The 1144727-nt window shown below is 50.5% G+C and overlaps 13 protein-coding genes, 7 long non-coding RNA genes and 1 other non-coding gene across 34 annotated transcripts; 11 read left to right on the forward strand and 10 right to left on the reverse strand.

Annotated features, from left to right (window-relative positions):
- The first annotated feature begins 4855 nt into the window (after nt 1-4855).
- RBBP8NL (RBBP8 N-terminal like) lies at nt 4856-19672 on the forward strand. 3 transcript variants are annotated; one of them, XM_061436967.1, is made up of 14 exons: nt 4856-4987; nt 11100-11244; nt 12289-12331; nt 12875-12970; nt 13275-13387; nt 13957-14029; nt 14336-14466; nt 14592-14674; nt 14940-15106; nt 15650-16355; nt 16618-16744; nt 17189-17259; nt 17353-17479; nt 19044-19672. In XM_061436967.1, exons 1-14 carry the CDS (start codon nt 4970-4972, stop codon nt 19061-19063), a joined length of 1920 nt encoding a protein of 639 aa, XP_061292951.1. In that variant the 5' UTR covers nt 4856-4969; the 3' UTR covers nt 19064-19672. The 3 variants fall into 3 exon arrangements, with proteins under 3 accessions (XP_061292951.1, XP_061292950.1, XP_061292952.1); XM_061436966.1 differs by having other exon boundaries at nt 4857-4987; nt 14592-14680; XM_061436968.1 differs by lacking the exons at nt 4856-4987; nt 12289-12331 and having other exon boundaries at nt 11160-11244; nt 14592-14680.
- Nucleotides 19673-21164: 1492 nt separating this feature from the next.
- Nucleotides 21165-33743, forward strand: CABLES2 (Cdk5 and Abl enzyme substrate 2). Of its 3 annotated transcripts, none has more exons than XM_061436971.1 (10): nt 21165-21597; nt 25990-26061; nt 26135-26227; nt 27372-27449; nt 27719-27827; nt 28202-28367; nt 28719-28822; nt 28939-29045; nt 31323-31527; nt 31650-33743. In XM_061436971.1, the coding sequence occupies exons 1-10, from the start codon at nt 21209-21211 to the stop codon at nt 31785-31787; spliced, it is 1461 nt and encodes a 486-aa protein (XP_061292955.1). In that variant the 5' UTR covers nt 21165-21208; the 3' UTR covers nt 31788-33743. The 3 variants fall into 3 exon arrangements, with proteins under 3 accessions (XP_061292955.1, XP_061292953.1, XP_061292954.1); XM_061436969.1 differs by having other exon boundaries at nt 21166-21597; nt 31647-33743; XM_061436970.1 differs by having other exon boundaries at nt 21166-21597; nt 25993-26061; nt 31647-33743.
- Nucleotides 33744-33844: 101 nt separating this feature from the next.
- On the reverse strand, nt 33845-35174 carry RPS21 (ribosomal protein S21). 3 transcript variants are annotated; one of them, XM_061436973.1, is made up of 6 exons: nt 35071-35172; nt 34763-34825; nt 34622-34685; nt 34411-34482; nt 33985-34040; nt 33845-33908 (listed from the first exon to the last, which is right to left on the reverse strand). In XM_061436973.1, exons 2-6 carry the CDS (start codon nt 34810-34812, stop codon nt 33899-33901), a joined length of 252 nt encoding a protein of 83 aa, XP_061292957.1. In that variant the 5' UTR covers nt 34813-34825; nt 35071-35172; the 3' UTR covers nt 33845-33898. The 3 variants fall into 3 exon arrangements, with proteins under 3 accessions (XP_061292957.1, XP_061292959.1, XP_061292958.1); XM_061436975.1 differs by lacking the exon at nt 35071-35172 and adding an exon at nt 34998-35065; XM_061436974.1 differs by lacking the exon at nt 33845-33908 and having other exon boundaries at nt 33981-34040; nt 35071-35174.
- Nucleotides 35175-35197: 23 nt separating this feature from the next.
- LOC133259438 (uncharacterized) lies at nt 35198-41480 on the forward strand. Its single transcript, XR_009740390.1, has 2 exons — nt 35198-35313; nt 37701-41480. It is a non-coding gene; the product is annotated as an uncharacterized LOC133259438 (long non-coding RNA).
- A 13392-nt stretch (nt 41481-54872) lies between these two features.
- Nucleotides 54873-106519, forward strand: LAMA5 (laminin subunit alpha 5). Its single transcript, XM_061436976.1, has 80 exons — nt 54873-55325; nt 59982-60134; nt 68627-68744; nt 69533-69651; nt 69737-69907; nt 70105-70202; nt 74536-74651; nt 74993-75111; nt 75219-75309; nt 75528-75662; nt 75844-75906; nt 81848-81988; nt 82069-82206; nt 82293-82427; nt 82510-82644; nt 82735-82872; nt 83279-83331; nt 83534-83639; nt 83781-83833; nt 83924-84029; nt 84439-84538; nt 84673-84829; nt 84954-85092; nt 85254-85396; nt 85473-85579; nt 85674-85827; nt 86351-86511; nt 86619-86727; nt 88494-88591; nt 88672-88873; nt 88954-89080; nt 89638-89777; nt 90246-90361; nt 90445-90656; nt 90947-91151; nt 91377-91521; nt 91717-91857; nt 91941-92099; nt 92306-92407; nt 92510-92593; nt 93085-93315; nt 93855-93968; nt 94145-94272; nt 94512-94592; nt 94696-94910; nt 95341-95441; nt 95631-95811; nt 95907-96056; nt 96411-96562; nt 96649-96759; nt 96985-97096; nt 97727-97897; nt 98052-98248; nt 98376-98492; nt 98608-98762; nt 99044-99185; nt 99301-99403; nt 100009-100119; nt 100884-101063; nt 101158-101306; nt 101384-101554; nt 101652-101788; nt 101872-102025; nt 102145-102278; nt 102353-102515; nt 102629-102754; nt 102847-102995; nt 103090-103222; nt 103300-103446; nt 103545-103675; nt 103787-103951; nt 104045-104183; nt 104274-104419; nt 104506-104698; nt 104787-104951; nt 105055-105217; nt 105342-105475; nt 105551-105644; nt 105719-105838; nt 105979-106519. Exons 1-80 carry the CDS (start codon nt 55047-55049, stop codon nt 106104-106106), a joined length of 11061 nt encoding a protein of 3686 aa, XP_061292960.1. The 5' UTR covers nt 54873-55046; the 3' UTR covers nt 106107-106519.
- A 157-nt stretch (nt 106520-106676) lies between these two features.
- Nucleotides 106677-112510, reverse strand: ADRM1 (ADRM1 26S proteasome ubiquitin receptor). Of its 3 annotated transcripts, none has more exons than XM_061436979.1 (10): nt 112347-112510; nt 111416-111629; nt 110656-110772; nt 109184-109307; nt 108758-108844; nt 108122-108203; nt 107664-107896; nt 107359-107516; nt 107110-107212; nt 106677-106907 (listed from the first exon to the last, which is right to left on the reverse strand). In XM_061436979.1, exons 2-10 carry the CDS (start codon nt 111626-111628, stop codon nt 106801-106803), a joined length of 1224 nt encoding a protein of 407 aa, XP_061292963.1. In that variant the 5' UTR covers nt 111629; nt 112347-112510; the 3' UTR covers nt 106677-106800. The 3 variants fall into 3 exon arrangements, with proteins under 3 accessions (XP_061292963.1, XP_061292964.1, XP_061292962.1); XM_061436980.1 differs by lacking the exon at nt 112347-112510 and adding an exon at nt 112084-112269; XM_061436978.1 differs by lacking the exon at nt 112347-112510 and adding an exon at nt 111844-112069.
- A 135-nt stretch (nt 112511-112645) lies between these two features.
- LOC133259443 (uncharacterized) lies at nt 112646-113811 on the forward strand. The gene is made up of 2 exons (XR_009740391.1): nt 112646-112898; nt 113388-113811. It is a non-coding gene; the product is annotated as an uncharacterized LOC133259443 (long non-coding RNA).
- Nucleotides 113812-120341: 6530 nt separating this feature from the next.
- OSBPL2 (oxysterol binding protein like 2) lies at nt 120342-156757 on the reverse strand. The gene is made up of 14 exons (XM_061436977.1): nt 156653-156757; nt 137799-137969; nt 134397-134541; nt 132661-132736; nt 132378-132512; nt 131698-131795; nt 129145-129327; nt 127479-127586; nt 126627-126716; nt 125138-125261; nt 123751-123879; nt 122433-122556; nt 121798-121888; nt 120342-121551 (listed from the first exon to the last, which is right to left on the reverse strand). The coding sequence occupies exons 2-14, from the start codon at nt 137833-137835 to the stop codon at nt 121449-121451; spliced, it is 1443 nt and encodes a 480-aa protein (XP_061292961.1). The 5' UTR covers nt 137836-137969; nt 156653-156757; the 3' UTR covers nt 120342-121448.
- Nucleotides 156758-172792: 16035 nt separating this feature from the next.
- Nucleotides 172793-177342, forward strand: HRH3 (histamine receptor H3). Its single transcript, XM_061436981.1, has 3 exons — nt 172793-173134; nt 174140-174306; nt 175294-177342. Exons 1-3 carry the CDS (start codon nt 172879-172881, stop codon nt 176221-176223), a joined length of 1353 nt encoding a protein of 450 aa, XP_061292965.1. The 5' UTR covers nt 172793-172878; the 3' UTR covers nt 176224-177342.
- An 8035-nt stretch (nt 177343-185377) lies between these two features.
- Nucleotides 185378-192888, reverse strand: MTG2 (mitochondrial ribosome associated GTPase 2). Its single transcript, XM_061436988.1, has 7 exons — nt 192232-192888; nt 191249-191473; nt 189382-189529; nt 188598-188713; nt 187932-188150; nt 187631-187769; nt 185378-186908 (listed from the first exon to the last, which is right to left on the reverse strand). The coding sequence occupies exons 2-7, from the start codon at nt 191450-191452 to the stop codon at nt 186514-186516; spliced, it is 1221 nt and encodes a 406-aa protein (XP_061292972.1). The 5' UTR covers nt 191453-191473; nt 192232-192888; the 3' UTR covers nt 185378-186513.
- Nucleotides 192889-193077: 189 nt separating this feature from the next.
- Nucleotides 193078-221192, reverse strand: SS18L1 (SS18L1 subunit of BAF chromatin remodeling complex). 2 transcript variants are annotated; one of them, XM_061436985.1, is made up of 11 exons: nt 221108-221192; nt 206561-206637; nt 205965-206049; nt 205231-205375; nt 204602-204799; nt 203677-203838; nt 203416-203520; nt 202534-202626; nt 198332-198451; nt 196760-196887; nt 193078-195685 (listed from the first exon to the last, which is right to left on the reverse strand). In XM_061436985.1, the coding sequence occupies exons 1-11, from the start codon at nt 221174-221176 to the stop codon at nt 195659-195661; spliced, it is 1209 nt and encodes a 402-aa protein (XP_061292969.1). In that variant the 5' UTR covers nt 221177-221192; the 3' UTR covers nt 193078-195658. The 2 variants fall into 2 exon arrangements, with proteins under 2 accessions (XP_061292969.1, XP_061292970.1); XM_061436986.1 differs by lacking the exon at nt 193078-195685 and having other exon boundaries at nt 196795-198184.
- A 328-nt stretch (nt 221193-221520) lies between these two features.
- On the forward strand, nt 221521-227163 carry PSMA7 (proteasome 20S subunit alpha 7). The gene is made up of 7 exons (XM_061436987.1): nt 221521-221772; nt 223785-223911; nt 224558-224682; nt 225307-225429; nt 225844-225963; nt 226579-226641; nt 226935-227163. Exons 1-7 carry the CDS (start codon nt 221677-221679, stop codon nt 227025-227027), a joined length of 747 nt encoding a protein of 248 aa, XP_061292971.1. The 5' UTR covers nt 221521-221676; the 3' UTR covers nt 227028-227163.
- Nucleotides 227164-228859: 1696 nt separating this feature from the next.
- Nucleotides 228860-239306, reverse strand: LSM14B (LSM family member 14B). Of its 3 annotated transcripts, XM_061436982.1 has the most exons (10): nt 239019-239303; nt 237074-237237; nt 235783-235918; nt 234934-235050; nt 232681-232848; nt 232373-232450; nt 232014-232175; nt 231512-231662; nt 230468-230653; nt 228860-229992 (listed from the first exon to the last, which is right to left on the reverse strand). In XM_061436982.1, exons 1-9 carry the CDS (start codon nt 239143-239145, stop codon nt 230482-230484), a joined length of 1275 nt encoding a protein of 424 aa, XP_061292966.1. In that variant the 5' UTR covers nt 239146-239303; the 3' UTR covers nt 228860-229992; nt 230468-230481. The 3 variants fall into 3 exon arrangements, with proteins under 3 accessions (XP_061292966.1, XP_061292967.1, XP_061292968.1); XM_061436983.1 differs by lacking the exon at nt 232373-232450 and having other exon boundaries at nt 239019-239306; XM_061436984.1 differs by lacking the exon at nt 234934-235050.
- A 25487-nt stretch (nt 239307-264793) lies between these two features.
- On the forward strand, nt 264794-329853 carry TAF4 (TATA-box binding protein associated factor 4). Its single transcript, XM_061436989.1, is given in 16 exon segments — nt 264794-265106; nt 265109-266155; nt 301737-301903; nt 302793-302912; nt 304844-304963; nt 305715-305837; nt 307556-307645; nt 308182-308424; nt 310836-310983; nt 311332-311446; nt 312488-312657; nt 312956-313086; nt 313910-314035; nt 314879-314935; nt 315371-315490; nt 328371-329853. Coding segments are annotated over 16 exon segments (3186 nt in total). The 5' UTR covers nt 264794-264865; the 3' UTR covers nt 328539-329853.
- A 414-nt stretch (nt 329854-330267) lies between these two features.
- LOC133259453 (uncharacterized) lies at nt 330268-364725 on the forward strand. Of its 2 annotated transcripts, none has more exons than XR_009740394.1 (3): nt 330268-330443; nt 337994-338083; nt 357443-364725. It is a non-coding gene; the product is annotated as an uncharacterized LOC133259453 (long non-coding RNA). The 2 variants fall into 2 exon arrangements; XR_009740395.1 differs by lacking the exon at nt 330268-330443 and adding an exon at nt 333998-337008.
- Nucleotides 342221-822101, reverse strand: CDH4 (cadherin 4). The gene is made up of 16 exons (XM_061436991.1): nt 821808-822101; nt 819449-819560; nt 473513-473739; nt 450938-451111; nt 401218-401373; nt 396555-396699; nt 378643-378815; nt 363876-364013; nt 354417-354602; nt 350018-350271; nt 349371-349513; nt 348712-348945; nt 347648-347881; nt 347336-347475; nt 346526-346690; nt 342221-345960 (listed from the first exon to the last, which is right to left on the reverse strand). Exons 1-16 carry the CDS (start codon nt 821862-821864, stop codon nt 345754-345756), a joined length of 2745 nt encoding a protein of 914 aa, XP_061292975.1. The 5' UTR covers nt 821865-822101; the 3' UTR covers nt 342221-345753.
- TRNAW-CCA (transfer RNA tryptophan (anticodon CCA)) lies at nt 360119-360191 on the reverse strand. The gene has a single exon. It is a non-coding gene; the product is annotated as a tRNA-Trp (tRNA).
- LOC133259450 (uncharacterized) lies at nt 722225-724523 on the forward strand. Its single transcript, XR_009740393.1, has 3 exons — nt 722225-722330; nt 723779-723885; nt 724286-724523. It is a non-coding gene; the product is annotated as an uncharacterized LOC133259450 (long non-coding RNA).
- A 111887-nt stretch (nt 822102-933988) lies between the features above and the next one.
- Nucleotides 933989-946306, reverse strand: LOC133259454 (uncharacterized). Of its 2 annotated transcripts, none has more exons than XR_009740397.1 (6): nt 946179-946306; nt 943508-944254; nt 942001-942325; nt 939530-940000; nt 938824-939021; nt 933989-937715 (listed from the first exon to the last, which is right to left on the reverse strand). It is a non-coding gene; the product is annotated as an uncharacterized LOC133259454 (long non-coding RNA). The 2 variants fall into 2 exon arrangements; XR_009740396.1 differs by having other exon boundaries at nt 940981-942325.
- A 150636-nt stretch (nt 946307-1096942) lies between these two features.
- On the reverse strand, nt 1096943-1098032 carry LOC133259455 (uncharacterized). Its single transcript, XR_009740398.1, has 2 exons — nt 1097444-1098032; nt 1096943-1097391 (listed from the first exon to the last, which is right to left on the reverse strand). It is a non-coding gene; the product is annotated as an uncharacterized LOC133259455 (long non-coding RNA).
- Nucleotides 1097967-1108190, forward strand: LOC133259456 (uncharacterized). The gene is made up of 3 exons (XR_009740399.1): nt 1097967-1098157; nt 1106351-1106503; nt 1107980-1108190. It is a non-coding gene; the product is annotated as an uncharacterized LOC133259456 (long non-coding RNA).
- Nucleotides 1108191-1144727: the final 36537 nt, after the last annotated feature.

The following is a 1144727-nucleotide window of genomic DNA, read 5'->3' on the forward strand; positions in this document are numbered from 1 at the left end:
TCTATTTGCCAGGAAGTGATGGGACCATGATCTTAGTTTCTTGAACATTGAGTTTTAAGGTAGTTTTTCACTCTCCTCTTTCACTTTCATCAAGAGGCTCTTTAGTTCCTCTTCACTTTCTGCCATAAGAGTGGTGTCATCTGCATACCTGAGGTTATTGATATTTCTTTCAGCAATCTTGATTCCAGCTTGTGCTTCCTCTAGCCTGGCATTTCGCATGATGTACTCTGCGTATAAGTTAAATAAGCAGGGTGACAATATACAGCCATGTCGTACTCCTTTCCCAATTTGGAATCAGTCTATTGTTCCACATCCAGTTCTAACTTGCTTACTGACCTGTATACACATTTCTCAGGAGGCAGGTAAGGTGGTCTGGTATTCCCATCTCTTTAAGAATGTTCCACAGTTTATTGTGATCCACACAATCAAAGGCTTTGGTGTAGTCTATAAAGCAGAAGTAGATGTTTTTCTGGAATTCTCTTGCTTTTTCTATGATCCAATGGATGTTGGCAATTTGACCTCTTGTTCCTCTGCCTTTTCTAAATCCAGCTTGAACATCTGGAAGTTCTTGGTTCACATACTGTTGAAGTCTAACTTGGAGAATTTTGAGCATTACTCTGCTAGCATATGAGATGAGTACAATTGTGCAGTAATTTGAGCATTCTTTGGCATTGTCCTTATTTGGGATTGGAATGGAAACTGACTTTTTCCAGTCCTGTGGCCACTGCTGAGTTTTCAAAATTTTCTGGCATATTGAGTGTAGCACTTTCATAGCATCATCTTTTAGGATTTGAAGTAGCTCAACTAGAATTCCATCACCTCCACTAGCTTCGTTAGTAGTGATGCTTCATAAGGCCCACTTGACTTTGCATTCCAGGATATCTGGCTCTAGGTGAGTGATCACATCACTGCAGTTATCTGGGTCATTAAGATCTTTTTTGTATAGTTCTTTGGTGTATTCTTGTCACCTCTTCTTAGTATCTTCTGCTTCTGTTAAGTCCATACCATTTCTGTCCTTTATTGTGCCCGTCTTTGCATGAAATGTTCCCTTGGTTGCTCTCATTTTCTTGAAGATATCTCTAGTCTTTCCCTTTCTATTGTTTTCCTCTATTTCTTTGCATTGATCACTTAGAAAGGCTTTCTTATCTCTCCTTGCTATTCTTTGGAACTCTGCATTCAGATGGCTATATCTTTCCTTTTCTTCTTTGCCCCCTCAGTTCAGTTTAGTCACTCAGTCGTGTCCGACTCTTTGTGACCCCATGAACCGAAGCACGCCAGGCCTCCATGTCCATCACCAACTCCTGGAGTCCACCCAAACCCATGTCCATTGAGTCAGTGATGCCATTCAACCATCTCATCCTCTGTCATCCCCTTCTCCTCCTGCCCTCAATCCCTCCCAGCATCAGGGTCTTTTCAAATGAATCAGCTCTTCGCATCAGGTGGCCAAAGTATTGGAGTTTCAGCTTCAACATCAGTCCTACCAATGAACACCCAGGACTGATCTCCTTTAAGATGGACTGGTTGGATCTCCTTGCTGTCCAAGGGACTCTCAAGAATCTTCTGAAACACCACAGTTCAAAAGCATCAATTCTTCGGCGCTCAGCTTCTTTATAGTCCAACTCTTACATCCATACATGACCACTGGAAAAACCATAGCCTTGACTAGAGGGACCTTTGCCCTCTCACCCTGTCACAAACCATCCTTCACCTCCTGTTCCCCAAGGTGACCGGGGTGATGGGATGTCAGCAGGGCCTGCACACAGTGGGGCTCTGCAAGCAGCGGCCTCCCTCTGTACTGCCCACCCTGCAGTGGTGCTCTGTGACCTGCCAGGTGGGGTCCTAGGCTGCGTGTCTCCTGCTCCTCTGCACCTGGCTGGTCCCACCGCTCCCACCCATGTGGCACTATTAACACAGGAACAAGTGTCTTATGATCAGCGTCCACATGTGTCTGGGACAAAGAGAGAGAGCCTGAATAAAGCTGTGCCCCCCCTGTCACCCCTGGCCCCAGGATTACTGGTCCCTGCACAGTGTGGCAGCAAGCTCAGCCGTTGTCACCGGGGAGCAGCCGGCTGATTTGTCCCCTAGCCTGGCTGGATAGTGGAGTCTTATTCTCTTTGGGAATGGGGGTGGGGGGTACAGGGCTGGGAGAACAGCAAGCCTGCGTGTCCTAGAGAGCATTTCAGCTTTCTCAAAATCAACTTCATTCTTATTAAACTAAACATGCTCTGACTATCCATACCATCCAGCAATCATGCTCCTTCTATTTACCCAAAGAAGTTGAAAGTTGAGTCCGCACCAAAACTTGCACGTGGATGTTTATAGCAGCCATATTCATAATTGCCTCAGGTTGGATGCAATCAAGATGTCCTTCAGCAGGTGATGGACAAACAAACTGTGATGCATGCAGACGGTGGAGTATTGAATAATATTCAATTGAATGGCATGAGAAAGAAATGAGCTATCAAGGCATGGAAAGACATAGAGGAATATAAGTGAGTGTTACGAAGTCAAAGAAGGCAACCTGAGAAGGCTGAAGACTGTGTGACTCCAGCTCTGTGACACTCTGGGAAAGGCAGAACTATGGAGGCAGTGAAAAGATCAGGGGTGGCCGGGGATGGGGGGGAGGGAGGGATGAATAGGTGGAGTGCAGAGGATTTTTAGGGCAGTGAAAATACTCTGTATTTTCTGTATCTGTATGATGCTATAATGGTGGATACATGTCATGATACGTTTGCCCAAACCCGAAGAATGTACAACACAACAGTCCGCCCTGATGTGGACTGTGGACTCTGAGTGGTGATGACGTGTCAGTGCAAGTTCATCAGTTGTAACAAATGCACCATCTGGTGGGGGTTGGATAACAGGAGTGGGGGTGGGGCAGGGGCAGCACAGGGGGCATATGGGGAATCTCCGTACTTCCTTCTCGTTTTGTTGTGAGCCTAAAACTACTCTAGCGTATTAATTTTTAAAAAACTTTATTGGGGTATAATTTGCATAAAACAAAATTCACACTTTTAAAGTGTAAGTTGATGGGTTTTGCCAAACAGGCACTCCCCTGTAATACCAACCACCACAATGCCGTATAGAACATGCCCTCACCCTAGGAAGTTTCTGCCACCCTTTGTTCACCTGATCCCTGACCCTGGCAGCTTCCCACTGCCTCTGGCTGTTCCCTCTCTGGGCACTCTCCTCCTGGAGTCTGCTAGCGTCCCCTCCTAAGCCGCCCTCCCCCAGCGGGATGCCTGACATTCACTGCATCGCTGGGGTGTCAGAGGTCCTCTCCTCCCAAAGAGGTGTGGATGGCTTGTGGATGGTTCATCCACTTACCGTCGATGCACGGTGCGTTGCTAGAGACATGGAGACAGTGCTGCAGGGACCTCGGATCCCTGGGTTGCGGGATGGCTCTGAATTTCCCTTTATGGGGAACTAGAGCTTTCGTTCAGCTACTAACATGGTCCAGTTGGAGCCCAGGCCCAAGCCACTGACAAGCACAGTGAGCACCTCCTGGGGCAGACCCTGGTCCAGCCGCCATCATGAGGCCATGGCTCAGAGAGGTGGGGTGACTGGCCCAAGGTGAGCCAGCTCTTAAGGGGCAGAGTTGGGGCTCAAACCTGGCTGAGGTGGAGGGAGGGGGGCAGGGCTCAATTGGGCTGACCCTGGCTGCTTTGAGGGTCAACCCTGTCCCTGCCTCTGCCCTCCCCGTGGGGACACCCAGACACAGGCACACAAAGCCAAAGCCACACAGCCCACCCTCACATCTACAACCCCAACCTTGAACATAGCACACCACTCACACAACAAGAGCACACCAAACATGTGAAGAGACAAGCTGAGGCGTGAGCGCACACACGCATCTGCAAAGCTCCCGGCAGGCTAGAGCCTGGGGGTGCCCAATAGGCCACTGCTCCCCTGAGAGCCTGGGGTGGGGTTGGGGGGCAGCCGGCAGGGGCTTCACCAGGGAGCAGGAAGTGCCTCCTGGGACCTCACCAGGGCAGCTGGCCTAGAGCCCGGGTCCTCCCCCATGGAGCCCTGAGAACTCCCCGGGTTTCCCTCAGGTACCCCAAGGGAGGGCTCATGTGCAGAGTTGGGGGTAGGAATTTGGGTGTAGCTTAAGGGGGGTCAGGGTGAGGGAGTACAGGGTGGGGGCTTGTGGAGGAAGCAGGGGGGAGCCGAGGGGGAAGAGTATGGGGTGGCTGTGGCCCTTGGGCCAGCTCTTTTCTGCATGAGTGCAGCCACAGTGTCGCGAGCGGAGGACAAACACGGAAAACTGCAATGCCCGGCTGCTCCTGTGCCCATGGTGGTGGCCCCTGGCCCAGCCCCACAGGGCACCCCAGGCCGCCCTGAGACCCTAGATGCCCACCCGCCTAGGCCACCTGCCTGTTCTCTAGTGGGGGCTGGAGGAGCCAGTGAAAGGCAGGGGCCCCAACCCAGCAGGGCCACTGCCAACCCCACATCTAGATTCCATCTCCAGAGCTCCAATAGAGGCAGGCCTGTGGTCATCATCCCCAATTTACAGACAAGGAAACTGAGGCAGGACAGCTCAGTCCACGGGAGCCAGGGGAGAGGCTCTCTGCTCTCCTCCACCCGGAGGTGAGAACGCTCCTTCCTCCCCCAGCTCCCCTACAATCTGCCCCTGCCCTGCCCCTCACGTCCACTTCCAGGCTCTGGATTCTCCTTGCAAACTGCCCGGCTCCAGCCAGAGGCCCAGGCCGTGCGGAGATCATGGAGAAACAATCCTCTCTCTGTGAGGGTCAGACCCGACCCGTTCTGCCACTTTCTGTGCGATGGCAGAACCCGTTGGGTGGGTTTGGGCCGGCTCTGCCTCCTCTCTGCTCCTGGCCGGGGGAATCAAAAACCTGTCAAGCGGGTTTGACCAAAATTATGTCTTGTTCCCAAGCAAGTTCATAGTGCTGGTTTCCATCTCTCAGGCGGGAGCGTCCCAGAGCAGAGCGGAGGTCCCCGGAGGTCGATGCGGACACGGGACCATGTGAGTACCTGGGGGCCCCGGGGCCCCAGTGGCTTTAGTAGTTGGGGGCAGGGGAAGGGGCACAAGATCTGGGGTCACTGCGGGGTGCTAGCTACCAAGCGGAGAACCAGCCCCTGCTCGTGGGGGCTGGAGGAAGGGCCAGGCTGGAGTGGTGGCCACAGCCCCTGCTCTGGGGTACACGGTCCAGGGGACTGAGTGGGAGCACAAGCTGCAGCAAGCTTCCTGGGCAGACAGGCTGGGGGAGCCAAGGCTTGGAAGGCTGGGGTTGGCACTGCTGTGCTGGGAAGTCCCTGGGTCTTCTGGGGACACTGGGAACAGGCCGGGGGCCTGGCACTTCATCCTGGTCCGGCCTCACCGCCTGGATCCTCAGACAGGCTGCAGCTGGGGAATGAGGGCTGGAACGTGGTGCAGCCAGCCATGGCTCCCTGCAGGCCACTGTAGGACATCAGCTGCCCTCAGTTTGGTGTCCCCTGGGAAGCAGTGACAAAAGGCTCCCAGGCCTCGGTCCTGCTCAGCCTCCCCCCGCCAGGCCTCAGGGAGGCGGCTGAGAAGTCGCAGTGGCCCTGGGCCGGCCCATCCTTGAGGAATCAGGTTGCAGGGCCCGCTGTTATCTGAGCCACCAGCGACACCTCGGCCTTGCTGAGCAAGTGCACACCTGCCTTGTGCCTCTGTGCATGTGTGCACACACACATGCAATACTCGAGTATGGGCGCACACGTGCAAGCAGCTTTCCCCCGTCCTGCGCAGTGCCACGTGCAGTGGGGGGAGTGCACGCATGTGCACACTTTTCTCTCATGCAGTAGTTGTTGGGATGTTGTTAGGATACCGTTGTGTCTGCACGTGTGGGCATCACATATGTATGCACATGTGTCATGGGTCTACGTGTCTGGTGATGCTAGAAACCATCCAGGCAATGGCACCTCTCAGGACCTGCCATCTGAGCTGGCCCAGGAGGTTGCAGGAGGCTGCACTGGCCATGTCCCTTGCGAGCTGGTGACTGTGGACTAGTGCCATCTCTCGGGGCCATAGAACCTTCATCTGCACAGTGAGGGCTGTCATGGCCACTCCACAGGCAACGTGAGCCCAGGGACTGACTACATGAGACGTTCCTGCCAGACGCCTGGATGTGGGGGCTGGCAGGCTGGCCCCTGACCACCTGCAGTCAACGAGCACTGGATGCCTGCCACATGGAGGAGACCCGGCAGCCCAAGGGGTGCAGACTCCTCAGTCTCCAGGAGCTGGGCTAGGGCACTGCCATCGTTTTGTGGCCCAGGACACTGAGACACAGTGGGAGAGAGACTCAGCTAAGGTGACCGGAGAAGAGGCTTCTCCCTCACCACGTGGGGCGTAGGGAGCCACCACCGGAGTCTCTGACCTGCTTCTTACCTGTCCCTGAGTCTGTAGAATGGGTCAGTGAGTGCCAGAAGGCAGGGTGAGCTCCAATCACACCCGTGGGCTGAGCCAGGGCACACAGCAGGTGCTCCGTAAAGATCTGTGTGGGGACATGGAAAGGGCTTGGATGGTGTGCCCAGCCTCGGGAGGCCCCTGGTGACGGGCAGGCGGAGCATCCCTGGGTCACTCTGGGACATGGTAGGAGACCTGCAGTGGGCGCTACACAGCGCAGAGAGCCCTGGCCCGGTGCTCGGCTCAGCGGATGCCCGGGGAACAAGGGCCATTGCTGTGGTTATCGCTGCACCATTGTCATCGTGTTACTCGCAGGTGGGTGGAGGGATCAACTGCAGAGAAGGTGCAGAAGTGGGGCCCTGGGGCTCCTGGACCAGAGGGCATGCTGGAGAAGAGGCCCCAACAAGAGAAAGCGGCCAGGGCCCTGCCGGCTGGCCCAGGAGCCGGGCAAGAAACTCTCCACCAAGGCTTTGGGGCTCAGTGGGCAGCACCCAGACCAGGGCGACAGCTGGAGCTCTGGTGGCCTTCTCTCTACATGGTGGCAGGGGCATTTCCCTGAGACACGGCCATGAAGATGCAGTGGTCCCTGAGTGTCCATGCAGGGCACGAGTGTGTATCATCAATGCTGGCATCTGAGACTCTGCTCTGAACTCAGGGGTGTTCTTGTCCTCCTGTAGAGGGCCTTGGTGGCACTTGAACTTGGGCTCCTGTAAGGAGCCCTGCTGGACCCCTGGGGCTCCCTGCAGGGACTGCTGCATGGGATGGATGCAGGGTCTCCATCTGCAGTTAGCTGAGTGCCTGCTGGGCCCTGGGCTGAGTACACACATCACCCGGAAGGCATCGTCTGGACACACGTATTTGGTGGGACACGCCCACAACAACCTGAGGTGGCGGCGCGGTTACCTCAGATGAGGGACTCAGGCTCTGGGGACACACTAGTCCCGTCTACAGAGGCTCCAGGCAGGCCAGGGCGCACTGCGCAGGCTGACCTTGCCCAGGTGAGTGGCAGGTGCACAGGGTCACCAGTGTGCCTGACCCCTGCCCTGCCCTCCAACCTGCAGCTTCTAGGGCTCCACTCAGCAGAGATCGTCCAGCCTGGGTGTCCAGAGCAGGAGTAGGAGTGACCCTGGACCCTTGAGGAGCAGCCCTCAGGTCTCCTCTTCCAGTACCACCACCCCCAGCCCCCACAGTGGGCAACTCGGGCCACCCTCTCCAGTGCCCAGGGCCCCCAGGCCCAGAGGCAGCAGCCAAGACCCCACCCCATAACCTGCTCCCTCCTCCTGACACCACTGTAGCCCCCACCCCAGGCCTGGGGGGAGCCCTCCTGCCTTGAGTTCCCTGAGCCCCTCAGCGCCTCTCCCCTTAGTGGCTCTCAGCACACCTGGCAAACACCAGGGAGGCCCCCAGGGAGGGCTGGCCCACCGTCCTCGGGCCGAGACCACATGCACCTTTTAAAAATAATTTCATTTATGTTCATTTACTTGTTTCTGTCTGCACTGGGTCTTTGTTGCTGCACAGGCTCTTCTCTAGTTTTGGCAAATGCGGCTGCTCTCTAGTTGTGATGCGCGAGCTTTTCATTGCAGTGGCTTCTCTTGTTGAGGAGCACAGGCTGCAGGCAGGCGGGCTTCAGTAGTTGCGGCTCCCAGGCTCTAGAGCACAGACTCCGTAGTGTGGCTTAGTTGCTCCACGGCACGTGGGATCTTCCTGGACCAGGGCTCGAACTTGTGTCTCCTGCACTGGCAGGCGGATTCTTATGAACTGAGCTACCAGGGAAGACCCCACATGCGCTTTTACAGCTGAGGTTCTTCCTACCCACAACCACCAAATTCCTGTCAGCTGGGGACCCACCTCCTCATCCCTCCGCTGCTTCCTTGGACCCAACCCCCCCTGCACTTTGAGGGTGGGGGCTGGGTCAAGGGCTGCCCCAGGAGACTGACTGTCCTCTTCTCCTTGGCCAAATGCCCTCTGTCACCTGCCGGCCCAGGGGAGCCACACCACCCCCATGGCACTGTTGCCAGTGGCTGGACAGCCCTGGTCATCCCTGGGAGATGTGAAGCTCCCAGCAGAATACACCTTCCTGCGAGATGTGAAGCTCCCAGCAGAATACACCTTCCAGCTGTGCTGCCCGTGCCTGGCCCCGGGTCTGTGTCCATGCTGCCCCCTGCCCATCAGAGACCCCAGAGGGGCAGCCAGGTGGGGCCTTTGGGTGGTTTGGAATAGAGAGGAGCCTGGGGTACCCAGACAGAGGAGGGTGTCTGGGCCCTTATCCACCTGGCTCCACACCACAGTGCTGTCATTAGGAACAATGTCGGCCTCTCACTCGGACCTGCGCCCAACCGCAGAGCCTCTCCTGGGCCTGGGGCACCGCAGGCTCCCAGGGGCGGCTCCTTCATGGGTGTTGGCCCAGCCCAGGGCCCATGGTAGACGCTGATAGGGAAGAACGGCCTGTCAGGCAGGTCTGGGTGGAATTTCAGGCACAATGGCTTGGCCCTCCCCAGCTGGCCCACCTCCCCCTGCAGGGAGCCTGAGCCGAGGAGAGCTCCTCCCACAGTCCCGTCTCCCACCACCAGATGAAGATGGGAGAGCCAGCAGAGCAGGGCCACCTGGAGCACATCCCTGGTCCACAGAGGGCAAGGACATATCCTCAGCCCCAGGGAGAAGTCAAGCCCCGACTCCCGCTTCCCACTGGGCAGCCAGGGAGCATGACCTGATGTCTTTGGGCCTCAACTTCCCCATCTGGAAAGTGGGCTCCTTGCAGTGTGGTCAGGGTTAGATGGGCTCAGGAAGTGAGGCCCAATTATCATGTACACCCTACTACAGCCCTGGTCTCCCCCACCCTCTGCAATTCAGCATCTTGTCCCCTAACCTGCCAGGACACCCCTCTGGCTTCCAGCCTCAAGGAAGGGAACCCCACCAAGCTCCTCTCATTCCCAGAGCCCTCACCCACCCAACACACAGTCAGTAGGCAGAGACCTCCCCCTCTTCCCTGGCCATCTCTTGGGAGTGTCCCAGAGGCCAGGCATGTCTAAAACGAGTTTGGAGAGCCCCACCTTCCTGTCACTCCATCCGTCTAGCACATCCCTGCCTGTGGGCTCTGGTGGCCACTGTGAGACACAGGACCATTCTCTGTCCTCTTGCTGAGCCTGGGGTTTGAGGACCCAGCTGAGAGCCAGCCCCCTTGTCAAGTCCTCTTGGAAAGCTCCAGGACAGTGAGTGCTTGCCCCGGCCTGGCTTATCTTGGGGTCACAGGGCCTGCCCCCCTCAGTTGGCGGTCCCACTGCCAGGGCACCCAGCATCCAGCTTCAGAGAGCCCAGAGCAGCTGTGCCTCTTCTACACTTCCTGTGCATGACTCCTGCAGTGCGCTGGCCCCTACTCTGCTGTGTCTCGGAAGCAAACCGTAACAGCCCTGGATCGTCATCTCTCCTGCCACCGCTGGACACTACCAGCAGGCGCTGGAGGGTTTCCAGTCTGGGGACTGCTGATGCAAACACTCCGGTCTCTGAACGCAAGTGAGACCACACACCTCCTTCAGTGAGGAGCGGAGGAGGGGGCTGCGTGTGGCCTCGGGCAAGGCCGAAGGGGTCTTTGGGCAGAGGTTTCCAGGGTTTGTGAAGAGGCCCTCCTGGGGTGGTGGAGCACTGCGCCGGTTGGTGGTGGCCTGGGCCGAGGCAGGCTCTGTGAAGGAGGGAAAGTGAGGTTCTGGGCATGTGCAGACACAAAGCCAGGGGACCCCAGGGCTCCCTCCCCCTGGCCTGGAGGTGATGATGGCATGGGTCTGGGCTGGTGGCATCGCTGCTGACCTGGCTATGAGCTGTGGGTCTGACTTCACTGGGTGACAGACAGTGCCACAGAGCAATGGTGGCCTGTGGTACCCACCACCAGAGGTGTGCCACCAGGACTGAGGGGCTCTCACCCGGAGGAGGGTGGCGCCTGGCACCACAGTGAGGAACCTGATTCGGGGCTGAGCCCCAGGCTCACTCCCGGCTCTGAGCTGGACCCTGTGGGACCCGAGAGATACTCACCAGGCCCACTGGACGGGCCCTGTGGCCACTACCAGAGGGAAGAAAGTGCTGCTCAGAGGGGCCAGAGCTCACGGCAGTCACACAACGGGCAAGGTTATCTTGCTCCCAGCTTGGATTCTCACTCCCACAACCTTTTAAGTTTTAGCAAACGCTTCGTGGAGGTGAAACACAGGCAGGAAAAAGGGCCCAGGCCATGAGGGGCGGCTAGGTGGACTTCTGCCTGTGCACAGCCACCAGTTCCTACAGAGAAAATAGCCAGCCAATCCCCAAAGTCCCCACTGAGGCCCCACGGGGCCATCCATGCCACTGCGGGCACCTGAACCCTCCTGAGAGAGCTTTCCCACTGGCTGAACAAACTCTGGCTTACTGACCCGCCAGCTGTCGGCCGGCTTGGGCATCTCCAGTCTGGGGCTTCATCACAGGTCACGTGCACCCTCATGGTCCCAGCACCAAGTGGGAGCTGGTCCCCTCAGGCCATCTGCTTTGCTGTGAAGACTGGATTAGGGAGTTGAGATGAAGTGAGAATGTCCCATCCCTACAGGATGGACATACATGCCCCCCTTAGGCGTGGACAGGACCCAGTGGGTGGTCACAGGACAGGACTCCCACACCTACCTCCTGCACCCTGCAGCCCACAGACCCCTCCTGAGCCAATGTGACTGTCCTACGGCTTCCTGCTCCACAGGCTGGAAACAGAGGGCCAGTAGAGGCCAAGGGGCCTTCCCCACACCTGGAGCACAGAGGACCCAGGGCCAGGGCCACGGGAGCCATGGAGAGCTTCACAGAGTCACTAAACAGACTGAAGGAAGTCCATGAGAATGAGGTCATGGGTGAGTACCTTGGGGAGGACAAACTCTCAACTGGACAGCAGTCTAAGGGCCAAGGTCAGGCCAGGGGACTCCCACATGTTGCCTCCAATTCTCGCCAAAACCAGGACCATGACTTGCAGGCCCAGAAAAGGAGTCCTGACCCAGAGCCCAGAGCTGCATTGTGGCCAGGCACCCAGCCTTAGACCAACACCCAAGTGCAGCCCTGGAGGGGTGGCCCCCAAATGGTCAGTTCACATCAGAGCAGAAATAAAAGACCAGCCTGGCCACAGACAGCTGAGACACTAAAGCCAAAACCAGCCCCTTGCCCCAGGTGGGGGCCTCCTTGTCCCCCAGAAGGGAGGTTACCTACTTTCCTTGTAGGAATGGAGCCCAAGGCTCCGGAGGCTTGTCTGGAGCGTTCCGGGTGCTGAGCTAAAATCCCTCTGCCCCTTCCAGAACCCCAGGCTAAGCTCTGCCCTGGCACGCACGTCTGTCCAGTTTCCCCACCAGCAACAGGACTGCAGCCACCTGCTCCATTCACTCCCTCAGTGCCTGGACCAGACCCTCCCCTGACATTTCTGACAGTGCTCACTCCCCCTCCCACATCAAAGGCCCAGAGACGCGGAGGGGCGGGGACTGCTTGGGCTAGCCTAGGACCCAAGCCAGACCATGATGGGAGGGGAGGAGGGGTTGTGCTGGGGTCTCCCTTGGGGGCCCATTGGCAGCACCCAAAAAGCATCCCTCCCGGGCCTTGGCTGGGTAACTGGTGACTCCCAGCATCCGGGACCCATCCCCAGCTGACACCAGAGCCAGAGACAAGGGAGGGGAGAGGCTGGGCCCAGACCGGGGTCCCAGGCCGCCAGGAGACTGACCAGAAGCTGGCAGCAGGTGCAGACTGGGAGCCCTCCAAGGGGGTGACCTCAGGGAGTCAGTGCAGGGACCCAGGCAGGTGGCGGGCGTCTGGAGAGGGTTCTGCCAGACAAACAGGGACAGGAAATGCCCCGGCTCCATGTAGAGGTGGCAGCCCAGCTGGGCCTGACCTCTGCTCCTTTCCTCACTCCTCAGGCCTACAGAACAAGCTTATGGAACTGAACTCAGAGAGGTGCCGGTGAGTGAGGACAGGACTGGCCCAGGAGACTGGAAGGGCAGTGACTCCCCAGGGTTCATCTCCCCTCTTCCCCTGCAGCCCCAGGGCCCTGGCACTGCCACTAGCAGTGATGCAGGAGAAAGTGAAGCTCAGCATAGCGGGTAGGGGGAGTCTGGTCCGAGGTCATGCCTCGAGGAGATGGAGGAAGTGGGGCTAGAAAGTCCAAGCCCACCAGAGTGAACAGGGACCCTCCAAGGGGATGGGCAAGGAGCATCCATGAAGGGCACCTCTGGGACAATAGCTATCAACAGGGGGACTCCACGTGAGTCCTGGAGACCCACAGGCAGACTCCCCAGGTCCCCACTTCACAGAACGCTGCCAGGTGGCACATGGACGAGACAGAGTCCTCAAGGCCATACACACTCACACTTGGGCGAGCTGGCACTGCCCTTGAGAGGCCCCAAGTCTCAAGGAAGTCCTAGGCTGGTGGCCAGGGAGAGAACAGTGGGTAGTAGAGAGCTCTCTGAGTAGATCAGACCCCCCACTTCAGATTGTCCCCCACAGGGATGCCCAGAGGGTGGAGGAGCTCTGTGCCAAGAACCACCAGCTCAGGGAGCAGCAGAAGGTGCTGAAGGAGAACCTGCGGGCGCTGGAGAACAGGTGGGGGCACCTCACACCCCACTCATAATGGGGGCAGGGACAGAGGAAGACCAGAGCGTTCTGTGGAGAATGAGTCTGGGATACTCTGGAGTCAACTCAGCCACTGCAGGACTTCTCAGAGCCTTAAGTAAACTGCACTTTTCAAGGTTCCTTCCCAAACTCAACAGCATGTGGCATGCTTAGCCCACAGGGTGGGCAACGTGGTGGGGAAAGGCAGGGCAGGTCCTGGGACTGGGGCGGGGGGCGCGGCATCCCGGCCCCTCCCTCTCAGAGCAGCCTCTCGCCATCCCTCCTCGCCCCGCAGGCTGCGGGCTGGGCTGTGTGACCGCTGCATGGTCACCCAGGAGCTGGCCAGAAAGAAGCAGCAAGAGTTCGAGAGCTCCCTCCTCCAGAACCTGCAGCACGTCTTCCTCCTCAGTGAGCGCCCCCCTGCCCCGTGTCCTGCACCCCGTCCTCCTGTGGGGGCCGGCGACCCCCCACCTCCTCAGCCCAACGAGGGGTCTCGGGGAAAGGGGAGGAGGTGACCCAGGGCTGCACTGTCAGGAGGGACACCCGCACCCCAATTCACAGACAGATGGTGCAAAGCCCCCCGCTGGCCCCCACAGGCCACCTGCTGCTCAGTCACTGGGCCTGGGCGTCCCTGCCCTCTCAAGGCCTCAGCTCCCTCCTTCTCAGGATAAGGAGGGTCCCGCAGAGACCTGGGTTCCATGAGTCCTGCTGATGAGCACAAGCCCCTTTCCTTTGGCTGGGGGGTCCCTCGAGGCTAGGGAGCGCCATCCCTTTTCACAGCCTCCAGGCTGGTGCTGTTCACTCAACATCCACCCACCCACTCAGGCAGCAAGCATCTATGGGGCGCCTGCTGTATGCCAGGCCCCAAGCCAAGTGCTGGAGTCCCAGCTGGGCCAAGACAGGGGGACTCCCAGGGCCGTGAGGACCCCGCTCGCCCTTCCCCTCCCCAAGTCCTTCCTAACCAGTGCCTTCTGCAGCCACTGAGCTGACGCGGCTGCAGGAGGAAAATGACGCCTTGAAGGAGGAAGTGAAGCGGCTTCAGGGCCCAGAGTGAGTGGGGGGAGCCCCAGGCACTTGTGCAGGGGGAGGGGTCCCACAGGCCAGCATCCTGGGACAGATAGCGACCTCCCCTGGTCTGCAGGCACAAGACCCCACAGAAGCGGAGCTGGGCCGCAGCACCCATGGCAGCTCTGGCACTTGGGCCATCCCCAGACATGGGTGTGAGCCCACGATGATGTCTTTCCTGGTCACCTGGGTCTCCCACACAGGCGGCTTGGCCCCCAGGAGGGCGCCCTGGCCTTTCTGATCGTCTCTGGGATGCTGCCCCCTCACCTGCCTCATATTTGCCTCCCACAGGCCCAAGCCCCAGCTCAGGGAGGGCATCTCGGACCCCCCATCACCCCTGCTGCTCCCCTCCCTGGGCGCCCGGAAGGCCGTCACTGAGAAACCACTGGGAGGCCACGAGGAGACAGAGGATGGCCATGCAGGTGCAGGTCCATGGGAGAGGCAGGTGTGGGGCAGGGGGCTGAGCAGCCTGAGACCAGGGACCCTCGGGCCAGGGGCTGAGCTGACCCCTCAGCAGCTGTCCTCCCTTCTATCCCTCCTCCCACAGAAAGGCCGGGGGTGTACGGGACATCGCCAATGGCCAAAATCTCCCCAAGTCCCAATCTTCATGAGGCACGGACCCCGGACATGGTGAGGGTGAGGGACCCCGAACCCCTGAATCCACTCCTCCCTCTTCCCGGGCAGCCCGAGGAGGAGGCCAGAACTGCCAGCCCTGCTGTGTGCCATGCACATGGTAACATGCCCATCCTCGTGCCAAGCAGGGAGTCCTGAGCTCCACGCGATGACGGTGGAAGCAAGGCTCAGAGTGGGTGGGAGACCTGCCCAAGGTCGCACAGAGAAAAGGGCAGAAGGTAGCAGCCGAGCCCACCCAGACTGACCCGCCTACCCTGTGCAGAACCCCCAGCGCATCTCCAACCAGCTGCATGGGACAATCGCCGTGGTGCAGCCTGGGTCCCGGGCCTGCTCCGCCGACCAGGGCTCCACCAATGGGACGCCCCCACTGCTGCCCACCAGGAACAGCCCACCCAGCCCACCTGGCGAGCACAGCCTCCCTCTGGACAGGTGAGTGCCCGCCCTCTACCACCACCAGGAGCTCCCTCAGCTGGGCACCTGGTCTCCTCCTCTGGTCCCAGCTTTAAGGCAGGGGCCAGCAGCAGGGAGTCCCTCCCTTTGTCCCTTCAGGAGAACTGCTCTCCCTGGCTTGGCTTCCCCCTGCCTGCAGCATGGTTCCCACGTGGACATCTGAACGGCCAGGGCAGGGTGGGGGTTCGTGGACAGAGGAGATGGGGACTGGGCACCCCCTTTCATCGTGGTCTGAGGAGAGTGGGGGTGGGGTTGTCGTGGGTGACCAGGTGGGCAGGGTGCTCCAGGGGACTGGGCAGGCAGCTGACGCCCAGAAGGGGGAGAGGCCTTAGTGGCCAGTTCCCTCCTCTGATCCCCAGGCCCCAGGCAACTCTAAAACCAGGCACCCAGGGGCCCGGGCATTCCCTTCCCCACTGCCCACCGTGTCACGTGGGCACCTGCCTTACCCCCAGGACCCCTAGTCCTCCCTGTGAAGTGGGGCTGACTATGCCCCACAATCACCAGGCTTCTCCTTCCCCACAGCTTCCTGCAGGCCTCTCGGCCTTCTGCCAGGACCTTCGAGTCCCTGAAGCACTCCCTCCAGGCCGACCGCCTCTGCCTCCTGAACCGGCATCTAACCCTGCACCTTGGCAGCCCCCCGGCCCCCGCCACAGCCCCCAGCGGCCCCCAGTCCCAGGGCCTCAAGGCTGGGGAAGCGGAGGCCTGGGAGGAGCCCTCGGGCCTGCTGGGCCTGCCGGGCGCCCTGGTGGGCGTGCGGAACCCACGGCTGGAAGGCGCACTGCACATGCTCCTGGCCCAGCAGCTGCGGGCACAGGGCAGGGTGGGCAGTGCCCGGCTGAGGGGCCCTTGGGGGCCCAGAGGGACGCCGCCTTCCCCACCAGCCGACTCAGACTCCGAGGGTCCTGAAGGCGAGGCGGCCAGGGAAACCCTGTCCAGAAGGAGGCACCCACAGCCTGCAGGCCCGGGCAGCCCCCAGGGGAAGGAGGGCACGGCCACACAGGACTATGTCCCAGACAAGCCCCTGGACCTCTCAGAGAGGGGTCGGTGCCGGGCCAGCACTCCCAAGCCTGCCAACCAGTCGGGGTCACTCAGCCCTCCACAGGTCCCCACGCCCAGCCTTGAGCCACCCCAGGGAGTGGGACCACCTGCCCAGTGTGGAGCCCAGAGACTCAGCAATGGCACCCAGGAAGCCAAAGAGCCAGAGGCGGAAGAGCATCCATCTTCTCCGGTGAGGGACCAAGCCCCGTTCCTGGGCTCTGTGTGTCCCACCCAGAGCACCTGGGCCCCAGGCTGCCCTCTCTTCTCTGCTCCACTCCACCAGCCAGTTGCGGAGGGAAAGCCTGCTGCCCAGGTCACAAGCCACAGGGAGCCAGCTGACCCTCCAGTCCTGTCCTGTCCAGGGCTCCCACAGGCTGTGCCCGAGGCCGGGTTGGGAAGAGAGAGGGAAGTTGCCTTACGTGAGCTCAAGTCTCTTCCTTCTTTCCTGCCAGGACGCGCCCTACTCTGCCCCAGGGCCCCACCTCAGCCTGCCCTCTCCAAGTGGGCCAGGAGAGGAGGACAGAGGGAGGCCTAGACTTCCCCCCTACCCAACAAGGCCTGGTGGAGACGGCCACCCAGGTGAGGATGCGAACACAGCAAGTGTTCCACGATGGAAGTGGAACCACAGTGAGCAGGGAGGGCCTGACCCAGCAAACTCTGGTCTCAGATTTGGTTCCCCACCTCCAGACCCAGAGTGGAGCGAGGGGCCCAGGGAGGGCACGTTTCTGACCACAGGAAGTGAATGGAGAGCATCCTAGCAACTGGGGCTTCAGGGCAGGTGATGAGTTCCCTGTCATCCAGCAACTAAGCCAGGGGCACCCCAGTGGGTGGGGTCACTGCAGGAGTGTAGGGAACTTTGGGCTTGGATTCCACCCCAGGGCAGGTTACTCGGGCTCTCTGTGCCTCAGTTTCCCCAGCTTCAGAGGTGTTGCCACTGGTCTCAGCCTGGCAGGTTAGGGGCCTAGGCTTCTACTAGATGCCCAGGCCACCATCCTGGCCTGACCCACACCCCGCGTCCTGCAGAGCTCAGCAAAGTCCATGGGCAACAGCTGGAGTCGGATGAGCTGGACGAGCCAGACACCTCGGATAGTGAGGTCAGTACTGCCACACACTGGGGTAGGGGGGTGGCACCCTGGCTGCCCCAGACTTGGGGGGGTCCTCACCATGACCACACCCCCACTCTTCAGATGGTCCTGAGCACCAGGGCGGAGGCCACACAGAGCTCGCCAGGGGAGGGACCCGGGTGTGTCTGCGACAAGGAGTGTGGACGGGGCCCGCAGAAGAGGAAGCGGGCCTCAGACTCCTGGAGCAAAGGTAGGCCCCAGGTGGGGGCGGGGCAGTTGCAGCACCGATATCCACAGCCTTTCTGGCTACGCGGAGCTGCTCCCAGAGCAGTCTTGTAAGAGGGCCTGGGTCAGGCCTGGGCAGACCCCGAGTCCACTTCCTCCTTGCTGGGCTGGCCCCTTCACCCCAAGCCTGTCTCCCTCCAGAAAGGAGGCGATATGAGACAGCAGTGGGACACAGGCAAGGACAGTTGTGTCATCTTCAAGGGAGAAGGGGCATCCTGGGCCACGAACAGCCCCAGGCCTGGTGGTCCTAGACCCTTCCCCTCTCACAGCCCCACCTGGGAGGGGTCAAGCTCACCTGGACCACCTTGTCCACTTTTAAGGAGGAGGCCCAGCAGAGGGTGCTGCCTCCTAGGCATGGGTGTGTTTGTTCCCGATGTGGGGCTGGGGGCTGCTCTCCCTTTTGCCAAGGGTGGTGCCTGTGGGCTCCCTCTCCACCCAGGCCGAGGGTATAAGGACGACTCCCACTTCCTGCTCCGGGCACAGTGGCAGCTCGGGCCGGGTTTCCAGGCGCCCGCGAGAGCCTCTGAATGCCTTAGCTGATGCTGCACGCCGCCTGGTGTTTGTCCAGGCAGGCCTGTGTCGCAGGCTGGGCCATGGCTGCCACAGTGCACCACTGTTGCCGGGAAGGTGACCGCAGCCTGTTTGTCAGGCGAGCGCTGGAGGAGGCCAGCATGCTGGTGTGACCTCACAGCACAGCCAGCTGGGCACTTTTGGAAGACGTCCTGGCAGGCAGGGTCCACAGGGGTGCACCACATCTGCCCCCACCTTCCACATGGAGTCAAGCCAGCCCCTTGCCCGCCCACCCAGACCAAGGCAGGGGCTCCCCAGATGGCACCCATACCCTCAGCACCTCACAGGGGATAAGTGAGAATAGCGCCCTTGTGTCGTGTGCCCATAGAGAGAGAGGCTCAAGGAGCATCCGGTCGTTACTGCCTTTGGGCCTCATGGGCCTGCCCGGGGATTAGCCATCACTGTCTCACAAATGCAAAAGTGGGGGCTCAGGGTGGGGCAACTTGCCCAGGGTCACAGAGGTGCTACGCGGGGTCAGGATGCCAACCTGATCCATCTGACCCAGAACCAGAGCTGGTTCCGCATCAGAGGCACGCCTGAAGCCCAGCATTGTGCAGGTCTCACCTGCAAGGGTGCCAGGAACCATATGTCCTTTCTCTGTGACCCCAGAGGTAGGCCCATGGAAGCACCTGCCAACATCCCAAGTGTTCTGAGAACATTTCCCTATAAGCTTAGCTTATCCAGATGCCCCAGACCCTCTGCAAGGTCGCAGGGGAGGCCCCAGGGCTGGGCGGATTCCAGGGTCACACACCTTCTACCAAATTCCCAAGGCTCCCCTCCGATCAGGCCGCCCTGTCCAGCATCCGCTGCCATCAGGAACAGGTTGACTGTCAGTGTGGGCTCCTGTGTTCCCAGAAACTGCCCACGAGGCCCTGGGCAAAAGCCCAGTGTCCCCGTAAGAGAGGACACACAAGGTTACTACTGTGCCTCCCAGCTTAACCTTGGTCCACTTCCCACAGCCTCCAAGAAGCCGACCTGAGGAAGGAGGAACCAGGGAGCCAGGAGTCCCTCACCCAGCACCAGCACCTGGGAAAAGACCAGGGCATCCCAGCCTGCCCAGTGATGCGCCCCACCTGATTGATTGCCCGCAGCCAGGACAACCCCCACTGCCAGCCAAGCAGACAGCCCCGGGAGCGGGGTAGTGGACTGGGTCCTGCCACATCCACAGGGGTGTGAAGGCCAAGACGATTGGTCTTTTGAACCCCTCCATCTCGGAAACGATCTTACCCACCACTCTCACCCCAGCATCTGCTCCCTTGTGGGGAGCAGGGTCCTGGGAGACCGAGATGGCTCAAGCTCCAGCCGAGCCCCGCCCCCAGCCCTGCTGTGCACGGGCAGGCCCTCCTGGGCAGTGCCCCTCCTCCCACCAACCCAGACTCCACTAGTACCCTGGACCCAGGGGCTGCATGCCTTGCTACCCATTCCAGACGGGGTATCGAGCTCCAAGCAGTGGTCTCGGGCGCCCCCTTGCGGGAGGTCCCACAAATGTGCTGCCCGGTGAGAGCTAAGAAGGCCGGCAGGCGGCAGTGCAACACCTCTGCAGAGATGGGGGTCCCAGGGCATGGGGAGAATAAAGTGTAAGGAAGGATGGCGTGTGCAGCTGGCAGGGTTGGGCTTCAGCCGGGCCTCCACCTTCCCCGGGTGGGTGACTCTTGAGTGTCCAGGGATGGGGAGCCTCTGGGGAGGGCTGCGGGAACAGAATGTGCGCCAGGCGCCACGCAGACCCTCTCATCGACACCTCTATGTCCCTGGCCCCATACCCGCCACTGAACCGTCAGCCCTCTGCACAACCACAGGGAAGCTCACCCAGGACACTGCCCCGCACAGAACCAGGAAGACCGTGTTCTGCCCCCTGCCCCGCTATCTCTGCAACAACCTCAAAGCTTGACATGGTGCCAGCTGGCAGAAGAGAGACCACCCCAGAGCCCAGCCCCATTATCCAGCAGCAGACAGCATGGTTTTGGAGCTGAGGGCCAACAACCAGATGACAGCCATCCCCCTTTATCTTCCTCATCTGACATCAGTGTAACTATTAGCCACCAGCTTGTGGGTCCTGCCCCCTCCACCTGCCAGGGCCCTCCTACTAGAACAGCAGGCCAGCAGGGCCCTAATCCATCAATGTTGAGCCGGCTTCTCCTCGCTAACAGAGAGAAATTTGTGTGCCATGTCTGGCACATTGCATGGGGAGCATTCACAGAGCTGTGTGGCAGATTTCATGGCGAGTGCCCAGTCTTCAGCCTCCAGGTAGACCCAGCACGGTGACGTTCCCTGGCTGAGCCGCTCAGCCCTGACAATACCCTGAGGTCACAGTCGCTGTCCCCACTTGAAGGATGAGTAAACCTACAGGCAGAAAGCTGGACAGAGCAGGCCAGTGCCATACAGGTGGCTATACGACCCTGCCCGGCAAGACGCAGGTGGGCTCCTGAGCATGAAGCCACTGGCTCTGGAGTCTGGGTCGGCAACAGAAGGCCTGGTACCCCGTAGACTCAAGGTCACTTTGCTGCTGAGGGATAGAAGTGTAGGACTCTGCCTGGGGCGGAAACTCCAGCATCACCCTGCCTGCCACCCCAAGCAGGTGCCTTCTTCCCTTGGGCCTGCGGTTTTCAGCCACTGGAGGAGACCAGGTGGCATCGACGGTCATTCTTGAAGCTCCTCGAGGGGCCACCCAGACCTCTGATGGCGGGTGCCACAGCTCCAGTCCTGCACCTCAGCCCCACCCTCCTGCAAAGACACATACCCTGAGAGGGGAAGTGGAGCCTAAAGACAGGCTCGACGGAAGCTGACCATGAACGCCGCAGCCCAGCAAAAGGAATAGGGCACTGGAGTCCGGGGGCCGCGACTTCCGAGCCGGGGACTCGAACCCGGGGCCACGCCGCCACTCGCCCCGAGTCAGGCCTCGCGGGCCCAGCCGCAGGCAGACTGGCGGCTCCTAGATCCCCAGGGCAGCATGAGAACCGCCTCTAGGACCCAGGGGAGCGCCCCGCCCCCGGCTCCGCGATGGCCAATGGGCGAGCGCGATGGCGGTATATTTGCATGCGGGTGCGCCACGGCCAATCGGCGGCGGGCCCGGGCGCGTGCGCGAGCGGGCGGGCGGCGGCAGGCGGCCGGCTGGCTTAGTCGGAGGATGGCCGCAGCCGCGGCGGGTGGAGCGCCGGGCACGTCCCCCGGCCCCACCGCCAGGGCAGCGCCACAGGCGCTGCGGAGGCGCGGGGACTCACGGCGCCGCCAGGCCGCGCTCTTCTTCCTCAACAATATCTCCCTGGACGGGCGGCCCCCGAGCCTGGGCCCCGGGGGAGAGAAGCCCCCGCCGCCGCCGCCACCGCCCACCGAGACCCGCGAGCCTCCGGCGCCGCCACCGCCTCCGCCGCCGCCGCCGCCCGCGCCCCCCGCCGGCCTGCCCCTGCCCGGGCCCGGAGGCAGGACCCCAGCGCCCCAGGGCCTGCTCAGCCCCGCTCCCGCGCCCACCGGCTTGGGCCTCGGCCTCGGCCTGGGCCTGGACGGGCAGCGCCAAAGGTGAGTGCGGTCCGGGTCACCTGGAGCCTGGGGGCGGCGGAGTGGCCCGAGGCTGGATCAGCGCGGGGGTCGGGGTCACCTGGCCCAGGGTTCAGGGTTGGGGTAACTGGGCTTCGGATCAGTGGAGTGGCCCTGGCTGGGTCAACGCAGAGGCTGAGGTAGCTTAGGGCCTGGCAGCCCAGGACATAGGGTTGGAGTGACCTGGGGCCATCAACATAGTGGGCAGGGTGGCGAGGTGGCCGTGGGCTGGCTCAATTCGTTAACACGGGGCTGAGGTGACCTACGGAAAACCAGGATCAGCCCATGACACAGGGCTGGAGTGACCTATCAGCATAGGACTTGGAGATCAGGAGGTAACCCTGATCCCCTGTGAGCCCCAGACACATGTTGGGGTGTTGAGGGACAGAGACTTAGGGTGTCCTGGGTCTTGCCAGCCCCGGAAGGGAGTCTTGCCTGGGCCCCTCCCCAGACTAAGGTGTCAGAGTCAGGGGTCTTCTGGGATCTGTCAACCACCTGGACATGTATGTTAGGGTTTCCTTGCGCCTTGTTGATCCCCAGACTTAAGGATCATGGTCCCCTTAATCCTGCCACCCCTGAATATGGGGTCAGGGTCTTCTCAATTTTGTCAGACCCCGAACACAGGTCAGGGTTCCCTCAACCCTTGTCAGCCCCCAGACACGGAGCCCTGTCTGCTCCAGACACACACACCCCTCCCCAGCCCATTTCATCAGTTCACTGGACACGGGACTCATAAACGTCCACCATACGTTCCCCTTCGTTCTCTGAACTGGGCGAACCCCTCTGTGGGCCAGGGATCTTCCCTGCACTGTGACCTCTCCCCAGAGTCTCCCACACTGGCCCAGACTCCCAGCCCACAGCTGGTGGTCCCTGGAGCCCCCCATCACCCTCTCCTCCTTTGTCCTCTCTGAGCTCAGTGTCCCTGGGCCCATCACATCCCAGGTCACAGGCACTTTCCCTGCCCTTCACCCATCTCAGAGCCTCCCTGACCCTGAGCCCTGCCCCTCTAGTCTGTGCCCCCTGCCCACATGCTCTGGCTGCTGGACACCCCACTTCCTTCCCCCAGAGACCCTTTCACGGGCCCTGGAGGTATGCAGGGTCTCACAGCTGGTGCTGCACGTGGGTGGGCCCAGACGTTGAACTCACCGCAGTCCCCTTGTGTCCAGAGGCTCTTCTTACCTGGAGGTCATGACGGCTGCACTGGCTGTCGTTGCCTCGCAGCCCTGGTCTCAGGCAGTTACAGGTGACGGGTTCTTCTGAGGGACTTCGGTTGGGAGGTGGAGGCCAGGGTATGGTGCTTGTGGCTAGATTTCTTGACTCTACATTCGGAGTCCTTCTGAGTGGCCCTGAGGCCACTGTCACACTACGTAGGTAGACTTCAGCAAGAGCTGCATCTGCACAGGCTAAGAAGCCTGATCCTGTCCGCAGACGAGCCTGGCCAGGGCTCCGAAGGGAGTCGGGGGCTGGTTGGGACAGAGTGGTCTGTTTGTCCCAAAAGTGGCAGTAAGTGTACCATGTCCCTGGGGAGATAGGGCTGCTTACCTGACGGGACTGAGAGGAGAAAAGACTGCTTTCTCCGTGGAAGTCACTCCACTTTAAAACAGCTCCAAAGCCTGCTTGTCCTCGGCTGGCAGACTCCCACAAAGTGGTCCTGTCTCCTGGTGGCCCTCAACCCAAGGACAGTTTCCTGGTCACACCAGGTCTCCTTCAAGCCACTCTAGGGCAGAGCGGCACAGCTGTCTGCTGTGTGAGGCCCTCACTCCCACTTGGCCTTCACATCCTCGGTCAGATGTCCCTCTTGCCCTTCAGGCTGCACCTGCCCATGCAGACTCTGCCCCGCCTCGGTTTCTGCTGCCGAGCCCAGGCCCCCGCCCTTGGGTCTGACGGATGGAGGGTTCCTGGGGTGGGCACTGTCTGTTTCTCTCTGCTCCGGGAGTCCAGAGGCAGGGCTGTGGATAGTCACTGCTGAGTGTGGGAGGTGGCTGGCCTAGCGAAGTAGGCTGCCAGCTACTGGCTGTGGGCTTCAAGGGACACTTGTTCTGGGCATGGAGAGAGTGCTGAGGGTCTTTTCCCAAAGTCTGTGTCATGAGAAGGGTGGTCTGAGCCAGGCTCTGGGAACAGACCTGGTTGGAATTTTGACTCCACTGTTTATGAGCTCTGTGACTTGGAGCAGGTGAAACCGCCTCTCTGAGCCTCAGTTTGCTTCCCTCTGAAATGGGTTTGTGTTAAGTACTACCGGCCAGAGGGGCTGTTAAAATCAGATGGATGGCCAGGCTCAGCAAGGGTGGCTTGGCCAGACCAGGGCCAGGGAATGGAGACTCTTGTTACATCCAGGTTGCCCAGGGCATGCTCACAGCTCAGCTCACGGTGGAGAGTTGGTGTGCCACACTCAGGCAGTCTGGTGTGGCTTTTTCGCTGAGCCAGGGAGTGAATCCTCAGAACCCTTACCTTCTTCGCTTGAACTTCAGACTCCCTAGAATTTTCTTTTCATATCAACTCCGTGGTCACTTAACACTTGGCAGGTTCCAGGCTTCCCCAGCTGGTCAGAAGCGGGCGTTCAGGTGCTCTGCCTGCCCCACCAGGCCTGTGCCCTCCTGCTCCGCCGCGGCGTCGCACTCCCCTCCCCTGTGGAAAGCCTGGCAGCCTCATGCAGCAGCAGGGTTCCCTCTGGCAATCTTGGAAAGCCTCGTCCCAGCAGGGCTCTCAGCCTCCCTCAGGCTGCAAGCCTCTCCTCTGGAGTGGGAGTGGGGAAGGAGGCAGGAAAGCAGCAGCCCCTCACTTGGCTGGCCTGGTCTGTGCTCAGAATTCACGGTGCCATTGTCAGCGCTGTCCCTGTCTCTGCACCCAGACACTGGCCAGGTTCAGGGAAGGAGCCCTGAGAACACAGAGTGGCCTTGATTCCAGCGCCCCTGCCGTGGTCAGGAGGGCAGCAGGTGGCAGAGTCTGGTAGCAGAGGCTGGTGCACAGAGCTCGTGGGATGCAGCTGCCAGGCCCACCCCAACCAGCTCTGTGCCTCAGTTTGGCCCCTGTATACTAAGGGCTGTGAGGACTGACTTGATGTTTAAGATGCTTAAAATAAGGAAAGATAAAAGGAGACAGCGATGAAGACAGCGATGCACGAAACCAGCTGGGCTCAGGTGCTCAGCTTGCTGAGGGGAGAGGCCTCTCCTGCAGGGACCCAAGACCAGCAGGAGGAGCCAGGTCAGAGGTCAAGCAGCCTATAGGCTTTGGGGTGTGGGCGCTTATTGTGCCAAGGGCCCATGGCATCTGCCAGGCGCCTCCATGGAGAGCGCCGCTGGCCCAGGCCCTGTCAGTGAGGTCCCAGGTGTGCAGGAGCCACTGGGCCCCACCTGGGAAATTACCTGAGGAAGAGAGCCTGAGAAAGCCACGCGGGACTGCTCCTGGGGCCTCTGAGCCTGCCTGTGGGGCGTGACGCACACACCTCCCCAGGGATGGTTTTGTCTCCACTGGGCCAGCTTTGCTGCCCGGCTCGGGTCCTTTCTGAATGTCCACCTCCAGCAGGGTACCGTCTCAGGCCAGGGCAGGTCCTGCCTCATCGCCGACTGTGGGTCAGTGCTTACCCAGCCCCTACCTGGGGCATTCCCGGTTGCTGGGCAACAGGCAGGAATGGACAGTACTGAGACACGGTCCCAGGATCACGGGTGATGCCAGGGCTGCTGCCCGTGGGAAGATGAGGGCCACATGTGAGCTGAGCATCCAGTTGAGGGTGATATAGCCACGGGAGGACCTGGAAAAGGAGGGTCCAAATGGAGGGAACCCTGGCGAGGGCCCTGAGGCAGAGGAAGGGCTGGCACAAGGAGTGGAGGGCAGTGAGGGTGGCCTGGCTGAGGGGGAGAGGCTCCTGGGTGTCCCTGGCCGGGGACTGAGCGAGCTGTGTCAGTGCTGGTGGTAGCTCCACTCACTGAGATGGGCAGAGCGGGTTGGCAGGACTTGTGCTTGTCTGCCCTTCAGCCCTGCAGAGCCGCTGCCAGGCCCCCATGTCCCCTTTCCAGGCTTCCACTAGGCCCCTTCCAGAGGTACTTCCACCTGCAGCCTGCTGTGGGCACGCATGACCTGTCTCACCCCATTCCTAGGCCCGAGGGAGCTCTCGGGACCCCTAGGCTGAGCTTCGAGAGGCAGTGGGCAGACCAGGGCATGCCCAGCCTTTCATCTCAGCACTCCGCCCCACCTCAGGCTCTTCTGGCCTCGGGTGGCCCTTCCTAGCACTCAGGTCTGCCTGCAGACCTGCTTCCGGCCCATGGCCTGGGCCCCCTCCCCGAGAGCAGAGCACGGTACCGAGGCAGGCGTACCGAGGCAGCCTGCCGTCTGCCTCCTGAGGCCCCGCCCCCTGAGGCCCTTCTGTCCTCCTCACAGAAGGCGTGTGGCATCCCAACGCTGCTCCCTCGAGTTTCTGGAAGACACAGTGGGATGTCCCTCGGGTCAAAGGTAAGGACCCCGCCTCTCTCCTGGGCCCAGGATGGGTCTGGGAGGGGCAGAGTGACCTGCTTTTCACCTGCAGAACCAAACACATATCCGGATCCCCGAGACACAAGGGCCTGAAAAAGACACACTTCATCAAGAACATGCGGCAGTACGACACCAGGAACAGCAGGTATGGGCGCGCGGCCCACCGTGTCCTCCCTCCAGCCCTGTGGGACCTCGTCCTGCCTGTGTCAGCAGCCCTGTCCTCCTTCAGCTCAGGGGACTCGTCCCCACAGCCCGTCCCTTGTCCCCTTGGAAGTGGGCCCTCCTTCCCTCCCACCCACCTCCGTTCATATTCCCTGAGCGCCGGAGTCCACAGCACGTCCTGGGCGAGGGGCCGCCCAGTAGACTCTGGTCTTGAGTAGAAATGCTGAACGTTGAGAACACAGTGGGGACGGGCAAAGTGGTGGGGTGGCCAGGAGAGAAGGAAACACAGAGGGTACCTGGCTTCCCTGAGCCGGGCGCACAGCCCTCAGAGGCCCTGTGTGGGAGACGCCGGGTCCCTGGTGCCCACGTCCCTCACGCCCTACCCTCCTTGCCCTGAGGCCATCGTCCTGACCCTGAGTAACCCTTCCTGCTGGAGGCTGTGCCCAGGTACCCACAAGGTAGCCCTACTTGGGGAGTGCTGAGTCTTCCCCATGGTGGCCGTAGCTCAGACAGTCCAGGACCCCAACACTGTCCCCATGATGGGCTCCGTCTGGTGCTTAGGAGCAGGCCCCAGGCAGACTGAGTGCTAGCCTGGCCAGGAAAGGGGTCTCCTACCATCATCCTCCCTGCTGGACTGGGGCTGGGCCAGGCAGAGCTGTGCCCAGAGGGAGGAAAGGCCAGCCCTCCTGCCATGTGCCCCACATAGGGCCCCTCTCGGGCCACTTTGGCTTCAGACTTGGAAGTTGGGGCTTCCTGATGCTCTTAGGCTCCTGCCCTCCTGGGATGCCTGCGGACTGGCTCCTTCAGCCAGCCAGTCCTTGGGGCCATGCCTCTGCTGTCCTGCACCGCCTGTTCTCTCCTGGATGACCTAGCCTCCGGCTTCCACCCTGCCTGCAGTGTTGTGCGTCATGTGGGAGGGCTGCGCTCACTGAGGGGACGAGACACAATGCCCTGAAACTCCTAGAAAGACCGGTGAAAGCTGGGCGGCCAGATGGACCCACCCTGGCTACTGGGCCCCCTTAGCTGGGCATCCCCTGACCCTTGGGACAAAGCCCAGCCTTAATCCAGGCAGGAAGGGGTCTCCTGGGAAATGCCAGCCACCCTGTTCTGACCCGTTCCCCCTGCAGGATTGTGCTGATCTGTGCCAGACGGTCCTTGTGCGCGGCCTTCTCAGTCCTACCCTATGGAGAAGGCCTGCGAGTCAGGTGAGTGGCTGACCCCCACCCAGTGGGGGCTCCACACCCTCGCAGCTTTATCCAGGGGCCAGCAGACCAGCTTCTGCTCAAGCTTCTCAGGGGCTCCAAAGGCCCTGTGGGTCCTGGTTCTCTGGGAGGTGCTGCTAGACATGGGTACCTGGGACATTTCCTGCTCAAGGGTATGGAGGTGGGAGTGCTGCCAGCCTCAGGCTCAGCTCCCAGCCTCCGCGAGGTCGGCGGTGGAGAGTGGCAGCTGTGTACCGTCCTATGCGTTGCAGTGACCTGAGATTGGACAGCCAGAAGCAAAGACACCCATCTGGCGGCGTTTCTGTGTCTTCCGAGATGGTCTTCCAGTTGGAAGGTGTTGAGCTGGGGGCAGATGGAAAGGTGGGAGCTGGCGCCGTGCTCAGCGGGAGCACAGGGCTTATGCATGTCTTCCGGGAAAGTAGACTCAAAGATGTGTTCGACTGAAATCCTCTAAAGTGTGAGGTCGCTGTGGGAGGAGGCCAAGAAGCCTGTGCAGACCAGTTTGGTGGCTGGGTGACAAGATCGGCTCTAGTGGTGAGGGTGAGGGGCTCAGGACTCCTGGACCAGAAGTTCCAGCTGCAGATCCCAGTGAAGGATGGGGCATTCTGGAACCCCCGAGGGAGTGAGCAGCATCAGTCCTGGGTAGTGGGAGCTGTGGCAGCCGGGAGGGAGCTCACTGGATCTCTGGTCTTGGACGGGGCAGCAGGGCTGAGCCTGACGCCCTCCCTCTCCAGGTTGTGTCTTACGCCAAGTTCCTGTACCCCACCAATGCCCTGGTCACGCTCAAGCCAGACAGCCACGGCCCAGCGCCTCAGCCTCGGCCCAGCGTGCCCCGCACTCTGCTGGGGTCCCGCTGCAAACCCGTCCCACCCAGGGCAGCACCAGCCGGCTCGGAGCTAGGTAGCCAAGGGCCCTGACCTGGGGCAGGACAGATGGCCCCAGGTGTCACATCCCAGCCCATGGTCCTTGGGGAGGAGGCTTGGGGAGCAGGCTGGCCATGACCTCTCAGGAGAGTGGGACCCTCACCAATGGCTCCAGGGGTCCTTCATCATCAGGACTCCCTTCGTCCCACCCAGCCCCAGGAGAGAGGACCACACCTGGAGCCCCTGAACCCCACTCTCCTTGTCCTACAATGACACCTTCCACCCAGCTGCCCCCTGGCGCTGACAGACCTGCCCCAGGCTGGGGTCGGCATAACCGCTGACCCAAGCTCTGGGCTCGTGGTGGGTCAGGGCTGCCCTCTGCCCGCAGGGGCTGACGCAGGGGATGCCCTGGAGTACAACCCCAATCTGCTAGATGACCCTCAGTGGCCCTGCGGCAAGCACAAGCGTGTGCTCATCTTCGCGTCCTACATGGTAGGGGGGTCGCCCCTGGGGGCGGCTGAGGGGTCAGCACTGAAGGGGTGTGCAGCCGCCTTCCCTGGCTGGGCAGGTGCCCCCAAGCTGCATGGGGATGGTCTTCTCTGCTGCAGACGACGGTGATTGAGTACGTGAAGCCCTCTGACCTCAAGAAGGACATGAACGAGACCTTCCGGGAGAAGTTCCCCCACATCAGGCTGACGCTGAGCAAGATCAGGAGGTGAGGAGGCCTGGGTTGTCCCCAAGCCTGTGGCATCCCCGTGCCCACAGCCCAGCCAGCTCAGCCCTTCTCTCCTATCCCCCATGGAGTCCTGAGCTTGAGAAACCCAAGGCCCCTCTCCTAAGCCCACCCTCCTTCTGTCCAGCTCGACCAACCCCGGCAGCTCCCTGCCACCTCCTTGGTCAGGCGCCCTCAGTTCAGTTCAGTCGCTCAGTCGTGTCCGACTCGTTGCGACCCATGAATCACAGCATGCCAGGCCTCCCTGTCCATCACCAACTCTCGGAGTTTACCCAAACTCATGTCCATCGAGTCGGTAATGCCATCCAGCCATCTCATCCTCTGTTGTTTCCTTCTCCTCCTGCCCCCAATCCCTCCCAGCATCAGGGTCTTTTCCAGTGAGTCAACTCTTCGCATGAGGTGGCCAAAGAATTGGAGTTTCAGCTTTAGCATCAGTCCTTCCATTGAACACCCAGGACTGATCTCCTTTAGGATGGACTGGTTGGATCTCCTTGCGGTCCAAGGGACTCTCAAAGAGTCTCCTCCAACACCACAGTTCAAAAGCATCAATTCTTCGGCTCTCAGCCTTCTTCACAGTCCAACTCTCATATCCATACATGACCATAGGAAAAACCATAACCTTGACTAGATGGACCTTTGTTGACAAAGTAATGTCTCTGTTTTTGAATATGCTATCTAGGTTGGTCATAACTTTGCTTCCAAGGAGTAAGCGTCTTTTAATTTCATGGCTGCAGTCACCATCTGCAGTGATTTTGGAGCCCCAAAAATTAGTCTGACACTGTTTCCACTGTTTCCCCATCTATTTCCCATGAAGTGATGGGACCAGATGCCATGATCTTCGTTTTCTGAATGTTGAGCTTTAAGCCAACTTTTTCACTTTACTCTTTCACTTTCATCAAGAGGCTTTTTAGTTCCTCTTCACTTTCTGCCATGAGGGTGGTATCATCTGCATATCTGAGATTATTGATATTTCTCCCGGCAATCTTGATTCCAGCTTGTGCTTCTTCCAGACCAGTCTTTCTCATGATGTACTCTGCATATAAGTTAAATAAGCAGGGTGACAATATACAGCCTTGATGTACGCCTTTATTTGGAACCAGTCTGTTTTTCCATGTCCAGTTCTAACTGTTGCTTCCTGACCTGCATATATAGGTTTCTCAAGAGGCAGGTCAGGTGGTCTGGTATTCCCATCTCTTTCAGAATTTTCCGCAGTTTATTGTGATCCACACAGTCAAAGGTTTTGGCATAGTCCATAAAGCAAAAATAGATGTTTTTCTGGAACTCTCTTGCTTTTTCGATGATCCAGAGGATGTTGGCAATTTGATCTCTGGTTCCTTTGCCTTTTCTGAAACCAGCTTGAACATCTGGAAGTTCATGGTTCACGTATTGCTGAAGCCTGGCTTGGAGAATTTTTAGCATTACTTTACTAGCGTGTGAGATGAGTGCAAGTGTGTGGTAGTTTGAGCATTCTTTGGCATTGCCTTTCTTTGGGATTGGAATGAAAACTGACCTTTTCCAGTCCTGTGGCCACTGCTGAGTTTTCCAAATTTGCTGGCATATTGAGTGCAGCACTTTCACAGCATCGTCTTTCAGCATTTGAAATAGCTCAACTGGAATTCCATCACCTCCACTAGCTTTGTTTGTAGTGATGCTTTCTAAGGCCCACTTGACTTTACATTCCAGGATGTCTGGCTCTAGGTGAGTGATCACACCATCGTGATTATCTGGGTCCTGAAGATCTTTTTTGTACAGTTATTTTGTGTATTCTTGCCACCTCTTCTTAATATCTTCTGCTTCTGTTAGGTTCATACCATTTCTGTCCTTTATCGAGCCCTGGCTGCTGCTTATTCCTGCCCACACCTGCAGGGGGCCCCCACACCAGCGCCCACAGCCCCTGAGCCGGCCGCTGACCGTCCCCACCTGATCGGTAGGAGGTCAAGGCCCCACATGAGCTGCCCACACACCCCCTCGATGCCTTGGCACTGCCCTTCCCTCCCCACACTGGTCCCCTCGCTGCCACAGGAGGGCAGGGACCCAGTCCTCTGTGGTGTCCGTTTGTGGACAGTGCGGGTGCTGTGGGCCGAACAGTGACCAAGACCAGCCTGCCGCTGCCCCCGACCACCCCAGCTATGGGCCCTTGTGCTGGGCCGCGCCCTCCGGGAGGAAATGGCGATTTTCCCAGGGCCCAAAGACACGCCCCCCAAGCGGGGAGTGGCCACTTCCCAGCCCCACAGCCCGTGGCTCCGTGTGAACCCGCAGTTTGAAACGAGAGATGCGGAACCTGTCCGAGGAGTGTGGCTTGGAGCCCGTGACCGTGTCCATGGCCTATGTGTACTTTGAGAAGCTGGTGTTGCAGGGTAAGCTCAACAAGCAGAACCGCAAGCTATGCGCCGGCGCCTGCGTGCTGCTGGCCGCCAAGATCAGCAGCGACCTGCGCAAGAGCGACGTGAAGCAGCTCATCGACGTGAGTACGGGCCGCCCCCGCCCCTAACCCTCCGGGTCTCAGAGGAGGGCCCGGCCCCTACCCCTGGCCCGGCCCCTGAGCAGCGGCCCGGCTCAACCCCTCTTTCTTCTTGGACGCAGAAGTTAGAAGAAAGGTTTCGGTTCAACCGACGGGATCTCATCGGCTTTGAGTTCACAGTGCTCGTGGCCTTGGAGCTCGCTCTGTACCTCCCTGAGAACCAGGTGTTACCTCATTACAGACGCCTCACACAGCAGTTCTAGCCGGCCAGCCTCCACACCCTGGCTTCCAGTCCTAAGCACACCACACCGCCACGGTACTTCTGAGAGCCCTTCTGCGTGCTGCTGAACAGACCTGGGGCTCTGTCAGTGCTTCTCATTTTCCTGTGCCTACGACTGCTCTGGCACCAGGACTTTGGTCTACAGCGTCCAGTGGTGTTATCCACCGTGCTTCTCCTCTGCGTCACCCAGCCTTCTGCTGCTGTCAGAGCCGCCGCGCTGGTGTCTCGTGGAGGCCTGGGTTTCCAGACCCTACTGCAGACGCTGGATTGCTGGACTTAACCCATGGGAGCATTAATCTCGGCTATTTGGGGTTTTCGGAGGTGGAGACCGCACTGTGGAACCCCCCACCCCCTCAGCCCAGCCCCTAGGGGTGTCTGCCCACCTCCCCATATCCACAAGCAGAGCTCTGCATCAGCCTAAGCCAACGGGGGCAGACTCCTGGTTAGTTGTGATCTCATTTTTTACTCTCAGACCTCTGTTTTTTCAAGGATCGCGTCACTGTGAAGTCCTGAGGGCCCGGGTGGCAGGTACCCCAGCTGGCCTCTCCATGGAACCAGCCTGCACCACGCAGGGATCTGTCTCACCAGAAAACCCCACTTGCTTATGACACCCAGGACCTTCAGAATGACTGGATTGCTGGTTCTTGATCTTCCTAAGCAATATGGCGGTGGCGGGGGGAGGGGGGGGGATGTACTTATTATCATTTAGGATTTGGTTCTGTGGGTCTTTTTCTAAGGGAACAAAAACTGGTTAAACAAGGTCTGCTGAGGATGTGACCTGAACCACACTTGATCTTCCAAGCGGGGAAGAAGACAGACCACTTCAACTGTCCTGCTCATGAGGGTAAAGGCTCTGCCTTCCTCCCAGGCAGGAAGGGAAAGCCACCTTGGCCAGAGCAGTGGTCACACCAGGCAGACCCCAAAGGCTGGTCGTTGTCCAGGGCAGGCCTGTGTCCAGCTCGTCTGCCTCACCAGGCTACATGTTACCCAGTTCTTCCACTTGCTGCCCCACCATAAACACTGAAGACCTAGGACTGGAGCTTCTTCACCAGCCAGCTGCTCTCAGAAAGGACCGTGTCGGCTGGGCCATCAAGCTGCGTCCCACTATTGTCCCAAGAACCTCACTGGAGGGGTGCCGGGGTAGCCCCACACTGCATCCTGTCCATGTGGACTGGTCCTTTTGCAGAAGAGATGCCAGCCCTTATCAGCGCATTCCACCACCAGTAGCTCAGCAAGATCTCAGCCCAGGAGGGCACAGGGATCCCCGCAGGGGTGCAGAACAGCTGCCCTACCCCACTCGCTGCTCTTCTTCCTTGGTCACTTGCTTAGGTTCAGGAGGACTGCAGGAAGGAATCCGAAGCTCAACTCTGTACCCAACCTTATTTATTGAGTGCCTCTTTCCTGTTCTCCCCCCAGGACACCCCAAAACTCTGATGTGCACCAAGGGGGCTTGAAAGATGAAGCTGCTAGGCCCCAGGCAATCCTTGAAGGTGTCCAGTATCTCAAGGATACTTCTGTTACAAGCACCTGAAGGGACCAACTTCCAAAATGTACGTGCTGGTTTACAGTTAGCTTTGAGGAACACATCTTGAGAATTTCGGTACAAATGTTAGAATGGCAATACAGTGTTTATATAGTGAGAACTAGTCATTCACCAGGCCCTGTAACCTTCCCTTTAGTGTGTTGTGTCCTTGTTAATGTCAAGAGCTGCCACTGTGTGGTACTCAAGTGAAGCCAGTATTTAAGGAATTAAACTTCAGCCTGAACTGTCACCCCAGACACCTGTGTCCAAGGGGCTGGGGCTACTCCCTCAGTGCCTAGGAGGCACCATAGGCTTAAAATGTGTGCTAAGTGGCTGTCTGACCTCACTGTCAAGTGTCAAGGATCTGTTTGCAAAAATTAATGTATTTGTGCTTTAAGTAAAAATTTGGTTTTGCAACACGTGTCATAGGCTGCCTTTCAGCTATCACCCCCAACACTCCAGAGCCCAGAAGAGCCCACCGCCCCCCCCCCCCAAAAAAAAACACAGAATGAAGCAGGTAAGTTTTCACTATTTATTTATAACAAATATTCCATGTCCGGGATGCTCTTCAGTCAGAAGTTCCTGGAACAAAAAAGGACATTAAAACCTGGTTTCTGAAGCATCCTAGGCCCCAGTGCCCAAACTCCAGTCCTCTTACTTTGAAACGATGCCATCAGCCTTGGCCAGCCGGAGAATGGAGTCATCTGACTCGCCCTAGGGAAAAAAGCAGGTTGGGACCAGCTGCTCTTCTAGCCAGAAATCCCGCCCAGCTGCCCACTGGTTGGACCAAGTGGAGACTAGCTAGCAACAGGCAGACCGTCGACTCTACAGTGGGGGACAGGGTCTCAAGGAGGTCCCTGTGACAACCGAAAAGCTCCGAGGTTTTCCAAGGTGGGGTGGCCCTTTTTTTGGATCCTGAGCGTCCTATTTCCACCCCCAGGAAGAGGCTGGCAACCAGCACAATCTGAGCCAAGAGGCTCCAGTCCATTTCGCCAACAAACCCGCTCAGGCTTGGGGACAGCGAGGGGGACGCTATTCCGGTTCAAAAGCCCACAAGGTAAGCGCGAAGCCCCGAGACACACACCATCCTGCGAATGGCCCCGCAGATAGCGTAGGTTTTAAACTGGCCGTTAAACCTGCCCGTCACCTTGTCAACCTAAAAATTGAAAAAAGGAGTCATAAAGAGGTGCCCAAGCATCTTCGGGTCGAAACTTGAGGTTTGGAAATCAACGTGCAAGTCCGCCCGACCTCGCCCCCCTCACCCAGCGGGTAGGCCCTGCGGCCGCCCAGCTCACCTCGGCCACGTTCATCTGGATGGACGCGTGGTCCTTGGCGCCGATGATACGGTTGCTGGCGGAGCTGCGGGGGAAGCGCAGTGAGCGGGGAGATGTAGGTTGGGTGTGGGGGGTTTAGGGGCAGGAGAAGGGGACGCTCACCATTTCCGCGGCACATACAGGTCCACGAACTCACCGGCGTCGTTCTGCATGTTGAGCCAGCGTCTGCGGGACCCCAAGGCGGCTTCGTGAGGGCGGACCGTGTCCGCGCGCCCCTCCCAGCCCAGCCCCGACCAAGCGCGCTAGGCTATGTTCCCGTCCCGATCCCGGGCCCAGCGCCGTCCCCCTACCCCCCGACCGCGAGCCCTAAAGCCGTTCTCCTGCACCGGTCCCAGACCTCGTGCCATCCTCCCTCCCGACCTCGGGCTCCGCGCCGTCCCCCTTGCCCGGACGCCGGCCGCGCAGCCCACCTGATGGCACCACGATGAGCTCGAGAGCAGAAAGGAAGCGCCACTTCCCCCGGCAGCGCTATTGGCGGGAGGGGCGGGGCCTCGGCGAGTACTTCCGGGTCCCGCGCCCCGCCGCGAGTTTGCGCGGGGTCGGAGGAGGGGGCGGTCCGGTCAGTGTGACGCATTTCCGCTTCCAGTGGTCGGAAACTTCCAGGCGTCCCACGGATTTGGGCGGGCTGCTGGTGCGAACTTGCGAGATCGTAGGTGGGCGCGTCTTCGCAGCGGTGGTTTTCGCCCCGGTGGGCGCTTCCCGCCGCTGGGATCGGCCAGTGCCAAGGGCACCCAGGCAGGACCCGACGCAGGTGGGAGGGCGGGAGTGCTGGCACGAGCCGGGTTGTCAGCACGTGGGAGCTTCAGATCTCTCCGGGGGTCTTACCCCAGGGCCAAGCCAAGCACCGCGAAGATGGACACAGACGGGGCGCCGCTGGTTATAAGAGCAAGAGAGAGCCCTGGGGTCCTGAAGGAGGAGTGGCAGGGCTCGGGTGACGGGCTTCTCCCGAAAATGGAACTTAACTGCCCCAGAAACCCGGGTCTGAGCTAGAAAGGAGTTTGGCCACGCCTCGTGACGGAGCCAGGTCAGACCCGCACGGCGGGTGCTCAGCACTATCTGGGCCCTGCTCAGGATCCTTCCGCCACATCAGTCCCACTCCATCCTCCCCGGAGCAGTCTATGCCAGGCCCGTCCCTGGTGCGAGAGTCTGTTAATGAAGAAAACAGAAAAACTCCAGGCTGCAGAGCTAACTCCAGAGCCCCCCGTCCCGCAATCCTGTGATTGTGCCCCGCCATCTCAGCTGAAACACCCCCTTGGGACTTCATCTTTCATATGAGAGAGAGGGCCCCTCGGGGGTCGACTCCAGAGCTTGTACACCCCGCCGCCCCTGCTGCCCAGGGCCGAGCCCGGCAGTGGAGTCTCGGAAATCCCGATACCTCTTACTCCGCAAACCCGCCCGGTCCTCCAAGATTGGGTACCCCCTCACTTCCCCGACTCAAGTCTCCGTGAGGTCGCACAGATGAGGGCTCTTCCAGGGCTGTGTCTGCTCACCTTGTGGCGACTGCGAATGATCCTGGTCGGCCTGTCCTCACGGTGCTCCATTTGAGTCACAGCCAACTTCTGTATAGGTCCGGGAGGGTTTAATGTCTGGGCCTGGTCAGGGCTGAGGCTTCTCATACCTGGAAACCAGTGTTCGAGTGCCAGTGTGTTTGCTGTTGCTTCCACTGGGCTCTGGCAGCTGGGCCTCAGGTCACTAAGGCCAGTGCCCTGTAGGAAGGTCATCATTCCCTGTTGGTGCCAGCTGGAGATGTGTGCCCTTTCCAGGACCCCCAGCACATGCAGGGACATCACGTGTTTATGCTTGTGGTTGTATTATGGACCAGGGTTCTTGTCCTCCCTGCATGCATGTGTACTAAGTTGCTTCGGACTCTGCGACCACATGGACTGTAGCCCTCCAGGCTCCTCTATCCATGGAGTTCTCCAGGCAAGAATACTGGAGTGGGCTGCCATGCCCTCCTCCAGGGAATCTTCCCAACTCAGGGGTTGAACCTGGATCTCCTGCACTGGCAGGTGGATTCTTCACCACTAGCACCACCTGGGAAGCCTTTCTTGTCCTCCCTAGTCGATAGAAATTGATATGAGATGAGATAAGAAATTCAGGCAAGGCTTTATCAGGGTTCCTGCTGCAGTAGGAAGGAGTGAAAACAAGTAATAGGTTCCCTTGTCCGCTCCATTATGTGGCGTGAGCGTAGGAATGGGTCCAGGGATTGGGCTGGAGGGGAGCTTAGGTGGTTTGCCCATCTCTGGTAGTGTTGAGTGCAAGGGGCATGCGCTGGTACCGTGCTTTTGCTTCCAGCTCTTTAGAAGGGGCAGTTGGATTTTTAATCTGTGTCCTGTCCATAGTTTGCTTCACTTGCACGTGTAACAAAATCCACTCACACCCATTAGAATGACTACAATGAATTTGAAAAAATAAGTGTTGAGGCTGTGGAGAAATTGAAATCCTGTGCATTGTTGGTAGAAGGTAAAATGGTATAGCTGCTGTGGAAACAGTACAGTGGTTTTTCAAAAACTTAAAAATAGAACTGCCATACGACCCAACAATTCCATTTCTAGGTTACTTACCCAAAAGAAAGCGGTGTCTTGAAGAGATTTGTACAGCCATGTTCACAGCAGCATTATTCACAATAGTCTATGATGGAAGCAACCCACGTGTCTGGGTGGGTGAAGGGATAAGCAGGATATGGTCTATGCACACAGTGGAATGTTGTTCATCTTTAAAAAGGAGGGAAATTGTGACAAGCATATGGATGAAACTTGAGAAACTGTGCTAAAATAAGCCAGTCACAAGTACAGTGTAATTCCAGTTACACAAGGTGCCTAGAGGAGTCGAATAACAACGGCGGGGGCTGGGGGCGGGGGGTTAGTGTCTAATGGGCATACAGCTCCATTCTGCAAGGTGAGGAAGTTGTAGAGATGGATGGTGGTGATGGCTGCACAACATTATGAATGTATTTAATACCACTGAACTGCACACTTAATGGTCAAGGCGGTAAGTTTTATTTATATTATCACAATAAAAAATATTTTAAATACTATAGGACACGCATGGACACACAGAAGACAACACAGTCTCTTCCGGGTGGGGCCAGAGTTCCTCAGGCCAAGTTCTTCAAAAGGAAGTTCTGTGACCCCACCCCCTGGCAGTGAAATCTATATGAATGAGCCCCTCTTTGAGAAACTGCTTTGTCTGTTTAAATAAATTTTAAAAATAAGAAGAGACCCTGCTGTCCCAGGTCCCACAGACAGGAGCGAGTGGTCCCTGAAGGGAGCCAGCTGGGCCTTCCATCAGCAGTGCCCCTGTCATCTGAAGTCAGGCGTGGGGTCGGGGGGCAGCTGCTCAGGCTGGAGGCTGAGGGAGGTCGGAACTCAGGAGAGATGTCCCTGCCTGTACTCTGCCCAGCAGCCACTATGGGGTGCCCAAGAGCTGTGCCTAGCCCTGCAGGCATCCCTGGGCGGGGCTCAAGGACAGAGGCTCATCAGTCGCTTTCCTGCTGGCTGTAGGGGGCTGGCCATCTCCCTCAGGCCTCTGGCCCCCAGCCAAGGGGTGACTTGTTTACTGAGCTTCCTATGAGGGCTCCAGGTTGGGAAAGGGCCAGAGGCTGGGTGGGGTGAAGGGGTTGGGGGCAGGAGGACCTGGCGCTTGAAGATGCTGTCCTCCTGGGGCAGCCCCCAGGGGCTCAGAGCAGCAGCTGTTGAGCAGGGTGGTCCCCATCAGGATCCTTGAGCACCTCCAGGCCTGCAGAACCTACACCTCTTCCTGCCCCCTGCACCCCAAGTGCTCTAGATCACCCCACCTTGCATTATCACATTAGGACGACAGGCTGACCTTGCACCCTCCTCCTGCCTCTTAGCTGTGTGGCCAGTCACTTAGCTGTCTCTCCTCCCGGCTGCAAAGTGGGGACAGTGGTAAGAGCACCACCCGGAAGGGTTAACACGCCTGGGGAGCTCAGAGTGGACGCGGCAGTCGGTCCTCAGCCCCACTGTCACCACCAGCGTCACTGTCACCCTCAGCACCACCGCCGCCACCATCATTTGGGTTGTTATGCCGTGACCCCAGGTCTACACGGCTGTAGAGCTGACTCCTGGGTTGACTTGAAGCCGCATCTCACCACCCGCATCTCACACACGACCCCATTCAGGCTGCCCAGTAGGGTGCTGGTGGCCAGAGGTGTTGGCCAGTGTCCGCGTCCAGCATCCACTGCCCATTCACCTGCACTGTCCTGGGGCCTACCCCATGGCAGGTAAGCAGGGCTCAGATGCATGGGACACAGCCTTCCTGGGCAGGGGGCTGAGGGGCACCTCCTGGCTCCTCCCAGAGCAGCTGTGTCTGGGCTGGGTGGGGCCCGGGCAGCCTGACACGCATTGTGTGTGGAGGGGAACCAGCCCCGAAACCAGGAAACCCTCCTTCCGGGCCTGGGCGCGGGCCCAGGGTGAGCCACAGGTCAGGGCCAAGGGACAGGATTCTCCCCGTGCAAACCTAGCCAGGAGTTGCAGCCATCAGCCTGTCCTGCCTGCCCTGGTTCCCTGGGAGAAGGTCCAGCTGTGGACACAGACCTGCCTCAGAGGGACTCCAGCAGGCCCTGGTGCCACCGCCGCCAGCCACAACTCCAGACTGTCCTCTGGTCTCAAGGAGACAGGCGGTTCCGTCTGACTCTAAGTCTCCCTAGTCTCTGTGAGCTTAAGGGAGGTCCCAGCAGGTGTGCAGCCCCAGCATGTAGGTCTGACCTCAGTGACCTGGGGTGTGGGGCCTTGGGCACTGGTACTCACAGGCCGTCAGGGCCAGGAGCCTGAGAGCGTCCAGCCGGTCACCCTTTCTGTTCTATTTTATTTTGTCGTTCTATTTTATTTGTTGTTCAGTCGCTTAGTCCTGTCTGACTCTGCGAGTCCATGGACTAGCATGCCAGGCTTCCGTCTTTTACTATCTTCCAGTGTGTGTGTTAGCCGCTCAGAGTGTCTGACTCTTTGCAACCCCAGGAACTGTAGCCCACCAGGCTCCTCTGTCCATGGAATTCTCCAGGCAAGAATACTGGAGTGAGTTGCCATTTTTTTCTCCAGGGGATCTTCCCAACCCGGGGATCAAACCTGGGTCTCCTGCATTACAGATGGATTCTTTATCCTCTGAGCCACCAGGGAAGCCCAGAGTTTGCTCAAACTATTCTACTGTGTTAGACTTTTTCATTGAGATATAACCCACACGTGGTGATAAGGAACACAGACCATAAGTGACCCCCCACCCCCCTGGTTTTTACATCTGCCTTCACAAACGCAGGCAGAGTGTGCTGCAGACTGTGCTGGCATTGGGGCAGCATCTGGATAGGCCTCTCCCCTCCCCACCTGGCTCCCAGGAGGCCTTCACGGACCTCTTTACCAGTTACGTGTACAGACATTCTGGAGGTGGGGTGGGGGCCTAAGCTGGGCACCTGGACCCCCACTGACACGTAACAGAGAGCACTATGAGATCAGAGACACCCAGGAATGTCTCGTCTTCTGGCCCCACCCCTCCCTCGGGGCCAGGCTACAAGGGCTGAGCCAAGGGACAGGAATGGAGGCACTTCCACCCCAGGCGTGCACGCAGCAGCCAGCTGGCTCATCCCAGTGGACACGCCACAGGCTCACCACGCTGGCCAGAGGCCAAGACATTCCAGCCAAACTGGGTGGAGTTTCAGGTTCAAAGCAAGAAGGCTGCAAGGCCCACCTTTACTCCTGGGCCAGGCCCGCCAGGGGGACACCAGGTTCTATCCCCAAGCTGACCTCTGATCCCACCCAGGTGGCCCCATGGCCACCCTGAGAGGATGTGCAATTATGAGCCCACTGTACAGAGCAGGAAACTGAGGCCAAGGGAGAGGAAGTGGCTCCTCCAGAGTTACAGAACCAGGGCACAGGGCAGGGCTTGACCCAGCCTGGAGCTCTGGGGTTGGGGGATGGGACATAGTGCAGCCAGAACGGGGCCTTGGACAGGAAGACAGGAACCCCCCAACACTGCCCCATGCCCAAGCCCAAAGCTGAGCCCTAAGGAGGCTTAACTCCGGAGCAGGGGTGTGGGGGTCCCTCATCTGCCCAGTGGGGACACCCAGCTGGGAGCCTGGAATGGACTAGAGAGGAAGGCTCTCCCTTGGCCCCTGGTGGTGATAATCTGCCCGCAGGGCCCAGCCTCTGAGCACCAGGCAGTGAGTGTGTCAGCAGCTGCTGGAACATGCCCAGAGGCAGAGGTTTGCTGGGCCTGGAGAGCGCAGGTGGAGGGTGAGGGGACCCAAATTCCTGCCCCGGTGCGGAGCCTAGCCCAGGCTTGTCTCGCTCTGCCCATCCCCAGCTCTCCCCTCCCTGCCCAGCTCTGCAAATCCTCTGAGGTCCCAGGATGTCCAGCAGGGCCCAGCCAGGAGTTGCCTCTGCCCCCCCACCCACTATGACCTCATGCAGATGACTGAGGGCAGGTGGCTGTCCTGTGGCCCCAGGCGAGTCCTGGGCCCTGCAGCGTTCAGGACAGGTGACCCCTGTCCCCAGGGAGCTCCTGTACCTGTTGTTGTTCAGTCACTAAGTCGTGTTTGACCCTTTGCTACCCCAGGGACTGCAGCACTCCAGCTTCCCTGTCCTTCACTATCTCCCAGAGCTTGCTCAAACTCATGTCCATCGAGTCAGTGATGCTATCCAACCATCTCATCCTCTGTCATCCCCTTCTCCTCCTGCCTTCAATCTTTCCCAGCATCGGGGTCTTTTCCAATGAGTCGTCTCTTCACATCGTTGCATCAGGTGGCCAAAGTACTGGAGCTTCAGCTTCAGCATCTGTCCTTCCCGTGAATATTCAGGGTTGATTTCCTTTAGGATTGACTGGTTTGATCTTCTTGCTGTTCAGGGGACTCAATGGTCTTCTCCGGCACCAGTTTGAAAGCATCAGTTCTCCAGGAGAAGACGACAATAAGCATCTCATCTCAGGAAGGTCTGGGGCAGTGGGTCTCATCTGGGAATGTTCCTTCCCCACCCTGCCCAGGATACACAGCAGTACGCTGTCCTGACTTGAGGCAGGGAGGTTGCTGTAGCCACAATTGGGTGGAGACCAGGGATGCTGCTCGAAACCCCACAGCACCCAGGATGACCCATAGGGAGGCGTCCAGCCCAGAACGCCAGTGGGGCCTGGTCTAGGGCTTTGAAGGCCAATGGCCTCTCCAAAGGGGCCATAGCTCAGGTGGTCAGGGAAGGCCTCTCTGAGGAGGGGACATTGTAAAGCAGGGACCAGCCATGGAAAGTGCCACCCCTTCCCACTGGTCACCCTAGTGCCCAGCAGCCTGTGGAGAGGAGAGCCAGGGGCTCATTCGGTGGTGGGGGTGGGGAGAAGCAGGCTGGGATCTGGTGCCAGGCCTGGGGAATTCCAGAAGGTGGAGGGAAGCCTCTGACCACCCCTCCTCCCGGGCTCCTGGCTCCCAGTAGCCCAGGCTACATTCCTCCCAGGGTGGGCAGGTGATGGGAGCTCCGAGCATTCCAGTGGAGATGCTGGAGGCCTGAAGGCTGCTGGCACCCGCCTCCTGTGAGGCCCAGGCAACCTCTTGAGGCTCTGCCCCATTTGGCTTCCTGGGGCTGGGGCCACAGGCCTCAATGAGGACGATTGGGGTCAGGCGTCCCAGAGAGATGCGGACATAGGCCCAGCCAGGAGCAAGCCTGCAGGATAGGGACTGAGCACCTTGCAGATAAGGGCAGGACTTAGCCGGCAGCCCCTTGACTCCTGAACAAAAGGCCGGGTTGCACAGAGCCTCAGAATCATGGTGCTAGCGACAGGCAGGGTCCACAGAACCCTCTTATGCCCTGTCTCCTGTCTGTAAGACAGACTTTTGTGCCCATCAGACCAGGGGCCTGCCGAGCTACCAGCACATGGCACAGAAAAGGCTGCTGCCTAAAGCCCCACTAGGTGAGTGGTGCTGAGGGGCTGGGGCCAAAGATAAGGCGAGAAAACAAAATCAATGCCATTGGCTCGGTGGGCCCAGAGAGGTCGTGCCTCTGACCTGAGGTCACAACAGCAAGCCCCAGATGGAGCATGGAGGCCATAGGAGACCAGGCTCCCAAGGAGGGGTGACTCTCAGTTCCCACCCACTGGGGAGGCCAGAAACGGACTCCCAGAACCACCCCCCACCCCAAGATGAAGACCAGCTCCCAGGAGACCCACCAGCGCCGTGCCCGGCACGAGCCTTCCAAGTCTCGAATGTTTACATTCCTGTAGGAAATACCTCCCCAGAAGAGCCCAGGACGAATGTTCTGTAAATGTTGAAACTTGGGGCAAACAGAGGCCTGAGCTGAGCCCCACCCACCACCCTACCTCTCCCTGCAGCAGAGGCCCCGCGGGGGTCCTGGAGGGGACCTCCTGAGCTGCCGGCAGGACAGAGCCTTGGGCGGGCAGATGGGGGTCCAACTGCAGGTTCCCCTATGCCCCCCACCCCTTCCATGGTCTCATGCCCTCCTTTTATGAAGTTGGGGTGACAGGAGATGGGCTTGGTTGGGGTGTCACTTGCACCTGAAGCTCTGGTGGCCCTGGGGGAGCCCCAGTACTCGGGGGGGGTTCGCAGTCAGGCCCTGAGGCTCAAGCCTCAGGCACAAGCCCTGCGTGTGACCAAGGGCCCCGTGTGTGCTCGAGGAAGACAGGGTGAGTCAGGGTGAGTCAGTCTGCTGTTTAGGGTTGAGTGTCTTGGTTCCCCACAGCCCTAAACACAAACCTGCACCTCTCCCATGCTCACGGGATGCACGGGGCCAGCTGGCGAGCATGGGGGCTGTGTGGCTGTGGGTGGCCCGGCACCCAGAGGTGACTCAGCCTCTGCCATCTCCACCTTTCGGCACCGGCTAAGCCGCGCCTCCCTGTCCACCTGGGAGAGGCCAGCGGCCCAGGTGCGCCCCAGCTGCCAGCCCCTGCTTCCAGCAGCTTCTTCAAAGAGCCTGCGTCCCAGGCTCGGTGTTGTGACAGGTGTGGACCTGCCCAGTGCCCGGACCACCTCCCTTCTGCTCACACGCTGATGGCATCTGGGCTGGTTCCCCTCTGCAACTGTTACAGAAAGGGCTGCCACAAACATTCATGGAGGGGATTCACATGGACCCATCCCCGGGAGTGGAGGTGTGGACCCACGGGGACACTGTGTTTCACCTTTCAGGAAGCACAAGACTGTTCCACACCCATACCATCTGCATCCCCACCAGCAGTGCGGGTGCCCCGACTCCCCAAATCTTTGCCCACACTTGTTGCTGTCGGTGTTTTTACTATGCACTCTGGCTGCTGCACAAGAGGAACAGAGGCCTGGGCACCAAGCCCTCTCCCCTCTGACCTGCCTGCCCCTATCCCAGGCCTCCAGGCCAATGTAAAGGCAATGGGGCACAGGTGTCCCAGCATCCAGCCATGACTGCCCAGCACTTGCTCAGCACAGGACTCAGGACACTAAATAACAAAATAATAAGGTGAAATGTAATAAATCAAAATATTACATAGTTGTTGGAGGAAGAAAGGGGGAATGTACCCTGGAGCTGGGGTCTGTAGGGTGGACTGAGAGCGGGGTGGGAGATTTCTGGTGGAAGGTGTGGTTTGTGCAAAGGTCCTGTGGTGCAAAGGAGCACTTAGCATTTGTGTGGAGGCCAGTGAGGCTGGACGCTGTGGGCTCTGAGGGGGTGAGGGGCTGCTCAAGGACCTTGGAGGCTGTGCGGGGTTCCAAAGACAGGAACGACAGGGCAACCTGCCTCTTAAAAGCCACCTGAGGTTACAGACAGAGGAGGGACCCCTTGTTACAGTCACAGCCGGGGGCCTCAGGGTGGGTGGGTTGCAGTCCCCGGGCAGCATCCAAGTCAGGGCTCCCAAGGGCTGTGCCCGGCCCCTCCTGGGAGGAGATGTCACGGGTTTCTGCCAGCCCAGGGCACGTGCCCATTTGGATTGCAGAGGACGGACTAGCTAAGTGCTGCTGCAGGCCTCCTCCCCTTCCTTGGCCTGGGAAGCCAGGCAGCCCTTGCCCAGAGCATATCCTGGACAGACAGACAGCTGTCGACCTCTCAACGTGTTGTCTCAGGCCCCCTTCCTGGGTCACTGCACTGCCTGAGACAGCTTTCCCCAAGAGCCTGCGGGCAAGATGCAGGCCCATGGCAGGGGCTGGCCCCCACACCATCCTCCTCTTTCTTTCGTATGGGGAGACACAGGGGGTGGTCAGGGCCAGCCCTGCCCCCTCTGCTCACCTGGTCAGCAGGGTGACAAGAGTCCCTGCCTCCCCAACTGGCCCAGGAACGGCTGCGCCGAGCACAGTGGGGCCCTGTCACCACTTGTCCCTCCCTGCCCATGGTCTAGACCATTCAGGTAGGACCCAAATCAAATCCCTTATGACTATACAGTGGAAGTGAGAAATAGATTTAAGGGCCTAGATCTGATACATAGAGTGCCTGATGAACTATGGAATGAGGTTCGTGACATTGTACAGGAGACAGGGATCAAGACCATCCCCATGGAAAAGAAATGCAAAAAAGCAAAATGGCTGCCTGGGGAGGCCTTACAAATAGCTGTGAAAAGAAGAGAAGCGAAAAGCAAAGGAGAAAAGGAAAGATATAAGCATCTGAATGCAGAATTCCAAAGAACAGCAAAAAGAGATAAGAGAGCCTTCCTCAGCGATCAATGCAAAGAAATAGAGGAAAACAACAGAATGGGAAAGACTAGAGATCTCTTCAAGAAAATTAGAGATACCAAGGGAACATTTCATGCAAAGATGGGCTCAATAAAGGACAGAAATGGTATGGACCTAACAGAAGCAGAAGATATTAAGAAGAGGTGGCAAGAATACACAAAAGAACTGTACAAAAAAGATCTTCATGACCTAGATAATCACGATGATGTGATCACTGACCTAGAGCCAGACATCCTGGAATGTAAAGTCAAGTGGGCCTTAGAAAGCATCACTACGAACAAAGCTAGTGGAGGTGATGGAATTCCAGTTGAGCCATTTCAAATCCTAAAAGATGATGCTTTGAAAGTGCTGCACTCAATATGCCAGCAAATTTGGAAAACTCAGCAGTGGCCACAGGACTGGAAAAGGTCAGTTTTCATTCCAATCCCAAAGAAAGGCAATGCCAAAGAATGCTCAAACTACCGCACAATTGCACTCATCTCACACGCTAGTAAAGTAATGCTAAAAATTCTCCGAGCCAGGCTTCAGCAATACGTGAACCATGAACTTCCTGATGTTCAAGCTGGTTTTAGAAAAGGCAGAGGAACCAGAGATCAAATTGCCAACATCCGCTGGATCATGGAAAAAGCAAGAGAGTTCCAGAAAAACATCTATTTCTGCTTTATTGACTATGCCAAAGCCTTTGACTGTGTGGATCACAATAAACTGTGGAAAATTCTGAAAGAGATGGGAATACCAGACCACCTGACCTGCCTCTTGAGAAATCTGTATGCAGGTCAGGAAGCAACAGTTAGAACTGGACATGGAAAAACAGACTGGTTCCAAATAAAGGCGTACATCAAGGCTGTATATTGTCACCCTGCTTATTTAACTTCCATGCAGAGTACATCATGAGAAACACTGGACTGGAAGAAACACAAGCTGGAATCAAGATTGCCGGGAGAAATGTCAATAACTTCAGATATGCAGATGACACCACCCTTATGGCAGAAAGTGAAGAGGAACTAGAAAGCCTCTTGATGAAAGTGAAAGAGGAGAGTGAAAAAGTTGGCTTAAAGCTCCACATTCAGAAAACGAAGATCATGGCATCTGGTCCCATCACTTCATGGGAAATAGATGGGGAAATAGTGGAAACAGTGTCAGACTTTATTTTTGGGGTTCCAAAATCACTGCAGATAGTGACTGCAGCCATGAAATTAAAAGACGCTTACTCCTTGGAAGCAAAGTTATGACCAACCTGGATAGCATATTCAAAAACAGAGACATTACTTTGCCAACAAAGGTCTGTCTAGTCAAGGCTATGGTTTTTCCAGTAGTCATGTATGGATGTGAGAGTTGGACTGTAAAGAAGGCTGAGTGCTGAAGAATTGATGCTTTTGAACTGTGGTGTTGGAGAAGACTCTTGAGAGTCCCTTGGACTGCAAGGAGATCCAACCAGTCCATTCTGAAGGAGATCAGTCCTGGGTGTTCACTGGAAGGACTGATGCTAAAGCTGAAACTCCAATACTTCGGCCACCTCATGCGAAGAGTTGACTCATTGGAAAAGACTCTGATGCTGGGAGGGATTGGGGGCAGGAGGAGAAGGGGACAACAGAGGATGAGATGGCTGGATGGCATCACTGACTCAATGGACATGAGTCTGGGTGAATTCCAGGAGTTGGTGATGGACAGGGAGGCCTGGCGTGCTGCGATTCATGGGGTCCCAAAGAGTCGGACACGACTGAGTGGCTGCACTGCGCATGGTCTGGGGCCTCTCCTGGCCGCAGCCCCAACGTGCAGGCAGTTGACGCTGGTGCCCCTGGAAAGGTGGACTCCACCTCTACTTGCTGTGTCCCAGGGCCATGTGGCAGCTCAGGGGCCCAGGGAAGCTGCGTCCTCATAGGCTGGCCCACTCCCCAGCCCTGCTGGCAAGGCCCACCAGGCCCCCACGGCCAGAGCTTCCAGGTGGCAGACGGGCCAGAGGGCAGGAGGAGCCTATGTCACCGCTGCTGCTGCCAATCTTTGGGGGAGGGGCTAGGGCTGCCCAGAGTAGTGGAGCTCAGCAGATGGAGGGCAGCAGGTGGGAGGAAGAGGGACACCAAGAGACACACAGAAAAGGAGAGACAGACAGAGGCAGGGAGACAGAGGCAGAGAGAGAGGGTAGCCAGAGTGAGAAACCCAGAGAAAGAGAGAGTTGGGACAGAAAGAGGTGGGGGTGATGGAGGGAGGGATGATGGGCTGGGAGGGAGGCGGGGAGGCTGGGCAGGGAGGTTGAATCCCAGCAGGTGTCCAGATGCGGTGTGGGGACCCTGGTGCCACTCTGGGGAGGGCACTGATGCCAGGCTGGGCCTGCCCAGGGAAGGAGGCAACTTACTGAGGGCCAGTGACCTAGCCAGTCAAGGCCAGAGCCAGGCTGCAGGCCCCAGACCCTCGCAGGCTGTACCTGGTATGGTTTGGGTGGTACTGTCGGGGTGGGGCGGCTGGCCTCAAATCTTGCAGCTCTTGCCAGGATGGCAGACCCCCAGGGTTTGTCACAGGGCCCCCAACCAGACGTCCCAAAGTTGGCAAGGGGGTCGGGCTTATCTGGCTGCTTTTAGGGGGCTGTGGGCCAGGAGACTAGGGCCATTCAAACCACTCCCCTTGGCCCTGCCTGGCCCAGCCTGGGGCTCAGCCCCACATCCCTGCCCTTCCCGTGGGATCAGATTCCTCCTGGGCAGCAAGGCCTTCTGGCCATATAAGGCCGCCTGTGGGCACCTCCTGGAGGAGCTGCAGAGCCCTCACCCCGCGGGAACTGGAGCTCCGCCAGGCCCCCAGGGACCTGGGGGGAAGGGCCTGCTGCAGGTCAGTCCTGAGAGGGAGGGGGGGTCAGGGACAACCCAGGTCCCTACGTGCCACCCCCTCCTTCTGTGCTGGGGACCCCCTGCCCCTCACCTGCTTCCCCCAGGGCTGCCCAGTCCACAGTACAGAGCAGGAAGGTGGTGAGCATGGGCGTGGGGGAGTCCCAGGAGCCAAAGGCCAAATGGAGTAAATAATAACACTGCAGACAGGTTGGCCCCGTGGGTGTCTGATGTGGATGCTACCGTCCTGTGTGGGGGATACAGAGACTGATGTAAGCCTTCTGGGGTCAACCCACTGCTCCCCACAGATCTGGGAGCAGGAGCCCTGGACCCCCAACTTTACACCCCAGGAAGGTGCTGGAAGGTGCCCCATTGAGGGAGGTACCTGGGCCTGGGGTCCGAAGAGCAACCTCACTTCTGAACCAGCCCCTCCCTTTGCCCTCTGGATTTGATTGGCTCTCCAGGGAGGTCCGGGCCCCCTCCTCAGGGGTTCCTAGGGCCCCCCCAACTCAGCCCACCACTCCCCTGGGGCTGGGGTGGGAGATTTGTGGCTGAGGGTTGCTCCTCAAGCCCAGGGCTGGGTCAGGGGGGCGTCTGGTGAGCCATGGTGGGAGAGATATCGTGCAAGGATGCCAACATGGGGGCTATCTCAGACGGCAGCTCCTTCCTCTCAGCAGGCCCTGCCTCTCCTTCCAGCTCACAGACCCTGGGCTGGGAAGGGGTCCCCAGAGTACAGCAGTGGGCTTCTTCTGGGGAACCAGAGGCCCAAGTCGTAGGGTCCTGCACAGGCTAGAAGGACCTATGACAGGGTAAACCCAAGAGGCTGCCCTTCATGTGGTGGGCACTCCCTAGGCACCTCCTCTTCACCAGGCCTGGGGATATGGCAAGAAGGACAGGCAAGACATAGGTGTGATTGAACTGAATATGAGAAAGCAGGGCAGGTGCATACCTGTCTGACCCACTAGGGGCCCAAGAGAGCAGACGAAGGGGCAGGGTCTCTGTTGTGTCCTGGGTGGAGGGAATAAGGCCAAAGTTCCACGAGATAGAGGGGGAGGGAAGGCTGGAGGCTCAGCCTGACTGCCCAGACAGGCAGCGCATAGCTGGGAGGCTCCTTGGGGCCTGGGGGCTGCAGTGAGGGGTCTGGCTTTTATCCTAAGATAAACAAAAGCCAGTATGAAAAAAAAAAAAAAGCCAGTATGGCTTGGGAGGAGGGAGACAGGATGAGGCGCGAGTGCCAGCCAGGGGCCCAGCCCAGCAGGCAGCCGGCACCCATAGCTGTGATCATAAAGGTTCCAGTCCATAAGGTGACTGGTCTGATTCCTCCAGCTTGTGGCATCCTTCACAAAGCCTGGTGCCCCTATGTCAGCAGGGTGGGGGCTCCCCTACACTCAGCTGGAGACACTGAGGCCACAGGAGGGGATGTACAAGCCAAACCCTGGACTCTGGACTCCTGCCTGATCCAGGCTGTCTGCTCATGGACAGCACACTGACCAGCCTATGGGGAGTCACAAAGCCTCACATTTCTGAGCATCCTGGATGTGTGTGCCTTCTAGAAAGCCAGGCCTGCCCGTCTAGGACACCAGTCCGGAAGGAGGTGAGCTGAGTGGGAGAAAGGAGCTTTGGGGAACTTCTGTGTAGAGCCCTGGACCTGGGGGCTGGCCAGCCCAGCCCATGGCACTGGGCACATGTGAGCCTGTCTGGACCCCCTCCGAGGTACAAATTGCCCACCAGGATGCCCGAGGGTCTGGCCTTCATGGGCACCCTGGGGACTGTGGCCTGTAGGCTGGGCACAGAGCAGGCAGAGGTGGACCCTCCAGAGCTCCAGGGACAGAATGCTCCTGGAGGAAGGCCCTTGGCTGGGCAGCACAGGGGTCAAAACCATCTGCTCCTTGCTGGGGTCAACCCAAAGCCTGGTGGCCTCAGAGGTTTCCCAGAGCCCATGCCCTGGAGGCCTGGGGGAGCCCGAAGGCGGCCCAGCTGGGGTCACAGGCAGGAAACACCAGTCCATCAGGGGCATCCAGGGACCTGTCCCCGGGCCCTCCTCAGCTGGGAATGAGGGGACTCCAGCCCGGCCCCACCCTTCTGGTGCCCTTTCAGGTCATCTGGCCTGTCCTCTGCCCTCCCAGTGGACTGTGCCAGCCCACGGCCAGGGAGGGCTCTGGACTGAGCAATGGCCCAGAGGCCAGGGAGCTCTCTCAGCCCCAGACCTGCTGGCTTTACAACCCTTTACAACCTCCTAATGATGACAATATGTGAACCGTGAACTTCCTGATGTTCAAGCTGGTTTTACAAAAGGCAGAGGAACCAGAGATCAAATTGCCAACATCCGCTGGATCATGGAAAAAGCAAGAGAGTTCCAGAAAAACATCTATTTCTGCTTTATTGACTATGCCAAAGCCTTTGACTGTGTGGATCACAATAAACTGTGGAAAGTTCTGAAAGAGATGGGAATACCAGACCACCTGACCTGCCTCTTGAGAAATCTGTATGCAGGTCAGGAAGCAACAGTTAGAACTGGACATGGAACAACAGACTGGTTCCAAATAGGAAAAGGAGTATGTCAAGGCTGTATATTGTCACCCTGCTTATTTAACTTCCATGCAGAGTACATCATGAGAAACACTGGACTGGAAGAAACACAAGCTGGAATCAAGATTGCTGGGAGAAATGTTAATAACCTCAGATATGCAGATGACACCACCCTTATGGCAGAAAGTGAAGAGGAACTAAAAAGCCTCTTGATGAAAGTGAAAGAGGAGAGTGAAAAAGTTGGCTTAAAGCTCAATATTCAGAAAATGAAGATCATGGCATCCGGTCCTATCACTTCATGGGAAATAGATGGGGAAACAGTGGAAACAGTGTCAGACTTTGTCTTGTTGGGCTCCAAAATCACTGCAGATGGTGACTGCAGCCATGAAATTAAAAGACGCTTACTCCTTGGAAGCAAAGTTATGACCAACCTAGAGAGCATATTCAAAAGCAGACACATTACTTTGCCAGCAAAGGTCCGTCTAGTCAAGGCTATGGTTTTTCCAGTGGTCATGTATGGATATGAGAGTTGGACTGTGAAGAAGGCTGAGCACCGAAGAATTGATGCTTTTGAACTGTGGTGTTGGAGAAGATTCTTGAGAGTCCCTTAGACTGCAGGGAGATCCAACCAGTCCATTCTGAAGGAGATCAGCCCTGGGATTTCTTTGGAAGGAATGATGCTAAAGCTGAAGCTCCAGTACTTTGGTCACCTCATGCGAAGAGTTGACTCATTGGAAAAGACTCTGATGCTGGGAGGCATTGAGGGCAGGAGGAGAAGGGGACGACAGAGGATGAGATGGCTGGATGGCATCACTGACTCGATGGACATGAGTCTGGGTGAACTCCGGGAGTTGGTGATGGACAGGGAGGCCTGGCGTGCTGTGATTCATGGGTCGCAAAGAGTTGGACACGACTGAGCGACTGAACTGAACTGAACTGAACTGAATGAGGCCTTCCCTCAGCTGGTCTGCATCCTACCCCCCAGGCCTGGGCTGGACCAGGGCTGCCAGCAGCAGCCAGCCAGCATCAGCCTTGCTGCCTGCCCCACAGCCAGCCTGGATGGACGGGGTACATGTTTTGGCCAGCTGGGCTCCCCAGAAGGCATCAGGGCAGCCCTGGAGCAGGGAATATTCCAAACCACAGCCTAGCTTCTCCTGAAACCTCTTCCTGCCAAAGGGAGACACACTCCCAGCGAGAAGCAGAGAGCTCAGCTTCCTCCTCCCCATGGGGCATTGCAGTTTCTCCTCCCCCACTGGAGGAGCAGTGCCCGGGTGAGAGCTGGGATCCAGGACAGCAGTCAAGGTCGGCACAGTCATCTGTTACCGACTGTGATGTGATGATGCGGCTGAGTGTAATGAGGGGTGCCCCTCGCAGCTGCTCCCGGGGAGTTATGGTCGTGGTTAGGACTCAGCTCGGGCTACGGCAGGTGTGCCCATGTGGCCTGGCCTGTGGTCCCCACAGCTACCCTGCAGATGGGGCTGAGCAGGGCTCCTGGGCATGACATCAAGGTGGGGGGGGGCGCAGTCTTGAGGGTGGACTCCCCTGGCCCGGGCCCCACTGCAGGGGTCTTATCCCAGGGCTCGGTGTGGGGGGATTGGCTGGACCCCCTACCTGGGTTCAGAAGCACCTCTTCCCCACTTGTATCTGACCTCCCACAGGTCCCGGGGCTCCAGTTACTGTGGGGCTGGGTGGGGGGACTCTGGGTGTGGGGTCCTCCTCATGGGACATGGTCAGAGCCTAGCAGGACAGAGGGGGTCAGATTGCCTCCACACCCCTTCCCGTGAGCTGCCTTCACCCACCACCCACCTCCCAGGACTTGGTGTCCCTCTCCTGTGAACTTAGGACAGAAGGCTAAAGCAGCCTGTTTGGGGGTGGAGGGCACTGCATTACAGACCTGTACCCCAAAGTTGCCCAATACATCTGGGAAGAGGAAATGAATGCCAGTCCATCTTCTTCTCTCCCTTGCTAACCACATGCTCCTGACTGACCCCTGGGCCTTGGAAACTGACCCTCAGTTTCCCAATTCCTAAGTAGGAAAGGTGGCTGGGTGACCCAGGAGTCAGAGCAAGACTGGACACCCTTGCTGGGCCAGCTGAAAATGACTTGCTGGAAATGTGCCTCAGGCATCAGGCATGAAGGTGGGCAGAGATGGGCCTCCCTCCCCTGCCCTGCTCCAGCTGGGGCACCTAAGCGGGCACAGGGTGGGGGCCAAGCGGGCATCTCACTCAGCTCCTTCCGCCACATTGCCCTCTGCCCACTTTACCAGGCAATGCGCCTCCCCCCTCCCCCCCAGGCCCAGGCCACCAGTTGCTCAGGGCAGCTGTCTCCGGAAGCCGCTAGCCCGCGATTAACCCTCTGCATGCTGGCCCGGCTGACTCAGCGCATTCTCAGGCGGCGGCCCCTCCCTCCCGTCTGCTCTGTGCCCTCTGGACAGCGGTGGCCTGATCTCTGGGAGGCTCAGAGGGCTCCTACCTCTCACCTCTGTCCCCGGGCCCCTCCATGGGTGTTGAGAAGCTGACATGGGGGGCAGCCTGGGTGGAGGGTTCCCAGCTCCAGCCCCCAGGATGCCAGGCCACCAGAGCTAAGGGGGTGACAGTGCCAGGGCCAGAGCGCACTGCTGTGATGTGTGTTATGGGGGCACCTCTGGGCAGTAGGGAGGGCGGGGCGAGGACAGGTCAAATCCCCCATCTGGAAACCCTGCTACTTGCCCAGAGGCAGCTCTCCTCTCAAGGGGTCATAAATTAGCCAGTGAGCTGGCCTGTCAAGGCACCAGGACTCTGGATTCCTTCCTGTCCACCTGCCCCTCCCCCATCTAGGCCAGGCCCTCTCCAACTCAGAGGGTCTCTGGGGAGGAACAACCTCTTCTCCCCCTCCCCCAGGTGGAGTTACAGAATAGCCTGGGAGCAGAGGGAGATGAGAAAGAAGAAGGGAAAGGAGAGAGAGGGGAGGAGGGAGCCAGCCCACACTGCCTGCCTGTCTCAACTCTGCAGAGAAGCTGCCGTCCAGCCCCTGGGATTCAGGATTTGCAGAAGGCCAGGGACAGCCAGAAAGATGTGACCAGTGGTGTGACCTTCCGGGAACAACTACTGGGGCAGGACCCGCCAGGACCAGCTGGCTGCCACCCCACACACTTACTCAACTCCCCAGGACTGTCCAGGGGGTCCCACGTGGGACAGACACCCAGCTGGCCTAGCTCATAGACTGGGGGCCCTGCCAGCCCAGCAGCTGCGCCAGCCCCATCAGGGCTTCCCTTGAGGCGGATGTGGGCCAGGAGCTGAAGGAGGGGAGGAGACCCAGTGGCCGAAGCCACCCAAACGCAAAAACAGCTGGGACACAATCCTGAGACACAATCCTGAGCTTGGCGTCTCTTCCAGCCCCATTTCCCCAGTGTCCTTGAGCACCTGCCCTGAGCCTGAGGGTTCCACTAGCAGACAGAGACGGTGGCACCAGGGTGAGCTCACACTTGGCCCCCCCTTCACACAGCAGGTGCTCAATAGATGCCCTCCTTTGCAGCCAGTCTTCCTGGCACCTACGGGGCTCTGAGTATCCTCCCTTCACTGCAGAGGGCCCCACTTCCCCGTTTTAGAGAATTTTTAAACCAAACCCTGCGCAGGCAGGAGTCAGGTGGGGTTGAATCTGACCTGGCCCCTCGCAAGGGAACACGGAGTCCGCAATGAGGGGTCTCCCTCTCCCTCTGCAGATCGGATTGTCTCCGGGGCCACTACCCACCGCCATTCACAGCCGGCAGAGTGCACCTTCCTGCACACCTGCTGGATGAGGCAGAATGGGGGCCAGTACCATGCGCAAAACACCGAAAACCAGCCGGCGAGAGGCGGCCAGGATGCGCTGCGCTCCGGGTTTCACATCTCAATCCCAGGGACTCCGCGTTTGGGCTCCCTGGCTGCGGTCACTCGAGTCGCTCTGCCGGTTCTGGGGTCGCGGGTGGGGACGGGCTGGGCCCGGACTGGACCCGAGGCGAGCGGCGCCGAACCCGGGACCGCCGGGGACCCTCGGCCGCCTAGAGGTGCCCGAAGTTAGGGAAACAAAGAGCGGATCCGCTGGACCGAGAGGAGCGGGCCGGCGCGTCCGGGGCCGCGGTGCTGGAGGGTGCAGGGGGCCGCCAGGAACCGAGAGCCACGCCCCGGGGCCGCCTGGGCGCAGCATTCCCACGGCCCGGCCCGAGATCAGCAGGTGTCCCCCTTCCAGGAGGCCGGCCGGGCCGGGGTCCCAAGGGTTAAGGCGGCCGGCCGCCCCTCCCCCGGCCTCCCCCGCCCCCTCCCCGGGGCGCGGGGCCGAAGCTCCCGGGCGGGCCGGGGCGGGGCCTGACGTCCGCGGGCGGAGCGAGCCGAGCCCGGCCGGGCGCCGCAAACCCGCCGGGCTCCCGCCTCGCCCGCAGTCCCCGAGCTGGAAGATGGCGAAACCGGGCGCGCGGCCCCGCGATTCCTGGGGCCCCGCGCCGCTGCTGCTGGCCGGACTGGCGTTGCTGGGCGCGGCGCGGGCGCGGGCGGCGGGCGGTGGCTTCAGCCTGCACCCGCCCTACTTCAACCTGGCTGAGGGCGCCCGCATCGCCGCCTCGGCCACCTGCGGCGAGGAGGCCCCTGCGCGCGGCGCCCCGCGCCCCACCGAGGACCTCTACTGCAAGTTGGTGGGGGGCCCCGTGGCCGGCGGGGACCCCAACCAGACCATCCAGGTGAGCGAGGGCGGGAGGCCGGGCGGGGGTGGTGGGGACGCCCGCGCGGGGCGAGCACCGGGCTCAGACTCCGGAATTCCAGCCCTACTAGGCGAAGAGCCCAGGTACGGACCGCGGCCGCCGCCCGTCCCAACGCCCCAGTTCTGCATTTCGGGGGACGGAAGGGACCCCAGCTCGGCCCTTCGGGTTCAGCCAGAGAAGTGCGCTTCCCGCCGGGAAGGCGGCACGCAACCGACCCGGGCGCGGCCGGCACCGGTCGAGTTCGGCAGCGGTGACGAGCTGGACGGGAGGGGCTGGTGCCTGGTCCCTGGCGGCCCCGAGTCCTGGGATCCCGGCGAGGGCGGGACTTGGCTTCCGTGGCCGGCTGCCTGTGGGGAGGGGGCCGACCGCTCCGCCTTCCTCCGGGACAGGCTGGAACCTGCTGGCGACGGGATGGGCCAGGGATGGGGGCGGAAGGGCCAGACACAGGAGTGCTAACTCCGGCTGGAGGGTTGAAGCTGTCCCCGCCGGGGTTTCTAGGGAGTCGGTAGGACCCTCGAGGTTGGAGGGGGACAGACAGAGGGGTTTTTAACTGGGGATGAGAGCTCGGAGGTGTAATCGGGGCATCTCTCTGCCTGGGGGCGGAGTAGGGCCTGCTCTGGAGGTTCCCTGACACTCCATGCAGGGCCCATCCTCCCATCCCTGTCCTACCTTAGGGAGAGTCTGGGGGCCCCAAGGCTGTTGTAACCTGAGCCTCAGCCTCCAGGGACTTGCTGCCACCTTCCTGGTAGGAGAGACTGGGGGAGGGAGGAGCCGTGATGGGGTGATGAATGACGGAGGTACTGCTGGGGCCCCTTTACAGGGCCTGCCTGCCCACTCCCCTTGCCCCCCCCCAACCCCATGGGGGTGGATAGAAGTGAGAGGGGGCCCTGGTGCGGCAGTGTTGTCTGGGACAGAGTATCACTTCCCTTGGGCTCCTGAACACACCTTTCTGGACTCATGCTCTCCTGCAAGCCCTGCCCAGCTGAGGGGGAGGTCTCAAGCCCACGTTTCAGGTGGGGAAACTGAGGCCTGTAAAGCCCCAAAGCAGACCAGGATCTGGCTAGGGTGAGCGGGGCCACCTGGACCCCTACCCTGGGCCCTTAATGTCTCTGGGTGACATCAGAGGGGCCAGGTCAAGAGGAGGAGCTTGTGGGGGGGCTCCAAAGCTGCCCAGAGGGCCTGGCTAAGTGCCCGCCCCCAGATGCTCCCCGGAGATTTCACAGCTAATCAGCTCAGGCTCCAGGCCACCTCCCCCTGCCCACCTGTGCTGCCTGCCCAGGCCGTTGAGGAAGGGCTGCTTATTACCTCCTCACAGTGTTTACGGAGAAGGCAATGGCACCCCACTTCAGTACTCTTGCCTGGGAAATCCCATGGATGGAGGAGCCTGGTAGGCTGCTAAGAGTTGGACACGACTAAGCGACTTCACTTTCACTTTTCACTTTCATGCATTGGAGAAGGAAATGGCAACCCACTCCAGTGTTCTTGACTGGAGAATCCCAGGGATGGGGGAGCCTGGTGGACTGCCGTCTATGGGGTCGCACAGAGTCGGACACGACTAAAGCGACTTAGCAGCAGCACAGTGTGTAAAGGAGCAGCCCAGGAGCTGGTGGCCTGTGCCCAAGGCCCTCTCCTTGGCTGTATGGCTTCCTCCTATCCCAGTCTCAGGCTCCTCATCTATAAAATGGGTACATCACGAGGGCCGCCTCACCTGAAGCCGTGAGCTTGGCCTGCCTAAGGGGCCTGGGAGGCAGTCTGTCACACAGTGACCGCTTGGCAAGTGGCCGTGGCCGTGGCGTTGCAGGCAAGGGCCCTGAGCAAAACTTGAGTCCTGCACTCCCAGTCTAGCAGGTTAGGACTGAGGCCTCACTTTAAAAGTCTGCAGTGCTCAGCTATGGCACCCCTGTTTGGAGGCTGCCAGCATGGCCAGAAACACTGATGGCCAGCCGTGGTCGAGTCACCGGACCTGCTTCCCCGTCCTCTTAGGGGACGAGGTCTCCTTACCACCCTTGCCTCTTGTTGGGTTGGTAAAGGGCCTTGTCTGCAAGCACCTTCTGGAGCTAAGTGACCAGGCCCACCTCTCCATCCTAAGAACCCAATTTTGTGGGTGGGTCAGGAGGGTCACATGGTCCACAGCTGCAAGCCAGCAGTTTCTGGGGTCCCCTGGAGGAAATGGGGCAGAAGCTGGCTGGGGGCATGCCACCCAGGGCACAGGATGAGCCCTGCTGTACATTGGGTCGAGGCAGTCCTGTGGGCAGCTGGGGCAGGCAGAGGGTAACTTGGGGATCTGGCCCTGTGACTTCAGGTGGGCACGTGAGATATTCTGGGCTGGCCCCAGCACTGCAGGGGAAGTCGGGGGCTCAGCTGCCAGCATGGTGACTCACTGGGAGGGGAAGTCCTTATCACTGCTCCTTGCTTCCTTGTTCTGTTCCCAGCAGGACCCTCTGCAGCCGAGGGGCGGAGGGAACCTCGTTTCCCCACCCCTCCACCCCCGGCTCCATCCACTGTGCGTCCTCGTCAGGCGGCCCTGCTGTGGCCCCGACTCTCTGGGTGGACCTGAGCAGACATTTCCGTTGTCTCCTTTGACCAAGGCAGTCTTCTTTGGAAGGCCCACCACCCCAGCCAGACGGCCCTACCCATCTCCTCTGAGAGCCCCACCAGGCCCCAGACAGCTTGCACACATGTGCTCCGTGTTTCCCATGATCGTCTCTGAGCCCACCCTCTGGGACCTCTCACAGTCTGGGACCCGGAGCCTGGGTTCCTCCATGTGAGCTGGTGGTATGGCTTGTACAGATGGTGCCCCTCTTTTGGGTGTCCTGCCCATTGCTCCTGCTCCTCTGTGTGGCAGCTCTGGGTCATGACCTCAGGGATGCAGTTAAGAGCAAGGCAGGGGGACTTCTCTCATAGTCCAGTGGCTAAAACTTTGTGCTCCCAATGTAGGGAGCTTGTGTTCGATCCCTGGTCAGGGAACTGGATCCCACATGCTGCAACAAAAAGATCCAGTGTGCCACAAGTAAGACCTGGTGTAGCCAGGCATATAAAAACAAGGCAGGTGCACGCCACCCCCTCGTCCCCTCTGCCCAGGGAGGCAGTAAATGAAGAATCGCCAAACAGCCTCATGTGACAGAATAAATAAAGCAGAGTGGTGGGGGGTGGGGGGTGTCAGGTCAGCTTCTTGGGTGGTCCTACGCAATGGGGCCCTGCTAAGGAGTAACAGCTGATCTGGAGATCAGGGTTCCAGGGCCATAGGGAGAGGGTAGAGGGGGGTCTCCCCAAGCACCCAACACAGAGGGTTCTGCTGCTTGGCACCCAGGCTGCCACCTCTTGGTCTTGCTGTCCTGGCCACAGGGTGGAAGCCGTGAGCAGGTGTGTCCAGGGGAGGCAGGGGCGCACCTTGCCTGGGTGGAGGCTGGGAGCTCTTAGGCTGCCAGGCCTGGGAGGGGGGACAGGGCATCTCCCACGCTCCCAACTCCTAGGAGGAGATCTGGCCCCCTGGGAGGCTGGGAGGGGTGGAGCGGCCACATTTCCCAGACGCGGCCTCTCTGGGCCTCAATCAGTGCCAAGTCTCCGAGGGCCGCCTTTGTGTGCGAAGGGACAGCAGGTCTGGTTTCCTCTGGGCTGGGGGGTTGGGCCTCCACTGGGCCAGCATCCAGGGCCCAGCACTGACCCCTACCCCAGCCTGGGCTTCCAGCACCTGCTCCTACCCCATGGGGACAGCAGGCCGGGATGGCGCTGGGAGCCCTTGTGTCCCCCGCCAGAGGACAGGGCCCCGGCAGGTGGCTGGACCGTGACAGAAGCAGCTGCCAGGCCCCGCATGGGATCCATTAATCCTGCAGTGGCTGCAGCAGGTGCCAGCATTACGCCCACTCTTCAGACAGGGCAGTGAGACTCAGCCGCTGCTGGGATCTGGCCGGGTCCCAGAGCTTGGAAATGGCAGAGCCAGCAGGTCCCGGCCTCGTCTGCCGGCTGCCCACGTGCCTGCCCTCTGGGGCCTCCCCACAGGCTGCCTCCCTAGAGACCCTGCTCCATGGCTCTGGGTGAGAGCCTGGCAGGGAGGTTTGAGGCATGGGCTGGTAGAGGTGGGGAGGAGCACACACTGGGCCTGGGCCTTCTGACTGTAGCCCTACCTTCCTCCCTCTTTAGGTTCCCACTGGGCCCCATCCTGTGCCAGACCTTCTAAAGCCCCCTGCAGTGGCCAGCTTTGTGGGGGAAATGACATGTGACTTGCCCCTTAGCCAGCCCTTTGCCCTTCAGCTCCAGTTGCACTGGCCTTCTTGCTGTTTACTTCTAGTTTGCTCTTCCTGCCCCAGGGCCTTTGCACAGCCAGCCCTTCTTCCTGGAGCATACCCTCTTTTATGGTGTAGGACTCAGATGCCGCCTCCTCAAGGAGGCCTACTGTGATTTCTCCACCTGCACTGGGTGCCCCTCCCCCGCCCACTCTCCTGTTTCCTCTATGGCAGGTGTGATCGTCTCTCACATGAGCTGTGTTGGCACCCAGTGTGTGTTTGCCAAATGAAAGAGTGAACGGCAGACAAGGCTCCGCAGGCTAGGGGTGGGCCCCGTGGGCAGGGGTGGGAATGACCAGAGAGGCAAAAGGTCACAGCATGCCTTGGCCATCTGACTACCTCTCCCCCACAGGGCCAGTACTGCGACATCTGCACGGCTGCCAGCAGCAACAGGGCTCACCCTGTGAGCAACGCCATTGACGGCACGGAGCGCTGGTGGCAGAGCCCACCATTGTCCCGGGGCCTAGAGTACAACGAGGTCAACGTCACCCTGGACCTGGGCCAGGTATAGTCCCTGTTCTGTCTGCCGCAGCCCTACCCTGTGTCTCTGGCCAAAGGGCTCCCCTTGGGGCATGGACTGGAAGGCGGGGTCTCCACCTAGAGTGGGCTGGGAGGCCGGGCTGGACCGGGCACGGACGGACTGCTTGTGGCAAGCTCAGCACGGACACAGACGTGGCAGTGGGCACCTTCCATTGTTTTCTCAGCATCCTCATGGTTCACAGCAAGGCGGGAGGCCAGATGGGGGGCTTTCCAGAGGTCACATGGAGAATTAGGGTGAGGGGCGCAGGGGGGCTGACACGGAGGTGGGGCTGAAGGCTGTGGGCCCTGTGCCCCTGGCCAGGCGCCCTGGTGTTTACTCAGAGGAATTCCTCCGCAGGGAGCCAGGCCCGCTGGGGAGTGGGAGGGGCTGCAGGAATGCACAGGCCAGCGGAAGTGGACATTCCTAGGATACCTGTGCTGCGGGGCCACCCAAGGGTTAGGTGTGCCCCCCCAACTCCCATTCAGGCGGGCAGGAGGGTGTCAGGTATCCCCCCTTTGGTGCATCTGGGCTGTTCAGGCTCACACTCCCACTCCCCACAAGGTGTCTGGCCTTGGAATCCTGGCCTGTGAGAGGGGCCAGCAGTCCCATCGCCTCCTTGGGTGGAGCGGGGTGGGGGTGGCAGGTCGATGAGGCCGAGCCCAGAAGCAGCCAGCTCTGGGCTTGCCTGGGCATCGGGCTCAGGGTTGATCCTGCTCGACCCCACGCTCACCCCTTCCCTGGTCACATGAGCCCAGGGGCCTGAGTCCAGGCCGGCTTAGCCACATCCTGGTGTGTGACCTGGTGGGTCTCTGCTCCTCCACTGGGCCTCCATCCTGCTCTCACCTTGAGGGCATCCCAGGAGAGGTGGGGACACATCTCCTGGAAGCCTGGCTGGGTGGGAGGCGGGCCCTGCAGGCGGGTTTAGTGGGCAGTGTTGGTTGCCTCCTGCCCCCACCTGGAGGCCTGGTGGGCAGGGGTTGGTGAGGGGAATGGGTTTGAGTCCCAGTAAGTGGCCTGGGAGTTCCAGGAGAATGGAGGGGTGGGGTTAGCTCTTAGGCCCTGGGAGGGGCTCCCTTCCTAGGCCCTGGAGGAGGCCCCTGGGCTGCCAGGTCTGGGGAGCGCCAGGCCCACTGCCCTTCAGCTCACTGGGCCTTCACCACACCTGTGCTCTCTTCCCTTCCGCTGGGAGCATGAGAGGGACCTCAGCAACCCTGTGTGCCCCAGGGTGCCCCTGTCTCTGGCACTGCCCTAGAGGGGTTGCCAGGGAGGGAGAGGGGGACATGGACTCTGCCACTGCCCTGGGGTCAGCAGGGGAGCTTGTGCTGAGCCGCTGGGTCCTTCTCGCCCCTTCTCCTCTGTGGACAAGCCTGGCCAGACTGGGGCAGGGCAGGGGTGCTCTCTGGGCACGCAGTGGTCTGGCCTCCCGAAGCAGGTGGGCACAGTGCCCTCCCGAGGTGCAGTGGGTGGGGCCAAGGGGGAGCTCGGACAGTGCTAACACCACCCCACCCGCGCCCCGTCTTTGTGGCCCCCTGCGCCTCGGTGTCTATCTGTGTAAGAGATGCGGAGGCAGGCGGGACATTTGCCCTGCAGACTGGACCTGCGCTGGGGCCACGGTTTCATTCTGTGTGCGTCTTGCCCACCAAGACTCGGTTTCCCCAAATGTAAAATGACACAAATGGGAAAGCGACTGTTTCCAGCCCTGCTTGTGGGAGATCGACTCTCCCACCCGCCCACTGCTCTTCCTCTCTCTCTCCCCGTCCTCTCTTTTTGTCACCCTCCCACCCATCCATCTACCCACCCACCGTCCCACTCATCCATCTACCCACCCACCCACCAGCCCATCTACCTAACATCTGTCTACCCGCCAACCCTTTGCTCTTCTCATGTCCCTACCCCTCCCTTCTTCCTTCTCCTCTTTATGACTTATGGAAGCCCCCGTCTTGGTTAAGGGGATGCCAGCCTTGGTTGGGGCTGGGGCAGGGGAGCCTAGGACGTGCCCAGTTGCGTGCTTTGGAGTTGAGTGGAGTGGAAGCACCCAGTGTCCAGCTCCGTGAAGAGAGAAAACCCTTTCCTAGGCATGTTTCTGAGCCACGGTGGAATTCCAGAGATGACTCCCGCGTTCACCACCTTCCCTTTAGGAAAAGGAGCTCATTGCCCCTTCCTCCCTGAGTCACTGCGTGACGACTGGGTCCCTTTGGCATACCCTGCTCGTGGGGGTTGGGGACAGAGACCAGGCTCCTCGTGGGCAGAGGTGCCCATGGGGGTAGGAAATGGGAGCTCTGGAGGATGGAGGGGGCACAGGCTGGAGTGCTGGGGGAAGGCGTTTTGGAGGCGCCCTCACAGCGACCCTGGGATCTACCTCCTCAAGTGCCCCCAATCTGGTCATGGGAGCAGCTGGCCTGCAGCCAGACTGAGGGTGTCCCGGGCAGGACCCTCCAAGCACACTGGCTGTGCAGGGGAAGAGAGGCCAGTGGGAGGGGCCTGGGGGTTCCCTGGCTTGGGGGCTGGGCCTTCCTTTGGGGCACAGGTCCCCCTGGGGTGGGGCTGGGTCTTCTGTCGGGAGGCAGTGAGTGGGCAATGAGGTTGGGCCCTCCCCCTGCGGTGGCTGCCAGGGGCCTTTGTTCTGGGATGTGAAGCGGATGCCCCAGGAAAGCGGGTCGGGGCGGGGCAGCTGGCCCTGGGCATCAGGAGGACTTCCTGCCCCGGGAGGCAAGGGAGGACTGCTGGCAGCTCCTCTTCCTCCTCACCCTGGGGGTGGGGCTGCGGCTGGTGCGGCCTGGTCCCTGTAGCGTCCATCTGTCCTGGGACCTCGAGGAGTCTTCTGCCTGTCTCTCTTCATCACCTCTGACCTTCCCCAGGATGGGGCAGGGGTTACTGCACTCTATTCCCCCCATTTTGCAGATGGAGAAACCAAGGCCCCAGGAGTGAGGGCCTGGCCAAGAAGGGCGTGGAGAGGTCCAGGCCTCCACTTCTGCCCTGCTGACCTTGGCCAGGACCCCAGACCTGAGAGGACAGTCTGTGGGGCTGAGCCTGTGGGATGCAAGCCTCAGAGAGGGTCTCTGTGGCTGGAGACCGAGGGGGCACTGTCCCGAGTCCCAGCAGTGGCCTGCCTGGGGGTCCTCAAGGGGCCAGCCAGTGGGTTCTTGCTACCTCCTGTCTCCCCCTCTTGCCTGCCGCAGACTCCCTGTTCTGAGCCTCACCCTCTGTGTTCCCAGGGGGCCTTAGGGAGCTGGGCAGGGTGAGTAAGGGCTGGTTCTAGGGGGGAGTCCCCTCCCTCTCCAGATGCCCCCTGGTGGCCCAGTCATGGGGGAGGGCCTCTCCCCAGCAACCCCTACCTGTGGGCTCAGCCCTCACTCCTCAGATGCAGAGGCAGGTGAGGAATAGAGGTCCCCTCCCAGCTGTGGGCTGTGTTCTCTGCTTGTGCCCTGGGCGGAACAGCCCTTTGTCCCAGCCCTGAAAGGCCAGGCCTGGAGGGGAGGAGACTGGAGACCAGGTGAGGGGTACAGTGGAGGGCGTTTGGGCTGGCAGTGGGGTGTAGGCTGGGGGGTTGGGTGGGAGGCCAAAAGTGTTGGTTGGGAGACTGAAAATGCCAGGGTGAGGGGTCTGCCCTCCCTGAGGAACAGTGAGGAGGCAGGGAGGGCACCAGCTGCCCCTCCACCCCCACCACAGGGGGGTTGGAGCCCCAGTGTGGAGGAGAGGCCGGGCTGACTGTGCCTCGGGCCCTCCTCTGGACGTGGGCTGTGAGCACGTGCCTGGGCCTTGCTGCTCACGAGGGCCCCAGACGTGCTGGCTGCTTTGTGGTCAGGACCCCCTATGCAGCTCTACCCTGCCCACCCTGGTCCCGGGCTGTATCCCCTCTGAGCTGGTCAGTCTGGAGCTCCCTAGGCAGGCAGCCTGGCCTGCTGGGTTATGAGGTCACGGTCACTGGCCTGGCTGGCCAGGCCTAGCTGGGCTCTCAGCCATGTGGGCAGCGCCCCAGGAGGGTCAGCGGGGTTGCTCAAGGGAAGTGGCCGGAAGTATGGCTGAGACCGGCCAGGCTCTGGTTACAGGTGTGGGGGTCTGGACCAGACACAGCTTCTTGGGATGGGCTCCCTGGTGGGGCGGGTTAAGAGCCTGGGGGTCTGGGACAGCCTCCCCAGGTTGAGTCTTCAGGCCAGCAGGGCCTGCCTGTCCCTTCTCTCCTTGTGGGAGCTGGGAGACCCTGCCTCAGCTCGTCCCTTGGCTTGAAGGACACAGGGTCAGAGGGGCCGCCAGGGGCTGGGACTGGGGGCCATTTGTCCTCTGCCCCTGCTGCCACCCTCCCCGGCCATCATGGTATGCAGCAACACTCCGGCCTCCTCATACTGAGCCCCCCAGGCTCCTTCTGTCTGTTTTTAAACAAACGCTGTGGCATTGGCTTCCAGCAACACAGCTCACACTGAAGTCTATAAACTGTTTGGGTGTTGGGGTCCTCTTGGGATAAACTCCACTTCCTATGGCCTGAGGCTGGCCATCTGGCCTGACCTGGGCCAGGCTGCAGGGGATGTGGGACAGAGACAGGAGCTCTGGTGGGGGTGGGGTGGGCCTGAAACCCCTCCCTTCAAGGCAGGGGCCCCAAGACAGCATATGGGTGGTGTCTGAACTCCCTCCCAAGCCCAGCTCCATTGAGGTGCTGGGCCACATGGGTGTTTGCCCTTCACTCTAGCTGGTGAGCTCCTATAGAGCTGTCAGATTGCCCAATTGCTGAAAATCCCCCTACTTGCTCCACTCTACACACTGGTATGTTGGGCACCTGGCCCCACAGAGTCAGGGCTCCTGGGGCCTCTGTGTGCCCACTCTATGTTTCCAGGTTTTATTTTTTTTTCTAGCAGTGGCTTTTCCACTCCTGCAGTGGCAGCCACGTGTGGCCTGTTTTCAGCTCCCCGTTGTGTGTTATGTGGATGGCCATTCTTATTTACCCAGCTGGGGGCCTGAGTTGATGTGCCCACTAGGCCACCCCACTCCCCACCTCGCGCTGTGGCATTTATGTTTATCAAGGTTTCTAAATGGGGTCTCCAGGGAGAGGGCAAACCCAGGGTGCTGGCTCAACTAGATTCAGCACACAGGGCCCTGAGGCCAGTCCAACGGTCTGGGGTGGTGGTCCAGGAGGTCTGGGTGCCCCTGGGAACAAAGGGGGAGCTGGTCCGGACGCCTGGTCTAGGAGGGGCTTCCTGCCCCACCCGGCCCGGTTGGGACCCTGGCCCATCCCTGGGAATCAGCATGGGGCCCTGCTTCCTGTGGGGTCAGGCTGAGTCACAGGCTGCCTGGTGATTCATGCTGGCGGCCCAGCGGGTGGGGGCAGGGTGCTCCCTCCCCAGGACAGGGGCACAGGGCCTGGCTCGGGGCAAAGGTGGAGTGTGCTGGCCCTGATGACCTTGTGCTTCCAGAGGCTCCAGCATCAGCCATGTCCTTGGTACATGGGTGCCTGAGCCCAGGAGTCTTCCTGCCTGCTGTCCCCTCCTGCACCCCTGTCCCTGGGGCTATGGAGACCCCCTGGGGGTCTGCAGTAGCGGCTTCCTCTCTAGCCCTCCCTGTGTCTTCTGACTCCAGCCCATCCCTTGTTTGCCCTCCCCACCCCCCAATCTCTGCCTCTGGTGTGGCTCTGGGTGACCTCTGCTCGCCTGCAGGAACAGGTGGCCTCTTCTCTTTGGAGACTCTCCGAGTCTTCACACCCTTTCTTCAGGTCTTGCACCCTGACCCCCGGCCTCTGACCTCTGCTGTGTTTGTCCCACTACTCCCTGCCCACCCTGGACCATCTAGCCACTGAGGCCTGGGATGCACCCAGGCTCTCCAGGCTCCGCCACCTGCTCTAGGCAGCGGTCACAGGGCAGACCCCCTCCTGGCGAGCCTGGCCCTCCGAGGTCAGGCTGGGTGGGGGGTGCTGTGGCTGAGAGGCGGGTCCGGCTGCTGTCCTGGAGACGTGCCTGCCCCAGAATAGCCAGATTTTTAAAAATAACTCAGGAGGCTTTTGTTTGGCTTTTGCTTTAAAAGACTTTTTTCCTTTTGCGCAGAGCTCTGTAGCAGCGGGAAAGGTCAGGGGAGCTGGCAGCTGAGCAGAGTGGAGCGGGCGGGGACGGCGTGGGGAGGGCCGTGTCCAGGGAGGCCAGGGGTCTGCACTCGCTCCGGGTCATGCCCGGGGCGGCTGTGCGGCTCCCCGAAGCAGAATGGGGACAGATGGGAGAGCTGAACATATGCCGTCCCGTCCCTCCAGCCTGCTGTGACAGTGAGACAACCAGGTGGACAGATGGACAGAAGGCAGGGGTCTTCCTTGGAGCACAGCCAGAGGGCTGGGCCTTGCGCAGGGTTGGGGGGGGTTAGTTTTCATTCTGCCCCTGTCCTGCCTGATTAGCATCTTCAAGTCAATATTTGTGCAAGTGCTCTCAGCTGGGAAAAATGTGTGCAGCCCGCCGACCTGGGGGAGGGACCAAGCTGGCCACGGAGGGTGCAGCCTGGTGGCCTCGCTCAGGGAAAGGCGGGGGTGGGCCCCACGGGGCTCAGAGCAAGGCTTTAATCTCTCTGGGGGCTTTCTGTGGCAGCCATGCTGCCACCCCCAAAACAGCCTATGTTCAAGTCCACTGCACACTGAGGCCCCCACTCTGCCGTGTCCCCCTTCCTCATGAAGACCCCTCCTGGCACAGGGGCTGTTTGCGGTCCCCAGGGCTTCCTGGAATGCCTGAGGGGTTGGCCAAGGTGCCTGCCAAGTGTAGGGTCTGTACCCCCAGAGGCTTGAGCCCTTCCCCTGACTGGGCAGGGCCAAGTGGAAGATGACCTCAAGGCCTGGCAATGGGTGAATAGGCCCTCACCCCCTACACACGCCCTGGGAAAGGCCTCTCCCTGCAAAAGCCAGGCCTTCCCAGAAGGGCAGGGTTAGGAATGGGCGTGTCTCAGGGTCCTGGGATCTCACAACCCCCGCCCCCTGCCCCACCCCCCACGCCTGGATTCTAGGCGCTGGTCTCCTGAGGGCTGGGCCCTGAGCGGGTCTGTGGTCCCCTCACTGTCCGAGGGGTTACCATAGCAGCTTCAGGTTGACCAGGGGAGGGGGTGACTGTGGGCATTGGGCAGCCCTGGTGGGGACCCCTGCTCTGTCCCTAGGCTTGGGGCCTGGCTCACTGACAGACCAGCTGGTTCCAGAGCAGTGGACACTGGAAGGGGCCTGTTCCCCTGGGCTGGGCAGGGCCTCACTGAGGGGACAGTGAGTGGCCTGAGGTGCGATGTTGCCCTTGAGGCTGGTGAGCAGTTCAGAGCCCACCTGTGAGCAGGTCTGGCATGGGGGTGTGACTGAGGGCCCCGAGGGGTGGGGCGGGCATCGTCCATGGGTGGGGTGCTCACTAGCTGTGTCTCTGCCCTTCGTCTAGGGCCTCAGCTCTCCCCGTGTACAGACTGGGCACCGGGTTCTCCGCCGGCCCTGCCCAGGTCTCCTTGGAGCCCAGACTTTGCACATAGAGAGCGTTCAGAAAATGGCACCTCATCTTTGGCTTTGGGGCAGAGGTGGGGGAGGAGAAGGGGTCATTGGCCCTCTAAGCTGAGGTCTGGGGCACGGGACAGGGGGACATCCAAGGATGCCGACCTCTGGCCTAGAGGAGAGAGACAAAGGAGTGAGGTCAGATTGAGACCCATGCCTCTGGATGAACAGCCTCCCCCATCCCCCTGGCCATGTGCTGCCCCAACGGCTTGGCCCAGCAGAGCTCCAACTTCTGACTCCTGGGTTGGCAGGGTCTCCCTGGCCCAGCTTTGGAAGGTCCTGTGTTTGTCTGTCTGCCCTCTTGGGGCCTTGTGCCAGTGGCAGGCAGAGGCTGGGCCCTGATGGATCCTTGCTGCCTGCCCCTGTGGCTGGTCAGTGAGTGAAATGGGCAGGTCCTGAGTTGGCTCTGAAGATGATGGGGTCACCAGGATGACTGTGACAGGGGCCCCCATCCCGGGCAGGGGTTCATCGGCCTGCTGTGCAAGGAGGCCAGGCTCCTGGGAGCTTGGGACATCACCTGGCCACCTTCCCAGGCCAGCCACCAGAGCTCTGGGGACAGTGGGATGAGCTTCTGCCATCACTTTGCCCAGCCCCACTGCCTGGGCCCTGTAGACAGGCTGCCTGCGTGTGGGCCCTGTCTGACTTCAGCCCCCATCAGGCTTGTGTGCAGCCTCAGCTGGGGTGGGGCTGGGAGGGGGTGTGTCTGAGCCCTAAGTCACCCTCAGGCTCAAGAGGGGAGCCCTCTAGAAATGCTGGGTTCTGCTGGTCATCTCTATGTCCCCAGAGCAGGTCTCAGTGGCTCCAGGCTGGCCCGCAAGCCAAGGGGCTGCTCCCTGAGCTAGCTGGCCCTCTTACCTAGGTGTGTCTGGCCCCTGAGGGCAAGCCCACAGATATCCCCTGGAACCTCACCTCACAGGGTGGGGGCAGCCCTCCAGGTGTTTGGAGGCCCCACATGGCATGGAAGGGATCTCAGGGGTGTTCACCCACCATCCGGCAGGTTTTCCACGTGGCCTACGTGCTCATCAAGTTTGCCAATTCCCCTCGGCCAGACCTCTGGGTGCTGGAGCGGTCCACAGACTTTGGCCACACCTACCAGCCCTGGCAGTACTTTGCATGTGAGTCTCCCAGAATGAGGGGCTGGCAAGGGGGGATACCCTGGGTGAGTGGGCTGCCAGTGCTGTGCTCTCAAGGCCTCTGGATACCAGGCCTGCCCTCACGCCCGGCTTCTAGGTGGGCCGGGCTGTGGGGTGCATATTCCTGAAGGCAGCTGGGGGTTCAGGGCCTTGCGTCCCTGACATGGCACTGCTGGGTCCATCTCCTAGCTCACTGTGGACTGGCCTTATGCTCCAGCAACTCCCAGGTGGCAGAGGCCACCAACTTAGCTGCCCCATCAGGAGAGCACGGGAGCCCTGCGCCCCTGCTCACTGGTTGGCCCTGCCACGTGCCACCCTGACTAATCATGTCCACATGGCTCCAATTGGGTGGTCCTGGAACTTGTGTCCCCCTCAAGCTCCAAAGCCCAAGAGTGAGTGCAGGGCAACCCTGTGAAGGACAGTCAGGATGGGTCCCCCAAGGCTGGGGTTGGGGAGGGACACACAAGGGGATACTTTGCAGAGAGAATGGCAAAGGCCTGGACGGTCAGCTCACCAAGGGTGGGCAAGTTCAGAGCCTCCCGGCAGGGGCACCCTGGGTCCTGAGGCGCCCTCTGGAGGAAGCTGCGATGTGCTCCACGCTCTGTTCTACAAAACCCTGAGGGTGGGCTGCGATGCTGCATTCCTGTTGATGCTTCCTCCTGGCTGAGGCCATGTAGCTCCGTGAAGACAGGGCGCCCAGGGCAGCAGGGCACTGCCTCCTCCGAGGGCTCCCCCAGAGCGCCGAGCGCTCACCCTCGGCATTTCCGTAGCCTCCAAGAGGGACTGCCTGGAACGGTTCGGGCCGCGGACGCTGGAGCGCATCACGCAGGACGACGATGTCATCTGCAGCACCGAGTACTCCCGGATTGTGCCTCTGGAGAACGGCGAGGTGGGCCGGGCGGGACGGCGTGGGGCATGCGGTCTGGCGGTCAGTGCCGGCACCATGCCCCGGCCTGATCTGCGTACATCCTCAGATCGTGGTGTCCTTGGTAAACGGGCGCCCAGGTGCTATGAACTTCTCCTACTCGCCGCTGCTGCGTGACTTCACCAAAGCCACCAACATCCGCCTGCGCTTCCTGCGCACCAACACGCTGCTGGGCCACCTCATGGGCAAGGCGCTGCGGGACCCCACGGTCACCCGCCGGGTGAGCGGGCGGGCGGGCGGGCCGGGCTTCGGGGCAGGTGTGGGCGGGGCCCCGTGGAGCTGGTCCTGCTATGGGCGGGGCCACGGGGCGGGGCTGATGTGGGCGGGGCCACGGGGGCTGGGGCTGCTATGGGCGGGGCCACCTGGGCTCAGGGCAGGAGTGGGAGGCCACGCGCTCACGTTGCGGGCCCTGCACAGTACTATTACAGTATCAAGGACATCAGCATCGGCGGCCGCTGTGTCTGCCACGGGCATGCGGATGTCTGTGATGCCAAAGACCCCACAGACCCCTTCAGGTGAGACCTGCAGCTCCCTGGTTATCCCCCCATCTCGTGCTGAACCTGAGGGAGAGGAGGCCTGGTTTCATCGCCCCTACACTGGCCCCTCGCCCCTCGTTTCCCCGTGGCCTCAGTTTCCCCGTGTGCACAGTGAGGTGGAAGGGTAGGGCCTAGTGTCTGGCTTGGGCCTCTGCCCTGCTGCCCACAGAGGTGGAGCCTTACCTGGACCTGTGACCCAGCTGCTCCTCTGGCGGAAACCCCAGAGGTGCAGGGGAGTCTGAGGGAGGTAATTGCCTGAGGCTGCGTGTTCCTGCCCTCTGGGGTGAGGGGAGCTCTCCCACCTTCCTTGAGGACACAGATTATACACTCCCTGCTGCCCCACCCTGACCCCCATCCTCGACACAGGCAGGGGCCGAGGCTCAGGACAGGGAGCAGCCCAGAGACCCACCCCCCGCCCCCGCCCCCGCCCCCGCTGACACGCTCAGCGGGGATCTGAGCTCAGCCAGTAAGGCGGGGCTCAGGAACCTGCGTCTTTAACAAGCTGCCACTGGTGCTATGTGCCTAAGTAGCTCCAGCGCCGTGAATTCAGCAGTGAGCACTCAGCTAAATTATCAGCTGGAGCCTGGCACTAGGCCAGCTCTCCTCCGGGCTCGGCAGTGGATTCGTCTGTGTGTTCACGCCTCCCTCCCTCATTTTCCCTTCCCTCTTACCTCCCTCCCTCCCTCCCTCCTGTCCATCAGCAGCTGTGTGTGTGTGGAGTTAACACATGCTGGGCTGTGTTCCTGCTCCAGAGGCACAGGTGGGCTTCCCGCCCCACCCCAGCAGCCCCTGTTCTGGGCAGGCAGGAAACGGGAGGCCTGTGCCCAGCGCAGGGGTCCTGGCAGGGCTGAGGGCTCTGGGGCATAAAGCAGGTCCAGGGCTGGACAGGCGGTGCTGGAAGAGGCAGCAGAGCCTGCCAAGGGAGCCTGAGGCCAGGCTCCTGCAGCCCCCAGCCCCTGCTGGCCACCTCCTCCTGCTGCTTCCCTCGCCTTGAAATTGTGCAGCCCCCTCAATTCTGGGGTTTATCGCTGTGTCCACATCCTAGTTGATAGGGAGGTGGATGAAGCCCAGACAGTGCAGAAGCTCACCCCTGTTCTCATAGTCAAAAAACACTAAGAGGTGAACCCTAGACCTCCTCAGGCATGGCTGATGGGTCTGCAGCGGGAGGGGTATGATCACACTGGTGCAGGCCCCCAGAACCCGTGTGGTCCATGCAGCCTCAGCGTGGCCCTGGGTGAGGATTCCTGCCCACAGCTTCAGGTGCTGAACCCAGATGCAGTTGGTTGCTTTGGGAATTTAAGTGCCAAGTGGGACTCGTGATGGTTGTTTAGGGCGCCAGCTGGGCGGCCAGATCAGCTCCAGAGGAGAGGCAGGCCTGCCCGTGCCTGTCGGGAGGGCGTCGGCATCCGCCCTGACTCACCTGCACCTGGGCATGAGCAGAGCTCTGCTAACCCTGCAGAACGTGTGGGGTGTCTCTCCCAGAACCGCGAGTGCTGACACCCCTCGCTCACCCATGCCCCACAGCGTCGGCCTGTTGTGTCCTCCCTGCGTTCTGTCTGCCGCCTCCTCTGCCTCTTCCATGAGGGCTCTGCCCTACCAGCTGCTCTTCTCTGCCCCTCAGCCTCTACCACCATCACCTCCACCCCCACCTGCATCCTCTCTGCCCTCTCTACCACCATCATTCTGAGTGCTGACTACCTGCCCCATGTGCCCAGCCCCCAGTCTCTCTTCTCCACCCCTCGGTTTGGAAGACACGTGTTTTGTTTCTGTTGTGTCTTAGTCTATTCAGGCTGACAGAATGCCAGAGGCTGGGCGGCTTATAAACCATGCAGACTTACTCCTTACAGTTATGGAGGCACCTAAGGCCCCCTTCCTAGTTCATAGGTGACTGTCTTCCAGCTGAGTCCTTGTAGTGTGGGAGGGGCGAGGGAGCTCTCTGGGGTCTTTTTATTTTTATTAAGATTCTTTTTTGTTTTAAAGCATTTTATTTTTGGCTGTGCTGGATCTTTGTAGCTTCTTGGGAGCTCTCTCTAGTTGCAGAAAGCGGGGTCTATTCTTAATTGTGCTACTTGGGCTTCTCATTGTTCCAGAGCACAGGCTCTATGGCACATGGGTGCAGCAGCTGCTGTGCTGGCTGAGTTGCCCCACAGCATGTGTCCTTCCGGAACAGGGATTGAACCTGTGTCCCCTGGTTTGGCAGGTGGACTGCCAACCGTTGGATCGCCAGGGAAGTCCTCTTTGGTGATAGTTTAGCTGGTTGTAGAATTCCTGGTTAATGGCTATCTCTTTCAACACTTAAATGTCATTTCACTGTCTTCTGGGTTATAGTCTTTAAAGACTCTCTTTTTATGGTTTCAACCTGATTGCTCCATGAAGTGAAGTTCCTGGGGTGCAGCCCTGCTGTCGGTTGCATCGACTGACCCCATTGGGTTGTTTCTGTGCAGGTTTTCAATAGGGCTTCACCTGTGTGGTGACCATGTGCCCTAGATTGGGAAGAATCCCTCCAGCGTGGTTTTCCAAGGACTTTTGACAGATGCCCTAATCTTTGTGTTAATTTCCTGGTTAAGGGGTACACTGACAGTGTTCAGTTCAGCCACTCAGTCGTGTCCAGCTCTTTGTAACCCAAAGAACCATAGCACGCCAGGCCTCCCTGTCCATCACCAACTCCTGGAGTCCACCCAAGCCCATGTCTGTTGTGTCGGTGATGCCATCCAACCATCTCATCCTCTGTCATCCCCTTCTCCTCCTGCCCTCAATCTTTCCCAGCATCAGGGTCTTTTCCAATGAGTCAGCTCTTTGCATGAGGTGGCCAAAGAGTTTCAGCTTTAGCATCAGTCCTTCCAATGAACACCCAGGACTGATCTCCTGTAGGATGGACTGGTTGGATCTCCTTGCAGTCCAAGGGACTCTCAAGAGTCTTCTCCAACGTCACAGTTCAAACGCATCAATTCTTGCAGCACTCAGCTTTCTTTATTGTCCAACTCTCACATCCATACATGACTACTGGAAAAACCATAGCTTTGACCAGATGGACCTTTGTTGACAAAGTAATGTCTCTGCTTTTTAATATGCTATCTAGCTTGGTCATAACTTTGCTTCCAAGGAGTAAGCGTCTTTTAATTTCATGGCTGCAGTCACCATCTGTGGTGATTTTGGAGCCCAGAAAAATAAAGTCAGCCACTGTTTCTCCACCTATTTGCCATGAAGTGATGGGACCGGATGTCATGATCTTCGTTTTCTGAATGTTGAGCTTTAAGCCAACTTTTTCACTCTCCTCTTTCACTTTCATCAAGAGGCTTTTAAGTTCCTCTTCACTTTCTGCCATAAGGATGGTGTTATCTGCATATCTGAGGTTATTGATATTTCTCCCAGCAATCTTGATTCCAGCTTGTGCTTCATCCAGTCCAGCATTTCTCATGATATACTCTGCATAGAAGTTAAATAAGCAGGGTAACAATATACAGCCTTGACGTACTCCTTTTCCTATTTTGAACCAGTCTGTTGTTCCATGTCCAGTTCTAACTGTTGCTTCCTGACCTGCATGCAGGTTTCTCAAGTGTAGATTCTTGAAAAGTCAAACACCAGCCCCAGGGCCTTGGTTGAGGATCCTCAGTGCTGCCTCTCCAGGCTCTGTGTGCAGCCCCTTGTGCAGGAAGGGAGGGGCTCAAGTGGATTTGGAGCTCTCAGTCTCTTCTTCTTGGACTGGCTCCTGGGGGCGGCTCAGGACTTCTAAGCACTGTGGTACTGGTCTAGGACTGAGGAGCACATGGCCCTGGGGTGGGGCTGTGCTTCCTGCTCCCCCTTTGACTGAGTTGTGGAGGTGTGTGCTGAGGGGAAGGGTGGTTCTGTGCTCAGTCCTCAGCTGCAGCCAGCTGTCCCCCTGCCCACTGAACCAGCAGGAGCTGCTCTCCAGGACAGTAGGCTGGATTCCAACCCTCTGACTGGAGTCCACCCCCAGCTGGAAGAGGAAGCAGTTCTTGGCCACTTGCCCCTGGGGAGGAGCCCTGGGTAATAGGGGCGTCTGGCTGAGCCCAGGGCTGCCTGCCTGCTGAGCAAGACCCAGACCTCAGAGTTGGCCCAGGAAAGCTGCAGACTTGGCCTGGGTCCTGGCCGTGATGGGGTGGGTGTAGCTGGAACCTGAGGGGCCCAGGGCTCAGGTTCACCTGTGGTCAGGGGCCACATGCACTGACCATGCCATGCTCTGTCCCAGCTCCCATCCTCCATGAAGTCCCTACACAGCCACTGCCCTTCTCTGGTCCCTCTGGGTCCCCGGTGGGTCTGAGCCCTTCCTGTGCCTGTGTGTCCCCTACAGGCTTCAGTGCGCCTGCCAACACAACACATGTGGGGGCTCCTGTGACCGCTGCTGCCCCGGCTTCAACCAGCAGCCATGGAGGCCAGCCACCACAGACAGTGCCAACGAATGCCAGTGTGAGTGCCCCTCCACACGCCCGCACGGTGCTCACACATGCTCAAATGTACTCATACCCACACAGTGTACTCTTGTACTCACATCACATTCTTATTACTCATGTACACACACGCTTGCACACATGTGCATGCGCACACGTGCTCACACAGTACATACAGCTTTCATACATGTTCACACATGCTTATACATGCTCAGAAGAGTGCTGTTGGCATACTCAGGCAACATGGCACACTCCATCACCTGAGTCTGGGGTCACCTGTAGTTTATGGGATGTGCCCGGGGGTCCCAGCCGGGGGAGGGTCACAGAGGCCTGCCCACAGCTGAGCCCCTTGCTCTCCAGCCTGCAACTGCTATGGCCATGCCCACGACTGCTACTACGACCCGGAGGTGGATCGGCGCAACGCCAGCCAGAATCAGGACCAGGTCTACCAGGGCGGGGGCGTGTGCATTGACTGCCAGGTGGGTGAGGCTGTTGCCAGGTCTGTGGTGCGGGTCTCGGGTGGGCAGGGTCTGCACAAGGCTGGAGGCCGGGGGTTCCTGGACTCAGCGGCCCTGTCCTGTCGCAGCATCACACCACGGGCATCAACTGTGAGCAGTGTCTGCCTGGCTTCTACCGCTCCCCAGACCACCCACTCGACTCACCCCACGCCTGCCGCCGTAAGTGGGGGTGACCGGGTGTGGTCGGGGTGGGGGTGTCCCAAGGGTATCCAGGAGCAGGGTGTGCCCAGATGAGGGGTCCTGGGGCCTTTGCAGCTATCTGGGAGGCCGTGACTCTCATCCCACATCCCAGGTCAGGGGGGAAGGCAGATGCTGACCCTCCTTGGAGGCCTGAGAGCTGTGGGCTTGGGGTCCCCTGTCTTCCCACGCCCATTTAGGTTGCAACTGTGAGTCGGACTTCACAGACGGGACGTGTGAGGACCTGACTGGCCGCTGCTACTGCCGGCCAAACTTCACGGGGGCGCGATGCGACGCGTGTGCTGAAGGCTTCACTGACTTCCCACACTGCTACCGTGAGGGCGTAGCTGGGGATGGGGGGATGGGCAGGCACCTGAGTATCCCCCGATACTGGGCTGGAGCCAGTGGGGAGGGGTGGGAACCCTTTCATCCTGCTTGTACCGCTGGTGATGTGGGGAGACCCTGGCAGCTGGGTGCTTACCCCACCTTGCTGACATGTGCTGTCTCCTCTCTCAGCGGTGCCTTCCTCCTCCCACAATGACACTGGGGAGCAGGTGTTGCCTGCCGGACATATCGTGAGTAAGTGTCCCTCAAGATCCCCATCCTGCCTTAGGCCCCACTGGAGCAGTGGGGCAGAGTGGGCCAAACCCAGGCCCACAGAGTCGGCGGTGCAAAAGTAATTGTGGTTTTGCATTGTTGACCTATGCTGTTTGATATTGGAATACATTTTTAAATGTGATTATGTGATGCATCATTTTAATGCACATTTCTCACTTTATGTTCTTTTTGCTAACGACTTATTGAAAGTTGAAAGTGTTAGTTGCTTAGTCACGTCCGACTCTTTGTGACCCCATGGACTGTAGCCTACCATGCTTCTCTGTCCATGGGATTTTTCCAGGCAAGAATACTGGAATGGGCTGCCATTTCCTTCTCCAAGGAATCTTCTTGACCCAGGGATTGAATTTGGGTCTCCTGCATTGCAGGCAGTTTCTTTACTGTCCCCCAGGGAAGCCCTAATGAGTTATTACTTGCTGTTTGTGAAAGTGAACGTTGCTCAGTCATGTCTGACTCTGCAACCCCAGTTTATTTTATATTTATTTTAGATTAGGGAAATGATATTAGGCAAAAATCAAATTTCAGCAATTTTCTTATTCGAGTTCAAAATGGGTTGTAAAGCAGCGGAGACAACTTGCAACATCAATAACACATTTGGCCCAGGAACTGCTAATGAACATACAGTGCAGTGGTGGTTCAAGAAGTTTTGCAGAGGAGACGAGAGCCTTGAAGATGAGGACAGTGACCAGCCATCGGAAGTTGACAACAACCAAGAGAATCATCAAAGCTGATCCTCTTACAACTACATGCTCCTGCTGCTGCTAAGTCGCTTCAGTCGTGTCCGACTCTGTGTGACCCCATAGACGGCAGCCCATCAGGCTCCCCCGTCCCTGGGATTCTCCAGGCAAGAACACTGGAGTGGGTTGCCATTTCCTTCTCCAATGCATGAAAGTGAAAAGTGAAAGTGAAGTCGCTCAGTCATGTCTGACTCTTAGCGACCCCATGGACTGCAGCCTACCTGGCTCCTCCGTCCATGGGATTTTCCAGGCAAGAGTACTGGAGTGGGGTGCCATTGCGTTCTCCTACACTACACGAGAAGTTGCCAACTAACTCAGTGCTGACCATTCTACAATTGTTCAGCATTTGAAGCAAATTGGAAATGTGAAAAAGCTCAGTAAGACAGTGCCTAATGAGCTGACCGCAAATAAACAAATCTTTAAGTGTCGTCTTCTCTTGGTCTGTGCAACAACAGCGAACCATTTCTTCATCGGAATGTGATGTATGACCAGATGTGGATTGTATACGACAGCCAGTGACAGCTAGTTCAGTGGTTGGACCCAGAAGAAGCTCCAAAGCCAAACTTGAACCAAAGAAGGTCATGGTCACTGTCTGGTGGTCTACTGCCAATCTGATCCACTATAGTTTTTTTTGAATCCTGCAGAACCATCACATCTGAGAAGTTTGCTCAATAAATCGATGAGATGCACCAAAAACTGCAATGCCTGCAGCCGGCATTGGTCAACAGAGAGGGCCCAGATCTCCTCCACAACAACGCTCGACCACACGTCACACAACCAGCACTTCAGAAGCTGAACGAATTGGGCTAATGAGTTTTTTCTTGTCTGCCATATTCACCTGACTTCTTGCTAACCAACTACCACTTTTTCAAGCATCTTGACAACTTTTTGCAGGGAAAACTCTTCCAACAACCAGCAGGAGGCAGAAAATGCTTTTCAAGTGTTCATCAAATCCCAAAGCACAGATCTTTATGCTATAGGAATAAGCCAACTTATTTGTATTGATTGTAGTGGTTCCTATTTTCATTAATAAAGATGTGTTTGAGCCTGGTTATAATGATTTAAAATTCACGGTCCCAAACCGCAGTTACGTTTTCACCAACCTGCTATTTCCATTTTGTTCACTTTTTCTTTGGTTCTTTTAATTTTGTGCAAATAATACATATTCATTCTAGAAAACCTTAAAAAATATAGGCAAGCAGAAAGTTAGAGAGAGTTATCCAGAATCGCAGCTCCTGCAAACAGCCCCTTCTCCCTCTGCGTGTATGCTATGTTTGTAAGCATCCGTGTGGCCTGTGTGCACTTTCGTGTAATTGCACTTTCCACCCACACCATCCTGTAAACACGTCATTTTACATTCTACGTTATGTACACAGATGCAGTTCTTGTTTGACCAACTCTCAATTCTTGGTAATTTAGGTTCTTTCCAGAGTTTTTAAAAATAACACTATAGTAAACATCCTTGCAGCTAAAGCTTTCCATGAATTATTAACTATTTCTGCAGGACAGTTTCCTAGAAGAAGGTTTGGAAACATTTTTGGCTGCACGTTGCCAAACTGCTCTCCTGGCAAAATCGTCTGCCTGGGTGGAGTGGCGTCATTCGCGTCACTCATGCCAGAATGTTGCTGTCTCTGCATGGCAGCGTTCATTATTACAGAAATCTTCAGTTTTCCTGGAGTTGGGATGCACCTTTTGGTTGGTGGCTTATCAGTGTCTAATTGGCCAGTATTTTCCTTTCACAGCAGCTCAAGATAGTGGTGTGTCCTGTAACTGGTTCTTAGATCTGATGGCATTTGGTGTTTCCTTGGTCTTAGCCGTATTTCTTTGCCTCACTTGAATTTGAATCTTCTCTCATGTTTCTGGACTCTTTCTGTTGTTTTCATGTGTGAATTTCCCTTCTGAGGTCATGGCTCAGTTTTCTTTTCACTCGTTTGCTGCTGTAAGCTCTTTCCACATGAACTATAGTATCTATGCCTCACGAGTCACATGCTTTTCTCCCAGTGGGTAATTTGCCCTTGTTGTTATTTTCTTCATGTGAATCTGATCAGACCATGGACATCTTAGGTGATAGTTTTAATTTCTTTTATTATGCATGTTCATTTTCTACTTCATCTCAAGTCAGTTTTGGTTACTTATGTTTTCTTAGCAAATTTTGTTTATATCATTTGGATTTTAAAAGGTGTAGGCAGAAAGTTATGCACAGTATTCTGTATGTGATTTTCAAATTTCCTTCCGTTCCTTTTGTCTGTTTTTCTTTTCTTTCCTGCCTTCAGAGATATAACAGAAGTTTGCTGAGTTTTTTAGTGTTTTTGAAGTGCAGCTTAAGGTTTATATTGATAAGATCTGCTGGAGTTTTTCTCTGGTTTGGGAGAGAGATTTTAACTTCCTAATATAGAAAAATTTGAGCTAAAATCTACCTTTCTCTCTTCTGTCTTCTGTTGAGGTATAATCCTAAATCAGTATGTTAATTTCAGGTATGTAACACAAAGGTTTGGTATTTCTAGACATTGTCAAATGATCACCACAGAAGGTCTAGTTAACACCTGTCACCACACAGAATTATAATTTTTTTCTCATTATAAGAAATTTTTTTTTAATTTGGCCTAGAACTTTTAATGTCTACTCTCTTAGCTACTTTCAATTATGCAGTACATTATTATTAACTATTGTTGCCATGCTGTGGGTCACATCCCATGACTTATTTACATTATATTTGGAAGTTTGCATCTTTTGACTCCCTTCACCAATTTTGCCACCTCCCAATCCCTGCCTCGGGCAATTATCAATCTTTTTTTTTTTTTTTTTATATCCACAAGCTCAGGGTATTTTTAAAGACTCAGTGTGTGTGTATTTTTTAAGATTCTACATATAAGTGAGATCATACAGTATTTGTCTTTTTCTGTTTTCTTTTGACTTATTGTCATTTTCATAGTTTCTTGAATTGTTATTACTTTTAAGTTTCTCTTAATTATCCACAAAACATCTAAAGCATTTTTTTCTCAACCAAGGCTGATTTTATTCTGCAGGAAAATGTCTGGAGACATCTTTGGTTATTCTAACTGGGGGATGCCACGGTCATCTAGTGGGTAGGGGCCAGACATGACGCTGAATCTCCTGCAGAGCACAGGACAGACCCACCCCCACAATAGTCATCCAAGCAGAATGGTACTGGTGCCAAGGTTGAGAAACCCAGGGGTAAAGCTGTGAATTTGCTTCAGAATGTGGCTTGGGCTAGGTGTATCCCACAGAGTTGATATGCTGTGTTCTCCCTGCTGTTCCTCTTAAACTGTGTATCATTTCAGTTTTCATTTTCCTTTTCACCCGAGTTGTTTAGACCTGTGTTTGCCATTCCAGGTGGTTAGATTTCCATTCTGTCCCTTCTTTTGATGGTTCTGTTCTGTTTTACTGCACCGTGGTCAGATTTGGTAGCCTGAAAATGTCTACTTTTTGTCTTTGGATTTTGAGGGTTTCTTTCTCACCTGGAATGTGACCCCTTTTAGATTGTCCAAGAATGTTTGACAGGAACTTGTGTTCTCTGTGGGAATAGATTTGTACACATACGTTTATTAAAGGACATGTTAATTATGCTGTTTAAACCCACTCTGTTCTTAGTTTTTGTCACATTCTGGGAACAGTGTATTCAGTCTTTCTCTCTTTGACGGTGGTTTGGCCAGATTTCCCTCCCAATTTCAATAGTTTTAGTTTTCAGTACCTCCGGACCATGTTTATCCTGCTCTTAGAGCTTTGGGTTTTCAGCATCTCTTGGGGGGCAAGTCCCTTTCTTCCACACACAACATCCTTCCTGTCTCCATTAATGCTCGTGCCTGGGCTCACCATACTCCACGCTCTCCCTTCTGGAAGCTCGTTATTTCTTGTCCAAGTCCTTGGTTCAAGGTGCATTCTTTCAAAAGGGTGTGACCAGATTCTCCTTCAAGAGTCAAACCGATGCCTTTGGGTTTGTCTCGTGAGAGGAGATGCGGCCTGGCGGAGGGACTGTGGCTGCTATTTGGGCTTGCCCCTGCCCCAACTGTATCATTTCTTTCATTCTGCTTAAATTTTTCCTTTTTTGACTTTTACTAGATTGACCAGCAAAGCATATTTTGGTTGGTTTGCGTTTTCTTCTCTGAGGGTTTGCAAGTTCTGTTTCTATCTTCTGGTTTGGGCCAAGGTTGTCTTTATGTTTTGACAAATAATGAACCATTATTTTGTACTGCAGTCACACAATTAAAAGACAGTTGCTCCTTGGAAGAAAATCTATGACAACCCTAGACAGTGTTTGCTGACCAAAGTCCATATAGTCAAAGCTCTGGTTTTTCCAGTAGTCATGTACGGCTGTGAGAATTGGACCATAAAGAAGATTGAGCACTGAAGAATTGATACTTTTGAATTGTGGTGCTGGAGAAGACTCTTGGGAGTCCTTGACAGCAAGGAGATCAAAGTAGTCAATCCTAAAGGAAATCAACCCTGAATATTCATTGGAAGGACTGAAGCTGAAGCTGAAGCTTCAGTACTTTGGCCATCTGATGTAAATTGCTGACTCACCGGAAAAGACCCTGGTGCTGGGAAAGGTTGAGGGCAAGAGGAGAATGGGGCAACAGAGGATGAGATGGTTGGATGGCATCACCAACTCAATGGACATGAGTTTGGGCAAACTCCAAGAGACAATGAAGGACAAGAAAACCTGGCATGCTGCAGTTCATGGGGTTGCAAAGAGTTGGACACAACTTAGCGACTGAACAATGAACCATTATCTATTTTATGTCAGTAACAAAAATAGTATTAGCCCCTTTTTGTGCATCAGTTAAGACATCTAGCACACTTTTTCTTCCTTCTTCCTAATTTCCAGAATTATTTATAAAGAGTAGAATTTTCTTTCCGCCTTCTAAAGATTTTGCTTTTGCATTTTCTCTGGTTATGTCAACACCTGCAGTTGACTTGGTGTCTACATTATAAACAATTAATTATGTGTGTAAAATGCTCCTGATTTCATTGCATGCCACTGTTTTCCTAAAACATCCGCTTTCCTTTGTTGGCCTTTTTAAAGTCTTTTTCACTGTGCATGAGTGCAGTGTCAAAAGGCAAGGAAAGGAGTCTGTGGAGAAGGGAGGTTTTGAGTGGGGCAGCTGCAGGGCCTCTGAGACCCCCATCCCACCCCTGTCCCCCTCCAGACTGTGACTGTAGCGCTGCCGGGACCCAGGGCAATGCCTGCCGGAAGGACCCGCAGGTGGGGCACTGCGTGTGCAAACCCAACTTCCAGGGCACCCACTGTGAGCTCTGCACCCCCGGCTTCTATGGCCCAGGCTGCCAGCGTGAGTCCAGCCCTGGCCCAGCAGCATCCCCTCGCGGAGCCCAGGAGCCCGACCCCTCTGTGACCTCCTCCTCTCTGCAGCCTGCCAGTGCTCCAGCCCTGGTGTGGTGGACGGAACCTGTGACCGTGACTCAGGCCAGTGCACGTGCCGGACAGGCTTCGAGGGGGCCGCATGTGACCGTTGTGCCCCCGGCTACTTCCACTTCCCCCTCTGCCAGCGTGAGTACGGCACCCCCAGCGGGCAGGCGGGAGTGGGGCTGGGTCTGGGCTGCCGGCTCAGGGGCCCGTGCACTCTCGGCCTGCAGTGTGTGGCTGCAGCCCCGTGGGGACCCTCCCCGAGGGTTGTGACGACGCTGGCCGCTGCCTGTGCCGGCCAGAGTTCAATGGCCCCCACTGTGACCGCTGTCGCCTGGGCTACCACGGCTATCCCGAGTGCCATGGTGAGTGGGTGGCTTTGGTGGAGCTCCGGGCTGGGGGGAGGCCACCGCAGGTGCCCAGGGCATGACCCCAAGTCCTCTGCAGCCTGTGCCTGTGACCCCCGGGGCTCTGTGGACCAGCTGTGTGGGGCAGGCGGGCTGTGCCGCTGCCGTCCCGGCTACGCGGGAGCCACCTGCCAGGAGTGCAGCCCCGGCTTCCACGGCTTCCCTGACTGTGCCCGTGAGTGCCCTGGTGGGGGGAGGGGGTGGGGCAGGGAAGGGAGGACGCATACTCTCCACGTGCTGACACCCCCTCCTCCCCCTCCTCTAGCCTGCCACTGCTCTCCTGAAGGTTCCCTGCATGCAGCCTGCGATCCCCACAGTGGGCAGTGCAGCTGCCGACCGCGAGTGACAGGACTGCGGTGCGACATGTGTGTGCCTGGTGCATACAACTTCCCCTATTGCGAAGGTGGGGCTGGCCCCATGTGTGTGTGTGTCGGGGGGGGGGGATGTGCTGCGTGTTCCCACGACTGTTGCAGTGCCCTGCGTGCTCTCGGTTCACACATGCGTTCACGTGAGTGTCCATGTGTTGTGCATGTGGTCACGTGCTGTCCATCTATTCATGCTTGTTTATGTGCTTTGTGCGAGTGTGTGCTTATTGCGTGTTCACAGCTGTGTGGTGGGGGAGAGCACATGCCCTCACAGCTTGGGGGACTAGGGCAAGAAGGCACCCGTGGTTTCTGGCCTGTTCATACATGTGAAAGGCATGTGTGCTGGCTCCCACAGGGCCTCAGGTCCTGGCCAGGCCTGGGGAAGCTCTCAGCCGTCAGGGTCGATGGCTGAGTAATGACGGTGGCCTGGGCCTCTCTCCACAGCTGGCTCCTGCCATCCTGCTGGCCTGGCCCCAGCTGACCGTGTCCCTCCCGAGGTGAGCCCGGGGCAGCCCTCTGGCGCTGAGGCCTTCACTTCTAGAAACGATCACTCACCTGCTGCTCAGTTGCCATGGCAACCTCAGAACCCCTTTGGTGCCCTGGCTGGGTCATGCCCGAGATGGGGCCAGGCTCCAGGGCTGAGGGTTTGTGCTAGGAGGGCTAGGACCTACTCTGACCCTCAGTCTCATCGTCTCCCAGGCACAGGCCCCCTGTACGTGCCGGGCTCACGTGGAGGGGCCAAGCTGCGACCGCTGTAAACCTGGATTCTGGGGGCTGAGTCCTAGCAACCCTGAGGGCTGTACCCGTGAGTCTGCCTGGAGTGGTGTTGGGGTGCTGGGGGAGACCCTGCAGAGGGGAAGGCTGGCTCCACAGTGACCAGGGTGGGGATGGAGTCCTGCCCTCCTGCCCTCGCCCAGCTCTCAGCCCTGCTCTGCCTCTCCCCCAGGCTGCAACTGTGATCCCAGGGGCACGCTGGGTGGGGCTGCCCAGTGCCAACTGGTGAGTCTGAGGGCAGAGGTGCCGGGGGCCATGGGAACAGAGTGTAGGGACCCTCCCAGGCCTGGTCCCAGCTTCTCCCTCGGCCTCCAGGGCAACGGCCAGTGCTTCTGCAAGCCCCACGTGTGTGGCCAGACCTGCGCGGCCTGCAAGGACGGCTTCTTCGGGCTGGACCAGGCTGACTACTTCGGCTGCCGCAGTAAGGCCCACTGCTTGGCCCTTGGACCACGTCCCGGAGAGGCTGAGGCCCAGGGAGGGACACATGGGACAAGGGCAGCCAGGGCCTGGGTGTCACATGGCACTCGCTGAGCCACTCTGGGTACCTGGCCAGACCTGTGCTGGTGTGGAGGGGGTGCGGATTTAACCCCTTCTTCTCCCTCCATCCCATGCCCTGGCAGGCGTCACTCACCAATCCCAGGGCCCTTGCCCTAAATCCTGACCCTCTGCTGTCCAGAGCCCCGGGCAGCTCCTGGTGGCAGTAACACTCGTCCTCTCAGCCTGGGTCACCCTTGATGGAGGGTGGACGAAGCAGAGTCCTGAGCCGCGGGCTGCGGGAGGAGCATGGAGACCGTGGGGCTGGGCCTCACTCACTCACTCCCCCATTGCAGGCTGCCGGTGTGATGTTGGCGGAGCGCTGGGGCAGAGCTGTGAGCTGAGGACGGGTGCCTGCATGTGCCGCCCCAACACCCAGGGCTCCACCTGCAGCGAGTGGGTACCCCGCCCCAGCTGGGCTGGGGGTGTGGGCTGGGGCAGCAGTTTGTCCACAGGCTTCTCCCTGGGGACCCCGGTGTGCGGTGCAGGGCCAGTACCTGTCCCGCCCTGACTGCCCCTGCTGTGGCCAGGCCTGCTCAGGACCACTATCTCCCTGACTTGCACCACCTGCGCCTGGAGCTCGAGGAGGCGGCCACGCCTGAGGGCCACGCTGTGCGCTTCGGCTTCAACCCCCTGGAGTTCGAGAACTTCAGCTGGAGAGGCTATGCACAGATGACACCCATCCAGGTGCGGGCTCTGTGTTCCTGGCATGATGGCTGGCAGAGGGCGGGCGGGCCCCTGAGCTCATGGGTGTCGGCTGAGCATGACCAGGAGGGCGCCCCAACTTTCCGTGCCCCCAACCCCACTGCAGCCCAGGATCGTGGCACAGCTGAACCTGACCTCCCCCGACCTCTTCCGGCTCGTCTTCCGTTACGTCAACCGCGGGCCCACGAGTGTGAGCGGGCGGGTTTCCATGCGAGACCAGGACAAGTTCACCACGTGTCCCAACTGTGAGTGCTGGGGCTGCTCCCCCACCACCCAGCTCCCACCACATCCCCATGCATGGGTGGGGAGGCCAGGCCCGTCCTCCTGACCCTGGGGGGCTGGTGACTGCAGCCTGGAGTGGCCGTCTCATCCCTGCATCCAGAAAGCCCACTGTCCCCACCCCCAGGCACAGAGCAGAGCCAGCCCGTGGCCTTCCCGCCCAGCACCGAGCCTGCCTTTGTCACCGTGCCCCAGAGGGGCCTGGGGGAGCCCTTCGTGCTGAACCCTGGCGCCTGGGCCCTGCTCGTGGAGGCCGAGGGGGTGCTCCTGGTGAGGCAGGGCTGAGAGGGTTGGGGTGGGGCCCGGGGCAGGGGCCATACCACCTAACCTCCCCCCTCCCCACAAGGACTATGTGGTTCTGCTGCCTAGCGCCTACTATGAGGCAGCCCTGCTGCAGCTGAGAGTGACTGAGCCCTGCACGTTCCGGCCAGACGCCCAGCGCTCTGGAGACAAGTGAGGGCCAGTCTGGCAGGGCTGGGGGGGACCTGCCCCTCCCAGTGCCCAGGCCACCTGCCCTGTGCTGACCAGACTGTGTGTCCCCAACCAGCTGCCTCCTCTACACCCACCTACCCCTGGATGGCTTCCCCTCCGCCGCTGGGCCCGAGGCCCTGTGTCGCCATGACAACAGCCTACCCCGGCCCTGCCCCACAGAGCAACTCAGCCCCGCGCACCCGCCGCTTGTTGTCTGCTGGGGCACTGATGTGCGTGTCCCCGGGGCCCCTTGGGGACAAATAGGATCAAGCCCTGGGGAGGCGTGCCTTTGGTCTGGAGGATGGGGGTCCGTGTTGCAGAAGGGACATGGGTGCAGGGCAGAAGTGATGCAGGCATGGCACAGTTAGCGGCTCAGGCAGCGCTTGCTGCCTTTAGGACTTTGACCTTGAGAGTCAGTGCCTGGGGCCTCAGCTGTAAATGGGGTGAGGGTGGCCCAGCACTCCAGCTTATCATGAGGGGGTGGCAGGTCATTGGTTCACTTCAGGCACCAGACACTCTGCAGTGATGAGGCTGGTGGGCCACGATGGGCAGGGGAGGCTCAGAGTGAGCAGAGGTTGGAAGGTCGAGTGGCCACAGGAGGAGTGCCTCCAGCAGCAGGAGTGGTGGGCACACAGGCCCTGAGACGGGAGGACGAGGCTCTGGGCACAGAGGATGGGAAGGGCCGTGTTTAGGAGCACCCTGTTCTCTTGGAGGGGGCCTGGGGTGGGGCCTCACATCGCCCTGTCCCTCCAGGTGGACGTCCAGCTTCAGGTGGCAGTGCCGCAGCCAGGCCCCTATGCCCTGGTGGTGGAGTATGCCAACGAGGACGCCCGCCAGGAGGTGGATGTGGCAGTGCACACCCCCCAGAGGGCCCCCCAGCAGGGGGTGCTGACCCTCCACCCCTGCTCATACAGGTGTGTAGGGAGTGGGTAGAGGGTACAAGCCCAGGGTATGGGGGGCGCTGGGGCTGGGTTCGGGACCCCAGCTGCCCTACCCACTAACCACCCCTGCCCACCCCCAGCACCCTGTGCCGAGGCACTGCCCTGGACGCCCAGCGCCACCTGGCCATCTTCCACCTGGACACAGAGGCCAGCATCCGGCTCACAGCCGAGCAGGCACGGTTCTTCCTGGTAAGACCCCGACCCCTTGCCTGCATGGGCCCCAGAACCCCACTGCAGGGCTCTGTCTTTGCAAAGATTTAAACATGCGCAGAAGTAGAGTGTGGTGAGCCTGGGTGCCCATCACAGGCACCGCCCTCAGCTTGTGCTGAGTCCAGGTTCTTCCAGAACCCCTCCCTTGCAAGTTTTTTCCTGTGGGTATGAAACGTGTGTTTATTTATAAAGAATGCCCATAGTCAGTTAAGGGGAACTGTGATGCATTGGAGCCAGGGTAGAAAGAAATACCTTTCTAAATTTTTAATTTATTTTTGGCTGTGCTGGCTTTCTCGAGTTGCTGCGATCGGGGGCTACTCTTGTTGCGGCACGTGGACTTCGCACTGCAGCGGCTTCTCTCGTTGCAGAGCACGGGCTCCAGGGGGTGTGGGCTTCGCTTCAGTAGTTGCGGAGCATGGTCTCAGTAGTTGTGTACACGGGCTTAGTTGCCCCACAGCATGTGGGAATCTCTCCAAATCAGGGGTCCAACCTGTGTCTCCTGCAGTGGCAAGCGGATTCGTTACCACTGAGCCACTAGGGAAGACCAGAAAGAACAATCTTAATGCAAGGCCGCTTTTTGGTATAATTTACAAAAATGCCACAGCATGTGACCGTCTTAGGTCCTAAAGCTTGGGACTCACTAGCATCGAAGTAACTTGCTTCTGTGTCCTCCTCACAGAGTTGGAAACTAAATCCCAAGGTTAACTCGGGTTTGCAGGCCTGTTCTGCATCACTAAACTCCGTGCAGTGTTAACCCTTAGTTTGATGCCCAGAACCAAGCATACATGTTTGTTCAGTAAGTGATGAAACAGATGACATTTTTCTCATCAGAGTATTACACAGTTTCATCATTACATTTCCCTAGGCCTTTAAAAGTTTTATCAGAGTAACATGTGCAGGTTTTATAAAAGCTTCAAATATTGAAAAGACTTGCAACGAAAACCACAGTCCCACACCCCATCTGCCGTGTCTCATTCCTCCTTCCAGAGTCTGCGTGTCTCTTCCACGTTGCTGAGTGACTCATGTCACATAGCTTCCTCCTAAGTTTTTGATGCTGGAACCCCTGTGATTCCTTCCTCACACACACAGCCCTGCAGTCCTGGGCTGGGTCACTGTAAACTTCCCATGGAGCTATACCCACCACCCAAGCACCATTCTCCTGCAGTACCCAGGCCAGGAGGCAAGCGGCCGCACCCCAGATGCCCCTTGGCCCCTCGTGTGGTCACCCTGGACACTGGCTGTGCCGCCTAGTGTGCCTGTTCTGGAACCTGCCATAACGGGAGTCACATGGGTGTGCTGTCTTTTCTGCCGACGCTGTGTTGGGGTGGCCTGAGCTGTCGCTGTAGTCTCGCAGTCTTCTGTCTCTGCTGTTAAGGTTTTTCTAGACACACTGTGATGCCATGTTTTACCATACTTGTCACACGTGTTTCTACACCTTGGGGACAGCACAGGGTGGAGACGGCTGCTCACGAGCCCTGGCTTGCAGAGCACCTGCCTGGGCTGGGTCCTGCCTTGTGACCACGGATGGTGGGGAGGGCGCAGGAAGAGGAGGTGTGGCCTGGGGTTGGGTGGGGCTGGAAGGCACTCCAGGGCCCAGAAACCTTGGTCGAGGGCTGGGGTCTGTGCAGCCGGAGGAGAAGCAGGCTGAATGGGGATCAGGGACTCAGTGCCAAGAGCCGGACCAGCCTAGGCAGGTGTGGCTGGGCTTCACCTGCCTTCACACCCACACCGTCTGCTGCCCACAGCACAGCGTCACCCTGGTACCCACGGACACCTTCAGCTCAGAGTTCGTGGAGCCCCGAGTCCACTGCATCAGCAGTCACGGTGCCTTCAGCCCCAGCAGGTAGTGGGGCTGGGGGCCTGGCGGGGGCGGCAGGGTGGTGGCGGGGACACAGGAGCTCACTGGTGTATCCCCTGCCCCAGTGCTGCCTGCGTGCCCTCCCGCTTCCCGAAGCCGCCTCAGCCCGTGCTCCTCAGAGACTGCCAGGTGCTGCCGCTGCCACCCGGCCTCCCGCTGACCCGCTCGCAGGAGCTAACACCGGGTGCACCCCCACCTGGGCCCCAGCCCCGGCCCCCCACTGCCGCGGACCCCGACGCGGAGCCCACGCTGCTGCGCCACCCCCAGGTGAGGGCCCGGCCAGGACTCACAGCCTCGTGGGCACCCTGCCCCTCCTGGTGTGGGCTCACCGGAGCCTCTCCCTGCAGGGCACTGTGGTCTTCACCACCCATGTGCCCGCCCTGGGCCGCTACGCCTTCCTGCTGCACGGCTACCAGCCCGCCCACCCGACCTTTGCTGTGGAGGTCCTCATCAATGGGGGCCGCGTCTGGCAGGGTGAGCAGAGAGGGTGGACCCCTGGGTGAGAGGGCTGTCAGGGGTCTAGTCCACACGGCCCACGGAGGACGTGGATGGGGTGCAGCTGGGTCCACAGCTCACGTGGCCACAAAGCGGGGCCCATCCCCTGGCTGTGAGTGACAGAGCCACACACCTTGTCCTGCCCTTGGCTCTCAAACGGGGTGCCCCAGCCCATGGCAGGTGGCAGCCCCTGCCCCTCATGTCTGTGTGGTAACTCAGAACTCCCCCACCACATGCCAGGGTGACTGAGGGCTCCCTGGGGACACATGTCCATATGTATTTGTTCCCTTCTGCTCTCTGGGGCCCAGAGACCTGCATCTCACCAGCCCATGTACATGACCATGGCCAATTCATGTTGCATGAGTGTGCCAGGCCTTGTGGGCCTCTGGACGGGTCACACATCCATGGCATGTTCACAGATGTACAGTCCACAGGGACACGCGCCTCCGGGGCGACGGCAGGGGTCCCTGGGACGAGCTGTGGGGCAGGGGCGGTCTGCATGTGGTGGATGTTGACTTACTGTTTCTCGCCTCCAGGCCACGCCAATGCCAGCTTCTGCCCGCATGGCTATGGCTGCCGCACACTGGTGGTGTGCGAGGGCCGGGCCATCCTGGACGTGACTGACGGCGAACTCACTGTGACCGTGCGTGTGCCTGAGGGCCGGTGGCTCTGGCTGGTGAGTTGGAGGCTGGTGTCTGTCCTCCACCCATCATACCATTAGAGGTTACCCTGCCAGGGCGTGTCCCCTAGTCTTTACAGGCGACTCTGAGCCCAGTGCCAGGGCAGCAGGGTCTAGGGACCTCCAGGCCCATCTTGAGAGGCCCTGGGGTCCATAACTCCCACCAGCTCCTGGGGGCCCTGCTGGTCAGAGTGGCCTTCTTGGAGGAGGAGGCCTGGAAGGAGACGGGGGTGTCTGGCAGAAAGGGATGGGGGCACCAGGAGCCCAATTGCCTCTTCACGACCTGTTCCTGAGCTTCTGTTTGGCAGCAAAGGCCGGCCTCCCCTCTGAGTGGCCAAGGGAGGGACCCATAACCTGGCAGCCTCGCTAGGGCCCAGGACAGGGTATGATTCTATCCGGCCGGATGCTGGCCTGCGGGAGAGAAGCGCTGGGCCCACAGGAGGTGACTGGGCCTTGATGCCCTAGGAGTACGTGCTGGTGGTCCCCGAGGAAGCCTATAGCTCCAGCTACCTGCGGGAGGAGCCCTTGGACAAGTCCTACGACTTCATCAGCCAGTGCGCCACCCACGGTTACCACATCAGGTGGGCTGGGCTCGGGGCTGGGGGTGGGGCTGTGCAGGGGTGTAGCTGGCTGACAGCTGGCCTCACCCCCACCCCTCTCCCAGCCCCTCCAGCTCATCCGCCTTCTGCCGCAGTGCTGCCACCTCCCTCTCACTCTTTTACAACAACGGGGCTCGGCCGTGCGGCTGCCACGAGGTGGGCGCCATGAGCCCCACATGCGAGCCTTTTGGGGGCCAGTGTCCCTGCCGTGCCCATGTCATCGGCCGCGACTGCTCCCGCTGTGCCACCGGCTACTGGGGCTTCCCCAGTTGCAGGCGTGAGTACCCCAGTCCCGGGAGTGCTCAGGGGTGCCCGCCAGGCAATAGTGGTCAGGAGAATGTTCTGGAGCTGGTGGACTCGTGCTGCCCCTCCTGTTGTCCGGAAGGTCCTGGGGACCGGATAGCAGTTTTGAGCACCTGACCTCACGTCAGAGGAGCTGCCTGGGAGTTGGGGCCCGGAGTGGGTGGATCCAGGCTGGTGTAGGGTGGCCTCGCTCCCCGCCCCATGTTCAATGCCCCCAGGGCCACCATCGGGCCTTCTGACCGGGGGCTGTGCCTGCACCCACAGCCTGTGACTGCAGCGGCCGCCTCTGTGATGAGCTCACAGGCCAGTGCATCTGCCCCCCGCGCACCATCCCGCCCGACTGCCTCGTCTGCCAGCCCCAGACCTTTGGCTGCCACCCCCTGGTGGGCTGTGAGGAGTGTAACTGCTCGGGGCCCGGTGTCCAGGAGCTCATGGACCCCACCTGCGATGCGGACAGTGGCCAGTGCAAGTGAGTGCATGTGCTGGGGGTCTCTGTGGCCTTGGAGCAGTCCTGGGTCCCCTGCCCGCAAGCCCTGACCCCATCCCCGCCTGGCAGGGTCTCCTGGGGCTCAGCAGCGCCCTCTCCTCTGGCTCTTGGGGGGTCATCACCATGGTGGGGGGACACCTCTGGTCCCGTCTCAACATAAAGGGCAGGTGGAAGGAGGCCCAGCCAGCTCCTGACCTCTCATGGCAGGTGCAGACCCAACGTGGCCGGACGCCGCTGTGACACCTGTGCTCCGGGGTTCCACGGCTTCCCCAGCTGCCGCCCCTGTGACTGCCATGAGGCAGGCTCTGCGCCCGGCACGTGTGACCCCCTCACAGGCCAGTGCTACTGCAAGGTGAGGGGTCCACCGGCCCGGCCCGCTCCCCACCCCATCCCTCATCTTGCTTTGTCAGCTGAAGTTCATCCTCTCTGGGAGGCTGGGGCCTCCTGGAACACTTTGGGACAGCCAGCTCAGTTGCAGGGTGACAGGCAACACTGGCTGGACCCCCTACACGTGGCTGACTGCCCTACCGTGCCCTCCCACCCTCAGGAGAACGTGCAGGGCCCGAGGTGTGACCAGTGCCGCCTGGGGACATTCTCACTGGATGCTGCCAACCCCAAAGGCTGCACCCGCTGCTTCTGCTTCGGGGCCACTGACCGCTGCCGGAGCTCGACGTATGCCCGTCGTGAGGTGTGTGGGCAGGCAGGCAGGGACACATCAGCCCGCGTGGATGTTGGACATGAGCCTGTGTGACACATCTCTGTGCCCCACAGTTTGTGGACATGGAGGGCTGGACGCTGCTGAGTGGTGACCGGCAGGTGGTGCCCCACGAGCGGCAGGAGGCGCTGATGCTTCGCGCAGACCTGCAGCGTGTGCCCGAGGCCATCCCCGAGCTGTACTGGCAGGCCCCACCCTCCTACCTGGGGGACCGGGTGAGCAGCCGAGTGTCCCCTGGGAGGGCACCTCGAGAGGATCCAGGGCCTTCTGGAGGCTGAGGGCAAGCAGGGAGGGAGGAGGCTCTGTGAGGGTGCCTGGCCCCGCCTGTACCCCCAGCCCCAGGGTGCCCAGAACCACTGCCATTGACTCCGGGCCCCTGGACTGAGTCTGGCCAAGTCGCATCTCTCCATCTGGCCTCCAGGTGTCATCCTATGGCGGGACCCTCCGCTACGAACTGCACTCGGAGACCCAGCGGGGGGACGTGTTCAACCCCATGGAGAGCAGGCCGGATGTGGTGCTACAGGTGGCCGACCAGGGGATCTTGGTGGGTGGGCAGCGGGCGCAGCCAAGCCGAGACTGTGGTCAGCCAGCTTCCTGGCCCTCATCCGCCCATGTGCCTCCCCAGGGCAACCAGATGAGCATCACATTCTTGGAGCCGGTGTACCCAGCGCCTGGCGATGTTCACCATGGGGCGCTGCAGCTGGTGGAGGTGAGCGGTCGTCCCTGGTCCCCGGGGCTGCGGGGCCTGCTCCCTGTGATGTAGAACAGCGTCGAGGAGCAGGATGGGTCAGCTCCTCCAATGCGCTGCCCTTGTGGTTCTCTCTGCACACTGCCCACTCCTGTCTTTTTTGCCTGTTTCTTTTCTGGCGGGGTTGTGTCATTCCTGATGTTCAGCCTGTGTCCTGACTTCAGAGCTGTGCTGTCTGCTCTCCATCTGTAGCCCATGCGTCTTTTTCTAAGATCCCTTTGGGGTCACAGACAGTCTTACCTTCAGTATGCTCAAATCGACCGCTTTTGTGTTTGTAGTTAGTGTTTTTAAGTTAAGCCTTTGTCTCTCAGGTCAGGAGTCGCTCACCTGAACATGTCCCCCACCCACGCCTCCTGTGGTCTGAGTGCCCCCGCCCCCACGGGAGGGTCTGTCTTGGGCTCCTGCTGTGCCCTCTTGTGGCCACCACAGTGAGCCCTGTCGTGGTTATGCAGGGGAACTTCCGACACATGGAGACCCACAGTACTGTGTCCCGCGAGGAGCTCATGATGGTGCTAGCTGGCCTGGAGCAGCTGCATATCCGTGCCCTCTTCTCGCAGGCCTCCTCGGCCGTCTCCCTGCGCAGGGTGGCGCTGGAGGTGGCCAGCGAGATGGGTGGGGGGCCTCCAGCCAGCAATGTGGAGCTATGCATGTGCCCTGCCAACTACCTTGGGGACTCGTGCCAGGTGAGGCAGTGGAGGTGGGCACCAGGGCCAAGTGGTCCCCCACCCCGGCCTGCACGTCCCCAGGCATCCACACTTGGCCTCTGTCTCCACCTCACCCCACTTCTCCTCTTATACCTGCTGGGCATCACCCTGCTAGCAGCCGGCCTTCCCGCCTCAGGCCGAGCCGGCTACTTGTTCGACCATCTGCTCGTCCACCGTCAGCTACTCCCTGCCGGCCCCCGTGTGCCCTAGCTGGTCTTCACGCATTTAGTGCCCAGTTCCCCTTACATCCACAGTTCACCCAGAGAGCATCCGCTTCACCTCCTCCCCATCTCACCTGTGGGCCATCCCTCCACCCACTTGGAAGTGTCTAGAGGAGAATGGTGGGTGGGGGTGCCCTGAGCCAGGGCCTCTGTGTGGCTTTGTGGGCTCTGACTTCACGCCTTCAGCCCGTCAGGGTCAGGACCCCTAGGGCTGACCTGTGAGTATGGTCCCTGGTCTGCCCCCACATCAGGCTGGCCCTGCCTCCTTCTCTGACCACCAATGCCCACCCACTCCAGGAGTGTGCCCCTGGCTATTACCGGGACGTCAAAGGTCTCTTCCTGGGTCGCTGCATCCCCTGTCAGTGCCACGGCCACTCAGACCGCTGCCTCCCTGGCTCAGGCGTCTGTGTAGTGAGTGGGGACCTGTGGGGGGTGGGCAGCAGGCACCAAAGGCACAGAGTAGGGTTGTGGGTATGCTGAGGTCTAGGTAGGGGTGGGTGCCCTGGGCACGGGCCCTGCATGGCTGGGGATGGAGCTGGTGGGAGTGAGGCCTCCACTGTGGGGGCTGAACTGTTCCCTCTGCCCAGGGCTGCCAGCACAACACTGAGGGTGACCACTGCGAGCGCTGCCAGGCCGGCTTCGTGCGCACTGGGTCCGAGGACCCTGCAGCCCCCTGCATCAGCTGCCCCTGCCCCCTGGCCGTGCCCTCCAACAAGTAAGCTGGGCCAGCCATCCCGGGTCCCGACTGTTGGTTGGTGGCCCAAAGTCTTTATAGACCCAGAACGGAATACTACCCCCACGCCTGGTTGAATCAACACTGCCCTCTGTGGAGGCCAGTGCAGCCAGATGGGCCCATGAGGTGGGGACCCCAGCACCTGGTGCCTGGCCCGGCCTGAGTACCCACGTGCTTGCCTGGAGAACGCCAGTGTGTGATGACCACTTCCGTCTTTGCAGTTTCGCGACAGGCTGCATCCTGAGAGGGGGCCGCACCCAGTGTCTCTGCAAACCCGGCTACGCTGGGGCCTCTTGCGAGCGGTGAGCTGGGTGGCAGTGCTTGAGTGGGGGCAGGGTCTGTTTGAGGGGCCCAGGGCACTGAGTGCCTGAGCCACTGCCACCCACTGACCATGCCACCCCCCAGGTGCGCACCCGGCTTCTTCGGGAACCCCCTGGTGCTGGGCAGCTCGTGCCAGCCCTGTGACTGTAGTGGGAACGGTGACCCCAACATGCTCTTCAGCGACTGCGACCCCCTAACAGGCACCTGCCGCGGCTGCCTGCGCCACACCACCGGGCCCCGCTGTGAAAGCTGTGCCCCTGGCTTCTATGGCAATGCCCTACTGCCCGGCAACTGCACCCGTAAGCGGGGAGGGCAGGGACAAGGGGTGTCCCCCCCGAGCAGGCTGTGTCCTGGGCTGAGCCCAGCATGGATGGTGCGGACCTGACCAGGCCCCCCGAGCTCACGATCAGGCACCCCCATGGCCGGGCCAGGGGTTGTTTGGAGACTCTGGCCTCTCCTGAGGGTGGGGGTTCCCAGGAGGGCTCTGGCAGGGCTCCCCAAAGAGCTCCTCTGGGGGCTGAGCCTGGGCTGCAGCAAAGTTGGGCACAGTGGGACAGTGAGTAGGCAGCTGTGTGGTCTGGACCTGGATGGAGCAGGGAGGTGGTGAAAAGTAAGCGTCTGGGGGCTTCCTTTGGGGCAGGAAAAAGGTGCATGTGGAGTAGGAGCCTAGTAAGGGCTTCCGAGGGCTAGGAAGAAGCTGGGGTGATTTCCCAGGGTTACTTTCTGCAGGGTGTGACTGCTCCCCATGCGGGACAGAGGCCTGTGACCCCCACAGTGGACATTGCCTGTGCAAGGCCGGTGTGACTGGGCTGCGCTGTGACCGCTGTCAGGTAGCACTGCCTGGGAGGGGCAGGACCTTGATGTAGGGGCGGGGCTCGGTAGGGGGGGGGGGAGTTTGTGGGTGGGGCTCAGGGTGATAGGGGCGGGGCTTTGTGTGGGTGGGGCCTCATGGCTCCAGGGCTGAAGGAAGGTGAATTTTGAGGGCTGGGCAGAGCCGTGACTGCAGTCTGTGCCCCCAGGAAGGACACTTTGGCTTCGAGGGCTGCGAGGGCTGCCGCCCATGCGCCTGTGGACCAGCCGCCGAGAGTTCCGAGTGCCACCCCCAAAGTGGGCAGTGCCACTGCCGGCCAGGGACTGGGGGACCCCAGTGTCGCGAGTGTGCCCCCGGCCACTGGGGGCTCCCCGAGCAGGGCTGCAGGCGTGAGTGCGAGCAGGCGGGGTACCTTGGGGTGGCGAGTACCCCCAGGGTCCTCAGCCAGCTACTCACCCCGCCTCTCCTGCCCCTCCCACCCAAGGCTGCCAGTGCCAGGGGGGACACTGTGACCTGCACACGGGCCGCTGCACGTGCCCTCCTGGGCTCGGTGGGGAACGCTGTGAGACCTGCAGCCACCAGCACCAGGTGCCTGTGCCAGGAGGACCTGGGGGCCACGGCGTGCACTGTGAAGGTGCGTCCCTGCCCTGCCCACTGCCTTGGCCACTGAAACACACCTGGCTCACCCTGCCCTGGGGCAGTGCAGGTCCCAGCCCCCTCCTGACCTGGTGACCCTGACATTCATCTCGACTTCCAGAGCAGCCCCCTGGCCCTAGCTCTGCTTTTGTTTTCTGAGACCCCATAACTGTCCTCCTGTTGATCCTGAGACCCTCATGCTAACCTCTGACCCCCAACTCACCTCATCACCCTCAGCCCAGCTCAGTACCCCTGTTATATCTCTGTGAGCTCCAGTGACCATCTCTACCATGCTGATGCCCCTGCCCTCCCTGCCCCCTTCACCCCGCACCCACCTGCCCCCTGCCTGCAGTGTGTGACCACTGTGTGGTCCTTCTCCTGGACGACCTGGAGCGGGCCGGTGCCCTCCTCCCTGCCATCCGGGAGCAGCTGAGTGGCATCAATGCCAGCTCTGTGGCCTGGGCCAGGCTGCACAGGCTGAACGCCTCCATCACCGACCTGCAGGTACTGCCCTGCCCGACCCCCAGGCACCCTCTCCTGGCCCCCAGCCTATCCGTCCTGGGTCACAGGCTCACCTTCTTCTCCCCCAGAACCAGCTCCGGAGCCCCCCAGGCCCCCATTATGAGACCACACAGCAGCTGGAGGCACTGGAACGACAGACCTCAAGCCTCGGGCAGGACACTCAGCATCTGGATGGCCAGGCAGGCCCCTGGGGACTCCCGCCCTAGAACCCCTTGGAACACTCCTCCTCCAGAGAAGCCCCCACTCCCTCTCAGCAGAACCCTCCCTGAGAGGTCTCTCTCCTCAGGCTCCAAACCATCCAGAATCACTCCTGACCTTCGGCTCAGGCTCAAGGTCCCTCCCCAGGCTCCTAGGCTTTCCCCAGCCAGCAGGGGCTGAGGCCTGATGGGGCACTTTGTCCACAGGCCACCAGAGCCCGAGCCCAGGCTGGCCAACTACTGGACAGCACCGAGGCCACGCTGGGCCGGGCACAGACGCTGCTGGCAGCCATCCGGGCTGTGGACCTTGCCCTGAGTGGTAGGCGCTGGCCCAGCTGGGCGGGTGGGGAGAGTTGAGCAGAGTGATATTCCGAGCTGAGGGCAGCGGGTGTGCCTCTGCGGGCTTGGCCTTAAACACACTTTGGGGTGTTTAGACAGGGAGATGGTGCCCTGGTCACAGAAACAGCAGGTCCGAGTAGGGAGGGGAAAGGGGCAGCCCACGTGGCCAGAACAAGAGGGCTGGGCAGGGACCACCTGCGAAGTGGGAAAAGTGGGTGAGCCTTAGTTACAACCTGACACGTGTTACAAGAAGAGATCAGAAGGGACCAGGCCCATGCCAGGGTCTAGAAGGAGATGAAATTGCAACTGAGCGCTGGGCTGGGAGGAGAGATGGTTAAACCAGGGGCCCAAGGAGTGGGCTGAGCAAAGGGAGTGGTGGGGGTATTGCTGTGGGGGTTGCAGGAGGCAAGGGGACATGGGCCAGAGGCCAGGCGGGCCTCAGAGTCGTGGCCTAGAGCAGGATCTCTGTCCAGGGCCTGCCAGCTCATGTGTGGGGTGTCTGAAGAGGCTTAGCCAGGGGCTTCTGGATGGAAGCTAGTGGGCAGAGGTCTGCTTGGCAGCGGGCTAGCCCTGGGCCCTGACAGCCCGTTCATTCCCCAAACCCCCACAGAGCTAGAGTCCCAGACGGACCGCCTGGCACCGGCCAATGCCTCAGTCCCATCGGGTGAGCAACTGCGCCGGGTGCTGGCCGAAGTGGAACGGCTGCTCCAGGAGATACGAGCACGTGACCTGGGGGTTCCACGAGCAGCTGCTGAGGCCGAGCTGAGGGAGGCCCAGCGATGTGAGTGGGGTCCACCCAACAGGGCAGAGTAGGGAGGGCCCTGGGGCTGAGGCCAGCCCAGACTGGCATCCCATCAGCTTGGCAGGGCGGATGGGGGCTGGCAGGCACTAGGGGGCACTGCCCGAGTGACCGTTCCTACACTGGGCCTTGCCAGTGCTGGACCGTGTGCAGGAGCAGCTGACCAGACGCTGGGAGAGAAACCAGGCGCTGGTCACACACACCCGAGACCGGCTGGCCCAGTATGAGGCTGGACTCATGGACCTGCGGGAGGCCCTGAACCGGGCAGTGGGCACCACACGGGAGGCAGAGGAGCTCAACAGCCGCAACCAGGAGCGCCTAGAGGAAGCCCTGGTAGAGAGCTGGCCCCGCCCCTCCTCCTCCCTGCCCCCTTGGACTCTTCACCCCGTCACCCCCACCCCTTTACTTTCCCACCTCACCTCTATTCTGTTACCTCCCACGCTCTCTCTATCATCTCCAGCAACGGAAGCAGGAGCTGTCCGGGGACAATGCCACTCTGGGGGCTACTCTGCAGGCTGCCAGAGACACCCTGGCCCGGGTCTCTGAGCTTCTGCGTGGCATGGACCAGGCCAGGGAGGTGAGCACCCCCCTCCCCAAGGGCTGCATACTCAGTGGGGGCGGGCACACCCAGATGAGGTTTGAGTGAGCAGGGATGGGGACGAGGGTCCCCCCTTACATACCCCTCACCCCAGGAGTATGAGCACCTTGCTGCCAGCCTGGACGGCGCCCGGACACCGCTGCTTGAGAAGATGCATGCCTTCTCCCCAGCGAGCAGCAAACTAGAACTGGTAGAGGCCGCCGAGGCCCACGCGTGGCAGCTGGACCAGCTGGCGCTCAACCTTTCCAGGTATGGGACCCAAACAGGATGGGTGGGGCAGAGCTGGTTTGCGAGAGCTCTTAGATGGAGTAGGCATTGTTCCTGCAGGGCTGGGCAGAAGTTGGGGCCCAGGTTTGCAGACAGGAGCAGGAAAGGTACACTGGGCGGTGGAAGGTCATGACCTAGGCCGGGAGTCAGGCCGGGAGTCTGGGCCCAGCAGGCAGGCAGGCCCAGCAGCTGTGATGGGGAGGCCAGTGAGCTGGGCTGAGCCCCCACTCCAGCCTCGGACCTTCCCCGGCCTCCCCTTACAGCATCATCCAAGGAGTCAACCAGGACCGCTTTATCCAGAGGGCCATTGAGGCTGCCAACGCCTATAGCAGCATTCTGCAAGCCGTGCAGGCTGCCGAGGGCGCTGCTGACCAGGCCCGGCAGCAGGCGAACCACACGTGGGCGGTAAGGCCCTGACCCTCCCACACCCCCACCCCCCCCCTGCAGCCCTGGCTGCAGCCCCTGTTCCTGGCAGCCCCTCTGGGCAGGGCTAAACCACATCCTATCCCCGCGTCTGCAGATGGTGGTGCAGCGGGGCCTGGCACCCCGGGCCCGGGAGCTGCTGGCTAACAGCAGTGCCCTGGAGGAGGCCGTCCTGGGGGAGCAGCGGAGACTGGACCTTGGTGAGTGTCATGTCCCAAGGGGCATCCCGGCTCTGTGGGACTCTTGCCCTCCAGCTCTGTTGTGTGGGGGTTCGTGGATTGTCACTGTGAGAGTCAGGATGGCAGCTGCCATGGGTGTGAATTTTCCCCACCGCCCCGGCAAGTCCACTCCTGGAGCCCTGCAGAGGCCTGCCCACCCTGACTTTGTGACAGGACCCCAGGACATGGGAGGGCCTGGGGAGAGGACACGAGAACCAGCTGATGGTTCTGCTGTCCTGGCTGAGGGTCATGTGTGTGCCAGGCCATGGGCTAGGTGGGGGTGTGTGTATGCACCCTCTGCTGTGAACACCTCAGGGTGCTGGTGGCCATGCGCAGCGGCTTAGCTTTTCTGAGTCTCCATTGTTTCACCTATAAAATGGGACGGTTGCATTTGCTGTGGGCCTAGGAGGCTGCTCTGAGATTTGGGGTGCAGTGCTTTCCCCCAAGCCGATGGCCCTTGTGTCCAGGTGTCTCCCTCTGACTGTGTGTGTGTGAGCCTTAGCACTCCCTGGTCAGGAGGACTCAAGTGGCTGTGCCTGTACTGTGTGGGCGGGGGCTCCTCAGGATTGAAGCCGTCTTTCCCACAGCGCGGGCCACCCTCCAGAACACTGGGACCCAGCTCCGCGATGCCCGGGCCAGGAAGGAGCAGCTGGCGGCCCGTGTCCGGGAGGTGCAAGCCCTGCTGGCTATGGACACAGGTAGGGTGGGTCTCCTCCCTGCAGTTCCCCCACCTCTTGTCCCCAGAGCTGAAGGGGCACCTACCCACACGGGCATCACCCCACCAGCCCTGCCTGTCCAGTGGAGTCACCATCCAGGAAGGGGCCCAGGGTAGTTCCAACCCTGGGGACTCTCCCCAGCCCTAAGGACTTGCTTCTGGTCGGGAATCAGACACCAAACAAACGTCACCCCCAACGTCAGCCTGGGTAGCAAGTGAACCCAGGAGGAATGGGGAGCATTTGGAGAGAGAGGACGTGGGGCGGACGGGGAAGGTACAGGTGTTCAGTGGGCTCAGAGATGGCAGCAGCAGCAGGGGTCAGTGTGGCTGGAGCTGGACGCCCAGGAGACACCTCAAGGGTCCAGGGGCCGGGAGGGCTCAGGGCACAGGAGGGATCCTTGCTGACTCGAGAGTGGACCCTGCCTACCAGCCTGGGGGCCACGGGGACTCTGGAAGGACCTCAGGAGAGATGGAGTGGCGGGGGTGGGGGTGGGGGGACTGACCAGGGGGAGATGAGGCTGAGCTGACTCAAGCAGGCCTCAGGGGACTCCACTCAGGTGTGTGGCTGGCACAGGAGGGCTGTCTATCTGGGAGGGGGTGGCGGGTGAGTCTCTACCGCCCTGAGGTTCTCACGAGTCAGGGGGGCGGGGTTAATTCCCTGTTGCTGGTTCTGGCAGGGGGTCTTAGTGGTCTCCCCAGATAAGGATGAGGCCCCTCCCCACTGAGCCTCCACACGGCTCACTGCAGATGAGACAAGCAAGAAGATAGCCCATGCCAAGGCCGTGGCCGCTGAGGCCCAGGACACAGCTGCCCGCGTGCAGTCCCAGCTTCAGGACATGCACCGGAACGTCGAGCAGTGGCAGGGCCAGTACAAGGGCCTGCAGAGCCAGGACCTGGGCCGTGTGGTGCTCGATGCTGGCCGCTCAGGTGGGTCCTGGGGCACAGTGCCCCGACGGTGGGTGAGCCAGGGTGGGCAGGCCAGGCATGCAGGGCCTCCTTCCCCTCCGTTCCCTGCCTGCAGTGTCCACCCTGGAGAAGACGCTGCCACAGCTGCTGGCCAAGCTGAACCTCCTGCAGGACCGCGGGGCACACAATGCCAGCCTGGCTCTGTCAGCCAGTATCGGCCGCGTGCGGGAGCTCATCGCCCAGGCCCGTGGTGCCGCCAGCAAGGTGGGTGCGAGTGCCAGGGCCAGGTGGGCATCTGGGAGACCAGGAGGTGGACACTGATGGGCCGTGTGTCCCCACAGGTCAAGGTGCCCATGAAGTTCAACGGGAGCTCAGGGGTGCAGCTGCGCACCCCTCGGGACCTCACCAACCTCGCCTCCTCCACTGCCCTGAAGTTCTACCTGCAGAGCCCAGAGCCCACAGCTGGCCAGGTCACAGGGGACCAGTTTGTGCTGTACATGGGCGGCCGCCAGGTAGCAGGCGGGCTCTGCGGGCTGGGTGGAGCTGGGCGCCAGGCTGGAGCGGGGGGGGCGCCCGAGGCCCTGCCCCACTGAGTCTCCTGTCACCCAGGCCACCGGCGACTACATGGGTGTGGCTCTGCGGGGCCATAGGGTGCACTGGGTGTACCGCCTCGGTGGGGCAGGGCCTGCAACCCTCAGCATCGACGAGGACATCGGGGAGCAGTTTGCGGCCGTCAGCATTGACAGGTGGGACACCCGGTCCCCACAGCACTCCCCCACCTCCGAGTGTGGCCACGTGTCCACACCTCACCTCCCACCTCTGCCCTCAGGATCCTCCAGTTTGGCCGGATGTCTGTCACGGTGGAGAATCGGATGGTCCAAGAGACCAAGGGAGACACGGTGGCCCCTGGGGCTGAGGGGCTGCTCAATGTCCAGCCGGACGATTTCGTCTTCTACGTGGGGGGCTACCCCAGCAACTTCACGGTGAGCCTGGCCAGCCTGGGTACGCAAGCTGCCCTGCCCGCCTGTCCCACGAAGTCCTGCTCAGTGTCTGGCCCAAGCTCCCCACTGGGGTCTGCCCTGACTGCGCACTGTGCCCACAGCCCCCCGAATCCCTACGCTTCCCCGGCTACCGGGGCTGCATCGAACTGGACACACTCAATGAGGAGGTGGTCAGTCTCTACAACTTCGAGAAAACCTTCCAGCTGGATACAGCTGTGGACAAGCCTTGTGCCCGGTACGTGTGGTCTGAGCCGACCCTCGCTCCGACTCTGCCCACCCTCGGCTGACCCTCCCACCTCTGACCGGCAGCTCCAAGTCGACTGGGGACCCGTGGCTCACAGATGGCTCCTACCTGGACGGCTCCGGTTTTGCCCGCATCAGCATGGAGAGCCAGCTCAGCAACACCAAACGCTTCGACCAGGAGCTGCGGCTCGTGTCCTACAGAGGCATCATCTTCTTCCTGCAGCATCAGGCATGTCCGCTGTCCATGCCCCTACCCTACCCCCACCATCCACGCCCCCCCCGCCAGCTGTCCACACCCTCTCCCCTGCCCCGCTGGCTGTGCTGACCCTCCCCTTTCCCCAGGACCAGTTCCTGTGCCTGGCTGTGCAAGAAGGCAAACTAGTGCTCCTCTATGATTTTGGCGCAGGCCTGAAGGAGGCCAGCCCGCTGCAGCAGCCTCCGCCACAGCTGACTGCAACCAGCAAGGCGGTAAGGCCGGCTTCAGAGAAGGCCCTGGGTGGGGAGGGGCAGTGGGGGTCGCAGCTCCCCTGAAGGTGCCCACCTGTGCCGGCGCCTCCCAGATCCAGGTGTTCCTGCTGGGGGGCAATCGGAAGCGCGTGCTGGTGCGCGTGGAGAGGACCACGGTGTTCAGCGTGGAGCAGGAGAACGTGCTGGAGCTGGCTGACGCCTACTACCTGGGGGGCGTGCCGCCCAGCCAACTGCCTGCCAGGTGAGCACTGGCCTGGGGCGAGGGGTGGGGGTGGGGGTGCAGGGCCTGGGGAGGCCACCACTGCGGCTCATCCCGTGGACACTGGTGCCTGCAGCCTGCGGCAGCTCTTCCCCTCTGGAGGCTCTGTGCGAGGCTGCATCAAGGGCATCAAGGCCCTGGGCAAGTACGTGGATCTCAAGAGGCTGAACACCACGGGCGTCAGCGCCGGCTGCACTGCTGACCTGCTGGTGAGCCCCTCCCGCCCCCAGCCACGTGCACACCCTTTCTGGCTGCCACCGCAGGCCCTCACAGTCGCCCCCTGCAGGTGGGACGGGCCATGACTTTCCACGGTCACGGCTTCCTGCGCCTGGCACTCCCCAGCGATGCCGTTCCCCTCACGGGTGACGTCTACTCTGGCTTTGGCTTCCGCAGCAGCCAGGACAGCGCTCTGCTCTTCCAACGAGAGTCCCCGGTGCGTCTGCCCCACCACCAGGGCAGCAGGGTGGGGGTGTGTGGCCAGAGGGAGTCTGGGCCCCCAGCCTGGCTCACTGACCCAACCATACTCCACAGGGTGGGCCATGCGAGGTGACCCTGCAGCAGGGTCACGTGACCCTCCGGCTGGCCAGGACTGAGCTGAAGACACAAGAGCGTTTTGATGATGGGGCCCCCCACTACGTCACTTTCTACAGCAACAGCACGGGGTGAGCCTGGCTCACCTGGCCTCTCCAGGGAAGGGGGACAGAGCTGAGGGTTTAGGGACAATGCACTGTGGGTTGGGTGGCAGGATGGGGAAACACCACTCTCCCCACCAGGGTCTGGCTCTACGTGGATGACCAGCTTCAGGAGATGAAGCCCTACCGGGGGCCACGGCCCCAGCCTCAGCCCGAGGGGCCCCCTCAGCTCCTCCTGGGGGGCTCGCCCAAGTCCAGTGACATTCGTAACTTCAGTGGCTGCATCAGCAATGTTTTTGTGCTGCGGTGAGCGGAGTGGGCATGGGGGGGACACTGTTTGCTGGCAAGAACCTGCTGACTTGGCCCCAGCCACTGACCTGCACCCCTCACCCTCCACAGGCTCCTGGGGCCTCAGCGCGTGTTTGACCTGCAGGAGAACCTGGGCAGCTTCAATGTGAGCTCAGGCTGCGCTCCAGCCCCTCGCACCCAGCTCCTGGAGCAGGTCCCGCAAGGGCTGCGGGCCACTGTCTCTCGGAAGGTAGGGTACAGGAGGGGTGTGGGCGGCGGGGCTGGGGTAGGCAGAAAGCCACCTCCTCATGTCCCTGCACCCCCATCCGATCCCCCCCAGGCTGCCCGCCGAAGCCGGCAGCCTGCCCAGGACTCTGCCTGCTTGCCACCTGGGTCCCTCAGGACCATGCGAGACACCTACCAGTTTGGGGGTCCCCTGACCAGTTACCTGGAGTTTGCACATGTTCCGGCCTCCCCCAGTGACTGGTAAGCCTTGGTGGGGACCAGGGTCGGGGGGTGCCACAGTGGGGTGGAGGTAGGGCACAAGGCTGATGCCCGTGCTTGGCTTCCAGGTCACAGCTCTCCATGCTCGTCCGCCCACATGCCCCCCGAGGGCTCCTGCTCCTTGCTGTCCCTCAGACAGCCAGCAGCCCCTCCCTGGTTCTCTTCCTGAACCACAGACGTTTTGTAGCTCAGACCGAAGGCCCTGGGCCCCAGCTCCAAGTCCAGAGCCGCCAGCGTTCACGCACTGGCCAGTGGCATACGGTGAGGGACTGGGAGAGGGGACACGGGGCGGGAGGTAGGGGGGGGCATCTGGGAACTCCCACTCTGATGTGCCTCTCCCCACCCCCAGGTGTCCGTGCGCTGGGAGAAAAGTCGGATCCAGCTGATGACAGATGGGGTCTGGGCCCATAGCCAGGAGGAGCCAGGCCGGCAGCACCAGAGGCAGCAGGGCCCCCGGCCACACACACTCTTTGTGGGGGGCCTTCCTGCCGGCGGCCACAGCCCCAGGCTCCCGGTGAGCACCACCTCACCCAGCCTCCCACCCCTCCCCAGCCAGACACTGTCCACCTTCCTAGCACCCCAAGGGCCTGACCCCAGCCCACTCTGTGTTCCTACAGGTGGCCATCAGCAGCCCTGAGTTCAGGGGTTGTGTGAAGAGGCTGAGGCTGGATGGGCGGCTCCTGAGGGCCCCCACGCGGATGGTGGGGGTCACACCCTGCTTCTCAGGGCCCTTGGAGAAGGGCCTGTTCTTCACAGGCAGCGGGGGAACCGTCACTCTAGGTCTGTCTCTGACTGGTGCCCTCCCAGTCCTCTTGGGGTGGCCGGGGGGGGGCAGAATAGTGATACCCAGAAAGGGTGGGGCCTGGGGCCAAAGCCCTCCTCCTCTCACGGCCCCTCCTTGCAGACACCCTGGGGGCCACACTGCCCGACGTAGCCCTGGAGCTGGAGGTGCGGCCCCAGACAGCCACCGGCCTGGTCTTCCACTTGGGCCGGGGCCAGACGCCCCCGTACCTAGAGCTGCAGGTGCTGGGGAAACAGGTAAGACAGGTGTGAGCCTCAGCCTCGGGGTGGGATCAGGGCTGGCAGGGGCCTCCTGACCTCTCACACCCCCAGGTCCTGCTGTGGGCAAACGACGGCGCTGGTGAGTTCTCCACGCTGGTGACACACCCCGCAGCACTGTGTGATGGACGCTGGCACCGACTGGCAGGTACGTGAACAGCCCCTGGCCCCGTGGCTTGTGAGAGACCTCCCAGCCCGGCCACAAGGAAGCTGTGCTTGCAGTGACCAAAGGCGGGAACGTGCTCCGGCTGGAGGTGGACCAGCAGAGCAACCACACCCTGGGCCCGGCACCGGCCACCTGGGCCAACACCCTGGTGCCGCTGCATCTCGGGGGCCTGCCGGGTGAGTGCGGCCTCGGCCTGGGGGCAGGGGGAGGGGGAAGGCTGCCCTGGGCACCAGGCGCTGAGGCTGAGAGTGGGGAGCCCAGGCCTGATGAGACACCAGCCTCTGCTCCAACTGGGCCCTTTCCTCCTCTCCCTCAGAACCCTGGAAACGGCCTCACTACAACGGCTGCATGCGGAATCTGGTGCTGAACCAGGTGTCTGTCACCTGGCCTCGCACTGCGGGTGTGCAGGGGGCAGTGGGGGCCAGCGGCTGCCCAGCCACGTAGCACAGCCACCCCCGGGACCCCAGCCGACAGCTCCAGCAGCCGCACGAGGGGGTCTTCTGGAGTCCACAGGTGGTCTGCCCCATCAGGCAGGGTCTTGCCCCCCAGAACCCCCAGCCCCTCCACCCAATGTGCAGACACCACCACCCTCAGCTGCCTTCTTAGATGAAGTCTGTGTGTATTTATCTAGATTCCAGATTCTATGGGTAATAAAGTCTTATTTCTGGGAATGGTTTTAAGTTATATCTAAACTTCCTAAAGGAAAGGGTAAATAACACTGTAAAATGGGGGTTTGTATTTTTTATCTTTCAATTTAATTATGAAATTTCCCTTCCGCCAATATTCAATAATAGGAAAGCTGTAAATCACAGGTCCCCCTGCTTCTTGAAACAAAAATTAAAAAGTAACTTGTGTAACTGAGTGTCGACTTTAAATGTAGAAAAAGAAAAGCAGCCCAGTGGGCCTGGAGGCCCGAGCCCAGCACGACTGTCCCTCTGAGTCAGAACCCGGGCCCAGAGGAGCTTCTTGCACCCAACTCCCGTCAGCCCACCCTGGCACGCAGACAATCCAGAGTTGGCAGATAAAAGAAAAGACTTTTACTGATTAGCACGTTGGGGCAAAGGTGAGAGGGTGCGATCACAAACGCCACTACTGAGGCCAAATGACCTGGGGGTTGAGCCCTCGTGGCTGCAGCAACCTAATCCAGGCTCATGTCCTCTTCTTCATCCTTCTTGTCCTTCCCATCGCCCTCCTGCTGCTCGGGGCTGGCGCTATTCTGCATGGCTTTGGCAAATGCTTCCACGTCTAAAACGCATTAAAAAGCCTGACGTGACCTTTCCAGCCCCGGGCCCAGCACTGCTGACTAGGGGACAGGAGGTGAGAGCCAGCCGGAGGCCAGGTCATCAGACTAGGCATCCTCTGCACGTGGGGGAAGCCTTTCTTTTCAACTACAAGGAGACAATCTCTGCCTCACCTGTGGCCGAGGGGTGGGGGCGCAGGTACTTACCACCCTTGTTGGCGGCCTCCACAGCCTCCGCGGGCAGCCCAAACTGGCACATGAGGGGGCCCAGCTGCCCTGAGGCCAAGGCCGCACTGAACATGCCGAGGGCCTGTGGGAAGAGCCAGGCACCTGAGTCCATAAGAGAGCTGAAGGGGACCGCAGGAACCAAGACGCTTGATGCCAGGGGCTGTGCTGCAGACGGGCAAGTGTCCCCTACACCAAGCTTCCCGCAGGACACCTGGGCCATGTGTCTACCTGCTGGAACTGGGGTGAGGTCAGCGTGTTCTGGATCTCCTCTGCGGTCTGTGGCAGGGACTCCCCTGATGGCAGGTAGGGCAGCAGGCGCTCCTGGACATCCGCGTTGGCAAGGATGGGGGCCATGATCTCAGGTGTCAGCACGCTGGCCAGGTCAACTAGGGCACAAGCAGTGGCCGTCAGCGGCTGGACGCCAGCCAGGATGCCCATGCGGGAGGACAGTGACACTCAGCTGTGGAACTTCCGGGCGTGGTGTGGTGAGGTGAGGTGAGGCAAGAGAGGCAGGGGCAGAGGCTCAGTGTTACCTTGTTGGCCGCCTCCCGGCCCAGCCGGCACACTCATGGTAGCCAGGATGCTCTGCAGGTCGCTGAGCTGGATGGGCTGGGCGGGGCTGGCTGCTGTGCTGGCTCCGTCACCTGAGCTGGGCGCGGGGCTCGGGCTGGTCGCTGAGGCAGCTGCTGGAGCGGAAGGGGCTGGGGTGGCGCGAGTGGAGGAGGTGGTGGAGGACGGGGTGACCGCTGCTGACTGGCTCCGGGAGCTGGGGAGAGCGAGGGAACACTGGAGGGTGACATGCCCACAAAGGCACCACAACACATCCATCCTGCCCCAGACCTCATTGTGCTGCCAGGTCTCTGGGAGAAGTCTGAACCTTGAAAAGGACAGGCCTCCCCAGGTGCCTACTCCATCCTTCAGCATCTCCTATGTCCAGCCTCTGTGAAGGAGGAACACCTGGTGAAACCAGAGAGCCAGGGGTGAGGCTCACCTGGATGAAGAGCTGCTTGCTGGAGGCCCTCCGCTCCCCAGTAAGCTGGCCAGGCCCGGCCCGGTCAGGGCCCCCAGGCCACCTGCAAGGAGCAAGGACACGCAGTTCAACACTCAGGCCTGGCCAGAGGCCCCCTCCCCCACCACAGAGCAGACCCACCCAGCACTACAGCCCAGGGACAAGCAGGGGAAGGAGCAGAGCAGGCCTGTCTGCGGGGGCCCAGGGCTGGGACTCCTCAGGCGTGTTCTGGCAGCTTAACCCACTAAATCTATCATTTCTCCATCCCATGACAATACCAACGCACCCCGGTTCAAGGACAGAGTCCAAATTCAGTACAAAGTAACAAGCGTTTCCCCAACAGACAAGCCAACCTGGGAGACCAGGGGGCCCAGGCAGGATCCCTGTCGCATGTTCTTAGGCCCTGCTCCTCAGCCAGCTGTGCTCCCCTGAAATATGGAATTGTGTCCTCCCTGGGGGCCCTGGAAGGCCTTGCCCACCTGGTGCCAGGTCAATCCCTAAGGCAAACCAGGCCCCTGCCCAGGGAAGCCAGCACACAGACATGGCTGACAGAGCTGATGAGAAGCTGCAAGCTGCCGACTCTGTTACTAAGAGGCGCCCAAGCCCTCGGCGTGTTACCCAGTCCTCCGAGGCCGGCGGGCCCGATGAGCTGCATGAGTTGGCTGTGGCTCATGTTCCCCAGCAGGCTCTGCAGGCCACCCTCCCCTGCAGGACAGAAGGTGCTCAGATTGGGGCTGCGGTGGCCAGGGGCCTCCAGCTGGGTCTGCCCCCACCCCTCCGCCGCCACCAAGGTCCTGGGGGCGGCCCCCATCTCAGCTGACCCTGAGCTGTGCGCTGAGTGTCTCCTGCCAGGAGCCAGCGCAATAGGGCTCACAGACGGGTCACCAACTGAAGACAGGAGCAGGGACCAACTCCGGAACCGCCCCAAGGGGCTCCTAACCTGGATCCTCCACCTCCGCTTAGCCACCGGCCCACACCACCCAGGGTCCACGTCAGCGGAAACCGACTCCAACCTCACAGCACATCCGGGAAGGTGACCATTACCGCCCAGCGCAGACAGCTCGTGGCCTCCGCTCCCACTCGCCCCCAGGGCTCCGGGCATCGGCGGGTTGTTCAGATACTCGTTGACTTTCCGGCAGTGCTCCTCATCCTGGTCCGTCTTGGGCTCCTGTGGGGAGGACACAGCAACAGGCGCAACTGAGCAGCCCAGCCATCTTACAGGCGGGGAGACTGACGCGCTAGGAGCACTTGGCACACAAGCAACCCTATCCTCCAGGATGAGGCTGTGTGACCGTCTTAAACCACAAATCCCGGATGTCCCTGGTGGTCCAGTGGTTAGGACTTCACCTTCCACTGCAGGGGGTGAGGGTTCAAGCCCTAGTCAGGGACCTAAGATCCCACATGCCTCAGGGCCAAAAAAAACAAAATATAAAACAGGAAGCAATATTGTAACAGATTCAATAAAGACTTTAAAAATGGTCATCAAACCTTTTTTTTAATTAACTTACTTTTTACTGAAGGATAACTGCTTTACCGAATTTTGCTGTTTTCTATCAAACCCCAAGTCGAAGTTAAAAAAAAAAAAAAAACACTCAAATCCTTCAACACATGTAATGCTGTAAAATAACCCTGTTATCACACCACTGTCACCAACCAGCCCTGGCCTGCAGCCCTCCAGAGTTAGCTGGGTGCTGATGATGAGCACTTAGGCATGCAGGGGGTCATCAGGCAGCATCACCCTGAGGGCACCCCCAGAACTTCGAGACAGAGCACCCATGACCGGTGCACTGCCACCCAGAGACCCCCAGAACACACCAAAAGGGAAGACACAAGACAGAGCCACCACACAGGGTTCGCCCTGGCTTCCGGTCTGTGCTTATGACCCTGGAGGGGGCACTGGGAGACCAGCAAATCACAGGCAGAGATGGGACCCGGCCCAGAAATCATTCCTGTAAGTGACCCAGGGATTTCCAGCCTCGAAAGGGCCCCAAAGCCAAGCTACACACTCTGGACTCTGGCAGAGCCCACTACAACAACCCGCCCTCACACCGCACCCCTACTCCCCACACACGGTGACACTCTTGAATCTTTTGGTTCCATGGCAAGCAGGGTCAGCACCAGCTGGTAAGGGAAAGCAAACTCTACCATCAGAACAGCTAATTCTGACAAGCTGGCACTTTTCAAAAATTGTGTTTGAAAATAAAGTAACATAGGTCATTCAAACAACAATATTTTCTGGTTATCTACTATACGCTAAGCACTGAGCCTGGGTCTCCTGCATTGCAGACAGATTCTTTAGCACCTGTGCTACCAGGCAAATCCATTATTTTATACACTGAATAGAATTAGAAAACAGACCTAATTACTGCCTTCGTGGAATATGACTTGTATATGAAGGGGTTTTGGGGAAAAACAAAAAACAAAAAACCCACAGAAATCCAAAGGCCCCATGAGCAAATTTCTAACCTAATTTTATGACAATATTTTAAGAGAAAAAGGAAACAAAACCTGCATACCTGCATCCAGAAGAAGAGTCGTTTGGACCCTGCCTTAAACTTGAGCACGTAGACCCTCCCGCTGGGGCACTGTGGCACGCGCTTGAACTCACAGTCATCGGGGAAGATGATCAGATCCTAAAGAGAGGCACTGCTGGGCCCCAGGACCTCCAGGAACACAGGCCGGGCCCGGGCCTGGGGTTGTGTGGCGGGCTGGGCAGAGGCCCCGGGACACAGAGACCAAGCCCCTCACCAGCAGGGTCTGTGCAGGGCAGACAAACGAGGGTCACAGGCACCCCAGGAAGGTCGTGAGGGCCAGGAGAGGGGCCCGGTACTGAACAGGGAAGGGGGGTTTCCGGCTCCTGGAGGATTTTTGATAGAGACGTTTTGGGAGCAACATTCCAAGATGAGTTAAAAAGTCAGCCCTGACCTGCTCCTGAACTTAACAAAAAAACTATACTGTCTGAATAAAATGACTGCTAAAGAAAGCTTTCTAGAGGGCTGTGATCAAGGTCAGGATTTTTACACTTTTTCTCCAGTCTTAGGCACCTCATCTTCAGAGCTTTACACGTACACAGGCGACAGAGGAGATGGACGTGATCGTTGAGACTAGAAAGCCCACAAGCAGATCCACACACCCCACCAACACACTCCAAGCTGTCAACCAGTTGTTTCAAGCCCAGAGCACGGTGTCCTACTGTAAAGACCACGCTGCCCTGACCATTTTGGGGTGGGGGGCGGGTAGGTGTCCTCAAGACAAGGTTCACTCCCAGACACTTACATCTTCCACGTTCCCCGATGTCCTGTCTTTCCAGCAAAAGTGAATGAGGGAGTCATCCGTCTGCTGAATGTACACAAGCCCTTTCCGTTTATCTGGGGTGACGGTAGTTCCTTTTAATGACATTTTTCCGGCCCGAAACTCCACCAAATACTTGTTGGAGGACCCACGGGAGCCTGGCACCAGGCTTGGAAACAGAGCTCCTGAAGTCGTCATCCTAAAAGAAGCACCACCGCGCAGGCCCGGTCACGACCGCGGACACCCTAACGTCCTCCTCCAATGCTGCGCTCGAAGAGCAGAAGGAAAGCGCCTCTCGCAGCCGGGCCAGGCCTCAGACGCCCGACACCTGCGGCCAGCTCATTCCGGGGTGGGCCGGCCCACGGGGCCAGGTTCTCAGCTTCTGCTCCCGTTTCTCAAACCCCGAAATTTACCTGTGCATCTAAAGCGCATGGCAGCTGGGGACCCTCGTCAACACCATGTTCTGTACATTTTAAATAATCTATTAGCCTGCGGCTCCGAAAGATTTAAAACCTCGAGCTGGGCAGACAGGCCGCTAACACGCTGGATGGCAGGCCAGATTCCGGCCTAAACCTCGCTGCTACCGGACACACGGCCGGTAAACTGCAGCGCGGCTGGCTAGCTCCCCTCGGAGAGAAAACCCGAGCGAGCACCTGGGGAAACGCGAGCCCGGCGGCCGGCGAGGACTTTGCGCGGGTGAAGATCCGCTCCCACCCGCAGGCCCCACCGCCCGGCACTCTCGGCTGCGGGCGCCGCGGGCCCGGGGCGGCGGCCGGGGTGCCCGGGAGCCCCCGTCCGCGCTTGCCCCCAGCCTCTGCGGCCCCAGACGACCCGGCGCCCGCCCGGGGACCGCCGACGTCGCAGGCCCCGCCCCCGACCACCCCCATAACCGTCCCCGCCCCCGACGACCCCGCACCTGGCCCGCGCCGAGACTCCGCCGAGAGGCGCCGTCCGGGTTCGCTCTTCCTCCTCAGCGCCTGCCGGGCCCCGCCGGAACACCCCGCTCGCCCCGCCCCGCCCGCCGCTCTCGCCGCTGATTGGGCTCCGTCAGGAGCGGGGCGGGCGCTAGTCTGCGGGCGATTGGCGAGGGCCGCCGCCCGTCTCGTCACCGGCCCGCCCCCGCGCCGGCGGCTCTCTTCCGGAGGAAGCGCGGGCCGGGGGCCCGCGGGCCAGAGCGGCCCCTATTGTTGCTGTGTCATAGGGGCGCGGCGGCGGCCCCTGGCGGCGACGTCGGGAACGGCGAAGCGGTCGCAGGCCGAGCAGCTGGCGTTGGATCTGGGACCGCGAACCGGGCGGGGGCCCCTGCGGGGCGCGGGGCAAGGTGTCTCAGGTGTGCTGACCGTGCGGGACGCCAGGTTCCTAGACCTGGGGAAGTAGTCGCCGGCTTGGGGGAGGGATGTCATAGGACGGCGGGGCCGTGCGGTGTCTTCGAGTCCCTGGGGGAAGGTGACTGCAGCCCTGGACTCAGGTGCGTGGGCCCAGCGTCCTCCCGACGAGCGGTGGTCTCCTGGGAGCCCGTGCGACGCACAACGCCGCTGCCCTGCGCCCCCAGACCCTCTTGAGAACTACCCTCCATCCTCCCTGTGCCCTGGGGGTCCCCCAACCCCCAAAACAGTGACGGCGTGACTGTTTCCCCATCCTCCCCAGACCCCCTATAATCTGCCGACAAGGCTGCGCCTTCATTCCTTGTCTGGTGTGTGGTGTGTGCAGTCTGAACCGAATGAAATCAGCTGTCCTGCACACACTGGAGGAGGGGAGCGGCAGCGCGGCCTTCTCATTCCTTTACTCCCCTTCACTTACACTTTGTAGTTTCTGCAGAGCAGCACACACACCTGGAGCCCATGCTACACATGATGTGTGACTCCCCGCTCCAGAGGCAGGGCCATCCTCAACTGTGTGGCCACCTCCATGCCCGCTTGATTTACCATCAACCCAGAGAAATCTGCTTCCCTTGTAGCTCCGTTGGTAAAGAATCTGCCTGCAATGCAGGAAACCTGGGTTTGATTCCTGGCTCCGGAAGATCCGCTGGAGAAGGAAACGGCAACCCAGCCCAGTATTCTTGCCTAAAGAATCCCATGGATAGAGCAGCCTGGCAGGTTACAGTCAATGGGGTTGCAAGAGCAGGACACGACTTAGCTAGCCCCTACCACCACCACCACAGAGGAACCTGGCGGGCTACAGTCGTCCATGCGGTCTCACAAGAGCTCGCCACCACTTAGCGACTAAACCACAACCATCATGAATACGTAAAATCCATTTTTAAGCTTTTTTTTTTAAAAGGTATAAAAGTGAAAACTTCTTTTATTCAACATTGTTTTGAGATGTATCCATGTTGACCTCCTGTGTAACATTCTGATGGATAAAACACCACAAGTTCTGTACCGATTGCTTTGTGATCTAAAGAGTCTCTATTTTTTTTTTTTTTTTTTTTTTGGTTTGGAAAAATAGAGCTGGTTTTCATTTTAAAATATTTATGTTGATAAGAAATGTGTTTTTTAATTAATATTTAAAATTTCTAATATGGTAAATATCCATAGATAAAACCCATGTATGCAAAAGCTCTATGGGGATCCTTGATAGTTTTTGAGAGTCTAAAGAGTTCCAGAGACCAAAGTGACGGGAACAGAGACCCGTGAAGAAATTCAGTGGCCTGTGACTGGGGTCACGACACCCGCAACAGTACCATCCCGCGCACTCTGTGAAACCAGGAAGAAGACAGTAAGAAAACCACCTGGCTTCCCTGAGGAGGGACTGGCAGGCAGGGGTCACTGTCCAAAGTCTTGGGAAGCTCAAAAGCGGCCAGCAGGGGCCATAGGGAAAGCAACTTTCTAGAACCTGAAGACCCTTCTGGGCAGTGACTGCGGTGGGGCCTCAAATGAGCACTTCCTTATCCCAAACCAAGGGAGCTTGTGTCCTGGGAGGCTCAAAAGAGAAAGCTTTATACATTTTCACTGGTTTCTGTGAAAAACCAGTAAGGAGACAAGCTACCGGTAGATGGCCATCGTGGAGGCCAGTCCATGTGCCCCCTACCCCCGACCCTCCACCCCAGTATGGACTCTGTGAACTGGGCCCCACAGCAGAAAAAGCAAACCCAGTCCCTTGCTCTGAGCCTCGGCACCTCCCCCAGGTGAAAGGCAAGGGCTGCAGTGACTGTGGGCGCAGGGAGGCTCGACAAGGAAGCTGGCGAAGAAGTGCCCAGACACCTCCTAAGGAGGGTGTACAGATGGCCTGATGTGCAGGAAAGGATGGTGGACAGCATTATTCATAAGGGAAATGCAAATTAAAACACATGGATTAGAATGGCTTAAAAAAGGAAAAGCGACAGTACTAAGTGCTGGGGAGTCTTTGGTGCTGGAAATACAAAATGGCCCAGCCACTTAAAAAAACCATTTGGCAGGTGGCTTTTGTTGTTGTTTTCTTTTTCTTTAATTATAGATTTTCTTTTTTAGGGCAATTTTATGTGCACACCAAAACTGAACAGAAAGTACAGAGTTCCCACACACCCCGTCCAACAGCCCCGCCACCACCCACATCCCCCACCAGAGCTGTGTGTTTGCTACAATCCATGCTCAAACGCTGGAGAAGGAAATGGCAACCCACTCCAGTATTCTTGCCTGGAGAAGCCCATGGACAGAAGAGCCTGGAGGGCTACAATCCATAGGATCGCAAAGAGTCAGACACGATTGAAGCAATTTAGCACATACTCATATGTGGACACATCACGTCACCGAGTCCAGAGTTTATATCAGAGTTCACGCTCCGTCATACATCCACATGTTCAGACAAATGCTTAGCGACGTATGTGCATCTTTACAGTATCACACAGAGCATGCTCACCACCCTGAAAAGCTGATGTCCTCTCCCTGTCCGTCCCTCCCTCTTGCTTAATCCCTAGCAACCACTGATTTTTTTTCCAGTTTTTTATTATGGTAAAATGGCACATAACAGAAAGTTTACCGTCCTAATCGCTCTTTAAGTGTTGAGTTCAGTGGTCGTAAGTACATTCATAACGCTGTGCAGCTATCACCACCATCCATCTTCAAACTTCTCATCTGGGAAAACTGAAACTCCATCTCATTAGACACCGACTCCCCATCGCCCTCTTCCCCCAACCCACCACCATTCTACTTTCTGTCAGTATGAATTTGACTGCTCTTGGCACCTATCAAATTATACAGTACTTGTCTTTTGTGTGACTGGCTTTTTTCACTCAGCATAATGTCCTCGGGTTTCATCCATGTTGCAGCATGTGTCAGAATCCCCTTCCTAAGGCTGAGTAATCTTCCGCTGTAAGTATGTCTACACCACATTTTGCTTATGCGTTCATCAGTGCAGGGATGCTTGGGTTATTTCCACGCCTCAGCTATTGTGAATAATGCTGTTGTGAACATGACTTCCCGGGTGTAGCTCGTGGTAAAGATCCTGCCTCCCAATGCAGGAGACATGAGAGACCCTGGTTTAATCCCTGGGTCAGGAAGATCCCCTGGAGAAGGGAATGGCAACCCATTCCCGTATTCTTGCCTGGGAAATCCCATGGACAGGCTGCAGGCTGCGGTCCGTGGGGTCGCAAAGTGTCAGATACGACTAGAGTGACTAAGCACACACAAACATGACCCAACAAACATCACTTCAAGGCCCTGCTTTCAGTTCTTTAGGGGTAAATACTCAGAATGGAATTGCTGGATCATATGGTAATTCTATTTTTAATTTTTTGAGGAACTGCCATACTGTTTGCCACAGTGGCTGTACCATTTTATTCCTACTAACAGTGCACAAATCTTCCTGTTTCCCCACATTCTTGCCCAAACTTGTTTTCTGGATGTTTTGGTTTTTTTTATATACTGGCCATCCTAATGGGTGTGGTATCTCATTGCAGCTTTGTTTTTCATTTCTCCAGTATTAGTGATGTTGAACATGTTTTCACATGCTTATTGGCCATCTGTTTATCTTCTTTGGAAAAATGTTTATTCAAGTCCTTGCCTATTTTTGAATCAGCTTTTTTTGTTGTTACTGAGTTTTAGGAGGTCTCTGTATATTCTAGATATTAATCTGTTATCAGATGTTTGATTTGCAAATATTTTCTCCCACTCTTTGGGTTGCCTTTTTACTCTGATGCTAGTGTCTGATGCACAAAGTATGTTTAAATTTTCATGAAGTACAACTTGCTTATTTTTCTTCTCTTGTTGCCTGTGTCTTTGGTGTTATAGCCAAGAAATAATTGCCACATCCAAAGTTGTGAGCTTTGTGTTCTATCTTTTCTTCTAAGAATTTATTGTTTAGGTCTCACATCTAGACCTTTGATACATTCTAATTTTTGTAAATGGTGTGAGGTCAGGGTCAACTCCATTCTTTTGCATATGATTGTCCAGTTTCCCAGCACCATGTGTTGAAAAGACCGTCCTCCTCTCTTGAAGCTTGCCATTAAACTGTGTATGTCGATAGTGATGATGGTTACACAATGGCGTGTCAACTGTACCCGAGGCTGAGTGTCACTGTGTATCAAGGTCTGAATTCCACTTCTTCCACTCACCTGCTCTGAAGCCCCAGGCAAGCCCGTCTTCCTGCACCCCCTCTTCCTCCTCAGTGGGCGGGACCAGATGGTAATTTTGGGGGTTAAGCACCCAGGACGCCAGGCTCAGGCTCTGGCAGCCCTGGGTGCTCTGTGGTCCCCATTGTCAGACACGGTGGCCATGGTGGCGGCCCCACATCTATGTACCTGGGCATTCCCAGGGCATTAAAGTTGCATGAACAGTCTGTCCCTCTGCCCGGAACTCTTGTCGCTACTGGATAGCTCACCCTTCTGGAAAGCACACAGCCACTGGGCACCTCGAGCAGCAGTCAGGCACAGGGACCGCCAAGTCCAGCTGGCTGACACTGTGTTCTGGGTATTTCATTGCTTCTGGCAATGGGCTCCAGCCCCCGGAGAACCCACACCCCTTCCTCCCTCTTGCGTGCCCCTTAGCCCCCTCTTCACTGTAACAAGCAGTTTTCTGAGACAATCTGTTTGCTGGGCCAGTCCTACAGGACTACAGTCCAAACATCTGTCGCCTAGTCTCCAGGACACATCCACAGCCAATTTGCAGTCCTTTCCAGAGAGGCCAGAGCAGCAGACAGTGAAGAAGTGTTCAGTCCAAAACAAATGTCAGCTGCCGCCCTTTGCGACGAACTCTACTCAAAACCAGGGTTTAACATCTATCTCCACTGACCTGTCCAGTCCTCCCCCAAATCTGCGAATGACTGGTTCCGTTTACATGGACGAACGCTGACAGTTACTACATATTATAAAATTATGACAATAAAGCCACTTCATTACGTGTTTCTTGCCTGACCTTTTCCTGCTGCACGGATGGGATGAACTGTTCCTGCAGCGATGGAGGGAGGACCCTGTCTATGTGTTGTCGCCCTCTGCAGAGACCAGGGAGCCCTTCGCCAAGCCTCTGGTCCAGGACAGCCAGTTCAGACAGGGAGAGGAACAGGGCCTCCAGTCAAAGGCTGACTGTCCAGGAAACTTGTACCAGGAGATTTTGAAATGGTGTCTTCACTTTGTGAAACCCTTATGCTGAGAACACAGGATAGTGAAGCCCAAAGATGACGAATATCGAAGGAAAGGCCGCCTAATGTCCTGCAGCGGGTTACAGGCCCTTCTGTCAAGGGACCTGATCTTCATGCCCACTTTGGACACAGGAAGGTCCTTCAGAAGATGAAACCAGGTCCAGCAGGAACTTTCTGTTGACTGGACTCTCCTGTGAGACTGACAGCTCTCCTCAGGGCACAAGGCTTCACTGAGCCACGCCTTCCCTCCTGGCACAAGGGTCGACAGGATGCGAGAGCTATCCTCACTTCTGATTTTTGAAAGCTTGTTAGCATTGTAAATGGCAACCCACTCCAAAATTCTCGTCTGAAGAACCACATGGACAGAGGAGCCTCGCAGACTCCTGTGTCCATAGGGTCGCAAAGTGTCAGACAGGACTGAAGTGACTTAACATTAGGATTGTAAATGATGTCTTCCTGGTGGATGCTCGAGGCGAACTTGTTCTCCCAGGAGCAGGTGTCCTGAAAGAAAGCCACCTGCCGCGGCAACCTGAGGGGCTGGCTGGCTGAAAGATTCTGGGCCTTTCTCTCATTCTGATTTCCTGGCCTCAGGGCCTGACAAGGATGGCGACGCCTCTGGCTGGACACCTCCACAATCACTGCAACAGGTGGCCGGCAGCATCAGCAAGGAGTGTCCGGACACCTAGAGGCTGTCAGCACTGGGCTAGGTGCTTCTCCCCGAGTGTCGAGCAGGAGGATCCTTTCAGGAGCCCCAGCATCACCTCTGGGGACAAGGTCTGAAAGGGAGATACTGCTGAGAACACAGTCAGAGCTGATGCTCGGGACCCTGCTGGTGCCATTGCCAGCTCCGTTTGCCTGGGGAGGCTGTGATGACACCTGGTCATGTGTGGCCAATGCCCTGCACAGACCTGTGAGCCTATGAAGGAGCAGAGGTCGGCCCGGCACCTTCGTTTTCCCCTCGTGGAGCCACCGCACTGTGGGGTGGAGGGGCCTGGCCTTCACGGAAGCCTGCAGTGGCCACACATGGCACAGCCTATGAGGGCTGGGCCCGCTCCTCTGATGCCTTCCTGTGACTGGGGGCCACACCCGGTGAGGAGCCTGCCAGTGCTGGGGCGGCCCTGACCCTTGACCCCACCAGGGAGAGCAGCACCCAACCCGGAAGGGACCAGCCTGTGCGGCTCAGGGACCCAGACACTGCATTGGCCCCAGCCCTAGATGGCCTGAGAAGTCCAGCCAGCTCCAGTGTGTGTGCCGCAGGTCCATCGGCCACCATGTCGCCTGCATGGCCGGCTCCCCAGTGGCTCTCAGAAAGTTCACTGAATCAACAGACACAGAACTGAACCTTCAGAGGGAGTGGAATCAAAGCCTGAAGGTCTTTGGGTGAAGTGGGTCCTACTTTTCATCCCACAAGGACATTCCAAGTTATAAGGCTGCTCTGAAAACCACCCAGGCCCTCCATCCAAGCCACGATCACACACTGGGGGCCCTCTACAAGGCCACGCCTCCCACACACCAGTCATGGGAGGTCGTCTCTAAAAAGCAAATCCCACGGAAACACTGTTATTAAAGAAAGACCCCTGACGTCCCAGTGCATCACGGTGGCCAAGCTGATGGGCAGCTCTGGTGCGTGTTGAAAACTCATGCCGCCCACGCTTTCTGGTCCCAGGCCATCCTGCCCTTTCTCCTTCCACTTGAGTCAGGCTTGAAGGAAGCGGTGGTGGGGACTACGCTATGGGATCTGACCTCGGGGAAGACTCAGGGATGCAGATGAAAGTGTCGGTTGCACGGTCATGTCCGACTCTGTGCGGCCCCACAGACTGTGTAGCCTGCCAGGCTCCTCTGTCCATGGGATTCTCCAGGCAAGAATACCGAAGTGGGTTGCCACTCCCTTCTCCAGAGGATCCTCCTGACCCAGGGACTGAAGCTGGGTCTCCTACACTGCAGGCAGATCCTTTACCGTCTGAGCCTGCAGGGAAGTTCTCAGAGATGCAGACCTTGCAGAAAATTACTGGAGTGGTGAGAAACAGGACAATCCGTGAAAGCTGTCAAATTGCCCTCGACACCACTGCTCTAAACGTGCCCCGGGTCCCCCAGCCTTACATTCCCAGGAGAAGCAGTTTGTTTCCGTTGCCGGCCGCCACCAGGGGCACAGGACTCCCAATGCTAATGACCAGGTGTGTCAGCACCTCCTCTCTGCAGAACCTGAGACCACACACGCCTGGGGCCTCTGTGTGGTCTGGGGGCCTCTGCAGGTTCCGGGGACCCGGCCTGGGTCCCGCCAGGCAGATGCCCTGGAACTCGACCGTGGCATCGTGCCTCCAGTTTCCAAAGCTACAGAATCAAGCCTTCAGAACAAGGGTTCACTTTTAAAAGTGTTTTAATTACAAATGTGGTTTTGAAGCCAGGACACACAATGCCGACACCCTCCTGCTGAGAACCCACACTGTGTACAGCTGCGTGTGTGTGCATGCATGCGCTTGTGCATGTGTGCACACGGCAGATTGTCTTCGAATCAAAGAGCTCTGCCACGGCCAGTGGTGTTGGCACCTCTACAGAAAGTGAACAGTCACAGGGTGTAGATGTGTGCGGAGGCGGACACGCACAGTGGTGAGGACACCCCCGAGGCGGGTCACACATGCATGACAGGGACAGGTCGACTGTCGTGCGTGCAGGACTCACTCTGTGTGAGGGTGTGGCCTGCAGCGAGGGGGAGCCCCAGGGACCAGAGGGCTGGGCGCCATCTGGGAACAACTGGTCAGAGTTTCTGGCCACCCTCGTTGTCATGGTAATGCTTCATTTTGGACAGTGTAAAGTGGTGATTAATGCCTATCTTGCTCTTCAGCAAAGTATTATTCAAGTAGTTTGAACTTAAATATTTTCAAAGTAATCTTTACATTATTGAAGATTGATAAAAAATACAAACTCTGACAACTTTTCATTTCATTCAATCGGCTGCTTTGAAAACCTCCACTTCTGTGTTACCGTGATCTAGAAAGCAATTCCTGGCCTGTATAAGGCTCCTGATGGGACTTTTCTCAAGATCCATCTTTTCCTGTTACTGGTTCAGTTTTAAAATACTTTCAGAAACCCTTTGCCACTGCATTACGAAGAGGAATATGGACCCTTCCCATTACTTCCTTTATTTATAACTTTTTGTAATGAAGAGGGTGCTGTACTCTACGCCAGCCCAGCTTGTCCTGTCACATAAAGGGAACTGTAAAGACTGTTCCTTCTCAAACCTTAATGGAAACATGATGATCCCAAGGGAAGTTTTATGAAGAGGCTGCAACAGTAGTAAAATGTTTGGCAATCAAAAGTTAATTAGAATTAAATCCTCAACCAGGGACGATGCGATCTCCATGAACAGTCATGAGAAAAGCTGGTTTCTGCCGTGGCAGAAGCTCAGAGCAGCTGCTTGACGGAGTCCAGCCTCTGGGTCTCCAGGTCTGGGGGCCAGTCCGGCCTCTCAGTAGATGTCAGGGCAGCCTGAGAAATCCCGCTCGAAGTAGCCCCCTGCGTACAGCCAGTCGGGGGTCCCAGTGTACGGGTTACTGCCTCGGTGAAACCACCTGCGACACAGAGCAGGCGGTCAGGAGGCCAGTGGACTGTTCTCCACTTGGGATCGTGGCCCCTCCAGTCAGCACTGTCACCTTGCATGTCATCTCACGTGCAGCCCAGGCTGTAAGCCGCTGACTCGTGGGACACAGGGTAGCTTCTGCTCAGCCCCAGGAGGGCCTGCAGCCCCTCCTCACTGCCCCCAGGTGGGTGGGTCTGTGCCTCCCCCGCCCCATCCCCATGGCCGCCGGGTGCCTCACCGCGTCTGCCACTCAGCCTCCTCCCGGGCCCGCTCCCTCCGGGCCTCCCTCTGCTTCTCCTCCAGCCGCTCCTTCTCCTGGCTTGCCAGATCTAGGTGCAAGCACGGGGCAGGTCAGGGACCAGGGTGACAGGCAGAGGTGAGGCTGAGAAAGTGGATGAGGGACACCCCACACACCCCCCACCCAACCCCAGGTGGGAACCATAGGCAGTAAGTGTGTGGGAAACCAGACCCAAGCCCATGGCCAGGCCCAGACCCCAGGGCAGCCAGCGGCCCACAGAGGGGCCGTGGGGTAGGAAAGGCACAGGGGGGACCCTCCACACCAGAGACTTTCAAATAACAGCTTCTGAAATGTAACCTTACTGTCTGTTGAACCTAGTAAGAAAATCGGGGACTTGTATAACATTTTGTATATATTCTCTTTCATTTCATTTTTCTAGTAACTTAATCTTATTTTATTTATAAAAGAAGTGGCCTGCAGCAAACTAGAAGCTTTACAACTCTTGCCCACAGATGGTTTGAGAAGCACGTCGAGAAGATATGACGTGTGTTCAGTTAACAGGGATACGTTCCTTCCCTGCACCACCCGCGTGGCCAGGGCTGGGCGCCCAGTCAGCCCCCAATGCGAACACGCACCCATGTTGCCATTCTCCATGCCGCGGATGTCAGGGCGTAGCCGGCAGTCGGTGGGGGCCAGGATCTTCTCCATGCCCGTCTCTAGTTCATTAAGACTCACCGTGAAGCTAGTGAAGTTGTACATCTGCGGGGCAGGCACAGAGTCGTTACTATAAATGATACTCTTTTCCACACTTGCCTGGGTCTCCTAGGGGGCTCATCCTCTCCACCCCCACAGGAGGCACCCAGATTCTCACTGTGACATCCGACCTGCACGTCTGTCTCCTCATGCCCCAGGGGTCTGAGAAGAATCTCTATCTCAACCCCTTTGTGGTGGGGTCTGCCGCCTCCTGATACCCAGACCTGGGGACTTGCCTCCCTCTGGCCACTTCTGCTCTGGCCCCGAAGCCTATCTCCACAAGTGGCTGGAGGGGCCCCTGGTTCCTCAAATGACCCCACGGTTCCCCATGTCATGCACAGTAAGAGAGGAGATTGGATCCTGGCTGCTCCCTGGCCCAAATGCGGCCCTACGGCCAATGGCCCTGGCTCCCTAGTCCTTGCTCCATGTACCCGTGTCCCCAGGAGGCCCGCCTCCAGCCCATTAGACAGGTCACTCTGCTGTGTGGGGTTGGGGTCCTTGCCTATCTGTCCTTGGGCTCTACTCCCAGGGACCTGGACCCACCTACTCCAACCCAGTAAATGTTCACTGAACCAAAGAAACGGATATGATTTCTAGTTTTTACTGTGTGTGTGTGTGTATGTTTTTTAAACAGATTTTTCTCCATTATCTTATAATTTGTATTCCACTGAAACTGCAGTCGTGGCTGTGCTGAGATAATCTATTTATCACTGAATGTTTGTTTCCTTTATTTTGCACAGGCTGTGGCTTTGCTTAAAGGATGTAACAAAAATTTTTTAAAAATCTATGATACACTGTATATATATTTTATATATAAATAATATAAAATTATAATATAGTAAAATGAAATTTACTATGTATTTATCATATAATTATTTTATATAAACATTACTGTATGTAATATAATAATTTTACCATAGGTAACAAAATTATAAGTGCAATTTTCCAAAACAAATATCAAAACGCATTTAAGGACTGAAATTGACAAGTCAAAAAATTCTCTCTCGAAACTGGTTTGGAAACCCTTTCAGTCAGACACAGCTGGTGTAGACACTGAGGGTTCGCAGTGTAACCAGGTCCTGAGGTGTGTGTGGATGCCTGAGCTGAGTGCTGGAGGGTGGGGGTCATAGGGCTCGGAGGGCAGGGAGCCCCGAGGGTGACAGGATGACTGGGGGCCTGGCTAGGGCCGGGGGCACAGACCTGAGCGGAGTTGGGGGGCCGGGTATTGACTCTCCAGAGTAGCTTGCTGCCTGGAATGACCTGCACCGTCTCCTGAGACTCGGGCACACTGTCCGCTACATCGCAATCAGCCTTCTCAGGGCCGTCGTCCTGAAAGACACAGCACCCACTGCCCCCGGAGCCCTGGCAGACCCTCCCAAGCCCCCGAGAGGGCAGCAGGCACCACGCTCCTGGTAGGGAGGCCCATGTGGCCTCCTGAGCGTGATTGGATGGGGCGACACCTCCTCAGGTAGCCAAGGGCGCCCCCAAGTGGTCCTCTCCCCCAACGCTGCCCTTCTGCACGTGTGGTGACTTCAGGGTGTCTCAGCGTCTCTAGACTAAGCTCTCACTTGGGGTCACATCTCAATAGAAAAGTACAACTGCTACTTCCTTTTCAAAAGCAGTGGGACCTGGAGAAGAAGAGTGGCTTTTAGTTAGCTGTGAGGGAGATACTTAATTACAACGAGCACAGCCTGGCAGTCTTCCCCGCCTGCGGGTTACGCGGTGTGGTGCCAGAAGCTAAGTGAAGACACAGGGCAGCGGTCTGCACCCCCACAAAATGCTCCCTCCTTGGGACGTCACCCCGAGGGGCAACACAGCCAAGCAAACGCACTAAACATGTCAGCAAACAGATTTAACATCTGCTCTATGGTCTTCAAATGGAACTTTACTTTTTTTTTTTTTTTAGTTTAAAGGAGTATTTTTAGAAAAGATGTCTAATAGCACCTGTGAAATATTACAACATAAAAACCAACAGGGACGTCCCAGGCAGTCCAGTGGCTAAGACTCTGAGCCTCCCCTATAGGGGGCACAGGTGTGACCCCTGGTCAGGGAACTGAGTTCCCAGACGCCACATGCCTAGTGGCTTGGCCCAAAACAAAACAAGAAACAATAACAATCTCAGCAGAAGTTGAATATTCTGTTAAACAGATACTGAACACCTCAGGTTTGGTACATTCTAATTTATCATCTAGAAAAACACGACACCTCTCTTGAACTATTGCCTCTAGTCTTAGGCCCAAGAAGAACTAGTCTTAAGACAATCAGTATTGGGTTTTATCACCTGGAACTCAGAACTAGAAATGCAGAAAGGACATCCACTTGCTTATCTACTGGGTCTCAGCTAACAAGGTGCGGGGACAGGAGAGGTATCAAGAAATATCCAGAAGGAAATGGAGGCACCCTCTGATTCTGCCAGGTAGAGGGGTGGGTAGAGGCACCCCAGCACCTGGCCATCCAGAATCAGGTGGACAGGCACCTTCGCTCGGAGAGACAGGTTCTGTAACCCACCCCCTCCAGCTGGACCACCAAGGCACCGCCTGGCCAGGCCCCGCACCCTCGCTGGGGACCCCCCACGGCAGCCCCGTACCGGTTTCGTCTTCCGCAGGGAGTCCCCTCTTCTTTCCTGCTTCCTGAAGGACTCGTATGTGACAGGGTCTATGCCCCACAAGCACTCCGTCCACTTGCCATAGATCACGAAGAGCTTCTTTTTGCTGGAGGGAAAGGGAATTTTTAAAAGCAAGTAACAGTGATCATCAACCGTTCATCCAGAAATGCAGCCCCCTAACCTGACCCAGAATCAATCTTCATCGTCAGTCTTGTAAACCCTAGGGTACTGCTGGTGCAAACATGCAGACGGAAAGCTCCATTTCAGTATCGCCACTCACAGCTTTCAGACTAACTCTTCACACTCCTTTGCCAAAGCAGGAAAGAGAAAACAAGGGCACAAGAACCTGAAGGGCTGCGGGAGGCAGATGGGGTGAGAACAAGTGTGTAACATAACACCCTGTGAGCCTGATTGTCGTTTTTTAAATATACTACATCTTTTAAGTACCATGTGTCCTGCAGCCCCTTCTCTATGTCCTATAAACAACTCTCCCCACATCCAGCTGCCACTGCCTCTTCAGCTCCATAACCTGGAGTCAGACCCCCATCACTGTCCGCCCACAGCCTCCAGAAAGGGCGCTCTGCCTGATTCCCAAGGAACAATGCATGCTGTGCCTTGTTCTCCTTTCCTGCATCTTCCTGGGTGAGCAGGGAGTTGACCATGTGCTCCTGGAAGGCTGTGCTGGCAGCCGAGGGCCATGCTGGGAGGGCACCTGTGCTTCAGAGGCTGGGCCTGGAGGGTGGCAAGCGGGGACACATGGCCAAGTCCTCTCTGTCCAATTTGGGATGGAAAACCAGAAACTCGGAGCTGGGCTGGTGCAGGGGGGTGTCCACTGCTGCAGCCCACGTCTGTGGGCCAGCTGACCACGGTCTCCCTCTGGGCTGACTCTGCAGGGCTGGCCAATGCCAGTCCCCCTAACAGGACTGCTGTCCTGTGAAGCCATACACCAAGTCCCAAAAGATTTCAAGGGGCGAAGTGGTCAGAGTCTTAAGTCTAAGGGATTTGAACAGGTGAACATCTGACACCCAACAGAGTGGGAAAGAGCAAAAGTACCCGCTGCTTTACACTAGGAACTATTTTTACCTGAAAATGTACATATTTTAGGAGCTAAAAGGAATCTTATGGCTGTTATGTGGTCCAAGTTACTTGATGGAAAAAAAAAGAGAGAGAAACTGAGACCCAACACATAGTGTAACTAACCCAAAGTGGGGAAGAATCCCCCAAACTTGTTAAAATACTACTGATCATTTCTCTGCTCACAGAAACTTGAACAAGTCCCAGATTTCCCAACAGGAGCGAAAAAAATCATGTGGAAAAGGATGCCCATAAACGCGTGTTTGGGTTTTGCCTGATAACCATACTGAGCCCAGGAGAGAGAGTGAAACATGAGGTCAGATTCTAAAACCACGACTTCTGCAGAAGACGCAAGCACCAACTAGGCACCTGTGACCCGATCTGCGCGGGGATCTACCTTTTGTCTTGAATGTACCCCTCCACTTTGTGAAGTTCTTTCCCAAACAGTCCACACGGTTTAAAGTGAAGCACACACTTATCTCCAGTCCTGCAGGGAAGACAAACACAGGCTTCTGTTGTGGATGGGAAATGTCAAGAAAAGGCGAATCGAGGGGGTAGGGAAAGAGAGAAGGAGAGAGAGATGGAGGGGGAGACACAGAGGGAAAGACCGAGAGTGAGGGGAAGATGGGGAGATAGCAGGGGAGAGAGGGGAGCAAGCAAGAGCTCATACAAGGGCTCCCCAGGGCGGGGCAGCATCAGGACCGCATGGACGGCCCAGGGACCTTTCCAGGGGACAGAAAGCTTCAAGTACTGCCTGGTGCTGATGGTTACACAATTCGGTAGATTTACTAAAAGTCATTTACATGTCTACTTTAAATGGGTGGATTTTATGACATGTAAATTATATCTTAACAAAGCTGTTAAGAAACAAAGCAAACCAGCCATGAACTTCGAGGAATAAGGCCTGGCAGACTGGACAGTGGTCACTGTTTTCACCAGAAGATCACACCATTCTTGAGTGTAGTTTAAAACTTCCAACTAAATCAACCACTGTGACTAAAAACACAGAAACAACAACACGGAGCACTAACGATGACTTTGACCAGTGCCGGCCAGAATCAGATCCAACTGCAGCACGTGTGTTGTCTCGCGGCCAGTATGGCCCATCTGGAAGCTGAGCTCGCTGGGGACCAGGGAGGGCCTTGGGGGGCTGAGGGTGGCATGAATACACAGCTGAACGCCAGCGGCCAGTGCTCTGGGCGCCCCATCGCCACCCTGACTCGCAGCATCTCAGCATTGGGCCCGTTACCTGTGGTTTAAAATCTCCACTGTCCCATACTGCTCTATCCAGAGCTTGCCGATAATCACGTTGTGGACACAGCACGTAGGGTTGGTCCAGGTGTATGCTTCCTTATGTCTGAAATACGCCAGAGAACAGAGACACCGCGTGACCCTAGAAGCTAAGTCCCAGACAGAATCACACCATAATGGACTGAAAGCCGTAGAAGGGCATAGCACAGCTTTGAACTCCCGAGCAGTGGCTACGTCTTTAGCATTCGTTTGAAATGTCCTTTGTAGTATCAACAAAGCTTTCTATTTAAACGTGGAGACAAGTTAATCAGCAATAAAAGGCTGCAACAAAGGCAAGAGGTTTCCTGTGAAGTTGTCAACAGAACAGCCCTCTTACCATCCCCGCCCTGCCCTGTGGGAACCACGAGGTCCCTAGCGAGCCTGGGCCCTGGGCCTCTGGGGCCAACATGAGGCGGGGTGGGTCCTGGGGTGCAAATGCCTTTCCCATCAGTCACCTGTTCCCCAGGTGGGCTTCCTCAAGGAGAAAAGAAACCTCACAAACGGGGGGGGAGCAGAGGGCCAGACCCATGTCTCAAGGGAGGCTGTGTCAGAGCCACAGTTGAGGGCAAAAAAAGGCCCAGGGCACAAGCATTTCACGAGGAACACTGGAAACTTCTTGAATGTCCTGGGAACCAAAAGCGTTCATTGACAGGGCTTGCAACTCTGCAGGTTGCAACTCTCCCCACCCTTAAAAGCCAAGAGCAGGTGACCAGGAGGGGCTGCCCCGGTCTGACCCAAGATGCAAGGGTCTGGGGTGGAGACTGGGGAGCCCACACGCCTCTGGCCAGGTGGGGCTCACAGGAAACACAAATGCCATACAAAGCTCCCACGGAGCTGCAGGCAGCGAGGCTCGTGCTTCAGGGAGGCGGCTGTGCCCCTTGGTCTGGACCGTCCACAACGGGTTTGCAGTGCCAGGCGGCTGCTAGAGACTCGGTTTCTGCCTAGAGGGTCTTTGATCAACGTCAGATTGGGCATGTCTGGACTTAAATCGATTTAAAGGTATGCATGCATTCTTGAAGACGGCCCCTCCATTCTCCTCCCCTCCTGGAGTTCAGACCCTAGACCACAGCTGGTCTGTGTGACCACAGCATGTGCACATAGGCTGTGGTCACTTCTGAGGTCAGGTGATGAAGGACACGTCTATCCTTGGGCACCCATCCTTGGTCCCTGGCTCTGGGGGGTGTCCGTGTCCGGCTGCACAGCTGTGCAGAGCAGGGGGGTGGCAAGCAACCCTGGCCTCTGCCAGCGGCCAGGGAAGAGAGTGCGGGAGCAGAGGCTCTGCCTGGTTGTCTTCAGGGGTTCATCCAGCCTGCACCCCAGCTGCACCAGCACAGAACCCCAACAGAGCCCCCACATCACCCCCAACACCAGGCGAGGACAGGATTGTTTCAGGCTCTGAGCTGGGTTGTCACACAGGAGGGGACGACGACCACAACCAGGGACTGAACTGCAGAGACCAGGGAGAAAAAACAGGACCCAACCCAATCCTGTAAGGAGCACACCCCCTGCCCCAGGAACCACCACCCCAACGAGGCCTCCAGGCTCCCTGGAGGAGGGTCCTGCGCTGCAAGGCTGCCCGCCTGGCTGCCCACCACGGCCCCTGCACCGCACAGCTCCCTACTCACTTGAGCAGCTCCAGTGTGATGGTGCCGCGGGGCTCTGCTTCCACGCTCTTCCCCCAGAACTTGAGCTTCGGATAGATGGAGCCATGAAACAGGAAGTCCTGGTGGAGGCCCTCCGAGTAGAACGCACTGATTGGGGGGTGGTGGCTCACCTGCTCGGATATGAATCTGAACCCTAAGTCTTCCCTGGAAGCAAAAATGAGGAAAAGAAAGGAAGGGGCAGGAGAGACAACCAAAGGACCTTGTGAGTGACAGCAAAGCCCATAAAGTCGGCCCAGCACCCGCCTCCCCAGGGAAGCCCACAGCTCAGCACCTGCATGTGGGATGGAGGACCCACAGAGCCCCTGACCCCCACGTTTGGGAGGGGTGCTGGGATAAGGGGACCACACATGCTGTCTCATATGGCAGAAACAACCAGCGCGGCTCTCCAATGTCACACGTGACCTAATATTGACCACACAAACACGCACACGCACACACATGCACACGCACACACACACGCGCGCGCGCGCACACTGTGTCCCGGGGCCATCACCAACACACAAAACAAGCAGCCCTGCGGAGAGGCCCCCTGCCCTGACCCCCTGCCCACCCCGGTGCTCTTAGGGCCAGCGACTCAGAGGCCCGACAGCAAACTGTCACCTGACTTCTCCAGGGATGCCCACTGCCCAGTAAACCCAGAGGAGGACTGTCCAGCCTCCTTTCAAGGCTCCCAGGATGTTTGTGATGAAATGTCTTATGTCTCAAGATATTCCTGGCCAAGAAGTAGGATTTTTAGTACACTCTCTTTTTCAATAAAAATGTCAGTTTTTAATTGTTCCAGAACTCTGAATACACCTACAGCTGTAGTCATTAAAAATTATAAAAGCTCAACCACATAATTACTAACTTAACTGGAATCAGAATTTCCAATCATTACAGAGGAAGGAAAGTTGAAAAATTAGATTTTAAAAGGTTGCCTACCAAGGTATGTAATTTACAAAATGAATACTTGTCTAAGAACAGAAAGTGTTATTTTTAGTTATCCATGAGCAAGCTCTAGGGACAAAACGATACTGGTGAGTGGCCAGTTTAGTTACATTGCCCAAACAGGAAGATAGCTGTCTAACACGCGTGGCACACGGCAGACACCGGAAGTGTGATTGGGAAGTTGCGGCCTGACACAAGTGTAGAGAGTGTGTCAGTGTTCCCTACCAGTCCATGAGGCTGGTTCAGCTGAACTATGCTCTGAAAGAGACCGACGCTGGGCTGTCGCTACATCCAGCGCCTTGGAGGGCTTGCATGCTTTTAACCCCCTGCTTGCTTTCTGTTGTCTGGACTCTTACTGTACTGTGCTTTGATTTCTCTTTTCTGATATTTCAATGATGCTCTTAATATGCACAAATGCTGAAAACTATCTAACAGCTACATAAGGGCAGAATCTCGAATACTGGACTAGAGTATGCTGACCAGAGGGAGGAAGCTCTTGCTCAAGAGGAATATCTAAGAAACATCTCCACGAATTCCAGATACAAGTGTCCCCCTGAGACTGACCCTCAGGCCAGCCTTCCCCTGCCTGGGCTTCAGCTTCCCTGTTTCTCAAAGGAGAAAACTGTGCCTACGGTCCCTCTTGCTGTGACCTGCCACAGCCCCAGACCACCTGCTGTACTCCTGTCATTTACAAGGCTCCTGGCAGCACACAGCATGCTTTCTCCTAACTTATCTGGCTTTCTCGAAGAAAATGACATGTGGAGAAGGGGTCCTCCAGCACCCAGTGCCAGCCAGCCTCTAAAGCACACTAAAACCCAGGAGGACCCCACACAGACCCCGTGCACAGAGGGGCCGCTGCTGAGCCATCCAGGACGAGCCAGAGAAGGTGGAATCTGAAACTGGCATGAATGCTGCCTCCCCACCTGGGAAGAGATGCACGTGCAGGCTGCCTGCATCACCAAGATGACAACTCCTCCCCGGACGGGCTGAAAGCAGGGCTGACACGCACACCTCCGCAAACAGTGTAAACTCTGACACATCTGAAGGGCCCATTCTCAGCCGCCTAGCATCCCCACAGCCCAGCATCATCTACTCACCACAGCAAAGACTCAACCATTAACAACACATATGCACAGAAGGACCCAAGAACTACAGCCAGAAGTTTGTGGTTCTTTGAATCCAAGATTAGTCACACAGTACACCACTGTTTTATAAAGATGCTGCAAATTACAGTAGGCCATGCAGACATGCCCACACACACAAGCACCCAGCAGCACTACACCCCGCCATCCCCTCTCTGCTCCTGAACCTAACCTACACGTTTAGGTTAGGTCCTGAGCCTAAACGACACATTCTGGCCATCCCCTCTCCATTCCTGAACCTAACGCAGTCTTCGGTTTTCAATTCGGTTTCTCACCAGGGTTCTGTTATGCCATTAACACAACACCTCTCTAAAGTAAACCATTTTTCCACCCACAGGAAGCCCCTCAATTCAGCCGCCTGGAGACATCCATGCTGCACAAGAACCCTCCTCATCCGTCACCAGAGTCCTGTGCCCAAGACACCACGAGGGCCCCATCTGCTTACCTGATGAGCTCATACGTCTCCCCCAGGAGCGGGTTGAAGGGCTTGCCGGTCCTCTCCCACTGGGAAGCCACAGCTGAAACCGCGAAGGCCGCCACAGACTGGAAGCAATCACAGGCCAGTGAGGGGGTGGCGACCATGAGGACGTGTGAGCCAAGGGCTGGGGTGGCGCCCAGACACACGCTTGGGGTGACTTCTCAGTCTCCCGCTGGTAACGCGTGTGAAACCACAGAACTTCCGGGGAAATGCTGTTTATCACCCACCACTTCCTCAAAGCCACAGAAAGCAGGAACTCTGCCATCTCCCACCCCAGTTGGGGCCTGCCCTGCAGGCCGTCTATCACACATGTGCACACACTCACATGGGACGGTGGTGCTGAAAGGACCCAAGAGGGGCCAACTGCCAGCCCCATATCCCCCTGCAGCCCCACAGGCCCAACCGACAGGAGGCCAAGACCACACCCGTGGAGAATGTGCCTGTGGCAAATGCCTAGGCCGTTGGGCAGGACAGCTCCCCAAAGTCAGTGTGAGCTGCTCCGGCCCCGCTCCCAGACATCCCACTGCTGAGGGCCAAGGTCCCTGCCCCCACGTGGCCAGTCACATTAAGTCACGTTTTTAACTGCTATGGTCTGCGTGCAACCAAGCACAGTGCCAGGTGCCCCCCGAAGTGAGCTTGCCACCCACCTGCATCCTTTCTAGGGACTGGGGCTGGCGGGAGGCTCTGTGAATTAGGTACACATGTTCCATGTACTCTGTGATCCGCTGCAGGAAACTCAGGGGCTCATTGAAGGCTATGGGCATCGTGATCTTGGACAGCTCCTAGGAGGGGCCGGAGAGGACCCTCTCCATTAGCAGCAGGCTCTTCCCACACCCGCCCCTCCTCCGAGCACCGTTTCTTGGAGTCACAGCCACCTGTGCCGGACAAGATGGTGGAGGCCCCGTGGGAAGTCTGGCTCTCTGAACTCACCAAGCCGATGCACTTCTTCAATATGCTCCACACGCTGAAGTCGCTTCTGGTAAACATTGGGGCAGGCAGAGATGTCCTGCAGAGGAGCAACCAGAGCAACACGTGTGTTTCAACAATGTGAGTCACAATGGATGGCTCTGCTCAGTGGCCCTTGTCTTTCACCTTTTCTAAGCATTAGTGTTTCTCTATGTTGGCTCGCCAGTGGAGGAAAAAAGGACCAGACTGCTGCAGAAGTCCCAGAGAAAGCTTTCTGTACCAAATATTGGAGGGCCTCCTGGGAAATGATCACGGCCACATGGACGACCTTCCCCCATGGAGCTGGGGAGTCAGGTCGCCGCACCCCCACCCCAGGGCAGCCGGGCGCCATCAGCCAGGAGCAGCTGCAGGACCATGGACAGAGGTCAGACAAGAAGGAGTCCCACTCAGAAAACATCTCAGAAACCGGCTCTTAAACCCCTCTGAAGCCTGTGCTTGTCTTTCCTGAGGTCCTGTGTGGCCGTGACATGACAGGCCCCAGCTGTGAGGGGCCACGAGGGGGAGGGCAAAGCCCAAGGATGGCCCTGCATACAGGCAGGAGCTGACGAGATGGAGGAGAAGAAGGCCCAGGCTCAGGGCACAGAGCAGACAGAGCCCTAACGAGGGAAAAGCCGGGGCACCAAGGACCCCACAAGGCTGGGACCTCTGACCGTGGGCGGGGCTGCCCCCAGAGAGAGGCACAGGTGCCGGGGTCATCCTTAGAGGAGACCCTTACAGTTCATGGTCCAAACTAACACACTGGACAGAGAAGAGCTGCTGCACCCTCACTCAGGGCCGTGTCCACCGCCTGGGAGCTTAAGAAGGGGGAGGTACAGGATCAGACCTGTCCAGAAACGGTGAAATCTGGGCAAGAAGCAGGCACAGGAGGTGCCCACAGGAGGCCCAGTGTAGGAGGGACAGGCCGGAACACAGGAGCTGGCAAAGCTGAAGGCATCCAAGACACATCTCCAGAGGCCAGCAAGTCAGGCTGGGGGACGGATATGGGAGGAAGGGGCGGGGGTGCGGCACTAGGGCCAGCTTGAGCCAGATTCCGGGGTATAGGGGATGAGGGGGCTGACGGCTGAGCCCAGGCCATGAGAGCAGGCAGGAGGTGCTCTGGCAGCTCAGGGTCCCGCTGGGTCCAGTGCAGGGCAGAGGCTGGGGTGAAGGTGGGCTCCCTGGGTGGACAGAGGCCACTGCCATCATCCCAGGGGCTCCACCTGCTTCCTGTCTGTCCCACCTGAGTCCTCCCTTCTGTTGGTGAACTTGGGTCAGTGTCACTGAAGTCTGCTCACATGAGAACCCAGTGGTGGTGGAGAGAGAACGGAATGTGGTCTTGCTACACCAAACAACCCTCAGAAACTCTCGGGATCAGAGGTCAGTGTGTGGAAAGAGAACACAGGCAGATCTGCATGAAGCCAGCAGGATGGTCTGGTAACAGTGAGGGCAGGCTGTGAGCCAACACCAGGGCCCCCTGGAGCTCAGTCCCGCAACCCGGAGCAGGCACAGCCGCCCCGTCAGCTTAAGGACTGGAGTCAAGTTGAGGAAGCACCGTCACTGATCTGTAGGGGCCACCCAGAGGCTAGCTGAACAGGCCCTCGATCTGCCCAGTGACACTGGACAGGACGTTCTCAGCTCACAACCTGCACCCGCAGCGTATCTGGGGCGAATGAGTACAGGTGTGCTGGGAGACACTAAGATGGACCCACAGGACAACCTACCTGTGCTTCTGAATCCCATTCTCCTGAGGAGGCCCGTCCCCAACTTTTCCAATCCCATTACTTTTGCTGGTGTCCACATGAATCACGCCAGTGAGTCTCTGATTCGCCTCTGAAAATTCCCCGGAAGAGTTATCCGAGTCAAAGCCTGCATGAGACAAGCAGAGGGTGAGGTGGCAGGACTTCACCTCTGAGGATTCTCACTGAAAGCAGAAAACCTGAAGCTCTAAAGTGTTTCTAATGGACACAGTCAGAGTTATTATCTCCACTTGCCAAGAGCTGCAGACGGAGGTGGAAAAAGAGGACTGCTCCCGGGGGCTCCCCAAGGAGGACCCCACCCTGCCACCCACATTGCACGCTCCATGGTCCTTTCCATGTGGGGTGGCCCCAGGGGACAAGGACAGTTTTCCCCTGTGGTCATCAATGACTCATGTCCTCCGGGGTGGTCACACCTAACTCAGGCCACAACATCCTCCTCCTCTGTCCATGTTTGAGGTCAAACTCTGCATCATGTTCTGAAACATATCTGCTGCAGTATTTCTAAGACCAAGCACCACGCCACCGCATTGGCAGAACCTAGCCAACCTACCAACAATAACCCAAACTGTGGATGATGGATGTGAACCCAGAGACTACACGGTACACAGAAAACAGGGAAAATGACCCATGAAGACTAATGCGAAACACAGGCAGCCGTCTCCTGGCCCGTCCAGTCCCCGAGGAAGAAGGTCACAACCCTGGGCAGACCTCTGGGTCTTCTCCACTGGGAAGGCTTTTCCGAAGTGACCAGTGACCAGGGACAAGGGAAGTGTGTTTCCTTTTGCTCCAGGGCAAGCCTAGAGGGAGCTGTGGCTGCCAGGTGAATCATTCCAGCTGGAGCAGAGGCTCCTGACCGCTGACCCCCAGCAATGAGCCCACAAGGAACATAGGGTGGGCTCCCGTAACAGCCCCTCATTTCTGAGTGGAAAGTGGGGCCCAGCGTGAAAGACCTGGGTGGCTGCTGCTACACACAAAACATAAACCACCTTGCCACTGATAAGCTTCCTTGAGAAAATGCAAAAATTCCTTCTTTCTCATTCTTCTCTATTGACAGATCCACAAAATGTAGCAGCACTGAAACCGATGACACAATAAATTTGAAAGGATATAATTAAAAATAATCAATACCTTCTGAAATAGCCTGTCACCTCAAGTTTTGCTAACAATCCCCAAAGTGACACCTGTTGATCCCCAGCATAAACGTGGGTCTAACATAGCCTGAAACGGTCCCAGCTTAGGGTTGCTGAGCGCACAGGTATCCCTGCATCCCTCAGGGCCGAGAATCTAGGCCACCGTTAAGTAGAAAGTTCGTTTAGATCACAGCCCTGGGGTGGGCCCCAGAAAACAAAGCAGCTTCTCCCTCACAAGTGCCTGAAGTCTCGTCTCTGGTGAAGCCAATGCTCCATAACATCTTAATCATCTTAATACTTAATACACAACGTTTCTTGTTTTACACAAAGAGAAAATACAGATCAGCCAAGGAGCAAGCTGAAAGCATTTATAATCTGATCACTTAGAGATACCCATCTTCGACAGGTCAGTCTGATTTTTTACAGCCCTTCATCTGTACATATTCTCAAGTGCTTTATTTAAAAACCTTTCAAATTGAAAGGTACTGATTCTTAGAGGGAATACCTGCCCACTGAAGTCATCCATTCAGTAACTGCTGGGTTTAAATATGTTTTAATAGAGTCACAAAGTAAGACCGACTCTAAGACAGGGAAGTACCCACCGGGCATTTCATTGCATTAGGAGACTTCAGATTTTTCACCTTCCTGTTGCTTGTTCGGGAACCAAAGGACAGTTTGGTTCGGTGAAACCAAAGGTGTTTCACCGAGACACCTGCTTCCTCTGCCTCCATCTCAGGGACTTGTGGCTGGTCCCACCGTGCAGAGAGGCGGCGATGGAGTCATACACACGTGGCACCCCCACAGCTCAGGGCCTCTCCAGGGAAAGCCCTTCAAGAGAGCCAGTTACACTGGTCCCAGTAGGAGGGCACCTCCAGGAGGCTCCTGGGTGAGAGGGCCTCACTGAGGTCGGGCTCTTTAGGTTTCAGACGTGGTCCCTATGCCAGGGCCAGGCAGACCGAGGGCGTGATTCCCCGACAACCAGCCGCTAGGTGGAATTCAGCTGCTAACAATCACTGATGAGCGGGTGGTTGATCAGACAGCACGCTTCCCAGGAAAACATGTCTACAGGGAACATAATAGCTATGAAATCTCAGGAGATGACTCAGTGGTTCAGCCTTTGAGAATAGCGAGGGGAGCACAATGCCAGTTCCTCCTGGGGCTTCGGACGAGAATAAGTCAATCACCTGAGGCTGCTGGCCCTCAACTGCTCCAGCCCTTCCCTCGGGAGAAGTATGGCCAATGAACGCAGGCAGTATGGGGCAGGGCTCCACCAGGGCTCCAGGTGTCCCGACAGGGATAGCACAGGTGTCTGGGGACAGTGACCACCACCAGGCAAGAGCCTCCTGTTGTGCTGGGCACCATACTCTCTCAGCACCAACCACGGTAGGGCCCCCTGACAGCACTGGGGAGATTACCACTGAAGAAGCTGGCGGCAGTAACGTTTCAGAGCCCCCATTTCTACGTCCTCACACCCAAGAGCAGGCTCTGGACTGGAAGAGTCCCCTGAAGTCCGTCTCCACCAGTAAGAACCCTCAGCAAGAAAAGCAAAGTGATGCTCCCAGTGCTGACAAGTCGGTGGAGGGCAGGGGGACACCTTGAACTTGAGTTTGGGGCCCCCTCAGGAGGTGACAGGAGGAAGAGGGGCCGCTCTAAGCAAATGTGGCCTGACCAAGCCTGGCCTCTCCTGCCCCCCACCCCCTGCCACCCCCATCACTCACACACACACAGAACACCCCCCCCACCACATGCTCCACCCCACTAGCCTGGGTACCAGCATTCACAATGGTGTTTGAAAAGCGAAACAGAACTGAACTTTTTTTTTTTTTAAGAACTGAACTTTTAACACAGCAAGAGTTGCTGTGGAAGCAGATAATCTACTATTCCTTGGTAGACTTTAAGTCGTGCATAAGACAGGACAGTAAGGTTTTGCTCATTATAAACAATATAAGGATGCTGACCATCTCATTCAGGAGCCAAATAAAAATATTTACACCCGAGGGCAACCCTTTCAAAGACTGAAACACACAGTTGCCCTTTCATGTTATCTCCTGTGGTCTGAAGTGGATGTTTTCCTCCAAATCTGGGCCAGGACAAGTGCTTTTCCTGGGAACACGTCACCCTTCTCTCTGCGTGGCTCTCCCAGGCCATCCTCATGTCCCCAGGCTAGGTCTGAGGCCGGGGTCTGAGGGCTTCACGCTCATGACCTGGCCTCTGCGCTGGCACCCCCTCCGCTCACCTGTGACGGCATCGAAGAACTCCTCCTCTCCGTTCATCCTTCAGCAGCTGGGCGCCCGCCGCCTGATCTGGAGGGTCCTCTACTCAATCATTGTACTGAATCTACATTGACAGTGTAAGAAATCTCACACTGAGAACTTTTTAAGGTAAAAATCCAATAGGCACTGGAGACCTACAGGGGAAAAAATTTTTTTTAGTGTATTTAGCTTTCAGAAGTTGTATAGTTTAGAAACATTTAAAAATACCTATTCACTATCCTTGAGTTCATCTTGATTACATCTGAGCAAAGAAGTAAAAGGAATGACCTCACACAAGAGGAAACAGTCACACCTCTGTCCTTCAGTGGGCACCACTATCTGAAGTTACTTTAAAAGCCACTGTCCACTGAAATGACTAATCTGGGGTCACGTGGACAGTTCAAAAGGCCAATTAGTGAAAGTGAGGCGTCCACACATCAAGGCCCCAACACACCTTTGCCACTGCATATCTTCACCAGAAGCTGGAACAAGTGGTTATAAATAATGCAAAGTTCTGTTAAAACATTTATTCCACATCAACCTGAAACCAATTTTCAATTCTGGAGGATTAAGACTGCTGTTTAAGTTCGCTGTCCTCAGCATAAACTGTAATCAACTTAAATTTTCTCAAAATTATATTAGCTCAATATTTTAGAACTCATGCATATTAACTTCTCCCTTATGAAGCACAGTGTTTCATCAATGGCAAGAGACTGTCCCCACAGATTTGACGTTCTAGGAAAATCAGCAGAGACCCACGGTTCATTCACTGTGTGAGGCTGAGTGCTCCCTTCCAGTTCTGAGAGCAGTTCCAAAGGAACAGGTGGTCCCCCAGTCCTTGGAGCGGCCACATGGCACCTGGTGTCACCTCCAAAGCATTCATCTCGGGCTCTGTCCTGAGCACAGGTGAGCGTCTATGTCATACAACCAACTGCAATTGGGTTTTCCCTCCTTCCTCCCCACAAGAAGCTCTCTCATCAGTTTCCTTTCCTTCCCCACCTTCCTAACCTACAGGCAGAACCACACCCGGGCAGCTTCAGGAAACACCCATTCAAAGCCTCACTCAGTCACCCATGCTGGTTCTGTTTTCCTTTTGGCAAATTAGAAAAGTTATTGCTCACTTCTGACTCTTCTCTGATGTGACAGGCCCAATCACACTCGGGCTCCAGAAGCCACGAAGTGGAACCAGGGTTCCCTGGAGGAGAAATGGCTGAGCCCAGAACTGGGGTTCCTCTAGAGGCAGCAGGAAGCTGGCAAGACTACTTGAGTCAGGTCAAAAGGCTCAGAAGAACCTGCAGAGGCTCCACTGCATCAGCAGGTTCCTGTGAGCCCTGAGAACAGCCAGAGTAGTCACCTCTCACCTCACACATTTAAGTCCCTGGGTTCTCTGAGATGCTGAAAAAGAAATCGACTGGTCACCACTGGATGGATGACGCCAATACATTCTTCTGAAAACTAGGACATGCAGGAAAGCATCAAGCCTTTGAGTTGCCTTCCTGTGCAGGTTCTCTGTCCCACTTTTTAGAGGCGTTCCTGCTGATCCATGAAGGACCAGGCTATGTCCATTCTGTGTGCAACCCTGACGAATTCCCATGTCTGAGTGCTGGCCACCCATGGTCGTGCCATCACAGAACCACATGCGCTACCTGCCTCCTCCTTGGGGGTCCTGCTAAGAGAATGGACCCTCCTCCAACCTTAACTACCAACCTAAGGAACACAGAGAAGACAGGAACATGCCAAACTCCACCAAAGGGACACTGTGGGCAAAATCCAGACCCTGGGCAAGTATACAGGATGAAACCCAGCTCCTCCAACCAATAAATCACACACACATAAAGTGGCAGGTAAAGGGACCCTTCCCTATCTCGAGTGAGATGAGTTTCATGGGTACAGACAGATGTCAGAACTCATTGTACGCTTTCAATATGTGCAATTTAGGGAACTCCTAGTGGTCCAGTGGTTACAACTCCACACTTGCATGGCTGAGGGTGTGGCTTTGATCCCTGTTGGAGGAACTAAGACTCTGCAAGCTGTGCAGTGTGGCCAAAAATAAAAATAAATAAATACCTGCAATTTACTGTATGTTAATTACACCCCCTAGTTCAGTTCAGTTCAGTTTAGTCGCTCAGTCATGTCCGACTCTTTGCGACCCCATGGACTGCAGCACACCAGGCCTCGCTGTCCATCACCAACTCCCAGAGTCTACCCAAACCCATGTCCATTGAGTCAGTGATGCCATCCAACCATCTTATCCTCTGTCGTCCCCTTGTCCGCCTGCCCTCAATCTTTCCCGGAATCAGGGTCTTTTCAAATGAGTTAGCTCTTCACATCAGGTGGCCAAAGTATTGGAGTTTCAGCTTCAACATCAGTCCTTCCAATGAACACCCAGGACTAATCTCCTTGAGGATGGACTGGTTGGATCTCCTTGCAGTCCAAGAGACTCTCAAGAGTCTTCTCCAACACCACAGTTCAAAAGCATCAATTCTTCGACGCTCTGCTTTCTTTACAGTCCAACTCTCACATCCATACATGACTAGTGGAAGAACAATAGCCTTGACTAGACGGACCTTTGGAGAAGGCAATGGCACCCCACTCCAGTACTCTTGCCTGGAAAATCCCATGGACGGAGGAGCCTGGTAGGCTGCAGTCCATGGGGTCGCTAGGAGTCGGACACGACTGAGCGACTTCACTTTCACTCTTCACTTTCATGCATCGGAGAAGGAAATGGCAACCCACTCCAGTGTTCTTGCCTGAGGAATCCCAAGGACGGGGGAGCCTGGTGGGCTTCCGTCTGTGGGGTCGCAGAGAGTCGGACACGACTGAAGTGACTTAGCAGTTAGCAGACGGACCTTTGTTGGCAAAGTAATTGCTTTTGAATATTCTGTCTAGGTTGGTCATAACTTTCCTTCCAAGGAGTGCTAAGAGTCTTTAATTTCATGGCTGCAGTCACCATGTGCAGTGATTCTGGAGCCCCAAAAATAGTCAGCCACTGTTTCCACTATTTCCCCATCTATTTGCCATGAAGTGATGGGACCGGATGCCATGATCTTCGTTTTCTGAATGTTGAGCTTTAAGCCAACTTTTTCACTCTCCTCTTTCACTTTCATCAAGAGGCTCTTTAGTTCTTCTTCACTTTCTGCCATAAGGGTAGTGTCATTTGCATATCTGAGGTTATTGATATCTCTCCCAGCAATCTTGATTCCAGCTTGTGCTTCATCCAGCCCAGCGTTTCTCATGATGTACTCTGCATAGACGTTAAATAAGCACGGTGACAATATACAGCCTTGACGTACTCCTTTTCTTATTTGGAACCAGTCTGTCGTTCCATGTCCAGTTCTAACTATTGCTTCCTGACCTGCATACAGATTTCTCAAGAGGCAAGTCAGGTGGTCTGGTATTCCCATCTCTTTCAGAATTTTCCACAGTTGATTGTGATCCACACAGTCAAAGGCTTTGGCATAGTCAATATAGCAGAAATAGATGTTTTTCTGGAACTCTCTTGCTTTTTCCATGATCCAGCAGATGTTGGCAATTTGATCTCTGGTTCCTCTGCCTTTCCTGAAACCAGTCTGAACATCTGGAAGTTCATGGTTCACGTATTGCTGAAGCCTGGCTTGGAGAATTTTGAGCATTATTTTGCTAGCATGTGAGATGAGTGCAATTGTGCAGTAGTTTGAGCATTCTTTGGCATTGCCTTTCTTTGGGATTGGAATGAAAATTGACCTTTTGCAGTCCTGTGGCCACTGCTGAGTTTTCCAAATTTGCTGGCATATTGAGTGCAGCACTTTCAAAGCATCATCTTTTAGGGTTTGAAACAGTTCAACTGGAATTCCATCACCTCCACTAGCTTTGTAGTGATGCTTCATAAGGCCCACTTGACTTCACATTCCAGGATGTCTGGCTCTAGGTGAGTGATCACACCATCGTGATTATCTGGGTCGTGAAGCTCTTTTTTGTACAGTTCTTCTGTGTATTCTTGCCACCTCTTCTTAATATCTTCTGCTTCTGTTAGGTCCATACCATTTCTGTCCTTTATCGAGCCCATCTTTGCATGAAATGTTCCCTTAGTATCTCTAATTTTCTTGAAGAGATCTCTAGTCTTTCCCATTCTATTATTTTCCTCTATTTCTTTGCACTGATTGCTGAGGGAGGCTTTCTTATCTCTCCTTGCTATTCTTTGGAACTCTGCATTCAAATGGGTATATCTTCCCTTTTCTCCTTTGCTTTATGCTTCTCTTCTTTTCACAGCTATTTGTAAGGCGTCCTCAGACAGCCATTTTGATTTTTTGCATTTCTTTTTCTTGGGATGGTCTTGATCCCTGTCTCCTGTACAATGTCACGAATCTCTGTCCATAGTTCATCAGGCACTCTGTCTATCAGATCTAGTCCCTTAAATCTATTTCTCACTTCCACTGTAATCATAAGGGATTTGGTTTAGGTCATACCTGAATGGTCTAGTGGTTTTCCCCACTTTCTTCAATTTAAGTCTGAATTTGGCAATAAGGAGTTCATGATCTGAGCCACAGTCAGCTCCCAGTCTTGTTTTTGCTGACTATATAGAACTTCTCCATCTTTGGTTGCAAAGAATATAATCAATCTGATTTCAGTGTTGGCCATCTGGTGATGTCCATGTGTAGAGTTTTCTCTTGTGTTGTTGGAAGAGGGTGTTTGCTATGACCAGTGTGTTCTCTTGGCAAAACTCTATTAGCCTTTGCCCTGCTTCATTCTGTACTCCAAGGCCAAATTTGCCTGTTACTCCAGGTGTTTCTTGACTTCTTACTTTTGCATTCCAGTCCCCTATAATGAAAAGGATATCTGTTTTGGGTGTCAGTTCTAAAAGGTCTTGTAGGTCTTCATAGAACCGTTCAACTTCGGCTTCTTCACACCCCCAAAAGATACTTAAAGGCACACATGTCATAACTGTATCTTTTAAACTGCTCTTATTTTTTAGAGCTATGCACTGAAACAAATTGGATAGAACAACAGCACGTCTGGGAGTTTCTTCAAAATGACTCGGGGAGAGGGGAGGGTGGTTAAGGGGATGAGATGGGCCAGGAGCTGGTGAACTGCTGGGTATGAGATGGGCTCACAGGGGACCATGGCACTGTGCTGCCAGTTTCTCTGTACCTTTAATATCTCCCATAATAGAAGGCATGTTCAAAGCCATGGTATTTTCTTTTTATATGCTTCCTTGCCCATAACAAAAGTCCCAATGTTAAAAGTAAATCAATCAAAACTCACGGAAAGTCTTTAAAATGAAGGTCAGGCTTAAAGTGAGATGTCAGGCTGGACAAACACTGAAGACAGGAGCTGAGCCAATAGCTGGGACCGTGACATGGCTGCAGCCCTGTGACCCTGCCATGCAGATCTGTGGTCCAACCACCACCAGGTACCCAAGCCCCATACAGGAGGCGCCACGAGTCAAGGCCAGAAGCCTCGCAGCCGCCTCAGACCTGCACACACCCGCAGGTGCACAGTTAATCCCGCCCAGCATCCAGGCCATGCCGGGGGAGTCGTTCTAAAAGCCACACACCTTGTACGGTCTTCACTGTGCCAGGAGAAACCAGCCACCACCATGGGGTCAACATAAGACAGCAGTGATCTACCTCCTTCAGGACAGAGGGTACGCCTGGGAGGGACAGCTCCCAAGGAAGGCCTCTCCTGAGTTTGGGGGGGACCAGGGGCAGGGGGAGTGGGGCCCCAGGGGCATGGGGGCAGGGCATCCTTGGTCCCACCTCCGTTTGGCTGCCCACCTGACCTCTTCTCAGAAGCCTTATGGCTGTGGGACCCTCCATACTCAGTCCCCTGCTGAGTGGCCTCTGACCCCAAGGTGGTCCTGGCCCCCGACCCAGCCCACACTCATGGAGGGACCCTAAGGTGGGCAGCGAGCAGAAAGCCTCCTCTCCGGTGTGTCTGCTAGGCCTCAGAGAAGACAGGGTTTCAGGAAAGGACTCTTTTTCCAAATCAGCTGCTTCCTTTTCTAAGTCCAGAGAAAAACGCAGAAAAGTAAGCTTGTGCTGGACATCTCTGTGGGCCTCCAGGGGCTCCCTCTGCAGCCCCTCCTCAAGCCCCACAGTGAGCATTCCCTCCAGGTCCCATCAAGGGATAGCCAGGGCGCCCCACGGCTTGCAGGTCCCCACAAGGTGCCTGCCCCTCCACAGAGCCCCTCACCTCTCTTCAAGGTGCCCACCCCCAGAGTGCTGCCCCGTGCTCCCAGGACCCAGCTCCAAATGCGGACTGTCCACCACCACATATACGAATACCCACGCTCAAGTCTTACAAACCCATCTTTACATTTTCTTAGAAAAACAGACCTAGTCACTGAGGAATAAGTGGCTGGCTTAGGGACCTGGTGGTTAATCTCCAAGGTCTACTCACTAAAGAGTCAAACTGTGTGTTACTTCTCTGCTCAAAAATGAGCAAGGCAACCTAGATGCAATCTTCACGAAGAAAGAAAAGCTCACCAATAATTTGAAAATTCTAAAGCTACTTTTGCAGTTAAATGTCAATTCTGAATTTAAATTGTCCAAAATAATATAAATTTTATTTAGTAATTTTAAAATACATTAGCAAGCATCAACCAGATGGAAGATAAGAAACAGACGACTTGAACAACACCATCAACCAATTAGACCTAACAGATGTATCCAGAACACTCTACCCAACAACAGGACACACCTTCTCAAGCGCATGTGGGACGCTCTCCAGGACAGACCATATGTCAGGCTGCAGGCTACGTCTCAGCAGATTTTAAATGATCTGTATCATACAAAGCATCTTCTCTGACTATAAAAGAATGAGTTAGAAATCACTAACAGAAGGAAAACTAGAAAATTCACAAAGTTTGGAAATTAAGTAACATTCTCTTAGGAATTCCCTGGTGGTCCAGTGGTTAGGATTCAGCTTTCACTCTCAGTGGCCTGAGTTCAATCTGCCTGAGTTCAATCTCTAGGCAGGGAACTAAAATCCCACAAGCTGCCCGGCACTGCCAAAACAAAACGAAAAACTATCTTAAACAACCAACAGATCAGAGAAAAAAGCTATAGGGGAAAAGCAGGAAATCCTTATAAACAAAGGAAAATGAAAACACAACATACCACAGTTTACGGAGTGCAGTGACAGTAGAGCTAAGTGGAAATTTTATAGCTGCGAACACTTACACTAAAAAAATGATATCAAATCAACAACCTAACCTCACAACTTAAGGAAGGAGAAGAACAACAAACAAATGCCAAAGCTAGCAGAAGGAAGGAAATAATAAGAATAGGAAAATAGGAAATCAGTGAAACCAGAAGTCAGTTCTTTGAAAAGATCAATAGAATCGATTAATCTTCAGTTAGACGGACCAATAAAAAAGAATACTTAAAAAACGAAAATCATAAATTGCAATGCGGACATTACTCATTCTACAGAAACAAAAGGATTACAAGAAAGGGCTATGAACCCTGCAAAACTGGATAACCTAGATAAAATGACAAATTCCTAGAAACACAAAAAGTACTAAGCCTAAATCAAACAGAAAATCTGAGCAGGCAAATCAGTAATCAAAAATCTCCCAACAAAGAAAAACCCTGGATCTGACAACTTCACTGGTGAATTCTACAAAACATTTAAAAAAGAACTAATATGAATTCTTCTCAAACTTTCCCCAAAATTAAGAAGAATAGACACTTCCTAACCCCATCTATGTGATCAGGCAAAGACCCTACAAAAAAAAAAAACTACAAACCAATATCCCTTACAAACACAGATGCAAAAGTCCTCAACATAATACTTTTAGCAACATATTAAAGAGGATTACATGTCATGACCAAATGGGATTTACTCCTGGAACAAAAGGATGATTCAATACATGAAACTCAATTGATGTAATATATCACATTAATAGAATGAAGAGGGGAAAAAAAACACATGATCATCCCAACTGATGCAGAAAAATCATTTGGTAAATTCAACACCTTTTCATGATAGAAATACTTGACAAACTGCAATGGAAGGAGAACATAATAAGGGCCAGAAATGAAAAAACAACAGTGAATATCACACTCGTGGTGAACGCTTTTCCTCTAAGATCAGGAGACCACTGATGCCCACGTTCACCAGTTCTAGTCACCACAGTACTGAAAGATCTAGGCCGAATAATTAGGCAAGAAAAAGAAATAAAAGTCATCCAAATTGGAAAAGAAGAAGTGAAATTATGTTTGCAGATGATGTGATCTTATACAGAGAAAACACTAAAGATTTCACAAACACACCCAAAAAAACTATTAGGATAAATTAATTCAGCAAGGTAGCAGGATACAAACTCGACGTGGAACAATCAGTTGTTATTTCTACACACTTACAGTGAACAGTCTGAAAACGGAATCCCCAAAACAATCCCTTTTACAATGTCATCTAAAAGGATAAAGTTCTCAGGAATTAACCAAGGAGGTTAAAGACCATACAATGAAAACTATAAAACACTGCCAAAAGAAATGAAAAACATAAGCAAATGGAAACACATCCCATGTTCATGGACTGGATGACTGAATATTAAGATGTTGATAAAATTCACATCAATCTATACATTCCATACAATCCCTATCAAGCAACAAGGATGTTTTCTGCAGAGATGGAAGAATCCATTCTAAAACTCATATGGAATGTCAAGTGACCTTGAATAGCCAAAACAAACTGAAGAAAGGAAAACAAAGCCCGAAGACCACACTTCCTGATTTCACAACTCACTACAAAGCCACAGTAATCGAAACAGTGTGGCGCTAGCCCAGAGACCAGTGGAAAGGAGAGAGTCCAGGGACAGACCCTCACAGACACAGCCAACTGACTTCCGACAGCAGGTGTGCCAAGCAAGACCGTTCAAGAAGGAAAGGGCTATCTTTTCAACAAACGGCGCTGGGAAACTGCATATCCACAGGCAAGGAAATACAGTTGGACCCTATCTTATACCATATACAAAAATTAACTCGAAATGGATCAAGGACCTAAATGTAAGATCTAAAACTAAAAAACTCTTAAGAGCAAGATATAGGGCAAAACCTTCATAAATTTGGATTTGGCAATGATTTACTGGATAAGACACCAAGATGAAAGTGAAAGTGGCTCAGTCATGTCCGACTCTTTGCGATACCATGGACAATACAGTTCATGGAATTCTCCAGGCCAGAATATACTGGAGTGGGTAGTCTTTCCCTTCTCCAGGGGATCTTCCCAACCCAGGGATCGAATGCAGGTGTCCTGCAACTGCACCAAAGGCAGAGACAGCGAGAAATTAGACAAACTGACTTCATGAAAAAATTTTTAAATTTGTGCGTTAGATACTATCAGAGTATAGAGGCAACACCAGAATGGGAGGAAATATTTGCAAATCATACATCTGATAACAGATTAATATCATGACTATATAGAGAACTCCTAAACTTAATAACAAAAAATAAACAACCTGATTCAAAAATGGGCAAAAGAGTTGAACAGACATCTCACCAGAGAACACATCGGTTCAGTTCTGTTCAGTTCAGTTGCTCAGTCGTGTCCGACTCTTTGCAACCCCATGAACCGCAGCACACCAGGCCTCTCTGTCCATCACCAACTCCTGGAGTCCACCAAACCCATGTCCAGTGAGTCGGTGATACCATCCAGCCATCTCATCCTCTGTTGTCCCCTTCTCCTGCCCTCAATCTTTCCCAGCATCAGGGTCTTTTCAAATGAGTCAGCTCTTCACATCCGGTGGCCATACAAATGGCCAATAAGCATATGAAAAGATGCTCAGCTCTCTGATCTTCAGGGAAATGCAATCAAAGCTATAATGAGACACAACCTCACACCCTTGAGGATGGCTACTGTCAGAAACAACAGAAACTGACAAGTCTTGGTGAGGGTGTGGAGAAACAGGAACCCTTGCGCATGGTTGGTAAGAATGTAAAATGGTACAGCTGCTGTGGCAAATAGTAGGGCAGTTCCTCAAAAAATTAAAAATAGATTTACCACGTGATCCAGCAATTCCACTTCTGGGTATGTACCCAAAAGCACTGAAAGCAATTCTTTCAATTTTTTGCACACCCATGTTCACAGCAGCTAAAATATGGAAGCAACCCAAGTGTCCATCCACAAAGGGAAAAGCAAAATGGGGTCCAGACACATGACAGAATGTTATTCAGCCTTAAAAAGGAAGGAAACCCTGCCACATGCCACAGCACTGATGAACTTTGAGGACATTATGACCAATGAAATACACCAGACACGAAAAGACGATTACTGTGTGATTCCACTTACACGAGGACCGTAGAGGAGTCAAATTCATAGAGACAGAAAGAAGGTGGTTGTCAGGGGCTGGCGGAGGGGAAACGGGGAACTGGTGCTTCATGGGTCTTTACAATTGCACAGGATGAAAAGAGATTTGGGGTGGATGGTGGTGATGGCTGTATATACGACCACTGAACTGCACACTTAAAAATGGTCAGGATGGTAATTTTTATGCTATGTGTATTTTACTGCAACTTTCTAAATTGGAAAAAAAATACATTAGCAAGTAAGACAAACAAGAAATGAACAATTGTGCAGGGAGCTCCACGCGCTGGGTGCCAGGCTCTGAAGCACTGCCCTGGAAAGGGAGAATTCCCCTCGAACCCTGATAGCTTCTCATGAGAGACTCTCTCTAAGAAGGGTCCCAAGCCCCATCCACACTCCAGCCTCAGGGTGTGCTGCTCCTCGTAATGGCTCAAACGAATGCAGCCAAAACCTTCCATCTCCATTCCCACCTGGAGAGGCAAGGGGCCAAGGGAGACCAGGGAACTAGAGCACCGGGCTGGGGTGGGGGAGCGGATTTGGGAATTGAAGAAGGGTACAGAAGAACTGGCCAGAAGGCCCACAGAGTGGACTCCACGAGGCCTGGTCCCACCACCCACTCCCACCTCCTGCTCCCCAGAGCTCACACCCAGAGGGTGGTCATGGAGCAGGTGACCCCAAAGGAATTGCGGGTGAGACCCGGCCAGGGCCTCAGCCGGGGGGCACACTTCCCTGATAGGACATGTGCTCAACCCATCAGATGCAAAAAAATAGGATTTCCGTCTAGAATGAGTCAGAGACAGAAGCAAGGGAGAAGCAGCCGGCAAGAGCCCAGGCTGTCCATAAGTCTCTCACTGTCCCACAACTATCAAGGTCAAGGTCAAACTCTTCCTGGAGACAGACAAGCCCATGCACAGTGCAGAGGGCAGCAGTCAGTCTCGGGCCAGTGATGGAACAGACCAGAGGTCCCAGCACTGCCCCAGGGCCTCCCCTTCCTGTGGGCAATCTGGCTGGGACCAACCTGGCCACACCCCCGAGGCTGTCCTGTCAGACCCGAGAGAGATGCTACAGAGACACTTTCACGTTACCAGAGCACACAGGCTGCGATGACCACCAAGAATGTGGAAGCAGCATCTCTTCTGAGTGTGAAAACCAGAGTTTAGCCCATAATGGACTCCCTCAGTATCTGGAGGAATTGAAGAGCTGAAGCATGGGGATGGGAAAATTAAATCTGGAAAAGGGGAACCGAGAATGCTGGGTGATGCCAACTCATCCTGGGGCAGGGCAAGCGTGCCCACAGGCTCTCCCTATCCAGCCGTCCCCTGAGGAAGTTACAAGGCCCAGGGACACCACCAGTCCCAGGGCCTCCCGAGGTCGCATCCCCTCCATGTGGCAGTGTCACTGTGGGTGAACAGTGACCTTTGTGGTCACTGACTGTTTCAGTTTTGAGATGTCCACTTTGTCAAGGAAGCCCACCCGTCACCTGGATGCCTAACGACTCCTACGTATCCTCCTCCTGCCACCACACCACTGTGCCCAGTTTCTTTCTTTCGGAAAAGAACAAGACTTAATGGACACAAGTACTCAGTTTGCACCAACTCCAGTGCCGTGCTAGAAGTACTCTCTCTAACCTGCTCTGTCCAGAGCAGTGGCCACAGGGCCACAGGTGACTCTGAGCTCATGCAGAGAGGAAGCCAATGCTTATTTCTCTGTGACGCTACCCAGCTGAATCCCTTCCACTCCAGTGGCCAACGTGGCGGGTGGTGTCCATCGCAGACAGAGCACTGCAGGGCCTCACTGGGTTGGGACAACATGGGGACCTAGGAAGCTCCGGTGGCCCCACTTGGCCTTTGCACACAAGTCAGGTGGTGGCAGCAGAGCTGGCCTGGTCCATGCAGCCTTCCCAACCAGCCACAGATGGAGCGCAGAGAAGAGCATCAGACCAAGCCTGCCCTTTATTCTTATTTCCAAAGCTGTCCTGGTTTTCACATCTTGAACTCACTGAAATGCGCACTTTGCTACCTGCTGAAGAATGATCAGGTCATCACGCTCCTGAGGCTGGAAACGCTTGGTGGTGGAATAAGGTAAACACCCCACTCTGCTCCCAGCAAGGCCTCTCAAAAGGCTGGCCGTCATCTGCAGAGCACCTGTCCACATGCACCTCGGGGACCACAGGGAGAAACCGAGAGTGGCCTTTTGGACACTGGTTCCTTACACTCAGTGGAATCCGGTTGAGTCTAGTTGTGCCTGAGGCGCCATCAGGGTGCTCTTTTAGGGCAAAATGAGTACGTGTGTATTTTCTGTCTGTGGACTTTCCATAGCCCCAGCCTTCTGCAGGGTGGCATGATCTTCATCACAAGATGAAGATGCTGCAGGGACCTCAAAATGTCTTCACTGAGGGGTGGGAGTTAGGCCGGGGGGCCAGGGCAGCCTAGCCCCAGAGGAGTTTACAGTTAGCAAGCAGTTTACAGTCAGCACATGACTAGCCAAGGTTGTTAGGGGTTCAGGCAAGAAACTGAAAGTTTCCAGACTCAGGAAGGTAAGCAAACCTCTCTGCTGTGTAAACAGCTGCATTAATCACCCACTGTTTACCATTCTCCACCCCACAGGGCAAACAAGCCCGGTCCCAGGAGCCACACTTCCTGCTGGGCCTCAGCAGCAGCTGAGACCCCTGTCCATGTACTTGTCCACAACAGACTCAGTCTAGTCCCACGAGCCCCCCACCCCCACCCCTGGGGTCCAACTTCCCCCTGTGCAGTGGCGAGCACCAAGACAGTGCGTCTTGGTGCTCACTTTAGGACACACTTTGATGACCCAGCGCACAGCACCGCAGACAAGGACTGCACGGGATGAATGGATGCTCTTCTGTGCAAATGCGTTTGTTTGAATCAACACAAGTAAAGCAGTGGTGTGAACGCAGCCGGGGTGTGGGTGAGAGAGCTCTGGACAGGGAGCCCGTTCACAGCCTCCGGGACTGTGTTCACACAAAACCACAAGAGCCGCAGCCACCGTGGAGGCAGCACACTGAGGGCCGGGAGAAATCATGGAAGTGCCCCTCCTGCAGCAGGTCCATCTCTCATGAGCAGGACCAGAGCCTGGACACATTGGGGGGTAATGCTCCAGATGCCACATCCATCATGGGGCAGGGACCAGCCTGACAGCCTCACCCTTTCGCCTGCTCCCTCTCCCACTCCAGGTCCTTCCCCATCAGCTCCTGCCCAAGTAGGACACACTTGCTCGCTCCCCTGACCGGTTTCACCTGCTAAGAAATTCACCATCCAAGTCACACCTGCCCCAGGCACTTCCTGAGCACTAACCAAGGTCAGGGAACTCCACAAATTTCTAACCACCCCACCCCTCGGAAAAAAAGAGAGAAATGAAAAGGGAAAAATTGCAAAGTTCTGTCTGAGTTCATTCTTTTCCCCAGGAACCTGATTCAGACTCTTCATTCACTTCTCAAAGCAAGGGGCAGCAGGGGTAGGGGGTGGAGGTGGTCCCTGATCCTGACCCAAAATGGGTTAGGACCCTGTAGTAGACCCTAACCCCTGGCAAGCACACCAGCCCCGCTGGAGTCACAGAAGTGGGGCACACACACGACCCGGGCCTCCCGCCTAGGAGCCCGCTCCCAGGAGGTGAGGTCTGGGCCTGGAACCTCCACTTTTTACAGAGTTGCACAAGATCTTCTGGTAAGAAGCCCTGCCATTGAACCCACAGCACCCCACCTCCAAGACGGACTTCATGGCAGCCCCGGGCCCTCCAGCCCTCTCCCTCACGTGCTGGAACATGCCCCATGGTTAATGCTTCCTCAGAACACAGGCACTGGTGCCCAACTGGTACCAAGTTGGGGACAAGATGCGCTGGCCCTCCCCAGTCACGGCCCCATTTCACACCTGTCACTGCTGGAGCTCTCTCTAAGGTGCTCCTTTTCACCCACAAAGCTTCCTGCTTCGGCCGTCGGAGCACACACTTCCCTGGTTGGAGGCGACAGTGGAACTCACCTTTCAGCCAAGCACGGTGGCACAGGTGCCAGGTCACAGCTGATCTTTTCTCACGACCAGCGTTTCATTTGTTCAGTAAAACACACACCCACCCCTGCCCCCCACGGCTGCCGTCGTCTCTTCTAGAACCTGGGTTCAGGAAGACTTTGCACAAGACCATTTCTCATGCCAGGCTCTCCCCCAAGAACCTGCGTACCCGTGTGGAGCAGTGCTTCCGGGGCACCTGTCAAGGCCGGTGGGCCCACCGCTCTGACAAAGGTATGAGCTCAAGGTCAGACAGGTCTGCCTCACCCAGAGCCACACAGATCATTCCTCCTGCCATGACCCCAGCGCCCAGGGGTGAGCAGACCTCCTTCCCCCCAGGCCCCCAGGCTACAGGCTGGGTTGGTGAGGGGCCAACCGGGCCAGCATTGACTCAGAGTTTGCATCTCAAAAGAAATCCTGCAAGAACTCCACTGATGAAATGAGAAAGCAAAGAAAGAGACACACAAACATCAGGCAGAGAGGTCTCCATACCTCCACGTCTCTAAACACAGTCCCTTCTGAAGGCCAACCTCCACTGTCCAGCTCATTGCACAGGTACCAGTGTTTGCATCACTGGGAAAGCCAGTTGAAAGATGGTGATGCTTTCAAACGCTGCCCAATGACCCCAAGTACTTTTCTGAATTTGGAAAAAACAGGAAATAAGAGCCACAAAGCTCCTGGATGGGTTACAGTGACCATTTCATTACGTGTTTGTTAAGGGGAGCTGCCGGGCTGGGCCAGTATTCCACACACGCTTCCAGCCAGAGGGCAATATGGCTGCAACGCCAATGCCTGGGATTTATCAGCAAAAATGCTCTGACAAGTACACACTGCAGCAGAGACACAAATTAATCACTGTGCACAGAAACTGCATTGAAAGTCCCAAACTAAGACTTGAAATATTAACGATTCTTAGGATTTAAGTATTTGTAAATAATCAATTATGTTCAAATGCTAACTTCCTCCCAGTATCCATATCAATTCAATCTTAAAGTGCACTAAGTTTCTGTCTGTGGGCCTGAGCCCCACGAGAGATACTGCTTGGGTCCAGGGGTTTTCCAGACAACTCCACCTGAATAGTCATATCTTAAGAGTGTTACTGTAGCTCATTTCAGTAGAACTGCACACCTACCTACCAATGATTTCCCTGGTTTCCTTTCACTGATAAGTTGCATTTGTCTGTCTGTGTCAGTGTCGGGAGAGGTCAATTTCAGTGCTCTCAGGTCTGCGACTGAAAGTCTACTGAGAATCTACTACAGTGCCAGGTCCGCTCAGTTACACTTTCACATATAACCTACGCAATAGCCCACTTCACAGGCCAGCACCCTTGAGGCAAAAGCAGATGAGTAACTTTCCTCCCGTCAAAGAAAGCCAGGGGGCCAGAACCCGAGAGCATCAGACCATGTCCAGGAAGATTCCTAACCTCTCAGATAGAACACTTTAGCCACCTGAGGACCAGCATCACAGCCCTTGCTCAAAGACGCAAGCCTTGCATGCCTTATACTCACACAGCCAAACTCCTAGGAAAAGATGGGTGTTGGCTTTTCACAGGAATACTAAAGAAATCATTTGAAGACAGTATGTTGCTGCTGCTAAGTCGCTTCAGTCGTGTCCAACTCTGTGCGACCCCATAGACGGCAGTCCACCAGGCTCCCCGTCCCTGGGATTCTCCAGGCAAGAACACTGGAGTGGGTTGCCATTTCCTTCTCCAATGCGTGAAAGTGAAAGGTGAAAGTCAAGTCGCTCGGTCGTGTCCGACTCTTCGAGACCCCATGGACTGCAGCCCACCAGGCTCCTCCGCCTATGGGATTTTCCAGGCAAGAGTAGTGGAGTGGGGTGCCATTGCCTTCTCCGGAAGACAGTATAAGAATATATAAAATGTTTCCCACATTTCATAATTAGCTGAAGATTTTACCCAGATTTGTATCAAGATCTTTAAAGTCAGGCTGGTTTTAAGTATTATCCAAGACTCGTTTGCCAGCATTTCCTGGAGGGCCTAGATAAGATGCAGTGGTACAAAGGTCAAGTGGCACTTTTTAAACACTGAAATGACACTGCTTTTGAAAATGGCAAGCCAGAGCCTGACCCCTCTGAATACACCTAGGAGGAAAAAGGAAAGCCCTCAGTGCATGGTTTACAGCCTTAAGTTCACCGCATCAAGCTCGCACAGAAATGAATTCAAAACCACAGGCTTGGGCCCAATAGCTTATCCATCCATGTCACCCCTCCCCCCTCAACTTGCCCTCTCACACAGCGAACATTAGCAGCTTCCCCACTGACTGCAGAACTGGGCATCAGGCAAGGTACTTCAGCAAAATCCTGGATAGCCAGATGGAGAATTACTACTTTATTTCAGAAGAAATTAAACGGTTTCATAAACATTCACGCTCACTCCAAATGAAAATCTATCAGTTATGTGTGCTGCAAGAAACAAAGTTCTGACACACAGTAATGAGGCAATTAAACGTTCCAAAGAAAACCGCTGAAGGGTCCTTGAAAAGGAAAATGTTGGTTTTTAAAAGGCAGTACAGAGAGGTATTTAAGGATGTGGACCCTGGAGCCAGACTGCCTCGGTTCAAATCCCTGCTCTATAACTTACTCCTATGTGATTCAGAGTAACTTACTTAACCTCTCTGCTTCCCTGGTGGCTCAGACAGTTAAGAATCCACCTGCAATACGAGAGATGTGGGTTCGACCTTTGGGTTGGGAAGATTCCCTGGAGGAGGGCATGGCAACTCACTCCAGTATTCCTGCCTGGAGAATCCCCACGGACAGAGGAGCCTGGCGGGCTGCAGTCCATGGGGTTTCAAAGAGTCAGACTCAACTGAGCCGACCAAGTACACACTTAACCTCTCTGTTCCTCAGCTTTCTCATGACTAGACACAGGATAATGGAACTAAGGAAGAGTCTTGGAGGCTACTGTGAAAACCACATGAATCAAGTGAATATAACGTGCTTACAGCAGTCCTGGACAATACTTGTCAGGTATTACTGTCATCTTAGGTAAGAGCTTATTAACAGAAGGACAGGTGAAGCAAACAGAAAAAGGAAGCTCTAAGGAGACTTCGGTTGTCCACAGACTGAACGACAGCACCCTGCCAGGCGCTGCGCAGGACAAGGAGCAAGTCCAGTCCATAAGGTTCCTGTCCCCAACCAGGGGGCAGAGAGTTAACAACCGTGCACCTGCCACATGTCAGAACTGCTGCAGACAAGCGCTTCATCTGCTGTCTTATCAGCCCTGCCAGGAACATGGTTATGTGTCACAGAGGAAGGAACTGAGGCCAGGAGTGATGGGCAAACACTGCCCAGGGCACAGTCAGGAAGAGCCTTTGCTCTGCCACCAGGACAAGGAGCCACAGTGACGGGGTCCCAGGACACCGCCGCTCCCCAGCCCCACTGGATGGACAGGGCCTGCAGCTCACAGCCAGGCATGCAGCGGGCACCCCAGAGACGTCTGCTGAACTGCACTGAGTGAGCACGTCTCCAAATGTGCACAGGCCGCCCCAGCAAAGGGACTAAGGCACAGGCTGCTGCTGCTGGGAGGCCCAAAACTTGTCCTAGACTGACCCCAAGGAGGAACCCAGCTTCCTGGGAGGTGATCCTCACACTCAAGAGTGCCAGGAACATCCTACCACCACCCGGCTGCTTCTCCCAGAAAAATCTGGGAAGATTGATTGCTGATTACCCAGTAGTCTTGCTCTGGGCTTATTAAGTCTCAAGATTTATTCTGCTGATTACTGAAATGTAACTGCAGAGAGAAGGAAGCTTTTAAAATCAGATTACATATCTAACTTATCTAACATATGTGTTAGGTGGAGAGCTCTCTGCAGTAAGTACAGTCTGCTAAGTTGACAAATTAAAAACAAAAGGAAGAGCAGGGGAGGGGGTGGACATGGGCACAAAACCTCGCAGGGCCCAGACAAACCCACAGGTGGTCGCGGGGCAGGGGAGGGGAGGGCAGGAGAGGATGGGCAGGAGAGGGAGGGCTGCACCACGAGCGGGGACACTGGCTCTTCACCCCGTGCCCTTCCAGACTGGTTGACCGCGGACGCCGGCGACCTTAGACACAAGGGAAAGTCGGGGGTCCCGCCACCCCTGCCCAACGCGCCCCCGACGCATCCCTGCCACTAAGAGGGGCTGGAGGGCGCCCGGGCCCGCTCTCCAGTCCACTTCCGGGTGCGGCGGCCGGCTGTCCAGCGCCGGGGCCGCAGTTGCCCGGAGACGCGGGGTCTGGGCAGCCGCCCGAGACCCAGGCCCGCCGCCCCCGCCCGCGGACCGTCCCAGCCGCCGGCAGCCAACTTTCCTTCCAAGTTTCCTCGGACCCAGGACGCGGCCGGCGGGCTGGCTGGCGGTAGGAGGCCGGGCGGGCCGGGGCTGGGGTCGAGGCCTGGCCAAGGGGCGGGGGGCGAGAGGATCTGGCTCCCCCCTAGCCGGGCCCGGCCTCCCTGCCGCCCGAGGCCAAGGCCCGCCCGCCCAACGCCGGGCGCGGTTCCCGGGAGACATAAGGTCGGGGTCCCGACCGGGTCACTCACCTGGACTGCCGTCCCTCCGGCGCCCGCGGAGTCCCGCTGCCCGCCCCGCCCCCGCCCCGCAGGCCCGCGACCCACTGACACCGAGGCGGAAGTGCGGCCGGCCGCCCCGCCGACTGACAGTCCGCGTTCGCCACTCGCTGAGCCCGGCGCCGTCGCGTAGGCCCCCGCCGGCCCAATCAACGCTCGACCCGAGGGCGGCTCTGGGAGGCGGGACTATGCTAATTACGTCGCCAGAGAGGCCCCGCCTTCCGCCCCTCTGGAGTCCGGCCCTTGCGGAGGAGTGACGATGCGGAAGACCAATCAAAGAAGGGAAAGGCGGGATTATGCAGATATAGACGCGAAAAGGGTGGGCGAGAGGAAGGAAGGGGCGTGGCTGGGTGAGAAGAGTTTACAAACAGCGAGTCAGGTGGCCTGGTCGCTGATGCTCCGCGCGCTGGGGCCTCTGCGCCTGCCGCTCCCAACCCCCGGGGGCGGGCGGAACCGGGAGTCACCCTTCAAAAAACTGCCTTCCTCAGCAGCATGCAGGGCTTCTCATCGTCCACCCTCCGTGCCATACCTTTCTCCACTCACCAAAACCTGGCGCCAGTTTACCCTCCTGACCGTTCCCTCCTTTGTTTAAAAGCTTTGGGGGCTCTTACTGACTGTAGTGGCTCCATGGTTAAGCCCAGAAGCTCTGGAGTCAGATCCGAGCTTGCGTCCTTACCAGCTGTGTGGCTCTGGGCAAGTAAACTAACGTCTCTGAGCCTATGAATACCAAGATTTCCTTTGCAAACCAGGTTTCTCCTATGGAATCCCATCCAAGTCTTAGATCTGATTTGGGGTGAGTGGAGTAACATGAATCAGGCTGACTGCTGAGAGTTACAGCAAGTGGTTCAGGGGTGAGCAGGTTACCCTGTCCTGGCCAGTGAGGGTCAGTACTGGGACTTTCACTGAGGGTCAGATAGCTCAGGCCAGAGGGAAGGCTGAGATCAAATGACTACCCACAGACTTCCACAAAACTAGGCTAGTTCAGTTCAGTTCAGTTCAGTCGCTCAATCGTGTCCGACTCTTTGCAACCCCATGAATCGCAGCATGCCAGGCCTCCCCATCCATCACCAACCCCCGGAGTTCACTCAGACTCACGTCCATCGAGTCAGTGATGCCATCCAGCCATCTCATCCTCTGTCGTCCCCTTCTCCTCCTGCCCTCAATCCCTCCCAGCATCAGAGTCTTTTCCAATGAGTCAACTCTTCGGAACTAGGCTAGGTGAGAGAAAAATGTAAGTCTGGGGCTACTGATGGGCATCTTGTCACCGTGTGGGGAGGGGCCACCTGGGGACGAGACTAACCCAGATGAAAGCAAGAGCAAACACCCCTGACTCGCCTGGAACCAGCTGCCACCTTGGCAAGCTCTGTCTAGACTTTTCAGGCATGTGCGTGCTAAGTTGCTTCAGTTGTGTCTGACTCTTTGCCACGCTATGGACTGTAGCCCACCAGGCTCTTCTGTCCATGGGAATCTCTAGGCAAGAATTCAGGCATGTGAGTCACCACGTTTTCCTTTCTGCTTAAGCCAGTTTGAGGTGGGACCCTAGAGCCACAAGAGTGCTAACAGACCTCCCCAATCACAGAGCATGTGCTGGGCTCCTGCTCCTCACCGTCTCCACAGCACCAGCCCCCCTGGGCCTTTGCACTCCCTCCTCAAAACACTTCCCCACTTCCAGCTGGGGTACCATGAGGGCAGGCCTTGGCTGTCTCTGCAGCCCCGTGCATATGAAGGTGCCGCCTGTAAATAGTGGGGCACAAGCAAGTGCAGCACAACCAGGGCCTGAACTGCATTTCTGGGCCCAGAAAGCCAGTCGTCCCCATGCCAGGGTCTGGCCCTGGCTCACCGGTGGGCCCACTGTCAGTGGGTGCTGGAGACGTGCGGGAACTGAAAAGGAGCTCTCCCAGCCTCTGCTGAAGAGAAAAGCTGGGAGGGAGGCGGGGCTCAGCCTCGGAAACAAAGGCATTGCCATGGTTACCTCTGAAGAAACCGACTCCAGCAGAAGAGGGAAGGGTGCAGTGTGCAGGCTCCCAAGCCAGGACAAGGACAAGGCCGGTTGCCACGGAGATGCTCCGCAGTTTCCTTCGTGGGCCTGGCCTGAGTCCAGCGCAGGGTCTGTTACTCTGACAAGCCTCTAAGACTCTGACCCCCAGGCGAAGGACATGCTCCTGAGGGGTTCGACCAACCAGCCCACTCCTCAGCCATGAACTCCAGGGGTGAGTGACAAGGGAGTGCTCAGGCCAGGAGACAGGCTGGGGTTGAATGAGCCTCCCGTCTGCCCATGGACCACACTAAGCATGGCCATCCCCGCCCTGGCCTTAGGGGTAGGAGTGGGCTCCAATCCCAGGTGGGTCCCGTGGCTGGGGTGTCGGTTCATCCCCTTCAAACAAATGCAGCAAACTGGGTTCTGAGTGCCAGCTGTTGCTTCCTCTTTCCTGTGCCTTTGGGTTGGAGAGGATTCCTCCCCCAGCTAGAAGCTGCAAGGAGAGTGCCTTGGGACCCGTCAGGAACATTTTTCATGACCTTCACTAGGTCAGGAGGCCAAGTGCAGAAGCAAAATTCTCCAGGAATGGGCTGAAAACTAGGAGCAGGAAAGCAGACAAAGAGGGTGTGGGGCCAGACAATGATGATGAAAGCTGACACTAGTTTCATGTTTGCAACAGCCAATCCAATAGGTACTGTGGGTCATCATTCCCACTTCACAGATGAGCAAACTGAGCCTCAAGCAGGGAAGTGACTCACCCAGACCTACAATGAGGAAGTGGCCCGACCCGGGGTGTTCCTGCCTGGCCCAGCCCCAGAGCTTGCCAGGAAGACAGAGCCCTGCCCAGACCTCCTGGACTAGGCTCTGCATCTGAAATAGGTGCCCAGGCATTCCTGGAGCCTGGGGGGCACGGCTCGCGGCCAGGACATCAGCTGATTCCTGTCCCGTGGTTGCAGGGGTCATCGCAGTGTCCCCTTCATCCTGAGCACTCAGGCCTAGCTTGGCCCCAGAGTCTCTTCAGGACCCCGGGGTCCCTCCTGTGTGTGCTCTCAGAGTTTGAGAAGTGCTGGGTGTCTGGTCCCACTGCACTTGCTCTCAGATTAGACCAAAATCAGACCAGCCCTGCAGTTATGTCTGCCTGTGACCTTCCCCTGACCCCAAGTAAGCATGACTGGAGCCTCCCTGTCCCAGCTCCTTTTGAATCAGGATCAGGTGATATTGTGGCCCACAACTCCTCTCCCCTCAGTCGCCAACTGAACTCGTGGGCGTGAAGCCCTGCATCCGGGGCTCCAGAGGCCCCAGTGTGGGGGAGCACATGCCCTCACTTTGCCCTCAGGAGGCACATTCACGTGCTTCATCCTCCTTCCTTCCATCACTTCAGGAGGCAAAACAGAGATCATCGTTCCCCCTTCAGAGGTGAAACTGAGGCTCAGAGGCCACGAGCCATGTGCCCCAGGCTCCAGGAACACCTGGGCACCTATTTCAGATGCAGATCTGAAGGTCCAGGAGATCTGGGTCAGTGGTCACACTGCTGAGCGGGCCAGCGGAGCCAGCCCTGCCTGCAGCCCACTGCTCTGTCCCCAGCTTCATACTTTCCTTTCCAGCAGGTTTCTGAGCCTGGGTGAATCTTTTATCTCTATCTGTGGCCAGAGCAGCAACAGAGCTAGGCATCCCTGGGGTTGCCGATCTGGCCTTTGCCCCTGGGGAGGCCCCCTTGAGGTCACTCCTCTCCCTGCCCACCCTCCTGCTCCACGGAGTGGAAGTTTCCCTCTCCCCTTCTGTGGAATGCTAGGAAATCTTCTGTCTGGATGCATCCTGGGTGAGCAGAGGGTGACTGGCCACTGCAGCGGGGCCCCAGCCCTCACGTGGCCCACGCGGAACCTTCCCCACGCAGCTTTCAACTCTCCTCTGCAACGTGACAGCGCTCGGCTTCCCCACCGTCGGAGAAGAGTATTTTTAGTTTTGAACCCACCACGTGGAGAGAGACAAGTTATCAATAGCAGCGGCAAAGGGCTTTTTCTTTTTTTTCCCCATGGCTTTGGGACCTGAGCAATCTGCACCCATTAAATTCTGCCAAAACAAAAAAAAATGTATTCCTCTTATAAACTTTTTACCCTGTGCCTTCCTCGCTGCTGCAGCTTTGCAAACCAACTCTTCCCCAGGTGGATCCCACCCAATTCCACAGTGCTCTGCCCCCAGCCTCTGGGCCTCTGCAGGGGGCCACCTTGCCCCACAGAAACAGGAGAAAGAGCAGAGCAGGGGTGCTGGCCTGGAACAGGCAGGAATGTGGGGCCAGGTGGGATTGGGGTGACTTCTGTGCTGAGAGTTGACATGGCCCCCACTTCCAGCTTCAGTAGGACCCTAGCACTTACTGAGCACATACTGTGTTCCCAGCTGTGGGCCAAGTACCTTTGAGTGTGCTGTCTCAGTTAAATGCCCTATTCACCTTCTGAAGGGTTTCCCAAATGAGGTGCCATGGAATCCCAATTCTGGCTGCTATTAGGTGATTCGAGAGGAACGTGTTCCTCCATCAAGCAGGTTTGGGAATGTTATTTAAACAAAGCCAACAAGTGTCCCTCTTCTCAGGGCCCTTCCCACTCTGTTGGGTGTGGATCCCCCAGGACTCAGGAGGGCCTGCGACAGACCCAGGATTTACTTGAACTGACCTTTTTTTCCCCTATGGAATGCCTTGTATGACTCTGAAGTGGCCTTCTACCTTGTTGGGGGGACATTTGGGCCCACTTGGCATCTGCTTTTTAAGATTAGTTAGAGCTGCATATATAAGAAAACCCAGAATAACAGAGGTGTTAACAAAACAGAAATGTACTTCTTTTTCACATGACACAAGCAAGCCTGGGCTGTCTAGGTTTGGCAGGTACTCAGTTCCTACCTTATTGTGTGCTGTGTGCTATGCTAAGATGCTGCAGTCATATTTGACTCTTCTGCAACCCCATGGACTGTGGCCCACCAGGCTCCACTGTCAATGGGATTTCTCAGGCAAGAACACTGGAGTGGGTTGCCATGCCCTCCTCCAGGGGATTTTCCCCAACCAGGGATCAAACCTGCATCTCTTACATCTCCTGCATTGGCAGTTGTGTTCTTTACCACTAGTGCCACCTGGGAAAGCCCTTATTGTATCACTCTTCTAATACGGGCTTCCAGCCTCAGTGTCACCTCACAACACAAGATGGCTGCTGGTGCTCCAGCCATCACATGCATATTTGACCAGAAGGAAGAAGTGAAGGAAAGAACTAGGGCCCCACCAGGTGCATCAGCTCCCTTTGAGAACCTGTTCCTGAAGATAACACCAGGTACTTCTGTTCACATCTCACTAGCCAGAAATTTATCCCATGCCACTTGGTGGAGCAGTAACATTCTAGCTAAGTGCATTTCCAGTCTGAATAAAACAAAGGGGCTGGGGAAGAACATTATGTGTGGCCACTTGTCAGAGGACCTGTCTACTGGCCTTTCCTGACAGAGACCCCTGAGAACACCCAGAGGATCATGTGTGGCCAGCCCTGCTGTGGCCTGCAGGTCTCCCCCAACATCCTCTGCAGGCTCAGAAATGCAGGCAGATACCTGGCATGGTGTGGGCTCACAATAGCTGCCCGGGAAGAAGGGGCAGTGCCAGCTGCAGAGAGGCACTCTTAGCTCGCAGCCTTTGTACCTGCTGCATGCCCAGCCTGGTGCCAGGCAGGAGCCTTAGCATTGTCCCTGGACTGAGCCCTGGTTTCTCTCTTCCTGGCTGTGCCCTGACTGCTGAGCACTGCCTGCACTGCTGGCCCTGTGCTGGGTGCTGGATGCCATCGTGAGCAGGCATGGGCCCAGGGACTGTGAGGGACCTGCAGGCAGGCAGGGTTGCTCGGGTCCTACTCTCCCCACCCTTCCCAGGGGCTCACGTGGAGTGGGAGAGGTGGAGGCGCATCTGTGTGCAGGGGACCAGTGGGGCAGGTGGAAGCGGGAGGAAGACAGCTTGGGTTGGGTTATATTTAACTTGTCGGAGTGGCCCAGCCAGGGGAGCTCCAGGCGTGGAGGTGGGAGGGGGCAAAGTGTAAACCTGCCCAGGAGCAGGAATGGGGGTGAATCATTCTTCTGCCTGGGAGCAGCCAAGGCCAGTGGGGAGGGGGCAGGTGGCAGCCGCCCCACCTCCCTTCCTGGCAGCTGGCGGTGGGTGGGGATGGAGGCCTTGCATAAGGGCATTTGGGGACTTTTGGAAGTTTAGGGGTGCTGCCCCCCCATTCTGTCCCTGGAGAGGAAGGCAGGGAAGGGGAGAGGAAGGGGCAGCTAGCAGTCTGTGCCAGGCAGTCACAGCGAGGGGGGGGGCCTGCCCCTGAGGGTCGCAGCTGGAGGTGGGGGAGAGGTGGCCACTGTGGTGGGGGCTCCGTGCTGTTCCCTGCTAGCTTCTAAGGAGGGACCCGCATTTTAGTCTTGCACTGGGACCCACACCTTCCGTAGCCATCCTGGGGAGGATTCGGGGCAGGAATTGGTGCCCATGGGGTGCTAGCTTTCCACTTCCAGGGCCACAGGACTTACAGGCAGCCAGCCTGGTGGCTCCGTGCCCTCCAGGCAAGGGGGCTGGCTGGGCAAGCAGGCCAGCTTTGTTCTGGGAAAGAGACAAAGGGGCTGATAATAGGCCTCATGCTGGGCAATTGTGCAGCCTTGCCCCAGCCACTGGAAGGAGGTCTAGCCAAGAGGCCCACGGCCTGGAGCTTCAGCTTTCAGGACTGGGGCCCCCCTGAGACACCCCTGAAGACCGAGTTAGCCTGGCACCTTCTGCCATTCATGGGCCTTGGGAACCCTCGCTGCCTCCTGGGCTCCTAGCTGAGCTCACATAGCAGGTGCTCTGGAGGCCAGCAGGCAGTTGTGGGAGTGGGCTGGGCAACAGCAGTGGGCTGGGGTTTGGGAGGAACCTGCAGCCCCCAAGTCCAGGCTCAGCCACTTGCTCACACAAGACCTCTCCAAGCAGCCTGTTTCCCCAGTGGTGAGGCCCTTGTAGGACCTGAGGGCACGGGCGTGGACCCCTGTGATGAGCATCCAGTGCTCCCAACCCTGTATTCTAGCAAAGGCCCCAGAACCTCCCACAGGCTGATCCCACCTCTGGCCCTATCAGTGGCAGGAGACTGGAATTGGGGACCTCACTACCTCATTTTGAGATAAGTAGTCAGGCCATGGTCTTGGGCAAGGGACCCCGCATCTGCTGCCAGGGCTGTGAGTGATGGGATGTCAGCCTGGAGGGGCCACACCAAGGGGAGAGCTGGGCTGGGAGACACAGGCTCACAAGTCGCTGTGCTCCTGGATCCAGCCAGGCCTGAAGGAGGCCCACCACCAAAGAACCGTCAGATGCATGCCCTATTGAGCCAAGATTTCCCCGCCCACTTCTCCATGCGTGTCAGGGAGACCTCTGTCCATCTGGGTCTGTCCATCTGGGCTTCCCAGTGAAGAGCCTTCCAGTGAACTTAGCTACTTGTTACATGAACATTTCCAGCTCTGCATGAATCAGCTGGTCAAATTTAGAAAATGTGAGAGGATTATGCAATGCCAGGAAAAGGTGGACCCAAACTGAGGTCTGCCAGGGGCGTGCGAGAGGGGGCAGGGGTGTGAGGGAGTCGGGAGGAGTGTGAGGGAGTGGGCAGAGGTGGGAAGGTGGGCAGGGACTGGGACAGTAGGCAGGGGTCCCACTGGGGTAACCAGCACCCAGGGCTGTGGGGAGGGCGCAGGTGGTCCCACTGTGCCCCTACAGAGAGCAAGGCTCTGGTCGGGGGCTAGGACTTTGTGGTTCTGAGTCACAGCCCAACGTGGCCACTTTCCATTCGTGGCCCAAGTCAGGCCAGCCTCCCAGCGCAGCCACTGGCCAGCCAAGCCTAAGAAAAGCCAATGGCTTCTGAGCAAAGGCCCCCAGCTCCCAGGGCAAGACCTGCAAGGTGCTGATCCCGGAACCCCAGCCTGTGATCCCCCGGCCCCTGTGTCTGCTGAGCTCACTCCCCACCCCCGACTCCGGCCCTGGTAGAGGCTGTCCACTTGTTTCTATGTTGCAATCTCTAGCTGTGGGTGAGTGTGTGCAGAAGTGTGTGTTTGTGTGTCTGTGTGCGTGTGTGTGTAGCCAATGAGCAACTGAGACTTGTGCCCAGGCTAGGGGAGGGGGCTGATTCTGGAGCAATCTCTTGACTCCATGACCCCTACCCTGGTCCAGGACCTGGTCCCACGTCAGAATCACTGTGGAGGGAAGGGGACACTTCTCTGGCCTGTCCCTACAGGGTGGGATGGAGGAGCCCCACCCCCGCTGGAGTCAGAAACACACCCGCAGACACACACCTATGCACGTGTGTGCTCAGACACATACACTGACTCATAGACACACAGCCAGGCCCCCATGCACACATCACACTGAAAAGCACCCAGACACATGTGTACAGAGACACATACACATATATAGTCACAGACACACACAGGTGTACACAAATGTACTTACACACACATACAGACACATGTGTATACACCTCCTCGAGGACTCAGGGGACATCTTCATTAACTGTACCCTCCAGCACTGAGCCGCTCGGTCAGTTATTTTCCTGACAGGCACAGATTCCCCAAAGGGCTGCCGGAGCACCAGGGATTCAGGGAGTAAACAGAGGTGCCGCTCCGGGACTGGGCTTGTCTCCTGCAGGAAGCAGCTCCCAAAGTAGGCCTCGTCTTCTGAATCCCCTGAAGGCTGCCTTGTGAGGAAGAGAGACCCAGGGCTTCCCGCCCCCCCCCATCCCCCATAGGGTCAGGGCACTGTGCGTGTGCCTGGGGCTCACACCACTCTTGCATGACATACCCACACACGCATGCACACACATACACACATGCTCTCTGCACCCCAGTACACAGCAGTCGGGCCAGATGGGGAGACCTAGAGTAACCCTGGGGGCTTCTGGGAGGCGAAGGCGGTGTGGCGGGCAGGGGTGCCTATGCTAGGAAGAGAAGGAGGTGGCCTGTGGTTCCAGGGCAGGGCCTGAGGGCCCCTGACGGGTTCTGGGGAGGGGGCCGTCGGCCTCTCAGCCTCAACCCCAGAGCAGAGTAGGGCAGTAGCCAGGCAGGTGGTGCCTGCATGGGAGTCAGATCCCCGTGATCCCAAAATGCCCAGCCCAGCGGCCACCCAGCCCCCTGCCCCAGACCAACTACCCTACCCTCACTGTGACCATCCATGGGGAGTGCTTCGCTGGCCCATGAACGGGTGTGCTGCCCCAGCCCAGCGTGCCCAGCCTCAACCCCAGGCATGGGGCTGCAGAATGGACTGGGGTCACCTGGCCCAGGTCATCTCATCAGCATTGTCACCAGGGCCACCCCATCTGGTCACCCCAGGAGAGGCCCAGACTGGGGCAGGAACCCAGCAGGGCAAGCAAGCCAGAGTAAGGTCAGTCAGGATGATGCCTTTGGGCTCTGGCCTGCTGTGACAGTGGTGCTGCTGGGCACAGGGTGCAGCACAGGGACATCCTCTGCCGGGGCAGGGCCTCCGGGGGCAGGCAGATGGCAGCCAGCCAGACGTCCAGACAAAGCTGTGGCTCAGCGCCCACCCCCAGCCCTTGCCTCACACTCAAGACTGTGGGGCTGAGACCACAGCAGGAAGCTTTGGGGTTGGGGTGCAGCTGCAGTGTGGGAGAGGATCTGGGGGTCAGGCTGGGCAGAGCTGGGCATCCCCTACTGCTTACACACGTGGGCCTATACTCACCCACTGCCACAGCCCCTCATCAGAGCAGACTGTCCACCCTGGCTTGGCTCAGTGATCCCAGGGGGTTTGACACTTACTGTCCAAGTCTGATCAGGATCTGGTCTGCAGGCCCTGGAGAGTCTTGGCGGGATGCACGGCCTATGCTTGGCTCAGGCCCCCAGTCCCAATGACACATGATGCTGCTGATCGGGGCCACGGGCAGCCCCATCAAACACTCCTGGGGCTCCAGGGGAAGATCCCAGGCTGGGACCAGCCCCCACAGCTGGATCTGGGGGCCTCCTGAAGCCATACACCAGCCCACACCCAGCCTCACCCGGGGCTCTGGAGAAGGCACCCCAGAGAAAGGTCTCCCTTTGCTCTTCTTTCCTGTTTTCTCCTTGATTTATGCATTTTTAGTGCATTGAGAGAATCTGCAGAGATGCAGCTGGTTTCATCCACTCCCTCAGCAAAGACTGGACGGCCAACCCTGGGGAGAGGGCACGTCCAGAGCCACAGACCGGGTCCCAGAGGGACTTCCAGAGGCACAGCACCTTGTCCTCGGAAAAGAGCGTCACTACCTCTCTGCCTCCCCCAGCACCTCCCCTGGCAGCTTTTCACATGCCCATAGATTACACCTTCTCCAGGGAGCCTTCCTGAGGTCCCTGCTCTTGTGCTAACATCTCCGCGGGCGGGTGCTGTCTGTAGGAGGAAAGGGCAGTGGGTGAGAAAATTTAGACTCAGGATCCGGTCCCCGCTCCGATCAGCTCCCTGGGCTTTCTGTGCTCCCTCCAGCCTGAGCTATCTCCCCTCCCACCACTTGGACACCAAGGCCCCAGAGCTCTGTTTTCTGGGGCCATTGATGGCAGACCTTGCCTCTGAGCTGGCAGGACTGGCTACAGGAGGGCTGGGCACAGACTGGGTCGGGAGGGCTGTCAGCCTCCTTCCTGCAACCACCGCTGGGGAGGACCCCAGCCCCTTCCTGCCCAGGCCCTGCAGTCCCGTGCAGAGAGCTTCCCCTCCTCCCTCAGTCCCTTGCCTCACTCCCCTCACCCTCTCACCTCACTCTTGCCCAGGATTCTGCACTCACAGCAACCAGGCACAAGAAGACACAGATGCCCAGGGAGAGCCATCGCTGCATTCCCTGGCCCAGCTACCCCAACTAACCCCCATTCATGAACTTCATCTCAGGGGTCTCCCACTGGGCTCTCAGTGTCCAGGTCCGCTGTTCACCCAGGACCAGGCATGGGCTCCCTGGGCACTGCCAACAAAGGTGCTGTCTGGGGAAGTGGTGGAGGCACATGGGACCCACAGGGGATGACCGCCAGGGGTGGGGTTCCAGTGTCATTGACTATGTCGCTGTAAACGCAAACCATGCTGCCGCAGCTGGCCACCAATACTATCCATGCCAAGCCAATGGGGCTAATTCTGGGGCTCTGTTGTCACCCCATCTTCCTTCAGGGGAGTAGACGAGAGCACAGGAGAGCAGCCTGGAGTTGCAGGGAAGAGATCTCAGGGGAACACTCACTCCTGGGAATGAGGTGAACACAGGGGAAAAACAGAAGTCAGTATTTGAGCTCCTGGATGCAGCTCTGTCTGAAGCCCAGTCCCTGGACTTTTCAGCCTTGGCCAACAATAAATATGCCTTTTCCTTAGGCTTTTTTGAGTTGATTTGTGTCATTTGCAGCCAAACCACAACTATATCCTCGTTCTCCTGTCCTCTCCTCCTTCCTGCCATCAGGGCCCTGGGCCCAGTTCAGTCTTGTCCCCGAAGACAGAAAATTCAGCTTTTCTTTCAAAGCGGTGGCCTCAGGAGCCATCCTGATCACACCCGGGCCCTGAGCTCATCAGGACGCAGCCAGAGCTGGCTCAGAATGTCACCAGGAGAGAGAGAGAAAAAAAAAAGGAAGACATGGAGCAAAAAAAGAAAAATCTGCATTCCCATATTCAGATGAGCTTCTGCAGAATGAGTGAAAGTGAAGAGGAGTCACAGCACTCGGCCCCAGAGTGCTGACAAGCACCCTGGCAAATGCGCCCTGGCTGGAGAACAGGACAGTTGCCCGCAGCGGGTCGCTGGCAGCTCCACTGTCCTCATTATTTCTCATTAGCGGTCTGTGTCACCACGCAGCAGGGCAGGGCTCTGTGGGCTCTAGCCAAGGGCAGGCGGTCCCATGGAGGAAGGTCTTCCAGTGGGGCAGTTGGAAGCAGAGCCGCTGCCTGGGGACAGCGTGGGGCGGCTAGCACAGTGAGCCCCAGAGCAGAGACCGCACACACAGAAGTCTGCACCACGGCCGTTGGGGAGATGCCCGAGAAGAGGCTGGTCTCGGTGGGGGCGTCACCTGCCCTCCTCTCAGCAACATCCCTGTGGAGGGGCCTCTGAGCAGCTCACATCTGTGCGGTGGTGGGGAGGCGGACAGCCCTGTGCCGCGGCTGGTCTCCGGGCCTCAGCTGGTGCTCAGCCCCTCCAGCCTCCACTCTCCAGTCCACAACCTCCTCGCTGTAACCTCTGCAGTTCTCAGAGGCCTTCCTGTGAGAGTTACCACAGTGCCAGGAGGGCCCTGATCCCGCATATCTCCCAGCCACTCTGTGTACCAGCAGCACCACCTCCCCCTGCCGACTGGGGCCAATTAGCCCTAACAGAACCGAAAGTCCTCCTCCTGACCGTTGCTCCCTGGGTCCAAGGGGCTCAAAATGCCAGGGAGGCAGCAGTGGCCCCCCCCAGCCCACTGTCCTGGCACCCTCCATCCCCTGCCTGGGGTCTTTTCTCTCTCTGGAGCGCCCGGCTATCTGACACACTCATCGCTTAACTGCTGTGTTACGCTTCCCTCCCTCCATTAGAATGCTTGATACTCTGATACTATGTTGTTGTTTGGTCGCTCAGTCGTGTCTGACTCTTTGCAACCCCATGGACTGTAGCCTGCCAGGTTCCTTTGTCTATGGGATTTTTCAGGCAAGAATACTGGAGTGGGTTGCCATTTCCTTCTCCAGGGGTATCTTCCAACTGAGGGATCAAACCCACATCTGCTGCATCAGCAGGTGGATCCTTTACCACTGAGCCATCAGGGAAGTTCCCTGATATTTAGTAGGAGCTCAGTAAAACCTGGGCTTCCCCGGTAGCTCAGCTGGTAAAGAATCCGCCTGCAACACAGGAGACCCGGGTTCAATTCCTGGGTTGGGACGACCCCCTGGAGAAGGGAACAGCTACCTACTCCAGTATTCTTGCCTGGAGAATTCCATGGACTGTATAATCCATGGGGCCACAAAGAGTCAGATACGACTGAGCAACTTTCATGGAGAAGGAAATGGCAACCTACTCCCGTATTCTTGCCTGGAGAATCCCATGGACAAGGAACCTGGTGGGCTACAGTCCATGGGATCACAAAGAGTCAGGCACGACTGAGCGACTGACACGTTCACTTTCATTAAAACCTTGTTGGGTGGATGAATGAATGAATCAGCCAGTCAGTGGATAGGCTTCTCCTCTGTGAGGGCTTGCAGGGGGTCTGATTTCTCTAATCTAGGGCTTATGTGGTCGGGACATTGCTTCCTTGTTGGACTGGACATTTTGAATCCCAAATGCTGGCTGTTTTGATAAATGGAGAAACTCAAGCTGCAGGCCATAATCTCCGAGGATATCCTGGTGAGCTGAGAAGAGGGGCCTATGTCTCCTACCCTCAGCCAGCCTTTCCCGGTGTCTTGGGGCGGTTCCTTGCCATTCTGGGGTTTGAATACCCGTCCTTGGGACAGAGACCTCAAGGCAGGAGGCTCTGTGAACAGCCACGTGGGGACCTGCCTCATTTATCCCCAACTGCCTTGGCCAAGTTGGACCCAGCACAGAGGACTCTAGGTCCCCGTCCACCCAAAGTCAAGGCCCCAAGAGTTGGTACCTTTGGTGACCTCAGAGGCCTTGATCTCAGGGCTGGGCCAGGAGTGTGGCCATCAAGAGAAGGGTCTCTGTTCTTGTGTGACTTGGGCTGGTGGCTTCCTGGGCTCTGCGCAGGCTGCTGGTCCTATCGCCTTGTAGGGCGAATGTGGGGGCTCATGAGGTCATGCGTGTATGTGCCGATAGGGGGCGCTCACCGCACACAGCCACGGCCAATCTCAAACCTCTGGGCCAGCTGTGGCCTTCCTGCTTCTGATGGCCTCCTTTCCAGGTCTCCACACTCTGAGTAACTCCCCCAAGGCACACAGCTGGGTCTCCAGTGCCAGGGTCTGAGCTGAGTCCACCCTCCCCCCATCACATCCCTGCTCCAGCTGCTGTGGTATGAGACCACCAGGGAAAGCTGGAGAACACTGACACCATATGGAACTTGACTGAGACTGTAAAGGGGTTGCCCTCTGCTCAGACACCCCTCGACTCAGCCCTCCACCCAGGACAGCAGCTGAGGCTGGGGAACAGGCTCCCAGCCAGTGAGGAGAGGGCCAGAGCCCCTCTCCAAACCCCCATCCAACTCCATCTCCAGAGACCTGGGGAGGGGGTGGAGGTGTGCCCACAAAGCACGACTAGCCAGAGCCGGCCCTGGGATGCCCATGGCTGAGCACAGGGACGTGAGGTCCTCACCCAGCACCAGTGATGCGGGAAGGCTTAAACGGTGGGAGTGCCTGGCTGCCCACTCTATGAGCTCTCTGCCTTGGCTTGTCTACCCACCAGCTGGTGCTTGTTCCTGGTGCAGCCTGGTCCACCATGAAAGTCGGGGTGCAGTCAAGGGGAGCTGAGGGAGCCTGTAAGAGGGGAAAGACTGCTGGTAGTGGGGAGGTACTGAGAGAGGGCTTGGGTGCGCGGTGGTGAGCTGGAGTCTCAACAGCTCTCCCCCAGCATAAGCTGCAAGATGCCATAGAATCATCAGGCATCCTCTGGGGCTGGGGTGAGGGGCTGGGGTCTCCTCCCTGCAGTCAGCCCTGGGGAGGGGGACAGGGAGCCCAGCACCCCTCCCTCCCCAAACTTTCTAAAGCACCTCAGGGCTAGAGGAGGGATATGTCCCAGCTTGACCAGGAAGCTGATGTAAGTGTGGGGGTGCCTGTGTGTGCCAGCATCTGGGGTCCCTCTGCAGCCCCTCCCCCAGCCTCCCGTCCCTACCCCCATGCGCAGACGCGCCTTTCTGTTCTGAGGCTTCCGCGGATGTGCGCCGCTGGCGACTGAGCGGAGTCGCTGCTTCCCTCTCCCTCGGGCTGTGTTCCCTCGCTGTCTGCTGTCTGATGTGTGTGTGTCTAACTGCCGTTCGTGGGTCCCCAGCCTGACGCTGGGTGGCTGTTTCCCTGGTCTGTGGGTGTCTGTGTGTCTGCCTACGGGCGTGTCTGTCTGTCTCGCTGTGTGTGTCTCGTCCTTGACCCTGTCTATCTGAGCGCTTGTGCCTGGGGGAGGGGGCGCTCCCTCCTGCCGCTCTCCCCGCAGTCCCTCCCGCAGGCGCTAACGCAGCGCGCCGCCTTAGCTGCGCCTGGAGCGCAGTGACCTCGTCTGTCCCCGCATCAGCGACCTCCCCACCGCGCTGTCCACCGGAGGGACCCCGAGGCTGGGTGCCAGGCCGACGGTCGCTTTCCCCCAGCCTACGGCCCCCTGAGCTCAGGGTGGGCACGCTGCCTTCCCGGCTGGGTTCGCTGGTTCCCCATCTTCCCTTATGTAACTCCACATCTGTCTGCGCCTTGCAGGTCACCCTGGACCCTGCCCTGGGTCCTGCCCAAGGGAAAGTGAGACCCAAAGTCCCACGCATATGGGGGGTGGAGCAAACCCCTGACCAGGGCACCGGCTATAGGAGACCCCTCCCATTCTTTCTCCTCGGGAGATTCCTTTCTCGGAGTCTTGCTTGCTCGAAGGGTGAAACGAGGAGGGGGTCCGGTGGGGGCAAGTTCCCCTGAGCGCGGATGCAGGAGTTTCCCCTCACTCCCACTCCGGACCCCCTCAGGCGCCCCAGATCCCGATGAGAGCCAGCCAGGGGTCACTGGGACAAAGGACACGGGGCAGGTCAAGCGGCCCAGAGATTGGCTCCTGTGTGCGCGGGCGGTTGATCGCAGGCGAGCCCCTAGCTCGGGCGCCCGCCGTGCCAGGCTCTTCGCCAGCCGGCGTGCGCACTCGAGCTGGGGCTCCGGCGGCCCGGCGGGCACGCGGCGCTGTCCGTGGTGCTGCCGGCGCCGGGCGGGGCGGGGGCGGGGCGAGGGCGGCAGCCAATGGCGGGGGTGCTGCGCGGGGCGCCGGGGGCCGCGGGCTGGGCGCGGGGCTCACTCTGCTGCGCGCGGCACTCCGGGCGCACGGACGCTCAAGCAGCGGCTCCGGCTCCAGCTCCGCCCCGGGTCCGCTCGGGCTGCAACGGTCGTGCCGCTGGCCCGGTTCGGCTCAGATTCCGGGCCGGGCTCCCTGGGCGCGGCCCGCCCCGACCCCCGTCTCGGCGCCCGCGGACCATGCGCCGGGCACCCAACGGGGAACCCAGCCGGGCCGAGAGCCCGCAAAGACCAGGCTCCCGGACCGGGGCCACTCCTGGCCGCCCAGCCGGCGGTCCGCACCCTGCCCCGCGCCCCCGCGTCCCGTGAGCCGGCGGGGCCATGGAGCGCTCACCGCCCGACGGGCCGCTGAACGCGTCGGGGGCGCTGGCGGGCGAGGCGGCGGCGGCGGCGGCGGGCGGGGCGCGCGGCTTCTCCGCCGCCTGGACCGCGGTGTTGGCGGCGCTCATGGCGCTGCTCATCGTGGCCACGGTGCTGGGCAACGCGCTGGTCATGCTCGCCTTCGTGGCGGATTCGAGCCTCCGCACGCAAAACAACTTCTTTCTGCTCAACCTCGCCATCTCCGACTTCCTCGTGGGTAAAGCCCCCAGCCCCCTCCAGAGTCAGGGGCGCCCAGCCGGGTCGGGTCAGCGGGGATTGGAACGTGGACCTAGGGTGCTTTTCCTCGGGGACACACCCCGCTAGGAAGCCAGGCCTGGGTAGGGTGTGTCCAGGACTTTGGGGAGGTGGGCACAGGGGAAGTTCCTTGCCTCCCGGGCCCGGGACTCGGGCTGGGGAAGGACGTCCCCGGGGAAGGGGTCCGAACGAGCGGGCGCTCAGCAAGGCGCAAGGCGCTGAGGCCACGGTGCAGCGCGGGCTCCTGCGCCGTAGCCAAACAAAGGCTGCAGCGGACTCAGGACGCGGGGATGGCGCTGGGGGGAGGCTGGGGGGAGGGGACGTGGAAGGGAGATTTTTAGAGCCGTGTTGGGGGAGGAGGCCGCGGGGAAGGGGGGGTTGGGGAGATGCTCTGAAGCGCGCGCTCTCACGTGTCCGTGCGCTGCTGCCGGCTGGAGGGGGGGCGGGGCGCAAGGAGGGGGCCGGAGCGCCAGACACCTGTTGGGGCTGAGAGGAGCGTCTGCCAGCTGCTCAGAGCGGTGCTTGGCGGTGGGAGCCGCCCGCATGGCAGCAGTCAAGTGCCCTTTGAGTCCGGAGAAATGTTTTCCTGGCTTCTGAGCTGATGAGGAGGAGCTGCCCAAAGGCCAAGATAGGAGCTGGGGTGCAGCGGGGCAGAGAGGAAGGAAATTCTCTTTCCTTCCTTCAGGCACTGGGAGGACTAGCAAAAGGCCAGGAATGACGCTTTGGGTCTCCTTGTGCCCAGTGGGCCCTACCGCTGGAGCTTTTTCCTGCTCCCAAGTCCAGGAACACAGTGGGGCTGGAAGTGGGGCAAGGGTTGGAGGCCAGGTGCAGGGCTCAGAGCATGCCTAGGAAGGAGGCGGAGGGTGGATTGCTGGTCCCAGAAAGGGGCCCATTATGTGACCCCAGGTCCTGCTGTGGGGGGTCTGACCCCAGGCCCCTGCCCAGCCATGGCCCTCCTCTCCCACAGGGGCGTTCTGCATCCCACTGTATGTGCCCTATGTCCTGACCGGTCGCTGGCCCTTCGGCCGGGGCCTCTGCAAGCTGTGGTTGGTGGTGGACTACCTGCTCTGCACCTCCTCTGTCTTCAATATCGTGCTCATCAGCTATGACCGCTTCCTGTCGGTCACCCGAGCTGTGAGTCTGGGATATGGGTGCCCATGTTCGCTCTCAGGGGGCAGGGTGTCCAGAGGCGGCCAGGAGACGCACCAGGCAGGGGGTACGGCCACTTCTGAATGGGCGGTGCTGGGTGGGCTTGGGGTCTGCTCACCTCAGGCACTCTGTAGCCACCTGCCTGCTCAGTAGCCGTCTGCTGCCAGTAGGACTGGTCCTGGTTTGGGCAGAAGGGGCCGTGTGGACCTGAAGGATGGGGTCACTCCAGCCTCCACCCTGGAGCAGGTCCAAAGTCCCTGGAACTAAGGGACTATCTGGGGCCAAGGGCCCTTGGTAGAACCTCCCCACGGGTGTGTGTGTGCCTCAGAAAGACAGGCTCCACGAGCTGCCCTGGGTGTGAGAGGCCACACTTAGGGACCCTGGACTGCCCACACTTCCCATGTCGGAGTCACGCAGGCACAGGGCTGGCTGCAGCACTGCAGCAGAGGTCAGTCTGGTGCCATCTCCTCTGACGGCTCTGCCAGGCTCCCTCTGCTGGGGCTGTGTCTGTCCTAGTCTAGGGAGGCAGCGGGTCAGGGTGCAGAGAGCGTGGGTTTGGAGTCAGCTCTGCCCGTGGAGCCCCTCCCCCTGTGGTCTTTCCTGCCTGACCTGAGCCATCAAGAATGTGGGGGCCAGGGTGGAGCAGCCATGAAGATTAAATGAGATGATATCAAAGATGCCGAGCACAGAGCAGGGCACACGGCAGGTCCTCAAAGGACTGGACAGTGACGTGACTCCTGGGGAGCACACAGCTGACAGGCAGCCTGGCACAATATTAGGATTCTGAGGGGCGGTTCTGAGCTCATGGGAGAGTCACAGGCCTCAGCCTACCGGGGGTTCATGGAGGATAAGGGAAGGCATCTTTGCTGAGGAGAGCCCTGCACAGAAGCCTGGAGGCTGCCCAGAGCTCTGGGCGGCACTGTGGCCTGGGCTCAGTCCCCTTGCCTCCTGACCCAGCGTGTCCTGCTGCAGGTCTCTTACCGGGCCCAGCAGGGTGACACGCGGCGGGCGGTGCAGAAGATGGTGCTGGTGTGGGTGCTGGCCTTCCTGCTCTATGGACCCGCCATCCTCAGTTGGGAGTACCTGTCTGGCGGCAGCTCCATCCCCGAAGGCCACTGCTACGCCGAGTTCTTCTACAACTGGTACTTCCTCATCACGGCCTCCACCCTCGAGTTCTTCACCCCTTTCCTCAGTGTCACCTTCTTCAACCTCAGCATCTACCTGAACATCCAGAGGCGCACCCGTGTCCGGCTGGATGGAGTGCGCGAGGCAGCCACCACCGAGCTTCCACCGGAGGCCCAGCCCTCTCCACCGCCTGCCGCACCCAGCTGCTGGGGATGCTGGCAGAAAGGGTGCGGGGAGGCCGTGCCGCTGCACAGGTACGGGGTGGGGGTCAGCGAGGTGACCCCAGGCCCTGAGGCAGGGGAGGTGGCCCTCGGGGGTGGTAGCGGTGGGGGTGCCGCGGCCTCGCCCACCTCCAGCTCCGGCAGCTCCTCAAGGGGCACCGAGAGGCCTCGCTCACTCAAGCGCGGCTCCAAGCCATCCGCGTCCTCAGCGTCCCTCGAGAAGCGCATGAAGATGGTGTCCCAGAGCATCACTCAGCGCTTTCGGCTCTCGCGGGACAAGAAGGTAGCCAAGTCACTGGCCGTCATCGTGAGCATCTTTGGGCTCTGCTGGGCCCCCTACACACTCCTGATGATCATTCGGGCCGCCTGCCATGGCCACTGCATCCCCGACTACTGGTACGAGACGTCTTTCTGGCTGCTGTGGGCCAACTCGGCCGTCAACCCCGTCCTCTACCCGCTGTGCCACTATAGCTTCCGCCGGGCCTTCACCAAGCTGCTCTGCCCCCAGAAGCTCAAGATCCAGCCCCACAGCTCCCTGGAGCACTGCTGGAAGTGAGCTGGCCTTCCACGGCACAGGATGCTTGAGGCCACTGCCACCCCCTCGAGGCCCTGGGTTCCTGGGCAGCTGGGCCTTCACGTCCACCTGGCCGCCCTGCAGGCGTGTGCTCTGCCTTGTCTCTGGCCCACCCTAAATGCCATGGCAGCCTCTCAGACCATCCGCTGGCAGTGGAGGCAGCCTGGTAGGCGGCTGGAAGGGCCCCTGCTGCGTGAGCCAGAACGATGCCACCCAAGTCCTGCTGTAGCCCAGGAGGGACAATCCAGGGCTCCCAGCCACTCTGTCCACCCCCACGGACAGTGTGATGGCCGGTCGTGTCCTTGCTTTTCACAATTACTGCTCAGTGTCCTTCCCAAAGCAAGTGCTTGGCGTGCGCTCCAGGCCTCTGGGGCCAGCGCACGGCCCCTGCACGTGCACACACCTGCACACGCCTGCACACCTGCCCTGTCCCAGACAAGCCCTGGCTGCTGGCTTTGCTGCTGTCCGTCCCCTGCTTGTGGCCGGACCTGGTCCTTCATCCCTCCTCCCTCCAACTTTATCTGCTCCCAAAGTGCCAGGTGCTCCCCAGGAACCTTGCTCGCGGCAGGTCTCTGCATCTCCATTCTGGGTGTTTCAGGAAGACGGAGAAGAAGAAAACACGTCCATGAACTCGATGTTCCTTAGATGTTTAATCAAAAGAGACAAAACTGCTGAGGAGCTCGGGGCTGGATTGGCAGGTGTGGGCTCCCACGCCCTCCTTCCTTGTGTGTGCCGCTTCTGGCTGAGCCGAGCCAGCTTCTCTGCCCACCCCACCCCCAGCTCGGGTACTGGGCCCCGACTGGAGGCTCTAAGGGTGGCCGGAGCCCCAGACACCCAATTGTCCAGAAGGCTGTCCCTCCCACTCCATCTGCTCAACCAGAGTTTCCTGGTTGGGGAGAGGGAAACAGCCAAGCCCCGAGAGTCCTCTCAGGGCAGTCGGAGGAGCCCAGGGGCCAGGTGCCAAGCCCAGCAGAGGGGCCGCTTTGCCACATCCCATGCACTGGCTGGCGCTCTGCATGCTCTGCTCCCCGCACACCTGCCGTGCTGCCCCTGCAGACCCTGAAGTCCACACAGTAAAGTGTATTTTTTTATTGGTGCTGATTCCTGAGGACTTCATGGGGGTGGCCGAGCATTACTTGGAACCCACGGGGACACAGGAGCACCCAGGCAGGCATGAGAGGCAGGCCTGCCCCTCCCCCTGGCCTCAGTGTCTCTTCAAGTGGGGGAGGGGGCACTGTGATGGGGAGAGAAGTCAGCAGTCATACGAGGGTTTAACCCCAGTATGGGACACGGTGCCCCAGCAGTGCCCCGCCCGCCACTCTCTCTCACTTCAGGCTTGAAAACAGATGGCACAGCCCCCACCTGCTGCAGCCTGCTTGTCCCAGGACAGGGGTTTGCACTGTTCTCAGCCATGGGGAGCTTTCAGGGGTGTGGGGGCTGGAGCCGAGCTCAAGAGGACGACGGCCCAAGGCAGGGAGGCATCTCTGGTAGAGTGGCTTCCCGGCCACGGCCTGGAGGCGGGACTGAGTGTGATGGACGGGGACAGGGAGAAGGAGACGGTGCTGGGTGAGCCTGAGCCCATTGGGCTCCACAGAGGGTCAGACATTGGCCCAGCTGCCCAGAGCCCACTTGGAAAGAGGGCAAGACCAGCTCAACCTAGGGGTGACATAAACATGGGTGGGTTAGATGCCACTGCCTCCAGGAAGCTTTCCCTCCTTTCCAGCCACGAGGGCCCTCCCTGCCCTGACCTCACGGACACCCCCTGCTGTGCTGGCACAGCGTCCATAGTCCTGACCACGTTCTCTCTTCCTCTGGCTGAGAGACACTCGGTGGCCTCAGTGCCAGCGTTATGGCTGGGTGCCGTGGCTCCCGAATCCAGCAGTGAGGTCCAGACAGTGCTCCGACTACAGCAGGAGCACAGCTATTCACAGCTATTCACAATGTTTAAAATCCACAGTCTTCCTCTTCTAGACATTTTCTCATCAAGCTGGTACTCCTTCCCCTCCATGATCTCTGTCCACCAGAGAGACCCCTCTGGTCCGGGCAGGGCAACAGTCTTCTTAGTGGCCCAAGGGAGGGCCAAGCCTCAGGTCCGCTCTGGGCCTGGGCACTGTCGGGAGCTGAGCACTGGGAGCGGGGAAGTGAGGCAGGGTCGGCAGAGGCCACCCACTGCCTGTGGCCAGAGCCTGGGGAAGCCCTCACAGCCCTGGGCCTGGGGTGAGGCTGGCCACTGACCTTCCCTGCGGCCCTGCAGACCCGCCTGGCCCCCGGTCTGTGGGCGTCATCTCGCAGCCCAGAGCTGTCTGGAGAAGGACAAAGAGCCCATTCTCTGCAGCAGTGGGCGCCTCTGCGCTGCTCGCACAGCCAGAGCCCGTGCTGCCCCTCAGCCCGGCCCTGCTAAATGGCTACAAATTGGAGGATAAAAGTGCAGGCTTTCAAGCAATTTTGCCTTCAATCTCTGGCAACTGCCGCTCCCTGAGCTCCCTTGCAGGGGTGGAGGAGGAGAGAAGACAGACACAGAGTCTATTGGGTCGTGTCCTGCCACAAACAAACCCGCCAAGGGGGCCTTTCTCCTCGGATCCACTGCTGGGAGCAGAGACAAAGCTGAGCCCAGAGGCAGGAGCTGCCACCCCCGCGGGCGCCACCCACATTGGCAGCTGCTGTTTACTGAGCACCTACTGTGTGCCAGGCTCTGAGCCGGCCACGGGCTGGTGGGAGGCGGGTAGACAAACAATTGGCCCATAAGCAGGGCCGTTCCCACGGGGGTGGAAGATGGGGCTGGGGGGAACAAGAGGAGGGGGCACCTGGCTCGTCAGCCATGTGGACAGGGAGCCTGTCTGCAGAGCTGTTGTTTCATTCCTTTATTCCACAGACTTCCACTGATTCTAGTGGTGGGTTTGAGCCCATGGGCTGAAAGAAGGGCATGTAAGTGAAAGGGGCCCAGATGGGCGGCATTGATGCCCTGGGGCCTGGAGGCCGAGATGAGGAGGGTGGCCTTGCTTCTGAGCACAATGATGCCTCCAGAGAGTGAGCCTGAGGCCCTAGGATGGAGTGCAGTCTGGGTGGCCCGCCTGTGTCAGCCCAGCCCTAATAGTGGGTACCTGGGGGATTTGTGAGGACAAGTGCAGAGACTGGCAGAGGCAGCTGAAGAACTGGGCAAAGGTCTGAGGCAGGGTTCTGCCCTGGGCACTCATGGGTGACCTGGCTCCCCTCAGGGCCAGCCTTTGGCCCTCAGGGAAGCAGGGCTCAGGGCCAACAGGTCTCCAGGACTCCCCCCTCTCCAGGCTGGCACTGGCTTCGTATATCTGGCCACCCCTCCCACCGCGGTGCTGGCTCTGGGAGAGCCCCCTGGGAACTGGCTCTGCACAGCTGCTGGGTGTGGGTCCTTCTCACCCTGGGGTAGAGTTCCCAGGAGCCCAGCAGGCAGCTCTCATCCTTCTACAAAAGGCCAAGTTACTCAGCAGTCCTTTAGGGCATCAGGGTCATGATGAGGGAAGACTGGGATCAGCTGGCAGGGCTTCTGGAGGTCTGAGCCATGGGGAGACCCACCCTGTCTAGCCCCAGCCTCCACCTCCCATCCCGACACTCGTGGCTGGGCTCAGGGGGTGCAGGAACCTTTCCACCAATATTTATTGGAGCCTGTATCCTCAGGGACTCCCCACAGAGAGGGGTGGGCTCAGCTCTACACTCAGTAGACCCTGAGAGCTGGGGCCCTGGATGCTGGGCAACCGGCTCATATCCCACACTCAGCAGCCAGTAGGGGCCAGCATTCTATCCTCCCACCCCCTGGGTCCCTCTGGGCACCACGGGGGGTGTGGTGTGTGAGCGGGTCCCCGCCCCACTGTGTCCTCCTGGGACTCACCTGCATCCCTGGATGACGAGTACAGTGGAGAAACCTGCCTGGTGATGCATCTGGGAAGGGCTCCCGTGAGCCTTGGGGATGAACTCAACTGTGCTGATCTTAACCCAAAGCACACAGTGGCGCCTGCTGTATGTTGTGTGTGTGGTGCACAGGAGCTGGGAGAAGTTGCCCTTTTGGAGCCAAGAAAGTGGGAGAGAGAAGGGAGAGGTAGGAAGGAAGGTGGAGGAACCTGAACCCAACCACCCAGGTCATGTGGAAAATGTGCTTCAGGGGAAACTGAGGCCAGGGCAGGGGGCTGCCCCTCCAGAAGGCTAAAGGGACACCCCGCCCTCTCCCACCTTCTCTTCCTCTCCCAAGCCCTACTCTGGTCACCTGGAAACACACACACTCCTGAGCAAGCCCAAGGCCTCTCATTGCCCAAGCCCAGTGCCTTCTTCTGGTGGCAGCAGCTCCTGCTTTTCCTTTGGGGACCATCCCCCCTTCACTCCAGTGGGTCCAGGGGCTGACACCATCCCTGGGCTCCAAGACAGCTATAGGTCCCAGGTATGGCTGGTAAGAACCACCTGGGGAAAGTTGGGGTAGTGCACATCCCCAGTGTGGCCAGACAGCAGCCGTCCTGGGACTTTGGGGGCCCTGGGAGGCCAATGCTCCCCTGCAGCTGGGGTTGCTGGCCTGGTGGCCTCCAACACTGTTCTTTAGAGGCCTCTCCATGGAGGGAGCACGCCTGCTGCAGCCAAGGCAGAAGAAAGCCACACTGAGAGCTGGCAGATGGGTTCTACCTGCTGCTCTCTGAGCACCTGGATCCAGCCTGGCCTGAAGCTAGAACCTTTTGGTTTCATGAGTCACCAAATGCCCCTCTTTTCCTAAAGCCAGCACAAAATAACATTTTGTAATGTGATGGCCCAGCTTGGCATCCCTCTGTCTTGGGGTGGGGGAGGGGAAAGAAACATTCCTGCTCATGAGACGGCTCTGTCTTTAATAAAAAATGAGGAAGTGAGTTAATCATTTAGTAAATAATAATTAGTTGTTTGTGATGATGGTGGGCTTCCCAGGTGGCATAGTTGGTAAAGAAGTCGCCTGCCGATGCAGGACACCCAAGAGACAAGAGTTCGATCCCTGGGTCAGGAAGATCCCCTGAAGGAGGAAATGGCAACTCACTCCAGTATTTCTACCTGGAGAATTCCATGGTCAGAGGAGCCTGGTGGGCTGCAGTCCCTAGGGTCACAGAGTCGGACGTGACTGAGCACACAACACAACCGTTGATTTACAATGTGATTCAAAAATGTCATGACTGGTGGTAGGAAATAATGACTGTTGGTATGTTAACATACCGGCTCTAAGGAAGGAAGGGCAGGATGCCAGGCTTTTGGCCTGTGACATACTTCCCGTCCACAGGTCACCAGGCACTCTGCCTTGGCTTAAATTCCTTCTCCACTGAGCAGGGCACCCGCACAGTACCCGGCGTCCTGTCCCCAGGGTGGCAGGCTCTGTGTCCAGAGGAGTGCCTTGCTGTGGAGCTTGTCAGACACAAATCTCAGAGGGGCACAAAAATATCCTTCAAACGAGAAAGAAGAAAGACAGGAGAGAAGGGAGGGGCAGGGAGGGTTTGGAGCAAGGGGAGGAGGGGGTGGTAGTGCTGGGCTAAAAATGCATCTGTGACATTCCAGAGTCACCGGCTTCCAAATTCAAACACGTCAAACTGGGTGATCTGTAAACGCTCTGCTTTAAATGCTGGACAGTCCTCAAAGGGCTCAGCAAGCCCTGGTTCTGAGCAGAGGTATGGGATAGGGACTGGCCTGCCCTCCGCCCTGGGCCCCAGTTTGGCAGAACCCCAGATTCCCGAGTAGCCACGGGGGTGGGCAGGTGGGTGGACCATTCCTTGCTGGCCCCTCCCTGATGCCCTTCAGGGCCCAGGGCTTTCTGTGTCAGCTGAGGCTCTGCTCTGCCTGGGAATTGTCTGCCCCTCATTCCAGCTCCTCAAACCTATTAATTCATACTAAAGTGTGATGGGCTAACTACTCTAGAGAGGGGAGATGTGCACTTTAACAGAGGACCATCTTTGAATTGAAAGGAGTCAAATTCTAACCCAAGTGTTTCAAATTGCGAGACACTCTGGGTGGGGGAGGACCGAGGATGGACGGTGTCTACACGCTGTCCTGAGCTCCCATGGGGCCCTGAGTCAGAAGCCCATGTCACTGAGGATGCCAGATCACTGAAAGAAGTCAGTATCCCTCGGTCCGAGCTCCTGGATGGAACCTCCATGCTGGGTCAGCAGCCCTGTGGCCCACACGGAGGATTCCTGGGACCAGCGCTGGGTGCTCCCCGGAGGCCCGCTAATCAGCTATGGACTGCAGACAGCCCTCCGTGGTCCTGACGAGCCGGCTGGCCCGACCTGATCAGGAGAAGGCAGCCACGTGGGGCGGTGCCACCATCACTACTGCTGGGCCACCCAAGGACACCAGAGGGCAGCTGGCTGAAAGTGAGCACTTGGTGCTGCCCTGGCATAGGCCATCGGGGTGGGCTCTCTGCCCCTCCAGGGATGGGAAGAAGGCAGGACCCTGATGGGTGGAGCCTCTCCCCCAGGTGGCCCAGTCCAAAGCCCTCCCTCCAGGGCCAGTGTCAATAGGGATGTGTTTGCGCAACCTCCCCCTGCTTCACCTTCACTTCCGCCATCAGATAAAACAGGTCAGTGCAACCTAGATTTCAGAGTCACAACAAATAATCTGGTGGCTAAGTACCGCATTCTTTGTTGTGAGTCTAAAATTCAAATCTCAAGAGAGGTGGTGACCCTCCCTGTGTTCACGGACAATGACGGGGAGGGGCTGAGCTCTGAGGATCCATCCAGCTCTTTGGAAGCTATGGGAAGGGCCTGCGGGTGGGCGGCCGGTGGCTGCCTGTGGCCCGGACCCCTAGGCTTGGCCAGGGACAGTATGCTAGCGTCTTGGGGGCATGGCCCTCTAGACTCCAAGGCTTGCTCGGTCCTTGGCCATGGGTCCCAGATGATCCCACATGGGGAAGGGTCTGTGTACCCAGGGTGGGGCTGAAGTGAGCAAGTTTAAGACCCCAGGCCAGACCACAGGTATCCCTACTCCGTTGGACCTTACAGATGCGTCCCAGGCATATAGATGATAAAACCAGGCAATAGGCGTGGGTGACAGGCACATCCCAGTGCCTGCGATATCCCAGTGCCAAGTGTAGTGGGCTCGATGGGCTAGGCAGCCCACCCAGACCGCAGTGAGGCAGAAAGCCTGCCCCTCACCCTCACCTCCACTCCAAGACCATAGCAGAAAGTGGAGACATCTCCTGGCTCTGGAAAAATACCGACCCACTGGTGCCTGGCTACTTCTGACACGGAAAATTTGTTTTTTCTCCAGAGAATTAAAGGTTTCCAAGACAGAGAGACCCCTCCAGGTGCCCCTCTTTGGGTGCTCACACTCCTGTGGGCGGCTCTGGCTCCACCCAAGGCCTGTGTGTCCCCTCTGCTCCATCTGCCCTGTTGCCCTTTCACGAGAGGAGACACCCTGGCCTTGGTGGGCCTGAGCATTAGAGCTACCCTGCGATGAGACGGATGGCGTCAACAGTGCCCAGAGCGTGCTCACCCGCACGTGTGCACACGTAACTGCATGTGTGCACACAAGTGCGTGTGCATAGTTGTGTGTTTTTACTGTGGTCAAATATATGTAAAACTTACCCTTTTAACCATTTTAAGTGCACAGCTCAGTGGCCTTAGGCACATTCACAGTTGTGCAACTATTCCCAACATCCACCTCCAGAACTTTCTCGCCTTCCCAGACTCTGAGTCCACCCATCAAACCTCAAGTTCTGTGTGACTTCGTCACGTGATAACATGACCAGGCATCTCACGTGCTTTCAGAGCCTCAGCCACCTCTCCACCCCCAAGCCTGACCACCACTGACCCGTCAGGACAAAACCCTCAGGGGTGGTGCCTGCCTCTCCGTGACCTTTGAATGTCCCCCTGCCAATCTGTAAACACACTGGTGTGTATCCCCACACACGTGTTTTACCCCAACTACTATGGGCCCAGCAAGTCTATCCTCCTTCCTCTGGTGTTCTGGCCCTGGGATGAAACCCAAACCAATGAGCTGTGTCTCAAAGAGCCACATGGCGGCTGATGAACATACCAGGGACCCCATACCTGAGACAGGCCGGCAGGGCCCATGTAGGTGAGACTGGCTTTGGTCAGATGGTTGCGGGGCCACCAGCCGGGGGGCACTCATAGGGTGTCTGAGAGGGGCACTGACAGCACAGAAGCCTGGTTTCCCAGAGGATCCTTACTGGAGGGTCCCCGGTGTTGCAAGGAAACAGCTGGAGTGATGGAGCAGGGGGGCCCGGGGGGACTCAGGCCAGGCGAGGGAGAGGGTCACCAAGCAGGGGTGGGGCAAGGATCTGTGCGTACAAGGATGGGGCCGCTTAGGCTGCTGCATGAGGAGATGAGGGGGCATCAGCTCAGTATGAAACAGGGTGCTCACGGGGCTGAAGAGGACCCCAAATACACATCAGTTGGAAACTCACAATATGACCTGATTTGGAAACAGGGTCTTTGTAGATGAATCGAGAGTAAAGCAGGAGGGAGAAGAGAGCAGGGAGGCGGCGGCCACCCTGGCTCAGGAGGTGCTGAGCCCACTGTCTTCCACGGGGGAAAAGAAGGCCGAGGAAATGGAGAGAAGACCTCAGGGGAGGCTGGTGGCCGAGCTCTGGGGAGATGGAACCAGTGTGCAGGGATGACACTGGACAGACACCACCCGGAGGAGGGAGAAAGCCGCGAGAAAACCCAGGACCCCACAGCCCACGCCCCAGTGGCCCAACACAGACCCAGGGAGGGTACAGGGAGAAAGCGTGAGAAAGCAAGTCCCTGTTCGGGGCCAGAGATCAACAGGTGATGCTCCAGGCTAATCAAGGTAGTAAGAGCTGCTCAGACTTCGGAGGTCACTCAGCAAAATGGCCAGAAGAGGCAGGTCTAGGGGATCTGGGACAGGGGCTCTGGCTTGGCCTCCACCTGGTCTTTTAAATGTCTTTAAAAGCAACCTAAAAGCACTAAATACCTGCCACCACACACTTGCTCATTCCACAAATGTACTGGCGCCCCTGAGGGTCAGGTCCTGAGGTTCTGGGGGACACAGCAAGAACTGGAAAAGCCCCTGCCCCTGCAGTGGGGCCCCTGGCGGGTCAGCTACACAGGCATCTTGAGTGTCTCCGCCTCTGAAGAGTGAGTGTGGCAGGGGCCCTGTGAGCAAGATGAAAGGCCGTTGATAATTAAATGCTACTCAGACCTGGCTTTACTCTTTGTGGTGGCCTGAGAGAACAAATAGATGCAAAACCCATCTCTGATTTCCAGAACACAAGGACCTCTGAAATTACAAGACATTAAAATAAAGCTTCGGGTAAAGAACTCTTGTTCTTGTTGCAGATTTGATGTTAGATCAAAACAGAATTGCTCCTGAAAGCTGAGGCGCTGGCTTGTTTGAGGTCTGCCCAGCCCCCATCATGCAGAAACGACGCAGGTCTGAGTGACCCAGAGGCTCAGATGCCTTGAGACCCTGAGGCCAACTCCCAGAGAGCCTGTTCCCCTGCCCTCCCTCACCCCTCAGGGACACGTCAGGGGCATCAGACTGTTTCCCCCCTTTAGCTGGGGGAAACAGAAGTTTAAGACCACTTTGCTCGATACTGGGCTTGTCTTCATTAGGGTATCTGTAGTTGGGGGACCCTGAGGTGTGGGTACAACTCCCAGTGACACCTAGAAACACAGACCTGTCCCTGACCACCCTGGGGCTCAGGCTGCCGACACCCTGCCCGCAGCCTGCAGTTAATAACCCACCGTGAGGCCCAAGTCGGATATTGGGAGCATTCAGTCGTGAAGCTCAGCTTCCACAGAGCACACACCACTGTCTGGGATGACAGGGAGGACGTCACCCTCACTGATTCCCTGTTTCTTCACAGCTGGGCACCTGCTTTAAAGCTTCCTCGCCCCTTGCCTCATGCAGCAGATGGAGCATCCCTATGAAAGGTGTCAACAGCTGTGGCATCAGAGGCCCACCTCTGCCTCAGCTGCCACCACCTGCGAGTCAGCGCTGCTGATGCTGGCTCCTGTCCACGTGCCCACTGGTGACGTTAGCCAGCGTGTAGTCCCTGCTATTAATAATTAGGGGCCAATTAACACAGATGAGCCCACTGCAGCACGTCACTCACACGCAGGCAGGCGTGTAAGCACTGGAGACAGACTGGCGGGGGCAGGAGCGTCCGCTGCCCAAGGGGTCCTGTCCCAGGGCAGGGGCTGTGTTGGCTGGGAGTCCCGGGTTGGCAGGAAGGCACCTGCACCAAGGCCTCCCAATTCCCTGGGGCTCCTTCCTCATCTCCAGTCGCAGCTGGCCTGCCAGGTGCTGCCTCCTCTGCTACCACCGCAGCGGCTGGCGGCCGTGCTCCAGCTCGGTGGCTACATGGTGGTCGTGCAATTCCTTCAGACGCAGCAGCAGCTCCTCCAGGTTTTCCCCGGTGGCCGCCGACAGGGCGATGGCCTCCTGGCCCAGGCGGGCCTGCAGCTGGGGCAGCCGGGCCCTGGCCTGCGGGAGGTCGATCTTGTTTGCCACAACGGTGTAGGGTCTCTTGGACAGGCCTTCGTCATATTGCTCCAGCTCATACTTCAGGTCGTCCAGCTGTGTCCAGGGCTCTGGCACCGAGAGGTCCACCAGGAACAGGAGGAAGGGGCAGCGCTCGATGTGCCTGAGGAAGGCCAGGCCCAGGCCCCGGTTTTGGTGGGCACCCCGGATGATGCCGGGGATGTCAGCCACTGTGGAGGAGACAAGCAGACAGTCAGGAGGGGAGCCCGGGGCCTCTGAGCACTGAGACTTTCCTTCCAAAGAATATCTCATGAGTGAAGTCGTTCAATTTTCCGCCTTGCTGATTCACCAGGCCGATTCCATCTGAGGCACTGCAGCTTCCAGTCTTGCTAATGCTTTGAAATATTTGGGTGACTGGCACGATGACAGATCAGTCTAATAAGAACTACTTAACACATTCTAATCTCTCTGGCTTCAAAAGTGATTCAAAAAAGGGGAAAACGGCTTCCTGTAATCTATTAATAATTTGATTACCGATAGAAATTATGAAAGAGTCCTCTGAAAATATAAAGTGCTATACAAACCACGTTGCCAGCAAGCTTACTATTTTTAATGGGTACATTATCTTCTAGAAAAAGTTTTCTTCTCTCAAAATGGTACAGGGAAAGCTTTTAAAATCACATGTTGTCCACATGACTGATGCTGCCGAATTCCCCGTAGATGGAAGAGAAGAATAGAGGTGGTGAAAAGGAGTAATTTCCTCAGGTTTGAAATTTAAACTCAAATTCCCGAACTGCCTCTAACAGATGCCTGGGGGAGGGGGTGGGAAGCAAATCTAAACCGATTTTGATAAAGAACTACAATTTTTAAATGAAGAAAAACAAGGCTGCATGTAAGTTACATAAGCATGGCTCTGAATGCCACCATCACCTAATCCTCTGAGAGATCCTACCTGCTATCTGCTGGTGGTCCTCGTAGTGAACAATCCCCACGTGGGGGTTCAGGGTCGTGAATGGGTAGGCGGCCACAGCAGGCCTTGCATTTGAAATGGCCCGGAGAAGCGAGGACTTCCCTGCGTTGGGGAATCCAACCTGGAAGACAGTGAAGACTATCACCACAGAGTCTGTAACTGGTTGGGTCAGTGAGTCTCAGGTTGGGAACGGGGGACAAGCAAGAGCAGGGCTCCTGATGAAGCCAAGAGGATCTGATAGGAGAAAGCGGGCTGCTCGGCTGCTGCGATGCACAACACCCACCAGTCCAGCGTGTGCCACTGTCTTGAGCTCCAGAAAGAGGACGCGCTCCTGGCCCGGCTGTCCGGGGGTGCAAGTCGTGGGTGCGCGGTTGTCGTTAGCCAGGAAGAAGCGATTACCCTTCCCCCCTGTCCCGCCCACTGCTGCAATGAACTCGTCTCCTGGGCGCGAGAGGTCAGCCAGGACTTCATTTCCTTCCTTCACCAAAGTGCCCACGGGGACCTGAAACACAACAAAGCGTTTTTAGGGGCTCTAGAGAAGGGGGTACTTCCAAGCTCCCAGAGGGAGGAGGGCCCTCAGGGTTCTGTGGGGCAGTCTGCACAATGGCTTCTCCCAGTAGCGCTTCTATAGCATCAGGGTGAGCAGAGCATCTGTGAATGAGAGCGATGCTGAGGGCATGAACCCACTGCTCACATGGAGATGCCCCAGGGGGGTAGGGCAGGGGAGGCTTGTGGGGCTGCAGATAGGGACTGCGGACCTGTGGGTCCCCTCGCTGGAAGACAGAATCGTCTTGTGACCGTGAACAGGTCACAGGTGCATATGGTATGAAATTGACAAAGAGTCCCCGTCTGGGGTTGCTCCGTGGAAGACGGGCCCCTCTGGACCACTCGCAGGACCTGGGAACCTGACGGGCCACAGGGTGGACAGGGGACTCCGCGCCTGGCCTACCCGAATGTAGAGGACAGCGCCATTCCGCCCAAAGCAGTTCTTCCTGCCGCCGTCCTCGCCGTCAAACCCCTGGTACCGCGACAGGACAGAGGACAGAGACTTGACCTGCTGGTCAACTGGAAGTCAAAGCGGGAAGCGTTATCGCCCTCTGCGTTAAAGGCAGACCCATCTCATTTCGTCAAGTTTCTCTTGTTCAGATTAAGAATGCACATGGGATGAAGTCATGGCAAAAGTTACCAAACCAGCAATGAGACTTTTTGAAAAAGCTAAATTCTTATTTTCATTTAAAAGATACTACAAAAATAAATAAACAAATTAAAAAATAAAAATAAAAGATACTACAGTTTCCAAAAACTTCATAACTACCCACAATATCACTGTGAGTTTGAAAACAGCTGCACTTTATTACCACGCTGTGAATGGCTACAACTCCAAGAGGACTAGTTTGCTAGGCCTTTGTGCTCCACGTGTGTAGGGGCCATCAACACCCTTTCAGCACTTGACTGGGACAGTAACAGATTTAACCCTTGGACATATGGTACCAGAATTAGATTCCCTGATAGTCTTTATGTTCCTGAAATGTGAAAAAAACAACAAACCATCAAAGTTGGTTTGAAAGTTGATTTGGGGTGAAATTTCTAAATGTGAACATCCACGTAATTTAATAAAATGATGTCCACACATGGGTTTTGAATTGAAATTCCTGTTAGGGCAAGAAGGTGCAAACTCCCCATCCAGAGATGGCAGACCCACTGAACTTCCCCAGCTGCCCGACGGCACCTGCCTCTCAGGATGACATGGCCCCCGTTGCCTCCATCACCACCATCAGGGCCTCCAAACTCCTTCCGGGGTTCACTGTGAAAGCAGCTCACCCCATTGCCTCCGTGTCCCCCTCGGACGAGCACTCGGCGATGATCCACAAAATGCTGTTTCTGCAGAGAGCACAGGGTGCCCTGATTGGTATTAACTCCGCAGTCCTTCCAAGGACCAAGTAGCCATTTGAAAGGTACCTTTTCTACCTAGGAAGAGCTTTAAAATTAGATGCTAATGATACTAACATTGCTAATCTCCCCTAAAATGCAAATATAAGAAAGAGTTCCCAGAAGTCACTGCTATTTGTAGGCAAATGTAAATCTACAACGCAGATGTAAAGAGTGGTCAGCGTGGAATACACACCCCAGAGACAAACGTAACACTAACAACCTAAATACAGCACAGCATAGGAGACACTCCTTAAATACAGCGTCTTCCTAGATTTTTCCAAACAGAAACACACTACTGAAATAACAGACCTTTACTAACGAAGTTTCTGTTCCTCAGCACGAGACACTGAGAGCGACAGTCCCTGGGCCATTGCCAGGCTTCCCGCTAAAAGCAGAAGTCTTCTCTGGCCAACTGAGTAGGTCCACATTTTTAAATGTGGTGATGTAAACAGAGCTCTAATCTGTGAGCAAGTTCTTCTCCAGGTCCCTAAGGGAGCTACAACTGACCTAAAGAATCAGAACTAACTAACCGACCGGGCTAATGTTTAATAAATGTTCACTAACACAAGATGTGCAGCTGCCCGAGGTGCCAGGGTGCGAGTTGGGGCTACCACCCCAGCCCAGCTGCCCTGTCCCAAGAAGCCTGCCTGCTTCCCACAGGAGCGCACAGGCAGATGTGGCCACCCACACAGCCCCTCCGTGGGGACCAAGGCACCTGCATTTCCATAAGCAGATCTTTTTTTAAAAAAGGAAAACACACACATATTTTAAGGTGCTCTGGCACCACCACATGGAAAAACCATGAATTACTAGTCAAAAACACGGTGCATAATTTTGAACATGATGGGAAGCAACCTGATGGGAAAAGAGCACAACTGATGAGCACTGTACAGAAGATAAAACTCAGAGTCAGTGTTTACATTCTAGGCAGGAGACACAACCCCTGGAAAGCTGACACATCTGAGTACACCTGCTGACTGCCAAAGTTTTTCCACAGGAAGTACTCTCTGCCCTAATAAGCCTCATGTGGAACCCGCTACTTAGGAGAACGCAAAGTGGTCTTAAACACGTACATTCTTCAGTTTAATTAAAGATCATTCATATTTTAAATAGGTTTTGGTAAATAGAAGAACAAAACAAGTGTAAGACTTTGAGAACTATAAAACTAAACGTCTATGCGCCCCTCTCCAATGTTATAAATTAAGAACTATTCACACATATTTGAGAATATGAAAGTGAAAAGTGAAAGTGTTTGTCACGCAGTTGTATCTGACTCTTTGTGACCCCATGGATTGCAGCCCGCCAGGCTCTCCTGTCCATGGAATTCTCCAGCAAGAATACTGGAGTGGGTAGCCGTTCCCTTCTCCATGCATGTAAGAATATATATAATACTTATCTCAGACACATAAGCTGTGATACAGGAGCCTGGGCACCCTCCTGGTGAAGGGAGAGAATACCCAGAAGGGTCATCACTTCTAGCACACTGGGCACCACCTTGGGGCCACCACAGTTTTGGCCAGCACGGTATTTGGTATCCACAGGCCTTCATCTCATGTCCTCATTTTCAAGGATAAATGAAGACAAGGTAATGGGAGTTCAAAACAACACCCTGTGACTTCCAATGAGGAAACTGGAGGCAAATCCCTTCAGGGTTTCTAGAAGTCTCACCAGTTTTTTCTCCGAGAGTGGCTGCTTCCTGGGGGGTTCCTGGTGCTTGGTGCAGTCCGCACAGCTGACTGAGAGCAGCCTGGGAGAAGCGCGCAGCAGAAGAAGGCAGCTGGGCCCAGGGACCACGCGGGCTGCTAGCATCCAGAACCCCACACCTTCCAACATCGCTTGGGGTCTCGCTAAGAAAAGCCTTGAAGGTATCATGACTCCTTAACAAAAGGCAAACTGGTAAAATAAGACATCTGGTTTAAACCTGAACATGAAATCAAAACTAAAGAAGTGTAGGTGCCTGGGCCAGAAAAATCCTGATGTAGGTTTCTGAAATAAATGAGCCCATGAAAGGAGTTCTCATCTCACTCACCACTTTCCACATGAGTCAGGCCCTCTTAGCCCATATGCCACTTGGAAGGAGTTCCCTGGTGGTTAGAATTCTGGGCTCTCACTGCCAGAAGCCTAGGTTCACTCTGTGGCCAGGGAACTGAGAGCCCGTAAGTCTTGAGGCCAAAAAAACCCCCCAAAACAAACCCATTTGTTTCTTACAACCCTATGAGGGGTAGCACTTCATACTGGATTTTTCCCATTTGCTTTTCGAGACTCCTTTCCCACCCCGCTCTGTTTCAAGAGAATACCCTGCAGGACCACCCTCAGTTGCCTTGCTGTTGGGCAGAGACTGGATGGAGTAGCAGAAGAGCTGGATATCAACTGAAGGCTGCACCACCAGCCAAGGAGGCCATGTCTACGCTCCTCTGTCCTGGTCCTTCTCCTTACCCTGCGGGTGTCCAGGAGCAGAAGCAACGCCATTGTCACCAGCTCCAGATAAAAACACCAACTCTGGTGTTTCCCTGAATGCTCCCCTTCAAATGGGGGTCTTTACACCCTCCTTAAATTGTCTCAAGAGACAGTGCCAGGATTTTGGACCCCTACATTTTGCACGCCCATTTTAAAGCAGTGGAGGCTGAGACTCAAGAGAGGCTGTCACTTGCCTACTTCACGTAGTATCCTCACTGCACCAGTGATTCACAGCAGTGTTCTTCAAATGCGGGACACACACACGACCACCGTCCAGGGCACCAAGGCAGAGGTCATTTTTAAAGAATCAATGTCGTGTTCCTTAACTCTGGACACGTTTCCGCTGCTAAAATCTATCTGCCTGAGAACTATCATTTAAAATCGTGTTCTCCTTTCCGCTCGAGAAGGGTCCTCTACAGAAGGAAGCCCCTCCGGACAGGCCTGCAAGCAGGACGGACCGGGGTGCCCGACCAGGACGAGTCTAAGAGGTCCAGCCTGCCCCGAGCTGCCCTCAGAGCAGGACGCTGCTTCTGCAGAACTGTTCACACGCGTGTTCACGCTCACACTGTTCTGTGCGACCGCGCCACCGCAAGTACAGAACACCCGCGAGGACCTCGGCCAGAGGGCGTCTCCGGCCTGCCGGAGCGCGCCCACGCGGGCTAAAGGGGAGCAGGAAGCTCGGGCCAGGGACTCGAGGGCGAGCTTAGCCCCACGCCTGTCCCCTTACCCTCTCCCACGGGTGCCCGGACGCTACCCACACTCACCACCCTGGGGGCACGTCACTTCCGGTGCCGCCCCCAGGGATCACTTCCGGGACCGGCCCCGCCTGCGCAGGGTTCCTCAGCGCGCATGTGCGGGAGGGGGAGGGGCAACGGGCGTCCGGGGAGGGGCTACGGGCGTCCGGGGAGAGCCGAGGAGGGTTTCCAACAAGTGCGCGGGTGTTTCCTTTGAACCCAGGGACTCCGACACCGCGAGTCGGGCAACCCTCTCCCACCGCGGCTTCCGGCTCCCCATCACCTCACGGAAACTCAGTCTTCAGGTCGGTTCTCGAAGAGCCAGTTTATTAATCACACCAAAGGCATAAAACAAGACGCCAAAGTCCGACTGAAGAGAGAAATGGCGGACGAGGACGGTTGTCCGAGGACGGCCTGTGCTCGTGAACGAGACGGGGCGACCTGCCCGGTCACGGCTGGACGGTCAGACGCCCACCTCTGGCTCTGAGGTTGAGCGGCCGCCGGCGCTCAGCGACCCCCGAGGCGAGGCTCCGGCTGGGCGCTGGAGAGATGCTCGGTCGGCCGGGCCGGGCCGGAGGTGCCGAGTCCGGACGCGGCGTCACCGCCCGGCCGCCCGCACCTCAGCCGGGAGACCAGGCGGCACCGACCACGCCGCGCGGACGACTCGCTTCGGCCTGAGCTTCCGCAGACAGAAGAGACACAAGAGAGTGACGAGCCGCTGGCATCACTCCCCACGTTACATAAAAATGGACGGCACGTTAAATAAACATTTTGTTATTAATCATTAAATATATTAACACCAACAATCATGTATAAATTAGGAAATAAATGTACAAACTATTTCACAAAGTGCTTTTTAAAATATATACACAACATTCAAGAAATTCTTAATGTAAGACATTTCAGATTGAAGTTTTGGGATACGTTTTTTTCAAGTGTCCTTTTCCTTCAAAAAGTATTAATACAGCACTTAAAAACACACACACACATACACAAAAGGCATATTCCCATATTGGCAAAGAATAAAAATAAACTATTTTCACAGTTCTCTGAAATGTTTTAACATTTTCAACGGGAAATTTTAATCCCCGATTGAGTTTGCAAATTACTTCTATGAGAATTGTCAGGAAAGAACAGAACAAAATGAAGGGAAATGACTCCCTAAATTGAAATTGCTAATGTCTGTGTCATTTAGCAATTAAGGGCTCTCACTTAAGTAATTTAATATAGAGATGTATTTTTTAAGCCCTTACTAGTATTAAGGGTTTCTAAAACCCGAAAGTCTACAAAATAAACATTTCTATCCCACTGTCCGTGTGATTCTGCCTCCACAGAAGAGGGCAGAAGGTCCTAGAACAGGACTTGTCCTGGACCCCAGCAGTCCCTTCAAAGAGCCCTGGTGCTTCATCTGTAAAACAGCAACAGTAACTGCCGCCGTGTTCCCAGTGGGGACGGAATTCATTCTGCTAGAAACACATTAAAAATATCTTATAGACTGCAAAGCATCCAATTATGGATAAAGTACTACTTTAAAATTTTAAAACATAAGACTTCACTAAAACATCACCGTCAGTAGACTTGAGATATCAAGAATTAGATTTTTTTTTGTATTTTCTTGGTTCTTGGAAATATGTCAGCATTTACCCAAAGATGTTTTTAAAGGGGCCATAATAAATATGGGTATTATTATCCAAGTAAAGGTTGATAAAATGTCTGTATGACTTACTAGTGAAATGTAGAATTTTTCCTTTGACCTGACTTTTCCACATGAGCTATCTTTAACGTTTGTGCAGAATTTAAATGGCATTTAATGTCCTACGAATGTAAAAATGACTCAAATTTCTCTACGTAAGAGCCTTCCTTCTTTTTAGGAAGAACACAGTAAAATCAGTGGTGTTCTCTTTAAAAATAAGATGTGAATTTCAGATATTCCTAAATGAAAAAGAATGCTCGCTTGGAGATCTGAATAAGCAGGTCCTGGAAGAAGTAGTATAAAATAACTTGCCAACTCTTTGGAGAATTCCATGTCACTATTTTAAATTATGAATTTAGAATTGAGCATATTACATATTAAAATTCCAGAAACGACCATCCGATAAACAAGGGTCAAACCCAAAGTAATTCCAGAGGACTACCCTCTCCTTCCTTCAGTAATACCACTCTCCCTGGGTGAGGCTGATCACAGTTGCCTTGTTGGATTCCTACTTATTTGGAACAAAGTCATTGATCCCTCTTTACTTTGTAATACAAAAACGTGTAACTTTTTGGATAAACAGAACCAGAGATACAGGTAAGGAGCGAGGTCTGGAAATAAAGGTTCACAGCCTCTCCAAGTGAAGCTTATTTATCCTTTCCATTGGGTAACAACAGAGACTGATGCAAACTACAGAAAATGCCTCCCCAACTCCCCGGCCTTGAGGCCCAGGAAGAAAGAGGCTGCCATCCAGGGGCAGTGCAGCCAGTGAGAGACAAGTTTACACCCCCAGTACAAACATGAGAGGAGAGTCAGACCTCAGGTCTGTGCATAAGAGCACGCAGACTGCGGCCTCTGGTAGGTTTGTCCCATCACTGGGCAGAGAAGACTCCAATGATGAAGGGACCCCTAAAGCTAGCTAGAAACATGGAGGGGAGGACAAAAAGGGACAACCTCTCCGTTGTATGGACATACAATACTATACACAGCACCAAATATGTCACACCATCAAAGCGCCATCTGGCACCAGCGTGCACGCTTGCTGTCCTACCCCGCATGAAATGTGCGTGCTTCACAAGCAGACGCTGCGTGAGGCGAGGGGCAGCCTACAGGTCACAGCCCCTCAGAGCTGTCACTGGCCTGTCCATCCTGGGCGGACATGCCGCCTCAGGATTCCTCATAGACGCGGGTCCTTCACTGCTGGTAATTTCCGTACTGGCCCTGCAAGAGAGCAAGACACAGATTATACCCCAACAGGCCTGAGTAGGAGGGTCCACACCTGAGGATGAGACAGATCCCACCCCAGCCCACGCCCAGGATGAGAGGTGGATGAGCATGGTTGGCCAGCGACCAAATGCCTCACCCTGTGTCCTCAGGCAGGTGGGTAGCTGATGTTCTGGAAGCCACCATCCAGGCTGAGATGACTGACTTAGGTCAGTGGGTGGAAGAGGTTGGCTCACGTGGTCACACAGCAGCTGACCGCACTGGGCCTGGGCTAGGTACCCCGTCACATCCCCCCCTGACCCTGCCGTAAGCAGGTTTGGGACGGGCTCCCCAGGCACACTCCCCTTGGCACCGCTTCCCACACGCTCACTGGAACATTCCAAAAGCCAAAAAGCTTTGCTCCCCTAATAACTCTGCCTTGGGCTTGTGTACCTCCTGTTGAAAACTCATTCTCTACGTACAACTGGCTCATTCTTTATCTCTCTTTAGGGAGCAAGGTGAGAAGTATTTAAAAAATGAGATACAGGACCTTACCTATTCAGGTACCAAGAGAAAAACACCCCTAATCCACACAGTGCCTTAAGGTTTTATTAGCCATGTAAATTGTCATTAGTGCCTCGGACCTACCATATAGTCACTGATAGATAATCACCTCTCGCCCGGGACTGTCCTCCAAGGAGACTCCAGAGTGCCCAGGACCCATCTCCTCCCGCCTACCACCCTGCTCCTGCCCCAGACAGATCCAACTGTGCCAGGCAAGATGCAAGCTCTACAATCTGCCTAGGTGCCGTAACCTGCAGGCACGCAACAGACATGAGGGAAACAGGCATGAGGGAGACATCCAAGGTGTGAAAGACGAGACTCTAGGCGAGTTTAGGACACAAAGAGCCAGCTGTGTCTGACTGAAGTGGAAATTTTTAAAAACCTTACAGGCTCAGAGAATTCATGTTCTGGAGGAACCTAGGGAGCCAGCCTGTCCCATTTTATTATTCCTCACGGCCATAGGGGAAACCTTTGTCACATGTGATGTACAAGGTGAAGCGTGGGTCTGGAAACGGGCAGAAGGCTTGCCTGCTCGTAGCCATAAGGCCGCTGCTGCTGGGTGGACGGGCCCGTCTGAGATGCTCGGTAGCTTCCGTACTGCTGGCCTTGTCCCTGCTGGTAGCTGGAGTACTGTGAGGGGGCACCCTGGGCGGGTCCTAGAACACAGCAGGATCGTGAGATCACCCCCCAACACCCTCTCCCACAGGTCCTCCCAAGCCCCTGAGACGTGCGTTCCTGCTAATTCAGTCGTGTCTGAACCCCACGGAATGTAGCCCGCCAGGCTCCTCTGTTTATGGAATTCTCCAGGCAAGAATATTGGAGTGGGTTGCCATGTCCTCTTCCAAGGAATCTCCCCGACCCAGGGATCCAACCTGCATCTACTGCGGCTCCTACATTACAGGTGGATTCTTTATAGCTGAGCTACTGGGGAAGCCCCTGAGACATCGGCACCCATTTTTCTGCCACATTAAACCTGAGCAGTGAAAGCACCACAGCTGGCGGCCAACCCTGCTATGCCCCCATGGCTCCAGCTATGCACACCACCCCCCCAACATCCAGACGGGGACTGGGGGCTGCTGTCAGAGCGCTAGACCTGCTTCTTGGGACCAGTTTACACAGTCACAGTTATCACTGTAAACATGAGTTAAATGCACAGCAAATGGCGAAAACCACGCAGGACAGTGATGGTGCCTCAAAGCCTAAGTGGACAGGATAGGCGGAATTGACAAAGGCTGAGGGGTTTTTCCAAAACCAGCTGCTTCAAGGGCTGCTGTGGTCCCAGAAAGCAGCACATGCCCAAAGCCAAAAGCAGGGGGCACATCCAAGGGGCACAGGCACCAACCCAAGCTCCCGAGAGGCAGGGCTGAGACAGCTTGAACCATAAAATAAAGAAGTTTGGATCATAACCCGATCTGTAACATCAGTACCTGTGAGTACCTACCAATAGAAATATATGATCAATAACTAAGTGAACAGGGGAGAAGACACCTATCTTCCCTGGAGAAGACTTCCTGGACAATCTATGTGGATGATGCCCCCTCAGGTGGGGATAGACCCAGTGACAACACAGTCTGGAGTAGGGGATGGAGGGCATGGGGCAGTGGGAAGGCCTGACAGGCGCCATGGACCACAAGACCACTGTCAGCCTCAGTAGAGGCAAGTCACACCCATGGGAGGGGATACGAAGGCACTTCCCCACCATGGTCTTTTTTTCAGAATCCAGACAAACCCACCCTGATGGAGGGTCTACAAAGTGCCTGCCTAGCCCTCTTCAAAGTGCCAAGGTCAGGAAAGACAAAGAAAGTGCGAGCAACTTGCAACCCAAGGAGTTGTGGGACCCCAGACAGTCCAGGACAGGAGAAGGCACGCAGGTAGGTCCATGAGATCTGAAGAAACTGGGTTCAGTTCACGGCCACGCACCAGTGCTGGTTTCTTAGCTGTGCCCACGGGGCGCTGGGAATAGAAGAGGTTAGCCACGGGGAACCATCAGCTTTCCCCACAGCTTTTCTGGAAACCTACAGCTGTTTCAAAATAAGTGTGCAGGTACCCACTGAATGACCACGTTCCTGCAACAACGTCCCCCCCCCGCCCCCGCCTTACCGTAGCCTTGCTGCTGTCCGGGATAGCTCTGCTGGTTGGGGTACTGCTGTTGGGAGTACGTCTGCTGCTGTGCCGTGCCCTGCTGGTATCCTGTCTGCTGCTGGCTGTACTGTGAGTTTCCTGCAGAGGGAAGTAGACGTGAGCTTGTTTCCAGAGAACAATGGCAGCTCCATTGTCCCCCAAGGTATGGGCTGCTTTGGGTTCCATAGATTTGACTCTATTGCTCCAGTACCTTTTCTTTTCTACAACAATACAAATTGTTTTATTATACTTCTCTCTTACTATCTGATAGAGATACAAATATACAGCCAAAATGAAAAGACTATTGCAGTTAAAACAAAGCCTGATACCAGGGCTTTGAGGTCCTGACCCCGGGGACCTGTGGCCTTATTTGGAAAGAGGGTCTTTGCAGATGTAATTGTTAAGGGGAAGCCATACTGGATTAGACTGGGCCCTAATCCAGTGTCCTTATAAGAAGGAGATCTGGACACACACGCAGGGAAAGGCTGTGTGACTCCCATAGTTCAAAGGGACCCCACATGTTTCAGTGCACCTTTGTTTCACAGGCAAATGTGCATACCAGTTCACACCTGTACTTCATGGATGAAAAGATGCAGAAATTTGCCTCTGTGTTCTTCATCTATATGTGGGTATAGTCCCAGAGATGTTTTAGATTCATTTTTTCTTTTTTTTCCAAAGAAAATGCCTTAATTCTCATTTTCAAAAATCTTAACTAGCCAGCCAGCACCCGTGCTAAAAGCCTCATTTTGGGAAGAAAGCTCATAGTAAAAGTTGAGAGAGTGGTAAGCATATTAACAAATAGTTATCAAGGGTTAAGAGCGAGTGTTAACAACCATTTAAAAATCCTACACCTACAATGGAAAAGAACCTAAAAAAAGTACATATGTCAATATATGTATATATGTATAACTGAAGCACTTTGCTGTACACCTGAAACACAACACTGTCAATCAACTATATTTAAATAAAATTTTAAAAATCAATAAAAATTAAAAATATTTCTACAAAGTCTTCCTGACGCAGATCACAAGTTTTAGATTGGTGTAGAGATTAAATTCCATTCAGTTTTCGTAGTGCCTTTATACAAAGACCAATTTAGGCCTGGTTTCATTGTTTTCTTTCAAATAGGGCTTTGCTCTTCACACCACAGTGCGTGCCCTTTAACTTACAGTAAGTCGGGTCCTACTTTGCATAAGACCCCACCCTCTAGCAGGAGCAGCTGGAGGCCGGGGGCCCAGGAGTTTACTCCTCTGTGGCATCCGAGAGCCAGTGAACAGCCTGCCCAGAAAGGAGAGCTGTTCGTTGTTTTGTTGTTCTTTAATCAGAACATATTCTTGAAGTAAGAGACAGAGGCACGATGACAAGAGGCCAGGTTATGAACAATGGAATCCAAATGACCCATTTTTCTACATTATTTTTCCAGTTGTAAATAACTGTCCTCTTCTAGGAATTATAAATTGTAAGTATTTAAAAACTGGGATCCTGATAATGTACATTTAAAAATAACAGCTTTGAGAGCAAATTCATGTGGAAAGGCTTAAAACCCCACTAGGAAGTCCATTTCCAGCTGCACACAAAGAAAAGGAACACGCTCTGTAATATGGGCAAACTCTTCTCTAAGGTGGACTCTGAGGAGCCTGCCAGGTCTTTTTAAAAAATTATTTATTATTTGGCTGAGCCAGCTCTTAGCTGTGCTGTGGCATGTGGGATCTTTAGTTGTGGCAGGTGGGATCTATTCCCTTGACCAGGGATCGAACCCTGTCTCCTGCACTGGGAGTGTGGAGTCTTAGCCACTGGACCACCAGGGAAGTCTTTCCTCCGTCTTTCTGATTGATCACCGTCTAAGGAAACATCTTGACCTCTGCTCCCTCCTCACAACCATGGCCAGTCCCAGCAATAATGGCCAATGGGACAGCCAATGGCCAAGGAGGTGTCAGCAACTGGTGGAGATGTGGGTTCACTGTCCTTGTGTCTCCTGAGAAGTGCATCAGAGACTCGGCAGGTTTCTCCAGGAACAGGAGGTCCCTGTTCTCCTTCTGTGGTAACAGGTAAAGGGGCTAATTCACAGCAGCAGCCGCTGAGGCCTGGACACAGCAGGTGTGCAGTGAGTGAGAATGCAGCGCAGCTCTCACGTACCCAGAAAAACCTTCCCTTGACCCAGGGCCAAACTTCAGCAGAAGATGGGCTGGTTTGGACAACTCTGAAACAAGAGGCAGGACTCTTTGAACATGCCTGAGGGGTTCTCAAGAGGGTCTTGTGGGAGCAGCAGAGCCAGGCAGCCCAGATTCTGCCCTTCCTGGAACAACCCAGGGCTTTCCCTCCACTGGGGCAGAGACGACAACTTCCCTTGTTTTTCTGCTCTTTTTCATTTGTTTCTATCTTTAAGAATATTGCGACAGTCTATGACGTGGCCATGAAAAAAGGAAACACTCATTGGTGAAAGAAGAGGCTGGTGTTAATAAATGTGGCAGGCATGTGGTCACAAAACAAAGAAACAAACCCATGATGGTGACTTGTCTATAAAACCTTGTCGTCAAGCACAGATGAGCCTTGGGGCCTGAGTGGCAGCCATTTGGGGCAGAGCCACCCTGCTGTCCCGAATGCCCACCCATAGTCACCACTACCATTGGGAGAAACTGAGGATTGACCCGGGGACTGGGGGTTGGGGACAGATCTGCACAGCCACAGGATTAGTGCTTTGATTTTCAACGAGAGCCAATAATGTTTACTATTTCGAAGTTTGACTTCTAAATGGACAGATACATTGATGCAATTTGAAATCTAAAAACAAACCCAGTCCACCTTGGAGAGGCCCAGGGCCCGCCTGCACCACCCGCCCAGCCTGGCCTTATCACCCCCGAGTCTCTTCCATCGCTGTCCCCAGTATTTCTCGTCTGTTTATGGTGGGTGGGTGTGCTCTTAGCACTCGCTGTTTTACACAGAAGGCAGCATCCAGACACCCTGGTGCTGCACACCTGGTGTGACCCAGGGGACCTGCCACAGCAGTGCCCTGGACATGCCACAGTGGACACTGGCTGTGTCCAGCCTCTGCTCCTGTAAACCTCTTGGAGAGGAAATGCCAGTGGGACGTCAAGGTTTCCATGGAGGGCTCTGCAGTGGCCCCGACAGCAACCCTGTCCCACCCATCTGGGTTTACTGTGCCCCGGGCCACTTCTTGGCACCTCTCACTCCAGGGAACCTGCAGGGCGCCTGCCTCCTGTGAACAATACCAGGACCAGCCACCTGTGTCTCTTGAGGTTCCTCATTCCCTTGGGGGACAAAGCTAATTATGGGAAAGTCCTTCATGTCAGCTTCAAGCCACCTCTTATCACCCCCACCCAACACCCCTGCCTTTCTCAGGGCACAGACCACTCCTCTGAAAGAAACACCCCCACCTCCCAGCTAAAAAAGACCAGGCAGGCCGCCCATTGAGGCGTGGCCAGTACCGTGTGTGGTCCTGTGCGGGGGTCACTAACCAGGTGGAACAAAACGTTTCCAGATCCAGGAGGAAACCATGCCGTCTGCCACACCTGCCCTAAAAGAAGTCACTGGACGTCTTAGCAAAGTCCTCATCAATCATGGAGGGGGATGCTTGTAACCCAAAGCGAGGGGACAAACTGCACTTGAGACTTTGACAGGCCCGCCCTGGTGAGCAGCGTGGGGCCCTTCCTGAGGAGGAGGCTGAGCCAGCTTCCCCGGAGAGGGAGGGGAAACGGAGGGAGTGTTTCCTGGGGACAGATGGGCAGCTCAGGAAGACGAAGGCTCTGGAGACGACGCTGTGACCGCACAACGCGCACGTGCTTGGTGCCCCTGGAGTGTGCGCTTAAAAACAGCTAAAATGGCAACATTACGTGTTTTTACAATTAAAAAAGGTCACCCCAAAAGTCACACTTTCTAGTCACTTGTTCCATTCGCATCGTCTTTTCTTTCCTGGGCCACTGGCAGCCCTGACGTTGTCCCCACTCCTGACCAGCAGACTGGGGGCCCTGATCCCATCACCCATGAGCTTATTAGTGGCCCTTCTCCTCTCAGGGTTTCCTTGGGGCAGCAGGAAGTCCTTTCCAGGGCCAGCTGGCACCCAATCAGTTTGGTGACATCACCCTGGCAGCTCTATCAGCACCTGCCCCATTTCTGCAGGCCCTGTGCACATTAGGCCTGGGGCTCACAGCCAGCTGCCTTACCGCCCTCGTAGTAGTGCTGCGTGGAGTCCTCAAACGACCGGTCGTAGCTCTGGTCTGTGTAGGATGCCGGCTGGTAGGCATAGTCGCCGTGTCCTGCAAGGAAACGGGGCACCTAGCAGTCAGCAGAGGTCCTGGCTTCCCAGTCCCGGGAAAGACCACATGGACTCAGCCATCAGGTCAGGATGGCCTGCCACTGGATGTGGGTCCTGTGTCCTAGATGGAGCTTGTGGGGGCTCTTCCTGCTGTCTGGCAGCCGAGGTTCCTTTAAAGTGCAGACGGCTACCTGCTCCTGGGGCCAACAAGCCAAGGTTTACAGGGCATACTTGGTGCCCCATGTCTGACACACATGTGTCCATTAGCTCTTAATGTCACTATGTGGTCACCATCCCGCCGCCGGCTCCCACTGGAGTGCGTGACCCCTCTGGTCTTGGCCACCTCCCCACCGCCCACTGCCTGACCTGGTCACACATCCCTGCATGGGGTCCTCCCCAAATCCCACCTGTCCTCTGCAGTCACTTTAAGCCATCTCCACAAATCCTGATTTTAAAGATGCCGGAACGGTGACACGGAAAAGGAAAATAACCTGCAGAAGGTGTAACTGAGCAGCTGGGAGGTGGGTGTTACGGGACATACAGTTGGCTCAGGTTCGTCACCTTCCTGAAGGCACTTCACCATGAGCTCGTGGCCATCCTTCAGACATTTATGTCCATCCATTCAGAGGACTGTGCCCCCAGCCCCAGGGAGCCCAGTGCAGGAAGCTTCTCTCAGCAGAGACCAGCCCCCACCCTCAAAGGGGACTCTGGGTGCTTTGCTGGCGGGGGCATGGGGACTGAACTGGGAACAACTGGGGATGGGGACAGATGCCGAGGAAGTGGGCCTCACCATCGGGGTAGTACTGCTGGCTCATGGGCTCTGAAGCGGCCTGGCCGTGGCCGTACTGCTCGCCGCCGTAGTACTCCTCCTGACCCAAGTACTGCTGGGACGAGCCTGGGGGGACAGTGCTGACGTCACCTCCCCGAGCCCCAGAACCTCCCAGACGGGCCCACCCAGGGGACACGGGGCCCTGCATGTCCAGCCCCCAGGAGCCGGGCTTCCCACAGCGGCCCTCCCCCCACCGGTTCCCTGTACCGAGGGCGGCCTCACCTTGCTGGGAGGGCCGGTAGGGCGCCATGGGCCGCTGCCCCATCACGCCGCCCCCCTGCCCACTCTGGCCCATCATGGCCATGGACTGGCCCTGGTAGTGCTGGCTTCCGCCCTGCGCCGCGCTGTAGTGAGACGAGGCTGCCTGCTGGTGCATCATGGACACTGGGGAACACGACAGACCCCGTAACCCAAGCAGTTCCCGGTGGTGCCCCCCCACCCCCAGACCAGTCTGCACCCTCACCCCAGGCTGCGGCTTCCACAAGGCCCCCCTGATGGGGCCACGTCACCCTTCCTGCCAAAGTGCCTTTGGGCGACTTATAAAATGTGAAACGCGGCTCCCACCTGCTGGTCCCAGAGAAGCCTGTTGCCCTGCCCTCCCCAGACGGTAGCCTCAAAGGGCCCTGGGGGGCCCCGCCTGCCTGTCCTTTCCTGCCCCCCTGCTCGGGACCCTCCAGGCAGCACTGTCCAGCACAAGATATGCGAGCCACATCACAGACTGAAAAGAAACAGGTGAAATCTATTTCAGCAACATTTTATTTGACTCAATATATCCCAAATAGGTTGTTCTCAGTATGTAATTAACATAACGAGAAGCAAGGAGTAATTTCACACTCTGTTTCTGTCTAAGCTTTGAAACTCATGGGGCACCCCAGTTTGGACCCTACGCTTCCTGAGTGCTCAAGGCTCCAAGCTGCCCGGCGGGGCTCCCGCCACTCCTCAGCATGCCCTGCTTGCCTCCTGCCTGTGGGAGCCCTTCCCTGTCCTCCCAGTGCAGGGTAGGGTGGGGCATGCCACCACCCTTCAGAGCCTCCCCTGAAGCTGCCGTGGGAACAGCCAAGGCCCCGACCCACCAGGCCTGTACCCACCAGCCCCGCCCCTCGGGGAGCTGCCAGAGGAGGGGGCCATGGGCCGAACAGGGCAGTACCTGGGTTGGACTGCATGTTGATGTTGGCCCGGGACACGTAGTTGCTGATGGCGCCCTGGCTCTGCAGGGGTACACTCTGCGAGGCAGGGCCTGAGTGGCTGTAGCCGGGCCCCGAGCCGTGGCCACTGCCTGACATACTCATGGAGGTGGTGGGCAGCGTGCTCTGCGCCGTCTGCTGCAGGGACACGTGGTTCGGACCTGTCGGGGGTGATGGGGTGTGAAACCCACGGAAGACTGGCTCTGAAAGACCCCCCCACCCCGAGCTTCCTTCAGGTGCCTGTGCAGGGGGGAGGCTGACCACAGTCAAGGACGCAACCAGAGAAGGAAACGGCCTGCTTCCCATCACATTAATCAACCTTCCCAATGGCTGCTACCGACTCTCAACCCAAGGACAGGACACCTGTGCACTCATGTGACCAGGTGACGCATGTCGATCTTCAGGGTCGCAGCCAATCTGGGGCTGCAACAAGGGCCTTACCCACCCCCCCGTGTCATCTGCGCACGTGTGCCCGCAGCAGGGCCTCTGGGAAGAGGGGGTCTCCACTGCAGCACCAGCCACTCGGGAGCCCAGTCGGTGACCTGCTTGTTTCCCGGAACCAACCCGAGCCCAGCGTGCCGGGGCTGCTCACCATTGCCAATCTGGGCCTGCATGAGGGAGGAGGGTGGCAGGCCGGCCCCGATGGCATCACTGAGGCTACCCTGCGAGTGCAGGCCCTGGGCCGAGCCGCTCTGGGACAGCCCTCCTGGGCCCAGCGTCATGCTCTGCGTTGGCGGCTGTGGCAATAGGAAGGTCACCGGGAGGAGAGTTAACGCGAAGAACAGCCTCTAGACCATCTCATCCAGGGACTCAGCCACCCCAAGACCTGCAGCCACATTTGCTGGCTGCCTGGCAAAGCCTCTAAGACAGACCACCACTCTCATACAGCTGGACAGCTCAGGCCAAGACAGAAATGCTACTCCAAGTATTTCCCAAGCTTTTCAACACACACTTTGAGGTTCAAAGCTGGGCCCCCCATTCCTGGGACTCAGGGAGTTGCTTCACCAGCCCCAGCTGCATCCACCTCACCTTCTCCACACCCTTCCCCACCACCCTCCTTGGTCTCAGCTGGCCGGGGTCTCTGTCCCTGGTAGCCTTGAGCCCTTGCACAGCCTGTCCTGTGCTACAGTATCAGGCTGCCAGGCGCCCTGCTCCTCCTCCACCCCTAGGCCCACCTCTGATCACTGAAGATGGAGCTTCCAAGTGACCCCCTACCTACCCGGGCACCCTCATCTCCCAGATCTGAACCAGACAGCAGCCCCACAGCTTTGGACCAATGGTGTCTATACCAACCCGCCCCCCCGCCAAGCCTTGGTGGGCACTCACGGCGGGCAGCAAAGACTGCATGTTCTGGTTGGAGTCTGCGATCGTGGCCAGGTAGACCAGGTTCCGGTGTAGGATCTGCTGGTACCTGCAGGCGGGGGCATAGGTGAGGGGAGGAGCCTGCCCAGCCCTGCAGCCAAGCCCTGGGGCGGGGGGAACGGGCAGGTGGCACAGCGCTCTGGAATCCAGAAAGGGCCGGGGGTGGGGAGGGATACCCCGACCTCGTACCACTGAGTCTGTTCAGAGGATGGAGGTGGAGGTGGGTCAGAGGGATGTGGGGGCCAGGGAGACATAGGAGGGTCTGCCAGGGGGCGAGCCTCATTGGTGGACCCTGGCACTGGGCTCACTTGATACCCCAGCCCTCGAAGAGGCAACAGCATCTAAGAGAGCAGCTCGTGAGCTCACTCTGCACCTAGCCCTGGGCCCCACAGCGGTCCACTCTCCCCTACACTCGCATTTTCCTCCAAACCCGCCCACCTCTCCGTGGGGAGCCACCCAGGGGGAGCTGACTCAGCAGCTTAGCTAACCCCGAGGCCCCACTCTCTCAGGCCACTGAGCCCGAGGCAGCTGGGAGGGGTGCAGGCGATGCGGCCACTCACTGGGTGCACTCAGCCGTCTTGCCCTTGCTCTGATAGTCCAGGATGCACTGGATTAGGTGGTGGTTCTCGTCCAGCATCTGAAGGAGAAGCAGACGTGAGCACGGGAACACGGTGTGTTTTCGAGTGGTCTTTGGCGGGGCTCCAGGGCACCATCCCACAGCTCATGAGGCCCAGTGGTGCCATCAGCAGAGCTGCCCCTTCACAGCCCTAGCCAGCGCCCAGCACTTTCCACATCCCTGGGCCAAGCCCGCAGCCCTGCAGGGCCAGGGTCCATCACACCCAGCCCCACCCAGACAGGTACCAGGTTCTCTCTCTGCAGAGGAAAACCCACAGCCTGCAGGACCTGTTTTCCAGGGTCCTTGAGGGTGGACTGGAGTCTGGAGAACGTGAGACCCACAAGTAATGGCCGTGTGGTGGGGATGCCTGGGGGAGCATTCTCCAAAATGGCCACTTGGGGACAGCACCTGGGGTAGCCCTGGAGACCAGGAGGCCACAGAGGCTGCAAAAAAGGTCACCACGTGGGAGTATGGGAGGGGCTCCCAGAGACCGACCAGGAGGCCCTGAGTGGACACTTCCCATCAGGACGTGGGGCGGAGATGGGGGACCCAAGCACTGAGGGCCTCGCCCTCCCCACTCAGCCCCTGAGCCTTTGGGCTTGGTTTCTCTTGCTTGGCTTTTTGTTACAACCTCCTCCTCTTTGCTGGGCTGTTTTTGCCAACCTAGAGATGATGCGCCAAATTCTGCCATTGCCACACCGGCGGAGGAGCGGACCCGAGATGGGGAGCCACAAGGGGGCGCTGTGGGGCGCGGCTGCCTGCGGAGCCCAGCGCAGGCAGGCTGTTAGATCCAGGGGGACTGGGCATCCCTGCCATTTGCCCAGGAAGTCCTTCCCAGATTAATTAAGAAAGGAAGACAACCACAGAAGGCCATGTCCTCTCCCTCTCAGAGCTGCCCCTAAAAGGCACCACAGGCTCTACCTCCTAGGCTCCTGTTGCCGGGCAGAATCCTCTCCCACGGTCACACGCTTCACATGAAGCATAAATCCATTTCAGCATCCTTCTTACCTGCTCAGAAAAGGGGGGACGCTAAGTGCTCAATGTTGGGATAACTTAAGCAATGACAGGAAAACCATAGGATGAGATGTTAACCAGCTATTATGAACATTTTTGTAGTTCTCATAACTATGAGAAAATGTTACACTGTTAGGATTTTTTAAAAACAAGGTACTATCTCACTTCATGGAAAGCAGAAGGGGAAAAAGTAGCAGCAACAACAGATTTTATTTTCTTGGGCTCTAAAATCACTGTGCATGGTGACTGCAGCCATGAAATGAAAAGACACTTGCTCCTTGGAAGGAAAACTATGACAAACCTAGACAGTGTATTAAAAAGCAGAGACATCACTTTGCTGACAAAGGTCCGTATAGTCAAAGCTATGGTTTTTCCAGTAGTCGTGTATGGATGTGAGAGTTAGACCATAAAGAAGGCTGAGCGCCAAAGAACTGATGCTTTCTAACTGTGGTGCTAGAAAAGACTCATGAGAGTCCCTGTGACAGCAGGGAGATCAAACCAGTCAATCTGAAAGGAAATCAACCCTGAATATTCATTGGAAAGACTGATGCTGAAGCTGAAGCTCCTATGCCTTGGTCACTTGATGCGAAGAGCTGACACATTAGAAAAGACCCAGATACTGGGAAAGATTTAAGTCAAAAGAAGAGGGAGGCAGAGGATGAGATGGTTAGATAGCATCACCCACTCAATGGACATGAGTTTGAGCAAACTCTGCGATAGTGAAGGACAGGAACCCGGTGCATTGCAGTCCATGGGGTTGCAAAGAAATGGGCGTAACGGAGGCCAACTTCTGTTGTTGCGTCTCACAGGCTTAGCAGCTCCATCTTCCTGGACCAGGGATCAAACCCATGTCTCCTGCATTGGCAGGTAGATTCTTAGCCAGTGGCCCACCTGGGAAATCGCTGAAGGAGACTTTCTGAAGAGAATAATCAGACCCTGGGAGAGACTTCCCGAGGTAGATGACCCAGTTCTGACTGAGACGTTCTGAGGAGGGATGACCTGATCCCGAGGTGGTTGACACTCCGGAGGGGAGATGGCCCAATCGTAAGGGAGACTTTCTTAAGTGGAACACCCCAAATCAGAGATTCCCTAAAGAGGGACAGCCTGATCTATGAAAAGGATTTCTGAGGAGGGATTACCCAACTCCCAGGGAGACGTTCTGAAGAGAATGACCTGCTCTGAGGGAGATTTTGGGGGAGGAATGACCTGCTCTGAGGGATATTTTGGGGGAGGAATGACCTGATCCTCAGGGAGACTCTGAGCAGGGATGACCTAACCCTGAGAGAGACTATCTGAGGATGAGTTTTGGGATCCTGAGGGATACGGTCTCAGGAGGGATGACCAGATCTCACAGAGACTTTCAGAGCAGGAATGATCTGATCCAGAAGGAGACCTTCTGATGAGGATAATCAGACCCAGGGAGAGACTTCCTGAGGTGGGATGACTCAGTTCTGACAGAGATCTTCTGAGGAGGAAAGACCTGATCTTTGAAACACTTCCTGTGGAGCAACGACCTGATCCTGGGTAAGCCTTTGGAGGAAAGATGATCTGATCCTTAGGGAGACTTGCAAGAGGAATGATCCGATCCTGTGGGAGACTTTGTGAGGAGGGATGACTGGATCCAGAGGGAGACCTTCTGAGGAGAATTATTTGGCCCTGAGGGAGACTTTTGGACGAGAAATGAGCCAATGGGGAATCTTTCAAAAGAGGGATGACTCAATCCTGAGGGAAGCACTATCAGGAGGAATTAGCCCACCTGAAGGGAGACTTCCTGAGGATTGAAGACATCCTGAGGCATATTATCTGAGGGAGTTTATGAGTCCTAAGAGACTCTATCAGAGTTAGAATGACCTGATCCTGAGGTATACTTTGTGAGACGGATTACCTGATCCTTAGGGAGACTTTCTGAAGAGAGACGACCAATTGCCTGGGAGACTTATAGAGGTGATGACCTAATCCTGACAGTGCCTGCCAGAGGAGTGACTGAGGGGTGTCTTCTCAGGAGAGATAACAAGATCCTGAAGGGGCACTTCTGAGAAGAAATGAGGCAATCCCAAAATATCCTGGGGAGCAACAACCCGATCCCAAGGGAGACTTAATACACTTTCTTAACACAAAAAGGAAAAGGCATCTTCCACCCTAATTGAGCACAATGTGTCTGTGTTACCTGTATCCGACTCTCTGCGACCCCGTGGACTGTAGCCCACCAGGCTCCTCTGTCCACAGGATTCTCCAGGCAAGAATACTAATGTGAGTTGACATTCTCTTCTCCAGGGGATCTTCCCAACCCAGGAATCTAATCTGGGTCTCCTGCATTGCAGGTGGATTCTTCACCATCTGAGCCACCACAGAAGCCCTATTGAGTGCAACTGACCCATAATCTTCAAAATGTCAGTTTTAAAGACGAAGATGGAAGAATTCCTTACTGGCAAACTGAATATACATGACTTGGGATTTTCTTTTCCTATGAAGCACATTTTTGGCATAAATGGGGAATTAGAATTAGGTCTACAGACCAGATAACAGTCCTGTGTCCATGTCAGCTCCCACATTCCCATCTCTGTTCTGTGGTTATATCTTTGTCTTTAGGAAAGTGATGCTTGGACATTTGGGAGTAAAAGTCAGTTTGCAAATCTCAAATGATTCTGGCAAAAATAATATTTATACACAGGGCAGCGGGGCAGAGAGAGGAGGAGAGAGCGAATGAGGCAACATGTAGAGAGAGGAGGAGAGAGCGAATGAGGCAACATGTTAACTTGGGAAATCAGGGGGAAGAGAATATGGGAATTCTTTTAAAGGTTCCTGTCCCACAGACCTTTTTTCAGGATCTGTAAAATGATGTGGTCCCATAAAACAAGGGAGCAAATGGCAAAAGGGGAAGATCTCAGACCAACACAGAGGCCTAAAGAATGGGGACCATGGTGGAGGGAGACCCAGAGAGGCCCAAGAAGAGTAGCCCTGAGACCATGAACCTGACAGATTACCTGAGCTGAGGTTTCCACGACTGGGAGAAAGTCTAGGATAAAGCAGTGAGAAATGATTTAAAAGAAAGTGAGATTGCCAACTCCAAGGGAAAAAAAAAAGACTGGACAGGAAAAATGATCACACACAAGATCGTGCATGGAACAATATTTACACTATCACAACCAGAGGTGGATCAACCACCAGGGGACCATCCTGGGGTAATAGGGGCACTTGTGTGTGGTGGAAGAGGGAGCATGAAAATGAGCCATGACCCCCTTTGCCATCATCTTCATGTGAAAGCAAATGTTAGGGACTGAGTATCTGCTGTCCCCCTAAAACTCCTGTGTTGAAGCCCTAACTCCCAATGTGATGGCGTCTGGAGGCAGTGCCTTTGGGAGGTGTTCAGGTTTGGATAAAGTCATGGGGGCAGAGCCCCCATAATGAGATCACTGCCCTAGTGAGAAGAAAAAGACAACACCAGAGCTTCCTCTGGGATGAAGACAGCAAGAAGGTGGCCAGCCGGCGGTCCACGAACCAGGGGGCGGGTCCTCGCTGGGAATCAAATCTGCCACCACCTTGGTCTCAGACTTTCAGCCTCCAGGCTGTGAGTGGACTGAGTCAACAGACAATGCTTAAAGCTAAGATCATTCAAGCAGCCACTTGGTTTAGCAATGGTGAGGGCAAGTGGTGCTGCTGGGAGGTGGGAACCAGCATGGGGGTGGAAGAATGACCCCAAATTTCTAATACAAGCCCCACAGCATGATTTGATTCTTTATGTGCAGGTGTGGTTTTGATGAGTGTAAAATCTAACCTTAAAACAAGAAGTAAATGACCAGAGGGCAACCCTGGCTCACTCCAGATTGGAGATTACAGATTTTATTTCCTATGAAAGTGAAAGTCACCTCAGTCGTGTCCGACTCTTTGTGACCCCATGGACTATACAGTCCATGTAATTCTCCAGGCCAGAATACTGGCGTGGGTAGCCTTTCCCTTCTCCAGGGGATCTTTCCAATCCAGGGATCTAACCCAGGTCTCCCAAATTGCAGGCAGATTCTTTACTAGCTGAGCTACCAGGGAAGCCCAAGAATACTGGAGTGGGTAGCCTATCCCTTCTCCAGCGGATCTTCCCAACCCAGGAATCGAACCGCGGTCTCCTGCATTGCAGGTGGTTCTTTACCAACTGAGCTGTCAGGGAAGCCCTGATATTTTCTGATGGACTGGAAATGCATTGGGGTCTCCCTGAGCAGGTTCATATCCTGCCAACTACATGGTGGTTATCTGTGAATCAGTTCCTCCTTATTCCCTATATGTGTTTATTAAAATTTCTAAGAGAGGCATCTGTTACTGTTACCATTTAAAAGATGATTCTATTATCTTTAAGCTTCTTTTTTTGGATCTTTTAAATTTTTATTTAACTTTTTCTTTTTAAAAATTTTTTATTTTATATTGGAGTATAAATGGTTTACGATGTTGTGTGAAAGGTAATTTTGAAGAGTCTGGGACTGCCGGGGCTGGGTGGGCCCAGGGCTTCACTTGTTCTTTTTCCTACCAGCGTGCCCATGCTAAGTTGCTTCAGTTGTGTCTGACTCTTTGCGACCCTATGGACTGTTGCCCCCCAGGCTTCTCAGTCCATGGAATTCTCCAGGAAAGAATACTGGAATGGGTTGCCATCTCCTCTTTCGGGGGATCTTCCTGACCCAGGGATCAAACGCTTGTCTCAGGCATCTCCTGTGCTGGCAGGGGCATTCTTTACCACGGTGCCACCAGGGAACCCCCTTTCTTTACCTAGTGTGTGTCTAAAAAGTGTGTATCCTTAATACAAAGTTGAAAAATAAAGACAACACTTACACTGACGGGGATTAACAATCTATTTCACATATTTATTGCTGTCTTCTGAGCTTTCTCACAGGAGATTCTGTGTCTTCCTGCACCAGAGGGCATGCCCCTTGCTCTCTGCCCTCTTGGGAAGCCTGGTTTTCCATAGGTTCAGGGGGATAGGGCAGGTGATGTCACAGAGAAAGGAGTTGGAGACTCATGAAATATAAGAGCTGAAACTCAAGTGCCAGGCATGGCCCAGGGCCTCTGGAGGCGAGAATCCTGGGGTAGACAGTAGAGAAGGTGGCAACACCCTTTGGAGAAGCTGGCGCTCAGCACTGAGGGCCACGACTGCCAAGTCATGGTGGGATCCCATCTCTGAAGGCCTATCCTAGACCCAGGTAAGCGTGACAAGGAGGTGGCCAGACCCCACCCTTGCTTGCGATGGGAGTGGGCAGTAGGCGGCCGGAGTCAGGGCGAGTTGGCCATGGGCACACATCTGCTTGGTGCCACAAGGCGGCTGTGTCATCTGTGATCTTGACAGCAGGGATCCAGGAGCACTCAGCAATGTCTGAGCCATGGTTGGAAAGATGACCAGGAACACACAGGTGGAGATGGAGGTAGGGCAGTCTGAGTGGCATGGACGGCCCAGGCAAAGGTGTGGCACATCCGAAAGCAGAGACAGAAGTTTTAGGAACGTGCTGAAGAGGATGTGGTGGAGACGGAGAACCATGGAACGGCTGGGGGAGGGGGAAGCCTATGCCCAGCAGAGGGTGACCTGCTGAACCTCAGCCTGGATGGACTGCAGAGGCCAACGAGACCAAGGTCATAGGACACAGGGCACAGCTGTTACCTGCCGCGTGTCACAAACGTCCCCATGCCCCATGGTGAAAACAGCGGCTTCTTAGATCTCATGATTCTGGGCTGTCGGGGCGGTCTGCCGCAGGTCTCTCCTGGCCTCAGCTCTGGCATCAGTGGGGCCTCCTTGGCACGTGGTCACCCTGGTGGTCTCAGGCCCCAGTGGGTAGCCAGAGAGCACAGGTCTCATCAAGCCTCTGTTGTGCTGGCCGCTGTTTCAGCGGTCAGAGCACCACGAAGGAAAGCCCGGGGTTGCCGTAGGGGTGGGAACACAGGCTCAGAGCTGGGGTGGCCCCACTCAGCTGTTGTTTCTGTGACAATCCACCACAGGCTTTACCAGGGACTGGACCTGGCTTCGAGGGAGGTGATGACTGACCTGGCACTCTGCTGCCCATGGGGCTGCCTGGAGGTGAGGACACAGGTGATGAGGCAGGGTCGGGCTCAGGGTGCCACTGATGCCACACGTGGGGTCCTGACTGGGTGGGTGAGGGATTGAGGATATCAGAAATTTGGGAAGGGGAGGAACTAGGGGTCCTTGAGCCCACAAGAGAGTAGGGTACAGGGACTGGAGCCATCAGGGAACCCTGGAATAGGGGCACAGAGGGACCTGGAAGCCCTGAAACTTGCTGCCGAGGGGGGATCAGGTCACCCCACAACGGGCAGAAAGACCCTTCACAATGTCCTTGTGCCTGTTCTTGTAATTAACAAAGGCTGTGCCCTCGAAATGGGAAGAAATTCACGGATGTGCTGAAGTCCAGGCAGGCCCAGGGGGAGGGTGGGCCTCCAAACCCCCACCCTTGGCTGACACTCCAGCCAACCTCAGCTGGTTCTGGAAGCATCTCCCCGTGCCCGCTGTGCACACACGGGGAACATTTCCGTCCCGCTGGTCTCCCACCGTCCCTGTCTCAGCCACAAAGTTCCCCGCTCGTGGTTTCCTAAGCACCAGAGAATTCCACAAAACAAACACATGGTACTCAGGGGCTTCTGTGGCTGCAAGAGACCGCAGCGCACGCCTCCACATGTGGGGCCAACTCCACGTGAGATAACTCCTGGGAGCCATCTGAGCTGTGGGAGGCACGACTGGAGAGCTGGGTAAGTGTCCCCGGGTAGCTGACCCTCCTCCCACCATGGTTCTCAGGGAAAACATTTTGCTAATCCATCAGGGCTCCTTCCTGCCAGCACAGAGGCAGCTGCCATCAGCCACCCCAGAGGATAACTAGGAGCCCCCAGGCCACAGACCCTGCTGATGGATGCTGACAGGACCCCTTCCAACAAACATCTGCCTGATGGGTGAATCGGTGAATCGGATATGTGGGTTTCAAAAAACCCCAAACCTTACTCCTATGGTGTCCTTGGGAGGGCTGGCCCCGCCCTGTGGTCCTCCCTCTGTGTCTGACACGTGTGTTCAGACCCTAAGGACGTGGTAAGGCACGTTAACATGGTTGTGGTTGTTCAGTTGCTCAGTTGTGTCAAATTCTTTGCAACCCCATGGACTGTAGCATGCCAGGCTTTCTTGTCCTTCACCATCTCCTGGAGTTTGCTCAAACTCATGTCCATTGAGTCGATGATGACATCCAACCATCTCATCCTCTGTCATCCCCTTCTTCTCCTGCCTTCTATCTTTCCCAGCATTAGGGTCTCTTCCAGTGAGTAGGCTCTTCACATCAGGTGGCTAAAGAACTGGAGCTTCATCTTCAGCATCAGTCCTTCCAATGAACATTCAGGGTTGATATCCTTTAGGATCGACTGCATTGATTTCCTTGATGGCCAAGAGACTCCAAAGAGTCTTCTCCAGACTACAATTCAAAAGCATCAATTCTTCGGTGCTCAGCCTTCTTTATGGTCCAACTCTCACATCTGTACATGACTACTGGAAAAACCGTAGCTTTCACTATACTGACCTTTATTAGCAAAGTGTTATCTCTGCTTTTTAATATACTGTCCAGGTTTGTCATAGCTTTTCTTCCAAGGAGCAAGCATCTTTTTATTTCATGGCTGCAGTGACTTCACTGTCCTCAGTGATTGTGGAGCCCAAGTAAGTAAAGTCTGTCACTGTTTCCATTGTTTCCCCATCTATTTGCCATGAAGTAACGGGATGAATGCCATGATCTCAGTTTTTTGAGTGCTGAGTTTTAAGCCAGCTTTTTCACTCTCCTCTTTCACCTCATCAAGAGGCTCTTTAGTTCCTCTTCACTTTCTGTTATAAGGTTGGTATCATCTGCATTTCTGAAGTTATTGATATTTCTCCCAGAAGTCTTGATTCCAGCTTGTGCTTCATCCAGCTCAGCATTTCTCATGATGTAGTCTGCATATAAGTTAAATAAGCAAGGTGACAATATACAGCCTTGACGTATTCCTTTCCGAATTTGGAACCAGTCTGTTGTTCCATGTCTGGTTCTAACTGTTGCTTCTTGTCCTGCATACAGATTTCTCAGGAGGCAGGTAAGGTGATCTGGTATTCCCATCTCTTTAAGAATTTTCCACAGTTTGTTGTGATCCATGTTAACGTGCACGCAGCTGCAAACATACGTCCATCCTCCTTAAGGATGTGGGGTCCCCACATTATTCAGTCACTGTCACTCCGCCCCTGTGAGCCTGGCTCTCTTCCCTCTTCACAGGACCCTGGACTCCTACAGTTTGGGATCATCTGCCCTTCAGAATCTACTCATCGCTTTTGCTCAATGTCAAGAATACCATCAAAAGGCTGAGACCATCACTTACTTACAAGGTGACTTGCCTTCCTGTACCAGATGATCACGTGTTACCACAAATGCAGTTGAAAGGATCCAACCATGTCATCTTCCTTAAAACAAGGAACCTGAGGCCTGGGGGTGGCGGCGCTGGGCTGTGAGCTGCCATAGCTCCACCCTCACTGCTGACCCCACCGCCCACTGCCATCCACCAGCCCTGCAGTCCCGGCGCAGTCGCCCATCTGCTCAGGAGCCGTGCTGGCCAAGGGGTTGGGGTCACGTTTCAGGAGCCTCAGCTGCACAAACATCCAGCACCTTCGCCCTGGAGCCTTCTGACTCCTGTCATGTTCACGCAGCAGGGCACACAGTCATGGTGCCCACCACAGATCAGGCGGTCCAGACTGGCCCGATGTTGCCCAGGTCCTGCCACTTGGGGACACCAGTGCTAGGTCCCCTCACTGCAGGGGAGGGCGGCTTCTACTCAAAGCCTGGGGACCGCATAGACGCTGTCATCCAACTCCCAGCACAGGGCCCACGGGCCTGGGGAGCAGGCTGGGGCAGAGGGCTGGGGCCACGGGCAGGGAACAGTGGGGACACCTGCGAGTGAGTGTCAGAGGGCCCCTGGCTGCCTCCCTCTCCCTCCCCCTCCAGGCTCTGCAAGAGAGACACAGCCCTGAGGAGGCGGGATTGCGGAGGGGCGGGGGGCGGGGGGGGGGGGGGTGGTGTTGCGGCCTGTACTTTATCCAGAGGCTTCCATCCTCCACCAGGGGGCTCCCAGGACAACACCTGGGTTGGGGCAATGCCTGGGCAGAAGGGCAGAGGCCAAGTGGTAGCTGTTCCCTCCCTGAGAACACCTATAGGGGCTGCACTCAGAGCCTCCATAGCACAGGTTCAGGTGTGCTCAGGGGCAGCATCCTGCCTCCCCACCCAGGGCTGGTCCCAGAGACCACAGTGAGGGGACACCACCACTCCCACCCCGGGAGACCCTTCTCAGGCCTCTGCTCACTGGGGTGAAAGTGCTTTCAATAATTACTGCCTGAGATGATCAACAGCAAAGTTCACAGGAGGCTCCGAGTCCCCAAGACCCTCTCAGTTGTGAATTTTAAAATGGCCAATCTACCTCCCCCATGAATTAGCCTACATTTTTAAGGCAAGTTTCAGGTCTGAGAGAGCACAGGGCACTCCCCCGACAATGGGTCACCCCTTACCCCTGTGCCCCCACCCTGCCCCTGGGCACTGAGGTCCTTGGGGCTGGGCAGCCACCCTGCTGATCTCTCTCCCATGCCTGACCCGCATCAGCAAACACGCCAACTGCCCACCCCTCCATAAGCTCTACAGAGCCTGTCTCCCCCGCACAAGGTGCTCGGGTGCAGAGGGACAAGATGCTACCCCTGCTCTTCAGCTGAGGAAACAAGCTAAGGAAACCAATATAAACAGTGATGATAAAACTCACATTTCTTAAGCAACTACTATGTGCCAAGCAGCAAGGAGGCACCTACACGTCGGCCAAGGTACAGCCACACAGGCTGTGGAGACAGCGGCACCCCAACCCCCACCAGTGACACCCAGAGCATGGACTTGGTCCCCAGCCGGAAAGAGCAGTTCAGGATGGGTCCTGGCCTAGAGGTCAGCTGGCCAGGTACAGAGTCACTGGCTTTTCTTGGGGACACTGCCCACCTCCAGCTCAGACCCTCTGGCCAAATCATGTCCCCCATGGTTCTCACCTGGGTTGCACCTCCCCTCACACTATGCTTGGTCACTGCAAGCAAGACTACTGAGTGCATGACTGAGGCACCCCTAACCAGGCTGGCCCTTCTAGCCCCACCAGTTTTGGTGCCTGATGCGAAGAGCCATCTCATTGGAAAAGACCTCGATGCTGGGGAAGACTGAAGGCAGGCAGAGAAGGCAGCAACAGAGAATAAGATGGTTGGATGGCATCATTGACTCAACAGACATGAGCTTGAGCAAACTCCGGGAGACGGTGAAGGACAGGGAAGTCTGGCATGCTGCAGTCCACAGGGTCACAAAAAGTCGGACATGACTGAGCCACTGAACAACACCTGCTCTGTTCCCTGCAGACCACAGGCGGGACCACTGGTGACTCTCAACCTTTAAGACCCTTACTATCCCTACTCTTTGGTCCTCCCTATCTGATACGCCCCTGCCCCATGTGTCCTCCTTTAGGAGTTGAAATGCATCCCTCAAAATTACCTGGTCAAGTCCTAACTCTCAGTATCTGGGATCATGGCCTTATTTGGAAATAGGGTTCTTGGGAAAGTAATCAACTTATATTTGAGGTCACATGGATTAATGTGTTAGTTGCTCAGTTGCGTCTGACTCTGTGACTCCATGGACTGTAGTCCATCAGGCTCCTCTGTCCATGGGATTCTCCAGGCAAAAATACTAGAGTGGGTTGCCATCCCCTTCTCCAGGGGATCTTCCTGACCCAGGATTGAACTCAGGTCTCCTGCATTGCTGGCGGATTCTTTACCATCTGAGCCAACAGAGAAGGATTAGGGCGGACCTTAAATCCCACACCTGGTGTCCTCATGAGAAGAGGGAGATTGGACATAGACACATAGGAAGGGGGCCAGGTGAAGATGGAGGCAGAGGTCAGGATTATGCATCTACAGGCCAAGGAGCTCCAAGGACCACCAGCAATCGCCAGAAACTCAAAGAAAAGCCTGGAACAGATCCTACCTCAGAACCCCAGAAAAGAAGCAACACTGTAAACACCAAGACTTTGGATTTCCAACCCTTGGAACTGTAAGAAAATCGATTGCAGCTGTTTTAAATGACCCTGTTTGTGGTAATCTGTTATGACGGCTGTAGGAAGTGACTACAACTGCCCGTCCCAAACGCTCGACTGATGGGACCAGGGTCACAGATGCTCCAGCACATGCTAGGCACTGACTGTGCTGGACACTGTGCCAGCCTGGGGACACAACAAGAACAGGTCAGCAACACAAAACTTGGGAGCCCAAGTGACATGTCAAAATGCTGGACTCACCACGTAACTGCCAAGTGGGGCCTTGAAGGTTGAGTAGGAGTTTGCCTGGCAAGTTCCCGTCCAAACATACTCAAAGGACAAGAGTGTACTCCCTGCTGTCTCACTACCAAGTAGGCTTCCAAGGAACCCCTGGCTTTTTCTCAACGCTCTGAGCATGAGCACATACTGTGGACACAGTTCATATGAGTGCAGAACATGTATCTCTGATGCCCTCTCAGAATACCAGTAAGAGAGCCCTGAGTATATGCATTGACAAAACACCAAGGTGACTACACAGACTGCTAGCCCTAAAAGGTCAAACCAGATGACAGCCTAAGCCGAAGACCCATCTCCAACGGTCAGCATGCAGACCTTCTGCCCTGCGATGCAGTCTCTCTGATCTGATGTTTGGGAGCAGTGCTCAAACACACACTTCTGCCTAGAGACTTGCAAAGTGCAAACAACTGGATGAATGCTGACGCCAAGGCAGCTTTAGGAACAGTGACTATACTCGTCACACTTAGCTCCAAAAACCAGGGTCCTCAGAGCCCCTTGGGCTGCCAACATGTGCGTCTGGGTCACATGCTTGACTCTCTGCCCAACCAAGAGTCCGACATGGAGTGTCACTGTCAGGGCAGACCCTGGAGCCGCTGTCCAGGTGTGACTCCTGGCTCTACCGTGTACCAGTAGGCACTCAGCCTCCCTATACCTGTCTCCTGATCTGTAAAATGGGGATGATAGTAACTCAAGACATTAAACGAGTTGAGACCTGCAAAGCCCTTAGAATAAGGCCAGTAAGCACCCCATAAGAGTTAACCAAACAAATAAGAATGCTCTACTTTTAAACCTGTATTTCTCCTGCTTCTTAAGTCTTCTCTTCCCCATTTAGCATTTATGAGGCTCCTCGTTTGTCAAAACCAGTCACGGCAAAAGTCGTCTCAAACAGTCAAGAGGCTGAGAACAAGTCCACCAGGTCCCCGCAGGTCATCAAGGAAGAAGGGCCGCGGCCATCAAAGTGAATCCCCTCAGGGGAAAAACAGGCTCACAGAAACCAAGGCATACTGCAGAGGACCGCAGGTTAGAAAAGAAAGTAACATAGCTGTCAAAAACATCAAAAAAATTCAAGCCGGAATGACTAACACTCTCTTTCTTCTGAGCTTTTCTTCTAAGGAAAAACAATAGGAAAACTGAAATCTTCATTTTCACAACTTCAGGCTTTGTTAAAGGTGCCCCCAAACCAACGGGAAGGTATCTCTAGAAAACCACAAGGCCGAACTTAAAGAACGTGGGCAAGGCTGTAAAGCGAATGTGTAAAGTTTCTGTTAGGTGAGAGGCTGGCTAGGTGTCACGCTGAAAGACAATTTGACACGCGAATAAGGGCAGCAAGGTTTGGCCGGCAGGTCGGCCCCAGGGTGTAGCGCGCTCCTTGAAGGGCTGCGGGGCTACTGGAACTGCGTCCCACCCTCTGGATGCGCCCCTTTGTGCCTCGGAGTGCCAGCACTTAAGGGGGCGGTAGGGGCCGGGCGCTGGGACCTATTCCTGTCGCCCCGTGCGCCCCTCGACCAGTCAAGGTGCGCGTAGGGGCCAGGGCCGCCCATCACGCAGCGCCACCGCTTTCGCCAGCGAAGCGGATCCCCTGTGCGCGCGGGATGGCCGGCGGACACCACTCGGTGGGCGCCTGGTCCCACCGCCCTGCACCCCTACCCACGGACTGTGGCCCCAAAGATGGTGAGTCACCACTGTGCCCGCGCAGCCCGCAGTCGATCCCGGGTTGGATCCGAGGATACCATCCCGCGAGCAGCATCTTTCGGACACCACCCCTTAGGCAGTCTGTTCTGCCACCCTGCGCCCCTGCCCGCGGCCCCTGGTCTAGAAAGCTGCGGGTCCCCACCGTGCCCGGCGTGGCCCAGGGTCGTTCCCGGCTTGGATCCGCCGACACCACCCCGCGGGCCGCCCCGCGCCCTGCTCATGGCCCACGCTCGCCCCCGCCCAAACTGGCGCACGTCGGCGGCCAAGCGCGCGCGGGGCCCCGGCGGGGTCGCTGCGGTCGCCTGCGCCCGGGCTTTGTTCGCGCCCCGCGCCCGCCGGCTACCCTCGATCCGGCCCGGCGCCCGCCCGCACCCCGCAGCTCCCGTGCCGCAGTCCGGGGCCCCCAGCCCACCTTCTGGATGGTTTGCTGCGTGACCTCGCCTTTGCCTCTCGGCCGGGCGGACGCGAAAGCCACCGACATGGTAGCGGGCGCGGGATCAGCCCTAGATCATTGGGGTTTATTCTCCGGCTGCGATGGGCAGCCGGAGGCGCTCATTCTCCGCAGTCTCTAGGGGGCGGGGGACGCGGGGGGGGGGAGCCGCCTTGTGGGCTCGTCCGCCACGCCGCTGCCGCTTTGCCCTGAAGCCCGTCGCGCCCCTATCTCGTGCGCCGCCTCAGCTCAAGGCGGAGCCCCGCAAGGCGCCCCCGGGAGACCGCTCCGCGCCCCGCGCCCGGCCCGCCGCCGCCGCGCCACCCCCCGCGCCCGGCTGCTGGTGGTTCGGCCGGGCCCCGCCCCGTTGCGCGCGCACGTCAGCCCGGCGCCGCCTGACGCCCCGGGACGCCGCCTTACGCCGGTAGCGTAATCGGGGGCGCCGGGGGCGGGCGGGCGCGCGTGGCGCCGGCGCAGCAACGTCGTGAATCGCCGGCTGCGCGGCCGTGAGTGTGCGCTTTTCCCGGGCCCGGCCGCGTCGTCCCATAGGCATGAGCTACGACCGCGCCATCACCGTTTTCTCGCCCGACGGCCACCTTTTCCAAGTGGAGTACGCGCAGGAGGCCGTGAAGAAGGGCTCGACCGCGGTGAGCGAGGAGGCGGGGCGCGGGGGACGGCAGAGGCCCCGGCGGCTGGGTGGGGCCCGGGTGCGTCTCGCCGACCCGCTTCCCCGGGGGCCACGCTCACTGGCGCGCGGTGGTTCGGGGCCCAAGGAGGCATGGTGGCCTGGGGCGCACACGGAAGCTGGGATTGGGGCGCCGCTGCAAGAAAGGAGCGCCGAGGGCGGCGGTCGCGAGGGCCGGCCGGGCGACTCTCCGGGAGCCGGTTTCCGCGTACGGGCGAGCGGGGCTTCTGGTGCCTCGACAAGGGCTCTGCTGGCTGCGGGCTTCGCTTCCCCGCGCCGTGTCCGGAGCCGAGCGCGCGCCTGCCGCCGACGCCATCTTGGCGGGGCCCCCGCGCAGGCCTGGGGGGCCTGGGGCGGTGCGAGGGCGCAGAACTTAAGAGGCAGAGGTCGGCCCTAGCTAGTTTCCGGGCGCTCCTTGAGGGAGTAGGTGGCTGGGGCGGACGGAGTCTGGACAGCTCCCAGGTAGCCGACTCCCCCCTCCCTGTCGTCCCCCGCCCCCAGAAAGTAGTTGCCCTCCAGGCCCAGGGCGATGTCGAGAACAAAGGGCGGCCGGTGTCGCATCGGCCCTGCAGTTCCCGGGCCGCCGGCGCGGCGGGCAGGCTCCCTCCTGGGTCCTACTGCTGAGTCCTCGCCCTTTGGACCCTGCCCCCGACTCGGGTCTCGTCGCACCTGAGCGGTCTGTCATTTAGGCCGCTGTTTCAGGTGTGAGTACCTGTTGTCTTTAAGATACCTGTGAGTTTATCGGTCAAATTGGATGATGGGTTTTTGTGGGTTTTTTTTTTTTCCTTAATCATTTAGTGTTTCAGAGGCCTGAGTAGGCAGAGAAAAAACACGGTTCTGTGAATTTTGAAGTAGTTTTTATTTCATGAATCTCGAAATTAAGGACCCCAAATCCACTTTCTGACCTACCTCAGCTCAGCTGGAAGACTACGGAGGGGGGGAATGTCACCTGATAACCCCTCCACCGTGGGCCAGCAGGTGTCTGCCTCTGCTTGCCCTGACTCTGCTGCCTCTGGGCCTGGCCTTTGCAGACAGTTTATGAGAAAGCTCCTTGAAATCTGAAAGGCTGCCACCCGGTGCTTCTTTGCACGGGACATCGAGATTTCTAAACATCCAACAGGGCTCAGACCTGGCCCCCACATTGAAGAATTAGCTGGCCCAGGTGCCTGTAGGGCCAAGGCTGAGATATCCTGTCCAAACTGAGAGAAGTTTGCTTTTACAAGTGATTGTCTCGTTTGTGTCTGCTGTGCTTTGAGTGGGTTAACTGGCAGCCAGTGTGGTTTTTTCCCCCCATGTATTTAAAACATCTTTTTTTCTGCTATAGTGTCAGCCATAAGCAGAGCCATGGGCATCCCAGTAATAGTTGATATGTTGTTCACCTGATACCACACCAGGCATTTCTCCACTGCTGTGCACATTGGTTTCAAAAGTGCAGAAGGGGGAGTTCTTTGGCGGTCCAGTAGTTAGGACTCTGTGCTTTCACTGCTGTGGCCCAGGTTCAGTCCTTAGTCTGGGAACTAGGATCCCTTGAGCCTGATGGTATAATCAAAGAAGGAAAAAAAAAAAAAAGTGCACAGGAGAAAGAGGGAAGGACTTGGGTACAGTTTCATAATCACAGCAACACTGCTTTTGGAACACCTGACTTCACTGTTAGGGACTCATGCTCAAGCTTTACAGAGACTCTGATTCACTGGGTTGAAATGACACATGTTCACAAACACATGGATTATATAGCAGTTATTCCTTAGTTGTTTTGTAACTGAAACTACACGTCAGTATTTTAAGGCACAAGGCTAGGTGCCTAGATGGTGATGCCTGGGCTAGCTCTCCCAAAAGTGGATCGAGACCCACAGTTTGCAGGGTGTGCATGCCCCCCCCCCCGCAAGGGTGTTCACACATCTGCTTTTAGTGCTGTGTCTCTGGTGGCAAAACCTCTGGTCAGTTTCGTAAGTGCCCCATTGATATTTATTGAAGGTCGGTGTTCGAGGAAAAGACATTGTTGTTCTTGGTGTGGAGAAGAAGTCAGTGGCCAAACTGCAGGATGAAAGGACAGTGCGGAAGATCTGTGCGCTGGATGATAATGTCTGCATGGCATTCGCCGGTGAGTCTGGGGCCAGCACCGTGTCCCTATGTCTTGGAAGAATGGCTGTCTGGAGGCTAACCTAGTGAAAGGGCTATGGGGGGCATGTGATTGGTTAAACCGAAATCATTTAAAGATTTGACTTTTAAGAAAAGGGCTGGCCTCAGTTTCAGGGGTACAATCCTCCCCAGGAGGCTGAAGCAGAGGGTCTAAATGAATAAACAGTTCCTAAAAGAAGAGCTGTGCTGTCTCCTCATTGCTGCTGTCAGGAGAAAGGTCAGCTGTCCACAGTTAACCGTGTACCTATGAAGGGGGGAGAGCTGGACAGTGCCCTGCTCTCGGGATGTGCAGTGTTTTGGACTTCTGTGGTTTCACTCATTTCCTCCTTCAGCAGGAAGATCCCGGTTCCCCTGGAGATTGACTTGTCAAAGACTTAGTGTGTAGCCTAGCACCCATAGCTCCTTAACCATTCAGCTTTCTCAGAGGATTTCACAGAGGCTGCTGGTTCCACTGTGGGGCTCTCAGAGTAACCTTGGTGCTGCCTCTCAGGACTGGTTTTAGAACCTGCCCAAGGTTATCTGCTGTCCATGCATGTGGTCTGCGCCATCCTTGACAGTTGCCGGGGTGAGGCATGGCTTAGGGGGCATTGTCTTTGTGATCCTTGCAGGCCTCACTGCTGATGCAAGAATAGTCATCAACAGGGCCCGGGTGGAATGCCAGAGCCACCGACTGACCGTAGAGGACCCGGTCACCGTGGAGTACATCACCCGTTATATCGCCAGTCTGAAGCAGGTGGGTGTTCCTGCTGTGGCTCGGCTCTGGTGATGAGCTGTGTCCTGGGGCGTCCTGCCACAGGACATCTCGGGGGGCAAATCGGGAAACTGCACTTGTTCCACAGGCACAGTCCTAACCTTGACTTCTTCATCTGCACTTTTACTATTGTGTATCCTTTTCAGTGGCATTGTGGTGTTCTTATTTAGTGGCCTGGAGTAGTCCACATTCATATTTCTGGAGGGACACGATGTAGTTTTTGTTCTTGTTCTTAATGACCAGTCACCAGACAGTTGTGAGGGGGCTAAAAGCCACTCCTGCTCTTGGTGAAATCTTAATCACTTGTGAACCTGGTCTGTAGCCAGATTGTGTCTGCTGTCAAAGTAACTCCAAGGAACCCCAGCCACGTTCCGTGATGTAGTTCTGATCTAAGAAAGAAAATGTAGCACAGGAAGGAGGAATGCTGAAAAACCATGGGCTCGTTTCATTTTTCACTTGAATTACAAGTAACCTGAACATGGGCTTAATTTATTTTCATCCTTTTGTTGTAATCTGTGTTTGGAACATGGTGTGTTTTATTCGCAGTGGGTTTTGGGCAGCCTCCATGTGGAGGCTGCAGTGTCACTGTGTCTCTTTCTCCGCTAGCGCTACACGCAGAGCAACGGGCGCCGGCCATTTGGCATCTCTGCCCTCATTGTGGGTTTTGACTTTGATGGCACCCCCCGACTCTATCAGACTGACCCCTCGGGCACATACCATGCCTGGAAGGTGAGTCCCTGGCAAAAAAGGGGCTTGGGGCTGTTTTGCCTTTGGAAGCAGTTTTGGAGGCTATTGGGACTTTGAGCTGGCTTCATCCTGTAGAGGGATGTGTGTATACACACGTTGTGTGCTCATGACACTTGTGATGTGGAAGCCAGGAAGTTGTTCAGTGTTGATGTTTGGGAGCAAAGGACAGTGAGCTCTAAGGACACGTGGCGTATACAAGATGCCCGTGTGTCTTTCTTTAGAATCCCATTCTTAGTGGGCATGAGCACCAACTCCAAATAGCCCTTTGCAAAAAGAAGCCATGGGGCAAGGCCTCCCCCAGCCCAGCTGCCTCTCCACAGCACGCAGGAGCAGGGTGGCACTGGCTGGCTCTGAATCGTTGCATTCTGTGCCATGTAACGCACATCCCTATTTCAGGCCAATGCTATAGGCCGGGGTGCCAAGTCAGTGCGTGAATTCCTGGAGAAGAATTATACTGACGAAGCCATTGAAACAGATGATCTGACTATTAAGCTGGTTATCAAGGCCCTTCTGGAAGTAAGTTTGTGTTTGAAACCTGGGCAAGATGAAGACACCCATACTATGGTGGTGGTGGTACTTGGCCTGGGGAATGCACAGCATGGAAAGGAACAGCCTAATGTATAGGCAACAAGGAGAGGCGCAGGCACTCATGGTACCACCAGGCACCACTTTGGTGCTTTGTCAGCTTCTTCTACATCTGGGGCAGTCAGGGTACCAAAGTGGCTAAGTTGGCCTAGAGTTCAGACTTTTTGAGGCTTAAGCTATTGCTAGAGTCAGAATTAGAAGAACTGGGAATAATGGATGGGAGCTGTGAGGTCTTAGACTCTGTCAAGACCTTGGAGGTGCTGGGGGTGAAGCCAAAGAGGCAGAGGGGGATTACAGCTTAAGGCTAGGCTGGGGCCCAGGCGTCAGGCCTCGGTGATGGGGCAGGCTGCGAGCAGTTGGCAGGGCCCTGAGTCCAGCTGTCCCAGGATCGAGGAGTGCAGATACCCCACAGGACCGCATCAGTGTGCAGCCGGGGCACCCCGTGTCCACCCCTCCCCTTGTGCAGCAGTTCTGGGTTCAGGTTCACAGGGCACCAAGTCTGGTCAAGGTGGGTGAGGTGTCTGATGCTCTTTTCTCCCCTTGAAGGTGGTTCAGTCAGGTGGCAAAAACATAGAGCTTGCTGTCATGAGGCGAGATCAACCCCTCAAGGTAATCACCAAGTTGGTTTGCTGTCCTTCTCTTTGGGTGCGTTCCCAGTGGTCAGGGCCGGGGGCAGTGCACGTTCAGAACTGCTCTAGCGCCAAGAAATGTTCTTTACAAGGGTCCCCACATGAGTGGAAAAGCAAGCATTCCCACATTGACTATCTACACATTGGTTCCAGCTTGTCCCCTGGGTCAGCCACATGTGGCTTTGCTCTCCTGTAGAAGCAGCCAGAGGGGGCATCTGGGACTTAGGTTTGGGGGCACCTTGTGTGGCTAACCATACACTGTTCCTTTGGTAGATTTTAAATCCTGAAGAGATTGAGAAATACGTTGCTGAGATTGAAAAAGAAAAAGAAGAAAATGAAAAGAAGAAACAAAAGAAAGCATCATGATGAAATGAAATTTTGCTTGTAACGATTTTTAAATTCAAATCATGGCTGATTTCCAAAAGGATACATATGCGTTTCCATTCCACTTATCCATACTGTCCAAGTGTCCTACAATAAATTTGCCTATTTTTTAACCTTTCTTTCAGAGGTGAATGCATCTTTTAGGTGTATGGATAGCTCTTTAGGGAACTTGCTCACTTTGGGTCTCTGGAGCATTCGTTTCTGCTCCTCTTCACCAGGCTCTAAGACAAGGTGATGGTTGAGTGGGATCCCTCCCTTGGGATTTGTGGAAAGGCTGTACAGGGCAGTAGACAAGGGGTGCCATGGAGGCAGAAACTTGGGGTTTCTCCAGTTTAAGGGTTCTAGAAACAGGATGACCGTTTCTTCTCACACTTTGTTGGAGTCCTTGATGAATGTATGACATCACAAGGACAGACCGCTCAGTTTAAACCTGGAGCTCACTTTGCAGCGCAGCTCTGGAACTGGTCTTGAATTTCTGGTTCTAGTAAATGAGGTCAGCATTCCTCCTGTTTTGATCCCTTAAGACTTCTGGTCCCTACCCCCTCTCCCTTTTTAACCAGAAAGATTATCCTTCTTTTAGCTTCCAGCCCACTTACAGAATAAGTGATGGTCCTAAACTTTGCCTCAGAAGAAAAACCCCTACCACCCACTTGGCCTGCATAGCTCTCTGCCTCTCGTGGGCTCTGCCACCAGCTTTAGCGATGGCATTGCCTTTTGGCTTCCCGTACCACAGGAGAACCCAGAGGGCTTTCTTGAGTCTCTGGGCTGGTGGTCTCTTCTGACTGCACTCGTAGTACTCGTCTCGTCTATGGCTTTTCTTGAACTGAGCTCTCAGTTCAGTGGTTTATGTCCATCCATCAGACTTCTAAAGAATACAGGGAATTCGCTGGTGATCCAGGGGCAGGACTTCGCACTTTCACTGCTGAGAGCCCCCCTCCCCCATTCGTTCACTCCCTGGTCAGGAAACTAAGACCCCATAAGCCACACAGCACAGCCAAAACAGTGAAAAGGCCTAGACACATTGTAAACTCAGCCTGAAGTGTCACAATGATTGTCAGTTTAAATTTTTGATAGCAAGGTTAATCATAGGTGGTAAACTGACTTGACTATATTTAGAATCTCTAGCAGAGAAATACCTGTTGAGTTTGTGTGTGGAGTCACCTATCTAGTTTAGAATTAGTGTTTAGGCTGGTTGTATCCAGCAGGTCAACTGTGGAAGGTATTTATTTTTCACTGGTCAAAGATGTCAGTCGCCCGAATGGAAAGTTGCCAAGAATTTGTTCAAATTCTGCAACTACCACCAGGGCTCAGGACCTGCTAGGAGTGGTGGACTGCCCAAAAGAGGACGTTGGCCAGAACACAAGGCTGGGTCCACCTGCTGCCTGGCCCTGCCCTGACGCTGCCTGTGAGAAACCACCTGGATGCCCATTAACAGTGACGAGAGGCGCTCCCATCTGGAAGTGGCCAGGTCTCTGCTTTTCTCTGTGGTCCAAGGGTCCACCCTGTAACACGTTATAAAGCATGAACATGAAGTTCTGGGGGTGTGGAAGCTGCACTAAGGTAGCAAGCTTTCTGAAGCTGGTTCTTTAAACCAGTGTCCCAAGTGTCCAGAGAGCAGGATCACTCACCCCAGAAGGGCCTGGCTGACGGCCCACACCCAGACTGACCAGGTCTTGCTCACAGCACCAGGTGTCCCCAGAGATCTGACCAGCTCAAGGCCTGAACGCACATGCACAGCATGCATGTGGGACAGGCATGTTAACCCTGATGTAATTTAGGCAACAGAGTCAACAGGACTATTTCTAGAGCAAGAAGAGTTTTAAAGGTTTGTGTGTTTATTTATAATTACAAGTTTACATTACTCCAACAGAGCAACCCCATTGCTATGCTCTAATTCTTAGCCATGAAGTCCTACAAAAATAAACCTAAGCTTTTACAGTAACGTAATACAGAACTAAAACCTTTATACCTACTTAAAGGGATTTAGTTACCAAGGTGCTTATGTTCACCACAATGCCCTGTCAGAGGGAACATGCTTCTACTACAGGTCTCATGCAACGAATTTATATTCCCACCCTCCCCTCCACCTACCAGTAAAACAAAAACATGGAACTATTTACAACTGAGAAGAAGTATGCTCTCGGTCAATCGACCTCGCAAAAAAACAAAGACTGGCTCATTTCCAAGTGGATGAGACACCGAACAGCGTTCGGCCTGAGTCCAACACTGACTGGCCTGGGTCACGGACTGGCGAGGACAGGCACGCCACCGAGGGGCTTGTCCTGGGTGTTCACCCCCATCCCGATTCCTACAGAAGCCACGTTCCAAGTGACAGCTCACCACCAGGAGCCCCCCACCCCAACCCCACCAGCCCCTACCTTGACATTGCCCCTTGGGATGTCAGGGTCATCTGCTTTGCTTATACAACATGATCCGTGGGACACCGCACTTTCCCTGCCCTAGGCCCACCCGCCCCCACATGCCCCTGTGCTGGCCGTGCCCGGCTCCTGGGCCCCACCTGTGGCAGTGAGGGTGCCAGGCCAACAGCACCTGTGGCCAGTTGAGTTACAGAGATGCATTTGGCTGCTGCATTTGCCAAATGAAATTTGGTTCCACCTTAAAGTCAAAGCTGTCCAAGAAAGGTCACAAAATGAGGATCACGCTTTCGCTCCAGAACCTTTCTGCAGAACACCAAAACCTTAGAAACAGGCTGTGCACAACTAAAAAGGAAAAATAGGCTAGGAAACCTCAAAGCGGTTTCCCATGTACACTTCCCCAAACAAGAGGTTCTAACCCAGACCACATCCAAGTTCAGTCCAAAACTTAAGAAGTAGCGTGGAACTTTCCAAACTCAGTAAACGAAGTGACCACATCTCCCCCAGTAAGTGCAGCGTTCTCCATCATCCTCGTAGACACGGCCTGGCACCCGTGCCGCTTCAGCAAGAGCCTTCGAGAAGACATGACACCTGGTTAGTATCTTACCAGGCACCTCCCCAGCTCAAGCCCAGCACACCCTGGCCTCCAATGAAGGGCTACTCAACCTTCCCCCAACCCCAAGTCAGCCAACACAACTTGAGATCATTGTTTTTGTCCACATTGGGGATTGGGAGGCAGCTCCAGGTCCCACCTGCAGCTCACATGCCATCCAGACCCCAAGGGGCACATGTGATCCCTTGACCTAGTTAAAGATGCAGACTTGGGGGCACTGCAGGACCAAGCTGGGGCTAGTCCCAGCTTGTAATCATCTCTCCTGATTGACCACACTAGAGGAGGAAACACCCCACCCTTCTGTGCCTGGACCCTCACTTTGACAACCTGGGGCCTGAGTCTCACCGTCCTTGAGAGCCCCCCAAGTGATTCATTAAGATTACGGGGCCCAGTCTGGCCAAGATGCTAAAGGATCACGGAGCCCCCTCACTTACCTTTGGCTGCCTCGTTACACCCTGCCGGTCCCAGCTCTGTGGGAAGTCGGGTTACGGCGGGTTGCACCGTTGCCCCTGCCCCCTCGAAATCCACCCCGGAAACTACGGCCTCGGAGGAACCTCCCTGACACTCCGAAGGTCTCCGTGTTGAGCTTCCTCTCCTCAGCCCACGTCGTCCGCCTGGAACTGAACCACAAACAAAGAACGTGAAACTGACTGCAGCAGGCAGCTCCTCACACAGCCTGGGGAGGAAGGAGGACAGATGGTGACTCATCACTGGAGCCATGGGGGGCGGCGGCAATCCAGTCAGGACCTTGGAGCCGGAGCCTCTGCACTGCAAGGATTCCCAGGCCTATTTCCTACTGGACGGGTCTCTCACACCCGCAACCTCTGAAAGCCAGCACAAGACTGCTGTGTGCTCAGGGTGAAGGGAAACAAGAGCCTCTTCCTTTCCTTTCTGCTGTACCCCCAGCGCCCACTACTCCACTTGAGTAACGGAGGGACCTGAGTGTCCACACCATGCTCATCCTACAGACTCCATTTACTGTCTAGCATGTTCCTGGGCAGCACCTAGGCATCAGCAGTTGGATACTAAAAACAAAGCACATACAAGTCCCCGGCCTCAAGCCATCAGGTTTAAGAAAACCGTGGACACCCATGCCAGCTGCCTAGGTGGCAAGGGCCTCAAGCCAGCAAGGTCAGACCAGGAAGCAGGCCCAGGCGAGGTGGTACAGAACTGAACATCAGCAGTACCAGCGGGGAGCACTTTCCACCCCCACCCTGATGGTTCGAAAGGGCAGCTGAGCAAAGAGGGGCCTGGACCTGGGTCAGATCACTCTAGCACCAGTGACCCCACCTACTGATGGTGCCACTGGGGCTACTGTATGCATGATGGTGAAACTGTGAATGGGGGCCCCAGAGATCTGCCCTGAACCTGAGATCTGGGTTTGGTCTCCATGGGAGCATGCCCCAGTCTCAAGGGCAAAGGTACACCACCTCCACACCAGCTCCCCGAGGCCTTGCCTGGTCCCTCAGATCCCCAACCTGGTTTTGAGTTCAGAGGAGATGTTGTCAAAGAAGGACTTGGATTTGTCATAGTAGCAGTTGGGCCCCAAGTGGTCCTCATCAGCAGGGGCCTCATCACTCTGGGTCACCACGGCCAGGTCCTTCTCTTCCCCTTTCTCAGCTTTGTCATCTGCACAGAGAAGCAGAGCACTGAGATGCCAGGGAGCAAACCAAGCCCCTTCTGCCAGGACAGGTGCCCACTAGGCCACTCCAGCTGACTGAGGCTTGGGGAAATGCCCGGGAGTGTTCTGCACTGAGTTAAAGCTCTTCTGCTCCTCAGGGCTGGTCTCTTTCACCCCGCACTGCCCCAGGCCCTGCAATCTGCTCTTGTCCCCGCTCCAGACTCCTCTCCTTGCCAGGAATTCCTTATATGACAGGCAAGCTTTCCCAGTGACCACCATTCCCAGCTGCCCCCCACCCCCAGCTGTCTTTCCTTGACCCACTCTATGGACACTCCTGGGGGGAGGGCAGATTTTCAGACCTTTAAAATTCAGTTTCTTCTTAAATTCCTTGTCCAGCTCTTCTCTGTTGAACTGGGCATTTGCACTCTCAAAATCAAAGTCACCTTCAAACTTGATTGTGTTTTCCTTGATGTTAGTTGGACGGCTTTGCCCTCTGGAGCGGTTCCTTGTTCGTCTGTTCCCTGTGAGAAGAAAGGGTGGCCTTGGCTGGTAAGCCACTAACCCAACATTGCTCAGTGTCAAACAGCAGACCAAGAGGGACAGAATACATGGAAGCCACCGCTGAACCCGGCCCCCTGAAACTGTCACCCACGAGAAGCAGGCAGGAGCAGTGAGCAGGGCACGGCTCCCCAGAACTCTAAATGGCAATAGCTGTTACCTGAGCGCCTCCTCTGAGGTCTTCTGTTCTCGTCGTTCACCTGCCCTTGAGTTTGCACAGCTGCTGGCTGAGCTATATCTAAGGCGCAAAAGGAAAGAGTTTAAGGCCAGCACCCGCAGAAGCAAAGCCCAGCAAGGGATGTAGGCGGCACCCCCAGGGTACATGTGGCAAGAGGATGCCCTGCAAAATCTATAGGGCTTGTGAGGTGAGGGGCCGGGGGATCTAGTTAAAAAAATAGAGACCCCCCCCAGGAAGCACTGTGCCTATGAGAACATGAATAAAGACCAGGGGAGAGAGCAGTTAAGTACCGGTGGTGGCCTTGGTGCCGGGTGGGGCCGGGCGCCCATTGAGCTGCATGCCCACAGTGCCCTTGCCAGGTAACAGCTTCTTGGAGTTTAAGTTATCAAGAGATCCAGTCTGGACGGCCTGCTCCACCATGGGGCTCTTGCTGACTGAGACAGATGGAAAGCTGGCTCCTGAGTTGAGAAGAAGAGGATTTAAAAATGGAGAAAAGGAGCAAGCCTCACACCCCACACCCCGATACTTGTCTCCCAGCTGGCGAATGAGGCAGGAGAGGAAGGCAACTGCCTTGAGAAATTCTACCAAACGCAGCACAGCCCTGACTTGTACCATCCCCTGCACTGAGTCTAGGCAGCAACAAAGCCAGCAGGCTCCCCTAGTTAGGGCACCCCGAGGAGGGAAACCCCTACCACCATGAACACCTCTCAAGTGCCTTAGAAAACGCTTCCCCCAAACCACATAAGCTCTAACCCCGTGGGGGCTCGACAATCCTGAGATCCTGGTGAATTCATGGTCTGAGAATGTGTTTCACTCTGGGCCCTCCTGGACAAGAACCATCTCAGTCTGGCATCTTCCACAAAATGCAATGGTCAGCCTTTGAAGTTAAAAATGCTAGAACACGGTCATTTTTGCTTAAGGCGCAATAAAATAAAAAAGGATGAAGCGATGAGAGCTGACTACAGAGAAGTGACAGCCTGTGCTCCCCCAGTGAAGGCTCATTGTAAGAGCCCAGGGTTCCCAGGCTGCCCTTGGAGCAGGCACTGCAGGAATCTTTCCCCACCCCGAGGCATCCCCAGGCCTGAGGGCAGAAGAGAAGCCTCGGAAGCCAGTCTTGGCTGAATTCCCAGCTCACGGGAGGGGCTTAGCCACAGGAGGAGGCCAGAGGGGGAGGTCAGGCCATCTCCCCTCCCACGTTCCTATGGGCACTGTTGCAGCAGACAGCTGAAGACTAGGTGGAGGTGCACAGACTTCTGAGACAGAATGAATCCTAACTATAGAGTAACTATGTTCGGAGGCGCAGCCCAGCACACGTGAACACAGGACAGTCTACCTTCTGTTGCAAACACAACAGAAACGACTGTGAGAAATTCCTTGTAAAGATCAGAAGTACTCAGAAGCCAGGCCCTACACACAGGTACTTTTTATTTTGGCCACACCACAAAGCAGGGATCAAACCTGTGCCTCCTTCAGGGGAAGCGCGAATTCTTAACTATTGGACTACCAGGAAGTCCCCACGCTGGTACTTCTAAGTGTTCTCTGTGATGGCATTAATTAACCTAGACTACTTTCTCTGACAATTGCGTCACTGAGCATGACCTTCCCACAACAAGACACAGCTGTGTCCTACTCACACTGTAACCAGACTGGGCAAGAACCTTGGGCTTGTTTACCTTTCACAAAAACAGACCACTCAAACTATCTTGCCCTTAGAGCAGTTCTAAGTAAAGAGCCCTGCTGCTACTGCTGCTAAGTCACTTCAGTCGTGTCTGACTCTGTGCGACAACCACCAACTATCTCAGGCAGTTTTTAAATGGAGAAAAACCATCACTGCAGCCATAGCTCAGATCCTCTGGCATTCACGCAGGAACGCAACACAAGCAGGTTAACAGACTGACGGTAGTTGTGGACTGTAACGGAAGCCCCAGGTACCATCTTGGACTGAGTCTCTGCAATGGTGAGGGTGGCACACAGCGCTCTCGTGTCAGACTGCTGGTGAAAGAAGGCCCAGAAAGGTCAAGAAACTCCCACACATGCAGGCACCCGGCAGACAGGTTGCACAAACCAGTGTTAATAAGCCAGGGATCAGGCCCACTGTTCACCTGGTCTACAGCTCAGGTTGGCCACCCAATTTTAATGGTGCTTCTTTCCCCAGAGATATCTGAGGCCCCCGATTCCTCATGCCCTGGGTGGTGAGGAAAGTGCCACACGGATCCCAGAGCAGCAGGCGATCACCCTGCAGACTTCCCCAATAGAAACCCCAGAAAAGGGCCTTCTGAGCAGAAGTAATACGGAATAGGTGAAAACAGGCCCTGGACTCAGGACGAGTGAACAAAGTGCACTGCCGGTTCTTTCTAATCAGTCATTTAAAACTGTGGGAGCCATTACTCCAGGATCGCATGCAGAACCACACAGAAGCACTTGAGCTGATCCATGGGCTCAGCAAGTTATTTGCTACAGCTACCGTCATTCTGGGCTACTACTGGTTTACCCCTCGCTCTTAGCTCGCAACACGGCATGCAGTTCTCCAAAACTGCTGTTACCCTTGGAAGTGAGCTGGTGTGGCTCTGAGGACATGTCAAGCTCTGAAACAGGTTGTGGAGATGGAGAAGAACTAGGGCTGGAAGCCGCGGCTGAGGCTGGAGGGCTTACCAACTTCTCTAAAAGAAGATAAAGGAGACAAGAGCAAACAAGAAAGCACACAGGTGAGTAAGGAGAGACTCCGCTCGCACCCAGCAGGCTCTTTCACGGGGCACTTTGTTCACACAAGCCTCACCTAGGAAGAGGGAGCCAGGTGAGAAGGGCTCCTGCACTGCAGGAGCAGTGGTCAAGACGGCAGGACTCTTACAAGCATGATTCATGAGCGAAGTAGGCAATGCCTGCAACTCTGTGGTCTGAATACACTGCAAACCTATGGCCAGGTAACCCTCAGTCTACGCGTGTAGAGAACTTACTCAGCCGTGGGGGAAATTTCACTTTTTGAGCAAAGCACTGACAGGAGAATGATAAAAGGATAGAATAGGTGGGTGTTGCACTTAACTTTTATATTTATAGGCTGACAAATGTGTAAGTGGTTAGAACTCATCTGTAATTACACATATCAGTTATTTCTTCCTTGAAGCAGACGTACCACAATTTCCACCCAGACACAGGCTATTTTAAAGGAATTCTGATTCAATTCATCTGTTTCAAAACTCATACTGCTGCCTCTCTCACTCATTTGAGGAATTACTAATTTCTCACTAGCTGAAGGGGCACTGAGAAAGGTACATTACGCAGTGTGCACTACAAATCTGCATGTGACAAGAATACAGTGTCCCCACCACCAGGGTCTGTGCCCATCTCCTGGATGTCACAGCACAGGCAGTTCACAGGTGGCAAAGGTTACTCACCTAAACCCAAGGAAGCGGCATACTGCTGGCTAAGCAGGGAGCTGGCGGCCAGCTGGCTGTAGGGCGGCATCCCTCGGAAGGGGCTGTAAGGCACGTGTGGCTGGAAGGAGGAGGCCGAGCCCGAGCCCAGGGAAGACTGAGCAACGAGACACACAGGTGAGAGCAGCGCAAGGCCTCCCATCACCCTGCCTGGAGAGCACCGTGCAGACCAGCAAAGGCAGCCAGGCTGTCAGCCTGTGTTTGCAGAGGCTGAGGCGGCACTGAGGAGCATGAGCCTCCAAGATAGCCTCAGGGAGCTCAGAACTGCCCTTTCCATACCTTATCCCCAGTTCCACCAGTCTACAAAATTCTAACACGATCTTCTCCTAACGCTATGAACCCCTCTAATGGCCCCTGCTGCCTATGACTAGAAACTCAGAGGACCAGGGGCATCGACTAGGCCCTTCCCCCAACATTCAGGGGCCCAGCTGTGCTACTAGGGAACTGTCTTCACACGTTTCCTCTCTGGCTCCCCACCTTCAGGCAGACTGGTGCCTGGGCCCCGCTGTCGCTCAGGACTTGTTCAGGTACTTCCTTCTTCGCAACTTCCTAGGGATGCTCATTCCAAACCTTTCCAAAGTCTGGCCTGGAGCTTCTTTACGGGCTCCACAGCCCAGAGTGCAAGCTCCTACCTCCCAGGGGGCACGCTGAGCCCCAGAGCCTCCTGCAGTGTGAACCCAAGAAGAGTCAGTGACTGTCGAAGTTTACAAGTCAAGAAAGGGACTTGTAAACTTCTTACAAGTTAAGAAAGGGATTACTAGGGACCCCTGGGCTCCCTAGTAATCCAGGGCAAATGCCCTAATGCAGCAGGCAGGCATGTGGTGTGAGACCTGCAACGTCAATGTTCCGCAACTCTAAATACAACGCCTGGACAGTGTGGAAACAGCGAGTTCCGCTGACCCAAGTCCCTCCAAACGTCTCTGCTGCTCATAGCACACCACTGGGGCTACAGGCTTACCCAACCCGACACTAAGGACAAGCCCCCCAGGTGCATATCGGTAATCTCCCCTAGAAGCATCTCACCCCCACCCCTCCCAGCACACCCACCTCCCTCTTCAGTACACCCCACTGCGTGCTAGAGGTGGTTAAGACCTCCCACAGAACACCAACCGCCTAGACGAAAATTCAACTACTTTTCACGAAAAGATCATTCTTTGAGTTGAGCACTCTGGCCAGACGACACCAAGTTCCACTTGGAAACCAGCAGCTCTTAGAAACAATGCCCACAACAGAAATACAGAGAGGCACTTACTTGAACGATAGCAGGATCCTGAGGGAGCGTGTGCTGAGCTTTCGGAGGTTCACACACAGTAATATCTTTGATATCACTTCCCCGGAAGATGATGTACTCATAAATCTCCTCTCTAGGGGGAGCAGGCCTATCTGTGGGACGGTCTTCAGTACCGAAGGACCTCACTTAGGGGTTGAGAAAAAGAAGGGTTAATTTGTTGTCCTCAACCAAGTGCATTCAATCAGTCCCCTCCTAGGAGCCATCCACAGCACCCAGTTTCCACGTTTCAACTAATACCCACCCCCCAATTATCAATGGAGAAGACCCCATTATCAACTGACAAGACCCCAGCTGTCGAAGCTCCAAAAAGTTCTAGGTCACAAAGGACAAGGAAAGATTCATGAAGCTCAGTGTTCTCACTTTCAAATACAAGCCAGCGCTCTCACAAAATGAGTCGTCTGGTTTGCAGAACCCCCATTCACATCTGACTTAGCAGATTAAACGGCCCCACAGCTGCTTTTTCATTGAAACTTCACAACACATCAGCCCAGGGGACTCTGTTTTCAACGGAGAAAAGCCGTGGGTTGAGTGCTATCCCCACCCTTCTGTCCACAACCAGCCTGGGAGGAGCTGGTAGAGAAACAATGGGAGAGGGGGGCCCTGAACATGGACGCCCACCAGCAGTGTCACTGTCTCCTAGAGGAACTTCGTAGGGGGTTAACCCCTGATGGCAGGGTTCAAGGAGCCCAAGCTCCTCCTGGGATCTCTGAGGCACAGATGGGCTTGAGGCTGCCTCTAACTAATTTGAGCACACTGAGGACCAGGGACTACTCTGGGCTTCAGGTTTTCCAACCAGGGTCTCAGGCCAAATTCAGTCAAAAGTACAAATGACAATATAATCTTATAATACTAATACTAGTTAGTACTATTACAAATTAGTACTTATACTAACACAATACTAATAATACTTGTATCAACACCTCCTGGAGCAACGCGTCCATCCAAAAACTTAACTACCAGTCTTTAGAGGAGCTATTCCCAGAGCTGGGAACTGACTGCGACCTAAAGGCCTGGGGCTCTAACACAAGAGCGTGGGCGCTGGACCTTGACCCTTGAAGCCCAGCACAATGTCCTTGGCCTAATAAGACCCACCAACCACACGGGGCTTCTGCAGACCTGGCTGCACGCAGCACTTCTAGGAGGCAGGGGAACCACACTAGTTACCTTCCCGGAGGATGAAGACAAAGGAACTTTGAGGCCACCTCCTGCCTCAACACACTCAGAAAGACTCTGGGCTCCAGCAGAGGCACAATGCAGCCATCTTTTCCCTAGTCTCCCAGGACTTCAGTGGGGATACCAGCGCCCGCAGGGAGGGGTCTGTCACCAAAGGATAAACCCACAGACCGAACGTCTGAATTAGAGTAGGAAGGCGCTTTCAAACGGAGCACCTAGCCGCCAACCGACGCTCTTATCCTGGCAGGAGAATCCATTAAGACGTGGTATTTGTTCAGGCTCAAGGCCCCAGCTGCTTAATAGGTTCCAGAAGGGCTTGCAGGAGTCGTTTTCTTACCCCCCGCCCTCACAGCGTCCCGGAGAGGCCCGGGGAGACTCGGGTCTGCCCGCCCCCCCATCCCTCCCTTCCCCTCCCCTCCCCCCACCTCCCCACCCCAACTCCGGGCAGCGCGGGGCTGCGGCTCACAAATACGCCGCCTCCGGGGCCCGGGGAGCCCATTGTGCGGGTCCAGCCCCGGAGGGCTGCGACGGGAGAGGGGCGGAGGCCGGGGGCGCCCCGGGGGGCGCGGACCGGATGCGGGGGCGCGCCAGGGGGCGGGGGAGGGGCGCCAAGGGGGGGTGAGGCGGGACTGGGGAGGGGGCGCGCTGGCGGAGGTGGGGGTAGGGCGGGGGCGCGGGCCCGGCTGTTGGAGGGGGTGGGGGCCGGGCGGTTGGGACGGCCGCGGGGCGCTACCTTTGGCGAGCGCCACGGTGGAGTTGTCCGTGTCGATGGTGTAGAGGATGCCCTCGTAGCGGATCTGCGCCTTGGAGATGAGGCTGATCTTGCTGCCCAGGTACGGGGTGCCCGAGGAGCCGCTCATGGCGGCGGCCGCCCGGCCGGGCCTGGCCCGTTCGCCTCCGCGCGGTCGCCTCCTCGCCCTCTCCTCGGCCTCGGCGCCGCCTCACCGCCGCGCGAGGGCCTCCGCGGGGACCTGCGAGCGAGCGGCGGCGGCGCGCGGCCGGGGGCTCTGAGGGGAGCGCGGGGGAGGAGGGGCCACAGCAGCCACATCCGGGGCCTGCGCCGCCACGCCCCGCCCCCACACGCTCGTCCCCCATTGGCTCGCCTCGCCGGCCTCCCTTTAAATATGGCCGTGCCGCCGGCCTGGGGGCGGGCCCGCGATCTGCGCCTGCGCAGCCAGCGCCGCCAGCCCGGGCGGGCTTTCCCCTGCTTTCCGCCCCACTTCTCGGCTGGCTCCCGGCGGGCCCCGCGCAGGGTGGTAGCACGAGACACGATGGGCAGGACTGGGGGAGGGGTGGGAATCGGCCGGGGCGGAGCGCGCGTGCGCGGGAGGGGCGGGGCACACGTGTGGCGAAGGGGCGGGGCGCCAAGTTCTGCCTGCCGCGCGTGCTAATCTTCTCGCCACCCAGGGGCAGGGAGCCAGTGGACAGTTTTCACGGCTCTGTTTCCCTTTTAAAGCAGCTTGCCGGACATCTTTCCCCGGCCCTGGGCGGGAAGGCCAGCGTGCGCCCCAACTCTCCCGTTCCCCAGGGGCGAAGATTGGGGGCTCCTTTCCTCGGGGAGTGACGGGGGGCCGAGGTCACTGACCACGGAAGTCGGGGTCACTGACCGCGGAGTGAAGGTGGGAGGCCGGGGAGGTCTCTTCCTTGAGGGTAGAAGGTAGGAGGCCGGGCCATAATCATTGCCAGCGGGGTGGAGGCGGAGGGTCGGGGGGGAGGGTCTCTTCCCTAGGCGGAAGAAGACGGGATCAAGGTCACTGCCTAGGAGGTTAGGGTGGGGGCTGCCCCTCGCGCGTGGGGCGCCGTAGTAACTGCGGGTAACGAGCGCTTCCGGCGCGTTGGCCGCTAAATATAACATGCTGAGCGCATCTTCTCCTTTAATCCCGCCCCTCCCCCTCTCCTGCGGTGGCGTTCCGTGTCCCTTAAAATAAATCCCAGCCGCGCCACCAGGGCCTCCGAGCCCCGCCTGACCTGGCCTGCTTGCCGCCTTGTCCAGCTCCGGCTGGAGGCGTCTCAGTGAACTGGGGAACGGGTCGCCCCTCCTGTTCGTTAGACCCCTCTTCCCTGCATAGCCCTGTACTCCATGGGTGGTTACGTCTGCACTTGCTTTTTTTTTTTGGTCTGTCTCGACATCAAATCAGAGGCCAGTATTGGGTCGTGTAAAAGCTTAATGAGTGGTGACCAGCATTTTATAAAAACGAAACAGAATGAGGCGGAGAGCATCTCAGGGAGAGTGCTCTGGCCCTGGGAACCGTTTATTTCAGGTACACGTATCTAAGTGGGTACTTGACCAAGATGTAAAGTGCGTTGCTTGCGGTAAGTGCCCAATGAAAACGTGAGAGCCACCGCAGTGAACCCCTTACCACACCGTGCACATCGGCTCTGACTCCCCATATTACAGAAGAAACCGAGCCTCGGCATGGGAGGGCTACGCGGCCCGCAGGTTGCAGATGCCACAGACTCCTGCCCTTGTGAACCCCCTGGTCCCACAGGCACCCCGCAACAGAACAGTATTAGGTTGGAGAAAAGGGAGCAGAGAGGAAACAGAAAACAAGATAAAGAAGTCTTCAAAGTTTAACTGCTGAGATTTAGCTGTGCTTCTCTGCTCCTGGAAGTGCACTGGTGAAGTGACCCCTGGGCTAGTCCAGCTCCAGTAAGGTCTCCAGGCCTCGAGGCATCTGCCCATAGGCGTGACACAGGGCGCTCCCTCAGCACAGCACAGTCTTCCCCAGGGCGTGCCTGTGTGCCACAGTGCCCCCAGGTCTCCTGAGCACCTCAGTGACCATACGGCCTAGGGTCCCCTGTGCAGCTGATGCCCCCCCGGCCACTATCCAAGGTGCAGAACATGACTTGCCCCAGGTCACAGGTTCTGTGGCTCACACATCTTGCCACAGCTGTGTGTGTGCAGGGCCGCTGGAGGGGGGGTGGTGGTGCGGAGGGGTGGGGGCTGCGTTCACCATCAGGAGCCGACTCAGCCGTGGAAAGGGGGCTAGGTCATGAGCTCCAGGGTCAGGGCAGGGGCAGTGCCCGAGACCTCAGAGAGACAACTGGGCTCCCAGTGTGCAGCCGGCTGGTTCCCAGAGGACGTCAGTCACTGCAAATGGCAGGGCAGAGCCTAAAAATACACGTGGCGCACAGGTCCAGGAAGGCTGGCTGTGCCATTCATTCCTTGGCATCCTGCCCACAGTGGAGGGCACTTGCAAAAGGACTGAGAGGGGGAGCAGTTGTGTGGGGCCTACACGTATCTCAGAAGTCTATTAGTGTGGTCTGTTTCTCAAGTGATGACACACCCCTCCAGCCCCACCACCCTAAATAGTGGTCCACAGTGCCCACCTGCTCAGTCATCACCAAGCCTTAGGCTCCCAAGCCTGGGGATGTAGTGCGTGCTAAGTCACTTCAGTCGTGTCTGACTCTTTGCGACCCTGTGGACTGTATCCTGCCAGGCTCCTCTGTCCATGGGATTCTCCTGGCAGGAATACTGGAGTGGGTTGCTGTTTCCTCTTCCAGGGGATCTTCCCAACCCAGGGATCGAATCCACATCTCATGTCTCCTGCATTGGCAGATGGGTTCTTTACCACTTGGGCTACCTGGGAAGCCTGGGATGTAGAGAGAGGAGCTTAGAACCCAGAAGACTCTGGGTGGATTGGACTCCCTACCTCAGTTTCTCCTTTTGCCAGATGGAAATGACAGCTGTCCTGCTCCTCTCACTGGGAGCATGTGAGGACCCCAGAAAATAATGTTTGTGATGGGCTTTTGATAGGTGCTGGGGCTCTGCAGAAGCGGCTGGCTAGGTTTCCACTGCACCCACGAGCCACACACTAAGCCCTGGTGTTTGGAGGAGAGCGTCCCTTATTAAGGGCTTCCCAGGTGGCGCTAGTGGTAAAGAACCTGCCTGCCAATGCCCAAGAGATGCAGGTTTGATCCCTGGGTCAGGAAGATCCCCTGGAAAATGGTGTGGCAACCCACTCCAGTATTCTTGCCTAGAGAATCCCATGGACAGAGGAACCTGGTGGGCTACAGTCCATAGGGTTGCAAAGAATCAGACACGACTGAAGAAACTCAGCATGCTCACACACATGTCCCTTACTAAGGACGAATGTGAAGCTACACAGAACCCTGTGTAGCCTGTGTCCTGCAGCAGGTGAGGGGCAAGTTGCCATAGAAAGCCACTTTGTGACTGATAGGCAACTGAAAAAGAATGCCTGGCCTGGCCACTGACCTCACAGGTATTATGGCTTAGTAGGGGCTTCCCTGGTGGCTCAGCGGTAAAGAAGCTACCTGCAATATAGAAGCCACAGGAGACACAAGTTCAATCCTTGGTTGGGATGATTCCCCTGAGGAGGTCATGACAACCCACTCCATTATTCTTGCCTGGAGAATCCCATGGACAAAGGAGCCTGGAGAGCAGCAGTCCATGGAGTCACAGAGTCAGATAGGACTGAAGTGACTTAGCATGCATGCACATGGCTTAGTAGCAGCAAAACAGAACAGATGAGTTCTTAGTAATAGATAGGTGGTCACAGATAAAGCAGGAATCGAGTCTATGGTCTGAAGCTGGGAATGTGCCAGCAAGGCAGGACCTTGCCTGTCCCCTCCTCTCCTCCAGGACCTGATACACACGCATGGGAAGGGTAGATGTCCACCCTCTGAGAGGGAGACATTGCTCAGAGAGAGTGAGGAGCCAGGAGGGGGCTGAGGAGTTAGGTGGACTGGGTTAGGGGCAGGGGGCTGGCTTTGGGAGTTTTCCAGTCTTACTGGGAGTCTTCCAGGCAGTCTTCCAGGGGTTGGGAAGCCTCGGACAGGTGTGCTCAGGGCCTCTGTGGTCTGGGAGTAAAGACAAGAGGAGCAGGGTTGATCCTGCACAGCCAGGCGTCCTCCTCAAGTTCTCATCTCTGTGAATCCAGTGGAAGTGCATTCCCTGCCCTGGGGCCTGCAGGACTATTTTCCCTGGAGGCTCCCAGAGCTCTGGTGGGTTGAGGTTCATTCATCTTTGGATGTCCCCTGCCCTCCTTTCCCTTCTCCTTCATCCCTTCCTTCCTCTTCCATCTCCCTCTCCTTCCCTCCCCCCACCCCTTCCCCATCTCCTCTCTTCCTCTCGCAGCCTACCACCTACCCAGCTGAGTCTCCTGGTGATGAGGCATGCTGTGGGGAGTAAACAGAAGTGTATTTGGGGACTTCCCTTGTGGTCCAGTGGCTAAGACACTGTGCTCCCAATGCAGGAAGCAGAGGTTCAATTCCTGGTCAAGGAATTATATTCCACAAGTTGCAACTTAGAGTTCACATAACCCAGTGAAGGTTGAAGATCCCTCATGCTGCAGCTAAGACCCAGTGCAGCCAAATAATGTGTTAAGAAGCAGACCTAGCTAAGCAGCCTTGGCCTGCCTTTCTAGGTCCAGCTGGGTGGGACAGTGAGCAGAGTTGAGACCCTGGCAGACCCAGACACTTGGTCCCTGAGTATCAACTGGCTTCCCTGGTGGCCCAGTGGTTGGGAGTCCACCTGCCAGTGCAGGGGACACGGATTCGATTCCTGGTTTGAGAGGATTCAACATGCCTCAGAGCAACTAAGCTCGTGCGGCACAGCTGCTGAAGCCTGCGTGCCTGGAGCCTCTTCTCGGTCACAAGAGAAGCCCTCGTGCACTGCAACTAAAAAAAGCGCGCACAAAGCAATGAAAACTCAGTGCAACCAAAAATAAATCTAAAAAAAGACAGCAAACTTGGAAAAAAAAAAAAAAAGAGCCCAGGAACGACTAAGGGGGCACATCCCGGGAGCCCTTAGCCACCCTCACCACCCAGGGCCGGTCAGGCAGACCTGGCTGTGTTCTCCTAACCTCTCCGACTCCAGCATTCTAGTGAAAAGTGGGGACTGGGTTGTGGCTCATGGTCTGAGGATGGAAAGTGTGAGCACCAGGCCAGCAAGCAGGAGGGATCCTCGTAACACCTCATCCGGGGTCACCCCCATCTGCTTGCATGCTCAGAGCCTCCCTGAGAAGGGTGATAGAAAGGGTTGTTAGGGACCAGGGCCCACCATGCACACAAGGAGGGTGGAAGGAGGTTGAGGTCCCCAGGCCCCCTGCATCAGCAGCTGGGCCCACCCTACCCATCCCACAAGGCACCCCCACCCCTTCCGTACACCTGGGCTCCCTCACAACCTCAAGGAAGAAGAGGTGTCCAGGCCGGAGAAGTCAGTGGTGAGCGTTTGACTCCTGAGAGCAGGTTGAGAGGAAGACAGGTTTCAGAGAGGAGAGGGAACTTGCCCAGAAGCAGAGCCCTGAGGCACCATTCCTGGTGCCTCCCACCTCACCTCCTTCCTTGTGCCCTGGGCATCTCCTGCCCACATTCTTCTGGGGTAGTGAGCCACCGGCCACAGTGGTGGGCAGGCCTACGGTTCAGGTGACCTGTCCCCACCCCCTAAGAGCCCCCATGCCAGGCTCTGGGTCCAGCGCAGGTTTGGCACGAGGCACATGCACCATTGTTGTTTGTCCGGCTCAGCTTGTAGGGAGCCTGCCAGTGCTCCATGCCAGCCACCCAGCCCTGGCCTCCTGGTGGTTCCCAAGGGGAGCTCAGAAAAGGGATGTGGGCAGTGGGGCAGGGGGCTGTAGGGAGGGTCCTCTGTGTTCCCCTGAGCACATGGCAAGGGGTGTTTTTATTTATCAGTAGGTCTCTAAGGGCCCAATGGTGATGCATGTGTCTGTCTAGCAGCAGATGCTCTGGAGCAATCTCACAGCAGAGCTGGTGACTGCTGGCAGGAGATTGGGTCAGTCTGGGCACCACACGTAAGCAGACCATGGTCGCATAGACGGGGCCGTGAGAGAAAGAGACTCAAAGGACCCACGCTCTGATCCTCTGTATGGAGTCACAGGCCTGCACGACGCACACAGGCTGTTGGAGGTCAGGATGGGGTCCCCCAGCCTAGGGGGTGCCTAATGGTGATGAACCCAGCCTGGGCTAGATGTTCAGCCAGGGTCACAGGCTAGTAAGTGGCCGGGCTGGGGTTCTGATCTGAGCCTCCAGCTTCTGAATGTACACTCTGCCTCCTGGCGTTCCCTGTTCAGCCCCCCGGGGAGAGACCAGATGCCCTCTCCTCACTCAAGGAAACCTCGCTGTGCCTGTGCCCAGGGCAGGCTGTCCTGAGCTGAAGCTTGGAGGGGGGTGGGGGGAGGGCATTCCTTCATCTTCCCTCTCTTGACCCCATGCAGAGAGTGCAGGATGCCGGCCCAGGACGTTGCCACAGTAACCCAGAGACCTCCTGGGAGCGTCCTAGAATGTGAACGCCTGTCAACTCCAAGGCTGGACGCCTGCTTTTCTTTGCACCTGCTGATGATACATGAGTGCGGGCGTGACACAACTGCAGCTCCAGGAATGAAGTCGTGTAAATAAGCAGTAGAGGGCTTCCCAGGTGGCTCAGTGGTAAAGAATCCACCTGCCAATGCAGAGGATGGAGGTGGGGTTTGATCCCTGGACTGGAAGATCCCCTGGAGAAGGGAATGGCAATCTACTCCAGTATTCTTGCCTGGAGAATCCCAGGGACAGAGGTGCCTGGCAGGCTAGAGTCCATGGGGTTGCCAAGAGTCACTAGACAGCGCAACTGAGCACATGTGCAGAGACGGTCCGGCCCCTGAAGCCTGTGGTCACTGCAGGGCTCGGGAGCCAAGCCGAGGGCTTCTTGGCTGTGTGCTGACACCCTTACCCAGCGAGGGGCTGGAGTGTGGATGGGGAGCATCCTGCCGGGCCCATGGGTACTTTGGCTCACGAAGGTCCAGTTTGTTAACACTACAAACCTTCCCTTCTGTGGCTGCTGGAAGCTCCCTGAACACAAAGGCTCGGCAGCAAGAAGTCATGTTTGTGGAGAGCCTGGGCCCTGAGGCAGACACTCACTGTGATGCACACGAGCCAGGCAGGCAGGCGTGTGGTGGGAGGGGCAGCCCATGGGCTGGGCTGAGGAGGAGGCTCTCCTCCAGGAAGACGCCTCTACCCAGAGCTGCTTCTGGGTTTTCCAGGAGGTCCCAGCAGCTGGATGGTGTGTGCGGGGGTGGGCGGTGCCAAAAACACACCCCCATGGCTGGAGTTGCTCACACAAGCTACCGCAGACGTCCACGAGTGTATATTTGTCTTTCCCAAGCAGCAAGCATGGGAACTGTGTTTGCCTTGGGAGTCTCCCTGGGTTCAGGGAAGTGTTTTCACAAATAGTGTTCACCATGCTCCCTGGAGTCTCAGGGCCAGCGGTCCAGAGTCTTGTCTCTCTCTACACTGGGCTGTACCAAACTCACATCTGTTTATTCATTTCTTTGTTTAGAAACATTATCGAGGTGTTATTTACACACCATAATATTCACCCATTTAAGGTGTTCGGTTCAGAGATGTTTAGTATAGTCACAGAGTGGTGCAGCCATCACCACTATATAATTCCAGAACATTCCAAACCTCCAAACCGGGGTTTCCCTGGTGGTCCAGTGGTTAGGATGCTGAGCTTCCACTGCAGGGGGAGGGGTTCGATCTCTGGTCGGGGAACCCTGCATGCTGTGACGTGCAGCCAAAGGGAAAAAAGAAAGGTCAACACAGCCGCCCCAAACTCTGTAGCCATTAGGGTCCACTTCCCACTGCACTGTCCCCCCCAAGGTGCAGGGAACCACTGTGGATTTGCCTGTTCTGGACATTTCCCACCCATGGAAGCTACACTGTGTAGCTTTCTGTGACTGGTTGCTTTCACTATGCAAACGTTTATAAGTGTTTTCAAGGCTCATCCAGGTTGCAGTGTGTATGAGTACTTATTTATTTCTGTAACTGAATAACATTCTGTTGTAGGACAGTGCTTACGTGTTCATCCAGTTGATGGATATTTGGGTTGTGTCCACCTTTGAGCTACTGTGAATAACGCTGCTATAAACACTGTGTACAGGGCTTTGTGTGGACATATGTTTTCATTTCCCGCGGTATATACCTCAGTAGAATTGCCTGCTCATATGGTGAGTCTATGTTTAACATTGTGAGAAACCACCAGACGGTTTTCCAAAGTGGCTGCATGTCTTTCTGTTCCCACAGCAACGTGTGAGGGCAGCCGGTCCTTGTCTGATGCTATCTGGGGACAGGGTGTCCATGTCTCAGCAGGGCTGTTCCTTCCATTTGGGGATGAAAGGCAGTTCCCTGCTCAGATGAGCGCCCCAGCACTGGGTGTCCACCCCTCTGTCAGCAGTCGCCGAAGGGGCAGATTCGTGCTCAGATGGGCAGGACAGATAGAGGTTTCTTTTAGGACGGGCCTTGGGAGGGGACTGACAGCCTGCTCCTGGGAGAGCTGCCCTGGGGTGGCTGTGTATGCAGCCTGCCTTTCATCCCGGTCAGTCAGGTAGCACACGAGTCATAGGCCTTCGGCCCAGAGTCCCTAGCCTTACAGCTCCACGTCTTCAGGCCTGTGGGTCATCATCCCGACCTTGGATACAAGCAGATCTCAGAGGTATTGTGGGTTCCCTGCCATGCCACTGCAGTAAAGCGGACATCAGAATACAGGGAGTTGTGAATTTTTTTTGGTTTCCTAAAACTTATGTTTAGGGACTTTTCAGGACTGATGGTGAAGCTCCAATACTTTGGCCACCTGATGCAAAGAGGCAACTCATAACACTGGGAGATAACAAAGGACAGGGAAGCCTGCCATGCTGCAGTCCATGGGGTCACAAAGAGTTGGACATGACTCAGTGACTGAATAACAACTGGTAGTCTAGCAGCTAAGACTCCGTGCTCCGAGTGCAGGGGGCAAAGTTTGATCCCTAGTCAGGGAACTAGATCCCACATGCCACAACTAAGACCTGGTGTAGCCAAATAAATATTTTAAAAGTTATGTTTACACTATAGTCTATGACGTGTGTAATAGCATAATGTCTAAAGTGAAAGTGAAGTCGCTCAGTCGTGTCCGACTCTTTGCGACCCCATGGACTGTAGCCTACCAGGCTCCTCCATCCATGGGATTTTCCAGGCAAGAGTACTGGAGTGGGGTGCCATTTCCTTCTCAAGGAGATCTTCCCAACCCAGGGATCGAACCCAGGTCTCCCACATTGCAGGCAGACACTTTACCGTCTGAGCCATCAGGGAAGCTGGTGGTGTCTAAAGGACAATGCATATACCTTAATTTTAAAATAATGCTGTTGGAAAAATGGTGCTGATAGACTTGCTAGATGCAGGGTTTCCACAAAACTTCAGTTGGTGAAAAATGCAGTATCTGAGAAGTGCAATAAAGTGAAGCAGAATTAAACAAGGTATGCTTGCAGGATGTAGACTGTGCATTCTGATTTCTGCAGAGAAATATAAGGTCCATGGAGCAAACACTTTGAAGGAGTGCTCAGAAAAAAGGACAGCAGCTGAAGTTCACAGTTGCTGAGTGTGTGCTGGCCAGTGTACCAAGCAGTTTCCATGTACACGTTTGATGTTTGAAGCAGTGCTCTGGGGGGTGGAGTGCTCTACAATTATCTCATTTTATAGACAGGAGAGTGAGGATGAGAGCAGTTAGAGAATGTACCTACTGTTCTAGCTCTGTGTTAGTTGCTCAGTCCTGTCCAAATCTTTGTGACCCCATGGATTGTAACCCACCAGGCTCCTCTGTCCATGGGATTGTCCAGGCAAGAATACTGGAGTGGGTTGCCATTTCCTTCTCCAGGGGATCTTCCTGACCCAGGGATCGAACCTGAGTCTCCTGCATTGCAGACAGATTCTTGCTGAGCCAGGTGCAAACCCCAAACATTTGCTGAGTGAATAAACCAACCCTCCCCGGTCATCCTGCTTGTCATCACATAATGGCCAGGTGAGAGGGTCTCCTGGAAGCAGATGCTGAGATTCATGAGGGTTCAAAGGGTATTGGGGTGGGTAATGCCTCTGAGGGGAGAAGTGGAGGAAGTTGGCATAGGCTGGGACCTGACCAAGTCTCCCTGCTGAACAGAACTCTGGAGTCCAGGTGAGGAGTCCCATGTGGGCAGAAGCGACCAAGCCCTCGGAACACAGCCTCACTCGGGGGCTGACTGCAGCCACTCTGAGAAAGGCACCACCTCCGTGAAATCTGAGGCAGACCCTAAGCCTCTAATGGCTGCGGGCAGCCCGCCGGCCCCGCTCCTATATGGGGCAGTGTGTCTTTTTGGGAAGGGAGATCTGTGTGACCACAGCCCACACGCTTGGGCAAACAGGTTTGCTCCCTGGCACATGAGGGCTCCACCAGGGGTTCTCCAGCCTCTCTTCCTGGGGATTCTTGGGTGAGAGAGGGAGGTGGATGTGCCCCCACTGGTCTCGGGGCCTCAGCTGGTGCTCAGCCCCTCTGGTCTCCACTCTCCACTCTCTAGCCCACATCCTCCTTGTTGTCACCTCTGCAGATCTTAGGGATCTTCCTCGGGGAGTGACCCTCACCCTCATTCCAGAGGGTCAGAGCCCCAGTTTCTGTTCCTTCTGAGGTTGAGGGCACTGCTTTGTCCATTCACAGTAATGGTCATGTGGGGAGCACCATGGTGTCAGGGACACCCTCAGAATCCACTCCCCACCCCGCAGACTTCACAATATATGTCAGCCAAACCTTGCAGTCCCTTTCCTCCAGAATTGTCCCAGCTACATTTGTGATTTACTTCTGGTTACAGGCCTGGAGGCCCGGAAAGCGTGTGGCACGGGCATCCGATGTCTTGTAGGGGAGAGTTCCACGTCACTTCTGGGGAGGGGGCCACATTTGCAGGCTCAGGTGGCGGAAGGCCTCTGAGGAGTCAAATTCTGCATGCACACATTCAGGTCCCCACACCCTAGGGGTCCCCAGGGTCCCAACCAGGGTCCTGATGTAGGCAGAACAGTCCTGCCTCAGGTGAGCACTCAACCATCTGAAGTACAGCCTCTCTGGCCACCACATTTGTTTGAACTTGAGTGTTTTCTGCTCTTGGACCTGAGATGGGGATTGCTTTGAAGTTGCTAATGAGATTGCTGCTCCTCACACTCTGTTCTCAATTATTTAACTGCCCCCAGCCTGTCATTATCACCTTAATGTCAATGTCTCTAAGTCAGCAACTTAGGTGAGGAAGGTTCCATTATCTCCTCCCTCCACCAGATGAGGCAGTGCAGCCCTCTCCACCAGCCTCTTTCCCAGCCCCTTCCCTCAAGCCATCCCTGGGGAAAGTGTCCACAGCTGGGCCCCAGGCCAGGGATAGGGTTCTTCTCATTGCGCTGACAGTGAGTGGTCCCATCCGCAAGTCCACCCTGCTGCCTTCTTTCCTGGACAGCTCCACGCCCAGTCTCAACTTCTCCAGGAAGCAGACACTGAAGTGGAGTTGGGAGTGCAAAGGTTTCTTGGAAAGAAATACCTGCAGAGGGGAAAAGGGAGGCATTAGGGTTGAGCCAGCTCAGGGGGTGGCTTGGGAGCACTGGCCATTGTAGGAGTCCCACGCTGAGCAGAAACAGCTGGCAGGGGCTGGGATCACCCGAGAAGAGAGTGATTTGGGTTTGCAGCTAATGGCTGGAGGTTCTAGGTTCACCCTGCTCCTTGCAGCTGGGCTGTGGTCCTTTCCCAGAGGGCTGTGAGCAGCGCATCTCTGCACCTGCACAGAGAGGGTGTCAAGAATCCATCCTTTCCTGGGAAAACCCTCAGCTTTGTCACTTTGGGCTGGCTTGTCAAGAGTAACATACTCTCTTTGGGAGACTGGCATGGTCCTGGCCCTTTTCTGTGAAATGTAGCCCCACCCAGATGTTTAGCATCTTTTCATGTTCTTATTGGTCTTTTGTATATCTCCTTTGGAGAAATGTCTATTCACATCCTTTGCTTGTTTTAAAATTGGGTTCTTTGTCTTTTTATTATTGAGTTGTGATAGTTCTTTATATATTCTAGATACAATTCTCCTCTAAGTGTGATTTAAACTTTTTCTGTAATATTTTTCCATTTTCTTGTCTTTTGAAGTGCAAAAGTTTTAAATTTTGATGGTATCAAATTTATCTTTTTTTGCTGTTGTTGTTTGTGCTTTTGCTGTCATATAAAAAAAAAATCACCCAATCCGAGGTCTATATGTGTACTTAGCTCTAACTAAGAGTTTTACAGTTTTTGCCCTTACATTTAGGTGGCTTAGATAGTAAAGAATCTGCTTGCAATGCAGGAGACTTGGGTTTGATCCCTGGCTCAGGAAGATCCCCTGGAGAAGGGAATGGCTACCCACTCCAGTATTCTTGCCTGGAGAATCCAACGGACAGAGGAGCGTGGTGGTGGGTTACAATCCATGGGGTCACAAAGAGTCGGACATGACCGAGCAACTAACGCTTTCACTTTTTTTTTTTTAGGTCTTTGGTCAATTTTGAGTTAATTTTTGTGTCTAGGGTGAGAGAGGGGTCTAGTTTTATTCCTTTGCATTGCATGTGGTATGCAGTTTTCCCAGCACATTTGTTTAAAAGACTGTCCTTTCCTCATTGAATTGTCACAGCACCCTTCTCAAAAATCATCCGATCATTCATATGAGGGCTTATTTCTGGGCTCTCTTTTCTGCTCCATTGATCTCTGTCTCTCCATACCCCAGTTCTGCTCTGTCTTGATTACTGTGGTTTTGTAATAAATTTGAAATTGGAAAGTGTGAGTCCTCCAACCTTGTTCTTCTTTTTCAAGATTGTTTTGGCTATTCTGGGTCTCTTGAATTTCCATATGAATTTAAGGATTCCTTTGTCAATTTCTGAAAAGAAGTCACCTGGGAGTTTGATAAGGATTGTATTGCATCAGAAATACCAATGGTATCAGGGCAATGCAAATAAAAATCAATTTGGGAGAGACTTCCCCGGTGGTCCAGTGGTTAAGGCTCTGTGTTTCCACTGCAGGGGGCACAGGTACGATAGCTGGTTGGGGAACTAGGATCTTGCATGCTGCATGGCACAGCCTAAAAATTAATAAATACAATAAAAGATGCTAAGTGAAGGAAGACAGAAACGAAGGAAGACATGTTTTGTATGATCCCATTTATGTGAGATGTCTAGACTAGGTAAATTCATAGGGAGAGAATCTGGATTAGTGGTTGCCAGAGGCTGAGGAAATAGGAGATGGGACTGACTGCTTACAGTTTTCCTTTGGGGTGAAGAAAACATTCTGGAACTGGGTAAGGGTGATGGTTGTACAACACTGTGAATTCACTAAATGCCACTAAATTTTACACTGTAACAGGTTGAAATAGTGAGTTTTATGTTATATGAATTTTACCACAATAAAAAAAAAATTAACCTTCACACACAAAATAAAACATTGGGAAAAGAGAGAAGTCTGTGTAATTCCACTGGCCTCAGGTCCCCAACCTGGCTGCAGGAGTGCATGCTATGAGAACTCAGGTGGTGGTCACTTAGGGGAGGGGACCCTGGGAGGGGGGGTCTCCAGGGTGGTGGGCACAGTTTTACTCCTTGATCTGCTGTTGGTGATGTGGGCGTGTCAGTGCGAGAAGTCACTGAGTTGTGCATTTTTTTTTAAAGTGTGTGTCTTTTTCTTCAAGCACAAGTTAAATGATGAAAATTCAAACAATGCTTCTCTTTTGCTTTTTTATTTTTTACTTCTCTCTTTTTAATGATAGAAGAACAATACATCCATTCGAGAAAATGTGGAAACTCCAGAAAAAGCACAGAGGAGAAGGGAACCAACCTTGAGCTCCCCACCACCTTTCCAGTCTTTTCGCAGACAGCCCTGGGGCTCCAGGGCAGCGGGAGCACGGTAGCTGGAAACTGGTGAAACTGGTGAAACTCTGTGGTTTCTGGCAGATGGATCAAGCCCACTTGGACCTGGTGAGCTGTTCCAGAGCTGGGGGCAGGCCTTCTCTCCTGGTCTCCAGGTCATGTCTTTTAGGTTTAAGTTCCTGCTTTGATTCTTTCTCACGCCCTCAGGTTCATCAGGGAGAGCCCATGGGGCGTCAGGCTCCTAATGAAAAGATTCAACCTTTTGCACTCAAGAGTTGGGCTACCTTTTTGCTTTATAAGCTTTAAAAAAAATAGCATGTGGGTTCTTGGGGCAGGACATTCATTTTGCAAGTGGTTTCTGAATGACACAGTCCATTTTGATAAAAAATATGAGTGGCAAATAAATGCATTGTCATCGTTTAATGGCTAAGTTGTGTCCGATTCTTTGTGACCCCATGGACTGTAGCCCGCCAGGCTCCTCTGACCCTTGGATTTCCCAGGCATGAATACTGGAGTGGGTTGCCATTTCCTTCTCCAGATCTTCTTGACCCAGGGATTGAACTCAGGTCTCCTGCATTGCAGGTGGATTCTTTACCATCTGAGCCACCAGGGAAGCCCAAATAAATGCATATTGGCATGAATTTGGGAAAGGCTTTAATGTGTGAGCCTCTCCCAAAGATGCGATTCGCTGGCTTGTTCTTGACCACTAACCTCATTCTGCACGTGCGACTCCCTTTTGTTTTCCCCAGAAAGGAGCCAGTGACTCATTTCGCTTATTCCCCGTTTTAGGGAATCTGAGGGAAATGACGGGCATCCCAGGCATCTTTTGTATGAGAGCACCAGGTCTTAACCTCAGTGGGAAAGACCATCATTCGAATGATTTTTTCAGAATGTAGGTGGCTGCATCCCACCCAAAGCCTGTGGACACACCTCCCAGAGAGAGGCTGGATGCACCTGAATGCACACCTGTGCAGGTGCGTGCACCATGTGAGCCTGTGTGGGCGTTTGTTTTACTTTTTAAATGCTAAGTGTTTCATGCCTATAAAAGAGTGTATATATCACAATGCAGGGCTTCCCAGGTGGCCCTAGTGGTAAAGAACCCGCCTGCCAATGTAAGAGACTTAAGAGATGTGGGGTTGATCCTTGGGTTGGGAAGATCCCCTGGAGGAGGGCATGGAAACTCACTCCATTATTATTGGCTGGAGAATCCCCATGGACAGAGGATCCTGGAGGGCTATGGTTCATAGGGTCGCAGAGTTAGACACGACTGAAGTGACTTAGCACATATCACAATGCATCTTTTTACTCACAAGAAGAAAGTGAGCGCCCATGTCCCCACCATCCAACCTAAGGAGTAGGGCAACATTAGCACCTTCAAGCCTGGGAACCTTCTTCGGTGGAAGGAATTTCACTCAATCCATCCCCTCCACCTTGCTGGGCTCCTGCCCCTGAGTCTGGGGTGTCTTTGGCTTCAATTCTTCAGGAATGAGGGGAATGCTGCCTGGCCATGTAGGGCAGGGGTGGCAACTCAGGGTCCCTCTGCTCTGGACACTGTCAAGCAGGGCCCAAGTTCCAGCACCAGGTCTGTACACTACAGTTGCTGGACAATCGCCACAAATTAGGGGTTCCCCTTTAGGAAGATGGTTATTAAACACTCATGCTTGTGTGTGTTCACTCGGTCGTGTCCAACTCTTTGTGACTCCATGGACTCTAGCCCGCCAGGCTCCTCTGTCCATGACATTTTCCAGGCAAGAATACTAGAGTGAGTAGCCATTCCCTTCTCCAGTGGATCTTCCCGACCCAGGGATTGAACCCATGTCTCCTGCATTGGCAGGCGTGTTCTTTACTGCGGAGACAATACTCACCAACACCTAACTGAATGATTGATCCTTGGCTTCTAGGACCTTCAGGTTAGTTGGGGTAGTAAAACCTACAAGTATAAAATAACTAGAGAATGTTGATGAGGTCACTTCCAGGTAGTTTATCCAAAAGAACTGAAAGCAGGGGCTTGAAGAGATATTTGCACACCTGTCTTCATAGCAGTGTTATTCACAGTAGCCAGGAGGTGGAAACAATGCAAGTGTCCACCAGAAATGGGCAGAAAGAAAGGGATTTGATGAGAGCAAATTGCTGTGTTGGGGACAGTCCTGGCCTGGGATTTAGGAACTTTGTGTTTCCTTCTATGTCTCCATTTCCTGGTGGCCTTAGGCAAGTCGCTTGCCATTGCTGGGCTCTGGTTTCTGTCTCTCAGAGAATGAGGGGTATGTTTAAGTCTTTCCAGCTTGGAAAGCTGAGTATGCAAAGCCTCACACATTTCCTCATTGACTTTCACTCAAGTGTGACATTTACAAAAAAACTCCACACGTCAACACATTCTCTCAAACCAAACATGCCATGTAATGCCATTGAATGAGTGGACCGCCATTTGTTTATCCATTTCACTGGTGATGGAAATTTGGGTTGATTCCAGTTTGGGGTGAGTCCGAACAGTGCTGCTCAGACTGTTCTGGTTCTTCCACGGGGCACACAGGACTTCCATCTATTGGGTGCAGGTGGAGACTTGCTGGGCCCCAGGCTGAATGCCTGTATGGCTTAAGCAGAAATTGCCAAACAATTTATAAGGTGGTTGAACCAATTCCTACTGTCCCTTGCAGATACTCCTCCTCCTCGCCAACTGATGGTGTCAGTCCTTTTGAGTATGGTCTTTCCGGCAGGTCTATAGTGGGTTTGGTTTGCATTTTCCTGGTGACCGGTGAGGCTGGCCACTTTTTATATTCCAACCAGTCTTTTTATACATGAGAAGTCCTATGTCCATTTCTCTATATTGCATGTAACTTCTCCCACTCTGTGGGCTGCCTTTCCATTCTTTAATGGTGTCTTTTTTTATAATTTATTTAGTTAGTGATTTTGGGTTGCTCTGGGTCTTTGTTGCTGGGAGCGGGCTTTGTCTAGCTAGTTGCGCCGAATGGGGGTTACTCTTTGCTGCGGTGTGTGGGCTTCTCACTGTGGTGGCTTCTCTTGTTGCAGAACACGGGCTCAGAACGCTGACTCAGTAGTTGTGGTGCACAGGCTTACGTGCTCGGAGGCATGTGGGATCTTCGTGGGACCAGGGATCGAACCAGTGTTCCCTGCAAGGCGGACTCTTTAATCACTGGACCGCTAGGAAAGCCCCTTCATGATGTCTTTTGATGAGAAGTTCTTAATGTAGTCCAAATTTATCAACTTCTTTCCTTTATAATGTTCAGCACCTTTCATACTTATTTTTTAAAAAGACCTTCAAAAAAATGAAAAAATGAATGCCCTGGCAGTCCAGTGTTTAGGACTTGGTGCTTTTCTGGCTGTGGCCCAAGTTCAATCCCTGTTTGGGGAACTAAGGTCCCATAAACTGCATACCACAGCCAAGAAATGGACAAAAACTTTACATGTTCTGAGGTTATAAGCCCGTTTCCTTCTATAAGTTTTATTATTTTACCTTTCCCATTAAGCTCTTCAATTTACCTGGAATTGATTTTTTTTTTTGTATGGTGTGAGGTTTGTTTTTCACCCTTACAGGGAGCCATTGTCCCAGGGCCAGTGGTGGAAAAGACCATCCTTTCTCTGCTTCAAGGCATTGTCTGATATGTCATAAGCAGGTTGACTAAACACATGTGAACTGTTCTGAGGCCTCTGTATTCATCTGGCCTATTCATTTATTCTTGCACCAACCCCTCGCTATCTTAATTTCTATCACAGTTATGATATCTGGTAGTGAAGGCCTTCCAGGGTTGTTCTTCAAGACTACCTTGGCTGTATTTGACTTTTTACATTTCCATATAAATTTTAGGGCTTCCCGGGTGGCACAGTGGTAAAGAATCCGCCTGCCAATGTAGGACAAATGGGTTCAGGCTGATTCAGGAATATCTCAGATGCTTCGGGGCAACTAAGCCTGTGCTCTAGAGCCCATGCTCCGCAACAAGAGAAGCCACGGCAATGAGAAGCCCACACACCACAACGAGGGAGTAGCCCTGGCTCGCCACAACTAGAGAAAAGTCCAAGCAGTAACGAAGACCAGCACAGCCAAAAACAAATAAATAAATAAAATTATACAAAATTTGGCATTTGCATTTCTAAAATAAGCATTACAAACTAAATTCCCACTATGCAATGCTTATCTTGCAGCCCACACATTTTGATACGCTGTATTTTCAGATTTCCCTTGTCAATTTTTTTGACCCATGGGTTAGTTAGATATTTCCAAATATTTGGAGTTTTCATCATTTTGTTATTGATTTTATTATTCTTATTGTTAGCTTATTTGTTTTTATTTTTTGGCCATGTCATGAGGTGTGTGGGATCTTAGTATCCCGACCAGGGATTGAAACCACAACTGCCTGCATTGGAAGAGCAGAGTCTTAACCACAGGGCCACCACTGGGCCAGAGAAGTCCCTGTTATTGATTTTAATTCCAATATAAACAGAAAACATATTCTTGCATGATATCAACCTTTTAAAATTTGTTTGGATTTGTTTTGTGGTCCAGCATTTGCTTTACCTTACCGAGTATACTATGTGCAATAGAAAGGAATGTGTTGGATGTAGTGTTGGAAAATAGCACATCAAGACAGTTCTATTCCTGGGTTGGGAAGATCCCCTGGAGAAAGGAAAGGATACCCACTCTAGTATTCTGGTCTGGAGAATTCCATGGACTATATATATAGTCCATGGGGTTGCAAAGAATCAGACATAACTGAGCTACTTTCACTTTTACTTCACAAGACAATTCAGTGTTGTTCAGATCACTAGTGTCCATCCTGAGATTTTTGCCCATTGATTCAATGGCTGTTATAATCTCCAACAATGGGGACTTCCCTGGAGGGACAGTGAAAAAGAATCTGCCTGCCAATGCAGGAGACATGGGTTCGATCCCTGGTCGGGGAAGATTCCACATGCCAGAGAGCAACTAAGCCCATGCACCACAACTATAGAGACTGTGATCTAGAACTGGGGAGCCACAACTACTGAGGCCCGTGCACCTAGAGCCTGTGCTACCCAAGAGAAGCCACTGCAGTGAGAAGCCGGTGCACAGCAAAAAGCCCCTGAAGACTCAGTGCAACCAAAAAAGCAAAACTCCAACAATTGTTCAATTATCTGTTGAATTTTTTGTTTAATTCTGTTAATTTTTGCTTCATATGTTTTGAAGCTATGAGGCACATAAATTATGATTTTTGTCTTCTTAATGAGTTAACCATTTTTCATTAGGGTAGTGACTCTTTTTATCTCCGACAAGCACTGTGTTGAGGTCCATTTTATCTGATGTTAATACAGCCTCTCTAGCCTTGTTAACCTGTTAGCATGATACATTTTTCTGAAGTGTTTCTCAAAAATAGCATATGGCTGAGTCTCCCTTTTCTATCTTTTTAATTGAAGTGCTTAATGCTTCCCATTTAATATGATGATGAAGTTGGTGAGATTTAGGTCTATTGTCTGTTTATGCTCTTTCTAAAATGTGCTGTTTTGTTTTCTTTTAGATTATCTGAATATTTTCAACATTCTTATTTATTGATCAGATTTTTAACTGTGACTCTGAGTTAAACTTTTTAGTGGTTGCTTTGGTATGTCAATACATATCATTAACTTTTCAGTCTTCTTTGAGTTGACATTGCACCACATCACATAAAACGTAGAACCCTTTCACTAGCCTAGGTCCATTTTTTGCTATAGCTTTGCTATAGTATATTTAAATGCAGGAAAACCTCCCACAATTCCGTGTTATACTTCTGCTTTAAATAGACATGTATTTTAGAGAAATGAAGAGGAAAAATATTCTTTCATATTTATTCTGGTATTTACTGTTTCTGATGCTTGTCATTCTTTCCTGATGACCACTGTCTATCTGGTATCACTTTCCTTCAGTTTGAAGAATTTCTTTCAGCATTTCTTATAGTTCAGGTCCGCTGGTGATGAGTTCTCTTAACTTTCTTATATAGGAAAATATCTTTATTTACCCTCATTCTGGACAGTTTGAAAATTTGACGTTCTACAAAAGGGTTCATGGGCTTTCTTTCCATACTTGAAGGCGTTGGTCTATTTCCTTCTGGTCTCCATAGCTTTGGGGAGAAGTCAACAGTGTCCCCGCACTGTTCCCTGCATGAGATGTGTTGTCTTCCTGCAGCTGTTGTTGTTCTTTAGTTGCTCAGTTGTGTCTGACTCTTTTGTGACCCCATGGACTGTAGTCTGCCAGACTCCTCTATCCGGAGATTTGCCAGGCAAGAATGCAATACTGGAACGGGTTGCCATTTCTGTCTCCAGGGGGTCTTCCTGACTCACGGATCGAACACTCATCTGCTGGGAAGCCCTCTCCTGAAGCTGCTCCTTAGATTTTTCTCTTTACACCTGGCTGCCAGCTGTTTCTGCTGTGCTTGTGTATGATTTTCTTTGATTCTATCTTAGTTGGGGAATTCTGGAATTCTTCAAGTATATAAATTTATGCCTTTCACCAAATGTAGAAAATTCTGGAAATTATTTCTTCAAATACTCTTTCTTGCCTTATCCTTTCCTCTGTTTTTGTGATTTTTGTTGCACAGATGTTGATATTTCGATACTGTTCAGTATTATAGAGATCCCTTATGCTCTTTTAATTTATTCCCCACTCCTTCTTTTTCAGATTGAATAAATTCTATTGATATACCTTCAAGTTTACTGATTTATTTCCCTCCATCATTCCACTTTTCTGTTTCGCTTATTCAGTTAACCGTACGTTTGTGTATGTGTGTGCTAAGTCACTTCAGTTGTGTTTGACTCTCTGTGAGACCCCATGGACTGTAGCCTGCCAGGCTCCTCTGTCCATGGGATTCTCCAGGCAAGAATGGAGTGGGTTGCCGTGCCCTCCTCCAGGGGATCTTCCCAACCCAAGGATGGAACCTGGGTGTCCCATTGCAGGCAGATTCTTTATCGTCTGAGCCACCAGGGAAGCCCAACTTTATGTTTAGAAAATGTTAACTTTCAGTTATAGAATTTCCTTTATAAAATATATTTTCCAGTCCTCTTTTGTGATTTTTATTTTATTTAGTTTTGGCTTCACCATGTGGCATGTGGGATTCTAGTTCCTGACCAGGGATCGAGTCTGTGTCTCCTGCAGTGGAAACTCAAGAGTCTTAACCACTGGACCACCAGGGACGTCCCAAGTGTGTCGCTGAGTTAAAAAAAAAAATCTTTTCACTTGTTAAAGTATATTTTTCTTTATGTGAGTGATTATAATACTTTAAAATTTTATTTTGCTAATTCTGTTATCTGGGTCATATCATGGATCAATTGCCTATTTTTTTTTTTTTTTCAGGATGGCTTACATTCTCTTTATTTTGTAATTTCAGATTGTGTCCTAGATATTGTGTTATTTTGTGTTGACACTGGATTCTCCTACACTAACTCAGAGTGTTGATTTTATTATTTCTGTGTTTGTGTTAGCACACAGCAGATGACTTGGTGGGACTGACAGCAAACACTTTCCCTTGGACAGCAGCTCAGATCTCATCTCAGTTCTTTCATTCTTAGCCAAGATGCTTAGAGTCTGTCCTATACCTGTGTTCTAATGTCACCTGGAGATTTAGGCCCAGATTATAAGTAGAATTGGGGTCTCCCCTTCTCTCACTCCTTCCTTTCTGGGATGCCCTCAAATACTTGCCACAGGGTGTCACTACCCCAACTCTATCTCCTGGCTCTCTGGCCAGCAGGCCTGGAGGTGTTTCCTTGGTGTTTATCTGTTGAAGCTGAAGCTCCAATATTTTGGCCACCTGATGGGAAGAGCTAGCTGACTTTTCAGAAAAGACCTTGATGCTGGGAAAGACTGAAGACAAAAGGTGAAGGGGGCGGCAGAGGATGGGATGGTTAGATAACATCACTGCCTCAATGGACATGAATTTGAGCACATTCTGGGAGATAGAAGAGGACAGGGAAGCCTAGCGTGCTGCAGTCCATGGGGTCACAAAGAGTTGGACATGACCTAGTGACTGAACAACAATCTGCAGTTAGACTAGAAGCTGTGAAAACAGGCAGCTCACCCTGCCATTCTCTTCTCCTGAGTGTTAACTCCTCTCTAGCATCTGCCTGTGCTCATGACAGGGATTCCAGGTTAAGTGTTATTTTGTATTTTGTCCAGAGTTCATAGTGCTATGGGAGGTCAGTTCAGTAGTTTACATACTGGAAATGGAAGCCTAGCTTGTCCATTTCTGTGAAATGATTTTGCCTGGGATCTTAAAATCCATTTGTATGGAATCTAGATTATCCTGGGGAGAAATGACATTTTTACAATATTGAGTCTTTCAATTTTTGAACTTTGTATATCCCTCCATGTATTTATTTTTTCTGTAATTTCTCTCAATCATGTTTTACAATTTTTTGGTCTGTAGGTCTTGTGCCCTTCCTTCTTAGTTCTGTTATCAGGGTATTTAATGATGCTGTTTCAAGCTAACGATGCCTGCGACCACCAGAAGCTGGAAGAGGCAGGAGATTTCTTCCTCCATTCTCCAGAGAGTGTGGCCCTGCTGACACATTGATTTTGGACTTCTGGTCTCTACAATTGTGAGAACAAATTTCTATTGTTTTAGGCCCTCAAGTTTGTGATAATGTTACAGCGGCCCTAAGAGATTCATGGAGCTGCATTTACAATCAGTTATGTGAAGAAGGCTGAGCGCCGAAGAATTGATGCTTTTGAACTGTGGTGTTGGAGAAGACTCTTGAGAGTCCCTTGGACTGCAAGGAGATCCAACCAGTCCATTCTGAAGATCAGCCCTGGGATTTCTTTGGAAGGAATGATACTAAAGCTGAAACTCCAGTACTTTGGCCACCTGATGCGAAGAGTTGACTCATTGGAAAAGACTCTGATGCTGGGAGGCATTGAGGGCAGGAGGAGAAGGGGACGACAGAGGATGAGATGGCTGGATGGCATCACTGACTCGATGGATGTGAGTCTGAACTCCGGGAGTTCGTGATGGACAGGGAGGCCTGGCGTGCTACGATTCATGGGGTCGCAAAGAGTCGGACACGACTGAGCGACTGATCTGATCTGATCTGATGTGTTCCTGAGCTTGCCCCTGGATGTGGATCCATTCTTGACCAGAGCACAGCCCACTGAGGCTGTGTTGCTGGTTGGGACCAGGGCCTGGTCACCAGCTGCCACCTGGCTGTATGTCTTTTCTTTGTTTTATGGTGTGGTATTTCAGGTGGACAATAAAAGCATAGGTAATATAACAAATGCTGCACATCTTTCACAAATCCAGGGCAACACTGAAATTAGACTTGTGGTTGTTTATTTTTATATTTAAGAGAGCGTGTCTGATATTTTCTCTATTTTATTGAAAAGACAATATACTCCTTAATAAACCCGATAGTCCCACACAGCTGCCAGCCTGGGAGGTCTCCTTTTTGCTCATGGCCTTGGACGTTTGCACCGCTGTGGGTGGCAATGATATACTGTTTTGGGGTTCTGGCATTCTCACTTAACAGCAAACATTTTTCCATGTTTAAACCTGGTTTGTATATTGACACTCGTTTTCAGGCCCGTTTTTCTTTTCATGCTAGGTGGAATTTTTGTTTCAAACTACATAAGTCATACGGAAGCTTCTTGTGGTAACAAAACCACGCAGAGATATTCAAAGAAAATGCTCCAGTCCCCAGGGTGGCCAAGGTTAACAGTCTGGCAGCATCTCCCCGCCCTCCATAGGGAGGAGGGGAGGAGCCACGTGGCTACCGCCCCTCCCCCACTCTCCAGGGGGGCAGGTCTCTGCAGGGCGTCAGAGGCGTAAGAGCTGCCTAGGCCGTCGGTAGCCCCCACCTTCCCTTCGGGCGCAGAGACCCGGTCTGGAAGCGGAGTCGCGGCGGAGCGGGGTGGGCAGGGAAGACGGTGCACCGACGCTTCACCTCCCACTTCCTGCCGGACCGGAGGGCGCCCCGGAGGACGCTGGGGGTGATGTCAGCACCGCTGCGGCGAGGAGGCCTGGGCAGGGGAGGGGCCCCAGGGTTGGAGGGGTCCTGGCGGGCGGGCCTCTGTGGGAAAGCAGGAGGGGGCCGAGACGGTACTACCTGCTCCCTTCACTTTAGATCACAGTAACTACAGGGGCGGGCGAGAGGGACCCCACCTCCCCCGGGCCTCACCGTCTCGCGTCGGTCAGTGATTTGCCTCGTAGCACGGCTGTTACTCTTCTGTCCCGACTCCGATCTGGGTGTTCTGAGTGCAGACCACGGTGTACCTCTTTTTCCCACTACGGCACCCGGGGCCTGCTTTTGTTTGGCTCACTTAACATTTTCTGATGAGTTGTCAACATTAAAGATGAGATTTTACACAAATCCCCACATTTCTGCTCTTGCTCGCAAACCACATCGTCGGCCCCCGCTGGGCTCAAAGCGCGGTGGGGATGGGACCCAGGCACCCCGAGTTCAAGGTACCCCCCAGCCCAGGTTTGTTCCAGCACTTCTCTTTCCTGTGTTTTGGGTAGTCAGCTTTAGGTGCAAAATTCCGATTCTCTCTTTACAGGGCTTCCCCGACACGGTCGCCCGGGAAGGCCCCGTCGCAGGCTCCAACCCCCGCGCTCATTGTCTGAACCCGCCCCGGGAGCTGGGCTCGCGGGGGCCAACGGCTCTTTTGTTAGGCGGGTAGAAAAGATCATTTGTGTGTCAACAGCTTCCCGCATTGTGCTGCGGGCCGTGTGACTGCGGCGCGGCCTATTCGGCCGGAGGCGCTTCTCTGGGTCTACCCCTCCCCCCCCAACCCCCACCCAAAAGAGAAGAAACCACTAGAGATGTCCTAGAATACCATCTTTCGGTGAAAAAAAACAAAAAACAAAAAACGCAGGACAGAATTTCACGTGAATTCTTCCTACAGAGAAGGTGCTCGTAAGGTTATTTTAAATAACTTACTTCGTCAAAAGGACAGAACGGGAGATAAGGACCCCAGGAAGACCTCCAAGCTGGACGCTCCCTTTCCCTACGCAAGCTGCTGGTCCCAGCCGGCACCACCGTCTCACCCAGTGATTTACAGACACTCGAGGCCAGGGGCCGCGCCGCCGGAGGAGATGAGTCACTCTGGCGTGGCCTCGGGCGCCGACCCCTGCCCCGCCCCCGTCGCCCAAGCTGCGGACCTCACGGCGCGAGACGCCCGGTCTCGGGCGGACCGAGGCGCCGGTCCGGGGGTCAGGCCAGCGCTCGCCCCGCCCGGTGCCCCGAGCTTCGGGGCCTGCGCCCGCCCGGGAGCAATGGCGACGACGCCCAGGCTACCTCGCTGATCCGGCCCCCAAGCAATTCCCTCACGGGGTGCCGGGTTCCCGCGGGCTGCGGTGGCTTTAGCGCCGATATAGGCGTCCCCGCTCCCTCGCCCGTCCGTCCGCCCGCCCGCCCGCCCGCCCGGCGATCCCGTCAGCTCCGGCCGCAGCCATTTTGGAGCAAGCGGAGACAAAGAGCCAGTCATTGCTGCCGCCCCCACCAGGCCCCGGCCGCGGTCCCCGCCCGTCTTGTCCTCTGGGTCGTCGGCCTCTGGCCCGTCTGGCAACCTGGACCCCAACAACCCCGCCAGCCCAAGGACGCCCGGGCCCTTAGCCCACTAGCCCGCGACCCCCGGCCGCCCGCCCGCGCCCCGGCTTCTGCCGCTCGCAGCCATTGGCCGCGCCTTTTAAGCGCACGGCGCGGCCAATCGCGGGACGCCGGGCAGCCGGGCGGGGGGGTGCCGCGGCCAATGGTGAGGCGCCGAGCGGCGGGCGGGGGCGGGCACGCCGCCGCGCCTGCGCACCGCGTTGCCACCGCCCTCCCCCCGCCCGGCCGCCCGCGCCCCCCGCCCGGCCGCCGCCCCCGCCCCGCCCGGCGCGCGCCGCCCCCCGCCCGCCCCCGCGGCCGCCCGCCCGCCCGCCCGCCCGCCCGCGCGGAGCCTCCTCCCCGCCCAGCGCCGGCCGAGCGGCGGCGGCGGCGGGCCGAGGAGGAAAGATGGCGGCGGGCTCGGATCTGCTGGACGAGGTCTTCTTCAACAGCGAGGTGGACGAGAAAGTGGTGAGCGACCTGGTGGGCTCGCTCGAGTCGCAGCTGGCGGCCAGCGCGGCCCACCACCACCACCTCGCGCCCCGCGCGCCCGAGGCGCGGGCCGCGGCCGCCGGCGCGCTCGGGAACCATGTCGGAGCCGGAGCCGTGCCGGCCGAGGGCGCGCCCGCAGCGGCGCCGGAGCCGCCCCCGCAGGTAGAGCGCGGCGCGGCCTGAGCGCGGGCGGCCGCCGGCCGGGCCCGCGTCCTCACCGCGCCGCCCCGCTTGTCTCCGCAGGGCCCGCCGCGAAGCTGAACGCGCTCGAGGCCGGCGCGGGCGCCGGGGCCGGAGCCGGAGCGGGCTCCGCGGCCGGGGCCTGCCCGCCGGGGGCAGCGGCCGCGCCCGAGCCCGCCGCCAAGCCCGCCGCCCGCAACGGCCCGCCCGGCGGCCCCGGCGCCGCGCAAACTTTGAATGGGAGCGCCGCGCTGGGGAACTCGCTCCGCGCCGCCGCCGCACCTGCTGTCAGCCTGCTCCACAACGGGCCCGCGCCCGCGCCGCCGCCGCCCAAGCCTGCCGCCGCCACTGTCATCCAGACGCCGCCCTTCCTCGGCGCCCCCGCCGCGCCCGCGCCCCGCGCCCCCTCGCCCCCTGCGGCCCCTGCGCCCGCCGCGCCCCCTGCGCCCGCCGCGCCCGCCGCCGCCGCCCCCCCGCCGCCGCCGCCGCCCGCGGCCGCCAGCCTGGCCCGGCCGCCCGGGCCCCCGGCCGGACCCCCGGCAGCCGCGCAGAACGGGGGCAGCGCCGCGCCCGCGCCCGCCCCCACGCCCGCCCCCGCGCCCGCCCCGGCCCCCGCGCCGGCGCCCGCTCCGGCGCCCGCCGCCAACAGTCAGCCCGGGCCCGCCGCCGCGCCCGCGCAGGTGGCCAAGGCCGACTCGCCCAAGACCGCGCTGCAGCCGGCGCCCCCGCCGCCGCAGACCCTGGCGACCAACTGCCCGGCCGGCGCGGGGTCCGGCATGATCCTCGGGCCAACTATGCAAGGGGCGCTGCCCGCCGCCGCCGCCGCCGGCCTCCCGCCGCCGACCCCGGGCACCCCCACCGGGCTGCCCAAGGGCTCGGCCAGCGCGGTGACCCAGAGCCTGCCCAGGACGGCCTCGGCCACCACCGGGGGGATCCGGGCCACGCTGACGCCCACGGTCCTCGCCCCACGCCTGCCGCAGCCGCCGCAGAACCCCACCAACATCCAGAACTTCCAGCTGCCCCCAGGTGAGTGGCCGCGCCGCCGAGCGACTGTGTGTGTTCCCCAGCCGGGAGTCCAGGAAGTTGTCGGGCTGGCAGGACGCGGAGGTCATGAGCTCTGCCGGTGCGTTTCTGCCCCGGTCCGGGCCGGTCCCGGGCCTGTATGTGCTCGAGTGTTGCGTGATGTGGCTGCGGGGGCCTCTTAGCTGTGCCGGGCTTGGCTTCTACTCTCCACTTTACGTTGGGGAACTTTCTCTGTCGGGACTTCTGCCGAGTGGGCCCTCTCCTCTCCTCCTGGCCTTGTGTGTCCCTGCCCGGTGCCCCCACAGTGGACAGCAGTAGCAGCTGGCGCTCTGGGGACAACTTGCTGGGTTATTCACTCTGGGCCGGTGATTTCCCCATGCTTGGCTCTTCTCTCCCTGGTTTCTGGAATCAGGCATATGGTTTGTGTCCTCACTGAACTCTTCTGCTCTGTTACTGGGCTGGTCTGTGATTGGTGTCCCCTTCTGGTGGTCTAGGGACCCCCTTTCCCGGTGAGGTCAGGGGAGTGACGCCCCCTCCGTGAGGCTGGGCAAGCCTGCGTGGAAAGCATTTGCTCCCCTGCTGACACCAGGATGGCAGAGTTCCCAGGTGAGCTTGTAGGGATCCCGGGGCACACACCCTTCCTGGTCACAGCCCTTGCCTCACGCGGCTCCTGCAGTCGTTTTTCAGCACTTCCCGTAGTGGCCGTGTGGTTCTGCACGGAGTCCTCACTTGGGGGACGCCCGGCTACTTTGATTGTTACCGATGCAGTCAGCGGTGGGCTGGGGCTCCCTGGTCAGTGAGTCCTTTGGAGGTACAGATGGCGTAGGAGGACAGGCAGCGTCTCGGAACCCATCTTCTGTCCTCTGGGCAGCTTTTTAAGGCTTTCTAGGTCCCCATGGCATTAAGTGTGTCCCATTGCTTTCTTTCGGGCTTCCTGGGCAGAGAGAACCCCAGCACTGGAGGCTCCCAGTCTCTGCTTCCATCCCTGGCCTCGCCTGCGTGGACGCAGAGCGCTCCTCCCCTGCCGTGTAGTAACATGTGCTGGCGGCAGGAGTAGTGGAAACAGCACCGCCTGTGTGTGCGTCCCCTCGTGCTTTCTGAAGCAGCCGTTGGTCACCTTGAGAGGATTTCAGCGTCTTAGAAGGAAGGTCTTGCTTGTCACAGTGCCGTGAGGTTTGGAGCGGTGGCGGCACCTGGCAGGGATCTGATTTCACACCACTTCAGGGAGGAGGCAAGGTTCCAGCCAAGAGTGCTGTGTTTGGGGGTGGTCGTGAGGGCTGCCCTGCTCCCAGAAGGAGGTGATGTAAAATAGGTACCTGAGAGGTGCAGGGTGCCTCTTACAACACGCTTTGTTTTTGAGTTTGTAGGAGGGTTTCATTAAAGGTTCTGTTTTGCTCATTATGTGTATTTTGACCTTTTAGTGGAAAATATGTTTGATCTTTAGTGATGCTTAAAAAAGAGAAGTCATAGTGGTAGCAGGTTATGTAAAACGTCAAAATACTTTTCAGTTACTCATTAAAGTATCTTCTCAGTGGTCCTCAGCGCCTGCCCCACTCTTGGCCAGGACAGTTCCCTGCATGACGCTTTTGTTCTGAAAACTGTCAGTGAAGTTTGTGAGTCAGTGGAGCTGGTGAGGCTGGCGCTGTGCCTGGGGAGGAGGCCCCCCGGGGCACTCGTGTGATGCCTGTAGGTGTGGCGGTTTGGGGCTGACTGGATCCCCTCGCCTCTGCATAGGTGCAGCCTGCACTGCCTGCCGCCTTCTGGGGGAGGAAGCTGTGGTTCTGAAAGGGCGCCTCTGTCAGCTCTGTCATGATTGACCCTGGACGCACTTTCATCTCCTGTTCTACCGGCGGTGTTAAGGATGTCTGCATGTGACAAGTAGGCGACTCCTTGAAGAAAACTGTAAAAGCGCTGACTCTTTGCATGAGTTCTCATGAGTCTTTGCGGTAGTCCCGTGTGTGCGTGTGTGTGTGTGTGTGAGCAGAGAACAGCTCATGTTGACATTTGGGTGACAAATGTGGAGAGCTGTGCTTTAAAGGGGCCAAATGCTTTCTAGAAAATAAAAAACTCACATCCATTTCTTCATGCTTCCCCTACCCCCACAGTCGATCCACTAATTTGGAGCTCTGATTAATAAAAGCAGGAGCAGAAAAAGCATAGTTAAAACTATTATCAGTTTCCCACAACAAAGTACTTTCTTTTAAATAATACAAATTAATTCTATAAATCAAAGTGAAAGATTATGAATATTCTAGTTACCTCATGTAATTGAGCGATCGGAAGATACTAAGTTCTACTTGAGGTCTCCTGTTTATTGAAAGCTGTCATCATAAAAATGTATAAAGCGGAGGTGGAATTAACTTGTGAAAATAGCTATCGCTTGGCTGATAATACACTCTGGTTAGTACTCAGGGGTTAGGGGTGGGCAGGGTTTTCAAAGCTACACATAGGTGTCAAGTGAAGTAACAAACTGTTGGCAATTGGAGTATGGGCGAGAGAGGCCTGCCCCGCCGTCGGGGGGTGGTGGTGGTGGAAACAGGGACAGAGGCTTCACTGAGTCCCTGAGGGCCGGCAGGCCTTGCGTGTCTCATCCTCCCAGCCCACTGTGAGCTCCTGTTGAATTTGGTTTCAGCAGATTCAGTTATGATGTCTTTGTCAGGATGGTTTTGTAAAGAGACGTTGATGTTATTATGATTAATTTACTTGTTTGAAGGTACCAGAGTCTCAGTTTTAATCTGCTGTGGGGAATATTGAGAACATGTAAGTCTTCAGAGAGATTGTTGCAGCAAAGGCGGTGGTCCCAAGAACAGTGAAGAGCACTAGTTAGTTCTGTACGGCTTAGAGTAGTCATAACATAAAAGTAATATTATGATTATGGTTGAAAGGAGAGAAAAGTGATATGACACCAAAATTATCATGTGCGCAAATGGTTTTAAGAGATCTTTTCGGATAGGTGTTACGTTAGAGATGCTCGTTTCTAAAGGTTATCTTTCGTTGGCAAGTTTGCATTTTCAGTAGTGTGTGTCTCTGTCTGTTCTGCTTTCACGGAGAGTTTGTCCTCCTGTGATGCTCAGGTTTGGCTGAAGTACAGTTCTCATTCCAGGAGAGAACGCCTTTCCTCCATACCCTGGCTTCGGGACGATTGCATGGGGCTGACTTAAGATAAGCAGTCTTGAGGTGGCTGCGCTTGGAAAGACGAGATCTAGGGTAGGGTTCCCATCCTTGGTGAATGGAACTGTTGGATGGTGGGGAAAGAGGAAGAGTCTGGGGGCCAACTGCTGTGTAGACTGGGTTGAGTTCCGGGATGGCGGACCCTGAGCAGGATGGTAGGGCTTGAGGCTCAGGATGTTCTGGTGGCCGACTTCTGCAGAAGTGTTTGGCACAAGGGATAGCCTTAGGTGTTTATATGTTGTCACTTGAGGGCACTCTTCACCTGGGACAGAATACATGGTTCTGGGGGCCTCCGTTTCCCCAGGTAGAAAGTGGGCTTGACCCTGTTGTGAAGGCTGTGAAACTGCATTGGGATGAACCGTGCACGTCTGTCAAGAGGTGTTTATTCACATGCTGTCTCAGCTCCCTGGCCTTTGTCATCAGCTTCAATCAGTACTTCCTATGGATGTAGCCGAGTCTACAGGATGGCTTTATTCCCATCAAAACTGCGCCCAGATGGGATAGGTTCTCAGCACCCGGGGAGCCTGGTTCTGATGCTCTGCTCAGCGACAGAAGAGGTGATGTCTCTGAGTCACTTCCCCACTGCCAGCTTTGGGGAGGCCCTCAGTGGACAACAGGTGGTCCCTGCTCCTCGCTCTCTGCCCCACCTTCTGTCCTGGCTGTCCCTATCTCTTTAGTGTGGACATAGCTGTTTTGGTGATGTGGTCTGGGATGATGTCCCATGCCCATGTGGGTGTCTTTGGACTGATGATCCTCACATTTTAGCAGCAACCAGGAAAGGTACCCCCAGGCCTTCTGGGGATGTCTCTTCCCACTGCTCACTGTGCTCCAGGGCAGTGAACCCTGCCCTAGTCTTGGAGTCACCAGAGTCTGAGAAGTTTGACAACAGTCAGTCCTGCTGCAGGAGGGGTGAGCCCTTATCTGTTAGGGCTCTGGAAGGAAGCATTGAGGAAGATGGTCTTCTGGCTGGTGGGTGGCCATCCTGTCTCCCTGGACTGTGGGGGTGGAGCCTGGGCTCCTCAGATACCTTCACAGTTGCTGACCGGTGGGCGCTGGGCCCCCAGCGATGGGGTGGGATCAGAACAGGACTGGCCGGTTCTGCCCTGCCCTAGCTCAGGAGGTGGCAGTGGGAGAGAGCAGTAGGGGCGGGTGCACCTGTTTGTTTCTTTGAAATCGTAATGAGATGACGGTGGTTCTGACGTGCTTCTTGAGCCCATTGCAGTGTGTAAATGTAAGCTTTCCTCATCTTAAGTGATAGGTCTGAGGAAAGCTTTTTTATAAATCACTAGTTGCGTGTGAGTTGATCAAAACATAATTAAAACTGTTTTTGAAAATCTTGAAGCAGAGATTTGAAAGGACTCTGGAGAAACTTGCCTGAGCTTTGGGGTAATTTGCATCGTTCTCAGAAGCACTTTTCCTGGTCTTCAAGTTGATAACGAGCAGGAGACTCAAGTTTTCCAGGTTGTCTTGACTGACTCAGTTGCTGCTTGGGGCTCTCACCTCTGAGATTTGTCTTTGGCTGGAGGTTGGCAGCCTATTATTTAATCAGGCTTTTGATAGTAACAGGACAAACTGAGAAAGAAAAACAAGGGAGAGGGGAGCTGTCTGCAACAGGACCCTCCGTCCTGTGTGCTGTGTGCCTGGCAGGTGACTGCGTTGCGCTGTTTCGTTTCGGGCCTGAGGGGTCATGGCTCCTGGTCTGTAAATTACAAACACTGCACTTCAGACCATCTTAGAATAATTGCTCTTTAACGCCGAGTGAAATAGATTAAGTGCTATAAAATTATGTTTGAAAATTGGAAACTTTGTATTTCTAGGATAGGGCCATGCAAGCTTTAAATTAACAGTTTTGAATTTTACATATCCTCAAATAGCTATGCCAAGAAATTAAAACCTTCAGAAGACAAAATTGTCCACAATTTAGATTCCTCCCTTGCTCCCAGGTTGAGAAGCGCATGGATGCCACACCTGTTTCTTGTCTGGCTGCCCGCCTGGCTGCGCTGCTGCTTGGGGGTGGGTGGAGGCCGTGCGTGGGTGGAAGGGGGAGCCCCCCACCCTCCCAGCGTGGGCTTCCTGATGGACGTGACGCAGGCCTGTGAGCGCAGAGCCCCTCTGCAGCCCTGTGGGCCTGTGAAGCTGGGTCGGACATTTGTCCTTCCCTCCCGAAGTTAGAGCCTGGATGGGACCTTTCTTTGTTTTCCATGTGGCCTGGGAGGATGGGACATGCCTGCTGATGTTGAGCCCCAAACTTGGGAGGTACGTGACCAGGTGAAGAGGAGGGTGCAGGGGGTTGGTGCTGATGCTGGGGAACCTGTGTCCTGGAGGGCTTGGTATCATCTGAGTATCGTCCCGCTCCAGAGATGGGGAAATCCTAAAACAGTTCTTCAAATTGGATGTTGGATTTCAGAACTTGGGGGCAAGTGGTAAGAAGGTTCTACCTCGTGAGTGACTTGTTTTGGGGGTTAGTGGCCTGAGTGGACACTGAATGGACAGGGCAGGACTCAGAGACCTCAGCCCCCTCCCCAGTGCTGGGCATGGCCGGCCTGCTGGTCAGGCAGAAAGAGGCCGGTGGGATCAGCAAGGAGGCCGTGGGCTTTGGGGAGGAAGTGTATACTGTGCTTACACCTGAGTCTCGGGGTCGGGGGGAGAAGGCAGCTTTTCTGCTCTTTGTGCTGAAGTACGTGGACAGCCACTCAGGAAAGGTGTTTAAAGGAGTTTATACAGCTCTCACAGTGGGCTCATAGACATGAAGTTTATTCAGATGGACGCCAGGCGTTAGTGAGCTTGGCACGAAAGAGACAGGCCTGTGTCGAGCCTGTTTGATCTTGTAAAAATGCTGTAAAATAGTAGCGTCGTACGTATCAAGGTGACGATTCGAAGAGTTAAAAAGGAATATGTTCTTGATTTTTTAAAAATAAATATGTTATACAAATTGTTGGTCACTTGAAAATGATTTCTTTACCCACCTGTTTTTTCAGATCATAAAATTAGTTTTATTCATTATAGGAAGTTTGGAAAGAAAGGGAAAGTGTAAGGAGGGAAAAAGACGTCACTTGTAACCTCACTTGTCAGCCAGGTCTCATTTTGGCGATGTCATCTCAGCCCGTGTTGGGTGCAGAAGTGCTTCTAACTTTTGCGGAACTGGGGTCACCCCATAAGGGCCACCTTCTCCTGCCTGTTTTGGGTTGGCTCCCACCCCTCGGTGGTCTTTGACTTTCCCTTTGTCCACCTGGTGCCCCTTTGCCTCGGGCCAGCACTTCATCTCAGCGCCGTGACACCTGCGGTGCTCATGTCCACTGGTCTATCGTGGCCGTCCCGTGTCCACTCTGTGTGCGCCTGCTGTGCTGAACATTTTCAAGTCTTTGATACTGGTGTCCTTTGAAGGACTCAACTGTTTATGCTTTTAAAACCGTGGTGTTTAGAAACGTGGCCAAAATGTGACTTTTTAGAAACCAGCAGTGTTCTAAAGATTTTCTTTAGCAAGTTGTATCTGGTTTCATGTCTGGATTGTTAAACCATGTGAGGGTAATTAAGCCCTTGGTTGATGGAGGTGTTGGTGGAGACCGTGTCCTGCTTTCCAGGCATGGACTGAGCCAGTGAGCCAGGCTGCTGTGGATGCCGGCTGGAGGCTGGGGCCCCAGACCCACAGAGCCCCTGCTGTTGGGGGCTTGGTTTTGCGGGTTTCTCACCCCAGGTTGATGGAGTGGACAAGGGACCAGAAGGCCTTCCGAGCAGGCAGTTGAGGCCTGGGTGGTGAGAAGGGAGCTGCATGCTGCCGGGTACCTGGCTTCAGGAGAGGAAGGGGCCAGTGCAGGGACTTAAGAGCAGGTCAGGGAGGAGAGCCCAAGTTGGGGGAGCCATGGGAACTGGCTGGGGGCCGGCTGGTCACAGAGCTGTGCATTCAGAAGTGCTAGGGGTTGAGTTGATTCCAGGGTCCTCAGCAGGGTGGTGGTCGGATCTGAGCTGTGTATGGGAGCACTTTCTGTGTGTGGGATACAGGGGTGAGGTAGGTAGAGGCAGCTTGGCCAGCAGGGGTTGGTGGTGGCCAGGGCAGCGTCCAGGCCTACGCAGGTAGTCGGGCCTGGGACGCCAGTGTCGACACGGAGCATGGTGGACCTACTGATAGTTTGGAGGTCAGGGGTAAGGACAGGGCATCCTGGGGGGAGTGAGGTTGGGGACTGGGGTGGCATGAAAGAAGGTGGAACATTCCCTGGGGGCCAGTGGCGGTGGGCACAAGTGTGCTTGTTTGGACATGTTAAATTTGAGATGCCTGTTTGTGGAGGAAACGGAGGGAGTTGAATATAAGCAGAAGATTGAGGGAGAGGTCGGAAGAGGTCAGAATTTGGGAGTCGTGGTGTTTGATGGAATTTTTCATCGTGGGGTCACCCCCACGGGAGCCTCAGTGCAGATCCAGAGAGAGAGGGCTACCTTCTGGGAGAAGGTGGAGAGGGGCAGACCCTGCTAGGCAGAGGGTGAGGAGGAAGGGGGGTGTCTGAATGCTGCCAGCCCTTCTGGGGAGAGTATTTTGTGATGTTGGACCTTGTCACTGGGGAAGTGCTGTCCACTGGCCTCTCTGCCTTATTATGAAGACCCTTTAGAATGAATGTCAGTGCTCTCCTTGTGGGGCTCGAGTCAGTGAGCCCAGGTGTGTGCAGTCCTTGACTCCTGCCACATGCCAATGGGTAGGCATCTGTAGGTCTTCAGGGGCCTGTCCGTTTCTGGAGCTGGTGGTCCCCTGCAGATGACCTCCTTTGAAGATGCTGAGACTGGAGGTGAGTCGCTTTTCAAGGACCTAATGGCCACTTACCAAGGGGCTGGGCATCCAGGGTGCTGCCCTCCTTACAGTACGCCCTCTGGGCTGTGCCCACTGGAGCGGCTGGTGTTTGGGACCAGGCTTTGTGCAGGGAAAGTCCGCATGTGGAGAGGCTGTCCCAGGGAGCATGCTCGCCTCCTGTCTGGAGAGCAGGTGTGGCAGGGCGTGGAGTGCCCGGCTGTGGGCTTCTCCTGGTGCCAGGAACTGTGCTCCATGGTCCTGGCTTTGAAAGGCCCCTCACAGCCCCTGCAAGTGCTCTGGTTGAGGCCACCCTGCTGACTGGGAGGGTGAGCGGTCAGGAGGCACCCTGGCCTCGAGGGGCAGAGGCCGTGGCTCCTCCGGCTGGGCCCTGAAGGCATAGAGCTGTCTCGGTGGACAGTCAGTGACCCTATTCGTGGCCCCGCAGGCCAGGTTGGTGGTTCCAGAGCTTGGCCGCTCATCGATCAGCAAGCATGAACTGAGCACCAAGTTCAAGTCCGACCTGGTGCTGAAGCAGGACTGTCCTGCCCTCGGGGATGGGCGGGGAATGGCTAAACCTCTGCAGGTCAGTGGGGGTGGGGCGAGTGGAACGTCATTTCTGAGTTGCCGTGTCATTAGTCACTCCCTCCCTTGGTGTAATTTCTCAAAATAGGCTTTCTGCCTGTTCTGTTCAGTTCTGGATGCACCGCAGTTCCCTCTGCTGCTTTGGACTGATTAGATAACAAGTCAGGTTTCATGCCGCTTAGTGACGTGTTTTGCAGTTAAACTCAGTTCAGAATGTCCACCTTGAAAGTCCTCGGGTGATGAAGACAGCCTCCAGCTGGGCCACGGGAATGATGGGCAAAGAGCTGGTTAGGGATCGTGTGGGTCCAGGCAAGGCTGCCAACCTCTGTGTGCCTTGGCAGCCTGGCCTGGGCCCTCGTGGGCCGACGGCTTTCCTTCCACGCTGAGCAGTTGGGAAACCACACGCCTCTGTGAATGTCTCTGAGGCTGCGCTTGGGGGTAGTGTTGGCTTGGTGACCTTGGGGACTGCCGGCCTGCTGGGGACCTGCCACCCTAGAGAGAAGTGTCCTGTCCCGGCCTAGCCTCAGCAAGGTGAGACAGGCCGTGCGGGGACGCGTGGGCACAAGCAGAGCTGAGCATCTGGGCTCCATTCCCTGGGTCAGCACGGTTGGCCAGCACGAGTACCCCGTGTGCAGGGAGAGGGGTCCCAGGGTGAGCCCACTTCCATGGCTGTGCAGGGACACTGCTGGGATCAGTGTGTTCCCCCCTGTCGTGTGTCGTGTGTTCCTTTACTTGAGGGCAGTTGTCCAGAGGATGGGCTTTAACCCTCTGAAGGTGTGGCTTCTGAACCCCGGCCCCCAGCAGAGCAGGCCCTTCCTCAGGACCATGGGTCTCTCCCTGAGGCTTGTCTCGAGGAGCCGCAGCCAGCAGGGCAGGTGGTCTGAGTCTGTGTAGGTGGGACTTCCTGGGAATTACCCGTGGGGCTCATCAGTGAAGCAGGGCGCCTGGGCCTTGCTCTGCCTCGACTTCCGCATTGGCATGGCGCTCATGTGGGGAGTCCCGGAGACCTGGGGTGTTTGTGGACAGTCCATTGTTTAGCAGACTGGCCGAAACTTCAGGAAGCATTGGTTGAGACAGAAACCAGTGGAGGGCAGGATGTGTGTTTGGATATGAGGTGTGTAGAGTTGAATTAGTCACAGTCTCCGGTCGTTTACCAGTTAAATAATCACCTGTGACAACCCTGGCAGGACACCTGGGTCCCTGCCTGCCTCCCGTGTACCTGTCGGGACCCTACCTCCCCAGCCGCAGCAGCCCGTGTCCCCACTTGTGGTCACCACACCCTCGTTTTCCCCTCCTACCCGCTTGGGGCACCTTGCTATATGTAGCCGAACCATGTGTTGGATTTTGTTGTCACTCTGTAGGGAGAGCCGTGCCGTGGGCCATTTTCTGGGACCTTGGGTGTTATGGTGCAGGGGTGCTCCTCCTGTAGGGTGGGTGGTGTTTTGTTGCATGGGGACCCTTGCCCCGGTCTCCAGTAGGGGAGCAGGGGACACAGGCCTGTTGTGAGAGGAGTTGTCATCCAGGAAGCATTGCCACTTCCCAGCAGCGTGTGGGACATCCTGCGAGCAGGCCAGTGACTCCCTTAGGAAAGGCACGTGCTTGGTTCCAGAAGTTTGAGTTTGGGTCGTCTACCATATGAGTGTGAGTCAGGAAGTAGCTTCAGGGCTGGGACCTAGAAAGGTGTTCTTAAAAGGGGGATTGCTCTTCACACCACAGGGACGGTGTGCTCACCTGGTTTGGGGGAGGGTAGGATAGCCGGGAGAAGAGAAGCTGCCAGAGACGGGTTCTGGGTGTTGTGACCCCTGGAAGGTGAAACAGGTGGAGTCCTCGAAGGATGCTGTGGAGGAGAGAGGGCAGCATGCGTTCCAGCCAGTGGACTGCCAGGGGATTCCTGCAACCTCCTGTCCATCTACTCTCTCCTCCTCTTGTGAGCTTAGTACCTCTTAGGTTCCTTTACTCTTGGTTTAGAGGGTCTTGGTATGGGAGGAGATTGTTCCACTATCAGCCAGTCACTCAGAGGCTGTTTCGCAGGTGGGGTTTGGGGCTCTACCCTGGACTGTCCAGTTCAGTTCAGTTCAGTCGCTCAGACGGGTCTGACTCTTTGCGACCCTATGAATTGCAGCATACCAGGCCTCCCTGTCTATCACCAACTGCCAGAGTTTACTCAAACTCATGTCCATCAAGTCGGTGATGCCATCCAGCCATCTCATCCTCTGTTGTCCCCTTCTCCTCCTGCCCCCAATCCCTCCCAGCATCAGAGTCTTTTCCAGTGAGTCAACTCTTCGCATGAGGTGGCCAAAGTATTGGAGTTTCAGCTTTAGCATCAGTCCTTCCAGTGAACACCCAGGACTGATCTCCTTCAGAATGGACTGGTTGGATCTCCTTGCAGTCCAAGGGACTCTCAAGAGTCTTCTCCAACACCACAGTTCAGAAGCATCAATTCTTCGGTGCTCGGCTTTCTTCACAGTCCAACTCTCAGCAAAGAAGTACAGAAGGCAAACTAGCACACGGAGAGACGCTCCGCATAGTATGTCATCAGGGAAACCCCAATCAAAGCAACGAGATGCTACCACACTCCACACAGAAAGGCCGAAACCCAGAACACTGACACCACCGAGTGCTGGGGAGGGTGTGGGGCAACAGGAGCTTGATCCCCACGGGCGGGCGTGTGGGATGCACAATCCATACATGACCACTGGAAAAACCATAGCCTTGACTAGACGGACCTTTGTTGGCAAAGTAATATTTCTGCTTTTTTAATATGCTATCTAGGTTGGTCATAATTTTCCTTCCAAGGAGTAAGCGTCTTTTACTTTCATGGCTGCAATCACCATCTGCAGTGATTTTGGAGCCCCCAAAAATAAAGACTGTTTCCACTGTTTCTCCATCTATTTCCCATGAAGTGATGGGACCAGATGCCATGATCTTCGTTTTCTGAATGTCGAGCTTTAAGCCAACTTTTTCACTCTCCTCTTTCACTTTCTTCAAGAGGCTCTTTAGTTCCTCTTCACTTTCTGCCATAAGGGTGGTGTCATCTGCATCTCTGAGGTTATTGATATTTTTCCTGGCAATTTTGATTCCAGCTTGTGCTTCTTCCAGCCCAGCGTCTCTCATGATGTACTCTGCATAGAAGTTAAATAAGCAGGGTGACAATATACAGCCTTGACGTACTCCTTTTCCTATTTTGAACCAGTCTGTTGTTCCATGTCCAGTTCTAACTGTTGCTTCCTGACTTGCATATAGGTTTCTCAAGAGGCAGGTCAGGTGGTCTGGTATTCCCATCTCTTTCAGAATTTTCCACAGTTTATTGTGATCCACACACACACAGTCAAAGGCTTTGGCATAGTCAATAAAGCAGAAATAGATGTTTTTCTGGAACTCTCTTGCTTTTTCCATGATCCAGCGGATGTTGGCAATTTGATCTCTGGTTCCTCTGCCTTTTCTAAAACCAGCTTGCCCATCAGGAAGTTCATGGTTCACATATTGCTGAAGCCTGGCTTGGAGAATTTTGAGCATTACTTTACTAGCGTGTGAGATGAGTGCAATTGTGTGGTAGTTGAGCATTCTTTGGCATTGCCTTTCTTTGGGATTGGAATGAAAACTGACCTTTTGCAGTCCTGTGGCCACTGCTGAGTTTTCCAAATTTGCTGGCATATTGAGTGCAGCACTTTCACAGAATCGTCTTTCAGGATTTGAAATAGCTCAACTGGAATTCCATGCTAGCAAAAGTAGATTAAAAAATAATAAATTTTAAAAAGCGTTTTTAGTTTCACATCAATTTAAGAGGAAAATCTAGTGATTTTCTCTACACCCCTGCCCCCAGCACACACAGCCTCCCTCATCATCCACAACCCTCACCAGATGAGGCATTTGTTACAACTGGTAAACCTGCACTGACAGGTCATCACCACTCCGGGGCCACAGTTTATGTCCGGGCTCACGGCTGTGTTGTGCGTTCTGTGGGTTTGGACAGACGTGTGATGGTGTGTTTCCATCATTACAGGGTCACACAGAGTGTTTGACCGCCCTCACGGTGCTTGGTGCTCCACCTCATTGTCCCTCTTCTTCCACCTCTGGCAGCCACTCATCTTTTCACTCTCTCCATAGGTTTGTCTTTTCCAGAATGGCATATAGTTGGAATCATACACTATTGTTGTTTTCTCTGATTGGCTTCTTTCTCTTGGTAATATACACTTAGGATTTCACCGCGTCTTTTCATGGCTTGATAGCTCTTTTCTTTTTATCACTCTGTACCGTCCCACTGTCCAGGCGCATTGCTGTTTGTTTATCCATCACCTAGTGAAGGACGTCTTGGTTTTTTCCAGGTTTTGACAGTTATGCATACGGCTGCTATAACATCCTCGTGCGGGTTTTTGAGTGGATATAAGTTTTCAGCTCCTTTGGGTAAATAGGAGCAAGAGCTGCTGCATCGCATGGTAAGAAACTGCCAAACTGTCTTCCCAAGTGACTGCCCGTCTCACACACCCGCCCGTGGGGATCGAGCTCCTGTTGCCCCACGCCCTCCCCAGCACTCGGTGGTGTCAGTGTTCTGGGTTTCGGCCTTTCTGTGTGGAGTGTGGTAGCATCTTGTTGCTTTGATTGGGGTTTCCCTGATGACATACTATGCGGAGCGTCTCTCCGTGTGCTAGTTTGCCTTCTGTACTTCTTTGCTGAGATACCTATTTAGGTCTTTGGCCCATTTCCAATTAGGTTGTTTGTTTTCTTGATGAGTTTTAAGAGTTCTTTGCATATTTTGGATTACAATTTATCGACGTGTCTTTTGCAAGTATTTTCTTCTCCCAGTCTATGACTTGTCTACTTGTTCTCTTGATATTGTCTTTTGTAGAACAGATGCTTTCAGTTTGGATGAAGTTCAGCCTGTCACTTTTCCCTTTTATGGACTGTGCCTTTGGTGTTGTATCTGAAAAGGCATCACTGTGCCCACATCACCTAGGTTTTTTTCTGTGTTATCTTCTAGGAGTTTCCTAGTTGCACTTTACATTTTAGGTCTGTGATGCATTTGAGTTCATTCCTGTGATGGGTGTAAGGTCTGTGTCTAGATTCGTCTTTGTGTCCAGTGGTTCCAGCACCGTTTGTTGAAGGGACTGTCTTTGCTCTGTTGTGCTGCTTTGCTCCTTTGTCCAAGATCAGTTGAGTGTGTTTATGGGGGTCTGTTTCTGGGCTCTCCATTTTGTTCCATTGATCTGTTTGTCTGTTCTTTCCCTGAACCGCTCTGTCTTCACTACTGTAGCATTTTAGTAAGTCCTGAAGCTGGGTAATCACTCCTCCAGCTTTGGTCTCCTTCAGTGTTCTGTGGCCCATTCTGGGTCTTTGGCCTCCTCTCCATGTGAACTTCAGAATCTGCTTGTTGATACTCATGAAATAACACACTGAGATTTTGATTGGGAATGTGTTGAGTCTACAGATCAAGTTGGGAAGAACTAACATCTAGACAGTATCGCGCCTTTCTCTCCATAAATGTGGAGTATCTATTTCTTCATTGATTGAGTTCTCCTTTGTCTTAATTCATCATTGTAGGCATTATGTTAGATTTATAACAAAGTATTTCATTTTTTTGATGCTAACATAAATGGTATTGTGTTTTTAATTTCAAATTCCATTTATTCATTGTTGGTTTATAGGAAGGCAATTGGATTTTATGTATTAATTTCGTATCCTGCAACCTTGCTATAACCGTTTATTAGTTCCAAGGAGTTGTTTGTTTTTTGGTCAGTTCTTTTGGATTTTCTGCATAGATGATCATATGATCTGTGAACGAAGGCAGTTTTATTTTTTCTTTTCCAATCTGTATACTCTTTATTTCCTTTTATTGCCTTGGCCAGGACTTCCAGTTTTAAGCGGTGGTGAGAGGCGGGCATTTTTGCCCGCACCAGATCTTAGTGGAAAAGCTTTGAGTTTCTCACCATTCAGTATGATGTTAGCTGTCGACTTTTTGTAGATTATCAAGTTGAGGTAATTGATCTTTTTTCCTGTTTTGAGACTTTTTACTATGAATGGGAGTATTTGGGGAGCCTCCATGGGACGCCGGGGGCACATACTTGGCAGGGAAAGGCTGAGGGAGACCCCCATCCTGTCTGGGTCTCTGTCCCTGAGCGAATCCAGGGTCCTCAGAAGGGCATTTCTGGAATGCAAGTCCCTTCCTTGGTCTGGGGTTCTGGTGACAAGGGCCAGTGTTGCAGCCCAAGGGACCTGGCCCCACCTGAGCCCCCATGGGCTTTTGGGACTTTCAAGGGTGAATTTGGGTGTTTGTGTTAGAAAGCAACCCTCCCCAACCGGGGTGTCCTGCTCTGGGTTGGGGGTGGGCTGGTTCCCGCACCCCATGGGTAGTGAGGAGGGAGGTGCCTGCTGGGTGGCTGGGGGGTGGGGGTGGGGGCCAGCCTTGGTGAAGGGCTGTGAAGTAGGTGGAAGAGTGAGTCTGGGGGATCCCAGGAAACAGTGGTGTGGGTGCTGCTTGTCCATCAGGCAGCCACGTCTGAGTGTCCTGGTAAGGGAGTCTGGGCACTGTATTGAGATGATAGATCTCTGGTCCCCGTGACGTGTCATTTTCTACAGGACTAGAATTTGATGGCAGATGTTTGTATTCCCCACACTCTTAGTGTGGAGACCAGGGGTCACTTTTCTTATGGCAGAGCCCGGCTTGTGCAGGTTAAGCACTTTGCGGTTGCACGGTGTGAGCACTGCCTTTACAGCAGAGAGAAGGGCGTGTTTTCTCAGTGTCTTGTGAGATGTCATCACCTCCACTTGTGAGTGTGGTTCTTTACAACCAGGCTGTGCCTCTGGAGGTCTCCCTGAGGGCAGCTTCACCAAGGATCCACCGAAGACAGTGTCCTGTTTCCTTTGGTTAGGGTCTTCTCTACTTGTGCCTGAGTTTACAGTTTCCTGTTCACGTCTAGGGTTCTTGTTTTAGGGATAGGAATGTCAGGTGAACGTCTAGAGATCTCTAGACTGTCACCCTTGCTGGGAATGAGTGTGAATGCTCATTAGGTTTAGGAGAAGTCCTGCTCTCAGTGCCTGCTTGCTTCACTCTGAGAAGGTGGCACCTCAGGGCTGAGCACAGCAGTAAGGAGACAGCTCTGTTCAGAACGGCAGGAGTTTGGAATAGACATAAGACAAGTCTTGAAAATGTCTGGCAAACACATGAAAAGTCATCAGAGGAATTCTGATGAAGGCCCCTGTGGGGTCCTCCCACCCCGTCCACTCCCACTGAGGCAGGTAGAGTGAAAAGGACTGAGTGCGCCTCCAGCGGGCGGATGTGTGGGGGTTGTTCAGAAGTCGCCTTGGTAAGGTACACGTTTCCTCATCTGAGCTTACAAACCAACCAGGTAAGATCTGGTCTCTCAGTTTATTTAAATTGTAGAAAATTTGATGAACAGGAAAAAAGTGTGGGAAAGGAATGATTATTATTAATGTGTACTGTTATTTCTGTCACCAAGAGGTCATTATAATAATCTCTGACCCATTGTTTCTTGATGTCCAGGATTTCCCAGGTCCTTAACTATGCTCTGGTTAACATGATCTTAATGGGTGTGCACCTAAGTGACCCGTCATTCATTCTTCAGTACTAGTCTGTTGCCAGCTCTGGGCCAGGCCTGTTGTGCATGATGGGACCCTGCAGAGAGGGAAGACGTGCTGTGGTGGGCAGCAGCGTGCGTGGGGTGATTGCTGGAGGATGGGTTCCTCACATGGCCTGTGTGGGCGGGTTCTCGCTGTGGGAGCGACCCAGATGCTTACCTGCGTCTTCTCGTGTGTGTTTCCCGTGGTCTTGGCTGTGTCTGGCATTGGTCTGTGTGTTGTAAGGCAAGTGGCTCACACGGCGTTTCTGGAGGTGCCTCTTCCTTCATTGTCCCCTGTTTCTGCACCGGGGGCCAGGTGGGTGGGGATGGCTCTTCATTCTGTCCTGCTGGGCTGTGAACGCTCACTGTGTCCTGTGCTCTCAGGGTCCCAGGCCTGGAGATGAACTGTTCCCAGCGAGATGGGGAATGGTCTTTAGAGGAAAACGGCTCTGGAAAAGCCAGGGGCTGTGCCTAGTCTCTGAGGGGAGGGGCTCCTCTTGGTGTTTCTAACACAGGTTACCCGCCAAGTCTTTGAAACTGTGTATGTATTTATAGTGTTAGGATTTTATTTATTTGTGTCTGCGCTAGGTCTTCATTGATGCACACAGGCTACTCTCTAGTTGCGGTGGCTTCTCTTGTGGAGCATGGCCTCAGTGGTTGTGGCGCATGGACTGCAGAGCGGATTCTTATCCACTATGCTACCAGGAAAGCCCTTCTTTGCAGTTCTTTATATGTTCAAGACTCCATTAAAATAATCTTTTCTTTTGTTCTATGCTACCAATTTGATACATAGTTTACTTTTTTTCTATTTTTGTTTTACTTTGTTTTAAACCTTAGTTCCTATTTTTTTGTTTGTTGTAATTTTATATTTTGAATGTGTGAAACATTTTCAGACATTTCCACTGTATGAATGCTGAGCTTTTTAGGACTTTCAACTCGAGTCCGCTTTCTTCCCTTCCCCCAGAGGGATAAATTATATTAGTCTGTGGGCCATCTTTTCAAGTATTTCTTTTGTAAAAATAAATGTGTGCACACAGAGATATATTCTTTCTCCTCTGTTTTCTACAGGTGGCATATACATCGACTTGAATCTTGATTTTCTTTTTTTAGCAGTGTAACCTGGAGATCATCATCCAGTGACGTTTTGATTGAAAAACTACATTTTATATCTAGGATACTCTGAGGAGAAATCACTTTTTGTAGTGATACCTTTCTGCATGTTCAAACACTGAAACTTAAAAGTAGGTTTGGAGGGGGATAGTTGAAAATGACGTTTTACTTTAACCTGAATGATCAAAGGCATCCATCCGCATGGGTCGGCCGGCAGGTGTTGGGCTGGAGGTGGAGGGCGGTCCTACCTGTGGAGGGCAGAAGCCCAGTGGTTTTGGTCCAGTCTGCTGTGCGCTGGGAGTGGGGCCTCAGCTTCCAGGGTGACTTGGAAGTCTGGTCTGTGATGCTTTAGAGTTGACAGGGCTCGTCTTAAAACACTCATCAGCACACGTTAAAATCTTCCTGCGGGTATTTGCATGCAACAGAGCGGATCTGTTTTGAGTACACAGATTGAATTTTGAGAAGTGGATGCCCTGTCTGTCCCCTATCACAAGACGCAGGACTCTCATTTACCCTAGGTCACCCTGGGCCCACGCAAATGTCCTTTTTGCTTTTCTGTCACTGCCGTCTGGTTTTGCCTTCTAAAATTTCCTGTGTATGAAATCATGCATCATGTGCTTTCTGGTGTCGGTCACTCTTCCCTCCACGCGTGGTTTGAGTTCACCCATGTGGCTGTGTGTGCCAGTGATGCACTGATCGTGCTGAGCAGCATTGCTCGTTTGGACACACGCCATACGTTCATCCGTTCGTGGTGGGTCACTTCCTGCTTTTGACTGTGACGATCGACACTTCTGTAACATCAGTGCCCTGGCTTCATGTGGACATGTTCGGGGACGTGCTCTCCTCCTGCATGAATGTTAGGAGTGGAATTGCTGAGTCGTATGGAAGCGTACGTTCTGTCTCATCAGAGGCCACCTCACTGCTTTCCTGAGTGGTTGTGTGAATTTCCGAGAGTTCCTGTTGCTCCATGTGCCAGCCAGGGCTTGGCATGGGAAGGCTGCTAGTGGATGTGTGGTGGTATCTCATTGTGTTTATTTTTTAAAGTCTCTTTTATTGAGGCATAATTTTCATACAGTAAAATTTATCGTTCTCAAGGTATAGTTTTGTGAGTTTTAGCAAACATAAATTATGTAACCATCATCACAGTCAAGATAGAGAGTTGTTCCAAAGGCTGAAAAAGTTTTTCCTTTTGCCTCTTGCCTCAGTGGTTAGCTGGTCATCTGCCCTGTGTCTATGATTTTGCCTTTTCTAGAATTTTATATAAATGAACTTACACAGTGATAGTCTTTTCTGTCTGGCTTCTACTTAGCAGAATACTTGTGAAAATTTCCAAGCTGTTGCGTACATTGATATATGCCTTTTTGTTGTAAAGCAGTATTCCATGCTGTGGATGGATGTGGAGTTTTATTTGTCGAGTCACCATTTGGTGGGTATTTGGGTTTCCCGCTTTTGACTATTAAAGATAGTGCTTCTGTGAAGCTGAATAACTGAAACTAGCACAGTATTGTCAATTGGACACACATAAGAAAAAAATAATATGGCTTCTATAAACTTTCTTGTCAATCTCTGTATGGACGTGAGTTTTAATTTCTGCTGGGCAGATGCATAGGAGTGGGATTGTTGGATATTGTAAGTGAATGTTAACTTTTGAATCTGCCAAACTCTTTTCCAGAGTGGCTGTCCTATTTTACATTACCACCAGCAATGTGTGATGGTTGTTTCAAATCATTGCTGTTATTATAGTATTTTAAATTTTAGCTGGTTTCTTGGGTGTGTGATGCTATCTCATTATGGTTTTAATTTGCATTTCCCTAATGACTAATGTCTTTGAGCATCTTTTCGTGTGCTTATCTTTCATTTTCCTATCTTTCCTGAAGTGTGTATTCAATTGTTTCACCTGTATTTTTTTATTGGGTTTGTTTTGTTATTATTGGTTTGGTAAGAGTTTTAGAAACATAGATACAATCAGTCTTTTATCAGATAGAATTGTTTTATAAGTTTTTTTTTAATCTGTGTTTGCTTTTTCATTTAACTGTATATTGCAAAGAGCAAGTTTTCAGTTTTAATGAAGTCCAGCTTATCAGTTTCTTTCAGTGTTCACATTCAGTTCAGTTCAGTTGCTCAGTTGTGTCCAACTCTTTGTGATCGCATGGACTGCAGCACACCAGACTTCCCTGTCACCAACTCCCAAAGCTTGTTCAGTCTCATGTCCATCGAGTCGGTGATGCCATCCAACCATCTCATTCTCTCTTGTCCCCTTCTCCTCCTTCTTTCAATCATTCCCAGCATTAGGGTCTTTTCCAGTGAGTCAGTACTTTGCATCAGCTGGCCAAAGTATTGGGGTTCCAACTTCATCATCAGTCCTTGCAATGAATATTCAGGACTGATTTCCTTTAGGATTGACTGGTTTGATCTCCTTGCAGTCCAAGGGACTCTCAAGAGTCTTCTCCAACACCGCAGTTCAAAAGCATCAATTCTGCGCTCAGCTTTCTTTATGGTTCAACTCTCACATCCATACATGACTGCTGAAAAAACCATAGCTTTGACTAGATGGACCTTTATTGGCAAAGTAACGTCTCTGCTTTTTAATATACTGTCTAGGTTGGTCATAGCTTTTCTTCCAAGGAGCAAGCGTCTTTTAATTTCATGGCTGTAGTCACCATCTGCAGTGATTTGGGAGCCCCCAAAAATAAAGTCTCTCACTGTTTTCATTGTTTCCCCATCTGTCTGCCTTGAAGTGATGGGACTGGATGCCATGATCTTAGTTTTCTGAATGTTGAGTTTTAAGTCAACTTTTTCATTCTCCTCTTTCACTTTCATCAAGAGGCTCTTTAGTTCTTCTTTGCTTTCTGCCATAAGGGTGATGTTATCTGTGTATCTGAGGTTATTGATATTTCTCCCAGCAGTCTTGATTCCAGCTTGTGCTTCATCCAGCTCAGCGTTTCTCATGATGTAGTCTGCATGTAAGTTAAGTAAGCACGGTGACAATATACACCCTTGACGTACTCCTTTCCCAATTTGGTACCAGTCTGTTGTTCCATGTCCGGTTTTAACTGTTGCTTCTTGACCTGTATACAGATTTCTCAAGAGGCAGGTAAGGTGGTCTGGTATTCTCATCTCTTTAAGAATTTTCCAGTTTGTTGCGATCCACATACTTAAAGGCTTTGGCATAGTCAATAAAGCAGAAGTAGATGTTTTTCTGGAACTCTCTCACTTTTTCTATGATCCAACAGATGTTGGCAATTTGATTTCTGGTTCCTCTGCCTTTTCTAAATCCAGCATGAACATCTGGAAGTTCTTGGTTCACGTACTGCTGAAGCCTTGATTGGAGAATTCTGAGCATTATTTTGCTACCGGGTGAGATGAGTGCAATTGTGCGGTAGTTTGAACATTCTTTGGCATTGCCTTACTTTGGGATTGGAATGAAAGCTGACCTTTTCCAGTCCTGTGGCCACTGCTGAGTTTTCCAAATTTGCTGGCATATTGAGTGCAGCACTTTAACAGCATCATCTTTTAGGACTTGAAATAGCTCACATGGGAAATCATGTGGGAATTCACGTCTTATCAAAGAAGTTTTTGCCTGACCCAGGGCACAAGGATTCTCTCCCATGTATTCTTATAGGATTTTTATGTTTTTAGCTTTCACTCAATCCAATTCAAGTTACTTTGGGATATTGGTAAGACAGGGGGTTGAGATTAATTTTCTCCCCATAGAATATTCAGTGGTACCTATTTGATGTCTTTGTTTATGGATTGTATTCTGGTCCCATTTGTTTATCCCTGTCCACAGTTCTTGATTAGCTCAGTTCCTTCATAGTAAGCCCTTAACTCAGGTAGCATCAATACTCTGAGTGCTCTTCTTTTTCAGAAATGTTTGGAGCTACTTGTTGTTCAGTCGCTAAGTTGTGTCGGCCTCTTTGTGACCCCGTGGACTGCAGCATGCCAGGCTCCTCTGTGTCCTTGGTGCTACTTGAATTTATTGGAGTTCCACATAAGTTTTAAAATCAGCTTATCCATTTCCACAGATAAGTCTTCTGGTATCTTGCCTGGGATTATATTGAATCTGTGAACGAGATTTATGATAATTGACATCTGAAAGACATTGGTTTCTGATCTATGAACATAGAATACCTCTCCATTTATTTAGGTCTTTAAACGTTTCTCTCAGAATTATGGTTTTCAGTGTTTATGTTTTAAACATACTTTGTTAAATAAGCATATCTTTAAGCATTCATATTTTTAAGCTACATAAATGGTACTTAAAAATTGCAATTTCCAGTTGCTTATTGCTAGTATTCAGAAATAAAATTGCTCATTTATTGATGTGTATCCTGTGACTGTGCCTAACTCATATATTAGTTCTTTTAGCAATTTTATGGATTCTTTAGAGTTTTCTACAGAGACAACTGTTTTGTCTGTAACAGAGAGAGGTTTCCTTCTTCCTTTTTGATCTGCATACTTTTATTTTTCTTCTTGCTATATTGCACCAACTGGGACCTCCGGTATAATGTTGAATAGAAGCAATGGGAAGGGACATTTTTGCCTTGTTTCTGATTTGGGGGGGTTGTATTAGATTTCTTCTCTTTAAATGTATGATATTAGCTGTAGGATTTTCATAGGTGTCCTTTACTGGGTTGAGGGAACTCCCTTCTCTTCCTTGATTGGTGAGAATTTTTGAATGGATGTTTAATTGGCAAATGCCTTCCATGTTCATGTATTGAGATGTTGTGTGTGTGTGTGTGTGTTTTGGTCTGTTAATAAGGTATTACATGGATTTAGTTTTGAATGTTAAGTCATGGTGCATTCCTAGGATAAACCCCACTTGGCCGAGAAGCAGTATCATTTTGTGTCCTGTTATATTTGATTTGCTGGGGTTTTTGTGTGAGTTTGTGAGGGCTGCTGGTGTTGTCTTCCTGCAGCATCGCTCTCTGGCGCTGGTACCTGAGTGATGCTGGCGACTCCAGTCTGCCTGCCTCTGTGCAGAGCTCCTGCGGGTCTGCATCCCTGACAGCACTTGGTGTTGTCAGACTTTTCAGTTCTTCAGACCTAGAGCGTGTGAAGTGCTGCCACATGATTGTTGTAGTTTTCATTTCCTTTTCCTTGCGTATTGAGGAAGTTGACGTTACGTTGTACATTGCTGTGCGTGGTATCCTTCTGTGAAATGTCTGTGTCTTTTTGCCCAGTTTTCTTTTGAATTTTTCTGTTAATTTGTAGGGCTTGTGTCTGTATCGTGCTTACGATTCCTTTATAGGTCATGTAAGTGACCAGTTGTCCTTTCGGTTTATGGCTGGTCTTTTCACTTTCTTTATGGTATCTTCTGATGAACTGGAGTTCTTGATTTAACGTAGTGAAATCTGTTTTTTTTTCTTTATGTCAAATACCTTTTCCAGTCATGTTTAAGAAGTTCTTTCTAAGCCTGAGGTCATAGGTGTGGTTTCCTGTATTTTCTTCTAAAACTTTGGTGTTTACTTCCACCTTTTTGTCTTTAAACCTCCTGGAATCCGATATGCATATGCCCGTGAGAGTTCTGTGTTCACTCTTCTTCCATTTGGATAAACAGTGGTCCTGGTGCTGTTTATTTGCCGTGACCGTCCCTGTCGGTGGTCTGCATGTCCCTTCTGTAGTATTTCTGCTTTTATCTCATGCAGGGTCTGTTTCTGGGCTGCCAGGGTTTTCTCTTCATTTGTTTTTCCATCCGTGCCGTCATGGCCATGAATAATGCGGCTTCATGCCGATTCTTGGTGTCCAGTGGAGCCAGTGCCTCACTAGGTTCTTCCTGAGAATTGTCTGTGCTTGTCTTGGTATTTTGATCTTGCTTGTACATTTTTGAATCAACTCTTCGAGGCCCAGGTTATTTTGATCAGAACTGTATTAATATGTGGGTCAATTTGGGGAGGATTGCCATCCACAAATAGTACATATGTATTCATGAATGTGGCATATCACTCTACTTAGTTCTATGTCTTTCAATCAAGTTTTATAATTTTTTTCTGTTATAGGTCTTGTGCATGTTTGGTTGGATTCGTTCTAGGACACTCTAAAGTTTATTCTGTTATGGTAAATAGTAGTTGTTTAAAATTGCATTTTTCTAATTCTTAATTGATGAAATGTTGAATTGTAGCTGAGTTTTGGATATTGATTTTAAATGTAGCAATGTTATTGAGCCATTTCTTTTAAAAATGTATGTGCAGTGACTTCCCTGGTGGTCCGGTGGCTAAGACTCCCGCTCCCAATGCAGGGGGCCTGGGTTCAATCCCTGGTCAGGGAACTAAATCCCACTTGCTGCAACTAAGACTCAGCTCAACCAAATAAAATAAAATGAGTAAATATTTCAAAAAATGCATATTCAGGTTTTGGGGTAGGGGTGTTATATGTAGAGAATACTGTTGTATGCAGTTATGACTGATTTATTTCATTCCAGTCCTCACGTTCCTGCTTCTCGACCCGTTCTCTGGTCTGTGGGGTTTGCTGGGATTTCTGGTATGGTGTTGGGTAGATGGGACTGCTGCCACCCTTGAATTGTTCCTGATACCAAAGGAAATGCTCCTGAGGATTTACCACTGGGGGTGGGAGTTTGGAGGCTCATTTCAGAGAGTTAGTGAGGTTCCTTGTCTTCTAAGACCGTTTGTTTGCTTTTCCTGGCGGAGGATATTTATTTTCTAGTCCAGTGGATTTGAGTTTATCAGATGCTTCTTCTGCTACTGTGGGGCTCCTCCAGTTATTTAAAACCCAGCTGTGTGCTTGTCAGCTCCTCACCTTCCTGGTCCTCTGGCTTCTGCAGACCCATGATCCCCGCCTGGGCCCAGGGCCCTCCTGACAGGTGGCCGCAGGTCTTGGACTTCAGCCCTCAGTCCCCTTGGCTGTCTCCTTGGTGTGGCTCTGGGTGGTCTTTGTCTGCTGTGCTGTAATGTAGGGTGCCTTTCCTTACTCCCCTCCTGACACTGACCCCCTCTCCTCCCTCCCGGGTTGTTTTGGGGCCCTTCAGTTTAGACCAGGAGTGTGCCCTGGTTGCGCCGAGCACTGGACATCTTCCCCCTGTAGCATGGCCCTGGCATCGACGAATCAGTCACCTTAACTGATAGATGGTTGCATTGAATGGAGGTGGTGGGTTATGGCTAGTGCCTGCCTCACCCTCCGTGTAGGAAGCCCCTGGCCAGTGTGCATTTCTGGTTTTTCTCCAGGGCCTGCTCAGGCCAGCATGACTAGGTGCTCAGTGAGTGTTGGCGGCAGTGAGTGAGTGAAGGTGGTTCAGTCTCTGGTTTTGCTTCTTCCTCTTGGGCCTTCTGACGAGTGAGGGCAGGTGGCTAAAGTGGCCATGAATCCTGGACCGTGCACTCTGTTTTCCACCTGACCTTGGTTCCCTGGAAACCGTGCCTGGTTCTCACTGTCCAGATGTCTCACAGCACGCAGACCCACCCTGGGCTTTAGTCGGCTGCCGCAGACCCAGGCCCTGCGCCGCCCTTGGCCTGGATGCGGAGCCCAAGGTGGGGTGGGGTCGGGGCAGTGGGCCACGCTTCCCGCCTTCGGCTCTCAGATCAGAGCAGCCACTCTGCTGTGGCCTCTTTGGCTGAAGGCCGACTTACTGAGCCCTTGAACACGTGAGAGGGTGGAGATGGACACATCTGTGGCGTTCAGGCTGGAGAAGCTGGTACTGACTCGTCCTCAGAGTCAGAGCCTGCTGAGCACACTGTCTGGAAGAGGGGTTCTCATCTCTTTGCTTATTGACCTTGAGAAGGGCCCGAAGGTTCCTCCAGAGCGTCCTGTGTATTCCCCTCCTGCCCTGTCTCTGGCGCGGCTCTCGACATGCACAGCATTGTAGAGAGAAGGGGGTGCTTCAGGTCCCTGCCTCCTGGCTGCACCCCCTCCCCTGTTCTGGGAGGAGCATCTGCTGGATCTTTTACTTATTTACACACGTTCTTACCCCCAGAAGGAACAGAAAGTGAATAATAAAAACAGCAGAAGATAAAGTTAAGGGAAAGTTTGAGGAAAGGGAAGATAAAAGAAAGATAGGGTGGACTGGGTTGAGTGGAGAAGTGCCCACCTGGGGTCTCTCGGTGCTGTGTGTGGGGGTAGGGGCACAGACTGGCTGCTCCCAAAGTGAAGGGAGCCGAGATCTGCGGGCAAGAGGGACTGCGCTGAATCACGCGTGGATGCAAGTTGTCCGCTAGCGTGGAGTGTTCAGAACTCGGGATGTGGGTCACAGTCATATTCTGGCTTTCTTCCAGAAGTTCAGGGAGGCTGCAGGCCCTCGGGACGCTGACTGACCTCCTAGCATGGCCGCCCTGGCAGCCGATGGGCGCAGGCTTTGGGCACCAGCTCCAGGGTGGGGAGGGTGGTTCAGGGCCTCCAGAGGAGCTTGGGGAAGCCTCTGAGACCTGTGGGTTGCAGGGCTCTTGAAACCTGAGGGGCTGAGAACCGCTCTGGGCTGACTAAGGTGAGGACAGCAGAGAGGCAGAAGGGGATCCGGGCCAGCGGCGCACTACACAGAGACGTCCTCCACAGGTGCGTGGGGAGGCCCGCTGGTCATACGGTCGTTTCCTGTTTGCTGTGCGTGGACATGCGGAGGTGAGGGCACTGGGCCAAGGCCTTGTTGGGCAGATGCGTGGACGTGTGCCACCGTGTCGGGTGAGGCCTATGTCAAGTTGGAGGGAGACCTTCCCTCCGTCATGCTGTGCCCTTAGGGGCACACGCCATGTCCTTCTGTGGCATTATGTTCCCTCTGTCACCCAGAAAGGAGCGAGGTGACAGGCACTCGGAGCCACAGAGCCGGCCCAGGACACAGGAGGAGAGTGCAACTTCCGAGACGGGGCGGGGGGGGCAGCGCTGGCTGCCGAGGCACGCGGGTGGCGCCCTCGGTGGTGGACTTCGGGGAGGACGGCCTTGGGGAGGAGGGAAGTGGAGGCCGCCCCAAGGATTGAGAGGACCTCGGGGCTGGGGGCTCCGGCACCCCGGCACTTCTTGGTGTTGTCTTCCTTTCTGGGGTATCACTGAAGTGACAGGGCGGTCCCAGTGCTAGTTTAAACAGCGGTGAACCTGGGTCTTTCCCTGGAGGACAATAATACCCTGAGGTGTGTCTAGACCGGGTTCTTATCTCTCAGGTACATAACCAAGTGCGCACACGTGACTTTTCCGTGAGCTGGTCACGTGTGTTGTGGTGCCATTGTCTTCTCACATCCTGTCCCATCGCACATCCAAGGCACGCGTCCCTGCCAGCGCACAGGTGGACTGCGTGTGGACACTTGCAGCAGGGGTGTGGCTGCCTGAGCCCTGAAGGCGAGTGCCGCCGCACAGGGACCCCGCGCTGCAGTGGCCGGGTCCAGCGGCACGCACCACCCGTGCTTGCCCCACGCCCCCACCCGTGCCAGGGCTGGAGGTAGAAAGGACACTGAGTTGCGTCTGGGGGAGGGTCCTCGCCTGAAACCTGTGTCTCCTGGCTGATCAGTGAGGTTGAGCATCTGCTCTTTGGCCCTTTGTGTCGCTTTTGGGAGTTGCTTGATGGACATTTTTATGGTCAATTTTTAAAGTAGGTAAGACAGTTGTGGTTACTGACTATTTAGTCAAGTTTGGGTAAAATTTTATTTTCAGAAATTGTACTCTAAGCAGGTCCATTTCTGGATTTCAGCCTGTGTGGACGTGCTTGGTGTGGGAAAGACCCCCTCCAGCCCTGACCCCCCACCGCCCACCTCGTCCTGGTTCTCATTCTCTAGCCTGTCCTGTGGGGACAGCTCTGCTGCTGTGTGTGTGCACAGCAGTGAGCTTCTTTCCTTATTTTTAATTGCAGGGTAGTTGCTTTACAGTGTCGTTTGCTTTCTGTTGTACAGCATGAATCAGCCGTAAGTACATGTATGTCCACCCTGGGAGTGAGGTTCTGAGGCACAGTGTCTGAGGCCCAGTGATGCCTTACTTTACTTAGAGCCGATGCTTGGTTTCATCAAAACTTGGAAAGTCACTGTGTGATGTGAAGTGAAAATCAGGTGTGGAGTCCTGAATCTGCAGCAGTGCTCTGCCATGACCCTGAGCCATGTTTGTGTGGGGGAAACCTGACTTGGAGCTGGAAGAAGTGGGTGGGGTCTGCCTGCCCAGGGCTTTTCTTGTTGTTGTTTTTTAAATTATTTTATTTACGTATTTATCTGTGGCGGTGCTGAATCTTCATTGCTGCGTGGGCTTTTCTCTAGGTGCAGCGAGCAGGGGCTGCTCTCCCGTTGCGGGGCGCAGTCTTCTCGTGGCGGTGGCTTCTCTTGTTGCGGAGCTCGGGCTCTCAGGCACAGTAGTTGCGGTTCCCCGGCTCTGTAGCACACGCTCAGTAGTTGTGGTGCATGGGCTTAGTTGCTCCCAGGCACGTGGGATCTTCCAGCTCAGGGATCGACCTTCTGTCTCCTGCATTGGCAGGTGGATTCTTTAGCACTGAGCCACCAGAGAAGCTCTGTTATTGTTTTGATCGAAGGTTTCAGGTGTGTTTCCTCACCTTTAGCTTTGAAAGCACTGACAGTGCAGGCAGGCACACGCTTCTTTACGTTTGCAGCAGTCTTGCTCCGCCCTCAGTGCTCAGGTCCTGTGAGGCTGAGGTGAGGCCAGGACACAGGAGCCCCGCCTCCCACACGTCTGACCCCACCACCAGCCTTCCTGGAGTCACAGCTCTGTGGGTTTAGGCACTTTCTTTTAGGTGATTTAAAAAGCAAGCAGCCCTAAGAGTGAAAGAATGTTTAGGCTGTAATTAAGTCAGCATCACAGGTGTCTGTGCTGGTGTCTGGCTGAGTTTGCTTCTGGTAGAGTAGTTGGGGGACCCCGTCCCACAGGGACATGCTGGAGGGGCCCCCGGCAGGACTGCGGGTGGTGTGGCAGGAGGTCCCCGCCACACCCTGGCCAGTGGCTATTCTCTTGGGCGTGGGTTTCAGAGATGCTTCATGAGGCCAGGCTCCTCTGCTGCTACTGCGGGCTGGGGTCTGGATGGTCCAGTCCTGAAGCCCCTCCCAGGTTCCCTGCATGACTCGTTCTCCAGCTGTGTCACACCTCTCTGCATTCCTCTGCTCCTGGTCCGATTCTGCCTTCTTCAGAGTTCATGCAGGGTTCAGGGGCAGTTTTGTTTTGTATCTTGATTATGGAGGGTCTGCCATTCATCGCACCATCTCTGCAGACTCTCCAAGCCATCTGGCTAGTGATGGTGCTGGCAATGCTTGTTGGGGGTGGGTGGGAGGGCAGGGAAGGGTCTGGCCCCTCCAACCCAACTGCTGTTCCCTGCTTGTGCCAGTGTAGCTGGGCTGTTCGCCAGGCCTGGGAGCCCCCAGCCGAGGTTGAAGGACATGCCTGTGTCCTGGGGGCAAGGGCGGGGCTGAGCACTGAAGGCCATGCTGAGACTGTCTCCCCAGAAGTGGTGACTTCCAGGTGGAGGATCCCAGGTGGAGTGCAAAACGGCGATTTAATTTGTTGTGTAGCTCTGGCTGACCTACATTTTGGTTAAAAATACAGTGAAAAATGTTGCTATGAAAGGGATCAGGGAAACTGTAACCTTGGGTACAAATGCTGGAGTTGATCTTGAACTCTGGTTCTTGCAGGGGTGGGGCTCATTTAGTCCTAAGGACTGTTGTTGTGCTCGGGCTGTGAGAGGGACGTGGCCCCCCCACCCCACCCCACAGAGCTCACTGCATTCTGTGTCCATGGGCGCCCAGCCTCCCAAACAGGCAGTGTTGTGTCTGTCTTAGGTATGAGTACATGCAGCGTGGCCTTAACATGGGTGCTGTGGGTTTATGCTGTGTGTCTTTCTGTAAAATCCTGAGCTCTCACAATGACAAAAAAGTAGAAAATTGCCCGCCTTCGTCAATAAAGAAATTATAAATACGTTTTGGATGAAATATGGAGCCACTGAAAATTATGGTTTTGAAAAGAAAACACCAAGCTGGATATCAACAGAATTACCCCAATTTTCTTTACGGTTATCAAAACACATATGTTGTACACGTGCTCATAGAACAGAGGGTGGAAAGAAACTCAGAGTCTTGTAGCCAGAGGGGGCGGGCTCCCGAGAGTTCTGTCTTCCGGGTTGGTCTCCGCGTTTTTCAAGTCTGCTCTCATGAATGCTTGTCTCTGCACTAAGAAAGATGTTAACATTATTTAACATGGAAGTTTGAGTGGCTTTCTGCTGTGTGAACTCGCCGTGTCATGCTTGTTGCTTGTGCACACTGGCTGGTTTTGGTTCCAGAGCACTCTGAGTGGGGGGTGAGGGGTGCAGGGAGGGGCCTGGTGGGGTCCATGGTGCAGCCAGACTGTGTGTGCGGGGGACCTGGGGGCCATGTGTCTGTAAGGCGGGAGGATGGCGCCTGCAGGGGCCCTTCCCTGGCCGCTCCCAGAGCTGGTCTCGCGCCGGCAGAGGGATGATGGCTCAGATGGCCTCCTGGTCCCCCCTGGGGCCGGGGTGCTGGGAGTCCCAGGCCTGGTGCTGCTGTTGTGAACACAGACGGTTGCTTTTCTGTGATCTTTTATCTAAAGTTTAAGTTACATTTTGAGACAGTTGTGTTTCTTTGCCTTTGAGTGGTACTGCAGAGTCATCTGTTAGAAATGAGCATTATGACCAGAGTTTATGAGGTCCAGAGAGTGTGATGATGTCATGACTGTGTGGCAGATTCTCTCAGGTGTCACAGGCATGCCTGACTCCACTTCTTTCGGAATCAGTGGCTGTATGTGTGGTACCCAGGGAAGCTGCCACGCCTTCTGGAGCTGCCACCCATAGAGCTGCTGGCTGGTGTCGCCCGTGTCCCTCGTGCCCGGAACAGCTGTCCTGGTTCTCTCTTTGCCGGGTCTGTTCCTACTGGAGACGTTGCTGATGCTGCCGAGAGGTCTCGTCACTGCGAGAGTCCCATGTCACTTCTTGGCAGGAGTTTTGCTTCTGTCCTCAGCTTTCACTCTCACTATCGGCACATTGCATGGCCCAGTCTGTTTTTTTTAGACTTTTGTGTCCAAAAGACCAGTCACTTGATTGGCGTATTAATCACATTGCCTTTCTTGAATGTTATTTAAATATCCCTTTGAATTTCTGCGAACATCATTTTTTAAGCAAATAAGCAAGTATTCGATAAAGTGTAGGCATCAGTTTGAAATTGGGGTGTCCAGCTGTGGAAACTGCGGGGCCTGCTGGGCTGCCCTGCTCCCTTGAGTCCCTGTGATGAAGGAGTGGGGTCTCTGCATGGTGCCTGAGCGAACTGGTGAGTGAGTGGCTGGGAGTGTCACCAGGTCCCCTCTTTTGGGGCCCTCAGCACAAGCATGGGCCAGGGTTGATGACCGTGTAACCCCCTTGAGCTGCCCCGTGGCCTGAGCCTGTCCTGGGCATGGTGCACACTTCTCAGGGCGTGGACATCAGTTCCGGCTGCCAGCCTGCCAGGCCTTTCTCCCCTCAGTGCTTTCACAAGCTCCCAGGTTTTAGAGATTTCAAAACAGTGAGTTATTTGCAGCAGCTGTGTTTTGTTTTGTTTTGAAAATATGGCTTATTGTCTTTCAGTTTAGTTTAGTTGCTCAGTCGTGTCTGACTCTTTGTGATCCCATGGACTGCAGCATGCCAGGCTTCCCTGTCCATCACCAACTCCCGAAGCTTGCTCACACTCATGTCCATCGAGTCGGTGATGCCATCCAACCATCTCATCCTCTGTTGTCCCTTTCTCCTCCTGCCTTCAGTCTTACCCAGCATCAGGGTCTTTTCCAGTGAGTCAGTTCTTCGCATCAGGGGGCCAAAGTATTAGAGTTTCAGCTTCATCATCAGTCCTTCCAATGAATATTCAGGACTGATTTCCTTTAGGATTGACTGGTTTGATCTCCTTGCAGTCCAAGGGACTCTCAAGAGTCTTCTCCAACACCACAGTTCAGAAGCATCATTTCTTCAGCTCTCAGCTTTCTTTATGGTCCAACTCTCACATCCATACACGACCAGTGGGAAAACCATAGCTTTGACTAGACATACGTTTGTTGGCAAAGTAATGTCTCTGTTGTCTAGGTTGGTCATAGCTTTTCTTTCAAGGAGCAAGTGTCTTTTAATTTCATGGCTGCAGTCACCATCTGCAGTGATTTGGGAGCCTAAGAAGATAAAGTCTCTCACTGTTTTCATTGTTTCCCTGTCTGTTTGCCATGAAGTGATGGGACCAGAAACCATGATCCTAGTTTTCTGAATGTTGAGTTTTAAGCCAACTTTTTCACTTTCTTCTTTGACTTTCATCAAGAGGCTCTTTAGTTCTTCATTTTCTGCCATAAGGGTGGTGTCATCTACATATCTGAGTTTATTGATATTTCTCCCAGCAATCTTGATTCCAGCTTGTGCTTCATCCAGCCCGGTATTTTGCATGTGTAGTCTGCATATAAGTTAAATATGCATTATTGTCTTTTAGTTTTATGTTAAAATTTATTATAAGTTTTGAAGTTTTACGTTGGAGTATAGCTAATTTAAAGTATTGTGTTGATTTTGGGTGTACAGCAGGGTGGTTCAGTTATGCATATATTCATTCATCTAGGTTATCACAAAGTATTGAGCAGGGTTCCCTGCACTGTACCGTAGATCCTTGGCAGATGATCCGTTTGAAAAGATTCATTTATCTGGCTGTACCAGGTCTTAGTTGTAGCCTGTAGGCACTTTTAGTTGTGGCATTTGGGCTCTTTGGGCTTCCCCGGTGGCTCAGTGGTGAAGAATCTGCCTGCCAATGCAGGAGACACAGGTTCGTTCCCTGGGTCAGGAAGATCCCCTGGAGGAGGAAATGGCAACCCACCCAGTATTCTTGCTTGGAGAATCCCCTGGACAGAGAAGCCTGGCTGGCGTGACGGTCCTTGGGGTCGTAGAGAGTCAGACACAACTGAGCACATGTATGTACACATTAGAATTCTGTAGTTTTGGCACACAGACTCTTCAGTTGTGGCATGTGGGGTCTAGTTCCCTGACCAGAAATTGAACCCGGGCCCCCTGCATTGGGAACAGAGAATCTTAGCCACTGGACCACCAGGGAAGTCCCAGTTACCTATTTTATGTGTAGCTGTGTATATATGTTAAACCCAATCTAAATTACCCTTCTCATATGGATGTGAGAGTTGGACTGTGAAGAAATCTGAGCGCCGAAGAATTGATGCTTTTGAACTGTGGTGTTGGAGAAGACTCTTGAGAGTCCCTTGGACTGCAAGGAGATCTAACCAGTCCATTTTGAAGGAGATCAGCCCTGGGATTTCTTTGGAAGGAATAATGCTAAAGCTGAAACTCCAGTACTTTGACCACCTCATGAGAAGAGTTGACTCATTGGAAAAGACTGATGCTGGGAGGGAGGGGGGCAGGAGGAGAAGGGGACGACAGAGGATGAGATGGCTGGATGGCATCACTGACTCGATGGACGTGAGTTTGAGTGAACTCCGGGAGTTGGTGATGGACAGGGAGGCCTGGCATGCTGCGATTCATGGGGTCGCAAAGAGTTGGACACAACTGAGCAACTGAACTGAATGATTAGTGTGACTTCCCTGGTGGCTCAGACGGTAAAGCATCTGCCTACAATGCGGGAGACCTAGGATCAATCCCTGGGTCGGGAAGATCTCCTGGAGAAGGGAATGGCAACCCACTCCAGTATTCTTTCTGCACCCCGCCTCCCCCCGCCCCACCCCCTGAAAAAAAAGCGGCCCTGCTTATTTAACTTCTATGCAGAGTACATCATGGGAAATGCTGGGCTGGAAGAAGCACAAACTGGAATCAAGATTGCCGGGAGAAATATCAATAACCTCAGGTATGCAGATGACACCACCCTTATGGCAGAAAGTGAAGAGGAACTAAAAAGCCTCTTGATGAAAGTGAAAGAGGAGAGTGAAAAAGTTGGCTTAAAGCTCAACATTGAGAAAACAAAGATCATGGCATCTGGTCCCATCACTTCATGGGAAATAGATGGGGAAACAGTGGAAACAGTGTCAGACTTTATTTTTTTGGGCTCCAAAATCACTGCAGATGGTGACCGCAGCCGTGAAATTAAAAGACGCTTACTCCTTGGAAGGAAAATTATGACCAACCTAGATAGCATATTGAAAAGCAGAGACATTACTTTGCCAACAAAGGTCCGTCTAGTCAAGGCTATGGTTTTTTCCAGTGGTCATGTATGGATGTGAGAGGTGGACTATAAGAAAGCTGAGTGCTGAAGAATTGATGCTTTTGAACTGTGGTGTCGGAGAAGACTCTTGAGAATCCCTTGGACTGCAAGGAGATCCAACCAGTCCATTCTGAAGGAGATCAGTCCTGGGTGTTCATTGGAAGGACTGATGTTGAAGCTGAAACTCCAATATTTCAGCCACCTGATGCGAAGAGTTGACTCATTGGAAAAGACTCTGATGCTGGGAGGGATTGGGGGCAGGAGGAGAAGGGGATGACAGAGGATGAGATGGTTGGATGGCATCACCGACTCGATGGACGTGAGTCTGAGTGAACTCCGGGAGATGGTGATGGACAGGGAGGCCTGGCATGCTGCGATTCATGGGGTCGCAAAGAGTCGGACATGACTGAGCAACTGAACTGAACTGAAGCCCCACCTTCCCCCTTGGTAATGGTGAGTTTACTTTCTAAGTCTCTGAGTCTATTTCTATTTTGTCAATAAGTTCATTTGTATCAATTCTTTAGATTGATTTAGATATTGATATATTGATTTAGATTTATTTGGATTTAGATATACAAGTGATATCATATGATATTTGTCTTTCTCTGACCTACTTCACTTAGTGTGATCATCTCTAGGTCCATCCATATTGCTGCATATGGCGTTATTTTATTCTTTTTCATGGCTGAGTAATATCCCATTGTACATATGTATCACGTCATCTTTATCCACTCATCTGTCAGTGGATACTTAGGTTGCTTCCTTGTCTTGCCTGTTGTAAATAATGCTGCAGTGAACATTGGGGTGTGTGTATCTTTTCAAAATACAGTTTTCTTCGGATATGTGCTCAGGAGTGGGATAGCAAGCAATACCTAGATCATGTGATAAATTTGTTTTTAGTTGTTTAAGGATCTCTGTTTAGATCTGCCCATTTTAAAATTTTTTGTTTGTTTTTTTGATATTGAGCTGCATGAGCTGTTTGTATACTTTAGAGATTAATCCCTTGTAGGTTGCATCGTTAGGCAGCATTTTCTCCCATTCCATGGGTTGTCTTTTTGTTTTGCTTTTTTCCTTTGCTGCAGCATGGCTCATTTGAAAGGGTTGTCTTGGAGGGTGCTCCCATAATGGGCACACGTACAAGTGTGTCTTCTTGATCGGGAGTTGCAGATGTGACCCTGGGGAAAGGCTGTATTTCCTGATGTGATGATGGGTGTTGAAGGAGCCGGGACCAGCAGCTCCAAAGACGTGTATGTTGGATGGAGCTCCCGTCTGGCTCAGCAAGGAACACCTGTTGTTGTGATGGCTGGCAGGAGGTTCTTGGCCTTGAGGTTTTCAGCTGCCCCTGTGGGGCTTCTTACTCAGTGGGCTCCTTGGGCCACAGCTCTGCCCGGCTGAGTTCTTCCATGGGGTGCCTCGTGCCCACCCTCTGCGAGCCTGGCTTTGGGGCAAGGTGTTCATAGGACTCCCTTTCAGCCCCATCGCTAATCCGTCATGGGAAATTGTGTGAAAGTTGTGTTACTGTTTCTAATGGAATCTAGGATGTAATTGGTCCCGGTTTTTGAAGCTAGAATTAATGTCACACTCCCTGCTAGGATTTGGTTTCCAGTGATGTAGCTGGAGCCCCATGAAGGGTGAGTGGTCCTCCGTGTCTTTGTGTCTCTGTTGGGGAGGGGGGTCCCAGGTCACCATGGACACACAAGGGGTCCTGTTCCTGGAAGGAGTGTCTGGGCTTCGGGCACTCCAGGCATGTCCCCAGGCATGTGAGTGGTGGGCAATGCTGTCTCGAGGTCCAGCCTAGTACCCAGGGATGGGGACCTGATGGGAGAAGAGGCCAGGCTGCCTCCCCCAGAGCCAGTGGTGGGCTTGGGAGGTGACCTGCTCCTGGGCAGGGCTCGGGTCTGAGGCTCCAGCTGCGACCTCTCCTGAGACACCTGCAGCCTTGTGCACTTGGCCACTCAGGCAGCCTTGTGGGGAGCACACTTGGCCGTGAGGGCTCTTGCCAGGCCCTGGCTCCCTGGCCTCCTGACCTGCAGGCCAGCGTGGGGTGCTGTGGGGTGGACGGGGTGTGAGGAGCTCTGCTTGCCTGGCTGACGGCTCCTCCTTGAATCGGTGAAAACTCCTCTCATGTCTCTGTCGTCCTGTGCACCGTCTCTGCCGGCAGGTGTGCTCAGAGCTCAGGGACAGGGTTCATAGCGGCTCCCTTTCCTCCTCAGGGCTGTTGGCTCCCCGTGGAGTCGGGCCCTGGGGCGCATTCCTGACACCAGCCCCCCTCCCCCGCCTCCCAGGTATGGTCCTCGTGCGGAGCGAGAATGGGCAGCTGCTCATGATCCCTCAGCAGGCCCTGGCTCAGATGCAGGCCCAGGCGCACGCCCAGGCACAGCCGCAGACCACCATGGCGCCGCGCCCGGCCACCCCCACAAGTGCCCCTCCCGTGCAGATCTCCACCGTGCAGGTGAGCACGCGCCCAGCCTGCGGGGGTTGTCAGGGGTGGGACGGCTCGGCTGCCCTGGGAGGAACTCGGGTCTCCAACCTGCACCCCTCCGCTGCCCACCCTCTGTGGCAGCCCCCCTTCTGTGCCTCCATTTCCTCCTCTGCAAAGTGCAGATCCTGCCACCCTGTAGGGCCATGACGGATAGTTAGGACACTTGAGCGCGGGACCCAGTGAGCCCTGAGCCTCGTTAGCTGTTGTGACCAGGGGGGCGCAGAGGAGCTTTGCAGAACTATGTTAACAGCCCCCCCACCACACACAAATGTGTGAGCCTTGGGGGCTACTTCCCCCCGCCCCACTGCGAGGCTGTGCCCCCTCCTCCCCCAGGCTGTGACAGGAGGACAGGTTCAGTGCCTCGGACTCGCCCCTCCCCCAGGTTCTGCCTCCTGGTGCCTTTCTGCCCCTTCTGAGCTGGTTGACTGGTCAGAGACTAACATGGAGACTAGAGGGGTCCTGACGGCTCTGTTGTCCTGTGACTTCAGCTGCATCCCCTGGAGTTGGTGTCCCTGCGCTGTAGACAGAGGGGCCCCTCCCTGAGCATCTGAAACAGCCCTGAGCAGCTCGCAGGGTCTGTGGAGGTCCGTTCCGTCAGATATTTGTAAGATGTTCACTTTGACTGTTGTGTGATTACAGGAAATCAAAGTGTTGATTTCCCAGATACACGCATCCCTCGAAGACCACGTGGGAGGCTCTGCTAAGGAGTGTGTTACAGTTATATGGTGACAATCAGGGGGCCTCGCGGACTCTGGCGCCTACCTTGGGGGCCCAGGGTGCTCTCTGTGCTGAAGGAAGGACCGTGTGGTGTGCTGCCTCTCACTTCCCTCCTTTTAGGTGACAACTCCTTGTTTTTCAGGCACCCGGGACCCCCATTATTGCACGGCAGGTGACCCCAACGACCATAATCAAGCAGGTGTCTCAGGCCCAGACGACGGTACAGCCTAGTACCGCACTGCAGCGCTCGCCCGGGGTTCAGGTGAGCTGGGGGCTGGGTGGTGCCCACGATGCTGGGGTCAGGGGTAGGGCCTCACAAGTTTGGGTGCTGGATGCCAGGGTTCGGGATTTGGGGCAGGAGATGATTTGGAATAAAGTGCCTTTTCTCTGCCCACCAGCGCAGGGGAGGCCAGACTTCTCTAAAACTAGAGAGTTTAGCACCAGCCGCACTTCCAGAAGCCTCCCACTGTGCTGGAAGCGCAATTAAAAAAATGCCCCTACTGACACTTGACGGTGCGGTGTCCCTGAGGCAGGAACAGGCTGCAGCGTGCCTGTGTGCTGCACCGAGGAGGGCGTGTCCTCGCTGTGTGTGTGTTAGTGTGTAGCTCTCACAGTGCCCTCCCTGGTGGGTGCCGGCAGCGCGGCGTGGGGGCTTCTGGCCCTGATCCAGCTTGGCCTCCTCGCTCGCCTTGGTCTTCCTGCTTGCCCTGACCTTGTCCTCATCTGTCTCTTGGTGCCCGCAGCCGTGACACTGCTTTCAGAGCAGCTGGAGGAGCAGTTGGTCCCAAGTAGACGAGCTCGGTGGTCTCTTCCTGCTATAGGAGCTGCACGGCAGTGGCGCTTCCTGGGGTTGGGAGTCGTCTGACCAAGTTCAGCTTGGTTGGAGCGTCTTGAGCTTCAGTTGTAGAGAGAAGAGCCTTTTCTGAGAAGGTAGTGAAGTTCATAGTGAGCTTTTGCACCAGGCTTATCAGAACAGGTTCTGTCTGCCATCTCAGTATTAATCCAGGTGGAAGGTGTTTTTATGGGGCTAGTGGGAGCACGTGTGAGGGGAGCATTTTGATGGAAATGAAAACCTCCAAGAACTGGATGTGCCCTGGTTGTTTCTGATTGTCCAGAAGCAGCTCTGCTATGCCTACTGGTTGGTTCCTTCCCTTTTCTTTCTGAAGTTTTTTATTTGCTACTTTCTTGTTACAAAAGTAATAAGTGCTTAATGTTACAAGTGAAAGAAAACATCAATGATAAAGAAAGCCCACCATCTCTTCTGACTGACTTTTCTCCTGGGAAACCAGTGTTTACAGCCTGAGGTTGCAGATAGCTGTCTGCCCAGGGCCCCCCTGTCCCTTTGCCCCCCCATGAGCAGCGCTATCGGAGCACCTCCTGGAGCAGGCAGGCACCGGGACCTGCTTTGCTGAGAGCAGCCGCATGCGAGTCATGCTCAGGGTTATACTGCCCCCTGCCTTCCAAAGTCATAAGAAAGTTTGAGAAATTGGAGAAGTCTAGACTTTTACATTGGAAGAGTGCTAATTTACGATAGAGAAGCAGTGGACATTTGCACGATTGCTCACATGGGATTAGAACTCGCGAGAGTTTGACGAGCCCAGTTGTTGTTTGGTGTCTAGTTGTTCGTTTGTTTAAATGTATTTGTTGAACAAAGTCACCCCTCCCTCTCAGCACCGACTACATGGGGCCCCTGCCTGGTCAAAAACCATTTCCAGAGCGTTTCTGGATGTGACTCGCTTTGGGAGAGCAGAGAAGGGTGTTTTGGCAGCGGAGGGGAGCCCGGGACCCCAGTGAGTCCCAGTGCTGCCCTGGGACATACTGGCTCTCTTATCACCAGCCTCGCTGCACGAGCCAGGGGATGAGCTTTTCAGTTTCTCTGTTTTCATATTTTTTCCTTTTAACTTCTGAAATGTGATCTGGGTTGTTGTGAAAAGCTACTTGTCCTGGCCTCACTGGGACACTCTGGATTGGCTCCTGACGGCCAGGTTCCTTCTGGCCGCGGCTTTGCTTCTGTCAGTTTTTGCTGCAGGTGTGAAGGCCTGCTTCCTTGGTGCTCAGGATGGCAGCTCTCAGGGACACGGTCAGCCATGGGGCTGAAACGGTCCCTCAAGGTCGCGGGTCCTGTGGGGCCTGCCCCGTTGCAGGGAGTCTCACGAAGGCCATCTGTTTACCTCATGCTTTGGATTCTCGTAGCCTCAACTTGTTTTGGGTGGCACTGCTCAGACAACCTCACTTGGGACAGCGACAGCTGTTCAGACGGCGACACCTCAGCGGACGGTCCCAGGGGCCACCACCACCTCGACAGCTGCCACGGTGAGAGCCACCTCTCGGGAGCCACGGGGCTGTGTGTTGAGGTCATGCTGCCCCAGCGTGCACGTGGGGAGCCCTTGGAGTCTCCATGGCCCCGTACGTGACGGGGTCTGAGGGCAGTGGCCTCTGCAGGGCCGCAGGAAGGGCCCAGCATCCTGTATCAGGCTTTCGGGCTGTGGGAATGTCTGTGTGATGAAGCCCAGACCAGCTGCATCCAGGGATGACGGGGCCTGCACAGCAGTTGTAGCCTGCCGCAGCAGTGGCGGCGTCCTCCTCAAGTTTATTTCCAGCGATTTTCCTACATGCGGATGAATGTTTAAACCAGTGGGATTGTGCTCTGTTTGTGATTTAAAACTTTTTCATGCTTCTTTGCTGAGTGTTTTTCAGCATCTTTTTTAGTAGCTGTGTCATGATTCTGTTCCTTTTATTGTGCACTTAGGTATCGGTTTTTCTTTACGATAAGAAACATCACAGTGAATGTCTTGTAGATTGTCTTTTTGCATTTATCAGTTACATTTCTCAAAGAGTTGCTGGGCTGAGTGAGCTGTGAATTTGATCTGTGCCTTGGGAGCACATGTTTTGGCTTATACTCCCATCATCAGGCGATGAGAGTAACTGCATTTTCCCGAAAGACATTTTAGAGAAGAAATACACATTTCTTGTATGATACACAGCATCTTAGTTAGACCAAAGGCTATGATAACAGTCTGCTTTGTAAGAGTTTTTCACTTATACCTTCTTAATTTCTATCCAGGAAACTATGGAAAACGTGAAGAAATGTAAAAATTTTTTATCTACGTTAATAAAACTGGCTTCGTCTGGTAAACAGTCTACAGAGACGGCTGCTAACGTGAAAGAACTGGTACAGAATCTGCTGGTAAGAGTCCACACGCCGGCCCCTGCCTTAGAGCGCAGTACTTGGCTATGCCAGCCCGCACGCCGGCCCCTGCCTTAGAGCACAGTACTTGGCTACCGGGGGTGGCGGCTGCAGTCTACCGGGGTGGGGGCGGCGGCTGCAGTCTGGGCCCCTCTCCCCTTGCCCTGACGCTCTCACCCCTGGCTTCTCGGAGCCTCGCAGCTGGACAGCTCTCCCAGCATCTCCTTTTCCACATCAGTCGCTTGGCATGCTGGCCACACAGGACTGATGTGAATTCACCAAAGAGATGGTGGGTGTTTTAAGGGCTTTCCCTCTCATTCCTCCACGTCTTCCACGGAGGATTTTGAGTGACACGGAAGTGGAAGGGAGAGTGACGAGCCCTTGTGGGCCAGCTGAAGGCTTCATAGGCCCTGAGTTCTTACCTACCTGGCTTTCCGTCTACTGTGCCGTGTTGCTGCCACAGACCCTCTCCAGTCTCTAGGTATCAAGCCCCGATTCCTGGACATAACCTGGGAACCTGGGGATCCTCGCAGCCCCCAGGCTTCTGGAAGCTGAGTCCAGTGTCACCTGCAGGGCTTGGTCGGTCGTCAGGTTCACTTCTGGCTGTTGCCTCTGTGTCGCTGTTAGCCTGGGGTCCCCTGCTTCCCGCTCTTTCCTTGCTCTCAGTTTCTTTGTCCAGGAAGCCTGGTGGTTTAGCACACGGGCTGATGGCCATTTCTGTCCTGCTGCTGCTGGGTTTGTCAGCACTGACCCTCCGCTTGCAGCCTCTCTTCCATGCCACGGGCTGTAGCTGGAGGGGAGCTGCCCCTGTGCTGGACACGTGGGTTTGGGGCTGGAAAGGAGTGAAGTTGCGCTCTCACAGCAGAAATGATCACTTCAGACGCGCCTTAAATATTTTCAGGAAACTAAGAGATTGAAAAACAATCTCACCTGAGAGGAACAAGAACTCCCAGGTTTTTATTTGTTTCAGTTACAGTTTACCTTTTAATGAACATTTGTAGTAAAATACACGCTGTTCTTTCTTCCCACGGCCCCTTGTCTGCAGCCCCTCCTGGGACTGGAAGCACAGGCTCATCTCACCATCTCTCTCACTTCCCAGAAGAGCCGAGCGCTATCCCCCTGTGCTGTGCCCTTCTCAGGGTTCTGGGACCCCCGTCCTGCCCTCTTTGCAGCCCTGACTGCTCCCTCCTTGACTTGGGCCCAGCAGCCCCGGGCTTGGAGGCTGGTGGGAGGTGACCCCACGTGAGAGGGTGCAGGTAGGCACCTTGTCTCATAGGACTCCTGGGTGTGGGCAGAGCCAGCTGGGTCAGTGCTCACGCCTCCAGGGCACCTGTGCTGCCCCGTCCCTGCCCACCTCTGGTCCTCCCGGGCTCATGCCCGCTTGCTGTGGCCCCTCTCATCTGGGCATGTGCTTCTCTCTGTGGCACCCCAGCTGCTCTGGGGTCTCAGTGTAGCTGTGGTTTCTCCAGGGAAGGGTGTCCCTGGCCTGCCTTACCTTCTGACTTGGTCTCAAGGGTACTTTTAGGCTTGTCTTTCTCCTGGCAGAATGCCTGATGTGCGGTGGTAGTAAGAAAGTTGAGGAGAGGTACAGTGAGCCCACAGCCTGGAGGGAGGAATAACTGTTTGTAAAACTCGAGACCTGGAGAAATACTGAATAAAGATACATGTGTGCAGACTTGTATTCACAGAGGAATTTTAATGTGAATTTTGTCTTTAAGGATGGAAAAATCGAAGCAGAAGATTTCACTAGTAGGTTATACCGAGAACTTAACTCTTCACCTCAACCTTACCTTGTGCCTTTCCTGAAGGTAATCCGAAGCCCGCTGCGAGCGCCCAGTGTTGGCTGGGGCGGGGCGGGCTCCTCTGGGGAGGGTGGACTTGCCGGTTGTCACCGGTGCATTTGCAGCTTTCAAGCCCCTGAGACAGACTGTTAAGTGTTCTCTTTGGAGGCTTTGCTGTAAGTTTCGAGACCCCCACTGCTGGGACCACAGTGTCGTGTTACACCTGAGGATCCAGAAGGGCCCTGTCCCCTTAGAGGGTGGCCCGTGTGCCCAAGGCTGAAGGGGCCGTACTGCTGGGAGGCAGGTGTCACTCAGACGCCTCTGCTGCCCTAATGCGCTTTAACCGCCTGTCAGAAATGCCGCTTCTGGTTGGTGTTTAAACGTTTCCAGCCAGTTCTCACTGAGGGTGACCCTGCCCAGCGGCAGTGACAGTGTGGGGTGCTGACACTTGGGTCCCTTGAAGCCCCACACCGACGCTGGGGCGTATTCTCAGGGTCATGTGTTTTTGGGTCAGAAGAAGGGGTAGTGCTGCCAGCCGACCCCATGTCTGTCTTTCCGCCCAGAGGAGCTTGCCCGCTTTGAGACAGCTGACCCCCGACTCCGCGGCCTTCATCCAGCAGAGCCAGCAGCAGCCACCGGCCTCACAGGCCACCACTGCACTCACCGCCGTGGTGCTCAGTGGCTCGGTCCAGCGCACGGCCGGGAAGACGGCGGCCACCGTGACCAGCGCCCTCCAGCCCCCTGTCATCAGCCTCACGCAGCCCACACAGGTGGGCGTCGGCAAGCAGGGGCAGCCCACACCGCTGGTATGAAGGCCGAGCCTTGCCCTGCTCCCCACCTGCCCACCTGCCTGTGGCCCAGAGAAACTGGCAGGGGGAGTTTGGGGTGTTAAGTCCTGAGTAGTGAACTGTCAGGTTGAGATGAGGGCCCTGCAGGTTCGTAGTTTATTTCTCAGTAAAGCAAAGTAAGCCTGTCGGCTTCTACCCTCAGGCACGTCCATTATCTGTACGACGGTTCAGAGTGTCCCTGGGTTAAGTGGACACAGCGTGTGTGTGGTGCATCTCAGCCGGGCGTTGTCTTCAATCAGGAGCCACGGCCCAAACACATGGAACCAACGCAAGTGCTGAGCGTTGGGCACGTCAGTTTTCATGGCTTAGGACCCAGCTCTGCAGCCGTGGTTTGGGGCCTTGAGCTTCCCAGGTGTGCAGCTGCTGATGGTGGATTGGCACTGATCCGGGTGGTGTGGTGTGGTTCCGATCCAGGTTCTGGTTGTGCAGCTGTGGAGAAGGCATCTCTGCTGGAAAGAGTGAGGTTTGAACCTGCTCCAGCGGGCAGGTGGAGTTCGCCAAGCATAGAAAGGCAGTTGCTGGTTTTTTTTGCCCCTCTAATTTCAAAGGGGTTTTGTTCCTAAGTTGCGTGTGTGTGCTCAGTCGTGTCCAACTCGTGACCCCATGGACTGTAGCCCTCCAGGCTGCTCTGTCGATGGGGATTTCTGGGCAAGAATACTGGAGTGGGTTGCCATTTACTTCTCTAGGGGATCTTCCTGACCTAGGGATTGAACCTGTGTCTCCTGGGCTGAAGACAGATTCTTTACCGCCGAGTCACCTGGGAAGGTCCTTTGTTCCTGCTGTTGTTTATCCGTTGCTCAGTGGTATCCAACTCTTTGCCACTCCATGCACTGCTGCATGCCAGGCTTCTCTGTCCTTCAGCATCTCCCAGAGCTTGCTCAAATTCATGTCCATCGAGTCAGTGATGCCATTCAACCATCTCGTCCTCTGTTGTCCCCTTCTTCTGCCTTCAACCTTTCCCAGCATCAGGGTCTTTCCCACTGAGTCGTCTCTTCACATCAGGTAGCCATAGTATTGGAGCTTCAGCTTCAGCATCAGTCCTTCCAATGAATATTCAGGATTGATTTCCTTTAGGATCGACTGATTTGATCTCCTTGCAGTCCAGGGAACTCTCAAGAGTCTTCTCCAATACCACAGTTCAAAAGCATCAATTCTTCGGCGCTCAGCCTTCTTTATGGTCCAACTCTCACATCCGTACACGACTCCTGGAAAAACTAGCTTTGACTATATGGACCTTTGTCGGCAAAGTGTGATGTCTTTGTTTTTTAATACATTGTCTAGGTTTGTCATAGCTTTTTTTCCCGAGGAGCAAGCGTCTTTTCATTTCATGGCTGTCATCATTGTCTGCGGTGATTTTGGAGCCCAAGAAAAGAAAATATGGCACTTTCCCCCCATCTATTGGCCACGAAGTGATGGGACCAGATGCCATGATCTTAGATTTTTTGAATGTTCCTATAGACAGTTAAGAAATTTAATCAAACAATGCAGGTCTTTGTGTTACTTTCGTAGGTTGTAGAGTATGTATTTTATGATAACGCCCAAGTGATACTCAGGTGGTCATCAGAGTCATGAGGGGAGTGCTGGTCTCTCACCTGCTCAAGTTGAAATCTGTGTTTATTTCTGCCTTCATTGGTGGTGACGAAGATGGGCTCCACAGAGATGGAGAAGTGTCTGCTGGCCACGGCTGGGGCCAGTGTGCCTTGAGCCAGTGTGCCAGTGTGAGGACAGGGCTCCCTGCGCCCCTCCCCAAGGGTAGGGCTCTGCCTTGGTCCTGCTTCATTGCAGCAGAAGGACGAGACACAGAGTCAGGCCCTGCAATCATCGCCTGCTGTCCCTGAAGCCTGTGGGGACAGGAAACCCTGAGGCTTTTCCCTGAGCTTGTGCCAGAACGTGGCCTGAACCTCCGGGGGCCGTCGTGCATCTGTTCTTCCGGACGGCATGAATTTCCACAGGATTTATTGCAGAGATAACGTGGTCTAGGGCACCCCCCCAGCCCCCTCCTTGAGTGCCTGTAGCACAGGGCAAGCCCCCAGGTGACTGTTGTAAAACTCAGAAACTGGGTTTTGAGCATCTGGCCTGAGGCTGTGGTGGGTGTGAGGTGGCCCTGGCACCCATGCTGGCATCTGGGGAGAAGCCGCTTGTTCCTGCTGGTTCAGGAGCTCTCTGGACCCTGTCCCTGGGTGCTGACCTCAGGGCCCCATGTGCGGCTCTGCTCCAGGAGCTCGAGCTGGTGTGGAGGCACTAGACCTGGGGCACCATCCAGCCTGCCCGGTCCTTTGGGATGGCTGGGACCCTGCCCTGGGGACGGGTGCCAGCAGCCCCTTTCGGGGTGGGGGTGTGTGCTCATGCGCCCCACGGGCTCTCCCCAGGTGATCCAGCCGCCGCCCAAGCCTGGGGCGCTGATCCGGCCGCCGCAGGTGACACTGACGCAGACGCCCATGGTCGCGCTCCGGCAGCCCCACAACCGCATCGTGCTCACCACGCCCCAGCAGATCCAGCTGAACCAGCTGCAGCCAGGTGAGTGCCTGACCCTGTCCGCGTGGTCCTCGTCACTGTGGGACTCATAGCTCAAGCTTGGCTGCTTCACTGTGCCCTTCAGTCCCCACCCTGGCAGCATGGTTTTTAGAGGACTGGATTCCTTACCAGCAGTCATTCTTACACCTCAGAAAGTTTGATGAAATGCAGGAAAATAAGCACTTGAGAGAGGCTGCCTGCACTTTTACTCTAGTTTAGAGTTAGTAACGTGGTGTTTCTTACTGTTTAGGAATCTTCCTCGTGGCGGGTTGTGGGTAACGGCCTCCCTCGGCCCACCCAGCCCTGGCACGAGTCTGTGCAGGGGGTACACCCTTGTCTCTTGCTCTGCAGTCCCTGTGGTGAAACCTGCTGTGTTACCTGGAACCAAAGCTCTTTCTACTGTCTCCGCACAAGCTGCTGCTGCACAGAAAAATAAACTCAAGGAGCCTGGGGGAGGCTCGTTTCGGTAAGGAGTGTGTACAAGAGGCGCCAGAGGGAAGGCCACGTGGGTGCCGGCCTGTGCCTAGGAGCGAGCGCTCCTTGGCACCTTTTGACGCTGCGTCCCCTCCACGCTCAGCTCTGATCTCCATTTGTGTGTTTTCCCACTAAGCAACTCGGGGAGGTTTGCTGCAGACACAGGGTGGGAAGGCAAGCCAGCTGACTCTGTGCAAGCTGGCAGGAGGTTTGTTTCTGAGATATGATGGCTCAGCCTTCTGAGTGCATCATGGTCCTCATAGAGGACGCGTCCCATGTCCTTCCATCAGTTTCAGAGCCTTTAGAGGTTCTGTGCTCTGGTCTCTTGACGGGCAGCTGGTCTGAGTGTTGCCCTAGGAATGGCTGCGGTATCTCCTCTGGTTTCAGTCCAGAGGTCGTGAAGTGTGCACATGTTGGGGGCCCGTTGGTCCTTCCCTTCACAGATGCTCCGGCCCCAAAACGGTTTAGGGAGCAGGCCTGGTGTTGGCAGCACTGGGAGCCTTCGGGGCCCACATCAGAGCTGGGCTCCAGGCAGGGCGAGGAGGTGGGGGCCGGGCAGGGTGGGAAGGATGCTCACAAGGGTGAGGGAGGTTGTGGAGGTGGGAGACACGTCCACCGGCGGGTCAGAGAGGAAAGAAACGAGGGCTCCCAGAGGCCACGATTCCTTCTGCAGGTGAGGGAGCCAGATATGCAGAGCAAGTCAACCAGATGGGCCTGGTGGGGTTGAGTCCTGGCTGAACACTCAGGTGACAGCTCTGGGAAAGCCATGACTGGGGCTGCCTGCCTACCCTGGGGGCCTGGGACCAGTGACACACAATGGCAGCAGCATGCCCAGTGCCCAGGTCTTGTTGTCTAGAACCAATTCTTCCACAGTGACCAGATGCTTTGCGAGGCTGCAGGTTCCAGGCGAGGGTCAGGAGGATGCAGGATAAGTTAGTGCCTTTCCAGTGGTTAGAAAGCCCTGCTTGAGGGTCAGAGTTCGCAGAGTTTTACCCCTCATTGAGTTAGAGTCGCCGCCTCTTGTTTCCTGAAGGGATGATGATGACATCAATGATGTAGCGTCCATGGCTGGAGTGAACCTGTCAGAAGAAAGCGCGAGGATATTGGCCACAAACTCTGAGTTGGTGGGCACCCTGACAAGGTCCTGCAAAGACGAGACCTTCCTACTCCCAGCACCTCTGCAGAGAAGGATATTAGAAATAGGTACAGCCCTGGGATGTTGGGCCCTCCATGTGGGCTTGGCGTGGACCACAGCTGCATGCTCAGTGTGGAACTGTCCTGGGCTGGGGGACACACCTTGTTCCTGGTCACCTGTTTTGCCAGGACTGTGCTTTCCATGGGGTTGACAGTGGTGGTCTCAGGGAAGCAGGTGTAGACCCCCTCCCCTGCGGGCCTGCCTGGGGTGCCCTCGGGTCGCACAAAGCCATAACCAGTGAATAAGAGGAAGACAGTGAAGGGAAGAACAGAGCTCCAGTGATGGTAAAGTGCTGCCTGTCCCCAGGGAAGAAACACGGCATCACGGAGTTGCACCCAGACGTGGTGAGTTATGTGTCACATGCCACGCAGCAGAGGCTGCAGAACTTGGTGGAGAAGATATCGGAGACGGCCCAGCAGAAGAACTTCTCTTACAAGGTAACTGCCATTTCCCTGGGGGACACTCCCTGTCGTCCCTCCCTGGGGGAGGGTGCAGAGGTAGGCAGCCACGTGTCTAGCCTGTTTGGAGTTTTCCCAGAACTGGATTTGGGGAAGAGGCTATTGCTTTCAGCCCCATGGCGCCCTTGGGTGCCGTCCGCCTGGCTGGGGAGCAGGATCCCGAGGGGACCTGGCCTCTGGGTTAAGAGCTGATCTGCTGGTCCAGGCAGGGGCCTCTTCAGCTCTGCAGTGGGTGGAGCCTTCCTACCCATTCTCCCCACTCCCCTGGAGTCCTTGCACCTGAGGCCCCAGCTGTCCCTGCAGACCCGAGGGGGTCCTGCCCTCCTGTGACTTGGAGCAGCACTCCGTTTTGTTCTGTGAAGGGCCTCTTTCAGGGCACCATGGAGCAGCCAGGTGCTTGCCGAGCCCTACCAGGCACTGCCTTCAGAGCAGCATTTGGAATAAAAGCATGTAGCCGTTTGCTTTAAAAAAAAGTTTTTTTATGTTGCTATAAAACTTTTAGCTGTCACTTAAAAAAAATCAAATGATGTTCAGTCCTGGATTTTGGCACCAAAAAAAAAAAAAATCAAGTGATGCTAAAGTGTATAAAATGGAAACTTCCCCGTGAGCCCCAAGGAGACTCACCTGCGACGGCATGTGAGCGTCCAGAGCACTTATCAGATGTGGAGCTGGGAGGTGGAGGGGGGACGTTGGAGTCTGCGCACTAGCCTGGGGATTGGGCTGAGGGAGGCCGGAAGCGGTACGCCGACTGTCTGGCTGGGCTCCCAAGTTTATCACAAACAGTGTTTTCACTTTTTTGTAGGATGATGACAGATACGAACAGGCAAGTGATGTCCGGGCTCAGCTCAAATTTTTTGAACAGCTTGATCAAATTGAAAAACAGAGAAAAGACGAACAGGAAAGAGAGATCTTAATGCGGGCAGCAAAGGCAAGTGCTTGTGGGTCACTCAGCTTTCCCATCTCCATCTGAGTGCTCACACACAGGCTCTGGGTGTCTGGGAGCCGGAGTGCTCACACACACGCTCGGGGTGTCCGGGAGCCAGAGCGCTCACATACATGCTCGGGGTGTCCGGGAGCCGGAGTGCTCACACACACATTCGGGGTGTCCGGGAGCTGGAGCGCTCACACACACGTTCGGGGTGTCTAGTAGCCTGAGTGCTCACACACACACTCTGGGTGTCTGGGAGTCGGAGTGCTCACACACACGTTCGGGGTGTCCAGTAGCCCAAGCGCTCACACACACGCTCGGGGTGTCTGGGAGCCAGAGTGCTCACACACACATTCGGGGTGTCCAGGAGCTGCAGCGCTCACACACACGTTTGGGGTGTCCAGGAGCCCGAGCACTCATACACATACTTGGGGTGTCCAGGAGCCCGAGCAGTATTTGGGGGTGACCTCATGACACGGTGCATGGGGCGGAGAGCATTCGAACAGCAGCGGTTACTCACTGTGGGCAGGTCCCTAGCTGAGCGGAGCCCTGTGGGCTGCCTGCACGCACATCCTTGTGTCATATCACATCAGATTCTGCAGTTGGCAGACCTGCCACAGGCCACACCATGGTTCTTCTGTCCAAGTGGTATTGATTTTCTCAAAAATGTTTGTTTTTTGTGATGATAAATTTTCATCTTTTGGCTAGAAGCATTTAAAAAATTTGATGTTTTCTGTTGTAAGACTTAGATTTTGTTATGTCACAAATAAGGTAACGTGTTTGTCGGATGAGAAATGTTTAGGTCATAACTTATTTTTCTTTTTTACCTGTTTGAAAAAATAGTCTCGATCCAGACAAGAAGATCCAGAACAGTTAAGGTTGAAACAGAAGGCAAAGGAGGTAAGCTTTTCTAGTCCAAGAACCTGCACGGCACACTGGAAAGTGTGTGTGTTCAGCCTGAGCGCTGATGGGTGAGAGAGGCTGAGGAAGTGATGGTGTGCCTGCAGTGGCCTCCACGTAGCGGCCAACACCTCTCCAGGTGTTTGCCTGTGCAAACCGTTTGTGTCCTGCTTTTACATTTCATGGTAATTTCTCATTTGGGGCATCTGATCTCCGTACTCTCAAAATTTGCTCATGTTTTCTGAGCTTTAAAAAAATGTTTTTATTATTGCTTTACTACTTTTATGATTGTAAACTATACTTCCTGTTTAAAAAAAAAGTCAAACTAAAAGTTTAGAAAAATTTGGAAAACCCTTTGGTGTCTGTGTATTACTTTTGTAGTAAGAAAAAAAAGATGCATGAAATGACAGTCTCTGTTTGCTTTTCAAAACAAAGATGCAGCAACAAGAACTGGCACAGATGAGGCAGCGAGATGCCAACCTCACAGCACTAGCCGCCATCGGGCCCCGGAAAAAGAGGAAAGTGGACTCCCCGGGACCGGGATCGGGACCAGAGGTACCGCTCGGATGCAGGGACAGGGGCTGGAGGGCCTCGGGCGTCGGCCTCCCGCTCACCCTCCAGGGAGTCGGGCTTTCGCACCATTTACATGTTGTCTCACCGCCCTCAGAATACGTTTTACATTCGATGCTTTATATCAAATCAACCTATTTGTGGATGTCACTTGAGCCATCCCTTTGCAGGAGGAGGTTTGATCTCTGTAGCTTATACAGTGAGGTTTAGGCTGACTTTGGAGGCCATGCGGGGCATTCAGTCAGCAGAGTGACCTTCCTTGAGGTGACTGTCCTCATTGAGTGTGGACATGAGGTGAGCCCAGATCCCAGCACAAGGAAAGCTGTGGCCTGGTTCTGCTTGTCCACATTTTGTTAGTTCCCTGTTGTGCTTGCTCTTGTATCTTTATATATGATTACAAATCCTCCTTTAAAGTATCGTGATTTTTTTTCTTTAAACTGCCAGTTGTGAATCTCAGGGAGAAAGAGAACATTGTCTTTTATATTTCCTTGCTGATTTGCCATTTCTGATGTTTTGTGCCCCTCCCTGAGCTCCGGGTCTCCATCGGCAGGATTGCTCTTGGGCTCGAAGGACAGCATTTAGGGTTGCTGGTAGTGCAGTCTACGTGGTGATGGGGTCTTTTCAGCTTTTGTTTACTCGAAAGTGGTTGAATTTCCTCCTCAAAATTTTGAATGAAATTTTCCCTGAGTAGTCACAGTTTTTTTCTTTCAGCTCTGTTTTTTCTAAAGTTAATTTCTGTCACCTTCTTGAATAGGCCAAGCAAATCCAGATACGTATAACTAAATTTAGTAGAATGACAGACGAACAGGGAAAGCGATTCTAAGAATTTTAGCTACTTTACATTTCCCTATCTCCTGAGGCCTAGTTTAGTGCTGGTCTCTCTCTCTTTTCTGAGGGAGCTCCTATTCTCATTTAGTCGTGTTGTCTTGCTCCAGCTCACAAAGAAGATGGGAGGTGTTCCAGTGTGCTCTGCAGAATTACAGAGCTCCTGTTCTTTCTTAGAGCTGAACACAGCCATGAACGTGTGACCGTCTGCACCCTGAAGGAAGTTGTTGCGTAGTATTCAGGGCTCCACTGTGATGTCGATCCTTGTTTCCTGTTAGTCATGAGTTTCAAGATGACTGTCTTGCTTCTTAGGAGTTTGTCGTCTTTGTTTGTTTAGACTTGGTTCTCTTGACCTCTGCTGGGGCTTCTCTGAGCTTCTTCGGTTGGTAGGTCACGGTTTCTCCTCAAATTTGCAGCACTTTTGCCTTTACTTCCTCAAACCTTTCTCTGTTTCAGTCTTTTCCTGTGGGGTTTCCCAGGTATACCTCTGTTAGTTCTCTTGATATTGCCCTGTGGGTCTCTTGAGTCTGTACCTGTTTTTCTGTAATCACTTTCTTTGTTCGAGACTGGATAATCTCTACTGATCTATCTTCAGATTCTCTATCATCTTGCTTGTCCAGTGAAGTTTTCCTTTGTTGACATATTTGCAGCTCTGGGATTTCTGCCTAGGTCTTTTTTTTTTTTAATCATTGCTAATTCTTTGCTGAGATTTCCCTGTCTGCTCCTTATTGAAGCCAGATTTTCCCATCATTCTTGGAACCTCTTTGTAAAAGCTGCTCTGATGGTTGGTCAAATCCAACATCTGGGTCATCTTGACTCAATCTCTGTTGACTGCTCTTCCCTGCAAGTGTGGTAACAGCTTCCTGTCTCTCTGCATGTCTAGTCATTGTCACTTATATGCTGGACGTTGTGAACGATATATCATCATCCTCTGAAGAGTGTCAATGCTTGTTTAAGTTCAGCAACCGGCTGCTCATCTTGAACATGTGTGTTTGTGTCTTGCTTTGGCGTTCAGTAGGGTCTGTGGGAATCCCACCCAGCGGGGCTCAGTCGGCACATTTGCCTTCCCTGTGAGGTCAGGATGGGTCTTGCATGGGGTATGATCCTTACTCCTAGGAAAGGCCTTGGGCTTTTGGCTGGACATCGGGAATGAGGACGTAGGGTGGGCTGTACTCGGGCAAGGACGGTCACTCGCGTGTGTTTTGGTTACGTCACATGGCTGTTTCATGGTAGTCTTAGTTCCATAAGTAACTTGATGGTTAATACTGACTAGTCTGTGGGGATATCTGTTTAGTCATTTGACTTTCCAAATCTTATTCTCTGTTGGATTCTTTTGGGATGTTTCCTGGGGGCTGAGTTCCCCAGATTTGTGCACATTGACGACAGTTTTGATAGCTATAAAATCCTTGGCTCACATGTTCTTTGCTTGAGACTCTTCCTTGAGTAAGTAGTTACATTAGATATTTTCTCCTGGTGTAAAAGGTTTGCTGTCTGTCTGATGACTGTCTGATTTTATTTCTCTTGTGTTTCATATGTTCTTTCTGCCCGAAGTTGCCCACAGAATTCTTTTCCCTTAAAGCCAAGCATTTTACCTGGAATCGGCTGTTTTTAGGTTGTTGTTCTTGGGGAGAGGTTGTGTTCGTTCAACATGCAGTTTGAATGTTTTTGTATTCAGGAACATTTTCTTGAATGTTTTTTTTGTTTTTGTTTTCGTCTTCAGATATTCCTGTTATTCATATGTTGTATCTTTCGTATCTACTGTCAGTATTTGCCTGTTCTCTTATATCCTTTTCATCTCTCTTTTAAAAAGTTTGGTGCTTTTTATCATCCTCACTGTCTTCTTTCTTCCTTACTTGTTTTATTTGCTCCTGTGCTCTTTTTTAGTGTAGTCTTCATTTCTCAACTGAAATTCTCTTTTGTTTCTAGTTTTTCCTTGACTTTGTCAGCTCATTTTCCAAGTTTTGCTAATCCTGATTTATGTTGTTCTTCACGCATTTTATCATTTTCTCAGTGTCTCTGTTTGGAAATAGACATGATAGTTTTGATCTCTTCTTGATTGTGTCTCTGGTGTTTTCCATTATCTCTCTGGGTGGTGTTCTGCTCCTTATTCTCATTTTTCCTTAGGGCAGCTTGTCTGGGGTTCAGCCTTTTCGTGGTTCACTTTTATGTGAACCGTGTGGTCTTAAACCTTCAGGAGGAGGCAGTTTGAAGATGTGCTGGCTTCACTGAGCTCCTCTTCCATAGTTTCCACATGGTGACCCGTGTGCTGTCTGTGATTCTTGGCTCTGCCCCTCTCGACTCTTAGCTGGACCTTTTTGTCTCCTCTGTCCTGTCCTGCTCAGCTTCAGAGGAGTACGCTCCTCTCGTGTGGGCCCCTGGCTGGTCACAGGCAGAGCTCCTGGTGGCAAGGCCACAGTCAGAGTACCAGCCCGGTCTAGTGGCCGCTCTCAGGTGAACCTGCCCTTCTTCTTGGTGAAGACCCCGAGGGTTTGAGACCTCAAAGGTGCCCGGCAGCTTTCCGCGCATAGTTTTGAGGTAGTCTCCAGGCTTGTGGCTGCTTGCAGCTCGTCTCCACTGGTTTTGTTCTATGTGTTGCCTGCTGGCGTTTGGTTTTGCTTCCTAGCTGCTCTGGGTTTTCTTTGGCCTTTGGGAAGATTAAGAACCTCTGATGCCGCTGGCACCGTCTTTCCAGAAAATATTGATTAACGTTTTTCAACATGTTTTCTTTTAATTTATAATAGTTTCAAATCTTTAGAAAAGTTGAAAGAGCAGGGTGAGAATCTCCATATCCAGATCCTCGGTTCTGAACACTTAGCACCTCTATTTCAGCACCTCTTCTTTACACACGCAGTGTGCCTATGCACTTGTGTGTTATACATGATGTGTACAAAATCTTTTCCCGACGGATATCCATCACCCCTAAAATGCTGATGATGCTGGACATGCTCTTAGGTTACCGCTGCACCCGCCTCCCCCCCGCAATCAGGACATCACACCCCGATGGCCCAGGCTCCCAGACCTGCTTGCACTTCACCACCTGTCCAGGGTGTGTGCAGTGTCCAGCTGGCACGTGCTGTGAGCCTGTGCCTGATGCCTGCATTCCTGACAGTGTTAGAGAGGACAGGCTTCTTGTTCTGTTGGGCGATCCTCAATGTCATTAGGCCGACAGTATGGACTTCTTGCTGCTAGTGACCTTAGCCTTGATTACCTGACTGAGCGCTTGGTTAAGAAAGCAGCCTTCCCCACTGTGTAGTTGTCTAGTCCCTTGGTGTTTATTAGTGTTGTGTGAGGAGGGGTCCAGGGTCATGCACTGCTCTGTCCCTGTCACCCCTCCCCTGGCCTCAGCACCCACGCATGGCTCCCACTGCGTCAGGACCTCCAGGGTAGGGGCCAGGCTGTGGCGCTGCGTCCATCATGCCCCCACATTTACTGGTTGCCTTCTGCTGTGAAGAAGAGCCTCCCTCCCACCCTCCTCCATCCATCCATCCACTCATCACCGTGTGTGGACACATGGATCCTGCTGTGTTCAGGGGGTGTAATCAATGCTCTCGTTGTTTCTAGATTGATCAGTGGAAGCTTCTTCGAGCTGGTTCTATATCCTTTTGAAACGTTTCCCTCAACCTGTAAGCATGAGAGGTGTCCGGGTGCCTCCCCTGCCCTCCCCCACATGGCACCTGGGAGCTTCCCTGCAGTGGAGGGTGATATTTGGAGACCAGTGTCTGAGCACTGTGCGTGCTGGTCGCCACGGGGTCCCTGCCCCAGGCCCCGGAGGCCCCAGCACTCAGTCTGGAACGTGTGTTTGTGCACAGTTGTGTGCGTGTGTGCGCCTCTCTGTATCTAGAATGACCCTACACATTCCAGTGGGTCCTGAAATTCTAGTCTAGGACCTCAGGGCTTCTTCCAGTCTCCTCCCCTTCCTTCCTTAGGAGTCCCTTCACAGGCAGTGAGACATCAAGTTCCCATTCGTCTCAGAATATTTGGTTCTTTTTTGTTTTTGCTCAGTGTAACCAATCCCACAACCACTCTGGCCGCTGGGGTCCCTGTGCTGGGAGGTGAGGGCCTAGGGGAAGGGCATGTTGATCAAGTTCTGTCTTAGGCATTGAAATATCTACAAAGTAGAGACTAGCGGGGAGGGTGTGGGTGTGGGGAGGAGAGTGGAGTTGGGGGGGATAGAGCACCTCAAGGAGACAGTGGAGACACGTCACTGAAAGCCTGGGGGCGTGGTTTCATGTATTGTGGGTGTGCCTGATTTTGGACTTTTGGAAAAGTGAGTTTTGTGTGTGATAACGAACACAAAATCTGGAACTTAAAAAAGTCTTTCAGGTGCTTTTCTTCATCAGAGATAAGGCTTAATTTTTTTTTTTAGTTTAGGACTATATCCTTAAGGGTATGTCTTAAGAACTTTTATTATGAGCCAATTTTAGACTTGCAGAAAAGTTACATAAAGAGTAGAGTTTCTGTGTACCCCTTACTCAGCTTCCTGATGTGAAGTGGTGCTGTGATAACTGTGAACTCAAGACATTACTGGATTTTGTCTTTCAGAATTAATTTAAAATAAGTAAACTTCATACTTTAGAGCAGTTTTCGGTTCACAGTCAAATTGCATGTACAGTACAGTTTCCCCTGAGCCTCTGCCCTCCGCCCGCAGGCACAGCCTCCCCCATCATCCACACCCCCGCCAGATGGCGCATTTGTTGCAGCTGACCAACCTGCATTGGCACCCATCACCGCTCAGAGCCCGCAGTTCATATCAGGGCTCACTCTTGTGTTGTACATTCTGTGCTTTGGACAAATGTGTATAATAATGCATCCACCTGCATAGCGTCACACACAGGGCATTTTCACTGCCCTAAAAATCCTCTGCGCTCTGGCTGTTCATCCCTCCCTCCCCCCACTCCCTGGAAACCCATGATCTTTTTACTGACTCCATAGTTCTGTCTTTGCCCGTGTCATAGAGTTGAAACCAGACAGAATGTTACCTTTTCTTACTGGCATCTTTCACATAGCGGAATGTATTTAAGGTTCCTCCTGTCTTTTCATGGCTTGATAACACACTTCATTTTGGTGCTATTTCATTGCCTAGGTGCACCACATTTTACTTAAACATCACCTACCAAAGGACATCTTGGTTGCTTCTGAGTTTTGGCAGTTATGAATACAGCTGCTGTAAACATCTTTGTACAGGTTTCCATGTGGATGTGAGTTTTGAACGTATTCAGGTGAATACCAGGGACACAGTTTTGTGTGGTGAGAGTGTGTTTACTTTTGCTGTAAGCCGCCCTCCTGTCTTCCCAAGTGACTGTACCGCTCCACGTCCCCACCAGCGCTGGACGAGCGTCCCTGCCGCCGCACACCGCACCAGCACTCGCCTTGGCAGTCTTCTGGGTTTGGGCCTTTCTCATAGTTATGTGGTAGCGTCTCTTTGCTTTAATTTGTGTTTCCCTAATGACATACGATGTGGAGCATCTCTTCATGTGCTTGTTTGATATCTACATATCTTCTTGGTGAGGTGCCTTTTAAGATCCTTGATCCACTTTTAAAATGGGGTTGTTTGTTTTCTTGTTATTGAGGTTTTAGAGTTCTTTGTATAGTTTGGATTTTTTAAGTCCGACGTGGCTTTTGCACATTTCCCCTGTATTTGATCGTTCCTGCTCTCCACTGATGCTGCAGGGCCCTGTCCTGGCGTTCGGTCTCTGTAGCCCTCCGTGCTTCCTTGTCTTTCCTGACCTGACACTTTGAAGAGTGTTTATCAGTTATTTGGTAGACGGTCTCTCGTTCTGGGTGCGTTGTCAGTTTCCTCTCGGTGAAATCCAGGTGGTATAACGTGGCTGGAGTGTCGCCCCAGCTGTGCTGTGTCCTCGACGCGCCATCTCAGGAGGTGGTGACACCCGGGAGTCCCACTGCGGGTGGTGCTTCAGGTGGGCTTGCAGGTGTCCCTGCTGGAAAATCCATTTCCTCTCTTAATGAGAGTCTTGTGGGGAATTCTGGGGCTGTGCTCCCCTGACCACTGTTCCTCCCAGCTGGTGTCACTGCTCCCTGCTCGGGGCCTCGGGCTCTCCTTGGGCCTTGGTTGGGGGAATCTGCTAACTCTGCCTCTTCCATTCCTTACCTGCCTCTGTCACGGCGGGGGTTGCAGTGGGGTCTCCTGTCCTGGCCCTGCTCAGTTACCACAAGCCCCTTGCGCTTGGCTTCTCTCTCCTCTCACTTAACCCACCGCCTCTGGGAGGTTCCTCACCTTCCCGCACCACAGACTTGCTAGGCTCACCTCATGTCTTCCTGCTCTAACTATGGGGTCGGCCGTGTCTCCCTGGAGCTGTGGAGGACCAGTGCTGGGACACGTGTCGGACCATGTGTTGCCAGGCTGTTGAGTTTTGCAGACCTGCTGGGCAGCAGGGATACTCAGTGTTTGTGAATGCGCTGTGGGTGCTCATTCTCAGGACAGGGTATCGGCTCTCATAGGGTTTACAGAACCTCATGGATGATACCGACTGTCTCGGCTTGTCTCCATCCACCTGGTGTGTTTTGCTGGATGTGGAGCTCCACAGTACCCTTGTCAGTGTCTCTGTCTTCATCTCCTTGCATCTCCTGCAGGTTTTGCTTTTCTGGGGGTTGCCGTGGTATTTGATATGTACATATCCGTAAGTGTTGTATCTTCACAGGCAGTTGCGATTTTTAGCATCACAAAGTATCAGTCTGTGCCCCGTGGGCTTGGTGTCTCCCTTGTCCTCAGTCAGGCCTGTTTCCCCTGCTCTCCTGTTCCATTGGTCTGGAGCCTCTGTTCCTCCTGGGCCTGTGGCCCCTCCTGTAGCTGCCCCTCTGTGTAGTGTGCAGCAGGGGCCTGTCTTCTGAGTCCCGCTGGCGAGTGGTTTTCCATCACAGGCGAGTTAAGCCCATCATTTGTGTTGATAACAGCTGACATGTGGGTTCAGACTCTGTGGGTTCAGATTCTTATGATTATGATTATTTTATTTTTTTTACAGTTGCTGTGTGTTTTGGTGTGATGTGTAGTCTTTGCTCCTTAATTAAGATGATTGTGTTAGGAAGGTGTGTGACTCTGCTCTAGTGGTCACTTTTGTATGTAAGTGTTTGGGTGTCTTTACCCCAGGTTTTCACGTGTTTCCTGTTGGGCTTCTTAGCTCACGTCCGCATTCTCCTTGGCCCCAGGCGGCCACACAGTCTCCCTAGTGGGTCCTGTGACCCCTTCCGTCTCACGCTTTGTCACGTCATTTCTACTTCGTCATGGCATACGGTGTCATCTCCTGGCCACTTCCTCGGTTTTGTTGTCGCACCAGCTGTGCGTTTATATTATAAATGCTTATTTCTCCCTTCTGCACATTCTCTGCCCTCTCTCGTTGGGATGACCCTGACCTGTGTCTGAGCTATCACGATGCTCAGGTGCAGAGTCCCCCGCCATATTGTGAGTTGAAACGGTTTTTCTGTGGCCTGGATGTGGAGGGCAGTCAGGCTGGATATAAAAATGTTGGTTCATGCTTGCTTTCAGTGATGTTTTTAATGCTTTTCATTGCTTACTGTATATGGGCTTCCCTAGTGGCTCAGTTCGGAGAAGGCGATGGCACCCCTCTCCAGTACTCTTGCCTGGAAAATCCCACGGACGGAGGAGCCTGGTAGGCTGCAGTCCATGGGGTCGCGAAGAGTCAGACATGACTGACTTCACTTTCACTTTTCACTTTCATGCGTTGGAGAAGGAAATGGCAACCCACTCCAGTGTTCTTGCCTGGAGAATCCCAGGGACGGGGGAGCCTGGTGGGCTGCTGTCTATGGGGTCATGCAGAGTTGGACACGACTGAAGCAACTTAGTAGCAGTGGCTAAGTTAGTAAAGAATCTGCCCACAATGTAGGAGACCTGGGATCAATTCATGGGTCGGGAAAATCCCCTGGAGAAGGAAATGGTAACCCACTCTAGTACTCTTGCCTGGAGAATTCCATGGATGAAAGAGCTGGACAGGCTATAGTCCATGGGGTTGGATACTGTGCGACCAGCTTTCACTTTGGCTTACTGTATGGGTTTGGGAAGGAGGAGGAAATGGCAACCCACTCCAGTAGTCTTGCCTGGAAAATCCCATGGACCGAGGAGCCTGGTAAGCTACAGTCCATGGGGTCCCAAAGAGTCGGACACGACTGAGCGATTTCACTTTCACTTTTCACTTTCATGCATTGGAGAAGGAAATGGCAACCCACTCCAGTGTTCTTGCCTGGAGAATCCCAGGGACTGGGGAGCCTGGTGGGCTGCAGTCTGTGGGGTCGCACAGAGTTGGACATGACTGAAGCGACTTAGCAGCAGCAGCATGGGTTTGGGAAAGCCTGATTCCAGGTTAATTTATCTTGGAAAAGTGACAGTTTTATGAGGCTTCGTCAAAGTGGATTTTATGGGTTAATTTTCCCAGGTGCCCACTTGCCTTGTCCATGTAGGTTTGGTTTTTTGGTTTCTATTTCTTGAAAGTTTTCTCAGATTATAGTTTAGTATATTACTCCTGCCCTCACGTGTGCCTCCCTCTCTGGGGGCTCTGATGGCTCAGCGCATGTGCTCCTTCCGTGTCTTCCTTTACCCTGTGTTTTCTTGGCCCTTTAATTTTTTTTTTCTTTGTCTCCTTTCTATTCGGTTGTTTTGCTCTTCTTCTGAATTCTTATGAATTTTTATTCGAGTTTTTTCTCCCCTGAGCACCTTCCAGTTTATATTCGTGTATGAGATAATTTTGTCTTTTTTTCTCCTTTCTTTCTTGAGTCAGTCAACTCTTGTTTCTTTCTGGCTTTTAATTTATCTTGCCCTTATATTTTGAGTTTTTGATTCAAGGTGATTTTCGTACGCTCAAATGTGTAAGTACATTTTTTTGTTGAAAGTGTTGTCTTGTAGTGGCTTATTTTTCTAGATTGCATTTGGCCCTGATATGTGTGGGATTTCATTTTCTGACTTTTTGTGGTGGTTCGTGGTGGACTTGCTGATCTTCCTCTTGTTAATTTTGTGGTATTGGTGTTGACAAGCTTTGTGGTCTGATGGCGCCCTCTCCTGACTGTTGGCAGAACCCAGTGACTTAGCTGGTGTCTGTCCTGATGAGGAGGGCTGAGGTCCTCTGGTGGCGCCCGCAGGACCCTGCATCCCCCCCACTCTCTTCTTGGTGTGCACTTAGGCACTGCTCCCCCTCCCCCGCCTCCCCCCCCACCCCCCGCCTGCTCTGGTGGGAGGAGGACTCTCTCGCTGCTGTGTCTGCTGCTTGGAGTCATGGGGGCACAGCCCCCCTCCTCGGTCTTTGTGGGGCCCGGGCTGCGTCTTCATGTTGTGCGGATTGCGGATGCCGTGTTCCCTCCCTGTTCTGGACATCCCTGGGGGAGATGATGGAAGATACCAGGGTGACCTTGGCTCTCCTCAGCCAAGTGCCAGGGGTCCCTGGCGCCCTCCAGCTGCCTGTGCTCAGGCGTGGACAAGCTTGGGAATTGCACTGGTGTGAAGAGGTCCAGAGCGAGCCAGGGGTGTCTATGCTCTTGGTACTTTGACCTATGTTACTCACCACCTAGCACACCGGGGTATCACTCAGACACCCTCTCACGGGTGTGGACCTCTTGTTACTATTGTAGGGGCTCTGGGGGGAGTGGCAGTAAGGCCCCCCACGTGAGTTCCCCCAGACAGTCCCCGAGAGGCTGGTGCTCTCTGCCACCTTGGGGAGGGCCCATGGCAGGTTGCTACAGCTGCAGCCAGGTGCCATGGTCGGTTGTGCATGGCTCTGGGGGCCTGAGTGAAGTGACCGGTGAGCCAGGCAGGTTGGGGCTAAGGTGATTGTTTCCACTTGGTTTCCACATTGAGTGCTTGTTGCCTGTCAAGTTGCCTGTGGCATTTTTGACAGTGTTAAGGTTGCCTTCAAAGGAGACAGTAGGGGATACCCTTTCATTGATCTCACGACAGTCTTGGAATGAGACAGGTTGAGTTCACACAGTGCTTTCAGGCGGGGAGCTGGGGTCCAAGGTTGCTGTGTTTTAACCCCAGCGCCTGCAAATGCAAAACAGAGCAAACCCATCATCCTCTGTGCTTGAGCCTCTTGGTGAACGTGGACGCTGGCATCTGCCATGCAGTTTTCTGTCATCTGAGGTCACTGCCGATTACCCAGGGCTGCTTCCTGCAGGCTGGGCACTGGGTTCCTGTGACCACCTTCTGTGGCCAGGACACCCCAGAGCCAGTCGGTCACAGGCTGGCACTCACCCTATGACATCGGACGACATTTAGTGTCAGGTAGGAGGCCTCTGAGCGCAGCCTTCTTGTTAAAGTCCACGAAAGAGTGACATGTGGCCACCTCGTGACCACTGGAGCCTGAGACATGATGAGTGTGGCCAGCATGGCCACAGCCCTGGAGTCCCGCTGAGGGCTGTGCTAATGCCTGCTTGTCTTGTTTGGAGCCACTTTTGACTTCTAAAAAAGATTTCATTAAAATATCATTTACCTTGATTTCTGAGTTTCAGCATCCTTTACATTCTGTGCCTGAAGTGAGCCCTCCTCACCCTTCTAGCTGGTTTTGGTTGTTGAACTATTTTGAAAGTAAGAGCATCAGACATGGTCCAGAATTGTAGCAAGTGTCACAGAAGACGCCTGGCCCATGGTTTAGGTAGCGCTTTGTTCTCCTCGAGCCTCGGGGTCAGGTGGGGCCCCGCCCGCCCCTCCCAGCTGTCTCTGCAGACACTGGCCTCTGCAGGCTCCCCATGTTGAGGGTGCAGACCCCCAGGGCCCCGGGCGCAGGCCAGCTCCCGTTTTCCTGGTTCCTCTCGGCTGTGTGTTTTCATCACCGCTTTTTCAGGAGTGCTGTTTGTTTTGTACCCAAAATGCTCCTACAGGGCTGTTACGGAGACTCAGGGAAAACTGGCAAGAAAACCTAAAGTAGTTGTTTCAAACACGGACAAGTAGTCACCAGAGGACTTGTCTGGAGGAGGGACTGGTGATTAAGGTTCTGAAGGGGGGGGGGTGTAAGGAACTCGTAAATTAACAGAAGACGCATGGGATGCCTCGCCTGCCACCTGCTGGCCGCTTGCTGCACTGCGGCCTCCTCCAGCATCACAGGACTCACGGCTCCCACTTTCTTAAACTTTGAGAAAACACTGTAAAAGTTCCATTGTAAGTTTTGCACTTGAAATACAAATGAGCAACTTTAACCATCAGAATACAGACACTTCCTGTTCATTCTGAATGGAAAACGAAGACCCGTCCAGTTGGAAGTTGTGTGGTTTGTGTCCACGAGTGTCGGATAGAGACGGTGACAGACGTGCTGAAATCATGGATGCTGCAGCTGGGGGGGCGGCGACGTGGCGGGAAGGCACCCAGAACCCCAGCTCTGCAAGCAGGCAGGCACCAGAGCTCACACCTTCGGCGGGATCCCCCCGCAGGCTGACCAAACTGGGTGCTGAGCAGTGCAGGCCGCTGTCAGCCCAAGGGAGTGGGGAGCGCCCTCCAGGCCGCAGATGACACGGTGACCGAAGAGTCCTGCAGCCCAGCTCGCCGACTGCCAGCCCGCCCAGCCCACGAGCCTGGACCTTGCGGCTTTGGGAACGTGCCTTTGTTGGCGAAGTGGGAGGTGACATGGCCACCGCAGGTGCAGTGCCAGCCCACCTGAGTCCTGGACACCAGCAATGCCAGCCACAAGCCCTGGAGCCATTCTGCGTCCCTTTGGGGCAGGAGCCACCACGCTTTCCTTCTGTGCCCGGGGCCAGAGTCTGAGCTCTGTGGGGAGTCGCAGGGTTAGCATCTTCCAGTGTGTGCCTGAGCGCACCAGGCCTGGAGGTGGGCGCGGGGTCGTGCCTCCTGCTCTCACCCCTTCTGTTAGGGACTGGCTGAGCACCGCGGCTCCAGCAGTTGGCCTAAGCCTGTCCAGGCCCGGCTTCCTCCATAGCCGGGTTCCGTGGGACACCTGTAGGGAACCTTGCGCTGCCCCCAGGCCTGTGGTCCTGGGGTAGCACGTGGCCTTGCCCCTTCCTTCCAGCGCCGAGGGCCCTGCCCACCTCTGCGCTCCACTAACTCGGCTGTCTTCTCCTTTCTCGTCACCAGGGCTCGGGCCCAGGCTCGGCGGTCCCAGGCAGTTCCGGCGTCGGAACCCCCAGACAGTTCACGCGGCAAAGGATCACGCGGGTCAACCTCAGGGACCTCATATTTTGTTTAGAAAATGAACGTGAGACAAGCCATTCACTGTTGCTGTACAAAGCATTCCTTAAGTAGCACGGACGCGGCCTCTTAGCAGAGACGCCTGGGGACTTTTTATATATTTGCAGATTACGCCTTTTTGTAACGAGCAAATGGGATATTGTTTAAAAAACAGCCACCTCTTTACAATGGAACAGTTTTATATTCCTGTTTCTAAGTCAACTCTTCAGTATGGAGGAAAACATGTTTCTGTAACAGAGAACACAGAGGCCTGCGGGTACTCTTACAGGACAATTAAATCCTAACTCATCTTTGATTGAGTGGCCTTCTTGCCAAACAAGCCATATATAAAAACTGATGGAATCGTTTAGCAAATAACTAGCTGCCCTCTTGTCACCTCATAGCGGTTTCTCCATCGTTTGTGCATTTGGTTTAGTTCAACCCAGCTTACTGCGTAGGTGTGTGTCTACAGCCAGTGACCTCATTTCACTTATTTTATTTTTGTATTAGTCAGTTGGCAAAGCAAACTGATTTTTTAGACTATTTATCTCCCTTCCTCCCCCGCCCCTCCGTTCAGGATCCTCGAGGAGCAGGCAGCCCACCGTCCGCCTGCGCCTCGGGGCTCGTCCCGCTTCGTGGGGCCCCGGTGACGCGGCTCCTTCTGAATGTGTGGTCAGCATCTGTACAAATGCATTTTATTTGCTATTGTTTGTAAAGCTGTAAAGTTAAAAGAAATGAAAACCTTTTCAGCATAAATCTATTTTACTTGCACTGTGTTTTTTAGCTAAAAGTGAAAACTTAGATGAAATAAAATCAAAGTTGAGAAGAATCATCAAAAGACTGTTTCTCAGTGTGAATCAAGTGTTGAAAAATGGTTGGTGTATTTTGTCAGTAATTGTACATAATTTTTGGCACATAACATGAAGATGGCTATGTAACTATAATTATTTTGCTAAGAGACTGTATGCAAGCTGTGGGCCCACTTTACAGACGTCCAGAGCAAAAGCCCCTTCTTTGTACCTATTTTTTTATTACAAATATACTAATTGGTTCTTTATATTTTCAGAGGTTATTGTATTAAATTGTCTATTGATAGTACTTTTATGACTGTAAATACTTTGGCTTTCTCTGTGTGAATTCTCATGTTAGACTTTATTCGCGCGTGTGAACTGAATGCTGATCAGTATTTTTTATGGACACCTGAAAACTGTTACACCTTTTATTTTGTCTTTTAGGAAATCCCTGTCTTTCCATTTTTTCATGTAAATTTTGCACAGTTACTTGTTCATATGTAAATATTTTACTTTCAAAAATGAAGTTTTTAATTGCTATTGTTTTATATAGGATTGAAAGAAAATTAACTCCTTTATTAAAAACAAATTTATCTGTATCTGTTTTGCCTGTTTTTCCCAGTTTTCCAGTTGTAGATTCTGCTGCCAGAGATTTTAGCTCTGGCTCCGCTGAGGTGTGTCATTATGAGCCACTTGTTAGGAGTCAGTGTCTATAACCCAGCGAGTCCGGTAGAAATAGCCTCACCTCCGAGGACAGGACCTGCCTCCAGAGTCAGACCCGGTGTCGCGTGTGAGGGCCCAGGAGCCGAGCTCAGGCCTTGCTCCCTGCCGGGCCACTCTTCCTCGGAAACGGATGGACTCGTGCAGCGTGGATGCTGGGCTGCTGTCCGTGCAGAGGCCTGGGGCGCCCCTGGGAGAGGGAAGGTAAGGCGGGGGTAGGGACACGTGGGCGTCCTGGCCCCAGCCCTGACGCGGACCGACCTTTGTGGTGGTGTGGGGGGGAGGGGGGCCGGGCGTCGCTGGAGGCCCCGCCCTGTCGGGCGGTGAGTGACAGCTTGGCCTCAACAAGCTGTGGTTCCTGAGGGGGCCTCCGCCTGGCCGCCAAGTTCACAGTAGTCCGGGTCTAGATAGTCCGGGTCTCGCGAGAGCCGCCGCCAGCCTCCTCGGTGTGATGGCAGTTGGCGTCCAGGTCTCGTGTTGATTTTGACTGGTTTGCGGGGCTCTCAAGATCCGTGGGTTCCTGTCAAGTTACAGCCTCAGTCTGACCCATGTTGTGTCGGTCTCCCCAGTGACGCAGCGCTGCGGTTGGTCGTCTCCGTGCTGGAGGCTGAGGTCGAGACCCAGGTGCAGGCAGTGGTATGGAGGGCGCGCCCAGGCCTCCCCGGCTCCTGGCGGTTGTGCGCATGCCGCTGTTTCTTGGCTTGTGGAAGCGTCGCTCTTTGCCTGCCGGGCTGTTTTCTCTGTGTGAACACCTGGCTCCGTGATGAAATCTCTCCCTTTCATAAGATGCCAGTCGTTGGGGTGAGGGCCTGCCCTAGTCATCTCGTTTGAGCTTTAATGGCCTCTGTGAGGATCCGGCCACGTTCTGAGGTCAAGTTCTGAGCTCCTGGAACGTTGGGACCCCCAACGTGATCCTTTTTGGGCGGGGGAGGCAGTTCAGCCCATAACACCTGTGATGCTGGCAATGAAAGAGGGTAGATGTGAATTTTTAGAGCCTTTCCTGGTGGCTCAGACGGTAAAGAATCAGCCTGAAATGCAGGAGATCTGGGTTTGATCCCTGGGTTGGGAAGATCCCCTGGAGAAGGGCATCCAACCCACTCCAGTATTCTTGCCTGGAGAATTCCATGGACAGAGGAGCCTGGCCAGCTACAAGTCCATGGGGTCACAAAAAGTCGGACAGGACCGAGTGACTAACACTTAGCAGGAAATACCAGGGCGTGATTTCCAGTCTTCCCTCTCTGTACCAGAATGCCAGAGGTGGTTGAGTACTGAGGTCATACTTGGACTCTTCCCCCACGACTAATACTTTGTTCTCACTAAGTTCTTGGCTGGGAAATATTGAGAGCAGGAGGTGAAGGGTGCAATAGAGGATGAGATGGTTGGATGGCATCATCGACTCAATGGACATGAGGTTGAGCAAACTCTGGGAGATAGTGAAGGACAGGGAAGCCTGGCATGCTGTACGTAGTCAGTGAATTGCAAAGAGTCTGATGTGAATGAGCAGCTGAACAATGATAAGTTCTTGGCCCTGAGATGAACTAGTTCAGCCAGTGAAGGGCGGCGGAACTCACATTTCTGCACGTGCAGCCTTGGTTCCAGCTTGCCTGTACATCTGACAGGGTCTGGTTGTCCTGCCCAGGGCCTCGCCCAGGTGCAGACTGATGCTCCCTACCTAGGAATGACCCCCGAGAGAAGTGTGGCCGGCAGCTCAGAGGCAAATGTGTCTGTGTTTATGCCTCCTGTGAGCACTGGGTACTGTTCAGTGTCTCAGCAAAATCGTTAGCAGTTGTCTCAAGTCCGACTCACATTCCTGTGTGGGCTTGGGATAGACAGCTGTTGGGCTAGGCCAGGACCATGACCAGGATGTCTGTTCTGACCATGTGCATCCCCCAGGGAACTACAGTGGCAGCTGGGCAGAAAGGCAGAGGAGAGAAAGGCATGAGGTTTGGAGAGGAAGAAGGTGAAGGCAGGACTTTAGGCAACACAATCACAGGCACAGAAATCCCAGAAGAATCTACAAACACATTGAAACTGAGCTGTGTATTTGCTAAGATATTGGAGTACAAGGTCAGTATCCAGAATAATGTAATTCCCATGCACCAGAAGCAGAAAGGTAGAAAGTGCAAAAGAGAGCATTACCACCACCACCGAAAACATTGGGGTACCTCGGAATATATGCAGTTTAAGATCTTAACATTGAAATTAGGTGAAAGAGGACCTAAAGGGAGAAATACACTGAGCCCTTGGAGGGGACCCAATATTGTGAAGACAGGGGTTCTGTTCAGACTGATTCAGTGCCATCCCAGTCACAACCCAGCAGTTCTCATAGAAACTGAAATCTGATTCCAGAAGCTGCAGAGGATAAAAGAGCCAAGACAGTTTGGAACAAAATTGGAGACTTTCCACCCCTGGATTTCATGACTTGCTGTAGAGATAAAATAACCAGGACAGTGCAGTATTGGTGTAAAGACAGATACAGGATCCATGACCAAAATAGAGTCCAGAAATGCATCCATACGTTATGGTCACTAGGTTTTTGCTGGTGTGAAGCAGATCCCTGATGGGGGATGTGCACCTTGACTCTACCCTCACACCACACGTGTGGCTTAGAGATGGACCATAGGCCTGAAAATGGGGCTAACACTGCAGAGCTTCTGGGGGAAGATGTCACAGATCATTGTGACCTGGGAGTGGGCAGGGATTTCTAAGGGCACAGAAAGCACAAACTCTAGAGAAAAGATTGGACAATTGGGGCTTACAGATCCGCTCATCAAAAGGTGCTTTTGTGACAGAGAGAGGCCAAGCCAAGGACTTCCAGAAGACATTTGTGGTGTGTACTCCTGACAGAGGACTCGTGTCTAGAATACATTAATTGAAGAATTTCACAACTGAGCAGTTAAAAGACAACTCATTAAGAAATGTGCGAGACCCTTGGACAGGTGCTTCATAGAAGACATGCCAGTGAGCCAATACATGAATGGAAAGGTGTTCACCATTACTGGTCATCTGAGAGGAGCAAGTGAAAACCACAGCAGGTTGTCACAGGTGCCCACATTGGCTCAAACTCTATAAAGATCAGTGGTATCACACTGTGGGTGCCCCGGGCAGGTGAAACTGCACACGTGCTGTCGTTGTGTGACATGGCAGGAACACCTGAGGAACTGTGTCACTCTATGTAAACATACTCCATCAAGGTGAACGCATACAAACCGGAGGTTATTTATTCAGTGAAATAACTATGCTTCCGTGTGTGCTTAGTCATGTCCGAATCTTTGTGACCCATGGACTGTAGCCTGCCAGGCTCCTTGGTCCATGGATTGCTCCAGGCAAAAATACTGAAGTTGGTTGCCATTTCCTACTCCAGGGGATCTTCCCAACCCAGGGATTAAACCCATATCTCCTGCACTGGCAGGTGAATTCTTTACCACTGCATCCCCTGGGAAGCCCTCAATGCAGTAATACCCGGGAGTAAAAGGAACCAGCTACAGTAAGTCCCCTACATACAAACCTTCAAGTTGTGAACTTTCAAAGATGCTAATGTGCGTTCCGTCAATGTCAGATGTGAGTGAAATTGCAACTTGCCCTCCGTCTCCTATTGTTGACTATCTTTTGGCTCCACCATCTCCCACCTCCTTTCCTTGCTCCAGTTAGTAACTCTCCCTGCTTGCTCACTCAATGCCAGCCTGTATATGACAGCTGTAGTACTTTCAAGGTGCTGTCCTGTAAGATTAAAAGTTTTATTTTTTGTGTTTGTTTTTTTATGTGTTCTTTGTGTGAAAAGTGTTGTAAACCTATTACAGTGCAGTACTATATTATTTTTGAGCAGTTTGGTCTTCTGAGCAGATCTGAAGGTCTCCCATTGTAGAAGGGTACCTAGGCTAATTTGAACAAATTGGGTTTATGAATGTGCTTTCGGAATGGGACTCATTCGTAAGTAGGGTACTTACTATACTGATGTGGTCAGTAACCTGGGGCATTAGCTCAGATGAATAGACGCTAGTGCTGGGCCTGAGGTGAAGGGAAGGCCAGGGAGGCCCACGGTGTCTGGGAGTGACGCCCAGGGCAGGGGCATGGCACAATTTATGTGGCTGCAGAGTCGCCAGTGCCACGTGAAGGTTCAGGCCAGCACACGGTTAATCATCAGGCCAGGGGCAAGGATCGCCATAGAGTGGTGGGCAGCTGCCCTGCCCCCAGGGATGCCCTGCAGGTGGGATGCTGCTGAGGAGGGGGTGATGGAGAGAGAATGGGTTGGGGGTTGAGCTGTGTATATAAGCTTGGGAACAGACTGTGTGGGAAGAGGGGCAGGAGCTGAAGGCGGGCCTTTTAAAGATGGGAAATGACCCCTAGGGACTGCTGGTGCTGGCGGCAGCAGTCTCAGGCAGTGGTGGAGGGATGGCGCACGCTAAGGAAAAGAGAGAGGGTGTGAGCAGGGGGCAGCTGTGGGATGTAGGGAGGGGGAGCAGAGGAGGTGGGAGAGGGGAAGGGGTGCAGGGGAGGCCTGTGGGCATTCTACAGAAACGAGCTCTACGTGTTTGGGGGCTGGTAGGAAGTCAGCTCTGGCTGCTGCTTCTGGAGAGCATGGCTGAAACCGAGGCCAGTACAGAGGTAAGGGTGGTGGTCTTGGAGCACCTAGATCCAGCCACGCCTGACGGCCCAGTAGTGAGCCTTTTTCGGAGGTGCTAGGGCAAGGTGGTGGCAAGAATTTCACTTGTCAATTCAGCCAGGCCTGCAGAAGCAGCCAGGCCCTGAAAACCGGCTCCTAGGAGGTTAGGGAAGGACCGAGGACCACCTCCTCACCCCCACCCCACCCCAATGTTACAGACCCCACCCTGGAAGGAGCCTAAGTGTTCCTTACTCCCACCCTCATGGTCCCTGCCCTTCTCCCCTTCCCAGGGGAAACTCAGCGAGGAAGCCAGGTACAGTCCCCAAGTCTGGCTGGGCCAAGGACCCCTCCCCCCTGAGAGGAGGGGAGGGACTGCCCCTGGGGAGGGGGTCCTCTGCCAACTGTGGGTGAGAGCATGCAGGGTTTTCTGGAAGAGATGAGCCTGGGGAAGAAGGGAGTCATGCAGGGAAGGAGGTGCGTGGGGGGAGGGGGAGGCGACAGCACCAGACCCAGGCCCCTCGTTTGGGCACCTGCAGAAGGGGTGGGGTCCTCAGGCCTCGCCCCACCTCATCTGCCCTCACTGGGTTCCTGGCAAGGTTGGCCTAGGGAGTTGGGGCTTGTGTCCCCTCCTCTGGATGCAGCTTTTTCACCCACTGGGACTCAGTTTGTTCATCTCTAAAGTGAAGACAGTAGTAACACCCCCACCCCCAACCCCAGGGTGGCTGAGAGGGTTAACCAAGGCAGGTGTGAAGCCCACCTATTCAGAGTGTGGTTTCCATCTTCACTTCCTTGGGGAGGGGCGGAAACCTGGCTGGCGCCCTGGGTTTAGAGCCCAGAGGGCCCGTTACTAAGCTGATTGCCCGAGGGGCAGCTGTGTGCCTGCCCCCCAGGTCTGTGGGAGTGGAGGACCTCTCCATTCCCCCAGAATGCTCCAGTGAAGCTACCAAAATGTTATTAAAAAGCATGGGCATGCAACTGTGTGTGAAAACACTGGTCAGGTCTGAGAAAGAAATGGAAAGTTTTTGTGCCAATCTGCAGATTATAATCTAGGAGGCAGCTTCTCAGAGGGCTCTGAGGATGTCTCAAGGAGATGAGGGGAGGGGCAGCATAAGTGATCTTTTAAAAAATTATTTGTTTTTGGTTGCATTGAGTTTTTGTTGATGCCCATGGGCTGGTCGTTTCTTTAGGGTGGCTTCTCATCTCGGAGCATGGGCTTTAGTAGTTGCAGCTCAATGGCTTTAGAGCACAGGCTCAGTATTTGTGGCCCACGGGCTTAGTTGCTTTGTGGCATGTGCAGTCTTCCCAGACCAGGGATCGAACCTGTGCCCCCTGCATTGGCAGGCAGAGTCTTATACCCTGTACTACCAGGGAAGTCCATGTATGTGACTTTGTTCGTGGGGTGCAGGCAGCCAAGCACACAGCTTGGTGGGAGATAACTGTTGTCTTTGAGTAGGTCTCTAGTTAATGGTTTTAGTGCTTTTCTCAGTATGGGAAGAGGCAAGAAACTGGGTTCCTAAGATTCTTTCCTAAAAATATCTGACTACCTGAAGGCCAGTCCTGCCAGTTTCCCCAGGGCACAAAGCGCCTTGCCCTGGTCTTTGCCGTGAATTCCTGTTGGGCTGTGCTGCAAGTCAGCAACTGTGGTGCTGGTGACTTGATTCTTGTAGGACTGGGTGGTGGGCAGGGGTCTTTGTGTACAGTCCCCTCCCTTTTGGCCTGAATTTCTACGCAGAGTTGGGAGGCATTTCATGACCAGTTTGTCCCCCTGTGCTCATTCTCTGGTCAGGTGAGGATTTTGTTGCTGGGCACTCGATGTGCTGTTACTGGACCAGGCCCTGTTAACAGTAGTCAAGCCTTTGGGCCACCCAAAGGTCCTTCCCACGGGCCTCCTGGGTTCCCATGTGAGAAGTCCTGGGGCCCGAGCTGAGCAGGCAGGAAGCAGACACATAGCCTGAGGTACGTCCTCAGGCCCTGCAGTGGCCTGGCCCATCTCTGTTCACCACTTGTAGTTGACCAGCCGCCCAGAGTGACCAGGGACCCCCTTCCTGCTAACAGAATGAGGCAGGGCAGGGGCTGGCACCCACCATCCTGCAAAGGGCATGTGAAAGACTTGCTGGATTGCTCCAGGCATAGTCACTGGCCCTTCCCGACTTCTTCCATAGCTGTAGCCTGGTCCCCAACCCAGAAAGAAGTCCTGTAACTTCCCGAGAGAGGCTGAGAATCCAGGTTTTCTTTCTTTCTGCAGAGTTGGAGGGGTGGGGTGCAGGTGACTGGCCCCACCTAGCCTCAGGCCCAGCTGATCGGAGCCCAACTATGCCTTCTCCTCAGCTGCTCTTGACTGCCAGCCTCTAAGTTTCCATGGCAACCATTCCAGAAATTTAAAAGGAAGGAAAAGTCTAGGCTGCCAGCATAGACCCAGTCCTGGCTCCAGGTACAGAGTGCTCACCTCCCACCCCCTGCTTGGCCACTGGGGCCAGCATGCTTCTGGGAGTTTCTTGCCCCCTCCCTAAGTCACCCCCAGAGTCTTCTACAGCATTTGGTGGTGGGTGGAGGTCTCAGTCAATAGGGCCAGGGTGCAGTGCCCACCAGCTGCCCGGTTGGTTGGTGAAGGGAGATGGTGCCTGTCTGGTGAACAAACACATGTGCACAACCTGTGCACACCCTGCTTGCTTGCTGACCATAGCACTCATCCCTGGGGGCTGGCCCTGCAGTGTGGGTCCCCTGGTGCCTGCCCGCCCCTGGGCACTCTGAAGTGCTCATGGGCAGTTGGACTTTATCTGCTCTCAGTTCATCTTCATCTTCCCAGCCACCCACTGGGCAGGTGGTGTTGGCCCAAAGACCTTTAGGGAACTTATCCAAGGTCAGAAGCTCCAGGAGGAGCCAAACTGGACTCTGGCCAGACTCTGGCTACACACTCACTGCTGCCCCAGGGAGGGGGGGCGCTGGTTAGCGAGTCTTGTCAGCTGGGGTGCCAGCTCCTTTGGGTCAGGCCACACTTGCTGCTTGGAGCACAGTGGGGACAGCCAGGGTGATCACTGCCCTGCCAAGATGTAGACACAGATTGGGGGAAAACTTGAGGTAAAACCCATGAACATTCAGTAGTGAAGTTGTTGAAGGAATCCCATAAGGAGGCAGACGGTGAGAACTGAAGGACCATCTTGTGTGGAGACCTCTGCACACAGAGGAATCCGAGCGTTGAGGACCACGAGAGCCTCCCAGGCATGCAAGGCAGCGGGCTGCTCACATGGAGCCCAGGCTGCTGGGCCCCCTCCCCACTGCCTGGCCCAGAAGGGGAGGGCCAGGAGAAGTGGTGTCCCTGTGGCAGGAGCTCAGCAGGGCCAGACCTCTTCTCTCCTCTCTGTCGCAGTTCTTGCCTTTGAGGTAAGTTCCCAAGCAGGTGATTTATTCCCAAACAGGCAGAAGTTCCCATGGGCGCTTCCTGAGGCCATACGGGCAGGGCCAGACAGCTGAAAGTCAGCACCGTGGACAGCGCCCTTCAGTCACATGTGAGTCAGGACAGCTGTGTGTGTGTGTGGTGGGGCGGGGTGGGGACAGGATTGGTGGACATTGTTTGGGTGGGGGCGGTGATAGAGCACGTGGGTTGGGAGGGAGGGCAGAGGGAGTGGACATGACAGGCTGTGGGCAAGTGACCCTGACACCTGGCCATCCCCTGGCCCTTTAGTGAGTATCCAGGGCCTCCTGCTTCCTCAGGGTCAACCTTGAGGACCCTTATTTGGTGAGGCCTGATGCTGTCCAGGTGAGTTAGTGTTTAGGAGGCCCCCAGGCTTCAGAGTGTCCCCCACTCCAATCCAACCCCTGACGACCTGGGTCAGGATGAGCTTACTGCCATTCAGGCTTCTGGGGAGCTGCCGGCCAGGGTAGAAGGTGCAGGGAGTGTAGGGTGGTCATCAGGCCCTCTCATTCCAGGATGGGCCCCCCTGGGAACCTCTGGGCCTCAGCCTCACCTCCGAAGGGGACTGACTGAACTACTTACCCCACCTTTGCTCAGGGGCCCTTCCATCTCTGATGAGGCTGCTTCAAGCTGCAGTATGGAGGGTCGAGAGAGAATTCTGCTTGTGCCCATGCACTACCCCTCTTCCCCAGACTGAGGTGCTTCAGGGCTGTGCTTGAGAGGCCTGCCCTGGGTGCCATGGGGGTAGGTCCAGTGAGCTGGCAGCACCCCTGCCCTTGTGGACGGGCCTGCTGGGGCAGATCTGTGGCAACTGAGCCCTCCTCCACCTCCTTCACCTGGCTCTGGGCTGTTGGGATGGTGGGCAGCTCCTGGGGGCATATCCCTGAGCAGATGGGGGAGGACTATGTGTTGGGGGAGAGGGCACTTAGGGGTTGAGAGAGGATGGGAGAGCAGGAAGGGATAGCCAGGAGAGCCTAAGAGAGCTGAGAGTGCTCTGGGCTCTTGTGAGATAGCACCCAGCTTGTGTTTATCAGTTAAAATTGGGTTCAGGGTGAAAGTTTATTTTTTTTCTTAAGTGAAAATTTTACCGAACTCAGGTCCAGCTGCTCACTGCTTAAAAATCAATACTGGAGTGGCACGTATTGGCAGGAATGGAAATGGTGCTTTTAATCAGAAAACCAGCAATCTGGGTAGGAAGGATTCTGTCCCCCAAAACGGAGTCCCGAGATTCTGCTTGGTCATGAGGGTTTTAAGGGGGAAAGAGGAAGTGAGGTCAGTTAATCATGGAGATAGGGGCCAGCCCCCACTGTCTGCAGGCTTTTTGGCTTCTTGTGATCTTTCCTTAGTTGCTGTCTTGTTCATGCACTTTGTTCATGAGATTACTGAAGGGGGAAGCTGGGATAGAGTCCCGGTTATCTATTAATTGCTTAGTCTTCCTTTCTATGTCTTTGATCCATGGAGAGACCCAACAGGTTAGGCCAGGGATTGTGTGATCAAAGATTTGAAAGATGTACTTGGGCCAGAGATGAGCAGAGCATGAGGGTGCCTGGTTTGAGGTTAGTGACAATATAAATTTCTAAAGTGACAAGGTGAAAGGGCCTCCTGCAAAGAGCTCTTTCTTGCAAAGAGCTGCTTACAAATCCCCACTTGTCTGAAAATTATTCCATTTCTGTGGGATCAGGGGTGAAGTCCATCTTGTGTAACTTCTGTATGTTGACATAGTGAAAGTGAAAGTTGCTCAGTCCTGTCCAACTCTTTGCGACTGTATAGTCCATGGGATTCTCCAGGACAGAATATTGGAGTGGGTAGCCTTTCCCTTCTCCAGGGGATCTTTTCAACCCAGGTCTCCTGCATTGCCAGTGGATTCTTTACCAGTTGAGCCACAAGGGAAGGCCAAGAATACTGGAGTGGGTATCCTATCCCTTCTCCAGCGGATCTTCCCAACCCAGGAATTGAACCAGGGTCTCCTGCATTGCAGGCAGATTCTTTACCGACTGAGCTATCAGGGAAGCCCTGCATGTTGACAGAGGGCGCCATATTCTCAGAGTGGAAGCTGTTGACATGGGTGTGTAGCATCTCTTTGCTGACAATTTTAGTCGTGCGTCAACATTGAGTCTGTGACTATATAGTATTCATTAGCTGCTGGAGCCACTCTTTTGTGACTCTGGGAGGTCTGGGAGACTCAGCTTTTCTACAGAGAGAGGCAGGGGGTGTGGAGGGGCCTTTGTGTGTGTGGGGGGGGGGTGGGGGAAGGAGGGGCACAGGATTCTGCTGGGTTCCAAAAGCAGCTCCTGGGGGTGCAGTTGCCCACCAGTCTGTCCATCCATAGGGCCCACCAGTATCAACCTGGGGGTTCTCACTTAGTCCTGAGTCTCTGCTCTGTCCCTTATCACTGCCTCCTGGGACATGTGACTGCTTCCTCTCATGGTGTCCACTTTCCACTGTGCCCTGATCACCCCCCGTCCATCCCACTTGACCTCTCCCTGAGCTCCAGACCATCTTGCTGCCGGCCAGGGCATCTAGCCATGTGGCCAGAGCTGAGTGCGGGTCCTCCCCACGCCTGGGCTGAGCTGGAACAGGGCCTCCATGAGGGTCAGTCCACCACCTCCCCCCCACATCCTGCCCTCACCCACACAGCCGTCTCCTTGTCTCTTGGCCCTGTTCTCTGTCACTCTCCAAGCCGTGGCTCCTCCTCTGCGCAGGCTCCTCTCTCATCAAGGACACTTTCTCAGGGGTGGGCATCAGATTCATGGTGGGGGCTGCCATGTGGCTGGGGCATATGGAGGGCCAGCCGGTATCACTGCCTCCCGTGGCCTCCTGTGTGCATCCCCCAGCATATTGGTCCCAGAGTCTGCCCCTTCCCCCAGCTCCTGGCTGAACCCGGCCTCCTTGGTGGGGCAGCTGAGGCCCCAGGGGCTTTGCCAGTGCTCACCTGAACTGACTGCTCTCACTGCCCTCCTGGACCTGTGTCCACATGTAGGTGAGGATAGTGACCTCTCTCTGGCAAAATGACCCAAGGATAGGCCATGGGGTCAGAGAAGGGGCTGCCTGGCTTCCAAGAGACCCCAGGCTGGCCTTTGTGGTTGTTCGAGCCAGGCCTCTGCCTCCAACCCCATGGCTTGGGATTTCCCAGGCAAGAATACTGGAGTGGGTTGCCATTTCCTCCTCCAAGGTATTTTCCCCACCCAGGGATCAAACCCATGTCTAACCCTAATCTCCTGCTCAGGTCTCTTGCATTGCAGACAGATTCTTTACCTGCTGAGTAAAGAATCTACTGAGCCACTTGGGGAGCTGGGAGGAGTGACTTTAAGCAGAATGACCGCTCCCCAGCCCTGCCCCTGGCCCTTGCCCCAGGGGTCTGATTACAAGGAGTTTGTGCCCCACCCCTCTTTGACTGCCTATCCCAGGCCCACAGCAGTTGTCTAATTGTGAATGTCATTAGAGGCAAGTGTTAATCGTGCCTGTGATTGTCAGCTGCACCTGTGATTAGCTGTGATTTGAGCCCCAGAAAGGCCTGGTGGGGGTGGTTGGGGCTCCCTCTGTGGGTTCTGACTGTATCACTTAGTTCTGGCTGAGCTGGGCACCCCTCAGCCTTTCCGAGCTGTTTCCCTGAGGCTGGCAGAGCCCCAGCGAGTCCAGCAGTGTCCCTGAGGGTCCCCTGTGTGGCTCTCTGACCAGCAAACTGTGAGCCAGTGCAGCTCAGACTCGGGCCAGTAGTCAAGTGCAGGCTGCGCTGTGAGAGCATCTGAGGACTGGACCCACTTGCCTTGGGGTCTCTGGCCGGCATGGGGCTGGGGGTGTAGTTTGTGCTGGAATGAAGAGCCCCTGTGGTGGGGAGAAGGTGGGGGGCGCACAGAGAATCAGAGGGGCAGGAGAATCCTAAACCTGACCCAGGCCTTTCCTGCTGTTACGAAGGTATGTCTGCCAAGGCAGGGGGTGGGACGCACCTTGTTTAGCAGTTTGTTAGCTTGGTCTATACCTTCTAGGAACGTTACCATATTTAGATGCGTGGCGCTTGGGTCTTGTTTGTCCACACCCCTAGGCCTGACCTGTGGGAGGAGCCTGGTTCTGTTGAGGGTTGTGCTCGGAGCCCAGAATGGAGCCCGAGACACAGTGGGTGCTGAGATGTTTGCCGAGCGAGCAAGTCCCACTCCTGACACCAAAGCCCCTGTGTTCATCCATCTGCTGTTCATAGGGACACTCGAAGAAAAACAAACCAGGGTGAGCCGACTGCGTAAAAGGGGGGCTTTATTTACTCCCCTGCAGCAGCGTCCGCTCCCGCACATGACGACCCTGCGGAGCCGCTGCTCAGTGTGGAACCAAGACCGCCTGGCACTAAAAACACATTGAAAACATCAACGCTCTTCCCTTTTTTTCCTTTTTTTTTTTTTGGTACAAAATGATACAAACAACAATACAAAATAGTTGTGCTGTTGACAATTACAAAAAAAGTTGGAACATTTGTCTAACTGCGCGATGCTCAGTTGCAGTGAGAATATATCATACTCCAGTATCTTTCCCCAGAACAACCACAGTCATGCGGGCTGCTACACATGTTGTCCATTGTCAAAAAGAAACATGCAAAAAAAAAAAAAAAAAGATCAGAATGGGAAAAGGAGAGAGAAAGGAAAAGCGAGACGCGTTCCAATTATACACAGAGGTGGTCCCCCCACGGATCCCGGCATTGCGGGGCCTGTCGTATATACACCACGTGGCCGGGGGCTGTCTCACAGGGCGCTCTTCGTGGGGGAGACTGTGTTTGCTTTTTTGGTGTTCCTTTCAGCCGTGACAAAACCCAAGACTCTCCTCCCTGACATTTCCCCTCAGAGAGAACAGAGTTGTCTTGAAGACCCGGGTGGGTCAGTGGTGCTCACAGTAGGGAAGCCTGATGGCTGGCTGGTACCCTGACCCTCTGGCGGTGGAAGGCCTGGCACCTGGGTGTTCTGAGAACACGAGAAGGGGAAGGCCGGCTGGGCCATGGGGAAGGGCTGCCAAGGCCCGATAGGCTTGGGGCTCCGGGCTGGGGATGCCTGCTGCCTGAGACTGGAGTGTCCTTGTAGGTGAGTCCTGGTCACAAGAACAAAAATCTCTGTGGGCACAGGACTTGCCTGAGCACCTCGCCCGCGCCGAGTCCAGGCCTCCTCTGGCTGCACCCCCTGGTCTGGACCTGTCACATCTATAAGCTACGTGAGAAACATTTGACACTGACTGTGTAGCTAATGCTAACCGTTGGTTGGGACAGAGTTCCCAGATGCTTCTGGGAGAGGGTAGGGGTCTCCAGAGGCTGTCTTGGGTGGCAGTGAGGAGGGGCTGCTCTCTGGCTGCCTGGGAGCAGGGATGGGGCCTGTGTAACATAGACAGATTGTGGGGTGGGGGCCTGGCAGTGATGAGAGGAGGGGGAGAGGAGCTGCAGGGAGGCTGGGGGGCTGGTGTTCAGGACAACGAGCTGTGGGCTGGGCCTGGCACCCCATCCCTGGGGTGAGCCCAGGACCCTGGGGACCCAAAGAGGCTTCAGGAGTCCAGTGGGGAGAGTCCACAGTTGTCTGGGTCCCCCACCCCATATTCATACTTAGAACTTAGACTGCAAAAACAAATGCGAGATTCCAGCTCACATCTCACCAACCCTGAGGACACTAGCAGTCCTCAAATGGCCATGCCTCTAGGTGCTGGGACAGCCCTCATTGGCTATCTGAACCCGAGCGATTTGCATAGCAGGAAGGGGGTATCCCCCACCTCGGCAGGCTACCCACCTAGGTCTATGAGATGGGCTATCTGCCTGGGGGCATCAGCACATGACCCAAGCGGTTGCTGCCTCTGTCTACCTGTCCCTTCGTCCCTCCTTGGGCCATTGTGGACGGGGTCAGGATGGACCTGCCTCCCTCAGACCACAAGCTGAGTCGCCTCCCCAGCTCAGCTCAGCCCTGGGAGAGGGGATGGAGTTAGCGAGGAGTTTGGGGAAGACCCTGACGTCCAGCGGGGACACACCCACGCGGATCACACACACACACACACGTACACTCAAGTTCATCTTCGAGGCTGAAGCTGTTTAGAAAAGAGGATGACCATGGCATTGGGGGCAGGCCATGGGTGGGGGTGTGGATCAAAGACCCTCTCCATGGAGAACATGGGGAGTATGTGCACCCCTGTCCCAGGTCCTCTGGAGGCCTGACCCCAGGAGCAGACCCAGGGTGGGGCTCCAGGGCAGGCCTGACGCCAAGTCCTGCTGGGGAGCCGAGAGCAGGTGAGGATTCCCCTGGAGGGGCCTCTCCAGCCAGCCCAGATGCCTTCACACCAGACAGGCTATCCCTGGGTGATGCTTGGGGGAGAAGCTGCCCCAGGGCATTTTCTCACCCGTTCCCCTCTAGCTGTCCACTCCCCGCAACCCCGGCAAACACAGCAGGGGCTCCGGTGGGTCCTTGGGACGCGGTGCCTCTTGCTGTCCTGTGGAACTGAGCCTGGAGTCTGGCTTGAGAGTCACACTGCCCGTCAAGAGGGCACGTCCAGGTGTGAGAGCTTGAGCAGCTAACTGGCCCAGCAGCTGCTGGGGGCTGATACCGGTCCAAAGGAAAGGAGACTGTTCCCGGCGGGCGTGGCCCAGACATGTGTGGGATGGACCGAACGGACGACAAGACTGTCCCGGCATTGGAGCAGACTTCTGCCATCCTCGTCAGCTCCCGGGCTCCAGAGACCGGTCCAGAGGGGCAGAACTGGGGCAGACTCCAGAGTCTCCCGCTGGCTGTGCTGGTTTCTGGACCCCAAGTGAGCATCAGCTCTCCCTGTGGTCGGTGCAGCCCTGCCAGTGGCCAGAGACATCCAGAGCCTTCGGGGGCTGGACTGGTGAGTGTGTGGGGGCCTTTGACTTGGGGTCTCTTTGAAGTCTTATTGAAAGGGTGGAGGGCTCATGCCAGGGGTTGGTGGGATGCTGGCTGGTTTTGGTTGTGGGTTCTTGGGACACCGTACTCTCTTGGACCAAAGATAGTGGGGACCTGGGTGTCTTTCAGGGTCAGAGTTGGCCCTGGGGGAGGCCTAATGATTGACTGGGGGCCCTGGGCAGCCATGGGGGACATCAGGGACGGCCCCAGCTGTTTCCAGCTTCTGGGAGTCAGGGCAAAAGTCAGAGTGCACAGTGGGTCTTGGGTCCATGGGCCTGGCCCACACCCAGGGGACTTGCTGCTGCAGAAGCTGAAGGTAGGTCTTTGAGCTGACCTGGGGACCCCATGGGGTAGGAGACCCTGACTGTGGACAGCAAAGCATGAGGACTCAGAGGGGCTGATGGGGTTTGGACCCGTTGTTCTTCTTTGTCAATTATCAAGCGAGTCACCCATTTGTTTTCTTGATAAAAGATCAAAAAAAAGAAAAAAGGACACATTCTTTCCAATTCCTTAATTGGTGCCTTCAGAGCTGGGACTAGCCAGGGCTGGGGGTGCTCAGGACCGGGTGGGGGGTCTGTCTGCTTGCTTTTAGTCGCTCCTGAGTTTGAGGGAATCTGATACATGTACCAAAAGGCACTTTCATTTTTTTTTTTAAAACAGTGCTTCTGTCCTAAGAAATTCAAGTTAAGACAGAGTGCCTCTTGCTCTCCTCAGTGCTGAGTCAGCCGCGGGTCAAGTGTTCATGCCAGACAGCTGGGGCGGGGGCAGGGCGGGGACCCCCACCACTAAGTGACATGGCCTTAGGGGTCGGGAAGGCCCGTTGCCTCCTCCAGTCCTGCTCCTCCCGTCCGTCCGTCCGTCCATCCATCCTTGCGTCCGGCAGGGAGGCCCGTTAATCCTCCTCGCCGCCTCCGTACATGTCTGCCAGCTTCTTGAACCTGGGCCCCCAGTCGTTCAGGTAGTCATAGTCCTGGTCTCCGGAGCTGGAGGAGTCCAGGGAGCTGACGGAGCCCGCTGTGGAGCCGCTGCCCTCGTAGTCAAACACCAGCAGCGAGTCGTACGGGGGCGCCGTGGGGTCATTGTCGGCTGCGCGCAGTCCCTGGGGCCACAGAAACGGGGTTAGAGTGTGGGCGGGGGGCTGGAGATGTGGGGTGGGGCCCCGCATGCAGTCTCCCGCATGTCCGTGAAAGGTGTCTCAGAGCTCAGAGTAGAGCACAGTTTGCAGACTGGCCTGGCGGGGGAGGCGGCCACACACTGGCTTCGCCGTCCCCCTCTTTCCCACAAAGGAAGATGCGGCAGAGGTGGGGTGCACCCTTGATGCCTGTGGACTTGTCAGGTGGGCACCTTGGGGTCAGTATCAAGACGGGGGGATGAGCAAAGGCAGGGACCCTGTTGGCTGGAACTTCAGATCCCAGATGTCAGGAGGGGGACTCAAGTGTGTGGTCAGGTGGCCGCTCTGGATGAATGCCCACCTCCTAGGCCATTCCCAGTGGGGATGCTGAGGGGAGGGGCTTGACCTGCTCCCCCGCCACACCCCCCAGGCAGGGCTCAGTGAACCCAGGTCTGAATCTGCCTCCTCATGCCAATCCCCCTCACCGAAAAGTGAGCTTTTCTGGTCCGTGTGAGCATGTGTGCCCACCCTGCCCCCCCACCGGAGCACCCACCTCGTTGATGAAGTCGCCGATGTCTCCCGGGTGGGGCACCACGGGCCTTACTGGGTACTGGGGTTCGGCGCCCACGGGCCTCTCGTCCACCCGCCGCACCCCAGGGGCCTTGCTCAGCACATGCTCCATGGCCTCTGGCTGCTGTAGCTGGCTGAGGTCGTAGTCCTGGGGGGGTGGTGGAGTCAGCGAGGGGGTCCGGGTGGGGGTGGGGGACAGCAGGCAGACACACCAGGGAGGTCCATGGGGTGCATCCTTGTCCGGTTCTATCACCTGGTCTGTCCTTTCTGAAAGGCTTGCCTTGCCTCTGTCCATCAGATCCTGTCTGTCCTCAAGGCACACGTGGGGCTTGTGCCCCCAGCCCTCCCCAACCCGGGTCCACCCCTCACCTGCTCTGTACCACGTCCCTGACCCGGGACCAGTGTTACCCCACTTCACAAGGATCCCTGAGCTTTCATGGGGTAAAGTGAAAGTCGCTCAGTCTGACTCTTTGTGATCCCCATGGACTATACTGTCCATGGAATTATCCAGGACAGAATGCTGCAGTGGGTAGCCTTTTCCTTCTCCAGGGAATCTTCCCAACCCAGGGATCGAACCGAGGTCTCCCACATTGCAGGTGGATTCTTGACCAGCTGAGCCTGGTAAGACTCACCCCAAATCCCCAGTGAGGCCCACCCAGCAGCTCCCAGGTCCCCCTCAACGAGCCCTGGCATGCTGAGGGAGGTGCGGGTGGGGGCACAGGGCTGAGGAGAGGAGGTCCCAGGGCCCCCATGGGTGTGCTTGGCGGGGCCGGGAGGGTCCGCACAGCCTCACCTGGTCCTCCTCGCCGCCCCCTTCCTCATCGTACTTGAGGATGTTGTCCCGCACATCGTCCTCGGGGTCAATGAGCAGCTGCTTGGTATGCCGCTCCTTCTCCCGCCGCTTCATCCACACGACGAAGAGCAGGACCATGGCTGTGGGATGGGCTGCTGTGAGCAGGTTGTGTGTGTGTGGAAGGCAGGCACGTGTGGCCACTAGAGCCTGTGTCCATTACCACGCCTCTAGTCTGGATCCGGCTTGTGGCAGACTCTGGTGGGTAGGGTGCCGCCCGCCCCACCTCCCCCAGGACCCGCCGGCCGCACTCACTGAGCAGCATGACGATGCAGATAAGGATGGCCACGATGGCACCCGTGCCCAGCCCGGCCGCTGCCACTGCGCCCACGGTGGTGCAGTCGCCGTTGTCGTCGCATGGGCACACCTTGACTTTGATGATGGACGTGTGGGACAGCGGCGGGTTCCCCGAGTCTGTGACCGTGATGGGGACGTCGTACACCCCGGCCTCCAGGTGCAGGACGCGCAGGCTGAGCTGGGCGTAGTCACCTGGGTGGGGGCAGGGTGCGCTCTGCTCAGTGGGCAGCCAGCCCTGCCTCCTGAGCGAGACGAACGCAGGCAAATAGGCACAGGCTCGGCCTGTCTGGCTAAGACACACGTAGACACACACATCTCTCATCTTGTAAGGTTAAGAGACTTGGCAATTCAGGAACAGAGCAATTGCAACATGTGGGATGAAGGAATTATTTCCTTAATATGGAAAGGGTTCTACCAAGTCAGTTAGGGAAAAAAAAACCTATTCCAAAGAAAAACAGTGAAGGACATTGACCAGATAATTCACAGACGCAAAAAATGGCAAATAGATGAAAAAATGTCCACTGGTAGTTATAAAATGCAAGTGGAAACAGTGATTTTGGCTAAGAAATTGGAAAAATGATTTTAAAACGATAATGCTGTGTTGGCAAGGGTTTGGGGAACAAGTAAATGCTATCAGAACTCCAGAACTTGGAAGCCCTGTCCACCAAGACCATGGCTAGGAAAGTGCCTCAGGGAACATGGTGGTGTTGGGGTCCCCATTGTTTGATGACTGGCTCAGGGAGTGGTCTCAGTCACGTGTGGTTACAGTGGTAGAATGGTCACGTGGAGCTCTTTAAAGGACAAGGTTGGGGCGTGCTTTGGGGCCTCCTTGGTGGCTGAGCCCTGGAGTCGGCAGGGCCCCTGCCCTGCAGGAGAGGGCTGTGTGGCCCCTGTGAGACTGACTCCTGACTGCATTGCTCCTGCTTCCCGGGTGACAGGCCCGGGTGGGGCTGCCCTCTGGACTTGGTCTGACTTTCCCGGCAGCCGGGCAGCCAGTGGGCAGGTGCCCATGGTGGGCTCACCATTAAGGCGGGTGACAGTCCAGTTGTTGCGCACGCTCACTGGGACAAAGGGCAGCTCGAAGACATAGGGCCCGATGTTGGGGTCCACGTCAGCATCAGCCGCTGTGATGTTGATGGCATTGAGGCTGGGCTTCTCACAGACCTGTGCCTCCTTGGGCAGCAGCTCGGGGGCGTTGTCGTTGATGTCGATAAGATAGATCTGGAGGGTCCCAGTACCACTGGCCGGGGGAATCCCTGTGGGTCGGACATGGGCAGTCACGCGGTCACTCCTGGGCTCCACGAGCACAGGCCTGCCCAGGACACACCCCATGGCCCCATACACTGACTCTGCTGTGTGATATACACAGCAACTCAGTTGTAGACCACATATGAGTGGCACATGCCTGCAGCCGTGTGGTCATCCTGGAGCTCCCAAGCCTAGCCCCTGCCTCAGTGTAGGCCCACGGTGTGGGTGGACTGGTGCTGGCTGGCCAGAGCTCTTCCCTCTGTCCTCTGCTGACCGTGGTCCTGCCTTTTGGTGGCATCTCCAACCTGACAGTAACAATCGTGTTTTTTGGCTGAGGCGGGCTTCAAATGGATGAGGGAGGGGCTCCGGGGCACCAGTGGCCAAGGGGACCCAGCTCACAGTCCCCCCACCCAGCACATCCCCCTGGGCGCACCATTGTCAGCTGCCAGGAAAGTGGCCTCATAGACGTTGTTCTTGATGTAGAGAGACTCGCGGTCAAGCACGGCCGCCGTGCTGATCTGGCCATTGGTGGCGTTAATGTGTAGCCAGTTCGCCGGGTCCGAAAGCTTTGAGTATCTGCAGGAAGGAGGAGGGGTGAGGTGAGGGGCTGGGGGAGCCCCTCCTGCCTGCCCACTTGCTCCCTGAGTTCACTGGGGCCTCCCACTTGGGCCAGTGACAGCAGTGGCTGGAAGTCCCTGAAGAGGATGGGCTACTTAACCTCACAAGAACCCTGGGAGGCAGATTCTCCTATCAGCCCCCTTTATAGAGGGGAGACGGGGGAGCAGAGAGGGCTGGTGAGTTGCAAAGTCACAAAGCTCGGGAATTAGAGGTGAGGTCTGGATCCAGTCTAACGCCAGATGTGGATGAATGTCCTTCAAGCTTTTCCCACCATCTTGTGGGAGGGCAGTCTGGTGGCTGGTGATCCAGCTGTCCCCAGACTGGGCCTCCCTGCCTAGGGGCGCCCCTAAGCACCCACCCAGGACTTTCCAGGTTTCAGGTTTCACTGGGCACTTTAGGACTCTTCTCTGTGAAGCACGGGGCACCCCCTTCCCAGGGCCTGAGAGTGCTCTGTGGGCCCACCTCACAGCCTGCTGCATGAACCGGTCGGGGTCCACTGCTGAGAATGTGGTGAGCACAGTGCCAGTGGGCACACCCTCCTCCAGGCGGATCAGCTTGTGGTTGGAGGGGAAATAGGGGGCCTCGTTGATGTCCATGACGGAGATGGTCACCCCCGCCGTGGACTGGAAGGACATCTGGATCCCGCTGGCCAGGGGCGCCTGGTTGGACACCATCACGGTCAGCATGAATGCTCTGTTCAGCTCGTAGTCGACTGCCTGGAATGAGAGGCACCAAGTGGGGCAGCCAGCTTAGTGCCCACGGGGCTGCTTGGTCTGCACCTGCTAGCTCTGGGCCCCAGAGGCCGGTCCCCAGGAATGCCGTCCCCCAGCTTCTGTGTCTGGCTTCCTGCGGGGTTAGGGCAGTGAGAGGAGAGAGAGAGTGGGGTTGAAGGACCTCACACCTCACCTTCCACCCCCATGTCTGGAGTGGCAGCAGCTGGGCTCCCTGGGGCCACAGTTCCCCCAGGTTCCCCCCAACCAGGCCTCCAGCTCTCATCCTGCATTGGGAGTATGGAGTCCCCACCCTGTTCCTGATGCCCTGGGGGGTTGTTGTCTGTCCAGGCTGCTCACGTGCTATGGTGGCTGCAGGGGTGGCCCCCAAGGATGTGTCCACCTGGAACCTGTGAATGTGCCCTTTGGGCACATAGGGTCTTCGCAGGTGTGATGAAGGTGACGGTCTTGAGAGGTGTTGCCCTGGATTGAGGTGGCCCCCAGTCCAACCATGGGTGCCTGGGAGTCAGGGGAGGGAGACTTGAGACGCAGGGAGGGGCCAGGTGAAGGCGCGGAGGCAGAGGTGGGGTGGTACGGATCCAGCCAAGGACAGTGCCAGGAACTGGACGTGGCTGGGGGAGCCCTCCCAGAGCTGCGAGAGGACGTCCTTCAGTTGCTGTCACCGCTGGGTCAGGGATGAGTTACAGGACACCAGCCCTGAGGGCTTGCGGGCCCTTCACCTCTGTGTGGGCCCTGCATGAGCATTCTTTCCAGTTCACACTTGTGTTGGGGCGTCAGGACCCTGACTGATAAGCGCTGGTGTGGTCTGCAGGGTGTGGCTGGCCTGTGGGGTCATCTTCACGTGTTGAGGAGGACGAAAGCTGCACAGAACTACCTGGGGCCCCAAGACGTGTAATTATTTGTGGCAGAGCTCGCAGCAGTCTCACTGGACAAGCAGCACGTCACACCGAGACTGCACTTGAATAATTCTGCTTGGATGCATGTGAAGTAGCACGTGCCCAAGAACATTCACCACAGCATCATCTACATCGTTCATGGAGGATGCAGACTGTTCATGGAGGATGCCGCGGTTTCCACGGCACTGGTGGGTGGACGAGCCGTGTCGACACAGTGGGGACATCTGCAGCTGTAAGAACCAGGGCGACGCACACGGAAGTGCGAGACCTCCGGGATGGATTGGTGAGCCGAAAAGTCAACATCCTTCGTTTGCTGCCTCTTGTGTAAAAGGGGGAGAGGAGTGTGGATTTGTGTATGCACCTGCCTGTATTTGTAGAAAGAAATGCTGAAAAGAGGGGAAACAACCTCTTAAAAATGGTCACCCCTGAGCAGAGGGAAGGACCTGGTAGAGGGGAGTCTGGGGGCATGAGTTTGCTGCATGTTTTGCCATAGCTTTGATTTTTGGAGCCACATAAAGTCTTGTTGTTGTTGTTCAGTGGCTAGGTCGTGTCCGACTCTTTGCAACCCCTTGGACTGCAGCATGCCAGGTTCCTCTGTCCTCCACTGTCTCCTGGAGTTTGCTCAGATTCATGTCCATTGAGTCGTGATGCTCAATGGTAATACAACTCCCAAGAAAATAATGATTTCTAGTGACTAGGACAGTATTAAGATCGTGAGTCCTTCATGGGATTTATTCTGAGGACAACAGTTTTTGCAGAAAAGTCTTAAATTCATTTGGTCTTCCTGGTGTTGGCAGTGGTGTTTGGTTTGTTATTTTTAAGCTTTTTATGTACAGTCGGTTCTCTATATCCATGGGTTCCACATCTGTGGACTCAACCAACCACCAACTAGAAATATTTGAAAAAAATTCCAGAAATTTCCAAAAGGCAGACCCTGAATTTGCCACACACAGGCATCTATTTACACAGCGTTGGCATTGTATCAGGTATCTATCATAAGTTAAAATATATGTGAGTGTGTGCAGGTTGTGTGCAAATACTGTGTCATTTTATATGAAAGATTTGAGCATCTGTGGATTTTGGTGTCTCCCTGAGCTGGAGGTGCTGGGACCAGTCACCCCATGGACACGGAGGGGCAACTGCGTGTTGTAGGTTCAAGTAAACTAGCAATTAACATTGTTTGGAGCCAACGAAGAGTTTCAGTGTAAGAGAATACATTAAGTATAAAAAGCAACAAAGTTAAGTAAAACCATCCCACGTTCAGTTTGGATGAAGTGTTCATGTGATGAATGGGTGAAAGATTGAAGATGATCAGGAAGCACGTGCTCTGAAATGAGGGACCAGATGTGCCATGAGGAAGCCATTGACAGAGCTGGCACCACGGACCCCGAGTCTGTGACAGGTTGGCAGTCGGGGGGGGATGTTCTAGGTGTTGAGAAATTCAAGAGGTGGTGCAGCCGAACACAGCGCTGGGACCCTTTTGGGATCTAGACTCGAAAAACGGCACAGCAAAGAGACGGTTTTAGGAAAATGGAGAGAAGTTAGGTGTGGTCACATCCTGGAGACTGCAGAGGTGTGGTTGGCCATGCCAGGGGCCGTAGCGGTACATAGTTAGGAGAGCAGAGGAGGGGATCCTGAGGTCTGGAAGCATGGATAGAGCAACACTAGTAACCAGGGAACTGCAGTGCCAGGCGCAGGCACTCCTGTCTTTCTCACAGCTAAGTGCCCTTGGAAACGTCTGTGATGAGCACTTCGACACATCCCTGCTTAGAGGGGAACTGATGGCCTCGTGGGGCTGGTGGTCCTGTGAGACCAGTGGGTGCTGGAGGCGGGCCCCTGCTTGCCCAGCTGAGGTGCCCCCGCCCTGTCTGGGCTCCCAAAGCAGCTCAGCCTTGGTTTTTGTGAGCGTTTAGTCATAATGCCTGGTACATCAAACCCATACCTTTTCAGCCTCTGTTACTAAACAAGCTATGGAGTGAGTATAGGAAGGAGTTTAAGAAGTAATCTAACTGGGTGGGCATGGAAAGGGGGCTGAGGGTGCCTGCCCATGGGAGGGCCTAGAGGCGGCAGCAGAGATCGGGGTTCTGGGGCCGACATCTTCATCTTCCCACTGTCCCCTCACCACCCCCAATGACCTTGGGGGGACCCTTATCCTCTGCAGGTGTGGTCTTATCTGCCAGTAGAAGGGGTGTCTCCCAGACCCCCCCAGAGCCCCCAGTGAGGCACCCCATCCTTCCATGGCACTTACCTCTTCAGGGCTGAGGCCCCCCTGCCCCCACAAGAACTGTGCAGCTGCCAGGTCTCCGGCCCCTCCCCCAGGGCCCCCCTGAGTAAAGTGGGGGCCACTCCGCTCGAATACACTGTCTCATAGCATTACAGGGGTCTCGTCTGTGAACAAGTCACTGGAGGAAGTGCTCTTTCTCCTGTGTGTGTCAGGTCGTGTCCCTGGAGGACGTGGGATAATGCTGCGTTTGTGTTAAAACTGTGTCACCCTGTGAACGAAGACGCTGTCCAGAGGATGGTCATGGCTAGTAAAGTCCATAGGAGGGAAAGGAAAGCGTGTTTGTAATGGGGAATCAATAATCAGTTGTAATGGGGAAATCAATAGGTGATTTGCTCCAACCCTTCAATCAGAGCCTGACACACTCAGCTGGTCTCTATTTGGCCGCCTCCCCCTGACATGGCCACGACCCCTTGCTCAAAGCCCAGGGGCTGGTCTATGCCCCAAGAGGGAGTAGCCCAGTGTGGGTGCAGGCTCTTGGGGTGGGGGCACTAGAGCCTGTGGGGAACCTGGGAGCCGCACTGCCCCCATGGTCAGGAGGCTCCAGGGGAAGCCTTGCTCTGGGAGCTGCAGGGGGAGGAGGGGCTGGAGGAAGTGCGACCCTTGAGCTGGCCTGCTCCATGGTGTTCCCTCCTCCCTGACCCTCCTCCGGGCACCTGGGTCACAGCTTGCTCATTGCCGCGGACAAGGCTTGTTGCCTCCTGAGGGGAAGCAGGAGGGGCCGATTCTCAGCTTTCGAGCTTCTAGAGCTTTGGGCTGGGTGTGGGGAGAAGATGGGAGAGTTCTTTCTTGGTGGGGCGGGGGATGGCAGGTCAGGCTGGCAGCATCCTGGGGGTCATGTGACCGGTCCTTGTGAGGCTGCCTTTGACCCTGGCTTTTGGGGGTGCAGGCACTGAACCTGGATATCGTTTCCGTTACGTCTGTCTTGGGGCGGGAAGTGAGGGAGCACCCACCTTAACCACGGTGACCATGCCCTCGTTGGTGGTGGGGTCCGTGCGGACGCTGAAGTGGCCCGAGGGGTCCCCACTGATGATGCGGTAGACGGCGTTCCAGTTCGGGGAGTGCGGCTGATCTCGGTCCATCACTGTGAGATTCGCTACCACCATCTCCACCCGGTTTTCTGGGACTTCCCCTGCGTACTGTAAGGTGTCAGAAAACAGTGTAAGTAACTCACATGGAGGCCTGGAGAGGCCGGAGAGACCTCTGCCCACCCAGGGGGCTGCCCTATGCCTCCAGCTGCTTCCACACGGTGATCCCCAGGGGTTGGCCCGTCCCACGTCTCCGCCGACCCAGGGGTGTCCAGAGAGGTCCAGGCTTGTCTGCATACTGAGCCCTGCCTGTGACACCCCCACGCCAGGCTGCTCCCCTAAGTCCCCCTCACGCTGCCCTGCTCCGTGCAGCTGGGGACCAGTGCCCGTACTTGGGGCTTACAAGAGAGTAAAATGTGCTTGTGAGATGGGAAATGAACAGGAGAGGGCAGCAGCTGCAAAGGGCTTCCTGAACTGAATTGCCTCTGGGTCCCTGGGGCCTGTGGTCAGCAGCTGCGGCTGGGCAGGTGACCAGACACGGAGCCTTGGCCCTTTTTCCTGTCGTAGCTCGGTGAGGGCTTCGAGCCATCCCCGTCAGCGAGTGTGGTTCACATAGCAGCAGTGGTTGTGGGCAGGCAAAGTGCGTGTGAGTGTGCGTGGATGTTGGTGCTGTTGCTGAGGTGCTGATAGAAAGCTGATTGCCTCTCACCAGTGAGAATCACTGCTGTGCAGACATGGCCCAGCTCAAAAGAGCCGTGAGCTGGGTTTACGCTCTGCGTCAGTCTTGAAATTCTTCCTAATTTGTGAATGAGGGCCCTGCGTTCTTACTTTACACCGGACCTGCAAGTCACGTGACTGTCCTTTGACCGCGCAGTGTGCTTTTGAGCCACAAAAGCTGGGCACAAACCTGGACAAATAGCCCTGGCTTCCTTGTGTTCACAGCAGTGCAGCCCTAACCGTGGTTACTGGCTTCTGGGTGAAATTTATTGGAAAAGGGTATTTTAATTCATTCAGGTTTAATAAAGGTTCACAAAGAAGAGCCTTAAGCTGGTAAGTCTGATTTAGGATTTTCTTGTCAGACTTCCCCTAGCCATCATGAGTTTTTAATTTAATTTCTGGGGTTTTCAGGCACAGGGAAAGCCTCCCCCATGCCCCATGGGATACTAAGGCAGATATTTAGGTAAGGAAGGATTTAAGGAGCATTGGAATGGGATTTCTTGCCTTGCTGATTGGTAATCCAGAACTCACATCTACCCACCCCAGGGTCAGGTGGATTTCCTGTTCATGCCTGGGCCTTCCAGTACAATCCCAGCTCCTCTCAAGGGAGGGTCACGGTAGCAGAAGAGTTGGGGAGAACAGGGAAGCCTAGTGACTCCTCATCTGGGCCAAGCAGATGGGGATGTCAGAGCCTGCCCCCCGCTCCCTGGGGGACGCCAAGCCCCTGAGATGTTTCTCTGTGCCCCCTATTCAAGCCACGACTGGTCCTATCTCGGCTCAGGTCTGAGGACCTGCCCACTCCTGCCACCTTCTCCCAGAGCCTGGGAGCCTGGTATGGCCGAGGGTGTGAACTGCGAGGGGCTGCCCCAACCTGGCCCCTGCCTGGGGATCTGTCCTGGCAGCCCTGTCCAGCCAGGATGTGGTCGAGCCCTGCCTGCCTTGGGGCCTGAGGGGCTGAGTTGGCTTCTGTTGGGAAGTGACATTCCAATAATTTTAATATATATTTTTTCAGTTTCTTTGTTATTTGCAGTTGGGGTTTCCAGTCTCCTCTTCTCTCCTCTCCACCCTGCACTTTCAGGCTCCTCTCTCTTCTCTTCATTTTTCCACATGTGAGGCCCTGGGGGCTCCTCAGGGAGGAAAGTCCCAGCTCAGGAATATGGGCCAAGGGGGATGGAGCTCTGGGTGGCTGGTGCAAGGGGTCGGAGGTGGGGGCGGCACACTGTCTCAGTGATGTTAATCTTTGAAGTTTAGTTTTCTGTCCAGTGAGACTGCGGCGATTTCTGTTGGCTGCCGAGCTTGGAATCGGGAGCTGACAGGTGGGAGCCGTGGCTCATGATAACGGGATGAGACCTGGGCTGACGTCCATCCTCCTCCACCCCCGGGGGGAGCCTGGGGCCCAGGACCGGGTGGGATGCTGCAGCCTCGCCCCTCCTCGCAGTGCTGTGGTAGGAGCTCGTGAGTAATGCAGGGACATGCCCCTGTGACACTGGCTCAGGCGAGGACCTGACCCTCAGCCATAAGACACCTTGAAGCCCCTCCCTGGCTTTGTGGTTCACAGGCAGGCCTGGTCACCCCCTTTCCAGAAAGGAGGGTACTGGGGCTTGTCCTCTCTTCCATTTTCAGGGAACCCTGGGACGGGAACCGCCAGAAGCTCACCCTCCATTTTGAGGATATGTATTTTTTTTTGGCTGTGCCAGGTCTTAGCTGCGGCACGTGGGACCTTTTGTGTCACGTGGGATCTTTTAAGTTGTGGCATGGGAACTCTGAGTTGTGGCATGTGGGGTCGAGTTCCCTGACCAGGGGTTGAACACAGGCCCCCTGCACTGGGAGTGTGGAATCTTAGCCACTGGACCACCAGGGAAGTCCCCCTTTTAAAAATATTTAACCTAATTTCATTCACACTTGCCTTGGATGGGGAATAGGTCATCCAGTCAAATACACGGTGAAAACCAAGCCATCACAGTCTGCACCTGCGCACCTGCAGGACCCTGGCCTCCTCTCTTGGTATTTATATAATACAGTTTATTTACAAGGAGAGGATCGTTATACTCTCCACCTGTCCTGTCCACTGGCTTTCCAGTGATTAGTCTATTTGGAGCATTTTCCATATTAGAATATGACACATCACGTCATGTTTGTTTCAAGCGGTTCTGTTGTATTTCATTGTATCAACATATAAGAATTTCTCTGACTATCTCCTTTACCATCCTTTTTTTTTTTTTTTTTTTAATCAGATGAGGAAACTGGACTTGGGATGAACGTTCTCGCGCCTCCATCCTGACCTCTCCCCCGCTGAAGACAGAGCTGGAACCCTGTCTGCTCAACTGCCAGGTCAGGCCGCTTGTGATGGAGGTCAGGTACCACCCGGTGGCATTTTTAGGGCAGAGAACAAACTTCCCTGTAGCTCAGTGGATGCTCCCGGCTTCACCCTGAGCTGTGTAACACTCAGGCGTAAAGAGGGGAAGACACTGCTATGCTCAGAGAGGTCTGGCCATCAGCCCAAGGTCACACAACAGGAGGGACTCTGGGGGCAGCAGGGGTTTCCTGACTCCAGGAGACCCTCCTGTGGGCTTGTGTGTGGGTGGTGAGGGGGCTGGGTCTTGGGGCTTTGGTCCAGGACCGGGGCCTGGTGTGGGGCTGTGTTCTGGGGGCTCAGCCCTGCTCCCCAGGGAGTGCTGAGGTCAGTGGCCTTCTGACAGCAGGAAAGCCATGCAGGGGCAGCAAGCAGAGCAGGCCCAGAGCAGGCAAAGGGAAAATGACTTTTAATTAACGTTTAGGAATTGGATCATGCAAATCCACCCTCCCATCTCTTCAGCTTCTGCTGATTGTTCTTGATTAAACTTGATAAAAATAGCCCAGCTGTGTGTGGGGGTGTGGCCAGCCCCCACTGAGCCCAGCAGACCATGTCCTGGGGTCCTGCTTGCCACTGGGCCCCAGGAACATGCTCCAGGGTGCCTCCTCGGTCATGTGCACACCCTGGCCAGGGTCTCAGTGTAATTCCTGGGCTGCCCACTCTTCAGAGGTGGGTATGGACCTGGGGATATCTTGCTGGTCATCCCCCTGCCCTTGTGCAGATGCCCTGGTACACACAGGGAGTCAGGATAGTTCTCCTCTCCCTCCTGTCCCCCTCCCCTTTGCTTCCTTGTGGGTCACCCAGGATCCAGCCTTTCTGGGGGCTCAGGGTGTTTGCAGTGTGGCTGGTGTGCAGAAGGGCAAATGAGGTTAAGATGAGAAGCATGAAGAGCCACAGGAGGCCAAGCTGTCAAAGCCAGACCAGGGCTCGGGACAGTGGACAGAAGTGGTCCCCCATGGACCCGTCCTGCAGGATCTTGGGTGTAGGGGCCACGTTGAGGCCCCCTCTGGAGCTGCAGAAGCCGGTGTGGGGGAGGGCTGGCAGGTGCAGAGGACACGGGAGCTGGGAGGGTCTCGAAGGACAGCGGTGTGGTGAGCAGGTGGCCGGGGGAGTAGGGGACCTCGGGCAGCCCAGAAGTCACCCTCTGGGCCTCAGGTGGGAAAAGGGTAGCAGCCATTTCCCTGACAGAAAACCCTCCTCTTAGGACGAGGTGTTTGAACACGAGGCTTCACAACGTATGGCTGACTGTCCAGCCATTCAGAGGAATTCTGTGGGCCCGTCTCCGGGGAGCAGCAGGGAGGGAGGATGGTGCTGATGGGGTCTCGTGAGTGGCTGTTCTTTTAACTGAAGTCTAGTTGATTTAGTGTCTGCTAGTTTCAGGCGCAGCAAAGTGATTCAGTTACATGCATATATAGGTATATTCTTTTTCAGATTCTTTCACCATATAGGTTAAAAAATACTGAGTAGGGTCCCTGTGGTATCCAGTAGGTCCTCATGGATTATCTCTTTTATATATAGCAGTGTATATATATTTTATACTATTTATATATAGCAGTGTAGTTAATCCAAAACTCCTAATTGACTCCTCTCCCCACTTCCCCTTTGATAACCATAAGCTTGTTTTCTAAGCCCATGAGTCTGTTTCCTGTTTTGTAGATAAGTTCATTTGTATCGTTTTTTAGATTTGGCATATAAGTGATACCATACTGTGTTTGTCTTTCTCCGTCTGACTTCATGTACTATGCCCATCTCTGTGATCACTTACTAGGGCTCAGCATCCCTCCCTGTTGCTGTGCGGTGTGTTGTTTCATTCTTTTTTATGCTGAGTAGTATTCCATTATACGTATGTCCCACACCTTTATCCATTCCTGTGTCAGTGGACACTTAGATTACTTCCATGTCCTGCCTGTTGTAAATAGTGCGGCAGTGAACACTGGGGTGTGTGCATCTTCTCAAATTATGGTTTTCTCTGGATATATATGCCCAGGAGTGGGATTGCTGGATAATATCTAGATCTGTATTCAGTTTTGTTTTTTTTTTAAGGAAACTCCATACTGTTCTCCATAGTGGCTGTACCAGTTTGCATTCCCACCAGCAGCGTAGGAGGGCTCCCTTTCCTCCACATCCTCTCCAGCATTTGTTTGTAGACTTTTAAATGATGGCCATTCTTACTGGTGGGAGGTGGTATCTCTTTGCAGTTTTGATTTACATTTCTCTACTAATTAGCATTGTTGACCATCTTTTCATGTGCCTTTTGGCTATTTCTATGTCTTCTCTGGAAAAATGTCTACTTAGGTGTTCTGCCCATTTTTTGATTGGGTGGTTTTTTTATGTTGAGCCATATGAACTATTTGTGTATTTTGGAGATTAAGTCCTTGTCAGTTGCTTCCTTTGCAAGTATTTCCTCCCATTCCATAGGTTGTCCTTTTATTTACGGTTTTCTTTGCTGTGTAAAAACTCTAAAGTTTTATTAGGTCCCATTTGTTTTTTTAAAATTTATTTTAAATATTTATTTATTTGGCTGCTCTGGGTCTTAGTTGAGGCATGTGGGATCTAGTTCCCTAACCAGGGATTGAACCTGGGCCCCCTGCATTTGGAGTGAGGAGTCTTAGCCACTGGACCACCAGGGAAGTCCCTACTTGTTTTTATTTTCAGTGCTCTGGAAGATGGATCCAAAGATATTTTGCTGTGATTTACGTCAAAGTGTCCTCCCTATATTTTCCTCTAGAAGTTTACAGTATCTGGTCTTATATTTAAGTCTTTAATCCATTTTGAGTTTTTGTATGATGTTAGAGAATGTTCTGATTTCATTCTTTTACACATAGGTGTCCAGTTTTCCAAGCACCACTTACTGAAGAGACTGTCTTTTCTCCATTGTATATTCTTGCCTCCTTTGTCATGGATTAGGTGACCACAGGTGTATGTGGGTTTATTTCTAAACTTTCTATCCTGTTCCATTGGTCTGTATTTTAATTTTTGTCCCAGTATCATAGTGTCTTGATGACTGTAGCTTTGTAGTATAGTCTGAGGTCAGGGAGCCTGATTCCTCCAGCTCCGTTTTTCTTTCTCACGATTTCTTTGGCTGTTTGGGGTCTTTTGTGTTTCCATACAAATTGTGAAATTTTTTGTTCTAGTTCTGTGAAGAATGCCATTGGTAATTTGATCAAGATTGCACTGGATCTGTAGACTGTCTTGGGTAGTATAGTCATTTTGGCAATATTGATTCTTCCAATCCACTTGGTGTATCTCTCCATCTGTTTGTGATGTCTTTAATTCCTTTCATCAGTGTCTCGTAGTTTTCTGAGTATAGGTTTTTTTGTCTCTGTAGGTAGGTTTATTCCTAGGTATTTTATTCTTTTTGTTGTGATGTTAAGTGGGATTGTTCTCTTAATTTCCCTTCTGATCTTTCATTGTAAATTTGTAGAAATGCAACAGATTTCTATACATTAATTTTGTATACTACAGCTTTACCAAATTCATTGATGAGCTCTGTAGTTTTCTGGTAGCATCTTTAGGATTTTCATGTATAGCATCATGTAATCTGCCAACAGTGACAGTTTTACTTCTTTTCCAGTTTGGATAAGTTTTCTTTCTTTTTCTTCTATGATTGCCTTGGTTAGGGCTTCCAAAACTATGCTGAATAAAAGCGGCAAGAGTGGACATTCTTGTCTTGTTCTTACCTTAGAAGAAATGCTTTCACTTTCTCACAGCTGAGTATGATGTTAACTGTGGGTTTGTCATACATGGCCATTATTATGTTGAGGTCGGTGCCCTCTATGCCCAGTTTCTGGACAGTTTTTTTTTTTATCATAAATGGGTGTTGAATTTTATCAAAAGTTTTTTCTGCATCTATTGAGATGATCATATGGTTTTTATTCTTCAATTTGTTAATGTGGTGGATCACACTGGTTGATTTGCAGATGTTGACAAATCCTTGTATCCCTGGGATGAATTCTCCTTGCTCATGGCTGGAGGTCCCAGTCTTTTTTTTTAATTGATGGATAATTTTCATGTGTTTTTGGATTCTGTTTGCTAGTGTTTTGTTGAGGATTTTCACATCTATGTTCATCAGTGATATTGGCCTGTAATTTTCCTCTTTTGAAGCATCTGCCTGATTTTGGTATCAAGGTGATGGTAGCTTCATAGAATGAGTTGTTCCTTCCTCTGCAATTTTTCAGAATAGTTTCAAAAAGATATGTGTTAACTCTTTTCTAAATGTTTGATAGAATTCACCTGTGAAGCCATCTGGTCTTGAACTTTTGTTGGGAGTTTTTAAATCACAGATTCAACTTTAGTACTTGTTATTGGTCTGGTCATATTTTCTGTTTCTTCATGGTTCAGTTTTGGGAGATGGTACCTTTCTAAGAATTTATCCATTTTTTCAAGGTTGTCTAATTTATTGCCATATAGTTGCCTGTAGTAGTCTCAAATGGCACCCCACTCCAGTACTCTTGCCTGGAAAATCCCATGGACGGAGGAGCCTGGTGGGCTGCAGTCCATGGGGTCGCTAGGAGTCGGACATGACTGAGCGACTTCACTTTGACTTTTCACTTTCATGCATTGGAGGAGGAAATGGCAACCCACTCCAGTGTTCTTGCCTGGAGAATCCCATGGACAGAGGAGCCTGGTGGGCTGCTGTCTATGGGGTCGCACAGAGTCGGACACGACTGAAGCGACTTAAGCAGCAGCAGTAGTCTCAAAGAACCAATTTTTAGTTTAACTGACCTTTCCTGGATGGGATTTGATTACATTGTGAGAGTGTTCTCCTCCCATCATGTTGTGGTTTCTTCTTTATATCTCTGGATGTAGAAAATCTCTTTTGGCAAGTCCCAGTCTTTTTTATGGAGGACTGTTCAGCAGTTGTGATTTTGAGTTTTGTGGTAGGAGTTGGGCTCGAGGCCTTCTACTCCACCATCCTGCCTTCTCTCTGTGAGGCTGTTCTATTCCCCATTCCTATTCTTACAACCTTTCTGTGAACTTGAAATTATTTCTAAACACATGTTGAAAAAATTCCAAGGCCATTTGGAATCTGGATGTGGAAATGTCTTAAGGACCCATCATAAACAGAAAACTAGAAACGACGCAAGGGACAGAATTAGAACACCAGGGCCTCTTCCTCAAAGTAAGTCATTTTGTAACTTTTAAGTTGCTGTGCTATGTGTGTGTGAATGATCTAACCAAAATTCAAGTTAAAAGAGAATGATTAAGTTGGGAGACACAATGAAAATTTGTTCCTGAAAGTTTCCAGGGATCCATGCTGAGAACAGAAAAACCCCATAAGGGTAGGGGCTGCCTTGGGGATCGGCCTGGGGTTCTTGCAGGCTGGGGGGATGTCTCACTCATGTCCAGACTCCCTGGACGTTGCCCCTGGCCGTGGAGAGCCCACAGAATGGAAGCTATGCCACCCTGACCCCACAGGGCGATCTGCCATCTGCCTACCAGGTGGCACTGCGCCCTCATGGCTGGGACTGCCCTCCTCCCGCCTTGGCTCACCCGGACCTAGAGTCTGGGACTCTAGGATGCAGGATGGAGGGCTGCGAGATTGGGATTGAAGGGTGTGGGGGCTGTGGGGAAGCAGGCTGAGGGGATGCTGCATGGGCTTACTTCGAGGGCTCCCCTCTCCTCCCCTGAGAGCTCAGCTTCTGAGGCCCACTCCCAGCTGCTCCCCTCGTGGACTCTGTGGCTCTGGGTAAGTGACTTAGCCTCTCTGAGCCTCAGCCTCCTCGCCCATAACTGGGTCCTGAGCCTCACGGGGTTGGTGGGGACCAAAGGTTGACCAGAGGCCCAGGCTGGTGCTGGGGGAGAGGGGCCTGGTGGTGCCCCAGGTCTTCTGTTGTTGCAGTTACTCTCTCATCTACTCGGTGCCCTGGGAACCTTCACTGACCACTCTCCCACCCCCCGCCACATTTCTGGCCAGGCAGCTGCAGGGTGGGTGTAGGTTCCTGTCCTGTCAGCACCTCCACGCCAGAGTGAGTGGACCGAAGGACACAGCTCCTTGGGAACCCAGAGGAATTGGGAGCCTGTGACTCCGTGATCCCACAGCTGTGCCACTGGGCCATTCCTGCGGGCACTTAGGTCTGTGGGCAGCCTGCCGGCCACGCCTGAAGGGGCAGGACACATTGTGTCCCCCACTGCCCTCCTGCTGATGGTGGGCTGTGGAGGCTCCTGCCAGAGGGACCTGGCATGTATGTCCCCCTGCAGCCCCCAGCCTGTCCTGCCGAGCACACCCCAAAGTGGCCGACGCCTCAGCCTCTCCCTGGAGTCTGAACGCCACTGGCCAACTCCTCCAGATTCAGGAAGGGACACGCACTCACCGTGCTGGCAGTGAACTCCGGTGGGTTGTCGTTCACGTCCGTCACTGTGATGATGGCGGTGGCTGTGTTGGAGAGGCCATAGTTCAGGTTTCCTTCCATGTCTGTGGCCTGAATGATGACCATGTACTGCTGGACTTTCTAGAAGGGACAAGGGGGAAGAACAGAGCAGCAGCTTGGGTTTAGCTGTTTATACTTTCTTCCAAGAAACATATTCCTTGGATGGATTCAGCTGCTGCTGGGTCCCCTTCCTGCCCAGGGTGCTGGCCACAGGAAGAACATTTTCCTCATTCACAGTGGGTGGCAAGGTCTTTCTTTGCCTTCATCCCAACACCTGGCTTTCACAGGTGTGGATTGAACTAGAAGGAAGGAAAAGGGGGCTTGGACTGTAAGAAGACACTGAGGTTTGTAAAATCGGGGTGGAAGTGTGCAAAGAGAGGCGAACCCAGATGTGTGTCCGCAGCGACCTCATTTCTTTAGCATCTTCAGTGTCAGAAATTCAAACAGGAGAAGGGAAGTTGAGCCCCCGACCCTGTTACCTGCACACCAGTCTGCATGTTGCCTGGAAGGAGCGGGTAGTATTCGGATACAGGTGTGGGTTTTAGGAGGCAAATAAAGCTGGATGGGGACAGTGGATTTCTGGGCACTGAAGGGGCTCTCCAACCCTTCTGCAGCCAGACCTCGCCAGGAGCCACCAGTGCAGCACCCCTGAGACAGCAGTGCCTGGTAAGGTGTCTACACCTTCGTGGGTAGCTGCGAGTCACCAAGGGGCTTTTGGGGGTCAGTAAACTCTGGCCTATGGGCCAAATCTGTCTGCCACTGTTTTTTGTAAATAAAGTTTTATTGGCACACAGCCAGGTTCATTTATTTATACATTGTCTGTGGCTGATTTTGCACAACAGCTGAGCTAAGTGGCTGTGATGAGCGTACATTACTTGGAAAGCCTAAAACATTTGCTATCTGGCCCCTTTCAGAAGATGTTTGAGTCTCTTCAGCAAGTAGCGTTGGGAAAGCTGGACAGCCGCATGTAAATGAAGTTAGAACACTCGCTCACGCCATACACAAAAAGAAACTCCAAAGAGCATAAAGACTAAAATATAAGACACAACACCATAAAACTCTTACAAGAGAACATAGGCAAAACATTCTCTGACATAAAACGTAGCAGTGTTTTTTTCTTAGGTCAGTCTCCTAAGGCAATAGAAATAGAAGCACAAATAAACACAAGTTTTGCACACCAGAGTGAGAAAACCTACAGGTTGGGAGAAAATATTTGCAAATGATATAATTAACAAGGGCTTAATCTCTGAAATATACAAACAGCTCATACAAATAAATAACAAAAACCCAAATAACCCAATCAAAAAATGGGCAGAAGACCTAAATATACATGTCTCCAAAGAAGATATACAGGTGGCCAACAGGCATAATAATTGTGCATGCTAAGTCCCTTAGTCACATCTGACTCTTTGCAACCCCTGTAGCCCGCCAGGCTCCTCCGTCCATGGAATTCTCCAGGCAAGAATAATGGAGTGGGTTGCCATTTACTCCTCCAAGGGATCTTCCCAACTAAGGGACCAAACCCGGGTCTCCTGCATTGCTGGTGGATTTTTTTTACTGACTGAATCACCAGGGAAGCCCTTACTTATAGAGAAATGCAAATCAAAACCACAATGAATTATCACCTCACACTGGTCAGAATGGCCATCATCAAAAATATCTACAAGCAATAAATTCTGGAGAGGATGTGGAAAAAGGGAACCCTCTTCCACTGTTAGTGGGAATGTAAATTGGTGCAGCCACCATGGAGAACAGTATAGAGGTGCCTTAAAAAGCTAAAAATAGACTTAGCATATTTTCTAGCAATCCCACTCCTAGGTGTATATCCAGAGAAAACTCTTAATTTGAAAAGACATACAACCACAATGTTAACAGCTGCATTACTTACAATAGCCAAGGCATTGTGTCCATCAACAGATGAATGAAGATGTGGTATATACACAACAGTGGAATGTTACTCAGCCATAACAACAATGAAATAATGTCATTTTCAGCAACGTGGGAGCAACTAGAGATTATCATACTAAATGAAGTTAAGTCAGAGACAACTACATGATAGCACTTATACTGTGGAATCTAAACTACTACACAAATGAACTTAAATTTATGAGAGACTCAAAGAGAATAGACTTGTGGTTACCAAGGGGAATCGGGGTGGTGAGGGAAGGGTGGAGTGTGAGTTGGGATTAGCAGATACAAAGGACTGCAAACAAACCAGAGCACAGGGGGTTGGATTCGATATCCTGTGATAAACGGATGTTTCTCTAGCGCTTCTGACCCTGACCCTCCGGGGCACTGCTGGCCTGAGGGCAGACTCAGGGCCCGACTGTCGTGGCCTTGGGGTGGCTGTGGTGGGGGCTCTCGCTGTGGACACGCTGGTCACGCCCACAATGCAGACTAACACCGTGCCCCGCTCCAGTTCTGTCTGCAGGTTGTCCCTGACAGCAAACAAGTTCTTGTACTTCAGTAAGCACACTTAAAAGCAGTTTCTCAGACTCGCAGACTTAAGAGAATGAACTTACGGTTGCCAGGGGGAAGGAGTGGTGGGGAAGGCATAGTTATGGAGCTTGGGATGGACATGTACACACGCTATATTCAAAATGGATAACCACAGGGAACTCTGCTCAGTGTTACGTGGCAGCCTGGATGGGAGGGGAGTTTGACAGGTGTATGTATGGCTGAGCCCCTTTGCTGTGTACCTGAAACTATCACAACTGTTAGTTGGCTAACCCCCATACAAAATAGAAAGTTTTTAAAAAAATAAAAGCAGTTTCTGCCACTGCTATAAATGGCAAACCAGCATCACCTGCCGTAAATAGAAATTAGTCCTAAACATGACTGTTTATTTCTAAAGCTCTATGAATATCTAGGCCCAGCCCACAAAGTATGGATGGGGATGGGGGGACACCCAGGCCGACAGAGCCTTGAGCAGCCTCCTGTCACCTCTCATCGCGCAGAGAAACGGAGGCTGAGAGACACATACAGGTGCCGAGAAGACCCTGCCCCTCTCACCTGGCGGGTCTGATTAACCCAGAGCTGGGGCTCACCTCTGCTCCTTGGGGAGGATCTACGGGTCCCAGGAGCAGGTGGTGGCCTCAGCGGCCTCATTCTCTACCCTCCTGCCTCGTCCACTTTGCTGTGGCCATGGGGCCTCCTTGCTGCTCTTCAAACATATGTTCCCCTCCCCACCAGGGTCATACAGGGCTGCTTTGCCTGCCCTGACACTGCTTGCGCCCATCAGCAAGGCCTTCCCTCCTCGAATAAAATATAAGTGCGCACCTGCTCCCCTGACAGACACCCACTCTCCTGAGACCCTGCTTTTCTTCTCAGCATCAGCACGGCAGCCCTCTGCATGTTCTTGCTCCAGAGCCCAGGACTCTGTGGTCAGAGCTCTCCCTCTGGCATCTAGAGCACGTGTACACTGTCACTGGCGGAGGAGACCCTCCCCAGCATCCGTGGTGACCGTCTGTGTCACAGCTTGGCTCTGCAGGCACTGGTCGGTTGCTAGTTGGTTCCAGCTGTGCTAGACGCTGGCCTGGGCTGAGGATGGTGGCCAGGCTGGGGGCACACCTCGGACAGGCCTGTCCTATAGCAGCTGGCACAGGAGGGGCGTGGGCATTGGGGACGCCCCTTGGGCTGACCCCTTCCACAGGCCTGGCTGCAGAGATGTTTCTGGATCTCCCACAACATAAACCATGGCAGGCAGAGTCACGGAGGGGGCTCCTGGGGTCAGTGTTAAATGGAGTCCACCTCACGGCTGGCGACCTTGTGGGGCTGAGGCGTCCAGAGTCCCATTGCGGGGCATCCCCAGGGCTCTGCCAACCTGACGTGGAAGCTCTGGCCACCTGGGGTCCTGGGGGATGAGGAACAGGAGGAGATGCGGGGCCTCCCGTCTGACCTGCCCAGGCCCTGCTCTGCATGAGCATCGTGGGGAAGATGACATGCAAGACCCGGCTCAGGAGCCCACTGTCCAGTGCAGGCAACCCCTCACTAAACGGGTCACGCGTGGGCCACACAGCCGGCCCGAGACAGATGGTGCTTGGGTCCTGGGCCCCAGCTGCCCACCTCTGTTCCCAGCCTGCTCTCGGTGGCCAGCAGAGGTCATTCTTCAGGGACAGTAAAGAGATGATAGGACAACCTGGTAATCGGTTAAGTTGTGCTCCCAAGTCCATCATGAGCCTTTTAGATAAAGTGAAGGTCGAGATGGACCTGGGCCCTCTGGGTCAGGGCATCCCAGTGCAACAACAGGTGTCCAGTAAGAGACGATGAGGGCAGAGGACACATGAGACGGGGCAGAGGCTGGAGCGACCACAAGCCAAGGATGCCAAGGGCTGCAACATGACTGGAAGCCAGCAGACGCACAGGCAGTGTTTCACGACCCTCCAGAAGGAGCCAGCACGGCCCAGCCTTGGTCTCGGACCCCTGCCCCCAACAGCTGTCATTTGACGGCACACAGTGTGTGGTCCCCCCAGGAACCAAGGCCTCAGCTTGCCCTTCCCAGGCCACTGGCGGGACCGAGGCCCCCGAAACAGCCCCATCCCCCCGCTGGCCTTCTTGCTGGGAGAGGCTGTCCTGCGATGGCCTAAGCATCGGGACTCTGTCCGTGTGACTGCCTGGTGGGAGGGAGGGAGGGAGACCCAGGCTGGAGGGCTGAGAGGAGGGACTTCACCCCAACTTGGCTCCTGGGACCCCACAGCAAAAGGAGGGATTTAACTAGAGCAGAGGAGGGAACGCGTTCACCCCTTGACACTGCTGTCATGTGACTGACTACAGCCAAGAAGGCACCCCTCCAACCTTTCTTATCTCTTTAATGGTAGAATCCACCTGTACATTGTGGACATTATGGGCTGAGGCCCTAAGACGACACTGGAGAACCAAACCATCTCAGGGACATGGGGGCACTCGTGTGTGTTTGCATGGGTGTATATGCGTGTGCAAGCTTGTGTTCCTGTGTGTATGCCTGTGTTTCTGGACCCGTATGTATGCGTGTGTGTGTATACTGGTGTGTGCACATACACATATGTGTATAGGCATGTGTACACGTGTATGTTTGTGTGTGCGTGCCTGGGAGTGTGTGCACATTGGTGCCTGTGCGAGTGTGTATTGTACAGACAACCACCACTAGAGGGCATACCGGTCCTGCTTTTGGGAGCCAGGTGGTGGTGGGGTCCTTCTAGGCTGTGTGGTGCTGGGGTGAGGGGAGTGCGGGGCGCAGAAAGAAAATCCAGAGGCCCCATGGGTGCGGCCCCTGAGATCCAGCCAGCCCTGCTGAGCTCGGACAGGTCATTGTGGGGGGACGGGGAATGCGGGCCAGGCTCTGCTGTGGCTTTAGCTTTAGAAAGTATACTTTCTAGACTTTGTAATGGTCACCCGAGGGTAGGTAGTGGGGCCCAGGTGGAACCTGGGAAATGTCCCTGGACAGACACCCTCTTGCAAATGTTCCAGCTTTACTTGTTGGGAGGGTCTAGCATGGGTAAGAGATTTGATGTTTTTATTTAAAAAGCCTTCCTTGGGCCTTGCTTCGTGGCCTTAGAATGCTTGTCACCATTTGCGTGAGGCCAGGGAGGGGCCCTGGAGTTGGTGGACTGCGTGGGGCTATTTTCAGGGTGGTTCTAGTGCCTCCTGCTGGTGGATCCACAGACCACACGCAGTATCCCCACCCGTCCTTCAGCCAGTCCTGGGGAATAGGGTGCAATACCATCCCCACTTTGCAGGTGATCAAACTGGGTTCTCAGGTCGGAACTGGTGAGCCATGTGGTGGCTGGATCCTGGACTCCAGAAACCCTCTTCCTGGGCCCCCCTGGGACTCAGAGAGGACCCTGGGCCCAGCTCTGGACCAGTCAACGGCCAGCGTTCCTCCTCCACCTCTGCTCTCCCTATGATGCCCACCCCAGCGGAGCCAGAGGGAGGTGGGGGCGTGGGCCACCCGCTGAAGGATGGTTGGTGATAGCTGCGGCCACCAGGAGGCATACTGAGTAGGTGCCCCTGCTGGTCAGCCTGGCAGCTGCCCAGCAGTCCCCCTGCTCCTGCCAGGTGCAGAGCCCCCAGAGCCGGCAGCAGTAGTGCTGCAGTGAATTCATTAAAATGTGATCTGACCATTTTCAAGTTCGGGAGGAGGGGAGAAAACTGCAAGCGGGAGTCTCTGGGGTTTTCACTCACCTCCCCGTAGCTCAGCATTTAAATTTTGCAGAACATCCATCAATAATGCAGCTGGCCAGCCTGCCCCAGAAAAGCATCAAAGATTCCTGCACTCTCCACTCTTGGCCCTCTCCACTTGGGGCTGCCAGGACACGCAGCTCGGACCCTGCTGCCCCGCTGCTCCTGGGACCGGGCCAGCCTGTCCCTGGAGACAGTGCAGCCTAACCGCCTGCCTGTGTCTGGTTCTCATGTGCTCAGCCCGTGGGTGTCCTCAGGGCCTGAGAACACAACTGGGGACCCACCAGGTGGGCTCTGGGCGTGGGGCGAGCCACAAGGCTGATGACCTGTTCAGGCAAGCGCATTGAGACTTGTTCCAAACGGGATGGAGAGTGTGGCCACCATGGAAAATAGGCAGTGGGTCCTGGGGATTTACACAGTCACCTTTTGGCCACAAGTCCATGTCTAGGCATACGCCCAAGAGGACGAGAACAGGCGTCCAAGCAGGGGCTGATCTGTGATCACAGCAGCGCCTGTCACGGGGAGTGGTCTGAACGCCCACCAGTTGACGATGGGACGAGCAAATGTGCCTGTCTGCAGCAGAATACAATTCAGCCGTGAAAAGGGGTGAAGCACTGACCCCAGCCACATCGTGGACAAACCTTGAATGCTAGATGCTCAGTGAGAACGGCCAGACCTGTAAAGTCTCACAGGTTGTAGGAAACACTCAAAGCAGGCTGCTTCACTGGGAGGGCAGGTTAGAGGGGCCGGGCCTGGGGGGCTGAGGGTGGGGAGTCACTGCTGGCGCCCAGGTATCCTTCAGGGCTAGAAAGGCCCTGAGGTAGACAGTGGTCCGGGGGGTGGGGAGGGAGCACAGCGCTGCAGAGGTGCCAAATGCCGCCGACCCACCCACATGAACACAGCGGGCTTCGCAGACCCAAATGACATTTCCAGGTGCCAACACTCCACTCCTGCCTTGTGGGAACCCCAGGCACGCGCATCCCACGCTGGGCCTGCAGGCTGACCACATGCTCAACAGCCTCACAGGGCACCCACTCCGCACCCACAGCTTCAGCCAGGTGGCACCACCCTGACCTGGACGGGAAGCTGGCCTGTTCCTGGTGGTACCCCAGTCCATCCTCCTGGTGGCTCCAGACTCTAGGCCCCAGGTCTGCTGCTGCTTCTCCTAAAGGCCACTGTCAAGAGCGAGAATCCAGGGCTTCCCTGGTGGCTCAGTGGTAAAGAATCCACCTACCAGTGTAGGAGACACAGGTTCAAAGCCTGGTGTGGGAAGATTCCACATGCCTCGGGGCAACTAAGCCCCAGAAAGTATGTATGGGACTGAGGACCTGAGCCACTCCCGGGCATGCTCTGTGGCAGCTGCTCTGTGCTCCGTCCCGCACGGAGAGAATCCATCAGGGAACTCAGCACAGACCCTGGCTTTTATTTTGCATTTCTGATCTTTCTCTAAAGGAAGTGCTGTCATCTGCTTTCCCTGGGGCTGATTTCCCACTGTGACAACATTAAGTGGAGGCCGGCAGGGATGTGACATCTGGAAAGCCCTGGGAACCAGCTGGATCCAGTGTGGCCGGGAGTGTGGTATCGAGGGTCCCCGTGAAGACGGATGCATGGGCCGTGGGTCCTGGAGGGGTTGCCCTGCTCACTGCCAGACCCCCACGTCTGCAGGACCATCCTGTGACTCAGCAGACTCTTGGACGGCACAGGTGAGGCCAGTCTTGGAGGCAAGCTGGAGCCCTGAGGCCCTCCTAGGATCACTTTTCTTCTTCTGTTTTTTTGGGGGTGCAATGACTTCAGGGGTGAGGACCCAATGTGAGGGGGTCAGTGGATTCAATGGGCAATTTTTTTTTTCTCTGAGACCACAAAGCCACATTCGGTGTCCTAAAAACAGTGTTTGGCAAAAATGATTCAAGAATTGCCAGTGGGATATATTGAACCCCCGTCATGGATCACAGCCTTGTCATGATAAAGGGACTTGTGTGACTGAATGCAGCTATGGTGACTCAATGGTGCAGGGCTACACAAGATGGATGGATCTTAGTGGAGAGTTCTGACAAAACATGATCCACTGGAGGGGGAAATGGCAACCCACTCCAGTATTCTTGCCCCAAGAACCCCATGAACATGTGAAAAGGCAAAAAGACACGACATTGGAAGATAAGCCCCCCAGGCTGGTAGGTGTCCAATATGCTACTGGGGAAGAGTGAAGGGCAATTCCTAATAGCTCCAGAAAGAATGAAGTGGTTGGGCCAAAGCAGAAACAATGCTCAGCTGTGGATGTGTCTGGTGGTGAAAATCAAGTCTGATGCTGTAAAGAACAATATTGCATAGAAATCTGAAATGTTACATCCATGAATCAAGGTAAATTGGAGGTGGTCATGCAGGAGATGGTAAGAGTGAACATCAACCTCTTAGGAATCAGTGAACTAAAATGGACTGGAATGGGCGAATTGTATTCAGATGACCATTATATCTACTACTGTAGGCAAGAATCCCTTAGAAGAAATAGAGTAGCCCTCATAGTCAACAACGGAGAAGGCACTGACACCCCACTCCAGTACTCTTGCCTGGAAATCCCATGGACGGAGGAGCCTGGAAGGCTGCAGTCCACGGGGTCACTGAGGGTCGGACACAACTGAGCGACTTCACTTTCACTTTTCACTTTCATGCATTGGAGAAGGAAAGGGCAACCCACTCCAGTGTTCTTGCCTGGAGAATCCCAGGGACGGGGGAGCCTGGTGAGCTGCTGTCTATGGGGTTGCACAGAGTCGGACACGACTGAAGTGACTTAGCAGGATAGTCAACAAAAGAGTCCAAGATGCGGTATTTGGGTGCAGTCTCAAAAACGACAGAATGATCTCTGTTCACTCTAAGGCAAACCATTCAACATCACAGTAATCCAAGTCTATGCCCCAACCACTAATGCCGAAGAAGCTGAAGTTGACCAGTTCTATGAAGACCTACAAGACCTTCTAGAACTAACACCAAAAAAGATATCCTTTCATCACAGGGGACTGGAATGCATAAGTAGGAAGTCAAGAGATACCTGGAGTAACAGGCAAGTTTGGCCTTGGAGTAAAAAATGAAGCAGGGCAAAGGTTAACAGTTTTGCCAAGAGAACACACTGGTCATAGCAAATACCCTTTTCCAACAGGAGAGGTGACTCTACACATGGACATCACCAAATGGTCAATACTGAAAACAGACTGATTATATTCTTTGCAGCTAAAGATGGAGAACCTCTATATAGTCAGCAAAAACAAAACCTGGAGTTGACTGTGGCTCAGGAGCCTGGTGGGCCACAGTCCATGGGGTCACAGAGTTGGACATGACTGAGTGACTAACACACACACACAGGGAAAACCACGAGTCCATTCAGATATGACCTAAATCAAATCCCTTATGATTATACAGTGGAGGTGACAAATAGATTCAAGGGATTAGATCTAAGATCATGGCATCCAGTTCCATCACTTCATGGCAAATAGAAGGGGAAAAAGTGGAAGCAGTGACATTTTATTTTCCTGGGCTCCAAAATCACTGCGGATGGTGACTACAGCCATGAAATTAAAAAACGTTTGCTCCTTGGAAGCAAAGCTATGACCAACCTAGACAGCATATTAAAAAGCAGAGACATTATTTTGCCAACAAAGGTCTGTATGGTCAAAGCTATGGATTTTTCAGTAGTTATGTATAGATGTGAGAGCTGAACCATAAAGGAGGCTGAGCACCGAAGAACTGATGCTTTCAAATTGTGATGCTGGAGAAGACTCTTGAGAGTCCCTTGGACTGCAAGGAGATCCAAGCAGTCAATCCTAAAGGAAATCAACCCTGAATATTCACTGGAAGGACTGATACTGAAACTCCGATACTTTTGCTACCTGATGCAAAAAACTGACTCATTTGAAAAGACCCTGATGCTGGGAAAGATTGAGGGCAGGAGGAGAAGCGGGCAACAGAGGATGAGATGGTTGGATGGCATCACTGACTTAATGAACATGAGCTTGAGAAAACTCTGAGGTTAGTGAAGGACAGGGAAACCTGGCACACTGCAGTCCATGGGGTCACAAAGAGCCAGACACGACTTAGTGACTAAATGACACACCAAATTCTGCCTGGCCCAAGACCACCGCTGACCCCACTCCCCCTGATGCCTACTATAGTCTTACAGAGAGCTCATTTTCCAGGAAAACAAATTTTTGGAATTTCCCACGTGGCCTGTCATGACGCTTCTTGTGAGCAAGGCGGGGATGCTGGTCTTGTCACTAAGAATGTTTTCCACCTGAGCTGAGTCCCATGAGTGGATCTGTAAAGTTAGTGGAGGTCACGATCGTCACTGGCCCGGGGATAAGCCATCTTTATCACGCATGGCTCTCTGTGAAATCTCATCTGATGGCCACATGGGGTGGAGACGCTTGAAAAATATAGAAATGTGTTGGAGTTGCTTTCTGAAAAGTCCTATGAACCATAATGGTGAATTTGGCCCACCTTTGGGAGAAAGAAGTTTCAAGACGGTGACCCACCCATGGTCAGCGGTTCAAGGATGGAGCTGGGTGGGCAGATCACATAGCCCAGTGAGTACCCTCCCTCCAGAGCACCACCTGCCTGGCTTATCAGGCCATAAATATTCTAATTAGGAGGGAGGCAGATGAGCAGGATTAGCGAGAGGGGCCCCTCTGATGATGGGGATGCAAGAGACACTCAGCCGCTCCTGTGTCACCCCGGCTCTCCTGACATTTTAATCATGTAGAAATGCTCGATTTACATAGCTCTGCCTAATTAGACACAGTGGCAATTACGCTTGTGGATTTTCCTCCTTTCTAAAGACGACTTACTCTGCAAACACGAAGCCAGTTCTAAAAGAAGTATCTGCAGTGTTTCCCCGCTAAGGGGAAACCTCTGTCCACAGGAGTGGGGTTGGGGGTGGTCAGCATCCTTCAAAGAGAGCAGAAAGGCCGTGTCTGTGGTCCTTTGTACGCCTAAGCCACAGATCGTGTTGGGAAACCACACGGCAGGGCGCGGCAGGCTGAGTTCCCACCCAGCGTGGGTGCACCCTCCACACGTGCAGCCGAGGCCCTGCAAGGTCTGTTTCTAAATGGAGACATACCGGCCACTGCCAGCCAGAGGAGTCTGGCATCCCACCCGCAGCGAGCGGCTCGGGACAGAAGGCGGAGAGTGTAGCGGATGGCGCCCCCAGCAAGCGGGCACTGGCTGCCCCAGGGGGCTTGTCTTAGTACAGTTAGTATCGAGAGCGCATGGTACACAGGAGGCGCCCAGTGAACACCACCTTGCTCCCTCCCTCTCCCCACTGCCCATGTGAATGACCATCTCCCTGGGGGAGGCTCAGAGCGAGCCCCCCAACCCTTGCACATTCTCTGATCCACCCCCTGTGCGGCTCCAAGCCCCAGGCCACCACCCTTGTGCCCCCAGCTCCCACTGGTCCCAGGTGCCTGTGGTCCCTCCCTCTGGGCCACCGAGCCTCCAGCTCACCCGTCCATCCACACTGTGTCCTTATCCTGGGCCCTGGGGATGGAGCCTTCTCTCGGCCCCTCACCAAGTCTCTCCCTGTCCCTCACTGGAGCTGGGGACACTGGCCACCCCCTTGGGTCACGTCTCCTTGTGGGGACACTGCCCTGACGGTGGGGTGCAGGGTTGCTGAGACAGAGGCTCATGCATATGACATGGACCATGCAGGCCCACAGGAGGGGACCCCCAGCAAAGAAGAAAAGTCCACAGAGTATCTGCCCCACACTGGGCTCTGTAGGAACCGTAGGTTCAGTGAGAGGAGAGCAGTCTGGGGGGCTTCCCTGAGGAGGTGACATCTGGTGAGAACATGGGAAGAACCAGATGGGAGAAGCCCACGAGTCCGGTGGCAGGAGAGGGGAGGGGTGGAGACAGAAGCCTGCATGGTGGTGGTGGTGGGGCCAGGCCGTGGGATACCAGGGCCGAGGAGCTCAGGTGCGGGGGCCTCGGGGTGCTACCTGCTGCCCTTGTCCTGGCCCACCCTCCCCCTCCCTCTGTCTGCAGGGCTGCCCTTGCCTGGGCTGGGCCCTCCCAGGCTGCCCCCGCACACCTGAGGGCTCGTCCCGCAGTGGCGGGAGGAGTGGCCAGCAGCTGTCTCAGGACAGTGCTGGTCCATGCATGCACTGATTAGTGCAGCAGCTTGTGCTTAATTATTTCACTTGACCCGCTTAAGATTCAGCAACCACCTGCTCTGGGTGGAGGTGGGGAGGAGATTTTGGGGGGGCAGCCAGTGAGGTGCCTATGACTGACCCAGGAGCAGTCCCAAAGGAGAGGCCTGGCCTCAGGGGTGGGACTGAGCCGATCAGAGGCCAGAGGACATGGGGCCGGGCACCACCCAGGCTGTTTCTTCCCATTTGGTTGGGTCACTGAGAACTCGAAGCCAGGCTGGTCCCAGAACACCGGCTGGTCCATCGCGTGCTGGGCAGCCAGCCAGGTGCTGCGGATCCCAAGGAGGGGGTATGTGGGAGGGGGTACACACACTGAACTCTGCAAGAGGTACCCTTGCCCCGACCTGGGCCCAGAGGGGGCGGCTGCTTCAGGGTCGGTTGCCAGAGCAAACAAAAACAGAGCCTGCTCAGTTAAATGTGAACTTCAGACAACAATGGACAGTTTGTGGTATGGGGGCCGAGCCCCTCCTGAGCTCTGAGACCCTATAGCCCTGGGCAACTAAGAGCCCTGCAGCCTCGTCTTTCTCATCTGGAAAGAAACGCTGCTCCAGGAGTCCCCCCAGGGCAGTTTCAAGGACTAAGATGTGACAGTGCACACAGTGCTTGGCCCATGCTGGGGTCCCCAGGGTGCCCCACTGTCTGGAACAGGCTCTGCCATGCATGAGCTCAGCACACGCTTGCACGAGTAGCAGACATGCCCACACCTCCTCCTGCTTCTGGCTGACCACCCGTCCTCTGTCTGTCCCACTCCACACCTGCCCGGTTATTCGTAGGTAAAGGCAAACCAGGGACAGCCCGCAGGCCACTCACAGGGGAAAGCAGGGGCATGGTGTTCAGAGCCGCTCCGTGCCTTCGGAACCAGCAGCTTCCCTGAGCTTTCCCAGCTGGGATCTCCCTGCTCTGCAGAAGGTCCCCTGAGTGCTGCCCTCTCTCCTTGGGACAGAGGCCCCAGAAACACCTCTTCTCTCCTCCAAGCCTGGAACTGCAGCCAGGCTCCCTGCAGGACTGTGCGGCAGGCTGCTCATTATCTCAAACAGGGCAGGTGATGGCTCAGCAGGCTGGGCGATCGGGGCCAAGGGCTGGTACCACCTGCTCCCGCCTCTGCTTCCTTCACCTGAAGTCCAGGCTCATCTAGCAATGAGCAGCGGCTCTTTAGAGGTGGTGGAGGCCAGCGAGGCTGTGCTGGGTGGGGAGTGGACCTGTGCCCTGGGGGAGGTGGGTGGGACCCTCTGCTCTCTGGGCTGGAGCCCAAGGTTGCCAGGATCTTGGGCTCATGGTCTCCAGCATTGTGAGAGGACACACTTCCTTTGTCAGGACAGCCCTGGGACAGTCACACGCACCCTTCCTGAGACCAGGACAGGGCCTCCCTGGACATCCCCCCCTCCACACGATGCCATTTCCTTTAAGCCATGCCACTACCTGGACTCTCTTATCTTGCGGGGATTGTCCCCCTCACCCGCTCCTCCCTCCTGCGGAGTCAGCCCCACACGAGCAGTCACCACTCGCCCTGCCCACTACTCTCTGGTACCCTTGGTGGTTTCCAGAACAAAGCCGGTGCTCAGTGAAAGTTTCTGATCGAAAGGAGGAGTCTGTGGGGTGGGAATCTGTGATTGCTCAGAACCAGTTAGACAGCTGGTGTGCAGTGTTCAGAAAAAGTGGGTCTTTATTCCCAAAGGGGAGGAAATAGAACTGATTATATCAACCTCCAAGGCTCAGAGCAAGGCCACCTCTTCTGAGAAGCCTCCGACTTCTTCACAGTTAGCTCTACCTCATCCATTCACGGCACCTTGTGGACACAGTCCACTGCCTATACATGCAGTCCACTGCATATACACATGATCTACTCTGTACATGTGCAATCCACTACACACACGTGATCTACTGCATATAAACACACGATCCACTGTGCATAACATGATCTCCATATTCACATGCAATCCACTATATGTATATGCAAAACCGACTACTTACACATGTGATCCACCGAATATACACATGGTCCACTGTATATACACACAATCCACTTCATATCAACACATGATCCACATCATGTAAACACACGATCCACATAATACACACGATCCACAAAATACACACAATCTACTTCATATAAACATGTGATCCAATCATATAAACGTGATCCACTTTATATAAATGTGACCCACATCATATAAACACACGATCCACACCATAAACATGTCATCCACTGCATATACACATGATCCCCCCTCCTCCATTCCTCTGGTGGGAGCAGCAGCGGGCATCACCATTCCGCCCAGGCCCACGGTGACTTCCCTCTGGGTCAACCTCTCCCACACAGACTGCAGTGGGGAGGTTGTGCCCCAGCCCCACGGCGCCCACCTCACCTCTCGGTCCAGGCCAGCAGCCACTGTCACAATGTCGCCCGTCTCACTGTTGATGGTGAACATGTTCTGGGAGGGGCTCTGCGGGGTCTGGGTCACGATCCGGTAGCGCACCATCCCGTTGGCTGTGGTGGCGTCATCCGCGTCGTTGGCTGTGACTGTCATCACGTAGGTGCCTGCAACAGAGACGGCAGCTCATGTGGGACTCGCCTGCCACGCCCGCCACTGCCCCTCGTACACACCCCAGCAGATGTCTCCCGCAGTCATATCTTCCTGGAGGCTGGATGTGGTATGTGTCATCCTTCACCCCTGGGCTGGACTGCTGCCAGGCCCTCGGGAATGTGTCTGTCCTTCCCTCCACCCCCATATCCCCCTGCAGAACCACGGGGGTGGGGCCTTCTTCCCAAGCTCAAGTCTGCTCTGATGTCACTGCTCTGACTTCGTCAGGAGAGGGAGCCACCCAGGGTTAGCGCAGCCTGCAATTCCGGCTCAAAACTCAACACATTCCCTCCTGAGCCACACAGCCCAAGGCTCTAGCCAGAATGTGGGGACTCAGCACATAGTAAAGAAACAGGGCTGTATCCTGAAGGTGCCTGATAGGCACTCAAGGGTGCTAAGTGAGAAGAGACCCCACAGAGGGGATGCTGTGCACATGGATGCAGAGGCAGGTGGAGTAAATTCGGGGTGTGCGAGCCCAGAGGTGGTGAGTACCTACACCCTCCCCCAGCTCAGCGCCCGTTCCCCACCAGGCGCCAGGGTCGAGGTCTGCAGAGGACACCCCAGGAGAGTCCCCTGCCTCCTGAGAGCGGGGTGTGGCATTCCTGTTGGTGTCTGCCCTTCCCCACTGGGAGGCTCTGGCTAGATCAGCCTGCCCTCCACCCCTGGCCACCGTGATCAGCAGTGGGCTGACCAGTCAGAGCTTGGGAGCAAGGGCATATGCTTTTTGGAGTTTCTAGGAATTCAGTGTGCCATCCCTGCCCCTGGACTTGGCTGGGCCAGCGTGTGAGGCTGGAGGCTGTGGTCACTTTTTGTCCTCAGAGATAGAAACTGAAGGACAGGGCCATCTCAGAGGAAACAAAGCCACGGCAGGCTCAAGTGACCACCTCTCACTGGGCAGCCCCTGGGTCAAGCTGCCCCTGAAGCTCTTATCTGTATACAGAAAAAAATGAAGACTTTTCTTTATTAAGCACTTTTAGGTTCACAGCAAAATTGAGGGGAAGGTCCCTTACAGATGCTTTGTACACCTGAACTAATATTAGAACATATTCCCCTTCTTGTCTTATGCTATTCTAGGCTTCCCTGGTCGTTCAGATGGTAAAGAATCTGCCTGCAATGCAGGAGACCCGGGTTTGATCCCCGGTTCAGGAAGATCCCCTGTAGAAGGGAATGGCAACCCACTCCAGTATTCCTCCCTGGAGAATCCCATGGACAGAGGAGCCTGGTGGACTACAGTCCATGGGGTCACAAAGAGTCAGACACGACTGAACTAATCCTATACTACCTTTGTTGCTTGCAACCTGGAGTTCTGACTGGCATGGGCTCCCAGCCCTGCACCTGCCCCTGGGGCCTGGGGCATGCTGCCTTTGTCCTCATCTGCATGTTCTTGGTTCGGCTCCTTGTTCCCTGGTTGGAGCAGTGTGCTGTCGAGGGCCTACAGGGGTGAGGGAGTGTGGGCACCATCCTCCACTGGGTCCTTTTTAAAGGTGCTGGCTTATGCTGAGGCTGAACTTGGCTTGGGGCTGGGGGGCCTCCAGGCCTGTTGGGATCCAGGGTGGTAATGGGCAGGGGGCTTCATTCATCAGACACATGCTAAGAATTTGCTCTGGGTTGGTGCTGCACGAGGAGCTGGGCAGACAGTGGTGGAGACACTTCCATGGTCGAGGCAGGGGTCTCTCCTGCATGCTCCCAGAGTCTCTCACTGCACGAGGTGTGTGCCCGGCAGGTCCTCTTGCGTGCCTGTCCAGCCTCTCCTACCCCCTGTGCAGGGAGGGCCTGACACAGAGTCAGCTTTGCTGTCGACTTTAACTGAAAAAAAGTTTCTCAAGGCAGATGCATTTTATGGGAACAGAAAAGGCGGCATACAGCAAGAGGAAGGCGGAAATCTGTTTTACAGGGCTCAGGTTTTCTATCCTCATCCTCCAACCGGAGACGAATGGGCTCAGGACCCGCCTTTTCATGACTGAAAGACAAGACATCCTCGCTGGGTGGGGCTCGACGCTGCAGGAGGAACGGAGCTCCAGGCCTGCAGCCCTTGCTGTCCGCTCATATAATCCTCAGATTTATAGTTTTTTTCTTTTAATCAACATGAAAGCCTCTTGATGAAAGTGAAAGAGGAGAGTGAAAAAGTTGGCTTAAAGCTCAACATTGAGAAAACTAAATCATGGCATCTGGTCCCATCACTTCATGGGAAATAGATGGGGAAACAGTGGAAACAGTGTCAGACTTTATTTTTCTGGGCACCAAAATCACTGCAGATGGTGACTGCAGCCATGAAATTAAAAGACGCTTACTCCTTGGAAGGAAAGTTATGATGAACCTAGACAGCATATTGAAAAGCAGAGACATTACTTTGCCAACAAAGGTCCATCTAGTCAAGGCTATGGTTTTTCCAGTGGTCATGTATGGATGTGAGAGTTGGACTGTGAAGAAGGCTGAGCGCCGAAGAATTGATGCTTTTGAACTGTGGTGTTGGAGAAGACTCTTGAGAGTCCCTTGGACTGCAAGGAGATCCAACCAGTCCATTCTGAAGGAGATCAGTCCTGGGTGTTCATTGGAAGGAGTGATGCTGAAGATGAAACTCCAGTACTTTGGCCACCTCATGCGAAGAGTTGACTCATTGGAAAAGACTCTGATGCTGGGAGGGATTGGGGGCAGGAGGAGAAAGGGACGACAGGATGAGATGGCTGGATGGCATCTCCAACTCGATGGACGTGAGTCTGAGTGAACTCCGGGAGTTGGTGATGGACAGGGAGGCCTGGCGTGCTGCGATTCATGGGGTTGCAAAGAGTCAGACACAACTGAATGACTGAACTGAACTGAATCCATGCATCAGAAAATTCACCCTTTTAGAGTGCACAAGTCAGTGTATTCTGGCATATTCAGTTGTTGTGCATTGTCAGTAGAAAGTATCTTAATTCCAGAGCATCCTGTCATCCCCCCAAAGAAATCTGTGTCCACTAAGAATTTCCCACATCCTCCTTCCCAGGCCCTGGAAACACACATCCACTTTCTGTTTCTATGGATCGGCCTCTTCTGAGCATGGCTTATCAGTGAAATCATATACCACGTGGCCTTTGCATCTGGTATCTTTTTCTGAGGCTAATGATTTCAGGGTTCATTCCTCTTTATGGCTGAATAATATTCCAGTGTATGGGGATGCTTAGCTCTCAATTTCCTGGTAGCTTAGTTGGTAAAGAATCCGCCTGCAATGTAGGGGAGCTTGGTTCAATCCCTGGGTTGGGAAGACCCCCTGGAGAAGGGAATGGCTACCCACTCCAGTATTCTTGGGTTACCCTGGTGGCTCAGCTCATAAAGAATCTGCCTGCAATTCAGGAGACCCTGGTTTGTTCCCTGGGTCGGGAAGATCCCTTGGAGAAGAAAACAGCTACCCACTCCAGTACTCTTGCCTGGAGAATTCCATGGACAGAGAGCCTGGCAGGCTATAGCCCATGGGGTCGCAAAGGGTCAGACATGACTGAGTGACTTTGACTTCACTTCACTTGCCCCTCAGTTACTGACTGAGCACTTGCTGTGTGCAGACACCAGGCTCTGTGCTCCGTGTGTAGAGAACAACCATATGGCCGTGGTCCCACCCCTAACAGGCCAGTGAAGAGGGACAGAACACACAGGAGAGACAGATACTCGGCAGCTGGGGTAAGGGCTTTGGAGTGGGTAAGAATGCTTGTGTGAATATGCAGAGTAACCAGGTGGGAGGGAACTACAGAGGAAGCAGGGCAGGCCTGAGAGATGAGGTCCCGTGGGGTAGGGAAGAGGGGGCAGGACTCCAGGAAGTGGGGACAAAGGCCCTGGGGCAGAGAAGAGCTCTGGATGTTTGAAGAAGAGAGAGGTGGGGGCATGTGATGGGGCTGGAGGTAGGCTGGGCTCACGGCAAGGATTTTGGACTTTGTTCTAAGATCACAGGGAGATGTTTTCATCAGGAGAGTGGGTCAAAGGTATGTCTTCAAGACACACAGAGGGCTTCCCTAGTGGGCCAGTGGCTAGGAATCCACCTTGCAATGCAGGGCTGGGGACACCGGTTCAATCCCTGGTCCAGGAAGATCCCACATGACTGAGGGCAACTAAGCCTGAGAGCCACAACTACTGAGCCCACACATTCCAACTGCTGAAGCCTGTGTGCCTAGAGCCTGTGCTCGGCAACAAGGGAAGCCACCACCTCAGAAGCCTGGGCGCCACAATGATGAGTAGCCCCCGCTCGCCACAACGAGAGAAAGCTGGTGTACAACTCTGAAGACCCACCACAGTCAAAAAATAAAAAAAGTAAATAAATCTTAAAAAAATATATCATTAAACAAAACAAAAGACATGCAGAGAACAGGCTTCACGCAGCCGGAAGTGGGGGGGACGCCAAGGGTGGCAGGGAGGACATGAACTCATTTGCTGGATTTCAGAGGGAATTGGCTGCAGTCAGACCAAGATGCTGCGCACCCACTAGGATGTTCATTGCTTCATTCCACACGTCTTTATCGAGTGTCTTCTAGGGGAAACATACAGAACTTCTGTGTTTTGAAAGCCATTGGAAGAAAGTCCATCAAACACACCCACCTAGCTTCATGCAATGGCTATTCGCAAAGAATTGTGTGTAAACCCAATTTTAATGAATTTAATTATCAGTAGAATTTCCCTAGAGGCATTCAGTATTTAAAAGAAATCCAGGAAGTCCTATTTTAACAAATGGTGGACAATGTTTATCTTAAACCAATCTTCCTCTCGAGGAAAACAAGAGAAGCTGGACCTCACATGCAATAAGAGCATCTCATTCAGGGCAGAGAGACAGCAGCGGCACAGACTTGGGGGGTGCTGGCTGGAAAGGGGAGCCCAGACCCGGGGCTGTCTTTCCTCTCTAGATGTTTGCTGATTCCAAATTGGCTTCTGACAGCCAAAGAGCTCCATGAGTCTTTCAGCAGACTGATGGGAATGGGGTGAAAACACTGAGTTTAGGGCTTGCCGTGGGTGTGTGTCAGGGAGCACCTGGAAAACGCTTGAGTCTTTGGGCTGATCTGGAAGGGCAGTGCACTTCCAGGGGTGAGGGTGAATGGGGAAGAGATGGCCTCACAGGAGCACAGCTCTAGTTAAGGTGACTTAGGTTACCAGTGTCCCCAGCAGGAGCAAAAGCACATCCTCCACAGAGACAGGTACCGTCTCACACAGCCTCAAGTCACCACGGCAACTGTTCACACGCAGGGCTCTGCCCATGATGAACCAGGCACACAGGAAGACAAAACCTGTCTGAAAACAGTGAAAGAACTGACCAGGACCAGACCAGGGGAGATTCTGGTAACTGAGTCATCAGAGGCAGATTAAAAACAAATCAGCCAGGAACTTGCCTGGTGGTCCAGTGGGTGAGAATCTCCTTGGAATGCAGGGAACACAGGAGCCAAGATCCCACATGCTGCAGGGCAACTAAGCTCGTGTGCCACAAGTACTGAGCCCGTGCTCTAGAGTCCGTGCGCCGCAATTAAGGTCTGATGCAGCCAAATAAAAACAAAACCCAAATCTGCCAGAAAAGTCAAAATGCACCCCTAGTCAACCACATAGGATGCCCCACGCTGGGCCCCTACTGCCAGTCCCCCAGCCCTCACTGGGGCATGCCCAAGCCCCTCTCCACGCCTTCTAGTCTGCCTGTGATGGTGGCTGTTGACGCCCACCCACCCCACCCCGCCCCGACCCCACCCCGTGCTCTGAACACACAGCCTCTGCTGGTTCCCATCTGCCAGTCTTTATTTCCACATACTGTCAGGGAAGGTGGATGCGGGCTCAGTGTGTCTTCTGTTGCACAAGTGCGTGTGCATCAACAATGGTCTCAAATAAAAGTAGAAAAATGTCCCTGACCTGTGAAGCTCACACCTAGCAGTGCAAACAAGGAGCACAATTAATAAGTAATTGAGAACTTCCCTGGTGGCTTAATGGTAAAGAGTCTGCCTGCCAATGCAGGGGGCAAGGATTCTATCCCTGGTTGGGAAGATTCCACATGCTGCCAAGCAACTAAGCCCGTTGCTGAAGGCTGCTGTTCTAGAGCCCACCAGCTGCAAATACTGAGCCCGGATGCCCTAGAGCCCGTGCTCTGCAACAAGAGAATCCACCGCAGTGAGGAACCTGCATACCACCACGATGAGCAGCCCCTGCTGATCCACCGTAGTGAGAAACCCGCACACCACGATGAGTAGCCCCTGCTTGCTGCAACTAGAGAAAGCCCGTGCAAAGTGGTGAAGACCCAGCACAGCCAAAAATAAATAAATTAAAAAAAATAAGTAATTGATGCTGAAAGTCTGACAACTGGCTGAATAAACTGTGGTACATTCCCACAATGGAAATCATTTAAAGCCAGAATATTTCATGACACTTGAAATGTTCATGATATACAGCAAAATTGAGAACAATCGTTTCTAAACTGTGTTCTTTAATATAACAATGTGTTCATGCAGAGAGGAGACCAGAGGGGAATCTTTGACAGACGTGTTCACGGCAATCTGCGTGGCAGGCAAGATGGGAGAACGCGTTTTTTTCTTTGTGATTTTCCTCTATATCTCCCAAGTTTCCTCCAAAGATTATCACTTGATGATCAGAAGGTAAAATGTTATTTTAAAAAAGGAAAACTGATGGGACTTTTTTTCAGCCTTAATCACAATTTGGTTTCCTTCAAAACAGATTCTGAAAACCTGGCAGGTCCACGGCCACTGCTCTGTGGTCAGGCGACCCAGGCATGCCCAAGTGCTCTGAGCCCAAAGGCCAAGGGCAGGGTTGCCATGGCAGCAAACCCAGATGAAATATAAGTGTTCGGGGCCCTGGAACTGATCTAGGCCTCAGGGTTATTTTCACTTCCTTCCTAGAAGAGGAGGGCGGGGCAGAGGTGTAAGGAGCTTCTTTCTGAAACCTGGAGAGCTGCCTTGGGGAGACGGCCTCTGCTTGTGCTCCGGACACTTGTCCCAGCCCCAGCGCCACCCCCAGTGGGCACTCAGAAATGGTTCCTGACTTGGGGGCCAGGCCTTTACCTGGGTGGCACCCTATCTCTGCCCCTGGCCCGTGTCTCACTCTCCTCACACTCGAGGGTGCCCCTTCCTAAACCCTCCTGCAAGTGTTCAGCGGCTACATCGCACCTTGGGGTGTGAGCAGGGCTGGCCCCCAGTGTCTGGGAAGGCATGACCTGGCCTCCCCGGCTAAGCCTGATCCTTCTCCAGTGGGGCAGGTCTGGTCCACGGGCAGCCATAAGCACCCAGTAGCCCGAGTGTCATGGTACACCTGCAGAGGCAGCCTGGGCCACCCATGGGAGGGAGTGATTTGACCGTGGTACCCGGCTGTGCGCTCTGCTGGGGCTGCTCACTGCAGCAGCTTCTGTCATAACCTGGGAGTTAAGCCTCTCCCCACCAGCTGGGCTGTGAGATCCAGGAGGAAATCACCTTCTGTGGCTTTCTCCTTGGGTCTCCCTCCCTCCCCAGTAGAAAGGCCTGACTTCATCTTAACAAAGGAAACTGAGCATCACTCTGCATTTTCACCTAAGAGGGCATGCCGTCTGCTGCCTGAGACGCTGGACGTCTCTTTATTAGTCGGGCCAGCAGGAAAGGGGGAGAAGACAGAGGTTGGGTTTTTGCGAGGAGTTCATGTACAAACGCTGCCATGCGCCTTAAAGGATTAATTTCACAAGCCTTAAATCGCAGTTTAATTTGAAAACTAATTCAGCCCCATAATTGGCTTTCTGCTCAAATCACTGAGGCTAAAGATTTAAATTCTTAATATTCGGATGACTTTCAAGTATCTGGTGCCATCTGTGCAATAGTCCGTGGCATTAGTCTCAGGGGCACTTCCACCGGCACAGAAATAAAATAAATAAATAAACAGGGCCGACTAATAGAATAATCTATTTAAGCAAAAACTGCATTATATCGATGAAGGTTTCTTTGACTTCATTTGCAGCATGTAGATTTCTCTGCTATTTAATATTTTAAAGTGACATTAATTTCAAAATTTATAATATAGGCCCTCATGCAGTTACAAGGGGTTAGGAAAAGCAGAGATTCCAATTACAGCTTTTTTTTTTTTTTTTAGTAAAAATAATCGATACAGAGGCGTCTTTTCTTGGGAGGCTCGAGCGACGCCATGAAACCCGTCTGGTTGCCTCCAGGCAGGAGAGCACATGGCGACTCTGATTTCCAGAGGGAAGGGTTGTTGTAAGGACATGGACCCCCAGCTGGTGCAGAGGGGAGGGGGGTGTCCAGCTATGAGGATGGAGCTGTGAGGTCTGTCCTGAGCCCTGTGAGCTCATTTCCTGAAAAGTGGGGGCTGGGTAGGGTGGTAGGAAGTGTCAGACTGGAGGATAAACCTGACCAGGGGTTGAGGCACATAGCATCAGACACCGCCGGCCACTGGGGCACACTGCAGGCCTGGCCGCCTCCCTCTGCACAGGTGTGGACCCTCCAGGAGGCCTTCACAGAACTGCTGTGCACCCTCCGAGCTCCAGAGAGGTGGGGGCCTGGGCACGGAGGTGCGGTCCCCACCCCCGAGCTGGCCTGTGGCTCAGGCTGAGCTGTCACTGAATCCCACCCTTGCTCAGGCACATGGTGGTGATGGAGGAAGTGATGGGACAGACAGGGTCTCTGCCCTGCAAAGGGGAAAGGCAGTGATGACAACAAACTGAGAGGATGCAGTAGTGATACGACCAGAGGCGTCTGTGTGCAGGGAGCGCCTGCTGGTGAGCGCGCTGGGGAAGACAGCTCCGGAGAAGCGAGGGGGAGCCAGTGTGCTAGCGGTCAGGGGGAGGCTGGCCAGGCTGCGTGCGCAGCCCGTGCAGAGGCCCTGGGGCAGGAGAGACTCCTCCCATCCTAATGGCCTTTGCCCACACGTGCATCAGATACCATCAGTAGGCCCCTACCTAGCACACCTGTCTTTTGGTTCCTCAACTGGACAATGGGCTTCCTGGAAGTGGAGTTCACGCTTTCCCACCCTGGAGAAGGGGCACTCACACACAGCTTTTGTGTGTGCTTTTCCAGAGGGATGGTTCCCTAACCCTTCTCCCCTGATAGTGTATGTGACATTTGGAGGTAAAGCAGCCATGTTGTGACCTCGTGGTGAGAAATCAGAGAGGGAGGCAAAGGGCACAGAGATGGGGAGCCTGCCGGCTTCATGCGCTCATCTAAAACGCCACTTGTTTCAGCTGGGTTTTCTGAGACTTGCGTCCATAGTTATTCCTGACCCAGGCTGGGGAGGGGAGGCAGTTTAGCTCCATGGTTAGAACTGCAGCTCACGAGCCAGATCACCTGCTTTAACTCTTGTCCCCACCTGAACCAAAGCAGGACACTCCGGGGCCTCTGCCCCTACTTCCCCCCACTGGCCCCGCCCCCGCACTAGCCCCCCGGCCGCATGTCCGGCCGCATGTCCTCTGCACCAGCTCCTCTCTGAAATACCCTGATAACAGCATCTGATGCTGGTCTCATGGGTGGGTTAACAAAGGCTGAGACCACCACCCTGTGGAGCACATTAACTACTTGATGACCATGAGTTCTGAGCACGTGTGGCCCGACCTACAGGCGCCTAAGAGTTGATAATATTAACCCCCGCGACCCCGCCCCGCCACCCCACCAAGTAGAGAATTGTGCACGAGCTAATCATCACACCCCGCTTGCCCCCCACACCTCCACCCCCCGCAAGAAGGGTTTGGATCTTTTGAGCACGAACCGCCTGTCCTGGTTTGGAGCCATTTCAGTAAACACACGTTCCTTCACCACAACCACACCCTGTGCGGGTGGACTGGCAGCGCGGCACCAGGGAGTTTGGTTCAGTGAGGCGCGCTCCCGCTGTCTCTTCTTACCTGCTCTTCGCCTCTGTTCCCTCCTGTCCACAGTGCCTGTCACAGGGCTGTATACGATTCAGCAGGTTTCCTGTCTGGAGGCCCTAACAGGGTGCCCGGCCCCCAGCGGCCCGGTCAGTGCTGTTTCCATGATGGCCGCGTAGTCAGAGCATCAGTGGGAGGTGAGCCCACTGTGGGGGAGCCCGAGGCCTCCAGCAGAGACGCGGGGCCTCCCCCGGCCAGGTTCACGAGCCTGGGAAGTGGTTGGGCTCAGAAGCTGCAGGTCAGGGGCCCCAAAGGTTTTTAATCTGTCCTTCTTCTCAAAGAGGCCAAGTTCCAAGGAGCTGAACTTGACCTTTTAAAGATGCGCCTGCACCCCGGAGGGGCACCCGGAGGTGCAGGAGAGCACTTGCTTCTGGTGAAGAAAACAGTTGGCCTGGCCGAGGGCCTCCCAGGGTCTCAGCCTCTGCTCTGCAGTGCCAACCCCCCAACCCTATGCAACTCTGGGAATAGGACTGGGGTCAGAGGGGTGAATAGGGGCCCGATGGGGAAGCCTGCTCGGCTGGAAGCTGGGGCTTACAGGGGTTCCTCCAGTTTCTCCTCTTGAACGCCCTCTGCTGCGGCCCACTGGCCAAGGCCCAGCTGTGGCCTCACCCAGGAGGACCCCTCCCCTTCCCTCTCCTGCGCATCCTCCTGAAGGGGGCAGGGCCTGGAGGAGCACCTGGGCCCAATCCTCCCATCAGCTCTGGGACCAGGCCTCAGCTTGGCTCTGGCTGGCCGAGCCCCTCATTCAGCCGTGGCCAGTGGGGAGTTTGTGATAATTCAGAACGTCTGAGGTCTAGCTCGGCCATCAGGTGACCTGAGGGACGCAGGAACGTAATGTAGAGGACAGCTGGTTTTAAGCGAGATTTATGGTTCAATCTGAGATTCCATCTGACAATGTAACTTGCTACCAGAGTTGGGAAAATGAACCGATATTTTGAGTAAGAACATTTAACAATAGTAATAAGTTAATACCCGTTAATAGTAATTACACCATTAACAGTAGCACAGGTGTCAGCTGCCTCAGGTGGACGCCTTCAGCTGATTCCCCAAGGTCGGTGGTACCATCACCTCCATTTAACGATGAGACAGAATGAGTGGCCGGCCGAGGCCTCGCCATGCTGGCCACAGCTGGCCACTGGGAGTCTAAGATGAGTGGCTGAGTGCCACACGATGTCACCTGCCAGTCCCACCCCGTGAGGACAAGGGGTAGCTGGAGTCTGAAACAGCCTTTACCTCCGCTCCACTCAAGGTTTCCTATGGAGCTACCGACATCCAGGGAGCAAGGGGCTGGCAGATCAGTGGATGGGAGCAGAAAACACAGAGCAAACCCATAAACAAGCCAACTGATTTTTGACAAAGGTACACAAGCCACTCAATGAAATACAGAAAGCCTTTCCAACAAACAGTGCAGGAGCATCTGGGCATCCATAAGCAAAAAATGAACCAGACTGAGTCTCACGCCTTCTATAAAAATCACACAGAAATTAACTCAATGTCCAAAAGTGAATTTGAACAGTCTATAGCATCCCTGAAATGTGAATATAATGGGGGGGGGGGAAGCACCTTTCTTGGTTAATAGATGAACAAATTTGAAACATTAAGAAAAAAGAAATTAACTTTGAATGGACCAAGGATGAAAAATAAAATGTGAAACTTAAAACCTTTAGAATGAAGCCTAGAACATATTCAGGACCCAGGGTTTGGGAAGAGTTCTCAATACCCAAGTCCAATCCATCAAAGGAGAGTGAAAAATTGAACTTCATCAAAATGAAAAACTCTTGCTCCCTCCCAAAAGACCCCCTGAAGAGCATGAAAAACATGAGTGCCAAAGTAGGAGAAATTATCTGCAGACCACACATCTGGCAAAGGGCTTGCATCTCAAATAAACAGTTCTCAAAACTCAGTGATTAAAAAAGCAACTAATTAGAAGATGGACACAAGACATGAAGAGACGTCTCAGCAAGGAGGAGATGCAGATGGCAAGCACAGGAAGGGATCTCCACCACAGTTAGCATCAGGGAAAGAGAAATAGAAACCACAGTGAGGTAGCACTGCGCACCTATCAGAACAGCTAACACGACATGATGACACCACCAAATGCGGTGAGGACGGAGAAGCCGGGCCACTCAGACGGTGGGACAGGAGATCAGAAGAGTGTGTGGCACTTCCTGGTGCCCGTACCACCCAGTGATTGAGTCCTCAGGCATTTGTCCCAGAGAAAATGAAAATTCACATGAAAGTCCACACGGGAGTGCAAGTTCTTGGCAGCTTCATTACTGTCCCAAACTGGGACAGCCAGAATGCCCTTCAAAGGGTGAATGAGGGTAGGGACTCCACACTGCGGCCTACTCAGCAGTGAAAAGAAACGAGCTTCAGTTCAGTTCAGCTCAGTTGCTCAGTCATGTCCGACTCTTTGCAACCCCATGAATCATAGCACGCCAGGCCTCCCTGTCCATCACCAACTCCTGAAGTGGACACACAATTTGCCTGAATATCCAGAGAATTATACTGAGTGGAAAAACCCAGCCCCCAAAGGTAACATGGGCTTCCCAGGTGGTGCTCAGATCAGTTCAGTCCCTCAGTCGTGTCTGGCTCTTTTGCGACTCCATGAACCGCAGCACGCCAGCCCTCCCTGTCCATCACCAACTCCCGGAGTCCACCCAAACCTATGTACGTTGAGTTGATGATGCCATCCAACCATCTCATCCTCTGTTGTCCCCTTCTCCTCCTATCCTCAATCTTTCCCAGCATCAGGGTCTTTTCAAATAAGTCAGTTTTTTGCATCAGGTGGCCAAAGTATTGGAGTTTCAGCTTCAGCATCAGTCCTTCCAATGAACATTCAGGACTGATTTCCTTTAGGATGGACTGGTTGTACTAGTGGTAAAGAATCTGCCTGCCAATGCAGGAGATCCAAGAGAGATGAGTTTGATCCCCAGGGCAGGAAGATCCCTTGGAGGAGGGTATGGCAACCCACTCCAGTATTCTTGCCTGGAGAATCCCATGGACAGAGCGGCCTGGCAGTCTACAGTCCATGGGGTCACAAAAGTCAGACACAACTGAGTAACTGAGAGCACACTCAGAGGTAACATACTGCTATGGTCACAATTATACGAAAGTCTGAAAATGACAAAATCACAGATATGGAGAGCACGTCAATGGTTGCCAGGGTAGGGACGGTGGGCAGATGGATTGGTGAGCGGGGAGATGGGTGTTAGCCTTAAATGTTACTGTCTTGACCATGGAGGTCATGCGAATCTGCACACGTGATAAACTGCATGGACACACAGGCACTCACATACACCCGCGTGCTGAAGTCTGAGTGAGGGCCAGGGCTTGCACCAATGTTACACCCTGGTGTGACCCTGCATCTGTGAGATGTTACCACTGGGGGAAGTCAGGGGAAGGGTCTGTGGGATGTCTCTGTATTACTTCTTACAACCGCATGTGCATCTACAATCATGTCAAAATAAAAAGATATCTTAAAAAGACATTTCTTCCAATGAGACCCTATCAGGAAGCACATTGAAGAGTTGCTTGGAGCGGTGCTTGCCTAGGAGGGTCAAGGTTGCCCAAAGCCCGGCCTTCCTGCTTCCTGCCCACCCAGGGCCAGAGATGCCTCTGTTACCCCAGGCCTCAGTAAGCACCAGGCCACAGTCCTCTTGGGTTTCTTCTCGTTGCATCTCAGTTGAACCTTTTTCTGGGAAACTCTAATTTTGGTTCCACTTTCTGGTGCACTTGAAATAAATGAAACTCCATTTCTTTATGGAAAACATCCATATTACAGACATAATTTTGTATAATTATTATTAATCTGAACTCACGAGCACAGGGTCAATTTCAAAGCTAGGGAAAGAGGATTTGATGGAAAAGACTGCTTCCTTAAGACCAACCGGTTTTGCGGGACGGGGATGCACATTCAGTGCCCACGTATCCTGACAGCGGGAGTGCAGGGAGCCGGTGAACCCGCGTCGCGCGTCCTGACAGCGGGAGTGCACGGAGCGGGTGAACCCGCGTCACGTGTCCTGACAGCGGGAGTGCACGGAGCGGGTGAACCCGCGTCGCGTGTCCTGACAGCGGGAGTGCACGGAGCGGGTGAACCCGCGTCACGTGTCCTGACAGCGGGAGTGCACGGAGCGGGTGAACCCGCGTCGTGCGTCCTGACAGCGGGAGTGCACGGAGCGGGTGAACCCGCGTCGCGTGTCCTGACAGCGGGAGTGCACGGAGCGGGTGAACCCGCGTCGCGTGTCCTGACAGCGGGAGTGCACGGAGCGGGTGAACCCGCGTCGTGCGTCCTGACAGCGGGAGTGCACGGAGCGGGTGAACCCGCGTCGCGCGTCCTGACAGCGGGAGTGCACGGAGCGGGTGAACCCGCGTCGCGCGTCCTGACAGCCGGAGTGCACGGAGCGGGTGAACCCGCGTCGCGCGTCCTGACAGCCGGGGTGCACGGAGCGGGTGAACCCGCTTGCCTCTGTGCACTGTGCGGCCACTCCTGCAGGTGGAGCTTCTGCCTGGAAGCATGAGATGGTCCCTTCCGGGGGTGGGCCCAGAAGATTTGGGAGACACAGAACAGGGGGGCATCAAGGCAGGCTCTGCAGAAAGGGCAGAGTTTGGAAAGGCAGAGGTGGGGTGTGTGCCTGGAAGCGGCGGGGCACCCACCCAAGCAAAGCTCCAGTGGTGGGACATTCAGAAGGCGGCCAGCGGACGTGTCTCCCCTTCTCATCTGCAGCCTCGCATGCAGTCTCCCAGGTCTTGGCGGCCCCTGGCCAGTTACCTCCAGGATTTGGGACCATGATCAGGAGGGGCCCGAAGGTCCCCGGCATGGGGAGTGACTGCTGCTGTGGCCCCACCCGGGTGGGAACTCAACACGGCAACCACTGCCTCCACGTGGCCATTTATACGAAATACAACGAGAAATTCAGCTTCTCAGCTAGATGTGAGAGTTGGACTATAAAGAAAGCTGAGCGCCAAAGAATTGATGTTTTTGAACTGTGGTGTTGGAGAAGACTCTTAAGAGTCCCTAGGACTGCAAGGAGATCCAACCAGTCCATCCTAAAGGAAAGCAGTCCTGAATATTCATCGGAAGGACTGATGTTGAAGCTGAAACTCCAATACTTTGGCCGCCTGATGTGAAGAACTGACTCATTGGAAAAGACCCTGATGCTGGGAAAGATTGAAGGCGGGAGGAAAAGGGGACCACAGAGGGTGAGATGGTTGGATGGCATCACTGACTCTATGGACACGAGTTTGAGTAATCTCCGGGAGTTGGTGATGGATAGGGAAGCCCAGCATGCTGCAGTCCATGGGGTTGCAAAGAGTCGGACATGACTGAGTGACTGAACTGAACTGAACTGAACTGAACAGCTGTATGAACCAGAATTGTGTGTGAGGCCCCTGCGACTCAGCAAAGCCAGAGAGGGCTTCATGACATGGAGGGGCCTGGGGGCCAGTGAAGATGTGGGGTGACCTGGGATCTGGCCCCCAGCAGCTGGCTGACGTCCCCACCGCAACTTCCCAGACCTTAGCTGACTCCTACCCGGCTGAGTCAATACTGAATATATCTTTTCACTTGTTTTCCATTAGAACATGCATCTGAAACCCTTCATTAGCCTATCATTCCAGAGAATAATGACTAATTTCTGGCGGTAGTTTTTCCTTATCCCACAAAGGCACTGTGTAAAACCTTCTATTATTGTAATTTACTGGGGTGAGAAAAGGACTTATAGAGACTGTTTCCATATCCCGGGGAGCCTCCTGCATCGAGGAGGTGGGCCCTGCTCTGTCTGGACATGGCCTCCTCGTTCTGGACCAGGGCGTCAAGCCAAGCCCAACGAGGCACCGTGCAGCTCCATCCTGGCTTTGCACAAAGAGGTCACATCTCTGGTCCCCTCTGATGGTTGTTCCAGGACCAGAAATGGAGCTGAGGGCACCCAGGGGCTCCGAAAGTCACCCAACATTTAGTGCAAACAGAAAGGTGTTGAGTGCCCAGGGAATAAAGGGCCAGCCTTCAGCCCGCCCGGGCCGTGTCCAGCGATCTGAGGGTGCTCCAATGTCCTGGCTTAAAGGCTTATCAGGATTTCGAGGGGAAGATGAAGCAGTTTGTTGTTTTTGTTATCCTAATGAGTAAAGGCAGTCGTGCGTTTGGGAAAACTGTCTCCTTGATTTGTTTGAAAATAAGATGTGGGAGGCTTGATTTGAGGCACCTTCACAGAGTGTCCTGGGTCTTGGGGAGAGAGGACTTGCCGCTTCTGTTAACAAGAAAGTCCCCCCACAACCCACCAAGCCCGACAGCCACTCTCCACTCTGCTCCTTAAAGAGCTGGCTGTCAGCAGTCCTTATTTGCTTTCTTTGGTTGTTTGTAGCTAATTTGGCCACTCACCTGCCCCTCAGGGGCCTGCAGGGCCCAGCCACCTGAGGTTTCTGCAGAAACAATGTCACATTGCTTTCCCTTTGCTGACATTGGGTTGGCCCATGCCTTCTGATTCTGAGGACAATCAGTTGTAAATGCACTTCACCTTATGGAAGCAGCAGCCCCTGGAGACAGAGCTGTGGCAGTTGCCTCCAGGGAGAAGAGATGATAAATGTTTGCTTTCCTGCCCCTCCGCATGCTGGACGCCTGCTGACCCCTCCTCAGAGGCCCGGGAAGTCTTCCCAGGATGGGCACCCACCGGGGCTGGGGAGGGGCAGCCTCTGTGATGTTCAGATGACAGGCAACACCTTTACTGTGCGTATGTTCCCAGTATTGCACGGGGCATCACTCATGAATTAAAATGACCCTTAGTTTCTCTCAATTTCAAATGTTACCAGAGTCCGAATTTTAGTGGCAGCTTCCAGCAGCCCTTAGCAGGGTCCTCAGCAGTGGTGCTTGGCTCAGCTCCACACTGCCCCCTGCCCCTGCCTGCCCCAAAGTGAGTAGTTGTCCTGAGGACAACTGCCCCCCACCCTCCCCCAAATCAGGAGACAGTGTAGGGCTGGGTTTCTTAAACCTTAGCAAGTGCAGAGTTACTTGGAGCTTGGCTGCTTCCTCGGGGCCCCACCTGCAGAGTCTGAATCAGCGGGTGGCCACCAGCTATGCATTTATAACACATTCCCAGGTGATGCTGGGGGATCTCTGAGCTGTTGTGCCAGCATCCGCTGGGGATTAGCGCCCATGTCCACACCAAGGGGTTGGGACTGCTTGCTCCACCTCCTCAGGCCTTGAGTCTTGTCTGAGCTGAAGTGGGAGGGAGGCGCCCACTTCTTGGTCATTATGGGATCCAGAGACCAGACATTGTAAAGCGGTTGTCATCATTTATGCTGGACAGGACTCCTTGGGAAGACGGGTCAGCTCTTAGGTCAGCTCTGAGGGGGACCAAGGGCCTCAGCCACACAGCTCACTTCTTCAGGCTGAGGGAGTCAGCCTTCTCAGGTGCTTCCCGCTGTGCCCAAAGGTGCCCAGGAGGCCTCAGATGGCCAGCCTCCTCCCTGACTGGCCCCAGGACCTTTGCACATGCTCTCCCTGCCGCCAGACTCCCTCCCTGCCCTTCTGAGTGCTGCTTCTGATCACAAGTCAGCTCCTGGCCCACAGGTCACCTCTGCAGAGGAGACTTCCCTAATCTACTGCCATCCCCATGACTCAGCGCCCAGGGGGCTCCTGAGCCAAATCGTCACTGCAGGGGCTCTGCTCCCTTGTTTCAGTCCCTCTGTCTGTGCCTGGCCTGGACTGTGAGGTATGTGGAGCAGGGATGCCCACTCTCTAGGGCATGCAGTGGGAGCTAAAATAAACTCATAGGCGATGAGTCTCAGGTGTCATCATGGCGGCGGGGCCTGCGTGTCCCTCCTCGGGAATGTCCCTCTCTCGGGGCTCAGGGCTCACCTGGCTTGGAGCCTTCATCCACGGAGCCGTTGTACACCTGGTTAAGGAACTCGGGGCGGTTGTCGTTCATGTCAATGACGTAGATGTACAGGTCGATGGGGTTCTCCACCTTGTTGCCGTTCATGTCCACAGCATGTGCTCGGAGCTATAAAGAAAGCAACATATGCTGTCAGGGCCAGCAGCTGCCCCCAGTGGGGATGCGCCTGACCCGAAGCCTTGTGAAGCACCAAGAGCAGATCTCCTGTGACCTACAGCCCTGGGGTGGGGCGACAGAGCAGTTCAGGGACCCCTCAGGGGGCAGCCTGGGGACTGTGGGGTGGGCTTGGGATATGTCATGAGCCTGGGTTCTCTCGTCTGTGGAAATGGGAGGTGTCCTGGGAGGGTGAAACAGGGCGACCATGGGACCTGGAGGCTGACCCGAGGGTCCACGCTGACACCCATCCGTGCACCACTGATGCTGAGGACTCATGTCTACCTAGAGCAGCTGCAGAAAGGCCATGTGTGGGGGGTGGGGGCTTAGGCCCCTTGCTGCCAGGAGGCCAGGCCTGGGGGAGACCCAGAGAGGAGACACAATGGGTCCTTGAACTGGGGCATCCACTTTGAGTCTACCCTGTTGGCCAGTCACACCCTGGCTTATCTTTCTTGGGACAGCAGAGAGGAAATGGGTCCAGAAGCCCTGGGGTGGAAGGCCCCTCTCTGATGGGGAAGGGGCTCCAGGGAGCTCCATCTGGGAACAACTCAAGGTACAAAGGGTAGGTACCCCAACTTGGGCTGAAGGGCCCACAGGGGCTCCTCAGACTCCCCTCTTCAATTTTGGATTTTTGTCTTTTATTCATTCACTCACTCATTAATTCATTTGCTCAATCAATATCTATTGAGGGCCCACCTGTGGCAGGCACTGGATGTGCCCTAGTCCATGGCTCCATGAGATCCGGGGCTGCCCTGAGGCTTCTCATACAGGAGATGGCCCCTGAGGAGACATGTGACTGCGGTGACCCATGGGGTGGGGAGGAGGCCAGGCAGGCCTCTCGGAGGAGGTGATGCTGGAGCTGAGCCCTGGGTGAGGGGCCCAGAGGACAGCAAGCATGGGGGATGCAGAGTGGCTGAGCCCCACGGGCAGCAGAGCGGGCTGGAGTGGGGCCATGGGGCCCTGAGACTAGACAGGAAAACCACACTTGGAGGTGGAAGGGACCGACCTGTCTCTCCAGACCAACACTGTGACTGTCACACAGCCGTGCCCTCATCTCTCTGTGGAAACCATATCACCCTCGAAACCAAACACACTGGACTACAGGGTCCTCATGCCAAGACAGTGCCAAGTTAAGGGTGCCCAGAGGAGCCTCCAGCAGGAGGGGTCTCTGAGCTGGGGGCCCCGCCCAGTCATCAGGCAATCCCCTTGGTGCCCTGCATCCCCAGCGGCTCTGCCAGCCTTGGGGGAGGGGAGGGTGCCATCCATGACTGCAGGAGGGGCCTTGACCTCTCCGCAGCCTCGGCCGACAGCCCTGTGTAGAATTTTCCCCTTGACACCGTGTGTTTCGGGGGAGCTCAAGGTGGGCTTCTTGGAGGAGACGATCCACGTCATCACAAGGAGACAAGCGAGCTCAGGTTCCTGGGAGCTGCAGCCTGCAGAGCCATGCAGCTGCGCCCTTCAAGACAGATCAGCTTGAAGTGTCGTGTTTAAGCATCTCAGGATGGGGTGCTGTGCGGTTGTTTCTCCCAGCCAACCGCCCCCCAACACCCCCTGCCATCGGGCCCCCGCTCCTGGAGCCCAGTTTGCACCTCCCTGCTGTGGAAGTCCTCCCGGGGTGGCCAGTGTGTGGTTGCTAAGTCGCTTCAGTCGTGTCTGACTCTCTGTGACCCCATGGACTGTAGCCTGCCAGGCTCCTCTGTCCATGGGGATTCTCCAGGCAAGAATACTGGAGTGGGTTGCCATGCCCTCCTCCAGGGGATCTTCCCAACCCAGGGATTGAACACAGGTCTCCCACGTTGCAGGCAGATTCTTTACTGTCTGAGCCACCAGAGAAGCCCAAGAATACTGGAGTGGGTTGCTGTGCCCTCCTCCAGGGGATCCTCCCACGGGCAGCTGGGCCATCCTTCATCTTGTCAGATGCGGCCAGGCAATAAGGCGCCGAGGCAAAGGTGAGGAGGCTTTGAAAAAAGTAATTCTGAGCTAAAATTAAAGTTATTATCTTCTAACTAAAGTGACACCCTGGTTGGGCTGCTATCTTTAGCAGCAGGAGCAGGCCGAGTGGACTCTCAATGGAAAGTGGCTGGCAGGGTCTTCTCATCCCCCTCCAAAAGCTTAAAACAACATTTGATAGATTCTGTTGGAAATCTCTAAGAGCCCACCCACTCCTCCCCTCCATCTCTCAGGCTGGACACACAGCTGCAGGCTTGGGGCTGGGGGTCTGTCTTGGCGTTGGAGACAAGAAATACTTTGTGACTTGGCAATAAGAAATGTCCTGAGACTTGCAAATCTGGGTGTTTTGTGCAGAGTAAATTTCCTGCGATGTGCTGTGCATGCCTGCCATGTGCGGGATCCTGTTGTCTTCCATCAGCCCTGCGCTGGCTCTGGCTGGGAGTGCCCCAAGACCTCCACGGGCGCTGGCTCACCTCACTGTTCACAAGAACCATGAGATGGGTCTGTCGGATCTCTGTTCACAGGCAGGGAAAAGGAGGCTCAGGAAGATCCTGCCCAAGTTGACCGCCCGTGGCCCCAACAGCAAGGCTTCCTGAGGAAGCCATGAAGGCACCTTCTGGGGAATCGCCTCGCAGAGCAGTGATGCTCGTCTGTCTCGTGATCACAGGCTTCATGCAGCCACCTCCAGTGACCTGTGTCCACGGTCTGTCAACTCCCTCTCAGGTGGGAGATGCTGCCCCACCCCCTCAACAGCCATGATGATGGTGGGACTCAGGACACGATTAAACGGCACCCATTGGGGGAGCAGAGAGGACTCTGGGATGTGAGGCGCAGGTTCCAGGTGGGAAGGTTACAGGGGTCACCCCGCAATTGAGTCACATCATGTCGGGGGTTGACTTTAGTGGCACGGAGACTGTCTGGGTGGACAGAGGTAACTAACATCAGAGCCCCACTAAAATCGTGGACTCTAAAATCAAAGTGATTCTCTGGCCCATGGCAGGTGAGGAATTGGGGAGCTATCTCTCAGTCCACAGCCAAGTGGGTCTCCTTTTCCCAAACGTGGCTCCTGCCTTCCCAGGGTCTGGTTTGGCGGTGCAGGGAGAGGGTGTGTGGCGCTCTTGGAATCGAGGTGCTCTTGGGGTGCCCAGGGCTGGGGGTCTTCAGAGTGCACAGTGACACTCGGGTGTGGTTCTGAGCCATTTGCACCGAGGTGCAGAAGGGGACGGGGAGGCCCAGACGGCCCCGGGATGAGACCCACAAGTCCTCCAGCTTCAGCCTCCTGTCTGTCCCACTTCACAGGAGGCAAGTGTGTGACCCTCATAGTCATTCGGGCCTTGTACTCAGAAGGGTCTGTGTATGGTTTAACGCTCAGCCATCACCATCGTAAAACTTGTAGTAAGCTCAGAGGGGCCCCCATTTCATCTTGTGCTGGACTCAGAAATTCTGCAGCCATCCTGGGCTAGGAGCTGAGCAGTTGAGAGAGCAAAGCCTGTGACTCAGAGGGGCCTGCCCGCCCCCAGTGGTGGGCTCTGGTCTCCGCCAGGGGATGCAGTATGGACAAGCCTGCCCGCGTGGAGCCTCCCTTCTCAGGGTTCACATCTGGCACTGCAGGCTGAAGCCAAGTGAGGTCAGTGCCTGTCCGTGGATGACACAGGGCGGAGGCTGTGAATGCGTCCCCTCACCTGAAGGTCTTTGTGAACACAATCCGGGAGCTGGGAGTTCCGACGCCCTGGCTGTAGCCACAGAGGCAGCCTTACCACATGCTGGGCTCTGTTCTGAACACTGCAGGGATGTCACCCTGAGTCCTCAGAACACACGCTGAGGCAGCCTGATTGTTTCCCCTTTGCAGGAGAGCATGGAGGTCGGAGAGGTTAAGGGCGCAGGTCTCAGCTGCTGGGTGGGGCTGCCCAGCCCTGCCCCCCAGGTCTGGCGCCAGGTCCCGCCTCCCGCAGGTGCAAATGCTCATCCCACAACGAGGAGGCAGAGCCCAAAGTGGGTCGGACACCAGGGCGGGCGGCGTGAGAGCCATGCGCCCACCGAGCTCTAGGGCCAATTGTGTGCCGCCAGGTCAGGAGGCCAAGTGGAAAGTGGTGGACGGTCCCTTTAATTGAGCCTCGCAGCCCTCACTTTCTCATGGTTTTTCCCTCTCCACTGGCAGCTCCCCATGAAAGCAGCAGTGCTCGCTCAGAGCTGCCTTTCTGCTCTCAGAGGAAGGGGCAGAGGGGCTGGGGATGCGCGTCCGGAACTGGAGAGGTGGCAGTGACACAGCAGCTGCACGACCCCTTCCCCAGCAGAACTCCCAGCAGGTCACGTGGGTCCATGGCTTCTGACCAGTGGGTCCCCCAGTGTGTCCCAGACCCTCCCGGCATCACCAGGGACACGTTACCAGAGCACATTCTCGGCCCATCTGCTCCGTGAATTGCACAGCCTGGGGAGGCGCCCCGCAGGCAGGTGGGCTTTTCTGATATGGACTTGGATTTGCATTCCCCTCCAACGCCGCGCCCTTAGGAGCCCGAGACTCACGTGGTAGGAGGCTCGCTCCTCCCGGTCCATGGGCCGCGTGACATACATCCGGCCGGACATGGAGTCGATGCTGAAGACCTCCATGGGGGGCTGGTCGGCGCCCACGCCTGTGATGCTGTATCGGATGGGGATGTCGTTGTCCTTGTCGGACCGGATCTGGAAGGGGGAGCAGACGGGGCAGGGGAAGGTCAGGCTTCTTACCGGGACCTTACGCTCATCCTGCTGGATGGCCTCACATGACGTCTCTCCCAGGGACATGTGAGGCCACAGCCAGCGCTTGGTCCACTCTGGGGACCAGAAGGGCAGGTGAGGCCAGGGGTTCACTGAGAGCCTGCACTGCATGTCCGGTGAGCCTACCAGATGACAGGGAGGAGGGGACACAGTATTCCAAGAGGAAAGGAGCTCGGCAGGGAGCTCGGCAGAGGTGAAAATGCCCACGGTAGAGCCTGAGTGATGGTCTGAAATGGCTGAGGACCTGGCACAAATGGCCCTCACGTCAAACCTCTGGAAAGACAAGGGCGAGGACACAGCTCACTGCATGGGGTTTTTAGGGAAAAGGTCAGGGCCCAAGACACTTGTGCCCCCGAGTGATCATCTGTGCAGAAAGGCAGTGGACATGTTTGGATGTGCAAAGACACAGAAAATGTCCCCTGTTCCTGCTCTGGTCCTCCAGACCTGCCCTGAGAGGAGGTCATAGCAAAGACCTCGAGAACAGGGCTTGCCTCGGAAATGCACCCCCTACCAGCATCTGAACACAGAAACACAGCCCTGAAAGATGTTGTCAACATGGTTACAGAGCCGAGTACAGGCACAGTGTTTACAGAAACTGTATATTGTGGAAAACAACAACTTAATAATGGTGAAAAGTGAAAATGATAGTCACTCAGTCGTGTCTGACTCTTTGTGGCCACATGGACTGTAGCCCGCCAGGCTCCTCTGTCCATGGGATTCTCCAGGCAAGACGACTGGAGTGGGTTGCCATTCCCTCCTCCAGGGGATATTCTCAACCCAAGGATTGAACCTGGGTCTCCTTCATTGCGAACAGACTCTTTACTGCTGAGCCACCAGGGAAGCCCAAGAATCCTGGAGTGGGTAGCGATTCCCTCCTCCAGGGGATCTTCCCAACCCAGGGATCAAATCTGGGCCTTCTGCATTGCGGACAGACCCTTTACTGTCTGAGCTACTGGGGAAGCCCCCAGTAATGGTGATCTGGGTCCCACATCTAAAGTAAGGTAGCAAAGCCTGAGAGTTGGGTGAAGAAACGGAAAGAGCAGAGAAAAAAGTGCACAATTCTGTGCTTTACATGGGTTGGGGGCGGACTGTGCAGACAGCACCTCACTTTTGACCAGATCGTTAGATAAATGCACGACTACAGGAGACGGCCAGGACACCCGCAGAATTACACACCAGGTGCACGTCTCTTGTTCAGATGAAGCAGAGGTCCTGGGCACGCAAGGGGCAGCTGATGGGCAGGAGATCGTGTAAGACAACAAGCTTCTCCGATGGTGAGAGATTGTAAATAAGCCACCGGGGCGTGAAAGGAATAGCTGATGGGGCCAAATTAAGATTAGCATAAACTCTGACTATACCTTTAGAAAAGACAACTTTTAAAAATCAAAGCCCAGGGGACCATGGCAACATTTTACAAAAAAAAGGACCACAACAAAAACCTCAGAAAAATTCCACAAAGCAAAATTGACCAGGACTTTTTACCAGAATAATACAATTAAAATTTAAAGATGATTTTTAAAGAGATATTTTAGAAAAACGTTCTGAAGTAACCACAGGTTAAGAATCAAAACTGCATTTAGAGGTGGTTTAAAAATAGTAATGACAATGAAACAGCGACACCCAAGGAATTTGGCCAGAGACTGAATCAAATATTTTCATCATTAAAACAGAATTACAGTGAATGAACTGAGCATTTATATCCAGAAGGAAAGGAATGACAAAGCAGGATATGGTGAACACCCGGGTAATTAAGACGAATGCAGAAATTTCTGAATCTGAAAACAGAAAAGTTGGAAGGATTGATAAATAGATGCAAGAGCTGTACTCTGGGGGAAAAAATTCATAAGAAATAGATGTACCTTTGGCAAGCTTAAGAGGAAAAAATAAGACTTAAGAAATCTATTTTATTCTTTATATTTTATGCGAGCCAAGTTGAAAATCCTGATGAACGGGTTATTTTTTGAGAAAATATAAAATTTCACAGTTGGCTGAAGGAAGAACAAACGTGAAGAGACTGCTAATTCTTCAGGAAATTCCTCGGCACAGGGCTTGAGGGTCAGGAGAGCTCACCTAGGAGGTGTTTAAAGTCTTCCATAGAAGAGGACATATAGAAAAAACACCCGCCCTGGCTTTACAAATCCTCCTTGGTACCATTCTCCTAAGACAACAAAGTAAGGTAACTGCAGAGCACTCCCCCAGGCCAGCGGAGGTGTGACGGTCAGCATGGAGACACCAGCGGGTGGGGTCAACCCACCACAGCCGCCTTCATCAGCTGAGCAGAGGGGCCAGGGTGACCAGAGAGAGTCCTGGCTAGGAGCTACCGCCCAGCAACCTCCCAAGAGTCACGTCAAATGAGACCAGACTTCCTTTGCAAACAAATTGGTTTTACCACGATTATTTGATTATCTTAGAAACGGGGATGATCATAGAGAGAAAAATTAGGTTTCAGTAGAACTCTGTGTCTTGAGATTCTAGTCCTGTTTGTGGTCTTTGAGGTTTTATTTTTTACCTGTAACTGTTACAGCTCTTACCTGTAAGTGGACTGGATTTAACTTCTAGTTTCCTCAAATATCTAGCTACATGGTTCCAGACCAATGCTTCCAATATCCTCCTGCCCTTCTGACTTGGAATCACTAAGAACTGTGCTGCTGTGCTCAGTCGCTCCATCGTGTCCGACTCTTTTCGACCCCATGGACTGTAGCCCACCAGGCTCCTCTGTCTGTGGGATTTCCCAGGCAAGACTACTGGAGTGGGCTGTTATTTCCTCCTCCAGGAGATCTTCCCAACCCAGGGATTGAACCCGAGTCTCCTGCATTGGTAGGCAGATTCTTTACCCGCTGAGCCAACTGGGAAACACTAAAAGCGAAGCTGCCCTTTCCCCAAAGCCCTGCAAACTAAGGCTGGATGAGTGGGCATGAACTTCAGGGAAGCACCTAAAACAGCTCACGCACAGACAGCCTGGATGCCTGCTGCCGTGCCAATGACCACTCAAAACAAAACACGATTCCCCAGACAAAACACGATCCCACCGGAGGCATCCAGACCACAAAGATGCTGTGAGCGCGCCATCCAGAAATATTCTCGACTGGCTGCCTCCCACCCCAGGGCTCGGAAACAGGTCTGGTCTAACCAGTAACTGGTTTTCTTTGGCTTTCGTAGAGATGCCTCCTATCATAACCTGATGGTGCGCCTGCCCTGAAGCCTGCCCGCAACCCCGCCCCCTGAAACGAGACAACTGTTTACTGAACAGACCTCCTCTCAGGACTGAGAGATGAGTTTAGGGAGATGGAGCAGCCTGCCAGCCCAGCTTCCAAGCCTGGAAACTGCTTGGGGGAGCGTCAAAGGCAGGGATGAGGGTTAGCGCGAGGCCCTGCCACGTGCTGCTGGGTGTAGTGATGTTTCTGCTGCCGGCACTTGAGAACCACCAGCTGCAGGAGGGGCTTTCTCTCTGAGTCCCCTCATCTATCTGGAGAAGAGCCTCAGAGGGGCTCGGGTGTCACAGCCCCCCTCCCCGGAGAGGGGATTATCCATCGAGGAACATCATTGCCACTAGTCCTGGAAGGGGGCCTGGAGAAGGGCAGACCTGTCACATGACCACACCTCCCAGCTCTCCTCCTACAAGTCACTTCATCTCCCCCTTTCTCTAGGTTGGGAAGATTCCCTGGAGAAGGGAATGGCTACCCGCTCTAGGATTCTTGCCTGGAGAATTCCAAGGACAGAGGAGCCTGGCGGGCTATAGTCTATGGGGTCACAAAGAGTTGGACACCACTGAGTGACTAACACTTTCACTTTCACTTCTTCTTAAACCTGAATTCTAAGGCATCTTGGGGAGCTGCTCATTTTTCCCTGGGTCTCCCCGACGTGTACACGAGGCATGCATGTTAACAAACTTGTTTTTTCTCCTCTTGTTTATCTGTCTTTTATTACAGGGGTCTCAGCCAGGAGCTCACAAAGGGGAGGGAAGCTGGCTTTTCCTCCCCCACACGCCTAGTAGGATTTAGCTCAGAAACGAAGGACCGCTTTTTCTTGGGCAGCTGATCTCTGTAGCTTGACAACCACCACAGGATGGTCTCCACAGAGGTGCCTCAGAGATTTGATAATGAACATCCTTCCTAACTGAATTTGGACCATTAGCACAGGCCATCCCCCTGAAAACTCTGCTTCTGAGAAAATTCAGCTTAATAGAGAACCACTTTCCTAAACCAGCAGTGACTGTTTATGTATCGGAGGCGACCCCGCCAGGGCAACAGCATGGGGGCAGGGACTCTGGCCACCCTGATCACGATGGTGGCTTCCTACCTGATACACTGGAGGGCGGGGAACAGAAAATGTGAGGAACGGTCGGCAAGAAGGAGGTGACGCCTCATCACACAGGCGTCAGTGACCTGGGCTGCTTGGGTGTTGATCAGGGCCTCCGGGAGAGGAACAGGCACGTGCACACATGGGCATGTACATATGGGCGGCGCACACATATGGTATGCACGCATATGGGCACGCACGCACATACAGGCTTGTGCACACTTGGGCCCACACACATGGGTCCTCGAAATCTGTGAGGAATATCTTCGCTATGGCTTTCTGGGCTCCTCCTCCCTCTCATCAGGTCAGGCTCTCCTGCCCCTTGTCTGCCCTAAGCAGGAGCACTGACCATGGTCTAGCTGGATGCCTGTCTGTACCCCCAGACTCCAAGGGGCTCCCCTCACTCAATCGGTGCTGCCCCACCTCCTGCTGGAGAGAGATGAGAGGTCTTGGCCGCCCGCCTTCTGCCAGCTCTTTGGCTCCCAGTGCTGTGCGTCCCGGACATGAGGCTCTGGCCTGTCGGCATCACACATCCCCTCTCTGTCCACCAGGGATGGTCCTTCAGGCAGAACCACATCTGACCAGCCCTGTCCGAGGCATTGAGCGGGGAGGAGTTTCGACTTGGCTCCATTCCCTGGAGTCGGTTTGTAGAAAGAGGTTCCTCCCTGGACGAGCTCCCTCATCTCCAGATCTGGGGTCAGGGAGGCGCCTGCGCCTGATCAACTGAGGGCAGAAGGGAACTGAGAAACTGGGCAGAAACGCAAACCAGTTCTTCCTCCCAGGAGCCTGGAAGATTCTAGAAAGTCTGGTGAATTCAGAGGCTTGCTTTGAGTTTAGCTTAAGAGAAGAGGACGTGGGGTACACAGGAGGGCCCCCAAGGACAGCAGTTGAGCTGAACTGGATGAAGACAGGGGCGTGTGAGCCCCTACGGTCCTGCAGAGACACCGCTGGCCTGCACCCTCCCGGCCAGACTGCCCATCCTTCACGGGGAAATTTAATTATGAAACTGCTGAAAAGAACCCACCACACATTTAAAGATTTTGATTTTTTGCAAAGGATCTCATTACATCCTGACCATCAGGCCACATTCCCCTAATTCTCCAGGTGCCAATCAGCGGCGCCTCCTGAAATACACACTGAGTGCGTCCAGGGCTCTCAGGACGCCCTCAATTCTCCCATAGTTTACCGTGTTAAGAAGAAATACTGTGTGAATGAATTCACCAGATCAGGCGAGAGCGGTTTCTCCTTGATTTGTGGCTGGAAAATGAGAAAAACATCCCAGCGGCGTCCGGCAGAGCCGTGAATAAAGAGTGGAGACGGCTTTTCCATCACCCGTCCTGGTTTTATGACGCCACCGAGAATCATGCTGTTTTGCATTTGTTATGAAAGGACAGAACAGATGGTAAAAGGTTAGTTTAAAGTGATGTCTACATTAAAATAACGTATGGTGCCTGGCCATTGTGCTCACCCAGGGACCTCGTTCCAGGGCCGGCTCCATCCTCCGGAAAGGCTGCCTGGATGGCAGGATTCCGGCAGAATCTCCCCCAAGGAGTGGGTATTTTCCTCATTTCAAATAAACTTGAAACTGGAGAAAAGTCACCCTGTGTGGTCTTGTGAATTGCAAAGGCCTTGGAGGTTTATCCCAAGAACTGAAGGAGTGGAGAGTCCTATGGATGCAGAGAAAACCTCGTCCCAGGAAGGGAAGGGACCTGTTATCCCTGGGACTCTCATTGTTGGCTGGGCACTTCCCACCCCAATTGTTTCAACAACGTCTTCACTCGGCCCAGACGGCCTGCACTGTGCGCCAGGCCCCCCTGCGCTGGACGGACATGGTCCTGCCCTCACGTGGGTCATGCACCAGACTGCATGTGAGCTCAGGTGCTCAGTCGTGTCCTACTCTTTGTGGCCCCCCCTGGACTGAAGCTCGCCAGGCTCTTCTGTCCATGGAGTTTCCCGGGCAAGAATACTGGAGTGGGTTGCCATTTCCTCCTCCAAGGTATCTTCCCAACCCAGGGATTGAACCCACATCTCCTGAGGCTCCTGCATTGGCAGGTGGATTCTTTACCACTAGCACCACCTGGGAAATCTCATGGACCAGAGGGATTAGATTTAAAAAGTGACAGCCAGTCAATGCAGAATTATAAGGTGACAATTATGAAATGGGGAGAGGACAGGGTCTGTGAGAGACGCTGGAAGGACTTGAGGGCAGAGGGAATCTTTGAGAAAGTCCAGTTAGAATTGTGTGGTTTTGTCTACTGTGGTATGTGATTCCTGGACAGGCACACACAGATAGAGTAACACACCCAAACATTTGCACAAACAACACATGCATAAGTACACATGCATATACCGATACACACACATGTGTACACGCATGCACATGACTGGATGTCCCCGCCTTTCTGCTCTAAACCTCTTGGAAGGCGATGTTATTCTGCAGCTTAATGGCTTTGCCGCTAATAAGGCCTCCCTGACCCCGTCTCTGTGTTTTAAAAGATGCTCTCAAAACCCTTAGGATCAGGATCTTCCACGAGGATGTAATTCTTTGGTGAAGTGTTTTATCTCTTTCTCTTCGTATGATATTAAACCCAGGGATCTTCCCAGGAAAGCAGATTGCAAGCTCTCATTTTCTTTACCTGGTGGGAGTTTCGAGTTGCCGGCAGCAGCAGAGTGAAAAGCCCTGAATCGTGACCACAGATGCTTCGTTCCCCATCTACCTCGGATTTGAGGCAGGCCAATCTGAACTTGGCCGTGACTGCAGCTGGCCAGGAGAGGCAATTTCTTTTAAAATCTGACTCTCATGAGAGTCCAGAGGTAAGAACATGATTATACCTAAACGTATTTCAGCTTCCGTGGCCTCACTGGTCCTCACGCCAGCTCTTGACACTGGGACTCCTGGATTCTCACGCTGACAGAGAATCTGCATTTTCTCAGGTTCTGTGTCTGTCCTCTTGTCCGCTTTGCAGGGATGGCTCCCTGTCTCCCATCTCCTTCTCCCCGTCCCCTGCTGCCGAGCACTAAGGCTGCCCCACACCCTCCTGGGCCATGGGAACACAGACACCCTGCCTGACCCCAAGGATGGCAGGTACAGGCCTAGCACCACGCACGCAGTAATCACCGACGGAACAAATGAAACAAGGACATGCTGCCCGGGGGGCGGGGGCAGACGTGCAAACCGACGGCCAGGGTCACAGCCAGGTGCTTTGGGAAACCAAAGTGGGTGGGGGGCCCTCTTCCTGGAGGGGAAACGTCTTCTCTGAGCCCAGAGGGAGGAGGCAGTGGGTGCAGAGGGAAAGGTGGGGAGGGGAGCCTGAGGGGGTGTCAGGCGTGGCAGGGTTCTAAGATCCTGGGTGGGAGGGAGAAGGTCCAGCCAGTCCCGTGCCTACTGTCTGACGGTGAAGAAACAGCAGGGAATTGTGGAGTGGGAGAAGAGCAGGAGGGAGAGTCAGGAGAGATGTGATCACCCCTCCCCAGGCACCAAGGAGGAGGGGAGGCCCACCCCCACTCTGTCCCCCTCCGGGGTTGGAGGAGGGGTCAGAATGGTTTTGCTCTAGAGACACCAGGGGGATGAGGGGCGTGGTGCCACCTGGTCCCCGCCTCTGGCAGGAGAGGGAGGTGTGTGTGTGTGAGGGGAGGTGGGGAGGTGGGGGGTGAGGAGGTGGTAGTGATGGGGCGAGTGGTGGGGTGTTGGGGTGGGGTGGGTGAGCGGATGGGGTGGCAGCCTGCCCTCCACTGTGTTTATCTCGAACATCTGCATCTGGGACGAGCTCCCCTGTGAAGAGCAGGGCCCAGGAATCTCTCCTCCTCACCCCTGTAGCTCCTTAGGGACGAGTAAAGGGAAGTCCCAGGATGTCGGCCCCTGACCGTTGGGTCCAGTCCCTTCTGCAGATAGGGAGACCAGGGCCTGAGAGGCCGAGGACCGGACGAAGGTTTCACAAGCCATCGAGGTTCGAGGGCAGAGTTTCAGGTCCAGTCTTGGTCACGTTGCCTTCCTGGGGAGCTTCATGGAGCAGAAAGTGAGGCTGAGGAAGCTGTGTCCACTTGTGTAGACAGGACAGAGGGTCCAGGAGGTCTTTGTGTCTCCCTAGGGTCACTTGACCCCCAATGCAGACTCAAACCCTGGGTGTTGTGCTCACTCTGGTCAGTTCTGCAAATCTGCTGGAATTGCTGAAATGCTGCGTGTTTTAAAAAGACACCACCTCACACCAGTTAGGATGGCCATCATCAAAAAGTCTACCAACAGTAAATGCTGGAAAGGGTGTGGAGAAAAAGGAAACCCTCTTGCATTGTTGGTGGGATGTAAACTGATACAGCCACATGGAAGATGGTGGAGATTCCTTAAAAGCCTAGGAATACAACCTAGGATTAAAGCCACCATATAACCCAGTAATCCCACTCCTAGATATATGCCCTGAGGAAACCAAAACTGAAAAAGACACACATACCCCAGTGTTCATTGCAGCACTGTTTACAATAGCTAGAACATGGAAGAAACCTAGATGTCCATCGACAAATGACTGGATAGAGAAGCTGTGGTACATATATACAATGGAATATTACTCAGCCATAAAAAGGAACACATTTGAATCCGTTCTAATGAGGTGGATGAACCTAGAGCCTATTATACAGAGTGAAGTAAGTCATAAAGAGAAACATAAATATCACATATTGACACGTATGTATGGAATCTAGAAAGACGGTGCTAATGAATTTATTTTCAGGGCAGCAAAGGAGAAACAGACATAGAGAACAGATTTGTGGACATGGCGGGGAGGGGAGGAGGGAGAGGGTGAGATGTATAGTGAGAGTAACATGGAAACTTATGATACCATTTGTTAAATAGATAGCCAATGGGAATTTGCTGTATGACTCAGGGAACTCAAACAGGGGGTCTGTGACAGGCTGAGGGTGGGATGGGGAGGGAGATGGGAGGAAGATTTGGGAGGGAGGGGACACGGGTGTACCTGTGGCTGATTCTTGTTGATGTATGACAGAAAACCACAAAATTCTGTAAAGCAATTATCCTTTAATTAAAAAAAAAAGTCACCGTGGCTCTAAGGCCCAGGACTGGAACCTGACTTCAGCTGCTGTTGAAAGCAATCATGAAACTGTAGCTGAGTTCTGCAAGAGGCACTGTTAGCTTGCAGCAAAGTTTGATTGAAAAGCCCTCTGCCCTGGCGCTGGGCGAGCAATGAGATCTGGCCAGGATAAAACCGGTCTTGGCACGTGATGGGGCAGACCTGGGGCCGGGGCTGAGTGAGAGTCCAGAGTCCCCCCACTCTGTTCTCCTCCCTGATACGTGAACATGACTTTAAGAGGCTTGACAATGTTTGTGTTTCTCGCATTTTACAGAATACTTTCCATGCACAGTGAAATTCAGCTTTCAATTATTTTCAATTAGATTCTTGTAATGAGCAGAAAAATCCAGAATATGATGGGGAAAGGCATTTGTTGTGTAACATTGACACTGTTATACCTTTCCATTCACAATTACTTGGAATTTTACAAATCATGAAAAAAATCCTCAAAGTCATATGAATATTAATAACAGCCATGAATATGTTCTTACAAAATTTGCCTGGTGGGGAAGAGTGAATTTGATGCTTCTCAAAAGTGTCCTTCAGGTTGTACCAAATTAACAAAGACAGGCAGCTTCTTAGTTCTGGGTATGGGACAACTAAAACATTATTGCTGAAGATGGGAGTTGGGCAGGGTCCACTCCCGGCTCTTCTGGCAACAGAGGCCTGATTTTCTTTGGGGAGCATTGTTCCCCATTGTCTCCGTCAAGTCAAGGTGTCAGTCAAGTCAGGGAGTTGGTCAAGACTCTCTGCCCTCGCCTGGGCAACAGGCAGGCCCATGAGCTGAGCTGGCTGGTCAGCTTGTCTCTCAAGTGTGGATGCTAAGTTAAGAAAGAGTCGGGGCCGGGAAATGTGGCTGGAGCCTCCCAGTGTGGGGCCATCTCCCTATCAAGACCAGAGCACTGGGCCACCTGCTGGCCAGCCTTCCCTTCTGTTCGTGAGTAGCCCAGACACTCCTGGCATGTTCCTTGGGGAGAGGGACCTGAGTGGGTCCCCCTGTTGCATTAGGTTAAACCTCTGCCTCACCCAGATGTAGACAGAGGGGCCGGGCAGGGAAGTGCTAAGCAGAGGGCAGCATCCCCAAGGTGCCAAGGCCTCCGCCTAAGCCCTATCTATCCCCTTGGAGGCCCACCTGACCATTCCATCCTGTTTGGGGTGGGGGTCCCTACAAGTAGAGACGGGGATGGGGTTTCCATCTGAGTGGTCGCCTGCAAAGAGCCTGGAGGAACAGCTTGGCCTGGGGTCTGGCTTCAGCCCTGTCCGCCGGGGGACCCTGCAGTGTGGAGAGGTAAGCCTCGGGGCAAAGAAGTGGCCTCTGGGGGCTGCCCAGGTGAGGAGAGGTCTGTCCTCTCCTGAGGTGTCCAGCCAGTCATCAGGGAGGTTTAGTGCGCCTCTTATACCTGCCTCCTCACCTCCCCAGCCCCTACATGGCCAGCGTTTTCTTGTCTATGTTTTTGCTGACCAGCCTCTTTCTGTCTCCCTCACTGGACTGTCCAGGAGGTGCTCAGGAGAGAGGGTCATGTGGCTTTCAGCAAACTGTAATTTAACTCACATCCACCCGGCCTCTAGTGGTGTTCAGTGGACACAGTATCGGGACCACCTCCCGGAAGAGCAAGGGCTCTGAGCACAGTCTGGGCTTCCCTGCAGGTTCTTGAACTTAACGGCTACCAAGGGCTGTCATCACACACAAGCCAGAGCGGGGGCAGCTTTCCCTCTGAGCCCCCTGGCTGGACCCCTGTGTGTCAGGGAACAGAGCCCATGGATGGGACTCTCTGCCTGAGCTGGAGAGACGGGGTGCCCAGGGCAGATGGCACCCGTGGCTGGAGTGCACTCTCAGGTCGGCCACCCGCGTCCTGCCTGGTGTCATTTCTGGTCCCCATGTGAAAAGTCAAATGTCTCGGGACTTCCCTGGGGGTCCAGTGGCTAAGACTCTGTGCTCCCAATGCAGGTTCAATCCCAGGTTTGATCCCTGATCAGGAAATGAGATCTCACATACGCCGCTTAGAGCTTGCATGCTGCAACTAAGACCTGAAGCAGCCTAATCAATCGATAAATGTTTAAAAAAAAAGAGTCAAACATCTTGCCAGGAATGCTTCTTCACTAATACATAATGTGTGTCCCTGCCCACTTCTGGAAGGCCCTGTGCACACGGTCTCTGACAAGATGACCCCAGACGAGATCCAGTCTCTGGGATGGAGGCTATGGCAGCCAGACCACGAATGAAGCTGGGGAGAGGCCCAGATGTGAGCCCAAGGGTGAATTTTGAATGAGATCTTGTATGTGAAGCATGTGGACAGGGTTTTGTCCAAAGTAAGCACTCAGAATTCTTATGAGTGAGCCTTGTGGTAAGGCAAGAGCCAGAGGCTGGATTTATAAAAACTTTTACTTTGCATCACATAGGTAATTTCTCAAGTCAGGCGACAAAGGTATGAAGGAGGGAAGAAAGAAAAAAAATAGCCTCCAACTCTGGACTCCACAAGTCAAGTCAGAAAAATCTACTCTTGTGCTGTAAATGCAAACATTCTAAATGTAACTCTGAGATGAAAGAAATGGCTACTGGGTCCTAGGAGAAGCGTGGGGTTTGGAGAGACCCACTGCTTAAACATCCTTCTTGAGGAATCTTTGTGTTTGTGCTGCCGACACTCAGAAAATGTAGCTTCATCTTGTAATCTTACAAGGGTTAAGCCTGTTCTTACAGTGCACATGGCCCCAATATTATTGCACAATTTAATGGTTCTTTTATAGAATAAGAGAGAAGAGGCTCTAGATGAAGAAGGCTTTCAAATTAAAGGATTCTTTTTCTCCTTCTAAATATCCCTACAATTGGATTAAACTTGACCTGGATCTCTTGTTTGGCACTGGCTTACTATTTCTTATCAAGACCTCTTTTCTTGGAAGTTTTCATGCTGGTTAATTCCAAATAAATTAATGAGATCAGTATTAGAAATATGAACACGTGCACGCACAGACTCTCATCACAGAGGCAGACAGCTTGGCACAGGAGAGAAATGAGGGGAGTTTTGCCTCCTTAGGTGAGACCCAGGACGCTGTGATGTTACTACCCAGGGGTCTCTCTTTTTTAATTCCTTCCCCCTCTTTACATCATCAGTTCACTTAATTCATATCACAGAGGCAGGAGAGCATCCTTTGTGTATCCTATCCACCTCTATGAGATTCTGGAGCTACCTTTCTCTCTGAGTCATACCAGTTACCTGGGGATCCAGCTACCCAGTGGCAACCCACACTTGCCAGGACAGCAGTCAGTGGAGATGCCTTTGGACACATGATGAGACCACCCTGAGGAGCCCAGAAATGAAAGCCACAGAGCATCACGGGATTTCTCCCTAGGGGACCTGTGACTCCCAGACATCTGCTGGAAGATTATACTGAAAAGGAAAACAAGCTGATGTGTTCAACTGTGGCAAACAGAGTAACGGTCCTTAGAGACTTGCTTCCTTCAGCAACTGCTTCCCCACCCTAAAGACACTGTCTCTTCCAATCTTTCCAATAAAACACACCATTTCCACCTAAGAAAGCTGCCCCATGACGTGGCTCCACTGCAGAGTATTTATTGACTGAACCTTACTTTGATGTAAATTTACTTCATGCAGAACAGCGTGTCTTGTTTTCTTAAGACTTTGCATTAACTGGCAACATAAATGTGCTACATGTATTTATTCTCATGGTTCCAAATAAATAATTTAAGTGGACATCAAGGGATCTAGCAATTCAGCTGGGTACAAAACACACAAATTCATGGTGAAGATATTATGTCAACAGTGACAAGCATGGGTTTTGGGTGAAATAGTTCTGGGTTCAAATCCTCATTCCATTATTAGTATCCATGTGGGTAGATTTGATCTCCTTTTGGGTGTTTCTGTGAAGGCATTTTTGATGGAGATGATCATTAAATCAGTGGACTTTGAGGAAAGCAGATTGCCCTCTTTAACATGGGTGGGCCTCCTACAAACAGCTGAAGGCCTGAACAGAACAAGAGACCGACTGACCCCAAGCAAGTGGGGATTCTCCAGCAGATGGCTTCAGACTTTTCTAGATGGGCAGCTCTCCTGAGTCCCCAAGCTGCCAGTCTACACTGCTGATTTTGGTGTGAGCCACTTCCTTATATCATAAGTCTCTTTCTTTTACATCCATCCATCTATTCATCCAAAAGGAAGTCAATCCTGAATATTCACTGGAGTAACTGATGCTGAAGCTCCAATACTTCGGCCACCTGATGTGACAGCCAACTTATTGGAAAAGACCCTGATGCTGGGAAAGACTGAGGCTGGAGAGAAGGGGATGACAGAAGATTAGGTGGTTGGATGGCATCACTGACTCAACAGACATGAGTTTGAGTAAACTCCAGAAGATAGTGAAGGACAGGGAATCCTGCTGAGCTGTGGTTCATGGGGTTGCAAAGAGTAGTACACTCTTTAGTGACTGAACAAGTTGCTAAATGAAGTCCCAGACCCTGGAATAGCTGAGATACCTTTAGGGTCCTGGCCAGGATACTGGGGACCCTGGGGCGGGCTCTGTGCCGAAGTGTGTTGCCTTGGCCGGGTCATACCCCTAATGTGCCCAAGCTCTGGGAGATGGTGAAGAACAGGGAAGCCTAGTGTGCTGCAGTCCATGGAGTCGCAAAGAGTGGGACTCAGCTGAGCAGCAAGAGCAACAACAATCCGTCCTACTGGCCTTGTTTCTCTGAAAAAGCCTGGTAAATACACCCCCTCTCCCACACTGGATGGGCAGGCTGCACAGGGGGCCAGCTGCCGGCTGGGAGCATGCTGATCTTCAACCTGCTGCTCTGGCACATCTATGTCCGGAGATTACAGGTTGGACTTCTCTGGTGGATAAGCATCCACCTACCAATGAGGGGACATGGTTTCATCCCAGGTCCAGGAAGATGCCGCATCGCAACTAAGCCCACGAGCCACAACTAACGAGCCCAAGGGCCTCAACTACTGAAGCCTGTGTGCCTAGAGCCCACGCTCCCGCAACAGAGAAGCCACTGCAACGAGAAGTCGGGGCAACAAAGAATAGCCCCTACTCTCTGCAATCAGAGAAAGCCCATGTGCAGCAACAAAGATCCCGTGCAGCCAGAATAAATAAATAAATTTAAAAAAGTTAAAACAAACTCACTAAAATTACAGGTGGATTGCAGCCTCCTGTTATGTCCAGGGTCCAACTGGGGAGAAGGAAAACTGGGCAGCTAGCTGATTTGCCAAGTCCAGTGGCCTCTGGTCGGCCATGCTTGAAACCCCTGAAGTCCAGTGACATCCTCTGTGGGGAAGGTGGGGGTCTGGGGGGACACACCCTCTAGTGCTTCCTCAGAGAGGCTTCTATCCCCAGTCCTGCCCCCCAGGCCACGCACGGGGTGTCGCCACTGCCCACCTTGGTGAGTGAGGACACCTCTGGGGGAGCCCTTTGCCTCCCAGGCCCTGGGAACTACAGGTATGTCAGCCCACTTTTTTCCTGTATCAGTTTTCATTTTAACACCATAATAAAAATTCTGATAATCTAAACATGGCAATAACTCTGCTCCATAAAACGACTGTCTCCTCATGTTACTGCCGTCATCAGAGGTGCCGTAATAACACTCACAACACGAGGGAAGATGGTTATTGTATTAAAATGAATAAATGACAAAGGTTTTTATTACATGAGTGATTCTTCCAGGCATCGAGACGCTCTTTCTGCTTCACGCGCGTAATGAACACATAATTCACCAGCACATTAGGGCACTGGCCTTGCAGTCTGAAGGCACAGTCACGGCAAATAAGTAAATTATTAATGAGATGAAATCTAAAAATAAAATCGCAAAGCCCCACCTTCCTCCATAAAGAAGGAAAAAAAAATTCTAGTAAGTCTTCAAGCTGGAGGAGCTGGGAAGGGACCTGCTGGCAGTGCCTCCTTGCTCTAGAACATGTGTGGGAGGGCAGCTGATCCCAGTCAGGGAGCTCCCTTCTCCCTCCCTGCCTCCTACTGCGGAGGCTGGGGTTTGCCACCATTTACTGTCACAGCAGCCTTTGCAGTTCAGAGGATCTTTGACAGTATCTGAAGGGTGAGATATGAGGGAAAGTCTGGAGGGAAATCCTGGGCTTTTTTTTTTTTTTTTTGCTTTCCTTTCCTGACAATAAGCATGAAAAGATAGTTACTACTGTCATTTCTTGAAGTGGAGAACATTGCAGGAGCACTGGCAGCCCTTTTGCAACCACAAGGACACACCAATAGCTAAGGGTGGTGGAGTAAGGAAATAGGAGGTTTGACATTGAAGACATTGATGAGCCCATGAACTGGCAGCAACTCACTTTGCTTCTCATAACATGAAATAAAGACTGTGTCCAGGCCACTGTAATTGGGCATTGTTCCTTGCATGGAAAACTAGATCCTGAATACTGCAACTAAGAGTTCAAATACCTCAACTAGAAGATCTCACATGCCACAACTTAGACCGAGTACAGCCAAGGAAATACATGAGTTAAAAATAAACATTCAAAAAATTGAGAAAAAAATTCTCAAAGAAAAAAAAAAGGGGGGAATTCTGACCTGTACTACAACACGGGCGAACCTTGAAGAGATTATGCTAAGTGAAATAAACCAGTCAAAAAATGAAACTCTATCTGATTCCACTTTTATGAGGTCCCTAGACTAGGAGTCAAGTTCACAGGACAGAAAGCAGAACTGGGGGTTTCCAGGGGCTGGAGGTTAGTGTTTAAGGGGGACCGAGTTTCAGGTTTGCCAGATGAGAAGAGTTCTGGAGAAGAAAGGAGGCGATGGCTGCAGAGCATTATAAATGCATTTTCAAGCCACTGAAACATGCACTTAAAATGGCTGTGACTGAGGATTTTATGTCACGTGTTTTTGACAACAATAAAAACTCAGTTTCACATCTTTTTTTACTCTTCCAAATGTGGCTGGTAGAAAATATGAATTTCACGTGGGGTTTGCCTGTTATCTCTGGAGAGCGACGTACTGAGCTGGGGGTGTGGCCCCGCAGCATCCTGCATCTCTCCTCTGGCCCTGAGTTGCTGGGGTTGCTGGATTCGTGCTTGTTTCCTCGGGTTCTGGGGTGTTTACTTCTCTGGGTCTCTCTTCAGGTACACTGTGCCCTGGTCACAGAGGGCCTGCTAAATGTTGGCAAAACTGCACCGAATTACAATGATAAGATTCTTTCCTTTGCTGTTTCAAATTGCAAACCCATCCTAAAGATCACAGGGAGCACAGAGTGGGGCTGAATCACAGAGGAGGAGAAGGTGGAACTTGATGCGGGGGGTGCGGTTTCTGGTTCTTTCACAACAGCTACTGCCTTATAAGCACAGCAAGGAGGTCAAACCAGTCAATTCTGAAGGAAATCAATCCTGAATACTCACTGGAAGGACTGACACTGCCTGAACCTGAAGCTCCAATACTTTGGCCACACGATCTGAAGAGCTGACTCATTGAAAAAGATCCTGATACTAGGTAAGATTGAGGCAGGAGCAGAATGGGGCAACAGAGGATGAGATGATCAGACGGCATCATCGACTCAATGGACATGAGTTTGAGCAAATTCCAGGAGACAGTGGAGGACAGAGGAGCCTGACGTGCTGCAGTCCATGGGGTTGCAGAGAGTCAGACGTGACTTAGTGACACAACAACAACAGCAACTGTCCCACAAATCCTAGAATTTGCATTTGAGCCCAGCGTAGGGCACATGGGATTCCCCAAGAATGGCAGCTATTCCTAAGGCCCAGTGCCCTGGGGACCCTAAATGACCTTGGGGTTCTGTGGGGAAGGGAAGGCTTGGGAGAGGTGAGTGTGAAGACAGGATGGAGTTGAGAGGAAATGGGGGTCCCCTGTCTGGAACAAGGTGCAGCCAAGGGAAGGAAGGAGGAGGAAGTCAGTTGGAGATCTTCCCCAGAGGAAACCAGCAGATCTCGTGGGAGAAGGGGACCCCAGATTCCAGGAATCAGTGCCTGAGGACTTGACCCAAGACCTTTCAAAGCAGATCTGCCACAGCTCAAGGTCACAAAGTCAAATTGGTAACGCGTGTCCCCACCCTGGCGTCCCATCCCTGAGAACCCAGCGTGCCTTGCAATAATAGCTAATTAACCCAGCCCCCTCGCCCCATAAATGAATATGCATTTCATCAGTACAACTAAAATAGCTCCTTTAGAAACATCTTTCCTCCTCAGAGTGCACAAAGCTGGGAGAAGGTTGGTAATTATACGTGTATCACAAGCAGTCCCAGCCCGGTGGGGGCTCATCGCTTCATATAAATTATACCAATCAGCAGCAGAGGGAAGAGACCCCGCAAGGGGATGGAAAGTGGTGCTTTCCCTAACTGATGCACACAAGTACGGGATCCTGGCAGAACCGTGTGGGGCTGGGGCGGGGGTGTCATCATAAAGTGAGAGTTGCGCTCCCACTTGGCTGCCGTCAGAAACCATGGAGATCCTCTTGATGGTGTGTTTGGAGGAAATGTGATCAACCACAGAGTTAGGGGGTCTGCAGAATACAAATGTGTCTGCAGGTTTCCTTGGGCAGTGGGGGATGGATGATGTGTTTGAATGCATCTGAGGGGAACAGCGGGTGCAAATACCGATACATGCTCTCACTCCTTCTGTGTCCCCCTTTCAGAAGGGGACAATTTCAAGGCTAATGCCATATTCCGTGGTCCCCAGTGGGCCTGGCCAAGATGCTCTTTGAGGGAAGGTCCTGCTGGGAGGTGGAGATGAAGTCCTTGCAGGTGCAAAGACCCTGGACCTCAGGGATGGGGCTGAGAAGAGTGGAGGGAACCCAGAGGCCCACTGAGGCAGGAGAAGGCAATGAGTGCCTTCGGGTGCAGCCACGGGGCTCCTGCTGCAATGCTAGCCTCAGGGAGTTCCAGCGGGTCCCCTGACAGCTCTCCCTGGCTCGTCCTAAGCAGACCCACCAGCGAGGGCTGTGAGCAAGAGGGAGAAGCTCAGAGAACCCACAGTTGTTTGTGTCACTAGTTGGGATGACACACATGGCTTCGGCTTGGATGATTGGGAGGTGAAGATGTGCAGAGAGCAGGTCTGGGCACCGTCTGGTCCTGGGTCCCCAGGGGATGCCACTGGGGTCTGAGACACTCCCTGGCCCCGCAGGACCTGTTCTGGGGTGACTCTGGTGCCTGTCTTGAACAAGCTGCTATGATGCAGCAGTCACTTATGGAAGCAAGTGCAGGTGGCAGAGACAGGCTCAGGAACGAGCCCAGACCCCGTGGTGAGAGTGGAAGGTGTGGGAACCAGGGGGCAGCCTGTGGGTGAGTGTCTAGTCAGCGAGGTCACAGCCGTGCCTCCCGGGAGGGGCTGCACCTGCCGTCCGTTAGGAGAACTTCTGCATTTTGTCAACCTGAGATGACCAGATCGTCCGCTATTCTAGACTCCATCAGCTCCCATCTGCCTGTGGACAGATTTCCATGTTTCACCAACAGCTCACCAACTGCAGGAAACCCAGAGGTCACATTTGGCTTTAAATGGTCATTTGCATAAGTCCCGAAGAGCCGAGGGCACGGTTTCCATCTATAATAGGGGCTACATTTTACGTTTCCGGTTGGCAAAACATGGCCTGTTATTATGAAAATTAACATCTCATAGGATAAAAGAAAATAAATTTGGTGTTTAAGGAAGTGGAAAATAGAATTTTTCATCCTCTCCCCTTGAGAATCTCAGCTTAATGTGGCCATCAGGATTGCTACTTTTGTTTTTAGAAAGTCAGGGAGCTGCTGAGAGACCTGTTTGCTCAGCTGTGTAATTTTTTTAAAAACTTTTTTTTTTTTTTTGCCATGCTGCCTGGCATGTGGAATCTTAGTTCCTTGACCAGGGATTGAACCTGTGTCCCCTGCATTGGAAGGTGGATTCCTAACCCCTGGACCACCAGGGAATTCCCTCTGCTGCGTATTTTTACCCCTCTGAACACGGGAGATATTGCTCTAGGCAAACAACGATGACAGCAAACTAACATGTTAGGGTTTTCAGGTCGGGAAAGTGGCTGCACCTCCTAAATGCTGCACTCCCCATGCCCCCACGCTCCTGTCCTCGAGTTTCCTTTCTTGCAAGCGGCTGCAGGACAGACTTCCCCATCATACCCGGGCCTCCGACTGCCCTTGAGTGGATGTCTGCTCCAGAGCGAAGCTGTGACAGTCTCGGGAGGATCCCCAGGGGGCCGCCCTGGGAAGCTCCCATCTGCTCCCCAAATGGAGACACTCAGTTCCCAGGTTTTAGGTGACTTTAGACTCCTCTGTGCCAAGGCCAAGAGAAAGCGCTTGCTGAAAGCTCTTCTGTAAATGAGCGATGTGGGGGTTTAAAGTCAGCACAGGCTTCCCAGGTAGTGGGAGATGACCCAGTTCCCGGCTCCAAACCCTCCTTTGCGAGTGTCTCATTTCTGATCGGGGCATATTTTGCATTTGATAAGCTAGGATTAACAGTTTCAAAGACTTAGAAACAGAAAACCAATGTTCCTTTGGTTTATTTTCATTCCAGCTTGGAATTCCCTGGGCTGCGGCCTCCAAGGCCTGAGAACATAATCTCTGAGCTTTCATGCCCCCTCCCCACCCCTTTACTGCAAAGATAAATCCCATTCTTGGGGGCTTCTTGTGGATCTTCAGGACTCCTGATTACCGAGGAGTTTGGATACAGACAGTTTACCCTCCAGAAGTCCAAGATCAAGGCTAAATTCTGAACTTTCCTGGACTGATGGAGTCAGGGAACACCAGGTCAGGAACTCAGATTGCTCCGGAAGCAGCAGTGGGCCACCCTCCCAGCTCATGAGGGCAGAAGATGCTGGAATTACTGCAGGGGCCACTCCTGGGCCTGGACAGACACCTCAGGGCCACAGAGCAGGACATGTGGCCCCACTGCCCGGGGGAGGAGGGCCAGGGTGGTGACATGGGCACCACAACTCTCCCGGGAGGAGGTGTCAGGCTGGGACCGTGGTTTCGAGTCAGAAGGCCATCTTGGGTTATGGGGCATATGCCCTTTCTGCCCGCATCCTTCTCTAGCCCTCGACCTCCGCCTTGCACCCTAGGGCACGCACTCTGTCCAGCCCACACCCTGGAGCTCAAGTGCACCCACGTGCAGAACTTTCCAGCACCCTGTGAATACTTTCAGAGCTCCTGTGTTGCTGCAAAAGTAGGCAGGCGATCCTTGGCTTACAGACGGGAAGAAATCGAGTTTTTTTCAGGAGTTGCCTCCCAATACCCACAACTGAGGTCACACAGGCATCACAAAGCCCTGTGCAGCGCCAAGGTGGCCCAGGCTGCTGGGCAGGGAGCACCCTGTGGGTAAGTAGGGGCAGAAAGGAGCATGACCTCCCTCGGGGGGCTTCCAGCAAAGAACTGTCAGTGTTAATCCCGCCCCACCCACAGCAAAGCCCCAGGGTGAGGATGTGCTTCCTTCAAAATGTTCACCTGGAAGGGGCTGCCTGGCCCGGAGGACTTGAGATGCTGGCGATAAACTGCTCATTACCTGCCAAGGAAGATGCTCAAGCACTGGAGTGAGTGGGAGCAAGAATTAATGAGGGACCACTTACAGACACACCAACATCCTAGAGATGTATTTAAGTGTGTGGCAGTGGGGTGGGGAGAGCTCATTTTCCTATCACGTAAAGCAGGGTTTAATCGCTGCAAACATTCCCTCGGAATGGGGGCTCCGCCTTGGGTCTCTCGCATCAGGGAGTTTTCTGCCAGTTGTTTTGGGAGGTGCCAGCTCACAGATGAGAGGGCAGCGTGCACCAGTTCACAGGCTAGAGGCGGCAGAAACCAAACCAAACGTCAGCAATGATGTGGCTCCCAGCTGCCTCTCTTGAACCCCTAGGGAAGGTCCGAAGGATTGCTTCTCCAGCCTGGGTTCCAGTCCTGCCCCTACGTCCCAGCTGTGTGACCTCGGGTGACTTACTACAGTCTCTGTGCCTCACTTTGCTTGTCCCTGAACTGAGGTGACAGTGCGGATGAAAGCAGATAACTCCTGGGATGTTCTGGGTGGGGGGTCAGTCCTTGCCTATGGCAGGGGGGGGCACGTTTCAGATGCACAAGTGGACCCAGAGGGGCAGGCCGGTGGCCCCCAGTCACATGCTGCAGGGGGACCTGATGTGAACCCAGAGCTCGAGCTCCAGAGGCTGGGCCCTCCCCTGGGGGCGTTCTTCTGGGCCACTAGCCATGAGTGGTATGGGCTGTGGTGGAGTGTCAGTGGTGACTGTCTCCCACCATTTTGGAGAGGAGAGTGGACCAGATTCTGGGGGCCCCAGGTAGCCAGGGAGGGACGGGAGTCACACACGGGGTGGAGGAAATGAAACACAGGCTGGCTGGAGCTGGAAGAGGCTGGGTGCTTTCCCTGCCCTTGTGGGCAGCTCTTCTGGCCCAGGTACTGGGGTGGGGGTGCTTGGAGGCAGGTGGGCCTGGAACTGCAGCTGCTGCCTTCCGCTGTGGGACCCTGGGCAGGTGACTAAGCCTCTCTGACCCTCGGTTTCCTCATCTGTGAAAAGAGAAGGATCACGAGTCCTCGTGGACACATTCGCTCCATCCGCCCTTGGGAGACGGGAACCAGGTGAGAAGTGCAGCACTTGGCCCCTGAGAGGCTTCGCTGGTGGCTCAGACGGTAAAGAATCCACCTGCAATGTGGGAGAACCTGGGTTTGAGCCCTAGGTCAGGAAGATCCCCTGGAGAAGGGCAAGACAAACCACTCCAGTTTTCTTGCCTGGAGAATCCTATGGACAGAAGAGCTTGGTGGGCTACAGTCTATGGGGTTGCAAAGAGTTGGACACGACTGAGTGATTAACTTGGCCCCCAAGTGTCCCAGCAAGAGGGCGCAGTCGTCACCAGGCAAACCTGATGCTGGATCCAGAAGCTGAGTGGGTTCCCAAGGGTGCGAGGCTTGGGAGGATGGATAAGAACTCTGGCTCATTAGCGGATTGGCCAGAACGAGGGTGGGGGCCTCCCAAGTGCTGGAGGGAGCGGGAAGCACATTTTAAACATCCCCCTTGCAATCTTGTTTACTCTGTTAATTCTCAAAACTGAACGGGTTTGCCGAGGATGCTTAGAAATTCTGTTTGAAATCTGCGGCAGCAATAATTTAAGCTCTTTCTGTTGGAGAAGGGAGGCATACTGTGAATCTGGGTCGGCTCTAGTCTATGTAGTGCTTGCAGCCCCTGGAACCCGGGCATCAGCAGCTGCAGTGGGATCCTGACTCAAGCCTTGGGCCGCAGGGCTGACCTGCTGGCCAGCACGTCAGGTCTGTTTGTTAGCAGGAGGCTGTGGTTTTTCTCGGTCTGTTTCTGCAAGTGCAGTTGACCTGCCTGAAGAGGCTCCTCTCTGAGCCTAGGGAGCAGAGCAGCTGCTCTGAAACCAAGCACTTCTCTGACACATCTGGGGTGCAGTGGGTGGGGAGGTGGAGGAGGCTGCGTGCCTTCTGCACATGACGCAAACCCTGAGAATTTCACATGTCCACGTCCTAACTCCTGGGATCCCCCCAGGGGGCTTGGCCTGGTAACAGACCACCTTCTACAGAAATACAAAGACTATCTGTTGGTTGCTTCCCTGTTTCAGATGGTAAAGAATCTGTCTGCAGTGCAGGAGACCTGAGTTTGATCCCTGGGTGGGGAAGATTCCTTGGAGAAGGGAATGGCAACCCACTCTAGTATTCTTGCCTGGAAAATGCCGTGGACAGAAGAGCCTGGCGAGCTACAGTTTGTGGGGTCGCAAAGACTCAGATACGACAGAGATTCACACGCACGTCTGTTGGTTGGTGAGTGAATTATACATCAAGGGTGGGGAACATTCCTACCCAGTTTCAATGCTATGTTTGGGATGGTTTGACTTAAGGTCTAGGCCATGTGGAATAGGAGAAATCCTCTTGGGACGTTTGAAAGCACACCAAAGAGAAGCAGATGTGCACGTGGCCAAGGCTCTGCCCAGACCCACCTCCCTGGGCAGCAGCCTCTCCTCCAGCTGCTGGGCAGGGGGGCTGAAGAGCTGCCTTTGGCCAAGTGAACCCCCTCCCATGGGAAGTTACTGCTCCCTGCCCAGGCAGCCATGGCCATGAAGGCTGTGGGCACAAGGGTGGGTGGGGCTGGGGGCCACTCTCCTCCTTGGCTCCCAGGACCAGTCTGAGGCTGGGTTCCAGTTGGATCCAACTCTCTGCTTGGCTTCTTCCCTGCCCACCCCACTTCCCTGCCTCTTCTCCTGATAACGCTACCCCCTCAGCCTCCATGCTGCTGCTGCTGCTAAGTCGCTTCAGTCGTGTCCAACTCTGTGCGACCCCATAGATGGCAGCCAACCAAGCTCCCCCGTCCTTGGGATTCTCCAGGCAAGAACACTGGAGTGGGTTGCCATTTCCTTCTCCAATGCATGAAAGTGAAAAGTGAAAGTCAAGTCACTCAGTCGTGTCTGACTCTTCGTGACCCCATGGACTGCAGCCCACCAGGCTCCTCTGCCTGTGGGATTTTCCAGGCAAGAGTACTGGAGTGGGGTGCCATTGCCTTCTCCACTCAACCTCCATACATGCACCTAAACCCCAGCCTCAGCTCTGCTTGCAGGAAACCTCAGCTAAGTGCAGGCAGCAACCCTTGAAAGCAGATGAACCGAACAGGAAGGAAGCCGCTTCTGGAGGCCCCCGGCGGGGGATACTGCTGAAGACACACAGGTGGTGGATGGCAGAACCACCTGGGCTTTGATGCAGAGTGCAAGCTGAAAGTCAGCTGGCTAGGCTGCAGATTGCCGGGGAGGGGCCCCCGCTGGGCTTATCGCCAGGATGGTGGCGAGGCCAGGGCTCTAGGAATCCCAAGACCTCTTGGCTCAGGCAACAACCATTTCCCATTTTGCTTTTTCATTTTCAACTGGTTGATATAATCTGCTTTGCTCATGACAGTATGGTGAGCATCCTTTTCTCACGGCAAAGGCATGAAAGCAATTTATTTTTTTCTCCTTGCTTCAGATCGTTAAAAGTTTGATCTTTATTACAGGCCATTGATGGTCACTGCTTTCCCTTCTGGGTGATTCTGTGTGAGCCCAGCAGACGCGTTTAATGCACGGCCTTGATTAAGGCCTAACTGAGATGCTGGCATGCCAATCCTGCGTCTCAGGAAAACCTTGTTTCTTAAGCCTGAATCCTGCGGATCTTTCTTCCAGCAACTTCTCACTTCTACCTGGATCACATCCTCAGCATGGAGTGCATTTTTTTCTCCCTAAGAGTTTGGGGATGTTTGTGGCTTTTAGAAACGTGATTTCTGCTAGGTTCCTCCGGAGCAGTGTGCCTGACAGGCAGGAGCCGGCTGCTGATGAAGCAGCTGTCAGCGCGTCACCAGCACTTTTGCAGGGACGAGGTGCGTGAGCTCGTTTGATTGACTCCCTTCCAGCTCAGGTTACAAATCCCGTTACAAGAGTGGCATAATTTGCAGAGCAGGGTAATGTCAGGGTCTCCAGCCCCCAGCGAGCCAGGCCTAGAAAGTCCAGAGGCCACATGCTCCTGCCGGTCCCACCCCAGGGAGCAGTGGAGGGTGGGGGGCAGCGAAGGTGTAGGGGGCAGTAGCTTTGCTGAGAAGCTCTGAGACTTACAGGCTGACCAAGGGCCTGGGGTACAGAAGTTCTCAGGGACAGTGGCCTCTGATTGGTTCTGCAGAGAGCTGATGGGTTTATGACATTTGGGGTTGCTCTTGAATTGGCAGGGGGCATGGCAGGGGGCTTGGTGGAGGTGGAGGGGAAGAGGGTAGGGGCTGGGCAGGGACCTGGGGGAACACAGGCAGACTTGGATCTCCAGTGGGAGTGGCTCCAATTTTCCGATTCCTGATAACTCTCCACATTGAGTGAACAGAGGAGGGATCCCGGGTGTCATGTGGGTCTGAGAATCCAGGGGCGCACATGCCTGGGGCAGGCTGCATTCAATTTCTATTTGATTATGATCTTGACTGTGGGATTGTGGGGTGTCACTTACTTTCATTTAAAAAATCGGGCTTGAATGAAAATAGGAATATAACAGGGTTTCCCAGGTGGCTCAGTGGTAAAGAATCCACCTGCTAATGCAGAGCACGCAGGAAGTGTAGGTTGGATCCTTGGGTTGGGAAGAACCCTTGGAGAAGGGAATGGCTACCCACTTCAGTATTCTTGCCTGGAAGATTCCATGGACCAAGGCGCCTGGCAGGCTGTAGTCTATGGGGTCACAAAGCGTCAGATATGACTAAGCAACTGAGGACACAGCACAGCACAGGAATATAATGCTATAGCATCACTACAGGTCAGAGTCACGGTGAAATATACTCTAGAAAAACTCACCAAGTTAGAGAGAGCTCTGAGTCTGGCTCAGCATTTCTATTTAAAAGACAAATTCTTCTTCTTCTTTTTTTTTTTAATAAAGTGTTTTTAGATTTCACTTTATTTTATTGCTTTGCTTAGCAATACTCGCTTATTATGGTAAAAAGATACACTATGTTAAATCTACCCTCCTAACCATTTCTACATTTGCTGTTAAGCAGATTTGCACTGTTGGGCCACAGACCCCCAGAATTTTCCCAACTTGCAAAACTGAAACTCTGAGCCCACTAAACACCAATCACTCCCCCTTCTGTCCCCGTGCTTGACTGGAGCTGATTTTTACTGGCAAGAGTTCTGGGAATCTGCCCACAAGCAAAACCACTAAGCACACACAGGGGGCAGAAGGATGACAGTAATAATAACACCTACAGCACAGCCTTGCTCCATGATGATGGGCGGATTTCAACCCAGCCCAAAGCTTCTCCCCGTGTCCTCCCCACACCCACCACCCTACCTTCTTCGCTGGGGTCAACCAGCACCTCGCTTAGCCAGTGGGCCGTCAGTGACTGGTCTCGGCTGCCTTCTGCTTCTCTGCTTCTGTCTGGAGAGCCAGCCTGGCTCCTGCTGGAGGATGGAGGCCTTCCGCTCAGCCCAACCCCCACCAAGGCCCCAGGCTCGAGCAATCGTTGCTGGGGTGGTGAGGACTACTGCAGCAAGAGACACAGTGATCTTTTCAAATAAAACTCAGGTCACCCCTCCCTGTAAAACTCCCACCGCCCCTGGGAATGTCCATATACCTCCCTGTGGCCTCTGGGTTCAGCTGAGGGCTTCCCATCACCCCTCTCTGGCCTCTCTGCCCTTGCCCCTCAGTCGCCCGTCTGTCTTCTATGTAGGTTGTAATGTTTGCACTCAGCATTCTGCCTTTGTTCCTGAAGAACCAAGCCACGAAAAACAGCTCCGGCCAGAGAAGGCCTGCTTTCCTTCACAAGTCCTCATGCGTTAAAACCCAAGTTCCTGCTCTGGTCTCCTTATCCATCACCTCCAACTGGATAAGCTTGCACCTCCACACATGCCAGCTTTGCCTCCCCTCTTCCTTGCAAAAGCTAATTAGTCCTGGTGTCACGGACACGCAGCTATGATTACAGTCATCACTGGCTCTCAGGACCTTGATGGCTAACGAGAGATCCCTCGTTGCCAGGTGCCTCCGAGCTGGGGATTGGCTTTAGTTATGTAAACGGCGGAGATGACAGGCAAGCGTGTCTTCCTGGGTGTCATTTACAATTTGCCACAACACTGAAGATCCTAGATTAATTTGATTTCTGAATTGTGCTGACATGTCACACCCGTTGTTCATTCGGCCGGCCAACCCTGGAAAGACGGGTTGGTTGTGACAGCGCACCAGTCTTAGAAACACTTCTGAACAGCCACAGAGAAAGGAGAAGCCTCAACTGGTGGAATTGGTCATCTGCATTAATTCTGAGTTAAAGGTCTCAAGCCCACAGAGCACGCTCCACACGGCTGCATCAATGACCTTGCCATCTCCCAGGCAGTAGCACGTGACTTCCTGCTGGGGCTGCAGTTGGTTTTCAGGGGCAGATGGACAAACATAGCTTTTAAACAATCACATCATTTTGCTGCCATTTTTTAGGGCGGGTCCGTTTTCCTCAGGCCTAGTTCTGGGGGCTTTTCATTAAACAACGATTGCGTAAAGTGGCCTTTAAGCTTATTTTGAGGGGGGTGGTGATGGGATGAATTGGGAGGTTAGGGTTGACATATATACAGGCTTGCCTGGTGGCTGAGTGGTAAAGAATCCACCTGCAATGCAGGAGATGTGAGTTCGATCCGTGGGTTGGGAAAAATACCCTGGAAAAGGAAATGGCAACCCACTCCAGTATTCTTGCCTGGAAAATCCCATGGACAGAGGAGCCTGGAGAGTACGGTCCACGGGATCTCAAAGAGTCAGACACAACTTAGTGACTAAACAACAACATCAACAAAATAAAACAAAGAACGAATGAGAACCTACTGCATAGCACAGAGAGCGGTCCTCAGTGCCCTGCGGTGACCTAAATGGGAGGGACATCCAGAAGGCAGGGGATATGTGTATACATATAGCCGTTTTACGTTGTACAGCAGAAACTAAAACAACACGGTAAAGCAACTATACTCCAGTACAAGTTAATTAAACAATAAACTTAATTCATAGGAAAAGTGAGCTGACTAAAACAGCACCATCAGGGAAACCATAGCATATGCAGATTCCAACCGAAGGTAGAAAGTATGGAGGTGGGGTCATGAAATGCTCACCCCAGGGGCTTGACCCAGACCCCACAACAGTCCTGACCCCACCCCGTCCCCATCTGAAAGGCAAACGGGAGGTTGCAAACACTGGGAGGGAGGAGGCAAAGCTGAGAAGCTGCTCTGAGGTGCAGAGTCGACTGCTCTTCTGTTGCTAATCATGGTAGGAAGGATCCTGCAAGTACCCCTTAATGTTCCGAGACGAGTTCGCCCTAGGAGGGGCAAAGCAGGGTGGAGGAAGCCCCACACATCATTAAGATCTAGAGCCGGGCCTTAATGTGCCCACGGTCTTGAAATGAGGTCTAAATGGAGCCTTTTTTCTGACTGCAGGGCACGGTGGTTATAAATGTGTCTTTGCACGGAGATTTAACTGTGTTTTTTGCAGCTGCCGTTGCTGCATTTGAAACGAGGCCAAGAAAACAGATGTACCCGTTAGGTTTGAGATCAGAGTCACTGTTCTGGAAGTGCAGACTCTTGGGTGACCCAGAGCTTTGTGAGAAGAGAGTTCTCGAAGCCCTGTCCCCACCCATAGTGGTACCTGTCCCCTCGTCTGTCGGGGCAAGGTTTCCGAGTCACTGTGGCCCAGGTCCGTGCAGCCACAGATGACTTCCAGGCGCCTTGAACATGGCCGGAGTACGTCTCACTGCCTTTGTCAGTCTCAGGCATAATTTTGTCTGGATTGGGGCATGCTGGCAGACCGGCCTTTTTCAGCCTTGTGTCTTGCCCAACCCAGCCCAGCCCAGCCCAGCCCAGTCCACCCAGCATGGTTTTGGAGCTCCTGGTGCCTACATCCCAGCCATGCCTGCCAGCCCACTGCTTGGCCGATATTATTTAAGGTAACAGCAATGACATCATTGGCTGTGAGTGTTCTGTCTTTGCTGAGCAACCCCAGATACCCTGGGGGTTGATAAAGTGCTATGGGCAAAATCCCAAGGTACCTGGTCGCCCTCTTGATACAAGACACTTTCCCTGCTTGTTCCACCGTGTCATTTGCGCCTGAAGAGTTGTCAGTAATTTCTCAGCTTGTCTTGTCCTCTTGCTTCTGCTTATTTCCTGAGCACAATTACCGTGTGGCTGCTCCACACAGTTTATCACGGCGCACAAGACTTGCCCGAGGCTGCCCTCCCTCCTGGATGGTGGGAGTTGCCAGACCTCGAGGCGGGGCCAGGATCCCAGGCTCCCTGCAGGCAGCAGAGGGGGTCGATGAGAAGGAGGTTTCTGGACCCGATCGATTTAGCCTGAATAGCCCCAAACTTAGACACGGTAGGTATCCTGAATCCCTGTTATCAGGTGCTCAGAGAGAGGCCATAGAACAGATAGTCCTCTCAACATCCTGGCCATTCTAAGGCCCCCAACCTCCACAAAGACACCAGCCAGGCAGAGCCAGCCTGGCCCACCCTGTGGTTTGGAATACAGCGACCGTGGGCTTGACAATACCCATTGCTTCTTCCAATATCACCCACTTTCTTCCCGTGGCAGCTTCTCCCCACCAGGCAGCTCCTGAACCCTCCCAGAGGATCCTCCACGCCCCCCATAGCAGTGCGTCAGCCAGGGCGGGCATGTGTGTGGTGGGGGTGTTTCCATGGTCTCGGAAACTCATAGATCAGAACAAACGTCTCCTTCGTTTTCAAAATCGTCTACTGTGGTGGTTTCTTAGCAACCCATTATTAGAGGGCTTCTTGGCAGTTAAAATAAGCTCTGCCTCTCTCAAAAGTGTGGTTCTGGTTTCAAGAAGCCCAGATCCAATCTGTGCCAGGCATCCGTGTCACCTGGCGGAAGGCGGCCCTCAACTGTGTCCTTGGGGCCAGCTTGGCCCTGCATTGCTCCCAGGGGTGGAGGGGTGGCAGATGGCCCCTCCATCATCCCACTTGGCCTCATGGAGTGCTGACGTGGAGAGGTGCTACACATGCATGCGGCTGAGATGGATGCGGCTGCAGTGGGGATGGAGGGGCCTGCCTTCACTGACTCTACTCTCCTCCGGAAATTAAACAGCTGTCAGAGTGAAAGGCTGTGCGGTCTTCCTCCAACGGCCCCACGTCTAGCCTGGTCTGTGCCTAGACTCTGCTATGGTGGTGAACTTCTAACAGGAGTGTCCCTCAGCTCTGCTGGGGCCCGTGTGCGGGCATCTGTGTGCGTACATGTGTGCATGTGGGTGTACCTGCGCATGCATATATGCACACACGTGTAGGCGCACACATATGTGTGCAGGTGGACACACATACATGTGCAGGTGGACACACATACATGTGCATATAGGTATGCATGGCACGTACACACATTACACAGGTGTATGAACACATGTGTGCACACATGTGTATATATGCACGTGTGTGTGTGTGTGTGAGCATCTCTCTGGGGAAAGGGTCTGGAACTACCCTCAGACCCTCAAATGGATGTGGATTGCCCCCAACCCCACATTATAGTTTTTCATGGCAGCAGAGCGCCTTCTGAATTATCGGGGTATAGACCCATGTGGGTGGGTTCTGGCACCCACCTTCAGGGTGTAGACTGACCTTGTGCTGTTCTAAACCATGGGTGTAAGTGGAGCCTGGTCTCTGTTCTGGGCATGATACCTCAGGTGCACGCCTCAGCCCTGGGGAAGGAATGAGGACACCCCTCTTCCTGGCACCTATGAAGAAACAAACAGGCCCTCTGGAGAGGGCCCTGCACCTTGCTGGCCCCGGGTGGCTGAACTGGACATGGAGTCCCCTGCCCTCCCCACCCTCTGGGGCCTGGGCTGAGTACAGGGGTGGTGGGGGTGGGGGTGGGAGAAGGTGAGTGGCATTCTGCTCCTTCATTTACTGAACGTCGGCTTCCCACAAAAACACTGCCAAGGATTTTCAGCCTTTCTTCTTCACTGTGGATAAGAAACCAAAGGCTCAGAGTCCCATCAGAGCCCTGTGGTTCCCATGCAACTCCCTCTCCTTTGAGAGGGGTGGATCTCTGCTAGGATGATGGGAGGTTGGGGGGCAGGGAGCCTGCCTGGCACCCTTGTCTTATTACAATGGGGACAAGGCTCAGTCTGCAGGCATGGGGACGGCCTGGGGATACCAGACCCTGGCCGTGCACCAGGGTCACCTGGGCAGCTTCCGGACACCCCCAGGGCTCCAGCTGTCCTGAGATCAGTGCGAGCAGAGTCTATGGGGCTGTCACTGGGGCTTCCCTGAGAAGCGAGCGCAGTTAGGCCCATGCTGCCCACTGGTCTCCCTGCCACTCCTAGAATTCAGCTGTGGCTCCTTAAAATGGCCTGACCCTGTGGGGTCCCCAGGATCCAGCCCCATGCCCCTCGGCCTCATTCCTGCCCACACTGCCCCCCACGGAGCACACGTGCTCTTGGGTGGCTTGTTTGGAGCCGCTGGTCCCTTTGCCTAGGGGCTTTCTTGGGTCTTCTTACCTCATTGCTGGGTGGGTATAGGAGCTAATCAGATTCATGAACTGCTCCTGAGAATTTGCTGGAACCACTGGGTGGAGAGAGACTCTCTCCTTCCATGGAACTGGGGATGTGGGGGTACGTGCTCTGTGCTGCTCATGCCTGGGGTTGAGGGGCGCTGCTGAGATGGGCTAATGTCAAGGATGGCAGATCCACAAGACGAGAAGAAAGCCACCTGATGACAGACTTCGCCTGAGCGCCTAGATCCTACATTTCTGAAGCTGACACAGCTTGTCATGTTTCATCTACATGAGCCATAAACCCTGAGTTTGAGTGGACTTCTGCCAGTTGCAGGCAGAATCCTGACTCTTCTACTCTAGACCTCGGCCCCCATCATTTCCTATTCAGGTGATGGTGGCTTCCACACTGGCCCCTCGACTTGAGACCCTTCTTCCCCCGTGAGTTTCTGAGTCTGCTGCCCCTGCTCACCTGCTGGGTCCCCACTCTGGGCCCCCCAGCTTGACCCCAATACACCAGAAGCTGAACTTGCCCCCAGGTGAGAGGTGGCCAGGTCTAAGCTCTTCTTATAATGAATTTTTATCTAGACAGTTTTATAATCCAGCGGCTTGGGAGACTGGGGAGACTAAGTTTTCTACAGATGGCCCTTCCTGTGTGGCCAAGCAGGGAGCTAGTGTGTCCCCCTCCTAGGACCACAGACAACACCCTGAAACTGTCGCCCCAGGATGCCCCACCTGGAGAATGCCTGGGTTGAGCCTCGTCCATGCTTCCTCACAGCAGTGGCACGGAGCCCCCCATTTGGGTGGATTCCATCAGCAGGGGGATAAACTCAGAGGAGCAGAGACTTTGGCTGCAATCTCCCAGCCAAAGCTTCCTTAAAGTGTAATCAAGTTACCGTTTCACAGTTCCAAATAAAGTTGAACAGGCGAACGCAAAGATCTCATTCGGGAGTCGAGCTTAAATTTAAATACCGCCTGCCTCCCGGAATTAGGGATTTTCAGACTTTGAAATAACCAGCCCAGGGAAATTGGTTTGGACAGACTCTTTGCCTGCACGTCTCTCTCGGTGGCATTGGTAATTGCTGGCTGGACGGATTGCCACCGGCATGCCAAGTACCTGCGAGTTCCTCGCTGGTCCGTAAGCACTGGGAGGTCAGAATCTGCTGGGGCTACCCAGAGGGGACCCCGCAGCACTTCACGGGCACACGGGTGAGGTAGATGCCATCAGACACCTCACTGAAGAGACTGGACAGCTCATGGATAGGTGGTTAATTAGCGGGTTGTGTGAAGCGTGGGGGTGGGGGTGGGGGTGGAAGACGAGGCTCCTTGCAGTCCACAACTTGTCAGATTCCAGCAGCGACATCGCAGACGCGACTACCTCCCCATCTGCCCACGCCCAAGGATGCTAGACTCACTCCAAATGGATGACAAGGCAGAAATACTCGAGCCAGACCCAGTCTGTGAGCATTGTGCAAAGGTAGGTGGGGTGAGGAGTACAGGACCCAGCCTGCAGCACATAGGGTGCCCTCCCCTGACCAGCGGCCCCCAGTGATGAGGCTTGGGAGTCAATGGAGGGCAGCCCTGGTCACCTGCCCCACCCACATCCACACCTGCGGCAGCATCTCTGCTCAGTAGGTCCTCAGCCCCTCGCCGCCCCGGGGCGTGCAAGGGGTCTCCACAGATCTCGCTTTGCTTTTCTTCAGTCACTGTCTTGTTTGCAGCCATCCTGGAGCTGGTATGGCTGAATAGTATGAAGCAGCAAGTGAAAAACACAAGCCAAAGATTCCTATTTTTCCTTCCCTCCAACAGAGAAGCTTGTTTTTCTTTCTCTGAGTAAGTTTTCCTTCAAAGAGGTAATCTGCAGAAATCATGCCTTTACTGCTAATCCAGAGATGGTAAAAATGGGGATGCTGGCCACCCCCGGACCTGGACGCTCTGGGCTCCCAGTACACTTTGCCAGACTTTGTGGGTTCCCAGCCTAGCTCTGTGCTTTGAGCTGTGACCTCCAGTGAGAACCTTGGCCTCTCTGAGCCTGATGCCTCTGGTGGGAACAGATGTGGGTCAAAGTCCACTTCTCCTCCAGAGCTTAGGGGTTGAACTGAGCAGGGGTGGTGTTGCCTGCATTAGGCCCCTAGGGAGGCTAGAAAAGGTGAGCTGTTGTGAACATCCTTGTTTCTGGGGGAGCAGGTAACACAGCATGACGGGAAAGGGGGCAGAGACCAGACAGCACCTCCTCTCCTCCCACCTACAGGGGTCCCCATATCCTGCCTTGGAATTGACCGGCTGAACAGGGCCATATGTCCTATTCAAAGATGTCCAGGTCTGGATCCCTGGAATCCATGAGTGTCACCTCGCAGGATAAATAACAGTCTGCAGGCATGATTGCATTCAGGCTCTTGGGCTGGGAGATGATCTTGGATCAGCCAGGAGGCCCTAAGGTCCTTACATGGCAGAGGGAGAGGGGATTTGACTAAAGAGCAGCCAGGAGTGGGTGCTGTGATGCTGGCCTTGGAGATGCAGGAGGGGCTGCTGGCTGAGGAACACAGGTGCCTCCAGAGGCTGGAAACAGCCAGGATTCTCCCAGAGCTTGTAGACCAGCAGGAAGAGGGGCCCCGCACTCCTTGCATTCAGAGGTGCCGGAGCAGCATCAAGAATTCACACGGATTGTCCTGAGCTTTGGAGGGTTCTGCTTCACAAGGGATGTTGAGGACACACTCCCGGCCCCACGACTCGACTAGGAAGGGCCAGAGGTGGCCCAGATGCCAAGGCTGACCCCCGATTGCCCTCCGTCTGGCTGTCACAAAGGAGAATTCCTGTGAGGTCCAGCTACAGACTAGGTACTCAGAAAGAGGCCACATGGGTGAAGCTGTGTTACCTGGGAAATCCCTGACCTGAGTCAGGGTTCACTGGCCTCTGAGCACAGGATGCCCATAGAGGGGTCTCTCCAGGCACCCCTCCTAGGTGGTAGATAAATGTCCCAGAGCTACTGCTGCCCCTCCCCCTCAGGCCTGTGAATGAACACACTCCTCCCACGCCCACCTCTGCTGCCAGCAGCTCAAGAAGCCCCAGAAAGGCCTCTTTGGTCTGTCGTGTTCTGTCCCTGCTCCTGGCCACGAGTTGTGCAGTGTCCGGCTGGGGTACCTGAGCATGTACAGTAGGATGTTTTGGGCTTGTAGCGGGGTACGAGACACAGCACACCTTGCCCCCCAGGGCTGGCAGAAGGGTGGGAGCAGGGCAGCCTGGGGGCATCTGCTGCTACTGCGATGGGCCTCCTTCTACTCCAGGATGTTCCTGGATGGAGTGAGGGGCTGCAGGGAGAGGAGACAGTGTTGGGAGCACCTTGCTGAGCTCAGCAGACACATTCGCAGAAACCCTGCCGTCGGTCCCCAGCAGGACCCCCAAACTGAGCATCCTCGTCTTGGGAGGGGCCCACAGGTATCTTGTGGGGTGTGCCAGCCTCTGCCCGCTGAAACCATGAGGGTCAACACAGAACAAACTGGGGACCCACGCTGAAGCTGCCGGGCACAAGTACCAAACGTGAAAGCTGACTTTGAGGAAGGAGAGTCAGCCTGCAAAGTCCCCGCCAGCCTTAAGAGAATTTCGACTCAGGGCTGTTTATGGCTTGCTCGAATTCTCCTGATATTCATGGGGCTATTTAAAAATAATCCTCTTACACTCTGAAACATATTAAACTGTTTTTTTCCTTGGAGTGTAACAGCTGGGTGTCAACCAACTCTACACTTACAGCAGCCAGATACATGGACCTGCCCCAGTAAAGTTCCCAATTTAAATGTGATTTCCCGATGGAAGCAAAAAAACAGCTATTTAGTTTATTTAAACTATTCAAATATTATCTGAGTATTTAGAAACATTTATAGGGGCTAATTATAAGTAACAGTTGATCAGGAATGTAGCTGCTAGAAAATTAACCCTCAATAACTACAGCTCTGACAAGTAGCTGGTATGTACTTAACATTACATTAAAAGCTTTTAAAATTTGCATTAAGAGGGGCTAGAGCTCAGCGCAATCTCCGGGGACCTGATTTCAAGGAAGGATATGCCACCCCGAAACCTCTGGCTCCGAACGAGACGGGTCAATAGGGCTAGTTTTTATCGGTTTCCCCAACCTGGGAGCCAAGCAAAAGGTTGGAAACAGCCTGGTTTTCTTCAGCAAACATCCTCCCAGTGTGAGAGTCTTTGGGGCCCACAGCTGGCCCCATGGGAGGTGTGTGTCCTGGTCCACAGCAACCCCCTCCGCCCCAACCACAGAGGCTTGGCCTGGATTCCACCTGGACCTTCTTGATCTGAACCCCAGGCTCTGAGAGGCCTGGCACCAGCATCGTTTTAAGCCCAGATGCGTATTACTATTTCTAAACACAGTCAGAGCTTCACACGAGCCAGAACTTGCTTAATTTAAAAACCTCGGCTGGGACTTCCTTGGTGATCCAGTGGCTAAGACTGTTCTCCAATGCATGGAGCCCTGGTTCAATCCCTGGTTGGGGAATTAGATCCCACACACTGCATCTAAGAGTTTGAACGCTGCAACTAGAAAGATCCCATGTGCCTCAGTGAAGACTGAAGACCCCTCATGCTGCGACTAAGACCCAGTGCAGCTGAAACCAAACCAAACCTGGGCTGTGGACAGACACATTCCGCTGTCAGGCAAACGTTTACCTCTCTGTCATGATGCTTTAGGCTCTTTCGTGGTCATTTCTTGCCCTGGGCTTTGCCATGGTTCACAAGAAGAAAGGATGGTGTGAACTCTTTCTAATTGGTGGTGACATTAGTGTCCCTTCAATGCTAGATGGAGGGGAGGGACACATGTGGCTTCCTCACTGACTGGCCTTCTGGCCCCCAGATACCAGGCTGCAGAGCAAAGCACACCCCCCTTGGCCCTGGGCTGGGGCCCCACTTCCCGTGCAGCCAGGAGGGAGGGTGTCCTGTGGCAGTGTGTCCCCCCACCTTGGGGCAGGGTTAGGGGCATCCCATGGGCAGTCACCATTCACACCAGCCAGTCAGGAGGCTGCACGGTCCCACTCTTCCTCTGTCTCCCCTCCTGTCCTGCCAGGCCCATGTCACCATCCCTTGGGCTGAATTCCCCCATCCTGGAGCTCAGGAGCAGCTCCCATCCTTAATGTTCCATCTCTCACATGCAGCCTGCAGCTGAAGGCATATCACAGAGGACAAATCAGACAGCGTTCCTGCAGGGGGGCGGTGGCGGGGAGGCATCACCTAGACCTGCCACCGGGCCGGAGGCCCTGAGGGACCTAGTTCCTGCTCTCCTCCCTGGTCAGCCTTCCTACCTCCTCCCCGTGCTGGCCACATTCTTACTGCACAGACCTCCATCCCTCTGTGTACCAAGCTCATTCCTGCTCCAGGGCCTTTGCACTTGCTGTTCTCTCTGCCTGATCCTCGCACAGCTGGCTTCTAGTCCTGTAGGAGCTCAAGGGCCTTGGGTGACACACCCCATCTGATGCACCAGTTCTGTAGCCAACTGGCCCGTCCCTGCCCATCTCATCCCTGTGTTCGATTTTATCATGGTTCCTTCCACGTTCTGAACCTCTCTCTTCTCTTGTCTGTCTCCACCACCAGCACGTCAGCTCTCCAGGACGGGAGGGGACCATGACTATGGGGCTCAGTGCTGACCTCAGAGTCAGTGCTGGACAGATGTCTTTGAATTGACTGACCAGGTCACTATTTGCTTCCAGCCTAAACTGGACTTCTCCCTAAAAAACCTGAAATTCCCTCTAAGGAGGAAGCTGGAGGAACAAACACACTTCTTTCATATAAGCCACATTTTTTGGCTGTGGATGATCTGAGAAAGCAATCAAGATGTTTTCTCCGGTCCTAAAGTCTTGCTCAGGGATCGGCGTCATCATCGAGTTCAGTAGTTCTGTCATGTTCATAGTTAAGCCAAATGGATGGCTCTCCCCCAAACCTGGGGGAGGATTTCCCACCACTATCAAAAATGTATTACCTTTGTCCTCAAGGGGGAGCCTTCAAATGCTGAAAGGATTTTAATGATGCCAACTAACCATGTGGGGTTTTTGACTTCTTCAGTTTATCCTTTACTTCGCAGGCCTTCTAAGTTTTGAAAAAGTAGATGGAGTGTGTGTTGCTGTGGTCATGGCAAATTCTGCCTTACAGTGTGCAGGGCGCTGAGAGTCCTGGATGGCCAGCATGGACGGGCAGACACTAGGTAGACAAGCGGGTAGGTGGGCGAGGGAGAGATGGATGGATGGACAGACAAACGAGTGTATGGATGGACGAATGGATGGACGCATGGGCAGACAGATAGGGACATGGATGGATGGAGAGAGAGGTGGACAGATAAATGTACAGAGGGATGGAGGAATAGGTGTACAGATGGACAGTCACTGGCCTGATAGGTTACGGACATACTAGTCACCCCGACATGCTTTCCCACCAGCCCTGTCCAAATCTACAGGGTAACTTTGCAGCCTGGTTTACTTTTGGATTCTCTTCTTTTTGTTTATGTGTTTGGCTGCGTCAGGTCTTAGCTATGGCACGCGGATCTTCGATGCCTTACGCGGATCTTTCATTGTGGCTCATGGACTTTCTAGTTGTGGTGAGCAGGTTTGGTTGCTCCCCAGCATGTGGGATCTTAGTTCCCGACCAGTGACTGAACCCATGTCACCTGCATTGCAAGGCAGATTCTTAACCACTGCACCGCCTGGGAAGTCCCAAGGATTCTATTCCTTTTAGTAGGAAGCCTAAGTGTTGATTTGGGTGCTGATTTCCGGAGACAAAGTGCCCAGGCTTGGGACCTCCCTGTTTGGCCACGGGGAACAAGCCTCTTCTCTGTCTTCTCTGTTGGTTCCGCTTCCTAGAGGCAACAGGTAAGTTGAAAACGTGCTTCTGAGCCCTGACCAGCTCCGACCTGCATGCAGCTCCCTGGGCTGCGGGGATGATGTGCGGGGGACAGAGGTGGCCTCAGAACCCAGCAGAGCATGGAGAGCAGGTTTCTGCCAGCACATGGGACACACCAGCCGTGCCCGCTCCCTTAATGTGTTTCACATACGTAGACCGTTCCTGAAGCCATGACTGAGGTAACCCGCTTCGTCCTCATGATGCACTGCTCAGGGATAGAGGAGGGGCGCGAAGGTGTGGGTCAGGCTGCTGGCACCTTGTCCCGGGGGGCACCTCTACAACCTGGGGGGCTTAGGAGGGCCCAGGCCTCTATGAGACGCTGCTCAGTTGTCTGCTTAGGTTTGCTTTTAACAAACAGACACTGAGGCTCCGTGGCTTTTCTTGTTCTTAACGCCTCCTTCTTTGGGAAATGAAATCAGCTTCTTGACTTAATAAGCCTTTACAGCTCAAGAAGCCCCAAAGCCCAAATCAAGCTGGTAACTCAATGGCCAAGCAGACTGGGAGGCTGAACACCTAAATGTAGGTGCAAATGCCTCTTTGGACTTGGGTTTGATTAAGTGAGGGCCAGTGCTGAGGCTGTTCCTGATAGTGGAGATGGAGAGGGCCCTGTGCTGAGGGCCGTGGTGGCCTGAGACCCAGCCGCTCTTGGACGGGACTGTAGCCAGAAGTAAACAAAGCTCAGAGCAGTCTGGCTGCAAGTCCAGCCGTCAACACAGCCTGTCTCTGGGGTGTCATTTTTAAGAATAACTTTGGAGATGTAGGCTTGACTGCTCCAGCATCACGGGGGCGGCTGAAACCGCAGCACCGTCTGCCACTGTCTTCTGTAGGTTAGAGGCGGCCTGAGCTCCCTCCCCAGACACTCTCTGTTCTGACTGGCTTTGCTTGTGAGCTGGCATCTCTGTGCTCTTGTTCCAGGGAGGGGAAGTCAGATCCTCAGCTGGGAGCCTTGTGGACACAGATTGCACTGCTCCCCACCCCCGCCGAGCCCCCGACCTGATTCTGTACAATTTGGAGGAAAAGAGTCTTCAAAATAAAGTGTCTGTGGTTTGGAAGTGATTAACAGGAGACACTAAGTATCAGAAACAAACCTGTGTCTCTGGCAGGACGGTGGTAACTCTGGGGGTTTCTTGTTGTCGTCCCAGGATGGCAGGGGCCTGTGGGCTTCTCCCCCTAGGCTCCAGGGGACACCTGGACGACCCCTGGACACCAGCAGTGGTGTCCTCTGCCATCTGCTCCCTCCTGAGCTTGGAGGCATCTCAGAAAACAAAGACTGCACGGTGCGTCCTCCCTCCTCAGTGCCTGCAGGGACCCCCGTCCGTGACCACCCCGGGGTCATGTGTCCTTCTGGTGGTCGCCCTGCAACTGCTGCTCCCATCACGTGCACACTGAGGGTCAGAAGCTCCAGGGCCCCCTGGCCACGGATGGACAGAGTGACTAAAGGGAGCCCCTTATTCCCCGGGGATCATTAGCACCGTATTGGGTCATCCTGATGGGCAAGCCCCTTGTGACCTGGCCCTGGCACTCCCTGCCTCATCACCCTCACCTTCTCTCTGCCCATCCCCATACAGCCACTCTGACCTCCTGGCTCTTCCTTCAAGACTGAGCTTTTATACTTGATGTTCCCTCTGTCTAGAATGCTCTTCCCCTTGGTATCACCCTGGTTCATCTGCCCCTGTATTCGCGCTCATACCAGGGAAGGCTCTCTGGGCTGCTTTGTTTGATGGGAACACCCTCGCACCCCACATCTCCTGGTCCCCAATACATAATCATGTATGAAGTTTGCTTCTCCCTCTCCCTGAACAGTAGACTCTGGGTGACTGGGCTCTTTCTCATCGTGTCTTTGAGTGTCCTCTGTGTCCGGAACAGCAGAGGGGATGCTCAGTGTACATGTCCAGGCTTAACCTTCACTGTGACCTGTCATCATTTCATACAAAAAAGGAGGCCACACCGCAGAATGAAGGGCACCCATTCCAGGAAAGGACGGCTGACAGCCCTTCCCCGAGGTACCCTCAAGTCTCTACATGCTCAAGCTTATCTGCAGGCCACCCACCCTGCAGCAGCCCCCCTGACCCCACTCATCAGTGTAGGAATGAGGGTCAGAAGTCAGTTTCCCTGGTAATGTCCACATAGTCCTGGAGGTGACTTAGGAGTAAAAGAACAATTAACTAGTCCTGCCCACAAGGATTGGTGGGGGGAGAGTGTGTGTGTGGGGAGAAGCAGGCTTCACCCACATAGCCACCTCTTCCCTCAATTACTGGCCACTGCTCCCCAAGTTCTGGAGTCTTCTGAGCTCTGATGAGCCCCGCCTGTGCTCTTCCTTGGTGTCCACAGTGAGCCCTAACCATACATGTAGGTCGTGTCCATACTTGTGGACATCTGGTCTGTGGACACGAGGCCTGGGGGCTGCGGCAGAACCCTGGCTCGTGGGAAACGGTCGGGGAGAGGAAGGCCCTGGGAGCTGACCATTCTCAGCAGGTGCTCAGAGTCCACGTCCTAAACCCCATCCACCCAGGGTGATCCAGAGATTCTACGACTAAATTACATTTCTCAATATTAAATTAATGGTGGAAACCTAAAATATTAATATATTCTAATTGAATATTCTCCAATAAATTATCTGAGCATTTACAGAAATTTGATTTTACTTTCATTTCTTAAGGAACTTTCAGCTGCATAAATATAGCCATTAAAGCAATTCAAGAAAGGGATCATTCTCTACTCAGATGAGGGGGCCGTAAACACAAAGGGACTTGCACGTGTCTTCTGCACGATTGATTAAATCACAGAACCCACGGTGCAGAGGCATTCAACGACGCTTTCTTCAGGTCCCTCTGGCTTTTGTGAGGGTAATGCATGCTCCCCTCAAGTAATTACAGGGAGGCCTGGAGGCTGCCTCAAAAGAGCCCTGAAGGCACGCTTGGTGGGGGCTGTGCTTTCAGAACTGACTTGGGGGCTGACAGTGCTGACCCTCCCCACTGGGGCTGGGCAGACGGTGGACCCCGCATTGCAGGTGCTGGGCACTCTTGCTGCCCCGCCTCACCAGGAAAGGAGTCCTGCTATTTCTCTGAAACTGTTACTCCCAATACTTGAACACGTTCTCGTGGAGGGTGGAGGTGCGTCTCCTGGTGTGGACAAGCAGATGCCCAGTGGATTCTCTTCTTCAATCATTTCAACTCCTTTAATTCCAGCTCCTTCTGCTCCAGCTCCTTCCATTTCAGCGACCCTTGAAACAGTGGAAAATGTGGTGGAGGCAGAGGTGACACTTCTGCAATCTCTTCAGATCTACTTGCAAAGGAAATTCAGACACGAGCAAAATCCCGGAGCAACCCTGCTCTGTTTCTTCCCAGAGGCTGAGAAAATCTACTTCCTCTTCACTCACCCGTACGCATTTCTGGCTTTGATGAATAGGCCAGAGAGACCCACTACAGAGGTTAGGAATTGGAGCATCTGAAGGCTCTGCCTCTTAGAAAGCAGCCACCTCTGCCCAGAACCTGCTCCCAGGTGACTCCTTGAAAGGGAGGTACACTGAGCTCTCGGAGGGCAACATCCACCTGGCAGAGGGTCCTGTGCACTCGGAGGTGGGTCTTGTGCACCTGTAGAAGTTGCACAGCCACAGGGGCAAGTTCCAGTTACACTGCTGTGTGCGTCAGACAATCACCCTGACAAGCAAGGCTGAGTCTAGAGCTCGGGCCACATTAGTTGTCTTTCTAGCAGGTCCTGTTGTTGTCATATTTGTTATAACTATAGAAATTATAAACCCACAATATACTGCTATATGTTAGCTTTAAATAGTCAGCTGCCTGTTTAAATAAGAGGTAAAATAGTCTTTTATGTCAACCCACACATTTATTTTTTCCTGTGTTCTCCATATCTTCCTGTAGATCTCAATTTCCAACAGGTGTCATTTCTTTTCAGCCTAAAGGACATCATTTACTGCTTAATGTGGGCTCGCTGGTAAGGAGTTCCTTAAGTTTGTTTATCAGAAAGGCCTTTATTTAACCTTTAATTTTGAGGGATATGTTTTTTCTGGATATAGGATTCTTGGTTGACAGTTTATTTTCATTGAGCAATTTGAAAACATCATTGCCCAGAGACCTCCATCACTCCTACAGAGAATCCAGCCCTTGCTCTCATTGTGGTCCTTGTTGTGCTTCATTCTTCCTCTTTTTCAACAATTTTTCTCTCTAGTTTTAGAATTTCAGCAGTTTGACAATAATTAAGGTATGGCTTTGTTTGTTTTTATCCTACTCAAGATTCACTGAACTTATCAGATCTGTAAGTTTGTCTCTCTACCAAATTTGGGGAAATTTCAGGCATTTTTCTTATCTTATCACCTCTCTCCTCTTTCTTTGGGATTCCAGTTACACACATTAGGCCACTTGATCTTATCCTATCAAAACTCTGTGCATTTCAATCCTCTCTCTCCTGCCATTCTTCAGGTTGAATAATTTTTACTGATTGATGCACTGACCTTTCTTCTGCCCTCTACAATCTACTTTGTAAGCCCATCCAGTAAGTTTTTCATTAGAGACACCACGCTCTCCAGTTTTACCATTTCCATTTGGTTGTAGTTTTGGAGTTTCCATTTTTCTGTTGTGATTCTCAATATGTTCATTCATTCTGACCATATTTTCCTTTAAGTCCTTGAAGTATATTTGTGAGAGATATTTTAAAGGCCCTGTTGCTAATTCCAATATCTGGGTTAGATTCTATGAGCAGTTTTTGCCTAATTTTCGGTCACGTTTTCCTTTATTGGCATGTCTAGTACTTTTTGTTTGTATTCTGGTCATTGTAATCATTGTAGATGATACACTGTAGAGAAGCTGGCTCTGCTGTCTTTTTCTAAAGGGTGTTGACTTGGCTGGACTGAAATTTAAATCTGTTTACCTTGCCTGGTGAGTCTCTTTTTGATTCTTTCAATCATCTAGCTGTTGCTTTTCTCTGGATTCTCTGGAATCTTCTGTGTGCATGTACATTTCAAGGGGCAGCTGAGGAACTGGACAGAATTTATGAGTATTTCTGGGAGTCTCCACCTCTGGCTACATATTTTACAGGATTTATCCCCTCACATTCCAGCTGCTTTGTCAGTTCTAAATCCCATCTTCCAACTCCTCTGGCCAGAAAGACTGGTTTTCTGGGTGAGCTCTAGCTACATTTTGATGCAAGGACAGATTGGGGGTGCTCTTAAAGACACACAAACACAGGTCACACTCAGTTCTGTTTTCTTTTCAAGGGTGGAGTCCCCAGCAGTTTCTGCCTACTATTGATCATTCTCAAGCAACTTCAAATAGTTTTTAGCAAAAACATTTCCCCAAAGTTTACAACTGTTATTTGAGGAGTATTCATCTGATATACACTACTCCTGCACTCCAGAAACAGAACTTCCAGTTTCATTATTTCCAAGTATTGTTTATCTAACCCAACAATCTCCATAATGATCATGAAAAGCAGACTACTAGATCTGTGCACAATAGTTGAATCATTCATTCACTCAGTAAAACTTAATGACATCTGTTCTGTCCCCATTGTTGTGTTTGACAGGTGAACTATCTCTCAAGGACCTCTGTGTTTACTGGGGAGACAGACTGATAATTACTGAAAAAAAAAAAACAGTGTCAAAAACTCTGCCACATACGCAGACAATGGGGGAGGGCTTGTGTTAGTCCTGAGATGTGGAGCATTCTCAGAGAACAGAGGAAGTAGGCAGGTTGGGGTGGCTAAAACACAGGGAAAACACAGGACTCCAGGAAACGAAGGATGTGATCAGAAATGGAAGCTGCGCGTGGCCCAGCATGGTGGGAGTTTGGGCACAGTCAGATCATGGGGTCCCATAGGATGTGCTTGGGGGTTAGGTTTTCTCCCGGTGACAACAGGGAAATGATGGGAGGGGGACAAGACATGCACACTGTGCTTTGAGAGCTAACCTGGCTTCCACAAGAAGGTGCATAATACCACATCCATCATTCATGAATGGATGGATGCCTTCAGAGTACCAGGTTCTGAGGTAGGCTCAGTGACAATTACATTGCTAGACCACCCAGCAAATGTTTTGTAGGATAACACAGAATGCATACATGTATAGGATAACACATGTATTCATACATCTGATGAACATTTATGGAGAGTCTATCCTGGGCAGATCTGGGGTTATCTTCCATTTCCCTGTCACACATCTCATGATGCAGACCCAAGACCAGGGCACTTTTCATCCCACAACTGGCTCCTGAGCCCTTGTTCCCCAATCCCAGGTCATCCTCTGTTTATACAAAGGTCTGTAAACATTTGTGGGTGGACCTGAGGCTGTGTGGTCCACATGCACAAAATGGGAACTGAACTGTCAAGAACATGTGAGAAAACCTTTGACTTCAGTTGGTTGAAGCTCATTTGGGTTATCTGATGTCAAGGGGCTGGTTTTTATGACATTTCCCAAGCCACCTGCAGCCCAGTTCTTGCTCTCCCTACTCTAGGTGAGTCTCTGGCTCATCTTTTCCACGTGGCCATCTTCCACACAGAGCAATTACGTAAGGACTTCCTTCTGGAGCCTTCTATTCAGAGCTTCCTCTCCAGGCCGGCTCTCAGGCAAGGGCTCTGAGGATGGGTTTGGATGACTCGTTGTCTATTAAAATGCCAACTTCCAAAATTAAAGAACTTGTCTCCCAAGAGCATTGCCTGCCTCCTCGTCATCTTGAGCCGACTCCTACGGTTGCCCTGGACAACCTCTCAAGTTAACCAGTTCTGAATTTTTATTAGACTCAGCTAAGAATGTGTCCTCTTTCTAAAAGTTTGATTTTACCCTCATTCTGAATCTTGCCAGAAGTCAAACCTAACATACACGCTAGAAAAGTGAGTGTCTTTTCAAACCCTCCTCTAATCTACATGTGAAGGCGTCCTAACCGAGGTAGTAAAGGGACCAAACTCCGGATGACAAGTGGGAAATGGATGCCTGCTGCTTCTTGAGGCCACAAAAGGGCTGTGTATTTTCTCTCTTCTGACTCTCTAGCCTGCACAGTGCCTGGCACCCATAGGTGGCCCCAAACCGTTCCATCCGGAGCCCAGACAGAGCTGGAATTCAGGAGCAGGAAGGTCGCCTGTTACCCTTTGCCAGGGGGCCCCCTCCTGCATTTTCCATGATCCTGGATAATGAAGAGCCTCTGTGCAGCTTCCTAGGGGGTTGGCTTAATGGCTGTGAACTGCTTCCTCCTTCCTTCTGAGAGGAAGCACAGCCTGGATCTTCCGAGTGGGATCTCCATGAAGTGGCTGCATCTCCTCACTCACCACTTAATTTAGCTCGTGATTTAATTTGGGTGGGCACAGCCCCTGAGTTGTTCCACCCCTCGCCACGGCCATCACAGCTCCCGGCAGCCCCGCCAGCCACAGCAACCCTCTCCTGGCCCAGGACTCCCCTCTGCCTACCTATTATCTCTTCTCCCCGCCCAGCAGAAGGAAGGCTTGTGAAGAAACATGATATCCTTTCCAAGGAAAAAGCCTGTAATTAACGGAGGTTTTTTGGGAAGAACATTCTGCCTGCTCCTCTCCCTCCCACTTTTTCATTTAACATATTTTATCAGAATGAAATGCCTTAATGAGCACAGAATTGCAGCTGATCCCAGCTGCACCTCCATGGTCCGCACCCGGCTTCCCACTCCCATCAAGCTGTATTCACGCTCACTGTGATTGGGGGCTTCTTTCAGGAGCACCTCTCCCCACCAAAAAAACACTGACAGGAAACTCATCGATTTCCTGTAGACAGAAATGTGTCAGAAAAGAACCCCAAACTCTTGTCTGTGCTACTTAAGAGTTTAAGGAGGAAAGGGGGGAGGAGAGAGGGAGAGAGGGCAGGAAGAGGCAGACAGTGAGCACGTGAGAGTGTGGGTCTGCGTGTGAAGTGCGAACGGGTGTATGCACACCTGTGTGTGTGTGCATTTGTATGCATGAGTTTCTGGGCTGAGTTCTCACGTAATGACTTGAAATCCATTGTGTGTGTGTTAGTCACTCAATCGTGTCTGAGTCTTTGAGACCCCATGGACTGTAGCCTGCCAGACTCCTCTGTCCATGGGATTTCCTAGGCAAGAATACTGGAGTGGATTGCCATTTCTTTCTAGAGGGGATCTTCCTGATCCAGAGATTGAACCTGAGTCTCCTGCATTGCAGGTGGATTCTTTACCATCTAAGCCACCAGGAAAGCCTTTTGGAATCCATTGGGAAAACACAAATACTGTACAGAAACCATAATGGAGACTCTATTTTCCATCTGCTGAAGATTCATCTCCCCAAAAGGATCAGCTCAACTTGGATGCCTGACTCTGGTGGAAGCAGTCTGACCCCAGAGGAGCCAGGACAACAGTGCCAAGATCCCCCAGATGCCCTGTGTCTCGACCACCATGGGCACCCAGGACAGTGTTCACCACTGGCGTGGCTCCAATTGCTCACTCACACATTCATTCAACACAGGCAGTGTCTACTGTTCACAGCACTAGAGATGCAGGCAGGCCTGGCCTTCAGGAGGCCTGTCCTTAGATGAGTAAATAATGAGCATGATGTCGGAGCATACTAAGTATGGAGGACAAACAGCAGGACAGCAGGGTAAAGATAGACCAGCTCAGAGAAGGGCAGTAAGTCAGGTTCGATCGCTCACCTCCGCCACCCTCTCCTTGGAGCAGAGGGACCCTTAGAGAGGAAAGGACGTGCACCATTGTCATCTCAGGGAAACCTGCTGGGTCAGCGCCCAGTGCTTCCCCACACATAGCCCTCCTCCTGGGGCAGAGCTGGGCTGTGTACCCTGGTTCCTCTGCAATTTGGCCAATGGGATTCTGGCCCAATTGGTGTTTGCCATGTCCAGGCCCAACCATCCTGTGCCCCTCGCTCTGGAGCCCTGAGTGACCATCCTCAAGTGACCGTTCCAGGAGCAAGAAATAAGCATGTATTGAGTTACATTTCTGAAATTGTGGGAAAGCTTGTCATAGCATCAGCCCACCCTAAGCCACCCTCTCTTCGTATTGAGTTACATTTCTGAAATTGTGGGAAAGCTTGTCATAGCATCAGCCCACCCTAAGCCACCCTCTCTTCCTGCAGTCTGCGTCAGAGCAGAGATCGACTTGGAGGTAGCCTCCCTCCAAGGGCTGCAGACACATTGGACGTCTGAGGAGCAGAGGACACACTCTCCAAACCACAGCAACGCTTCAGACTAGAAAACAGGAGAGTTTGCCCCCTAGTGACCCTGAATTGTGACTGCTGGCTTCCGGCATGTGGAATGTGCAGCTCTGCTCACCTGACGCTGAACACCTCGCCTGCTCACCAGCAAGGCCAGTCATTGGAGCTTGCATCTACAAGGACCTGAGAGCCTCTGCCTGCTGCTGCTTGCCTGCCCAATGCGCAAGCTTTGTGTTAACTTGGGAGGGGGCGTGTTTTCCCCCATTGGAGCATGTAGACATCACTGTGGCTTGTGAGAAGACATATCCCCATCAACATGCCCGTGGGCTGGTGGGGTGGTGAGCCCCTGCCAGTGAGGGGAAGCCAGCCCTCCCCCTGCCATCACCAGCCACAACTTCTCTGTCCCTGGGACCCTGGAAGGGGTCGGGAGGAAAGCACACCGGTGTGTTTTCCTCCATCGTCCAGCAGAGGACAGACACGGCAGGACCAACGGACCCAGCAGATCCTGGGGACCCTCGCAGGATAAGGCTCTGCCCATGGAAGAGCCTTTCATAAGCCTATGTGCAGCCTGTGAGACAGAGGAGGGAATTTCCCTGTGTCAGGTGATACTAGCATTAACCTGGGAGACTGGGAGCCAGGGCAGCAGAATATTCCAGCAGTGCTTCTAACTGGCTGGCTATAAATCTGAGATTCCAACAATTCCTCTTCAGGTTCGAGTTGGATTAACGTGCTAGAGCAGCTCACAGAATTCAGAAATGTGCACTCACTGGCTTGTCAGTTTATTGTAAAGGCTGTGACTTGGGAACAATCAGATGGAAGAGGGGTGTGGGGTGAGGCGGGGAAGGGGCACCCCAGATCTCCATGTGCTCACCCCCCGAGGCTCTCTGAACCCCGTCCTTTTTGGTTTTTATGGAGGCTTGCTTCATCACATCAGCATGATTGATTAAATCATGGCCATTGGTTCAACCTCCAGCCCCCTTTCCATCCTGGAGGTAGGGGTGGCAGAAGTACAGGTACCAGCCCTCTGGTTTCAGGGTTGGTTCCCCTGCTGACAAGGGTCCCCTGCTTTCCAAAAGTCCCCTTGTGCATAAACTCAGCTGTGCTAGACAGGGTTTGCTATGAATGTCTGCAGACATCTTTTTCACTCTTATCTTTTAGGAAACTGCATAGGCTTTAGGGGTTCTGGTGAATAACGGGGATGAACACCAAACTATATATTTCTTAAGTCACAGCATCACGTGTGGAGAAGGCAGGATGATGTTCATGACATGTCACTGTGGCTGTGATGTGTGTGTGGTGGGGCGTCTGACCTGGGGTCCCTGCAAAGTTTGCAGCTTCATCTCTGCATATTAAACACCACCCTCCCTTTTTGCATCAAACAGAATAGGAAACAAAACAGACAAATCAGGCCAAGAAATGAAGATAACACCTTAATAACAGAGTGGGGCAAGGCACTCTCCATGGATGGCATTATCTACTGGAATTCTCACTACCATTTTATCAAATTATTGCTCATATTGGGTTGCAATTTTCATTCAAAGGGAAGAAGAAAATGCTAGTTGATGGCCTTGATTATTGAAACATGAATTTGTGAAATGAGTCTTTCCCTCCTTCAGGAAAAGCAACCTCATGGTGGCTGTCAGGAGCAGATGACACCGAGGGAAAAGACACAGAACTGCCCCCTGGCACCTCAGGCTCATTCTCAGGCTCTCTGACTTCACCAAGGTCACTGTTAGCACAGAGAAGCCATCATTCTCCATTTAGCATCTTAGTCATAATGGGGAAGAAGTGTGGACAAACAGATCAAAGGAAGATGTCAGAGGTCAAGGGCCACGACCCAAGTTCCTGTCCCATCTCTTCCCAAGCACCAGAGTTGTCACTTGACAGTGACCGGAGAGAGAGGACCCAAAGCGAGCAGGCCTGTCCACCCTGGAGGATGCGACCGCCCTTCTGATTTTTTTCTGTTCTGTGCAATACTGATCTTGTTACTGAAAAGGTGAAATCTTGATCTTCTCAGACACCCAGTGCAGAGCCATCCCAGGCTCCAGGAATATGCCTATCAGGCTCAATTCTTGACATCCTGGGAGAAGAAGCCTAGACTAAAGCTGAGAGCAGCCCCCTCGGCAGGAGGCTCTCCACTCACCCTCACCAGCTGCTGCGGGAAGGGCCCGCGCGAGTTCTCTGGCACGTTGATGGGTGGGATGACCCAGTCCCGTTTCTGCCTTCTCAGCCCGTTGGAGCTCTGGCGCTGTGGCCATGGCAGCAGCGTGTCTTTCGGAGGCTGGACGGGGTCCGGGACTGTGTTCTTCTTTCCTTTCTGCAGAAAGGGAGAAAAGAGGCAGAGGAGCCTGGTTAGGTTTTGCAGAGGAAAAGGCATCACTTAGAATCTGTGTGTGTGTGTGTGTGTGTGTGTGTGTGTGTGTGTTAATCACTAAGTCGTGTTAGACTCTTTGCAAACCCATGGACTATAGGTTGTTAGGCTCCTCTGTCCATAGGAGTCTCCAGGCAAGAATACTGGAGTGGGTTACCATTTCCTTCTCCAGGGGATCTTTCTGACCCGGGGATTGAACTCTGGTCTCCTGTATTGCAGGCTGATTCTTTACCATCTGAGCCACCAGGGAAACCCCTGGAATCTAGATCCAGGAAAAGACAGGATGGTGTTGGGAAAGGTGTGTGTGTAGGGGTATATGCTAGGGGGAACAATTCTAGCAAACTTCTCGTCTGTACAAAGAAATGGACTACAGATTGAGTGGGGGTAAAGAAAATACAGCTGACTATTTAACAAGTAGATCAGGGCTTTTAAAGAGGAAAACAATGGGAAAAAAAATGACAAAGGAAAGTACTCATATATTTTAATTTAAAACCTTTATTTATGGATGAATTTAAAACAAATATGACCGGAGTTAATAACCTCACTATATAAAGAGTTCCTATAAATCAGTAAAAATGGAACTTTATTATAACAGGAAAAAGACCACGAATAGATAATTACAGCAAAATAAATACAAAGGATTGATAAACTCATGAAAAATGTTCACATCTTCCAGTTATCAAACCAAACAAAAGTGGTGTATCTTCCTCACCCATCACAGTGATGGAGTATATAAAGTGAGCCCTCTGCACTGAGGTGTATGCTCTGAGTCAGCAGGGCTGATGATTGAGGGTGTGGGATTTGGTGTCACACAGACCCTCGTCCAAAGATTTGTGGACATAGGGAAGGCCCTCAATCTCTCTAAGCTTCAGCTGCTTCTTTTAAAAAGTAGGGGTGGTATAACAGTACTGAATTCAGAGAGTTGCTATGGAAATTAGACTGGTAAGAGCCCATGCCTGATGGGAACCAGTGGGTCTGGATGTTGGCTGTTCTGAAGTCATGGACCTCGTCACTGCTGGGACCAGCATTTGGCCAGTGACTTTCAAGGGCCTCAGAAAAGATCCTTGCTCTTGACCCCATAACTCCAGAGCCAAAACCTGTCCCAGTGAAACTGTGTGGACAAAACCCTACAAATAAAGACGTTCATTGTAGTTGTCTTTATGATAATAGTGTGTATATATAAAAGAGTAAAAATATCAGGAAAAAATTCTGGAATTCGGATAGTAGTAAATAGTAGTTAAATGCATTGCACTGCGTTCATATTTTGGGATATTACATGTCATGAGAAGTTACTCTTTGAATACACGAAGAAATTCCATACGATAATAGTAAATGAAGAGACGGTGCCAAAGTTACAGGCAATATGAGTCCCATGATTTTTTCAAGGGTAGAGAAAAGGCTGGAAGGAAACACACAGAAATGTGCACTCTGGTCTTCTCTAGTCACCAGTGAGTTTTATTTTCCTTTCTTTCTTTTACCTTTCTGTGTTTCGGGATGTTCTAATGTGCATGGAATTCTATAACCAAGAACTCCTGTGTACCCGTGGCGCCTGCACCTGTGTGGCCTCCAGGCTCACTTTCATGGTGCCCCGAGTGGCTGCCTCTGCACTTTCCACAGTTGATGTTCCTTTTACTCCAAGCCTCAGAGCCAGGAGCACACGGGAACTCATGGTACGGAGACAGACCTTAGACCAGGATAGCCCAAGCCTGGCTGGAGGCACCTGGCCCTACATGGCCCTTCTCCAGTCATGGCATCGTCTCCACCCTCAGCTGAGCTCTGGACCCAGTGAGAACCCACTGCTCTTGGTATTGTCTGCTGTGGACAGAGAGCCTGCCTCACTCCCTTTTGCAAAAAAGTTGCATAGAAATGTTAGACACACACAGACAAAACTAACTGATTTAACAACAACAACAAAAAACAACAACTTGTGTCCTTCCCCAAACCTAATGTTGATTTTTCTGTTGTTTAGTGCCTCAGTCGTGTCCGTCTCTCTGCGACCCGGTGAACTGCAGCACACCAGGCTTCCCTGCCATTCACCATCTCCTGGCGTTTGCTCAAACTCATGTCCATCCAGTCCCTCATCCTCTGTTGTCCGTCCCCTTCTCCTCGGGCCCTCAATCTTTCCCAGCATCAGGATCTTTTCCAATGAGTTGGCTCTTTGCATCATGTGGCCAAAGGATTCATACTTAAGCTTCAGCATCAATCCTTCCAATGAATATTCAGGGTTGATTTCCTTCAGGATTGACTGATTTGATCTCCTTGCTGTCCAAGGGACTCTGAAGAGTCTTTTCCAGCACCACAGCTCGAAGGCATTAATTTCTCGGTGTTCAGCCTTTTTTATTGTCCAGCTCTCACATCCATACACAACTACTGGAAAACCATAGCTTTGACTGTACAGACCTTTGTAGGCAAAACCTAATGCTACATCAGCGGAAAAACCTATTTAGGCTAACCGTATTCCACTGAGACCCCCTCTGGGACTTTCCCTACCAGGGCCCAGCTGTCTTCCGTGTTGAATTCCTGTACTTACGAGTCTGCGGCAGTTAAAAACCAAAAGGTTCCCTAGGTTGCGTCCCGCCTTCATCAGAAGGATCTGTGCTAGGTGTGTGCATCCCGAGGCCTTGATGTCTCAGGAAGCCTGACATCCTCCCAGCCTTGTGACCAACCCTGCGTCTCTCATGATGATGGTGGGGTTGTCTCTAGGCTCCTTGATGAGCATCACAGAACAGCTTTCAGGTTGGTCCAACGTGCAGAACAGCCTGCACGTTGCCCCTTCCCCGGCAGCCAGAAAGTGAAAGCGTTAGTGGTTCAGTTGTGTCCGACTCATTTTGACCCGGTGGACTGTAACCCACCAGGCTTCTCGGTCCATAGGATTTCCCAGGCAAGAATACTGCAGTGGGTTGCTATGCCCTCCTCATGGGAATCTTCCTGAGCCAGGGATTAAACCCAGGTCTTCTGCATTGCAGGCAGGTTCTTTATCGTCTGAGCCACTAGGGAAGTCCCTGACAGCCAGGATGCAGATGACTGCTCTCCATGTGCCCTGGGCACTTCGTGGGCACTGAACGTTCTGCACCGTCTCTGCCTGCATCCTTCCTCCCTTCAAGGCCACAGGAAGGTCATCCCTTCTCTACCAGGGGACCCAGAGAGGCCAAGTCGCTTCTGAAGTCCTCTTAGCTCATTAGGCAGAGGCAGGATCTGAGTGCCGGGGGTCAGGCCTCAAGGTTGGAGCATCTGGCTGCATGCCACCCTCACTTCTGGGGTCTCTTCGTGAGGTCACATCCCCTCTAGGAGTCCTCATGTCAGCATGCAGTGGGTTGGTTAGACAGGGACATTCCCATCTAAGAGGCCCAAAGACATTGGTTTATCTCTGAGTTCCCTGCAGGTCAGCTTGCAGGTTAGAAATGCAAAGTGTGAGATCCCAGCCCGGACTCATGCCCTCTGGGGTGATGCCTGTGGTGTGTGTTTACAGAGCCCTCCAGGGGACCAGGGGGCTGTCACTCTCCACAGACGCAAGACCTCACCCCTCAGGAAATGAGGGTCACCTGTCCCAGCAACTGCCTCAGGAGATGGGAGCATGACAGTGTTTGTTCTGAGCTTGTCGGCATGAGGGCAGCAGCTGGAATCAGCTAGATTCACCTCGCACCACGGTGAGGGTTTGTGGGCCGGGGTCCCAGCCACAGGCACAACCTCTGGGAGGTGAGGACTGGACATCTGGGCTCCCCCCACATCTCCCTGTGCACGGTGCCGAGAACACAGGTCTACCTGGGCACCTGCTAAGGCTCACGTGAGCCTCTGAATCTCAGACTCAGGATCTGAAAGGTTTTCATTGAGCTGTTCTATTCTCCTTTAAAAAACCTGCCTCATCCTCCTTTGCTGAGGCTGCGCCTCCATGGCGTTAATTTCCCTAGTGTTGTTTAAATAAATTGCACATATTTGCTACTATTTTAAAGCTGTGAGACAAATGTAATAACAAAATCTGGAGAAGATCGATGCCAGACCTGAGCTAGCTTCGCCGGGACGGGAAGACACACCCGCTCCTCTGGGGGAGGGACGCCGATGCCAACATGGACGAGCCATTGCCCACGGGCGAGTGCTCGCTTCTGGACCTGCAATAACCTTGGGCCACTCAGATCATGGCTTGCAAACCCAGATGCACAATCACACAGATGGGAAATTACACTGTGGCCTCTCTGGAGAGCATCTCTGAGCGGATAACAGGCATTTCCCCATGCGCCAAGGTCACCAGTGCTTCTGAGCCATGATGGTGCTTCTGAGCCATGATGGTGGATGTCAGGTGAGACATGAATGTGGCCTCTGTGCTCCCGTTACTAAAAACCACACATATGCGTGTTCATGTCCAGGCCTATATAGGCACATGCATGTATGGACACGGACACGTATGTATATGTGTACATGTGTACATATGTGTGTGCTCTGTATGTCTCTCTCTCTGTATATAAGGTGTCACAACTTTCTCAGAACCAACAGCCCGGCCCTGACCTGGTGACCAAGCCCATATCACTGGTTCCTTACAGACACTTCAGCTTAAGTCAGAGGCCTTATAACTGGTAGGGGGAGGTTCCTGACTGCTGGGCTGGCCTTGGATTCGGCCACCCTTGCTCTGCAGGTCTGCAGAACAGCGAGCACTGAGGAAATCTCCTGGTGGTCTGGTTGGACCGTCGATCCAGCCCACCTGCCTGCAGAGTTGGCGGCTGTGGAGATGGTGTGCAGCGGACGGGGCGGGGGTGGCATTCGAATCCTGACGCGGTTCCCCTGAATTCTATACATCACCCCCTGCACCTCTGTCCTGTGAGTCTGGGTGGAGTCTGCTGGCTCTGGGGACCCTTAGAGCCCTGAGCTAGGATGGGGTGGCAGGTGGGCTTCTACAGGGACATCTGGAGGGGCTAGGGCTGTCCTACCCGCAGGTATGGCCTTTCCCCAAGAGGGCAGATGAGGGTGGGGACCATGGCTCCCAGGCATAGACAATGCAGAGACTGGACACTCTTTTGTGAAGCCCTGAGTCTGCCTGCTCCTTAAACGGCTCTTATTTACAAAGCGTCTCTCCTTTGAGATGGCCTCTCCCACTGAGCCTTAATCGATCGGGCTCAGCACTGGATTCTTCTGCTGAGGAGGCTCTGAAACGGTGAGCTGCCCAGAAGAGTTTCCCCAGGGCCGGTGGGGGGTGGGCGGGTGTCCTTGCACCAGGCCTGGGCCCTGAGTGAGTCTTTTACTTCCCCTGGGCCTCTGTTTCCCTCTCCAGGGGCCAGATGAGCTCTGGGGGCAGCTGGGCTATGGGCCAGAGGTGGGGAGTGTCTGCCTCAGGTCACAATCTGGGGAGGTTAGGTGGTCTCACTCCCGAACGATACAGGTGAACTACAGGGTCGCATCCTCAATAGACACACACTCTGTAAAAAAAACATCCAGTGCCTGTGTGGCTGCTTGGGCTGGTCCCCCCTGGAGAGGTGTGAATCCCGCTCTGCCTGTGGCTCTTGGGGGTCTGGGGTGCCCAGGACAGGGTCTAAGATCCTTCCAGGTCACCTTGTCTCTGGGCTCAGTGCTTTTCTCTTGGCAGGGTTTCTGGACCAATCTCAGGTGTAGCATCCTCTGTCCAGGAATAAAGGGATGCACCCTCACACTCAGGAACACACTTCAGTGAACTCAGGACAGAAAGGGATGCAGGAGGACAAGGACTGTCCTCCTTTCTCAAGGGAAGGCCATGGCCCCAAGTCCACAGACAAGCTGCACAATGCCCCCCACCAAAATCATCACTTTCTACCCTCTCCCTGCCCTAAGCCCAAACCTGGAGCCCAGCAGTGACCCTTGTGCCCATCTCCCCGAGGTGGCTTTCTCCCCAGCTCCTCACCGGGCACACCGTCTCATTTTCTTAAGTTCCTGCAGCCCTTCGTCTGCCCAGCTCTGCTCTCCTTTCAACGAGGTTGTCCTCTGAGTCTGATTATGAGCGTAATTGAGAGCGACTCCCCGGTGAGGTCTTCAGGGACTTGCCGACACCAGGAAGAAGCTGGGTCATTTCCCTCCCATCATCGTTCACAAGTGAAAGATGAATAATGCAAAACTATCCTGGGGCAGGTTTTAAATTATCGCTTCTTTTTTCCAAAAAGGAAAAAAAATGAGAGAGAGGAAAGTATCAGGGAAGGACGATAGTCATACACTTCTCCTCCGATCTATATGCAAAAACTTATAATTGGTTATATGTTCCTGTTATCCAACCACTCACTAGTAGGAACACAGAACTATGACGAGCCAAGTATAAGCAAATAGGTGACTCATAGAACACTCAGAAGTGAGCAGGGAATACAAACAACCCAGGCTCTGTCTCCAATGTAGAATCTCCTTCTTGGCCGTTCTGGATTGAGGATGGTTAGCAGTGGGTAAGTGGAGAATATTCACCTTTCCCAGTGATGGGAGTGAAGGTGAGGGTCCCACCATGAGCCAGTCTGGGTCCTGGGGCCCTTGGCTGTGACTGGAGCAGGTGGACAGGGAGCAGGGCCCGGGACACAAGCCCTGGTCATCACATGTGGGTGCCTGGCCCTTCAGCAAAGTGCAGTGAGCTCCACTGTCCTCCAGAGAAGATGGCTCCCCAGAGGCCTCTGCCCTCAGGGGATGACGCGAATCTGGAGGTGGCTTAAAAACTCCCAGACCACGGTGTGTTTCTTAAGAGCGCCCAGTCACCCCGTCCTTCAAGGACGGGGTCACAGATGAAGCCTGACGCCCCCACAGCCATTGCACGAAGTTGTTGGGTCCCAGGCTGCTCTGCCTCAGTGCCATAAATTTCCCCCACTAAAAGTTATTTATTTATTTTTGGCTGTGCTGGGTTTTCGTTGCTATGCGGGCTTTTCTCTAGATGTGGCAGGTGGTGGCGGGGGGTACTCTCCAGTTGCGGTGCACGAGTTTCTCATTGCAGTGACTTCTCTTCTTGGGGAGTATGGGCTCTAGGGTGCATGCCAGCTTCAGTAGTTGGGGCACATGGGCTCAGTAGTTGTGGCTCCCTGGCTCTAGAGCACAGGCTCAGTAGTTACAGCACATGGGCTTGGTTGCTCCGTGGCATGTGGGATCTTCATGGACCTGTGTCTTCTGCATTGGTAGGTGGATTCTTTACCACTGGGCTATTAGCGAAGCCCTCCCCCCACTTTTGAGAGAATAGCATAAGCACAAGTCCACCCGATTCAACAAAGGCTAAATTTATTAGAAAATGTTCAAGCTAGCTCCCTGTGGGACCTGTCCACCAGGCAGGTAACCCTGATGTCCACAAGGACGCTTCTTAATCAAGGGGTGCAGGGTGGGCTCCCTCCCCCCAGAGGTGATAGTGGGCTCTCACCACCCTGGGCAGCTCCTCCTGGGGAAGGTGCCCCACACATTCTACCACCTTAATGGGCAGTGCAACCCCGGACCCTTAATGCCGAGAGATAAGGCTTCTGTGAGGCTGGAGCTTGTGGTTGCAATTTACATAAGCAGATAATGGAGGGATGATGCAGGCAACAGGGAATCCTGTTCTTTAACCTGCTAGTCTTCTCTGCTCTCTGGTCTCTAGGCTGGCCATGTGCCTGGGAGCCATGTGCCAGCACCTCTCTGGGTGGTGGATGCACAGCTGAGGGTCAGAGGTCTGGGACCAGGACCTGCACTGAATTTCCTGGGAGATGAGGGGAGAGGAAGTCCTCAGGTGGAAGGCCCTAGGAGCCCTGATTAGGCTGGAGGTGCTTCTTTTTCATCACAGAAGTCAACCTGTGCCCGTGAGTCTCACTCTACTACCATCTCTGGGTATCTCCCTTTCCTTTAACCAGCGTCCAGCCCTGCTTGCTGCTGCACCTTCCTACGTTGAGTGACCACGATAGCTTGCAGTCTCATCGGACCCTCTCGGTGGCCCTGATATTGGGGAAGGGGGTGGCCCATCCCAGCAGAAACATGACCGATGTAGGGCTTGGTGCTCCCAAGTTACAGAATTTGTGGGTCTGTGCTCAGAATGAGACATGAGGGGATGACACGCTCTGTCTGCGTGTGGACTCACACTGTGTGTGATGGAACATAGGTGCATGAGATTCACCCTCAAGAATCAGTGTTATTTATGGCTCTCTCCTTGGTCTCTGATTCACCAGCCTTCCTGTTTTCATTGCTTCCTTACAGCTTTGGGTTAAACATGCTTCAAATAAGGAAACAGCGTCCTACCCATCCCAACTCCCCCAAATGTCAGGTCTAGTACTGATTTTCACTGAGGATAATTAGATTTCATGAGAAAAAAAGAGAGGCACCAAAATCTATAAGATAGTTCATTCCTCTACCTCCGACTTCCCTTTCAATATACATTTGAAAAATGGTACATTTTGTTTGCCTGCAAGCATGTATATTTAAAATATTTAACTAGGGTTCTGTCTGCAGCCTTCTGGCTGGTTTCCATGGCAGCTAAGGACCGACAGAATAAAATGGTATTTAACAAACACAAAATAAAACAACAGAAAGATAGCTCCCTTCTTTAACAAATAGAGCATGGGAGCCATTCTAAACAAACATATGCATGAGTTTGGTTCTGAAAAGGCGCTTAGTGGAATTTTTTTTACATCCACAACACAATGGGGAAGACCAGCGCCTGATCCTTGCCCCCCCACCCTCAAAGCAACTATGGTATTTCTTACTTCCCATCTCTTCTAAGAAGGGGAGACTGTTTTGAGAATTCCCATAAAAGTCATGCAAAGAAAGGTCTCCTGCACGAAACAACATGATTATTTCTTTGTGTATCCATATTTGGAAGGAAAGTCTGAAGCTAACACTTCTGTACTCGCTGCCTGGTGTGAGGGGAATGCGGGGGTGGGGTGGAGTGGGGGATGGGATGGACTCCCCAACCCCCCGGCCTCGTTTACTTGTACCCACAACAACCCAGGAAGGGATGGGCTGACACGGTCGTCACTCATACCTGGGCAGAGGTCCGAGGACTGGCCAGGTTCATACAGCTGTGACGGCGGCTAGGGTCTGAACTCGGCCTCCCTGCTCCTCACTCACAAGGTGAAGCCCTGACACGGAGGGTGGATGTTGCCGTGCTGTGCGGTTCTGACACCACTGCTGCTGTTTCCTAAGGGTCAGGGTCAGGGACTGTGGGGGTGGGCGCATCCCTGGGGAACCACTGAGCCCTGGTTCTTCAGGCAACTTGTTTCCATCACCATCATCCTCAGGGAAGCTTTGTGTTCTCAAGTAGTTTGAAAACCTCATTTCTCCTAACAGACGCTCAAAGCACACCCCTTGCCCTCTGCAGCCTCGTGTCCCCCGCAAAATGAAGACACAAGATAACGTGTCTCCCAGGGCCTGAGAAGTTCCCCCTGATCCCACCTGGCTCTAAACCAGGCTCTCTGCACTGCCAACCTGGGAAGCAGGGCGTGTTCTGGGGGGCATCCTGTGTACTTGTAGGGTGCTCGGGTCCACACGACACCAGGAGCACCCCCACCCTCTGTGACAACCCAAACTCCAGGCTTCTTCTCCGAGCGCCCCGCTTGGGGACTTGCTCTAGAGAATTAGGACAATTATGTTTTGCCAGCAACAACGTAAATGAAATTACTCTTTAGTTTACAGAAAGAAGTACAATTACAGTAAGAGAAGATAAATAAATTAAATTAGCAAGTTAAGCCAAAATGTATGACTTTTTCCTGGAGTTGCAAGTGGTGGAACTGGTTGGGATCACTCACATTGGTGTCAATTAGTGAGAAAAATGGTCAGTTTCGTCAGCGTGGATGATTCTGGAAGGCTTTGGTCGGGATGAGCATTGTGTGGGTGGTGAGGGAGGGTCTCGTCTCTTCCTGTTTGTACCTGCAGCTTGGCTCCTGCACAGCTGCAGGAGAGGCGATGAAGGATGCCGGGGCGTGTCCTGCAGAAGTGACGGGTGTCCCCTCATGGGAACAAGGAGGCAGAGTGGTGGACTTGGCTGGGTGGGGATGGCTTCCGCCCTCTGAGGCTTTTGTATTTTCAGGAAAAAGAGAAGCTGAGAGGGGGAGGTGCTAGGATCCAGGTGGTGGGTACTGGTGGTGGGACCTCCTGGAGCAGGGAACGGACAGTGGCCAGCCGGAGCACAGTGGTGAGACACGATGGTCCCCATGGGGCGGGACAGGCAGCCGGGCCAGCCCCTGGGGGCCTTCATCCCGCTTAGTAAACCAGCCCTGACCAGCGCCCACTCCTTGCCTCTCTCGCAGCAGAGACACAGCAGGAAGCAGGCCGGGCATGGTGCTGGCCAAGCCAAGGTTGCTGCAGAAAAAGCCTCACCCTCCCACCCTTGCTCTCAGGCCCCCTGGAACGCTGACACATCTTAGAATAGACACAAATTCCTCACCAAGGGCCACCTGACCTGGGCTCTGCCTAAGGGTGCTCCCCTAGCCTGAGGGTGCTCCCATCTCTACCTGCTTCTCCTATCTCCGGTCTCGACTCAGATGTTGCACTCCTGGCTCCCTGGACAGACCAGCAGCCTCTGCCTTCTACCGGCCCAGCCCTGGGCCATCCCCTACTCCCAAGAAAGGCCAGGGAAAGTGGCCAATGATTGTCATGCCTTTCTCCCTGGGCCTGGACCCGGGCACCTCTCCTCTGCAAAATGAAGACCCTGACACTCGTTCAAGGACGTCAGCAGCCTGAAATGTGGTCCGAGTTGGCCCTTCTCCACCGTGTCACTCCTGCTCACCCCGGGGAAGCCGGGAGTGCTCCCCCTGCAGCTTCCAGGGGTTAGAACTCACTCCTGCCTCTGCACTTGCAGAGTTAACAGCTGTGGATTTCTGGGGAGCACTGTGCACCCACTGAGGTCTAACACTGATCACCCATCGTTGGCGGGGCCAGTCGGCTGTGGTCACCATGGATTTCCTTTCTGGCAGTCTATGTGGGTCTGTGACATGGACACTCGGTTCTCCCAGGCAGTCAAGCCTGTGCCTGAAGCACCGAGCTCACCATCACGCATTAACGTGGCTGCCAGCCCCTGGCGAACAGGCACGTGGACAGCAGTCTGCTCACTCGCCGGCCGTACTGTCCTGTATTGGCCACACCGGGAGTCACTGCTTCTGTCACGTGGGGGCCACCTTTTGGAAAAGCATAGAAGGACCGTCTTGCTACTTTCTGAAGGTGCGTGCACACTCTGCTTCCAGGGCTCCACCTGATGGCCTTCACCCGCTTTCCCAAGGTGGCACTGTTCCAGCTCCACTGGCCCCCTTTGGTTAAAACTCCCAAGTGGGCAGCGTAGGGGTTAAGGCATGGGTGCTGGTCCTCTGGTGCTCATGAAGGGCTGCTCGGGGGCCAGCCTTTCCTTGGGGGCCTCATTGCCGGGGGCGGGGTGTGTCTCAGAAACTGCTTCTCAGCCAGGTCCTCTCCATTCCGTGTCCTGTCACAGATCTGGGTGTCTGTGATACAGATGGGCTCCTTTTACTCACAGAGGCAGACCGTGGGGGTGGGGCTTTAACACCTGTGGTCTTGGCAAGATGTCCTCGCTGGGACTGGAGACCCGAGCAGCGGCGAGAAGAGGACTGGAAGCTCTGAACTCTCATCCAGCTTCAGGAGGCTACACGGATGGTGTGTGTCTCCACCCCTGGGGTCGGGTCTCCACCTCAGCTGGAAGGCACTGGCGACATCCCCAGTGACTGACTGTCCTGGGCTCACCACAGACAGGGGCTTCCACGGCAGACACTCATGTCATGGTTCTGGAGGCCAGAGGCCAAGACCAGGTGTGGGAAGGGCAGTCCCTCCGCAGGGCCGAGTGAGAGGCTTGCCCCAGGCCCCTCTCCTGGAGCCTGGTGGTTGGCAGTATCCTTGTTTTGCAGAAAGGTCACCTCCATCCTTGTCTTCATCTTCACACAGGTTCTGCCCGGGACTGTGCTGTTGTGCTGTGCTTAGTCACTCAGTCGCGTCTGACTCTGCGACCCTATGGACTGTATCCTGCCAGGCTTCTCTGTCCATGGGATTCTGCAGGCAAGAATACTGGAGTGGGTTTCCATTTCTTCCTCCAGGGGATCTTCCTGACCCAAGGATCGAACTTGCATCTCCTGCATTGGCAGGCAGATTCTTTACTGCTGCACCATAGGGGAAGCGCCAAGGACTGTGTCTGTGTTCAAATTTCCTCTTTAATAAGTTCACCAGTCCTGTAGGATTAGGGTCCCTCTGCCCCGAGGACCTCACTGGAACTAACTACGTCTGACAACCTGGTCCCATTCTGAGGAACTGTGGGCTAGGACTTCCACACAGAAACGCTGGGGGCACAGTTCAGCCCAACACTTGGGGAGGTGGAAATCCCAGGGAAAGATGGCGCTTTGGCATCTGGGCCTGGGCACGGGATAACGTGCGACTGAGTTTATCTTTCATAGATGCTGACACACTCTACAATCTAATATTAGTTTCATAAACAACAGTTTCCTCTTTTGCAAAGTATACCCACAGGTCCCATTGACACTTTCAAGTGCTGCACAGCCAGCCAGATGACGAGGGTGCGAGAACTTGATCTCAGTATCGACTGTGAGGCCGAACATCGCTCCAATTCCTTGGGGGCGATGCAGCTTTCCCGTGGGAAATATGTGACCTCATTTGCATTTTCTAATTGAATTGCTATCAGCTTTCCTGCAAGACTGCACACAAAAACCTTCTTCCAGATTCCAGCCCTGCTGGTATTACCCACAAAAAGACCGCCTTTAAATGGTTGCTAAGAAGGGAGAGGAAAGGGAGAGGTTGCCAGGAGTTTATGGTTCACCTGACCATAAAGCTGCTTTTGCTCGCTCCCTGAGAGTCGCTGAAATGACGGACGAGGGAGACCGTGCTTGATGGGACCTGACACGAGAGAGCAGGGATTTACGGAACCGGGAAATTAGGGGCTCCCTTTGCGCCCTCCTCCGGGGATTCGCTTCAAGTTTCCTTTCATGAGAGTTTCTTGGGACTTTTAAGGTATGGCTCCTTTGAAGCAGACCCTTTGACTTCCCTGGTGGATCAGACCAGGGCATCTGCCTGCAATGCAGGAGACCCGGGTTTGATCCCTGAGTGAGGAAGATCCCCTGGAGAAGGACATGGGCAACTCACTCCAGTATTCTTCCCTGGAGAATTCAACGGACAGTGGAGCCTGGCAGGCTACAGTCCACGGGGTCACAAAGAGTCGGACATGACTGAGGGATTAACACTTTCCCTTTGTGTTTCTAGAACCTTCTACCAGCAGAACTCCCACTTGCGGTGTCCCCCTTGAACTCCCCACCTTTCCAAACCCAGCCAGAAAGCCCTCTGCATGCACTGAAAAGATGCTTTGAAATTGTGAAGTATAAAGGACCTGTGGGAAAGTGCTTGCAACTTCAGTAAACAAACACAGCAATGAGAACAGAATGAACACCTGGCCCAGGTCCCCCCACTCATTCCTCAAAGCCCCCCAGGCCTGCCTCCTCCTGCTTCCTCTGTGAGGTTGTACACACACTCCATGTTGTCCACGTCTGGACCACATCTGCATTTCCCGGCCCTCTATCCCTCGATGCATGTCTGTGGGATTTGCCTACCCTGTTCATTTTTGCAGCTACACAGAATTTCACTGCAGGAAGCCACCACCAGATTCTTAACCAACCTAATGCTGATGAGCCTTTGGGTTCTTTTCAGGTTCATTAGATTCTGGTGCAGAGCTCTTGGTATGAATGGGCACATACTTCCTTTGGGCTTGTACCTGACCAGCGGCATGATGAAAAATACACACTTGGTCTCTGCTCCTCATTCCTGACACAGAGCTCTTGAAACCCTTGCAACCTCTGCAGTGATGGATTGACGGGGTACCTTACCCATGGCTCCTAAGTCCCTAGGAATTTCCTGGGTGATAGAGCATTTTTTGTTCTAGTGAAGTGACTCTGGGTGGGATCCTGGAGGGGGCTGGTCACCAGAAAGTCGGAGTCATGATTAGGAACTTGGAACTGTCAGCCTCCCTGCCCACTCTGTCCTCTGGGGAGGGGAGAGGGACTGAGTTGAGAAGTTGAGTTCATGGATTGTGCCTGCGGGATGAAGCCTCCATAAAAATCCCTGAACTCTTGGGTGTGGAGAACTTCTGGGTTGGTGAACACATCCATGTGGCAGGAGGGTGGTGCACCCATCACCACGGGGATAGAAGCCCTTGCATTTGCGATCCGTCTGGACCTCCCCCTATGTAGTGCTTGACCTGGACATTCCTTCATGATAAACCAGGAAGAGTAAGTGTGTGCTGCCCCCAATTCTGTGAACCTTTGTAGCAAATGATTGACCAGAGGTGTGGGCGGTGAGAACTGAGTTGGACAGGAGCGAGTAACCAGGAGGAGACTCATCACTTGTGACCCACATGTGACAGGAAGTAGGTTTGTGGACTGAGCCCTGAGCCTCACGGTCTGTGCTGACTCTGGGCTGCGAGGGTCAGAATTGAATTAAATTAGAGAACACCCAGTTGGTGTCCATGGAAAGTCAGAGGATTGGCTGGGGTAGAAAACCTACAGCTTTGGTGTCAGAGGTGTGAGAAGAGGAACAGTTCTTCTCAACTAGGCCAAATATTCAAATTTAAATGGAAAAGCTGATTGCTATTGGAGAGGCTGTACCTTAATGCATCCTCACCAAGCACATGGGAGTGCCACTTCTCCACGTTCTCACCAATGTGAGAACTGGTACTGCCAGTCTTTCAAAGGCTAGTCATTCTGGTAGGTTTTTGGCTTTTATCTGCATTGCTCTGCTGAGGTTGACATGTCTTCACACTGGCCCACCACCAGGCGGGTGGGTCTTTCACGGACAGCTTGTTGTTTTTTAATTTTTCTCCTATCAGGTTATCTGTCTTTACATAGTGATTTGAAGCTCTCTCTATATTCAGGTGGATAAGGAAATGGCAACCCACTCCAGTATTCTTGCCTGGAAACCCTACGAACAGAGGAGTCTGGTGGGCTACAGTCTACAGGGTCAGAAAGAATCGGACACGACCGAGCTTGCACACTCATCTATATTCAGGACGTGCCTCTTTGTCAATCACTGAAAGTGAAAGTGAAGTCGTTCAGTCGTGTCCGACTCTTTGTGACCCCATGGACTGTAGCCTATCAGGCTTCTCCATCTATGGGATTTTCCAGGCAAGAGTGCTGGAGTGGATTGCCATTTCTTCCTCCAGGGGGTCTTCCTGACCCAGGGATTGAACCCCGGTCTCAAGCATTGCAGGCAGACGCTTTACCATCTGAGCCACCAGGGAAGCCCGGTCAATCATTAAGTGTCACAAATATCCTCTCTCATCTCTGGTTTATCTTTTCACTTAAAAAATTATTTATTTTTAATTGAAGGATAATTGCTTTACAGTCTTTCCGCTTTTTTAAGTAGTGATAAGTAGATTCTCATTTTTCCGGAAGTCAAATCATCAACCGTTGCTGTAGTCTCTGTACTTCATCACATATGAGAGCTTTCCCCACACACCACTTCCGATTCTCTTCTATTTGTCTGCTTTGTCTTGCACACTCAGAGTTACAATTCACCTGGAACTGATTGGGATGTAGCATGGGGGTAGGGGTCACTTGGGACTTCCCTGGTGGCTCAGTTGGTAAAGAATCTGCCTGTAATGAGGGAGACCTGGGTTTAGAAGATCCCCTGGAGGAGGGCACGGCAGCCCACTCCAGTATTCTTGCCTGGAGAATCCCCAGGGACAGAGGAGCCTGGCAGGCTGCAGTCCACGGGGTTGCAAGGACTCGGACGTGGCTGAGTGACTAAGCACAACACAGGGGTCACTTGACTTTTCCCCTTTAGGGTACCCCACTGGCCCAGCATCACTTATGGAAAAGACAGTCCTCCTCCAGTATTCTAAGTAGGCTGGGCAATTTTTGTTGTTAAAGGGTCACACAGTTAAGTAGTTTAGACATTGCAGGTCAAGAAGCAAAGTCGAGGATATTAATTTAAGTGCTTATACAACCATTTGAAATTACAGAAGCCATTCTTAGCTTGCAGGCATCAGCAGGCAGGTGGCAGGTCAGATGTGACCTGTGAGCTGCAGTTTACTGGCCTCTGCCATCCAGCGCCACTCATGAAAAATCCAGTGTTGGCACTGTGTGTATTTGACAAGGTAAATCAAGTCATTTATGTGAAGTTGGCGAATTGTGTTGTATAAAAGTTAAACCTCCATGAAGATGAAAGTGAAAGTGAGTTGCTCAGTTGTGTCCCACTCGTTGCGACTCCATGAACTATACAGTCCATGGAATTCTCCAGGCCAGAATACTGGAGTGGCCTTTCCCTTCTCCAGGGGATCTTCCCAACCCAGGGATCAAACCCAGGTCTCCCACACTGGAGGCGGATTCTTTACCAGCTAAGCCACAAGGGAAGCCCAAGAATACTGGAGTGGGTAGCCTATCCCTTCTCCAGAGGATCTTCCCAACCCAAGAATTGAACTGGGGTCTCCTGCGTTGAAGACTGATTCTTTAGCAACTGAGCTATCAGGGAAGCCTTCCATGAAGATAAGACTTTCCAAAATGTTAAATATTTTTTCTGGACGATTCTGTTCCATTTGTTTGACCTCAGACAGTACCATCTAATGACTAGTTCTGCGGCTCTCAGATGGGGCTCCTGGGGAACATCTGGCGATGACAGGAGACAGCTTTGTTGCAAGCAGGGGTGGTGGGGTGCTGCTAGCACCTGGAGTGGGCAAGGGATGCTGGCAAACATCCCACAGTGCACAGGGCTGCCCCACATCAGAGATGATCTGGCCCCAAATGCCTGCAGTGGTGAGGCTGAGACACTGGTGTGGTTTATCAGGAGTCCTGATGTCTGAAACACCCAGTCCTCCCATTTTTGTGTCATTCTAGGTTATTCCCACATGTGCACTCAGTCATTCAGTTGTGTACAACATTTTGAGACCCCATGGACTGTAGCCCACCAGGCTTCTCTGTCCATGGGATTGGCAAGAATACTGGAGTGGGTTGCCAAGCCTCCTCCAGGGGATCTTCCCAAACCAGGGATTGAACCTACATCTCCTGTGTCTCCTGCATCGCAGGCAGATTCTTTACCACTGAGCCACCAGGGAAGCCCTTTGTATTTCTGTTTAAAAATTTAAAGTCAGCTCTTAGCCTTTCTATAGAAAAGCAAAGAAAAAACATGTTGGATTTTTGCTGGGATTGTGTTAAATCTATAGAAACCTTTGGGTAGAATTGACATCACCATAACATTAAGCCTCTTATGAACAGGGTGTATCCCTCTATTTTCAAAGATCTCTAAGTGTTCTCAGTAATACGTAGGGAATTCCCTGGTGATGCAGGGGTTAGGACTTCATGCTCTCACTGCCAAGGAGCCAGGTTCAATCCCTGGTGTGAGAACTAAAATCCCACAAGCTGCAGAGTGCAGCCAAACAGAAAAAAATTGCTCTCAGTAATATGTAAGGGTCTTGTATAATTAATGCTATTGTAGTCGGTATCTGGTTCAGAATTTATTTTCTAACTATTCCTGGTCTGTTGTTGTTGTTCACTTGCTCAGTCGTGTCCAGCTCTTTCGACCCCATGTACTGCAGCATGCCAGGCTTCCCTGTCCTTAACTATCTCCTGCAGTCTGTAAAGATGCAATCACTTTTACATCCAGCATCCTTGCTAACATCATTCATTAATTCCAATAAATTAGCCAGAGATTATTTTGGATTTTCTACATTCACGATATAAGCTACACATAATGCTAGTTCTGTTTATTCCGATTTCTTTTTCTTGCCTAAACTCACTGGCTTGAAGCTCTGGTGTGTGATGTAAGAGTGTCCTTGTCTTATTTTTGAAGTCAAAGAAGGCTTTGAGTATTCCAACTGTAGTTCAGATGTTTGCTATAGATACTCTTTGTGAAATTAAGAATGGTTTCTTTTCCTCATTTGCTGAACAGTTTCATCTTGAATGGAAGTTAAATTTAACAATTACTCTTCAGATGATCATGTGATGTTTATTTTATTTTGCATTACTTGGGTTAATGTTTAAGTGTTAAACCAAATCTTGATTTCTTGAAACAGACAAATGTGGCCATTGTTTATCCCATGTAAACACGGGTGGATTCATGTGTGTTAAAATTTTGCTTAGGATTTTTTCCCGTCTATTCCGAGTGGACAGGCATGTAACGATCCTCTCTCTCATTGTTCTTTCAAGGTCCTTGCTGGCTTTGGGAAAAGTTCCTGTTGGTTTCAACATGGTTCCCATTTGGTTGGGGAAGCCATCCCTCTTGTAGGATGAGTTTTAACTCCTTATAGCTTGGGTAAAACTTACCAGTGGAGCCATCATGGTGAGAGTAATTTTTTGTGTGTGATAAAAATCTGAACTAAAACTTTATTCACAATAATAAAACAGTTCAGATGTTCCTTTCATGTTAATTTTGGTAAATTTTATATTCTAGAATGTTACCTATTCCATCTTTGTTTTCAAATATATTGGTATAAATTATATATAATGTCCTCAAGGGACCTTTCTAATGTCTGTGTGATTGGTCATGAGGTTCTCTTGTCATTCTAGATAGGAATTATTTTCAGGTTTTTTCTTAGTCTACAGTTTAGTGGTTAAACTACTAAGCTGAGCCGACTTCTGTCTTTGTTGATTCTATTATTTTCTATTTCATTATATTCTCCTCTTTGTTTTATTATTCCCTTCTTTCTACTTTGTATTTCATTTCCCATTTTTATAATTTCTTGAGATAAGTGTTAAAATTGTTGATTTTCTGCATTCTTTATCCTGTAATATATGTATTTAAAGCTAAACATTTCCATCTGGCATGACTTCAGTGATTAATACATCCCAACTAGTTTTATTACTCAGTTCAAAATATTCTCCCATTTCCATGTGATTTATTTTCTACCCAAGGGTTAATAAGAAGGCATCTACTTAACTTTCAAATTTATGGGGCTTTTTTCAGTAATTTTCTTTTTTATTGATTTCTAGTTTAATTGTTCTGTGGTAAGAAGAACAGAAACTACATTTTGATTCTAAACTTCTGAAGCATTTTGAAGTTTGCTTGACGTTTGGCTAATTTTTGTAAATATTCTGAGTATCCTTGTAAACAATCTGTATTTAGCAGCAGTTGGTTTCTGTGCTTTACGTACATTTCGCCAAGGTCAGACTTCTTAATTCTGTGCTCCTAATCTTCTATTTCCTTACTGATATTTTGTCTGCATGTTCTATTGTTTACTCACAGATGTTAGTTAAAATTTACCATTAATTTCATACTTGTTTATTTGCCTGGTATTTCCCTGCCCCCATGCTTTTACTTCAAGCTTTTCTGTGTCCTTACGCTTTTTAGACATATCTTTTGTAAGCTGCGTGGTGGTGGTTTAGTCGCTAAGTTTTGTCCTACTTTTGTGAGTCCATGGACTGTAGACCCCTTGGAATGTGGTCTGCCAGGCACCCCTCTGTCCATGGAATTCTCCAGGCAAGAATACTGGAGTGGGTTGCCATTTCCTTCTCCAGGGGATCTTCCTGACCCAGGAATTGAATCAAGGTCTCCTGCATTGCAGGCAAATTCTTTACTGACTGGGCTATAAGGGAAGCCCTGTAAGCTGCATATGGATAGATTTTGAAAAATATATTGTCAGTTTGTTTTTTTCCAAGTACAAGAGTTAATCTATTTTTAATGATTATAATTAATAATATAATTGTAAATCTACCCCATGGGTCTTTGATTATCATCTGCTTTTCCTTTTAATTTTTAGTTATCTTATTTTGTTCCTCCAGTCATTTTCGGTTGAGTGCTAGAAATATACAAAAGAAGACAGATATAATTTGAGGTCTGGCATGATACCTTCCCCTGGAGAAGACTGACATTTGCTTCTGGGAGGTGACTAAGGACACCAGCCATCTGGATTACCTTAATCCATTTACACAGAGTGACACTGTTCAAAGGTCGGCACCGCTTTGTAAGGGTGCATCAGCCAGTGTCCCACACCGGCCTCCTCCCTGTCCTCCCAGGCACCACCCTTGTGAGGACCCAGTGGCTGAGACGAGCAAAGGACTCAGAGGGCTGGGACCATGCCAATGACAGCAATAAGATCTACTATTTTTCACCTCTTTGGGGACAATGCTCTCATAGAGTCTGTACCTTGCCTGACCTCACATCATCCCATGTAATCCTCTTAACAACCCTTGGGTGGGATGTAGGCAGTGTTGCTGTCCCATTTTCCAGAGTAATAAGCCTCAGAGAGGTAGTATGCTTGTCCCAGAACATCAGCTGGTAAGCTGGAGGAGCTCGATCCAAACAGACAATCCAGGGCAGCCAGGCTCCGTTATGATGCTGGGCTCAGCTGTGCCTAGAAAGTCCCTTATTTACTCCTTTCCAGAACATCAGTTCTCCCATGCAGCAAGAGGCTGCAGTCACACAGCTCAGCTTCCCCACCTGTAAAGCGGGGACAGTGACAGCGCCCACTTCTGGAGATGCTGTGAGGATCGATGTGGACACACTTAGGGGAGGGTCCTAGAAAGTCAGGGCAGGGCTCTTTGGGTTTGAAGATAGGAGGCACGGAGCCCTTAGCAACGAAGGTGATGGGAAATAGACAGGGAAGGAGCGGCTCAGGAGGGTGGCAGGGACGTGCCCACTGCCTGCACGGTCACGTGCCATGTGTTCTGGGTGCGGCCCCTTAGTCACCCCGCCGATGCCCTTAACCTGGGGCATAGAATCTGCAGATCAGGTGCTTCTCGGCCCCGCCTGCCATGGGGTTGGAGGGGCACACATCCTGGGGATTGTCTAATTGCAGTCACCTTCTTGGAAGATCTGGGGATTAACTGCCTCAGAAGTCACTTCATTAACATGCTTGACAAAAGGTGTCATTATGTTTTTAATTAGTGCCTTTTATCTGAGGCCATCCATGGGCTTTAGAGAGCCCTGCTCCTTGGCCACAAGGCACCGTTTCCGTTTCTGTATTGCAATTGCAATCAAGATGTAAGCCTTCCACTGCTGCCCTTGGCTCGGCCCTGGCAGGGAGGGGCCCCCACGAGGGCCATGCTGCCCGCCATGGCATGGCTGGTCATGATCACTCAGGAAGGGACGGAAAACCACATTCATCTCAGGATTTTCAACATCCTCCAGGTGAGACGCGCGGTCTGAGGGGCACCCCTGTTAGAAGTGTGTTTCAATACTTAGTTCAGCACACCCCGAGGGCACTCAAGATGTCAGCCCCCCTCCCAGGATAAGGCTAGCCACCGAGTCACTGATTTTCTAACCCAAATCACCTCCTAGTGGTTTAACAATATGGCTTAAAAATAAGACAAAAATGAAACACAGCCCCAGTTTTCCAAAGTGAGTTCCTCAGAACACCTGCCTTGAAAGATTTCCCGTAAAGAAGGTTCCTTGGTCAAATAGGTTTGGGGAAACTTGCAGACTGTGTCCCACTGGGGTTTGCTGAGCACTTTAGTCCTGTGAGGTTCTGGACAAATCTACAGAAAGGCATCTGGTCAGTCTGGTCTAACCCTCCACTTCCTGTGGGCCCTTCCTGAAGGAATACCCATGGATGCTGTCCCTGACGGCCTGTCCTGCTTTAACTGGTGTGCGTCTTTTCTAGTGAGCCACATGCATATCATAACACCAACGGCCACAAAGCCTCCCAAGGCTTCTCCCTCCCTACGGGTCCACCTTCATGTAGATGGACGTGCAGTTGGACCCACCATGCGGGTCCTCTGGGCCGCAATTTCTCTGCTGACCTAGCAGGCCCCAGCCTGAGGCCAACACAGCTGCTGAAATGCGGGCCAAGGTGAGCAGAGCTGGTCCCCTCAGACTCGGGAAACCTAATGTGGGCATTTCCGGGGGCTGAGGGGTCTGGGCCTGGAGTCCTGGGGCACACGGGGCGGAGAGGTCTCTCAGGATGGGGGGGCAGTTGGGGGAAGGTGAGTTCACCCCTCCCATCCTCTCAACACAGCCACGCAGCTAAGTTAGAGGGGAAGTCAGAGGGAGGGCTGGGGCCTGGGGACCCGGCTGGTGTGTGTTTATGTGAAGTGCGCCCGCCCTCCTCTCCGTCCTCCCGTTCCTCCCCTTCCCTGATCCTCTCTGCTCCCCCTCCCCTCTCTCTCAATCAGTCTCACACCAGCTACCCTGCCTGCCTTGCCTGGCCAGCCATGTGGCCTCTGTCTTACTTCTCGTTCCTCTAGGCCTCGGGAGCCCCCAGGCTGGGGGGCTACAAGCTTAGGCAGGAGAGGTGCCCAGTGAGAAATGGAGCCACGAGGCCCTTGTTCGCAAAGGAACTGACCGTCAGGGTGCTGATGACCATGCACCAAGCTGATGGGGCCTGTGGGCAGCTCTGCCTGGGAAGGCGGGAGGTCAGGGGTCACCCCCAAGCCTGGTGCCACCCACTCAGGTGTCTGCCTCTGCCAACCAGGCTCCGCTCAGCCACCTGAGGAGGAAGGACACGTGCCCAGCCCCTCCCTGCGTGCAGTCATGCCTTACCTTGTGTCCGGAGTGCGTGGACGAGGTCTGGGCCACCAGCAGCCGCACTGCAGCGTCCCAGCGCTCAGCCGTCTGGTGGTCCCATGCCGTCACGGTGAAGGCCACCTGCTCAGAGGGGATGCGCAGCTCCCGGGTGGCGAAGACCGTCCCGTCGGCCCCGACCTTGAAGTCCATGCTGTTGGTCTCGTAGTGCGTCCCCTTGGTCCCCAGGCAGCTGCTGAACTTGACTGCAAGAGAAGGGGGATAAGGTCAGGGTGGGTGGCAAAGCCTGGCGGGCAGGCGCCTGCTCAGAGCTTGAGTTCAGCTGCGGTCCTCCGTCTCTAACATGGGCGAGAAGGCGGTTACTTAACTGATTGCTTGACCTCCAGGGACGGTGTTTTATCTCTGTGTGTGCTTAGTTGTGTCTGACTCCGCGACCCCACGGACTGTATGTAGCCCTCCAGGCTCCTCTGTCCAGGGATTCTCCGAGCAAGAATACTGGAGTGGGAGGCCATTTCCTCTTCCAGGGATCCTCCCGACCCAGGGATCGAACCTGCCTCTCTTGCACTGTAGGTGGATTCTTTATCCCTGAGCCTCCAGGGAAGTCCAGGGGTTTTTATCTCTACCTCCTGGGAATCAGCTGGGGCCTTAGAAAAAGGAACAATGACAAAACACAAGGAACTTGCTTCATTCTCTCCGAAGCACAGCTGTTCTCACCTCTGCAAACTCATCTCCCTCTCCCCCACTTAACTACCACCTCTGGGCTCAACTGGAGTCTGAGTCAAGTGGGGAGGATTCATGGATTCTCTAGTGATCTCGGGCAGCTGGAGCTTTCTCATGACCTGGAAGCAGGCGTGTAAGGTGGACGGTCCACTGACCCCAAACATCCATTAGGCACCTCCCGTGACTCCATCTCGGGACCACTTGTGCCCCCTGCCCCCTCCTTGCAGGAGAAGACACAGTGGAAGCTGCCTGTTGCCTGGGGTCACACCAGGGCCTTTTTATCCATGTACTTCTGTAGCTGCCACCTGAAGCCATGGTAAATTACGAGGCACCCACAGCCAGTGTCACATTCTGCTGATGAAAGTAACAGATAAAGTTACTTAGCATTTATAAAAATATGGGTATCTCAGCAATTACGGTGGGAGGATTGGTTTTTTAAGCAATTTCACTGTCACAGCTTACATGATTTAATTACTATTTATTCTAGAAACTAAAAAAAGCTCCTCACTGTTAGTTCTGATAAAGTGTTTCCCCCGGGTTCACCTTTTATTGTTGGCTGCCTTGAAATAATAAATAACATGAACGTTCCCTCGTTTCAAATACTTCACTCCAGACATCTCCCCAGTCACCGACACCTCCCACTCGTGGGTTTAATACAAAAATGCTCCTCAGTGTTGATGGAGCCAGGCGTCTCCGCGTGTGCACAGACTCCAGGGTTCACAGACGAGGTCCTTGGGTGGAAGAGGGCAATCCAGGTGACGAGTGGGTTGAGGCTCCAGGGAAATGCCCCCCGGGGAGGGAATAGTCACATTCTTTCCCAAGCGACAGGAGAACGCTAGACTGCTTCCATTGTGCCATCGCCCAACGGTATACAAATTAAAGTCAGCAACAAACTGAATGGATCAATCATTTCTGACGCTCAATTGTCTTTGACAAAGATAAAATGACAATGCTGTGATTGCCAGAGATTAGCACAAAGTACAGAAGTAAGCCCTTTGTCCTCTGAAAGCAAATTTCTAATATCACTAATGGGACTGGACAGCAGCGGGGAGTTTGCATTTCTTCCAGATTAAGTGACGGTGTCACTGTATTTTTTTTTTTTTAATTAGTGCAGAGCTTTGGCGGCATTTGAGGGAAGTGTGGACACAGATTCAGAAAAAAAAAAATTACCTGCGTAGGCGCTGCCCCAGTAGGAAGGTTGGGGCACCGTCCACAGGATCAGGGACCTTGCAGAGGTTGGACATCCACCGTGCATGGGAAACCCTCAGGACATTGAAGTTGGCACTACCAGACGTGATCTACAATGATAAAGCCAGCCTCTCCATGCAGGCGCCTTTAAGACCATTTCAGCCCCGGGGTCTGACTCAGATCAGATCAGATCAGTCACTCAGTTGTGTCCGACTCTTTGCGACCCCATGAATCACAGCACGCCAGGCCTCCCTGTCCATCACAGGGGCTTTGGGACAACACAGAACTGGCCTCCGGCTTGTGTCACCACGGGCTGGATGATCAGCTCCACCCAATGGCTCATTTCACCTCCTTGTCTGAGACTCCGAGCCCATGTCAGTGAGGAGGCGGGAGCTGGAATGTGTCTGTGGGAAGTTGGGGGCTGTTCCGAGCGCACACAGAGTCGGGGAGCTGGCTTTTCAGAAGGAGGAGAGTTCAGGACAGTGCCTTCCTGGGCACTGCTGGTGACTGTCTCTCTGTCAAAGGGAAAGATCAGGAAGGCTTGTTCTTTGTGACACCAGGGGCATTCATGGCACTTTAGCTGTGAATAAGTGAGCGCCCATCTGAAACCCTAAGAAATGTGGGTTTAGATTTCTCAACATGCAAACACTGCTCAGAAGGTTACAAACACTACATCTTGTCATAAAAATGGGAAGTGAGCTCTTGGTGGGTGGGGGAGCGGCAGACTCCCCTGAGACACATCTGGGGTCTTGGGCAGGAGCTGATGCTTCACCAAGGAGCCCATTTGTATTTTCCTGGAGAGTTGCTCAAGGCGGCTGCCTCTTTATTGGCGGCTGGGAAGCTCAGAGTTGGCGCTGTAGCCGGGGGCTAGCCGAGCGGAGGCATTTACCACCCTCAGCGTATCCTGCCCAATTTTCTCTCTTTGCTTCCTCTTCAACCTACTTCCCACCTCTTGTTCCTTTTCATTTTGGGGTCTACCTCCTCTCTGCAGGTAAAGTCCTTCTCTTTTAGGGGTCAGAAGCTGCCGGGCCGTTGTACACCCATGGACTCCTCTCGGGCCAGGCCGGGTGCTGTGACCCCAGCACGAGTGTCTGAGAATGCCCTCCAGCCTCGTGGGAAGAAAACACCTATGCAGAGTTGCAGGCACCGGGGTCATGACCTCCTCCAGGCTCCACTGGAGAAACCTGCCTGGATAGGTGACTGCATCTCCTTCCATCCGTGGCTGGGACGTGGACCCCCTGGGGTGCTTGGTCCCCATAACCCAGATCGGCCACACATCTCCGAGGCCTGCTAATTGCTTCCATTAGTTTTAAACAAACTTGACAAGAGGCAGAAGGATTCCTGAGAGAAATCAAGTCCAGTTGATGAAACACGCACAGTCACAGGCCCCGCTGCCTCTGTCCCCTTGGAGGTGTGGTGGGCTGTGGGAGGCCCAGTGGTCCTGGGGGGAGGACTCAGCCACTTGCCCAGGGACAGGGCTGGGGTAGGAGGTGATGTGTGTGCCCCTGCTGGGATGCCAGGGTGTGGAGGGCCTGCGTGGGGTGTAGCTGAACTCTGCAGTCACGCCCACCCTGGCAAGCCTCCTGGGGATGCACCTGGGACCCTGGGTCTGTGACCTGACCAGCAGCAGGTGCTCTGAGCACCGGCCTTTGGGAGCAGCAGCAAAGGGTGAACCAGGGCCAGCGTAGGCAGAGGCTGGATGAACCCATCTCATCTTACATCCCAGCATGTCACCCATCCGAGGAGATGGGGAGCAAAGGCACTGGCCAAAGTCACACAAAGTCATTCACTGCACAAACATATTCATGCGCCCGTGGTGCCCGGCTCTGGGCATCTACCCAGGAAGACCTAGAGTGAAGGCTCCAGGTGGGAGGTGACTGGGAAATGGCAGTGTGGATGGTGGAATCTAACAGAGGTCTGGCCAAGCTGGGGGGCCCCCTGGTGGGGAGCCCTGTGGGAGGTGTGGGGTCAGCCAGCCCTTGACATTCTGACCGTCTTGCATGACTGGGAGCCTAGGTCCCCTTCCCCAGCTGGCCTGGCCCCTCAGAGCTTGCCTCTCCCTTTAGACTGGATTCCATTTCCAAGCCTTATTTATTTTGAGAACATACACCCGCCAGCATCCACTCTGCTCCTGAAATGTAACTTGATGCTGAGAAGGCCCAGCGTTTACAGCAGCAGCAGCATTGTCAATGGCTATTTGAGAAGCACATGCAAGAACCCAACACCCAGGAAACTGTCCAGCTGGACACGATGGGAAAGGCGGGACACCAGGAAATTCAAGAAGAGCAGGATTTCATCTTCCAGGGGCCTCCCCTCTCTGACCCTCACCAGGAAGCCGGGAAAATGAAGTGGAGGCTGATGGGCACCCTGGGCTGGTTGTCTTGGGGCTGGGACCAAGAGCAGGGATGCGCCCGGCCAGCCGTGTCACTGAGGCATGTTCCTTCGTGCTGTGTGCATGTTAGTCTCTGGCTGTCATCCTAGCGGTGTCCCCGCCAACATGCCCACCGCGGGCCCACTGAGTTATTGCTGGAATCTCTGTGGCCTCCCCTGGCCCAGGGCGGCCTGCATTCTGCCCACCCCTGGAAGGGCCCTGGCCCTTGGAGAAGGCAGCTGCACACACAGAGCTCCCATGGGAAGCGCCATCCATCCATCCGTTTGTGTGGATTTACAGATGCCACAGTCAGCAAGAAGCACATCCCTGCCAGATGGATCCCAGGGTGGGGGCGGGTCATCACCCGGGGTGTGGCTCCCAGGGGGTGGGGGTTGGGGGGCTCTGCGTGGAGGAAGGAGCCCCGTTCTGAGAGAGCCCGACCCAGACGCACAGTGGGGAGTGTTTTCCCAGGATGAGGACCTGGTGCCTCTGCCAAGCTCCAGGGATGGAAGGGTCTCCAGGAGGCCTGGGCTGGGGAGGGCTTCCAGGCGGTCAGCACGTGCAAAGATGGGGGAAGGGCAGAATCTCAAGGACTGAGAGCTGGTGTGTGGGAGCTGGGCTGCCGGATAAACCAGCATCAGAACAAGCACACAGGAAGGTGCTCAGCCAGCGAGGTGACCTGTTAGTAGTAAAGAACCCACCTGCCAATGCACGATCCCTAGGTCAGGAAGATCCCCTGGATGAGGGCATAGCAACCCATTCCAGTATTCTTGCCTGGAGAATCCCATGGATAGAGGAGACTGGTGGGTTACAGCCCATGGGGTCGCAAAGAGTTGGACATGACTGAAGTGACTGAGTACACATGCAGCACACCTGGAGGGAAGAGCCACCCCACTCCCTACTCTGGGGTTTTCTAGGAAGGTCCAGTGGCCTTTGAGGCTGAGGGGGTGTCCTGAGTGGACGTGACACTCTTTCCTGGAGCCAATGTTGAGAGAGGATCACAGCCTTTCCCAGCCATAGAAACACCCAGTAAACTGAGTTAGAGGCCCACTGCTGTGACTTCAGAGGTACATCCACAAAATTTAGCTACAGTGGGTCATAGTATCCCCTGTACCCACTTCACACATGTCTGCTTGTGGGAGAGGAACTCAAGAACCAGGAAAAGACAGAGAAAAGGAAGAAAAAGAGTGAGGAATCCAGGAGAGGCTTCTGCAAAGTAGGTGATTCACCACCCACCCAGCAAGGATGTATCACCAGGGAGATGTGGAGGGAGGCCCTCCATGGTGGGGGGCGGGACAGAGAGGAGACTGGCAGTGCCTGCACAACCTCAGGACTCCCTGCTCCCCTGTCCTGGGGGCCCCTGAGGGAGTCTCTCATGGGTCATCTACTGAGCATGGCTGTGTCCCTATGGGGTCTCCCATTATCCCTCAGAGTGCTGCCTGCTCACTGTGGGTCCCCGAGAGACCGTTACTACTGCCATTGCCCATCCGGAGGGCTGGAGCTGCAGCCATCGGACACAGATGCTGACGAGTGGTGGCCGGTGGCTGGGGAGTGTCTGCCAGTATGTATGGGGTCTCCTCTGGGGGATGAGAAGTGTTGGAACTAGGGAGAGGCGATGACTGCTTCACACTCAAATGTACAGAATGCCACTGGATTGTTGCTCACGTTAATGGTGAAATTCATGGTGTAATGGTGAAATTCATGGTGTATGAATTCACTGCAAAGCAATTTCCATGGCCTCCTGGCTGCTGGAAGGACAGGGAGAAGGGTCTCTCTGCTTTCTGCCCCTGGAAACCCCAGTCCCCCAGGCCCCGCATGCCCAGAGCTCTACAAAGCCTGCCTGTAAAAATAGCCTGCCTGTAAAAATAGCCGCGCCCCAGGACCCCAGCTTCCCTCCTCAGGGCCCCTCCCTTCCTGGCCCAAGCACAGGTCAGAGAGAGCGGAGGGTGGGGTAAGGGGCTACTGCCCTCAGTGGAGAAGCTGGGAGAAGGGGAGAGCACACCTAAGCCCGGGAGGAAGGCAAAGGCTCCATGAAGGGGGCATCCAGGCTGCCCTCCTGGAAGCCGCCTGCGTGCGTGAGCCACGTGTCCACGTTCTGGGTACCACGCCCTGCCAAGAACCTGCGATGGCATCCCCGTGTCGCCAGCATCTCCGAGGGGTGTCTCAGATCTCTAGAATGTCAGGACTGGAACATGACCCGGAAGCCATCTATCCCACCCCTCATTTTATCAACAAGCAAACTGCTCTTGCTGGGAGAAGATGACACTGTGGAATGACTCATTCACTCCAGGAATTCCACAGATCCTCCCCGAGCCCAGGGCTACATGGGCCCTGAGTCGTTACATACGCCAGCGTTTCCCATCTGGGCCCTGGGTACTTTTATAATGTAGCTAACCAACACCCCAAACGCAAGGCATTTGTAATGTTTTAGCTGGTGCACATCTCACAGGTAAAAACTGCACATTCTGCAAGCTGGACTCAGCAGTGTGGGGCCCTGGCTCTGGTGAGTCCAAGTTGCTCCGTGTGTGCAGCCCCATTAATTAGGCCCTGGGCTAAACAGCAGAGCCGCTTTTCTTTTTCCAGGACGGTGCAAAACCGTTTCTTAGGAGAATTTTCCCTCCCCCATGCGCATCTTGCTGGCTCACAGCAGACAGGTGCGGCCATGCTTCTCCACAGCATCTGCTGAGAACGCATGGCACCCACGAAAGGAGGCACGGCAGCCCCTGCAGCCAGGAGGGTTTCATTTAACTCCCTACCCTCATCATTTTTAATTGCTCGCTCCCTGAGGGGAAGGGGGCGCTAGTGTGCTGGGAACGGGCGACCCCCGATATGCTTCCTTGTCGGCACCGGCACCAGCGCGCTGACACTTATGCGGGCAGCGGGCTGCGTCTCCCCGAGTCTGCCGTGCTGGAGACGTGAGCTGCGGTTATGAAACCTCTAGTTTTATTATTTTTCTTGTTAGTTGAGTTGAGAAAGATCAAATGAGCCAGAGGTGAGCTCGCAGCTGGGCCTGTGCTGAGGAGTAAATATGTTTGCCTCCCTCCTCTCTCCCTCCTCCCATCCATCACCTGCTGCACCTGCTCAAGTGGCTGCCAATCCTGAGGTGTCCTGTGTGTGCAAGTGTGTCCCCAGGGGCCACCTAGGCTGCCCATGGTCTCCCTCCTTGTGGTCCGAGGGTCAGCTACCCAGGCCTGTTCCATCCCACCCTGCACCCCCTTCGCTTCCCTCCACTCCGTGTGCAGGAATGCTCTCTCCTGCCCAGGGATCGCCCCCCTTCAGGGCTCCCTGTCCCCCAGGATATGGGGGATCATCCTTTGTGCCCCCAAGGCCACTGCCCTGCTCACGTGGCTGCAACCACTTATTTCAAGTATGCTGGGCCCCCAGGAATGAGGCCTGCCTTCCTCACTGTGAATTCCAGCACCTGTCATGGGGTTCCTCTAAATGCTATCGGAATAAATGCACGAGTTCCATTCCCCTTAGCTTCAAAAATGGGAATCCAGGGATACACCAAGTCATGACAAGACGTGGAGGATGCATAAACACATGTTATAGTGAAAGCAGCCAATCTGAACCGGCTGCAGACTGTGTGAGTCCAACGGCACGGCACTCTGGAAAAGGAAGGACTATGGAGACAGTGAACAATCAGGGGCTGGAATTTACTGATGGTCCAGTGGTCAAGACTCTGCTTTCCAATACAGAGGGCGTGGGTTCAATCCCTGGCCAGGGAGCTAGATCCCACATGCTACAGCTAAGAGTTCTCATGCCATAACTAATACCTGGCACAGTCAAATACATGCATAAATAAAAACAAATATTTAAAAAAAAATCAGGGGGTGCCAGCAGTTGGAGGAAGAGAAGGATGGAAAGGAAAAGAGCACAGAGGATTTTTCATGTGGAGGAAATACTCTGATACTGTAATGGTGGATACATGTCACCACACGTTGTCCAAACCCAAAGAACATACAGCACCGGGAAGGAACCCTAAGGCTGGCTGTGGGTTTTGGGTGATGGGAGGTGTCAGTGCAGGTTCGTCCACTGTAACCATGTCTGGCACTAGTTGTAATAAGTGAAAGTGAAAGTGTTGTTGCTCATTCGTGTTTGACTCTTTGTGACCTCATGGACTGTAGCCTGCCAAGCTCTGTCCATGGAATTCTCCAGGCAACAATACTGGAGTGGGTTGCCATTTCCTTCTCCAGGGGATCTTCCTGACCCAGGGATTGAACCCAGGTCTCCCACATTGCAGGCAGATTCTTTACCTTCAGAGCCACCAGGGAAACCCCTAGTTGTAACAATGTCCTGGGGAGGTGTTAATAGCAGGGGAGACTGCAGGGAGGAGGGGGCGCCCGGAACTCTATTTTCTGCTCTATTTTCCCAAGAATCTAAAACTTCTCTAAAATATAAAGTCTACTAAAAAATGGATATTCACTCTCCATCAGACACATCTCCAGAGGAAACACTCTGTCTCAGAGATGTTAAAAATCCCATTTTAAAATAAAACACCAAAACCTCTCTGATGCCATTTCATCTATAGCAGGCAACGTGAAACCTGCCTCTGCCCCAGGTTTCTTTTATAATGAGTCTAGCGCAGCGATCCAGCTACCCTGACTTCACATCCATTTTTCTCTCCAGGAAACATCAGTGGAAGTGGCAACAAGCGTGCTCCCTGGTCTGGGTGACTGTGTTTTCCAGTGTGACCTCCACCCCAGTACTGCTTTGCTGAGCTCCCGGTGTCCTAAGTGAGGATTCACACACCCTGTGAACCCAGGGATGCTGGTGGGAGAGGCAGAGCTTGTCTCCCCACACACTGCCTGCCACAGCTGGGACTGCATCACAAGGCTTCAGTTGCAGGACAGTTCTGAGCCCAAGTAGGAGGGGTACTTCTCTAGGTTGTGGAACTACTTAACAGTCCCTTGTTGAGGAAGACAGAGGTGCAGGTGTCTCAGGAGACAGAGGGCTTGGGGAGGTGGGGGAAGGCAGCAACTCCAGACCCCAGGAAGGTTATTTACACAGACGTTCCTTCTGCAGTGATCGTCAGAACCGAGGTCTGAGCTCCTTGTTAGTAAATCCCACTGACACCCCATCAGGATGGAGCGCAAGGCCCTTAAGTTGGGGGGTCCTCTGATGAAAGAGGCAGTCCCAACCCTGATGAAAGAGGAGGTTGGCGGTCCTTCTGCCCGCACTCACAGGGAGCCAGGAGGGGTGATGCTGGTGAATCTGGCCGCAGACCTGCCGACTGGCCTGCAGAGTGCCAGGTGTGGGAAGTGCCCAGATCACAGCCGGAGGACAGCATGATGAGTGACTGACCACGCCCGTGCCATTCCCACGCTTAGAGATTTGGGCCATGAGGGATGTTCTTCCCCCAAGAGCCTGGTGTCACTGGAAGGGGGAAGGGCTCTGTGGTCCATATCTGATCTTGAGAATGTAGGAGCCTTGCTAATAGCCAAGGATGTTGGGGTGGGGGGTGCTCCAGAAATTGGGAGTTGACCCTAGAGGCATGGCCCTGCCCAGATTTTTTTGCTCTCTCCTGATTCCCGGAGTCCATTTGATTCTTTGGAAAAATGGAGGTGGTTTTTGACTGTTAAGAAGAGAAGTCTATGGGGACTTCCCCTGGTGGTCCACTGGCTAACAATCCATGCTGTCAGTGCAAGAGGCCTGGTTTGATCCCTGGTCAGGGAACTAGATATCACATGCTGCAACTATGAGTTCGAATACCGCAACTAAAACTTCTGCATATTGCAATTATGACCTGGCACAGCCAAATAAAGAAAGAAAAATAAGCAATACAAAAGAAGTCTATGGGGACTTCCCTGGTGGTCTGTTGGCTAGGAATCCATGCTCTCAATGCAAGGGTCCTGGGTTTGATCCCTGGTCAGGGAACTAGATCTCGCAGGCTGCAACTGAGAGCTCTCATGCTGCAACCAAAGATTCTGCATTTGACAACTAAGACCCAGCGCAGCCAAATAAAATACATAATAAAAAAAGAAGTCTATCACCTTACTGGAGATCTGCGCTAACATTTCCTGAACTAACGAACATCCTGTGAGTTTTCCTGCGCTCGTCACTCAGGGGTCCCATGAAGCACCTGAAGCTCATTGCTGTATCGAATCTCACAAACCTGACGGAAGTCTGTGCTCCACACTGTCCAGGAGAGGAAACTGAGGCCCATGGCCAGCGAGTGGCAGAGCTCAGGGCTCATGGGAGGGGCTCCTGGCTTCCAGCCTGTGTCAGAAGCGCCCTCTTCCTTCTGGGATGTGAACGTGACCCTGGTTGTCCCTGCCCGGGGCCCTTCCCCAGGGACACAGACCAGGCCAAGGGCATCATAGGCGTCGTTTAAGAAGCACCGCTCCTCAGTTATTTCCAAGGCTCCCCGATTCTTTCCATCAGCTCCTGCCACCAAGAGCTTGACACGTAAAACCACACCCAGGTGTCCATTCACAAATAGACAGTCATGACTACGTTTTAAGCCACCACGAGAGACATGGCTACACGTGTATGGACAGCCTTGACAGTCTACAAGGGCGGTTCAGGCTTGTGGCTGTAATTCTGTGCACTATGGTGAGGCTGGCCTGGGGTAGACCTTTCCTGCTCTTCTGATGAGGATGGTCAGGAAGAGAGGATAAGGCTCGGGTGATCCTTAGACCCCAGGGAGGAGGTGGTGGGCTCTCTCTGAACAGGCTCTGCGACACCCAGGGTGCTGCCCAGGGGCTCCCTGTTCTATCCCAGGCGTGGGAATGTCATTGCCACCGGTGTTGCTGGCAATGAATGACTATTGCTAAGCTGCACAAGGACAAGCTAACACATCTCTTAGGGGCCCTGCTTACAGCTAACAGAGGTGATCCCTGTAACAGTAAGGACTGCGGTTGCTTATAGAGGTCTCAACACCTGCCAGGCTCTGGGCCAGCTCCACGCCCAGAGCACATGGCGTCCCCGCCACTTGGGAGGCACAGCTGTCACCTGTTTTACAGGTGAGGGCGGGGAGGCAACCCTCACACTTGGCCTCTGTTTGGAGAGTGTTAGGGCGGGCGTTCCCGAGAGAAAATAGTGTGAGGTTGCTCCCCTGGTGGGGCTCAGGAGACAGCTGCTTGCCTGGTGGACACCCTGTGAACTCCTGGCCGCTTTTCTGCCTTAGTCTCCTTTGTGGGGCCACCCAGTGCCTGGTTGCCCCAGAGAAGCCTGTTGCTGTGTGAACAGGGTGGGTTTGCAGCACCTTCCATGGCCCCCTCCATCCTCTAGCCTCGCCTTCTGCAGGCCTGGCTTCAGTGGTCTGGGGCCAGGCTCCATCCCCTCTAGGGCTCCTATCACATCTGAACTGGGTAGGGGGCAAGGGGTAGGTGCTGGGGGAGACAGTAGGCTCGAGGCGGGGGCAGGGGCAGACCAGAGGGCAGGCCATGGGGGACCCTTTACAACACAAGGAGCAGGAGCAGCTATTTTTAGAACCGTCAGGCTCTGTCATTAGCTCCCATGCATCAGGATGAAGCTAATGAAATCACTCACAATTAAGGCCCAGGTAGAGAGGAGGTGCTTTCTGTCCTCAGGGGCCACCTCCCCTCCCCCTTCCCCTTCTCGCCTCCTCCGCTCTCTATTCCCTTCTCCCCTCCCCACCTCCCTGTCTCCCTTCCTTCACTGCCCCTAACTGTCCTCTCTGCAGGTGAGGCTGACAGGAGGAAGGGGAGACCCTGGCTGGGCCCCAGAGCTGGTTTATGATTTTACTCCATTTTACCGAGGGGCAGTGGAAGACTGTTTCGTGTTCTCTGTGTTTTAAAAGCACTTGCAAGCATTCCCGCTCCCCAGATCCATTCACTCACAGCTTCCTTCTCCTCTCCAAGCTCTCAGAGACTGTTCCTACCATCTAGGGAGGATGTGCTGTTTGAGGACGTGCTGTTTGAACCTGGTCTGAGGATCGGGAGGGGGGCTCCAGGTGACACAGTCACCTCAGTCTGGTGGGTGACTCCAGAGACTCCAGCTCAGAGAGGTGGGATCAGCCTTCTGGCCACGGTCCCTCCCAGCCCCGGGGTGCGGGGGCTCCTCACACACCCAGCACCATGAAGACAGGAGCAGACACATGCTCCGTGTCTGTCCATCTGTCTATTCTGATCTGCATCCATTCATCTGTCCAACTGTCCATCCACATACTGACTGTCCTGACTCACCCCTCACACCCTGCTCTCTGCTGGGCCCACCCCCCACCTCTTGAGGAGCCCCTGTTCTTCAAAGAGGGGAGACCCCTGGGCAGAACCAAGTAGGTGCTCAGGTGGGGCTGCACCACAGAGCAGTTCTTTGCAAAGAGAGTGGCCACGTGCTGCCCTCTGAACTCTCCAGGGTGGGCCTCCTTCTGACTCACTTTGGGCTCTGATGGTCTGGACCTGGAGGCACATTCACCAGGCTCATGATGAGGAACGGTTGGTAAAGAGTGAAATCAACCCGACGTGGAGAGAAAGAGCACAGTTCTTCCTGCCACCCGTCCTTCCGGAGCACCTCATTCCTCAGCCAGGGACCATCCCAAGGAAGCAAAGGCCCGAGACATCTGTGTTGTTTCTGGTCCTAATCCCACGTCCACAGAGCTCAAGGAAGCAGGAGCATGCCCACAACATCACCGTCCACAGAATGCCCAGGACCACAGGTCCAGGAAGGAGGCGGGCAGGAACGTGGCTTCACAATGTGGCCGCCATGCTCCCTGTTCTCCCTCTTGCAATCTTCGTTAGAGGCACAGGGGCCTGGGAAGTCTGCGAGGGCCACGGGACTATAAGCCTAAGATGGTTGGACCCAAGGCTGAGAGGGGTGTCTCTGCTCCCATGATTGCTGAGCAAGGAGTACCTGCTGCTGACAAACGGGACTCATTGGCTCCTGGGTCTCCTCCTGGGAGAACCTTGCTCTGGCTCCCAGTTCTGGCCAAAGCAGGGCACATGGTAACCATCCAGGAGTGAGGGAGCCACAGCATGCCCTGCGTCGGAGGGAAGAAGGGTGGGCTCTGTCAGTAACACATGAACACATACATAGCGATCAAGTTAAGGATAGTGGCTTGGGGACACCGCTGTTCTGTGGACCCCTCACGACAAGTGTGATATCTTTTCTACCACAAATACAATGGTGATTAGAAGGATAAATGTCCAAAGCAAGTCCTGCATCTAAGGAAACTGTTGTAATAGAGGATGAGATGGTGGGATGCTACCGTTTCATCTCAGCCTGGGGCGTGAGTTGAATGTGCCCCTGCAAGGGCTTCCTGACCTCCCTGCCTTTCGTTTGCTCTTCCTCTCCTGTCAGTGATGAGATTCCTGTTGGTGGAATCTGTGATGCTGCTACTGTTCTCACCTTGAGCAGAAAACTGAGGTTCCGGGAGGTTTGTCCATGCTTCTGCACCCCGTTTCTGTGATGGAGGCCACTGGACAATTGTTGCTGTTGTTCCCTAGCTCAGTCATGCGACCCCATGGACTGCAGCATGCCAGGCCTCCCTGTCCCTCGCCATCTCCTGGAGTTCACCCAAGTTCTTGTCCACTGAATCGGTGATGCCATCCCACCGTCTCATCCTCTTTTGCCCTCTTCTCCTGCCCTCAATCTTTCCCAGCATCAGGGTCTTTCCCAAGGAGTTGGCTCTTCGTATCAGGTGGCTGAAGTATTGGAGCTCCAGCCTCAGCATCGGTTCCTTCCAGTGAGTATTCAGGGTTGATTTCCCTTAGGATTGACTCATTCGATCTCCTTGCAGCCTGAGGGACTCTCAAGAGTCTTTTCCAGCACCACAATTTGAAACAGTGTGTTGGCCATTAAATCCCAAAGTGGAGGAGAGAGCTGTGTGCTGGGCTGGGTCTTGCAGGAATCTTTGCAGATTGCTCCCTATCTGAGCAGCACTGCAGGGGCTTCACCCACCGCAGGGAGAACAGCCAGTTAACGAAGTCGATTTGGAGGTGATGGATCCTGGCCCTGCCCGCAGTCCTTGCCAGGCTCCCAATGCTCCCTCCCAGGCCCTGCCTGTGGATCTTTGTGCAAATGCAGCGTTTATCCTGGGGTAATTACCCCTGGTGCAAATTTGACATGAAATCTTGATAAAGAATTGTTTTTTAACATAGCGGCAAAGAAGCTCAGCCAAATGCATAAAAATTGTGTGACATTTTACTTCTGAGTGTAAATTAAAATTTGCAGAAAGGTCAATGAACCAGGGATGATTTCGTTTCAGATGATTTAGACCATGAGAACCGGGAAGGCTGGAGGCAGGGGGAGAGCTCCTGGTGTCATCCACACCTGCTGAGTGTTTGCCTGCAGGGGGCTGTCCTGCCATCCAGCCCACCACCCTGGCCCAAACTCGATTTGTTCCCTGCCCAATGCATGTTAGACGACTGTGAAAGAAGGTTCTGGACTTTCCTTGTAAAGCCATCTTTCAGAGAAACGCAGCCTTTGGACTAGATTCCTCTGGCTGCTGGAAAGAGAAAGTCATGTACAGGAAGCTGCAGTTCATCTCACTGAGTCCCTACTATGTGATCAGCACCTACTATGTGCACCGACTGTGGCAAGTGCGAGAGTGTGATGAGCTGCCTTGCCGAGAGCTGAGGCCTGGGAGCCAGTGGCATGAGCTGTGCGGCCTTGGAGCACTTGCTAAACCTTTCTGATCGTCACACCTGAGCCAACACAATCACCTTCAAACCATGGGGCATGCGCCTGTAGCCACAGTCAGATTTATGGACTCATTGCAGCAAAGGAGATGCCATGCTGAAATAACAACCTCTGCCTTGAAGGGTTTTGCTGTAATTCAATGAGGTGATGCACAGAACAAGCCCCACACAATTGTGCCCGGAGGCAAAAGGAAGATGGCTAAGACTCTGTGCATCTTCCCACCCCTCCAGGGTCTGCTCTCCACTCCCAGCCCCTCTTCTGTGCCGGAGAAATGCAAGGAAGATGAAAGAACGAGACAATAGCTTTTACAACAAGATGTGAAGGGGTAACTTTGTTTTCTAGGCTCTGCAAGTAACCAGAACTCAAGGTCTTATCACTTTGCTTCCTTTTACAAAAGCAAGGTGCTTCCCCAGGAGCCACATCTTTATCTCAGCAGTCGGGGCTGCAAAGTGTATCTTAATTTAAAAAACAATTATGAGCGAAACACAAACTCCCAGGAATTATCCATTCTTCAGAAAGAAAGAACAAAGAGCCCGACAGAAAGACACGTGCCCCGGCTTGTGGTACAACATTCCTGCGGATGTTCACAGACACTTGGGGGATGAAGATGCCTGCGTCCTGCCTGGTTCCCATTGTTTCTCTTTGGGGCGGGAGGCGGGGCATGATCTAGTGGCTTTGTAGGTGAGATCAGCCTAAACACAGCCCTGAGCATCCTGCATTCAAGTCTCTAAAGGCTTTTGTGATTTAAAGCAGCAATTATATACAGGCCTGAGATAAAGACTCTGAAAACTTATCTCTCCTTGGGGTGGGAGGGGAGGGCAGCAGGCGAAGGTTAATGCTTTGGTGAAATATTTCCACAGTTATTTCATGCAACCGTTTTGCAATATCCCTAATGTTTTCGCACATTACATGCTCTTCCGGGAGAGAAACAGCTTGTGTTTTTGAAAGCAAGGAATAAAAACCTAACAGGCCTTGTGGCTGACATGTACCTTGGAAGATTCTACAAGGAGTCAGCTTGGTGTTGTTCTTTTATATTCAGACGCCGAAGATCTGGCTGTGTCTTTTTCTCAATTAGTACTAAACAAAAACTCAAAAGCAGTCTCTAATCAGAACCCACGGAAGCTCCCTGTTTGGCGGCAGGTGACACTGAGGCCGTGGGTACCGACCCTGATTTCGGCCCTTCCTGTCAGAAGGCCCTCCTCCACGTTCAATTTCTTCCCAGGGACTGTCTCTCACACCTTCGGAACTCGGGGTTCACGGGGGTCAGAGCCCAGATGGGACCGTGTGAGTTCCGGGGGGCGGGCAGCACTTCACCATTTCACCTGCTGCCCAACTTGTTGTTCCCGTTGTTCAGTCCCCAGGTCGCGTCCGACTCTTTGTGACCCCACGGAATGTAGCACGTCAGGCTTCCTTGTCCTTCACTATCTCCCCGAGTTTGCTCAAATTCATGTCCGCTGAGTCAGTGATGCCATTCAACCATCTTATCCTGCTTCCTCCTTGTCCTCCTGCCCTCAAGTTTCCCAGCATTAGGGTCTTTTCCAAGGAGTCAGCTCTTCACATTGGGTGGCCAGAGTACTGGAACTTCAGTTTTAACATCAGTCCTTCCAGTGAATACTCAGGGTTGATTTCCTTTAAGATTGACTGGTTTGATCTCCTTGCAGTCCAAGGGACTCTCAAGAATCTACCAGCACCACGATTCAAAATCATCAATTCTTCGGTGCTCAGCTTTCTTTATGGCCCAGCTCTCACATCCATATATGACGACTGGAAAAACCATAGCTCTGACTATACAGACCTTTGTCAACAAAATGATACTTCTGCTTTTTAATATGCTGTCTAGGCTTGTCATAGCTTTTCTTCCAAGGAGCAAGTGCCTTTTAATTTCATGAGTACAGTCTGCAGTGATTTTGGAGCCCAAGTAAAATCTGTCACTGATTCCACTTTTTCCTCTTTTATTTGCCACAAAGTGATGGGACCAGATGCCATGATCTTGGCTTTTTTAATGTTGAATTTCAAGCCAGCCTTTTCACTCTCCTCTTTCACCCTCAAGAAGAGGCTCTTTAATTTCTCTTCACTTTCTGTCCAACTTGTAGGGGATGGTGAGACAGAGGACGATGAAATCTGACCTCCACGGATGCTGCAGAGAGAGCAGAGAGGTGGGTGGTCCGTGGACTCCAGCCTCAGACACCGTTTGTCTAAATGGGCATGTGGCACAGTGCTGGTACCCGCTCTTGTTTGGATTAACCTGAATATTCTCTTGAGGTCCTGGGTCATCGGGCGACACCCCTGCAGGTGACACAGCGGAGCTTCCATGCCCGAGCGTGAGTGTCACAGTGCAGCCCAGGATATGGGGTGAGGTGTCCAGGTGTTGCCCCAGCAGAGGGTGCTGAGTCCCTCCTCCTGCGTTTGGTGGTCGACACAGAGAAGAGACTTCCTTTGGTCACACCGGAGTGGCTTCCTCAAGCACCCAGGTGTCCCATGTCCCCAGGGTCCCGCCTTTTGGGGAAGAACAGAGAGAGGAAAGGGGCACAGGATTTGGGGAAGGGGCAAGCTGGTGCCTCTCCAGGACCCCAGGCAGCATCAGCCCCTTTCCTCTCACCCCGAAAGGGGGCAGTGGGACTGTCTGCTCAGTGCAGGACCCAACCTTCCTTCCCTGTGACGGGGCGGTCCCCCAGCCTGGCACTTTGAGATGCGTCCTAAAATCATATCTTGAACCCAGCAATGTCTGGGGACGACGGTGCAGGCTGTTTCGTCAGGCTGCACAGGGTGCATTTTTTTGGAGAATGGCACTGAAACATGTATAATATCATATGTGAAACCAATAGTCAGTCCAGGTTCGATGCATGATACAGGATGCTCAGGGCTGGTGCACGGGGATGACCCAGAGGGATGGTATGGGGAGGGAGGTGGGAGGGGGGTTCAGGATGGGGAACACGTGTACACCTGTGGTGGATTCATGTTGATGTATGGCAAAACCAATACAATATTGTAAGTACTTAGCCTCCAATTAAAATAAATAAATTTATATTTAAAAAAAGCTTCTTTTTTGGGGCCATTCTTTGTGCATAGGCCCAGATAGAGGTGAGATCAGGCTCTCCTGAGATGTCAGGATGAGAGAACAAGGGCAGGCTTTCGAGGAGAACGGCTGTTCAGTGGACCCTGGCGACACGGAATTTTCTAGCACCTCTCTTGTCCTTCATTGCTCACTCACAAGTCCCAGGGCCATCCCTAGTGAGTCAGGGACAGTTCTGCTGTTTGCTTCCATTAGTTCATTAACATTAAAAAAATATGACTTCCTGCCTGTTCAACACGGAATTCTGGCCTCTAGCCCTGGCTGGAAGCTAAAAGGCTCTGTCTCCGGGTGGCCAGGGGCTGGGGACTCCAGGCACCGTGTCTGTGTCTGGAAGTGGTCCAGCACGCCACTAGACAGGAGGGCCTCCTCCCTTACCCTAGTCTCTCCCCGATGCTTGCTGCCTCTCTGACCACTCAGACTCAGCCTGTGATTAGGGATTGTCCCTGGGAGTGGACGCTCCTACAGGGCCAGGGGTGGATTGGCAGGACTGTTTCTGCAACAGTGGGTCTGATACAGGCTTTAAACTGCCAGGAGGCGGCGGAGGTAGGGGGAAGAGGGGGACGGGGGGAGGGGCTGGGGGGGGTCTTCCCATCCTACATGCTCCCTGACTCTGCCTTCTCACCCTTCCCCTGGCTTCCAGGGCAGCCAGCCGGCTTAGACCTGCTTGGGATCAGTCAGGGCCCCTGAAAGCTTCCCAGCACCTCTCCCGGTCCCTCTGCACTTTGCCCACCCCCTCGGCTCCCAGAACCTAATCCTAGAACCTGAAAATACCTCACCTTCAGGGCCAAAGGGATCCCAGATGTTTTCTAGTTAAGGATCTGGAGATGGGAGGTGATCCTGGGTCACGCGGATGGCCCTGAGTGTCTTGACCAGGGTCCTGATGAGAGGGAGGCAGGAGGTCGGAGCTGGAGAAGGAGATGTGTTGAGGGAAGCAGGTCAGAGAAAGACTGCAAGACACTGTGCTGCGGGTTTTGCAAACAGATGAAGGGCCATGAGCCAAGAATTGGCTTCTAGAAGCTGGAAAATGCAGTGCAAGGATTTGCCACCCCGGAGCCTCTAGAAGTAGCCAGTCCTGCTGCATGGGGATAGGGCCCCGGTATGGACAAGTGATCTCACAGATGCCAGGTAATAGCACTCATGTGGATTAAAAAAGAAATCTATTTATTTATTGACTGCATAGGATCTTCACTGCTGCATGCAGGCTCTCTCTAGCTGCAGTGAGCGGGGGTTACTCTTAATTGTGGTGTGTGGGCTTCTCGTTGTGGTGGCTTCTCTTAGAGCAGGGCTCGGGCTCTAGGCACACGGGCTCAGTAGTTGTTGGTTGCAAGCTCAGTTGCGACTCTCAGGCTCTAGAGATCTGGCTCAGTAGTTGTGATGCAAAGGCTTAGTGGTTCCACCGCATGTGGGATCCTCCTAGATGAGGGATCTAACCCATGTCCCCTGCATTGCAGAGCAGACTCTTAACCAGTGGACAACCAGGGAAGGCCCGTTCATGTGGTTTTAAGCCACCACGTTGGTGGTGCTTTGTAACAGCAGCCCCGGGAGTCTGACTGGCCCTCCACTGGCTGGCATGCTCCTTGCAGGCAGGCCTGCCATCGTGGCCTCCATGTTTCCAGCACGAAGCGGGCTCTCAGCATACGTTTGTTGAGTGAATGAATGATCATCTGGTGCCATGTTGGTCTGACGCATAGCTTGCATCTGCAGCGCCGTGGAAACATGTTGGATGAGCATGGCTCTGTCCACACCAGCTCCACCCAGGCCCTCTCCTCAGTGCTGCAGCCCACAGCCCTCCTGCCTGAGGACCCAGAGATGGGCAGGCTGTGAGTTCTCTTGTCCTTGCTCACCAACTTGTGTTGCTTTAATTGCAAATCGTATAAGTTGGCACTAGAAGCTAGCTGAGAGGGCCTCTCTGCCACAAGAGAGATGACTCAGGAGCTGCACAAGGACTGAGGGCCCGGCGTGGCTGCAGACATCCTATGCTGCCACTCGTCCTCCGGAACCTTCCGTCAGGTCGCAAGGCCCTCACAGTCACTCTGCAAGACTGGACCCCTGTGAGCCCAGCGGCTGTAGCTTCTCCCAGACGCTGAGGCTCCCGAAGTGAGCTCACCTGCCTGAAGACCAGCTGGCAGTAGAGGAGCTTCCTGCCACCACTTTTTTTTTTTTTTCTGGAAAGTTCTCTGGCTTGGTTTTCAGCAGCCTGGGCTGGGCACACCACCCAGACCAGGGGAGCTGGCCGAGAAGTGAGGAAGGCTGTGGGAGGCCCCCCCACCTGGCCTTCTGGTCTCTGCATCCCCGCCCCTCTCTGGCAGCCCACACACAGGTGAGAAAACATCCCACTCAGCCCTCCTTTCAAAGTTTTAAACTCACTGTTGGTGGCGAATTTCTCACTAAACATGCAGATGGTCCTGCCCAATCCTGTTAATGGAGAAGCTCTCACACAGCTATGGAAACAGACGTGATGATCTGTTTCCCAACATTTGGAAAAAAGCCTACAGAGGTGTAAGGTGCCACACAAATGAGGGTAATTAGCGCGTGCCATCTGTGGGAAAAGAAAAGACACAGGCCCCCCTCCCTGCCGTACCTGCTATTCTGGGCTCGTGAAGACGCCGGGAGCGTCTGGGGGTGGGGGGAGGGCAGCACCAAGCACGGTTCAGTTCCCAGCGCCCTTGTGCCCTCATTCACTCAAGAAACTGTAGGAGCGCCTCTGCCACGCTCCTCTTTCACCTTGAGAGGAGCTGGCGGTAATGACTCATCACTAGGAAGTACTAAGTGGAAGTCCCCGACAGCCCCAACTGAATCTGTGGACAGCAGCTGCCCGGGAAGTGGCTGGGTCTGGCCACAGCCTCGCAGATTCGCTCACAGTTCCTGGAGAAGGGAGGTGCGCCCAAATTCATAATGTGGACAGCCGGCCGCAGCATCCAGGTGCAGGGGTGATGGACTCTGGGGTCATCCATGAACTCAAGCCTGTCTCGCCCATGTCTTCTCAGGTGCCCTGGGCCTTCTTCCTAAGGCAAAGCCCACTCCCCACCGCCCAGTCCATTCTGCTGAAAGCCCAGTGTTTTGCTTTTTAATTTGGTTTCCATCACATGCTGATGCCTCTGTAACATACAGTAAAGATGAACTGCTGTGGAAGATGGTGGGTAGGGTGTTGCTGCAGGTTCCTAAGTGCTCACTCGTGATTTCTGTGCTCATCTAGTCCCGATTTGTAACAAACAGTCTGGGAGCCCATGTCCATCTGTGACCCCATTCTGAGCAGTGCCCACAGCAAAAGGTAGCAACACCCCATGTGAGGCTGGGGCAAACAGCCGTGCAACCAGGGAGAAGCACAAGGGGGCCTCGGCTGGGGGATTCCAGGTGGCTTCCTGGAGGAGGCAGCATTTCACTGAGACACAAAGGGAAGGGGTGGGCTTCAAACTATGGGGAAGCAGCTGGCTCCACGCAGAGGAGGCCTGTGAGGCTGGGGTGGGAGCTGGAACAAGAGGTACCCAGGCGAGGAGTCAGGTGGCAGTGTGTGCCCAGGGTGTTTGACTGTTGCAGGATGGTGGACGTTGCCATCACCTGGCAGGGGACAATGATGGCTTCAACCCAGGCCAAGGCAGGGAAAAGAGGGGAGGGCATTCCAGCCTGATCAGGAGGTGGAAGGGGCTGAGCCACTGGTGGACTGTGTGTTCTGGTGAAACACCAAACAGACAGAACAGAAAAAAACCCCCATAAGCACAGTCAACTCATCTTGGACAAAATAACAAAGACAACACGCAGGAGCAAAGATATCTCTTCCAATAATGATGCTGGAACCATTGGACACCCACATGCCAAAAAAAAAAATAATAATCTTGACATAGACCTCACACCCTTCACAAAAATTAACTCAAAACGGATCACAGACCTAAATGTAAAATGCAAGCTATTAAACTTCTAGAAGGAAACACAGAAGAAAAGCTAGGTGACCTTGGGTATGGTGACGACTTATAGATACAACACCAAAGGCATAATTTATGAAAAATAATAGATAAGCAGGTCTCCTGCGATTTGCTCACAGGTGGGATGATGGGCACAGGAGAGGTCCCAGCTCTGCCAAGGGGGTGGTGTGAGAGGGGGTCCCCACTCCTGCCAAGAGGGGACCAGGGGGGCCACACGGTCTAGGAGCTGGAAGGCCAGCCTGGACCTGCTGGACTTGGGCTCCTGCCAGCTTGGGTTGCCATCTACCCAACATGTCTGCAGGTCACACCTTTCAATCCAGAGGCAGGTAGTCCTTGAGGGACACTTCCCCCTACACTCCTGCCAACAAACACCTCTCGGGTGCCTGCTCTGAGTCGCCAGGAGGCAGGGACAAACAGAAGCTCTGAACATTCAAGCAGGAAGCCCTGGGACATCCACTGCCTGTGGCCAGCAGAGCTGGACACCAAGGATGCAGGCTTTACCTGGGCTTCTGCCCTCACTGAGCCACTGGGGCCCCCAGGGAGTGATCCCCTGAGCTGATCACCCACTTTGGGCATGAGCAGGCTGCAGATGGATGTGGGTGAGACAAGGGCTCCACAGACACTGCTGTGGGGCGCTGATTCTGGGTTCCCCGACTCTGTCGCTTTGGGAGGAGACGCACACAGACCCAGCTTCCTGTCCACTGGCCGTGGCAGCCGAGTCTGCTGCTTCCCAGGGAACATGTGACCCCCTATCCGGGTCCGGGTGGCCGGATTCTCAGTCCCAGTGCAGATGCTTCAGTGAAAGCTCCCGACAGCCTCCCAGGAGGGCCTCTGTCCCTTCTCCAGGGGAGGACATGGAGGCTCAGAGAGGTGGGCTGTCTTCTGCAGAGCCTCCAGCCCTGCAGCATGACCTCCATCCTGTTCCATCTGCTCGAAGCCCAGGGTCCTGACCCCTTGGGGCACCAGCTTCCTCCGACCAAGCACAGGAAGGATGCTCACCTCACTTGCTTCGTTTCCCCTTATGTGGGGCGGCCTTCTCCCTGCCTGCCAGGACCGGATACCGTGCGCTGTATGCGGGTGAGGACACCATCCTGCCCTTTAACTTGTTTTTACATCACTCTACACATCCCGCAATACGGGTTCACCCAGCATGAGTGGGGGCGGGGGATACATGATCATCACAGCTCGTGGCAGCCAGCCATCCTGGGCTCAGATGTCCTTCGTCTTTATAAAAGGCACGGGTTCCCTTTATGAAGCCAAGTCCACGCTAGGTTACCTAGTTCACGGAAACTCCAGAGCTGACAGCCAGATGAAACTGCTCCAGGGCTGAGCCTCATCATTAACAGCTGCCTGACCCTGCTCCGCTGAAGCTCACTGTTCATCTGACCTGCGAGCACAGCACCCTGGGGGGACGTTAGCCCCGCGTTTGCTAAATGCGAGGGAGCCAACGTATTTTCTGTGAACTTGGAGGGAAGATGGGCTCTGCCGACTCAGCTCACATCCCTTCGCAGACCCGACAATCTGTGTCTTTGCCTTTGGATACCCAGAGCCTAGTTGGACTGGCCCCTCCATCTGTCCTTCCTCCCCTAGAGCCTGTGGCGTGCCTAAACTTTCTCTGCTCCCAAGGAACCAGCCTTCGTCGCATGCCTTCCCCTCCCTCATTGTATCTGTGAAAACTTGTGTTACCGTTGAGAGATGTGGGTCTCCTGCAGATGAGGCTGACTGAGCTATTGCCAATGGTCGGAGCTTCACGGCTGGTGCCTGTGTTATCCCCTTGTTCTCCCCTAGCCTCCTTCAATCAGCAGGAAATCTAAAGGCAGGACTGACACTGTCCGGCTCTGAGACAGGGTCCTGGGCCCCTCCTGCAGAGCAGATCACCTGAGAAGGTTTTCTGGGCAAGAGCAACAGCCCAGTGGGCTGCTCTCACTGCCCCCAGGTGTGAATACAGGCCATGGGAGGACTTGCTCTCTGCCCCAAGGGAAAGAGAGGGACTCCAAGGAGCCAGTGCTCTGGGCAGAGAAATCTCTAGGCATCTTTAATGAGAGGAAGCAACGTGGAATTTACAAGGGGCTGCAAGCTCTGCACGTCACATCTGGGGAATCTTGATACAACTGGGGTGTTTGATTTGGCCATTGGTGATGTGCTTTTTCATTGTTGACATAAATGTGTGCAAGAGAGCCCAGCAAACCCCTAGCAAATGGAGCCTTCCAGCGGCTCTGCAGGCTTCTGCCTAATTTAAAACTTCGCTGAAGTGTCTGCTGTTGGAGACGACCCAGATGCTCGATCACAAGCCCGGGCAGAGTGAGCTGCCAGGTGACACCACTGTTAATCCGCCTGTTATTTCCGTCCTGACTGGACCCTGCAAGGGTCAGAGCCAGCCCCATGAGGGTGGGTGTCCTGACAGAGGGTCCCTTTGAAGTGTCTGGAGAGGACACAGCTGCTGCTTCCGTGGACAGCTGTTGGCCACGGGCTCCAAGACTGATGGAGATGCTGCCGGGGACAGTCCACTGAGCACCGCAGCTCCTGCTGCTCGGTGAGGTGGGCCTGGGAGTGGGACGGTAATGCAAGCCGCAGCTGAAAGGCTGACTGTTCATGTGATGTGGGGTGAACCTGGTCCCCCAGCCTGGTTGGTACTTGCCACACCCCCATTGACTGGAAGGGGCATGGCCTCTCCAGCTGACTGAACAGCATTCTGCTCATTTCACGGAATCCATAACAGCCCCACCAGAGGATCTGGAGGGAGTCTGGGGAGAAGATGGGAACAAGCATTTCTGTGTGAAGACATACCCCAGAGCTCGTGGTGGGTCTGCCCGCAGCTGGCCAGGTTTAGGTATGAAGCCCAAGTGGTGATGGGCAGGGCAGGGGGATGCTCTGGGGTTGAGGTGTCACCAGGCAGAGGGAACGGGACTGGCAGGAGGGCAGTGACTGGCCAGGTACACCAGGAAATAAGGGAGCCATTAAGCCCACGTGCATCTCCAGGCTCAGCAGGCCAAGGCTATAATGAGGAGTGAGGACAGGTCTCACAGGACTCAGCTTTTTTCCCACTTGGGACAGAGACCAGGGTTCCCAGACCTTGAGGGGCGTGACTGCCTGCCTGTCCACTCCAGGGGCAAGGACTCAGTGGACAGTGTCCCCACTAGACAAATCTGCCCTGCCTCACCCGGACTCATGCTTGTTCAACCTTTTCGTTTTATTGGAAAAGTTTAATTGGGAGTTCTGAAAGGTCACAATTAATATTTCCAAATGAAAAACACAAGTTAGAGTGGCTCTGAGTAAATATTATTTATATCCACATCCTATCTGTTTAAAGTAAAAACAGAAAGGACAGGATTGGGGGAAGGAGGCCAAGAAGGACACAGGGCCTGGGGGCACAGTCCAGTCGGGGCCCAGAGGGGCTCCCGAGTCCTGCATAGTAGACCAGATGGCTGCACCCACCTGTTTCGGCCATACTTCTCTTTCCCTGCTGATCTGTGGGTGCCCACAGATGGCATCTTTTCAAGACTGGGTTAAATGCTCTGCAAATGCAAGGTCATGCCCCCACCCCCATTCCTAGCCACGTTGTCCCCCCAGCTCCTACTCAATGGAAATTCCACTTCACAAACACCTCCATCCACGCCAGGCCCACTTACCCCATTAACAATTATAGCCACCATCCATTTCATCCACGTGTGTGTGTGTGTTTGTCACTTGGCTCCTCAAACTAGGAAAGAAGCCCCGTGACATCATGGTTCCTGCACGCAGAGCAGACCCAGCACAAAGCAGGGTGGATGGTATACAGGAGGAAGGAGAAGATGGGGGCCTGGAGGCCTCATGTCCAATTCTCAGCCTGGTCTGTGCAGTATGTACAGCATCCAATGGCCCTGGTAGCTCTGTGAACTGTATGCTCCGCTTGCCCAGACATCAGCAACGAGGGGCGATATCTATCGTGATCTGTGTTCTCCCCCAATGTCTGGCACTGACCAAGACACATAGAAAACAACACTTTCAGTTTGCAGAAAAGAGCCTAGGTGCCTTCTGCATGGTGCATGCACGCACACGCCCAGGGGACCACCTCGCACGATAAGCAGGTCGTTGGGAAAACCAGGACTGATTTGCTTGGAGGAAAGAGACAGATGCAGATCAATAACTCTAAATTTCCATTAAGTTTGACAACAGTTAGTTGCCAAACCTTTCAAGGAGTTTTGGAAAAGATGCCAGGCTGAGGCAGGCAGACACACATGCCCGGGCCCTCTCCAGGCTGTACTGCCCGTCTCTGAGTCCACAGAGCACTAGGAACACTGTGGCTCAGGCACAGACAGGCTTCGTGGTGTTGAGATGCATGTTCAGATAAATAAGAACGTGTTTAATAACAAGATGCTGTTTTTTGTTGCTTTAACTCTGAATCAAGGTCGCAGAACAATTGCAGCATCACTGAAATGGGCCTGAGGACTCACAGCTACACACAAAATGCAGAGACTGGCACCTGAATTGGCCATGCTTGCTGCCCTGCCCTGGGAGCATGGCCCCTGCTTTCCTGTCCCAGTGGGGTTCTGAGGGGTTTGGAATATTCTGGAGGTCAGAGGGCTCTGCTGGGATTGTTCCTGTCCCACTCACCTTTGCTAAGCTGCCACCCAGGCCGCCTGAGTCCATAAGGATCACAGAAGCCTCACAGAGCCCCAGGCTTTCTGCTCCCTTCCCACCCCACCCGCTTCCGCAAGTCTCCTCTTTCCTCCTGATTTATCCTCAGCTCTGATCTCAATTGGGCTTCCCTGGTGGCTCAGAGGGTAAAGTGTCTGCCTGCAATGCAGGAGACCTGGGTTCGATCCCTAGGTCAGGAAGATCCCCTGGAGAGGGACACGGCAACCCACTCCAGTACTCTTGCCTGGAAAATCCCATGGACAGAGAAGCCTGGTAGACTAGAGTTCATGGGATCTCAAAGAGTCGGACACGACTGAGCGACTTCACTGTCTGATCTCAGTTTAAGGCCTGATGACTGGGTGACTTCTGAGAGACAAGCATGAAGACCCAGGGGTGGAAGGAGCTGAAAAGATTGGGTGGGGCTGGAGAAAATAACTCGGCCAGGGTGCTAGTGACATCTGATCTGCAAAAAATAATAATGTCTGCAGTTGACAGCAGCCTGTAGCATGAGAGGCTGCCATTCTGTCCAGAGGCTGAGATGAATCCCCCCAGGCCCCTCCACCCCCACCACTGAAGCCCTCTGGGGTCATGGGCTGCCCCACCCTGGGGGTTGATGGGACTCAGGTTGACCATGGGGGTGGTGGACCTCGGGGACTGGCCTCTCTGCTCCAACCTTAATGGTTGTTGCTTTTCCAGCTGCGATGACCTTTTCGGGAGGAAGGAGTGACCAGCCAATTAGACTTGGGAGCTCAGAGAAGGTCAGAGCATCTATGAGGCCCTGCATGCTTTCAGTTGAGGTTCTGATAAATCACGCCATGGCTGAGGCTGTAATCAGGAGGGAAGAGTCACTTTTCTGCAGATAAAGACCAGGTAAACACACGGTTCCCCAACACAACTCAGAGGCTACGCTTGCAGAGCATGAAGTGGGGGTGTTCAGTGGGGTGTGTTTCCCCCTCCCAGAGGCCCTGGGATCCTTGAACCCCGCAAGGATGCACTAGCAGGGCAGTTTCTCAACCCAGCCTCAGTTGGTCACCAGCTAACAAACCATTACAGATGCTTAGCTCCTGGCTCTAGTGCAGACTAGCGTCCCTGGGGACCTGACAAGAAGCTGCTTTCCTTTTCCTAATGTCTACCCAGGGCAGATAGTGAAGGACAGGGAAGCTTAGCGTGCTGCAATTCATGGAGTTGCAAAGAGTCAGACACAACTTAGCGACTGAACAACAGCAAACCCCAGGGCAGTAGTTCTCAGCTCTGTGTCTGGGGCGTTTTGGGGGTTCACTGCTGGGGTGGGTCTAGTGGCCTCTACGGGTAGAGGCCAGGAACACTGCTACTCATCCTGTGATGCCCAGGACAGCCCCTCAGCCAATGGGCACCTGCCCCTGAGTCAGCAGCACTGGGGCTGGGAGATCCTGGGAGTGTGTCTGAGAAAACCCCGAGGCTGATGCCCAGGACAGTGGGAACCCTGTGGCTCTCATGTGTCATTTGTCAAGAGAGGGATTAGAGGAGCGAGGTCACTGTGAAGACAGAGAAGAGCTCTTGGGTTGGCAAGGTGTCAGGTCAGTTGTTTTCCGCGTCGACTCCTCTCCCAGACGCTGTGGCTTCTTTGCTGGCTTCTTCCGTTCGTTTTGTAGGTGCTGCTCTGAGATCCTGAGTGTCCCTGGTTTCTGGTCCCCTAACACACAGCAGCCCCACACCCTGCCTCGCAGGGCCTGGAGCTGACTAGGGGTCTCCGTTAACTCCGTGACCACCGCCACCCATGGTGCTCAGGTTCTGGATGAGAAGCACCAAGATGGGGGCTGGACGGTGATCAGGGGTCAATCTCTCCCAAACTGTGAATCCTCAGGGCTTTTCCCGCAGCCCCGAGTGGGGCCTGGTGCAAGCTTGCGGGGCCACTTGAGAACTTCTGATCCCTTGGGCGATGTGGACAGTGAGTAGCATAAAATTGAGATGGCACTGCCTCCAAGCAGAATGGCCTCTCCAGGCTGCCCGCTGACCTCTGATGGAGGGAGTGTGTGTCTCCTTGCTGGGCGACCCCGCCTGCCATGCAAAGCGCTAATTACTCTATGTGGGTATTAGTTCTGTGCTGACACTCTCAATCTGCAGACTTGGCTTCAAAGCATTCAAATTCTGCTCAGAAAACACGCTGGTTTTGATCTTCCTCTGCAGCCGAGCAGTAGGAATGGTGCACGTGTTTTCCGCACCTCTCCGAAGAAATCCATCTTTCACACCCTGCTTCGTGCCATATGTTGGGAGCTGAGAGAATGAAAGATTTAGCTGTCAGTCTCCGAAGGCACAACCAGCCCCACTCCAGCTCTTCTGCGGGGCCTTGGATCTGCAAATATGACATTTCACTTAGCTTCTGTCAGCAGCATCCCCGCGCATCGTCGCCGTGCGCTGCGGAGACTTCTGAGGGTGTTCCGTGCACAGGAGAAAACTGCCCGCTAATCTCTTCATGGTGTCAGGTGGGGATGGGGTGGACTGTGGTCCCAAAAGGATGCAGGAGGTTGTGAGACGCAAGGTGGTCTCTGTGGAGGCCCTGCCTCTTACATCCCAGGGTCCTGATTTAACCCTCCTCCAAGTGAGTCTGGGGGCCCCTGATGATCCGAGGATGCATGGCCTCCAGGAAAGCATGTTCACTTTCTAGTCTGAAACCCCGGTTCACATTTTGTTTGGAAAAACGATTTAAATGTTGGTACTTCCTCATTGCCCTCTTGGTATTTTCACCTTGACCTAAGTGAGAAATAAATTAGTCTTCTGCATCAATACTGGGAAGTCGAACAGGCTGGTGAAAGTGAAGTGTTAGTCATTCAGCTGTGTCCGACTCTTTGTGACCCCGTGGACTTCAGCCCGCCAGGCTCCTTTGTCTACGGAATTCTCCAGGCAAGAATACTGGAGTGGGTTGCCATGTCCTTCTCCAGGGGATCATTCTGACCCAGGGATCAAACCCAGGTCTCCCACATTGCAGGTGGATTCTTTACCGCTGAGCCACCAGGGAACAGGCTGGTAGGATTGCAAAATACAGCATTCTAAAAAAACGCAGAACAATTGAGTTTCCTTCCCATGGAAGCTGGCTTGTCTTCCTATTCTGCAAGTTCATAACAGGATGCCATCTTGGGCATCTGAGAAGCAGTTCCAGTTGGAGGGAAACTCGGAGCTGCTAGCGACAGTATTCATTTCTCACCAGTAGCACTGGATCCTGCCCCTCTGGTGCAGTTATGGGGAGCTGGCACTGTGTGAGTCCTATCGGGCACCTTATGCCCGTTGGTTTTGTCTGTGTGTGGGAGTGGACACGGGCCAGGCACGGCTATTACTCTCCAACATTCTAGTTGGAGAAGCTGAAAACCCCAAGTCAATATCTCAGGGAGTGACACAGGGTGGGTGGACAGAGCCGGGGGCTAACATGGAGCAGGGGCCCTTAGAGGCTGAGAACGACGGTGATGCCTGTGTGCCCAGGGGCCCGGGTGAAGCTGCGCGGGACTCTTTGCTACCCTTGCTCTGAGGATCCCAAGCCTTTTCATCGCAAGTAGACCCCAAACTTCCATGGATGGTGGGCCAAGCCCAGTTCCCTGGCTGCCCCTCCTGCCCACTCTCTGGGCTCCTGGCAGACGTTCCCACACAGCGTCTGGCACAGCAGGTGACAATGGAGCACAGAAAGGAAAGAATGACCACATGAGGCTTGAATGAGTGACCCACCCCATCACAGGGCCCTTCCCGTCCTATCTGCTGTGCCCAGCGAGTGACCAGCAGATCTGGAGGTGGGTTAATAGGGTCCCCCACGTCCCCCGCTAGCCATTGAGAACCTCCAACACCATTCTTCCTAGTCTCCCTGGGGCTGGCTGCCCTCATGGTTCATTTTAATTAGATAACTGAAAAAAATCCTCCTTTCATAAACCTTCCAATGCTCTTAGTTTAAGGGCTTTGAGAAAAGTGTGTTAAGTTTTGACCAATATCCAGTCGGCATTTCTGAGGCCCAATCTAGCGAGAAAAAAAAAAAAACCCACAACACTCACTCGCTGGTAGAAAATAGAGCATTAAAATAGAATCTGAATCAATTTTTCTGATCAATTGTGGCAGAAATGTGTGTAAGTGGCTGCAAATTGAGTCTTAGGGAGCACAGATGGGTTTTTGCGATGGTGTAAAGTTGTTATAAATTTGCCCCCTGCCCCATCACACTCAGACGCTCAGGGAATTGCTGGCGAGGGTGTGTATCTGAGAAAATATCCTGGTTGATCAATAAATGCTTATTAGGAAACGTGGCATAACACATGCCCACGGTAAGCAAATGTGTGTGATTGTAGACAGGTGCCGAGTTTTTTCTCATCTTATTTTCCTCTTCTAAGCCTAAAGGGAGATTCATGTGAGGTCAGCCTATCTGTTTAAAACAGATCCTTATAGGAATATGTTGACCAGACAGGAAATAAAATGCCTTTGATGCCCCTGGAAATAAAGAAATATCCCTTAAATTCCTTGATTAAACTTTAGGACACAGGTGGTGAAAGCAAATATAAATAGTTATAGACACACACACATCTTTATCTCCCAATGGACCTCATTTTCCCTCATGTCTAGAAATTTCCTTACACCAGGACAAGGTGAAGAATTTCCTTTCCTTGGCAGAAACAAAAGACTTTATTTCTTTTCAGATGCACACTATACTTAGAAATTCTAGGAAGGCTGTAATGGGTTCTAATTTATTTTTAGGAGTCACATACTTACATATTTATATCTATACCTACACATGGGCTTCCATGGCTCAGTGGTAAAGAATTCACCTGCCAATGCAAGAGACCTGGGTTTGATCCCTGGGTTGGGAAGATCCCCTGGAGGAGGAAATGACTGCTCACTCCAGTACTCTTGCCTGGAGACACCCATGCACAGAGGAGCCTTGTGGGCTACATATAGTTCTTGGGGTTGCAAAGAGATGGACACAACTGAGTGACTGAGCATGCACTCACACATACTTGCACACACACACACACACACACACACACACACACTCATACCTGCTGCCAAGTGGGTGAGGTGGGCTGGGGCCTGCTCCCTCCTCCCACTGCAGCTGTCACAATGGGAATCCTCCAGAAGGGCAGAGTCATCAGTCTGAGAATTGTCCAATAGGTTCCTCTCTGGGAGAGATGCTCGGCCCACAGCAGCTCTGCACTGGCTGTGGCCGAGACCTGGGGAGTGTGGCCCCTTCCAGAATCTGTAGCAACACCGCCACTTGGTCCTTAAAACCTGGAAACCTGCAGCCAGTGTCTCGGGTCTCCTCTGTCAGGCCAGACCCGTAGACAGCGAAGCACAGGGCTATGAGTACGGCCAGCCATCCTCACGGGGAGGTGGGGTGGTCTCAGGAGGGGTCCCCAGGGTCATCACGGCTCCTCACTCCCTGAACCAGGTGTGCTTGGATAGGCCCCTCCAGGCCTGCTACTCGGAGTGACTTGGAGCAGCGACCGGGAGACCCACGGGGTCCTGCAGGGAGGAGCCTCGGCAGGAGGACGGGAGGGTGCAACGGCCCTTCCTTTACCCTTGGCTGTCACTGCCCCTCCCCTGGGTCTGACGCCACACACCAAGAACCAGCCTCCAAGGACACAGACCTGCCCAACCAGCCCGGCCACACCCACCATCACCACCTCCTGGAGGTCTCCCGGCCTCTCACCCTTGTCACCTGCTTGTCACTCAGCTCCCAGCCTTGGTCCTCAGTCAAGGGAGCCAAAGTAACACCTGGGTGCCCTGATTAGGTTGTGGGGGTCAGTGGTGGCCACTCACACATGGGTCATATAGGCAGGAGAAACTCAGCCAACACAAACCCTGGGCAATGGCTCAAGTCATGCTGCTGCTGCTGCTAAGTCACTTCAGTCGTGTCCGACTCTGTGTGACCCCATAGACGGCAGCCTACCAGGCTCCCCCGTCCCTAGGATTCTCCAGGCAAGAACACTGGAGTGGGTTGCCATTTCCTTCTCCAATGCATGAAAGTGAAAAGTGAAAGTGAAGTCGCTCAGTCGTGTCCGACTCTTAGCAACCCCATGGGCTGCAGCCTACCAGGCTCCTCCGTCCATGGGATTTTCCAGGCAAGAGTACTGGAGTGGGGTGCCATTGCCTTCTCCGCAAGTCATGCTGGGAGTGAATCAAAAGGAACGGCCAGAGGGATTTCAGTCTTAAAGAATAAAACGCATGATCTCTGTGCATATTTCAGTTTATGCAGAAGACAAGCTCTCGGAGGACTATCGCCTGACACGTGGCTGTTCTCCATGCGGCTGGGATGACAGAGACGTCCCCATGGACATGACACGTCCCCATGTTTGAACTTTCCCTGCGTCACAGGCATTACATATGTCATCAGGAAAGACAGGGTTAAAGAGATGCACTTGATGGTGTGATCACTCACCTAGAGCCAGACATCCTGGAATGCAAAGTCAAGTGGGCCTTAGGAAGCATCACTCAAACAAAGCTAGTGGAAGTGATGGAATCCTAGTTGAGCTATTTCAAGTCCTAAAAGATGATGCTGTGAAAGTTCTGCACTCAATATGCCAGCAAATTTGGAAAACTCAGCAGTGGCCACAGGACTGGAAAAGGTCAGTTTTCATTCCAATCCCAAAGAAAGGCAATGCCAAAGAATGCTCAAACTACCACACAATTGCACTCATCTCACATGCTAGCAAAGCAATGCTCAAAATTCTCCAAGCCAGGCTTTAGCAATACATGAACCGTGAACTTCCAGATGTTCAAGCTGGATTTAGAAAAGGCAGAGGAACCAGAGAGCAAATTAACAGCATGCGATGGATCACCAAAAAAGTGAGAGTTCCAGAAAAACATCTATTTCTGCTTTATTGACTATACCAAAGCCTTTGACTGCATGGATCACAACAAACTGTGGAAAATTCTTAAAAAGATGGGAATACCCGAGCACCTGACCTGCCTCCTGAGAAATCTGTATGCAGGTCAGGAAGCAACAGTTAGAACTGGACATGGAACAACAGACTGATACTAAATTGGGAAAGGAGTACGTCAAGGCTGTATATTGTCACCCTGCTTATTTAACTTATATGCAGAGTTCATCATGAGAAATGCTGGACTGGATGAAGCACAAGCTGTAATCAAGATTGCTGGGAGAAATATCAATAACCTCAGATATGCAGATGACACCACCCTTATGGCAGAAAGTGAAGAAGAACTAAACAGTTTCTTGATGAAAGTGAAAGAGGAGAGTGAAAAAGTTGGCTTAAAACTCAACATTCAGAAAACCAAGATCATGGCATCTGGTCCCATCACTTCATGGCAAATAGATGGGGAAACTGTGGAAATGCGGTGGCTGACTTTATTTTTTTGGGCTCCAAAATCACTGCAGATGGTGACTGCAGCCATGAAATTGAATGATGCTTGCTCCTTGGAAGAAAAGTTATGACCAATTTAGACAGCTTATTAAAAAGCAGAGACATTACTTTGCTGACAAAGGTCCGTCTAGTCAAAGCTATGGTTTTTCCAGTAGTCATGTATGGATGTGAAAGTTGGACTATAAAGAAAGCTGAGTGCCGAAGAATTGATGCTTTTGAACTGTGGTGTCGGAGAAGACTCTTGAGAGTCCCTTGGACTGCAAGGAGATCCAACCAGTCTATCCTAAAGGAAATCAGTCCTGAATATTCATTGGAAGGACTGATGCTGAAGCTGAAACTCCAATACTTTGGCCACCTGATGCAAAAAACTGACTCATTTGAAAAGACCCTGATGTTGGGAAAGATTGAAGGCAGGAGGAGAAGGGAATGACAGAGGATTAGGTGGTTAGATGGCATCACGGACTCAATGGACATGAGTTTGGGTAAACTCTGGGAGTTGGCGATGGACAGGGAGGCCTGGCATGCTGCAGTCCATGGGGTCGCAGAGTCGGACATGAATGAGTGACTGAACTTAATTGAACTGGTCCTGGGGGTGCTGCTGAGCTGTAGGCTCAGGTTGGGGCTCCTGGGAGGCACATTGGGAAGAGGCGGGGCCATGCAGTGGTTAGGACACAGGCCCTTGTGGTGGTGCTGATGATGAGCCCAAGGAGAATGGGGGTGAGGATGCAGGCCCTGTCCACGGGGCTCTAGGGAGGAGTACTGCTGGCGGGTAAGACCGTCTTATGATTTTTATTAGAATGAGAGCTCTTCTACAAGTGCTCAGCAAACATCACTTAGAACTAAGTTCATCCTAGCAGTGGGTGGTAGGTAGAGCGGGTCAAATGAAGGGGCAGAGTACAGGGTAGAGAGAGCAAGGGGACTGCAGAGAGAGGAGAAGGAGGATGGAGGGGAAAGTAGGGAGATGGAGGGAGAAGTAGGGAGATGGAGAGGGAGGAGAAGCAGGGACGGAGAGGGAGATGACGAGGTGGGAGGGAGGCGGGAGGCAGAAGAGGTTGGAAGGAGACAAGGACCAGAGCAGGTCAGTTTAACTTGATCTGGTGACTATTTGCACAGCAGTGATTGATTTGATGATGGTGGAGAGACACAAGTGTTGGATAAGAATATTCCGGGGCTTCTCTGGTGGTCCAGAGGTTAAAAATCTGCTGGCCAATGCAGGGGACACAGGTTCCATCTTTGATCCAGGAAGATCCCACATACCACAGAGCAACTAAGCCCGTGCACTGTAACTGCTGAAGTCTGTGCGCCCTAAAGCCTGTGCTCTGCAACAAGAGAAGTGACTGCAACTAGAGAGCAGCCGCCGCTGCAACTAGAGAAAGGCCGAAGCAGCAGTGAAGACCCAGCACAGGCACTCAATCAATTAAAGAAAGAGAATATTCCAGGCCACATGTCAACCGCTAGAATTAAGGCAACAGTCCAGCTCAGGAGAGGGTCTCTGAACTCCCAGGTTGGAGGACAGGCCCCTGGTTGCAGACCTGGCTTCTGAGACTCAGTTACAACTCAGTCAGCAGGTCCTGTGTTCTGTCCAGTTCTTGGTCTGCTGAACTTAGATATGACCTAAATGAACCACTAGCAATATCGAAAGTAAATAATAGCCAAACTGATAGCCTTTAACTAACCGGAGTTAATTTCCTTTTAAGAAAGTGGGTGCGTGCTTAGTCGCTTCAGTTGTGTCCGACTCTTTGTGAACCCATGGACTGTAGCCTGCCAGGCTCCTCTGTCCATGGGATTCTCCAGGTAAGAATACTGGAGTGGGTTGCCATGCCCTCCTCCGGGGGATCTTCCCGACCCAGGGATCGAACCCACATCTCTTGTGTCTCCTGCACTGGCAGGCGGGTTCTTTACCACTAGCACCACATGGGAAGCTCTGTAATAAAGGACCAGAAACTACAAAATCCAACCTCAAACGACACCCCCACACCCCTCCCATGGTGGCGAGGGGGCTAAGCCTTTTTCCTGGAAAATATTTCCATGCTCCAGACGCTCGGAGACTATAGACTGCATTTCTATTTTTCAAATAAATGCTCCCTGAGATAAATGCTACCTGTCAAGTTGTCCCTCTGATCAGGCTTTAAGGGAGAAAGAATTTCCAAATCATTTACTTGGGAATTTAAGGAATCTTAAGTGAGTTTGTTTCCCAGAAAGGAAGCCCTCCCCTATTTCACATTGTCAAAACTATTTTTAAATAGAGTTATTCTTTGTGCTTAAAACTACTCCTAAAAATAACTCCCTGGCTGGTGGAATTACAGCAGGCTTGCTGGTTAGTGGGTGGCTTGAGTCAGCAGGTGCCCTCTGCTCCCGGCGGCCATGGGCGGACGGACGGAGGCGCTGGCAGACTGCTCGCCAGCGCCTGCATCTCTGACGATCACACTTCTTCCCTCCTTGTCCCAGGCTGCCTCAGGTACAGACAGTTACCACATAGGAGACTCCGGGTTTGAGAAGAAACTGTAGTTAACAAGTCACATCCGCGGGGAGCAGGGGAAGAAAGACACTGTCCAGTTCTGTCCGGGGGATTATGTCTGGTGTTGGAAATACAATCGGGGAGAGAAGCCCGAGGAGGAGGGAAGGTCACGGCGGAGGCTCTTGGGAAAGGTGCTGCTTCCCTTTGGGGAGAGCTGGACGAGTGAGCATCACTCCTGCCGGTTACATCGGGCAGGGCTGCTCAGGACAGGGATGCCTGTTTATGGTCACTGTCATGGGAAGTGCTGAGCGGTTGGGTCATGAAACGGTAAGACCAGGTGGCAGTTTGTCAGTGGGGAGGGAGCAGAACCCCTGGTGGGCTTCAAAAGGAGGATTTAATCTGACTTGAGAGCTGCAGAGGGGTCAGTAGTTAGCTCATCACCATCGGCTGGTGCTTGCACATGTGTGTACACACAGCACACACATGCACACATGTGCACACACATGCATACACACACGTGCACACGCATGCACACACAGTGCACTCCCAGACAGTCTTCTAAGCCTAGTCTCTTCATGCTGTCATCACAAAATATCACAGGCTGGGGGCTTATAAACAACAGGAACTTATTCCTCACAGCTCTGGGGACTGGACATCCACAACTGAGGACTCAGCGTCTGGTTCCCAGAGGCCCATCTGCCTGCTGCGTCCTCATGTGGTGGATGGGGCCTCTGTTATCAGGGCTGTAATCCCATTCATAAGGCTCCACCCTCACCACCTCATCACCTCCCAAAGGCCACCTCCAAACACATCACCTTGGGGGTGAGGATTCAACACGTGAACTGGGGGTGGGGGAGACACACACATTTAGTCTCTAGCAGGCTCGCAGGTCTCCTGAGCTGAGCAGCTGTGGGGATGGGCAAACACTTAACCAAGGAGACGGCCCAGCAGGGAGACCACCTGTCATCAAATTCACGAGCAGTTTGTAAAACTCCAGGAGTTTCACGAAAATTCTGGTTCTTTTAGGAAAAGCTGGCAGGACCCTTATTCTCTTGGCAGAAAAATATGTAAAATTATCAGTACAGACGCCACTGGTCTATTTTCACTGGAAAAAAAAATCCCACCACCTCTGATGGTGCTAGAATGGGTCTTATTTTTGCCTTCAGTATTTATCAGAATCTTTAATAACTGCAAAATCTCCTCTGATAAAAGGAGGGAGAGGGGCTTGGAAGGAAAAACTTTTCTCCCAGGATGCTGCCATCTGGAATGTCAAATGGCCCGAGGGTGCCATCCCACTGGTATCCAGAGGGCCATCTGCACTGCCCAGGATAAGGGAAGGGTTACACACTGGAGCATTTGAGGCTTCTGAAGTGGGTGAGGGATTACCCCGGGAGGGCTGAATCTTGGAGCTCTAAGACGGTTGGCATCTTGGTGACCCAGGTCAGGGCAGTGGAAGGGGGTCCAGAGGATGGTCTCATACCATCCAAGGTGGAAATGACCATTGCAAGACCCCAAGCTGCACAGGCTGTGTCCAGGCTGGAAGTAAGATGATAGGAAGGACCACTGTCTACACAGGTGGCAGGTAAGCAGGGGCAGTGAAAGCAGGTGCTCTCTCCCGGGAGGCCTGACACGTCCCAAGTTCAAGGAGAGGCAGGCAGAGCAGGAACGGCTTGGTGTGCAGTCTTCTTCAGTTCCCATCCTGTGCTGGGGGGCTGTCACCCCCACTTCACACCTGGGGTGGCAGATGCTTTCAGAGATCAGTAGGTGGAGGCAGGTTTTGAAGTCAGTGGGAATTTATATACGGCTCTCAGAAAATGATGTTAGCTAAAACATAGATTTACAAACATTCTGCTAAATGAAAAGAAGCTGGAGACAAAGGAGCACATGTTGCATGACTGCGTTTGGGAGAAATCTCCAGAAATGGGAACTCTACAGAAATAAAGAGACTGAAGTTACCGTGGCTGTTGAGTGAGGGTGGTGGGCACAGGCTTTCCTTTTGGGGTGATAAAGTATATTCCGTAAAAGGATCTGAGACAGGCTCAGCCAGCAACACCCCCGCTCACATTCATATTAAATCCGACTTACTTCATGGGTGTGTTTAAGATTAGGAGGTTCAAAGACATGAGTTCAGTGACTGCTGGAAACTCCTAGGGGCTGCGCTGGGGGCCCTCTAAGGACCCTCCCAGGCTGTCTAGCTGGTTTTGTTTCGAAGTCAGTGGCTTCTAGAGTTGTTTGGTGGTTTCTAGAGTGCTGTGTGTTGGAGGGTGGGGGTCTTGTCTGGAAGGACTCTGTCTACATCCCTGCCAAACAGCAGGTGTGAGTCATCCTGGCTAAGGAATCTGTGAGTAGGGGTGGACACATCCCACATGGGCTGCCGGGCAGACCATCCCAGCCCCACTGGAGACACCTGCCAGGTAAGACGGCCTTCTGTCTGTCTCCACTGTGGATGAGAGCCAGGCCCCCATTCGTCACACCCAAAGGCAGCAAGAAAATCTTCTCTTGAAAATAGGGCTGTTAATTAGGGTCATTTACTCAGCACAGAGCCTAGCTCAGGGCAAAAGGCCTGTGACCAGTCACTGGTGTTACGAGGCCAGTCTTCTCCAGAAAGATTTACACTATGGGCAAGCAAACACATTTTAATATTTGACTTGAAGATTACACTTCATTATATAAAGTATTTCAACTGTCGTGTTGGAGAAGACTCTTGAGAGTCCCTTGGACAGCAAGGAGATCAAACCAGTCAATCCTAAAGGAAATCAACCCTAAATATTCATTGGAAGGACTGATGCTGAAGCTGAAGCTCCAATACTTGGGCCACTTGATGGGAAGAGCCAACTCACTGGAAAAGACCCTGATACTGGGAAAGACTGAGGCAGGAGGAGAAGGAGCCGATAGAGGACGAGATGGTCAGATAGCATCACCAACTCAACGGACATGAATCTGAGCAAACTCTGGGAGATAGCGGAGGACAGAGAAGCCTGACATGCTGCAGTCCATGGGGTTGCAAAGAGTTGGACACAACTTAGCGACTGAACAATGATGATATAAAGTATGTGTTCCACTATGTTGGCAGCTGACGAGTTACAAGCAAGGTTCTAACCCGCTGACCTGTCTGCGGGACGGTCACAAAGCTTGGTGTTGCATATTCCCACAGGTGGGCAGGAGTCTGCCCTCCCACCACCACCAGTCCATACTCTTCGGGACATGTGCCTTCTGAGTCCAGCATCTGCAGTGTGAGGGTGCCAGGATGCAGGGGACCACTTGACAAAAGTCAACCCACGCTGCTTGGTGCAGGGGGTGAGAGGCTTTGCCCGATCTTCCTTCTGTGCCATATATACAGTCTCTGAAACAGATTATTTCCTCTGTGACTACGGTTCCCCTCTGCCATCCTAATGTCTATTACTGACTACTTTCAAAGATCAGGATTTTACAAGACTAACATATGGATCTCAAGATTTATCATATGCCCTATACCACACAGACGTGGAAATACAGCTGTGTGTACTTGCTCACATTCCGCATATTTATACCCAGCACATAAATTCACACAAACACATTCCAGGGAGAAAATAGTGCATCGGAATCAGAGGAGGTGAGTCCTGCTGCCAGCCCCGAATGGCATGGTGACTCTGTATTTATTTTAATAGACTCCCATCTGTCATTTCCAGCTATAGAAAAACATGCTGGAGTTTTAGAAAACCAGCCAAGAGAGAACCATTCACAATTTGTTCTTATGCATCTTTTCACACAGTGTATTTTTTCAAAGAAAGAGTGAAGCTGGTTGGGTGAGCAGCTAATACCCACTTTCAGTATATTTGTTTATGGCCATATTGTCCCACAATTAAAAAAGAAGTTCTGATGACAAATGCCATAAACCCAACAAATTTGAGAGTAATACAGTGTTGCACAGATTAGAATCAACCAGAAATTTCCAAGGGGGCTACTCTCTAGTTGCGGTGCATGGATTTTTAATTTTGGGGGCTTCTCTTGTTGTGGGTGGGTGGGCTGCAGGAGTTGCAGCACGTTGGCTTAGTAGCCCCATGGCATGTGGAATCTTCCCTGACCAGGGATTGAACCCACGTCCCCTGCGTTGGCAGGTGGATTCTCAATCACAGGACCACCAGGGAAGACCTTGGGACTTGTTTAAAATGAGAATCCTCACGCTTTACCTCAGACCTACTGAGTCAGAAACCCCAGGGACGGAGCCGCAGGTCTGTGCCAACAGCCTCAGGTGGCCCCGCTGCCCCGTGGAGTTGGGGCTGGGGTCCTCGCTCCCCAGCACTGGGTGGCATTCACGTGGTTCCTTCATCTCCCCAAACCGTGGTGTCTATGAATTTAAACCTCAACTTGGCCTCTTTGTCTTTTGTTTGCCTATTTTTTGAACCCCTTGTGCGTGAGGGGGTGAGTGCTGATGGAGATTTGGGGGCCCGGTCTTTGGCCCCACCAGCCAGGCAGAACTGGGGAGAGGGACTCACCTGTGTCGGGGACACAGATGTACAGTTCTGTCACCCCTGGCGGCTCACACGGGCTCATATGATCAGGCTTCAACTTCACAGTGTCACCCACACCTGCAAAATGCAAACTTCAGATCTCTCTCTGCCTTCTCCTCAGGAAGGAAAACAGTCGTTAACGAAGAAATCATTTCCAGAAGCAGACAGAGAGCTCCCTGGTGTAGTCACACCAATTGCACCCCATTCGAGGCTGCGAAGGGCCCTGACCTTCTTTACACCCACGAGGCTCTTTTGGGGGGCTCTGTAGGGGCAGCCACAGCCCTGAACCTCTGGGCAAGGATGCTTAGACCATGGCTTTCCTCCACGCCCAGGTCAGTACCCCGTTATCCCCTCAGGGGTGGGAGACTAACAGATTCCTCAAATCATATGCACAGGTGTAAAGTTCTCAGAATCATCTACTGCATTTTGGCTGCATTTTGGGTGATTTAAGCCTCATTTTTATGCGTGGCAGAAAATCTTAACAATTCAGAAAGAGTATTTCGTATGATTTGGACAAAAGGGAAAATGCATCCTGAGCCCTGCAGAAAGCTACTTAGTGGTGAAGTGCTGTGTATAATGTGTAGGTAATTCTCACCCAGTTATGTCTCAGATTTGGCTGTGTGTGGCTCAAAGAGGGGAAAAGCAGTGAGGATGTGAGGGTGGGTGTTTTTCCACCCTGTGAAGTCTCCTTAAAGCACATTAGGGGTCTGAGTTCTCTCCCTTCAGTCTCATGGCCAAGAGATTGGTTAATAAATGCTCGGGTTGAATGGGTCTCAGAGGCCACTTCACATCAAATACATTTTCCCCCCCTAAAACGTGACCCGCTGGTTTTCCAACAGAAGTGGGGCAAGAAGGGGGGCACCAGAGGCAGGGTGCTCCCTCCCCAACTCCCAGAGGCCATGGTCTTTCATAAGCATATGCTGAGGCTCCATGAGAGGAACTGTCACCCGGGAGACAGGTGACCAGGCTGAGCGGTGAGGAGAGGAACGCTCCATGTGTCAGTCCAGGAAAAACTCATACAGACCCCAAAACTGCTCGACTGAACGGCTCCTTCCTGGCTAATAGATGTTGAGACGTCCACCACAATATATGGCATCTACATTGTTTGTGACTTTGAAAGTATTTACTTGGGCTTCCCAGGTGGCTCAGTGGTAGAGAACCTGCCTGCCAATGCAGGGAACGCGGTTTGGATCCCTGGATTGGGAAGATCCCCTGGAAAGGGAAATGGCAACCCACTCCAGTATTCTTGCCTGGAGGATCCCATGGACGGAGGAGCCTGGTAGACTACAGTCCATGGGGTCTCAAAGAGTCAGACACACCTGAGTGAGTAACACATGCACTTTCAGATAATTCAGGATCATCTCCTGAATTTACTCCCACCTGCAGAGTCCCCTTTGCCACGTCAGGTGACATCATCACGGGTTCTGGGGGTCAGGAGATTTACCTCCTGGAGGGACCTTGTTCTGCCTGCCACGAGTACCGCATTGAGCTTGAGTCTCGACACAATGCCGAGGTGCCATCTGGGTTATTTCTAGTTCCAAGACTAGAATAACCTGAGGGAAATAACTACTGAGACGCTCCTTCCCTGCAAGGTGGGTGACTTGCACCTGTTCTGCTCCCCTCAGTCCTGACCACCACACTGCTGCCTCTTCCCGCACATCCTCGCAGCCTCCACCCCCTACAGCGAACCCTCTCCTCCTCGGGCTGCACACTCACTCCTCAGCCCCTCACCTCCCACCTACCCAGCTGAGAAGACAGCCCAGCAGCTCCATCGGCCTCCACGCACACAGGCAAGCGCTTTGTACCTTTTCCTGGATAAACATTGTTCTCGACGGCTCCCCCTCTCCTGCTGACAGAACCTCTTCCCTGTCTTGGTGGAGCTCCTCGGGAGGAAAACTCCACACGCAGCCCCACTGGGGACACAAGACCCTTGTCTGGATGATCCAACCACCCCAGGGCCTGAGTCTCCACTGCCCGGGCTGTGATGACACCCTGCTGAGGCTGATGGATGACGTCATTCCCAGTACCTCTCTGGAACCACGGGGGAGCAAGAAGTCTCTCTCCCTGTCTTTAAACAGCTGATTATCTGTTTATTGAAAAGGCTGATTTAAGCATCTGCAGTGGTGACTTCCTGGGCTTCCCAGGATGACTGAGTGGTAAAGAATCCACCTGCCAATGCAGGAGACGTAGGAGATGTGGGTTCGAACCCTGAGTTGAGAAGATCTCCTGGAGGAGGGCATGGCAACCCACTCCAGTTTTGTTCCCTGGGAAATTCCATGGACAGAGGAGCCTCGTGGGCTACAGTCTATGGGGTGGCAGAGTCGGACACGACTGATTGAGCACACACAATGGTGACTTCTGTTTCAACTCATGGCTCGGTAAGTGGGAGAGATCTGCAAGATGACCTCAGAAGGACAGTGCAGGATGACGAGTCGCTGGTGGATTCTCACTCAGGAAGAATCCCAAGTCTTAGAGCCTTAGAACCATTCCTCGTGGTGATTCTCAGAGTCCTGGTGGGCATCTGAACCGGTTCTTTCACTCTGAGGCTCTTTCCCTTCGAGCCTCTGATCAGGACAGCTCATACCTCCTCCAGCAACTTCCCATGGTGGAGGGTGATTCTGACTTGGTGAGTCACCACCTCTGGCTCCACAGAGCGTCTTCCCAGTGTCATTTAAAAGCCACAGTGGTGGTGCAGATTCCTGGCTGACCTGCTCCTCAGCAAGAGTGGATGATGCTGGGTGAACCAGGAGTGGGCAGCCCTGGCTCTCCAGGGCAATCGCGTCTTCCTGTCTTGATGCTGGGGTGGCTGGAGCCCAAGGATGGAAGTTTCAGGAGGGTGGGACCCACCTGAGGCAGGGCCTGCCTGAGGCCGAGGATGGAGTAACCGAGGGGAATCAGCCAGAGTGTCTTGGGCACCTCCCGAGTGCCGGGTCCAGCGGTTCCTTCAGCCAGGCCTGCCGGGGAGTCGCCAGGAGAGCCACCCTGCTCGCTAGGCTGCTCCGGGCTGTGCTTTGGTTGCCTCAACAGAAGAGCCTGCTGACGCCCGCTTGCTGCCAGCTCCACCTCCTGGGGCCGCGTGTCCGTCCTGTGGTGAGAGCAGCTCCTCCTGGGAAGGGTGCTGCCCAAGCCGAGAGGTGCTGGTCTCTCCGGATGACCTGGGTCGGGGCCACCCATTCCACATCAGTGTTTGTCTATAAACACGGCTGCCACATGTTATTTTCACTAGAGCCTTTAGTGGCTGAGGGGAGGGGGGTGCGGACCCTCCTTTTGTGGAAAAGGAAGAGCATTAGTGGGAGAAGCATCGCTTCAGCTCAGAGGTAGATTCGAATTTCAGGAAAGGGCCTTTCTCTGGGAACATGTCACCTGGGGTAACTTTCTGATGGGCTGTCCTTTCTCATTTTCTTGCTACTCTCCAGCTCCTCTGAGCTTGAGAATAGGAGCCAGAGCAGAGGCCACTCAAGTGCAATTGAATACAGACCCCACCCTCCTGATAGAACTCTCAGTGGCTCCCAGTGGGCTCAGAATAAGCATGATGTTTGCACCACGGCCTCCCTCCTGTGACCTGTGACTCACTCTATCATTCACTCTTTCAAGCACCTGGCTGGCCAGCCAAGCCTGGGACACGGCTTGCGGTTCCTGTCTGCACACTTTGGTTCCCAGGCCACAGTGTCCACCTCAAGTGGGCTGGATGTGGGTCTCGGACCCTCCCCTCCGTGGCCTCTGCCCTGTCTGCCCTGAACAAACCTCCCAGCATGTGACCTTAACACTCAGCTGCTGGGAACCCCTCACTCCCGCTGCTGTTTTCTCTGCTCCCTGTCGTCAGTCAAGATCACTCTAAGATGCAGACAGTCTGACGAACTCACCCGCTCCATGTCAGAGCACTGTATAAACTTTGCATGAGCAAGCTGCCAGCCTGCTCGTCAGACACTCAAAGGTCAGAGATAAATCTGATGCTATGTGACCCCCATGTATCATAAGCCAGTTTGGCTGCCTTGGCTACGTGCACCTCATCAAAAATGAACAAACAGGAGCTTGCCTGGGATCACCTACTTGCTTCCCCATCATCCCAGAGCTCTTCTAGCACTCTTTCCAGACCCCATGAGCCCTGCTTGGCACACTTCACGGGAGGTGTTTATCACTCACTCGGCGGACCCAACAGGGATCTTGCACCTTGGTGGAGGCAGAATCTGGAGAAGGGACTCACCAAAGTGAATCCCAAATGTGAAGTCATCCCCATCTGGTATGCTTGTAAACAGGCTTTTCTCTCAAACCCATGGCTGAAAACCCAGACCAATTTGTTTTTAATGTCATGTAACTGATGGAAGGCAGGAGGAGAAAGGGATGACAGAGGCTGAGATGGTTGGATGGCATTACTTGCTCGATGAACATGAGTTTGAGCTAACTCTGGGAGATGGTGAAGAACAGGGAAGCCTGGCATGCTGCAGTCCATGGGGTTGCAAAGAGTAGGACACAACTGAGCGACTGAACGATGATGACAAACTGATCCAAGATCAGAGAGTTTTGGGTCCATTTCAGGAGTGAGCTGTCTGGCATGACCAGTGCCCAGCACAAACCGTGTCTGGATTACACTGAGTGATGCCCTGACGGCAGCTACTTGGATCTGGAAGCCAAGACTCCACAAGCCCCCGGGGGATGCTACTGCCTTCTGGCTTACGGTGTGCGACCGAGACTTTTCATCAGCTCAGCAGAGCACATGCGCCCCGGGCCTTCATACACAGGTAGGACTGTCCTACACGTCACACCTCCTGACCGTCGGTCACCAGCCACCACCGCCAGCGACATCTTTGCCTGGAGATCTCCATCTCTTAGCAACTAAAGATTTTTATTTACTCAACCCTAGTTGAATGGGTTGGTAGAAATAATTTCAATTATGAAGACTCTTTTTTGTTTTTGTTCTGATTTGATGATTTGTTAATTTCAAGAAACTTCCTTTGATTCCCGCTGCCTTAACCCTCCAAACAAACACGGAAAAGATGAGACATCGTTGGGGAATCTGGTATGATGTCTCCATTTGGGGGTGTCTGATGACTTCCAGGGAGTAAATGAACAGAGGGTTGGAAGTGAGGTGGGCCGATCAGAAGCATCTGTGGATTTCAGGAAAGGGTCCCGAGAAGGAAACCCTTTTCTGTCTGCGCAGTAGGATTCATCTCGGGGATGGGGCGCTTGGGTCTCGGATGGAAAACCTGTGTCCAGGGTTCCCGATTCGAGGAGGCTGGGCCCTGCCTTTCCCTGTCTCAGAACACGGGTTTATGGGGATGCCTGGGCCCAGCTCCCAGCTCAGGCTGGTGGTGGCATTTTAACAAGCTGGTCAGGGGCATGTGGTGCACAGCCAGCACAGCAGGGGGTCAGGGGGAAGGGGGCACCAGCTCACCCTCCAGCCTGAGCTGTGGCCTCTGCCTCCTCCCAGGCCGTTCCAGTCTGGCTTTTGACTCACAGCAGACAGGAAAAGAGGCCAGGCTCATTTCAGCGTCTGAAGCCACCACCAAAATGTCCAGAGGCAAGTGTGACCCCAGCCCGGGATGGGGGTGCAGCAACGAGGGTCCTTCCGGGCCTTGCTCTCCCAGTGTGGTGGCTATGGTTCTGGGGGAGTCAATGTGCTTTCGTGTGCGGATGGCATCTCAGCTGGGCAGATGCCAAGGTGGCCCTGGGGGGTCCAGGACCACTCATCCAGGGGCAGCAGGGGTCTAGCATTTGCAGACCTCAATCACCATGCCCACCAGCATGGTGGCCGCCAGGCAGGTCACTACTCATCCACCATCCTGCCTCTTCCACTCACACTAGCCCTGAGGTCTGCACTCTGACACATGCACTCTGACGGGTTCATGGCTTAAGTCCCGAGGGCTTCCTGGGTCACCTACAGAACCTGGGGCCTCAGGCCCATCTGTCTGGACCTTTGGGTGTGGGAGGGCCCATGCAGACCAGGAGGGGTGTAGCGTGGGAGCTGGACTTGTAGAGGAGGGAGGGGCAGAGGGGTCAGGGCCCTGTGGGGGTGGGGGTGGGGCACGGCAGGAGAGAGACTCGCTAGATGTGTCACTTACTTCCTGATGGCCTGCCTGCCAAGTGCACAGAGAACAGAGGTGGCCATGGAAATTTCCGGAAAGGTTTCCACCCACCAGAAGCCCCTGCTTTCTCTTATCACCCCCGGTATCTCATTGTGTTACAGCATCCACACCATCAGCATGATGTTATTTTTCTTTGCACTGACTCAGTTTATCACTGTCCACACACATACATACCCACACACAGGTGAGTGTGTACACACACACGTGCATGCACACTCATGCATTACATATATAGATGCATACATGTATGTAGGTGTGTCCACATGCACACACATGTATGTGCACATATATGTGTATGCACATATGCACACAAACACCCATCCTTTCCATCGAGTCCTTAAATCTCTCTTTGGTAGAAAACCGTCATCACTTGCTACAAAGAATGGGTCATTTTAAGAAATAAAAGAATGTTACTATGTTCTGGCCGATAGTACACAGTGCTTGGAGGCAGGGTGCATGATGATTACAAACAGGAGCTCTGGGACTGGATTGCCTGGCTGAAATTCCGCTTTGGAGATTTTTTTTTCCTATATGACCTTGGACAAGTGACTTCACCTCTCTGCCTCAGTTTCATCATCTATGAAATGGGGATAAGAAAATAACCCATCTCACTGGGTCTTGTGAACTAAAGGGTTTGTCCCCAAAGGGCTGAGTGCAGTGTCTGCTAAAGGATAGTGTTCCTGGTCTTATTCCTGTTCTCGCAGTCACTAGTGGGGCTGTGATGGTTCCTTCTTGGCTGAAGTTCTGTGCCCGAGGTCTATTCTGCTCTTTGAAAGAGATTAGAAGAATCAAAGTCACATTTGTTGAGAACTGGCATTTTCTCCTTGAGGTGGTCAGAACAGATAGGCGAGCCTTGGCATTAGAAAGCAGATTCTTTCTTTTTAAGGCTCTTCTATCTGCACTCCTGCACTCTGTGTGCCTCCCCTGGGTCCTCGTCCAGCTCAGGGAGCAAGGGCCACCCTGGAGTCTGGACCTTGGAGTGCGTCCTGGCAGGGTGGGGGGTCCTGGAAGTCCTGCCCTTCCTGTACTCCTCACAGTTCATCCTCTCGGGATGTTCCCCAAACATGGGAGAGGGCAGGGCGGTGGGAAAAGGCCAGGGCCACACGCAGTGCCCAGTGGCCTGGGGGCACAGGTGCCCAGGAACCTGCCATAGCTCCTCTCTCTGCCAGCTGTGGCAGGTATTCCAGGGCCATCCTGGAAGACCAGGAGGAAGGAGAAGGGGGTTTTGCCTGCAAATGCTAATTCCTGGAGAGGCTGGAGTGCCAGATGCAGGAGCCCCTGTTTGCTGTCACATGTAATTAAACTCCTGAGACCATGGTTGTGCAGGTAGGAAGTCCTACCACCTGCTGTCCTCTGATTGCTTCCAGGAAGTGGGTTCGCTGATGAGGGAGCCCCACACCCCTGACCCAGGAGGCCCAGACTCGCCAGAGCCTGGAGCTAGAGGCTGCCCGGCCAGAAAACGATTTTTCCAAGAACAGCACCAAAGACAGTGCAAGACATAACTTTTTTCAAGCTCGATAATGAGCAGCTTTTCCAGCCCGTGTTCACGGAAGTGGTAGCAGAGCAGGGGGAACGAGACAAATTAAAACAGGCCTGGACCAAGCGAGAGTTTCCTGAATGAAACATCAAAGGCAGACCCAGGTGGGAGGCTATTTACAGATTCTGAGAGCCTGAGTTATTCATCACCACGGCCCCTGGGCCATGAGGGTTCTCCCAGTGTGTGCACTCACCACGTCTTGCACGGAGCCTGCTGGTGTCTTCACATCTACCCAGAGTGACGCAGGCTCCCTGTCTGGACTTACCATCAGCCCCCTGCAGAAGGGCAGTCACGGGAGGGGTGGGCTTGGGAGGGAAGGGGGTGATGTGAATGCTGAGCACCTCTGCTAAGTACTCAGGGACCCCAAAGTACTGAGTACTGGGGCCCTCTGCTAAGTACTCAGGTATTCCTAAGTACTCAGTACTGGGCACTTTTGCTAAGTACTCAGGGACCCGAAGGTACTTTGTACTGGCTAACTCTGCTAAGTACTCAGGACCCCAAGTACTCAGTATTGGACACCCTTATGGAGTACTCAGGACATCTAAGTACTTCGCACTGGACACTTCTGTTAAGTGCTCAATATTGGGTGCCTCTGTGAGGCGCATAGGCAGTCGGCCACCCTGTAAGATCCCACTTCCCCTCCGGGGGTGGTTCACAGCCTGGAGTCTTACCCTGTCTTCTGGGCGTTACCAAGGAAGAGTCACACTTTTCTCCAAATGGTCCCCATCTGCCCTGTCTCACTCAGGCTAGGCTTCTGCTCCACGGGGCTCAGAGGGTGACTGTCCTTCCCTCCAGACACTTGGCCCTAGCCCGGCCACTGACGTGTCTGCAGATTCCATCAATGATCATCTGCCAGCTTGGACCGCCGAGGCCCAGGGTGGTCTTTGATATAAAGGGAGACAGTGGCTGGGGGTCTCCTTGGGGGCTCCTGGTAGAAGAGACAGGGAAGGGGCAGGTGGGCACAGCTCTGCATGGGGAGACAGGGACCTCAGGGGACTGGGGAGACCCTGAGGGGGTTCTGTACTAGCGTGTATGCTGGGGGAGGGGTCATTCATGGAAGTGACTCCTTGGAGGTAAGTCCCAGGAGAATCTGGCTTTAAAAACTCACGTGTGTGCCCACCTGTGGCAAACCCAGGTACGTGGCTGTGGTCAACCTTCCCACAATTTAAGCATGTCACTACGAGGTTTCCAAGGAGACAGCAATTGTAGCTCATTCTGGTTCCTCTCATGGGAGGACTCTCTTTCTCTGGCTTTGTGGTCTTCCTCACAACTCCCCTTGTAGCCTCAGCTCCCTGGGTCCCCAGCCTTCTTCATGTCCAGCCTCCCTGGGAGGTCCCCCTGATGGTGGGTTTGGCAAATACCATCCCCAGCAGCTACCCCATCCCTGGGGCTCTGTGTAGAGAGCTGACCCTCACCAGGGGCCCCCAGGACTGTGCCTGTGGAAACCAACCTCCCCGGGGGTGAGCAACCCCACTGCTCAGCAGACTGCAGGGGACAAGCTCCTTGGAAGGCAGGTGGCCATGATCTTCTCTGTTAAAAAACATTGTTTTTTTAAAATTTTAAAAATATTCATTGATTTGGCTTTGCCAGGTCTTAGTTGTGAATTCTTGCAGGTCCAGTATTTGAACTTTTTAATTGAGGCATGTGTGATCTAATTCCCTGACCAGGGATTGAACCTGAGCCCCCTGCATTGGGAGTGCAGGATCTTAGCCATGGGACCACTGGGGAAGTCCCTCTGCAAGCTTTTAAAGACAGGTGCCTCCAGGGACTCATCCAGTAGGATCTGAGAGTCCTTCCCTGTGGCTGGGTCCTGTGCTCAGAGCTCTCACACGTACTGTCTCAATTCTGCACAGCAACTAACAGAGCGAGTGTGGACTAAGATGGTGCTTCTTGAAGTGACTTCAAGACCACCAGCCCCGGGGAATTGACAGACGCACAGTCTTGGCCCTCCCAAACCTACTGACTCAGAAACCGGTGGTGGGTGGGCTGCCCACCTATCCTGTCCATGCATCCTGCCCACAGCCAGGCACCTACCATCACCACAGGAGGGCACATCAGTGTGTTTTTAAAGGATTAGCTTTTTCACCAGCGTGGATTTAACACTACAGGTTTTGGTCCATCACAAATCCCATGCCATGCTACATTCCACTATGAGGTGAAGGCCACGTTTATATTACTAAATATTCTGCAAACATCTTCATCTGGAGACCCTCTGCTCAATGTCCCTCCAGCAACACACAGAACCTGGATGCACACACACAGAGACCAGACTTCTGAGCCTTCTGGAACGATCTCCACAGCACTGGCTTGCTTTTCCCTTTACCGTGACCTTGAGGAAGTCACAGACAACCCTGTCCTACATTTTCCTAATCTGGGAAACTAGAGAACAACTTATCTGCCTCATCAGAGGTGCTTCAGAATGGGTTTTGATAAGCGAGAGAAAAGGACATAAAACTAATAGCATCAGATAGGCATTTGTAAGCTGCTTTGAAAGTCATCTTGGGGGTTTATCTTTATAACCCCCAATGCCTCGAATCACTCAGAAACACATTCATGAAAATGTGCACCAGTAGCCGTGTGAGACCCTGCTGAAGCAGCCTGTTTGTGGGCAAACCTCCTCCTTTGTACTCAGAGCATGGAGAGGAGCTGGCTCTGGTGTCAGCAGTTAGGTTTGCATGTTTATGAGTCATAGTGTGGGATGGAGAAAAAGGGCTGTCCACCAGGTCCGGCTGCAGGGAGTGCGGTCCTTGGAAGGATCCATGGTTGACCACATGTCCCTAAGACACTTGTCCTGTAAATGGATTCAATCACACATTTGTCAGGCCATGCTCTGGTCCAAGAATGTTCTAGATGCTGGGGGTCTCTGCGGCAGCCTCAGTGGGACTCGGCTGTTGTCAGCCGTGCCTGGCAGGTCTCCAGTGAGTGTTTCTGGGGTTAGAAACAACAAGAGGCACCGGAAATTAGTGGCTAAGTTAACTCGCTGCATTCTTACGCCATGGCCCTTTGGAGAGCATGGAGGGAGAACCTGGCCAGCACAGGCAACCCCAGCCCTGGTCCACCTCCCTGTCTGCCTGCCAGGGCCTTGTCTCCAAATCTGCAAACCCTGCCGTGGGTACGTTGTCTGACTCTCCAAAGTCCTCCCCTCCCAGTGGGCCCATCACTCCACTGAGGGAGGACCGTGCTTGGAGGGCAGCCCCTGCAACCTCCCCGGCCCTCACATGAGAGGATGTCCCATCGCCTGGACTATCATGAGGGCTGATGCCACACATTTTAGGCCCCACACATTCGGACATTTGGAACAGAGTCATTCCAAACAGGAACAGGGTCACCTGGTCCAGGCAGGTGCATTCTTGGCCCCTGGTTCCTCTTATCAGCTGCCCGCCTTTATCTGTGCTGTGCTGGGCACCCACTGCTCACAGGGACCCTGTGATGGGATGCCAGGGACCTGTTCTGGCTGTTCCCTGTGCTCTCCCTACCCCACACCTAGAGCAGAGTCAGCACATGAGCGAGTGAAGGAAGGAATGAGCAGGTGAGCAAACAAGCCCGCTTCCAGAGCCGATGTGCTCATGGGATGCACAAACCCATGGGATGACAAAGGATGAGATTCCCTGCTTGGCTGAGACCTTCTGCTGAGGCTGGGCCCAGGGAAGGGGCCTCACCTCCGCAGAGGGGGACACGCCCGTGGTCAGAGAGGCCAGGCAGTGCCTGGGACATAGGTCACTTCTTTGAGCTGGGTCCCTAGTGCCCGTGCTGGGTGCAGAGGCCAAAAGGAAAGAGTTTGTGTGTGTGTATGTGTGTGCGTGTGTGCGTGTGTACCGTAATCATGGTCACACTTCTACAGCAACCTATCTATTAAAAACTGGAGGGCACACATGGTTACAAAGCAGATGGGACACAGCCTGAAGCCTCTCACCAGCAAGGAGCCTTGCCTGAGTTTCCTTGTTTGCTCCCAGCCGCTTGCCTAAGCTGAGATGCACACGAGTGCATAGTGTGCACTGCACACTGCCTTATACAATGACAGATGTGCTATTCTTATTAAGGAAAGGATCAAAGCTTCAATAAGTGTAATAAAAAGAAAAGCCCTTCTTGGCGCCCCTGGTTCCGCCTGCCTCCCCAAGCCAGTCACCTGTCTCCACAGGTGGCTGGGAGCTGCCAGCCAGGGTGACCGCTGCTCCACTTGGGGGATCCATCTAGAGCACCTAGTCCTCTGGTCTGAAGACCCTTCTAGTCAAGGTTTTTGTGGGTGGGTCACACTCCCTATAAAACTTTAGCTGCTGATTTTATTATTCAACCTGATTCTATAACTGCTTTATGTCATTTTTGGTAAACATTTTTAGTAAGTGTTATAGATGCCAAATGAAACTCAATAATGGATTAACACACATCTAATAAATACAGTTGTGTAATAAATTACAAAAGAGCCAGTTGAAAATCAAATAATTATGCATATGACTTAAAAAAAACCATTACATTGCTTTTCACACAATATAAATTCACAACTAATTTACAACGAAAGCTTCTATAGAATTCTTGAACTTTCTTTGGCTTAATTATAGGAAATGAAAATGCATTTTTTTTTCAAATGAAAAATCACTCCATGAATTAATATGCCAAGCATTAGCCTGGGAACAATCGTCAGGTAAAATTAAATTTCAAGATTCCGTGGATTTGAAGGAATTTTTCTCAAACACTAATGATGGGAATGCAGATAGTCAGTTTTTTTCTAAAGGACAATATGATAGAACTTAAAAAATACTATAAATGTCCATTATTATGACCCAATAATTCTATTTTTCAGAATTTATCCCAAGGAAATAACAGACAAATGCAAAAATGACTGTTTATTATTACATTATTTATAATATTGAAAAATTAAAAGTAGCATAAACATCAGTCATACAGGACTGGTCATATTACAGTTTCCTCATAGTAGTGTATCCAGTCATTTAAAATGATGATGTAAATTTATAACATGGATAGCTGCACATGGTTTATTGAGGAACCAAGCACCTTACTATTTAACATAGAGAGTATCACCCCACTGCAATAAATGAACATATATATATATATATATGTAATTTATGGGAATAAGAACATGCATAAAACTATGTAAAAGTAGTTTTGCATGGATCCTGGAGTTATGGATGATTTTTCCCTGTATTTTTCACTTTTTCTACCGTGAATGTCTATTATGTACTTTAAAAAGGTTAAAGAAATGGTGACATTAAAAAATGTTGACATTGACTCAAACCTCATATTATTCAGTTCGCTTTTTCTCTTCTCTGTGATTGCAGGCTGCAGTCCTAACCAAGGACATCCTCTAAGTAAATAAGTGGAAGGTCAGTTTCTATTCTCTACCCAGCATGCGTCACCGCTTGCTGCGGGACTCTCCTCTCCTCTGAGCATCATCTGGACAGCAGATACTGGGACCTGCCTCTCACACCAGAGCTGAGGTCTCTTCCCCTAATCGCAAAGGTAAGTGAATTAAAAGAGGAATATCCTTTTTCACAATTGTGTTTAAGACTAAGGGAACACAGAAAAGCCTGAGAGAGGTATTAAAATCACTAAATCATTGGAAAATAAATGAGCATAGATAAAAATTTAGGATTCTTTAAATTAGAGAAGAGGAGATTGGTGGGAGGTCCCTAGAGTGGGGTTGACCAGATGGCCCTTAGTTCATCTGTGGGGTGGGGCAACCTCTCCAAGGTCACAGGGCTCTTACGAGGTGAAGCCTGAGTTCTGACTTCACCAGAACACCAGAGGTTTGAGTCCACACCCATGCACTGACCAGGTGAGGGGCTGACTGGACCGAGGGCCCCTGTTAAGATAAGTTGCTGGTCTTAAGTGACAAGGTAAGGAAGCTGCAGAAAGGAAACCAGGGCAGTAACAGGTGCATCCACCTGTTCTTGGGAGGCTCTGCACACAGGCGGGGAGACCCAAGCAAGATCAACACCCGTGAGTCTGGGAAACACCCACCAAAATGCAACTGTCATTCCCCAAATATGAAGACACAGTCAGAAGTCACTGCTTTGGCAAACCACAGTTCTAACTTGGGAGAGAACCCAAATGTCCTCTCTGGAATGTTACTGGTTTTAACACCTCCTTCAGTAAAGGTTTGATGTTAGTCTTGGGTGGAAATAAATATAAGGACCCTTTAAGAACATAATTATGCAGACAGTCTGTGTATGGATATGTTGATCAAAACCCTTGCTGATATCTAAATGGAATAATTTTCAAACCAGCCACAGAGCCTAAGTTAATTGTTAGCTTTTGGAAAAACTAACAAAATACTACTTATTTCTGAATTAGCAGCACTAAAGCTTACTATTACCTTTAAGTATGGAAATAAACCTCTGAAAATGTAGTATAAACATAGCATGTGGATGATCATAGATTGATACAAAAGGATAGTTTTTTTTAAAAGGTGAGAACTAGTCTCTCTTATCAAGACTACATCCCATTGCCTGGAGTAGTGGCTGACATGCAGTAGATGTCCAATAAATATTTTCTGGGGAAAAAGGATGACATATTTAATAATAAATTTTCCTGGCTAATATTAAATGAACTAGTTAATGACAATGTCAGTCAGCATTTGTCCATGTGTCCAGATACCCAGTACATAGACACTCAAATCTATACACACGTGTCACAGCAGATAGCAAACACAGTGTTCATTCAACAGGTATATACTGATTCATAGAGTTTTTCTGTATAGCATTCGTGCTCAGCTGCAAAGCTGTGTCCAACTCTCGATGATCTCATGGATGGTAGTCTGCCAGGCTCCTCTGTCCATGGAATTTGCCTGGGAAGAATACTGGAGTGGGCTGCCATTTTGGGATCTTCCCGATATACTGATTGCCTACTATGTTTCAGGCATCATCTTAAGCATTAGGAACTCAGTTGTAAATAAAACCCAGTACTGGTCCTCATGGAGGTTATGGCCTGGTGAAGAGATTCATCGTGAATGATAAATATATAATTGTAATACATATAATTACTGAATGGGGAAACGCACAGAGCAAAGACAGGGCTGTAAGGGAAAAGAGCACAGTGGGGCAGGAAGGGTCTAATGTACCCTGAGGTGGTCAGGGCAGGCTTCTTGGAGGGGGTGACCATCCTGAAGAGAGAAGTACCTACCAGGTGAAATGCAGGAGAAATGGCATTCTGGCAGCAATGAGCCATAGACTCTGAGATTAGGAGGCAGTTGGCCTGCTCAGAGAAATCGGAGACACTGTGACCGTGTTGGAGAACAGGCCTGAGTGCAGCCACCAGATGATGGAGGGCCTGGAGTCCATGCTGAAGAGCCCAGGGCCCACTTCACTAATGTGATGCCGAGCAATTGATGGATTCTGAGCAAAGCTGTGATTGACCTAATTTTTATTATAAAAATATTGTTCAGCGACTGTGTGGAGAATGAAGGTGAAGAGGCAAGCATAAGTGATTCATGAGACCATAATACCAGGAAAGGTACAAGCCCCCCAGGAGGACACAGCTAGGACACTTATCCCTGAATTAGCTGCACTAAAGGCTTCCCAGGTGGCTAAGGGGTAAAGAAGCTGCCTGCCAATGCAGGTTTGATCCCTGGGTTGGGAAGATCCCCTGGAGGAGGAAATGGCAACTCACTGCAGTATTCTTGCCTGGGAAATCCCATGGATGGAGGAGATTGGTGGGCTACAGTCCATGGGGTCCCAAAGAGTCGGACACGATTTAGTGACAAAACAACAAAACAGCAATCGCAAGCTCAGACGCTTCCTTCAAGTTCTCCCACACTTCCTGCTACTCTGTCTTCCCACACTGACATGGAGCCCCTGTTCAGCTGCTCCAGCAGGAGCTGAAGTCTGAGCCATTCCTGGCAGGTGCCAAGCCCGCAAGACTCTCCCTGCAGGAAGCAAGGTATTGTAATGAATGCAGAGTTTCTTGATTCCCTGTCTCCATTGCAGGCAAGAATATCAATTCTTCACTTCTCAACTGGAGTTTTTTGACAACTTATAAACTGTGACCTGGATGTACAACTTATAGAATCTCAAAATTCAGTTCAATGAAGTAGCAAGAAGAAGGCTTTTCTTAAAAAAAGAAAAAAAAGAAGAAGAAGTGAGAAAGAGAGCTAAAGCATTTAGGACAAGATCCAGGCTGCATTCTTGGCACATGAGGCCCCAGAAGCACTGAGCCTGGCCTATGTCTTTGACCTTACCTCCCACCCCATGACTTTGGGCTCCAGCCAGAGGATGGTGGTTGAATGCAAAAGGCGAGTCCCCGTGTCCCGTGGGCTTTGTCCAGATCTGGTGGCAGCCACAGAGAAGGGTGGATCCCAGTGGCCGGGCTGGTGTGACCGCGGTGAGTCAGCATGATGATGACCACAGTTATACTTGGACTGTCCTCAGAGGGAGGCAGGCAGTACCCTTCATGGTGAGCTCCGTCTAGAAATGCCTTGCAACAGTAATGCAATGAAGAGTGGACCCTGATCACATGGTTACAGCATTTTGCGACCGGCAAGGGAAATTATAGAAAACATGGAAAAAGAGAAACACCAGGGCACGAAGACTCTAGTTGGGTTGAAGGGACAGAAATGTTGGGTGTAAATTGAGTGTCACGGTGTTTGGAGATGGTTCCTCTAAGGATGTTGTTAAGGTTACATAAGGTCACAATGGTGGGGCCCTGGACCTAAGGGATTAGTCTCCATATCAGAGGAGATGCCAGAGCTCTTATGATCTGTCTTTCTCTCTCTCCCTGTATTCAGAGAAGTCATGTGAGCACACAGCAGGATGGTAGCTACTACCCTGCCAGGAGGAGAGGCTGCACCATGAAACCTACCATGTTGGAACCTTGATCGCGGACTTCCCAGCCTCTGAAAGATGAGAAATGAATTTCTGTGTTTAAGCTGCCCAGTCTGTGTGTTTTGTCATGACAACCTGAGCAGACTAATGCAGTGAAAGCTCTGTTTGTAAAATAAATAGGAAAAAACCCTGCAGTGTACCCCCTGTATACATTCATATATTTTTTGTATTGAGGGTTCTTAAAGACAAGTGTATCTGAATCAATGGAGAAGAAAATGGCAACCCATTTCAGTATTCTTGCTTGGAAAAGTAAATAAACAGAGGAGCCTGGCGGGTTACAGTCTATGGGGTCATAAAGAGTCAGACACAACTGAATGACTGAGCGTGCACATACATACTTGTATCAACGTATCCATTTTTGTTTTTTTTTAATTTAGGTTTATTTATATTTTAAAAATAATTTGCTTTGAACAACATCAAAGGCTCATCAAAGCTGGCATGTGGCTGTGATACACAATGGAGCTTCCCAAGGTCAGGGACACGCCTGGCAGTAGCATACCTGTTGAGCTCGCAGAGTTCTCCTTGCCTCTGGGAATGAATCAGTGACGTGAGCTGAGGGGGTGGAGCTGCTGTGGGGTGGGTGTTCTGTGCATGGGGCCCCTCCTGGGATTCAGGGCTCTTTGAGGACCAAGCGTTGTTCTTCCTTCTGCACCACTGAAGCAGAACCTCCCCAGGATGTTCTCATTGCTGGTGGGACAGTCATGGTTTCCTCATGACAAGGCAATTGGTTAAGTCACCCTTAACGCCTCCACTTTGCTCTGACACATGACACTTCCTGTCTGACACCACCTCTCTCTGGGCTTAATGAAGACCGTGGCTGTCTGGAACTGCTGTCTATTGACTTGGAAGGCATTCACTTCCTGCTGCACATACTTTTATGGCATTTAGCAATCCTCAGCTGTTCTGAAGGTGCTCTTCAGGAGGTGGAGGGGGGTTCCTAAGCCAGAGGGAGGTTGAAGGAACACTGCGCACCTTAGGTTCACCAGTCTCGAAACGGCTGACGGGAGTCCCTTCCTCAGTGTCCGAGCCATAACAGTCCTCCCTGAGTGCCTCTGTCTTTGGGATCCAGCTTCAAGTGCCGGTTTTCTGGGGTGTTTGCAGGACAGGGGAGGCTGGTTTTTCACCTTGGCTTGTCAGGTCTGCTGCTCCTGGAAGGTGGGAGGCTGCCTATTCACATGTAGAGAGTCTCAGAAACTGGCAAGTAATCCGGGCCACAGGAAGAGGCGAGGGACACAGTTCCTGCCCTGCTTAGGGCTTCCCTGGCTTTCAGTGGGGTCTTGGTGGGACCTCCCCACCTGCTGAAGCTGCTTGGGTGATGATCTCTCCTTTCTGCTTCTGCTGGAACTCATGCCAAGCCCAGCCGGTTCCCCTTCATCAACAGAGCTCTTATGCAATCTGGGGGAGGGGACAGGCTCGCTAAGTGACTCCTTACCAAGATCTGGGACCAGCACTTCAAGGGCAGGATGGTCAGTGGCCAGGTTTGGGAGATGGGGTCACCATGGCCGGCTCTGAACCCTTGCTCCCCAACCCCCATGGCTCTGTGCGAGCCTCCACATCTGCAGGGGTGATGATACGGTCTGTTCTCAGGACTCAAACGCACACCTGAGGCCAGGGCTTCCCTCTGACCAAACCTTCATCAGGGTCCTCTGAGCCCTCTTCTCTACTTGGCCTGGACCTTGGCCTGCCAAACCCAGGTTTCATCAGAGAACCCTGCTGGGTGGTTTATGGACAATTCCCCTCGCCCTTGGTATCTGACTCCTTGGCCTGCCTTTGGCAAGAACCCCCACCCTTGTCATCTCATCAAGCTCCTCTCTGTGATCATCCCCTACTCTGCCCGCCGGCTGTGCATCCCCAGCTCTCCCTGCTGCATTTGGAGGTCAGGTCGGTCTGCCTCCCCTTCTGCAATTGAATCCAGCAGAGTCTTCTCTGCTTTCTTTAACGAGTGTCAGAATAACGTTTTCTCTTTAACTTCTGCAACATAGCAGGGGCTCAATATACTGACAGTGTTACAATGTCGGCGAACAGCATAAATGAGGGAGAAAAACGCAGAGGGATCAGGAAAGGGCAGGTTCAAAGTCAGAGAACATGGTCAGAAAATCTGCAGTGGTGGGCTCACAACCAGACGTTTGCCGCCTGCTTGGTAAGAGAGAAGGGCCACTACTGCCAATAATAACAACCCAAATCACCCATCATGAAATGGGGGAAAGCCTGAGAGTGTCCCCAGATTCATCCATGGGTGGAAGGCCCCAGCAAGCCCTGCTCTTGGCACCTTCCCCTGTCAAGCTGCCTCCTTGTCAGGCTCCCCTCTGATGCTTCAGGACCCGCTCCCAGGACCCCCGCCATCACAGCTGCCAGAGCATGTCACCAGTCTCAGAGGAATGGAATGAAGCAAGAAGAGTGGCCTGAAAATGAAGCACAGGCAAGAGGCAAGTCAGACCTGAACACCCACTTACATGGACCTCCTGGTACAACCTGTGAGCCTCGGGGGAGCAGACTCAAGGCTGCCCGCCGAGCTCCTCGTGGAGATGGACATGCACAGGAAACATCCCCTGAGTGGCTGCTTCGCCTGGTGTCCAGCATGGACTCTCACCCCTGTCCCTGAACCCGGAGCTGAAACCTGCAGCGTAAGGAGTCATTAGTACGAGCAGAACCAAGACTCACTCGGAGACAGACCAACAGCATAGCCCAAACTCCCGCTCCTCTTCAAACATTAATCACCATCTCATGTTTAATTAATCTGCGCTGAGTTTGCTGGGTGATGAAAGCAGAATTTTCTATCAGTAGGAAAAACACGTATGGATTCAAGGCTCTTGTATGACTCTGCCTGCAGATACCTGCCAAGTCTGACAGAGCAGTTCAGATCCCTCTCCCCCGGGGCATCCCTCATCTTCCCCTGGGTTGTGACGGAGACTCGCATCGAGAGATTACTTTCACCTTCCTCATGGTGGGACGGCTTGTACACTTGTCTAAGCTCACCAACAATCCCCTTGGACAGGGGCAGCCATGGCATTGGCCCTTGCAGCTGGCATGGGGCTGGGTGGCTGGTCCGTTGGAAGCACACTGCCTTCGGGGTTGTGTCTGCATTCGCCCAGTGCAGGCTCGCCTTCCCCTCTGGAGGCTGGACTGGTGCAACTGGGGATGGAGGGGGGCCGTTTAGGGGGTCATGGTGAGCTTGGCCACAGAGACACAACTGAAATCATTATTGGTGCTCTGATGAGCTGGCTTTAAATCTCTCCGTGCAGGAAAGCTGGCCTGGCTTTCCCGTTCAGATGTCACAAACAGCGAGAAAAGTAAACGATTTTGAGCACATGCTTTCCTCCAGCTAAAGAGAGATCTTGCTATTTTCTCTGGGATTCTCTATCAAAATCTACACTGAACATCAAAAGCTGCACCATTTCTTGGGGACGCCAGATCTATGGCTTTCTTTTTCCCATCAGCTCTCCCAAGTGAACCATCCACAAAGATAAAATGGCAAAAACTCCTATAAGAAAGTAATTACTTCAAAACCGAACAGAAGGCAATTATGACTAAACAGAGCTGCGTTTGGGTTCAGCATCTGACAAAGCGGCTCTGAGATGACAAAGATGGGCATTTTCATTGCCAGATAACCAGACCGTTTTTTGTTCACAGTGGTATCCTTAATACAAAAAAAGGACATAAAATAATTGGCCAGCTAACCCCCAGTCCACGAAGAAATAAAGATGCTGCTCACAGCTCCGAGAGGTCCTGAGAAGCTCATGCCTTCAGCTCCGCGCTGAGAATATAAATTGCCAGTGGAGACCGAGATGGATCTTTAAGGAAAAATGAACTCTTCTCCTTTAGAATTTTGCAGGATTATGGCCCATGTTGGACAAGTAGAAGCTCAATTTATCCTTGACCCCCAATCGTCATGTTAAACTCCAGTTTTAATCACGATGACCTACCACCCGATTTCTTTATCATGTCTTTGAAGAGGCCATGTGCTTAAATTAATATCATCAGTGGCTTTATTTCAGGTTGGGAACTGTGAGCACTGGATAGTTAGTGAGCACACAAAGGAAATGACAGAGCAGCAATCTGACACAATTGGGGGAAGGAATCAATTAATTTGATGGTACTTGCCGGGCTGGATTGCAGCACTGGCAGAGGGAGCCAGCGGTTGGCCCACGCTGGCTCCCTTGGGAGGAGGATGGGATGGAGAGCACTCTGGGAGGCCCGTGTGATCTGTGGGCACTTAACAGCACAGATCATAATTGCACTGATTACTACCACTGAAGCAGGGTCAGGTACCTGTATTATAAATTCATGCCCCTCTTGCATTTTCAGTCCATTGCCCTGCTTGAGCTTCAGATGGGCTGCCAAATGCTGTAGAATGTCCTGCACAGAAGCATGATCCAGGTGGATGGTCTCCTTTGTGCATTCATTCCTGCGTTCGTTCATTCATTCCACAGCAGCCACACCTGTGACATCCTTCCATGCCCCTTCCATGCTCTACACAAGACAGTTCACATCACTCCCATGATGACACCACGAGATGCTTATAATTCCTATCATCCTGTCACCTGGGACCTGAATTGGCTCTAACCCCCATCACACACTTGTGGAAGTTCAGAGCCTCTCTCGGATCTCTGAGAGTTTCTAGGGGGGTTCAGTTCTTAGGGTCCCCTCTGCTCCCACATCCACAGTATGCCTCTGTTCTGCACTGCATCATTCCAAATGTCAAAGCAACACCCTAAACCAACCCTTTCTGGAAGCACAGAACTCAAGAGGGCAGAGAGGGGAGACGGGAGTCTGCACAGGCAGTGCACTTCAAGGGAATGTGAGGCGTCTCTGCTACACTGGCCTGGGCACCAGGCTGGGCCAGGTCTCCATGGTGAGTGGAGGGTGTGCCCCAAAGCCCAGAGGACCCATCACTTCTACCTGCAGCTGACGGCTGACAATGACCAAAGAAAGGATCCATCCTATGGGCTACCAGTGTGGCCTGAGAACTTACACGAGGGTAAATCAGAGAATGACTCTTACGGACCATTCAGAGCTGTGGAGAGCAACCTGGTCCATTTCAGACAAAGTCATTTAAGGACATCGACTGAGAGATGACAGGTGACCCGAGGGTAAGGAAAGGGCTGAGTGACTGTCCTGATTCTTAGTGAGACCCTGAGTCCAGGTGCTGGGAGGGGAGGCTGCCAACCAGATCGAGAGAGACCAAGTCTAAGTGAAAAGAGTTATCCACAATTCAAATAGGGAAAAACCCAAACCTAACTGATTCAGCCTGAAAACCTAATTCTATATGTTGTAATGCACACATTTCAGGGAATTCAGAGGCTGTGAAGGAAATGGTGGGCCATTCAGAGCATCAGAGCAACAAAGAAGTAAACTGTGAGCTCAGGAGGCATCTCCTGGGCTTTACGATCCATGATTTGTCATGGATTTACTCCCCCAACGGGACTTGATATCTCCCAGCTCAGGACAGCCTTGTTTTGCAGCCATTCAAATTTAGTCAATATGCTCTTTATTTTTATGTCATTTTTCTTCTAAAGACAGAGATGCTCTATACTGAACGAGAACAAAGCTAGTATTTTGTAAGGTTTAGGTGCTTGTTAAGATGTGAGGAAGAGTACACAGGAGAAAAATAAAATGAAAAAGAGGACAGGAAGAAGGTGAATTAGCAGACAAGTTGACACAGGGTGGTGAGAGAGGAAGAGAGTCGTGGTTACTAGGAAGAACTAAAGCTTCAGGGTCAGGCAGAAAGTGGGGGCATGTGTGCAATGCAGCCTCCCACGTGCTGCGGGAGGAGACTGGGTGGGAAGTGAGTGACCCACGGCCTTGCTGGTACGGCTGTAAGGGCAGAAGGAGGAAGGTGGCTGTGGCCCTGCTACAGCTCCGTGTCTGCTGCGGGGCTGCATGAATCCACATGTATGATGAACAGCTCAGAACTGGGCCAATGTCTGGGTTGTGACTGTGTACCACAGCTGTGGGCGGTGTTAGCCACTGGAGGTGGGGAGTACTATCCCTGAAACTTTCCACTGATCTACAACCATTTCAAAATAAAAAAGTTAGAAAAGTATTACAACAAAAACAAAGAAAAGCAAAAATCAAAAGAAGTCAAGACAAACTGCAAAATCACAGGAAGACTCAGTGCACCCTGGTCTCCAGGGTGGATCCGGGAGCCTACAGTGGACGAGAGTCCAGAATCTCTCCCTGCAATCCAGGGGTGGGGTGGCGGGGGGTCAATCCAGGTTGTACGGGGGTCACCCACAGAACGTCAGCTGGCTGGCCAAGGAGTGGCTGGAATCCTGTCCCTGCCCCCAGGCTGACACCCTTTCCACTCAGGCTCAAGCTGTAGACTCTTCCGGTAAAGCCTGGACGAAGCTTCCTGGGCAGCTGGACACATCACATTATGAGTTCAGGTGGTTGGCCCCCAACATGTCCAGTGACTGAGAGTCTCAATGTCTAAGGGGTCAGGGGTGGGCTCGGAGTTGGGAGCATCAGGCCCTGGGGGAGGTGGTGAAGGGAGAGGGAGGGGGGCAGTGGTGGGGGCCAGTGACCACCATCCTCTGCCTTCCAGCCTGAGTGCAGCAGGGGCTGAAAACTATGTGAAGACTTGCAAACAGGGCTCAGAGGGGAGAGACAGAAAAATGTGTTCAGATGATCTGGAGCCACCAGGGTCTAACAGGAGACACAGGAGACGAACGAACTCCACAGAGATGGAGATTCCATTTCAGTTGGTAAATGAGAAAACTAATTATTCAAGCAAAAATCCCAGTTTAAAAACCACACTTGACTTATCAATGTAATAAGAGCCCTGGCAGATCTCTCTCCAAAAGAGAAACTTCTTTTTCTCATTTTTAATGGTTTGAGCCAAAGTCTCCTAGACTGAATAGAAACAGACATTTTATGAAGGTTTTGATTTCCCCACATTCCATCTCAGGGTCCCCTGGAGCCCCTTCCTAGTGGGCAGGCAGAGGGTCAACGCCTCCAGAATTCTGCAGTAGCCCTTAGCGTGAGGATCTAAATGAGGGATAGCGGCTTTTCACACTGGAAATGAGATGAGAGAAAAATAACAGAGTGACACCAAGGTTCACATCCAGGGGCAGAGGTCAGCTCTGATGAGCAGAGCAGTGGGCATGGCTGTCTGTGCCTGGGAGGCCTGGCTCTGCATGGCAGTCGTAGGATGTGGTTTCTGGGCTCAGGAGAAGTCCCTCCCCTGCCCTGGCAGAACTCCCAAAGCCCCCACATCTCCAAGCAGAGAAACAGACCTCTGTGTCAGCTTTGAGGCCTCTCTTTGTCCAGCCACCTGCCCTGAGGTCTATGAGGTAGCCTACAGCCTGGTAGCTCTGGGGATATGGGGAGGGTGTTAGAAGGGCAGAAAGGAAGGGTGTTAGAAGGAGCCAGAAAGACGGTACCCTCAATTCCACTGCTTAGAAGAAGGGGGTCCCAGGTGTGTGCAAAGTGGGGAGCCCCTGGAGCAAACTCCTCCTTGTGTTCTGACCTCAGGAATTCCAAAGCTGCTTCCCTTGGGTTCAGCCTCATTGGGGATGACAGTGAAGACCCACAACATATCCCTCCTGGGCAACTGGGTCCAGGATGGATGGATGGATGGGAAGATGGGAAGATGGGTGGGAGAATGGATGGATGGGAGGATAGATAGATAGATAGGTAGATGGATGGATAGATGGTTGGTAGATGGTAGATGATGGTGTGTGGATGGATGAATGGTTGGGAAGATGGGAGGGTGGGTGGAAGACTGGATGGATGGGAGGATGACTGGGAGAACTGATGGATGGATGGGTGGATGGTGGATAGATGGATGGTGGATGGATAGATGGGAGGATGGATGGATGGGAGATAGAAGGATGGTGGATGGGAGGATGGATGGATGGATGGGAGGACAGTTGGGAGGATGGGTGGATGGTGGATGGATGGGAGGATGGATTGTGGATGGATGGATCAATGGTTGGGAGGATGGGAGGATGGGTGGATGAGGCAGGACTGCAGCTGAATCTGGAATCCTTGTGTTCTGGGCTGGTGAGGAAGCCTGGGGATGGTGGCTGGGGTCTCCAGGGTCTGGGGCAAATTTGCCTCAGAGTTCACTCTGCAGGATGTCCTGGTCTGAGTCTGTCTCCTTCCAGGCCTCCGTGGGCACCAAGAGCTCTGTCAGAGGCAGTCACCCTCCTTGTAGCCCAGAGAAAGGCAGACACTGGGATGAGACAGGGCTCCCTATCCCAGGGCTCCATGTGTTCCCAATTTCCATGCCAGAATCACCCCAAAGTGCATTTGTCTCCAACAGGAGAAGCAGAGTCCTGTGTAAAGACCGAGATCTTCTAGTAGAGAACCTGGAGGGGCTCAGTCTGTCTGGCTGCGATGAGGAAGGGCACTCAGGGATACACGTGGCACCGGCACTTCCACGTGGGCAGGGCACAGGGTGGACAGCAGCGTGGTTTTGGGAAGCCCCAATCCCGGATCTTCCCCATGGCCTCGGCCACCTCTGGGAACACGGCTGACTCCAGTGATCGTTCTTAATAGGTCTCCCTGTAATTGGAAGATAAATCTTCCAAGTTTGCAGCCGTCACAAATTCATCTTTAACTTAAAAAGAAATATCAATAATTAAAGCCAACCCCAAGCACCACAGTGACACGTGTGGGGGACAGATAAGGACCCGCCGAGCCTTTGATTGCGACTCGTCTGTCTTGGCAGATTTACTCCCGAGACCCTGCTCTGAATTATCTTTTTTATTTCATTTCTGGCACCGCCGAGAGCCCAGAGCATCCTGACTCCAGCCCCTGGTGGCTGTTCCATGGGACTCGGGCAGCCAGGGAGCTCCTCAGGTCTGGCGGCCACTGCTCTCTCACTGCAAGCAGGGTGACCACCCACCCAGCCCCTTGCTCCTGCTTCCCACATGGTTGAAAACCAGATGGCACCTTGGGCTCTGCAGACAAGCCTTGGGCTCCCAGCTGAGACACTGCCCACTGGTTCAGGAGCAGAGGTGCTCGCAGAGAGAGCCCAGACATGTCTGCAATGCCTCAGCGGAGAAGCGCAAGCTGACACTCATGAAGCATTTATTAAGCCCCCCTGCATGCAGTGCACTGCCCAGAACCAGGGTGAAGGGTGTCCAGGACACCATCCCACCCTACAGGGAGGTGAGGGGGGTGTGGGGTCTGTTGTCCACTCCTGACCTCACACATCTTTCTGGGGATGTGGTCAAGTGGCCACACCGGGAGGGTCTGGATGCAGAGGTGAGTGTGAGTGTATCCCTGCTTCTCACACTCGAGTGTGAAAGCCCAGTACTGGGCCTGAACAGCTCCACTCTCATCTAGGCTGGACACACAGACTGTGGGGCTGGGGGTCCTCCCGGTCTGTGATGGTATTCTCTCTCCTGTACCTGAAGACCAGCCAGGCTCCTGGCAGGAGCACTCACACCCATGCTCGGCCTTCAGTGCATACAAATAAAATATGAATTCGTGAAGCCTGAGTTACGTAGACAAACAGATAAACTACAAAATGAACTGGAGACCTCGGAGGCCAGTGGGGAAGCTGGATGCTGATGAGCAAGCCCGCAACGCTGTCACTGAAGAGGGCCTGTCTGGGGAAGGTGTCCAGTTGCATACGTGTCGGGGACAAGGAGCAGAATGTGACGTGAGTGGCGCCTCTCTCTACAGTGAGCACAGGGCCTGACCTTGGTCCTGGGGCGAGGACACTGCATGTGTGAGAGGCGCACAGATCCCTGGGAGTGGGGGCAGGTGGGGGTGGCGGTGGGGGAATTTCAGAGATGCTGGAAGGAAGGCAGCCATTCGAGGGGCCAGAGAAACACCGGGGCCCAAAAGTGAGATGAAAACCCCCTTTGTGCTGCGTGGGCAGGTGTGACAGGGACCCCTGATGGGACTGCAGAAGCTGAGTGGCCCAGGAGCCATTCCCTGATTTCCTTATCTGAAAAATGGGCAATAAGACCAAAATTGCCCTGTTATCAGGGCGAGCACAGCGCTTAGGGGGCACTTGGTGATGCCCCCTGGAGTCTGTGACAGCTTCTGCTTTTTACGTATGGAGGCCCTGAGTATCTGAGTGTCTGCCTAGATAGCTGAGTCTAAAGAAAGACCCTGAAAAACAGACAAAAATCCCCATTTTTTTCCCTCTTTAAAATGATGTTGTTTTCACTGCTTTCAGATTTGTTTTGGTTGATCTGCTGATATTTGGTTCTCCTGATAAGTAGATGATCATTATTTCTGACCCTAATATAGCCCTGTGTTTTCCCTGCTTCCTACACCCACACAATCTCTTTGGAACAAACTCTCACACAGACTGCTCAAAACTGTGGACGCCTCCAATACAAATCCTTAATAAAGATGCCAAGTCAGTTCAGCAAATGTCAGAGATTTCTGATGTCACAGAAGAGGGAAAAGTTCTTATTAAATATTTGCGTGTTGAATGAATTACTAATTAAACACCCAGAGTAGAAACACATTTGTTAAAAGTGGCCCTTCTCGTGTTTTCTGCCCAGGGTGGGTGCCTCTGGGGATCTCAGCACCACCAGGGGAGTCCTGCAAGGACTCCAGGCACCACACAGCGGCACTCCTCTCTGGTCCTCGAGACTCAGTGGGTCTTGTCCTGGAGATGCTTACACATCCCACCAATGATGCATGAGCCTCAAAAGGCAACTTGATGGCCTAGGAAGACCCCAGCCCCATGACCTAGAAACAAAAGCACCCACTGCTCAGTGGAACCTCACAGCGTACTGCTGCTGCTGTTAAGTCGCACCAGTCATGTCTGACTCTGTGTGACCCCATAGGCGGCAGCCCACCAGGCTCCCCCATCCCTGGGATTCTCCAGGCAAGAACACTGGAGTGGGTTGCCATTTCCTTCTCCAATGCATGAAACTGAAAAGTGAAAGTGAAGTTGCTTAGTCATGTCCGACTCCTAGTCACCCCATGGACTGCAGCGCACCAGGCTCCTCCATCCATGGGATTTTCCAGGCAAGAGTACTGGAGTGGGGTGCCATTGCCTTCTCCCTCACAGTGCACAATTATATATAACTGAGCTCAACTTATTAATTGTGTGGCCCTGACCAACTGGTCAACCCTCTTTCAGCCTCCTTTGCTGTGGTTCTGCAGACGGCTTCATTGCAGTCACCTGGATTGGTGCTGATCTCCTGAGATCAGTTCTGGGAAGAAGCCAGCATTCTGCTCCCTCTTACCTGGGCCTCACCTACTCCTCCCAATTCTGCAAACACGTCTCTAAGCTCTTGGTTTCATTTTCTCCTCATCAGAGAAGCTCCCACGGCTCCCTCTGGGTGATTTTCTGGGCAATTTTTTGAGAGATTTTCTGTCCCTTGAAGTTGACACTGTCTTTTCCTTTCTTATCCCTTATCCTTGCATTGAGAATCCCCATCTTCACACCCCTGGGTGTGGGCACAGGGCGTTGGCCTCACAGTCTACCCGTCTGGCCTTGGATTCCACCTGATGGACACTGTCCTTTCCAGACACCCTCAACCTTGTCTGGAACCACCTTACCGGGAAGTCAGGAAGGGAGAGTGCAAGGTTGCCTGATGTGGGCTACATCTGCCTCCCAGGGAAGCACTTGGAGACCAAGAAGCCCAAATTCAGCATTGCCTGGTGCTGAGACTTGGACAGTAGGGCACTGTGGGCCCACGACTCCTTGATGTGGCTTTAGGGATGAGTTTTAGGAAAGACGGATAATAGCTTTCCTTTGTTGGACCCTGCTCCTGAGGTGAGAGCAGCATGATGAAGGATGGTTTCACGAAACATTTACTGGGAGCTTGGGGCTTCTTGTTTCATCCTTCCTGTATCCTTCAAGATAAGACTCTGATCACCCTTAATTTACAGATAAGGAAACACAACAGCAGGTATGTGTGCATGCTAAGTCACTTAGTCGTGTCTCTTTGCAACCCCATGGACTGTAGCTGCCAGGCTCCTCTGTCCATGAAATTTTTCAGGTAAGAATATTGGAGAGGTTTGCTATTCCCTCCTCCAGGGGATCTCCCAGATCCAGTGGTCGAACCCATGTCTCTTGCATTGGAAGGTGGGTTATTTACCACTAATGCCACCTGGGAAGCCCCATTGCAACAGCAGGAAGAATAAGCTACTAATACTTGCCCCAAGACCCAGAGTGAGGACATGGCCCCGATTTGAACCCAAGTTGTTTGGTTCCAGAGCCGTTTACAATGAGGTCTATACTGGGGTGGGGATGACCTCTTAGAGTAGGTCCTGCCAGGGTCAGATTTCCTGAAGACAGTGGATAAACCATGTTTCCTGATTAGATTTTATTTTGTTTACAAAACACTTTACACTCAATGACTTGCTAAAACAGCTTTTCCTGTTGATGGCTGGTCCCCAGGGCTGCAAGGTGACAGGTCAGAATGTCCCTATAGATCAGCTCTGACACACTTTCAACAAACAGTGCTGATGTACAGAACAGAAAATGCAGCCATCGGATAGGACTCTCAATTAGCGTATAGGGCTCTCTTTCTGCGGTTTAATTACAGGCAATTGTGCATTTTTAGGTGTTTGGTTTTTTCTTGAAATCACTTCTATTGTGGTGGGAGTCCTAAACACTTTGACAAAGGGCGGAATCTACATAAGGAAGAAACAGGTGGAATTAGCACCTTCAATATTTATTCTAAAAGGGAGCTGAGAAGGGGGCTCCAGCTGGTGTGGAGAAAGGTAAACCCCAAGGTTCTCCCGGAAGGTTCCGTGTCCCAGGACAGGAGGACAAGAGGTCTGCTGGCGACAAGGTGTCCTCCACTCTGCTGTGGGCGTGAGCCTGTTTAATCCTCCCATCAAACCAGCTCTGTTTCATAGATGGGGAAACTGAGTCTCAGAAACATGTTCCATAATCTCCCAGCCACCAACTGGCCCAGGCAGGGCCTGGCTGGAATGTGAGGGCAGGTCCATTCCATTCTGAAGTTCAAGCTCTCACCTGACCCTACTGACCCTGTGTCCCCCCTCAACCCAAATACCTGTGTCATCAGTCTAGATGTCAGTCTGCTCCAGAGGTGTGCCTCTTAGTTGGTTAAATTAGATTAGATTCTTAGATACTGTGGTCCGCACTGAAAGCTCAGACTCGTCCCACTGCCCCAAGTGGCTTCCAAGTGACAGACGGGCCCCCATCCTCATGGCCCAGCTCCTCACTGAACCCCCGAGGTACTTGGCTCTTCCGTCTGCAGCCCGCTCCCATTGCTCATCACTTCTAACTTGAACAAAGGGTGCCAACTGGCAGTGATTCTGCCCCTACCCAGGGGACAAGTGGCGATGTCTGGAGACACTTTAGGTGACAACTTGGTTCTTGATGTCAGTGTGTCCCCTCTACAAATGCACAGGCTGACAGAGTGTAGTGTTGTGTTAAGTGCGGCATACTATGGACTGAGCGTATGTCCACTGAATTTGTATGTTGGAACCCCGACCCACCTGCATGATGGTGTTTGGAGGCAGAGCCCTTCAGGAGGTGATGAGGTCAGAGGATGGAGCCCTCACAATGGGATCAGCGTCCTCATTAGAAGGGACACGAGGAAGCTTCCTGCCTTTCTTGTCCCCTGTCCTATGAGGACATAGTGAGAAGCCAGGTAGAGTCCTCACCAGGAACCCAATCTGCTGGCCCCTTGACCTTGGACTTCAACTGCCAGACTGTGAGAAATCAATACTGTTGTTCACCAGCCTGTCTGTGGAATCTGTTATGGTCAGCAGGACCGAGACAGGCAAACCCATCCATCACTTCCTCCCAGCTGTCCTGTGTGAAACTATGGACAAGAGTGTCACAGTCAAACTTCTCTTTTTCCACGTCTTCTGCTGCAAGTCCTAGAGGGCTGGTCCTTCCCTGAGAGGACAGGACCCAATTGTGAGATGACTAACCCAATAATGCCAGCAGAGAACTTGGAGACCCTGCTTTAATATTAATAATTATAGTGTATACATGTAATCTGGGCTTCCCAGGTGGTCCTAGTTGGTAAAGAATCTGCCTGCCAACGCAGGAGACCTAAGAGACTCAGGTTCGATCCCTGGGTTGGGAAGATCTCCTGGATGAGGGTATGGCAACCTACTCAGGTATTCTTGCCTGGAGAATCCCATGGACAGAGAAGCCTGGTGAACTACAGTTCATGGGATCGCAAGGAGTCAGACACGACTGAAGTGACTGAGGATGGACATAGACACGAGCTATCTTTATTTTCAAAGTAAACACCTATGTGAGACAGAAGCACACATACTTCATTTGAAAGAGGGGTTTCATCTGCAACAAATTAAGTAAAATAGAAAATTAACACATGTAAATAATACCAGCAGTCTGAATCAAACATTAAAGCCGTCTCTAACCTCAGTGACTACATACTACTTCCAAAAAGGACTCTGAACGGTAGAACCCTCCTCGCCAGCACAGCCCCTAGCTGCTGCGTGTTTCAGGTTGGACGGCATTTCTGGCACTCTCGCTCACTGTATTTCTGCCAACTTGTGCAACCAGAGGACGGCAGTGATGAAAGCCCCATTTGACAGATGCGGGCATCAACAACTTTGTTACTCTGATTGACTGCATGGTATTTTAGGCAAATTAACCTGTCCAAAAACATTCTTTATTGCTGTGCTCAGGCATAGATGGAAATACGAACTTGACAATTCTGGGGACTAGCTTCACGATTAACTGTAATGTTTCAATAGACTAATGAACTTTCATTCGAGGCATGTTCCCTGTCAGCAGAGGAGATGGGCAGTTGTCTGAGGAAGTCACAGGACGCCAGACACACTCAGCAGCCATGCTCTGTGCTAGGGTGCAGGCAGGGCAGTGCAGGGGCCCCGGGGGCCAGCACCCCATCTGGGATCGTGGCCCATTCAAGGGCTCCTGTCTCACATTCCGACTTTTCCTAAAGAAACCCCAGTTCCAGTGCTGACCTTTGACTAAAGAAATGTTGGCGGTGCCATTTTAAGAAATGCATGAGAGCAAATATTAACAGTGTGACTGGAAAACAGAAACAGATGCCAAGGACTCCCTGAACACATGGAAACAGAGAGAGGTCCACAAATCCACAGATGTGATGGACAGAGACCAAACTGAGTGGGGACCAATGCAGACACAGGGAAGCGGAATCTTGCTCCTTGGAAGAAGGCCCCTCACTAGGACAGGGCTGGGAAGAGGGGCTTGAAGCTCCCCCAGCTGCTGGGGTGCCCAGGGATGCTTCAGTTTTGTATCTGATCTGTCACAACATACAGACCACTCTCTACCACAACACTCTTTCCAAGTAGTCCAATGGGAAATGGAAGATGCTGGTTTCAATTAAATGGACTAAAATGAAAATAATTGAAATATCTTTGCTAATGAATTATGGAACATGCTGGCAAACAGTAACCTCTACTTCTATTCTTCTGATTATATTTGCACATCTATCTATCCATCTACTCTTACCTTTTCCAGTCCTGTGGCCACTGCTGAGTTTTCCAAATCTGCTGGCATATTGAGTGCAGCACTTTCACAGCATCATCTTCCAGGATTTGAAATAGCTCAACTGGAATTCCATCACCTCCACTACTTAAACTCAGCAGTGGCCACAGGACTGGAAAAGGTCAGTTTTCATTCCAATTTCAAAGAAAGGCAATGCCAAAGAATGCTCAAACTACTGCACAATTGCACTCATCTCACATGCTAGTAAAGTAATGCTCAAAATTCTCCAAGCCAGGCTTCAGCAATACATGAACCGTGAACTTCCAAATGTTCAAGCTGGTTTTAGAAAATGCAGAGGAACCAGAGATGAAATTGCCAACATCCACTGGATCATGGAAAAAGCAAGAGAGTTCCAGAAAAACATCTATTTCTGCTTTATTGACTATGCCAAAGCCTTTGACTGTGTGGATCACAATAAACTGTGGAAAATTCTTCAAGATATGGGAATACCAGACCACCTGACCTGCCTCTTGAGAAACCTGTATGCAGGTCAGGAAGCAACAGTTAGAACTGGACATGGAACAACAGACTGGTTCCAAATAGGAAAAGGAGTACATCAAAGCTGGATATTGTCACCCTGCTTATTTAACTTCTATGCAGAGTACATCATGAGAAATGCTGGGCTGGAAGAAGCACAAGCTGGAATCAAGATTGCCTGGAGAAATATCAGTAACCTCAGATATGCAGATGACACCACCCTTATGGCAGAAAGTGAAGAGGAACTAAAAAGCCTCTTGGTGAAAGTGAAAGAGGAGAGTGAAAAAGTTGGCTTAAAGCTCCACATTCAGAAAACGAAGATCATGGCATCCAGTCCCATCACTTCATGGGAAATAGATGGGGAAACAGTGGAAACAGTGTCAGACTTTTATTTTTTTGGGCTCCAAAATCACTGCAGATGGTGATTTCAGCCATGAAATTAAAAGATGCTTACTCCTTGGAAGGAAAGTTATGACCAACCTATACAGCATATTAAAAAGCAGAGACATTACTTTGCCAACTAAGGTCTGTCTAGTCAAGGCTATGATTTTTCCAGTGGTCATGTATGGATGTGAGAGTTGGACTGTGAAGAAAGCTGAGCACCGAAGAATTGATGCTTTTGAACTGTGGTGTTGGAGAAGACTCTTGAGAGTCCTTTGGACTGCAAGGAGGTCCAACCAGTCCATTCTGAAGGAGATTGGTTGGTCCTGGATGTTCTTTGGAAGGACTGATGTTGAAGCTGAAACTCCAATACTTTGGCCACCTCATGTGAAGAGTTGACTCATTGGAAAAGACTCTGATGCTGGGAGGGATTGGGGGCAGGAGGAGAAGGGCATGACAGAGGATGAGATGGCTGGATGGCATAACCGACTCAATGGACATGAGTTTGGGTGAACTCCAGGAGTTGGTGATGGACAGGGAGGCCTGGCGTGCTGCGATTCATGGGATTGCAGAGTCGGATATGACTGAGCGACTGAACTGACTGACTGACCATTACCTATCTATTTATCCATTCATCCATCCATCTATCCATCACATCTATCATCTATCTATCTGTATCTACTTCTATCATTTATGTATCATCTGCTAGATATCATGTACCCATCCACCTTTCCCTTTCCTTTCTTCCTTTTCCCTTTTTCCTATCTATCCATCATCCATCCATCCATCTTTCCTCTTGCCCCTTCATTCCTTTTCCTTCCTCCTTTTCTGTCAGTCCATTCATCCATCCACCCATCCATCCATCTTCTCTAACATTATCATGGCACAGAGCCTTACACATCCACACCCATGAGGAGGCCCTCCTCCTCTGAACTTGTTCAGTCACAAGGATGTCCAGGAAGACAAGCCTGACAGCAGCTGTGGTTCCCTGCCTGGCGCCTCCTGACTTCTGGACTAGAGCCGTCACCAGCTGCAGCCACCTTTCCACCAGGCATCCTGGAAAGTATGCGGGAAACGCCCAGGAACCTGCAGTCGAGGGGCTCCGTGCTCTTCCACAGTCCTGCCCCAGCACCACGCCAGCCTGTGTCTTCTTAGAGAAGGTTCCATCTGAGATGTTCCTTCACACAGAAACTTCTGCGGCCCCCAAGTCACACAGCCCACCCCTCTGTCGCGCACTCGGCTTTTGGTTGCCCCCGCTTGTCGGGTCTCTGAGGTACCAGTCTCCATGGGACGACAGAGCCGTGCGTGTGGGGCGGTGGCCATAGGGACAACTCGGGATCCTCCCCTCCACCCTGATGGAGATGCTCGAGTCCTGCACTCCCTCGGAAAGGAGATGGCCCCTGAGTCAGCCAGAAGGAGGGGCGATGACACAGGAGCCATGATCAGGAAAGATACAGTCCCCTGATTTGATGGACCACACCTCACCATCACCCTGAGTCTGGAAGTGCAAGTTGCAGTTCCCTCATTCTTGTGCACACTGATCCTTAAAGAGATCGTTAATTCTTCCCTACATTAATGATTACAAGGTCTGTTGGGAAACGTAGAGCTGGCTGGGCCCAGATACATGCTTTTTCCTTAAGACACTGCAAAGAGACAAGAGGAAACGCCTAATGGAGGATCCTCAGGGAGCCGACAGGCAGTGTCTTCAGCAGAAAATTTTCCAACTATCCGCCATCCATTAACTTATTTTTCTTTACGAAATATTAATACTGGAAACTTAAAAGTTCGTACATCAGCTGCACTTGAGCACTTTGAGGTTTAACTGATCATAAATGTTTTCCATTGTGGGAAGTTGCTCACTTATGAAAACACACAAAATATGTGGATCCATTTCCAGAGCATGGAATTCCAGCACTGTGGAAGGGCTTCTTCCAGCAAGAGGTGGGTGCCCATTGGCTCTTGCACACTCTGGGCAGGCAGAAGTCAGCGTTTTCTTACTGAATTGGTCATTAGACAGCGCCCAGCAGTAGGAGTTCTCACTTGAGAAAGGGCGGGGAGGGACAGTGCCCCAGGTGGGGTTTGGGTAGGTGGCCCATCCCTGGGGTCTGCGAGAACAGCGCCCCCTCACAACATGAGAACCTGGCACTCGCTCCGCTCACCTCCACAAACAAGAGGGTTTAACTTTTCCGTAGCTTTTTGCTCACACCCTCTGGGGTATTTTCTTTGGCGTCAACCAGTTCTCGGGCAACAGAAATGATATACAACCACTCAGTTCCATTGGACACTAGTTACCAACAGAGAACACAGACCGCACAGGTTCAGAGCTCAGTCCCACGAGACCATCCCTACTTTAGACACAGTCATAAGTCCTAGGTTGCCTTGCTTCTGATCAACTGGGGGTTCCCATGACCCGCTTCTCAGGTTCAGTAATTTGCTAGAACGTCACCTATTATCTATTTGCTGGCTTATTATAAAGGACACATCTCAGGCTCAGTCACATGGAGGAAATGCACAGGGCAAGGGAATGGGTGGAGGCAGAACTTCCACGCTGTTTCTGGGCTCCCCATCCTTCCTGCACAGCCGGGAAGCTCTCAGGATCTCAGGGTCCCAGAGTCTTTAATAGAGTTCAACCCCCAGCCCCACCCCCTCCCCTCTTGGAGGTTGGTGGTTGGGTGGGGCTGAAAGTCCAAACCCTCTGAGCACTTGTTCTCTCTGGTGAGCAGCCCCTTTGAGGCTCTCCAGGGACCAGCACTAAGTCTCGTCACTAGTGTAAACTCGGGGGGATGGAGAACGGTCCTTATGAGGATCTAAAGTTACTCCCACCACTCAGGAGGTTCCAAGACTTCCAGGGGCCCTGTGCCAGGAACTGGGGATAAAGACCAAATGTATTTCTTAAAAAAAAAAAAATTTATTTTTATTTACTTATTTATTTGGCTGTGCTGGGTCTCAGTGAGTTCTTTACTTGTGGCATGTGGGATCTAGTTCTCTGACCAGGGATTGAACCCAGGCCCCTGGCATTGGGAATGCGGAGTCTTATGAACCACCTGGGAAGTCCTCAAATGTATTTCTTATTCCACTGCTCACCTTCTCTCGGCCATCCCCACCTCCTGGCAGATCCTGCCTCTATAGGATGAGACAGCTGTATCAGAGACTCACAGGCTCAGCGCTCACAGGGACCCCAAAACATGTACATGTTTAAACTGCAGCACATCTGGAAAATCAAGCACCAGCAACTGCCATGGGGAAACAAACAGGCGCCCCTCTCCCACTGCCCTGTCCCTGATTTGAGCTTTCAAGGGTGTTGGAAACAAGCTGCAAAGAGCCCATAGACTGTGCATCCTGGGCCCTGGGAGCAGGCTGGCCACACACACCTGTCCACAAGGAAGCCCAAGATGCTGACAGGAGGGGTGGGGCCACGCTTGGCTGGACCTCCCAGCTGGGCCGCTCCTCTCCTTTTCATCTCCTGGAGTTAATTATTTCCCTAGTGGTTTAGGCATCCAGGTCACTAGAGTCACTTTTCTTCTGAAGCCTTTTATCCAGTTTTTCTAGTGTTGCATCCCGGATTCTGCTCAGAGGTGGACAGTTTACAAGTGACTCTTACTAACACCAGTGTGGAGATGATGAAAGGAGATGCATGTTCACCCTGATGCTGGTGTGTTTCCAGGGGAATTCAAGGAGCGGGGACACTGCCACCTTGCACTTGTTCTGCAGCTGATCGTTGACTGTCTGGTCGTGTCTGTGATGCAGGCGGGGGTCCCTGCACTTCAAGAGGAGCTGTTCTGGATACTCGAGTTGCAGCCTTGGGTTCTCTTTGCCTGGAGGGCAGCTGTCTCTCTCTCTAAGCTGGCTCTGATTTCTAAACCCCTCTGAAGGTGTGTTTGCTTTTGGAAGCACTGGGGTGAAGACTGGGGGCTCTGGTAATGAGGCTGGGACAGTGAAACGGAGACAGAAAGTGAGGGGTGGGGAGAGAGAAGGAAAACCCTGTATTTTTCGAGAGGGAGCACTTGGAGGGGAGAACAGATGAACCTTCTCTAAGTGGGTGTATGAGAAGCATGAGCTCAAAAACCCATCTCCCTGGGCAAGCAGGACCTCTGATCACACCTTTGCTTGCCCTCTGAGAGATGTGGAGGGCTGGTCCCATGTCATTTTCTGCTTCACACACAAACAGAGGGAGCGGTAGAGGCTTCTAAATGCTGAGTTTTCTGTAGAAAAGATGAGGTGGAAGAAGAAATGGTCAAGCACCAGACAAGAGAAAGGACAGCCTGGAGACAGAAGTCTGTGTGTGACCCCTTCCTTACACCAAATGCAAAAGCCAAGTCCTCAAGGGTCACAGAGCTCTGTGCAACACACAAAACCATAACATCAATGATCGAAGATGGAGGGGGCTGTTTGTGACTTGGGAATGAGGAGAGAGTCTTTAAATAAGACCTGAGAGTCTAAACATGACAACAGAATGAAGGACTTCCCTTCAGTAACATCCACAATTGACAAAGTTATTCTATGTATAGCCAGTTGGAGACATTCCACCTTGTAAAATCAATAATGTGAATGCTACCTAAGAAACCTTTGCAAAACCACAAGGAAAAGACAGGATCAACTAAATTCTTAAAATCACAAAGCCAGGACATGGAAGCAACCTAGATGTCCATCAGCAGATGAATGGATAAGAAAGCTGTGGTACATATACACAATGGAGTATTACTCAGCCATTAAAAAGAATACATTTGAATCAGTTCTAATGAGGTGGATGAAACTGGAGCCTATTATACAGAGTGAAGTAAGCCAGAAAGAAAAACACCAACACAGTATACTAACGCATATATATGGAATTTAGAAAGATGCTAACAATAACCCTGTGTATGAGACAGCAAAAGAGACACTGATGTATAGAACAGTCTTATGGACTCTGTTGCAGAGGGAGAGGGTGGGAAGATTTGGGAGAATGGCATTGAAACATGTATAATATCATGTATGAAACGAGTTGCCAGTCCAGGTTCTATGCACGATACTGGATGCTTGGGGCTAATGCACTGGGACGACCCAGAGGGATGGTATGGGGAGGGAGGAGGGTTCAAGATGGGGAACACATGTATACCTGTGGTGGATTCATTTTGATATTTGGCAAAACTAATACAATTTTTAAAGTTTAAAAATAAAATAAAATTTAAAAAAAATCACAAAGGATGCAAGTAGAGAATTCACAGACGGGGTGTAAGTCAAATGGGAACTAAGTATGTGAGAAGATGTGAATCACAGAAATGCTCATTGAAGCAGAAAGAGGCCCCCAGTGCCCACTGGATTCAAGAACACAAGAGGTACCCGACCGTGGCCCCTGCTGTGCTTGTTCCACATCTGGTTTCTACAGGACAAAACTTCTATGTATCAGGTATAAGAACTTGAGGTCTTCCTCTCTGTCTTTTCCCCTTCAGTTCCTGCCCCACCTCTATTGCTGCATTAAAATAGATCTCCTCAGAGGAGGGCCATCACCAAACTCTTCTTTTCACATCTGCTTCAACTTGGAGCTGCTAAGTCGCTTCAGTCGTGTCCGACTCTGTGTGACCCCATAGATGGCAGCCCACCAGGCTCCCCCATCCCTGGGATTCTCCAGGTAAGAACACTGGAGTGGGTTGCCATTTCCTTCTCCAGTACATGAAACTGAAAAGTGAAAGTGAAGTTGCTCAGTCGTGTCCGACTCTTAGCGAGCCCAGGGACTGCAGCCTACCAGGCTCCTCCACCCATGGGATTTTCCAGGCAAGAGTACTGGAGTGGGGTGCCATTGCCTTCTCCAGCTTCAACTTGGAAGGCACTGCCAAAAAGTACATAAGAAATAAACCAAACAGAGAGCAAGGTGCCAGGTGGAGGCAGCCTTCTATCTCCCAGGTCAGGAGCCTGTACAAGGCCCCATACAAGCACCAGACAAAGGCTCCTCAGTGGAGAAAACCCTAGAGGTGATTCCAAAGCAGGCAAAACCAAGTCTTTGCAGCAGTCATGTCAGTAGGTACTAGTGAAGGCAACAAGAATCTTTAGAACACTCATATGTGTTTGGTGTCAAAGTAATAAGACAAAAAGAGACATTCTCCCTATAAAGGCTTGACTGGACTAATTTCAAAACCATAACTGCATGCCTTGGACACTTGACGTTTGAGGAGTCCATGGAGCTCTGAAGCCCGAGAGGGCAAAGTAGCATGGGATTTAGCAAAAGCTGGAGGAACTGGGCATGGCTCTCAATGTCCAGTGTTGTGCTTAGGCATGGGGTTGCACAGCTGGCTCTGCTGGACGGGTCTTGAGGCAGCTGCTGCAGAGCCAATGCGGCAGTGGTGGCCTCTGACCCTGGCAGCCAGGCCTCGCCCTGCACGGGTCATGAACATCTACTCTCTGACCTGAGGTCCTGCTTGTCCCCATCTGGATGAATGCATGATGGCTTCATGGGGAAATGCCTTCAGGGACCCTCAGCAGTGATGCCGGTGTCCTGCTGGCCACGAGGGCCAATCACAGAGTGAGGTTGATGCAGTGCAGGTGGTTCGTCCAGTGACTCAAGAGCGAGTGTCCTGCATGCAGGTCTGCAGGATTCACCACTTGAATAAAGTAAGTGTTCGTCGCTCAGTCGTGTCTGACTCTTTGTGACCCTATGGACTGTAGCCTGCCAGGCTCCTCTGTCCATGGGATTCTCCAGGCAAGAATACTGGAGATGGTTGTCATTTCCTTCTCCAGGGGATCTTCCTGACCCAGGGATTGGACCCGGGTCTTCTGCATTACAGGCAGATTCTTCACCACTGAGCCCGCAGGGAAGCCGAATAAAATAAGAGGAGGTGAGGAAAGCTGCAATGGGTCGTGTCAAACACTCCTACATCACAGAGCAAAACTACGTGAGAAACTACAATGCTCCAGAGTCAGGCCACAGCTCCACAGGCTGAGGGGACAGTGACAGTCCAGCCAGGAGTCCCAGAGACTGAGACCCTTGGCTGCAGGCTGGGGAGCTCTGTCCAGGGTGCTGACGACTCCTGGGTGCAGCGGTCTGCGCTGGCAACCACCCGCTGGCATTTGGGGCTGCTCCATTTGGACAAACAGTGGGCCAGCCTGTTGGCAGGGAGGACTGTTAGTGGACCCATTGATATTCTTTGTTCTCAAAATGACAGCTGCAACTTCCCATTTGACTGGAGCCATTGGGTAAATTTATTGTTAGCACTTTCTAGACATGATCAAGACATCTCCCTGCCAGTTGGTGTGGCTTAAAAATAAATCTACTCTTCTCCAAGTTGTGTGTGCTGGACCAGGTGTCTGTTACAGAGGGCTGCACAAAGAAGTCTGGATCCCTCTCTTCCAGCCCAGGACACAGCAGCCACTCAGAGGTGGAGAGGGACAGACTTGCAGGGAGAAGGCTCATTTTTACACCAGTACTGCTTGAAACCTAACAAGGGGAGAGTTCTTGGAATGTGGAAAAGCAGGAGGGAAGCCGGATGGAGCAGGCGTATACTGAGTGGTCCTGTCGGGAGGGAGGCCGACCCAGCAGGTCAGACTTGGACCAGGGCCAGTGCTCCAAACCGGCCATGGGACAAATGCATAGCACCAGGCACCCACCAATGAAAACCCTTTCTTATTCCTAATGAAAGCCTCCCTGAGGCACCTTGAGTGGCCCAGATGAAAACTCAGCCAGGATTTAGAAGGCTCTCAAGGGCCCTAGCCCAGGTAAGGAGGACTCTCTCCCAGAGAGGATCCAGGCTGCTAGTCCCACCCCAACTCTGGCTCCCACAGAGGCTTTCATGAGTCCCCTGCAGAAAACTTCAAAAAATCACATGAGTGAGTGAGCTAAGTTGCCTCAGTTGTATCCGACTCTTTGAGACCCTAGGGACTGTAGCTTGCTGGGATCCTCTGTTGATGGGATTCTCCAGGCAAGAATACTGGAGTGGGTTGCCATGCCCTGCTCCAGGGAATCTTGCCAACCTAGGGACTGAGCTCCAGCAGACCTTCTGGACCCAGGGATCAAACTCATGTCTGTAAATCTCCTGCATTGGAAAGTGGGTTCTTTATCACTAGTGACACCTACCATGTGTACGCGTGTGAAAGTTGCTCAGTTGTGTCTGACTCTTTGAGACCCCATAGACTATGCAGTCCATGGAATTCTCCAGGCCAGAATGCTGGAGAGGGTAGACTTTCTCTTCTCCAGAGGATCTTCACAACCCAGCGATCGAACCCAGGTCTCCTGCATTGCAGGCAGATTCTTTACTAGCTGAGCCACCTGAGAAACCCAAAAAGTCACACACATTTTACTGAATCTTATTACATCAACGCAGATTTCATGGCTGCCAACCATACTGTATGTCATCTCCCCCATTTCTGCACGACCATGTTATTTAGGTTTTATGCCCATTTTTAAAGAGATGGTGAGGAAAATAATTCATGAGAAAATCATAAAGAGTGTGGGTCACCAAATGTGTTTTTGAAACAGGACTTTATTTCTTCTTAAATGGAATCAAAAAGCTTTTCCAATTTTTAAAGTCTTTTTGCTTTCCAGAAGATCGTGATATTACTGAGCACTTTTACAAAAGGAAGAAAGCAGACAAATGTTAAAAAGGGAAACATCTTGGCCAGTGCCTCCTGGGTCAGGGGCAATTCCACCTCCGTGGATGTGTCCACTGAAAGCCCACGGCCCTCAGCCGGGTGTTGTTTGCTTTCTGTCATGTCTGTATATTCAGCTGAGCCTCTGTGTTTCGGGGCAGAGTGGCGAAGGCAAATTAAAACAGCAATGGTGTTAAAACAAGATTGTAAAGGTTAACAGACCAGGAAATGGACAAATTACCGCCACTGGCCATGGCCAGCCCCATGCTCTGTCCCTTCTCTGTCCTGCCTCAAGCTGCCTGTCAGGCCTCTGGACCAGTTTCCTGAAGGCCAGTGAGAAAAATCTCTTCTGGACACCCCAGCACCCCCCTCCCGCCCTCAACAAGGTATCACAGCAGGGACCTTGAGGCCAAGCTGGAGGTGGTGGCATATGAGCCTCATGCCCTTCGCCACCAGCCTCTCCAAATAAGGCCACCAGAGCCACTTAACTTGAGTCAGATCTGAGGTTCATTTCCTTTACTTTCTAGGTCACGTCACTTCCAGGCCCATTGCCTGACCTCATGGGCTGGTCTTCCCCATTTCATGCAGAAGTGAACACAGGCATGGGGAGTGCCCCCGCCTTCCATGTGTTCACAGCAGACACCCTGGAATTGTGCTAGGGATGCAGGAAGCCCAAGTCCAGCCCTGACCATGTGGGCCATGAGACCTATGTTTTCAGGCCAGCCCCTCCCGCCATCTCCCCCAATTACACGGGCATCCCAGCTTAGTTCCCTTTCTCCCGAAGTGATGCCTATAGCAATGTCCACCGAGAGCTCTGTAATTAGGCCATTACCATGAGCCACTGGGTTGGGAGCAGCCATTTGTTAAACACCTTGCTCAAAAGATGAAAATGAAAGATCCACATGTGTGTGTGTGGGGAGGGCGGACATGCTCTCAACGTATGTGTGTGTGTGTGTGTGGGAGTGTCAGGAAGAACAAATGCCAAACAGAAGGAGGGCTCCCCCCACCACCCCCCTCCATGTCCCTCACCATGGGGCGCCTGGACTCCTGGATGAGCCAGGAGCAGTCCTCCCAGCTCGTCGGCAGGTTGGCCTCCTGCCCAGGAGCACATTCAGGTCGAGGCCAGAGAAACGTTTCCTTACACTGCCAGATGCCTCCCATTCTGCGTCCTGTGCTCACCTGCAGTTATTGGAGCTGCCTGCCAGGACTGGGCCTCACCGGGGACCAGCCTCACTGTCCAGGAAGGCTCATTAGTGGCACAGGGCCGCAGGGCGACGCCGCAATTACATTTGCACCACCTCTTCCACGCAAGTTCTCGGCCTCATTGTCAGACAGTCACTGTCTCAGGAGTCTCCCTCCGGGGCTTAAAGACATGTGTTCTTGGCTCCCGACACAAGAGTTAATTGGAAAGAGAGCAGTGACATCAGTGTGGACTGTGTGAACACTGCGGTCTCTGCTGGGATGCGGAGAAGTCGCTGTGAGTGCGTGTGTGCTCACATGTGGGTGAGTGTGTGTGCTGCACACCCATGTGCATATACCAACATCCCTGAAGTGTACTATTGTACCCAAGGCTTTGCTTGTCTTGTCTGTCTTAGTAACCCTCAAAAAAGATTACAGGAATCGGAAGTTTTACTTCTCTATCTGGGAAACTCCTCTGAAGCTTTCCTGATGCAGCTCGAATGCCACCTCTTCCGGGACGTCTCACTAGTGTCCCCAGCATGTTGCACACTGGGAACTCTGCCCTGGGGCCAGGAAGGGGCTGGGAGACAGGATCCCCTGCCAGAGAGAGGCTCCAAGGAGGTCCAACCTCTGCTTCCACCCCTGTTCCAGACGGTGTGGCTGGATGTGGGCAGAGGTGGTGAGGTGGCACCTAGGCAGGCACAGGGAGGCAGTGACATCTGAACCAGCCACCGAGGGTTGTCCAGAGTCTGAACAGAGTACCTACTGTGCCCTGGGTGTCGGGAGGGCAAGACAGATGTCAGGTCACAGGTCAGGAGTGTGCAGGAACTTGGAGCAGGAGAGGAGTGGAAGTCAGGGGAGCTGCCTCAAGGAAGGACAAATGAGCAGGATGTTGAAGGATGAGTAGGAGTTCACCAAAAGGTGACTAGGGTAAAAATTGTCCTTGAGGTTATATTAAGTAACTAACACAGAAGTCTCTGGCTGAGTGCTTACTCTGTTAGATTCTCAGAGCAGCCTGGTGATGCGGGCACCATCAGGGTTCCCACCACAGAGATGGGAAAACTGAGGCACAGCCCAAGGCCTTGTGGCACAGAAGTAGAGGAACCCTGCCGGGCACTGAAGTCTGTGTCCTCAATTACCACATGTGTATGTGCCGCTTGAAGACAGCACGGCTGCAGAGTAGGTCCCATCCTCCCTGCGCCAGGTAGTGCCACGTGCTGGCATTCAGAAAGCAATGAATCCAGGAACTGATGGTCGATCTCACTGCCCTCCTCTTTCATGTTGTTTTGGCCAAAAATTAAATGATGCAACATAACCTTTGTGGTTTCATGCAACTCGCCCCCCTCACCTGGCCACAGCCCCACCCTTCCAATACTGTATATCCTGCACCTCAGCTGCACTCTTACATGTCCCCGACCCTCACCCCTACCCCATATTCATAGCAGAATTCTGGGAGCCAGCTGGTCTTGAGAAACATCTCTTGATAGGCAGGCCATCCGCTTAACCAGAGAGCATTGCTAAATTACAGTAAAGCCTCACACCTTCCGTCATTAAACCCGAGTGAATGCCTGTCACTTCAGCTCAGCTCCGACAGTGGTTCTCTGGAAAGGCTGATGTTCTGTCCTGTGGCTGGGACTCCTGAGCACAGTGTCATGCGAGGCACAAGGATGTGGGGCTCAGCTTTAGCAGAAATGGGAGAGAGTGTCAGCAGGAGGAAGAGGGCTGGGAGGTCCGGCTGATACAGGGAAGGAGGTGTGGCTGTGGCAGGTGATCAAGGAGGGACACAGCAGGTTCCAGGTGCTTATTCATTGCTGCCTCTGCCATTAGCTCAGGGCTTGCTTCACAGGAGCCTGCCCTCTTGGAGGGAAAATGTGGTTGGAAGTGCCTTCCAACATGTCCCCAAATTGGGGTCACAGCATCCACGCCACCCCCGCCCAATCCCATCACCACTCGTTGTTGCATGCCTGCCCTGCCAGGTTGGGGCTGAGCCTCAGGTCAGTTTGTCCACTTAAAACTTACTCTGTAGCCCTCATCTCTGTCCCATGAGAGCCCTTCCTGCCCTCACACTCACCCCATTCATGTCCACTGTTGGCTCCACTTGCCTGGACACACCCCGCCCCGCAGGACCAGATGGCCATGCACAGGGGAGAACAAATCCAGGCATTAGTAGGGGAGGTAGGGCCTGGGGCTGCAGAAGATCCACACAGTGAGGCCAGAAGCTGCCAGGGCTTGAGAAGATGCCAGGAGTAATGATAGCAGAAGGCTTCCGCGGTGGCTCAGTGGTAAAGAACTTGCCTGCCAATGCAGGAGATGTGGGTTCCATTCCTGTGTTGGGAAGATCCCCTGGAGAAAGAAATGGCAACCCACTCCAGTATTCTTGCCTGGAGAATCCCATGGACAGAGGAGCCTGGTGGGCTACAGTCCATGGGGTTGCAAAGAGATGACACAACTGAAGTGATTGAGCATGTACACACAAGGCCAGCAGAAGGAGAGGAGTGGACGGAGATGTGGGCAGAGTAGATGGAAGGGCCTTCCAGGCCAGGGGTTCTGGCCCTATGTGCTGTGCCTGGAGCTCAGGGAATCCATGAATGTGGAGCACAAGCTAGCCCCCACCCCACCCCTGGCTGGCGCTCCCCTCCTTCGTGCCTGTGAGCAGCGCGCCCTGCATGTTGTCCCAGGTTTGTATCTCGAGCTGCAGCTGTGGTGGCCTGAGGGACTGCGGATGGTCAGCACCACTGGGAAATTTCAGAATGTGTTAGGGCCAACGCTGGATACTCTTACTTAGCAGGTTAATAAAAATATACACTTCTATGTCACAGACTTGCTTTTCATATTTTGATAACCACATTTCAATACAATTGCTTGCCTTTGTGATCCAACAAATTTCACTGTATGCATTTGGAAACATTGCTCTGTTAAAGGGGGGGGGGTCACAGTACAGCTCTACTCATTTGGCAACAAGATCAAGGATACAAATACCTCAGAAACAGACACATGGCAACTGGGGGTGGGAGAACACGGAGGAAGCAGGGGAAGCCCAGGTGGCCCCACTGGGGACTTAACCACCCCTGGTCAGTAACATCATGCGTCATCCACTATTACTAAACTTGAGAGTTCCTGGGACATCAGTCTGTCATCTGTTGATCTCACCACTGTGTCCCCAGACCCAGACCAGAGCTGGGGCTCATGACCCAAGAAGGGGTTATGACTTTAATGTTTTCAAATTAAATGATAAACAACTTTAATAAATGGCAGCTACAGGTTTTATTGCAAACAGCACACTTGATGCCTCTGCTCCTCCAGTTAGTGTTTCCTATGGACACTTGGGGCACTGGGATGACTGGGAAGACTGGGCTTCCCTTGAGAAGCACCTGGCTGCATCCCCTCAAGCCACTGGGACTTCCACTTCCTGTGGCAATGAGCTGTCAACCTTCACGTGTGGCCAGTGTCCCCAGAGCTACTGGATCAGGACCCCTCCCCTTCAGCAAGCCAAGAATGCGCCTTGGCCTTGGAAAATCCTAAAGATAACCCACCAGGACCGCCTGTAAGAAGGCTCTTTTGCTTGTCAACATAAACACTTTGAATTCCTTTGTTTTACGGTGGTGGGAAGTCGCTGGCAGGGAGGGAGAAGATTTTAGAGGTTGCGATCAGAGTTACTTTACCCCCAGTGCTTAATGCTGCTCTGGTCCTTGGAGATTTCTCAGCTCAATTCAGGCAAACTTGCCCTCTCGCTGAGAGATGTGTTTGTTCCAGGCTGTCGCTATAACAGAGAGCCCGCATAGTCCCAGAGGACCACCCCCTCCCGCTGCAGGCTCACACATTCTGGAGGGGAATGAGTGGCCTCTCCTTGCCCTGAGCCAAGAGATTGAATTTTTATGGGGAGACATTATACCAGGAGGGTTTATGGGAAGCCGTTATGGAAAACGTTGCCATCAACCCAGCCCACAGTCGTCTCCTTGAGTCAGAGGCAGAGCCTGGTCCCCAACAGTTCAATCTTTTCCACCAACATGCTCCTGAAAAGCAGCCCAGAGAATCAATCCACATGGAACAGGTCTATGGTGTACGATGCACCACACGGCTTAGACAGAAGGGACAGCTCTGGAATCTGAATGATGCTTCCTCCATCCTGCATGGTGCCAAGGAGCCTCATAGAATGCTCTTGAATCAATAAAAACACTTTCCTTAAAGAAAGAACGGTTAACTCCTGTGTGCTTCTTGTTTGTTCTATGGGACATCGAGGCAGAACGGGGTTCCCATGACTCAACAGGGTCCTCACAAGCCCCCTCCTCCCTTCTTGGGCTACTCTGTGGGGAATGGCCTCCAGAGTTCACGCAGACAGCTCATGAGGCCTCAGAAAGGTGCCTGCCTGCACACTCTGGTGAGGGAGTCTGCCTGTAGAACTTCCTGTGGTTCTCTGATGAGACTGGACACTCGGGATGGGGCTTAGAGGCCGCCTGGCACCCAGTCCTTCCTGTGTGCAGAGCCTGAGAGGTAGGCTGGGTCGGTGGACACATTGGACGCTGGCAGGGGGGTTGACTAATCCCTGAATGCTTTTAGAATCCCTGAATGCTAATTGTGAAGGAGAGGACCAGGAGGTCACAGGGAGCCGATTCAAACCATTACTGACCTCCCTTTACCTATTTCCTATTACGCAACTCAGGCCTAACGACAGTCCCCAAATTGCAGGTCATGCTTTATGTCCCCAGTGAGTGGCCAATGCAGACACAAAGCAGGTACTCAATAAATATTGGGTGAATGGATGGATGGATCCACAGTGAAGATTTAGTGAAATAATGGATACTAGCTATTAACTCTATCCTATTTATTGGTCTTGAAAAGGAACTGTGCCCGTGTGGCCGGCCCTGGGGCCCAGGGCTCAGCTGACACAGGCTGTGTTTAACACCTGGCATCAGTGTTGAGGTCCTTTCCTAAAGCAGCACATTACTCTTCCTGCTGAATTTTATCAATTCAAGAGCATTCTATGAGGCTCCTTGGTGCCATGCAGGATGTAGGAAGCAAACACAAGCACAGTCCAGGGTGTGTTCTGTCCTTGGGGCCCAGAGCGCCAGTGCAGCAGGTGGTCAGGGCTGGGAGGGGCTCAGGGGCTCATTGAGCTACAGTGGGCTGTTCCCTGAGCCATTTACAGTTCAGGGAACCGACCATTCTGGAAACTCTTGCTGCAGGAGGAGGTGAGTCAATACACAGAGGAGGGCTCTTTCCTGCTGGAGCAGCAACGGGGCAGTTACTGAGATACATTAAAACAAATCTCACAGCAGATGACCCCGTGTTCAGTCCCTTCTCAGGTGCCCATGGGGTCTGGCTCCTCCCAGGGCTGCAGATGACCTCCACCCCACCCCCACCCCAGCCATTCTTCCCACCTTTGAGCCTGCACCTGGACATTTGGCTCCTTCCTTCAGTAAATACAGAATGTTTGTCATGGGGGCTTCCCTGGCAGCTGAGCAGTAAAGAACCCACCTGTCAATGCAGCACACACAGGTTCCATCCCTTGGTAGGGAAGATCCCCTAGAGGAGGAAATGGCAACCCACTCCAGTATTCTTGCCTGGAGAATCCCATGGACAGAGGAGCCTGGCGGGCTACAGTCCATGGGGTCGCACAGAATCAGACATGACTGAGTGAGCAGGCAGGCAGGTCTGCTGTGTGCTTGAGAGACATCAGCAAACGATGCAAGTCCCTGCAATGCTTCTGCTCCACAGGGCACACTGTTTCCTGTGATTTCACAGCTTCCTCAACACCCTTTCAGGGGCTCTGCTATGTCCAGTGATTTTATGATGATAATAAGATGTTGAACCTAGAGAGTTCTGGAATGGAGGTGTGAGGACCCCACAGACTCCTTCCCCAGAGAAACAAATGTAACTGGTAAAAGTATTTAATAAACAATCACTCAGCATCTTTGGAAATTGTCCTAAGAGCATAGAGCAAGTGGAGAAAGACTCATCCAGGCAAAGGTCCTAAATCACAGTAGGAACAGTGTGAGTCTGAGTCTTTGAGCCCGCCTGCTCCCTAACCTTAACCCCACCCCTCCAGGTCGGCCAGAGGAAAAGCCTACTCCACGTGAGTGTGGCCAGGAAGACAGGGCTCCTCCTTCCAGTTCCCTGCTTAGGGCAGTGGGTTCTCCCTGGGAGGAGTAGGGCTCCAGCATTTCTCAAACCTCCCCCAAGCTCTGTGGTGTGGAATGGCCGTTCCAGGCCAGCATGGCTGAGAGGTCTGGGGCTCCCTTCCCCCATGCACCACTCATAGATCAGAGACCTGAGCATCTGGGGAGGAAATATGTGCAGATGACATATCTAATAATGAACTTGTACCCAGAAGGCATAAAGAACTCTTACAGCTCAATAGCAAAAAGATGGATAACCCAATTAAAAATGGGCAAAAGATTTGAATAGATATTTCTCCAGAGACCCAAATGGCAGATAAGTGAATGAAAAAATGAGCAATATCATTATTGTGGACCCATCAGAACCAAAGCAAATCACAATCACAATGAGCTGTTTGTTATTGTTGTTCAGTCACTAAGTCATGTCCAGCTCTTTGCGACCCCATGGACTGCAGCATGCCAGGCTCTTGTGTCTTCCACTATCTCCCAGAATCTGCTCAAATTCATGCCCATTGAGTTGGTGATGCCATCCAACCATCTCGTCCTCTGTCACCCCCTTCTCCTCTTGCCCTCAGTCTTTCCAAACATCAGGGTCTTTTCCAGTGAGTCAGCTCTTCACATCAGGTAGCCAAACTATTGGAGCTTCAGCTTCAGCATCAGTCCTTCCAAAGAATATTCAAGAATGATTTCCTTTACGATTGATCTCCTCGCAGTCCAAGAGACTCTTAAGAGTCTTCTCCAGAATCACAGTTTGAAAGCATCTATTCTTTGGCCCTCAGCCTTTCCACAGTAAGCTACCACTTCACATCTACTATGAATAGGAATGGATGTAATAATAATTTAAACAAAACCCAGAAGACAACAAGTGTTGATGAATATGTGGATGCATTAGAACCCTAATACATTGGTGATGGACTGAAAATGATGTAGTTGCTTTGCAAAATAATAACTTGGCAGATCTTCAAAACGTTCAACATAGGACCCAGCAATTTCACTCCTAGGTGTATATGCCAAAGAATTGAAAACATATGTCCACACAAAAATGTGTACACAAATATTTCTAATAGTTTATTCTTAAGAGCCCAGAGGTGGCAGTGATCCAAGTGTCTATCGAGGAAGAACGAATAAACAGAATGTGATAGATCCACATGCATTACTTTTCTGCAGCTGCTCTAACAAGTGACTACTAATTCAATGGCTTCAGACCACACAAATTCATTACAGTTTTGTAGGCTGGAATTTGAAAAAGATCACAGAGCTGTGTTCTTTCTAGAGGTCAAGGACACAGCCCATTTCCCTGCGTTTTCTAGCATCTAGAGGCAGCTTCGTTCCTCAGCTCCTGGCCGCACATCATCCCAAGTTCTGTTTCCACTGCCACTTCTCTTTCTCTGATGCTGACCTGTGGCTCCTTCTTGTATAAGAGCCCTTGTGATAACACTGCACCCACCTGGATGATCCAGGGTAATTTCCTTATCTCAAGGTCCTTTTCTGGTTTGTTTTTTTGTGGCTGTGCCATGCAGCATGTGGGTCCCAGCACCCCGACCAGGGACTGAACCCTCACCCCCAGAAATGGAAGTGTGGATTCTCAACCACTGTACTGCCAAGGAAGCCCCTCAAGGTCCTTAATTGAATCAACCTGCAAAGTGTCTTGTGCCATATGCAGTGATACAGTCACAGGTTCCCAAGTCAGGAGTAGACCTCTTTGGGGAGCCATTGTTCTGTTTATGATATCATATTATGAAAACCTATTCATCAATAAAAAAGAAAGAAGCACTGATAAAACTTCAAAATCCATGAACCTTGAAAACAGCATGCTATTGAAAGAAACCAGTCACAAAAACCCACATCTTATATGATCCTATTTGCATAAAACACTTAGAATAGGTAAGTGTATATAAATAGAATGTACATTGGTGGTTGGTTGTCTAGGGTGTGTGTGTGTCTGTGTATGTGTGAGTGTGTGTAAGTGTGTGTGCAGTGAGTGGGAGGTTAGGAGGGGAATGGGGAGCAACTGCTAATGTGTATGGAGTTTATTTTGGGGTGATGAAAAGGTTCTAAAATTATATTAATGGTGATGGTGGCACAGCTCTGTGAATATACTGAAGATTCTGAATTTTACATTTTGAAAGATTGAATTTTTTGGTATATAAATTTTATCATAATACAATGGTAAAATGGTGAGTGCCTCGGCAAAAACCAGGGTCATGAAGTCATCATGCGTTTCGTCACCAAGCCTTCCTGTGGGAAAAACATTGTTTCATTAAAGAATGTCTTTGTTGAGGCAGAAGCAGAATTAATTGTATTAAACCTTAATATATTGCTTTTTATTATTCAGTGTGATGAAAGGGAAAGCTCAGATAAACACCAAAGGGAAGCGTTTGTCTTGAGGTGAAGCGCTTGTGTGACTGTTTGAGTTGCCAGCTGAACTAGCCACTTTTTTTTCATGGAAAATGATTACTTTTTAAAAGAACAACCGACAGGCAAGCCATAGTTTGTCATGTCCCGTGTTTGGCAGACATTTGCCTGAAGATGAACAAAGTGAGTCTGTCACTTTGAGGAAAACAACCGACAACATTTGTTGCCAGTGATAAAATTAGAGCTTTTTTTCCGGCGAAAATTAGATTTCAGAAAATTTGTGTCTGTTATTGTGAGATTGAAAGTGTCCCAACAATGAAAGACTTTTCAGATGAGACTCTTGGCGGTATTAACAAATGTGATTTTTAAAATATGGTATGACTGAAGCTAAACATAATGCAGAAAAACAACAACTTCAAAAGACTAATCCATGATGTTATAAAATTACTCGTCGGTTAGAGACTCATTCTAAACACAAGACAGGTCCATGGATTTTAATTTAATAGAGTATGAGAAGTTCAATGAGACAGTCTCAGCTTCCCACGTTGCAACTAACCTTTGGGAAGCTAACACATCAACCTTTGGTATAATATCAAAGAAGAGTATCCAGTATTATCTGAAAAGATGATTAAAATACACTCCACAAATCTGAGTGAGGCTAAATTTTTTCATATATTTTTCAACCCAAACAACACATCACATAGGGAATGCAAAAGCAGATATAGCAGTCTTTTTCCAGACGTTAAAAGAGTTTTACAAAAATGTAAAACACTGCTGCTCTTGTCACTAATTTGGTTTTGTTTTTGTAAAATATGGTTACTTTTCATAAAATGTGTTATGTTAGCAATGTAATGGGTTTATTTTTCTTATTTTTAAATGAATTCATCAACAACTAGTTTCAAATATCTCAGTTCCAATGTTTACTGTGGTAAGTATGGAAAGATTTCACCGGTATGCACAAAAACGCTTTGGGTCTTGAATAATTTTTCAGAATATATAAAAGCCCGGAGAACAAAACACTGTAGAAGTGCTGGTAGATCCTGCTGGATGTAGGCAGGGGTGGTGCTAAGTGGGGAGAGAGCAGGATAAGGAAATTCAGAGCACTGAGGCAAGGAGACAGGCTGCTGACCAGACAGGGTGGTCAGGGCATGCCTCAGAGGGAGTGTGTGGGGTGAGCTATGTCCTTCACATGCATACACTGAGGCCTGAATCCCCCAAGCACCACAGGATGTGACTGCATTTGCAGACACGGTCTTTAGAGAGGTGATTAAGGTTAAAGGAAGTCGTATGGGTTGGCCCTAATCCAATATGACTGGTGTCCTTGGAGAAGATTATGACATACACACAGAAGGACTGATAATGAAGCTGAAGACCTGATGCAAAGAACTGACTCACTGGAAAAGACCCTGATGCTGGGAAAGATTAAAAGCAGGAGAAGGGGACGACAGAGGATGAGATAGTTGGATGGCATCACTGGCTTGATGGACATGAGTTTGAGCAAGCTCTGGGAGTTGGTGATGGACAGGGAAGCCTGACATGCTATAGTCCATGAGGTCGCAAAGAGTCTGACATGATTGAGTGACTGAATTAAACACACAGAAGAGAGCTGATGGATGTGAGAACATAGGGGGAAGATGGCCATCTACCAGCCAAGGAGAGAGGCCTGGGAAGACCAAGCCTTGATCTTGGACATCCAACCTCCAGAACTATGAGACAATACATTTCTGTGTTTAAGCCACCCAGATGGCAGTATCTTGTTGTGGCAGCCTAAGCAGGTCTGGGAGAGTCATACAAAAGCTGTGGAGCTGTGAAGCAGGTGGATATAAGGACAAGGGGCATTCTGGGCAGTGGGAACAGGGAGCAACAGTGCAAGTGCCTAGGTAACAGCTCCATTGGTGACGGGGACTGAATGACGGCAAGAGTGGGAAGAGGGTGGGTGGGGGCTTCCCTAGTGCCAGTCATTAGGACTCCATGCTTCCGAAGTATGGGGCGCAGGTTCAATCCCTGGTCAGGGAACTAAGATCTCACATGCTGTGTGGCCAAGAATTTTTTTTTTTTTTAAAGGAAGAGGGTGAGTGGTGACAAGGGTGGTTGCTGCAAAGCCCTTACTCTGCTTTGAGCAAAAAGTGGACTCTGGAGTCCTGGGGGCTGACCAGTGATGGGACCTGGCCTGGGCTTTGGCTTGATCCCTTAGCTGTGTTGGACAAGGATCAGGGGTCAGCAAACTACAGCCTGCCCACCACCAACTGATTTTGAAAATATTTCGGTTGGAATGCAGCCATGTCCGTTCTTTTACATATTGTCTATGAGTGCTTCTCAGGCTACAGTGTTGAGTAGCTGAAAACAGGAAGCAAAGCTGAAAGTATTTACACTCTGCCCCCTGAGAGGACAAATGTGCAGACCCCTGGCATTGATGATAGGGATGAGTGTGGATCAGAAGACAATTTTATCCCTCAAGCAGAGTTTTCAAAACTGAGAGTGATATCAGCAAGGTGACAGGGTAGGAAGCCCCAAATCCTTCTTTCACGAGAACAATCATGTAATAACAATACATAGATCAATTGACTTTGAGAAGAATCCAGAAACCAGTTAAGAGAGTCCTGCATCTGAGGTGAACCAAGAAGAACCACATCAAAATGGACAGGAAAAAGTGTGACTTTTACTTATCCTAGCCCTGCCCCCAGCACAGAAGAATATGATTGATCAAAAACTCCCAACTCTTGGCTGCTCCCTTGAGAGGGAAAGAGAAGTGTGAAACATTGGCCAATACTCTGACATTCTAGGGGGCTGGCAGAGACTAGCTTCTGCCTTGGCTGAACCTAAATGTTGACAGGGAAAGGAGCTGGGTTGGGGGCCACTGAGAACAAAAGGAATTCCATGGCAGTCCAGCGCCAGAGAGGCTGAAGTGCCACAGACAGAAACTAGGGAGAAGTCCTGAGTAGAAACAGGTGGTCCTCAGATAGGAGGTTACCTGGACCAGCAGAGAGAATACCATCGCTAGAAAAAGTCTTGAGAGGTCTCCAGAATCTTTAACTGGTGGATTGGTGAAGGTCTGTCTCTATAAGCCAGATTATAGAGACTGAGAAAGATGCTCATTTTTTTCTCCAAATGTGTAAGTCCCAGCAAAGAAACATGGAAATATAGATGAACCTTTTTGCTGGGTAGGATTAGAGATGCAGATGTAAGGAATGGATGGCAGGGGTGGTGGGGTGGTGGTGGTAGGGCGAATGGGGACATTGGGATTGACGTGTGTGTGAAATAGAGAGCTAGTGGGAGGCTGCTGTACAGCACAGGGAGCTCAGCTCGGTGCTCTGTGGTGACCTAGAGGGGTGGGATGGGCGTGGGTGGGAGGGAGGTCAAGAGGGTGGGGATGTATGTATACATATAGCTGATTCATTTTGTTGTACAGCAGAAACTAATACAACATCATAAAGCAACTATGCCCCAAGGAAAAAAGAACAAATTATATCTCCAAAAATCAACTTTAAAGGAATGGAAATAAATGATTTACCAGATAAAGAATCCCAAATAACCATCATAAGCTTGGCCAAGGAAGTAAATGATATCAGAAAGACAACTAAATGAAATTGGGGAAATGACGCATGAACAGAATAATGTATCAACAAAGAGGAACTACGAGAAAGAAAGAAGCAGAAACTCTGGAGCTGAAGAACACAATGACGGAATCGAGAAATTCACTAGAGGAGTTCAACCTTGAACCTGACCAGGCAGGAGAGAGACTGGAGAACTTAAAGACAGGGTATTCAAAATAATCAAGTCGGAGGAGCAAGAAGAAAACAGAATGAGGAAAAGTGAAGAGGGCCCAAGGGATTTACAGGACACTATCAAGTGGAAATACTTAGACATTATGGGAATCTAAGAAAGAGAAGAGAAAGTGGCAGAGAGCCTATTTGAAGACACAGTCAGTGAACATATCCCAAACCTGAGTAGAGAAACAAATACATTAATTCGAAAAGCTTGAAGGTGGCTCAGTGGTATAGAATCAGCCTGCCAATGCAGCAGACGCAGGCTTGATCCCTGGATCAGGAAGGAGGAAACGGCAGCCCACTCCAGTATTCTTGCCTGGAAAATACATGGACAGAGGAGCTTGCTGGGCTACAGTCCATGGGTCACAAAAGAGTCAGACACGGCTGAGAACACACACACACAGACCTCCAACTATGTTACATCTAAAGAGACCTATACTGACACCAAACTATTAAAAATCACAGAGAGAGAATCTTAAAAGCAGCAGGAGAAAAGCAGCATTTCACAAAGGGGCTCTGGTAAGGCTATCGGTGGATCCTCAGTGGAAACCTTGCAGACTAGCAAGTGCTAAAGAAAACACTGTTAACTAAGAAAACGGCATCTGGCAGAACTGCCTTCACAAATGAAACATAAGGGACTTCCCTGGTGGTCCAGTGGCTAAGACTCTGCACTCCTGATGCAGGGGGCCCAGATTTGATCCCTGGTCAAGGAACTGGATCCCATGTGCTGTAACTAAGAGTTTTCATGCTGCAAGTAAGAGACCCTGCATGTTGCAACTAAGACCTGGCACAGTCAAATAAATACATTTTTTTAAAGGTAAATTATCTTTATCAGATAGACAAAAGTTGAGTAAGTTCATCACTAGATCTGCCCTGCGAGAAACACTAAACGGAGACTTTCAAGTTGAAATGAAAAGATGCTCAACAGCAACGCAAAATAATATGAAATATCAAACCTTCTGGTGGAGGTGTCTATATAGACAAATAAAATGCCTGTAGCATCATAATGTTGGAGTATAAATCACTTTTAATTACAGTGTAGAATTTCTTTTTTAAAAAGCATAGAGAGTAACTATAAATCTTTGTGAATGAACATGCAGTATAAAAGGATGTAATGTGTGTCACAGTAAGATAAATGGGCTGCAGGCATGTAAAGGATAGTTTCCATATGAGGTTGAAGCTAAGTTTGTATCAGTTTAAGTGAGAGTGTTACAACTTTAATGTGTTTTATGTAATTTCAACAGTAACCACAAAGAAAACATCAACAGAATAGACACAAAAGGGGATAAGAAGGCAATCAACATACATTATCTTCAGCCTCTGGCTGTCCTAGTGCCTAAAGTGAATCTCTTGCAGACAGCATATTGTTGGATTTCTTTATTTTGTCTTTTTTGATCCATTCGGTCACTGTGTGTCTTCTAATTGGGGGGTTTAATCCATTTACACTTAGAGTGATTACCAATAGGGGAGGACTTACTATTGCCATTTTTACTGTTTTCTGTATGTTTTTTTCCCTCTCTGTCTCTCTTTCCCGCTCCTACTGCCTTATTTTATGTTTTGAGACTTTTTTTTTTTTTTTTTTGCAGTGATGAATCTTTAGGTAGACTGAAAAAAGATTCAAATAACTAAAATTAGAAAGGAGAGAGAGGGCATTACCACCAATGCCAGCAGAAATACACGGGATTATAAGAAAATACCATGAACAATGATGAGCTAACAAACTGGATGACCTGGGAGAAGTGGATATATTGCTAGAGACATCTGACCTGGCAAGTCACGAAAAAACGAATAAGCATCTGAGCACCCTGTAACCAGCAACGAGAAACAGTGCCAGGAGAGCGGCAACCCTGCCAGAGCCTGCCGGCAGACCCTTCACGCCTCCTCGGGACCATTACTTTGAAAGACGGGTGGTCCCTTGTTTCCAGAGAACCGCTACACCTACGTTGTCAGAGCTGCCGTGCTGTCTGGATGTGTGAGAAGCAGTGAGGGGAGATCGGGTTTAACATGTTCGTCTCAGGAATTTGGTCTCGTAGCTGCCAGAATCGTCCTGCTAAAACATTCCCTGATGGCATCATTGTGCTGCCGACAGGAGGAGGTGACTGTCACCCTCCACTCTCGCGTCCTGGCCCCAGGTCCTGGCAGCTCGGGGTCCTCGCCGATCCTGTGTGACAGGCTCCCTGGGTGGCAAGGGTTGGCTCAGGTTCAGCTCCCCGTGAAGCCCTCTCTCCCGCCATGCCCTGTCCCCACTCCACCTCCTGCCCTAGGGAGGTGCCCATTTCTCCGGGGCTCAGCCAGCTTCCGGCTGACACCCACAGGGCCTGTGGGAATGGGCAACCTCATGTATGTGCCCCCACCCTGTCCCATCCCAATCCTCCCCACAGGCTGTTTCTTGACATGGAATAAAGCCTCCTCTCCCTTCTGAGCACAGAGGAAACGCTGCTTCCCATGGGTGCCTCCCCAGGCCAGTCGGCACCTCTGTAGCCCTTGTGTACTGACAACCTTGCAGTTTGCAGTCAGAGTAGGGCTGTCTCAACATTCATCACAGGCTGGTGGTGGCGGGGGCGGGGGGAGTGTGCAGGGCTCAAGGGCTGTTCACAGGGAACCACCAGCAGGATCCCAGAGGACCCACCAGGGCCACTCATACCTTGACCAGGTCTTCAGTGAGTGGCTCCTGTGTGCTGGGCACCTCTCTGGGGACACGACGGACTGTTAACGTACTGTTAACGCACTAGCAGAGCTATGTACCAGAGCAGGGAGGTGGATGGCAGACAGATGGGCAGCACAGAGAGAACTCAGGCGGAGCAAGGGGCCAGTGGCGCAGGGCAGGTGGTGCAGGCTGGAGGCAGCCTTGAGGCCTGGGGAGCCGTGTCCTCGAGACCCTGGCAGATGATCTGCTGGACCACTGCCGTGTCCCATGGGAGCGTGCAGACCTGATCAGAGACAGAGCATCGCAGACAGAGCGAGGTTGGGCCTTATTCCTCAGAGTGGAGCCTGGAGATGCAGGGACCTCCAGCCGTCAGCCACAAGTATCTGGATCGTAGCCCAACACCCACAGTGACATCCGGACGGTGGACAGTGTGTTGACTGCTGTCCTGCCTCTGACCTGGGGCCAACAGAGCCGGAGGCCCCTCAGGCCAGGAGGCTGCCCCATGATCAGAACCTGGCAGAGGAAAGGCTCTGTGTCCTGCCTGAACCCCCTCCAGGTGAAGCATTCCAGAATCTACTGATTCCAAATGCTCTGTTCTTATAATGTGCAAAGAGACTATTCATTTTCTATAAAGAAATTTTTTTTTTTTTTTTTGCCAGAGAGTCAGTGTGGGCCTGAATCTACGGTTGCTGACATGGTGGGAGAGTGCCACCCTGTTCCCGGGGTGTGGTGGACACCGCATCTCCCTGCCCATGGGGTGCTGAGGCCCTGCAGGCTGCGAGGAAGGTCCCTTCCTGCCCAGCGGGCACCATGGCTCCTGGAATCACATGTAAAGCAAACCTAAACCTGCCTCCAGGGTGCCTGGCTCAGGGCAGCATTCCGGCCAGGTCGGTCTGGACACCAGCCCCATCGCATCACCCCTCGCCACTCCCTGTCTGTAAATCTTGCATAGGGCTGACCTCTCTCCCTCTGACCCCTTCACACGAGTCTGCCCACAGCAGCTGAGTGAACACAGCCAGCATTTCATCAATTACTTGGGTTCTTGGTATAAAATCCTCCAGCGCCTCTGTCTGTGGGGCCACCGGGTTCTCTCCCACCCCAGGGCCCTTGTACCTGCTCCTCCCCTGCCCAAGGCTCCCTCCCAGCCCTGCTTCCTGCAGGAGGAACCTCAGATGCCCCCCGGCTGCCCCTTCTCAGGAAGAACCACTCTCAGCACTGGGGGACCCCTTGGTGCTGCTGATTACGGTTTCTGTTTATGGTGTTGGTTTACCTGCTTTTAATTGCCTCTCCCCGAAAGACTGGGGGTCCCTGAGGCTGGAATCTTGTCTTTCTGTTTCACCCCTGAATTCTCATCATTTAGCACTTGACTTGGCACGCAGTAGGTATTCTACAAGTGCGTTTTGAAAGGAAGACTCAGGAGAGCTTTGGCTTCTCCTGTGGACTCACCTGTTTCTGCATGTCATTTGTTTAATTATATAAGCTACAGGCATCTTATATTCACCAACAGAAATTTCCCAGCAGAAAAAAAAAAAGAACCTGAAAATTTATACATTAGAAACAAAGTTAAATGGAAAGGTTAAAACAAGCCCAGCTTAATTATTTCCCTTCCGCAAACACTGAAAAACTCAGATGAAGAAGAAATCACTCCTGATTAATTTGCATCTGTCTTAAATCCAAATGGAGCCTTTTTGTTTTAACATCACTTAATGCTGAGGCAGAGGAAGACTTGTGTTTTTAAAGACAAATGATTTGAGTCTTATTTTTAAGTCTCCACGTAGCACAGATAATTCTAAGAAGCTTGTTTGGCAAAAGTTAATCAGACATTGGAGATTAAATTTTTCCTTTATAGTATGCACACATTTAAAGTTATGAAGAGAAATTCTAAGTAAATAAATCACGCTTTATAAATTACTAATACCCAAGGAACAGATAAAGACATGTGGTGAAGTCGCGTTCCAGTCTCAGATGTGTGGGGACACACACATCTCTGATCTACTGTCAAACGGCTCTAAATAAAACAATTAGAGATGTTTGCATATATTTATCTTCTTGTGTGTTTGTACGAGCGGGATGCCAAGAGTGTGCTCGGAGCTGCACAAAAGATGAAACAGGACGAGGTCTCAGCCCTCAGGGCCTACAATCAAAGTGAGGCAGATAAAACAATTCAGACATGAAATACATCAGTTGAGAAGGCTGTTAAAATTTATGAGGTGCAAGGTTTGTTGGCTTTTCCAGGAAAGGCAGAACTGAGAGGAGGGCCAGCTTACTGAGAACCACCGTGGGTGAGTGAGCTCCAGGAGGAAAGTTGAATAAAAGATACAGGTGCCCTGCACTGGGAGAGAGAAAGAGTGGGTGGGGGTCTGCGTGGGGCCCGGCTGTGGGCGGAAGAGCAGGGCCCCCAGGAGCAGAGCCCCCAGGTAAGAAAGCCAAGAACCTGCGCCTCAGGTCTAAATGGATGACTCAGTTTCACCTCGGGGGGAAGTGCCATTGCTCAGGTGGTCACTGGCATCTGGGACTGGTCCCTCCACGTAGAATTCAGGGTCCTCTCTCTGCACATCTCATCCTGCTGAGGGCCTGGAACTGCCCGAGAGCAGGGCTGGTCCTCGGTGTGAGTTGAAGAGAACAGAGCCCTCCTGCCCTGGTTTCCTGCCCAGACTCTGCTTCTGGAAACAGGCTGACACCTCAGACCACAGAACCTTGGACTGATGGCTACAGGAAGGAGTTGGTCCTCTCTCGGGTCCTGGGGTTCAGGGTTAACTTTGTTAAACCACTTTGGAAAGGAACTTAAAAATCTAGAGCTTTCCCAGTTTGCAAGCCCCAGTTCCATCTCTTTCCCAACTCTGGCTTGCTGCAAGTAATAGGTGATGCTTCTAGAAGAACCATGATCCTGGGATCTGGGTAAGTACTTCTCAGCCTCCACACCTCAGAAGGATCCCTGAAGCTAGAAAAGCAAGTTCTCCTAGCAGCACAGTAGCATCACTTATGTCTCTAAAATGGAAGACAAATCTGTGCATGCTTATGTATGTTTTTAACTGTGCAGGGAAGTAAACACATGAGGCAGGAAACATGGTTACTCCAGGGGAGAATCAATTGAATGTGGGGCTGGTGCTACTCAAATGGCACGGCTTGACTTTCCAATAGGGAATCACTCAAGTGATAACTCATGCAGTTAAAAATGAATTTAAAACAGAAGATGCCAAAGAAAGTGGCTGCTTTCTGCTGCTTAGTTTTCTTTCAGGAAAGACGCTGAGAACTGGGTGGGCTACCAGGAGGCTGTCAGTCTTCAGGTTACCTGTTTCCTCCTCCTCCCCCCATCCGGGCTGGGGTCTTCCACACTCAACCCCCCAGGCAGGGCCAGCTGGTGCACCAGAAACAAAGTGCCGTGGAAGGTGCTGGTGGCTCGGCTGCCGGTGGGTCGGCTGGGGATGTGGGCCTCTTCCACCAGCACCTCCGCTGCCACCCCCCAACCCCACTTCCCTTGCTCTCTTCTGATTCTTTGAGCTGAGACAAAACCGTAACAGGAAGATGGAAGCCTTCTTCCCAGTCTCAGAGTCAGTGCTTTTTTGGTTAAACTGACTTGGAAATCAGTGTAAAAGTCCAGTGGAGGAGATGCTGTGCCCCCACCCCCAATGGGGGTCTCCAAGGATGATGAAGTGAGCAGAAAGTCAAGAGCCAAGTTGGAGGGGGAAATGCTGCTTCATCGTAGTGTCCACGCCCCACCTTCTCTGCCCCACTTCAAGCTGCAGTGCTCCTCACCTTCCTCAGGGGTTTTTCCCTCCTGCCACCCAGGAGCCCGGAGGCCAGGTCTCCACAGAGTCCCTTCCCCACTCCTCCTCTGCCCCTCATCCTCCCCTGTGCTCATTCTGGTTCTCGATCTCTCTACAGCAATCAGATGAAGACCCTGATGCCGGGAAGCTGAGCCTCCTTCTCCAGTCCCTGCGTCATCTCTGCACCCTGAATCCCACAGCATCCTTCTCCACACCTCCTTTTTCAGTTGTGGGGCACCCAGGACAGCAGTGAGGAGGACAGCTTCCCCCTCCCGCCTTAAGCTCCATAAACCACACCCGCTTCCTCCACACTTTTATCCTCAGGCTTATTAGCACACAATAGGCACTCAGACGTTTTCTCAATGAATAAATTAATGACTGAACCACAGTGGACAATTTTTCAACTGTTATTTGATTGCTTTTGAAGACATAGGTGTGCATGTTGCATGAGCACGCGTGTGTGCATGTGTGTATGTATGTGTGTGTGTCTTGTCTCCCACAAACTGGTGCATTCTCCAAAGATGGAGGCTAAGAGCAGGACCTGTGGGCCCAGCAGCCTGGGTTCAGACTGCACCTCTGCCACTCACTGCCTGAGTGACTCTGGAGGTCACGCCAGTTTCCTGTGCCTCATATTCCTTGTCTGCAGAAGGAAGACGCTTCATAAGGTTATTGAGAGCATCAAATGAGTTAATGTGTGTGAAGGTCTTAGGACTGTGCCAGAGAATCCATCCGTGCTGAAGGGTGTTGGCTGCAATCTTCATCATCATCACCATTAACATCACCATCATCATCATGACCATCACTCTCATTGTCATCATACCACCATCATCATAACCGCCATCACCATGACCATCATTATCTTCATCATCACTGTTGCCACCATTATCACCATCATCATGACCATCATCACCATTAGCATGACCATGATTATCATCATCACAATTATCACCATCATTACCATTATCACCATCATCATGACCATCATCACCATTAGCATGACCATGATTATCATCATCACAATTATCACCATCATTACCATTATCACCATCATCATGACCATCATCACCATTAGCATGACCATCATTATCATCATCACAGTTATCATCACCATCATCGTGACCATCATTACCATTAGCATGACCATGATTATCATCATCACAATTATCACCATCATTACCATTATCACCATCATCATGACCATCATCACCATTAGCATGACCATCATTATCATCATCACAATTATCACCATCATTACCATTATCACCATCATCATGACCATCATCACCATTAGCATGGCCATCATTATCATCATCACAATTATCATCACCATCATCGTGACCATCATTACCATTAGGATGACCATCATTATCATCATCACAGTTATCATCACCATCATCGTGACCATCATTACCATTACCACGACCATCAGGACCCTCACTATCATCATCAATACCGTCACTATCACCATCACCATCACGATGATGACCATCATTATCATCATCATCTCTAAAGCTCCACCAAATTTCAGGAGGGTCCCACAACAGATATTCAGTGAAATCCTATTAAACTGAATTTCGGCAAATAATCAGAAAGAGAAAACTTCCATTGAATATGAAGATTGAAAATTGAGGGGAAAAGATGTATAAACAACATATAAAGAAGAGATCTGCATCTAAACAAGCCTAATAAATAGGAGTGATTTGCTGGTGGGTTTAAAATTGACAGGACAGGAGGAGGAAACGGGCCATACATGACAGGGCAGGGAAGACCCAGGGTGAGGAGAATTGCCAGTCAAAGGGGAGCTGGCTGGAAATGAACAGGAGCCCATGTTTTCCACATAGCACTCAGCTGTGCAGATGGCGTTTCCCGGCAGAATCGCTTTGCTGGAATGTTTCAGAGCAGACCTGTGGCTGGGTGCCAGTACTGCCACTTACCACGCTGCCCACCCTGAGCCAAGATTCCTGAGCTTCAGGTCCCATTTTGCTTATCTGTGTTGTGCAGGAGGAGGAGCAGGGAGCCTGGTGTGGGGTGGGGGTGGGGCACGTCAGGCTCTGCACACAGCAGTGACCGACTGAAGGCATGCAGAGGGGATGGAAGCCTGTCAGTGGCACCCTTGAAGGTGACCTCCCAGGAAAATGCCATCACTCCTCATGGGGAAGCTGCTCATCAGGCTCCTCCCGACAGGATCATCCCGACAGGCTCATCCCCTCACGTCTCAAGGTGACCCGATGGCAGGCAAGTGTCTCGTGGGTGGGAGAGCTGGCGGCCAGGCTGGGTGCCCTGCGCTCTTCACCGCCCTTGGGCAGCCGTGGCATGGATCGCCCTGGAGCTGGTAGCCTCTGTGGGTTCTGTCACCTGGGGGTTCTTTTCCCCTTAACTCATTATATTTTACCATCGTCTGAGTGAAAATCATATTACCCAGGTGGCACTAGTGGTAAAGAATCCGCTTGTCAATGCAGGAGACTCAAGATATGCAGGTTCGATCCCTGGGTTGGGAAGATCCCCTGGAGGAGGAAATGGCAACCTACTCTAGTATTCTTGCCTGGAGAATTCCATGGACAGAGGAGCCTGGCAGCTACAACCCATAGGGTTGCAAAGAGTTGGACAGGACTGAGTGAAAATCTACTGGGATACCCTGAAAACCTTCACCTCGCTGTGACCAGGCAACGTGTTGCCCCTGGAGACAGAGCAGCGGGCAAGATAGGGGCTTTTAGGGGGAGAAATAGACTAATCTGATCCACTAAAGACAGGTAATCACAGAGTTGAAGAGCATGGAAGAAACTGAGTGATCTGGCAGTGGGCAGAGCAGGCACTCTGACTTGAAAGGGGATCAGAGAGGTCTCTCTGGGTGGAAGGGGCTTCTCAGATCTGCTGAGAAGGAGTGGACACTGCCGTGGGCACCCAGGGACCAGGACAGGACACCCCAGGCCCAGGAGCAGGGGGGTTGAGGCCAGACTATCTAGAGGCGTAGGGATTTTATTCCTGGAGCAGGGGTGAAGCCAGTGGAGGACCTTAGCAGAAAGAATCCTGACCTTGTGCTTATTAGAAGTCCCTCTATTGTCTGGAAGGCTTGCACACGTGAAGTGCTGTCCTAACCTGGGTGTAAGGGGGGAGAAGTCGGCGAGGGGAGGTGCTTCTAAAGCCTGAGTAATACAGCAGCAAACACAAAGCCTGAACAGCACGATGTCACAGACAAGACACTTAAATGTGGAAAGAAGGGGAAGTGGTGATGCTGATGTGACTTCAGTGAGAAAAGAGAGAGGTTGGGCTGCCCGGAGGGGAGGGAGCACCTCGTCCACTCCCCTGCAGGTCCATCTGTTCCTTCTCCTCTCCCAGATGCTCCCACACAAGGTGGGGGCCTGGTTTTTGCCATGAGGCAGCTGGGAAGGCTTCCCTGAGGAGGGAGCTTAGGTACATATGTTTGTGCTGAGATTTGAATGACAAATGCTGGGAGGACTATCAGGGTGGCGTCCCATGATGATGACAAGACAACCCAAGGACAGGCTGGTCCGCACTCTGGCAAGACCCTAGGACTCTGAGATGGCCCCACTGGGGAGGGTGACAGAAGGGGCCTGACGCTGCCCATGGCCATCAGCCTCAAGGAGAGATTTCAGGTATTGGAGAGAGTCATACTGTGGGGGCTGAGTAACGTACTCACAAATGTCCATGTTCAAACCCGTGGATGCTGTGAAGATGTCACCTTCCAAGGCAAAGGAGACTTTGCATATAGGATTAATTAAGGACTCTGAGATGGGAGGTGACCCCGGATTCCCTGGGGGCCCAGTGTTGTCTCAGGTCCTCATAAGAAGGAGGGGGGAGGGTCGGAGAAGGGATGTGATGACTGAAGATTTTTGCTGCTCCCTGACCACGGAGGAGGGGCCGGGGGTCCAGGAGCCCGGATGCCTCCAGAGGCTGGAAAAGGCCAGGATCCAGATCCTATCATGAAGCCATCAGGAGGAACCATCTGCTGACATCTGGACTTCCAACCTCCGGAACCGTGAGATCATAAATCTGTGATTTTAAGACCCTCTCTGTTCCTTCGTTACAGCAGCAAGAGGAAGTGAATACACATGGCGTGTCCACTGTTGCATATTTGGAGCCAGGCTAGACAGACAGCTCCGAGGGTCTCCCTTGTCCATGCCCCATTTCTCTCTCAGCTTTCTGTCTCTTCTGAGAACCAGACCAGAAAAGAGCAAGACAACCCTGAAGGAAGACTCACCTGCCTCCCCTTCCCTAATTCTAGCAGAGAAGCTGCTCTCTGGGTCATGGTTGACTTTGGGGTATGTTCACTGGCCGTTGGTTTGCAGATAGGCCCTCATGGACAAGAGGCTGGGACCCAGACCCTGGACAGACTCTGTTTGGTGGCTGACTTCCGCAGGCCCTCGGGTCCCAGACAGGCTGCCTCCTGTCACTGACTGTGGCTCAGGGCTCAGGGGGTCTCTGTGAGGCTCAGGGTCACCTCAACTTTTTGGGGAGTCACAGTCCTAGTGCTAAACCATTGACATGAACAAAGGGGGGCAGTGGGGAGGTTGTACCCCACTGGACATTGGCCAGTATGACCTCACTCTATGTTCCTGCACTTTCACAGACATGGTCTGCAGACAAAGATGCAGAGTCATCTACACAAGGCATCTCGTCTTCAGCCTGCAGAAGACACACAACAGACCGACTTCCCTTCTTGAGTCTCAGCTCAAAATCAATGAATCCCCTTCACTGTACGGGCAACGCAGCCGAAATGAGCTGTGTACTCTGCTAATTAAGGCACGAGAGGTCTGAGCTGCATAGGCACCAACCAGACACGCATGAAGTGGTAACAAAACACACTCAAACATTAAAAAAAAAAAAAGAATTTGCCTTGACTTTATGCAGATTTCTCCCCTTTTTACACAAACACAAGTCTGTAAATCAAGGCCTTTGCCCTGGGTTGCGTTATAAACAGAAAGGGTGCGCTCCGCAAGAGGGCTGCTCTCCAGCTGATAAAGATGCAACATGCACGGGAGGGGCTGGATGAACCTCAGGTGCACAGATGTTTACTCTACAGTTTTATTTTTATTCAGAAAGTGTGTGCAATTTAATTAGCTACTTTATTTTATAAAAAAAGGTACATTTTGACTCCAAGAGCTTCTGAATGACTGCAGTAGAGGGGGAGGGACCTTCCTAGTGAGCAGCACAGTTGCTCACCTCGATTTGACTGGACCTTCGTCGTGAAGGCAAATGTCATCTGGCTTTGCGTGGAGATGTGCCAGCAACAACAGGCGCCCCCTCTGTGCTCTGCACTGGGCATGGGGGCGGAAGACAGGGAAGTGAGCCAGACCGAGGTTCTGTTTTCATGGAATCCAAATTGGGACCTCGTGCTAAGGCAGGAGGGATTCAGAGGGAAGTACTCCCTGGTCACCTGGGTGTTCCTGGTCCTCCCATTCTCTCTTGTGGACAGGGTGTGGTCCTGTGCACACGAGTCTGAGGAGTCCTGGGAGAAGCGAGTGCAATGCATATTTGCCCGTTGGAACCCACCATCTCTTTTGGGAAGCCCCTCACCTCCATCTCAGGTGGGTTTGAGCAGGACAGGCCCTCTCCCCTGGTGCCATATTTGGGCCCCAAAGAGATGATCCGCATTGCCTGCCCCTTGGCCACAGTGGTTCTGGGATGGAACCCAGTCCTGCCAAGGGACATGGGAGAGAAAGTGTCCCCTCTCCTTCACAGACCCGACAGGTGGACGCTGTCCTCTCTTACACTGGGTGGGGCACAGGCACCACCTCACTGCAGGTGTGAGGATGGGACCTGCTGGAGGCCGGGCACAGGGAGGACTGGAAACGGATGGGAGGATGAGGAAGAAACGATGCTGTGTTGACATGAGCTCTCATCAGATGAATGCTGGGTTTGGTTTTGAGTCCCTCATAACCCAGACATTGCACAGCAAGGAAAAGGAGGACTCGTGAGGAGGTGGCCCGACAGGCAGCAGGCTCCTGGCAGAGGGACACCTCGAGCTGCCACCTCCGAGGACCATCCCGTGAGGTCGGAGTGTGAATGCTGAGCTGCAGACCTTGTTTCTGACTGCTGAGCTGTGAACGGTCTCTCCGGACCTGTCGCTCATGGCTCTAAGCCCAGGCCGGGAGGGGAAACCAGAACATCCCCAGCTCCTTTGCATTAATTTGAAGAGGAAGTCAGCAGCTACATCCAGTGAAGTCACAGAACATAGTGGTATAGAACCTTCTGACAAACCCAAAAAGTGACACCATTTCAAGAGAGCTGAGTCTTCTGAGGCCCACACAGTGCTCATACATAGCTTCGGCCCCAACCTTGCCTGCCTGCCTGCTGCCAGTGGACCGTGAGCATGGCATTCTGTCTGGCTGGGGACCGGCCTCTGCTCTCCAGGCAGCGGATCCTAAGTGTCACAGCCACCCAGGGAGTCAGGCCCAGTCTGGTGGGGAGGCTGCACAGACACAGGGGCTGGGAAGGAGGGAAGTGGTTAAGATTCTGTGCTTCCACTGCAGAGGGCTTGGTTTGCTCCCTGGTTGGGGAACTAAGAGCGTGCCGTGTTTGTTTTTTTTTTTTAAAGGATAAGATGGGAGAGAAATGAAGACAAGCTTTGCCTGTTCACAGCTTTGCCTCAGGCTAGTTTGCTCCTAAGCCAGTAGGAGTAGGGAAGACACTGATCAGAAATGTTAATTATGTCAAGACACACACCTCTCCCTGTGTCCTCCTGGGGCTGCCCAGGGCCACCACCAGGAAGATTTAATCAGCAAGGTGGAGCCACCTCCTCCCACAAAGGCAGCTTCCAGAATGGCGAGAACAATGGCCTCTTCCCAACATGCTGCCCACACGCCCAGCTCACCAGCCCCATTTGTCCTCCCTGAGACCCAGACCCCAGCTCACAGCATGTGTGGGGAGAAGAGAGACTCGGCTGAGCTGTGGTGGACCGTGATGGGGTCCTTCCATCACACAGATCATCAACAGGCAAGAAACTTGCCTGGCAACAAAGGTAAATATCTCCTTGAGCTTCTTGCAGCCATCAGCTGAGTTTTCAAGGCTGCTTTTTAATTTTCTACTGCACTTTATGGCTCTTGCAATGACTTTCTTGTCTGGCATTAAAAATAAATAAATCTCCCAAGACCCTAGAGTCCCAAGGCTTAATGGGGCTAATTGTGGATTTGTGTTTTCAATCTTACAGATGAACTGCTTAGGGTCACCGATAAATTAATGTGCTTCAGACAAGCCCTCTTTGTTTCTCACCATTTCAAGCACCCAGGACAAGGGTGACATGTGGGTTTCTCTGGGTGCTGAGTGACAGCAGTGGCTGCCAAGAGCTCTGAGCTGAGCAGGTTCACAAGTCTCCATCTAACCCAGCTGGGATTGATTAGTGATGTCTGCCTCAGGTGAGGGAGGAAGGGGTTTGCACAGATGCCATCATTTCGCCAGCTGACATCCATGCATGGTGCTGTCCAGGTGCTGAGCAGATGGCTAAGCCAAGTGGCTGGTCAGACAGGCACCAATGAAGCCAAGAACATGGGTTAGAGAACAAGGTTAATCCATCCAAGCTTGGTGTTTTCAGCACCAAGAGGTTCTCTATTCTCTCACAACCCTGACGTGCCATCTACAAACACCACCGTCTGGAAGAAGGATGAGGTGGAGGGGGTTAACAGCACCACTGGCGCTTAACCCAGTGAGGATGGATCTGAAGTGTCGTCTCGCTGGAGGAAGAAGCTTTGTTTTATGTTCACACGCACAAATGTAATAAATGTCAAGATGCAACCCGCACTGAGAAGCCGAGCTCCCAGGAGCTGTGCTCCAGTTCCTTCTGCAGCTTCAACTCACTGTCATGCCCGCTGCTTCAGAAGGGAAGCACACACCCTCCGGGTCCACCCTTCACCTCCTCCTCCACGTGTCCCTCCCCACCCCCCAACCATCCCACTCATAAAAGCTGATCCCAGGAGGAGCAGTGTCTTACAGCCAAAGCCCCTGACCATCTTCCCAGCCCCTCCCATAGCTTCTCTCCCTACTCTGACCTCTTCGCTGAATTAAATCCTATTTATTCCTGAGATCCCAGTTCACATGTCCCTAGGGAAGCTTGCATCCATCAGGCCATGCTCCTTTATTCCTTTCTCTGTAGGAGTCAGCAAACAGTTTTTTTGTAAAGGGCTGAGAGACTCACTATTTTAGGCTTTGCAGGGCATACGGGCACTTTGCAGTTGTTCAGTATTGATGCTGTAGCATGAAAGCAGCCATAGACAATACATAAATGATGGACGTGGCTGTGTGCAATAAAACTTTATCTGCAAAAACAGGCAGGGGGTCATAGCTTTGCAGACCCCTGCTCTGTAGAGTCATGTTCCTTTCTTCTCACTGCTCCTTTTTTCATTCCAAGTTTCGATTGTCTGTCTTTCATTAACAGATTCAAACTCTATGAGTACAAACTGGTGTTTTATTTTTTTTACACCACTATGATAGCCCATCTGATAAATGCTTGTGAAATGTGGCACTGAGCCTGGCACTGGAGCTGTGTGCAAGCCATAAGCACGTATCCTGAGAGTTGTATTAACACTGACAGGAAAAACCTCTTTCCCCCTCTCCTAAACTGGAGAACAGGTAGGTTTGGCTCTATCATTGCCAGCTTGTCTCCCTGAGGAGAGAGCCTTGATTGAAAGGAGCCAAACTGGAGGAGGCAGAAATAAGAGACACCAGGCCCAGATGGTAACATCTTCAGCCCCTGGATCAAGCCATAACTGAAGGTATTGCCTGGATTTCTCTGATACTTTTTTACATTAGTTACTTTGAGTTCAGTGTGGCCACCTACAGTTGGAAGAGTCCTAAATGAAGAATTTGATTAAGGAAATATGGAGCTCTGACCCCATTTTGACACTTTTCTAGTGTCTCAGTTTTTAATGTGGTGGAACACTCCATGAGTTCACTAATAGGCATCTGAGCCGCGCTGTGGTTATTCCTGATCTATCCTGAGGCTCTGCCATATTAGTTTTCCCCTCACTGGAACAATGCCCAGGTGTTTAACTGGCTACTGTTGGGGCATATGGCAGTTGGCACAGCTATGAGAATCTTGGACTTGGCCCCAAGCCCTTATGGGTGAGGACAGAGCCTGCAGACTAGAGTGCACAACCAGCTCCTATAGCAGAGCTGCGAACGCGTCCCTCCATGGAAGAGCCGGGGCTCCCATTGCAGGGGTCTCACCCTCTGTGACTTCTGGGTCAGAATCTGCTCATCTGGCCAGAAACCTCTGTTTCTCTTATTTGGGTCGTTTGGGGAGGCTCTGAGTTTTCTTTTTTAAACTCAAACTGGAAATTACGTTTTCTCTGTTAAATAAGTTAATAAGTTAAATAAGATACACAAGGTTCCAGTGGCATTCACACCTGGAGACAGAAGTGGGTGGGGCAGTAGCTGGCCGGGACCAGAGGATGCAACTGTGTGTGACCTTGATCTCCCCGCAGCGATGTGCAGGCAGTGGGCGCCGCTCCTAGTGTGCTCCACGGCGCCCCCGTTACACAAAACACCTGCATCTGTATTCATTTCATTTTCCTCACTGGGGCTCATGTGCCTCACGCGAGCACAGTCTTGCTTGGTGGAGCACGCATGCAGCTGTCCGCTCGGATGGCGATAGCGTGAGATCCCCGGTGAAAATATTAATATTGGCATGGTTACAAGCGAGGAGATGCTCTTTTGAGTCTGACATATGGGCTGGGCTACTGAGCTGAAAAGGAGGGGAGGGCATTTTACTGCCACAATCAGGAGAGCGGGAACCTGAGGGCTCAGTGAGGGAGGGGCCCCAGGCCACAGGGGTCAGCTGGGGCTGCTGGTGAGAAGTGGATTCCTGGGGCACCGCCCAGGGTGGGGGACTAATTGGCTGGAATGCCCACCTGCAGACCACTGGCTTCACTGTGCCCTGACAAGTGCCACAATCAATCAGCCGGAGGCTGAGTGGGACTCAGGAGCTGTAGCAATTAAAACTCTTGCCTGCTGTTCCTCCGAGGTGGGGCGGGGGTGGGGGTGAGGGTGCGAGGATGCAGGAAGAGATGGCGCGGGGAGGAGCATGGAGTTCCTGGCTGCGCTCGAGATGTTATCTGCACACAGCTTTCCCTTCCATCTGTCCTGGTTTGAGTGTATCACGATTGTGTCCGTGTGCAGTTTACGGACACAATCACAGTTGTGATAGGAGGGAATTTCTGCCAGATGGGCACCCAGAACACAGAGGCTGTTGCCACTTTTTCTTCTGCTCCTAACGAAAGGGTGGTATTAGCGAGAGGGCGTGTGGGAGGGCTGACTCAGGGCTCAGTGGGCACCAGGGCCTGGGGCCCCCCGAATGGCACATGCCAGCAGCTCTGTGTGGCCGGAAGACACAGGCTGCCCATGTGACCCTAGGCATGCTCACAACTCCCTCCACCAGCCTTGTCTCCTGATCTGTGATGGGTGACCACACACCAGGGGGACCCCACAGGGTCGAAGCCAGGTTCCAGGGTCATGACGTACTCTTGGGACCTCAGTTTCACTCTCAACAGCATCCAGCCTATCTCTTCAAATGCCAATCCAGGGACAGTTCCCCAGAAATCTTCAAATCCTCCACTTTTTTTGGTTTGTTCCTGAAATGAATCTCAAGGTAAATGCCAAAGTGAGTCCTGAGCACTGGGCGGGGCTCAGGGGATGACCAGTAACAGGACTTCCACCTTCCCTCCCTGCAGTTACTAGGATGGCATTTCCTCCACCTCCCTTCATGATGGGGGTCCCGCCATGATTGGGTCCCTCTCTGATGGGGCTCTCATTTCCCAGGTTTGGAGCTCAGCTGAAATTGGAACCCTCTTCCCAGTCAGTTCGCTCTCCCTAAAGGCAAATTTTGTGCACAGGTGGGACTGCAGGTGGAGCCCGCATGGCCCCAGCTAGGAAGGGCTCCTGTCCCCAGCCATTTGTCTACAACAGGGACCTTAAGAAACAATTGTGACTGAAAATTCATGGCATAAAATTGTGCATCTTCACTGTGTTCCAGTGAACAGCAGTGTTATCTCCACACACCCATCACTGAGCAGAATCTTCTTATCCTACAAAACAGAAACGGTTCCCCCTGAACGATGACCTGACTTCCCCTCAACCCCTAGCCCAGGGAACCCATGCTCCTACTCCCGGGGACCTCAGATAAGTGGGATCCTATAGCATTTGTCCCCCTGTGACTGCTCGTTTCAGGCAGCGTCCTGTCTTCACGGTTCATCCGTGTTGGCAGATGTCAGATCCCCTCCCTTTAAAAGGCTGACTAATATTCCACTGTGTGGCCAGCGCACAGTCTGTTTACCCACTTCTCTGTCTGTGGAGCACTATAGGGTATACATTCTAAGTGGGATCTTATAAGAAGAGGGAGCTTCTCCACAGCCACTATACAGTCAAACACAACACACTTGGAAGAGGAAGAAAACTCCAGCTCTGGTTCCCAAGTGTCTAGGTTCTCTTTCCTTGTGGCCACCTGCAGTGTTGTGCACAGAAATGATGCTTCTGTAGTGAGTGGTGCAAACTGAGGCGAGAAAACTGTAACCACAAAAGGACATGGGGAAGGGCCTTCTACCTGGAGGTGGGGCGGCATCCCAGGGCCCAGGGGCGATCCCAGTGCACGGTCTGAGCTTCCTGTACGGATGGGCAAGGCTGCCTGAGGATGGCTGGCAGGATCTGTGTGCCTCTGCTGCTGCCCTGAAGCCTCCCACCCCCCTCTCAGGCTCACACCATGCCTGGGTCCCCTTGCCTCACAACTCAGATGACTGCGCCCAGGCTGGCCCCGGATCCCATCTAAGTGAACACCCCTCCGTCCCTTGACCTGTGTCCTGCCTTTCCACCTGCCTCAGGAACACCTGGGGGAACCTCTGACCTTCATTGTGGAGAATGAAACACATGGATGTGTATCATATACATTATCATGTGTCTTATATCCACAATTAATCTATGGGACACACAAGCATCAAAGACATAGGAAAAGCCCATTTTTAAGCAAAGTCAGCTCAGCTCAGAGCTCACGTGACTGATCCCAAGCTCAGGCAAGGTATCCACCCAAATGCCCATTTCCTTCTTTGATCAAGCCTGCTTCCTGGAAGCCATGGCCCTAGAATGAGAAATGCTACCAGTTCCAGCCTGTTGTTTCACTCGTTTAGGGCTTGGCTCCAGGGAAAGCTACACCTGGGGCTGAATGAATGAATGAATGAATGAATACACTGTTGGGCTCTTGTCATCTTCCAACGGTGGGACCCTGTGAGTCTGAGCCTCAGTCTTCTCCCCAGTAGCGACAGCATGGTGCTTGATGCAAGGTGTCACTCTGAAAGGTCCTTAGGGCGCGAGGGCGGTGCTCGGGAGAATGGGAAAGCCCCTCCAGTTCCTTGTAGCAGTGAAACTGCCTGGTTTCAGCTCCTAAAGCCTCAGCTGCAGCTGCAGCTCTTGAACGCCTGTGAACTGGCCCAGACCCCAGGCTAGGTCAGCTAGGCCTGACTCCTGTAAAAAGATAGGTAGGCATTGCCTTGCAACTGCCTTGCAGAGGGTCTCAAAGGGGCCTCCCTGTCAAGTGGGGATGCCCGCTTGCATTTCTGGCTCTCATAGGAACCTGGGAAAACCCCCAGTCCTAAGGTTGCTGAAGCCAGGGGGACCTGCTCCTCGCTGGTTGTATGCTCACCCACCCTCTGCTCCAGCAGCCCCGGAGCCTCCTGCCCTTCTGCCCTGGGTAAGCCCTGCTCTTTCCTGGACCTCTGGGGGACCATGATGAAAGATGGATGCAGCCTTAGCTCAGGATGAATATCTCTGAACTGACAGAGGCTGCATACTTGCTGTGGCCACGGATAGCAAGCCCTGGGGTCCTGTTAAGACTGCGGTCGAAATTCCTGTTCAGACCACACATAACGCTCGTTGGTAGAAGACAGCCAACACGCCCTCCTTGGAAGCTGTTGTTTCCAGAGTGAAAGTCCACACCTTGTCAGAAAGCAGCCTGCAGGCTGGGTATTGAGCCACCCTGCAGCTTCAGGTCAGGGATGCAGAGCCCTGTTTGCTCAGAGAAGCACGAGGCAGCTGGTTGGGTGAGGGGAGGCTCCCTCACTTTGCAGCCTCAAAACACATGAGAATCTTCCAGTCTCAATGCAGTCTCCCTGCCTCCTGCGTTAGCACAGACACACTTATGCACCAGGGCTCCACATTTTTTTAGGAGAAGACCTCAAACTTCTCAACAGCTACTACGCATGTGTACAATTCTCTTGCAGGCGGGAGAAACACCAGCAGCCTCAGGGTGTGGTGGAAAGGTGATTAGCATTTATTACAGGAGCATCATCACATATTGAGGTCAAGAAGCTCCTCTCCCACATCTGACTCCCCCAGTCAAGCACCCACTTTATTTGGCATCACTTCCCTGGAAGTGGAGTTCCAGATCAATAGCCCAATGACGCATTGCAAACACAGTCGTCCATACACACCACTCCCCCTACTCCCACAGCACCCATGCTCAGGAAGCACAGGACTCAACGCCCAGACCAAAAACAGACTACCTCTTGTCACCCACCTTTTCACTGCCATCCTCAGGGTGGCCCCAGAAGATCCCGGGGAAGATGCAGCACAGATCAAGGCTGCAACAGCACTGGGCTGCCAGGGCCCACCACCCATGTCTGCAGCTAGGCCTGTGTGCAAGAGAGCGAAGACGACCCAAAGGGCAGCAAACTGTCAGGAGCAAATGTTTCCTCGAGGCCAACAGTGAGATCTCAGATGCAATGAGCAGAGGCAGGGGGATACCAGGTGTGCTCAGAACCCCAGCCTTCGCTCTGTGGGTCCACAGGGACCTTCTTCCAAGGCGCTTCCCAGAGCAGAGTCAGGAGCCATGTCGTAACACAGTGAGTGTTTGCCTTTGAAGATGGCTATTTGTACATTCTCTCCTGGAGCCACAAAAGGATGGCAGGAGTAAAACAGAGCTGCTGTCATGCATGGCCAAGCTGAGGCTCCCACAAGCTCGTGCCCACGTGCACGGGCTGACACAGGCTATGCCTGCAGCCGGCGGGAACAAACCTGACCCAGGGAGAGGAGCTGGCCTTGTCATTGGAGCTGAGCTGCCCATGGGTGGGGGATCCCACTAGGGCCTGCGGACCTTGCAGGGCCGCAATCTCAGTTTGGTGAGACCCTTCCTCCCTTGTCCTGGGATAATTTGCTCAGCCACAGTTTACACAGAACGACAGCTTATTTAACTTTTCAAATTAAAGCTTAAAAGCCCCTAATTAAACCAATAAATCAGAGCCATTCCCGTGGGAGGGCGAAAGTAGCTAGATGGACTCTGGATCCCTCCCTTATACACTGCTTGAGGTCTGAGTGGCCGTGGTACACGGCGACTCTTGCTGCTCTGCCAGCCCAACCGCGAGGGATGCCCTAGGCTCTGGTCTTGCCAGACGCTGTAGGGTGGAGTGCACATGGCTTGCCCCCACCAGATCCCCCCAGTTCTCAGGTGATAGCCCTGAGAACCAGGGAAGGACTGGGCACCCCCACACTGAGGCCCCAGTAGCTGAGGGGGTCAAGATTCCAGGGAATCTTGAAATTCCCTGAAGTGGAATGGGGATGGCATTGCCACAATCCTGGGCCTGGACTTTGCCCAGAAAGAGGGAGTATCTTCAGCTAGACCTGGAGGAGAGCTGATCCTTAAGCCAGAGGATGAAAGCTTAAAAGTGTGTTTTTTTAATTCTTTTTTGCCCAGGTTAGTAGAGCAGGGGTTGCAGATGTTTTCTGAGCAGGGACAGAGAGTAGCTAGTTTTTGCTCCGTGGGCACCAAGGACTGTTTCACAATGACTCAGGTCTCCTGTGGGTGCAGGAAAGGAGCAGAGATAATAAATAATAATAATAAAACGGTCAGACAGTGTGTCTTCCAAGACAATGTTGTAAGAGGAGGAAGCAGGCCAGGCTGGGCTCATGGGCCACGGTCAGTCCCTGCCAGGGCCCATCAGAATAAAGATGGTGACCTACCCTTAGTACTGCTTTTTATTTTGCTTTATTTTTTTACTTTTAGGCTGTGTCATGCAGCATGTGGGTTCATCCTTGATCAGGGATTACAGCCCCTGCATTGGAAGAGTGGACAACCAGGGAAGTCCCACTCCCATTACTTTTCATGGGACACTCCTAAGGAACAGGATCCCTTTCCTAATTCCACTGACCAGGTGCAGGCGGAGGCAGGCATGAGGCTGTGGTGGCTTTGGGTCCCACTAGCTGTGTGGCCCAGAGCAATTACTTACCTGCCCTATGTTTCAGCTTCTCATCTGTAAAATGGGGTAACAGCGTGGTTCCTCTTAGGGGTGCAGAGAGGACTAAAGTGAACCAAGTCCATAGAAGCCCCTAACACAGCCGCCGCTTCAATTCCCGCCAATTGGGTGTGGTTTATGTACAGTTGCCGGATCCAAAGGATGGAAAGAGAACTGATATCTGATTTCCTACCTTTACTATCATTCAGAAAAGAAATAATTATTTATTTGTGAGTCTGTACAGACCCAAGAGCTCAGGAGTGGAGGTGGCTGGAGGGGCAGTTGTGTCCAGAAGCAAAGGGAAGGGCTTCCAATGACTTATCCAGGTGGGACCTGGGGGAGGGTATGCATAGTCCCTACAGGCCCTGCGGGGTGGGACGTGCTGTCATCTTCATGCTCCACATGAGGGTCAAACAACCTGCTAGAAACTGGTACTTGGCAGCCTGGACCCAGGCAAGGGGAGCTGTCACTCATAACTCCTTGGATATAATGACACCTGGAAACGTCCATGGAACAACTTTTACCATGATGGTCACGTGCACTTATAAACCTGAATCAACTGAGTTGCTCCTGAAACATTATATATATCTTTAAAAGATGCTTAATTTTAGAATCTGTTACCCTGGTCTCAATAAAAGTAACCAGTCCATGGGCAAGAAGCCGCTGTCCGTGGTGCTGATGCCAAGAGGGCTCCCAAGTAGTCAGCCACCCAGTCTTGCTTCATCCAGTAACCAGATAATCAAAGCCAATGTCCTTATACAGCTCAGTTCACCTCTTCTCTGCAAACACTGCAGGGGGACTCAGGACCCCTAACAGTTGATGGCAGGAGAGGAAGGTGAGTAGGTGTTTGAGAAAATAAATGAGTTGATGTCAATGGATGAAAGTTTCAGATGTGTGGTGTTTGTGTTTGAAGTGTGTGCAGCTGAGGATCTCAGTGCTCCCAGAGGGCCAGCATCTGCTTATGAGTCTTGGCAAGCTAGGGGACCCTGGGAAGCCAGTTGCACAGCCCCCGGGACAGAGAAAAAGGATGGAGAAACCCCCAAGAAGACTCTGGGTGATCTTTAACAGCAGGATCAGAAGGTGATGCCACCACGTTGCCTCTCTGACCAGTATGCTGGCTCTCATGGGTGACACATGGATCCTCCCTTCTCTGAACAAACCATATGTTCCAATGAGCAAAGATGCTCTTTCCCTGTCGAGCTTCCCCCAGGCCTGCCCAACAGGGAGACGAGGATTAGTCTTTAAAGCCACTTAGCACAGCTGGTGACTCATTAGTGGGGGGAACGCGAGGCTGGCGCCAACTGGTAGCCAGCAGCCCATTCGGAGGCCCAGCAGCGGTCTCCACGGGGACCATCGCTCTCCGGTGGCTCTGGAGGCAAGGACGCTGCCCTGCCTGTCAGAAGACGTTCCCTGTGTCATGGGCATGTGGGTCAGCATTAAGTTTTCCCACCACTTCTACATCATTGATACCGACTCTGACTTTCTGTCTATGGGTTTGCCCCCTTTGCACCTCAGCTTACTCACTTGTGAAAAGGGACAGTAATAGTATCTGCCCCACAGGTTGTGATGAGGATTTGATGAATTACGATAAGTAGAGTCATGGGAGACATTAGATCCATGATGGTGATGGCACGATGAAGACGATGTGTTGACAGAGGGCAAAGGGAGAGCATGTGGTACCTGATCCCTGGCTCTTCAGGCTCTGTGCTTTCATCAAGGCATCGTCAGGGGCCCCAGCACATGATCCGACCACGACCCTCATTCATTTCACATTTGTTCACATTTACCACATTGTGAGAGGCTCTGTGAGGGGGAAGGGAAGGTGGATGGTGGGGGTACAGTGAAGTACGGGGGACACAGGATGGTCCCATAATCACAGATGACCAAAGCATGCTGCTGCTGCTGCTGCTGCTAAGTCGCTTCAGTCGTGTCCGACTCTGTGCGACCCCATAGACGGCAGCCCACCAGGCTCCCCTGTCTCTGGGATTCTCCAGGCAAGAATACTGGAGTGGGTTGCCATTTCCTTCTCCAATGCATGAAAGTGAAAAGTGAAAGTGAAGTCACTCAGTCGTGTCCGACTCCCAGCGACCCCATGGACTGCAGCCTACCAGGCTCCTCCACCCATGGGATTTTCCAGGCAAGAGTACTGGAGTGGGTTGCCATTGCCTTCTCCGGACCAAAACATACTCTTCTCCAACCCCTCCAGCACTGAAGCAAGAGAAAGGCTTGAAGAGGAACCTAACTTCTCACGGTGCTGCTCCAGAACTTAACTTCTCCGTCTGTGCTGTCTGCAGTGAAAATGGGTGAGAGGATCAGAGAGAGGGCTTTGAGAACCAGGCACAGCCAGTGTGAGGCTCTCAAAAGGATGGTCCTAGGGTTCAGGACCAACTCCTTCCTGGGACAGCATTCCTGGTGTGAATGACTGAGAATTCCTCTTTGTCCTGGACATAGAAGAGAACTGCGTAATCTTATACCAAAACCCACCACGGGCTGAATGGGGTGAAAAAGATACCATTTCATTATTACCCAGTAATCACAGTTTGCCCTGGTATGCTGTTATCACATTGGTTAAAAAAAAAAAAGTTCAGAATTTAATGAAAGTGAGTAAAAGTAAAACTAGTCCATCAGAATTCCAACTTGAAAACATAACCATTCTCCTTCTAACTGGCAATTTCTGTATAAACCCAACCTACTACAAGAACCATTTTATTGTCACAGCTTGAAATTTGTTCTGAATTACCTTGATAATAATATAGACATCCATTCAGCAAGGCGTACCACACCGCTAATGGATCTCGGAGGCCTAATTTCTAAAATCCAGTGTTGCATAGTCATCGTATAACTAGAATTAGTGATGCTCCACCAGAACAAAATGGCCTGAGTTTGTCTTTGCATGATTAAAACGCAGGTAGTTACACATTAATGTTGTTAACAAGACTTTTTGGATTCCAGCAGGGCCATCCATCCGAGAAGTTCACAAACAATACTTGCGCTCTCTGTGGTTGCCCCCACCCTGGAAATTTAAGTGCCTCCAAAGAGTGCAGTGATTCCCTTAGAACAAAGGCTCAATTCAGAATAGGACTGTAAATGAGGGGCAATTTTGCTCACGAATTTTATCTCCCTTTTTCCCTCTAAGCTATCGGATAATAGCCATCACATTAAGAAACTCAATTAATACCTAAGCAGAATCTATCGTAAGTATATCCGGGTCTCGCTGTACATAAAATTTACTTCCACTCGAAGGCAACCTTGGAATTGAATTGCTTTAGCACAGCCAGTATTGTCTTGGTCAAGTTACGTGGAATGAGAGGTCTCTTGGACCAAAAGTCAATAATTATGGCCCGCCGCCATAGTCAAATGGGATCCGCCACCGGGTTCTGTAATTGGCTTTGTGGGAAGGTGGCCACCCCATGCGTATATTTACTGTCTGTGGCTGCTTTGGGTCCCAAAGTGGAGTTGACACGATAGAAGCTCCATGGCTGCAAAGCCTATAGTATTTGCCATTTTGGCCCTTTTGTGGAAAACATATCTCGACTGCTGCTTAGACCACAGAAACTTCTAAACCAGAGTGAGCTGCCTGGAGATGGAGGAGCCAGGGAAATGAGGGTGCCTTTGCCAGTCCAATTCTCTGTCCTCTGTCCCTACCGGGCCAGTTCTGACCTTTGTAGTGATCAGCTCACGGCTCGTAGGGTACCTGCTCACCCATGAACGCAATACCCAGAAACACCCAACAGCAAGGATAAAACTTAATAAAATTTTCACTAACTCATCAACGGCTGACCTTACATTTGGAAAGACCCAGAAATAAATTTCTCTTTTGATTAAATGGAAAATCAATTTCCAGTGACATTTCTATTCATCAGACCCCAAATCGAGGCAGGAACCAGTGCCCCAGGAAGAGGACTAGGGTGCCCTGTGCCCTGCCTCTTTTCTGTGACACCCCTGAGCAGAACCGAGCCCCTGCACACCTGTTCAGGGCAGACACCAGGGTTGTATGACCTGAGGCTTCGGGATTTAAGGATCTACACATGTGACCTCTGGGAACAGAGCTGCTTGGTGAGCAAGCTGCAGACTTCATGTGTTCAGAGGGCATGCTACCGAAGTGGGAATCTGAATTCACAGCAGTTCCCTGTGATGGATAAGGGGACGGGTCCTTGGGTCCATTTGTTCTCAACCATGGCTCAGTTAAGAAACATTCCAGTTCACATGTGGACCCTGGCCATTTCACTTGAAGGACTCTTTGCATTTAACACAAGTGGGAAGAGCACCCAGGGGTCCTGGCGGTTCTGAGAACACAGTCTCTGCATAGAGGACAGATGGCCCCCACCCCAACTCCAGAGCCTCTCGCTCTGCGATTTCTTTCTTTTCAATCACAAAGAGGTCTGAGTGGCTACCCACTCCTTTCTGAATCCTAGGGGCATACACACTGTGAGAGAACCAAGCCTGTGTCTGCCCGCATCATCCTGGGTTTATTTTCTAGAAGAGAGCCAAGCTTTGAGGACTTGGTGATGCCCTCATGCACACTCTCATCACCAGAGCACATGCTGGGGTTCTGAGAGCTCTTCTGAGAGAGGCAGAGGGATGTGTGTGCGCTTCCCCGGGGGGCAGGGGTGCCGTGGGCCATCCCACCACATGTTGGGGGGGTGTCCGAGCAAGAAGGGTGCGGGCCTTGCTTGGCGCTGCAGGCAGGCGCAGACACAGGCTGTCTCTTTCTTTCACACCATTTTTGAGGTGTCATCAATCTCTATGGGCTGTCCCCATGGAGAAGGCATCACAGAACCGAGTTGTCACACAACTGCAAAGCATGCGCCTCCCGCTAAAAACAGGACTGTGTCGTACCTCCTGTAGCAATGCTGATGATTCCTTGAGGTGGGTGGGAATTGTTTCTAAAAATGAACGCTCTGTGTGATTTAGGTAAACTTAATATGATAAAGGAAGGCACTCTGCCAGTCTAATGAGCCCGTAACTCATCGTGTGGGTCCAATTCATCCCAAACGGAACTGCTGTTTATGTGGAGTTTTTGAGTAAAGGGTGCGATTTTGTGATTCATCACATCAAATCCGTTTCAGTCTCTGCACAAATGGCTCCAGAGGCGAATATAATCAGAAAGATGGAAAGCAGCTTGTCCTTGAGTGTGGGGCCTGGTGCTCCAGGCAGAGGGGGAGCTGGGTGGGGCAGGCAGGGCTGTCAGGGTGTCCACGACAGGACACTGTCCTGCAAGGACGGTAGACAGGCTACCCCTCTCAGCAGGCTGGGTGAGCCTCACAAATGTCAGTGTGAATGAAGGAAGCAGCCTTGACATGGACAGTGCTGGGTGCTCCCCACACACAAGACTTGCCAACAACATGGGTCACTTGTGCTGAGAGGGGTTAGGGCAGTGGCTGCCTCCTGGGCCGGGACTCACTGAGCCAGAGGGGCTTTCAGGGATGCAGGAAAGGTCCTGCCTGCCCCTTGATCCACTTGCTGGTCATATGTGCAAATTCACTTTGTGGCAATCTCGTGATCTGTGCACTTTTCTGAACTATTCTGTACCCTGTGGAATTTGCCAGATAAAATAAAGGACCGAGTTGATGTGACGAAGGCTCAGACAACACAAGGAGGAGAGGTACTCCCTCCTCCAGCACACTAAGCACCTCGTGTATGCCGTGCCCTGAAATTCACAAAGTAATTACCATGTGTATCAGCTAACAACCCTCCAGTGCCTCCACGTTGACACACCTCCATTCATTACGTCTTTACAAACCTTTGGTAGGAGGGTCATTCCTAAAGGCCACCTGATGTGAAGAGCCAACTCATTAGAAAGGACCCTGACGCTGGGAAAGATGGGAGGCAGGAAGAGAAGAGGGGGACAGAGGATGAGACGGTTGGATGGCATCACGGACTCAGTGGACGTGAGTTTGAGCAAACTCCAGGAGATGCTGAAGGACAGGGAAGCCTGACATGCTGTGGTCCATGGGGTTGCAGGGTTAGGTATGACTTAGCGACCGAACAACAACAACGGGGAGGGAACTACTATTACCTGCATTTGTAACTGAGGAATCCAATTTATTATGTTATTTTGTTTTATTGACGTATAATAACAGTGTTGTGTTAGTTTCTGTTGTACAACAAAGAGAATTAGCTATATGTGTATATATATCCCCTCCCTCTTGAACCTCCCTCCTATCCCCCCACCCCACCCCTCTAGGTCATTACAGAGCACTAAGTTGAATTTCCTGTGTTTTATAGTAGGCTCCCACTAGTTGTCTATTTTGTACATAGTCGTGTATACACGTGGGCTTCCCAGGTGGCTCAGTGATAAAGAATTCACCTACCAATGCAGGAAACATAAGAGACGAGGGATCCCCGGGTCGGGAAGATCCCCTGGAGGAGGAAATGGCAACCCACTCCAGTATTCTTGCCTGGAGAATCCCATGGGCAGAAGAGCCTGGTGGACTACAGTCCATGAGGCTGCAAAGAGTCAGACAGAAATGGGCGACTGAGCATACATACATACATACATACATACAGTGTATATTTGTAAGTGAGGAATCTGATCTGAAGTGAAGCCATCAACCCCATATCACATGGGTGTGCAGCAGAGCCTGGATTCCAATGTCCTGTCTGACCACGGAGCCCACTCCCCTCCTCACTTTTCTTGCTCCCCTCGAGGCAGGAGGTGGCTCGGCACTTGCCGTCTGGAAGCTGAGCCACGTAGCTGGTTGGCTCTCTGCATCCTGGAAGCTTGGCTATTTGTCTCTCAGCATTGAGAAAATGCTAAGGACGAGTGCGGATGATGCCTTCGCAGTGAACAGGATGAGGGGATGAATGGAGAAGGCTGCACACCCTTAAAGCACACGAGGAAAGCCCTGAATTTATGAGTCTGTCAACAAAGAAGCAACTGCGGACAAGCCTCTCCTCAGGCGCGCCCTGCCCCTGCCCCTTCCTTCAAAGCACCCACCAACGTCCGCCTCACTGAGCTGAGTCTGCTTCTTGGATAGACACCAGGATGGTGTCTGTAGTTTCTAGGAGCCTTCCTCATGCTCCTTTCTGGCATCGGTGTGCTCCGTTATCCTGCCTGGGTGTGGAGCTCACGGTGCTCTGACCGGCGACTGTAATACGTATGTTACATCAATGGCTACTGGTTCAACCTTGGGGTCAGGAGCTCTGTTTTTCAAGACCACAGGAGGATGGTTTCTCATTGTGACGTTAAAAAACGGGGAAGATATTGTTTATCTCCTGGGCCGAGACGTGTTTGCAAAGTGGAGATTTGGCATGACTGACAATGCTGCTTAAATAACTCCTGTGGGCCTTAATCTACGCCTGCTATCCCCACCCAGCTGCAAGGCTTCCACCTGCCTCACCCCTGAAAAGCTGGAGCCATTTGTAATTTCACAAAATGAGACACAGCGCTTTTCTTGCCGAAGGTTTCAGCTCCGTAATCTTCCAAATTCATTTCCTGAACGAGCCACCTTTATCCATTAGTTGGATGATAATATTCCAATCACTAGCCAATTCCTGTAATATTCCAACTCCCCCTTTTCCCGTCTCCTAATCGGTGACAGTTCTTTTTAGAAGAATAAGCATCGAGGTGTACCGTTAACTGTTCTTACAAGGTTGGGCCATGCAATCAGAAGCTGCTAATCTCTGCCTTTTCTCTCTGAATTGCTTAAAATGGGTGCTTTTAGAGGCAATTTGTTTACTGCACTCTGAGAATTTAAATTTCTGTAAATACACTTTAATTTTTTAATAGACATTTTAAGCCATGAAAAGGCAACCCATCTGAATAAAAATGTTGCCCCAAGAACTTAATAGTTTCAAAAATTAAAATGTAAACTATTCAGGAGTTGTAACAGGGAGGGATTAATGTGAACATCACACACAAACACACCAGCTCGGTTCCTCTGTCCCCGGATCTTGAGTCTTTCTTCACCTTCTCCTCTTAGGCTGACCCTGGTGCCTGCCTCTGTTGCCCCCATCTGCCACCCAAGCCTGAATCTGGAGCCCCCAGGACCCTCCGACCCCAGGCCTGCACTCCTGAAAGGCTGGGCAGTGGTTGGTATGTGTCCTGGAGTGTTTCTCCCACTGCATCTCCATCTCCCTGCATCTCTCATCATCTCTTACTTCTAAGGTGCGTAGGGGATCTGACCTCATGTGCCCTGATGGATGACCTGGCTGCTTCAGCGAGTTGGATCCTTCCTCTAAACAAATCACAGCAAACCTGCTCAGGCCTCTGGTGTGACTCCCACTGATGGGCACGTGGTGTGGGGAGAAGAGCCTGTTACACCACAGTGGAGGTAAAGATGCAAACCCAGAGCTGGACCTCTAAGGGTGGACTGCCACCTCCTCAGCCGTGAACCAGGGGAAACCATCAACCAAAGAGCACTTCACACAGTGCAGACGCATCTGGATCAGAACTCAAATGAGCCATTTTTAAAGATGACATTTGAGCCCCAGGTGTGTGGACATGACTGCGGCACCCAGGGGACCAGGGGACGGGTTGAGAACCTTTCAGGTGGGATGATGATGTGGTTGGTTATGGGGGTGAGGGTGTGGAGGAACCCACCTCCTCTGCAGTGTGTGTTCACACAAATCCCTGAGCCAGGCTGGGTCCCAGAGCTAAACACAGTGCTAAGCTTATCCCTTTCAGAACAAATGGCAGCAGGTGCTGGGGTGGGGGCTGGAAGGAGACCCTGTCCGTTCTATTCCCCCTTCTCAAGCCTCACCACTCACAGTCACTTGCAGCAACAGAGAACTGTGTCCCATGGACCCTGGTGTCCCTGGCAAGGGATTGGTGTACCCTACACCCCTCAAGCCCAGGCCTCGTCTTTGGGGCTGGCCTTACCCACACTCCCTGCAGGCGGCTGGCTACCTTCTGGCTCTGGTCAGTCCAATGGCCACCTGGGGGGTCAGCTGCACCTAGTCATGGAAATGACTAGAAGCAGAACAGACATCCAACAGACAGAACAGAAAAATCCCCCTGGGTCTGGACTCCTGGCATCACTGGCATGGCCCCTGCACTCACCTCACCGCCCCCTCCTCTGCCTGCTCCCCGGTGGGGTGTACTGGGCCCCACACTGACCAGGAGCCCTGTGTCACAGAGCAGACACCCCCCGTCCCAGGAGACAGAACACATCAGGGAAGCAAGACATCCCTTCCCTGAGTGCAGATGGCACGTTGTGTTTTATTTATCTTACAAATATTTATACAAAGCTTCCTCTATGCCAGGATGCTGTCTGAAGGCTTTTCAAATATTAACCCAGGCAACCAGCACCTGGGTCACCCTGCAAGCTCTGCCTGGCTCATGGCTGGGCTCTGACGGCAAGGCTCCCCTGAAGAAGCCAGCTGAAGGGGGGGACCCCTGCCCCGGGGCCCACCACCTTTTGTCACTGCTGCCTCCCACCTGCATCTGCCTCCCACCTGCATCTGCCTCCCACCTGCATCTGTCTCCCAGCATCACCAGGGTAGCCCTCCTCTTGAGTCTATAAACAGGCTGGTGGGAGGGGCTTAGACCGCCGTCCCTGGAGACTCGGTGTCTGTCAACACCGGGTCCTGGCTTGCAGCACTGGCACAGAGGGCGGCAGAGCCCTGCTAGCACCCCCAGCCAGCAGCCAGACACCTGCTCCAAGTCTCACAAGAACACACACAGGTGCAAGGTTAAGTATGTGCATGTGTTCACACACACACGAGCACATGAAAGTATAGCACATGTGCACACACTTGTGTATAAAACGCACACACACACACATGCGTGTACACACTGATTATGTGCGCACACACGTGTGTATGTGTATGTTACTGGTGTGGGTACATACATTTAAGTAAACGTGTATGCTTGTTGTGTGAATAGATGCATATTCTACATATATATATACACACACATATACGCACATGTGCACATACGCAAATATAGGTACACACACATATTTAATCCTTTAAACAACCCCACGGGTTATCATTTTGTGTGTATGTGAACAGGTGTTACACACATGCATGTATATACGCATGTAGGTATGTGTGTATACACACCCAGATCTGTGTGTACGTGAAGCTTACACATGTGCGTGTGCACGCATATCCAGTCCCGTAACATTCCCTTGAAGGACTGTGTTACGAGGGAGGTGACGCAGCAGTGGGAGGGATGGTGAGAGAGTTTCAGGGCTCCTGCCTGGAGTGGCCGAGCCTGGGGCTCGACGCAGCCTCTTCACTGCCACCCTGAACCCCTCTCCAGGCCTCAGCCTCTCTGAGACCTTGTTCAGACCGGGACCTCTAGGCAGCACTCTCAGTGCCCGACCAGCTCTGTTTTCAGTTAGTCTCGTCTCTGTTGTAACAAAGAGACACACACCAGCACACCCCGACCTACCCAGATATTCAGGTGAAGACTCGCCTGAGAAGCAGGCAGGACTTAACACCTTAGTTAACTGAGTGCTGGGGGTGAGACTTTTCAAACATGTGGCAGACAGCGGAGGTCATACATGCCAGAGACGCTGTGAGCTTGTGTGTGCTGACGATGCAAAGTGCAGGCCTCTGAAGTGTATGCCAAGTGTACATATGTTCCACGTATGTCACACGCACACCGTATCACGAACAGTGTCCACACGCACCATGATACGAAGTGCACACCCTCCATGCAGCAGGGAGCGTGGGTGGTGCTGATCTCCGAGGGCTCCAGGAGAAATGGAAGGGCGGACCAGAGAAGTGGACCTGAACCGCGATTATGAAGTGGGACCCATGTCACCAGCTGGACTTAAAAGAGAGGGGAGGATGGGGTCGGTGTGGGGGCATCCAGATGGACGACTCAACATCTGACACCAGGGCCTGGTTCCGGCGCAGGCCCAGGAGGCCAGGGAAGCCTGAGTGGGTGGTCAGCATCCTTCCTGTGCCCATGAGAGACTGATAGCCATGACCCCTGGGAAAAGACTTTTACCTCTGACAGGCCTCTGCAGTTTAAATAAATTTCCCACAGCCTTTTGATGGATGTTAATTGCTCTTTCATGAGTTTCCCACCACTTCCCAAATGTACACTTGCTGGACATGGCTGCAATTTCAGCATTTTAAAGGTAATTTTTAGCGTGTTGGTTGACTTGGGCTTTTAGAAAGGCTGTGCTTGTTCCCATGTGGGAACAGTTAATGCCATGCTGACCCAAGGCTGCTCAGCCAAGTGACATGTCCCCTGGGGGAGGGGGAAGAATTGCCCCTGGGTGAGAACCGCCCATCTCAAGAGACCCCCCTGACAGGTGGATCCACACCTTTGGGTCTCTGTCCCCAGAAGCCGGCTGTGGGTCTTGGAGGAGGCGGGCCCTTCCTGAGGTCCTCGGGCCTCAGTGGTGAGCGAGGGGTAGCCATGCTGCCGTATTCTTTCAGCCCAGTTGAAAGGGCATCCTTGCTGACAACAGGGAGAGCCCAGGTCAGTGTCTGAGCCTCTTCTGCAGCCCTGGAGGAGGTGACGTGACCGGGAAAAATAGCCTTCGGCTTGCCTGTCTCTTAGCGGCTTTAGGGCAGAGAAGGTACCGATTCTGCGATGCACAGCAAAGGGCCACTAACACCCTCGTATCATGGGTAATCAGGCGGTGTTCAGGATGCTGGCGTTTTAAAGCTGTGATCTGTGAGCGTGCGATTTGTGTGTGTTTGCTGGCTGTGCAGCTTCTTCAGTCTCTGCCTCGTCTCAGCACCAACATAGTTCAGATGTACCCTTAGCGTTTTGGGTTTAAAAAACTTTTTATAACCGAAGTTAGAAAGAAAACAGCGCTTGGTTTGGCAGTGTCGCAAGTGACAAATGAAACCTATTACGGTTGTGAAATTAGCGAGCTGTGACATCCGTGAATTTAGCAACACTTCTGAGTATCAGCCCAACCCTGCATTCCAAGCTTCTATGAACACAAGAAACTGTCATTCTTCCAAACCACAAGAACTTGGAACATCACTTGCAGAGTCACGTTGGACCTTCCCAAGGGCTGAAGCCACTGCAGCCCTCATTATGAGTGACAGGATGTGAGCTGTGAGCTGAATGATGGCCCTTCCAATGCAAGAGTCATTTATTAAAAAGAACAAAGACCCTTTTAAGATGCTCTGCTTATGAATTATCCCTCGTGTGGTACCACAAGTTCACTGAGCTGGTTTAAGAGCTTCCTTTTCTCTTATGTCAACATAGAAAATTTCCCAATATTGTGCAAAATATGAATTATTGTTTATTAACAGGGTTGTTGGACTTCCCAGGTAGCACTAGAGGTAAAGAACCCACCTACCAATGCAGAAGATATAAGAGACGTAGGTTCAAACGCTGGGTCGGGAAGACCTCCTGGAGGTGGGCATGGCAACTCACTCTAGTATGCTTGGCTGGACAATCCCATGGACAGAGAAGCCTGGTACAGTCCATAGGGTTGCAAAGAGTCAGACAAGACTGAAGCGACTGAGCATGCATGCATTCACACATGACAGGGTTGTTATTTACATAATCACGGGGATCTCTAATATTTCACAGACTGACATCATACACTCTATCTGTAAAGAGGGCTTCTGCTAAGTTGCTTCAGTCGTGTCCGACTCTGTGCGACCCCATGGACGGCAGCCCACCAGGATGCCCCGTCCCTGGGATTCTCCAGGCAAGAACATTGGAGTGGGTTGCCATTTCCTTCTCCAATGCATGAGAGTGAAAAGTGAAAGTGAAGTTGCTCAGTCGTGTCCGATTCTTAGCGACCCCATGGACTGCAGCCTACCAGGCTCCTCCATCCATGGGATTTTCCAGGCAAGAGTACTGGAGTGGGGTGCCATTGCTTTCTCCGAAAGAGGGCTTCTAGGGAAAATTAAAGCAATGGAACAACAAAATTCACACTTCTCAGTTTGGCAAACACGCAATATCTATAATGTGCTGGGGTCATTCGGAGGGAAGGACTGTGCATGGGGGGAGGGTAAACTGATTCAGCCTTTGCAGAGAGAGTCAGCCAGGCCAGAAAAGTTGAAAATGCAACTGCCTGTTGACCCAGAAAATTGAGGTAACCACTCTAGAGAGAGCACTTGGACCAGGAGACGCACGAGGCTCCTCACTGCCAGGCTGCTTATGATGACACAAGCTGGGACCGGAAGCCGATGCGTCCAAACAGGGCGGCTTCTGCTATGCTAACAACCAGCCCAGGTCTCAGGGGCTTGGCGCCATGCTAGGAGTTTATCTCCAGCTTAGGCAGCCCTCCAGACCTACCGCCCTGTAGCTGCTGGCTCAGCGTTCTGAGCTACTCTGAGTTGGAGGATTTCTGCTCATGGGTGTGGCGACTTGTGTGACACAGGATCCCGCTCACCTTTCATCTCCCAAAGCCCGCTGGCCACATCAGACTCCAAGGGGCAGCTTGGAGCAACCATGTCCGGTGCTCTGGAGGGAGCAGAGGGCGGACACTGTGGAATCTCAGAAACTGTATCACACAAAGCAAGCCAGTTCCAGAATGACAGGGTGCGATGCCACATACACACATGCTAAGTAAGTCGGCATAAAAATTCAGCATAATCTCTGCACACATATGATACTGAGAAAGTACAGAAGTATGGATGGAGAGATGCCACACTCAGAAGTGTTGTTTCTGGGGACGGAAGGGGTTGTCGCCTTTCCTGTAATGGTCTTATTTCTGTAAGAGGTCTGTTTGTTGTTGTTCAGTCGCTAAGTCGTGTCCGACCCTGCGACCCCACGGACTGCAGCATATCAGGCTTTCTTGTTCTTTACCATCTTCTGGAGTTTGCTCAAACTCATGTCCATTGAGTCGGTAGTACTATCCAACCATCTCATCCTCTGTTGCCTTCTTCTCCTTCTGCCTTCAATCTTTCCCAGCATCAGGGTCTTTTCCAATCAGGTGGCCAAAGTACTGGAGCTTCAGCATCAGTCCTTCCAGTGAATATTCAGGACTGATTTCCTTTAGGATTGACTGGTTTGATTTCCTTGCCATCCAAGGGACTTTTAAGTCTTCTCTAACACCACAATTCAAAAGCATCAATTCTTCAGCGCTCAGCCTTCTCTATGGTCCAATTCTCACTGCTGTACACGACTACCGAAAAGTGTCTATTAACACCTATTAATTCTGGACCGTGGCCCTGCCTGTGTTTGCTCTGGCATTTGCAATTTGCAGTGTTGTATTGATCCTTTGGACAGATACAAAGCTAAGCAGTGTGCTTACTGAGAAAGAGAAGCACACCCCATGTGGTGACACAAATGAAGACACAGCAGAGCCCAAGGGTGGCCAGGTTAAACCCAGGGCTGGTGCTTCCTCTCTGTTCCAAGGTGTGAACTCCCTGCATCTTATTCCCTCCACCCCGGGTGTACATGTTCATTAATGTTCTCTACACAGTATCTCATGAGCATAAGGTATGGACTCCAGTCGCTTGACAGCAGCTGTTGGAGAGTTCTGTATTTTGATTAATAACCTGAGCAAATACCTATGGCATGAGTGTTGACTGGGGTATTTGACTATTTTCTGGAAAGGCAGAAAGATACTTATTCCCTTATGACACCTGTTGGGCACCCAGGTAAATGGCAGAGGATACACTATTTTAGGGGCTTCCCAGGTGGCTCAGTGGTAAAGAATCCACCTGCCAATCCAGGAGACACAGGTTTGATCCCTGATCTGGGAAGATCCCCTGGGGAAGGAAATGGCACCCCACTCCAATATTCTCGCCTGGAAAATTCCATGGACAGAGTGGGCTATAGTCCATGGGCTCATAAAGAGTTGGACACGACTGAGCAACTGAGCACCCACACAGTAAGCTATTTTAGGCAGCAGAGGGAACCAGTATGTTTGTCCTCCCCATGTCCTTGAACGTGGAGAGACTCCAAGGAAACTTGTAGGGAATCCGGGCACCCGCTGATGCCTGGGTAACCGGAGGTGCCACTTCCCTGGCTCTGCAGTGTCGGGGTCTCTCTGACACTTGAACTCTCTGCACAACACCAGTGCTGACCTTGTCCCTGACACCCAGCAGGCTCCCCGGGTACTGCCTTCTGCCCCATGAGAACAGCGGGGTTGGGGTGGGGAGGCCACAGCTCTCCAAGGATGGGCAGCCAGGCTTCACAGCAATGAGGCAGGGCTGGTATGAACCAGGAGGAGCTGGTAGTGGCACCAGGATGCCCACACAGTGCGAAAGGACTGGGAAGAGCGGACAGGACTAGACTGGCCCGGCAGCCCCCTCATGGCGCTGTGATGTCTGCCACTTTGGGGACTGTTTTTCTCCAGATCTAAGCCAAAGCCGCTCTGTGAGTCTCTTTTTCAATCTCCATTTTGAAAGGCACAGCTGGTTACTCCCCAGGAGCCTCTGCTTAGAGTCTTCTGCAGGGAAATGCGCGGGGAGTGGGGGTGGGAGGCTTGAAATTGCTCCTCAAGGCTTCACTGGGGGAGGGGAAGTGGGAGGGCTGGTACAGAGACCCTCCCGCCTCCCCCGGTCACCCCTGGCTCCTGCAGCTAAACTCCAAGGGCCCCGGTGTGCGTACTGCCCAGCTGTGCCGTCCTGAATGTCTGAATACTCCTTCGAAGGAGGGCCTATGTTTTCATTCATTCTGCACTGCATCTCCCAAGTTATGGTTCCGGCTCTGACTCTCTCCACATATAATTTCTTTCTAAAAACATTATATCTGAAAGGTTTTCTGGATGACTACAAATTGATTTTCTTCCTAAGCCTGGTATTAGGACCATTATTTTAAATCCAGTTCTGTCCGCTCTGGATCAGCAGCCATTTTCAACAAACAAGCCTGTGGACTAGATCAGCACATACAAGGTCGAGCCCTAAAGGGCCCTTGGGGGGTTGTCCCCATGGCCAGGGACCCCCATGTGACTCAGTGCACCCTCGATGGGGCTGCTGGAGATCCAGAGGAGGCCACTGGAGCCGCTCCTTGTCTAACTGACTCTAATCTGCCACTGAAGTCAGTAAATCATTAGCTCATGCTTCTGAGCCTCACCTTCCTCATCTGTGAAATGAGAATCATTATACCCACCCAGCCTGGGTCCTTATATCAACGAAAGCGGGGGCTTGGGTGACAGAGGCCACAGATGCCCCTCGGATGAAAGGCCCAGTTAAGGGCAGGTGCTCTGTCTGTACGGATAAGACTGAGACTGCCATTTGAGGCAGGCTTTAGGTATCTGACTGCCCCAGCAGATGGGCAGGTTGACTTCCGAGCGAATCTGGACCAAGGTCCCTTTCCCACCATGCCCACAGGATGCCACCAAGGGGTGGCATCCTTGCTCTATGGTATCCCCGCTGAAGAGGTCTTGGGAGACCAGACAAGGCACAAATTGGGGAAAGACCCCAAAAGAAAGAGAATCTGATGAGTGCAGACTCCAAGGCTACTTCTGCAGCTCCTGGCCCCGTGAACAACCCGACAACGACCTCAGCGTCCCCAGAGCAGCAGGTGCCTGTGGACGTTTCTCAGGGGGCTTGGTGGGTGCCTACCCACTGCCACACGGACCCCTCCCAGCTGCAGGGGGAGTCACTCACTGCCCCAGCTGCACGAGATGCAAGAGCACGTGGGAAATGAAGGGAAAAAAAATCGAACAATCTCAATAATATTTTAAGCCACAAAGTAATATTTCTATAGCAGAGTGCAAATAGAATTTTACATAATGCACGGAATAAATGTTTCTGAAAATCAATATTTCCAGCTGGATGTACAAATTAAATGATGATATTCAAGTGCGAGATTAAAACAATGATTTAAGATAGAAATTGAGTTATATTATCTCATGCCTGCCTACCGCTGAATATGTTAATAGGACAAATTTGTTAGTATTCAATCAATTTGTCTCCCTAAACAGAAGGAGGTGGGGATTACAATCTGAAAACCAAAAGGTTGGTGAGGAAAAAGCTCCCCAAATACATTTTGGGTGGAAAGACAGCAAAGCCAGATGCTCATGGGGGGATCGGGGGAACCTGGGTACGGCTTGCTCTCCTCCTTCAAGGAGACGTGGAGTTAATTTTCCAGATGCTTCCTTGGTCCCACCATGCCTGTGAGTGAGACTCCTGGCTCCTCCATAGTGCAGGGAGATGATTATGCCCAGGCATGTGAGGTCTGCAGTGCTCAGGCTCCCATCATTGACAACCCTGGTCACGTCTTCACCCTATTTATTCTCTTTGAAGACTGGGAGGCCTGCTCTGGCCCCCGGGACACCCACTCAATAATGCAGCAGGAGGCAGCCCTGTTCACATCTCCCCACACGGAGCAGCTCTAATTGTAGGGAAGGGTGGCCAGGGAGACTAACAGGGGTCGTGTTGGCTGAGGTTCCCAGTTCCAAGCTGCCCTCTTGGGGTACTGGGTCTTCCCATGCCTGGGTGGACCTGGGGCACTTAGTCTGGCGTGGCTTTCTGACCCGTCTGTGCTGAGGGGTCTGCTTGCTCTTGGGGACAGAGGGAAGCGGCAGGCACACCCACTCAGCCTGGGGCACCTGTGGAGCCACAGCCCCGGGGGGTCTGCACACATGTGGCCTCCCTCACCTGTTGGCCCTAGGCCTGCCCTGCAGTGCCTGCCCCAATGTTATCAGCTGCTGTGGATCCCCCTTCCCTGAAAACATGCTTTTACCTTGAGCTCGGCGAAGGTTCCAACCGTGCCCGTCCTCCCTGGCTGAACCTCCTCCTCGCAGCCTCCCGACAGTCTCCCAGGGGCCTAGTCCTGGAGCCCTCTCCACCTCGTCCCTCCCACCTCACTCAGGGGTCTTCCTTGCAGAAGAAACCACATGGGAAACGGAAGTGAGTTCCACCCCAGCTGCCGAGCCTGGGGGACCCCGGCCCTAATGAGACTGGAACAGCAGTCCCAGCCGACCCCTGCTCTTAGCACTGTGAGACCCTGAGCTGAGAGTGGAGCGGCCTTGTGACCACAGGTTGGGGTGCATCGATGGGTCTTATCCGGAGCCGCCACATTTGCAGTACCAGTGACCTCGGAGCAGAAAACTGATACATGTGCACCTGTCTGTCTGTCTGCCCCCCAGACTGGGCCCATATTTCCTCACAGAACTCTGGGGGGGGCCCGTCTCCCCAGGGCCTTCTCAGCACTGATTTCTGCCCATTAGACTCGCATGTGGGGCACTCTGGTTTGTTTTTAAGTGGGCAAACCATTTCTGTATGTTTACCACTTTCTCGTGCGTTTTCCCATTTATGTCTTTTGCCCACGTCTCCACTTACTTCTGCTGTGTTGTCTCTTTTGCACTGATCTGTATGTAAAGCAGGTCTTCCTACTGACGAGCTGCATTTGACCGGAGGGGTGGGGGTGGGGGACTGAGACTTTGCGATCCGTTTGAATATTTAGCCCAGACGACGAGTCTCCATTTTGATATCTGCCCCTTGTGCTTGTCAGGGTGCTGGACTAATCACGACACCGCCTGGGATGTCCTTTATGTGTTAAGACAAGGTGAGAACAGAGATTTTGTTTGGGCTCCGTGCTGCCTGGGGTCGGGGGATGGAGAGATGAACCTGTCACTTGGGGACTCGCGGAACTGGGTTCCCTGCGGGACCGCCTGGGGTCCGTTCTTCAGGGTGATCACGACAGGGTTGAAGGGGTGGATTCCTTAGGCACAGAGGTGGGGCCCGGCAGTTGGTTCTGGCTTCGCCAGCACTGGTTTCCACCAGCATCTCTGCCAAGGGCGGCAGGAAGCCACAGGGCAGTGCAGGGGCCATTTTTGCAGGATTGCCTGGTGCTTTTTCTAGCTTCAGGCTTCTGACCAGGGCCCCAAATCTCCTCAAGTCCCCACACTTGAGTGGCACAGAAGATGAAAACAAACTTTATAATCCTGGATAATCCTCACTTTACTAATAAGCAGTTTTATCTAAATCCTGCCTTTAAAATTGGGCTTCCCAGTCTGATGCTGGTGGAAGCGTTTCGACATCCAATTTCCAGGCTGCATTTGGACAGTGTGACCCCTGGGCTCCACACCCTGCCCGAGGCTTGTCTCAGACCCACCTGGTCTCCACAAGTGGGGATACGGGCGAAACTGCCTCCACTGTCTGCCCTCAGCGTCCAGGGGCCACTTGGGAGAGTGAGGAGGAGGGTCTTGGCTTCTGGTGGACAAGCCCAACCCCTGCCCTCCACCAGCCCACCCATTTGAAACAATCTTTTCATTTATATTATTTAGGAAACATTTTACCACACACATTGTGATGTGCCAGGCCCTCTAGTGGTTTCATATTCATTCACTCAGTCCCTGTAACAACACACAGGAAGAGCCCTCTATGATGCCCATTTTATAGATGGGGAAACTGAGGCAAGAGGTGGTCACCCAGTGGGGAGTTCTGGAGCTGAACCTCAGACACAGCAGCTGGGTCGAGTTGCCCCTCTCAGATGGCAGCCTTGGGCAGTGATTCCAATGATATTGAGGTGGTCCAGTCCGCTTTCTCCCTCGACCTCTAGACACGAATATTAATCGTCCTGACAAGGAAGAGCAGCTCCATCTTTTAGCACTGCCTCTGTGGACAGCGCCGTGCCCCAGACATGGATCCAACGGATGGACCCGACTGCAACAGATGGACTGTAATGTCTCCGCTGTCAGGTCAAGCGGAAGGTAGGCCCCCTTCACTGGTCAAGCGTACATGCTCCTGGGCCTGCCTCCTGGACCAGCAAACTGTGGTCGGTAGAGCAGGTCCATCTGTTTCATGAAGTGGGACTCTCCTGATGCAGCCTCTTCCCAGCCAAGCATCTTCCTTCTGGCTCTGTTTTCTGTGAGGCTCTGGCTCTTTCCTGGGACCATTCTTGCTGCCTTGCTCTGTGTCTTATCTAGTTAACCTAGAGGTGCCAAGTCAGGGGTGGCATTGTGTTCCTGGTGGCGTGGGCTCCAGTGAGAAAACCCTTGGGTCCCTCCATCACCCACTAGACAGTGTCCCCGTAGCCTGACCCCACCCACCCTATGCAGCTTCATCAACACCAGAGGACCCCAGATGCTGTCGGAAAGAGATTCTAAGAGAAGGGCAATTTGGGGCAACACCCACCACAGTCAGAGATGAAAAATAATGCTGTGAACACATTCCATGCAGCAAATGTCTCTCCAAATAAAAGAATCTAGAGTCAGAACAGGAAAATACGCTGTAAATTCTCAAGGAATCAGGCTATAGATTTCCTGTAGATAGATTCCATGTCATATGACGACACATTTGTATGAAATTATAAAAACCAATATCCATCTTGGGATTGTGCAATAAATAGAATTTATTAAAGTGCTTGTGAAGCGCCTCCAGTGAGAAATTCATCTTTGATCCAGATTTTAATAAGGATTATATAATCATAATGAGACTGTAATAAAACAGCATTACCTGAATAATCCATTTTATTACCAGTTTTATTATGAGTTTCCATTTATTACCACTCATTGGATATTTAAAGCATATGTAAATGATGCAATGTGAAAGATATGAGGAACAAGAATTATGGTATATGTCTATGTAAATTTATCTTCCTGATATTGAAGATCTTCAGAATTCCAAAGTTTATACAGTCAGAAAGGATCTCAAGAGAAGGTTAAAAATGTGGCTTTGGGTTTCAGGCGTCAAATATGAATGTCTTGCCAAGAAAATGGTCATTCCTTCTGACGGATATGAAATTCAGTCATAGGATTAAATCTTTATTAGGAGTAGGAGGCTTTACACAGCACCAGAGAACCCTGTTTACTTGGGCCTTGAATGGAAATCTTTCTAAAATGTCTAGTTCCCGACGTTAGCAAGTATGTGGACCACACCTACGGCTTCCCAGATGGTGCTAGTGATGAAGAACCTGCCTGTCAATGCAGGAGACAAAAGAGACACAGGTTGGATCCCTGGGTCAGGAAGATGCCCTGGAGGGGGAAATGGTAACCTACTCCAGTATTCTTGCTTGGAGAATCCCGTGGACAGAGGAGCCTGACAGGCTGCAGTCCATGGCGTCAAAAAAGAGTGGGACAGGACTTAGCGACTAAACAACAGACAAATGGTAAGGAGTCAGGTACTTGAAATCTTGTTAAGGGGGTAGGGTTCATGTTATGTTGTTTTACTGCAAACAAACAAGAACCACAGCAAAGGGACATGGAAGCTTTTGGTGGTGACGGGCATGTTCATGACCTGGATTTGATGATGGTAACAGTAGATGTATGTCAACACTCATTAAACTGCATGCATTCATTATGCACAGAGTTCTGTACGCCAATCATACAATAAATGTGGGGGTGAGGGGCATAGATCCCATGCATTTAGGGACTTCCTTGGTGCTCCATTGGCTAAGACTCCACTTCCAACGCAGGGGCTTGGGGTTTAATCCCTGGGTGGGGAACTAAGACCCTACATACCATGCAGCCAAAAAATAAAAATAAATAAAAAATTAAAAAAAGAAGCTTTTATTTATTTAAAAGAAAACATGGGAAGCAGGTATCTGGGGTGCTGCTTATGTGATTGTCATTCTCTTGTGAACGTTCAGAGGGACACTGCCTGCAATTTGTTCATTTTTCTGTATGTGCTGTAGTTTATGAAAAGTTTGAGAACGTCAGCCAACATTCCCGGTTTTAGAAGTACCGCAAGGGGCAGAGAGCCCCTCTGAGCACCCGGGAGGCCTCTCTCCAGTCTGCCACATGCTGTCGCTGCTGCCTCAAGGGCAGAGCACTTGACAATCAAAACTTGAGTCAATTTTCAAAGAGCTTTCCGGAAGAACATAATTAGATTAGAACGTTACATTTGTTAATTTTTCAGTTGCTCATTAAAATTGACATGTCATTTGATTTTGACAGAAACCTTTTTATCTTGATGTAGGGCTGTAGGCTTTTTTTTTTCCCCTATAATAAAGCTATATTTAGGAAGTTCTGAAATATGACAACTGCAATAATGAAATGGAAACCACTCGCTCCATCATTCGTATCTAAGAATCATGAAATAAATCATCTTTCTCCATAATATTTAAAAAGAAAAACAAATGAGGCTGAGGTCTTTATTTAGACTAAAAAAAAAAAAAAAAAAAATGAGACTCTCGTGGGACTAAAGCTCATGACTCTGGTGATGCGTTCGGAACCCAAGCAGCAAGCCTGCTCTGCAGAGGAGTGGTGGGCATGGGGACCACAGGACATGGGTTCAGGGACATCTCTGCTTCCCTCTTCACGATGCACGTGTGTGCTGTCACTTCAGTTGTGTCTGACTCTTTACGACTCCATGGACTGTAGCCCACCAGGCTCCTCTGTCCTTGGATTCTGTACGTAAGATCACTGGATTGGGTTGCCATGCCCTTCTTCAGGGGATCTTCCCAACCCAAGGATCTAACCTGCATCTCTTAAGTCTTCTGCATTGGCAAGCAGGTTCTTTACCACTAGTGCCACCTGGGAACCCTCACTAAGCCCCCATGTGTTACCTTTGACATGAATGCTAAGTGACCATGCTCATTCCTACAAAGAGAAGAAAAGATGGCCTTCTTCCTGCTTCGACTGCATCCTGTCCTGTTCTGTTGTGCAGAGTCAGAACAGAAGCCCCTGGATGGTCAGTGCATATCAGACAAGAGGGAGTGGGTGGTGGGATGCAGTGGGACCCCTGGGAATGGATGGCCTGGGTCCTAGTCCCCTCCCCCGACTCAGCCATGTGCTCTGGGGCAAGATGGCTGTTCCTGGACCTTCCGTTTCCTCGTCTGTAAAATGGAAGTAGTGCAAGTGTTAATTCTGTACAAAGAGAGGTGGCTGACCCCCAGAATGTGTGCCCTCCATGCGAGCAGGTGCCCACGTGGGATGTGCCTTTCTTCCATCCTGCAGACTCATGCCTGTCCACCCTTAGTCTCTCTCAACTCCAGCAGTTAGATGGAGGAAACTCCAGGGGCCCAGCGCAAGTTGGACACTGAAGACAGATGGACTCTTGGTTTCTGTGTGATGCTGGGTGGGGTAGCTCAGCAGAGCTCTGAGCCATAAGTGAGAAAGGGGCATGGGAGCTGGGGTTTCTTGGTTGTAGCCGCTTATCAACGAGGCCACAGCAACTACTGCAGAGAGCACGGGTGTGGCCGTTGTGTGGCACGAAGCACACAGCAAATGCTCCACAAATCTCTGCTTTCCTCTGTCTTCTTTTAAGCAAGTTGCTGGTTCCTGCCTCTGGAGGGGGTTCAGTTGAAGTGTATCTTGGATACAAAGAACACACTTGCTGGGGTCATGGCTATTTCTGAAAAGGCTGCAGACACCCCCAAAGTACCCTTAGTATCCTGCAGAGGTGTCTGCAAGAAGTGTCCAGGGCCACCCTTCCCAGGTGGATGCACTGCCCCCCAGGTGATGGAAACCATCCAAGGGTGCCCAGTGCAAACCCAAGAGTGAGGCAGAAGAAATGAACCCACAAACATCCTCACTCCCAGTAAAACTACTACAAAAGCCCTTCCAGATCCACAGCTGCAGCAGCTCACCTCCCCATGCTCCTCCACTGTTCTAGCTTGGTCTTCCATCACCAGAAACTTCCAACCATGTTAAATTACACAGGGAACGAGCCAGCAAATGGGCACTGGGATGAACTAGGGAATTTGCCCACGAGATGTCTGACTAAGGTGCCATTTGAGCTTAGTAACAACAGTGATCATTCAGAAAATGACCTCTGAGTCATTTCTGACTTGGGAATAGAAAGCTGGCATTGGAACCAGTCTCGCAATTTTTATTTCAATGTTCACATTAGAAAGAAGGATTATTTTTTAAATGGCAGGGAGGTGAGAAGAGGTAGAGAGAAGCCAGCTTTGTGTGTGAGATTCTGGTTTCTTTTCATTAAAAGCCAGTTTGGAGAATTTGTTTCTCGTGCAACCCGAGAAACCTATCTACAGAGGTATCATCTGATGAGAACTGGAAGTGGTGAACGCAGGCTGTTTACATTTTAATTCTGGAATAGTGTAAGACTCACAGAAGTTGCAAACTCAGTGCAGAGAATTCCCGAGTCTACCTCCCCTAGCTCCCCGATGACATGACATAGTGGGTCCTTGTCCTGGAGGAGAACAAGGACAGTGTCAGCATGAGGGATCCCAGGGCAGACGGTGGTCAGATTCACCAGTTTCCATGTGTCCTCATTTTTAATAGGATGCAGTTCATGGGCTCCATTCTAAACGTATTCCTCCAACAGGGAGGTGTTCCAAGTGGAATGTGGCTATTTCATGGCAATATTCTTCCAGCTCCCCCAGCATAAACAGAAAGTAGCACAACTGATTACAGCAGCTACTGAGTTTCAGTGACTTTGCTTCTTTGTAGCTTTAATAAATGGCACTAAGAATGATGGGACAATCCCCTGGAGAAGGCAAGGCACTGCAGTATTCTTGCCTGGAGAATATCATGGACAGAGGAGCCTGGTGAGCTACAGTACATGGGGTCGCAAAGAGTCAGACACGACTGAGTGACTAACACTACTACTACTATTATTACTACAAAGAGTGACGGAGGGACAGGCTGATACACTATTGCTGGGCACAGGGAGGCCCCAGGTGCCTGACTGAAGAGCACACTTCCCCTCCCCTGTCACTTGGGGGACAGAGCAGCCTGGTGGACCTCACAGCCCCCTGTGTGAGTCCCCTCTGCCCCACTGGCAGGGCCACGGGAACCCTCTAGAAAGGAAATGGCCTGCAGAGCCTCCCCCTACAGCCAGCCCTCCAGCCTCCCCATTTGATTCTGCAGCCCTTCCCCTCTTTTAAGGCAAAGAGCTGACTTCTGATTAATAATTCTTATTTCGAGATGAGCTCTTCAAAACCTCGGTGCTGGTTCTGGAAAACAAGCAGGATCGTGCAATTTACAACATGAACATGGCTCTGCACCAGCCTCCCTGCGCCCAGGGGTCTGCATCTGCTTCCCTTCTCCTCTTCAGGTCTCAGCAGCTTAGGAGGCAGCTCCGGGGTCTCTCTGGGTGCTCAGCTAAAGCAGCAGGCCCCTCCCTGGGCTGCTCTAGCCCTTAAGCCTCTTATCACTTTTCATCATCACAATTAAGTGACTCCTAGCTCTGAAGGATTTCCTGGAGAGTTACTACAGGAAAAGAACTCCGTGTGTTCAGTTCAGTTCAGTTCAGTTCAGTCGCTCAGTCGTGTCCGACTCTTTTCGACCCCACGAATTGCAGCACGCCAGGCCTCCCTGTCCATCACCAACTCCCGAGTTCACCCAAACTCATGTGTGTACCCGTGTGCGTGTATCTGCAACCTGTGCACAAGGAGGTGTGTATACGTGTGTGTATATGCATGTGCATATACGTGTCCATACGTGGTGGGCGTGTCCAGGGTAAGTCTGAGCTGACCCATTTTGTCACGTGGGCCCATCAAGGGCGAGCAGAACCCATCATATCCCTCCTCTGGGCCATGTTCTAAGTCAGATTCTCCATCTCCTGTCGCAGCTGCTTGAGGTGCAGAATCACAGGTGAGGTGTCCCTATGTCTGAACCTATGCTCCCATCACTCTCTTCCTGCAGCCCTGAGAAATACCCATACAACTGCCCGGGACTTGTGGGGGGAACTGCCCTCACCTGGGCTACAGCCCCCACTACAGGGAGGATTCTCCGTCTGCGGCCTCCTGTGAAAGGAGAGCACTAGCCTCGGTGTCACATGGGGCAGACCCTCTCAGGAGTCATGCTATTGAAGCGACATGATTCAATAAGCCCGAGCCTCCTCCTGGGAGCCCCGAACAAGGCTCACAGCCCAGGGAAGGAAGCCCCCGCCACCCCCACAGCTCCCACACAGCATCTTCATTAAAGTCGGAGAGGTGGGTGGCGGGTGATGGCGGGGAGGCTTGGCAGATGAACCTCAGGGCTCAATCTGATACAAGAAGCAATTTCTAGACGTTTTCTCAGTTGTTGCTCCTGTGATATTAATCTGGTTTTCTTCCCCAGATACTGTGAACTTCTGGAAAATGAAGCCTTGCCTGGACCTCAGCCTCCTCCCTGCCCTGGAAGCCCCAGTGGGCTCTTCCAGTGGAGGCAGAGGAGGTCACTGATGGCCATGATGAGCAGGAGCTGATGTGACAGTCTGGGCGATGGCCTGACGCTCTGGTCCAAGGATGAGCCACTCCTGGCAGACGGTGCGCCTGATGCCAGACCAACACGCATGAGCTGAGCTTGGACTGAGATGCCATTTCTGCAGGCCCATCAGATACTCTGCAGCCGGATCAACTGGGGTGACTGGTCCGTCCCACTCCCACCCCAGGGACACTGGGCGATGTCTGCAGACATCTTGGGTGTCACAACTTGGCGAGTGGAAGCAAGGGATGCTGCCGGACACTCCACTGCATGCAGGATACTCCCCACTCCAGCAGAGGATGGCCCAGCTCCGAGGTCATAGTGTCCAGGTTGAGAAACACGGGCTTTCTTATGCAAATATTTCTTATCACAAGTTCTTATAAAAATGCATTATCATTAAACCTTCAGAAATAGGTATTTTTGAAAATAATAGTATCCTCAAAAATTATTTAGGGTGGTGGGTCAGATAAAAAAATAAGAAAAATGCACAAGTATTTCATGATATTAAAATAAGAATCTGAGGAATTTCCTGGTGGTCCAGTGGTTAGGACTCTGCATATCCACTGCAGGGGACATAGGTTCGATCCTTGGTCAGGGAACTAAGATCCCACAAGCCTCATGGCACAGACAATAAATAAAGACAGATTCCTGGACACTCAGTGGTTCCCACTGAGTCCAAGTTGGGCCCCAGGAATGAGAAAAAAAATAAGGAATCAGGTTTTATTTTTTTTCTCTTTTTTTCATTTGAAGACTCTGAAGCAGGGAAGGATGTAGATTTTGTTTTGTTTCCCCCTTAAAATCACATTGTAATAGATGTCCACAAACCAACTGAGACACAGCTGTGTTTTGCCACCCTTTTCTCCTCCCCCATAAAAGGTCTGGATTTAATTAATTTATCAGTGTTTTTCTTTGTTCCAGTTCAAGTTCAATTAGTTGGTTAAATGACATAATGGATATGGAGAAAAGCTTTGAGAAGGGTTTAAAGCACTATGCACATATAAAATATCATATCGAAACCTGGGAAACAATTTGTCCCAATTATAATCATGGGCTATTTGCATGGGTAAGGAATGACAGGCAGTGTGCATGTACTGCTTTGGTATTTACAAACCCCTCTTGCATGCGCTATTGCATCAAAAGAAAGTGAAGTGTGAGTGAGATGCAGATGCCAGTGCTGCAGAGACAGTCCACCTTGAAATTCAAGCCAAAGAGCACTTCCTTTCTCTTCAATAGGTGGACAGAGTTGAGCTGAGTTGGTATCTGCTCCCTTCATGTGAGAAAACCCAAGCGAAATGACTGGTTTGTCTTGGCACAATTCATCAGCAGCTCTGGGTTATTGTAAGCAATTTTCCCTAAATATTAGCCAGGGTTAGTTTCACTTTCATAGAAAAGCAACATTTGCCACTAGTATGCGTATCTTTCTTGTAAGGAGGAGAGCTCAGTGCTTACAGGTGACGAAAGCCATGTTGTCTGCACTGACGGTGGGGGAAACGGAGGGATGGTGTGTCCTAACCAGATGGAGCGCAGAAACATGAGTGTCCACTCCTGCCCTGGCTGTTCCTGCCAAAGGCGAGTGGCCCTGAGATGCCCTGAGACCGCTGTCAATGGCACTCCCCACAGAACACCTGTGATCAGCCGAGGTGTTTATAAATGAATGCTAGTGAAAATTATGGCTCTCAACTGAGATGCTGCTGGAGGCAGAAATATTTTACAAAGCGTGTTCTCTATAAGGCCGTGGCAGAGAAGGATGGGCAGGGGTGGGCTTGTCATGGGCTCTGGGTTAATCTTGGGCTTCCCAGGTGGCACTGGTGATAAAGAACCTGCCTGCTAAGGCAGGAAATACAAAAGATGAAGAGATGCGGATTGGATCCCTGGGTTGGGAAGATCCCCTGGAGGAGGGCATGGCAACCCACATCAGTGTTCTTGCCTGGAGAATCCCACGGACAGAGGAGCCTGGTGGGCTACAGTCCATGGGGTCCTGAAGAGTCAGACATGACTGAAGTGACTAAGCATGTTTGCACTGGGTTAACCTTATAGTTCTCAGAGCATTCTCCAATCCAACCAGGAATTCACCTGAGGACTCAACAGGCTGTGATCTTGGAGTGTTTCCCAAGCTGCCTGATAGTTTCCAGTGTGAATGAGGAAACTGGGCCCAGGCACCCGAGGTTAGAGAGACGGCTGGAGGGTGGGCAGGTGCATGGACAAAGCCAGCCAACTTGGGGCAGCTGGAGTCACCCACCCGTCACCTGGGCTGAGGGAAAAGCAGCAAAGTTCAGACAGAAGCCAAATCAGGTTACTTGTTATGCAGCATCTCATTTCAAGGCATCAGTGATGGATGGAGCTGGCTAGCCTGACCACAAGACACGCACTCTGAATGCAGCATGGTGGCCCAGATGGGCTTGTGAATTGACAGTTCTGTGTGATTCCTTTCCACTTTGCTTAGAGAAGATGCCATAAAGCTGCAGCCCACCTCAGCAGCAAGTGCCTGACTAATCAGTTGTACAGGATAACCCAACAATAAAAAATTAAAGGGAGAGGTGAGGCCCTGGAGCGGATAACAAGACACACAGGCACCTGGGCGGTCAATTAAAGTTTCCACGGAAGACAGCGGCCAGCATTGAGGTGAAGGGGCAGCTGGGGCTCAGCAGGGAGCGGCTCTGCACACAGGCCCCCCCACCTCACCCCACCACTGGGGCCTCAGCCTGCCTGACTGGAGGGGGAAAATGAATCAATTAATAAAAACAAATTACCTTTTACCAAGTTAAATAAAAGCTAATATAAATGAAGCACCGTGCGTATGGCAGATTTACGCTCGCTATAACCATTCCATTCCAGGATGGAAACGTTTTAATGTGATATTAAAAAAGATCAAATTAAACTTTAATGGATGCGACACTTGGTGTCAGAATCAGCACGGCACCAGGCTGCAACTCCAATGACACCAACTCTCTAGATGTGGGGAGGCGCCTTTGGGGAGGGGGTTTGCCCTGCGCCCCTGCTAGCCTGGCAGTGGGTTGGCTGTCCCTCCTGGGTCTCCCTCTCCTCCCCAGACTGGAAGCACAGTCCCCAGGCCCGCCCACCCTCTGCGTGTTGTGGGAGAGGGGAGGTCTAGGAAGGCCCTGCAGGATCACGGCTGGGCTTGACCTGAGCTCATGCGAGCACTAAGGCGTCCTGGAGCGCTGACAGTGTTCCTGCAGGAAACGCATCCCTAGTTCTATGGTCTACTGACCCAAGTGGCTCCCTGGGAACACAGTGTCCAATCATCAAATCCGGATCTGGCAGGTCAGGATGTGGCTCACTGATGGTGCAGACAGGGTTCATATCCTGGCCACTCCAAGACCTTGCTGATCCTCCCGTGCTGTGCCTGGGGCTCCCCCTCTGTGAAGTGGGCACGTGCTCATCCTCTCGAGGTCCTTAGAAGGTTGGTGAGGTGGGGCAGGTGTGCGCCGCGTGCTCACCACCAGCACACATGGTGATGTGTTGATCTGGAGCTTAGCTTAAGACGCCCTCAGATAATGATGAGAGTGAGACTGACCCCCCACCCCTTCTCGTCATTGTCCCTCCGGACTCGTTTCTCCCTTCCTTGATGGGTTTCCTGAGAGAAGCGTTTGAGGCAGTTTTAGAAAATAGTGTGTTATTGTGCTGTTGATGTGCCTCCTGGTCTCAGAGGCCATGTCCATCACTCTGCAGCATGAGATGCTGAAAGTACAGGAGGGACTAGGCCGTCCTGGCCCCGTAGGAGCTCGGGGTTCTGCTGAACGTGCTGACACATGGCGTCCTGGTGGCCCTGGGAACCAGCGACAGTTACTTGTACTCGGAGAACTATGTGTGAAGGAGAAATCTAGGAGACCTGCTTTGACGGGACAGAAGTCCATTCTGATGGGGATGAACTTGAAAGAGACTAACCAGCTTGTGAGTGTTCTTAAAATCAAAGCAGATAGCATGCTGGGGTTCACAGTTGATCCCCAATATGGGGTGCAGGCCCTTCTCTGGTCTGGAAGAGCCTTCTGCATTCCCACCATGATCTCAATTCTATTTGCCCCTCAGAAGTCGTGTCCCCCACTCCTTGTTGGCCTCCAGCACAGATGAAGATCCAGTGCCCATCTGAACATTTAATTATCCCTTTCATTGTCTCACCATAGTTTGGACAAATATAATCTTATCTTAGCAACAAGGATGCAGTGGCAGATGGGCTGGCAACATGGGGTCCAAGGAGTTGCTGGAATTTCCATGCAGAGTGACCCCTGGACTCCAAGGAACTTGCAGTCCATGTGGGTCTTCAGGGAGGGGCCCTGGGAGGGAGCCAGAGAACCCGTTCCTGATATTCAGTGTGTCAACTCAAACAGGAAAGGAAGCGCCTCAGGCCGTTGGTCACTCTGCAGCTGTCTTAGGAGGGCTCCACTGCGTCCACTGGAAATACACAATCTCGGCTAATCAGATGGCTCTTTGGACCGGCCAGCAGAGCAGTAGCCTTCATGGGCTGCAGTGTGCTTTTGTGTTAATCCAGGGCCTTTGGGATGTGGCCTGCCCACATCACCAGGTGATGTCCCAGAACTGGGAGCTCAAAGGGAGGTGGGCAGTGGCCAGGTCCGTGGGGTCTGGGCCAAGCAGAGACTTTAAAGCTTTTCAACCATTTTGCAAAACGTAAAAGAAAGCCAATCACACATTAAAACAGAGCTCCCGTTTCCTCTTCTTTCAACTCCATTTGTGATTAAGGGCCTGTGCTGTGCCTGATGCTTTGATGGCGCCTCCAGGACAGGAAGCCTCTGTTTGCAGGTGAAGAGTCCAGGCTCAGCGGGGTGCCCGGCCCGTGTCCAGGATCGAGGCCACACAAGGACCAAGGTCAACTGTGCTGAGGCTCCAGAGGGGCCCTTCCCCTCCCACCCCAGGGGCCGTCTGAGTGCCTCTCGTCACCACTCCTATAAAACGTCGTATTTACGACCATCTAAACCCTCTTGACCACAATTCTGGGGCTGCTCTAGAAATGATGAATATCTGGGCCACATTCATATGTGTTTTCCTGAGGCAAAATAAATCTATGGCTCTCCATACAGCTCCCTGCCGAGGATCACGTTAGTGCATTACCAGCCAACTTCAGCCCAGGGGTTACTTGGCTCTGATAAGACCTGGTCACTCAGTTAACACCTATGGCCCTTGCAGGGACCCATGACAAAGAAAAGATCGGGCATGGTCATGAGGGGGAGGCCAGCCTGCACAGCAGGGAGGGGTGACAGGGGAACAGAAGGGGACTCGCAGCCTGGAGTTGTTAGATTTTCTTTTCAATGTTTTTAAGAGAAAAGAAAATTGGTTACATTTCAGGAATGAGATCTGGCTGAAGGGAAGGGAGGCGTGCTGAAGGTGGACATGACAGTAGCCGTGTGTGTGCATCATGGTTACTGACATCACGTTTCCTGAGCGTTGGGTTCTTCCCTGTGAGATGCTGCTGCTGCTGCTAAGTCGCTTTGGTCATGTCTGACTCTGTGGGACCCCATAGACGGCAGCCCACCAGGCTCCTCCGTCCCTGGAATTCTCTAGGCAAGAACACTGGAGTGGGTTGCATTTCCTTCTCCAATGCACGAAAGTGAAAGGTGAAAGTGAAGTTGCTCAGTCATGTCCGACTCTTAGCGACCCCTTGGACTGCAGCCTACCAGGCTCCTCCGTCCATGGGATTCTCCAGGCAAGAGTGCTGGAGTGGGCTGCCATTGCCTTCTCCCTGTAAGATGAGGGGGCAGTAAGTACAGCATGGCCTTGGGCTGCAACGAGAGGATGCACAGGAGGTCTGAGGATGTGCATCCCCAACCCCAGCCTGTGTTTTTGTGGAGCCGACGGAGGAGAGGACACCACAGCCCCATCCTGGGCCCTGGGCGCTGGCCCCCACTGAGACCCTTGCCCCTTCCCTCCTCATCCTCCCACGTCCTATGATATCACAGGTTGGGGACCTTGTCCTAGGCAGAGACAACAGGTGGCCAGAGGGGCAGGAAGAGGCCAGGCCTGGGCTGGCTCCAGGAGGACAGTGCTCTGCTCTTCAAGTGGAAGCAAGCTGGTCACATGGGATGTCAAAGCTGCCTTGTGAGGGCATGGTGTGGCTCCCTTCTTGGGCTTCACCCTCCGTGGAGGTGGTGGGGGGAGGGGGAGGGGGGAGGGTCACTTAAACGCTTCAATTGTGGAGAAAAAGAACTCAACTGGTATCCAGATTCTACTTGAAAAACCCATCCGATTTTGATGGACTGAATTTATAATTTGCCAAAACAGACTAACAAGAAAACCTGAATTACAAAAACCCCAACAATGTCCCCGTGCAGGCGGTGTTCTCTCTCAGGAACGTGAACCCAGTGAGTTTACAGGGGGAGGCGAGGACAGACCGGCCTGCTGGCCACAGGCTCCATGTCAGCAGCAACCTGCTCCTGAGGGGCCTCTGTGCAGGTGGCTGGACCACCAGAGGAGGACGAGGCGAGTCTGGGAGCTGGCTCCAGCCCTTAGCTAACCTTCAGAAGCAACATGGGCACATTTAAGTGACTGTCATGGAATGATTTCTCCCCCTCACCCATTCCATCTCCCTCTGATGACCTACTTTCAGTCTTTCATAAGCCAGCACTTGGAGAACTGGGTCATGACAGGAGGGAGGCTTTGGTGATGCATATTCTCATAGACTCAGCCATTTAATCCCCCTTCTTCTGGGCCTGAGACAAGCCAAGGCTTATTATTCAATCTGCAAACAGGTTACTCAGAGGAGAGAATGGTCACTTTAAATGATCACGGCTCATGTTTCCCTGTATCTGAGGATCCCTCTGTAAAAACTCAAGGTTTTTTTTTTTTTTTTTTAGCAGCATAGCATGCAGGATCTTAATTTTCAAACCAGGGACTGAACCCGTAGCCCCCTTCAGTGGAAGCACAGAGTCCTAACCACTGGACCACCAGGGAAGTCCCTTAAGGGGTCTTTAGAGCAGCTCACACATTCAGACGCACATGCGCACTCAGATCACCACCGTGGGGGCTCTGAAGAGGCAGTCCTGGAGCCTGGGTGTGAGTCAGGAGGGCATTGGACACTGCAGGCTGGACCACGGACAAGAGACTAGTTCTGATTTCCTGTTTGGAGTCAGTGTGCTCCCTCACCTCCCAGGAAGTCCAGCGAGCTTGATTACCACGTTTGCAATCAGTACAGATGGTGTTCTTTGTGAAAAGCCAGTGTCCCAGGAGGCAAGCTTCAGAGTTCCTGAGAGCAGATAGAGAGCTCTTTATCCACAGGCATCTTATCAGCAGCACAGGAATTTCCCAGATATTTACTCTCCAGGATAGCCACAGAAAAAAAGAGTCTCACAGTTCAGCATATCGATGTCTTCAGGGCAGGAAATAGTGCTGAGCGTCCACAGTGACTTAATCTCTGCAGAGTGATTAGCTCTGTTTCTGATTAGGAAGCGCGGAGCTCCTCAACTCCCTGAGTGTAATTCCTCCATCTACACAACGGTCAGCACCTCACTTAATGCAGAAACCTGTTTTATGATTCAATGCAGAAACCTGTTTTATGATTCATGAGCAGATTTGTAAAGAGCTACGAACTGTCTTCAGTAAATGTTGGAGAGTAGCACATGTGCTGGTCAAAATGAAGCAATGTTTCTTTTAGGCCTTTTCTTGGTGGCTAGGGAGGGGCGTGTTTCTGAGTCTACAGTCTCATCCAAGCTAATCTGATTGAGCAGAAGCACTTTTTAAACGAATTCTTCATTTCTGGACAAGTGGACAAGAGAACTACAGTACAAGCCATGGAACACGAGGGAGGTTGGAGGGATGGAAGATGCCTTCCAGGCCAGTGGTCCCCAAGGTGGACTTCTGGGCTCTACCTGTGAAAACTGAAGGGGCTCAGGCTCTGGGGCCCCCCAGGCAAGCCTGATGCACACACACACACCAGCAGCAGAGTAGGAAGGTAACACACTTCCTGCTGAATAAACAGTATGTTCTGCCCGACTTGTGTATTCCACCTCATGCACTTAGGTCCTGAAAGTGTTAGTTGCTTCAGTCATGTCCAACTCTGCGACAACACGGACTGTAGCCCGCCAGCCTCCTCTGTCCATGGGATTCTCCAGGCAAGAATACTGGAGAGGGTAGCCATTCCCTTCTCCAGGGGATCTTCCCTACCCAGGGATCAAACCCAGGTCTCTTGCATCTCAGACAGATTCTTTACTATCTGAGCCACCAGGGAGGAGATACTTGGGACCTACCTCCCCTAAAATAATTTAGGACACACGTTTATACCACTTTTCACATTCATGCAATCTCTCAAACAGTCCTGCTGTGGGTGGCCAACGACAAAGCAACCACAGGGAGAAAGGTGGGGCGGCCACCTGCTGGACCCTGGAGGCCGTTCCTCCATCAGTGACCACGGTGGAATGCTAAGCAGGATGCTTGTCTATCTCAGAGGAAGCCATCACCCCATCTGGCAGATCAGAGTCAGATAATAAATGAGCTCTCCACTCCTTGGATGGGAGTGAAGGGGAGAGGCCAGGTGAGGCCTAGTGTCCACTGTAAACTTCTGCCCCATGCTTTCCCAGGGACCAGCCTCGGGCCTTAAATCACAGTCCTCAAGGCCAAATCCAAACTCACAGAACTCAAGTCACGGCCTGTCTACAGCCACACACCACACAGCACATGTTAAGGGTAGTTTTTTTTTTTTTGGCTGCTCTGAGCGGCTTGTGGGAACTTAGTTCCCTGACCAGGGATTGAACCCAGGCCCATGGCAGTGAGACCACTGAGTCCCAACCACTGGATGGCCAGACAAGTCCCCCAAGGATACAGTTCTTAGTTGTCTTTTCTCTAAGCATCACTCGGAAGGAGCATCTCAGAGGAGAGACATGAGTGTAGCGTCTTTCAAATCACTAAATTTCTGGGTTGGAGATCTTTCTGATCAGATTTTCAAACAACTTTAAATGAAAAACATTCTACTGAAAAACACACGCAAAGCTATACAGGCTTTCAATAAGGAAATTTCAAATGCTGAATATAGATGCAGCTGATATTTACAAATGATTTCCAAATGATGTTAACCCAGCCATTAGCGAAGTTTACAATTGATTTTAATGAGAACCTTCACCATATGGAAAGATCCCCCCACCCCTTTTTTTCTCTCTCCCTCCTTTTTTACCCCTAAAATATGACGCTCCTCTCCTTAGCATCATGGTACCAGCTGTGAGAAGCAAGTGAGCTGTCTGTCAGCTCTGTGAGTGGTCGTGAGCTGTCTTTCCTCAGACTTGATCTGAGTGGTCCTGATTTCCTCTTTGATGCGGTGGCTGACACTGCCTGAGGCTAGGGGTGTCTAGCAGAGGCCTGTAGAGTCTTTGAATGTCAGCTCCTCCCGGTTCCACCACTCCATCCAGGTTCCCACCCTCCAGCCTCTGACCTCACTTGGCTCCCAGTCCTGCAAATGACTCCCCAGGCTCTTCATACACCCTTCTCTCCTCACCTGCTGCCTCTCCCCATTCAGCCCTAGGAGGGAAGGTCCCGATCACTCATCACTCACATCCTCATCCTCCTTCAAGCCCACCTCCTCCAGGAAGCCTTGGCTGATCTGCACTGCCCCCGCCCCCCAAACAGCAGCTTTCAGTGGTGCCTCCAGCTTCCAGGAGACAAGAGTGGCTTCTCCAGAGCTCAGCCTCCAACTTGGAGCATTAAGACCAGCACTGGGGCCCATGGGCTGCCTGGGGTTGCAAATGTCTTATGACATAGAATCTATTTCTGAATTTACTTCCAGTCTCAGAATGACGTCATGTTCCCCGAGACTGAGTCTATTCATATATTGACGGACCAAATCACTTTTAGTGACACAGGGATGGTTCTGACACTGCTGCATCATTAAGGGGAAAAGCTGGTGATATGGACCCTTGTACTGGTGTGCTTCTCCCTGTGAGGCAGTGTTCACAGGAACAGCAGAAGACGCCGAGATACTGACAGCGACGTTTCTTCCCAGCAGTGCAAGAGTGGGTGGTTCTGCGTTATCTTGTTTATACATTTTTTAAAACAGGCCCTTTATTTTAGAATAATTTGTGTTTTTTTAAATGAATTGCTTCTTGTAGTTGCTGGAACCTGGGCCCCCTGCATTGGGAGCTCGGAGTCTTAGCCACTGGGCCACCAGGGAAGTCCCAGAATAGTTTTAAATTTACTGAAAAGTTGCAAAGACAGCACAAAGAGCTACGCAGCGTGCAGCTGCTCTTTCCTACTGTTAATGTCTCACCGTCACAAGGTACATTTGTCATCATTAACAAACCAATATTGATACATCATTATTATTAGCTAAAGACCACTGGAGGAGGAAATGGCAACCCACTCCAGTATTCTTGCCTGGGAAATCCCATGGACAGAGGAGCCTGGTGGGCTACAATCCATGGGGCCACAAAGAGTTGGACATGACTGCGACACTGATCAGATACACTTTATTCAGACTTCCTTAGTTTTTTCCGACTGCGCTTTTCTGCCCAGGATCCCATGTGACAGTTAGTCGTCACTCTCCTAGGCTCTGTTAGTCTGTGACAGTTTCTCAGACTTTCCTTGGTAATTGGAGGATTACCAGTCAGTTCCGCTTTGTTTTTTCCACTGTACTCCCTTTTTGTGTTTATTCTCCAGATCCTAAGTCCCTGGTTTCAACCATCAGAAATATTGATGAAATCCAATCATGACTAGGAATTTTTCAGTGAATATGTACGGAAATATTGGGAGATTCATAGTTTAGGTTATGGAAGTCTGGGTTATGGAAAACCTTGATGTTCATTAACATGGAACAAACTAGATGACTAAAGCAATTAGTGCTGTAACGAGCATCATTTTTTCTTAGGTGCTGATTACCACCCGCTGAATAATTCCAGTGATCACACACACGGGCACTGCCCAACCCAGCTTTATGTCATAGAAATGGTCAGCCTGCCAGATGCCGTCTTATCTTCTCCATCATGGATTTGCACCTGTGGCCGTGTGGCCTGGCTACAGTCTGGGAGGCAGAGAGATGGTCTATTGAGAATGTAGGCATGGCTTTGTGGTCCTGATCCCAACTCTTCTGGATAAACACCCAGCAGTGATGTTGATGGTTATACGTTAGTTCCGTCTTTAATTTCTGCAGGAATCTCCATATCGTCTTCCTTCCGTAGGGGCTGCACCACCAGCGCTGTGTAAATGAGACGATTTCTCCACATCCTTTCCAACTCTTGTGCTCTTCTGTGGTCACAGCCATCCTGACAGTTGTGAGCTATCATCTCCCTGGAATTTTGGCCTGTGTTTCCCTGAAGTTACTAACATTGAACTTTTTCATACACTCCTGTTTACCACTTGCACGTTCTCTTCAGAGATACACGTGTTCAAGTCCTTAACCTGTTAGGTTCATTGTTGTTTCTCTGCTGTTGCTGTTTTTGTTTGCCGTTTAATTGTGGAAGTTTCGCATGCGTTTCGGGCATTAACCCCTAACCTGATACATGGATTGCAGAAATTACCTCTCAGGTGCTTTGCAGGACACACCCTTCATTTCCGAGTGCACCATTGTCTGTTTTTCTAGAGGGGAAGCTTCTCTGAGACATACTGAACCATCCCCCCATGCCCCCATCACTGTGGGTTTTTTTTCAAACTTCCTCCTGAAAAGGCCAAGTCTCGAGTGCCACCAGCCAACTCTTTGGTTTCCTCACTTGCTGAAAACCCTTCGTCTCCATTTGGATTCCTGGCTTCAAACAAGGACTAAAAATAAACCAAATCTACTTACAAAATAGATGTTCAGTGAGCTAATTTAACAGCGCATTATCTGAAGATGGTTATTATAATCAAGATGGTTGTGCGTTGTTCTACAATCTCTTAATTAGATGTGGTACCAAAAGCTACCCTGGCTTTTAGAAAAATTACCTTTGGAGAAAATGTATTTGTTAGTGTCTCTAGTGTGTGTATATTTATTTTGAGTTGTTGCATCTGACTTGAAAAACTATATTTTGCCATACAAACTCACACAGTGTGAGGCAAAGTCACTTAGGAGAACCGAAAAGCCCCCGAACTCTCAAATGGGACAGATTTTCCCTAAAGCTGAGTCCTGAGGAAGCAGGAGGAGTCACGAGCCACGGAGTTGAGTGATTTTTTTTATTCTGGCAGTGGCCTGGGGGGCCTACAGCCTTGTGTTTGATGGTGGGCTTCAACGGCTTCTATATATATAGAAACTCCTGGCCGACACAGACTGTGGTTCCGTTATAAAACACCTAAACCCTAACCAGCACCGTGGCCCCACCCCTCCACCCCTCATTCCGCTCAGAGTTAGAAGAGCAGCTGCTGCTGCTGCTAAGTCGCTTCAGTCGTGTCTGACTCTGTGTGACCCCATAGACGGCAGCCCACCAGGCTCCCTGATCCCTGGGATTCTCTAGGCAAGAACACTAGAGTGGGTTGCCATTTCCTCCTCCAATGCATGAAAGTGAAAAGTGAAAATGAAGTCACTCAGTCGTGTCTGACTTGTAGCGACCCCACGGACAGCAGCCTACCAGGCTCCTCTGTCCATGGGATTTTCCAAGCAAGAGTACTGGAGTGGGGTGCCATTGCCTTCTCCGTAGAAGAGCAGACTTGATGGATATTCCTCACCTCGGGGGCCCCAGGGAGCCTTTCTTGAATTGCTGTGAGCACTGCATATGGGGAGTCCACAAAGCCTTTTTCTTTTCCCAAATCTTGCAGGTAGGCTCAGGCTTCTATTCACCCAGGGGGAAAAAGTCTTTGCACCTAGTAGGTGCCATATAAATATTCATTGAATGATTTCTTTGATATGTTTTAGGCTAACTCATCAACTTAGTAAAATGGAGGGTTTATCCTAAAGGGGAAAAGGAAAAATAATGTTGGTAGGATTGAATGCTTCAGCAATTTTTCCTCCCTCACATTTCTTTTACCCAACAAACCCCTGAAAGTCAGCTGCAAATGAGAAGCAGCTCACCAGTGGTGAGAAATGTGAACTGGAGAACCATCACACACAGCCGAGCTGTTTAAACATTTATGTTGCATCCATAATACCCCAAGTTTAAGGCTGAGCTATTACTGTAATTGGATTTTAATAAGGACAGAGAATTGTCTGGAGTTCCGGTTCCTGCTCGCACCACATCTGAAAATAAAATGCGTGAGCTTCTTCACTCTCCACCAAACGTTTCCTAACTCGTAATTCTGGAAAAGACTCGCTTCTATCATAATGTGTCAGCCTCTGTTTACACCCCTCTATAAACTATGTAAATATTTAACACTAATAATAAAGTCACTTGATTTCTTTTTGCTGCTATTCGCACTCAGAATTCTTACCGGGGAGCAAATGACTACCAGATCCTGAATGGTATAAGGTTCATTTATGAAGCTGTAATGCATGTGTCCAATTCTAACTCTAGATTTGGACACCGTGTTTGGACTTCTCATGGACCTGGCCCACTTATACACATAAAGGTTTCCTCCTCGACTTACCAATAGAGATTTCCCACCTTTAAGAGTAGGGAAGATTTAACAAAGAATGGAAACTAAAGAAGGGCCCTCCGTGTGGACCTGGGCATGCTGCGGGAGAAGCAGCGATGGAGTTCATCGGTGTGCTCGTCAGTGTGATGACCGGGCTTCCACTAAAACACACCTGACCCTGAGTTTCTTGGGAGTGAAGGCACCCTCTTCCAGCACTCTCTCCTACTTTCTTCTTTTCTGCCCACTTTAATTAAAGGCCTATCGCATGCCAGGCAGGATGCCAAGCGTGGGTGACACATAGAAGGACAAAACCAGTGCCACCAACAAATCACTTCCCCCGGGCCTGGCACCGTCCCTGGTGAACACATGCTGGCTGATGTGTTTCACAGGACCGGCGAGAGCAGGCTCATGATCTGCGGTCCATGTGGCCCCGTGAACAAGACAGGGCCAACTGCATGGCCCAAAGTCAGGACGGGACTCCGTCACCCAGGAGAAGTCCCCTCCCTCGTCCCCACTGCTGTTGTTCAGTTGCTAACTCCTGTCTGGCTCTTTGTGACCCCATGGACTGCAGCACACCAGGCTTCCTTGTCCTTCACTGTCTCCCAGAGTTTACTCAAACTCATGCCTATTGAGTCGGTGATGTCATCCAAACATCTCATCCTCTATTGCCCCCCTTTCTTCCTGCCCTCAATCTTTCCCAGCATTAGGGTCTTTTCCAATGAGTCAGCCCTTCACATCAGGTGGCCAGAGCATTGGAGCTTCATATCCCCTGGACGTCATATCCCATTTCTATTGATTGGACCCCAAAGCCTGCTCTCCTGGGGTGACTGCACACTTCTGGTGGGTGAGGAACATACAGAAGTTCATGGTCGGGAATCCAGGATTCATTCTCACCCCCCTCCCTTCAGCTGGCCAGTAGCAGAAAGTCACGCCGGTTGGCAGGCCTGCCTCCCCAGTTCTTGTCTCCATTTGGCTCCTTAGCCACCAGCTCATGGTGAATTCCAGGACACCCGCACCGCATCAAATCTGCCCAACACGCCTCCCGTCACAGACCTTCCTTCCAAGACGTGAATAAAAGCAGTGCGAATTGGAAAATAATTTCTAGGAGAAACACAGCCTCCAGCCCTACATCTTAAGCAAAATGTTAAAACGAGAAACAAAGAATGCTGAGCTGTGTAATGGAAGAGAAGCACCTTCCCCACACTTGGAGGGCTTTCGATGGCCTGTTTTTGTTGTTTCATCTTTTTCTCCCCATTAAATCAGACACTTCTTCTAAATCAAGCCCTAGGGGTGGAACCGGGGAAGTGATGAGAAGGCACCGCGTGGATGGGAGGGGAGCATGTGTTCCTGTCTCGCTTTGCACCCGGATCAAGGGGAGTGTCACCACCTACAGCTGTCACAAAAGAACCCATGTAACCATGCTTCTGGTACCATTTAGGTCATTAATAAGGCTCCCACGGGCAGAGACACCAGGGCTGTAACAACAGATCATGCCCATGACCGGTTATTAAATGGAGGGGCAGGAAGCTGGGAGAGTGCTTGCATTGGGGACAACAGGGTCACCCCTCATGCCATGTGGGGTCTCCACCAGCCCAACTCTTGTCTGGGTGAGAAAACGCAGCCAAGCGACACAGCAGGGACTGTGCAGCCAGGACGGAATGGCTCTACCCCTGACTTGCTGTGTGATCTTGGGTAGCCGCCTAACCCCTCTGGGCCTTGTTTCCCCATCTGCAAGGTGAGGGTGAGAACCATGTGCACCTTATGGAACCAGGGATTAGAGTTGATGGACATAGAGTTTGTACCTTACTCTCAAATCATTGTTTATATAGCACTACTATCAAAGCTTTTTATCATCGGTGAACTCGGGGTCTCGCATCCTCGGCCTTACTGACACTTGGGGTGGGATGAGTCTGTCTGAGGGGCTGTCCTGTGCAACTGGAGCACGTTGAGTGCCTCCCTGTACCGAGCTGACACCACAGTGTGTCTTCATATAGAACGGTGAGAACCCCAAATGCCTCCAGACTTTGCCAAACACCCCCGGGGTCAGTCACCCGCAGGGAAACACTGCGTTAAAGAAGGGTAAAGCCCAGATGTCACATAAATAACCCAGAGGTAGAAATCCTCTTAAGATGGTGTTTAAGGACCAAGTCAGAGCATTGCTTCAGTAGCAAATGTGTCTCTGCAGAGAGTTGGGGTGAACAGCAGGTCTGAAATCAGATATTGAATGGGGACTCACAGAGTTTCAGACTCAGATGGTCTCAGGTCAGACGAAGGCAGAAGTACCCTGGACAGAATCGCCAGTCAGCCACAGAGGTCCCCACCTGAACAGGCTCCATTCTTCAGTGCCACCTGGGGCAGTGGGAGCTGTGACCCTGGGGCGAGAGTGCCCTGCAGGGCATCGGGGAGTGATGACATCTCCATTCCCAGGACAGCGGCCGATTCCCAGTGGCCGATCCAAGGTTAGAACACAGGAGAGGCCGCCACAGCCCTGGGCGGCAGCTGAGGTGAGTGGGGAGGGGAGTGTGTCCAGCCCCAGTTTCAAACCCCAGGCTCAGGCAGACAGCAGGAGGGGACACCCCACAGAGACCTGGCCACACACAAGGGCTCTTGGCTCACCTGTCCAGTCACTTTCTGTCCCTCTGAGGTGAGCCCATGACACACAGAGTTCAAATGGTAAAACACTTTTCCTTGTGAGAATAAATGCCAATACTCACATGGAATTAAAAAAAAAAAAAACAACCATGCCCATTTTATCCACACTTATGAGACACGTTAAATAACATGACACAAATAATAAATAAGAATTAGCCAGTTCATTCAGAATGTGGGTCCTTTTACCCTGGATTCAATTACCCTGAGGCCAATCACTATGCCTGAATTCAAGGTAAAGCCTGACATATGTCCTTACCACATACGACCTGTGACATGCGACCTATATCCTTCCACAGACTCCAGGAGAGCTGGGGCAGGGGGGCGACCCCCCAACATCTGGAACATCCGGGCTTCACCCAAAAACATCCAACATTCATGCTCCCATCAGTGAGCTTGTCCAAGAAAACAGCACTTTCTCAAGAGATTTTAGGTTCCCTTTTAGTGATATAGTTATCTTATGATCTTTTTTCTGTTCCTCCTTGTCTTTTTTGAGAAGAGAGTCCTGTTCATTTGCAGTTAAGTCTGTAGCTGAAGAGCCTGAGATCAGGCTCTCCAGACGCAGAGCTCAAGACGGACGCCCTTCTGCTCACCTGCAGGGAGCGTCTTCTCTTCCCCAGAGGGCCCCACCTGGTCGTGGGTGTTCTGCTACCATCGCCAAACCCCAGGACCCCGCAGCCCAGCCTCATGCAGGACAACACCCCCTCCATTCTCACCCGTGCTTCAGCAGGGAGCTGCCTTCCCAGGGTCTGTCTCACCCACTTCTCCAGGTGCACAAGGTTCCCCTGGAACCCACCAAGCCATGAAAAGAAAATCCATCTGGCCAAATCGCCTCGGACAACAGACATGCTTTCACTGGGCTTTCAACATTATTCTCGACCAACTACACTTTCTGCTGCACCCACAGCTGTCTTTCTGAGAGCAGAGAACAATCCTCAGCTACTTACTTTTAACATTTTCCTTAACCGAAAGCACTTTTGAACCCTTTGCCACAAACCACAAGAACAACCTTAGTCTCCCGAGAAGCCAGCCCGAGGACCACCTGGGAGAGGGACCACCTGACTCCCCAGAAAGTGCTCAGAATTGAGAAATGGGTGCTTCCAGGTCAGACTCAAGAGAAAAGACAAAGCACACCGCCAGGCCACTCGGACAGGAAAGCCGCCTCACGGCGAGAGCTGGGCTAGAAGCTCACACTGAGGTGCTAAGCCTCACTCGTGTCAGAGCAGAATCGAATCACTGTCCAGGCTGGCTTCTCAGGTTAGAGAGTCCACGTCAGGTCCCCTTTTTCTGGTTCCCATGTGACTGTCTCACCCCTCACCCCCTCCTCATCAGCACGTTTGGCCAAGAAAGAGGAGTCATGTCGCCACGGCCCGGGAAATGTGAGCCCACCCTCCCTCTCACCAGGTCCACCCGGCTCACACCTTCCCAGGAAGACTGCAGAGGAGCCGGGGAGTGGAGACAGGTTCTCGTAGGTGAGACAGGCATGTGAGGACACGCGTGTGCATGAACAGCGGGATCACTTACCTAGGAGGAGAGAAGAGGACAGGTCATTAGCTGAGCCCAGAGCCTCCCCAGCACGCATGGCTCTGATGCACAAGCTGGACCCCAGTTACCAGAACGAGCACCCCAGCAGCCTCTGTGCTCTGCAAGGCACGGCACGCTTTTACAACCTGCTCCTCTACGTGCTCTGGGCCTCATGACAGCTGTCGGGCGGTGAGGGTGGGAGACACAGGCTCAAAGGTGTTGAGATTCAGTCGCTGAGGGGGGCTCCTGACCTTTCAACCGTCCTCTCTCCAATAGCACCTCCATCAACAAATTATTCCCAAGGGGACGCTCAGTGACTGGACAGGTATGCAGGTAAATATAAATAATCAGCGGCATTTCCTAAGGATGTTGTCATTTCATCTGTCTAGGCGCTGTTGTCCATCAGTTGTAAGTGTTCTTGTGCTTGTGTGTGCTTGTGCTAAGCTGTTCTGTTGTGTCCAACTCTGCAACGCTATGGACTGCAGCCTGCCTGGCTCCTTTGTCCATGGGATTCTCCAGGCAAGAATACTGGAGTGGGTTGGCATTCCCTTCTCCAGGGGATCTTCTCAATCTAGGGATTGAACCTGTGTCTCTTATGTCTCAATGCCAACGTGCATTGGCAGGCTTGTTCTTTACTACTAGCATCACCTGGGAAGCCCATTCTTGTGCACGGAAGGCAGATACAGTAACATGTCATCTGTTTGGCCTCAAGCCGCAGGCTAAGGGAACCACCAAGGACGTCGATACAGTGAAGCCTGAAGCATCAGATGTGGGGAAGTAGTCTGGATGAAGACTCAGGCTGTGGGCCCACCTCCCTGACCCTGGTTCTGTACAAGCAGGCCCAGCTGGCCAGGCTTGGGAGAGGACACTGCCCCAACCTTCCCCAGGAGAAGGAGGCTCCTTCTCTCCCACCACCAGGAGCACAATCAGGGCCCAAGTGCCATGGGTATGTGAGTAACAGCCTCCTGGAGACACACTCAGTGCCCGCTGTAAGAAGAAGTACATGATGCAGAACCTTAGGCATAATGGGTCTGCCTTCCCGTCTCCAAGGCAAGAGAGTCCAAGTGGTCATCCACACGGCCTGTGTCGGGGACCTCGACCCACCGACTCAGCACCCAGGCTGGTTTGGGACTCAGGGCCACGAAGCTGCTGGTCACGTGCCCGCTGGGCCCATGGTGTTAGGAGACAGGACTTGTAAGGATGAACTATGAAATGCCTGATAGAAATGCCTCTGCTTGACATCACAGAAACACCACCATGCAGCCCTTCTCCTCATCATAATGTCGCTTTATGGCCCTTGAGCCCCCAGGGCCTCGCAGGCCTTCCTCTCCACGTCTCCAGGGGGAAAAACACGCGACAGAATGTGGTCACTTCTCTCGGTGTTTCTCACTATCACTAGTGGACATGGTCACGGAAGTCCCTTTGGGGTGGCTTTGTCATGGCCTGAGATGAAGCCCAGGGAGGTGGACGCTGAGCTGACGGGGAGCGGGGTGTTCACTTCTCCCCACTCGACAAGGCGGAACTTTACCCAGCAAGTGCCGTGAGCGGCCTTTGCTCCCAAACAAGCTTCTAGTTCAGAGAAGCAAGTGTGAGTAACGACTTCATGATTTGTAATCATTGTGAAAGGGGCCTCCTTTGTGCTCCTCCTTTCCGATTATGACTATATCTCTTATTATAAATTTAATTTCCATTTCTGAGCACAGCCGATAATACCCTCACTATTTGACAAGCACAACAGGGATGTGAATGGATTACTGACACCCCTCCTCCCCATGACAAAGCCAGAGGAGGCCCCACCCAGCTGGGCGACCCTCTCCTCTCTAAGGACACACTGGAGGTTCCTGAGAGGAGAGTGACTGACCTCACAGGGATGACCATTGTCATGGCAACAAGAATGCTCATAAACTTAATAATAATAGTTATAATGGCCCAGGTGACAACTCAGTGACCCTGGAGCTGGGCTTGGCTCTGTCCTACGGGAGCTGTACAGAACTCCCTGTGGAGAGCCCCCACCACCCGTGGAGCAGACAGAATCGTCACCCACTACTGGGGTCTGGGGGTTGAGCACACACGAGGCTCAAAGGTCCCAGGGGTGGGGTGGGGCAGGGCTAATCACGGGCATCTGACCTGGGGCCTGGATGGGTTCATGCAGCCCCTGCCCACGAGGTCCATCTCTGCCTCCAGATGTCCCTCAACACTGCTTTCCTGGGGACAGGAGAGGGAGGGGATTCAAGCATGAGGCCTGGGGCCCTGTGCACAGAGGAGGAGGGCACCCTGCCAGGATGCTGGTGGCTGCAGGCCAAGACTGAATTCTGGTTCTGCCACCTCTCGGCTGGGTGACCTCAGGGACCTCAGATACAATGACAACAGCTTGGCCTCCTGAGCCAAGTTCAGGGTTTTTCCCGAGGGACCAGGGTGTCCACAGGATGTCACTGTCTGTAACTCCTTTCCCGTGTGTCGTGACTGCTAGGCTGCCCCTAGCCATGCTGGGCAAGCCTGGAGACTTGGTCCCCATGCCACAGCCCCCATACCCATGTGTGGCGTCTGCAGTCCTGGGCTCAGTGCCCACAGCTTCTGTCCACACCTCAGCGGGGGTGTCCTCGGGAGGAGTCAGCTTCCCAGAGCCTGAACTCCAGGTGAGTCTCCTTTATGGAAGAGAGCTGGGGTAGTCAGGATCTGGTTAAAAACTGAGTCTGGTTTTTGGGAGGTCCTCTGGCAACTGTCCAATTATATTAAGAGTGGTTTTAAAAATTCAGCGGTTATAAGATTGAATCACAATTTTACGTATTTTTTGGCCGCACGGCCTGCGGGATCTCAGTTCCCCCACCAGGGATTGAACTCTCGCCACTTTCAGTGAAAGACAGACTTGCCACTGGGCCACCAGAGAAGGCCCTAGATTGAATTATTTTCAGAGATAATTAGAAGCCTGAACCATACTGTCACCTGAGTTTGCTTACCATTAATGATTAAAATGTCAATAAGTTTACAAAGTGGGGAGAGTTTGAGTGTATATTTTCGGTCATCTAGGCCAGGACATTCTTAAGGTCCCCCTTCAGCTAACTGTGAAACCGGCCTGCTGACATCAGGTGACTGCTAACTTATATGCCTTATTCATGTCACCCACTTTTCCCTCCCACGGCTGCTGCCTGACTTTGCCTTTTAACAACCCCTGGAACAGATTCTGCTTTCCCAGAGATTCCTGAACAACTCCTGTGACGTCATGCAGAGGGAGAGCTAAAATTCTGATGTGTGTAAGTTGCTTCTGTTGTGTCCAACTCTTTGCAACCCCATGGACTGTAGCCTGCCAGGCTCGTCTGTCCATGGGATTCTCCAGGCAAGAATACTGAAATGAGTAGCCATTTCCTCCACCAGGGGATCTTCCTGACCCAGGGATCAAACCCACGGGCTTTTGATCAACCCTTCCTCAATTGCAGGCAGATTCTTTACCATTTGAGCCATAACTGGGGAAACCCATAACTTCAATAAAGAACTGCAAATTAAATTCTAGAAAAATCACTGAATGTAAATAAGGAGGAAAAGAGAAATCATAAAGGGACATGAAATTAAAACCACAAACATCAAGCTATAGATTCAATTTCAAACCCATCAGTCATGAAACCAAAAGGGAGCAAACACTCCAAGCTCAAGACAGAAGTTGTCATCAGTTCAGTTCAGTCACTCAGTTGTGTCTGACTTTTTGTGATCCCATGGATTGTAGCACGTCAGGCTTCCCTGTTCATCACCAACTCCCAGACCTTGCTCAAACTCATGTCCATCGAGTTGTTGATGCCATCCAACCATTTCATCCTTCCTCTGTTGTCCCTTTCTCCTGCCTTCAATCTTTCCCAGCAACAGGGTCTTTTCTAATCAGTTCTTCGCATCAGGTGGCCAAAGTATTGGAGTTTCAGCATCAGTCCTTCCAATAAATATTCAGGACTGATTTCCTTCAGGATGGACTGGTTTGATCTCCTTGCAGTCCAAGGGACTCTCAAGAGTCTTCTCCAATACCACGGTTCAAAAGCATCAATTCTTCAGTGTTCAGCTTTCTTTATGGTCCAACTCTCATATTCATACATGACTACTGGAAAAACTATAGCTTTGACTAGATGGACCTTTGTCAGTAAAGTAATATCTCTGCTTTTTAATATGCTGTCTAGGTTTGTCATAGCTTTTCTTCCAAGGCGTAAGTGTCATGGCGCAGTCACCATCTGCAGTGATTTGGAAGCCCAAGAAAATAAAGCTTGTCACTGTTTTCATTGTTTCCCCATCTATTTAGCATGAAATGATGGGACCGGATGTCATGATCTTCATTTTTTGAATGTTGAGTTTTAAGCCAGGTTTTTCACTCTACTTTTTTACTTTCACCAAGAAGCTCTTTATTTCCTCTTCGCTTTCTGCCATAAGGGTGGTATCATCTGCATATTTGAAGTTACTGATATTTCTTCCTGCAGTCTTGATTCCAGCTTGTGCTTCATCCAGCCTGGCATGTCACATGATGTATTCTGCATATAAGTTAAATAAGCAGGGCGACAATATACAGCCTTGACATACTCCTTTCCCAATTTGGAACCAGTCCATTGGTCCATGTCCAGTTTTAACTGTTGCTTCCTGACCTGCATACAGATTTCTCAGGAGGCAGGTAAGCTGGTCTGGTATTCCCATCTCTTGAAGAATTTTCCACAGTTGATTGTGATCCACACAGTCAAAGGCTTTAGTGTAGTCAATGAAGCAGAAGTAGATGTTTTTCTGGAATTCTCTTGCTTTTTCTATAATCCAACAGATGTTGGCAATTTGATCTCTTATTCCTCTGCCTTTTCTAAATCCAGCTTGAACATCTGGAAGTTCTCGGTTCACGTACTATTGAAGTTGTCATAAAAGAGAAAAAATCAAGATCATTTCCAAAGCACGCTATCCCCAGGAGCTTCCCATTACAGACAGAGCTGGGTGCAAAGTGTAGACGGGAAGAAGCACCAGGCAGCAGTGAGTGTGCCTGGCGGGGGCCGCTCCATCAGCATCACGGAGCAGGGCTGTCCACGCCAAGAGCAGATGCACCCATGTTCACAGCGGCTCCCTTCACAGCTGCCCCAGACTGGCTGCAGCCTTTCCACTGGTAAAAGGCAAAGCCCACGCTAGACCCCAAATCCCAAATAGGGGGCATGACCAGTGGACTCACTGCGGGCCAAGTATGATGAAAAAACCGAAACAGCGATTGCCTCTGGACCTGGCGGGGGGAGGGGTGAGAAAATTTATGGAAAACGATGCTCTAGACCAACCTCCAGGCTCTAATGCGTGATGATCCAAGGTGGAACTGATATAATAGTAATAGAAACAAAGTGCATGATCAGTGTAATGTACACTTTATCTCCATCCCTCCCCACTGGGGTCTGTAGCAAAGTTGTCTTCCAGGAAACTGGTCCCTGGTGCCGAAAAGGTTGGGGACCATGGTTTAGACCTTGACAGGACTTTGGGTTACTTGGGTGAGCACATTCTTCAAAGTTAAACGGTATGCATTTTTCTCTCTGTGAAAGCTTGCCTTGACATGTAAACAAACATAAGCTTTATTTTGTGAGATGCCTGCTGAAGAGTTTTGGGGGGATATACGCTGATTTCACTGTGAAATCCATCAGAAGCAAGATGGGTGTACGGATGGAAAGGGGATGGGGCTGAGGTGAAGCCAACCGGCAGCCTGTGAAGTGTGGGGTTTACACGGTTGTTCTGTGCAGGATTTTTGTGGTGGATGTGCTTCTGTCAACTGTTGAGTTCACTCAGCTTTTCTGCACGTTGGAAATATTTCATAAATACTGGAGGGAAACCCTGGAGTTGCTTCCCCTAAGCAGCAGTTGCCTGGCATTTCTCTTCTCTCTGTCTTCTGCTAACGGCCCCTGGTGCCCTGCCCGTCCCTTGAGACTTCCTTCACTCCACCTGGCTGTCCGTCTCCTGGACCCAGGTCCCCTCAGCCTCCCCATACCTAGGGGATCCCTGACCATTCGACCCCTCCAGTGCTGTGTTATCAGGGGCCACTGGTGGCCTCCTCAGACAAGGCTAGGTCTCCTCTGTCCATGGCTCTAGACTCCCTCACACTTTGGTCCCACGCTTCCTGCTGTGTTTTGTAATTAATGGTGTTTTGTGTCTCCAGGGGCCTGGGGCTGTGTTTCTCCATGCCTGACACATAAACAGTGTGCAACAATCAGTTTTGAATAAAACAAATGAATATATCACCCTCTCTCTCTGAATCTCACTTCTACATGACTGGTGTTGGGGTGTACAGGATCATGTGTTAATTTATTAAAACAGCAGGTATACCCTCTCCGTGGGTCTCCCCACCCTGGGCCCCCACACCTCACTTTATAAACTCAGCCATTCAAGGTGTATTCCCTGGGCAGCCCCCTTCCTGCCTCAGCTTCCCTGGTGTAGACCCTCCACCTGCAGACAGACCACATCCAGAGAACGTGGATTAAGTGAATAAATGTCAATCCTATATTTGTGATTAATCACGCTAACCTAACAGCCTAGAGGGTCCACCTTCTAAAGAAATGAAGCCAGAGAACAGATAAAGAATTCCATCAAGTAGGGAATAACGCCAGTTTTCAATAAATTCCTTCTCTCTCATGCTTTGTTCCCCCAAATTGATGGCTTTGACTAGATGTCTCTTAGAAAAATTCTTAACTGCTATGTAATAAAATCTATTAGGGAATAATTCCAGTTCCCCCACATATAGATTTTTGTAGATACAGAATGTTTTAGGAGAATTATTCTCTCACACGTATTTTATTAAAAAGCCTAGCACTAACCATCCCTCTTCTTAAAGCAAAATTACTACATGCAAGGGAGTAGCTGTTTTTGAAAGAAAGGAAGGGAAAAAAACCCTTCCAACTGTGTCTTTCTGTATCTCATTATAAGTTGTTTGTTAAGTACTGAAAGGATAATGGGTAACAATGCATTTGTTAAATGACAAAACTTCAAATATGAAGATTCATTTATGGTTCCTTTCATAGCAGTGTGTGATTTTCTAAGTCTATTCAAGGTTTATAGATTTTATGATTTGCACACAGAATGTGAGGGCAGAGAGGGAAATTTTGCTATCAAGTTTAGAAAAAATAGCAAAGATGAAGGCGGAATTGTACACAAAACTTCTCTAAACTTTCGGGATGAACAGAAGCTGTGATTTCTGAAATGATCAGACTGTAGGGGCATGCGGCCCCTGGGACTCACGGGGACTATGCACAGTGTGTAAGGACCAGCCCAGACACCACTCTCGTCAACCGGCTCCGGGATCGAGTTACCAGTAACGAGCTACAATCCAACGGCCATTTTCCTCCCTCACCATGTCTCGTCCAGGCAGTTTAGCTGTGAACTGTCTTGGCAACACACACCTAGAGTCTTATTTTCTTGGCATTCCTGAAGTGTCATTGGTAAGTGACCTGACATCAGACGCACCCTGGACACTGAGAGGTCACGGAGAGTGAAGGGGGACGCAAGTCAGGCAGGGAGCGTCACCTGAGCGCAGGTCACACTGAGATCAGAGCCCACTCACCTGTGCAGGTGCGTGTGCTCGCTCAGCATCAGCTCCCATGCAGGATGTGATAGGAGATGAAATGCAGGGCAAGCTTAGGACAATACGCTACGGTGACCTATTAAAGGAAAACCCTAGGAATCCTTGTTATTGTTCAGAACTGCTACAATTACAAAATGGCAGCATCTTTTAGCAGACAAATAGCACTTGGCTCTAACGGGAGGAATCAGGGGAGCCTTGATTCCTTACCCAGAGGGTAAAGAATCTGCCTGAAAGGTAGGAGCCGCCGGAGTGAAGGGTGACATCCTGCGTGGGAGCTGGTGCCGAGCGAGCACACACGCCTGCACAGGTGGGTAGAATCTGATCTCAGTAGGACCTGGGCTCAGGTGACCCTTCCCTGCCTGGCTTGCTGTCACCCTTCACACTCAAACCCAGGGTTCAATCCTGAGTTGGGAAGATTCCCCTGGAGAAGGAAATGGCAACCCACTCCAGGATTCTTGCCTGGAGAATCCCATGGGACAGAGGAGCCTGGTGGGCTGCAGTCCAAAGGATTGCAAAGAGTCAGACATGACTTAGTGACTAAACAACAAACCTGGAGGAAAAGAGGTCCTTGCTGGACTGTGCTGGCTGCGCCCGTTCGCTGCCCAGGCTAACTAGATATCAAGGTCCTAAGTGTGACCTGAGTGCCTCCTCTCTCTACTACCTGCCATTTGGAAGCAGGAAAGAACATGAGTCCTCCAGCCTGGGGCCAAAGTTAGGACTCCAAGGGGAGGGCAGGGAGCTCCATTTTCCCATCCAGCCTCACGGTGATGAACTGCAAACCCGAATTCCCACTGGGCTCCTGCATCTCGGTAATGGCTGGAATCCTTGGTACACGAGCACCCCTCAGACCCAAACAGGGAGGTGGTCATGAGTGAGCATTCTTCACCTGGGGCAGCTCCACAGGGGGAGACTCCTTCGCTGCTGCTTTGGATAATAGTTAACATCACCCGAATCATGGCTTATATTTGCTCTAACATGTATCCACCCATCCTTCCCCTCCCCAGCTCATTTTGGCTTACATCAAAGTAGCTACAGACTTCAGAGTGCTTTGTCCCTAAACATTTCACCATGCATGCCATTAATGAGAGTTCCATATTTCATTTGTGTTTCTTTCTTGATATGGAGTGAAATGTAAAAATCTTAGGTGTGACAACGGCAGACCCCTGTGTGAGGCAGTCCCCTGTCAGACAGTGAACATGCCCCAGAAGTCCCCTCACTGCCCACTCCAATTCCCATCTCCAGCCAGGCAAACACCCTGATAATTTTTTCAAACCGTCCATTGGTTTGGCTTCTCCTGGAATGTCACATAAATGGAATTGTACACTAAGCATGTCCTCTGTCATGTGAGTTTCTTTCTACTCTGCATGCTTTCGAGATTCATCCGCTGCCTGTGTTAGCAGCTTGCTCCTTTTCATTGTTGAATAGAATTCCATGACACAGAGATACCTATCTGGTGTTGGTTACCTGGGCTGTGGGTTTGGTGTACTGTGAACCCTGTTATAAGCCTTTGGTCCTCTTAGATAACCCCTGGGAGAGAAAAACTGAGCCAAAGGGTGGTGTGGGTTTGATTTTCTTTTTGATAACAACATGACTGTTATCCATCAGGAACTTGTGGGTGAAACAGCGGTTCTCAAGTGGGGTCCATCTTTAACGCAGATTCCTGGCCCTCCACCCACTGACTCAGGAGCTCCCTGAGAGGGGCCCGAGGGAGCTGTAGTTTTCAGAAGTTTCCCCAAATAATTCTGATGAGGGGCCATGTTTGGAGACCACTGGCCATTCAGCTGGGTTGGGTTCTGACTCTGAGACCAGCTGGATTGGGTTCCAAAAGCCAGTTACTTAACCACCCTGCACTGGCAAGTACTTTAACCTGTAAATTGAGAGTCACAGTAGTGACCACTTCCTAGGGTTGCAGGGAACACGAAAACTTCATAAATGCCCAGTGCTTCAGTTCAGTTCAGTTCAGTCGCTCAGTCGTGTCCGACTCTTTGTGACCCCATGAATCGCAGCACGCCAGGTCCCCCTGTCCATCACCAACTCCTGGAGTTCATTCAGACTAATGTCCATCGAGTCAGTGATGCCATCCAGTCATCTCATCCTCTGTTGTCCCCTTCTCCTCCTGCCCACAATCCCTCCCAGCATCAGAGTCTTTTCCAATGAGTCAACTCTTCGCATGAGGTGGCCAAAGTACTGGAGTCTCAGCTTTAGCATCATTCCTTCCAAAGAAATCCCAGGGCCGATCTCCTTCAGAATGGACTGGTTGGATCTCCTTGCAGTCCAAGGGACTCTCAAGAGTCTTCTCCAACACCACAGTTCAAAAGCATCAATTCTTCAGCGCTCAGCATTCTTCACAGTCCAACTCTCACATCCATACATGACCACAGGAAAAACCAAAGCCTTGACTAGACGGACCTTTGTTGGCAAAGTAATGTCTCTGCTTTTGAATATGCTATCTAGGTTGGTCATAACTTTCCTTCCAAGGAGTAAGCGTCTTTTAATTTCATGGCTGCAGTCACCATCTGCAGTGATTTTGGAGCCCCAAAAAATAGTTTCCACTGTTTCCACTGTTTCCCCTTCTATTTCCCATGAAGTGATGGGACTGGATGCCCAGTGCTTAGCGTACCACAAAGCACAGAACACACGGTTACATTAACAGAACCAGGTGACTTATCCACTCAGCCCTGGTCAAGGGTTCAGCTCAACCCCATCTGTGACACTGGCTATCGGTGCTCAACCCTTGGGGAATAGGGAGGAACACATCAGAGTAGTTTCAAGTTCAATGCTACTTTGTCACAACTTTATCTGTGAACCAAGTCATCACTCTGCTGTGCCCAGGTCCACTTGGATTCTGTCCGCACTCCCAGGAGATGCAGGGAGTTCCCTGGAGTAATGGCTGTCAAGCAACTAGAGACCCACAAGGGACCAGAGAAGGACAAGAAAATGATACCTGGAGCCCCAGTACAAAGATCTTCAGCAGGGAGACCAAGGGTGGATCTCAAGGTAGCACCTCAAAGCACCAAGGGATGAAACAGCTTCCTTTCCCAAACTGATGGATGAATATAGAAAGGAAACTTGAGATGTATACAACAGCCAGACAAGCCAATACCCTGTCTTTGCATCTTTAAACAACATAAGCGCTCTCGGGTCACACTGGTCCCGAGACACACTCAAAAAGTGGGTGTGCACCTCTAAATTCTCACCATCTTGGAGAACACTCAAGGACCAGAAGACAGCCAGCAGGAGGGTGCTCTCTGATTTCTTTAAAAATTATTGCAGACGTTTTCAGCCTCACAAGTTGGGAAAGTGAGGGACAAGCTCCTCAAACATCAAGAGCCCAGGAGCTGACTTCTCTTATTTTTGGTCTTTCCTCATTCAGCCAGCCCTCCCGCTACCATTCAGGCTCCAGGATGCTTTTTATGGAGGCTTGTACTTTAGAATTTATCCCACAATTTAAAATAAATTAGCCCAGTACACATTCTGCCGCCAGCATAATTCACGCCAATGGAAGCGATCTCAGGGCAATCACCCCTGCAGGACATCTTTTAGCCAAATCCACTTAGAAGGATCATTTCAGGGGGATCCATGTGAACTCCAAGCGTTTGTTTATAGAAGCACTCAACACATGAGTTAATTTGGAAGGTTCTTTAAAGAAATTAAAAACGGCTCCATTCTATTAAAACACTCTGAGTTTTGGCAATGGCGGCTTGTTCACTCACTCCCTGTTCCTTGCAGAAGGTCAGGGAGGTGAACTATGGCGAAGGAAGCAGGTGTCGATCCATTTTTCAAAAACTCTGGTCACATGTGCTAACATGAGGTGCATATTAGTGGTGAGTTCTGGAAACTGGAAGAAGTAAACCACATGGAATTTGCCAAATCACCATGTCTGCCCTGCCCCCCGCCACCCCCAGCACCACTGACCAGACTGCTTTCTTCTGATCTGGGCTGTAAGAAGCAAACGTGGACACACTGATGGTGGCCAAGGACATGGGCATCCCCATGTCCTCCCACTGGGAAAGCTGATCTCTACTAGTCATTTTCAGGCCCACAAGTGGCTGACAACACACAGACATTCCTGTGCACGAGGCTTAGCCATTTTGAGTTGCACTTCAATTACAAAGTGGACGGGCACGTTGACAAGTCCTTACCGGGTGGACCTGGCAGCTGGGATACCCAGATGCTGGGTTTTGACGAATGCTGTTGGAGGATGAGCATTTCAAGGTGGATTTCTGGCTGGAAAATCGAGGGTACAGGGCAGATTAAACTGTCAAAGCCCTGCTGTGTCAGCTAGCAGCTCGTTTCCCTCTGAGGCTTGTCCTGGGAGGAACAGTGAAGAGTAAAGGTCGGGGAAGCACGGCAGGCTCAGCTCTTTAAAGGGCGTGTGTGTGTGTGCTCAGATGCTCTGGCTGTGTCTGACTCTTTGCGACCCTATGTGACTATGGGATTCTCCAGGCAAAAATAACTGAGTGGGTTGTCATTTTCTCCTCCAGGGGATCTTCCAGACCCAAGAATTGGACCCACATCTCCTGCGTCTCCTGCATTTCAGGCAGATTCTTTATCACTAGCGCCACCTAGGAAGTCTTGTTTAAAGGGCGGTCGGGTGGGTTAGTCACTAAGTCATGTCCAACTCTTGTGACCCCATGGACCATAGCCCACCAGGCTCCTCTGTCCATGGGGTTCTCCAGGCAAGAATACTGGAGTGGGGTGCCACGTCCTTCTTCTGTTTAAAGGGCTGCTGCTGCTGCTAAGTCACTTCAGTTGTGTACAACTCTGTGTGATCGCATAGACAGCAGCCCACCAGGCTCCCCGTCCCTGGGATTCTCCAGGCAAGAACACTGGAGTGGGTTGACGTTTCCTTCTCCAATGCATGAAAGTGAAAAGTGAAAGTGAAGTCGCAGGTGGACCTAAATCAAGAGTCTGGGATGAACTTACACACATTACTATATATAAAATAGATAAACAATAAGGACCTTCCATAGAGCACAGGGAAGTCTACTCAATATTCTGCAATAAACTAAATGGGAAAAGAATTTGAAAAAAAAAATAGATACATGTAAGGAGAAGGAAATGGCAACCCACTCCAGTATCTTGTTTGGAGAATACCATGAACAGAGGAGCCTGACAGTTGCAAAGATTCAGACACGACTGAGCCATTAACACACAGATCCATGTATATGTATAACTGAGTCACTTTGCCGTACACCTGAAACTAACACAACATTGTGAATCAACTGAAATCCAACAGACAAGAAAAAAAAAAAAGGCAAGTTGAGACACGCTCTCTGGGTTGTCTCCCTAAAATCTTGCTCCTGTTTATGTTGTTGCTGTTCAGTCACTAAGTGTATCCAATTCTTTGTGACCTCATAGGCTGCAGCACACCAGACTTCTCTGTCTGTCACTATCTACTGGAGTTTGCTTAAATTCATGTCCACTGAGTCAGTGATGCTCTCTAATCATCTTATCCTCTGTCATCCCCTTCTCCTCCTGCCTTCAATATTTCCCAGCATCAGGGTCTTTTTCAGCTCTTTGTATCAGGTGGCCAAAGTACTAGAGCTTCAGTGAAGTCAAGGGGTTGGCACATGACCGCTTTTGCCTGCATTAGGTCAGTGACCATTAGAGTCCTGCATTCGACCTACCAGCTGCAATCTGATGTGCCTTCTCCACTGTGGGTGGGGGTCCCAGCAGGGACTGGATGTTAAGTGACTATGACCCATCACAGCCTGGTGACCCATTCCAAACCTGGGCTGAGGGGCTGCTGTGCAGATAAGCCTGTTTTTAGCTCCAGGAAATATCTGTGGTGTATGAACTTTATAGCATGATATGGGGGAGAAGGAGAATGAAAGAACACAGCAGAATTAGACGTGTTGCCTTCAGCTGGGTTTCTTCAATGTGTTTTGTGGATTTTTCTGGTGCATAAAATTTCACAAATGAAAAGAACTGCCCATCATGGAGGCAAATACTTGGCATTCCTCTTTGGAAAGTGGCACACCCTGGCTTTCTGTGCCTCAATCCTCAGAGAGAATTATTTAAGCATGTGAGCTGGTGCATCTGTGGTTTGTAGGTCCAGGTATAGACAGAGGAAACCATGCTGAGTTCCTGTGTTGATCTCCTTGATCGGAGAGAACCCAGGGCCTCTGCCCCTGTGGGGCCCAGGACTGATAGGGAAGCAATCCAGCGGCTGTTTCCAGTGACCGTGGCTGGTGGGCAGGGGGGATGTTGCTGAAACCTCCACTTGGCAGTTGGTGAGAGGAACGGGGTCCAGCCCTGGGCACTGAGGCAGGGACAGCTGCCTGGCCCCAGATGGGCAGCGGTATGCAGCCCATTCTAATTCATTCCACAGCTGCCCTGCCCTTGGCTACAGCCAGCGGTCTCCTTGAACGTCGGCACAGAGCAGCTTCACTGAGGCCCTGGACAACAAGCCCTCTCGTGGGGATCTCGCACATGCTCACTCCTGGGCCGTGTGTAGTGGAAACCTATCCCCTGAGGTCGGCCCCCCAGCTGTACATTCCCAGGACCCAACACAGTCCCCAGCAGAGTGGACAGGCTCAGGCACATTTGCAGGTGGGATCCATAAATATGATGAGTCTGGTGTGCTAGCCTCAACCTCCATGCCATGGGATATTCTGGATGAGGCTGTGGGGCTGTGATCCACAGGAGCTATTTAAGACCCAGCCAGAGAGAGAGAGAGAGAGTGGGGACAGAGTGAGAGTAAATGGGTAGGCTTCTCTGTCACCTTGTAATTATGTTAGAGAAGTAAACCGAACACAGTCCCCATCAGGGAGATCTTCAGAAGCTCAAGGCTGCCAACCACATCCTGTGTGAAACAGGGGTGTTGACTTCAATTGTGAAGAACACAAATCCTTGGCTAAAACCATCAAAATGGAGTGTGGTGTGCCAACTCATTTCATGAAAGGAAGCCACCCACTTGAAAAGGATGAACTTATTTCTTAGCAGGGTCTATTCTACCGTATTTATTTTTTCATGCCTAATTCCTGGGTACTCCCCAAGAGTCTTTTCTTAGCCCCAGGAGGAAGCACGGACGACTCTGTGCTCTGATCTGATCAGATCTGCTCTGAAAAGAGAAGAGATAAGATAGGTGCCAGGAGGCTTTGAGGGGCAGTGATTAGGAGCTGGCTCCACACTGTGAGGAAGAGAGCTTAGATCCTGGCTGTGCTGCTCTGCAAGTGACTTCACCTCTCTGTGCTCACAGTGGGCTGCATCAGGACACCCTTCTCCCAGGGTTGGTCTTCAGGTTTTCATGAGAATGGATGTGATACCCTTCCAGGGTGCCCGCCAGGGCAGGTGTGCCCAGCAGATACAGGCGACTAAAATTACTGAGGACACACTATGGACAAAGCCATCCCAGGGTCTCAGGCTGCTTACTATCTGTTGGTGGTGACAAAAGGAACAGAAGCCAGAGCATCCATGGTGGCAAGTTAGTGGAAGATGAGCAGGGATGATGAAAAAGGGAGCAGAATGGACTGTGATGGCAGGACTCCCCAACTGTGGATGTTCTGAGCTGAGGGTCCAGAGGAGCAGAACTGCCCAGTAAGGTGGTTGTCAAAGGCTGTACAGAGGAGGTGGGAGCTGAGTGGGTCTAAAGAGTTAGTAGAACCTCAGGAAAGACAAGAGTGCACAGCTTGGAAACGGGAATACTAGGGTGAAAGAAGACATGGTGGCAGTGTTTTACTCGAGGGGAGGATGCAGTGGGGGCTACTGTCTGGAGAGGCCACACTGGACTGGCCAGCCCAGTGGGGTCGTGAGCAGCACAGATGTGGAGGCTGTTGGCTGGCCATTCCCTGTAGTGTGACGTATCTCAACTGCTCTATGAAGTTGAAAGAGACCAGTTGTTTTCATGAGCATCTCCTTATGAATAAAAGAAAGGCAAACTGGGGGCACACACAAATATTTTGAGAAGTGTTGGTATGAGTGCATTTCGGCGTCATTCTGCTGCCAGATCTCTGATAACACCTGGCATGCTCAGGGCCCTGCAGAATCCTTCCTCTGTTAATCTGCATTTGCCACACAGGCGGCAGTGGCACAGAGGATCCAGCCACTGGAATAAGCAGGTGCGAAGGGGCCAAAGGAAGCTGAATTCCACAGGCTCAGAAGCAACGGGCTCAGTTCCTGAAAAACAAAGCCTCAGACCCCTGCTTGGGACCAGCCAGCTGGACCTCGAGAGGGAGATGGAAAAAGAGACAAGCAAGGAGACAGAGTCATGGATATGGATGGACCTGCAGAATAATCACCTGAGAGCACTGTATAACTAAAAATGCATGAGCACTTTACTGGATTTGAAAAGCATTTGCTGAAGTAGTTTGGTTTCTAGGGAGGGGAAAAAACATTTTAATGCTTTCTTTTACACACAGAAATGCACAGAAAGCTAGAATGAGAAACAAACTATGTCTTATTTTAACTTGCTATTGCATTTTAGCATCAAATTAGCCCTCTAAGCTGTTGTTGATGCCGACAGCCAGCACATTTTAGCCTAGGCTGTGCTTCAGAAGGGAGGCTGCTTGACAGAATGGTGTGGTTTTTGCTCACTCAAGCTTTGCACACCCTGGAAGGACATGCCTACTGTATACACCTAGGACATCATGGTAATGCACCTGTGTGAGTGCCTGGACAGCAGAGGGGTTTAAAGAGATGCACCTCCTTTAGATGTGTGAGGGCATCAGAGCCAGGAACTTGGACGACTACTGCATGATCGGGCTGGAATCATGAGATTTTTACATGCGTGGCACTTCATGGTTTCCGGAACACTTTCACAGGAATGTGTGGACTAGGGGTTCTCCACCACCCCAACCCCATTCCTCCACTCTGGGGCCACATCACTCTCTGCTGGGGGGCATCCTGCCTCCATTGGCCACCCCAACCTGAGTCTAGGAGCAGCCTGCCACTCCACCCCCAGCTGTAATAACAAAAACTGCCTCCTGACCTTGCCAAACATTTTCTGAGGGGCAAAACTCCAGTTGAGAATGGCATGAGTTTACTCATGATGCTCTGTGTCTGGGGGTAGAGATTTGGCATTGAGAGACTTGAGTTCTAGACCAAGGTGGTCACTGCCTTATAGTGACCTCTGGCCAAGTTTCTCAGACTGTGTGCACTTGGGTTCATCCATTTGGGGAACTGAAGGATAACTTAGAAAAAATCTGCCTCGGGAGTGGGATGAACTTAGCCCTGGGCTAAATATTGCTCTAGTCCTGCCTCTTACAAAGGAACAAACTATTTCCGGATAAGTTACCTGTGCACCAGAACAAAGATCGAGATTATTAATAGGTACACAGAAATGCCCACATCCACCAAAGCAAAACTCAAAATATCTGGCATCCAATGAAAATACCAAACATACAAGGAAGCAGGGAAATATGGCCCATAATAAGAAGAAAAAGCAATCAATAAAGAGGTTAAAGTGAGAGCTGGTTGACAAGGACAGTAAAAAGTTATATCTCTATCCTGCATGTTCAAGTAGGTAGAGGAAAGCATAAACATGATAAGACACAAAAATGACCCATATCAAACTTATACAGATGAAAACTATAGCATTTGAGATGAAAAAATGTATTTGATGGGATGCATAGATTGGACACCATGGGAGAAATATTGAACCTGAAGATATACTAATAGAAAGTATCCAAAATGAAATACATAGAAAAATAGAATTAGTGGGACAAAGAGTCAGTGAGCTATAGGACAACTCTGAGTGGCCTGATAGGCATGTAATTATACTCTCCAAAGGAGATGGTGCCAGAGGGACAAGAATATTTGAAGAAATAATGACTATGAGTTCCCAAATTTGATAAATACTGTAAATAAAAAGATTCAAGAAGCTCAATAAAAGAACCTCAAACAAAAGAAATATCAAAAAAACTAGGCCAAGGAAGCTTATGATCAAACTGCTTTGAAAGAAAAATCTTAAAAGTATGTGAGGGGGGGCTTAGTGCATTATGTCATTAGATTAGAACAAAGTTAAGAAGGATGGCAGACTTCTTGTCAGAAATGATGCAAGCCAGAAATCCTTGGGACAGTATTTTTCAAGTATTTAAAGACCAAAAAAAGTCCCAAACTTCCAACCTAGAATTCTACATTAAGCAAAAATGGCAAAATACAGATTTCCTTAGAATACAAATGCTGTAAGAATTCATCACCAGTAGAAACGCACCTTAATGAATGTTACAGGAGGTCCTCATGACAGAGGAAAATGGCACCAGATAGAAGTCTGGATTTACACAAAGGAATGACAAGCCCCCAAAATGGGAAGCAGAAGAGACAGCTCTTCCAATTTTATCTCTATTTAAATGATAAACAAAATATAGTTTATCTCTGTTATGCATTTATCACATCACCATGGTTTCTTGCTTCTGTGTCTGTTGATTCTGGTCTTTGACACCCAGACAGAGGAAAGTAATGCATATTCATTTTATATCCTTAGCAGAAACATGGAACCTGGCATACATCAGACACTTCACTGTTTGCAGATGACATGATCCTCTATATAGAAAACCCTAAAGACTCCACCAAAAATTACTAGAGCTAATCAATGAATATAGTAAAGTTGCAAGATATAAAATTAACACACAGAAATCCCTTGCATTCCTATACACTAACAATGAGAAAACAGAAAGAGAAATTAAGGAAACAATGCCATTCACCATTGCAATGAAAAGAATAAAATACTTAGGAATAAATCTACCTAAAGAAACAAAAGACCTATATATAGAAAACTATAAAACACTGATGAAAGAAATCAAAGATGACACAAATAGATGGAGAAATATACCATGTTCCTGGATCAGAAGAATCAATATAGTGAAAATGAGTATACTACCCAAAGCAATCTATAGATTCAATGCAATCCCTATCAAGCTACCAACCGTATTTTTCAGAGAACTAGAACAAATAATTTCACAATTTGTATGGAAATACAAAAAACCTTGAATATCCAAAGCAATCTTGAGAAAGAAGAATGGAACTGGAGGAATCAACCTGCCTGACTTCAGACTATACTACAAAGCTACAGTCATCAAGACAGTATGGTACTGGCACAAAGACAGAAATATAGATCAACGGAACAAAATAGAAAGCCCAGAGATAAATCCACATGCCTATGGACACCTTATCTTTGACAAAGGAAGCAAGAATATACAATGGAGAAAAGACAATCTCTTTAAGTGGTGCTGGGAAAACTGGTCAACCACTTGTAAAAGAATGAAACTAGAACACTTTCAGACACGACTGAAGCGACTTAGCAGCAGCAGAAGCAGCAGCAGAACACTTTCTAACACCATACACAAAAATAAACTCAAAATGGATTAAATATCTAAACATAAGACCAGAAACTATAAAACTCCTAGAAGAAAACATAGACAAAACACTCTCTGACATAAATCACAGCAGGATCCTCTATGACCCACCTCCCAGAGTAATGGAAATAAAAGCAAAAATAAACAATGAAGGAAACTATAAGCAAGGTGAAAAGACAGCTTTAAGAATGGGAGAAAATAATAGCAAAAGAAGCAACTGACAAAGAATCTCAAAAATATACAAGCAGCTCCTGCAGCTCAATTCCAGAAAAATAAATGACCCAATCAAAAAACGGGCCAAAGAACTAAATAGACATTTCTCCAAAGAAGACATACAGATGGCTAACAAACACATGAAAAGGTGTTCAACATCACTCATTATCAGAGAAATGCAAATCAAAACCACAATGAGGTACCATCTCATGCCAGTCAGAATGGCTGCTATCAAAAAGTCTACAAACAATAAATGCTGGAGAGGGTGTGGAGAAATGGGAACCCTCTTACACTCTTGGTGGGAATGCAAACTAGTACAGCCACTATGGAGAACAGTGTGGAGATTCCTTAAAAAACTGGAAATAGAACTGCCATACGACCCAGCAATCCCACTGCTGGGCATACACACTGAGGAAACCATAATTGAAAGAGACACTTGTACCCCAGTGTTCATCGCAGCACTGTTTACAATAACCAGGACCTGGATGCAACCTAGATGTCCATTGGCAGACGAATGGATAAGAAAGCTATGGTACATGTACACAATGGAGTATTACTCAGCCATTAAAAAGAATGCATTTGAATCAGTTCTAATAAGGTGGATGAAACTGGAGCCTATTATACAGAGTGAAGTAAGTCAAAAAGAAAAACACCAATACAGTATACTAACACATATGTATGGAATTTAGAAAGATGGTAACGATGACCCTACATGCGAGACATCAAAAGAGACACAGATGTCAAGAATAGTCCTTTGGACTCTGTGGGAGAAGGCGAGGGTGGGATGATTTGAGAGAATATCACTGAAACATGTATATTATCATATCGTGAAACAGATTGCCAGCCCAGGTTCAATGCATGAGACAGGGTGCTCAGGGCTGGTGCACTGGGGTGACCCTGAGGGATGGGACAGGGAGGGAGGTGGGAGGGGGGTTCAGCACAGGGAACACATGTATACCCATGGCTGATTCATGTCAATGTATGGCAAAACCCACTACAATATTGTAAAATAATTAGCCTTCAATTAAATAAATAAATTTTTAAAAAAAGGAAAAAAAATTACTATTAGAAATTAAAAAAAAAAAAAAGTCTGATGGATTAACACACACTTGGGGCTTCCCAGGTGGCGCTAGTGGTAAAGAACCCACCTGCCAATGCAGGAGACATAAGAGACTCGGGTTCAATCCCTGGGTTGGAAAGATCCCCTGGAGCAGGGCATGGCAACCCACTCCAGTACTCTCACCTGGGGAACCTCATGGACAGAGGAGCCTAGTGGGCTACAGTCCATGGGGTCACAAAGACTTAGACATGACTGGGAGCGACTTAGCACAGCACAGAACATTAGCATACACTTGGTGCAGGACCCATGCACATCCTTGAGGACAACAGTAATACATGATGCATCACACCTGGATGATCTGCTGGATGGCAAGCAGATTCAGCCCTGGGTATCCACCAACCACATTGTTAAGGGCTGACTCCTAACCCCTATGATGTATATTGTGTGATGGTATTTGGAGGCAAGCCTTTGGGAGATCATTAGGTTTAAGATGAGGTCTTGAAGAGGTGCCCTAATAATGGAATTAGTATCCTCATAAGAGGAGGAAGAAACGTCAGAGCCTGTGTCTCCGCCATGTGAGGACATGCCCCCAAACTCGCATCTGCAAGGCAGGAGGACAGTCCTCACCAGGAGCCCAATCTTCCAGCACCTTGATCTTAGACTTCAGCCCCCACACCTGTGTGAAACTGTCTGCAATGTGAGCCCCCTAGTCTATCGTATTTTGTTACCACAGCCTGGACACACTAAGATCCATATAAAATGACATGTCCTGTTGTCACGTTTGAGACAGAGCAGAATCCCCACTGCTCCACTGTGTCCACAACTGTCCCCAAGCTGAGGGCCACTTGGGCACTAGTTCAGAGGATGAACACCCAGCTCTTGCCTGGCAGCCTGGATTCTCCTGCCCTGGCACAGACAGTGGCTTCTAACATTCCTTCTCCCGCTCGACTGCTCTCCTGTGCACACCAGGCTCGTGGTAAACAGTGGGCGTGGCATCTGGATGTCTGGACTCAAATACTTGGGGAGATTCTTCTTTGTTGTCTGGGGTGCCAGTTACAGTTCTCAATTTAGAGGCATATTTTTGTGCTCTGAGCAGTTCCGATCCCTGCCAGCAGACGGGAGGAAATGTCACTCCTTGTACGATTACAGATAGCATCAGCTCCCGTCTTACAGGAGTTATATTTACATCTCATAAACGATGTTGGTGCTTTATTTTAAACAACTAAAGCTCTGTGTCTGGGGGTAGGACTGGGAGAAAGGAATTATTTCCCAGCCCATGAAAACTCCTACAGAATTGAAAGGTTCTGCTTGAGAATATTCTCTCTTAAAGCTTTCACCCAGCAACAGGGTCGTAAACTGCTCCAGGAAGGGAGTTGCCCTCCCCTGGAAGAGAGCCTTGCAATCTTTTTTATGAGCAATGGGATGGAAGGAGGGAATGCTGCTCCCGGGAGGGTGTTCCTGCTGCAGAACTGAGTTCCCCTCACAGTTGCTGGATGAGTCATTCACTGGGTGTTAAATGCAGGGTAAGAGGGGGACCCGCTCAGGAAAGACTGGTGACTAAAACAAAGGCATATGGGGTAATGTGCCAATCCATGCAAATCTCTTTCCTGTGTGCATGTGTACTTAGTCATTTCAGTCGTGTCCGACTCCTTGCAACCCCACGGACTGTAGCCTGTCACATTCCTCTGTCCATGGGATTCTCCAGGCAAGAATGCTGGAGTGGGTTGCCGTGCCCTCCTCCAGGAGATCTTCCTGACCCAGGGATCGAACTGCATTATAGGTGGATTCTTTACTGCTGAGCCACCGGGGAAGATCCTGCTCTCCTGCGTTCCACCCCAAAAGTCTTATATGGATTTTAAAAGACCAAGTGAGGGTCAGTCAATTTGGAAAAGTACTGAACATGAAATCCTGCTCTAATTTTTTAATTAACAGACTATTTTAATTAGAGATTTCCCCTTATACTCCCTACCCCCTCACAATCACGACCACCTCCATTACCCACATTCTGCACCAGATGATGTGTTAGTTACAACTGATGAACCTGCGTGGATACGTCCTCATCAACCAAAGGCCAGTGCTTACATTTGAGTTTACTCTTGATGCTGTATATTCTGTGGGTTTGGATAAATGTCCAATGATGTGTATACACCATTATACCATCATACAGAGTAGCTTCACTGCCCTAAAAATCCTCTGTGTTCATCCCTCCCCCTTCCCACTCCCTGGCCACCCCTGATCTTTTTACCGTCTCCATAGTTCTGCCTTTTCCAGAGTGTCACAGAGTTGGAATCGCACAGTCTGCAGCCTTTTCAGATTGGCCTTTTTCACTCACTAATGTGCATTTAAGATTCCTACATGTCTTTTCATGGCCGACAGCTCATGTGTCTTTATTGCTGAGCAATATTCCACTGTCTGGATGCACCACCTCTTGAACAACATCATGGTGCTTCTGAGTGTCAAAGATTATGAATAAAGTTGCTATGAATGTCCACGTGCAGGATTTTGTGTGGACATAAATTTCAACTCTTTTGGGTAAATGTGAAAGTATGTGACTGCTGGAAATTCTGCTTTTATCTAAGAAACTGCTTCCCAGGTGAAGAGCATTGGATGTAACTGCCTACCTTGCAGATTCATTCTTTCCGAGGCCACTTGAACAATGAAACAGCACAGTCCAGTGCTGGCTGTCCAGTGGAATTTTCTTTGGTGATGGGAATGTTCTGTATCTGCCCTAATACAGCAGCCACAAGTGGGAGCTCAGCACTTGACACATGGCTTGTGTGACCGAGAAAGTGCCCACTCACTGGGGGCACTTTAATTTAAGTGGCCGCATGTGGCTAGTGGCTCCAGTGCTGGGAGGGGAAGGTCTATTGGCTGAGATCAGAGCAGGTGGGGTGGAGGCTGTGCCAGGTGTAAGTCCTGCTTCTCTCACCTCCCAGGCTCCCTGCTCTCTCCACCTTCCTGCCTCTGGAACTAGGTGGGTGGGAGGGACCTCCCTGCTCCCTGAAGCAGGTGCCTTATCACATCCGTCTCCAAGGACGCTGTCCCTGACCTCCCCTACCTAGCACCCACTCCAGTCCTTACTGCACTGGTTCTCAAGCATGGTTCTTGTAAACACCTGTTACTGGCACAGCTATCCTGACCAGCATCTCAATTCCTCCTCTTTCTGGCAGCTTTGGGCACCTGCTGCCTCTCATGCTCCACTCTTAACACCCGGGCACCTGGCTATGTCGACAAAATCTGCAAGAATTTTTGCAGATTTGGTGCTAGGTGGACAGGGTGCGGAGCCCCTCACTGCCCGTGTCTCATTGTCCATTTTCATGTGTTTACATTCGTATACATACATGTCGTGTATTTGTTCAGAAAAAATAGATGCACACCTCTATGTTTGGAGCATATATTCAAAACACACACACACACAAACACTCACACTTTCAGATCAGCTAGACAGGCAGTGAATGTTTAGGAAATTTTCACTCTGACTTCCATCTTCCCAAGGTCAGAAACCAGGACTCAGACCTCCCTACTTACTAGAATTTTTCCTGTTTCAAGGTTCAACACAACACTGAATCTAACAAAACACTTGTTGAATAAGAACTCAAAGAAACAGCAACAAAATGTTAAAATTCAAGTCAAAATTATATCTAATGTGAAATTATGCAGTTGGTTTTTAAGCCTGAGTAATATTCCAGCAAAGAACCATTGACCAGAACCAAGCTGCACTGAGTGTGTTTATATCACTGCTATGAGCTGCAGCATAGTCCATCCAATAACACTAATTATTAGTGTTACTGTTCCCAGGATGACAACACCCAGATCCCTTTGGTCATTAAGGCTCACGCTTGCCCCTTGCCCAGCCTGGGTTCATGATCCTGACATCACCTGAAATTCCATCTCTGGCTACAATACTCAAAGGCAGATACAGAAGCCACAGTGCTCAAGGAAGATTTCTTGCAAAATCAGTACACCTACGCCTTGCAAATTTATCTCACAAGCAGTGTTCATTTGTAATCTGTGATGAAACAGCAATGCACAGGCACTCGGAGGCCCTGATGGAAGCAGCGAGGAGGTTTATCGGCAGGCATGAAGCTTAGTTGCAGCTTCTCAGAGTCCAGAGCTGTGGGGGCGGGAGGTAGGGCGAGGGAGAAAGTCCTACAGGGACAGAGTGAGGGTGGGGTGGGGGGCAAGCCTCTGAAGCTGCGATTCAGAACACCCGCACTTCTAGGCAGTTATTTTGGTGGAGCAGAATTGCAGGTCTGGGTGTCTGAAGGAGGTTGGGACTGAAGGAGGCTGGGGGTGGGGGTAGCAAGCATTTCTAAACCCCACCTCTGTGGTTCAGCTGAGTCTTCTCTCCAGGTATGAAGTCAGCAGACACAGTTACACGTCCCCAAGTGCCTTTCGGTCCTGGGCTCAAAGTGATGGGGAAAAAGAAGTGGCCGCGCGGTATCTGACTTCACAGCACACACATCTCCTTTGTGCAGTGAATCCGAGGCTGGTTTATACACTGCAGGCTTCTCAGATAAAGCACATCATTAATTATGTGGGGGTTGCTATAATCAAACGGCATCACAAATCAGAAGTGAATAAGAAGACACTGCTTCTGCTGTATTTGCCTCGGGAATTTTAATCTATCCAGAGATGGTGGAAGTAAATTATATTAGGAAACAGGTTTCTAAATGGACAACGAAAAGCCCTAAGTTTACAACCAGACCCTGCAGCTTGCACTACTGATAAAACATTCTGAAATGCTCAATAATGCTGTAAAATCTCTCTGAGGCAGAAGCCTCAGACTGCTCTAGAGTACTTGCTGGTAGCATCTGCCACAGCAGGAATTTTCTTAATAGAACATATAAAAATGCCCCAGGCAGGATCAAAATAAAGTTAAAAAAAAAAAGGATATTTCCAGAAAAGAGAATGTTGAAAGCAATCATAATTATGTCTTAAAGAGAGGGTTTGATTGCTTCACCAAGTCACCCAGGGCACAGTGATTATAAAACTCATCTCTCCTCCGATCTCAGGTAAGAGGAGCCCTCTTAATAATCTAAAAAGTATTGCTGCATCTCTCCCAACCTCTGTGAATCAATGCTATTTACAACCCGAGGGTACTGCATTTCTTTTGTATCAAGGAACACTAATAATAATGTACTGTTCCATTACAAAAGAACATCTAACTGAATGGATGTTTTCTGAAGACCCAGGAAACAGAGGAAGTTTAAAACTCATCCTGTATGACCCTCAGCAAAAGAGCCTGGATCTTTACAGAGAACCAGAGTGGTCCAATACTCTGTGCTGCTTGTTACAACAGAGTCCAGAAGAAGAGCCATAAAAACATGAACTGGTGTATAGCAAAGAAGCGAGGAAAAACCCACCAGTACATAGTTATGCATTCAAAGCTGATCTCCAAAGTCACGATTGTCTTTTCCTGCTGTGGATGTAAAAAGAGGTCGGTGTGTGTGTGTGTGTGTGTGTGTGTGTGTGTGTGTGTGTGCGCGCGCACACACATGTGTGTCCTTGTGTGCCTGTGTTAGTTATTCGGTGCTCACTGCCTTATTAAAGTTGTTTTAACAAAATCATACAGACTCAGTGGACTTTACTCCCACAATGTATTTTATTACAAGGGCACAGAACCGAGAACTATAAGCAATCTGCTAAATGAACCAGAAATTCAACTTTCTGCTCATGAGTTAAGTTATGGTGTCTATTGGTTAAAATGTGAGCTCCACAAGTAGGTTATTTCTAGAAACAAAGCCTTAGGTGGGAGAAAATAACACTCTGGCTGAGATAAGGCAGGAGACCCATGGCTCATCATTAAGAGGGGCCCACAAGCTCTCTGGACACAGTCCTTGGGGGTGGGGCGTAGCCAGCTGTGTGTAGCGAACTTCTACAGACCCAATGGAGCCCTTTGATAAATATCTAGAAAGTCAGCCTGTTGTGAATCACAATCACTGTTAAAAATGTAAGTGTACAGGGTTTCCCCAGTGATTCAATGGTTAAGAAATCTGCCTGCCAATGTAGGGAACGTGGGTTCAATGCCTGGTCTGGGAAGATTGCACATGCCATGGGGCAGCTGAGCCTGTGGGCCACAGCTACTGAAGCCTGCACACTCTGGAGCCTGTGCTGTGCAACAAGAAGGCATCGCAGAGAAGTCTCTCTGCACCTCAGCTAGAGAGTAACCCCTGCTCACCGCAACCAGAGAAAGCCTGCACGTAGCAACCAAGACCCAGTTTAGAACCCTCCACATATTAAAGTGTATAAACTCACTATGTGAAAAAGAAAGTTAGTCACACAGTTGTGTCCAACTCTTTGTGATCCCATGAATTGTAACCTGCCCAACTCCTCTGCTCATGGAATTCTTCAGGGAAGGGCGTACTGGAGTGGATTGCCATTTCCTTCTTCAGGGTAAGGCAACCCACTCCAGTACTCCCTTGCCTGGAGAATTCACAATACATTATATTAAAAACAGCAGTAATGAATATTCAAAATTTCTTTTTAATAACTTCACTATTTTCTACTAATATCTATCCTACTGAGGTTATTTCAGTTTATTTTATCTAAAGGTAGAAATATCATATGATGATGTGCTATTTTCATCTCTTTGCAATTATACCTCAACAATGTCATGTTGTAGCTTGAAACAGACTACAAAATGATACCCTGGTAACCAGAAACTTCTGTCTACTCTTACCTCTCCAGTCCTAAGAAATGAGGATGTCATTAACCGTTTACCAGAACACTGCAGGTACAGCTTATCAATTTCACGTCATACTTTTTAACTGGAAGAGAATTAAGTAAAAGCAAAGTTTCCATGCAATCTAATTTTGTAGGGGACTTGCCAAGTCTCTTTTCTTGCAAAAGGGAAATAGAATATTCACACTTGAACACAAAGCAAACATTATTCAATTCTGCTTACCGGGAAAATATCAGCCAACGGTATTGTTTGCTAAAGAAATTCATCAATTAATGTTGTAGACTTAACGGAACAAACCATAACAGGCTCCATGAATAATGGTGGCTTCCTGGAAGTGGAAAAGTGATGACTACAAAAGTGTTCGAAAAATTCTAACAGTTAAGCTGTGTAAGAAGGGCTTCCTTGGTAGCTCAGAGACCCAGGTTCAATCCCTGGGTTGGAAAGATCTTCTGGAGAAGGGAATGGTAATCCACTCCAGCATTCTTGCCTGGAGAATTCCATGGACAGAAGAGCCTGGCAGGCTACAGTGCATGGGGCCACAAAGAGTCAGACACGACTGAGTGACAAACACTTTCACTTTCAAGAAGGCAATAACTTTACACAAGGAGTGGTCTGGCCTCAGACTCTCTAAGCCCTTGGGACATCCTCCCTGATAGGAGTCTTTTTTTGCCTGGGGGCCTTGGACTAGCCAGAGAGTAACAATGCGAGTAGGGTGGGGGCTTTGGGTCACTGCTGGGGGTGCTGGAGATGAGGTCAGCCGCTGGGCAGTCATGTGATGCAGCTGGCCAAGCTTCTGGCCAAGCTTCTGGGCTCCAAGTGAGCTTCCCAGGTTGGTACTATTCCACGTGCCACTCAGTGACGCTGGGAGAGCAGCCCTGCGCTGTCTCCCCCGAGAAACCATGTACTCAGCACCCTCCCAGAATCTGCCATGAGTCTCTTCTCTGGACTGATTTTAATCTGTCCTTTTGAGGTTAGAAACTGTAACCATGAGCAGGACAGTGAGTTCTGAATGTTCTGAGGTTAGTCCTAGGGTCTCCCAGACTCTGCACTTGGTGTCCAAACTGAGGGTGGTCTGGGAATCTGTCCCTTCTAACCTCCCAGCTGGCCACCTTCACAAAGACCACCAACAGGACTGAAAAGGTCAGCATGGCTCGCAGAGAGCCATAGACTCCACCAATCCTGCTCTCAGTAGGGTGGCAGGGTGTAGAAAGTGCCACTGAGAGTCAAACACTGAGGTCAGGGGGTAACCTTTCTCAACCCATTCTTTTCATATTCAAGATAATGTTTCAGATAATTGACCACAGAGCTGCTCAATGAATGGAAGGTGTTAAGACTCAAGAGCTCAGAAGGAAAACTTTCAAAAAGAACTAGTTGAATTGGAAACTTGGTACTTCATATTTAACACATGGTAGCTGAGTGAGTTAAATGTGTAAGACTTCCTTTGCTGGTTTTTATTGGTTTGATTCAGGCTCAATTTAGGTGAACTGGTTGTGATTTTGAGAGTCTGTAATAAGGAGAATGTGACCCCTTCCCCGAGGCCAGTTTCCTCATCCACAAACCAGAGAGGAGTCCAATTTCCCCAATGGTTATTTACAAGGAAATAACGCTGTGATGGTGTATTGAAGAACCTGGCACAGAGCAAACACTCACACATGGCAAATACTATTAACATCACTGAGAATATCATTGCTCTGGTGGAAAACATGGACAGAGACAGGAATTTCAAACCTGAATGAATGTTTTCAACAACTATTAAGAAACAACAATTTGACTGGTCAGCTTTCTGAGCCCTGCCTCTCAAATAGGATTAATTCTCAGTTCATTGTGTACTGCAAGGAGATCAAACCAGTCAATCTTTAAGGAAATCAACCCTGAATATTCACTGGAAGGACTGAGGCTGAAGCTGAAACTCCAGTACTCTGGTCACCTGATGCAAAGAGCTGACTCACTGGAAAAGACCCTGATGCTGGGAAAGACTGAAGGCAGAAGGAGAAGCGGGTAACAGAGGATGAGATGGTTAGATGGTACTGCCGACTCAATGGACATGAAGTTGAGCAAACTTAGGGGGATAGTGAAGGACAGGGAAGGCTGGCATGCTACAGTTCATGGGGATGCAAAGAGATGGATGCAACTTAGCAACTGAAAAACAACATTGTCACTGTAAGCGGGATGCTGCAACCTGTAATTTATGAAAAGCCTTTTCTGGTCCTGGATGGTGGTTCTGACATGGTACCGAGTCATCTGCTGTGCTTTTCTTCTCTTGGTTATGAGACACACTTTGTGTTTGCTCTCTTATGGCAACTGTGCTGTAGCCTCTCCCTATTTAGCCATAGTTTAGAGGAAAAAAAAAAATCATGGGAAGGAAATGTCATTGAATAGGACTGCAGCAAAATCAACTATTTTGGTAAAGATAATCCAGCTGTGTTCACATATTGTCAGACATCTGGAGAGAAGCTTAAAAAAAATCATTCGAGTCAAACCGTCGGATGTCTGGGCCTGCATGAATGCAAACGCTGCTTGCTTCTTTGCAAATCTCTGACTAAATCTTTAAATTTTCAGCCTGATGTTGTGGAGGTATGGGGGTAGCTACAGAGAGAAATAAATGAAAACTTGCATCTCCTTTGTTGGACAGGATCACGTTACATGCTGTCCACACACTGAGCTAAATGTGATGCAATTTCACAATTAAAGACTGTCCCAAGGGTTGGTTCCATCCTATTTCCTCACCATTCCAAACAAGACGCTTCCTCCACCTGTGAACTCATGCAGGCAAAGTCACTTGGAAACTGGAGAACAGAGGGAAGTCAACATTTGTCCGAAAAAGTAAAGAAGAGGAAAAAGGCTGTATTTTCTACCCTATAAAGGAACATGCTAGACTTAAGAGCCTGTCGTTCTGGTTTATAGTCTCTAACAATGTGACCTGCTCACAGGTGAAAATCAAGTTAAAATGTTCAAGGATTGACAGAAACAAAAACCAGGAGATAAATATTCAAAATCAAAGTAAAGCCATTGAACTTCACACCGCCAGCAGTTCAGAGACATGCTTACTGAGATGCCGTTCTTCAGATGCACTCGGTTGCTGTGTCAAGTCAATATGTGAGGACTGTTTACAGAGAGGTGCCCGTGTCACCCACTGTGGTGATGGAGCCTCCCTCCCCAAGTATAGTCATCTTTAAGACAATAAAAGGATAACTTTATTATAATGAGTATATTTCACTATGAAATATTGAACATGTTTGTATGGAGGGAATATAGCAGAGGTTTATAAAAAGATAACCAGGTTTGATTCCCACTTGCCCCTCGCCACTGTCACACCTCCCTGGAAAGTTTTCTGTTTAAATGCATAATTCCAACAGAAATTCTATTCTTCCTGAATGCTCTGATAAAAATTGGAAAGCCTCAGGTTAGCTAGTCTCATAGAATCAAAACACAGACTCTCCAACAAACCCCTTCCTCGTTCCCAGAGGGACGGAAAAACACACAATTCGCTACCCCTTCCAGCTTTCTCTCTGTCTGATCAAAGTCCCTGCTGACGGTCACCTGGGATGTTCAAACACAGCCTCTAAATGTGTAGGTATATGAAACTCACACACACGTTTGAAGGTCTCTGCACACACGCAGGACTTGCTTAATAAAGGATCCAAATTCAACATTTTCAGACTCTTAGCTTATTAAACAGGGAAAATGTAAAATGCATGACCTGGATAAAAGAGCCATTCTCCTTACTGGGCTTCTTTGTTCTCAGTGAAAATTAGTTTGGTAACAGCTCCGAGTCCACAGCTGGTGGTGAGACCCACCGCTCCACCATTGGTGGGTACTGGCAGGAGGGTCCCCTCTGTTTGGGAGGGGGCCTGGGCTCAGGGAGCGGGAAGCATCAAGTTAGTTAGTGGACTGTTAATAAAGCTGGATCCCTGAGACCTCGTGGTCCAGCTGGTGGCTCTAAACTCAACGCCGAGATCCAGGGAAGCTGTTGGTGTTCACATTTGCCCACATCAATTAACCTTCTCGAGTGTTACTCCCTACTCAGGGACAAAATGCTATGTGCACAGGCAAAATGAGGGCTTGGCCAGGCCCTCAGTGGTGATAAAAACCCAGCATATTCTGATCAACAGCCCACCTCTGGATGGTCATTTCTTGACTGAATTATAGGGAGGCATTAACCTCTCTTCTCCTCTGAGCTGAAAATGGCCAGGAATATGCTCCAAAAACTCACTCTTTACATTCAATCTGGACTGCATGTGGAGGGTAGCGAGACCACCTCCTGAATAGCTCACCTGGAAACTAACCTATTGGGCCTTAGAACACATCATATTCTGCTCGGCCATCTGACTGCAGCAGGGCTTCCCCCATCCACTGGGCACTTTCTCCCCAATACCAATCAGCGCCCCACATGCCAAGTTACCCAGAAACTAACAGTCCCTTAACTCTGTTACCTTAATCATAAGCTCTTGGCATAGTGTCATTAGAATGGAAAATTAATTGTTCAGGGGAGGGTCACGGCCATGGGCTTATAGTGAGAAAGGCTCAAGTTCAAATCTTCGAATTGTCCTTTCCCCTTTGACCAAGATTGCTGCAATGTTCCCCTCAAATGGACCAAACGCTAGGCAAATTTCTTTCTGACTATGGGCTCCCAACCTCTGTTTCCTTAGAGCATCTACTTAGAAACCTTGTTACTATAAACTCTTTCTCTGTCCCTTTGACAGAACAGGAATGACTTTACCAAGGACCTGAAATGAATCACTGAAGACTGGTCGGCTTGGTCTCTGTGGGCAGAAGGCACCTAACTCTCACCAGGGACAATTGGCACACCCAGGTGGTCTACTCACAATGCCCACTTAGCCCCAGAGCTCTCCAGGACCCTGCCACCGCCCCTGCTGTTGTTTCAGCAGAGTTATATTCAAATCTCTCTCCTCTATTACAAGAGTCTCAAATAAAGTCTCCCTTGCCTGTTTCACTCGCCTGGTGCAATTTTCTCTTTTGGTTCTGGTGCTGTGACTCAGACAGGACAGGACTCATCACTGGATCCGAGTTCTCTCACCCAGGACCTGGGGCTGCATCCCTGAAGCCTCTGTTTTCCCTCCTGCCTGAGCGCGATCCACTGATGAGTCCGAATCCTGGGCCAGTGACCTGGACGGCAGTCCATTTGAGGCATGGGCAGGACAGTTTTGATTCTCAGGATTCTGAGCTCACTCCTGGGGTGGATTAGAGTCTCGGGTATATTTGCTTGAGAAGAACCACTGGCTTAGAAATGGGAAATGCTCACTGAGCTCTCACAGGGCTGAACTTTGGTGCTTGGTGCTTTTGTTGTTTTTGTTCAGTTCCCAAGTTGCGTCCAACTCTTTGCCACTCCATGGACTGGGATTTAGCAGATGCTGTTCCAGGCAGACAGCATTCAGACTGTCTTCACTGCTGTTACTCTGGTACCTCTGTTCCCCACAGGGACTCTGACACCCTCCTGACAGCCTCCTCTGCGGACTCTGCGTCATTTCGATGGTACCAGATGCCCACTTCCTTCCTCTTTGGCATGGTTCTGCTGAGACTTATCTGACTTCAATAGAGAAAGGGCAGGGAGACAGCAAAGGACAGACTGGTTCTACTCCAGGTTTGTGGAAGGTCAGTATCACTGTGAGGAGGGAGGACAGAGCTGGAGCCGGGGGCCTGCTGGGTGGGGCGCTCACTGCAGGAAAACCGTCACAGGACTCAGGGGCCGGTGGGATAAGGGAGGGAGAGATGGATGGGTCCCTGATGTGCCCAGATGTGCTGCCAGATGATGGAGAGAGAGGACTGAGTGGGGTGCCCGGAGCCCTGGACTCAGAAGGGAGAAGGTAGGGCAGACTCTCTGAACAAATGTGCTTGGCAACCTGGCAGGACACCTATGGTTATAGTAGTTGTAGTTTAATTGCTACATCCTGTCCAACTCTTTTCAACCCCATGGACTGTAGCCTGCCAGGCTCCCCCTGTCCATGGGATTTCCCAGATAAGAATACTGGAGTGGGTTGCCATTCCCTTCTCCAGGAGATCTTCCTGACCCAGGGATTGAACCTGGGTTTCCTGCATTGGCAGGTGGGTTCTTTACCAACTGAGGCAACAGCCCGATATGATGGCTACTTAAAGTAATCTCATTACTTTCAGAATAGATTCAGAAAAAGATTAGAGAATCCTTAGAATGAGGACTGTTGGGTCCTCTGATTTAACAAACAGGTAAGAATAAATTATTTTTCAGAATCTCAACCTTTGGTATACATGTGTCTCTTTCACCTTTGAAGATCATTCCTTCCCCTCGGAGGACTCCAAGGAAACCCCAGCCATGCATGTGCCTGGGCAGGACCTTTGTGTGTTACTTTGCAGGATTCAGAGTGGTGTCTGAATCACTGAGCTCTCAGGGCATGTCTGTCTTCATGTCCTCAGTGGAAATGAAAGCAGAATTTCAACCGAAAGTTCTAACCTATAACGAGATTTCAGGAAGGCTGACGGAGGACAGCATTCATCAGCTGGCCTTCCAAAGCCGCAGCACTCCTAGGTTAGTTTCAGATTTATTCACTAATCCGGCTAACACCTATTCCTTGACAATTTTCTCATCAAAAAGCCTCACTGTCACTCAATAATTTCAAGCATGTGTGAGTGCCACCCTGGAGCCCGAACCGGGAGTATGAACGCGGCAATCCTTTTGTCAACTCAATTGTTAATGGCGTCTTAATTTTTCATGGACTTTGCCACTGGGTTTCGCCTTGACTCCTTGGCCCTGGGAGCTCACACAGCCCTCCAGTGCTCTGGGCAGCAGAGTGCTGAGTGATCCTTCTCTCCCCGCTTGCTAGTCAAGCGTAAAGAGCATCTGAGCTCGTTCCGTCAGATTCCTCTGCAAACAGCACGCGTCTCCGGCGGGGACGATTCCAGGTCAGCGCACAGGTTAAGTGAACAGCCTCATAAATGCAGAAATGACACAGGAGGACAAGACACCAGTTCCAGAGGGCAGCGGTTTACGGGGGAGGCCATCAAGCCCCCGCCCCTGCATCACCTGTCCCCACCCGGGCTTCTGCCTCTCCCAGGCATCCATCTGGACTGGCCCTGGGGGCATACTTCCCCTTTGCCTGGAGCCCGTGGCTCCTAAGAGGACCATTTGGGAAGACACCTCCTCACCAGGCCTTCAGTCTCCTCCTTTCAGAGGAAGGAAAGTCACTTCTAATTTCCTATAGAGACATTCTACGGAGGCTCCGTCCCAGGGCTGGCATGTCAAGTTCTGACAGTCAATATGTTATTTTTCAATGAACTAATGTAGTTCATTAACCCTGCAGAACTGACAATTAAGAGAGAGTGCTGGAAAGCTTTGCTTTTCTTCATACCCTTTTGAATTGCAAGAAAAGCGGGGGGCGGGGGGCGGGCAGTGGGGGGAGCTGTATGCAAGGCTGTCTTCCTTCCTGATTCAGAATTCTAGACCAAGGGATTTTGTATTTGTTAATACAATTTGCTTCTGAAATTGCCAATATTTTTAAAAGATATTTTGCATAAAATTGGAAGGGTGGGGTGGGTGGTACAACACTCATTTTTTTAAAGTTTGAATTTAGATGCATGCGTCTACAAATACAGCCCAGTTCTGTGTTACAGACAGGGTCCTCGGTGAATTCTCACAGGGAACGTCTCTGGGAACAGGCACAAACAGACTGGAGCAGGGCACTTCCTGTCGGGGTATCAGTGGAAGGGGTTCCCCCAATGGTCCATCTTCCCCAGCCCCTGAGGACTGCTGTCTCCTTGCAGCCAAGTTCAGCACCCACTGCCCCCTCGCCCATGGCCAGACCTCTCTCTCCCAGAGAGCCAGCTCGGCTTCTTCTCAGGGGTCCCTGAGGCCCCCATGCAACCTGTGCCTTTCCTACAGGGCCACCTTCCATCCCATGCCTGGGGACACCTCTGTTTACACAGGACACTGGCTGCCTGGCCTCTAGAATCCCAGCAGGCTCTGTCCCCACATACAGACCAGGTTGCTCCCAAGGCAGGCGAGTCTAGGGATTTGGGACCCCATACTGCATCCCTTCAAGACAAAACTGGGACTCGGATACCCTGGCCATTCCAACAAGGCCAGGCTTGTTGGAGTAGCCATCATTATCACCATTCTTGTCATCATCACCATCATCACCAACAGTCAGAGTTCTGAGGCCAAGAGGTGTGCAGGGGAGGAGTGCAGATCACTGAGGGGCACACGGGGTCAGAGGACCATTGCGCTGACCCTGACGAGGCTTCTTCCGTCGCCGCCACCATCACATGACTGCCATTGCCATCACCAACCTCACCATCACAACTGCCACCTCCCTCGTCACGTCACCGCTACTGTCATTGTCCATCACCATCCCACCACTGTCATCGTCACATCACTGACGATGGTGGCTCTGTCTCTGCTACTGTCTCTGGCGTTCTCCACATTGGTTGTTACCTTTAACAGAGCTCCTTTGAAGGAGCATAAATATGCTGCCCCTCCCTCCAGAGCCGGCACTGGCAGACGTAAAGCTCTGATGAGCAAAGGAGATGCTGTCAGTGTCCAACGTACTTGGAGAAGCTGGACTGCAGTGGCCACGGATGCAGAGTCTGTAAAGACTAATTGTTTCTCGACGAGCCGCATAGTGACTGCAACAAGGGAGGCTGGTCCACGAACTCCATGTAGGTACCAATTGCTTTCAAATGACTGTTTCAGCAGAGACTGTAAACATTTGTTTGCCCTCTTTTAAAGAAAATTCACACTCTGAAAGAGGAACTCTGGTACAAAGAGCCTCTTGCCAGTCGGTAATTTTCTGACAAATTAAAACACCGATTTCCCTTTGTGCAGTGAGTTTCCATTTATTACCCTATTGTGAATCCAGGCTTCTCCTTCTCTGGGTGTTAACTTGCTCACTCTTAGGAGAAGTTTTCCTATTATTCTCAGAAGTGTCGCTTCATTTAAAGAACAACTTTGTCTTCACATAAGTGTATATAATCACACTAGTAGTACATGCCACACGCAGGGCGCACTTCCTGAGCTAAGGACACCTGGAGAAAGTTCCTCAGAGACCTCATCTTGGAAGCTGCCTCCCCTGCGTCTTGTCTTCTGTAGATGCACAAGCTCTGTGTGCATCCATTTTGCTCAAGGCTGTCTTTAGTATTCCGAAGTCCATTAATTTACATTATGGTGACTAAAAAAAATTATACAGCTGAGCACCTTCAGCAGAGTTTCTCAGCTGAGCACTCTTGACCATCTGGCTGGACCATTCTTTGTTGTGGGGGCTGCCTCGCGCTCCTAGGATGTTTAGCAGTATCCCGGGTCTCTTACCTACTCGATGCCAGTAGCACACGTCCCCAAGGTGACAACCAAGAATGTTCTCAGGGATTGCCAAACAATCCCCGGTTGAGGCGGGGGGTGGGGGTGTAAAATCAGCTCTTGAGAACCCGACCTACAGTAAAACCTCACATTCATACATAACTTGGTGATTTTACAACAGCCAAATGATGATTTTCACCCATACATTATCAACACATTCTACTTAGAAGTGGGAAGGTCCATTCATCCTTAAAGTCCAGAGATGGTGAAGTCAACACATATGCTGGGCAGCTGGTTCCTGAGGGTTTTCCCAGTAAGTGATGTTAAAGCCATCCAACTATCCATTTATCCATCCATCCATCCATCCCTATCTCTCCATTCATCCACCCATCCTTTGTCCACTCATCCAATCATCAAGCCATCCATGCATTCATCACTCATCCATCCATTCACCCTTCACCCATTCACCCGTCATCCATTCACCAACTCATTTACCCTCATCCATCCATCCTTCATTCATTAATCAGCTGTTCATCTATCCATTCGTCCCTCATCTACCTACCCACCCTTCATCCACACATGTGTTTGGCTACTTCACACCTGCCAGGACTCATGCTTCAGATGAAATTTAGGACTAAATATAGGTCTTGCGGAAGTAACTCACAGCTGAGCACAGTGGCTATCTGAGGGGTGGTACCACCCCAAAGAACAGTTTTGGAAATATAGGGGCATATTCTGGTTATCCCATGTCTGGTTGCTCTGAGCAGTTTGTGGGCAAGGACTTGGATGTCGAGGTGTTCTGCAAAGCCTGAGAAGTTCTGTCTGTGCACAGTGGTATGGCCCACTGTCATATCCTGCAAGTCTAGAATTATTTGAGCCTAGAGTTTAATTTTACTTATAAACATCACCTGGTTTGGCAGGGTTTTAAACTACAATGAATTTTTCAGGAGTGAAATTGCCACAGAAACAGAAGGAAGGCTGTCCTTTGGGTTGTCAGAACTTTCCAAGAGTTCTTCACCATCAGAAAATCAATGTTGAGCTGAGGCCCTTGTGTCAACCATCAAACATGCCCATGTCCAGACACATTTGTCCTTGTCACACTCCCAGGGGTTCCACAAACAAGTCACAGGCCCCTCGCCTCACCTTCTCTACCTCCTGAGGGTCTGATGCAGAGTTGTCATTGACTGGACACTCCTTTACAATGTTTGAGTGGATGGAACATTAGAGAGGGTCGCATTGCCCTGGGGCTGGAAGCTTCCACCAGGTGGAGAGGAAAGGAAGCCCCGTAGGTGCCCGGTGGGCAGAGGGTGGGGGCTGTACTAGGAGCCCGAGGAAGGGTGAGGCCCTGCTTCTCTCAGGGAAAAGACCTCCTTGCCATAAGCAGAGAGCTTATTTGGGAGAAAATGATGAAAAATCTACAGTGTATATTCTGAGCCCATCACCAATCTGTCTTTTCCAATTACGCAAAATGAACGTCCCTGAATATGGTCACTGCTGAGACTGCTGCCTCCAGTGCTAAATGCTGGCCTGGCCTCTTGGGGCCCCGCCTTCTGCTTCCACCACCTTGGGGTGTCAGGACCACTCTGGCTCAAGGATCTTTTTGCAGTGAGTGGGGGCAGGGTGTGCCATGGCCAGGGTCCATCCCAGAACTCTTTCTCACAACCACATGAGGGCTGGATGACACTTAAACTCGAGAGGCCCGGAGGGAGGTTGTGGCTGATCTGGTGGGTGATTCTGAATGAATGTGTGATGCTCTGGGGAGGGCAGGGTCCCCAGGGGATAGGTGGGTGATTCTGAATGAGTGTGTGATGCCCTGGGGAAGGCAGGGTCCTCAGGGGGCAGATGAAGAAGATGGTGTAGCTGAAGCCCTGAACATACACTAGCCACAGGCCAGGCCTGCAGAGGGGGTCCTCACCTGAAGATGGATCCTTCCCTGCAAAATTCCCGGCAGGGATGGAAACCAGGTGCCTGGCTGGTTAGTCCCTGGCTGTAACCACAAGCAGGGTCATTCCCATGAGAGTTGTAGGACCACATGCAGGCCACTTGGATGGACTTTTCCATGTTTCAGACTGCATCCCACAATCCCCTTAAGGGAGACAGATAAATTGCTTGGCTTTTAAATAATAGAAACAAACCTATAGTCTGCACACTCTTCCTCCATGGTGCCACGTGCTTCCCTGGACCTGGCCCCATATGGGCACCCCATGAAGCCAGGGCTATTAGCATCTTTCTCAAATTGAGATGGATACTGAACAAGGGTGGGGCCAGCTACTCACCCAGGACCTCACGGTGAGCAGGATGGGAGGGGTATGAACACAGACACCACAGGCTGCCACCCTGTCTGGCTCTCTCCCCTCCCACCCTGCCCCTCCAAAGTGAAATCTGAGTTCCCTCGCTGTGAACCTGGCTCTCCAACCCCCACTAATGGCATGATCCCACCCCTGAAAGATAAATGCTTCAACCTGACAATTTCGAGAACTATAAATTGTTCGTGTTCCTAGATATCAAATGATGACATTAAAATTACTTAATTTAATATCCTCAATATACTCTTTCATTGCTTCCCCCCCTCTTCCTTTCAAAAGTCTTACAGCTTGTTATAAACTGGGATAATTACTTCCCAGTAAGTTAGATCTTCGCTTCTTCATTTGCTTCTTAATAAAACCCTTTTCTATACAGTTAGCTTGGGAGAGGACACATCGTGAGTCAAACTTGAAGATGTTGCAGGATTAAATTAAATGCCAGCTCTGTGTTTGCTGCCATGTATTATTACAGAAGGAAGTGAGTTGCAGCTGGGAGCTGGGGTGTGAATAGATGGAGGGGAAGAATGGAAAGAAACAAGAGTTCCTGGTTTTTCTCTTTTCATCACACCCCATCCTCCCTCTGTCTTGTCTGCTTTCTCAGGGTTTCACCTCCTGAATCACGTACCATGTATGCATGACAAGCAAACCTTTTGCACATATCAAAAGAATGTATCTGAGGATTAATTGTGAAGAAAGAGCCAAGCAACATCCCTGATTTCCCTGCCTTCCTTCATGGGGAAGGTGGAAAACCCTTTCACAACCGCGGAAATTTGGAAACAGGATACATCAGAACACACACACAGCAAGCCCACCCGGTAAGATGCTTCAACAACCACCTCTACCTTTGAGATTCATTAACCAAGGCGCCTTATTGAGCCTGCCCCAGAATGCATTATTCACAGGAGAAGAGCCGCGTTGATAAATATGGAAACCTTGCCTATTCTGCAGGGTGTGAGTGCTTTTACATAAACTCCCACTAGGATTAGCAATCTTTTCAGAAATCAAACGACACACGTAAAGCTACTTAAAGTCTGGCTTTTCTTCTCCATCAGGCAGTGTAAGGGAATCTCTAAATGAGGAACTAAGATCCGTTACAGGCCAGTGGAATCAGGCATCATCTTGTATAATTTTCCGACACATGAGATTAATTCCAAAGACGCCTGGAGCTCGACGTGTAAATTCATCCACTGGTTTGCGGGCTCAGCCTGGCAGGACGAAGAGCTGTGCATTTGATTGCAACCTGGGCACAAAACAGTGACAGCCACAGAGCTCTAAGTGGGGCCTGAGCCGGTGACAAACAAACAAACAAGTGGCATTAGATGTCCAAGGGTGCCTGGTCATGGGGGCAGGGCCAGGGCAAGGGTGCCTGGTCATGGGGGCAGGGCCAGGGCAAGGGTGCCTGGTCATGGGGGCAGGGCCAGGGCAATTTTCTGGAGGATGCAAAATGAGTGTATGTTAGGCTGATAATCGAATTTACATTTTTTAAAGTGAACTTAAGTGTTGGGCAATTATCTGGATAATTAATTTTCAGATGGCTTCTGCCTAAATCATCTAAGTGCCCATTAGTGAGGGAGAAGCTAGAGGAGGAGGTCAGGTCTTGGGACAAGCAGCAGTGGAAGACCTGGTCACTTGGGGGTGAGTCTCTTCTGGGGATGGACCCTTGGGAGAGCAGACCAGCCTGGAGGCTAGAGGTGGTGGTGCAGGGGAGGGCTGGGGCAGGAGCTCCCATCACGGGCTCAGGCCAGGTCCTTCCCAGGAATTGTCCTTGCGATAGGACCCTTGGCCAGGAGACACACGTATGTCCCTCTGATCCTCCAGTGATACAGTCATGTTTCAGAGGTTAGGGGCGGGTACATACCACACTTCATTGCAGGGAAATCTGACTTACTTGAGCACCAGGGGTGTTGGGGACAGGCTCTGTGCTCTATCTTTTGCCTGGGATGACGGGGTTGGGGGTGGGTCTCTGCTTTGGGTTCAGGCCTGTGTGTGTGCATTCTTGGGTCTTGTTTAGGCTCCCTGGGAAACACCAGTTCCCCATCCCCACTGGTCTAGAGTTCGAAGCTTGGGGTCTCACAAAGCCCCAGTCCTGATGGGGCGGGGGAGGTGTGACCCTATGGAAGCTTGGGGTTTTACTAAGGCCCAGTCCTGGGGAGGGTGGTGATCCCATGAATGGAGTTCAAACAGAGACAGTCCTGACTCACCGACTCAGGTTCAACATTAACAAACACGGCCACAGAGGACTATTTTGGAAAACATCCAAGATTCCAGTAAGACACTCTCAGTCATAATGGCATCATTGTCAACACTGCAGAAATCAACACACCCTGGTTTCCCAGTCTAAATAGGGGGGTGGGTCAGTCAACGACCAGCCCTACTGCAAACTGCTCACCCCTCAAAACAAAGCCTAAACAGTTCCTGCCCTTTAATGACAGGGATACTGAAATAAAGCATATTCTGAACTGATTAGAGAAATTACTTCATAAACTACTATGGACTACCACAGAATCTAGGCAGCTCTTAAAATGGACATCAAAAACTATGTGCAAGATGGGAAAACGCCACAGTCGATAGATGAGTGGGGGCAAACCAAAATGGTGTGGAATAATTTCACTTTTGTAGGTTTAATGAAAAAGCCTAGAAAGGATATCTGTAGATCAAACTATCATTGGTGATTTTACATTCTTAATTCTTATCCATTTTTATTAAAATTTTCTACCATCGATATATATTACTATTAAAATAAGTTTTAGAAAGCAATAAAAGTTGTTGTAATCCTTCCTTTTCCTCTTATTAGGAGACTGTGAAAAATTAGCATTTAAGAAAGATGGACTTTAGGTTCAATTAAGAAGTCTTTGCCAGGTCACATGCGATGGAGCCTGGGACTCAGAAGGCAGGATGGAGGACCCTTATTAGCAGAGGGACCTGGGGGACAGGCAGTGTAAAGACTAGCTTCTCAGAGAGCTGGGAGAAAACAGAACTGAAGGGGATGTAAATGAATGGCTTTAATTTCTGCCTTCCTTGGGTTTGGTGGCAGCCTGCCCGGCCATCCATACTGACCTTTGCTGCCAGGTCCCTCCCTCAGGGGAGATGAGTGTGCCAGACTGCAGGCCTCTGAGGACAGCCTTGGCTGAGGTTAAAACTCGGGTGCCCCTCAAGGCAATGAATATTAAGCCTGGATGTCCCCCAGCCCCCGTGCAGCCCACCACTGTGGGCAGATGCCGTCCTGATCCCACTGGCTTCCTGGGAGGCTGTGTGTGAAGTGGCAGAATTTAATGAGAACCCAGGTTTTTAAAAATGGTGGGGAAAACCATTGCATATTCACCACCCAGCAGACCTTTCACATGACCTGCTGCATAATCAAGTCACCGCGGCTGTCTCCCAGTGAAAATTTAAATATTTCAGGACTTTTTGATTACGTTTTTTTTGTGTGTGTGCTGTTGTTGTTATTATTATTGCTATTTCTCCATCACTAAACTCAAAGATTGACCTAAAAAAAAAAGACAATAGCCTTTCCAGAGTACCAAAAAACAAAACAAAACAAAACAAAAAACCCCTCGGATGTGTGTGGAGTGTCTGTTTGTATATTCATTAAGCAGAGCTGCACAGGCACATAGGGAAAGTTCACCGTAATGAGGTTCAGCACAATCGTGGTCTCCGAGGCTCGGCTATTTGAGTCAGTTCCTCCCAGCGGCACGGTGATAACTCGGGACTGACTATCCCTCCAGCTCCTATAGCAGCTCAGAGACGCCTTTGTCCTGTTAAAGCACCCATTATCATCCCAGAGAACACAATAGGTGTTTATTGTACAGAACCCCCAACACAAATGGAAATAAAAAACACATTCTGGAGGAGATTAGAGGAGCCTGCGATGTGATGTATGATTAACCGCGCTCTGTCGGGTGTGAGCAGCAAACAACGGCGAACAGCCCACATTCCTAGCATTTCTTTTTTTCCTCCATTAATTTCTACATTCGGCTCATAAAACGTTCACATAATGCCTTTCTGGTCTGGGAGAGTGCAGGTTTGTTTAATAAAAAATTTCTCTTGGAAACTATGAAAGCACCTTCTTCAGAGTCGGCGGAAGGTGAAACAAGCCCCTCAGTGATGGCGCCCCAGGACACATGGAGGGGTCAGGTGCCAGGCTTCTCAGGGATGGGCACTGGACCACCCACTTTTCAGACCCTTCAGGTCCATTGCTAAATTGGCTACACAGGGAAATCAGTGTCAAGTGAAGGGAAGGGGTATGAACATAGAATGAGGACAGAAACTCGGGAAAGCGGGTGATTTCAGAAAAAGGAGTTTACTGCCTGGTGACAACAAAACAAGGGAAGTAGAAAAAGGAGGGAAGTGGAACATCAGGGGAAAAAGAGTGATGAAAAGTAAAAGAAGAAGCGACGCAACAGATCGGAGAATGAAACGGGGACCATTAAAGACACTAATGATGAAGGGCAAATGAGAAAAAGGCACCTGGGAAAAGACGTGGGGAGAGATGGGACAACAAAATAAGTGCAACTTTAAGTCAGAAAACGTGACTAAAGCCCAAAGACCAGAGAAAGAAGGAGCCAGAGGTACAGGAGGCACCAGAGGCAGAAAGGCTCATGAACAGCACCGAAGAAGTCACACAAATCAAACGGGAGAACACATGTACTTTGGTGGGAAAAAATAAGCAAATCCCAAAAGATACCTAATTTACAAAGAAAGAACAAATAGTCAATAAATTAGTGGCAATACATCTTCAGTAATGATGGCACATAAAAATGTAAACAAACCTTTTGTCTTCCATCACAGGTCTTCCCCTAGTGAACTGGCAGAAGTGGGTCTATCTTTATTAATGGATATGTATCCTACCTGTGCCCCCGATATGCTGGGATTCCTACAGTTAGTGAATGTTTACACCTACTGGGCTTTCTGAGGGCACCTCAGCGACAGGTGTGACAATCCTTAGACATATTCTGAATCTTTAGCACCATGACTCAACCTCAGGGAAATGATCAGAAACTCACAGAAAACATGCATAGGATTGCCATTCTCCCTAATACAAAGCAGAAACAAGCTAACTTTCTAGAATAAGGTGAATCATTCAACAGTAATAATCCATATGATGGAATATTTATGGAGTTATGAATGTTTGATGACCTGGAATGTGAGCTGAACAAAATGTTTATTTGAAAGGGTAACTCCTGATTTGGTTTAAAATTGTTTTAAACTATGGGTGTGATTAAAGTATAAAGTTTTTTCATTGGAAAACTAACGTTCATTGCCGGGGACCTGCCCCGGCTGATCCAGGGTATTCGAAGGAGAGACGGCGTAGGCGAAGGTCAGGAAACAATTGCTTAATTAAACATTAATTAAGGATATAAAGAGTGATAGAATAAGGATAGCTCAGTAGGAAAATTCAGTGGAGAAAAGAGGCTGAGTAGCTTGGTTTACGCGGGAGACCAATAAAACTTCAAGACAAGAAGTTTGCACCACTTACGTAGGCCGCAGGCGTCCTTCCGTTCTCCCGAAGGAGAGGAGACACTGAGGCCTCCCCGGTCGGATCTTAGAAGCCCAGGCATAATTAGTAAGCATGGTGGGTTCCGTGCTCCAGATGGAGACTCAGCCAGAGTGAGAGAGAGACAGACATGGGGAGACCAGTATTTCGAGAAACTGATCCCAATTCTTTATTTTCCAGAGTCTGTTTTTATACACTGAGATGTTATGCAAAAGTCACGCGGGGTCAGCAGTCCTGACTTTTATCAAAGTCAGGTGCTTCATACAAATGTATACAGAGGTCTTAGGGGTGTTACATCATCTTCTGGCCAGGGGGGCCTGCTGACAATTTACGACCCTCTCCTTGTGACAGCGGTCAGTCAATCAGGACACTTATTTCTCCAGGGCTGATTATTCTCAAAACAGACGCCACCCAAATAAACTTACATTCCTACAGGGTGAGGGTGTAGTGGGTTTTAGTTAAGGAAAGAATTTACTTAGCCTAAGGTCTAACGTGATTAATATCAAAGGTTAATACTTATTCCTTCTATATATTCATTAATGTGTGTAAGGGCAGGGGATATGGAGACTTAGCAACAAACGTTGGCTCAACAAATGAAAAACCCTTCACCAACACAATTTCTAATTAGCCCACTATACTTATAGTTTTCTACTTCTCTAAAGAAACTGTTTTTAGAGGGTTTAAAGCATCTCGTGCCTCTCACGGTTGGGAGGCTGTGAGCAATCACATGTGGCCCGACGAGCCTGTCAGGCAGGCTAGAGAACCTTCAGAGGAGTTTGTAGGTTAAAACACTCTTGTCACACCCAAGAGTTTTTATTGACTGGAGCTCTAGGTTAACTCCTTCTCCGAAAGAGGTGGTGGGGGACAGCCCCCCGTAAAGTCAGAAATGTAGGTGAGAGCACAAAGTAGTAAAGTAGGCAGGCTCTGGTTATGGGGGTAGATGCTTGAGGATTTCCAGGGGGAATCCTGAGGCTCGATCCCGCCTTTGCGTATGTCGAGCCTCCTTCCTCATGACCTTTGTCACGGGCGGAGTACCTCACTCTGGCCCCCAATAGTTCATGGTGTGCGCTCTGCTGCTGCTGCTAAGTCACTTCAGTCATGTCCGAATCTGTGCGACCCCATAGACGGCAGCCCACCAGGCTCCCCCGTCCCTGGGATTCTCCAGGCAAGAACACTAGAGTGGGTTGCCATTTCCTTCTCCAATGCATGAAAGTGAAAAGTGAAAGTGAAGTCGCTCAGTAGCGTCCAATTCTTTGTGACCCCATAGACGGCAGCCCACCAGGCTCCTCTGTCCCTGGGATTCTCCAGGCAAGAATACTGGAGTGGGTTGCCATTTCCTCCTCCAGGGGATCTTCCCAACCGAGGGATTGAGCACATGTCTCTTGTGTCTCCTGCATTAACAGACAATTCTTTACTGCTAGCACCACTTGGGTGATCTCAACTTTCATAGGCAAAATAATTAGTCAAATATTTACTTGCATAGCATTAAATCTTGCTCTATGATGTCTTTTTAAACATATAATTGAAACAAGGTAAATTTATGAAAGTAATTTTCAGAAAAATAGCAGTTGGCTATTAGGTCTAAGAAATCTTTTATAATTAATCCTCTTGGCCAGTGGTGCCTGGTATGTGGCAATCTTTCTCCTCCCTAATTCAATTATGAGAGTCTGTGTTTCTAGGTAATCTCAGTAAAACTCATCCTTCTAAACATCACCCACACTTCCTGATCTTTTTGGGTGTGCATAAGATCACACGTTTCTACGTTCTGTAAGTCAATATCTGATTAATTGTTTTGCTTATGAAAATTACTACTTTCCCAGTTTAAAAAACCTTTACACTGTAATCATATTTAAGTGGGGAATATGAACCATATCATTTTCCTAAAAAAGTCTGAGAGTTTGTCATCTTTCATTTTTAGCATCTTTCATTTCTTTCTCTCTCTTTTTATAGTCCAGTATGCAGTGACAAACTTTATTAAATATATTTGCATTTTATTGTCTCTCTTTTATTTAGACATATGGATTCCACTGTTTTTATTTTTATCTCTTAAAAAATTATTGAGGAATAATTGACAAATATAGCTGTATATATTTAAAGTGTTAATGTACTTCCCTGGTGGATCAGATGGTAAAGAATCTGCTTGCAATGCAGGACACCTGGCTTCAAACCCTGGGTTGCGAAGATCCCCTGAAGAAGGGAATAGTATCCACTCCTGTATCCTTGCCTGGAAAATTCCATGGACCGAGGAGCCCGGCAGGCTCTTTTTGCATCCATGGGGTTGCAAAGAGTCAGACACAACTGAGCAACTAACACTTTCACTTTTTGAAGTGTTTTCTTCAGCTGGTCCTAGGACTAAGCAATTGTAAATAAGCTGCCCAAGGTCCCCTGGTCTCAATCCCGTCTGTCTGTCTGATACATTGTAATGAATCTCCAGGTGCCAGAGGGAATGAGATGCAGGGGTAAGGGTTCTTCTGGAAGAGAAAGATGCCAAGGATTTTCCCAGACCCCCTCCATCAGAGACAAGGGGTAGGGCTAGCTACCCGCCCCCACATCAAATCCCGAAGGTGTGAGTCAAGCCAGGAGTCACTGCCTTGAATACCAGACTCAAGGAACATGTACATAATCCATGGGGAATGCCCTGCATTTTGCAGCAGTTTACTTCTGCAATGTGTCTTTTTTTCCCCCATAAAAAAAATTTAGAACAAGCTAAATATAACACGAACCAGGTGGATTTGAAGATGGTGAGAAAACCGCATCTTTGGAGCTAAAATTGACATCATCATGGTCCCTGAGCCTAGTGCTGACTTGTAGGAGGCAGGTGAAAGAGGGATGGGGAGGAAAAGATGGAAGGAGGCAGGGACACAACAGCTCTCTCTCAGAATCCGGCCCTTCTGTCATTAGCATTTCCGTCTTCCAGTAGGTAGGCATGCACCGATATGAGAGTTGAACCACAAAGAATGCTGAGCTCAAGGGAACTGATGGTTTTGAATTGTGGTGCTGGAGAAGTCTCTTGAGAGTCCCTACCAGTCAATCCCAAAGAAAATCAATCCTGAATATTCACTGGAAGGACTGATGCTGAAGCTGAAGCTCCAATACTTTGGCCACCTGATGCAAAGGGTCGACTCATTGGAAAAGACTCTGTAGCTGGGAAAGACTGAAGGCAGGAAGAGAAGGGGACAACAGAGGATGAGATGGTTGGATGGCATCACTGACTCAGTGCACATGAATTTGAATGAAGTCTGGGTTATAGTGAAGAACAAGGAAGCCTGGTGTGCTATAGTCCCTGGGGTCTCAAAGAGTTGGACATGACTTAGTGACTGAACAACAACTGCCTTTCAGGGACCCTTGTCAGTTCAGTCCTGGTATGGGCACTCTTGCTGCCCACCTGGAAGGGGCTGGTCCCAGGTGACCAGGTAGTCAGCCTGGGCCTGGCCAGCCAGACCCTTCCTCCAGAGATGGAGTCTTGAGTACTAATTGGTGCCTGAGTGGGAGGGTTGTGAGCACACTGTGAGGCTCCAGACAAGCCAGGCCAACCCCTGCTGCTTCCACAGCCCCTGATGGCTTGCATACTCTTTCTGTTCACTAGAGACGCCAGAGTCACTTGTAATTTCTACAGTCAGGAGCAGGAAGGAGTGGAGGGAAAGAAAAGAATGGGATGAAGCATTCTGGGCACCAAGAGGGGTGTGAAGAATGCTTCCTTAACATACACACAGCACACACACCATACCCCACACCCCACATGCAGCCCAGTTCTGCAAGCCTGGCCCGTAACAGAAAGGGAACGAGTTGTAGCCTTCAGATACGTTCATGTTAATAACTGAGGCAGCAGTCCTCTCTCAAAATTAGTATCTGCTCCAGAGGCTCCCAGCTTCTCTTGTAAAAATAATGGCAGTTAATAGGAAAGGGCTGTCATGCACCCCGACTCCAGGTACCGTCGGTGTGACAGCTCTGTGATCGGGAGAAGAAAGGTATGCAGAGACAAAAGGAATAATTACCATGAGCCACCAGCACCAGCCCTGGATTTAAATGTTTAAATGTTTTAATTTAAAAGAACAATGGCGCCTTGAAGTGTCTTCACAACCGGTACTGACAACCTGCCATTTATTAATCAGTGTTAAATAACACGGCTCCGGGTTTGACACCAAACATCAGATGATGTGTGATGATCCCGAAAATAGCAACCGTGTCCCAAAGCTGATTTCCAAATGACTCTGGCATAACAAGGAATGTTTACTGCACAGATTAGAGGGTGTCAGTCACTCTTGTGGCAATCACAGTCCAGGGGAGTAGACTTCAGTGTGCGGAGACTTCAGCAAATCCAGGTGCTTTGCACACAGGTAGTGAAGCAGCTGGTCCTTGCCCCACCCCACATCGTGTCCTCTGCCTGCCTTTTGTCCGTGGAAAAACTAAGTATAATCAGAGAAGTGAGAAAAAGCAGAAACAAAGGAAAACAGTCAAAGGAGCCCAAATAATAATAACGCAGTCATTAAGCACAGTGAAGGACCTTTAGTTCAGGTACTAAATACCAAGTGGAAGAAGTTAACTACACGATGACCAAACTGCAGCTGTGACATGAAACTGCCACAATTCTGAGAACTGGGAACAAACTGTAAATAAAGATTAACTGTACCTAAAGCAACCAACATGACACTTTTCACACCATTGATGACCAATTTCAAGATGACTGTCAGAGCTGACTATGCAGTTTCTTCATGAGTACCCTCCCTTTGTCTATAAAAGCTCTTATCCCCTGATTGTCAGTGGGAGAAGTCAGCCTTTGAACAGATATCCGTCCCCCCCCCCACCCCCACCCTGGATGCCGGCATCCTCAATAAAGCAAACTTTCCTTTCCACCAACCTGGCCTCTTTAATCGTTTTTGAGCAGTGAGTGGCCAGATTTCACTTCCTGTAACAGGAGGGCTTGGGCCATTCCAACCATGGCTCACAGGAATAAAGTCCATTTAAAAGGGGCATATTGTTGGTGGGAATGCAAACTAGTATAGCCACTATGGAGAACAGTGTGGAGATTCCTTAAAAAACTGGAAATAGAACTGCCTTATGATCCAGCAATCCCACTGCTGGGCATACACACTGAGGAAACCAGAAGGGAAAGAGACACGTGTACCCCAATGTTCATCGCAGCACTATTTATAATAGCCAGGACATGGAAGCAACCTAGATGCCCATCAGCAGATGAATGGATAAGAAAGCTGTGGTACATATACACAATGGAGTATTACTCAGCCATTAAAAAGAATACATTTGAATCAGTTCTAATGAGGTGGATGAAACGGGAACCTATTATAAATGGATAAGAAAGCTGTGGTACATATACACAATGGAGTATTACTCAGCCATTAAAGAGAATACATTTGAATCAGTTCTAATGAGATGGATGAAACTGGAGCCTATTATACAGAGTGAAGTAAGCCAGAAAGAAAAACACCAATATAGTATACTAACGCATATATATGGAATTTAGAAAGATGGTAACAATAACCCTGTGTACGAGACAGCAAAAGAGACACTGATGTATAGATCAGTCTTATGGACTCTGTGGGAGAGGGAGAGGGTGGGGAGATTTGGGAGAATAGCAGTGAAACATGTATAATATCATGTATGAAACGAGTCGCCAGTCCAGGTTCGATGCATGATACTGGATGCTTGGGGCTGGTGCACTGGGACGACCCAGAGGGAGGGTATGGGGAGGGAGGAGGGAGGAGGGTTCAGGATGGGGAACACAGGTATACCTGTGGTGGATTCATTTCGATATTTGGCAAAACTAATACAATATTGTAAAGTTTAAAAATAAAATAAAATTTAAAAATAAATAAATAAATAAAAGGGGCATATTACTAAGGCAGCGGTTCTCCATCAGGAGCTGTTTGGTCTCCAGGAGACACCAAGCAATGTCTGGAGACATTTTTGATTGTCATATCCGGGGAGGGGGAGGCGGTGCTGCTGGCATCTGGTGGGTGGGAGCCGGGTCTACTGCTGAACACTCTCCAGTGCACAGATGCCCCCCCACCCCCGGCAGAGAATGATCCAGCCCCCAATGTCAACAGCATCCAGGCTGAGGAACCCCACAGGGCTGAAACCCAGAAAATGCATTGCCACAAGTGTGTGTTTCTTCTAATTAGCAAGAAGATGGTTAAAAAGCTTCTTTGCTACTTATTTTCTATAAGGGACTACATGTTCACAACCCCATGGGCTGCCCGGACCCCCTTACTTCTATCTGGAAGTCACTGACAGTGGCTGAGGCCGCGGTGAACGCGGGTTAACGTCCAGCATTTTGTATCTCAGTCTCTGGAATGCAAACTGCTGATCCAAAGGCACGCCGCTTAAACGCAGGTGCACGCATGCCCCCAGAGGGGGGAAGCCCTGAAACGCCCCAGTGGGCCCAGGAGAAACGCCACTTTTACTTAAAATGGTGGTTAGTTCTGCAGTAATTTTATTGGAGTTCTCAAAATCTGTTATTACCTTCAGAACAAACATTTTCTCAGCAGGATGATAAGCATAAAGGATACAGAGAGCTTTCATCGATCTGACAAGGATGATGTTTGTTTAACAATATGTTCCAAAGGTGCGGCATTGGGAGGGTCTCATGTTGGGCCATGTTCGATCTAAGTCGGTGACATGAGGTTCTCCACCCAGCGCCAGCCAGCTCTCCCTGCTTGTGGTCTTTGCAAAAAGTGCACTAACATGCCTTTAAAGGCATCTTGAATAAACCCTCGTTTACTTGCTCAATTTAGCAAAGACTGATAAAATCCATTCTGGTAATTAGTAGCAGTGAAACAGTAATAACTGTGTCTGGAAGCCAGGCTGTGCTTGCTCCTAGGTGGTCCCCTGTGGCGGTCGGAGGTGAGCTCCGGGCCTTTGCTCATAAGGACACCCAGACACACAGGACTGTCTCTGAACAGGGCTTGTGTTTTCTGAGGACACATTTTCTAGTTGACAGCGGTGGGGGGGTGGGTGGCGGTGGGGGCAGGAAACCTGGGTCAACACACTGCAAAATGAATTTTTTTTTGACTCTTATGAACCAAATGGTGATAAAATGGCAGTGGGAAGAGGGAGGTTTTCTCTCTTTTGGTCCATACAATTCATGCTGCTGACCCGCCATGAGGGCCTTGCCCACTTCTGGTCAGCTCATCATGTGGTCCTGGCGCTACTCACAGCCCTGGGGTGTGAGGACCTGCCCACTGAGGCTGTGATGGGTGGTCCCCAAGGATGGCAGACTCATTTGGAAACAAGGGGCTGGTGAGGAAGCCGCCTCTGTCTCCCATTCCCTGTAAAATCCCCGATTCTAGACTGAGCCCTGTCTCTCTCCACCTTGCCTGGGGACACACACTTCAGCTCACGTGAAGGCCTGGACCCCACCAGGGTTTCTGCTCTGACGCTGCATTTCAAGTCACCAAGCCCAGGCCTGCACACTCCAAGGAGGCGCTCCCTACTTTGAGAAGTGCAAAGAACCATATCTTCTCACTCCAAGACTGAAGCTAGAGAAAGAAAAGTCTTTGCAGTTCTATGTGAACGCAACAGAAACTTCTGTCTCATATTCAGTTCTGTGCCGATGGCTGCACATCTTTCACAGGTGCCTGCAGGTGTGCTCACCTGGCTGTTCCCCAAAACTACGTCCTTGCAGGGGGAGTTCTTTGTCTCCTGACATGGGACCACACCTCTCGCACTCCCTACCCTGTGTCAGCAAAGCACATGGCAACGTAGGACACCTGGGTCCCCGAAGGTGCTCTCTTAATCCTTTAAGGTCTCAACGGTTCTCTGGATGAACATGTTCTATCATTGGCAGAAAGCTGATCATCGCCTCTTCAGTGATTTTCTGGTTGAACTTCACCTTCTTTTCATTTGTCAATAATTGTGAGTGTAATTCCTGAAGTGCACTCTCATCATCTTCATGAAATGCAGCATTTTTGCATTATTTTGCACTGCATTTTGTGATCAACTTACATAGCAATTATGGTTTGAGGGCTGAGCGCCAAAGAATTGATGCTTTTGAACTGTGGTGTTGGAGAAGACTCTTGAGAGTCCCTTGGACTGCAAGGAGATCCAACCAGTCCATTCTGGAGATCAGCCCTGGGATTTCTTTGGAAGGAATGATGCTAAAGCTGAAACTCCAGTACTTTGGCCACCTCATGCCAAGAGTTGACTCACTGGAAAAGACTCTGATGCTGGGAGGGATTGGGGGCAGGAGGAGAAGGGGACGATAGAGGATGAGAATGGCATCACTGACTCAATGGATGTGAGTCTCAGTGAACTCCGGGAGTTGGTGGTGGACAGGGAGGCTTGGCGTGCTGTAATTCATGGGGTCGCAAAGAGTTGGACACGACTGAGCGACTGAATGAACTGATGGGCCACTTGCAACACTGGGCAATCAGTTAAGACCGACCTAAGGAGACGGTCATCAGGCAGTGACCAGCAGAGGAACTCAGCACACAAGTGCTCTGTACAAGGAGGACCTTCTCTGCCTCCAAAAGCCTTGTAACGGGGGTGGGGGTGGGGGGAAATAGAGTTGGGGTGTGAGGGCCCACCCACTGGGGCTGTGGTGGGTGGTCCCCAAGGATGGCACCACTCATCCTCCCTTCTCTGTACCTGCCAGCTGCTCTCCCTCCTAGCTGTTGTTTTTGTTCAGTCACTAAGTCATGTCTGACTATCCGCGACCCCATAGACTGCAGCACGCCAAGTTCCTCTGTCCTTCACTATCTCCTGGAGCTTGCTCAAACTCACGTCCATTGAGTTGGTGATGCCATCCAACCATCTCATCCTCTGTCACCCCCTTTTCCTCCTGCCCTCAATCTTTCCCAGCATCAGGGTCTTTCCCTGGACGAGGATGCTAAGCCCCTCTCTCTGAACCTGGATTGGCCACTGACTGCGCTGACCAACAGAATGCAGAGCAAGGGGTGCCCGGTTCAGGAATCAACTTCCATCTAGGCCTCTGGTGAGGCTCTCTTTTGGGGACACAGACACCCACTATGAACCTAGTCTCCAAGCTGTGAGAAACCTGAAGCTCCAACCCACAGGCCCAGCCCGTCTCCCAGGTGATGACCATGCATGTGCCATCTTGGATGTCTGGACTCACAGCCTGGGGAGACCCCAGTTGCAACCACCATGTGACTGCAGGTGCCAGGGAGCCCCAACGGTGAACCGTCCAGCCAAGCCTGTCCACATTTGGGCGTCCCACAACAGTCCCACAGGATGAGGAGGATGCTGTGTCTCGGGGCCTGTGCATCTGTGGAGCTTTGTTTGTAGGATCAGACAACCAAAGCGCACACATCAACACTCTTCTGAGCGCTCGCTCTTAATACACAGGCCCACATCTTCAATAACATGACTTCAAACGCTGAGATTGTTTTGACCATTTTGACAAAAAGTCAAACTATTTTCCAGTTAAGAGACAAGTCTTTTAAAAGTTAAAAATATATTCAGTCAGAACAGTCAACACAGAAGACAAAAGCTATGCTGAGAGGAAAAAATAAAATAAGCATTCAAACCCTTCACCCGACATGTTTCCGCTGTGTGTATAATAATGGGCTTTTGTTTTCTTGGTGTTTTAAAGTGAGTTCCGTGTTTGTTTGTTTTACCAATTTGTACTATTTGTTTGGAGCACTGGAAATGGACTGGACTCCCGCTCTTAGGTCACTGCAGATGCTGTTGATTTAATAAGATGCAGCATCCATATTTTGCTGAGGATCTGTTTTAGGACAGGGCTGGGTTTATCCTCTGGGTGAGTTGCTTCCCCGTCTTATCCAAACAGCTTGCAAAGTTTCGCCAAAAGCTTTTTTGAAGCACAGAACATTCTCCCTGATACATAATGCTTTCATGCCAGCTTCCCCAACTTATTCGCTTAAAGTTCGGACACTCAAATTTTGCATAAGCTGAGATGTTAAGATACCCACAGTTAAGGACTATGGCCAACCAATTATATCCATGTGTCATTTTGCACTTTTACAAACCCCTGATAAAAAAGAAAATCTTGAAGAAAATACTTCACACAGAAAATATTTCTTTTAGAGCAAAACGTGTCCAATTGATTTATGAGGTCTTTGGTAGCAGAACAAAACACACGCTATAAAACTGGGATGTAAAGAAAGCTTTCCTGGCTTTTCAGAAGAATAAGGCTCATAAGATGGGGGGGATGGGTTTCATATTTTCTAATATGAATTCTTCACGGAGGCTGCGTTTTCCTACTGGTGGGGATGTTTATCTTCATGAAAGAATAAACTGAAGAAACAGTAAATCTTCTCAAGTGCTGGGCCTTTCATGTAAGCCGTAATTGGTAAAATGTGATCCACAAATTAGGGAAATGTATGGAAATTTTGTCTGGTTTGGAGCATTAAAAAAAATTTACTTATTTGTTTTATTATTTATTTGGCTGTGTCCAGTCTTCGTTCCATCATGCAGGATCTTTTGTTGGGGCACACGGACTCAGTAGTTGTAGTGCACGGGCTTAGCTGTTTCAAGGGATGTGGGATGTTAGTCCCCTGACCAGGGATCAAACCTGAATCCCCTGTGCACTGCAAAGCACTGGACAGCCAGGGAAGTCCCTAGGCTGGGACACTGAATCAGAACTGTTGAAGAGATTGGCTCAGGTATTGATAAACTCCTGCCCAGTGGTCTGGACTGTTGTGGGGAAGAAATGCTGCTGGAATCCAGATGTCCACTTGTGGCTGTCTCCTTGTCCTGAGGCAGAGCTGAGTAGCCATGATGCACATCGGGGGCAAAAGCAGAAGGCATGAACTGTCCAGCCTCAACGGAGGATGTTTTCTGGGGCCTCCCATGTGGCTCAGTGGTAAAGAATCCTCCTGCCAATGCAGGAGATGCAGGAGACATGGTTTTCAATCCCTGGGTAGAGAAGATCCTCTGGAGGAGGAAATGGCAACCCACTCCAGTAGTCTTGCCTGGAAAATCCCATGGATAGAGGAGCCTGGCAGGCTACAGCCCATGGGGCCACAAAGAGTTGGATATGACTGAGTGACTAAGCACGAACGTGCACTTGAACTAACTGAGAGCAGCCAGTCCCTTTGGAATTCCGAGTGTGACTTCAGTTTTCTAAGGGGACGGCACAGATCCAGTGGAATTTCCCATCAGTCTCAGGGGAGTGTCTGCACAATGGGAGGGTCCACAGTGGAGTCATCACTATAGGAACCCCAGTGACTTAATCCCCCTTAGATGGAGCTCAGCGGACCTGAGTTTCACAATTGAAACCACCAGGCAGTGACACGGGAGCAGAAGAAAAACCCTCTCATTTTTTTGTTACCTGAATACACGAAGACCCATTTTTAAAAGTCAGCCTGGCCGGTGGGCTCTCTCTCCCTGCAGTGTGGTCCGTGTTTCTGAAACTCTGATTACAACTGCACTTAGGATGAAAGGAGCGGCCCCAAAACCTCACTTAGCAATCAGTGCCCGGGTGGCAGCTTGCTCTGCCGAGGAGGAGGGGGTGTCTCTGCTGGTCACAGCGATTTTGCTGTGTCACAGGAAGAAGCTGGCAGAGCTGCTATTACAGCAGCTAAATGCTATCATTTTAAGCACCATTCCAAAGAAAATAAGGATCTTGCCAGAGGAAAATAGTAACACACCAAAAAGGGGGAGAAAAATGACATCAAGGTAAATAAACAGATTCCTCTCATGGGCCTAGGACGTCTTCTCTGGATGAGAAACAGTTAAAAAGAGCAAGAGACAGAAGTGGTGGTGAGGTGCTCGTAGGGTGGGGGTCCTGCACTCTGATCTTCAAAGATGCGCTTTGGTGGACAGTTTTTCTCCTGTCTGCTCCCAAGTCTGCCACTGGCTCCGCTCCTATCACTCAGACTGATTGCCTCCTTCCAGTATTAATATTTGGGGAGTGCCCCTGTGTTCTAGGCTTTGTGCGGGGTGCTAAGATATAGCAGAGAGGAGAAACAGGCAAGGCCCTACCCATTCCGAGCCCGCTGAGGGCAGCAGACAAGAATGGAACAAGCACACTGTTGTGTAGTAAGAACTGGGCCTTTGTCCCTGGTCCCTGGCAGGGAGCTTCTAAAGCCCTTGGGATTTCCTGCATGATGGAGTGTCTTTGTTAGACTGATGAGCTGACTCACTGTGGGCCCTAGTTTAGGATGGGGGCTGGTCACCAGAAGGACGAACCGCAGGCCTAGAGAGCTGGGAGTTTGAGCCAGCCTGACCTCTGGGGCGGGTAGTAACAAGGCCAATGATGCAACCAACCACGCTGGTCATGAGCCCCAGTGGGAATGCAGACACAGAAGCTCACTGGTTGGGGAACACACTGAGCTGTGGGGAGGGGGCACCCTGATCTGAGGGGACGGGCTGGAGAGGATGCCCAGCCTCCTAGACCTCACCCCACACACACTCTTCATAGTAAAGCTGTAACCCCAGGCGCTGCCTGCCTGAGCTCTGCAAGTCTTTCTACTGAATACTGAATCTGGGATGGGGACATGGGGAGTCTGTAATTATATCCCAATTGGCCAGAAATGCAGGCAGCCTGGAGATGCCTCAGGACTTGGGGCTGGCATCAGAAGAAGAGGAATCCGCCCTTGACCTGTGGAGTCTGAAATAACTCTGGTGGGTAGTGTCAGGATGGAATTGCAGGACCCCTGGCTGGTGTGGGCTGGGCTGAGCTGAAATGTGGTTCACGCTGACCTGTGTGAACAGTGCTGGTGACAGGGCTACAGAGAGGGGACAAGGTGAGTCAGACCTGAGACTAGGGGGGCCTGACCCAGAAGGAGAGGTCAGGGCAGCTTCCCTGAGGACCTGAGGGGTGAGCAGAGCCAACCAGGCCAAGAAAGGGCAGAAGGAAGAGCTTGTGCACAGGCTCTGGGGCAGGACTGAGAGGAGACAGTATGGCCCAAAGGTCAGGGAGGAGGTGACCCCAAAGGTCAGGGAGGAGGTGACCCCAAAGGTCAGGGAGGGGGTGGCCCTGAAGGTCAGGGAGGGGGTGGCCCTGAAGGTCAGGGAGGGGGTGGCCCCAGAAATCAGAGAGTCCCATACTAGTACCACAGGCCCAGAAGGACTCTTCCCCACACCTAGATGGGTGAACTGGGTCCTCCTCCCTCCACGGTGAGAACCTATAGCCTCTGGCACATCCTTGTGACTAATGGGAAGGCATCGTCCTCTGGTCCCATGCACTCTGTGACCTCTTGGTATGGCAGCTGTTGAAGGCTCTGAACTTATCCTCACTCACAAGCCTCCAGAACAAAGTGGCAAATTCACCCAAAGGATGGGCTCAGTGGTCAGGCCCTGCAGGGACTGGGGGTGGGCAAGAGCCATGAGGTGACCAGGACATGTGACCAGGATAGTGAGGTGACCTGTCTGGGGACAGACAGTGAGCAAAGTCAGGGAGGCCACAGCGGAGCCTAGCTGTGTCCTGTGGGCTGAGCCGGGCTGTCAGGTCTCACCTCACATTTAGAGTAAGAGCTGCCTGGGCCTCCTGGAGAGGAGAGGGCTCGTGTGGACAGGGCAGGTCCTGTGTCAGCTCAGGCCTGTCCTGGCATCTTGCTTGCTCCCTCCTCCCGGGCCCTTGGTCTAATGTCCCTTCCCACTCGTGTCTTTGAAGCCTCACTTTCTGTCCTTGCACCAGGTGGGGGCATGAGATGAGGCTTGACTGGGTATCCCTGGAGGGCGAAGGGCCCAGCAGAGCCCTCCTGGGGACCCCAGTCCTGGGTAAGGGCCTCAGGACTGAAAGCCTGGGGGCTATGCTCAGGGCAGGAGACATACCAGGTCTCACAGTTGCAGGTTTGAATCCTTCTTCCGCTGCCTCTGATAGCCAGACCTGGTTGGTAGAAATGGGCTCACAGAGAAATCCACACCTGGGCATCTTGAAGGTTCACACAGATCACAGGATGCAAATGCCGTAGTTTCTTCAAAAACTAATCCTATGAATCCTACAGCCCCATGATTTCAGAATAAAAATCATGTCTGCCTATACAATTTGGCTCGAGCAAAGAGTCAGTCAATCCAGCTTCATACGTGTGGGCAGCGGTGGGGGCAAAGGCTGCACTGAGAAAAAGAGAAGGAAACCAACTCACATTTCATCTATGCTGTGTCATGGGAGGCGGGGTGGGGTGGGGGGGTCCAAAAAGCCAAGGATTAAATTACCTGAAACCCTAACAAGACGAAAAGGAAATTGGGGCCAAAACGAGGGGCAGCCATGGAGGAAGGAGCCTCCAGGATCACGCAGGCTGTCTGGAGGCTGTTGTGGGCCCGGCGCTACCTTCCTGCCATCACTCACAAGACATGCACCCTGAGGGTGACGAGGTGGGGCTGGGCCTGGAAATTAAGCATCCCGTGAAGTGCGTAAGAGTTCATCAAGTCCCCTAATGCGCTTAAACGCATGAGAAACAAGTACCTGCTCCAGGACAGGTGCCACGGAGGCGATTTCCTCTGCCATATCTCACACTGAGTGCTCTGTACAGCTGGCCTCCTCTTCCCCCAGGAGAGTGGATTAGGTGAGGAGGAGCCCAACGTCTCTAATGCAACCTGATCTAGTCTCACTGCACACGCGGAACGTGCCATCTATCTCATAAATGCATCACAATGTTCCACAAATCACCCACGTTTATCCCCTGAGACGTCTTTAACTCGGGGCTTAGAGTTACAAATGAATTCTCCCATGGATCTATTATTCTCTCAAACGCAGAGAGAGAGCGCCTGGGCTCATTCAGCGCTTCTCAGAGCTGAGCTGAATCAGGTAGTGCATAATCTGATGAGGACCTTCGGAACCAGCATGGAACTGCAAGCCAGCTCTTGACTGGGCAGGTATCCAGGGGTCAAGTGTAAGTTCCATGAGTTACTGTCTGATGAGACATCTGACACTTGTAGGGACAACTGACTGAAGAAGACTTATGTAGCATCCACCCTGGGACAAAGCTATGGTTTTTCCAGTAGTCATGTATGGATGTGAAAATTGGACTATAAACAAGGCTGAGTGCCAAAGAACTGATGCTTTCGAATTGTGGTGCTGAAGAAGACTCTTGAGTGTTCCTTGGGCTGCACAGAGATCAAACCAATCAATTCTAAAGGAAATCAACCCTGAATATTCAGTGGAAGGACTGATGCTGAAGCAAAAGTTCCAATACTTTGGCTACCTCATGTGAAGAGCCAACTCATTAGAAAAGACCCTGATACTGGGAAAAATTGAAGGCAGGAGGAGAAGAGGATGACAGAAGATGAGATGGTTGGATGCATCACCAACTCAATGGACATGAGTTTGAGCAAACTCTGGGAGATAGTGAAGGAAAGGGGAGCCTGGCATGCTGCAGTCCATGGAGTTGCAAAGAGTGGGATACAACTTAATGATTGAACAACAACCCAGGGACAAGTCCCTGAAAAACAACTGATTATAGAGAGTACAACCAGACTCCCTGGGAGAATATCTCCTCCCAGGGGTCAGGAGACTGATGGTCCTGACACGAAAAAGCCATACCACCCAAGAAATACCCACTGAAACACAAAGTTGGTGGGTCTCACCAACTTTGAGCTGGGTTTAGATGGAACTATCCCCTGGAGTAGGAAATGGCAACCTACTCCAGCAGTCTTGCCTGGAAAATCTCATGGACAGAGGAGTCTGCTGGGCTATAGTCCATGGAGTTCCCCTCCTGAGTCTCCATGGAAATAAGAATTAAACACCCAGGTCTCCCATGACACATTCGTCAAAAAGGCTATGATTTAAAGGACTGACCATACCACCTGCAGGGTGGGACTCTCAGGCTGCCGGCAGGAATATAAAATAGTCCAACCACACTGGGAAATTGTCGGGAAAGTTGAACATAACCCCTCCCAGGAGCTGTCCCACTCCTAGGGGCTCACCCAGGACGGCTAAAACATACCAGGCTTGGATCCAAGTGCTCAGAGCAGCTTTATTCACCCCAGCAGCAACTGAGAAACCATGCAGAACACCCACCCGCAGGTGAACAATAAACCACGTGTGTTTCCATACGTGGGAACACTACTCAGCAACAGAAAATGACAGATACACAAATAACTCGGACAGATCCCAGAGTCATTAAACAGGGGGAAAGAAGCCAGGCACCAAATTATTCCATTTCTATAAAATTATACAAAATGCCAACTAATCTATAGTGACAGTAAGCTGATTAGTGTCGCTAGGGGATGGCAGAGAGGAGGCTGACTGCAGAGTGGCAGAGTGAGCTTTTCAGACGGGATGAAATGCTCTAAATCTTGGTTATGGTGGTGGCTTCACGAGCGTGTTCATCTGTCAAAACGCATCGTTGAAATGTACACTTCAAGGATCAGAATATATTGTATGTAAATTTTATCTCAGTAAACTTAATTTTTTTTTAAAAGAATAGTTTTGGCCAAACAAGGTTTTCTCCTACATTGGAACTTCAGGTTTGTCGAGGAGATCTTTCCCATTCAGTACTTTATGACCTGAAATTGTGGGCGAGAGGGGTTTTGCTTGTTTGTTTAAAAGAAAACTGGGCTTCCCTGGTGGTTCAGTGGTAAAGAATCTGCCTGCAATGCAGGAGACCTGGGTTTGATCCTTGAGTTGGGAAAATCCCCTGGAGGAGGAAATGGCTACCCACTCCAGTATTCTTGCCTGGAAAATCCCATGGACAGGGGATTCTGGTGGGCTACTGTCCATGGGGTTGCAAAGAGTTGGATATGACTGAGTGACTAACACTTTAAAAGAAAACTACTTCAATGAGCCTTTAAAATTGAGGTCCATCCATCCCTGAAGGATGTGCTGTACTTGGCAGGTGATCTCCAGCACGTGTACAATTTCACTTCTGAATGAGGAAGCGGCATGTTATAGATTAGCAGAAAAACACGGCTCCAGAAGAACCCTCCATCAATGCTGCTGGTGGCACCTCCCCGGAAGCAGGGATCTCATCTCAGGGTGTTCTTGGCTGTGGGCACCTCTCGTTACTGAGCAGACAGAACAGTTTAAAACCCACTTCCATAGCGAACCTGGGGCCTGGGGGTCATAGGCACACAAGAGCTCTCGGGCATCTTTCTCTGTCTTTTGGAAGATAGGAAATAAAGAATACACTTTTAGCTAAATGAGAGCTGAAGTGTATTGGAGAAGTGTTATGAATTGTATGCAGGCCACCAAATAAAATTCAATTTCAGGTGATGGGAAGGTGAAATGTTTCTGGAGAAGCCGTTTTGCATATCACACCAGACAGCAGGCACTAAGAAGGGGGGCGGGCCTTGGGACGCATCTGTCAGCGGTTGTTTCCTTCTCCGTGCTCCTCTAATCGCACGGCTGCAGTGCTGATTCAGAACACGGCGGCCCATGAAAAATGTCACCGGCGTGTCGATGGTGCGGATCTGCCGGCAATTGCGGCGAGCAGTCGCTGCACATAAAGGGTGATAAGGCACTACATCCTGCCATGCTCAGCAGGCTCCCCATTTCGTGCTGCAATTACACATCAAACTGTTTTAGCTTCACAAGCTTCGGCACTATAAATGGCCTGGAGGCAGAAGGCCGCTTGGCACACTGATGAGCGGGCTTCAAAGCGGAGTGCAGACTCACGCTCAGGGCAGGGGCAGTGGAGAGGGAGCTATGGAAAAACCGCATCACTCCCATCTCTGCATGTACACGCCCAGTCCAAGAGCCCTTAAGACATAACCTAGAAATCACTCTCTCATTAGCTCTGCTTAGTCCAATTAACAGAGGGTTTACGGGAACATTGTCAAGTATCATTGCAAGAGCCACGGCACAAGGGCACTGGAGAGCTCTCGAGGCCCCGGGCCTGGCATCTCTGGTGTGGTCCAAAACTGAGCAGAGCAGCTCCTCTTGGGAGTTTGTGAGGAATTCGGGATCCCAAGACCTGTCTGGGATCTGCTGACTCAGTTTCTGGGGTGGACCCATGTTTAATCTCTGGGTCAGAAAGATCCGCTGGAGAAGGGAATGGGAACCCACTCCAGTATTCTTGACTGGAGAATCCCCATGGACAGAGGAGCCTGGTGGGCTACAGTCCACGGGGTCGCAAAGAGCTGGACACATTGAGCAACTAAGCACAGCACAGCATTCTCTTTTTAAAAATTCTTTTTCCATAAAAGTCATTACAGACTATTCAGTAGAGTTCCCTGTGCTCTACAGTAGGTCCTTGTTGGTTATCTATTTTATATATTTGTTATTTAGTTGCTAAGTCATGTCCAACTCTTTTTCAACCCCTTGAGCTGTAGCCCGCCAGGCTCCTTTGTCCATGGGATTTCCCAGGCAAGAATACTACAGTGGGTATTCATTTCCCTCTCAAGGAAATCTTCTCAACCTAGGGATTCAACTCATGTCTCCTGCATTGCAGGAAGATTCTTTACTGCTGAGCCACTGGGGAAGCCCAGTTTTATATATAGTAGTGTATATGTGGAGCATCTTGGTGGCTCAGTGGTAAAGAATCTGTCTGCAATACAGGAGATGCAGGAGACGTGGGTTCAATCATTGGGTCAGAAAGATCCCCTGGAGGAGGGCATGGCGACCCACTCCAGTATTCTTGCCTGGAGAATCGCATGGATAGAGCAGCCTGGTGGGCTACAGTCCATGAGGTCACAGAGAGTTGGACACGACTGAAGTGACTGAGCACACACACACAGTGTGTGTATATGTCAATTCCAGTCTCCTAATTTATCTGCCCCCACCCAGTGTTTCCCCTTCGGGAACAGTAAATTTGTTTTTGATATCTATAAGTCTGTTTTGTAAATAAGTTCATTTGTATCTGTAAAAAAAATTAGAATCTACATATGAATGGTACCATATGATATTTGTCTTTGTCTGACTCGCATCACTTAGTACGATCATCTCTAGTTGCAATTCACAACTAGAGCTGGAATTCGCCAAAGGGGAACAGCAGGGGCAAAGGTCAGGGGAAGAGACAGAGAGATAACCAGGCCTGTGGAGCAGGGAGCACAGGTGGAAGGGTCGGACTCACACATTTCCTACAGGGTAGGAAGTGTCCAGACTGGAAGCCTAGTGGGTAGAGGGTTCCTCTCTTTCCCAAACATCAGGAACATCAAGATGGCCGGCTGTTATGGCCTGACTGTTGGACCAGACAGCCGGGGCTCTGCACACGGGCAGGGGTCAGGCCTCTGGTGGTACATTCAGAACAGAGGCTCCCTGAGCATGACCTCTGAGGGGCCTCAGGGATAGGGTCAGGTCCAGATGTGTGCCCCCCCACCCCACTGCACACGCACAGCGTCTCCAGCCCTCCCGGAACTGTTTCAGTCGTAAAACAAGCAGCGTGAGTCTGGGGAAGCCGACTGACATTCTGGGAAGTAAGCAGCTAGGCTTCTCCCAGGTGCACGGTGCTCATCTCAGCGTCCTCGGGTATCAGTGTATAAACGTGCTGTGGCTGGAGGCGGGCCGGTGTGTGGGGCAGTTACTGGTAACGGTCAGCTCAGACGGGGATGTGCAGATGGCCCAATGGTCACTCCTGAAGCGCTCGCTTGCACCCACGGTATTTCCAGAGGAAACGGCTGGCTGGCAATTTGGTACATATCCTACACTCCACAGCTGGTTCAAGTAGAAACAGTGACCTCAGCAGGGTTTGGCGGTATGGGGAGTGGGGGAAAGGGGGGAAGGGGAGAGCTGGTGTAGAAAGGAGAGGAGGGAGGGAGGGAGGCCTGGACTACATGGCCCCTGAGAGAGGCCTCTCCTTTAGGAGAAGGAGCTGGGCCGCAGAGTCTGAGTCTCACCTACAGCACTGTGGTCAGCTCTGTGGGCCTCGTATTTATCTACTGAGCAGTAACGCCAGGCTGGGCTGGTCCTGCATGTTCAAAACGAGAATTTCCAAACACCTCCTCAATTCTGCCTCTCCCTGGGTCCACAGTCATTCCATCCAACACGTGGGTCAGCCCAGAGATGTGCGCCCCTGTGTCTGCACAGACGTTCAGTCCTCCCCAAGGGCAGCGAGTCAGGACGAAACAGTCCAGATTTTACCACCTTAAAAATACTGCCTTAAATTAAAATGCATAAACCCGTATCCCTCAAATCAATTCAGACCTTTGTGTCTGACATCCATCCATGATAAAAGCTCTCCAGAAAGTGGGCATAGAGGGACCGTACCTCAGCATAATAAAGACTACATGTGACAAGCCCACAACTTACATCATAATAGATGTTGAGAAGCTGAAAGTTTTCTAAGGTCAAGAACAAGACAAAGATGCCCACTCTCACCACCTTCATTCAACATGGTATTGGAAGTCTTAGCCAGACCAAGTAGGCAAGAGAAAGAAATAGCAGGATTCCGAATTAGAAAGAAGTAAAACTAAAATAGATCAGGGCCCTATCATTCATTTCTACCCTCCAGGTCCTTTGCTTGCCTTTTGTCTGTGGAAAACTTCACTCAAAGAATAAGTTTAATTAGAAAAATGAGAAATGTGGAAACAAAGGAAAACAGTCAAAGGAGACTAAATAACAATAACGTAGTCATAAAACATAGTCAAGGACCGGCAGTAGACATGTTTCCAAAAAAAAGAGATAGAGATGGCCAGCAGGTACATCAGAAGATGCTCAGCATCACTAGTCACCAGGGAAATGCAGATCACAAAACCACAATGAGATGTCACCTCACACCTGTTAGGATGGTTGCATCAAAAAGACAAGAGTTAACAAGCGTTGGTGAGGATGTGGAGAAGAGGAATTCCTTGTACACTGTTGGGGGGATGTAAACTGGTACAGCCCCTATGGAAAACAGTATAGAGGTATCTCAGAAAGTCAAAAGGAGAACAACCATATGATCCAGCAACTTCAATTCTAGGTATTTATCCAAAGAAAGTGACGACAGGATATGGAAAGGATATCTGCCTCCCATGTCCAGTGCAGACTTACAACAGCCAAGACATAGAAGCACTCTCAGTGCCATTAACAGATGAATGGGTAAAGAAGATAGGGTGTATGTACACAATGGAATATTATTCAGCCTTTAAAAGGAAGGAAATTCTGACACACGCCACAATGAGAACAAACCTTGAGGACAATATGCCATGTGAAATAAGCCAGTCACAAAAAGACAATTACTTATAGGGGTTCCCGAGAGAAGTCAAACTCATAGAAAGACTTCCAGATGAGGAAGTTGATGAGGCTGCTACAAACCCAGGTGCCCAAGAGGAGATACCCATGAGGGGCCTGAGGACAAGCGTCTCCCCCTAGGTTGCAGACATCCAAAATACAGCAAACTATCTTGTCCACCAACCCGGCCACTTCATTGACTTTTGAGCGGCAAGCAGCCGGCCCTCACTTTCAGTCACACTGTGAGTCAGCCCCAGTCACCCTTGGTTCATGCCCTGCACACAGATTTTCTTGTTAACACGCACTGAAATTCCCTTGTTTTTCTTAGTATTGACTAGACTGCTTCCCTGGTGGCTCAGTGGTAAAGAACCTGCCTGGCAACGCAAGCAACACAGGTTCAATCCTTGGGTTGGGAAGATCCCCTGGAGTCGGAAATGGCAACCCACTCCAGTATTCTTGCCTGGGAAGTCCCATGGACAGAAGAGCCTGGCGGGCTACAGTCCATGGAGTTGCAAAGAGTCAGACATGACGGAGCAACTAAACAACAGCAACAGACTGGACTGAAGACAGATATTCACCTGCCTACCAGGATTCAGCAGTGAGTCAGGCCTGCAGGGTACGGTCGGTTGTCTCAGTGAAGGAAAGCGTCCTCTGTCTGCCCTGCAGAGCAGAATGACAGGGAGGGGGCCTGGCTCTTTGGGGTGGGGGGTTGGTCTCATTCACCTCTTTCCAGACGAGGCAGGTGGCTGAGAGAAGGGAAGGGATGAACCTGTGGTCACACACTGAGATGAAGCGTCATCCACGGTCCCCTTGCTGGGTCAGGCTGAGGAGTGAGTGTACAGCTGGTCAGACACCCCGTGGGCCTGACGAGCACGTGGCCTGAGTCTCTGTCCACCCTGCCCATGCCCGCTGGCTGCCTGCTCTGTCTGCCCCCGTGTGGATGCACCTCGGCCACACACATGCCCCGCCCTCCACATGCTGCTTGCCTTCCAGGTCTGGCACTCACTGCTCACTTTATTTTCATTTAACTTTTTTAGCTGAAAACTCGCTCTGCACCAGAGTTCCATGAAATGAGCTGCCCGGTGTAGACGCAGAGCATATGGTGGGCCGTGTCGGGGGGTGGCTGCTGGCGGCATCTTTGAGGCGGTGACACAGTGCGCCCAGCCGGCAGCTGAGCCTCCGTGTGGAAGCTGGGCCGTCTGACCCTGTGGGAAAGCTGCCCGTGTAAAAACTAAAATAAAGAAGATGAGAGAGTCTCACTTGAGGTTGTGCCAAGGCAATTATCCAGGCATAAGCTCTTCTGAGGTCTTTCCATCTCAAAAGGCAGCTTTTCCTCACATGAGGGAGTGACTAATGCAGTTCTGAGATCAGACTCGCCCTAGATAAGCCCAAAGGTGGATCTCTGGGGGCCCTGGTCAGGACACCACACAGTCTCCTGTTCTGATGGTGGTACAGGATAGTGAAGAGTGAACAGTAAGAATGTTAGATTCATGAAAGGAGGGACTCTCTCAGCCTTGTTGACTGCAGAATCCCCACAATCCAGGATGGATGGAGGCATGAATGGATGGATAGATGGATGGAAGAAAGGATACATGAGTGGGTAGATGGATGTTATGTATGAGGGATACACTGGATGGATGAACAATGGATGGTTGTTTGCATAGATGGATGAATGGATGGATGGATAAGTGGGTGGATGGGTGGATGGATGAATGCATGGGTGAGTGGGTGGGTGTTTGGATGGATGGATGGATGACAGATATATTGATTGGATGGATGAATAAATGATGGATGTCTGGATAGATCGATGGATAAGTGGATGAATGGGTGGATGGATAAGTGGATGGATAGGTAGATGGATATTCACGGGGGAGTGGATAGATAGGTGAAGAATGGATGCATGGATGGGTGGGGTGATGGATGGATAGATAGGTGATGGATGGATGACTGAGTGGGTGGGTGGGTGTTGGATGGGTGGATGCATGGGGGGTGGGTGGATGGATAGTTAAATGGAGGAATGGATTCATAGGTGGGTGGGTGGATAAATAAGTGGGTAGCTGAGTGGATGTATGGATTATGGTCACAAGGTATTCTTTTATGACAGCTTATGGCAAAGGCACTGAAGTGTCACCAGGCTTCCCTACAACTCTAGCCTGCCCTGTCCCAGTGCAGAAGCTGCGTGATCCCAGAACTCAGTCTTGCTGGTTGAGATCCCTGCTCAGTTTTGAGCTGTGTGCTCTCGAGCAGGTTGCTTGACTTCTCTGAGTTTCCTAGTTCTCATGAGGGAAAAGAGTGTGAAATGATATTCCTTCTAAGGTCTGTGCAAGGACGGCCTGTGGTCTGTGAGTTCCAGACATGAACTAAAACACTGAATATTCTCAGCTACTTAATGCTATATCTTGGTAGCTTTGATTGATCCCCTTTCAAAGTTTCTAAACTGGGAACATTAAAAAATAAATGACATTTCAGGGCCACGGGGAAATTGCAGTGTTATAGAACAGTCCCTAAAATCTTTTCAGAATGATTTCTGGGGCTCACATCTCTCATATACAGAAGCTCTTTCCTGCTCAGGACATGCTTAGTAGTTCTTATCCTGCTTCCTTTTAAAATAACTCTAAAATACATGAAGTGAAGCGACAGCACACACCGAGCTCCACCTCAGGGTGGAGGTGGTTGGGGCCTGATTTCTGACGTGCTTGGGCTCTGCTGAGCATGAAGCCCTTCCTGGGCCCCAGCAAACCCTCATGTTTTGATGCTAATTTTCAATTTGCATCTTTAAAAAGGTAACATTTGATCCAGATGAGCTGGTCTGGTCTGAAATATTTATCTGTGAAGAACACATTTTAGTTCCTTCTGGGGAGGGAGGGAACGCCTTTCGACGTGGAAGGTATTTAAAGGGCATTATGGGGGTGTGGCGTGCTTCTCTCTGAATCCCAGCTGTTTCAATATCTCTTTGCTTGTTCTGACTCTGGTATTGGATGAAGGATAAGCTGAAGGTCAGGGCCATGCTCGCTGTGGTGGCTACAGGGCTGGCATGGGCTTCTCTGAGGTCAGTGATAGACTGGGAAGTCCCTGTTGGGGGCCAGCCCAGCTGGGCCCTGGAAACCAAATGCACCATGCAAATATCCACAGTGCTGCCTTCTGACACAACTGCCTGGCAGTTTTCTAAGCTGCTCAGCATGCAGAAACTTAAATGTCACACTCGGGAGTGAAGAAGCAGATGGACACACTCTGGATGGCCCCAGTGGACCTGTCCCCCTGGTAGTTGTCTGAGGGCAACCTGAGGACACGCAAGGGACCAGGGCACCAGTGGTCACAGAGAGCTTCATCCCATAGATGTCTGGAAGAGCCCACCCTGCAGACTGTTAGCACGCGTGCTCAGTCACGTCCAACTCTTCGCAACCCCATGGACTATAACCCGCCAGGTGCCTCTGTCCATTGGATTCTCCAGGCAAGAATACTTGAGTGCATTGCCATTTCCTTCTCCAGGGGATCTTCCTGACCCAGGGATCAAATCCACGTCTCTTACATCTCCTGCATTAGCAGGCAGGTTCTTTCCCACTAGCACTGCCTGGGAAGCCCACAGACTGTCAAGAGGCCCTGGTAAAAAACAAAGTTATTCCTCCCTCCAAAAGTATGTACCTTCCATGGGCATTGTATGCAAAATGAATCAGGATCCAAGAAGGTCCATAAAACAGAGCTTCTGTCCACCCACCTTCTGCTCCAGGCCTCACATGCCATCATGGCGAACCGACACTAGAATCTGGCTCTGTATTTATCCCACTGAGTGTGGGGGTGTCAGTGCCACGCGGACAGTGCAGTGTCTGTCAGGTGACTGATCTTAACTTTTTTCTTTTTCAAAAAATATGTACTGATGTGTGCTCATACAGAGTAATAATGTGCACTGGTTTTCAGGTGACAGCCTGATCATTTTCACAGATGCAGGTGCCTGTGTAAACAATACTGTGATGCAGACCACTGAGCATGGCCAGCACTCCTGTCCATTCACAAGCACCACCTCCCCACCAAGGCACCTCCCCTCCTATTCTACTGTCACCAATTAGTGTGGGAGCCAGAAGGACGGTCCCCAAAGATGTCCACGTCCTGTTCCCAGAACCTGTAAAGATGTGACTACATGACAAGAGGGACTTGGCCGAGGCTACTAAGTTAAGGGCCTTGAGATGGGGAATGATCCTGGATTCTGGGTGGGCCCAATGTAATCACAAGGGCCCTTGTAAGCAGGAGGCAGGCAGGTCAGAGTGAGAGGAGGACAGGTGATGATGGAAGCCCAGGATGGGGTGATGTGGCGCCTGTAGAGGCTGGAGAAGCATGGAAGCCAACTCTCCCCCAGAGCCTCCAGAGGAACAGGGCCCCAAGGACCTACTTTAGACTAACACCTTGACTGTAAGAGGGTGAATTAGGTCTTTAAGCCACTATGTCTGTGAACTTGTTATAGCCATAGGAAGCTAGCACAGTAGGTTTGGCCTGTTTATCAACGTCATGCAACTGGAATGGTCGGTGTGCACTCTTTGGGGTCTGCTTCTCTTGCTGGTGACCCTCATGCATGTCACATGAATAGCTCCTTCCCTCCACTTATGTGCTGCATCCTGAGATACACCTGTGCCCTGGTCTTTTTACCCACTCTCCTCTGAGTGTGCACCCGGGCACCTCCCGGTGTTGATCATATATGAATAAAGCTTCTGGGGACGTGCCTGAACATTTTTAAATTACATTTTTGTTGTGATATATGCACTCATTTCTCCTGTGAATATCCCCAGGAGTAGAATTGCTAGAGAAATTCTTTATAAGAAAGTTTCTGTCTCACTTTGGGGAAAGCTGGCCAACCCTGTGTGAAGTGTTTGCAGGGATCTCTACCACTATTCATGAGCCATGAAGAACAGTACAATTCTTCCACACATTCGATGACTTGTAATCACAACTTCACCACTTCTTCACTGAAAAGTGACTCATCTGAATAATTACTCGGGGTTGGGGCCCTTGGATTATACTTCTATTTCAGTCTTGGTTTCTCCTGCTCTCAGCCACAGACATGAGAATATTAACTAGTTTAATAATATGAACACGGGGGCTTAGGGCCATAGCTACATGTATGTGGTCCAGCCACTCTGATTTCTTATTCCTTGCTTTTGAACACGGTCCCTAAGAACCCGTGTGGGCACCCAGGTCCGTCTCTAAGACTGGGACCCAGCCCATGCTGGGAAGTGTCAGTGCTGTGGGGATGGTGGATTCCAGGGCACTTTATAAAGCCTGGGGTCTCCTTGAGGGACAGGAGTGGTAGCAGCAAGGTGTCCACAGGACAGAGGGAGAGGTAAGTTGCCAGAGCCAAGGAGGGCAGAGGAGGGGAGTGCAGTTGCTATGGCTTCTGGGGAGTGGGACCAGAGCTCCTGCATCTCCTGGGGAGGCAGGTGCAAAAGATGGGGGACAGACAGCTTTAACTGTGGTCGCCAGGCCCTAAACAAAATCAGCCCGGAGAAGGTGTTTAGACCGTGTCTCAACTGTGCCCACGATTTTCTTGACAATGTTTTTCCTAAAAATGACAAGACCTCCCCCACTGAAAGTCCTCAAAACCCTGGATATTGGGCATTTCCCTTAGGAAAGGATGCAGGTTAACAGGAAACCTGGCCTTAAGGAAACAAGGTGTCACTTCCACCCAAACCCCTGCCCACGCGGCTTTCTTCCTCAGTCTCAGCCGTGTGGAGAATCATCTCCTTGCGTAACTGTCACGATCACCGTTAAGTCTTGGAGCCCCGGGTCTGAGCCAGGTGCACTGGGTGCCACTGGATATTTCAGAAAAGGCAGGAAGCATGAAATTTATCTGATGCCTCTACATAAAACCATTCCACCATCGGGGAGGAGAGCGAAAAGCATGAACATTAGACAAATGACCCCAACTTTCCCCAGAAGTGCCATTGTTTAGGACTTCACAGCTGTCCTCATTGTTTTCAGAAATTAAAACAAACAGAAAAAGAGCAAAAAGAGCAGAGGAACAAGGTGGGGCATGCAGGGCCTCATTCCTGGAGCCAGGAGGAGAAACACCCACGGGACCAGAGACGATGGGGGTCGTGGTCCTATGCCCCTGCCTGCCTGGCCTCTGGGCAGTGTCTGGCATCATCTCCACCCTCCCTGCCTGGTCGTGGCCCCCGGGACTCCCGGCTGCACGTTCTGATCAGCAGCACGTGAAAAGACATGGTCCTCTCATTAGTCCTTAACTGAGGCTGTCAGTCACCTAATTGCTTCAATAAAATATAATTAATTAAGAATAACATGTGGAGATATTTCCACATGCTGAAGATCACACACTGCGATTTCTAGATTCTCCCTGATAAGCTGTGTCCTACCATCCACTTTCTCATTGTATTTAGCTGAAGGGGGAAGCAATTTCACAGTTAAAGATGGTGGTTTCCATTTGCCCTTTGGATTGAGGGGACAAAGAGAATTTAAGATCTACTATTATTTGTGCAGAACAAGTGTCCCATGTGGAGCCATGAGTGTAGGCAGAAGCTGCTTGAAGAAAGATGCAGATGTGGGAGCATGTGAGGTGGAGCACCTGGAGAACAGTTCAGAAGGTGAACTATGAGATCCAGTCAGAAGTAAGTGAGGTGGAAAAGGACTACTTCCTGTTGTCTGGATCCGGCTTACATATTTACCATAACTTTATTTAGTTGGAGTCATTGCACCCAGAGGGGGGAGGGCAGCACAAAGTGGCCACTTTCCAGAGTGCCCTGAGTTCTAGAGAGGTGACCAGAAGCCACAGAGCATGACAGCAAATGGGGCCAGTACTACGTGCCCCTGACTCATCATGTCCAGAAAAAATAAAAGTTATATAGCAGGAAAAACTGCGTTAGGTTTAACTGGACACACAGACACTCCCTAAAACTTGTAAAGGTGTATTTGCTCATGTCAATGAAGGCCAGGGGTGTGCAATCCAGGCGATTACAGTGGCCAGCAGGATGATGTAGGCTCAGCCTCCTCTTTCTCTGCCCTGTGTACCTGTGGTTTCCATCCTCAAAGTCCCCTCATGGCCCATCGTGGCTGCTGGACCTCCAGCCATCACTTCTATGTTCCATACAAGATAAAACAAGGAAAGAAGGAAGTTGAGGGGCGGGGGCAGGTATAAGGAAAATTTTGCAAAAGGAAAAAAAAAAACTTAAGTCCCACGAAATATTTTCGGTGAGAACTTAATTGTCTGGTGAAACCTAGCTACAAGGGAGCCTGGAAACAAGCCTTTTGTCTGGGTAGGTTATTTGTCCTGAGTAGATTTGTGGATCCGTAAACAAGAAAGAAAGGGAGAAGGGATGTTCTCCAACAGACTCCACCATGGCAACCAGTGAGAACATGGCTTAACCTTCTTATTTTCTCATCTGTAAATTGGTCTAACACACATTCAGGTAAGACAAGTATGTGTTTTAAAGCTAAAGCTCTTTGCAAGCACTCATTATTTAAAAAAAATTCCATGCTGGACCAAAGAGCTAAATAACCAGGGCAGACATGATAAGGGAGATTTCCAGCCAGAGCAAACTTCAGCTGACACCACTGGGTCCCCCACCACGCATCTGTGAGGTGGAGCTGTATCAATGCTGCAGGAGCCGTCCCACCACCAGACCTGAAGGTGATCCCATGTCCCACCATCCCTGCCCCTACCCCCATATTGCATGGCTTCAGTTTCCCTGGGAAGGCCAGTTTCTCTGGGTGGCTGTGAGTCTAGTTTTGGCCAGTGGATGCTCTGGCCATGGGTTCCTCCCAGTGGGCAGGTCCCTGCAGTGGTGACTAAGGAGTCCTTGGGCTCTGGATGGAGCAGACAGCCTGGATCCCTGCCTGCCTGTGTGGAACAGAACCTTCCAAAAAGACATAACCTTTGATATTAATCCTAATGTTGGGGGGTGTCTGTCCCCCACACAGACCCCAGCTCCCTCTGCTTGTCCAGGATGCTCTCGGGACTGCACCCCTCTCCTTGGGCTGCTGCAGCTCAGTACTGCCCTCACCTGCCTTGGATCAGCACTAATGGGCTCCGTCCTCTCCCTCCTTTCAACAAGCACTTCTGGATTCAACTGTGACTTCTGGGAGACACTGTTGGTCACAAGCATGGTTTCAGCAGCCTTCAACCCGGGGAGTTGTGCTGGACAGATAGAAAAGCATTCTGGCCTCCAAGGGTTTCTAAAGTTGAGGGGGTGAAATCCTCCTGGAGAAGACCCCTGAAGATGGGGGTTTGCTCTGTTTTGTCACCAGGGCTGTGAGAGTAGGGTGAACTATACTCCATGTCAATGTCCTCTGAGGTCAGGCCATGATCCACCATAGCAAGGGCTGTCCCTGCATGGGAACCTGTCTAAAGAGGACAGGAAGGGGTCCAGGGAGGCTGCCTAGCAAACCCTCGCTCCAACTCTGGCATCTGGAATGCTGTGTCCAGCAGGGACCACTGGGCTCTGGGGTGGGCCCGTGTGCTCACAGCTCCCTCACCCTAAGGGGCACAAGTCACGGTCACCACTTATCTGGGAGCTGGCGAAGGGCAGGCGCAGAGTTCATTTCACTGTAGCCTCTCCAAGGCTCAGCATCACACATGCAAGCAGACACTGAATAAGGCACCGGTTACTGTTCATGACAAATATAAATGTGGTTCCTCTTCCTTGTTCTAGAGAAAAAGGCCAGAGGGTGGAAGAAAGGAGGGATTGTAGACCAACTTCCACGAGTGGACTGTGTGTCTGAGGGTCATCCTGATTCATGAAGGGTTGGCGGCCGAGTTGAGATGGTCTGGGGGACCCAGAAAGAGTGAGAGGCCATCCCCGTCACCTTGACAGAGTGGCCTGGAGGGACTGGCTTCACTGACCAAAACTGTCATGGTCGAGACCTGCAGCCACAGCTCCAGGTCACTTCTAAACAAACATCTGTGCAGCAAGTTTTGATAAGAAAACCAAGCAAGAAAATGGACACTTCATTGCTTTTCTAAGAGCGAGGATGTCATTTGGTGAGAATCTTAATGAGAAAGCCAGTCTGGAACGTGTCCAAATCTAGTGCTTTTCTGGATCCTGCATCTGAATACATCAGCACAGAATGTACGATGCCCCAGAAATATGTCAAAATCAATCCTCGCTCAGCTGGAGTCTACTGGTCCCAGGCAGGGGTGTGCATCCTGGATGGGCCTGCCTTTCCAGTTTATAGAGAAGGCCACTGGGGTCACTGTGGGGGGCGGGTTGGGCACCGTGTCCAGGCTTTGGAGAGGTTAAAGCACGTGATTCATAAGAAGATGCAGGCAGAGGAGGCTGGACATCCTCATGTCTTTGACCGCTCTGGCTTCCTCTCCGTGAGAAACGACGGGGTTGCCAGTGATGCACGGCAAGTGCAGTTCTTGCCCGACCATTGCACCTTTCTTCCTATCAAGTCAAGTCTCAGCGGCTCATGCAGAACATAGCCTCTTCCCTCAAGAGGCAGGTGGTTCCTTCACCCATGGCCAGGTCTGTGATGGTTAATGCTGTGGGTCAGCTTGGGCCTTATGTTCTGTCTAGGTATAGTAGCCTGCAGGTGGCCTGAGGTATTTGAGGATGAGATCAACATCGAAATCAGGAGACTCAGAATAGAGCATAAGGCCTTCCATAACCCAGGTGGGCCTTGTCTAATCAGGTGACACCTTGACAGAGAAAAGCCTGCGGTGCCTCAACAAAGAGAAAACTTCCTGCCTTCCAATACAACTACACCATCAAATCAGCTCTTCCTTGGGTCTCCGGCCCTCTTTGCAGATTTCCCCCATCATGTGAGCCAAGGCCTTACAATCCCTCTCTCCCCATCTATACATTCTACAGATTCTTTCTCTGGAGAAGTTACTAATGCAAAGTCCCTCATGCTCCCTTTACCCTTACAAGTCTCAAGCAACATGATTCTAGTCTTTTCTTCCTCTTCTTTATCTGTAAATAGCACTCTTGGGAACATCATCTCTCCTCTACTTAAGTTGCAAGAATCCAGGATGCAAATCTATCATAATGCAAAATCAAGCCTCCGTAAATATTTAAAGCTGAAAATCTTTCATGGTACATCATCAATCCCAAGATAAATAAGCCAGGCTGATCTACTTGGGTGCTCATTCAATGCTAATGTGAGAACATGGGTCTGTAAATGAAAACAGCGAGCAAATCCTGCAGAAAGGGTGACTGTGAGCTCACCCTCCCAACAGTGCGAGGTGTGCAGAGCTCCCGCTGCTCAACGTTTGGTTCTCTGTCGCACAAGTAAGGTCCCGGTCCCCTAAAATATCCATTTCGTGGATGCGATGCTTAAAAACAGCAACCTCAGCACAGCCAGGCACTTACAGAATTGTCTTTGTAGCCCGGTTCCTAAACTTTGACGTGTGGAAGAATCTCATCCTTCCTTCCTCCACTCATACAACACCAGTTTCCTAAGGCAGGTGCAGGGCCCAGGGGCACTGCCGACACAGATGCCAACTGGATGGCGGTCCCTACTCAGGCAGAAACTACCTCTTTTTAAATTTTTTTTCATTTATTTGTTTGCTGCATTGAGTCCTAGTTGCTTCTTACAAGACCTTTGCCGCAGCACACGGGCTCTCGAGCTGCGGTGCGCAAGCTTAGTAGCTGTAGGTCTGTGGCATGCGGGATCCTAGTTCCCCGACCAGGGGTCCAACCTGTATCCCCTGCATTGGCAGGCAGATTCTTAACCTTTGGGCCACCAGGGAAGTCCTAGAAATTCTTTCTTTTCCAAACAAAAACTGTAATTTAAATGCTTATATTTCATGTATCAACATTTTAAACAAGAAAAATATACAATGCAGCAAGACTATGTCATTTTCTGAAGAAAATAACAAGACCTATACAAATTACCAATTCCAAGGGCAATGCAGGGGACACCCAGGAACCAGATACAGGTTTCAAGTTCAGTTCCGTCAGTATATCAAGGTGACCCTAGGTCACCTTGAGCCTACCTTCTAAAGCCTCTATTTCAAAACACATGTGTTCAGGAAAGCATATAAGGCACGCAGAAGCCCAGGACATCCAGACTGATGGATTTTCACAAAGCGAACCCATCTGGAAACCCATGCTGGGTGGGAGAAGGCCCCTAGAACTGCCTGGACTCCCCCTCCCAAAGGAATCACCCCCAGAAGAGGCTGTATTTTCAGAGACTTCCCAGATGTTTCTGATTTCAATATGTATTTTTATCAAAATTCTTTTCAACTAGTTTAAAGAAACCCACTAGATCCCTATCACCCCTTCCAAGTCCTATGACATCAGCCACCTGGGGTTGTTTCCAGGGCTGAGATGGGGTTACAGGTGAGGCAGTGACAGGGATAAAGGGGAACCAATACGCTTCTGGTGCCTCCGCATGGCACGCAGGGCTCTGAGCCTGAGGAACCTGGAGGGACTGAGCTGGGAGAGACTATCACACAGGGTGAGTCATTCTGGGGCTGTGCCAGGCATGGACCCTGCCACACAGCCTGTCTGTGGTTCAGATGTGGTTAAAACAAGATTGCCCACCTAGCAGAGGGGTGGGGGCAGGATATGCACCTGCTGTGAGCACCCAGGTGAGCTGTTTCTATGCAGGTGGTCTGAGGCCAGATGTACCTGGAGAGACCCTGGTCAGGTGGCCTTGAGAAACAGCCCTCAGCCCTTGGCAGCTGTGACCCTCACAGGATATCACTGAGAGACCAGAGTGTGTTCTAGATTCTTCCCAGTGATCTGAGAAGCTCATTAAAATACAGACCCCAGGTCCTGCCTATGGGATCTGCAGAGGAGGAGTCAGGATCCAGATAGTCAACAAGGGCCCCTGGTGGTTCAGAGGTGGCACACTTCATGTTTGGGAATCACTACTTTTCCAGAAAGGGCCACTGAGTAAATATTTAAGACTTGGAGGACCATGTGGTCTCTGCTGCAATTACCCAACTCTGCTATTGTGTAAAAGCAGCCACAGATGACACCCGACAATAGGCTGTGTGCCAATAAAACTTTATTTATAAATTCAGGCAGAGGGCCAGATAGAGTGGCCCCACTTTTAGCCCTATCTGTTAGCCACATTATGAACACCAAGACCCCTGAAAGCTGAAGGGGTACTGCTCCGGCTATCTCAGGAAAACTACAAATAAATAAGAGTGGGACACAGCTCCCCCCACACAGACCATCCAATCACCCATCTTGACTCAGGAGGTCTGAAGGATTGCAACAATGACTCCAAAGAGGCTGACAGTGCTGCCAAAGATCTCCATGGAGGAACAAAGCAGATTTGATGAAATCATGCCAAACATGTGAAATTAATAAGAATCTCTGGATTTAGTATGGATTCATCCCCACCTCATTTGTGACAGAGCTCGCTCTAGGTGTTTATCGTGCCGGGAGACATGCAGAGAGCAGACTTAGCAAGGCCTTCAAAAGCTGTGTTCAGAACATTAGTAATATTATTAATACTGTCATATATATATGTATATATACACACACACGCACAAGCAGAGGTTCTTTTACTGTTCACAAATTAAGTAAATATCTGTCTTTCTCATCCTTTAATGTGTCCATTTATGTTGTGTGTTTTACTAAATAACAATAATACAGGAGCTCCTGCATATAATTTATAAAATAACAAATATAGGCTAAGTGGTTGGGTCTTTACCTCTGGGTTTGAGAAGCACTGATTAGTGATGAACTCCCAGCATGTCTTCTTTTTACAAAGCCTCGAAATTTCAGGCCTAGGAAGAGGCGAAGGCCCTAGAAGCTGAAGGCAGACCCCCAGAGGCCCTCCAAAGGTCCAGCCCTGCCCTGTCACGTCCTTCCCCTCCCGGTCGGGGGGAGAGAGCCCAGCTTCAGATGGAGAGGTCAGTCAGGCAGTCAGTCAGTTCAGTCGCTCACTGGTGTCGGACTCTTTGTGACCCCAAGAATCGCAGCACGCCAGGCCTCCCTGTCCATCACCAACTCCCGGAGTTCACTCAGACTCATGTCCATCGAGTCAGTGATGCCATCCAGCCATCTCATCCTCTGTCGTCCCCTTCTCCTCCTGCCCCCAATCCCTCCTAGCATCAGAGTCTTTTCCGATGAGTCAACTCTTCACATGAGGTGGCCAAAGTACTGGAGTTTCAGCTTTAGCATCATTCCTTCCAAAGAAATCCCAGGGCTGATCTGCTTCAGAATGGACTGGTTGGACCTCCTTGATCTCCCGCCCCTAATTCACTGGGAGGAGCCATGGCTGGGGATCCTGCAGGCTCTGAGCCCAGGGGCTGATCTTCACGAAGTGCCCTGGAGATGCTGCAGTCACTGTGGGCATGGGGAAGGCGAAGGGAGGGGACTTGAGGGGCTTGCAGTTCAGTGGCTGCTGAGCCTCCTAAACTACACAAGTGTTTGTTTTGGCCCACGCAGTGGCTGTTGTGGTTTCTGCGTTTTTTAATATGAATCTTCCAACATTTAAAAATGGAAAGATTTCCCATAAAATGGATTTGACTCCTTTAGAGAAATTGGTCCATGTGCTGGTTCTCGCTCAAGGATCTGCAGTGGGGAGGGGCTGACTGCTCAGATGAGGCATGTTGCCTTTGGCCGCAGACCACATCCCTCCCCCATACTCCGCCCCCACCCCCTCCTTACAGCAGTGCTCAGGGGCAGCGTCTCACTCTGTCCCTCTGCATCCCCATCAGAGTGGGAACATGGAAGGCCAAGGTTCTTGAGGTCCAAGTGAGCAAAACCTTTGTTCATGGAAATGCAGCCACCTCCAGACCCCAGGGCCACTCCCCTCACCTGCCGAGAGAGAGGCAGGGGTGGGACAGACTTCGGTGGGGGATGAATCCTTGAGTCAAGTCTTGGCAAGCAAAGGAGAAGATATCAAGGGGGAGATGATGCACCTGATGGAGGGACCCGAGGTCGAAGGTATGGTCTGGGGGAGGTGGTTCAAGAGGAGAGAGACTCTCCGGAAACTGCCCGCTTCACCTGAGATGCAAACCAACAACAGCACCTGGGAACCCCTCCAGGTGAACGGGCAGCACCCCCCTTCTTCCTCACAAATATCAGAACACACAGCACAGTACTAGATCAGTAACAGTAATAACCACAATGGTAATAACAACATGATCACTTGTGTAAGTATTTTATATTATGATATGGACTTCCCTGGGGCTTCCTAGGTGGCATTGGTGGTAAAGAACTCATCTGCCAATGCAGGAGACTTAAAGAGACTCTGATTCAATCCCTGGTTTGGGAAGAGCCCCTGGAGGAGGGCATGGCAACCCACTCCAGTATTCTTGCCTGGAGAATCCCACGGACAGAAGAGCCTGGCGGGCTACAGTCCACAGGGCTGCAGAGTGGGATACCATTGAAGTGGCTTTCATGCACGCATGCAGGGGCTTCCCTTGTGGCTCAGTGGTAAAGAATCCACCTGCCAATGCAAGAGACACAGTTTCAATCCCTGGGTAGGGAAGATTCCATGGAGAAGGAAATGGCAACCCACTTCAACATACTTGCCTGGGAAATCCCATGGACAGAGGAACCCAGTGGGCTACAGTCCATGGGGTCACAAAAGAGTCAGACAAGACTTAACGACTAAACAACAACACGTGTGACACATGCACAGACTAACACCAGCACACTGAGTGAACGTGATAAGATGGTATCGGTCATGATGATGACTGGACAGTGACCGGTTCACTCTTACTGAGTGCACACTCTGCCAGGAGTGTTACAGGCCCACGTGACAGGTGATGGGAGCTCTGTGCATTTGCAGCCCAGGTCTGTCTTGGCAGTGAGGGTGGAAGCAGCTGACACTGCATAATCTCCAGGTCAGGCAGCCTAGGTTTGAATCCAGGCTCTGCTGCTTCTTAGCTGTATGATCTTGGGCAGGTTACTTAACCTCTCTGAGCCCATTATTTATCTGTTAGAGATATTCTAAGAGTAACTACAATACTCTGCACACTGTATATGCTAATAGTAAAGTGTTGCTTGGACCACTGCCCAGGACATGCGAGGATTTAATGAAGGCTGGCGTTGCTGCTGCTGCTGGTCATCCTTATTAATTATTGAGCATTTATCCCTGGCATAATGCCCATTTCCATACATGCATTAGTTCACTTAATCTTCACAAGAGCCCAGCAAGCTGCATTCTTATTTTCCTGATGTGATGGGGAAGTTAGAGGCCCAGAGTCATAGGAAAAGGCAGCCAGGAAGCGCCCCCCAAATCCATGCTGGCTCGACTCTGCCACTGGGGGTGTCCCAGGTAGCGCTAGTGGTAAAGAACTCGCCTGCCAATGCAGGAGATTTAGAAATGTGAGTTCGATCCCTGGGTTGGGAAGATCCCCTGGAGGAGGGCATGGCAACCCACTCCAGTATTCTTGTCTGGAGAATCCCATGGACAGAGGAGCCAGGTGGGCTGCAGTCCCCCATGGGGTTGCAAAGAATTGGACATGACTTACTTTGCCAACAAAGGTCCGTCTAGTCAAGGCTATGGTTTTTCCAGTAGTCATGTATGGATGTGAGAGTTGGACTGTGAAGAAAGCTGAGCGCTGAAGAATTGATGCTTTTGAACTGTGGTGTTGGAGAAGACTCTTGAGAGTCCCTTGGACTGCAAGGAGATCCAACCAGTCCATTCTAAAGGAGATCAGCCTGGGTGTTCTTTGGAAGGAATGATGCTAAAGCTGAAACTCCAGTACTTTGGCCACCTCATGTGAAGAGTTGACTCATTGGAAAAGACTCTGATGCTGGGAGGGACTGGGGGCAGGAGGAGAAGGGGACGACAGAGGATGAGATGGCTGGATGGCATCACCGACTTTATGGATGTGAGTTTGAGTGAACTCCGGGAGTTGGTGATGGACAGGGAGGCCTGGCGTGCTGCAATTCATGGGGTCACAAAGAGTCGGACACGACTGAGCGACTGAACTGAACTGAAGCAACTTAGCACTCTGCTCTGCTGCAGGTCTTCCTTACATGACAGGCATGGAGCGGACACCTAACATGGGGCTCACCTGCAGTAGTTGTTCAGCAAACACCTGCTCAGAGGTGGGTGATGGGTATAGATTTCACTAACTCAGAACTCTCAGTTTCGTGACAGCAGCTCCTCTCAAGATGCTCCCTTCTGCTGCCAATCAGAGCTTCCAGGGTTAATTCTGCCAGTGCCTGGGCATCCCCCAGATCAGAGGGGCTAGGGGTTGTTCATCATCCCTGCATCAGATACTCTGTAAGGAAGACCCCCAGCCCCACACACTGATGGGCCAAGTGCTGCTCTGGCTTTTCTCTCGAGGGACTCAGGGTCCCCCATCAGGGGACAGGGAGACGCAGCCGCCCCAGGCTGGCTCATTTGAAGACCAATTAAACAGCATTGTCAATGTCACCAAGACCTCGCTGTAGAAAGCAAACAAAGGCCTCAGGTCAAATAAGATAATAAAAAGGATTTTCCTATGGAAAATCAGCGGGAACTGACTCAGAAAGAAATTAGAAACAAAATGAATTGCACTAAGCACAGACTGGGCCCAGCGGGAGGCATATGTGTCACCACTCCAACCCTCTGTCCCCTTGGTCCTTTGGTGGGTGACACAGGCACCCCCAGCCAGGGCTCCTAGCCTCTCCAGGGATGGACAGGTCTTTGCACCTTGTTCCCCACTGAGGAGCCTTTGTATTGGTCAACGCTATTTCTGAGACAAGTGACACAGGAAGACAGCAGTGGGGAAAAGTGAGCGCTAATGCATTTGACATTTCTGCAGGAATCTTGGGGGGCTGATGTTTCTCCACCCTTGCCCCCCACCATGAAATAAATGTGCAATATTGAGTTTCTGGTAAGTGCTGGGAGAAACAGTCCCAGGTTCTTTGAAAATGTCAAATTTAACAGCACAGGAAAATGTCTTTTGAATCAGAAGATGGGAGCTCAGGGGAGTTGAATTAACAACAGAGGACAACATTTTACCAAGTAATAGGACCATATTTCCCCTTTATGGGACACTGCTCAGGGCAACACTTAATCTCTGGAGTTTAATGAACTTTTAAAACTACTCGATAAATACTCAAGGCCATGACAAGCGCTGTCACAAGATAAATCCAGCCCTACTTCAATGGACTATATCATTTTGTTATTAAAAAAGGTTAATTTTCATATTCAAGGAACTCAGTTCTCTGGAAAATAACGTCAGAGTCTCGCATGTTCCATGCCGGCGGCTCCCCGTGAGGGTGCATACTGAGTGAGTCGGGTGACTTGGAGTCTCTCAGAACATGTGGGAACCTGCTTCTGCAGAGGTGGGGCCCTCAGCAGACACAGCAGCTCTGTCACCATGGACTGTCCTGCAGCCCAGGGGTCTCCACCCAAAGTCATTTGAGCTGCAAGGCTCTCTGGGCATTTTTCAAAAGCCCACTGTGAAGCTTAAAGCTGTGCTCACTGCCCTCCACCCCACCCCTGGTGGTTGGACAACATCATCAATTCAATGGACATGAACTTGGGCGAACTCTGGGAGATGGTGAGGGACAGGGAGGCTTGGTGTGCTGCAGTCCGTGGGGTCCCAAAGAGTCAGACGCAACTTAGCGACTGAACCACCTTCACCTTACATTCAGGCCCTAGAATGCATCCTGAGCTCCCAGGACAGCTTCCTTGCATGCCAGGTCTGGGGGAGGCTGGGGACCTGTCCACTCTCCTCACTTCCTGTCTACCAGGATCACTTCTGTTCACCACTTGCAGAGGGCAGCTTCTTGGCTGGCTCCTTATCACCTTCTACTGGATGCAGGAAGAGGGAGGGTGCCCGGCAGAAATGATCCCCCCAAACCTGCAGCTAGGGTGTCTCTCTCCTTTCCACTTCTCTGTCCACACTGGCAGGCCCAGGAGAGTTGCCTGATGCAGCAAATAGGATGCAGCAAGTCGGATAATTAGGGACAGACTGTGTCCTCCACCATGACTGCCTGACCCCCAGGCTCAGAGGAGGGCAGTCCACCAGCACAAAAATATCATCTCCCTATCTTTTTTTATTATTTATTTTAATTGAAGGATAATTACTTTACAATATTGTACAATGGTTTTTGCCATTACTTAGCTATAAAAAGGAAAGCATTTGAGTCAGTTCTAATGAGGCGGATAAACCTAGAGCCTATTATACAGAGTGAATAAGTCAGAAAGAGAAAGACAAATAATGTATATTAACGCATATATATGGAATCTAGAAAGATGGTATGGATGATTCTACATGCTGGGCAGCAAAGGAGACACAGAGGTAAAGTACAGACTTTTGGACTCAGTGGGAGAAGGAGAGGGTGGGATGATTTGAGAGATTAGGACTGAAACATATACATTACCATAGGTAAAATAGATAGCCAGTGGGAGTTTGAAGTGTGATGCAGAGCACCCATCTTTTAACTTGAGGATCTTTCTGCTTATATCCCCAAAGGGAGAGAGGAAGAGAGGAGCGGAACCAGCCAGAACAGATACGCCAGAACTGGTTGATTCCCACAGGAAACAATGAGGATGGATGTAGACCACACCGCGCTGTCTCAGCTCACACACCTGGGCCCTGTGCGTGGGATGGGATTTTCCCGCAAGGCTGTAGGAACAGCCCTTAGAGTGGTGGGGACTGTGTTCAGCCCTGACCATAGCCCTCAGTCAGTCCATCAGAGGGGTTCAGGGGGTGAATGGAGTGTGGGGGTGACCCCTTGCCCTGGCTGATGGGCACCAGTGATGCTGCAGGTTTAGGCTGAGCGTGTTCCGCCCACATCCCGCACAGCCCTGTCCAGCCCGCCTGCTTCTGGGCCCCAGGATACAGCGCTACAGTTCAGCCCTCCTCCCTAAATGATGCTGGTTCTGGCCCTTTGGGTAAATTACTGATTTCCTCAGCTCACTTAGTGGCAAGCCAGAATGGGCACATCTCAGGGGAGTTTTCTAGAATATTCTTTGAGCCTGCACAGGCTCCAGGGCCTGAGAGCATGTTCAGAGACTTCCCATGGAGGACAAAACCAGCAGGTCGGAGGCTGTGGACAGGGGATTCCTGAGAGTCCTTACTGCTCCATCTCAGCTCATATCAGTTAATAATACCTCTTTCATAAGTTTTAATTACACAATGATTCTAGAGACTTTGGGAAACTGACACAATGAAAAGGAAGAAATGACCTTGTGACCTAGAATGGGGGTTCTCAAACTTGATGCTGCTGACATTCTGCATGGATCCTTCTCTGTGGGGAGATGTCAGCGGGGGGAGGGCTGTCCTGTGCATTTGGAGGGTGTTTAGAAGCATCCATGGACCCCACCCCCTAGATGCCAGCAGCAACTCTCCCCTCTATTTGTGACAAAAATGTCTCCAGACATGGTCCAGTGTCCCTCAGCCCAGCTGGGATGTCCTGACCTGTACAACCACCCTTGCATGCTGGCTGGCATTCTTCCCACCTTTTCTCTACATGCTCATCAAATAGAATACTCGGGACTTCCCTGGTGGTCCAGTGGTTAAGAATCTGCCTGCCAAAGCAGGGGACATGGGTTTGATCCCCAATCCAGGAAGATCCCACATGCTGTGGGGCAACTAAGCCTGTGTGCCAAAGCTACTGAAGACCACGCACTCCATACTCTGCGTTCCACAAGAGAAGCCACCACGATAAGACCACCCTCTACAACAAAGAGTAGACCCTGCTTACCACAACTAGAGACAGCCTGCGTGCAGCAACAAGACCCAGAGTAGCCATAAATAAACAAGAAATGCTCCCTGGGACACTGATGGGACCACAGGATAATGAGGTCTCTGGCACAGATCAATGTGGAAAAGTCATGCTGTACCAGGAGGCAGAGTCCAGCAGATGAAGGGGCGGAGTCCGCCAGAGGGAGGGGCGGAGTTCGCCAGAGGAAGAGGGTGGAGTCAGCCAGATAGCGGGGATGGGGAGAGAGGCTCAAACTTGCCTCCACTTGTGTCTTCCTCGCAGAAAGCCACACTCAGAGCACAGTCACAGTTGGGCGGGGGCCATAGCTGACACTCTGCCCTCCCCGGGAACTTTTGGTCATTTTCTTTCTTTGAAAACAAAAACAAACGCCACCAAAAAACCTCCATTCTTTTATCCATAGGTATTAGAAAGCTTTTAGAGTATGTCCTCAACTCGACACTTCTACTACTTAAAATATCTCCCAAGGGCAGAGAAATTCAAATGTAAAAAGATTTAACTCCGAGGCTGTTTATCCCAAAGCTGTTTATAATTGTGAAAAATTGAAACAACTTTCAAGTCCAAATATAAAGGATTAGTTAAATATAGTACGTTGTGCTCACACAATAGCATAATTAAGGTTATGTTTTGGAATATTTTGTTTTTATGAAACTGCTTCAGGAGATGCTGTTAAATTAGAAAAAGCAGATCATAAAAGTGTAAAACGTGTCTGCCTCTGTGAGAGTGTGTGTTTATAAATGCGCAACATCCATCAGTTGTCATGATGTTTAAACATCATGTCAATTGTCCGTGATACATTTAAAATTTGAGTTGTAGCAGAGTATGCGGTAGTTCTATTTGTGTTAAAAATGACAAGATAGAAAAATGGGAAGAAGAGATGACTAGGAGCATCATAAGTAATATGGATGGTGCTAGGTCCACGAGATGGTAAACCACATTCACTGTCTATAACACGGACATCGGAAGTCACGGGATCATCTTGACCCGGTTCAGTGCACAAGGGTAGCAGCCCAGCATCGCCAGATTGGGAGAGGGCATGATGGTCAGGCTCTCTCAGCTGGGGTTCCTGGGAGTGCATTTTGTTATTTCCACTTTGGAGAGCAGTCAGGCATGATTGCCACGTGTGAAACTTTCGAATTCCTCAGCCTCTACCCAAGCGAAAGAACTCACCTGTGGGCCCATGGAGATGCAGACCACAGCTCACAACTGCACAGGTGTCTGATGAATACACACTGGGGGACGGATAAATTGTTGGACTCATACAACAGAGCCTTAGATAGTCAAATGTCCACTTTCTGACTCTTACCAAAATAATTTTGAGTGAAAAAGTCAGTGATCAAAGATTACATACAAAGATCCCCATTTATTAAAATTAAAATAACCAAAATCAAAGGATATATACTTTTCAGTGAAACATACAGATGTAGTAAAACTATATGAGAAGGCAAACTGGGAAGAGATAGCGTGATTTTGGACAGTGGTCTTCTGGGGGCAAGAGCAGTGGAAGGTGAGGATAGGATGTGGGGGAGCAGCCATGAAGGTGGGTACAAACGCCTATGATCTTATTATTTAGGGGGTTATGACTAAAAATGAATTTATAAAAATGAGAATGTGCCATGAGCCAAGTGCCAGCGTTGATTTAATGCTGTACTTAATTTAGTGTATGTATCGGCTAGAAGGGCTGTCTGCTCTGTCAGCAGGGTGCGCTAGCAGCCTTGGAGATGGGGTGGGGCATGCATCTTTTTTCACCTTCACTCATTCTGACCTGCAAGGTTTCTCTCTTCTCTTCTAACCATGGGTATTGTTATTGTTCAGTTGGTAAGTGGTATCTGACTCTCTGCAGCCTCATGGACCACAGATAGCATGCCAGGATTCCCCTGTCCTGCACCATCTCCCACAGTCTGCTCGAACTCACGTCCAGTAAGTCGGTGATGTAATCCAACCATCTCATCCTCCGTTGTCCCTTTCTTCCCTTGCCCTCAATCTTTCCCAGCATTGGGGGCTTTTCCAATGAGTTGGCTCTTCACATCAGGTGGCCAAACTATTTGAGTTCCAGCTTCAGCATCAGTTCTTCCAATGAATATTCAGGGTTGACTTCCTTTAGGATTGACTGGTTTGATCTCCTTTCAGTCTTGACTCCTTTCAAGAGTCTTCTTGAGAAGAAGCTTGAGAGCTTTAATTCTTTGGCTTTCAGCTTCTCTCACAGTCCAACTCTCACATCCGTATATTTTCATTTTACATTTGTTTTTTAACAAAATAGCACAATTTAAAAGGAATTCCACCCAGCAATGTAAACCCAAACAAGAACATGTAAAATTGGTCACAGGAGGGCCGGGTGGGCTCTGCCCCTCAGGTCACATGGGCATGGACTGCCAGGAGGGCCAGCGATCCCTCCTCCGGGTGCCACCTGGTCTTCTGGAGAGTCTAGCTTTGACTTCTTCTAAAAAGCCCTTTGGTGCCTGCAGTTCTAGACTCTGTTCCCTGGATATACAAAATTTCAAGGTCAATGACTACAGTTTCCTGACCTGAGCTCTTCATTTATGCACCAGGCTCTGGAGTGGGTGCTTCAGCAAAGCTAGATCACCCTGACAGCGATTCCAGGGGCTCACGCATCATCCCGCATCCCCAGGGGGAAGTAAGACATGTCCAAAGTGAAAGAAGCTATCTGAGCCTCTACATAAGGGCAGAACCCGGGAAACCACGGTCCCTGTAGCCCACAGCACCACCCTGTCTTGTCACATTGGAGGCCTCGAGACCCTCCCTCCTTTCTTGTGCTCCCAAAGGAGTGGTGTAGCATGGGCTCTGAGTATGCTAGGACTGCTGTAGGAGGGCTGGTGGGAGAACAAAGTGAGCTGGAATTATTTAGAACATGCTGCAGAGACAAAGGGTCAAGCAGAAGGTCAGGAGGCATGGGGATCGAGGGAGAAGCCATGAGACCTCTCGACACAAGCCCAAGGACACTCTGGGGGCCCTAGCTCACCAGCCAGCTCCAAGATTGAGGGCAGCACACTGACCCCCAGTCCCCTCTCAGGCTTGGGGCTCCTTTATCCCCCAACCTGGATGAGAGGCCAGCTCTTCAGTACGGGCCACATGGGGCTTGGTTCTGACCCAGTTCCCACACTGTGGAGTGACCCTGACTCCAGCCTCATGTTTCTGACCCTGTGTCAGTCCCATCCACTTTGCCACGGTGCCCACTGCCCCTACTTGGGGTCACGTAGTGGGATGAATGGTGTCCCCTCAAAAGATAAGTCACATCTGGATCCTGTGAATATGACCTTATTTGGGAAAAGGATCTTTGCCAGTGTGACAAAGCTGAGGACCGTCCTGATTGGGGTGGGCCCTAAGTCCTGTGACAAGTGTCCCTATAAGAGGACAGAAGGTGGGATGCAGAGACCATGTGACAATGAAGGCAGAGCTTGGAGGGATGTGGCCACAGGCCAAGGATACCTGGGGCCCTGGAGCTGGAAGAGGCTGGAAGGACCCTCCCTAGACGTTCAAAGCCTGGCCAAGCCGACACCTGGGTTTCAGGTGTCGGGCCTCCAGAATGGGGAGAGGATGCCCTCTTGTTATAAAGCCACTCACTTGGTAATTGGTCATGACCCTAGAAAACCACCACTGTCACGCCCTCCGCCTCTTTATGTGGTGGCGATGGAGACCCTGGCAACCTGCTCAGGGGGACACCCGTGCCTGGGGCTGCCTCTTTCCACACCAGGGTCTCCTGTCTGCTTGCTCACCTGCACCCCTTGTAGAGCCTCCATCTCTCTTTCTTATTATCATCCTGATGTGAAAGTGACCTCACACCCCAGCCTGGCCTTTATATAGTAAGTTAGAACCACCAAGCCTGAAAATTCCGTTCAGCATCTAGATAGTTAACAAGTGAACTCTGCTTCCAGTTCTCATTTCTTAGTTTTTTATTTGCGCCTCTAATTAAAGGAAAGATTTGGCCAGAGGGATCAGATACGCCTTCTATTAGACATTTCTGCTGATAATGGCCATGTTTTTAAATAGTTCTCTGAAAGACATCTTCTGATTGAGGTTTTCCCATTACTTGATTATGTAAAACTCAAACTGGGGGGAAAAAAAGAAGAAGTAAATAACTTACATTCCTTTGAGTGGGTGGGTGGGTGGCTCAAATTTTCAAAGTGGGACTTTCCAGGGTCCAGGCCCTGCTGGCTCTGTTGGACTGCCCCTTAGTAATGATGCCACTTTGTTCTGAGCTTCAGTCCACCTTGGGAGGGATGTTGAAGCACACTTTCCCCTCCTTTCTCCTCCTCTAAAAGATCTTCTCACCAGTGAATGTTTTTGTTTATCATCATCTGCTGGTTCATGTGCGATGGACTAATTATTTCCGCACGGCCTAAAACAAGCCCAGAGTAATTGTCTACAATTTTCTGCACTTGCTTTCTCCCAAAGAATGTGTTTTTTTCTCTCTTAAATTTCAAAACCCAAGTTTCTGATTAGGCTCTGGTGATGTCATGTATAAAACGAGCAGGATTTCGTATCCAGTGTCAATCACAAACGTCCTAGTGACCTTTCTGCCCTTAAGGGTCCTTGGAAGGATAAATCAGAGGGAGCCTCATCCAGTGGGCATGGTGGTGTGGGGGCTGGGATCACAGACCCTCCTTCCCCTCCACACTTAAAGATGCTCCACGCTGAGGCCTGCCCAACCTTCCGCTCACAGAGAGCACCATTCTAAATCTCCATCTGCCGCCTTCAGACGGTGGCGATATCACTTGGCACGGCTTGTAGTTTTCAAATATTTGCTAGATTATAAAAGACTAAGAAGTGTTGTCACTACACACACACTTGCCCACGTCTCCCCCTCCCCCGGGCGATTGGTGCTGGTGGCTTCTGAAGCAGGTGCAGCCGTGAAAACTCTGACGGAGCCCAGATGCCATCTTTCCTTGTAGAGCCCCAAGCTTCTCCTTGGCCAGAGCTGTGGTGGGCCCCCACCCCCTTTTCTCGCTGTTAAAAATCTCCGAGTTGTAAAAACCGTGCCCATATTGAGCCATTTAACAGTTCATATGGTCTTTAAAATGCATGTCGTGTGATAGTGGATCTGGATTTGTGAATGACAGCTTTTTATTAGAACTGCCTTCCATCCTCAGGAAGACTGCATCTTCCTGTCGTTGCAACTTGCCAACAGCATCTTGAGGGACCCAAGATGGGTTTATGTGGGTGGGAGGCAGCACAGGAGAAGGAGAGTCTGCAAAGAGGAGCCCCTGAATCTTGGAAGTTTATGCAAAATGGACAACGCATCTGTTCACAGGCATGGAGTCCGTGAGATGATTGCAACTCTGTGACGAAGCCCAGAACAAGGGAGGGGGTGTGATTAATCGGCATGGTGTCCGTCCAACCACTGAGGCAGTGATAAAGGTATTAATTAGCTTCAAACATTAAAGTATGTACAGTAAGATAGATTTTTTAACAGTTCAGTGTGGCACAACCTTAATGCAGTGTATTAAAATCATTCATTACAATGAATAAATAGCTTAATGAGACTGGAAGCATCGACCAGTCTCCCCGTAAATGTGTGATGGAGTGAAGCAGGCGATGTCTGTCACCGAATATAAATTATGCAAAAATAATACTCTTAATACCTTCTCTCTGGGTGCATTGTTGCTTTTGTTGAATATTCAAAGGGATGGCTTCCCAGGACAATATCAAATTAGTCCGTGTAATAAAAAAAAGTCTGCCACAAATTATCTACACAATCCTTATCTGCAGAACTCTCCTCTTCAAACAAAGGCCAATTACAGTCTGGTTTCCTTTTCAGTGATTTGTGCCTGCTCCGAGGAGTGCTACCTGTTGTGAGTGATTCTTCTTTTTGTTCCATGTTCCCAAAGTTGACGCTTCACTTCTAAAACTTGCATCGGGAACTTAAACAAAGACTATTCCACTACAGGGGCAGCGAGCGGACTTGTTTACACTGAGAACAGGAGACAATGCCACTGCGATTTTTCTGTCGCTCCTTACTTAGAAGGATGCTTCGTCAAATCAGTGCACTTAAATGAGGCATGGGAGTATCATTTTTTCTTTCTTTTTTTAAAGGTAAGAGCATCCCTCTCTCCATTTTAGGTTTCAAGCAGTGGCAGTTATGCTATAAACTGCAGGGAGGGGTGGAGTATTTAAACACCAGCACTAACAGCACCCCCAGCCAACGCCTTTTCCCTCGGGAGATGAAGTTCTGAATTTGCTTAATGACCGTCAGAATTTCCTACACAGATGTAAACACTGGACCAACTCTGATAACCATAACAATCATGGATGTAACTGTTTCGTCCTGCATGGTAAGCTGGGAGAAGAGCAGGAATATGCCACTTGGCTGACTGCCCAATAAGCCAGCTCCATCCTGCAGGCTCGTCTGTCAGGGGCTGAGAGAGCAGAGCTCTTGCTGCAGCCCCCCAGACCCAGGCAACGGGCATGTTCCACATCTGATCTCCAGACCCTTTGAAAGAGCAGATGCTGAAACACACATGTTCCAAGCTCCAGTTTTAATCTGTCAAAAGGAAGCACCCCACTATGCCAAGGGCAGGCAAGATGCTGCAGCCAGGTAGCCACTGTTCTTGTTGTTCAGCTGCTCAGTTGGGTCCGACTCTTTGTGACCCTATAGTCTGTAGCCCACCAGGCTCTTTTATCCATAGGATTCTCCACACAAGAATACTGGGTGGGTTGCCATTTCCTTCTTCAGGGGATCTTCCCGACCCAAGGATTGAACCTGTGTCTCCTGCCTTGGCAGATGGGTTCTTCATCACTGAGCCACCAGGGAAGGCCCCGGCATCTGTATGAGCTCCTAATTTTCTCAACCACCTTAGCCAGCATTCTCAAACTCTCCTTTCATAATTAAAGAAAATAAAAGAAAACAGCCCTGAGCTCAGGATGGCGAAACTTTGTTTAAAGTCACAGCTATGAAGGGGGACCTGGGATGTAAACACAGTCTCTCTGATTTGAAATGCAGCCTTGAATGAAAATTATACCTTTGGGACTTCCTTCCCTGGTGGTCTAATGATTAAGAATCTGTCTGCCAAGGCAGGGAACACAGGTTCAATCCCTGGTCCGGGAGGATCCCACGTGCCACAACTACTGAGCCTGTGCTGCAGAGCCAGAGCTACTGAGGCCCGTGTACGTAGAGCCCGTGCTCCACACAAGAGAGGCCGCCACAGTGAGACTTCCGCGCACCGCAGCTAGAGAGTAGCCCCCGATTACCACGACTGTAGAAAGCCCTCGCAGCAACAAAGACCCAGCACAGCCACAAATTTAAAAAAGAAATAATTAAAAAAGAAAATTACGCCTCCAATATAAGGACTGTATGAGCTGCCCATTTCCCACTTGGGATACTGAACTGATACTAGAGTCATGTGACAGGTTATAGGTAGGGCACATTGGGTAAAGGGGCCTTTCTGTACTCTCTTTGCAACTTCCTTGTAAATTTATAGTTTACCTCACATTAAAAGTGTACAAATTACATTAAACCATCTTTTTATACCTCTATTCAAAACTATACATGGAGGGTTGAGTGGTACCCCCTCTCCAAAAGAAGGGTATGTTCATGTCAAGCCCTGGGGCCTGTGCTGCTGCTGCTGCTAAGTCACTTCAGTTGTGTCTGACTCTGTGTGACCCCATAGACAGCAGTCCACTAGGCTCCTCTGTCCCTGGGGCCTGTGTAGGTCATCTTATTTAGAAAAAGAAAGTTTGCAGACATAATTCAGAATCTTGAGATAAGAGAATATCCTGGATTATATGCTGCTGCTGCTGCTGCTAACTCGCGTCAGTCGTGTCCGACTCTGTGCGACCCCATAGATGGCGCCACCAGGCTCCCCCGTCCCTGGGATTCTCCAGGCAAGAACACTGGAGTGGGTTGCCATTTCCTTCTCCAATGCATGAAAGTGAAAAGTGAAAGTGAAGTTGCTCAGTCGTGTCCGACTCCTAGCTATCCCATGGACTGCAGCACACCAGGCTCCTCCGTCCGTGGGATTTTCCAGGCAAGAGTACTGGAGTGGGGTGCCATCGCCTTCTCCCCCTGGATTATCTAGTGGGGCCCTAAATCCAATGACAAGTGTCCTTGATATGACTACGACTCTGCCCACTGCTTGTGACAGTAGCCGTAGGAACACAATCCACTGTACTCTCCAACTTTAAAAGGAAGGCTCTCTATATCCTGTTGAAACATGTAGAACCATTTCCCCAAACGTATCTGTTCAGATTCGGATCAAGCGAAAACAACACAACATTAAGAACTAAAAAAGTACAGTGGCCACAGTATTGCTTACACATGGGGACATACGGAGGACCCTCGACCTGCCTGCCAACTCCTTATGGGATCCGCACTGACTGCTCTTGAGCCACAGGAGTGGCCCCAGTGAGGTTTTAGACCCCTGTGGGCGCCACCTGAAGAAGTGAGGACAAGGAGGAACGGTAATGCCATTTACAGGGTGCGGAAAGGGTGCCTTAAACTTGAGACCGTCATTCCTTAATTCATAGCAGTCTGGATGCTTCTGAAAGGGACTTGAAATGAGCTCAACAAGGAGTTCTTTCAGGGAATTCAGTGCACACTTGTGGGACCTGATTAAAGGTAAAGTTCGGAAGTGACAGCGGCCAGTGAGCTACAGAAAGCCATCAGCAGGTGGTTTTGTTTCAGATCTGAGCTGAGAGGAGAGAAGCCAAGTTCCCTCCCAGACAAAAGCTCCAAAGGCTGTTAGAATTTGCAAGAGGTCAGTTTTACTCAAACCCTCCAGGGGCCTCCGGACTTCGATATGGGGATGGTTTCTGTCCCTGTACCCACTGGAGAGGCCAAAGCGACAGATCCCCACCAGGTGGGATGGGAGGACACTGAGGTCCAGCACCATCCAGAGCGTCCCAAACACCCCTGGAGTCAATGACACTTCAAGGTCACCTTAACCATCACTTCTCATTCAAGTGGCACTTGGCAAAGTCTTGGTGCCAGAGGATTTTGCACTGAGGCCAGGGATGAAGTGGCAGAGGAGGGGACGGACGGGCAGAGGCCACCTGACAGCTCAGCCACTGACTGCAGTACATGCTGCCGGACCCTGGGGCCCGCCAACGCCCAGGAGCCCCCACCCGCAGCAGTTTTTAAAGGGAGTGGGAGAAGCAGAAGCAGAGAGCAGGCCACGAGAGACGACCATGCTCCTCAAGCTTCTTCCTCAGTTTTAGATCGAGCCACAAAGTCTTCAGTAATTGCAGAGCGCTGCTTGCAAAATATGTCACCAGCATCCCCTCCAAATCCCCAGTTGCCTTGGCAACACAGAGTGAGCGACAGCAGCCGCCCGTCACGTACTGGTGGTGGGCACACACGAGCATTTTGAGCATCCTACTGCTCCAAGCTCGCCTGACTGGTGCTCATGGTAGGGCTGAAGGAGAGATGAGACAGCCCTACAGGGAGGGGAAGCACGCCCGTTCATGGGGACCATCCAGGAAGCCAGTGGGACTCAGACACCCTGCAAGGATGTCTTCTGGGAAGACATGGAAACTTCTGGAAGAAGAGGTGGTGTTGGGGGTGTCCCACGCTGCCTGCAGCCCTGACTTGGGAGCACGAAGATGGGAGACTTGGAGAAGTTTTGTCACATTCCTGATGTGGAAGTCTCAGCACCCTTGCCCCAGGGCTCACTTGAAAGTCTGTGCTGCTCATGTAGAAAGGAGGGCCCGTGCCAGCCACATAGGGAAGAACACACAGGACAGGGCTGTTCCAATACCAGTCCCTCCCCCATGACTGATCTGAACTCTGTCCCCGGTAGGCATCTTCCATGACTATCATGCCTAAGTCCACGCCTCCACCTGATCCCCTTGCTCCTGCTGTCTCTGTCTTAGGACCCCAGGCTTGTCCTGCCTCCACCCCTGCACTGGGCTGCTTCTCTGATTAGGAGAGTTGGCCTTCCTCCCTCCCCAGGCCTGGTCCGAGCCTCACACCCTAGAGGAGGTTGACCCCTGCTATGGCCTTCCCTCTCTGGAGATCTTTTTTAATAGCACACACGTTCTGCACCACAGAATCCCACGCCACGGAATCTCAGGGCAGTTCTTCCTTGTGGTCACTTTCTCATGGACTCTACGCTCATTTCACCAACCCCATGGGGATGCGGACGACAGAGCATCACCAGCCTCTCTACCATATTTACCACCAACACACAACTACAGTCGCCACCTGGACCAGTATTTAATATCAATAGCATCACCCAACCACCACCATCGCCAATCCCATCTCTACCACCATCATCACCATCCCCTCCACTATGAACTATGATCACCATACCATCCCCAAACCGGTTCTATCACCATTAATATTATGATCATCACCACTTCCATCACCTCCACTATGAACTACAATCACCACCACCATCCCAACTAATACGGTGGTCATCATCACCTCCATCACCACCAGCACGACCACCACCAGCATAACGGTTACCACCATCACCTAGTATCGTCTCTATCACAATGACCACCACCACCACCACCATCAACATCTAACTTTACTGGGCACTAAATAGACATGAAGCATATGCTTTTAATCATGTGCGTTAGTCTCTCAGTCATGTCTGACTGTGCGATCCCTTGGACTGTAGCCCACCAGGCTCCTCTGTCCATGGTATTCTCCAGGTAAGAATACTGGAGTGGGTTGCCATTTCCTTCTCCAGGGGATCTTCCTGACCCAGGAGTTGAATCCAGGTCTCCTGCATTGCAGGCAGATTCTTTACCATCTGAGCAACCAGGGAAGCCAGTGCTTTTAATCATAGGGTTGGCCAAAAAACTACTTTGGGTTTCTCCATAGCATTTTACAGAAAAACAAATGAACTTTTTGGCTACCCAGTGCCAATCTTATGAAAACACTGTGAAGTGGGTATTTTTATTCTATTTTGCAGCGCAGAAAACAGAGGCCCAGACAACTGAAGTCACTCACCCAAGGCCACAGGGGAAGTAAATGGTGGAGCCAGGACAGTCTGACTCAAGTCAGCACTCTTAACCCCAATCCCAAGTGCCCCCACCGCTCTCAGGACTCCCTGGGAAACGCCCTAGCCCTGTCCAGACCTGCCCCTCTGTTTGGTGATCCCATAGCTCATCCGCTCCCTGCCCCCACCTTGGCCATCACCTCCTCCGAGCAGCCTCCCTGGATCCTATGCTTGGAGGGGTTGCACCTCTCTTCTGTAGTGCATGGTGCTGTGCTCTTCTTCTAAATCTTTCTCCCCTGTCAACTCGTGAGCCCTTCAGGAAGGTCAAGCCGCCCTACTGTCAGAGGACCAGCACCGTGCACCATTCCTGGTCCACAGCAGGTGTTTGATGAATGTTTAAAAACCCAGAAGGGCTCATCTGTCAAAGCTGGTTGACTCCCTACAGCCAGGGGTGCCATATCTTCATAGCTCTAGGCTCTCCCAAACCCCCAACGTGCACCCCAGCCCCAGGCACCCACATGCATACCCAGGGAAGCCCCTGCTCTGGGTGTAGCAGTCTCCACACCTGTTTCTGCAGAGGCCTGGGTGTCCCACATGGTTAATGTGAGTCCAGAGACTTTACACAGCCACACACATATTTCTACCTCTTCACACCACCATGCATTTGCATAACTTACACTGGGCACTCATGTTGCCTTCCATGTTTTCAATAGTACCCAAAAGAGAACTGTGAGTGTGATGTCACAGTTGACAAAACAGCTCCAGATATACCCCTACACAGCTGGCCAAGGTCACTTGGCCATTCAGATGTGAGCCTGGCATGAGAACCCATGGCCCTGCTGTCTGGTTTCTAATCCTGTTTGGCGGGGAGGTCAGAGGTGGTATGGGATTGCTGCAGTTTTATCTGCTGCTTTTTCTCCATTAAGTCCAAGTGGTCCTGAGAGGCCCAGGACGACATCCATTATGAGAAATGTAATAGGAGAGACCCTGCTGCATTATCTGCGAAGAACAAAGACTATCATTGCTGTTTTTAGAACAAGAAAAGGAGCTTTTGAACGAGTCTCCAGGAATTCAGAATGGACGGTTAAAGGGAACAGCCTGCTTCACTCATTGGATGCACAGAGTGCAGCCAGCCTTACTGCTCGCCAATCTGTGCCAGCCGTCCCCTTGGAGTTGTGACCATCCTGCGTCCCAGACTTGGCTGGTGTTGACTGTCACATGCACAAAGGCACATGACTTTATCTGGGGCCACAGGACTGGGTGGGAGCGTGGACAACACAGGGAACCCACCCAACCAAGGGCCACCCCTGCCCCACCCTGGGCCACCCCTGCCAGCAGGAACAAGCCCTACAGCCAAAGCCTCCACTGTGTTAGAGAACAAGGCGTAAATCATGGTTTTTACAAAAAATATGATTAAGTGTTGACATCTGATGAAGAAACAAAAATCTGAAGCACAAGGCACATAGAAAACGCATATCTGGCCCGACTACTCCTTCATGATGCAGGGTTAGCACTTTCCATCTTGTTTCCAGGAACGCAGGGAACTCCTGGCCTCACTCCAGATGGGCAGTGTCACAGTCTAACCTAGTGACCATCCTACTGCTAAGGAGCTGGCTCTCCTTCCACCTGGCAAAGGCCTGGTGGACAAGGTATTTCCTCCTCATCTGAGGCAATGTGGTGGGGGTGGGAGGTGCAGAGGGCTGGCCTGGGCATCCTGCAGATATGATGCCAGGGTGACCAAGATCTCTCCAGGCCCATGGGAATCCCCAAGATGCCAGAGGCCCAGCCAGTTTGGGAGCTGCTCCTGGTTGCTCTTATTTATTGAGAGAGGCACCTGCCATCCCTGGTCCAGGGGAAGCCACTGCATCTACAGGTAGATTTTGTGAAACTGCAGGGAGCACGGCGCCTGCGGAGCATAGCACTGGGCACAGTGCCCAGCAAGGCCGCCTTGACCGACAGACAGAGTCTGTGGTTGAGTGCCGGCCTTGCTGGTTTTCTTTGGATGTGATCACGGGAGCAGGAAGGGCTGGGGTGCCGGGTCCTGACACAGCCGAGTGTGACTCGGGCCACGTTGTGGCCGTGTGACTGCAGGACGGGGCTGAGCCAGACACGAGGCTCGGGGCCTGGGAGGACGTGGCGTTTGGCTCCCAGGGGTGATAGGGCAGCCAAGTTGGTCACATGCTTCTTTCTGGGCCAAAATGCCTGGCCAGTAAGAAGTGTGAGGTGGAGACAAGATCCCAGACGTGGAGCAAAAGCACTGAATTTAGATATGTATTCATGTAGAGTGATTTCTTTAACTTGAACTGGACAGTGTGTTTACAAACACAAGCTGCCAGCCTGTCACTGGATCAAACCCCACTGTGAGTCATCTTCACGAGACCGGCCCGTGTGTGTCCCCAGATGAACCTTGGCAGAGGTGAGAGGTGGAAGACTGAGCCACGTCATGGCAGGGGACAAGCTCAGACTCCAAACCTGCCTCCAAGATGTGCCCAACTCTGCGTGAAGCCTGTTTCCTGCAAGGAGGCTCGGCTGGGCTCCCACAGAGCAGATCTGGGCATGGCCCTGGGTACCCTGGGAATGCACAGCCCCCACTCTCAGGGCTAGGTTCCAATGACCAAGCTGGAGGCGTACACATTCCATTGCGGTGAGGGGTGGGCCCTGTAACAAAGGCCTCCCAGGCCCTGTGGGGGCCAGGGTGTTGTTCAAGCACAGAATGGGCCATAAAGCTGAAACGCCCCAAAGAGAGGAGTCTGGAGGGCAACCAGGTAGCTGGTCTGCACCATGCTAGCTGGATGGCATTTCCCGGCGGACGGAGGCCTGGCAGGATGAAGTATGTCCCCATATGCCCCAGTTCCGGACTGGGAAGCAGTGAATTTATTGATGCCTCCTGGATGCCAGTGTTGGGGGTGTACCAAGAAGAGTCTCCGTCTCTCTGCCACCTTCTCAGGACAACAAGCCCCGAGGTGGTCTCTGGGAGATGCCACAAGGAGACGAAAGTGCTCCCAGACTTCCAAACTCAGTGCAGAGGCCTGCTGGTGCTGAGAGCACCTCCTCTGACCCTCCCCCTCTCCCCAGCACACACTGCACCATTGCTCCAGAGGCTTGTGCAGTGCTCTGAGCACCAGGCTGCAATCAGATTACACGCTCCGGTGCCCAGCCCTGCACGCCGCACACAGAACAGAGCCATTCATTAACACCAAGGCCAATTAAAAAGCAGGCAGGCTCCCAAATTAAACCCCCAAGCTGTACACTTCCACTCTTTCCCAGGAAGTGACCACCACCCCCACAGCTGGCATACTTGGGGTGCAGGCGGGGCGAGGAGGAGAGAAAGGGGGCAGCGGGCACTCTGTTATTCCTGACTTGGACAGGAGGATCACCATCAGTTCCCAGACCCCACTTGACTTGGGGACAGCACTGAGCCCCACTGCAGCCCACTCCAACCCAAGTTTTATGGGGTCATTTTGTGTATTCTCATTAAAGGGCTTAATATTCAGGCGATGGGGGAGGTGGGGGGAACTGCTTTCTCATTAAGAGTCTCTGTAAAAACAAAATTGTAAACATTTACCATTGAGCTATTTACAAAGTAAGAGATGTGATCCATATTTAAACAGCTCGCTAGAATGACCTGTTACCCTAACGTGGTCATGTCACAAGCCCAGGTTGGCAGCATCTGACTCCTTCTCCAGGACTTTAGAACAATGGAAGGATGGTCTCTGACCTTTGAGGATGAAATTCCCGGCCTTGGTGCAGTGACCCACATGAGGGCAGAGGCCTGCCAGTCAGTGGGATCAGGCATGGTTATGGGAGGTGCAAAGGCCTCTGGATGGCCTGGCCTTGGGGAATGCCCCCCTGCTCCCTGGAACCTACCACTAGCCCCCTCCCATCTTGAAGGCATCACAGATACCACTATCTCATTCATCTTGGAGCCAGGAGCTTCTTGAAGACTCAGGGTCCATCTCAGGTCTCCACCCAGGTGCTCAGGATAAAAGGACAGGGTCATCTCTGAGCTTCCCTTCTCCCTGGACCCCCCAGATCCATCTCCAGAGTATATCTGAACCATCGACTCCTCTTCATGTCCCCCCTGCCCCTCGCTCTGCCAAGTGGGGCCTGTAGCATGGATGGCAGCCCCATCTGGATGGCAGAATGGCCTTCCCAGCTGGAAGAGCCCGCCTGATCCCCAATCAGTTCTCCCATCAGCAGCAGACAACTTATGCTCCAGACCCAGGTGGTTATGGCACTGTGCTGTCTGGAACCCACCTCCAGGTTCCCTGACATCCAGGACAGACTCCACATCCTACCTGAGCTCTGAATCCTGCCCCTCCCCACGGTCCCCCAGCCTGAGATAAAGTGCGGCCCCTTGCTGTCCCCAGGACTCTGAAAAGCTGCCCGCTGTGGCCAGCTGCACCTCTTCTGTCTCTAATATGTGTGGCTGTGGCTGGTACCTTCACCTCGTTGATGTCTCAACTCAAATGATGCCTCTGCAGGGGTCCTCTCTGACCATCTGATCTAAAGAGCTCCATGGAGCCCATCTCTCTCAATCTGACATTGCTCACGTACTTTCTTAAATTCTTATTTCAGTATGATTTCTGACTTACAGAAAAGTTACAAGAACATGACAAATAATTCCCGTATATTCCCTTCACAGATTTCCTCAACCCCATTTGCTTTATCTCTAACAACTCTAATGTATGTTTTCTAGAACCAAGGACATCTTCTTACACATCCCAGTTTAGATATCAAGATGAGGATGATAATGTTGACTCAATATTATGGTCTAGTCTACAGATCTTACCCATATTTCATTAGCTGTCCCAAGGAAGTTCTTTAGTAAAAACAGAAAGAAAAAAAAAAAAAAGGAAAAAAAGAAAAAAATCCCAGATCAGGCACTGAACTCTGTTGCTTTTCACTCACATTTTCTCTAACCTGCCCATTTAATCAGTTTTTGCATTTCACAACGTGGGCATTTTTGAAGGGCACAGGCCAGTTCCTGTAGAATGTTCCCCAGTTTGAGCTCAGTGATGCTTCCCCAGGAATAAGTCCAGGATGCTTAAGGACATCACAGAATGATGCTGTGTCCTTCTCAGTGGTCTCCACTTGCTCCGTTTCTGCTGGTGTTAACTTCAATCATTTCACGAGTCCGTGTCAGCCAGGTTTCTCTCATGTAAACTCACTATTGATTTTATAAACAGTAACTTCAGGGAGGTATTATATACACATCCTGTTGTTCCCTGACTTTCATCAACTAGATTTAGCATCTACTGGTGCTTCCTGTCTGAATCAACTGTCATTATGCGCTTGTCAAACGGTGATTTTCTGGTTCCTTCACTCACTCCTCACTCATTAGGTGCCGTTCTGCTGTAAGGAGGCTCTGCCCCTCCCCACCACCTTTTCTTTGTCATTTTGGACTCTAGGATTCTTACTTTATTCTAAAGGCTATGACCCACTATTGTCATCATTTATTTCTGATTCTCAAATATCCTAGAAGGGGCCAGCAGGAGCCCCTTAAGGCTGGTCCTGTGTCTCTTCAGCACACCCCCTGTTGTAAACATTGTTCCTCTTAAATCGGCTCCCTTAGACGTAGCTGGAATGCTGCCTTCTTATTTACCGACTGTTTCACCATCTGGAGCAGAGAGAGCAGTTAACCAGAGACAAGTATCAGATCTGTTTAGATCCAGCGAGCTTGAGGGAGCAGGTATTCACAGAAACCTTAGGGACTACTTCAGGAGCCCCACCTATGACTAACACTGGATCCCCATGTGACAGGTACTGTGATGGGCAGTCTGACACTTGCACACGTGTGAGTCGGTGTCTGGGTGGACTAGGCCTGCTGAGTGCACACCTCCGCCAGTGACGAAAGAGTGGGGTGTTGAGTGAAAGCTGGCCTCCTTCCTTGCAGCGGTTCTTTTTTTTATTAATTAATTTTTATAACTTTTTTGTCACATTGGATCTCTGTTGCTGTGCAGGGTTTCTCTAGTTGTGGCAACGGGGGGCTATCCTTTGTTGCAGTGCTCAGGCTTCTCACGGCAGCGGCTTCTCTTTTTGCAGAGCACCGGCTCTAGGCACGTGGGCTTCAGTATTTGTGGTGCACAGCTGAGTTTCTCTGCAGCATATGGGATCTTCCTGGACACATGACTGAACTTCCGTCCCCCACACTGGAAGGCAGATTCTTAACCACTGGATCACCAGGGAAGTCCCCTTGCAGTGAGTTTTATGTGGCTTCTTAGAGGGTGCCCAGAGGGACTGAACTGTAGCTGCCCAAGGCCATGACCCCCATTAATATGCCCTCTGTTGGTTTTCCTCCTTGCTTGGTCTTCCCTCCCTAAGCTTCCTGGCCTCACTCCCCGAATAAACTGCCTGCACCCCATCCTTGTGGCAGGCTCTACTTACAGGGGATTCTAAGCCAAGACGGGAACCTTATCTTGAGATGACCCCCAAAGCTGCAGACGTATGACTCTTGCTGGAGATGAACTTGAGGTAGAAGCTCAGTAGTCAGTAGGGTCACACGTTGGACCCGCTGGTCCTCTAATTGCCGAGGAAAACAAGCTGGTCGCCAACAGTGTTCATGCTCACAGATACACACGCATATGTACACCTTCATGCATACACATTCACACAGGTGAGTGCACACACACAAACATGACCTGGAGGTTTTATAGTTAAGTTTTACCAAACAATCAAAGGAGAATTTTAATTTTATTCAATTTTTCTACAGAGTAGAAAAAGGGGGAGCATTCCCCATTTCATTTCACAAAACTATCATAACCTTGATACCCAAATCAAGCCAGAAAAGTACAAGGAAAGATTCAGTTAATCTTCTTCAATAAAGATGTGAAACTTAGTAAATTAAATACAGCAAGTTGTCTCTTGTGGCCAAGCAGAGTTTATCTCTGTGATGCAAATGTGTTATTAATGCAATTTTCATGTGAACAGATTAAAGAGAAAAATTACAAGATTATTTCAGCGGTAGGAAAAAATTCCAATAAAACGTCATAGCAAACTGGGATTGAAAGAGAACTTCCTTAAACCTCATAAAGAATATCTTCTAAACCAACAGCAAACACCATCTAATGATGAGTCCTCTGAGCCTTTAAATGAGGAGCAAGACCAAATCACAAAGTTATTCATGTCTGCAGTTAACACTGACGGATCGACACGAAAGGACAAGCAAAGGTACAAAGATGGGAAAGAAATAATTAAAAATTGCATTATTCATAGATGATATGATTAACGACATGGAAGAACCCCAATTAATCTACAATTTATTAGAAATAAGAAACTGAACAGATTGCTAAATACACTTTTACAAATGTTCATTGCTTTTCAGTACCATAGAACGGGTAGAACATTTCATTTAATAAGAGATGGTGTTTCTAACCACATGAAGAATATGAAGTAACTATGAACATCTCTAAGAAGAAACATACAAGGACTTTAGGGAGAAAATTATACAGTATTACAGAAAAAAATAGAATATTTGCATAATGTAGAAATAAATCTCTAGAGTTAATATGTTAGTTCACATTTGATTGGCCTTTGGCTTCAAAGAAATGCTAATCAGAATTTCAGAATCGTTTGTAGAGGGGGTTCCAGATTTCTACGGAGGAGCAAAGGATGGAGAACAAGCGGGACAGTCTGGGTGGGAATGAAGTGGGAATGTGCCCACAGAACTCCAAGACTCAGAACAGGGCCTTGTTAATGTAGTGGGGGCACTGGTGTGGGTTTCAACAAATAAAAAACCCAGAAAGACATCCATGCATGTATGAAAAGTTTCCACATAAAGAACTTGTATTGAAAATTAGAAGGAAAATGAACAGTTTCCTGATCCACAGTCTGGAACAATCAACTTCCACAAAGAATGAAGTAAAATTGTATTTCTGCCTCACATGGCTCATAAAACCAGTTTCCAAAGGTTGAAGAACTTAAACATGAACTTTTGGAGAAACCTTAGAAGCAAATGCAGCAGAGTATTTATACAACCTTGGAAGAATTTCCTAAGTAGGACACACACACACACACACACACCAATATACACAGAAGACTGCTGATACCTTCCCCAGCACCCAAGTAAGAACTTGTGTTTACCAAAGGATACTGTAGAGACAGTTGAAGGACAGGACATGGATAGGGAGAAAATAGTTCCCCAAACAAGTCTAATAATAAAGAACTAGATCTAGAGTATGGGCTTCCGGGTGGCTCTAGTGGTGAAGAAGCCGGCTGCCGGTGCAGGAGACACAGGACACCTGGACTGGAGTCCTGGGTCGGGAAGATTCCCTGGAGGACATGGCAACCCACTCCAGTATTCTCGTCTGGACAATCCCATGGACAGAGGAGTCTGGCGGGCCCCAACCTGTTGTGTTGCCAACAGTCGGACATGACTGAAGTGACTTAGCATGCTTGCATCTAGAGTATATTAAAAACAACTATAGATCTGCAAGAAAATGATAGCAGAAAAACGAGTAAAAGACCCAAGCTAAAGTTTAACATCAGAAATAAAAATGTCAAATAGACACAGGACAAGATGCTCAGCCTCATTACAAAATTTGGAAATGGGAAATACCACCCAACAGTAAAACAAACGTCTTTTAAACATCTGACCAAAAACTCTGCAAAGTATTTGCAGCAACAGGAATTCTAATACACTGCTGGTGGGAGGGAATATCCCTTTCCCCAATGTCTTTGGAAAACTATGTGATGTTTTCTATTAAAGTTGAAAGTGAGCTGGTCTTAACTGACAAGCCAGCAGTTCCATCTTGGGTCTGTTAACTAGGGAAATTCTTACATGCCAACACTAGAGCATGAAATAAGAAAGTTCAGAGAAGTATCATTCATAAAAGGAAAAAATCTGCAAACAAGCCAACTGACCATCAACAGGCAGGTGAATATGTTACACTGAATTCATACAAACTGTGGCTTTTATAACAATGAATAACTTAGAGCTACAACATGAGGGAGTCACATTAAACATGTATATTTTTAGTCTAAAAAACTGCAGGTACAACCAGATGCATACAACTGCCATTTGTAAAAACATCAGAATTATGTTTTCCAGATGAGGAAGTGGAGGCCCAGACCACAGGGGCCGCCCTGGGACGTGAACCCAGTGGCCAGCTCCAGAGTCTACACGGTTCATTGTTTTCTAGGCTGGTTCTCAGCACTGAATGAAAATAAGCCAGATCAGAGAGCATTTGGTACGGTTTTCCATTTTTATAAAGCTCAATCAAGAAGCAAAACAAAACAATGAGTGTTATGGGAAATGATGAACAGAACACTCATAGGCAGGCAGGGGATTCTACTGGGCGGGTAACTGTCTGTTTTTATTGTTGTTGCTCAGTTGCTAAGTAGTGTCTGACATTTTGAGACCCCATGGACTGCAGTACACCAGACTTCCCTGTTCTTCACTATCTCCTGGAGTTTGCTCAAACTCATGTCCCATGAGTCAGTGATGCCATCCAACCGTGTCATCCTCTGTTGCCCTCTTCCTCTGCCCCCGATCCTTCCCAATTTTTTGGGGTCTTTTCCAATGAGTCGGCTTTTCTAGTGAGTCGGCTCTTTGTATCAGGTGACCAAACTATTAGAGCTTCAGCTTCAGCATCAGTCCTGCCAATGAATATTCAGAGTTGATTTCCTTTAGGACTGATCTCCTTGCAGTCCAAAGGACTTTCAAGAGTCTTCTTCAGCACCACAATTTGAAAGCATCAGTTCTTTAGTACTCAGCCTTCTTTATGGTTCAACTCTCACATTCATACATGACTACTGGAAAAACCATGGCTTTATGTTGCGAGCTTATTTTTCTATCCTTTAAAACATACTCATATACTTTTGTTGGCATTAAATATTCCATATTTTGTTCAGGAGCCATTTCAGGGGAAAAAAAGCTAAAGTAAAAACAACCACACAGATGAAATCAAAGAAGAGAAGCTCGCCAGCCTGGCCCCTGATCCAGCCTGGAAGGTGATTTTACAGGCATACTAGCTGACGACTGTGAGGGGGCAGGTCTGTGTGTGTGGCCCAGGGCAGCGGGTCCTCAACCTCACCCTGCATCAAAACCCCTGGAGGTCTTGTTAAAACACCATGCGGGTCCCCACACCACGAGTCGGAGTCAGTGGGTCTGCTGAGAACCTGAGTTCCTAACAGGTGATGCTGACACTGCTGGTCTGGGGACCACACTTGGAAAACTGCTGGGAATCAAAATTGCCTCTGTGTTCCTCATTATCTCTGGAAACAGCCTCAACATTGCTCAGGTTTGAACCAGAGAAGTTTCTCTTTTTCCAAAGTCCACTCGGTGGAAGCAAGGAGTAGGTCAGGTGCCCCATCCTCAGATTCTAAAGCACAGCAATGTGTGCACGTTCCTGAATTGTTTGTGGACAGCACGCACACCATGGGAAGGCCTACAGAAGCCTTTAGTCTGGGAAGATGGTGAGTTATGAGCTGGCTGACTGGGCCCCAAGCTCCCCTTGGAAGCACTGTCCTGACTGTAGAACAGAGACAAGCCCGGGCAGCTGGAGAAGCCCCTCCCACCCAGGCTACAAGGCTCCCGGGGCTTCAGAAATGCTGGATCTGGAGGTGGGAGAGCCCTCAGAGGCATCAGTAGATGGAGGGCATAGGGCTTTAAGGATCCTGCTGCCTTGTCCCCACCCACAGGCAGACACCGCTGGTCCCTCAGCACCCCTTCCGGATGCCCTAGACACTGCCATGAAGACTGGGGGCTTGGAGCTGGGCACACAGAAGGGCGGAGGGTTGCAAAGCCCCTTCTCTCCTCACTTTGCACCTGCACCATTTCCTGGCTGGACACTGACTCTTTTGTTTCTCCGACCCTATGCTCCTGTGGGTCTGGCACCTGCTGTTGAGCAGGTATCCACTCATGGAGGAATTGGGCCAGCCTCCTTCACATGTGGTCACCAGAAACCAAGTTAGGATGGGAGCGTTTCTTTTCCAAAAGCCGACAGACAGATGCCGCACAGATTAGGAGGAGGTCCCAGCACCATGTCTGGGACTCATCTGCTTTGATCACCAGTGCTGTTCCCACCTCCCCCTGGAAAACCACACCCTGGAGGGACTTACCAATACTCACAACAGAAGGCGCCAAGACTCTGTCTCATCTCCCAGTTCCTCAAGTTCACTCTTCTCTTTTTGACACATACAGTCATGAAAGCTAAAATATGATTTCTCCTCCTCCTTCCCCTGCCCCAACCCACTCCCAAGCTTGTACGCACACATGTCTAGAAGGGGCTGGAAGGGGCTCCAGAGCATCCATGCTCCATGCCGATGGAGAGGAAGCTTTCAGTGGCCTCTTGTCTCCAAATCTCAGCCTGACAAACACCCCCAGACCCCCAGGCAGAGTTGCAGCCTCAACATTGACGCCCCTAAACTCTATGACGCTAGTCACCCTCTTGCCCATGTTCCCTGAGTCTCTCATCTCCTGAGGCTAGGCCAGAGCTCACAGGTTGCCCATTCTCCTGGACTCTAAATTCTCTAATACCTTGCTCAGAATTCCTCTGGCTGCCTTTTTAAAAACTGATTTATTTAATTTATATTTTGGCTGTGGTGTGTCCTAATTGCTGCAAGCGGGCTTTCTCTAGTTGTGGCGAGCGGGGGCTACTCTCTGGTTGTGGTATGAGGGCTTCTCACTGCAGCGGCTTCTCTTGTTGCAGAGCATGGGGTCTAGGCATGCGGGCTGTGGTAGCTGCAGTGCACGGGCTTAGTTGCTTTATGGAATGTGCAATCTTCCTGGGACCAGGAATTGAACCGGTGTCCCTTGCACTGCAAGATGGATTCTTAACCACTGGACCACCAGGGAAGTCCCTCTTGCTGCATTTTAACTCCCTTCCTTCTGATAAAACTCTGTGGAGGTGGGAACATCCAGGTTGCCTTCTCCTTGGGCAGCAGGTTTACAATCACCAGTTCACTGGTGTACCGGTCTTATTTATCAAAACCTTCTTCCCAAAGTTGATCTATATGCCTTTGATTGTTCTGGCTCCTTTTCAATAGATTGTGTCAAGACTTTTTTCTATTCTTTGTCAAATGCAGAAAGCCCCATGACCCACAAGCCTCAGTATCTGGTCCAGAACTGAGCCCTAAGGAATATTTTAGTTCTTCTGGCCCACCTCTTCCTGGACTCCTTCCCCAGGTAGTCTCTTTCTGGTCTTGGGACAACTCAAATGAACCTTCATCACTGTGCTTATCACAACCTGTTTTGACTATGGCACCCTAGACCCTGAACTCCAGGACAGGGGGGTCTTATCTCTGCAACCCTGGGCAGAGCCCTGAGGCTAGCTCACAGCAAACAAATAAATGGGAACCACCAAGGAATGAGTGAATAATGGGAGGAGGGATCCAACCAGGAAAAGACCCAAAGATCCTGACTGTGGCTCCCTCCAGTAGACCGTCCACAGCACACGCCAGCCCCAATGACATCTTTTCTGCTTGCTCCAACCGAAGGTTCCTTCTCACCTCCTCCTTGTACCCCTCACCCACCCTGAAATGTCCTTGAGGATGAGAAGCTCATTCTTTAACTGTCTGACAACTCTGGTCATGCTGCACCCACAGGGCACACGTCAGTGTCCTCTGCCCTTCCCAACAAATCCAGAGTCTCAATCCCCCAGGACACTAAACACACAGACACTGTCTCCGAGGCGGCCTCGCTCCGATCTGAACGCCTCTGGTTATAATTTGGGCTCGGTGGGAAGAGAAAAATGTGTGTGGAAGTTTACTTCTCTTCAGAACCAGGATCTTGCCAAGAGTTCCAGATTTCAGCTTTTGTATGTTATTTGTTGTTCCTTCCAGAAAGTCATCGTGTCTGTTCACATTCCTTCCAGAGGATGTGTTTGATCTGTTGTCTCATTGCAGCTTATTATGGCTAATTGCTCAATAAAGAACTTCTTTTCCAGGCCTTCCCTCTAAAGTGCCATCTCGCGGGGTGGAAGTGCTGTCTTCCTCTTTTGATTTCCCTCCATCACAAGCACTTTCATCAGGACCCGCCACAGACTCTGGTGGGAGCAGTTAGTGCAAAACGAAGCCTTTAGGTTTCCTCTTTCCCTCTGCCTTTCTCACTAATGCTGAAAATGAAGCACGTGGGAAAGGAGACAACGGCTCCAAATCCATCACCCCCCAAAGAAAGGCACCGAGGGTCTGCCAGTGCCAGGGCCGCCGGCCACATGCTTCATTTACCGCTTTGTGGGCAGAACAAAGGCCGCAGCCCAGCCCTCGGGAGCCCTTCAAACCCACCCTGCGGGGGGCGGTGAGAACAAGCCAGGCTCATCACCCAGGCCAGCTGAGCGCTGGGAACTTGGGAATTTTAAAGGCACACATTTCTCGAGTGAACCCGGCACTTGGACCCCCATGCACTTTACTGCAGGTTTTCCCAGGGAAAGGGAAGGGGAGCACCATACACAGACACACACGGGCACACACACACATACATAAGCACAGGCACACACGCATACATGTGAACATGGGCACACAAGGATATGCGCACATGGGCACATGCATATAAGCACAGGCATGCACATGCATGAATGCACACACATGGACACATGCATGGACACAGGCACAAACACGGACACATGCACATATGTGGACACACGCACATGAGCGCACACACAAGTACAGACACACACACGCACATGTACACACATGAATACACATGTACACAGGCACAGGCGCATGCGCATACATGTGCACACAAGGATACATATGGGCACACACACACGAGCACAGGCACACACCTGCACACAGACACACATGCACATGTGCACAAAAGACAGAAGAGACACACAGGGATACACATAATCTCTGGTGAATGTGCAGTGACCTCGTAATGAGCCCTCTTTCACTGCCTATGAAAGTGAGCCCAGGACACAGAGTAAATAACTCACTGGGTTTAAGAGCGCCTTTCCTGTGGTGGTGCTGTGTGAGCTCATTGTTTCTTTACGAAAAGAAAGCCAAGATAAGTCACTGACCCAGAAACTTCCCTTGGAATTAATGAACTCAGGTTGCCAGAGAGAGAAATATGGGCTTGATTCTTCGCTGGCTGCTCTCCGGGCACCTCTGCCTGCTCTCTGCACCCCAGCTGCCCCTCCTGACCTTGACAGGTTGAGGATGTCAGTGTGGTGCACCCTCTGAATACAGGCCCATCCTCTGCCGTGTCCTGTGTGGGGCGCCCCGAGGCCGGCTACACACGGAGCAGGCCTTGTCCTTCTCCCACCCCGGCTAAAATTTACACAGCAAATTTGGCAGGACAGCTCCCCGTGGGACACAGTTTTATATGGTTTTATGTGGTTTCTTCTCCTTCAGCTCCTGTGTTAATGGGATTGTTCCCATCAGTAAGAATTATTGTCTTCGGCCTGAGGCCAGGCTCACCATTGCCTTCAGCCTCTGCACCCAGCCCTTAAGAACGTAAGTGAACGCGTTCCCCAGACAACGTCTGTGTGAGTCTGCAACCGGGAAGGGTCATATACTGACCCTCTCCTGGAGAAACACAGGGCCATCTGCTCACAAGGACTTCAGGTTTCACCAATCAGTAGTGTAAGGCTGAAGATTTTAAATGTCCTGGTTTAGACAGCAGAGAAACTGTAAGGGAGTGGATGGGCAACCCATAACTCATTCAGTCTTTATTTGGCAAATGTTTACGGAATGTTTACTCTGCCTGGGGCCCCTTGGATAGGCATGGGGATATTTGAAGAAACAGCTAGGCCTGTGCCCCGCCCTCCTGGGGCTTACGGTTCAAGGGAAATACCACTGGGCAGTGAGAATAAGTCTTAGCTGATGGCCCATGTGCTGGGCTTGGGGCTTAGTGCTTTCGGGAAGTAAGGGGGCAGCAGGATGATGACCCCACTGAGCTCACAGTTTGGTGGGTGGTGGGAGAGGTGGATGGTACCACTGCCCATCCCAAACTAACAGCTCAAGGAGAGATTTGGGCCGGGGGTGTGAGCCTGAGTGCCGGAGCCAGCTCTGTCGCTTAGCTCATGGGATCCTCTCAGACTGTGTGTATCCAAGCAGAGGATGATGGGGGTGAATCTTGTTTATTAGCATAAACATGTCTTACTGGAACTAACGGTTACAAAGCCAGTATCTACAAACACTTGTTGTTCAGTCACTAAGCCACGTCAGATTCTTTGCGACCCCATGGACTGCAGCATGCCAGTCTTCCTTGTCCTTCACTATCTCCCAGAGTTTGTTCAAACTCATGTCCATTGATTCAGTGATGCCATCCAACCCATCTCATCCTCTGTTATCCCCTTCTCCTCCTGCCTTCATTCATTATCAGCATCAGGGTCTTTTCCAGTGAGTCGGCTCTTTGCTTCAGGTGGCCAAACGATTGGGGTTTCAGCTTCAGCATCAGTCCTTCCAATGAACATTCGGGGTTGATCTCCTTTAGGATTGACTGGTTTGATCTCTTCCTGTCCAAGGGACTCTCAAGAGTCTTCTCCAGCACCATAGTTCGAAAGCTCCAGTTCTTTGGTGCTCAGCCTTCTTTATGGTCCAACTCTCACATCTGTACATGACTACTGGAAAACCATAGCTTTGAATATACGGACCTTTGTTGGCAAAGTGTCAGCAAAACTGTCCTAAATCTTGAACATAAAAAGCTTTTTTTAAAAAAAAAAAAGTATTAACTACCACCAGTGTTCAGTTACATAGGTGCTGTACGGAGTATCAGTGAAAAAAACAAAACTGAACCGTGGTTCTTGCTCTCAGGTGTCACTGCATTAAGACAGGAAAGAATGGACTGGCCTGTAGTCCTTGCTGGAGGGGGGTCTGTTTCGTGGGGCCTGCACAGTGTTCTGCATGACAGAGGATGAGATGGTTGGTGGCATCACCGACTCGATGGACGTGAGTGTGAGCACCCTCTGGGAGTTCGTGATGGGCAAGGGAGCCTGGCATGCTGCACTCCATGGGATCACAAAGAGTCGGACACGACTGAGTGACTGAACTGACCGACTGACTGCACAGTGTTCACAGGTGAATTAGTTGCCAACATTTGATGAGAGATTTCACATTTAATTCCAGATTTCTGTCTTCTGAAAAGTGTGAAGAATGTGTCATCCGTGCTGGGCCCACGGTCAAGGCTGCTGTGAGTGAGCATAGGGTGGGTCATGGGTTGCCTAGTATCTGTGGTTCTCCCGAGGGCACTGTCTGGTCACTGCAGAAATGGGACCATGATGGTGAGAAGAGGTGACCACTACCAGCACGGAGGACAACTCCTCATATCTGAGACCTGAGAGAGGGAGGGATGGCTTCTGGTGGGGGGTTGAGGGGAGGCAGGGGGAGAAGCCGAGAGGCTGCCCAATAGCACAGTAAGTGACAACGTGCGGATTCTCGTGAGACACTGGCCAGCCATGCCCTTCTCTTCCTGTCTCACCCAACCTCTCCCCAAGCCAAGAGTGATGCTCAAAGTCCAAGGAGAGGCGTGAACAGGAAGGCAGGCTTCCACCCAGCGGGACAGGATTTCACGATGGTGGGGCTGCCCATGCCTCACTGCTGGCGGTGTGCTACCTGGAGGGGGCATCGGGTGAAGGGGGGTGGGGTTGTGTGCTGAGCAAGCACCCAGTGCAGGACCCCATGGGAAGCAGACCTCCTCTGCGGATGAGGATACCCTGCGGAATCCAAACCTGCTCGTGGCCTTCTTTTATTAGCACCACGCTCCAACCATCTGAGCTAACCGGCTGACCGACCCTTCCTTTCTTAGAGCACTGGGTCCTTGAAAGAACCACCTCTTCCTCCCAAGCAGCTGCCAAAGGAGAGGATGAATTGGAACAACCTCTTTGAACTTCATTTTACATTTTAAAAATATGTCCAGTGAATCCCAGCCTCAGTCCAGTCTCCTGACTTTACATAAGTGTTCCAAAAACTGGCTGATTTTCAGTTGCTTTGGCTTAATTTTTTAAAGGGATATTTTCTAATAGATGGAAAAAAATTCCTTTTCATGCTTCACTAATGCAAAAACAGCTGAACCAATTTAGCTCAAACTTTCTCAATAGCTTGTTACAATCCTAATTAAAATATTCACATACGGCACAAGCTTTGGGGAACATAATATTGCACTGCCAATCAAATTCTGGCTGAATATTTACAACCAGCTAAACAGAAAAGCAACTGCATGGCTTTCACTCTTTGTTGCCTCTTGAAGAAAATGTAGTCAGACAATTAATGGTGAGGGGATTAATGCAAGTCCGGGCCATGGCATTTCTCCGCTTGGCTTAACTCGTAAACAATTGGACATAAAGCCTCTTGGGGCTCTTGGCTGGAACAGGTGGGGTTCACACAGAAGAACTCATTTGCCCAGGGTCTCCCAGGAAACGGTGGCTCTTAACTCAGAAATGGCCATGCTGCCCGGTGGGAGAGGGTGGGCACCATCAGGGAACAGACTTGGTGAGAGACCAGTTGAGTCAGCTTCCAGCTGCAGGACCCTGGGCAAGAGGCTGGACCCTCTACACAGATGGGCTCCCCATCTATCCAGTGGGAATAATGACAGTCCCCAGTGAGAGATGGCATGTCCCAATGCCCCACTGGGCATACCATAAATGCTCCATAAATGTCACTGCTGTATCTGCTTATTCCACTTCAGTGGAACACCCTGATCAACAAAGTCAAATCCCTGAAGTGAAAAATAGCAAGAAAAATAATTTAACCTTGCTGGAAACAAACTTTTAAGCAATTGCACGATAAGCTTCTTGCTTTCTGAAACCCTAGGATGCTGTCCTGACAAGTTGATCATTTCCAGAACAATCTATCAGCATCTGGTTCCTACTCTATAGGCTGTGAAGAAGGGAGGGGTTTTCCAGATTTCCTAATGCTTTTCAGTTCTTGTGATGGCTATGTGTTTGCATGTGTATGTGTGTGCTGATAAAGGTTAATCAGTCACTAAGGCATGTCTGACTCTTTGTGACCCCATGGACGGCAGCATGGACTGCAGCATGCCAGGCTTCTCTGTCCTTCACTAACTCCTGGAGTTTGCTCAAATTCATGTCCATTGAGTAGGTGATGCCATTCAACCATCTCATCCTCTACAGACAGATTGATAGATACAGGTTAGAAAAATAGATACGCAAACATATATATATATGTATATATACATTTATATACATATATATATATATACACACACACACACACACACATATAAAACACACACGTGTGTGTTAGTCACTCAGTCGTGGTTGACTCTGTGACTTCATGCACTGTAGCCCACCAGGTTCCTCTGTCTAAGGAATTCTCCAGGCAAGAATACTGGAGTGGGTTACCATTCCCTTCTCCAGATATATCACATAGATTGTGTACACACCCACACATAGATGTATGCATCTCTACATGTTTCCCTGTGTCTTAACCATCAGCTCCTATTTCCCAGTGTGTATCTGTAGCCCTACGTTTCTTGCCTGAAACCAGGAGACCAGACGGCTTTATGTGGCTACAGCTGGATAGCCTCTAGATGAAGTTCCGCACTCTCTGATGGACTCTGAGGTTTCCATGTTGGATGCAGGTGGCCTCTGCTTCATTTTTAGTGTTTCTCTTCTACCTGAAAGTCCCCACAAGAGGAAGATTGACCTGCATCCCCTCCCCACCACCTCCTTAGCCCTGCCGAAGTCCCTCCCTCAGAGCCCCACGGACATCTGAAGCTCTTTGCACGACAGTGCCTTACTACACACTTTCCTACGTGGCAAAGGCAGAACAGGAGAAGAGCCCAAGTCTTCCTCACATTCTGCTTTCTTGCTTCTCCAGGGCCCACAATTCTCCAGGGAAGAATTTACTGCCTGTTCAGTGTTTACTGCCTGGACATTAAAGGGTTTGGGTTCTCCGCCAAAGGGACCACAGTGGAGTGCCTTCCTCCCTGCTCAGTGAACACAGCCACATTTCAGGAATTTTATTCCCGCGGCAGCTGCCTTGGATGTGCTGAGTGTGAAGCTGAAACCTCAAAGCCAGCAAGAATTAAGTTGGCTTTGCTTTTCTTTATGACCAAATGGCCTATAAAATGTTAATGCATGGCTCCTAATTAACCGGGCATCCTTAGGTGTGGGAGCTGCCTGAACACAGTCAGGCAGGGGCTCTGGGCTCTGCTACCCTCCCCATCCAATGCAGCCCTGGCCAGCATCACAAACTCAATAGTTTGACCAGGAATGCAGTCATCAAATTTGGGACAGTGATTTATGTCAAAGAACCAGCAGCAAGTTCCAGCTGGACATCTGTTATTTGTAAGTATTTTGCTAAGCTCTAAATATGAACTGTCCTGTTGACAGGTCTTCATAAGGGCCCACTATCAGAGTGGGTAGCCATCTCTAGTGAACATATCAGGAAGCTGGGGTTCAGAGAGCATAAACTGCTATTAAGAGATGAGGCTTGAAACACAACAAGTAGGGGACCCCAGCTCAGTAGAATGCCTGCTGGCAAAACTGTGTCCTCACCGGCATGGAGCCTATGGGGCATGGAGTCTTGAGTCTCAGCCTTGGCACCGTGGACACTGGGGTCCCTGTTGGTGGTCTGAGGTTTCCTGGGCACTAGAGGCCGTTGAGCAGCACCCCTGGCCTCTACTCACATCCTTGCTGTCATGACAACAATATCCCCAGACATTTGAGAGCAAAATCACCCCTAGCTGAAAACTGGGGCCATAGAGTCTTCAGAATCACCACCCATGCTGTAAATTACTAACTCCCCACACCTCGAAACAGGAAAACAGAGACTTCCAACACTGACACAGGAAATAAGTCCTCTAAACCCAAGGCAAGATGAAAATCCATCATTCTCCATTGTGCCCAAAGATAAATTTCATTAATGTAGCCAAGTGAAAGAACAGTTTTCATGTTTAGATGTTCCTAAAGTGGCACACCCCAGGCTCTGACTCGTCTGTTGGAAGGTGAACTAGGACAGATCATAAATATTGCACTCTCATCAACTTTCACAGGCCAAGAGAAGAAAAAAAAAAAAAAGAACAAGACAAAGAAGACAGAATTAAGCGGAATTAAAAGCCAGGCTACAAGAAGAGTGATTAATTTGAACCGTATCCACTCTCAAGGCTGTGGAATAAAATCCAGCTTCCTGTGAAGACTGTCTTCCGTGGATCATCAGTACATTAAGATGGTTTACAAGGGAGATGGTTAGATAACGGTGGTGAAGTGAATTTACAGGCCAGAACTGCAGGTGTTATGCAATCTCCATGACTTGGCATCTCGCTGGAGACTCTGACATTAATTTTAATGGAAGAGGTGACTGTTAGCTGGGAGTCAGGCTGCCTTGGAGACACGCAGTGGCCCAAGGTCCCAGGCCCTGGTGCCTTTGCACTGCCCTTGAGATCCCCCCACCTTCTAACCAAGCTTGGCTTTAGTGGAGGAAGGATCAAACCTGTCATTTAATTCCACAGAATCTGTGCAGTACCAAATCAAACTCAGGAACTGGGGTGTGTGGGGCAAGACAAGTAGGGGGTTACTCAGGCAGGTGAGGCCACCCCGTCAGGGGTCAGAAACCAGGGGAGTAAAGAACCTGGTTCTTCCTTACTTCAACTTGGAGCTGAGGAAAAGCAGGCTTCTGTCCACAAAGTGGTAGGGAGCAGGAAAGCCAGCTGCCAGTTCCCCCAAGGCCTGAGTCCAGCAGGACTCAGGTAGAATAAACTGATTGTGCCTGTTATGCTTTAACATTTCAAGGTTTCCTGAGTCTCCTGACCTTCTGTGCCAGGTGAGAATGGAAAAACTGGCCCCATTTCTCACCTTCTGAATGGCACCCTTCAGAGGGTGTCAGGTTATGTGCTGTGTTGTTCAGAAGAACTCAGAACAGCAGAAAAATGCAGGTAATGGACTGCCAGAAAGTGAACATGTGTGACAGACAGGGAATTAACATATAGCGTATATAAAGAGTTCCTGTGAATCAATAAGAAAAAGCTATTCCCCTGAACATATTCAAGTAGTAACATAAATGGTCAATATAAGACATGAAATGTTCAGCCCTACTGGATGTCAGAGAAATAAAAACTAAACCAGAATACAATGCCTTAATTACCAGATGGCCAGAAACTCAAAGGGCTAAGACAAGCACTGGAGGGGTAGCCCAGAAAGGGCACACTGCGCATCCTTGGGGGGCGCGTGAGCAGGGGGAGTCACTTTTAAAGAGGAATTATCAGAGTTTCTCACATCTTTAGATGTGTTGTCCACAATGTAGAAGGACATTGGTTGTAATAAGGGACAATGCAGCAACAATCTAAATGTCATCAATAATAGATAAATTAATGGGACATCCAACTCATGGGATATGGTGAAATTATTATTTTTTTAAATCGGGAAAACTATGTGTTCTAAAGGTAAGTATTCCAGTAAAAATGAAGCTTAAAAAGCAAGTTGCAGAAATCTATGTGTGGTAAGTTCCATTTATCCTAGAGTAGGATGTACACAGGTTCATCTATTTATGTAAATGCATTGGAAAGTGGCCCCTGGTCATCTCTGCCAAGCAGAGCGAGAGAGGGGGGTGAACGGGGGCCCTTAGGGTTCGCTGGTTACTTGCCCCATTGTCTGTGACAATGACAGAGTCACGAATGATTTGTGGGGTGGAGGAGAGAACGGGTAAAATTATGAGCAATAATTAAAAAAATTTAAGATGGTGGATGGAAAGGGAATTTGTGGAATAGCACAGACTTCATTCAGCATTTGCTTTCTCTACCTCAGAGACCCACTCAAGCGACACTGAGGCTTCTTTAGCCACATTTAGAATTCAGTGTATTTCACACTAAAGTGGGTGTTGGCTGGCAGAAAGGCCCGCCCATGGCCCACACAGCATTGCCTTCCTCTGGGACCTGAGGTCCTTTGGGCTGGAACCTGGAAGAAATCGTCGCCCCTCCTGGAAAGCACACTTCCTTGCCATGACACAGGTGGGGACAGTCACAGGGCTCATGACTCCTCCCGCAGCAGGTGGGTCTGCACTCAGGGCCGCAGTGGGTCCCTGGTCTCACTTCAGATCTGCTCAGCCTGGGGCAGATTCTGAGTCTTTCATGATTCAGTCTCGGATTTGTACAATGTTTCCTTTCAACATTATCTTTTGAAAATAAAGAAAAGCAACATGTTAATGGAATAGTAATTCCAAGGGAAGCATGGGTTTCCAATTCCATAACTTTCTTCTGAGACTACAAGGTTTACTTGCCTAAAACTGAGCCTCTCCCTTGAGGCCACATGCAGGCGACGGCTCCAGAGTGGAGGGCAGGGATGCATCAGCTGCAGCGCCCGACTCATGCACCCGGCTGGGGTCTCCACCAACCTCGGGAGTAGAGGAGTAGGAAGAACAGACCACGGCTGTTCAGGGTCAGAAGTCTAATCCCGCCATAGGCTCCCGGCTGCGCTGGTGGGTGTGGTCAGGTGCCTTCCCTTTCCTACATGACTGTCCCCAAACTGGGCAGGGTTGAGATCTGGGCAGGGGCTTCTCTGGCTCACAACACTGGGGTGTGCTTGTTGCCAGGCTGCCCGTTTGGAGCGCAATGCCGCCTGCTCTGGGCTTAAAGGGGCTGGGCGCTGGGAAGATGACCCCAACCTGGCTGCTGTTGGTCTCCTGGAGTAAGTGCCTGGTCTCCCTCTTTTCAGCTCATGCTTAATTTCGGAGAGGGTCTCTACTGTAGACAGATGGATAAGACTTTCCCTGTACGCTGTTTATAGATGCAACTGTCGCTAATCTTCAAAACAACTGGGGCTCACCCCTGAGCTCCTGAAATGGAAAGGGGCTCTGGAGGTCGCTGACCCCACCAGCCCCCCGACCAGAGTGTGTCTGCACCTGCCCCTAGCCTAGCAACCATGCTCAGCTGACAGGAGGTAGAAGATGGTGGAAAACTACTCTGCTTGCCCTCACTCAAGGTTGCTTGGAAGGTTTTTCCTAACCGACCTTGTAAATTAACTGGCTCACACTTCAAATGGCTGTTTTTCCCCAGGATTCAGTTCACAGCAAACATGAGCCAGTGCTCCAGAGGGTAACTCCTTGGAGTTACTAGTTATCAGAGCAGATATAGCACATTTCACCCACAGAGGGTATGGGGACGAACCTGGGTTACATTCTGCCTTCCACCTCGAACCACCATCCCCTCCTGGTACAAAGCAACCACTGGTCAGAGTGGGCAGGGTGCTCTTGGAGACCAGCGGGTCCCCCACCAGCCGCTCGTGATGATGACGACCTGTCTTCTAGATCCCAGGCTGGTTCCAGAGATCGGGTCTATGACCTGTCCCTAGAGTGCCCAGAGAAGCACTCAAACCACAACAGAAGGTGAGTTCCCAGCACAAAGTCCTGGACACCATGGCTACACAGCATAAAACAAGACACGAAGCACATTACGGGGTGATCCAACAAAGCAAGGCCACCCTTCACCTCTCATCAGCCAGAGAAGCCCTGGACAGCCAAGAAAGAACCCAGGCTATATCCTTCCCAGAGGTGCGGGCTTGTGGGGCATCTTTGGGCTTTTTATATATATAAAAAAAATGTACTTGCCTTAAAACACTCAAAACAGAGATACCATATGATCCAGCAATCCCACTCCTGGGCATATACCTGGAGAAAACCATAATTAGAAAAGATACATCCATCCTAATGTTCATAGCAGCACTATTTACAATAGCTAAGACACGGAAGCAACCTAAATGTCCATTGACAGAGGACTGGATAAAGAAGATGCGGTGCATACATACAAAGGAATATTATATTCATTCCAGAAAAAAGAATGAAATAATGCCATTTGCAGCAACATGAATAGACCTAGAGATGATCAGACTAAGTAAGTCAGAGAAAGACAAAGACTTACAATATCGCTTATATGTGGCATCTAAAAACATGATACAAATGAACTTATACACAGAATAGAAACAGACCCACAGACAGAGAAAGCAAACTTATGGTTAACAAAGGGGAAAGAGGAGGGGACGAGAGACAAATTAGGAGTTTGGAATTAACATATACACTATTGTATATAAAATAGATAAACAACAAGGACCTCCTGTATAGCACAGGAACTCTACTCAATATTTTTAATAACCTGTAATGGAAAAGAATCCAAAGAAGAATATAATATGTATATATATATGTGTGTGTGTGTGTGTGTATATATAAATATATATGTATAAATATATAATGTATAGAGAGACAGAGATGCTATACACCTGAAACTAATACAACATTGTAAATCAACTAAATTCCAATAAAATTTTTAGTTTGAAAACAAAAAGCAAAAACTAGGAGTTTCTAGAAACCCTGTGTTAATTATATTTAAAAATCCAAACAGTTTTCTCTTCCTTATAGGAAATGAGGAGCAGTCATTAGCTGTCATCGGATTGCTTCTTTCAAAGCCAGGAAGAAAGTCACTTTTGAAATGACAAATCATATTTCCAAAAGTCTTATTTTCACTTCACACCTGTCAGTCCTGCTGGGGAGCCATAACCTCCAAGGCATTTGGAGATATTCAGCCAAATCGTCAAAAGAAGAGACCACCAACTGTAAACTGATTCTGGATTACTCAACCACAGGAAGAAAAAGAGAATTGAATAGAATAAAGACAATACTTTCACTGGAAATTCAATTTTAAGGTTAGAGAAAGTTGGGGCAGAAATCAGTCTTCCTCATTTTTGCTAAAGAGAATTGTTCGAGGGGGCTGTTGTTCAATTGGTCTGAGGGGCAAACGATGTCCTCCTGTCTCTTTACTCTGTCACTTTAAATGTGGAAATTTTTACTATTACAGTGAGAAAATAGCCCAGTGGACATCATCATGTTACTTGTACACCAGGCTCACTTGTACTACACAGAAGAAAGTTTTCTCTGATAAACACAGTTGTGGGTTTCTTGAGTTTTCTTCAGTCATGGAAAGGGCTATCCCTAATTTTACAAAATTGCCATTCACTCTGGTGGGAAAGACTTGACAGTCCCAGGATAAAGTCAGTAATTCCAATGTTTACCTTCACATACCCCAAGACATCAACCCCAAGACATACCCTGGTTGGCCACGTAAGCTGGAGCTGGGGAGCCAGACGTCTTGATCCAAACCAAGAAAGCAAAGCCTACCCATTCAAGACAGACTGTCTATCCAAGACAAAGAGAAGTGAGCTGACATTTCACAAGCACTCAAGCTGGGTGTATTTTGCTTTGTTAAGTGTCTGTGGTTCCTGACTTAGCTGAATGGAGTACATCCAGGTGTGTGATGAATGGCAACAACCTTCAGAGTATCTCTTGGCGTTCATTACAGGGGAAACCAAAAAGTCTAATTCATTTTAAATAACATGGACAGCTGCCATTAATGATTCCTCTTGTGATTTGTCATAGATATTTATATTTAGTCATCATAGGAAGAATCATGGGAGGTCCATATCCTGCTACTTTTTTTTTCCCTTTGGTAAAGTATGAAGTAGGAAAAATGTGTTGACTTTTTTTTTCCCTTTAAGCAAAATCCAAGCAAGAACATTTAGAATAATCTAAAACAAAAGGTTCTTCTAACCTGATCACAGGCTTGTTGCTAAACACAGGTCAGCCACCACACACAGACCACAAGGAACTAACAGGTCCACGGAGCATTCTTGCTTGGTGCCTGCCAGGTCAAGCACAGGTGGGAAACGGTTCTTTTAAATTAAAGGTAAGGTCTTGGCTACACAGGGGATGAAGCACAAGGCTGACCTCATGAAGGTCAAGTTCTAATAACCAGATGAGCTGGGGGTGCTGTGAGGTCAGGATCTACATGGGGTCCTGGAGATGAAGAACCCACAGGCTGGTGAGGGGAGAGAGGTAACCAAGGTAAAGGATCATGTGATGTGTGGCTGATTAGGTGCATGTGCCAATCGGTAGGGAACAGGATAAGCAGGTGGACTGCCCTGTCTATGGGTGTGTGATGGGGATGAGGGGACAGACAGGCCACCACCTGGATATGGAACCAGAAGAACTTGCATCCTGTCCTGAGGCACTGCCCACGGCCCCTCCCCTGCAGTATGCGTAGCGGCAGTACTGGTTCCCCTGACCCCTACTCCACTCCTGCTCCCATAACCCACTGTCCGCACACAGCCCCTGGTAAAGACCCTCCAAAGCCTTCCCACTTGCTTAAAATGGAACCCAGGCTCTTCACCATGGCCCCAACCTCTCTACTCACAAACCATCTCCTTCCCCGACCCACTGTGCCCCAGACGCAGGACCTTCTTGTCCCTTTAGGATTTCCTATCCGTCCCTGTCTTAGTTCCTCTGCCCTTGCTGCCCCCTCTACCAGAAACAGCTCTGTGGCTTGACCGAATCCACACCCGCCCCCGCCCCCAGAGCCCCAGCAAGCACTCAATCTGAGGCAGCAGGCAGTTTCAGTCATATCACCTGCTCTGCTTCCTTCATCATGCCCTCCTGCATGAAATCACCTCGCTCAGGTACTACCTGGTGTTTTTTGCCTCTACCCTGAGAGCATGATCCCCACGAGGGAAGGAGAATTTAGAGCTGAAATGACCAGGGAAATAATAGGTCCAGAGCAGGTGCCTGAAAATGTACTGGGTAGAAACAGTACCTTGGACAGCACCCTGGACAGCACTCCACACAGTTCCTGCCCTTCAGGCAAGCAGGGCATCCACCTGTCCAGCACAGAGCCTGTAACTCAAAGCACAGGGTCTTCTCCTGAGGACTGGGTGGTAGATGGTCCTTAAACATCCTTTCCTGCTTCCACTCAGGTGCTGAGCACACGGACATCTACCAAACTCTCTCTTCTCCCAACTGCAGTTAAAGGTGACAGCGAGCCTGACAGTTTACTCCACACTTGCTCAGTTGGATAAGATGAATAAGTGATCAGCAGTGTCCCAGTTAGGCTGCCTTCTGCGGTTATTATAGATTCGACACCCAGGCATCCCACAGAGGCACGGCTCCTTCATCAATGCGGGCTTCTTTTAGCCCACGCTATATTAAGCTGAGTAAAAATTAAACACTGACTGTTCAATGAAACATTATATTCCCAATGAAACTTGGCTAGTTAATTACAGGGACTAACACTGCTTTTAAGAACAGGAGGGTTTGGATTTCACTGTGCTAATAATTGCCTGGGGGTGTCACGTGAAGTTTCAGAGCTACTCCAGGTAAGGAATTACGGAATAAATGGCATGCTATCCATCTCCATTTCACTGGGGGAGAAACAGCACTTTTATAGATGAACGTATCTAATGAATATGTCAACAATGAGGGAAACAAACTAGAACTGGCACCAAATGCTCATAGCAATCTACTCAAGTTTCTAATTAGGAGAGTGCTCTTGGTAGAATTCAATCATTTACCAGAAGGGACAGCTAGGAATCAGATGAAAGCATTTTTGCCCCTAACATTATCAGAGCATAAGGACTCTTACCTTAGATCCTTGCTACAATTCTACTCATCACACCACAGAATGGAGTATCATAAAGGGTCCTAGACACCAATGCTACAGACAACTGGTAAGAGCATGAAATTACTTTCTTTCAAAGGAGATATACCCAGCACCTCAGAATCCAGTGACTCATTGTTATATAATTCTGCTGATTTTTGTCCCTTTATAGGGTGATTTCATATAGTCAACTTTAAACTTAGGAAAGTCTTATTTTGAGTGTGTGTCTATGAATTTTTGCTGGCATTATAGTTCTCATCAAAAATTAAGATATTAAAGTTGAATAGAAGACACTGAAAAATAAGGACTGAGCTGAAATTTATAAGGAAAATTAACATAAGAAATGTAAAAATGAATAGAATTTTGTAAATCAGTAAGTACCAGGGAGAAGCAACTCCTTGCTTCTTAAGGAATGGTAGGTGAACCTCTGGCTATCTTGTCACTGGGGAAAATGCCAGACCTGGAAAACAAAGATACTTGAGGGCGTCCATAAGAAAGGAACAGACGTTTCAATGCATTACCTCTCGCTGTTTCCATCTTACCCCTTAGTGTATACAGTATTTTATTGAAAATTACCTCAAATCCCTTTTAAATGTGGATCAAGAGAATAAAGACAAACAAATAAATATGAAAAACTCAACAGAGTAGCTAAGCAATTTCCAAACACACGAACTGAGGGCATATGAATACTCTTGCTCATGTGATCCTAGTGGGAAAGAAGCCTTAGAGCAGGTTCTTTCCAAGAAAAGCAGAAAAATATACACCAAGAGGGAGGTGTCCTTGTCAGCACTGGCCAGCACTGTCCTCTGAGCCCACGAGGCCAGCATGACCCGCCTCCTTCTCCCCATCAGGCACTGCTATGCCTCACACTGAACACTCCCAGGAAACTTAAGACCTTGGTACATGTCAAGATCTGTCATGTCTCCAAGGTTTGTCCAGAATTCTCCTTCCTCTGGAATGTGCCTTCTTCATCCTTCACTGAGATACAGTCCTTCAGGTCTAAGGCAAGTCAACTTCTCAGGGAGTCTCTCCCTGTTTATTCGCTTTTTATCTCAGCCCTTCTGTGTCCATCTTACAGATGTGAGAGTTGGACCATAAAAGAGGCAGAATGCTGAAGAGTTGATGCTTTTGAAATGTGGTGCTGGAAAAGATTCTTGAGTCCCTTGGAAAACAAGGAGATCAAACCAGTTAATCCTAAAGAAAATCAACTTTGAATACTTGCTGGAAGGACTGATGCTAAAGCTGAAGCTCCAATACTTTAGCCACCTCATGCAAACAGCTGAATCATTGGAAAAGACCCTGATGCTGGGAAAGACTGAAGGCAGAAGACGAGGGTGACAGAAGAGGAGACGGTTGGATGGTATCACTGATTCAAAGGACATGAACTGGGCAAACTAGATGCTGAGAGACAGGGAGGGCTGGCATGCTGCAGTCCATAGCGTTGCAAAGAGTCAGACATGACTTGGCGACTGAACAACAATAGTGTCCAGCAGACATGACCGGCTGTCGTCACCGTGATGGGCACTCTGTTCTACGGTGCTGACACAGTGGCCCATGCCACCTTGGACCTGAGAGCCTGACAGTTATGCATCAAAAGTTCTATCCATTTATAACATGAGCTTCGAAAAATGCCTTGAAGAAAAGCACAGGTGCCTGAAGAGCAACACATATCTTCAGCCAGGATTCCAGAATAAAGAAGTCACTAAGCCAACCCACAATAATGTTTTTTGAGCAAGACCTTTCCAGAAGTCACTGAGAGCCTGTGGTCATTTGTTACTGCATTCATAACTTAACCGATGCTGACTGATTCCAGAAACATGGAAGGTTTTTCTGCTGGAACACAGGGGAGGGAGGAACAAGCAGACAGGGGAACAGTTACATGAGTTCTTGCTGGACTCTTATCCACAGACCTAGTCCTCTAAACATATCCCAACTGCGGGCTGAGATCTGTCTGGGTTCCCACATGGAGACGCAACGTATACACACGCCTGCACACATATATCCCCACAGAAACGTTAAAAAATTCTAGCTAAATATTGTTCTTTTTATGTTCTTGGCTCCCAGCCAACCTTCTGATATAATCTGAATGGAAATTATTTTTTGGCAAGGACTATGAACCTGAAGTTCGTTTTACCTTAATTCATAATCATTTCACATCTCATTTTCTGGCCCAAAACAGATATTCATCTACTCAGGTCGACGTGATGTTGGCTGAGTGAAAAAACTCTTCAGGAACATAACAAATTCCACAAGAGGTATGAGCAGATGCCCACTTCCTAGGCTACAGCACAAAGAGCATCCTCCACCTTCCCCAGCAAGTGGAGTTCAGAGATGACACCATGAGGCACTCAAAGTCCTGTGGATGGATAATCATGGAAACACTTTCAGAAGTCAGGCAGAGCAGCCTTTTCCTAACGGTGAGGTCATTTGTGAGGGTCAGAGGAAAGGTACTATCGACAGGCCATGGTTGGATGACTTCAAATATTTAGGATTCTTCAACTTCTTTGTGTTACTTTTTTTAAGGCGAAATGGTACAGTTGGGTGAATTTCATTTGAGATGCCACCTTTACATGTGGCCAGAATTGCCATGCAGAATTTTAAAATAGAGCACTTTCCATTTGTGACTCCATCTGGTGTCCCTAATCTGGCTCCTGCAGCTTTGGTGATATGTGGGAAGACACTGCTGAGTCAATAAGATAACCAGGGAAGTGGTCGTGCAGGGGGTGTCCACATTCACTGACCACGTTCCTCTGCCATTGCAGAACAGACGGTCTCAATTATGCAGCTGGGTCTTTACAACCTGTGCTCTTTCAGGAAGTCCAAGCTTGCCACTCTTCAGACCAACTGACAGAGATGCATGATCCTGTCACAGTGTCACTCGAGCCAGCAGGCCTCTCAGACAGTGGCCTGCGCATTTCTAAAGAGTTGTATGAGCTCTAGACCTTGGATTAAACACCCAGGCTTCAGCATCTCTCTGCTGTCCACTAACCCTTATGCACCGAAATGGGACATAAAAATGTGACAAACAGATGCATCTACAAGACCCTTCATCAGTCACTTCCACTGATGCAGCTTCCTATTCGTAGCATGTGGCAATTAACCAACAAACGTGTTTACCATCTTAGAAGAAGGAGCTCTGGCTGAGGAATCACGTTATTTACTCATCTTCTCACTGCTAGTTTCCAAGACGGCTAAGAGTCGAGATCCCCATCTCCTTCCTCAGTTCCAGCTTGCCTTAAATAAAGATGTGCACACATCAAGTGAATGAAGCTAAGTAATCTTTTCCAGACATTTCCATCAAACCAAGGGAATGCTGTGTGTGGGCTGCTTCACAATTTCCAAATTTGGTCACTGCCGGCCACATAGTTCGCTTTGTCACTGGAGTCCTTTATTCTCCGCCTGAGTTTATATAGCTGAATCAAAAGTTCCATAGTAGCAATAACAATGACTAGCATTTATTGAGATCAAGCCATGGACTGAATTTTGTGTTGAGCACTCACTTCACCTCTGTTTGAAGCACAGCCAAGGGCAATATTTCTACCACGTGAATTCTGCCATGGAAACAGTGGAAGGTGCACAGAACAGCCACAGAGTCGCACACTGGGGTGCACCTGCCTGGTACTCATCATCCAGGACTCTAAGCTGGCCAGCGGCTAACTGTGGCACACAGGATTGCGTCTGATGAGGTAAGGTCTGAGGTTTCATCCTCATGTCGGAGGGAATCAGGCCCCACCTCTTCAATGGAAGGGTTACTCTCAGTTCCACGGGGGATACAAGGATGCATCTTAGAGTTTGAATTCTAAAACTGTGATCACGCATCTGGCCAACAGGCTCTGTGCTGGGCAAATGCCCCATGTGATGGTCAGTGCCACAATATTTGGGGCTTTGCAAGGAAACAAAATCAAATGCAGATCCAAAGGGCTGAGAAAGGACCATCTGTTTTAACAGCATGCTCTAAACTCTTGACCCGGAGATTACTTTAGGAGGAATAACTCTAATAGGAGTCATCGTAGAATCTGATCTAGAAAATTCAAAACACTCTCTCTTTGGCAAGATCCGTGACAGATGGATGCCTTGCCTGTGTTTATCCACCCAAGGCGGCCTCCCTTATGCAGCAAGCAGAGGGATGCTGGTTGGTGGCCACTGCTGGAGGTTCCAGCCATGGGTAGCACATCCATATGTTCATGGACACTGTCTCCTCAATGCCCCACTGGCTTCATGGCCTCGGGATCAGAACAAGTGTCCTTCCTCACCCACTGTCGTCTAACGGCCAACCTCCATTCCTTCCCTGCCCTTGGACCCTCTTGTTGGCATTACCAGTATAGTTAAATGGTATTTTCTACTCTCTCATTTGATTTAAGGTTTTAAATGATGGGATTACACTTACCTGGGTTTTTAAATTATGTCAAAGAGGCTTTCTGGGAATTATGATTTCTTAATTAACTCATCTTCTTAAACTCGGAATGCTCTTTATATTCGTAAAATGAACTCGGAAGCAATGAGATGGCATTTAAAATGTGCAAGTAACTAACTCTTTAAGAGAGTGACTAATTCAGAGGGCTTTTCCCTTCAAACATTCTAAATTGGTTGCTCTATATGGGGTTCTGAATTCACTGCTCTGATCTGAGCCCGGGGAGGGTCCCTTCTCAAATTCTCAGAGATCATGAATCCATGTAAGGTATCTGATGTCCAGCTATGCCTGGGAGGGGAAGGAGCTGCAAGAATACCAGAGTGTCCATGTCATAGGTCTGGGAAAGGCAAGGAGCAGGCAGAAAACATGTGTCACAACCTGTCTCGAAATCCTCTACAAAGTCCTGTAATGTCTTTTGTGCACTCAGCACACCCCAATTTTCAACTAGACCCAAGAATTCTACCTCTTCTGAGGTTCTGATGTTCTAAAACAATTATGTAGAATCCTTTCAAGTACACAACATGACCAACAGTGTTTATTTAACTATGAAAGATCTCATAACCTACAAAAATAATCACACACACACACCACCTAAATTTAACAAACAATAGCCCTCACATTGGCTATTTAAAAAAAAAATTTGGCTGCACCGCATATGGGATGCTGCTTCCTCAACCAAGGATCTAATCCTGCCTCCTGCAGTGGAAACATGGAGTCCTAACCACTGGACCACCAGGGAAGTCCCGACCAGGTTGGCTTTTAATCTTTGGGACATTCACGTGTTACAGTGGAAGCCCTCACTGCCCACCCTCTTGCATCCTGTCTCCACCTTCATATCAGTTACCACTGTTTAAAATTTTGTTGGTATGTTGGATTTCTTCATGTTTATGCTTTCATTCCATATGAAAATACAGTGTTTGAGGGCAATCTGAAACATCACATTAATGATTCCACTTACTCAATATCACTGCAATTTTTGTGTACATTATGTTAGAGATTTATCCATGGAGATAAACATAGAGAGAAATAGTTCATCACAGAATTGGACTGAATACGCCACATTTATTCTCCTATCATTGGACTTTTTGGCTTTGTTTTTGCCATTATGAATGTTTTGACAGCAATGTTCTTGTGCATTTTCCTTGGGGACATGTTCAAGAATGTGTCTGGGGGATATATATAGAGACAGTAAATTCACTTTAGGACATCCACAAACATAAAATGAAGGACAGGATTTTCTCTAAGATTTTCTAAGATGATGCTATCTTGGTCCTAAGGATTGTTAAACAATTGAAAAATAAACACTTTTCAGAGAGACCTTAGTATAATGACGAAGTCCCTATCAATTCCATCTTAAGTCTTAGCATTGGGAAAGTGCTTGACATTATTGTTGAAATTAAAGAATAACAGTTGATCAGGGGCCATTGAGGATAAAGGGTCAGGTCTACTCCTGGAGAGCAGGGCAGTTGATCCAGGGTCAGAGGGCCAGACAGAAGCAGGAGGGGTGAGGGCATGGGTGGAAGAAATGGTGACAGCCTGGTCCTAGAGCCCAGCTGCCTGCCTGCTGGTTCTCTGATTCCCCTTCTCCAGGGAACATGTCTTCATGGTGAGAAAACCAGCCTGCCTCATCCTCCCACCCCCATTCTCGCCCAAGCCTTATTTACAATTGCTCAATCTGCCAAGACAGAATGTTCTCCTTTGAAATGTTTAGTTGCAGGAAAAGCCTTTTTGTTGGTTCTAAACCCCTGGTTTTCTTCTCCTCAGCATTTCCCCCATCTCCCTTCCTAAAGTATTTGATAACAAGCTTCTTCAAGTGCTTTGAAGCAACATCTGTAGAAAAGGAACAGCTGAGCCAGGGTCAGCAAAATGACTGACATTTCTCTCCTGGGTCAGACCAAAAAGGCAAACCCAGTCTCACGATTTTCTTGGGAACGGCTAGAGGTGATGCTATGGGAACAGCTAGAGATGATTCTCTGGGAACAGCTAGCAGTGATTCTGGAGGTTCGAATCTCTCCCCCTCCCTGGAGGATCTGTGAGCCCACGGCCCTGCTGCCCAGCCCTGGGACTAGAACCTCATCGAGGAGAAAGCGTCCTTGGGTATCTGCCCAGTTAATAAGAAGACTGTAAATGCTATTGTGAAATAACCAAACTAATTAACCCCCTGCTGTCTGAGAAAACTAAAAACTCTGGGGCAGAAATTCACACATTTCAAAATTACCAGGAGAAGGAAGGAAGAAGTGCCATTTCTATCTTCATAGCGGTGCGGCTCGGTAGCGCGGCACCATTTTGAAAGCAGGAAAAGCAAGCACAGTAAAGAAAAAAAACCTCAGCTCCAAGACAGAGAAATCTTAAAGATGACAAAGGTCACAGAACGGGATGTCCAACTTCCAAATGGGGAGGATGAGGCAGCCCGGTGTGGGTGTGCGAGTGGTGTGAGTGTGCAAGTAGACATCCTCAGGGAGAAGGCTTTGAAAGCAAACCACCCAGACTCCTGAATGTGAGCACTGGAGAACTTTAAGGACTCAACCCAGAGTGTATCTGCCCAGGGCCATCATCACTAGTATCATCATCATCCTCTCTTCCTTATCATCATCATCATCATCCTTATCGTTCTTATCAGCAGCAGCATCACTACTAATATCAGTCCTCTATTATTATCATCTCCATCATCAGCTTCTTTATCATCACCGTTTTTCATCATTATCATCACCGTCATTACTATCATCATCATCGTCAGCTCCATCATCTCACTACCATTATTTTCTTCATCTTCATCAACACTTTCATCCCCATCATCTTCACCATCATCATCTTCTTCCTCATCGCTACCTGCATCATTGTCATTATTACCTGACAACGCACTCTGCCAGCCACATTCAAGAATATACCCCCTGCTGCTGCTGCTGCTAAGTCGCTTCAGTCATGTCCGACTCTGTGCGACCCCATAGACGGCAGCCCACCAGGCTCCCCGTCCCTGGGATTCTCAAGGCAAGAACACTGGAGTGGGTTGCCATTTTCTTCTCCAATGCATGAAAGTGAAAGGTGAAAGTGAAGTCGCTCAGTCGTATCCGACTCTTAGCGACCCCATGGACTGCAGCCTACCAGGCTCCTCCATCCATGGGATTTTCCAGGCAAGAGTACTGGAGTGGGGTGCCATTGCCTTCTCCGAATATACCCCCTACTTTACAGTAAAGCCCCTGCCACTCAGAGAGAAACAGTAACATCTGGGTCAAGGGGCCAAGAAGCACAGAGTCAGGATTCCAGCCTGGACCTGTTTTTCTTGAGCTCTTGCCATGAGCCTCATGGGGAGAAGGACCATGGTTTGTCCCAATCAGCCAGACCAAGGCTGAAATCTAACTGCCACCCGGAGTGCCTGTCCTCACTGCCCTGTGTGAGGGGATGTGTTTCTATACTGGGTGTTGTTTCCATGAAGAGAGTCAGGGAAGGAAGAGAGACCCATCCCTGGAAGGTCCAGTGCGGGGAGGAGGGCAAACAGAAACTCCCCAGGCCCACAGGGCTGGGATTCTCAAGGACTGATTCCCATCTGATTCTCAAGGACTTTTGGGCCACCTGTCCTCTGCAGCAAGGACTGGAAATTCTAAGTAACAACCTGCTCCATTTCAATTAAAAAGAAGCTGGTCCTTATACACACAAAAGGCTGGATGTGGCAGGCATTGGCTTACTTCTAACACATAGTGAGGACCTATTGTGGGCACAGGATTGGCACTGACCAAAGGAGAATGAAGGGCTTCCCAGGAGGTACAGTGCTAAGAGCCCGCCTGCCAATTCAGGAGATTTAAAGAAACGCACATTTGATGCCTAGGTTAAGAAGATCCCCTGGAGGAGGCATGACAACCCACTCCAGTATTCTTGCCTGGAGAATCCCATGGACAGAGGAGCCTGGTGGGCTACAGTGCATAGGGTTGCAAAGAGTCAGACACAACTGAAGTGACTTAGCACAACACATGCAAGGGAGAATGAAAGGGGCCCACAAAAGGCCTTCCTGGAAGAGAACAAAAAGGAATGGAGAGAAGACTGGGCAGTGTGCTGGGGACCAGGTCTTAGGAGGCCACAGGACAGGAGAATCACTGCAACTCTCTGAACTGCAGTGATGCTACTGATGGAGGAGGAGTTAACAACCTCACTATGTGCCATGTTTATGCATGCCATCTGACTGCATCCTTGAAATGACTCTTGAGTGAGGAAGGGCTGCTCTTACCCCAATGTACAGATGAGAAAACCAGGCTGAGTGAGCGAGTCTTAGCACAGTCACTCTGTAAACATCCCCGTCAGAAGGTAACAGCCCTGCACAGCTTACTCTCCAGCCACCGCCGGGATCACACCCTGCTCTGTGGCTCCTGGCCAGGGCAAGGCCCTGTGAGATCTACTGTAGTCTCTGCTTGGATGATCTCCATGCAGGGAGCTCTCCAAGTCTGCCCAGGTTGCGCTAGTGGTAAAGAACCCGTCTGCCAGTGCAGCAGATGCAAGAAATGCAGGATCAGTCCCTGGGTCGGGAAGATCCCCTGAAGAGGAAATGGCGACCCACTTCAGTATTCTTGCCTGGAGAATTTCATGTACAAAGAAGCCTGGGGGGCTATAGTCCACGGAGCTGCAAAGAGTCAGACATGACTGAAGCGACTTAGCATAAACGCATGCATGCACAATGTATGAACCCCATCTTGGTGTGAATTTTATGCAGATTCTCTCACAGGAATCTGATCCTGGATATTCAGGAACAATTGTTGGTGTAATTAGGGTCCTGCCAGGACCACCTCTGAACAGACAGACCCCCTTGCCTGGCTGAATAACCAGCAAGCGGGCGTCCACACCAGGTGTGCAGTATCCACGGTGAAATAATCACACTTTGAGCATCACAAAAAGGTGCAATTAGATGCTTTAAATAGCAGATCCACGTGTCCCAAATCTCTAAAAGCTTCATGTGTGGCTCATTCCTAAATTTTTGAACAAAGTGAATATAATTACCTCCGATGTCCCTTGGACCACAAACACCATGACGTTGTTACATGGAGGAAACCGCTGACCCAACCTGGCTCCTCTGTCCTCTTGGGCTGGGCAGGGAAGGACAGAATCAGTGTAGACACCGGACATCATTTGTCCAGGCCCCTACACCCACCTCTGCAGGGCTGCCTGTCCGACACCAGACAGAGCCACCATGTTACCGGGAGCTATCGGATGTCTTCTCTCATTAGCGTCCTGTAGTACCATTAGAGCTGCCATCGTGCTTATTAATAAGACACACAATGCCTCTCACATCTGCTGAGGGGACACTGAGATCTGAACGGTGACTGAAGCTCCGCCAGTTCTTTGCAGTAGCTTCCACCAGGGAGGGGGTCTGGGGGCTTCATCTTGACAAGTGAGAAGGAATGTCCCCGCTCTCTCTCTAGGGTTCTTTGTTGGGAGTTGCATACTGTCTGGTCCTTCACCCAGAAGGTGGGTCTCACTCCCATCCCATGGGGCAAGCCCCAGTGGGTGGCCTTCATCCCATAACCATTTGGGGTTTCAGAGCCACTGATAAGACCAGATGGGGAACTCCAGGGGATGAGGTTTCTGCTCAGTGCCTGCTCATCCAGGGAGGTCTGAGCACTTACTATGTGCCAGGCATGGGCACAGAGCACAAGGCTGCCTCTTGAGCACAGAGCATCTTGTCTCATGAAGGAAAACAGACAACAAACCAACGGAGAGGAGCAGTGGGTTCAGAGCCTGTGAGTGCTGTGAGGACGCAGAAGAGCATAGCACAGAGAAAGCGGGGGTGAGGGAGGGGCTGAGGACCACCCGCTTCAGACCACAGGTACATACTGGGGACACGGGAGGTCAGGAGAGGGCACTGAGAGGTGAATGAGCCTGGGCACACGGGGACCTGCAGAATTGTTAGTGTGGTGACTCACTGTGGGGGGGTGGTCTGGAAGGGCAGGACAGGTAGCATAGTGGGGGAGGGCTGTGTAGAGACAGGAAACTAATGCTCTGGGGCCATGAGATGTCCCCAAGTTGCAGGAGCCACCTCTGCCCCCATGATCTGCTGGGTGACGGAGCTATCGACTCTTGAGTCGGCTGAGCCTTTTCCTAAATAGCCCAGGACTTTTAGGACACTTAGACTGAGACACAGGGTTGCAGACACAGGCTGAGGGAACACAGTGCTGGGTGTTGGGCAGGGAGGACAGAGAGGGTGCAAAAGCGTGTGGGCGTCCCAAGGGGAGAGACCAAGAAAGGGGCTCAGGCAGTTCACCCACCTGCAGGCTGGAGCTTCAGCCTCATAACCAGTGAGGCAAGTCCTTCCCACCTGGGGAATCCACAGTCACGTTCACAAATGGAGTGGCCAGTGGGTAGTCCTCTCCCAACCTGGGACTGGCCACAGAAAAAGGGACCCCAAGTCCCGGCTACTCAGGAAGAAAGAACTGAAAGGGGGCTCCATCCAGTGGGAAGAGAATGCAATCCTAAACCTCTAGTGCCATGTTAGAAAAGTAAAAATAGAGGGGAAACTGATTTCCCTAATATGTTTTATTTAATCCAATACAGCTGAAGGAGGAAACAGAACAGGCTCTATCTTGAAAGCAGGACTCCATCTTTGGCCGGACTGTGGACTTTGAGCTATATGCCCAGTATCTATGGAAACGATGTACCCAATGGAAAGCCAGGCCCCCGGAAGGAAGAGCCCCAGGGCTCTCCATCACCTAAAAGAATACCCTAATTATCCGTGTAACTGAATAGAACCATACCTTCTATTATGCTTATTGGGGTATGACCACAGGCCTATTGACATTGTCTGCTGTGAACTACGGAGGCTTAAGGCATACGATCTGGGTTAACTTTGATTGTATCTTTCTTTTTCATTTGTTCAGACTAGTTTCAGGGAACCTTATACACTTAGGGTATATAAGGTTTTCACAGAAATTGGTCGGGGTCCTTGGCTAAAGAGGAGACTCTGCCTTGGGCCCGCCAGTGTAATAAACTGCACACCATTATCTGCATTGTCCTTCTGAGTGAGTTTGTTTCCTGGAATGCGTGGCCACAACACAGCAAAAAAATATTAGTTTATACCCACACACACTACACAAAAGGTTATTAGTGGGAGTCGTGTGGGCTTTTCCATGCAACAACTCAGGAATCCAGTGTCTTCTACACTTGCCTCCCACCCCTCCCCGCATTACCCAGCCTCTGGGCCTCAGAAGCACTGTGTTCTGAGTGGTAATGCTGGAGCTGCATGGAACATGCCCTCACAGACGCCTCCCAGACAGCCCAGAGCTGGATCTCGAGCCACTCTGCCACAGGCACCGTAAGCTCTCTGTTACTGGCCTGAAATGTCAACCTGGGACTTGGGCACAGGTGTGTGGAAGCCACGGAAGGAAGACAGCTCTGTTCACCACTTGACCCAGAGCGGCCTTGCGTTCCCCTTCTACAGCACGGCCCTTGGGGCCCTGGGCCTCCACCATCCACCACCTGGACACACACTTGTCACTGGTGTGGCCTCTGCGCTGAAGTACTTCTCAGAGCCTGACCATCTGGCGACCTGTGTGGTACACAGCACCTGCGGGGTCTCAGTAAGCCAGAGCATGAGCCCTCCTTAGAGCCCACGCCTCTGCGACATCCAAATGGAGGAGGCCAGCTTGGGATTTGCCAAATGTCCAGAAAAGAGAACCTCACCACCCCACCCCCCAGCCTGGCCAAGGTGTGTGTGTGATTGGAGTGTCTGTCGCACCTACTTCTGCCTCTTTCTTTACAAGAGTTGCTGAAATACATCTAAAAATAATTCCTTGCTCTCAAAAGGCCAAGCTGGCAGTGGACACCCAGGTAGCTTCTTCAGAGGGGAAGAGCCCCTCCCTTCACAAACAAAAACAGAGCCTGGCTTGGTCCAAAAATACAGACTCCAGGTTGGGGCAGGTGTGGCTGAAGCTTTGTTCCAGAAAAGGTTCTAAGGCGACCTGGGTCTGGGACGGGAGGGGCCCAGACCCCCACGGGACAGAGAGGAAGCCACCAAGGGACAAACTCTAAGACAGCAGGTTAGTCCCAAAATAGCCCGGAACAGGGTGGGGCCCAGGAGGGGCCGGGGCCTTGTAAGCACGATGGGTAGCATCTGCGAAGAAGGCAGATTTTTTTACCCTGAGATGCCAGGTAAGAGCCAAGAGTGTAATCAAGGGTGCTCGCAGTCAGGGGAAGGACCATGGAAAGTCAGCCTCTGAGTTAGCCCAGAGCGGGACTGTGTGCAGGCAGAAGAAGAGCCCTGGATCACCACCCCCAACCCAGGGCAGAGGGAAACCCATAGCATTCCCTCCACCTAGGAAAAGGTCTGAGCCAGGCTGGAGAAGTTCTGACACACGCAGGACCATGGGATGCACCAAGCATCCCCCAGGGCCAGTGAGAACAGGAAGGAGACACCAGGGCAGGAAAGCGCTCTTCCCAGGGGGTCAGGAATGTCTGGCCCCATGTGGGTGGCCTGGGGCCTCTGAGCTCCCGCACTTGCTGGGCGCGGGGGCCTGGGAGTGGGGGGGCGGGGGGTGTGGCGGGAGGCGTGGGAGGCGTGGGGGGGACATCTCTAAGGAAGGACTGTGACCTGAACACCAGCACTGCATCCCAAGAGGTGCCCCAGATTCTTCAGGGCTGAAGCCGGACCTGGCTGGCCCTGAACCCATAACCATGATGGAAACCCATGTGCCCAGGAACTCTGGGTTCTTTCCGCATCACCACTCTGACACAGATTTACATGTTCTAGGTTCTCTCCAAAGAGCCACCAAGACAAGCCTACATCCCAACTGGCTCTGCTGTGATGGAGATAATTGTGGGGGCAGTGCCTGCTCTGGCCTGCTCTGTTCAGTGTGGAGGGCATGATTCCATATGGATCTGTGCTTCCATCCAGGATTGATCTGTCAAGAAAGACCTTTTCAGACCAACAAGTGCAGAATCCTAAATACATCCTAAATACATCCTAAACACAGGGGCTTGTGCAGCGGTGGGCGGGGCTGAGGACACCTGCAGGGTCCCACCACGGGCAGCAAGTGCTGCTACCCAGAAGGCAGGCAGCTGAGTCTAAGACATAGGGCTTTCTTGACCTTTTTTTTTGACCACACCATGTGGCATATGGAGTCCTTGTTCCCTGACCAGGGAAGGAACCCATGTCCCCTGCAGTGGAAGCAAGAAGTCTTAACCACTGGACTACCGGGGAATTCCCGACATCAGGTGTTCTTGAAGGAACAGCAACAACAGCTTGAACTTTGTTGAGCCAAAGCACAGGTCACTCTGCTGACAGTTTAAATGACGGTCCAGGGTCTGTGGGATGTCTGAAGGCAGGAGAGCCTTCAGGATCAAGAGCCTTCACAGGATCAAGACCAGCACCCTCCTGTACATACACCCAGGTCACAATTTGCACTGAGAATTAGAATACAAAGTGCTTGTGCATATTTGTGTTACTTTAACATATAATGGGAAATGGGATCACTATCAACACCTAATAGAAAAGGTAAGCTTCCTCCTTGAGCAAACGGTTGTTTAAATTATACAGAGTGAAGTAAGCCAGAAAGAAAAGCACCAATACAGTATACTAATGCATATATATAGAATTTAGAAAGATGGTAACAATAACCCTCTATGTGAGACAGCAAAAGAGACATAGATGTATAGAACAGTCTTTTGTACTCTGTGGAAGAGGGAGAGGGTGGGATGATTTGGGAGAATGGCATTGAAACATCTATAATATATGTGAAACGAATCGCCAGTCCAGGTTCGACGCATGATACAGGATGCTCGGGGCTGGTGCACTGGGATGACCCAGAGGGATGGGATGGAGAGGGAGGTGGGAGGGGGGTTCAGGATGGGGAACACGTGTACACCCGTGGCGGATTCATGTTGATGTATGGCAAAACCAATACAATATTGTAAAGTAATTAGCCTGCATTAAAATAAATAAATTTATATTAAAAAAAATAAGCAGTTCTATTAAAAACCAAACCAAGTCCATTATGAACAATCCAGAACAGGAAGCAAAAGGCCCTCCCTCTTGCCCCCTCCCCCTGCCTCCCCAGAGGAACATGTTATCTTTCTATCAACCCTTCCAAAAATGTTCTACGGATATATTAAAACATAAGCACAAATGTCAAACAGAGTCCCCTACTTTCCGCACACAGGGTCCTAACGAATGCATCGTCTTGCAAATTTGCTGTTTATCACATAAGGTCAGTTATGAACCAAAGTTCCATGGCCATTCATAGAATTATACCTCATCTTTGATAAAGGCTGGCTGATTTTCTGTTCTGTACTAGAGACAGTTCTTGACTGATAAAGAGAGTGTCGTTTCCAGTTTCCTATAATAAACAACCTTTCAGTGAATACACCTGCACACCCGGCTGTATAGATATAGAGTAAGTATCTAGAAGTGAAGTCGTTCATCAGCAGTGTGCCCACCTTACGTCTGATGGATGTGGTCAAGTGACCACCCATAACTTGAATACACATCTCCCATCACCAGCTGTGGCCAGAGTCCTCCCAGCCTCCCAGAGATGTGCACCAGTTGTTTAATCTTCGCCAATCTGAGCAGTGAAACTATAGGTCAGAATTTTATTTTGCGTTTACATGAAAGTGAGCAAGTGCCTTCAAAATGTTTCTCAATCATCTAAAATCCGTTTCCCCCCATAACTGCTTGTTCACATAATATAGCTATAAAATCACATAATTTAGTTCAACACCCCTGCCTCCCTTCCCCATCAGTTTGAGCTCTTTGTTCCATTGATTTTAAGGAGCTCTTTATTTATTAAGGAAAACTGTCAAACACATAAAACCATTTTCCCTAGGATTCTATTTTTTCCTACAAAATTTAAATGGTATGCCTTTGACAGTCAGGAACTTTAATTTTTATATGGTCAAACATGGCTGTCTTTTCTTATATGGCTTCTGGGCACATTAATTTTTCAGATAAAGTATGAAACTTCAAAGCAATTATTTGCTTCCAGCATACCACTTCAGGCGATGTTCACAGAATCCCAGGGCTCCCCCTCCTCTGCTACAGGACTGCTCTGGGAATAAGAATGAAGAGGACACCTTAATCCTGCTCGTGGGGGTAGCTCTTAAACCTCACAACCAGTGAAAATGCACTCAGCAAAGAAGTTATTTGAAAATGACATTCAGGAAGGCTATACCAGAAATGGTTATTTCATGTATCTCGCTGACTCGACGGCTGTAGTGTCTTGGTTCTTCAGATGCTTCAGGATCACTGAGATGAAAAGTCATAAGAAGGAGCATGGCTTGCATTTACCTGTGCCCTCATTCCACAGAAAACCAAATAAATTTTTTCTCTAAGAGAATGAAAAACAACTCATTTTGTGCTCCAGATGGATGTGACCTGAGAGATAAAAGTCTCTGTTCACAGACTTAGAGAATGAATTCATGGTTGCCTGTATACACTGCTATATTTAAAATGGACAACCAACAAGAACTTACTGTATAGCACAGGAAACTGCTCAATGTTACCTGCCAGTCTGGATGGGAGGGGGTTTGGGGGAGAATGGGTACATGTGTACGTATGGCTGAGTCCCTTTGCTGTCCACCTGAAACTATCACAACATTGTTAACACAAGATAAAAAGTTTGAAAAAAGAGAAAAGCCTCTGAATTGTAGAATCTCATCCCCAGTGCTCTTGGGCACCCAGTCAGCCCCTCCAACATGCAGGACACAGGGTCCCAGTGACCCCTGCACGATGCGTGTGAGCCTTCTGGGTCAAGGAGTAACTGAAATCCATGAAGCAGTGTAATATTAATGCTACTAACACTGTCTTATACTCAGTCTCTGAAAACCGGTCATCTACTGTGTATATAGTAACACGCTCAGGCCCCCACCCCATCTGAGTAGCCAAAATTCTACTCCTCTGAGCTGGCCAGACAACACGTGTGCTGTGAATTTTCAGGAGATTCCTACTGCACATTGGGGAGAAAATCGTGCATTTCATAAGAATAACCCCTTTTCTTCCCCCTAAGCAAGCTTCCTGTTATGAATGCAATTTTGCAGCCGTGAGCGAATATCGTTCAAAACATGTCACTCATTCATTTGTTCGTTCGATATATATTCACAGAAACCTACCGTGAACTCCACTCTGGGCTAAACTCTTCCTAAAACAAGTCACTTAAGTGGAGAAGTCTGTGGAGAGTAACTATGAATTACCTGCCTAAATAAAGATTCCATGAGGGAAACTCAAAAAGAATCACCTCATTCCTTCACTATATTTGTCACCTGAAGTTAGTGTCTGAAAACAGAAGGGAAAACAGTTCCAATCCGTTCCAATCAACTTCACACATCTCTAGGATCAGCCTGTGTACAGATGGCCCCTGACTTAATAACGGTTCGACTTATGATGTTTTGACTTTAGGATGGTGCTAAGGGATACATGTTCAGTAGAAACCAGAGGCTTTTGAATTGCGACCTCCCAGGTTGGCGGTATGCCACAGTCCCGTGACCAGGAGGGTGTACAAGCAACACACTTAGGCTTACTCTGGACCCAGACACCTACTGTCCTTCACTTTCAGTACAGCATTCAGTCAACATGAGATACGCAACATTTTACTATAAGACTGATGGAATAGACATGAGTTTGAGCAAACTTTGGGAGACACTGAAGGACAGGGAAGCCTGGCATGCTGCAGTCCATGGGATCAAAAAGAGACACAACTGAGTGACTGAACAACGACTATAAACAGGTTTTGATTTAGATGATTTGGTCCAACCACAGGCTGATGTCAGCGTTCTGAGCACATTTAAGGTGGGTAAGGCAGGTGGGTAGGTCAGGTGCATTAAACGCATCTTCACTTAAAATATTTTCAGTTTACAATGGATCTGTCAGGACATAATCCCATGTAAGTTGAGGATGATCTGTATTAGGAATGGTGATTTCTCATCTCCTGATGGGCATGGAATAAGGGATATTGAGAGGTGTGGGAACAGGGTGCTGTGCTGACAAGGCCAACTGAGCGAGTCCAAGGGAAAAAATGGCCAAAGTCATTGGGGGCTGCCCTCCAAAGCTCACAGCATGGAGCCCTTTACACAGATAAACCCACAACATACCTGAGGACAGAGCATACTGTCAAACCCTCCACTTAGACCAGGGCTCCTGGCTTTGCGTTACTCCAGGAACTTGAACTCTGTCTCCCACAGCCTGCTCCCTACATGCACTCACTCATGCACACACATACGTGCACACACACTCACATATGCAGAGATACATGTGAGGACACACTGAGATACATACACATGCATATGAAACTTCTTATATCTTTTTAAGGAAAAGTCTTAGCCTCAGCATTCCAAGGCTCTCATTTTAAGAGACACAGCTGCTAAGTCACTTCAGTCGTGTCCGACTCTGTGCAACCCCATAGACAGCAGCCCACCAGGCTCCGCCGTCCCTGGGATTCTCCAGGCAAGAACACTGGAGTGGGTTGGAAAAAGACTAAAAGAAAAAGCAAAGAGGATCAAGGGTTTTGGTTGAAAGGTGACCTCACCTTCAGAATCCACAAGAGCGGCTCTGCCTCCCCTCCCCCACTCTAGATCAATGAGACCATGCACTCACTTCTCAGGCAATTAACTGGTCTAATTTGCAGAGTTAGATAACCGCCAGAGCCCTCTGACCTCAATTGACTACTAACGAGACCCACCGAGCCCCTGTCTCCCTGGAAATGTGCAGTGGGGCTGGTTTCATTTTTTTGACCACTGGCCAAAGGCCAGACCAGCCAGGTCAACACTGTCCCAAGGAGGATCCAAGTGTGGAGAGCCTGGAGGAGCTGGTGGTTCAGGGGCTGGAGACAGACCGCAGGCCACTTCCCAATGCTGGGCAGCAAGACAATGCCTGCCCTGCCCCACGGAGGGAGCCAGGCCCAGGCCAACGTCCAACCCCAGTGCCCCTCTCCAGCCCTGTCCTGCCAGCCCCGTGGCCCCGGCCTCTCCCAGTTCCTCTTCACCCTTGCTCCTCCTGCCCTACCTTCTTCCCTCTTTTGTGTTCTTGGTTCCTGCTCACTGCTCAGATCTCAGCTAAAGCCAGGTTTTCCCGGCAGTAGGAACAGTCTGGCTGGATAATCCTCTGTCCTGAGGGGGCCGCCTTGACAACTGCAGGAGGTTATCAGCATCACTGGCCTCTACCCATCAGATGTGAACGGCACCCCCTCCTCTAGTTGTGGTGAATGTAAATGTCTCCAGGGTTTCCAGGTTCATGGGGGCAGACAAGCCCTGGCCAGAGACTACCCCACATGGCAGAGGTCCTTCCCCATCCACCCCAGCTCCTCTGGCCTCCACCGCTGCTCCTGCCTTCTTCTCCAAGGTCACGGGATTGGAGTTCTCGACTGGCCCACTGGGGTCAAGAACCAGCACATTAGTTCCTGTGCCGAACACAGTTGGCCTCTGATAAAGGCAATGGCACCCTACTCCAGTACTCTTGCCTGTAAAATCCCATGGATGGAGGAGCCTGGTAGGCTGCAGTCCATGGGGTTGCTAAGAGTCAGACACGACTGAGCGACTTCACTTTCACCTTTCACTTTCATGCATTGGAGAAGGAAATGGCAACCCACTCCGACGTTCTTGCCTGGAGAATCCCAGGGACAGGGGAGCCTGGTGGGCTGCCATCTATGGGGTCGCACAGAGTCGGACACGACTGAAGCGACTTAGCAGCAGCAGATGCCCTCAAATGTTGGCTGAATGAAAGAATGGCCATGACAAAAACAGGAAATAGGGAACCAGAAGAACACACACACATCCGTACCTGAGATGCTCAGGAAGAGACTTGCTCACGGACTGCCTGGACACCCTTAGGTGCTGCTGTACCAGCAACACAGGGGCCCCAGAGCAATCCAGGCATGAGCCCTGCCTCAGAGACACTGAACCAGTAAGAGCATTTAACTGGCGATCTTCTCACTGAACAAACTATGGCGGCACCTGTCTATGTATGGAGGACAGGTAGCTCTAGGAGATGCCCACCTTGCACAACCACTTCACCCCATTCCACTCTCCCAGCCCGGCAACCACCCGCCACATGCTCTAGTGAGCCCACTGCTGGGTATGCACCCAACAGACCTGAAATCAGCCTCTCAAAGAGACATCTGCATGTCTGTACAGCCCTGTTCACAACAGCTAAGAAGCGGAAGCAACCCACGTGTCCACAGATGGATGAATGGATACAGGCAATTTAAAATCTGCAATAGTGAAAATGCAAGCTAGTCCTACCTCTTGGTACAATAAAGAAGGAAATTTTTGACAGCTGAATTCTCCAATCTGGAAAGTATCAGAAACGTCAACGTATCCTGTTCCCCCTGCACCCACAGCCACACCTGTATACAGAACCAGCCATGGCCAAAGACACTGGCTGGAGGCTGGGGAGGGGTCTTCTGCTTAGCCCTCCACCCTCAGAGCCTGGGCAAGTGGCAGGCACATGGAATATGAGCATGTTTGTTGAGTGAATGAACAGATAAGAAACATAACGCAGCACAAGCAGCAGACTAGCTCATCGGTTCAGTCAATGACTACGCAATGTTCCTTCTCTATGCCAAAGGCCAGCCAAACAGGACATGCTTCTTTACCTCATGGAGCTAACAGTTTTCTCATCAGGGGCAATGTTCAGCTGAGCGTGTAAGCTGGAGTGAATGAATTACCCCAATTCCTTTGTCTCACTGTGCCTGGTAGAGGACACACCCACATCACAGCTCCCCCAGATGTCCTGATTCATGGTTTATTAATGAAGCTGTTGAGTGGACAAGGCTTCTTTAAGAGAGAGTCAATATTAATCTAAGAGATAAACAAACAGGTGGGCTACCCAAGAGGCACTAATGGTAAAGAGCCCATCAATGCAGGAGATCTGAGACGCAGATTTAATCCCTGGGTCAGGAAGATCCCTTGGAGGAGGGCATGGCAACCCACTCCAGTATTCCTGCCCAGAGAAGGTCATGGACAGAGGAGCCTGGTGGGTCACAAAGAGTTGGACATGACTGAACATGTTGAGCAAACAAATGAGTAAAAAGGAAGGGAAAAAGAGCATTGCTTTCAGAAATTTTTACATTCTTAGGTTTTTATCATGCAAAGCAGTAGGTCCTAGATGAAATCAAGCACAAGGCAAACTAAAGATCTTGCATGCCACAGCTAAGATTCGGCACAGCCAAACAAATAAAAACAAATACAGCTATATTTTTAACAAAGGGTTTCCCAGGTGGTGCTAGTGGTAAAGAACTCGCCTGCCAACCCAGGAGACATGAGATGTGGGTTTGATCCCTGGGTTGGGAAGATCCCCTGAAGAAGGAAATGGCAACCCACTTCAGTATTCTTGCCTGGAGAATCCATGGACAGAGGAGCCTGGCGGGCTACAATCCTTGGGGTCGCAAGAGTCAGACACAACTGAGCAAGTAACACACACATATTTTTAAAAAAGCCCAAGGCAAAGCTGCATCCTGTGTGATGACACGGTTGAGACCCTGTGGACAGTGGACTCACTGAACCAAGTCAAGTCTGCTACATAAACTTTAAGATTCTGGCGGGTGGGGTGGAGATCTACTCGACTTGTGGCACCAGGTCAAGCCTCGTACATAAGTGCTCTGCTTGTTGAACCTGTCACCCATCCATCTGGAGTGACTGCCCCGTTCTCAGGTCAGTCCTGGCCCTCTGTGTGCGGGATCAGTTTTTGAATCAACTTCAGCCCTCTGTCTGGAGCTGTGGTTCTCAAACAGGAGACACTGGTATGATATAGGGACACTTTTGGTTGGGTGCTACTGGCATGGGGTGGGTGGAGGCCAAGGATGCTGCTGGACATCTGACAGTGCACGGCAAAGACCCTAAAACAGAGAACCACCCAGTGGCACCCAAGTCGGGTGCCCAGCACCTGGTCTAGAGCAAAAAGAGAGGAGGCCCTGACCCCATACGGGACCTCAGTGTGATGCCCTACAGCTGCAGCCTTCCCACCTTCAGCAGATTGTGTGGCCAGGACTTGCTAATAAACACTTCAATTCAAGCTTGATTCCACAGAATTACAGAGCAGGCGCCTGGAGGCCAGGCTGCTCCGGCACCTTCATTTATTGGGTTTCAGAAATAATGGATAGCGTGGTAGACTTACAGTCCCACAACAAGGTGTGTGCTCTGAAGGCTGCTGCGCCAGAAGAGCTGAGGTGGCCGCGCCCACCTGGTGCACCTCCCCATCTGGCCTGCACCTCAGCTCTGACTGTCATCCTGAACAAATGATTGTAAAACAAGAGACGGACGGCTTCTAGCTCTGGGCACCCACTCAGAGACCCGCCCCCACCTCCGCACACTATGTGGGGCAAGGCCACCCTGACGACAGTGGAGTCCAACTTCGCTTTCATCCTCTTTTACACGGTCAACACTTCTTTGCTACCAATTAGCCAATCTGTTTGATCAAACCTTACTCCCAGCCGTCAGCAGCATTTGTGTCCTACTAAATTAATTGTGCTGAAAAGCAACCACTTTTCCTGTAACGGGCAAAGCGATCCTGCTCAGAGAATGTGGCATATGGTGGATGGGCAGAGGCGAGCGGCAGAAATCTGATAAGAGGGAGTTGATGGCTTTATTCTCCTTTCCAGCCAAAGGTTTATCCTACCTCTGCTGGATATCACATCCGTTTTGCCATCTGAACCTGATTTAAGGGGAAAGGGGACTTTTTCAAACTCGTTAGAGCCTTCAGATTATAAACTTAGTTAAGCCTGGTCTCCATCTGCAAGGAGCGGGGCCTCTTCCATCTCCGATGTTCCAGAAAATCAGATTTTTCTTTTCTTAACTTCTCCTGATGGAATGGGTTTTGAGAAATGCAGATCCATCAAAAAAGCCTCTCTGAAAACACCCTTCCCTTTGGAAAATGAGCTTCTATTTCCTGTGTCACAGGTTTCCCAGAGACAGGCAGATCCAACCCAAAGAAACGTGCCAGCAGTGGGGAGGCCAGAGGACCTGGGTGAGGGCATGCAGGTGGGGAAGTGCCTGGATCTCCCTCCCCCGAGATGACCTGCATGCCAAGGCCACCTTCCCAGGCCTCAGGAAGCCCACCTTTCTCTAGACCTGCTCCCTGCTAACCCACCCCGAGGACAGAGAGTGATGTCCTAAGGACCAGGTCCAGTGCACTCTCCCCTCATCCCACCCCTGCTGCCTGGCTCCACCAGTTCTTAGAATCATTCCTTCTTAAGGCCTTGTCCCTGTTACCTCTCTTTCTGCAGCAGGAGATGGAAACCCTGACTCCGAGTAGTTTAAGTCAGAGTGGGACTTGTATGATTTTGCAGCTGGAGTCTGACCATATTCTCATCGGTGGGGTCATTGATCCCAAGGACAGCTTCCTCCCTCCACTCTGAGCTCTATGCTCTCTGAAGCACCACTTTTCCTTCCAGATACCAGGCTCCTCCAAGGCATCCAGGAAGAGTTTCTGTTGCCCAGGAACCCAGAAAGTCACAAATGTTTCACTGGCCCTGTCTGATCACAAGCCCACCCCCACATCATCACTGTGGACCCAGGCCAGAGAGATGCTGCCAGTGAGGCTGGGTCCCCATGGCCCCCATATACCCTAAGTCTGGGAGGACCCTCTGCAGAGCACACAGGAGTTTTCTCAGACACGAGACACGAATGGAGGTTCTGTTACCAAAGATCCCTGAATGGGTGAGGGATGGACAGATAGACAAACCAGATCCCTCTGCTGCCCAAGCTGCCTCACGTTGAGGTCCAAGGGATGAGTTCACTGCATGCCCAAGGCACAGCCTCCTGAGGCCCCTGCCCCCAAGCATTGGTAACTGTTAATTCGTTCTTCTGAGGTTGTCCTTCAGATCAGCAGAGATGACAGGCTGACCACTGTGCTTGGAGGGCCCTTCCCTCACACAAGTGATCAGCTTCTACGTGCTATGATCTACCTGGGAGGAAAGATCTACTTAAAAAACAGAGACAAACCACTTCTGGGACATGCCCAGGCCATAGCAGGGGGACAGTCCTAGCTCCTCTCACACAGGCTGAGACAAGGGGGCTTCCATTCCCACGTGAAATTAACAGCTCCCTCCCCTTGATTCTAAAAACATATTTACCCAAGGTCCACACACCATTGAGAAGTGACTGCTGGTTCCCCAGCAGGCCTGTCTGCACTAAAACAAAGGTGCCAAGGGCAACCCAGCAGGAGCCGAGAACCCAGAGAGATGTGCATCCTCCATTAGGAAATCCAGTGGTGTTCACGTGTGTTCACCAGGGCACCCCCTTAGGCCCACTTCCCTGTTGGCTCCTGGTCTTTGGCCCTGGTCTCTCCCCACAAGCTGGTGGAGAGACCCCGAGCCTGAGGGTGGAGGGGAAAGTCACCACAGAACAGCAGCAAGGACTGTTATCCCTGCTCTTGGCTAGACCAGGCCGGTGTAGTACACGGGATTAGGGAGGAAGGAATAAGCAGATTCTAGACTAGGCCCTGATAAGCCACAACATGAAAGTCACACTGGATTAGGGCCAGCCTGTAGTAAGAACTCCCTCCCTGAGCTGTCGGCCTGGTGTCCACTGTGCAGGAACTGGTGTCTCATCTCTGGAAGGCCTGGGGGGTGGGCACTACCCTGGGTAATGTGGAGGGGTGGGGGCTCAGCAGGAGAAGACCATGCTCACCCCAACTCCCGGGGGAGTGAGGCTGTGTGTATGTCGGGGGAGGTCGGGCGATTGAATATTGAAGGAGGGAGGGAAATGCTGGCCTGGTCAGCTCCTACGTAGCCTGGGGGTTAAGCTCTTTCTCTGCACTGGGGGGTCAAGAGCAGGCAGAGGATAAGGGTAGGAACTGCTGGGTTGAGAGGAAGGACAGGAGAGGGGCCAGGGGGTGCTGGCCACCCCACGTGTCCCATCAGTACAGGGGCTTGAGGTCCACTTGGCCCATCCCTCCAAGTGTCTGCTGTGTGCGACGGGAAGCATAGGATGGAGGGACGTGGCCCTGCCTCCAGGGTTCCCAGCTCACGGGGCAGGTGGAAGGGGAGATGTGAGAACAAGGAAAGTGTAAGTTGCTCAGTCATGTCCAACTCTTTGTGACACCATGGACTGTACAGTCCATGGAATTCTCTGGGCCAGAATACTGGATTGGGTAACCTATCCCTTCTCCAAGGGATCTTCCCGACCCAGGAACCGAACCTGCATTGCAGGCGGATTCTTTACCAACTGAGCTATCAGGAAAGCCCTGAGAACAAGGAAGAAAAGGCCAAGGCTGGAAGAGTCACTGTGCAGCCGGGGGACAGTGACTTTTCCTGACCCTGTGGGCTGGGGCGGGGCAGGTACCCCAGACAGTGCAGAGCAAAGAGCTCTGGGCTGCCTGCAGGCACCCCTGCCCTGCTCAGGGGGCTGTCCTACACCCATGGATTTCTCTTTTTTTGTATTGACTAGGTCTGGAATCACCGAATAAAAGCACAAAACTATTTCTGTGGCTCTTGGCATGTTTTGTCAATTTCTTTTCTATTTCAATTGAACATTTCTGAATGTAGTATAAAAAAATGCTAACTCAACAGATTTGGGCCAGTTTTCAGTAATATCGCTTAAAAGAAAAAGAAAACTTTGTAGAATTGGTAGGACAACAGTGGCAAAATACTGTTTTCAGGGCATTTCCTTGGTTGCTCGTGAAACTGAATACTTTTCACTATGTTTATTAAATATCTGCTGTTGTGTGATTTTTCTCTTTAAGAGGTTTGGTCTGCTTTTCTAATTTGGATTGTTCTCACCAATCTATATTGCCTCTTTATATTTAAAGGTGAGAAATTCTGTGTCCTATTTATCAAAGTGATTCTTCCCAATCTGGCTTTTATTGTAAACTTTTTTTTTTTTAATTCTTTTTTTTTTTTTCCGATCCAGCCATCTTTTCCTTTCGGATTTCACCTCCTGCTTTTCTGTTCAGCAAGCATGTTCCCATTGCAATTCAGAGCTCAGATAAACACTCACTCCTTCATATTTTTATCTAGTTTTTGTCTTTTAATGGGCTAACTTTAAGTATCTGCCCACCCAGCTGGGATTCAACTAGCTCTTCAGCTCACCCAGAAGGTCAGACCCTAAGCCTCCGGAGGCTGCCCCTCCTCCTCCCCCTCCTCCTTTGTGTCTGGCCCAGCTCTGACGGGGGTGGGGGCGGGGGCAGGGGGAGGGCGGTATGTGTCTCTCTCCAAGCCCAGTGGCAGCGCCTTGGGATGAAGTGTACCTCCCATCCCAATTCATCTGTTGAAGTCCCAACCCCATTACCTTAGAATGTGACTGCATTTGGAGAAGGGGCCTTTGAAGAAGTAGTGTAGGTAAAATAAGGTCATTAGTCCTGATAAAAGAGAACTGGTGTGTGTTCAGAGGAGGAGGTTAGGACACAGCTCACAGAGCGACTGCCAGCTGAGGGTACAGGAAGAAGATGGCCATCTACACACCCAGGAGAGAGGCCTCAGGAGGAATCAACACTGCTGAGCACCTGGTCTCGAACTTTCAGCCTCCAGAACTGAGAGAAATACATTTCTGTGGTTTAAACTCATCCGGTCTGTGGTCCTTCGTTATGACGAGCAGGTGGCCGGAGCAGATGGATATAGGAAGACTCCTGATCTGGCTGGTGGGAGAAGACCTGCCCACTGGAGTGAGAGGCACCCAATGGCTGGAGCATGGGGTCTGTCCATCGCCTGGGCCTGGCTGTTTTGAGACCAAGCCAGCTGTAGATGGCCCTGTGCTGGCAAAGTTGGGGGCCAGCAGAGGAGGGCAGGTGACCTGAGCCAACCCACGGGGACGAGCCTGGATGATGACTGTTATCTCTGTGAGCAGGAGGAAGGTCCCCCACCCCCACCACAGACTCAGGACTTTTCAAAACTGATCTGGATGAAAGTGAATTTGTTAGTTGCTCGGTCATATCCTACTGTGTGACCCCATGGACTGTCGCCACTAGGCTCCTCTGTCCCATGGCATTCTCCAGGCAAGAGTACTTGAGTGGGTGCTATTCCCTTCACCAGGGTATCTTCCTGACACAGGGAAGCCACATTCAACTCCAAGATCTTCACGGAAGACATTCACCACGTCTAAAGTCCCTAAATCTTTCTTGGACTTTGTTCTGTTCGCTGCTACATCCAGGCCCTGGCACTCAGTACACAGTCAAGAAATATTTGAATGTACACAAATCAATCCTTTCACTGCTCAAATCTGCTACTAAATATTATAATTAAGGTCACGTGTTTCCTTCCAATAGAGGCATGAAAAATGATTTGGGGAAATGGTTCTGGAAGCTTTATGACATCTCAGCTGTTTCTCTTTCTTCCTGTTTATGTGTTTTTCCTTTTGTTACTTTGCTGTCTGCTTACAACACCCACCCAGCCTGACACAAACTACCTCAAATAAATGTCCAGAGCAGAGAAGGCGGTGTCCATGCCAAGGCAGCTGAAAGGGAAGAGGACAGCTCTGCAGGAGAGGTCCCTTCTGAGAGCCCCTCCCCACACTGCAGGGGGTTCTGGAGAGGTGCTCCCCTGAGTTGCCAAGGATGGGGAACCCCCTGGCCTCCCACCCCAGCGGTCAGCTGATCTCAGGACCGGCTCCAAGGAGGTCACAGGATCTTCCAGCACAGCTGCCCCTGGAGCAGGGCTGGCCTCGGGATGTGCAACCCTCACAGTTATAAGGTGGCCAGCATTGGGAAGGGCTCATGCTTGGCTCAGTGCTCTGCTGCCACCGCTTTGAAACTCTTCACGATTTTTGCATAAGGGTCCCCACAGTTTCATCACGTACTGGGCCTCACAAATTTGCAGTCGGAGCCCAGCTCCGACCCAGGTGGGAGCAGAGCAGTCTGGGCACAGACTCACCTGCTCTGATGCAGATCACCAGGAATCCATCCTCCCGCCAACTGTGGGCTGCAAGCCCTGCTCCCATGGCCAGCCTTTGAACGTGTTCTGAGCAACTTCAGATGCACAGGAGAGGGCTATTTCAGGTACCAAGACAGGTTTCTGGCAGCAAATCTAAGCTCCAGAATCCAGGTGCCCAATCTCCTTACCAGAAATCATCAGAGGCAAGACCTTGGGATTGGGGTGGTGGTGCCTGAACAGACCCCCATCAGCAGAGGGAAACCACGCACGCTGGAGAACTGGAGGCACCTCACATTTTGTCTGGTTTGTGCCAAATGGTAAGCCCAGCTCCCCCGCTTCCTCCAGCCCCCAGCACAGGCAATTATTTCGATGAACAAAAGCAGCAGCCGTTTCAGCAGAAAAAAATCTCAGAGGCTGCTGGTGTGTCTGACTTCTGCCAGGATTTGCAGGTGGACAAAGATTAATTGTCTGCGAAGCTTTCTTGCACAATGCAGCTCGAAGGAGGGTGCCACTGGACTTCACAGCTCCCTGCCTCCCTGTTCCCACAAAAGACACTGGATCCTACCACTTCCAACTGCACAAAACCAGTTCCACTCACTCAGCCCCATGGCTCAAGGCAGTTCTGTGACAGCTTTGGGTAAGTGTGCAAGCACATGGTGTTTAATACCAAAATACTCATTTGCAGAGCCCTGGAATATCACACTGCCCCTGGCAGTGCAAACTTGTGTGAAAACACCGTAGGTACACTTAGAACCAGGAGGCTCACTAGGAATGGAGTAAATGATACAGGAATATTTGCATTTTCCCCCCAGGTGCTGAGAAGAGAGTGAAAAAGCTGGCTTAAAACTCAACATTCAAAAAACTAAGATCATGACTTCTGGTCCCATCACATCATGGCAAATAGATGGAAAAAAGAAAAGGAAACAGTAACAGACTTTATTTTCTTGGTCTCCAAAATCACTGCGGATTGTGACTGCAGCCACGAAATTAAAAGATGCTTGCTTCTTGGAAGAAAATCTATGACAATCCTAGACAGTGTATTAAAAACAGAGACACACTTTGCTGACAAAGTTCTGTATAATCAAAGCTAAGGTTTTTCCAGTAGTCATGTACAGATGTGAGAGTTGGACCATAAAGAAGAATGAGTGCCAAAGAACTGATGCTTTTGAACTGTGGTACTGGAGAAGACTCTCGAGAGTCCCTTGGACAGCAAGGACATCAAACCAGTCAATTATACAGGAAATCAGTCCTGAATATTCATTGGAAGGACTGAGGCCCGAAGCTGAAGCTCCAATACTTTGGCCACCTAGTGTGTAGAACTGACTCACTGGAAAAGACCCTGAGGCTGGGAAAGATTGAGGGCAGGAAGAGAAGAGGGTGAGGGAGGATGAGATGACAGGATAACATCACTGACTCAATGAATACGAATTTGAGCAAACTCTGGGAGACAGTGAAGGATAGGAAAGTCTCGTGTGCTGCAGTCCACGGAATTGCAAAGTGCCAGGCACAACTGAGCAACTGAACAACAATCTGGGTGCTGAGTTCAGACCTGACACACTCCACCGTTTCCACCTTTCATTGTAAATGAGAATTCCTGTCCTTACACTAACACAAGGAGGGCTGTGCTTCAGAAGTTTAGTGCAGAAGCTTAGCACATGGCTGTGTGGTGGGCCCTATGTAACACTATCTGGCGTGCCACCATCAGCAAAACCCAAATGCTTATCAGTGTAGACTGGACAGATAAAATATGGAGATGCACAGGAAGGAGAGCTCTGCCGCAACGGAGGTGGAAAAGCATGCCACGGGGAAGCCAACATCCGATGACTTAGAGCTTAACCAAAGAAGCTAGAAGCATGAAGAAAGATGCTACAGGATTCCACTGACCTGAAGTCCAAAATCAGGCAAAATAGGACGTGCAGCCAGCCCCTTTGGAAGGAGTGACGACTAGGAAAGGCCTCGGAGTGTGGGTTCCACTCAGTCCCTTGGTAATAAGCCTGGTGCTGCTGGCACCATGTGCTCAGTTTAAAAAGTTTTGCCATCTGAATGCTCACAACTGACGTGATTTTTCTGCATGTGGTCAATAAAAAGTTTTTAAAAAACCTAATGGCACTGCAGCAACATAGCCAATCAACCACGTCCTGGAGTGTAAATGGAAGTTTTGAAGGAACCTGGGATGTTTTGCCTGTGATATTCTAAAGCAACTTGCTGAGTCGAGATTCTCAATCATCATTCTTCCCGACAACTTTGGAAAAACCCTTAAAGTCAACAGATGAAATTAAAATCCTCCATGACAAAGGGAAGTGGGGAAGCTTCCCAGCTTTTCATGGGGGATAGCCGGGAACTGAGTGGACAGGGCCATTCCCTGAGCTGTGCTAATGTGGCTGCTGTTCATAAAAACACTGAAGGGCCTAGAGTGAAAACAGAAAGGGTGTCTTCAGAAGGCTTATCAAGTTCAAGAGCAATATAGGCCATAGATATTATGGCCCCATAGGATCCATCTGAGGCTCCGATTTTCTCATTCGAATCTAGATGCATAGACACACACCATCCTGCCAGTTACCCTGAGCTCTGAGCTCACCCACCTGGTGGACACTGGCTGAATCCATGTGGGATGTGGAGGCATCCTTCACCTGCTTCTTCTATACAAGTGACCATGATGAGCACCTAATCGCGGCAGCTCATTCTCATTTTGACATGCTAAGCGGCCACTTCACTGTGGGTGAGCAACAAGCCAGGCTCCTCAGCAGGTGCAGACTTGTGTCCATCAATACCTGGGATGCTCTCAGACCAAAGGGAGGAGGCAGGAGAGTTAAGAACTCTGGGCGGGTGGGAGGCTCTGCCCCTTCCTAGAGGCGCCCACACTCCTTGGCCCATGGCCCCTTCCTCTCATCACTTCAACCTCTGCTTCCACCGCCACACCCACTACTAACTCTGCCCTCCTCCTTCTAGTCAGAAGCGGTCCTCCAAGATCATCTCCCACCTCCATGTCCTTAACCAAATCCCACCTACAAAGCCCTTTTTTGTCATGCAAGGTGACATATCTGCAGGTCCTGGGGATTGGGACATGGCCATGTTTGGGGGCATCATTCAGCCCCTTACACACAGATATCCAGGTTGAGTCTAGAAAGCAGGTATGTCCCAAACCTTAAACTCTCCATCAGGGGTGCGCAGGGCCTGGCGAGGGGACCACCTGCCTCACGATGGCATTGGGGGGCGTTTAATAATGCAGATCCCCTGTCCCCGCCCTGATCTCAGTCAGAACCTCTGCAAGAGGACAAAGGGACCCTACAGATCTTGAGAGAATAAGGTTCATGACAACAGACTTGACACTGAGGTCAAGAGAAAACACACACATCAAACACTCCTTCTGCTTTTAGTTGTCAATCTGAAGTTATACATCAGGCTGGCTCATCACTTTAGCTCATTCGACTTTAGAAAGACCTGCTTGTAAAGGTCTGGAAACTGCATAATGAGTTGACAGACAGAAAACCCACCTGCAGCGGAGTGTGGACCTGGTGCAAGGTGCAGGAGCAGAAACTTGGCACGGTCCCCCCAACTGCACGGTCAAAGTCACCCAGACCAGCTCCCAGGCTTTACACTGAAGCACCCCGCAGCCAAGGGGCACAGATAGCAACTCAGGCAGGCTCTGATACCCTTCTCTCCCCAACAAAAGTTGCACAGCTTTTGATGGGGTTTCTTACTCTTGTCACTTGGATCTGACTGAAAAACTACACTAATCTTTGCTTTCTTCTGAGTTATCCTTTAAGTACTTCAGTTTTAATTACACCTAAGTCTACCTGAAGACATTCTGGGAAGGTTCCAGTATTGTCCGTCAGCAACGGAACACAGTGTAAGAGTGCGTGTAGTTTCCAAACCCCTAGTTGTTAATGAAATCCCAAACATTCAGATTTTAATTGAACTAGATAAAGATTAAGAAGCTTAGCAGCAGCTGGCATTACGAATTAGTTCTCAGCAGAGTTTTATGTTGTACTCTAAATCATCGCCTTTGTAATCGTCCTAAATTGTCCTTTATCTTGCTAATGCAGATACGGTTCTCAGGGAGCATCAGGCTTCCTGTGTCCCCAACTGCCTGGAATATTTTGATGTGTAAAGTCTTAATAGTAATTTTAATAATATTGTGATCTACACGTATGATGTATATTCAATAAATTCTTACACTAATTAGAAAAAACATCAAGGCCTTGATGTGCCCTATTTTTAGAGACGAAGTTTATTGCCTGAGTATCATTTCTGGAAACTAGCAGAGAAGCAGGAGGACTCCCTTGAGGGGATCTGCATGGGGTGGGGGGGGGGACAGCATAGACTCAGCAGACCAGGTCTGCCCTCAACGTTGGTGACAAATATCCCCCGCTCCCTCCAGGCAGCCAGCATGGGCAGACCATGATTCAATTAAACCACATTTGATTCTGGGCCCTGGGGCTGTTTTTCCAAGTGGGGCGGGTCAATGTACTTGAAGTGTGTTGACATAGGCGCCCTTGAAAACGCACACGGGCTGCTCCCCAGCTCCTACATCCGTATAACAGTGACCTGGAGGGGGGCAGTTATGGGAACAACTACAGAGACAGGCAGGCTCCGGGTTCAGAATCCAGAACAGGACATGCTTGTTTGCTGAACAAATTAAGACACACATGCTTCCATAGAATGCTATTTTTAATAATATTCCTTTATATGTTGCTGCTGCTGCTAAGTCGCTTCAGTCGTGTCCGACTCTGTGCGACCCCATGGACGGCAGCCCACCAGGCTCCCCTGTCCCTGGGATTCTCCAGGCAAGAACACTGGAGTGGGTTGTCATTTCCTTCTCCAATGCATGAAAGCGAAAAGTGAAAGTAAAGTCGCTCAGTCGTGTCCGACTCTTAGCGACCCCATGGACTGCAGCCTACCAGGCTCCTCTGTCCATGGGATCTTCCAGGCAAGAGCACTGGAGTGGGTTGCCATTGCCTTCTCCTTTATATGAACTGGTTCCAAACTGGATCCTCCTTCTAAAGCTTCATCTCAAATGACCACACCAGCAAAACAGCAACCTGGGATGCTTGTTGCAAGCACTCACCCCAAAGAGAAGGCATGCACCGATGTTTATGGCTGATTTCAAAGGCCCCTGGCACTTTTATAGGCTGCTTTTCTTTGGCTTTAGGCCTCATCATTGTCCGCAAATAGAATGTGGTCCTACTGAACTCTCACAAGGTAGGACGTGGAGAGGGCGGGTGGGTGGCTGAGAGTGTCTGAGGGGCTTCAGGAGAGAATCACACACCACTGGGATGACAGGAAAATGACACCCGGACTCTGGACACCAACCCTGCGTGTCTGGAGTGATGCCACTGATCCATCATCAACGGAGCCGGGAACAGGAAACTCATCCAGAGCTCAAGTTCCTCCCTAAAAGTCACTCCTGGGTGTCATCAAGAAGGTAAGTTGCCAGCACGAAGCTGAACCAACACTTCCATTCCACTGTGGTTTCCTCGTGGCCTTGCACAACTGCGGTATCCCCAGCGTATTCCAGTCCCGGGGCTCCCGTAACAAAGGACACCAACTGGGGGGCTTTAGACAAGACTTGACTCTCTCATAGGCTGGAGGACTGAGGTCACTCTCAGGGTGTGGACAGGGCCAGGCTGCCTCTGGAGCATGTGGGGAGGGCGGCTCCTGCCCACCCAGGCCATCCTTGCCTGCAGACACATCACCCCACTCTGCCTGCACTGTCCACTCCACCTTTGTGGGTCTTTAAAACTGGATTAAAGGTCCTCTTCCTCCCTATAAGGACACCAGTCAAGGGATTTAGGGCCCACACTAATTCAGTGTGACCTTGACTTACCTTGATTACATCTGCAAAGAACTCCTCCCTCCCTGCCCCCCAAATAAAGCCATACTCAAAGAACCAAGCAGTTAGAACCTCAACATATATTTGTAGGGCACACAATTCAACCCCGAATATTCAGTGATACTCAAAATGCCACCACTGGGGCTGCAAATTCACGGTCTTCAGACACCAACTCTGTTCTTTAAGAGCATCTCTAGGCCCTGGATTTAGACAAGCACCATGTTCGCCACACACAAAGACCTGCTCTTACTTCTGCCTTTCCCGTGAGCAAGGGGGGCTCAGCAGCTATGAATTTCAGACTCCTCTGCAGCCCAACTTGGAAACAATTTTCTTTAGTACATGTTCTTTTAAATTTATTATTTTTTTGGCAAGAGAAGATGGTGATGATTGGAGTAGAATTTGAGGGTCCTGTGGGTGCCAGAAGGCTTTGAGTGTCTGCCACAAGTAAACTGTTATTTCTCAAAGGAGAAGCCGTGTTGACAGGTCAACACCAGGACCTGATCCTCTGATGGTTTGTGGCAATGAACGCCAGCCTGTCGTCCTGAAATACTCGGAGGACCGAAGAGGACTGGCTGGTGAGAACGTTCCAGAAACACAACCTGAAAGAGAGGAAGGCGGGGAAGCTGAGAGGAGGGGCTGAGGGAGAGACTCAGCCAGGCCTCACCAGGCTGCGGGTACTTGGTGCTCAGAAGGGACTCCAATGTCTAGGATGATTGATCACTAAAGCACATGGACTTCAATATAACCCCAGCAAAGGTATACACACATGACTTCATTGATCTCTTGCCAGTTCAGAGCCTGTGGCCAAGAGGAATGCAGGTGGCCTAGGACCAACACACACTGCTGGTGTCCAAGGTCAGGCAGCCGCCAAACACCGGCCAGGAGCCCCGCTCTCGGACAGGTCACCTCGATGGCATCACCTTCTCCCATTTCTCCAAGCCCCACCAAAAGAGCTCCCTGAATGGCAGGATTATTGAAATCACCACCCGTGAGAGCCAAAGCCATTTAGGGTTCCCCAAAGCAGAACAGTGTTCCCCCAGAGCTGGCATGAACCCCTAAACCCAGAAGAAAGTGGAGCAGTTTCCAACAGTGATGGTGCCTCCTCCAGCATAAGAAGCGCCTCCTGATTGCCATTCAAGCCACACCATCATCCTGCCTTCTCTCTGGTCTCCCCACAGACTCAGGGAAGTTCAGCCAAGGGCACATATTTATTAGATTAAAGGAACACACTAAAACAACGGGAAACCCGCTAAAGGGTCTGACATGCACTAATGTCTCTATCACACACGAGACCTGGGGAGCAGAGAACGTGCTCACGGCCTTTGCAGCAAGGCAGGAAGACATGAATCTCCACTCAGTGGACAAGTAGTCGAGCGTCTGCTGTGCACCATGCACTGTCTTTGGCCCTGGGAAGAGCAGTGACTGAGGCAGACAGACCCCGGCAGAGCTGGCCTGTCAGTGGAGTGACATGCATGAGCTCAAAGGCCCCAGCTGATCACCAGAAGTCACCTCCTTTGGATGTTTATGGTGAGCAAGACCTCCACCCATGGCACTGCTTTATACCGAATACAGATGCTCTTTACATGACAAAGCCAGTGTTTTTTCATGTTTCTTAAAAAGAAGGACACACATTAGGAATACCATAATATACCGTAGGCAAACAGGTCCTGCTCACTTAACTCAGCCAAGTCCTGCCAAAAACACCCCACAGCTCCAGAAAAAAATCTGCTGAGTAATAACCATTATGAAGAAACTCAATCCATCCACCCTTCCCTTTACCCATCCTCACACACTCCCACTCATCTATCCTCCATCCCTCCATCTATGAATACACTTATCCATTCATCTACTTATCAATCTATCCATCCACCTATGAATGTACCTATCCACCCATCCATCCAGCAATCTATCCATCCATGAATCTATGTATCCATCCATCCATCCACTTATCCTTTCATCTGATTTGGCCTGAAATACCCAGTTTAGGGATCTTCAGCCAAACCTATTCTTTCCCAAATGCTGTCCAAATACACACTCAGAGCTTGTGCTCCATTTGCTGTACAGGCAATTACCTGGCAGTCCAGTGGTTAGGACTCCATGCTTCCATGGCAGGGGGCACAAGTTCAATCCCTGGTTGGGGAACTAAGATCCCACAAGCCTTGTAGTGTAGACAAATAAATAAATAAATGCCTGACTGTACTTTAAAAATGTGCTTTATAAACTGTGGCCAACAACCTAGTGAGCATGAGGAAGCTTCTAAAACAAAATACAACAGAATGGAAAATATCCATGGTAATTATATCTCTACTCGGAAGGCAAATACTGTTCTATGAGATTTTATTTATGTGTGTATGGGGGAGCTGTTTACTGCTTTACATTTTAAAAGTCATTGTTTTCCATAAGTCATGGTCAAAAAGCTTTGAGAACCTCATCTGAACTGTATGTTTCATGAATGTAGGAACCTTATCACTTTGTTATCTCCAACTGCTCTGGAGCTGGGAACTGTGGCAGGTGGTGGGACATGGGGACGGACACACACACACACACACACACACCTTATTTCATATGATCCCTAAAGGTTCCAGCATGGAAACCCCTTAACGGAGTAGACAAGTCATCTGGTCTACCTGCTGCTCATATTCCTCTCTCCTCCTCTCAGACTCTGGCTTCTCCCTTAGTCTCAGTGTAGCCATCATCCTCCTGGACCCCCCACACCCACCACATCCTGTGTTCTGGTGTAGACCCCCTCCCACAAATTCCTACTGCCCCCACTCATTCAGTCTCACAGCCCTTTCTCACTTGACAGCTGCCCTTTGGTTTATGTCCCTTTGGACTCAGAGGGCGGCAGGTGCTGTGCTTATTGCTTTATTTTCTGAGTCCAGCCCAATGCTAGTGCAAAGGTGATCATAGAGCCATGTACCAGATGGGCAGATGATGTGCTTGAAGCAAGAACAGGGGCTGGAGTGGGGGCGAGGAATCCAGACATGGTGGTTGGGACAATAGCTGAGGCTAAAGATAAAGGGAGTCAGTCTGCCTCCCCGCTCTGCAAGGGGCCACAGGACCACTCCTTGCAGCTCTGAGGAGTGGGTGAGTGGATGTCAGATATGGTGACCCCAGCCTGAGAGGCTAGATTGAGGGTGAGGGACCTTCTGGACCACTGTCTCCTTATTCTTGGCCACATGCTATTCATCTGTGTAAACAGAAGCACCCCAGGTGGTGCCCAAGGCCACATGAGAATCTGCAACTTCCTACAATTAGTATTGACGTCCTGTGAGCTCAAGCATCAAAATCACAGACTCCAAAAGCCAAAGAGACACTCTGACCATTGCTGTTAGGTCCACTCTGCAACCTTCAGGGAAGGTTTCTGGGTCTGCAAACACATCTGCATTTACGACAGCATCTTATCATCGCAACAGTCTAGGAGGGGATGGAGAGGAATACCATGACCCTCCTGTGTAGACAACAGGCCTGGAGCCCTGTCTGAGGCCACAGACTTAATCAGTGTGCCTCCAGGCTGTCGGACTCCAGAGCCCCACGGGGGGACTTACAACTCCAGGTCTCTGTGAAAAACATGCATTAAAACATCGATAAACAGGCCCCAACCTAAGCAAACTTTAGACTCTTTCCACGAAGCAGGGACTGCTTTAATTGCATCTCAAAACCCAGAGCATCTTCCTTCAGCCCTCGCCCCGGCCCACACTAGCCGCTCGGTCTTCTCCCTTCTGTGATGCACGGACCAGACTGCATCCCTCTGCAACTCTGTCACCTCTCCATCAGCCTAGAGGAGCCTCCCCCCTCCCCAGCTCCTAACTGCTACTCCCCTCTGCACCTGTGCCCATGGGAGGACCAGAGGACGTGGCCAACACACAGCACTGTCCCTGTCACAGCGACCACATCCGTTGAGCTGCGTTTCTGTGGCACTTAAACCCACGGAGCCCTGCTGGCTTTGGGGGTATTCTGGTGTCATTGTCTGTTTCACATGAGACCACTGAGCCTGTTTCGTGCAAAGGCTGGAATGCTGCTGGTGTGGCTGTCCTCGCCAGGCACCTGCTGCCTCAACCCATACCAAGGAGGCGCCTCCCAAGTGCTGCTAGCTGGTGGGGCTCAGCTCCCACACGGGAAGGCAAGGGAGCCAAAGCAGGCAGAGCTCATGGTTGACCTGTTCTGGAGGATGGGTGGCTGCAGAGGGTCCTCAGCAGAGCCAGAGGGTCCTTCCTTGCTGGTCACCGTGACCCTGAGCCTGGGCATGCACATGGTGGGGCAGGTGGGGAGGAGGCCCTGAGCACAGCTGGCACACCAAGTAGGGTGGGGTGCAGTGGAGTTACCCCTTCCCTGGACCCCCGTCTCCCCAGAAATGCACATGGGAATATCTTTGAATTTTTCACTTGGCCTGGGAGCAAAAGCAACTGCTCTGTTCTGAAGCAGGTGTGCGCTGCATAAACCACTTTCCCACTATAATGGCTGGAGAGAAAGAATGAATTCCTGGCTTTTTAAATGTTTTTGTCCTTTCCTAATAGGATCTCTAAAAGCCACTTTCCTTTAAGCCCCAGTTTACTTGCCAGGAGCCTGAGTCTGTGACTTTTACCTCGGAACATGATGATTTTATTACTGCTGAAGACGATGAATACCTTGACCCTCAGGCACAGAAAAAAGCTGAAACTGCTTATGTTTTCTTTGCAGGGCCTCATGTCTCCTCTGCGCAGCAGCCCCTGCAGGGCCAACTTGGGCCAGGGGAGAGCTGGGGTCTCATGAACCCATCATTGGTGGTGTCTCCTCGCCTGCAGCAGTGGTTGCCAGGGCTCTGGCAGCTGACCACAGCTCTACCTCCTCACCACAGCCCGGGCCCCAGGGCTGGTGAACACGCAAGCTCGTTCACCAGGGACTGCTCAGGGTCCACTCCTCTCCTGGGTCTCATGATAGCATGAGCAGATCATGCAATTAAGAGGCAAGCTCCTGCCTGTTCTCCCACCCTGACCCCAGCCCCAAGGAGAGGTCCCCACTGTCCCCACAGGTGGCTGAACCACCCTGCAAATGCTGGGAGCGAGGGTGTTTGGCTGTCAGTTGAGTGACAAATGCGAGGGAAAAAAAAGAGTGACAAATGCGATTTTTTCAGCTAAAACAGGTTACACAGTCCAGCACTAGGGACCTGAACCAAAGACAGGAAAATCCCATTTTTATGGATCAGCCAGGAAGTACGGCCATCGCAAGAAAGGAGACTTTCTGGGGAAACATGTAACAGACCTCCACGGAAGAATATTCGGGAAAAATAACACCATGAGGATAGAAGTAGGCCAGTGGCTTCCCTCATCAAGTGGACTTGGATAAATAAAGTTAAAGGCTCATCAGCGTCCTCAGAATCCTATTGGTTATAATTGTGTTTCATCATGTGAAACTCCACATCACTGACAATATTTTACCCCCAAATGGATTTGCGCCCTCCCTGGAGGTACAGCAAGGCCTCGCGTCCCAGGAGACACAGGTCGATGGCAGAGTGACCATCAGACATTTGGGCTTGGACTGTCTTTCCCCACAGAAGCCAGGACCCGTGTCACGGTTGTGCCCTCCACGTGGGATGCCATGTGTGGGGGTTTGACCAACAGCCTTAACTGCCCAGGAGCCAGCTGGATGCTAGGATGCTCACCCAGAGGGAGGCCGGTCCCCAGTGCATCCTCCAGCAGCCTCCCCACCACCATCCGTGAGTGCAGGGAGGCTGTGCAGATGAGGTGGGCCCTGGAGCCGCTGGGTATCATGTCCCTGACCGTCCCCGAATCAGGCTCTGACCCAGTTGGGAGCCTCGGGAGGGACTGGGAGGATCTCCTCGCTGAGGTGGGAGGTCACCTGGGCTCCCGCACCCGACATGTGCCCTCTACTGAGCTTATTTCCCCCAAGAGCCACCGCAGGCTGAGCGACCCTCATCTGCCAGCTGCCTGCAAGGTCACTGGCCACGTACGCCCGCCTCACCCTTCAGGACATGGGTTAGGGGGCAGCCGCAACTCTTACCCAATTCTCAGACAGGAAGACTGAGGAGCAGAGGGCGCCAGCATGGGGGACCCACCCCCCTGATCCCTGACCTGGATGGAGTGTGCAGAACCGGAAGTGCAGGAGACTGGGCAGCAGGAGCGCCTCAGGAGGCCACAGGTGTCCAGTGCCAGATGCTGTAAATAAAGCTCACCTGCACACAGCCCCCACGCACAGTGAACTGTCCACAGCTGCGCCTGTCCTACAGAAGCAGAGATGGGCAGGTCCCGCCTGCCCCGGCCTGCAGAGCCTGAAATAACTACTATCTGGCCCCTTCAGAGAAAGCTTGCCAGCCTTATCCTGGCAGCCTTAGGTTTCAAACCTGGCCTCCAGGCTCTCAGAAAGCCCCTCTGCCTTGCAAAGAATCTGTGCTGCTGGGTTTCCTCCAGACTGCATGGACTTGGCTTACTTATTAAGGTAAATAATGGTCCTTGGTTAGACTGGGTTCCATCAAGTGCACGTCTGCTCGCACGTCTACACGTGTTACACTCAGGGACAAACTCTAGGAAGACACCAGAACTACTTGGAAGACTCTACAGAACTTTCCTGAGGGATCTCCGTGGCTTACAGGTTTACAGATTGAAGACAGATGTCGGATTTCTCGTAAATGAATATCTGTATTTGTAGGGGCCACTCCAATCACCCCTGAGAGAACATCTGACAAACACGGACACTTTATTTGCAAAAGCTAAAAAGAGGAAGGAAAAGCAGATTTTTAAAAAGTTCCTTGCCACTCTACTAATCACCAATTAAATGAATGCAAGATTAAATGACAGCGTCTTACACCTGTCAGGCTGCAAAACACTTCTAAAAGATTGGCCATATGACAGGCCTCAGGGCGAGGAGGCTGGGAACAAGGGGTCTCCTAAGTCCTGGCTGGGACACAAACTGCCACCATGTGTCCTACACTGCAGGCAGATTCTTCATCATTTGAGCCATTGGGGAAATCCCATAAAGTTGCCACAAAGAGAAGCAACTGTCCAAAACACTGGAAGATGCGATGCTATGAGCTCTTACCTGGACATAGCTGCCCTCCTATGGGCACAGCATGACTGGACAGCAGCCAAGCATGTCCCATTCCCAAGTCCTCATCAAGGTGGCAAGGGCCCACCGCACACATGGACACCATGGAGTCACCCAGTTGCAGGCACCCCAAGGCTTTTGTTTTCATGGACTCTGCGGTTTTATGGAAGCTTGTGCCTTTAAAAGGGAAATTTGTATCGCTGGCTAATATCTCGCTTGTAAATAAGCACACTAAATGCAAAATAATGCCATTAAACTCTGGCTCCAAGTCTGGTGCTAGCTCCCTCAGTGAAAAAGCGAGATTCTCTAGAATAAGGACATTCCAGCTCCCACCTGAGGCCTTGATGCTGGAAGAGAATGTAAAGGTCGCTTTTCCGGGACTCACTCTCCCTGAGGTGACAAGACAGGACCTTCCCGGGGGAAGAGAGGAGAGGGATGAAGGGCCAAGGAATTCCAGCCGTGGGGGTGGAGGGCGTGGGAAGGGCGGGGAGCTGGACTAGAGGGTGGGAAGGAGGGTGACAGTCACGAGAACCTGCTCCTGGGGCCTGTAGGTGAAGCGGCAAGGGGACCAGAGCAGAGTGGGACATGACCCGCTCAGCAGCTGGCCCTCAGTGTCCCTCTGAGTGACACTTGGTGAGTGAGGAGGAAACCGAGGTTCTTTCGGCTGCACCACAGACCACATGTCGGCGGCGGGAGTGGGGGGCACTGGGGAGCTGATGCTGTGGGAGTCTGCAGGCTCTGACAGACCTGCAGAGTCTGAACAAAGTGCAGTTAAAATCCACTTTTCTATCTTGTTGGGAGTTTCTGGTCAAAACAAGCTGTCCTCACTTGCACTGCTTACCTGCACCACCCTGCTCCTTCCTGGACCATGTCCAGCCCCAGGGGGCTTGGGCTCAGAGACCACACACAGCCCCAGCAGCCAAGGCTCAGGGGCAGGTGAGGGTGGGCAGGCAGGGGTGTCCCCAGTCCTGCCTTGGTGGCCCTGGGCACTGCTGTCCACTCTGGCCTCCAGTCAGCATGGAGCCCTGTTTCAAAGATGCCAGGCCGGGCGGTCTCCACTCTCTCAAGGAGGCTTTCTTCCTTGCAGCCATCAGGCCCTGGTTCAGGTGTCCCCTCCCCTCCAGTGGCCCAGCTTCCAGAGGTGTCACAGGCTCACCTGAGTGCGGCCTCCACGCATGGCTGTGTGATCTACAGCAGCGTCAGACCTGTAGTCATGGACTGTTGGCCTGAGATTTGGCCCAGAGTTCTGCTGTGTTTGGCTCCTGGAACGTTAGACCATTGGGAATTTTCTCACCAGCGTCCAAACTGGCCACATGTCTGAATTGGAAACAAGGCTGAGTCTGTGTCCCCCAGGGCTCAGATGAGTGCACCGTCCTCAGAGGTGCCCAAACCTCTACGCCTCCTACTGTCTCCCCCCTGCCCCAGCCCCTGGGGGCTTTGAGGGCACCCAGCTTCCAGCACTGGGGGCAGGATCCTTCTCCGCCCAGGAGGACAGCACCCATGGGTGACTGGCCCCAGCAGGGGCACTGGGGGGATGGGAGGTCCACTGAATGAGCGCCTTGGGCTGAGTCACATGATGGCTCCTGCAGCAGTGCCCGCCAAGGGGCGGGGGAGAGGTGGGGGGCCAGACCCCAAGGAGGGGCAGGGGGCCTCCAACAGGACGTGCTGCCTGAGGTAACAAGACAAAGGAACTTCCCGGGAAAAGGAGAGGAGAGGGATGAAGGGCCAAAGAATTCCAGCCACAGGGGTGGGAGCTGCACTAGGGGATAAGAAGGAGGGTGACAGTCATGAGAACCTGCTTGTGGGTGACATCGATGAGGGGGGAATCAGAGCAGAGTGGGGACATAACCTGCTTGGTGACCGGCCCTCAGTGTCCCTCTGAACCTGGCCAGCTCAGGCCCTGGGGCCCGGGTGCTCCTGGAACTGCGATGCAGCCGGGGCAGGTGTGACGGGTGAGAGGATAACAGGGAGGGGCTCTGGGCAGCTCTGCTGCTCCCTGAGGCAGATGGAGCAGGGAGGCAAGGAGGGCAGCAGCTGGCAGGGACACCCCCAGGGAGGGGACAAGAGCCAAAGGCCCCGGGCAGGAAGCACAGTGAGAGCAGATGCAGAGGGTCCCAGCAGAGGCCCTGGGACAAGTGTGAAGAGGACCAGGAGCAGTAGGCATGTGGCTTAGTCAGGAGCTTGGGAGGGGACAGGACGAGGTGGGCACGTGGCTTCGGGGTGGCTGCGGTTCTGCCTCCCCGGCTCCTTTTGGCATTTTGGCAAAGGGTGCATTTGAAAGCAAGCACCGAGACACAGCCAGGTCTGGGCAAGGGCTAAACCATCAGCTGGGCAGGAGGACCAGGTGCTTGGCACCCCCCGCCCGCACACCCCAGAGAGTGTTCCCAGATGTGCATTCCATGCTTCCTGGTTGCAGTAGAGACCTAGAGGGCAGCTCAAGGATGGGCGGTCATGGCCATGTGCTTCTCAACCCTAGAAATACAGGACCGTGGACGGTGCTCAGATGAGAGAGGCGGGGCAGCCACCCTGGACCGCAGCTCCCAGCAAGCTTACCACCCCTTGATCTCCTCCAGGGGCTCCCAGGGCACCTGCTACCATAGGTAGCAGAGACCTCAGGTCAGTCCTCACCCTCCACGTGGATGGATCCTTGCTGTCAGGACCTAAAGACAGCCCCCACTTAAGAAGTGAAGCTGGTCAAATTCACACCTTCCAGATGACAGCACAAGTGGGCATGCAGGTGAGGCCCCAGGTGCGCCTTCTCCCTCAGAACCTCAGGCATTGCACAGGCTCACATTCAGAGGAGTGAGCGGTGACCTAGCAGAGTTATGACTCCCTGCTCCTGGAGGACACAGAACACTCCTGGAGATCCCCTCCAGCCCTTCCCACACTCCCTTCCTCCCGAATTGCCTCTATTTTTCTTGCACTTTGATCGTTCTCCTCCTGGAACAATAACTGTAAGCCCTGACCTGCTTTTCGGGGGTTGAACCCCCGAGGATACCAAGAGAACCAGGATAGAGTCTCTGGTTCTTCAAGCTCCCTCCTCTCCACCTCTCCCCACACCTCCAGCCAGGTGGGCTGCTGCTGGAGTCCCTGTCTGCTGAGCCTTGATGAAGACCCAGTCCTCAGCCCACTGACACATAATTTTGGCACCAAGAATGAGAACTTCCCCATATGACCACAACCTACTACCTCATCTGGGGAGGCCTCAGGCTCAGCAAGCAGGGGAAGGAGATGAATCGATACTGTTATCAGCCAAGCAGTTTGATTCCTGCACATTTAAGCATACAAGTACCTCGAAGCTTGATCTCCTCAGGTCAATACAATTTTACAGAGATGCCCCCTTCTCAGCAGTGCAACGATACAGGAAACAAAGCAGAAGTCTTTGGTGGGCATCCTTGGCACCCTGACCCCCAGGTGAGGAACCGCCAACCTTGCAGATGCCTGCTCAGTAGTTCACCAGATGACAGCAAGGGGGGCTTTTCATCCAGGTTCCAACATGGAGAAGAGGGCCAGGAGCTGAAATGTGAAGGTCTGTGGGCCTGACGGGCACCCAGTGTGCAGTTCCAGTGGGGACTGCAGCTGGAGTGGTCAGCCCTGCTCTGGCTTCATCAAAAGGCCTGTGAGCCGCTGTGCAGAAAAAGCACAAAGGGAGAGGCTAGCCAGCACTAAAACTCCCGGTGCAATAATTGTCATTGTTATCCAATTATGCTCAGGATACCTGAAGCTCACATGGCCCACAGAGGGGCAATTTCATTAGACTGAGACCCACTTGTCTCACTTTACTTTGATAACGGCTTAATAAATAAACTGAGTGAGCCCTAACACCGAGGTGCCAAATGAAAAATACTTTGGCTTTTCCATTTTATGCCCCTCCTTCTCTAATTATCTCACTTTCATATTTCCTTGCTTGTCAGCTCCAGCCTCTGCCTCCTCCAAGAGGTGGGCAGAGCTATCTCCTTCCTCTTGCAAAGATCCCTCCCTGGGTGTGTGCTGGGCCAACTTCTTCTTTCTCCAGCCCCCAACCCACACCCTCCCCTCACTTCTCTGTTACTCAGAAAACACACTCAGAGTAAGACCACAATTGGGGCAGCCATGGAGGAGAGGACGATAAACATTATTATGTCATTGCACATTTTAATAAAACTGTGAGACAAGGGAGGCGGAAGGAATTAATTTCACTTAGCTCAGGCAGAAGGGGAGGGAGATGACAGCCAAAAAGAGCCCAGTGGAGAGATGACATTTGGATCAGGAGGCTCTGGAAGGTTCCCCTAGAGGCAGGGGCAAGACGGGAAGGGAGGCAGCCAGGACAAAGGGATGGAGCAGGGAAGGAAGGGATGGCAGGGTTGTGCTATGTGGGCAGGTGAGTCAATGCTGGTGCCTGGCAGGGCGCTGTGGGGGAGAAGGGAAGAGCTGCAGAGAGCACAGCATGGAGGGCTTAAGATTCTCTAGGATCCATTGATAATAGGTCAAGGATGGCTACAGTCACTTTGAAATCTAGGAATCCAGAGACCCACAGAGTTCACGAAGTGAATCCCTACCACCAATGGCAAAATGAACAACACGATGGCATAGCGACAAGTGTGCACCTCGCTGGTCCCCTGACCCTGTGGCCTTCTTGGAGCCACTGTGATAGATTAGCAGGTCCATCGTCCTGGGATGGACAGATGTCCCCATCATCATCAAAACATCTGAATTGAGCACAAGAGCATCGGGAGCACGGGCACAGCTTTGTCACTTTCCTGGTGGGGACAGGAAAATGGCAGAAGCGTGGGGTCATGCTGCTCTACTGTCCACTGTGGCTGCTAATGCTCTCTCCCCACAAACCCCAGGTACAACACCGAATTGGCACCTGGATCAAGATCACCCCATAGATCAAGGTATTCACCCATCTAATCAAGCACATCGAATCTCAACCCTTCAGATCATTTAAAAGCAAAAGCATAAACACATCACAGATACAAAATCTATGGAATGATGTTTAGTTCAAAACTGGAGATACACACTCCTGGTCTTCATTCTAGTGAGAAATGGAGCATTTCCTGCCTTATCAATAAACAAGGATGTCTCAGTTATCAGCAACTCCAGGCCTCCTAACGTGAACTTCTGAGCCCTAAGGGCACCCAGGAAGGATAAGAAAATCTGTGTGATGTGGCTGCCACTGGGCTGTAGCCACTCCCTACGGTGAGCACCGAGCAACTCAGGGTGTGAAAAACACAGGACACTGGGCCCAGATGGCTGAGATTCATACGAAAGGAATGATTTCACTGAGCCCAGACTCTTGTATCTTCCCATACATAGAAAAGCACTGAATTCCTTAACTTGGGATGTCTGGTTTTCTTTAATTAACAATAATCCTTTGATGTTCAGACTACCTGCTCTTTATTGAAAATTTTCTATATAACCTGACCCTTCCCTCTCCTCGGAGGTGTTCTCTCAGGGTTACTTGAGATACTGTCTCCTGGGCTTAAGTCCTAAAAATTTATGTGGAATAAAACATAACTCTCAACTTTTACATTGTGACTATTTTTTAAGTCAACACTAGTTTATGAGTTCAATCAGCAATGAGACTTTAATTTATGCTTGGAATTCCAGCTGAGCTATTTCAGATCCTAAAAGATGATGCTGTTAAAGTGCTGCATTCAATATGCCAGCAAATTTGGAAAACTCAGCAGTGGCTACAAGACTGGAAAAAGTCAGTTTTCATTCCAGTCCCAAAGAAAGGCAATGCCAAAGAATGTTCAAACCATTGCACAATTGCACTCATCTTGCTGCTGCTGCTGCTAAGTCACTTTAGTCATGTCCGACTCTGTGCGACCCCATAGACAGCAGCCACCAGGCTCCCCCATTCCTGGGATTCTCCAGGCAAGAACACTGGAGTGGGTTGCCATTTCCTTCTCCAATGCATGAAAGTGAAAAGTCAAAGTGAAGTCGCTCAGTCATTTCCTACTCCTAGCGACCCCATGAACTACAGCCTACCAGGCTCCTCTGTCCATGGGATTTTCCAGGCAAGAGTACTGAGTGGGGTGCCATTGCCTTCTCTGTGCACTCATCTTATACACTAGCAAAGTAATGCTCAAAATTCGCCAAGCTAGGCTTCAACAGTACATGAACTGAGGACTTCTAGACATTCAAGCTGGATTTAGAAAAGGCAGAGGAACCAGAGATCAAATTGCCAACATCCGTTGGATCATAGAAAAAATAAGAGAATTCCAGAAAAACATCTACTTCTGTTTCATTGATGACGCTAAAGCCTTTGACTGTGTGGATCACAAAAAAATGGAAAATTCTGAGAGGTGGGAACACCAGACCACCTTTCCAGCCTCCTGAGAAATCTGTATGCAGGTCGAGAAGCAACAGTTAGAACCAGACATGGAAAAATGGACTGGTTCCAAACTGGGAAAGAAGTACATCAAGGCTATTATATTGTCACCTTGCTTATTTAACTTATATGCAGAGTACATCATGCAAAATGCTGGACTGAATGAAGCACAAGCTGGAATCAAGATTTCAGGGAGAAATATCAATAACCTCAAATATGCAGATGACACCACCCTTATGGCAAAAAGCAAAGAGGAAGTAAAGAACCTCTTGATGAAAGTGAAGAGGAGAATGAAAAAGCTGGCTTAAAACTCAACATTCAAAAAACTAAGATCATGGCATTCAGTCCCATCACTTCATGGCAAATAGACAGGGAGACAATGGAAACAGTGACAGACTTTATTTTCTCGGGGTTCAAAATCACTGCAGATTGTAACTGCAGCCATGAAATGAAAAGACACTTGCTCCTTGGAAGAAAAGCTATGGCCAACCTAGACAGCATAGTAAAAAGCAGAGACATTACCTTGCCAACAAAGGTCCATCTAGTCAAAGCTATGGCTTTTCCAGTAGTCATGTATGGATGTGAGAGTTGGACCATTAAGAAAGCTGAGCACCGAAGAATTGATGCTTTTAAACTGTGGTGTTGGAGAAGACTCTTGAGAGTCCATTGGACTGCAAGGAGATAAAACCAGTCAATCCTAAAGGAAATCAGTCCTGAATATTCATTGGAAGGACTGATGCTGAAGCTGAAATTCCAATACTTCGGCCACCTGCTGCAAAGCACTGACTCACTGGAGAAGACCCTGATGCTGGGAAAGATTGAAGGCAGGAGAAGGGGACAACAGAGGATGAGATTGGTTGGATGGCATCACTGACTCAATGGACATGAGTTTGAGTAAGCTCCGGGGGTTGGTGATGGACAGGGAGCTCTGGTGTGCTACAGTCCATGGGTCACAAAGAGTTGGACACTACTGAGCAACTGGACTGAACTGAACTGAGCTTATGAGTTCAATCAGCAATGAGACTTTAATTTATGCTTGGGAAAATAAAAATAGATTAATAGGATCCAAGTCAAGCAGCTAGAAGAGGTTTTTCTGTGCCAAGAGCCCGGCACTGTGAGTTTCCCTAAACAGGTTATCATTGTAACACTGTAAAGCACTAGACTTATTTTTTAAATAGCAAAACTACAATTATCTCCGCACGCCCATATCATGGCTCTGCAGTGCTCCTGCATAACCATCCGGCTGTCAGCGATATGGCTGGGACAAGCGAGTCTGTGCCACACTAGACGGCCCAGCCTTATCAAAACCCAACTGCATTAATCCTTCTCATTACATCAAAAATCAAATAACTTCCCGGGGAGAGGCTATAGTCACACCAGGGGCCATTCCACTGGGAGACGGTGAGTTGAGATTCGCAGCACAACATGGTAGGAAATAAACAGATAAGTATTTGCCTCCTCCGCTGCTGGCTGACACTCAGAACTCAGGGCTCCTTCAGAAAAAAACACGGGCGAGTGTCCGGAGTCACCCATGGTCTCGCTGTCAGCACCCACCATCCAGGAGAGAGACCGGGAACTTCCGGGAAAAATAGAACCCTCACCCACAATGCTCCTTCCCAGCAACCGAAGTGTCCACTCGCATGTGCAGCATTTAAGCAAGAAGGAAATAAGATTTCAGAACTGATAAGAGAGAAATGCAGTAAGACAGTGCTTAGGTAACTGCAGGAGAGATGCCTTCCTGATAGAATAACCACCTTTCAAAGTGAGAAAACAATGCCATTTTCTGCCCACTGAGCGAAGCAGCTAGACGAGGGGGGAGCTGCAGCCTCCTTATTTAGGGAGCAGCCCCTCTGCTCCCCTGGGGCTGGAGGAAGTGATTAATTAGTGCCTCCTTGAAACTGCAACCTCAGACCAACTGGGGGACTTTGTCTGTGCACAGCACAGAATACTATCTTTCCAGAAGCCTCTTAGAACTCAACAATGGAGCATGTCTCCTACAGTCCTCAGTGCCAGTCAGGGCGGCCAGAAGGACGGAGGCACAGCTTGAAAAGAGCTCTCTTCTTGGTGCCTGTTTTGTGTGGAGAGGAAAGGCCACTCAGGACACAATTTTAACTGAAGAAGGAAGCCACCAAATCCTCAAGTCCACTCCCAGGTCCCTTCTCTCCTGGTCCCTCTCTCTCTGCCTGGCACCCCTTCCCATCCCTGCCCCTAGTCAGCTGCCTGATTTAAACACAGCCTCCCAAACCCCCACCTGCTTCTAAACCAAACCTGGGCACATTGAGGCGAGATCTGTCACCCTTCAATTTCATCTTTCAATCAGGAAAAGGCAAAACCAAGACTCCCTCATGCCATGATGGAACCAACTTGCGGAAAGGTACAACCTCCAGGCTGATGGTGCTGGAAAATCCAAATTCCTATTTTAGGTTCAGGTGACCTCGCCCACTGCGTGAGGCTGACAGGTGAGCACTACCGATGCTGTGTCAGGTGAGCACGGAGGATTCTCAGGATTTAAACACAGACACGCGACCCTTCAGGCTGGAGTCTCAGAATGCAAGATGCTGGAGCAGGCCTATGGCCTCACGCCAGCCCGTGGGGAACTCAATCCTGCTTGCAGAGAAATCAGAAAGGCAGCTCTTGGCCCCTCCCTTTTGCTGAGTCAGCCAGGCTGGACGTGAGGGCGGTCTTCCCTCGCTTAGGACGAAGGAGAACCCTTATCAAGGGCTGCGTTTAATCCTGCAGAAGATGCTGGACCCAGAGGACACTGGGAAATTAGCACACAAGGGATGGCTTTACTTGTTTCCTCTAAGTGCAGGGCATCTGCTCTGCCCTCGCAAACCCGCCTACCAGACACAGCACAGAACACCTGGAGAGAGGTGGAGGGGCACAATTCAGAGGGTTTTCCCCTCCCATCCCTCAGTCTGTCCCTGTGAAACTCTAGAAAGTTCCAGAATCTCTGTGTGCTGGAATTCCAAAATGTGGAAACAACCGCATTCTAACCCCAGGGGCTGCAACACAAGCCTGTCACAGTCATTGTATTTTTAATTGTTTTTTCAAAATGTTACAGGAGAAAAGTATTTTATTTTTTAACTATTTATTTATTTGTCTGTGCTGGGTCTTTACTGCAGCATGTGGGATCTTTAGTTGAGGCATGTGGGATCTAGTTCCCTGACCAGGGACTGAACCTGGGCCCCTCTGCATCGGGAGTGCAGAGTCTTAGTCACTGGACCAAAGGGAAGTCCCATCGATGTTGTCATATTTAAAATCACATCACTTTGCTGAGAAAGATCCATACAGTCAAAACTATGGTTTTTCCAGTTGTCATGTACAGGTGTGACAGTTGGACCATAAAGAAAGCTGAGCACCTAAGAATCTATGATTTTGAACTATAGTGGTGGAAAAGACTCTTGAGACTCCTTTGGACTGCAAGGAGATCAAACCAGTCAATCCTAGGGGAAATCAACTCTGAATACTCATTGGAAGGACCGATGCTGACGCTGAAGCTCCAATATTTTGGCCACCTGATTCGAAGAACTGACTCATTGGAAAAGACCCTGATGCTGGTAAAGACTGAAGGCAGGAGGAGAAGGGGGTGACAGAGGATGAGATGGATGGCAGCACCGATTCAGTGGACATGAGTTTGAGCAAACTCGGGGAGATGGTGAAGGGCAGAGGAGCCTGGAGTGCTACAGTCCATGGAGTCGCAAAGAGTCGGGCACGATTGAGCGATTGAACACCAACATGCTTATAGTATTTCAAATGCAAATTCCCAGGATGCCCATGTCACAGTCTCACAAATACAGGTTTATCAAGGGGGACAGATCTGCTGTCAAGCATCTGCAGTTTTCAGGACTAGGAATCCAGAGCGTTAAGTCTTTAAACCAAAAATACACTGGAGAAACACTCCCACCAGTTGTGAGACACTCTCCCTTCTAGCAGAGGTGCTGTGGCTCAGTAAGAGGGAGAGGCGCCTGGCGTTCAGCCTGTCCCCCTGCCCCCGGCACTCCCACGGGATCCCAGGCTTCAAAGTGGATTTCAGAGGCCTTTGCGATTTTGCCGGCATGACATCTGATGTCTTACAGGCTATTTTTTTTAGCCAGGATGGTAGAAAATTGACGTTTACCAGTCATTAACCTTTCAAGCATGTAACGTATTTTTTCCATTACATGGAAGTATATCTTACACTTCTCCACAGATAAATCCTTAAAGGGTCCAATTTCTTAAAAAAAAAAAAAAGTGATTGTGAAGCCTCTCTATTCTTAAGAAAACATAGTTCTATAATTTTATGGACTTCTGATCACAATTTTATTGCCTTCAACCCTTTGCTGGTCTTCAATTTTTATCTTACACTACATAACTACATAAGACAAGTGGTATAATCCCTTCTTTGTATCTGAGGGAAGGTGGGAAAGAATAAGATAAGATGAAAATAAAGCTTTAAACAGTAAGGAGCCTTGCAGCATGGTGATGGCTACCTTCGGACACTCATTGCCCAATGACTCCAGCAGCTCATCATGCCACATTATTAAATGTGATAAGACATAATCCAATCATACCCAATCCTATTAGTAAACGATGGTAGTGAAATTATGTCCATGGGCGGCCTCCCTCCCCCACGAGCCTATGAAGCTTTAAATAAACCTCTCCATCATTTATTTATTCAATTCTAAAAACGTGTCTTTTGCCGAAAGATCTCTGGCCACACATAAGAATATAAAGGTCAAGAAGGGAAAAAGTCCCCAAAGAAAACCATAAAGAATATCCAATCAAGCTGCTGTCTAATGGAAAAATCACTCCTGGAAAGGCCAGCTCATCACACCTTGGGGGAGGGGCCCAGGGAGAGGAAAGTCTGGGTTATCCACTAATAAGACCAGTGATCAGGGTGCAGGCCGGCAGTGGGTTGCTTTCCACCAGCCAGACTTGGCTTCCCGAAAGCCACATGTCCATCCCACTGGGTCCTCAAGACCAGCCTGGGCAGTGAACTGTCTTCTCCCCCTGGGGATGCAGCCTCAGAGGTCATGCTGGCCATGGCACATGTCTAGTGCCACAGAGCTGGTGATGGGGACTTTGGCCCTGCACTCCCGAAGCTTTCAGACCCTGCACCTTGGGGTGCTGGGTCTCCCTGGGGGGGAATCAGGGTAGAGGTGATGAACAGGATGCAGCAAGTGAGGGTCTCAGGAGGCAGACTACCGCATTAAACAGGTGTCCCTATGTCATCTTCCATCTTCTGTCAGCGTCCCCTGCTTCATAAAAGAGGGTTAACTATGTGGCAACCTTAGAGGGTGGTAGTTGGCACCAAAGAAGTGCTGGGTACAGTGTCGGGTGAAGGTTTGACCCACAGACTGGAAAACAGAACAACTGTCTGACCAGCTCCTCAAATGCGGCCAGATGCAGGCATGGGATGGGGCACCCATGGGAGCCTGGAGCTCACTGCAGGGGTTGTGTGAGGTAGGTCACCTCATTTACAGCTTCCATAACCAGAGCAGCACAAACAGACCGAGCATCAGGAGAAAGCGACCACACAGCTGATCCAGAATGCTCCAACCTGAGGGCCCCTCCTACTCTGCTCTGGCTGTCCCGAGGTTCTCATGTCCTATGCCGCCCAAGGGGCCAGCTGAAACAGTGCAGGGGCCTGAGAATCCTGGTGCTCAGGGCAGTGGTCAAGCTCTAGAAGGGCCAGGGCCATTTCCATGCTAGTCACTGGCCTTTGGGTTGGTTGTGCATCCCAACCCAGAAAGACAGGATGGCTGCAGCCACTCACTCCCAGTAAGACCTGGAGCCCCCTGGGGTACCCAGGTCTCCCCCTCAACACAGACCCAGCAGTCTAGTGCCAGTTGTGAGGAGTCCACTTGCAATATAGCCGCAGAGGTCCAGGGCCAGGGGAGTGAGCCGGGGTGGAGGGGGGTGGTGTGCAGGGGGGCCCCGGGGGGAGGGGTGCCCTGGAACCTGAGCTGAGCAGCTGCCTTCCTCTGCTTCCTGGGGAAAACCTGCTCACCTTGCAGGAGAGCTCAGAGGCCAGGCAGCAAAAATGTGCCTGCTTGAAACACAGAAACGAGATGCTGGGAGCCAGAAATAATGCCTTTTTGCATTTGCAGAGTAAAGCAGTTTTGGGGAGAGAAGAGGCATGTTCTATAAATGCTTTCCTGCCGGAGCGCGCCCGCTCCTTCTCGGGTGCCTCCACGTCACAGCAGCGGCAGTTAAACGATCTGCTCCCAAACGTGGACCTTCAGATTAACAAAATATTTACAATGTATCTAAGAGATATTATCTGAGCTATAATCCTTGTTAAGATTCCATTTGACCGGGAAAGATAATGGGAGGAGAACAAATGTTCACATACATTTTAATTTCAATGAATTTAATTTCAATGAAACTGCTCTGTGTCAGGCTTCATAATATGAGAGGCTACATTTCGGTATTGAAATGCCCCATTTACTGTTTTGGGGAGACGGGAACCACAGCATCCTTCCATCGCCGACCTGAGCGGCACTGTAAGACGCAGGTTACTTGCTGGCAGATGCTGTCATGGAAAACACACTTTCCCTTGAGGGATGCTGACCACTGGAATTCAGAAGCTAAAAATCCTCTAGACTGGAAACCCTTGGGCTTTAAGGAACATCAACTTCCCTGGGAGATGAATTAAGCAGTGCAGAATCCCAGGCCACAGCCCCAAGATTTCTGATTCAGTGCCTCCCAGGTGGCGATAGTGGTTAAGAACCCTCCTGCCAATGCAGGAGACATAAGAGACGTGGGTTTGATCCCTGGGTCAGGCAGATCCCCCGGAGGAGGGCAAGACAAACCCACCCCAGGGGGTTGCAAAGAGTCGGACCTGGGGTCCATTAGGTCGCAAAGAGTTGGATATAAATGAAGTGACTTAGTATGTGTGAGTTCCCTGGGGCTGCTATAACAAGTGGCCACAGACTTAAATAATAATAAAAAACTTATTCTCTTGAAGTTCTGGAGGCCAGACATCTGCAATCCAGGTCGCAGGGCTTCACCCACTCCACAGGTTCCAGGGGAGGGTCTGTCCTACCTCTTCCCTCTTCTGGTCTCCCAGGTATCCTTGGCTTGTGGCCACACCCCTCTGCCTCCATCATCACATAGCTTCTCCCCAGTGTTTACATCTCCTCTTCTGTCTCTTAAAAAGACACCTGTCATTGATGTGGGGCCCAGGATAATCCAGGATGATCCCATCTTGAGATTCCTAATTTAGTTGAACCTGCAAAGACCCTCTCTCCAAACACCGTCATGGTCACAGGTCTGGGTTGGTGTATCTTTTGCACCACTGTCCAAGCAGCTGTAGTAGGTATGAGAGGGGACCCAGGGGCCTGTGGGGTTTAACCATGTTGCCCAGGCAGGCAGTTCCTAGACTACACTTGGACATCCTGCCTCACTGCAGGTCAGGAAACAAGAGGCCCAGAGAAGGATGCTCCCCTCTGCTCCCACTATGAATTTCACTCCTCTCCCAGGAACACCCCCTACCCTGTTGGTCGGCTCAGCTTGCACTCCCCACCCACTCCTGTCCCTGGCTTAGCACAAGTGCACACCAAGGGACCCTCTCAGCTTTCCAGGCAGATCAAATTGCTTTTGTTGATTCAGGCAGATTGACAGTGTTCAAACTCACATTCGGGCAGCAAAACCCAATGTGATTCCTTCATTTCTCGAAGTCAGCCGCACAGATTTGGGTGCATACACCTGAAGGGGGAACGTGGTCTGCTCTGTGAGCCTTCCTTTCCATCTGGCTCAAAGACCAGAGAGAGAGGTCTCCTTCCTGGATGGACATGGGGTCTGTACGCCCATCCTGGGAGCTGGAACTAAACTGTTCCAAATGGAAAGCACACTGTCCCAGGCCAGGACAGCCTGCAGCTTCTCCTGAAGCTATTCCCTGGGCAGGTGAGCTCCCACGTCCAGGGGGACCCTCCTCCTATCAGCAAGGCAGGGGGTGGCCATCTCCCGCCCTGCATGTATTTATCTGTCACTGAAGGCTTACCTTAATCCTTCCTAAATCCCCATACGCTGTCAGCAAGAAAACACACTGAAGCCGAACGAGGCGCAGTGAAAGCACCAGATCAGAAGCTGCTGTGGGCTCTGCAGTCACCGTTTCCCCTTTCAGTCTCCAAAGTGGCCAATCTCCATCTCAGGACCCAGGAAGAAGCTGCCAGCCAGGGTCCTAGTTACAGATATGGGTATTGGGTATTGCAGGCAGGAGCTTCTGGACGAGGCAGGATGGGAGGAAGGCCACGTAGGCCAGGGCTCAGGGCTGCAGCTTTGTGTGCAAACAGCCTCCCTAACCCAGGACTTATGCTGGGTCACTGAATCGCTCTGGGCTTCAGTTTACTCCCTGAGAATGACCGAGGGTCCACAGGAGCTTAGTGAAAAATATGCACGATGCTGGAGACTCAGCATGTCCTCAGCACAAGGACCTGCGAGTTTGTCAGTTTCACGGCAAAAGGGCCTCTGCAGATGCGGTCAAGTTCAGCACCTGAGATGCGAGGCGATGCTGGACTATCTGGGGGGTGGGAGGCAAGGTTGTCTCAGGGGCCTTGTGAGCAGAAGATGCAGTAGTCAGGAAAGGTGATGTGATGGGGGAGGAAGAGGTGTGGGGAGCTGTTCGGGTGTCCATGCTGGCCAGGTACTGGTATGGAGGAGGAGAAGGGGCTGTGAGCCAGGGAAAGCAGGGGGGCCTCTGGAAGCTGAAAAGGCAGGAAATGGATTTCTCCCCACCCGCCTCCCTGGAGCCTCCAGGGGGATCTGCCCACACCAGATGTTAGTCCAGGGGACCCGTGTTGAAGTCTTATGTCCAGAAGAGCAAGCTGATAAATTTGCGTCTTTTAAGCTGCTACATTTTTGTACCACACTAAGAAACGATTACAATCCACAAACTAAGCAAATTTCTCCCTGCGGAAAGCAACATGGGAGTGGAAAGTCATGTGGACCAGACAGACCTGGTGATCTGGGGTGTGGCCTCTGGCAGAGCCCACAGGTGTCTCTATGGTATGAAACATGAGTCCACATCAGCACAGGGTAAGTCCTCAATAAACACCAGCCCTGATGGAGGCTGGAGGGGAAAGGGCCTTTGGTAGCATACACTAGTCAAAGAGAAGTAGGTTTTTGTTCTGTTTTGTTCTTTTGTTTAAAAACAGGGGTGGGTGGACTAAGACAGGACTGGAAGCCACCAGGAGAGGGCAGCCTAGAATCTGGGCAATAAGTTACCAAAATTACCAGTCTTTAAATAAAAAGCAGACTCTTTACCAGCCCATCTTATAATATAGCACAGCTCCCTCTGAGATGAAAAGAAAGAGGAAGTGCCAAGAGGTTTTACAAGAGCACACTGGGGAGAAATTTACCAGCCTTGATGGAAAGAAAGTCATGCAGCTTATGGTTATTTTGTATAGTGGAATTCACTCAGAGTAAGAATTGCTCCTTCAGACAGCCAGAATAACAGAAACATTCTCTGAAAAGATGAGTGCTGGTTTCCTTGCTTGCTCGCAGTTTGTGGTTAGTTCTGGCATCTACTTAACCATGCTCCAAGGAAGAGAAGGAAAGAAAGAAGAAGGTAGGTAGGGAGGGAGGGAGGAACCTGAAATTGGAGCCCCCTGCAAACACCCAGAACCCTAGACCTAAGCAAAAAGGACCACCTGCAGATGGAGGGCACAACCCCCAGGAGATGGTGTGGGGAGATCAGCTGGGGCAGGTGGACGGCTCCTTCAGACCACAGTCCTCAGCTCTTTTCAGGAGGCCCATCCACGTCTCCCAGGCTCCGAGAAGCAGCAAGAGTGGTTTATGAAGCCAGTCCCGAGCCTCAGCTCAGCTCCTGGCTCCTCGCGGCTCTCCGCTATGTCCTGGACACAGGCAGAGTCTGGAAGCCGACTGACAATGCAGCTCAGGGACTGTTTGCCACATGCCTGGAATCAAAAGCTCCTGCTGGCATTGCAGAACCCTGGCTCTTTTAATCCCAGGGCGAGCTGTGCGAGCCCACAGTGCCCACCGAGTTTGGACCCACTTCGGATGGACCCTCACACATCAGCAGCCACAATCAAGCACTTCTGGGTGTACCAGGCCTCTGTTCCAAACGTCCAAGATGAGAAACAATTAGCACGTCTGAATGCCTGATAATTGCTGATTTTACGATGGTGCCTAGAACATCTGGGGTGTTCTCTTGTCTGCCTGTAACTCAAATGGGTTGCTCCAGAAACCAACCCATTCACAACAGAGGGAGATGTAAATGAGCTGAGAGTGGGTGTGGGCCTGGACAAAGAGGGAAGATAGACAAGTTGCATGCCATTGCGACAATCTCCCAACCTCCGATTTTCGATTTCTGATCCATACAATGGGAATAACTCCACCTCCCCGACAGGCTTTTGTGAGAATTCCACAAGACGTTTGCAGCGTCACCCAGTCACAGATCCAGCTGGGACTCAGGATTATAATTACATAAAGGTTCACATTCCCTCATCTTAAAACTCCATTAAAATACATATTTCTGAAATGCAAAACTCTTAATCTTTAAACTGCAGTGTGGCTGAGGCACTCATCCTCATGTCTGACTGGTGTGGGCATCCCTGCAATGAAGATTTTTATTTAATGGGAGGTGATAGGAGAAGCGCAGGGGTGAGAGGCTGGGGTGAGAGGGGCAGGGACAAGAGGGGCGGGATGCTCTTGATCTATGGCCTTCTGGATCTAGAGTGGAAGGCCAGGCATGGACACCTCCCTCCAGGCTGCAGGGGGAGCAATGGAAGCAGAGCTAGGCCTGCATGCGGTGTGGCAGTCAAGGGCAGGGGGCCACAGACCTTGGCCTCCTTCTGGATTTAAACACGGCTATCAGGGCCCTCCATCTGCACGAGCTCTGGCCTGTGGGCAGTGCATAAAGCAGACTTTCCATGCTTTATCACTATGTTGGTCTGCCCTCTTATCTGACAGAAGCCACTTTCTAAACTTCCTTTTCTAAATCCCTTAACTCTGTGACCAGGCAGAATCACAGCAGGGAAAGGCTGCTAAGAAACCCTAAAAACTGGGCCCTTGAAAAGGTAAGGCTGGCCCCAAAGACAGCCTGAGCATCTCCACCACAGGCTCCGGAAGTCGTTCTCAGGGGCCCCAGAGGCATCGCTGACAGAAGGCAGTGAGGGCTGGGTGCTCAGAGAAGCCTCCTCTGGCTTCAAGAGCAAGGAATGTCCTGGCCACAAGCCAGGGGAAGCCAGCCACTGGGGTTCAGTCCTGTTTGACCTCCACTCTCTCCACATCTTTGTTAAGACCAAGATTCCCAGGGCATAATCTCCTGGCTTCCTGAAAGATGGTGGCTAAGAGAGTCAGGAGAGAGTTCACATTCTGTGATGGGTGGATCAGATAGACAGCCCTAGGTTAATATATATAATGATTCAGTCATATCCTGGCCAAAGAGAGAGTTTGAAGTTGTGATTCTTGACGTCACCTGTTAAATATTTACTGAGTTCCCAGACATGCTCTCTGCAATCCACTGTGCTGGGTCTGGATACTAACTTAGAAAGGAACGAAGGGCCACTAGAGCAGGAGTAAGGACAAGGCCCAGGGAACACAGAATGAGCAGAGGCTCAAGGCAGAGTATGAAACAAGCTATGAGCTTCCAGAGTGAAAGACAGGCCCTTGCTAGCATGCATAGCTCTTTTGTTCTCCCTGAAGCAGGGAATGCATTTGGCTGCATGCACAAGACTCGACTGTGGCATCTCACTCATTTTTCTCATCTCTCAGGGCACAATGAGTCCAGAGGTCTGCAACTGTTCAAGGATGCCACCTGAGATCTGGCTCCTACTCCACCATCCTCATAGTCACAAGATGTCTGCTCTGCCCTAGACATTATGTCCATATTCCAAGCGGGAGAAAAAGCTAAGGGCAAAAGGCAGAAGGTATGGCCAGTGAGGTCTGTTCCTCTTCATCAAGAAAAAAACCAGCTTTCTCACATATCTCATCTAACAGAATAATATAGGTAGATTCTGCTGACCAGAGAAAAGCCATATTGCCACTTTGGTTTAAGAGTTTACTGGAGGTGTGAGTATTTTAAACGGGTCTCAGTGTGGGCCAAATGGATGAGAAGAGGTTTTGTTAGTGAGGAAGAGGGAGAGAATGGGTATCGGACAGGCAACTCGCAGTGTCCAGTGATGCTCAGCACACGCATTTGTGCCGTTTATTTAAACATTCAGAGCACCTCCTGCTTGATCTGATTTGATGGAGGGGACTCAGAAACATTGCAGTGTCAGCGTTTTCTGGCTCATTCATGACTTCATTCGACAATGCTGGTTGCATACCCACCGCCCCACAATGCAGGCATGGCACTGGGTGATGGGCACCCAGTCAGACTTGCTCAGCATCTGGTCCACACATCCTGTGATGCCTTCCATCCTGCAAGAGTTACCCGTCTTCACAGAGGAGGATACAGAGGCTATTTTCAACATACTTGTGAAGATAAGATAGCGGTACATCTGGCCACATTAGTTACATCATGGCGAGTTCTTACATACCCATTCCAGACTCCCGCATGCATCTGGTCCCTTCTCCGCCATCCCTCCCTTGGTGTGCCTTGGTACTCAAATGACTCAATCATTTGACAATGCATTACTTGTCATTCTGCTTCAGGGAAGGTGTAGGGAGGCCAGAGAAACCTCATGCAGCAGACACTGACACTTGCCTCCTCGGCACACATTTCTCCTTTCTTTCTTCCTAAGACTCCCAATTATGCTCCACGTAGCAACTGACTCATCTACCAAGTGATGGGCATAATAGGTCTAAGTCAGACCACACAGTTCTCTGCTTCCCAGCCTCCCTACCTCTATCCACGGGGAGTGGCCTATGACCTAGCTGTCCCCAGTGAGAACTTCTGCAAGGGTTCTGAGAAAGTGTGTACTTTCTTTATACAGGGAAGAGATGCAGATGGTGCTACTGCTCCTTCCTTTTTCTTGCTTGCTACAAACTCAAATGCAATGCCTGGAGCCACAGCAGCCAGTTTGCAATGATGAGGCAACACACTGACAAACTATTACTAAGATGGTAGGATGATAAGAATAAACATTAGGCATGAGATTGGTACTATTGATCTGATCATCCCTTGACTACCTATCTCTTCATGGTTATATGAGAAAAATTAACCTCCATTCAAGATTCTGTTAATTGGGTTTTATCCTAATGTTGACTGAGAACATTCTAAATGTTAAACCAGAGTGACAGGATTGCTGCCCTCATGAGCCTTACAGTTTAAGTAAGAGAGAAAATATAAATTCAGATAATATACATTCTCTAATAAGGAAGCAGAGTATGGTTAAAGGCACAAGATGGTCATGAACTAACCTGGATATCAGAGAGGGAAGGCTTTTCTGAGGTAATTGCATTAAATGAAGCCACCAGAAACAAAGCTCTTCGTTCTGTATTATCTGAATTCATGGGATAATTTTCAGATCCCCCTCCTCTGACCCAGCAGACAGCATTTTCACTCACACGTGGCCTTCTTCTCCAGGAGCAAAGAGAGATATGATCCACATGTGCTGGGTTCCCACTAAGCCACCCCTTGCTCTCCCATCCTTGGGGGATTTTGCTTTGAAGGGGGTCTGGGTTTTTGCAGAACTCTGCCCGCCACGAGAGAGCGACGCAGGTCAGTGCATCAGCTGCAGCCTCGAGCCCAGCTGACCATTCATTATTAACAAGGCTGAGAAAAAGACACCGGCTTAGCTCCTACCCCATGCTAAACTATGGCATGGAGAACACTTCCTTGAAGCCAAAGGAAAAGGGCTTGACGATCCTATTTTAGATACGACCATGCACCTGTGATCATGGCCATCAGTGAACAATCCTGGAGACGAATCTACAGAGTAAGAGTGTTTGCAGTGACCCCTGAGTGCTCTCCAGAGAAGGCACGGACTAGAACCATGAGGTGGAGTGGATCCAGGAATTACACAGCAGCTAAACAGATGCCCCATGTGCCCCATGGAGCACTCAGCCCGCCATTCAAGAGGTTCTCAATTCCATAGTATTTGCTACCCTATTGGGGAAAACTATTTTAAGCCTAATTAGCATGAAATTTTTCAAATGCAAATGCTTTTCATTTAGATATAAAACAAAATGCCACGACATTTCTTCCATCCATTTATCATAAACAAGTTAATTACTGTGTAACAAATCTCTCCTTCTGGAATGTGGATGTTCAGGGCTGCTGGTGAGCTGACTAGGGCAGAGAAGGAGCCTCGAGGCAGTTGTTAACAGCTTACGGTGCATTTAGAATAAAATGGTGACTCCGTGAAGCTTCGCTTGTCAAATTAAGGTTAAGCTCTCTCCATTGGAATAACTCAATTATAAGTAGTCATTATCTGTTTAGCATGATTTCTACCAGGATAACAGAAATATTGTGCCACTTATTTTCGACACACGCATCTTCACTGTGGTCTCATCATTTGCAAAGTTTTCGATGTAAATAAATTTTTATCTGCCCTAGCTCGAGTGTATGCAGTGATAGCTTTTGCCTCCACGTGTGTAAAATTATTTCTAAGATATAAAACCTCTCTGTCCCTGAGCACAGACAGGAGGTGGCACTCGCAGGTAAAGGAGATGCTCTGTGATTTTCCCCCAACTGGGGTTGGGTTGGGACACTCATCTCAGGGGTAAATGCTTGGACTATGAGTTGTGTATCCACAAAGCCCATGAGCTGGTCCAAGTTCACCTACCACGATGGACTCCTGGGGCATATGGGGCAGGCCAGCATCCAGCCAGCAACCAAGGCTTCCCTACCACAGGGGCCAAGAGCAGAGGGTCAAGTCAGCCTGGACCTGCGCAGTCCACCAGGAGAGAGGGATGATGCTAGCTGGAAATTTCTCATTTTATTATGAAAAGCATGAGAATGTGTCATTCTCTTCCATGGCAGGTGGTAGCACCTGCTGTTACAGAGACAGAGGCAATTTTTCTTACATTCCTGAGTAAAACTGATACTGCAGGATCTTGTCAAGGTTAGCTCCGTATGGGGGAGGTGGCAAGTATGCCAGCCTCTGGACACTCAAACAGCTGGACCACAGTGAACTGCTCCTGTTTTGCCTGCAGTACAATGCACATGTGGGAGAATCTTCTGGGCCTTCTCCGTGCATACATAGGGATTCTCATAAACCCACAGATCCTGAAAGGCGGTCCACACTTTCTAAAATGACATGTACCGTGCAATTAACAGAGCATCTCTTGAAAACTCTTCCCATAGACGCCCACTCCTGCAGCATACCCATCCTGCTTTTAGGCCCACAGCCAAGAGGCTGGGGTTTTTTTGTTTTGTTTTGTTTTTTGTTGTTTGATAATCAATGAAAGAAGGAATAGTATCACATCCCCTATTTTGACAGTCAACTCAGATGACAACAAATAAGTTAGCAAAGTTGGACTGAGTGCAAAATAAGATCCTGATTCATGTAACCAGGCACACCCTGTAAGTCAACAAGCTGTCCACACAGAGAGGATCTGAAGAATTCCCCCACTCTGTGAGAGTCCCTCCCAACAAAGGATCTGCTGGGGGTGGGCAGAAACTCTGAATTCCCTGAAACGGAAAACTGGGGACAAAGTCAGCAGCCTGAGTGTGGTTTAGTCATGGGTACTGAACTCAGCTTTGATGCTTCTGCTAAAGTTCGTTCCCTCCGTCACTTTGAAACTGGCTGAAATCTGCTTCTGGAAAACTGATGCAGGGAGGGGAGGCACAGGGTCGAGGTATTCGCCGTGCCACTTTAAAACCTCAAGGAAGAAAGAATTGATTAATTTCCCCTCCCATGTGAATAAAAAGTTTAGTTTGTCTTGAGAGGGAAGCAGATCTATGCAGGAGGATCTATCGTCACTGGAGTTCAGAAGCTGCCCCTGAGTTCCCCGTCACAAGCGTGGGTGTCGAGCTGCAGGGACAATGGAGCTAATGGCAGCTCCCTCCTGCATATGTGTTTCCGTGTTGTCAGTGGGACAGTAATGAGAACGCATGCCATGTCTGTGAACAGAACGTCTGTGGGCTTATTTACCGCATCCCCAACAACATCGTCTGCTTTATCATGCATTGCAAAGCAGGGATAATTTAAGAATCCAGAATTTCATACACAAAAATACTTGGTAAGAAAGTCTCTCTCTGCACATTATTTGGGTGACACTAGATCCGAATTCCAATTTGTTGCCCAGGAAATGATTCACCTCACTCAAAAATGACAGGGACTCTGAATCATTCACCTGTGATGCAAAAGGCCATTTAGGTCGACTGATCTGCACATCCACTGACCTCTCCACCTTCGCTTCGCATACAGCCTGGCTCAAAGCCAGTCCTGCCTCTTGTTCTGCAGGTGGCAATGTCTCCCTAGTCCAGAGTGCAGTATGCGAATTCATTCCCACATCCACCTTACCTTTGAGGACCTTCTCTCCTTCCAGAATATTCTGGGAGATTAATGCTGTGTAATCTTCTTCAGAGAATCCAGCCTTGCAGGTCTCCCTGGCTGTAAGATCCCCATTGTGGGCCTGAGAATGGAAATAAGTGAGGTTAGAAAAAACACAGGTTCATAGAAACTGCATCCAACCCAAGTTTAGTAGGGCCTGCTGTGTTCAAGGGCTCCATTATGCCAAACCTTGGTCCACCAGAGTCTCCACTCAGACATAACCCAGGGTCTGTCCCTCTGGTCACCATGTTAGCCAGCGACAGGGGCATGCAACAGGGAGGCCAGGCTGGCGGATGGCAGGGCGGAGGGCCTGATGGAGCCTCACCAGCACGTGGCAGAAGGGAAGGTCTAAGGACTGTCCATCATAGGCAGGCAAGAGAGCCAGGAGTTAGCCAATGAAGACACGGAGGAGGGGAGGCCAAGGGAGCAGGCCTTTGCCAGGGCCATGTCCCCTCCCACCCAGTACTCAGGCTTTGGGTGAGGTGGAGCAGACTGTCTATTCCCTGTGGTGCCGCAGAGGAGGGAGAGGGGCAGGGGTGAAAGCAGATTCTCAGAGACTCAGCTCTGAGTTTGGCTCTCAGAGAGGCTGTAGGGAGGTGGGCGAGGTTTCTACCATCCAGTCCTCCCCCCCCCACTTCTTGGAGGCTTGGCCACTCTTGGAGCCCCCATCTCCAGCCTAACCAGGCTAGAGAGTTCCCGTAATTGACCGAAAAAAGGTGGGTGTACTCTTGTCCTGTCCCCCAACCCCAGCACTCTGGGGTATCCTGCCCAGTGGGAGGTCTAGAACCCTGGGGGCCCGGAAGGCAGGGTGGGAGAAGGGCCCCTCCCAGGCTGCGGGGAGTGGCAGCGAGGTCAGCCGTAGGGATGGGGAATGGAGAAAGAGACTGCGTGCGCAACGGGGAAGCCAGCCCTGCGACAGAAGGAGCGCCACAGCGCCGGCTCCCTGGAGTGCGAGGAGCAGGGGCGCAGCCCGCACCCACCCCACAGTCGCGCCTTCGCTGGGCCGCCAAGCGGAACGCGCCTCCCCGCCGCCCGCCTCCACCAGCTCGGCGCGCAGCCGCCCGCCAGTCCTTGGCTCCGGAGGCCGCCCCGACCCGGAGCTCCAGGCACCCTGACGCGGGCCTGGACCCGGCGCCCCAACGGAAAATCACGGAGAGGAGGAACAGCAGGGTGCGGGGTCACTCCTCGCGTAAAGCTCCAAACTGCGGCCCCGTGCCTGGCAAGGGAGCTCCAAACAGGACCGGGAGCTATTTGGAAAAAGCGGGGAGCGGGGACGGGGGGGAAGCTAACTCGCCCAGGAAAGTTTCCACCCGTCCGAGCGAGCGAGCGTGGGTCGAATGCACCCGAGCGCCCCGAACCTCAGAGCGGGCCTCCGGCCTCGGGCACTTGTTTATTTCCGAGGTTACAACAGCGCGGCCCGGGAGGAGCAGCGAGGCCGATCGGCCACGAGAGGGGGTTTCTGCAACTCTCGCGGCCCCGTTGCCTTCCCCGAGAGGCGCCCCTCTCGGCCCTGCACCCAGAGGACGCGGAGCTGGGCTGGGGACAGAGATCGCGGGCTCCGCAGGAGGAAGGCGGGCGCGGGGACCGCGCTCCGGGTACACCTCACCCTGCTCCTGACTGGCCCCTGGCTCCTCGACCCCGCTCCAAGCGGCGAGGGCCCCGCCGGACACTGGCTGCGGCAGGCGCGGCCGGGAGTCCGGGGCGAGGGTGCCCAGCGGTCCACATCCGTTGCCCATCCGCATCGATGGACCTGCCAGCGGTCAGAGGACGAGGATGGGGGCGGCGCCGCGTCTCGAGCACCCAGTCCCCAGCAGGGGCGGCCAGACCGGGTGTCCTCAGCACCCTGATGTCCGGCCGGCTGCAGCCAGCCCCCCTCGTCCGCAGCCCCGGCCCGGGCTGAGCTGGCCAACTCCGGAGGAGCGCGGCGAGCCGGCGATGGAGGGCGCGCCGGCTCCGCCAGCGGGCAGCCTGCCCCGGCGCCGGCGAGCCGAGCTCCGGGGCAGCGGCCGCGGACCTGGGGTGACGGAGGGATGCCCGGCGGGTCCCGATTCGGGTAGAGCTCTCTGCGTCCATCGCTCACCCATACTCCCACATCGCTCCGCACCGCCGGTCCCCGCTGCACCGGCGGCTCCGCGCTCCTGCCTACCGCAGGCGGCTTCGCGGAGCGCGGGAGCCGGCTGGATGCAGCGGTGCGCGCGGCAGGGGCGCCCGGTGCGGGCCAGGGAAGCCCGGGAGAGCCCCGCCGGTCGAGGGCGAGCCCCGCCGGCTCCGGGAGTGGCCCCGCGCTGCCTGAGCTTCCGGGCGGCCGGGACGGGAGGCGGCAACTTACCCGGAGCGCGCCGGAGAGCGAAAGCAGCACGAGGAGCACGCCCGAGCCCGCGGTCATCTTCCCCGCCGCGCCGCGCCCCGGCGCCCGCCCGATGCCCGGCGCCCGGAGCCGGCTCCCCGCAGCCGGCCGGATCACGCTGCTCTGATCAACGCCGCTGCCGCTCGAGCGGGCCCGGCGCCTCCGGCCAGGCTGCGCCGCCGCGACCGCCGCCCGGCTCCGGGAGCGAGGCCAAGTCCGGCGGGCGGCGCGCTCCCTCGGGCCGGTGCGTCCGCCGGCCTCGCAGCCGCCCGCGCCTCTGTTCCGCGCGCTCGGAACTGCAGGTGAAGCCGCGCGGCAGCCCCGCCGAGGCCCCGCCCCGCCGCCCGGCCCCTGCGCTCGTTCGCTCGGCCTGACGCGGGCCTTAAAGGCGCCGCGCCCCCAGCGCCTCACCCGCGCCCCTCACGTGCCCGCCCCAGCCACCTGCCCCAAGGTACCACCTAGCTCGGACAGTGCATCTGGAGCCCCGGTTAGCGCATTAGGAGCCCCGGTTAGCCGAAGGGGCCGAGGACATAAAGTCTACAGGGAAAAAGGTGGGGGCGGGGGAGGCTGGTGAGGTCTGAACAAGGCAGGATCGTTCCAGCTCCAAAACCATGGGAAAGCTTTCTGGATCTGCACGGGGACCCTCTGCTGCCTTCATCCAGCTTGAGGCCTGAGCCCACAGGGGGCTGGGAACGCCCATCAGTCTTGTACTTTTCGGGTGTCTTCCCGCTAACCCAGACGGACCTCCTGGCCTCGCAAAGTCTTTGGCCTCTCAGGAGTTAGCCTTGAGACCCAAGTGGATTTGAAAAGCACAGAGGGAGGGGCTCCAGGCTGCATAGACCCCCAGGGTGAGGAAAAGCTCCAGGTCCGGGCCCTGGCTGTGATCAGGACCAAGGAAGGGGCCTGTGCGTGCATCAAAATCCCTGGTTAGGCCTGAGAAGCCAAAAAAGACATCGGAGGACTTGAGAAGGTAAGGCGGAAATTCCCTCACAGAAGAGCTGTCAGGACGGTCAGCCGGACTGGTTTGGGTGATTTCTGAATTGAGGGGACCTTTCTTTAAGGGCTCATCAAGTGAACAACAGGTACAGCTTGAAAAGTGAGTAAATGTTTCTGCACATTCCCTTTCGGTTTGGAGATTTTAAGAAAAGTGGTTTTGTTTGCTCAGATATTGCAAATGTTCTTTGTCTTGGTTTGGAGGGCTCTGTGTCCAGAATACATTAGTTCTGGTTTAAGAAATACACTGCCAAGGAGGGGAAGGAAGATGGAGTGAACTGTTAGAGCTTCCTTGGTGGCTCAGTGGGTAAAGAATCTGCTTGCAATGCGGGAGACCTGGGTTTGATCCCTGGGTTGGGAAGATCCCCTGGAGGAGGGCATGGCCACCCACTCCAGTCATCTTTCCTGGAGAATCCTCATGGACAGAGAAGCCTGGTGGGCTGCAATTCATGGGGTCGTAGAGTTGGACACGACTGAACGACTAAGCAGAGCACACAGTTGAGCTCCAAGGTCAGAGCCGACTTGGACAGGAGAGCGGTCGCACAGCTCTCCCCCTTTCCTGGACCCTGGCACCTGGGCTGGGCAGCCTGCTAGTTAGCTTGCTGCTTTAAAGGAAGTCAGATTCTAGAAAACTTGAGAGGGGCAGGCAAGTTCTGTATCTGAGAGCACAGGTCAACTTGTGGCTGCTTACCCAGGACCTGTGTGGCAGTTAAAGGGGACACCACATCAGTACTGGCCTGCCACACCTGGCCTGAGCCGACTGTCCCCAGACTGTCCTCTTGGGACAGGACCCAGGTACCTCTGGATGTGCCGAGTGTGCCCAACTCATCTTTATGCTCAGACTCGGCACAAGTCCTTTGTTGCCAGTGAGGTTTCATGGACAGATCCACCCTCAGCCCTGTGCTCACACCTCTCAAACACCCCTCCGACTTCCCCCTTACTCAGGGTGCTTCATCACTACAGGTGGTTCACAGGGGCCAGCTGTGGCCCTTGCTATTGTTCTGAAATGTCTGTCCCTAGGACCCGCCTTTGTCTTCAGAAGGTCCGAGTGTGATGGAGATGGTTCTCAGAAAAGGGGTCCAGAACCCAGCACTTGCTCTGCTGTGCTTCCCAAAACTGCTCAGTGCCAACACGAGTGCCAACTTGAATTAAAAAAGAAAGTGATGTTGGCAGGGGTTGGGGGGGTCCTGAGGCCCAAACACCAGAGGAAACACCTCCCCATCTCCTACTGCTGAGTGTTTCAGTCTTGAGTCTGCTGAAGGGTGTGATGACTTGCAGACCCAGCAGGTCCTTCCTGCCTCTAACCAGCCTTGGGGGAGGCACACATCAGGGAGCTCTGTGTGGATTAACTCACAGAGCCATCCTGACTCCAGTGTGGGGTCTGCTGTCATCCTGCTGGTTGTTCCCCCAGGCAGGGGGAGGTGGGATGAGGCCAGAGAGAGGCGGCAGGATCCAGTGTTCTCATCCCAGCCTTGCCTACCTGGCCTGGGTAGCATTTTTCCCCCAAACTCATTTGCTGGAGGAGCCCTGGTACACAACATATGATGTCTTATGGGAACTCACATGTTCAGGAATATGGTTTCAGAAACACTGCAGTAGCTGAAGCAGGTCCAGCAGAGAGCATTGGTTTATCAGACTTGCTGTGAGCGAAGCAAAGAGGATCCACTGAGAGGGAGGAAAAGATGGTCTGAAGCACAGGCCAGTGAATTCCAGGTGACAATCCTCAAACCAGCAGCACCGACTCCCTATGGGGGCCTGTGGGAATTACAGACCCTCGAGCCACACCCCAGACCATCGAGCGGGAGTCTGCAGGGGAACCAAAGCTCCCTTCACCCCTCCTGTCTTCGGATGATCTGGTTCAGCATCCTAGCAAGGCTCATGAAAAATGCCGATTCCTAGGCTCCACCTAGGGCTTCCCTGGTGGCTCAGTCAGTAAAGAATGTGCCTGCAGTACAGAAGACCTGGGTTTGATCCCATGAGTCAGGAAGATACACTAGAGAAGGAAATGGCCAGCCACTCCAGCATTCTTGCCTAGAGAATCCTAGGGACAGAGGAGCCTTGTGGGCTACAGACCACGGGGTGGCAAGAGTTGGACACAACTTAGCAACTAAACCACCAGCAGGCTCCACCTAAGACTAATGACTTGGAGCTTTGGGGAGTGGAGCCTGGGGCCTGGCCTTTTGTTTTGACTGTGCTGGGTCTTTGTTGCTCCACAGGTTTTCTTTAGTTGTGGCGTGCAGGGGCTACACTCTGGTTGTGGTGCCAGGGCTTCTCGCTACAGTGGCTTCTCACTCATTGCGGAACACAGGCTCTAGGGCATGCGGGCTTCAGTAGCAGTAGGTGCATGGGCTTAGTTTCTGCCCCATGTGGGATCTTCCCCGACCAGGGATTGAACCCATGTCCCCCACATTGGCAGCCGGATTCTTAACCACTGGACCATCGGGATGGGGACCCGGCCTTTTAACAGCCTCTTGGATTACTGTTCTTGGGGCCTTGTGTTTAGAAACCCTCATGTATCCCACGCGTCATATGCATCTCCTGGAAGCTCGTATAAATGCTCCATCCTGGACCGCACACTGGACCTACTGAATCTGGGCATCACAGGACAGAGCGGGGCGGTGGGGGGAAGTCAGGGGGGAGGTTGGAGACACAGCCCTCCCTGAGGGGGAACTCCAGCCAGCTCCACTCTGGCCAGCTGGCTGAGCCCACCTGGAGGAGGAGCTATGCCCTCAGGCTGCTGGGTAAAGAACCCTGGAGAAGAGCATGCTTTTGTTTCTAAGAGAGATTATGAGAATTCCCTGGGGATGATAGCTTGTGAGTGATGGTCTCCTGTCGACTGTGGTAGGGCTGTCGATGTTCTCGAAGACTCCTCTCTCCCACTTGTTGAGGATGCTTGGGGAAAGGTCAGCTTCTGAAGCCAACTGAATGCTTGCACGGGAACCGTTTCCCTGCTGTGTCGTCTAATGTTAATTTGTTTTTCCTCCATTTATCCTTATAGACACTTCAGTGTTAGACAAAAAGCTGTTTTGTAAAGAAAGCAGGGAGAAGTTAGCAAAAGGCGGGTCCCCAGAATAAAGCAGGCTCTTTGCGGAGGACTGAAGATGTTTGGGCACTACAGAAACGAGTGCGATCAGCCTGCTCTGCCACCTGCTCGAGGAAATCTCCCCGCATGGAAGCCAGAACAATTGTAAAGGAAAAAGCAAGAAACAGACAGGCCAGCACAAGGAACCTCCACCTTCGAGTCCAGGGAGGTTAACCCTGGAGGCTGCTGACTAGGAAGAAAGAGGAAGGCCCCTGCTATTACTTCTTTTGTTTTCACTGATGTCATCTCTCTCCCTTAACACACGTTGATATTCAGGGTGGACCGGGAGGCCCCCATGGGGGCTTTTGAACTTTATCTCCTGTAATCCTCACGAATGGAGGAGGTGGTCTTTCCCAGCTGTCACAGATGTGGGCAAGCCTGTCCAGGGTCCCAGCTGGGGGTGGGGGTGTGGTGGCCAGGCTGCAGTTCCGCTTCAGGCAGTGGAAAGAAGTCAGTGAGACGATCTGGCGGCTCTCGGGGCAGGAACCCCAGGGGGAAAGGTGCACAGGTCCCTTTGTCCTTTTCCAGCCTCACCCCATCTTCTTCCTTTTCCAGCCTTGGGCTCAGTCATGCCAACCCCTACCCCACCGACCGCCTGCCCCCTCCCCCTCAGCAACCTGATCTCTGGCCCCACCAGGAGCTCAGGCATCCTTCCAAGCTCCTGGGCCTGTGTCCCCACCATGCCTTCTGTCTGGACCCCATCAGCCTTTGTGTGGGAGGTGATCCCTCTCTCTATCTCAGTCAGCCTTTCTTCAGGGGTGAGGGGCTGGCTTTGGCTTCCCTCTGATTTTGCACACACCTCATGCTGTCTCACTGTCATGAAGCTGTTTTCTGTGTGCATCCCCGCTCACAGGGCACGCTGAGAGCCTGAGGGCAGGGGCCCAATGTAGTTACTCCTCCCCATGTCACCCAGGGTCCTGTCCCCAGGGCTTGGATGAATGAAGCAGTGATGACAATTGGTTTGAATCAGTAGCTCTCCTGAGCCCCTGGGTGCCTTCCTACATGCCCCCATTAGACAGAGGGGAAAACCGAGGCCTGGAGCAAGCAGAGGACTTGAACCACCTCCCACTTAGCCAGGACCTTTCTCACCTGATTCTGTTTATCTCATGTCTGCAGAGGGGTGGGGGCACCTCTACCTGTCCCTTGGCTCTCCCCAGCCCTGGACCAGCTTCAGGAAATTTCTGAAAAAGTGAACGCTCAATAGATGATGGGAAATCTGGGAGGGATGGAGCATCTCCTGGGCAACCTCGGAGGAGAGAGGAGGCTCCCGTGATGCTGAGCCCGAACCCTCGCATTACCCACTCCTGGTAATGCGAACGTGGGTAATTTCTTTCATCTCATAAACTCCAGGCAGAAGAAGGAGAACTGGGGCCAGAGGAGGTGGTCCAGCAGGAAGATTCAGGCAGCAAGGAATCTGGAGGTTGGGTGGGGGAGGGGCTGCAGGGAGGATGATAGAAACAAATGTCCGAGGAGAGGAAACCAATTAAATGGTAAAATAGATAATATGAGATTCAAGGGGAAGGAGAAAACGGGGGAGATGTTGGAAATATGAGTAGACTGAGAGTGGCAATAAAACAAAAGAGACCAAGAAAATGGAAAGGAAATGGGAAATGGCTTTACAAGTTAAAACATCTGCCTGGAATTATGAGCCTCTCTGAACTGGAGGGTGTCCTGTTGGCTTCAGGCTGTCTGGGCTCTCGGGGGGACTGGCTTCCGCCTACAGTCACTGGTCAGATCCTTTCAAGCTATATTTAACCTGGTTTTATTATTGAACTTTGAGGGGTTACCACTGATCACTTTCTCTGGAATACCAGCAAGTCTGTCAAAAGGTGCCTGTATTTCTTGTGGGGATGGTGACAGTCCTGGTCAACTCTGCGCGGTTGCTGGGAGATGTCCCTTGGAGGCCCCCCTCGCCTCCCCCGCGCCTCACCCCCGTCCCTTGGAGGCCCCCCTTGCCTCCCCCCCAACCCCCGCCGCTGCAGATACCCTGCTGAGTGTGGGGGACCAGGGACACTGTCCTGTCCTCAGGGAGCCAGCCCTCCACTCGCCTTTCCTTCTGGGTCTGTGTCGGAAGCTCTGATGGAGAGGAGGCTGCAGAGGCAGATGGATGAACCACCTGCCCCCCAAAAACATGACCTCCATTAGAGACGTACTTCTTTGGTATAAAGCCAGATTCTCACACTTCAGGTAAGCCATCGAACCTCCCGACAAGAGTTTTAAAATATGGGTTGTGGGTGGACCCCAGCCAGCCCCAGAAATTCCCTTTTAGTGAATATTAGGTACTCTACTCGCCACTTCCCCAGCTAGGTAAGGCGTGAGACCACTTCTGAATGTTTCCATCTTGAATGATTTACTGTGACTTCATTTGATTCCCATGGGTCGGCCAAACGACTGCCTGATTTGAGGGAGGGAAATGTGGCCAGGGGCCAGAGGTGGCAGGGAGGTCACCTGTTCAGGTGGGGTGTGGCAGGGGATTCTCGGAATGACCGGGAGGGTCTCAGGGCTGCTGGGCTCTGTGTGTGCAATGGGAAGAGCCCTGAAAAGAAAGACAGGGCAGGATAGTACAGGCATGGTCACTGGTCTACTCAGCAGGCAACTCAGCTCTAAAGCTAAACTCTGTAGATCCATAGGAACAAGGCTCCTAGGACTGGTCACCGGCTGTTCACAGGAGAGGCAGGTGCTGGGTGGATTGGTGGAGGTTGCACTGGAATCAGACAGGATGTAATCTTTCCAACTGGCTTCTTTCACTTGGCGACATGCATTCATGTTCACGTTTCCTCATGTCTTTTTATCACCAAATTAGGGCTTCCCAGGTGGCTCAGTGGTAAAGAATCTGCCTGCCAATGTGGAGACGTGAGTTTGACCCCTGAGTTGGGAAGATCCTCTGAAGGAAGAAATGGCAACCCATTCCAGTATTCTTGTCTGGAAAATCCCATGGACAGAGGAGCTTGGTGGGCTACAGTCCGTGGGGTCACACAAGAGTCAGACGCCACTGAGTGACTGAGCATGCAGCACTCTATCGTACGGCTGAGGGACCTTCGCTGACATCACATGGAGCAGAATTCCTGTTTGAATTCCTGACCTGAAAAACTGTCAGGTACAATCTGAGGTGGATGATTTAACACACTGAGCCGTGGGTGACTTGTTACTCAGTAGTGGTTAGCTAACTGTTACACACCTGCTGCGGAGGCAGGGAGACTGCCTCCAATGCTGGCTTACTGAGCTGCTCGTGGGTGAGACACACCCATACTTCCATGGCTCGTGATGCATGTGAGCTCGCAGGCTGTGCCACCCTGTGATGCTGTGGGGGAGGGGGAAGGGGACAGCCCACAGAGGACAGCCAGTCCAAGACAGCCAAGTCAGCCCGGCCTCTCAGCCCCTCAGCCATAATCACAGGACTTGGACCCTGGATGTCCGACTGTGCCCCTAATGAAGTCTGTGTTCCTCATGCAGCTGGAAGGAAGTGGCCGTTCCCAGGAGGCCTCAGCTCGACATGCCAGCCCTTCCATGCCCGCCCTTCGCATATGGAAGGCATTATTCTGATCACACTCTTGTTTGCAGAGGAAGCAAAACGGGAGTTGTGCATCTCAGCTCATGTCTTCTCCAACCCCAGAAGGAGACAGGGAGGAGGTGGAAAGACCAAAAAAAAAAACCTGAAACAGCACATTTCAAGAGAATAAATACTGGCTACATGTCCCTCCTTGGGACTCTGTCCTGAGCAGCCAGGGATGAAGCCCCTTGGTTCCTGGGAGACAAGGGTCGGCTGTGGTGAGTGGGGTCTGAAGCAAGCACAGAGGAAACTGGGGACTTTTGTTGCTGGTTGTTGCTCCGTGCATAGACGTGCTCCAGAGAGGAAAATCTGTTGGGGAAAGTGGGGCATAAAAGAGTCTTTATGTAGGAACCAAGCCAGGGATGTGTTTCTATCCTTCTGAAATGCCCTGCTTCCCCAACATCAGAGGCCAGACCCCATGACACTGGCCCCAGTCCCTGCGGAGTGACCTCTGATTGAAGGGGCGACCTCTGGGAGGCTGGCTACCCAATAGTCCAGTTGCACAGTTGAGGAAGGAAACCTTCCACACGTGACTTTGTGGAGGTGGTTTGTCCCAATAGCTGCCTCTATAAGCTATAGTCTAAACTATGGTTTTTTCCAGTAGTCATGTACAGATGTGAGAGTTGGACCATAAAGAGGGCTGAATGCCAAAGAATTGATGCTTTCAAACTGTGGTGCTGGAAAAGACTCTTGAGTCCCTTGGACAGCAAGGAGATCAAACCACTTAATCCTAAAGGAAATCAACCCTGAATTTTCATTGGAAGTACTGATGATGAAGCTGAAGCTCCAATACTTTGGCCACCTGATGCAAAGAGCCAACTTATTGGAAAAGACCCTAACGTTGGGAAAAATTGAGGGCAGGAGGAGAAGTGGGCGACAGAGGATTAGATGGTTGGATGGCATCACCAACTCAATGTACATGGGTTTGAGCAAACTCAGGGAGATAGTGAAGGACAGGGAAGCCTGGTGCACTGCAGTCCATGGGGCTGCAAACAGTCAGACATGACTTAGGGACTGAACACCAACAAAAAACCACATTAGCAGAAGTAAGGGTAAAAAAAAAATCACATGATTATTATCTGTAGATTTGGAGAAAGTGGTTGACAAAATTCAAGATCCTTTTATGATAAAAATTCCCAGGAAACTAGGAATAAAAAGAAACCCTCTCAACATAATAATGGTCATATATAAAAAGCACACAGCTAACATCATACTCAAGGGTGAAAAACTGAAACTTTTCCTTCACAATCAGGAACAAGACAAAGATGCCCACTCTACTTCCATTCAACACAGCGCTACAAGTCCTGGACGGAGCCACTGGGCAAGAAAAAGAAAGAAAAGCCATCCAAGTGGGAGAGGAAGAAGTAAAGTTATCTCTGTACATAACATTATTTTACCTGTAGAAAACTGTGAAGACTTCACACACACATGAACCATGTTAGAATGAATAATTTAGTAAACTTGCAGGGTTAAAAAAGCCCAACATACAGAAATAAGTAGAGACCATCTTTAAATTAACTGTCTGCCCCTTAGTTTCTGTCTCAGGCTCTGCTTTCAGGGAATCCAGCTGAGACTAGAGGACACAAGACCTAGTCCACACGGATGTTCAGTGGGACCTCCTCCTTAGGGGCATCTCTGCATCAGGAGAGATGGGCCCTGTGTCTTCCACAACGAAAACAATAGACTCTGCAAAACCATGTTGCTGGCTGCACTGAAACTCATTAAAAGTGTGGCAGAGGCAAACAGAAAGTTTAAGCCACATTTATATAAGTTAAAAGTCCAAATCCAGGTTTACTAACCACTCAGTTGACACTGGGGCTTCCCGTGTGGCTCAGTGGTAAAGAATTCGCCTGCTAATGAAGAAGATGCAGGAGGTGCAGTTTCGATCCCTGGGTCAAGAAGGTGCCCTGGAGTAGAAATGACAATCCACTCCAGCATTCTTGCCTGGGAAATCCCATGGACAGAGGAGCCCGGTGGGCTACAGTCTGTGGGGTGGCAAAGAGTCGAACACACCATCTGACATTGGGCCTCTTCCATTCTAGGCTCTTCTCAATCAAGGAAGTCTTCCATTCATTAGGAGCCAGGGGCCTCCAGCCCAGCTGGCATTTTTCACTGTAATGAGAAACCCAAATATTTTCTGAGCTCCGGCTGATTCTCTGAGGTTAGAACAGAATCAGGACTGGAGCCACCTGTGTCACAAGATTCGAGGCAAACCTGCCACATCTAGGGGCGTGTTTGTGTGGCCTTCTGTGTAATTATGTGTGCTTATTTACATAGATTTTCCTGTTGTGTTCAAAATGCCATGGACTCCAGCTATGTGAAAAAGAGTACATTAATAGTTCAACTTAAGTGCATTCACGCATAGTATTCATACATGCTTCCTCTGTTGGGAGAATGGGGCCAGTGGCAGCCCGCTGGGCTGAGAGTTCAGTCATCTGCCCTTTTCTCCGAATCCAAGGACAGGAGCTGGGCAAGTTGGAAATAAAATCTACAGGCTAGAATGGGCTTCCCCCGTGACTCAAATGGTAAAGAATCTGCCTGCAATGCAGAAAACCCAGATTTGATCCCATACTTTGGAGAAAGAAATGGCAACCCATTCTAATATTCTTGACTAGGGAATCCCATGGACAGAGGAACCTGGCAGGCTACAGTCCATGGGGTTGCAAAGAGTCAGGCAATTGAGCAACCAACACTTTCACTTTTTTCAGAGGCTATTGGAGTGTTGGGTTACCTCTAAAGCAAGAGAAAGTGGGTTGGGGATAAGAGAGGTATAGGTGATCACAGTTGCAAAGAAAAGACCATGGAGAAAACCTGGTTCCCCTTTTCATTTTAAAATAATGCATTTCTTCCATATGACTGCCTGAGAGGTTGGATTTACAAACAATAGCGCTTGAAGGAATCCTAAAACTATAAGAATTTTGAATTAGACTCTCATGGTTGCAAGGAAATTTAAGCAATAGCAAAGGGTTGGGGAAATTCTGATGCTTGGTGATTGGGTTCTAAGCTGTATTATCAGAGTTTTGTTTTTTAATCAAAAGAGAGTGAATCCCAAGTCATACTGGCTTATGTTTAAGAAAAATATGTGTTGGCTCAGGTAACCCATAAACCAAGACATAAATGGCTTCAGGCATGGCTGGATCCAGGTGCTGGATAGTCTTTGCTTGACCATTGGGCTTTGTCCCCTTCTGTACTGTACATACAACTTCATTCTGAAAGAGGCTTTCTCCTTCTAGTAGCAAGATGTTTACTGTTTATGTTAGCAGCTCAACGTGTATGCCCTGCCTTTCCCGTAATACAGCAGCAAGAATCCTACAATGAACCACATTGGACGAAGCTGGTGATCTTAGCTCCCTGAACTAGTCACTGTGCCAGGGTGACTCACTGCTCTGATTGGCCAGGTCTGGGTCACGTGGCCACACGGAGGCAGGGGCATCTGAATCCCTCTGATGGGAAGATTACCTCCAGTAAACACTGAGAGTCTGTTATCAGGAGAAGAGGGGTAGATGCTGGAAACGGGAGACCCAGACACTCACAGAACAGTAGCTCTGAGCCCTAGTGCTCAGGCCTGGGCCTAGAGTCCTTCCCTCGCAACCCAAGGCAGCCCTTACCACATAGGTGTGTCCACTGTGAGTGTATATACGAGTATATCTATGGGGTAAATGTCAGGGTACAGGCTCTAGGGGTCAAAAGGTCCATATATTTGTAAAATACCTAGAGGTCCATTTTGCTCTTTTTAGTTGCAGCCCTAAAAGAAAAAAATAAATAAAAGACTTGCTTTAAGCAAGCAGCTTGCATCTCTGGCCAGAACCAGTTTAAGTATTCAGACTGCAGCATCGAGGACTCCCTTGTGACAATGACTCCAGGCTGCCCTGGGGCAGCGTGGAGGGGTGCACCCCCGCCTCCCCCGAGCTCTGCGACTTCTGCTGCCCCATCCCCTCTGCCCAGGCAGCCCAGCAGCATGCGTGCCCCTCCTACAGGGCAGAGAGCTTTCAGCTTAGATCACTGAGCAGCGACCAGCAGAGAGGGCGGCGTGGAGGTGTCTCTTCTAAATCAATAGGAAGATGACGTGTGAGACTTTTCACCTTCACAGGGTGCGGCTCCAACAGAGCGGCGCGAGCAGTAACGCCAAGACTAAATGGAATTTCAGGGGTGACGGAGGTGGGGGCCCGGGGGTGGCATAAATTCACACACATTACAGAAAATATCACCTGGCTCTAAAGCACTTGGCGCGGGGCCAGGAGACGAGCAGACTGGCTTCGTGTTTACCCAGCATGCTTCAGTAGACTTTCAATCTATTTACAGGTATGCATGACAAACTGCCTTGAATGTGTGAGTTATCGGTTCTGCTATAAATGAAATTAATAATACGAGGTGGAGGAGGTGTAGTAATAGCACATCGCTGTAGCTGGCTAAGCTTGGAGACCAGAGATTAGTTTTCAGGAGACAGAGATTTCTAACAACTGCGATGTATCGCCAGTTGACCCCAACACTCTGGGGCTACCTGGCTAGGAAGAGGAGAGGGTGTCTCTGCAGGTGGTTAGTTTGAGTCAGTGCTTCCAGGAGGGGAAGTTATCAGACAAAATTGCATCCCTCTATCCCATCTTCTGGCGAAGGAGACTGACATGAAACCACGAGGCTGCTCCTCATTTACGGATGGAAAAACTTAGTCACGGCATCCATGGGCACAGCTCCCGCCTCTCAGAAGTGACAGTGCGAGGGGCTGGTGATCCTGAGCTGTCACGTGAGAACAGCCACACAGCTGTGCTTCTGGGAGCCCTCAGGGGTCTGATGCTTGTCCACAGCTACATTTGAACTTTGTGAGATTTGAGGAGCTCTCCAGTCTCATTCAGCATCAAGACCTTGTTACCCTTACAGTGCTAGGGGAGGCTCCTGCCCCGCCACCAGGCAGATGGTCTGCCTGGATCCTTGAGGGTACACGTTGTAAATAACCTTCCCACAGTTCAGGGCATGCATGCATGCTTGGTTGTATCTGTTTTGTGATCCCATGGACTGTAGTCCCTGCCAGGCTCTTCTGTCTGTGGGATTCTCCAGGCTAGATTACTGGAGTGGGTTGTCATGCCCTCCAGGGAATCTTCCTGACCCATGGATCAAACCTGCATCTCCTATGTTGGCAGGTGGATTCTTTACTAGTGAGGAGGCAGATGATGCTCAGAGATGGACAAGTCTCTCCCTGTGAGCTCGGGGCAGACAGGACACACATCTGGTGATCTTTGCTCACCAAACACTTAAGATTTGCAGAAAATTCTTGCAGCAGGTAGAAATAGGGATTGGCGAAGGTGATGTTTGTTTTCCTGAAATGTGCAAACGCACATGATTCTGTGTTCTCTCGGGCAATTTTTTCCCCATTCATCAAAATATGAGATCTGAATAGTTCACCCCAAACTCATATCCAATCATGTAAAACCTCCCCGAGATTGATGGGGGTGAAAACTGAGTAACGAGTCTGCCAGTCTCTGGGTTTCCCATGGTTCTGGGCAAACACAAATTAGGACAAACAGAAAGTGGGTGGTAGGGCGTGGCCCAGCCCTAGTAACACTGCCTCTCCCCGCTCTGCTGGCACGCAGGAAGGCCTCCCATTAATTTGTCAGAGGCCAGAACACTTTATAATTATTGAAATAAAGCCGTGGTTTGAAAGTGATGTCAAGTTGCTGGCAGCATAATGATGCTGCGGCAGACATGCTGTCAAACAGCCACGCTGAGGGTATGGGCCCAGCAGGGCCTTTGTTTTGGCGTTTACTGGGCGCCCATCTCTGTCAGACCCTTCAGCAGGCAGCATTTAGTTGGGGAAGATGTACTCTTTGTGAGCAGTCAGAGATCCTCAGACAGGATAGAATTGGGCTGCACCCTCAGTTTCCCCTGTCTTTGGAACTCAGTGACCTACTCACTTGATGACAAAGTTGCTGAAGGCCACTCAGAGTGAATTGACCTGGTGTGGGCTGCACTGACCTGAGCTGACCTGGATTTGGCCTGAGTTTGACCATTCACTCCCTCCAAGTCCAGCCTCCCTTGAGACTTCTTTAAAAATGTATGCTTATCTGTTTGGCTGTGCCAGGTCTTAGTTGTGGGATCTAGTTTCCCTGACCAGGGATCGAACTCAGGCCGCCTGCATTAAGGGCACAGAGTCATGGCCATGCAGCACCAGGGAGGCCCCTCCCTTGAGGCTTCTTGGACCGGGTGTTTCTCCTGAGGCTCCACACCTTCTCTGCATGCACCCAGGAGAGCTTTTGGGTTGGGTGTGGGAGACGCCAGGGGCTCCTCCCGGGCAGTTGGGATGAATATGAATCCGAGGGCCATGAGTCCAACACTGAGGGCCGGGACTGGGACCAGGTGAGGCCAGGGAGGTGCCCAGGGTGCAGGTGTGTGGCAGCCCTCACTCCCGGGCTCTGAAAGTGCAGGCAGCCCAGGGGACCTGCACGCTGGGGGGCAAATGCTGGGTGGCCCAGCTTGCTACACCCCAGTTGGAGCCTCCTGGCCCCTGCCTTGGAAGTGATGAGTGATGAGTTTCTCACTGTTGGGAAAATCGAAACGTGCACACACACACCCCACCGCTCACTACTGTGAATCTTGTTTCATGCTGCCCTGTGATGCAGTGAGAAAGGAGGCTGTTGGTGAGTCAGGACCTGAGCTCCAACCCCTCACTCACCAGAGACCCTACTCAGTCAGTGACAGCGTCACAATCACTCAGCATCAGAGGGATAACTTCAGTCCAGACCTGGTCCATTCAGCCTGGATGTGGCTCGTCCCCCTGGGGTTGCCATGTAGGACCTCAATGAAAGCATCCTCCCCAAGTCCTGGAGCCTCGCCAGACTGGGCAGCAGGGTGCGCCTGGGGCTCTCAGCCACTAAGTGGCGCTATGTGCAGCTCGACAGGGTCTGGAGGGGCTGCCTGGCCTGGCAGGGGGTTAGAGGTTTGGGCATCATCTTCAGACCAGCAGAGATGGTCCCAGTCAGGCCAGACAGGAGGCGGCCGGAGGAAGTTCTCAAAGGAAATGAAGATGCACGTGATGCACAGGGGTGTATGCGCAGGGAAACTGAGCGCAGGGAAACTGCGCAGGGAAACTGAGCAGAGGCAGGAATTTACTTGCAAAAAGTGGCGAAGGGCAAATAAAGTGCAGAGATGGTGAGGCCTCAGTACGAGGCCTTTGGTTTTTATCTCCAGGAAGTGAGAAGAAAACAGAACAGTTCACGTTTCACAAAGCTCAGGCGTATGGGAATGAAACATCTTTCCTTCTCATGGAGGGAACAATGCCGCTGCTTCCAGCATTGTCAAGAGACGGTAGAGGGCTGACCTCAGATTGGGGCCGAGGCTATTTTCTCACTTGGTTGCTCTGGATATTTTGTGTCTGTTCCATCAGCTGAGGCCCTGGGCACTGCATGGAGATCAGTGAGGCCTTGTCTGCACAACATCCAGCCAGGGTGGAGCCCAGGACCTACAGTGAAGCCAGGGGTGCAGAGGCTGAGGCAGAAAGTTCTCCTCGGCTCCACTCACAGGGAATAACTGACCTGCAAATCTGTAACTGTTAGAGAACTCTGCAATAAGCCTGCCTGTCTCCACAATCAGGACTGAAGGCCTTCCTAGTATCATGAATTCTATATTGTTCATTTTAAGGTATATAGACCCTTCCTTTAAAAACTTTTTAAGTTTTTTTTTTTTTTCTTTTTAAACTTCCTTTCTACATTGTAGCTTAACTCACAGGGAGTACTCACCGGAGCAAGCACTTCTCATGCAATATCTCATTTAACCCTCCAGTCCTGCTGTGTAGACACACTCACTGCCTCCACTTTGCAAGAGTGAATGTGGGCGGTCCAAACTACTGGGGCAGCCCTATGGCAGAGCTGTGTTAGTTTTCTTCTCGATGCTGGAGAAAATTACCACAAATGCTCCCCTGGTGGCTCAGATGGTAATCTGCCTGCAGTGTAGATCTGGGTTCGATCCCTGGGTGGGAAAGATCCCCTGGAGGAGTAAATGGCAACCTGCTCCAGTATTCTTGTCTGGAGAATTCTAAGAACAAAGGAGCCTGGCGGGCTACAGTCCATGGGGTCACAGTCGTACATAACTGAGCGACTAACATTTTTTTAAACAATGAGATGTGTTATCTCACAGTCTGGAGGTCAAAGTCTGATATCGTTCTCACGGGGCTAAGATCAAGGTGTCCACATAGCTGTGTCTTCCTGGAGACTCCAGTGGAGAGTCCACTTCCTGGCCTTTTCCAGCTCCTCAAGGCACCTGCATTCCTGGGTTCCTGGTCCCCTCCTCCAACTTCACACCCATCAGCAGTGGGTCAAGTCTTTCTACACCGTCTCTCTGTCACTCCCTCTATCACCACATCTCTCTTTCTGTGACCACAGTGAAGGCTGGTGCTCTGCTCTCAAAGAACCATGACCTTGGGTTCACCCATATAATCAGGATCATCTCCCAGCTCAAGGTTTGCAATCGTTTTTAGAAACTAATTTTATTTATTTTTGGCTGTGCTGGGTCTTCGTTTCTGTGCGTGGGCTACTCTCTAGTTGCTGTGCGAAAGCTGCTGGTTGTCGTGGCTTCTCTTGTTGCAGAGCACGGGCTCCAGAGCACGGGCTCCATAGTTCTGGTGCACAAGAGCAGTTGCTCCTCAGCATGTGCGATCTTCCAGGAACAGGGATGGAACCTGTATCTCCTGCATCAGTAGGCAAATTCTTCACTACTGAGCCACCAGGAAAGCCCCAAGGTTCACAATCGTAATCACAGCTGCAAAGTCCCCTTTTGCCATGGAAGGCAAATTCATAAGTTTGGGGCATTCAGATGTGGGCACATTTGTGGGGACAGTACTCTGCTGCACGCAGGTGCCTTAGCTGCCCAGAGTTGTCTGCACAAGCCTTACAACCATCATTTCTGATGGCTATTTCACTTCTGTTTCACTTCTCTTAATCTGCCTCTCTACCCCCTCCCATTGGCTTTTGAGAGTTTTCCAATTTCTAGCTGTAAAAATCGTTGCCTCCATGTTAAATACTCCCCAAATAATGTTTTCCACGTTCTGAACAGACACACACCCATTCAGAGCCCCTCACCATCCACCAGGGGACAGCTCACCTCTGCCAGAAATCAAAACCAAGAGCTGCAAGGTGAGAGGGCTTCCCAGGGCCAGTTCTGAAAAAGACACCCCACCACTGATGTGCTCACTTGTCTGACCCAGAAAATTGGTTCAGTACAGCTGGCCTGACTAGTGTGGTCATCTTATGCAGGAACTTTAGCCAGAATATTAACTCCCTTTTAAGGCAGTTTCTGCCTGATCTGATGTAATTTGCTCAGAATGTGTGTGAGATGGATTTTTAAACTGAAATTGATGTGTGGACCCTGAGGTGTTCTGAGCAGTGAGCAGAGAGAGATCCTACGCCTGGTGGATAGAGGGTCAATGGTGATCTGAACATGCACCCTCCTTCAGCTGAGTCCTGCTGTTTCCCTCGGCGGGTAGAGACTGTATGAAATGCTGACATGGAGAGCAGGGGCCACCATGGTGGGCCAGAGACAGCTGGGGTGGGACCGAGTGCAGGCAGCCTGGCCGGAGCTCAGGAGCTGGTCTGCGTTGCCCCAAGTGTGAAGCAGACGCAGATTCCTGGGCCTCTCCCCAGGAAGTGTGGGTTCCGGCCAACATGAAGCCCAGGGAATTGTTACATGTGGGGAAACTACATAGCCTTCAGCTCTACCTTTTAAAAAAAACTTACTTTATTGAAGTATGGTTAATTTACAAGTTTGTATCAATTTCTGCTGTACAGCAAAGTGACTCAGTTATGCTCAGACATTCTTTCTCATATTCTTTCCTTTATGGTTTATCACAGGATACTGATTACATTTCCCAGTGCGGTATGGTAGGACCTTGTTGTTTATCTGTTCTATATATACTAGCTTGCATCTGCTCAACCCAAACTCCCACTCCATCCCTCCCCAGCCCTCCAGGCCCCTGGCAACCACAAATCTGTTTTACGTGTCTGTGAGTCTGTTTCTGTTCCATAGACACGTTCCTCTGCAGCATGTGTTAGACTCCACCTATACGTGAGGTTAGGTGGTGTTTGTCTTTCTCTGACTTACTTCACTCTGTATGATAATCCCCAGGTCCATGCATGTTGCTGCAAATGACAGTATTTTATCCTTTTCTATAGCCTTCAGCTCCACCTCTTTTAGTTATATTTATTCTCGATCACTCTCCTGCAACCTGAGGATGCTGAATTCCACCTGTGGCTGCCTGGTGCCAATTTTCGCCACGAGCACACTAGGTTCTGGAGGTATAAAGGTGAAAAGGTTTCAGGAAAGATCAATCCTGCCAAGAGAGACATGCAAAGAAAATGCCCAGAGTGGTGTTCTGTGGGTCCCCTTTCATTCTTGCTCACACACACAGAAGGATATGCACACAGTATGAGTCCTTTTTCTTTGCACAGAGACACAGACAGACAGAGAGACACAAACACAGACACAAGAATGGACACACGCAGACACACACACAGACACACATGCAGATACACAAACACTTACCCTCATTCATAAATTTTTTGCTTTAACAGCTTAAACTCCTGCAGAAAAAAACAAAGAATAAATGAATCCCTTGCAGTAACAGAATGGACTTGGCACACAAACTGCTCTCATATATTTGCCCACCTCGTGTTAGGATGAAGGATGTATCGTAATCAAAATGGACACAGCAGTGCTCACCTGCTAACACCCTGCAAGTCCCTTAATGTAATTAACCTGCCAGGCAGCCCGTGATGTGGGAAGCACCCCAGTCTCTTCCATGAGACACATGAGCCTGGGGGACTGGTGTGGCCACAGTCAGGCAGTAGGAGTGTGATTGAATAGCACTCACCCAGGCTATACCAGACTTACCCCTCCTGGCCCCCTACAAGCTCATTGCTGGGCAGGGCACACGTGCATCCCCCACAAGCTACACTGACCTCAGCTATGCCCCACACAGGGAGCTGTAACTTCTAAAGTTAGACAGGGTCACCCACCAACCCCAAGAGACATAGGAGCCTGGGGCAGGCAGAGCCATTGTCCTGCCCGTCGCCCATCGCCCGGGAAAATGAACTGATGCTCTAAGATGCATCCTACTCCTCCCCCGACCCAGTGAGCCACCTTCTTGGGCTCCTGGTGTCTTGTGAAGGGCTTGGCCCATCCCAGACACTCTACAAATGACAATCAAGTGAACCAGCTCTGGAACGTCATAGAGGGGTTGTTCCACTTGATGCCACTACACTGTCATTAAAATGATCAAAATAGTAAATTTCAAGTATATGATGGGGAGAAGGGCTTTGTGGTTACTAAAAATATCTTGGAAAAAATGTGCAATAGCCTCTTCTTGCGTTCAAAGAAGTTGTATAATTTTTTTTAACCTACAGACCAATACGCGTGATTTTTGCCCCATAATACGGACCTACTGATGACAGAGATGATAGCTGTAGGAGTCACTTGGGGGCCCAGCATCCACTCTCCTCCTGGCCTTACTCCAGCTTCCTTCTGGGGAATTACCCTTACCCTCATCACGTGGGGCCCTGGCAGGAGCAGACCCAGTGCCCACCTCCCACCCAGGAGGCCAGAGGGACAGGGCAACTGCCTCCTCCCTCCATCCTGGGCCGTTGAAGCGCCTGGCCACATCTGAGTCCATCTACCTGCTGTCTGAGAATTCTGGCCTTTGAGCCCATGGCTTGAGGGTGGCAGGGATGGTGGGCCCCACCTGTGGGACCCTCCTCATGACTTTCAGGAGCTTCCTAAGTCTGCTTCTCTAGCTGCCTTCCTGCTGGGAATGTTCCAGACCCCTCAGTCCCTGGCGTCCAACCCAACTACATCTTTTTTTGTTTTTTAGTGAGTTTTTATTTATTCATTAGGCTTCATCTGGTCTTAGTTGCAGCACCTGGCATCTTCGTTAGCTCTAGTTGTGGCCTGTGGGCTTAGTTGCTCCATGGCATGTGGGATCTTAGTTTTCCGGACCAGGACCTAACCTGCGTTCCCTAAGTTGTAAGGCATATTCTTAACCACCAGACCACCAGTGATTTTACTGCACCTTAAAATTCCCTGGTGATGTTTTTAAAAAGTACTAATTCCCACAACCCCAACTCCACAGAAAGTATTATTTACTAACTGACTCTTGTTATCTGGGTATCGGCGTTTAAAAATCATCTCAGATGATCTAATATGTAGCCAGAGTAGAGACAAGTGCTCCCAAAATAAATCCCTTCTCTTCCCCTTAAGGTGGTTGGAATCAATCTCTTGACTTGGAAGAACCCTGTGGATTATAACAGTGTGCCCAAGAATATGCATTGAGAATTGTTATTTACCTACATGTAGGAGGCTGGCGGTCTCTTCATTTTCCCTTAGGAGTGATGAGTGTTGACTTCTTGCTGGAATTCACAGGGTGCTATCTCCCTTCCCCGTGCAGCTGCCCCAGATGATATTCTCAGTGCCTGGGAGAGCATGTGGCCAGCTTGTGGTGTTTACCCGCTGCCCTTTCTCTGGCTTATGAGCAGCCTCAGCCTTAGCTGAGCAAATATTTAAGAGCTTCACACCCTGCTGGCACAGGCCTGGCTCCGAGAGATCACTTTTCAGTAGGATTGCCGATCCCCTGCGATCAATTCAATAGCTTCATAGCAAGTATGAGGACTAGGATGTGAGTGTTCAAGGAGCAAAGACAACATCCTCCCATTGAGTTTGATGGGACATGGGGCGAGTGCAACTAATTCTGGCCATCCTGTAGCCGGGCCAGAGACTCTCAGGCTGTCATTTTCCTGGGAAGCCCAATCAGACAGCATCCTAAATAACACTTGTCAAATGTAGGGTTCTTACTATGAGGATCAAAATGCCGACACTGGCAAGTAAATCTATAAACCTCGTTTTCCTCGTTTAAAAATGTCATTCACTCTGGATTATGGTCTGGGTGCTCTGACGCATCAGGAGATGTCTGTGACTGCTAAAGTGAAGTTGAAAAATGTGAGCCTGGAATGGTCTTTATCATGCCATAGGGACAGTGGCTACAAGGCTCGTCACGGGATTCGAGGATGAGAGAAAAATCACCTCCGCCAGGGAGAAGAACCCGGGGAGCTGCGCTAGGACCCTCCCTTCTCAACAGACATCTGTCTACGTGGGGATTTGTTAACTCCCAAAAGTTCAACGGTCTTTCTTATTATGAGCAACATTTTAATTGATGGTTGTCATTAGCCCTTGTAGTAATTCCACACGTGCACCAAAAAGGCACCGCACATGGGCCACCCTGGGGTATGCATTTCAGTTGAGGTACAGTGCGTAATGCAAATTGTCAGGTATAGTAGCCAAAGAAATAGATACAGGGCATGCAGACTGAAGATTTTTTTTTTAATGACAGGTGATGGATTGGTGAGCACATGTTTTCATGGAAGGATTATACTTCTAGGTCCTGGAGACTGGGATGAGCTGGACCATAAGGCTGACTACCCCAAGGTCAACAGCCAGTGGTCAACTCCAAGGCCAGTGTCATGGACACACTTTAGGTTCACACGTGTTTCTTCAATTCTGTGCTGTCCAGTACAAGAGTCACAGATGGTTACTTAAGTTTAAATTAACTGAAACGAACCTAACTTTTATCTTCCTTGGTCTCACTGCACCAGCTGCTTGTCACCAGAGGCCACCATATTGGGTGGATCATGAATAGGACATTCCAGCATGGCCAAGTTCTATTGGACAGAAAGGGTCAGCACTCCCAATCGTGCCTTTTTATTATCTCTTTGAATCTCTGCACTTTTATCTTCCATGACTGTGATAAAACGGGCAATTGCCAATGATGCTTTTATGTGTGTACAAATTCTGGCCAAAGACCAGCCCCCCTGCCTACCCTGTGAGCTAATGGTTATTGGCCAGTGGGCAGTTGGTGAATTGTACTTCTGTTTGCATCTTAAAGGCTGCTTTAGTAGCCAAGCACCCCCATCAGCATTCTGTCATAGTCACTTGTACAGCCGTGAGCCTGGTTGGGTGATAAAGTGCTCTCATGTTTATGCTTCTGTCCCAGAGAATTTAAGGTAAATTCAAGGTCCCTTTGTAAGGTCCCTCAACAGGGACAAGGCAAGAAGTAGACCAACACTGAGAGTATATGTTTCCCACACAGAACACTGACCTTGCAGTCTCCTCTCTCTGAGAGGACCTGATTGGAGATTACTGGTACCATGGACATCACAGGGCAGCGGGCAGGTTGGCTTCGGGAGCTGAAACACAAGAGGTTCAAGCCATGCTCTTGAGATTCATACTATGAAGACCTGTGAACTTTGGTTGAACCAGCATGTCCTCCCTTATAATCAAGTCTGGGTGAGGAGAGGTTGCGCGTGGAGAGAGTGCCTGGGGAGGGTTCAGCCCCTGGGGAATTGGTCTCTCCTCATGCCCTGTGCTCTGACGGATGCAGGGCGTTTGTCTGCCAGTCTGTCTGGCTCTCCTGAAACTCTTTCTCTTTTGATGTTGAAATGTCTATAGTGAGGCAGCCAGGTCTCAGCAGCCACTGAGGGAGCTGGCTCGTGGGCGGGGGCATCTCCCTGGTGGTGTGTTATCTGTCCAGTTGCTTCTGGGAAGTGCAGGAAGTTGTTCCAGGTAGTGGATGCATTTGATCTCTCCTGCTGCTCTAGCACATTAACGCACTGGGGTGAGTGCGTGCTCATCCAGGCTCAAGTCTTTGCGACCCTATGGGCTGTAGCCCTCCAGGCCTCTCTGTCCATGGGATTCTCCAGGCAAGAATGCTGGGGTGGGTTTCCATGCCCGCCTTCAGAGGATCTTCCTGACCCAGGGGTTGAACATGTGTCTCCAGCAGCTCTTGCTTTGGCAAGCTGATTCTTTACCACTGAGCACCTGGGAAGCCCATTTATCGTTGTGTAGTTCTACAGGTCAGAAGCTGACCTGTGTCTCACGAGTCTAAAACCTGGGTGTGGAAAGGGCTACCTTTTTCTCTGAAGGCTCTTGGTGAAGATTGATTTTCCTGCCTTTCCCAGTTTCCAGAAGCCACCTGCATTCCTTGGCATGGGGCCCCTTCCTCCATCTTCAAAGCTGTCAGTGAGGGCTGAGCCCTCCCACTGTGGGCTCAGGCCCTGCTTCTGTTGTTGGCATGGCATGTCTCTTTCTCTGGCCCCGTCTCCCTCTCCACCTCTCTTTCTCTGACCCCGTCTCCCTCTCCCACTGCTAAGGGCTGTGGTGATTACACTGAGGCCACTCAGGTAGCCCAAGACCCTCCCCTTCTCTTAAGGTCCCGGGATTAGCAATCTTAACTCCATTTGTACCCTTAATTTTTCTCTGCCCTGCACCCTAACATATTCATGGGATTGGGAGATTAGAATGTGGACATCTTGGGGGAGGGGTGACATTATTCTGATAATGTCTTTGGGAGGGTGACATTATTCTAAGGGGGAAGTAAAAGACAAGCAAAAATCTCAGTGTTGCACTTTATAGTGTCATAGCTTTAATTGGAAAATGGACCATCCTGACATAAAAAGGTTGAGGTATATCCCATTGTGTTTTTCCAGTTTCTTACTAATAGAGAGGAAAGTTGACAAATGAACCAACTGAGTCATGTTTCTTTTCTTCTCCAGAAACACATCACGATAATGCCTCCCCCAGATGCTGGTCCTTTTGCCAGGCACGAAGAAGCTAGACCAAAGTGGGTGGTTAGGGTTTTCTCCTTTTTCTGAGCTAATGATCAAGAAAGGTGATGAATTCTCTCTCTCTCTCTCCTAAGGTAGGTTTCAGATCTGCCCACTCTCCCTTCTGTACATTGATGGCATTATACATGTGGTACCTTTATTAATTAATTTCTTAGCCTGGAACCTTCTGTAACAATTACATCATGGCTGATGACAAATCGCCTTTATTTAATGATACTAGTTTTCCAGTATGATAGTTAAGGAGATTATTTAATGAGGCTGAAGTCAATGTTACTTAACATTGCATTACTTAACATAACATTACAGCATTATTTAATAAAACAAATTTTAAAATGATGCTGGGGAATTAGGTGCATAACTCTCATTATTGTAAATGGTTGCTGCATACCTAATTCCCTGTTCAGTGCACTCAAATCTTGCCTCCAGCCCCTCCTCCTATGGAAATGAGCTCACCAGCATCTGCACAGAACATACTGGGCCCAGGAATAAATAAATAACCGTGGCGATGTTTCTTTGTGTATGCAGAAGTAGCCCTGACCTGGGGAGAGGCAGTGCCTCAACATAGATTCAGTTTGACAATCAGCGGCATTTAAGGGTCATTACCAAGGAAATGAGGTAAACATCTAATTAGTTTTATTGACTTTCACACTCGGAATGTAAATCTTGGGAATAGGTAGGACTCCTCGCTTTCTGGGGTCTCAGTCTGGTGATGATGTGTTTTAACAAGATGGTTTACTCCTCGGTTGGCAGCTGTGTGTGCTCAGTCACTTCAGTCCTGTCCGACTTTTTGCGACCCCATGGACTGTAGCCCTCCAGGCTCCTCTGTCCATGGGATTCTCCAGGCAAGAATACTGAAGTGGGTTGCCATGCTCCCCTCCAGGGGATCTTCCTGACCCAGGGATTGAACCTGCATCTTCTGCGGTTCCTGCCTTGCAGGTGGATTCTTTACCGTTGAGCCATCAGGGAAGCCCACTATGATCATTACGTAAGTTCAATACACTTCTCTCTTTCCCACACTGAGGCTTTGTCTTCTTTCTCATCCAAGTGTTCAGGAAGGTAGTGGTCTCTGCAGCTGGACACCATCTGGGTGCTGGTCGGAGTGGCTCGGGGTGTCCCCAAGGCATCCCCAAGGAGATGGAACGGAGACCTTGGCTTCCCCACAAAACAGGCCCAGAGGATGCATCACTCCCCAGATGGAAAGGTCAGAGTGCATGGATGAAATGCGTTCTCTTTGTGAAGGATGAAGGGAGGGAGGAGAGTTTGTTTTCCAAATCCCAATTCCCAAATTCAGGAGGTATTTTTGAGCAATGTAAAGAAAATTGTCTCAGACTAAATAAAGGAAGCCTGATTTCATGCATTTGGAATCAGGCATGTGGAAGTCATTTCTTAAAGGCCCCACATACACAGTACACATTGTGCATAAAGAATTTCAATTCAGCAGTGTGTTTACGAATATTTGCTGAGAGCTTCGTGTATGTATCCTGTTGTGGATGGTCCTGGGTATGCAGAACTTCATTGGCCAGTCTGGGAGACCTTTAAGTTATAGGTAAGTAAGTAAGGGGTCAAAGGTCAGAGACAGGAACAAAGGGCCGGATTCTTTACCACTGAGCCACCTGGGAAGCCCAATTCTCAGGGCAGTGTTGTCTAATTCCCAAGATGATGTGTGGCACCACTATACCACATGGTGTAGGCTGGGATCAGGGTAGCTGCTCATAACGGAAATAATCTCCTCCACCCCAAAGCAATGGCTTATGAAAGATCAAAGTTGATACCTTGCAGGCAAAAACTTGGAGGAAGGCATCCAGGATGTGGTAGAAAACAGTTTTATGGCGTCATCCTGGGTTCTGGGGTTTTATCTTCCTGCCCATCAGCTCAGCACAAGGAGTTCATCTTCCAGACCAGCTGTTGGGCAGAGATGACTGCTGGAGTAGCAGCCTTCTGAGATGTGGGCTGGAAGAAACTAGAGAGGGAAGAAGGGGTGTCCTTCATTATATCCCACATCATGCTCTTGCTTGTGTCTCATTAGAGAGAACATGGCCAGGTGTTTAGGTGTCTACGTGTGCCGATCAACATCAGGGTTTTTTCCTAAAAAGGAACAGGGTATGGCTGAGGAATGCATACCACACATGTCATCTCATTTATCCTGGAGGAGGTAATTCTGACATAGAAGTCAGACAAGTCACAAGGATTGCAGAATGAGAGACAGTCATTCCAGTGAGAGTCGATATTTACATAGTACTGAGATTGGAGAGGAAAATATAATGCATAAGATGTTTCTGGGGTAGACCTGGCAGGATCTGGTTACTAAATAGAGAGATTGGGTGACAGAGAAAGGAGGTGACATACTTAAGACTGGAAGATGGGGAGGGTGGTGATGCCTTTAATTGAAAGTGAAGTGAGTGAGCCGGAAATGTCTGCAGGGCATTGGGGTGGCAGTTGAGGATTTAGTTGTAAATAGTGGACAGGCTAGAATGGGAGATGGCGGCTGGGGAATTGACAGAATATGAATTATTATTAAACCCTGGGAATGGGGGAAGTCATCCAAGGAGAGACCAGAACATTGTGTTGGTGTCATGGAAAGGACCAACAGCAGAGAGATGCATACAGGACAAGTCCACAGAACAGGCCCAGGGGCGGCAGGGGCTGGGGAAGTGAGTGGTAAAAGTCAATGGGCGGCAAGGGGGGGGCGCGGTGATGGGTGGAGAGGGCCAGAAACTAAGGGCGAGATGCAGGCTTCTAAATAGTCTTCCCTCCAAAAGGAGCCAGGGCCAGTGAGACCTGATGAATATGGGTCTGGGGACAGAAAGAATATGATGAAATGGGAACATCTTCTTGTGCTCAAATTGAGCAAGTGCTCAAAAATTGTTAGAGACAGAAAACAGAAGAGAACGCCATGGCCAGTCTGGGAAATGGATTATAACATATCAAGTAAGAAGAAAACGGAAATTCTCCATGGGTCCATATGTACACAAACCAATGAATGAATGAACGAACATTTTAAAAGCTGGGGTACGTGGGAACGCTTTCTTTACAGAAAAATATTAGTGACTAAATGCAGAGGAATCAAAGAAATAGGAAATGACCACTTTACAGCCACAATAATAACTACTGATTTGGGTAAGAATCATCAATGGATGCTAAAATCACTGAATGAAAGATCATTGGTGAAGAGGGTATCCACATGCTCAAAGTCTTGTGTCATAAATCACTTATTCATTACAATGGGAAAAGGATAAGTTGATAGGAGAGAAACTGGGGGACACTGTCTTAGCCAAATGCTCAAGCTTAACATGGTGAATCACAAGAAACAGTAATTGCCCATATGCCCAGTGAGGGAAAACTTTTCCTATGAGAGGTTCTGGCCAAAAATGATGATCTTGAATCAAATCACAAAGAAATAATCAGGTAAATACATTTGAGGGATATTCTGAAAAATAACTATCCTGGATTTATGAAAAGATCAACGCCTTGAGAGACAAAAATAAAAATAAAGCCAAGGGAACTGTTTCAGATTAAAAAGGGATTAAGGGAATTTTGCAGCTAAAGACAATTTGTGATCCTCAATTGATCCTGGATTAAAGTATAAAACATCTATAAAAGGGGTTATTGGGACAACGAGAGAAATTTGAATATGGACAGCATTTTAGATAATGAGATGATATTAACATTGCATTTCCTGTGTGTGATAACAAAGTTGTAGTTATGTGGTTGTTTTTTAAAAACGCATGTTGATATATTTAGTAGTAATGTCCTGATAGCTGTATGGTTCCAATGGTTCAATAAAACAATTTACACTATAAGAACACAGATCAATGTCTGTGTGTGTGCACTATGCTCCTTGTACTAGTTTTGCAACTGTTTATTTTTCAATCTAAAAATTTGGGACAAAAGAAGAGATAAATGTGCACATTGTGAGATATTGCAGGTATGTGTGTGAATCTGTGTGTCTACAAACACAGCACTCTGGTGGATACAGGCATTCCGGTATTCTGAACCAGTCCTTCAGAAATGAGAGCATGCACTCATAAGAACTCGTAAGGACTCTTTTTGGGTCAAAAACAAACAAAGCAATCCAGAAACAAACTGGCTATCCGTCCATCAAAGAGTAAAAAGTGGAACATTTATAATATGGAATTTAATGCAGCTATTACAAAGACTGCCTTCTGGCAGAATGGTGGGCTAGATACGACAAATCCCACGGAAACCGACCAAACCTTACTGGATTACAGAGAGAGAGAAAAAAAAAGCATGATGTGCCGTCAAGAAAGTAAATTATACTTGGAGGCCAGGGACTGATTATTTCGGGGAACCCAGAAAAGCGATAAGAGCAGGGAGCTGGTTCTACCTGGAGGGCATCTGACAACCAAGCACATTTGAGCTTCACTTAGAGCCTCGGGGAAGGAAGAGAGAGCAAAGCTCGGGCTCTGTCCAAGGTGCTAAGTCACCAAGGGTTCCTTCTATGTGCACCTGGGCCCCCGAAGGCCTGCACCCAATATAAGGGGTGGTGGAAACAAATCCTTGGGGGCTGCATGGCCTCTGTCCTCTCAAACCTCAAGGTAGATTTCAGAAAGAGAAAATCTATCCTGAAATTGCTAACTTGAGAATTCAGCTTTGCGGGCTGAATTTACATTAATATCTAATCTGTAAAACCTCAAATGGAGAGTGTACTTTAATGTAGTCCTGGTTGATAATGTTCTCGAAAATCTGCAGAAGCAAAAGGAAGTCATGTCACCTTCAACACCGAGCTCAAGGAACTGCCATCAATAAAGTCCTAAATAAATATGAACTCATTAAAAAATTGTACTTTCACAGGGACACCAGGCTCCACGAACAAGGACCAATAAAACAACAGACAGTGTAATAACGATGTAAATTTTAGATATTAACATCACCAGGTATAGAATATCCAGGGAGTCCATTTAGTTAGTTTATGGAAATAAATGAAAGATTTGCAAATATGGGGAGAGTGAGAGAATATAAAATGGCCAGACACATTTAGGAAAGAACCAGTTACAAATGTGAAAAAGGAGAAAGGATCAAAGTGAAAACTCAGCAGATGGGCTTAACAGTGGATTACACAAAGATGAAAAGATAATTAGTTTATTGAAATATGTATCTGAAAACATTATCCAAAATGTCTAGCCCAGCTAGACAGAGAGATGGGAAAATATGAGAGGAAAACGGACATGAAACACGAATGGCTAAAGCCAATACATATGTATTCAGAGTTCCAAACAAAGGAAAGAAGTAAAATTGTGGGGACAATAATTGTCTGTACAATGGCTAGAATTTTCCAGAACTGATGAAAGACACCAATTCACAGATTCAGTAAGTGCAATTAATTATCATCAGGATAAACACATTTTAAAATCCCCCCACAATTCTAAGCACATTTTAGGGAAACTGTTGAAAATTAAAGAAAAGATCAAATCAGTCAATCCTAAAGGAAATCTGTCCTAAATATTTATTGGAAGGACTGACTGATGCTGAAGCTGAAACTCCATTACTTTGGCCACCTGCTGTGAAGAACTGACCTATTAGAAGAAACCCTGATGCTGGGAACGATTGAAGGCGGGAGGAGAAGAGGATGACAAAGGATGAGATGGTTGGATGGCATCACCAACTCAATGGACATGAGTTTGAGCAAGCTCTGGGAGTTGGTGATGGACAGGGAAGCCTGGCATGCTGCAGTCCATGGGGTCGCAGAGTAGGACACAACTGAGTGACTGAACTGAATTGAACTTAAAGACAAGATACAATCTTTAAGCAACCAGAGAGAAAAGACAGATTGCTCGTAGATTTATGACAATTAATAGGCAATTGATTGGCTTGTCAGTCGTGACCGTACAAAGTCTTCCTGACAATTTCCTACAATATACAAAAAGAATTGTCTTTTGCATGTATTCCTTTAATCCACATTGAATTGGTTTTGCATATGATATGACTGATCTGCATAACGACAGAATTCATATGATATGAATGATATGCATAATGACAGAATGATCTCTGTTCGTTTCCAAGGCAAACCATTCAATATCACAGTAATCCAAGTCTATGCCCCAACCAGTAACGCTGAAGAAGCTGAAGTTGAATGGTTCTATGAAGACCTATAAGACCTTTTAGAACCAACACCCCAAAAAGATGTCCTTTTCATTATAGGGGACTGGAGTGCAAAAGTAGAAGTCAAGAAACACCTGGAGTAACAGGCAAATTTGGCCTTGGAATACGGAATGAAGCAGGGCAAAGACTAATAGAGTTTTTCCAAGAAAATGCGCTGGTCATAGCAAACACCCTCTTCCAACAACACAAGAGAAGACTCTATACATGGACATCACCAGATGGTCAACACCGAAATCAGATTGATTATATTCTTTGCAGCCAAAGATGAAGCTCTATACAGTCAGCAAAAACAAGACCAGGAGCTGACTGTGGCTCAGACCATGAACTCTTTATTGCCAAATTCAGACTTAAATTGAAGAAAGTAGGGAAAACCACTAGGCCATTCAGGTATGACCTAAATCATATCCCTTATGATTATACAGTGGAAGTGAGAAATAGATTTAAGGGACTAGATCTCATAGATAGAGTGCCTGATGAACTATGGAATGAGGTTCATGACATAGTACAGGAGACAGGGATCAAGACCATCCCCATGGAGAAGAAATGCAAAAAAGCAAAATGGCTGTCTGGGGAGGCCTTACAAATAGCTGTGAAAAGAAGAGAAGTGAAAAGCAAAGGAAAAAAGGAAAGATACAAACATCTGAATGCAGAGTTCCAAAGAATAGCAAGAAGAGATAAGAAAGCCTTCTTCAGCGATCAATGCAAAGAAATAGAGGAAAACAACAGAATGGGAAAGACTAGGGATCTCTTCAAGAAAATCAGAGATACAAGGGAACATTTCATGCAAAGATGGGCTCGATAAAGGACAGAAATGGTATGGACCTAACAGAAGCAGAAGATATTAAGAAGAGATGGCAAGAATACACAGAACTGTACAAAAAAGATCTTCACTACCCAGTTAATCACGATGGTGTGATCACTGACCTAGAGCCAGATATCCTGGAGTGTGAAGTTAAGTGGGCCTTAGAAAGCATCACTACGAACAAAGCTAGTGGAGGTGATAGAATTCCAGTTGAGCTATTCCAAATCCTGAAAGATGATGCTGTGAAAGTGCTGCACTCAATATGCCAGCAAATTTGGAAAACTCAGCAGTGGCCACAGGACTGGAAAAGGTCAGTTTTCATTCCAATCCCAAAGAAAGGCAATGCCAAAGAATGCTCAAACTACCACACAATTGCACTCATCTCACACGCTAGTAAAGCAATGCTCAAAATTCTCCAAGCCAGGCTTCAGTAGTACGTGAACCGTGAACTTCCTGATGTTCAAGCTGGTTTTAGAAAAGGCAGAGGAACCAGAGATCAAAGTGCCAACATCTGCTGGATCATAGAAAAAGCAAGAGAGCTCCAGAAAAACATCTATTTCTGCTTTATTGACTATGCCAAAGCCTTTGACTGTGTGGATCACAATAAACTGTGGAAAATTCTGAAAGAGATGGGAATGCCAGACCACCTGATCTGCCTCTTAAGAAATCTGTATGCAGGTCAGGAAGCAACAGTTAGAACTGGACATGGAACAACAGACTGGTTCCAAATAGCAAAAGGAGTTCGTCAAGGCTGTATATTGTCACCCTGTTTATTTAACTTATATGCAGAGTACATCATGAGAAACACTGGACTGGAAGAAACACAAGCTGGAATCAAGATTGCTGGGAGAAATACCAATAACCTCAGATATGCAGATGACACCACTGTTACGGCAGAAAGTGAAGAGGAACTAAAAAGCCTCTTGATGAAAGTGAAAGTGGAGAGTGAAAAAGTTGGCTTAAAGCTCAACATTCAGAAAATGAAGATCATGGCATCTGGTTCCATCACTTCATGGGTAATAGATGTGGAAACAGTGTCAGACTTTATTTTTCTGGGCTCCAAAATCACTACAGATGGTGACTGCAGCCATGAAATTAAAAGATGCTTACTCCTTGGAAGGAAAGTTATGACCAACCTAGATAGCATATTCAAAAGCAGAGACATTACTTTGCCAACAAAGGTCCGTCTAGTCAAGGCTATGGTTTTTCCTGTGGTCACGTATGGATGTGAGAGTTGGACTGTGAAGAAGGCTGAGCACCAAAGAATTGATGCTTTTGAACTGTGGTGTTGGAGAAGACTCTTGAGAGTCCCTTGGACTGCAAGGAGATCCAACCAGCCCATTCTGAAGGAGATCAGCCCTGGGATTTCTTTGGAAGGAATGATGCTAAAGCTGAAACTCCAATACTTTGGCCACCTCATGCCAAGAGTTGACTCATTGGAAAAGACTCTGAGGCTGGGAGCGATTGGGGGCAAGAGGAGAAGGGGACGACAGAGGATGAGATGGCAGGATGGCATCACTGACTCGATGGACGTGAGTCTGAGTGAACTCTGGGAGTTGGTGATGGACAGGGAGGCCTGGCGTGCTGCAATTCATGGGGTCGCAAAGAGTCAGACACGACTGAGCGACTGATCTGATCTGATCTGATGATATGAATCAGAGGTGTAATTTTTTTCTACAGGAGAAGCCAATTGCTTGTCACCATTTTTTGATAGCTCCATCACTTATCTATCTCTACTCTGGATTCCTGCCTACCCAGTTTTTCCTGAAACATCCTTTGAAATTTTGCTTCCTGATCTTTCTGCTTTAAATATATGTCCCTTGCACACAGAAAGACTGCATCATCAAGATTCACCTCAAATATGTTTCTTTTATGATTTCCCTTAATTCTTTAAAGAAATCAATCAATCCTTTAATTCTTCAGGCTACACAATATATAATCCATAAATTATGGCATTATATCACTTTTTACATCTTTAAAAACTGTGTAGAATCATATCTTTGATGCCAGACATGGCAAGACTTGAATCTTAGCTCTGCCAATCTTAGCTCTGCCTCTTTCAAGCCACTAGGAATCTGAGTGAACCAGAAAAACATAATTGAATTTGAAAAAGATACCACTGTCTTCCCAGGCTCTGGGTTGGAGATCTGTATGTCAAAGGAACACGTTAACAAGAGTTAAGAATACAAAATATAGTGAGAGTTGGTGAGAAAGCAGAGAAAAGGGAACCCTTGTGAACTGTGGGTGGGAAAGTAAATTGGTTCAGCCACTGTGGAAAATAGCATGGAGTTTCCTTAGAAATTAAAAAGAGAACTACCATATATTCTATCAATCCTACTTCTGGGTATATATCCAAAAAAAATGAAAATAGAATATCAAAGAGATACATGCACTCTGATGTTTGTGTGTGTGCATGCTGAGTCATGTCTGATTCTTTGCGACCCCATGGACTGCAGCCCACCAGGCTCCTCTGTTCATGAGATTCTCCAGGCAAGAATATTGAAGTGGGTTGCCATCTTACTCCAGGGGATCTTCCTGATCCAGGAATTGAACCTACATCTCTGGGGACTCCAGCATTGTCAGGCAGGTTCTTTAATTGCTGCCTTATTTACAATAGCCAAAATATAGAGATGTCCTGTGTCCACCAACAGATGAGTGGATAAAGGAGATGTAATCCACATACACACAGAGGAATATTACCCAGTTATGAGAAAGAAGAACATCCTGCAATATGCTGTAATATGGGTGAAACTTGGACACAAGTCAGACAGAAAAAGACAAATACTGTATGACATCACTTAAAGTGGAGTCTGAAAGAGCCAAACTCATAAAAGCAGAGTAAAGTGGTGGCTACTAGGGACAAGATGAGCGATAGGATAGATTTTGTGTCAGGGCACAAACTTGAAAGGAGAGGTAAACCAGTCCTAGAGATCCAAGGCACAGTATAGTGAATACAGACAACAATATTGCATCAGAATCATCAAACTTAGATCTTAATTATTCTTACCACTAAACAGATGATAATTATGGGACTTGATAGAGGAGTTAATTATCACTACAATGACAATTATAATACAATGTATGTGATCAAATTAACACGGACACCTTACATGTACATAGCAGTATGTGTCAAATATGTTTCAACTAAAACAACAACAATAAGGCTCAGATGGTAAAGAATCGGCACAGAAGCTGCCTGCAATGCAGGAGATACGAGTTCAATCCCTGGGTCGGGAAGATCCCCTGGAGAAGGAATGACAACCACTCCAGTATTCTTGCCTGGAGATTCCCATGGACAGGGAGGGGAACCTGGCGGGCTACAGTCTATGGGGTTGCAAAGAGCTGGACATGACTCATCAGCTCACACCTTCACCTTTAAGGCTTACTAATACTGAACTGAGTATTAAAAAAAAAAAAACTCAGAATGTCTGCCTGAGTTGTCAAAGGAATGAATGCGTTCAGTGTTATTCAGCATCCATAACTGCAGTACCAAAATTCACCCACATGCTCCCACTTGTGCAACTTCAGCGGCTTCCTGAAACCATGTGGGGTGTTTCTAAAAACTACCCACATGGAGCCCATTCCCAGGCACCCAATGTTTTAGAGTTCTACACAGAGTACCGATTGTCTAAACACTCATCACGGCCTGTAATTCTGTGTGTATATGTGGTGGTAATTGAAGATAGCTCAGTTTACAATAAAATTCTCCACTTATTACAGGACCCCATTTAAATCAATTCAACAAGTGTTCCTTTCTTTTTTAAAAAAATTTATTTTTTATTTATTATTCATTTGGCTGCATCAGTTCTTAGTTGCAGCCCATGGACTTTTTGTTGTGGTGTACAGGCTTCTCTAGTTGTGGTATGAGGGCCTGGGCTCAGTAGCTGTAGCTCAGGCTTAGGTGCCCCGTGGCATATGGGATCTTAGTTCCCTAACCAGAGATTGAACCCCGTCCCTTGCTTTGAAAGGTGGATGCTTAACCACTGGACTCCCAGGGAAGTCCCCAGCAAGTGTTTCTTTAATGTCTGGTAGAAACACAGCTCTGAGTCTGCTAAGTGCTCTGGAGTGAGCAAGAAATGAAGAGAGACTGAACCTATGGATGTTTTGAAACCTGAAGATTTATGTCAGGTGTTACAGAAATTGCTAAACGTACGGGCATTACAGAAACAGGTCACAGCCATTGCACACGCTTTCCCAGAACCTGTGATTTGTTCTTTGGTTTTATGTTTAATTTTGCTGTGATAGGAAAATGTCATGATAGGAAGTATTCCTCTTATGATGTGTCGGGGGCTTTGTGGGGAGGATACACACGGGCCATGAGTCTTCCGATCTCTTTTAGAGGAATCTTCCTCAGTGATCAGTAACTGGGAAGTGTTCTGTGGCTTCTTGAAGGCAAATAAGAGGTTCTTCAAAGCTAGGAGCCTTTTGGTCCTGTTATATTTTTATCAGTGTGGTGCTTCTCAACTCAACTCACCGGAGTGGCTTTAAAAAAATACTCTCATACATTTATTCCTGGATATTTTGATTTAATTGTGTGGGGGTAGTATTTTCAAAAGCTTCTAGGGTCTCTTTATATTTTACATATCTCTCTATAATGTTTTGATCCTATGGGATACAGTTATAATAATCATACTAATGTCCATCTTTCTTTGCTAATTCTAACATCAGTTCTAGACTGGTTTTAATGAATTATTCTCATTACGGGTAATGTTTTGCTGCCTTTTTGCAAGTCTGTTAATCTTTGTTTACATGTCACACTTGTGTGTTTTTATCTTTTTGAGAGCTGCATATTTTTATATTCTTTTAAAAAAATCTATTTTAGTTTTAAAGGAAGAAAATATTTTAATTACATTTAAAATTAGCTAGAACCTTGTGCTTGTGCCAAGGAGATTCCTGGGAGGGTTGGAACATTTCTGATGAATGGGCCACCCCGGCCATAGTTGATGGAATTGCTTCAAACCCCACATGTGGACGTCTGGACCAGAGAAGAGGCTGATTCCTACCCAGAAGAATGACCTGGGGCCAGCAAGATCTAGCCTGAGAATGTCCCCACAGCCTCTTATTAATATTTTTAAGTATTCTTTTCTTATAGTGCAATTGAGTTACTTGGAGACTGTTTAGTCCTTTTGAATCTTTAATGATGTCTAAGATGGCTTCAGAGCTCTTCTCGGTCTAGGGCTAATTTTTTTACTTCTATTGATGCAAAGGTTTCTGAACACTTTGTTAAACACCCAATGAATCCTGAGTTTCTTCAACTTGGCTGGGGGATAGAGCTATTATTCTTGGCCCCAGGTGGACACCTGCCAAGGTTCCCTCCATCCTTTCAGGTAGTTCTCTCCTTAGCCACAGGTAAGTCCCTTACCTGTATGTTATTACAGTACTCAACTGAATATTCAAGGGGAACTCCCAATTGGGAACCTCCAAGATGCTCTTTTTGTGAATTTCCTCGGTTTATTCTGAAGTGAAACCAAGGCTGATAACATAACCCAGGCTGAATGGATCAAAAATGGTCATGCAGAGATGGTTTGCTCTTTTCCTTGCTCTGCATCACTGCATTTTCTCCTTTTTTCAACTTTCAATGAACTGAAGATTTATCTGTCAAGAGCTCTGTTGTCATTGTTGAGTGACTTTGAGATGGACAAGCGAAACAGAGCAACAAACCAAACACCAATTGTATTATAGAGACTTCTACTAAAACCGTGGCAAAAAAAAAAAAAAATACTCAATAAAAGTCTCCATTTGAGATTGGGAGATTAGTGTCAGTGAAATTTGTCTAATTAAACTAATTAGCTGCTTTTTTATTTGTTATGTTACTGTTGTTGAGCCAAATAATAAGCTCTGTGAACAAATAAACAAACACAAACTGCTTCTTTCATTCCTCTCCAAAATGTTATCTTGCGTCAAAATCAACAAGCACTTATTACTGTAGTCTGTGGTTCTTGGCTGAAAGGAGGATAGTGACATCAGAATGTACAGAAACAGAGAGTCTGTTCCTGGGTTTTGTATTTCAAAAGTCTAGGTCCCTACGCAAACAAGAGGACTTGGGGAATAATTGGCAGATTTGGGAGCAAACAACAAACAGACTTTCCTACCTTAGACAAGAAGAGAATCCTTGGGAACATGCAGTTTGGGATGATGGAGACATTAGGGACCGTAGGAGCCCTTCCCCTCTCTGAGTGTCTTCTCACAGGGTAAATTAGCTGCAGACACAGGGTGAAGGGATTGTGTGGAGGTAAACATGCCAGGCTTCTCTGTCCTTTACCATCTCCCTGAGTTTGCTCAAACTCATGTCCATGGAGTGGATGATGCCATCCAACCATTTCGTCCTCTTTTGACCCATTCTCCTCTTGCCCTCAATCTTTCCCAGAATCAAGGTCTTTTCTAATGAGTCAGCTCTTTGCATCAGGTGGCCAAAGTATTGGAGTTTCAGCTTCAGCATCAGTCCTTCCAATGAACAATCAGGGTTGATTTCTTTTAAGATTGACTAGTTTGATCTCCTTGCAGTCCAAGGGACTCTCAAGAGTCTTATCCAACACCACAGTTCAAAAGCATCAATTCTTTAGTGCTCAGCTTTCTTTATAGTCCAACTCTCGCATTCGTACTTGAATACTGGAAAAACCATAGCTTTGACTATATGGACCTTTGTCAGCAAAGTGATGTCTCTACTTTCTCACTGTCTAGATTTGTCATATCTTTTCTTCCAAGGAGCAAGCATCTTTTAAGCGTCTGCAGTTTGAGAAGCTAGAAAGCTACAAAGCAAGGGCATGGATTTTTGAGATTAATCCACCTACCAAGGGGGTCCATGTCAGTGTAGACAAGTCGGGAAGGAAATCCATGGAAAGAGAGAACTAAAATTGGACCTCCAGGGAAAAGGAGGATTTGGCCAGGAGCGGCTTCCCAGCGAGGGGCGTGGCCTGACCAGAGAATTAGCACCAGGCAGGAACCTGGTGAGTTTGAGCAAAAGTGGGTGTGGTGGTGGCTGTGGTTATTCTAACAAAACCCTGACTGAACCTGGGCTCTGTAGATCCAATTGCAATTTACACTTTTCTGTCAGGACAAATGAAAATGACTGTTTGATCTTTAAGTGAATATAATTTTGCAGCACCCATAAGGTATTATTGATTAAACAGAAGAGAGGCGTAGTAAATTTCCCAGCAGGAAACAGTGCCGTTATTCTTTTCTATGGAAAATAAATACTAAGTTCTAAGTGGTGTTTTCAGATGCATCCACTGAGTCGCTGAATCAGCCCGGCCTCCTCTCCACTGTGTCTCGAGTGGGTGACAGACAACCGCTGAATTACCGCCGGCAACTGGTAATTTTGCCATCCACGGCCTCACTCTGCTCATTTAACGTTAGGAAATCTCAATACTTTTGTAAATGACTTAAAATATTTGACATGTATGTCTCGATTCTTTGAATACCATGGAGACTGTGGAAAGAAGTCTTTGTTAAAAACTCGGCTTTTGAGGAACATTGAGAATGGAGCTTCAGCATCAGGAGAAAAAAAAAAAGGTGCGAGGAGAAACCAAGGCAGCAAAGCCTCAGTGCCAGCGCACCTGTCCTGTCACGCCAAGTTCAGCATCACACGCCTGGACATATTTCGGGAGGTTAATGAAATAATGAGGAGACTGCTGCCTCCTAAGCCCCTCATAGAGAGAAAACCTTTTCATTGCTGAGAAATGTGATACCATGATTTCCACTAACAATTCCCATGGAAGGCCAGTGAAATTCATCACAGATGTGGTCAGGATAATTATAGATATTACTGGCCCTGCAAAACCATTCCATTCCAAAGGAGGCATCGCTTTCTGCCAGCAGTTTTAAGATCTAGGAGGTGAAGGGACACCCTGAGAAGCAGAGTTAATGGGAGTTAGAAAGAAATGTCTTTAGAATTTAGACCCTGAGATCCCCGAGGTACCCAGAAGGATTTCAGAGAATGAGAAATCTGTCTGGAAGCTCAGTCTGAATAGAAGGAAGACTCAGTGATGAACAGCGTGCCTTTCTGTGCAATCCTGCCAGACCACAACACTGCACTCCAACCTGGCTTCCTACTCTGTGGGTGAAGCTGAGTGGGGTGGAGGTGGCAGAGGGAAGCTTCTCGGTGATTCGTAAAGGCACGGACGCTCTAACTCCGTCAGGCGGGTTGTAGTCACAATACCAGGACGCTTAGGATCTCTGAGTTCTCTTCCTTAACCAGGAGGAAGGGAGGAGGAGCTTTCCCAAGGACTCCCAAAATTGTGCCTTTGGCTCTAGGTTACTTGCTGCTTCTTATCTGATCTGTACTAAAAATCCAACTCAAACTGGTGCAAACCATTTGGGGAGATTATCGGCTCATGTAATTGAGAAGTCTGAGTGGGGGACTGACTGACTGCAGATTTGTTCATACGAGGGGTCTTGTTGGGGACACATGCATGTTGGGCTGCTTTATCATGAACGACAGTAAGTTTCATGTTGGCATAAAGAGGGGGCTTCCAGATCCCTCCATTGTGTATTTATATTTTCCTCTATTAACCAGCAAGTAACCTGTGGGAAAAGATTGAAGGCAGGATGAGAAGGGGATGACAGAGGATGAGAGGCTTGGATGGCTTCACTGACTCAACGGACATGAGTTTGAGCAAGCTGCGGGAGTTGGTGATGGACAGAGAAGTCTAGCATGCTGCAGTCCATGGGGTCCCAAAGAGTCAGATATGACTGAGCAACTGCACTGAACTGAACCTGTGGGGTTACAATCTGGCACTGACACATCTTCAACCCCCATTAACCTTTTCTGGACGCTTTGCAAACTTTATACTAACTTGCACCATTTTGGGTGTCAGCGTGGACCTACGGGGCTTCCTTGGTGGCTCAGTGGTAAAGAATCTGCCTTCCAACTCAGGAGATGCCGATTCGATCCCTGGTCAGTAAAATCCCCTGGAGAAGGAAATGGCAACCCGCTCTAGTATTCTTGCCTGGGAAATCCCATGGACAGAAGGGCCTGGAAGGCTACAGTCTGTGGGATTGCAGAGAGCCAGTACTAAACAACAACAAATGGACCCCTCGCTTTTCACTGAATTGACTTAGTTCTTCATCATTACCTTTCTTTCGCATGGTCCTGTTGTCACAGCGTGTCCACTGGACACACGGATTGTTGGACTGGCTTCCTTTGTCCTTTTAGTACTTTCCCCAAACATTTTGGAAAGAATTCTTGCTCTCAGGCAAGAAGATGTTCCAGGACCATCTTGACTTTATTCTCCTGCAGGACATCAGATCAATGGCTCTTTGAAGAGCTCTATTCCTCTTACAGAAGACTAGTGTCTGGATCAAAACCTGGGCAGATCACAGCATCCCGCATAAATCCCAGGGGGAAGGTACTTATTGTTTAAAACATGAATTCACAATTTAATAATCACACCACTATCAAACACTTTTTATTCTAAGGTTAAAGAAAGGAATTTTTGCCTCTGATATATTTACCTACATGTTTCATTGAAATTGCAGCAGTAATTCTTACCTGTGCATTGACCCTCATGCTGTGGGTTCTTAGTTGACCTGTCACTTCTTTCTGGACCTCAAGCTCATCATTTGTTTATTCTGGGAGCCCCTTGGTGCCAGGCCTGGAGCTGTGTCCTGGGCACAAAACATCGGTGTTGGACCTTGAGCTTTGCTGACTCAGAGGAAGGTGGTGGTGGTGGTTTAGTTGCTAAGTTGTGTCCGACTCTTGCGACCATATGGACTGTAGCCCGCCAGGCTCCTCTGTCCATGGGATTTTCCAGGCAAGAATCCTGGAGTGGATTGCCATGTCCTTCTCCAGGGGATCTTCCCGACCCAGGAATCGAACCCAGGTCTCCTGCATTGCAGGCAGATTCTTTACCGACTGAGCTACGCACACACACAAGTGCTTGTGGTGAACCACAAGAACCAAGTAAGTGATGTGAAGCTGGGCCCAGGCTTGAGGCAGAACCCGGGAGGTCAGGACACGTGGCCACTTCCTCTGTCTCTCAAGGGTCAATCATCTTTCCTTTCTGTTCTGCCTTCTCTTCTTCTCTTTGCTTGTTTCTGTGCCCCCCAACCCTCTGTCTCTTTGGCCACTCAGCATCCCCTTACCCACACAAGCACTGCTTTCTGACTCCTTCGTGGTCCTGTCACCAGTGGTGGGAGTGAGGGTTCAGTGTTGTGTAGGTGGCCCTTTGGGGTTGAGTGGCAGCAGATTCTCCAAGACAGGACTGTGGCGAGGAAGCTGATGGTTTGGTACATCCAAAATAACCCTGCTGGGGATATGGAGTCAGCAGTCTAGGTGCTCAGGAAGACTGTCAATGCTTTCCCATCTGGGTATCCTGGTACCCACTTTCCACTTTATCCCTTCAATCCAGTCCTGATTCCAGGACACAATGCCTGGCTCCTTGTGGTGAACTCTTCCCTTCAGAGGATGCTGTTCCCCTACAAGGATGCTCTAGAAGTCGAGGGTCTGGAGGAAACCCCAGGAGCTGTTACCAGTCAGCTGAGATTATGGGACTTCTGTCCTGAACAGTTTCAGGAGGTCAATGGCTACTTCCTAGACATTTTTGTGATGGATAAAATAAGCATGTGTGTACGAAATCTAATCCTTATGGCGGATTTCATGTAACTGACTGATATGTTTCCAGAATTTGTAAAGGTGATTTTTGAATATTCAAGACTGGTTAGTTTCTCCTGAAACATTCAGTTCAGTTGCTCAGTTGTGTCTGACTCTTTGGGACCCCATGGACTGCAGCACACAAGACTTCCCTCTCCATCACCAACTCCTAGAGCTTGCTCAAACTCATGTCCATTGAGTCAGTGATGTCATCCAACCATCTCATCCTCTGTTGTCCCCTTCTTCTCCTGCCTTCAATCTTTCCCAGCATCAGAGTCTTTCCCAATGAGTCAGTTCTTGGCAACAGGTGGCCAAAGTATTGGAGCTTCAGCACCAGTCCTTCCATTGAATATTCAGGACTGATTTCCTTTAGGATTGACTGGTTTGATCTCCATAGTTTGGTCTCAGGTCAAACAACAGGCAGGGAACACTGTCACACCCAATCAACAGAAAATTGGATTAAAGATTACTGAGCATGGCCCTGCCCATCAGAACAAGACCCAGTTTTCCCCACAGTCAGTCTCTCCCATCCCAGCTTCTATAAGCTTCTTATTCCTTGAAAAATAGATGTTGCCGGTTAATGAACTCATGTCAAAATTTTAGAATGTTGTATTGAGATACTTGATTTTAAAGTAGTTTAATTAAAAAATGAACATTTCTTATACTCTGCCAGCTTCCCTGATGGTTCAGTGGTAAAGGATCCGCCTGCAGTACAGGAGACACAGGAACATGGGTCAGAAAGATCTTGAGTCAGAAAGATCCCTGAGTCAAAAAGATTCCCTGGAGTGGGTTGATGGCAACCCACTCCAGTATTTTTGCCTGGAGAATTCCACGGACAGAGGAGCCTGGCGGGCAGCAGTTCATGGGGTCACAGAGTCGGACAGAACTGAGCATGCAGGTACACATGTAGCTGGAACACAGTGAAGCAAGACATAAAGCCCATCTAAAACCCATAGAACATAATCCCCCAAAACTAAGAGAACAACACAGAACCACAATAAATGGAGGGGAAAAAAGTCAAGCAATAAATACGCCCGTCAATAAATGGTGAAACAGATTGAATAACCACAGCTGCACAGAGGAAAAAACGTATTTGTTGGGAACAATTACCCTTCAAGCAACTTGATTCCGGAGGATTTGCTCAAAAGAGAGTCAATCAGAAATAAAACAGCTGCTTTTGATGGGGGGGAGAGGGCGTTGTTTCCTACTGGAATAATTTGTATCGAGGAGATAGAGGACCAGAGAGGAGCAGGATGCGCTGGGTCACCAGGTGCTGCAGACACAGAAGACTCAGTGAGGACCCTGGACACTCTGACCCAGGGAGGGCCCCAGACAGTCTGCCCCGGGGGAGGATCCTGGACAGCCTGACCTGGGGGAAGGCCTCAGAACCGCCCAGCTGGGACTTCCCTCTCCATCCTTCTGATGAAATATCAAACTCAGGGAGATTAATTTTCCTAAAGGTATGTAAGTCCAAGTGTGTGTGTACCTGGGTACTCCTGCGTTCTATTTGCATGCTAATCTCAGCCAACATCCACTGGATCATTGAAAAAGCAAGAGAGTTCCAGAAAAACATCTATTTCTGCCTTATTGACTATGCCAAAGCCTTTGACTATGTGGATCACAATAAACTGTGGAAAATTCTGAAAGAGATGGGAATGCCAGACCACCTGACCTGCCTCCTGAGAAACCTGTATGCAGGTCAGGAAGCAACAGTTAGAACTGGACATGGAACAACAGACTGGTTCCAAATAGCAAAAGGAGTGTGTCAAGGCTGTATATTGTCACCCTGCTTATTTAACTTATATGCAGAGTACATCATGAGAAACGCTGGGCTGGAGGAAGCACAATCTGGAATCAAGATTGCTGGGAGAAATACCAATAACCTCAGATATGCAGATGACACCACTCTTATGGCAGAAAGTGAAGAAAAACTAAAGAGCCTCTTGATGAAAGTAAAAGAAGAGAGTGAAAAAGTTGGCTTAAAGCTCAACATTCAGAAAACGAAGATCATGGCATCTGGTCCCATCACTTTATGGCAAATAGATGGGGAAACAGTGGAAACAATGGCTGACTTTATTTTTTTTTTTTTGGTCTCCAAAATCACTGACGATGGTGATTGCAGCCATGAAATTAAAAGACACTTACTCCTTGGAAGGAAAGTTATGACCAACCTAGACAGCATAGTAAAAAGCAGAGACATTACTTTGTCAACAAAGTCTGTCTAGTCAAGGCTATGGTTTTTCCAGTAGTCATGTATGGATGTGAGAGTTGGACTATAAAGAAAGCTGAGTGCCAAAGAATTGATGCTTTTGAACTGTGGTTTGAACTGTGGAGAAGACTCTTGAGAGTCCCTTGGACTGCAAGGAGATAACCACTCCATCCTAAAGGAGATCAGTTCTGGGTGTTGTACATTGGAAGGACTGATGTTGAAGCTGAAACTCCAATACTTTGGCCACCTGATGAGAAGAGCTGACTCATTTGAAAAGACCCTGATTCTGGGAAAGATTGAGGGTAGGAGGAGAAGGGGACAACAGAGGATGAGATGGTTGGATGGCATCACTGACTCAGTGGACATGGGTTTGGGTGGACTCCAGGAGTTGGTGATGGACAGGGAGGCCTGGCATGCTGTGATTCATGGGGTCTCAAAGAGTCAGACTTGACTGAGCGACTGAACTGAACTGAACTAAACTCAGGAACAGGATCCCAGGTGGTTTGAATGGCTAGGGCATTCTCCAATTTGGTAATGGAAACTCAAGTCCCATTGAATGCTTACCATGTGGGTTCAGGGTGAACTGTTGCTTTTATTTATGTTTCACCCAGAAGGACCTGAATGCCTGATGAGATCTGGGATCCAGGCGCCCAGCGGCTCTGCAGATATCAGAGCCAGTTTTTATTGAGTGCCTACTATGTGCTGGGAGTTTTGCTAACCTCATTTTATCTTCAACCCTAGGAGGTGGGTGTTACAGGGATGAGATCAGGGCTCAGAAAGTTCACAAAACTTAAGAATCAAAGCAAATCAGTGGAAGCATGGAAGGATGGAGGAGATTAAGCCACATACCTAACTCCCAAGTGCCCCCCGAAGGGTGCAGAGCAGGTGAGTGTGGCTTACACTGATGCCAGAGCCTGGATTCTGCCCGCTGCTTCCTCTGTGTCCATTACCTTGCTCAAAGTGCTGGAATGCAGCTGAAATTTCCCTCCATATCAAAACAGTCTGTACCAGATCTTGGGGTGAACTGAATCTCCTTGTCTTGTGGTGCGTGTGACAGCAACAGCTTGACAGTCTGTGCTGCAAGCAGGTCTGTTTCCTCGAGCACACACATTCCCAGCCGATGCTTCAGAATTCTTTTCAGCGTGGCACTGGAACTGGGGTTAGAAAGGTAGGAAAAGGCAATGTGAGCTGTGGGCACCACTGCTTAAAATCCTTGCTCTGTGGATCTCCTTTGCAGTGGGGTTCTACTTCCTTTCTGAAGACTATGTGATGGCCGAGGCTATGTGATAGCCGCCCCTAAAATTTCCTTACTTGATAAATTATATGTTTCTTTAGATCTTGCAGTTGCCAAATTTCAATATTAATTGTGTGCAAGTCTCTTTTCAAGCCACAGGGTAATTACAGCTATTTAGGATTTATCACCATTGTTTCAATGATGCGCTATCATTGTCTCTCATGTTTTGCCTTGAGCATAAAGAAGCTAAACAAAGAATTTCAAAATGTTGGCAAGAAACATCCATCCAACAACACATGATACAAAAATGTCGGTCTTCAGTCTTCCACCCAGCTCTCCCATTTCTTTCAACAGCCTGTTAGAAGGAGCTGCTGTGTCTGTGTGTGTGTGTGTGTGTGTGCGCACACTTGGGTGCTCAATCATGTCTGACTCTATGTGATCCCATGGACTATAGCCTGCCAGGCTCCTCTGTCCACGAAATTCTCCAGGCAAGAATACTGGAGTGGGTTGTCATTTTCTTCCCCAGGGGATCTTCCTGACCCAGGAATTAAATGCATGTCTCCTGCATTGGCAGGTGGGTTCTTTACCACTTAGCTACCAGGGAAGCAGAAGAAACTGCTGGTCATCATCAAATCATTCCAACAGTGATGAAAGTTTAGAAATGGCTCATCCCACACTTCTCTCTGGGTCTGTCTCCAAGGTTTCACAGTAGACCTGAGTCCATTGATAAAGCTCCCAGGAACAATTGGACCAGCTGTTCTCCTGCAAAATACAGGAGGAAGTGTTGATGACATTTGTCGGGGAACAAATGTCCCTCCCCCAACCTGAACATGCAGGTTAATTTTCTACCACGAGTAGCCCTGGGCGGGATGGACCCCCAGTGGTGCCCAATTCTGGATAATGCTGGTCTGCCTTGGATACCTTCCAAGGAGTTAATTACCAGAGGGTCACCATGGAAACACATTCTTAACTCGTGAGCAGAACCCGGGTCGGCTGGTTACCGAGTCCGTAACTTGTAGGAAGGCAGGTGCATATTCTGTGTCTTAAATCAGAGCTGTGGAGTTTCATCTAATAAGGCTGGCTGCAGGGGACCTATGGACCCATGTGTGAGAGAGGAGTATCAGGATGCAGAGATGAATTGCGTGGTCAGCAAAGACCGACCTTTTCTCCTCTGCATTCTCTTATCTCTATGTCCTGCCCTTTCCCTTGAACCTAGGTCCTCTCTCTTTCCTCTTCAGACACAAACATTTGTTGAGTCTCTGTATCATGCCAGACTCTATGCTGGGTGCCGGGCAAACAGATGGTGAGAGACATGGAGCCAAAGGTCCCTCCCAGAGCTGGGACCACAGTGACGGCCACAAGCAGCAGACATACGAAGAAGCCAGCAAGAGATAAAGCTGAGGGTGCATGTAGGATGTGAGTGAGGGAATGTGTGTGTGTGTGGTCTGTGTGTGAGTAGCCTGAATCCACGTGTGCATGACTGTAAGTCTGTGTGTGTTTGTAACTGTGTGTCTGAGCACTATTTCTGGTCCAAGTGACCTAGCCAGAAAAAGCTCGGTCTTGTAAGGAATAAAATAGACAAAGTGTGGCTGGAAGACTGATCCAGGACAAGAGACAACCCCTGGGGAGGGCCTGATGGAGGATGGGAGGAGTGGACACCCCCACGGAGGGGCAGAGGAGGAGCTGGCAGTCTTGTTGAAATTCAGACTCTGGTGCAGTAGGCTTGGGGCAAGGCCTGGGGCCCTGCATTTCCAACATGCTCTCAGGTAATGCCCAGCCTGCTGGCCCCTGGACCACACTCTGAGAAGCAAGGTGTCTACCTCTTCATGTAGAAGTTTCTAGCTTGCCACACTGCCCAAGATGATGGCCTTCCTGCATCTGGGCTGCCTGGGTGCTGACAGAGGATGGTGTCTGAAGGTCTTGGGAGGGAGTCCCAAGTTTCTTCAAATGCTGACTTTTGTGAGGACTGGAAACTTCTGCCTGATCTCCTCTCCTTCATTTCCCTGGCCCGCTCAATACCCCAAGTGGTAAATGGGAAACGCCCAGCCTGCTCTACTGTGCTGAGCCCAGTTTTTGTAAGTTTTTGAAGGATTTATATTGGGATAATTTAGATTTGTGGAAGAGTTGCAAAGAGAGTCCAGAGAGCACCCCACTCCCCACCCCATCTGTCACCCAGCATCACTTAACAGAGATCTCTTACAAAACCACAGTTCAGTTGCTCAGTCATGTCCGACTCTTTGAGACCCCATGAACCGCAGCACACCAGGCCTTCCTGTCCATCACCAACTCCTGGAGTTTACCCAAACTCTTGTCCATTGAGTCAGTGATGCCTTCCAACCATCTCATCCTCTGTTGTCCCCTTCTCTTCCTGCCCTCAATCTTTCCCAGCATCAGGGTCTTTTCAAATAAGTCAACTCTTTGTATCACGTGGCCAAAGTATTGGAGTTTCAGCTTCAACATCAGTCCTTGCAGTGAATACCCAGGTCTGATCTCCTTTAGGATGGAGTGGTTATCTCCTTGCAGTCCAAGGGACTCTCAAGAGTCTTCTCCAACACCACAGTTCAAAAGCATCAATTCTTTGGCACTCAGCTTTCTTTATAGTCCAACTCTCACATCCATACATGACTACTGGAAAATACAAAACCACAGGCATTTATCAAAACAAAGAAATGAGAACCATTAATGCCATATGGATAACTCAACTCCAGACATCCTTCAGTACCCCCTGTTCCTGGTCAGAACCAGGATGGATGTAAGCATGGTGTTTAGTCTCCCAGGTCCCCATGTCCCCTCCTATCTGTGACAACCTCTCCATCTTTCTTTGTCTCTCTTGACCTAGAAATGTTTGAAGAGCAGTGGTCATGAGACAGGCTGGGACCTGGGACTCTTGGCTGCAGAGCTTGCACCTGGACAAGTGTCTCATTGAGCAATAAAATGCAAAGAAATTATAAGGGAATAAAAATAATCATGTGTGTGCACAGTTGGGGCACATTATGGACAAGGTGCAAAGATCAAGACCTCTCCACACCCCTGCCAGTTGCCACTTTTGAAGAATCAGGAGAAAAACTGGGTACTATGCAAGCCTTCTGCACTCAACACCAGCTAAAGGGTGGGTTAACCACTAAGCCCCCCTCCAGCCTGACCCTGGTTTACACCCCTAACTTCACCCCATGTAAGGAACCAACTCACCCCCCGCCACCCTCGGGGAATGAGCAAGCATGGGGCCCTGTTACTTGTTCTCACTCCCCACTACTGCAGCAGGGGCCCCGATAAAACCTTACCTGAATTTCCTGCCTGGCCTATTGATAGGGGAAGGCCAAGAATCCTGGCCAGTATCAGCCAGATGCCACCTAGAATGTCTCTCAATTTGCATTTGTCTGATGTTTTCTCATGTTCGCATCCAGGCTATGGATTTGAGAGAAGGCAACCCCAGAGGCGGGTTGCCTCACACCATGCAGGGGTACCTGCTATTGGCATGACTTGTTATGAATGATGGGAACCTTGATCACTTGTAACATCTTACAAGTCTGGTCTCCTAGATTTCTCTGCTGTAAAAGTGACCATTTTTCCCTTTCCAAGCTCTATTCATTAGAAGTGAATTGCTGAAACCAGCCCATTCTCAAGGGAGAGAATTAAGCTCCATCTCCTGGAAGGAGGAATATTAAAGAAAGTGTGGACATATGTTCAACCCACTCCAGGAATTAATAAACACTTTGGGGAGAGGTACTTGAGGCTATGCTAATGACCTATTCTCTTGGACTTAATTCCTACCCCAGCCCCAAATCTGAGCCATCACTGGTCTCTTTTCCACTCTGTGCTTTTACTTTTCCAAAGTGTTGTATAAATAGCACACTGTGTGTGTGTGTGTGTGTGTGTATGCTCAGTTGCTAAGTCATGTTCAACTCTGTTTTTTTTTTATTATTAATTAATTTATTTTTTGGAGGCTAATTGCTTTACAATATTGTATTGGTTTTGTCATACATTGACATGATTCCACCACGGGTGTACATGTGTTCCCCATCCTGAACCCCCCTCCCACCTCCCTCCCCATCCCATCCCTCTGGGTCATGTTCGACTCTTTGAAACCCCATGGACTGTAGTCCACCGGGCTCCTCTGTCCATGGGATTCTCCAGGCAAGAATACTGGAGTGGGTTGCCATTTCCTCCTCTAGGGGATCTTCCTGACCCAGGGATTGAACCCGAGTCTCCTGTGTCTCCTGCACTGGCAAGCAGATTCTTTACCACTAAGCCAGTTGGGAAGCCCATAAATGGCACGCTCCTATAACCAATAAGAACTTACTGTATAGCACAGGGAACTCTTCTCAATACTCTGTAATGACCTATATGGGAAAAAAAATTTTTTTAAATAGTGGATATATGTATGCTGCTACTGCTAAGCCACTTCAGTCGTGTCCAACTCTGTGTGACCCCATAGACGGCAGCCCACCAGGCTCCCTTGTCCCTGGGATTCTCCAGGCAAGAACACTGGAGTAGGTTGCCATTTCCTTCTCCAATGAATGAGAGTGAAAAGTGAAAGTGAGGTCACTCAGTCATGTCTAACCCTCAGCGACCCCATGGACTGCAGCCTTTCAGGCTCCTCCATCCATGGGATTTTCCAGGCAAGAGTACTGGAATGGGGTGCCATTGTCTTCTCCGGGATATATGTATAACCAATTCAATTTGCTGTATAGTAGCAACTAACACCAAATTTTAAATCAAACTATAATGCCCAAAATTTTCCAAGCCAGGCTTCAGCAATATGTGAACCGTGAATTCCTGATGTTCAAGCTGGTTTTAGAAAAGGCAGAGGAACCAGAGATCAAAGTGCCAACATCCACTGGATCATGGAAAAAGCAAGAGAGTTCCAGAAAAACATCTATTTCTGCTTTATTGACTATGTCAAAGCCTTTGACTGTGTGGATAACAATAAACTGTGGAAAATTCTGAAAGAGATGGGAATACCAGACCACCTGATCTGCCTCTTGAGAAATTTGTATGCGGGTCAGGAAGCAACGGTTAGAACTGGACATGGAACAACAGACTGGTTCCAAATAGGAAAAGGAGTACGTCAAGGCTGTATATTGTCACCCTGTTTATTTAACTTATATGTAGAGTACATCATGAGAAACGCTGGGCTGGAAGAAGCACAAGCTGGAATCAAGATTGCCAGGAGAAATATCAATAACCTCAGATATGCAGATGACACCACTGTTATGGCAGAAAGTGAAGAGGAACTAAAAAGCCTCTTGATGAAAGTGAAAGTGGAGAGTGAAAAAGTTGGCTTAAAGCTCAACATTCAGAAAACGAAGATCATGGCATCTGGTCCCATCACTTCATGGGTAATAGATGTGGAAACAGTGTCAGACTTTATTTTTCTGGGCTCCAAAATCACTGCAGATGGTGACTGCAGCCATGAAATTAAAAGACGCTTACTCCTTGGAAGGAAAGTTATGACCAACCTAGATAGCATATTCAAAAGCAGAGACATTACTTTGCCAACAAAGGTTCATCTAGTCAAGGCTATGGTTTTTCCTGTGGTCACGTATGGATGTGAGAGTTGGACTGTGAAGAAGGCTGAGCACCAAAGAATTGATGCTTTTGAACTGTGGTGTTGGAGAAGACTCTTGAGAGTCCCTTGGACTGCAAGGAGATCCAACCAGTCCATTCTTTTTTTTTTTTTTTTTAAACTTTACATAATTGTATTAGTTTTGCCAAATATCAAAATGAATCCGCCACAGGTATACATGTGTTCCCCATCCTGAACCCTGTCCATTCTGAAGGAGATCAGCTCTGGGATTTCTTTGGAAGGAATGATGCTAATCATTCCTAATGAAACTCCAGTACTTTGGCCACCTCATGTGAAGAGTTGACTCATTGGAAAAGACTCTGATGCTGGGAGGGATTGGGGGCAAGAGGAGAAGGGGACGACAGAGGATGAGATGGCTGGATGGCATCACTGACTCGATGGACGTGAGTCTCAGTGAACTCCGGGAGTTGGTGACGAACAGGGAGGCCTGGCGTGCTTCGATTCCTGGGGTCGCAAAGAGTTGGACACGACTGAGCAACTGATCTGATCTGATACTCCAGTAAAAATTAAAAACAAAACAAGAAAAACAAAAACAAAATGTTGCATAAATGGAATCACACAGTATATTGCCTCTTGACTCTGGCTATTTCCACTTAGCAAAATGTATGTGAATCATCCATACTCTTGTGTGAATTGATCACTCATTCCTTTATATGAGTGAGTGAAAGTCACTTAGTTGTGTCTGACTCTGCGACTCCATGGTCTATACAGTCCGTGGAATTCTCCAGGCCAAACTACTGGAGTGGGTAGCCTTTCCCTTCTCCAGGGGATCTTCCTGACCCAGGGATAGAACCCAGGTCTCCTGAATTGCAGGCAGATTCTTTATCAGCTGAGCCAGGGGAAGGCCAAGAATACTGGAGTGGGTAGCTTACCCCTTTCAAGTGGATCTTCCCGACCTAGGAATCGAACCAGGGTCTCCTGCATTGCAGGTGGATTCTTTACCATCTGAGTTAACAGGGAAGCCCAATATAGTATTCTTCCTTTTCACAGATACACCACTGTTTGATAATCCATTCACCTGTTAATGCGTATGTGAATTGTTTCCAATCTGGGGCAGTTAATGAGGTGGATGAAACTGAAGCCTATTGTACAGAGTGAAGTAAACCAGAAAGAAAAACACCAATACAGTATACTAACACATATATGTGGAATTTAGAAAGATGGTAACGATAATCATCAGCAAAAGAGACACAGATGTATAGAACAGTCTTTTGGACTCTGTGGGAGAGGGACGGGGGGATGATTTGGGAGAATGGCATTAAAACATGTATAATATCATATGTAAAATGAATCGCCAGTCCATGTTCGATGCATGATACAGGATGCTCAGGGCTGGTGCACTGGGTGACCCAGAGGGATGGGATGGGGAGGGAGGTGGGAGGGGGGTTCAGGATGGGGAACACATGTACACCCGTGGCAGATTCATGTCAATGTATGGCAAAATCAATACAATATTGTAAAGTAATTAGCCTCCAATTAAATAAATAAATTTACATTAAAAATAAATTAAAAAATAAAAATAACAATGCAAAAAAAAGAATAAAACTTATAAATAGACTTTCAGATATAAAGAATAGACCCGTGATTGCCAAGGAGGAGGGCAGTTTTAGCGTGTGTCTCCCTAATGACTAATGATGTTGAGTATCTATGATGCTGAGATTCCTATGAGATCTAGGAATCTGTGTTTGCTTGCCATTCATATATTATCTGGTGAGGTGTCTGCTCAGATCTTTGCCCACTTTTAATTGGTATGTTGAGTTTAAGAGATCTTACATATACAAAACATATGTCTTTTATTAGATATGTGATTTGAAAATATTTTTTCCAAGTGTGTAGCATGTTTTTTTCATTCTCTTAACAGTGTCTTTCACAAAGTAAAATCTTTTGTTTTTAAAAAGTCCAATTTACCTTTCTTTTGTTTCCTTTTAAGGTGTGTCATAGCCATAAACTCATTGTCAAACTCAGTTCAGGTAGATTTTTCTCCCTAGAAAATCTCTAGAAGATGTTTCCTTTTAGAATTTTAATATTTTATGTCTTCCAGATATTTAAAAACTAAGCATATGCATTTGTTTCTCTCTCCCCCTCCTCCTTCTTGGTAATATCTTTGTCTGGTATTGGAATTAGGATAAACCTGGCATCATAAAATAACTTGAGTAGTGCTCTCTTTTAAAAAAATTTTTTTTTGGAAAATGTATCCTGATTTGGTAATATTTCTTTCTTAAATATTTGATTGAATATGCCAGTGAAGCTATCTAGACCTATTTTTAAAAGATTTTTCACTACTAATTTAATTTCTTCTTTGTATATAGGTCTATTTAGATTATCTATTTCTTTCCAAGTTTTGGTTGTTTGTGTGTCTTTCAAGACATTGGTATATCTCATTTCAGTAGTTGAATTTATCATCATAACTTTATTTGTAATATTTTCTTCCTTTTCTTAATATCTGGGGGATTAGTAAAGATGATCCTTCTTCCAATTTTGATATTGATAGTTTGTGATTAGTAAAGATGATCCTTCCAATTTTGATATTGATAGTTTGTGATTCACTCCTTTTTATGTCTCCTTTTTTATTTTAATACAAGTATTAAAAACTTAATATTAATGTCTTTATATTTTAAATGAATTCTTCTAGACAGAATATGTTTGAGTCTTCCTCTTTTTAAAATCCAACCTGACAGTCTCTGTCTTTTAACTATCTTTCATTTAGACCATTTGTATTTAAAAGATCATTGACAAAATTGGATGAAAACGTACCATTTTGTTTGCTGTTTTCTGTTTATTTCACTTTTTAAAACTAATCCTCCCTCTCTCTGCCTTCTCTAGATTTAACCAACGATTCTATGATTACATTTTATTTTTTCTACTATGTATTTATACATCTCAGTTTTTTAATGTTTGCCTTAATATTTACGATTGACTTAAAAAAAATCTAAGTTCACTTTCAAGAAATATGATGCCCACTTCATATGTAGTGTGAGAGACTTACAGAAATATGTTCCTCATTTTTCCCTCCCATCCTTTGTGTCATCCTTGTCATATGTTTCACATTTATATACGAACATGTGATGCTTGGTGTGTTTGCAAGACGATGCGAGCCCTCACCCGTGTCTGTAGTCACAAGTTCTCCATGCTCATGCTCACCCATGCTCGGCCTTTATCAATTAATTAACAGTTTAAGTTCAGCTCAGTTCAGTCACTCAGTTGTGTCCGACTCTTTGCAACCCCATGGACTGCAGCACATCAGGCTTCCCTGTCCATCACCAACTCCTGGAGCTTGCTCAACTCATATCCATTGAGTCGGTAATGCCATCCAACCATCTCATCCTCTATTGCCCCATTCTCCTCTTGCCCTCAATCTTTCCCAACATCAGGATCTTCTCCAATGAGTCAGTTCTTCGCATCAGGTGGCCAAAGTACTGGAGTTTCAGCTTCAGCATCAGTCCTTCCAGTGAATATTCAGGACTGATTTCCTTTAGGATGGACTAGTTGGATTTTCTTGCAGTCTAAGGGACTCTCAAGAGTCTTATCCAACACCACAGTTCAAAAGCATCAATTCTTTGGCACTCAGCTTTCTTTATAGTCCAACTCTCACATCCATACATGACTACTGGAAAAGCCATAGCTTTGATTAGACAGACCTTTGTTGGCAAAGTAATATCTCTGCTTTTTAATGTACTGTCTAGGTTGGTCATAGTTTAAAGCTGAATTCTATTACAATATATATGCTTATTATAATATATATGAATTTTATTACAATATATACAAGATATGAGGTGACATCTGCTCTGCATAAGCAAATGTGTGGAACTTCTTTTTCCCTGCATGCTATCTCTCTCCAGGTTTTGACTTTTTTGTTTGCTCTGCAGTCTAGGTTCTTTGATGGGTTCAAGAAAAGTCAGTGGCTTGCAGTTTGCCTGGTCCTTTATTTGTTATAAAGATGGAAGCAATAATCTGCCCCAGGTCTCTCCATCCCTGAAGTAAAATCTGGAGTCTTTGACTCCACTTTGCTTGAATTGTATTTCACTCTCTCTCAGTGAACAAAAATTCCATTACAGAAACTTGATCTTATCTGGCTATCTGACTGGTGCATCTTCTAAGAAACTGTCAGCCTAACTGCCAAGGCTCCTGAGTACCTACCAACTGTATCTCACACTAGAATCTGCAGGATGCTCTCTCACCTTTCCATTACTTCCAAGATTTCATTCTTTTCACTTTCACAAAAGAAGTCCCACGAATTCTGCAAGGTGCCCTTAGGATGGCCAAAAGCCTGGAATCAGCCAGATTTGGGTTCAAATTCCTGTTCCACCATTTTTCCTTGAATGACAAAGTCATTTTTAGTCATTTTTTGACAAAGTCAATTTTTTTAATCCCTCTAAATCTTCCTGGGTGGGGAGATTATGTGTAATTATACATTATTCCTTTCATATAAATGACAACTGAGGCAGCCACCATTTGGTTTTGTCTTGTAGAGTTACTCCTGTAAGGTAATCCATATTTGAATAACTCCATAAAAGCATCGAGTCCAGTTTTTTTGGAAAGAGTCTTAGTAAATGCCATTGAAGCATTCAATCCTTTTCGATTCCAGAAGAGCTGTGTCTTCATCCCCTTCCTCCCTCTCCATGGGACAGAACTGCTTCTTGGACAATGTGCTCCATTCCAGCCAACATCCCCTTCATCTACCCTGGTACTGAAGTTCAGAATCTAGGAACCATTCCTTAAGCTTCACTCTCTGATTCAATCCATCTTCAAACCTCATCTCCCTGACTCTCCTGCATTTACTAGCCTTGGTTCCAAAACCACTGTCGTCCTCCCATCAGGACTGCAACAACCCCCGAATGGTCCTCTATGCAGTGTTCCCTGCTCCTCTGCCAAGGGTTCTTTCTTAAAGGGACTCCTGGCTCCACGCCAAGCCCATGCTGATTTCCACCCTCTGATTCCCACCATTGTCCCTGCTGATTTCCCTTAATGTGTTCTGTGGCTCCTGCACCCTGATTTTTAGTTCTATTTTGTTTACCACAACTAGCTGAGACCTCACCACCAGCTTACAGGAGGTACTCAATAAATATTGGTCACGTAAATGAATGAATGAATGAGCAATGAATGAATGAATGAGTAATAACAGGAGTCTTATGTTGCAGAAGATCCAAATTCAGAAAGAAATAGTAGGAACTCTTATAGTCAATGCTGCTGTAGCCCTTATCCTGTGCTCAGTACTGCTTTAATTAAGTAATTTAACACATGCCGAACCTGCAAGGCAGGTGCTATTATTTTTGTTTTATAGATTAGAAAATTGAGACCTAGAGATGCCTACTAATTTACAAAAGTTGTAAAGTAAGTTGTGTATCTATTTATAGAAATCTATAAAACTGCTTGTTTGAGTTTATATTACAAATGGGGACAAGTAATTATTAAAAATTAAAAAACAGTACTAATGAAACACTACTCAATTCTATGCTGAAGCATTAATATTTAACTAAATGCATGAAAACGCTCAAAGATCATTCTGGTAACCCTTCAATGCTCCCGCCCAGTGTGCAGAACCATGACTATAACCAATGTCTTCTGAGACAACAGTGTCTGGTCCCTCCCCCATCAGGGTCCTGGTTCTTAGAGGGGCATTTCTTTCCTGACAGCAGTGATGAATCCCAACACGGATATCCAGACTCTTGGGATTTGTTCAGGCTGGAAGGAGCCCTGGCCTGCGTTGCCCTGTGCACAAAGGCTGTGACCCCTCTTGCTCCCCTTGAGTGTTACCTCGCCTCCACGCATCCCAATCAGTAAGCCATGTGGTGTGTTGGGAGCTGGGGTGTGGCACTCAGCAGAGGTGCAGCTCAGAACCTTTGTCCATGGTGTTTGTTAAGCTTTCCCCAAGGCATTTGTTTAAAATCTGGCCTTTCAAAAATGCAGAGTTTGAGGTTAATTCAAGAGAAGGAAAGGGTTTCCCAGGTGGCACTAGTGGAAAAGAATCCACCTGTAGGAGATGTAAGAGACGTAGGTTCAGTCCCTGGGGTTGAGAAGATCCCCTGGAGGAGGACATGGCAGCCCACTCTCGTATTCTTGTCTGGAAAGTCCCATGGACAGAGGAGCCTGGTGAGCTACAGTCCACGGGGTCACAAAGAGTCAGACAGGACTGAAGTGACTTAGCACACACAAGAGAAGGGAGCTGATACTGTTTAGAAATGGTGCTCTCAGGCTGTTGTCCAAAACACAGTTGCAACCTAACATCTTTCCTTGTGGAAGTAACTGTGGTTGAGTGTTTGATGTGAATTCTCAGACATGATGAGGATGCAGACACACACACACACCCCTTACATACACTCATATACAAATTTACATGGTGCTTTATGCACATGTAAACAAATATAGGTAGATAGATATAAATGTATAAATATATATCTGCATATACACATGGAAATTACCTTGGGAAGCAGTTTGGCAGTTTCTTAAAAAGCTAAACCTTATACAGATCTAAAACTATTATATTGTACACTTGAAACTGATATGTTATATGTCAGTTATACCTCATTTAAAAAAGGTTAAACCTACAACTAGCATATGATCTAGACTTTCTATTCCTAGGTATTTATAGAAAAGCATATGTTTGTACAAAAACACATAGATGACTGGTTGTAGGTATTTTATTTGTTGTTGCTTTTCAGTCACTAAAGCATGTCTGACTCTTTTTGACCCCGTGGACTGCAGCCTGCCACGCTCCGCTGTCCATGGGATTCTCCAGGCAAGAATCCTGGAGTGGGTTGCCATGCCCTCCTCCAGGGAATCTTCCTGACCCAGAGATCGAAGCCAGGTGTCCTGTGTCTCCTGCTTTGGCAAGTGGGTTCTTCACCCACGAGTGCCACCTGGGAAGGCCCCATTTTATTGGTATTAGCCCCCAAATGAAAATAACCCAAATGTCTATCAACAGAAGAACTGTTAAACTGCCAGGCATCCATATAATGGAAACTTCTGGTGATAAAAAGGGATGAGCCCGTGGGCCCAGCAGCAATGTGGATGGAGGTGAAAGCAATTATGAGAGTGAAAGAAGCCAGACGGCACTGAATACGCCCTGTGTGCTCGCGCTTACATGAAACTCTGGAAAATGGAAATTAATCTACAGTGACAGAGAGCAGGGCAGTGGTTGCCTGGGCAGAGAAGCGGGAGTGGAGAGGAAGGCATGCAGATGGGCAGGAGGGCGCCCCAGATGGGGATGTGGTCCAACATATATAAATAGATCGGGGGTGGTTGCACAAGTGTGTCCTGTGTCAAAATGTAACACATCACACACTTTAAATGCGTGAAGCTTATTAAAGGTCAATTATACCTCAGTAAGACAGATTTAACACACCCTTGGTGGGCTTCTTTCCCTCATTATATTTCAATCTGCAACCCCATATGGACTGCACAGTGTGCTGTGCTCAGTTGCTCAGTCGAGTCCAACTTTGTGACCCCCATGGACTTTAGCCCACTAGGCTCCTCTGTCCATGGGATTCTCCAGGCAAGAATATTGCAGCGGGTTGTCATTCCCTTCTCCAGGGGATCTTCCTGACCCAAGGATCGGACAGGCCTCTCTGCATTGGCAGGCAGGTTCTTTACCACCAGTGCCGCCTGGAGTGGTCCCTCAGATTGAACGGACTGCTTTTGGTAAGTGTTTAGGTTGTTTCCAGTCCTCTGTGATTATTCATGTGTATGTGTCTTTGTTTATTTAGGCATTTATTTCTACAGCTTGAGTTGGAAATGGAATTGGGTCAAAGGAGATGCATGTTTTAATTTCTAAGAGATATGGTCTAACTGCCCTGCTAAGTTAAAAAAAAGGAAAAGAAACCAAGCGAAACAAAGCACAGTGTAAAGATGTTCTGTGGATTTACTCTCTTACACACAGATTTACTCTTTCCCACAACCCTAAGCAGCACGGCATCCAAATAATACGGCTGACAACCCTGCTTTTCCCCTTAAGGATGATAGGGTGGCTGACCCCAGGCTGGAAAGGGCAGGGGCGTAGCTGGGGCACGCTGCCATGGAGGCAGGTCCCAGGGGCACCCATGAATAGGAGAGGTGACGATATCATGCCTTTAAAAAGTAGCTCAATTCATAAATGGACAAGTAGGAATTACCACTGTCAAGACGAGCTCTATTTTCAGACAATTGCTCTTGAGGTCAGGCAGGGGCACCACCAAGCTGCAGCATCACACAGACCGGGCTCCTGTGCCCAGTGTCAGAGGTGATGGCAGATGGAGGCCCTCAGCTGTCCATGCAGAAAGAGCCCTTCCTCCACTGCTCACTGCCCAGAGGCCAGCTCTCGGCAGGGGGCTGTTTCCATCTTTGTCCAGCGTGATTCTGCTGCCGGTACTTGACCTATGGCTCAGATTTCTGAGATGCACATTTGCATAAGCAGCTAGGCTTCCAGCCTCTCTGTTTGCAGTACAGCTCATCAGCAAAGAGGCGGCTCTTCCCCTTCCCTCACTAGGACCCTCTCTCTCTGTCTCTCTGACATGCACCCCGCTCCTCTCCGCACCACCAACACAGAACAAAGTCACTTCCTGGTGGACTTCGCAAGCCTAGGATTCTTTCCTTCCACTCTCCACAAATCCTTTCTGTCTGCTCTTCAAGGCAGATGGAGGATCTGGCTCTGCGGTTTCCAGGTGGGGCTGTCAGGATTTGCTGAGGCCTCAGGCTCTGGAGTCTGATTCCGAAGCCTGTTTCACAGGATGTAAGTGGGTTTTTATTTGAAAAGACATGTCTCCTGAGCTGCCAGAAGGAGGCAGGACCAGTAGAAGATGTTGGAACTTGAAATATGATGCGAAGAGCCGACTCATTGGAAAAGACCCTGCTGGGAAAGATAGAAGGCAGGAAGCGAAGTGGGTGGCAGAGGATGAGCTGATTGAATGATGTCACTGACAAAGTGGAGATGAGTTTGAGCAAACTTTGGGAGATGGTGAAGGACAGGGAAGCCTAGAGCATTGTAGTCCATGGGGTCAAAAAGAGTCAGACACGACTGAGCAACTGGACAACAGGCTAAGGGGATGCGTTTCCTGGATTCTGATGGAAGGTAAAGGAAAGTTGAGATTCCATGTTTCTCGTGTGTTTTGACCCCTATTCTGCATTTGCCCACTCTACCATTATTCTTATTTTGAGGAAGTCATTTTCATCCTGATATTCTAGAATGCTGCTTATGTTTTGAAGGGAAGTTTCTAGAGCAGTGGCGATGTCTTCCGTGAAATATCTGAATTAGGTGTGCAGGCTTTTAAAATCCATTTCATTAGGTACTTAGGGGTGCACTTGCAAGCACTCAGAAAGACCTCGGGGAAGAAAATAGCTCAGGAGCATTTAGAAATGAGACTGTGTCTTGCTTCTTCTTGCAGGTTCCGATAGCCGGAGATAGGAATGCATCTTCTGTTCCAGGAGGAAATCGAGACAGACGTGACGAGTAAGACTGGGTGATGGGAAGGGCTTCCCCCGAGGAGGACAAGCAAGGGCTCTGAGCGTCCACCACACTCCAGGGATGCTGACCAGCCTGCCGGGGAGCCAGGACATCACTTCAAGGGTGGGGTCAGCGCCCTGAAGGATGTGACAGGGTGGGTGTGGGGTAAGGACCAAGCTGGGCAGAAGGGACAGAGCTCTGGCAGCTCCTTGACCCTCCCCCATGAACCCTGCTGTCTCCCGGATGTCCCAGAGGTCCTGGGACTCACGACAGTTGACTGTGCTCACCTCGTCCCCCTCCAAGCTTGGGATGCCCTGTCCCAGAGTCACCACTGACCACAGAAGGAGTGTTTACACGGTGGAAATCGGCGAACCCTGCAAATCAGAGCTTCCTGCCCTGTGCCCTGAAAGCTGGATGTTGACACTGGTTGGCCACCCCTGTCCCCGACGACTCCCTCGCCACCGCCTGCCCCCCCCCCCACTCCCGACCCATGCAGCTGATTATTGTTGGTAAGGAGCAGCCTGTCTCTACAGTTTGGATCATCTCCCTGGGCATCCCTTGGAGCTTGGACAGGGGGTAACACCCAGGGTCACGTTTGCAAAGAGCTTAGGTGGTCGCAGACCTATCAGGAGGGGGCCTCAGGGGAGGAAGGAGCCCCATGTGGGTTGCGTCTCAGGAAGCCCCTCCCCTGGGATGTGCCACACGTAGACCTTGGGAGGGACACATAGCAGCTGCAATGCACTGGAAGCAGCCTAGGAAGAAGACACGGGAGCAGAACATGGAGGGGCTTAGAGAAGTCCAAAGTCTGGTGGGTAAATTGTAGTGGGTTATCCGTTCTGAAGGGGCTTCCCTGGTAGCTTAGTGGTAAAGATTCTACCTGCTGATTCAAGTGATGCAGGTTCAATTTCTGGGTTGGGAGGATCCCCTGGAGAAAGGAATGGCAACCCATTCCAGGATTCTCTGGAAATTCCATGGACAGAGGATCCTGGTGGGTTACAGTGCATGGGACTGCAAAGAGTCGGACACGACTAAGTGACTAACACACAACCCCTCTGAAAATAGGAGTGGAATAAAGGGAGATTAGAGGGGAGACCCTGGATGCTAATGAACATGTAGTCGTTCTGAATATGAGAAGTATTGGATTACGGGAATAACCAAGAAAGAGCTTGATGAAATGGCTTATTTATTTTTAGGCTCAACACGATTTGTAAAGTAGAGCATTGATTGATTGATGACTCATTGATTCAATCAGAAGCTTATGGAGAGCACACTGCGTGCTGGGCAAAATGTGCTGGAGCTGCAATTGAACAGATTAGATGAGGGCCCTAGTTTACGCCTGGCAGGAGAGATAAGAAAGAATCTAATAATGGCATCAACAATTAGGTGATTGCAAATTGTAGCATGTGGAGCTTTACAGACAGAAGGGAGCACGTGCAAAAGTCCTGGGGTGCAAGTGAACCTTTCCCGGCAGAAAGGGACAGAGCGACCAGGCTGTGAGGGTGGAGAGGCCCGGGGGCTGAGCTGGCCATGACACCCAGGCTAGGTCTTCGAGTGACAGGGAGCACTGAGGGCATAAATCAGGCAGGTGGGCCTTCAGAGGTGCTGTGTTAAAGTCCACTGGCAGGGGGACAGACAGGCTGGTGGAAAGTCCTGGAAAGAATAGCTCCCCACTCTTCACATCCTGGTCCTAAACTCCATGGTTCCCAGGGCCTGGGAAGTCACAGCCTGACACCTGTTTCCCCAGATCACCTTGTGATTTTCATAAATGCAAATTCAAATACTTATCTGTTCTATAAAGACTTAGTGCATTTAAATAACCATCATCCCGTCAATGAATTCCAGGGATGTTGGAATCATCATTCTCACAGATAGAACAGGCATTAAATCCACAGGGGAGTCATTAAAAAATGGCTCTTTCTCTCCATTTGATCAAAGCGGTAGTTTTAATGTATTTATTCAGGATTTAGAAAATAGAATTCAATTAGAACTGAAATGGTGTTAAATTAAGTAATTCCTATTGTGTTTGTCTGACAGACAGGGGTGGCCTGACCTGGGAGGGCAGTGCCCCTCCTCTGCCCCCGGTTCCCTTTCAATGGCTGACAGAGACCACTGGATCCCTTTTAACCCGTTACTCTCATTTAATTCTGTTAGTGACACCTGAGAGCCATGCAGGTTTATTGGTGCAATTTGATAAGTTAATAGGAATAATCTTCTTTGTTCAACTTCTCTGGTGGGACTTCACTCATGCAGTATTACTGTCAGGCACAAGTCATGTGGCTTGATCATGTTCCCTTTAAATAACAAGGTATAATGAAAGGATAAAACGGATGGAAATGGATACGCCAGTTCCCTTTTTACTTTACTTTTTACCGTGATAGAGTTTGAGATTTCGGTGACAAGGAGACTTTGAGCTATTTGGGAAGAAGCTGTTTCAATACCTGCCTTGTTGCAGTTAAATTCTTGGTCGCTGTCTGCCAAAAAAGGGTAGATTTCAGGCAATTATTATGGACCTGAAGACAGAATTTTCTAGCCAATTAGAAAACAAAATGAAAAATATTCATGGTGTAAAAAAACCCAGACCACTAAAGAGAAAAAAGGAAAAGCACATGGATTTGGGGTTTGGCTGTCTACATCCAGCGAGTGTCCTGTGCACTGTGTTAGGCTCAGTCTCTTCAGTCATGTCCGACCCTTTGTGACCCTAAGGCCTGTAGCCCACCAGGCTCCTCAGTCCATGGGATTCTCCAGGCAAGAACGCTGGAGTGGGTTGCCATGCCCTCCTCCAGGGGATCTTCTCGACCCAGGGATTGAAACCCAAGTCTCCTGCATCTTCTGTATCACAGGTGAATTCTTTAATGCTGCACCACCAGGAAAAGCCCCACCCAACGAATACTTCAAGCAACTATTCAATTTCTCCCTCCGCTCATAGTCACAGTGTAATATGAATATTCAGATCCTTTACTGGGACAAACATTCACACTCAGGGGTAAAACTTGCTCTAGAGTTATAACAATTACACGTCCAAATGTGGATTCTGAAGACATGAAGAGAATCCTGAATGGCAGACTGCATTTTATCCATTTGAGATTATAGCTAGAGTGTGAGATATGTTGGTAAAAATTAGGCTCCGCTCCCACAAGTTACCATTTATTTCTATAGACTGAGAATCAAATGCAGTGACGTCTTTTTCTGTGCTTAGAAAATAAATGGTGGACAGTTTGGTTTTGAGAGGAAAGGGGATGGGTGCAGGGCTTAGAACATCGCTGTGGATTTCTGAGCTTGGTGTTGAAATCAAAGCATGAATTGAGACAAATGGTAAGAAATGCTTGCAGTCCCTAGACAAACAGCAACCTCAATGCATTTTTCATACATGTAGACTTGGCAGTTTTCAAAATGCCTCTTACAGAAATGGCTAACATATGATAAATACCCCATAAGACATGTACGATCCCTTTGGAGCCTCAGGAAGCAGATGGTGTGTCTGTAAAAATAAGGATCAGGCAAAGAGAGCAAAGGGGAGTGGGCCTCGGAGGCTCCTGTTAGCAGAACGCCACCCACCCAGAAGCCTGAAACCCTTTGCTGATCCAGAGAAAATTCTGAGTTCAGATGAAAGGTTATTTCCCTGGAATACACTGAGGAAGTGATAACTCATAACATGGACTTTTGTTGCTGGAACATGTAGGTTCTCACTTTTCACTGCATGCATTGTTCAGAGAAGCTCAAGCTGTGGGTGCTTCCTCTTGAAGAATGAGGTCGCCAGCTGGAAAACTGGATCAAATCTCATCATCTCAAATGACCAGAGGAGTCTTGATCCTGGCTAAGAAGGTGAGAGACCAAAGAGGAGGAGATGCCATCTGTTGGTGCTGAGCTTGAGTAGGTGGCTCTTTCCTGGACATGTGGGTGGCGAGTGTGGCATTCAAAGACACGTGTGTGCCGTTTAATAAGAGATGCACTCGGCTTCCTGCTGGAGGGCAAAGGCTGTGAATCCCAGACAGGAACCCGCAACCCCTCCTCTTCTCCAGGGTCAACCACAAGCCCCAAGCTTTTGCTCAAGGAAGGCTGAGCTGCCCCTCCAGGTATCAGTGCCCCACCGAGCATCCCCTTGTTGTTGTTCAGTCACTAAGCTGTGTCTGAGTCTTTGTAACTCCACAGACTGCAGCAGCCAGGCTCCTCTGATCTCTACTATCTCCTGGAGTTTGCTCAAATTCATGTCCATTGAGTAAGAGATGCTATCTAATCATCTCATTCTCTGCTGACCGTTTCTCCTTTTACCTTCAATCTTTCCCAGCATCAGGGTCTTTTCAATGAGTTGGCTCTTCACATCAGGTGGCCAAACTATTGGAGATTCAGCTTCAGCTTTAGCTTCAGTCCTTCCAGTGAATATTCAGGGCTGATTTCCTTTAGGATTGACTGGTTTGATCTCCTTGCAGTCCAAGGGACTCTCAAGAGTCTTCTCCAGCACCATAATTGGAAAGCACCAATTCTCCAGTATTCAGCCTTCTTTATGGCCCAATTCTCACCTCCGTACATGACTACTGGAAAAACTATAGCTTTGACTATGCAGACCTTTGTCAGCAAAGTGATGCCCTGTACATTCTGATTATCTAGTGTGGTTGTTATTTCTTTGAATGCCCTGTAGTTTGTTCCAAAGGAGATCCCACCGGCTCTGCTAGCAGTGTGGTCACTGGCTGGGCCAAGTGTCCTGCAAGCCCACATTAACCTTGTGAGGTAACAGCTTTGGCAAAGCTGTGGCAACAGAGGGTCAGGATGGGAAACCAAGAAAATAAATACCTCCTTAATCGAGTCCTGGTGCCCCTCTGGGTTGTGGGGGCAGTATCTCCATGTGGCTTATTAACTTAGTTAAATCCATATTTCCTTCCTCAAGAGTAGGAATCATGATCATAACTAAGTCCACGAAAGAAAGTAAAAGTTTACAATAGTTCATGAATCATGAAATGCTTCAGATGCCGGGAGCAAACAGCACAGCGACTCAGGCTGTTCAGTGAGCCCTTTGTCTCCTAACAGGTGGCGGGTGCCTGCTGGGACAAGACTTGGGTTTCCTGACCCTCTGGCAGGGACATCCACGTGCACATTTTGAATCAGTTCCCGAAGTGGACAGGCCATGAGAACTATTGCGCAAACCTCTATTTTCCTAAATCATTGTTTGAGAAAAATTGTTCTGAGTTTTCAATGCAAGAGCCAATAGCCATCCAGCTTATTGTGCCACATGCAATCAATTCCTGAAAGTCCTGGGAAAAACAGACTGTACGTAGTAATAATAATTGTGATGTCTATTTGCCTATCTTGAGCTGCATTTTCACGTTACCTTGTGGAATTCTTAAAAGCAGGAGTTATTACTCTAATGTTAGAGGTGAAGCCTAGAAATAAAATAACTTTGCCAGACAATGAATAGGGGTACAGGATTTGCACTTGAATTGTTAACTTGAACAGCAGCTTCCCCAGCACGTTCCGAGTGTCAGGCACTGTGTTAAGCATGTTACGTGTGCAGTCACTGCTCCCTGGGTGCTCAGGAATTGTTGCTGATCAATAAGTCATGTCAGCGTCCGGGAGAGATCACTCCCGAGAGGATGGTTCTGAAGTCCGCTTTTCCCCATCGAGTAGACAAACCCTCTGAGGGGCTTTCATAAGAGAGACAGGCTCCAAGCCCCTTGGCACACTATCTTTATCTTCAAATGTAAAGAGATTCTCCCCCCTCTCAGCAACATCTTCAGTGTGGTACCTTAGTTCTATACCCAGGAGACAGGCAGTCTATTCCCATGATGCTGTCACGTTCAAGGTCACTTGCTCATTTCTCGATGTCTTCACCAGTCATTCAGTTAGACCCAGCCTGAGCAGCAGGCTCTGTGTCAGGCTGCAGTTTGCATGGAAAATAAATGGACCAAAAAAAAAAAAATCACAGCTTCCAAACCACATGGTTTCAATCTTTCACTGGTGATTTAAATTTTAAAACGTTTCTATTATAAACCCTGAAGAGTGGTTTCTCCTGGGTTCATTTTAAAATCGCCCTGTTACAATCCTGTTCCTGGAAATATCAGTCAAACTTAATAATAGGAGAGTTGAAAATAGAATGATAAAGACTTTTCTAACACTTCTTTCCCCCATTTAAGTTAGATGACAATTTTGTTTACTTGGTTCAAGTGAAATTCCAGTTGCATTGTGAGCTTTTTAGAAAAATGAGACATTTATCTTCTCTCTGTACAGCATGGAGCTCACAAGCTCCTGTAATCTTGATATAATCTTTACAGAGGTCCATAAAAAGGCTGCGCAGTATATAAACCTGTGATGGCCAGGGCAGCCTGTTTCTCCCAGCTCATGGACCAAATGATACTGACTTTTCTCCTTGGCCCATTAGGGAAGAATTGAGTGTTAATCGCTTAGTTGTGTCCAACTCTTTGCAACACTATGGACTGTAGCCTGCCAGGCTTCTCTGTCCATGGTATTCTCCAGGCAAGAATACTGGAGTGGGTAGCCATTCCCTTCTTCAGGGGATCTTCTGGAGCCAGGGATTGAACTCAGGTCTCCTGCATTGCAGGCAGATTCTTTACCATCTGAGCCACCAGGGAAGCCTTTAGGGAAGAAGATGCAACTGATATCACATGTACACTTGATCAAGAGTCCTCAAAATCAAATGTGGTCAGGCAGGGCATATACATAAGTAAAACACACTTGATGTAAAGAAAGAAAGGAACTCCTCCCCAACCCCCACTGTAGCTCTAGCATCTTCTGATCACATGGGAAGGGGGCACCATGCTGTCAGATCTTAATTTCCCAGGAAAATCCAGGAATCCATACACTTTATGTGAAATCACCTTAGCTATTGACAGGTCATTAAAAAAGCAAAAGGAAAAGCATCGCACAAGCCAAGCAGAGCAGACCAGCAGGCCATGAATGCCAGCGCCCTGCAGCCTGTGTTCCTGCTCCATTCTGAGGTCAGGTTGGAACTGAGCATCTCCCTGAATCTCATCCTCGACGGGCTAATTATTCTGAGTGTCCGTCCTGGACATCGTGGCTTTTATACTCACACGTTCTTACCTTGTTTTTATTAATACTTCTAGTTCCCCACTTTACAGCTCTGCCTCACGACTTGTTGTCACCCAAATTATTATTATCAGCAGCTGGATTTGACAGGTTTTCTCAGTTATGCTCCCATTATTATTCTACTCAACTTTCCCCCCTGTTTTGCTGTATTTTATACATGCACAAGGAGAAGGCAATGGCACCCCACTCCAGTACACTTGCCTGGAAAATCCCATGGATGGAGGAGCCTGGTGGGCTGCTGTCCATGGGGTTGCTAAGGGTCGGACACGACTGAGCGACTTCACTTTCACTTTTCACTTTCATGCATTGGAGAAGGAAATGGCAACCCACTCCAGTGTTCTTGCCTGGAGAATCCCAGGGACGGGGGAGCCTGGTGGGCTGCCGTCTATGGGGTTGCACAGAGTCAGACACGACTGGGGCGACTTAGCAGCAGCAGCAGCAGCATACATGCACAAAGACATATTGGGAGCTTCAAATGCATTCAGCACCAAGCAAGTCATTTAATACAGTGATCACTTAGTGCCCTTTGCAACAATTGCATTTAAAATGTATCGTTCTTTTATTTACTGCTCTGGTCCACACTCTCGGCTTGATGCTAACATTTCTTGACTTACCATTCAATCAATAATTCCAGAGAACAATTGGTTTCCCTGAACTCTCCCACAAATGTCCTTAATTTCCTTGCTTTAATTCCCAGAGTCATTCGTATTAACTCCCCAGTCTAGTGAGGTTATAGCTTTGCGGGTCTCAGCTGTTGGCTGAAAAGGACCCATACAAAATGCTAAAGATCCTTCAAGCTTGTGTTTCTCACTAGGTCTATAGCATCTTCTCTTTCTGCCTCTTATTTTTAATCCTTCAAGGCAAAACTATTTAATGTATGTGTTTGAAAGTAATCTCATTTTGAATCCATATGAGTCATCATTTAAAAAAATTACCAAGCCACATATGTACCCAAAAGTATGATAAACACCTGGCCTATTTGGGATATGGAGAAACTTAGAAACTCTTTCCTATAAATTTTCCATGAGGATACACACTGGAGCTACAAACATAGAATGCCAGTGGCAATTGCTTTTCCTAGCAATTTGCTTTTACAAATAAAAGATGTGCTCTCAAAATTGGATATTAACAGTATACAGTGGAAATTGACATGAGCAATGTTTCCACACCGTGTTGTTAGGTTTCCAGGTGCCGGCGAAGAGTTGGCTCAGTGAAAATCAATGATTTTATTAATATATACAGGACCCAGCTCCTCATCCTGCTTAGAGGCTCTTTAATGAGGTCGATGCTGCAAACACAGGGTTTTGAAAAAAGTGGAATAAATGGCATGTCAGTTCTGTTAAGTCATGGTTGGTGCTGTATTTTTTCCCTTTTCTTCCCCAAATGGAGCACACTAAATAACCAGAGTCCTTGGATGCATATGGTCTTGTTAAAAGAGGCTCCTGGATCCTGAATTAAGTCACAAAAATGAGGTTGAAACAAAGCTGTCTGTGCCCCCCAAAACCACCAAATGCCCAGATCTCTCAGTGCCTGCACAGCGGGTTCTCTCCAGCACGCCCAGCATCACAGAGCTCATTAGTGTCATGATGGGTGTGAAGTTAACTTCCAGAACTGTTGAGAGATCTAATTAGATGGAATGACTGATTGTTAAACACTTTAGGCTCTGGATGGCACTCACTTTGCAAAATAAATCAAGTTTCCTATGTATGCATCCGGGTCTCGTGGGCTGGAAGAAAAAAACATGCAACCCCGTATTTGTCAGAGAGTCACCACAGTTCTCATCACTAGGTTTAAAAGTACATTTTGTTGTTGTCAAGGGTGAGCAAGAGAACACTTTGACTTTACATGTAGCTCCTTAGGCAATACTATTTAGTTACCAAGTTTTAACTGGAATATTTTATTCTTCTAAGAGAGGAGAAGGATGTAGAGTTGGAGAGATCCCACTTCAATCCCCTTCTTTCTATATTTCCTGTTTTAAAGACTAGTTTTGTTTGTTTGTTTTTGGCTGTGCTGGGTCTTTGTTCCTGTAGAGACTTTTCTGTAATTGCATGAGTGGGGGCTGCTCTTTAGTTGTGATGCGTGGGCTTTATCGTTGCGGTGGCTTGTCTTAGGGAGCACGGGCTCTGGGGTGAGAAGGCTTCAGTAGTTGTGGCTCCTGCGCTCTAGAGCACAGGCTCAGTAGTTGTGGTGTGGGTGCTTAGTTGATCTGTGGCATATGAGATCTTCCTGGACCACGGATTGAACCTCTGTCCCCTGCCTTGGCAGGCATATTCTTTACCACTGAGCCACCAATAGAGAGAGAAGCACCCCCTCTTTCTCTGTTTCTAATTGGATACCTCAAAAGTGAGACATGTCATATCCTGTTCACAGATGAAGTGCAGTGAGAAGTGCCGTGACTCAGTGTCTACTTCAAAACCGCAGCCCCTCCAGACCACAGGCGGTCTGTCTCCGGCAGAGATGCCCAAGTGCATGGGGCCTGGGCTTGGATGGGAATTCATGACCTTCGGCGTGCATTGGTTATTAAGATTTCATAAGTGTTACAGTACATTGTCACAATATTATGTCACTTCCTCCCAAAGTACGGAAGACATCATGACAACATGTATCTCATCAGACTATTATCCGTGGAGGCTGATTAACGCAGACAGACGACAGGAATCCTTCAGGTACGGGGAACGTTCTGAGGGCTGGCATTCCAATAAGACTCATGCAGATGGCTGCACTGACATCTGTGCCCATTTCTTTGGAAGAATTTAATTTAGAGCAAAGAGAATGCTTTGTTTCTCCTGTGGCTTCATTTCCTGAAGCTCATCCTTACCCGGGCAGTCTTTTCCTTAAGTTCACGGGTCAGTTCTATTCCACAGCAATACCAGCACGAGTGTGCAAGGGGATGTGCTACAAACAGTGTTCAGCGTGACCTTGTTTGTGTTGGGGGATTGTGAGTCACCATCTCACAGTGCAGGAGTGGAGGAACAGGTGAGTGCATTGCGGTGCATTCATAATGGAGTACAATGGACTCATGAGACGGTGGGACGATCCCATGTACTGATGTGGGAAGGGGCCTAGTATGTCGCTGTGTGAAAGCAAATTGTAGGTTGATGCGCATCGCTGAATCTTGGTTTCGTTAAAAAGATTGTAGGAAACCCAAGTTTCCTGTGTGTGAGAGTGTTTGTTTCTTTTTCCACATGTAAGTCTGTACTTGTGTGAACATGTGTTCACATGTGCGTTTGTGTGCACATGTGTGTACAGGGGCATTGCGTGCATGTTTGAGTGTACGCTGCCTCTGTGTGCACATGTGTGGATGTACGTGCATGTGCGTCTCTCTGTGCTTGCATGTGAGTACACGAGTTTAGGCGTGTGCACTCGTGCCTCACAGAATGTGTCTGGACAACCACTCCTGCCTGCATCAGTCTTCTGTTGTCACTCCATAGATAGCTGTGCATTTGGGTGGGGCTTTCACTATATATGACTGTTCTCTGCATTTACTACAGCTGACCTGAATTATTTTGTAATAAACACAAACAACCAAAAACCTACAGCACTAGGGACAAAAAAAGTGTGGTCCTTCTGGCGTGGGAGAAAGTGAAGCATTTGAGAGGAAATATTAGACCAGCTCCATTGTGAGATTTGGTCTTCTCTGATGGCTCAGTGGGTAAAGAATCCACCTGCAATGCAGGAGATGCTGGAGAAGGAGTTTTGATCCCTGGGTCAAGAAGATATCCTGGAGGAGGAAAATGGCAACCCACTCCAGTATTCTTGCCTGGAAAATCCCATGGGCAGAGGAGCCTGGTGGACTACAGTTGAAAGAGTTGCAAAGAGTCAGACACAACTGAGCAACTATGCACACATTGTGAGATGTGTCTGATGACGCTGTCTGGGGAGGACTGCTCTCCGCTCTTTACAGAAGGAGGTGGCCACTTCCACTGGGCAGTGGCCACCGGGCTCCATAGGGGAGGGAATTCCCTCTTTAGTGTATAAGGGTCTGCAGACTTGAGAATCAACAGCCGGAGCTTGTTGTATCCGCAGAAGGAATAATAAGCATCACTGTCATCATAATCTCTCTCCTCGGCTTCCTTTTGTTTTCCAGCCAAGCAACTGGGGAAGGGAAGAGGGTGGACCTTGCCGCACATGGGTCACTTCTGAACACACTCAAGAGGGCCCAGAGGTAACTCCTGGCACCTCCCCTCTGTTTGTCTGCACTTTGCAGAATTAACGCTTTTTAAAGCAAGGCAGCCTTCCTTCCAGAGCCTGCAGCTGCTAGGTCTGGTCTCGGATGTTTCTGGCTCCTCTCCCACTCGGGGGGCTGGGAACCTCTGCAGGGGCTCAGAGCATGGGGATGGGCAGTGCTGGAGTCCCAAGGGAATGGACAGAGCCCTGGCATATCAGAGAAGTTGCTTGTGGGTCAGCTGCTGGAAACTGCTGCCAAGAGACCCCGCCCTCCTCTCTCGGGTGTCTGCACGAATCCTCAGGTGTTCGGAGAAGGAACTGATGAGAACGCAGCTCAGGCAGGTACATGCAGAGAGGAAGGTCCACAGGTGAGTGGGGATGACACAGTCAGGGTCTCACGATGCCCAGACTCACCTGTGAGGGCGGCTCTGGGACCTGGCTTTCCCAGTCTCTCCAGCACCCTACCCCCTCACTCCAAGGACTCAGGGCTCACAGTCTGCTGCAGTGGCTAGGAAGGCTTCCCTGTCAGACCAAATGTGAAGCTCAGCCCAAGGTGATGAAGTATGTGGAGTGTGTGGGTTTGTGTGGGAGAACACGTGTGTGCATGAATGTGTAAGTGTGTGCATCTGTGTGTGAGCATATAGGGTGGAGCTGGTGGTGGGTGGGCACAGCTGAACCAGGTGGATTGAAAGGGGGGAGGGTGGTTTCCCAAAAGAAGACCAGGTACCACCATGCTGGAGGGAGGCAGATGACCCTGCAGACCCGGCCCCATAGAGATGGGGTCAGGAGAATGACCTCATGGCCTGAATGGTACAATTCTGGGGCTTCCCCTCCCAGAAGGACTGCCCTGCTCCCAGGGGACCTTGTCTCCAGGATTTGAACTTGAGACCCCAGAGCTGATTTCCTTGGTCCCAGAAGCAGGGCCTCACTCACCTGCAGCCTGCTGAATGAGAACCTCTCTGTCACTGAGACGCAGGGTATTTGAAGACACTTTGGACGTGGGTCCAGCCACGGTGCAGGCTTTAATTAGGATCCCTCTTTGTTAATCAGGGTAATCATCACCAGTGTGGTGATTTATCGGCTCTTCAGGGGCCTTGCCTTGGCGCGGTGATTAGACCTGCTCTGACAGCAGCCAGGACGCTTCTTCATTTTAATGACAGAGGAAACAATGTTTGCGAAGGAGATAACTTCATCCCTCCCTCTCAGTGGATGTGGGGCTTTGAGCTGGGAGGAAGAGCATCCTAGGAAGAAATGAGGGCTCCTCCTGGAAGCCAGGGGTTCACTCAACAGCTGGGGGGAGTAACCTCTGATTGCATGTGTCTGGTTGAGGGTCAGGCTCATTCGAGCTCTGGTCTTTGACCTGTGCTCTTGGCCAGCTGGGAAAACATATGCACCTCCTCCCCAGCACCAGTGTGTCTGTGACCAGGCAGGGCAGAACTTGGGGATCATGTATCATGGATGAAATACCTTAGGGGGAAAGTGAGTAGCTTGCTTCTCTTTTTACTGAATCCTGCTCAAAAACCTTATTCCTGACAGTTTTGCAGATAAGCTGAGCTGGCTTTCAGCAGAAGAGCCCTGAATGTGGGTGTTTCTTGCATAAGTGGATGCACTTGAAGCATCCCCAGGCACTCAGCACCTGAGGGGTGTGATCAGCCCGCTGCTTGATGCAGGCCTGGCCGCCACGTGCTCTGGGGCTTCCAGGGCAGAGGGAGTGGAGGCAGCGGTTAGCAGGATGCCCACAGCCTCAGCTTTGGTGGAGCCTTTCTCTTGAGAAACAAGTGTCCTGTGTGCCTGCTGGGATGGTGACCCCAGAGTCATCTCCGAGGTGCCCGGTTACTGGAAAGGGTCAGGCGCACTGACCCAGGGCCAGTCTTCTGCCAGGACGGTGAGGCCCTTCTGATGGAAGCCTCAGGGGGCAGAAAGGCCAGCGGTCACTCCCTCGAAGTGAGTTGGGTAGACCAGGGGGCAGGGGTGGCTGACAGTCAGGACTTGCTATTACCAGGCCATTCTGGCTGCAGGCGTGCACCTTGGACATCATCTGTGCTATGGAGGCCTGGGCAGCACCACCTTTCCATGGCTAGATGCAGTAGGCAAAGCTCTGAGAAGCCCAGGCAGCTTGGGGGTCATGTAAGTGGTGACATGGCAGTCCCCTTTGGTGCTGGAAGCAAGCACAAACCCCAAATGTTTCTTCCAGTTGCCTGGATTTCTGACTGTGAACCAGGACTCCACCTCTTTGCAGGGAGAAGTGTCAGCCCTGAGGACACCATGAAGGGTCTTTGTTCCTCCAACTCCACACGAGTCCTGTGGACACAAGCCAGACCCTAAGGCCTCTCAGATGAGTTGGGGAGGGACCTGGTAGATGTTGCAGGGAGGCAGGACTGGACTCCACCATCTGGACTTGGAGGAGCTCCTGCTCTATTGTGGGGCATATGGGAGGAGAGAACTCTGGGGTCAGCCATCATTTAGGTACCAGGGGCAAAGATGTTTTTGCGTCTCTTCAACTCATCAGGAGTGTCCAGGAGCATGTCTATGAGTGAACAGTCACTGAGCGAGTGAGGGATTTAGTTACTGGGCAGTGGTGCATGATGGCACACATTCCTCCTTCCTAGGTTGGTCCTGTGTCCAGCAGAAAGCATCCAAAACTGAAAGAGGAGCCTGTGGACAGTCATAGGCTGCTTGGCATCTGGCCAATTACAGTCATCAATAGGCAGTGATCTAGAACTTGGGGCAGGCCATTCTGACTCGTTTTATGTTTATGACTCTTAAAAAGAGTGTGTGATTTACTGTTAGTGTTTCATCTAGCTGTGGGCTACATGCTCCCATAGTATCCTTGGCTTGGTGATTTGCAAAGAGAGGGCTGTTTCTGCTACAATTTCCACTGGAGACAGGAAAGCAGATCCCAGTGAGCTGATTCCACAAAGGACAGATAGGAGGACAAGGAGGATGATGGGACAGGATGACGCAACTTCCATAGCCGATGACATGTGAGGAATGTAACACCCGTTTGCTGCTGTGAAAAGGCTAATCCTGCTCTGCAAACAAGGGCTGGTAAGACACACAGAGCATGTGCCATTATTTGAGATGCATGGATGCATTCGTGGGCTTTGCAGTGGTGACACCTCGATATTTGGTCAAACATTACTCTAGGCATCTGCAAGGGTGTTTCTGGATGAGATGCACTGAGTGGACTGAGGACAGAAGATTGCCCTCCCCAGTGTAGGTGGGCCACATCCAATCAGTTGAAGACATGAGTAAAACAAAAGGCTGAGTAACAGGAACACCTTTGTTTGGCTGCTGAGCTAGGACACTGATCCTCTCCTGCCTTCAGGCTTGAGCTGAAACTTCAGCTTCTCCAGCTTGTTGATGGCAGATCTGGGGATTTCCTAACCTCCATACTCATGGGAGCCGATTCTCTACAGTAAATCTCTCTCTCTCTCTAAACATCCTGTTGGTCTGTTTCTTGGGGAACCCTGATAAACACAAGCCTCCAGGGTGGGCCATCCGATGGCAGCACTGCAGAGACTCCATGCACATGCCAGGTCCATGATAAGGTGTATATGGAGTGGGGGTTATAGGGCCCCAGACCTGGGTATCCACCTCCTGACCTGGGCTTATTGGTAATTTTACATACCTTCTTGTCCAGGGACCATAGTCCCCTGAAGGGGGCTCTATAGAGCTTCCACTGCAAGCTCAGTTCAGCCTCCCTGGACTTCAGATCCCTAAGGAGCATCCTTGGGGCCACATCCCATGTAAGGGTGGGACCTGAAGCCATCTCCATCTTCATCTTCATCTTCTGGTTGGCTCTGCTTCCTCATGGTCAAAGGCACCAACTGTTCCTAGGATTCCCAGGTGGCTCTGTGAAGAATCCACCTGCCAATGCAGGAGACACAGGGGATGCTGGTTTAATCCATGGGTTAGGAAGATCCCCTGGAGGAGGAATGGCAACCCACTCCAATACCTTTGCCTGTATTCAAATGTCTCCATCCTGTTCAAAGGCACCAGCTCCTCCTCATCTCCTCTGGGACTCCTCAGTGGATCTAAGCTCTCCTCAATCCTGTGTTCTCCAGGCAGCCTCTCCATGAGGCCCTGCCCTTGGGACAAGGGCACACATGCATTCTCAGAGAGAAGACAAAAACACCGAGTCCCCAAAATCTCATCCTTTCCAGGAGTGTGAGATGCCCATGACATCACACAGTTTGCACAGAGAGCACAGTTTGGATGGCTGCCTGGCTTCTACTTTCACTGGAAGTTCTAAGCCAGTGACTGTTCTTTTAAAAGAATTACAATTACTCCCAAGTTGACCTCACCTTGAATTCAGCCCACAGGAAAGTGCCCACAGGTATTCACTTATTAAAAACAGGTGGGGAGAGCAGTAAGCCATCTTCTCCCAGCAGAGAAGTGTGGTCAAAGGGAATTTCACTTTTTATTTCTGTGGTTTGGAACTATTTTCTTACAAATGTGGTTTGTAATTAGTACATAGTAAGAATTTATAGGGAAACACATGTTCCCTATCCGCTTGGAATCAGTGTGTGCCCTTAAGCAGGTAATGCCTGTCTCTGGTAATTATATTTGTACCGAGGTTTGTCCATTAAATCTAATTTTCCTCCTAAAGATTATAAAGAAATGTTTTAAGCCAAAGCTTGCCTGCATCACAAATTCTGAAGTAGCAGAGTCCACATTAGTGACAATTTCCTTCATTTAGAGTTGTTATCAGGGACCCAATCAGTTACTCCTGGATGGCTGGGTTCTGTGTGCTACATATTTGGAGAAAGAACAAATGGAGGTGCGTTCATTTTGCTGAATAAACAGGTAAAATATGTCAAGAGCACAAACACTTATTTTGCCTTAGGCTTATAATATCCTGTTCCATGTCTGTTGCAGAAAAGAGAAAAAAACACATTTTTTCTTTTGATTTATAATTCATACGGTTGGTACACTCAGTCTTCTGATGGTCTCAATTGTTAATGCTTTCTCTTTGTAAGACAGGGTTTGAGCAACGTCAATATTTTAATGTTGATAGCTAATGCTTGCTTGACATAATTTGTATAATACTCCCTTTAGAAACTGAAAGGAAAAGAAAGCAGCTTTCCTGAAATAAAGTTTTAGGGGATGAAGATATCCGCCACATTCAACATTCAGGATCCATTTATCTCAGGATTTTAAAGAAATATTAGAAATATTCACAGCGGCAAGATATCACTAGCGCAGTCTACAAGATAAATTAGAAACAATAGTATCTCGCCTTTGATTTATTACCCAGAAAATGTAAATGCAATTCTATGAATATTACTCAATGAGTGAAAAATGCCAAGGGTAGTTTACTGTGATTATTCTAGGCTAAAAACTCTGTCCAGTTGTTCTATCAATAGTCTGGTTGCTAGGAAATTTAGGTGGCATCCTTCTCTTGAAGAACACTGGACATTTTATCCTGTCTCCTGGCAGAGATGAGAGGAGCAGAATGGGCTGTATGTGACTGCCAACAGGAGGGCTGTGATTTCCCAGCTGAAAGGTTTTGCCAGACGGCAATAGCTAAGGTAGTGCAGAGTATAACAAAATGTTGAGCACCCACCCAAGTTCAGTGATAATGGTGGTTTACCTGCATTTCCTTAGGCTAATATTGCTGGATACATGGGTCACTCTCCCTCCCTGGGCTGGTGGCCCCTGTGTCTGATGTGAAAACTGGGAAGCAACAGCAGTAACCACTCTGTCAGAGAATTATCATGAAATTGTCTAGATAAGCTGATCAGAATTGGTGCATTTTGCACAAGAGTGAAGATTAAATGAGGGGCTTCCCAGGTGGCTCAGCAGTAAAGAATCGCCTGCCAATGTAGGAGACATAGGTTTGATCCCTGGGTTACAAAGATCTCCTGGAGAAGGAAACAGCAATGCACTCCAGTATTCTTGCCTGGGAAATTCCATGGATAGAAGAATCTGGTGGGCTACAGTCCATGGGGTCACAAAGAATTAGACTTGACTTAGCGACTAAACATCAACAGCAACACCCTTTAAGCATTGTACAAAATTGAAATTAAAAAAAGAAGTGAGTTCCTCAGGGGCTTCCCTGATAGCTCAGTTGGTAAAGAATCTGCCTGCAATCCAGGAGACCCCGGTTTGACTTCTGAGTTCCCCAGAGGGGAGCACAGTTTCACATCTGACAGGTAGGGGCTCTGGTTCTCCTGCAGGCTTCAGGGTGGGAGGTCTTCCCTTTCCTTCCTTAGTGAGGCTGAGACTGCTTGTGGGTTTCAGACTCTAGAGGTTAGGAGTGAGAGTGGTCCAAATGCCCTGCTTTGTTTCAAGTACTGCTTAATCACATGCTCCATTTAACCCCTTATCCTGGAGCAGAGCCTCATCCTGGAGGTGCATTTGTCTTCCAAGCAGAGGAATTTTGTCTAACTCAAAGCATTTCCATTCTATTCTGGATGAATCACTTTAGACTCAAGTGTGTGTTCAGTCATGTTTGACTCTTTTGTGACCCCATGGACTGCAGCTCATCAGGCTCCTCTGTCCATGGAATTTTCCAGGCAATAATAATGGAGTGGGTTGCCATTCCCTTCTCCAGGGGATCTTCCCAACCCAGGGATTGAACCCATAGCTCCTGCATTGGCAGGCAGGTTCTTTGCCAACTGTGCCACCTGGGAAGCCATCTAGACTCTAAACGTTTCTTTAAAAGTACAGTGGTGAACCAGAAAATTACTAGAGCTAATCAATGAATATAGTAAAGTTGCAGGATATAAAATTAACACACAGAAATCCCCTGCATTCTTATACACTAACAATGAGAAAACAGAAAGAGATGTTAAGGAAACAGTCACATTTATCATTGTGACGAGAAGAATATAAAACTTAGGCATAAATTTACCTAGAGAACAAAAGACCTATATATAGAAAAATATAAAACACTGATGAAAGAAATCAAGGATGACACAAATAGATGGAGAAATATACCATGTTCATGGATTAGAAGAATCAATATAGTAAAAATGAGTATACTACCCAAAGCAATGTATAGATTCAATGCAATCCCTATCAAGCTACCAATGGTAATTTTCACAGAACTAGAACAAATAATTTCACAATTTGTATGGAAGCACAAAAAAAGCTCAAATAGCCAAAACAATCCTGAGAAAGAAGAATGGAACTGGAGGAATCAACCTGCCTGACTTCAGACTATACTACAAAGCAACAGTCATCAAGACAGTATGGTACTGGCACAAAAACAGAAATATAGAGCAATGGAACAAAATAGAAAGCCCAGAGATAAATCCACACACCTAAAAACACCTTATCTTTGACAAAGGAGGCAAAAAATATACATGTAGAAAAGACAATCTCTTTAACAAGTGGTGCTGGGAAAACTGGTCAACCACCTGTAAAAGTATGAAACTAGAACACTTTCTAACACCATACACAAACATAAACTCAAAATGGATCAAAGATCTAAATGTAAGACCAGAAAGTATAAAACTCTTAGAGGAAAACATAGGCAGAACACTCTCTGACATAAATCACAGCAAGATCCTCTATGACCCACCTTCCAGAGTAATGGACATAAAAGCAAAAATAAACAAATGGGGCCTAATTAAACTTAAAAGCTTTTACACAATGAAGGAAACTATAAGCAAGGTGAAAAGATAGACTTCAGAATGGGAGAAAATAATGGCAAACAAAGCAACTGACAAAGAATTAATCTCAAAAATATACAAGCAGCTCCTGCAGCTCAATTCCAGAAAAATAAACGACCCAATCAAACAATGGGCCAAAGAACTAAATAGACATTTCTCCAAAGAAGATATACAAACATATGAAAAGATGCTCAACATCACTCATTATCAGAAAAATGCAAATCAAAGCCACAGTGAGGTACCATCTCACACCAGTCAGAATGGCTGCATGAAAAAGTCTACAAACAGTAAATGCTAGAGATGGTGTGGAGAAAAGGGGACTCTCTTACACTGTTCATGGGAGTGCAAACTAGTACAGCCACTATGAAGAACAGTGTAAAGCTTCCTTTAAAAACTGAAAATAGAACTGCCATATGACCCAACAATCCCACTGCTGGGCATACACACTGAGGAAACCAGACTTGAAAGAGATGTTCATCACAGCACTGTTTACAATAGCTAGGACATGGAAGCAACCTAGATGTCCATTGGCAGACGAATGGATAAGAAAGTTGTGGTACATACACACAATGGAATATTACTCAACTATAAAAAAGAATGCATTTGAGTCAATTCTAATGAGGTGGATGAAATTGGAGCCTATTATACAGAGTGAAGTAAGTCAGAAAGAAAAACACCAGTATAGTGATGCATATGTATGGAATTTAGAAAGATGGTAACAATGAGCCTATATTTGATAGCGAAAGAGACACAGATATAAAGAACAGACTTTTGACTCTGTGGGAGGAGGCGAGGGTGGGATGATTTGAGAGAATAGCATTGAAGCGTGTATATTACCTTATGTGAAATTGATGACTAGTCCAAGTGCAATGCATGAAATAGGGCACTCAAAGCCAGTGCACTGGGACAACCCAGAGGGATGGGATGGGGAGGCAGGTGGGAGGAGGGTTCGGGATGGGGGACACATGTACACCTGTGGCTGATTCATGTCGATGTATGGCAAAAACCACCACAATATTGTAAAGTAATTAGCCTACAATTAAAATAAATTAATTAATTTAAAGAAAAGGTACAGTGGTGAGTGTGTCTATCAATTTGTCAATATTCAAAGAATAGGAGTGCCTCTTGGGTCCTCAATAAATTACTAAAAAGAGCTTAACCTGCGTGCACGTGACCCAAGGCTGCCTATGTATGTCTGTGCCATTGACCTGTTGTTTCCAGCTGGCCTGAGTCCCCTGGCTTTTCTTTCTCAGTGGGCTTCAGTGGCAACTTCAGTGATGAGATCCTGAGAAGCAGCGAGGGCCCTGATGATACAGGGAGACAGTAGCCCGTCAAACAGCGTGGAGACAGCAGGCTTTGAAAATAAACTGAGAAAGATAAATAAGGATACAAATCTCCTAAAGCAATAAAGAAGACTTTGACATTTCAGAGCCAATATGGTATCAGAAATAGATTTTTTATCTCTATTTTTCATGTGCCCTTCAGTCTATAGATCACAATTCAGTAAAGCAAATAAAAGGACTGATGTTCTGGGGTCTGTATTTTACACACAATAAAGACATCACGGTAAAGCCTTCTCTTATATGTCGGTAAATAAAAGAATACTATTACAAGAGGTAATCAAAGAAATAAGAAATATAATCGCCATTGAGGAAACAGACTGCTGCTCTGGGCAGGTTCTCAGGAAAGGCATAGATACCAAGGCAGGATGAATTTGTATTTTCTCTCCATGGTTTGCTATGTCTCTTGCTGACATAAATAGAAACCTAGTGCTTCTGTGTCCATGGGACTGAGCATCGCACAAATCACAGAGCACAGCATGGTTCCTGCTCTGACGCTGCAGAATAAAGTTGCTGAGTTCTGGGACTCTCAGACAATGCACCCTCTAGGGCTTTCAAAGAGTCTGGGGACTTGTGATGACCTGTGTCTGGGGGAGGAAAGGTCAGAACCGAGACTCAGCCAAGGAGGAGGGTGGGGGTGACAGAGGCAGGCGTGCATAGGGAAGGGAGCTTGGTGAAATGAATCCGTGTTGGACAGATATTAACAGGAGGCACCTGCTTGGCTTCCACTTTGGAACAGCCCCTGGATCCCCAGTTTCTAGAGCATTCCTCAATGTTACCAGACCAGCCACGATGGTCTAGGTACATCAGTGAGCTGTACTTGGTTTCTTATAACCCACACTCACCCCATTTGATCCTCTCCTCAAATTAATCTACCCAGCATGGTTCAGTGAAGCATGCTGCTGTCTTATATCCATTACCCTTGGGGGGCTATGTTCGTGGGGACTCAGCACCCCGAGTCTGGATCTTGCTCCCTCGGAAAGAGTCATAACTACAAATAAGAGTGTGGTCCTCCCCTTCCCTTTTTCTGAAATGTACACTGGTTGGGGTACTGGAATCCAGCCTGTGGCAATGTGGAATTCATAACGGCAGGCTACAGACTCAATAATAAGTCCCAATAAAAGGGCAGAACATAGCCCCAATAAAAGTCTACGAAAGGGTCAGTATGGGTTCAGGGACATGCCACTCAAAGAAGACTTGCTTCTCACTACACATGGCAGCCTGGGTTTGCAGTGAAGCCCTTGGGATGTCACCCTGCTCTTGTCCCTCCTCTTGAGATGGTCTGGGCACTGGCTTGTTCCACTGGGTAGATGGTTTTGTGGTTTTCTCCAGCTTTCCTAAATCTCGATATGTTTTGCAGAAGTAAAGGATGGCATAATTTATCACAGTTGAACATGTGCTTTGTTCAATGACAGGGTAATTAGACATTCTTTCAGCAGACACATTAAATATATACTTATGCATTAAAGCTCTGTGTCTCTGATCAGCACTGCTGATTTATGCTTTATGCTTGGATCTTAGCCTGTTGATAGCCATATAAAATGAAACTTGCATGCTTAGACATAAAAGTGACAGGAAAGAAGAAATGGCTTCCATATGCTAAGTCAAATTAAGGGGAGGGGTGGGGGGTTGTCTAGGGGGATGGGGACACATGCACATACATGTATATATGTGTATGTAAACACTTAGCCCTCCTGAACAGACTGGGGCTTGAATCTTTTCTCCCTTCCTCCATAAGTATTAATTATGCAGTGATCAAAATAATTTTGCATGCATAATGCTGACCTCTTTCACTAGAGGGCAACACAACTCCAGCTTCAGGAGTCTCTACCTCTGCTTCCAATGACAGCAAGTGTTTAATAAGATGCTGCACGGGTTTTATAATGAACACCCTATTAATTTTACATAAGTGCAAAGTGACTTTTGAAAATCCAGTGACACTTCTGAATACACATGACTTGGCCTTCTCAACAGTTGGCAAGCAGCTGTTCCTTCATTTTTTTCCCTGTGGACAGGGCACCACCCTGTTTTCACTTGGAGTGCATTCTTACAAGAAGGGGGGCACTTCCCAAGGAGTATTGCATGCGTGCTAAGTTGCTTCAGTTGTGTCCGACTCTGATTCTGTGGACTGTAGCCCACCAGGCTCCTCTGTCCATGGCATTTCCCTGGCAAGAATACTGGAGTGCATTGCCATTTCCTTCTCCAAGGGATCTTCTCAACCCAGGGATCAAAGCCACGTCTCTCATGTCTCTTGCACTGGCAGGTGGGTTCTTTACCACTAGCTCCACTTTTCAATCTCACCCATGCCTGCCCGCTCTGGAGCAGAATGTCATCTCAGCATCCCAGAAGTACATGGCGGAGGCTGAGCTGTAGCTTGCAAAGGCTCCCGTGGTTCTGCCACTCTCTGAGCATCTCAGGATAAAGCTTGCTCTCTGAGCATGCTCCTGGCTTCCTGCTCCATCCCTCCCTCTCACTCAGCCTCAGGAGGGATTCTTGGGGGTGGGAACAGTGGTAGGACCTGCAAGTTTCAGGGTGTGGATCTGTGGAACTCTGGGTCTTTTTCAGGAGTCTTGGAGTTTAATAGGGAGGATCCAAGCTGATCTTCATCTCTGCCCCAAACATTGAAGGTAGTTCATCCACCACCAGAACACACATCAGCTTTGCTTGTTCAATTATTAAAAGTTCATTTGCTTTAACAAGTGGGGCTCCTGCAGTTCTCTCCGACTTGTCAGTAAGGAGAACCTACTCGCCACGACGCTCTGCTAAGGAGGAAAACCTTTAAAAACTCTGAGAAACTGATTATATAGATTCCTCAATTGAAACCTCATTACAGAAATCTGTCTTTCTTTCCCAAATATGTTAAAAATGTTAGGAATCATTAGAGGAATGAAACAAAGCTGCAAGTTCCGAGTCTCTGTGCTGAGTGTTACATATGCAGGAAAAACACTGAACTTCTTTTCTGAGAAGCATTTCAGGCCAAGATGAATAATGAGGCCCAGTTCTCCTTTGGAGGAGAAGCATGGCATTCTGCAAACACCCTTACTCAGCATTTGTAGTTTTGCTTCCAGAAATAACCATGGCCTTTTCTTTGAAGTGAGTTCTTTGAAAGAGGAGCTCAGGTTTGTAGGGCAGCTTTATTTCCAAGTGGATGGAGGATGTGTGGGTCCTGGGGAGTGTGGAGGGGTAAAAACACACACGTGTAATTTCTCACTAGACAGCTGACACCCTTGGAGAAATGGGGGATGGAGACTGTGCAGTTGTGAAACAGACGAGAACATCCAGGGTGTTTGCAATGTGAACTTGGTGTCCTGACACTCCAAGCCCTTAATCAGTGGCAGCAATGTGAGCTGCGTGCTTAGTCACTAAGTCATATCTGACTCTTGTGACCTCATGGACTGTTGCCCACCAGGTTCCTCTGTCCATGGGATTCTCCAGGCAAGAATACTGGAGTAGGTTGCCACGTTCTCCTCCAGGGGATCTTCCTGACCCAGGGATTGAACCTGGGTCTCCTATGTCTCCTGCATTGGCAGGTAGATTCTTTACCTGATGAGCCAGGTAGGATCCGGAAGGATCTGGGAAAACCCCCAGAGGCCTCCTTGATGCTTCTTGCTTTCTCCTTTCTCTCTTCTCTGGACACCCTGCTATGATCCAGCAAGGCCAGAGGCCATGCTCCTAAGTCACGTGGGTGAGATGCGTCTCTCTCTAGTGCTTCACCACTTCCTTTGAAATGTAACTCATTATACAGAAGCAGAACTAAATAAAAAATACTCCAGAGAGGGAACAGATTGTTAGCTATAGATTAGAAGCGCAGCCTAATCCTTCACAAGCATTAAATATTTAACATAATCGCACCACAGGTGCCAGGAAGATGTCGGCATTGTTTAATTAGACTTAATTAAACATAAGGAAAACTCTAATACTAATTCAGTTTGAGTTTTTTCATCGATTACAAAACCTCGCCTCTGAGGTTCCTGCATATTGGCTGTATTGCCCTCACCCTCTATTAACTAGAAAACCACTGGGTAAGAGTCGAAAAGTCAGGCAAAAAGCATAGAAGGGTTGTCTATAAACAATGGTACTATATATGTAAGGACCAAAGAAAAAGAATGTTTTTACAGTAAAGGGATTGTGTGGACACTTGCCCACTTCCAACATCTATAGGTGGGCCTAGGACTTCCGTCTAGCTCACATCTCATTCTTGATCTGAAATCTTTTAACTGAGAATGGGGACAGCTGGAACTTGAATTGTATGGTAGTTTGAGCCTTCTTTGGTATTGCCTTTCTTTGGGATTGGAATGAAAGCTGACCTTTTCCAGTCCTGTGGTCACTGCTGAGTTTGCCAAATTTGCCTGGCATTTTGAGTGCAGCATTTTAACAGCATCACCTTCTAGGATTTGAAATAGCTCGGCTTGAATCTGTTCATACATACATACGTGTGTGTGTGTGTGTGTGTGTGTGTGTGTGTGTGAAGGAGAGCGTTGAGACTGTACTATCCACACTGGAAAGCTAACAAGAAATGTGACAAATCATCCCGGGACCACATGTTTTCAATACTGACTCTAAGCCCTGTTAAAGGGCAGTCAAATACATTTGCTACACAAAAGAAATGTGTTAACATTTAGTATGTATCACTGAAATAATAACCTTTCTTGATAGCGGTGCCACAGTGTGAAATTGTTTTAATTTCCTGCACCGATGTCTCCAAAGTGAAAAAGGAACACAGAACCTCAGATGAAGTCATGCGAAACATGATGTTTAATAAGTAATTTTTTTAAACTTTTGCTGCTATAGCACAATTGCAAATGCACATTTCTCATATGAATGAATGTATGTTGGTAATAAGAAAGTTGGTGTCTGTCTCCAGTTCAACAATACAGGGTTTGCAAACTACGACAAAATCTCTTTTGTTACATAGCACCATTGATATACAAATTTAATTCTGAGAATTTCATCCTAAAGAAATAATCTGGATACCCCCAAAGATTAACTGGACAGATGTTCATTGCAGTGTTGTTTAACATAACAAAAAAAGAGAAATCATCTAAATGTTTAATCTGTACCTAAGAATTTATAAAAAACTACATTTTAGAAAAATATTTCATGCCATGAGGAAGTGTCAACTGGAATCTAGCTGCCATTTTGGCTTCAAAGAACACAGATGCTCTTACTGTCTTCGGACTTTTGTAATTCCACACAGATGGGAGGCAGGAGTTTCACCCCTTCAGGAGGTTAGCCAGAGGGAGGGGAGGTCTCCTCCCACTCCTGGCTGAATAAGCCCATGCCAAGAGCTGGAGGAAAACCAGTGAGATGCTTCTGCCCAGAATGTGGAGGCCTGGTAGAGAGACAAAGGCTTGGGGTCCCTCCGAGGTTATTCGGGGCCCCTGTGGGAAGGGTGGATGTCTTGCGTCAGAAGACAGTAGGGGTGATGTTGGCCTCTGCTGGGATGTTGGGTGTTGGTTCCCTTTTACTGGGCAGCTCCCAAATCTGTATTGTTTTATGCCTTTTATTTTGTGTTCATTTGTTATAACAGCCACAAGAAAGCCATATGCCTATAGCTCATATTTTCTGAGCCCGTACCTGAGGTTATTGCTTTGGCATGGGTTTCCTTATCTTTTAGGGCGTGGTGGTCATACAATTCAGTTTAGTTCAGTTCAGTCACTCAGTCGTGTCCAATTCTTTGCGACCCCATGAATCGCAGCACACCAGGCCTCCCTGTCCATCACCGACTCCCAGAGTTTACCCAAACTCATGTCCATTGAGTCGGTGATGCCATCTGGCCATCTCATCCTCTGTCGTCCCCTTCTCCTCCTGCCTCCAATCCCTCCCAGCATCAGTGTCTTTTCCAATGAGTCAACTCTTTGCATGAGGTGGCCAAAGTATTGGAGTTTCAGCTTCAGCATCATTCCCTCCAATGAACACCCAGGACTGATCTCCTTTAGGATGGACTGGTTGGATCTTCTTGCAGTCCAAGGGACTCTCAAGAGTCATGCAAGGAAACCACAAATAGGGAGTGAGTAGAGAGAAGGGCAGCCCACGCGGGTCCTGGATCCTTGGATTCCAGTTCTGCTCTGGCTGTGGGTAACTTTCAGAGAGATGCTCACCTGCTCCCAGCCATGGAGCAGAACAGAGGTGGCACACTCACATTGTCTCCAAAACCATCTAAACATTTTTTGGAAGTTAAATTAAGGTAAAATTCAAGGAAAATCTTTGAGGTTCTTTAAAGATTTCACCAAGATGTTAACAGAAAACGTGGAAGCAATGCACTTTTAGGCAAATTCTTTATGGTTCAATTCAAAAATCGATATTTTTATTTATTGTATTTTACAGAAATTAGGCTGTGTCATAAAAATAAAAGAGTGCAGTCGGTATGGTGCCCTCTCCCTCCCAGAAAGTTGTTTTGAATTTACAGTGTGTGGTTGCCAATTCACGGTGTCAAAGAGTGGAGGGAGAATGGAACAATTTGTTTGTTTGTTTTCACCTGAATGCTTTAACAAAATAGTTGAAAAGCATTTTTATAATGACTTCTGACCAGTAGGGCTGTCATTTGCAACGACTAGAGTCATTCCTTAAATGAAATGAGGGTTAAGTAACCCGGATCTCATTTTTTTGGCAGGACCAGGACCCTACTCTGTAAAAGATGGGGAGAGGGTGATGGGATCAGGATGCAGGGGGTCTGATTCCAATTGCTGGGGCCCACTCACCTGGCCGACTGGAATCTTAAAGAGTCTCAGACTTAGAAAATGCCACTGGCCATTTCATTTCTTGAATTTCAGTCTTGGTCACAATTTTCTGTGCAGTGTGTTCAAGGGCTTGAGTTCATCTCCCAAATAAATTGCTTTGGCTTTTCTAGAAATATGGATGTTAGCAGCAATTGTATAAAATAGCTTCATCCCAAGAACAAGGAGGCTTACAGAAGGGAAACTGGGAAGACTCACTTTTAAGAGCCCTGGGTCCCCTTTCGGTCTGGTCCTTGTGCCAGGAGGAGTGGCCTTCTCTAGGGTCACGCAGTCTTCATCACTGAAGACAGAAAGCCTTCACCAGCACCAAGGAGTCACACAGGGCCGTCCTGGGATGTGGTGATCCGGTCACTTTCCAGGAGCTGGTCACCCCACCTTGCTCACTGTCCTTCCTGGCCCACTGTTCCCACCTCTCCCACATCTGCCCAGTCTCTCACTCTGACTTGGCACTCGACTTCTCTGATGGAATTCTGTGACCAGAGTCGTCTTCTTGTTCTACAATAAAAATGTTTCACCCTCTTCCAAATTGCACCAGGTCTTGCTTACGTGAAAGCGTGAATCTGAAGACACTCGTTGGACCTGGGATATGAGCAGATGATGAGGCCAGGATCTGAGTAAGTGATGAAGCTGCATGTGTTGTCTGTGTCTTACTTTCTGGTTTACTCAAGTATGGTGCTGAAACTAGCTCTTCTGGGGCTGGCAAGATTGTCGAGTTTCCCCCAGCCTCTGTCCTCACCTGTGAAATATGAACAGATCCTGCTCACACTCCAGAGATGTTGTCCGCACGCAGCATGGGACTTTAGATGTTTAAGATGCTAATGTCTGCAGTTCCACTGTTGTGATTTCAAAGCCTCCCTCTGCCCTAAGAGCTGGACCATGTTAGGCAAATGTGCAAACTCTTAAACAGCTAGTACTCTCATTCATGAAAGCCAGGCCATTGCATCTATCCTGCAGATTGTTTTGAAATTTTGTAGGTGAAGTCTTTGGCCTGATGCCTAAGTAAACTCTGAATGATGGATCTGATGATGGATATTTCATATGCTCCCAAAGCCCCAGATGAGTTATTTTTAACATCATTTTCAGGATGAAGAAACTGATTTGACACATCCGTTTTTACAGAAGTCCCGAGAAACCTTCCCTTCCCAGTTCCTCCACTCCTTCTGGCCCAGAGGGTGAAGTTCTAAGCCTTAACTCTGATCATGTCAGCTGTCTTCTTTAAGATCCGATCATGGATTCCCATCACTTTTTGGGTAGAGTCCAGGGGGAACATGGGGCCAAGTGACTAGACCATATGATGTGTGGACAGATGTGTCTCCATCTTGGTTTGCTCCTCTGGTCATGCCCTGCACCCTGACTCCTGATGTGCAGACTTCATGCACATCTAGCATTACCTCTGCCACCACTTCTCATTTGGATGATTGCAGCAGGCTCTGTGCCCACACCCCACTCCCCATCTGCTCATACAGTAGCCTATTCAAAGACACACAGGACCAAATCGAACCCTTGAAAATTTCCACTGCTCCCCAGGTTCTAGAGATGCAGCAAGATTGCCAGGTGCTTAGTGGAATGTCCAGGCCCCTTGGCTGTAGTGTGCCCACCATCCCTGCATCTGCCCTGCCAAGCCCGGTTCTGGCACATGGCAGGACTGTGTCAACATCCCTGGAGGTGGCTATGCTCTGAGATGCTCCTAGAGGACAGGGGAAGTCAAGCTCTAAGAACCTCCTGGGTTCTTAAGCAGTCCTGGAGCCTGTGGCTCTCCTCTCTTCTGAAGGGTGATTTTTCCTCTCTAAAGAGGTACTGAGCACAAGTCCAGTGGTGTCCAGACTTGAACCTTGGGATCACAGAGGGCCCAGTTATGGAGCTGGGAGACGTGATCCCACTGGTAGAATCCAGGGGTTCTTGGCTCCCTTAGGTCCACTCTCTTCTAGGAGCTGACTCCCTGGCCCAGGATTTCCAGAGCCATCTGAAAAAGTATCCTGGGAAGGTTGGCCTCGTTCAGGATAATAACACATTATTCTATCATTAGAAGGTGACTCCTTAAAATGTAGGCTAAGACTGACATACACGCACAAACTTATTCAACAAGGAAGAGCCAGAATCTCAGTCTGTTTAACATCTGACACCCAAGCAAAGGAGATAGATCTTTACAAATATTTTTATCTGGTCTCCTAGAAGCTATGGTTTTTCTAGTAGCCATGTATGGATGTGAGAGTCGGACCATAAAGAAAGCTGAGCACCAAAGAACTGATGGTGAATTGTGGTGTTGCAGAAGACTCTTGAGAGTCCCTTTGACAGCAAGGAGATCAAACCAGTAAATCGTAAAGGAAATCAGTCCTGAATATTCATTGGAAGGAATGATGTTAAAGCTGAAATTCCAATACTTTGGCCACCTAATGCAAAGAACTGACTCCTTAGAAAAGACCCTGATGCTGGGAAAGATTGAAGACAGGAGGAGAAGGGGACGCCAGAGGAAGAAATGCTTGGATGGCATCACCGATGTGGACATGAGATTGAGCAATCTCCGGGAGGTGGTGATGTACAGGGAAGGCTGGTGTGCTGTAGTCCTTGGGGTCAAAAAGAGTCAGACACAACTGAGTGACTGAACTGAACTGAGAATCATCATATCATGCTGATTTTGTGTCACAGAACCAAGGGCAAACTGAAGTTGTACCTGTGATGTGAGAAGGAGCACTTGGCCCCCGTGCAGACAACACTCTTCTGGAAAAGACGGGTGAGTCACAGGTTTCCAGCTGGCATACTGGGTGGAGTGAGGACAAGACAGGGCACAGCCTCCCTATTCTTGGGCTTACTGCCCTTGGCCTCTCCCTTCCACCCCTGGGCACTTCTGGCCCCGTGGGTCCTTGGAGACTGGGCAGGAAACCAGGCTCCATATGGCTAAGGCAGGATGGGACAGGGGCTGTGATGGACCTTGACTTGCTGAGAGCACAGGGACCTGATGTGCCCTTGATGCAGGGAAGCGAGCCTGGCCCCAAAGCCTCCAGTTCCTGGGAGAACTGCTTCCCTGGCAACTTTCCAGCACAAGCCAGGGGGGCTGTAAGATCAGACTGACCTTCTCAGACATGCCATGTTGGAAAATACACTTAACTTTCCCTCCCAGGTGTGCTCTGGAGAGAAAAGCAGAGACAGTACACACATTGCAGGTGAGATTATTAAAGAAACAACAGAGTCCTTGCACCATTAATGCAGTTGACAGACATTCAATAAGGGAGGCCCAGGGGAAGGCTGGGTGGGATCCCCAGCTGGACGGTCCATGTGCTGCCTTAGTGTTGGCAACGAGGGAGCAGCGTTCAACCTCCCTGATGTAGCACAAAACAGTAATGAAGAACTGAAGAAAAACCTATCAAATGAACATATTTAAAAACCTGTCATCTTCAATACTACTGGGGACATCGTGTGCTACAATCATGGATTTCTGACGGCACCATAAATTGGCCTAGTTCCTTGGGAAAATAGCTTGATGATAGATAAAAATAAACATAACAATATCAGCAGGCTTAGACACCAGACATTTAGCTCCCAGGAACCTATTCCAAGGAAGAAGTTGTAGGACTAATGACAGTTAGGAGCCAGCCCCTGATGTGGGTTCTTCCTGCAGGGGCCAGAGGACCTGAGCAAAATACACCTCCCCCCAGAGACTGCCATGCTCCCCAGATTACAGTGGCGGTGGGTGTGACAATGCAAAGTTTGACCCAGGAATGTGACTGTGTGTAATGGTTCATCCTTACACATCAGGAACAAGAGGGATTCCAGAAAGGATGGAAGCAGCAACATTATGTCAGTGAGCAAAAGTGAAAAGAACAGATGAATGTTTTCTTAATTTTGTTTAAATTATTCACTTTAATAAATAAAAGTATCTATAATAACCAGGATGCAGAAACAACTCAAATGTCCATCAACAGAGAAATGGATAAAGAAGTTATGGTATGCATATGAAAGGGGATATTGCTAAGCCATAAAAAGGAATGAAATAATGTCATTTGCAGAGATGTGGATGGACCTAGATACTGCCAGATAAAATGAAGTTAGTCAGAAAGAGAAAAACAAATATTGTGTAATATCATTTATATGTGGAACCTAGAAAATGCTACAGATAAACCTATTTGCAAAGCATAAATAGAGATAGATATAAAAAACAAACTTATGGATACCAAGAGGGGGACAAATTGGGAAATTGGAATTGATGTATATACACCATTGATACTATGTATAAAATAAATAGAGATTCCCAGGCAGCTCCAGTGGTAAAGAACCCACCTCCCAATGCAGGAGACGCGGGAAACACGGGTTTGACCCCTGGGTCGGGAAGAACCTGACCAGAGAAGGAAATGGCAACCCACTCCAGTATTCCTGGGAAGTCTCATGGACAGAGAAGCTTGGTGGGTTACAGTGTGTGGGATTGTGAAGAATCCAACACGACTGCGTAACTGAGCATGCACGCATAAGGTAGAAAACTAATGAGAACCTGCTGTAGAGCACAGGGAACCCTACTCAGTGCTCCAGGGTAACCTAAATGGAAAGGAAATCCAAAAAGGAGGGGATATACGTATATGAACAGCTGTTTCACTGTATTGTACAGCAGAAACCAAGAAAACTTTGTAAAGCAACTGTATTCCAATAAAAATTAATTAAAAAATAAGTGAAGGAGAGAAATGGTGACCCCATGAACAAATAGAATGGGTGACAGGTCTGGTCCTGGTGCCCTGAATAAGCACTTGACGGCAGAGTTATCTGTGCACGCATTAGTTCTGGAAGGGCTTGCTTGTGGCCACTTAAAGTGTTTGCATGATTCTACCCTCCTTGTGCTGGGCTCCCAAGTACCCAGAGACCTACCTAGAGTCTGGGTTAACTTATGCCCGGTTTGGTCTTTTTTTTTTTTTTTTCGTTTCCAGCCCTGTTGCTGCAATGGCTCCGTCTCACTTACAAAGCAGAAGCGCTCTCTCCCTTGTCAGTTTTTCGCTGTTGGGATCCTTTGAGCGTGAATGGTGTCACAGGAAGCCAAATTGCCTTCTTCTCTTTTCATAAAATGTCTTCTGATTCCTCATCACTCCACTTTGAAGGGGGCACAATGAAGGCATTCAAGCTGTCTCCACGTGGACCCCGCATAAACACATTGTAAATGGCTTGATTGGCTCCAAAGAGCCGACAGCTATCTCACGGGGAAAGTAGCTTGGAGATATTCATGCGGGTTGAATCCCCCCGAAGTTAGATTTCAAGGACCTGATCCTTTCAAAAGCAAGACAAGCAACTGAACCTTTGTGAAAAAGCACCGGTCTAATAGCTGCTGTACTTATTATGGGCATTTAACGATTGCATTCGAGAATTACACACCGATTAGTTTTCACTTGAATTCTGCCTTCCTGTTTCTTTTGACTCAGGAGAAAGGAGAGTAGGGTGGGGAGAAGACGCCACTTAATCTCTGCTTCTCCTTCAGCTCCTCACGGCAAACACTCATCAGCCTCATACAACGCCTTCCACAGCCACAATAAAAGCTGGAACCGCACAGAGCCCAAAGCAAGGCGACTAATAAAGACTGATCCACCAGGCAACCCAAGTTCTGAGCTAAGTCTTCAGTGACAGGAGGACAGTTCATTAATTTGCCATCCCCCAGAACAAGCTTGGAATCAAGTTCTGATTTTTTTTTTCTTTTTTTCAGGCAGATTCAAAAGAGTCAGGGAGAGAAAGCTGCCTTTGAAATTTCTTTTCATCCAAGGCGGCCTTAATCACACCTTTGAGGGCCCTGCTTAGCTGTGTTAATAACCAGGCCCATGTGGGCACCCACGCTGTTCATTGTGCAGCTGGCTCTGTTATTGAGTATGAATGTCCCAGCATAACAAAGTGGCTCTTGGTGCTTTTGAAAAGGGGACAGCGAAGCTGCAGAGGTGCCCGGACAAGAGGAGCATCTCGGAGAGAAGCAGGTGTGCATGGGGCTCAATGCTCTGGAAACTCAGAGGCTGTCTTGGGGTGAATAACCCTGCTCCCCAGCTCAGCCGTCCATCCCTGGAGTGCTATGTAATACCAGTTAGGTGGTAAGCATGGCCTCACTTTTAACACCCTTTGTGGGGACAGTCTGGAGGAGGAGAGAAGTGAAATAAATAGCCATGATCCCTCTAAGTACGACTATGGCCCTGGAGACCCTGAAGGCTGCAAGTGTCCGTGGGTGCCATGGAACTAGCCACTTTGGCTCCTCGACAGGCACATGCCTTGGTCTCACTGTAGCTGTAGACTCAAAGACGCCCTGTTTGAGAGTCACCAGGTTTAAAGCATCCGGACCCAGGTGAAGTTAGAGAAAGGAAGTGAGGGAGGGAGGGAGGAAGATCCCAGAATTGACATCAAGCAGCCAGAAGAGGAGAAGCCATGTGGGTGGTGATGGCGGGTGGCCAGCCTCGCATGTCCTGTGTCGAGACCCTCAAGCACACATAGGTCCCCATGGCCATGCTGCCAGCGCCACATTCTGCAGGACGTAGCCCAGAGCATCATGACCAGGAGGAGGAGAGAGCCTTTCTCATTCACAGATTGATGAGATTCTGTATGTTTTAAATCAGAAATGTGTTATCAGAGGGCTTCCCAGGTGGCACTAGTGGTAAAGAACCCATCTGCCAGTTCAGAAGACACAAAAGACGTGGGTTTGATCCCTGGGTTGGCTCCATAGGGTCACAGAGAGTCAGACACAACTGAAGTGACTTAGCATTTATACACAGACCTTATCAAAGTCCCCTGATTATAATTATGTGTCTTTGGAAACAAAATCCTTAGAGTAGGCTCTGGGTCCTGACATCGAGAGGGACTGGACCTCATCGCAGGGGCCTGAGGGCTGCATCCAGGGCTCTACATTGAGCTGGCTGGCAAGTAGAATGATTCACCAGTGTCGGGAAGCCTTGAGGACAAAGAGACTGTGCCAAAGGGCAGCAGCTGACTGCAGAGCCTGGGCCCTTAAGGAACGAAGTGGCACTCACAGGACAGACCAGCCAGAGAGAAAGCTGACCCGCATTGCTCAGCAGATAAAGCACTGGGGCAAACCTCCGATGCCTCTGTTTGGGCAGCCAACCTCCGGCCATATCAGGGGTAGGGAGCTGAGACACAGCCACAGATGCTTGGAAAGAAAGAGCATGTCGGTCGGCATATCTAGAAGATACATGGAGTGGGTGGGATTCAGTTAAGGTGTGAGTGGTCCTCTGGGCTCCTGCTTTGTCTGGTCCCCGTTCAAGCCAGGTGGATACCATGGCACTGGCTACTCTCCTATTCACACCCAGAAGGGCTTGTATCAAGGTCCTGAGATCCTTCCTGCTTGAGGCCGCTCGAATCACAGGTGAGGTCCCCAGATGGCTCAATCTGCCTGGAATGAGGAGATTGTCCTGCGTACATTGGTGGTTGGGTCCCTCCAGCCTCCGTCCCCAGGGTGTGTGCCCCAGCCCTGCACCCCCCGTGACCACACATGCCCTGAGTCTGATGCATTCAGGCTGACTGTGTCCATTCTTAAAACTTGAGAGAAGGCCTGCTCCACTCAAGTGGCAAGGCTGTGGGATACTAGGTCTCTTTCAGGGTTGCGGGGGGAGGGTAAGAGACCACAATGTTCCAGGGGCTCCTGGGAGCCTGATGCAGTCTTTCTCGGACCCTTGTCCTGGCAGTGAGTTTGGAAAGCCAGCTGCCTCCCTCCAGCACTGGGTCAACCACGTGGTTAGAATCAGTGACAATCAAGGTTGGTTCTAAACTGGTTTTTAACACTTAACTTTTAGAAACATCAAAATCTAAAAGTGTGGTATTTCTATAGATTTTTTTTTTAAAGAGCCATTAATTACTGAACATTTCTAACATATACAAAAGTAGAGAGAATGACACAAAGATCTCCCAATATCTACAGTCCAGATTTGACAGTGATGGCAAATGTTTTTTATTTCCTGTCTCTGGGGGCATGTCAGCTTTGAGGAATAGAAACAGATTTCTAGAGTGGGGAGGCGCAGTGGTTGGAGGGCGGTGGGTTAGGTTCCTGCTCTACAGGCTGTGGCTCCTATCTGTCCATTCTTGGACCTTCCCAACCAGAGAATGTCCGCGGGAGGCGAACCATTTGACCTTTCTGTTGTTTTGAATCATTTCCAACCTTCGATTTTATCGCTGCGAGAGTTTGGCGAAGACAGCCGAGAGTCTTATCCTAGGACAGAGGTTTCCAGCCTCTGGGATCTAGTGCCTGATGATCTGAGGTGGAGCTGATGCAATAATAACAGAAAAAATGTAAACAATAAATGTGATGTGCTTGAATCCTCCTCAAACCATCTCCCCGGCGCCCCAAACGCTGCGGACTGCTGTCCTAGGAAAACAGGCAGAGAAATATGGGTTTGGCTTTTACTAGAATTCTCTTTATTTTGGAGGATGTGAGTGGTGACAGCTTGTGCTAACTTGCTCTGGGGGCTTCTTTATCTGCTCAAGTAATGGCCATGCCCATCATCTCATCAGATGTTTGCAAAGGCCAAGACGGGGAGCTGTCACATCTCCACTTGATTGAAGAGGAGGTGAGACACCCCTCAGACCGCAGGATGAATCAGTGCAGGCCTGGGTTAGATGATTACACACTTTGCAGGGTCTGATCTCATGACAGTTTGCTTAGGGTCACGTGTCAGGTACTCATTCCTGAAGGAATCTGGTTAAGAGTGACTTTCAAGTTTGTTCTCTCTTTACTTGCCCAAACAAGCAGTTTTTATAAACCTTTATATAACCCTTGCTGGACTTCTTTCAACAAGATTTGGTGATTGTGTTCATTCAGGATTGTGTTCATTCCAAAACGCTTTCAGATGCAGCTGTTTATTAAAGTGCCAGCAGCAGTGATTAATTTCAGATGCTCGGCAGTATGTTTGCCGCCGGATGACTTCCCTGGTTCGAGCTGCAGTCTGCAGCATTGCACTCTGCCAGGGCACACCCACTCCTACCCATGTTTGCTCACGAGATGCATTTATTTAGTCCAGGGAAGATCTGTCCATAAGCCCAGTGTCCAAATAACGTTCAGGCCATTTGGCATCTTTAAAGACAAATGGCACTTCTTTAAAAAAAGGCACTGAAATCTGTGGGCTCACAGTCTGCATTAGAATCTCTAAAGAGGACATCTGCTAGCTGATATTCCAAAAGTGGTGATTGATTCTCGATGCCTAAGTCATATTTGTATGGGGACGGCGGGTGGATGGGCTGTGAACTCTGGCAGAAAGCGTCTGTCGGCAGCCAAATGCAGATCCGAGTTTATACAGTGCGGCGCGCACAGTGGTGTCTGATGGTGGACCTCGCTGTGGTTTAGGGAAGAAGCACTCATTTCACATTTCAGTAGGAGGAACCAGCTCCTTGACCTCATCTCTCTAACCCCGAGGTGCTAGAAACAATGATTAGCAGAGTTATTTACATGCTCAGCCCACAGGTTGGAAAAGTTGAACCAAAGAAATGGGGTTCTCAGTGGAGCCTAAATGTGTCTGCAGATGGCAGAGGACAAGCTTCTTGGAGAAGGTCAACAGGGTTGAGAGGGTCTGTGACTGAGGGAGAGAAAGCTTTGTGCCTGAAGCACTGGTTGGCAGGACTAACTCGTGGTCAGTCCGTTCCCCAAATGAACACTCTGCTGCAGGACCAACTCCCTGAAATCTAACACAGTTCACTTCACTGAATTCAGTTTGCAAATTTATCAATTAGGTGCATTACCTAGGTGCTAAATGCGTCCGGATGAACTGCTAATAAAATGTGTAGCAATTCCAGTTGCTACTGGTTTCAACAGCCTTTGAGGATATTTCCAAACAGTCTGGGAGGATAAAAATACATCCTGGGTATTTTGAGTTTTAGGCAGGAAGCACCCTTCCCTGGAGCCTCTGTCCTCACAGGCCTTCCCCCTTCTGAGTATCTCTCTGTGATCTACCTGGCTTCCTATTCCTCATGTGTCACTGGGTTTAGGGCGACCCTAAATCCAGGGCAACTGCATCTTAAGATGCTTGACCTGACTGCATGTGCAAAACCCCTATTTCCAGAGAGGGTTGCATTTGCAGGTTTTGGGTATTAGGACTTAGGTATAATTTGGGGATTCACCATAGGCTCCTAAGGGTTTCCCTGGTGGCTCAGTGGTAAAGAATCTGCCTGGCAATGAAGGAGACCTGGGTCCACGGGTTTGATTCCTGGGTGAGGCAGATCCCCTGGAGGAGGGCATGGCAACCCACTCCAGTATTTTTGCCTAGAGAAACCCATGGACAGAGGTGTCTGGTGGTTAGAGTCCATGGGGTCACAAAGAGTCGGACACAACTTAGTGGCTAAATCACCACCACCACCACACTAGGCTCCTAAACTGGGTGGGGCTGGAGGTTGCAGGGTGATGTGGTACCTTCGAGGGGTCAGCATTCTCTTGTCCTAGGGGCTGTAGAGAAAAGTCTGGGAAGTGAGTGGTTCAGCTTCCTGAGCATGTACAGTGGCTGTGGGGTATAGGAGCTGACCCTCCCCTACTAACCCCTCTTCTCTCACAGGGGCTTCAGCATCTGGGGAGCTCCAGGTTGAGTGCTTTTTTTTAGGCATGTTTTCTTGTTACCTTATCTACTGGACTTGTGTGTATGCACGCTCAGTCACTTAGTCGTGTCCGACACTTTGCGACTCCATGACTGTAGCCCACCAGGCTTCTCTGTCCATGGAATTCTCCAGGCAAGAATACTGGAGTGGGTTGCCATTTCCTTCTCCAGGGGATCTTCCCCACCCAGGGATTGAACCTGTGTCTCCTGCATTGCAGGTGGATTCTTTACCGCTGAGCCACTGAAGACGCCCTGTCTACTGTACACAGATGACCAATTTTCAAGGAATTAGACTAAAATGCACTTAACACTAAAGCTATTTTAAACTTAATTTCAATTAAGTTCCTTATGAATATCAATTAACACTGTATGGTAGAATCGCCAGTTAACAAGGATTTCCAGCTGATAGAATGCCAGATTGAGCGGCTTTATCATACATGGTGCGGGGCCACTCGGAAAGGCCCGTTACGCTGTGTGCTGTTTTCTGCAAGAACTTTAGACAAGTCCGGCTGAGGGCTGGCCACAGAGTTTGCTGGTGCAAACCCCCGCGTTCCCTATGACTCAGCTTCTTCACCTGTGAGTAAGTGTAATGATGACAGCTCCACCGAACAAAGGTTGCCGTGAGAGTGCACACAGAGTGGAGCAAGTCAGAAAAAGAAAACCAAATATCGCATATTATCAAATAGCATATGTTAACACATATATACGGAGTCTAGAAAAACGGTATAGATGAACCTATTTGCAAGGCAGGAACAGAAGCACAGACAGAGAGAACGGACTTGCGGACACTGTAGGGGGAGGGGAGGGTGGGATGAGCTGGAGAATAGTATTGACGTACACATAGCAACTTGCAAAATAGATGGCCTCGTGCCCTGTAATGACCTAGAGGGGTGGGATGGCGGTGAGGTGGGAGGCAGGCTCCAGAGAGAGGGAATATGTGTAAAAATACAGCTGATTCATGATGCTGTATAGCAGAAACTAACACAATACTATTAAGCAATTATACTCCAAGGAAGAAAAGATCCTGTAGTAACCTTTGCTAATGTTTGCATAGCATACACAGTGAGCCATTCTGATGGCTTATTATTTTACCCCACAATAATATATATTATAATCATATAAGAGTGATTTTATTATTGTTCCCATTTTATAGATACCACTCCACTTTACAGATGAGAAGACTGAGGCTTCAGGAAGGGCCTTGTGGGGATGACTTGCTTTAAGACCCAGCAGGTGGAAGTCAGGCACTTCCCAATGCTCTGGTGGGCTTGGGGAGGGAGGCTCCATGTCCTTGGCTCTCTGTGAGGTTTCTCCAGCAGGAAGCAAGTTGGCTCCTGGGGGTCCTGCCCTCCAAGCCTGCTGGGACTCAAACCTTTCCTGTGTTAAGTCAACACTGAGTGAGTGAGGCCAGTGTGGACCAATGTCTGTAGCACTTGAGCCTCCAACTGCTAGTTTCCTGCTCTTGGGTCCTGGACCCTCCTATGTGACTGACCTCTCAGCTCCACACCCCTGGGATGCCCCTCAGGCCAATCCCCAGCAAGGACCAAGGGCTGAGAGAGCACCCTGGCTGGTCTGGAGTTCTAATGGCCTAGGTACTGAATTGTAAACTAATGAACTCACCTGGAGTTCTAATGGCCAAGGCCCCGAGTTGTAAATAGAGTCCTTTTATTTGAATATATCCTGCTTCTGGTTTCCAAGGCTTGTATCTTTCTCTTTTTTTTTTTGGCCTCATCTCTTGGCATGAGGGATCTTAATTCCCTGACAAGCCAGGGATCAAACCCTTGACTCCCTGCAGTGGAAGCACAGTGTCTTAACCACTGGACCACCAGGAAACTCCCAAGGCTTGTTTTTTTTTTTTTTTTTTTTTTTGCTTTTTAAAGACAAACATTTTGTGATTTTGTAGAGCAATCCTATCCTTTGTGTTTCTCATTTTTTATTTCTTTTCGGGATTTCTTCCAGGGTAGAGCCTTTCCCCACACCCGCCAGGTACTGAGACTAAAAGGAAGTTGTTGTTCTGAGCGGGCACAGGCTGAGAAAAACATCTGTGGTGGTAAGGAAGGGTCCGGGTGCCTGAACAGCTGCATTTGCTGGGGGTTTAGGAGTTCGAGCAGCATCCAAGATGGATAGATGGAGGGAGGGGTAGGGAGGTCTGGAGCATGGACACCCCCACCACCACCCCCCCCGCCCCCGAAAAGGTCATGATTGTTTTGATGAACTCCAACTTGTGCTTTTCTAGTTTATTATTTCCTTTCTATTTCCTAAAAATAATAATAAATTATTATTATTTTCCTTAATTCTGTGACATCTTTTAGGTTTTCACCAGAATTCACCAGTGAGCCCATCTCATCTGGGTCCTTTCTGTTTTTTGAAAGGTCATTACTTATTTCTTTAGATATTGGCATTCCCAGGTGGCACAACAGTAAAGAATCCACCTGCCAATGCAGGAGATACAAGAGATGCTGGTTCAGTTCCTGGGTCAGGAAGATCCTGACCAGAGAAGGAAATGGCAACCCACTCCAGTATTCTTGTGTGGGAAAGCCCATGGACACAGGAAGCCTGGAAGGCTGCAGTCCATGGGGTCGCTTAGAGTCAGACATGGCTGAGCAATTGAGCATGTATATATATATATATATATATGTATATATATATATGCCTTTTCATATAATCTATTTCTTCTAATGTGAGTTTTGACCAGTTGCACCTTTCAAGGTATTGGTTCATTTCATCTACTTTCTCCAATTTGTGGGCACAGAGTTGTTGATAATATTCCTTGCTTAGCCTTACAATGTCCATGGTATCTTCAGGGATGTTCTCTCTTTTCTGATATTAGTAATCTGTGTCCTCTCTCTTTTTCTTAGTCTGGCTAGAGGCTTATTGATTTTTTTGATCTTTTCAAAGTATCAGCTTTTGTTTTCATTGATTTTCCTCTATTGATTTCTTGTTTTCAACTTCATTGGTTTCTGCACTAATTATTCTCATTTCTTCTGCTGCTGCTTACTTTGGATTTAATTTTTTCTTCACTTCTAGTTTCCTGGAGTGGAAACCTTGATTCTTGATTTTAGGTCTTTCTTCTTTTCTCTTCCGTGCAATCAATGGCGTAAGTGCTGCTTTCACTGCCTTCCACGAATTCCGGTTAGTTGTGTTTACATCTTCCTTTAGTTAAGAGTATTTTAAATCTCTCTTAAGTTTTCTTCTTTGGCTCACGTGCTGTTTAAAAGTGCATCGTTTAATTTCCACACCCTCTGAGATTTCCTGGTTATCTTTCTGTTAATGGATTTTGAGTTTAGTGTGCTGTGGTCTGGAAGCAGACATAGTATCATTTCTATTCTTTTAGATTTGTTAAGGAGTGTGTCATCGCCCAGAGTGTGGTCTATTTTGGTGCATGTTCAGGCGAGTTGGAGAAAAATGTGCATCCTTTTATTGTTGGATGAAGTTGTCTCTATATGGCAATTACATCCAGTTGAGTTCAGCTGTGTCCTTTCTGATTTTCTGCCTTTTGGATCTGTCCATTTCCAAGAGAGGGGTGTTGAAGTTGTCAATTATGATAGTGGGTTTGTCTATTTCTCCTTACAGTTCTATCAGTTAGTTTGATTCTCTGCTGTTAGGCCCATACTTGTTAAAAACTGTTACGTTTCTCAGGAAACTGACTCCTTTATCATCGTGTAAAGCCCTTCTTTATCCCTGATGACTCTCCTTGCTCTGGAGTCTGCTTTGTCTGCAATTATGGAGTGACTCCTGCTTTTCTGTGTTAGAGTTGGTAGATTTTTCTCCATCCATTTGCTTTTAATATGTATGTGTCTTTCCATATAAAGTGGGTTTCTTGCAAACAGCATGTAGTTGGATCTTGTTTATTGATGCACTCTGACAATCTCTGTCTTTAATTGGTGCATTTAGGTCATTAACATTCGAAGTGATTATTGACGTAACTGGATTAATATTTAGCTACTGTATTCATCAGGGCTTTCCTGGTGGTTCAGATGGTGAAGAATTCGCCAGCAATGCAGGAAACCTGGGTTCAATCTCAGGTGGTGCTAGTGGTAAAGAACCCACCCACCAATGCAGGGGACACAAGAGACGTGAGTTCGATCCCTGGGTCGGGAAGATTCCCCGGAGAAGGGAATGGCTACCACTTCAGTATTCGTGTCTGGAGAATCCCATGGACAGAGGAGAGTGGCAAGCTAGAGCCTGTGGTGTCACAGAGTCAGACATGACTGAAGCGAATTAGCACACACACGTGCACCCCATTCACTACTGTTTCCTGTTTGTTGCACCGGTTGTTAGTCTATTTTTGCTTCTACATTTTTTATGCCTTTCGCGGTATTAATCGAGCATTTAATACCATTCCATTTTCTTTCATTTCTTAGCATATCGGTTATACACCTTTTTTTAAAAAAAAAACAAACAACTTTTTTGCAGTTGCCCTACAGTTTTCAATATACACTTACCACTAACCAAAGTACACTTTCAAAGAATACCGCACCTCTTCATGAACGGTGTGAGTACCTTATAATAACAAAATATTTCTAACTCCTTTCTCTTATCCTTATTATGCTCCTATTCATCACTTATATATATATATACACACACACACACACATACACACACATAAGCATACATATATAGGCTTTCCAGGTGGTGCTAGTGGTAAAGAACCTGCCTGCCAATGCAGGAGAGAAAAAAGATGTGAGTTCAGTCCCTGAGTCAGCAAGATCCCCTGGAGGAGGAAATGGCACCCCACTCCAGGATTCTTGCCTGAAAAAGCCCATGAACAGAGAAGCCTGGTGGGTTACAATCCATAGTGTTGCAGAGAGTCAGACACGACTGAAGTGACTTAGCAGTTACAAATATATATATGTAAGCAAACATAAATCAAATACATTTTGCCATTATTATTTTGGGCAACTATTATCTCTTAGCTCAAAGAAGAATTGGAAAAATACGTTTTTCTTTTACCTTCACTTATCCTCTTTTCAACATTCTTCTTTCTTTATGTAGATTTGAGTTTCTGACCTATATTATTTTCCTTACCTCTGAAGAATGGCTTTAATATTTCTTACAAGGCAGGTCTACCAGCCCAAATGCCCTCAATTTTTGTTTGACTGAGAAAATCATTCTTTCTCCTTCACTTTTGAAGAATAATTTCACAGGTTGAATTCTAGTCTGGTGGGGATTTTTTCCTCCCTACACTTTAAATATTTCATTCCACTCTTTCCTTGATTGAATTGTTTCTGTGGAGAAGTCGGATGTAATTCTTATCTTTAATCCTCCATGGGTGAGGTGTTCTCCCCTCTGGCTCCTTCAGGGTCTTTTCTTCATTTTTGATTTTCTGTAGTTTGATGGTGAGGTTCCATATGTAGTTTTTCCCAGTGTTTATAATGCTTGGTGTTCTCTGAGCTTCCTGGGTCTGAGATTTGCTGTCTGATACTAACTTGATGGGGGCTTTTGAGGTGGCTCAGCAGTGAAGAATCTGCCTGCAATACAGGAGACACAGAAGATGTGGGTTCTATCCCAGGGACGGGAATATCCCTCGGATGAGGGCATGGCTACGCACTGTATTATTCTTGCCTGGTGAATCTCATGGAAAGAGGAGCCTGGTGGGCTACAATCCATGGGGTTACAAAGACTCAGCCATGACTGAGTAACTTGCACTTTCTTTTCTTCACATGGTGATGAGGAGTGGGAGAGGGGTAGGGTCCTGTAGCCTGTGATTAGGTCTCTGTCTTCCGTGAGCTTCTGTCTCTAGACTGTGAACTCCTCCAGGGTTCTCATTGTTTTCTCTCCTTTGTTAGAGACAAAGGGGTGGGGTGGCAGGAAGAGATTGAAGTTGGTTGCTTCCTTTCCCTAGTCATGTGTGTGTTTAAGTGCTCAGTCGTGTCCAACTCTTTGTGAGCCCAAGGACTGTATCCCTCCAGGCTTCTCTGTCCATGGGATTCTCCAGGCAAGAATACTGGAGTGGGTTGCCATGGTCTCCTCTAGGAGATCTTCCTGACCCAGGGATAGAACCCAAGTCTCTAATGTCTCCTGCCATTGGCAGGCGGGCTCTTAGCACTAGCACCACTTGGGAACTCTGTAGGTTAGGTTCTGGTTAACTAGTTTCCTTTGAGGTCGAATACTGTTAAGAAGAACAGAGTTCTCTGGAGCAGTCAAAAATGGTTCCTTTTCCCCTCGCCTTGCTGGAAGCATGAGGGGATTTTTCTCTGATATTTTTTACAAGAGAATAGTCAAGTTCTTGGAGGTGTATCTCACAATATGGTGGGGGACCTATAACCGGGTCCCTTGGGATTTCCACTCTCAGGGTCATTCACACTGGGCCAACCACCCCACGATTCATGAATTTCAGTTCAGGATCTCTTGCCCCTGCACTGGCTGCTGCCCTGGAGATGCTGGGACTTCCTGCATTTGTGCGTCTCTTCAACTTTGGTGGCAGCATTTGCCTGTGTCTCCCATTTTAAGAGCCAAGAAGAATTGCTGATTTTTCAGTGAGTTCACTTTTCACTTGTTAGTATGAAGTGGTGACTCCCAAGCTCCTTCCATGTAGAACTGGAATCTGGCCAGTTCTTTGTTAGTAAATATTTTTCCCTGATAAATGCCTGTAAATCCGTACCTTTGACTCTGAGCATCACTGGAACAGATCCTAGTGGCCCAGCTGGCGGACCGTGTTCCCTCTGTCTGTTACTGTTCATTGAGAGTGACCGTTCCCACTCTCTGACCCTTCCCCACAACCTTCAGACTTCCTCTGCTCTTTGTATCACATGAAACATCCTTAGTCATCCATGGGGCTCACCTTCTGAGTGCACTAAGGTTCCCAACTTCCAGGGGAGCAAACTGAGCTTCAGAGAGGTCACAGGCCCCTCAAAGTTACCTGGACAGCAAGCGGTCATTTGGCGTCCACCCCAGGGGCTACACGAGCCCAGCTGCCTGCTTTCCTGGAGGGGCCACTGCAGGGTGTGTGCGGGGGTGCTCCCAGCTGCCAGCAGCCAGCAAAACGGGCCTGAGAACAGGGCTTCTGATCCCGCTCCTGGGAAGCTAGGGTGAAATAATCAGGGCTATTTTTAATGTGACATTTTATCATCTAATCTACGGAGGGGAATGTACGCAAGTTTCCAGAGTAACAATTTGGATGTCTTGTTTGGAATTAATATCTTGCAGCTCTTAAAGCCTTGGAAAAAAATTGAATATTAGTCAGGTATTTAGTTGCTAAGAGACGATGCAGAAGCAGCAGGCCTGTTCAGAGGAGACCATGGAAATGCCACTCACCATGGGGTTTGAATCGCTAGGTTTGTAGAAACACAGCTCTATCCCTCCAACTACCAGGGCATTTTTTAAACAAAGAAGTTTCCTCTGACTCCTTTTCATGGTCCCCTCATTTCTACACTCAGTCCTGAAAGAACAAAGGCCAAGCCCAGACCTGCTCATGTCGGAGGAAGGAAGGGCAGGGGGATGGGAGGGTCTTTGCTCAGTGGGCACCGTGGTCCACTCCATCCTCCCCTCGCATCCCAGACTAGACTTGCAGGCCATGGTGTGGACCCTTGACCTGAGTTGGGACAATCAGATTCTGTACCCTGTGAATTTGGACCTGGGTCCAAGAGACTGTCAGATGGATGTCTCTCCAACACAAACAGACAGGACTGGGTGTCAGAGGTGACTGTGCGTACGCCCACTGGCTGGGAATCAGGTGGAGAGTGGGCGTGAATCTAGGTGTGCAGAAGCCCAGAGAGGCAGGTGGAGGGGCTGCTTCTGCCCAGCCTGCACCCTGCATCCCTGGGTCCCGTGAGACATGGGGATCTTTGTCCTGGGTTCCACCTCTCCTGGCTTAGGCAAGCTCAAGAGGTTTTCTATTTCTTGTAACCAAAAAATCCTAATTAATCTCCACCTGCTATTGGAGCATGCTCAGAAACACGCTGTCATCATCAGTGTTCTCCCTGGAGACACGGACGTGTGAGTCTCTGGTTTTCAAGCATCCGGAGTCTTAAATCCTGGACTCGATGCCACAGCCCCTCAGGGTTCTCTCAAATCCTAGTTAATCTCCTTCTATTTCTCCTTTCCTGGCACACCTGCCTTGGCCTCATCTCTGGAGCCCCAGGTGACATGAATCACTGTCTCTCTGCAGAAGGGACGCCGGCCGTCATCAGAAATGCAGGTTGCTGATAACTCAGAGTGTCCTGTGCGAAGGGGAGTCAACTGCGGGAGAGTAGTTAGGCTTGGAACTTGTTGAGGTCTGCATCCTGGCTCCATTATTCACAAGGCTTACGGCACTGGGCCCGTTATCTCACTTTTCTAAGCCTCACATTGTGCATCTGTGTGTGGAGGAAGATAATACTCTCTGGTCTTGAGGATAAAAGGAGGTGGTCTACTGGTCTACTACTGTCAGCTGAACTGAGTCATTCCCACCCCAGCCAAATGTTGGGGTCCTGGTCTCCAGGACCAGAGAATGTGCCTGTATTTGGAGAGGGGGCCCTTATAGAGGTAACTGAGTTAAAGTGAAGTCACGAGGGTAGATTCTAAAACAATGTGTCCTTATCAAAAGAGAGAGAGTTTAGGCAGAGGTAGGTGCCCAGGAGGCCTTCCCAGGTAGTGGTAAAGAATCTGCCTGCCAATGCAAGAGACACGAGAGATGTAGGTTGGATCCCTGGGTCAGGAAGATCCCCTGGAGGAGGAAATAGCAACCCACTCCAGTATTCTTGCCTGGAAAATCCCATGGACAGAGGAAGCTGGCGGGTCTCCAGTCCAAGGGGTCGCAAAGAGTCGACACGACTGAGCGACTGAGCACACAAGTAGGCACACAGGGAGAACGCTCTGCGAACATGGAGGGGAGACCCAGGGGACACAGGCACAAGTCAGGAACAGTGAAGATGCCAGCAAAGCAGCGGGAAGTGGGGAGAGGACTTGCGCACATGTTCTCTCACGGCCCTCAGAAGAAGCAGTCCTGTACGCACCTCAAGTCACTGCACATTCCAGCTGCAGTGTCTTCCAGCATTACCCTCTTCCCTCTGATCCTGAAGGGCCCCCCTCACCTGAAACCCCATGGGGAGTCTCTCCTTCCTTCCTGGGGAAGCTCTGAGGAATCCAGCAAGTCTCAGGATGCTCCAGTGGAGAAGCCAAGCCCTGAGCCACATGGAGCCATGACTTAGCGAGTTTCTGGAAGGTCCCCAGGTACCCCGCTCCCTGCACTGCACCCACTGAAGACTGAATCCCTTCCATGTGACCCACAGAGGAGAGTCTGGGTCAGAGGCTGAAAGAATGAGAAGAGAGACCCCAGGAGGCGGACATGGGTCACCTCTGGAGGCTGTGGGACTAGAGGTAACAGGAGGGTGAGAGAAGCCATCTCCCTGAGTGCCTGGTGACCAGAGAAACACAGACCCGCAGCCAAGCCCTCACTCAACCCGTCCTCTGGACTCTGTGCCAGGCTGATTATTGAGTCTTGGGACATATTTTTATTTTAGCTGGTGATGCTTATCTGTCCAGTCTTCCTTCCCAAAGTTCAGGGCATCTTCCTTCCTAAAGTAACAGGAAGAGCCTGCCTGCCTCCAGCTCAGAGAGGATTTTGAGGACCCAGGTCAAGAAGGCTAGGGAGGAGGGGAAGCCAGAGGGAGTAAGGAGGGCTGGGGAGGCCTGGGTACTGCTTTATGATGCCCTGGGCCATGCACTCTTCCAACCAGAGATCAGAGCAGCGGGTGCAGCCTATTGGGTTGCCTGCATCTCAGCTCGAGTCTCCTGGCTGACAAGCAAGAGACAGGGAGTTCAGCTTTTCCACGATCCTGCCAGCCATCCCTGTCCCCCGGACCAGGGGGGTCAGCCGAGTGTCTCTGCAGCCTGGAGGTGAGCGCTGTCACCGCAGCCACTGCAGGTTCCCTGAGGTCTTTGAAGCCAGAGTCCTGCTCAAGCTCAGCCCTGCACCCACTGGAGAGAGAAGGACCGCCACTCTGACAAGGGCTCTGGACCGAGGGGGCACCACTCTGGCCCTTGTGGCCTCCTCTGACTTTCAAAGCTTATCACCTGGGATACTTGGAGTGACGTGCCCTGGAGGCCCTTCGCAGCAGCATCCAGAGGAAATGGTGGCCCCCCCCTACCCCGAATCTCCTTGCCTCCCTCCTCCCATCCCTTCAACTCACAGCCGCCAGTTTCCCATTTCTCCTCTCATGGCAGCACATCAAATTGTGAGCAGGTTAGTTATGCTTTATGAAAATGTTTCATATTCCCGAGATTCAAAACCGCCATCATGCAAGTCGTTCTCATGGAGATGGTGTAAACAAAGTGACTTTCCCAGTGGTCACTCCAATCAGTGACATCTGGTGGGTGGTGAGGCTCCGGGACAAAGCAGTGAGGCAGCAAGACTCACAAAGTAATCTCTCACCCATCCTTTCCCAGCCCGTTGGTCATCCTAAGCATCTTAGTAACAGGAATTTCTGTTCCAGAAACCTAGCTGGAGAGAAGACTCGAGGACATTCTAAAGCACAAGATTCTCCAACCTCTGATAAAATAAAACCCAGTGCAACCACTTCAGTATATTCATTCTCTTTGCTGTTAAGACAAAGCAACCCTAAATCATCACATTAAAAAAAAAAGAAAACAAACCACAAACTTTTTATCAAGGAAAACGGTAAATTCCCTGAATGATGTGTTTCTCCCTACCACAGGATGTGGGGGACAGCAATGTTTTCAGAGGTGGAATCTCAGCTAAGCAGCGAGAGGACCAGAGGATTGCCTCTGGTCATGCTGGTCCACTGCATAATGGTCCCCAAAGGTGTCCATGTCCAATTTCACGGAATCTGCGGTTGTGTCACCTGACTTGGCGAAGGGGCTTTGTAGATGTGCTCATGTTAAGGACCTGGATGTGGGAGTGGATCCTAGGTTATCTGCTAGCCTTGATGTAATCATAGGATCTTTATAAGAGGGAAGCAGGAGGGTCAGAGTCAGAGGGAGAGATGGGGAGATGCTGCATGCTGGCTTTGAAGATGATAAGTCCATGAGTCCAGGGGTGTGAATGGCCCCTGGAAGCTGGAAAAGGCACAGAAAAGAATTCTCCCCTGGGGCCTGGAGCAGGATGCCGTTCCTCCTGCTCACACCTTGTTTCTGGGCTTCTGACCTCCAGAACTGGGAGCGGATGTGTCTGTGTTGCTCTAACGAGGTTGGTTGTGATTTCTTACAGCAGCGCAGGAAATAGGTGCTGGAGTCCAGTGTGTACTCCACAGCTTTCCCTCCAGTCCTCTCCGCTCTTCCCTCCAAAAGTACAGTGGGACCAGCTAAGGGCTGAGGGCAAGGAGACAGAGGGCAGGAGGCGCTGACACGCACGGCCAAGAGCATTCTTCTTTATTCCCACTGGCTTCCTTCTCTTAGTCTCACATTTATCCAGTTGAAAAGCTAGGCGTTTGGGGCTGGGCTGCGTGATTCCCAGAGGTGTGGAAGGTCAGTGAGAGCAGAGGCTCGGTCTGTTTGTGCAGCCCACTACCCACCCATCCCCCCCCAACACCTCCACCAAGGCACACGTGCAGATATACAGTAGGGTTTGTTGGTGAAGTGAAGGCATCCTGCTAGGCCCAGACTCTTGGCTGTATCAGGCCAGCAATTTGCTTGCATCCAGATCAAAAAGAAATAAAAATAATGCATTTAAGCAGTGTCAGTGTGCCTCCACCATGGGCAGCCAGGCTCCCACCTGCCCTTTCTCACCCCGTGTTTTTCTCCCATGCCCCAGGACAGCGGGACTTGCTCATCTGGGGGGAATTGCCTTCCTGTGGGAGTCCTGGCTGAATCTGATATCCTAAACATTTTCATTAAGGGCATTCTTTAAGGTATGCATTATCACCCTGGGCAGCAAGTGCCAGGCTGCTCAGAGTGAATTACTATGGTTAGCACCTGAGCTCCTGCAGCATCGCTGCAGACCTGCATACAATTCAAACCATTTCAGGCACTCAGGGAGAACTCAGCCTTTTGGAATCATCCCAGGCTATCACACAGGCTGAGCTGGTGGGCCCGTGCTGTGTTTCAAGGGACAGTGACCTGCCCAGGGGGTGATGACATTGCATCATATCTGTCCTAGATCAGACCAGACCTGAAACTCACCTGCTTTGAGCTAAGACCTTGCTTTCATTCTATCCCTTATAAAGTATCTTGAATGGTGTGGCATTTGCAGCATCAACTTCTCTACTCTACGGTGAGGAGAGGTCAAGTGTCTTTTTCAGAGTCCAGCTAGTAAGTGGCTGGCTGCAGTTTGCCCCCACAGGCTGTTGCTAGAATCAAGATTCCCAACCCTACCTATGCCTCTGCCTACTACAGGTCACCACAGAATTTGCAGATATAAACTTAACACCCATCAGTCCTAAAGGAAATCAACCCAGAATACTCACTGGAAAGACTGATGCTGAAGCTGAAGCTCCAATACTTTGGCCACCTGATGTGAAGAGCTTACTCATTGGGAAAGACCCTGAATTTGGGAAAGATTGAAGGCAGGGGAGAAGGGGGCCACAGAGGAGGAGACGGTTGGATAGCATCTCAGACTCAGTGGATGTGAATTTGAGAAAACTCTGGGAGATATTGGAGGACAAGGAAGCTGGCATGTTGCAGTCCATAGGATCGCAAAGAGTCAGACACAACTTAGTGGCTGAACAACAACAAAAACTTAACACAAAGAAGAGATTGCCAGATGAGACAGTCTAACCCTGTTAGGTAGTGAGTTCCAGGTCCATAGAAGCTTTCAACTAGGGGGTAACCCATGGCTCCAGTCAGTGTCTTCTGAGTGCAGAATAACCTTCCCAATTTTGCCTCCATAACAACATGCATTGGAGAAGGAAATGGCATCCCACTCCAGTGTTCTTGCCTGGAGAATCCCAGGGACGGGGGAGCCTGGTGGGCTGCCGTCTGTGGGGTCGCACAGAGTCGGACACGACTGAAGAGACTTAGCAGCAGCAGCAGCAGCAACAACAACACAATTAGCCTTTAATCAGCCCATTCCCCTTGGGAATAACAGGAAGGGGCACAGTGGGACCAGAGCTCTGAGCATCATGAGTCATTTGTCTACTTTTTACAGTATCCGATGCCTAGGATTTTGTTAGCCTTTACAGGTTTCTGCTATCTGGCAAGAAAGGAAAATCCCAGGCTTGGGGCAGGGCTGGGGTGGGGGGGTCTTCTCTGTCCTCCTCACCTGAGACAAAGGAACTCCAGGGCTGTAAGTGCAGAGGCATCATTTTTGAGTTATCAGAAGACAGTTGTGGGACTTCCCTGGTGGTCCAGAGGTTAAGAATTCACCTTCTAATGCACGGAGTGTGGGTTCCATTCCTGGTCAGGGAACTAAGATTCCCCATGTCATGCACTGTGACCAGAATTTTATTTTATTTTTTTTCAGAATTTTAAAACAAACAAAAAAAAGGCAGTCACTTTCTTGATTTCTTTTTTCCCCTTATTAAAAAGCGATACACATCCATGTCGTCAGGAACATTAACAGAAGACACAGACGGAAGAGAAGCAGGAACTCCTGACCTACCTGCTCCTCTCTCAGGCTCCGTGAATGTGGGTGGGCACAGGGGAGCCTCTGAAAGGGCAGCATAACCAACCTCTGAAAACAGTGGAATATCGGCAGCCTGGATTGAAATACTTGTGGAAAGTCCTTTGTTGGTTTGGGAAGAGTTCCAGGAGCCAGAGCCAACTAGATCAGGTAGAAGAAGATGGCTAAGAGCATGCATGCCTCTTTCCATCAAGCAAATATTTACTGAGCATTGCTCTCTCCAGGGCCTTCAACACAGAGAACAGCGAGGCAATTCACTTGCCTTAGCAGGACTTATGGACAGTGAGCAGAGTGAATGCTGAAATACAGAGCGTGTTGGATGCTGCATGAGAAGCTGTGCTTCCATGGAAGGGAATGCCAAGTGGCTACACTATGCCCTCCACTGGGACATCCTTACAGAGGTCACCTTGTTTCCTTATTCATGGATAAAGGGCTGATGGAGTGACAGCCTCGTGGAGTCCAGTGAAGGGTGGTGGGGATGACACACGCCCAGCACACAGTGGGTGCTTACACTCATAGCTGGTTATTACCCCCTTGCAGGGACAGTCATCTCACTCACTTTCTGTCCCTGCCACAAAGACACATGTGCACGCACATAGGTGATGCATTTTACTTAGAATGATCATAAATATAACAAAGCATGGTGTTTTCTCAGCAGCAGAGATGGGCGCACCCTCTGAGAACCAAGTCTGCTTATTTTGCACCTGTGGGTGCATCTGGTGGGTCCTTCACTGTCTCCCAAACTCTGGGAGATAGTGAATGACAGAGGAGTGTGGCGTGCTGCAGTCCATGGAGTCACAGAGTTGGACGTGATTTAGCAGCAGAACAACTGGCGGACCTTTCTAAATACATCTGGCCTTTCCATCTTGGCTACAGGAGACGGGCCCCCTTGTGTCATTCCAAAGCTTCAGGAGGGGCTGACCTGTCTCAGGGTCCCTGTGTTGGGGGGCATCTCCCCAGTGTTCTGAAGATGCTGAGCCATGGGCAAACCGGCTGGTGTGGGCTGAGGACCCAGTGGAGGCAAACGCAATGGTGCCTTTTGACCACTGTGTTTTGAGCATCGTAATTCAGATGAGGTTGCTTTATAATTACCCAGCTAGTGCTTCCTTGTCCCCAGGAAGTGCGCGTCTGACTCCAGAGGTGACTTAGGGATGTAAAATACGGACACGCGTCATTTTGCTCCCTTGAGCACCCACCTCCAGATGCCCGTGTTTCCAGAGATTCTGCTTCACTGAGCTTTCCTGGCAACCCATCATTTCTCGGATCCCACGGGCTCCCCAGAGGAGCCCTTGCAGGTCGCTGTTTAAATGAGGAGAAAATTGGTTATAAATCAACTTAATTTTCAGAGATATTAATCCAAGGAGAACCCAATTTTGTGTGAGATGGTGGCTCCATTAGCAAGTTACCTGAATGCATAAGAAAAAAAAAAAAACATAAATGTATCTCTTAAGTTGGAGTCAGAGAAACATTTTAAATTGTGCCATGTTTACATGTTCCTAAATGTTTCTCCACATTCACTCCCTTCTTGATTTCCCTTATATGTCAGTTTGTCATAATGAGGAAATACCGCAGGTAGGAAGAAAATGGCAGAAGCTGCGTTTATGTGTTGTCGGAAGCTCAGAGCATCTCTAACCCTCTGCTCTTTCCTCCCATCCACTGGGTGGAGATGCCCATTCCCTAGGGTGGGACTGAAGGCTCTGGGCAGAGGATGTGCTGAGTCTCTTTACTCTGTGGGTCATTTTAGTGTGTTCTCTAGACTCTGACTCCACCTGGGGGCGGGTGGAGAGACACTGGCCACCCCGGTTCCTCCTCCAGGGGCAGTAAAGGGACCTGGAGCCCACCCTTGGATGGATGGATGGATGGATGGACGGCCCTGTCCCCAGGGTGGGGGACAAGGAAGATGGCCCCTGAGATTGGAAACCACATAAGTGGGAAAGTGAGAAGCGCGTCTGGGGAATGATTAGTGAACGAAGGTTTTATTTGAGTTTAAAATCTGTTCTTTATGCATATGGATTTCCAAGATATGATTTGGTGCCCTGGGGCCAAAGAAGGTATCTGCTCTGAGCTCTTCATGGCCGCTCTTCAGCTTGTTGCTAATCTCTGGATTGCATAGTCCATGGTACTGCATTTGCAGTGTTTTATGTACTTATATAAATATGACATTTTCTAATTAAAAAAGAAATTCATGTTTGTATGTATATTTGGGAAAATATAGGAAATTATTAAGAAGAAAATTGAAGTCTCCAGTCAGCCTAGCATTCCTGTTTGCTTCCTTTCAATATCTCCTGCCAATGTTTGGGTTATAGGTGTGTGTGTGTGTATGTGTGTGTGTGCAACGCAAAACTTAACTGATCTTTTATTCACAAATCTGTCTCTTGCTTTTTCCCTTCTGTTCATATAAAAGCATGAGCATTTTCCATATTCTCAAAATATTTTCTGAGGATGAATTGGTGAATTGTGTCATATTTCATCATGTGGCTGTTGCATCATTTTTTTTTTTTAAACAACTGGTCTCTTCTTGTAGGGCATTTCAGCTGTATGGAATTTTTCATTAACTTTGTTGCAATGCCCATCCTTGTACCTAAGGCTCTGGCTATGTCCTTTGAGTAAATCAATGCTGTTTCTAATGGAGTGATACTGACTGTCACTCCGGTCTCAGAGACTGGACACTGGGAAACGTGATTATGCCTGGCTTAGACAGATCCTGACCCTCCCTTTAAGTGGGGGCTCCCTGCCAGCTGGGGGTTGAGCCCATGCTGAGCCCACAAATGAGGCTGGTTAGAAAGAAGGGGTTTGTAAATGGCTTACGCCGCCTTTGGTTCCAGACAATCACAACAGGATGGATGTGGTGCTGACTTCCAGATGAATAGGAGCTTTTTCAGAGATGTGAAAAGAGAGAGAGAGAACAGGTTAGGAGTGGCACGTCAATTTCTAACTGAAAGGAAAAAAATTGATCCAAAGTAAAACCCTCATCATTCCAAATATCAGTGTTTTCTTCTCCAGTTTCGTGCTGTGTCCAGCTGATTAGACTCGGAGGGGTTTCAGGACAATCACAGCAGAATCACTCAGGTCCACTGGGAAGATGGAGCCTCTCAGGGTGGTCCCCGTGTAAGCCCAGCTCCAGGCCAGTAGCTCCACCTGCCAGAGGAACCACTTAGGGTCAGATGAGGGAAATACTTGGCAGAACGTGACCCCAAAGCTCTTGGGCGAGGATCTTGGTAGAACTCGTGTCTCTTCTGGAAGGTTGTTTAAATGATGCTTCTTCAGGACCAGATGGGCCGATGAGAAGTGGCTGGTGTCATGAAGACCCATCCCTCTGTTTGGGGTCCATTGCAAGTGGCTCAGAATAAAGGTGAGCTTAGGATCAGGACTGAAGGAGATGTTAGGGACTCTAAGAATCTGAAGATGCCAGAGTCCCACGGGAGACCGTAACCAGGAGAAGGTCCTGAGGGAACCTGGGGTCTCTGCCTCTCCTTCCTGTTCCCCGCTGCTTTCTTCTGCTTCTCCGAGTGTGTGGGGCTGAACGTGGCATCCTTAGCATTCTCTTCTCTACCTGCATTGCACTGAGCTGCTGATAGGCCTGGACAGAGCTCTTTCTGCCTCAATGATGTGTCCCACAGAGGGACCACTGACGGGCTCTGTCTGGGCCAGGTGACCATCTGTGCTTCTATCTCTATGGCCAGAACTGTAGGGCTGACTCCTCCAGCTCCTCTAATCTCTTTGGACCTTTATGCCTCCAAGGTCTGGATGGCATGATGCCAGGAGTATCCAAGGAACCTGAGATGTGCTGACCTCAACTGACCACTAGTATCCATGTCCACTCTTCTAAAATGTCTACAGCAAGAGTGGAAGGTGCAGACGCAGGCAGTCCTAGGGTTTCCAAACCATCAGACCACCAGGACTGATCTGGGGGTCGGCGGCCAGTTCCTTACAGCTCCAACTGAGACGGCGCTGCTCCTCTTCTGACTGAGCCTAAAATATTGTCCCCCAGCCCCTCTCCCCCTCCCTGACTTTGTCCCTTCACTTGCACCAGCCCGTTAGCACATGTCAGCACATAGGGATGTTGGTTACACAAAAGGTATCATTAAGTGCGATTGAAAATCAAACTGCTATTTCATTAATGGACCCATTATCAGGAAATACAGTGGTATTTGAATACCTGCCTGTGGTTACTATAGATACACCTCTCCTTGGGTTGCACTTCAAACAAATCATTGGCGTAGCATTTCCCAAGCTTTGTGCACCCGTGAGTGTTCTTTGATAGACATAATTATCCCAGGCATGCTAGATGATCTTTATTTGAATGCTTCGAATTGATGAAAAATGCTGCAAATGCAGATTGTAGAAGGAAAAAAGAACAGTGTAATTCATATCCTATCAGGTATTATTATTCCTTAAAAAAATGAAAATCAACGGGTCCATTACCTGCTCCTAGTTCTTATTTGGAATGAGCTGCAGGGTGATGACCATGCTCCACTCCCCCTAGAAATTCTGGGAGTCATGACACCCAGAGATGGACGCCCAGTGACCTGGGTGCAGCCATAATGATGCTGGCATCCAACATGGCTGAGCTGCTAACCTCTCTTCCCTGCATATTCTTGACTCCTGGGAACATGTGAGATGGGAAACAAGATGCCCAAAGACAGAGAAGCTGCAGCTGAGCAGAGCTGGATGCATGTAAAATATGGATGGGAAAAAGACTTCTTAATGTTCTCTCTTTCCAAGTCTGCAGAGAATAAGAGAATTAGAGTGCAGCCCAGAAAGGGCAGCTGATGAGGTCCCCGAAGCAATGGGGCAGAGGGAGTCGTCAGTGCTCTCTGGGCCTGGAGTCTGCCCCGACTGAACTGTGTGGCTCAGAACCCCATACGGAGGTAGCTTTCTCTCTGTTGGGTTTTTACAGTCATGACACCTGGTTCATGAAGGAGCTGGTTCCTCGGCTCAGGTGTGTCTCCAGAGGTGACAGGTAGTTCTAATAGAAGGTGAGAGGAACCCACCAAGTCCACCAGAGCAACTTCTGACGCGGGCTAACAGAACAGTGAGGCCAAAGGCGTGCTGTCTGGCTCCCGCACACCCACCGGGGAGCACAGAGGATGCCATGCACCTTGTCATGTTGATAGCAGGGGTATTCACACCACAGCGATCGGCAGCAGGAAAAGAACACCGCAGTGTGACTGCTGTGACAAGTGGGCTGCTGGCATTTCACAGGCATTGCCTGAGAGATGGTGAAACCTGTGGGAATGGGGATGTCTTTTTTTTCCCATAAGCCAGTTAAAGGACCATTTCATGCAGCTTGCAAACAACTAGTATACAGAGTGTCTGGTCAAAGCATTTCAAGGGAACGCATCAGGATAGTTCTTTAACAGAGCAGAGGGAGGGGTAGTGAAGAGTCTTGTTAGGCTGTGTCACAGGATGAAGGGTAGTTTGAACTTCTGCAGCAGAGCATGGAGAAAGGAGGTGATGTGATGTTCAGAGCAGAGTTGCTGGCCGGATTTCCAGTGACTCCAACCATCTCTTTAAACATAAAACTGGTGTCTGGGAGGTGCGTTTGGCTGAGACTGAGCAGGTGGCTTTGGGAGTCGAGAACATGCAGGGAAGATGGGTTAGCAGCTGAGCCTCAGCATCCAATGGCTGTTTTTAGGGACGCCTCCCTGCTTCTTCTCCTGACATCTGCGGTGTCCTCCTCTCAGGGAACAGGGTAGGGCCTGAGAAGACAGGTGCATTTGGTTTTCATCATGTTACAGTCCAACGTATTACCTGCATGGGCTGGTCTTATCCCTCATTTCCCAAACCGCGCTGGGCTCTTGTCTTTGAAATGGCTAAGCCCATGTGTCCCCAACCCTGTCAACAGCACTGCAGCTGGAGTTGATCAGTTCCCTCCTGCCTACTACCTCTCTGTAGCCCCAAACTCCTACCTGTTCACCCCCAAGCTGCTGTCAAGCTCCTCCTCAGGCCTCCTTGATGCCACACTGCCCTTCACACCATGGGCAGATGGTTCCTTCAAAGCATGAACTTGGGTACTGTCACTCCCTTTTCTGAACTCCTCCCTTTCCTTTCCTCCTCCCCTGGTGGTCACAGGCATCTCTCATTGCCTGGCCTAGGTAGCCCCCCTCTCCCTGGCATCACCTTCTTTCTCTCCTCTCTCAACCTTGGCCCCGGGCACGGGTCCTGACATCACCGTCTTCATATGCCTCCTGGTCTGTTCAGTGCTGCATCCTGCCATCACTCCCCAGGGGAGCTCCCGCCCATCTTTTAGGCTCACTTCCAACATCTCTTCTCTTTACCAGGAAGCATTCCCCTAGCCCAGTGGCCAGTGAAGGAGCTGTTGATCTGTCTCCATGGCTCGCCAACCCCTCATCCACCTTGGTGACCGACATGGACCGTGTTGGCGCCACACCCCCACCTCCTCCTTGTCTGTTTCCTGACCCATCTCTGCCAGCCTGTGCTTCTCTGTCTGGGGCCCTCCTGGTCCTGCACAGTCCCCACTTCTGTGCCTGGCAGGCCAAGTGTCAGATAACTAGGGCCGCCCAGGAGCGGCTCTCCAGCGATCTATCTTGGGAGACTCAGGAAATCCTCCAGCTCCCTCTGCCCTCAGGACAGATGACTCCTAGGTGCAGGTCTCCAGTGAGACTATCCCAGGTCCCCACAGTGGCAGCTGCCTTAATGGCACACCTGATTGACTCCCTTCTTCCTGGGTCTCCCTCCGAAATAAACACCTGACCCTCGAATCCTTGCTCAGGCTCTGCCTCTGGAGGAGCCTAAATGAAAGCAGTGTCCCTCATCAATCTGCTGTGGTCACTGCTCTGAGCTCACCAGGGGCGAGCTCCTGCCAGGCTGGCTGCTGTGTCCCTGGTCCAGAGCATCCTTCCTGGGCATGTGGCTCAGCTTCAGTCAGTGCCAGTGAAGGAAGCACAGTGACTGTTTTGCTCTTCAGCCAAACAGAGAATTGCAGGATGCTGGCTGGTCTGTGGAGCCCCCTGGTTTGGGGCCTACTTGTGCCCAACTGTTCGCCTATAGAAGGAAGAACAGACAGTTGTTGCTGAAGGCACTCTTATTTAATACTTTCTCTTCCTTTATGACTGAGGGTGATATTCTAAGCTTTTCATGGAACTTACAAACTGGTGGGGGCAGGTGGGGAGGAGAGGTGTACACTTGTCTTTAAAATACATGGGTGATCTTGACCCTTCTCTTGTTAGAGAAATTCACAAGCTCCTTGGCATTTGGGATCCCTGCTAGAAACATAGCCCTGTAGCCATTATTCCTCTGACTTTAATTAAATTGAGAATGATATCTCACCTGCAAGATAAGCGAAAAAAAAATAAAAAATAAAATAAAAAGAGGGAGCGAGCAAAACTAGGAGATATCCTTGTTTCTCCCTGCTTTAGCTCTGCATTGTGAGAATTTTTTTAAAAGGGAAAAATTCAGATTATTTGTTGACTGAAATCTAATACAACTTTCTTCCTTTATTAATAATTATCCTTATTACTATAGAAACAGTACCCAAACAAACAGAAATTACCTGCAATTTTCTCTTGTCAAAGTTCACTCAGAAGAGTGGGCAGCTGAAGTGAATACCCAGGAATACTTGAAAAATTATATAATTATCTACAAAGTGTACTAATGGTGCTAAAGCAAATGGCTTTTCATTTCTCTTGCCATCTTTGACCTCTTAGCACAAATAATCCCAGAGAGAGAGAGAGACTGCAACCACTTGCTCGCTAATGGGTAGGGGTAACTGCTGTGAGATTTGAAGCTATTTCTGGCAATTTCTGATAATTAATTATCTGAAATAGAAAAGAGCGATGCTATATAGTGGACAGAGAGGAAGATAAGAGTGCAGCAGAGATGACATTTGGAGCCTGTTCAGCTTAGGGCAGACGGTTCTGGGACAGATGGGAGGGCCCTCAGATGTGGTGTGTTTGCTCCCCCTGTTCTTAGGAAGTTGGCTGGAGGAATGGGGTTTCTGATGACTGGTCCAGATGACTTCTCCCTGGAAGAAAAGTTAAAGAGTACATTTTAGGTGGTTGATAATATGCTGAGAAGGTTAATAATCGCTGTTGATATAGGGGCATTTCAGCAGGTCCAGGGGTCACGAGAGTCACCACAGAAGGTGAAGATCGCCATCTCGGGTGCAGAGAAATGGAATGACTTGCCAAAAGTAGTTTGGTCTTGATCAAAAATGGATATTCTGGGCTTTTCTGGTGGCTCAGTGGTAAAGAACCTGCCTGCCAATGCAGGAGACACCGGTCCCATCCCTGGTCCGGGGTAATCCCACGTGCCTTAGAGCAACTAAGCCTGGGAGCCACAACTACTAAGTCTGTGCCCTAGAGCCTGGGAGTTGCAACTACTGAGCCAAAGTACTATAGTTACTGAAGATCGTGCACTCTAGAGCCAGAGCTTCCTTACAAGAGAAGCCGCTGCAACGAGAAGTCTGTGCACTGAAGCTAGAGAAAAACCCATGAAGCCATGAAGACCCAGCACAGCCATAAATAAAAAAATAAAATAAATAAAATAAAAAAAAAGTAAGACATGGGCTTCAACATACTTCTATTAGACTCTATTAAATGAGTTCAGTTGTGAAGTGAGTGAAAGTCGTTGAGTCATGTCTGACTCTTTGTAACCCCATAGATAGTCCATGGAGTTCTCCAGGCCAGAATACTGGAGTGGGTAGCTGTTTCCTTCTCCAGGGGATCTTTCCAACACCAGGATTGAACCCAGGTCTCCCTCATTGCAGGCGAATTCTTTACCACCAGGGAAGCCTGAGTTCATTTAGTTGAATAATAAAAAAATGGGGACATGGTGGGGAACTTTCTAATATCAAACTGAGCCTGCCCAAGTCTTTCTGCGAGTTTGATGATGTCATCAAAACCTCCCTTTGGAGACGTTGAAATTAACCAAGGTTGCGACCACTTCTGTGTATAAGAACCAAGGATCATGAAAGAGGGGAAGCATTTATTCAGAATTCTTTACCTAGGACTCCTTTAGGCTTCCTGGAGAAAAAAATATCAGCTCACACTTGGTTGTTGCCCTTAGGAGTCTCAGATTAGCCCACTGTGTTCATGCATGAGCCAGTTAATTAGCAGTTCAGTGGTGGCTTGTTTGTAAGGAGATGGAGAAGGAGAAGTGGCTGTGGGCATGGTTTCTCTCCATGGGGGCATAAGACCTCTCCTCCTCTTGGGGCTGCGACCTGAGTGTGAGATGTTCCTTGTTGTTCACCACAAACGCTGAAGCCAAGAGGAAGTCAAACACCCGCAAAAAAGAATCTTCTCTCTTTAGTGACTGAAGAGGCTCAGAAGTGAGGGGTGTGGAGTCAGTGTTGACACAGAGCTGGCTTCGAGTGGAGTGGGGAGGCTGTTTAAATAATAATAAAACACTAACTGAATGGGAAGATCCATTTGTGTATTGGTTTCTGAAATGAAAGACGCTGACTGCTTTGCCTGTAATTGCTGTCAGGCTTTAAGCAAGCCTCTTTTCAGAACTCTCCTTTTCATGTGCCCGTGAAAATTGTTACCAAGCAACAAAGCAGGTCTGCAGTGGTGTGAATTCAGGAGTGATGGACGCGGAGACCTTCCAGCCAGTGGTCGCTGAGTGGCACCTAGGCTCTGACTGGGGCGGGGCCTGCCTGATGTTCAAGATGGGACTGGGTTGGGGGGGCGGACAGGGGATGAGGTTAAAAGTATTATAAATAATGAACAGATGTGTTTTCACACACCACAGAGCCGCTCTGTATGGTCTGTTTTTTTGCTGCAGAATGGTAACATCAAAGGGTGGGTGTGCATGTCTTTGTGGGGATGGTTGTGTCCAGTTCAGCCTTGGCCACTCAAAGCTGAAGGGAAGTCCTGCCTCAGGACTCCATGGAGACCTGAGAAGAGGGTGGACCTGAAGCCCCAGGCCAACCACAGCAGTGAACTGACCACCAGGGGCCTGGACCCAGTCAGTCTCCCTCAGTGGTACCTGGAAAGTCGATCGGTCAGGTCCCATCAGCACTACCTTGTCCCCTCTGAGTCGCTGCTCTGACCTGGCCATCTCTGTGCCTGGAAATCCTTGGAGGCTGATCCGGCTCCTGTGCAACACTGGCTGTACTTGTCTGAGGGCGTCTGAGGGAAGTTCTCCATTGTTTCTCAGTTGTAATTCCCTCCAGCTGGAGATTCTATACCCTCATCTGGGGACTTCCTAGTCTGATTCTTGGTCACCAGCTGCCTTCCCCGGGAATGATTTTTTCCTCCAATGTGAATGACGCATCCACCGCCTTTGTGGTTTCCATCACATCCACCTACCACAGCTTGTTCCACTTCAAGACACAGCAGTTCACTTTCTAGAAATGCAGACAGATATAAAATAAGTGAGGCAAACCATACAAGAATAGAGAGTGAACTTTAAGTGTACAACACACGGTCACTCCTGGATGATGAACATGGAGCAAAAGAAGCCAGATGTGAAAGCACACAGCCTGTGTGGTTCTGCGGATGCGAAGTTCAAGAACAGGTTAGGGCTGGAGGGCTGACCACCCAGAGCACAGAGGAGCATGAGGAGTGCTGGAAATGCTCTGTCTGCACCTGGGGGCTGGGGGCGGGGGGTGGGTACACCAGCGAGGTTTTGGGACTCTTAAGCACTCTGGACTCCCTCTTAGTAAGTTGTCCCTCAGTTTAAAAGAAAAAGGAGACCCAAAGTCCCTTGCCTAAAACAGAGTAATTTGGTTTGGGCCCTTGGCAAAATCAGAGATTCTCCCCTCTGGGTTGGGTCTAGTTGGCTACCTTGGGGGAAACAAGGGGGCAGGACTTTCTAGAGATCTCTCCAACCTCAGGGGTGTGGTTCCAGAACCTGCCACAGACCCAAGACCCAAGATGCTCATGTCCCATCATGGGGCCTCTATATTGGATTCTCTGTGGAATCAACCAGCCGTAGATCCTGTAGGAATAAATGTGTTCATTGAAAAAAAAAAAAAAAAAAACTCAATATAAGTGGACGTGCACAGTTCAAACCCACATTATTAAAGATCCAACTGTAGATAGATAAGCCATAGTTAGATAAATGTCAGATAGATAGATGATCAATAGATGATAGATGGACAGATTATTGTTATCCAGTTGCTCAGTTGTGTCAGACTCTGCCTCCCCATGGATTGCAGCATGCCAGGCTTCCCTGTCCTTCACTATCTCCCAGAGTTTGCTCAAATTCATGTCCATTCAGTCAGTGATGCCATCCAACCACCTCATCCTCTGTAGATAGATATAATGGAAGAATGGACCAGAGAGGCAAAAGTGATCAGTTAGGGCCCATGAAATCTTACTGCATTCCTGCCTGCTCTGGGCCTGGCCAAGGTGATGGTGGCCTGGACCCGGGCAGTGATAGTGAAAATGAGAAGTGTTCAGAGTCTCTACGTGTCTCTCAGATAATTCTGGCCAGATTAGCTGATTCACAGGAGTTGGGTGGGAAGGGGACAGAGTCAGTGCTGGCCTGGGGGCTTGTTCTGCAGTAGACATCCATTTCCTCTTACCCAGTGTCAAGAGCATGTTGGCCTCCGAGTTTCCAAACCCTGGTAAGTGCAGCTCCTCCTCAGATGACGACAATCTCCAGGACAGCCGGAACTGAGAAGAAGAGTGGGTGGGCGTGTCCATGGGGAAGCTGGCTTCGGTCTCTAAGAGGAGCTGTCATGGACCCCTGGAGGAGCCCTGGAGGCTCCTGAGTGCAGACATGGTCCCTTTGACATCAGCCTTCTGCAGCATCTGTGGGGAGGGGGTGGGAAGGGGAGGGGAGAGGCTCCCTTTCTGAAGCAGGCTGGCTTCCCTTGTGTCAGCTCCTTGGAGCCCTGACACCAGGACTCTCCTTGCAGAGCGCTTGATGGAGATCAAAGCTTGTGTGTGCATCCTGTTATCCTGGAGCCTGTCTCCCCCCTGCCACTTTCAACGAGATTTCCGAGTCGTTCTGGGCACCTTCAGAGGAAGCAGAGCTCTCGCTCTGGCTGGCTCATATGGAGCAGCTCAAAGAGAAGTGTCTTTGAAAGCTTCCTCGCCTGTGTACTGCTTCCGTGAGCGCGGCCTGCTTTCCTGGGCTCCTGGCTCTGGCCTGCAACTCTCTGATCATCTCATTTCCAAGTCCTTTGTGCAGAGTCCTAGCAGCCGGCTCAAATGGGAGCAATTAGCTTCAGTGGGTAATTAGGCTTCTTTGCTGGCACTGGGCTTGAGCTGCAGGACATAATCGACGATTTTTACTTCAAGTCCACTTTGTATCACCTCTCCCAAACCTGAATCAAATGGTATGGTGTTTAGAAAACCCAATTACATTCCAGGAGCTTCCAAAACACTCACAATATGTTCTAATGAGGCTTCTTGCCGTTAGCTTTAACAATGAATCTCTTCCCTATCTTTGTTATTCAACATTTGTCTGCTTATAAGGACTTAAAAGCTGATGCTTCAACACTTTGGCCACCTGATGCGAAGAGCCAACTCATTGGGAAAGACCCTGATGCTGGGAAACATTGAGGGCAGGAGGAGAGGGGGGCAACAGAGGACGAGATTGTTGGATGGCATCACTGATTCAGTGAACATGAGTTAGAGCAAACTCTGGGAGATAATGAAGGACAGGAAAACCTGGTGTGCTGCAATACATGGAGTCACAAAGAGTCAGACACGACTGAGGAACTGAACAACAACAAAATACAAAAATATCTCCTGACCACCCTGTATCCTATCACGGGTCAGCTGCAGGGTGGGGAACTGAGGGTGCTGCTTTGGCAGCTTGGGTCATACATTTCACAAAGGGGAAGGCAATGAAGATGAGGAGGGTTGTCTTAGAAAGATTTCACCACCCAATGGTCACAAACTGCATGGAAAGATGACCTTAGGGGTCAAAGAAGAGGGACTCATGAAAATTCCCATGACATCACTTGCTAAGACCCCACTTCCTACCGAGGTCACCACCTTCAGAGACATGGCTCCTATTAATGCAGAGAAGGATCTTTGCAGAGTCCCTGAACTGTCAGGCATCCCCACCTCTCTCTCCCAGACATTTCTGTTCATTGCTCTTAACTCAGTTCTCTACAACACACAGTCTGGGAAGAAGCTCTATAGAGTGGGAGCATTTCAAGCACTTGAAGGGACATCTGTGACCTTGAGATGCCTTCTTGTTGCTGGTCACACACTTCTAGGTCCTCCAAAGATTCTGTTCACACCTGTGTCCCCTGCTTTGCCGGGAATCCACCAGCAAATACAGTGGCTTTGTGCCAAGGGAAAAGCATCCATCCAGGTGTGTGAGCTAAGCAAAGGCACTTCTTCTGGGAGGTGCCTGTGGGCGTCTGGCTGAGCTAAAGGCATTTCTGTGCTGAGCAAGAAGGAGACCAAGGACATGGGGAAATTCAACCCCCATTCATCCTGATGGTCAGGGTCTTGGGATGATGCTGTGATCTCACCAAGAGCAGGCACTCATGTTCTGGAAATTAACAAGTGGAAGAGCTGATTCTCACACAACAGGGATGGACACTCATTGGACAAGCAAGCATCACAGGGACACACATGAGGAAATGGCATCTAATGGCCATTTCACCTTGGGGTTCATGTTTGTAGAACCTGAAGGATGAGGAAGTCAGAAGAACAATAAGTCATGGGAAGTGCCATCCTGGGGAGGAAGGGGCCACAACTGCCTTGGGACCTGGTGGGGTCCTGGCTCCACCCCTGCTCACTTTGGCCACATGTTTACTCCCCCCAGTCTTGGTTTCCTTGTTTATAAAACAGGTGGGGGATGCACACCCTCTTCAGAGAGCTGTTCTGAGAGACAAAGGCCATGATTTCTGTAGTGCTGCTTGTAAACTTCTATGTCCCATATGTACTTGAGGTAGGATTATGTTGTCTAATTCATGTTTGGCCAACATTCAAGGCATCTAGAATTTGCACAGAGAAAAAGCACTCAGGAGCATGGTGAGAGTATTGAAGGGCTCTCCTTACTTTCTAGGAAACAATATGTGAGCAAGGTGGATCTTCTAGGGCTCAGGGCAGGAAATAAAGACCACTTGAGGGGGTATAAGGACACAGTGAATTAATGTGAGGAGTCAGGTGTTGGTGAACTGGCTGGACAGGTAGGGAAGTGAATGCTAGTGATGCACAGACCAGCCAGCCAACCTAGACCACATGTCCTGCAGAAACAACCTGCCAGGGGGCTACCACCTCACCTACCTTTGGGAAGGTGGGAAATCGGGAGACCCACTGATCTACTGATGACATTTGGGAGTGTAATCTGCCCATCTGGGTGCCAGGCCGTGAATATAACCACGAAGATTCTCAGGCTTCATCCTGGCCACCACTTCCTGGAATGCAGGCTGGTGACCTCACACAGACTGGTTGAAACCAGACAGAAGGAGCAAGAAGATGCTTCCCTTCCGTATTCTACATCCCAAGGAGAGTGTCTGATAGGCAGAACTAAACACTTGTCACCTGTTGCTCTTTAACAGGTTATCATAAATTTAGCACATGTTAATTATCTTGTAGGCTCTGTGGGTCAGGGGGCTTGGCTTTGTTCTCTGCCTTGGAGTTTCTTAGAGGCTGCAAAGAACATGCTGGCCAGGACTGGGGTCTCATCTGAAAGCTCTTCTGAGGAAGGACCTGCTCTCAAGCTCACTTAACTGCTGGCCAAGTCCATTCCTCCAGGGCTGTTGGACTGAGGTCTTGGCTTCTTACAGGCTGTTGGCTGGAGGCCATGCTCAAGGGATTGTTGGGGCCACCTGAGTGTCAGCTTACTGCAGAAGTGAGTCCGGAAAATATAGCTTTTGGCTGATCCACATCGGCAGGATAGGAAGCACTCAAGAAGGAAGTGTGAATGGATACGAAGTTCCAACTGACCGATCAGTGGGCAGGAGGAAATTAAACAACACCCAGCACAACAACAAAGACCTTCAGTGGATCTAGTCTGGCAAACAGCCTTCCCTACCTGCCTGTCTGGTGACTAGCAGGTCTTTGCAGGTCAAGCGGTGGCTCAGAGGCCACTTTCTATAAATGCGGCTGCAGATGAGCCAGGTCAATGAGGCAAGGCCATATCCTATAGCTGGAAGGAGCCTTCTGCTCACAGAAGAAGACAGCATATTAGAATCAGTAATACAGCAGCAACCCACAGCCCCTCTGTCCAGTCCTGGAGTCTCCACCTGGACATCACTCATTTCTCTGGCCCCAGGATCCTGATCTGATAAACGGGATCATGATGGTCTGTATCTCCCAGTGTGGTGAAGAGCTGATAACCATAGAATTATTAATGTTTTAAAATAATTGAGCACTTAGCACATTTTCCAGAGCATGGTAAATACTCAAAAAACATCAGCTATTTTTATTTTTCAGCCAGATGCCCTCTTTCCCCAGATGAGGAGACTGGGCCAGAGGGCTAACTTGACTTCAAAGGTTTTCAGTAGCCGAATGGTCACGTGGCTGGTTAGTTAGTGGTGATGGTGAGTCCAGAAGCCAAACCTGCAACCATCTTTCCATCATCCTCAGGAGAGATGTTTCTAAATAAAATAGACAATCCTTTCCCCTGTTTAGGTTGGAACATACGAGACTGGGTTTTAGTGCTTTAAAAGCGCTGCATGTTGATGAATTATGGGAGACACACTCCCCTCTACAGCCTGATTACTTGGGCACACGTATGGCTGGTGTTCACAGAAGTCCCTGGCTCCTTGATCAAGGAAATACCCATGTCTTGACCTCTGCCCCCAATAGCCCTGGATCTGAAACTAAGATCCTTGAAACTCAGGCAGAGGGTCAGCTGGTTTCCTGTGATGAGTCTTCACTAGAGGAACCCAACAATATTTTTTTCCTGATTTACGTGAAGTTCATGCTTCCAAACGGGGTTTGGTTTGGTCTCTGTATCCTGCTTGCTGGTGTTTCTCTGACAGATAAAAGCTGGCGTGACTCAGATCTTTCATTAACTAGGCTGAAAGGGACAATATCTGTCACCGACATGCAGTCACGCAGGTAAGTCCCGTTGGCCATGGTTGCGCTCTGAGACTAGCAGAAGGATGAATAGATGGCAGGCAAGGGTGGCAGCTCTTGAGCTTGGAGGTGACAATCCAGCATCTTGAGATGGCCTTCGAGGCCAGTGAGAAGCCAAGTCAGTGTACGACCCTAGGGGGACATTACCCAGCTGAGAGGTGAGCAGGAAGCCTGTCCCTCAATTCACATCTGATGGTTCCAGCTTCCTAGTGACCCTGAAGGTCACTCTGGGCAGGATGGAGGATGGGGAGGAACTCTTACATCCACTCACAGAACACTTCACTGGACCCTCTTCTGGGGACACTCTGCAAGAGCCCCTTGGGGGGATGACATCACCAGTGTTAGAGTTGGTTGAATCTTTGTTTAAAATAAAATAGGTATGTGTGTGTGTGGTTGGGGTGCACATTCAATTCACCCAGAGAGTTTTAAAACAAGAACCCAGGCATCTTGCAGGGTCTCTATTTAATTGGTCCAGGGTGGGGCCCTATGGTTTGTATTTTTCAGAACACCCTGGGTTATTCTAATACTCAGTCCAAGTTGAGAAGCCCTGGTACACACAAATAAGCTTGTACTCAAAAATCTCCCCATGTGTACAATTTTTTATTCACTCATCCACAAATATTTACTCCTCCTATTTATTACCATGCTCCATATGGTGACAGAGAAGACCAACATCAGGCCAGTGGCTCATCGAGGAACAGGGCAGATCTAGACACCTTCATATACATCCAGAAGGGACTGGCATTTGCCAAGGAGGCTACTGAGAATGGGAGGAGCTGGATGATTTTGATTCAGGGCAGGTATGTTCCGTTTGGGCCACAAGGTGAGAGATTTCAGCTTGGGAATTTTGCAATGGAGAATGATAGTCACTGCTTGTAGTGGGAACCCAGAAATTCCGAAGGAGGCATGGTGGGTTAAGCCTCCCACACGTCGGGTTGTTTGGAGTGATCCCATTATACAGCCTAATGGGAAGATGAGCCAGGTTGATAAGACCTGAATGGGCAGCTGCAAATAGAACGCCAGCCTGCGTGTTTTCTTTTAGACACTCAGATTCATATCATTCCTAGTGAATTTCCAGGGGACATGGCATGATGCACTGGCAATTTAAAGGCATATTGCAGAGCCTGTGGAATCAAATGGATGGAGGCTGACCAACCTGTTCATGCTTGGAGGCAGCATCTGGCAGCATGGGGACAGATGGCTTGGAGGAAGAGAAAAGACTGGAGGCAGATGGCCCTGGGTTCAAACCCAGTTCATCCTGCTTATAGACTCTCCCATGTAAGGCACACACCCTTATCTGCACCAGTAAGAATTCTGACAACTGCATCTTGGCATCACAGTCAGACCAGAGCTGAGCCTGTAAAGTACCAGGTGCCACAGCTGATGCACAAGAGGTGCTTAATGAACTGTAAGCATGCTGGGTTTGTGTCAGCTACCTACTGCCTCAATGCTGTGTAACAAACCATCACAAAGGTAACAGCTCCAGGGAACTACTCTACAGTCTTTTTCCACCTGGGTACAGGTTGACTGGGTTGCTCTGCTGATATGAGTCAGGCTCAGTGGACTCACTGGACTTGGCTTGTTCTGAAGTTGGCTGCAGGTGGCTGGGGGCAGCTGGACCAGTCTCCACTCAATTTTTTTTCTGACAAGTTACCCTGAATACGTTCTCTAGGGAGTAGCAGGGTCAAACCATGAAGGGAGATGCTCAGGTGACTTTTCCAGTCTCTGCTTGACTCATGGATACTAACATCCTGTTGACCAAAGGTCACTTGACTGAGCCCAGCATTCACAGGAAGGAACAGTCCTGGGACAGAGTATGGGGTGGTGCACAGGCAGCCACTTTAGGGCTATGGAGGCAACCACATTGTCATGGAGTTTGTGGGAGAAAAGCTTGGAACTGGGAGATATTCTACAAATTTCATGTCCTTTCTCCTTATCCTGATCTGAGGTTCTGTGATAACCAGTTTGATGAAAGGGAGCACATGCAAGTCATGCAGTTGATGAATGTGACCAGAAGACCGTGATGACTAGGTAAGCCTGAAGAGGTGGAAACCAGAATAGAATATGGAGTCCAGAAGGCTGCAATGACTCAAAAACAAGCAAAATGATAGAATGTGCCTTAGAAATGGCAGAAAAGCCTCCTTTATATAAGACCTTTCACAATGCATCTGTTGAATGTACATTTTTCTTCTGCAGTTTTCTCAGCAGTAAACATCGAAATAATTGAGCATTTGCTGTTCAGAGATGCCTTTTGTGTGAACTAATAAATGTCTTTCCATCTTGTGTTTGGGGGAGAAGTTCAATAAAAATGGTCACAAATGATTAATGCTGCCCACTGCCAAGACGTTAATTGCTTCATTTCAGAGTCTAAACAGTGGGTCTTCCCGGGCAGCCCCCTCCCAGGACTGAAAGGCTAATTGAACAAAGGCTGAGTGGTACTTGTGGGTGATGGACAAACCCCTAAAAAGAGGAGGATCCTGAGAAAAGGTGGTGGTGGGGGGTCCTTCTCAGAGCTTCTCTGGACTCCGAGCTTCCCTCTTCCTTCCCAGAAAGTCACTAACCTAGGGGTGGCTTGGGGGGACGACGTGTTGACTTTTTGCCCACAAATCAGTCTTCCTTATCCCTTGAAGGAACTCTCCTTTGCTGCTGATTTTGAGAGCATCATCGCTGGGTTTAACTAACTGGGGACCAGCCTCCCAAATCTTGACTTCCTCCCCTGGGATGCCCTAACTCATATCTACTTTCACTTAAAAGGGAACCATTTCTTTGGAAAAAATCAACAGTTTCCTCTGCATGCCACACTTGTTTTATGACATTAAATGTTTAAATAAAAAAAAAATTACACATGCATCATGAAATGCTGATGGAGTGATTATTTTTATTTTGCATGTGGGGACTACCAATTATAGTTCTTGGATTCTGTGCAGAGTGGAGTGTGTTAGTCCCTGGCCATCTTTCTGGGTGATGCAAAAGCCCCCTGCCACCCCCCACCCCCCGCCACCCCAACCTGGCAGCTCTGTCTGTGTCACGATGGTTCTGGGAAAAGAGAAGAAAGATGGGGGTGGGGGCGGAGGGGGAACTAAGTGCCCCCAAGGGGTGGGAAATGGGGAATTATCTCCTTTATGCCCACTTTCACTCAGCCAACCAGCCCTCCAGGTCCTGTGCCCTGCAGTTTCGTGGCCCTTCAGGGTCTGCTGAGTCTCTTGCCATGGCCAGTGACTGAGTGGAAGAGTCTGTATTTAAGCCACTATCTGCTGCTTTTTGCTCTCTGACCTGGAGCTCCATGGAAATTCCTTAAGCCTCAGTTTCAACATCTGTGAAATGGGCATTTGCCTCTCCTGCTAGCAATACCTGGAAGACCAAGACAGGGCTTCTGAGAAGGTGGACCATGTCTGTGGACCTCCTGAGCACTTATGCCTATTGGACCCTGGTACAAGCCCTGGGCTTCCTTTGCTGGTCTCCTGAAAGTGCTGGATAGCTCAATTTCTTTTTTTGAACAGTGGCCAAAACTGAGGCTGAAGAATTGATGCTTTCAAATTGTGGAATTGAAGATTCCTGAGAGTCCATTGGATAGCAAGGAGATCAAACCAGTCAGTCCTATAGGAAATCAACCCTGAATATTCATTGGAAGGACTGATGATGAAGCTGAAGCTCCAATACTTTGGCCACCTGATGCGAAGAGCCGACTCATTGTAAAAGACCATGGGAAAGATTGGAAAGACTGGGAAAGATTGAAGTCAGGAGGAGAAGGGGACAACAAAGAATGAGATGGTTGGATGGCATCATTGGGCATGAGTTTGAGCAAACTCTGGGAGATGACAAAGGACAGGAAAGCCCGGCATGCTGCAGTCCATGGGGTTACAAAGAGTTGAACACAACTTAATGACTGACCAATACTCAGCTATGTAACTTATAAAGTTCAAAAGCATTAGTTGGAACCCACTTGGTCTAATGCAGGAGTTTGGGCTTTTAATGCAGATGGTCAGCCCTACGCCATTGACTGCTGAGCTGGAGGGGCAAGGCCATCCTTTTCTCACCCTAGAATTGCATCAATTTGTCTATCATTTCTCCCCTAACTGTAGATTGATCAGCTAACTATGCGTTAGAAGAGTTACAAGCTCTAGGAATTGAGCTGCTATCTGCCCATCACCCAAGGATTGCTCATCTGTGCTTTAAAACATCACTCCTCAGTGGGCGTGGTGGGAAAAGGCAGCATAACATAGCAAAACACAGATTTAAAAAAATTGAAAAGCTGTTTGTTTTGCCTGGTAAGTGCGTCTGATGCTGATGGAGCAGCAGCAGGTTCTGAATCTACAATGCTTTTCCCGACTGCCTGTTCTCAGCATGGAAACCTGTCCTTCAGCCCTCCGGAGCCTCTCATACACCATGCTGTGGAGTGGGGCCAGCAGAGGTGCACGCCTGCCGCTCCAGGAGTGGGTAAAAATGCAAATCCGGGCCCTTGAAGTCATAATCCTGTTGGAGACATCGCCTCCAGTTGCCATGGTGATGATTATGTTGTCAGAGGATTATCATTTCCTGTGAAGGATGAGTCCAGAGAACCAGACCAACCTCGAAGAAACAAAAGACCCTGTTCATAAACAATTGGTCTGAAAATTAAAACAAAACATGAGTAACACATTAGCTGGCAAGTGTGTGACACTCCAGATTCTTTTATTCCAAATAACATGGTTTTCAGGTTTTTAAGTTCAAAGCTGGTGTTAGGGGGGAAATTCTTTTAAAAGCCATCACAACGAGAGAATAAAGGGGGGGGAATTTAATGAGAAACATGACAGGAGAGCAGAGAAAATACAAAAGTTGAAATATAGCAGATAATAGAACAAAAACATTAAATGGCTTTCAATGAAAGGATTACCCTGAAAAAATACAACTGAAGGGGAGCAAAAATAATTTAATTATTTTATTACAAAGAGAAAGCAGATGAGCTGTCACTAGTAAAATTAATCCACAAATTTGAGCTAAATTTGGAAAGATAGTTTTTGGTGCAGACACACGAGAATGGAAGGACTCCACTTCGTCAACTGATTTACATGTAAGATGAATATTCTTCAACAACCCTATCAGATTATGAATCGATATAAACAATTGAATGTCAGTTAAGCATTAGGCGTAAGCAAAAATCTTTCAAAAGTTAAGTTGAGAAGTAAATGTGTTTATAGGCATCCTGGTATTTCATTCAAAAGACTTCATCAGAAGACTGTTCTGCCTTCTGTCCTGTCTCAAATTCAGATCTCCCCCACATTGTAAAGAGTCAGTTTAGGAGCTGGTTTCTGGTCAGCATGGCATCACCTAGCTTGAATTTCAATTTCACTCTGCACTTTCTTTCTAGATCAGAGAACGCTCCATCAATGCTATTTTTGAGGTGTATTCCATACCTATGAACTACCCAGGCTTGTTGTTGCTCAGTCTCTCATTCGTGTCTGACTCTTGGCGACCCCATGGACTGCAGCACTGTCCTTCACTATCTCCCAGAGTTTTCTCAAACTCATGCCCATTGAGTCACTGAGCCTACCAAGGCTTCGACTCGTGTGTATCCATCAGCACCTGCTACACTAGTCTCAAGTAACGAACCTTCACCGAACCCAGAACTTGGAACAAGTGTTTCTTTCTCTTGAGTCGGTGGGCCACTAGTCATAGTTTTCTTTACACCTTTGCAGAGGAAAGACAGGGAAGAAAGGAAGACCCCGTGTAGATGCAACCATAAGAGGCTGGAAGAGGCAGGAAGGATTCTAGCCCCCCTACCTGAGAGCTCGGCTCTGCCCATACCCTGATTTCAGATGTTCATTCTCTAGAACGATGGGGGAATTCATTTCTACTGTGTGAGCCCCCAGCTTGTGGCCCTTGGTCACTGCAGTCCCAGGATACACACAGGTCATGAGTAGGCTTTGCTTCCAGACAATTTTGGCCTTGCAGGCATCCTGAGATCTGGCCAAGAAGGGAGAGGCAGGGTCCAAGGATGCTCACCTGAGACCACCTGGCCCCCAAGGCACGTGGCAGGGTGTCCAGGTGGCAGAAACCAAGCTGACATCTTACTGATCATCTACTTTGTCAGCTCAATGGCCAGATCACTGTCGTGGCCAAGACAATTGCTGGGCTTCTACGTGCAGAGTTTCTTATCAAGTGCACACCCATAAGAGGCTTGGATGTCCCTGTTCCCATGTGACAGGTGAGGAGCCTGAGGCCCAGGGCAGCAAATCTCCTTCCTGTGCCCAAGCCTGCATCCACTACTTTGATGGGGGTGGGGGGGTGTGTGTGGAATAGATTCCCGCAGCCCCGCCTGCAGCCCCGTGCACACAGCAGGTATGCATTAAATGCTCACCACGGGAAGAATGAGTCCTACATGAGGTGTCGGTGGAGATCTTTCATTTTGTTTCAGGGGAGTCTTCCTAGAACACAGGGCGGTGCTATGTCCCAGGGACGCTGAACATGTGGTACACAGCAAGGCTAGCAAGGTGGGAACTCTAATAGTGACACTCAGGCTTCTTGTCCTCTGTCTGCCCTGTGGGTGGAGAGTTTTCTCCTGTCTTTCCTCTAGGGCCCAGGAAACTCCATCCCAGAAACCAAGAGAAACATTCAGAAGACGGGATCAGTTTCAAGACCTGTCTTTGCTCAAACCAAGTGGAGGTGAAAGACACCCTTGTCCAGGCACGGGAATGGGTGAGAGTCTGAACCCCCTGAGAAGGGGCTGGGGCATCTCTGGCTCCTCTGCTGGTTCTCTGAGGTTTTCCTAAGTGAATCTGCTATGGTTTTCTTTGGAACAGCTCTCCCCAAGAGGAATTGTCCTGGGAGACCCTGGGAAGGTCATTTTGTTCATCATCTAATTGACTGAAATTCATTGAGGATGGAAAAAAAAGGAAAAGAAAAGAAGAAAACGTGCCCAGAGAGAACAGAGACCCAGGGACAGGAAGAAGATAGATTGTCAGATAAAGCACCAAGAGGAGACGAGGGAAGCATTGTATTTTCCTTTTCTAATAACCTTAGTTAATATGCGATGATCAATCACACCATCACGGGCATTTTTATCTCCCCTGAGTATCAATATGAAGTGGCGCTGACGTGTTCCCAATACAGCCCTGAAAGGCGATGGGTGGGTACTTGTCTCTGAAAGCCTTGGACCTTGATGGTGGATCAATGATGTCAAAACCTCCTGCTCCGTCGTGAAACCAACTCTGATGATGGTAATTAAGCTGTGAGAGTTGGTCTGGCTGAACCCAGCACTCTCCTGCTGCAAACAAAGTTCTCATTGATCAGCCATTTTTTATTTTTAATATTCATGGATTAGCCACACTCTCAAAGTACCCCATTACCATGTACATGTGAAATGAGTCCTTCCCCAAGACCCAGAGGTCCTGGTTCACTGGCCCCAACACCACACCGGGAAGGTGGGTTTCCGAGTGGACCCCATGGCTTCTGCAAGTAGATGCTGGCACGTTTGCTGGAGCTTTGAAGTAGCCAGAGGGCTCTGCGCACCGGGGTGAACCCTCCCTCCCCCTGGGGAAGTCAGCTCCGCCTGCTGTCCCCCAAGAGATGGAGCCACTTTGCTGAACAGACGCTGAGTTGGAGGAGGCCATGGAGACACCTGACATGTCCTCTAACCATCACGGTGTGCACCTCCCAGACACCCACTGTGAGGTCAGGCACTGGGACCGTGTAAACATCCAGGCAATGGGTCCATAGTGCGCCCGCCCCAGTCCCTTCATCATATCCAGCCCTCAGTGCCTGACGGAGTCCCTTACAAGCCCATCTGCTTTCTGAAAACTGGAATGCCATCCGCCGGGGGCCTGCCCTCCCTCGAGCTCTCACACCACATTCTTGTCCTCGGATATTAGAAACTCATCTTCTTGAAATATCTTACTTACCTAGAACTGCCTGGTCACCTAACTGAGATTTATTTCCAAAATCTCATTTGGAAAAATTAGGGAGATTATTTCTTGGGGAAATATTACACATCACAATGGGAGAACATTTTATTTCAGAGAAATGGTTCTTTCCCGTTTGATCTGCCTTTAAAATCCACCCCACAACACATGCGGAATCATTTCTGACAATTCTCTCATCAATTCGGTTTCCTCCAGCCATGCACAGAGAGACTGTGCTGGCACGCACCATAAATCACGTCCGTCTGCGAGAGCATGGAAGGTGCAGAGAAATGAGGTCTCCTCTGCATTCAGAGGGAAGCATGGCATGGGGGTGTGGCCCTTGGAGTGTGTGTGTGTGCATGTGTGTGTCTCCCAGAAGGACAGCGGGGCAAGGACAGGACCCAGAAGATGCTGGTCAAAGGCTCTGAGGGGACACCACCAATCATGGTGCTACCACCATGGGGAAGTGCCCAGGGTCCTCTGCTCTCTACAACCAACCCTCCCTTTAACCTCCTATGTTAAACACCCTTTAAGTCCCTGATGAAATAGCATTAACCTATTCAGATGGACACAGTGAAAACCACTGATGAAATAATGTGTTACCAAGAGTCTGGGGCCACAGGGGCACTGTTCATTGCTGGTGGGAACACAGAATGGAACAGCCATGGTGGAGAGCTGATTGGCAGTTTCATCAAAAAGTTACACACCCAATGAGTACTGATCCAGGACTCCTAGTTCTCGGTATCACCCTGGACAAATATAAATGAATGTTCATGTCAAACTTGTACATGAATGTTTATAGCAGGGATTACCCCAAACTAGAGATAGTCCAGATGACCTTCACTGAGGGAGTGGGTGGATGAACACACTGTGATACATCCAAATGGTGGAATATTACTCAGCAATTAAAAGGATTAAACTGATACAACAACAGGGGTGAACCTCAGATACATTGTAGTTAATGAAAGAGGCCAGACTCAAAGGCTTCCTCCTATAAAACATCACTCTCATGGTGAAACTGTAGGAATGAAGAGGTGCCATAGATTAGGAGGAGGAGGTCCTGAGGACAAATGGTCCTGAGGGTGATGGACTTGCCTGCGTCCTGACTGAGAGGTGATGCACGTGGAAAAGCTCATTGAATCCGACACAGAAAGGTGAATTTTACTGTATGCAAATTAAACAAAATTAAACTGAAGAACAAAGGGGAAAGAAATATTTAAGATTGGTTGGACTTCCAACTCCTTCTGTTTAAGCAGAGTGACTGGTAGAGACGTCCACCCTTGGGGAGCAGCCTCCTCACTCCCTGCTGTAACCGTCCTGCAAGGCTGTCTTTCTGGCTCTGAGATTGTTTGGATGTTCACAGTCAGCACGGAATTACCAGCTTGTGATGAGAGTGGAGGTCTGCGCAGACAGATGTGCTTGTTCAGGATCCAGGTGTGAGCCTCTGCGAGGAAGCTTTCAGCTCAGAGGTCTAGGGATGAAGAAAATAGGCTAAGAAAATGCAGAACCAGGCAGATGCCTGTGGAGGTACAGGAGGCTTCCTGCAGGTACGGATCCGTGGCTGTGAGTCCCCCTAGAAAATAAAAAATATTAAAAATATAAATAAATGATAACTAACCAGAACCACACCAGTTAGAATACTTTAATTATTCAGATTGTGCATTTCTCTTTATTTTCCACCACCCTCTGCTTGAAGACTAGAAGGTAAGAGTTGTGCACATCAGTTACAGTTATAGCACTGAGACACAAAAGACTAACTCAATATCTTAAACCAAAGTGGGAAATTCTGGAGATTCCAGGATGGCTGATCTGGTGACCGTTGGTGTACTTAAGGACAAGATTTTTTCACCTTTCTGCTCTGCCATTGTGTTGGCATTCGTTCCTGGACCTGCCCCTCATGGTCACAATGTGGCTGCAGTAGCACCCAGCTTCTCATTCTCAGAAAACACAACCCCAGGGCAGGAAGAGAGGATAATCCTGTGCCTCCTTTTAAGAGGTAGAAAACCTTCTCCAGGAGTCCCTCAGCAGACTGTCCTTCATGCCTCACTCTCAATCCCTGTGGTCACAGGCCAATTGTTATAGGAACTCTTAAACTGATCACCATCCAGAGGAATGGTTTAACTAATCAAGATTTAAGCACCCCATCCCTCTGGGCTGGAACGTGGTCCCCAATGTCTTTAAATTAATAGTCATCTTATGCATGAACAAAACATATTTTTTTTCTCTAAGCAAGGAAGCAGAGATATCTGCTTTGGGTCAGAGGTATCTGCCAACTTCTTTTTTGGCTTTTACAGAGTAAATCTCAGAATTATTTTGTCCTTTAATTTGGAACACACTACTCCACATCTTCATAGCGTTTTGGATTAAAATAAGAAGGTGACTTTTGCCTTAGATTGAGGATAAGAGGCATCTGACAGCCGTATGATCCTTTAGGAGAAGAATTTGTAGGAGGTTGAGGGGGCATTGAGGGTGGTGAGGGCACCCTGGGAAAGGACTCATCATGAGAAATGATGATCGAATAATGATCTTCAACCACCAAGAAGTTCTGTTACGTTTTACGTGGCTGCTCCTAAGACAGATGGGCATTTCTATATTTAGAAATATGTTCAACAATGAGGATTTTCATGGCAACCAGAAAAATGTTTGGCGATGACTCTTCAGTTAACTTTAATCATTCATTCATTCAGTTAACGAGAATATCTTGCCCCAGCCCAGCAGTTAATTGAGGCCTTCCATGGTGCTTTTTGAAAAGCAGGAAAAGAGGGAAAAGGAATGTGAGAGAGAAAGATGACATAGTCTGACAGAACTAGACCCAAGAGACAGAGGGCTGGTGGTGGGTGGCAGGGGGCAGGGGAACACCAGGAGTGATGGGCAGGCAAGTACATGGGTGATCCTGTACTGGGCACTTCTGGGAGACAGGAAGAAAATGAACCGGATCTTGTGTTCTAAAATCTTCTCATCCATCAGGGAGATAATACAAGTACACTTAGAATCATAATGCTTTATATTTGTGATAGGTAGTTGGAAAACATCAGGAAGCAATGACTAAGAGCACATCCTTGCCTAGGGGTGGAGGGAGGCTTCTGAGGGGTTGGGGTGTGAGCCACATTTGGTTTGTACACAGTTGTTCTGATTAACCTCCAATGAATGAATGTGGGAGAGTTGTGGATATTTCCTGGGATGGAGGGGGATGATGAGATAGAATTACTACAAGAAGGAATCAGGTTGTATCCTTTTATAAACCAGGTTGGGTTCTGCCTTAAATAGACCACTCACAGATTTGATTGACAACCTGCTCCCACTGGTCCTTATTGCTTAGCATTCATCCTCCTCCTCGTCCCAGGAACACATACATCTCTAGTTCACCTGGGCTCACCATTCCACGGGAAGCACCTAATTTAACAAATTATTATAGTAATATATGTGTTGCCTTCACCAGCACAAACAAGAAAAGATCTCGTAGGTGAAGGCAGAAGGTCAAGTGTGAGTTAGTTATCCAGGAGAAGTCCTTCCTGCCATTATGGAAAACTTTCGAGCTATCAGGTGTCACACACTGAGTAATCACTTGACCCCACACCTGGGAATGAGCTAGTCTGGATCAACCCAGTGTCAGTTGGGCAGGTACAGAGGTCCATTCATTCCCTGGTCCCATCTTGCGTAGATGGCCACATAAAACTCTCACAGTCTTAAATTTCACTTTGGATTTAACTAAAAACACCAAGGTCATTCACTGACTATTCCAGCTAGTTAGGAGGTCTGTTCAATTTTTATGGGAATCCCATTAAAGTTCACTGCAGATATGTTAAAAATGCTAACTGTGCTACAGAAATTTTAAACCACTTTATGTGACTTCTGCCATGTGGAACAAGGGCATCGGACACCTACAATATCACCTCAAACTGAAATCAACTGCAGAGTCCAGCAGTGGTGGGATCCCAAGGACATCCATGAGGTCATCATGGCAGGAATTGACTCCAAGGAGACCCAGCTCCTTTGGCCTTGGCTGGCCCACCCCCAAGCTCAGTCCAGGTCCTTCCTGACTTGTAGGCAACAGAGCCAGGGCCTGGGCACCCCTGAGCAGTCCTATCTGGTGGCCAATGGCCATGGGTGACTATGGGGCCCTTGAGATGTGACTCATTTGGAATGAGAGATGCCGTGAGAGCAAAGCACACACCATATTTTGAAGACTTGGTGCAAAAAAAAAGCCTGCAAAATGTCTCATGAAGATGTTTCATGTTGATTACGTCTTGAACTAGTAGCATTGGGATCTATTGGGTTAGATGAAATGCATTATTAAAATTAGTGCCGCCTGTTTCTTTTCACCTGTTTTGATGTGGCTACTGCAAACGTTTCTCATTGCACTGCAGTCCCGCCAAACTCCCCCATGCTTCCCCAGCTCACCTCCTCCCATCAGTCTGGGAAATGCTCCATTTTGCAGTGAGATGGAGGCCCAGCTGTCCCCCTGGACACGTCTTCTGGACCACTCTGTCCGCCTGTGTAAAACACAAACAAACTTTGGAAAACAACAAACAGGATATACAGCCCCTTCTGTATGTGTGTGTGTGCTCAGTTCTACTGCTAAGTCGCTTCAGTCATGTCTGACTCTGTGCAACCCCATAGACAGCAGCCCACCAGGCTCCCCCATCCCTGGGATTCTCCATGCAAGAACACTGGAGTGGGTTGCCATTTCCTTCTCCAGCTCAGTTCCACAGTCTTGTCCAATTCTTTCTACTTCATGGACTGTAACCCACCAGATCCCTCTGTCCATGGGATTCTCCAGGCAAGAATACTGGAGTGGGTTGCCATTCCCTGCCCCAACTGCATGCACCTGCCTTAACTGACACTGCCATCCATAACCCCTGGCTTTTTGGGTTGAGCAGAGGGGTTGACCATTCCATGAAGGGAAAGGATCAGCTTTTGTGCAGCCACCAGGTTCTATCAGTGTTGTTAATCCCCTTGCACATATGAAAATGTGGAGACTTAGGAGATGAAAGAGCTCTAAGATCTTAGCATCATCAGGAGGCTGGATTTAGGCCAGTCTGACCCCAAGCCTGATTCTTTTGAAGTGACGTACCATGCATGACCCCAAGCCTGATTATTTTTGTTTCTAAAAAAATTGATGTTTAAAACAGCCTCACTGATCAGCACAGCTTATCTGTATTTTTCACACACTCCCCATGAATCCTGAGCTCTTGGCAGGGAGTGAGAGGGATAAATATGATCACCTCCTTCTACCTGCCTGCAGGTAAGTGACAGCCATCGCCTTCATCTTTTCTTTTTTCTTCTCTCTTTTTTCAAGCTGACAAGAGAGGGCTGCCATGTCAGCTCTCTGTGTAAGATCTTCAGGGATTCATGTCTCCCAGAATTTCTCAGTATCCCTTTGGTCACTTTCTTGTTCTGGGAGTGGACATGCACAGAGAATTTGGGTCTGGCCTCGGGTAGCTTCATTTGGAGGCCTCTGTGGCCCTTTGTGAATTACAGCTGCCCAGCCAGCTCATTCAGTGCCTCTTGTAGTCATTCAAGGATGAGGACACGGATCTTGGGGTCATCCTCCTGGCGGGTGGGAAATGAGGTCAACAGTGGAGAGAAGCAGACAGTTCTGAGACTCAGGCACCATTTCTAGAGCCCAAGATCCTGGCTCCCCTGTCCTGAACTAGCCGAGGCTTTTGGACAATCTTAAGGTCATGACTGGCTCTTGGGTGAACAGTATCAACTGCTGGCACCCTGGTCTTCATGCCCTTTGGTGGGGATCCCAGGCCTCCCTCTGCCCCCTGGGGGAGTACTGGTCTGGATGGTCTCTACACATCATCTCCTTCCCACAGTCCTGTGGGAGATCCAATCCCTTGCTTTACAGAACCTGGTCCAAGCAGGGTGATCATGTGGCCCAGAGTTCAGGGACTCAGGGTTCAGGCCCACACACAGAGCTATGTCTCATGCCACCCCACGCCCCACTGCTGGGCAAGTTCAAGGGGATTGGAAGACCTCTGCCTCTTCCTCTGTCCTCTTCCTCCTGATTCCCGCTAGAGACACAAACCTCAGCATCTCCCAGGAAGTGAACCCTCATTTAGCACAGAGCACACACACTTACCAGCCTCCCTGGTGGCTCTGTGGTAAAGAATCCACTTGCCAATTCAAGAGACACACATCTAGTCTCTGGGTTGAGAAGATTCCCTGGAGAAAGAAATGGCAACCCACTCCAGTATTTTTGCCTGTGAAATCCCATGGACAGAAGACCCGGGAGGGCTACAGTCCAGGGGGTCACAAAGTGTCAGACATGACTTAGCAACTGAGTTCACAGGCACTCACACTTACACCAAGAAACACGGCAGGGCCAGCATGGTCTCCTCCTTTCAGCCTTGGCCATGGGAGCAGGCGGGATCCAGGGAGGTGCAATCAGCTGCACCTGTATCACTGCTTCTCCAGTCCTGGTTCCATCTGATTTGCTTCTCCCTCCACTTCAGACCCGGAGAAGGCAATGGCACGCAACTCCAGTACTCTTCTTGCCTGGAAAATCCCATGGATGGAGGAGCCTGGTAGGCTGTAGTCCATGGGGTCGCTAAAAGTCGGACACGACTGAGCGACTTCACTTTCACTTTTCACTTTCATGCATTGGAGAAGGAAATGGCAACCCACTCCAGTGTTCTTGCCTGGAGAATCCCAGGGATGGGGGAGCCCAGTGGGCTGCTGTCTATGGGGTTGCACAGAGTCGGACACGACTGAAGCGACTTAGCAGCAGCAGCAGCCACTTCAGACCAGGGTGGTCAAAGGAAAACATTTTGCTTCCCTAAAAATAACTAAGGCTCGGTAATACTGAAAAGAGCCATTTGCTCTTTTCAACAGTGTCTACTGTTGAAACCACATGGAAATTAAAGTTCTATCAATTATAACATAGAAAGTCTCTCTCAATGTAAACACCCACATGCAATTTACTTTGGGAGTGTGTATACACACAGCAGATATCAAACATATTCAATGATTATTAGTGACGGGCCACTGAGGCTTCTGGCTGGTGCCTCTTTTGGCTGAAGGTGTTGCTAGACTGTCAAAATGCCTGGCACGGGGGTCCTGTGCTCCTTTGCATTGTTTCTGGATTTATTCAGAGGCACTGAGGTCCTTGTTGGTCAAGACTGGAGTGATGGGGAGGCACATGATCTACCCCAGCTGATCTGATGGCAATATTTGTGCATGCTCAGTTGCTTAGCCATATCCCATTCTTTGCAACTCCAGGGACTGTAGCCCATCAGGCTCCTCTGTCCATGGGATTTCCCAGGCAAGAATACTGGAGTGAGTTGCCATTTCTCCCTCCAGGGGATCTTCCTGATTCAGGGATCGAACCCATGTCTCCTGTGTCTCCTGCAATGGCAGGCAGATTCTCTTCCACTGAGCCACCTGGGAAGCCCGTTTATATTCAGTTAAAGATGCTAGAGCCATCCTGTCACACATCTCTGCAGAACAGCCCTGGTGAAGTTGCCACCCCCTACAGTGGAGGCTACCCTTCCTCCCTGCCCTTCCTGCTGCTTCTCAAAGTCCAGCTCCAGGTCCTGAGCCCCCAGGCCGGCTCCCTCCAGCCCCTGCCCGCATGCACTTGATCAGACCTTACAATTCCCTTTTGTCATGTAACCCCACAAGTACAGGCTTAGGTGTTTCCCTTCCAGCTGTGTTGGCAGCATGTAGTCAGACAGAAGGCCCATCTTCATGCATTTATTCGCTCATTTATTCAGCAAGTGCTATTGAACAAATCTGTTATAGATCTATCAGTTTCCTCCATTCACAAAAGTTGTGGTCAAATGGGGGTGGTAGAGAACGAACAGTGGAAAACGAACGTATCTGTGAAAAGCATCCCGGGAGCCCCTGAGGGGCTAGTGAAGACCTGGTCTGAGCAGTGGACCAGCCCAGGCTCAAGGATGCTCGGAACACACTTGACCCATGGTTTATTTAGTGCTTACTAAGTGCCTGCACCATGAGGCTCTTTATTTCATGCTCTTGCCGACCCATTGTCTCTCCTTTTTCTAAATCAGGAAGCAAGGCTAGGGTGGAGGCAGAAACTCAACTGGCCATCAGAGACCGGGTCCTGAAGCAAGGGGGCTGATTCTGAAGTCCATGATCAAGGCCACTGCCAGGTTGGGTTCAGGTTTCTCCATCAAAACTGCTGTGTCCTGTGATATCCTAGGGAGGAAGAAAAATTGGCCCTCACAGTTGTCTCCACAGACCAGAGGAGCAGGGGGGAGGTTTCCTGCAGTCATGTGGTCTCAGCTCCTATTTGTCAAATGGGTGTCAGGCCATTGCCTCCTGGGAATTTCTGTGAAGTGTCAATGAAGCAATGAGCATGTGAAAATTCCAGGAACCAAGCCAAGGACAGGCCCAGGGTGGTTGCTTAAGAGAGAGTGTGTGTGTGCTTTGTTCTGTTTGTTTGTTTTTTGTTTTGCAAATCTCCTGCGGGTCCGAGCACTCGTCTGCTGTACGTCTTCAGTCTGCATAAACCGGCTGGCAGCGCCCACCAAGGCAGAAAGGAAGCAGGTCCCCCTGCCCTTGCTCCACAGGGAGAGTGGAACACTTATTTTATGCTTTTTAATTTTGGCGAGTCACTCCCACTTTCTCTCCCTTTTTAGCACATTTGGCTGCCTTCCCCAACCTGCCTTCTAGGGGGTCATCGTTTCTTATGTGATCTTGATGCTGATAAAAAAACAAAAACAATAAAAAAGGCAATTCCGGCAAGCAATCCTCTTGTTTATTGATTTACCATGTCAGGTTCTTTTATGCAGACATACGTTTTATGATAAAACTTCAGACTTGCGTTTTATGACAATAAATAATGCATTGGGCTTTCTGAGGGTTCCTGAGTCCACGTGAGGTCCGAGCCAACTCCGGCTTCAGGTTTCCAGGAGATCCTGTCCCCCTATAAGTCGCCGGCTTCCAGAGTTAAGATCAATTTTCTCTTTTTGAAAGATGAGCCATGGCCAGCTGGAAACCACCATCTCTAATTGGCAATTAAATTCCACTGCTTGCATTTTTGTACAATATCTTCTCAGCTGAAGGACCTCTGTCATCCAGGGAAAGAGCAGCCCCATACCTTGACCAGAAGTTTTCACACTGTTCTGACCTTCATCCTGTGCCTGACGTCCCCGCAGGAGGGAAAGCTATGGTTGTTGGAAGGCCACAAGTTTTCTGGGAAGATAAGTGATGGCTGAGCCCACAGAGGAGGAGGTGCTCCCCCGAGAAGGAAGGCTCTTTCCTACCAGTGCCTCACCAGTCCCATCTCCGGCTGAACCCAGGATTTCTCTTGATTTCTGAGGCTATGAGATTCTCTGCTTGTTGGGGCATGAAGAAGCAAGGTAGGAATCTCTTGCAAAGGGAGAAGCATTGGTTCCCAAGGTCTGGCAGGGTGACACCTGGGACTGAGGGTTTGCCCAAGGTCCCACCCCGGATCCATGCAAAAGTTGGTGAGAGTTTCCTGGAGAAGCAGGGGTGGAGAAGGACAGGTGATGGGCGGACCGGAGCCCAGTGGGAGAGGAGTATTCCAACCTGCATTTGATGGCTTGTGTTTTCTAAACCACCGCCTTCCCTCTGGGTCTCATTCATGTCTAGTTCCACCAGGGATTATGAAGCCCAAATCCATCTCCATTATGGCCAAACGCCAGTGCCCGCAAAGCGATTAGAGCTAATTAATGACTTCCTGGAGAGCATCCGGTGTCCCCACAGCACCTTCAAAGCCAGCTTAGACTCTCGTCTTCAGCCCCACCTGGAGGCCAGGGTGGATCTGGCTGGGTCAGGGCCTTGTGGTGGATGCGGGGCAGCAAACGGGGAACCACGGTAGTAACCGGCCCTGTGGCCCCCACAGGCATCTCTTGGCTGCTGCATAGTTATGCGGGAAAAGTACAAGTTCTTTGGTGATGATTGCGATCTTAGTGGCTCCCTGGACGAACCAATCGCTTCCTGCGGTAGTAAAATGAACAATTCATCGTAGATTATTTGAAGGCAAATCACTTTAAGTGTAAGAATAAAAAGACAAATTGGCAATTGGATTTTGTGTGAGAACATAAGTGGATGATTTGCATTGGCGAGTGTGCTGGGAAGACTTAACGATGCTGCGGGGGGAGAAAATGCTGAAATGAGGTCAGTCCGAGACGTTGTCATTTCGGGACTTCTACATGGAACCCTGGAAGAGGCCCACAGGCCAAGGCACGGGCTTTCAAAAACCTCCCTGCAGTTCACTTTGCTAGAGTGAGGGACCAGCTTTCATAACAGGCTTAGCCCGGGAGGACCCGACCAGCTTGTCAACAATGTAACTGATTTTTATACCACACTTTTTAATGGGACAAATATTGATGTTGTCCAGAATAAGTCTTTCTTGGATTGTATCCAGTTCCCAAGAGCAACTTTGATGGAGACTGCGGCTCTATTAGTTCCAATTTTGCAGGGTGAGCCCGAGAAGCAATTGCCTCTTTAAATTGCCAAGGTCTCCCGGGACAGAAAACCAGCGCTCTGTTGAAAAACATTCAGAAAGAGCCTGCCCCCTCCGCCAATGAAACCGCTTCTCCAGCATATTCTGCTGTATGGAAATCTCGTTGATGGAATTCCCAGGGACCCTATTCGGAATACGCAGCATTGTGAGAACTGATGCTATTGCAGCCTCTCAGGGAGCAGCACCAACAGGGTGCCCCTATCCCCCACTTTTCTGTTCTTTCTTAAACAATTATGTTTTATTTTTACACTCAGCTTGGGGCTGGAGGGTAAGCTGAGCTTGCCGACCTCATACAGTTTACTGTCAGTCAGGAAAGAGATGTGGTTACTGGATGCAGATCCCCAGGAGGCTGAGAGGCAGCACTTTGCCGCAGATGGGCCTGGTACCAAGGGTGGCTGCTGGACTCTGGGAAGGAAGAGCGTTCTGATTCTCACCTCCGGTTCCAGCATCACACTCAGTCGCTGCAAACACCGAATCCCAAGTGGACACTGCCATCACCAGCCTGTGAGGCAGAAAGAGAGGCTTCTGTCTTAATAACAACCTTTTGGTCGAATGTATTTGGTATAAACTAAGTGTAAAGCAGCTCTGCTTGCTATAGGACTTCTCAGAATGTTTCTCAAGCCAACATGAGCATCACTAATCGTCCAGGTGAGGTGGGCTGTGTTGGGGTGCAGTGTGTCCCCAGGGCTGTCATTCACTAGAGGCTCTTTTCTCAACTACATTTGCACACGCCCTCTGTACCTGATGGTCTGCTGGGCAAACACACAAGAGTAGAAGAGCCAAAGTGAAAAAAGATGGCACACAGAACCTAGGGGGGTGGGCGCGGGAGTGGACTCAGGGGCACAGGAGCCAAACAGACCACCCTGTTTAGAGAAGCAGCGCTGCTAAGATTCCTGGCAGCTGCAGGGCGGCTTTGTTTTCAGATGAGAGAAAAGTCTTTGTGGAGACCAAGTATTCCAGGAGCCAAACGCAGAAAGAAGGGCTTCTTCTGCTTGTGCAGGATCATCTGGGGCTGGAAAGCCAGGGCCCCAACAGGTCGACGTCAGAAATTAGCCCAGAGCATCTGCACGGACTGTCCAGCCGAGCTCTTCCCTTCTGTCTGTGATTTGCCAGTGTCTACTCATCAGTGGGCATCCTGCCATCTGGGACACTGCTGGGCAGTTGCTAGGTACTCAGAAACGATGAATGAAAGGAATGCACCCATCACTGCAGAGGGTCAGTTCATGATTTTGAGAATGGACGGTGTGACCTTGTCCATGGTGCATGGTTATAACCACAGGAGAACACTGACTGCTGGGGTATGATAGGAGAAAGGCTCTGGATTAGGCGTTGAGCCATGTTCTAAGTACCTGCATTCCTGGATCCAGGTGCTACAACAACATGCCACAGACTGGGCAGCTGAGACATCAGACGTTTACTACTCACACTCCAGAGGCTGGACATCCCAGATCAGGGTGTCTGAGGGTCAGATCCTCCTGAGGCCTCTCTCCCCAGCTTGCAGGCTGCTGTCTTCTCACTGTGTCCTCAGGAACCAGCATCCCTCATCGCTCTGTGTCTTCGTCCCCTCTTCCTATGAGGACACCAGTCAAAGAGGTGATGGTCTACCCTAGAGACCTCTTTTGACCCCAGTTTCCTGTCTGAAAACCCTAGCTCCTAACACAGTCACCCCCAGTGGTACTGGGGGGCAGGACTTCAGCCGGTGGATTTGGGGGGAGCAGATGAGTCACAAAGCCAGCCCTGCCACCAACACTCCTAGGTTGGTCCAGATATGGGTGATGGGACTACAGTGTGTGCGTGTGGGGGTGTCCTTGTTCTTGGTCACACACACAGCGGTGTCAGAGTGAAGCTGTAACTCAATCCTGCAGGACTCAGATACGTGAGATGTATAATAATACATGTCAAGGGGGCTCGTCCAGTTCCCAGCATTAGGGCCCCTTCCCACTCCTCCCTCTGCCTTTTGGCTTCCTGTCCTCCAGGAGAGCCAGCCCCCTGAGCTGGGGTAGGCTCTGCCATTCTGGAAGGTGTTGCCCCGTCCCCAACTCCAGCCCATATGACCTGCTGCCACACCGTGGGTCTGGGCTGCTGGCGGGTCCCGCACAGGAGGCTGCAGCCTGGCTGGGGCTGTGAGGATGCACAGGGCCCCTTCCAGGATGAGCAAAGCCTGCATCTCCACTTGGCACTATGATAAGCTTTGCAGGGATGTCTGAAACCCGAGATGCGAGACCAGCTTGCTCAGCCTGGTGGGATAAACTCAGACACAGCCAAGCTCTGTAGGTTCAGCCTCCTCCTCCTTACATGCCTGTATATACATTTTTCTTTTCAGATACCAGGTCTGCTTTATTGACTTGGAGCTGGCCAAGCAGGGAAGAATATGTACATAAAAATGTGCCAGCTGCACGCAGCATCTCGTTGTTGGGGAATAAATCCACTCTGATCTGGCCTTCTTCCCAGCCAGGTTTAAACAAACAACCTCACAGTTCAGTCCCACTATTTTCGACAGATGACTCCAATCTGACACTAGGTGGATGCTCGCTGCCCCAGGCATCGGCCGTGCTGTCCTGAAGAAGCCTAGGGCGCCACTCTGGATGATGACACTCGCGTCTGCACCTGTCATGTCACTGCTGGGAAAGGACAGTGGGCCCAGAACTCACAGGGAAATGGAGGTGCCTCCCTGGTGGGATTCAGGGTCTGCGTGGAGATAGGGGCTCTTAGGCGAGGGGCTGATTTACCCTGGGAGTCATGGGGGTAGGAGGTAGAGTCTGAAAAGGGGGATTCTGGCTGTGGTGAGGACCTGAGGGAGACCAGAGCCCCAGACCTGTGTCCTCCTGGCCCCTCGGGGTGGGAACCCTTCATTCTGCCTTTTTAAAGAAAAGCAAAGAATGGTTATCATGTGAAAAATGCACTGGCTAATAAAAGAGGGAGGGACTTACTTGGTGGTCCTGTGGTTGAGGCTCTGCACTCCCGATGCAGGGGGCCCAGGTTTGATCCCTTGTCAGGAAACTAGATCCTGCATGCCCCAAGTAAGACCCGGTGCAGCCAAACAAATTTTTAAAAGGTATACTCAGAGACATCATTTTGCTGACAAATGTCCGTATAGTCAAAGGTTTGGTTTTTCCAGTAGTCATGTACGGATGTGAGAGCTAGACAATAAAAAAGGCTGAGCGCTGAAGAATTGATGACTTTGAACTGTGGTGCTGGAGAAGGCTCTTGAGAGTCCCTTGGACAGCAAGGAGATCCAACCAGTCACTCCTAAAGGAAATCAACTCTGAATATTCATTGGAAGAACCGATGCTAAAGCTGAATCCTTTGGCCATCTGATGCGAAGAACCGAGTCATTGGAAAAGACCCCAATGCTGGGAAAGATGGCAGGAGAAGGGGATGACAGAGGATGAGATGGTTAGATGGTATTATCGACTCATCGACTTTACTCATGAGTCTGAGTAAAAATCTGCTATTTTCTCTGATGGGAGGAGGATTTAAAGCCACTGAAGAATAGTAAGGATTGTCTCTGAGAATTGGGGGTCACAGTGCTTGTCGACACACTTCAGCCTCGGCTGGGGTAAGGGCCACACTCACTGAGGTGGCTGGGGTCCTGCGAAAATAGCAGCCTGTCCACATGCTGGAGGCAGTGGCCAGTGTCCTGGAATGAATACCAGGAACGTGAGAGCTGCACAGAACATTACCCAGGAAAACCCTAGCTCTGTGGTGGGTCTGGGCTGGGTCAGGGAATGCATGCTTTCACTCAGGACAGACAGTTCTTATAACTAACCACACTTGGGGAGCACAAGAATGCAAAGGACTCAAGTCAGGAACAAAAACATGTAAAGCTGGGAATAGAGACCTAAAGAGGCATCAAAATAATAGTCTCAGGATGTGAGACTAAAAGCCAAAATCAGCTGTACATTCTCAAAACTCATCCACTCTAACCTAACACAGTGGGTTCAGGCGCATTTGTCTTTTTATTTTCACTGCCGCTATGGGGTCGCACAGAGTCGGACATGACTGAAGCGACTTAGCAGCAGCAGCAGCAGCAGCAAAGCAACAGAGAAACAAAGGAAGTGTCCATATATTATCCTAAAACCAAAATATTTTCTCTGAAGTATCAGCCATAACTTTTACTACTTCAACATTCATCAAATGCCACTGGTGCCCACTGCGGCCTCTGTGAGTGGGAAAGTCAAGCCATGTTATTCAACTAAATTATTACAATGCTGTCGCTGTTGCTGAGTTGCTAAGTTGTGTCTGACTCTTTGTGACCCTGTGGACTGCAGTACATTGGGCTTCCCTGTCCTTCCCTATCTCCCAATTTGCTCAAACTCATGTCCATTGAGTCAATGATGCCATCCAACCATCTCATCCTAAATGATTACAATAGTAACCATGTATTAATATAACTACGTATTTTTACAATAGTAACTATAAATCATTACATGTTATTACAATAGTTATCACTGTTCATCCTTATGATGAAAACAGAACCAAAGGTAGATCGGGTTAAACATACCAGCACGGGCCTTTTCTGGAAGTTTCTGGGCCTTTCTCCGGCTGCACGAAAATCAGCCAAGGGGACTGAAGAAGGTTTTTGAAGGTTGCTCACCCTCAACGTGCAAAGTGGTTACTAGAGGTAAAAGCAGGGATTCTTGGTGGGATGTTAATGTGTGTGTTGGTTTCTGGAATTTTCTCTCCCTGAGTCTGGAAAAGGAAAATAGCAGGTGCTGAGTTCCCAGTGGATCTGACCTCAATACTGTGACAAACTGGTAAGATGCTTACAGCCCGGCAATGTTGTTCTGTCAAACACAGATATGAACACGGGCATGAACACAGGTGTGAACACAGGCGTGGTCATGGACATAAACACAGGCGTGGGCATGGACACGCTGCAGAGGGTGACAGGGCAGAGGCCTTGTGACTGAGGGGCGACTGCCACTCTCCACGCACAGCTTCATCCTTGCCTGGACTTTCCTCCCATAGAAACAACCACCTGAGACCCCCCCATCACAGAAGCGCCCCTTTCTGACTGCCCGTAATCCAGAGTGAGACCCCACTTCCTTAGCGGGTGTGTACCCCCTGGGTGTGCGATCTCCCTTGCTGCAGCAGGTGACAAGCCAGCACGTTCCTCTGTGGACATGACTGGGACATCACATCCCCAGGCCCGGAGGAGAGCTGGCCTGTTGGTCCAGCTCACCCAGGGCCATGAGCCCTGCCGAAAGCAGAAGGAATTTGAGGACAATTCAGCTTATGTTGCAGCATCAAAGTCTGAGGATCTCGATCAGGCTTGAGGGTGGCCCAGTGATGAGCAAAGAGGGGAAGAAAGAAAGGGGGGAGGAGGTTAAAGAGAGATACACAGTGGGAGAGAGCTAAGCTGGAGGGGGAGAGAGAGAGACAGAGCCACCTTACCCTGGGGAGGGGCACAGACCAAGGGCCCTGGGCTGTAGCTCATGGGCAGTACTGACCGCTGGACCTCTGGGGGGTGTGAGCTGTCATCCTGGTCCAAAGCCCCAGTGCCTGTGTCCCGTGTGATGCACAGAAGTAGTGGTACCCAGGATTTCATCTCCCGGCTTGGACAGAGAGCATGCCAGCCGTAGCCAGCAAAGACTGAAGCCAGGTGGTCTCTCCAGTTTCTTTGCTTCACTTAGGATCCCTGTGAAATTCAAAGGACCCTGGGGATTGGCAAGAGGGCACAAAACAGCTGAGCTTCGTACATACCCAAGTTTGCGGCTTCCAAGTGCGACTGCCCTCCAAGTGGCAGCTCTTGGAGCAGCTCAGAGAGCTGACAGAACCAATCATCCGCGGAGCTGCCACCTTTCAGAGTAGAAACCCTGGCTCTGTGCTGGGAAACATTGAACTCTTTTCCCAACTTGTCAAAACTGTTTTGACTCAGTCTTTAAGTCTCACAATTAATCCATCTTCTGAGCAAACATCTTGCACCAGCTGAAAACGTGTGTGTGTGGCGAGGAGCGGGAATTGTGCATCTGCAGTGTGGTTAGTTGTGCTGCTCAACACAAAATGAAAACAGTCAGTGTGAGCCCAATAAACCTTTCTTGTCAACAAGAGGCTTGCGTTAAGAAGAGGCCCACAGCTTGCTCTCCTAGCCAAACCCTTTGAAAGCTGCAAATTCATAAATAAAGCCCAAAATAGAATTTGAACATTAACTGCTTTACCCAAGGTGTGAAACACTTAGCACCAGACAAACCCTCTCGCCGTAATTGTTAAGTAAACAATGGGATTGCATATAACCAGGGACAGACAAAGAGCCTGAAGGATCGTGCAGATTTGTTAAGATAAAGCCCTAAAGGCTTCTGCTCAGCCACTTAAATCTACTTAGGCCAGGCAGTTTCATATTTGGAGCGTGGGTTTTCTTCTCTTTGCTTGAATTCAGAAGATGGTGATGGCAAACATATTTTGATTGGTGGACTTACTAGGGTTCAGTCTAAGCTTATTCTGCTTTTAGTGTAAAAAGGACAAATGACCCAGGAATCTGGGGATGTCATAGCACCTGAGGGACGTCCTGTGTGCCATATGAGGTCTGGTTCACAGCCAAGCTGCTAAAGACCTGAAAATTTTCTATCAGGAATGTCTTATAACACCAGCAACCTGACAAGCAAAAGATCTTATAAAGGAGACCATTTCCTCCATTCTATATAGAATTAAATAGTGTGCTTGAAAAGCACAAGTGTGTTTATTATTTTGGGGGATAAGAGAGAGAGATGCCAGCTGAGACACAAAAGCTTCACTTACATCAGAGTTCCTTATTTCCCCATAAAAACTCATATGCAAGTGAAGTTTTTTTTTTTCATGGCAAAGGAATAAATTTACACTTTGACTTTTAAACACATTCATTCTCTCTGAAAATTCATCTCTACAAGAGTAAGCATGTGTGTAATATTAAAGTGAAAAGTGAAAGTGTTAGCTGCTCAGTTGTGTCCAACTCTTTGAGACCCCATGGACTGTAGCCTGCCAGGCTCTTCTACTCCATGGAATTCTCCAGGTAAGGATACTGGGGTGGGTTGCTATTCCCTTCTCCAAGGGCTCTTCCTGACCCCGGGATCGAACCCAGGTCTCCTGAATTGCAGGCAGATTCTTTACCATCTGAGCCGCCAGGGAAGCCCAATATTAATATTAAAGATATTAAAAGGTACATTGTCATTAAAAGGTACTTAGAATTGCCATTTTTAACTCCAAGTCTGGCCAGAACAATTTGCCTGTGCTTAGCCGCACCTGCAGCCTGAAAACATGCCTCCTCCATCCACACCTACCCTCCTGGCACCAGATGCCAGGCCCATGGAGAATTTCATGCCAGGAAGAGTTAGAAAGCATAATTTGCTAACATTCAGTTCTTTTGTGTTGCATCTGAGTTTCCCATTAAGCAGTTTGCACCTCAGAAAACATTATTGGATTTATGTTTCTGAAAGTACTTTTCATTATTCATATTTAAATTATGTTCCTTTGAGAAGGAGATAAAGCCTGAAAATTTTCATCAAGAGACAAATGATGAAGGTAGTGAAAAACCCCAGCCTTTCACTATTCGAGGTATAAGACATTCCAACAGTAACCAAAATACTGAAATAGCACAAAGTCTGACTATAATGTGTTTAATGATGCAAAGAATCAGACGGGTTACATGCAATGAACTATTTAAAACTTTTGACATTCGATCACGTTGACCAGATGCTCAGCTCTGAGTCTAAGAGGATGTCAGTCCATCCTGCTCCAGGGTTTTGGGAAGACAATGCTCCTCAGGTGTGCTGGGCTCAGGTAAAAGGTGTGTTTAACCTGCCAGACAGGTGCCCAAACCCAGAACACCCAGCAGGGAAGGCATGTTTTTCTTCATGGGAAGCAATGGTCCTGAGGAAAGAAACAGAACTCCAGCCATCAGCACTGTTATTGGTCGTAGTGGGTGGTCTTTCATAAAAAGTCAAGTCAAATAAATAAATACATGAAGGTGTCACTTTTCTTTTAAATTCTTGCAAAAGCAATGACCCAGAATAAACTCTTTCTTTAAGAGAATTTTAAAAAGCATTTGAGTTCGCTACCACAGAAACAAACAAAAACTGTAGCGTGAAATAATCCATTCTTGGAGCTTTATATTGGGGTGTTATTGTTGGTTAGCTGCTCAGTCTGTCTGATTCTTTGTGACCCCATGGATTGTAGCCTGCCAGGCTCCTCTGTCCATGGGATTCTCCAGGCAAGAATACTGGAGTGGGTTGCCATCCCCTTCTCCAGGGGATCGTCCTGACCCAGGGATCAAACCCTTGTCTCCTGCATCACAGGCAGATTCTTTACCACTGAGCCACCAAGGAAGTCCTTATATTGGAGTGGTGGATACCTTAGTCTTTGATTTTCTGCTGAGCTTGGAAGTTCACGAGGGGCCCTAGGAATCCATCACAAGGACAGAAGCTACTCACCTGAGTGCTAACTAGGAATCAGGCACTACCCTAAGGCATAGGATGTGAATGGTACAGGAGATCAGACAGATGGAAATGAGGATGCACATTCCCTAACTACTCAAGTTTCCCTAACTGCTTACCTTGTCTGGCAGCTACCAGCTGAGACTGTGGCAGGGGGTGTCTCCCCCGGGTGGGCTCCTTCCAGCCCTGGCAGAGGAAGCTCAGTAATGGTCCCCTCTCTGAGGTTGTCGGGGAGCAAAGCCCCTTCCACATCCTGGGTTTACTGGAGCCTGTGAAGGGCTCCCAGACTTTCAGAGTGTACCAGCATCTTTTCTCTGCCTGGTCCTAAGAGTGACTTCCACAGCCTGCTGTTAAGTCATCCAGGGAGTTCTCAGGACCCTGTGACTTTGAACCCCCTTCCTTTCCAACCCCTCTGTGCTGCGAGGCTGTGAGGTGTGCTGGGCAAGGCCTGTCCCATTGCATCTTCTTTATAGAAGCACTGGGGCAGGTCCTGCCTTGATACCCATTCTTTTGATTTTTCAGTAATTGATATTTTTCTAGGCATTTTCCCATGATTAAAGATTCCAAAAAAGATAAAAATGTTTTAAACTTTGTTCCATGAAAAGACAATGCAAGCTTGGTAAAGAATGACAAAATACAATAAAGTCATTGATAAGATTAAGAATTGAACAGGAGACAGAACTTGAACCACAACACAAGTTTAAAAGAAAAGAATACAATGATTCCCCCGACACTGCAGAAACCGAGGTACAGGGAGATGAAGTGCCCCCTCAGAAGCATTTCACAGCCAGCAGGCAGAGGCCTCAGGATCCCAACCTATTTTAGCCGAGCACTGAGGCTGTGGTCCAACCCCACCCACCAAGGCATGACCCCCCAAAGTTTGCATTGATGGGTATGAGGTTTTCGCATTTTGGACCCATGCAACTCTCTTCAGGGCTAGATTCCCAAAAGGCACTCAGTGACAATTTACCATTGATACTTAAGTAAGTGCAAGGGAGAAAAGAACTCCTTTAGTGAGATAAAGAGACCAGACAAGTGTCTGTTGCGGAGGTGGTGGGGGGTGCTCAGGCCAGAGTCTCTCAAACGGACTCATTGACCAGCTGACCCCAGCACCATGTCCATCAGATGCCCTGAGAGGGGGCTGCTGGTGATGCTGGTTTCGGCCTCACCATAGACTTGCTGCGGTAGCTTGAGGAACTGGGACGGGCCCAGGAACAAGACCTTGGGAATGTCGTCCCCTTCATCTCCTGGAGGTAGCAGGTATCCTTATTGTCAACAAGAAAGGAGTTACATCCTGTGCATTCTTAAAACCAAAGCCAGGGAACAGAGGTACCCAGAAGTCCTGAAGATAAATATTCTCTTGAGATAAAATGTGCTAACATTTGAAGGAAATAGTTTTTTGCTGCAGAGTGAAGGGTAAAGAACACACAAATTGTTCGGGGAGTCAGGTGAGAGCCAGGCTCCTTCCAGAAGGTACAGTCCAGTTCCTTAGAATGTTTCTCCCGCAAGGAGCCCTCGTGGCGGATAAATAGCCCCTCTGAGGTAACAGATCAAAAGTACTTAGGTGCAGATAAAAGGATGAAATACAGCTGTAATTCTTTGTTATGGGATTTTGCGAGGACACCAAGAGAACAAGGTTAAAAAACGTTAAATGTTAAAAATGGAAAAGGACAGGAAAGAAAGAAATAGATGTTGCAAGGTTCACCAGTAAATAAAACCACGGCTTCTGAGAAAAGCAACCGTCGTGTGTTGTGGCATTTGCTTGGTTTTAAACAAAACCAGGAAGAGCTTTTGTGTTAAACATGGGGGTTTTGAACTTACACTTGGCCTAGGATGTGAAATTCCAGGGAATCTTCCCATGAAACATCCCTCTTTAGAGTGTGGGCCATCAGTACCAGAGCGATGAAAACCTGGCAAAGCCAAGGACCCCCTCAGAGAACAGGATGAAGCAGAGAGAGATGCCAAACGCTAATCCTCACCTGGAGATCACAATACATCCTTTACTGGCCACATGGCTCAATGCCCACTGATCACAGAGAGCGGGTAAGAGGAGGGTTTCAAAGCTTTGGGTTTCATCTCTCTCCTGTGGGCCTGCCCGCCCTCCAGTCCTAAACTTGCTGCATCCTTGGGTCCCATGCCCGAGATGCCACCTTCCCACCCATTGTCTCCGGGATCCACACTGCATGTCAGTTTCACTTCACTGGAGCCACTGGCTCCTGCACACTTGGTCTGACCTGAAAACAGCGAAAACCCTACTCAAACTACTCTTCTGTTAAAACCTGGGCTCTGTCTCTTTGCTGAGAGAGCTCCCGATTTTGTTGTCTTATATCTCCTCCTTTCTTTCCCACTGGCTGGATAGATTCCAGGCCACCTGTAGCTGCACCTGTGTGTCTGGAAGAGCTGATCTTCAGGAAGCTGGATGAACCAGGCTGTCCACTCTCCCCTAAGTGACTGTTTTGCTTTTCACCAATCTTTTGTCCGAGTTATTTTCTTCCTATCTTTCTATTTGTAAATGTAATAGATCCTTAGAGCATTGTTTTGAGGATTAAATGATATCAGTCAAGTTAAGGTTAAAGGATGACAGAGGTCAAGTGAGTTTGATGGTAGGGAAGATTACGTGTGTGTGTGTGTGTGTGTATGTGTGTGTGTGTGAGAGTTTTATAATTTGGGTGCACAGAATGGGAGATGGCACCTTGGAGACTAACCTCCAGCTGGACCCTGGAAGACCTCATCCTCAGAGATGAAACTGAAGAAGACCGACTTTGCTGGGGAGTTATGGGGGGAGACAAAGAGCTGCCATCCAGGCTGTAGAACTGCATGGAGGGAACCTGGGGAAGAGGACCCTGGGGGTCTGGACCACAGCTGCATCTTTAAGCCCACCTGGGCTCAGCAGTGTCGGGACAATCATTGCATTATTTTCTTCTTTTCTTTTAAACTTGTGGTTCAAGTTCTGTCTCCTGTTCAATTCTTAATGTTATCAATGACTTTATTGTATTTTGTCGTTCTTTACCAAGCTAGCATTGTCTTTTCATGGAACAAAGTTAAAAACATTTTTATCTTTCTTGGAATCTTTAATCATGGGAAAATGCCTAGAAAATTACTGATTACTGAAAAATCAAAAGGAATGCAGAGTAAGACTGGGGCCGTGAGATCTAACTTCACATCCTTTTCTCCCCGTGGCTGACGAGGATGGTGGCTGTGATGTTGGCCAGACTGTGTGGACAGCTGGGTAATGGAGGCTCCCTGCCCCCCACTGAGGCCCCAGTTCCCTCCTGGATGGAGGGAACAAACACCTGCTCACATGTGACAGGAGGGGCACAGTGACCTTGATGAACTTGGCAGATGTTCTGGGGCATCAATGACAACAGGAACACTGGAGATGATGTTCATCAGCAGCAAAATGAACAGATATGTGGTGTGACCCACAGGGGACCCCCAACATGGCGGCGCCCAGAGGGAGACATCCATAAGTCACAGAAGAAATGACATGTGCTTTTTAGTAGAAAGTTCAACAGCATACAAGGTTGTGCAAACACCAAGGGATCCATCCAGACACAGCAAGGTTAAAAAGAGAAGAGAATGAGAAACACACATTTCATTTCATTTATTATTATTATTTTTTAACTTGGAAGATCTAATTGGCTTTATTTAATTTTTATCTTTCTTATTTTGCTGTTATGTTCATTACTATTTTTAAATTGAAAATCTAGTTGACTGTATTGAGTGCTGCATGAATGGGGCAGCGTCTGATCTCCTAAACAGAGAAGTGCTCCTGAGAAGTGCATCTTAGGTTGGTGGTTTCTTCTGGGAGGAGGGGGCTGAGAGCAGAGCGGCCTGTGGGCAGTTGTGAGCAGGCTGGCTTTCCCATGATTGGAGGAGTTGCTATGGGTGTCATATGCTGTGCTCACTTGTGTCCGACTCTTTGCGACCCCATGGACTGTAGCCTGCCAGGCTCCTGTGTCCATGTAATTCTCTAGGCAAGAATACTGGAGTGGGCTGCCATGCCCTCTTCCAGTGGATCTTCCCTACCCAGGAATTGAACCCAGGTCTCCTGCATTGCAGGCAGATTCTTTATTATCTGAGCCATAGGAAAGCCCAAGAATACTGGAGTGGGTAGCCTGTCCCTTCTCCAGGGAACCTTCCCTACCCAGGAATCAAACTGGGGTCTCTTGCATTGCTGGTGGATTCTTTACTATCTGAGCTACCATGAAAGCCCAGGCGTCATATCACTACTCATTATCGATGCTGTGAAAGTGCTGCACTCAATATGCCAGCAAATTTGGAAAACTCAGCAGTGGCCGCAGGACTGGAAAAGGTCAGTTTTCATTCCAATCCCAAAGAAAGGCAATGCCAAAGAATGCTCAAACTACCACACAATTGCACTCATCTCACACGCTAGTAAAGTAATGCTCAAAATTCTCCAAGCCAGGTTTCAGCAATATGTGAACCGTGAACTTCCAGATGTTCAAGCTGGTTTTAAAAAAGGCAGGGGAACCAGAGATCAAATTGCCAACATCCGCTGGATCATGGAAAAAGCAAGAGAGTTCCAGAAAACATCTATTTCTGCTTTATTGACTATGCCAAAGCCTTTGACTGTGTGGATCACAAGAAACTGTGGAAAATTCTTCAAGAGATGGGAATACCAGACCACCTGATCTGCCTCTTGAGAAATTTGTATGCAGGTCAGGAAACAACAGTTAGAACTGGACATGGAACAACAGACTGGCTCCAAATAGGAAAAGGAGTTCGTCAAGGCTGTATATTGTCACCCTGTTTATTTAACTTACATGCAGAGAAACATACATGAGAAACATCGGACTGGAAGAAACACAAGCTGTAATCAAGATTGCCGGGAGAAATATCAATAACCTCAGATATGCAGATGACACCACCCTTATGGCAGAAAGTGACTGCTAAGTCACTTCAGTCGTGTCCGACTCTGTGTGACCCCATAGACGGCAGCCCACCAGGCTCCCCTGTCCCTGGGATTCTCCAGGCAAGAACACTGGAATGGGTTGCCATTTCCTTCTCCAATGCATGAAAGTGAAAAGTGAAAGTGAAGTCGCTCAGTCGTGTCCGACTCTTAGTGACCCCATGGACTACAGCCTACCAGGCTCCTCCATCCATGGGATTTTCCAGGCAAGAGTACTGGAGTGGGGTGCCATTGCCTTCTCCATGGCAGAAAGTGAAGAGGAACTCAAAAGCCTCTTGATGAAAGTGAAAGTGGAGAGTGAAAAAGTTGGCTTAAAGCTCAACATTCAGAAAACGAAGATCATGGCATCTGGTCGCATCACTTCATGGGAAATAGATGGGGAAACAGTGGAAACAGTGTCAGACTTTATTTTTCTGGGCTCCAAAATCACTAAAGATGGTGACTGCAGCCATGAAATTAAAAGATGCTTACTTCTTGGAAGGAAAGTTATGACCAACCTAGATAGCATATTTAAAAGCAGAGACATTACTTTGCCAACAAAGGTTTGTCTAGTCAAGGCTATGGTTTTTCCTGTGGTCATGTATGGATGTGAGAGTTGGACTGTGAAGAAGGCTGAGCACCAAAGAATTGATGCTTTTGAACTGTGGTGTTGGAGAAGACTCTTGAGAGTCCCTTGGACTGCAAGGAGATCCAACCAGTCCATTCTGAAGGAGATCAGCCCTGGGATTTCTTTGGAAGGAATGATGCTAAAGCTGAAACTCCAGTACTTTGGCCACCTCATGCGAAGAGTTGACTCATTGGAAAAGACTCTGATGCTGGGAGGGATTGAGGGCAGGAGGAGAAGGGGATGACAGAGGATGAGATGGCTGGATAGGATCACTGACTCGATGGACGTGAGTTTGAGTGAACTCCAGGAGTTGGTGATGGACAGGGAGGCCTGGCGTGCTGCAATTCATGGGGTCACAAAGAGTCGGACACGGCTGAGCGACTGATCTGATCTGATCTGATGTAAGCTGTACCTACTTATTACACATACCTATACACTAAGAAGAAATAATGAAGGAAGTGGGAGTGGTGTGTGTCAGGTAAGGTCTCGTGGACGCTCTAGGTTTTGCTGGAGGATCTGTAGGGCTCTGTTCCATGAGTCCTACAGTTGGGTCCTACAGTCACTGAAAAAGTCTTTCCTGTTCACTTGAAAAGTCAGACTGAGCTGGGTGGCTTGTTCATCAAGTTGCTGGCAAGGCCGACTCCACAAGTCTTGAGTGAGGCTCTGACAAGTAGGGGTCAGTTGGGGAGAAATGTTTGCCACTTTTTAAAAAAGATGCCCCTGGTCCCCTGCACCCCCTGACATTCCCATAGAGCCAGAGATGCCCACCCTCAAGATGACAGACTGGGACACAAATAGGTTATAACCTCAAAGAATATTGGGCTCACAAGTGGCCATTTGGGCTGTCTTGACAGCTGCTCGGTGGCTGATAAATAACCCCCTGTGACAGAGACACATCTCAAGACAAATCTTTTCAGGGTAGCGTCTGCCAGAGACCTGTGGGCACAGAGGCTGGCAAGGATGTCTGCAGGGGTCTGACTGGGTGGCTGTCAGTATTGTAAAATATTTAAGAGGCAGGTATGATTCCAGGTGATCTCTCTGCCCAGGAACATAGCTGAGGGAAGACACAAATCAGTAACCCCTCCTAGAAATGACTCAGCCTTGGGGAGCTCTGCTTCCTGCTTGGCTGACCCGGGGAAATAGGGGGCTCTGGCACTTTGGGGCACTGTGGGGTCATGGAGTTGGACTTTGGAGGGCTGCAGGGTGGTGACTGGATCTGCAGTAAGCTGCATGGCCTGTGATCAGGTGGGGATATGCCCGGGCTTGATGCCAGGTTCCTGTGTTAACAGCATTCAGGATTCATGAGAGATCCCTTCTTTGGGAATTGCACCTGCTTCTCTCACAAAGGTGCTTGTGGTGGGGGGTTGCTGCTGGGGATCAGCCTTGGGGGTGATACAGGTAGTGGAGGTGTCAGTGGGCATCACAGGGGAAAAGTGGGCATGTTCCACAGAGATATTGACAGAACTTCCCCAACGGCCTGTCTGGCATTGGCCCCTGATTTTGCAGGGAAGGTGGTCCCCCCTTTCCCTACCATCCCTGGCTGCCGGGACTTGGATGAGGACTTGCATTTGCTTTATATTTCAATGCCAGACAGGAGGCCTGTGAGGCTGAACATTGCTCCCCAAGAATAGAGCGGGTGCTTGAGAGAGTGTGAGGGGCAAGGGAACACATTAAGCACTTGAGTTGAAAGCCGCTGGCCACATTTTCAGAGCTTACATGGAATAACTAGTCAATTATCACCTCGAAAGACAAAAGACTGAGAAAAAATGACCCATAAAGATGAGGACTGTTGGGGAGGAGGAGGGATAAATGAGGAGATTTAATTGGGATTAAGATATGCAGATGACACCACCCTTATGGCAGAAAGTGAAGAGGAACTAAAAAGCCTCTTGATGAAAGTGAAAGTGGAGAGTGAAAAAGTTGGCTTAAAGCTCAACATTCAGAAAACGAAGATCATGGCATCCAGTCCCATCACTTCATGGGAAATAGATGGGGAAACAGTGGAAACAGTGTCAGACTTTATTTTTCTGGGCTCCAAAATCACTGCAGATGGTGACTGCAGCCATGAAATTAAAAGATGCTTACTCCTTGGAAGGAAAGTTATGACCAACCTAGATAGCATATTTAAAAGCAGAGACATTACTTTGCCAACAAAGGTTTGTCTAGTCAGGGCTATGGTTTTTCCTGTGGTCATGTGTGGATGTGAGAGTTGGACTGTGAAGAAGGCTGAGTGCCGAAGAATTGATGCTTTTGAACTGTGGTGTTGGAGAAGACTCTTGAGAGTTCCTTGAACTGCAAGGAGATCCAACCAGTCCATTCGGAAGGAGATCAGTCCTGGGATTTCTTTGCAAGGAATGATGCTAAAGCTGAAACTCCAGTACTTTGGCCACCTCATGCGAAGAGTTGACTCATTGGAAAAGACTGGTGCTGGGAGGGATTGAGGGCAGGAGAAGGGGACGACAGAGGATGAGATGGCTGGATGGCATCACTGACTCAATGGATGTGAGTCTGAATGAACTCCGGGAGTTGGTGATGGACAGGGAGGCCTGGTGTGCTGCGATTCATGGGGTCACAAAGAGTCGGACAGGACTGAGCGACTGAACTGAACTGAACATATACACATTGCTATATATAAAATAGATTATCAACAAGGACCTACTGTACAGCACAAGGAGCTCTACTCAATACTCTGTGTATGTGCATGTGTAAGTTACTCAGTTGTGTCCAGTTCTTTGCAACCCCGTGGACTGTAACCCACTAAACTCCTTTGTCCATAGAATTTTTCAGGCAAGAATTCTGGGGTGGGTTGCCATTTCCTCCTCCAGGATATCTTGCCAACACAGGGGTGGAACCCACATCTCTTGCATTGGTAGGCGGGTTCTTTACACTAAGCCACCTGGGAAGCCAAGGTAATTGGGCTCATAACTAATTCAAAGCACAGATTGCCAATATCTCCACATCAAAGAGATATTGAAAGAAGAAAAAAATGTAATCCTAGCAGGAGACTCCAAGGTCAACTTGTAAATTAATATTGATAATGACAATGATAGCAAAATTGAATACCTGCTACATATTCTATGTGATTGCTGGAATTTTGTTTGTTTGCTTGTTTTTTAACAAAGGTGGTGCCATTTAATCCCTACAAAATCCGCTGAGGCAGGACTAAATGTCCTTATTTTAAGGTAAGGACCTGGAAGCTCAAAAAGGTTCGTTAACTTGCATGAAGTAACAAGACTGCTGTTGTTGCTGTTCAGTAGCTGAGTTATGTCCAACTCTTTGTGATCGCATGGACTGTAGCACGCCAGGCTGTCTTTCACTGTCTCCAGGAGTTTGCTCAAACTCATGTCCTCTGCTGCCCCCTTCTCCTTTAGGAAGACAGCTCATGCCTCTCTCCTGATGTACTTCCTGAGGATGAAGTCCAGATGTCCAAGGCTGCCTGGGCAAGAGGGTCTTGTGCCCACTTGATAGACATCTCAGGGTCTACAACCAGGTTTATAACTTTCACATCTTAATACATCAAAAAAAAAAGTGATGAGAAAAGGCATCATACTCCATCATCATCTCAAACCTCATTTGATGTGGCTACTGGGCTCAAGTGAGCAGGGAGCCATCTCATTTCCTCCAACGCCCACCTGTTAAGACGAGTGCCTGTCTCAACAAGGCCCAGGTATAAAGACATTTATCTTCACAGTGGGAGACCTTCTCTGGGGATACTTTCTCTGGGGTTGGTGTTTAGACATAGCAGGGACGGAAAGCAGTGTCTGTCCTCCTCAGCGGTAGGCAAGAGCAGACAAAATCTTCTTAGATGTATCTTTTCAAGTGGAAAAAAACAAAACATTTAGAATATGGGTATATTTCTTTGTCAATTTGTGCCTTAGAAATGCAGGCTATCAAAGCCCCTGGTTTATAGAAAAAAGCCTCCAAAATCTCAAATTGATAGTTAAATAGCTTAAAAAGTATTCAACAATAGACTAGATTAACATCAAGACTATTTATTCAGCACATGTTTCTTTTTCATTTATGATTCTTTTTTATTTTATTGTTACTTTTTGGTAGTTTTTTTTTTTTTTTTTTGAGAGCTTACTGTGGCCAGGCATTTGGCTAAGCTCTGGATATGTGCAGGTGGGCCAAAATTGGCATGGTTCTCATAATCATGAGGTTCCCAGGTGGCTCAGTTGGCAAAGAACCAGCCTACAATGCAGGAGACCTGAGTTCAATCCCTGGGTCAGGAAGATCTCCTGGAGAAGGCTACCCACTCTAGTATTCTTGCCTGGAGAATCCCATGGACAAAAGAGCTTGTCAGGTTACAGTCTATAGGATGACAAAGCATTGACATGACTGAGCAACTAATACTTTCACTTTCTTTCATAGTCCTGAGGTTTTTAGCCTAGTGGGGTTGATCCTGAATCAGATAGTCACACAAATGGTGAGACACTACACATTCTCCCTCTTGGATGGGAACTGGGCTATGGTGTGTCCCTCACCACCACGTCCATCCAACTGAAAGTCCTGGCCAGTAAAGCAAGGCAAGAAAAACAAACAAAAATGGCCACACACACAGAGTGAAAATAAAGAAACAAAACTGTTGCTGTTAGCAGTTGACATCATTGTGCACACTGAAAAAATACGGTGTCTACATAATGACGACTAGAACTCATACTGAAGCAACTTAGCAGCAGCAGCAGCAGAACTAATAAGTGAATTTCACGCGGTCCTGGGATGCAAGGTTGACGTGGGGACATTCTGAGATGACTCCATCCATTTTCGCACCCACCCCCACCCCCAACCATGTGTTATGGCATGGCTCCACTGAGAGGTCAAGTCTATGGATCTCCACCCCTTGAATGTTTCGGGGAGTTTGTGATTTGGTTGACCAGTAAGATGATATGGACAGGACAATTTGGGGCCAGGTTATAAGAAGAACCCTTTCTCAGGGGAGATGTCCAGCCACTATGTGAAATATCCACATACTCTGAGGCTACCATGCTCTGAAAAGCCCATGGAGATGCTACATGGAGGATGAGACATTGTGGAAGGGGAGAAAGAGAAGGGAAGGGAGCCCAGGAGCCCTCACAAGCCAGATGAGCAAGGGGGTCTGAGCTGACACCAGGTGGATCAGCGAGGGTGAAGCCCTTCCTCACCGGAAGCATCGGTGAAGCACAGTGCTTGGGTTAAGTCATCAGGTTTTGGGCACTGGTGTTGCCTGTGCCCAGTGGCTATCACATTGGGCAGCACGATTCTAGAAGAAAACCTGGGAGAGTGGCTCTGGGACACCGGTTGGATGCAGGACACAAAGAGCACTGACCACTGAATAGAAGCTTGATTTTTTAAAATGTCATCAAAATGATAAATTTGCCTATCAAAAGCATTCTCTAGAGAATAAATAGGCATATCTATTATATGGCCGAGGGAACTATACTCAGTATTTTGTAATAACCTATAAGGGAAAAGCATTTGAAAGAGAATATATATATATATTCTTATATACATTCCTGTACACCAGAAACTAACAGGATATTGTAAGTTAGCTATACTTCAGTAAAGAAAAACAATTTTAACAGATTAAATAGGTAATTCACAAAGATAGAAAAACAATCATTTGCAATACATCCAGCCGACAAAGGACTCATATCCAGACTACCTACAGAATTCTTACAAATCAGCAATCAAAAGAGAACCAACCCAATAAAAATGGGAAAGACTGTTTAACACCCACTTCATAGACAAAGCTGTACACATGGGTGGTAAGCAGAGAAGAGGGTGCCCAACGTCATCAGCCATCAGGAAAACGCAAATGAAAGCCACAGTGAGATACCATTCATCAGAATGGTTAAAGTGTAAAAAAATTTTTAAAAAGTGCCAAATGTTGGAGGGTATGTGGGGTGAACAGAGTTCTCCTACACAGCTGGCAGGCGTGCAAAATAACACAGCACTTTGGAGAAGAGTTTGTCAGTTTCTTGTAAAGTTAAATATATGTCATCTGTATGACCCAGCAATTCCACTTTTAGATTATTTACACAAGAGGAATGAAAACCTATGTCCACAAGATGACTTTTACAACAATTTCTATAGCAGGCTTATTCATAAAAACCAGGAACTAGGGGCATCTGAATGTTCATCAGTTGGAGGGTGGAAACCTGAATTCTGCTGTATTGTATAGCTGAATGCTACTCTCAAGAGGAAGAATCTGCTGGTATATGCAACAGCATTGATAAAGCCAGACACAATGGAATGTAGGCTGAGATGTTCCACTTGCATGAAATTTGAGACTAGATGAAACTCATCCGCAGAAATCAGAAGAACCGTTGCTTCTAAGGGTGGGGCTTGCCTCCTGAAAAGAGAAAGGGAGAAACTTTTTGAGTGGCTGATGCGTTCCAGCTGGTTTGGGATGGTATATGCAGTTGATGTGTTGTTATGTGCTTAGTTGCTCAGTAGTGTCCACTTCTTTGTGACCCCATGGCCTGTAGCTCACCAGGCTCTCTGTCCATGAGATTTTCCAGACAAGAATACTGGAGTGGGTTGCCTTTTCCTACTCTAAGGGATCTTCCCAACCCAGGGATTGAACCTGCATCTGCTGCATTGGCAGGCAGATTCTATACCACTAGAGAGAATGCAATGGCACCCCACTCCAGTACTCTTGCCTGGAAAATCCCATGGATGGAGGAGCCTGGTAGGCTGCATGCAGTCTATGGGGTCACTAAGAGTCGGACACAACTGAGCGACTTCACTTTCACTTTTCACTTTCATACACTGAAGAAGGAAATGGCAACCCACTCTAGTGTTCTTGTCTGGAGAATCCCAGGGATGGGGGAGCCTGGTGGGCTTCCGTCTATGGGGTTGCACAGAGTCGGACACGACTGAAGCGACTTAGCAGCAGCAGCAGGGCTACCTGGGAAGGCATATACAATTGATTGGTGTGTGTAATTGTCAGATGTATTGAATGGACACTTAAGATCTGTGCATGTTAATGCCCGTAATTTATACCCCAATTAAAATGACAGTCACATAGATAAAGGTGTCTATGTGGGATTCTGCAGGGAAGTTCTATGACCCTGGAAACTTTTAGCAGAGGAATCTGGTCCTCTGTTCCCTGCACAAACAACCTTTGTACTGAGACATGAAGGAAGGATAGACCTTAATTCGCAGAGGTGGTAAGGGCAGGTCTGAAGTGTCATCCAGGGATGTTTCAGTGTTTGGGGAGAGAACAGATGCCTGTGCCCATCCAGGATTTTGGTGAAAACTCTCTCTTAAGAACAGGGTGAGGGGGTAAGGGCTTCCCAGCTTGCACTGGTTTTAAAGAACCCACCTATCAATGCAGGATACATAAGAGACTGGAGTTCAATCCCTGGGTGGGGAAGATCCTCTGGAGGACAGCAGGGCAATCCACTCTAATATTCTTGCCTGGAGAATCCCATGGACAGAGGAACCTGCAGGCTATAGTCCATGGAGTCTCAAAGAGTTGGACACGACTGAATGGCTAACACATTTATATTCCTATATATGCATATGTGTATCTTCATAAGCAATTATAAGAAATACCACAGAGAGATCCCATATGCCCTTCACCAACTTTCCCTGATGGTAACATTTTGCAAAACTCAAGCAGAAGATCACAGCCAAGACATCAACAAGGATATATATAAATCCACTAATCTCACCTGACTTCTCCAATTTTACCTGTACTCACTCCGCTGTGTGTGTTTAATTCTCCAGAGTTTAATTCTTTATATTTTAAATGTTATATCTCCATTTGAGTTTTACTTTTTTCCCTAATAATTTTACAAATTAAAGGAAAGGGAATTGACAAAGAAATTGCAAGCTCACATAAACCTGCCCGTTAAATTAATGATGTGGGACCCACCCATTGATCTATTGTAAAACTTGAAATTTCTTAATTGAAATGGGGACTAGGGGAAAAATATAAAAATCCACCATAAAAGCTAATGGTACAAATGGATTTCTAACATCCTAATTATTTAGGGCTCTAATTAAATGAATGGTGGAAACTTGCGTCCTGGGTATAGAAGCGCCATGATAATAGATTCCCTTCACAGTAAGGGTTAGCACCCAAATTTGTTGTCTTAGCGAAGTTGTTAATGTCAGCAGTGTCTTGGGGACAGAGAGTGAACGAGGGTCACTCAGTTCCTATTATTTCGAAAACAATGCTTTCTCTCGGTGAACCTAATCCTAAATACACAATATGTTTTCTCAGGAGTAAAATATAGATGACGATGATGAAGATGATTGTCTATCTTTATTGAAGGCTCACTACTCACCTAAAACTCTCCTTAAGGAATCTTGAATAATAACAGAATCACTGCACAGTGGAACATAAGGAGGCAGAGTGATGTTCAATAATTTTCAAGGTCCTTGGGGGTAATGGCAATGCCATAATGCAAACACAAGTCCATTCAACACATGCGTCTTAGTTTTTAATTATTTCAGCATTTGCCTCTATGCTATTAATATAATTAAAAGACAAATTGGCTCAAGATTATTAAATGAATTTCCTGGTCTAGGCGTCTTACCTCTGGGCCCTCCAATGGACAACCTGGGCTTCCGACAGCATGGCAGCTGGGCTCAGGGAGGGCCTCTCCCGAGGACAGGGTGGAAACTGCCTCTGAGGCCTGGATCTGACTTCACAGATCATTCCTTCTTTGTTGCTACCTGTCTGCCCAGATTCAAACGGAGGAAACGTAGCCCCTTCTACTTGTGGGGAGGAGCCTTAAAATCTCCTTAGCTTGATAAAACAAATATTAAAATTAAGAAAGTATCTTAATAAAAATGCAAGTCTAAAACCCTGCAAGGGCAAGCCACAGAGACAGAAAAGATATGTACAATATATTTAACAGACAAGGGTCACATACTCAAAGTATACAAAGGACTTCCACGAATCGTTGCCAGAAGTCAGACAGCTCAAAAGACAAATGTGGTGCATGCCATCTGGAATAGTCTTGTAATTAGTTTAATGGAGACATTTTTAATGGTGAAAGAAAAGTGAAAGTGTTAGTTGCTCAGTCATGTTCCACTCTTTGCGACCCTGTAGACGGTAGCCTGCCAGGCTCCTCTGTCCATAGTAAATAGATGTTATCTTGCAAAGGAAGACTTTAAGAAAAGCAGTTCTACAGGGTGGGGGTGGTTTGTGGACAGTTTGTACAAGACACTCATCTCAGCCCTGGGCTAAACAGTTTTCCAAGCATAAAGCTACAGTTCTATTGACGCTGAGTTATGGAAACCAAGGGCTTCCCTGATGGCTCAGTTGGTGAAGAATCTGCCTGCAATGTAGGAGACCCCAGTTTGATTCCTGGGTTGGGAAGATCCACTGGAGAAGGGAAAGGCTACCCACTCCAGTGTTCTGGCCTAGAGAATTCTATGGACTGTGTAGTCCATGGGGTTGCAAAGAGTTGGACATGACTGAGTGACTTTCACTTTACAGAAACAAAGACAATATATAACTGTTTGAATCAGTTTACAAATAGTTTCATGATGAAGATTATCTATTATGATGAATTTTATGAAATGGCTTTGTTTCGAATATTATCTTCAAAGAATTTTAAAATGTATTTTCAAAGGTGATTTTAACTTATTTATACACACACCATTATTCAAACATTAACCTTTAAACAAATAAAGCTCCCCCCTCACCCCAATTCTCTTAGAGAAGAACACATGGAGCTATTACTGCAGCCACTTATGGAAGGTGCCATCTGCCTCAGTCTTCCAGGAAGTGCATTCTCACAAGCAGGTAAGGCACCTTCTTGGGGCTCCAGGAGACCCAGTCTGCATCTTTGTATGGCACAATGGAATCATCTCTCTGTATTGATATCTCACCCTGCCCTGCTCCTTCTCCCAGGCTGTGGAAACTGAAAGTGTTAGTCACTCAATCATGTCCAGCTCTTTGCAACCCAAGGGTCTGTAACCCTCCAGCCTCCTCTGTCCATGGACTTCTCCAGGCAAGAATATTGGAGTGGATAGCCATTGCCTTCTCCAGGGTATCTTCCCAACCCAGGGGTCAAACCCGGGTCTCCTGTACTGCAAGCAAATTCTTTACTGTCTGAGCCACCAGGGAAGTCCAAGAATACTACAGTAGGGTTGCCACGTCCTCCTCCAGAGAATCTTCTCCACCCAGGGATTGAGCCTATGTCTCTTATGCCTCCTGTATTGGCAGGTGGGTTGGCTACCTGGGAAGCTCCAGGCTATAAGCAGTTTCAGGCTTTGCAGATAATCAATTCATTTCTATACTCCTACTTATTAGCACTGTACCTGAAAGAACAAGTAAACAGAACACTTTTGATCAGTGAAGGGATATTTGAATAAATTAATGAAACATGTCTTCTTTCTCTTTTTTTCCAATTGCGTGACTTTGAGAATGTTGTTCAATGACCTTGATCACCAGTTTCCTCATCTGTACAACTGAGAGGATAATGTCTGAATCACAAGCTGAGTGAAGACTCAAGGTGGTGACCTATGCAAAGCGCTTACAATAGTGGAAGTGCGGGGTGGCTGTGACCTGGACTTGAGAGGGTGCTGATGGTGGGGGGTGTGAATGATAGACGACAGGGAGGTACCAAGTGAAAGATGAACAGGAAAGGAACGACATGGCATTTCCCAGGGAAGACACCTGGGTGCCAACCATAACTTAAAAAAATAGCAGATGATCTTCAAACAATTGTCATTTAGAACAAGCAAGAGCTACTTTATTTAAGATCTAAATATGCTTCCCATAATTAGTTCTCCACTTAGCTCAATAAATTCCCCTGTAAGCATATAATTCATTATAAATAAATATTACCATGGAGATGCCATGATTATAATAATTTTAGAGTGTTTACCCTATATGAATGCTTATTAACAGTATGCATTTACTATTGTGTAGTAAATGTCTGAGCTTTCTAATGAGCAAGTCTTTTCATGTTTATATTCTGATTATTATCTTCACAAGCACAATCCTGCAGACAGAATTGGGAAGCAGTGTGACATCTTGGGAATGTCCTTGATGATGGTCTCACTGATTCATTTTTATTTCAGTTTAGCTCAGAGGTTCTCCAGAATCTGTGAAGAAAGCCTTATTTTCATAACAACACTGAAGATTATTTGTCTCCCTTACTCTAAGTTTTCTTTTTAAAGTGAACAGTGAGGTTTGGGGGTGTACCACAACTAGAGTGATGTCATCTGATGGCTAAGGGGTGATTGCTTTTTCTGGAGTTTTAAAATCTTCTCAGCTTTACTTTGGAAAAGACCCTGATGCTGGGAAAGATTGAAGGCTTGGGGAGAAGAGGATGAGACGGTTGGATGGTATCATTGACTCAATGGACATGAATTTGAGTAAACTCTAGGAGATAGTAAAGGACAAGGAAGCCTGGTGTGCTGCAGTCCATGGGGTTGCAAAAAGGCAGACAGTACTGAGCAACTGAACAACAACAAACAGCTTTAATTTCTTATATGGTAAATACATATAGACACACAGAAGAGCTTGGGTCTTTTTGCTCATTTCTAAGGGGAAAAACAGTTCCATAGACTCTAATGTTTGACAAACATGATCTAAATTGTGTCCTCCAATCTCATGCCCAGATCAGATACCTCCTCTGTCCTGGAGGTACAGCAGTGGGTTTAGAAGACTGTGGAGAGAGATGGAGATGGAGGTGCTGATGGAGAGATATAGATGAGAGAGGTGGGGGATAAGAGAGACCAAGACAGAGAGGTGACAGGGAGATGGAGAGAGAGGTGAGTATTACTGGGTCTGCACTGGTCAATTCCTCCTGTATAACAAACCATTCTAGAAATTAGTGACTTAAAATAATTGCCTCAAAGCATAAAAATAATATTTAACTCTTGATTTTGAGGCTCAGCTGTGGGGCTGGGCTGAGTTAGGTGATTCACATGTTCTCAGCTGGGCTCTCTCTTCTCTGAGGTCCACTGCAGTTGCCTAGGCAACCCCTTCTTTTGGGTGGCTGGTATCTGCTGTGGTACCTGGGATCTTCTCCATGCAATCTCTCCTCCTCTGGTAAGCCAGACAGGCTTGCTCTGTTAGCCAGGCCAGGTTCCAGAAGATCGATCAGAGTCTCTCAAGGCTTCAGAGGCTTCTGAGTGTAATCCCTCTTGGCCCAGCCAGCCATAGTTCCAGTATACTCTCAAGGGCTGAGAATATAGGCTCCCTATGTCCACTGGAGGGGTGGCCAAGTTCCCACAGAGAGTGTCCTGACAGCACCAAGTGGGACTGCTTTTGCAAACTGTCCACCACTGGCCCTCACTCTCTGTTGTCACACTGGAGCCTCCTGTGCACTCAGCTGTCAACCTGGCTGTCCCAAGGGGTGCGGTCGGATGGTCATGTCCCCTGATGGCTAGCTTCTGTGTCCACCAGTTGTTTTAGGCAAAATCATACAACTTTGTCTTCAGAAGGTGAACTCTGTACTTATTTAAGTGGTGTTATTTGTAAGAAACAGATGTTTGGAATTATAACCTATTTTTCTCAGAATCAAGGACAATTCAGGTTTCTTAGACCATCTTCTGAAATATGCATTGTGTTGATATAGTTTGGACTTGACCCAGAAATGGGCACCTGTGGGTACTACTTCACAGCTTTTGACAGGGAGGTCCTCAGAGTAGAATCGGAATGATGTCTGACTCTCATCAGTCGTTTTCAAATAATTGTAATGCATAAAACACAGCTGGAAATGTAGGGGGAAAACCTTTGAGTAGCTGGATGGTTCTTTATCTCAGCATCAAAGTGGGCATTTAAAGGTAATCTCCATGCTGCAGGAGGCATTTGTTCTAAACTTGATGATAAAACCCAAAGTGTTAGTGTGATTCTGTGGCCAGAAAATACAGAATTTCAAGGAAAGGAAATGATTTAATTTCATTCTTTCTCTGTATTCTGGGTTGTTGTTTTTTTTGAAATTTCGATGTTTGAGTTTTTAAATAAATGTTAGCATTTGCAATGACACCATATGGTGAGCTCACATCAAAAGCTTTTTTCCCTTTCCAGGATGCTGGAGAGTATAAACCCCAAAGCCATTCTGAGCGATCACTGAGCTCCAACAAGCACCCTGGGTGCCGCTGATAGCAATGTGGATGCCATTACTGAAGCATCATTAGGAGAGTCCAGAAAAAGGATCCTGGAAAATGAACCACTTCTCAAACCCACAAATCGAAGCAGAGTCTCCAAAGGATTTTAGTGCCCAGAAATCACAAGTCTGTTCAAAAGACAGTTGTGCCTGTGCTTTCTGGAAGGTTCTCCGGGGCTCCCCGGTTATGGTGAGATTAAGACTGATCATCTGCATCAGTTGTAAGTGAAGTGAAACATGACTTTGCATCTTGAGGAAGCATCCTTCTGAGCTACTACTTGTCCTATCCTTGGTTGTCTGTGGATTTATCACACGAGTATGAAGTCCAGAGGTGGCTTGTTTCCTACTGCCTGGCCCACTCTTGGTGATTTTTGGCTGCCTCACTTGGTTACGCCAATAAAGCTGAGTGAATAGCTGCTGATTTGTTATCAATTCTCCCCGGATGGATCTGAGGTTGTGTTTCCAGTGATTGGTCTTCAGAATGGGAATATAGTGTGAAGGGAATGCTTAGCCAATCTGGGGAGACTCGAGGGGTCCCTTCCTCTTCCTGATGAAGCCCGCACTATCAAAGCTGACTGAATGTTGGTGTAGCTGTTGGGAGGAGGAAAAGGTTATGTGTCAAGTAGAGTAGGGAAGCCTGGCTCCAGCCCAGAGCAAGGTCAGGCTTTGACTCTGATGTTAGGAGTGTGAACACAGATGAAGGGCATTCTCAAAGCTTTTTCCATATTATTCACAAGTATTATTGATTTTTCCCAAACTTAGATTTGGAGATGGCAACCCACTCCAGTATTCTTCCCTGGAGAATGCCATGGACAGAGGAACCTGGCAGGCTATGGTCCATTGGGTTACAAAGAGTCAGACACACAACTGAAGCAACTTAGCATGCAAACTTAGGTCATTGCCAGCTAAGGTCTCATCAGTGAAAAATTCCAACACATAAGCACTCCATCTCCCATGGAGCGGGTGTTAGGGAAAGCTGGAATTGTCCCAGAGCATCTAAAGGCTTGACTCAGCTTTTCTTAGATTCTGTTCTGGAAAAATTTCCTGGCTGAAATTTTTAGACTTTGGTGAAGGGAATATTAGTCTTTGGATCTTGTTTGGAAATGGGTTGTGGTGTAAAGTTGGGAGAAGAATGAAATGGATCTTCCAACTTCAACAGAAACTTAAGAAGTTAAAGTCAGGTCCCCTCATATGATTGGACATGCACGGCTGCAACATTACGAGTTGAAGGGAACCACTCTCACAGGTGAGCTCTGTCTTGGCGACTCCCTGCTTTGCTCATCAGAATGTCCACTCACACCTGTTCCTTCGTATTAGACTTCTGTTGGTCCCAACACATTTTCCCTTATTTTCCATATTTTTAAATTTAATTTTTATTGGAGTATAGTTGATTTGCAATGGTGTGTTTGTTTCAGGTATACAGCAAAGTGAATCAGTTACACATATACCTATATCCACTCTTTTTTAGATTCTATTCATTACAGAGTATTGAGTAGAGTTCCCTGTGCTGTGCAGTAAGTCCTTATTAGTTATCTATTTTGTACATAGCAGTGTGTGTATTGGAGAAGGCCATGGCACCTCACTCCAGTACTCTTGCCTGGAAAATCCCATGGATGGAGGAGCCTGGTAGGCTGTAGTCCATAGGGTCTCAGAGTCTGAAGAGTCAGATACAATGAGTGACTTCACTTTCACTTTTCACTTTCATGCATTGGAGAAGGAAATGGCAACCCACTCCAGTGTTCTTGCCTGGAGAATTCCAGGGACGGCGGAGCTCTGGTGGCAGGCTACAGTCTGTGGGGTCACACAGAGTCGGACACAACTGAAATGACTTAGCAGCAGCAGCAGTGTGTGTATATGTCAATTCCAACCTCCTGATTTATCCTTCTCCCTTCTATAGTTTTATTTAGCAGATTTTCATGACATTCTTGTTTCTGCTTATAAAAGAAAATCTATATCTTTGGAAGAATTTTGAAAATCTGAACTAAAATTGAAGAATAGTTTAAAAGTGTCTTTTCAGCAGGGAGATTTTGGAATTCTCAGCCTGATTTCTCAGGGGTTCACACGATCTGCTTCAGATCACCGAGGTTCCTGAGGCTGCTTCCTTGGTACACAGGTCTTCCATCCTACCTTTCTGAGGTCCTTCTGTGGACTGACTTTCTGCACAACTTAACTGAGTACAGTGTAAGGAGTGTGTTACTCGCTCAGTCATGTCCTACTCTTTGCGACCCCACAGACCGTAGCCTGCCACCAGAGCTAAAAGAAAACTTTCAGAGATTTGGAATTTTTTGTTTCTTCTATTAAATACCCATGGAATATTCTGGGAACATGCATTTAAAAAAAACATTCGCCAGGCATCAACATTTCAGACATGATCTCCTAAGTTGTGGCAATCTGGAAGGAAAGAAATTTTGAAACTCAATTGTGCTCCTGGTGAGTGCAGAGGGAAAGAGCCTGTAACCCAATTCTCAGAGCTATTGAGCTTTTATCAGTCAGCATTTGCTGATAGAGAAACTGCTCAGCAAATCTCTCTCTGCAAAGCAAGCTTGCCTAAGAGAACTGGAAGGAAGGACTCGCCCTTGTAAACCTTAATACTCCTGGTAACAATCTTCATAATGATTCCCTACATTTCAAAGGATTTCCAAAGACACATGCCCTTTTGAGGGAGTGGGTTGGAGAGAAGCAGGAACACATTTGGGGTTTTCCCTGGTGACCCAGTTGGTAAAGAATTCACTTGCAATGCAGGAGACCCAGGCTTGATCCCTGGGTCAAGGTGATCCCTCGGAGAAGGAAATGGCAACCCACTCCATAGTCTTGCCAAGAAAATCCCATGGACAGAGGACCCTGGTGGGCTACAGTCCATGGGGTTGCAGAGTCAGACAGGGCTTAGTGACTAAACCTCAGGGACACATTTACATATCAAAGTGGACCTTAGGCAGCTCTGTTGTTTTTTGCAGATCATTTATCCCATAGGGCTTCCCTGGTGGCTCAGACAGTAAAGAATTTGCCTTCCATGTGGGAAACCTGGGTTTGATCTCTGGATTGGGAAGATTCCCTGGAGAATGGCTGCCCATTCCAGTATTCTAGCCTGGAGAATTCCATGGACAGAGGAGCCTGGTGGGCTACAATTCATGGAGTCGCAAAGAGTCGGACATGACTGAAAGATTTTCACTTATTCCATAGGTGTTCCAATTTTGTAAATAGTGAAGATGGACTGGCTTTTGGTTTTGATCGTTGGCATAGTCTGAAAACTCCTATACTTTTGAAGATTAAAAACCTCAGCCTTATTTACTTCGTGACTGGTTCCTACCTGGCACATATCTCAGCTGGGAAAATATCACTGCTTTGCCCTTAGGGTAGGATTGTCACCGTTTTCTCTGCCGATCCTCTTTTGCTTGCAGAAACAGCCGAGCTCTGTCAGAAAGTGTTGAAAATCAATATTAAAGGTGCTTTTTAAAAAGTTAAAGAAAAAGTTTTAGGATCTTTCCTCCTCCTCCCTTCACACGGAAATGACAGAAAAAGAGCACGGTTTTGAGATGAAAACAAATGTCCTTTTAATGCCAGTAACTCAATAAATATCAGCTGCTGCTTTGAGCTATACCAACTCTTTGAGCCTCAGTGTTTTCACTGGAAAATGGGGATAATTACAATTATGCTGTAGGGCTGTTGAGCAGATTACAATGAGATACATCCCTACATCCATGACAGGCATAGAAAAATGTGGATTTTTCTTGATTAAAAGATTCTTAAGTGACATAACAAACAACCAAATGTGATTTGTGCACATTGTCTGCATTCGATCTGAACACACCAATTATAAGAAAACATTATTGGGGCAATTGGAAAAATTTAGATATTAATGTTTTTTGATGATGTTAGAAGAGGACACTTGCTTTTCTACATCTAAGAATGTCCTGTGGTTTATAAGTAAACGTCTCCTGTTAAGAGAGCAGTACTGAAGTGTTAGGCTTCCCAGGTAGCACAGTGGTAAGGAATTCACCTGCCAGATACAAGAGATGCTGTTTCGATCCCTGGGTCAGGAAGATACCCTGGAGAAGGAAATGGGAACTCACTCCAGTATTCTTGCCTGGAGAATCCCATAGACAGAGGAGGCTGGTGGGCTACAGTCCTTAGGGTCTCAAAGAGTCAGACACTACAGAGCACACACTCGCTGATGAAATGTCAGGAATTCCTTTTTTAAAGTGCTGAAGACCAAAACAGTTGAAGCAAATATGGCTAAATAGCAATTGATGCTATATGGGGGTTTATGATGCCATTCTCTCTATTTTAGTGCGTTAGAATTTTCACAATGCAAAGGTGAAAAACAGCACTATATGGAAAGTTCCTCGTGAGGGAACTTACAGATATTTCAGGCCCAGCAGCATGCCGCCATTCCTGTTGATCAGCAGATATTTAGGGTTCTCTCTCTCCTGATGGAAGAAGGGAATGTAGATAGGACAGGCATGGTCCCTGCCCTCCCTGAGATGCTCTTGTGGGGCAGGCAGGAGTCTATGTTGCAATTAAAGACAGAATAAAGGGCTCCATTCTGTGGCTACACTGAGTAGAGTTTTCCAAAATGTGGAGTATGTGTGGATCTGATCACACAAGGTTTAGGTCCCAAATCAATACAGATTTTGATGAGTACCCACTGGGTGTTGGGGGAAGGGTGGCCCTAATTCCTCATCCCTCCCGTGGCTGGACTTCCCACCTTGGATGAGTCAGTGCCTAGTTTGCAGCTCCTGATCCAGACTCACAACGTGGGACTTGCTGTGGCCAGTGAGAGGTGAATGAACAGGACCCGACTGCAGCTGGGGCTGTTTAGAGTGGAGTGTGTTTGCTGAGGTTCCCCTGTCCTTGCGGAATGACTTGCCAGGTCTGGACCCCAGAGGATGGAGATGTATCTGGGGGTACCCTCACCACCAGCCTGTCAGCTGATATCCAGTTCCAACCAAATCTATGCTTGAATTCCAGCGTCTGAGTTTCCAGACAGATTATTGTCGACAGATACGGGGTTTGAACAGGGAGGCTGTGAAATCTGCTTCTTAGTACAGAGAACTGGGGTATCTTCATAAATACTTAGGCACTATGAATACGAAACTCACAATAAGATGAAAGCAAGAGGGTTTTGCAGGCTATTGGGGCTGTTGTGAACTGACCAGGAAGGGTTTGCTTTGGTTTGGGTGGTTTAAATTTGTTAACATTTCAATATTTGAATGCTCTTAACTCAGATTGACTGTGCTTCTTTTCCGTCCAGAGGGGAACATCATCTGTACCTCCTTCTCCTCCTTCTGCGACCTCTGTGCCTCGAAATGGTGGGAGGCCTTCCGCCTAGCCTCTCAGCTGGGAGCAGGAGTGGGTGGGGAAGGCCAGGACAGCCAGTGTAGGGGCAGCAGCCGCAGCTCCCGGCCAGTTGGAGGAGGCTGTGCTCCTCCTCCACGTTCTCCCGGAGGGGCCAGAAGCCACAGCTTATGGAAAGAGAAGGAAGAAAAAGCCCGAAAACTCTCAGTGGCAGAACCACATCCAGGCGTGTGATGTCAGCTGACATCGGTCAAGTCCCATTACAAGCTGCCGTCCCCCTGGGTGGACGCGACCTGCCGTGTCAGCCAGAGAGACAGAAACGGGAAGGGAGGACGAATTATCCACAGCAGCTCCAGGAGTGGGTGGGAGGGAAGATTTCTCAGATACGGAGTTCTCTTCATGTATTAAAGAAGGTGAACATGGATATTTCAACACTCCAGATTTTCTGGCTGGAGCTGAAAACTGGAAAAAATAAGAGGGATTCTCAACTTTCTTAGATCTTGAGCTTATAACAGCATTAAAAAAAATCCATTTTTATGAAAAAATTACAAATGTGCAGAAAAGTAGAGAAGTGGTATCATGGATTGCCAGTCAGAGGTCCCCAGGTGATCATTTTGTTCCTAGAGTCACTGTCCCTCTGTCCCTCTGTGGTATGTTAAGGTACATCCCAAGCCCCAAGATAATTTGCCTTTAAATACTCAGAGATACAGGACACTTTCTGAAATGACTCCAACAACATTAGACTGTGTAAATGCCTGGCAGCATTTCCCAAGGCGCCTGTGTGAGAACCTCTGGGGTAATTGATTAAAACACTGGTTCCAGGGCCCCGTGCTGAACTCAGAATCAGTTTCAGTCATGACACCTGGGACATGCATTTAACTCGCCTCACCTTGACTCTGATGTACCAGCCAGTCTAGAAACCCCAGGAGTGCCTTGCTCTCAGCCCTCCTCATGGAGCCCACCATCCTGGCCCCAGGTCTGGGTGAGCTGTGAGTTGTCTAAGCTGCTTGTCCTTTTTGAGTGTGAAGGATGTAACACTCATCTATGAGATGGGGCATGATGTGCACCTGATCCTCCCTGTAGTGACATCTTCCTTTTCAGGAACATTCCCAAGGGTTTCCCAGGACTAGGCTGCTCTCCTGGGAGGGAGGATCGTGGTATATGCCTCCCACAGGCTCTGTATTCAGCGCAGTGTCAGACCAAGAAAGCTGGACCAATTGTGCAGATCTGGGGAGAGGAAGCCTTGCCTGACACATGCGATAGCATGGTGCAACTTGAGGCTGCGTCTTGACTTTCACCCCTTCCTCCCGGAACTGCTGAGCCCCTCCTTGGAGCATCCCAGAGAAGAAGACAAGCTGTCAGTGGAAAACTGCCTTCCAGTTGCTACCGGGAGATTCAAACTTGCAATTACTGATAATAAAGGAACGGAATTGTGTGAGGCGAGATCCCTGGTTAATGTTTACTTTGCACTTAATAAATGTCAGATGCAGAACTAAGCTCTTTATGTGCTTTATGTCATTTAATCCTTTCAGCAGCCCTTTGAGACAGAATATTATAATTTCTGATTTCCAGATGAAGAAGCTGAGCTTCAGGAGGGTTCAATAAGCTGCTCAGAATCTCCCAGCTAGGAAGTGATGAGTAGCTGGCACCCATGTCTGTAACCGTCAGTGTGGAACACCCACCGACAGGGCAGAGTGGAGTGGTTTTTAGCCACTGATTATTTTTCTTCGCTAAAATTGTACATCATGAGCGGAGCACAGCCCCTGACTTCAGAAAAGTGGCATTAGCTTCTGCGACACAAGGTAAAAAATTTAAATCAGATTAGGAAGCGCGGTTGCTATGGTACCAGGAAAGTACACTTTCATGCAAAGCAATTTAATAGATGTGAAAATGTGTACCTTCTAACAGAAACACTATATTTTAGAGATAAAAATCCTCCAGCAAGCAATGGGCTAATAGACAGGCCTCTCATCCGAGGCCTGGTCCTTTCCTGACATCACTTCCTGCCTCCTCCCTGGAGGGACTGATGTCAGGGGGAGGGTTGGGTGGCCTCGGGATGCAAAAGGTGAGTCCACCTGCCTGTTTGCATCCTGTGTGCAGACTGGGTCTCAGCCCAGCTTCCCAGGACCCAGGGGACACCCCATTCAACCGTACGGGCTCGCTTCTCTACCTGCTTCTGCCTCCATGGCTGCCCTGGGAGCCCAGGTAAAGGAGCATCATCTCACTTTCACCTGTTCCACCCAGAGCCCAGGGACACATTCTGACAAAGTGCTGGAGGCACCTGCTTGGTGATGGGGGTCCTTTGTTTGTGCCTGAAGTTGGTCACATTCTATCTGTGAAAACTGGGACAGATTACTTAGCCCGAATCTCTGGTTCGTTGTCTATAAAATTAGCTCATTAATTAATCTATCAGCCCTATGCAATTTTATTGAGTTATTTCTGACATATAGTTTCAGGTGTACCACCTGATAATTGAATATACGTATGTATTTCAAAATGATGAGCATAGTAAGTTTAGTTAACATCATTATCTCAGACAGCCACAAAGTATTTTTTCTTGTGATGAGACCTATTCTCTATGCAGATTTAAAATATAAGATCCAGTATTATTAACCTGGGTCACTAGAAGGCACATTAATCTACTCTTAAGATGGTTTAAGCAGACTAAATCTAGCCTGAGTTCTCGACTCACTAAAGTTTATGGTACACAGCTGCAGCACTTGGCATGTTTGCTGAATAAACACGCTTCATGTCTCCTCCTTGCTTAGCACATCCTCCCCAGTCTCACCAGTGCCCGGATCTCCACAACCCACCAGGAAGCGTCCAGTAACTAGCCCGCTGCTCCAGCTCACCGTCCAGCCATGACTATGGTCAGCCCCTCTGTATACCTGCTTAGGACCTTTGAATATACTGGTCTAAGAATGTTTTCCCCTCTTCATCTTTTTCATACTTCCTGATTCTTCAAATCTCAGTTCAAATTTCACTTCCTCCAGGAAGCCCTTCCTGATCTCCCTGACAAGGTCAATTCCACTTTATGTGTTCTAGGGGGCCCCGCATTCCTCTCCTTGGTAGCTCTGTCACTGTGCTTGTTGGATCCACATCTTTCCCCACAATCTACAGAGTCTTCTCTATGAGGGCAGGATTTGAATCTGATGTTTCTTCACTATTTTTTTTTCCCTGCATCTCCTTGCAGAATTGAGCATATAGCAGGCACCCATGACTACCTGTTGAATGAATGGATGGATGGATGGACCAATCCAAGGAAAGCTGAATGTGAGTTGAGTATTGTATTAATCTGTGTTTTGCAAAGAAACATAATAAGATAGATTGATCAACATATCATTTTTCATCTATCTACCTATCCATGGCTAGCCTTGTACCTACCTTATCTATCTATCATCTATCTACCTACCTGCTAGCTCTCTCTACCTGTTACATATGTACTTACCTATCTAAATCTCTCTCTCTCTACCTACTTACGTACCTATCTATCATCTATCTAGGGAGATCTATTATAAGGAATAGTTCACATGATTATGGAGGCTGAGGGGTCCCACACTCTGCTGCCTGGAACTGGAGACTCAGAGGAGCTGGTGATGTAAGTCCAGGCTCAGGGTGGGAGAGGACGAGGGGTCCAGCTTACAGAAGGGACTGATTCTCCCTTCCTCTGTCTTTGTTCTGTCCAGATCCTCAGCTGATTGGACAGGACCCACCCACACTGGGATGACCATCTGCTCTACTGAGTCTGCAATTTAAATGCTCATCTTCCTGGGAACTGTTCTCCCCACCTCCCCACAAACACTGCGGTATAATGTCTAATCTGGGCCCCCACCAGAGCACACCCCTGCCCCACGAGGTGGTGGAGTCCTCTATGGGATGTGCCTTGGGTCTCAGGGGTGGCACCTGCCACTTCTGCTCCATCCCCACCCCACCCAAGCCTCGCCCTCAACCTAGGCTGTGGACCTGCCTCTCTGACCACAAGCTCCGATGCTCAGGAGGGTGAGGGGCTGCCTGGGGGAGGTGAGCGGCATCCAGGCTCCCTGGGGAGGGAGAGGCAGCCTGCTCCCTCCCCACTGCTCCTGCAGGTGGGGAGATTCAGGAGGAAAACCACCACGTCATTTCCTAGGAGTCCTGGCAGGAAGCATCACAACTCCAGCTGAAGTCTGGAAGATAGAATTGAAATGGGCCCTTCTCCCTCTGTAAATTAAAAGTGTTTAATCTAGTGTAGGTGATGGGAGTCTCTGTTAGGAGAAGAGCGTGATGCATCCACAAACCCTGTGATCGATTGCCTCCGAAGAGAAAGCTGCCCGCTGACTGCTTCCAAGACTCAGGACACCATCTCTGTCTGTAACGGCCTCTCTTATGAACCAGATCCCCTCACTGTGCCTGCCTTTTGGGCTCTCACGTGCCCTAAACAGGAAACAGAGCTTTGAAGGCGTCAGCCCTGTGCGCCACTTGGGGGCAGATTCATAATAAAGAACGAGAGCGCGTGTCTTCTGAGCACTTGCGTTATCGGACGTGCATTCTCCCTTTTAATTTTTATCACAGAAACTCAAGAGAGGAAGTTCCTTTTGCTTTTTCCATTTTGTAGATAAGGAAATGGAGCTTCAGACTAAGCTATTCCTAGCCCAAGGTCACCCGTCTCGGACACGTGACTGCAATATCCCTCGGGTGTGGAGATGGATGCTATCAGCCAGGATGGGTTTTCAGACCGGGAAATAAAGATCTACCAGTGAATGAGAGCAGGCCTTTTATCACAGGCAGAACACGGATGAGAAACGCGCAAGGCCTTGAGGGACAGAGCCCAGTGTCTCTGGGGCCAGCGGGTGAGGAGCGACTTGGTGGGAGTGGCCTTTGGACCAGTCACCCCACTACCAAGACACCGTCACTTTGTTCTCAGCTCTTGCCATTACGGAACTTGCACATCGGCTTGTGTAATTAATATGGCCGGGACTATGTCACTTAGGCCAGTCAGGATGGCCAGCGCTTAGCAGACCTGTGACATAAGGTATACACATTTGGTGGGATGGACGGATGGAGGGAGAGATGGGTGAACAGAAGGCAAGGGTAAGGGCTATGTGTGGAGGGTCTGGAAGGACATGTGAGGAATGTGGGCTCTGGGGGTCAGTGCCAGGTCATCCCAGGACCTAGGCTGGGCTATGCGATGGGTTGAGTTTAGAAGACCAGTTGGGTTTGGAATCCAAGATGGCAGAAGTTACACCTGAGCACAACTGGAAGAGGAATGGGTAGTTTGCTTGTTTTCCATTTTTGCAAGTCTCTGTCTTTCCAAGTCCAGTTCTCCTCACTCCCTCCTCATTGCCCACCCAACCCCCCAGTTCCTGCCAAGTCTGTTTCCCACCTGCCCCTGGAGTGGTACCCTCCCCTGCCATGGGCCTCTGAGCCCCCATCTTCTCTACCTGAGGCATCGGCTGCCTCCAACTGGCCATTCTTTCAAGGCTCTTGCTCCCTGATTCATCCTCTGCAAGGCAGCCAGCCTGACCCTCACCCTGCTCACCACCAGTTACCCCTGCTCATGACTCCCCCACCCCATGCTCACCGCCCCCCAACCCTACACTCACCACCTCCCACCCATGTTCACCCCCCCAACCCCACCCCACGCTTCCCCACTGCCATCTCCAGGCTTCCAGCCCTGGCCCCTCGGTGGTTCCTTCTGCTTGCTGATCTCGCCTGGTCTTGGGCACTTTGCAGACAACTGGATCTCGCTCCACTTCCTTCTTCTTGAGCGTCTTTCCCCAGCTGGCATCTCCATCAGGTCCCCAAGTCCCCAGCAGTTCTCCCAAGACCCGGCCATGTGTTCTCAGCACCAGGGCCCCCCTGCAGCTCCCATCATACAGGCTGTGCTGTGATAAACACAAAGAATCCATTCCCCTGCTCAGCTGTGGCACCCAGGAAACTTGGAAAGTGCTGGCCTGTCCACCACTGTGTCCCCGGCAACAGGCCTGGCTCCTACAGGGAACCGAAAAGTATGTGTTGAGTGGAAAAGTGACAGTAAAGGAGGTGCCATGTTCCCGTGGAACAATTCAGCTGCCTGAGGAAGGGAAGGGCCCTGACCCAAGGCTCCTGGTTTGAACCCCTGACTCCCCACTTAGCACGGAGTTTCCATTTTCTGTTTATAGAAGGGGCTGGGGTGGTGTAAGGAATAGAGGACATTTTTCAGCTCCTGGCACGTGGAAACCATTCAGTAAACCTCTGCTGTTGTTGATTCAAGGGAAGAACGGCTGGATAGATATAGGAAAATGGCCCGTGATTCAGATCAGAGCTGAAGTCCCCGTCACGCTGTTGGTCTTCTGAAATTAACCTGTGTATGAAATTATATTTTCTGAGTGAATACACACGTATTGTGCAGCAGTGTTTAGCCTGTCCAAAGTCGTGTTTATTTTATATGCGGGCTTTTCAACAAAACTAGAAGTTAAGTTAAAAACAGTTGTAAGATGATGACTTTCTGACAAAAGCTAACCATTTGCTAGGAATGGGTTGCTGGAGTGTTAGCCAGACTCCAGTCCATAAATATCCATACCTCTGTCTGCATATGAGGTACCTGGGTGTGGGAGCTCCAGGTGGTGTGAGGCAGTGGGCTCCAGGCTGGGACAGCTGGCCTTTGGGTCCTGGTTTCATGACTGTGAAGCTGTGCAACTTTGGGCAAATTCCTTAGCCTCTCTGGGCCTTAGTTTTGTCATCTGTAAAATGGGAATAACGAGTGTCCTTATCTCAGAGAGTCACAGGATGAGTGTGAAAATGAATATGGTGCTTAGAACAGGGTGGGGCATGCAGCACAAGCTCAGAAATAGTTTTTGTTGGTGGTTGTGCTGTTGTTGTTAAGTCACTAAGTTGTGTCTGATTCTTTGTGACCCTATGGACTCCCACAAGCCAGGCTTCCCTGTCCTTTGCCGTCTCCCGGAGCTTGCTCAAACTCATGTCCATTGAGTCGGTGATGCCACCCAACCATCTCATCCTCTGTCGTCCCCTTCTCCTGCCCTTTGTTGTTCGTATTGCTGTTTATCTGAGCAGCTTCTGATTGACTCAAGAATGAAAACACTTTCCTGTGTGTCTGAGAGCACAGGGTTCTCTGTCAACGTCCCCATTGACCATCTCCTTGTTTCTTCTCTCAGTAGGTCAGCTCCATCAAATGTATTTGGAATGTTAAGTTTTAAGATCTTCATGTACTTATCGTTTTTATGCAGTATTGCTTTTGACACAGATAGAGGTTGAAATTCAGTTACTGAAAATTAAAAAATACAAAGAAGATTAAAAAAAAAAGCCAGGGAGGTATTCTCTGGAAAAAGACAGAACAGCAGGGGAAATGGCTGCAGGAGAATGAGGGTTTCTTTTTAAGCATCACATGGAATGCAGGCTGGATATTAGCAAAGGGAGGGGACTAATGGGAAGTGACAACAACGTGACAACCGGCAAAACAGCTGAGGAGGAAGCCAAGGTCTCCCCCCGACACCACCGCTGAAGGTAGCCAAGTGCAAGCCCAGAGAGGCAATGGGGAGGTGGCTGGAGTGAGGGCTTGGATGGGGTGGGGCAGAGATGCAGGAGAGGAGGTGAGGGGCGAGAACCTGGGGGCTTCCAAAGATCTGGGAACCTCCAAAACGATGACAGGCAAAGCAGGAATGAGCCATAAAATAAAAGAATAAAATATCCATGGCTCGGAAGTGGCCTTTCCTGACTCAGTGGGCAGTGTATTTCTGGTGTGGCCATGACATTTGCCAGCCCAGCAGCAGGTTGTGTAAGTGACAAAGGAGGTGGAAGCACCGTCTTCCTCCCTCCCTGTCTTCTCTTCCACCCCCTCTTCTGTCCCTGATCTGTCTGGTCATCGAAATGGCACTAGGTCCTGGACGCGTGCTGTGGGATCAGGTACCAGCTGCTGGTCACCCTCCGTCCCCTTACTCTCCACAAGGAACCAGAGCATCTTTATTTCATATCTCAAAGCTGATATCTCCCCCATTTTATAGATGAGGACACTGAGGTTTGAGTGACTTGCTTGAAATAACACTTGCTTACACAGTGGTCAAGACAGGATTCAGACTCAAAGCTTGTGCCCAAATTGTGTGTCTGCTGTGAATGTCAAGGCCTTAAATACGAGGAGTTTCTATTTGCAATGCTTGGTAGGATCCAGAAATTCCAGTGCTCGGCATTTGCTCAAGACACACAAAAGCATGTGTCTACATAAAGGTAAGTGCTGGGCATGCTCAGTCATGTCTGACTCTTTTGTGACCCCACAGATTATAGCCAGCCAGGCTCCTCTGTCCATAGGATTCTCCAGGGAAGAATACTGGAGCAGGTTGCCATGCCCTCCTCCAGGGGATCTTCCCGACCCAGAGATCGAACCTGTATCTGTTGCATCTTCCTCATTGGCAGGCAGATTCTTTTACCACTGAGCCACCTTTGAAATAACCTCCACTGAAAATATTGCAACTGCCCATCAGTGGATGAGGGATGGACACTCACACAGCGGGGTTTCATTCTTCCACAAACAGGAATGACACCCTGATACGAGCTCAGCTTGGATAAACCTTGGAGACATTATGGCAGGTGATAGAAGCCATATACAAAGGACAACATAGTATACAATTCAACTTAGATGAAATGTGCAGAAAAGGCAAATTTATAGAGTCAGAGATAGGATTAAGTGGTGTTCTGGGGCCAGGGGTAGGAAGAGGTTGATTGCAAATGGATAGGAGGGTCTTCCTGGGGGGATGAAAACATCTGAAATGACTAATGGTGACAGTTGCACCCCTCGGGAAAGTCACTGAAAATCGCTGAACTGTGCACTTGACCTGGGCAAGTGTGATATGTAGATCTATCTTCATCAAGCAGCTGAAGGAAAATAAAAAGCAGCACTGTTTTGTTGTCTTGGGTGATTCTCTCTCCTTCTTCAAAAATGAGGCGGGAGGGGGGGCATTGGCAGTTCCCTGATCATTTGGAGAACGTTCCCAGAAAATGAATAAAACATTGAGCTCCTTCCATGCAATGTTCTCTGTGACATGCTGGGGAGCAGAAAGCTAGAAAGACCCACATGATAAGACAGCCTGGCCCAGGGAAGGGCTGAACTGTCAAAATCAGCTCCGTGGCCCATGGAGGTGTCAGCCCCGTGGATTGGGCTCTCGCTAAGGCTCTGGGTCTGTGCTTTCTGACTCAGTCTCAGCTGCTTGTAAAATAGTGGACACACTGGATTTCTGGCAGCATCTGGCTAAACAGTGTCTAATTGTTGCTGGGCCCCAACGCATGTGTATGTGTGCTAAGTCAATTCAGTTGCATCCAACTCTTTGTGATCCCCATGGACCGTAACTTGCTAGGATCCTCTGCCCACTGGATTCTCTAGGCAAGTATACTGGAGTCGGTTGCCATGCCCTTCTCCAGGGGATCTTTCAGACACAGGGATCGAAGGTGCATCTCCTGAGGCTCCTGCATTGCAGGTGGATTCTTGACCTCTGAGTCACTGGGGAAGCCCTGGTCCTCTGAAATAGCTGGAGAAGGGTGAGTAAGTGAGAAATTGCATCTTGTTTGTTTGAAGTAGGGGCCTTGGGTCTCTTTCTCTTCCACTCAGATCCACCCACACTCTCCCTGACTCCAGCAGTTCCTGGAGCTGGGAATGAGACGGCAGGCTATGGGTCCCCCTCCCCAGGTCCTGGGCATCCTCTGTCCCCCTTGTAGGAACTGTCCAGATGCTGAAATCCACGTTCTCTGTTCTCCTAAGCAGATGGCTGGCAGGGCACTATAGTGACACCATTGAACACAAACCGAGGGGGTGAGCTGAGCCTGATTGAACCAGATGGCACTCTTTCTGTGGCAAGTGACCGTGGTGACCGTGAGAGAATTATAGGAACTCGTGGATTCTTCTCACTGAAGAGTCCAAACAAAAAACCTTCCACTGCACCCCACCTGGGGGCTCAAAGATGTCAAGGCTTGAAGCTTTGTTTGCTATAGGTGGGCACCCCTCCCTCAACTCTTCTCCCGGGGTGATGTAGAGGGCTGCCTCGGGAAGCAGGCTGATGGCATTGTTGCAGAAACCAGTACTCGAGAAAACAAGCACCACACTTGGAGAGTTGGAGAACTCAGGTTTATTACATAGGCGGGCCCAGAGGAGTTAACACTCCAAGCTCTGAGCCCCAACAAAGGGGTTACAGAGTTTTTATACATGCACAGGCATGATTAAGCGGGTTTGCGGGTTTGCAGGGGCTCGGTGATTGTAAAGAGCAGGACAAGGGTGAGTGAGATAAGCTCCAGTTCCTACTATTGTGAGTCCCCACTTTCTGAGACCCATGTGATCCAGACTTTGCAAGGAGCAAGCTGAGTTACAGAGGCAGAAGGAGCAGGAGGTTATGTAAAATTTTAACTTTTCCTCTTTAGCATTATACTGTCAGGCAGTGTGGAAGGATGGGGAATCTTTTGGAATTGACTTCCTGTTAAAGTCCCAGGACAACCCATCTTTGGCTGTGCTCCAGGAAGGCTGTGCCATGCAGGGTCTTCCCCGGGGGACTGCAGAAAAGAGAGTGACAGGCCTGGGCTCCCCACAGATCTCAGAGGCTGCGCAAGGCCTAAGGATAGCGTCTACTGGAACCTTAGTGAAAGAAAGTGGCAGGGACACTGGGCAGTCAAAAGCCACTGACCCCATGTGGGGCCATTGTCCACCATGGGTGGGCTTGAGGATGGATTTGGGGCCTGTCCTTGAGGAAGACAGGCTGCTGTGGTCTCCTAAGGAGGTGACCTTTTCTCTCCCACACCCTCGGGTGATGTCAGAGTGAGACTCTCTGTCAGGATGTTGGTCCTGGAAATTCACCGTGGCCTGGAGTTGAGTCCCTGTCTGTCATGGAGATAAGGTTATAGATTAAAAAGCCTCCAGGAAGCATAAAATCAGGGCAGTGCTCTAGCACTTTCAAGAATGTCTATTATATGGAAATCCAGCCAGCTGCCTACTCTAGGGGACCAAAGAGCAGACAGGACAGAAGGGATCCACTGGCCCCACCTCATTCCTCCCCTCCTCCCCAAACTCCACACCAATTTCTGAGATCTACACACAGTCATTCTGGCTGGAAAATGATCCTGGCACCGCCATGCTTCCCCCCACACCCCTGGGACCCACAGCCGTCCAGCGGTCTACAACCTAATGTCCGGGACTCCATCCCGCACTGCTGGACTGCTCTCTGACTCTTACAGTCCCACCGTGCCCCGCGTTCTCTCCCCACCTTGGCTGTGAGCACACTGTCCACTGCCCACTGTCCACAAGCCAGTGCAGTGTCAGCTCCTCACGGGTCTCCCTCAGATGCTCGTCCTACATAAGTGATGCTCTTTTGGAAAAGGTGGACCCGTGAGCACGTTTCAGTTCATGAAAGAGCAGGAGGATTGAAGCCCCACTGAGACAACAAAGAGAGAGCTGAGTGAGGGTTTAGGGTGGGGGCCTTTTGCAACCCACTGAGCATGAATGCTGCTTCTACCCTGAAAGGGGGGTACATTTTTTAGGGCATTTGTTTCAACAAGGAGCCAATGGCAGAACTGTTTTTGGCAGCGACTTGTTACTATTTTTTTTTTTTTTTAAATTTTGATAGATCAGGTAATGCCACAATTTGATTCCCATTGTGCCGAAGAGAAGGCAGAAAATGCTTGGCTACGTGTCTTCTGTTTCCGCCTGCAGTTCCAACACCGATGATGTCCTACGTGTCAATTACCTTCTGAAAAGCTACACATCAAAGATGCCAACAAGGATGGGCTGATGGTCATTGGCTCAGACAGCAGCCACGGGCCTGGGGGCACCATGTTTGTGCCCTGGTTTCACATCCTCGCTGCCTTTAGGGGCTAGCGGGGTCTCAGGATTCACCTGTGACGATGGTCTCCTGTTTGTTAGTAGAGGGAACCCGACTGAAATACACTCATGCGGAGCAGAAGGTTACTTGCTGGCAGTCATCACTGGGTTCATCCCTTTGCAGGGAGCTGACAACAATTGACGGTGTTCATAGCACCTGGGCCAGTTTGCATGTGGGCGTCACAGAGGAGACAGAAGAGACTGCTGGGACTGTTTGCCCGCAGGACTGAAAAGGATGTCATATCTCATTGCGAGCTGACAAAATTCACTGAGTGCTGAGCTGCAAACTGTGGGGTTGGGACCTGCCAAGATGAGTAGGACACAGCCCTTGTGTCCCAGGAACTCTTGATTTGGGGTGGAAAATGGTTTGCACCGGCCCGACTTAGGTCCAGCTGCTTGTGTCAGAAAACCAACATTAACAGCATCTTCAGTGGGTAAGGATTTACCCTCTCCTAGTTCAGGGCTCATTCCTGCAAACCCAAGGAGGCCCAGGTGCTTTGTCAGCAAAGGGGAGGGTCCACCCAAAAGAGGCCTCCCTTGATGCGCTCCAGGGTGGCTACTGCCCGGCCACACCTGCTTTGGGGAAGATGGCTTTGTAAGTCAAGTTTAGATGGAACCCAGCCATGCCCACCCATTTATACATTATCTGTGCCACTTTCTTGTGCTGCAGGACAGAGTTGAGCAGTTGTGAAAGAGACCATATGGCCCACAAGGCACACATATTTACTTTCTGGTTCTTTACAGAAAAGGATTGCCAGTTCCCACTCCAACCGGTTCTGCTCACACCCATCTCTCTCACCTCACAATATGTCATCACCTTTATCCTCTGGCACAGTTAAGGGTCTAGGAAGCAGCTTGGGGGACCCTGAGGGGCTGGAAAGGGGATGCATGATCCTCTGGGCTAGGATGTGTCAGCTGGAAAGAGTGTTTTTCCTGTTATGGTAAACAAGATCACTCTGGGCTTTGGGCTTAAGAGAAAGCAAAGCCAGAGCTGAGTCATGTGTGTTTCAGGTGAACTTCCAGGGCACAGTCTTCACATCACTAGAGATGCAGCTTAGTTAATAGCCGTGGGCTGTGTGGGCTTCCCTGGTGGCTCAGTGGTAAAAACTCTGCCTGCCAACCAGGCAACGCAGGTTCGATCCCATGGTCGGGAAGATCCCCTGGAGAAGGAAATAGCAACCCACTCCAGTATTCTTACCTGGAGAATCTCATGGACAGAGGAGCCTGGTGGGCTATAGTCCATGGGACTGCAGAGTTGGACATGACTGAATCAATTTAGCACACACACACGTAAACCCAAGGTGTGGGGTTCTTCTGAGGATTAAATGAAATCATCCAAATAATGTTTTGCTCTGAGTGTTGGGCAGACAGTGAGCCTTCAGTAAGCAATATCATTCATGTTGAGGGCCTCCTATCCAGGGAGGTTTCAGTACTTGCAGCAGAAGAAAAGAAGGAAACAGAGGGAGAGGTGGTGTCCTAGACTAGCGGAAAGAGCAGAAGCTTTCAACAAGGAAGCTCACACTACCCCTTAGGAAATATTCTTTGTTCTGTTGTGGGCCCCGGACTCCTCTTCATCCTCTAGCATCCTCCAGGAGATGTCTGTCCTTGTCAGAGGTTTTCAGCTTTTGGTGGGAACTTCATGCCCAAGGAGAAACAGAAGGAGAGCAGTTACTACCCTTGGAGGAAATTCTGCTGTTAAGCCTCTGCTTAACTCTTTTGGATGTAAAAGTCCTTTAAAGCTATTTTTGAATCTAATTTTATATTAATCTTTTAATGTGATTGGATTTAATCATGAGTCTTAAATCTCTCACATTGAATGTGTGAGCATCCATCAAACTTGCTCTTGGAAATGCCTTCAGGTGGGTTTAAGGACATGTGCTCTTCCTGCCCTGGAGGCTGAACGAGTCATCCTGTTCCTAGAGATACTGTTCCTCCTTGCACATGGAGCCGGCGTTGAGTCCACGGGAAGGATGAGCTGATTCTGATACCCTCGTGGAGATGTGCAGGATGAATGAGTTAGCCTGGGTCTCCTGCACAATGATGCTAAAGCTTCCTGGGCATGAAATGGGTCTCTTGGGCAGAGTATCCACGGTCTCTCTGCCTGTCTTTAAGGGTACTTGGGGTCCATGGTTCCCATTAAATTAAAATGATATCAGAAGCTGGTACTGTGTGCTTTGTTGGGCTCCCTTTATGGCACATGGCTTCAGGTAGGCAGGGAGTATGTTTGCCCCCAGGGGACATGTGTCAGTGTCTGGAGACATTTGTGTTGTCACACCTGGGAGGGGATGGTACTGATGTATAGTGGATGCTGATAGACATCCCTTAGTGCACATAGCAGCCCTGCCACTGACAGTGATCTGCTCCAGGATGTCAGTGGTGCTGAGGAAGAGAAACTCCAGCTTATAGTAACTGACTACATTTTACTGGAACAGATATGACTCAGAACATCCATCCTGAGAGTCAAATTCAGGCTTCAGAATCACTATATTAAGGAAATGTTCCCTTGGTACTCTTTATGACTAAAAAACCTAAATTCCAGGAAAATTTCCTGGAAAGTCTGATTTGAGTATCAAGGTCCTGGATGATGTGACAGTGGGATCTCTTGTGAAGTTGTACAGATTCTCATAAGGAGAAGCTTTGTTCCGCCACCTCTATACTGCAACTTTAGGTTTACCTGTTGTGAGAGTTAATTCTCCATCTCAGCTTGACTGGGTTACAGAGTGCCTGATATTGGGTCAGACATTCTTCTGGATGTGTCTGTGTGGGTGTTTCTGGATGAGATTAACATTTGAACCAATTGATGGAGGAAAGCAGATTGCTCTCCCCAATGTGGGTGGGCTTTGTCCAATCAGCTGAAGGCCTGAATAGACCAAAAGGTTGACATTCATCAAGGAAGAGGGAATGCCTGTTGCCTGACTTCCCTTGAACTAGAAAAATCAGTCTTTTTCTACCATTGTTGTTGAATAGGAGCTTCACTTCTTGGGTGTCAGGCTACCTGACTGTTAGCCGGGACCCACTGCACAGGCTTTCCTGGGTCCCCAGCTTGTTGGCCACACACCCTGGGACTTGTCAGCCTCCATAATCCCGGGAATAAATCTTGTATAATAAATCTCTCTCTCTGTATACAGATTCTATTGGTCCCATTTCTCTGGAGAACCCTGACTAATACACATGGATTGATTTTTAAACCTGTTTTTATTTCTGCATAGGCTTCTTCTTTGTTAGTTTTTTCTTTTCATTTCACTTTCGCCCTGACCATTGCAGTAGATTCTGTGTCTGTTTTTTGCTTTTGTTGGCCAGGATCACTTTTCTGGGCCACTCAGGAGCTTCCAGGTGGTGCTAGTGGTAAAAAACCCTTCTGCTGATACAGGAGATATGAGAGACACAGATTCGACCCCTGGGTCTGGAATATCCCCTGGAGAAGGAAATGGCAACCCACTCCAGTATTCTCTTCTGGAGAATCCCATGGACAGGGGAGCCTGGTGGGCTACAGACACGACTCAAGCAACTTAGCTCAATCACCATCCACTCACTGTGCTTTGGGGAGAGGACTCAGTTATTTCCCACCTACCCTTTCATCTATAGCATCACATGGTGATTAGTTAAGAGTCTATGTGCTACTCCTGAAATGGAATAATAGAACCTACCTACACATATAATTGAATAAGAAATCAATTTTATGCCCTAACTGTAATATAAAGGTCAAGGGAAAGGAAAGCAATTTATAATAAAATGCGTATTTCTAAATGTAAATGTGCAGGAGAAACTGCCCTGGGGAACACCGTGGATAGTTAGTTGGTTCTTCCCATGGGTGAACACAGCATCTAAAAGCTGAACAGATGCAAACTAGCTATTTGGAAATGCAAACCTGTCAGTGTTGTGGGTGTCGGAGACAGGAGTCTGTAAAATGGAGAGAAACTCCTGGTGACGCTTCCCCCACCCTGATGAAAAACCGTGCCATCTTCTCTAGGTGAGAAGCATAACTTTCAACACATGGAAGTTATGGTCCTGGAAAATTCAGTGTGTCTTACAAATGTCTGTGCTCCTTGCAAACTGGTATGAAGACACAAGGCTCAGTATCTGGCTGGACGTATGAACACTGTGGAGGATAGTGCACAGGCCTTCAATGTGCAGGGTGGCCCAGCACCCAGGCACACAGCATGATGCCGGACATCCCTGAGTCCTGCATGCCACCGCACCCCTCCACTGCCCTTCCAGTGTCAGCAGTACCCTCCAATTGCTGTGATGTCCAAGGTGTAAATTAAGGCTTCTCTGGTGGCTCAGTGGTAAAGAATCTGCCTGCCACTGCAGGAGATAGCTTCTATCTTCGGTCTATGATGATTCCACATGCCACGGAGCAACTAAGCCTGTGCACCACAACTACTGAGCCTGTGCTCTAGAGGCTGGGAACTGCAACTGCTGAGCCCACATTTGCAACTACAGAAGCCCGTGTGCCCTAGAGCTTCATCTCCACAACAGGAGAAAGCGAAAGTGTTAGTCTCTCGGTCGTGTCAGAGCCTTTGCCACCCCATGGACTGTAGCCTGTCAGGCTTTCTCTTTCCATGGGATTCTCCAAGTAAGAATACTGGAGTGGGTAGCCATTCCCTTCTCCAGGGGATCTTCCCAACCTAGAGACTGAACCCAGATCTCCCCCATTGCAAGCGGATTTTTTACCAGCTGAGCTACCAGGGAAGACCCTGCAACAAGAGAAGCTACCACAATGAAAAGCCTGTACACCACAACTAGAGACTAGCCCCCACTCACTACAACCAGAGACGAGACAGTGCAGTATTTTCTAAATAAAATTACAAAGATGCAAAATGCTCCCAGGGGCCTTGAGTCCCTGCCAGGGGCCACAGAAAGGGTAGTGTCCTTCAGCTGGAAACAGACTAAGCCTTTCCTGCTGGAACTAAAAGGAAGGAGGTGATGGGGCTTGGGTTGCTGTTGGTCGTTTAGTCCCTAACACACAGGAAGCCCAGGAAACTTGACAGCAAGAGGAGGTGAAACAAGCTGGAAGTGCAGAGGGGAGGGCATGCCATCAATGCAGCCCCTGGATCCAGTGGTACCTGAAGGTGGCTCCATCTCTGCATCTCCCTAGGAACTTGAGTCAATGGTTCCTTCAGTTTCTGTCACTGCAGAAGATGAGATGGTTGGATAGCATCACCAACTCAGTGGACATGAATCTGATTAAACTCCAGGAGATAGTGAAGGACAGGGAAGCCTGGCATGCTGCAGTCCGTGAAGTCACAGAGTCAGACACAATTTAGCAACTGAACAACAGCTGTCAATGCAACCAAAGGGATTAACCAGTAGCAGTGAGTGTCACACTGAACGTTCTATCAAAATAAGGAATATTAAGATGTACAGACTGAGGCTTTTGCACAAAAGCTTCCTCCCTGAGTCCCATTACACAAAAGGGCCCACTCTGTCACATAAGTGTTTCAAACACAACTACGTGGCCGCACTGGGAACTCCCGCTTTGTTTTCATCTGGTGATTTTTTACGTTTTTTTTTCCTTGGGCTGTGCTTTTATCCCCAATATCAATTAGTCTTAGTACTTATTTTCACAAAACCTTAATGTAGGTAAGTGGTGGGGATGATCTAGGGCCGGTCAATTATTTCTGTGGTAAGTATAATCCAAGATTAATTATTTTTGAAGTCACATGCCAAATGCATTTCACTCCAGAATCTACATTTCATTGGCAATGCGTTCAGAGAGTGTGTATTAATATTTTAAAGCAGAGAAAAAGGACAAGAAGACAGAAGACTTATTGCTGCTGCCTGGCGGGAAAATTGTCACTGCCACATTCAAATAGGCTCTAGAACTGGGCGAGATTCCCTCGCAGGATTAAAGGGATCGGGAAAAATGAAGCAGCTCAGGGGCGGCCTGCAGAGCACGTGTCACCCGTTTGTGTTTGTACAGTATTTGCTTTTGTTTCTCAGGGAGATTATTCTAAATCCTCACGACTCACTTGCATCTCTGCATCGGTAAAGGTAAATTCCTCTTTAAAGAAAATCAGTATTATTGGTTTACCTTCTAGCACAATCCTTGTGCAGAGGCCCTTCTGTGCCTCCCGGAGAAGACCCTGCTTGGTCCCGGGACATGGTAATGAGACCTCGTGCCAAGCAGCTTCTGGAAGCTCCAGGAGCAAACGTGACTTTTCGTAATCCTTCCACGGGAACCGGAGAGAAATCAGGAGGATTTTCTCTAGGCCTCCTCTGCTGATAACTAACCTCTGGGCAGAAAACTGGAGCCAAATGAGCCTTTTGTCATTTCCATTTGAAATGAGATGCAACTTTCAAAACTAATCCTGAGAAGCTGGAGATGTTAGTGTCTACCCAGCGCATTGTATATGTAAAATCAGAATCATGACAGAAGGATAATATAATCACACTGCTATAGTGTGTGTGTGTGTGTGTGTGTGTGTTGAAACAGGGTTGAGAAGAGCTGACTTACGAAATGTTCTAACATTTAAAAGTCACGACAGCAAACCTCCTACATACATAAGGCAAGCCCTAACATACCTGGAAACCACACAGCTTATTTTCAGCAAGGTAAATAGTGCTTCAGAATCTGTGTGCTTTGCTTTTCAATGAAAACAGTGGCGTGTTCTAAGTCACTTTAGTCATGTCTGACTCTTTGCAACCCCATGGACTGTAGCCTGCCAGGCTCCTCTGTCCATGGGGGTTTCCAAGCAAAAATACAGGAGTGGGTTGCTGTTTCCTTCCCCAGGGATCTTCCAAAACAAGGGACTGAACCCACATCTTTTGCATCTCCTGCACCGGCAGGCAGATTCTTTACTATTTGCACCACATTTTAATTCTGTAATCACTGTTTTCACCAGATAGGGTTTCTCAATAAAGGATAGTTTTCTCTCTCTTCTGAGGACCAGAGTCCAGACACATCACCAGAACTAGGTAAAAAATTTTCATGTTCCCCACAAAAACTGGGCAGAGAAACAATGGATGAAACTGATTCAGATTCTTCCAGAAAAGTTTAGATATAAACATGTGAGTCAGATACTTAGTAACTTTTCTAACAGAAATTTTGGCTATGCCTCTACAAATATGTTGAATTCAATATTTCTGCAGGTGTTCTGGTGCCTGTTTGCTCATGACAGAGTTCCCCCTGGACTTCTTATTTTAAGCATGTTTTCATTGGATTTATCACAAGACAGTTGCTTTTCTCAACACTCCCCCTTCCTCAGCCTTGCGTGATATCTAAAAATATTTGAAGCTCCTTTTTGTAAGTATCTCTTGTGTGTGTGTAGCTAAGTCACTTCAGTCATGTCTGACTCTGTGCAACCCCATGGACTGTAGCCCACCAGACTCCTCTGTTCATGGGATTCTCCAGGCAAGAATACTGGAGTGGGTTGCCATGCCCTCCTCTAGGGAATCTTCCCCATCCAGGGATCGAACCTGCAACTCTTATGTCTCCTGCATTGGCAGGCGGGTTCTTGACCACTAGCACTACCTGGGAAGCTGTAAATGTCTCTTAAACATCTATTTTTTTTATATATATTTGAATCACTGTGTACATTTCTGGGATGGAGAGGACAGGACAGAGTTTTTCTTGTTGGTGGCTTTGAGTGAATGATTGTTTCTGTAGAGAATGAAACCAAGAGAGAAAAAGTCTCTAGCCTTAAATTAGATCCTTTATATTAACAAGTTACATGGAATCCGCTGACATTTCAGTTTGGGGCCCCTGAGCGGCTCTGGCTTTAATTGGCTTCTGTCCTGACTCACTCACTTGACCAAGAGCTCGTTTCTGCACTTTTCTCTGAGTGCTCTCCTCCACTCTGCTCCTGAGAACCTCTTTATTATGAAAATCACTGGCTTCATTATGGACCCTCCGATAATCTCCCGTGATGTATGGGAGCTGGGGTGAACAACTGATTCAAGAGAAGTTGGTTCCCAGGCTGCTGCCATTTCTACAGGCTGCCCTCGGAAGGGACCCCATTCCTCCATGACCAGAGCTAGTGATGCTTGGGTCTGTACCAGGCTCTGCAGTTCCACATGGAGGAGCTTGTGTGGGGAAGCGGATAACCTGGACCACACGTGCTGATGCCCAAAGACAGACTTGTCTCCAGAGGCCCCCCTAAAACTATGAGGGTTGGCTGAACATGAATGATGCTTGGCCAGAGTTCTTATTCATAGAGAACTGGGAAAAGCACAGCTTGTCATTTGAATGATAAGGGGCTGAGCCAGGACATCCTGGGGCCCCTCTCTGAGGTCACACACACTTTATTATTCTCTAGGACATCCTTGGTGACTCATTGTGAAGATGCAGAGTCAGCTGGAGCAGGCTGGAACTTCAGAACATTGCCTGATGTCCCTGGTCCTCTGTTTGCTCATTTGAAATGTGGGGATGGCAAATACTGTTACCTGTGAAAGGAGTGCCTGCAATTTCTGTTTTTTCCTGTTGCTCTCCCCTTTTCTTCCTGGCTGTGGTTTTCTCTAACACACCGCACCTCCCTTGACTCTCTGTCCTCAAGGGTCCTGGTAATCACTTGACCTTGGTCTGGCCAATTAGAGTCAGTGAATGACACTGGACATCTGGATCCAGTGGAGCCTGAAGCCAGATCCCTCCACATTTTTCTACTGTTTTGTGCCCTAGTGAGTTTCCGTTTGGTTCCCATCACCTGCAACTTTAAAGAATGATTCTGAATCATTGCTAGCAGTCATTATATATATATATATATATAATATATATGTATAGACTCTGAGCAATGCCCAACTTGGAGAACCCCTGGACACGGAGCCTGTGGTGTGCACTTAAGGAAGCCTCCAGGGGACCCTGAAAGTGAAAGAAAGGTGAAAGTGAAAGTCGTTCAGTTGTATCTGACTCTTTGCCACCCCATGGACTACATAGTGCATGGAATTCTCCAGGCCAGAATACTGGAGTGGTAGCCTTTTCCCCAGGGGTTCTGATTCAGCTCCACATACAGGGGTTCTGATTCAGCTTATTATCTGGGTGGAGTCTGAGTATCTGTATTTCTCACAAGTTCCCAGATGCTGCTGGTGCTGGTCTGAGACCACATTTTGAGAACTGCTGCATGGAGTCAACTTATGTTCTGTGGCTACTGGGAGGTATCAGTCAGGGTACTCCAGGGGGAAGAGAATCAAACATTCAAACATATATTTCATATGTGTGTATGTATATATATATATAATCACAGAAAACTAGTCAATCTAATCACACTAGGACCACAGCCTTGTCTAACTCAATGAAACTAAGCCATGCTGTGTGGGGCCACCCAAGACGGCAGGGTCATGACAGAATGTGGTCCACTGGAGAAGGGAATGGCAAACCACTTGAGTATTCTTGCCTTGAGAACCCCATGAACACTATGAAAAGGCAAAATGATAGGATACTGAAAGAGGAACCCCCCAGGTCAGTAGGTGCCCAATATGCTACTGGAGATCAGTGGAGAAATAACTCCAGAAAGAATGAAGGGATGGAGCCAAAGCAAAAACAATACCCAGCTGGGGATGTGACTGGTGATAGAAGCAAGGTCCGATGCTGTAAAGAGCAATATTGCATAGAGACCTGGAATGTTAGGTCCATGAATCAAGGCAAATTGGAAGTGGTCAAACAGGAGATGGCAAGAGTGAACGTCGACATTCTAGGAATCAGTGAACTAAAATGGACTGGAATGGGTGAATTTAACTCAGATGACCGTTATATCTACTACTGTGGGCAGGAATCCCTTAGAAGAAATGGAGTAGCCATCATGGTCAACAAAAGAGTCCAAAATGCAGTACTTGGATGCAATCTCAAAAAACAACAGAATGATCTCTGTTCATTTCCAAGGCAAACCATTCAATATCACAGTGATCCAAGTCTATGCCCCAACCAGTAACGCTGAAGAAGCTGAAGTTGAATGGTTCTAGGAAGACCTACAAGACCTTTTAGAACTAACACCCCAAAAAGATATCTTTTTCATTAGACGGGACTGGAATGCAAAAGCAGGATGTCAAGAAACACCTGGAGTAACAGGCAAATTTGGCCTTGGAACACAGAATGAAGCAGGGCAAAGGCTAATAGAGTTTTGCCAAGAGAACACACTGGTCATTACATACCTTCTTCCAACAGCACAAGAGAAGACTCTACACATGGACATCACCAGATGGTGAACACTGAAATCAGATTGATTATATTCTTTTCAGCCAAAGATGGAGAGGCTCTATACAGTCAGCAAAAACAAGACCGGGAGCTGACTGTGGCTTAGATCATGAGCTCCTTATTGCCAAATTCAGACTAAAATTGAAGAAAGTAGGGAAAACCACTAGACCATTCATGTATGACCTAAATCATATCCCTTATGATTATACAGTGGAAGTGAGAAATAGATTTAAGGGACTAGATCTGATAGATAGAGTGCCTGATGAACTATGGAATGAGGTTCATGACATTGTACAGGAGACAGGGATCAAGACCATCCCCATGGAAAAGAAATGCAAAAAAGCAAAATGGCTGTCTGGGGAGGCCTTACAAATAGCTGTGAAAAGAAGAGAAGTGAAAAGCAAAGGAGAAAAGGAAAGATATAAGCATCTGAATGCAGAGCTTCAAAGGATAGCAAGGAGAGATAAGAAAGCCTTCCTCAGTGATCAATGCAAAGAAATAGAGGAAAATAACAGAATGGGAAAGACTGGAAATCTCTTCAAGAAAATTAGAGATACCAATGGAACATGTCATGCAAAGATGGGCTCGATAAAGGACAGAAATGGTATGGACCTAACAGAAGCAGAAGATATTAAGAAGAGGTGGCAAGAATACACAGAAGAACAGTACAAAAAAGAGCTTCACAACCAAGATAATCATGATGGTGTGATCACTGACCTAGAGCCAGACATCCTGGAATGTGAAGTCAAGTGGGCCTTAGAAAATATCACTACGAACAAAGCTAGTGGAGGTGATGGAATTCCAGTGGAGCTATTTCAAATCCTGAAAGATGATGCTGTGAAAGTGCTACACTCACTATGCCAGCAAATTTGGAAAACTCAGCAGTGGCCACAGGACTTGAAAAGGTCAGTTTGCATTCCAATCCCAAAGAAAAGGCAATGCCAAAGAATGCTCAAACTACTGCACAATTGCACTCATCTCACACGCTAGTAAAGTAATGCTCAAAATTCTCCAAGCTAAGCTTCAGCAATATGTGAACCGTGAACTTCCAGATGTTCAAGCTGGTTTTAGAAAAGGCAGGGGAACCAGAGATCAAATTGCCAACATCCGCTGGATCATGGAAAAAGCAAGAGAGTTTCAGAAAAACATCTATTTCTGCTTTATTGACTATGCCAAAGTCTTTGACTGTGTGGATCACAATAAACTGTGGAAAATTCTTCAAGAGATGGGAATACCAGACCACCTGACCTGCCTCTTGACAAACCTATATGCAGGTCAGGAAGCAACAGTTAGAAATGGACATGGAACAGCAGACTGTTTCCAGATAGGAAAAGGAGTACGTCAAGGCTGTATATCGTCACCCTGCTTATTTAACTTATATGCAGAGTACATCATGAGAAACGCTGGGCTGGAAGAAGCACAAGCTGGAATCAAGACTGCCGGGAGAAATATCAATAACCTCAGATATGCAGATGACACCACCCTTATGGCAGAAAGTGAAGAGGAACTAAAAAGCCTCTTGATGAAAGTGAAAAAGAAGAGTGAAAAGGTTGGCTTAAAGCTCAAAATTCAGAAAATGAAGATCATGGCATCTGGTCCCATCACTTCATGGGAAATAGATTGGGAAACAGTGGAAACCTTGTCAGACTTTATTTTTTCGGGCTCCAAAATCAGTGCAGATGGTGACTGCAGCCATGAAATTAAAAGACGCTTACTCCTTGGAAGGAAAGTTATGACCAACCTAGATAGCATATTCAAAAGCAGAGACATTACTTTGCCAACAAAGGTCCGTCTAGTCAAGGCTATGGTTTTTCCTGTGGTCATGTATGGATGTGAGAGTTGGACTGTGAAGAAAGCTGAGCACCAAAGAATTGATGCTTTTGAACTGTGGTGTTGGAGAAGACTCTTGAGAGTCCTTTGGACTGCAAGGAGATCCAACCAGTCCATTCTGAAGGAGATCAGCCCTGGGATTTCTTTGGAAGGAATGATGCTAAAGCTGAAACTCCAGTACTTTGGCCACCTCATGCGAAGAGTTGACTCATTGGAAAAGACTCTGATGCTGGGAGGGATTAGGGGCAGGAGGAGGAGGGGACGACAGAGGATGAGATGGCTGGATGGGATCACTGACTCGATGGACGTGATTCTGGGTGAACTCTGGGAGTTGGTGATGGACAGGGAGGCCTGGCGTGCTGCGATTCATGGGGTCACAAAGAGTCGGACATGACTGAGCGACTGATCTGATCTGATATGAAACTTGTGGGTTTCCCCAGTGGCTCAGACCATAAAGAATCTGCCTGCAGTGTGGGAGACCTGGGTTCGATCCTTGGGTCAGGAGGATCTCCTGAAGAAGAGAATGTCTATCCACTCCAGTATTCTTGTCTGGAGAATCCCATGGATAGAGAAGCCTGGAGGGTTACAGTCCATGGGGTCACAAAGAGTCAGACACGACCGAGTGACTAACACTTTCACTTTTCTTTCGTATGAGACTTATACACAAAGGATATATATTATATCTACTAGGGTTTTTCTATATGAGATTTATATATTTAAATATAAAGAGATTTGTTATGAAGCATTGCCTCATGGAGTTAAAGAGGCTGAGAAATTACATGGTCCACCACCCACCAGCTGGAGGCCCAGGAAAGCTGGTGGTGATGTTGGCTGACCTGAAAGCCCTGAGACCAGGTGATGAGTCTCAGCCCAAGGGTAGCAGAAGACCCCAGTCCCACTCAGACAGGCAGCAGTGAATTCCTGGTTCCTCAACATTTTTGTGTTTCAGGATAGGGTCCATCCACACTGGGGAGAGTCTGCAGATTGAAATGCTAATCTTTTGGAAACACCCAGAGATGGCTTTTAACCAACCATCTGGGCCTATGGTGGCCTGGTTAAATTGGCACATGAAATTAGCCATCACTCTTGCAGACAAGGAGCCTGGTTGCCTGTGCCCTGAGACAGTGATGCTTCCCCAGAAGAGACCTGTTGCCCAGGGTGGCAGAGCCAGGGGTGTGAGCCCGGGTCAGAGTCAACCAGATCAGTGATGGAATCCAGGCATCTGTGCTCAGAGCGGAGTGGGGCCCAGACCCAGACCGCTTGGGGCCAGGACACGGAAAACAAAACACGGTTTATCAAATTACCTTCACTAGAGAGTGAATACATGATAAGAAAAATGCATGAGATGGGAAAGAAGATGGAGCGACCTTCCTTTATGTCTATTCTTTCTACACAAGTATGAGTTCATGCCATGTTGCTTCAGTTGTGTCTGACTCTGTGCGACCCCATAGATTGTAGCCCACCAGGCTCCTCTGTCCATGGGATCTCCCAGGCAAGAATTCTGGAGTGGCTTGCCATGACCTCCTCCAGGGGATCTTCGCTTCTACACAAATGAGACCCCTGAATTATTAATCATATACCAGTCTAGGTATGTCCCCAGCCCCCTGAGTGATTTCTGAAGCTATGAGGAACTAAAGGAACAGATTTTCATTTCTTTTCCTCTGCCCTTCTCTGCAGTGATTTACTAAAAAGGCTGGAGGTCTTGATTTCTCCCCCAAGAGTCAGTGACTTAAAGGCTGTCAGTGAGCTCAGGCACCTCTGGGTGGTGACAAGTACAGGTGCCACTCTGACCTCTGATGCTACTTTCTCAGAGGCTGGTGGGTTCCCAAGCGAAGCGGCTTCAGTTATGTTCCCATTTGCAGATGAGACTGTTCACTCACATTCCATCTCGTTATGCCCTGCGATTCAAACCTGTGTGGGAACAGTCAGAAATGACCAAGAGCCTCACTAATGAGCTGACCCAAGAAAACCTCTCACAGAGAGTAGCTTCGGGCCCTTAGAAAAGTTCGGATACTCTCAAGTTTCCTGGTAACTCAGTTTTCCATCTGAATGCTATTTTATTTTTACAATTTGGTTTATTTTTTTGGCTGAGCCACATGGCTTGCAAGATCTTAGTTCCCCAACCAGGGATCGAAACTGTGCCTCTTGCAGTAGAAGCTCGGAGTCCTAACTCTGGAATGCCAAGGAATTTTCTGAATGTTATTATTATCCAATATTGTGAGTAGGTATACATGCAATGAGGTTAATATTCTATACATCTCTATCTATCAATCTATCTTTCTATCCATTCAATCTAATCTACTGCCAATATGGCTATTTAGCTTGTAAATGCTTTGTTATAATATAAAGATCTCCTTGGTAAGCTGTTTTCTCCTTTGTAGGGAGGTTTTCTCCCTCACCTAATGTTGCCAGAAGATTGACATTTCCAGACAGTGGGTTGTGCTCGCCCTTGATCCTCCAAAATACCATGAATTTGCTTAAATTATCCTATTTGTAAAAGGTCTTTGCTTCTTTGTTGTACATTGTTGTTTAGTCACCAAGTCATGGTCGACTCTTTTGTGACCCCATAGACTACAGTCTGCCAGGCTCCTCTGTCCATGGAATGTCCACATCCTCAGGATGAGCCAAGAGCATGGGTGTTGGTTTCAGGACAACTTGGCTTTGAGTCTTAGCTTGTGATGAAAGTGTTAGTTGCTCAGTCGGATCTAACTTTTCGCAACCTCATATCACTGCAGATGGTGATTGCAGCCATGAAATTAAAAGATGCTTACTCCTTGGAAGGAAAGTTATGTCCAACCTAGACAGCATATTCAAAAGCAGAGACATAACTTTGCCAACAAAGGTCCATCTAGTCAAGGCTATGGTTTTTCCAGTAGTCATGTATGGATGTGAGAGTTGGACTGTGAAGAAGGCTGAGCGCCGAAGAATTGATGTTTTTGAACTGTGGTGTTGGAGAAGACTCTTGAGAGTCCATTGGACTGCAAGGAGATCCAATCAGTTCATCCTAAAGGAGATCAGTCCTGGGTGTTAATTGGAAGGACTGATGCTGAGGCTGAAACTCCAGTACTTTGGCCACCTCATGCGAAGAGTTGACTCATTGGGAAAGACTCTGACGCTGGGAGGGATTGGGGGCAGGAGGAGAAGGGGACGACAGAGGATGAGATGGCTGGATGGCATCACCAACTCAATGGACATGAGTTTGAGTGAACTCCGGGAGTTGGTGATGGACAGGGAGGCCTGGTGTGCTGCGATTCACGGAGTTTCAAAGAGTCAGACACGACTGAGTGCCTGAACTGAACTAAACTGAGACTGTAGCCCGCCTGTCTCCTCTGTCTATGGGATTCTCCAGGCAAGAATACTGGAAGGCGTAGCCATTCCGTTCTCCAGGGGATCTTCCTGACTCAGGGACTGAACCTGGGTCTCCTGTATTACAGGCAGATTCTTTACCATCTGAGCTACCAGGGGATCTCCCAACTGATGGAGGGGGGTCTTTTTTTTATCTGGGACTCCTACTACTGTTAGATAGAGTTGAAAGCCATCCTTCACTCCCAGAGAACATGAGTGACTGTTGCCCCTTAGGTGCCACTCATAATGGTCAGCTGGGTGGGAGAATCATGCTGCCCTAAGAAATGGGCTTTGAGACTAACAACCCATAATGTGCCATTGGTTGTCTTCCTAAGGGCATGGTTACTCCTCTTCTGACTTTAGGAAACCCCATTCCTGTTCAGGCAGCTTCATGCCTTGAGCAGCCAAGCATCACCATCTTGGTCTCATGCCACCCATTTGCTGCAGGCTAGGTGACTCATGGGCATGAAGTCATTCCTGGCCAGTAACACATGATGGGGAGACTGCGGAAGGTTGAAAGGTGTTTATGTCCTGGTTGAAAGATAGACAGCAAAGCTAATCCTTCCTTCCTTCTGTCTTGAATATGGTTATGGGTGGAAGTGTCACTCAAGGACATGCAAACACAGGGCTATAAGCCCAGGATTAACAGCCCCAAAGTGGCAAAGATGACAGAGGAAGAGAAGAGGATGGGTCTGGGTCCCTGGTGGACCACTGCACCACATCTGAGAGTCTCTCTTTCCAAACTCCCTGCTACAGGAGAAAATTACATATCTTTCCTGTTTGACAAATTCTTAGCTGGTGATTCTGTTGCTTACATCTGAATATGTCTTAATGGATAGAATCGCACAACTAACCCTTAGTTCTGTACCCAGGCAGCCCTTTCTCATTTCCCCTTCGACCTCCTGGAATTACTTCTATGTGCAAAGCCAGAGAGATAAGATTGTGGTTCCTACAGAGCGGGCCCCTGTTCATCCACAATAACTGGGGGCCAGGAGGGTGAAAGACAGAGTCAGGGGTGAGAAAGTAAATTAAGAAAACTCAGCTAGTCCTGCTTCTCTAGGCGATTTCTTCCCAGTTGAACTCTCTGCACCTTTTTGATTTTTGCCTTGTTCTTAATGAAGTCCTTACTTGGGCAAACTGCCTAGCAACTTCAGTTGGCAACTTGACCCTGGAAAATTCCTTAATTAAAAATAATGTGATTAATAGCTAGGCGTATATGTGCTAATAAATAAACTTTAGCTGAAAATAAAATGTTTGAGACTCAGGGGAAGGGTTAATTTTTTGCTTTGCCCAGGAAGTCTGGGTGCATCTCCTCTTCTCTAAAGAAGAGGACAGTAAAGACGAGTAGCCCAGGGATCAGCTCATTAGGGTGCTTAATAAGTGCTTCATGAATTAATGAGTAGCAAGATAGACACATTTTCAAGATATGGAGACAATTAATGAAAAAAGAAACCAGGAGGTTTCCCAACTTGGGGCCTGGGGTGGCACTAGGGCTCTCATCATCAATACCCTTTGTGTATTGACCATTGTTCCAGGACAGGGGGTGTCAGATATGGGACGAGCTGAAGCAGAGCCAAGGGATTAATGGAGCAGGTTGACCTTGGGTCTCTCTGAGAGCTGGGGAATCAAGGTCAGCTGGGGAAGGAGGAAGCTAAGTTTGTCCTTGACTACAAAATTTCATGCCATGAACTCCACAGACATCTGGGGGACCCTCAGTCTCCTTTAAGGGGTCTATAAAGTCAAAACTATTTTCATAATTACACTAAGACAGTGTTTATCTTGCCTTGGGATGACGTTTGCATTGATGGTCAGGAGCTGTGGTGGTGAGCATTCCGGACCTCTGGCAGGGAGTACTGAAGTTACTATCTTCATCTCCAGGCACTTCTGCGAAGTGAAGCTGTGCCAGTTTCACTTAAGGATTTCCTTGAGGGAGCAGTAAAAGTGTTAATTTTATTACATTGTGACTTCTGCATGCTCTGATAAAAATATTGTGTGTGATGACTTGGGAAGCACAAAACACTTGTGCTCAAACCAGAGCTTGAGGGTTTTCTCGAGGAAAGTTTCTTGAGGATGTTTGAGTTGCCAGATGTACTGTCTTCCTTTTTTTCAGAGAAACAGCATTTTTCCTTGAATGACTATCTGACAGGTCAACCATAGTTTTTCAGACCTAGGTACCACGTAGAGTTGTTGTTGTTCAAGCTCTAAGTCATGTCGGACTCTGCAACACCATGAACTTCAGCACACTAGGCTTCCCTATCCTACAGTATCTCCCAGAGTTTGCTCAAATTTCAGACTTGCACTGTACCTTACCTTTGGGAAACCAGCACTTACTGATTTTTGGTTTAGTATCAGAGAAGAATGTCCACAACCACCCAAAGAGACTATTAAAATACCTCTCCCTTTTCCAACTAAATATCTGTGTAAGGGTGCCTTTTTTTCATGTATCTCTCCCAGAGTAACATCTCACAACAAGCTGAATGCCGCGCAGATGCAAATTCCCCACTATTAGATGACTGCCTCTCTTATGAAGCAGTATTACCCTTTTCAAAGTTGGCCTTTCACTTGAGCCAGCTTGGTCCACAGTTGTCTCTTTCTGATAGGGTTGCTTTGAAAACCGTGAACAGAAGTCAAGTCACTCCAATGCCTGACACTTTCTACAAAGTCACCTAAGACTTATTTGTTTAGATCAGATTTTCAAAGGGTAAGACAGAGTGAACTCTAGGCTATTATCTGTCAGTTCATACATGAACTGAACATACCATACCTGCAAAGTTCACACTGTTTCTTCCAGGATGAGTCAGCTGGGCCTACATCTGAGAGTCATTCAATTATAGCATTGTGATTTCACAGTAAGCTTTCAGGATGGATTTAGGACCTTTGCACACCTCCTTCATAACAGTTTCTGTCCACTGGAATTGCCACCTAATGTGAAGTTGGGAGATGATTGAGTTTTCTGGCTTTGGAATAAGATGTGTATGCATATGCTTAGTGGCTCAGTTGTCTCCAATTGTTTGTGACTCCACAGACTGTAGCCTGCCATGCTCCTCTGTCTATGGTATTTCCCAGGCAAGAATACTGAAATTGACTACTGTTTCCTTCTCCAGAGGGTCTTCCCAGACCAGGAATTGAACGCATGTCTCCTTCATTGTCAGGAGGATTCTTTACTACTGAGCCACCAGGGAAGCCCTGGAATAAGATAGTTAGAGTTAAATTTTGAAACATTCAGTCATGACTTCTGTTCAAGAAGGAGTCTTTTTCTGCTTTACTTAAGCTCTAAGCCTAGTTTCTCCGTTTGTAAAAAAGGGAATGGTGACTGACCTGACCAGTAGTCCTGTCCCAAGGTTTTGGTGTGGTGAAGCCTATAAACAAAATATATATATATCCCCATGAAGTATGTATGTTTATGTATTTATTTATGTACATTTTACATATATTTATGTGTTTATGTGCATATATCACACACTTTACATTTAAGAGGTGACAGAGGATGAGATGGGTGGATGGCATCATTGACTCAATGGACATGAGTTTAAACAAACTCTGGGAGATAGTGAAGGATAGGGAAGCCTGGCGTGTTGCAGTCCATGGAGTCGCAAACAGCTGGACATGACTGAGCGACTGAACAACAACAACGTTTACATGACTGTCATTGTCAACGTTTGCATCACTGTAATTACTTCTGTACCCTTTCATGGTGAGGTTCTGGAAGGTGGAAACATGTCTTAGGTGCCTGATATGTGACTTGACCCAAAGCAAGTCCTCAGCAACTGTTTATTGGGAGGATTTTCTTCAATGGGAGGAGAGTTTCACTGTGTACATTAAGACATCTATTCTCAGAATAAAACCCCTCTCCCTCCTTCCTCCAGGAAGAGTGGATGTTTTGTCTGCACTCTGTGTGGTCACTACCAACAGCTCCAACACCACCTTGATGGGTGGCAGGGCAGAAGAAAGGCAGCCTCTGGTGGGAGTGGCCATGGAGAGGTGGCACGATTTTCCAGGGAAGGAGACACAGAAAGGCGGCCTCCACAAGGCCTCGTGATTTGGTGCCTGTCTGAGCACATCCACTGTGAGGCCTCCTGGTTAATTTCCATTTTGATCTGTCAACTGAACTTCAGAATGGGGTGTGAAGAAAGCAAAACTCAGCAGCAATCTGATTGACCAGGATATGTAGACATGTGTGTGGCTTCCTGTGCATGTGTGTATACAGGACGCTGTGTGCGTGGGATGGGGGGTCTGGGTCAATGTCAAGCACAGGACTTACCTAGGGTTGCCCTTTAGGGTGGGAAGCTCTGCAAAGACTGTGGACATGGGAGTTAGACATGGCCTGAAACCCATCACTACCACAGACCACAGGCACAGACCTGGACAATGACTTCCTCTGCCCTGGACTGAATTTGCTCACAACCAAGTCAAAAGGTTGGACCTCTGACTTCTGACAGCCTCTGGTCACCCTGACAGCCCAGAGACTGTAAGATTCCATGCTCTCTCCCCACATGTTTGTTTCCTCTGTCAAACAAAAACAAAGCTGAGCTTTGCTTAGGAGAGATTTAATTTGAAAAGACAATTGCAAAAAAGAGGAAGATGGTCTGGTGGTAATCCCTGAAGGCTTCTCAGAGGTTGGACAGATGGGGTGGGATAAGCTGCACATGCAGGAATGTATCTCTAGTGGTCAAGCAGGGCCTTGTGCCATGTCAGGCTGAGGGTCGGGCAGGGACCAGGGAGAAAGAGGTTTAACCATCTCTGTTACAGAGGCCAAACCAGGAGTTCACACTTAGGGTTTCATTAACTCTAGCACTGGTCAAGGTTTTGTTTCTCTCCAATACAACAGGTCTTGGGGATCTAGGGGGCGGGTTCTGAGGTCCAGGAACCAGGGCCTGTCCACTTCCCCACTTTTCCTTCTGGGCATGACCTTCGCCTTCATGGCAGGAAAATCCTTCTGGCACATGTGTCCATCATCCTTGTATTCCAGGCAGGGTACAGCTTTGTCATTTTATTCGAGAAGTGACATCCTTCCTACAGACTGGACTTGTGAGCAAAACCCCTTGGCTAGAATTATGTCACCTGGTCTCTCCTGGCTGCACGGAGTTCTGGAAAACTGAACTTAGCATAAAAGTGACCCCCTCACCCTTGACTACTGAAGCCTTGTCTTTAAAAATCTAGTGAATTTACTCTACAAGGCTGTGTTTGTTTTAATACGAAAATGATATATTAAGTACTCCCCAATTAAATAAGCTTTTTTCTCCCTCCAGCACCAGATTAACATTGAGGGCAGCCTTGTCCATGGGTGACCTTGAGGACTGCTGGGCACAAGCCCTTGGAGACACACTTTCTTGGACCCTCCCAAGATGTGCCAGGCAATTATCACTTTATAAACTCACAGTTAATTAGAGTTCATAGCGTTGAAAACATGGACCCTGGGAGATCTGAATTTAGAAATGCTATGGATTTTCAGTCCAGAGAAAAACCCGTGTTTGGAGAAAAATAGGTTAAAAATACAGTTGGGCTAAAAGTGCCCTAAAGAGAGATATTGATTATTGCTTGATACATCAAATTACCAGAAATCTCAGGATTTTCAAAAACAAAAGCTGTGATTGAAAAAAACACCATTTGGCTTCCACATGCTGGAGACTAGGGTGAGGCATAGGAAGTGGGGAGGGAAGGGCTGCTGTCTCTTTGGTGTGGGAGAGATGGTCTCCTTTGCATGAAGACAGAACTGCTGGCCCTTCTACCTCTCCTTGAGGGACAGAGCCACTCAGACCCAGCAGAGCATCTTGTTCTTCTCGCACTCGTGCACTCACCTGATAAATCACTGCCGAGCCCTCCTATTCATCAGATACCCACCCAGGAGCTGAGCATAGGTGGCAAATGTAAGAGAAAGACACAGTCCTTATCCGCAGACAAATACACAAACTACTTTTAGAGAATGATGAGCACCAGGGTTTATTAATAAATCAAACTGGATAATTATTGCAGCAAAAAGTGATTCTGGGTGTTGACGTCAGCCGGGAAGGTCCAGGAAGACTTCTCTGAATAAATGGTATTTAAACTGGATCCAACTCAAGGAAGGGATAGGCCACTTAATGTCAGAAAGAGAGGATGGCAAGTGCCAATGTCCTGTGGCCTGCTGGAGGAAGTCCTGCAAGGCCGACTGGGCACAGGGAACAAACAGTGGATGGAGGGAGGCGAGATCAGAGAGAGGGGAAGAGGTCAGATTAGACAGGACCATGCAGGTGGTGTCGACAAATATAGATTTTATTTTAAACATGCACAGTGGCCTTTCTATGAAATGTTTATCACTTTAGTCTGAGTTCTATTCCTGCAGCCACAGAGGGCTCTTCTCCTCCACATTGTTGCTGTTCAAGTAAATCCACACCCCTGCCCAGCGAGCCCTTTTGTCAGTCCTGCAAATATTCCAGCTGGTGTTCTGGCATCTTGCTACTCTCGCTGCTCCTTTCCAGCTGGTGACCCTGAACTGGTCACTGTCCTCACTATTCCTGTCGGAAGGCGCTTTCTGGACGCGTGCTCACCCTTCCTCTTACTTTCTCAGTCATCGCTGGACCCTGCATGGTTCACATGCACTAATCTCAGCTCCTCTGAAGTTGCTGATTTGTTGGGTTCAGGCCTGTACTTAGGAGCAGAGGCTCCAAGAGCGCTCAATGCCTGAGGCTCTCTTCCTGCTGAACATTCAGATTCTTGCAGTTATTTCCAAGCTGTGTAATTCTACTGAATTCAGAAAAGAACAAAACTCACAAAAATCCTCATAATAAAAAAAAAGAGGAAAGGAAAGAACATGTCTGTGCCAAGCTGTTGAGCACTGGTGTGGTAAGACCTTTGCCTGGGAGAGGTTCGGGTGGATCCTTTTTTATCCAAATGAGGTCAACCTTTGCTTTTCTCTTCCTTAACCAGCTGCCTGCTCACTTGTGGGTTCTCCTGGTGCCTGTGATGAGAAGTGTATTCCAGTGTAATTACAGAGATGACAGGTCAGGGCACACAGGTGAGAAGAGCAGATATCAGGAACAACCACCTGCTCAGGGCTGGTTGCCTCAAGGCTCAGCTCTGAACCCTGATTGAACTGAAGGACTGGAATCTCATCCTGGGAACCTGTCTTGAGGGTCTTTGTTAGTGAAGCCAAGAATGGCCTTTCCTGCCCATAAAGCTGAAGTCTCTTACATGATAAAAAATGAGAAGATCATAACTGTCACTGATCGAGCTCTCGCCATGCCCGCAGGGGACCAAGTGCAGTGTGCACATCTGTGGTTTCATCTCCACACAGCGAAAGGGTAGGAGCTGTACCCCACATTCAGAGATGATCTCAAGGGGGTTAAGTGTCAGGAGTCAAATCTTGACAGTCTTCTCTGAGACCCTGGCTCACTGAGTCCTCGCCCATGTGCGGTATTCCTCCCAAGAAGGAGCAAGTTCCCAGCTGATGCTGCTCCAGGGACCTGGAGCTGGGCACAAGCTCTCAGGAACAAGCCACAGCCACGGGTCCTCATCGGTCCATCAGGTGCTGAAGGCCTCTGCATCCTGTTACCATAGATACTGCTCCCCACCTCACATAGGAATATTTCTGCGTGCTGCCTGGAAAGCAGTGCTCCAGCTGTATCAGCTGATGGCTTTCACGATGAAGCCATCCTTTATTAGAGAGAAAAGAAAATGTTAAAAACATTCTGAGGAATCATACACATTTGACTTTTAGCTCTGTGCCTGGGGCTCATTTTTCTTTAATTTTTAAATTTTATATTATAGTTGATTCACAGTATTGTGTTAGTCTCAGGTTTACAGCAAAGTGATTTAGTTATGCATATACATACATCTATTCTTTTTCAGCTTCTTTTCCCATATAGATTATTATAGAGTATTAAGTAGAATTCCCTGTGCGATACAGTGGGTCTTTGTTGATTATCTGTTGCACGTATAGTAATGTGTGCATGTTAACCGCAACCTCCCATTTCATCCCTCCCCATCCCCTCCTTTCCCCCATGGCAACCACAGTCCATCCTCTAATTCTATGAGTCTTTTTCTATTCTGTAAACAAGTTTGCCTGCATCATTTTTTTGACTCCACATATAAATGATATCATATGGTATTTGTCTTTCTCTAACTTACTTCACTCAGTATAACAGTCTCTAGATTCATCCATGTTGCTGCAAATGGCATTATTTCATTCTTTTTTATGGGTGAGACATTATTCATTGTATATGTACACTTGGGTCTTCCTGGTCGCACACTGGTAAAGAATATGCCCGCCAACACAGGAGACGCAGGGGATGCAGGTTTGATCCCTGAGTCAAGAAGATCTCCTGGGGTAGGAAGTGGCAATGCACTCCAGTATTCTTGCCTGGGAAATTCCAGGGACAGAGGAACCTGTGGGCTCTAGTCCATGGGGTCACAAAAGCATTGGACACAGCTGAGCGACTGAGCACCACCACCGCCATATATACCTTCAGTTCAGCTCAGTCGCTCAGTCATGTCATGCTCTTTGCGACCCCATGAATTGCAGCACGCCAGGCCTCCCTGTCCATCACCAACTCCTGGAGTTCACTCAAACTCACGTCCATCGAGTTGGTGATGCCATCCAGCCATCTCATCCTCTGCTGTCCCCTTCTCCTCCTGCCCCTAATACCTCCCAGCATCAGAGTCTTTTCCAATGAGTCAACTCTTCGCACGAGGTGGCCAAAGTACTGGAGTTTCAGCTTTAGCATTTAGTCCTTCCAAAGAAATCCCAGGGCTGATCTCCTTCAGAATGGACTGGTTGGATCTCCTTGCAGTCCAAGGGACTCTCAAGAGTCTTCTCCAACACCACAGTTCAAAAGCATCTATTCTTCGGCACTCAGCTTTCTTCACAGTCCAACTCTCACATCCATACATGACCTGCTGGAAAAACCATAGCCTTGACTAGACGGACCTTTGTTGGCAAAGTAATGTCTCTGCTTTTCAATATGCTATCTAGGTTGGTCATAACTTTCCTTCCAAGGAGTAAGCATCTTTTAATTTCATGGCTGCAATCATCATCTGCAGTGATTCTGGAGCCCCCCAAAAAGAGTCTGACACTGTTTCCCCATCTATTTCCCATGAAGTGATGGGACCAGATGCCTTGATCTTCGTTTTCTGAATGTTGAACTTTAAGCCAACCTTTTCACTCTCCACTTTCACTTTCATCAAGAGGCTTTTTAGTTCCTCTTCACTTTCTGCCATAAGGGTGGTGTCATCTGCATACCTGAGGTTATTGATATTTCTCCCAGCAATCTTGATTCCAGCTTGTGCTTCTTCCAGCCCAGCGTTTCTCATGATGCTCTGCATAGAAGTTAAATAAGCAGGGTGACAATATACAGCCTTGACGTACTTCTTATATACCTTAGGTCTTCTTTATCCATTTCTTCTTTTGATGGACACTTGGGTTGCTTCCATGTTTTGTCTATTGTAAATAGTGGTGCAATAAACACTGGGTGTCTAGGGTTAATTTTAATATAAAGGCAGCTCCATATGGAGTGAGTCATCTGAGCACTGACTTCCGGGTACAGTGCAATACCAGGGTGATGGGTAGGAAGTGCCGTGGAGCTGTAGCCTCCTGGACAAGAGGCAGGACAAGCCCACCCGTGCACACCCTCCTCTCAGGCTGGCAGCGGACAGCAGCCCAGCAGGTCAGCTGGGGTAGTCTATCATCCTGGAGGGTGCCTGGCCTCAGCTGGGGGGGCTGGCCGGTGGACACACCAGCAGTCTAGGGGTGGTTTTGCTGATTAAAGTGATGGCATTTGTGAGTGGTCCCCCAAATCTGCACCATCTACTCGCTGTGAGGGCCCAAGAGATGGCAGAGATTTGGAGAGTGAGGGGGAGCCCAGTGAAGGTCTGGCTTGTGATGCAACCCCCAGCTATGCTCTGAGGGCTCTGAGCATCCCTGATGGCCACTGGAACTACCTGGAACAGTTTAGGGATTCTGGGGCGGGATGAGTCCAGGCCTGAAGTTAGAGCTGCCAACTTGGAGATATTTTTTCTTAAGCTCTAATTTAGATACAGTAAATCACAACCTTTTTGGTATGCAGTTCTGTGAGTTCTGACAAATGCCTACAGTCGTATAAGAAGCACAATCAAGATATGGGATATTCTTACCCCCTCCCTCCCCAGCCCCTGGCAACCATGGCTCTGGTCTATTTCCTGTCCCTAATGGTTTTCCTCTTCATATAAATTGAATCACACTGTTTGCAGTGTTTTGAGGCTGGATTTTTCCAGGGAGCACCAGCCATCTGAGATTCTTCCGTGTGGTTGAATACATCAAGAATTCTTTCTTTTTAGGCTGACGAACATTCCATCAATTTGTCTACCAATTGCCCAGTTCAGGGACATTGGGTTTGTTTCCAGTTTGGGGTGATTTTTAGATGAAACTTCCATCCCTGTTTTCATGGATTTCATCTTTGTGTGAACAGAGGTCTCTATTTTCACTTTGCTAAGTTTCTAGGGTTGGGGTTGGGGTTGGGGAGCATGGTTCAGTTCAGTTGCTCAGTCCGACTCGTATGGTAAGTTTAAATTTATAAGAAGCACGCATGTGAGGTCCAGGGTGCTTGCATCATTCTTCATCCTGCTGGCGAAAGATGAGAGTTCCTGTTGCTCCACGTCCTTGCCAGCGTCTAGCATTGCCAGTTTTAAACAATCTGACAGTTCTAGTAGGATGTGGTGGTGTTGTCCTGGTTTGTAATTTTCATTTCCTAATGACTAATGATGCTGAGCATCTTTTAGATGCTCATCTTCTCTTTGCAGATATTCTTCCATGAGTTTCCACTTATTTTTTAAAATAATTTTTTTAATGTGGACCATTTTTTAAAGTCTGTATTGAATTTGTTACAATATTGCTTCTGTTGTTTCTGTTTTGATTTTTGATTTTTGAACTCCCCTGCCCCCTGAAGCGAGGATTGAAGCCTCACTTCCTGCACTAGGAGGTGACGTCTCAACCGCTGGACCGCCGGGGAAGTACCTGAGTTTCCATTTAAGCTTTTGTTTTGCTGGCTTCTATCTGCCTTCTGTTTTGAAGGGCCTCCAAAGGTTTTATGGTGGAGGAAAAAAAATACAAGGAAAATGACATATCCTGATGATACAGATGGGAGGACAGGTAAAAGGGGACCTTTCAATGTTGCGTTTGGTAGTTTTTCCAAAATTGTGGATTCAGGTCTGTCTCCAGTTCCTTTTAGGGTAACAGCGATGGTGGACAGGCAGCTCCCCCAACAAAGACCCAGATGGGGGCCACTGTCAACTCTGTTCTCTGCATTGTGTTTAGAGTAAGTCACCAGTGTCTGACCCCTGCTAGATGTCTGTGCAGCAGACGACAGAGCTTTAATCATGCCAACTGACTTCATAATATTTATGCTATCAGCAAATAGCTGTATTTGTTGGTTAATAAACACTTGTTGCATATATATAAAACTCTGTCTCTTCCCTCTAGGACATGTGTTGGGTTTGGAAAGTCAACCTCCATGTATTCAGAGAATTAAAACCAAGATCTGTGACACCGACTGTGGAAAGTGCACCAGTTAGAGTTCTACAGGTGGTAGGGGTTTATGGAGGTCACGAGGATCTACTTGGGGGAGACAGGGCTTGAGCTGGGTGTAGCCAGAAAGTGGGCAGAAAATCCAAGCTGAGGAGGGCGGGTGTGGACAAGATACATTAGGGAGACAAGCTGGGGGAAACCAGGTGGCCCAAGCAGCATGTGGAGGAGGCTGGGCAGCTGAAATTAGAAAGGGAGGAGAGAGGAAGGCTGAGTGATAGGGGTTCCCTGTCTCCAGAAGCAGAGAACTGGTCTCAGTTTGATCAGGTTCATACTCTCCAAGTCTCGTACCGGTTTTGGTAATAGACTGGCTGACGTCACAGGGATCATCTCAGAAAATACATCTAGTGGATAACGTGCCCAGCTGTCAGATTTCTAGTAGTAGGCAGACATCATTCCAACAGGAAACATCTAGCATTTCATCAGATAAACCAGTTCAAACCAAAAATTTTGCGATGTCAGGCAAAAAAAGAGGATAATTTTCCAGGCTTAACCAGTAAAGTGGCTTTAACACGGAACTCCCATTCATTGATATAACTATTGTAGAACTTTTCCTTATATGCATGCTTTAAGACGTTCATTCCAATATGTTGCAGTTAAATCATTTTTCCTTTATACTTTTTGGCCACTTCTCTAGTTCCTGAAATACCTCCTCCTTAGTTTCTTTTATTGAACAAGCGATCCATATGTGCATTGATTCGATTGCAGCAGAAACAGTGCTACTTTCAAGTGGGTGGTGGAAACAAAATCTATTTGTCAAGACTCAATCCATGGTCTAGCTGGTGACGAAGTCTCCTGGGAGTCTCTCTGTGAGGGATTTGTGAATAAGTCTGTGGCGGGGTGTTTACCTGTTGTCACCCAGTCTGCACAATCGAGAAACACATAAGAACAGGGCCAGAAATGAGGCACAGCATTGACTCTTGCCCCAAGCTCCACTAGTAAAACCACTGCAACCTCATTCCCCTGTCCTGTGGTTCATGGGATCCTGGGGTGTTAGCATGCTGTGGTCACAGGATATTTGCCTTCCGTGGGTTCAGTGGGCTTCTGGGCTCCTTGCACCCATTCTGAGGTCACATTGAAAGCTTTGCTTCCTGAGATCCCTAGAAGCCCAACACAAGACAGACCCAGCTGGCTCTGGACACTGGCTTACAAGGATAGTCTTATAGTTGAATTATTACTCTGGGTCCCAGAAATGAAGGGGCTTCCCAGGTGGCTCAGTGGTAAAGAACCTGCCTGCCAGTGCAGGAGATGCAAGATCGATCCCTGGGTCAGGAAGATCCCTTTGGGAGGAAGCGGCAACCCATTCCAGTATTCTTGCCTGGGAAATCCCATGGACAGAGGAGCCTGGTGGGCTACAGTTCATGGGGTCACAAAGAGCTGGACACAATTAAGTACATATGCACCCAGAAATGAAAACACAGACATGGAACAGATTCAAATGGAGGGAAGTTTCTGAGGGTATTTCTGGAGCTCTTAAAATTCATGCTTCAGGGAACCACTATCATTTATATTTCTAAAGGACTAATCCATTAAGCCTGGTGGCTCAGACAGTAAAGAATCTGCTTGCAGTGTAGGAGATGCAGATTCGATTCCTGGGTTGGGAAGATCCCCTGGGAGAAGAGAATGGAAACTCACTCCAGTATTCTTGCCAGGAGAATTCCATGGACAGATGAACCCTGGCTACAGTTCATGGGATCACAAAGAGTCGGACATGACTGAGTGACTAACACTCTCAGCCCGTCACCTGCGGCATAACCATCTGTGCGGGCTTCTGTAGTTGTGCAGTGGGAGTTTCAGAGCTGGCTGGCTGTCCCTATGTCCAGCCTTCCATGTTGACCTTTGCCTCAGACAGAGGTCTGGGAAGTCACTCCTTTAACTGGCCCCATGAATCCCACTGAGGTCGTCTTTGGGACGTCATGGTTTTTCCACTTGACTCTGCATCCCACAGTCAACGTGATCATGTGTTTCTAGAACACCCTTCCAAAGCTCCCTTAGACCAGTACTTGGCAAACAATGATACTCAGATCAAATCCACCCAATGCTTGTTTTGCAGATGAGGTGCTTCAGACAGCAGGAACACCTGACTGTGGCTGATGTTCAGAGCTCCACCTTCAGGAGCTCTGTGCACGCCCACCTTGGTGGGGGAAGGGCTGGCGGGCTCTAGGTGGGGGCTCAGTGGACCAGGTGGGGCTTTGCTCCATCTCATCTCCGTGGTGCCTCTGGATCCCGGATCACTCTGTTCTAAATGCGTGCTACCTATGATTTTTCCCGATGCGCATGTCACCTGGGTAAGTGATGGCTGAGGGCCTTTGGGAAGTTTCTTGGGGTTTAAAGGTTCTTAGGAAGAACCAGAGACCTCCTCACCCTGTGATGCCTCCCCTGTAACCCCCCCTCCCCCCAGGCTCCTGGCTTTCTCTTTATTTGCATCCTTGTGAGATTCATAATAGTGTGAAATTGCATGAAATGTGTAGTGCGTGTGATTAGCTCTGCTGCTGGCTATCCGCAGGTACAGCGTATTTGTGTGTCTGTTTATATATATATATGGTGATTTTGAATTTAATGATTTTTGCAGGTAAGCCAGCTACAGCTGGAGGGGGTGTGCAGTCACCACAGTGAAGCGCAGCAGTTTTCCGGGCAGCCTGCTTCTGCTCTGTCTCATTCCATTGCCCGGTGATCCGGCAGCCTCCACATGGAGAGGCTTAATTGGGAAAGGAAGAGGCGGTTTGGAGCAGGTCATTTCTATTCCAAAGGCAGCCCTCATTTCTGCTCATGCTGACTGATTCCTTTCCCCTGTCCCACCGAGGTGAGTGAAGGGCACACAGGTCAGGGAGATTCTCAGACCACCCCAATCACAGGCAGTTTCTTGGTCTGGAGCCCATCCTCCCAGTGGTCTTGAGCTATGAAGAGCCAGGTCAGTGTGTCCCAAACTCACCTTATTATGAGAATCATTTGGAATGTAGGTGAAACCTGTATGGGCCCCTGCCTGGAGAGTCTGAATCGGTCTGGGTCGGGGGCTCTGGAGCCTGCATTTCATTCCACATTTCTGGGAATTTTTATGATGTGGCAGGTTTGGGGTGAAAGTGGAAGTGTTAGTCACTCAGTCTGGTCCAACCCTTTGTGACCCCATGGACTGTAGCCCGCCAGGCTCCTCTGTCCATGGGATTCTCCAGGCAAGAAGACTGGAGTGGGTAGCCGTTCCTTCCACCAGGGGATCTTCCTGGCCCAGGGATCGAACCTGGGTCTCCTGCATTGCAGGCAGATTCTTTACCATCTGAGCCAGCAGGGAAGCCCAGTGAATCATAAGGCCAGCTGACATATTTTCTGTGCTGACCTCATAGACCATCTACCCTCTAAGGAGGGGTAGCACCCTCCTTAGAAAGAAGGAAATAGAGGCTTCCTGGTGGATCTCTAGGCAAGGCCCCTGTGGGGATGGATGTGAGAGGAAGTGTGCAAGCAGGTGCATGCTGAGGGGTGCTCATTCACTCATGCATTCATTCAAGCTACAACTTCTGTGTACATATATCTTTTTTTGGATTCATACCCATACATGATCTATACTAGATGTCTATATCCTTACCTTTATCCACATCAGTATCTGAGTCTGTATCAAACCTGGATCCACATTATATTCTTCTCTCTATTTATAGTTAAGCACTGATGTGCCAGGCTTGGGGGATCCCCATCTGTTGGTTGGAGAATTTCCTGACTTCAGGGAACTTGCACAAGTGGGAAGTCAAACACAGCACCCCGTGGTGTAGCCCACGGTCCCATCAGGATCTGGGTGGGGCTTGAAGCACAGAAGTGGTGAAAGGAGATGGTTTTTCAGGGCTTATCTTCAGAGTGGAAACACTTCTGGAATTATATTTATTTTCCTAAAATATCCAAACTCGTCAAATCTACAAAATCAGACCCCAGTGCCTTAAGCCACTCTTGCTGTGGTCTTTTCCAATTTGAGCAAAAAAAAAAAAAAAAAAAATCCTTCCTCTTGTCATGCCGTGCTGTTCAGAATTGACAAGTGTGATGGGGAAGTGTAACTTTTGGGGGATCCCTTATGGAATGTCACACCATACGGCCAATTTTCTTTGTTTTTTAAATAATTTTGTTTATTTATTTATTTTTGACTGTGCTGGGTCTTCATTGCTGTGAGGGTGTTTTCCCTAGTTGTGGCAAGCAGGGGCTACTGTAGTTGTGGTGCGTGAGCCTCTCATTACAGTGGCTTCTTTTGCTGTGGAACAGAGGCTCTAGGGCATCTGGGCTTCAGTGGTTGCCGCAGGTGGGCTCAGTAATGCAGCTCTCAGGCTCTAGAGCACCGGTTCAATTGCTCTGCGGCATGTGGAATCTTCCCGGACCAGGGATCACACCCAGATTCTCTACGTTGGTAGGTGGACTGTTTACCACTGAGCCACCAGGGAAGTTCCCACACAATTTTCAATTATGACAAATCTCTTAATCAGAGTCTCCAGCCTACAACACATATTTAATTTATGTCTCGGGCCTGCAATGCAGATTTAATTTAGGGTCTCTGTTTTAATCTGTAAATTAAATGATGATAGGGGCTTTGTGGTGGCTCATGCACATTAGCACTCTCCTGGTCCTTCGAGAATCCCTGCTGCTCTCATGGGACCCACACAAAGCTACAATGATCCCTGTACGTTTCTAAGACGTCTTCCAAGTGTGGAGAAGCTCATGGAAGGTGTGCAGTGAGGATGTGATAAATGGGAATCTGTGACCCTTCCTTTCCTGAGTGATACGCCTTTCTTTCTCATCTCTGAAACGTTCTCTTCCCTTAAAGATTTTTTTTCTCTCCTTTCAGTTTTGCAGAGGCATCCATGTTACAACTGACACCGAGATTGCCTGAAAAATTATCTTGACCATCAAGACAAATGTGAAAATGGGTTTAAGATGGAACTTCTGGACATGGTTAAAATGTGAATCATTTGGAAATGTGAGTTTCACAAGGCAATGCAGTTAAGTATCTAAACTTCCAAATGCCAGCAACTTGCTCTTATAGCTCCAGGTGGATGTGGTTCTTGAGTCAGGATCAGGAACATAGGTTATGCCAAGGGGGCTACCCTGCCTGCCCCACTGCTGCAGGGCAGCTCATAATAGAATTTAACATCAAAGTGAAGGGCTTGACCTGCCCATCCAGTCCTGCACCTCCAAGTTGAAACCACCTGCCTGTATGCAGAAGAAGGCAATGGCACTCCACTCCAGTATTCTTGCCTGGAAAATCCCATGGATGGAAGAGCCTGGTAGGCTGCAGTCCATGGGGTCGCTAAGAGTCAGACACGACTGAGTGACTTCACTTTGACTTTTCACTTTCGTGCATTGGAGAAGGAAATGGCAACCCACTCCAGTGTTCTTGCCTGGAGAATCCCAGGGACAGGGGAGCCTGGTGGCTGCTGTCTATGGGGTCCCACAGAGTCGGACACGACTGAAGCAACTTAGCAGCAGCAGCAGCAGCAGCTGTATGCGAGGAGCAGTGGTTAGAGATCAAACAAAGAGAATCATTTTATCAGGGCAGTTTACTCTTGTTTTATTGTGACAGAAGAAAACACATGATAAGCTGTTCATAATCCAGTTGCCCTACTTTTCACCGTTGGGAAACAGCAAAGGAAATACTTTCTCAGAAAGACAAATGCACATAAGACACACAATGCAAAGTTCACGTCCCCTGCTTGCCTAAAATCCTTCTCCCTAAGTGGGACTCTTATTAAGAGCTTGGGTGTTTTTGGTTTGTTTTAGTAGTTCCTTCTAGAAATGAATGTCGATATATATTTTTCTTTTTTTCAAAACCGTGCCTGGAGAGTATCCCATATCCCATGTCAATACCTCTTTTCATTGCTAAGGGCTGTGGAGTGTCCATGCTCACAGCTGCACTTCTCCAGTCCGTTACTGACAAGCTCCGAGGGATTATTCCGTGTCTCGTGGCTGTAAGGATGCTGCCTAAACTTCCCTGGTGGACAGTTGCCAGGAAAGAGTCCTTGCAAGGGGCTGGATGTATCAGAGGATTTGTGTGGATTAGCATAGTATAGATGCCAGGTGAGGCGTGTGTGGGGCTCCTGTGCCTGGGCTCAGGAGGTTGTTGTTCAGTCACTCAATCATGTCTGACTCTTCACAATCCCATGGACTGTAGCATGCCAGGCTTCCTTGTCCTTCACCATCTCCCAGAGTTTGCTTATATTCATGTCCATTGAGTCGGAGATGCTATCCAACCATCTCATCCTCTGTCGCCCCCTTCTCCTTTTACCTTCAATCTTTCCCAGTGTCATGGCCTTTTCCACTTAGTTGGCTCTTCATATCAGGTGGCCAAAGTATTGGCATTCAGCTTCAGCATCAGTCCTTCCAGTGAATATTCACGGTTGATTTCCTTTTGGGGGAGCTCCTAACTGTGAAGGAACCTAGGGTTCTTGGCAAAGTCTTTGTAGAAGAGCTGGAAAGGAATCATGTTCAGGTTGCTTGCTGGTGTCACCAGCCTGTCCCCAGCCAACCCTAGCTGTTTCCCAGCCTAGGGGCATGTTCTCTGGCACAACTTGGGGAGGGTCCCAGAAGCTGCAAAATTAAGCACCTGCATGGAAGTGGGGACCCAGTGTGACCCTAGATGCATCTACTTGGTGGTTGTATGACTAGAATAGCAGATCAATCTTCTGAAAAATAGATGCAATTTAATCAACTATAAAGGGTAATTGGAATGACCATATATGAGCCTTAGGAAAAATAGAGTAGGAGGATGATGGTAAAAGGGATGCTGAAGAAAATGCTGATGCTGTGGGAGGAGGGGGTGGAAGGAGGGAGGAGGGCCAGGGTCAAGGATGCTGTGGCAGGCCTTGCTCACACAGAAACAACCTGCAAGCCCAGGAGCAAGACGTCTGTCCGTCTGTGGCCTCATTAGAGTCAGGCTCTTAATGATGTGAGTTAGGGCCAGTCCTGGAAACAACAGGAAACACAGAAGCGCCTGGAGAGGGAGAGGCGCATTTACAAAGTATGGAGATGCCCTGACTGAATCCTCCTCGGCCTATTCTGAAAGCTGGGGGTGGATTGCCAGAGGATCCCTTTTAGCCTTGTGAGTAATTACCCAAATTTGGATCTCTTTGCTTCAAGGTATTTTTTTTACAGAGCTCAGGAGAGAAGCAAGTGCCAGAGATGTTTCCATCATCGCCAAGCTGATCGTTTATATAATTTTCAGGATCTTTCATCTGGGGGAGCAAGCAGGAGGAACCTTTTCGGGAGATGGTGGAGGCACTTGGGACGATGGGGGAGTGTGGCACAGAGCCTGCAGCCCCTGGGTTCCTGGCCTCTTCACATTGGATCCTTTCTTTGAAGCTCTTCCCTCAAGGTCTGCAGTTGTGCCTCTGCTCTTGTTACCATGTATTTAAAATTTTATGCCAATGATCCTGCTATGCGATGTGTCTCACGTGCTGAGGTTGGCCATCCAGGACTCTCAGGACACCCAACAGCAGGAGGTGGGCACCCTGGACTTGCAGCTGGAGGATGGAGGTAGACCCCCAGCTCCACAGTGGCCAGCCCAAGGTCCTGTGACCTCTCTGTACTGGAGGTTGTGATTTTCCTGCTCTGTTATCTTCATCATGATAACCAGGGAGCCAGGATGTGTGCAGAAAGTTCAGTGAGTGCTTAGTTGCTCAATTGTGCCCGACTCTGTGCTGCCCCATGAACTGTGGCCCTCCAGGCTCCTCTGTCCATGGGATTATCCAGGCAAGAGTATTGGTATGGTTGCCATTTCCTTCTCCAGGGGATCTTCCAGGCCCAGGGATCGAACCTGAGTCTCTTGCATCTCCTGTACTGGCAGGTGGATTCTTTACCTCTGAGCCACCAGGAAAGAATCTGCCTGCCAACACAGGAGACACAAGAGATGCAGGTTCAGAGATTATAAATATTATACAAATGTGAAATAAGAATATCCTTCCAGTTTGACAGATCTGCCCAAGATTAAAGAGCTACTCAGGGCTAGAAACCAGTCTGGATTCCAGGTCTGTTCATCTTGGAGCCTGTCCTCAGGGCAGTCAGGAAGGTGAGGCTGGAGCCAGAAGGGCTGGAGAAGGTGCAGATGGGGATGTGGTCTTAGTTGGAGACTCTGGAGACAGTATGCTCTCACCTGAGCCCTCAAGCAGGACATGCACCCTGGACCTGGCCCATGGTCAGGGACCTCCTGTCAGTCTGTATCTCTGCTCCTGGGAGGCAAGGAGGCCCATGTCAGGTAGCTGCCATTGCCAAGACCAAGCCTTCTGAGATGGGGGTGTCTGAGGCCGGCAGCAGCCACTGTTCCAGCACTGGGGTGTGCACCGGCCCATTACAGTGGTCTGGATGGGGTCCAACAGCACCCATTACCCCCAAATTGTTTTTCACCAGAACATACAACATAGACCATATGCTGTAACAGTTCATACAGGATTTAATCATCCAGTATGGAATATAATTTGCAGTGAGAAAGGAAAAAGCCAAAGCCATTTTCCCTGTTTAATTATCTCCTCCTTGATGGAACTCCATTAATAAAGTTCATGGAGGGGACTCCCCTGGTGATCCAGTGGCTGAGACTCCACACTCCCAATGCAGGGGGCCTGGGTTCGATCCCTGGTCAGAGAACTAGATCCCATGTGCCATAACTAACAGTTTGTATTCTGCAAATAAAACCCAGCACAGCCACATAAATATATACATATTTCTTTTTCAAAAAGAAAAAGAATGCAAAGTTATAAGGTGTTGGAAGGGCCGTCTCCTTGAAAATTCTTAGGCTAAATATGATTTGTAATTAATGTTGTTGCTGTACTCCATCATTTCTGACTCTTTGTGACCCCATGGGCTATAGCCACCAGACTCCTCTGCCCATGGGATTTTCCAGGCACAAATACTGGAGTGGGTTTGCCATTTCCTTCTCCAGGGGATCTTCCCAACCCAGGGATCGAACCAGCATCTCTTGCATCTCATCCATTTACAGATGGGTCCTTTATCACTAGACCATATAAAAGAAATCTTTGTTCCTATCCTGGAGAGCCTAAAATCTGGTCAGCCGTGCATGAAAGGCATTTCCTAGACTGTGTGCTGAGGGCTCAGATACTCTGGGCTCCAGTGATAGGATAGATTATTATTCCTGTGAGTTGTTCGTGGAAGGTTAATGAAGCTGGAATTGGGCCTCAGATCAGGGTGCAGATGCGAGCACTATGCAAGAGGGAATGTGCAACAACAACTAGGAACATCCTCCTTGCACCTACTGCTTCCTCCTTCCTTTGAGTTCTCTGGCTTGGGTGTGAGAAGTCCTCCATTCTGTTTTCCTACTTGGAATCAACAAGAAAGGATTATCCTATTCTATCAGAAAGCTCATGAATCGTAGTCCTTTGGGGAATAGAGGCGAGAAGTACAATCTGATTAGAGACAAAACCAGAGCAACAGCTTGTCAAGTAGTTGGTTTACAGGTGGTCCCTGATACGTGGGGATGTGTGGAGAAGGCCGCCCAGCACTGGTCTTGCATGCCCCTGTGTTATCTCATCTCTGTGGGAAGGCTTATGAGTCCTGAGAAGAAGAGAAGGGGGTTTGTGGAGGAGCAGATCGGGGGGCGGGGAACAGAAGAGGCCTGATTCTGGTTTGTTTGTGAAGGACACTGTACTTCCCCCGATTCACGCACGCGCACAGAGCCCTCCTCAGACGTGGAGCCGGTATGAAGGGACCTCATCATGTCTGTATGCCTGGACATCCTCTCCTCTGATAGGAGAGTCTTATTGTGGTGGGGTGTCTCATTCTCTCAGCCCTGCTCCGTCTCACACACATGTGCTGCTCTGTGTGTGACATGGGCCTGGATGACGCCATGAGGTGGAGTGGCTGACATGCAGACCTCAGAGTTGGTCCCTGAGATCATGAAAATCACCGTTGCAGACACTCCTGGCCGTTTGGTTTTATATCAGGCACTCTTTAAAGTGTGTTTAGGTTCACACTTTTAACTCTCATGAAACCCTTGTCAAGTAGGACTCACTGTGACCCCTGCACCATGTGGACAGGAGATGTTAGATGAGTCCCCAACACACATCACAGCTGATCAGCAGCAGAGCTGAATTAGGACCCAGATGGCTGGCCTGGAGGCCAGGCCTACAATCCCTGCACTTCACTGTAAATAGGAAAAAAAAGTGTTCCAAGAACTCCACTTTCTTAAGAGGAACAAAAACAAGCGAACACAAGACGTGGCGTTCTCAGTTCCTGGAAAGAGTCCAGTTGCTCCTTGGCCTCCAGGGCAGGGCTCAGCTTCCTGCACCTGCGGGTCTTCCTGCACTTGCGGGTCTTCCTGCCTCAGGAGGGACGATGAGGACAGCAGCTGAGACAGGTTCAGGGTCAGGGCGGATGGGAACAGAATGCGAAGGACGGGCCCGAAATCGAGGGGGCCTTGGGAGTGCTGGCTGCTGGCCTCCTGAAGAATCACCCTGCAGAGGGTGTTTCCAGAACGTGCTGAGCTCACTCTCGCTTGAGGCTTTAGGAGGGGTCAGCCTGCCCCAACCGCTCCCTCTGCTTTGTCCCAGGGCCTCCCCTACCCTGTTCCTGCTCTTTCTCCCATAACCAGAGCCACCTGACCTGCTCTCTTTCACACCCAGTCTGCAGGTGAGCTGATGGTTGGCTGGAATCCCCCACCTCCCACTCTGGCCACCACCACCGCAGCCTTTCGGAGCCCTCGGCGCCCTCTGGACCCAGCTTCGGTTCCTTTCACTCTCACTCAAGGCTGTCTTGGTGGCTCTCCATCTCTCTGGGACCTCCTCCCAGTCCTGTGACCCTCTCTTTCCTTTGGTGTCTAGCTAAGTTTATAGGGCGGCTGAACCCCATCATAGCTCATGCTCTGAAAATACTCATCAGAGCACCATAATGCTCATCAGAGCATCAATAATGCTTATCATTACCCTCTCCCAGCAGTCATCATCCCAGCTGATAAGAAAACCCCATTGGAAAACCCCAGTCAAGAAGACTTCCTGGCTTCCGGCATCTTATAACCCTCTAAATAAGAGGAAAAGTTCAAGTGAGTGTCATCACTCCCCAGCAGAGAGACCCTTGGGGTTGTGTCTCTCCTCCATCCTCCTGGAGCCTGACACGTGGACCTGAGACAAAGGAAATTTGAAATGGAACTGAATTTAGTTCATTAATAGAGGCACAGGTCTTGAAGAATTTGAGAAGGACCAGATTCTCACTTCTCTGCCACCTTCTCTGTGAGTCTTCCTAGAAACATGGCCTTGATGAATACTTCCACTTTTACCACCAAAAAAGTATTCAAGGGTAAGCCAGATATTAAGTGAAACACTCTGTTGACCCTTGAAAAATGTCTCCAGCTTCCAAACAGGAATCCATAAAATCATGACAGAATTACCGGGTAGCCCCATTGAAGTGATGGAGGAAGAAAGAAAGAGACATGATTTTGGAGAGAATTAAGTGTCAACAAGTTCAGTTTTAATCCTGGTCTCGGTACAAACAGTGCAAGGATGTGGACACTGTTTTATAATTGATGCAATGTGCAAAAAGTTATCTGTAAAGGAAATTGTGCAAAAGACAGTAAATTAACCAAAGCTGCCCCATAAATTTGGATTAAATCTTACATTGGTTTTAATATTTAATACATCATCATGAATCACATTTTCATAAACCACGAGAGCTTTAAGAATCTGCTAGAGATGGTGATGGTGATGATTTTTCTTCCATTAAAACCTTCCCTTCCATAAAGCATGGAGTCAGTTGCATTTTATTCTACTCTATTATAAAAATAAAATCTCATTGACCACTGATGTTGCTGGATTTAGTCCAAGGCACAGAGGACAACTTCAGTTCATATATTACCAGAACAGCTCAAATTATATGCCAGAAGGATCAAGTGCACATGCTCATTCCCTCTTGATTTATTCTGTGATTCTAAAGAAAATTGGCTAGAGGGTCAATAATAAAATGTGATGTGGCAGGAGATGAAGGTCTATAGAGCCAAAGGTTCAAAGACCAGAATGGAAAATGGTTTGAGTCCTGTATTTCTAGGGGCAAACCTCACCATCTGTAAGCCACCAGCAGATACAGGCACGTTCCCAGCTGATCTAGAGGATGCAGTGGTGTTGGTTCATGAACTCCCCAAATACGTATGAAATCGAACCTCATAAGTCACTTTAAGTTTAGATTAATGAATCCAAGTTGAGGCTGAAGGAGGAAAAAATATGTATTACAGAATGACCAACTTAAGGAGCTTATAATTGAATGAGACTTAAGATTTAGGCATATGAAACAATTTCATCAGAGACATCAATGACACCTGCCCTTTGGACCACTGCTCACGAGTGTCAGACACTTGACTGGCACCAGTAAGCTCAAAGGTGATCTTAGAGTTCTTCTCCCCATATTTACCTCCAGAGATCAAAATCAAGCCAGTAAGTTAAAGGAAAGACCCGTAGATCACTGGGCATCAAGACTTCCAGTGCCAAGTCAGTTCCGTAGAAGCTTGGAGGCTGAGTCACTGAGTGGAGGAGGGTTGATTAGGGAAGGGTGGAGCTGAACCTGGAGGAAGGGCAGGTGCATGTGGATGGTGGGGAGGGTGGGGTTTTCTGCAGGTAAGACTAATGGGAGCACAGTCACCAAAGGAAGAGAAAACGGCCTGCAGGATCCAGCTGAGAAGAGTTCAGATGTGTTATGGATTGGGCAATTCAGAGATGTGTTGGACCTGATAAGGGATAACCTGGGAGCTCAGAGAAGAATCAATGCATGAGGAAGTCAGGAGCCATGTTCGGGTGACAGTGTGGTGCTGACATGACATGAGGGGGATTTTGGAGGGTCCCTGAAAGCTATGACAAACCTAGACAGTGTATTAAGCAGAGATACCACTATGCTGATAAAGGTCTGTACAGTCAGGGCTGCAGTCTTTTCAGGAGTGATGTACAGATGTGAGAGCTGGACCATAAAGAATGCTGAGTGCCAAAGCTTGATGTTTTCTTTATGCCTTTGAATTATGGTGCTAGAGAAGACTCTTGAGAGTCTCTTGGACTGCAAGGAGATCATACCAGTCAATAGTAAAGAAAATCAACCCTGAATATTCATTGGAATGACTGATGCTGAAGCTCCAATACTTTGGCCACCTGAAAAGAGACCACTCATTGGAAAAGACCCTGATGCTGGGAAAGACTGAAGGCAAAAGGAGAAGAGGGTGGCAGAGGATGAGGTGGTTAGATAGTATCACTGACCCAATGGACATGAATTTGGTCAAATTCTGGGAGATAGCAAAGACAGAGGAGCCTGGTGAGTCACAGTCCATGGGGCCGCAAAAGGTTCGGACACAAATGAGTGACTAACACACGCATACACAGAAGAGGAATAAAGTTAGAAAATTTAAAAGGGAGCAGAAAGTGATGGTTTGGGAGGAAACTGCTTTGGTGGCTGGATGAGTAGGCTTGCTGTCACATGGATTCAGATCGAGCAGGCATTTTAGGGGAAAAGACTTGCCTATTCTAAAGAAAATAGCATTTCCACACCAAATGTCTCATTTTCCTGAGAATTAAAGTTTGCTTCCATTTTGCTTTCAAATCAGTCACTTGACATTTCCCTGAGAGTGGGGCTGCTCTTCCCTCCACGAAGATGTTCCCAAAGAGCTAGAGGTGCCCTTTTCACCACGGCCTTGCTAAGGTTTGCTCAGAAGCAGGCCGGTCAGTGCTATTCCTGTAAAAGAAAGCAGGGACGTCACCTCCGCTGCACTAAATGTTGCCCTGTGACGGCTGGGAACCCAGTAGCCCCTCTGGGAAGCCCCTGCTTGAGCAGGTAAAGATGCCAGGTGGTTACAGGGGCGGGACCTAGCGCCCCTTTGGAAAGCTTCCTCAGCTGTGCTGGAAGGCTGTCATTCCCCAGCCCTGGGCAGGGTGGAAAGGCCAGTTGTTTGCTAAGGGGGCACAAGAGTTATTTCAAATTCCTAGGAGAGAGTTGAACAACTTGGGCTTGAAATTAACACGACAATAAGGTTTCCACAAGTTGTAAACCTTGATGTATAATTCTGTTCACCTTTTCTCAATGGATATGCTGTTTTTTAACTTTTTTTTTTTTTAATCTTCAGGAAGTTCTTCCCTGTAGAGATTTTAGAAACAGCAAGGTTGCCCCTTGATTAAAAAAAAGAACCTAGATCCTCTCCTGGCAGGTGGGTGCTGAGATTGTTGACCCCTGCCTGCATCCCCCATATGCATGGGGTTTTAAGGAGTAGCCCTCAGCCACAACTGGTGTGAACTGGAGGGTGAACATCCCAGCTTCCTAATCCCTCAGGTGATGTCATTGTCATTCTGAGCTGTGTTCTCTACTCAGTCCTAGAATTCACAGCAGAATTGAGTCTCAGCTGCTCACCCATTTATTATTCAATAAAGTCTTCATTTTATGATGCTTTTGTATTTACAGAAAAATGACAAAGATAGTAGAAAAGTTCTCATACATCCCACTCCTAGTTAACCTCTTCCATCAGTTTGTTTTATTTATCACAACTAGTCGACTGGTATTGATGCATTTATAGCATCAATTTTTACCCAGATTTTAGCTAGCCTTCCTTGGTTTTGACCCAATGTCCTTCTTTCTGTCTCAAGGTACCATCTAGGACAACACATAACATTTAGTCATCGTAGCTCCTTAAGTTCCTTTAGACAGATAGTTTCTCAGACTTATATTTTATTAACTCAACAGAGTGAGAAATGCTGGTCAGGTATTTTATAGAAAGTCCTTCAATCTGGGTCTGTCTGCTGCTTTTATTTTCACAGGGTGAAAATGGGGTTATGGGTCTTGAGAAAGAAGACCACAGAGGTAAAATGTCATTCTCATCACATCTTATCAAGGGCACATGCTGTCAACCTGACTTATTACTCTTTCTGTTAACTGTGGTAGTGTTCGTTGGGTTTTAGTTAGTGTTCATTGGGTTTCTCCATCACAAAATTACTTTTCCTTCAGCTTTTCATAGTCTTTAGAAGACAGTCACTATGCACGGCTCATACTTAAGGAGTACGGGGTTATGCTCCACTTACCTGAGGGCGAAATATCTCCATCTCCATCTCTCTATATATTTATCTATTATCAATCTTTCTCTATGTCATTTCTTCTGCACTGCACATTTATCTTTCCTTCCTCGCATCTTTCTTTCCTTATTCAACCGTTAATTTATACTTCTTCATTTTGTAAAAACTGGCAAACTGATTTTAAAGTTTATGTAGAAAGCAGAAGACCTACACTTCTGCTTCCTACACCCAGTGCTGAGGAAGAAGAGAGCTGAGACCTGATGTACCCACTTCCAGTTGTTCCATAAGCTACAAAGATCAAGACAGAGTAGTGTTAACGGAAGCACGGATGCGGGGCCAGTGACACAGATAGGAGAGCCCAGAAAGAGACCCACAAAATACGGTCAACTGATCTTTAGCAAAGAAGCAAAGGCAATGTGATGGAGGGAGGCTAGACATTCCAACAAATGGTGCTGGAACAATTGGATGTCTGTATGTGAACATTAAAAAAGTAAATAAGTCTAGACACAGGCCTTACATTACATCTTTCACAAAAATTAACTCAGGATGGATCATAGGTCTAAAAATAAAATGAATTAAAGGTAAGAATAAAACAGATTGCCATAAAACTAGGAGAAAATATTGGAGAAAAGCTGGGTGACCTTGGATTTGGCATTGAGTTTTTTTTTTTACATAGCAGCAACTTTCTTAAAATTAAAACCATGTGCTGTGTGAAAACAACTGTTAAGATAATAAAAAGACAAGCCAAGTGTTGGGAGAGACACCTGCAAGCCACATATCTGATGAAGAACTTGTACCCAAAATATGTAAAAAGCTCTTACAACAATAAGGAAATAATTCTAAAAAATGGGTAAAGGATTGTAACAGACACTTCACAAGTAAAGATATATGGACGGCAAATGAGCATATAAAAATATCACACTCAATGTCATTTTTCATCTGGGAATTACAAGTTAAAACAGGGAGATGCCACCACACACCTATTAAAATGACTGAATTCCAAAATAACAGACAATGACAAATGTGTCAAGGATGTAGAATAGCATAACCTCTCATTCATTCCTGGTGGGGATGCAAAATGTTAAAGCCACTTTGAGAGGCAGCCTGGTAGCTAGAGAAAGTCTTACCATGCAACCCAGTAACTATACTCCTATTTACCCAATTGTTGGAAAACACTTGGGCATGGTTAATGTTTACAAGAGCTTTATGCATAGTCACTGAAAACTGAAAGCAATCAAGACGTTCCTCATAACATCAATGGACAAACAGACGGTGGCATTCAGTGGAATATTACTCAGTGATCAAAAGAAATAAGCTCTCAAGCTGTGAAAAGTCATGGAAGAAACTTAAATGCCAATGCTAAGTGGAAGGAACCAGTCTGCAAACACAACAGACTGTGCGGTTCCCATTATACAATGTTTTACAGAGAGGCAAAACCACATCGACAGAATATTAATCAGGGCTTCAAGAGGAGGAGGAAGGAAGAGATGAAGTCTGAGTATTTTAGAGGAATAAACCATGCTGTGTGATACTGTAATGGTGGATACAGGACATTTTGAATTTGTCAAAAGAAATAGAACTTAACAAAGCAGAGAGTAAACCTTAATATGCAAATGTTTAAAAATCATTTTATTTTTTGCATTTTATTTTTTTCCTTTTTAATTTATTTTTTTATTGAAGGATAATTGCTTTACAGAATTTTGTTGTTTTCTGTCAAACTTCAACATGAATCATCCATAGGTATACATATATCCCCTCCTGTTTGAACCTCCCTCTCATCTCCCACCCTCTAGATTGATACAGAGCCCCTGTTTGAGATCATTTTAAAGGACTCCAGAAAGGAATGAAGACTGTTACAGGAGAATCTAAGTGAATTACAGCTACAGGAAACAGGTTTCCTGATGGGCATGGGGTGAAGAAGTCTGTTCCTATTGATTGTTTCCCAAGAGGGTATGAGATGCTCTCCCTATACTAAAACTAACAATGGGTATCGGCTGTACGCAATGTATGTAAATGGGTATCAGCTGATGGGAACCAGGTGGCTTACTGCAAAGGCAGGAGATTGCAGATAGGGAAGGTCAGAATGAGCCATGTGGTCATGGCTTAGAGACACCAGTGTGAACTCATTGTAGCTTAATGTAGATACTAACCAATACTCTGGGAAACATTTAGAGATAAACCCATATACATCAGTTGGTATCTATACTCATATTTCCTTGTTTGGTCAGGTGAGAAGACCTGGAAACAATGGCCACAGGAGAAATGAGCATTCCTTGTGCCAGATCTTAGTTTCCACACTGTTCTTCTGGGGAAAGTGGCTCATCCTAGGGATGGAACAGGTAATGTATCAATATAAGACATGCCTAGAGAATCTTGCAATGCCAGAAAAGAAGGGAGTGCTCAAAAAAATCACACTGGTGGGGACTTCTGTGGTGGTCTGGTGGTTCAGATTTACCTGCAAGGAGTGCAGGTTTTATCCCTGGTCGGGGAGCTAAGACTCCACATGCCTCACAGCTGAAAAACCAGGAGCAATATTGTAACAAATTTAATAAAGACTTTAAAAATGGTCCACATCAAAAATATCTTGAAAAAATATTTTTAAAAATCACATTGATCAAAGTATGTCGAATACCACAGGAGCCAACTGAAAAACTCCCAGGGGCTAAAGTTGGGACAATACAAGCAACATAATAAATAAGGGAATATTGGATTATAATACCAGTTACAAAATGAATATCTGTCAGCCCATATTGATGTAAATTAATGATTAAATAAATGAGACAGATCTGTGCAGCAGAATTTCAAGTAACATATGTACAATAGATACTCTGCCCTCATGGGTAGAAGCGTAACTCCCTCCTACTTGCCTGTTGGCTACACATAGGGACTTCTTTCCCAAAGGCCCACAATATGGAAACATGGAGGAAAGAATAACTTTTCAGCAGAGAAATCTGTCAAGCATGACCTCAGTCAGATGATTAAGGTCCAGACAGTGAGGTCATGCTGATTTCACATGCCCTTCACAGGATGTGATGAGAAGGGCACTTGGCCTGTGCGATCTTCCAAAAACCCATCACTCCAGTATAAACAGGAGAAAACATCAGACAAATTCCAGTTGAGGGGCATCTCACAACATACCTGACCAACACACCTCAAAGCTGCCAAGGTCATCACAATCAAGGCAGTCTTCTGGAGGCGCTGCCACGACCAGAAAGAGCATCAGGAGACCAGAAACTGAATGCAACAAGGCGCCCTGAGTGGGATCCTGCGCAAAAAAGAAGAGATGTTTGCTAGAAACTCGGGAAATCTGGATAAGTCATAAACTTTAATGATACATCAATATTGGTTGCTAATTGTGACAAGTGTACAATGTAATATAAGATGCTTATAAAAGAGAAAACTGGATATGGGGCTTTTGGGAACTCTCTGTAGTATTTTCTCAGTTTCCCCTTAAATCTGAAAGTCTACTATGTTTTTAAAAAATGTTCTACTACACAGAGTGAAGTGAGCCAGAAAGAAAAGCACCAATACAGTATACTAACACATATATATGGAATTTAGAAAGATGGTAATGATAACCCTGTATGCAAGAGAGCAACAGAGACACAGATGTATAGAACAGTCTTTTGGACTCTGTGGGAGAGAGAGAGGGTGGGATGATTTGGGAGAATGGCATTGAAACATGTATAATATCATATAAGAAACGAATCGCCAGTCCAGGTTCAATGCAGGATACAGGATGCTAGGGGCTGGTGCACTGGGATGACCCAGAGGGATGGGATGGGGAGGGAGCTGGGAGAGGGGTTCAGGATGGGGAGCACGTGTACACCCATGGCAGATTCATGTTGATGTATGGCAAAACCAATACAATATTGTAAAGTAAAAAAAAAATAATAATAATAATAAAGAAATGATAAATGGTTAAAAAAATAATTTAAAAAATGTTCTGTATTTGAAACAGTCAAGACAGACTTTGCTCAAATGCTGGGTAGAGTTTTCAGACAAATGATAATTTTGATTATTAATCATGCAGCTGGCATTTATTGGATGCCCACAAACACGCCACACACTTTTCCCAGCTTTGAGAGTGGAGCAAAGAACAATGAGATGAGGTTGTCATGACACTTGCGGTCTTTGCTTTGTGCTCTGGGCACTTTTTTGTTTTGTGACACTCCTATTATTCTGCCTGGTGTTTCATTTGTGAGTGAGTTTGTTTTACCCTCTCCTACTGATCATTACCCATTTTGAGGGCTTCAAAGTCCCAATACAGGCTTCCCTGGTGGCCCAGTGATAAAAAATACACCTGCCAATGCAGGAGAATGGGTTTGATCCCTGATCTGAGAAGATCCTGCATGCCTGGGAGCAACCAAGCCTATACATTACAGCTACTGAGCCTGTGCTCTAGAGCCTGGGAACCGCAACTACTGAAGCCCGTGTACCCGAGAGCCCACACTCTGCAAAAAGAGAAGCCCCACTATGGAAAGCCCATGTACTGTGGCTAGACAGTAGCCCTCATTCATTGCAGCTGGAGAAAGCCTGTGTAGCAATGAAGACCCAGCATGGTCAAATAAATAAGTTATATTATATATATAAAAAAAAAGTCCCAATGCCTAGTGAAATGCTATGCAAAGAACATGTAAGTAATAAATTCCCTCTTTTATTTGTCAAATGCTTATTATATATTTGCTCTCTGCTGAGCACCATCCTAGGTCAGAGCTCATGGTCAAAAGACATTGAAGAGAGAACCCCACCTTCTTCCCATGGGATGAACACATTCATGAAAACAATCCATGGTAAACAGGGCAGCTCTCAGGAAGCCAAGGGCCTGAACAGCTGTGAAAGGACCATTCTCTCCATTTTCAAAGGAGTAGCATCCACCTCTGGGATAAAATGCAGACTCCAGGAGTAACAATCTCCAGCCCACACTGAGCTCTTGGTTTCTGACACAGGTAGCACCATTTACCCATTCTCTTGCTATTCTCTGAGAGCCCACGACTGGGCCAGGGGAGATTTTGTGAGATGCAGGGTGCACAGGATGCCCGTGTCAGGGTGGGATGCGGGCATCCCTCAGGGCTGGTGCAGGTGCCATTCTGTGCTTGGTACCCTGATTCCTTGGGGAAGATGCCTTTGGAGGTAGGAGACTTAGATCCTACCTCAGCTCTGCCTCTCACAAGTTATACAGCTTTGAGGTAAAAATAAAATAAAAACTAATAAAAACAGGCAGGTAAAAAGCTCCCAGGACTTTCCTGGTCGTCCAGTAGTTAAGACTCTGTGTGCCCAATGCCAGAGGCTTGGATTCCATCTGTGGTCACAGAACTAGATTCCATATGCTGCCACGCAAAGAGTCGGACACGACTGAACGACAACAATACCACAGTGAAAGATCACACGTGATCAAATATCCTGTGTGACTGCCTGCCGCAGCTAAGACCTGGCTAACCAAATAGGTAAGTAAGTATGTAAGCAAATAAAGAAAAATTAAAAAAGTTAACCTCCCCGTTTTAAATCCATGATTCTGCTAAATGGTTGGATTGTGAAAAAGACAAAAACAATGCTCACAAAGGGTCCAGGATGGTGCTTGATAGCTAGACGCATGTGTGTGTGCTTAGTAGCTAAGTCGTGTCTGACTCTTGGCGACCCCATGGACTGTAGCCCGCCAGGCTCCTCTGTCCATGGGATTCTCCAGGCAAGAAGACTGGAGTGGGTTGCCTTGCCCTCCTCCAGGGGATCTTCCCGACCCAAGGATTGAACCCATGTCTCTTATGTTTCCTACTTTGCAGGTGGATTCTTTACCACTAGCGCCACCTGGGAAGCCCCTGGCAGCTAGATGCTACCCTGTAAATTGATGAGTATGAGAACTGGGGAGGGGTCATCAGCTTGCAAGCCCTCTTGCCCTTCTTGCTGAAAGAACCAAGTATGTCCCATTCTCTGGGCACTGCCCAAAAAGAAAACATGAGTTTGATTTTATCACATGGGTGGTGCCCACAGAATGCGTCTGCATCCAAACACAAAAACAAACCCCCTCTGTTTCCTAACCTGCTGCACGGAACTTGGCACAGCTGCTACGAGGGAGGCAGCAGGTCAAGCCAGCCCGCCTGATCAACACACGTAATTAATACACAAAGCACACCGCACAGCACTGCCTTTCTAGGGCTCTGTCCATCTCTGTAAGAGAAGAGGCCGCCAGCTTCCCCGTGGCGAGTCCTCGGAGGTGATCACTGTGGTGCTTGTTCCACCATCCCCATGGTCGGCAGTGAGTCAGAGACTGTCTCTCCAGGGCAGTATTGTGCTTCCTTTCATTTTCCCGTACCTGTTCAGTGTGCATCGGGGCTTTTGTGAAGGACTCTAATTGTTTCCAGGAATAGGTGATGTTGCCTTAGAAAGCTAAAAGCCCCACCACGTCCCTATTGAGAGCACTCGTGGTTCATCCCCCTTAAAATATGTAAATATGACACAGCCTCTGTGCAGAGCGCACAGCCTGGAGCTCTCTGGGATGAGTGCACAGATTTGAGGGCTTTCTGACAGTTTGAGTGCTGGAAACAAGGCCGGGGAGGGAGAGGGAGGGAGTGAGGAGGGGAGAGAAGTAGGGGGAGAGGACTGGAGAAAGATGTATGGGAGGCAGGTGGCTCAGAGCGTCACATTTCTCTTCCTTAAAAAAGACACCAGAGTTGACAGAACCATCCTTTTATTTCCGTATTAGGATCTCCAGAGCATTCCTATTTAGGTAGCAATCTTTTAGAAAAGATACCGTTTTCAGCAAAACACAGAAACACCTAATTCACTGGGGAGATATTTGCCACGGCGACTTTGTAGATGAAGCGTTATTGTGTAGTGTTTTGTGAACAAGCCATTTTTAATGGTTGCATGCTGATGCTGTCTTGGTGGAGACCACCCCACAGCTTCCAGAACATTCTTGGCCTTTTGTCTCTACTTCCTACAGAGTACTAGGCGTGGACTTATCCCTTAGATTCCAGAAAAGCAGGTCCTGGGTGGTGATGGTAAATTTTTTTGGGTAACTGATTTTTCTGAGCCAGGTAAGCTGTCAGCAAGAGCATGGGTATGGGAAGTCAAGTCTCAGATGCAAGTGACACGCATCTCAAGAACTGGAGTGGGTTGCCATGTCCTCTTTAGGGGAACTTCCTGACCCAGGGATCGAACTCAGGTCGCCCTCTTTGCAAGATTCTTTACCGACTGAGCCACCAGGGAAGGCCATCTCAACACACCAAAAAAAAATAAAATAAAATAATTATGAACACCTGTTCAACTACTAACTGGCCAGCTAAAAAACACTTTTCATGTACTTACTGTTTATTTGTATATCTTTGGAGAGATGTCTACTCAAACCCTTTGTCTATTACTGAATAGAATTGTTGTTCTTGAGTTTCAGTTCTCTATATATTCTGAGTGTTAGTCCTCTATCAGGTGTGTGAATTGTAAGTATTTTATCCTATTCTTCAGGTTAATTGATACGCAGTAGCTAGTATCTTTTGAGGAGGAACTTTTTTCAATTTTTGTGGAAATCAAAATATCAAAACCAGAGGATACAAACAAAGCAATTTTTAGGAGAAAATTCAACTTGTAAATAGGGTCGTTTTGCATGAGAAAGATTTTCAATCAATAACCTAATCTTTCACCTTAAGAAACTAGAAAAAAGAAAGTTAACTAATCCCAAAGCAAAAAGAAGGAAGGACATGATCGAGATTAGAGTGGAGGGACTTCCCCGGTGGCCCAGTGGTTAAGATTTCCTCTTCCAGTGCAGGGATGCAGGTTGGATCCCTCATCAGGGAACTGGGACTCCATGTGCCTCCTGGCCAAAAACATCAAAGCGTGAAACAGAAGCAAAATTGTAACAAATTCAATAAGGACTTTAAAAATAAAAAATATTAAAAAAAAGAGAGATTAGAGTGGAAATAAATGAAATAGAGACTATAAAAACAATAGAGAAACTGGACAAGAGTGAAGTGGGAAGATTACCCTGAAAATCCTATAGTGGTATGGCAGTGTTTAATTTAGGCTTGTTTCATGGAAATCTGTCTTTGAGAATGTGCATACACAAGGAAGTTTTCAGAGATTCTACATGCCTCAAAGGAATTCACTACAAAAACTGGCATGAAAGATCTTTTTTTTTTTTTTTCTGTTTCTTCTCGTGCACATGTGGAGAGAACAAGCCTGTGTTCGTGGAGACAAGCACATGCAGCAAAAGGAATTTTCTCTTGGCAAAATTCTTCAGGGGCTTCAGAAACTTTGGATCAAAATGCCATATGTTCTTTCTGATCGTTTCCATTTGTCACTTTTCATCTCCATCTCTTTCTGTATCTGTCCTTGACTATGCAGAATGTGATTATTTAAAAACGTGCATGTTTTACAATGTTGATAGCATATTACAAAACCACATTCAAGGAAGCGTGCCAGCTTATTTTCATTCATTTTTAATTTGTCCAATCTGATACAGTGAAAAGGGTTTCCTTACTTTGACATTACATTTCCCTGATTAATTTTGATTGATAGTTTAAATGTATTTCCTCTTTTGTAAAACAAATGTTTGAGTTCATTGCCCATTTTTCTATTGGACAACATACGTTAAGCATATTTCTATTAGAAGGTTGTTAACCCTTTGTTATATACAATGCAAAATGTGTTCCAAATTTGTCTTATAACTTTTACAATTTGGGGTATTTGTGCGTGTGTGATATGTGCTTTTACTTTGTCAAATCTGTCAATATTTTGTGTTTGGGATTTCTAATGTCATCCTTAGTAAAATGCCCCCTCTCAGCAAGACTGCATGTGATGCAATTGAATTTTCTTCTCGTACTTTGATTGTTCTTTTTTACATTAAAATGTTTGTAATCTGGATGAGATTCTGAAATGAGTTTCTTTCTTCTTAAATGCTTGGCTTGCTTCATCCCCTCACCATTAATGTAATGAGGCCTCCTACATTAACATGGCTGTTAAATCAATTTCTTATAAATTAAATTCTATTATGCTGAAATAGATTCTTATTCTGTTAGTCTCTCTCTCTCTCTCTCTCTCTATATATATATATATATCTTGATACCTTGGCCACAATTTTGTTTGTCTTGTGATGAAATACATATAACATAAAATGTACCATCGTAACCATTTTAAAAACAGTTAAGTGGCGTGTTTCACATTGCTGTGGAACCATTATCTCCAAACATCTCCAGAATTCTTTTCATCAGTACAATCTTTACCATACTATTTACATGACATTAGAATATATCTCAGACAGATGTTTTTTCATTTTGAATTGGTCTTCCATTTGAATCGGTTTTTCAATTGAGAAAAAGACCATTTGAGTTGGTCTTAGTTTTGAACTGGTGTTCCATTTGAATTGGTTTTCCATGCCAAAACCACAGGACAAAACCAAAGCAGTTCTTAGGAAAATTGGTCTTCTGTTGAGAAAAACAGACAGGTTTTAAATCAGCTGTTTTCTTATTGACAGACCTCCTCCAATTTTTTCCTGTCTCCAAACAACGATGTGTATGTTTCAAGGAGTATTTAACCATCAGTGTAATCAAATAGTTTTCATACATGTGAACATCACTTTGCTGTCACCTGCAGGTAAGTGTTCTGTTTTCTTTGGGTCTTGTAGTAATTTTTGTGCAATTTCTTTAATTTTCGCTTCCATGAAAGACATCCAATTCTTTTTCAATTCAAAAAGGCACCTGGTTGGAACAAAAAGAAGTAGAACTCCCCTAACAGCCCTGTAGAGGTTATTTAATGCCTCAATTTCTAAGAAGATCATTTCTGCAGGGTCAGACATGGCAGGGAAGCCCAGAATGTCCCCTCTGACTTGGAAGGGAGACTTGCTGCGAGGTGACTTCTCTGACAAAAGACAACAAATAACCTTCAATAAATCGACTCCAAGAAATGTACTACTCAAAGAGCCAAACTGATAAATCAAGCTCAACAGCTCTGGAGAGAAATCCCAGACTCACTCCTTTCTGCCTCTGAAGCCCTGGCTGCAGGGTCATTGTCATGGTGGCTTTAGCAGGGACCCCAACTACAGACCTCACCAAAATCATGTTCAGTTAACCAACCATTAGCACCACCATCCACACCACCATCATCCTCATCACCATCATTTTCTCATCAACGGTCATCCTCCCAGCTGTCATGTACCACGTGCTTATCCTGAGTATGACCTTCTGCTCAGAGATTACATGCATTTAGTCATTTAAACCCCACAATTATGTACAAGGTCAATGCTGGCATTGTCCCCATTTTGTAGATGAGGAAACAAAGTCCAGAAAGGTGAAGATTGTTCAAGATTATATGAAGATCTTAGTTTCTTGATTCTTATCACTTTAAATCCACTGGATAAGGGATTATTTGTTGACTTTATGACTCACTTTGAACATCATTGGCTCATTTGGATTAAGATTTCATAGAAAGGTCAGCTGTAATCATAATATGATCTTGGCTTTTGTGTCTTAGACTGTGGTCCCCAAACTGGCAGCATCAGCACCATCTTAGTGTAAATGCTGAGTCTTAGGCCTCATCTCAGAAGCACAGAGTCAGTATGAGCATTTTTTTTATTGGAATGTAATTGCTTTACAATGTTGTGATATGTTCTGCTATACAACAAAATGAATCAGCTGCATGCATACATATATCCTTTCACTCTTGAGCCTCTCTCACCTCTATCCCACCTCTCTAGGTCATCACAGATCATTTAACTGAGCTCCCTGTGGATATAGCAGCTTCCCACTACCTATCTATTTTACACATGGTAGTGTGTATATGTCCAGAGAAGGCAATGACACCCCACTCCAGTACTCTTGCTTGGAAAATCCCATGGACAGAGGAGCCTGGTAGGCTGCAGTCCATGGGGTCGGTAAGAGTCAGACATGACTGAGCGACTTCACTTTCACTTTTCACCTTCATGCATTGGAGAAAGAAGTGGCAACCCACTCCAGTGTTCTTGCCTGGAGAATCCCAGGGACAGGGGAGCCTGGTGGGCTGCTGTCTACGGGGTCACACAGAGTCGGACACGACTGAAGCAACTTAGCAGCAGCAGCAGTGTGTATATGTCAGTGCTCCTCTCTCAGTTCATCCCACCTTCCCCTTCCTTCTCTGTGTTCACAGTCAAGCCTCCCAGGTAGTTTCAGAGCACAATGAAGCCTGAGAGGCTCTTCCCAAGTATAGACCACTGTGTTCTCTGAAGACATAGGTCTGAAACAGGCTTGTGACTTGGTCGTACAGGGATTGGGGGCTTGAGACACCTGTCAGACTGACTCTCTGTAGTCTCAATCTCATCAGCAAAATGAAGGGTGGATTGTAGGGCACAGGTGTTACTGATTCTTTGCATTTGGACAGCAAAGAGCATGTAGCTAGTGCCTCTGGGTCATTGTGGAGGGCTGGGAATAAAGTCCTTATAGGACCCTTGCCTTGAAAGGGTCAACTCCAGCCAAATCCCTTCATGGTGCTGCTTTGCAAGCCTGACTCCCTCTGCATGCAACGGTGTCTGGACAGATACACTAAGTCTTTATCTCTACCAAAGGAAATTGACCGCTGGCTGTGTCTGTTGGGTTTTGGGGCCTTGAAATCTTCATGCCTAAGTTAGGATCATAGAATGGGGTCTGCCTTCAATCCAGGACCATGGCAAGAACAAAAACACCAATCAGAGTTCATGTAACAAATGGTGACAATTGACTGGAAGACGGCCTGCAGTACAGGGGACAGTGTTTTGCTAAGATCATCCTACTGGCAGAGGCGAATTAACAGCCTCGTCTGTGAGATCCTGCAGGAGTGTCATTTCTCTGCTTGTAGCTCAGATTCTAGGTCTAGAACGTGTGATTGTCTCAACTTGGACCTCCTGCTGGATCTTGGCTGAAGATGGCACGAAAGTGGGAAATGGTTCCACTCAGCTGAGTTCAGGAGGGCTTTCAAAGGGTTGGGCAGTTTGTCACCAAAACTTGACAGACAGCCAGATAAACACCCAGACCTACTCATGCATCTGGAACAGTTACCAACGGAACAACTGTGTCTCTAGGAAGGGCAGTGCCTGTGTGCTGAGGGCCCCTTCTGGGTCCAAAGACAGCCTGGAGCAGAAAGAGAGGACTGTCACACCATTCAATGTGCTCCTTGGACATCTGAGTTGAATGTACACATTTATGCTCCTATCACGAATTCTTTGGAAAATATCATGTCAAATTTTAGTAAGCACAGACAACTTTTTAAAAGAGGAAAAAAATCCCTACAATCCCTCATTGCTAATATTAACACTTTTGTTGCTCAGTCGCTTAGTCATGTCAGACTCTTTGTGACCCCATGGACCGCAGCATGCCAGGCTTTCTGTCCTTCACCGTCTCCTGGAGCTTGCTCAAGCTCATATCCATTGAGTTGGTGATGCCATCCAACCATCTCATCCTCTGTTGTCTTCTTCTTCTCCTGCTTTCTATCTTTCCCAGCATCAGGGTCTTTTCCAATGAGTTGCTTCACATCAGGTGGCCAAAGTATTGGAATTTCAGCTTCAGCATCAGTCCTTCCAATGAATATTCAGGGTTGATTTCCTTTAGGATTGACTGGTTTGATCTCCTTGGGTCCCTTGAGACTCTTGAGATATATTTCCTCCTGGCTATTTTTTATTCACTTCAGTCATGTCTGACTCCTTGCCACCCCGTGGACTGTAGCTCACTAGGCTTCTCTGTCTATGGGATTCTTCATGCAAGAATATTGAAGTGGATTGCCAGGCCCTCCTCCAGGGGATCTTCCCCACCCAGGGATCAAACCCACATCTCTTACATCTCTGCATTGGCAGGCAGGTTCTTTACCACTAGCGCCAACTGGAAAGCCCATTTTATGCATAAAATCATACTTTTTCAAATATTTAAAAGCAGACCCTAGGACTCAGAGCCTGAAGTGTCCTCTCTGTCAATCACTTTATTATGATTTTTAAATTCTTGCGGCTTTCATTCTCCAGCCCAGCTTCTCAAGGTGGACGTGGGGAGACGTCACTGTTATTTATACATGTGCAACAACGGCTTTAGCAAGCTCAGGCCTTCCCTCATAAATAAAATCTTATGATCATGTGACGTTCTGTTTTCCTATTGTCAGGAGTGATGGGAGCATCTCATTTGCAAAGAGTCTTGGGAAAACAAAATCTGTAGAAAACATCATGAGATCTCACCATTTGCCCCTCCTGACGTGGTGATACTATTACTGATGACAGACAGCTGGGGCATCTGGGGACAGGCCACGCTAAAGCAGGAGTGATCTGGTGTCACTGTAAAGTTCACGAGAGCTAAGCCCGGGGCTGGGGATAAGGTCACCAGTGCCCCAGCTTGGGCTGAGGTTTGTCTCTCCTATAGCGCAGGAGTTGAATTCTGTGAAGAAATCATACACTTGATCAGGGCTTCCCATTCCTGGGCCATTTGTGCTCAGTTCTCAGAAATAACATCCCCTTTAGAGTGACTTTCCAGAAACACTTATGCAGGACGGTCACTGCCCATGGAGAGTAGCAGCCACACCCTGGAACATCCCTAGGGGCCTCGGTGACACATCACTCAAGGCAGGTTACCTGCACACCCACTCACAACCTCTAGCCCCAAAGAGGTGCACTCGGGACCCAGACTGCATGTGTCCAAGGCCCCATGACTACCTGGTGACCTTGCTGGGTCTTGGATTCCTGCCTGCAGAATGCAGATAATAAGAATAGTTAATGTGTAGGGTTGGCAGGACTCAGGCATCACAGTAGGTGGAGTGCAGGTAGACATCTGGTGGAGTTTGCCTACCTGGGTGCTGGACTTCGTGAAGCTGTGGGAGACAGTGAGAGCATGCTCCCTACCCTGGGGTGCTGGGGAAATGGGGTGGAGTATCAGGACTGCCACTTCCGCCTGGTCACCTCTGTGAACACAGGAGCCACCCAAGCATCTGCAGGACCTCTCCCTTCTCCCTCCCCTCTTCCCACCATTGTCTGCCTCTCTCTGGCTTTCTGTGCTCCCCTCACCCTGGATATCCATCCTTCTCTCATCCTTCTCATCTTCTGCTCCTTCTTCCTGGAGATTCCTCCTGAAGATCTTTGAATGGCTCATCCCCCACCTCCTTGAGATCACTGCTAGAATTCTGCCTTTTCCCTATTCTGCCCACTCCTCTACCCTACCCAGTGACTTTCTATTGTATTCATGGATTTTGTTTCCTTTATGCACTGTCATCTGAAATTATCTTGGTCATGTGTTCCCTGTTGACAGCTTTTCTCTAACCAGACCATGTGCTCCATGAGAGCGGCATTTCTGTCTGTCTTTTTCTTTTTTCACTTCTTATGTCTCCAGTGCCTGAGACAGCCTGCTTATACCTGGAAGTCAAGAAATGTTTGTTAAAAAGGAATGAATCGTCCTGAGCCTCAGTTTCTTCATCTGTAAAATGGACTGAATAATAGCAGTTGTTACACAGGTTTTCCTGAGAACTGAATAAGGAAAGGCAAGCACGAGTGTTAGCCCAACCACCCTTATTGAGGGTTCAAGCCACTAATTTCACTGTTATTAACATGGTTGAGAAAGGTACACAGTTCTCCTTAACACATGGTAAGAATTATCAAAGTGACAAAGAGGGACAAAATACAATTGGGGCTCAGAGAGGTGAGAGAGAAGAGAGTGTGTGGGGGGTAGAGAGGACATAGCCTTCAGGGTGAGGTCGTGTGTAGGCTCATCCCTGGAAGGCAGCAAAGATGATGACAGCGAAGGTGCTGGAGGGACAGAAGCTTCTGGTGGGGGCGTCTGTAGTTTTAAAGGTGTGGTTTGGTGATGTGCCTGAAAGGAAATGCAGAAGGATGCTGAAGCAAGGGGATGTCCAGTGTCCAAGTGAGATGCCCAGAGAAGATGGATGAACCAGCATGGTGTTAGCTGTTTCCTCCCCTCATTGGTGTCGGGCAGGAGAACAGGACACCAGCCGCAGAAATGATCCAGAGAAGGACTTGTAATTTCTCCAGGGTGAAAGTTCTCCCTGGATGAAGGAAGCACAACCAAGTGTGAGAAGGAAGTCCTGAATGAGCTTCTCCCACAGTTTCCCTTTCCTGAAAGCAGCCTTCCTGCTCTGACAGGAACCACTGGCAAATCTGGAGCCGGGTGATTTAAAGGGCTGTCTTTGGACTCAAGGTTTGCACCTGTGGATTTTGCATATGGGGCGAGCTGCAGGTGCACAGACATAATTGCATGTCAGATCCTGTTGCCTGGTTGACAATCCATCTTTCTTTTGGTTGAAAATGCCTCATCACACATGGACGGTGATGGGCTGCTCTGCTCCTGTCCCACACATGTCCCTCCCACCTTCTCTCCAATAGTACAGGTGTGTGGTAAACCACCTATGGAAAACTGGGGCTCACTGATATTTACCAAGCATGAAATCTGGGAAGGGATCCTCTTTGGGGTGAGTGAACCTCAGTAAAGTCAAGGGCTGACTGCGTTGGGGCTGTTGATAAGCACGGAGGAGGGAGCTGTCAGCCACGCCCTCAGCTCCTGCCTTCCTGATTTCCAGCTAAATCAAGATGAGACTTGCCTGATGTGTGCTGTTAACTCATGAGGTGGCTCTGGAAGGCGGCCACCTTGGCCACGGCTTGCTCCTGTCATGCTGGGAAACCACAGCAGCACCACTATAATCCATCTTCCAGGAAGCAGAGAGTGGGGGTAGAGGTGACAGCTTGTGGGGGGCCCGGCCGTGCAGTTGCCCTGCCCTCGCTCTGCTCAAACCATCACAACAATAACTTTTGTGAGATCCCCAGTAAAGTTGCCATGAACTTGCCATAAATCAGGAGCATTTTAATGACCTCGACTCGAGCACCATTTGCAAGAGGAGAGAGTCACATGGGCTGAGTTGGCCAGGGTATTCTGAGGAGGGGACACCTGCATTCCTGGCCCTTCCTCCTCTCTTTCCATGTGGCTCTCCCTGGTTTTGTCTGAGATAAAAGTGAGATGTATTTTCTCTCCTCCTCTCCAAGAAATATGACTGCCTGGAAAATCCCCCATTCCCTGGACTGATGGCTGAATGGGCTTTTCTCCACGGAATGATCTTCTCCAGCTGGAAAAGGAAAATGGAACTTACAAAGCAAACTTTGTGATGGAACAGAGAACAGAAAATAAGGCATATGTGCTTTATGAAGCAACTTGAAATTCACTGTGTGTAGGGTTTTTTTTTTTTTTAAGTAGAAGTGTTAGTCACTCAGTTGTGTCTGACTCTTTGCAACCCCATGGTTCTTCTGTCCATGGAATTCTCCAGGCAAAAATATTGGAGTGGGCAGCCATTTCCTTCTCCAAGGAGTCTTCCTGACCTAGGGTTTGAATCTGGGTCTTCTGCACTGCAGGCAAATTCTTTACTCTCTGAGCCATAAGGGAAGTAGAATTGTTACTTAAATTCATTTAAGTAGACTTGCTCTTAAATCCATGAGGGCACTGCATCCTCACAGCCAAGTTCATTTGGGTTCCTTTTTGGTCAACTTTTTACTATGGAAAATCTCAAATGTACAAAAAAGTAGAAGGCGTAGCTCAACGATCCCTGTGTTCCCATTATCCAGCGTCTTTGATTATATTTGAATCACTTTTTAAAGACTTAATTTTAAAGTTCTCAGTTTGCTTTCTGAAAACGGGTCAAAGAGCATTGCTCAGAGACCGCTGGGTTTTCACTAAATGTGAGCTCGCACCAGGGCTGAAAGTCTAAATCACCAACCATCATTCTCCCTTTAGTCCCTAAAGCGGAAAATCAAAGGGAACGAACATCACCATGCTGGGCATCGGCAGTGGCCTTGCCTTGGAGAACAGCGAGTGTGTCAGAGGGAAGGAGGTTGGTGATCTTTGGAGGAGAGTCCTGGGTGCCCGGCTGCCTTGGGCTCCTGTCTGACACCAGACACTGTCTCCTCTCCTTCCTGGGGAGCATAGGAGACACACCTTGGCAGGTGGTTGGAAACCAAGGAAAGAGCTGCATGCATGGCTCCCAGTTTTACCTGTTAAATGTGTGACCTTAACCCTTCATCTGCCACAGGGGGCTGGGAGGGGATGGTGTGTTTATAAGAAAAGGACTGGACAGAGGGTCTAGGTGGTGGACATCAGGGGGCCTGTCAGTGCTTTATAAATAAAAACAAAAACTTGGAAACATGCTAAATGTCTCTGATAAGCAATCGATTATATAAGCTGGGATTTGTTCATGCAATAGGACAGCACTTCCATGTTCAAAAATGATTGTGAATATCTACACCTGGTGATTAGAACATGTTTTCACAAAGTAGTTTTCAGATAAAAGCTAGTTGCTAAGAAGCACAAGATCTACTTTTGTAATTCACGTACATCCCATATTTCTTCATATGTTGGACACAGCCAAAATGGGTATAAAAATTGAAATGTTCACATGATTATGTCTGTGTTTCAGAGTTTGGGGATCTAATGTTGATTTTCTTTTTTGTAACTTTTTGTCACTTCTGAATAAATGCACACACTGCCGTTAAGACACATTAGTTTTATACACAGAAATGGCAAATCTCTTAAATGAAAATAAATCTCCAAATGGCATTAGCAAGGGTGGGGTCCACAAGACCCTTGGATGGGCATTATATCAGGAAATAGAGCAAGTGAATGATGTGGGAATCCTGTTTCTTGCAGGCTACACTGTGCTGCCCTCCTCAAACACTGAACTTGTTTTCCATAAAGCTCTTTATCTAATTGAGAGATGTTTTTCCCAAGTGTGTTTGCCATTTTTCACCACCTGTCAGTTCTGATACAAGTATCAAAACCAGCCTTCTCTGGTCTCAGACATGTCTCATTATCTCTGCATTTACAGCCAACTAATCCAAGAATGATATCTCCCCCTTGCCTGTGGGTTTCAGAAGCCTGAACATGTGGAATTGGTGTAGCCTTCTCAGCCAAGATTCCTCTTTCCCAAAGAACAACTAGGGATTTCTGCTGAATACCATCCCTCTCTCATATAAAAAGTGGATCCGAAGCCATCGCAGGTGGCTGGTGGTAGCTCCACACATCTGTTTCATTTCGTGGAAATCAGCTTACACTTCAGGAACATCATTCAGGAATCAGTAATGTCTATTTCAGGGAGAACCTATGTCTTTTTGCGGCACCAGAAGGAGAAATTTGAGTCATGGGGGAGTGGATTCTGAAGCAAAGGAATATGTTATCTAAATTAAGCCCTCTTAGACCATTTTTAATGGTGATAAATTGGGAACATTGCTAAATGAGACTGAGGCCATAACTCATGTTGGACGGTATGAAGAAGAATTTAATTTAGCTTTATCTTCTTAGAAAAATCCCAGGAAAAAAAAAATCACAAACTGAAAATGGTGAATCTTGGAGAGACTGCATTTCAAAACTGGGGCATTAACTGCCCTGAGACAATAGTAAGTACTTAAGCTCCCCTCAAAATCATGGTGATAGATCATTTAAAGGCAATGTAAAATTTTCTCCAGTGGGTCCACTTAACAACTGACAAACTTAAAGGACTATATCCTCGACTGTGTGAGAAGCTTGAAGATGTTTATTTGTTCCAGGAGGATTGAACTGGTTTAATTCTGCTCAACTTTATGTAATGTTGAACTCTTCTACTTTTCATCACTTTAGGTTCCCAACACCTCTAGATAACATATATAATCCTTGCTTAATAGACTAGAGGATTAGAGGCACTTAAGCTCTCTTAAAACCACATGTCTGGTTTTCAAAGACCTGTATATGGACCCTAGGAAGTGTTTATCAATGAATTGTCCACAAACCACCTGCCCACAAGTCTACATAGGAAGCTCTTAAGAGGTTTTTATGCTCACAAGTGATTGAAGAAAACTGGGCCAGTGAACACATGAAGTCTAACTCCCCTTCCTTCTACAGCAGGAGTTGTCATACTTCTCTGGAAAGGGTCAAAAGGTAAATCGTTTAGGCTTTGTGAGTCATATAGTCTCTATTGTAACTACTTAACTTCATTGTTATTTAGGGCGAAGGTAGAGAAAGACAGTATGTAAGCAAATGAGCATGACTGTATGCTAATAAAACTTTATCTACAAAAACAGGAAGTGGGCCAGATCTGGCCTGTGGGCCATAGTTTGCCAACCCCTCTTCTAGAGGCTGTCTCCCATGGATTTAGCTTCATGCCACTGTCATCACCATCACCATTATCATCATCATCATATCACATCATCAATATCATCACCATCACCCTCACCACCACCATCATCAAACCAGCATTCTCATCATGGTCGTGATCACCGTCATTACGTCATCATTATATCATACCTTCAAGATCACCACCATTATCATCCACACTCACCATCACTGGGTCACTGGAGCAAATAGCATTAGCATGTCTTAGAGCTCACTGCTACTCTTCTTGCTTGGAACACTCCTCTAGCAGTTTGAAATATTGCCACCTTCCTTTTTAAGGTATTTAAATAGTTTGTCCTTCATTGCTAATCCTAGTCAGTCACTCTGAGTAGATGAAGGGATCTCTTCAAGGCCATGAGATTGAATCCAGGAAACATAGATTGATCTGACACAAAACTCTTAGGGAATTTATATTTGTTTGTTACAGGAAGCATGCTCTGATCCTACACGTCTAACTGAATTGTTTGGAGGGGCTCCCTGAGCATGGTCATCTTGCCTCTGTTTATGACCTCCATCTTTAGTCCCCATCCCATTCCAGGAGTTATTCTGTCCTTGTCTTTGAGTGAACAAGTAAGAGTTTAGTTCAAGTAGCCCAAGCAGTATTTCTAGGTGGATCAACTGCCCCCAGGCCCATCTCAGAGAGTGAGTCTGAGTATTTTCATGTTTCTTGTCAGCACATCACTGGAGGAAACCTCCCTCAGCTCAGATGACACTCACAATCCAGTCTAGAGACTTTCAAAGGGTTTCTTCTCAGGAACGATTTTTGAGGGCCAAAAAGCTTTGGCATCTTTCATTGGAGAAGCTGAAATCTCAAAGCATCACTAAAGAAGTCAGCAAGCATTAAACGGGATCTCTGCCATGATATCACAGTGCCTCACCTTGTCTGTAACAGCACTGAGCAATAAATCGACTGCCCTTCGAGTTTTGTCACTGCTTTAATAGAATTAGGGCCTTTCCTGACTCTGTTCATTTATATATTCACCAGGCAGAGTTTTCCAACTCCAATCTTTCTGTGGTACCCATGTAACAGTTCTCTCGCCATTACTCTTACAGCAATTTGGGCATCATTATGCAGATATAGCCTGGCTCTCAGCTCAATGCTGCCTTGATGGAAATGGCTCTAAAAAAATGCATCTGGATAATTTTATGTATCCACCAAAGTTTGTCAGTGCACCCTTGGAGAGGGCTGTGGTACCCTATGTTGCCATGACAACTGGATGAGAATCAATGATCTGGGGATTATTGGGTCTTGGTTCTCATCATACTCTCCCATCACCACACACTATTTCAGGAGTTACTTTCTAAATGAATACAGGTCCTTTAAAATTCAATACAAAATGTAAAATACTTTGATTCTCTGGAAGCTCAAAATACAAAAGAAACTGGTGCTTCTTAACTACCCACTGTGCCTGAAATTGTGTGGAGACGAGCTCACCCCTGAACAATGCAGGGGCTAGGATGCCAAACCTCCAAAGGGTTGAAAATGTCTGTACAAGTTTACAGTCAACCCTCTGTATCCACAGCTTCACATCCCTGTATTCACTCGGTCACAGACTGTGTAAGACTGTAGCACCACTTCAGTGAAATTAACATTTAGTGAAAAAAGTCCACATATATGCGGACTTACACAGTTCAAACTGTGTTCAAGGGTCAATTGTATTTTCACATGTTTTCTCCTGAAATACACCTTATAATTTGTTATATATGACATTATTAGGTTGTCCTTCTTCCCATTTTGTGAAGCTGTCAGAAGTTAAGCAGTTTACATGGACAGGTAGGGAGGGGAGCCAGAAAGGACCCTGCCTGCCTCACCTAGAGTCCACGCTTCCCCTCTATGCCCAGCTTCCTGTCCCCACCATGCCCTGAGGGGACCCCAGCTCACAAGAAGGGACCGTGATCCAGTGGCTCTGGAACCCCCTGCAGTTTCTACCTTGACAGAATCCCCAGACACCCACAATCATCATGAGCAGCTTCTGAGTCTTTTTCTATAATGAGACTCCTGGAGAGGCAAGAAAGCACCCAAGAGACAGAAGACATTTAATAAGACATTTGCTAAGAGGAGGAAGAGAAGTAGATTGTCATAGGCCATCTCCTCCATCCTCCTCCTCCATGTCCACAGCAGGCCTTTCTAGACTGTTCTTGTTCTGCTCCACATTTCTCTCTGAACCAAGTAGGGTGCACACTGGGATAAAGGAACAAGGTTCTAGAATGACTTGGATGTGGCTCCAGGCAGGGTACACAGTCTTCTGACCCCTGCTGGGGACCCACACTAGAGCCCAGCATGGGCCCAGAGCCCCAGAGATGTGGCTAACACTGGGGCTTTGGAGAGAGGCTAAGCCAGCTCTGGGCTCTGACTCTTGCTGGGTGACCTTGAGCAAGTGACCCAACCTTTCTGAGCTTCTGTTTCCTTGACTGTGAAACAGGAGGTGCTGGAAGTGGTTACCATGTGGGGGGTGAATGCCATCACATGTGACAGTACATGGGCCAGTGCTCAGCAAGGAGCAATGGCTCATTAAGAAGAGGGTATCAGCGCATTTACTGACTGAATGATAGTGACTTTTAAATCATTTTTTGGAGAAGGAGTGCATTCATTTCCAGGGTCTTGTAATGAATTATCACAAACTGGGGACTTTAAAGAACAAAACTGTATTATCTCTCATGTCTGGGGCCCAGACGTCCAATATCAAGGTGTCTGTGGACCCAGTTCCCTCTGAAGACCCCAGTGGAGGCTCCTTCCTGCCTCTGCCAGCTTCCAGGGGCTGCCCAGTGCTTCTGGTTTGGAGGGAGCATCACTCTGGTCCCTGCCTCTCTCTTCACCTTGTCTTCTCCTCTGTGTGCTCTCAGGACCCACCCACGTGGTGCTCTCAGGACCCATCCACATGGTCCGGGAAGACATCCTTCTCTCAGCATTGTTAGCTCACTCATATCTTGATGTTCCCAGGTTCCAGAGATTAGGATGTGGACTATCTTTGGGGGGAGGGGGGCAGTAATAATTCTTCTGCTTTGCAAAAGACTTAAAATAACCCCAAACAATAAGATGTGGGTCTTTGATGTACGGATACTGGAACATGGTTCATGCTGTACCTGCCCTGGTTCTGCAGAGATGAGTGGGGAGGGACTGAAGAGTGAACCCTGAAGTCCCCAGATCAGAGGCCACATGTAGACCACATCCATGCAGGTAGGAATGAGTGATTTCCTGCAAGCCTCCCCCATCCCTGCACCCAGCTTCTCATTTTCTCCCTGGTCTCTCTGTGCCCCAGCATTTCAGTGGGTGTAAATTGCACAGCTTCTTCTGGGAGTTGAGTTGGAGGATGAGGAAAATGATAGAGTCTCTGAATTTTGTTGGATTTTCACTTGTAGAAGCACATTTTCTACCTGAGGTACCCTGGGAGCTCCCCGGGGACTAGAAGTTCCTTCTTGATCCAGGAGACATGTTTATGGCTGGTGGAAATGGTCCCACATCGTTAGAAGATCTTCCCCGTGGACTGTTCAGCTGTTTGTTAGATTGGTGGGTCAGAAACCCCCTGACCCTCGGCAGAAATGAACTGCTTAGCAAAAACCAAACTCATTTAATTCAAATTTAATTAAAGTTGAAGCCATGCTTTTTACTCTTTGGTCCTAATTGTAATAATTTGCTGCACATAGTCACACAGGAAAACACATGGTGAGTTTCAGAGGAGAGGGCATGCCAATGGATGAGCTGAGGCAGGAAGAAGGGTTGCAAATGTTCTTTCTTTCTGTTTCAAACCTTCCAGTAATCGACGGTTTTCTAATAAGGGGGCCATTCAGAATGGAAACCACTTTCTAGCAAACAAACAGATCTCAAGGGATGACATTAGTAAAAATGCATGTGTGATGGAAAATTAAAAAAAAAAACTGCATAACAGTAAAAGAGGCATCAAAGGGAAAAAATTGTTATTGGGGTAGATGATATTTTAGAGTGAATTTCGGCATGTTAACCCTAGGAATCCACTCCAGTATTCTTGCTTGGAGACTATCATGGACAGAGGAGCCCAGCAGGCTCTAGTCCATAGGGCTGCAAAGAGCTGGACACAAGTGAAGCATCTTAGCACACAAACGCATTCGCTGTCTATTAGCTACCCCCAGGAAAGTAAATCTTACAGTGCAGGTGTTGGGAAGCAGGCCTTCCATGAGGTCCTAAGGAGGCCAGAATCCTTTGGCATCAAGGGGAGCCTTTTGTGGGTTCAGGGTTGGAGGGTTGTGGCCTGGAGTGCCAAATCCACCCATAGCCTTGGGCACAAGTCAAGTGTTGTGGGTGCCCCATCACACCATCATTTACGGGTCTCTGGCTGCTTTCCCAAACCCACAGCTGAGAGGAGACACCAGTTCAGTTCAGTCTCTCAGTTGTGTCCTACCCTTTGTGACCCCATGGACTGCAGCACATCAGGACTCCCTGTCTATCTCTAACTCCCAGAGTTTACTCAAACTCGTGTCCATTGAGTCGGTAATGCCATCCAATAATATTCTCTGTCATCCCCTTCTCCACCCACCTTCAATATTTTTCAGCATCAGGGTCTTTTCAAATGAGTCAGTTCTTCACATCAGGTGGCCAAAGTATTGGAGCTTCAGTATCAGTCCTTCCAAAGAATATTCAGGACTGATTTCCTTTAGGATGGACTGGTTAGATCTCCTTGCAGTCTAAGGCACTCTCAAGAGTCTTCTCCAATACCACAGTTCAAAAGCATCAATTCTTTGGCACTCAGCTTTCTTTATAGTCCAACTCTCACATCCATACATGACTACTGGAAAAAGCATAGCCTTGGCTGGATGGACCTTTTTTGGCAAAGTAATATCTGCTTTTTAATATATTGTCTAGGTTGGTCATAACTTATCTTCCAAGGAGCAAGTGTCTTTTAATTTCATGGCTGAAATCACCATCTGCAGTGATTTTGGAGCCCCCAAAATAAAGTCTGTCACTATTTCCACTGTTTCCCCATCTATTTGCCATGAAGTGATGGGATCAAATGCCATGATCTTAGTTTTCTGAATATTGAGCTTTAAGCAAGCTTTTTCACTCTCCTTTTTCATTTTCATCAAGAGGCTCTTTAGTTCTTTGCTTTCTGCCATAACGGTGGTGTCATCTGCCTATCTGAGGTTACTGATATTTCTCTGAGAAGTCTTGACTCCAGCTTGTGCTTCCTCCAGCCCAGAGTGTCTCATAATGTACTCTGCATATAAGTTAAATAAGCAGGTGACAATATACAGCCTTAACATACTCCTTTCCCAATTTGGAACCAGTCTGTTGTTCCATGTCCAGTTCTAACTGTTGCTTCTTGACCTGCATACAGATTTCTCAGGAGGCAGGTAAGGTGGTCTAGTGTACCCAACTCTTGAAGGATTTCCCACATTTTGTTTTGATCCACACAGTCAAAGGCTTTGGCATAGTCAATAAAGCAGAAGTAAATGTTTTTCTGGAACTCTTTTGCTTTTTCGATGATCCAGCGGATGTTGGCAATTTGATCTCTGGTTCCTCTGCCTTCTCTAAATCCAGCTTGAACATCTGGAAGTTCACGGTTCAAGTACTGTTGAAGCCTGGTTTGGAGATTTTTGAGCATTACTTTGCTAGCAGGTGAGATGAGTGCAATTGTGCAGTAGTTTGAGCATTCTTTGGCATTGCCTTTCTTTGGGATTGGAATGAAACTAATCTTTTCCGGTCCTGTGGCCACTGCTGAGTTTTCCAAATTTGCTGGCATAGTGAGTGCATGACTTTCACAGCATCATCTTTCAGGATTTGAAATAGCTCCACTGGAATTCCATCACCTTCACTAGCTTTGTTTGTAGTGATGCTTCCTAAGGCCCACTTGACTTCACATTCCAAGATGTCAGGCTCTAGGTGAGTGAGCATACCATTATGATTATATGGGTCATGAGGATCTTTTTTGTATAGTTCTTCTGTGTATTCTTGCCACCTCTCTTTAATATCTTCTGCTTCTGTTAGGCCCATACCATTTCTGTCCTTTATTGTTCCCATCTTTGCATGAAATGTTCCCTTGGTATCTCTAATTTTCTTGAAGAGATCTCCAGTCTTTTCCATTCTATTGTTTTCCTCTGTTTCTTTGCACTGATCACTGAGGAAGGCTTTCTTACCTCTCCTTGCTGTTCTGTGAAACTGTGCATTCAAATGGGTATATCTTTTCTTTTCGCCTTTGCCTTTCTCTTCTCTTCTGTTTACAGCTATTTGCAAGGCCTCCTTAGACAGCCGTTTTGCCTTTTTGCATTTCTTTTTCTTGGGGATGGTCTTGGTCACTGCCTCCTGTACAATGTCACGAACCTCCGTCCATCATTCTTCAGGCAGTCTGCCTATCAGATCTAATCTCTTGAATCTATTTCTCACTTCTACTCTATAATTGTAAGGGATTTGATTTAGGTCATACCTGAATGGTCTAGTGGTTTTCCCTACTTTCTTCAATTTAAATCTGAATTTGATAATAAGGAGTTCATGATCTGAGCCACAGTCAGATCCTGGTTTTGTTTTTGCTGACTATATAGAGCTTCTCCATCTTTGGCTGCAAATAATATAATCAATCTGATTTTGGTATTGACTTTGGTGATGTCCATGTGTAGAGTCTTCTCTTGTATTGTTGGAAGAGGGTGTTTGCTATGACCAGTGTGTTCTCTTGGCAAAACTCTTTTAGCCTTTGCCCTGCTTCATTCTGTACTCCAAGGCCAAATTTGCCTGTTACTCCAGGTATTTCTTGACTTCCTACTTTTTCATTCTAGTTCCCTATAGTGAAAAGGACATCTTTTGGGGGTGTTAGTTCTAGAAGGTCTTGTCAGTCAATTCAGTTCAGTCCCTCAATCGTGTCTGACTCTTTGCTACCCCATGAACCTCAGCATGCCAGGCCTCCCTGCCCATCACCAACTCCTGGAGTTTACCCAAACTCATGTCCATTGAGTCGGTGATGCCATCCAACCATCTCATCCTCTGTCACCCCTGTCTCCTCCTGCCCTCAATCTTTCCCAGCAACAGGGTCTTTTCAAATGAGTCAGCTCTTCACGTCAGGTGGCCAAAGTATTGGAGTTTCAGCTTCAACATCAGTCCTTCCAATGAACACCAGTCAACTTCAGCTTCTTCAGCACTACTGGTGGGGGAATAGACTTGGATTACTGTGATATCGAATGGTTTGTCTTGGAAATGAACAGAGATAATTCTGTCATTTTTGAGGTTGCATCCAAGTACTGCATTTTGGACTCTTTTGATGACTACAATGGCTACTCCATTTCTTCTAAGGAATTCTTGGCCACAGTAGTAGTAGATGTAATGGAGAGGAGACACCAAGTGGCTGCAAAATCTAAGGTGTATCCGGCCCTTTATAGAAAATGAAACCGACAAGTCCTGGTCTAGGGCTTCAGTCTTCAGAGGGATGCCTTCTGCACATGCCTGGCTGTCACCCCAGTGCAAGATCCCAGGCTTGTCCCCAAGGACATGCCCCCTGTTCACCCAAAGGGCCCAGGGGCCCAGGATTTGTCAGAGCTGACCTCACAAGGGACATGAACTCTTTGGACCAGGAGTGGAAGTCAAGGAAGCAAGATGCACTGGCTGAGCAGCAAATTGATCAGTTCTTCCTCACCACCCCTGTTCCCCAGCTCCCTCTTGACTGTCTTCTTGGATTAGAAGGTCATGGTGAGAATGAAATTAGAAAATGGTGTTAAAGGTGTGGTGTCTGGCCCTGGGCAACTGGGCAACAAACCATGCATGCACACGGGGTCATAATCCCAGACTGGGGTTGGCCACTAGTCTAATAGCATTTATGGCTTATGATGAAGATCTTGACCTTTCGTTTGCTTAGTCCTTCTTTGTCTCTCACCTCCATCAAAGAGAAACTCAGAGAGAGTGGAGCCCTGGAAGACGCCTTTGTTCAGAGTGGGAGCCTCACCCCTGTGATCTTGTCCCACACAGAGTAGAAACTCAGGAATCTCTGTCAACAGGCTCAGCAGCCATGACTAGGGTGGCCAGGAAAGGGGTTAGGCCATCAGCAGGAGTAGGTAGGGGGCTTAGGGTGACCTCAGGTGGCTCCCTGACCCAGATTGAAGCTGAGTCTTGGTGGTGAGAGCACCAGATCCTAGCCACTAGGATCCTAGTGGTCACTGATGAGGGCCCTGGCCCTCAGTTTTGCAGAAAAGAATTTCCATAAACATGGAAGGTAGTGAAGCAAATGAAGTATTTATTAAGAGGAGAAAAGAGTACTATATGTGTGGATGGACACTAGGGCAGACTCAGAAGGAGAGTCCCTGAGTTGCTGAATTGCATCCTTGTGGAAGGGTCATATGCTATGCTATGCTAAGTCACTTCAGTCGTGTCCGACTCTGTGCGACCCCATAGACGGCAGCCCACCAGGCTCCCCTGTCCCTGGGATTCTCCAGGCAAGAACACTGGAGTGGGTTGCCATTTCCTTCTCTAATGTGTGAAAGTGAAGTCTCTCAGTCATGTCCGACTCCTAGCGACCCCATGGACTGCAGCCTACCAGGCTCCTCCATCCATGGGATTTTCCAAGCAAGAATACTGGAGTGGGGTGCCATTGCCTTCTCCAAAGGGTCATATGGGGCGTCATAAATCATTCATATGGGGCATTTCTCCCAGTTTTCCTTTGGCCAATCATTTTGATTTGTCTGGTTTACAGTCTATATTTGGCATATCTCAGGATCCTCCCATGTGGGGACACGCATCTCTTAACTAAGATGGATTCTACTGCAAAGGCCTATGGGTAGAGTATCCCTCGACATTACTCCTGCTTTGACTTCTGAGGAGTCTGTCTGCACACATGTGGTCGAGGAGGTCTCCTGACTCTGGGAATGAGAAATATGTGGTCTGGGCAAGGCCCAGTCTCCTCCCTTAATTGTCCTGCTGTTCGCCTCTTGGAGCTGCAGTCCAAAGGGAATGAATCTCCAATTGCTTTACCCTGGGAGGGGGGCCATCTAACTCCTGGCTCAAGCAGGAGAACTGGAACAAAGATCACAGAGCCATTTAGCATGTGGGGCAGGAGCAAAGAATGTGACAGTCACTGCTGTGGGTCTGGGGAGAGCGCCCTGTGTACTGGGCAGTGCAATCCAGGCTGGACCCCACATGTCCTTCTTGAGACTGATTCAATGCCTGTTTCCGTGAGTTCCATTCTCAGCCGACCTGAGCTGCTGGGAGCAGAAATGTTCCCATAGTCTGTCAGAGCTGCCTGAAGAGTGAATTATCGGGCAATTTCTGACAGAACATTTAGGAAGAAGACATCAAATTTAAGAGGTTACAGTGACTGTTTGGAGGTCAGAAAAATTGGGGAATGACTTCATGATCTTTCTTCTGCGGAGGCAACACAAATAATGAAATAACAAATGGGTGGAGGCTCAAGCCCTTTTTCTCCTCTGTGTATTTTAGGCGGCATAAAAACATGTCTTTAGAGCTTTCCTTGAGTGATTTAAAAACCAGACGGAAACTGGCAAACAGAGCTCATCTGTCCTGGTAACGCTGTCGTTTATGTCCTGGGTAAGTGAGAAGAGATGGCGGCCTGGGCTTCTTGCTGGATGCTGAGGGCAGAGTGGCCTGCAGCTAAAGCACAAATAATCTCTATGTATGATGGATCCTTCCAATAAGCAGGCCCTGCAGAGCAGGATCAAATCACAGTCGTTAGCACTCAGTTCTCTTTTCAGATGGACGCCTAGGCGTCTGTGCGGCCAGCACCCTGGCATCCGTTGAGGGAGCTACCGGTGATTTCATCCACCATCTTTCTTCTCTATTGCTCTTTTGGAAACATAACAGGTCAAGTTGAAACTTCAAGTATGATGGTTGAAAGAAGCAGAAAAAAATATCAACTGAGCAGCATTCACCATCCAGCCCTAGGTGTGGGGTGATGATTAGGACCTTGGCAGCACTTGCAAACCTGGGGGGTTTCGTGGGCAGAGGCGAAGAAAGAGGCAACAAATCTGTGTCGATACTGAACCTCCACCTTGATCCTCAGATGTGCAGAGCTGGATTGACGACGACCCTCAGTTTGGATAAGACATCACCGCCATGGAAGGAGGTCTTTGTTTTTATTTCTGTATCCTCTGTGCTCAGTCTCAGTCTTCTTCCCAAGAGGTGTCACTGCTTGTGTTTAAACACCATTGAGTGTATTTTGTGGTGATTCCATCCACTTCCTCCTGTCTCTCTTCCTGGTATCATGGGGATGCTCCGTATGGATTCACACTTTGTAGTCCTTCCTTTTAACCCACAGGAAGCATTCACACTGCTTTTGATCTCCCCACACTTAATTTATCCACTCCCCTCCAACTAGTTGGGCTTCCCAGGTGGTGCTGGTGGTAAAGAACCCACCTTTTAATCCAGGAGATAAAAGAGACATGGCTTCGATCCTTGGGTTGGGAAGATGCCCTGGAGGAGGACATGGCTATCCACTCCAGTATTCTTTCCTGGAGAATCCCAAGGACAGAGGAGCCTGGTGGGCTATATATAGTCCATGGGGTCACAAAGAGTCGTTGCGATTGACATTCTGGTGTTCATTTTTTGTTTGTGCCTCTGCCAAAGTTTCTCTTTCTCCTTGACAGCAAAAGTGGAAGATAAATTTTCAGTCACAATGAAGGAACATTCTCTTTGTCATTAGAAACTTCCCAGTTGTTTTTCACAACTGTGGCCGCAGTGCTCACTCCTGCTGTAGTTCTGATAATCACCTACATTCTATTTCTGACATCTGGGCATAAACGGTGTGTCTGAGCAGTTCTCTGATCCCTGTCAGCTGTTTCTAGTGTTCACCCTTTCCTTACTAGCCTTCTTTCCATCATCTTGCTGACTTGCTAAAGTTCCTTTTGTATTCTCGATATTAATACCTTGTCAATTATGTATGTTGTAAATTTCAACTTCAAGTATTCATTCACCAATGGCTTGAAGCTCAGGCACCTTTTATTTCATCTCCTGAGTGTGTAACACAGAACGCACACTCCATGCATTTCTCACCCAGTGAGCAAAGGGGATGAAGAACAGAATAAAGGAAGAAGAAGTACAGGGAAATTAGGGTTTGGAAGCCAAATGGACTTTTTTTAAAACAAATCAATTCTAGCTTGACACTGCCCTGTCATGGGACCCAGGGTGGAGTACTGACCGATGACTTGAGTTTTAACATCTGTCTCCCAGGGTGTGGGTTGGGAAACTTGTAAGTAAAGAGCCTATGTGTCAGAGACATTGGAGGGGGAAAATGTCTACACAGCAGGAGGGAGAGAACTGGTACTTAAACCCTGGAACCTGATAGAATTTAGATTACAGACATAGATAATAGGTAGGAATATAGATAGATGATATAGAAAAATAGATAGTTAATATAGACAGGTGATAGAGATAGATGATAGACAGAAAGGTAGGTGATATAGATAAATAGATAATATAGACAGATGATAGTGATAGATGATAGATAAATAAATGATAGAATAGACAGAGAGATAATGGAGCAAACAAGCTCCTTCATAATTACTCATTTGTTTTTTTGTATTTCCCTGATATAAATAGAAGTGAACTTAGGCAATAAACAAAAACCAGCATTTAATGACATTTTAATAGGATAAAGATGGTGTATCACTTAGGATTCCATTTTGCCTACATCCCAAATACACACAATGGGTAAAGTGAACCATTACTGCATCCATAGGTGTGTATCTGTGTATTAGCCTTTCTTCTGTGCATATTAAGTGAATATATGCAAAAATGAAAATAGCGCTTATTTTTAAGTGTTGGAATTATAATTCAATTTTATTTTTTTTCTTTTGCTTAACATTTTCCTACTTTCTATAGAGTTAATATGCAATTATGGGCATAATAATAGAATATATTTAAATAACATTTACGGAGCCTACAACTGAGAAAGTGCTTGTGGTATGCTAATGAAAGACATGTTGCAAAGTCGTGTCTCTGTTCTGATCACAACTGTTGTTAAACCAAAATGAACAGAAAATAGATGGGAAGGGAAAATGCCCGATGCCCGTGACCCTTCTAGCTGTCTGCTGCTAGGGGTGAGTTTCTCTTTTCATTGTTTTTCTGCCTCTTTGCACTTTTGAAATATGTTTATTAGCCATTTGTTACTTTACTTTGTTTAAAATGCCATAAAATCCTGGAAAACTTTCAAAGGAATGTGCAATATTTTTCAGGAAATTCTTTAACTGGAAAATTCCACATCATGTCCCTCAAAGCCTAGGTTAGCCAGGGATACGATAGGAGTTTTGTGGACCTTTCACACAGCTGGAGATCCCCATGGGAAGCTGCTCATGCGAGTTCCAGGGTGTATTGCACACGAACACACACCAGTGCTCCCTCCAGTTTAAGCCACATAGGCACCAATTTGCCACCTGGAGAATTATGTGGCCAGTGTTCTGTTAGCACTGCGATGGGGAGGATGGCTGCCATGGTGACAGACCTTCTCCACCTTTTCCTTCATTGGTCTCTTGTGGCTTCACATACCACCCCTCCTCTTGAACTGGAGCCTATGCTCCATCACCTCCACCTGGGCAAGGGTGGATGCTCCATCACCTCCACCCAGACAGGGATGCGGGGAGTGGATAGTAACTAGCTTGGCCCCTCCAGGGCACCTCCTGCCTCTGGTGATGCAGGGTGGGTGCGTTCACTGCAGAGCACATGGGAGCCTGGGTGGGAGGCCCTGTAGGGGAAATGCCCCAGTTTGGGCTTTGTCTCAAAAGCCACTTTTGGAAGGGCAGCAGAAAGGAAAACTTCCAAGTCTCCCAGGTGGACCCAGACAGTGCCCTCTGACGGGCAGCCTTTGAAGGTTCCACCTCTCCTGGAAGACCCCCTCCCCACTAGGTGTGTGAGCTCCAAGTCCAGACCCTCACTAAGTTTTTTTGTAAAGTAAACAAACCTCTCACAACAAGTCATTGTTCCATCCTGTTGTATTTTACCAGGATTTTAAAAAATCGAGATATAATTGACATATGACATCGTGTAAGTTTAAGGTGAACCAGGGTTTCCCAGGAGGAGTTAACAGTCAAGGATCTGCCTGCCAATGCAGGAGACGTAAGAGATGGGATTCGATCCCTGGGTGAGGAAGATCCCCTGGAGGAGGGTATGGCAACTGACCCCAGGATTCTTGCTTGGGGAATCCCATGGGCAGAGAAGCCTGGTGGGATACAGTTCATATGGTTGCAAAGAGTCAGACATGACTGAGCACACACAAATATACACACACACACACGTGTACCATGTATTGATTGGATGTGTTTATACATTGCAGTATAACTACCACCATAGTGGCGTTAGCTGACACCTCTATCATATCACATAATTATCATTTCTTTTTTGAAGTGAGAACAATTAGGATCCAGTCTCTTAGCAAGTTTGCAGTTTACAGTACAGTCTTGTTGACTATAATGACTGTAATGACTAGGCTCTGCATTAGATCTCCAGGACTTACTCATCTTCTCACTCTGAGCTTGGACCTGGAAACATCTTCCCAATTCCCAGCCCCCAGTCCTGGTATCTACCTCTCTAATCTGTTTCTATGAGTTCAGCTCTTATGATTTCCACATATAAGTGATATTATACAGTATTTGTCTTTCTCTGTCTGACTTATTTCACTTATCATGCCCTCAAAGTCCGTTCACAGATGGCAGAATTTTCTTCTTTCTAGTGACTGAATAACATTCCATTATAAATATATAATATTATATACTATTTTCCATTATATAATATGAATTTGTATTATGAGAGGAAGTGAAGCACGATATTTGAACCAGATATTGGACCTGTCACTTAAGTTCTAATGTCTTCTCTGGCACTCACCTGCTGTGTAAACTAGACAGATTATAAGTGCTGTGTATACCTTAGTTTCCTCATCTCTAATGCGGGAGCAAAAATAGCTCACTGTGAAGAATGAATGAGTTATTACTTTTAAAGTGCTTGGAACAGTGCTCTGTATATCAAAGCGTTAGTCGCTCACCCTGTCTGACTCTTTGTGACACCATAGACTGTAGCTTGCCAGGCTCCTCTGTCCATGGGATTCTCCAGGCATACTCGAGGAATGCTGGAGTGGGTTGCCATGCCCTTCTCCAGGGTGTCTTCTTGACCCAGGGATCAAACCCAGATCTTCCACATTACAGACAGATTCTCAACCTTTTGAGCTACTCAGGAAGCGCTGTGTATAGTGAAGGCTTAATAGATAGAATTGTCATCACTAACATTACCATCACCACCATCACCATTGTAATCACCATCACTGCCAACATCATCCGTGGTGATCATCACACTGGTTTAGAGTTTGTGCTTTGAACTCTTTTGAATTCAGGTTTACATATAAGGTTCATACCTACTAATTGTGAGATCTTATGCAAGTCCTCAGATCTCTCCAACTCTCAGTTTTTCCATTAATAGAGCATATAACAACTCTCCAATAGAAGATAGTTATAAATAAATAATAATCCTATGTGCTGATCATGGTACCAGATACAGAGTCAATGCTTAATAAATGATATTGGTATATTAATATATAAATATACAAGCAACTCTTGCAGCTCAATTCCAGAAAAATAGATGACCCAATCAAAAAATGGGCCAAAGAACTAAACAGACATTTCTTCAAAGAAGACATACAGATGGCTAACAAACACATGAAAAGATGCTCAACATCACTGATTATGAGAGAAATGCAAATCAAAACCACAATAAGGTACCATTTCATGCCGGTCAGAATGGCTGCTATCCAAAAATCTACAAACAATAAATGCTGGAGAGGGTGTGGAGAAAAGGGAACCCTCTTACACTGTTGGTGGGAATGTAAACTAGTACAGCCGCTATGGAGAACAGTGTGGAGAACCAGAGGGATGGTATGGGGAGGGAGGTGGGAGGGGGGTTCAGGATGGGGAACACGTGTACACCCATGGCGGATGCATGTTGATGTATGGCAAAACCAATACAATATTGTAAAGTAAAAAAAAAAAAAAAGTGCAAAAAAAAAAAAAAAAAACAAACCCAAAAAACCTGGAAATAGAACTGCCATATGACCCAGCAATCCCACTGCTGGGCATACACACCACAAAAACCAGAATTGAGAGAGACACGTGTATCCCAATGTTCATCACAGCACTGTTTATAATAGCCAGGACATGGATGCAACCTAGATGTCCATCAGCAGATGAATGGATAAGAAAGCTGTGGTACATATACACAATGGAGTATTACTCAGCCATTAAAAAGAATACATTTTAATCAGTTCTAATGAGGTGGATGAAACTGGAGCCTATTATACAGAGTGAAGCAAGCCAGAAAGAAAAACACCAATACAGTATACTAACACATATATATGGAATTTAGAAAGATGGTAACGATAACCCTATATACGAGACATCAAGAGACACAGATGTATAGAACAGTTTTTTGGACTCTGTGGGAGAAGGAAAGGGTGGGATGATCTGAGAGAATAGCATTGAAACATGTATATTATCATATGTGAAACAGATCGCCAGTCCAGGTTTGATGCATGAGACAGGGTGCTCAGGGCTGGTGCACTGGGATGACCCAGAGAGATGGGATGGGATGTGGGGGGAGGGGGGTTCAGGATGGGGAATACATGTAAACCCATGGCTGATTCATGTCAATGTATGGCAAAAACCACTACAATATTGTAATTAGCCTCCAATTAAAATAAATACATTTAAAAATAAAGTAATACAATAATATAAACTGATAATATGTTGATACATACTATATGTGTTCATATGTATATATTAGTTATTGAACATATATACATATATAAGCTTACGTGTACATGCCTATTCTAGTCAGCTTTTCCTATCATGCTTTAAGACAGTAACCCTTGACACTTTTTTGCTGTTGTTCAGTTGCTAATTCATGGCCAACTCTTTGCAACCCCATGGACTGCAGCATGCCAGTCTTCCCTGTCCTTCACTATCTCTTGGAGTTTGCTCAAATTCGTGTCCATTGAGTTGGTGATGCCATCCAACTATCTCATCCTCTGTAGCCCCCTTCTCCTCCTGCCTTCAATCTTTCATAGCATCAGGATCTTTTCTAATGAGTCAGTCCTTTGTATCAGGTGGCTAAAATATTGAAGCTCTGGCTTCAGCATCAGTCCTTCCAATGAATATTCAGGGTTGATTTCTTTTAGGATTGACTGGTTTGATCTCCTTGCTGTCCAAGGGATTCTCAAGAATCTTCTCTGAGTAGAATCTATTATCCGATTGCGCTCAAAAGGGACTTAGAGAGATAGGAAGTCTTTCGTGATCTTTCATTCTTGCTGCCCTGAACTTTTATATTATTAAATAATTAGAGGATGGTCTATAGAATAGGCTGGGGGTCAGCCTTGATTTGAAGATATCCCCAAACTCAACTGAAAACCAGAATGCCCCCACGTGTGCCCCCCTGGGGCCCTATAGGACTCGTCTCTGTGCCCCAGTTCTCCAGCTCAGCAGCTGACCCCTGCTGCTCCTCCCAGCCTTAGAAATCAAAGCCAGTGAATTTAGCTGCTGCCCATTCTCTGATCAGTCCCCCTTTCTGCATCCCTCTCTCTGTATCCATCAGCCTTTTCTTTTCTCCTTGTTCCCTGTACTGCCCCCAAGAACATGCCTCCTAGTAGCTAAAAATATCTCAGCCCCAACACTGCCCCTGAAATTGCTTCCAAACTTTCTAGGTAATGGAAATCCCCCAGGGCACTCATTAATGGTTCAGACCGTTCAGTCTCAACACAGAAAAGAGTGAATCAGAATCTCCAAGGAAGATGTCTAGAAACCTGATGTATTTCACTCTGCCCCAGGTAATTCTCACGTCTGTGCGTGATGAGGAATGTCCTGTGAATTATGGGATGGAGGCAGCGACCCAAGGAAGGGTACGTGGCTCCAAGCCCCCGCCTCCTCCCTGTATGACTTTTCACTCCCCAGGGCCCCTCATATAACAGGTGTTCAGGTAGATACTAGTTGAATGAATCCATGAATGAATCCTTTAATTAAGCGTGACGGATGGCCCAGCAGCCCTGACCTATGTATACTTCTCCACACGTATCGGGCTGGTTTCCACCCCTACACTTGGTTTTCATCTGTCATCCACACATTCCTATCAGCAGTCTGGGACCATTCCCTCTCTGTGCTCTGCAGATAGAAGGGCCTGGTGCATGGAAGGGCCTCCACAGATATACGTTTCTATTTATGTGATGTTTCCTATTCAAATGAGCTTCCTGTGACAGAAATCTCCTGCCCCACCTGTGCATCCTCAAGGACTACACAGTCCCCACCACACAACAGATGCCACATAAACATTTTTGCATTGATGTGTGGGTGTCCATGGCGATCCCAGCCAATCAGCCCAGCTTGCCAGAGGAAACTACAGTCCAAACTGCTTAAGTGACGCGCATAAGTGACACAGCAAAAAACAAATTTCATATATTAATGCATATATATGGAATGTAGAAAAATGACACTGATGAACGTAGTAGAGAAGGGATTCAGGGGCAGAGTGGGTGAAGGTGAGGGTGGGACGAATTGAGAAAGTAGCACTGACATATATAACACTATCTCGTGTAAAACAGATAGTGGGGAATTGCTAAATAACACAGGGAGCCCAGCCTGGCACTCTGTAATGACTTAGTGGGGTGGCAAGTGGGGAGGGGAGGGAGGCTCTGGAGGGAAGGGATATGTGTACAGTTATCACTGATTCGTGTTGCTGTATGGCAGGAAACAACACAAAATTATAAAGCCACTTTCCACCAATTAAAAAAGTGTAAAAAAGAAGAAGAAAAAAGAATGATTCCCTTCAAATCCCCAAGCTCAGCAAGTGTTTACCATCACTGAAATAATAAAACATGTAAGTCTAAAATTTGTTTTGCAAATATTTGGCTCTAAGCCAATCCTGTGGTTCTTTGGTGGCTTCCCTGAAGGCTTCTTTATGTCCGGTGAGATGGTTCCTTTGGTTATAGCCATTGGCCAGTCTCTACATCCAAGCAGGTTGTTCTCCAATGGCTGGCTTGCCATGTTGGAAACCCACGCTCGAGGCTGAAAGAGCTCGTAAACATCATTTATCTTGGTGGGTATGGGGCCCTCTGCCACTGTGTGAGCTGCCAGCAATACCATCCTTGCTTCCCCATGTCCACAAAGGCAGCTCTCGAGACTGGAAGCTTCTTTAGCCGGGCAGAAGGCCAAGCGGGGCGAGCTGGCGAGCTTTTTATCTCGGCTCTGAACTCGTGCTCTGAGGTTCAGACTTAACTCAGATTCTCACATGTTGGGGAATCAATCATTTGAAAAGAGCATTTGTCAGCATCAGTGTAACTCCTAGAAAAGGAGATTCAGCGCCTGCCACTGCCAGGCAGCGGACCTTCCAAGGTGGAGCGCTCACACCTATGTCATGGGGAGACTCGGTCCGAAAGAAGAATCACTTCGATTTTTATCTCTAATGTGTTGTGTCAATTTCCCAGGGGGGAGTCTTCACTTCTCTGGAGCCCTTGATTTTTCAAATACCACAGACCAAGGGCTTGTAAAAAAATATGCCAGTCTGTGTGTGTCATGGGTATGAATGTTACTCACAGCAAAAAAAAAAAAAAAAAAAACACAACTTTTTAAAATGTAGGTGTGTAAAAAGGTAGCTTTATTACATTTTCCATAACTCAATTTGAGTCTATGAAAGCCCACATTTTCCTCTAATAACAGACAATTAATGGAGTCACTTGCAAGGTGTTCTAACCAACCCTGTCATGTCTCTGTTAATTCAGATGCAAAATATCATCACATTCAAGGTTATAAGTTGCCCCCTTAGGTTTTTCTGTCTTCCTCATTTCTAGGGTTAATTTATGTCCTTGGGGACCACGGAATGTCCCCCCAGTGGACCCCGTGTGGATTTCTGTGCTTGTTCTGCAACTGCCTTTTGCCACTTCCTGTCCCAAATATAACTCACCTCATCACAATACTTGATGTTCTCAGCCTCTATATCCCTTTGTCCTGCTGCACAAGGCTCTTTGGCCAGGTGCTATGCACCCTCCATGTGCAAACTGCCAGCTCCTTTGGCTCAGGTGACTTTTACTGGACATCTGTGACCTCCTTCTGGGCAATGGGAAGCTTTGGCTCGTTTCTTGAGACTCATGAAGAATCAGGGCTGTAGTAGTGAATTTGCTGCAGTAACACATAGTCCTGAAACAATAACCACAAAAACGATCAAGTTACACACTGGGGGCTGTGATTCATGTGCTGCTTGGATTGATGTTTTTTTCTCATCCTGAGACCAGGCTGAAGATGATGCTTCTGAAGGTGACATGCCATCCTTGTGTCACATTCCAGGCACTGTTCTGGGTGATTGGGGGGACAGAGGGGTGATCCAGGCAGTGTTGCTGATGTCAGGTTTATTTACTGGACTAAATATGACGCTGAACTATCAGCCCACGCGTATGCACATGCTTACACTATAAGACAGTGCAGTGCACTTACTCACCACATGTACAAAGCACACCCAACACGGAGGGAAAATGGCAATGGGGAAAAGTTAGGAAATTGGTCAGAGTTCTAACCATCACTGGAGAAAGTTAGGCGGATGTTGAGGCAGTTTAATGCAGCCCATTGTCCAGTTTGCAGGTCAAGAAGCAACAGTTAGAACCAGACATGGAACAAAGAACTGGTTCAAAATTAGGACAGAAGTACATCAAGACTATATATTGTCACCCTGTTTATTTAACTTATATACAGAGTACATCATGTGAAATGCCTGGCTGAATGAAGCTCAAGCTGGAATCAAGATTGCCGGGAGAAATATCAATAACGTCAGATATGCAGATGACACCATCCCAATGGCAGAAAGTGAAGAGGAATTAAAGAGCCTTTTGATGAAGGTGAAAGAGGAGAGGGAAAAAACTGGCTTAAAACTCAACATTCAAAAAACTAAGATCATGGCATCTGGTCCCATTGTTTCATGGCAAATAGGGGGAAAAAATGAAAACAGTGACAGACTTTATTTTCTTGGACTCCGAAATAACTGAGGATGGTGACTGCAGCCATGGAATTAAAAGATGCTTGCTCCTTGGGAGAAAAGCTATGACAAACCTAGACTGTTTTAAAAAGAAAAGACATCACTTTGCTGACAAAGGTCCATATAGTCAAAGCTATGGTTTTACCAGTAGCTTTGTACAGATGTGAGAATTGGACCATAAAGAAGGCTGAGTGCCAAAGAACTGATGCTTTCAAGTTGTGGTGCTGGAGAAGATTCTTGAGAGTCCCCTGGACAACAAGGAGATCAAACAAGTCAATCCTAAAGGAAATCAAGCCTGAAGACTCATTGGAAGGACTGATGCTGAAAGCTAATGCTCCGATATTTTGACTACCTGATACAAAGAGTAGATTCATTGGAAAAGACCCTGATGCTGGGAGGGCAGGAGGAGAAAGGGATAACAGAAGATGAGATGTTTGGATGGCATCACTGATTCAATGGACATGAACTTGGGCAAACTCCGGGAGATAGTGAAGAACAGGGAAGCCTGGCATGCTGCATTCCTTACAGTTGCAAAGAGTCGGACACAAGTTAGGGACTAAAGAATGACAACAAGTAAGGGGAGTCCCTGTTAGGGAACATGAGGGTGTCATGGCACTAGTTGAGGCTAGCCACTCACGGGCCCTGGCTGGGTGGGTGACGCTTGGGCTATGGATCTGCCGTGGAGCCGGGGCCTGGTGGGATGAGGGGAGGGCTGTGTTTTACAGGCTGAGACAGACATGGCAGACAGAAAGCCCTGGCCTAGGAAGAAGCCCCTTTGTTCCTTCTAGAATGAAGATCAGCGAGAGGTTCTTGCTCCGGGCTCATCCTCACCATTTTGCTTAATGTCAATGTTGAAATATTTAAGCTAGCTTTTCAATGCATTGCTGGGATCTGGAGACAAATTTTCAGAAAAGTGAAAAATGGATAGATGATGAAAGTGCAGAACACTGTCAGGTTAGAGAAGTAATTGTGAGGATGAGGAGCCGTCACATCCATGCATATGGCCTAATTCTAAAAATTAGTTCGGAAAGGTAGAAACAGATCTTTCAGCTCCCAACCAGGCTGGCTGGCAGCACGTAACTCAGAGAAGCCTCTAGCTTCATCACGGGGATGGTGGATTGGAGACCACTTCACTTACTCGTGTCAACGGGGCCACCCCCATCCCCAGCCCCTCATGTCTGTTGCTAAGTTCAAACAGGACCAGCTGGACACATTGCCTATCAGAATTCCTTTGGCTAAGGCATTATTTTAAAAATGAATGTTTTAATGAAATGATGCATATGGCTGGTTGGGATTTGTATTGAATCAGCGATATTTTTAAGCCATATTTCATTTTGAGACTTGAAGGAATCCTTAGTCTGCTAACAATTTTGGGGTGTTTACTCTGGAGAAAGCAAAATCTTCCTCTCTCCTCTTCATGGTCTTGGAATTAAACAGCCACGCTTCTAACACAATATTGTAAATCAACTACATTTCAATAAAATTTGAAAAACAGCCAAATTTCTATGGAATCCTCAAAGGCTGGGTGATTTTGATGAACCCCATTTTAATGCTTTAAATGCGAATTTTCTAACAACATCCAAGACGGTGTTTATTTAATCCTCATAAAACTATAATATTGCATTGGATAAAGAAAAGAGAGCATTTTAAAAGAACTGGGGCCAGAAACTATTTTATTACTGCTTGCCTCAATCCCCAGTGATCTAAACAAACATTCTAACTAGAAACCTTAAAGAATACTCTTAAGAATAAAAGTGATAAAATACTCAAAACAATTATGGGAAATGGGCACAAAAGCAACTCCTTAAGTCACAATAAGTGTTATAAAAATTCACCAAAAGAGATGCTTAGTGAGATCAGGACTGAACATTTTGGCAAGTGACTCGAGAGCTGAGACTGTGCTGTGAATTTATCTCCACAGCAACAGGCAGTTTCTTTCCTCAGCATTATTCAGTAAGAGTTTGTTGACTGAATAAGTGGCTGGCTGGCTGGGAGAAGTGTGCAGATATTTATCAAGCACCTTCCTCAAATAATGCAGAGCCCAGGTCCAGAAGGTCGGGCCTTGATGGGCAAAGAGCTGGGGAGAAGTGCCTCAGTGTGCAGCATCTGCCATCTACTCCCCTGTAAGACAGCCTTTGGGGAGCAGATGCCAGCAGATTTGTGCGCATGAAGTCATGGCAAAATTATCCCATGGATTTCCCCCATGCAACTATCCCCCAGCCCTTTCTTCCTCCACTGTCCTCTGCCTATCTCCTTTCCGCCCCTTGAACCAATTCTATGTTCTCTCTTTGTTAGTTCTGTCCTGCTAAATGTCAGGATATGTTTTAGGAGAACTAGAAGGGCTTCTAGCAGCCTGATTGGATTCTCCAAGATGGCCTCATGAGGATATTGTTGTTGTTTGATCACTCAGTTGTGCCTGATGCTTTTGAGACCCCATGGATTGTAGCCCACCAGGCTCCTCTGTCCATGAAATTCTCCAGGCAAGAATACTGGAGTGGTTTGCCATTTCCTCTTCCAGGGGATCTTCCTGACCCAGGCTACTGCTGCTGCTGCTAAGTTGCTTCAGTCGTGTCTGACTCTGTGCGACCCCATAGATGGCAGCCCACCAGGCTCCCCTGTCCCCGGGATTCTCCAGGCAAGAACACTGGAGTGGGTTGCCATTTCCTTCTCCAATGCATGAAAGTGAAAAGTGAAAGTGAAGTCACTCAGTCGTGTCCAACTCTTAGCGACCCCATGGACTGCAGCCTACCAGGCTCCTCCGCCCATGGGATTTTCCAGGCAAGAGTACTGGAGTGGGTTGCCATCTCCTGATCCAGGGATGGAACCCAAGTCTCCTGCTTCTCCTGCATTGGCAGGTGGGTTTGTAACCACTGAGCAACCGGGGAAGCCTATCAGGATAAGAGGCCATCAGATTTGTCTAAGAATCAAGGACCTGCTGTGACCTCAACCAGTGCACACACCACAGAGAGATTATTAACCCAGTATCTCAGGTCCAGCTCCTAAAAGTAGGGTTGGGAATGTTCTTAGCACCCCTCCATGTTTACCACACTCTAAGAGAATTCCAGGGACGGAAGAGTCTGGTGGACTGCCATCTATGGGTTTGCACAGAGTCAGACATGACTGAAGTGACTTAGCAGCAGCAGGATAAGCAGGAAAGGAGTCTTAACCAGGTAAATACACTGCAGGTTCAAGCCTACAAACGCAGACCTCACATGGAATTCATCAGTGAATACCCAAGGCCTTGCTATGGAGATGCATCAGTACCAAGCTAAGAGGAAGCTGAGGATCCTCTTCTGGGCCAGCATCTCCCCTCTTGTTGACCCAAAAGTTATAATACACATTTCCTTAATATCCAGAACCAGGAGATCAACCAAAGCCAAGACTGTATATATTTTAATAACAAATAAGTAGAAGGTAAAGAATGTTATCTCTAACTATCTCCATCATACACACACACACACACACACACCCCTACAAAACATTGAGGCAGCAGGAAACGGCCCACACCCCAAACCCCAGAGCCCAACAGGGACTTTGCAGATGACTTTGAGGCCTCAGTTAATGACCTTGAGAAAGGACATTATCCTGGATGATCTGGGTGGGTCCAGTGCCATCACAGGATCCTTATAAGAGGGAGACAGAAGTAGAGGTTGGACAAATGTGACGTGAGAAGGACTCAGCCCACCTTTGCTGACTTTGGAGATGGACAGAGGGGCCCTGGGCAAAGGAAGGTGGGGGGCTTCTAGAAGCCTTGAAAAGGCAAGAAACAGATTCTCCCAGGAACCTCCAGGAGATAAGAACCTTTCCATCAACTTGCTTTTACCCCAGTGAGACCGGTTTCAGACTTTTGACCTCCAGAACTGTAAGACTGTGAACTCATGTTGCTGAAGCCACTACGTTTGTGGTAATTTCTTACAGCAGCCACAGGAAACCAACACATATCCCCCAAAAGTAGGTAGTCAGGTGGCAGTGGACCCCAATACAGGGCCTGAAGAAGACAATATGTCAGTGACCATGACCGGAGCCACTGTGGACATACCAGTGACCTCTGAGTGCCCAGCTTGTCACTCTCCCTAAGAGGCTTAACTGATCTTATCAACCAATGGGACATAAACTGTGGCCCTTCTATGGGACATTTGCAATTCTCTGGAGAAGATTTTACACCAATCTTCAAGGCTCAGAAGAATAAAGCTGTCATAATGGAGCAGCAGGAACACAGAGTAGAATTTCTGGAAAGGAGTGTCAGGACCTCAAACGACATGGAGCCTTTCTGCTCCCTGCTGTCAGCACCAAGTTCCTCGGTGGAGACTCCCTGGTCCAAGACACAGCAGTATGCTGGTCAGATTTTTTAGACCAAACATTAGAACACCTGGTTGGATGACAGCAGGGAACATTCTAGGTCAGGGCTGCCCTGTACAATCTGTAACTCACAGCCACTCTGCATCCATTCGAGGTTGATGAAATTTATCCGAAGCACTCTCCAGGGTGTGTGCACTTTGCTTCCAGAGGCACATGGTCCCGTGACCCTGGGATCTCACACTCCGTGCATTTCCTGGCTGTGACCGTGGCCAAGCTCCTGGACTTCTTTAAGCCTCCGTTTCCTTATCTAGAGCATGCAGATGGTAACTGTGTGGGCATGATAACACCTGTGTGGATCAGATAAGGCAACAGATGCTAAGCACAGCATAGCCCTCCATTCATGGGGAGCTCAGCTCTCATGAACGTCCATCTTCTGGGCTTTCCAGAGAGTTCTCTTTCACAAAATGCCCAGTGACTTTGCAAGGCTCATTGCCAGCCTGGCTGCTCTCTGGACACTCCTGTCTTCTGAAACTGCCCTGGACAAGCTCACCTGTCCTTCACCTTCTCTCTGTGAAGGTGGTAATAAATGCCAAGGTATTTTGCCTGGAACTGAGTTTGGTTCTGGTCAGGTGCGGGTGGGGCGGTCAGGACTGGAAGGACTAGAAGGGAATGCAGGGATATCCCAACAGACCCAAGGGGACACCTTTTAGGCAGGTGGGGTCCCCTGGAGGCCTTTTGCCCTCCCCATCTTTATCTTATTTCTGTCTCTAGAACCTATTTTTCCTAAGGAAACACAACTGGGCTTTTGCCCAAGGGCTATTCTGAAAACACAAGAGCCCAGCTGAGGGTAGAGAAATAAAGTGACTTTCCACACTGTGAAAACCCTTCTGAGTTACTTTCCAAGAGATTTTTATAGCGACCCCTCCAGATAAAATGAGCTCCTGACTGTGGCCAGAGTGGATGAAACACAAAGCAGGGACTGGCAGGCAGGAACGCAGGTTAACCACAGGGACCTTTGTGTTTTTATGCAGAGATCTTACAAGGAAAAAATGGAATATTAAAAAACAAAACAAACAGGCTCCAGTAGCAGCAGCCTGCCACCTGTGCTTGTCAGGAGCTCTTTTCTTGCCCCCAGGCTCCCTTGAGTTGGTTATCAGTGGTTTAGGAGTGTGGCATATACAGGAAATCATGACGTCACCACCGGCCCCCTCTGAGGCGGGCTCTGGGTTTTTTCTGCTTGTCCAGGTGAGTGACACAGAAGTCGGTCTTGAGGATCCCAGGGCATCATTTAGGGTCCCAAGTCATTTCCACTGGCCCTTTAGCTCAGTAGCTTTTATTCAGCAGAATCTCCTAAGTGAAGTTCTCGATAGCTTGGACAGGTGTCCACACCTGCTCTCTCAAACCTGAGTACTTGCTGCTCCCAGGAGTCACCTCGGTCAACAGCAGAGGCATGTGTGTCTGAGTTCTCGTGGAGAGTATTCCAGTTATTAGGAAATAGGCTGAGGCCTGAGTCTGTGCTTCACTCTCAGGAAGCACTGTCTTCATGAAGGTGTCTTCCTGTTTCCAGGCTGAGATGTGCTCACCTGGCTGATGGAGGGATGGGGAGGCACCTGCAGAGTGGGTTCAGCATTCAACGTGCAGAGGCTGAAGTGTGCTGGCCCAGGAGGCCTCAGTTGTTCTGTGCTTGTTAGAACCCAGATGGACCAGGTGTGACCAAAGGGCTTCCCCTTTCTCTCTGCAGGTCCAGCCCTCCACCTCCATTGCTACTGGAGCCTGGAGATACATCTGGCCTTAGACATGAGTTCTCCTCCATCTCACCGCCCAGTGCTGGACCACCCACTGATGCTCCTGCACACACACAGCCTTCCTCCCATGCTGGCCACCCTCCCAGCTCCGTAGCATTGCATGGAGCCTCTCCAGTCTCCTGGGAAGAACTCACCCAGCACCTGGCCGGTGCTCAGCTGAGGCTCAGAATACATTAGCTGCCTCAGAATCAAAGTCCGCTTGTCGACACAGGGCTCAGTGAGGCCGTTCCTGCAGATCAGGGCTCTGTCACCCGGCTGTCAGTCAGCCTGCGGTGGCAGCCTGGGGCGAGTGACTCAGGACAAATGCGCCGAGCTCCCACGCAGCACAGAGCCTTCTCAGAGGCCGAGAGAAGAAACTGAATAATTTACCTCCAATTTTGTCACCTTCTGTTCTCTGTCACCAGAGAAGATGGTTTGGGGCATGTGGCCATCCCAGGTTCCCTCTGCAGTGCATGCAGGTCCGTGGTTACTGGCATGGAGGCTCTGTAACTAGGGTGGCCAATTCTGACATCTTCTAGGCCCTGCTACGTGGGGGGAGTAAGTCTCAGGCCCCTTGAGGTGCAGGGCAGGTGTGTGGCTTGCATCATCACCTGAAGTCACAAAGGATTACCTGACTCAAGGAACCACAGGGAGGGGAATGGATGGATGCTCTCATACAACTGGGCGAGAGTCAGAAAAAGCTGCCTGGAAGAGAAGGGATGTGTTTCTCACTGGAACCTTCACCTTGGTGAGTGGCCGGGCCTGTGGATGGGAGTGACCGCCCCCTTCCGTTCCCATGATCTGCCCCTGGTCTTCTCATTGCTTCTCCACCTCCTTTGGGTTCTGGGACTCACCCTGCTACTCAGACTCCTTTCTCCTTGAAGCTGTCCCACAAATTTCTTACAGAGGAACTCCATCACCTGTTCTTTCCCCCCAGACCCAGAGAGCTCTGGTCACACCTGGTTTCTTGGCTTCAGGGTGCAGGGTGACATCTCCATGCAGCCCGGGCCTCCTCTCTGCCCTAAATCTGCCAAGTCATGTCCCTACAGCTCAGACACCCACTCCACCTGCAGGTCGTTGCCATGGTCCTGTTGTTCTTGGGTTCTTTCCCTTAAGGTGAGACCCAGAAGGGCACAGACTACATTTCAGCACCAGGCCTGGCAGATTTTAACCAATGAACAGATTAAGTCAAACGTATACATCTGTTTGGGCTTCCCCGATGGCGCGGCGGTGAAGAATCTGCCTGCAGTGCAGGAGATTCAGGAAATGTGGGTTTGATCCCTGGTTTGGGAAGATCCCCTGGAAGACGACATGGCAACCCACTCCAGTATTCTTGCCTGGAGAATCCTATGGACAGAGGAGCCTGATGCACTGCAGTCCATATGGTTGCAAACAGTTGGACATGGTTGAAGTGGCCGAGCACCCACACACGCACATATGTCAGTTTAGTTACTGGATCCAGAGTTGATGTCAGTAACCTTGGTTGCCTGGCAGTTCTCTGACGGGATCACCTCCAGGCCAGCACTCCAGCCCTGATCACCCCTCCCACCTCCCGGACAGGAGGCGACAGTCACTCTAAAAAAGGTACCCTCTAAAAATGCCCTCTAAAAAAGGAAACTAACCCACCCCTTGTGGGCCCCTGGCAGGTGCGGAGCTCCGGTCTGGATTCTAGTGCTTCTGAGACAGAAGCGATTAAATCCATTCCCCAGCCTGATGCAGCTAGAGACACAGGAAGAGACCAGGTGTAAAACATATGTGTCAGATTTCCTGGAGAGGTGGCAGGTGTACGTGCCACTTCAAAGACGGCTTTGTGGATTTAGGGAAATGGCTTTAAGCCTGTCATTTCTTCTCCCAGAATGACTCTCTTCTCATTTGCCACATGTATTAGAGCAGGAGTTGTGTTTTTATTCCTGTGATTATCCGATGGTGTTTGTATGCCCCACAGACTGTATGATCCTCTGGGGCACAGAACTGTTTTTATTCCCCTATTTACCTGCTGCCAGCAAGTCTCAGGCATAGAATAGGTGCTAAGCAAATATTTATTGAAAGAAAATCTCTCCGCTATATAAGTATTTATCAACAGAATTGTCTTATTCACCATAAAATTCTCTGTTGATGTTCTCCAGATTCACATTTCTTGGCCAGCAGTGGGTACTGATAAGAAGCTTTGTTCTGTATACAAAAATGCTTAAAATTTACTTTTGAAATTTATGTTTCTGAAAGGAACTTGGGATGGTTGCATTTTTTCTTTCAGGTTATGAAGACATTTTCTTCCCCAAAGTAAAGACTATGGATGGTAATAATGATTTTAAAGTGTTCTTTAATCTCACTTCTTTAAAAATACTTTCTTTTTCCTGATCATGGATGCAATATTATTGTAGAAACTAGGAAAACACACAGGGGAGTTTAAAAAGAAAAAAGCAAACATTATCCTTCCTTTCTCCCTCCCTCCCTCCTCCCCTCCCTCCTCCCCTCCCTCCTCCCCTCCCTCCTTCCCTAAAATCATTCATCCAAGTGTTTACAGTTGCACCCAAAGAGAAGGTTCATCTCCTCCAAGGCATCGTGTTTTGACCCAGACAGACATTCACTCCTCATAATTTCTAAGGTTCTCTAATGGTTTTCTGCCTTTACTTTTGGTTCCCCTTGCAATACCTTTAGTGAAAATGAGTAAGTGTCCCGTTTTGTCCCCTATAATTAGCCTTTTGTTCCAGACCATTCTTTTCTGTACAGCTTTGCAGTTACTCTTATCAAATAAGATCTTTTCACTGTATACTAGGGTTTATAAGCTATTTATATCTTACACAATTTTCCTTATGCCAGTATCAGTGGTTGTAATCCTTTAATTGTTTAACTTGTAATCTAATAACATCTATTAGGTTAAAGCATCTGCTTCCAATGTGGGAGACCTGGGTTCTATCCCTGGGTCGGGAAGATCCCCTGGAGAAGGAAATGGCAACCCACTCCAGTACTCTTGCCTGGAGAATCCCATGGATGGAGGAGCCTGGTGGGCTACAGTCCACGGGGTTGCAAAGAGTCGGACAGGACTGAGCGACTTCACTTTCACTTTCACTAAGTGCCGGCACTCTGCTAGGTGCTTCTCATGTATTATGGTTTCAATCTTCACATCACATTGATATAGTTTTTTTTTTTTTTTTTAATGGACGAAATGAGAGTGAAAAAGGTTAGGAAGTTGGCTAAGGTCACCTAGCTGGTAAGCCAGAGAAATGGAATCTAAGCTGAGACAGACCTCAGCCTGGAGCCTGTCACCACTATATCCACGTTTCGATCACTATTGTCAGTAACTGGAATTAGTGGGATGCTTTAGGTCTGAGCACGGTTCTATTCACTCAGCTTTCACTTGCCTCATTGGGTAAAGGCTGACCTTCACAGTCAGATCCAAGTGGTTCTTTAGAAAAAGTGAGGTCCACGCAGGTGATGTGCTCCGACTCCAGGAATGAACTGGAGGTGGGCTCACCTGTGTGGAGGACACTGCCTCGGTTCTCACATTTCGATCTTCACAGCAATCTCCTGGGAGCTTCTGACAGGGAGTGCTCCAGAGCTTCAGTCCAACTGGGTAGGTCAGGGTGGAGCCCAGGAACTTGCATTTTAAACCCCCTCCCTGGGTGGTTCTCACTTAGGAGGTCTTGAGGGTTATACTCTCAGCAACCCTGTTTCTCCTGTCCGTTCAGCTAGGGGATGGGGCTCTGGAACTCAGGTGATTAGAACCTAGGACATGTGCTGGAAGGAGTCTGAGTTTGCTGGGACTGCAATATCAAATGTCACAGTCTGGGCAGCGTCAACAGCAAAAATGTACTTTCTGGCACCTCTGGAGGCTTGGTGTCCGAGATCAAGGTATGGGCAGGCCTGGTTTCTGCTGGGATCTCTCTCCTCAGCTTACAGATGGCTGCCTTCTTGGTGTGTCCTCGCCTGGCCCTGCCCTTCCCTGGTGTCTGTGTGTCCCAACTGCCTCTTCTTATAAGGGTACCAGTCAGGTAGGATTGATGTGAAGTCTCTCAGTAGTGTCCGACTGTTTGCGACCCCATGAACTATAGCCTACCATACTCCTCCGTCCATGGGATTTTCCAGGCAAGAGTACTGGAGTGGGTTGCCATATCCTTCTCCAGAGGATCTTCCCGACTCAGGGATCGAACCCAGGTCTCCCGCATTGTAGGCAGACGCTTTACCATCTGAGCCATCAGGGAAGTCTGGTAGGATTAGGGCCCACCAAATGGCCTCATTTTAACTTAATCACCTCTGTGAAGGTCCAATCTCCAAAGACAATCACAATCTGAGGTCCTGGGGGCCAGAGTCTCAATGTGTGGATTTGGCGGGGGACACTGTCCCCCATGGAAAAGGATCAGACAGGGGCGGCAGATGGCAGGACAGTAACTTACTATTCAAAATCTCTTACTGCCCCCTAGGACCCACTTGGTGCTGTGATGATGAGAGCAAGGGGAACTCCGAGCCGACTGTGCAGCTGGAGGGCTGATTCAGATGGCCTGATGTAAATGTGATGCTCAGTGGTTCACGGGCAGTCCTTTAAATTTCAGCTCCAGTGGTGCTGCTTTAAGTGCTCTTCACTTAACTGAGTCACCTGGTGACCTGCACGCTCCTCTTCTCTATAAAAGTATGGAAGAGCTCCGCCTGCTCCGCCCAATGCCCACAGCCTGAAGCCCACCCCCCAGTCACTCAGGCCCTTCTGGATCTTCCAGCAGAAGCACCTGCTGAACAAGATTTGTTTGTGTTTGCTCCAACATTAATTTATGTGATTGTACATCTTATCGTAATTATGCAATTTGACTAAATACTGTGTGAGCCAATGAAATGAGAGCACAAAAAGGGGTTGTTTTTATGAGAATGAAGGGAAATGTTTTGGAGACTGAGTTGTCAAAGAGAAAGTGCTGTCAAGTCAGGCACAGAAGCAGAAGCTGTCAAAGACCGGGTTGGGTAGGAGTATGTATTAAAAAGAAGGATTGTGCACAAAAGTGATCTTCAGCCATCGAAAGAAACTGGGATTGGACAACATTAACCATGCATTAGCCTCCCAGGTGGAGTTAGTGGTAAAGAACCCGCCTGCCAATGCAGGAGACATAGAGATGTAGATTTGATCTCTGGGCCAGAAAGATCCCCTGGAAGAGGGCATGGCAATCCACTCCAGTATTCTTGCCTGGAGAATCCTATGGACAGGGGAGTATGGGAGGCTACAGTCCATAAAGTCACAAAGAGTTGGACATGACTGAAGTAACTTAGCACACACACATACAATCATGCATTATGATGGCAGTGACAGGTTTATGGAAGACAAACACTTAAGAAGTGCAATTGGTGGTACTGTACTTGAAGAAGAGACTTTGGTTTAAATTTCACAGTATTGGCTAGTTAGTGTGCTGCTGCTGCTAAGTCGCTTCAGTCGTGTCTGACTCTGTGCGACCCCATAGATGGCAGCCCACCAGGCTTCCCGGTCCCTGGGATTCTCCAGGCAGGAACACTGGAGTGGGTTGCCATTTCCTTCTCCAACGCATGAAAGTGAAAAGTGAAAGTGAAGTTGCTCAGTCGTGTCCGACTCTTAGCAACCCCATGGACTGCAGCCTACCAGGCTCCTCTGTCCATGGGATTTTCCAGGCAAGAGTACTGGAGTGGGGTGCCATTGCCTTCTCCGAATAAGTGTGCATTTACAGTTAAATATTTTTAGATTGTGTAATTTTTAATGAGTATTAAAAAGGACATTACAAATCAGAGAAATCACTTCGCCCTCAAAAATCTGTCTAGTCAAAGCTATGGCTTTTCCAGTTGTTTTGTTCAGATGTGAGAGTTGGACTATAAAGATGACAGAGCACCGAAGAACTGATGCTTTTGAACTGTGGGGAAGATTCTTGAGAGTCCCTTGGACTGCCAGGAGATCAACCCAGTCAATCCTAAAAGAAATCAACACTGAATACTCATTGAAAGTGCTGATGTTGAAGCTGAAGCGCCAATACTTTGGCCACCTGATATGAAGAGCCTACTCATTGGAAAAAAAACAAAAACAAAATAAAACTCTGATGCTGGGAAAGACTGAAAGCAGGAGGAGAAGGGGGCAACAGAGGATGAGATGGTTGGATGGCATCACTGACTCAATGGACATGAGTTTGAGCAAACCCTGGGTGATGGTGAAGGACAGAGAGCCCGGCATGCTATACAGTCCATGGAGTCTCAAAGAGTTGGTCTCAAAGACTTAGCAACCGAACAACAGTTTTTAATAAGTTCTTGCTTTAACTGACTTTTCCAATGAACCTACTTGCAACAGCGCCTTGTAGAGTTGGTGAAGAAAGCAAGTTCTTAGCTGACCTTTTGGGAAAATTAAGTCAGATAATGTTCCAGGGGCACTGAGCTGAGCGCCTGGCAGTGAGAAGCACTTGGGAATCAGTGGTGGTGACCAGTGGCCATTCTCTGTAGATGCCTGTGCTTCTGGTCAGTTCCTTTGGCATCTTTCTGAATGGGATGAGGTTTCCCTGGAGCAGAGCTTCCGGTGTAGGGTTCCTGCCTCCCTGGTAAATAGGAGCATCACCCAGGGGTTGATTTTCTTCCTAATAGAGGGTGCAGTTGGGTTTCCTGCACACTGCTCACAAGAAAAAGCACCTGCATAATAAAGACAAAAGCCTGACACCAAATAAACCTTAAACCCAAGTAGGAAGAGAGAGAAATGGGCCGATGACTGAAGAGAATGAAATGATGAATGGTGTGGCACACACTGTGAGTTTTCCTAGAGGAGGTTGGATCTTTTCCCCATGAATTTTGTTTTGTGTACTTTCCTAGAAGCAAAGAAGCAGGGGCCACATTTCTCCATGGGGACAGACCTGTCCTAAGCACTCTGAGTCTCCTGTAGGAGACATGTTGTCATCCCCACAGTGTCTCGCACAGACAAACACCCTCATGCGGGGGTACCCAGCCCTGGAAGTTGGTCTTGATCTCGGTTGGCTGGATGCTGGAATTCACTGTTTGAGAGGAGGGCGGGTCAATCTTTCTTCTCCTCATTTCCATGGAACCGAGCTGAGATCTCAGGGCTCTTGGCTTCATGGGAGAATGAAGAAAGCATCACTCTTCAGACCTGGATGTGTCACCTGAAGACAGCTGTGATGTCCCCTGCCTGGAAAGGCATCCTGTCAGTGTCCGGCCAGCCTCTTCAGAGCGACCACCCTGCTCACAGCCTTGACTTTGGAAATGAAAGCAGGCGTCTCTGAACAGCACTGATGTGTGCTGATAGATTTAAAAAATAATCACAATGCTCCTTGCAATATTTCACTTTCAAGCTTTCCCAGAATTAATTTGAAAAAACAACAACAACCCACCTGATCTCTCATAACAATATTGCAGAAAACCCAAAGTGTTTCATTTCATGGTTAATTTATTTTGTAATTATAGATCTGTTGGTAAACAGTACAATAATATTTTTTTCATTTTGCTTATTTATGCTGTTTATGCTCTGAATGTTTTCACTATGGTGTGATAACTGTTTGTGAAAGAAGCTTCCTAACTACATTAATTCAAATAAAATTATCTGTACTTGACATGTATGCACATACACTGCTTATGCATAATCTGAACTCCTAGGAAGGCTTTTTTTTTTTTTTTTCAAGAGAGGGGAAAATGCCTATTCTCCATTTTTAATTTTTAATTAAAAATTCACATTAAAAAGTAATATTAAATCTCATATTCCCAATGTAAAAAAATTACAGGAGCACAAATACCTTCATTTAAAACTTGAGGTCTCTGTGTCTGCTTATTTTAAAAGATAAATAGCTATCCAAAATTTTCTTGTGGCAGTTGATTATTTTACAATACTTTTATCATCATGGGCTTGATTCAAGGATAATCGAATGCAGGAAAGGACACACACACGCAAGAAAAACATAAAAGTGCCCAAGTCAACAGCTCTTGTCTCTGGGAATTGAGTACAGCTGTGTGTGTGTGTGTGTGTGTGCGTGTGTATGTGTGCATTTTCCTATAGATGTGTGTACACACTGCTTTGCACCCTCTTTTTATCTCACCAGTGATCTGCGGTGAAACTATTCCCACATCAATACTATTCTCCCATTCTTTCAGGCAGCCTACTTGCCCCATCCAGGTGGTGGAGCAGAGCTCACAGAGCCCAGTGTCTGCTCTCAGACGCTCTGTTTCCAATTCTGATCCTGTTACGAACCACAAGTTGGGGTTTTCAGAGCTGCAGCCCACACAGACTGGTCATTTTGTAATTTTGCTTTTTCATAGTTTGTATAATCATCATGGTAATGGATAGATAATATTCTTTCATATTGATGGATGTAATTTCTGAAGGTATACCCCTAACCATATCCAGCAGTTACAATTTTTACTTTTCAAGACAATGCTGCAGTTCATACTTTTGTGTACATATCTTTGTTGTGCTGTTGAATTATGCATGCAGCATAATTGGTGAGGGCTGGGATTTCTGGGTCAAGGTCTTGATAATCTTGAGAGTCCTTGGGTTGAGCATCCATTTCTTTCCAAAGGGCTTATTCTCTGTTTGCCTTGAAGGGGTAAAATCATTTCATTTCAGCCTTAATAGCATCGGGGACTTAGTGCTTTATTTTTTTTTTAATGTAAACTATTTTTAAATGATTGCACATTTAAATTCGGTTGTGCAGAATTAAAATGACTTCAGTGCTGAGGCATGGACCAAACGCTTTCACTGTGTAGCCATCCTGGGCTCAGCTCTCTCAGATATGAAAGGAAGTCTTGTTGGATATGATCTATTTTATCTCCTGGAGATTCTCCCTGAGAGTATTATTTTAAAGCAGTTTCTAGTTGGAGGGGAGGCGCTTCCTCAGAGGTTAATGGGCAAGAGTGGGTGTTGGCTGCGCCAGGGCTGGTACCCCAGCATGGACTCATGGATGCTTTTCCTCCCCACCGATGATGCCTTGTGTGTGCTTGGACCACCCTCCAGAGTTCCAGACAAACCAAATCACGTGATGCCTGGATTCCGCACCTGTGGTGTCTGATGAGGTTGACGAGAAAAACAAAGCTGCAGTGGGCCAGGGTGTCCTAGCCTCTGAAACGTGAGAGCATACCATCATCGCAAGAAGTGCTGAAACCACAGGTGAGGCCTCACGTCCTCCTCTGTAGCATAAACTCCTGAGCTTCCATCCTGATGGAGGCTGAAGGCAGAGATGGACCCCAGCTCCTGGCTGCATCCTGTGGATTCCCTGGGTCTGGGATAGGCACCCCTCGTGGTCCTTCTCCCTTTTTTAAAGTTATTGCTGAGGGGAGAGGTGGCATGTGAGAAAACAGCTTTAAGTGAAGAGTTGGGTGGCGGTTGTGTATGAGAAAAGAAGTTTTACATGTTATTTTTAGCTGAGTCGGTAAAGAATCTGCCTGCAGTGCAGGAGATCAGGATTCAATCCCTGAGTTGGGACGATCTCCTGGAAAAGGAAATGGCAACCCACTCCAGTATTAATGCCTGGGAAATCCCATGGACAGAGGAGCCTGGCGGGCTGCAGTCCCTAGGGTCGTAAGAGTTGGACATGACTTAGCGACTAAACAACCAAATCCACTATTTTATGTATATTGTTTATCGAGTTAAGGCTATTTTTGAAAATATCTTTAGATAGTAAATATCTTTAAAAAGCAGTCAATGTAAGGTTGATTTGAAAAAAAAAAATGTTCAGTCAGTAAGACTGCACAGGCTTCCCTGGAGGTCTAGTGGTTAAGAATCCACCTGCCAATGCAGGGGACACGGGTTCGATACCTGATCCAGGAAGATCCCACATGCCACAGAGCAACTAAGTCCATGCGCCAAACTACTGAGCCCATTTTCTGCAACTACGGAAGCCCAGGTGCCCTAGAGCCCATGCTCCACAACAAGAGAAGCCGCTGCAGTGAGAAGCCCGTATACCACAACCAGAGAGCAGCCCCCACTCACCATAACTAAAGAACAGCCGTGGTCAGTCCTGGGTGTTCACTGGTAGGACTGATTTTGAAGCTGAAACTCCAGTACTTTGGTCACCTGATGCGAAGAGCTGACTCATTTGAAAAGACCCTGATGCTGGGAAAGATTGAGGGCAGGAGGAGAAGGGGACGACAGAGGGTGAGATGGTTAGATGGCATCACCGACTCAATGGACGTGGGTTTGGGTAGACTCCGGGAGTTGGTGATGGACAGGGAGGCCTGGCGTGCTGCGGTTCATGGGGTCGCAAAGAGTCGGACACGACTGAGCGACTGAACTGAACTGAACTGTGGACAGCGATGAAGACCCAGCACAGGCAAAAATAAATAAATAAATACATTAAAAAAAAAAAAAAAAGACTTCACCTGTCATGGCAGCAGGAGGAAGATGTGGGGAGCGCTCACAGGAGGAATGGTCTTATGGAGCCCTGGTGTCACGAGGCAGGCACTGTTGCCTTCTGCCGTCAGAGGCAGAGAATCCTGAACCCTGAGAAGTAAGTCAACACTGATTCACCAGGAGAGAGTGGGGAAGCAGAGGAAAGGCTCCTGGTGTACAGGATCTGCTCTGCCCCTCGCTGGGGTTATCCCACACTGGTGAAACCGCACCTTCCATCCCTGTTCCTGCCAACAGGACACTGTGGCCCTGCGGACCTTGGCGGTCACTGGTGAACATCTGGAAGGGAGGAGGCACCTGGGAGAAGGAGGCACCCGGGAGAAGGTGGCTATATTTCCCTCAAGCCCATGTGGATGACCGCTGGGATGCCAGAGTCCCTGGGTATGTCCTGTCCCCCAACCCACAGTCTGGGGCTGGCTCAGCACCGCCTTGGCTGGATCTGGGGGCTGCTTTGGCCGCCCTCCCCTTGGGTTTCCCCCCTTTGTCACTGTCCACCCATTACTTCTCTGCACAAGCCTTAGGTCGATTGTCCGGCTTGTTTGTCTCATGGCCCTCACCCCCACCCCTCCCCACACCTCTCTAGGAATCTGGCCTGCATCCTTTCCTGTTTCATTCATACTCTGTGCCTCTTTCATGCTTTTTGTTGTGTTGACTTGCCTTTCCCCAAAAGCCCTTTGTGTATTTTCTGAAGTTAGAGGCTGAGTCATAAGTGCCTGGGATTCCCTGTGCCCACAGATCTACGGGTATTTGCATGAAGGGTGTGATAATCAACCATAACAATGATGAGAACAACGCCAAGTGCTGTCTAAGTGGTTCCCGCATGCGTTTACTGGGATGCTGTCTCATCTAACCTTTACAGTAACTGTAAATAGGGGCCCCAGTCCTAATTTGTAATGTGGATACTCTAGAAAATCACAGATGTAGATAAAGAATTTGGTGGAACTTCCCTTTTTGCCCTGGAGCAAAATCTCCCATCTTAGTTGTTGGCAATACAAGCGAGACGCTGTGAAGGTGTTCAATTGGTAAGAATCATCTCTGTGAGCTCAGTGTGTGCTCAGCTCTCTGCACTGCTGTAGCCTGCACATCTTTTCCCTGTGCTGCTGGAGGCCAGGGCCGCAGCACCCTTGAGGGCCCCAGCACCCCCGGCGCACCCCAGCACTGAGCTGCCCTGCCACCCGCCTACCCCTCTTCTGGGCCGGTACTAAGTCAGAGGGAACAGCACCATCTGCTGGGACTCTGGCTGAATACCAGGCCAACCTTACCCACTCCAGAGCACCCTGGAAAGGTCATTTAGGGGGCAGGTGACACCCCCAGGTAGCAGGAAGGTTGTGTTAGTGGGCGGTGTGCAAGGGCAGAGCTGTCCCAAAGCTCCCCACCTCAGAGACCTCGGTCACAATTGCAAGTCAAAGACTTGGGTGGTGCACATGGTCTTTTAAGAAACACACTTCCCCTTTCTTTCTGTGAACTTTTAACACACTTCCTCAACCCGATGAAAACCTCTTTATAAAGAAAGAGTAAGAGGTGTGAGATTCTTCCAGAGCCTTAGCTTCAGTGAACACAGAGCTCACCTTTTACCTTGCAACAACCAAACTATCATCTTTCTGAGCCACTCGTTTGCTAAGGGTTTTATTAATGGTTGCACTCTTAGTTTACGTGATAAGTTGTGTACATGATACATGTACATGTGTACATGTGTGCATGATAAGTTGCTTCAGTAGTGTCTGATTCCATGTGACCCCATGGAATGTAGCCCTCTAGGCTCCTCTGTTCACGGGATTTCCCAGGCAAGAATACTGGAGTGGGTTGCCATGCCCTCCTCCAGGGGATCTTCCTGATGCAGGATTGGAACCTCTCTTACCTCTCCTACATTGGCAGGCGGGTTCTTTACCATTAGTGCCACCTGGGAAGCTCTCCTTTTTTCATATTTCAACCCAAGTCATCTTTTTTTGAGATAAATCTAAGACCACGTTACTCTCTCTGATCACGAAGAGCCCCATCAACATCAGGATTAAATCCCGATTTCTTTCTGTGGCCTCGGGTCCTGTCTGCACCTCCAAGGAAGGGCCTCTCCCTGTGGAATCTCCCTGACCTGACCTCTCCTTTCCTGTCCCTCCAAAGGGCTTCACTTCCTTACATGTCAGTCCATTGACCTAGAGTTCCTTTTGCTGTGAGTTGTCCCCACCCCCGACATATGTTCCTTCTGGAATCTGTCGTCTTGGGGTCCCCAGCAGACTACCCCACCCTGAGCATCAGACGTCAGTATCGAGTACAGACCAGGAGCAAAGAGATGATGCAGTCACCTGGCACCTTCTACCTAAGGAGAAAGCATCCAGGTAAGCATGAGCTGCAAATTCACCAGCCAGGCTCCACACTGCTATGCAAAACAGGGTTGGGAGCACGTTCTGACTGAAGACATAGGTTTCAGTGAGTTGAATGAAAAGTGTTCAAATGGTTTCATGAGGACTTTGATGGCGGAAGGCCGACATCTGGGCCTTCGCTGTCATTTCAAACCACCCTTCCTTGTGTCTGGTTCTCGAATCAGTCTATTTCTTTAAATATCTGTAGGTTATCGTTGAGTGAGAAAACAACTTCTATTCTCTTTTCTATGCAGCCACTCTCTTTTCAGCTGATGATCTATTGTTTATATAACTCTTTGGAGAAAATAACTTTTGGTGGATTCTAAGTTGTTTTGACCATGTATTTGGGCCAACAACAGAACTTTAGCAGAAGTCTAAGAAAGTGTTTCTGTTCCTTTAGATACTTTCAAGAGTGTTTCTCTAGAGCTGGGATAGGCAGGGTTCAGTGTAAAGTGAGTGTATTTGTTACCTTTGGCACAAGTGCCCTGAACACACATCTGACATTGCTGTGGGCAGAAAACCTGGCATTGCTGTGGGCGAACAACCAGGTGGGGTCAAAGTCCACCTGCTGTGGGCTTTGAACAGGACACACAGGGCATCTCACCTCACATGGAATTGCCAATGCTCAGGGGAGAACCAGGATTGACCAGGTGTGTAAATATGTCCTGAGAAGTGTTCCAGGACCTATAGGAGCTTAGGACAGAGAATGCTAAGAGCTTTGGAGAAGGCTGCATCCTTGAGGAGGTGAAGGTGATGCAGGAATGATGGCAGGTGCAGGGAACAGGGTGCCAGGCAGAAGGGACCACACTGACAGTGCATAGGAGGAACTGGAAGAGGAGGGAGCTATTCCCAAAGGAGGGTGGACAAGCCTGGACAGAGAGGTGGGCAGCAGCCTGTGTGCCATAGTAAGAGTTTTAAACTTTGGGGAATCATTAAAAGGGTTTATAGACCAATGTCTTTATCAGGTTGAAGCTTCTAAAAGATGATACTGGTTAGATTGAGGAATGGGTGGAGGAGCCAAGAATGGGGTAGGGTTTCAGGCTCTGTGCAGGGGTGGAAGGTGGGGCTGAGGGAGGCTGGTGGCTACAGTGAGATGTAGAGAACAAGGTTCAAAAGTTCTTGAGAGAACAGTCTGAGGTTCTCAGTTACCAGTAGGTCCTGGGTGGGGACTGTTAATGATTGCAGGGAAATCCTAACCACAGGGAATGATGCCTTTCTTCTTGGATTATCACCAGGTGGGCTGACCAAGAGGTTGGCATGATCCTATTTGCAGTATTGACCCAGGGGTTCTGAAGGACACCTGTGTGCTCTTAAAGGTTCAGAGCATTGAGATCAAAATCTTCTCCCCATTGGTGCAGAAGGCAAGTCCCAGAACTGAACCTACAGAGTATCTAGGACCTGCTGTCCATCAGGACCACAGCGTGACTTGTGTGTGGGCCCTGGAGAGACCCTCTAGAGGCACTGGAAGAATTGGGGGGCGGGGGGGCATCTGAGGAGAGGAGCCCACAGAAGAGAGGAGATAATGGTGTGTTGGGTGAGATTTCAGCCCTTTTGTTTGAGAATCCCCTCTGACATGAACAGGAAGTTCAAGGTGCCAGAGACAGCTTCAGAGTTCTCTGGAGAAAAAAATAACAAAACCCAAGCACATCCACATATTCTATCTTAGAGATGTGGAGAATTTATCATCCTGTGATGCGTTTTCTTTGGTTTTGAAGTAAAAGAGCAACCCGTCAAATTGGGGTTTCTGAAGGAACTTCATGAGATACAATCCACACCAAGCATGTCTTCTCCGTAGAGAGAGCTGCTGAATTTTGGTCCAGTCAGAATTCCCAGCAATGTCACTGCAGCAGAGGATGGGCTAAGTTCTCCACACGATATTTCAAAGGCAAATGATAGAGAAGCTAGTTTCCACATATCCCTGATCTCATAAAACAAAAAGCACAATTTATAAACATTTTTAACAATCGGTAATCCTGGAAGACTTAAAAAAAAAGAGTTCTTAATCACTGATACCCAAAGAATGAACACAGTATCGATTCAGGGTTCATTAAAGCTTATGCATTTAATGCTGTATCTTTTCTGCCTTTGAACTTTGATGCATGAGACTTTGGACGGTATCGGTAAATAAAAATGGGCACAGGATGCGAGCTCGCAACGTGGAATTCATTGTGGGCGCCACCAAATACGAATGCCAAGAGAAAACAAATGAGTCTGCCCTCCTGGTGGAGCCATGAGAAATGATCAATATTTCATTATATGGTGCTCTGAAGACATTTGAATAGCTCATCTGTCCTATTTATGCCAGTTAAAATGAATTCATCCTATCAGGGCCAAATGCATTTTTAATGTTTCTCGTTACCTTGCCGGGAAGCGGCGGCAGAAAGTCCATCTTGCTCCGGGCCGGATCCTTCATTTCATTACGGACTGTACATAAACTGTTTATGTGCAGGTGGCCTTTCCCTACTGGAAGCAGCATCTGTGTATGTCAACAGAATAAGTGCAAGGAAGGGCCTCTGCTGGTCACTTTGGCGGGTGTGGGCGCTGTGTGTCTTGCTTGGAAGAACTGCTTGGGAATAGAAGGCACTGTTTACATGAGAGATAAATCCTCCCGAATCTTGATGGGTTCTTGTCCATGCCAAAGAGGCAAAAGGCACCGAGCGTGGCAGAAGACACCCACTGTGTGCTGAGAGCAGGGCTAAGGGACTTTTGGGCGCTTGTTCTTACAACCCAGCAGCACCACCACCACCAAGATGGAGTATGTTCGCGACTTTTCCGAGCATGTTACATCATCCCCTCCCACTTCGCCTGCCAGGCCTCACAGAGGAGGAGAGGGGTGTGTATCCCCTGTCTCTGACTGCAGGGCCCTCTGACTGGCCATTAGTTTCTTTGAATGATGCTTACTTGCAGAGCAATCATATTCTCTGAGTAATTCCTAAGGGCATGGCAGGTTCTGGAGGACATGCTTCTTCAAAGGGAATTTTGACTTAATGGGAATGATCCAAAGGACTGGCGGTATGGAGATTAGACCCTGCCTGCTTTTAGCTCTGAGACGGATGGCCAGGGCAGTGTTATCCTCTCATCTCCTCCTCTCCTCGGACAATGCCTGCATCCCTGCCGGCTCCCGCTGCAGAAATCAGCATCCTCTCACGTCTCCATCCAATAGTACGAATGTCGTCCAGTTACTGTTCATGCTCACATTTCTCTGAGAGAGGGCCCTGTGGGTGAATTTGGAGGACTATAGAACTTGGTGCACAGATTGCAGAAACAGTTATTAACGTTTTTTTCTACCATGAATGGAAAAGGGATCTGCAAACACAGGTGGGATACGGAGCAGAAGGGTGACTGTCCTGCTCCCAGGAAATTTGTCTGCATTCCTCGAGTTAAAATGGTAGATTCTAATGGCCCTGCTGTTTTACTGACATACCTGGGGATGGTTGTATTCACCACGAACGGTGGGAAATGAAGGCTGTGCATCTCATGCCATTGTTCCAGGTGGGCCCTTATTTATTTTGGTGGCTGATTATAGTTTGTCAACAGAATGAGGCAATTTGGTAGATCAGACTTAAAATTGTAGCATATCATGCTCGAAATAAATCTCAGACTATTCACCTTTTCAGCAAACATTTGAAAGGCAGTTATTTTAAAGACTAAGGAGCAGCAAAATATTTCTTTAGCATGCAAATAAAGGTGCGATAGCACAGGTGTCACCTTCCATAGAGCGTTCGCTGGAACCTTGAAACGTGTTTCACGTGACCCCAGATGCTGGCTAGCAAGCAGCACTGCTTCTGGGTATCATTAGAGGAAATCATCGTTCGCCAAGGGAGTGGTGAGTGACTCTCTCCATTAAACACAAATCCCGCATCCCCTTTATCTCATTTCTGGGCAACCACTACTCCACTTTCAGTTTCTATGATTTAAAAAAAAAAAAATGTTGGCCATACCCCAAAGCATGTGGGATCTTAATTCCTGGACCAGGGATCAAACCAGCACCCCCTGCCTTGCAAGCACAGGGTCTTGACCCCTGGACCTCCAGTAAAGTCCCTCGGCTTCTGTGCTGTTGATGACCATGGATCCTTCCTAGAAGAGGAATCATATCATATAATGTTTGACTCTCTGTGTCTGTTTTATTTTGCTGAGCATAATGTCCTCAGGGTTCATCCATGTAGCAGCAAGTGACAGGCTTTCCCGTTTCCTAAAATGCATTACACAATTTCTTGATTGGTTCATCTGTCGATGGACATTTGGGTTGTTTTGACCTCTGGCTGCTGTGAATAACACTTCTGTGAACAGGAGAGTGTTTGTATCTGTTTGATTCCCAGCTGTCATTTTCTTTGGATGTAGACCCTGAAGCACAATTGCTGGATTGCATGGTAATTCTATTTTTAATTTTTCAGGGAAAAAATTAAAATTATTTTTAATTTTGCACACTGTTTTCTGTAACAGCCAAGCCATTTCCATCACCACCCACAGTGTAGAGAATTCAGTCTCTGCATCTTTCCCACACCCACTTCCTGTTCTGGGACGGTGGGCATCCATCATGGGGGTGAGGGTCTGCTTCTTGAAGGAGCTCTTGTTTACTTCACCTGGATGACTCAGACAAGGCCGAGGTGCATGGAGGCAGCTGTGCCCCACACAGCTGGAGCTTCCAAGGAAACGTCAGCTTCTAATCATGTGTGCAGTGTCCTGGGGTGAGGACACAGATGAAAGCTCTGCCTCTGGCTCAAAGGCCCTGGTCCATCCCAGCGGACAGTGGGCAGGGAACGTGGCTTGTCTGTTAGACTGGCCAACCAGTAGCTGACTAGCACACCTGCCCAGTCTCTCTCAGTTGGGGCTGTCACTTCTTTCTTTTGGATCAGGGATATTCCTGTGAGTATTCTTTTCTGACTAAATATCATATATATTCTGAACTTTGTTGTTGTTGTAGTTCAGTTGCTCAGTCATGTCCAACTGTTTGCGACTCCATGGACTGCAGCACGCCAGGCTTCCCTGTCCTTCACTATCTCCTGGAGTTTACCCAAACTCCTGTTCATTGAGTCAATGGTGCCATGCAGTCATCTCATCCTCTGTCACCCCCTTCTCCTCCTGCCTTCAATCTTTCCTAGCATCCAGGTCTTTCCAACGAGTTGGCTCTTCGCATCAGGTGGCCCAAGTATTAGAACTTCGGCATCAGTCCTTCCAATGAATATTCAGGGTTGATTTCCTTTATCTCTCCAGAAAATCATGGCTGCAATGGTTCTGTGATATCTCTTTAATGAAAGACACAGCAATCTGAATAGCAGAGAGGGAAACAGTGGACAGATCACCGTGTCACCTGGAGGAGTGAAGCCGTTTTCTGAGATGGTAGATAAACCAGTCTCTGGCTCACAAATAGACCAGCTCGTGTTAGGGACATGGTTAAGATTGATTCCTGACCCATGTTCTGGAGTCAGAAGGAGGAGGAGCCAAGAACAGAACCCAGCCACAATTAGTTGCTTCTCCTTATAAACCAAAACATGGAAAATTCTGGAAAGAGCTTGAGTTATTTCCCCTTTTAATTGTTTCTTTAGAAACACAAACATGTCAGGAATTGGAGACACCAGGAAAATAAAATCCAGACATAGGCCAAGAAAATGCCAAGGAAAGAGATATTTTAGAGGTGTGTTTCCTTCTTTTTCCTCCTAGATTTTCTCCCCAGTTCACATTTTTGTGTGTGTGTGTGCTTTTTGTTGTTTCTTTTTTGAACTGAGGGCTTTGAAAAGGACCCAACAGAGAATGCAGTCATGGCATTGTACATACCATCAGAGGGAAATCGCTTTTCGAACCAAACTCTGTTCTGGCTTATTTTTCTCTGAATATTAACTTGCTGTGTTGTGAATGATTCCTTGACAATTGTAGTTGCAGCTCAAATTCCCAAATGGTTCAAGCATCCGTGACTTCAGCAGGCAGGTTGAGTATGCAAGACAGAAGGATTCTCTCTGAACACCTGATCCTCAGACACTTGCACAGCATGTGGCCCCAGCCCCCAGCCCTTGGTCGGGTGCGAGTTTGGTTACACAATATTGTGGGCTGTGGGGACTTCTCTGGTGGTCCAGTGGTTAAGAATCCACCTTCCAATGTAGGGGATGCAAGGTTTGATCCCTGGTCAGGGAACTAAGATCCCACATGTTGCAGAGAAACTATGCCCACGCACCAGGACTACTGAGCCCCAGCACCACAACTATAGAGATGCCTGCATACTGCCATGAAAGTTCTGCATGCTGCAACGAAGGCCCAATGCAGCCAAATTAATAAGCAATTTTTTAAAATTGTGGGCTGCAGTGCCTGGTGAATAACTGGAGCAGGGCATCCTGGGAAGCTCTTGGATTTAAACATGCTATCAGCTACAAGCCCTCCCCTCTACCCATGCTCTTTCTTTTATGTCTTGTGTTTATATTTGACAGCCAGGACACTGATATTCCTTATAAAAAAGGAAAACAGCCATCCCCATGTGTAAGGTAGCAGGTGTCTAGAAACTCCATCCCATCCCCTGCACACGTGGCTGGTTTCAAACCACGTAGGGAAGAAGTGTCGCTGCAGACACATTCCCCTCTGCAGTCACCGCTTTCATCTGCTCAGGGTACAATGTATTGGGACAGGCTCAGGGATGCGCCAACTCCTGCTGACATGGAGGCTTGCTGTTCGCCAGTATTCTAAGCCTCTGACATCTTCTCACACAACTTAAAGAAGGACATTGTTTCCTCTCTCACTGGGTGGGTCCCAGGAAGACCCAAATAAGCAAATACACTGTTTATGTATTTGGCTGTGTTGGTTATGGCATCCAGGGCTTTCACTGCAGCATGCGGGCATCTCTATAGTTGCGGCACTGAGGCTCAGCAGTCCTCGTGTGTGGGCCTAGTTTCTCCGTACAAAAAATGGAAGCACCTCTCTCCTAGAAGGAGTGAAGCCCCTGCCTGGTGGGGCAGAGGGCACTGTGTTCTCTTCTACTTCTTTGCAACGCTTTGCCAGGGACTATTCTCTGCCACCTTGGTTGTTTCCCCATCTCTGTTTTTCCAGGTTAGCCTGATTTGATGGGCAACCCCTCCATGGTCCTTGGGGCGTGCAAATGCGGTGGCCCCTGGCCGCATGGGTCCCTGGGGACATTCCTGCTCCCCCAGGGAGCAGCCACCTCTTTATAGGCACTGATTTCACATTCATGTCAAAGCGCAAAACAGATGTGGGGCAAATCTTAAGGTCACTCACGAGATTTGGCTGCAGAGAAAGGATCCATACTAATTGTCACACAAAACCATGATAGGCAGTGTGCAGTAAACAGTGAGCTCGAGGGTATCCTTGAATCTGTGGGGCAGGGACTCCAGGGGACCAGACGGGAGACAGGATTGTGGGAGGTCGTGTGCATCCTTGTTGGCAATACTCCCCTGCCTTCCCCCTCATCTCCTGACTCACAGGGAACTCCAGTCTTGACACAAGCCTCTCCTGGGACTCCCCTGCCTGCTTTCTGAACCTCCACCTTTGCTGTTTCACCTTCCCAGTGTCCAAACACAAAGCTGCGCCAGGTTGCTGCTGTGTCTTCTCCGGGTAGGACTGTGATCTCTGTGAAGCCTCAGAAGCTCCAATCCTGCTCCACTCAACAAAGTCTGTATAGACCAGTGCTTTCCACATTGCAGGGTGAGCATGAAAACCTCAGGGATCTTGTCAAAAATGCAGATTTTGACATGGTAGGTATAGGGGCCCTCCCCAACCCTGAGGTTCGGCATTTCTTATTCGGGGTGCAGAGGCTGCTGTCATCACCAGTGCTGAGTCCACCAGCTCGAGTAAGCACACAACACGCCTCCTGACAGAGCACCCCCACTTCTGTAGGTGTCCCTTTCCTCCCAGCCACTCACTGGAAGCATCACCTACTCAGCAGGGAGAAGATGCTTCCTGTATTGGGGACAATGTTGGTCATGATGAATCACAGTCAACAAGATAGAACTAATTTGGGTACCAGGTTCCTATGCACGATTCCAAGTGGGCAGGCTATGAGTGTCCCCTTTTACAGATGTGGAAACTGAGGCTTGGATTAGTTAATTATCTGCCAAGCTCATGGCTGAGCTAGCCTTTGGGTTGGGTATCTCTGTCTGTATTGTCTCGATGAATGTGATGAAACATGGTCAGACTTCTGCCTCGGGGAAGATGGAGTAGATGGACTGCCTCCATCCCTCTGCTAAGTTTAGTGAAAACTCACCAACGGTAGTAGTAGGGTTCCCTTGTCTCTGCATCTTCACCAGCACCTGTTATTTCCTGTCTTTTTGAAAACAGTCACTCAAACAGGTGTGACGTAATACTGCCTTGTGGTTTTCATTTCATTTCTCTGATAATAAAGATGTGGAGCATCTTTTCATCTGCTTGTTGTTCAGCTGTATGTCTTCTTTGAGAAAAAGTCTGTTGAGCTATTTTGCCCATGTTTTAATTGGGTTTGTGTTGTTGTTGCTGAGTTGTACGACGTCCTTATATATTTGGGATAGTAACCCATTATCAGATATGGTTTGCAAATAGCTTCTCCCATTTGATACACAGTCTTCTCATTTTGATGATGGTTTCCTTCATAGTGCAGAAGTTTCTTTTTTTTAAATTTGATGTAGTCCCATGTGCTTCTATGTTTATGTTTAAAATCTTCCAAAACTGAGGAGTGAATTCATTGTGGTTGCAGGATACATGATAAATGTAAAAATTAATTTTATTTAATTTTAATTCTGTATCAAATACAGAACACAAGACTAACAATGCACACATAGACATCAAATCGAACTACAACACTACTTGCAATTGTTGAAATAGTTAGGTATAAATGTAACAATTTGTGCCTATGACTTGTGTGCTGAAAAACTAAAAGTGCTGTAGCTGTTGCACTCTTAGGCATTTATGCCAGAGAAATAAAAACTTGTATTTGCACAAATCCTGTGTGTTAATGTTCATAATAGCTTTATTCATAATAGCCAAAAATTGGGGAAAGCCCATATGTGTGTTAACGAGTGAAAAGTGCATCCATACCATGTAATATTATTTGACAAAAAAAAAAAAATCAAACTATCAGTGCTGAACATAATGGTAGATGAAACTTCAGGGAACTATGATGAATGGAAAATGATACCAAAAGTTTACCTTCCAAACAATTCCAGGTATATAAGCTTCTTGAAATGACAAAAAATTATAGAAATGGAAGACAGATTAGTCATTGCCAGGCACTGAGAAGTTAGGGGTAGCCTGGAAGATAGTGTGGATATTAAAAAACAACATGAGGTTTCCTAGGGTCATGGAAATGCTCCCGCAAGGAGACTTAACACAAATTTGCATGATGCTACCACTGTGAGAAACTGGGCAAAAAGAACAGGCAATCTTTCTGCATTTTCTTAAAACTGCATGTGTCTCGAACTTCCCTGGTTGCCCAGTGGTTAAGAATTCACCTACCAATGCCTGGGACGTGGTTTGATCCTTGGTCCAGGAAGATCCCACATGCCGAGGAGCAGCTAAGCTCATGTGCCACGAGGACTGAGCCCTAGCTCTAGAGCCCAGGAGCGGCAACTACTAAAGCCTGAGCACCTAGAATCTGTGCTCAGCAACAAGAGAAGCCACCGTAGCGTGAGGACTGCACACCGCAACAACGAGTGGCCCCTGCTTGCCGCAACCAGAGAAAGCAATACACAAAGACCCAGTACAGCCAAAACTAAAATCAAAATAAACTAATAAGTAGAAAGAACTGCATGTGACTCTACAGCCACATCAAAATAAAGTATTTAATTATTTAAACACTCACTGATAACACCTGAACTAACACATCAGTGTAAATTAAATTAACTACCCTTCGATTTTAAAGAGTCACTGATATAAGGATGCTTTACACAGCTGATATGAGAGCATTTTTGAACCCCAGCCTCCCTGAGACTAAGTGTAAGTGGAAGGCTGTCAGTAAGAGAATCCAAGAAGAAATCTAATTTGGTTTTCACATGTGACCAATCAATATTTGAAATCTGCACAACTGGCTGGTCTAAAATAAATATGTCTTCAGTGAACTGGAGAATGCAAATTCTGTTTTTGAAATTGTTCTGGGACTGACAAAGAGAATAAAAAAAAGGAAAAGGAAATTCAAGAAAGTGGAAAAAGCTATCTACCAAAATGAGTATTAAAGTCAAGGAAAACAGATCTTATGGAAAGAGGCCTTCTGGAAGGAGTTGACCCAGATGCATTTGATAGAAATGAGTAAACACAAATTGTCTTGCTTCTATTGAGAGAGTTTGACTTAAAACATAGTTCTTTGTATCATCTGTATCAAAGTTCTCTCCTTTATGGTGAAAATGGTGATGGGTCTTCTGAGACAAAGCTTCTCTATTTTATTAACTGAGACATTTTGGTGTTTAGATATTTTGGGGAAGAAAGTCAATTTTCTCTAATTGGTCAAGGAGGGACTTTTGTAATAACCGTATCAAGGATTTACTCTGCCTGAGAGCTCTTCTGAGGTTCCATCAGTCCACGGCACATAGCCTGCCTTCATGGGGTTCATGGTCCACCAGGAAGCTTGCCTCATCTTATTTTCATAGTAAGGAGCTACTTACTCTAACCGTTTTTATTTTACAGTTTAGTGGTTCTCAGCTGGGGGTGGCTTTGGCCTCCTGGGGACACGTTGACATGCCTGGACACGTTTTTGGTTGTCTCAACTACAGAGGTGCGACCAGTATCTAGTGGGGAGGAGACAAGCGGTACTGCCATCCCCTCCTCCCCACACAGGACGGACCCACAACAGGAAGTGAGCCCAGTGTCAACTGTGCAGCCACTGGGAAGCTATTACGGCCAAAAAAACAACTGCTGAGCAGTCAGTTCACTCTGGCTCCTGGCCAGAGGAGATCAGCCTGTTGGCAGCATGGCAGAGTGTCGAACTCAGGTCTGAGCAGCTGCTCTGAAAAACAACTTTGCTGACTCTGCGTGAAAACCTTGAACGGTTGGCTGCTTGGAAGCACCTGATTTGGGGGGTGGGGGGGTCCAACTGTCATCACCGTGGGGACCAAAAGTCAAGAGCCTTGAGCTGAAGACCTGGGGGGAGTTCTCGCATAATCCCATGCTGTTTACATTTTTCCAGACCTCTCCCCAGATTCCCACCTTGGCTTCTGCTGGCCATTGACTCCTCACTGTGGTCTTTAAGTTTGGTTTGGGCTCTGCAAGGTCTCAAGCAACAAAAGTGAGGTTGACTTCACTCTGGCCCAGAGACAGCATAGCTCCCCTACAATGTATGGTATTTCTCTTCCCCCTCAACTCAACTCCTTCATCCCGTATTTTTTTCTCTTAGTTTGACCAAAAAGATGATACAGGGGGAAAAAAATATGAGACCAAGAGAACATATTTAAAACTAATCTAACCATAAAAATCAGAGGTCACCACCACCTCCTCTCAGAGCAAACAGCACTTTATTACTTTCATCTGTGTCGGCTATTGAACCTTAAATTAGTTCAAAGGAAACAGTGCTTTGCTGTTTCTTTCTCTTGCTTAAACAAATAGTAGCATTCTCAGAAGAGAACGTGCGCTACAGCGAATTACGTTACTTTCAATAAGTTCCAACGGTGCTGCTATAGTAACTGTCTTAACCATGATTAATGTAGGAAACATTAGGAAGGCATGTTATTATTATTCTAAATTAGGTTTTGCTTGAATTAATTTTTATGCATGGTTACTAAGATGTAAAAGAGTTTCTGAGTTGCTAATTGTAATATTCCTTCTTTGGAGATAAGATGAGATGGGTAATGCAACGGCACCCGCTGAATGATTTTTAGTTTGACTATTTGCCTACAGGCCAACATGTTATTTAGTCAGCAGCCTGCTAAGGAACTGTATCTTGACACCCATGAAGGTTTTAGTTTAGGAATTTCTTTTAGTGTTGCCCACCTGCTTCAAGGTTGCAGAAGAAGTACAGTGATAGTTACTATCACATCATTTTCACAGTGTGTGGGGGGAAGGGAGGGAGGGAGGCAGCCCCTGTCTGAGCCAATGATACCCTTACCTTTCTCTTTTCAAATCTCCTTTTTATCAGTGATGATGGGAACAATAAAAACAAGAATGTAAGATGCACTGATTGAGCAATGACCATATGCCAAGTATATCAAATGCTGTCCATTCATTCGTTTATTTCACAAACAACGGTGGAGTGTCTGCCACATGCAAGATGTGGTAGGCACTGCTGAGGGACTGAAGGATGCTCTCTTTGTCCTCCTGGAACCTACACTTTAGGGATACAGACGAGGGGTATCTGGGAATAAGTGGGACCTGGGGAAAGTGGGTGGAGGTGAGTCAGAGAGAGTGGGGATATGTGGTCAGATATTGCGGAACCTCCTATGACATTCAGGGGGACTCAGTTTTTCCTGTGTAGAGTAGAAACCAACTTTTGGGGCTTCCCAAGTGGTGCTAATATTAAAGAATCTTCCTTCCAATGCAGGAGATGTAAAAGATACAGGTTGGATCCCTAGGTCAGGAAGATCACCTAGAGGAGGGCATGGCAACCCACTCCAGTGTTCTTGCCTGGAGAATCCCATGGACAGAGGAGCCTGGAGGGCTATAATCCATAGGTTGCAAAGAGTCAGACATGACTGAAGCTTCTTAGTATACATATACAACATAGCTTGAGGTAAAAACCAGCTCCATTTGAAGAACGAACAACAGGTTTGAGTTGATTCATGAAAGATGAATCTCAATCACCCAAGTACACAAGGAGGACATCACATTATTCAGTGAGTAGCTACATGCAAAATAAAATGAGGTCGCACTGCTGGAGCTGGGGAGGAATTTTAAATCTGGCGATACCGTGTGTTGACAAAAATGTGGGGAACGTTAACATCACCAGGAACGATGAGGCAAATACCCTGACAGTCAGCCAACCATTACTTAGTCAAACAGATCATAGGAATATGCTCAAACCAGCCATGCCTTCCGTGGTTCTGTTTGCCGATGCAACCCTCACACAGGTTCCCAGTGGGACACACACAGGAGTGGGAAGGGAAAATGTGGTGGGTGCACACCCTCCCCTTTAAAGAGGAGATGCACGTCCTGTCGAATGGATAGATCTTTAAATATGGAGATAAGTAATGCAAGAAAGGGAGAGCTGACAAAAGGCCAGTGTGCATTCTCCAAGAATACACTCAGGCGAAAAGGTACATGCAAAATGAAGGTGGTGTTGCTCTTTTTGGGGAGGGGATGGGAGCCATGGGGCAGGAGGAAGGGAGGCTTATATTATACTAACAATAAGCACCAGGCTCTCTGACTGATGCTATGTTTCACACAAAATGTTTGGAGAATTTTCTTTTACTTTAAGATTCTACTTGGCCAAAGAAGCTACTAATCTAGGACTTTAGTCATCTGAAAACTTGAAACTAGAATGCGAACTCCCAAAGAGCAGGACCATGGCTGGCTGGGGAGGAGTATGCGTCGTTTAGTCACTTCAGTTGTGTCTGGCTCTTTGCGACTTTATGAACTGTAGACCACCAGGCTCCTCTGCCCATGGGATTCTCCAGGTAGGAATACTTCAGTGTGTTGCTGTGCCCTCCTCCAGGGGATCTTCCCAACCCAGGGATCAAACCCGCATCTCCTGTGTCTCCTTCATTGTAGGTGGATTCTTTACCCACTGAGCCATTAGGGAATTATAAGATGTACAAAACTGCTTAGGAAATAGAAGTTACTGGGTCAGCAGTATAAAAGACTAATTAATATAAATGAATAAAAAGTCAATATTTTTTCTTATGGATATTCCTTCAAGCTCCATTATGCTCTTCTAAGCATTTCTCGTCATTGGTTTTTATTACGAGCATATGCATTGGCTTCTCTGCCACAAACCACACTCTGTCCTTGGGGTGTTCTCACTTCCCCACCTGTCGACCTGGATCATATCTGCACACCCTTAGTTCTTGACTTGACTGTCACTTCTTCAAGGAAGCCCTCCTGACCTCCAAATGAGGGCGAGATCCCTGTTAAGTATCTTTCTCTCCCATCCGGCATTCTTTTGCTGGTGACCTCTCATGATGATAATTATATAATTATTGTCTAACTATTTTTTAATGACTGTCTCTCCTGTTGGATCCCCCAAGCCCAAGTATTCGTTCTGATGTCATGGACTCCCTTGGACCAGACATCTAATATGTAATTTATAAATTTTATTGCTGGAATAATGAGTTGTTGGAATAAAGGAAAAATGAGAATTAGATAATTTTTCTTCTTTTGAGCAGCTTAAGTTAAAGGCTTTGGAAGGGCAGAGAGTTGAAGCTGTAGTGCTAACTCGCCTCTCCATGGACTTTAATTCTCAGCCCAGCCCTTGACCTTTATTAGCATGTTCAAGAGGCAACTTATTAATGGGGTCTCTGAATTAACACAGATAAAAAGCACTTTTCTCCCCCAAAGTTTCCCAACATCTAGATGAAGAGGGCAGGCAAGCTTCACTTTCAGATCGCAGGGCCTATTTTCTCCTCAAAACTCATCAGATATTTTTGACCATAAACCTTGTTTTAAGCAATTTGGTAAACAAAGGTTTAGACTCTAAGAAAAAAGAACATGAGATGTTTATTCCTAATTGACTGGCAGCTTTAAATTGGTGGATGGTGATTTAAATTGTGGATGGTGCATGTGTACTTGTATAGTGTCCCATGAAAATATTTGGTCTCCAGAACATGGCCAATGCTATGGCTTTCTGTGGGGTCTGGTGGTCTAAGCCCAGGGGGTTTAGGGAGAAGCCACAGGGTGGGAGAAGCTTAAATCATCTGGCTCTATATTTGAGGAGGTCTACTGTTTCTGGCTTCCCTCTTTCCACCCTAAGCTTTGACGTGGGAAACAAGACGCCAGGCAGGATCCTTTGTTCATTACTGCCTTATTTGTGTCTGTTGGTTAATTGCTTTTTATTATCTGTTGAATGGAATAAATTTGTGCACAATCCACTGAATTTTGCTTTTTATTAACATTTTATTTAGAAATGTTTTGTACTGAATGGGTTTTATGAGTGACTGTGTGTGTGTGTGTGTGTGTGCCTGCATAGCTTTATCTAGCAGTAACTGATCCATTGCCAACAATTAAATCTCCCAAACTCAGGGATTGGGGATATATATTTTTCCAGTCCAAAACCCAGCGACCTTCTTTACCCTTCCAGATTCACTACGCTTTCTTATAACATCGGCTTTTACATGTCCTTGGGGCAATTTTGTCACTTTGAAAAGATATTTTAAACTGAGTGATATTTTGGAAGTACACAGGCAATGTCTTACATGTTAAGTGTGTGTCCTTGCTTTAATGCATGTCATATCGAGATCTTGGAGGGATGCCTAGCAACCTTCCCTGAAGACATATGCAGGGGAGACAATTTTCCTCCACTCTGCTAGGCACATGGGATCTGGGTGTGAGGATCCCTCAAGAAAGACAGAGCCAGCTAATGGTTGTTTTACACTGTTTCCATTAAAAATTCAGCTCTAGCCCAATTGCATTTATCAAATTTTCTTTATCACTTTTAACCCTGGAAGCAGATCCCTAGCCTATTGATGGTATAGATCTTGGGATGTTTAAATAATTCTATATTACATTGTAAAGCCCCAACTTAGAGGGGAAAGAGTTTCACAGGGTAAACTCTACAGCCACTCTCCAGGTGTTTAAATTTAAAGTTCTCGAAAAAGTACAAATAATGGCTACCTGAGGATTAGGAGGAGTAACCTATAGCCAGCATGTGTGGATGGCAAGTCAAACGTGAGAACGGACCCATACAGAGGTGAGTTTTCTGTTGTTTTTTTTCTCCTGATTGGTTTCCCAGCATTGACTTCAGGATGGCCTCAGCTGCTACTCTGCATAGCAGTGAGCACACGTGAGCACCCAAAACTGGAAAAGAACCCCCATCATTGTGGTCAGATTTTCAGGAAAATGGGCCCCAGCAGGCCAGGGAGTGAGAGACAAATTAATCTTTTTTCTTTTTCTATTCTTTCTCTCCTAGCCCTACCTCAAGCCCTGCTACAACTTTGGAGCTGTGTGTTGGCAATGAGGGGAATTCAAATGCTGAAGAACCCCTTAGTCCTACAGAGAACTAGGGAAAGGATCCCCAAGAGGGTAGAGAGAGCAGGAGGAGAAGAGGCCTGGAGAAGAGTCTCCCAGATTCTGGATAAACCAACACAAGTCTCTGGCTTCCCCTCCAGCAGCACAAGTGCAGCAAACACCAGAAGCAGCATGCAAAGAATTTACCTATGATATGAGTTACCTCAACTTGCAGATGCTCCTGGGGGTGCATGCAAGAAGCAGAACCAAAATTTCACAGTGAGGTGCTGAAAAATAAACTCACATAGCAACCACCTCTTACAGAACTTACACTACACATCAGAACTTGTAGTCTGAGCCTAACTGGGTTGATTACCTGGCAATATGATGCAAACCACAATAAACCTTACCCAGAGGATTGTAACAGGAGTCAGAGCATAATGTTCAGAATGCAATTCAGAACAGCCTAATATACAAATCCAAGAGAAACATGACCAATTGTCAAGGAAAATACTACCAGTTATGATCAGAAATGACCAGATAAAGATATTAAAGCAATTATTTGAACTATATTCTATCAAGTAAAAACAAACACACTTGAAATAAATAGAAATACAAATTTCTCAGAAGGGAAATGAGTGGTATATAAAAAGAATCAAATGAAAATTTTAGAAGTAAGCAGTGAATTTAATTTGAAGTTAAATTCACTAGATGAACAGAATATTAAAATGCAAATACAGAGGGATGGTATGGGGAGGGAGGTGAGAGGGGGGTTCAGGATTGGGAACACATGTACACCCGTGGCAGATGCATGTTGATGTATGGCAAAATCAATACAATATTGTAAAGTAAAAAAAAAAATAATAATAAATATAATAAAATAAAAAAATAAAATGCAAATACAAAAAGAACTATTGGATTTGAGGCTAAACCAAGAAAAAAAAAATCCAATCTGAAGAACCTAGAAAAAAACTTAATAAAAATAAACAGCATTTACTGGATGATATCAAAATTCCAACCTTTTGCCTGTTATCAAAAGGAGAGGAGAGATTATTGCAGGAAAAGTTAACTAAATGATAGAAGATATCTTAAATTTGGTGAAAGCCAAATTTATAGATTAAAAAACTAAAAACTAAACTAAAAAAAAAAACAAAACCCAGACCCCCAAAACCAAAACCTCACAGACACACCTTAAAGTACTGAAAAATAAAGAGAAAGAAAAAAACATTGAGAAAACAATTTGAGAATGAAGATTCTTCATCAGAAATCAGGGAGGTCATCTTTTCACTCACTTTAGTCTCTCAGGCATGTCTGACTCTTTGTGACCCCATGGAGTGCAGCATGCCAGTCCTCCCTGTCCAACACCAACTCCTGGAGTCTACCTAAACTCATGTCCATTGAGTCAGTGATGCCATCCAACCATCTCATCCTCTGTTGTCCCCTTCTCTGCCTGCCCTCAATCTTTCCCAGTATCAGGGTCTTTTCATATGAGTCAGCTCTTTGCATCAGGTGGCCAAAGTATTGGAATTTCAGCTTTAGCATCATTCCTTCCAAAGAAATCCCAGGGCTGATCTCTTTCAGAATGGGCTGGTTGGATCTCCTTGCAGTTCAAGGGACTCTCAAGAGTCTTCTCCAACACCACAGTTCAAAAGCATCAATTCTTCGGCACTCAGCCTTCTTCACAGTCCAACTCTCACATCCATACGTGACCACAGGAAAAACCATAGCCTTGACTAGATGAATCTTTGTTGGCAAAGTAATGTCTCTGCTTTTGAATATGCTGTCTAGGTTGGTCATAATTTTCCTTCCAAAGAGTAAGTGTCTTTTAATTTCATGGCTGCAGTCACCATCTGCAGTGATTTTGGAGCCCCCCAAAATAAAGTCTGTCACTGTTTCCCCATCTATTTGCCATGAAGTGATGGAACTGGATGCCGTGATCTTTGTTTTCTGAATGTTGAGTTTTAAGCCAACTTTTCCACTCTCATCTTTCACTTTCACCAAGAGGCTCTTTAGTTCTTCTTTACTTTCTGCCATAAGGGTGATGTCATCTGCATATCTGAGGTTATTGACATTTCTCCCAGAAATCTTGATTCCAGCTTGTGCTTCATCCAGCCCAGCATTTCTCACCATGTACTCTGCATATAAGTTAAATAAGCAGGATGACAATATACACCCTTGATCTACTCCTTTCCCAATTTAGAACCAGTCTGTTGTTCCATGTCCAGTTCTAACTATTGATTCTTGACCTGCATACAGGTTTCTCAAGCAGGTCAGGTGGTCTGTGATATTGAATGGTTTGCCTTGGAAATGAACAGAGATCATTCTGTCATTTTTGAGATTGCATCCAAGTACTGCATTTCAGACTCTTTTGTTGACCATGATGGCTACTCCATTTCTTCTAAGGGATTCCTGCCCACAGTAGTAGATGTAGTGGTCATCTGAGCTAAATTCACCCATTCCAGTCCATTTTAGTTCATTGATTCCTAGAATGTCGACGTTCACTCTTGCCATTTCCTGTTTGACCACTTCCAATTTGCCTTGATTCATGGACCCAACATTCCAGGTTCCTATGCAATATTGCTCTTTACAGCATTGGACCTTGCTTCTATCACCAGTCACATCCACAACTGGGTGTTGTTTTTGCTTTGGCTCCATCCCTTCATTCTTTCTGGAGTTACTTCTCCACTGATCTCCAGTAGCATATTGGGCACCTACTGACCTGGGGAGTTCATCTTTCAGTGTCCTATTTTTTTGCCTTTTCATAGTGTTCATGGGGTTCTCAAGGCAAGAATACTGAAGTGGTTTGCCATTCCCTTTTACAGTGGACCACATTTTGTCAGAACTCTCCACCATGACCTGTCCATCTTGAGTGTCCCTACACAGCATGGCTTGCTTTAATTGAGTTAGACAAGGCTGTGGTCCATGTGATCAGATTGGCTAGTTTTCTGTGATTGTGATTTCAGTCTGTCTGCCCTCTGATGCCCTCTCTCAGCACCTACTATCTTACTGGGGTTTCTCTTACCTTGGACGTGGGGTATCTCTTCATGGCTGCTCCAGCAAAGTGCAGCCACTGTTCCTTACCTTGGACGTGGGGTATCTCCTCACAGCCTCCATTCCTGAACTTGGACGTGGGGTATTTTCTCTCGGCCGCTCCAGTGCCACGTAGCCGCCTCTCGCCTTCATCAGAAATCATGGAGGTCATCTTTAAAACCCCCAAATAAAGCAATTTTCTCCCCAGACATGCTTAATGATTAGAAACTAGAAACATTCCCGATTAGGAACAAAGCAAGGACACCCAGTCTCACCACTATGATCCAAAATTGCTCCCATCCTGGCCAGTGCAGTGAGAGGAGAAAAGGAAACAGAACACGTACAAATTGTGAAGGAAGACGTAAAACTGTCTTTGCTCATAAATGCCAAGATTGTCTCTGTGAAACGTCTTTTCAAATGAACCACCCTCTCCCCAAACCCTGGAATTAGTAATGGTGAATGAAAAGGTTATAGGATGTGAGATTAGATTAAAATATGAAAGTCAAATATATAACGCAATCTCATCATGAGAAGGGGTTTTCCCTGATAGCTCAGTTGGTAAAGAATCCGCTTGCAATGCAGGAAACCCTGGTTCAATTCCTGGGTTGGGAAGATCTGCTGGAGAAGGGATAGGCTACCCAACTCCAGTATTCTTGGACTTCCCTTGTGGCTCAGCTTGTAAAGAATCTGCCTGCAATGCAGGAGACCTGGGATTGATCCCTGAGTTGGGAAGATCCCATGGAGAAGGGAAAGGCTACCCACTCAAGTATTCTGGCCTGGAGAATTCCATGGACTATATAGTCCATGGGGTCGCAAACAGTCGGACATGACTGAGCGACTTTCACATCATGAGAAAACATCAGATGAACCTAATTTGGCGTACAAATAAATAAGGAGAGCCTGAGAAGCTATCACAGACTCAAGGTGAATTAAGGATACACAGTTATATATGTGCTTTGGAAATGAATCCCTCTTCTGATAAATGGTTTACCAATGTGTCCCCCCATTCTGGATGTGGCTTTTTCTCTCATGGATGGTTTCTTCTGCTGTGCAGAAACTCTTGATTTTGATGTAGTCACATACCTATTTTTGTCTTTGTCGCCTGTGCTTTTGGTGTCATGCCCACGAAATCATTGCCAAGATCAATGTTATGAAGCTCTTCCCTGTGCTTTTTAAAGATCCCAGCTATCCAATGGATTTGGAAAACCACAAAATGTGGGGAGGGGATCATTTGGAACTGGCGAGTCCTGGATGGGAGAAGCAGTAAATTGACAGTCAAGACAATCTCCAGGTGCTGTTGGAGCTCAGAATCCCACCACTTTCGCCTTTGCTCTTGAAAATTTCTGTGAAAGAAAGTCATTGCATCAGTGAAGGACTCCATCTGCTTAATCTGGAACTGAGGACAACCTCAGATTGGGAGCAAAAGAAAGGAAACTGGCGTTTACCATCCCTGTCTGACTGATACAGACTCAGAGGCCATTGGTGATGATAAATATTGGAACACAGCCCAATCCACAACCTTCCCAAGTGGCCCATGAATTTAAAAAATGAAAATCTTGCCATCACAAGCAATCAGAAGTCTGTTCACTCACTTTTATCATTCCAAGGGGAGAGATCAAATTCTGTGATGTCCTTGGCAGGTGGTGCTTTTAAAAACAGACCTCTAAAGCAAATGTGTCTGAATGAATGTTTAGTCTTCTCTTTCTTCCACTATGGCCAGAGAGCAGAGTTGGGTCCAGAAAGGAAGAGCCCAGACAGCCTGGAGACTGGGATACACTCTGCTCAGACAAATACCCAGCAAACATCCTTGATGTCTTGCACTTGGAAGGGTCCCCACACTCCTGCCATAAGCAACGGAAAGGGCTGGGCTGGTGCATTTTCATCAAACAGAAAAAGGTGGAGAAAGAAAAAGGTACAACAACACATACTTGGGCTGAGATTTCTGTTCTAAGCACCAAGGTGGTTTTAGCTCTGCTTCCCTAAATAGGCCTTACCTGGTGGTTCAGATGGTAAAGAACCTGGCTATAATGTGAGAGACCTGGGTTAGATCTCTGGGTCAGGAAGATCCCCTGGAGAAGGGAATGGCAACCCACTCTAGTATTCTTGCCTGGTGGAGTCCATGGACAGAGGAGCCTGGTGGGCTACAGCTCCTTATACCTTATGGGGGTTGCAAAGAGTCGGACACTTTCACATTTTCCCTAAGTTACCTGGTGCTGTTAGTAATTGCTGCTTCAGAGAAAACCTTCCTGAAACAATGTGTCTCCTCGTCTGAGCTAGCCCTAGCTTTTACCCTTTCCAGAGAGCACCTTTTATCTGGAAAATGCTAATGGGACCGACCAGCAAATACCTGTAACACAAGGCAGGTAAGGGATCTCTGGGGACCAGGCATGTGGATCGAAGCTCATGGAGAATTTCAGTCTGACTCTCTCTGTGGCCAATATCCGTTACGCCTGTAATTGCTGCTAAAAGTTCAGGGTGGCATTTCACTGAAGAGCCTAAAATAGTCTTCTTGGGGTTGCTGGATGTGATTTGACAGTGGTTAAGGTATAAGGGGCAGTGATCCCACTGAAATCTTGTCTAAGTCATTTTGATAAGTGAACTGCCTTGCAAAGGCACCTTAATTGCTCCCATATTCTTCAATTGTTCCATTTAGCTGGGCCCTTTAAAAGGTCATTAATCAATCACTAAGGATGGGGAAGATTTTCCATTTTGCTAGCTTAACAAAACACAGTGCTAACAAACTATCTCCCACTTAATTTCAGATTAGCTGATACCAGGGTGCCTGGTACTAACAGGCAGTCAATCTCTTTAATTGTGCTTTGGAGAATGTGTCTGCTCAGCTCTGGGTCGATGCACAGGGACCTAAAGTTTAGGGTTTGTAAGGAAGATCTCTTGTCAGGACATGGGAGAAATCTTCAGCTGGATGCAGCTTATTTGCTCATTGGATCTCAAGTTTGATGAAGGAAAAAAAAAATCTCATGCAAAACTGGAGAGACCAAGTCAGTCTTGTCAACCTGTATTCACACAAGGCATAGAGCTGTGCTTGAAACTTGGTTCTATTGTGGTGAATGATACCCAGTGATCTCCAACCAAAGATAAATACTATTGACATTTTGGACGGGAGGGTCCTTTGTTGTGTGGGGGCTGTTCTGCGCATTGTACGGTGTTTAGCCACATCTCCAGCCTCTCCCTCCAACCCTAGTCATGACAACCAAAACTGCCTGCAGACACTGGCAAACATCTCCTGGGGACAAAGCAGCCCCCATGGATTGAGAAGCACTGGGCTAGACCAAGGGTTCCCAACCTCCAAGGTGCCCGATAATCCGAGGTGGACCTGATGTAATAATAATAGAAAAATTGCACAATAAATGTAATGCTCTTGAATTATTCCCAAACCAATCTCCTCAACCCTGGTCCATGGAAAAAATTGTCTCCCATGAAACTGGTCCCTGGTGCCAATAAAGTTGGGGACAGCTGACTAGACCACAGAATTATGCTTAGTCTACATGTGCCTGGAAATGGTTCATTTCTCAAGAGAAATCTATAACATAGAGTAAATATTGACTGTGTCTCCTCCACTTTTATTTGGTAGATATAGTGGCTTTCCTGGTGGCTCAGATGGTAAAGAGTCTGCCTGCAGTGTGGGAGACATGGGTTTGATCCTTGGGTCGGGAAGATCCCCTGGAGAAGAGAATGGCTACCCATCCCAGTATTCTTGCCTGGAGAATCCCATAGACAGAGCAGTCTGGCGGGCTACAGTCCAAGGGGTCCCAAACAGTTGGACATGACAGAGCAATTTTCACTTTCATAGTGTTCATAGACCTCACTGGGGTCTTCTCTCCTCTAGAGCTGGCACATGTATGTTTAATATATGCACTTTCACATCTGTGTGCCTGTAACAGCCTATCTCTTGGTAGGCTGTTCATTAATTATCTTTAGGAAAAATGAGCACGTATGGCTGATGGAGATGAAAATACATGTCAACCATCTTAAAACCCTGCTTCCTTGTTTACTTTTTAGTGCAGCAAGAAGTCAAGGTGGAAGGCCCAGGGCTGAGCATTCTGTCTGTAAAGTAGACAGATTAGGTGTCGAGAACTGGGTCTCCTGCCTGGTGTTGAGTGGATATGGGAAATCCTCGCAGCCTCCTTGTCCTTGGCATCCTTTTCCTGCAGATGCAGTCCTGCCTGTGAGGTTGCTGTGGGCCCAAGGGAGTTAACATGGGCAAAGTTCTCAGGACTGGAGCTGGCATGGAGGGAGATGCCTAGGCGGGCTGCCTGCTGTCAGGTGGGCATCCTCATGGGGTCACTTGGATGCTGTCCATTCTCGGGCCTTTTACTCATCAGTCTCTGTACCATCTGTGACTCTCCAGAGACCAAGGCCCCTGGGTTACCTCTCACTGTGTGTCCAGAGCCTTGCTGAATGCCTAACACATGGTAGACACTCAAAGGATGATTATGGGATCAATTGGAGAAACAGGAGCGAAAGTCCCAGTTTGGGCAGAAGACAGCTTCTTCGTGAGCTCAAGATGCCTGTCCCAGGACATGAACCCATGTGACACCACCCCGCCTCCCAACAAGGGCCTGTCACTTCGTCGAGCACAGCCATGACTCCTCCCCTCTTCCCAGCCACACACTTCCTGGGTCAGAACCACCTCCGCATGTGGGAAACAGTCAGCCATGAGTTGACCACCTGCTTCTACTGTGTGCCTTCCCTCCCCTTGGGAAGGAACTGTTCCTGGAAACATATGGGAAACTTTGACGCCTTTGCTCTAAAAATAATAAAGAGAAGGTTTATATTCCAGGGGGGTATTAGAAAAGTGACTTCAGATTAACACATGGATAGAGAGCAAATGTTTCTCTGTAAGTGTATTTATTTAAAAAAAATAAAAGGTAGAGATTGGCTGGAGTGAGATGTGGTGGTCTGTTTTTCTGTTGTTGCTTCTCTCACAGAACGTAATTATAGTTCTGGGCATTTTGCATGCACTATTTTGTATCTTGTAAAATTGCAGAGAGCATGAGGGAAGCTGGTGAGATACTGCAGATTTGGCTCTGTTCTCCTGAAATCAAACAGAAACAGATTTCTCTATGTTAAGGTTTCAGCCAGGATGGAGGCAGGTGGGGAGAAGGGAAGGACACAAGGCCTTAACTAGAGATGCATAAACAAAGCTCCTCTGTAGCCTTGATCCAAGCAGGAGGCTCTGTTCACATGTCCCCTCCTCCCAGGCTCGTCCACTTTCCTCTCCTGTCGGAAGCGGGGGTGGAAGGTGGGTCAGGTCCTGGGGTTTTCGGGAGTCTTGAGGTTACCTCCAACAACATAAATATTCCAGTAAGACTGGACTGCTCCCTTTCTCTCCCTTTCATTTCAGCTCACAGCCCCAGAAAGCAAACACTCAGTGGTCTGCCTCGGGGCTTCGGCACCTCTTGGAAATAAACAATTGTTGGGGAGAGAAACTCCCTTACCTGATGCTTGATCATGAATAAATGAAAGGGCTCCAGATCACAGAAGAGTAAGGCAATGGTTTCTGCTTGGAAAACTGAAGAGGGTTTCAATCCTTTACCTGGCCTTTTGACTGTGTGTGTCTGTGAGCATCTGTGTGTGCGTGTGTGTGTGAGGGTCTGTGTGCGCATGTGTGTGTGAGCGTCTGTGTGCGTGTGGCAATGATTACACGTTAATAATGTTTTGACTTCTCCACTTTCAATTTCAGACCCATTATCATCCAGAAACAGGTTGTGAATTTAAGCGCCATTCAATTGAAGTTGACAAGCATTATTGACAGCAAGAGACTGTTTCTAAACTTGAAAGTAGAACAGATAATTACACTTCCAAACAGACCCATACATGACAGATAAATTGGAGACACACAGAATTTACACGGGAAGGGTTTTAAGATGGTCCAGTTCTTACAACATAGGACATGGGTGGCCCCCAAGGGACACTGTGGCTTCAAGTCCATTTTCAGGGAAACGTATTAGAAATTTTTGTGCTGTCATCCAACGTCGACTAGATACTAACACTGAGGGTCCCAAGAGCAGTACTGATTTTCTTGCTGAAAATTCTTATTATCAAAATAATTAATATCAGAATGTAATAAAAATGTTTCCATGTGAATCAATAAATGTATTTTGATTCTAAGTTAAACAGTAACAAGTCTATTTTGGTCCATATATTAAGTCATTCTGTACTATTTAACAAAAATTCAGAACAATTAAGTAACTTGCTTCAGGCCAAGCAGCTATTTAGAGAGAGAACCAGGCTGAGGATTTGGGTCTCCTGAGACCTCGTCTAATTATTTTTGTCTTGATCAAGAGGAGAATTCATATTCATGAGGATGGAAGGAAAATGGAAATCACTTTTCTATTTTTCGTCTTCTGCCTCCTTGCTCCTCCCGTAGTAATGGCTTTACATAGAAAGGCAAATAACACATGTTGAAACAACATATGCACATATGTGTTCAAGACAAATATATGTTTTCTTTTTAAAAAATTGCATATTTTCACCTGCAGTGAATTTCTTTGTTTTCCTAAGTCTTTCTCACTTGTGCTACTCTCTAGAGCAAAATGAGCTGATGGAAGAAAACATTTTAATACAGATGAAGAGCACCAGACCAGGTAATTTGATCACTGGAGGCCACCCTCCTTTTCCCCAGCAAACTTAAAGGAAAAATGACATGAATGAGCCAGAATTTGATTTTTTTTTAATCATGCCCTAAAGGATGAACCTAGATCCTTCAGTACTTTATTGCAAGCCCTGAGGTAGATTAAAATGATTTTATCTTCCTCCTCTTCGAGTCATGACACATGGGCAGAAATATACATATGCCTCTTTTTCCCAAGCTCTGTCTGCTGACTCTCTGGCACAGGTAGCAGCGACTGTCTGCTGCTGAATCCTTCACCGGGATTTACAGGGGCCTGGGGTCTGAGGATCCCAGGAAACACCAGGAGAGTTAAGTCTGTTGCCCAGAAATTGAACTGGGCAGCCCAGGACACTGCATGAGGCTAAGTGCAGCCCAAATCAGCAATTCATCTATGAGTATTGAGCAGTTAGCTTGAGACTGGCCATTTCTGCCTCATGGTCTTATATTCAGGTCCAGAAAGATAAACCAAAAAGATCACCAATATCATTTCTCTTGGCTGCAAGGTCTGTGGACACTTGCTGATACCTAAATTAATAGATTTGACTTGACTCGTTTATACTTTTTTTTTTTTTTAAAGCATATATGGGCCATATAACCCAGGGCTGGGCTCAGGCCTGTAACAGGCTATGGTCAAACCTCAACCTTATATAGAAATTAGGCAAGAGAAACCTGAGCTGGGGGCGGGGGGTGGGATTGGGGAGGAAAAAATATCAGGGAAGGGTTGCTACAACCTGGGATGTGATGGGATTGGGCCCCAGTGGTGCCGGGCTGTGCTTGGGGACTGCTGCTGGGTGCAGAAACATCTTCATCAGACCTCAGGCCTTCCTGCTAATCCCCTTTGCGAGGGGCAGAGGGCTGGCGGGCTGGAGGCATCCATGACTTTGGCATCAAGCAAGACTGTGAGAGTGTTTACTAGGTGGTGCCAGTGGTAAAGAACCTGCCTGTCAATGCAGGAGACATAACAGACACAGGTTCGATCCCTGTGTCTGGAAGATCTCCTGGAAGAGAACATGGCTACCCACTCCAGTGTTCTTGCCTAGAGAATCCCATGGATAGAGGAGCCTGGTAGGCTACAACCGACAGGGTTTCAAAGAGTTGGACACAACTGAAGTGACTGAGCATGCACATATCTTCTTATTACAAGTGATGGTGACGTAAACTTAGAGTAGATAATGCACTTTTCTTTTAAAACAAGTTTTGTAAGTGACACAGGTGATTCAGTCAGAAAGAGTTCAGAAAGTGAGGACATGGCTTTGTGGGTGCAGGATGCAAACATCTCCCATGGAGACCACCAGCCCATTGGTTCACATTTGGGTCCAGTCTTCATTCTAGAGAGGTCCCAGGGCTGAAGGTAAGAGACAAGCATCCTGGCTGCATCTCAGGTGGACAGGGCGATGCTATCCACAAGGGATGAGACAGAAATTCCAGAATAGCCTGTCTCTTGCCTGAGTGGTTGGAGGGTGAATGCAGGCTGTCAGGGGACGGCTGTGGATTTCCTCAGGAGTATTCACCTACACTCCCTCCTCATTGGCAGTTTCTAAACTAAACAGCAAACCCTTTTCAGAAATACCTCATTAGTAATATAAATATCAGCCCACACGTCTGTCTTTTAATTTGAATGATAAATATTAAAATATCAAACACTGCATTGTTTTCTATATTTAATATTTACACACAGCTCTCTCTAGAGGTGGAAAGGAAAGGATGAGAAATTGAGAGGAAGGGAGAGAAGGTCTGGGGGTCAAAGACTTCACGAGCTGCCCATTTTCCCCCTCCCCCATCCAGGGCACACTGATCAAGCTTCCCCCATTCCTGCTACAGAGGCTTCTGAAAGTACAAAGGAATTGACACCTGACTGGCTGGGGTTGGGGGTGGAGATGGGGGGCAAGTGCTCCAATATGAGCTCAGGTTCCAGGGACGATTTCTGTGTGTTATAATCCAACAGCTTTTAGAAGTTTCAAACCATGTGACACAATATTTCCACTGCTAGCCATTTTTCCCTTGGGAAATAATCAAAGAGGTGTATAAAGATATCTGTATGAAGATATTCCTCACACTGTTTTTATAACAGAAAAAGCAAAAAGCAAGGGATCAAGAGTCTATAAGGTAGGTGAAGAGTAGATGGTTAAATGAACTATATTTCCACATTCTAAATTGCCACAAAATCTTTTTGTGGAATCTGAGAACTTCCTGAATTATTATGTAGGAATTTTTCTTTCTTACAGAGTGCTTAGGCCTAATCCTCCAAAAGTAAAATTTTATGAAATTATTGGGTTGGTATGCTACTTACATATTTTTTAAAGTACAAATTAAAATACACAATGATTAAGGCATCTTTATCCATATATGATCTAAGGTCCTCTTGGAAATTAGCAGTAGGAAAACATTGCATGTTGGGAAATATTGATCAGACAACTTCCATTGTGTCACTTTATAGTAATTGAGACGAGGCTAGAGTTCTATATTTATTAACAGACAAGTTTATTACACAGATGTTACATGTTGCTACATGCCGGCAGTATGTTTTATCCTAGAAACACAGGACAAAATTCTGAAGTTCCTGGTAGAATAAAAAATAACAGATTATAAAACAACATGTAACTTGTTACCTCATTATCATAAAAACACACATGCATGAACAAACTGTGGTTATACCTGCACATTGAGATTGTGGGTGGCTTTTTTTTTTGCACATATGTACTGATGGGCTTCCCTGGTGGCTCAGTGGTAAAGAACCCATCTGCCATGCAGGAGATATGGATTTGATCCCTGGGTGGGGAAGATCCCCTGGAGAAGGAAATGGCAACCCACTCCCATATTCTTGCCTGGAGAGTCCCACGGACAGACGAGCCTGGCAGGCTACAGTCCACGGGGTCACAAAAGAGTCGGACATAACATAGCATCTAAACAGCAACACAGAGGTTCTACTTTATCTCAGATAAAGACAGGTGACTGCTGCTCATAAAATGCAAAAAAAAACCACTAAAAACGTTAAATAGACATGCATCTCCTCCTCTGAGGGTGAGAGAGCAGCACCCTTTTAACAGCAGGTACAGCACCCACTTGTGAGTTTCTTTTTTTTTTAAGCAACAATCACTTTATTTAAAAATTTTATTAAAATATAGTTGATTTACAAAGTTGTGTTAGTTTCAAGACTATAGCACAGTGATTCAGTAGCTGTGAAAAGAAGAGAAGCGAAAAGCAAAGGAGAAAAGGAAAGATATAAACATCTGAATGCAGAGTTCCAAAGAATAGCAAGAAGAGATAAGAAAGCCTTCTTCAGCGATCAATGCAAAGAAATAGAGGAAAACAACAGAATGGGAAAGACTAGGGATCTCTTCAAGAAAATCAGAGATACCAAAGGAACATTTCATGCAAAGATGAGCTCGATAAAGGAGAGAAATGGTATGGACCTAACAGAAGCAGAAGATATTAAGAAGAGATGGCAAGAATACACAGAAGAACTGTACAAAAAAGATCTTCATGACCCAGATAATCACGATGGTGTGATCACTGACCTAGAGCCAGACATCCTGGAATGTGAAGTCAAATGGGCCTTAGAAAACATCACTACGAACAAAGCTAGCGGAGGTGATGGAATTCCAGTTAGAGCTATTTCAAATCCTGAAAGATGATGTTGGGAAAGTGCTGCACTCAATATGCCAGCAACTTTGGAAAACTCAGCAGTGGCCACAGGACTGGAAAAGGTCAGTTTTCATTCCAATCCCAAAGAAAGGCAATGCCAAAGAATGCTCAAACTACCGCACAATTGCACTCATCTCACAAGCTAGTAAAGTAACGGTCAAAATTCCCCAAGCCAGGCTTCAGCAATATGTGAACCATGAACTTCCTGATGTTCAAGCTGGTTTTAGAAAAGGCAGAGGAACCAGAGATCAAATTGCCAACATCCGCTGGATCATAGAAAAAGCCAGAGAGTTCCAGAAAAACATCTATTTCTGCTTTATTGACTATGCCAAAGGCTTTGACTGTGTGGATCACAATAAACTGTGGGAAATTCTTCAAGAGATGGGAATACCAGACCACCTGACCTGCGTCTTGAGAAACCTGTATGCAGGTCAGGAAGCAACAGTTAGAACTGGACATGGAACAACAGACTGGTTCCAAATAGGAAAAGGAGTTCGTCAAGGCTGTATATTGTCACCCTGTTTATTTAACTTATATGCAGACTACATCATGAGAAACGCTGGACTGGAAGAAACACAAACTTGAATCAAGATTGCCGGGAGAAATATCAATAACCTCAGATATGCAGATGACACCACTCTTATGGCAGAAAGTGAAGAGGAACTCAAAAGCCTCTTGATGAAAGTGAAAGTGGAGAGTGAAAAAGTTGGCTTAAAGCTCAACATTCAGAAAACGAAGATCATGGCAGCCGGTCCCATCACTTCATGGGAAATAGATGGGGAAACAGTGGAAACAGTGTCAGACTTTATTTTTCTGGGCTCCAAAATCACTGCAGATGGTGATTGCAGCCATGAAATTAAAAGACACTTACTCCTTGGAAGGAAAGTTATGACCAACCTAGATAGCATATTCAAAAGCAGAGACATTACTTTGCCAACAAAGGTCCGTCTAGTCAAGGCTATGGTTTTTCCAGTGGTCATGTATGGATGTGAGAGTTGGACTGTGAAGAAGGCTGAGCTCCGAAGAATTGATGTTTTTGAACTGTGGTGTTGGAGAAGACTCTTGAGAGTCCCTTGGACTGCAAGGAGATCCAGCCAGTCAATTCTGAAGGAGATCAGCCCTGGGATTTCTTTGGAAGGCATGATGCTAAAGCTGAAACTCCAGTACTTTGGCCACCTCATGTGAAGAGTTGACTCATTGGAAAAGACTCTGATGCTGGGAGGGATTGGGGGCAGGAGGAGAAGGAGACGACAGAGGATGAGATGGCTGGATGGCATCACTGACTCGATGGATGTGAGTCTGAGTGAACTCTGGGAGTTGGTGATGGACAGGGAGGCCTGGCATGCTGCAATTCCTGGGGTCGCAAAGAGTCGGACATGACTGAGCAACTGATCTGATCTGATCTGATGTATCTATTCTGTTTTAGATTCTTTGTCACAATAGGTTTTTATAAGACCCTGAGTTTCTATCATATCCAGTTTGGTTCATAAGGGACCCTCAGTGGTGAAAGCCTGTTTCTTCTACGATCTAGAAATGCTGGTGGTAGTTCTGTGTCACCATCCCAGTCACAGGAATTCCCCACCTGGGGAACACTGTGGGACGCGGACACAGACACATGCAGTCTTATCTGGTATTTAGAGGCAAGGTCTGGGCTCAGAGGCTCCAAGTTCTGATCCAGGCCACATTGTGACTGGTCTCTCTCATTTCCCTGCCTGACAGCAGAGACGCTCAAGACCGAGTCCCTCGTATGACTTCCCTTGGTTTCATAGCACAAATATGGGAAAATAGAATCTCAGTAAGACTTCTCTTCTGTTCTCACCAGGACATCTGAAAACTGTCAAGGGCCTCTAATATGCATTCTATGCTTAAAAAGGGGGAAAAAAATGACAAAGAGAGTTCTAGAAACCAGAGCACCCAGAGAGGATGTGACTGGATGAATTTACCTCCTACTCCTTCAGGGCCATTCTCCCCTCCTAAATGCACTTACAGCCCATTAGCTTCTGGGGATTTCCTTATAGAGAAATCAGGGCTATGAGCTGTGAGCGAGGCCCCCTGACTGTAATACTCCAAACACTCCGGTCACTGTAATTCTGCTCCGGGTGCTCGCCATACCGTTTGTGTTTTCTCTCAAGAAATGAGTGTTTAGAATTTTAGCAACAATCTCAGAAGAGGGTCTTAAGGAGGCAGCCTTGGTCAGCAGAATTCTGAGATGGCTTCAAAGGTTCCCGCCCCGGGAGCCTCTGCCCTGGTGATTCCTGCTTGTGAGTAGAGGCAGGGCCATTAATAGGATGGACTGTCACTTCTGTGGTTAGGTGACATTACATTGCAAAGGTGAAGGAATTCTGCAGATGATGAAACTGAGGTTCCCAATCAAGGGGCTCCGAATTCACCAATGACAGCTGATCCTGGGTGGACCTGGGATAATCAGGTGAGCCTTTTAGAAAAGGATCTGGGGTCAGTGTGGGAAGAAATCAAAGGGACTGAAGCATGAGAGATGCTTACCTGCCTCACTTGAAGAAGCAAGAAGCCAGGAAGCCTAGAGCTGGGGGGAAGTGAGTCTGTCCATAACCACCCCAGCTCAGAAGTGGACCCTGAGCCTTGGCCCCCCCCAGAATGTTGATTTCAGCCAGATGAGACCCTGAACAGAAGGCCAGCTAGGTTGTGCTGGGATTTCTGTGCCATGGAAACTGTGGTCACAGCAGGTGATGTTTTAGGACACCAGGTCTGTGGAAATTTGCTACACATCGCAGATGGCTGGTGTAGGGTATTGCTTTCTCTGCAGAGTACAGTGTGGTGAGGAAGGCCTTTCACCCCAGCTGCAGGGGTGTATCCCCACTTATTCCAGCACTGTGAACCAGGCAGCCCCCACTTTGCCAGGAGTGTCTCAGCTTTTGGGTCATCATCCTCAGGGGCTGTGAGCCATCCCACTGGGAAACCAGAGTGATAAGCACCAAGTATGAAGAGTGCTATGGATTTAGATGGTTTTCCGCAGCCCTTTTATGTTTGGGCTTCTGCGGACCAACCATCAGTTCCAGTTTTTGCATGTTTGGAAAGACCAAGAGAAATCCGTCATCACTGTTGGTGCTTTGCCTGTTTCTATGCTGATTGTCCAATTTCTAGGGTTTATTTTTTCATCCTGGCGGAGTCTTCACAGCCAACAATGTGGTCTTCACTGGACTTCAACGCCAACAACATGCTTCACCCAACTATGACAAACACATCAAGCACACCCCACTTGAGGGACATTTCCCAAAATGTCCCTCAAGTACTCCTCAAAGCCGTCAAGGTCATCAGTAACAAGGAAAATCTTCACAGCCAAGAAATGCCTAAGGAGACGTGACAACCAAATGTGATGCTGAGTCCTGCATCTGATCTCAGAACAGAAAAAAAGACATTCAACAAACACTGAGGAAATCTGAATGCAGCACTAAGGGCTTCCAGTAATGATGACAGGTCAGCATCGGTTCATTGACTAAAGGGCCATCCTAATGTGAGATATTAAGAATGGAGGAAATAGGGTGAGTGGTGTATGGGAATTCTTTGCTTTTCCTTCCCAATACTTCTACAAGACTAAAACTATTCTAAAACAAACAAACAAAAAAGTATTTAAAAAACACAACATGAAAAGTTTTGAAGCATGCCATTAGAGTATCTTTATAGAAATATATTCAAATAAAATACCAGCCTTTTCTTTAGAGATCAAGCCCCTTTTGGGGGGGCAGGCAAGCTGGGAGGATGCCTTTTCTTGACAAGGCTTGTTCTTGGCAGCCTTACTTCCTGGGAAGTGTTTATTACAATGATCTGTACCCAACACATGACAAGTCTGAGGCTCAAGCAAGTCAAGGCCACCCTCCTGCCATGAGAGAAAACAGGAACGGGTTTTACCTGCACTGCTGGCCCCAAGGTTGTTTTAATTAAAGTAATCATCTCTTTGATGAAGAGTGAATCATTTAAAGAAGAAATAGAGGAAATAGAAGGTTTCCTCCTCTTCATCTGGGCTTCCCAGGTGGTGCTGGTGGTAAAGAATCCACCTGCCAATGCAGGAGATGTAAGAGACACAGGTTCGATCCCTGGGTCAGGAAGATCTCATGGAGAAGGAAATGGCAACCCTCTCCAGCATTCTTGTCTGAAGAATCCCACAGACAGTGCAGCAATGAATCAGTTCCAGAGCATGTTGAGACTATTTGAATAATTGTGTGGAACTGAACATTGTTCTTTATGTCCCTTCTAACTGAGCTATTAAAAGATAGATTAAATGCCAGGACAGTGCTGGATATTTACAGAAATTGCTGTGTACAAGGTCATAAAAAACCGAGTCCATGAGAGGAGGCTGTGTGACCTGACGCCCCATGGGCACCACATGTATCCTCAGGGATGACCATTCACCCCTGCTGGTGGTGGAGGTGGCTGCCTCAGGGAAGAGGTGAGATGACCCCTGCTATATCTTGAGCCAACAACAACAGCAGCGCGTCCCTCTGTTTTCTCAGCCCAGAGACATCGTGTGGTGTCTGCAGCTTCGCCCACTGAGAAACAAGCCAGCAGAAATGAGCCAGCAAACTTGATGTTATCCAACTTTCTGCAAAGCAAATTTGCAGCCCTGGGCACTGTAGGGAATTTTAATGTCCTGTGATGTATGGTGGGCGACTGGACCTGGGACAAGTTTGGGAACAACGTTAACTGAGGGGCCCGCCAAGATGGTTTATTAATACACATCTCGTCTATGGATCAGGGTTATAAATGGACTACTGAACTCCATTTAAAGTGTGTTCCTGATTTTATCTTGGTCCAGTTTCTAAATCAGCTGAGAAACTCCTCGAAAAATAGAAGATGAAGTTTCTATGGCAATGTGATTTGTTTTACCCCCAGAAAACCACAAGAGAAGTAGAAACCATTCTGACCCACCTCCTACTGCTGCCTTGCCCCCTCACGGCCCGGAGCTGTGATCCAGCAGCACCAGGAGGGTGTGGCATGTGGGCAGAGCAGCCAACTCAGTAAAGGAGTCCAAGCAGGACTTGCAGAGGAACAGACATATTTCTTACCTTCTGAAATAAATGACAACTCATCGCAGAGTCACACAGAACTCCACATTTTAACTACTTTAATCAGTGCACTTTTGACACACCCTCCTCATGATGCTGTATTTCCTCTTTTTTTTTTTTTTTGGTGGTTTCTCTGACATCCTTCTGTCGATGACTGTTCAATAGCTAGTTGCAATTTTGGTGCTCTCACAGGAGGAGATGAGCACATGTCCTTCTACTTTGCCATCGTGAACCAAAACCTCTATTTCCTCTTGTGGGAGGAACACCGATGCCAAATGTGTAGGTTG

This window comes from Bos javanicus, chromosome 13, assembly GCF_032452875.1.
Source record: "Bos javanicus breed banteng chromosome 13, ARS-OSU_banteng_1.0, whole genome shotgun sequence".
Lineage (NCBI taxonomy): Eukaryota > Metazoa > Chordata > Mammalia > Artiodactyla > Bovidae > Bos > Bos javanicus.

Excerpts from the sequence above, each read along its gene's own strand:
- HRH3 (XM_061436981.1), top strand. The coding sequence starts at position 172,879 with ATGGAGCGCTCACCGCCCGACGGGCCGCTGAACGCGTCGGGGGCGCTG. Across the intron at positions 173,135-174,139 it reads CATCTCCGACTTCCTCGTGG|GGGCGTTCTGCATCCCACTG; the intron begins GTAAAGCCCCCA and ends CCTCTCCCACAG. Across the intron at positions 174,307-175,293 it reads TCCTGTCGGTCACCCGAGCT|GTCTCTTACCGGGCCCAGCA; the intron begins GTGAGTCTGGGA and ends GTCCTGCTGCAG.
- ADRM1 (XM_061436978.1), bottom strand. Across the intron at positions 110,773-111,415 it reads CATCGGGGAACGTGGAAGAT|GATCTGATCATCTTCCCCGA; the intron begins GTAAGTGTCTGG and ends GCCTCTCTTTAG. Across the intron at positions 108,204-108,757 it reads CGCCGGCCTCGGAGGACTGG|GTGGCCTGGGGGCCCTGACC; the intron begins GTAACACGCCGA and ends TGCTCCTTGCAG.
- SS18L1 (XM_061436985.1), bottom strand. The coding sequence starts at position 221,176 with ATGTCGGTGGCTTTCGCGTCCGCCCGGCCGAGAGGCAAAGGCGAGGTC. Across the intron at positions 206,050-206,560 it reads AAGACGGCTGAGTGCACCCA|GTACCAGCAGATCCTACACC; the intron begins GTGAGTGGCCGC and ends CCCCGCCTGCAG. Across the intron at positions 203,839-204,601 it reads CAACATGCAGTCCAACCCAG|TGTCCATGATGCACCAGCAG; the intron begins GTACTGCCCTGT and ends CGTGTTCCCCAG.
- MTG2 (XM_061436988.1), bottom strand. The coding sequence starts at position 191,452 with ATGATACCTTCAAGGCTTTTCTTAGCGAGACCCCAAGCGATGTTGGAA. Across the intron at positions 188,151-188,597 it reads GCGCTGTCCTCTACATTCGG|GTCCCCGTGGGCACTTTGGT; the intron begins GTAGGCCAGGCG and ends GTTGTGTTTCAG. Across the intron at positions 186,909-187,630 it reads GGACCACCAGCAGATAGCAG|TGGCTGACATCCCCGGCATC; the intron begins GTAGGATCTCTC and ends TCTCCTCCACAG.
- LAMA5 (XM_061436976.1), top strand. The coding sequence starts at position 55,047 with ATGGCGAAACCGGGCGCGCGGCCCCGCGATTCCTGGGGCCCCGCGCCG. Across the intron at positions 85,580-85,673 it reads GCCCAGCGCTCTGGAGACAA|CTGCCTCCTCTACACCCACC; the intron begins GTGAGGGCCAGT and ends GTCCCCAACCAG. Across the intron at positions 104,699-104,786 it reads GCACTGGCCAGTGGCATACG|GTGTCCGTGCGCTGGGAGAA; the intron begins GTGAGGGACTGG and ends CCCCACCCCCAG.
- LSM14B (XM_061436982.1), bottom strand. The coding sequence starts at position 239,145 with ATGAGCGGCTCCTCGGGCACCCCGTACCTGGGCAGCAAGATCAGCCTC. Across the intron at positions 235,919-237,073 it reads AGGATCCTGCTATCGTTCAA|TCTTCCCTGGGCTCGGGCTC; the intron begins GTAAGTGCCTCT and ends CTCGTTGCTCAG. Across the intron at positions 232,176-232,372 it reads ACCTCAGAGGAGGCGCTCAG|GGAACAGACGAACAAGGAAC; the intron begins GTAACAGCTATT and ends TTCTTCTCACAG.
- CABLES2 (XM_061436969.1), top strand. The coding sequence starts at position 21,209 with ATGGCCGCAGCCGCGGCGGGTGGAGCGCCGGGCACGTCCCCCGGCCCC. Across the intron at positions 28,368-28,718 it reads ACCAGCCGGCTCGGAGCTAG|GGGCTGACGCAGGGGATGCC; the intron begins GTAGCCAAGGGC and ends CTCTGCCCGCAG. Across the intron at positions 29,046-31,322 it reads ACGCTGAGCAAGATCAGGAG|TTTGAAACGAGAGATGCGGA; the intron begins GTGAGGAGGCCT and ends GTGAACCCGCAG.
- OSBPL2 (XM_061436977.1), bottom strand. The coding sequence starts at position 137,835 with ATGAACGGAGAGGAGGAGTTCTTCGATGCCGTCACAG. Across the intron at positions 122,557-123,750 it reads GGCCCCCCAACTCCGCTCAG|ATGTACAACTTCACTAGCTT; the intron begins GTCTGTGCCCCC and ends CCTGCCCCGCAG. Across the intron at positions 121,552-121,797 it reads GAGGCTGAGTGGCAGACGCG|GTGGTTTCACCGAGGCAGTA; the intron begins GTGAGGCACCCG and ends TCTGTGTCGCAG.
- RBBP8NL (XM_061436966.1), top strand. Across the intron at positions 16,356-16,617 it reads AAGAGCATCCATCTTCTCCG|GACGCGCCCTACTCTGCCCC; the intron begins GTGAGGGACCAA and ends CTTTCCTGCCAG. Across the intron at positions 17,260-17,352 it reads CAGACACCTCGGATAGTGAG|ATGGTCCTGAGCACCAGGGC; the intron begins GTCAGTACTGCC and ends CCCACTCTTCAG.
- RPS21 (XM_061436973.1), bottom strand. The coding sequence starts at position 34,812 with ATGCAGAACGACGCCGGTGAGTTCGTGGACCTGTATGTGCCGCGGAAA. Across the intron at positions 34,483-34,621 it reads TCCAGATGAACGTGGCCGAG|GTTGACAAGGTGACGGGCAG; the intron begins GTGAGCTGGGCG and ends TTCAATTTTTAG. Across the intron at positions 34,041-34,410 it reads GCGGGGCCATTCGCAGGATG|GGCGAGTCAGATGACTCCAT; the intron begins GTGTGTGTCTCG and ends TTTTTTCCCTAG.
- PSMA7 (XM_061436987.1), top strand. The coding sequence starts at position 221,677 with ATGAGCTACGACCGCGCCATCACCGTTTTCTCGCCCGACGGCCACCTT. Across the intron at positions 221,773-223,784 it reads TGAAGAAGGGCTCGACCGCG|GTCGGTGTTCGAGGAAAAGA; the intron begins GTGAGCGAGGAG and ends TATTTATTGAAG. Across the intron at positions 225,964-226,578 it reads TTATCAAGGCCCTTCTGGAA|GTGGTTCAGTCAGGTGGCAA; the intron begins GTAAGTTTGTGT and ends CTCCCCTTGAAG.
- CDH4 (XM_061436991.1), bottom strand. The coding sequence starts at position 821,864 with ATGACCGCGGGCTCGGGCGTGCTCCTCGTGCTGCTTTCGCTCTCCGGC. Across the intron at positions 819,561-821,807 it reads CGCTCTCCGGCGCGCTCCGG|GCCCACAATGGGGATCTTAC; the intron begins GTAAGTTGCCGC and ends TTCCATTCTCAG. Across the intron at positions 364,014-378,642 it reads CTGCTGGCCTGGACCGAGAG|AAAGTCCAGCAGTACATGGT; the intron begins GTGAGGTGGGCG and ends TGTCCCTTCTAG.